We start from the raw sequence: 1153433 nt of genomic DNA, 5'->3' as shown, positions 1-1153433 counted from the left end.
TCTTCTTTTCTTTGAAAAGTGAGAAAGAGGATTAGTCTAGCTTACTTTTTAATAAAAGATGTCTTTTTGAGTGTAAAACTGCTTGTGGTTTTCAATGGAGAGTGTACCAGAAGGAAGATGTTTAGGAAGTTTCACTTCAAAGCTCAGATTAATTTATGATCTTGTTGTGGCGCTACGCCAGTGTTGTAAGAAAGCCACTTTAAATTTATTTGGGTGTCATTGAAGGAATGTTGCTTTCAGTGTTGCTTACAGAGAAGTGTATTTATCTCTCTTCTGAATCCAAGACAGGACTAACCCGAGCATTTCTCCATTCAGACACTGTAGAAAACCCTGTAATGCCTTCATGTTTTTGGGCCCTGCTTACAAACCAGGGATATTTGCAATTGGGAGGTGCTAAAGTATTTTTCCTTCTACATATGTGTTTCTTAGATATTTTGAATGATCAAATAATGGAAGTTCAAGAAATATTGAGCTAAAAAATATTATTAGTATGTTGTGGCATAACTCCCACAATATGTATCTTATTTTTCCTTGGAAGAAATATCTATGCTGATTTGAGAAGCTTCAGTTTCATTTCTTCTTTACATTGAATTATCCAGGAAGATAGACTGAAAAGTGAAGCAAATTCCTTTCAAGCTCTTTTTTGGTCCTTTTTGGTGACCAGATGATCTCCAGTTCCCAGCGTGGCACAGAGATCTGCAGAAACTTTTTTTGTAAACAGAGTACGGGTATTCCAGAGTGAGTACATTTGGCCTGCCAGTTCCTCTCACATATGACTTTTTCAGGAAGCTTTTCCTTTTTCACTCCCTATTTGCAGTTCTAAAAACCAATGCATACTCAGGTCCAGTTCTGTGCTAACATGAACATATAGAATCTTTTTGTCTTTTTTAAGCATTCATTGTTTTTGTCCCTCATGTTTCTCACTGGACAGTTATTGCAAAATCGGGCACATTTTTAGTTTCTCATTTTTTTCCTGCACTATTTCTCAAACCTTGGAACTCTTCACTATATCTCATACTGGATGTGACAGCAGTGTTTTCATGTTTTCTGCTTGCATAAAAATTTTGAAAATGTTAGATGAGATGTACAATTTTGAAATATATGACTGACAGTTCCTTTATTACATCATCATAAAACATATTTTTTCCACTGAAATCAATTTACACAGTTATGAATAAAGTAAGATTTCATCTTTAGAGTCTCTACTGTTCACTGAATTTTCTGAATTTTCTACTGCTTCAACATAGTTGAATGTTATGAGAATGATTGCAGAAATTAGTGTAAGTATACTGCTTTCTGGACAATCAGCCCCCTTTTTTTTTTTTTTTTTTTTGTTTTGGTCTCTGTCAGTGGATCCCTGTGTTCTGAAGCAATTTCTATTCCAGTTTGTCACTTTGTTCTCGTTTTGATTTCTCCACTTCTCAGGAGATTTTATTCTTTACCTTCTAGACAGACTGGCTTAAAGAATCAGTGTGACAAAGTTATTTGTTGTTTTTATCTATCCCATGGTGCGTGCCATTCTCCCTGCAGCTCAGGCTTTTAAATTAATCCTTAACTTCTCTTCAGGTTTTTACATGCCGCTGCAAGACAAGGGGAGGAAGGAACATATAGTCTACTAGCTGTAGCTGTAAATTACCCGTAGTCTGCAAACAGAAAATTTAGGAGCATTCTTCTTTTGTAAATGACAACTCAAGTTATACTCTCATGACATTGTAAATCCAACTCTATTACTGGCCTAAATTGAGATCAGAATCTTTTCCGGTATTTCTTCTTAGTATGGGTATTCTACAGTCACTTTGCTTTTTAGGCTGGATTTAAGCATGCAGCTGACATAGAAAAGATTCTGTATTCCAAAAGAACAATAAGAAAAGTTATTCCCTGGGGAAAACAATAACAACAAAACTTTCCATTCAATTCAGAGACAAAATATATATTATATGCCTAACTCTGGTCCAAGTTCTTTTGCAAGGAAGGTGTCTACTGATACCATGGAAATGGCGTAGGATATCCCTAGTTAAATGATGAGGAAACTGTGTGTATAAACTCTTGTTATTCGTGATGGAAAAACACTGGTACAAGAATTTCATTAAGATTAGAAAAGGTTAAACAATTGTCTCAACTTGGTGATTAAGAAAAATTTCAACATTCAAGCTCTGAAAATACCCTTCTGAGTGGAAGATTAACTCATTAAGTGGAGAAATACTCATCAAGAGGAGAGGGCTTACACAGGACAGACTACCACCAGGCAGGTGTTTACATCTTGCACAATTATCTTATTTCTTTCATGTTCAGATTCCATTTGTAAAACAGCATTCTGATTAATAAATGTAAATCATCTTAGAATACCTCTTTTCATTTCTTCTTACAAGGTGGGCAGGTCCCCCTCTCTTCCTGTTCATGCACAAGCATATTCCCATTAATTTTTGTGAAGGAGATATAAATGTTGCAGTCAGCAAAGCAATCCCCCTCCCCAGTCACAAAATACCAGAAGCAAATAAATGATATTTTTCTTGTGCCTGAGATATGAACGCCAATGAAAAAAAGACCCTCCAGGCTCTCTTGGAGATAATAAAAAAATCAAGCAAGGCTGAGAAAAAGCCTGAAAGCTGCCAATATTTAAATTAGCAGATTCCAGAGGTGTTGTTTTTGTAGTTGTTGCTGTTGTTGTTTTTTGTTGTTTTGTTTTGTTTTTTAATAAGAGACTGGGACAATCAGGGAGAAAAATGTCACTGTAAAATCAGAACAAAAATAGCATGCTTAAGAGCTTGCTTTTTTTTTTCTTTCAGTGTTTTCTTCATTGGGTTTAATTAAACTCTCCATAGCCTGATGAGCAAACTTCCAATTAAGCTCTTGTAATAAAAGAGTAAACATATAAAATAACTGGCTTCATGGGTAAGCGTATTTGAAATCTAGGTATTCTAGTAAATGTTAGTTCTGTGAAAGAACTGGCTTTTTTTTATATTTCTGTTTTTTAAACTGGTATATCCAGAATTAAACCAATATTCTAGTGTAAATGACTATAGAAGGTAATGAGGTTTAATTTTTATTGTTTATAGTACATTAATTCTCACAGCATACAACAACTTAGTACTACCTGCAACATTTACCATATGCATATACTGAAATGAGTTGAAGGGTCAATCCACTAACTCTTACAAAAATTCTGTACAAGAAATATCAGGGGGGTGGGATAGAAAAGTTAAATGCTTGAAGGAGGGCAGAAAAAAAATGTAAATTGTTGCTTCCAAGAAGGTCAGGGGCTATAGATTCTTCAGCTACCATCCAACTACTGGAAGCCATACGGCATTCTACAGGGATGCTACTTAGCTTCTGAATGCTGAGGCCAATCATTGCTATCATCAAGTGGCTACCTCTATGGTATCCAGCTTCTGGAAGAAGTAATAAGAACTGATTTAAAAGAAAGAAAGGACGAAAATGATATACGATATCGATGTCAGGAGTCATGACACTTTGGAGGAGAAGAAATTTTGTGAAATCTCTTTCAGATGGTAGATGAGCACAGGAGCTCAATTGGCTTTATGAAGTTATAAGAAAAAGAATTTCAGATTTGATGGTTTCAGTGCATATGTTGATATTTAATAAAATGTAATATGACTCCAGATACTAGGTGTGTTAACGCACATCCTTCTATAAAATCATCTTCCAGAAAAATGTTAAATTCCTTATAAGATGGGAAGTGTATTTCAGGAGTTCTTATGGGTAGAAAATATTTTAATTGCATCATTGTTTACCTTCACAGTTGTCCCATTCTGGCCAGACCCTAAGAACAATTTTGTGGGAAGGACAGATGACCTTCCAAACCTCCTATTCACATAGAGGCTTGGGATGTCTGATCACATGCATAGTGTTTGTTACCTTTCTACTTTTCTCCATTTTGTTCTTGACATTGTACATTTTTATGAAATGTCACATTACTCTATAGTTGTATGACATCAGGTAATGCCATAACAACCTGAACAATGAACTGCTTTTCCCACATTGATTCACATTCACCTCTTGCAGTGAGCTCATCCTTTCCAGATTTTTCTCCATGGGGAATCTGCTGAATAGCCTTGAATGCCAACATAATGGTAAACATAGATACTATAAAATAACTATTAAACTTCCTAGGTTACCAAATTCCAAATAATATTCATTTTCAGAAAATGATTAAGATTATTTCTTAGGTTTAAAAATACCAAATACTGGAACATTTGCATCATTATATATATTTTTTTTAATTTTTGTATTCTAACTTATCTCATAATCCACAGAGTTCCCTGATTAACTGGAAATATAAATGGCAATTTATATGGCAGTTTATCACTGTGTGTTTTTTTCTTATTTTGATACAGCTATTGCACATTGACTATAGAAGTACAGTTTGTTGAAAATCGTTGAACTAAAAAGCTAATAAAGTTAATGCCTTTTCTTACAATCCAGGTTCATGCTACCATGCACAATGAGGTAAACAAATATCAGTTCTGATCTGCACTGTACTGTTGAGTCTAGTCTTCAATAATACTCTCAGTATTTGGCTGTGTGTCCTAGTGTACCAATCTCTGCATGAGTTTAAAAACAAACAAACAAAAAATTCAGTTCTATTTAACTGACTTGCATGGAATTCTGTGATCTCATTCATTTCTCACCTCTATAAATTCTTGATGATATTTGTTATGTTTGTGTTATACAACACACACACATATATATATATATATGTGTTATATAACACATTTGCAGAAAGAGTCTGGAAAGTTAGGTTTGATGAAAAGTATACTGACTTTAGTAGGGAGTGCCCCATTATGTGAGTGGCTTTTCAGTAAGGACACAGGCTTTTTTAACAACACTTAGAGAACAGAAGTGGTTTCATAGCATTGATTAGCTAAACTCCACCACACCATTCACCCTCCTCAAAAAAAAAAATATTAAAAAATTGTCACAGGTTGAGATAAGTACAGGGAGATCACTGACCAATTATTGTCATGGGCAAAACAGATTCAGCATAGGGACATTAATGTAATTTATTGCCTATCACTAGAAAACTAGAACAGTGAGAAACTAAAAGCAAACTAAGAACAGCTTCCCCACTCATCCACACTCTTCCAGCTCCTCCCCCCAAATGATACAGGGGAATGAGGAATGAGGGTTGCAGTCTGTCCCTAACATTATGTCTCCACTGCTCCTTCTCAGTCACTCTCTGCCCCTGCTCCATGTGGGGTCCCTCCCATGGGATGCCATCCTTCCCAAACTGGTCCTTCATGAGCTTCCCACAGGCTGCAGCTCTTCAAGAACTGCTCCCACATGGGTCCATACCACAGGGTCCATCCCCCAGGAGCAAACTGCTCCAGCACGGGTCCCCCACGGGCGGCAGCTCCCCCCCAGACCCCCTGCTCCTGCGTGGGCTCCTCTCCACGGGCTGCAGCTCCAGCCCGGGGCCTGCTCCTGCGGGGGCTCTCCATGGGCCGCAGCCTCCTCCAGGCCACATCCACCTGCTCCAGCGGGGGCTCCTCCATGGGCTGCAGCGTGGAGATCTGCTCTGCCGTGGGACCCATGGTCTGGGGTATTCTCTCACATTTTCTTACTTCTCTCCTCTTTTTCCCTTTCTTTAATCTGCTCTACTCTTACAGAGGCATAACCAGTGGTGCTCACTGGCTCAGCTTTGGCAATGGTGAGAAGTGGGTCTGTGAAAACTGCATGAAGGTCAAGTGCAAGGTCCTGATCCTGGGTCAGGGCAATCCCAAGCACAAATAGAGTCTGGACAGAGAATGGATTGAGAGCAGGCCTGAAGAGAAGGACTTGGGGATGATGGTTTTTGAGAAACTCAACATGAGCTGGCAATCTGTGCTTGCAGTCCAGAAAGCCAATCATATTCTGGACTGCATCAAAGGAAGCATGGCCAGCAGGTCAAGGAAGGTGATTGCCCCCCACTGCTCTGCTCATGAGAACCCACCTGGAGTACTGCACTCAGTTTTGGGGCCACCAACATTAGAAGAACATGGACCTGTTGGAGTGAGGCCAAAGGAGGGCTGTGAGGATGATCAGAGTGATGGAGTACCTCTCCTATGAAGAGAAGCTGAGAGAGTTGGGGTTGTTCTGATTGGAGAAGAGAAAGCTCTGGGGACACCTTGTAGCAGCCTTCCAGTACCTACGAGGAAGCTGGAGAGGGACTCTGTTGGGGATTGTAGTGATGGGATAAGGGATAATGGTTTTAAACTAAAAGAGGGTAGATTTTGATTAAATATTAGAAAGAAATTCTTTACTATGAGGGTAGTGAGGCACTGGAACAGGTTGCTCAGAGAAGTTGTGGATGCCCCATCCCTGGAAGTGTTCAAGGCCAGGCTGAATGGGGCTTTGAGCAATCTGGTCTAGCGGAAGGTGTCCCTGCTCATGGCAGGGGGTTTGGAATTAGATGATACTTAAGAGTCCCTTCTAACCCAAACCATTCTGTTTCTATGAAGTTAATTTCATCTCAAATTAGAAAATAACTTTCAAATAGGAGAGGTCATTAAGTTAACTAGATTTTCCTGTGTCTTTACAATGGAATTAACTCTAGGCATTATAGTGTGTTCATATTAAGTGTTTAAATTGGATTAGCATACCTATGAAGTGAATATCCCAATCATTCCTACTTACTTTCTTTTGGTTCACATTACCAGCTGTTTTGGGACACATGAACTGGATTCTTTTAGGATGAAACTAAAGATGAAATACACTTCAGTAACATGCTTAATGTTTTTCTGAAGCAAACCATCATTCAGTTAGTGAGAACCAGTGTAGAACTAGTTCAAAATAGAAAACTCCTGAAAATGTAGTGGTAGGACCACCGATTATTTTACTCTGTATATCTACTACTTATCAGCAATGCTGGTTATGTTGACATAACATCAGTGTTTCCTGGGGGACGCTAAATTTTGCCTACCTGACACTTTGTTAAGAAACTGGTTGCCAGTAAGACTCTTCTTGCTTTATTTTTGCTGCATATGTGATGCGTGATGTGCTGGGAAAGCCCAAGCTAAATAGTTCCTATTGGCTGTTATATTTAGGGGGAAAAAATAAAATAAAACCTCAGGATGCTTTGGACTGACAAGAGTTCAGGAGTTCTTTGGCACACCATTTCCTACTGCTTTTACAAGCAGCAACAAAAGGTTATTTATGGGAAAGCTTATTAAAAAGATGTTGTGCAGTTACAAAGTAGTAATACATAGTAATGAATTATATGACTTGTATTTTACATCTGGAGTACTGTGCCTGTCTCTGGGTTCCCCAGTGTAAAAAAGACATGGCTTTACTGGAGCAAGTCCAGAGAAGGGCCAGTAGATGATAAAATTTTTGAACCATTTGACAAACAAAGAGAGACTGAGAGAGCTGGGACCATTTGTTCAGCCTAGAGAAGAGAAGGCTCAGAGGAATCTTATAAATGCATATAAATATCTGATGGTGGGGTGCAGGTGTTACGGTAAAGAAGACTGAACCAGACTCTTCTCAGTGGTGCCCAATGACAGGACAAGAGGCAAGGGGCTCAAATTGAAACATGGGAAAATCAACTTAACCATGAGAAAACTCTTTTTTATTGTGAGTGGTTCATCAGTGGAAAAGGTTGTCCAAAGAGCTTTTGGAGTGTCCATTCTTAGATATATTCAAAACCTGATGGGACACTGCCACGAGCAATCTGCTCTGGATGACCCTGTTTGTACCTGGGGTACAGGAGGACCGGGGTAAAGAGGAGTACAGGAGGACTGGGGTAAAGAGAACGGCTCTGTCCTCTTTGCATACTCCCTTCAGGTATGTATATATATTAATGAGATCCCCACCCCTGAGCCTTCTCTTTTTTAGCTGTACCGTCCTAGATCTATAAGATAAAGACATATAGTAGTTTGTCACTCTGATTTCAACAGAGATCAAAGGTAATGACTTTTTTGAAACTGTGTCCTGTTACCACTTGAAAATTCACTGCAAGTAGCTCAAAAACTAAATGTTTTTAATTGATTATTCCATGTGTCACTACAATGTTTGCTAATTAAATACCATAGGACTAATGCAGATCTCTTCAGCATTAGTACACATTGTATGCTCAGTATTTTGCCTTTATTTTGTACTACATTTTTTTTATCCAATCTTAACGAGCAACTACTTTTTTTGCTTTCAAAACAGAAGTCAAATGGATAATGTTTCCTCTTTTCCTCTCCAGTTTCATGCAAGTAATATGAAATTTAAAATACATTTTCATTTAGACAGACATCCTATAAGCAGTCTATATTTTCCCACAACTCTTTCTACTTTGCTGCAGATCCAGGGAATTGACATGATTGCACTGATATGACAGTTGCTGAACTACTGTCCACAGCCTAATGCAAAACCACACAGTAAGAGCAACTAGGGGCAGACGTAGAAAAGCTCTGGCAGGGATTGCTAGTAGTTGGTCTTTGTTGCCTACTTTCTCACTCTGAATGAGAAATGGAGGCCAGACTACTGCAATGAAATTCTAGACACAGCAAAGGCAGGGAGTCAACAGAGGAATTTGAAGAGATGGAGCTTGAATCCAAATAAAAGCTGCAAGAGAAAAAAAAAAAACTCTCTCTCCAGAGAGAGAGAGAGAGAGAAAATTTAGAATAGCATACATTTATCTGTTACATATCTTAAATGTCAGAAACAAAGCTTTCTTAATTTTTCATCTTCAAATATGACGGTCTATTTTCTAGAGATACTGTTAAATGCTATTAAACTAATACTTAATGCCATTAAAGGGAGACAAAAATCTGAAATTTATCAGGTGGCCCCTTTCTTTTGCTCTCATTGTTATATATTGTGGTTTTTAACAACCGATGGGCAGCTCAGTACCACCACACCGCTCTCTCTGTCCCCCTCCTCAAAAAGACAGGAGAAGAAAATATGAGGCAAAAAGGAAAAGGTTGTGGGTTGAGATAAGGAGCAGCTTAATTAAAGGAAAAGAAGAAAAAGCAAAGGCTGTGCAGAAGTAAAAGGATAAAACCATTATTCTCTACTTCACATCTGCAAATGATGTTCATCCATGTCTTGGAAAACAGGGCCTCAATTCATGTAGCAGTTGCTTGGAAAGACAGGCATTTTCATAACAAGAGCCCTCCATTCTCCTTCTGCTTCTCCAGCTTTTATTGCTAGGCGCAATGTCATGCAGTATGGGATATTCCTTTGGTCAGTACAGGTCAGCTGCCTTGGCAATGTCCCCTCCCCACCTCTTGCCTCTCCCCAGCCTTCTGGCCTTTGAGGGCAGGTGGGTTGGAGATACAGCCTTGATGCTGTGCCAACACTGCTCAGCAATAGACAGAACATTGGTGTGATATCAATGCTGTTCTAGCTACAAATGCAGAGCATTGGGCCGTGTTGACTCCATCCCAGCCAAACCCAGTACAATTCTCCTACAGATGACAATGGGTAGTGTTCAGACTACATAGAGTTTGGAGTATATAGAGTATTCCCTCATTATCTAACATGAAATGTAGTCAATATAAGGACGCATGTTCAGAGTGGTCTGGTTTCCAGCAATATTTTTAACTTTCATGTTTTAAAGACAAAATCAGATAAATTTTACTCCCTTCCTGACAGAAAATTGTCTTCTATCTCTACCTATGGCAGGTTAACACTTCTGAAATGTTCCATTTCTTTTTCTACACCTGCCTCCAAAAATCTCTTCTAAAATATACATGACATTCTGGTTCACCAGAAAGGGTTCACAAAAAGCAGCAATAATTAATTTTTGCTAGTGTAACACAGTTTATGCATGCAGGTACACAATCAAATCTGTCCCACCTATTCAAGATGGACAGTAGGTCTATATCTTATTCAAATTTCATTCTAACTTAATTAATTTGAAGTCAAAATTAAAAGTATTACAGTGAATAGAAAGTTAATAACTTTCCACTGTCTTGGTAACTGTTTTGGACAGAATGAAGTAAACATTTCAGTCAAACATCTGTACACAGTATGTATGCTCTGCTTGGTCAGACCAAATGTAACACAAAATTTGCTTTAATTATTTATTGCTGAGAAAAGTACAAGTATCACAGAGATGAATGTGATTTATGTAGATACATACCCATGGGAAAAGATTTCTGAATAGCTGTGTCTTTAAAAGAGCAAATGTGAGCTGACAGCATACCTTTAAGCATAACATCACAAACCAAACATCTTACTGTAGAATTTTTATAAGAATCCCAGAATGATTCAGACAGTTTGGTAGTTGAGGCAACTTTCTCTACCAGATCATACATGAGATGATACTTGCTTTCTTTTACTTTGACTAATTCTATAAAAATATCCTTCCTGTAATCGTATTTTATAATAAGTAAATAGTACTTGGACTTCCACGGGTTTTAGACTTTCCATGGGTTTTACTTAGGGATCTGCATTGCTGGTGGTGAAAGGTTGCTTTCTCACATTATAAGAACATGGAGGTATGCTTCATAGGTACAAAAAGTAAGCAGATTACTTCGTGGGGTGCTTCACAAGAAATACTTCAGTTAAGCAGTATGAGAAATAGAGACAAAAACATGGCACTCAGGTTGTCATGCATTGCTTTCCTGAAAGCACACTGCATTGTCAATGAGTGAATTAAATCTGCTACAGCTTTTGGGTGAACAGAAAGATTGGTGTATCATGTGTTAGAATGTATGACGGGCATGGAGTTGCAGCTATAGAAATTTGTACACATTTGCATCAAGTAGTAGCGCACACATACTCTGAAGAATGCAGAAATCATTTGCTTGATATGGGTGTCCTGAAGGCCAATGACAATATAATATGACCCAAGTAAGAAGAGATGCAAATAAGATACCATCAGAGATGTGATGTAAGCCAAGTTTGCATACGTGTGTGGCAGAATTAACAGAATCACAGAATGGTTGAGGTTGGAAGGGACCTCTGGAAATCATCTAGTCCTATCTCCCTGCTCAAACAGGATCTCCTAGAGCGCATTACCCAGGGCTATGTTCAGGTGGCTTTTGAATATCTCCAGAGAAGGAGACTCTACAGTCTTTCTGGGCAACCTGTGCCAGTGCTTCATCGTCCACACAGTAAATAAGTGCTTCCTCATGTTCAGATGGAACCTCCCATGCTCCAGTTTGTGCTCATTGCCTCTTGCCCTGTCACAAGGCACTACTGAAAAGAGATGGACTCCATCTTCTTTACATAACCCCTTCATGTATTTATAGATGTTGATGAGATCCCTCCCCCAAGCCTCCTCTTCTCCAGGCTGAACAGATACAACTCTCCCAGCTTCTCCTCAGAGGAGAGGTGCTCCAGTCCCTTGATCATCTCAGTGGCCCTTGGTATCATTCACACATACAAAGTCAGAAAAATAATCATGAGAACCATTGAACTAAAGTGTGTGTTCTTCACTCTGCTGGATGTTATCAAATCTACATTTATGCTATTGTTTAAGAATGTCAAGTAGATAATTTTAGACCTCAAAGGATGCCATGATAGTGTGCAAACAGAATATACATGAGTGGATTGTTTCAGCCAGGCAAAATATCAATGTGATTTTGCTTAAAAAAAAAAAAAAAAAAAAAAAAAAAAGAACATTGATGTGTCAGAAATACATTTAGAAGAAACAGTGAAACTTCTAAAAGCCTAAAATGCCTCTCAAATCTTTTTGTCAGATATGCTTTCATATACAGGAGGAGAAGCCACCCTAAACAGTATGAAGCTTTTATCAATATAATCCAGGACACGTTTGTCGTTCTTGGAATGTCATTTTTCTGTTACTCATATTTCTTTAATTGCACTTTTGTAATTGGTAATCCAGTTTGCTGTTCAGTCCTGGCTTAAAGAGTGGATATTATTGAACCTTAGAAAGAAACCAAACAAAGCGTCCAGAAAAGGCAACAGAAATGCAAGCAGTGGTAAAACCTTCAAATATCTAAAAATTGTTTTAAAATATTTTTGGATAAGCATAAAACCCCCAAATGAAGGGACAAGTATTTTTACCTTTATAAAGGTTTAAACATCATGGCATGACATGTCAAATCTCCAAAAATCATGTAACTGTTTACTTAGCAAATAGCATATAATTCTTTTAATCATCTTGAAATACTGATAGGTTTTTTAATCAAACCCAAACATTATTTTGAAATAAATCTTGTTAATTACTACTTTTTTTTTTTTAACACTAACATCTCAGGCAAGTCATGACTACTGTTTATTATCACATTTTCTGTTTTAAGGAACACACGAGAGCAGCAATGCCAAGCAAGGTGTTGGCTTTTGACCACAGAGCTCCAAACAACAATAACCTGCAGGCTGAGAGAAAATATGTTTAGCATTATGATCCCTCGTGGACAGTAGTGCACATAATAAAACTACCAGACATAAAATGTTAGGGGTATAAAAACTTAAATTTTGCAGAAACTCCCTATTGACTAGCTATTTGAAATATGACCTATAGGAAACATGGAACAAGAATGACATCTAGTGGTCTTGTAATCTTTCCATACAGGATGTTTCTTGTTTCTCTTCATTTGCAAATGTACAGTCATATATCTACATACCCATATACATTTCCTCAGTCTCATCATTGATACTACTTTTCATACTCCTAAAATCAGTGTTGTTTGTCCTCAGGTAGCCCCTGACTCATCTTGCAATCTAAGATGACAGTATAAACACAAGGCAAAGGAGAGATGTTCTTAACTTTATTCAATTTAAATTCCTCATTTCTGACATTCATCTGCAGAATGGTGGTATGCACCAGCATGTGTATGCAGTTTTTTGACTTACATTCTATTTCATTCAGTAAATAAACACATTCATAATCTCCTACCCACTCCCCCCTTCCCCCCCATGATTTTTGGTTTTATTAACTGCCATATTTCTTTGAAGCATTCCTTGAAGAAGAGGTATTAAAAATAGCAGAAAGTGTTTTTGGACTTTGATTAAATAAGGGTATTCCATTGTTATTAGAGAACTTCAAAACCGGCTGAGAGATGGATTGCAGAGAAACAGCAAATGGAACTAACACCTGTGTGTAGATGGTAGTATTGAAAAAAAATCCCAGGCATAATTAAAATAAATTAGCATCTGTTCTTTTTTAAAGCTGTTCCAACAGAAGGGTTTTCTAACACTCAGTTTTATTTAGAAATTAATACTGCCGTCATGTTCCCTTTTTAAATATTTACTTCAAAATAATAATGTAAAGTCTTATAAAAACATTTATCCATGAAAAACAGAGAGGGAAAAAAAGAAAAAAAAAGAAAAAAAAAAAAAAAAGCTTTCCAGAAACAATGTTCCTTAAATAAGCAGTAATGCTTTCATTGGTCCCTAAAATACTGTGCCCTGTGCTCTCCTCATAAATGCATGAATATTGTTGATTGACAAAAGCCTGCATAGATATGAATCAAAACCTTTTGTATGTTAATTTATATGGAGATGTAATGATATTCTACTGCATATTTTTCTGCTTCTGAATCCATTTCCATACCACTAGTAATAAAACGGCACTGCTTCTTTCAAAGGTCCAATTACAAACCTCTAGAGAAAACAGTGCAGTGGAATTTAAACATTGTCACAGTCACTGACCTCAAGATGAACAGAGAAAGCAAATCTGATACAGTCCTTCACTATACTTCTAAGTGGTGTTGAAAACCTACATCTAATAACGGTTATATTTATTTACATGCCATACTACATTACAGTAGCAAGACCTAAGATAATACCTGGTTTAAATCAAAACAGATAAAATATACTCTGCCCTTCATGAACTTATCCTTGGGATCCAATCTTGAGTAGTGCTATGAGCTTTCCTATACTAAGGATAACAAAGAATTTACTGTACCTGAAAAACATGATAGGCTGTTAGGTGTGTTAATATGCTGGTCTTTTCTCTGAGGATGCATGCAGGTTAGTGGGAAATACTGTTTTTATATTACAAGAATTGTAGCCTAATCTGACTGATATTTGTGAAAAGCTCTTGAAGACTGTTGGTATTCTTGATGAGGAAGACAGCTTTCAATAAATTCTAACATAATGGGCAAAACGTCAGTATTTCTATGATTTGCATCAGAAAAGGGGGCTTGTACATGTCCAGTTAAAAGATTTGTAGCTTTATTACTCTGTTATAGCTGTAATTCATTTTACAGCAATGAATTTATTCAATTAATGTAGAAGGATTATGCTCTTCTTTTTCAAGAAAAATGTGATATTTTTATTAAGTTCCTGGAGTAGAATGTAGGATTTTGTGGTTAAGCTTTTGATTTCTGTTTGGACCAAACCTAAATCTGAACTTGTTTTCAGCTTCCGGTTCTCAAAGGTTCAACCAGATGATCTTTCAAGGACCCTTTCAACCTTGGCTGTTCTATGATTTTATGAAAATGGAGAAACTAATTTCTTTCCAATCCCTTTTGTTCAACTCTACTTGGCTAATTTATAAGATCGTCCAAGTACAACATGTATTGACTTCTTTACATGTATAGATTTTAGTAGCAACAGAGCATTGTTTCTGCTTAGGGCACCACAGGGATCAAACTGATTAGGATTAAAAAAACATGCCTGTTGCCTAACATCTCAGGTCACAGGAGCCTGACTTGTCTGTTGTGCCATCCTCCATGTTCTTCACTTTCTCATGTATATTTGAGTGTATCATACCTCTGTGATATTGAGATAAGTGATATTCATGTATGTGAAATAGTTGGGGAGTGGCATTTTGCAACTTCACAATCAAGACACTAGACAAGATAGCCTTTTCACACAGGCTCTCTTGGTTGTTTGCAAGTGGATTAGAGAGCTAGTTCCCAAACACGGGAACTGTTATATATTGGATCAGATTGCCAGAAGAGCTCCTTGAACAATTGTCACTTTTCCAAACAATGCCTGGATGCATTTCCAGTTCCACAGCTTTCCTTTTTCCACCATTTCCAGTGGAAATTGTGAGATATATGCAGCAGAATGAGCATGATATGGTCAATGTTTAAGAGAGGTGTTTTCATTGTGAATAGTCATCAGCAAAAAAATTAAAAAATCTTTTCTCATCATTATTGAAACATCTGAATTGTGGATTTGAAGCACATATTTGTGAAATTACTTGGCCTACAAACTCAACAAGAAACCTTGGAAGCTTTTCTCTAAAATTTCTGAATTATGGCAACTCCCTTTAGTCTGTTTTTTCAAAAACTTACTGCATTTTTCTAAGGTAGTAAAGATACATGTTGAAATAAAAAATAAATAAACAATAATAGAAAAAAACAAAGAGAGACTGCCCTAATTTTTCTTACCTATAAATTCTTAATTTAAATGGTATCTAAATTAATAATTCATAGAAAATACATTATGTGATTAATGAAGTCTCCTTTTGTTATGTTATTATGTTATGTTATTATGTTATTGTTTGTATTACAAATACACAGTGTATATTTTCTCAGTATAACTTCTTAAAAGGTTAGTTAGAGAAAAGAGCTGGAGTTTGTCTCTGGGGGGTGTTAGCATAAAAGCAACATTTTAAATGTATTTAAAATATTGTTATGGGGTTCTGTAAATATTGTTCAAATTATCATCTCTAAAATAAATTTACCACCATAGTATTTAGCAGCCAGCTGCAGAGTAGAAATTGAAGACCTTAGTGTAAAACCATGCAAATTACTCCAAGAGGAACTCTATCAGGTTATTTGCAGCTCATGTATACACACAGCAGGTCCTGTGTGTGTACATGTTAGATCTTTGTCTGGCTCACTTAATTTCCTCTATACCAAGTGCATTACAAGGGGAAACTGGACCCAGACCTATACCGTCACAAGCAATCTCCCATATTTCCTATTTGCTGCTTACTGATGTAAAAGTGAGATTATTGTCCCTGAGTTCTTTGTGAATAAATCTCAGATTACCTTTCTTTGCGGATTCTTGCTAGAAAAGCATTGTGCCCTAACTGTTCATTTGAAAGACATCATTAAAAATACGTACACACAGTAAAACAAATTTGAAAAAATATTCATGATAATGCTTTTGTGGTGTTTACCCTACTCCATCTTCAAGTCTGGGATAAAGGTTCAGGTCAGTTCTTGTTCTGTCTACACATAGAACAAAGAAAAAAACAATTTTCCTGTTACAATGTATGTGTCGAAAATCCACTTTAACATTTGAAAAAGCTAGAATTTGAAATAACCCTACCTTACCCAGGTAAGTCTTCATATGACCTGTTTGCTCAGGAAAGTGAGGAGACCATTTCACCAGACTCAGAGGCTGTTGGAGGAATTAAATTAAAATGAAAAGGAAACTCTATTGGACCATTTTATACATTCCAAGGCTTTCTGGTTCTTCATGCAATGAGTCTTGCTTGGAAAAGCATGGCCCCAGGACCTGTGATTAAGGACTGTTAAATACTCAACAAACAGTAGCAGTATTAAACAGAAGGAAGAGAAGAGAGGGTAGGAGGGAAGGAAACCTTGTAGATCAGGCCAGTGTAGGAGCAAAAAGTAAACACTTATTTCATCAAATGCAGATGACTGCTGCAAACAATCCCTTATGAAAAGTGACTTTGCAAGGAAGATAATGTTAACTGACAACTTGGAAGAAGGAAAAAAATATTACTGATATTCTGAACCTGAATACAGTTTTCTGGGTAAGGGTTGTTTTGTTTGCTTTTATTATAACCCCGCGAGCTCTGGAAATTGATGTCTTCAATTACAAGTTATTTAAATCAGCTGTTCCAGTAATGTATTTGCTATTTTGATCAACTTTTGAATGCTAATTAGAGAATTCTTCCTACTGTTTTTCTCCTTAGGTGCCAGAAAATCAGCTGTGTAAATCAGTTTTTGATGGTGTACACAGTGGTATGTTGGACTCAGACCATTTAAAGAGAAAAGAGATGTTGCAACAGTGTATTTACCATAATGGCATTCTACTTCTCTTTGTCAATGGTGACAAAGAAAGTCAGAGACAAAATAGATAGCCTTGTACCTAAGAGGTTAGGCTGCAGTTCAGGAAATCAGTTGTTTTCAATCAGTTTTTCTGTATGAATTTCTTAAAAGGCTAGGTCAGTTCTTTTTCCACATCTTTCCTGTCTGAACTTACAAATTCTCTGTTCCAGTTCCCTACCGAAAAAATAAGAAATTAATTTTCCTGCCACACCAAGATGCTTTAAGGCTGGTTCTAAAGTTTCCATCATCTTCCTCATAAATTATGAGTGCTACATATGACCTGGGGAGTACTTTTATTTTATTTTATTTTATTTTATTTCATTTTAATTTTTAAGCAGTGGCAGGAGAATGAATGACATTTTCATTGACACTCTCCACGCTACCCCTTTCCCAACTGAATTTTACCTTCATAATTAAATTGTGTAGGATGAAAAACAGTAGCCAAACCTAGTACATGTTGAAACCAATGTGATTTCTCCTCTCAGGGCCCTAAAACAAATTCAGAGGACTTCAGGACACAGAGGGACTTATCTTTCCTGGGCTGCCGCAGTTCCTATTCTCCAGGTTCAGCCGGTGAGTGAGACCGTGTGTCTTCCCATTGTACACACAACCTATACAAAAGCAGCCAACCAACAAACAGATCAATCCTAACATGGAAATAATGCCTTTAGAGCTGAGACACAAACAGCACTCATAAATATGAACTAGCCCATTCAAGGATCATGATCAAATGGAAGCTGATCAAATGGCCCTATCCTGTTCCTACGTGTCAGCTAATCAGATTCAAATATTGCTAGTAAATCTCACACGCACATACACATTCACATGAAGTCCTCTTGCATCTAGTCTAGGCTCCCCATTAGCCAGCCCCCAGATCTCAGGTTTTACTTACAGACTAGTCTACTTTGAAGTTTACTACTGTTTCACAAATGCTCATAGATCTGGCCCGTAGACCTGTGGTCTCCCCAGTATCTCCCAGACATACTTGCCAGCTTGCCTGGCTTGAAGTTTGCAAACTTCTCACATATAAATACACACAAACACAAAAAGCAGAGAGCACATTCAGACAGAAAAATGTCTAGTGAAGTTAACAGCTATTTGCTTAGATGTGTCTATGTAGTGGGTTTACGTGGCAAGGTTTTGGTAGCAGGGGGCCATAGGGGTGGCTTCTGTGAGAAGGATCTAGAAGCTGCCCCATGTTTGGTAAAGGCCCCACTGCTGACCAGACCTGAGCCAGTAAGTGATGTTGTTTTGCACCTCTGTGAGAGCATATTTAAGACAGAGGAAAAAAAAAAAAAAACGCTGCGCCACACAGCAGCTGGGAGAGTGAGAGGAATGAGGAACAGCCTTGCAGGCGCCAAGGTCAGTGAAGAAGGAGGGGGAGAGGTGCTCCAGGTGCTGGAGCAGAAGACCTCTCCGGCCTGTGGTGAGGACCATGGTGAAGCAGGCTGTCCCCCTGCAGCCCATGGAGTACCACGGTGGAGCAGGGTTCCACCCTGCAGCCCATGGAGGAGACCACGGTGGAGCAGGTGGACCTGCACCAATGGAGGCTGCGGCCTGTGGAAGACCCCTGCCGGAGCAGATTCTGGGCTGGACCTGTAGCCCGTGGAGAGGAGACCACGCAGGAGCGGGAGACCTGGCAGGAGCTGCTGCCCGTGGGGGATCCAGGTTGGAGCAGTTTGCTCCTGAGGGATGGACCCCGTGGTATGGACCCATATCTGGAGCAGGTCTTGAAGAGCTGCTGCTTGTGTGCAGCCCATGCCGGATCAGTTCAGCAAGGACTGCATCCCGTGGGAGGGACCCCACAGCACAGGGGACGAGAGTGACCGAGAAGGAGCGGCAGAGAAGAAGCGCTATAGACTGACCACAACCCCCATTCCCCTGTTTCCCTGTGCCACTCGGGGGGAGGAGGTGGAAGAGGGTAGATGGGGGGGAAGGTGCTTTTGGTTTCTTTCCTTTGTTTCTCACTTCTCTAGCTTGTTAGTAGTAGGTAATAAATCTTACTACCTCCCTATGCTGAGTCTGTTTTGCCCATCATGATAATTAACTGTGCGATCTCCTTGTCCTTATCTCAACCCTTGAGCCCTTTTCATCGTATTTTCTCCCCGTTCCTCTTTGAGGAGGGGGAGTGAGAGAGCAGTTGTGGTGGAGCTTGGCCGCCCACCCAAGTAAAACCACCACAGTCTAGTCCTTTTTTTCCTCCTTTTTCTCTAATTTCCCATGCTCTTTCTCTCCAGATTCAGCCTTTCTCTGCTCATGTCTCTTGCCAAAAAAAAAAAAAAAAACAGCCTATCTTCAGTTGTTTTTTTTGCATTGGTCTCACTCTTGCTACAGCCACAGCCAAGTCTGTTGTTTCTGAAGCACTGGAGAGATGCCTACAGGTTTGTATAAATGAATGTCTCATAAAGGCAAAACCTCCATAGACAAAGAATGAGAGTCTTGTTTGACCTGCAGAGTTAATATCTGTACCTGGATGCTTGTCAGTATATGTATTCTACTTTGTATGAACTTATCTGGTCAATGAACAGTGAAGCTTATCTTACTTATGTGCATAATCCTAAACTAACCAGGTGTTAGATGTCAAGAACAAATAAATAAGTAAATCAAAATTAGCTCAAAACTTATAATACTAAGTAAGGAAGAGGAGACAGTATCAGATGGAAAGTGATGTCAAAATTTAATTTGTATTTCATTAATTAAACCTTTTGAATCTCAAAAAAACACAAGCTTTTGCAGCCTGGCATTTCCCTTCATATAACTGAATACCTTTTAAAGCTAACATTAACCACAAGCTGATTCTGAATTAGAATCAGAATTCTAACTTTACACAGAGATCCAAGACTTGGCTGGATACCACTACCAGGATCTAAATTGATGTTTAGAGCTTGTTCTGTGGGAATATAAAATGAGTTTCCTGCAGTGGTATAATTACAATCTTCAAAATCTTTTCATTGTTGCATTTTGGGTTTGGGCACTCCCGAAGAGATCGCACATGTGTTACATTTCAGAGCAGTGTGCAATGTTCGTTGTTTCCTCTTGGGACTTGGAAAATAGTGGACTCATGAGCATGAAGTAGGGAATAGCAGGTCAAGAGTTTTCTATTCATAAAAATTATACGTGTGTATTTGTATGAGTAGTTCAGTGGACATCCATATTTGGTGATTCTATACTTTGGTAGTTATGTATCTTATTGGCTGCAGAGGTATGCAGTGCTAGGGCCAGGTGCTTTGAATTTAATGGGAATAAACTACAGAAAAGAATTTTTGGTAGTGTGTACTTTATTGACTACTGACTTCAGTTTAGAGGAGCAGCCTACCAGTACAATGATTTTCATTTAATGCGGTCAGAAGCTCATTTGATCTTCTCTGCTAATTTTTTTGATCTCTGGGCAATAAAACATTTTCATTAATTCTTATTGTGATACTCATTGCTTATTTTGTTTATGTCCACTTCAGCTAATACTAGATAATTCAGTCATCATTTATTGAACCTGCCATTGAAAAGTGAAGAGTAGTCATGATGTTTACAACATAAAAATAAACATGTATCATGCTTCTTTTCTACTCTTATTTTCAGTTTTTCTGCACTGGTAGATAGTGACTTTAAATTAGTAGTTACCTTTGAGAGAAGCTGAAAATTGGTGTTTTATGGCTCTTGCAATGTGGCCAAGCACAAGTTAAAAACAGAAATGTAGAGAGCTATTAATGTGCTTCTGCTCTTATTTGCACTGGTATACAAAGAGGTTCACGCCACTGAAGTGAGGAGAGCTACACTGTCATGAAAGCAATAAACCCAACATATTACATCCCTGGTCTGTCTTAAAACATTAGGCAATGAGCATGTACAGAGTGCTGATTTTAAATGGAGATTTCAGTAGCTTTGTTTTCACAGATCATTTTATCAACATGCACTTTAGGCACTCTCCTAAGCCCCTGTGGATAAATCATCCTCTTAATATGATCCAAGTAAGGTGAAAGCAAAGGTACTAAATAATCAGGCTGTGCTGAGACTTCAGTTGAGTCAGTAGCAATGAAAAGTGGTAATGGCAAAAATTAAGCTAATGATGATGGGAGCATTAATAAGTCTTTTGAGACACTATTGCAAAGGGATTTTCCACTAGCTATTCCTACTAACACTAATGGGAGCTATGGAGGTGATTCTTCTACTCGTTGACCAATAACCACATTCCTTAGGCATAAAGAGTAAAAAACATGATCTTAAAAACAAAATGCTCCTATACTTTTGCCTCAAAATGTAGGATTCCTAACAAGTTCCCCTGTGAAACAATGGACAGATAGAGCTGAATTTTATTCCAATTTTCAGTGTTGTTACAGCTCTTTTCTAAAGACATCAGTATAAGAGCAAACAACTCAGTGGAGCTGCAAATGTTTCATATGTAACCAACTGCATCTAATCAAATCTCTGATCTAATTTTATCATGCTTTATTTTTATTGTCTCAAAGAGAGTATATACTCAAAGAGAGGCAATATTTTTTTTTTGTGGCAAGATTGAGGGTTTTTTATATTTATTTGAAAAAACGATTGCCATTTTATTATAAATAGGGGCTGAATATATTATTTTAAATAGCTCATACATACATTGCATATTATTGCACTGAAAAATATGAGACTGTGTAAAAAATATAAACTTTGAAGGATTTAATTTTATAATGTGATCTAAGTAAATGAATAAGTATAAAGAAATGTCTGATAATTATAAAAGTCTTCATTCCTGTGCTAAGGACCTGTTGTATATTTTACCATAGGGTACTCTCCCTTCCAAAGAAAAATCCCATCATAAAAGTTTTTTTTTTTTTTTTATGAGCTGTTCTTGGAAAGAGATGTTCATTTTAGTGAAATATAAATGATTGTGCTAAATTTTGAGATGGAGAGAGAAGTTGCTATGTGTCTAAACATGTTTCATATTTTGTAACTGTAATTACAGTATGCTTACGTCAATACAAATTAAATTCCAGGATTTTTTTCTGTATCTCATTACAAGTTTCTAAAATATTCATAATTTTCGCTTGTAATAGCTCTTTAAGAATTGTCTTTCATCGTTTTATCAAAATGAATATCCATATTTTGTTATATCATGGGAGATCTTATACCGAGATTAGTATTTTACAAGTATTTTAATTATTTATGTGTCTAAATCAGCATAAAAGCTGATTTGTATATCATATGTAGAGATTGGAGAAGATCAATGCCCCAGTCTCTGTTTCTAAGGTTCATAAACTGACTTCTCTGAAAGATACATCAGATGGTATCTACAGACTAGCTTTGCTCCATTCTGCATAAGAAGAAAATCTGTGAGAAGCAAGCAATTCTGACCTGAAGAGAACCAACCTTAAATCTGGATAAATCTGTAATCCTGAATAAGTGAGCAACATGTTTTTTTTTTTTTTTACACAAAGAATTCTTCCAACATCTCAGGGCAACGGCCCATTTTGACTCACATATCTCCAACTATGGCTAGTCTCTACTGATTCAGAACAAAGCAGCAAAACTAAAATAAATAGCATCAATCTAGCTAATAATACACCAAGAAAAAAAAAAAAAAGAAAAAAAAAGAAAAAAAAGGAAAAAAAGAAAAAAAAACATTTTCATGAATCATCACATTTTAAAAATTACTGTTTCTCTCAATTAACTATAAAGGGTGACTATAAGGTGACTATAAGGTGACTATAAGGGTGACAAAACTATAAGGTGACTGTCTCAGATATAGGTGAGTATATTTTGTAGGTAGATGAAGTCTATCCACCATGACTATAGAAGTTCTGGAAAATAATGTGTCAAAATCCTAGATCAGTGCAGTTTATTGTATACTCCTGAAGTGGATGTCTTTACAATAATAGCTCAAAGACTTTGTGTAAAGCCCACTCCACTCTGTGCTAGTGCAGCCTCACCTTGAGTACTGTGTGCAGTTCTGGACACCACAGTATAAAAAGGACATAAAACTATTAGAGAGTGTTCAAAGGAGGGCAACAAAGATGGTGAAGGAACTAGAGAAGATGTATGAGGAGCAGCTTAAGTCACTTGGATTGTTCAGCCCAGAAAAGAGGAAACTGAGGGGAGGCCTCATGGCGGCCTGCAGCTTCCTCGAGGGGAGCGGAGGAGCAGGCGCTGAGCTCTGCTCTCTGGGGACAGCGACAGGACCCGAGGGAACAGCATGGAGCTGGGACAGGGGAGGGTCAGGCTGGGTGTTCGGAGAAGGTTCTTCACCAAGAGGGTGATCGGGCACTGGGACAGTCTCCCTGGGGCAGTGGTCACAGCACCGAGCTCGCTGGAGTTCAAGAAGAGTTTGGACAATGCTCTCAGACACATGGTCTGATTTTTGGGTGGTCCTGTGTGGAGTCAGGAGTTGGACTTGATAATCCTTGTGGGTCTCTTCCAACTCAGGATGAAAATTTTAGAATTTCCAAGTCTATGAAAATTTTAGTGCATTGGCTGTTCATGTACTTGCATAGAAGAGAAAAACACAGGCAAGATAACTCCTGTTCATTATTAGTCATTATTTGTGACTTCTGGAATAAAATACAGGTCTTGGAAGGGCTAGAGAACCTTCTAGAGAGAAGAAAGAGGGACTTCCTTCTTCTACTGACTACAGAAAGAGTCTAGGGTGACTAAGTCCTTAAATTATGCATTTCATTTAAATGTTATGAAGGAGGAATCTGGGCTTCTGTATATTTGTATAAATCAGTGAACCATCTTCACAGAAGCTAGGAATAAGAACAATGAGTCTTGAAAATTCAGTAAGGTATTAACCGTACATTGTGAAAATATAATAGCAGTGCTGTTTTCCTTGTAGGCATGTTACAATAACCTTTTTAGAGTAAACTCTAAAACTGATAGAAAATAGACCAATAAAAGCACATTTGAATGAACCAGCAATGATCTAACAATATATAAAGAAATATGTGAATATTCTTCACAATATGTGAAGAAAAAGTCACAGACAGTTAAAATGACTGAGAATAGTGTATCAGACTGAGAGATAAACATACAAATAAAAATTCTGTCTGAAATTAATTGCAAGGTTGGTTAAATATTACTGCAGAAAATCCATATAGTTTGAGTAACATTGCCATGGGTTTCTTGATGGACAAGGCACAGAGGTTGGATATGTTGGTGCTGGAATCAGTGGTGCTGAATCAGTCCTTCTATGAAAACAGTTTTTCTTTCTGAATAAGCCCTCTTGCAAAGATAGCAAAATATTTATTTGGCTAGGTAGTACAGACCATAGTATTAAAGGAATTAAGTTTCCTTCTCCTTACTCAATGTCAACTCTTTCAGATTGGAAAGAGAGTAGAACCGTTCCTTGTATTCATATTCTACCACCTTTATTTAGCTTACTCAGTACTACTTTCAGTGCAACAGCTGGCAGATCAAAGTGCTATTTAGCATTGACAAATAAAGAGGGTGATGAAGAGCTGTCACAAAAGTTAATGTTTTTCACACTTCGGTATTAAAGTGAAAGGAGCTGGACTTTATTTCCAAGATGAATGTAAAAGGCAGCCAATCCTGCATTGCTGTTACCATTCTTAAGAACCCTACAAAGAACTGCTGACATATGTATTTGCGGTCTAAAGCAAGTAGTACAGATTATACAACATCTATACATCGATTATACAACTACAAACAATTATTATTCTGATAGTACCATGAGGAAGCTATTGCATAGAGATACTGATATCTGATAACTATATCAAGGTTGACCATTCTTTTCAAGATCATGACTACACTAGGAAACTTCAGTCTGAAGGAAAAAAAAAAAAAGTTGAATACAAGTCCATACAATCACTAGCAGCACAGAGTGGATAGTGTTTGATTGTTTCCTTTCCCTTTCAGAATAAGAACAATGGAAACTGGAGAAAACCATTTGGGAAAGAGTTAAAAGCCAGCCAAAGGTCTTCTTCAAGCAAGTGGAAGTCCTTGACCAAGCATTTTGTGAATGCTGAAAATTACACAGATCCAAAGGAAAACTGCACAAATTCAGTAGATAAATGTCCTGGTTTCAGGTAGGACAGAGTTAATTTTCCTCCTAGTAGCTGGCAGGGTGCTATGTTTTGGATTAGGATGAGAAGAGCGCTGATAACATGCTGATGTTTTAATTGTTGTAGAGCAATGCTTACACCAAGCCAAGGACTTTTCAGCTTCTCGCTCTGTCCTGCTAGCGAGCAGGCTGGGGGTGCAGCAGGAGCTGGGAGGGGACAGACCCAGGACAGCTGACCCAAACTGGCCAAAGGGGTATTCCATACCATCTGACGTCATGCTGAACAATATATAGGGGTGGCTAGCCGGGGTGGGGGGGCGGCTGCTCGGGGATAGGCTGGGCATCGGTCAACGGGTGGTGAGCAATTGCATTGTGCATCACTTATTTTGTACACATTATTACTATTACTATTATTATTATTATTATTATTATTGTTATTATTTTTCCTGTCTTAATAAACTGTCGTTATCTCAACTCACAGGCTTCACTTTCCCGTTTCTCTCCCCCGTCCTGGAGAGGGAAGGGGAGGGTGAGCGAACGGCTGTGTGGTGTTTGGCTGCCAGCCGGGCTAAACCACAACAATAAATCAACTGTGGGTTGTTAACTACATGGAAACTACATCCAGCTCAGGCAGTCATACAGCCATGGAATCACTGCACAATTTACATTGGAAAGGACCACCGGGGGTCATCTATTTCAACTTTCTGCTAGGAGCAGAGCTAATTTCAAAGTTAGTACAGGTTCCTCAGACCTGAGGATGAAAATCCCAAAACCACTCTGAGCAAACTGTTCCGGTGCTTAAACAATTACTGTAAAAGTACTTTCTATATATCTGCTTGGAATTTGCCTCGCTATAAGTTGTGACTTTTGACTATTATTAGTTGGCTGTGAATCTCTGAGAGGAATCTGACTCCTTTGTCTTTCTAAGTCCCCTTTAGGTTACTAGGTACAAGTCATCCTTCACCAACAGAACAAACCCAGCCTCTCCAATATCTTTCCTGTTATATGGTCCATCTCTCTACCAATTTTAGCGGCACTCTGCTGGACACCAGTTTGCAAATGTCTTTCTTGTACATTAAAAAGCTGGACACAAGCATTATGCTTTGAAAGATTGCAGGTTGAAATTTAGTTTAGTAGAGTAAAATGTTGAGGAGTATCCTTGTTCTGTTCTTATACTCTTTTCTAGACACCCATTTTTGGCCACTGTGGGAGAAAGAACACTGTGCTAGATAGACTTTGTCTGGACCTAGTACATCTGTTCTTATGTTCATTGTTATAAACTTAAGAGTTTTTATGGCTTACTGCTTTTAGTTATTATTTTTATTACCACAGTGCTTTTGATCAGAGTTGTGTTGCACTAAACAGCAAAGCTCAAGGTAAAGTATGACTCGTTCTGAACGGATTTATTCTGTCTCAGCCAATATCATGTTTTCCATTTCATTTCATGTTTTGTGCTTTATTTCATTCACTTTATTCAAATGATAGTTAGCCTGGCAGTGGTTTAATTATCAAAGACTTCTGTTTTTACTGTATTTATCAAAGACAAGACTGCATTTTAATCTTCTGTTTGAATTATGGTTCTAGAGAAATAAAATGTGTAAACAGGCCATTTTCTGTTAAAATAAAAGTGAGTGTATAAGCTCCTTTATTCCCTTTAAATATTTTAAATGAATAAATACATTTTAAAAAAATGCAAAATTAGTGTATTGTATTTAAACTCCACTTTAAAAATTGGGCAACCTATTCCATTGCCACACCTTCACAATAAAAAAATCTTGCTAATATATCTAATCTAAATCTACCCTCTTTTAGTTAAAGCCATTACTCCTTGTCCTATCACTACACACCCTGACAAAGAGTCCCTCCCTAGCTTTCTTGTAGGCCCCCTTAAGGTACTGGAAGGCTGCTGTAAGGTCTCCCCAGAGCCTTCTCTTCTCCAGGCTGAATAAACCCAACCTTCTCAGCCTCTCTTCATACGAGAAGTGCTCCAGCCCTTTGATCATCCTCACGGCCCTCCTTTGGACTCACTCCAACAGGTCCATGTTCATCCACAGAGCTGAATGCAGTACTTGCATGGGTCTACCTCTCAAGCCTGTCCAGAGGCGTAGGCACCCCCAGCCTGTGGTGCCCACTAATGGAGCGAGCGGGGTCCCAGCATCAGCTACTGGAGCAAGCAGGGTTCTTCCGCTCCCTGCCACTGGAGTGGGAGCGGTGTGTGTTCTCAAACCAGCTACTGGGGAAGACAAGAGTGAGTGAGGTGAGTTTGGGGCTCACCAAACTTATGAGCTAGTGCCAGCTGCTGGGGGAGGCAAGAGTCTGTGTCTTCCCAAGCCTGCTATGCATGGTGTGTGTGTGTGTATTTGCTAGCAAACTTTAAGCTGGACTAGAAGGTGACTAGTAGGAACCTGGGGTCTGGACTGGGGTATCAAGCCCCAGGAAACTTGGGAACATGGTGTGCATGAGGGACAAGTGCATGAGTGGGTGCACGCTTGCAATGAACTTCAAGCTGGACTCATTGGCACCAAGTCCATGAGGCGGATAAAGGTCAAGGATCTAGGCAGGGGTGCCAGGAGGACAGAGGGGCTATACTCAGTGAATGTGTAGTGCTTGTGAACCTAGAGTGTGCTCTGTGTGTGCCTTCACTAGTGAACTTCTCTCTTTACCATATAGAGAGGAGGAAGGGGTCTGAGCTACCTATGCCTGCATATTATGCGAGTCCTTTTAAAGGAAGCTGGGGCAGCCTGTGTGTCTGGTCAGGTTAGTGTCCTGTTTTTGTCTATGTATGTTTGTATGTCTTTGGGATACTTTTTCAGCTTTTCTACTGGTTGCACCTGCAAAAGAGAAAGCAGCAGCTGCATCCCCCAGTCTGGGAAAGATTTCAGGTCCCCAGACACTGGGCTGGACACAAGCAGCGGGGCAGAAGCAGTCCTGAGGCAGAGTGGCTGGAGGATGCAGCTCACTTAACAGTATAAACCAGCTGGAATGAGACTAAAAACACATGGCAACATCTACATGTCTAGTTATTGAAGTGCTTCTGATTTTTCATGTTCAACAGTCTATTATGGCTGTATCTTGATAGCACTGTAGGATGAGATCCACGCAAAATTCGTATCTTCCCCTTTCATCACATGCTCCGGATTCTACTGAGATGAAAGGTGGGTGTACGTTTGGGATTCACAGCACTCTGCGTGGCTGCCTTTTCCAGGTAGATTATCAGGGTGCCAGGGTAGATTATCAGTATGTTCCCAAGGCAACAATGTGATATTTTCCTACCAGTAACTGGCAACACATTATGTAAAACTTGTATGTCCTTGGAGCACAGGTAGATTATGTTGTCCTCTCAGCAAATATATGTTTTCAGTGTAGCACTCATAGATGAGAATGCCCTTCCCAGAATGTATAAACTGCTGATGGTATAAATATACTCAAAAATACTCATTAACTTTGGCATATTTTTTGCTACAAAGATTATTGTCTGCACAGTGAAGTTAAATACAAACATGCAGAACAAAAGTTCAAACCACTGTTCTTACCTAAGGATTTATTTACTGGTGCTACCTGCTGGTAATGAAAAGGTCTGTGTATTCTCTCTAAAAGTTAGTGTCAGTGTTTCAGCTCCAATCATTCCTTTTCATTTTTGCAAGAACACTGTATTTTTCCAATGCTTTATTATTCCTCCCACACACAGCCCCAGGAAAAAAAAATAAATAAAAAATAAAAAAAAGCCTACCTAGAGAGGTGACATTTACTGAAGTTAAAGGATTCTTAAAGGATAACCACAGTGTTGTAGTGGGGTTAGCACTTCTAAGGAAGCAGACTTCCAACAGACAGAAGGCTTACACAGTATATTAAGTAGGAAATGGAAAAGAACAGGTTAAGACAACAAGACATTATAGTTATTTTCAAACCGGAATTTTCAAACTCAGAATTTTCCCTGCTCCAGTATTTGGGTGTACACACAGCTATATCTTGATTGTACATAGAACCTAGTTCTGCATACATAATGTCACATTTGCATGCTTTTTTTTTTTTCCTAAGAAAACTATGCTCATGGGCCTTTCTTGTGGGTGATCTGGAACCAGATATCAAAGGAGAAGTAATCTGATATCAAAGGAGAAGTAATATTTGTTCCTCTGCTCTCTTCCTAGTATTCCTAGTAAATCAGGAAGGTTTTGCTAATAGTGGCTTTCCTTGAGGAAAAGGTAAGTTATGTGTGCTGAAACACATTGGGGCAGTCTTCGAGCTTTTCAGGTAGAAAATCAGAAGCACTACATGCCACAAACTCCCTTATTTGTTTTGGTCAGAGAGTGGCTTCTATTACTGGGAACACAATGGGCTAATAGCATCTTTGTGAAAAATTGAGAGATGACGCTGCCCCCACAATACAGTATGACAATGAAACTTCCATATAAAATGCAGAAAACAAAAATGTTTAGGTGGGACTTTTCTATGTCTTGCCCATAAATGAGCTAGTCCACACCATTTCTATTGCAAGAATAGACACTTCCCTAACAATAAGATCTCCTGATATTCTCAAAAAGCAATTGCAGAAGACGTCAGGACAAGACTAGGTCGAATGGATGTTGCATGACACTTCGTGATGAGCCTTAAAAGCACCCAAAACAAGTACTGTCATGGCCTTCACCTACAGAGTGTTGTTCTTACAGTGTGTGTTCTCTCTGTTCTTACTGCCATTGTTAAGTCTGGGAAGCAGCTCAGTCACCAGAGGCTCTCAATCAGGGACTCTGGCTGAGGCACCACACAGGAAATTTTGATTTCTTACTCACATAGGGCCAACCAGTCTGACTGAAAAAATAAGTTTTTGTCTATCCTCTGTTCAGAACTCTCAGCAAGGGCTAAATTGGTTACCAATTTCACTGGGATTTAATTCTCTCTAAAATTTCCTAGAGTTGCTTGGAAATATGTTCTCAGTAACCTTTTCTTTGATAGAAATGTATTTCTTGTTCCAACCCTTCCATGGAAAATCTCTTTCCATTTCAATCTTTAACACGCTGGTAAAAATAAATAAATAAATAAATAAATAAAACTTTTATAACAATCTTCAAAATATATTTTATCTTCTCCTACATTACTGTCAGAGGCCAAGATATCTTTCAGTCTGTTTCCCCTTCAAAGATTTTGCCTTTACAAGTATGCATGGGTCTGATTAGAGCCCTAGGCAGGAATATCTCTAATGGCAGAAAGATTACATTTAGTACTCACACTTAGTAGGAAGGAGTCATAAAGGAATCTGGAGGTGACCAGTAATATCCCAACATTCTTGAAGAATAAAACCACTGAAAGATTTCTCCTTTGTTAGAGGTAAAATTTTTGGACGTTAGAAGTCATACATACCTAAATTAGTTTAAATATGAGCTGAAAAGCAACAACTTCCTCTGTCACAGGAGCATCCTTCACATTTGCTTTATCCAACTCTCTGCATCTGCAGGGAAGAACACAACATTGTCTCCTAATGCAGTGTAGTCCTTTTGTGTAACTGTCTGCATCTTATAGTGACATAACAGAAATCTCGCTGTTCAGCAAACAGACCCCTTGTAGCACCTGTGTTTCTCTATGGCACGCCACAGTGATTGATTGCACTCTGCTGCACTGGGCTCTGTTTATTCTGGAGCTAAAGGCATTGCTGTACTGTACGTAAACAGCCTCCATCCTTCACAGCTCTGTTTTAGCAATTCCAGCAGGTTAAAGGATTAGAGCCTCCATAAATACGTAGATCATTAACCCTGACAAGGTAGTATTTGAAATTTATAGTCACCACCTTTCCCCAGAAATGTTGGTTCATTCATTTATAAACCTAGCCAAGGAATGCCTGCTTAGTAAACTGTAAGATCACATCTATTACACATATAAGATCTCTGGCACAGATGACTTAAGAAGTGAAGTGTTTTTGCAAAAAAGGATCTAATTACTGGACTCTGCAAGTTCTAGTGTCAGTAGTAGCTTTATACCTCTTCCTTAGGGGCATGTTTCCTCTCCTAAGGGATCTTGTTCCATGATTTACATGACATTACAGTCCCACTTGCCCATACTATTTAGCTTGACATTACTTATAGCCTGACTTTTTTTTTTCTCATTTAGTCATACTCCAGTTTTATTTGATATACACTACCTCTTCCTTTCAGTTGTTAGGATAACATGTTATCTACAAATCATTGTAAGGATGACCCAGGCCTTTTACAGACCAACTACCTTTCATTCTGATTTTGCGAGTGTACACTGTAATGCTCACCCTCTGCATTTTTATTACCAGATACTGGGAGTGATTATAATACTATGTGTGCTAGTTACTCAGACTCCAATATGATTCTGATCTTTTATTACTGGATTTCCTTACTGGTTATCTGTTCACTGTCTCACTCCCTCTTATCCCCTTTTTGATCATTCAACTACCCATAAGCAGGTTCAGCATCACTACCTTTTGCCTCTCCAATGCAGAGATCCCATTCTATGTTTTCTTCTGTTCAGGCCAATAGACTATCAAATACCATATTCTCTACTTGAATTTGTGTTCACCATAAATGCTTTTGGACAATCAGGGTTTTTCAATGGTATCTTCTGTGTAAAGATTTTGGTAACCATTTTTATGATATTGAACAGTCAAATTTTCCCAAGGGGCACTGGCTGCTAAGACTATATATTTTCAGATAATTTTCATCTTTTTTTTCCACAATCCTATATTTAGCTGTTTATGTAAGTTAGGACTGTGTAATATAACCTGTCACACTCATAATGAAGAGCAAACTTAAAGGGAGAACTGCATTTGTCTTTTTGAGTTAAGTTTACTCTTTTCAAGTGATTGCTGGTTATTGTCACCAGGTTTTAGATGTCTGGTAACCATGTTTAAATCCTAATCATCCCTAGGAACTCTCACTCCGTTTTGATGGTTTTACAAACAGATTTTTATGCATCTCACTTAATTCTGGATATACAGGATAAATGCATTAAAACTACCTCACATAAGTTCTTGACATGCTCCGTGTATCTCCTGACCAGAAAATGTCTAGTAAAACCTTATTATTGCCATGAGTTTTAACTCACATATTAATTGTTGATAAAAATGCCTTTCTGGGAACAAAGTGGAGACTCAAACCCTCAAGACACTAAACCATTTCATCAGCAACAGTTAGTATAAGCTTCTATGCTCACTGGGAATGGAAATTAGACTATAAGCTTAATTTACGTAACTGAATACTAATGACTTATGGACCTTGGTGACCTAATTCAGACTTCAATGAACTAGATATGAAAGGCATAGGGTAGAACAATTTTCTGAAGTCATACTTTCTCTGTTTCTACTCTATTGAAAAGGTATTAATTACCTGTTTGCTCAGAGGTTCAGCAGAATAAAAAGCTGCTACACATTTTCAATGATTTACTACATGTATGTGCTCTCCATCTACTTACAATCTTCCTTCATTGAGGCCAGAGAGAGTTCTGGAGTGCTGCAACATATCTGGATGCTTTGGTTTCCTTCCACACCAAAGAGTTAGCACACTCAAATCATGGTGACTGAAAGACCCTCTACAGATGGAACCATTCAAAGGACACTGTGATTAAAAATTACTATAATGCTGTGATGGGAATGAAACCAGCTAAATTGACATATCAGTGTGTAGTAACTTCATTCCAATACTCAATATAAAGGCTTTTTTGGTCTAGTGGTTTATGCTCCTTTATTTGGGTGTACCATTGTTGTTTATGAGAGTAAGAATTTAAATAAATGACCCATAGGTTGCACTAGATTAGAAAATCCCCTGGGGATTTTATCAGGCAACTATGTGTCCTCTTTCTGGAATTCTTGCTCCCTGTACATACTTACTGTATGCATGCCCATTGCTTGTATGAACTACGTCTAATCCCCCAGAGAAATTTTAAAGCCTAAATATGCAGTGGTCATCCTGAAAGACTATCACTTTAGACAGCAGCCACTTATAGAACCACTTTGCTCAGAGTAGGGAACAGCCTTGTGAGAGCAATAAGTATGCAATTTCAACTGTTGGATCCCATCAAAGCAGATGTGCTTAGATTCTTTTTCCTTTCTTTTCAGAAAAGAAAAAGAAGAAGTTTTAAGTATCTTATACCATATACTTTCCTCCACCATGAATGCTATGAAAATAGTTTATTCTCTTCCTGCTCCTTTTCCTTAAAAGCACTTTCCATGTGTTGTCTCTTTTACCACTTCCTGCCATGTCAGTGTGCAGCATGGTAGAGTGTTGAATAACTGGCTGTAAATACAATAGGATAAAATGACACATAATTATAAACTTTGTTATTAAAAATAACAGATATTAAAATGGAGAGGGATAGTTTTAGATTTTTAAGTTTGGGGATATTTAAAGTTCTATTCCTAGTTAATCAAGAGTTCAGAAAGTTACAAAAAAAGATCATTTAATGATCTGTCAATGAAACTGGGTGAAATCCTCTTAGTGACATGTGAACACATGGTAAAAGATGTCAATGTTAAACCAGCAATCCCTTTGATTATTGCAGTTCCAGCTGCAGCAACTTCACTGGGATGGCATTTTTAATGGATGATCCCATTCATTGACATCCTTACTATAGAGACGTATCTCCAGCTAAGTTGTTGTTTGTTTGTTTGTTTGTTTTTATTTAAAACACTCAAAGATATACTCCATGTCTTCCAAAACATTTCAACATTCAAAATGAGCATTGATATGCCTCTGAAAGTCCTAGTGACTGATTCAGTGCTTGAAAAAGTGTTCTCAAATAGCTTTCTGTGCTATTGATGTTAAATGCAGTCTTTTCAAAGCAGCTAATTTACCGGTGATTTACTGAGGAAAATTCTCATTACTGGTTAGCTTCAAAATAGCTTTTCCCTTGAGACATCTTCCCCAAGGATTTCTGCATCCTGAAGCTAGTGTCACTTGCCAATAGCATACGAAGGTCAATCCTATTAGAAAGATTTTGTTTCATTCTGCTAGTGAGGGTGGTACTTTTCCAGGCTGACAATCAACTGACAATCAGTATCTTAGATAGTTTTTGACTAATGAAGAGTTTCCTAGATGTCTGGGTTCCCAGTTTTAATAAGGCAAGCAGGTACTTTGTTTTTTGTCCCAAAGACCCATCAAGGTTGATATGTTAATCAACCTTCTTTGAAGCTATCAGATCTGTCTACTTGGCTGGTACAGGGATTTAAGATTTCTGAACCATGTTTTGAAGAAGAGAGGAGATTTAGAGTGGCCAGTATCCATTGACTGTATAATCATCGTTATTCTGTATGCAAAATATCTGCGTCCATAGAAAAAAGTTGTTTGCATTCTGTCCTGAATCTAAATTTAAATTCAGCTATTAATTCAAAGGGCAATAAAATCTCACTTAAATACTCATCATACTGATGAAAAGATAGAGATTAAAGGATGCAAGTACTTTATTTCTGCTTATTGCATTTCAGAGTGAGTCTGAAGGTAGGTTGTGAGTGGCAGAGAACCAGTGTGAACTGAGGCTGTTGTCAGGAATTCTGGACAGATGGATGAAACTCTTACATATTCATGACTGAAACTGAGCAGTTTTGATAAGACACCCCAGATTTTCCTGTGTCATAAGCAAAGAAAGGAGTAACAGGGCTATCACCTCCTCCCTCCCCCTTATCTTTCTAGACAGAGGTTCCAACTCAGTATTTCCTCAGTTTTGCAGAACTTAACTAATTCAAAGACTAATGTAAGTTTACAAACAGTATAAGCAGATGAATAATTATCACTGCATAAGCTTGGGAACACAATTACAGTTACCATCTATTCTATGATGCCCATCCACAGGCATGTTCTGCTTCTACAGTAAATATGCAGTAACTTTCTCCAACACCCCATGAGCAGACAGGATGTTGTCAAGATTCCAGGTGTCACAACCTGTCAGAAGTGCAAGTCAAAACTATGGAGCTGCTCAGCAGAATAAAATGATCAGCAGGAACATAAAACCTCAGTGAGCCAAGCTGAAGTAGGAAAGATTCTTTGCCTGCTTTTCTGAGACTTCAGATAAACTAAACAAGGATTTTTTTTTGGCATGGTGAGAATATTCTTTGGTGACTTATTTTTTCAATGCAGAATCTATGTTGATCTTTGGGCTGCATGATGCACAAACCTCTATACCTCTCAGACCTTGTCCAATACATGTGCCAGATGTGCAAATGGGTTATGGCACCTTCACAGGGAGAAAGTAATTCTGTAGTAATTCCAAACGAATGAACACAAAATTACACTAAATTTTAGAAAGACATCCAATGTCTGAGTCCTCTTTCAGAACATCTATAGAAAAGTATTATTCAGCAATCACTGAGGAGCAACTATAATTGACTGAAATATAATCATTGCTTGAAAGCATTAGAAAAATGCTACAAAACAGTCTAAGCGAGGGGGTGAAAGAAATATTTTATACTTGACACTATAGGTATGACTATATACTATGACACTATAGGTTTGACTGAGTTAAAGATCCACATACTTCACACTATTGCTTAAAAAATACAGGTGTCTTGTCTATTATTCACAAGGATTCAAAAATGCAGTAGTGGACTTAAAAATAATGTTTTCAGCAATTTGCCTATAGTACTTATTGGAGTACACATGTGGCAAGTAGCTAGTCAAAGGTTAACTTTTTGCACAGAATCTAAGGCCACAGTATCATCTATCCAGGAATACCAAGGGGAATTAAGAGTTAATTCATGAGCTTAATATGCTCACTGCCCAAACAGTTTAGCTAGACTAAGCAATAAATTTAGAAAAGATGGGACAGATACTGGACAACCATCAACGTCATGAAGTTCAAGACAGGAAAATTCTGGGTTCTGTACCTGGGATGGAGTAATGGTGGACACAGGTACAGACTGGGAAATGAGTGGGAAAGGAGAAGTGCTCCAAGAACCAATCATTTGTGAAACCAGGTATCCAGGACCCGGATACCTCCAGGACCAGGACCAGGACCTCCATTTCAAAGCATCTGCCAACAGTCATTACTGTCTTCTCTCTAGTCTTTAGCTGTCACCAGTGATTGCTGTCTCAGGGAAAGGCAGTAGAGGTGAACAAAGAGAAACTGAACCCCAAACAAAATAATAACAACAACAACAATAATAATAATACAAAAACAAAACACACATTTTGTTTGTTTACAAGATGAGAATTAATATTAATATTAATTAATTAATTAATATTAATACAAGATGAGAATTAATATCACTGGGCTCTGCATGTACAAGATGTGTGAGATAGAGTCACAGACAGTATCTCAGGATAGAACAACAGTAGTTGTGAGCCTATTAAAGGCAATACGAACAATTCAGTACTCCTCTGAAAAGAAGTAAAAAAGGGACTTAATAGTGTCACAGCTTCCAGAACTGAAAGAAATCAGAAAACGGGATGGAAATATGTTGTTTTAATGTTTGCTTTTTTGTTTCCCACTACCTAAATCTGGCTATTTAATTGAATAATTATTTTTATTTATATTAAATTATTTTTCACAAGTGCCCATGTGCCCATGACACTAACCGGTATATGATCTCTCCGTCTGTACCTCAACATGTGAGCTTTCTTGTTCCTGTTCCTCCTGCTCTTTGCCCCACATCCTGCTGAGGGTGTCTGAGCAAGCAGATGGGTGGGAGTTTTGCTGTTAGCCAAGGCTAGCCCACCACAAATGGCAAAGTCTCAGACATGTTATTCTTCAAGGTATAGTCGTAACACACTTTCTCTGACAAGAGATCATGCAAATGCCCACAACGGGGCATAGACAAAAAGCAGTAGCCTGTATGCCAATACAAAGTTTATTTGGTTCTGACTCTCTTTTTGTACAAAGGTGGAAACAAGTCACACTAATTAAAACAGTTACTGAAGAGATTTTCCCTGTTTTTCAAACTTTTCTGAACCTTAATCCAAACTACATTCTGATATCAATGTCCTTGCCCTGTATCTATCACACAGACAAAGTATCTCCCTGTATTTACCAAACTTCTCTCCATTATTCCCCTCTGTCAGGACTACAGACTTTGTACCAACCTTCTTCCCTGCTTAGCCCATTCTTTTAATTGATCAGCTGTTGGTTGCAAGCACTATGAAGTCTCCTATGACTATTGCTTTAGCAAAACACTTATATAATCCAAATGCTAAACAACGCACCTACCAAGATGTTCATTACGCTTGCAACTTTTTTTTTCCTCACATTTTGTCCTTTGAGGAAGAACTGTGGTGGGTTTTCTGCGTTTGCTTGCTTTTTTTTTTTTTTTTTGGTTTGTTTTTGCTTGCTTGTTATGTGTTTATCTTAATGGACTGATCAAAAAATCATCCCTCCTGAGTTAGCAGGAACACTTCCAAAAGCACAAGGTGTTCCACACTCAGATAATTAATTTTATAAATAGGGTGGTTCTGTTTTCACAGATTCGGTTTTGTCACCCCAGACTGATGTGTACACTTAGGAATAACCAAGGGCTCTTGCTTTATGTCTTCTTTCTAAGAAATTAGGTTTGTGAGTGTCTGAGAGAAAGGATGGGAGAGTTTTAAAGTGCTCTATACTTGCCAAGTTCTAGGCATAAATTAAGCTATGTAATTTCAGAAAGAACTCAAATCCCATTGGAAGAAAAAATATTAGTGCGATCTAAGTTATGCTGATATGCAGACACGTAAATTCAAATAGAGAAATGAAAAACAGTTTATCATCTAAGGTGTTCTAGTTGATTTCATAGTCATTTTAGAAAAGAATTTATCTTCAGGAAGCACGAGGTATTCTAAATTTGCAATGTGTAATGGGAGAAGCAGATTTCAGTAAATAATATCATTTATAAGTCATAATAACTTTAAAATCTGGTTTCTTGGAAGGTATGAAATGTTTCTGCTTCTTGTTTGATAAATTTAACAGCAGTTAAATTACTCTGAAAATTTATATGCAGGAACTGCAGTCACTAATTGGAAGTTGAAAACATCAGACGCTCCACTAGCACTAGCCTATTTCTGTAGCAAGTAATAGGATTATTGAAAACTCTGTCCTTATGTATTGTGCTCAAGGAGAAAAGCACTGAAAAATTCAAAAGCTTAATCTAGGCACAGTTAGAAATATATTTCAATTCTTGGACTATATGTAGATCAGCAAAATGAGCCACTGATCAGCGAGTAACAAACAGGGTATATAGGAAAAAAGAAAAAAAAAAAAGAAGAAGAAGAAGAAAAGAAAAGTGAATAGCCTTTACCTTCATCTCACTGTATGGCAGGTACATTTCATTACTGCATATATACATTTCGGTCCATAAAATTTGACAGTAAAAGGTGCACATGAAACATATATACCGTTTTCAATTCAGGTCAGGCTTCTTAATGGAGAGGTGTTAATATGAGCTATTTGCTTCACAATGTCCCTGAAATAAAATTGTTCATCAATCACTTCCTGCTAGACTAGCTGAGCAAAAATAACAGACTCTTAAATGTTAACATACTGGTTGTTATAAACACAACCAGTTCACTTGCTAACAAGATGCTTTATTCTAAGTTTCATCACACTAGAGTGTTATTTTCTTTAAGAGAGGTCATCTATCCCACTATTTTCATTCATAGACACTTACAAAACAGGCTGTTTGGGCCTATCCACTCCTAACAAAAAGTAGGAAGGTTTGCTCTCTTCTCATATGCAGGAACAAGCATTTTTTTGTACATATGTAAAATTTCCTTCTGCTGACTCTAAAGGATTTGAAGACTCAGTGAAAATCTATTTAACATGATCCGTGAAATAAGTCCATTTGAATGCTCAGGTTGAAATCAAGTGACTTCCATAAATATTTAATCTTTTTTTTTCTTTCTTTCTTTCTCTCTTCTGAGTAGCACTCAGCTATTCAGCTCAACTGAAGATAGTTAGACTCACTTATCTAAAGGTTGCCTAACTTCATATTTTCTTTATGCATTTCACATTTATGATGTCATGAAGGATACTTTTACCTATGAGCAGTTAAATAGCTACTGAAATTGATCTAATTTTCTCTTAAAGGGAAATATTTTTTTCATGTTATGTTATCCTGTTTTCAGAATTACTTTAAATCAAGATGAATATTTAAATGTTTGTATTAATTTGAAATGTACAGCTATAGACTGAATGCTATAGAAATATGAAACAATCTTAGTTCTTTGTTCACTTTGCCAGGCTCTGCCTTTCTGCTTCAGCAATTGTAATTGTGCATTTTTGTTTAAGCACTGCACAAAGTTAAGGGGGTTTTAATATTTTTTATAGTGAAGACATAGATTATTTGATGGGTATCTGTTTCTGTTCAGATTGCCTTTCAATAACAAGGGTATATTGAGAAAATATTCTATATATGATTCAGAAGCAGCCTTTTCTTTCCAGTGCGCAACATGGCAGGGGTTTCCCACCAGTGAGTGGAAAAGCCGTTGCGGTCAGCCATCTACCCCAGCTCTCCCTGGCTGTCTGGGGACAGGTGAGGACCCTTTCCCAGAGGAGGACCAGGTATTTGAGAGCTGCCTGAGTTCACAGCAGTTCTCAGTCGAGTTTGGGGAGGAGAGCTCAGAGCTATCCTGCCTGTGCCCACGTTGCAAGGCTGCAGTAGAGCCATCTGTTGCAAAGTGTGAGAAAGAGTGGGATGCTTTGTGGTGAGCGTGCCACTTACGTTCACAGGCCTTGGGAACAGGGGGCTGAGGAAGTGAAACTGTGCCCAGGGAATTTTTAAGTCTTGATATCCATTTGTCCTGGCCCTGATCCTTTTCCTGTGTGTCTGTAATACAGGTGCACATTCCTATGACTTTATCCTTCTAGGGTTGTGAAGAAAAGAAATGAGTCCAGTGCATTCATTCCAAGATAAGATTTCCCCTAGCATGAAGGCTGGATACAATAAGGCAAGAACACAGAAGAGAACATGCATAGGCCCTCTGCTATCCTACACCAAGGGTGCCAGTTATGTGTTAGGAATGGAAATGAAGAAGACATCTGCCAGCACTTCTGCCCAGTTCTGTGCAATGAAGAGTTGAAAGGGGCTTGGGGTATGAGCATGTTTGTGGTGCCAAATGCCCAGGATGTTTTCCAGTGCTATTACTTTTCCACTCTGCCTGCTGTCTTCCCACCTTTGTTTTCCTTCTGGGCTCAACTGTGCCATGCTGTGTGAACAAGATACCTGCCCGTAAGTGGTGCTGGATGCCTTTATGTCACACACCAGTGGTGTGTGAGCAAACAACTCATCATTCAGAAATCATGTATTATCACTGCCTGCATGTATGAGTGTCCCCAGGGACTATGTACAATGTTGGCCAATTTGCTTGGTCCAGTATCCTTCATGGAGAGGGTGAGTTTCCTAGGAGAGAGTGTTGTATGAGTTACAATGGCCTTGAGGGTCTTTTCAAGACAAATAATGAGCCATGTATGAAAAGGTAGAGTAACCCTGTTGTTTTGCATGCCTAGTTTTCCACAGAGATCTTCCAATAAATAAATAAATAAATAAATAAATTAATTAATTAATTAAAGTCTTTCTGATAATGACAGGGATGTTATGAAGGTGTCCAGCGTCCAGGTAAATGCTATGGCCTGTCTGCTGTGAGTGTTTTGGTGGCTAAGTTATCTATTTACAAGTGGTTTTGAGCTGAAATGTAGTATGCATCTGTCTATACCTACATTGTCATAGATTGGCTGCTTGTTACATCTGTTGTTGGGATACAGCATTTGTGACTTTGTTTTCACTGTTATACACAAATCCCATTTCACCAACCTAGACACCAGGTTGGTGCTTGGCCAGCACAGCAGAAGTCATAACTTCTGTCTTAACACTTTTTGGAAACACAGATCCAATTTACACACAGCCATAGTACATCCAACCATTCAGACTTCTTATCCCCTTCATTCCTCATACCTGGAATCTGTTCCAAAAAGATTTGCATACCAGGAGCCACATCTCATAAAGGAGTAACAAATAAGACTTGATCCTACGAAATATCTTGCAGAAGCCAAAGATGAAGCAAGGCTGAAACCTACTGAAGCTTAAAGCACAACCTGTGGGACTTAAGGCAAGACCACTGAGTATACAAACAGCCGAGCTTCAACTAATTTGTAGCAACAGCTAATCCTAGGACATGACTGGATAGTTCTGAACACAATTAAAAAAAATAAAAATGTTATGGAATGTTAATTATAGACAACACACATCACATCACAATGTGGCAAGTTTATTTTCTTCCCCCACCAAAACCAATTTTCCTTTTTTTTCTTTTTTTTCTCTTTTTTTTTCTTTTTTCTTTTCTCTTTTTTCTTTTATCCTTTTTTTGTTTTATTTTTTCTTTTTTTCATTTTCTTTTTTCTATTTTTTTCTTTTCTCCTTTTTCTCTCTTTTCTCCATCTCTCTCTTTTTTATCTTTTTTGTTTGTTTGTTTGTTTTTCCCAATCTTATTCCTTGAATATGAAATTGTGTTGGTGTCATCCTTTGGAAGACACAAGGATTCCAGCAAGGTAGCTTTAGAATGCAAATTTAGCTCAACTTCTTTCCAACAAAGTTGTCCTGCATCTTTTTGTGTCCTTGTAACATCATATCACTGCACTAAAGAATCTTTGATATAGAGAAAAATTCTTCAAGAAATACACATTTTTTTTGAAACTTGATGTCAAAAATTAAAAAATATTCATGGTATAGAATGTAATTTTTATTTCTGATTGATTTAAAAAATATAATTTATCACATTCCACTTATATCTTAGCTTCAGCCAGTGTTTCTGTCTGAGGATGATTTTTAAGCTGAATATTTTATTTAAGAAAGAACAATAACATTTAACATTAAAAAGATCTAAACCTATGAGCTTTTTAGACAGAAGAGAAGACTAGTAAAATAAAGTGCAGAAAAGAATTGGTAGCAATTTGTAGGACCTGGTAACCGATGCACTAATGACAAAACAGATATTCTGGGATTAGTTTCAACACAAGAAGGTCAACAAGATATTAAGATTAGCTGATTTTGGAAATGCATTTCAGTAGGATTCTGCATCAGTGAATTGGTAACACCTTAAATCTTCTATTCACTGTTAATAAATGTAAAGGTTAAAGAATTCTTTCTGATCAGATAGTAAATTGGACCTATTTTATATATAAAGAGTTTCTGAGGCAGGAATATCATTGGGATTCATTTCCAGTTTTTGTCATTATGAAAGTTTGCCTTACTTTGGTTGCTTAGTCAAAAGTTTAGAGAAATTTCATTTGGATGGGCTATGAGGCAGCCTTGTTTAGAAAGATAAAATCAAACTGTTCTAGAGGCTCCTGTGTCTCCTCCTTCACCACCCAGCTTCCTAAGGGAATGCATTTGCTTACTCACAAACCCATGATGAAACACAGGGAAAAGTTTTTAAAAATATTCTGAAAGACTGGATTCTTCTGAGGGGACAGATGACCTCAAATATTTGAAAAAGAGGTAGAGGAAAAGCTTGATCATGTGTTGTCCCTGGTTGGGATGTACATGCTGAATCCCATGATCCAGCATGTATATTCTTCTGACTAATTTCAAAGAGCACATGGTCAGACCTCAACGAAACAACAGTCCATTACCCACAAGGAAGGTAGTACTGAGACAACACAGGCAAAGCTCATCTATGCCAGCTCAGGTTTCTGGGAGTTATCCCTAGTAATTGTGTGTACCTTGCCTCACCAGTGCAACTACTTCATAGTGTAGTTACGTTATAGAGTGGCCTATGCAACTGTCAAGCGCATTCACTAGCTGTACACTCAACAAGAAGCCGAAACTTTATGTCAAGTGTTGCAATTAGTTCCACTCGTGCTTTCTTTTATGATAAATGCTAAGGGTAAATCCTTATTTAGCACTTTCTAGATGCAAATAAGTGCTTCTATTGGCTTTTTGGACCTTTAAGTCATGTGGATGGCTGTAGAGATTATTAGCACTATTTTATGGTGGGTGGGGATGCAATTTACTCCCCCTTTTTCCATTTTAGCAACATTTATCATCCTCTCCAAGTTGGAAATGTTTATTCAAATAGCATAAGTAAAGAAAAACTGGAAAGATGAGTTATTAAGATAAGAAAGATGATCCCTATTTTCAGGAGACACAAAATGAACATATTTCTTGAAATGGAACTGAATAGCAAGATAAGCCAGGTGGAGGAGGATTTAATTAAAACTTAAAAGTTGGAAGGAAAATTGAATTTTTTTTATTAACATGCAGTGAAGCTGAAAGGTCAAATACAGGATTCTCTCTCAGTTAAAAAAAATAAATAAAATAACAGTATCTCTATTTGGTAGGAATGGAAACAATCTTGGTGGTACAGCAAGATGGAAATGGCCTTCCGAATATATATGACAATAATATAATTTACAAGGGAGATGAATCAGCAAGTCTCTTTTGCTGCATCATGCACTTCAAATTGAACATTATTTCACTTTGGCCTGTCAAAAATTATTGACAAAGACCCTGAAGCTTTTGGGAAATCTTTGCAAAGTGAAAGATATTGGACAAGTGAGAAAAACCCTGAGCAGAGTATCACTAAGACAAGGGATTTACCCTTGAGGAAACAACAGTAAGTACTCCTTCATTATGGTTTTCCTTAGATAATTTTCTAGAGGCCAGACTGTGTGGTGAAAAATGAATGAAACACATTGCAAAGAAATTAAAGCCAAATCTAAGAAACAGCATTTAGTGATAGAAGTGATCTCGTTGATATCTGACATCAGTTGTGTAAGTAAGCACTTCATGTTCAAGTATATTAGTGCACACAGTGCTGATGCACTGGGGCCCTCTGAGTATAAAATAAGCACACTTCATTTATACTTTGCTGTTGAATGCTTTTTTTCCTATTAAAGCTAAATAAAACATATTAGCATAAACGAAAAAAAAAATTTGGAAGGAAAAAGGTTAGGATACTAAGTGACAAAATCTTAAGATCGATATTTATTTAAAGTCTTACTTTGTAACTGCAAGCAATCTATTACGTCTGCTTTCTTCACATTTAGTGTCAAATACTACTGTGTTTTTTACAGGTAATGCACATGGTCTTACACGAGTCATTTTCCTCATTCTCTTGTTCATGAATGAAGAGAGAGAGATTTTCAAGGGCGGTTCACTTTGTAGGTTGATTAGAGATTTATCTTAAAATAGAATAAACCTCTTTCTAGAAGCGCCTATCCCTCCTACAGACATTTGCAGTCATGTTTAAGTATCTATTGACTGCAGAGATGAACATCAGTGATAGAGCTCTGTGGGCTTTCTAACTGTTCCTGTCAAATGAATATGTCAATAATGGCATCACATTCCAGAAAACAGCCTATTTTGAGGGGAATTTGAAGAACTGCTAACAAGAGTGCCTTTTCCCAGCATGTACCTGATGAATATCAAAGGTCCATGTCGTCATGTTCCCAGAGGCAATGCTGGAATCCTGGGTGGACATATGCAATTGATTACCTTTTATTATTGTTTATTAATGTATTTAATTAGCTTTTATGAAGGCATGCTATGTGAGTCAGGATGTATGACAATAAGTTCAGAAAATCTAAAATAACTCCACTGCCTTCTTACTGTGGCTTGTACTAAGGGAATGTAATATGTTTTCATTACCTTCAATTGCCACTTCTGTACAGATTACAGAGTTATAAAGGAATCTGTTTAGTGCCTTCTCTTTTCAAACTAGTCATTTGAGGCCAAAAGACAAGAAAAGTAGAAAACAATTTGGTTTGAAAAATCAACTTGAGAATGTATAGAATCCAAATCTTGGATTCAAGTTATTCTTACCTAAGCTGCGTGTGTATACATCTACATGACAGAAACATATCTTGTCAGCATTGTCCTGCCTATCTTACATCCAGGAATTCTTCTTTGGTTTTCAGCACAGTCGAACATGATGTTATCTGTTTCCCGATGCTTCCCGCACTGTTTTATTCACTGATTTAATCTCAAATTACAAATTCTTTAGATTAGGGATTATCTTGTTTTTAAGTGTACTCATGATGTTCGGTACAATGGATCCTTGAACTTCGCTAGTCCATCACATCGCTAGTCCTTGAAAACTGAATGCTGTTAATGAATCTCTGAATACCACTAAAAAAATGAATTGTGTGTAATGTCAAATCATTTAGCAATTTTTCTATGGGTGAATTAAGCAGAATTCATGCAGTGCTCAAAACACACTAATGAATAACAAAACACGCTGATAACTTGGAAATGACTAAGGGCGTACAAATGCTGAAATCATACACTCTATATTCATCAGCACAAGAAATTTTAGAAGCTATGTCACTTCTCAGCTGATTGCTCTACTGCTAGGTGAGCCATGTCTTAGCCTAATCTAGTCACATCCCCTGCTATGACATCACCTTTGGAGCACTGCAGAACAGCATTAGGCAGTCCTGGAAAGCATTATAAGCCTGGGGAATGTCCTCACAGTGAAGCAATAACAGGTTAAAAATGCAGACTACTCTGTAATACAGACTGGGAAAAGAACTCACTGAGAGCAGCCCTGCAGAGAAGGACTTGGGGGTTCTAGTAGACAAAAAGCTCAACATGAGCCAGCAGTGCGCAATTGCAGCCCAGAAGGCCAACTGTGTCCTGGGCTGCATCAACAGAGGAGTAGCCAGCAGGTTGAGGGAGGGGATTGTGCCCCTCTCCTCTGCCCTTATGAGGCACCACCTGAGTGCTGCAACCAGGTCTGGGGCCCCCAGAACAAGAAAGATGTGAGGCTGTTAGATGATTTATTTAGATTGATTTATTTGTTAGTTACACGGCACAAAAAATAAGTAAGCACAAGATACAAAGAATAGAGTAACACAATACTCTTAGTGCAGGTGCAAAGCAAAAGGCAAGAGTCCTAATTTATTGCACAGAAGCAGGGGTCCACAGGTTTATAAACCTGAGTATGTGTGTTAGAGTCAAATTCCAAGATTAACAATATATCATTTTTACCAGAAACTAGGTCCCAACCATCTATTGGAATGCCAGGAATTATAAGCAGGAGACATTTCTTGTCACTACTACAAGAAAAAAATGTATTTAGTGACTTAAATTTCAATGGAAATAGCTATACTAAAACCAAGCAAAACTTACTCTAAAATCAGTTGCTTAAACCAAGTCACAAGAATGTAACCAAATCGATTCAAATGTTCATTTTCTGCCTCAGCTGATGAAGATGAGATTGCAAGAAGAACTTTCATTGAGGGAATAGTTTGGTATATCACTGAGCCAGTGCACTGAAAATCTGTATACATAGTTAAACAGAATTTTCAACCAATTTATTCAAAGTGACATGCTTCATTTTCATTTAAGGTACGTGCTACTACACTTCAGTGCAGAGATGTGTATTATGGCCAAGTGATTATTTCTTCCATTGCACGTTGACTACATCACAAATTCTAAAATGTGAAATTTTATTTGATTATTTGAAGTGGGAAGGGAAAAATTGTTTGGTGTAGGTGCACAGGAAATACTGGAAAGAAAAGTTTCTGTACTAACTCATGGCTATTTAAGGCTAATATCCACTATATACTCATTCTGGTAATTTGATTGTTAATTATCCTAGCAATTTTCCACATGGTACTGTACATAAAATATTTCTTGCATTTACTGAAATAGTAATTACTCTTCCATTTATAATAGCCAACCTTGTTTAAATTTGAAGAGACTTCTCCACAGGAGAGTTGGAATAATGGATTTGCCATTTTTTACTTTTTAATATACTTGCTCTTCTTAATTCCTCACTTCCACCTTATTTTTTCACTTAAGAGAAGGAGAAGATCTTAAGAAGTACTAGCAATACAGAAAAAAAACCATTCTGTTTCATAAGGTCAGGGTTCTGGAGGTTACAAACACTATTTCTGGAGGGGAGGGATGGGACTCAAAAATTCTCACTTTTCTCTTTTTCTACTGTCTTTTGCTTTTGGTATCTTTCTCTAAATATTTTCCTTTCTTCTACTTCACAGCACCTATGCTGTTTCTATGACTCATCCACTCCACAGCAGCTGCCATCAAGGGGTAAAGGGAACTATTCTACGCTGGTAGTGAGGAAGCGTGTGAGAATGTCCCCACCTCAGACAGGTTTCAGCACCACTATTTCTACCTTTTGTTTTAATAAAGTTCTCAAGGGTTGCAAGAATGCAATAGCTGAATGCTACTTTGAGGGTCTTTATGAAATGTCTCAGATCTCAGACTGTCATAACTTTTCTTAAAGCCTCCATGCATATCCGTAGGTGGAGGATTGGTTGCTTCTGTGCCTAACATTGCTGGAAACATCTTTTCTTCTGTTACACAGTACAGAGACAAAGTAGGATGACAGCTTCCAGCCATGATCATGGCAGTGCCTGAATTTCAAGGAATAAAACCTTCTCATGCAGCTTGAGGTTAAGGTTCAGGAGGGTCTCTTATGCCAACCAAGATCTACAAGGCAGCAATCTGAAAGTAGCTGATGGATGTTTGCTTTTATTAAAGAGATTTAAATGTTATTGGGGCTCTTCCCTAAAGCTTAGTGATTGTAATGTCTCTTTCATTATCTTTGAGTCCTCATCAGACAAGATGCAGTGAGGTGGCAGTTCATTCGTGCTACACATTATATAATTTAAAAAAAAAAAAAAAAAAACACTTTCCAGGCAAGGCAAAGGCAACCTGTCCTCTCCTCAGCTGTACCTTTGTTACTTTCCTAGCACTAAATGTACTTTCTGTACCTACATAAGTCTCATATGTGTACAATCCAACATTTCAAAGGCCAAACACCTCTCAGAAAAATAGGAATTAGGGCAAAAGTGAAATGATGATAAACCTCAGACACTACACAGTTTTAGTCTTCTGCATCTCTGAATTTTTAGAAATATCAATTATTTTTCTCTGCTTTTTAATCAATTTCTTAAGTGATGAGGTAAACTGAAGGAAAAATATGCAAGAATTGTCATTATTCTTTAAACATTCTCTGACACACAGGCACCTGAATGTTTGAAGTACGTACCCAAATGTATGGTTCATATTTTAGCTTTCCTTATCATTTATATTTGTAGGATTATTTTGTCATATGTATTTATGGTACCTGTGTCCTTCATAATCTATAATGTATTTAGATTCCTAACATTCCTGGTGGCAGAAAAGTAATACTATGATGGATAGAGAGGTACCAGTAGTAGCAGCAGAAGCAGCAGTAGTAGTAGAAGTTGTTTTCAATTAGCATTATCGTATGGTACAGTAGCGGTATTGTATAGTACAATGTATAGAACAGTAGTAGTACTAGTAGTATAGTACTACTATTTTACGTGTGGATGGACAGAAATATAGTAAAGACCAGAATTCTGTAAATATTGAGGCACGTAATGAGGTGACCAGGTGTCTAGAAGGCTATTGGGAATTATTTGAGCTTTTGAATATTTTGCTATTTACAGCTTTAAACATCTGTATAGTTTTAAAAAACTAACTGCAACAGATAGTATTCTATGAGTATTTCATTGAGATAGTATTCTATGTTCCTGTTACTCCATACAACTACAGGCACCAGGAGAATGTATTCTAATTTGCACGAAACTGTGAGAGGGGATAGGACTCCAAACAATCCTAGAAAAGAACAGAGCTATTTTCACACAATACTGTTCCCACAGCAAATGTTCAAAAAGGTTTTCTTTACATTGTATTCTTTACATTTGCACTTCATTTCTTTACATAACATTCATATTTTGAGCAGCTCAAGGACATATATAATTATTGCTTCAAACTCCAGGTAAAAATACTGAAGATTATGCAACATTTTACAAATTATTCAAATTTCTTAACTTCAGACTGTAATGTTGATTGAGTGCTCACTGTATGCAGCCATGCCACTCAAGCTCAGTACAGAATTTCCTTTACCAATGTTCAAATGTTGAATACAGGGTCTCTAACACATTAAAGATATAATGCAAATCCTTCTCAGCGGATGATGCCCACCTTTTTTGTTGCTAGTTTTATGACCTCATTGCAATAAAATAATCTTTGTCCTACTGTTAACGAATAAGAGGGATAACAGACCTCTAGAGGGATACCAGTACATACACCTAGATAAATGTGGTAAAAGGGTACTAATACAAAGCAAATTATTCATTTCCATAGATTAGAAAGTCTGTCTGATTCTTGATGTGGCATTGCGTTACTTGGTTAAAACAGTGAGGTAATGTAATAACTTACCTGAGTATATTCTTTCATCAGTCAATTTCAGAATCTTTTTGAAATATTAGTAAACAAAACCTTATAATATTCTACATGGTAGGTTTTCCTAAAGGGACACAATAAGTAAAAATGTCACATTAAAATTACATTTATACAGGATTTTTGTTAGATTTTAAATTTACTATTTACAAAAACTACTTACATTGTACATTACATGTATTCATATTACATCATCATATATTAAGGTCCATTTTCCTGTTGCTAGACATACAGTAATATTGTATTAACACAAAAAAAAAATCTGTTTTATTACAGAATTAATTTAGAAGTGGATGAGAACTGAAATATAGATTTCTTCAAATATCCAACACTAAGCAAAATCATGATTTCCTGCAGCTGACTACACTGCTGGGAGCCATAGGAGGAAGTAGGTAGATTAGATAAGAGATACTTCAATTGTAAGGTTGGCTCCCACCTGCAAATCAGCATCATCTAGTACTTAGTGGATGATTCATGAGATAAGAAACTATGCCCTCCAGGATCTCTTTAGATGGTTACATGCCTGTTAGACAACTAAGCAGAGAACTATTTCAGTGTTCCTAAATGAATTTGTTCAAGGACAATCAATGGTGGTGCTCAGGGTAGTATTGGTGTCTCATGTGATTCCTTCTCTCCTAAACAACTAGGTTCTTGCTGTCATCAGAGAATCCCACTAACTGCCATTACTGATTTGCACTGAAATAAAATGCATCTCCAAAGAACATTGGTTAAGCAATTTTCAGCTTTCTCTTTGATTTACAGTTTAACCTCAAATTAAAATATATCAGACTTTTAGAACTTCATTGAATATGTAGTCTGGACTTCAACCTGTTATAAAGGAGACCTCAGAAACATTTTTTCATACAGTTTTTATTTCTTAATGGCTTAGATTAAAAGAACAGAACAAAAGGCTAAGTTTTGCTTAGATTTTCAGTGAAGATGCATTGAAGAGGTCTCATAAAGCCTCAATTCCTCAGTACTTTATGAGCATATAACAGCATCTACGAGAGAAAATATTTCATAAAAGTCAAAACAAGAACCCAGGGCTAGATAAAGAGACTTTGGCACTGAAAGCAAAATTGGCATTGACTAGTAAGAAATATATCTCTTCCTCTCTAAGGCAGCAGTCTTGGACTGAGTGCAGGCAGAACACACCCTGAAATGATGTACAAGTAACACACTGTCCCTATATCCTGCGAAAGGTTGGCATGAGCCTGGGGGAACTAGTGAAATGGAACTCCTGTCCAGCCAGCCACCAGCATGAACCAGCCTCCCAGTCTTCACTAACATGGGCTACCAGTCTGCCTGGTCTATGCATATCAGCGTATCAGCAAAGTTGTACCTCCTGTACAACCAGTTGCTGCTCCCTTGATAAGGGGCTTTTACAAAGCTCAGTTCAGCTCAGAATGAATATTGATAAATAACTGCATGAAATGGTGACCTGCCGAAATCAAGCATCTGCATGTATCTTTTCCAGATGTCTGTGACGGGTGATAGCGTAGCCTTTTCTCCAAACATTAGATCACTGAGTACATGGCAATTGTTTATTTTCCTATTGAAGGGATTTTTGATGTGACTTCCCATATAAGAGGGTTTTCTACTAACAAACATAAAATCACAATATTGCTTAGTGCAGTAAAATAAAAACGGTAGTGAAGGGAAACATTTTTTACAGCATACTCTGAGTCAGCCTACTCTGAAATGACAGCAAGAGCAGGTAGTGATTTGACAGTGAAGCTGTCTCAGGCTTCAGGCTTTGAAGTGTATGAGAAAATACCTTCTTTGATTCTTAGCACTGGCTATTCATCTCTCCGAGCTAAGCTTTTGAAATACTGTGAATTCAGTTTATACACCTTCTTTGAGGTGTGTTAAATAAATTCTGCATCTTTACTGTGGTAGTACATTTGCAGGTATGCTATAGGTTTAGTTTTAGCCCTAACCTACTAAGATACTTGCTTTACATGTTCCTTTGATAAAGACCAGGGAACCATGATGACAGAACAAATTGCTAACAAAACTTGTATCTTAAGACTAGGTTTTCTTTCTCCTGGAAGGACACAGAATTATAGAATCATAGAATCATTCAGGTTGGAAAAGACCTCTAAGATCATCTAGTCCAACCTTTAACCTAGTACTCAAGTCCACCACTATACCATGCATCTAAGTTTACATCTATGTATTTCTTGAAGACCTCCAGGGATGGAGACTCCACCACTTCCCTGGGCAGCCTATTCCAATGCCACACAACTCTTTCAGTGAAGAAATTTCTCCTAATATCCAAATCTAAACCTCCCCTGGTGCAACTTGAGGCCATTTCCCCTCATCATATCACTTGGTGCTTGGGAGAAGAGCCCAATACCCAATACCTAATATACTGAACTGAATTCTTCTTGTCTTTCACTATACAAATTCCACAGTCATAGTCCAGTGAGTTTCACTCATTCTCCCAGTGGCCATTGTACAAATATAAAAGATTAAAAAAAAAAAAAAAAAAAAAAGATTCCTTTTCTAATCACACTCAGGTCCTCGTAATAGTTTCGTAAGGTTGATTTGCATGATTTAACACTACTGACAACATTTAATTTTAACTGTGCTTTTTTAAGTTCAAGGCAATGTAATGTAAGGTTTCTACTCCTTTGTGGTATTTCATTCATACAATATTATCAGGCAATGAAAATTATAACTTTTTCATCCAAAGAAGAAAAATATTTTCAGCTCACTCAAAGACTCTGTGGATAGTGAGTAGTATTACCTTCTTAAATAAGATCTCCAATCAGATAATTAGAGTCATCAAACTCTTAATACAAAGATCATCTTTAATATATTATATTATAAAATTCATGTATCTGTAGCATTAGAACTTTCTTGGCTAATCTACAAGATGTGTGACAGTGTGACAGTGACTTATACATTACTGAGAGGTAAATTTCCTGCCACACTGTGCTGGGTCTGGCTGGGATGGAGTTAACTTCCTCTGCAGCAGCCCATACAGTGCTGTGCTCTGCCCTTGTAGCTAGAACAGCACTGGTATCACACCAGCGTTGTGTTGTCTATTGCTGCACAATACTGGCACCGCATCAGGACTCCCCCCAAGTCCCCAGGAGCCAGCAGGCTGGGTGTGGGCAGGTGATGGGGAGGGGACATCACCAGAGCAGCTGACCTAAACCAACCAAAGGGATATTCCATGCCATGTGATGTCACACTCAGCAATAAAACATGGGAAAGGGGAAGGAGAGGGGTGGGCTCTTGTTGTGGAAGCATCTGTCTTCCCGAACAACCGCTACACGTATTGAGGCTCTGCTTCCCAGGACATGGCCGAACATCGCTCGTTGATGGGAAGCAGAGAGTAACTGCTTTTTTCTCTCTCTGTGCTTCCATGCGGCCTTTGCTTTTTTTTTCTTTCCTTTTTTTTTTCCCCTCTCCCTTTTCCCTTTAACTAAATCATCCTTATCTCAAACCTTGAGCTCTTTGTGTCATATTTTCTCCCCCTTCCTCTTTGAGGAGGGGGAGTGAGAGAGCAGCCGTGGTGGAACTCAGCTGCCCACCCAAGTAAAACCACCACACACCCCTCCTGAAATCTGCTAAAAAAAAAAGTTCTTTTACCCCATTTCCAAAACATGTTTATTTCCATATCTCTTGCATCAGCTCTGGTCAACATGAATTCAGACTAGTTGACAGCACTTACTTCTGCAGTTGAAGTTCTCCCTCTCCTCTCCTAGCTTTCCCACATGTCTTTCCCTGCACCACCAGACAGCAGCTCTTGCTTCTTCCAGTACAAAACCAAAGTGTAAATCTACCTACGACTTGCACAGTACACTGTGGAAAAATGTGTATCTGCTTTCAGCCCTGTTCTTTTTAGCAGTTTTTATCCACAGAGATAAGTAAGGAAGGGAGCCAACCAGATAGGATAAGATCTCTTGAGCTGCCAGGGCCTGAAGTTCCTGCAGTGCCAGCCAGGACACCTGTCTGGGTAGGACTGAACACATCCAGCAATTCTGATTTCTGACTATCAGTCTTTTTAGAATCCCAGAGCATTTTATATTATGAAAAGTTAGCTAGCTATGTAGCAAAAGTATTAAATCATAGATCAAATTTGTCAAGTTCAGTTCCATTCAGATGACTATGTAAGGATCAAATATGGATCAAAATATACAATAAATGATAAAAGCAAAGTAAAAACTTTAAATCACCACAATTCATGCAACAGAAGACTTAGGGACTCAATAATGACAGTGAGTCACTTTTAATAAAATCTGTCAACAGAACACAAAAAAGGACACTCTGGTTGTCATGGTATTTAATATAAAATACATGGTAAGATAGATGGCTGATTTTTAATGAATAGATGTCTGTAATGCCACATATTTAGGCTCTAAAGCCATGTAGCACACACAGCAAACTGTCTGGATACAGGGCTTTGCTACTGGAATTATAATTAGCCTGTCTGCAATTCCATCTGCACAATGACTTCTTGTCAGAGCATGAAGAGATTCTGTTGTCGCAGCAAAGAAAATCATAAATATCAGTAAGAAGAATGACACTCATAATATGGAAAAAAAAATAAAAAAATGCTAATCCTAAGCAAAATCTTAAAAAATAAAATGCATAACAGCTGAAAAATGCAAAACCATAACTATAAGAAAGATCTGTACTTCTGTGGGAAAAAGTATCTGGCTCTTTTTTAGAAGTCCATTGGAAAGTTATTCTTGTTTCTGACTCACCTGGAATTATAGAATGGTTTGGGCTGGAAGGGACCTTAAAGATCACCTAGCTCTAATCCCCCCACCATGGGCAGTGACACTTCCCACTAGACCAGGTTGCTCAAAGCCCCAGTCAGCCTGGGCTTAAACACTTCCAGGGATGGGGCATCCACAGCTTCTCTGGGCAGCCTGTTCCAGTGCCTCACCAACCTCACCACATATTAAATAATTTCTTCCCAATATCTAATCTAAATCTACCTTCATTTAGTTTAAATCCATCACCCCTTGTCCCAACAGACACAGTGAGCTGTGTCTGTGACAAGCAACAGTGAAGCCCATCAGTAACTGGGATGCTGTCCCTATTTCTTACTATTCCGTTCTTTCAGTTGATACTTTTAAGGATCTCACTCAGGATTCTTGCATTAAGGGGTGCTAATGTTTATCTGCTGTAATGGTTTCACACTGATGGCTAAACTCCACCACAATACTTTCTCACTCCTCCTCCTCAAAAGAACAGAAGAAAATATGTTGAAAAAAAGGTCACAGGTTAAGATTAGGACAGGGAGATCACTCAACAACTATCATCATGGGCAAAACAAACTCGGCATAGGGAGATTAATGTAATTTATTGCCTATTGATAACAGACTACAGCAATGAGAACTAAAAGCAAACTAAAACCACCTTCCCCCCATGCACCCTCTTCCACCTCTTCCCCCCGAGCAGCACAGGGGAACAGGGAATGGGGGCTGTGGTCAGTCCCTGATGCTTCATCTCCGCAGCTCCTTCACGGTCACTCGCTGCCCCTGTTCCACATGGGGTCCCTCCCACAGGATGCCGTCCTTCCCCAGCTGAGCCTGTGGGGGCTGCCCACAGGCAGCAGCTCTTCAAGAACTGCTCCCACATGGCTCCGTACCACGGGGGCCATCCCCCAGGAGCAAACTGCTCCAGCACGAGTCCCCCACATGTGGGCGGCAGCTGCCCCAAACCCCCTGCTCCTGCGTGGGCTCCTCTCCACAGGCTGCAGCTCCGGCCCGGGGCCTGCTCCTGCGGGGGCTCTCCATGGGCCGCAGCCTCCTCCAGGCCACATCCACCTGCTCCAGCGGGGGCTCCTCCACGGGCTGCAGCGTGGAGATCTGCTCCCTGTGGGACCCATGGGCTGCAAGGGGACAGCCTGCTCCACCAGGGGCCTCTCCACAGGCCACAGGGGAACTGCTGCTGCGTGCCTGGAGCACCTCCTGCCCTCCTTCTGCACTGACCTTGGGGGCTGCAGGGCTGCTTCTCTTCCATTTCTCTCTATTCTCTCCCAGCTGCAGTTGTGCAGCAGGTTTGTTTGTTTGTTTGTTTCCTTTTTTTTTTCCCTTTTCTTTTTTTCTTTTTTTCTTTTTTTTTTTTTCCCCCTTCCTTCAATCGGCTGTCCCAGAGGCCCACCCAGCATCGCTCCCTGGCATCGCTCCCTGGCTCGGCTCTGGCCAGCGGCAGGTCCCGTTTGGAGCCGGCTGGAGCTGGCTCTGATCTGACATGGGACAGCTGCAGAGGCCACCCCTGCAGTCCTCCCACTACCAAAACCTTGCCATGTAAGCCCAGTACATCTGCTTACTAAATCCTTTTGTCTATTTTATTTGCCTCTTCATTGCAATTGTAAATACTCCTTTTTACTACTTTAATTACATATCACACATAAACTATTATAGCTGAACAGTCCTTTGCAAGGTGAATGATTGGATCCTGGCACAAAGTAGGTATTTTTATGCCTTGTTAAATGTGAGCAGTCACTAAGATCTTGCAGGAATGGAGAGGAGCTCAGATAGCCGATGCCACGGAGTACTCCATCTATGACTGCCAAAGTCTTCAGGCATGCTTAAGAATAAATGTGTATCTGAAGAGGTTTGGTTAAAAGTGAGGTAATAGGACTAAAAATTGGCCAAAGCCAACTTCTTCACATAAATTTTGGTGAGTAAATAATGAGAAGGTACAGATTTTGAGCCATAAGGGCAATGTTTCATTTAGAGCTCTAACTCTAAACAATTACTGGAAGAACAGCTCTTTGAGCAGGGAAAGATCAGAATCAGTAGGCAATTTAGATCAAAACATTAAAGTTGAAAGGGAATCTATTACCTGATCTTTGCTTCATTGAAGTGCGTATTTTTTTCTGTATCAGGCCTTTTTCTCTCCTTTTTTTTTTTTTTTTAACTCATCTGTCCAAGTTTGGAAATGCTGTAGGTGTTTCATATTCTCTCTCCAGAAAGTTTGTCCAGGTTGCAGACTGCAGCCGTACAATAAAGCAGATGCATAGCCTTTCTCTCTGTTGTGCTTCCCTGGTCTATGATTTCTTCTCTCTGAGATGGGACACCAAACTCAGTAAAATGCAAACAATAGGAATAACAACAGGAACTGTAACACTAATTCACTGGTTTGGGGTTCATTTCTTGTGAAGTGCCCAAGTGTAAGTACTAGAACATAAAAGAGACAGACAGAATTAAGAGGATTGTACTTTCTCTATTATATTGTAATACAAGCAACATTGTGTGACATTAAATATGGTGATTATTTTAAGATTTTGTAAAGCTGGGAAAGAACATGCTTTGATTAATTACATTGAACTGAGTGTTCATTTAGGTTACACCAGATACAAAGAAAAATAGATAGTATTCATATTGATTTTCCAAATGTGCTCAAAAAAAAAAATAATCCTGAATGCACGCAAAAAAGCTGAAACAGCTTCCCTCTCTTTCTTTTCTTTTCTCAGCAAAAAACTTGCACTGCTCCTTCAATTACCTTTCCCAGTTAGCTCTCAGAGATCACAAAAAAGAAAAAAAAAAAAACTTTATAAGGGAAGGAACAATACACCATCTGAACTCGGGTTTCAGTATTTGTGTGTCTGAGACACGCACCTATATGTTCAGAAATACGTTCATATGCACATATTGTATTCACACAGATGAGTAACAATCTGCTTCTCAGCAGTTCACTTGATCAGCTTCTGTTAGAGGCAAGCATAGCATATCATTCCATTATAAGCTTGTCACTCGTGTTCTAGTATTGCCAAATGGGGACAATTCTCAAAAACAGCGTTTCAGTAAAGGTATGAACCAATTTACAATAAGACATATCTGTCTTTTGAGCATGGGTTTCCACTGAAGTCCGTCATAAATATTTAAATGCTCCTCGTAGGAAGAGGTTAATGGTACAACTGGATGACCGCTATAACTTACAGTTCATTCTTTCAGAAGACAATTTAAAACCCGTAGAGTAATAAAATTTTGGGGACACAGAATAAAAGCTTGGGGCCAAAAAATGTTATAACAATGCTGCAGTACAATTTAAAAATATAGATGATGTGCAATTGTAATTAAGAGTTTAAATTAATGCTATTTCTTTCCTTTCTTGTTGGACAAAAAGCATTAAGAAGGAAATGCCTCAGTATTAGAACTCATTTTGGATGGTCCTCAGTTCTTTGTGATTTGAGGACAAGCTGAGGGCATAATTAGCAAGGACCTGATGATAAAGTAGCTAAACTAATATTAGCATTTTATTCTGAACAGCTGGTGTTTGCTGAGCCAATCTTTTTATGGAACCTCTATTAAGTACTGTGTTTGCCATTCTGAAATTCTGCATGCTTTAAACTATATTCTAGGCTGTATTTAAACTTTAAAGCTTGTTTGTTTGTCTGTTTGTGTTTTTGTTTTTTTTCTCTGACCTTATAAGTATTAAATTTGAAGATGCCACAATTAAGTGTACTTCGTGGTCACATGCTTCAAAAAGTAGGCAGGACAGATATCATTGTTTTAATTCTTGAGCTAGAAATTGCTGTGTGTTTTTCTCTGCATTCTCACTAACCTTGTGGGGTTTGATTTAAACATTTTAGTCACAACCTCCCTTAGTCAGTAATAGCTAACTGAATATACACAACACTGTACCTACTAAAAATTTGGTAATCTCTCTCAGCAGCCCTGAGACTGTATCACCAAAAATGTCATCAGAGTATTGTGATTTAAGGGGAAAAACATTAAAAGATGTAGTTAGTGTGTCATTTTCTGAAAATAAACATTGTTTTGAAATCTTCAAAGAAATCTTATTACATCTCTAACCTCTTTGGCAAAGACTTACTATGAGAACAAGTATCGTTTTTCCATTACTATGATTCTTTCATCTTTTTTATCAGCAGAGAAAAAAAGGAAGAAAATTCATGAACCAGCAAACATATTCACATGCCTAAGCTAACTTGCCATGCCACTCTGTTGCTGTACATACTTGCCTCCCATCTGCTCTGTGCTCTCTGTCAATTTTTTGTGGAGGAGCCATATGTTTCAGAGCTTTCTCTGAAGTATCCAGCTTATCTTTGGATACTGAAATATCAGTTATCACACTTAAATTGAGCAAAAGAGCTCTGATGATTTTTGCAGCTGGGAATACTAAGCAATTAATAGTTTATAACCTGTGAAAAGAGACTACTAAAACTTTTCCATCTCTGATAATAATTCCAAATGTGAAGCCTAAAAATGACATCATAATCTCCTTTCATAACTAAAAAAAATATATGACACGGCTGTGATGTTTACGTTTCCTGACTTGTGAGTTCCTGGTTGAAACTCCATGGTTCATGGTTCTTAACTCAAAAAACCATAATAGCATTTCATTTACATTACTATTCTGATGCTGGATGCTTTGGGAGTGAAAGTGGGTCCAGGTTTACTCTTCTAACTTCAGAGCAAAATCTCACTCCCACCATGTTTCATAATGCTTTTTTCTCTTCTAGGCTGTTCATTTTTTCAGATTCTTTTTATTAACCATTTAGTTTACTTTGAAAATGTTTTCTTTGAGTACCTTTTACTTCTGTTTGGGGCGATTCTGGATTCTGTTTACTTATTTATTTATTTATTTTATTATTAGAAGGTGGTTGTGTTTTTTTTTTTTTCATTCTTGCCTTTATTTTCCTCCTTCCTCCTCTTTCCTTGCAAGCTCTCTGTTGCCCTTTAGATTCACCAATGTCCACTGTTCTAAGTAGAAGCAGAAAGAATAGAAACGGAAAGTTTTCTTCAATAAGTAAAATTGGTTATCAGTTAAATGTCCTGTTTATTTTATACAAGTACAGTCTTGAAGAAGCAACCAGAATATCTGTAAAGTCTGAACAGCCATCTGAATGTGGTCTCACAACTGTGACACATGACTGACACTAATCCTATTCACTCATATCCATGAATACCTCTGAATAAGAGCCCAGGAAATCCCTCCTCTTCATATATTTATATGAGAATTTAAGCATTTTTTGAAAATAGTCCATCAAAAGTATCTCATCATGCCAACTGGCAACTACTGTGGTAAACTTCCTCCTTTTCATTATTTTGACAGCTTACAATGCACTGCAAAGGCTAAATTAAGCTTCTTACTAGAATATCAGTATTTGAAGACCTACAAAAAACAAGCTCTATTTCCTACAGTTTTTACTCAAGAGATTATGTATTTAATTTACTCTGCCAAAACATCTTTGTATGTCAAGGGATATTTTTTGTTCCAGAGTGAGTGCATCTGTAAACAAGAAGTTCACTGAAATACTCTTAGCCTTTTGACTGAGGCCATGGTTTTATGTCATTTTAGTTTGCACAGAAGGAAAGTTATACTGGCATGGAAACCTAAGTCTAAAGGCTGGCACAAAGATGAGAGATGAACAAAGATGGTAGATACACAAATAAGGTTATTTAGAGATAAAGTTTAAATAAAGGAAGAGAATGGAGGACATGACCTTATGGGCACACACAGGAAACATTGATACGGAAAGACTTCCAAAAGATATGTCAAATGAACGACTAGACGGGCAGAAAAAGAGACACAGGTGAGAGTGGTCAAAGAAGCAAAGACAGAAAAAAGGTTTCAAACAAAATAAAAAGCAGTGCAGAGGTCAAAGAAGATGAAGATGTATTTGAGAAGTTTCAGATTTTGCTAAAATGTCACTAAAGATTTTGGCAAAAGCAGTTCTCTTGAAATGCAAGGGAGAAATAGAGTATAAATAGGTGGGAAAATCCAGTCTGCAGTGGGCAATTCTGTGTTTAATGAGCTTGAAGTAAAAGGGAGGGACAAGATTGGGCAATAAATGAGGAGAAAATTTATGTTACAAGTGATATATTTGTAAGGGTGCAAAGTCTGCCATGTTAGTACTGTGAAGTAAAAGATCCAGAAAGTAGTTAGAGATTACATTGAGAATACAGGCAAGGGTAAGAGTAGTGTGGAAGAGTTTTGGAGTTGAAGGTCACAAGAACAAGAGGAAAACTGGGAGAGAACTTGGAGAAAATATGCAGATCAACAGCAAGAAAGAAGGACGATTGAATTTCAGGAGGAAAATGGAGGGGAGAGAGGGTGAGAAAAAAGTCATGTTGCATTTCAACAATGTAATCTTAGAAGAGTTGGGCAAGAAGTCAAAGGCAAGAGTAGGGTTTGAAGTCTGAGACAATGGTGGGAAAAAGCAGATGGTACTAAGGAGATTTAAATTAGTTGGGAAAATAGTTATTTAGCTAGACAGATGGCCAAAATGAATGGAAAGAGCGGGTTTGTACTGAAGAGAGACTAGCTTCACAAATACTTCACAAAATATTCCACTGTGTGGAGGAAAGTGTGAAATATGCAGATTCAAAGAAATAAGTACATGGTTGTGGTTGAATGAAATAGTGGAGATCCTGATCAGGAACAACGGTGAGGACAGAAGAGAAAATAAGGGAGAAGAGGAAGATGCTAATTCAAATGTAAGATCAAAACTCAGTGGAGTTTGTGAGAGAAGGGGATTCTATAAAAGAGTAAAAAATAATAATAATAAAAAAGAGGCATTTTCCCAGTTCTCAGTGACACCCATAAGCCAGAGGGAGGGCAGTGTGATTGAACTGTGGGTATTCATGAACTTTTAGAACAGAACAGTTGCTAATGTATCACATCTAGAAACTTTATCCCCCTGGTACATTGATCCTCCTGCAGAAACTTCTAGAAACTTCTACGCAAAGTACACATTTTTTTTAATGTCCTCAAAAATTCCAGAGGACCTTCATATTTTCCTAAAAAAATGGGGGGGGGGGGGGGGGGAGAGAGAGAAAAAGGAGAAAAGAAAGTGTGAATATCTCTTTGATTTTCTTCAAAATATATAGATTTTTTTAAGGTAATGTTTCAAGCTCATGAGAGCTCAACCCATGAGGAATTTTGCCAATGAAACCAAGCTGTGTGGTGCAGTCAGCACAATGGAGGGAAGGGATGCCATCTGCCATCCAGAGGGACCTGACAGGCTTGCGTGGTGGGCCTAGTATAAACCTCATGAGGTTCAACAAGGGCAAGTGCAAGGTCCTGCATCTGGGCTGGACAAATCCCAAGCACAACTATGGGCTGGGCAGAGAATGGATTGAGAGCAGCCCTGAGGAGAGGGACCTGGGGGTGTTGGTGGATGAAAACCTGAACATGAGCTGGCAACGTGTGTTTGCAGCCCAGAAAGCCTACCTTATCCTGGGCTGCATCAAAAGCAGCGTGGCCAGCCAGTCAAGGGAGGTGATTCTCCCCCTCTACTCTGCTCTCATGAGACATTACCTGGAGTACTGCATTCAGCTCTAGGGCCCCCAGCACAAGAAGGACATGGATGTATTAGAACGAGTGCACAGGAGGGACATAAAGATGGTCAAGGGGCTGTAGCAGAGAAGAGAAGGCTCCAGGGAGACCTTATAGCAACCTTCCAGTACCTAACAGGGGCCTACAGGAAAGCTGGAGTCTCTTTATGAGGGAACATAATGATAGGACAAGATGTAATAGCTTTAAATTAAGAAAGGGTAGACTTAGATTAGATATTGGGAAGAATTTTTACTCAGAGGGTGGTGAGGCACTGGCACAGGTTGCCCAGAGAAGCTGTTGATGCCCCATCCCTGGAAGAGTTCAAGGCCAGGTTGGATGGGACTTTGAATAACCTGGTCTAGCAGGAGGTGTCCCTGCCCATGGCAGGGAGATTGGAACCAGGTGATTTTTAAGGTCCGTTACAATCCAAACCATTCCATAAGTCTGTGATTCTATGAAGATGACTACATGCTGCCTCTCAGTTCCTTGTTGCTGTAAACTCTTCTATGTCATTGTTCTATCTGTGCAGATACTTGAATCCCTCCAAGTTATTTTGCCACATTTAGCTTTCCTTCCTATTCAAATTCCTTGGCCGATTTATTAGCTATTTCTAGAAAGGGTCATGTCATAGCACTGTAATTAGCTTTTTTTTTTTGCTTTTTTTTTTCCTTTGGAAAAGCACTGATAGTTTTCTCCTACTTATTTTTTTTAAAATATCAAATGACAAGTCTTTCATTATTCTTTGATTTCAGCTGAGATACTTAGAATATCCACTGTCACCTGCTGTGCAGCCATTTTCCCCTGGGGAAACACAAAGTTGGTACACCAATAAATAGTGCCTTTTTACCTTCCTTTTTACCCTATGTTTCACCTTAACCACATATTGATTTAATAGAATCTTTACCTCTTTAATGGAAGAAGGGTTGGTCAGTGCCACAGGGACAACATATGTTTTAAAAATGGCAGAGAAAAGTAATTTCCATTGTATTGATATAACTCATTTTCAAAAAGTGTAGTGTATTCTAAATAACAGATTCCACAGGCTGTAAAATTAAGCAAAATCTCTATAAATCTAAGATCTGAACATCTGAAAACAGATCAAAATTAGGGGAAATCTGAATATTCAAACAAGAATAACTACACTATGAATTTCTCACACATAACCTTGCATTTCAGCAGTGACCTTGCTCCTAATCAAGATTTAGGAAAAAAAAAAAAAAAAACTCTTGAGAGGTTTTTAAATGCATACCTCATCAAGTTATCATAATTAAATCATCATTTTCATCAAGCAGCAAAATGTGACCAAATTACCATGCAAAACTATTAATCACAGCACATATACATTTCAATTGCAAACAGTTTAGGATGCATTTACAAAAGTCTTGCTAAAATAATCACCAACTAAAATTATGTAAATGTTTTGCCATTGGTGGAGGAGCTAAAAGTATTGTAAGAAAGATTATTATTAACAATACTTAATTCGTAGTCGAGAAAATTCTTGATATGGATAAGAGATCCATTTTGATACCTTTCTGTTTGGATTGTTGTATCAGCCATTAAGTAGACTGAAAACGTTGAGCATGTTTTATGTGCCCCATTTTAAGTACACTACACTCAAAGTTAGCTTCAAAGCTAGCCCCAGATCATAGTCCACAAGTATAAGCATACACACTACCTTAAAAAGGTTTGGTTGCTTTCTCATAGAAATCAGAGGAGTATTAATGCACAGCATCTGAATACCCATGCATAGGAGCTGGGATTTTGCCACTCTGATTCATGCTCAGATCTCTGAACTCAGTTTTCAGTGGAGCCAAGGAGATATCACATCCTGCTGAGAGAAATAAGTGGGACAAACATTCCATTCTCTAGATCCCCTGGATCTACATTACAACTTTGCTGGGAGGTCACAGTGCTTTCTGAAGGTTAGCGGAGCCCAACTTCACATATCTTCACATTTGTGAGCAGCTTAGGCTCCAGCTCTCTCTGCAGCAGACAGTGACAAGGCCATCTTGTCTACTCAAAATCAGCCAACCCAACATCAACTCGTCGCATGCAAAACGAAGAGAGCAGTCCCAATGTGTTTTGCTCCTTCAGCTCTTTAAAACTAATGAACTAATGCAGCTAATACAATGAACTAATACTAATGCAATAATAAAGCATAAAAATCAGTGTGCTTTAGCACTGAAAGTATATGTGAAACTTTCTTTTTATTCTTCCCTAAGAAAGAATACAAACTGGATTACCTCAGCATCAGTCTCAAGTGGACTTTTGAAAGTACATGAAACAGGCCATTGGCAGATTTGGCTTTGAAACTGGCTCCAGGATTATTCTGTGGCGAAACAACAAAAGAAAAAGTATAAAGTCTAGTTAAAAAAAAAATAATAATAATTTAACACTCTCTCCTATGCCAATAAAGGACCACTTAAAGTCTTATTTGATCAGTACTACTCTGATATAGTCTTGTAGTGTTTGTTTGAAAGATAAAAGTGTAGATCATATCACGGTGGAGGCAGCTGCCCAGGAGAAAAGGCCAGAGCCCAATCTAGTACTTGAACATTATCTTTGAATGAAGTCATATTCAGGTAATGTTGGGGTCAGTCTCTTTTAAAGTTCTTGCCATTTAGAAAAGAGATTGCTATTGTGATTTTGTGTTTTTTTGCAAAGCTCGGGAGAACTGAGTATCAGGACTCTTTTGACAATGACAGAAATTGGTTCTAACTAAGTTTTTCAGACTGTTTAGCTAATATGCTAACAGACTTAAAAGCCTGTTTATTTTTCCAGCAGAGATAAGTTATGGAAATTGTTTCCTTTGAGAGGACCAGTTTTATTTTGTTTGCTTTTTTGTCCTTATTTTAACTACTGCTTTCCTTCATAAGTAATACAAGGAGCTTGAGGAACAATGAAGTCTGCTGTTGCACTTGATGAAATAAAGATTGTATTTAATGCTGTAGATTCTGATTTTAAAAATATTCCCATTACTCTTAATTAGCGGACAGATGAAATACAATTTGGAGTATGTGAAACAAGATTGCTTACATTAATAAAGCTCTGCTGTGTTTATTACTAACATAATTTTTATTAAACTATTTTAAAATGTTAATCAGAGGAACAGCCAGCTGTTGTTTCTAACATATGGAACTTGGTTGACAGTGACAATATGGCTGAGGAACATGTCTTCATGAATTGTAATACAGCTCGAATATCTGAAATTAGATTTTGAGCCCGGAGAGTTAATTAGTTATAATCTCCAGTCATCAAGGAAAGGAGTCAATTAGAGAAACACACACTCAAAAGTAATCAAAAGCCAAAAAGGAGAACCAAAAGGAAAAGCAGAGGACATCTAAAGCTAATGGATAAATATTCACGATCTAATTGGATTTTAAAAATATGCTAAGTACAATCTAGCCTTATTTTGTTCCCTGACTTTCATTAAATTATAATACACCTTTTAAAATAATAGCAATGGGGAAGGAGACATCGCCTGAGGTAAGGCAACCTAAATAAATGCTTTTAGACAACTCAGTGAGAATCTGTGCTTACCTCTGTGCTAGTAAATTAATATGACAAGGGCACGGGCTTGATCACTGGTCCAGAATTATCACAAAATCACATAGTGGTTAATGTTGGAAGGGGCCTCTGCAGATCATCTAGTCCAATGCCTCTTCTCAAAAGTGTCAGCCAGAGCAGGTTGCTCAGGGCTGTGTCACACCACATTGTTGAATAACTCAGAGAATGGAGACTCCAGAATCAGTTCGGCCGATCTGTTCTAGTGCTTGGCCACAATCACAGTAAAAAAAAAAAAAAAAAAAAAAAAGTGTTACAAGTGTTGCATAATGTTCAGAGGGAACCTTTTGTTTTCCAGTTTCTGCCAATTTCCTCTTGTCCAGCCACTGGGCAACACTAAAAAGGGCCTGGCTCCATTTCCTTTACACTCTCCCTTCAGCTATTTCTGTACATTGATAAGACTCCCTCTGAGCATTTTCTTCTCTAGGCTCAATAGTCCCAGCTCTCTTAGCCTTTCCTCATAGGAGAGGTGCTCCACTCCTTTAATCATTTTAGCAGCCCTGCAATGTAATCTCTCCATGAGCAACATGTCTCTCTTGCACTGGAGAGCACAGACCTGGACACAGCACTCCAAGTGTGACTTTGCCAGTCCTGAGTAGAGGGGAAAGATCACCTCCCTTGACCTGCTGGCAACACTTCTCCTAATGCAGCCCAGGATACTCTTAGTCTTCTTTGCCACAAGGGCACATTCCTGGCTCATGTCCAATTTGGTGTCTGCCAGGACTCTCCAGGTCCTCCCCTGAAAAGCTGCTTTCCAGCTGGGTGGCACAGGTTTTACTCCTTCTCAGGTGCAGGAGTTTGCATTTCTCCTTGTTGAACTTTATGAGCTTCCCGTCAGCCCAGTTCTCTAACCTGTCCAGGTAAAAAGCAGTACAACCACCTAATCTATCAGCCACACCTCCCAGTTTTGTATCAGTCACAAACTTGCTCATAGTTCACTCCGTTCTGTTGACCAGATAGTTACTGAAGATGTTAAAAGGAATGGACCCAGTATTGACCCCTAAGGTCCATCGCTAGTTACCAACCTCCAACTAGACTTTGTTCCACTGATAGATACTCTCTGAGCCTGGCCATTCAGGCAATTTTCAATCCACTTCACCCTCTGCTCATCTAGGCAATAATTAATCAGCTTCTCTAAGCAGGTCTTATGGCAGACAGTGTCAAAATACTTAGTGATGTCCAAGGAGGCAATACCCATGGCTCACCCCTAAACTACTAGGCAAGTCATCATAGAAGGTTACCAGACTGGTCGAGCATTGCTTCCCCTTTTTGAAACTATGCTGACTACTCCCTATCATCTTGCTGTCCTTCATGTGCTTAGAAATGGTTTCCAAGATTAGCTGCTCCATCACACTCCCAGAGATGGAGGTGTGGTTGACTAGCCCTTGGTCCCCCTTGTTGTCTTTCTGGAAAATAGAAGCAAATTTGCTTTCTTTTGGTCTTCGAGCACATCTCCCAAATGACATGATTGATCAAAAATAATAGAGAGTGGCCTCACAATTACATCAGCCAGCTCCATCAGCACTTATGGGTGCATCCCATCAGGGCCCATAGACTAGTGTATGTCCAGCTTGCGTAAGTATTGCCTGACCTGAACCTCTTCCAACGAGGGTACATCTTCCTTGCTCCAGACTTTCCCTCTGGTTTCTGGGACCTGGAGGCCAGTCTTGCTAGTACACACTGGGTCAAAGAAGTCATGCAGCCTTTTCCATGTCCTGTGCTGCCAGAGCACTGTCCCATCCACCAATGGGCCCACATTTTCTCTAGTCTTCTTTTTGCCAGTTATGTACTTGCAGAAGTCCTTCTTCTGTTTGTTGACATCCCTTTCTAAATTTAACTCCATGTGGGCTATGGCTTTCATAACTGTCTCTGCATGCTCAGACAGAGTTTATATTTCTTCCAGGTTACCAGTCCTTGCTTCCAGCATTTGTAAACTTTTTATGTTTGAGTTTTGGCAGGAGCTCCTTGTTTATTCAAGCAATCCCCATAGCATTTTTGTCTGATTTCCTGCTCATTGGGATGGACCACTCTTGAACTTGGACGACATGATCCTTGAATATCAACCAGCTTTCCTGGGCCCTCTTCCCCCACCCCATCCCCCCACGCCCCGCCCCGCCCAGGGCTTTCTCCCAGGGGACTCTACCAAGCAGATGCCTGAAGAGGCCAAGGTCTGCCCTCCTGAAGTCCAGTGCTATGATCTTGCTTCTTGCTTTACTCCTTCCTAGATGGTCAAACACTGGAACAGACTTCCTAGAGTTGATGCCCCTAGACTTCCTGGTTGATGCCCCAGGCCTGTCAGTGTTCAAGGGGCTTTTGAATAATGCCCTCAATAATATGCTTTAGCTTTTGGTTAGCCCAGAAGTGGTCAGGCAGTCAGACTTGATGATCTTTGTAGGTCCCTTTGCAAATCCCAAACTGAACTATTCCATTCTATTCAAATCCCTTCACCAAAGGATAACCTTGGTTAGCTCATTCTAACAGAGAAGCCTGTAGGCAACTCCCTTTCAAATGAATTTCTATTCTATTCTATTCTATTCTATTCTATTCTATTCTATTCTATTCTATTCTATTCTTCCACATAAAAGTAGGTAAGGAGAAAATGCCAGTGTCAAATATGAGGAAAATAAGAAAAGATGGGGAAATAAATAATTTGGCACACATTTGGTTTGTAAATCTTGATACAAAGACATGAGAATAACAACTTTAATATAAGCCACAAGGTATGATATTGGATTGAACAGGTCATATACTGAAACAATTTGAACAGAGGATGACTCTTTGTTAGTGGACTGCTTTGAAAAAAAATATATATAATAATGTTTTAAAAGTAGAACAGAGCACAAAAAGGCAAACAAAGGAATGTAAAGCAAAGGAAGAAAGATGTTGGGAGAGAGGTTGATAGAAGTTGATAGAAAGAAAGATATTACTAAATTGTGCACTGAAGGTACAAATGCATTAAATAGATTACATTTAGATTTATGGAGACTAATAAAGATGGACATAAGATCATTAATAGAGTATTATTAAAGTCAATGTATCCAAGTACAAGGAACACAGAAAAGAAATGAGGAAATCTTCAGCTATCTGCATACAGATAAACGTGTGATATTATGAACCTAACTGGAACTTCACTACGAGATAACAATAAAAATAAATTAGTATCATGGGACATCAATTGCTTTTAGAATGAACAGCCAGTTTAATGTTGCTCAGGCATTTAAGACAGAGAGGGGGCATTGTAACTGTAATATATAGGTAGGTAAATTTTGATTTTGCTGATATATCTCTTGTGTATTCTTCAGCTAAAAATATTTGAGAAGAGTTATAGCTGAACAGATCAGCATGCAGACTATATTCAGACAGTAAGAACGTATTCTTTTGGCAACCACAGGTGTATGCTCCAGATTTGGGGGGATCTTAAGATATAGTGAAATTTATTAAAGTGTTTATCCCAGCTGGGAGACAACTTATTATGCTAGTTTCTTTTATATTTGCTAATGTATGTGTAGGTCATGGGGGGAATGTTATCCCAACTAAATTCTTAGCTGCAGTTTAATGTGCCTCTGCAAAACTATAGCCTCTGCCTGAAATAATCCTGTGGGTTGTCATTTCCTCCCACATTTTTTTTTTAACTATGCTTATTTCTCTTTAGTTCCTAAACATTAACACGATATTTTCAGTGAAGGCAATGGAACATGATTAAACAGTTGTCAGTGCCCATGTGCATGACTTACAAAAAAGCACAACATTAATCGTTCCGGACATATGATCACCTTATCACTTGTTGTATTGGACTTATACAGCAATGCTTTGGTAGCAGGGGGGCTGCAGGGGTGGCCCCTGTGAGCAGAGCCCAGCAGCTACCCTGTGTCAGATCATAGCCAGCTCCAGCTGGCTCCAAAAGGGTCCCACCACTGGCCAGAGCCAAGCCAGGGAGCGATGCTGCGTGGGCCTCTGGGAGAGCAGATTGAAGAAAGGAAAAAAATGTTGTGCTACAGCAGCTGGGAGAAAGGAGTGAGAAAATATGGAGGGAAACAGCCCTGCAGCCCCCCCGATCAGTGCAGAAGGAGGGCCCCTGCGGCCTGTGGAGAGGCCCCTGGTGGTGGAGCAGGCTGTCCCCCTGCAGCCCATGGGTCCCACATGGAGCAGATCTCCACGCTGCAGCCCGTGGAGGAGCCCCCAGTGGAGTAGGTGGATGTGGCCTGGAGGAGGCTGTGGCCCATGGAGAGCCCCAGCAGGAGCAGGCCCCGGGCCGGAGCTGCAGCCTGTGGAGAGGAGCCCACGCAGGAGCAGGGGGTCTGGGGGGAGCTGCCACCCACATGTGGGGGACCTGTGCTGGAGCAGTTTGCTCCTGGGGGATGGCCCCCGTGGTACAGAGCCATATGGGAGCAGTTCTTGAAGAGCTGCAGCCTGTGGGCAGCCCCCACAGGCTCAGCTGGGGAAGGACGGCATCCCGTGGGAGGGACCTCATGTGGAGCAGGGGCAGGGAGTGACCGTGAAGGAGCTGCGGAGATGAAGCATCAGGGACTGACTGCAGCCCCCATTCCCCGTTCCCCTGTGCTGCTCAGGGGGAGGAGGTGGAAGAGGGTGCATGGGGGGAAGGTGGTTTTAGCTTGCTCAACCCTTGAGCCCTTTTCATTATATTTTCTCCCCCTTTTCCTTTGAGGAGAGGGAGTGAGGGAGTAGTTGCGGTGGATTTCAGCTGCCCAACTGGGTAAAACCAACACACTTGTGGATGAAAGAGCCAGTATTTTAAGGAGACATTTATAAACTCTTTCAGGAACTACAAGGCAATAGATATTATCCCGTGGAATGATTTTAAATAAAATAAAAGGAGAACACATAACTTAATGCAACAGAAGGTCAGATAAGAAAGAAAATTATGTTTTGGTTGCATCACCATTTCTCTGATGGAAAGATACTCTGACTCAAGGTTTTTTCTACCACAAAAAAATATATATACTCCTTCCACAATATGCTTCTAGTGGAAGACAGAAGTTTGATAGAAAGTTACAAAATGGTTGACATCAACTTGATAAAATACTGTCAGCTTATTATCTGATACTGAAGAATTATACCTTTCAATAAAATTATGCTGTCAGTCTGTGCATTCCAGTGGGAACTTGGCTAACCCACTGGTTACTTTAATATATATATATATATAATAAATCAGAGGCTCATGTTCAATTAAAATGCATAAAAAATGCCAAAGAGGAGAACAGAAAATACCACATACTTACTTTTTGAATTATGAAAGTTATTTATTAGGAGACTTAAAATAAAAATTTGACAGTACAATCAAAGGCATCATGGGAATTTGTCATCAGTAAATTTACTCATATATTAAATTTATATCCAGATTTGATTCCTGCAGTACTTGAGGAAATATATTTCCATGAAGAAACTAAGGACTGGACCTGCCAAAGGAGAAGCCAGTCTGTCAAGGCAAATGCAGACCTTCATCAAAAGGTGGTGAAGAAAGTTTTTATGCATTTAACGTAAACATTGAAAATAGAAAATAGAATAGGTAAAAATAAAAACAGAAATAAAGAAATAGAAATAGAAATAGAAATTAGAAATAGAAATAGAAATAGAAATAAATAGAAATAGAAATAACGGTGGAGAAAAAAAAAACACGGGTAAAACCTCAACATGTCCAATTTCACAAGTGAATATGTCCTGGTTTCAGGTAGGACAGAGTTAATTTTCCTCCTAGTAGCTGGCAGGGTGCTATGTTTTGGATTAGGATGAGAAGAGCGCTGATAACATGCTGATGTTTTAATTGTTGTAGAGCAATGCTTACACCAAGCCAAGGACTTTTCAGCTTCTCGCTCTGTCCTGCTAGCGAGCAGGCTGGGGGTGCAGCAGGAGCTGGGAGGGGACAGACCCAGGACAGCTGACCCAAACTGGCCAAAGGGGTATTCCATACCATCTGACGTCATGCTGAACAATATATAGGGGTGGCTAGCCGGGGTGGGGGGGCCGGCTGCTCGGGGATAGGCTGGGCATCGGTCAGCGGGTGGTGAGCAATTGCATTGTGCATCACTTTGTACACATTATTACTATTATTATTATTATTGTTATTATTATTGTTATTATTTTCCCTGTCTTAATAAACTGTCCTTATCTCAACTCACAGGCTTCACTTTCCCGTTTCTCTCCCCCATCCCGGAGAGGGAGGGGGGAGGGTGAGCGAACGGCTGTGTGGTGTTTGGCTGCCAGCCGGGCTAAACCACAACAGAATAACATGTTCTTAAAAAAATATTGAAATGTTGTCTACAAGCAAAAATTCCAGAAAAGCTGTCTAAAATGAATGCTAAAATATCCTGTGTAGGCAGCTGGACTTATCCTACCTTCATGGATTTTGATGCAAGAATAACACATTGAATCAAATAGTTTATCACAAAATATTCACTTTTATATTGATTAAATTAAATGTAGTTTAATGATATTAAGACAAAAATTTTCCATCACTGTGAACTTATAGGGAGCTTACTGAGACCAAGCCACCTTAATAATACTTATGATATAGAATAAGTAGTTTGGTGAGAGACAAACATAAAAAGGCAGCCCTCCGCAGACATACATGCAGTCACCTTCTTTCAGACCTCCTTGAGCTTCCTTCTCAGCGCCTGGTCTATTGAATGGTCAGGTTACTAGAGCCAAGCAAGACATGGCAACCTCTGTTTCCCTTAGGAACTTCACCAACAACTGGAGACAGTGCAGAGGGGATATGAAAACCAATGCATTAAGGCAGAGCTAAAACGTTATATGTTGAGGTTAGTGGAGAGATTCATATTATCCCCAAGGGGGAAGGAATAGAAAGGATTAGATGTTTCATAAACTCTGAAGGCAAAAACAACCAGCCTAACTTGTTGTATGTAAGCAGAACTACCGATAAAGAACACCCACCTGAAAAACTCACCTCATGATATCTCCAAGAGATTATCACCATTACAGTAATAACTAACTATAATATGTAGTATGTTTTATATAACTGAACAAGCTTTCAAAACAAATTTCTCCATTGCCTTTACTTACTATAGTTTCATTCTCGGAGATGTCCTGGTGCATGCAAACTCAATTACTTCTGGATGAAACTAAACTTCACAATTGCATATAACATGTAGTTGCTAATTCAGTCCACAGGAGCAGTCTTGAGATGCTCCAAAAGAAAACTCTCCAAAGAGAGTATGGATATCAGATCCTCAGCACTAGTCACTTGATTATATCTGTCCTCTCCAAATGCATCACATAACTTGCTTATGTAGACACAGCTTTCTTCAAATCAGTGCTGGTATCAAGGTCCAAGATCATAAACGCATTAAAAAAAAATTCTTAAATCAACAGGTACCTGAGAGCACCTGATTGTGCAGGAGTGATCTGATGTAAAAGATTAAAAAGCAGAGGAACATCAGATATGTACAGTCAATGCAAAGTATTAAAAACAACCCAGGTATATTCATCACAGACAGTACACTGCTTCATTATGTTTCTAATTTGGTGTTTCTTCAGGCTAAAATGTTTTGACTACCATTAACTGAAAAAAAAAAAATTAATTAATTAAAAAAAAAGAAGAAAAGATGCAATTCTTGTAAATAAAAGCTTGGTCTATTAATTTCAGCTTAATAAGACTATGCTGTTAACCAAACTGGATATGTTATTTGATTTGGATCTATTTTTAATTCCAGTTCGATAGCTTTTAAATCAGGTCACTGACCAGTACACTTACCCATCTTCAGTTAAAGCAAATATATCCACATTATGCTTTGTGGATCATTTCAATGTAGTAGCAAGCTCAAAGATTGCATTAGAAAATCTTGGATAAAACTGCACAGAATTTTATATGAACAGCAAAACTATGTCAGTACATACACTTATTATGACTGTTCTTTACTTTTTGTATTTAACACCAAAAAATCCTAATTAGCAGTCAAAACAGTACTAAAATCAGCTGAGATCTCAAGAGTTGCGTAACTGAATAAGCAGGGGCAAAGTTTTAAAAAATCTTGAAGGAAGGAAACTGCATAAGTATGCCCAAACCAAGACTATAATAAAAGTAAGTTTTTCCCTTTTAGAAGTGTTTGTTCAACTGTTAGATATCTTTCTGAGTTCTAACCAGGAGAATCCAATCCATGAAGGACCACAAGGAACACATGATGAAGTTTTTAAGCCTTCCTTTTTATCCCCTCATAGTATGCCACAATAAAAGACCTTGTTAAGAAAAAAAAAAAAAAAAAAAAAAAAGAGAGAGATCTTATCATAGACATAGTTGATATAAGCAAATTCAGCAGTAGCAGTAGGATGGTGAACACCTATTATAAATCTAATGTGTGAAATCTCTTTCAAAGCATCATGTCTGAGGAAAAAAAAAAAAAAGAAAAAAAAAGGAGAAGCAAAATTTAAGGTAAAATAATAGAGCAGTAAGTAGGAAGTAACAATAAGTACAGTATAAAAAGCCTTTTTATCTTTCTAAGCATCCTTAGATTCTGGGGAAAAAAACATAGTATGCACATGTTATACAATAATATAACAATTAAAATAACTTATATGCAAAGTGCTTGGTACTTAAAAACAGTCTTCATAATTTACTAATAGAAACACCTTAAGGGAAAAATGAATGCAATTATAAAAATAATATATTTTCTCACATATTAATCTATTTTCTTCTATCACACTGATAGAGGTGGACAAAGAATAAAGTAATCATCTGGTTGCAAAAGAATATTAAAATTTGAAACTAATCTTATAGTTTATTAAGGATTTTTTTTAAAGTGTAACCTAATCAACATTCAACTTTTATATTCTAATTAGGTGATAATCAGTAATCACCATTGTCTCTGACTACATGAGCTAATAAAAATCTCTCCCAAGTGCACCATAAAGTGCCACAACTTTAACTGAATTGCATAGCAAGCAATTTTTGCTTTTAACATGCTTTAGTAGATTTGGTTGTATTGTTCTGATGGTGGTTTTTTTTTGGTTGTTGGGTTTGGGTTTTATTAATTATAGTGCGTAGGCAGAAATTAGGCTAGATGAGAGATCCTTTTCAAAATTAAAAAATAATAATCAAACTGATTCACAAATCTCATATAATTAGCTTTAGTCAGTTTCTATTCTACTGCAGTGTGTTTCAGTACAGTCTCCAGCAGAATTCTGCAGTGGGGGTATGGGCTACAGCCTGTACATTGACTTGGAGGAAATTTCCACTTCTCTCTCAGATAGCTTTGATAGCAAGTTTTGAATTGAAATGCTGCTGAATTAGTAAAGTCCCAATCTATCAAATCTGTAGATGATTCATTTCTTTCTCTTCTCTCCTTATTGAATAAGTTATGTAGAAATTATTGATGAAATGGTCATATGCTACTACATCATACTGAGCGTACCAGCTCACTCTGTAATTTATGCTTTCTGCTCAAAAAAAAAAAAAAAAATCTATTTCCAGAGAGTGACAAATGTCAACATTCAGTACCTTGTGATCAATTTTAATTTCTGTATGGTATAAACACATACGTTAATTTCCTGTCATTACAGTAATCTTTCAGTAATTATAATTAAAATAAATATGTATCTGCAGTTCCTCTAGAGTTGTACCTTGAGATATTACTGCTATTTCTGCTTCTAACTGTAAACATCACATAGAAATTGAACAGCTAGTTTTTAGTATAGCAAACACTGAAACAACAAACATTAGCTGTTCCTACAGTCTGGGGCTGGAACTGAATACACTCATGGATTTAATGAACTGATGAAGTGAGCAGAAAGATTTCAAAAGCAATATATTTTCTTATGAAATCAGATTGTTTACATTCTCAATGTCTGCAGCGATTTGTATTACTTTGGTAGATCTTTACTAAAGCTTAGGACAAAATTCAGAAATTGGTTTCTAATAGTTATAAACGTATGCCATATTTAGGAAACTGAACTTTTAAAAAATGCATAGCAAAAGCAACAAATGAAACCTTTTTTCTTGGTGAAAAATACATGTTTTCAATTTTTGTTTGAAAAAAGATTTTAACAACAAAATTCACCTATACCTAATTACATTTTACAAAACCCTAAAAATAGTGTAAAACAGTTTTTATTTCAGTTCAGATTAAATTCTTGGGTTTACCTATAATCAGTTTTAGATGTACTTATTCATCATTTTGTTGGAGGAATGAAAACAGGAGTCTATATAAAGTCTACACGCTTTATATTCCGGCACATGACCTCGGCTGAGGGAGAGCTGCAAAGCAATGCGGAGGAGATGTAGATTCCTGCTGGCATATTGTGCAGCTTTGCAAAAGTGTTCATCGATCTTGCAGGCTGCAGCTGGCCTCCCCAGTAAGGACAGCCTCTGCTGTACTCTAGGACTCTAATTCCCTGGCTGCCATGGTACTTGCCTGCTCTGAAGACTAGCATGGTAGGGTTTCCTCGGCAGGAGAGTCAAACTCAGCAATGCCTAGCCTTATAATTGCATACAAACACCTTCTTAAGCAGGAACCAGCCAATATTAATGAGATATCATAGAAAAAAAAAACACACTTCATATGTCTGCAGATCTGTGCACCAGTGTTTACTTGCCTTCATGTATAAGATGCTCAGTCCTGGCCCATCTGTTCACAACAAACAGCGCCTGATGTCTTGTCAGAAAGGAAGCTGCATGGCTCAAAAATAAAATTAAAATAAAATAAAATAAAATAAAATAAAATAATAAAATAAAATACAATAAAATACAATAAAATAAAATAAAATAAAATAAAAATCTAATTTTATTTGATGTGGCAGTTTAAGTGTCTGCTCTGAGTTTTTGCTGGGCAAAACAAATCTTTCTAGCAATGAAACTCCTGGAAGCCACAAGTGGAGAACAAGTTGTGCTGCAAGTACCATACACATGCTAGAGTTATTTTTGACTTACAGCATCTACTGCACCTGACCATGTCTGATGCGTACTAGGCACATATCTTTTTTTTTATCTCTGTTGTGTACAACAGAGGGGTTGCCAGCTTCTTTGCCTTTTTCTGTCCTCTGTACTGTCCATTAACAGAGCCCACAAGTCCCAGTCTAACTCTTTTTCAGCCCTTCCCCAATCCCCTATCAGCAATGCCGGTCCTACAAAGAGAGGAAAGGCTGCACACAAAACCATGCAACAATGAGAACAGGATTTCAATTCTGCCCTTAGGCCACATTTTGCCTCATCTTGAGAGAGGATGCTCACAGCTTTGGGGAAGATAGGATGGCACCTTCTCAACCTTCTCCCACCTATTTTCAAGTCACTCCCAAGCTCTCCATCAAATGAGGATGGAAGTCATCTAGGTGGCTCTCTTTGGGAATGCCAAGCACAGATGCCATCAGGAGTCATCTGCAGTACCTGCAGGTGGAAGAGAAGGAACATGACTTTGCCACTGGCTCTGTGCTGTGCATCTCTCCCTCTTTCGCAGTGAGCAGCATGCACCAGTGAGTGAGCCAGCAAGGACAACCCTGCTGGGCCCACTGGAGACTACGCTGAAGGCTGGTGCTCCTGAAAGCATCAGGAGCCTTCTGTTCTGTCATTTCTGCATGGGGATAGGTATCAGCCACTCTCATGGCAACACTACCAGCCTAGCCAGGACCTCTGGGATTACAGCTATGTTTGTAAAGTAAGTGTTGCCAGGGCCACACAGTCAGGCGATTTGTATGCTGGCAAATCTCCTTAAAACAAAATGGCCATATCCAGGTTACTTACTGGGGGTAGCCTCTGGCCTGTGCTGAGTCTATGGCATACCCAGCTGACTGGGACAGTACCAGATGACCCGGGCCAAAACTGTGCCAGGTAGTATTGCAACAATTTCATGGTAAAAGCAATTCAGTTCAAGAGCCTGGCACTATTTAATTTAATAGAAATAGCCAACTATTCTAGGAGATGGTATTGTACCATAGGCTTTTAAGGAAGCATTTGTGGATTACCGATGTTTAAGTTAGCTCTCAGTGAAAACGCACCTGACATCCCCATGAAACATGCTGCAAAACAGGTTCTTCTCTTGAGCACTCACAATTAACACACCAGGCAATGCACCTGGAAGCTGCAGGAAGTGGAGGCACAGGGAGAAAAGCACCAAGCCTTATAAAGTCTTATGCAGATGATTATCTCTGCCCTTCTGGCAATTTTGTTCTTTCTGAGCTTTTCTATGTCCATTCCCCCCTGTTCCACAACTTCCTATTTTCATCCTTACAGAGTTTAAACTGCTCACTCACATGTTCCTCCGAGTATACATTTAGAGGAAATGAAAAATTCACTGAGGACATCCCTCAGTTCTGAATATTTTTCATTTCCCAGTTTCCCTGAATCACAGTTTAAGGTAAGGGACCTCTGGAGGTTATCTGATCCAACTCCCCTCATCAAACAGGGCCATCCAGAGCAGGGTGTCTAGGACCATGTCCAATTGGCTTTTGAAGGTCTCTAAGGAAGGAGACTCCACAGCCTCTCTGGGCAATCAGTGTCAGTGCTCCACCCCTTCACAGTAATGAAGTGCTTCTTGAGAATTAGTTAGAACTTCTTGTGTTCCAGTTTGTGCCCATTCTCTCTTGCCCTCACACTGAGCACCACTGAAAATAGCATGGTTCCCATAGCTCTCATTTTCTTTTATATGTATATATACTATTTATGGGTTGTGATTTTTAATTTAACATTTGCTGCAATAATCTTTCTCATGTTAGAAAGCCTATACTCAGAAACCAGCACATATAAGAAGGGTTGTCTTCTTCCAAAGATGATGAAGCCCTAATGATGCTGACAGCTGAATCGCTGCAGCCACTTAGGAGACTGGAGGAAAAAAATCCAGTTGTTTAAGAACACTTTCAATTAATTGATGCTTTTGCTATTGCGTTCAGAAGTCAACATCTCGGCTGTGATGAAAGAGGAAAATACCTGAAGGAAATTAGAACACTTTCTACAGCAGGTTTTTTTTTTCCTAGTTTGTACATATTGACAGTCTGCAAAGAATATTTCCCCTGAGTACTGAAGTTGCACCAGGTTAAAAGGCCACAGGACTGGAAGAGATCTCCTGGATAAAATCTAGTCTCCTACTATCACAGATAAACCCACTGATAAATTGACCAAGATCCACCTTTGAGCTAACTCAGATTTCCCATACTATTTGTAGTGGAGCTTCCCAGAATCTCAGTCCTGTGGTGACAAGACTCTTTCCAATTTCTAGCATAAATTTATTCATAGCCCTTTAACACCTCTTTGTTCCTATATCAATATTGTCTACATACACACACATTTGCTCTTTTACATTCTTATAAAATATTTTTTTCATCCCTTTTACCACCTCAGAATCCTTGGTCCATCCTTACTGAATACATATAACCAGAACTATCAGATTTTACCAGTGCCTTAGCTAATAATACTTCTTTATCTTTCCTGGAAAAACACATCACCCAATAGCACCCATGATCACATTTATTTTTTTCAGCTACATCACCGTGATTGCTTCCAGTCATCCTGCTATTGATAAATTCACCTTTCTCTTATTGTGTTTTCTGTGGCATGAAACAGATATATGCCCCTATTGTTTAGGACTCATCTGGGTTAAGATTAACTTCAAACGCAACAAAAGAAAATCTCTTTGGTAAATTTACCTATTACTGAAAAAGCATTATGTAGTAACCTCAATAGCTAAGACTGCATGATTTTATGTTTGAAAATTATTTGTTTATACTTACATTAAAATTTACTGAATTTTTAACTTTCATTATGGCATTTTGTGCCTCTGCTTTTTGCCTGAGGCATTTTTGCGTGACTTGGGTGAAAGCAGTTCAGCAATTTTTTAGTACAGTGAGCAAAATGAATACTCTGTTGCCATTATTTAAACATATTAGAATAAATTTAATACCTGTGGCTTGCAATAAACCCTTGATATTTGACAAGAAAAGTCCTGGGACAATAAAGGATCATCAGCTCTCTGTAGGAAATCCACATTTATCTGTAAACTAAGTTGAATTATTTTTAGATCCAAATATTCTACAGTTTTCTTAGCACCAGATGTGTGTCTACAACAAGGAACTGAAATATGGAGGAATCCATTAAAAATCCCCTGTGAATATATTTATAGGATAAAACAGAAACCTTACCTCATATCAGCTGAACTGAGCAACCAAAAGGCTGACAGAGAGGCAATGAAGTGCCTTGAGTCTATTCTAGAGGAAGGTCATGTAAAGATTAACAGTCCAATCTAATATGCTTACAGGAGTCTGCTGTTGTGTCCACTATTTGGACCTTCTAAACAGTTGCTAATTGTCTATCAGTCTCTTTCACTGAATCAGAATTAATCTTAGAAGATTAGATGATTTTTAAGGTCCCTTCCAACCCAACCATTATGTGATTCTATGATTCTAAGATGAATATTGGATCTCGGAAATTTTCCTGAATATGAGTGGTGTTTGTAGACAACAGAGCTCAATTCATAGACCACACTTAAACCCTGATTTTACTAGTACAGAAGTTGTGCCAAGGAACAACTTTTAATAGAGGCCTGTCTAGGCAAAACAGCTTTCATCCATTCTACTAAATCATCCTGTCCTCCAATATAAGATAGCTGACTGCAAGTTCTCTACTGAGAATGGTCCATGGCCTATGTTGACACCTGAACCATGCCAAGAAATCATTTGAGAAGTGATTTGAGAATGATTGAGCTGGTTCAAGTTAAACACATGCCACAAACTGCTCCGACAACTCATATGGTGAACTTTCAGCATGCAGAAATTTTCCTTGGCTTTATCTCATTAACTAATCAATGTGGCAAAAAGATGTCTGACTTGTAGGCCCTACAGCACAATTCAGCTTTGGTTAGATGTCTGTTGTAGACATCTACATCTGCCCCTGGGCCACCACTTCTGACTGGCCACCAACTGGATTTAACTCCATTCACCACAGCTCTTTGGGCCCTGACACCCAGCCAATTTTTACCCAGTGAAGTGTATGCCTGTCCAAGCCATAAGCAGTCGTTTCTGTAGAATGCTGTGGGAAACAGTGTCAGAAACTTTACTAAAGCCTAGGTAGACAGCATTCACAGCCTTTCCCTCATAGTAAGCACATTGTCTTGTCTTAGAAGCAGATCAAGCATTTGAGAGGCAAGATCAGGACTTGCCTTTCATAAACCCATGCCAACTGGGCCTGATCATGTGTTTGTCCTGTATGTGCCACACTTCCGTTTATACATGCTTTCATCACAGCTTGACAGCATAACCTTTGGCTGGAAAAAGAAAGGAAACAAATTAAAAGAAGTGATTCTTTTTTCTTAAGTCCAATTACCAGCCTTACAGATAAATTCCCTTTCTAGGTGCCTGTGCTTTAAAACTCCTCTCCTTTCCCAAAACAGCTTGTATATATGCACAGAGAAGGACGGGATACAAAATAATTTCCTCCACTTACATTTTCTTTTTTTTCTGTACAGCTTTTGTAATGTGCAAAACCATTCAAGTGAAATAGTTTCTTGGATCAAACTGAGCTGAAAAAGCATTTGTGACTGCCTAAAGCAACATAAATAAAAGAACAAAGTGATGCTTTTTTATTCAGTGTTTGACTTTTGTTCTTGTTTTCTTTTCCATTGCTGAACCACTCTTCTCAATGAAAAAGACACTGAATGTTTGCACTTATATAATTTCACCTGGGGACTGCAAGCTTTAGTTCTCAAAAATCTATTCCAAACCCAGTAGAAAACAAACTAAAAGATCAGGCACTTACAAGCACTGGGAAGTTTCCAATTTGAATTTTCTGTAAAGGAAATACAAATTTCAACACATAGACATCAAGTTAGCACCTTTGTAAATAAGTCTTGAAGACTGCCATATCCTCAGAAAACCTGCACAGAACTGCAGTAAATAGAGCGATTCAGATGCAAGGGCAGTACTGGTGAGGAGGGAGCAACCTTCTGGGAGGAGACACTTCTCAGCTAAGATCTTCTTTACATTACCTATGCACGTACGTCATCTCTAGTGCTCATGAAAGACAGGGATTTACAGTTAACTTACAGGTCATCCACTGATAGTACGGTAATGATTATCTGTCACCACTTGCCAAGAAACAAACAGACCACCTTACAAAATTTGATTTTCATTTTCATCACTGTAACCTCAAGCACACCCTAGACCTGTGTAAATGGACATTCTGTTAGGTATTATGATTCTTATTTAAATGAAGTGAAAAAGTAATAATTCCACATATTGCAAAGCAAAGTTAGTGATCTTATCGTCCCATTGTGTTGCATGCGTATTTGTTTATCGGCATGAAGCAGCTTCTTATCTCTTTTCCAAGCCCAAGGCAAACAAAGTTAACATTTAATTAGAAACCTCAGTTTCTAAACTTATAGATGTTGATGCCTTACAGTGATCTCCCTGTTCACAGATGAACACCCAAACGGGGAACTTTCTAAACAATTGCATCCTACTGATGCAGGAAAAATTGTTATTGAGATCACTGATTGCATTTTCTTATGCAAACTCCTTTATTTCAATGCCATTTGAAAAGCCATTGATCAGACATGGGTTGATGGTTAAGCTTAATAAGCTAGCCACTAATGTTTTAGTCTTGTGAATACATATGCAAATAGATGATGATGACTTAAATAGAAGTTTTGCTTACACTGCCCTCTAATTGTTGGGGTTTTGGAGAGAGAAGTGGGAGGGTAGGGGAAGAGCTACTCAGAGTTTGGATCCTGTGGTTCATACACCTTTTAAAGGAATGGGCCTTATTGTGCTTTTATGTACTACTTCCATCACTTCATAAAATTTGAGGCTTCAGGGATCTTCAGATCATCTAGATTTCCTGGATATCACAGGCCATTTATTTTCATCCAGCAACACTTTTATTAGTAGAAAAGAAAAAAAATTAAAAAAAAGAAAATTAAAAAATTAAAAAATGCTTATGTTAAAGCCTTTCATCCTCAGAAGCTGGAACTGCTATATAGCACAAGTAGAGAGGCAGGGAACCTTAGGGTACAGCAGCAGAACTTCAGGACCCCAAAATAGAAGAGAACTAAATAAATGGCATACATCTTGGTAATCCTGCAGGTGCTCTTTGCTTCATGTTGCCAAGGAGAATAAAAAAAGGAGGAACTCTACAGCTCTGTGAATCTGAATGGCAAGAATATTTCTTCCTGATTCCAACACTGACAGTTGCTCAGGCTGTATTTTTCTGAATATGAATGATTGGTTTATTCCCCAGACAGGCAACCCAATCCACCTCAGGGCACTGCCTTACACTGTCTTTGTTACCTCTGAGGTGAGAGAGAGGAAAACAAAATCAAATAAAAGATATAAACAAAATACCTGCTTGGTTGTGCCTAGAGGAAAGCCTTCCTTCCAAACCCCAAAGAAAATATTAGAAACAGTATTTTCTTATCCAGTTTGCGCTAATGCTGAATTGAACTTCTTTGGGAAATATGAATGCTCTCATAAAATGGAAAAAAAAAAAAAAGCTTTTATTTATTATTATTTTTTAACTATCCAAACTTGTTTATATTTCTCTAAACAATAGTGATTCCATCATCTCCCCATTGTTTAATTACCCACACCACAGATAAAATTAATCTTACCTGAAGACCCAAAATCATGTCTAAATTTTACTTTCAGACATTGAGTCCTCTTTTGATTTTTTCTAGGAAAGTTAGAAAGTTTCTAGATATCAAAGTCCTTTGTGTGAAATGATCTTTCAGCCTGCTTTCCAATAAGTACAATAGGTTGAGTGCCTTAAGTTCCACATCGTTTTCCAACTGATAGTTCATTTTGAGTGTTCTCCTTCAAATGGTCTCCATACATCCCCCTTATATTACAGAGGCAGATTATCATTTCAGCCTTAGCAGCCAGAGGCAAGCTCATGACTCTATTTCTACTCCTTACCTACAAAAGGACCACATTAGCTCTTCTTGCACCCAACATTATACTGTGGAGAACATGAGGAGCTGGCTATTCTTGGTATCTTGAAGCCCTGTTTTCCAAGATTTATATTCACCTCCTGTAGACCATCTGCATTTTTTACCTAAAATAACATTTTTCAGCATTGAAGTGTCTTTTGTTGGCATTTGACCATTTAACTTGGCAATTTATATTCCTGTATGAGAACATGCAGTTCTCATTACTTACTCTTCCATCAATAGTCATGTCATGGATAATATTTTCTGTTAAATTGCTTCACTATCATCATCACAAAAATTGCTATATAAATACATACTAAAATGGTAGTCCAAGGAGACACTTCTGTAACTTGGAACAAATAACAAGTAAATTTAGACAGTTGCAGTAGACTAGCCTTTAATTCATCTGATACATTTCCTGTTAATTTTATAGGTCAAACTTCTTAATTAGTATGTCATTGGATATCATATTATACCACACAATTTTCAACATAAATAGACATAATCCATCCAAAAGCAGTTCTTACTATGTGTCTATAATTATATTTTAGGCACTAAAATTCTTCAGTAAGCTCTAAATCCCAATCACTTTTCTGAGGATTAATGTCCAGAAACCAGTCCACAGCTTAAATTCTTTTAACTCCAAAAATCACAGCCACAGCTATCCATTTCTTCTGAAGTTCAAATATTAATAAATGAATATTTTACTTAATTAGCTAAAGAAATTTCCTTAAATAGTACTTTTAATATTCTCACATGTAATATCTATCCCTATTAATCTCTTGAAAAGAAATGATAATATCTTTTTGTTGTTACAAAATTTTAACATCTCTTCCTCCTTTTGTTGCTAATATATTTATGGAAGTACTTTTTACTGTCTTTAATGGAAGTAGCCAGATTAACTTCCAGTTGGACTTTGGCACTTCTAATTTGCTCCCTGTATAGCCTTGCAACATCTTTGTAGTCCTGAGTGGCCTGCCTCTTCTTCCAAAATGCCCTTTTTTTCCCTGATCTCTAGTCACAGCTCTCTGTTCAGCCAGGCCAGACTTCCCCACCAGCTCATCTTTCACCACATGGGGACAGCCTGCTCCTGCATCTTTAAGATCTCCTTCTTAAGGAGTGTCCAGCCTTCCTGGACTCCTTTGCACTTCAGGATTGCCTCCCAAGGTTGACACAACCGTGTCAACCAGAGCACTTTGACACTTTATTTAATCAGGGTTGTCTATACCTGACTAAACCATTTTAACTCATTTTAATACAAAACATTCTAAATATATAAAACTGATAACCTTTTCTGCATCAGTTTTATTATTGGCCACCAACTGAAGGTAAGTTTTTAAAAAGATTGTTCCTCAAATGTATCTAAATCCATACAGTCAATATTCAAGGATCACCTTCTACAAGCTCAAGAATGGTCCATCCCAACAAAGAGGAAATCAAGCAGAGGCAGCAGGAGACTTGCATAGATGAACAAGATGCTCCTGACTAAATGCTGATGTAAAAAGGGAGCATAAAGGATGGGGAAGCAGGGACAGCTAACCAAGGAAGACTATAAAGATGCTATGTGATTGTGTAGGGATGGGGGTAGGAAAGAGAAGGCCCACCTGGACAAACAGACTGCAGAAATATTGAGTCCATAGGGCCTGACCGGTTGCACCCACTAGTGCAGAGGGAGATGGCTGTTGCCATTGCAAGGCCACTCTCAATTATCTTTGGACAACTATGGTTCCTGAAGACTGGAAAAGAGCAAATGTCACTCCTGTCTTCAAGAAAGAAAAGAAGAAAGATCTTGGGAACCACAGGTCACTCAGCCTCACCTCTATCTCTTGGAAGGTGAGGGTAGAGCTGCTCCTGGAAACCATTTCAGCCACAAGAAGGACAAGTAGGTGATTAGGAGTAGTAAGCAAGGACTTGCAAACAGGAAATCATGCTTAGTCAACCTGAGTCTTTAACAATGAAGTGATTAGCTTGATGAAGCAGTGAGTGTTGTTTACCTTGACTTTAGGACTATTGATACTATCTCCCATAATATCATCATAGACAAGCTACCAAAGTATGGTATAGATAAGTGAACAGTGATGTGGACTGATACTCAGAATCCAGCTGGATATGGTCCTGGATAACCTGCTCTGACTGACCCTGCTTGAGCAGGGTAGTTGGACCAGATGATCTCCAGAGGTCTCTTCCAGTCTTAACTGATTCCATGAACCTGTCAAATTGTCATTTTTATTCTGTCAGACCTTAATATTCCATTGAGTCTTTTAGCTTTTCTCTTTAGCCATTGACAACAATAATACAAAACTCACTCGAATTGCTACCCGCTCTATTTTTTGCAGAAGCTGACACATTCATGCAGACTGACTGAATACTGGCAGGAGGAGGGGCCTGACAGCAGCAGGGTGCAACATCCAATACTCTGAAGTAATGGAAAGAATATTTCCTTAAAAATCCACAGGACACTGATTGTGATTCTTTTTAAGAAACCCACTGATAATAACTAGACTGGAGAGAAGACTAAAGGACTCAATCTGACAAAAAAAAAAAAAGACACAATGGGAAAGAGTCATAAGTTTTCACGCTTTTTATTTAATCAGGGTTGTCCATCATATCTGATTTTCCCCTTGTTTAAATTTTTTCTTGTTCCAGTTAATCATGCTTTTAAAGCACTGATTTCAAGCTTGGAAAACACTGATGCCTTTTGATGCATTCATTCTGAAGAACAGCTCCAATCTCACTGTACCCCTATGTACTTTCACCCATAGTTGTATTATGATGATTTCAAGATGACTGGCAAACATTATTATGCAACATTCATGCATTTTTGTTTTTAAAAATGGAGCAGAAGTTCATTCATCCTGTACCCAGTATCCCAATATCCTCAAATGAAATGCAAACAGGATTATTTTACACTAGTTTTAAATTAACCATGTATAGTGTGTCCATAGCACAATGGAGAGGCCAGGGCTGCCCCATTCTGGACACAGCTGGTTCCAGCCAGCTCTAATGGCCCCACCACAGGATTTTGATATGGTGAGACCTGGCAAATTGACTACATCGGACCACTCCCACAAAGCCGCCAAGGCAAGTGCTACATAGTCACCATGTTAGAAGCAACTACTGGGAGGCTAGAAACATAGCCAGTAAACCATGCCACTGTCAAAACACCATCTTGGGCCTGGAAAGGCAAGTGCTGTGGCATCACAGTACACCAGAGAGAATTGAATCTGACAATAGGAGTCACTTCCAAAACAATCTTGTAACCTCCTGGGCCAAGAAACACATCACTGTATGCGTGTATCACATCTCCATCACAACCCCTATCATCCACAAGCCTCTGGAAAAGTTGAGAGGTACAATGGACTGTTAAAGACTATGTTACAAGCATTGGGTGCTGGGACATGGAAACACTGGGACTTCACCAGAATTTACCAGAAGCCACTTGGCTAATTAATACCAGAGGATCTGGCAACCATCCTGGTCCTACTGAAACAAAACCCCTACCCACTGTGGGAGGAGCTAAAGTCCCCTTGATGCGTGTAGGGAAGTAGCTGGGGAAGGCAGTGTAGTTTGCTCCTACCTTGGGAAAAGGCAAACCCACTCGTGGGATTGTCTTCGCCCAGGGACTGGGACACACCTGGTAGGTGATGCAAAGAATGGGGATATCAGGTGCATACCTCAAGGAAATCTAAGCTGTGTGTTGTATGAAGACATTTCAGAACAAACAACAGGTCAACTTCACAAGAAGTGGGCAAGTACAGCAATGACTTGAGCTAAGCTGATGCTGGCATCCAGAAATCCTGCTCCACCAGTCCCGAGTGACAACTTTGGCAGATGAAGCCTAAGTCATCAACAGTTCTTATGGACATTTTGGGAGAAGCGTATAGAATGAAAAGAAGTACCTGAAGATATATCTGTTAAAGGACAGGGAACAGTGGTGATGAGAATACCAATGTACTGAAGTATGTGGAACCTGAGCGTGACACAAAAGTTGTGGAATAAGGGGTGGATGTTATACTGGGTCTGGCAGGGATGGTGTTAACTTTCCCTGCAGCAGCCCATACATGGCTGAACATTTCTTGTTGATAGGAAGCAGAGAATATTTTTTTCTCTCTCTCTTTCTTTGTGCTTCTGTGCAGCCTTTGCTTGTTTTGTTTTTTTCCTCTTCCTTTTCCCTTTAATGAAATTATCCCTACCTCAACCCATGAGCCTTTTATTTCTTCCTAGCATACTTTCTTCTTTCCTCTCTCTTCTTTTGAGGGGGCTGGGGGGGGAGGGGAGTGAGAGAGAGGCTGTGGTGGAGTTTGGCTGCCCAGCAGTAAGTAAATATTTCTACTAACTGGAAAAAAAAAAAAAAAAAAAAAAAAAGTTAATTTCTCCAAATCAAGTCAGTTTTGTTCACAAGAGTAATTGGTAAATAATCTCCCTGTCATTATCTTGACTTGTGTTTTCTCACTCTTTTTTTTTTTTTTTTCCTGCTATTTTATCCCCTGCCCCACTGAGAGGGAAGGGAGAAAAAGCGGGTCCTTGGCTGCCAGCCAAAGCCAACACACCACAGACTGGGGGACTTCTGACATGCAACTAGAGCACTTGAAACCTCCAGTCTCCGAGAGGTGCAATAAAGGCACCCTTGATCAGCTATTTGAATTTGTGTAGCCACTGGAATCAGAGTGTTTAGGGGCTAGTATCAGTTATACTGTTAGGAGGGACTCATATTTTAGAGTGAGTTAATTTTGTTTGTTTTCAGTGTAGAAAATTAGCTCTAGAAAATGTAACAATTCCAGCTGATGTTGCCTTTTGGCAGCAGACTGCACATTAGCATATGGGAAAGGACTGGTGGTACATATCTAGCTTCCCCTAAAAGTAGGCACAGTGGTGGAGCACTCAATGTTCCCAGTGTACTTGAAACAGCATCCCCAAGTTACACCTTAATTTGTGGTTATATTTGATCTATAAGCAAATGTCTTCTTCCCACAATAGCATTCTCAGGGTCAGTCATCGTTCTACTTTCAGCTAAGCAGATAGTCATGGGAAGGAAGCCAGGAACAAGAGATCGTCTGCTCATCACTTAGTGCTGTAGTGCTTATGTAGTCTTAAGCTGAAGAAAACAAGGAAACCTTGAAGAAAACAGGGAAACTGGTAGCCTTGAGCTAGCAGAAGCAAGGGAGATGAGGGATGAAAGCTAGAAAACACGAAGCGGGAAAACAGCTGAAGGAAGATTCGCAACTGAGGTATGGTAACCTTTTGCTCATTAAGGTCCATTAACATATGAAAAAAACACCCATCAAAATGCAAATGTATGGAAATATGTGATTTAGTGCTGCATCCTTCTCCCCTTCCCTCCTCCCCTCCCACTAGTCCTCTAATGTGCATGTGCATGCTCAACAGAGTTAAGTTGGGCAAGCTAAAACAACATGTCAGAAGGAGCCAGATAGATAGTTTCACAAGTTAGCTCTGTGTAAATAATGGTAGTTCAAGTCAGAGGTGTGCTTGTTTTGCAAAAGATCACCAAGCACCTGATTGTGCAGAGAAGATTCCTTTCAGGTCCTTTAACTGCAGGCATGGGCCAAGCTTAGAAGTTCTTACTGGAGATTGCCAGTGGGTCTGGAGTTAAAGATGACCGTTACTTTTAGTTCAAAAATGAGTGCACATTGAAGCTTCACTAATATTCAAGGACTCTCTGAAGAGATTATTTGAAGTATAGTCTACATGAATGGAAAAATTAGTAATTAGCCTTCTTTGTTTTGCAGTGCATTTCCAGGGAAGTCGTTGTTACTGTTCTTTGACTGTGTTTCATTGATTTGCAGAAGTGAAATAATCAAATCCTCAATTTTACACAGTGTTCCGAAGGGACAGAAATATTACTGCAAAACCAGAAAGGTCTCAAAGGTCCCAAGACTTATTGTCTCCAGAAATGTTAAGGCTCCTTGCACAGAAACATTTCTTTCAAGCCTTATCGATAGCTGCTGATTCAGAAACACATTCAGTAAAACAGACAGGCAACTTGAGAAAGTGGCAATAACAAATAATGAACACTCCATTAGGAATAGTAGAACATCTGATCATCTGAAAATGTGGAGTAAAATCTGCAACACTTAAGGCCAAGTTCCCATTGTCTTCCGAATATTTTATCATAAGAATACAAACTTACTCAGCTCCTTCTGTAATTAATGTCAAAGAAAGTATTTCAGAGGGCTTTATCACAAAGCAAAAGCACAAAAGTAGTATAGTCCATTAAGAACATAATGTATAACTGAAGTAATGACCATCAACTAAAAGTGCTACAATCTCAACTGAGAATAAATTTTTGGTAATCAAAGCTGTCCAACATTCTTAGGTAACCTAAAAAGACAGATGCATGTTCTTTATCCAAAAGGCTTCTATAAGAACAGTACATCTTACCACAAAAATAACACTGTATTTATGACATTGCTAAGAGCAGACAATTTGAAACATAAAACATCTTCATATATTTGAAAGCATTGTGACAATACTATGTATTTCTTTTTGCTTCTGTGATGTATAGTGACTTGGTTTACCTGTTTAATCTGCTGCAAGGGGCAGTGGTTAAACCCTAATGTAAAGAAATGATTTGTTTCAACAGGCATTCCCTGCAAATTTAAGTGGCCAATATTAATGCACATTCTGTGCATTTCATCATATCTGTTTAGACTAACCAGACTGTGAGAATTTACAAACTTTTGAACTATCTACCTGTGTAAAACAAAGATATGCAAGATAAACAAAGCAACTACTGTTCTTGTCTAAACTTGATCAAAAGATTAAAAGCAGATAAGATGTGGTAGAATGAAGCTTAGATATCATTCATTGCACATACAGCATCTGTGTATTAACATACTCCATTTCTCATTTGAGTAAATTAGCCTTCATTTAGCTATGTGTTATGCTGCCAAGTTGATTCCAAGCAGTTTGTTTTATCTCTACTTAATCCTGCAATTTAGACGTTCCATAGAAACTAAATATGAGTGCAGTCTTTAAAATCACAGATTTGGGAAAGGAACTGTAGAAACATGCTCTTCTGGTAGAGACATGAATGATCATAAATGGAGAAACAGAAAAAAAGAGAGGGAGAGGTGCTCTATGAGTTTATGACTGAAAGAGAAGGCACATTTAGGAAAGGGCATTCTGGAAGGCCCAGACCATATGCCAGAGGTCATTTCCAGGTATTGGATAAAATAAGCAATCTGTATAGCTGGTTTATTTCTTATGTCTGGACCAGCACATCATTTCTGCCATCAAAATTAAAGAGTAGTTGTCCTATAATCCTTCTGGCAGTCTTCTTGTTTTGTGGTTGTACTACAGATTGATCATGAACAGATTTGTTTGATGACAGACACCCACGCAGCAGCCACAGTGAGCACTGTCCCCAGGCTGTAGGGTAACTGGATCATAAAACCGAAGTGCTGTGAAGATTAAATGAGTACCTACACAGCACAACAATGAGACTGAGGAAAAGGAAAGTTATGGAACCCATTTGGGACACAGGAATCTCAATAGTCATCCACAGGGATGTTCAAGAACAACAGATTTGTACAAGTCAGAAATTTGGGGCTTGGGACTTTTAAGCAAATCTGCCTGATTCTGTGAAGGATAAGCTCCAGGTACAAGAATGTGCTCTATGTACTAGCGTATAAACACACAGATACATCGGAAAGATCCCTATTTCAGAAATTAAAACCCCAAGAAAATCAGTACACTGGATATGCCTGGCAATTGTGATTTTGGTCCAATGGCATCAAATCCTGAGGAACACGTACAGTGTTCAACCATGATAAGAGATCACAGCCCTAGGAGAACGGAAAGTACAGTACCAAGAGCTTGCAATGACTAGTTAGAATCAGTACAGAAAAAGATGCTGAAGTCTTCCTCATTGCTTTATTTTCTTCATTCAAGTACTCTTTGCCACAATGGCAACAAGAACATAGACTACACAGTATCTGTTGGCATGCAGGATTAGCACACCTCTCACTGCCTTCTTCTACACATCTTTTCTTGTTCCTCTGCAGACTCTGACCTGTCAATTCTGTTGGGTAAGGACTATTATCCTGCATCATATTTGCACATAGCTCCTGTTTCATGCATCTGATTCCTTTATATTACAATATAAGTATATTACAGTACAAAAGTATTGCTTTTTATAACATAGCATATGCAAAGATTTTATTTTGTAAAAAGATTCACAAAAGTTAGACATTGCTATACTTTATGTTTTATTGTCAACATATATACATATGTTCCTATACCACTGCAAATCAACAAACTTACACTTGATATTGTCGCAATTAAACTCTGGTTTACCACCAGCTACTTTTACTGTGGAACTAGATTTATCAGACTTTGTACCAGAATCCAACCCCCATATTAACAACTGAGATGGAACCAAGTTGCTTGTACATTTACTTTACCTCTTCTAATTAGGGGGTAGTCTTCTCTTAGCAATTCATAAAGATGCAGAAAACCTGCCAAATCAGTTTGAAGAAGTAACCCCCAGCAATGAATTGCCCTAGCCATATCCATGCAGCCAACAAAAATGCATAATCTAGTAAAGAAAAGAGGAATCGGTTTTATTTTAAAAGCAAGTTCTGCTTCATTAAACATTTTTTTTCTGAAAAATCAAAGTTGTATTCATATCTGAACTGAGCCATCGAAGAATATTCACATACTTTCTTTGGCTTTATTTTAAACATCTTTAATGAAGTGAAGAATTCAAATAATTATAATCATCCTTTAGGAATAAAGAAGTCTGCATGTAACTTATGGTAAATTCCATTAAACTTTTAGTATCTTTTGAATATGTTATTAGCTAGATGATTCGAAGACTGAAAGAACAATAAAGTGAAAAAGCCAGTTTTATTTTTACCACATTTATGTGTGATTGCCAGCTGTAACCCAAGGCTCTTCATAATGTAGGATATTCTTTTAATTTGTCCTTCAGCCAGGCAAATGTAATTAATTGTATATACTTATTTGTGTAGCTGTGGAATTTGTAGCTGTGATAGAAATGCATGTCATGTCTTTTGGCACTTCAGCCTTTTGAACTTTTCTAAAACCCTGGCAACAACAAGAAACTGAGGTGGTGAATTTTTGTTCAGTAGACTACTGTCACACACTTGTACATTTCTAGTAATTGAATGTGTTATCTGCACACACAGAATCACAGAATGACTGAGATTTGAAGGGGATAGTGGAGGTCTTCTTGTGCACATGCAGAGTCACGTAGAAGCCAGTTGTCCAGGACCTTGTCCAGGCAGCTTTTGAATATCTCTAAGCATGGTCACTCCACAACCTCTCTGGACAACCTGTGCCAGTGCCCAGTCCAAGCTTATATATAGGCTTCTTCAATAATTTTGATACATCCTCATGCCTTATTCATTCTCAGAAGACCTATAGGAAACGGGAGAGATTAGCCAAGAGATCCCAAATTCTCAAAGATAGTGGGGCACTTCATGGTGTTCCTCTCATCTAGCCTCAGGTGTTGACGTCTACATTACTTTCGAGGACACAAGCCACCTTCTTCCTTCAGAGAGGTGGTCACCAGCTTGACATTATAGTCAAAGTAAAGAAATCAGTGTTGTGTTTTGGTTTATGTACAAGTCATTTAATGCTTTTAAAAACAATGAAAAAAAGTTTATGATTAGCACATCACAGTAAAATGATACTTGTAGTATGACTACTTATTAAATCAAAGGTGTGAGTCATAATTAAAAGGAATACATATAGAAGATTTACACAAGTTGTTGTGTTTTTTTTGTTTTTGTTTTTGTTTTCTTATATATATAGGAAAGATTTCTTAAACTAGATTGGATCTTAGTAGTCTTTTAATTTTGCAAAGCATGGCTGGATATTCTCACTACTTCACTTAAAACATCCATGCTAGAGATATTGGCATAGCCGACCACAAAGAGGAAAAAAAAAAAAAAAAAAGTTTGCCTTCCTAGTGTTATTGCCAAAGAAAACTGTAAACACCTTTCTTCTGTCCCTTTCCTCTGTTTTCACTATTTCATTTCTCATTATCTTCTTAGTCTACTTTTGTTTTTCTTGAAGAGCTCACTTGGGGTCTCTTTCAGTATCTTTTTGCTGCATATAATTCAGTGACTCCTCTTTTTTCCTCCTTCTAGCTCCTTATGCAGTGCTGTCTCTACTCCAGTCCCTAGATTCAGTATAAGAGAATTATTGCACAGTGTTTGTTATGTGTGGTACATGGTGATCCCTGAACTTCCTTGGTGGGCACCAGGAAAACAAGTTATTTGCAATAGAAGTTAGTGTGTGGAAAATGAAGAATTAGTCAGATATAAAAAACATACTCCTAAAAGCTAGGGCAGACCCTCAACCAGAGTAAATGACTGTAGTTCCATTCTCCTCAATTTACTGATGTACCTTTGAGAAGCTGTTTATTGTTTTCTGCTTTGGAAGTAAAAATATGTTGTGGTGATTAGCTTGAGCCAGTAGCTTCTGAACAGTTTTCAGTTGTGGAGAGAATGAACTGGATAGAGAAGCACTGCCCCTTTCACCTTACAGTGAGCAAAGCCCTCCTCCTTTGCAAATAGCATCTTGAGTAACATCAGCCAGGCAAGGTTTGTGTGAGTGTGATGACACGCATCACTCTCTGGGAATGAAGGGGAACATCAGGAGGCAGCCTAAATGGCAGTGTATTTACTTCGGTGCTATTCATATATTCACACCAGCTGAGGATCTGGCTCCTGAAGCTCCTTTTCATTCCAGGGAAGCAAAGTGCCTCATCACAGAGCAACAAACTGTTCACAGTTGGTGCCATTCAAGATGCTTTCTTTACAAAAGAAGTACTTTGGAAATACTGGAAAAATGAAAGGACATTGGTTTCCTATCCAGTTCACTCTTACTGTCACTGAAGTACTCTCCTGCCAGATTCAGGTGAATCACGAAAGCCCTATAAGTGGTCCATAAACCACTGATGAAGCAAAAACCTGAATATGTACTGATAATCATGTTTGAAAATTAGTGACTCTTCTGCTAACATGCATATTGTTCCATAAAAATCCTAGACAGTGGTTTGTGGTTATGAGATTATCTTGTTTTAATGATTCACAAAACTCCCTTTTTCAAGCAGGCAAGCCACTCAAGTAAATGTATAAATCTAAAAGAGGCAGATCCTGTTCAGATGAGTGTAGTTCAGCAGTGCAGAAAATATGCTTTGTTACAGAAAAAATATTCCTCTATCAAGGTATATGAGCAAGTAAAGTAATGATATTGGATTTTCATGTATTTCTTTATCAGGAATTGTTTTAATTTACAAGCTAAGGCCAGGAAATGCTTACAGAAGTAGCATTGTTCAATTACACATTGTTCAAATTATGTTGTTTATTGCTTCTCAGTATGAGTGGATTTCTCTTGCCTTATTTTCTGAGCACTTTCAAGTATCGTGGGCCTAATTCATTCTACAGAGGAGGCTGAGGTTAGATTTTATAAAGATGCCACTAAACAGGGGACAACAGATTTGTTGTCTCAAAGAGAAGCTACATTTAAGTACCAGCCTGCCTCTGTGCTCCTTCTACATGTCATGTACACATAGAAAAGGAAAGCATACAGAATGGGAAAGCACTCTGGCTGTGGTAAATCCAGCTCTCAGCAGCCCTCTCCCTTCGTAGCAGGCCAGAAGAGCAGCAGTCAGTGAGGAGCACTGCTGTGACTTGTGCCAGGGAACATTTCTGAATCACAGAAATGAAGAAAACCATCGAGGCAGGTGGCCCAGTGCTTGTAGCAGTCTGCAGTGGACTAGTGTTCAGTCATACTGGGAGATCTGTCTTTGCCTGCCTCCTCTCACCTTTTAGGATATCTGTGTGTATGAATTTGCAATTGATTTCTACACAGTTCTTCAGAAAACAGTCCCCTCTCCCTCTTTCTTTTAACGAAAAAGAAAGAAAAATGGCATAGAGGACACTGATGAAATGTAGACAGCCATAGGCAGAGAGCTTATAGAAATCAACTGAAAATAGGAGGGGATGGTAGATTAAGGTCAGCATTCATTCACTTAGCGAACTTGGTTGTGTATCCCTCTTGTCAGAAATCTGCACTTTATTGCTGGTAAAGGCTTCACCACAGGCTTGACAAAATCTAGCCCATAATGAAGACGAGAGCTTAAAATATGCACCTGTTCAAGCAAATCATATTTAACTTTTTCCAAAGTAATTATCACACAGTTTAGCAAACTCTTTTCCTACATCACCATCCCTCGAATGGGTGGGTTGGGGAGGCTGAAAGAGTGTTAACATTTAAATGGAGAGACTAGTAACTGATCTATGTTCTAGAAACCACAAGGTACAACTTTTCTCCACAACTGCTTCTCCAGCACCCTTCCTTCCATTGGCAGGACCTTGGCTCCCAGAGCTTGACCCATTACTCTTCTTCTCCATCATACTGCAAACCGTCTTCAGCAAGTGATTTTGCTCCAAATGTTTCACTGTGGGTCTGCTTTCATACAACTGCACGCAATCTTGCATTGCACTAGCCATGTTGTGCATGCCTGTGTGCAAGCAGTTTCTGTAGAACACATGGAAGCTATTTGAGGAAAGAGGTTGTAGCTTCCTTGGTCAAGCCTGTGTCAGGATCTGCCTGTGCGTCAGAGTGGGGATTTGGGCAGGAGGCTTGTAAGAATGGGAAGAGAGCAGGAGCTGAGGGAGGGGGCAGTCTAATGGGACAGGCTGTAGGAAATTAAGACAAGCTAGTTGTGTGTGTGTTTTTTTAAACAACTATCTTGCAAAAGGTCTAGTCTCTGCATCTTACATTAAACCTGTATTTGATGTGTGCCCGTGTTATGTTCTCTTCTCCACGCTGGAATCACCAGTCTGGATATGCTTTCAAAAGCCATCTGTAGACTGTATATGTGGTCAATATTCTTTCTGCATGGCCAAGACCTGTTGTTTAGCAGGAAAAGCATGGAAATAAAGTGATTAAATATCATGTACTTATTTCTGCAGCCATAATAATACACCACTGTCTGAGCATAACCCATATATTCGCACTTTAAGGTACCAGCACAAAAATGAAAGATGAAAACTTTCAATGTTCCTTGTTGCCATATGTTCAAAGGACAAAAATCTAGACAGAATCAATCATCTTCTGTATAACACAAGTATTAATTGGAGTGAGACTAATTAGTTGTCTACCTTTCATGAGAAATGAGAAATGAGATATCTTCTTCCCCTCTTTTTTTTTAAAGTGAAAGATTTACTGCTCAATTTTAATGTCATTTTAAACATTTCCTTCTCTTTTAATCTGTGATACAAGTTCAGTATAGATATCTCTGCAGCAGAAAAGCTCTCTGCCAACTGATTCTGATACATAAGGTGAAGCAATATCATTTTTCAATGAAATGTAGGACTCAACAGCAAGCTGAATATGATGTTCTGCTGTTGAGATCAATTAATAAATTTGGACTATGGATTTAAAATGTCAACAGCTGCTGTAAACTCTAATATATTATATTATAATTAGTACCTCTGACTATAGCATCTCCACTGCAATCTCTCTTAAAAGCAAACAAACTAATATACCTCTTGATTTGGTGTGCTGACCCAAGAAAGTCACACTGATTACCACACAGTAATGAATACATATATCGTGAAGAGTTTCAGTGGATTGAAAAAGATGTATTGTATGTAAACTACATATTAATGTCAAACGATCTTTTTATATACAGTTTATTAAGATCTGCTGAATGTAAGAAAAAAATCCACTCTTTCCAGTGGCTGAGATTTGATGAATGATATAGCCACCAGGTGTTGAATGTATAAAACATTTTTTTGGAATGTATGCTTCTTTGCTAGGTTATTTAAATGAGAAGGCTGAGCCTTCTGAAAACTTTTATATCAATGAAATAAGTATACAAGATTTCTCTCTTAGATCTTGCTGCATTTAGTAGGTTCTAATGTTGCTAGAAGTCTATTGGTACATCTATTTTTTCAGTTGATAGCATGACCAGTTGAAGAGAAAAAAAGTTTAACAAAAGCTTTATGGATGACCTCAAGTCTCCGGAGACTTATGCAGAACGATTATAATTTTTCATGTCATGGTTCAGTAGACTCCACTAGTTCCATGCCTTTCTAGTGCACTATGATTTAACTTAAAAATGGAGCATCATTATTTTAGGCAACAATGTGATAGATAGAACATTATTGGCAAAGATTTACAGGGATTCAACTATATCCTCAGGACCTTAGCCTGAATGTTGATGTTCCGCTGAGGAATTCACTTTCCCATAATAATTCATTCAGAGGTCACCAACCCTGTGGGAGAAAGGTTTTCGTGCACATATTTATATTTACAAACAACAAAAATCAGCTTTTCTCAATCTGTGTCTTTTTAGTATTATATGTCTGGATTTTGTATAAAAATAAGATTTTCCTTACACATTTTTATTTAATTGGAAAATTTTATAACGTTACGTATGGGATGAAAGTGCTGCACATTAAAAAAAACTTTTGAAATAAAAAATGCTTTATGTTCTATAATGGGACCCATGTGCATATAATATGTTATTAGGGATTTACAATAATGATTCTTAGCATGGTAGTTTTGTCTATAATTTCCATTCTGTAATTTCTGAAATACTCCACTTTGTGTGTATTATTACTAAGGGAAATATTGCAATGCTGAACTTGGTCAAGAAGTGTGATTTCGATGGAAATATATTGGTCTGTGTTAGCTCTGGATCTGGCTCTAGATTTTTTCAAAGTAGCATCAGAATTAATTCACAATCAATTATCTAGCTACTACTGTGCCACCTTAAAATATTTGTGAAGGTTTTGCAGTACACTAAACTAGTGAAGGTCTGGTTAGTGTCTTAACTTATTTCACAAACGAGATTAATTTTTAAAGTCTCTGTATGCAGCCTCATGACAAAACGTAAACAGAGGTAAAATTGGACAGTGTGGGGGCTTTAATTCTGCTGCTGTTCCTACCTTTGGTTTTCTTTACTAGTAAATCACTTAATTTTTGGTGCCCTATTTCCACATCTCCAAATTAAAGATGATAAAACATATCTTGTACACTTTGGAGAAAATGCAGAATTGACTCCTTATATTGACTCCATTTCACCATATGGAGGTTACGTGGCAGAGGGGATCTGTAAATCTCCCGTCTACTCCACTGAAAGCCTGGGGTCTCAGGTAAGCATTATTTTGCCCTTGTGTTATTTTGCAGCTAGAACATACCACCACTAAGACACTGCAAGAAACAACTCTCCTGCTGACCACCCTGATCATCTCCTGTCTTAAACTCCATCCTCCCCTCTTTGTCCCAAGATCCAAATTACCTGCCTCCATGCTCCATTAAATGCCTTTTCTAATGGGGAAAAAGCAGGCATTGAGGGGAGGGAAAGGGAAGCCAGGGGCAGAGGTTCCCTCAACTGCTCATATTAAGCATTGTTGAAGACACTCGAGCAAAACAAGTCCTGGTTCTCCTGTTAGTGCTTCTTGCCTCTTTGTCTTCATTGGCTTTCTTCCTGATACCTATTAATTAAGAGGCACATCCGAGTTCAAATATTTGTTTCTAAGAAAAACAAACAAACAAAAAAACTTAGATGTTGAAAGAAGAGATGAAGAGAGAAAAAAAACCTGTGTGTGGATGGAAAACCAAATGGAAAAAGCTAGTTCATGAACTGCTGAGAAGAAAGCTTTGCATGATTAGTTATTTGCTTAGAAAGAAAAAAAAAAAAAAGTGTTTTGATATATCCCTACAAACTGAGTCTAACACGAGGCACAATATTCAACAAATCAAAGATATTTAAAATGCAATTTACACTAAGGTCAAAAACAAAAACAAAAGAGATAATTAATGATGAGATGATTACACTTAACAGAGTTCTGTTTATGGCTTTGAGATAGAAGATATCTACAAATGTCAAGCATTTGCCATCTTTCTGAAATCAAAAGAGTAAGTAAAGCCCTCACATGCTTTTCCTAAAACCTAAAGCAGTGCTTGTTACATCTGTGTATTTTTACCACAGAGAATGTATTCTCAGGGAAATTTCCAACTTCACCCTTTCTTTTATAAGTTCTTTTAATTACAACACAAGTGCATGCAAGATTATGTTTAGCTCTTCATAACCCATCATGTACTGACAACAACAACAACAAAAAAAGCTTTTTTCTTGACAATAAAAAAATCACATACAGTTCTGTGTGGTGATCCAGTAACATAACTTGCTTCAGTACTGTTGAAATACTAGGCCTTTAAATGTCTATGGAAAGGTAAAGGGATGGATTTTGATCCTCATATTCATGCTGACTCCTGCCCCAGACTATAGGGAGTTGCGCTAAAGCTGACTGCGGGTATCTAAGGTACAACTTATTGAAAGGTGAGTCAGAGCCAGATTTATGGTTTAATTTCCATGCAACCATTTTAAGAAAGGATAAACAAGTTCTCATAAGTATCAGATGGTCTCAGAGCTCATCAGGTGCTTTTAAACCTTAGCTGGGAGACTGAGGCAAACCAGAGGGCTGTGGTCAAGCAGACAGATTCAGAGAAAATGTTACACCTGAGTGGGCCTGCTAATACAGCAGGAGCTTAAAGCATTAGAGGTGAAAAGAAATGCAGTTTTGAAATGGCTGTGATTGGTAACAGAAATCAGGCAACTTCAATTAGACTTGCCCCAAGGAGATGTCTGAAGCTGCAATATGAGTACAAATTGCATTGCATTCAGAAAATACAGAAACTGTCTCTTTCAGAACCACAGAATCTACTTTGAACAGACAATAGGCCTACTAGAATATCAACTGGAACAAATTAAAACTGTCAACATCACAGCAACTGTTTTAAATCGCTAACTTAGCATGACCCTAAAGCGGAATAGAAATTAGATGTTCTGATAATGGTCAGAAGAGTGAAGGCAGCGATCAGCAGTCTACCCTAGCAAATAGCAAAGTTATAATATGTGGAGCCCTTCTAAAAAGTGTTGGCCCTCCCACAAAAAAAAAAAAAAAAAAAAAAAAAAAACAGCCTTAGAAACTTTTAGTTTGTGCAATAATCTCCAATAATCTCCAATAGAATAATCATCCAAGGAAAGGAAGTCATTGCCACTGATTAGTCATCATATGAGTGATTTATCTCTACTTGTCTAAATAATCAGTCATGGTGACTGTGAAAACTTCAACTAATATTTTGAAAAATGTTATGGAATCAATATATAATCTCTGCTCTATTGCAATATGTAATCGATAAAAGCATGAAAGGTCTGTTAGCATCTACCACTGCTGTCTTCCTTGTGCTGTTGTTTGGTTTAAATAAAAAATAAAGTTTGTGTATATTAGTAAATTCAAGAAAATTAAGCTCCTGCTCTTGGCATGCTTTTTCAATTTAACAAACTGACAATATGACAAATTCATTGAATAGATTTTTTAAATGTAGCTCCCAAAACACACCCCATACACAAAGCAACCAGGCAGTATAAGAACCTATGTGAATACAGGAATCAAAGTGCTAGGCAGTGCAGTGCCTAACTTTTAGGTGCCCTGATGTAGGACAGCTAGATCCACAAATAAATAAATAAATAAATGGCATACCATACAGAAAGCAGCCTACAGGGATGTCCAGAAGAGTGGGTTTGTGCTGAATTAGTGCCTTAGCACGACCAGGCAGCACTGGACTTCCATTTGGGATTTGCAGTGTGGAAACTTCCTAGACTCTTTCTTCCCCGACCCACCCCACAAAAAAGAAAGAAGAAATAACTGCTTTCTTTCGGGGTACTGATTTTTGTAGGAGGAGAGGCCTGTACATGCTTTGTAAGTCAAAGACCAAGGTTCACCTCTCTGCAAACACTAGCTCAGGACACAGGCGGAAGAGGCAGATTCAGACAGATAAAAGTTAGTCCCAGGGGCATCCCAGACACATCACAGCTGTAATTTTAATGGTCCGCGCTAGATATTTAGCAAATATAAATGGTGAGGATTAGACAGAATAGAAGCTGAGTGAGTTTGAGGATCACAGTTTTGGTGTTAGGTGTTTCTATTCAGTCTAAATGCAGTTGGCTTCTATAGGTACATAAAAAGGAAGTCAAGGAAAACAAAGCATGGGACTGCGGCTCATTTCACGCTGGTCAGATAAATGTAATAATGTATTATTATGCTGAACTGATATGCTTGACTGGTTGCTTGCTGCCTGGCCCAGAATGTGCTGGAACTGCAGTATCTGACCTTTCAGGGGTGAAAGTTGCTCCATGGCATTGACATTTACCCAGGCTTTGGGAGTTTCTGTCTCCTACCACAGTGACTGCTTTAAGACGTATTGCCCCACTCTGGTATATCCCAGGGAAGGGAAGGGAAGGGAAGGGAAGGGAAGGGAAGGGAAGGGAAGGGAAGGGAAGGGAAGGGAAGGGAAGGGAAGGGAAGGGAAGGGAAGGGAAGGGAAGGGAAGGGAAGGAGTGTAAGGAAGGTCTTCAGAAGCCAGGTTACTGGGGTAAGAAAACAAGAATGCAAGAAATCTAGACATGCTTTTTTGTAGGCTGAACATTATCCCCAGGGAGTGGCAGCTCACCAAAACCCAATTAATTTTACAGCTGTGACTAAAACTGCATGGATGTTATTGCACAGATGAACGGTGACTGTTCCCCGCTAGGTCTGTCCTACTTTCACATGATTCAGCTGCTACCTCCAAACTTCTGTTTGTTGGTGTCCCTGGCTGCAGATGTTGCTCCCTGTTCTTCAACTAGATTAATTTCTGTTACTTTGTCTGTAACAATTATCAGCAGGTGATAAAACCTGAAATTAAGATCTTGAAATAAATTCAGAAAACTGAAAAATATACTAGGCTCTGACCAAAAGCCCCTGCAATATAATAGATAATACTTATCACCAAAAAGCAGGCAGCAGAGCAGGCAGGCAGGCAGCTTTAACATGCATTAATGTGATCACACTGTGGAAGCTGTAGAGAGGATGCTGTTGCATTTTGTCAATAACATCACTTTTCAGTTACTGTCTCTTACACAGATTAATAGCCTTTTGATACTACTAAAAGCATTTCCTTGGATCTAGGCTTTACAATTAAAGCAAAATTAGTGTCCATGCTATTATGATAAAATAGGACGTAAACCAGAAACAAGTGCAAATCGAGGGAAAGTAGATTGCCTTAGCTTTTACCCTGTGTTCAAGATGATTTACAGCATTTTACTGGATTAAAAGGGCCAGCAGCAATGGAAAGATTATTCAGGGTGCAGCAATCCTCTAGTGGGGCAGAGAAAAACATAGCAGCTCCTGTGTTGGGAAGGGAAGGGAAGGGAAGGGAAGGGAAGGGAAGGGAAGGGAAGGGAAGGGAAGGGAAGGGAAGGGAAGGGAAGGGAAGGGAAGGGAAGGGAAGGGAAGGGAAGGGAAGGGAAGGGAAGGGAAGGGAAGGGAAGGGAAGGGAAGGGAAGGGAAGGGAAGGGAAGGGAAGGGAAGGGAAGGGAAGGGAAGGGAAGGGAAGGGAAGGGAAGGGAAGGGAAGGGAAGGGAAGGGAAGGGAAGGGAAGGGAAGGGAAGGGAAGGGAAGGGAAGGGAAGGGAAGGGAAGGGAAGGGAAGGGAAGGGAAGGGAAGGGAAGGGAAGGGAAGGGAAGGGAAGGGAAGGAAGGGAAGGGAAGGGAAGGGAAGGGAAGGGAAGGGAAGGGAAGGGAAGGGAAGGGAAGGGAAGGGAAGGGAAGGGAAGGGAAGGGAAGGGAAGGGAAGGGAAGGGAAGGGAAGGGAAGGGAAGGGAAGGGAAGGGAAGGGAAGGGAAGGGAAGGGAAGGGAAGGGAAGGGAAGGGAAGGGAAGGGCTTCCTTGCAGAGATTCAGCACTGTGCTGGCATTGCAGAGCTGCCATAATGGCCATTCAGGACCACTCACAGCAGCAGTTTGAGTACTGTAACTTATGCCACCGGTCTGGTCTGATACACAGGTGGCCCAGGGTCATGCTAACGGCATCCAAAGTAATTTACTGCATCTGTGCACCTCCCCCAAGTTACATGGTGTGCCTCATGGCTGCAGTGAAGAATCTGGATCATTAACTTTAGAGTCATTTAACTTATGCTTGCATTATGACTGCTGCCTGATGACATCCTACTCCTCTATCTGCTCCTAGGTTGCCATGACAAACTAAAAGTCTTGATGCAGTGAGAAGTTAGTAAATCAGATGAATTCCATGAGAATTTAGGTGATAGCAGCTCTGCCTCCAACATCTTACCAGATAATCATTTCCATGACCACTTGACAGTGGCAACAGTTATGACTTCTGCGTACTGCTTCATTAACATTTCCAGGACTCAGCAGTCTGCAGAGATGCTGCCACTCTGATTCATGAACACTGCAGCAGTGCATAGAGACTACACATGGCCAAATATTCATTAACTTGTACTTAAGCACTCATGTGCGTGGCCTGCTTTTCAGCATAATCAGGAAACTTTAGCACGTCTTTTTGGCATCATGAGAGTGTTTCTACTCGTATTCTAAAATGAAGTCAGCTCCTCTTCCTCATCTTTGCCTTCACCCTTCATATAAAGTGACGTTTGTTTCATAAAGTGTAGGTAGTCATTTTAAATATTAGCAAACTGTTTATTTTACCAAAGAAGGAGAGTTAAACTGGTTGAATTATGCTTCTTTTAATGAGCCCATCAGGTACTAGGTATCTCCTAGACCTTAATTTTCCCCTCTAAACTGTAAATACTAAAGGTTTTTACCTCCTGCTTTAATGTGAATTGGGTTCAGACTAACCTTTTTACAAAAAGAGTCATAGAAGTTATTTATTTTAAAAGTGTGAAAAATAAGGGCTTGTATTTTTCTTTTAAGGAGCAGAGACAGTTATGTTAATAAGCATAAGCATATAAAATTTGCTTTAGAGGAGAACAAGAAAATGTTGCAACATTGAAAAGGACAGAACATTTCATTGGATAAAGATGCTTATTTATGACTTTATGGCTAAAGATAACAGTCTGTCATTAAAGCTGTACATCATATTATTGTATATTGCAGTAAGTAGACTGAAACATGAATATGATCAAGAGGACTTGCACATCGTTTTCCCTGGAAATCAAATCCATCCATGAGTTAACCTTTGGGTTTAGGTTTTAAGCAGGTTCTTTTCTGATAAGTCTTGATCCTCACACAACTTTAATTTCAGGTGAAGGTAAAATTAATTTAATTGTGTTCATATACCACTAGCTATCAGCCAAATGCCTTCAAGTTTATGGTGATGTTGTAAGCCAGGAATGCTCACAGCCCACAGCCTGTGGGGCTACACGCGGCTCATTAGAACAACTCATTTGGTGTACCACTGCTTCCAGCATCCATCTCTCATCAGGCAGTTCAATAGCCACCAATGCGTGGTTTAAATCTAATAAATTGATTATCCCATTGTCATGTCATGAGAGAAGGATTACAAGTAAAAATGGTGATGAGGAGCAGGTTGCTTTGTAACAAAGGCAGCTCATGCAGTCTGAGGAGAGCTTTCCCCATCTCATGCGGCCTCCAAGGAAAGAGGCTCCATAACAGCCAGTTCTGCAACATCCTCCAGTGGCACCAGTCTGTTCCTGGATCCTGGATGCTTTTTTTTAGATGTACTGGGGGAGGATACTCTTTATGTGGTTAGAATGGACAAAATAAAACCACCTCTCCTGGGAGATGTAAAATGCACCTTTTTTTTTTCTTTTTTTTTTCATTCCTAAAGGGTAAATACTCTTCTATTTGCTATCATACTCTTTCTATTTCTCATTTTTCTAGTTCATATTCTCAAAATTTTTCTGCACCACTACAAGGTTAAAAATGCATACCTATATTTCAAATTAAAACAGATTATGACAGCAGCCTGGGACCTGGAGTCTAAATTATGAGGCGGTACAGTAGAAATTGCAACCATTGACAACATTGCATCTCATTGATAGGTCTGGTTTATATTTGTGCAGCTTCTAGCACCTTTCATGTGTGAACTTTTTGAGAAATGTGAGTGTTATTATAATAAAAATAGTGAACTTATATTTTTAGTATGATTTTTGGACAGTTTTTTAATCTGCCCTGTATCACAAACACCACTTGAAAGGTAAACCATCAGGCTACTGAAATGCAAAACGATTTAATGAGACACACTGTTGTACTCTCTTACTCTCATCAGCCTTTTTCATTATCAGGGGAGTGCAATATCAAATTAGTTTAACTTCTTGACGTGCAAGAGAACACAAAGAGCTCACAAATTAAGATTCTCCTGCAAGAATGTTTTAGTGTCAGGATTAAATGTGAACGACCAGTTGATTGATTAGCAGAATTAGCATGGGTGAGTAAAGTCCTTGGGGGCCAAACCTTCCCTGTGCCCAAGAACATGTCACTTTGTATGACCCCATTTATTTTAATAATATGGCAAGCCTGTGACTCAGAATTTCAGCCTGAAGATATATGAGGAGTTGCACCCAACTCATGATATTTAATGATCCCCATCTCTTGATGCAAATACAGCTGTTTCTCATTATGTATCTGACACAGAAAAGCTTCACTTCTCCTCCCCTGTAAGGGAAATCTCTCACAGGAACATCTAGTCAAACTTCCCATTTTGGTTATTTCTCACTGCTATTGAATTGTATATCCTTCATGACGACAGTGCCACTGATTCTTTTGTTCAGGACCTGTCCCTAAATCCATGAGCTGAAGAAAGGAATTAGGGTTTCACTTAATACCTTAAGATCACCTGGGACTACTGCAATTGCTGTATAGATTTTTAAGGCAGGAAGAAAATAACTGCCTGGGGGAAAAAAAGAAAAAAAAAAAGAAAAAAAAAAACCTAAGTTGGCAGGAAATTCTTAAATAACTTGTGATTTAACTAACGTGGAGATATTCAGAGAGACCCTCTGTCTCCATTGCTATTGAAATCTATGCCCCACATGTTAACTGATCCTCACTGTTGAAAGTGAGCAACTTCCTCCGATGTGAATTCTGCTAGCCTCAAGGAGGGTTATTTCCTCCTAATATCTGATTTTGAATGTTTATCACTTAGTCATGTTGCAAGCAACAGAATGAGGGCTGGACTTTAGTACTGCTGATTTTCACAAAGCACTTTTTTCACATGCTTCTGTGAATGTGAGAAGCTTTCATGAATGTGAATGTGCTTTTTCATCATACAAGACACAGGATCATCTATTTATTTCCAGAGTTATGTTCAGTGGCCCCTATGAAGAACCTAGAAAATGGAGAGGGAAGGATACCTTTGGAGAAAAATCCAGCAAGGACTCCTAATGCAGTCTTGTATGTCAGGGCACCGGAGGAGGAGGAATGAATACAGGACAATTTTTTTCTTTTAATTTCTTCTATATTTAGTAACAGCTGGTACCAGCTATAAAATAACTATTTCTATCAGGTTGTTTACAATTGTGTTGTCAGAATATCCTACATTCCGACTTGCTAATCTTACTCCAGCTCACAACTTCAATTTTTCAAGAAAGTCTCGCTTGCCCACTTTCATGACACTTTTTATGCTTGAAGTGCACTACCTTTTCTCTGTTATCCTGTCCAGTTAATTTTTTTCTCTGAAGATTTTAAATGGTGCTTTGTTAAAGCATTTCACGTTAAAATATTCTTACAGTAAATGATAGCTAAGAAGTTGCCATTTTGGCTTGAATACGAATGTTGCAGCAGTTGTTGTCAAGCCTCCCAAATGTGATTCATACTGCAGAAGAGTTAATGCACTCAATCAAATCCTTGTTAAAAAAAAAAAAAGGATGTGATACTCATGCCCCATCCAGGATTAGCCACCAAAATAGAATAAAAAGGAAAATTAGACATACTGAAGGAGCTTCCAGTTTCTCTTCTAGATTATGTTTAGGTTCATCATTGAGGCACTTTATTATTATTCAGGAAAATAAAGAAATCTAACAGTGCAGGGCTTAAAAATCAGAAGATTGCCATTAAAGTATATAAAATTGGATTCCTGCAAATGCAATGCTGCAACTATACCTTGAAAACAAAGTGCTTCAACAGATAAGAAAAATATATGCCAGATTCTTGGCAGTTGTTTTGTACCATGCCATAAGAGCAAGAGAAACATTACATACAAGAGAGTCATAACATTAATGCTATGGCCACAATGCATCACTGGAGCTGGGTACAGAGAACCTGGAACACATCGTTGAAACTAGCAGCCACTGTATCTCTGATTATTTTTTCTATTAAAGGTATTGTCTTTATAAAACCAAAGCAGAAAGCTGTATGCAGCTTGACAGATGAAATCACTGCAGAGAAAATAGATGTGCAATTCCTTCTCTGCCCTATCTGAGATCCATCCTATTGCCAGTCAACCAGAAAAGAACATTTAATCGGGTTGTGTAGCCCAGGCATGAACTTTCATTTGTTGGTAGTTCTGTTGTTCGTATTTGGACAGCTGGTGAGGAGAAGAAACTCCTCAAAATAAACAATTCCGTATCAGCATCCCCTCAGGAAGAAGAGAGCATCCTACTGCAAACACCATCATATAGCCACGAGTATACCCATTATCAATCTCCTCAGCTTGCAAGCTTGTTTCATTTCTTTCTTTCTTCCCTGCATACTCTGGCTGGTGTTATTGCAAGTCTTGCTTTAGTACTGCAGAGTTAGATCCTTTCCTTATCACTCTGGCTCGTGGTCTGACGTGGTCTTCTCCAGTCAGAGCAGCATCTTTCTGCCAGGTTCTCACCAGTCTCTCTCGTAAGACTTACTGCTTAGATCTTTCCAGTCTCAGACCTCTTACCCCACTCACATATGATGCTCTGCACCCCTAGAAACTACCACAGGTGATAACACTGGGGAGTCAACAGCAATTTTTATCAAATGTACTCATTTCGGATACACAGAGATCTCTATGATCTCAGGCTCTGCAGAGAAATACATGTCACCCAACCCCTGCTTCTGTGCTGGATGAGCTCCAGTCCTTGCTGCTTTTGCACCTTCCTATCCATCTGCTTTCTGCTCCACTGTTGCCTCTTCCACACACATATCTCAGCCTGACTGCCCTTCCCTTCGCTGCTGTCTCCTTCCCCTCTAGCTAGCATTCCCCATCATGGTTTCAAAACTCTCCTCTCTCCCTGAAGCTGCCCCGTTCCCTCACTCTGTCAGTCATCTGCCTTGCCATGGGCCCTCTTCCCCTCTCCTCCCTGGGCTCAAGGCAGTGCCAGCCTTCCCACAGCCATCTCCCGTCTCCCACCCCTCACTGGCAGCAACCATCTCCCTTTTCCACCCTACCTGAATCCCATGGGGAAGCAGGAGGAAGAAAAGAGCTGCTCCTCGCTGTAGCATCCAGTTAGGAGGAGAGCAAGAGTTGCCTCCAGCATCCCAAAGGAGTCATCTCAGGGAAAGGGCAAGCTGCCTGTCAGCTGGAGCCTGACCTGTGCACACAGAGCCATCACAGACTTTTACTTCTAGAAAATCTCTATACATGTGCTAATTACAATTTACTAGCATGGCCAAATTTAGACAGGTTTTCAGGAGGACAACAAGAGGCACATTTCTTCTGCAAACCCTCTTTCCCACTTCTCTCCATTCAATCACCTCAAGCCAGATTTTGAGGTCATGTCCAAAGCTCTGGGAGTTAGAAAAGAAAGAGTTTTGAGGGCTTTAATTTTCATAACATGGGTAATGAACACATTTTGCCGACATAATTTTGTAGATTTTTTTATAATATGTAAAATATATGCATGTATGAGTATATGTAATAAACTTAACATAATTCCTCTTAATTCGGTCACAGAAACAGCTGATAACAGCTGATATGTTTACAAACAAGAACAACAAAAATATCTGCCTAAAATAAAATAATAGTAAAATAAAAACAACCTGAGGCAGAGACTTGTCATAAAGAACTTCAGAAAAAAAAAGAAAAAAAAAGAAAAAAAAACATAATAGTGAGTCACACGTAAAAGCAAATGTAAACAGGATTTTTAAAAAGGAATCACTAGAGAGCTTTCATACATGCCATCTTCAGTCCGTGGGAATGTTGATTTCAAAGAGAAATAGATTTGATTCAGTTTATTCACATAAGTAGACCAGAGAAACAGAAATGTTCTCTTGCACAGTGTTGCTACTTAAAATCACTTCAAAAAGTGTTAGGATTGTTAAACTTGGCTTTTAGAGTGCATTTTCTTACACTGCAGATAGGATTGGGCTGGCAGTGTTTAAACGATGAGCAACAATACTATTATCAGTTAGTACAAAGTCTGAACACACTGCATGCTTTTGTGTTTGTGTGCTTCCACATGTTTTCTAGCTGACTGTCCTTAATAAAACTACATCTTTAGTGGGAAATAAAAAATAAAAATTGCATAAAAGTGCTTTAAGGAATACATTTTAAATTAAAAAAGTTGAAGAACTGACAATAAAAATATCAGGGTTTGGGGGATTTTTTAATTTGCCTTTGCATATATTGTCATAACACCATTGATTATTGTGCATGAATAACTTAAAAAACAGATTTAATTGTCATTTTTACTTTTTTTGACCTTTCTCTCAGTTCAGGCAATGAATATAGACCAAACAATTGATATTCTGATTGCCTGTGGTTTTAGTAAATTCTAGTTTCTTTGGCACAGACCCAATGTTGCACTACTTCAGTTGCAAACACTGCAGAGATCTGTTTATCTGTTGATCCAAAATACTTGAATAGATTGGGAATGTTCAGAGAATAAGAATGCTACTAGTAGTCTTAGGTTCTCCAGATTTTCTAAAAATATTATAAAACTCATATTTGAAGCATATTTGATATGAACAGACCTGGAATTTGTTCGGTGCTGTTTTAGACTTAGTTTTCATTTCCAATTTTTTTTTTTTTTTGATTAGGACTTTGAAATTAAAATATTCAGCGCGTGAATTTTCTGTTTGACAGCTGTTTATACACAATAGCATGCCGTGAATGTTAATAGCACAGAGATGTTTAGGACATGAATGCAGCCACTCCCTCTACTACCCCATCCTTCCGTCTCCTTAAATGAGCAAGGAGAAGGGCAAGAATTCTGTGCATATAGTTGACTATATGTAGTCAACTGCATATAGTGGCCATATTCTAGGGAAAGGAAAAAAAATCAGAAAATAAGTTAGTTCTCAGTCCATAGCAAACCAGTAATTTTGTTTTCCTGAGTAGCAGTAAATAAATTGAATAGTCAACTGAAGCTTGGCAATGTATTGTAAAACCTTTCAAAGCTTAGGTGTTGCTAGCACGATGTACGCAACTTCAAGTTAAACATGCAAGAGGAATCAAATCCCTCCCACAAGTACCTATTTTTTTATTGACAATGAAGCCATGTGGTCTTTCTATTCCTTGTTTTCCTTTTTTCAGTTATCTGCTGCGTAAAGGGAATAAACACAAAACAACACCCTTGTGCCAGGGTTTTTTGCTGTCCCTAATCATTTTGATATACTATGAAGAAAAAAAGACTCCTGGTATAAAGTAATTCCAAAGAAGGTGTTGAGAGCAAATGTTCTTCCCACTGTCAGCACTTACTAACTCTACTACATCTCTGAATAGATCCTGAGGAACTGAGAGCCTTCAGGAAATGTCTAGAAAAGTACAGGTGCAGCTAGCAGTTTTTCTACATTTTGCACATTCATATCAGCCATTCGTGAAGCTTAGGAATAGGTAAGAAGCCATAATGTAACAAGCAGACCATCAGGATACAAGATCATCTGAAAGAAGAGAGATGAATATGAATAAGCTGCCAATCCTATAATGCCTGTGGAGTATCTGTAATTACAGCCCGAGGCCTCAGGAGGAGAGTTGGGAGCACAGTTGCTACAAAGTCATTGGCCCATGGCATTTTCAATTAAAGCCTGTCAGGCCCAAAGGGACTGTGCTCAGATGGAAGGGGAATTGCTAGCTGTGCTCCTCAGAACGGAACTGTCCTATCAGTTCACATTTTGGCACAGGATGGACGTGAGTGCCGACCGCAACCCACCAGGAAGCACCATGGAGGAGAGGCAGCTGAGCTCTCAAACCAATTTAAATTATGTTTCTGAGCCTTTAGTCCTGTGAGTTAAGGAGAAAGTACTGACAATAGAAATCGTGGTTAATTAAATGGGCTCCAATGCAGGTGACTTGATGTTACAGGACACCAAGGTCTGCAAGATACACTCTCTGATGCACAATGGGACACTTCAGGCAGTCGCAACAGGATGGAGCACACACTTCAGACGATTCAGCCTGAAAGGAGTAAGACCCATGGGAATTTACCCACCTGAAACAATTAAAAGGAGAGCTGTGCATGTAAAACAGGATTGTATTTAAAGAGAACACAAAAGCAGGTTTAAGACCTGACAGCAACCTAAAAAGGCTCCACATGTCACGCTTGAAGAATGAAGGCCTGTCTGAGGCAACCTGGGAGACTATTTACCTGCCATAAATGCCAACCAGACGGGAGCAGCTCAGGTAAGCACCAAGATAAGGAGAAATGTCTCATGACAGGCCAGCCTACTCCTGAAAGGTCAGAACACAACTGTTAGCAACAAAAGCTGCTACCAGTGTTCACTGAATGTAAGTTGGAGGCCTATCCAAATTACGAAAATCAGGAAGCTCTTAGGGTCTAGGCCTGCAAAGTGCTGCATACAGCATTACAGAGGAGTTCAGGTACTAATATGCCAATTTATCATAACTTTTTTTTTCCCTCAGGTTACCCCAAAATAAGTGTATGACAATCAGTGGATGGTGATAAAAATGCATCATGAAGAGGAACGAGTCAGCATCTAGAAATGCTGGGTTCAGGACAGTCCAGAAACACAAAGATGACTGAACCAAACATTTCATTAAGGTGGGCTTTCTTGCTGAAAGTGGTTGAGAACAGCAGGCCATGTTGACTCAATTACATACTTACTAACAGGACACCAAGACTCGATGCTATCACCCAAACATTTCATACAGCTGCTGGTACTTGGACACTTCAGTTACAAACTATGCTAGTAAATTAACCAGTGCCAAGGCATCAGCACTGAGCTTAACTAACTAGTACTTTTATTTGTTCACACTGACCTTAGCAAAGTTTTGGACTTAGGGTGGGTAAGGACTATCCCTGTTGGGCAGTTCTGATGAAGACACACTTCGGGGGGGGGATGCTAGAAGAAGTTAATGTGCACAGGAGGTTTGCCTAAGAACTAGATAATCAAGCTTGGCACTGTTTTATTTACTGAATTAGATTCTGCCATTAAGGCAGTATCAAAAGACAGCAGACTGAATTACAGAGAAATGCAGATAATATCAAGTAACCATGAAGTCTAGAGAGTAATAGTTGAAAAGAAAGATAACAGGGAACTAACTAGAGACAAACAGAAGACAAGAGCAGACCAGGTCAAAGCCAGGACCAGGAGGATTCAGAGCTTTGGCCAGTTGCTTAGCTGCCTTCAGCGCAGGGGAAGATGTTTGGCACATGAGCCCCATGGAATCATGCTTCTCCAGCCAGAAGATGTGCCTGGCCAGCTCAACAGAGAAACTGCACAAGGCACGTCTTATGGGCTTAGCAGAAGGACACTAATTGACCATGAAGGGCTCACAGCCTCTGCTGATTGAGGTGTTGCCACAGAATGATGGCACTGAGAGGAACAAGGGCAGAAACAAGTCCCACACTAACAGCAAGAGCACAGCCACTCTGAACCTGGGTCAAAGGCTTACATATTTAAAAGAACGGAAGGCCTGACACAATGTCTTGATAAAGGCCAAATCATGAGAGCCGATGATGAATTGGGACCAAGTGGCAGCTGGAAGTCTGCAAAGGCTTGCCCAGAGATTTCAAAATAACATGAAAATCAGAGAAGGGAGTAAAGACTGTAAGATACAAGAGTCTGCTGGAGGAAGCCAGCCTGTAAACACATGGCAAAAATTCCAGCTATTATGAAGCATCTCTGTAAATAGATTTTTCGACTAAAGAGCCAATTCAATTAGAGAAACATGGTGCAGAATTTATCACACCTAAATTCAAACATCAGCCATGTAGATGTCTCCCATCCAAGCTGGTTATAGTAATCTCCCTTTGCAGTCAGTGGAAATAATAGACATGATTCATCTCAATTATTTGAGACACCTACTTTAGAATTGCATGACTTGTGCCCTACTAGTACTTGTTTCTCTCCATTTTCTAAGAAGGGAGTTTCAGTGATTAGCTCAGATGGAGACATCTGCATGTGGCCTCATAACTCCCAGCCAGGGAGTCGTCTTGTGTTTTACCTCCCATTAAGCACCATGCAGGAGGCTGATTGCCATTTTCATATATGGAAGGCATTTTTTCCCAGACAGCAAAAGTGGCACACGACTATGTGGAGTTCTTTTTCACACATTATCTTGCAATCAGGAGGGCTAGCTTTGGGTTGATTTATGATTGTTGGACTGGCTTTTAGTGCACTTCATTCAAAATGGTCCAGCGGAGGTCACTAAGTCAGCAGACTAAGATTTTGATCATCCTTTTTATCATGACTTAACGTGTTAAAGAGCTACATTGGCCCTGTGTTTAACAGAAGTTGTAGCTCTTTCCATCTGCCTCTCTTCTACATGCTGTGTGCACCACCATCATCGGATGGATAATGGCCTCCCACAGAGGCTCTTGGCTGGGTGGAGGGCAAATTCCCTGTTGGGGGACACTGGTGACAGGTGAAATCTGCATGGGACAACCCTGCTGGATAGTTTAGGATACCATGGGAAAGGTTTCAGCTGCATCTATTAACCATATTACTACTAACTGCAGTGGGGTGTCTAAGTCTTTTTTTCTACCAGGTGCTGAGATGTACAATATTAATGGAAGATAGGAGCAACAATAACAGAAAGTGAAGTTACATTAACTTAAAAAATTAGACAAGTTTATTACAATTTAACAGTCCTTTAATGCACCCACACAAAGTTCAAATGTTCGTAAAGGAAATGAGGTGAGGTCAAGTGCGCTATTTTTAAAATGTAACAATCTGATAAACCTTGAGCTAATATCCAAGGACAAAGCCAGTACTGAGTTACTGCACATTCCAATGAAGGAAGAAATATTAATATGGAAGGCTACTAGTAGTTTCTTACAGGTCCTAACATCACTGAATCTTGCAGTGGCAGTGCTGGGCACCAGATCATGCACTGTTTGCTCCCAGTCCTTCTGTTAATTTCAAATGGAATCATCCCTCTATAAAGACTGAACAAAAATTGTAGGGCAAAGGGCCTCACAATATTAGAAACAGTGGAGGTTGCTTTGTCCAAGAGGTTTACCTTTAGAGCTTGAATTCGTATCTCCCCATGTCAATACAGTTGATATGCTATAGTTTTCACATCTTAAGAAGGAACTTGCTGTAATACTGCAATATCTTGCAATATTTTACAAAGGCGTGCTTACCCTCTTAATGTGTATCATGTGCGGATTAAGAGGCAGCATTATTGCTTGCAGAATCACCTGCTATTTCCGGGAAACAGTCATTTGCTGGACCTGTCCTTGTCACTGGCATAAGTGTAATGCTTTTAATAATCTCCCATTCCCTAAGTGATGTGTTTGCATCAAAAAGATGGATATGCTATAGCTGGCAGATTTTTTTTTTAAGACCTGTTCGTTTTTATATTGTTCTTCTGGTGCCATCTAGAGGTTTGATTCTCATTTCTACTAAACTGAAAATAAAGTGCTTTATTATATTTCAAAAGTTTCCTTTAGAAACTGTCTGTGCGTTAACAGCAGTTAGGGTGCTATTATCACTGAACCTCTGTCTCCATACAAGAGCAGATTAATGTAGTATGCATAAATTTTTGAACTTTGGGATGCAAGTGAACATTATGGGCTGGGAAAGATTTACACTGGAGGCAAATACTGTCATATAAAAAAAATAAAAAAATAAAAGACACTTTTTCTCATAAAAAGCACCTGTAAATTGGCCTTGGGAGGAATTTTCACAGAACTTGTTTTCAAGCAAATAAACAGTAACATATTAAAGCTGATTCAAAAGAAGCAGGTGCTCAGAGAAAAGGCAGCCTTGCCAGGCTTGTAGCAGAATGCCAACACGACAGACACAGCCACAGTTTTGGGCCCATCAAGACAACTGGCTGACATCTTATCTGCCTCCCGTGACAAGCCAGCGATGCTCCACGCTAGCACTGCCTAGAAGAGTGCAACATGAAACTCAGACAACACAAAACTCACCAGAGTGACAGAAAATCATTCTAACAGAAGCATTTCTTCTTGAGGGTAACAAATAGCTAATTCACTGTAATGGGCATCTGAATTTGTAAAAATAACAGGAGAGATTCATATTGAGTATAAATGAGATCCCCATTTGCCTAGGTGGGGGTAGGCTCATTGACGTCAGACCCTTCCCAGCAAATCTTACTTTCTTCTCTTCCTCTTTCAAAGTGTTTATTAACTAAACTAATGCTGACAGCAAGTCTGTGATGGGTGTGTGCAAATGCTAACGTGCCTCATCATGAATTCCATCTGACAATTACCAGAGCAACCTCTTTGTCCCTCTGATATCCACCCGGTTATATAGCCCCACTGGGCAGCTAGATGCACAGTCACTCTGAAAAGATAGTCCCTTTTTTAACAGAGTTAACCTGATTAACTTTCTAGCACCGATAACAAGGTTTTTAAATGTGTACAAGAGAATCAAAGGTATATTGAACACTGGAAAATGTTGCACAGTTTATAAGAAGTCCTTAGCCTTTTGAATACACTGTTCCTGTGAATGATAATTTCTGTACTTCAGCAGAGGATTAAGTGTCATAATAAATTATTTCTTTTTGCCTGAAGGGAAATAAGTGAGGCTTGCTTAACTAAGAAGGCCATCTAAAGGTATAACTGAGATGAGGCTAACCTTGTCTCCTGTGTCCAAGGATACCTCTGAAAATCTGCCATAACATGCAATAATTTGATAGTCTCAGCTAAAATTAACCTGTAGAAGGAGATAAGAATAATATTAAATTCTTGCTGATACTCACTTTGTATGCTACAGAGACTGGCTCTGATGCTTTGTGAGCCTGCCATAGAAAGATTTTGAAAACCTTAAAGGCCTTAACTACTAAATTAGGATAGAAAAGAAAAAGAATTTGAAATATTTTATTGAAAGATTTGCTGAAGTTCTTATGATAGCAGGTTCGTACAAAAAAATATTTTCTTGTTTTGATAGATATTTGGAAGATAATTCATTACTTTGCTTTGTGTTCTAAAATCTCTTAATTAAAATACCTTTCAGTAATGCCATGTTCTTGAGTGTTTAACCCTGCCAGATACTTGTCCGAATAAATGACTCGTCTAGTGGGAGGTGTCCCTGCCCATGGCAGGGAAGTGGGAATTAAATGATCTTTAAGGTCCCTTCCAACCCAAACCATGATTGTACAACTGGTCATGTTGGTTCCATAAGCACAGATGTTTGGTTTTTTTCACCCAAAATAAGCATATATCAATGTTTAATGTAATTCCTGTTTACCTAGTTATACAAAGTGACAAAGGATGAATAAGTGGGAGAAGCAGCACTTCCAAATACAGGGAAGAATGGGGATTCATGCCCATTCATTCCCTTGATGGTCAGAGAGAGAAGTTCAGATCCCCATGGACTGAGAAGAGTTGGAAGGGGAATGACTAAATGTTGCTCTCCTGTCTCCCATAGGAGTGCTCCAACCTACTAGCTCTGGCAGTTTGAAAATTGGCTTCTCATTTCCTCTGCTGTTCAATCTGCCTCAACAATAATATATGTTTGAATCAAGTGAAGTATTTCTTTGCCAGACAAAAATTGGAATTTCTATGTCACTCAGATGAGAAAAAAGTGGGAGAAAAAAGGGAAAAAAAAATCCCTGAGGTTAAATTTACTCTGGAATTGTTTGTGTTTTTTTTCAGCTTGTCTGCTGGAGTAAACAAACAAAAATAAAACAAACAAACCCAGGAGAATTATTTCCATATTTTCATACCTATGCTCTGGCATTCAGGCATGACCTCAAAGAAAATTTATAGACCTAACATTTGCACCAAACACTTTCATCCAGGCTCTCTAGTGCCACTGGGGAATTTGCTGGAAGCTGTTTAGCAAATTACAAAGGTACATCTAAGCAGATAAACACACTTGTACTTAATAGAGAACATGTTCTAAAAACAAAAAACAGTGCTGTAGTCATCTACTGTGTATGAAAGATGTGTGAGTAATCTCACTGAAGCCCATTCTACTTGAAGATTTCATGAAGCGTGTATATTTAAAGCTTTGCCTGGCAGAACATTACTCCACCAATGGAAGAGTTTTGTTCATTTTGTATAGAGGAGAATCAAAGACATAATTATCCTAAGTGACTGAGTTGTATACATGTCTTTTGGTACCAATTTGATCTTGCATCTTGACCTGTACTGTAAAGAGCGAAATTAATATTGTAAGTGCCACCCAGTGACTGTGATTAACCATAATTTGCATTCTTTATTGAAAGTCGATTGTCTGCATGCTACCAGCTGTGAAATTGTGCAATAAGCAATAATTAAACAATGAAAGAGTAAACAAAACTAGTTAGGTGTGATTTGGAGCAGTGAGTAGCAAAGGTGACTTTTAAAGTTTTATTAGCACAATGCAAGAAAAACAAAATACAACCATGTAACCTATGCTTCAAGGCGTAAACGGTGAACATCTGTAAAACTCTATTAAACTCCACTAAAGATAAATTCACACTATAAAATAACAATATCATTACTAAATAGGGACTATCCACTAAACTTATGCAATCAGAGACTTCAAAGCCAAGGGGACTGTGTGTGTAGCAAAGCAGGAATCATTTCTGAACATGTGTCTAACTGCAGTTCACTACATTTATTGATGGGACATTTGTTCTCAATGTTCTCAAGAGCGTGCTGGATTGGTTGTTGTTTTTTTGTTGTTTTTTTTTGGAGCAGGGGGCAGATTGGTTTGTTTACTTTTCAGAGGAGTGGGGGGTGGGGGAGTGGAAATGGAGTTTTACTGTGGGTTTATGCAATCTATCATTGCACATGGAAACTTCTGGCAGGAATTTGGCTTTTTGTTACTTGCAAGTCCCACCCTATTACATGTATTTATAATAAGATCATTGCACATTGCACAGCTCTGTAGCACAACTACCTTCCTAAAGCAAAACTCCTAAAAGCTCAGTTTGCCTTTGGAGAATACCAATTAGTTGGGGAATTATGTGGGGGAATACCTCAGCTACAGCTCATGTATACTATTTTGGTTGTCAAATGTAGTTACACGCAATATTTATTGGATTTTGTCTTGCTCTCAGGTTCTAAGAACTAACTTCTGATGGTGGTATTGGTCTAGGTTTTGCAAGCTGGCCAGGTTTAACTTCAGGCATTTTTTCACCATGTCTGTACACACTTACAGTGACATCCACTGTTTCCCCACCATATTTGTTCTTGACATGAATGCTAAATTTGCCTGAGTCTTCTGAGGTCACTCCCTTGATTGTTAAACTGGCATATTTTCCTTGTTCCAGTGAAACCACATAGTGCTCGTTAAGTTCAAGGGCCTTGTCATTCTTGAACCAAACCACTTCTGGGTCAGGGTTTCCAAACACAGTACAGGTCAGATTCAGAGTCTGATGGAGGGAAAAAAAAAAAGAAAAAAAAGAAAAAAAAAAAGAGAGAAATATTTTTAAGGATTTGGCAGATATGTTTAACAACAATATTCTCAGTATTGCTTTCAGGCATTTCTTATTCCTAGTTAATTAAAGTAAGACAGTTATCATGTTTCTGAGGACTGAAAAGTAGAGTTCCTAGTTTGTTTGTTGCTTTTTTTATTATTTTTTTTTTGATTCCTTTCAGTCTTTCTACCATCTTACCGGTGACTGTGAAGCAGTAATAGCCCCAGGGTAACAGATCCTGAAGATGGTAAGTTGGACTGTCAATGCAGTCCTGCCTGCAGGAAACTCCTGGCAACCCATTAGTTTGACATGATGTTCAGGCAATGATAGGTTTAAAAACATCCTTGAAGATTCCTTGTACGCACCAAGGAGAACTGAGCAAATCTTTTCTGACCTAGGCCTCCTGAGGTTATTGCTTGAGATGATAAAAAAAATCACTTAAAAAATAGTACATAACATGAATCATTGGTCGTTGATTCCAAATGCTGCTGACTCGTAAAATGGAAATATTTTATGAAGACTAAATAATTCATAAAGGTTGTAAAAGTGTTGCATGCATGTACAGTGTATTAATAGAAAATAGCTGAAAAGACCTAGTAGGCCATCCTGGAAGTTCATGTATTTTCCAAGAACTGAAAAAAGGCTGAAGAAGCCCACAAAATTCTGATGGTCATTCTTCCACATTTATATGGAGTTACCGCTAAACCTATTTTTATCACTGTATGTATATGTAGGTAAATTTTATGTATTTAGGTAAAATGATGATAGAATAGGTTTAAGAATCATTTGAGAAGGTGCATTGATAACTACCTACTTTGTTCACTTTTGCTTGAATCTCATTCTGCCCAGAATTCTGGCCTATATAATTTAAATCAGCATAATTTCCCATATGTGTTAAAAAATAAATACAAAAAAATGTATCGGAATGCTTCTTTATATTCCCTCCCTTCAATATTACCCTTCAGGTTCCACAGAATTCTAATCTAGAGGGAGGAGAGAAAGCCCATCTGTGCACACATGTGCATGTTTCTGTGCATTATTTTTCTTGAATTCTGATTAGATACGATATATAACTCAGTGGGGAAAAAAAAAGAAAAAAAAAACAGGCAGAAATTTTAAGTGATCAAAAGTACCGTACATTCCCAAGTAGAAGCAGTTCTGCATACTACATGCCTCCAAAATCAGAGAGGACCATTGAAGGAAGATTTACATGCTCTGGGTGCAACCTGGTGACAACCTAAGTGTGTGAGTACCCTTAAAGGAATGCCTTCATGTAGGATCTAAGGTTAACTAACGACTATGGGAACTAGCTTTACTATAAAATATTTAAAGGAGTAATGATGCAAAGATGAAAATAAAATGTTGGGAAATCAAACTAAATCTGATGGCAAACAGCAAGTTTAAATCTTACTGTCCTTTCTGTAGCTCAGGCAGCATTTCACAACTATTGCCTTCAAAAGTGATCTCATTTAAGAGCAATTAATAATTAATTCATTAATCAAGTCTTAATATGTTAATATTAAAAGCTTGCCAGAGAGCAGATATTTTCCACAGTCATTTTAAATCATTTGGGCCTGCTCTATTTACTAAATTATAGATGTGACCTAAAATCATTTATACCCTCTTAAGAATCACTAGTAAAACTTTGTCTTGTGTTCATACATTTGCACAGATAGACCATTCCATTGTATGGGGAAAATTCTCTATTCTGTGTGTGTGTGTGTGTGTGTGTACATGTGTGCATGTGTGTAGCTACTTCTCTCTTGTACTTACATGAATCTTGCATGGTAGCTGTTCATATTTAGTGTAGAAATGATTTTAAAATTTCACTTTCTTCTGATCCATTTTGTTTTGCTTGATTTCAGGAATCAGAGGTTTTCTGTTCACACATTCAGTTATTTAATCCTCACATGGTTAGGCCTCCTTTGAACCCTTCTACTTCTGGAAACTTGTTATGCGGCATTTCCCTGATTTGAGGTCATGCTTTTTAGGGCATGATTTTGTATGAGGAAACTGCAGCTAGTATGTACATGCAGTTGGGGTGGGATGACGTTGCCAGGCTCTTTCCTAACAGATTGTTTTAAGATGTTGGTCTTCAAGTGGTTTATACCTAACCTCCTAACAGATTAGCTCTCTTACTGTGAAGTGCTTTTGCCTACTACAGTAAGAAGGCACCTCATGTGAATACTCAATAGAGACAAAGGAAGGAATAGGCCAAGAAGGAAATCATGTCAGTTTTGTCCAAAGTTGGGTAGCTTTCAGTATCCAGTGCAAGGCTCACTTGATCCTCCAACCACTTTCTCTGGCAATAAGGACAATTTCCACATAGAACAACACAGCTGTAGTCTCTGAAGATGCACATCACACAAGAGACATAAACACCCTGATCAATATGTTCTCGATAGCCAGCAGATGGTATGAGTCACATTGGCTCACAAGCTAATCTGCTACAGTCAGAATAAAAGTCCATCTAGCTCTTTTAGAAGTCAAAAGAAACTACTTGAGAAAGCATACAAAAATGAGAATGAATACTGCTCCCTTCCTACTTTCCACAATTTGGTGGGTTATAAACTAGTTATAAGCATGAGCTGTATTGAGACAAATGTGTTTAATAGCCCATGCTAGACTTCTCTTCATGACATTGCCTGTTTTCTTTTTTGGACTCAAATCTATTTTGGCCTAAGGTACTAAGGAACAAATTAATTATGAAACACTTGAAAAACTACTTCCTTTCAATTGCAGTGACCATTAAATTAGGCACACCCTAGTTCTTGTGCCGTGAGAAGTGCTGGATAGTCATTTCCAAGTACCTCCTCTGCACCATGCACAATGCTGTAGATTTTTGTCCTTTCCCCCCGTTCTCTTTCAGAGATTTTTCTGTCTAGGCTGAGGAGACCTAGTTTCTCCCCATAGGGAAGGGCAGAGCACACAGTAGAAACAGGCTCGTTTCAGGAGAAAGCGGTGTGGAAAGGATGAAATGGATTTTTCTGGACTGAAGACTTGGGTGTCTGAAGCCTAGAATTCACCCCCAAGGATGGAGAGACTAAACCCCAGAGCTTTCTTGTACTAGTAAGTACTGATAGCAGCTCAGACTGCTATCAGTCTTTTCTCATCTTACTGTCTAGAGAATTTGGGCTCAGGTTGCATAAGATCCCACTCCACCATGACAAAAACCTCAGTGAGGGACACCTCCAGATGTGAAATTTCATCTCCACCAGACAAGCTGACCTAGGAGGGGACTCTGGGAATATTTACCAATTTTGACTTTGTTTAGTTATTACTAAATGGGTGTTTAGTTATTACTGATGTCAAAAAACCACATGTATTCACTGGCCTTCAATCTCTTGTAATTATACATTGAAGTGGAGCTATCTGCCAACATTTATGCAGAGGAAAGAGTTTAATCCATTGGACCAGGTAGGTTCTTTACCCTGCTTTGCTCTTACCACACATAAGGCTCTATGACTGGTCTGCTGGAGAATGGGACCTAGGTTTTCTTTGTTTTACACTGGGTCTCAGAGAGTGGCTGTCTCCTCCTCCTTCAGTTTCTACTACAGGGAAGGAGTGGACCCTTGACCTGTTCTGATCAGTACACAGAGCTGAAATCCAGCCCAGACTGGAGTATGCAGTTAACTCAGAGTCTCTACATAATCATCACAAAAGACTAGCACCAGGAGGCTGACCTTGCCTGCCTGAGAACTGAACTAGGCTGTGCCTCCCCTGACTATGTAGACAGCTTACGGTACACATTCTCACTTATGACTTGCATGTGCCTCAATTAAATAACCACCATTAGGTGGGTTAAATTCTCCTCCTTTTTCTCTCAGCTTCTGCAAAATCATCTGTATTCCTCCCCTTTCCACCATTAAAGCAAATATCTCACCAGTCAACTTGGCTAATTGACAAAAACAGTCCTTACCTTCCCGTCCATTATAGTAACAACATCAGGCAAGCCACCAATGACTTTACCACGATCTAGGAGTTAAAGAAAAAATATGTGGATTATGTGACGTTTAGAACTCAAAATGACTTATTTCTTCATGATTTTATAACTTAGTGACATATCAATCACAGCTGTAGTTGGGCTTATCTTAAAAACAAACAAACATCTGTAATGCTTGGTTAATGAAATGTAAAATAATACAATTTTTGAAATATTTTGTGTTATTTCCTATTTATGTATTTTATAATCTTCTCAGATTTTTAGCAGAGGTTGTGCTATGGAGTTCTAAACTGATACACTTAACATCCTTGAAGCTGCTTCCAAGCTTGACAGCTGGAGCTTTGAGCACCAAAGCAAAGAAGATGCTTTTAGCAACTTGGTGGTATCTAAGATTAGAGAAAAATCTATTTTGTTTGTGGGTAGAAACATCTTTTCATTATCAGGGAACTTAATATCAATGTACCAGAATTCATGCAGTCCCTAACAGCAACAAGCTTCCCCACTATCTCTCTCTTAGCATCCATTGTACTCCACAGTCATTAGCATGTTATTTTTTGCTCAATAGATAGATCCCAATATAATTATTTGCTTTCAGAGCCAACACCTCCTTGTGTGACACCCAGAAGCTCACACCTCACCAAAACTCTGCAGACAAAAACAGACAGAGGAGCATTGCAAAATGCGTAAAATGCACATCAAGTGCAAACCCACAAATGGTTACTATTTTTGCACTATTCCTCAGTAACAGGAGATTTCTGCAACTTCAGAACTCTGAAAGCTATTCCAACATATGATGATAGATGCCTTAAAGAGAATACTAGACTAGATTGTAGAACATCTTTGATAAAATGTAAAATAAACTTACTCTTCTCAGCAAAAGCAGCTGCCCTAAAATTGTTGAGGAGAGGAAGAGACATACATAATGTTATTAATAACATTATTAATAAATATTTTTTCTGTAAATTAAGATTGTTGCTATAGCATTAAAATGCAAAAATTGTAGCACTTACTTGAGTCTCTGGAATTCTGCATAGGCATCATCAAAAGCTGTAACAAAGCAGTTGACAGAGTTATTGTACGTGAACATCACTTACATATGGGGCTCAGTATAAGCATTTAAACACATACCCATACTAAAGCTGTTTTAAAAACATTGTTACACAGTACCAAAATGGAAAACCAAACCTCTGGAACCCAACGGTGCTAGTGGTAAAAACAGATTAGAGACTAAAAAGATCATACCAGTTATGCAACTAAATTGCATCTGGTTTTGACCAAAGGTTTTCCATTTTTACTACATTGCTCTGTTTACTCCTGATTAATTCTATCTAATCCATGAAGTGGATTTAATCCATAAATTATGGTCTTATAAATATACCTTGCCCGGACAGATCAAGTGTTCGTTTGAAGGATTCCTTGTCACCGAAGATTTCAAAGGTGTAGTTCCCTTTATCCTTTTCAGTGGGTTCAGTTATCTGCAGCCAGGCAAAATTCTCTCCACCTCCAATCTTCATCTTTTCACCAGAAGAAATCTTAGATTCCCTTGAATGAATAGAAATGGGTTTGAACATTATTTTCATGTATATTTTCTGTAGGAGACCACCTATAAAAAATTACAAAGGATAACACGCTATTTCTAAATTACAAATAAAATGCAGCTAATGAAAGCAATTTCACAGGAGATTCTTTTCTTTCTAGCATGGGTATGAAATAGAACAGGAACAAAAAATCTTTGCCTTCCATTAACTTCAAAAACTAATTAAGAAATCCATGGAAGACTTGCATATAATTTATTATCCTCATATCAAGTCAAAATATACCTTTGTTTGTTTGTTCATTTGTTGTTAAGAACAAGACAAGAAGCAAATGTTCTAATTGCAGATAATTAATAAACATGTCTTAAAAAAAAATGTAGCATTCAATTGACTTATCATCATTTCCTAAGTTAAGAATATACGAAATTCTCTGTTGATTCAGATTAGTGGTTCTTCTGGTCCATAATCTGTCCTGAATAATGGAAAAATGGAAATAGAAGAAGCTATTTAGGGAGAGCATGCAAACCAAGCTATTTTCAATGGTTTGCAAAGAAGTTTCTTCTTTCCCTCATAAACTAAAGACGTTTTTCTCTACTATCTTCCTCCCAAGCATCTTTAGCTGGATATTTATTTTCATATATATATATCAATATATATATATGCTCATATATATATATATGCTTGATATTAAAGTAATCATTTGCTTCTCTTTAATGAGTTAATTTATTTGCATAGACAGGGCTGATGTGGCTTCATAGCTTGTTTGACGAGGAAAAGGAATTTTTACTATTTCCCTTTCTGTAAGAGAACTACATAGAGTTCAATGTACCAGGGTATATACTTGGATGGAAACTGTTATTTATTACAACATACTACATTCCCCACCATGCCATGACTGGATAATGCATACTGGCTTTATGACTTATGTTTCCTGCAAAGCAGTATAGTTAATTCAAAGTTAATTCAAAGCAGTATAATTCAAAGTTAGCTGGAAATTTGCATGCTGTGTTTTGGGATATGCAGACAATAGTTAAAAAAATAAAAGGAATTATCTAACCTTTCTTTTCTCCAGGAGTAATTCTTTAAAATTCCATTTGAAAAAGCAAGAAGGTTTGGTGAGTCTGGAGGATGCTGGCTGGTTGGTTGGTTTCAGTCTTTGTTTTTGTTTTAGCTTTTAATAACAACTCTAGCTTCTAATCATAGTATTTAATGAAATAATTGAAATGTTATTTGTTCAAAATCTGTGTTTAATGATGTTCAGGATGATCAACATGTAAGGTTTACCACAAAATCTGGAATATTAGTATGTGGGGGAGGGAGGGAGACAGCAAATACAAATATGTATGCTGATTGTTTCCCTATTTGCCATGGAACATTCTCTAGTTTTACATTGCTAGGAAGTGGATGGTGGAATGGAACATCCCCTTTAAAACTCAAGAAGATACAGTAGAAGGCAAAGGCAAAAAGATATTTTTCTTCACCTTTTCTTCATACAAATATCACATTTACTGAAAGAAGGAGCAGAACCTGCTGAATACAAAGCTTGAATTATGAGTACAGCTGAGTACCCTTGTGGAAGCCTGCTTGAGCTCCCTGAACCTGATGATCACCGACACTTTTCTTACATTCCTAATTGACTAAGACAATGTGCAGCCAAACCAGCCTCTTCCTGTCCTGGTCAGAACACTTCACTGTGTGTCATCTTTGGAGGTCATCAAGGAATGTGAAAGTTAAAAAAATTTGAAGAGTTTTAAAATCCTTCAAAGCCCTACCTGCAGTTTCAAAAAATGAAGGCCTAACATAGCAAAGTATTTGAATATACATTTAACTGTAAATACACAGATATATAAAGAGTACCTCCAAAGGCTAACATTAATGCAACAGAAGAGACTGGAAAAGTATCTGGAATTTTCCAGCTCATTTCTAGTCATATTCTCAGCTCTGAGGGCTATTCTCAAAATATTCGGTACTTCTTGCCCCTCCTCCCTGTATCGTTGAATATATTTTCAAAGAAAATGAATAGAATTAAAATATTTGGGGTTATCTAAGACTATATATTGAAAACTGTTGTGTTGTTTGTTGTGGTTTTTTTGGGGGGGAGGTGTTGTTCGGTTCAGGATTTGCTTTCTTGGTACAGGCTAGTGAGAGCAGATGTTTGGTATTCACCTACTCCTGGAAGAGAAATTTCATCTATTTATAGAAAAGGGCAACCCTGAGCAGAAAAACTATGCTCCAATATTTTACTATCTTTGAACCAACTAGATATAGTGGAAGACAAACAGTCTGGTGTTGAATAAGAGGTTGAAATACTGTTGATTCTTCTTTTCTGGACATTACAACCAGGTATTGGACAAGCCTATTAATATTTCTTTTACCATATGTACTATGTGAAAAGGGAACATAAGATGCTGGAAAAAAAATCACTAAAGTGCTCCATTTCCTAAATGAATGCCACAGCATAATATATAGTAAATCTTAAAGACTATATTTTTCTCAAATAAATTTGAATGTACACATGAACTTGAAAAAATATTCTTACCTACCTGTGAGACCAGCTGACTTTCATTTCTTCATTGTAGTACTTCAAGAAACACTGAAGCCTTATTCCTTCTTCAGTGCAGAGTATCTTCAGTGGAGAAGCTGTCTTACCTACATAAAATAGAATATATGCAAATCAAACAGGATAATGGAATAAACAGAAAACAGTCAAATGGACTGTTTGCAATACCAGGACAAACGGAAATTCAAGATCTGATCCACTGTTCTCGAGTACCACAAAAAGACAGTGATTCATGCTTCTCAAAGATCTGCTGATTTACATCAGGTAAAAGGTTAGCATGAGTTTATGGTTTTATTGTCATATACAAGCATTATGACTGCTTTGTGAAGTAATAAGCTACTTATGTAATTACCATGAAATAATAGTACCATGATTTTATTTGCATACAAATTTAATTCCTGTACAACCCCTGTTCTTTCACTGGAATGACTCCCAGTTTCTTACTGTCAATAGGATCAAAATCTAGTTCTCTCTGTATCATAAGGCTCGCTTACTAATGGGAAGTATGAAGAAAATGACTGCTATATCATCGTCACAGTACCTAAACCAAATAAGCTAGGTGGAACAATTCTTTGTTCCCTTTTAATAGTGTCAATTAGCAAGGTTGAATGCCTGTTCAGAACCTTAATAACATGCCCATAAAGATATAAGCATCATGACTCCCATAGATTTCCCACTTACAATAAAAATTGTCTGCCTCAGGCTCAGATGACTTTAATAAAAAAAAAAAAAAAAAAAGACATGAAAATCCAAGAGAGACTTCGCTTACCACTGATTCTGCTCAATGCCAGAATTATATCATCATACACTGAGGAGAAAAAAAAATAAAAAGAAAGCATACGATCAAAGTTCAATCAGAATATAGCTTTGTTATGTTTAGTTTAATTAAAATGGTATGGGAAATCTTCACATCCTTAGGCAAAGAAAACCATTAAAATTGCAACAGGTATACAGGACAAATTGGAGACTGTCTGCGTACATTATATGAATTCTGTGCTGTGTTAATGAATATCTCTGCTGTATGCGGAGTCAGATGTGCTGTCAATTTTTTTCTCTTTGTATCCTTCATGCCAGAAACAATAGAAGGTCATTAAAACTTGATAGTTCACATACAAAGAAGAGTTAAGAGAAATAAAAATTACTGCATTTTTAGAGAAAACAGTTTTCACCTGCTCCCTGTAGGATGGCATTTGGCAAATGTAAACTTCTCAACAGCAGGAAGAAAACAGGTATCATATCAAGCTTTTGAAAGATGACAGAGCTGTTGGGTTTGTGGAAGGGGAGAACCTCAGACAAAAGGTCAGAAGACTAGGGCACTTTCTGTAGCACAAGTATCCTATTCAGTGTTACTGTGTAGGATGAAAAAGGGAGAGAATATCTGGTAACACGTAAAACCTTGTGTAGATGCCTATCATCAGTGCATTTTCAACTAGATCCTCTTATCTTTGTTTGCATTTATTTTCATTTGAATTCCAGTGAACGTTGAGCTCAAACTAACTTGCCTCATAGAATATGCAGTTTCAAGAGCCCAGTTCTTACTAAACTTCTCTGTTTATCAGGGTCAAATCAACCATTTAGGGGATCCACTGACTGGTTTAATACTGTAGTTCCTGTGGTTTTGCTGGTTAACATTTTCAAAGCCTCCTGGTTCCACAAGTTAGACATGATATTTTCTCAAAATAGGCATTTCACTGTCTACATTTCCAGCACAGGCTAGTTTTTCTGTAACTGAAGTATACATTCCAGAAGTAGGAAGGGACCTCGATCATAAGATGGAGAACTACAGTATCTTCTGTTCATTCCAGTGATCAGGATAATTGTTACTTGAAAATCCTACTCTGATGAGCTGCAAATTCAGTTGTGTATGATTTTTATTTCTCTACATTTACAACTGGATCTGTTCTTTCACACTTTCAAAATTACAGCTTTACCATTTTACAATCAAAATAACAGTCACCGAGACTTCCACCTCAATGTATTTGGCACTTTGAAGGTCCTGGTGCTGTTAGTTTTTTTGTAGACATTAAAACTTACCAAATCTGATGGAGGGAAAGAGCTCTTTACAAAAAAAAAAAAAATCCCACATAAAAGGGGAGTGTCTGATTAAATCTTACTTCTTGCCTGTGAAGGTATTAAAGAGTAACCATTACAAAGCCCAATGTCACCCCTACTAAACCGGTCATCTGCAGATCAGGCCCCTATAACATAAGAAAAGATCTGAAAAAGGACCCCAAATATGCGTGCTGACTTGCCATTTGCAAAGATAGATCTTGAACACCTCTTCAGAGAATGTACATTATTTCAGTGCAGTAAACGGAATGTTACCTTTTCCTGATAATTCAAGAGTAGATACATCATGACCTCTATCATCTGATAGTGTTGCCTTATAAACACCTTCATCTTTGCGAGACAACTACAAAGAAAGCACAGGATATTTACTGAACAACTTAATAAGAATATATTTGCTTAACCACTGCATGCATTCACAAGTTAAACAATACACATTCTACTGTGTTCTGGATAAATAATCTTACTAAACTATAAGTGGCTTGTGCATGCTTTCTTATGCAGCTATAGTTAGTCCCTAAGCCTAAAACATAATCTGATTTCAGTTCAATTGTCTTGAGAAGCTTTTTTTTTTTTCCTTTCTCTCTTTTCTCTTGTTCCATAGAGACAAATAGGATTGATTCTGGTCAATAGAAATTATAAGTAGCTTAGTAAGATGTAATAAAGGGTAACTTCAACCCACACAAATTTTAGAAATGCAGTTTTTCTTCAACTAAAACTATTACTTTTTGGAGTCACTATGTGTAGAGCATGACAATTGATATATATCCTTTAACTGTCCAAGTATCAACTAAGTGACTTTCATTCAAGTAGCAGCTGTAGTCAAATTATATATATACTAAGTAAATAATGCATTGATTACCCTTGGAGGGCTTACTTTCTAAAATCTAACACAGTGATACTGCTTTAAAGGCAGTAGCTTCTGTTTGGGTGATCTTATTTTATTTTATTTAAAAACATGACGGGAAATATCTAAATACTTACATTCAGGTTAGAGGTTGTTTAATTTAATCTTAGATTTATACAAGCTCACAAACAACTAAATAATGGAAAAAGAGTCATATATTTAAATGATAAGTAATGACAGCAATTCAAAACAAGCTGAAACTACCCTCCCCCAGAAAAGTCTACTCAAAAAAAATGAAGTGACTGGAAATTCAGTATCCTATTGCAAGTGAAATGAAGGGAGTAAATAATAAGAATATGAAGACAATAATTAAATAAAATAATTAAATGGAATGCACATTATTCTGAAAGCAGAAAGACTTGGTCCAGGGGAGGTTTTGGCACTTGAGAAAGAAAGCAACTTTTTAAGGTAAAGCTTCAGACACAAGTTAGGTTATTTTGTTTGCCTAAATATAAATCTTAGGAAGCCATATACCTCAAACCTATTTATTCTGGTAAATAAAACTGAGACAACTGTCAAATATGAGGTGCTTGAACAAATTGAAAAACTAAGAAGCAATAAGAAAAAAAAAAAAGAGTTCAACAAAGGATGCTGAAGCAACTTAAGCATAACCTGGCTGAGCTGATAACAAAAATATACACCTTTTTTCTAGCAGTAACAACTCACTAGCTAATTGAAAGGCAGCAAATACACCTTTTCTTAAAAATGGTTCATAGAAATCATGATAGCTGTTTTAGTGCTCTGCCTGGCAAATCTATAACACATCAAGCAGAACTGTCATTTCTAATCAGTAGGTGATACTGTACCCTGGGAATACGGAGGTGACATTCTCCCTTCTGCAGATCAGGGACCTCATCGACATCAATCCCAGAACCATCCTTATACCACTTGAAAACAGTCTCCTTCTTTGTGTTCGCAACCTGTCCAATAAAAAAGGCACATAAGCATGGCTATATCTTGATGAAATACATTGTAGTGTATGTAGTTACACAGGTATTTTCAGCATAAGAAGCCTTCTTTTTTTTTTTTTTTTTTTTTTAATATAATGTACATCAAATAGCTAAGTAGAAAAAAACAATTCCTACTCAGCAAAATCTTAGTCCTACTTAGTCCTACTCTGTGCTGTATTTTCAGCACAGAACTGGTCAGAAGAAGTCAACTCAGAGCTTAAGAGCACTATCAAATCCTTAAAGGCAATCCTGACAATCTCCTCCCTTAAAGGATTTTGCATCCTTGTTATACAGTTGTAGTTTGTCTAGAGATATCTATGAGAAGTATCTTTGAAATTACAGATGCTGAACTCTCCTTTATCGTTTTATGTTTGCCATGTGTCTCCACAGGCCTGCAACACATTCTAGGCCCTATCTTGGAGAACATTCAGCCAATTTGCAGATTCATCCTGGCCACCTAAGCAATGCCTTTCAGGGCCAAACCACAAAAAGCAACTGAAATTACTATTCTGAAAGCATTTTACTTTCCTTCAAAAAGACTTCAAAATTGTGAGCTGCACTAGAAATTCTTTTTTTACGCAACATTGTATCCTATGGGAAATACAAAAACTTCTACAAATGAAGTCTCTTTCAATACAAAGGAGCTTAACAAAATGTTGTAGATACAGAGAAAGTTCTTGAAAGACCAAATTTTGCTGTAATAGTAGCAGCTGGTCTGAGCAATGCATAAATAAACTACAGCTATACCTAAAGTACTGCTATAATTTTGAAATATAAATTGTCTAATAGTGACGCTTAAAATATTGCTGGATGAATGGTCTCAAAGTGTGAATTCAAAGAATTTAAAAGCCCAGATCTCCTTAGAAACTTTGGTAATATATTTTATTTTTCTTCCTTTCAGAAGCACTATGGTTTATTTGATATCACTATCCCCATACCCTTGCAGAAATCACAGAAATACAGTGGTATTTCTGTGCCTAGCCTGAATCCCCATCAACATGGCTTTGGTAGAAGGACAGGGCTGGCAAGATGTTTAATCCCCAGGCAGTGGCTTAAAAAAAAAAAAAAAAAAAAATCCTTAAAGAACTGAACAAATGGATACTGGGCAGCCCAGAAGTTAGTTTAGTTCTGAGTTCTGAAATAGTTTTCAAGTGGCTTGCTAGGAGGAAAATATATGCACCAATTTCTAACCCTTTCACATTAGAGGAGCCTTATTCTGTAGACGAACAGCTCTATGAAAGCTCTCTGTAGAGATGACCAGACAAATAGGAGAAGTTTCCCCACCACCACCACCTTTCTCCTGTGCTGATTCCTGGAAGCTCTCTAAATCCTGTTCACATTAATCACATATATTGCTGTTTAATAACTAGCATGGTTGCTATGTGTCTCTGACAGAGTATTTAGGATCACAACCTGGCCTAAAGCAATGTCTCGCCTGAAAAAAAAATGAGCAGCATTTTACATTTACCAGTAACTACAAAGTGGCTGTTCCTGTAGTCATATGACATGAGTGGCAATTTTATTTGAACAAAGCCCGAAGGAACAAGCCTTTAATGCTTTTCAACAATTTTTCATCAAAGACTGTTAGCACTCAATCTGACAATAAATAGACTGAGATTCAGACACATGCAGTTTGCAGTGCCGAAGTTATTTCATGTTGACATTTACTATGAAAAGTTACCTTTTTTACTGTTTAACCACACACCAAAAATCTTGCTTTTAACAAATACAGTACAAATAAAGGTCAAGGCTATGCAAGAGTGGGTAGCTTCTGAACATTCTGAAATTTAGAACTACTTGAAGAAAAATGATAGTAGATGCTGGCATGTAAAGAAAAATAAACATGCAATAAAAAGGAAACACCATCAAATTGTTATTGAGATGGACAAACATGTCCCCCTCGCATTCAGGGTCTAAAAAGTTCATCAGTACAGTTCATCAGCCTCAGCTATTATGGAATTAATGATTAAGTCAAACAAAAGTCAATCAGGTCCAATCCCATAGAATGGAAGTGGTACCTGAGTACATATGCTACATTTTATGTTCTATTACATAGCACAATCTATATTTGTTCATTATTATTGACAGCACAGGAAGGATATGGACCTATTAGAACAAGTCCAGAGGAGGGCCACGAAGATGATCAAAGGGCTGGAGCACCTCTCCTGTGAGGACAGGCTGAGAGAGTTGGGGTTGTTCAGCCTGGAAAAGAGAAGGCTCTGCGAAGACCTTATAGCGGCCTTCCAGTACCTAAAGGGGGCCTAAAGGAAATCTGGGGAGGGACTCTTTGTAAGGGAGTGTAGCAATAGGACACAGAGTAATGTCTTTAAACTAAAAGAGGGTAGATTTAGATTAGATAAAAGGAAAATAAATTCTTTACTGTGAGGGTGGTGAGGCACTGGAACAGGTTGCCCAGGGAAGCTGTGGATGCCCCATCCCTGGAGGTGTTCAAGGCCAGGTTAGATGGAGCTTTGAGCAACCTGGTCTGGTGGGAGGTGTCCCTGCCCATGGCAGGGGGGTTGGAAGTAGATGACCTTTAAGGTCCCTTCCAGTGCAAACCATTCTATGTAGAACCATACCTTACATATTTTACATATTTTTTTATATGTAGAACCATATAGTTACTGTTATAAATCTGGATCGTACCATCAGTTATCTGTCTTACACAAGCTACCAGTTTTTAAAGTCTTCTATTTTATGCCATAGTCTTTGAGAAATTTCTGGTCAAAAGTTCTCTCTTGCATGTCACATCACGTCCTTCACATTATTCCAGGCTCTTTCAAGAGGTAAGAACACCCACAAAGATTATTTTTGCACAAAGGCACTACAAAGAGGTTAGAAGAGACCTGGATCTAGGCAAGCCCAGTCTTCTCTACAGGAAGCCAAATGAGCAGTGTGAATATGAGCCACTCTGAAGGAAATGGTATGGCCTAGGAAGGCAACAATTGCTCCTGGGATACTTTTATTACTGAAGATAGAGCCCAGGTCAGCCACACCTCTGACTTGAATGTCAAGTACCTGAAATTAGTCAGACAAATCCAGGTTTTATTGTTCATCTTCTTCCTATGTATAAATACCAGTTAAACGGCCATAAAAAACAATGGCCTGAACCTAACAGCCAGTCACACACTAACAGTAACAAACATTATAAGGTCAAAGGCATAGTTAAAAGGATGAATTTGCAGACTGCCCACACCCTATATTGTATTTACATAAAATGTTCTGACCGAACAAATGAAAAGTACACTGGTAAAAAGCATATAATCAGCCTTTCAAAATTTCTGTGGTATAAACAGGCTCTACTGTCAAAGACAAGAAGGATAATTTCAGATTAATTTGTAGAGAATTAACACTAGTATAACTGGTTCAGCAACACTTAATTAATGAAAGGATAAGCAGAGTTCATGCCTGAGGCAAATGCACTATGAGATTATAAAATGCAGCAACTATGCAGCGCAGTACCAGCAAAGGTACTGTGTTAGCTAATGAGTCCTGAGCACTAAAATGGGGGCACGCAGAATGGCAGCTTCACCACCTAGGTCAGTTCTGCTGGGAATATATTGAGGTTAAAGGCCTCCTAATTAGTGAGCAGAGGAAAAAAAAAAAAAAAAAGGAAGAAAAAAAAAAGTGCATGTATATTACTCATAATGAATGATTCAAGTTAATCTAATTAAAAGTCAAAAACTTATTCAAAAGAATGAAGAAAATGAATACAGTAAAGTCTGTACAATAGGAAAAGGCAATGAAGAAGAGTTCAATGCTTGTTGAATTCAATTAACTTTGTTATTGAGACCTCTAATTAGTCATTCTAGAAAAGAGCAACAAAAATGAAAATATATCAGTTCAGAATGGCATATAAAGACCTTAATAGCAGAAGTTACTCTGAATTCTATGCACATATGCATTAGTTATGATTCCAAAGTCATTAGCCAAATATAATAAAAATCCTGCTCTATAACTTCAATTCTAAAAACTTTTATTGCATGTTTGGTTACAGTTGATTAAATAATGGACAATTTGTTAGAGGAAGTTCCAAATCAGAAAACTGTAAGGAAAGAGTTTGAACTGTGGCTATTGTTTGAGGAAGGAAGAAGGACCACTTAGGGCTGATTATTTTATTTAAATAATTTTTATGACTCGCGGTTATTATAAAAGATTAGATTATCTACATATTTCCAAAAATTGTTTTTTTCTTTTTTAATTTTTAAGACTACTCCTGTTCTACATTAAGGATTTGATCTTGTTTTTTCTTTCTTTTTTTTTTTTTTAATGAAGACTATTGCTGAAGAACAACAAGTCAGAAAGTTTGATTTAAAATTTGTCCAAATAAAAATATTTCAGTAGGAATTTTTCCATTGTAAAAACATCAAAATCTTTCCACACATTTTCCTACCTCAGCGACTAAGCAACAAATTCTAAAAATTATTTTAAGTATATTTCCTCACCTTACAAGCAAGTAGAACTTCACATTCTTCTGTAACTTCCCAATACAAAAACTCTGAGAAGTGAGGACCTAAGAAACAAAATAGTCTTAAAGCATATTTTCTAAAATGAAAGAAAGGATAACAGAGAGTTCTAGTGAAAGAAACAAAAAGGCTGATAATTACATTCTCACATGCCTACACCAGAATGATCAGAGAGCACTCCTGAACTACCCATGAACAAGAAGGAAAATCCTGCAGTAAGTATTCATTGTATTAACACAGGTGTCTAAAGTATAGATTAGAAACCTGAGGCATGTATCTATCGGTTTATAGGGTAAATCATGTAGCATTCCAAAATGTAAAACTGAGAAAAACAAGTAAGTTTACTAACTAAGTTTATGCCCAATTTCTAAGCAAGCATAGGAAAGAAACAGAATAGTTACAAACAAGATGAAGTGTTTAATGCAGGTGGAACTTGAGAATAAAAAACTGTATTCATATGCTCACCAAATTACACTTTCAAAGCAAAAAAACCATGCCAGACAGTTTTTGTCCAAATTAATTGAAGTTAAAAAATATATATTAATCATTACAAGCAGAACAGGAAATATCCCTGTTCCCTATTTAGGTTCCAAAGTCAATTATGTATGTCCTTCAGTAAATTTACTGATATACATACTCTTTGAAGTTATTGTGGTTACTCATATCAGTAAATTTTTGAGTATGTTTTAATGTCTGGAGGATCAGGGCCTATAATTGCAATACCCACACATAGGAGGCAGCAAAGTCCTAGACTTTCACTTAAATCATTGATTGTGAGTATATATACAGTATAATTTCTTCCCTAAATCTACTTTTATCTTAGACACTAAAACAAATGTATGTACATTTGGTACCTGAAATTTTGCCTGGACAGAAACCACAGGTTCAGGATTTTAATCTTCCTTTACTGATGTTTTGCTGTCAGCTCTTCTGTCAATTATAATGAATGGACAACTTGTGTGCTTAAAACTAAACATGCTGAAGTGTTTTGCTGGATTGGAGCCTACAGTAAGCATACTTCTCATGAATATTCAGCAAGAATAACCTCTTGTAGGGATTCCCACTTTATTTCTCTACTTAATGAAAATTCTGTCAAAAGTTGCAAGTATTATACAACAATGTTAGAAAATAAGATCCACATCCAGCAAGGGTTCAATGTCCCCTCCAACTGTATGATATACTTATCTTCTAATGAAGTCGACGGAAGTTAGAAGCACCTAGTATTCACCAGGAATGCATCATTAGCTGCAAAATGGGCCAAAAATCATTAATCTGTTCTCTTACCTTGCTTCCTGAGAAATTCCTTTCGTTGGAGCTCAGACTCAGCCAATACTGCCTTAAATGCTAAATTTCAGAAGAGGTGAACAAAAGATCAGTTAGTCACAAAAGTACTCAAGGAATAATTGAAGTTCATTTCTTCACCTGACTCACTGAAAGTTTCCATGTTTCAATGAACTTACCATCTCCAATGAGAACCAATGAAGACTGGTTCTTGGCCTTTCCATCTTGAATCTGTACTGTGTAGGTACCTTCATTGTCAATTGTAAATCGGTCCATCACCATTTCTATAATACCATTTGGACGGTCACAATTTATTTTATGCCTCTGAAATAAAGAAACAATAACTTTAGTATAGTGTTAATTACTTATGATTCACTACCAAAGTAGGCATGTTTGGATCCCCCAACTCCACACTTGATCTTTTTCATGTTTCCATTCTTTTTAATCATAAACTATAGGAAGAGGGCTGTGCTTTTATTTGCTATTGTACAACAAGGTCCCAGAGGTGGCAGGAACCTCTGTGTGCATTTGGAATCCTCAAATCATCATAATACAGATGTTTTAGATTTAAAAATAATAGTTTATTGTACTATGCACGTTTGAAGAAGAGCCTCCACATCCAGCCTTTAGCTGCAGTACAGCTTCCAGCTCAACAAAGGGTTTTGCTAGTTTGAAACACTGTTCCTAGCAGAGTACAAAGATAGCTGCAAGTGTTAAGTTTGTAGACACAGACGTGGATCTTCAAATATGTACCTTGTAAATAAATCCATAACAAATTCAAACCATCATAACTACTAAATACCTCTGAGACATAAGTGGCAGCTTGATACAGGATTTTTTTCCTCACTAAAAAAAATATATTTAGAAAGGATATAATGATTTGCTCATCTTCTACTACATATTCTTTTTGGGGAACTCTAAAGGGTAAGACCACGACAGAGAACAGTAACTTGTGGCTTCCCTGTTCAAAACCAACAGAGATTCTGAGAACTAAGAAGATCAACAAAGTCCAGCAAAAGAGAATTAGGATTCTGTCAAAACATCTAGCTACCTACTAAAGTCCTTGGAGAATACCCAAAATACCAAATATTGACTTGACTTCTAAGATAAATATGGTTTTCACTGTTTGTGTCCTTTTTGTGTTTGCTTTCTAATAATTATTGTAGAAAGATAAATAATTAGCAGGAATCCTCAAGAAAATAGAAAATTATAAGCAAATATTGGACAATAATTGCAAAATCTGTTTAGAATTTGCAGGTACTATTTTAGACACAACCATATTATCCTAAATAATATCTCTTTCATTCAATGAGTAAACTATGAGGACCGTGTGTCCCACTAACAATGACATTGTTTGAATCTCAACTAAAAAATTCCTAAAGTAAAGCAAAAAATAAACAGAATATTTTTATTAACCTTCTTCTTGGAGTCCAAAACCAGAAACAGATAGATAAAGCCACAAGCTTTATCTGTGTGTTTAGGAAAGAATAAGAAAGAGGAAAGGAAAAAAAAAAAGGGGGGGGGGGGAATAAAAATAACACTTGTTGAACTCTCTGGGACCAATTCCTTAAGTGGAAGGAACTTTAAGTACTTGTCTAAAATTAGAAAGAATGACCCCACATATATTTCTTCTTCACCTTTGAGGGACGCCTCCTGGCCAGCTTCAAGAACAGATTCACTATTATAGGGACAGCAAGCCTGGTAGAATAGCTCCCACACAGATGCGGGACTTAATGCAATGTGTGCTCACTTAAAGTATGTTCAGTACACCAAAACTACCAACTGGGGAAAACCTGCAAAAGTAGTCAACTGAAGGACAGCTATAAGGGTAGGGAAATCTGCCACACTTGCAGCTACCTGAGGTGCCTATCTAAGAATAGCATTGACATATTCAAGGTTGTTAGCATTCATTACTGGTGCTTTCAAATGTACCAACAGTACAAGTGTAAATTAGGGTATGAATTTGTAAAGTGCTGTCAAGTTTATAACAACGTCAACAACAACAACAAAAGGAAAAATGCATAAATACATCCAATGCACATTATAAACCATATGATATTACAGAATACCTGAAAAAGGAAGAGTCAAAAGCACCTAGGATAAGACAGAACTGAAAACATGAAAAATATTGTAAATGCCATAAATGAATGAAAATAGAAAGCCATGGTTCAATTTAACAGAGAAAAAAAATACATGGGCACTAAAAATGAGACATAAATCCTTTAATGAAATGTCTTTTCATTCCCCTTCATCTTAAAACTAAAAGATCATTAAAAGAACATGTATTATGGAATTGTGAAATGACAAAAAAATATCTTAAAATGGGACAGTAGGACCAGATGACCTTCACCCTGTTTTGAATTGAACAGAGGTGGTGCCTGCCCTCTTCTAGAAATCAGAATAAGGAACACTGAAGCTTTGGGACTGAAAAGACTTCAGTGCAATTCATATGGAAATAATGGGCACCAGAAATTCAGAAATGTGTTAGGAAGATATGGCAATCAATTAGAAAAGAAGGGAATGTGTAAGCTTCAGAAATTATTTATTCTCTTGTATAGGAACCTGTGCAAAGTGAACAGTTCCAAAATAATTAATATAACCAAAAATAAGTATAATTACTTATATAAGAGGTTATATATATGAGTGGAGAAGATAGGCCAGGTAGATTTAAAAGAGAGGGTATAGTTGCAGCAAATTGTCAAAGAGCGCAAATTCAAATTCTCACTTATAATTTCTTGCCCACAGAAGTCAAGGACAACACTTGCATGAATTTAATGAGTTCTCAGAGAGAAGGTTAAATTGAGATTTTCCAGAAGCAGAACAAGAAAAGCAAGGTGTATGTTTCAATCTGATCCTTTAGCACACTTCCAAAAATGTTTGCATTTCTTGCCTTTGAGTAAAGAAAAATCATTAAAAGATTAAAATTATAGCTGAGTAAGTGGGGCTCAGTTCATTCCATTCTCAGATTATTTCAAAATGTTATAGAAACTGTTCCCTTTGTAGGACCTAGAAGGAAAAAATTATCACTTTAGCCAGTGTCAAGAAACAGGCTACAATTCACCAGCATAATGGTCTATTGAACATGTTCAGTGACTGTAGTCCAGTCTCCAAGCAGGTTTTAGAGTGTAATTAGGCTTCTAACTACTGCCGTTATGCAGCAAGATGAAGTTCAATGATTTTATTGGCACCATAAATACCAGGCTTTTATGTGATTTTCCACAAAAATATCATCAATCTCCAAAAGTAAATGTCACCTGTGGGTTACTAATTAAAGAGGTGAAATAATGCAGATCCACTTCAAGGCACTCTCTCTCTCTGATGTCAACACTTTCAAAACATATGTGAACTAAAAATAGCTTATTCTGTTCCACTGAGACTGCCAAAACAGAATATTGCAATTTCAATACATCCTAGTCACTAATATTTAGGCTTTCAGTGCTAGAGTTTATTACTTCTTAAATTAAGAAATGCAGAGAAGAGAAGTATTTTGCTGAGGAACACTTCCTCTTCCACCTGTCAATATGTAATTAAAGGAAATGCTCCTTGCTTTTCTGTGGTGTAAGAATGCTGACAAGCTTCTCTGGCCAAAAACAGGCTTTGCAACCTCAGGAATAAACTGAAACTTTCAAACAGCTGCACTGTAGGTGGATTCCTCACAGGAAAAGATATTTCCAGTACTGTACTTCACGCCCTTTATATGAACCATACTCCAGCTTGGCAAGGACATGACCTTGCTTTCTTCTCAGCCCAATCTTTTTAGTGTCCCTTAGCAAGAATGGTCTTCCTAGACCATAAGACCATGCATTCATCCTAGACCATGCATTTCTTCTGTTCTTTCATCTTCATGTAGCCATTCAGTGTCTATTTACTGTCGAGGCCAAAATTAAAAATAATAATAAAAATAAAGGAAACAGCATCTAAAACTTTTGTATCTATGATTATTGTTGCATTGTCAAGTGCCTCCCACATTATACATGGAATTACTAGCAGTGGCCTCAGAGGGCCTCAGGGAAGAGCATCTTGCTGTTTTGCAGTCAAAATCTGTACTTGAAGCAGCTTTTTTTGGCTTGAGTTCTTTTCCTAAAATATTTGGGTGCTACTTTTAATCAGATGCATTTATTAAGGGTCTAACTTCTTCTCTTTTGCTGTTGGTCATCTCGCTCCCCGAAATGAACATGGACTTCTGAGGGTTAAACTTTGGTCTCGTTTTTTTTGGTATGAATAAGATCACTCTGCAACATGAATTCTACATTATAAAAAAGATTTAGGCTAAAGATTGGCACTGCTTTCAAGTATTATCAGACTGATACTAAGTAGTTTTAAACAACTATAAAAATAGAAAAAAAAAAACTATTAGTGCATAAACTGTTATTAAGCAAATTCACACATATATAATACTCAATATGCACTTACATCACTGTTTTCAACTTCTTTATCATTAATAACAAATCTGAAGGTAGAATCTGGTGATAAACTCTCAGCTTGAATCCAGAAACGAACTTCACCTTTCTCAAGAACCTCATAAGCTAATTCTGATTTCAGAGGTATTGCTGCAGGGAGAAAAAAAAATAAAAAAATAAAAAATAATAAAAAAAAAGGTAATCAAGAGTCAATAATGCATGAACCTTTCTTAGAAAAGAGACTATTGTAGTAAAACATTAGTATATCCCCATTATTTTTGGAATGCTGAATATAGAATTAATTTTATGCAGGGAAAATGCATCTAATGTTCATTTTTAAATTACTTTCTCAAAGAGAGAGCAGGGTTTACAATTTATTGTTTGCACAATGTTTAAGGAATCTGCTAGTAGCAGCCTATAACATATTGTCAAAGTAAAGTTAAACTCCAAAAAGACTTATAAGTAATGACAATTTTTATTCAATGCAAACTAATATTCTTCTAAATGAATAGAAAGACAAGGAAAGCAAGTTGTTCCATGAGAAATGAAGCTTCCATTGTCTCAGGAAGAACCTTTTGGGAACTCTAGTCATAACCACATAATTATATTTCTTCTAGAAATATAGAATAGATTCAGATCTTCAACTTACTTGGATTTTTTATTTCATTGCTTATTGCCATCAAACGTTCCAACTCTGAAATTAAGAAAAAGATGCATGTTTTCATTTATTCTGAAAAAGTAGTCAGAATATGAGTGTCAAAGAAGGTAGATAAGAGCATCAGCAAATAATTAATCTCCTTACGTCTTATATGTGAAATACTCAACTATCTTCAGAAGACAATGTCTTAAAAATAAGATTTAAGAAACTTAATTTCTGACGCATGGATTTAGTGAATGTTCCTATTTCAAGCATATTCTCTTATGCGAGAGAATCTAAACAGGGGATGAAACCTATTTTAAACTTCCTGTGGGACTGAAACTAAGGATGGGAGACAATAGCTTCTAAACAGTGCATAAGGATCTTTTATCTGCTGACCTCCTTTCTGACAAAGTACCTGAAAATCTTGTTTTACTGGGGCAGGAAATAACATTGAGTGCAAATTTGTCTGAAAAAGGTGCAGAAAGTTCTACATTAAGTAGAACACTAAATCCTCACGAAGTCTGTGCAAGTCTAGAAATCATATTCTTAGGTTTTCATACTAACCCTATTTATCATATTAATTACTAGTAAAGATCTGGAATATGAACATCACTGCCAATTCCATATTTACAGATAACGTAAAGACTGATGAAAAATAGCAAGTATTTATGACATAGTTGAGGATTTAGCAAAATTACAGAAGAATTTATAGCATTTGAGGAAGTTGGCTGTGATATAATGGTTTTCAGTACTAAGACAAAAACTGACACTCGTTCAGGGACACAGTACAAATACAAGTGTAATTTTGAGTGACAGATATGACCAGAGAAGACGTGCTAAAAGTGGGTCATGAAACATCTTATCTTAAATAGAAAAACCTGGAAATATAAAACCGAAGGCAACAAGACCTATAAACAGTTTTCGGAGTGATGCTTCAAAACTAAACCAAAAGGAAGTTCTCATAATCAAATGCAGGCCTGATCATCAATATCAAAAATATTAATCAAAAATATTGCAAGTTTACCTTCCCTAGCAAAAGCAGATATTGGTAATTCTAAGAATATACACAAATGGTCCATGTCCTGGAGAACCATTCTTTTTGCGGCTGCACAATAATTTATTCTCAACTTTGAATGGGATTGATGCGTTTTACACTGTGACAGAAGTCCTGCCTACTATCAGACTTGCACACAGTCTCATTGCTTCTTCTTGAATGTCAAAAAGAAGGTAAGTGGAGGGATAATCATGCTTAGTTTGGGAACTGGGCATAACAACTACAGCCTGTGGGCTGGGAAAGCAACAGTCATTTTTGTGAAAAAACAGCAAAGTTCTTCCCTTCGCCTTTCACCTCAGTACCCCTCCATGGAAAACCGAAGTCAGACTGAAGCAAATTTGTTGTAACTCCAATGATATAGAATAGCTAAAATGAAGTAAAGCAAAGCTAATTTAAGTTTCTGTGCATCTCAGCTTTATTATATCATATGTAGAGCCTCAAGTTCTGCCTCTGTCATATTAGATAAGACTCCTTGTTAGGCAGCTAATGAAGAACCAATTATAAGGTGTAAAAGGCTAGAAAGTCAAAGCACAGCATAAGTGACATACAAGATGAAGAGGTTCACAAAACAATGAAAAAAGAAATATTTTCTAGTGAAAGTGAAAAAGGTCTTTGCGAACAGCATTATAGTCCCAGCATAAAGAAAACAAATCTAATTGGATGTATTTTTTTTTATTGCCTTAACTTATCCCAACTTTCATTATTGTGATAATCAGAAAAATGACTAATCACATGAAGTCAGTTGAGTTGTCTTTTGTTCTTCCTTTACGCACAGGAGAGAATGTGTGGTTTGATTGTTTTTCTTTCTTGGACAATTTTCAGTGCAGTCAAGGTGATAAAATGAAGAAGCACTTGAGATGGTAAGACCCTTACCTTCATCATCCATAACAAAGCTGGATGAAATTCCATCAGTATCACTAACTGATATAGAATAAGTTCCCAAGTCTGATTTATCAGGATTCTTGAAGTACAGCTTAGAACTAAAATAATCAATAATGAAGGATATAATTAGTGGGTTTTCTCATGTTATAGAGATTTTTAACAGTACAAGCTTCTGGTACTTCGATACAAACTTGCATGACTTACTGATCTCCTTCTGTTTCAATCTTAAATTTATCAGAGTCTTCAATCTCTTCATATGATTTACCCCACGCAAAATGAGATGCGTCTGTAGCTTCTTTGCAGTCAAAAGCCAGGTAAATATTACCCTCATCATCCACACCTGAAAAGATTTCTTTCGTTCCTGCAAAATGGGAATCAAATCAAATGTCAAAGGTACATTTCTTTTTAGGGTTGCAATTCAGAAATGATAAAAGCCTATGCAGATTCTGTCCTTCTCCACTTACATATATTGTTTTACTTGCATATATATAGAAGAATGTTTATGTCATATTCCGATTCAGCATCACATTCTAGCAACATTCTTACTCTGCACACACAAAAAAAAGGCATGCTAAAATATTAAAACTTATTGAGAAACAAAGCTATAAAATGAAAATGAATATGAGAATATGTAAACAATTTTATTATCAGTCTTGAAGTTTAAATAGACATGTAATGTTATCCTTCTTTTCACTCAGAGCAAGTAGCACCTCTGTTTATGAAAAGAAAAACTAAAATAACTGATTATCAAAATATTTCCTGCAGTAAATAAAGCAACAAGGCTTGGCAGTACCTCTGTACCCACAGAAGTTTTTCAAGTTTTAAGCCTAAGAGCTCCTGAACTCTCAAAATACTTATCTGCACTAAAATATCAAATCAGATTGATCAAATCCACCTCTAAGTATTTCAGTATTTCAGAAGTAGAGGAGATAAAACAGTTCATTACCTGGCCTTGCCTCAACAAGCACTGGTTCAGATACCTCAGACGACTTGCCTACCCCAGCATCATTCACTGCACGAACTTTGAACACATAGGTATGACCCTCATGTAAATCTGTAACCTTGAACATGATAAAGATCATAGTCAATTTAAGAAGACAGTCTAAACTCTTCTGTTTAACTATATGAAGATGTTAGCAGAAGCATATATGTATATATATCTATATATATCTTTGTTGTACTCAACCATGTGCTCTTAAAACTCAGTTTTGAATTAACACTAACTACAATGTAAATGTTACCTTAAAATAGCGTTGTGCAGTAGGTTTTTCATTAGCAGTGATCCAGTCCTCTTTATCTACTTCCTTATAGTCCACTAAATACCCAGTAATGGGGCTTTTGCCTTCATACACAGGAGCTTTCCACAGAAGAACCAGTGATGTGTTTCTAACTTCACAAACTGTGAGATCATAGGCAGGACCTAAAATATTTCAAATATTGGAATTTCACTTCAATATAATAAACTTTTAAAAAGTAGATATGGAAATGCACAATTTTGATTTTGTTTTGACTCTGCTTTCAAATATCTCCTCCTATACAATAAACTTAGTATATGTGATATTGAGGCACACAGTAATACCTGCTTTTTATGGTGAGTGACATTAGTATTTGAAAGCATGCATTCTTAGCTGGATCTCAACAACTCCATTCTAAGGGAAAGTTATTCATCTGGAAAATCCATGAAGTTTAAAATTTTCCAACAAGGAACAGAGGTTTCTTGTGTATTATTTAATTTTCTAGTCTCAAATCAAAGTTGTTTCACTGAGCTTAGACTCAGGTTCATAATTTAGCATCAGGATTTTTTTTTTCCTGGTATACAGGAAACATGATCCTTCAGCCTGGTCCAAAACCCACCAGTACAATAGACTTGGGATCAGACTTCATGTGCCCTGGCAGAAAAGTATTTTTAATTGTGAGCTGAATAATGATAGCCAAGAAGAACTTCTGAATAGAGTATCTGCTAGGAAATTTATTTACATCTAAAGCATTCCAATGCTGTAGGAACATGTGAGCATTCTTACTTTTGAAGCTATCGGGTAATGTTCTCACTGCGATATTTTCCTCTCCCTTCACTTAACTTTTTTGGTTCCATTCGGTTTAACCTGAAGTATTATTCTTTTTTTTTTTTTTTTACTACACTCTTGATATTTATTTATATCTTTAGGCTATAAAGGCATAACCATATCCATTTACTACCATACTGACATCACCTGTGACACAATACTGCTATTCAGCCAAAGAATGTAGATGACAGCTTGCCTCTTGTAATTTAAATTTAGAGTGAGGGAAGATGAAAGTACCTGAGACTTAAGGATATACCAGTGTTGTCAGCTTGGCCTAAATAAAGATAATACTTTTCCCTAGTTATTGTCTCATCATGTAAAACAAAGTAGAAAAAACTTACATGGCTGCCATTGCAGCTTATATGATGTTAACTTGTGAGGAATGAACATGAGATTTCTAAAGGTTGAAATTCAGCACATTACAGCAAAAACAGCAGGAGTTTCTCCATAGTGGATAAACACATTTCAGAAAAAAACATATGAGTACCTGCTGCAGATCTTATGAGGTTAAATATTACATTTCTTGTGGAGAGACTGCAATTTTCAGGGAGCCTAAAGTCTTCTCTCAGGGCTCTGGGAAAATCCCAACTTAAATGTCTATATATCCAAAGATACTTAAATTTCCACTAGCAGATGCACTTACTAGAAATCTAGATAGCAGAAGAAAATGCGTAATGATGTTCTATTCTGAGGAGTTTGAGTCCGCAGATGTTTCTTTTCTTTTTTTTTTTTTTTAAAGTCATGTAAAATAATTCATTAGATATCATCTCTAGCTCACAGACGCTCACAGATATACCTAAGACTGAAGTTCTGTAGAATGATGAAATAATAATGGGCTCTGGGGAAGGAATACATCAGTCACACTGGAAGTCTTGCAAGGGGTTTTGGTCATTTGAAGGAAGCCTCTCTTCCATATCAAAATGTGGAATAATATTTTGTTGACACTGGGAGTATATTGCAGTCACATTACATTAGTCTTTGATATCTTTAGTCAGCCAGGGAAAAGGATCAGCCTCTTTCTTCCAGTCTTAAATCTCAAATATTTCTTTTTGCTGTTGCTAAGCCACTGTTTAAAAAAGGCTTGGGAAATATTTTAACAGGTTTGGATTTGGGGAGACAAGGGGGTTGTTTCCTTGTGGTGTTTTTTAAGCAGGAAGAATGCAATACTCTGCTCAGCTGTTTCATAATGAGAACAATGTAATCAGCTAAGGTGCACAAAGGTCAGATTGTTCATTATGAAAATGAAAATTTCATTCTCTTCATTTCCTGAAAGTACCTTTTACTTTATTTCTTTATATATCATTTAAAACGAAGGATGAAGGATAGTCTTCATTGGTTTACACTAGGCAGTTTCACTGACATTTTCAAAACACTATAAATCACAGATCCATCCTTTCTTTAAGGAAAATAATTGTTCCTCTGATGATGTATTTATACTAAATATTACAGAATGATAAGAAAATGTAATTGACACAATGAAAGTTAAGGTCAAAAGATTAAACGTTGTTATTGACAGCTTTGTCATGTCATTAAATCCAGAAGGTAAGATTTATGAACTCAGAGAAGCATTTAGCTAGAAAACATGGAGAACAACTCTCTAACACGTCATTTTGCAGAAAAGAATCTGGATATTAAAAAGAAGTAAACCCTAAACTTAGTATAACAGTGCAATATTTTTTAAAAGACAAATAGAAGAGGATTTATAAACAGGTAAATAATTTTATGATGTGTGGAATTACTCTTTCTCTGCTCAGTATTGGTAAATCTTTATTTGAAATAAGGTCTCCAGTTTGTGTGCTGCCATTCAAGACATGAACCAACTAGAAAAAGTTCAAAAGAGGAAAAAAATATATTTGTTTAGAGATAGGGAATACATGATCCAGGGGGAAATACTGCACAAACTGTTTTTTGTTAACTGAAGGGGAAAGCTGGGGCTCTGATAAAGTTTTAAACACAGGAAGTCTGTTGCAAAAAGGAAAGGAACAGTATCTTCTTCACATCTTCAGTGGACAAGACAAGGAATAAAAAGGATTAAATTGCAAGAAGAAAGATTCAGGAATATCAGAAAAACTTTTGTATTGTAAGCACAGTAAGATTAGGAATAGATGCTGCCCAGAGAACCTGGACTTCCTTCATGGGTGGAAGTCTTTAATGATGGATTAAGCAAGCCTCTGTCAACAGCTAGATAAGTATAGCTGATCCTGCATGGGGGCAAGGAGTCAAATTAGATGACATCTGAGGCACTTCCATAGTAAATGATTCTATTATCTCACTGAATTATTACTTGTTTCTAGTTCTAGGCAATAAATACATTTTACATAAAACAGAAAGGGAAAATGAAATTTTCTCGCCTTCTTAAGCTAATTATGCCTTTTTGAAATAACTAAAAATTCCAGTAGTTTTACAAAAATAATTTAAGGCATTTGTTTTTGTTTTATAGAGAAAAAATCTGCACGAACATTTAGGCATGAAGCAGATGTGTGTAGGTGTCAGACAGATCCTGATTACTTAAACAGGTATTAGAATGGATCCTTAATTGTATTCCGAAGCTCGGTGTCATAAGCAGGATACATTTTAACAACACAGCTGTGTTTTACAGCGTTTAGGGGAAAAGAAGGTAGAAATACATAAAAGTGGTAGATGCCTGTGTTTCATTATGGGCATATATCATTATATATATTGTGACACCCTTTGTTTAGGGAAATCAGTACCAGACATAAGAACTAGTTTCAGCAAAAGTGATGCTCAGCACTAGTGAGAGTGTTATGAAATAAGCATAGTGGCCCTCAAAAGCCCTTTCACAGATTATTTACAGAACTCAAGCATTACTGAGGGGAATCAATTCCCTAGATGTCTAAAATTTAGGAACAAATTTATATGCTCACGAGATACCTATAGATCAACTTTTTATCTGCTGGGGGTCTCGAATTCACAATACTTCTTATTTAACTTTTTTTTTTTTTTTAAGGAGATAGCATTGCAATTAACAGGTTTGGGCTGTATCTGCACTGTTAAACTACAAGCAACCTAAACACAGGTTTGAGTACCAGTGCACAATTGTTCCTACTATGTGGTTGTTAGCACATTTTTTTCTAACACTTGGCTAATAACAATCTGTCAGGTAACACCTGGGTACAATCTGAGGTAATCACATAAATAAGGGAGCACAGTAGGTGAGGCTGTGAGAATTTAGCTGTAAGTTGTGAGGAATGTTGTGATACTTGCCCATAGGCCATGAAATAGGCCCCTGCTGTGTCTTATTTATGAACAAAACCATAGTTTTGGGGTATGAAGCTCCAGAAATAGTCTTAATATACTGAAGTTATTGTCCTGGGTATAACACAAAAACAAAATATGTTGTACTGGTGAAGAGGGTGAGATGGAGCTTAAAGGTCTGGGGATAAAAAAACTGACAGAAATGAAAACACACAATAAAGGCTGAAGACTTTCTGTTCTGATATGGGCAGTGAAAGAAGGTGATGCTCAGCAAGTTAAGTAAGGGTCACCTACTTCTCAGGACATCCAATGTCATCAGCAGAGATGTGGAGGCAGCTTTTAACAGGGGATCTCAGAAGCAGTGGCAAAATCAACCGGTAAGTATGGCAAGAATGGACCAAAATACATCCAGCAGTTCGGCTGGAGTATTACAATGTCCATGTTTTAAGGACTTTATATTAAATGTAAATCCATGAGAAACTAATTAACTTACCAGGTTCTGGCATAGTCCAAGCTGTACACTTAAAATGCTCACTAGGATCTGAAGGTTGACCTATTCCAACTATATTTGCAGCAGCAATTTTGAATTCATAGAAGGCATCTTCTGTCAAATCCTCTACCTTTTTTGAGAAAATAAATTGATATTATCAAAAGCTATGATTTACCATATTTAAATAAATGAAACTCTTAAAAATAAACATTTTGCCATTGTTTAATTCATTATCAGGATTTACTGCTCTGCTTGGAGTACTGACAGGCTCTAATCTAGAGAATTTTACTCTTAAACCAAACATGCTGTAGTGGTCTAGGCTGTACTTCCACATTTCTGCCACATCATCCTAGAAATAACAGCACTCAATGCATGGGAATGAGAGGCTGTAAAAGATTAGAACAAAGGTCCTGGGAGCCCCACACAATGAATGGCCACCAGCAGGTAATTAGGGAAGAGTGTTCTAAGATGAAATACCTTCTTTCACTACTTATGAATGATTATTCATAAGCCATTCACTTCAGGAAGAGTTCCAATGGTGTTTTGGCCTACAGACGTTATAGTGGACTGAACGGGAGAGAGGAAAACGGGAAACTAAAGGAAAAGCCGATTCATTCAGTTCAGCAGTGTGCTGGTATAACACTGGGAAAGTCTCTCTTGCCAATTTTTTTCAGGCTTATGTGTCTTTTTCTTTACATTACCTACCATTACAAGATGAGGAAATAAGTATGGAATCCATGCTATGCCTCTGCCAACGTCCCTAGTTAATGAACCTTCCCAGTGAGTCTATCACCGCATCACCATCTCAGATTTTGAGGTCAAGGTATGCAAGTTATAAGACATGAGATTTTTGACACCCTGAGCACCTCATTCCTTTCCCAGACCACAATAAGCAAGTGTTCTGCAACTCAGTCCTCTGGGTAATTTTCCCAGAGTTCTACTTAATCATATATCTCAAGAGAAAGATGCATCTGTGGTCAGTACATCTAGTAGCAGTAAATCTAGACTGGTTTAAATTTTCATGAATAAATAAACTATGACTATATTCTCTGGGAAAAGAAAAGAGAAAGGATTTTAGTGTGATATTTTTTATAGGAAAAAACATATGATGGGATGGTTATCTGAGGCAAGACCAAAGCAAACAAAGTAAGCTAGTAAAAGCCAGGCAGTGATACAATTTAGATAGAATTTCCTGACAATAGAGAGCTATATAGTATAAATTACAAGAGACAACAACAGCTCAGCTTGTAAATATAGTTTTGAAAACCCAGGTTATTACAGAAATAATGTCTGTGGGTTCCCATAGAATTATTTAATCAGAGAAGGTTACACTTTAGTGATTTCCTGGTGCTGTACTGTGTATCTGAGGGCTTTGTCTGCTTGTAGTATCATAAATATTCTGTGCTACTAAAAACTGTCTTCCTTTTATTTCCCATCAGTATTTCAGATTCCAGTCCATCAAAATAATGTATGAAGATGCACCTTCAGGCACAAATACAGCTACTAGCAGGACTGAGATTTAAATATCATATTAATTAAGTTCTGAATGGTTTCCCTTAATTTACATTACTCATTTGTTTACAAATGCATTAAACAATGAAAATATTTGGAAAGCATTGCTTCGCATTGCCTTTTTGAGCCTATCCTATCCACCCTTTTTTTTATTTCTCACCATCCATGTTCCATCTGCTATGTCAGAGATGCCAGTTATAAACTCAGTCAAAAGCATTCATACACCTGAGTATTGCCAACTGCCTTCTATGCATGAAATATTCTTCCTGAGCTCATCTGAAACATTTTCTACTTTAGCATCAAATTTCTGCTAAAGACCTACTTCTGCCCTGGCATTTATGGAAAAGATAATGGCTTGCAAAGATAATTTTAAGAAGCATTTGGGGGAAAAAAAAATCTGATTAACTTAATGTAACAAGCATCATATTGATTTTATCATATTGATAATAAGTATCATATTGATATTAATTACTTGCTATATCGTATCTTACTAATCTTTCCTCTTGGAGGTTAACATCAGAAACTTCCTCTGTTAAAAAAACATTCAACACATAAGAGCTACCAGAAGTAATTTATTTCAAAACTAAAATTATTGATCTAGTACTCTGGAAAGGAGGATAGTAGACATAATGGTATGTTTATCAATATACTCCCCTTTCCATTTGCAGGCAAATGTTGAGAGAAAGAGCAGGGCCCGTTACATTCCAGCCCATCTCCATTTCATTTTCATGTCTCCAGTTCTACAGACAACATGGTAATCTGTCCTGCTAAACGCTTCTTCCATCTTTTCTCTGCAAGTTATTACAGTGGTGATACACATAGTATTCATTAATGAATACAGTTTATGAAGCATTCCATAGCTTATCTTGTCCTTTGTAAGAAACGTGCTTCACAACTATTTCTTCAAAAGTTTCCTCATCTAGATGGAAATATTGGTCTTTGAATTCTATAGCAACAGATGTCACTGATTTATGGTATCTCCAGCCCAGTTTTTAGGCTTGTTGCACTCCAAAATACGCTGTGGGAGGGCCTGTTTGTATTGCAGTAAATAAACTTTAAATAATTTATCTGTAAGAAAACAGAACTCTCCCAAAAGCAAAGAAATAGCCCAAGTCCAGAAAGCTAAGGATTAAAAAGTACCAACCGTATAAATTGTCCGGGTAATAAGGGAAGAATTGACTTCGTGCCAGTTTTGATGGTTAGCTTCCCGTTTATCCATATAATAACCAAGGATTGGGGAACCTCCACTGTACTTCGGTGCTTTCCAGCCAAGAGTCATTGAATGACCATCACAGTTCAGAAGCGTAATACCATGAGGATATGATGGGCAAGCTAGAAAGAAATAAGCATCCTGAGAGTTAGGACAGTCTAAAACACTGTAGTGTAGTTCTAAAGTTGCTAACAAACATTAATTTTGTCTCCAGGCATAAATGTGGAAGCTTCTGTATGAAACATCTGCCTAATGTGCTGCCCTCTCAGGAGACAGTAAGAAGTAACAGATGAAGATCTTCAGTATTGGAAACAGTAATGTCAACAAAAGTGTCTCCAGACCAAATATTATGCTGAAAGATTGAAATGGCTCAGAAGACATCTTCCTGCTAAGAACCAAATAAACTAATCAAATTTTGGAATGCATTAAGAATTAATCAATAAAAAATGGCAATGAACTTAAATGAAATGAAGTCATATGACTGTCTGATCTATGGCTTTCATGTTTTTCCTCCTATCCCCATGTTACAAGCCTACTATAGACTAAGAGTGCTATCTGCCCTTTAAGGAATAGAAAATATTTAGGCTTTCATTAGCTTAACCTATGTTAGACAGAAAAGACATTTCTTTCATGAGTTTACTCCCACCTGCGGCAGAAGCATAAATTCCATGTAGGCAGCTTCCTATAAAGAGAAGTGTTTTCCTGAGCTGCTTTTTAGACCTATCGAACTGGCAAACACCCTTTCTAGCAAGCACCATTTTGTATTTGTCATCTGTGTATGACAGTTTGCCAGAAGACATGCCTTTCTTGCCCTGTTGTGCTACAGTCAGTACAGCCTAAGGTCCTGCACTTAAAGCTCACCTGATCTTTTCAGTTGAATTGCCAGTATAACTTGAGACAATGTGACTTTCCTCATGCAGAAGAGAGTATGTTAATAGAGACCTTGACACAGACCCTGATCTTGTAGCTGTACTAGTGATCAGCATGAAAATGGATAGTAATCAGCAGAAATGGTCTTTTTGTTCTTTTTTTTTTTTTTTTTCAAACGTGGTGTGACTCTCAGAGGCCATAAAACATGGCCTTTGCAATTACTAGCACTTTGCAACTAAGAATGAACACAGCAAACTCCATAAACATCCTTAAAATAATACTGCAGAAAGATTCTTTCCATGCAAATGTAAGTCACTTATAAATAGTCATGCTAAATTCCTGTTAAGGCTACTGAAACGGATTAAAGCCATTCACATCCCGTAAGTGTTTATAAGATCCATGTGCTTTGTGTTTGGTGACATACCCCATGCAACTCTCATTTTCAAAACACACAGTGACAAATCAAAAGGTGTGAATGCATTTATGACTGGGTGACAGACATAGAAGTGTTTGTGTCCCACCTACCCATATGAGACACACTTTGTCCTAAAAAAATTGAAGAGTAGGTTTGTCAGTAACATCTCATTCAGAGCTAAGAAGGCATCCTCTAAGAGCTATTCTGAATTATAAATCTTTTAAAGGATTATTTCTGACAAGGATGTTTTTTGGTTATCTTCTCTAAGATATGGAGGCTATTCAGGGTGTGGGAAGTTCTTCCATTTTAAGTTTTTCAGTAAGAAACTGAAACTATGCATAAATGAAAGTTGGACAACAGAAGCCCAGATCTGCATTCTAAATATTTTTCAGCCCTCCACTCAGCATATATTATTCCCATTGAAGGTAGAATAGTGGATTGTTCATACGCTGAAATTTTGTTTGCAGGGCACAAGTGCAGGTAGACTGTTCTCTGATCTAGAGCAGCCAAATGCAATTTTCTGTTTGGTCCAGCCACACAGTAATGAAGTTTCCTAACAGTCTTCTAAATGGAGCAAATGCCATACTAAATTGATTTTCACCACTCCAAGCCACTCAGAATCTACTGTCTTAATCAAGTTTATTTCTTACAGCTGAGGAGCCAAAGGCAGCCTGAGCATTAGAGTGAATCTGACCCAATACTTCTAATAGACTTTATGAATAGCATTTTTTTTTACATCATCTTTTCTCTGTAGAACAGCTACATGCCAGAGCATAAACTTCATTGAGGAGATGTGCTCCATGGCTACAAAATAAGACCAAAGGTGCTAGTTGCTGAAAATAGGTCACTCATCAAAGAAACATGAGACTGAGTTGCATAGAATCATACTTACTGAGGGCTGCCTGTACTTTTATAGCCTCTGACTCCTGTGAGTTTTCACTGAATCCTACAGCATTCACAGCTTTCACACGGAAGATGTACTGCTCACCAGTTTCTAAACCATGAACAACAAACCTGGGTTAAAAAAAAAAAAATCGCATCACATATTAGCATGGTTCTGATAAGATATAGTCTGCTATAACATGAAATCTTGGCAACAATAACTCAACTTCATGAATGCTTCACAAAGGAAAATATTTCCAGGAGGAAAACTGAAATACAATCATATGAGTTAGTACAATATAATTGGGTGGGGCACTGGAACAAAAGTCATAGGACTCATATTAAATGGATAGTGTGGATCTACTGGGTAGCATCATGTAAACTATCGTACATTTCATCTGAACTTTGGCTTGACAAGCTCCAATCTATTCCTTTTTCACTTTATTTTCATATTAAGTACCCAAAATAGCCTTCAGTTATATTCTGAGGTTCTGGGCAATTACTGTCACATTGGAATAGTCAGAACTATCCTATTGTAGGATGTGTTTACCTATGCATAAATTAAATGTTTTTTCTTATTTTTATGCTGTCCCAATCCCTTTGACCAAGGACTTTTCTGCTTCTCGTGCTGCCCTGCCAGCAAGGGGGCTGGGGGTGCACAAGGAGCTTGGAGGGGACACAGCCAGGACAGCTGGTCCAGGCTTACCAAAGGGATGTCCCACAGCATGTGGCATCATGGTCAGCAATAAAAGCTAGGAGTGTTGGCCAGAGAGGCTGCCATTGCTTTAGGACAGGCTGGGCATTGGTCAGCAGGTGGTGAGCAACTGCATTATGCAACACTTGCTTTGTACATTCTATTGTTATTATTATTATTATTACTATCATTATAATTTCTCTTTCTTTTCTGTCCTATTAAACTGTATGTATCCCAACCCGCAAGCTTTTAATTTTTTTTCCTCCTGATTCTCTCCCCCATCCCACTCGGGGGGGAAGATGCTTAGCTGCCTGCTGGGTTAAACCAAAACAGTCCCCTCTCCTTCTCATATGCTTTCTCAAGTGCATCAGGTTTGTTCACCCCAAGAGGAAGTCTGCCCAGCAGTCTGAAAAAAGTCTAGCTCCAAGAAACTGCAGACTGTTTTTCATCACATTCATTCAACATCCACCTCCCATGATAACACCTTTGCTTAACACATAAACTGGATTAAAATTAGCTACAGTTTTCAAACCTCCCCAAAATACAGAAGTATTGTCAATACCTGTTATATTTAATAGGTTTATGGTTACTAGGTTCCCAGTGATTTGATCCCACCACAGAATAGTCAATATAGTAGCCATACAAATCTTCTTCATGTTTTGGTTTATCCCACTGAACTACAACTGATGTTTTTGTATTCCTTGTGGCCACTACCCGACCAGGTGCAGATGGAACAACTAAGAAAAAGAGAAAGACATGTACTGTTATGGAACACGTCAAAATAAAAATAAGTAGATACAATGCTGCATGCTGTTACTATGTTTAACCACTTTAGCTATGATTTATCCTACCATGTCAATATTGCTATATGATTTATATTTTAGTGTATTTGTTTTGCTAAGTCACTTGTCTCGATACTTCTATATGAATGCTTATAAATATATTTATTTTTCAATTTCTTTAATTACAGTAAATTTAGTCTAAGCTGCTAGGCTTCCTACAAGTCTGATTTTATACAGGTTTTCTGAAGCGTGAATTATAAGGGAACATATTTTCAAATATCAGTGTGGATAAAGGCATACAGGTATGAAAATGCTCTCTCAAATATTCTTTCTCAATTATGGAGTTTATATATAGTTCCTGTAGCACTACTGCATCAGTAAAAAAATGCACTTAAACTGTAAAGGTACAAATATCATGAGAGTTAGGAAATACCACCTGTCAGTCAACTAATGATGATGGCAATTCAGAAAAGGCCAACTTTTCAGGACAACTTCAAGTATATGTTTGAATGCTAAGTGGTTAGCTAAACTTAGCAAGATGGATTTCACAGAAGCATAGGAATGTTGGTTGGAAAGGATCTTAGGGGGTCACCTAGCCCACCCTGTCACCTGGTGAAACTATCACCAGCACTAAGCGAGATCAGTCATGGCTTTGTCTGAGTCTCACAAACTTACGACAATGGAGATTTCACAGTTTTCCTGTATAACCTGTTCCAGCATTGCACTATTGCACCTTTTTCACCAAGAAAGTACTGTCAAACCTTGATCTTCTAAACTACAGTTTATGGCTGTTGCCTTGTATTTCATCATCTGGCACTGCTGAGATCAGTGTGGTCATCATCTTTTTAAGTGACCACCCTAAACAAACCCAGCTACCTCTGGGACCCTGGCCAGCTTGGTTGCTATCCACTGGAACTCTTGATTTGTCAGTCCCAAAAGAATACTTACATACTCTTGTAATGTATAAGTACACAGTACAGCAGTAAGGCTGTAATATCAAGTGGAAAGTGGGTTCAGCTTGAGATAAAGGTACCTACGTTTAGGAGTTTATGTGTCTCTACAAGCACGTGTTCTTAAGCTGGCATTATAGTCAAAGTTCTAGGGCTTAATTCAGTTACCCAAATTCATTTACTACCATTTTAGAGCATCTGAGCCTTCTTCATGGAGTTGGCAATATGACTCAGGAGATACTGAACACCTGCACCCCTCTGAAATGGCAGACTGAAAGCATTTCAAAAGTTACTAATGTCTGCTTGGGCAACTGAACTGAGCCTCGGATCAGTGGTTGGTAGAGTGTTTGAAATGATTCATCTCACTCTGACGTAAATACCCCATAGCTGGTCAGCCAATTTATTCTCCAGGCTCCACTCACTGCAGTGAAAGGAGAGACATCCCAAGCACCTGAAGATGCCTACATGGAGATACTTAAATCTGGATGTCAATCTCAAATTGCATCCACTTTTACCACTCAAGTCAATTGTCTAGTACTAAGTGTCATTTTGGATGGCCTAGCATACCCTTTCTGCCCTCTAGTTTCTGCTCAAGAGAGAGAGCCACCCATAACTCATGTGTAATGTTTGGCAGCCCCATGAAGTTGTCTCAGCTACCCTCAGGAATGTGAAATGGCACTGTGTGCCAGCAACTAAATGAAGCCATGTGTGTCTGATGCATTTTAGCTCAGGTGGTTAACTCCATCTCTGAAAGTACTCCTACAGTTTCTCTTTAAAATAGAATCTTCTCTTTCTGCTTTCAAGTATGACTACAATTTATTCAAAATGTTTTTTTGTGTGTTAACCCCTAAGGGGTAGTCTATTTTCTGTACTAAGTTAAATAAACACAGTATTTTTCTTCCCTACCTTGGGGAATGTTGAACAGTTTAAATAATTTATATGCATTAATGAAACATCAAATCAAGAATACATAAAAGAAAAACATAATTTTGTTTCATTTTGCATAGCTACAGATCAAGCTGAAGGCAGTGGGCTACATTTTTTTTAAATTATGATAAATATTAAGAAGTCTATATCTAGCGATATTTAGTGAGCTATGGGTATATCAGATACTGTATTCATTTCTTACATTTCTAGCAAGTGCACTAATAAGATGTGCTCTGAAAGTGACAGCCGTCAATACATGAGGCTGTTATCTGTGACCTTTGCTAAATTGCAAAAGCACACCAAATATTTGAGCAATGCATTGAATAACCACTCCCTAAATTTTCATTTGTGTACTTGAATGTGGCCCAGGAATAAACACTTCATTTTCATTTGGAATTTTACCACTGAATATGAAGATGTATCTTCCCCCATCACTGAAATCTACTCATCTGCATGCCACAGGAATTCTGCACCAACAGTAACTTGCAACTTAGAATACTAAGGAAGAAAGGAAAGACTACTTTATCTAGCTAAAAGTGTAGGGAATTAGGTAGTATATAATTACCTGAGCCAGACAATACAATTACCTAAGTTAGCAATTAACACATATTATCTTATTTTTTGACAAGTCATATTAGTAGAGCACTCTGAGGAATGACTAACTAAAATTAATTTAACTTCTTAACTTTTAACTTTTAAACTTTTAACTGATCTTAGCAAGGAGATTTATGATCATTATGAAAAATTTTGAATGTTTCCAAAATTTAACATCTTGGTATTTTTGAAATTCAAAATGAAATTGATTACTATTATTGTAATTATACTAATCTAATTATAGGGAGAGTTGTCTATTTACATTTTGTACAACATCAATTGTATTTATTATTAATGCCTTACAATTAATGCCTTACCAACAGTATCTTGTGGTTGAATAGGTTCTGTGATTTCAGATGGATCACTGATGCCATGCTTGTTTGCTGACAGAACTCGAAAGACATATGATTTTCCTTCTGCAAGGTCAAACACTGCATAGCGAGGAGATTTTACAGCAACCTGTGCATTGACTCTTTGCCAGCTTCCACTGCCAACCATGGACTAGGAAAAAAAGAAAAAAAAAAAAAAGCTGCAAATCACTTCTGGGAACTGTCAAAAAGTGAACATATTGCTATATTGCATACTGTCATGAATTTGCTCATGAGCTAAAGGAGAAGGATCATTCTCAAATGCCTCACTTTAGCATATGCAAATTCTCATAGCTCATGCGTTCAAATTCTCTACAATAAAAGTCTGAGTGCTTCACTGTCTCCCTGTCTGCCTAGACTTTGGTATATGTACTCTTGTACATACAGCTAGCCTTCAGCTAGGGCCATGACTGTCACCCATGACTGGTACCAAAAGAGTTACTCTCATGTCCTGCAAAATTCACTTGAACACTCAAAGGTTCAGTATAAAGCAAAAGTCCTAATCCAGATTCAGCAAAAAGGTAGGGAGGGGCATGTTACTCTACTCACTGACAAATCTTTATGTACTCTGTTATGTAAAGGTGTTTCTCTAAAGCATTCATCAAATGAAATAATTACTTCTGAATATTCTCTGTTGCACTGTTTTTGGTATAGTAGCTGAGCTAATTAGCATCATAACTGTACACAGAAGAGAGCCAGCAAACCAGCACTCTGGGAGAATTATATTGTCCATTAGATCCCCTGGATAATCTGTTGGCCCAAAACAAAAATTAATCATGGTGTATTTCAGTGATTTTAGTAAAACTCAAGTGCCCACTAAACAGCTTAAATAAAATTACCTTCTGACACAGAAAGGTGCATAAAAATTAAATTTTCATAAGTTTTGGAACAGAGAGTCCATGAACAAAACCTGATAGACTGTAAACTTCTTACAGAAGAAGCAATGTTTCATGGGTCCTGTGAAACTACCCTGTATATAATGAGGCCTACTGTAGATAAATAATGAAAAGGTAAACAGCTGGAGCCCATATATCAAGATCTTTTCCATAGATACTGAACTCACCTATTGTTCTCAATAGCAAAAAGGAAATGTAACATCCATTTTCTTCATTAAACAGAAGATGGAATATATGAAAACAACATCATTTTGCCGTATATTTTACTTTCTAGTATAAAAAACATTAATTTTTGCATTTCAGTTTCACAGAGGCATGAATCAACATCACATTTTACTCTGTAGTTTGATTTTATCTATCTGTTAAAGAATGCTTTAAAGGAACACTGCTATTCAGCATGGAGAACTCAGTTTCAATTTGTGTTTCTTGAGGCCTTTAAAAACTGTTTTTGTTCCTCAGCACTGAGACTTCTTTATTTGAAATATATTAATTAGAAATCGTGCTTTCCTAAATTAACAAATGACTGTGAAAAGCAAAAAAATAAAAAGTAAAACAAAAAAATAATAATATTCACCTATGAACTGATTGGGCTATTCATATATATAAGCTATTTATATGCCAAAGGATTTTAGAGTCAGGTATTAATTAGTATAATGAACCCTTTTTTCTAATAATAGCCTTTTACTCCTCATTCTCAGTTTCACTCAGTAAGTTTGGCATTTAATTAAGATTCATTTGTTCCTCATTGCCACTTCAGTACAGTGTTTCTGAAGATGTAAAGCTATTCCTGTAAAACATGCAGATACATAAATTTTCTAATTCATACTTAGACTGAAATTCAGCTAAGTGTAAGTATCCACTCAGTAGACATTTACATCTGAACTTTTCATCCTGATGAGATCTGATTCTGAAAACAAGTAGGTATTTTCAGACCACATTTCATCCAACAGTAGTCTTCTAACACAGGATATCTGAACCATGACAGAAAGTTCCAGTTTCTCTTCCATCTCTCTAGGAAAGTGTAGGTAACTAGCTCAGATGTACAATTCTAAATTATAGGCAGATAAAGTTAGAATAAATCTTGTACTTGCCGTCAGATTGTGATCGAAAGCATGCTCCTGATGAAGGGCACGTTACTTATATTGCCTTTTTTTTTCTAAATAGAGTCAGTGACCAAAACTTCCCTTTCAGTTGATGTGTAAATACAAGACAAAGAGCTTGTTCAAAATGCTTAATTTCGTTGGCATGAAATTTATAGATAAGAGCAGATGTATACAACTAGGAATTAATACAAAGAAGCAATGACATGATATTGCGTGGCATAGAGAGAAAACAAGATACTTATTTAAATGGAAATTACCATTACCTTTCTTGAATGTGAAAGGCAGAGTGGGAGAAATCATAAATGTGCTTAGTTGAAAATCTAACTAGTGAGTGGACTTCACTTTATCCTTATTATTTCAACTCCCAGCAGGTAATGGATGCTGAATACAGGATATGAAGGGCTTTTGAATTGGGGATTTTGAAGTGACTGAGAAGAAAAAGGCAGGATCTGGTGAGCTGCAAAAAGTGGGGTGATGTGCACAAAATGGTTAGCTAATAAATTAACTTTAAAGGAATGTGCTGAACAGTTGTGAGAAGAAAAAAAAATGCGTGGTAAGGATCTGCTGACACAATATTCAACATGGAAACTGAATGTGTGGCAGTTTTATGGACGGTTTCACTGTCCATGGATCATTAAGAGGGGGCATATGCTAGATCCATCATTCATAAAAACTAAGTATAGCTTGGCATGTAAGAGTTTTAGAGGTCAGGTATGAGGCCCATTTTACTTACTGAAGTAATGGGCAAACTTTGGAGCAAGAAGGAAGGATTACGACCTCTGGCTATAATTCAACATATTTAATTTACACAGCTGGCACGGGGACAGATTTATCTAAATCTTAGTAGCGTAGATGGGAGAAGAACAAGCCTCTTCTACTGTCATCACCCAAGTTCCCTATCATGTCTAAGGGATGAAGAAGGCTGCCAGGAAGACTACCAGGGAGCAGTGAACCTGAGACAGACATCTGCCTCACTACTAGCCTTTTAGGGAATAAACTGGAAATATCAGGTTATAGCACAGGGTGCAGTAAGCCTGCAAAAAGAAAAGTGAGGATCAAGTTACGAGTCACTGCTTATACCTTGCTCTACTGCAGGACTACCATAACATTCCTTGTAATACAGGCAAACTGCAAACTGGAAGTCTTGCCTGTAGGGATGTGAAATCTAAGATTTTTTTTTTTTTTTTCCATTAAACTGCTACCTTACACACATAGTTTGCTCTCATTTTAGACAGCAGCAAGCAAATTGCACAGGGGTATCCTTTTCCCTGGACCTTGAATTTCAATATTCATTAAATCATGTAATATGACATTTGATTGTCCATGCCTCTCTAACATCTCATTACCAGATCCTGCGAGACCTCAGAAAGTGTTAGTTTTATTGCTCATTCTGCAGTTCTAAAAATGAGTTGAATATAATTGCATGTGGCAATGAAACCCCTCATAGCTGAATGCCTTTGTGCAGTACAATGTACCTTCTCAATGAAGTACGTCAATGGCTCCCTGCCACGGGGAACAGGTGGATCCCAGCTGAGTACAACATATGTTTTGCTGATTTCTGAAGCATGTACATTGGTGGGAGGGCCTGGAATCTGAATATCGCCTGGAAGAGTAATAAATGTAGTGAGTGTTAAACAGCAGATTAACCTCAGGGTCAGCTTTTACACTACAGCTCAACTTTCTGAACACCAACCCTGCAGCATAGTGCTCAGCTAGGACGTCATCCACGCAGTCCACTTGCTCACTTCAGCTCCATTTTGAGGAATGAAGTATCAGCATTAAAAGCTAGTTATTTACTTTTTCAGTTAAATATGCCCCTGAAAAGCTGTGCATTTGTCACACATTTTTTTTCCTTTGATCACATTTGAATTACTTTTATCTGCTGGGCAGAAAGCCTTGGAAAAAAAAAAAAAAAACTCCCCACTATATGCAAATAAGATATATTTTTTGATCAAAGACAGAATTCCAATGTGGCATTACAAGAACTTAGGCTAGAAGATACCTGCAAGCAAAGTAGAGTAAGGAGAAGAACAGCAAAGTGGAAAACAGAAAAGGAAACAGAACCTATTAACAATATAATGTGATGGTATTACCAGCTAGCATAGTCCAAAGCACTTTTAAAAACCATGGATCAGAGGCAGACAAATGTCACCAGCCCTTTGTTGACTCCATCAATTGGAGTGGCCTAGCCAAACCCCCTCTCCTCACTTGCCCTACAGTGTTACCAGCAAGGTGAGGCATGACCTGCGTGCCAGGTTGGAGGCAGTCAGCATGGCCATTCATGTCCGTAATCACCCACAGCAGCATGAGAAGAAGCCAGTTCCCCTACCAGTGGGATTACAATGGTGTAAAGCAGTACTACATAGGAATGGCTCGGGACAATGAGAGACAGCCTCAGGCAAAACTACACAGCTCTGAAGAAGCTTCCTCTTGGTAATAGTTCAGAATTAGCAATTCAGCAGATACCTTCAATTTCTTTTTGTTTGTTTACAGTGGAGAAAGCAAAAAGTTTCATTCTTTTAAGCCAAATTTTGTCACTTCTCATGTTACCAGGGAGCATATGTCCTCTAAATGGTCAGCATTTGACATCAAAAAAGAGAAAAATGATTCTATAATAATCTCTAAATTATGGAAGTGATGTTTTAACATTTTATAAACATCTCTAGAACAAACAAGGCTCAAAATTCACACTAGTTATTTCATCATATCAATCTCCCAATCAAAACCAGACTTTTTAAAAGTAAATGGACATATCCAAAGAAAATTGGATACGCACTCTCTCAGTGCTTTCTAATATTTGATTTCCTACAGATAACCTTTTTCTTTAAGAAAGGCACATGAACCAGATGAGTCTAAGACAAATTTGCCAATTTACAGTCAAGAAAATAATGTTAATCATTAAATACAGCTACCTGCAACACAGTGCATACAGTCAAACGTCTTCCAATTGGTTTTACATAAGTAAATCTCAAAATATTTTTTTTTACATTATTGAAAAACCTGAAGCTGACAAAGTTTCTAATGATACGACATGATAGTACAGCCCACTTGCTCAGAATGAAAGGTTACCTGGGACTGAAAAGGAAACACATTTGTGATCTATGAGATCACTTTTTCAAAAGAAGTATCCAATTTTGTGGATGAAAATAATGATCTATACAAGCAATAGTATGTGGAGCTTCATATTCCTCTATTAAATATGAATAAATGAAACATGAATCTCAATCTTATTATTTGTACTTACACCAGATTGGCTGTTTAACCTCCTGATCATTCTCAGGCAATCCTGAGAAGAGGAACATACCCTTTGAAGCCAAACAAGTTAAACAAATGTGTTCTGATCCTATATTGTGATTCTGATCCTACAACATCCCTATCAGTTCATTTAGGATACCATCATCAAAATGGAGAAATTTCATCTGTCCCACCCATGCACTGGAGAAACTATTTAACGTCTAATTCTCTATTCAATTGCACCTGTCCTCAGGTGGATTTTCTTATATTATGTTATTATTGGAGTTACAGGTTTATAAGCTTCCTTTGTTGAAGATAGTATAAAGATTTTTTTTTTTATCTACTATGCCATTATAGTTCACATTTTTGACGGGTTAAGTGAAAAGAAAATCATTATGCAAGCCAAAACAAAAAATAAAAAATCATCACATATAGAAACAAACAGATATGGAAGACATTTGGGTTTTATTCAAAATTTGGAAATGATCTCTCCAGTTCTTCTGAGGAAAAACAATGTTTAGTTATATACTAAAGTTATATATATATTTTATATATATATATATATTTATATATATATATTTTAGTTATATAAAATGTTTAGTCTATAACCTTAACAACCTCTCTATTCAGGGAGAGAGACATTAATTAAAGAATTGGGATGGATTTGCATAAGGTGTTTTTGTTTTGTTTTGGTGTGGTGTGGTGTTGTGTGGTGTGTGTGTGAGAATGCAGAAACAACTTGCTCAGATCATCAAATTCAGTCTAAAAAAAAAAAAAAAAAAAAAAAACCTATATTTAGCTCCCAGAAGGATAGCTGAAAAGGAAATTTGGGTGATCAAATATGTTCAGCTGTTCAAACTCAGCCTAGCACTGGCCAAAGCTAAAAGGTGAGGAGACTCTGTCAGCACATAATGAAACTGGTATGGTACTGTCTGTCCTTTTAGACCTTTACCTTTCACTTGTGTTCTCTTAGGCTTGCAAGCCAAAATATCTGACTATATACGTTACTATAAAGAGTTTACTCAGTAGGCGGATTTCCTTTAAAGCTATGTTTCAAAATAAATTGCTGAAATCCTGGGATACAAGCAAATGGACTGAAATAATAGAAATACAACATACCTTCAAGGTCATCTTTACTGATTACAATCTTTCTCCCTTCATCCACATGAATAGCTGTTAAGCAAAGCATTCAGTTAGTTTCTTGAACCAGATTACTATATTTACAAATTTTGCAAATTACTGTTCATCAAAAACCCTGTATGCCTCTATTTCTGTAAAACTCTGCTTTAAATCTTTCCACAGATGCAATCAACTCAAAGTCATACATTGCTTCTTTAACTTCCATAGGAAACCCAAACAAGACAGTACTATCTAAAGATGTGCTAAAAAGTAAGAATCACAGCCACAATAGATTTATTCAATTGTCTGGCAGATTGGCAAACAATTGTATATTGACTTTTGCCATAGGTATTGGTCATAAAGCCAATGGAAGCATATTCAGCTCAGGTTTTACAAGCAACATTGGGACAGTGCTCTGCAGTCTTCATAATGACTTTAATTCCCTTATGTATAAAAGGAGCACACAAAACAGAAAGTGCACAAGTATACAATATATGGAATAAAAGTACTCCCCAGAGCAAGACAGCTTACTGTACTCATGGAGGAGCTCTCATAAGGCTCCTTTGCAGACTGAAGTGGCCTTTAGCACAAGACCTCAAAAGGAGTTTGTTTATTAGATTTACTTTTTCCATCTGCCAGAAAAGTCACAATACCAGATACCCCCAACCTGTAGCAGGGGAGCTTTGTGCCAGTAATGGCACTTCACTGAGGAGAGGAAAAAATAAATAAATAAATAAATAAAAGTGGATAAATGCAGCAGTCTGTGGGATGGTGATTTTTTTTTTTTGCTAAGATAGACATTTCAATTACTTTTTCAAATGTTTCTGCCAGCAAATATAGAAGTTTATGGGACCTCAGTGCCTGTCTCACATTGCGAATGTTACAAGCTTCCAGGGCATACTGAAAGCTTGAAAACATTGTTCCTTGTAGTAATTTATATTGTTTGTATTTAAAGCTAAGCAAAAACAGCTAAAACTGAGATGGAATCTCCAGGTCCATGAAAAATTGTCCATGTAGACCTTGCCATTCCAGCTATACACCCTCCACCCCACCCCCACCCTCCCATTGAAATTAGTGAGATATTCGTTCTAAGGAAGAAGTAAGCACTGCTGCTTAGGTTAACTAAGCAAACAGAATCCGAAAAAAAATGTAAGATTGCATATCTATCATCTGTTCCAGCCTCGCAGAACCTACTTTGTGTTCTTTCCAGGTCAACAGGGTCAAGAGCTGCAACCGGTTCAGAGACTCGAGAAGGCCTGCTAATGCCAGCGTTGTTCACTGCTCTCACGCGGAATATGTAGGACCGTCCCTCATAAAGACCAGTCACAGGATACTTGCAGATTTTTACAGGAGCATCATTGCACTGGACCCAGTTTTCCAAGCCTACTTCACATCTTGGAGTAGCAGAAGACAGCTTTTATCAGTGTCATCCCACAATAAAATACATTGTCCTACATACTAAAGCCAGAATCACAGAAGCCACCCTCATTAAATTGAAGGACTAAACCATGTCAGTCATCAATGAAACACTCTTTATACACTCTTTCCTCTGTTCAGACAACCAATTCTCACCTTGCTCGTATTTATTCATAACGCTGTTGCAAAGGTTATTTTTTTGTCCTTGTCAACTCTCTCTGCTTCCCTTCCATTTAGTTCTCTAACTTGTCATATGACACAAGTTATTCACTTTTATTTTTAATATACATCTCTCCAGAAGATGCTGAAATTGGAGCTTTCACCTATTTTTTTCCATCTCTTTCTTGTCATCTTTTTGAGCAAGCACCGTTATGCTTTTCCCTCTGACAATGGTTTGACCACTGAGTCATCATGAAGCACAGTGATGTCCCCATAGTGGCTCCTTTGTGTGTACACATCTGTTTTGTCTCCTGTTACTGTAAACTTGCATGGAGAAGACTGCCTCTTGCCCTGACAGTACTGGGAAAAATAGGGTCGTGATCAAAGGCTACTTGGTACTGCAGCAATCCACGCAAAAATGTCAAAAGAGCTTGCTAGATTATACACAAAATAGGTGAAATACTCCTGTGATCTATGCACTGCACAAATTAGATATAAGTGGTAGAGTCCCCAGGGTTTAAGTTAATTTCCTCATGCTGACTGCTATTCATAAGCCAACATTTTCCAGCAATTCCCAGACAGTTGTCTCCGAACTAGACCAAATTATGGGGTAGCAAATAGCAATGAGCTACAAATGTTGCTTTTGAGTGCAGAGCATTATACACTGTGAAATCATTTCAGTAATGTTTTTGCTGACTGTCAGCTTCAAATACTAAAGATCAGATGTTCTGCTCTGGCTGCAAGGGGCAAGCCTGCACTTCAGTGGAAGAGATGCAAAACAGCACTTGGGACCCTGATCCTGGGCTGCCTGCACTGAGCTGAAACCCCAGCAAAGTGCAAAGCAGACTAGAAGAGGGAGAGAACTGCCATTCTGATTTAAACAACCAGCTCCCAAAAGCCCATGACTTGAGCCCCTGATATACCACAGTTATGGCTGAAAGAAAAATATATAATAAATCCTAGATTCCAGTGTTTACAGTATACAGATTAAAGAGAATAAATCTAATTCCAGATACCTATGGATTCTGGCTTCTATAAATTAAATAATGCCAGGGCTCATTCTCTGATTTGGCCACATACATACTACTGAACATTTTCATGGTCTGATAAAGTGTGGCTGCTTGCAAATGATTACTGCGAATGGTCCCTGGTCCTTACTAACTCCCTGACTGTGCTCAGAATTGCCTGAGAAACAACTAGATTACTAGAACTAAAAGTGTGCCAGAAAACATTCCAGTCATTTAACAAAGTAGGCAACCTACAGTGGCTGGGGTCTGCAAAAATATAGCTAAAGAACCTAAGTGGTCAAGGATATGATGGCATTTTTGTTGTTAAGTATATGCATGGTTTGGGCAATAAACAAAATTAAATAAATGCCAATGTTTACATACTTGTCAACAAAATATCCAATGACTGGGCTCTGAGAGGTCGTATTTGGTGGCTTCCAGGTAACAATAACATAGTCTCTGTTAGCATCATGGCACTTCACATCCATCGGTGCCCCTGGTGCTCCTGCAATCAGTGCATCAGCATCTGGATCACAAATAAAAATAAATCAGTTTTGACTGTGACTCCTCTGAAATCTACAACAAAGACAAAAGGGAATATTTTCAGTTCACTCTGCTGGTCTTTTACGTGAATGGGAGCCTGAAGATTTCATTATACACTAATTCACTGCACTAATGAATCAGGCTCATGTGTCTCTCTCCCCATGGTTAAAAGTTTTCAGGGATATTTTTAAGGTGTGGAAACAGTTTAAGCATCAAGCCCCCATTATGTCTCACAGGAATTAAAAGCCCTACTACCCCATGTGTTTTTGATCTTTCCCACTGAAAGCTGTAGGTCAGTGGGTTACTGACCAGACCAAGGTACTCAGTAACACCTATGTAGCTGAGGAAAATAAATCTCTTAGGAAATGAAAAGTTTCCGAACTCCTGGTACATTTCTAAGGCTGCTGCTTTTTACTTAAAGTCTTAAAAGTAATGAATGTACTTTCATTAAGATATTTTTGAGTGGTTTCATTTCTAAGGTATTGATTGATATAGACCCATGACTCCTAGTGGAGTCTCCTAACAGGTTCTCTCACTTCAAAGAATGATTTCTATAATACAAAAACATCCTGTATAAAGGCCAAATTTATCCTTGTATGGATTTTTTTTTTTCTGAAATAACAAAGCAAAAGCTGCAAGTTTAATTTGAACCTTAACTTGGTGTTTTCCCAAATTTTCCTAAAATATCAGCAAAGAACCACTGTGATCCTATAACAATCTACCTCCCGCAAGGATAACCCAGACTTTGCTGTCCTTTATGCACATTTCTTGCAGATGAATTTGAGGTATCTTAGAGGAGGAAACCTAGGGACTGAGAAAATCATTTGCCATAATGCAAAGGCAATCAGTTTTGAGGTGGCTGATGCTCAGAATCAGGCCTGTAATCCCTTACAAGATTTATTTTCTATGGTCCTGACTGTACACGTGACAATGACTTTGTAGCATCAGATCACAACCTACATTAAAAAAAGATGAGAGAAAGACCAACAGAGGACACTACAGACTCTGGAGGACATAGCTCAAGTCCTGGGTTCTGTGCATGTGAATGCATTAGACAAACTGCAAAATGGACCATAGAGATACCTAAAATTGACCCACCAATATGCAAAAATCTTCTAGGAAAGTTAGTATACATTAGCGAGCATTTTTCGCTTGAGTAGTTCCTTTCTTAGAAGGTAATTGGGAACTAAAAATCTTCAGCAAATTGTTTCCAGTGAGATAAGGGTGGCTTGTTTAGGATATATTGCAAAGCTGATGAAGCCCATGTGCTAGTCCTGTGAGGAAGATGGATCTTGACCATTCAAAAAAACATTCATTGCTCCATGCAAACTGTCTGGAAAACACTTCTGCAAGACAAGCATTTTACAATACATTTCCAAGAACATCCCAGATCTCTGTAGGTTTAAAATTAGTACAGCTCTAATGGCTTCAGTGGGGCTGCTTCAGCTTGCCACTGCCGAACACGTTGTCCAATGTATTTAAGAGAGTGAAAGCATTGCTCAGCTAGAGTTATTTTCATCCTTCAGTAAAAGAATTTAAAAGGAAAAACTAAGTTTTATCTGGAGGTGCATGTGGGAGTTCATTCTCCCTTCACTGGGAGTTGTATATGCAAATGCAAGGGCAAATTATGACCTTTATTCTATTTTAATACATTTATCTTCCTTTTAACTATGTCTCTTGTGAAAACTGTATTTCTTCAATGAGCTAATTTCTTACTTTGCTTCTTTTCTCTGATTATTGAGCTGACTGTGATTGGTACATTGGTGGGAATATTTCTGTTGCTTTGTGCTGTCTCTCCTCCTAAGGCCAGGCACAGAGTATGAGAATGCCCAACAAGACTCATTCCCACTTGGCAATCTCTATAAGTAAAACAGTCACAGTGAGTACTGGTGCCATATGAAGATGTTTAGTTCCTATCAGGAAAGGAGAAAACAAAGAAACAGGCGTTGTCTTCATAAGAATGATTTATCTGGTTCCCCGGGAAGGAAGATAACATCAGAAGCATGTCCTTTTGAAGCTCCCCACTCATGTAAAGTGACTATGAGTGACTATGTTGTTTCTAGCACAGACTACTGTATACATCTAATGACTATGGAATACCACAATGCCAGCTTTCTTTTCTGCTTCATTATTTACATGTGACTTTTTAATAAAATAGCTCTTTCTACTGCTCTTTTTAATTTCTCCCAAGAAAGGAATGAACACCTTACCTCTGACAAACAGGTATGCACTGCATTCATTCACTCCACCTTTTGTAATCATACGCAGGGTGTATAAACCTTCATCATCCTTGTTCAGATGAGTAAAGGACAGAGCTGCCTGGCCTTCTCCAAAATACAGCTTTGTCCACTTGGAGTCCTTTATCAGCACATCTGGAACAGAAGACCCATCAGACCCGTCACCACACTGGACAGAACTACAAATGTCCTAGTGCAGCTGTGCAGCTCTGTGCTAATCAGAGATACCCACTATGCCAGCTTTATGATAGCTTTATTCAGAGTGACAGTGCTTTGATGCTATGAAAACTCAAGCTGAGGAAACTTGTTTCCTCAGTGAATTTTACAGAATATGAAGTCTCAGAATACCCTATATAATGCCAACAGCAGAATTTCCATCACTGACACTTTGCATATGCTGACAGAGAAAAATATTATCCACATTTTGAAACAATTATGTGAAAACCTGTCATACCCTGTAATGAATGCAGGGTGGAACTTCATTTCATTATTAATAAGTTTTGCTACCTGTTCAGGTCAAATGTCAGATTACTCAATTTATTTCTCCAAGTTTAAGAGACGAGATTTCAGTTTAATCTGGACTACTACAAATACACACTAAATTTAAATCCTCAAGGCATGCCTGTTGAGCAGAGAATGAAATTAAATCTGAATTTCTCACAGGTGAGAGGTGGTGACCCATGATTAATGCAAATTAATCTGATTGCCTAGTGAAACCTGAGCAAAAGAATGGGCAGGATATTTTATGCTAGCCGAGAGACTTTCTTCATATCACCTTTTTAATAATTGATTGGATTATTTTTAATACTTAACTCCCTAAGACCTATTGCATACTAATTTATTCTAATTGATGCAGCAGAATTATATTTAAAGAAGCTGAATATCTATAAATGTTTATTACTCTATTGCTTAAATACACTCTGGAACAGGCTCTTGAATGATTGTAAAGGAACCAGGTTTCCCAGCTACCAGCTCAATTGCATAAGAAGGTATAAAAAATGAAACATGTTCAGATAATAAAGCATCTATAAGACACACTACTAAAACTTACAGCAGTAAATTACATGATCACCTAAACATACAGTTGTTTAGTGAGAAGAGTACAAAGTAAATTCAGTCACATTTGTTCACAGGAGATCCTTTCTCATGAGATCCTTGCACAGAAAATCTGTGTGTCCCCTTTCTGTCATGTCACAATGGTACGGATACTTTGTGTAGAGAGACATGAAGTACTTTAGATGAAATCAGAAAATGTCTCCACCTAGAAACTTTAACTAAGTGTGATTTCTGTGGAAAATCCTGAAGAAAAAATGAAGTTGAACAACCAGCACCTTAGAATTGCAGGTCACTTGTTTAGATTCCAAGCTTGGGTGGAATCATAGACATTCTAGATTGAATATATAGAAACAGCAGGAAAACCTATTTTGTCTATTAAGGCCGGAATCATCCATTCCCACTGCTTATGTGCACCTTAAACCAGAAACTATGGAGGCAGTTGTGTTTGCTAAGAGCAGAAAAACTTCTTTCCTTCACACAAGGTCAAAGAAACACCAAACCCCTTAAGAAAATAAGAGGACTCTTTTTTAATGCAGTCTGGATGGATGACAAGAGAAGGTAAGAAGAAGATGAGAAGCCAAGAAGAACAGTAAAGGTATTCACAGGTTTTAATAGAGCAGGTATTTATGTACCTGTGATCACAATAATTTTACAATACGAGGGCCTAACTGTGGTGATCAAATCCCCAGTCTACTCACATGTTGTGCTCTGTCACCCCTATCAGAATTTACCAAGGAACTAACCTGGAAGAGACTAGCACTCAGATTCAGCGTGACTCAACCCTCACTTGCTGACTTCACTACATGAGATATTTTTCCTAAAACATTGTTCTGCTGAAAAACATTCTGCTGAAAAATCGCATATAGAGTGGGGAATTACTATAAGTTGAAGTTTCTCTTCATCATGTATTTTGGTCTGCTGAAATATAAGCTCAGTTCTGCACTCTGTGATTTTTTTCTCTGAATTAAATTTTTTTATTCTAGATTACAGTATAAATAACTGCAGAATGCTGGTTTGTACAGCTTTATAATGTTTATATTACACTAGAGATCAATAACAGAAATCTCCAGTTACCAGCTGAACTCACATCAAGATTGGATATATATTCCTGAAGTATTATTTTGATTTAGTTCTTTCAGTATCTTAAATTGTTCTAAGTGGGCCATGAATTGTAGACATCATACTCATGTTTGTCAAATCCCAAAACACTTTAGAGGATTTGATTCAGTTGACTTGTATGCCCCTAGGAGTCTAGTAGACAACCTCAATAAGCTTCACTCATGTGAAGCTTATTAATACTGGATAAACACATATTTCTCTTGTGTATAATTATTAAAAGTAAATTATACAGATCCACCTCAGGGCTTTAGTTGTTATTATTTGATTAATAAAAAGTGAAAAATCTTAGGAAAAATACAGATTGTCTTAATACAAGAGTAGAATTAAATATTACCTCTCAAAAGAAAAAAAATAAAAATAAAAAAGAACATTGAAAGCACATAATGTTGAACAAATTATTAACCTTCTCATCATTTATATTTATGCATTGCCTCCAGCTCTCAAGAGACTCAATACAGGGAATTGTAGCACATAGCAAAGGTTCATAGCTCAAGAATTCCTGCTGTATTTGGAAACAAGTTCTGCCAGTTGATACATCTGTACACCTCTTCAAAATATTGTGATCCATGTAGGATCACAAGGAAAGACGATCTTAAGCTTGTTCATATCATCATATTTTCCTGTAACATAAATAGAATAATGGGATGAAAGTCTATCTGACTCACTAGCAAAATCCCATTGCCTTCAAAGAGACCATGTTTTCATCTCAGGTTTTCATGGGGAAGGTAATCTTACGGCAAATAAGGGGAAAAATAGATCATAACTTTTTTACATATCAAGAAGAAATTATCTTGGCGTCATAAAGAATTAATCTGAAGGGATAAATTACTGTTCAACTAGTGCAAGAACATTTCACAGTGGATGAAAATTCAAACAACATGCGGCATCCCTTGAAAATTAGTAGTTCTTTATGGCTGTAGTTCCCAAAACCAAAGTTCAGAGATTTGGCACCTAGAGAATCTGGGTCCAGTAGGAGACAAAGTAAAAGTACCATTGAAAATAATGGCTCACCTCAGAGTCTATTGATAGCAATTTACAAACCCCTGTGCACTTCAGTGGGAATAGAATCTGGGTTCAAGGATGAGCCTTGTATTTTAAGTTATTCACCAAACAAAACAGCCATTTTTATTACTTCATAATTTCATTTAATATCAAATTCATGTAAAACGATGTGCATGAAACAAAAGGTATAACTATCAGCAATAAAAGACTCCTTTTTTGATTTTCCTAATCTCAGATTTTCTCGACTTCCTTATTAATCTTCTTAATATTTCTTTGTTTATGCACCACATTTTGTTAGCTATGGAATTTTACTACCTTGTCTAGGACCAATCCAAATACCAGCATTGGGAGTCTGCTACTCCCAAATGTTGTCCCTCTGAGGAAAGGTCTCACCATTCACTCAAATCCTCAGAATATTGACTTTAGGATCCTACACTGAGACTGTAGTTGGTGAAAAGTTGTAAGCTGAATATCTATGATAGCCTACTGTCTGTTAAAATTTAATTAGGTAGTTATATGTTTTTTGTTTTTTTTTGAGGGGGGTATGGTGAACAAATACTAATACAGGGTTGCTATACCATTAACGAAACACTGCAATATGCTTCAGGGATGCTTTTTTTCAGTACTTCCAGTAAAGACTGCTTCACTTGGCATAGCATAATTTTTCACTGACAAAAGAGGCAAAGGCCTACAAATGTGGTACTTACACAGCAGAGCAAAAGCCTGTATTTCAGGCCTGATTCCTCTAAGTATTTCTGAACTATAAATTAAATATGTGTTAACGTAAAATTCACGATAGTGGAGCAAGATGGAAGGAGAGAACCACGCCCACACTTCAGTGCTTCAAACGTTAATTTACTGCTTTGTGAGTACCCTCCAGTTCAGTGGTCACAGCATTCAATTATAAGTTATGCTCAAATCTAGGAATTGACTTTGTTTCTCCACCTACTCAGTAAATGTTCTAACCACTGTGTTATTAGTTAATATGAGATTACCTCCTTTGCTGTAAATGTGCACTCACGAAAAGGTGGACAAAGTAATGTAATTTAGAAAGATATCAAGTCTGTAAATTCTAACTAGAGATATTTATTTGCTCTGTTCTGAAATTAGTTCTGCGAATCTCATGTTCCAAGACTGATCAGTGTTTTCTCCAGCACTTTCCAGATAGCTTCTATTCAATGTACTAACTTACCATCTCTATACCACTCAGCACGGGGCCGTAGTCTTTTCAGCTCTGGGGTGACCAACACAGAACACTTAAGGGTCAGTGTTTCACCTTCAGTTGCAAAGGTGACTCCAAATTTCTCCAAAAACTGGACATCGAAGTGTGTGAAGCAAACATCATATGACAGGGGCACTATGCATGAGAAAATGAAAACATTCTTAAGTAACTTCTAGTTATCACAAACAGATTACTGTCAAATCTGAAGAGGAGATAGAACTCTCTAGTATACTATATGCTGATCTAGAGATGCAAATGGGAAAGAAAAAGCTTCTGGACAGCTCAGGTTGCTACTGAGTGCTTAAAGAGCAAAATCAGAAGAAACAAAGCATACTTTATTTTCTCATCTGTAAAACATTATTCTGGCTTTTATTAATGATAAGGGTATACAAACTATCTAAGCAAAAAAAATATATTTGCTTACAGTGGAAGGGCATTATCCCAGCTGGGTGAGGCTCTTCACCCTCTCTGAACCCTGTAAAATACAGACAATAAAGATTCAATGACAAGAACATAATATTTATTTCTTATTTTAATCATGAAGTAGGACTTACTTCGTACAATCACAGCACAATTAGTTGATGCCTGCCCATGGACATTTGTTGCAACTGCTGAATAAGTAGCAGAATCATCAAAATCAGCTCTGAAAAGGGAAAATGGGAAAATAAATGAGTAGGCAAATACAAATGCTCTTAATGATCAATATTACAAACCAAGCTGTGTCAACCCTAAGCAAAGTGTATAAAGCTCTTTGCTCACATCACACTGTGCAAGAAGCTGATGAAAGACAATCAGAAATCTGGTACTGGTTTTGCAGTAGTTTTATCACAGATTAGTGTGCGGGCTGCATTAACTTAAGCAAACTGGAAATAACCTTTAAAGAATGATCAAAAGGAGATAGCTGGAATATGCCAGTCTGGCTCTTTCCTTTCTCTATGTAACCTTCTTAATCTGTCTTGCTCTTCTGCCACATATTTTAAGAAAGAGACATGGAAGAAAAGGACGTGATGCTTGCAGAAAATTCATCCCTCTGTGGCTATCCCCAGCAGGTAGATACAGGTATTTTTTGCCTCTCTCATACCTCTTTTTAGGCAGTATATATGAAATGATACAAAACCACGGAGTATGACCTAAATTCTTTATGGGCACAAAAATTTTGGTTTGATTTATTTTTAGTGAGAAAAGATATTTATTATGTAAGGACAATAAAATAAAAAATAAAATAAAATAAGATAAAATAAAATAAAATAAAATAATAGTTAATTCATGCAACATAGGGCCCAGTGATGGAATGTCTTATTTACTGGATCCTCTCTTGAAGGATAATTTATGTTAGCAGATATATGTCTAGTTAAGATACAAGTCCAAACCTTGGTTTCCCAATTCTTTACTTATTTAAAATGGGTTCAGTCAGGAGAAGTATTACATCCATGGATATGACATAAAATTGAGGTAAAGGAAAGGAAACTAATTCCTTACGTGCAAATATACTTTTGGTGCGATTACATGAAACTACAGTTAAATAAACTTATGTGAAATGTGTCTAATAAATATAAATATAACTCCCTATTGGCTAAAAACATTAAAAATACTTTAGATTGTTCTAAATACAGATTTAGGTAGAGTGATATCCACCCCACCCCACCCCCCCAAAAAAGAAAAAAAGGAAGGAAGGAAGGAAGGAAGGAAGGAAGGAAGGAAGGGAGGGAGGGAGGAAGGGAGGGAGGGAGGAAGGGAGGGAGGGAACTTAGTCTGGAGGAAAAAATTATTTTGAAAAAGTTGAAATATTTCATTTTGACATTTCACAATTAACATTTCAATTCAAAAATATTTCAGAATTTACTTCTGCTTTATTTTTAGAAACATACTAAACACTCTAATATGAAATACCCCAATATTTTGGTTTTAAATAAACAAAATGTTTTATTTGGCCCAATTTGATATCTTTTCTTGAACTTTTTTTCTTTAGCCAAGTATTCAAAAATATGTCTGTGTCATACAAGATTATTGAATTTTTTCTATTTCTTGGAATTTCTATTAGGTCTAGCCATCAGTTAACCAGAATGCTGAAATACATACAATTAAATCCTGCTTCTGTGTAGTTCCAGTGCATTTAATAGAGACACTCTCAGGAATTTCTGTTGATGAGATATAATGTCTGCATACACTTAGTTTCCTCTAAAACGAACGAATTTGTATCTTCTTGGCAACTGCCAGATGAAAGGGATGAAATTATGGTTGTACTTGTCTTCTAAGAGGTCATGTATTCCAGGTGTGAAAGAAGAAAGAATATGTAAAAGTGTTTGATGTAAATTGTATAACAGGATGCCAATTTGGGGCCATGTAGCACTTGTGATAGTCACATCAGACACCTGTTTTCCAGCTCTCGCATATATTCTGGACAGTGTCATATCACAAGAATGATACTATCTGTACTGTGATGCCTAAAATACAATTTGATAAAAGCTCTCTTAAATTTAGTTACCTCCCTAAACATACAGGAGTAACAGCTCCTCCTAGAGGTAAATCTTCGGCCACAATTTTCACAAAATAAAGCAGCAAAATACCAAGTCTATCATACAATTAATTATTAAAGCCAGAGGAGTAACTCTTAAGATTAACCCACTTAACCAGAAAGCCTGCTGTAGAGTATGAAGCCTGTGAGTGCTCCACTACAGTCTGTATAGGAAAAGTCTGAAAAACACTATAGAACAACTGAAATACTAAGCTAAATATTATTCAATATCTTGGGGTTTTCAGGAAGGATTTAAAAAATGACCATACCTTTTCACAAACCTACATAAAGCTTAACTGATTTCTGGACTTGCTTGAAAGTTGTTGGATTTGGTAACACTAACTTAAAAACAAGAACAATTTTTTCCTATTCTGGTTTCACGGTATTAATGTTTGTATTATAAGATGCCAAAAGCAAGATAAAACTGTGGTACAGGATTTTTTCCTAAGTCACATTGTAATGTCTCTATATTGACATGTACATAATTCATACACTTTTCACAGCCAAATACAGTGCCTTGCTATAATGAAATAAGATTACAGCAAATGTGGCATGTCAAAAGTTTTTTTAAAGGGGCATTGCAGAATTGACTGTAGTGGAACAATAAGGTTACTCTGCACTAAATCCATACTTTAAAGGAGGTATATATAGTATATAGTACATACTATACTGCGTATATAAAAAAATATATATTAAACAGTGTTAGGGATTGTCCCCTGAAATTGTATTTTGATTACGCTGGCGTTGATGTGCTAGAACAGCCCTAGACATGCCCTGGTGTGTGACAGGTCCCCAGAAAGATTCCTGGGCACAGCTCAGGAGACAGCAGGATTCATTTCCCAGAAAACATTCTGGATGTAGCTGCCCTGTCCTGAAAGATAAGATGAGCAGCATGGATATAGTGCATCCCATGCCAGGGGGCCACTGTGTCAGAGGATGTTTTTAGGTTACCATGGCAGGCAAAGTCTAGGACAGCAATTCCTAGTCACTGGAGGGAGGTATAGCATACACTGCATGTCCCCAAATGCATGCCCTATAAAGGATTCCTGTCCTCCTGCCCACTGTCCAGCCCCCTCACCATCCTACCTGAAGACTATGGAGGTGCACAAGGTCTTCCTCCAGCCTAGGTGTCCAGGCTTCTCCTGGAGAAGCCATACCCTCCAGGAGCACAGTGCACACTTCCATCCAGCAGCACATGTGCTGGGGGAGCCATGCTGCAGGTGCACTGTTGATCCATCCCTGGCTGTACACAAGTTAGGCAGCTTACAGCTCCCAAAGTCTATCTGAGTGATGGATGACTTCCCCACCATTGCCGTACTGGGCTGTTCCCTTACATAAACAAAGCATTACTTCAGGCTGCTCTGCTTCATCAAATACAACTTAATTGCTCTTTAACATTTTGTTGTTACAGAGCGTTGGCACAAGAATAAAATAACAGTGTATCTAAAGTGAGCTTAATTCTGATTAACTGTCACTTTAAAATAGTTATATTTTGCTCTCAGTGTTGGCTTCATTTTCTAGCAAAACAGCAGCTAAAACAGTCAATAGGAATTAATTGCCTTAAGAATTACACAGGATTCAGGATCTGAAACATGATTTATTATTAAACACCGGATGGCATAAAAATAACCCAGAAACTTTAGAAGCATATTCTGAACAAATGTGAGGCCACAGTCTGTTTGACCACTCCAAACATCAGAAATTTAGAGGTGTAAGAATTGCAAAGCTGTCTCCCTAAAATGAGGAAGCAAAATGCCAAATACCTGATTAATTTTTCAAATGGATGTGTAGCTGGGCTACTCTCAGTCCCCTCCCCATTGTCTTGCCATCTCATAACGAACAGCAAAATGCCTCTCATGATTTCCCTGATTGTGAGGGTCTCCAAAGTAGAGGAAACAAAAAATAATCATTAAAGTCTCCAGACAGGAGATTCACAAAAGGATTGTTTTTAGCCCAACCAGCTCAATGTCTGAAAGCAACTATTTGACAGAGGTTGTCTGGATTAGTGAAGGAGTGAGAATTAATTTTATCAGAGGGTACAAAAGAAAGAAGAATTACTGACCCACTGACTGACCACACTTTTTTTTTTTTACAACACTTTTGTTTTATGATGAGAAACAAGGTCTTTATTGTTATTATGAACATATAAAAATAAGTCCCCAGTCCAGGCACTTTCTTCTACTTAAGAGATCCTAATAATTCTACCTATTTTCTGGAGGTCACTGCTTTGAAAGCATTTTATGGCTCCTTCTTATGATCTCTAACCTAGCTCACCAGGGGATAAATCAAATCATCTTAGATAGCCTAATACTCAGTGGTCTGCCTTCAAACCTAGTATTGGAAGTGTATGGCATTAGTGGGTAAGGTCTACACAGCACATTGGTTTAATATACACTCTGAAAAAAAGTTGAACAGGATGGCAAGTTACTTCAAGCCTTAATTCTTCTTTGGTGCCAGATAATACTTCGAATGAGGATTATCCTAAAAACTATTTGCTTCCTTTTATGCTGAAAATAAATAAATAAATAAAGTTTCCTAATAGCACTGCAAAGTGCACTGAGTTAAGACAACTTAGAAATCATATTTGAAGTACCCAGGAGGAAAGGTGTGGTCTCTCCAACAGTTATTCTTGCATCATGATGAAGAACGTGTTTTCCAACCTTTACAAAGGTCAGATAAAATATACAGAGTACATTTAGATAGCATGAAGTGTGAGGGCAGAGCTGTTTCTGTCCCAAGGTACTAATACTTTTTGTGAAAATTAAATTGCCCTGAATCCACATGAGGTTCTGAAGTGCTAATGTTTGTGCGGGGAATATTCCCCAGGCAGATACATCTGTTTAAAATGCATGTATTCATCCATCTGCCTTGTGGAGATTTAAACACAGGAGTTGAGAGTGAAGTAACATTTTTCCTGAATTAGAACACAATTTGGTGCATGTCAAGAACAGGAAGCACAACGTAGTAAATTACAGAGTTAAAATTGCCTCCTTTGAATTCAAATGACAAAATTTTCAGTGTAATGTTTAAACGACACCAAAATGTGGAAATACTCTGCAGGAACACCATCTCATAGACTGATTCTCCAGTCAGACTGAATTTGACTTGTTCTTTTTGTTTGGTTGGCTTTTGCTTTTATTGAATAGGGGAGCTCTATTTTGGGGCTGCATCTTCCTCAAGCTCATCTCAGTGGCTCCCAGTTATTGCAGCTGATAGGGGACAGTGACTGACAGGCCAGAACATCACAGACCTTTTCATTTGGGGGATGTTGTCTGCGTTTCAGCAAGGAAAGAAGAAGAGAAGTACACCATACATGCTGACTATGCACACACTGTCACTGCATATCTGCAAAGCCCTGGGACCTGCAGTTTATCACCATGCAATCAACCCTACACAGCTCCCAGGATTTGCCTCCTGAACTGGAGGATTGCCTTTGCCGCAGTGCCTGCACTCCGTCCCGCTTCCACCCACAGCAGGAGAAAGGGCAGCCCTCATTCTCTGTATTTCCATTTTAAATCATTTTAAGCCTTCTGTTCCTAATCGAACTAAAATAGCACTGTACTGACTGCATAGTGTCATTTGTTAAATCACAATAGTTAGAAAAGAAGGCTCGTTCCATTTTAAGCTTTTTTTTTTTTTTAAAAAACCAATGCTGACAGTGCTTAGGAGCTGAGCGCTTGATTAGGGGGCTAGCTCTGCCTTCTGGCAGCAGGTATTACACTGCACTCTGCTGGCTTTGCCACACATTTTCGCTGATGCAACCACCAACCCTTTCTTGCCGCAATTAGAAGAACATTTAAGCAATGACCTACCGAAACAGGAAAAGAAGAGGGCCCTAATAAAAGATAAAACACTGCCAATCTTTGAGCCTTGTACAAGTGGCAGTGTGCAGCCACATCACACTGACAGAGCTCTGGAAAATCAAGCTTCCTTCTCTGCTTATTCTACTATCCAACTCCCACCAGCTCACCTGCCTGCTCATTGCAGGGAGCCAGGAACAACTGGAGCATACTGCTGTCCCCTCTATGCCCCAGTCAACGTATCAGGAAACATAATATAGCCTTTTATAGTTGCATAAAGCCTAATGATTCATTTAAGGAACAACTTAACTGTCATACCAGTGAAAAAACTATCCTATTCATCATAGAAAAGCAAGCAAACAAACAAACAAACAAACCCGTGGCTAAACAAGTAGTGCCAAATAAGAAATTCAGCATGTTAGGATGTACTGCGATATACACTAACATACAAAATATTTTCCAGCCATGCTATAGAGCAGCAGGGTATACTCAACTATCTCCAATACAGAAATCTTTTCTTGGATTATATGCCTCTCTCTAGTCTAAATTAGGTGGGATAAAGAAAACATATTAACCAAACCCACATATTTTCAGGCATGTATCCATCACTTCAGCTACCAGTAGCTTTCCCTGAGAGAATTCCTTTTAGTCTCCTCCAAATCACCTATCAGAAGTGAGATGAAAGATGAAATGAACCACTACCTCAGTGCAGGCTCCTGTAACTGTGAGACGTGCAAAAATTCTAATAAAAGCTTCAAATCCCCCTTTTTTTTTACTGCACAATGGAGATCTTGAGCCCAGGCTCCCAGCTGAGGAAGCCCAAAAGGAGCAAGAGAGTGGCACTATATGATATTGATAGCATTAAATTAATGCAGAAAATGTGGTAAATTGAGCACAAAGCATCATAAAAATATGAGACAGAGAAATGAAAATGATCTGGTTACTGTATAGGCTTATGGGCCCTGGAAGACAGCAAATGAGAGGGATGAAATTGTGTCCAGTTACTACTTTAAGATGACAAAATGACGTTCTAGTTTTGGTGCCTCAAGAATTTTTCCACTGGGATCAAGGAATACTCATAGGAATAAATATCACACTTGCATCAGAAGGAAAAGTTCACTCCCTAAGCTTCACTGAAGCACTAAAAAGGTAGCCAAGAAATTCCAAGGCCGTGCTGAGTGGCTGTGGATCAGATGACATGCAGCTCAGCACTTTGGTATGAACAGCTGAGAAGAGCACAGAAGAAGTGGATAGGTAGAAAATCCTAACTGTTCTACTTCTAGGAAAAAAAATAATACTTCAAATATGCATGTATAGAGATATTTATGGAGGATCCAGAGTTAATTGATACATGTTTATCATTAAAACATTAATAATATATATATATTAACCAAATACATACCATTTCATTGCCTAATACTAATACCACTGATACTAGTAATGTAAAACACTATCAAAACATTCTTCCATGTCCTGCAAGCTGATTTTCCATCTTTTGGGAAGCACAACACAGTTGATGGTCAAATTTTGAAATAAAATACGTTAGTAATAAAGATCTATATTCAAGCTTATATATATATATATATTTAATTTAATAAACTGTATAAATCTATGGTAAATAAATCATAGCTCTGGGTCTATAATCCTCCAATGTCCTTTTAAGTGGAGAAGGGAGACCTGTCAGAGAGCAGCTGGGCATCTTTAGCTGGCAAAAAGATCACACTACCAGAGAGAATGAAAGAGAAACACAGCAACAGTCTCTGAAGATGCCAGCTTGGTTGAACATAAGGGACCATGTATGAATACATACAGATCTACACCTAGTAAACAGTGGATGATGATAAGTGTATGTGGGAATCAGAGTGGGTGCCAATAAATGACTCTAAGGTATGTCTGAACAATCCCAAAGCTGGTTGTGAATGCCATCTACATGACTGATAACCAGTATAAGAAACAAAAAAGCTTCAAGGGGTTATAAGACAATATCACCCTTCAGCCTGATGGTTACTGATGCTTAGAAAGCACCATCCACACCGATCCCCATTTCTTCAAAAAGCCATTTATTCCCAGAATGTCACAAAAGGGAACTATGCTACATATCAAGCACCAGGACTCACCAAGCAGCCACTTTTGAACACTAACCAAGGGAGATAAACACAAGCACAATCATTCATTGTCAAGAAGTCACCTAAATTTCATCCATCTCCTCACTGTTACTCACACCCATACAGAGGAGAACATTTTCCTTTTTCCCTGCTGCAAGGAAGACGATTGCAGGAGGACAACCTGCTTTTATCTTTCAACCTCCTGCTCTCATCTACAAAAGTAATACTAGTGGGATAAAAACAGCTGTGTTGAGATATCTCACAGAGAGCAGTCAGCAAGTTACTCATGTCCTGGAAGTTGAAGACTTCAAGTATCTCAGAGGTACCTGTAAGTACTACTAGTCCTTGAGAAGTACCCCTTAAGAAGCAACAACAGAGTATTTCTGGCTGAGAATTTCTGTACAGGAATATGCTTCTCCCATCCTGAGCTATGGAAAGGTGGAGAGTCAAGATGGACTTCATTTCAGGATGACAAAGGCGTGTAGTCCTTCCCAAAAGTACAAGGAATGACACATTTATCTTCTGTACTAATGCCACAAGGCTGTGCTCAGGGCTGCTTCCACTGCTGACACGTGAAGACAAGGTAGAAGATGAATGTTTGGCTAAACAAGTGCTAGCCACAAAGATTCCAGCTATGTGAACACAGCTGATACTCATGTTCTGGAGAAATTAAAAACATCTTTTTTGTGTGTCTCTTCTCTAGATGTTAATTTTTCCTTTTGAATACCACTGTTATGTCCTCATTTTAATTTGGGTGTTTATATTTTTTAAAAAATCTTGTACTGAGTCATAGGTAACAGGTGATATTTCAGTGTTTAAGACAATCTAGTATTAGTTTTAGGAAGCTGTTTTACACAGGCATTTTCTATACTGCAAGATTAACATCATCGTGAAAAATAAAATGAATTAAATTATATATTTTCTCTTCTTTAACTTAACACTTCTTTTTGGAGAACAAACAAACCTAGATCAAAAGGAAAGAGAGCCTACCATATAATAAAACAAAAACTGATGATTGGGTATCTTTGCCATGACCATCTAAACTTCTGATTACCTTAAATAGTTTCATCATGACAAGATCATAAAATATACAGACAACTTTCCACTTTGACTGCCAAGAAAATAAAATTCTAATATAAAAGGAACTACTTCTTTCGGCTACTTACCTCTAGTTTGCTACCTTCTTGTATATCGCTGGAGCTAAATAACAAAAATATCTAATTTTTCTTTTTCATTTCATTTTCATGATCTAATATCCAGCTATTTAGTGAACCTTCTATAGCCTAAATGTGAGTACCAACAGAGAAGTGTGTTGAATTTAACAACTCTCTTGCAGCATTTGTATGATTGTTTTATTGTATTTGATATAAAATATTTTGTGTAGAGTATAAAAATCTGTTGAATTCCTCAGAATAACCTACCTGTTTATATGCAACACATGTACTCCATATTTGCTTTCAACTCTGTACTTTGCTGGATCACTTGCAGGTGTAATCAATTCCTCATTTTTGTACCTGACAATCAAGAAAAAAATGAACTAATAAGCAGCTTCTATTCACTGTAATAATTCAGTTGATTTTTACGTAGATGTATAATTTATTAACATCTGAGTCATATATTTATAAATTTTCTCTACCTGTGTACTTTCCAGTGTGTATGGATAGATACACATTGGGCCATGAAAGTGAAGGAGAGTCATCACTGCAGTAAGAATGTGGAAAGAGATGTGGAGCCAAACCAGAAAAGCTAGCAGTAGAGAGAAAGCAGGATGTGACTTGAATTTTCCAATCCACTATCCCTGACATAAGATGGGAAGCAAATTTTGTCTTTGATCGCAATAAAGCACTTAAGCTCAAAAAAGAGAAACAGCAACAGAATAGTGCCTCGGGTTAGTTATTCACAGTCTGCTCTGTGGATGTCCCATATACAGGACGGTGCTTAGGCAGCTTCAGGGATATTACGTGACTTTCCACTTCAACAGGTGCTGACACAAAGTGAACACGCAGGCAGTCTGTGAAAACAATTGTCTATGACAGCAATGGTGCTGTGCAAGTTTACCCAGGCTTAGCAAGTAGCCTGTGAGCTTTGTGTATTGGGACATTTGCTACTTCATCTTCAGGAAAATGAATGGCCAAAAAGACTGGAATGCCTTCCACAAACTGCCTTCTGAAATACCCAGCTCTGCTTCTCACAGTGCACAGGGCCATTCGGCAAGCTTTCCTCCCACTCCTTCCACTGTGGTATCGAGTGCTACAATCCTCATATATGAGGATTAAAAAGGGGTTTTAACATAGCCATTATGTATGCAACACTTATCAGTTATGCCATAGCTTCCAAATGGAAAAAGATTAACAACATTTTTAGAGGCCTGGATAAGGCCAGTCTCTTACCATTGTACAACAGGGGTGGGAAATCCTTGTACAGTGAAGCAAAGACTCACAGACATCTTCTCCCAGACAGTGTGAGACCTCAGGCGCACCAGGATTTCAGGAGCTCGACTTATTCTTTCCTCAACAGCATGTCTTTCCATAGCCATATTTTCTTCTACCTATTAAACAAGGCAAAATGATAAAAGCAGGTGAAGAAAGGAAGAATTTAGCACCAGACTCAAATGGGATAGAAGATTTAATTTTAAATCCACAAGATTAAAAGATGCTAAATCCCTAACGATATTTGAAACACAGACCTAAATTTTAGTATATCTTATAATTGTGCTTGCATAGGAACAAAAAAACTTCAGTACTATACCATCCTTTGTATAGCAAGTCTATCCAGTTGTTCCCTAGCACGGTGTCTGGCTGTGTGAATCTCTTTTTCCAAAGCCGACAGCTCACTGGCAAACCGGATCCTTTTCTCTTCGCTAGCATGAGACTTTTGTTCATGAGTCCTGTAGGACAAGAAAAAGGATAAGAGTAATCAACATAAAGCTTTAAGATTATCACTCATATACATTAGGCAGCTGAGGGTTCTGAAACAACATCATCAGGATGTAAAATCTAGTTTAGGAATTATTCTTGGAGTCTATCTGCCTATCCTAATCCAAGAGGAAGCAATGACTACAATTTTCAAAATACTTATAAAAAGTTCATCAAAGTTTTTAGGAGGAGCTAGCTCAGGCTCCTTCAATCGTGATGACTCTATAAGCAGCTTATGGTACTCTGCCTTGCCAACAGCAAGAAAGTAAGGAGCTGACTACCAGAAATTTCTAATATGACTGTCATTCTAGACTCTCAAAGTATAACACAACATGTAGTAAAGCAAATGAGAAGACTTATATGAACTTCACCAATCAAGCCATGATTTCTCTGGTGTTTTTTGAAGTATTTATTTTTACTATTTCAGTGTACTTTGAATACCAGCCTTGTTCTGCCATGTATAATTTTATATTGATAAAATTTAAGATTATTTTTAAAATAATATATTATGCAAATGAGTTTGATTTTCCTGGAACATTCCACTTCCAGGGTATAGCCTTCAAAACAGTCAAAGTACTAGAACCCTATGTATGTGTACAATTCCCTTGACATGTTTTCTACAAAGATGGTAGAATTCATTCTTGTAGCACATATTCTCTACGTCTTTGTTACAGTCGCTGTAAAGCATGGCAGAGCAGAAACAGTCAAATTCACTAACTGTAATATTGCTGTCAGCACATTTACTCAAAGACTTTATATCAAGTCTGTAATTGAGACATGATGATAAGTCCTCTGGTATTGTGGAAAGAACTCAATGCTTAAATTGATCCAATCCAGAAATGCAGTAATAGTGCAGTAGATCTGTTTGAAAATGTTTGGGATCCTAGGCAGATACTAATTTCTTTTGGTATTAAAGCTGTTTTCAAGGGTCAGGCTGGGGATTAGAGGGAACAACTCTGGGTTGAAATATGAGACTGAAAGTGACACTCAGTCATTTAGTATTCCAGCCAAAATAGATTAGAGAAGAACAGTGACAGAGAATACTCCAGTCTTGCCGACTTTGAAAGGAGCCCTGGCAAAAGAGAGATACTAAATGGGACCAGAGCCACTTCACAGGTCAGAGCTTTACCTTTTCCTGGATTCTTGCATTGTTTCATGAGCCAAGGTGCGTGCCCTCCTGGCACAGAGTCTACATGTTGTTTTTCCCAAGCCAGATGATTCATAATAAGCAGCCTGTCTAGAAGCAGCCCTTCAAATATAAAAGACACCGTCATAACCCAGCAGATCTGGTAAAACATGAACTCGCTAAAGTCAAAGAAATTACTTTAAATGAGCTGAATTCTACAACTGAGCACCATTCAGTAAGAATGCTAGTTTATGCTAGTGCCCTAGCAGCTCTGATTCTCACTTGTCCTTCAGAGGCCTAATGCCTATCATTTGTCGTTGGGGATTGTTAGGCATTTTATTTCATTCAGTTCTATTAAATTTATACTTAGTCTCCAATCTTTCAAGTGCTATTCACTGTGCAGCAAATCATGAGGGTACCAGCTCATCTAAGAAACAAGGCACACAGAATCCTTATAATACTGTCTATTTCTAAATATTCCTGCCTCTCTACACTTCACATAACCTTCCTCATAAACTCTCCTCTTTCAGAAGCGAATCTGGACAAGCTGGACAGTTAGCTAGGCATCTTAATTACTGAGGAGGGAGGACAGTGATTTTTAAGCAATCAAGATTCAATATTCCAGGCTTCAAGATAAAAAAGAACCTGTATCTTGTTACTAAAACTCTGAGATTTCACATAACAGAAAAATGTTTTGTTTTGTTTTGTTGCTTTGTTTCGGAGGGGAAAAAAATAGAAATAGCTAACTTCAGGAGTAGGAATAGCCAAACTTAGGAGAAGGAATATCCTCATGTTATATGGAAGAATGGGTATTATGCTTCTGTGATTTCCAATTAATTTCATAGCAATTTTTCTTAAGTCATATTGAGTTCAATCAGAGCTTAAAAAAAGGAAATTCCAAGTTGGAGGTAGTAAACAGAAATGATTCTCAGATAAAGAATCTGTGTAGATGAGTTGCTGCATAGCTAGAAAGTCTAGCTGTGGTGGTGGGAGAATACAGACAAGTAGCATCCCTGTGGAAGGACTTGGAAAACTAACATTCTGATTAAGTCACAAATGGGGGAGAGGAGAATGTAAATATCTTGATTCTAAGAACTATTTATCCAAAATAGAAGCATCCCTGTGCTACATATGTGAAATACACAGTACTCACTTTCTTGCTGCATATTCCTCAAGTACATATCTTGTCTGAATGTTGCGATAGGACTGATCGAAGTGTTTGTGCCTTCTCTGGTAAAATGGCACTGCTAGTGATGACATACTTCAGTTTGTTACAATCAGCAATTCCTGTAGTGAAATCACATTTAGCCATATATTTCAGACATTTAGGTTTGATATTTTTACATACATACATATATGTGTGTACAGGAACAAATGTATAAAATTTCATCACTTTGTGACAAATAGAGCCATCAATCATATATATGCACATCTCAGACTACCTTATTAGCCACACAGTGAGTCATGGAATTACAGATGACAGAACTAGAAGATAAATTGTTGGATCACTTTTCCCTTCTTTGTAGATGTCATTTAACACCTCCTTAGAAATTTTCAGGGACAGAAATTTGCCAGTTTTGGGGGCATTTTCTAGATATTTCAGTTCTCCATTCTTCAAACCTTTTGCTTTGTTCCTTGCTGCAATTTGCACTCACTGTTTCTAGTCCAGTTCACCATGACAACACAAAATAGACTATATCCACTCACTTTTGTAGCAGCCTGTTGAAGGTTTGAAGATTTTTTTTAACATCTTTCAGCTCTCTTATTTAAATCAAACAAAGCTAGGTTTTTCAATCATTTCTCATGTTTTTTCTAGACCTCCAATCATTCTGGTTGTTCTCCTGCATAATTTCTCCATGACAAAGCACAGTTTGATCAGTATAGAAAGTTCTCAGGAACGTTCAGGGAGCTCCCAGAAGCATGTGGGTGGGAAGCAAGTTTCCCACTCTGTCAGACAGAAGCAAATTCCCAACTATGGTGTTAAAAGAAGGCAGAGGTGTCCACATCCCTTTATGCTCATTAGGAGTACGATGATAACTTTTCGCAAAAGTTGGGAGTGCTACCTGCCATGTCCTGAGTAGGTGCCAGGTTGTGTAACTACGATCTGCTTCTGTAAGTCCTCTTTGCATTCTCATTTGGATGTGGGGCCACTTGGTCTAAATGGATGTGAGGGACTCCAAAAGGCAAATGAACAGCCAATGCTTTCCCCAAGAAATGGCTGCACTTTGGTGACAACAGAAGCAATTTCCATTCACAAAGTCTGTAAAGCAGCTTGGGCCAAGTCCTAAAGTTTTTAGTTAGGCAGATTCACAAAACATCTGATTTCTTCCTGAAAGGTAAGGGGAATGCCCCAGTTGTTATGTGGGATTTTGCCAGGCTGCTCTGCTGGGTCACACACAGAGGCATGGCCTGGGACCCACCTCAGAGGTAAAGCACCACTAGCTCACCCAGGGGACACATCAAGAGGGTTCCAAGGCCCAGGGGCAGTCATGGACCTGACTGTCCCTGCTTAGCCCTCCCAAGGCCTTCCCCATGGCCCTGGATCCCATGTCAACCGCCAGGCCTCAGCCCGTGGCCCAGCTCCCCACAGCACTGCCCTGCCTGGCCCAACTGAGAAGAACTGGCCTGATTGAAAGCCTCAGAACCACACCAAATGTCTGCATTGGTCACAAAAAGCCCCAGAAGTAGGCAGGTTTATGACACATATAAAATGAAAGCTCAATGGAATTTGAACAGAAATCTTATAAACTCATTTTAATACAATGTGAACTCCCCTTAATTAATTTGATACTGACCAATTCAAATCTGTGTTCTGTTTCCTGTTGTTCCTGTGTTCTGTTTCCATGCTTTGGGGAGAAAAATGAGTAGTACACACTTTAAAACTAGAGGAATAACTATTTCATGAAAACATGTTTCTGGTAAAATGAGATCTAATTCAAAATTAAAGAAACTCAGTCACTACTTGATTGTCAGCTTTCATATTTCAAGCATTTCTTTTTGTTTCATTTATCTTTTTACTGTGTGAAAAGTACATGCAATCAATTTAGTTCAGTAAAATACTGCTGAAAATAGTTTTTTAAATGTTTATTATTTATGCTGAAAGCAGTGATGTTTTCTGTCAGGTAACAGAATTTTTATTATTATCTCATGTTTTGAAAAATCATTTGCAAAATTTCCATCTAAGAACAGGAAAGCAAATATAAAATTGTTGAAAATCATGGATAGTATCAATAAATTTGCATTAATTTTAATGTGACTTTTTCATGTTTTTCCTAATTGTACTACTAGCCAGACTGTACATGCAGGAGTAATCATTTTGTACGTTTTGTTGCAGCAATTTATTCTTGAAAAATGAGTGCTAGATTTCTTAAACATCATATCATGCTTTTAGGAAGAAAAACATAAGATGATTCATTGAAAAGCTGTAATTCTCAGTTCCCTAAGTCTCTCCTTTTTATGTGTTTATTTGGCAATTTTGCCCGAACCCTTCAAAATCACACCCTTATTAATTAAAAACAAACAAACATGCTTTTAAGTCTAAGAAATTGGAAATATGGTAAATTATCTGCAAATACCCTATTTCCAGCATATACAATTATAAATTCCATCTGTGTCTGATAGTTTGTTTCGGGTATTCAAAAGCTGAGTCAGATGCCCCCATGTCATGACATTCTCACATCAGGTAGTCTTACTTTTCCAAGAAATATCTCTCTGCAGGTATATTTAGGTATATTTAGGAGGTATAGTTAATTGCAGAAACATCTTAGGAAAAAAAAAAAGCCATAAGATTTAGAGGTGAGGTTTTATAATTTACCACCTGACAGCTGCACCTTCTGCACAGCCTATAGTTAGTTACCTTTTCAATCCTTTTTAAAGAGATATGAGAGCTTCAAGTCACAAGTGCACGAATGAGAACTTTAGGCAAAATACCAGGCACTGCAAGACAAAAATAAAGCAGGTTGACAACATTAGAAACAGGCATTGAAGAAATATATTACCACATTTCTAGAGAAATAAGAAAATTAACATCATCCGAATTAGTACACCATGGTTCAATACCTTGCAGAGGTGTGCAATGCTGAGCTGACATGATCCTATTTAACTCCTTATATGAGTAACACATTTTCTTGGCTACATAAACAGTTACACAAACACATAAGTAGCTCTGACTTCTCCTACTTTTGGTATCCATACATGACCCAATGCCTGCAGAGATCTAATACTGATTTTCTTCCTGCAGTCTAACTGCGTGACTATTGTGTACATTACTTTTGACTTTCCCCTAAGTTTGTATGTTAACCAGACAGTTAATGGTATAATGTTCCCTCTGTTCTATTTTTAATAAGCCCTTTCACTTAAATGAAGGTGCAAATGGCAAACCCATGGATTCAGCTGACTCAGCTGTTACGAGCTACTCATGTTTACGTGTGGCCCAGTTAAACAATTCTGTGAATTTATCAAGATGCAATTTATGCATTGCTATGTATATAACTCCCCCTGAGATCTGACGTATAAAGGTTGCAGAGTAATGCCTGTGTGTCTGGATGGATCACAGTCTGGGTTATTTTCATTTCTGAGAAAATATCTTAGCCATTTACAGTTCAGCCTTTTCCACTGAATGTAAAACTTCCATTTTAACTAGTGTATCTTCTTCTATTAATCAGCACCCAGGGTTTCTCAAAATTTGGGTTCAGATGTTCTTCGCATTTACCCAAACATCTATAGAATAGAAACAGGCATAGCCCTTTGCTCCCAGCTTCCATGCAAGCAATTAACTGAGCTTGTTAACAGCCAGACTCATTTTGCCTTCTGTTAACACACAGGGGAGCTGCCTGGCAACAGTTCCAAATGTAATAATCATCATCAGTTAATTACAATGATGCTTGCAGAGTATGTATTTAATACTTAACAGAGCTGCAACAATGAGTATCTGAAGAGAAAAATCACAGCCCCACTGTAAAAACAGCTTTAGCAGAGTCTATGGAGCCCATAGGGTATCTTGAGTTTGGGATAAGATATAAGTTTCTATTGTCTTCCTAGGAACAAGATGTTGACTGTTTTTCCAGTTTTCTGTTGATATACATTTATGTGAGATGTTTGAAATATATAACAATATTTATTCAACATGCCAGTAACAGAGTTAGGTAATATGGTACACAGATGACAGCTTAGCCCCACTGAAGTTACTGACTTAGGTAAATCAAGATTTTATTACTGGTAGTGGCTGGAGACATACTTATGCTGGCATGTCACTTGGTGGAACTGACCCAATAGCAAGATGCAGGCAATGCTCTGACAGAGGCATCAGGGGAAAAACAAATCCATTTCCCAATGAGAAATTAAAAATTTCATAAAAAGATTACATAAATAGTCCAAGAGAAAGACAAATTAAAAGTTTGAATAATTATAATAAATTAAAAAGCAAATCTCAAGTTTTGGTCACCAAGTTCTACTAGTATGTGACTGCAAGAGTGAACTGGGTGAAATATATAGTCTGTGTGTCACAAACAACCCTTGAAGTCCATCCATGCAGATTCTATTAACTTCCCTGGATTTCAAGAAAAAGATCTAGAGTTACAGGCCAAGGATTTTTTAAGATGTTCCTCATTTAGTTTCTTATCTGACCTTCAGTCTTTTGGTGGAACACAGCACAGCTGTACACCTACATTTTTATTTTTCATTCCTATTTATTTCTGTGTTTGTAAATGGTGGTTCTGACATCAGCAGGACCTAAACTGCACTAATCTGTGTGCTGTATAAACCACTCAGAGGACTATTAAATGCAAACAAAAATATTAGGTCAACCAAAATGCCTTTAAAGATTAATGATATAAAACATGGGTGAATTAGACCAGTTTACACAAATATACATTTCCTCATGTTTAGTAGCACGTATTTAACAATTTATGTACATGAATAAAATAAAACTCACAAGTAGAGGGCAGAGTTCCCAGGCCAGGATATGCATAGTTTCAAGCCGTAGTAATACTGACCTGAATAGAAAGCAATAATCTAGGACCATGTGACAGGGGGCCACATTCTTGAGCTGGAAGCCAAGGGTCTGATATAGAGACATTGTTAGTTTGATAAGTGAGTTAATTTAAGATTTAAAGGACAGGCAGTAAATTCTAGGATGATCATTCACCTAGCCTCAGAGAGCAGGCACACCACCAAACAAATTGATGGATGGGATTGACAAATGCCATGGGAAATAGAACATGGTTGTGCTCACCATAGATAGACAACTTGCACTCGGGAGGTTCCTGTCCTGAGAGATGCACTATACAGCATGTACTTTCTCTGCCTGACCTGCCAATGCTATACCATGCAACTTGCACTTTCTTTGCTCATCTCTGTCCTTGTCCATCTGCAAGTGCCAAAATGATTCTCAGGCTCTTGCCTGCCCTCACGTAGCCTATCTTCCTTATTCTGGCTGAAAGATCAGTACGTCCTGCTCCTAAACGCATATCCTCATTCTTGAGCTTCCTCTGCATCTCATCTTTCTTAAATGTCTTTGAACATTTGCATTGAATCAAGAGTTTGTCCTGATTTTCCCCATGACATAGGAGCTGGTCCCTCTACCTGTCCGTGGTTCTGCTTGCTGTTCTCCACATCACTCAAAGTTTTTTTGGAAGTTCTGGTTTTCCAAATTATATGCCCATCATACATTAAAGTCCATGATATTTATGTGATAAAATATATTTAATTCCATACTACCTATATGTCACAACAGAAGATTAAATATATATATATATATATATATAAAACCACCTCCCAGTCATCAGTTGCTTTTAATGACCATTTTAAAGAATTATCACTCTGCCTCAGAAAACATACGGTCCTTTCCAGATGGTTATACCAATCCTGTAGAAATTACAGCAGATACATAAGAACATTTTCCTCCAGGAAATTCACTTTGGTGGAAATCTTGTAAAACCTGCACGAATCATTATGTGACTCATAGACACTGCAGTCTAAAACAGAATGGTATACAATGGTATATATAACAAATGGTAAAGGGTCTGGTAACATCTTCGCCATTTCAGTAATAAACTTATAAAATGCTAATATTTCTCTTCAGTCTTTTATCTCTGTGTGTATGTGTGTATTTAGATCTTAAACAGGAAATTAAGTTCTGTGTATGAAAAAGGATGAACTAAAAAGAAAAAAAATCTGTCATTTTCAAACACTTGTCTTTTGCATTGAAGTTTTTTTGTTTCTGCATAATAAAAATTCAGTTTCAATTTTTTGACAACAGAATACAAATGCTTCTGAAATTTAAAAAAGCATATGGAATTTCCAATGCTTAAACCATATGGAATTCCAGACATTAGTCATCAAGCTTTGAGATTCCTTGTCTTTTCTTTCCTTGTCTTGTCTTTAGCTACATCATTGCTGGTCTCACATTTTACTGATCACACCTCCTTTGTCTGGGAATAGTGTTAGCCTAAAAACTGGTTTTAAACAAAAATCTTGTGGACAACAGCTTTGATCTGGTCCAAGTCATCTCCGGAACTAGACACATTACTTGCCTCATTAAAGCTAAAAAAAGAATTCTCTCACTGATTTCTAGACAACTGAATGTCCAACAAAGCAACATTTTCACATCACATGTCTATTTTTTGTTAATAAATTAATATGTTTTGAATAAGCAGACATTTAACAACTCTTGAAATAAACCTGCTTGCAAAGACATACAGGTATATTAAGCATTTTAATGCAATCGTTTGGCTGTAGCACATGTATGATTACCTAGAATGTGAATATTGACCTTGTAATAGTCCCTGAATGGTTTGCTTCACCTTCTAACCAGTTAGTGTGGAGGCAATTTGGCATATACCATGGGTGCTGATGGTCACAGCTGTAACCATTGATGGAGTTAACCCTCAGCTATGCTCTGCAGCATGTAGGCAGGAGGCAGAGCCATGGCTCTGTCCCCCTCTGTACCCTTCCCTCCAGTGAGGTCATTGCTGTGCAGGGGAGCACCAGTTCTTGCATGCTTGCTAGTCTAAAAAATACATAATTTTGGCTTTTCCACAACTCTCACAATGGAAGGGCGTTAAGATCCCATTCCCATTGTCTAATCAACATATAACCCAGAGAAGGTACTGATGTAGGTGCTTTCTTATGAATTCATAATATTACTTCACTGGGAATTGAATGAGGCTGAATTTGGCCACATTGACACGAAATTTTGCCATCCTAACACTCCAAATACAGATAGAGTTGCAACAAGTTCCAATAAAGTTTTAGGATTTCCCTTCACTTGGCTAGTGTACTACATGCCCTCAGCTGGACAACAAGGAGTGTGAGACAGGGAGATGGTGAAAGTCAGTCACTTCCCATCATCCCAAGCTTTATTATCTTTCATTATGATATTTTCATTGGCTCGCAGGTATTATCAACCCACAGGCAAATATTCAAGAGCATGAACATGATTTCCCAAGACGCTATCAGTGGTATTTAGCTGGAACTTTCATATGGCACAGAACACATCACGTAGCCTAAAGCAATACAGATACCAGAAAAGTGTCTTCTGAAGATGTATTGAAAAGTATGATAGACAAAAAGTAGAAGTAGAACTTTCTGTCCCAGCTACATTCTATTCTTCAGCACACCAAATAGTTTTGCCAGCTACTATAGAATGTATTTTATGCTTAATTATTTGTGCACAGACTTCACAAATATCATGCTTTATCTCTTCATACAGTATAAACCCATAAAAAAGTGGCACTGTCAATATATGCGCAACTGTGAAAGCACATTGGCCAATAGAACTGGAGATTGGTATAATGTAGTTCTGTAAAAGCAGGGAGAAGAAAAAAAAAAAAAACAGGAAATGTAATACGCAGTAAAATCAAACTGACCATGCACAAAATAAAACACTTCCTTTTTTTTTTTTTGTCTTTTCATCAATTAATCTGTGTCCTGCTTGTTGCTGGTTCTCCCCAAGGAAGGGTAATAATAATTCATTTTGCACAGAAAAGCACCCAACGCTTTCCCCATAATCCCCATTTGTTCTGAACAAGAACAAGCTAGATGAAGAAGGGACTTACCAAGGATATAGAAATACTGCAAAGCAGAGAGGAAGACCAGCCTTTCCCAGCTTAGCAAACTCTGGCTGAGGAAAACAAAAATAATTCCCCTCTCTGAAGGCTACTGCCCCTTCACTCCCATTTAAGGGCAGATGCAATGCTATATTTAGCACTAACCAAGTGATTCTCCCAAAACTGAGGTCAGCCTAATAGGCAATAAGGGTATGATATAAGGGCGGAAGAAAAGCCCTATCCCATACGCAGTTTCGAACTGTATTTTTATAAAAGATAGACCTCACTTCTAAATAAAGCAGTTTCTTTAAAAGTGGGGTTTGTTTTTTCAGCAACACCAAGCACATGGGAATCTGCTTAATGCGAGAAAACAGTTTAAACATTTTGTTTAGAAATGGTTGAAGTTTTAAAATAATCAGTAACTTAGAAGACCTGTGAGGAGCCATAAACTCCAGAATCTTATTAGAGACATGAGATTCTCTTAGTGCCTCAGGCTGTAAAATGAGCCTCCCCATTGCCTCCTTAAGAGCTCCCTGGATTTTGGAGAGGACGGCTGCAATACGTTAAAACATAGCAGCTGTATAAAAAGCCTATTAACATAGGCTTAAAGAGAGTCCAATTCCTACTCACTGTTTCCATCTCCATAATGTCACCAGTCAACCCAAGAGAGATTTCTCTGCTTCTTGTAGGTAAAATAGGAGAAATTAATAATCAGAGGCATATACAAGCAGAGAAAAAAACATACCCAAAGCTCACAATTCTGTGAGACTGATGGTCCCTATTGTCAACTAAAATGGAGGTTCGGTGCCTGTAGGGCTCGTAGATTTACATCTGGCAGCTCCAAGGCAGAAGCATGGATGCTATCATCGCACAGCACCACTGTGGTGGCTCAGACACATCCAGAAGAGGTAGGGGAGCAGCATTGCTCTGCAGGGCTGGTGAGCATGGGCTCAGCGGTGGTGCCCTGCTCTGGTGGCGAGCAACCCTGTAGGGTTTTGTCTGGTGACATGAACACATATGAGATGAGGGAAGGGGAGGGGAGGGGAGGGGAGGGGAGGGAAGGGAACTCCGACAAGTCTTTGTGACAAACATAAAGAAACAATTACATCCTCTTATTCTGTATGGAAATAAGGATAACATGTCTGGGAATATATGGCACACCTAATCACACCTCATGATTGGGCTCATAATGACATAAATAGTAAGTCAGCAACATCTAATAAGTAGGCGATTAATTGATGTCCAAAATATTGAAAACAACAAGAGCCATTTTCAATTCACTTATACAAGAAGGGGATCAAGACCAAAGTCACTAAGTGGCAATTAAGATCTTTCAGTGCATAAGTTTCATGAGAAACTTTGGTACATGAACGATGCGCTTCTAAGTCACGCTTTTTTCTAATGCATACATGTCAGGGAAGCAGAAAAAGATGTGGAAAATCCTTTAACAAGCTGATTCTAATCACATCTGCAATATTCATCCGAGGTGCCTAAATAGGTCTGGTTAAAGATCTTTCCCACTTTCTTATCATCAGGGACTACCATTTGCTTGACACAGACTTCTGCCTTCCTCCCATCGATCTTAAATTATAACTCAGTCTGACAGAATTAGAACTGCAGAGACAGACGCAGTGGAATGAGCACATATGCACCAAGCATAGATGTTACTTCAGAAACAGCTGTCAAAGTGATTAGTGTGTAATAAACCAGAGCAAACCCACTTTACTCACACAGCTCCCTCTCTCCTGTTTTCCTTTGGGAGGTAAGAGGTAAGTTTGCAGGAAAACTTTAAAGTTCTCATTACACTCCCTGCTTTTAGTTTCTTGTTCTATATTTATTATCTATAAAGAAACGGAGGAATGTACAGCCTGCTCTGTCTGCCTTTGCACTTGAGCTCTCTTCTATTTTAAGTTGTTTCCTCAGGGTGTGGTTGGATGTCAAAAATGTGAAAGTGCAACCTGAGGGCTGTGGGGAACAGACCAGAGGCAGGATCCAGTCTTGCAGGGGGGCCGGCCCTAGGTCGTCTCCAGGTAAGTCAAAAAATAAATTATCCTTTTCATTATAGACATTCACAAAACAGGGTGGAAGGGGAAAACGCAATATTGTGTTATTGAGTGGTAATGAAATTTAGGTGGCAAAGCACCTACCAAAAATTATCCAGCATTAATCCAAAAATTATCCAGCATTTTAATCATAAAACAATTTACATTATGGCCTCACACAGGCTTCCTCCCTGATACTGAAGGCACCTTCCCCTGATCCCTGCACTTCCCAAACAGAAATTCTTCCCCAAGAGGTACTTTTTTAAAGCCAAGATTAAGCAGGGTATCAAAAGGATTATTCAAGCACTTAAAACTGAGCATGTGCTAAAATCCTTTAGTGAATGTGGTCTTTTGGAATTACCCCTCAACCTTATACCAGTCCCTTGATGTGGGATGTTTAAATGCATGCAAGCTTAAGTAATGGCTTAGCTATTCCCATTAAGGGGGAGATCAAGACCTGAAATGGAGCTTAGGAAAAAAAAAAAAAAAAAAAGATGCATTAGCTTTGTAGCTACTAGAGGAAACATCAAAACAGTATTGAAATGAAATGTAATGGTATTCAAAGATGTATGTTTTTTGCCTTCAAGAGTGCCTTAATGGTGGCCTTGTGCTTTCGCCTTTCTCTGTTTCCAAGAAAACCTTATGCATCTTTGTAAGGCAGCTTCTGAAGTCTGGCTTTGTTAATATTTTAGCTCTTGATTTCTTCCAATGTTTTTAGTATATTTATAGTTTCATATGAACTAAGAGTTTGGAAACTAGAAATGAAATTCCTCATTTCAGCAGCAGTCCTAATTATTTACAAAGCCCTGTGGTGAGGTTTTTAGAGCCACATCATAAGAATAGATCGTGTACACTGGCAATCGTTTCTTCGATTTTTCTTCACAGCTACCCAGGTCCTAGCATCTCCCTTGGTGTTACGAATGAAAGACAAAACAATAGATAAAAATCCAACCATATAAAAAATGAATCAGGCTCTTTCCCCAGTTACCACCTTCGGTCAGAAGCTCGAGATTATAAAGTATGGGGTCCAGGTATATGCCAAGTATAATGTACCTTATCCAAAAGGGCAGAATATATGAAGCATCCTAAAATTGTCTTGTGAATCTAAATGATTTAATTCACAAAATGTTGGGGATCAATGCTCTTGTTTATCAAGGTTAGCTAACAAGAGAGCAGTAACAGCTGCACATGACTGCTGACAGCCCTGTAAATGTGTTCCTACAGCTGAGCACAGATCCCCAGGGGAAAACACACCTGACTGCCTCTCACAGGTGGACAGAGGACAACCCCATCCCAGCTCCTAAGAAGCTTGCACAATTTTCTCTACCTCCTTCCTTCTGCTGCTTTTCTTTTTTTTTTTTTGATGCAATTTCTTTTCCTTTAGTAGAACCTTTTTGTTTTTTGTTGAGTGCCCAACTCACAAGTATTTTAAGGCTGGCTACATGCAGTTGCACACTGCTGAAAGCTCAGACTAACCCTCCCAGAAACGAGGACAGGCTGCGTCAAGGTGAGCCCATGGGAGAGTGAGGATGTTAGCAGGAGAAGGAGGAGACACTTGCAATCAAGGGAAGGCTGTGCATCTCCTGGGAGAGAGGACAGCAACAGCTGCAAAAAGCACTTGCTAGAGGCAGTTTTAAGCAGCCAGATGAGGATTTTCTACAGGCAATTCTACAGAACTAGTCTGAACTGCATCCAGAACATCAGACACTGCCAGTATGAGCCCTCAAACAAATGCTAAAATACCTGAATATACAAAACATTGCGTTTTTTCCCCTGCAACATAAGGTAAAGTGAGCCTCTCGGCAAGTATCCTTATTTATATTTAAGGCAAGCATGCCCATGAGTTACAGTGAGTCAACCTTTTGAAAGATATTTAAGCTGTAATGTGTCACTCTGCTGTCCAAGGACCTACTTTGGAGCACATCAGAGTCAGCGGTAAGGTTTTACTGACTCAGGAAAGCTCTGAATCATATCCTTCTTGATTTAATGCCTCTTTAAAGAGTTGACAGAGGGTTAGGTCAAACACAAACTGAAAATATAGGGTTGCCTCATACAGCAAAATGTTTCAACTTCTTATTTTGTGAGTTACTGGAAGTGGCAACAAAAATATATTTTCCACTGCTTTGGACAGCATGAAATACTCTAAAGCTGGTAACGGGCTGACAGGGATATTTTAATCAAAATCAGGGTTTCACACTGTAGGATTACTTAACTAAATACGTTTTGCTAAATTTTAAGGTAAGCCAAGCAAGTTAGTCTCTTGCCAGTGGCTTGAAGTTACTGCACATATTGCAAATTATTTATTTTATTCAAATCTTTTGGAAGTGTTTATGATAAAGCTTAATGAAAACAGTAGCACTGACTACAATTAACTAACTGTAGTTAGTTAGACAAGCCATACCACGGGAGACCCCACTAGCAGTATATAAGCAGCTCTTTCTTCATTTACCATTACAACCTATTTTTCAACCAGGTACAAAGATAAGATAATGATTTTGTCTTACCCTGGTACCTTTATTCAAGTATCACACAATACCTAGTGAAATGTTCTCCAGGTATGTGCTATAGCAACCGTAACCTTTATCAACTAATCTGAGCATCCTCCACCCACCTGATACCCATACCTGGACCCAGGGCCCGTTGAGTCCATCTTAGGATTTCTGGCAAATGACAGACGTGCACATCCCACACACGCTCAGTTTGGGGAAGATATAGACACTTGGCACCAGGCACCCAGGCTGTCACCCACAGCCCTGCTCCAGGCACCCAGTTGGTTCCCCCTGTAGCTGGTCTGGGGACACACACTGTTCCTGGCCTAGTGGCTGGAGGTTAAAGGCCCCCACTGGTTCCAGTCACTGGCTCTGGGGCCTCGCTGGCTCCAGCAGCTGGCACCAAATTCATTCACACTGGCCCCCCCATTAGCTGGCACTTCGGCACTCACACACACAGGTTGGAGAGTGAGGTTGCACCGGGAGACAGTCAAGAAAGGATATAAAGAAAACAGGACAGACAGCTGTGATCAGGCACAGGGCCCAGCCAGACAAGTGTGCTTACAAGCAACAGGTCCCTTTAAAACCCCTTTCTATCTCTTTCCTCTTTTGTTGCTCCCCCATTCCCTTCCCCTAAACACTCCTTCATCAGTTTGCACAGTTCTACCAGATTCTACCCTCCCATCCAGCACTCAGGATCCCCCCACAATTCCCCATATCTCCCCAGTTTACAATCGTATCAGTTGCAAAGTCCAGGTTAGTCTTTCTAGGATAGCCCATCAGTCAGTGTGACTGGCAAGTTTTGTTTCTTCTCACAGTCTCCATCACTGTTTGTCAGGTCTGTATCTCTGTATGTTTGTTTACTATCACCTTTTCTAATCATCCTGATTTTAGGAGCTCCTCCATCAGACCATGTTGCTGGAATAAATGTTCTCCACTCCACTACCCTCCTCTAAGTAGTGCCACAAACCAGGTTTGTTACTGGTTATTGACTTTGTCATTGTTAGTCAGACAGGTTTTTTGTCTCTGTTTGGCTCTCCTCTTTTCCTCCTCATCCCATTTGACAAGGTCACATCACCTTACTGAGAAAAAACATTTTCCCGTTCCACATACCCTCACGCAGATAACATGGAAATTATCTGCTCCTGTTTCACAGGGAAAACGGGAGAAGGAAACAAGTACGTAGCAGATCACACGGCAGATCACCTGCACAACGAGTCCAATGTGAGAGCACGTGTGAACACATCTAATGGTATCGCGTTCAGGCATATCCTGCTATTTAGGGTTACTGAACTTTGTGTGACATGTCCGTCAGTTTGTGTCACTGAAAGCATGTAGCTATGCAGCGTATGGCCCGTGCCACACATGATACACTATCTGACTTACATATGAATGTAAATGTCTTCTAGAGCTGTAAGCCTTCAGTATATTCCTGGCAGCAGGTAATTCTCATTAGAAAACATGATATTATTTGGTTCCAGGATTAAATTGTTCACATGCACAGCTGCTTAAAAGAATGATACAGTGGAAATCTGACCAGGATTTCACTGTAAACAGGCAAGAACTATTGGTAATGCAGCCTGGGAACAATTTTCTTTAGGAATGATAGCAGTTGTACCCTGTAATTCCCGTTCTTTGCTACTGCTGGAATTCTTTGAAGGAATTTGTAAGTTATATAAGTTGTGGAAGTTATAAATGAAAGGATTGAGTTCAACACAAATAGGTACAACAACAAGTACACTGACATTGTTGGTCCCAGTAAGGCCCCCAATTTACACTGTTTTAAAAGAGAGAATTTGGCATTTTTAGTGACAACAAGGGACGAAACCCCTGTTTTGAAGAAATGCCAATAAGTCACGTTGATCCTTTTCCAACTGCCCTGCAGTTTCTTCTCTGGGTCTTTAGGAGCAGTGCTGCAGTCCTCCTAGTGCTTCAAACTACGATACATTTGGCACTTACCAGCTCTCACCATTACTATTACCACTCCTCAGTCATTACACAACTGCAAGTGTTCCTGATGGGAGGTTTTGCTGGATTCTTTGCCCATGCCATTTAGCTGTTAATTTACTCTTCTCACTCTCTGGCATTCAGTTGTCAATAAATCAGTCACCCAGTGTAGTTGACACTAGCATCCTTCATCCTCAAGTTAAAGAATTACTTGACTTTAAAGGGTGTTTTCACCCAAGTAAAGGTAAGTAGGTTTTCCCACATTAACACTCCTCACTTTCAAATGCAATTTATACAAGTTATTCATATTTTATTCTTTTTAGTTTTCTCCATAAGTCATCTAACCTGTGTCTTGTTTTGTGTCCTAGGCTTGCTGACCATTCTTATGCAACTATATTTTTATCACGAGGCAATATTTACATCGCTGACTAAAGAACTTTTACAGATAGATGTATATATATTTTGGATCCTACCTTACTGATATCTGAATCAAATCATTTGTGCATTATTGTAGACTTCAGATATACAAATAGCTTAATAGTATCGCAGAGATGGCAGTATATTTTATTCTCCACAGGCAGCATAAAACCTGTTTCTTTCTTGAATTTCTATTGCAATAAGGCAGCGTTAGGTACCACTCTGGATTCTACTGTAAAGTATCTAAATAATAGGTAGGCAGATTCAGTGAGCTGCAAGACCAAAAAGGGCCTTCTTCCAGCTTGATAAATATCTTGAGACCCAGATCACACCAGAGCTGCACAGAATGTAAAGCTTTGAATGCTTAGGACAGCTGTTGTCCCTCCCTGCCTCAGTGGCCTGCTTGGTTATGCTTGTACCTGATCCAATCCACTGGCAGCGTTCCCCAAGTGACACAAATACTACAGCGGAGGAGGAGAGGAAAATATCTCGAGCTGAGTGCAGTCGTCAAGATGTCTGGGCATTTACGAGAGGACAACAACAACAGCAACATCATTACATGGCAGCAACCATTGGGATTGCTTAGGACACCTCAGGGAGTGACAGATACTTGCCCTCTCCCTGAGAAAGGGACCCAAATTAGCTGCTCAGTTTCCACTGCATGGGAACTCTTGAGTGGAAAGATAAAGTTTGAGGCCAGAGAATCATCATGGCCATCTTATTTGTACCTCACAGTCTATTCAGTTATGTTTGCTACTTTGGTAGAGTGACATCATGAAATTAATAAAATGTGCTGAAGTACATTTTCTAAAAAAGGAAATCTGTCTTAATTTGGATATGTACAGAGATTAATTCTTCCCTGTTCCTTGTACTTTGCTCCAACATTTAATCACACTTGCTGTCAAAAATTGTACTTTTTTTCTTGAATTGGAACTTTACCTAGTATTGCCTTCCATTCAGTAGTACTTGTTGGCTTCTCAGTTTAAATTAAAAAAGGAAAAAAAAAAAAAAACAGTATTTTCTTCCTCTGAAGGTGCTCACACACTAATTCTACGGCCACTTATAGTAGATTGGGAATGTCCTACGTATGTCTCAGTAATAGAAAGTATTCACCAAAATGTTTACAGAATAAAACCCACTCTATCAGCACTGGTGAGGCCACACCTGGAGTACTGTTCCTTGTTCTGGGCCCCACAAGTATAAGATAGACATGGACATACTGAAAAGAGTCCAACATAGGGCCACAGAGATGATCAAGAGATTGGAACACCTCTCCTATGAGGAAAGGCTGAGAGAGCTTGGACTTTTTAGCCTAGAGAAGAGGAGGCTCAGGGAGGATCTCATCAATATATATAAATATCTGAAGGGAGGATACAATGAAGACAGACCCAGGCTCTTTTCAGTGATGCCCAGCGCTAGGACAAGAGGCAATGGACACAAACTGGAACACAAGAGATTCCATTTGAACATCAGGAAGCACTTTCGTGCTGTGCAGGTGATGGAGCACTGGCACAGGTTGCCCAGAGAGGCTGCGGAGTCTCCTCCTTGTAGATCTTCAAAAGCCACCTGGACATGGTCCTTGGCAACCCACTCTGGATGTCCCTGCTTAAGCAGGGCCTTTAGTTGAACCAGATGACCTGCAGAGGTTCCTTCCAGCCTCAATCATTCTGCGCTTCTGTGAAATAGAGACTATAGGGATATAGGCAGATAAAGGAGTACCAGACAGTACTGATCACCAGCGAGGGATTTTCTGAGGTTGTGAACAGCACTTCACCTTCCCACTGCAACTGCTGGACAGAATATCTGTTTCTGACTATGATGCTGGTGCAGCCCACTAGCACACAGAAGTCAGGTATTCTATGAAATGCTAGAAAGGACTGAAGAAGAAAAAGTTTTGCTTTAGGATGTTTATAATTGTCATTTTCCAGACAAAGGAGAAAATACAGCAATTGATTAGACAATATTAGAAGTAGGCAATGAAATAACGAGGAAGTTTGCATTATATGTTGACCTTTGGAAAATCAATCGGAGATGAGGGAGAGACATAGGTCATGATAAACTTTAAGCAATGGAAAAAATAGTTTGCAGTGGTACATTACAAAAAAAAAATCTTGAAGAAAGAAGAAACTTGTTGAAAGAGGAACCATGTCAAAAGGACACCTTAAGGTTATGATCTTTTCAGAAGCTTTCCAGGGGATACTAACTGAGCAAGACTGCATTGCATTCCTGTACTGCAATACAAAAGCCCAAACTTGAACTTTAGCTGCCTGCATACAGAAAGATAGTATACTGTGCTTTGTAGGTGTTTTTTTCCTGTTTAATCTTAATACAGTGAGTATAAATGTGTAAAGAGTGTAACAATGATTGCGATAGCTGCTGGCTGAAAGTCTGGCTGACAGCTTGGAAGGTCATTTCTTCAGAGGAATCATGAAAGGAGCCAGCAAACAAAGGCATGTGGAAGGGAAAGTAAGAACCATCTTCTGGACTTGGTGAGTTTAAATGGGCAACAAGTGAGGCCAGTTTTTTAGTGGATCTCTGATCTGTTGTGTTTTAAGCTCACACATAATACATCTGGTACAGAAATAATGCCTTCATTCCTAGTTTTTTGTTTTGTTTTTGTTTGTTTGTTTTTTAATATGGCACTGAAAAGAGAGCAAATCACTGCACATATATATCCTTTCTAGTAGAAAGGACATGTGCAGTGTCACACCTTTTCCAATGAAAGTATGGCAGAAATTTCCTAGTGTGTCACATGCCCTGGAAAATAATTATGCATAATGAGAAACACATGCAGATAGTCCATTAAAGCCCCAGTCTCAAGTAATATAGAGCAGCTGTTTCAACATTTGGACTTCTGCCTCACAGTTTGCCTTGCTCATTATCACTTTTTGCTGTTCCCCCCACATACCCCCAACTCCCTCCCTCCTTAATAATCTTCAAGCAGCAAAAGAAAAAGAGGGTGTTCTATTATTGGTGCCAGCCAAGGAGATGAGAGGAGGACCAGGAAAATGCTACCATCTTTCACCACTCATCAAGACACAGAATCATCAGGGTTACATAGAGCTTATCAGCAAAACTAGTTGTGCCATCCCTCAATCTACAGGCAGTCACACGTCTGTTGATGGACCTCAGTGGCGCCTGGAACACAGTGGGCTGATGCTGGTCCTGAAAATAGCCCTCCACATCCAGCCCTCCTGAACTCACAGCTGCAGAGGTTCCATGATCGTCTCAAGGATCCCTTAACCTGCAATTGGCTAAGAGGACGAAAACTCTGGCAAGCAGCACAACACATATATTTGCCCTGGTCTTGCTATTTGCCACAGACAGGGAGAGGACACTAGATGTACCTGTAGGCCTGGTCTAATTTTGGTCATTCTTATATTAAGATAACACTTGTAAAATATGCACCGAGGAATCTTAAAGAGGAAAGTATCAAAGAATTGGTTTGTATTCCAGAAGCTAATAAACTTTTTTTGGTGAATGTAATCTGTTAAAAGAAACAACTAGGAAACAACAACCAAGTAAGGAGGTAAGATGAATCAGAGTGCATATAAAAGATATCAGAAGAGGAGCCAAGTACAATGACGTCTTTCTAGGTAGATACATTACAGTTAAAGATCAAGACCAAAGATCAACAACTCCCTCCAGGAAAGAATTTTAATAGTAGCTGTCTTATATAAGGTGTTTAAATTTCGTAATATTCAGAATCATCTCAGATTTCTTTAAACACTCAAGGTAGTTTCATGACTTGATAATCTTTCCCTCCATTTACAAGACTACCGATTAATATTTCATTTGCCATCCTTGGATTAATTGTTATGTACATTATTAAAGTTTGCATACATAAACATTTCCAGTGAAATGCCATGAAGATGATTAAGGGATTGACAAATGAGGAGAGGCTGAGAGAGCTGGGACTCTTCAACCTGCAGAAAAGAAATCTCAGGGGGATCATATGAATATGTATAAATACCTGAAGGGAAGGTGTAAAGAAGATGGAGCCAGACTCTTTTCAGTGGCATCTGGTGACAGAACAAGAGGCAATGAGCACAAACTGAAATGAATGACAGTCTGTTTACACATAAGAAAAAGTTTATTTGTGATAAGGGTGGTCCAGAGATCCTCCAGCCCTGGGCACTGGGCACCTCCCTGGGGACAGGGACAGGCCGAGGCTGGGTCAGTCAAGACATGGGCCTACTCGTGAACCTGGCTTAGGAATTTTTATATAAAATTTTGTTTCTATTGCAAAACATCTGTACCAAATTGACTTACCTTTACCTCCAGGGATATGGAATTATTAGAAAAGGCTTCTCAGGTCCAAGGAAGAGTTTCAGGCCACACTGAAGATATATCTCCATTGTTAATGAATTCCTGGGTTACACTCTTTACTGTCTCCCCTTTCATGTTGGAAAGCACAAGGCAGCAGATTAGCCCTGGATGTAGGGCCTCACCTGTACTGCCTAGTTGGAGGATGAGGTGAGAGGCCAGGCATGTACCAGCCATGTGGCTAGTTGTGAAGCTGCTCCCAACAGCCTTGTAGCTGTTACTGCTACTGGCCCGCCAGGCCTGAGCTCAAGGTCAGAATGACGGAAGCAGAAGACCTTTACGCAAAGGTATCTTCTGAGAGAGCCTGCCCACTGAGCTGTGAGAGGAGAAATCCATGGCACTTGGCCACGAGTCTCAAGGCTTAGCACCCTGCCCTGCATCTGCCCCTCAGCCCCATGCTGTTTGGGAGCATCTCTGTCCCCTCCACTGCCACTCCTCCTCTTTGACATTAACTGCTGCATGGATTTAAAAAGAGACTAAATCTCCCCTCTCCAAATGGCTGGTTTTGAAAACATGCCCAGCTTCTCTAAAATCTGAATATTCACACAGCAATCAAATAAGAGAGAGAATACAAAGATTAAGGCCAGGACTTGAGCCTCAGTATGGGCATTGGAAGGAATTCTATTTATCATGATTATCAGTACTGTCTCAATTTGAACACTTCTTCTGAAACTCAGAAATTACCTTATGGTGAAAAAAATATTTTCTGTTTAGTCTAAGAATGGAATATATCTGCAGTACAAAGGCTGTCTCTCAAGTAAGATCTATTCCCTGAAAACATTATCATCATTCACCTCTGTCAGCCCTTCACGCCTTTCCTCGGGAGCTGAACTAGGACAATTGTTGGACAGTGTAATAGCTCTTACGGGACCATTCCAGCTGCTGTAACTCCAGCACTGTGTTTCAGATCGTTTATTCTGAAAGTCATTTTTTCCAGGATCATTTATTTCAGAAACTTTTTTAGCCCTTACAGACTGAGAAACACAGAATATGAGAGAGAGAGAGAGAGAGAGAGAGAGAGAGAGAACTTCTCCATGCCAACGAGCATAGGATTTGCACAACTAAAGTTCTGGCCCAATCTCTACATGACTCCTGAGACAGTGTAAAATGAAACCAGTCTATCAAAAGAGAGAAGTGTAAGTATTCTGCAAAAAGGATGTCTGTTGTAGAAGGAGAAGAAAAAAAAAAAAAAAGCTAAAAAAGAGGCTGAAAACTGATGGATAAATGGATATGGTGTCAATAAGAAAAAAGGATAGGTCATCTGTCAATCACTCTTTCACACACACACTCACGTTTCTCCTTATAAACTCTTTCTCTTTTATAAGCAGTAAACTGAAGAGTTAGATTTTCAATGCATGGAAAGACTTCCAGACACTAAATCACTTGTCCTTTTTTTCCCCCCCACTAAATTAGAAAAAAAATGCACAAAGGAAAAAGTGAAGAGAATAGCAAGATCATGGTTAAACAGTCAAAGTTAAAAAAAGTTTTCTTTGCCAACAATGCTCTTTTTATTTAAGTCAGACACTCATTTGTTTTCCAATATCTCTTCCTTGGGGATTTCATGCAGTGTGTTTAAATAACCCTGCTATACATTTTAATGAAAATAATCAAACCATCCTTTGCAAAATAACTTTTTGTGAAATCACCCTGTTAAACAAATTCAGGAATACTCAGTCTCCACCCCTTGTGATCCTCTCTGAATGTATAGAAAGCACAGAAACCCTTCAGAAATTGCTTTCAGCAGGGTTTATTTTAAATTGAAAGACTGGGAGCCACAGACACTTACAGACACTCTCTTGAAAATAGCTAGTTCTGTAAAACACATTTGCCAGAGAAAACAACTTTATCCTTACCAGATAGTTTAGCTATTTCCTTCTTTCTTTTCCTTTTTATTTTTTTAAAAAAGCAAATTTTTACACAGCTAGGGCCATATGTTCTGTCTAGCTATCCATCTTACTCCCTCGGGTTACACTGAACTAAAGTGCAATAGAAACCCAAATTTGGCCATCTGAACTCATTTGACAGATGTACTAGAAAAAATGTCATTGGTAAAAGTAACTTTGGAATAGTCCTAAAACCTTTTCCATTTCTCAAGCCACTTTATTTTCTTTTCCTAATATACATGTACAATTAACGTTTCATAACAGTGCCTATCTGAACGTGGTTACTGTCTTAGCAATCAGGCATATAAGCAGTTCTCTCAAGATAAAATACAGGTTTAAAATGTTTGGCTCCAACAAACCTTTTAATAGTGCTGGAATGCTTCCTATTTTCAAGGTTACCTAATAAGCCTCTTAATGTACGGATTACTTTACGGAGTACTACTGACATCCTGGAATCATTTACCAAGAATTGTGGAGTACTCAGTGAAATATTGCAGCCATTCCTTTAAAATAACCCAAGAAATGCAGGAGTACAGAATGAATGGACATTTTTGTTTGTTTCAGTTTGGTTGTTTTTTGTTGTTATTTTGGTTTGTTTTTGTAGGATTGAGATATGCTTCCACTGTCATGAAAATGCTTTGGCACAGAAAGCAAAATAGCATTGTCTATATAAAGAGAGGCAGAAACCAAATGACAAAACATCAGCAGGAGATGAATGAACAGAGTGATTTTGCTTGCGATTATTAATCTCCGTAGGGATCTTCATATCAGCTCCTTTTAATGTTTTCTGTTTCCCAAAGCAACACAAATAAAACGGGTTTTGGTGCTGCTCAATGCAAGCTGATGCCCACTAGATGGAGGCCTAAGGCAAGAAGAACTGAGCTCACACCGCCGGTTGCACACCGAGCAGCTGCATTTCCAAAGAAATAAGGCAAAAAGCGGTTTGAAATAGCAGAACTGCAAACTGAGATCAAGCTGAGTTCGGAACTCAATTCATAAGGGCACTAGCATCTACAAAAAACGAAGTCCTTAAATACAAAGTCCCCGTATTTTACCAACAAAATACAGAAATATTTATATATCTGTTTCTGACCACATAGGACTAAGGTTTTACACACCCACATGGGGGACATCAACAAAATTATGTGATACAAAGGACATCATGTAATACTTCCCTGGTAGTCCAGACAACAGCAATGCCAGCATTCCTTAGGAAAATATGTTCCCCACAAGCAATAGTCCTTGGAGGCCTTTCAGTTACAGGCACCCAGCCTCTTGCAGAAATGCATCAGCTTCCCTGCCTGGCCTTTGCTTCATAGATAAATCCCTGCAGAAAATATTGGTCTCAACATTATAAAACAAGAGAAGGGGACAAGAAGCAAAAATCTGTGCTTCATAGCCAGTGCCATTACCACTGATCCAGGACATTATTGGGATTCATATTCACTTTGGCCCATGAGTGTTGTTCATTTAGTCCATTCACACGTGATCCCCAGCTGATGGTTTGCCACCTTGCTAGGTCATTTTCCTACAATGTGAATATAGCCTACTATTACTATAAAGGTTATCCCTACAGTTATACCTGAACTCAATACCATGGGCTACCTTTACTGCCAGTGCAGAAAGGCACTTCACAAATGCAGTTCATCCCCTTCTGACATGTCTAAAATTGGTTGATCTAGGGCAAGTAGTTCAGACCCAGATGTCAAAATTGCAGAGGTCTTAGAGGTGGGCAAAAGGGCCCTTGTACCTACTTCTCAGAGGAGACACATTTTCTTAACTTTTTATTTAACAGCACACGCAGTAGCCTTTTTTCTAATTAAAATCACAGGGTTTTCTCTCCTCAGGTTCATCAGATTTGTAAGCCAACTTTACAACAGTCTACCTGAAAATATCTGATTCTTTTCTGGGAGCCTCCCAATGAAGTGACAGAATTTCCGCTTTTAACTTAAACTTTTGAGCCTAGGGTTACAAAGTCAGAAAGTGTTAACTGCAAAAGCTTCAAAGGTTTTTTTGGAAATTAGGAAAATGTGGGGTGGAAGATTATTAACACAGTAAACCTCATGCAGGAGAGAACATGAACCGTGAGCCTTAAGCTAATTTTTCCAGTAAAAGATTGTCACATGATGATTTGACAATACCATAAACTGCCCCACACAAAATTCTGTATGCTCTATGGTCTGCTTCTGTTCTGATGAAAAATCAAGCTTCTGACATTAATCAGCTTGCGAGAAAATGAATTTTTCATATCAGATCTGCACAGCAACATGTGTGGTAGGGGCCACCAGCCATTTAGGTGAAGACAACCTGGGCAGGCCAGACATCTTCTACTTGCTCGTGCCAAAATGGACAGCAGCCAGACCAGGGCTGGTGGAGTTGCTATCCTGTTTATGTCTGTCTGATTCAGACCCTGGAGAGCCAGCCTTCACCAAGAGCAACTTCTGAAGGCAGAACTCAGTGGCTACTCATGAAGCAAACAGGAGATTCCCAGGCATGGTAATTCAGTCATCAGTACTCTTACAGTGTTAGAGTGCTCCTTGGCACCCTTTTGGACTAGGACACATTACTTTCCCAAGCAATTCCTGAGTACAAGTGGGTTTCAGCATGAGCAAGGGAGCATTGCCCGTGCAGGTTTGGATGTGGTCCTAATTTTCTAGTGGCGTAGAGAGCTCTATAGTGCAGACATGGCCATGCTAACTGTTTTAGGGAAGAGCCACGACAGACATAACCCTATTTATTTGATTTGTGTGTGTGTGTGTATACAGCTAGTGAGTATATATATATATATATGGTTAGTCCAGACACTGGTGGATTTAAAAAATGGAGCACTTGCTGAGAATGAAAAACTTTTAAGCAATATTGGCATTTCAAGTGAGGCTAGGATAAGAGATGAGCACCTCAGAAGGAGTACAATGGTCAAGTAGCTTGTGCACATTTAGGCAAGGTCACCAACAAACTTAGAAGCCTGTAAGCAAGGGAGAAATATATTCAGTAACAGAACTGACAAAATTAAAATGAAGGAATGGAATCATTGAAGTGCAAATTCAGGATGCAACAGGAACAAAGAAACCAAAAAAGACCAGACTTTTCTCTTTTCTGTGTCCACGTAGGTTGGTACAGGAGAAGGAACATGAGCTCCAGATATCCTTGAGTATTTGTGGTGTCAAAAATAGGAAAGTGCACCTGAATAGGCATGCATGGAAAGAGGCAGTGGTTTCTGATGACACTAAGTCTTCCTCAGGAGCTGTGTAGGGCGCCTCCAGGCTGAAGAATATTTTCTGTTTTCTTTACAGTTCTTTCAAACCAGACCCCACCTCCTATCCAGTAATTTAAAGAAGTGGGAAGGAAAACTATTACTTCATCCCCATGTATTTTGCAGCTTTTCTTTGCTGCCTCCTACACTTCATCTGCCACTACTTTGATCTGCCCACTCTCCCACTTTCATCCATCTCTTTTAGAGATCTCTGTCAGGAAGATTTTCCTTCATCACCTGCTTGCCTAGCTTTGCTGAGGTCACTTTGCCACATGCCTGTGACTGTTTCTTCTCCCCACAGCATCTTCAGACATTATTTTCACTAACCATTTAATCAATTAATTATTTCCCATGTTTGCATTAACTTCCTTAGGAGTTTTTGGTTTTCCAAGTTACTTTTCTTTTGTCCTTGAATAGATTATAGCATGCCTAGCTCTCTCCAAATTTCATCATCAGAATTAACTGCGAAAGCGTGAGCCGCTCAGACAATGCTCTCCAGATAATTAGAAGCACATATCATTTGGAATATGGCTTCTTCAAATTATCCAGGAACTACTCAGCAGACCTGCGTGGCCTGAAGATACTTCAAAAACTTACAACATGCAGAGTTAGTGTATCCGAAACACCTTTTACCACTGAGATTTATAGTAACAAAGTAATAAAGAAATGAGGATGTTATGCATCCCTAGGTAGCCTGATAGGAATGTTACTAGTTCAACATACTTTCCATGGTACCCAGCCCGAGTCTTTTTAGCTGCAGAGTAAGCAGAAATAAATCTGATTTCTTTTTGCACCTCCAAAAGAAACAATGAGAAAACTGATCTTTATCTTCTTCAATAGCAACCTGGTACATAATGGAAAACTTTTCGTCTTCCTGACTAAATGTTTCATTTTCTAGACTAAACATAGACTTTGCTCTGAAACTTCCCTTATTTCCTAATCCTCTTATTCATTTTGCTGCCCTCTAAATTCTCTCTGGTGGGTCCACATTTCCAGCTAACAACAATGCCTGAAAGTAGGTGCAGTATTTCAGCAGGTCTCACCCCTGCCAAGCAGAGAAGTTAAATTAATCTCCATTTTACGAATCACGCTGCTGTTCAGATTTTTCTTAAGGCAATTGTTTTTTTTTTTCCTTTCGTATACTGTTTATGACACACTGTTTGTAATCCAATTTCTTTTGCATTCCAACAACACCCTGAAGGATGTGGTGGGATTCTGCCACCTGGCCAGCTGTTCCCCACCTCCATTTCACATTCAATTTCTCATCTGCAAGAGCAGCATTTTGTGCCATGCATTACTTTTGCTTAAGCTTTGAGGGAAATAATACCTCACTTTGTCTCCACTTAGGGACAGTCCACAGGTTTTCAGATCTGATTTCAGACCTCTTGCTTTTTACAATATCTTTTCGCTGCATGATTCCATCTCCAGAAAAGAAGATCAGAAAGAAAATGCATTCTGTTACATTCTCTGTGATAAAACAGCTGTGAAGAGCAGACTCCTCCTTGCTGTCATGAAGCTCATTTTTATTGCCAGCAACAACATATGGAAAAAAGCCACAGACACCCTCTGTGGATGATGCAGAAGGTAAAATCTGAAAGGAAACAAGAGGAAACTGGTATGCTTGTTACTACAAGACAGGGACAGATATGAGACAGACCAAATGGTTAAAGCAGGCAGACATAAGGTGTCCAGGACCTTGTCCAAGAAGTTTACATGAAACATTATATTACATCAACAACTTAAAAAATATAAACCCTACATTGCCTAAACAGTCTGGGAATGGGATGCAAGAAAAATGTCCCTTTATTATGTCCAGGAGATGAACATTGTTCTGGTGAACTCCAGGAAGAAAACTCAAAGTCTGAAGATCTTCAGGGGAATAGTATAATCAGATCAGCAGCCTGAGCTCATGCTGGGCACTTACAAAAACAAATATACCACAGAGAATATGAGTTATTTGCTGCTCACCTGGAAATTTGTGTACAAGGCAAGGCAGTCTCAGTTGTGTTTCCCCGAAAACTGCATGACTTCAGTCATAACCTGGGACAGCAAAAGCAACATCTGCATCTACCAACATATTCACATCATTTTTCTTAATATTCTAGACTCTATACTGCTCACTGGTTAAGAAACTTTATGTTCTCTGTTGGTATACCTTGAAGCTCTTCTTACATTTACTTTGTTTATGTTCTTTGTGCTCCCTCCTCTTGACAGAATTGCAGTCAGCTTGACCAAATCTATCCTGCAATTTCCTACATGTTTTCAAAGCCATTCTGGAAGAGAAGAAAGGTAAAGCCAAGGCATTTTATTTAGCCCTAACCTGTTAAAGCAAAGTCCTCCAGAAAAGATGAATTTCAAGTATACTTACTGATCATGAAATGAGATTTTCTCCCTGGGATATTTCTCTCAGTGCTTGTTTGCAAACATGACACCAGTGTGTCCCTGGCAGAACCACAGAATGGTTAAGGACACAGGGAAACTCTGGAGGTCACCTGGTCCAACCTCCTGGCTCAGGCAGGGACACCTAGAGCGTATGCTTATTTTTCAAAAAAAATACCCCACTGAACCCCTGGGTGAAATCTGATCCCCTGACTTTAAGAAATATATATAAATAAATAAATATTTGCGCTTTCCATTGACTCAGCTGGGTACAGCATTTCACCAATAAGACTGTTTTAGTACTCCTAAGCATAAGCACAATAGCTTGCAGATACAAAGGTTATTCTAGTCAAGGTTTAATAATATTTTATACTTATTTAGGAAGAAAAATCATTCATGTATATGTTACTATTCAGTACTCTTTAAAGTTATTAAAGCTACTCAAATAAAGGAAAAAAAAAAAAAAGATGATGTGACAGAACAATAACCCTTCTGAGGAACTGGATATGGTTTTAAGAAGTCCGTGTATTTTATGTAAGTTGCAACGACCCCTTTGAACAGCAGAGGACTTTTGGTTACCCCAATTTGTCCCTTGAATGGTATCCAGTGAGAAGAACAGTGGTAACAGTGAGGAAACTCAGCTTCAAGGGCAAGCAAAGAGAAAGGCCCTTTTGTGCGACTGCCCAGGCAGAACTCCACACACTCACTTTCACACACAGACAAAAGGGGGACGTGAACACTTATCTCTTCTGTTTTTTCTATTTTTTTTTTCCAAGGCCTGCAGCACAAAATCCCTCACAGGCAAGTTGTCAGCAAAGAGGAAGCATTTTGTATACAGAGGCCCAGCCTGAAAGATTAGCAATATCATTTACCACAAAACTGACACAGCAAGAGAAAGTGCTGTGAAAGGACTCAGCAGAGGAGAGGGCTGAGATCTGTGTGAACAAATAATAAGTACAGCTGCTGCTTTAACGATTGTGCTGAGCTTCCAATGATGTGCTCGATTCTCCACACTGCTGAGCCAATATGAGACGTCAGAGGAACTCCATGGTAGTCAGTGGAGAAGCTGGGGTGAATTAAAACTGAAGTAAAACTAGCATAGCAAAGTTAAACATAAGTCTAATCCTGCTCTCCTGCATGCACATCACGCTGTGTTGGTTCCTTTTGACTTCACTTGTTAAGCAAGACAGATGCACAGCAGCAACCGGGCTCTTTTGCTGGGAGGAATGCAAGTGCCAGGAGATCAGAGACAGCAAGAGACATCCCTGCCCGCAGCGCTGATGGCCCACAGCCAAGCAAGGGAAGATGGTTTTCATCCCTGACCCCAGGGCGCTCGTGCCTTTTGCATTAAAACTGTGCTGCATAAACAACTGAACAACACTGAGAGCAGGGACCAGAAGTCTGGACCTGTCTGCAGCTGGGTGCAATGTCAGGCACCTTCTTGTGTCGCCTCTCTCTTGTCCTGTGTCTCTCAGCATCATGGTGCTGTCCTGAAGAGGGGTGAGACTGCCTTCAGCCTGCAGGGTCTAGGTGAATACAAAAGGTGCTAGGATTGGTCTCAGTGACGAAACTGCTAAAGAAGGGCATGGCAGCACAACTGCCACAGATTTTAAAGGAATAGAGCCAGTCTCGCACTTGCAAATAGTGATTTTAGGCGGCTAACACAAGGGGTGAAACTCCACTGTCAATCCCAGTGAGCTGGAGCACTTCTCTTGCAGAGAGACAAGATTTCAGACAAGCCCACGTTTCCTGTTCATTGGAAGATACTGCCTCCTCTGTAGCACACCTGTCATTGTGGATCTAATTCATCAGTGCCCTGAGAACCTAAATGCCCCCTTGAGCACCATCAAAAAATTAACAACACTACTGCACAGATCCGAATGTACGTGATCTCCCTGTGCCATCCAAGTCCGCCAAATACCCCTATCACACTTGTAAGGTCTCATTTACCTAGAACCTACATTTTGGATCACGTTTTGCACAAAATGCAGGGAGGGAGATTAGCCTTGTTGGTCAGAGGCAAGTTGTCAGAGCTAATATGAGTGAGGGAATAAGAGTTTTATCCCTTTTTCTCTACCTGGGGAAATAAGAACTCTTATCATCACAAGGCCTTTGTACAGACAGCAGTCATAAAGGTTTTCTAGATTTTCTCACTCTTTTCTCTGCAAACTGCAGCACATGGCTTTGGATAATGAAATACCCGATAGGCCGTAACAGGGAAATAACCATATATATAGACTAGTTTGGAGAGTAGTCACTGGGAGAAAAGGGACATGCATTCCTGTCAAATGTTCAGAGACTCCTTCAGGATCTTTTAAAAATAATCCAGAGTATTGACATTTCCAAGCTTTTTGATGACTGAAGTCGTAATGTTTTGCCCATACCTGCTTTACCAGTTAGCTCTACCATGAAGCTTCCCTGAGTGAAATGCAGCTTTTCCTGGCAGAAAAGCTTCTCTTCTTAATTATAGCGTTGAACTTTTCCCCGGACTGTAATCGATAACACAAGCAGAACAACCTTCTGCCAGTTTAATTTACTCCATCCACAGCAGGCCATTCCTGCAATCAGCTGTCTCCAGTTTGAAGACCACACAGCTCCTGAGATCTATCGCAGCACATCCACCATCCATCTATGTGAAGCACGAGCCCACCCAAGGCAAAACCCAACCTGCATACCCCTCAGCAACACGTATAGGTAGCATCAGAGTTCTTCTAGGAAGGACACCACCATCTAGTATGTGCATCATAAAGGTCACTGACTTTGTTGTGAGGACAGGTGGGAATGATGGAGGTGGCTGGGAGGGACTGAGGGTGTCAGGGGCTGCCCACACAGCAGGGAACCCCAGCCTTCATGAGGCTCTGCAGAACTGGGCGTTCTCGGCATTTCAGCATGAGTTTACACTAATCTGGGTGTTAATTTGCTTTGGATACAGCCCAGAGAGTGGAAACAGTGTGGAGAGCCAGTGGGCTTGGCATCAGAGGTTTCCTCTGTCCTGCAAATAGGATGTTGACATTACCAGAACCATAACAAGGGCCATAAGTCCCATTTTATCAACCACCCCAGCAAGCTCCCACAGCCAACATCTCCACCACCACAACCTATCCCCTCTCCCCTCAGTACCCCCTGCCCTCCGCTGCTGCCACTGGAGCTGACGGGAGCAGCACCTCCATGCACTCAGAAGAAGCCATAAGGAGCAAGAGGGACATAAGAGCAGGCTGCAGCTCCTGCCCTGGCTCATCGCAGGCTGCTAGAGAGACTGCCCTGGTGGCAGCAGAGCCTGTGGCTGCAGAGGGATGTCTGGTAATTCACTTCAGCTCTGGATTTAAGCACTTTGGATAGACTGGAGGCATACACAGTACAGGTTTGACGCCCTCCTCCCACACAAATTCCACCTGCCTGTACTTTATGCCACCAGTGCTTCTGAATTTAGAATAAGCTTGCAACAGATAACACAACTCTGTTTTGTCAGGGCATCCAAATATATATATATATATATATATTCAAATATTTGAAATGGTTAAAACTAAACCATTAGTGAAACCGTCCATAAAACTGCCTCAAATTCGGTTTCCATGTTGAATATTGTGTCAGCATGTCCCCACGACACTTTTTTTTTCTTCTCACAACTGTTCATCACATTCCTTCGAAGTTCATTTCTTAGCCATTTTGTACACATCACCCCACTTTTTGCAGCCCACCACCTTGCCTTTTCTTTCTCAGTTCCTTCAAAATCCCCACTTCCAAATTCCTTCATATCCCATCACAAGACATTTTTGCAAGCATTCCAGTCATTTCTCCTTATCCTGATCTGAAGGCAAAAAATACAAATGGTGCATCTTCTTCTGATGCAACAAATGATTTTAGGGAAGTGCAATAAGCAACGGCAAATATGTGACCCAGGGGAGGCGTCTGAGCAGGAGCTGCACATCGCTCCCAGGCGCTCTGCAAACCTTTCATCTGTCACTCTCAAGCCTCTGCTTTGTTTGTGCTAGGAGTTAGGAAGCAGAGTAGCAGTTAGCAATGCTGGTAAAGGAAACTGAAGGCTGGGTGTAGGAACAGGCCTTCTGTCTGAACACATTTCTTCTTATCTTCCCTCGATGCTTATGCTGCAGTCATGTCTCATCTACTGTGACAGATCATTATCCCTCCTGCGTGTGCAGCACTCCTGCACTGATGGTGTCACTTCACTATTTGTCATCAAACCCACGGGTTCACATGTTTATGCACGTCTCAGCTGTGTTTTGCTTTACTAGTGCTCACTTCATTTAGATTTATATGCCAACTACTAGTAGTAAGACAATAGTTTTGTTCTTTCCATAATAAGTAATTTACTTCTGCAAGAACTTGATTTTTTAACAGTCATAGGAATATTCATCAAAAGACTCAAAATAGTGTTTCTTTGTCCCGGGATATTTCTGAATAATTTTTCCCCTCTTTTTTTTTTCTCATCTCCAAACCAGTACCATTGATATTTGCACTGATCAGACACACAAGCTAAATTAAACTGTTGCAACCAGCACTTTAGATTCTGCCTCCCATGTTTCTTCTTGAGCTGGGTTAGGAAGCACGGTATTCACAGTCCCAGCAGTCTCTTGGAGTTCTTTGTGCTAGATATCAAACCACACTATCATCCTCATAATTCAACCAGTAATTGTAACCATGGGATATTTTATTTTAAAATATGTTGGAGCATGTGTAGTCACAGTCACCTAGGAGATGCTGAGCGAGTAGGAGTTTAGCCACAGAGAGTTTTGACAAGTTGTGTTTTGCAGGGCGAATCAAATAATCCTGTCTTTAGCTGGGAAGTTGTCCATGTGACTATGGTAAAATAAAACATTACAAATTATTTCTTCTGAAAATGCGGTTGCTTACAACTGTGCTAACATCTGGCACTTTATAAATAGTAGCAAAAGGAGTTGGGTAGAAGCAGAAAAGGGAAGAACTGTGTAAAGTGAGAAGCAACACACAGTCTGAGGAAATTATTGATATCCCAGTTACCTAACAACAGACACAGAAGTGAAATCTATGGCTCTTGTGTATAACAGTGTGAGTGCCATCGGTGCTGTGCCCATAAAAACACGAGTGAATACAAGAGAAAAAGTGTCTTTTGTATATAGTGTACATAGATGAGAGAGAGAGAGAGAGAGAGAAACAAGCAAACAAGCAGGCATCCTTTAAAGAAAATTATAAACTTAAAAAGGTCATGTGAAAAGTGTCCTTGCTTTTCCAAACAGAATAAAAATGTGGTGAAAACCAGAACCTTTAGGCTTAGCTCTGTTTGTCAACACAAACACTGCCCTGCAGACAAATCTCTGCCTACTGCCCCCTAATTAAAAGAGCCGTCCTGTAGTTTTCTGAGATGAAAGAGAGAAACAAAGGGAAAGAAAACTACATGGGGAGAGAGGAAACAATAGCGTCTCTGTTTCCTTTATGAAATTTACTGGGAGAACCACAGTTTTACTGCAGAACCACAGGCCTTTTCTATTTACAAAGTCAAAGCCCAGTGAAAAACTTTGGAAGATCCTTGTGCCAGATGCTGTTTCCAATTACCTGCACTCTGTGTTTTCATAAGTGGAGTTTCTACTGAAACCATAATCAGCCTGAAGTATGTAATGTCCACAATTGCACGCTTGGATCAGCAGGCTCTTCTCCAAGTCTCTGGTAGCCCCATCCTGCAGGAAAATACCTTTTTTTCCTGTCAAAAGAACATAGCTAAGCTTAAATACTTGGCTTTAATTTTTATGTGGGCCAGCAGCCCATGAGAACACTGGAAAGTGGACATAAGGGGAAAACGATAATAAGGATTCTTTCTATAACACCTTTTCATGGGTTTTCCCCTTCTCCCAAAAAGCTTGCAATAGTGAACATCACAGGCTACTTCTGGGTGCTAAAGTGCCCTGTGTAACAATTACTTGCTGTTTGATAAATTCAGCATCTGCAGAGGATTTCCAGCTTAAAAGACCTCAAAGTTTCCAATTTAGGAAGGAAGGGGAAGCTATATATAGCAGAACTGCAGGAAGCAGCACTGTAGGTTACCAGGCTGTGCCCTTGAAACGGAGCAAAGCACCCTGCTAACCAGCTTGGATGAGGACAGAGTTGCCCATGTTGCTGAGGGGAACCGGCCAGGGTTGCCCCATATTTTGTTTTGAAATTTTAAGCCAGAAGTGCTGTGGCAATTAGCAGCTGGCTAGCAGAACCAGGAACTGAACCAGTGAACTACCCCAACAAAAGCTTTTAAAATCCAGGCATAGGGATAGCTAGTCCATTTTAGATATCCTTACACCATCAGCTCCTTGCGTCTGCACCTGGAAAGACGCTGGCAAAAGTCACCCAGCAAGCAGATTCTTGGGAAGCACAAATCAGCACAGTCCTGCTGACTTTCTGTATTCAGATTTGGAGCCCTTGACAAGACCTATGGAATCTAACAAAAATGCAGACCTTTCCAGGAAACACGTTTGGCTGTTTCTTTAACCCAAATATTAGGGTGTTTATTTATTTTTTATTATTATTTATTTTTACTGACAGAATTCTAAATTCTCTACAGTCCCTAAAAGGAAGCATTTCAAAGCTCTAACAATATTTTATCGTTATAGGACTTCATCTGGAAAAGAATAAAAATGGATGTCCCACCTGTCTGTATTCACACGATGGATTCTAATGAACTGCTCAGTGGTTTTGGCTGTTACAGTTAAGACAAAGACATAATTAGCCCCAAAATCTTAAAAATATAGTTTGTTTTTTTTTTTTAAAAAGTTCAAATATGAACATTTGTAACTTTAGTTATATGTAAACTGTGAAATATTGAACTTCTCTTTAGAAAAGGGGAAGAGAGAAGACTGAGAGAAAGAACCCCACTTTCTTTCCACTTCTCTCCAGACTACGTATCCTCCTACAAGTATACAAGAGGCGAAGGTAGAGGAGTAGGAGCAGTATTACCATTCCCAAACCATCTATTCCCATGTATTAACTCACCTGCTTCCTCCACCACAGACATCTGAACATGAACAGAAAGACAGGCATCCCACTGCCTTTTCTGAGCTCACCGGGTCCTGGTTTCAGAGACAAAGGATGCTGCAAAAGGCCACAGATAGGGACCAAAGTAGGAACAGTTTCACTCTACTATTTTTATTTTGTTCAGCTCCACAGGAAGAAAATATTCTGTTCATATGGAGCAAACATAGTAAAAAAAAAAAAATGGAACAATGAAATAATGTGCTCTGCAGTGTCACCTAATATTCCCATAGTGCTTTACTTAAGCAAAAAGAATTTATTTCCAACACCTGATGGGATGAATCACCTTCTTCCTCCCCCACACACTTTTCAGAGAAAACTGAAGCTTAAACAGTTTGTACCCAGTAATAAATGAAAGTTTATGGCAGAACCAGAAATAAAACCCATTGCCCATATTTCCTATTGTGAGAGCTCTAGAAAAAAAAAAAAAAAAAAAAAAAAAAAAAAACCATAACTCCGTTGCTCAGTCCTTGCTCATACAGATTTCTGCCTTTTTCTTTTTTAGACTGAAGATGTAGGAGTAAAAAAAAAAAACTTTAATCGGGAACTGTTTCCCAGGTAATCTGCACCTACGATTTCTTCTTGCTGAAAGTGCTTTTCTTAAGCCTCCTTTCAGTCCTCGCACTCCCTTTCTCCTCCACTGCCATCAGCATTGGCACAGCCATGCAGGTAGTCCCTGTCCCAACTGGCTGAGCTTATTTGCCTCTTTAGTGGCTTCAGAGAGCTGGTCAACTTAAAAAAAAAAAATAATAATAATAATAATTGCACATTGCCTCAACCTCTTTGCATTTAAACTGTGCGGGAGAAGGCCTGAGACTGATGAGGAAACCTACAGGATATTCCAGCTGGTTCACATACAGTAGCAACATCAAAAGCAGCCAGTGAAAATACAGATTTTTCATTGCCCCTTCAAAAATAACTTCCTTTAGAAGTTCTCTTTTACCACATGTAATCTGAGCTATTCTTTTGGCTCTCAGGAATCAGAGGCTACCTCGTAATTTGAGTTAGAGGAAGCCTGGAACTGTGCTCTCCCTGGAGATCTGCAAACAAGGAACAACTGAGCTGCTGTTCCTCTCTTGTTCTTGGGAGAGGGAATACACAGCTTCACTCCTTTCGGCTGGCATCAAGCCAGGCAGTCTGGTCAGGAAAGCAGAGGGAGCCAGAAGGGCTTCTGTTCCCTGTGTCCTTCCAGTTGTGGCTTACAACAGGGAGTATCAGGTGAGCAGCCTCTGTTCCTTCCTGTCCACAATGCCTCTTTCTAGACTGGGATAAAAGCAAGTTCTAGGCATATATACTGATAACTACACCGATATATGCCTACACGCTGACAGCCTGCTTGAAAAGCAGAACCCTGCAGTGCCAGCATATAGGTTGAGCTGAATGTGCTCCCTGGCTTCAGTACATCAATGCCAGCTGAATGAGAGACAGCGTAATCCTGTCTGGCTTTTCAACCAGACATTACATATGGTAATTAACACGCGTAACCATCACACCTGCAAACCAGAGTTGGACATAGCCAAAATCTGCATTAAAATAACACTTAGTTAATTGAGGTAGTGCTTAACAAAGAGATATGAATGAATTCAGGTGCTCCTCTCATTTTTCTCCATTAGTATTTTGACACTTCATTTTTATTTTAGTAGAGAGTGATAGAGTGCTGTGCCTCCGAGGTATGCTATCAAATCACAAAGCATATTTAAGTTGACTGTGAAGTTGGAGTCGGTGTTTGTTTCCAAAAGATATGCAGGAGCACAGAACTAGGAAAGGAAAAAATGTTAAAAGAAAGAAGTGAAACCCTTCTCATTAGTCTGTAGAAGTTCCTGCACAGCACTGCTCCCGTCCAGGACATCTCCCACAGACATGCATAATTCTGAGAGATTTTCCTAATGGTTTTAACTGTATTTTTAAGAAGACTCTCTGCCTGCCTACAATTTCATTGTGATCTAAGAAGAGACAGGAAGTGCTGGCAAAAACTGATTGTCTTATTTCGTTTCCTTAAAGTTAAGAAACTCTCAATCTCAGCTTTTATTTCTGATTCTAATCAAGATTCAGCATCTTATTTAATTAGAAAAATATGGGAGAGAAGTATAATCCATCACTGCAGATGACAGATTAATTTACCCAGGCAAAATATGTAGAAGTCACTACATATTTTCTACCTGCAAACTCTGCAATGATTTTTCACATGTGCAAAGAACTGCAAAGGGAAAAAAAATGTGGGGAGGGAGGTGGTAACCTTATTCTGTAATGCACTAACAAGTTGTCAGTAAATTAGGCCCTGACCACTGAGACAATGGTTTCTAGAAGGTGCGGGAACTAACTTAATCCTGCACCAGTTTGTGCTCCCCAGAGACCTCCCACTCGCTCAGTACTTTAATCCTGCAGTTACTTTTTCTCTGCTAAACCAACACTAACTGCAGTCTGCAGTGAATAAAGAAGAGATGAGCTTAACAAAAAGGAGTCAAACTCCTGCCTTAAGTCTGCACTGTGACTAATTTAATTGCTTACAGCTTGCTTTCCTTCAGAAGCAAGCAGCTTGGCTTTATTGTACTGTTCTGCCCAGGAGCAGGTGGATTAAGCCTTCCCCACCTGAACTGGAAATGTAGGGCTTTATTAAGGGGAAAAATAGCAAGCTAAGGAAGGAAAGTTCTTCCTGAGAAAAAGAAAAGGAGTTTCATTGGCTTTCAATAGGCAATTTTTCCACAGTCACAGACCCCCATATGGCCTATTGGAATATGCAAGCAGCGACAGAAATCCAAGCAACCTACAAAAAGAAGGGGGAAAAAGAGAGGGGGAAAATAGAGAAAAAAAGTGGTGGAAGAAAGGAACATGAAACAGAAAGAAAAGAGAAAGAAAAAGCAGAGGAAGGAGGAAGACATCACCTTCAAAGCTCCCCATGTGTGAGCTGCTCCCTTGCTCACGCAGAACTGGCACCATCAGAGAGCACAGCGATGGAGGGACCAGCAGTAAGGCTGCCAGGCATATATCGCTTCCTTCCTCCTTTCCAAGGGCTTCTTGTCAGCTCAGCTTTCATCCAGAGGATGCTCCTCGCTCTCGATCAGCTCCTTTCTTTTCTTCTTTGCTGCCTGAGTAAGCTGTCAAGCAGGTGTCACTGTTGTGTCATGGCTCGCTCCCTTCCCTCGGCTGCGGAGCTCACTCACCGAGTTGCTCCCGGTGATATTTATGAGGTGCAGATGCTCTTCATGCTCATTTCAGAAACAAACCTGCAGGTACTGCCGTATCTGAGTAATAAATGCCGCCTGACCTACTTTTAGCCACTTAGTTATATTCAGGCTGTGGCTTCTTTCTCTTCTCTTTACAGGTGCCTGGACAACACAACCCCGAACCAGGACCCTGGGTTATTTCTAGGAATGTTCCCGGCAGGAATGAGTACTAATTTGAGTCATCTTTATCCCCACCCTTAGGTTGTAAACTCATGTTTGTAAACTCATGTTGTAAACTCAAGTTTGATGACGTTGTTTTGTAAGTTTTGATAATTACTTGGTATGTCACGGGAGTTCCCAGGTATACATGTCTCTACCGCTTGCGTAGCCTAGGACCAATTTGTCTTTCCAGCAAGACCTCTCTGCCTTCAGGTGAATACAAGACAACACTGCACGTCTCTGGATGTTTTCATACCAAAGCCTTTGTGATTTTTGAACTCCAAAAATGGACACCAGTCATGCTAAAAACATGCATCATACTTGGACACTGATGGTAACAGGGGACGCTCTGCATCCAAATCAGGATGGCTTTCAAACCCAAATTCTTTGTGCCATGACCGGTAGTTTCAGTGATTCAGAACTGGAAAATTAATCCTGTGACATGACACAAGTCGTTGGATCCCACTACATCATTTACCAGTCTGTGGATACAACCAAAGCTAGAGCCTATGGGCTAACCAACCTGAGGAATGCAGGTGCCAAATGTTTCATGAACTGAAGAGTAGCACTGAAGATATAATTTCATTGGCACCACGCTTCCTAATGTCTAGTTCACAGCACAGAGAAAAATGAAAAATGAGATGGTAAGAAATTCACGTTGAAATTAAAGGAATTAAAGTTTTTAAAACAAACAAACAAGCAAACAACGACATTTTCAAATTAGTGATTGCCTGAGTCGTAATCTACCAGCAGCTTCTCCTTTACAATACAGGTCCCTAGTAAATTACATCAGACTGAACTCTGGGGCTGAATGAAACAAGTCTTCTGGCAACCTAAAAAAAAAAAAAAACTTGAAAAAAAAATTGGTTGAGTTATTCCTGGTTTAACCACAGCAAAATTTGGCTGTTACGAAGAAAATGAAAGAAAGCTGCAATAGGTGGAACTTGCATGTTGGGGTGGCTAAGGAAACAATGGGAATGACACCAGGTCAAACTCCACCTAGACTCTCTATGAATCTTGGTGTTTTCAAACAGGTTGTATGACTTCATTTCAGCAAGCTATTTGATGAGAAAATATGTAGGAGGCAACATACTGAATCTGAGTTGTGTTTTTTTCTGCTTTTACTTACACTGCTGTAAATCTGCTCTAGTAAAAAACCTGATGTGTGACACAACACAGGAGAGCATACTGCGAAAACCTACATATAATGTTCATAAATAAATAATACAGTTAAACATCCTGGCAGGGAAAAAGAACATAAAAGGAAACAGAAATTAACGGAACTGGAGCTTATGCAAATCTGAACTTAAGAAAGTGCTTTCACCCCAGAATATTTCACATTCACAATATTCAGGATATGGCGAAATGAAAAAATATATATATTTTTTGCATAGCATTAGAAACACTTCCTGAAGTTTTTTACCTTTGTGATAACCTGTATAATTCTGTTGGGTTTACGATAAGAGCAACGATGTTGTTTACTGATCGGATGGATGACAAAGAAACACCAGTTACCCAGAAATCCCTACGGGGGAGCATAAGCTTTTTGTATGTATTTATTTCATTACAGCACAAGTTGGAGTACATAAAAAGCTTTACAGTGACCTTACCTATATATACTTCAAAAATGATCTGTTAATACATCAGTTACACATGTAATTCACCTGAATAGTGAACAGTGTCTAAAGCATTTGCATTAGTTAATCTGTTTTAAGTGGCAGCATCAACATTGTTATTTTATAGTTTCACAAACCCGTCAAAGGCTAATCCACTAAGACTTAAAAGCAAAGCACAAGACTCCTGCAAAAAAATAGCTTATTAAACACTGTGGTTGTTTGAGATGTACTGCAGGTGCAAAACGATAAGACTAATAATAATGGAAGAGGTAAAAACCCAGGCTGCTTCACAAATAGTTGAAAAAGATCGGTCATGTAGTCATCACTGTCTCAAGTACGACTCTGGTTTCCTTCCCCACTATTTATTGGTTCCTACTGAATATATAGTAGGTGGTTTTGTGTCCCAAATCTTTTCTCCCTCTCTCTCCCTCTGCCCCACACTCCCATTTCCTCCCACTGAGTAATTTATGAAGCTCAGAGAGCCTCCAAAATGGCCTGCTGCTTCCTCGTACTGATGGGTTCATTCCAGCAGCTCTTAAAACAGCATTCATTAGGCCAAAACAAATGAAAAGTCTGCCATTATACATTCCGAGTGCACAATTTTACTGAATTTGGGTGTCAATCTCTGCTTTTAAGAGCTGTAATGTAAATTCAGAATAGTTCCATTAATCTACCAAATTACAGAACTATTACAAACTCCCATTAAATTATCTCAGGGTAGGAGTTGAGCCAGAAATATACTTAAATAAAAACACACTTTGCTGCAGTGGTGCTTAGGATCATACTGGTAACAGCTACACAGAGACGCTCTTGTTCAGCCCAGGGTGAGTCTGAGGTGCTGAATAATGGCAGACACACACAAAAATAAATCATTAAATGCTTGTTACTACAACTGCTCAATGGTACTACCGTTTCCCTTCTTGTGCTTTCTTAGGTTTCCCAACCACTGAAAAAAAAAGCCCAGGGAAAGATAATTCTAAATCTCCTGGGTTCATTCAAGTAGAAAGCACTACATGTCAGTCCAGACACAAAGCAAATCACCCCGGTACCACGGTTAAGCTTTGTGATAATAAAGGGTAACTCATCTGTGGAGCAGTCAATGGGATGGCTACCACCAAGCAAGAAAGCAACAGGCCACTCACGAATAGTGCAACTCGGGATACAACACTCTGAGAGCCAACCAAACAGCACAGGAGAGTTACAGCTTTCATATGAATAATTTATTCTTTTATCACTTTAAATTTTACCAGGTACTTATTTACAAAGATTTTATTTTTTTTCTGGATAGAATTTACATCCGCTACTGCACAATTTAGTTCCTTAGTAGGGTATGATTAGCATCCTTCCCATGTTGCTTAACAGTGCCTGTTTTGATCAAATAGGGCTATTCTTTTGCCAATTATTCCTTTGACTTGCTTTCCAAGTGTAAACAGAATTTGTACAAATGGCTTTGCTGCAATTAACATTCTTTTTACAGAACCAGTTAATAGATGGAAATAGTACATTTCCATCTGTTATTAGCATTTGCTAAGGCGGCTTGTTTCTTTATTCAAGCAGGGATTTAGCTTTAGATGCAACGAAGGCCCTAGCAATTTCCACGTCAGGCAGCGCAATGCCTCTTTACCACGGCATTGCCCCCGAGATGAACCCAAACTACCTGCTTGGTCTGCTGGTACCAGGCATCCAGCCCCTCACCTCAGACTGGCAAACCAAAATACAGACAAAATACCCACCGCTCAGGGTGCAGGAGCCTGTGCGTGCTTCTGAAGGATTTGGATGCAGGAAGGATTTGGATGCAGGAAGGATTCGTCCCTAGAAAAGAGCTACAGGATGTGGTCCCAATATTCTTCTAATATCAGAAGAATAATGTCATCCAGGTTTGAGAATATGCACACATGAAGTGGGAGTCCTGAGTTCCCTCCAGGGAATTCAAAGCCTAAATCTTTTGGAAGATGACCTTGAAAACAGGAGTGCCCTAGGGAGGAAGAAGCATAAAAAATATTTTCTACATGTCCTGGTAAAGGAAAAGGTAAAGAAGAGGACTGTGAGATTAATGAAGAAGATCAGCAGAGAGGACTACAGTCTCTCCACCTAGTTTCAGATCAGTTCAGTGAGGACTGGAGGCTTGAATTCACCAACCTGGATAATTTCCGAGATCTTTAGCCAATTAATGCATAATACAATCTATGTAAATATTAGCAGATCAGAGGTGAACTCCACGAGGTCCTGCACTCCTCTAGAGACGTGGATGAAATCACTGCAGGCTAAGAAAGCAAACACTGTCTCCGTGCTCCCATGCAAATGCAGTAGCCTTCAGGCAATTACATAAAATAACTGGTTTAGAAGCGAAACATATGCAAACACAGTTTGAGGGTGGCCTGGCACTTCAGTTTGGACCATACAAGCAAACACATTACAACAGGTGGCTCCTGGCTATCACGTCACCTCATTTCCAAGGAGTTGAGGCAGTAGCTAGGCCGGTGCGCAGCTGCTCAGACACGAGCAGTGGTGGATGCATGGAGAGGGGCGTGCTCAGCACCTCTGCAAGCCAAAGGGACAGGGGCTGCTCAGTTTAAGTTAAACAGGAGAGTTCTGGGATGATAATTTTGGTCTTTGGTGCCTGAAGTCTGCCTAAATTCTGGTTTTAGTACCCCAGTACTACATTTTGGCTGTGCTGAAGATGCAAGTGGCAGGAAAAAGAAGCAAACTCAGAGCAAACCTGCCTCAGGCTTACCAGGGTGGAAACAGAGGCCAGAAAGTAGGAAACGTGGCCAGAAACACGGTGCTGCTGTCAGTCACCAGGCTGTGAGCATGCAAAGCGGGCACAGAGGCAACAGACTCGATGGACAGCTACTGATAGGAGGCCAGGCTCCGCTCTCACGCTGCATAAACAAACACAGGTGGGTAGGCACTTGATGCAACCTCTGCTAAAGATGTAAGCTAGCAAAATTACAAACCACGGAGGTTTGTAGAACGCTTCGTACTGCAAAGATTATTCCCCAATGTATTTCCTCATGGAATATAGCAAGAAATTTTGGAAGAAAGGACACGTTTCATTCCTTCCTGAGAGCCTGTGGCATATTTTTGCAGCTCAAATCATGGAGACTTCCAAAAAGTCACTTAGCAACATTTTCATGCATTAATACGAATGAAAATGCTTACTTAATGATTAGTTAATAGGAGTGAAAAAGCTGGCTTGCTTCCTCACTATGCTGTAGCATAAAAACTATACTACAAAATATTTTGAACTAGGAAATTTTATTGTACTGTTAGATAAAACTGACATTTTCTTGTGTGTTTCTGGTGACTCCGCTAATTCAAAATCTGGCCTAGTGCTTATGCCTTTAATAATCCACCTAAGCACTTCACTACCCAGATTGAAATACTTCCTACAGCTAATGTAAAAAATGATGCTGAAGGCAAATACATCATTTTTCTTTCCTGCTCAGGCTACAACGCTGTAATTTCATTGAATCAGTATTTCCAAGGATTCTTGTCTGAGAATTAAGTCCATCATTCAGTGAAAAAAAAAAATTCTTTCTTTGTGAACGGCTGATGAATATGCCATCTGTGGCATTAAATTCCTCTGCACCAACCTGTACTAAGGCCAGGATAAACACCACACAGCAGACCTGCAGCTCCCACCTGGGTGACGCCTAAATTATCTCACTAGGGAACGGGCTCACTTGGCTAAGAAGTTTTAGGACCGAATCACTGTTTGCTAAAGGATGGCTAATCGGATCTGCTGTGTTAAAACCTCTGTGCAGGACAGATGGAGAGAAAAAAAAAAAAAAGGAAGGGAAGGGGAGAGAAGGGAAGGAAAGGTAAAGAAAGAAGTATCTATAAGCTTCACTATTGTCCTCTGTGAAGGTGTCTCTTAGGACAGAGCCTGCTGCCTTCCTTTGGAACTAGCAATAACATATAAGAATGCTAATGTTCTGGTAATGGAAACATCTTAATAAAACATAAAAAGGTCTGCTGCTCTTTGATGTAAGGTCCCTATGTCTCTCTAAAATATGCATCTCTACTAGAACTCTGAATATAAACAATTCCCTTCCATAGTCCATGCCAATTCCAGGCGGAATCACTAACAGGAAAAACATTGGTTCTGTTTTCCAGAAAAGGTATCTCAGTGGTTTACTGTAAAGCTAAAACATTTGCTTTGTCTTCCAATCGATTTTTTTTTATATATATAAAGTGTATAAAATAAATGCAAGTGCCCTTTTCAATATAGTTTGTCTGTGTAGACAGTTTACACTTTTCCAGTTCCGAGTAACACGACAAAAAAAGTATGCTCCGACTTTCCCCAGGCAGGAAGAACCCCTCTCGGGCTGTGTCTCCTTAGGATGCTGCTCCACAAACAGCATAATCCCATGACAGCGTGTGCCATCAGCATGTTCTGCAGTCGACAAGGGCTTATCGATTACAGCAATCAATCAGAATAAATAAAGCAGTCTCTCAATCAAAAGACAGGGAAATAACACCAGGCCAGTGCACAATAAAATCAACATGTGTAGGACATTCCTGTTTTCTGTGTCCGCCTTTGATGGTCTTGCACCAAGTTGGAAAAGCCTCTTGTCACAGGGTACTGAACATAGAGCGAAATATTTAAGCTGTCTACAGATGGTTTCAAAGCATTTACATTTGGTTTAGGTTAATTTTCCTTGACCTGCAGTTAATTAAAGAGCAGTTGAAGTACAAAATATTTCCCCCAGCTCTAGTGGTATACATGCTCATGTCAATCTGTTACAGTCCGAACAGCTTCAGTCCGCTTTTGTTATAATTTAAAATCTCTGATAAAAAAGTAATAAAACAATGTATTTTTATATAGAAACCATTGCCTTTTTCAAATAAAGAACATACCGACATTTCATATCTGCTATAACAAGCCACATTTTAAAAATGTAGCTTGCCCCCTTATTTTATTTTATTTTTATATTCCAAATATGAACATGTGGCACACATTTGTGTTGCTTAAAACCTTTCAGTCTGGTATCTGTTAAATATCTGTGGTTGAAATTCCTGGGACCACACAGTGCCATGTCTTCCTCAAACAATCTATTGCACCACCAACGAAAGGCTGCAATTGAGACAATCCTCCTGTACTTCCCTAACACAGGAAATAGTTGGTTTAACATAAAAACGAATACAGCTAAGCGATGCTGCCAGCAGTATTTATCCCTTGGTATCATCCAGGGGAGGAAAGAAAACAAATGGCAGAAAAGGCTCCAGCCCCGATTACAACTATGTGCATACACACAGCCAGCACTAACAGTAACATCTCATTATGACACTGTTGTCAGGAATTTTTAGGAATCCAGGTGTACAGAAGTTTTCTGACATCAGGAATTGGCACAAATGTAATCCACAGATTATCCTTTATAGCAGCTTTTCCTTTTGTTTGCTCGGCTTTTCGCACAAAGCACAGCAAACATTAAAGAGTTACGACCAAGTAACAACCAAGCGGCTCCAGACCAACACCCTGGGAGGGGAGAGGAGGAAAGGGGGAACCCCTTCTCTCTGCAGACATGCTGGAGGGGGTCCCCTCTGCGGGAGGGAGATGGTGGGTCCCCCAGAAGCTACAATCCAGCTCCCTGCTTGGCAGCCCGGAGCCAGGCTGACCACCTCACAGTGGGAGAGAGCCCTCCTGGTCCCCTGCTTTCTCCAGCTTCTCTGGCAGGGTAAGCACAAAGGGCAGGAGAACACCCTTGGCGTCAAAGGGAGCTTTGAGAAGCTCCCCGTCGAAGGTGCCCTTGAGCCCGCCATCCGCCTCCACCTCGCCATCCTGGGCTAAGCAGAAGCGGAGGGTGCCGGTCCGGTTGACGCAGTAGATGGTGTTGCCCAAGGCGGCGCAGCGGAAGGGCTGGACGGGGCCACCACTAGGCCGCAGGCTGGCACACTGGCTCCAGCGTTTGGCCACCGTGTTGTACCGGAAAACTTCCACGCCGCCGCTGGTCCCACCGCCTGGGCCCTGCTCTCCACCGCGGCCGCTGCTGACGTCGAAGCGGTAGATGAAGTTCTTGAAGGCCACCATGTCAGCGGAGCGCCGGCGGCTGCTGTTGTAAGGGCACTCCTGCCACTCGTCGCGCTTGGGGTCATACTTGAGCAGGCGGTAGAAGAGGGACCCCCCCGAGACGTAGATCTCCCCGTTGCAGGTGGTGGCTTCGTGAGCCACGGCGAAGGCACCCTTGGGCAGAGGCGCCACAGTGCTCCAGCGGTCAGCCCGTGGGTCGTACTTCTCCACAGTGAAGAGGCACTCACCCCCCACAGCATAGAGGTAGCCGTCCAGAGCCAGCAGCTTGAGCTGCGAGCGGGGCTGCGCCAGCGGGCGCACCTGGCTCCAGGTGTCGGTGAGGGGGTTGTAGCAGAAGACCTTGTCAGAGAGGCGGGCCCGGGGCTCGCTGCCCGCTGGCCCCGCCACGATGCCTCCCGCCAGGAAGAGGTAGTTGTAGAGGACGCACATGGCGCAGCCCTTGGCGTTGGCCTCCTCAGGCAGGCGCGTCAGCACCCTCCACTCACGGCTGGCTTCGTGGTAGCAGTGGATGAGGGAGCCGCTCTCCTCCAGCGACACCACGGAGGAGGGGCTCTGCGGGCGGCTGCTCTCGCGGCTCTGGGGCCGGCTGCTGCCGCCTGGCCGCTCGAAGGCGTCGCTGACCTCAGCCACCAAGAGGCAGCGCCGGCCGGCCTCCAGTCGCCGCTGCAGAATGAGGTCCCTCTCGGCACCGCTGAGGCGGCCGTAGACGCCCGGCTCCCGCAGCACCTCCAGGTAGTGGTCGCTCATGAAGCGGTAGGCGGCCTCCCGCAGCTCCGCCAGCCGCTGCTTCTTAGCCAGGCACAGCAGCTGGTAGCAGTTGTCGAGGCGGAGCTGGGCACGCATGGCCTCGGCAGCGCAGTGCAGGGCGCAGGGCATCTGGAGGACACGGGCGCCGCTCACCACCTCGGCCAGGTTGTCGTGGCGCACCTCGCCCATGCGGGCGGTGTAGACATAGTCAATGAGGAGCCGCAGTGCCCCGTAGCTCACCCCCTTCACCCGCAGGATGTCCCGCGAGGCGCGGGCGCGGAAATAGTCGCTCTTGGCCGCCAGCACCGACTTGTGAGCCCGGATGCGCTGCCCCGACACCTCGATCACCAGGTCGGGCTCCTCCACCGGCCGCCCTATGGGCTGCGTGCCTGCCGGTGTCCCCTGTGCGTTGGCGGCCTCCTCCTCCTCCGACTCGGAGGCCGTGCTGTTGATCTCCCACTGGCTCTCCACCACACGGCCACCGGTGGAGGCCGGCAGCGGGGCCCCGCACTCGGTGGCGGCGGTGCTGAAGCACAGAGAGGAGCTGAAGCTGCAAGGGGAGGCCAGGGTGAGCGGTGGGGTGCCGGGCCCGGCCCCACTCTCCTCCTCCTCCACTGCGCCGCTGCCCTCCATGGAGCCGCCCTCCGCCACGGCCAGGCTAGCTGCTCCGGCCCTGCGCAGCGCTGCACGGGACAGCTCTCGGCCGCACCGCTATGCCCATCACCTGCAGGTAACAGCACAGAGCACTGAGCCTCCGCGGCCCAGCCTGCACTGGCTTCCTTCTCCCCTGTCAGATGCTGTTGGTGAAAACCTAAACCTCTTCCCGGTGTGGATATTGCACCTCGATAGCCTGAGAAGCTGTTCTGGTTTTCCTGTTATTACATGAAAATGTTAAGCAGTTTTTATGCGCGGCATCCTTTTGTGACAACCGGTCCCACACTGTGCTGGGCAATGAGGAAGAAATGTCCTCTGAAGTCAGAGAGTTAGGAGTACTATCATAGCTTGTTCACCGTGTGCAGCTATTTCAGGGGAAGAGAGTGGTTGCAATCTGTTCTGGAAGGAGATTCCCCACTAGCCAAAGTCTCCTTGGCATGAACATCACAGAGGTTTCTTCATCTCACTGCTCCTTATATGCACTCCACCTGTTGAAAATAAAGTGTAAAAAAAACAGTCAGTTTTAAAATAGATATATTCTCAGTTCACTCAGAAGTTCAGGAATACTAAAGTTACGTTTCCATTAACGGCACATCAATAGTATCCTGAAGTTACCAGAATTATGCTAGTAGAACTCTAATTGTTTACAAAACGTAACAAAGGATTTTTTTGTTATGACAAAAGCAATCTGACACGTATGTAACAGCATATGTAGCTAGAATGACGATGTAAATCAAACTTCACAGGAACCGATTCAAGGTTTAAGATTTCTGCTAATATAAAGCAGAAGAGAGCAAAAATCACAATAGATAATTCGAACATGAAGGTTGTTTTTTTTCTGGGAAAATGTCAGGCTCCAGGATACGGCTGTAAGTAGGTGAGTCCCTGTCAGCACAATCGCTACTGAGCTTTATCTTCATTTCACAAATGTAGTTTTCAGAAGAAAATGCTTTTTGACTCACTTCTTTATAAATTTCCTGTGTGGTTTAAGTTTTGATGAATCACATATAAAAATGGCCCAAATGTACTTAACTTTACATAATGAGGACCTGCAGGTCTGACTCTATTTTTAAGAAGGTCAGTAATTTCCATTACAATCCCTGTTGGCATATTTTTCGGAGTCCTGAAGGAACACTCCATTCTGTGTAAGATACAGCTTGTGATTTTCTTTCAGTAGAGGTGAGCTATTTACCTTATTAGATTACTGTTAGAAGAGTCAAACTTCTGGAGTTTTTTTACATGAAAACATAATTGGTAGATGGCATTGTCCGTACATCCCTGACATGGACGTAAAATTTAGAAACCCAAACTTGCACAAGCAAACTTCACTTAAATGGTAGCATCAGTCTTCTCTTAGAGGTTTCTGTTCTGTGCGCTTGCCCTGCAAAAGACTTTCTATTACATTTGAGGACATTCAATTAGATGACAAATCAATTCTGAGGTCTGATTTCTGGATATTTGAGCCTGAGACCATAACAAGGCCTCAGCAGCATTTGAAAACTCCTTACTAAAGAGATCAGATTTCACAAACTTTTTATTTCTCATTTAGCTATTTTAAAATTTGGCACTTAGGAACATTGTAAGAAGTTTTATGAACTTTGGATATAGTCTCAGCAGCAAGTTTTCAAGGTCCAGCCCCTAACTCTGTATGTTAGGCTTTACTGACTTATTTTCTGCGGCTTTAACTGGATGAGCAGAAACACAGTGCCCTCTGCATGCGCTTGGTCTGTGAGATAAATTGCTTCATTAATGACTTAAAACTGGGCAGCATCCCTCTTGATGTGATTTTATTTTTCAGTGAGTCTCCACAGTACCGAATTCACTATCTAACCACTTATTTTAGTTTATTATACTGTAGATATTAAGATTAATCTATCTTCTTATTCAGGCCTTCAGCTTTGCTGGAGAGCAGCTACTCTACGTGATACTTGCAAAATGACAAAGGCCAAATGGAAATGGTTTGAAAATCACTTAGAATATCAAGCTCTGATGTACTGTTATATTAAGAAAATTGCTACCAGTATAACATCAATGTCACATAAGTAAGTACGTGAAACATTTTGTGTCTGCTCTGCTCCTCCGGGGGCTGAGCACCCTGATATTCTGCCCGTACCTTGCTACAGTTCCGGACAGCCTGACCTCCTCAATCGTTAACATTTAAGGGGTGCTAATATGCTTTCTCCCACTGCTCTCAACGTTATGATCTTTTGTAGATCCAGACAGCTCATTTCTTCGGCCACTTCTCCCAAAATCTCCTCGGGCTTCACATTCCCCCTCTACAAGAAGGAATGAGTGGCTTTAGGCAGCTTCAAGCTCTCAGTCTACTGCTTGATTTTGCAAATGAAACAATAAAGGAGGACTAAAGAGAATGCTCCCCAAAACAAAGCATGAACAAAAGTGAGAAGTCAAAACCAGTTATCTGTAATACCAGTATTATCTATGTATAATGAAATGTATTTCCTGTGTCATGTCTCCGAGGAAAATCACCAGTTATAATATTTGAAATTTTAAAAAATGGCATCCAGGGAAAGCGAGCCTTTAAACTTTCTCCAGTAATGAAAAGAAAAAGGATGAGGTCCTCCTCAAGCACAGCAATCAACCTTTTCCCATACACACATATCTGCTGGGCCGAGAACTTTGACCTGCCACTGAAACCACCCACCGCAGTCCTACCAAACATCTGCGTTACCATCCCCTTGAGCAGTCGCAGTGAGGAGGGAGTACGGCTTGCTAATAGTATGGCTTGCTAATGGCAGCAGCAGAATTCTGAAAAAAAAAAAAAACCACCTTCTGAAAAAAAAAACCCACCTTCTGTTATATTTACAGCTAAGTACCATGAATATGTCGAAATTCATGCTGAGCATAAAGAGGATTGGAATCAAAGTATCACACGCAATTTAGTCAACAAAGAACTCTACGGGGAAGCCGAAGAGCTGGGAAAGCTACAAGAGGGTTTGGAGGACTTTGTAAATTACAGACCAATGGCTGCTCTTCTAGTCTCAGCACCTTTGTCTAGCTGCAGGGATTACACAAAGATAAAGCTGAAAAAACAACTCACAGAAGCTGTGGAACCTTTCCATTACTGAGCAGCGCAACCAATCCTCAGTGAAAAGGTTGTGGATTTATTGTAAAACAGGAAGAAGCTGGAAGGGACAGATGGAAATACAATACTGAAATCCTTCTTCATTTTTTTTCCCTATCTACAAGCGATCGGAGTTGTATTGCTGACAGAGCATTCAAAAATTACAGAACCACAGAAGACACTTGATAACTTGGCTGATTTGAAGAGTTTGAAAAGTATGGCTTAAAACAAACATGGCTTTAGTACTTTTTTTCAAAACTCACAAACGGGATAAGTGCTGGAATACGAAGCAAGAGTACATAGCATCCACGGACTGATGTCACCTTTTATACCAGAGACTTTTAAGCCAGAAGCTAAATTACATGAGCCGGAGCTGTTTTCATTATCATGGGTTTGGTCTGGGGATGATGTAATGTTAATGGCCAGAGGAACTGCCAACAAACACGAACTGCATTTACGGGCTTGGCAATGACACGCTCCCAATGTCCTGGATGCGTGCCCCCAGCCTCAGATGCTGTGAGACGTTGCCCTAGGAAGAGAACAGATAAGAAGGCGAAGCTTTTTCTGACAGAGCAACTGTAAGGAAGACCTGCAGGTAGAGTTTCCTGGCATGGCATTCATTTGGCAGTTCTTCTGATAAAATCCAATTAAATGCTTGTTTTGCATTGTTCTCTCCCTATTTATTCCTCTTCATGAGTGCAGTGCCAATAACCTCTGACCTAAACCCTGTCCTCTAGCAAGACGCGCTTTCTCTGGGGAATATGCACACGTGGGAGGAATTGGATTATTGCTCTCCAGTTCACAAGTGGAAACTGCTCTGACTCAGTCTTGGGGTAAATTAAAGCCGTGCTTTCCCTCTCGTAAGCAGCTCTAATTTACATTAACAGGCGATCCTTCCCGCGAGACCATAGAACTGACAGAGTGCCACGCTGCTCCACCTTAGTCCAGGAAATGCTTTTGTAAAAACTTGTTCTGCCAAATTTCACTCCAGCGGAGAATTCCCTCGGGAGAGAGGAGTCATCTGATGGAGACGATTAAGGAGTCCAAAGAGGCAGGATCATCAAAAGAGAGAAACATCCCTTGTATTTATTAAACAAACAAACAAAAAAAGGTAAAGAAGGCTGTTAAAAGTAGAGCTGGCCAGTACTATCATGCAGACTGAAGATACCCATCTCTGTCTGGGAGAAGGCAAAATCTTCTGGAGGGCTGAGTCAAGTGTGAAGAGGTTTGCTTACTTATAAAAACGGTCTGTTGCACTCCTGCTCAGTGAGCAGATCCGTGAAATTCGGGACAAAAATGCTCTCTTCCTTACCGGAGAAGACATCTGGAAAATAGAGATGCCAATTCTCTGAAAGCAGCTGCTTGCAGCACCTGAAATCCTGCATCCTATTAGAGATGTAAGCTCTAGATCTTAACCACTTGAGTTACCTCTTACTTGTCAAGAAAAAAAAAAAAAGATTGTCTTTCAAAGGCCCACTCCAGGAAAATTGTAGACTTTTTTTCTTTTCCTTTATTAAAATTAGCAGTGCTCAAAACTGAGGTGACAATACACTGCCAGTGCCTTCGCCTGCCTACGGGATGTATGCTTTGTATCGTACCCACACCTGAGCCGCCTGCGCAGCTTCCCTGTGACCTCGTAAGGTGCTGTGATTTTCTCACAACATGCAACGGAGGTATGAGCTCTTTTATCTCTTAACTGCAACATTTTCATACAACCAGGATGAAAAACAACCATTTAAGAAGCGCAGCTTATGATTACAGACCACACAAGAAACATGTGGGTAGCAGTTCCTCATCAGGAGCTCAGAGGAATAAAAGGATGTGTGCGTATCGGGCAGGGTCGGGGGGAGAGGAAATCAGTCATAATAAAAACGTTATCAAAATCTTGATGGAATAGATATTCTAGCTAGCAAATCAAAACTAAAAATAAACAGAAGTTTTGAAGAGTCATCACAACCAGAGAAAAGGCTTCCTATCAGTGACATCTGTAGAGAATAACATTCATTCTCTAGAAAGGAAAATATCTTTTTGAGTTCCTTCCAGGTCGGACTCTTCAGAAGTAGTTAGGAAGGAGCAGTGTCTCTCAGGAGTTCTCACACCGAGAAGGAAACAACACTCCCACAAAAGCAACAGTTAACAAAGGTTAAGTGCAAGCCACCTCTAACATCTCTTAGAAGAAAGCCTAACAAAAACAGAAGGGTTAGGAACTGAGGCTTTGAATGACTGCAATACCCGCAGGGGAAAACTCCAGGGCTGGTGTCTGGCACTAGTGCCCTACAGATCAGGAGGTAACGGTATGGCAACACCACACTGACTGCAACAAAACTTTTTTTTATTTTTTTTTTTAACGGAGAATTGCTGCTCGATCTAGCTATGGCCTTGGAATTACTCTTCAGACACGAGGCGAGAGCATGTGGCCATGACTGGGTTGAGCTGTACGTAACACCCAGCGTAGTGCTACAGCTAAAAGGATGAAGACAGCCTTTGAACTGGGAAGTAAGGAGCAGCAGTAGGGTAAAGGATACCTCTTCATCTACAGCTTCGGTAGGTTTATGGGGTGTGTGAACATGCATGGCACGTGTATGCACGCATGGATGGATGGACACGCAGTGCTCTACGTTTTGGAAGCAGCAATGAAAAATCTGTGAGGAGAAAGAGTACCAAACGACTTAAGAGCTATCAAAAAACACTTCAGGGAGAGACTGAGACTCTGCAGCCAGACAGGGGCTTGCTGTGGCTCCCCACAGCATACGCCAGACTTGAGCCAACCCCCAAGCAAAAAGGTGATACGAGCTTCGGCACCAGCTGGCAGCCACGCTTCCGAGCCTTTGGAAAAGGTGGTTTGTGCTAGCAGCTTGGAGAACTGGTAGCGCAAGCCTGAGAAACGCCGTGCAGACACTTCTCCAGGGCTTGGTATGTTTATTTTGTGACTTGATGACTGTGAACAAGTGTAGACACATGAACGGGCTGCATACTGATGGCCTTCTGCGGCTCGTGGAGAAAGGCCTAAACAAGCCAGTGGGTGGAAGCTTACACGAATATTTCCACCACTGAGAAAAATAACTAAAAAACACAACAAGAGACTACCACAGCATATTGTGAATACTGAAAGTTCGCATGTATCAATGGGGAGAGGGAAGAACAAGCTCATGGAAGGGAAATCTGCTGAAGGTGATTGAATACACGCTAAACACTAAAGTTGTGTCTATCCAGTTTAGGAGGATACTGAACTGGAAAATGGTCAGAGTACTAATATTCAAAGATAAATTAGTATCCCAGGAGGAAAAACACATTTTTACCTTGCTGCACACTTCTTTTAATACTGGACTGTGGTCCATGAGGGAGGCAGGATGCTGGACATCTGATCTGACCCTTATTCTGATGTGATTCATCCCTGACACAAATGAGGAAGGGAAGAGCTAGCTTCTTTACCTCTAGGTGATCCCCAATCACAAGCCTTGCTGGAAGGCTCTTTGGGGGGATGAAATTCGACAGGATCAGACTAGTTGATCTCGTGATCCTTTCCGACTTAAATTCTGGACGTTGCCACACACCAGGAGTGCTGCCATCAAGCAAGGCATCAGCTTGTGATGACTGAAGGCCCAGCTGGGGTGTTGCTGTGGTTAACTGCCCTAACGTTGATGGCAGAAATGCTTTTCACCATTAAACAGTGTTGTGAACAAATAATTGCAAACGTTCAAAGTTACTTTGGTGATGATGATATAATAAAGGAGGGGGAGAATATCCATCAAAAAGCCAAGTCAGGTAAAGACTGAAGATTTCTACAAATAGATTTTTTTAAAATAAAAGAAGATTCAGGTTTTGGTGTGCATTACAGAAGAACATTTGATCTCAAAGAACCTACCACATTTTTGCAACACACCTGCTATGTGTTGCACTTTAATACAGAAAAATGGCTCCATATATATGGGCAAAATGAAATTCCTTGCTTAAGATAAAACTGGATTTCGTTTTTAATTTCATTACAGAACGGACATACAGATTAAAGAGCTGAAAGCACCAGAAATCTGTCAAAGTCTGTCACCGTTGTGCTTGAGGAAGAAAGAACTTGAGAAGTAACAGTATACTTCAAAGGAAAGCCAACAAAATCCCATTTGTCTGAGACTTATGCCTAGGAAAAGAAAGTAAAAGGAAAACTTCTAGAGAAGGGAATAATAAAACTACTTCTTTTTCCAGACTGAACAGGCTCATTGATTTCTTGGCAAATTATCTAAGTGATGCTTTGAAAAGCAGACATCCTTCAGATACGCAGTGAAAGGCATCCTTCTCATTTTTGGAGAACATACATTGTTTCTTTGCTATTTTTACCCAGATACTTTTTCCAATTGAAGTGAATTACAATCACTCTAGCCACAGTCAAAAATTACAGGACATCTAGTTAGATTTACCAAATAGTTTCAGATTTCTCTAGACATTATCTCTACACAGACTTTGGACCAGATTCAAAGCTGGAGAGACGTCTTTGTCTCAGCAAAGGGTGACTTTGAGGGCAGTTACAGATGGCAGGAGGCAATGCAGCAGATATACCTAAGACAGCCAGATCAGATAGCAAAGAGAGCCCAGCACGACAGCACAGAGCCCAGACTCCCTAATCTGAAAGGAAGCAAAGAAAAAGCCTGCAGAGACTCCCGTCTGCCACTGCAGTGCTGCTGGTAGAATATGCTGTTGGACCTATAACCGTGAATTTTTAGGTGACTCATGGGAGTCTGACATTTTTCATTTATTGTTTCGCGGAAACCAGGCCAAGGTAGAGGGAGATGGTGCAGGCCTGGGGCCATATTTCCACACAGCACCGATCTGTGGGTGGGATGCACCTCCCAGTTCTCCCGCAGAGGCAGAGGCAAATGGATTTAGTGTGTCTGAGCTGCGCTGCACGCTGATCTGTCTGCAGCCAGCTCCTGTGCTGGAATCTGGGGCATATGGACACATTCGCACGCCGTGTGTAGGCACAGCTGCATGCCAGTTGATTGGGATCCTCAAGAACCAGCGTACGAGAGCTACCGAGGGCTAGCCAGTGGAGAAATAACAAAGATTATGGCGATGAAACGCTTGACACGGATGACCAGGAGGTGTTAATTCTTGCTTTAGGTGTCTTAGCCCAGAATCGTCTCCAAAATAAACCTAAAGTGTTTTAAAATATACCAATACTGACACTTGCTGCTACCTCCCCTTTCTCTACAGTGAACAGAGCACCAACCAAGCCCCAGAGGAATATTGCTGCTGCTCGTTCCTTTCTCTAACAAGCTTAAACCCCCCAGATGCCAACTGGGGGGCTGCCCAAACCATCAGGCTATGGACTGTGAGAGGAGGGTAACTCTTCTTCAGTCTAAAGCTGCAGTACTTTCCAAAGAAACAATCAAAATGTTACCGAGGGAGAGAAAAAAGAACGTGGGGTTCTGTTCCCCGATGAAAGGGAACTTTCCCTATTCCTTCCCATTGCATCCTGCGGGGCAGGGCTCAGTTAAGCTGGCTGGGGTACAGTTCTTCCCAGCTCCTGCTAGGCTTCAGGCTTTGCTGATCTGGAAGCAGAAACACGTGCTGGAGCAGAAATACCTGCGAGCTGTCAGCACCGACTCCACCAGGCAATGGGGATGTTTTTAGCAGCAGTGATGTAACTGAGGGCTGAGCAAAGTATGAGGCGACCCCACGTCGTCATCAGAGCTGAACAAGGGAAGAACAAAAAGTGAATGAGATGCATGCTGCTAACATTACTAGAAGGGAACAGTTGCAGGCCAGTCTGACACAGAAATAAAATAGGTTCCTACTAAAATACTTTCATTTCCACAGCCTGACATGTTTCTGCATTTGATGCATAACATTCTTTTTAATGTGAACTCCATAAGCAGAGTCTGGGTGTTGAGGCAAAAGCCTTCTAGCTGCGCTGGTTTCTCTGACTATACTCAACTTTGACATTTAAAATTTAGTGCAAATGACTCAGTATTTCTCATGATAAATATATTTTCTTCATTTAGCACAGCAAATCACTAACATTTAAGACGGCTGAATTTAAAGGTCTGAAACGACTGCCTGGTTATCTAATTTTATTCCTGCAAGTACAGGCGAAAGAATTTTACTCCTGTACCCAGCCAATAACTTCTGGTTGAATTAGGTCAAAGCATTCTTCTGTTCAAATCATCCGTCTCACAGCTATACAGCTTCTCTGTTTCAGCTAATGACCTTGCTGGAAAATCAGGTGTCAAATGGATCACTGTGGATAAGAAATACACATGCTATGCTTTATTTTAGACTGCGCTTTTTCATCTTCTGTACTTTTATACCTGCTGACTTGCCAGCACTCTGTTTTTCCCAAATGATCCATGCTCTCTCTGAAGAGACATGCAGACCGGCAGCAGCAGCATGAAGGACGATGATGATCACAGCTATCTCAGGATTGTCCCGTCTGCTTTTTGAGTTCCTCACACAGAAGAAAAGCAAAGGCTGTAGCATGACTGAGTAACCTGTGTTACAAACATGTCTCTTCCGTGTGCTACAGGATGAAAGCTCGTTGATGGACGTGGTTAAGCTTGCATCAGACGCAGCAGCTGTGGTGCTACTCTTGCATTTGTTAAGCAGCAATCTGGGCAGAGCTGAAGACAGCCAGGACGTGCAGTAAGAACCAAGACCATCGGATCAGGATGTGAGGAGAGGTATTTGGTTTTATGGCTAGGATTTGGGAGGTGTGAGAAAAAGCACAGATTCAGGGGTCCTGATTTACAGTTCTTGACCATTTTGAGATTTTGATCACTGGCGCCTATGTCTAAAGTTTTGCTGTCTCTGACTAGGCAGGGATTTTAGATACATATCAATGACATCTTCTCAAAGCAGATATTAAGGATTCAGCCACTGTACTCTGAAAAGTTGCCTAATATTGGGGGTGTAATAAAAGTACTTATTTCCCTCCCTGTAAGGCTGCAACGATGCTGTCTTGGCTTTGGGCTGACACATCAACAGTCTAATAGATATCTGCACCTCTGCTGCCCATCATAAAGGCCTTCTGGTTCTCTGCCACAGAAGTAGGAGAGCAGAGGAACAACCTACCTCATCCTGAGCAAGCAGGAGGAGCACCAGTGAATGTCACCATTTAAACATACACGAGCAGTCTTTGCCTTCCTCTTCCTGTACCACAGGGTAAAACATCTTGCGACACATGGAAGCAACTAACTCCAAAGTTGACAAAACAATACACTCAAGTGACATTTACTTTCCTGCTTCGGCATTTGCTGTGGAAACCAAAAGCCTTCAGCACTCTATTATCAGTTGTTATTAAACAAGAAACATGTTGTCTCAGTACTGCCCACGTTATCTATGTTTCTTTTGGTGTCTTTTGGTAAGGGCAGGGTCTCACTTCACTTTAAATCCCATCCCTGCTACAGACACATTAACTTCACAAGCATCAGGATTTCCTAAACTGTACGTACTAATGTGTACAGTAGCTTTTTTTTTTTTTGAACTGAGGCCACTGAGGGAGCTGCAGCGAAGGAGATGAAAGAAAACTACAGGATAAGAGGAAAGCTCTCCCATGACGAGATTTGTCTTTGATTGACTGAATCAGAACATTTATTGTTAGCACGCCATTCCCATAGCAAAGGGCTGGGTTTAGGTTCTTACCATCTAACAATTTTAAAAAACGGGTCGCAGAAATCATAGCTTATCTCCAGTGCTCAGGCTCTGTTCCTCCAGTCTGCTTACGAGAGAGGGAGAGAGAAAAGCAGAACCATTTCCAAGGAAAAAAAAATAAAATAAAAAACAAAAAACATTGCAGATCTCTAACACGCTGATAGTCTGAAATGATTCAAGGGTCCAGGAGCCTTCCAGCAGTTAGGGATCCGCCGGCAAAGCTTACCTGCTCCTCAAATACTCCTGGGGGAATCAGCGTCCAGAGAAACAACAAGCAGCTTTTGCTAATCTGTGAAGGTGTACGTGCAAAAGAATTTCAATGCTATTAATTAATGCAAATCGTGTTGTGACAGACAACATAACAGCATGGAAGCTGCTTGTCCAACTTCTGTGGAGTTGTATGGAAAGGTTGCGGTTTCTGGCCCGTTTCCAAGTGAACTAAGCAAGGCTGTCAACTGGGCTGTTTTAGCCAGAGGCACAGCAATGGCAGCTCGTGAAACACTGCACCTGAAAAGCATTTACGTGACACATCTTTCTTCTCCTTCTGATGCACGCTGCAAAATCTGTAGAACTACTGGAGTTTTTTCAGCTTGTTTTGCATAAAATAAACTGACTAAACCGATCGTGAATTCCTGCTGTACTCACTGATGAGGTATAAGAAACTGGAAAGTACCAAACGTGCTTCGTAGAACAAAGCATCCAGCCAACACTTTTTATATTACCACACAGTTGTATTAACATATACCATACTGACCCAATCTTGTTATTCTTTCAAAGTCAAAACTGCCAGTTAGCATCCAAGGAGGACGGAGAATAGGCTACAGGATTGCCAACACTGCTTAGTAAGAAAAAAAACAGCACAGCAGCATTTATGGTCCCAGTCCTGCAGGGATTTAAATGCAGATTTAAATGCTAGTCGCAGGACTAGCCCCACTCATAATGCTAACATGAAAATGTACATGTAAACTGTTTGCTCAAGTAATTGCAGGAGGAAGGCAAAATCTCTACCCATTTACTGTATCATCACATGCTTACTGGCACTGTCACAAGGCAGAGGGCAGGAATATACGGTCCAGGCTAGGGAAGGAGCAAGGTCTCTTCTCGTTCAATGAACGCTCAGTCATGGATCAGGTTAAACTGGTTGCCAAATCCTGAACTGCTGTAAAGTAATTCTTTGTCAATAAAAGGAAGTAAATCACGCCTGTTCTCTGACAAAACGACACCGAGACCAAAAACAAAACAGAAAGAATAGATGATGACAATCCATTAAAAAGTAAAACAGCAGACTTAACTACTGTCCTCAGAACACTGAGATCAAACGCAATGAAAATGTGCTCTTTTTTTAAAAATAGGTATTTCCAAGGACCTAAAGTGGTAGAAAATGACTTCTCAGCTTCTGCTGATGGGAAAGAAATGGCCTTCTAACTGCAATGCTGCAGAATCTCAGCAAGCATCAACAGCAAAATCCCTGTAAAATCCATACAGGATCTTACAAGACCAAAAACAAGACAACCCCCCACAAAAGTTTAATTCTCCTCTAAAAGGAATGGCACAATTTCCTTTCATGTTTTATTATACCCATCTTTAGCAGCCAGCTGCCCCTAGTATCCTCTTGCAACAGGATACTACAGGATGCTGAAACCCCCAGTAAGTAGGATCTGGATCCAGTCATCTAACCACATCCCTGTCTCTCAAGTAACCTAGGCCAGCCCTAAATACTATAATCCCACTTTACTACAGTAAAGCCACTTAATGGCTTTCATTGAATGTGCCTGCCTAACAACGGTGATCTAATATTTATTGACGTTTCCAGCCATCATTTTGCCTACCTATTTGGACTATTTGTTACACGGAAAAGCGATGCGAGGAAAGAGTTTGTAGAAGAAAGGAAGCTATTAAAGATTTCAGACTTTCCAAATTGAAAAGTTGACCCCTAAAAGTGCCACTTCTGGCAGGAGTGAGACCCTGCGGAGCGAGGGGAGCTGGGGCAGACCGGGGACTGGTCCTTGGCACCTTGACAGACCCTGATCAGACAACACCATTAGTATGGGATGGCTGGCGGACCCCACTGGCATGCATCAGATGTCCTAATTAAAGAGGGAATGGATGGTGGGTGGTGGGCCCCGGGAAGAGGAGCACACAAAACAGGCAGCAAAGGTGACGAGCCAGAGCAATGTTTTTTTAGAAAAATATTGTTTTGCCTATACTAGTGACAGATTAATTATTATTTTCTATAAACATTTCATCTAATTCCTTCTTGGCAGACAGACGGTTAAATCTGTGAAAGATGGAGGAGCTCTTTACCTTCTCAGATCATGTAAAAGGATTGTTCTAGTTTATAGCTTTTCTAATTTTTATTGTCCTACATTTCCCAGCTTTTTGTTCTAGTTTCTATTGTTCGCTTTAATTGCTGTGGGAAAAAAAAAAAAAGCTTTACAGAATATTATTTCTAGAGGGCTTTTCTCCTCGATGAGTGAAAAAAAATTAGCTGTAGGATTTAATACCGTCATGTGCTGTGCTATGTGTAAGTTTGGGTTTGGGGGGTGGCCTCTTTTTGAAGGGCCAGGCGTAAAAACCTCCTGATTTCAGGGGAACAAAACGCTGTAGGACTTGCCCTGGGGCATCGCCACCTTCCACGCTGCCAAGCCCTGTGGTGTGTGCACACCTGGGGCTCGCCCCATCCGTGTGCTCTCAGTAACGTGCCACAAAAATATATATCTTGCGGAGCAACTGTGGTGGTGCTGCTACACAGCCCTACGCAGCAGTGCAGGGAGGCTGGGTCATTCGCATTTGCAACGGGTCGGCGGGAGTTAGGAGGAAGAAAAGATCATACACATAAACAGCAAAGGCGTAGGTGTGATTCGGCTCGGCTGTGAGAGGCAGGAGGGTCGGGAGGTGCCCGGGGGCACGCTCGCAGCCCCGGCGACAGGGGGGCCGCTGCCGATGGGACCCGACGGGGCGCCAGGATGCCGCCGTGCCGCAGCCGCGGCTCTGCCCTCCGCCACCACAGCACCCCTGGGGGTCTGCTCCCCGGCCCCTTCCCCAGCGCCTCTCCGGGACTCCGAGCCCTCCTCCTCCTTCTCCTCCTCGTCCTCCTCCCGTCTCCCCGGCGGCCCCGGGCTTACCTTGCGGCAGCGCGGAGACGGGCGGCGAGCAGCGCGGCGCTCCCGGCAGGGCTCCCGCAGGGCTGCCCGCCCGCCTCCCGCCCCGCCCCGCAGCCCGCAGCCCGCAGCCGGCCCGGCCCCACCTCGGGCCCGGCGGAGTGGTGGCGGTGCTGGCGGTGGTGGTGGCGGCGGCTCCGAGGCGAGCCGGAGCCTGCGCCAGCGGGGAAGGGGGAGGAAGGGGGTGGGGAGCGGCGGGGCGCTGCAAATGGCTGAACGCGGGAGCCCGCTCCGCGCTCGGCCCCTTTGTTCGCCTGGCACGCCGCTTGGTGGCCTGGCACGCCGCGGGGAGAAGCGGGGTCCCCCCCCCCCCCCCCCCCCACACACACACAGCCCCCTTCTCCGCCCCCGGCACAGACCTGTTGCTGAGGCGGGCGGCCCGGAGGCGGGCGGCCGCCGGGGAGCGCTGGGGGGAGGCTGCCCCCCCGGGAGGCGCCGGGGTCTCGCCTCAGCGCGGTCTGAGGTAACCGGGGGGCTCCCTGTGGCCGCAGCCCCCCGGCTGCTCCCTCGGTCCCTCCATAGAGAGGTGTCCCCACAGCAGGTACCTCCTTGGCTGTATTGTTACGTAGAATCATAGAATCATTCAGGTTGGCAAAGACCTCCCAGATCATCTGGTCCAACCATCCCCTTACTACCAATGTCACCCACTAAACCATGTCCCTAAGCACCATGTCCAACCTTTATGGGTCTGCTCCTGGTGAAGGCAGCCCTCCATCCCTCATCCCGCTGCAAGCTTCAGCCAGACTTCCACCAAGACTTCCCAAACACCGATACCATGTTTTCCAAACCTTTGCAGACCATGAGCGGTGCACAGATATTTCATATAGCCATCACAATGCATAGTTTTCCTGCGACACTTCCTTAAAACATTGTTCTTCTGTAGCTTTTCTCTTTTTCACCCTCTTTCCACTCACTCCGGTGTCCCGTCAGGCTGGTTCTTCAGCAGCAGCCCATCTCCTGGCCCTCAGGGACACTCCAAGCAGATGGGCAAAGCCTCTCCCTTCTCCTCATTCACAGTGAACCTGACTCATTTCTTCTTCTGGTGGCAGTGTGACCATTGCAGCTGTATCAACTTCCAGCTTCGCAGTGACGGTGGTTAAGCATGGCTGGGTGTCTTCTCAGCCATTTCGTCCTATTGCCCTACTTCTGAAGCCTTCTGGTTTGCAAAAAGTCTTACCGCATTATGTGTTGAATTAGTCCTTAATACACTACAGCACTTGCCTGCAAAGCTGGATAAGTGTAACCACTTGAAATCATTGGCTCCACTCATGTTACATGCTTACTTAAGTGGAGTGCTTAACTGGAATGCTAGTTTTCAAGCTGAGGTCATGTCTCATCTCTGCTGAGAGAGGCCAGCATGCTTTCTGAGGCCACAATAATACAGTGTTGTAGGGGTCTTAGAATAATTGGTGACTGCAACACGTCTTCAGCAAAATTGTGAATTTCCTGCTATTTCCTCATTTGGATCAGTTACGTTACTGGAGTGTTGGTTTCTGTACACGATCCTGTTCCTGGCTAGCTGGAAGAAGTTTCCATGTGATACAAGGAGATCCATTAAAGCCTGCCAGAAATAACTCATCTCTCCTGCATCAGGAACTAATCTTCCTGCTATTTTGTGTTACTTTACATACTATATATTTCAAGATGACACTGAAACTAGACAACTAATACAGGTCTGGGAAATTACTTTCGGAATCCCTGTTGTTCTGCTCCTATGTGGACTATTATCTCTCCCTGAGATGCCTGACTTCTGTTTACATTAATGAGAGCTACGTGACTGCCAACAGTATCATAACCGAGATCATTCTGACTCACGCTTTCTGTCTATGTGGTGATTTTAAGCACTGCTGAATTTGTTTAGCTCCTCTTCAGGTTTTACTGTCACATCACACTCCAGGCTGGGTTTACACAGAGGTGTCTGAGCTATGGTTTCGAGAGACAATTGAGAATCAGTGGCTAGGAAGTAGTGTATTTACGTGTATTGATGGGTCATACTTGCCCTTGTTTGCAATTCCCAAACTTTCTGAACATCAGTCTAATGTCCACCCTCCGGTTCTGGTTCTCTCATTTCCTTGCAACTTGAATTCACTGAGGCTCCATTTATAATTAACGTACAGCAATAAACATGTCTGCAAGGCGATATTTCTCACCTAGCTTAGACATTGTATTTTAGGATGAGGTGAATCATCCTTTGGTGTTGCCTTTTTCTCTCCATTAGCTGTAAAGTCATACTGGTGTAGTAGTAGACGATTAATTTTAAACGCCTGGATTACAAGGTGAATCATTGTCCCAGGGTAGAGAAGGCTCTGTCCTGAAGGCAACCAGGTATCACACACCTCTTCTGGTATCTCATTTGGTGCCTGTCATGCATTTTTGTAGCCCAGCCAACACAGCAAATATTCAGGGGTGCCGACATATTGTTACTGCTGCTACTGGCCAGCAGGACTTGAGGAGAAACCTATGTTGTGAAAGGGCCGATTAGCCTGGAGCAACACCTGGAGAGTGGTGAAGACAGTGAGGTGAGTGAAGGCAGAAAGGGAAGAGCTGGGTGTTAGCTATGCTCTGCCCCAGAAACCTTAGCTAGTTGCTGCCCAGTTAAGTCTTCTGGACATACAGCCCCTCCTCTCTGTCTCTCATATACCAGCAACAGTGCTCAATAACAAAAAAGGGAACCGTTTGCTACAGCTGCTTGTCTGGTTAAATAAATAGAAGAAGGAAAATCCAGGCGGAGAAATAGGAATAGGAAGGTTTCTTCATCTTATGCACATAAAGTTGGAGACAAAATATGCACCATTCTCTCTGTTTAATACGATAGGGACACCTGGTAGCATCCAGATGTGGACAGATGTACGTTTCCAGAGCCAGTCAGGGCTCTGGTCTTCCTGAGGAGGTAGCACATTTCTCATTCTCCCACTGGCTGCAATAGCAGCTGCACTGCTGTGATTCCCAACTCCATTGTGCAGCACTGGGCTACCCTGGTAGATGGGCAAAAGCACTCTTCTTTGGTAAAATTAGCAAGCAGTTCACATACAAAATTTATCATCTCATTTTCAGGGGCTTTGACTTCTAGCCAATGAAGCTCCTGACATTCTCATTTAAGGAGGTTAGGAATCATTTAACAAAATCATTTTTTCACCCGGATGAAATACTCAGTGCATATCCTACGGACCAAGAGGCTTTAAACCTTCCTAGATAAAGGGCTCAGAGTGTAGCCCATGCAGGCTAGATTTTTCCAAGAGCCTCTTGGACAAATAAATGTAGCAACACCAGAATTCTGGAACTGGCATGGGTAAAATCCAGCAGCATTGCACCTGCACATGCTGGAGCAAATGTCCGACAGGTAGTGGCAGTAGCTGGGATCAGCGGTCCCTACAGTATCCAGAGATCCAGTTCATGGCCAGAAGCCAAAACGTAAGCAAACCAAACAAACAGAAAAGAAAACATGACTCCTTTTGCTCATCCTGTGTTTGACAGCTGAAGACTCCCATGTGAAATGCTTCTTGGTACTATAACACAGAGGTCTCAAGCATTGGTTTGGTTGTTACTGCTGGCACAGGGCAACAGTTCGTTATATTTCTGCTGAGCAGCCAAAGATGACTAAAATAAATCTTGTATATCTGGAATACGAAAAGTATACATGCTGCAGGCATGTTACACAAGCTATATTGTATTCAGAGAACAGTAGGTTTGATGACTCAAGCTGATCTACCTTTGTGTATTACTACATGCATGTAATACACCCAAATAGGAGAATGTAAAGAAAAAGGAGCAGAAAAAGGGCAAGTTACCCTTATTGGAAGGGTAATCAGCTTGTGGGAGACAGAGTGGTATTAGCCATAAGGAAAAATAGATCATAAAGATTTCTTTAGGTTTTGTTTTTAAAGAGCAAAGACCAGAGAGATCAATACTGTTTTTAATATAAGAAAAAAAAAAGAAAAAAAGAAAAAAAGAAAAAAAAAGGCAGAACAAAAGAGACTGGCTTACTGAGAGTTTTGTCACCTGGAACAATGCTCTGAACAGGTAGAACAGCTTTTAATTAGACTGAAAGCATTTGATAGGGTTAAAAGATGGGGAACATGCAGCACTTACTTAGATGAGCAGTTGGGAAAACAAGCACATAATCTCCCAGTTCACTAAAAAGATAATAAAAACCAAAGGATTTGAAAAAGAGAATTAAAGCCTAACCTTGCTCTTTACTGGAGGAGATTATCCAGGCAGCGTTTCTTCCCAGCCACAACCAAGGACTGTCACAGCACCTCTCTCTCCAACGTACCTCCACGGCTGGCGCTACGGCGTGTGAGCAAACACCTCGCGATCAGCAGGTTTCTCCCCAAATCCTGATATTCCCGTGAGACATCTTCAGGTAGAGGTGGAGGCTGTAACCGGCTGCTTGCCTGGACGGCTGGGTTCATGCAGGGAAGGGGCCGGCACGAGGACTCCACCTGATGCAGCCTCGGGACACGTGCGAGGGGCAATTGAGGTGCTCTCGTCTCCAGCAGCACGGAAGCAGCTGACGTTAACTGATGGTGTCACTTGCATCTGATCTGGATTAAGAGCAGCACGGGCTGCTTGTAGCAGCGTTGTAGAAAGGTTGTTGCACTTACAGATCTTGGCTGAACTAGGATCCTTCTCACTGAAGTACGCGGTCTGTGCTATCCAACTCTCCACGAAAGAAATCCCTTTCAAAAGAGCACCTTCAAAAAGCATTCAGAGCAGCCAGACAGGCACGTTCTGCAGCTTGAGATGCCAGCAGAAGGAAACAGAAAAGTCCAGAGAAGAAGACCTGCACAATTTGCTTTGGTATGAGTACATTTTTTTTAAGTGTGAGTACATTTTTTTTGTGCCAATGTTTGAAGTGACCCTGATGCCCAAGATGAAACCCGTTGCATTTCTCTCCAATCAGGACAAATGGAGAGCAAAAATGAGAAGCCTGGACCTCGTGTAGCCAAGCTGTGTCTGATTCCTTGAATTTAAAACCTTTCTTGTAGTCAGTAGTCAGTCATGCAAATACACAGATTTCAGCTGCAATTTGGTACTTCAGCACTTGTAAAAACTCTGCTAGCAGCTCACCTGAATCTTTTAATGTCAAAATACCCCTTAAATAGGGTTTCCAGTGAATACTTACAAAGATTTCATCTCCTCCAAAGCGTGCCATCTTCCTCCTAGGTGTTCTGGCTCATCCTCCAGGTCGGGACACACTTTAATGATCACTGTGATTATCCCCGGTGTGTAACAATACGCACAACAGCAGAATGTGCAGTTCTGCTGTCAAGGCCTGTTTTGCTGGAGGAAAAAAATCCCTTTGAACACCTTGGAAGGTCGTGCTGTGAATGACTAACCGCCTCTTATGAAGCAGTTTATGGAGCTTGGCCAAAGCACTTGAAGTGCTTTGGTCATATGTCCACATTGTTGCATTTAAATGGGCTTGCACAGTAAATCTTCCTTTGCCTGGGAGAATTTCAGATCCTTTCAGAACTGTTTCAGTGTTGCTATTTTTTTATTTTTTATTTTTTGCCTTAAAGGCGATGAGTGTTTCTGGCAGTTTGATAACTGGGCATGCCTCTCAGCAAAAGGCTATGATCAAGTAAGTACAAGTGTGGGGAAGCAGCAAATCAGCTAATTCTGAAGATCTTGAGCCAGATTTCTCAAATCAAATAGCACAGAGATCTAGCAGAGCACACGCTGCATTTGCAAGAAAAATAGAATATAGATTCCACATAAAGATCCTCAGTCTGAACGGCAATGGAAGTAAGCTGAATTCTGAGCTCTGGCACCATGCACTCAGCGTACGATCCACCACTTGAGTCTCCATGTACCAACCACTGCTATCTGCATGGTAGGTGTGAAGTCCACGCTGATATCTACGCTCCCATCATAAAGGCATAAAATAAACGTTTAAGAGCGGTGGGAAGAACCAACCTCTAAGTGCACCTATTTCTATTCCCCGTGTGTACTAGACTTAGGGTCTCAAGATTCAGGCTGCTAGGCTCCATCCCATGTGAAGCACGCTACATGGATATGCGTTAAGCTTCATCGGTACCAAGAGACCAGAGATTGACACAGTTAATCGGCCCCAAACCACCCAAGTGTCAGTGCTGCCTGATGGGAGAAGCATTAACCCCCAAGAGCCTGCCGTGACCAGGACATGACCAGAGGCCAGCGGCGCTCGGGCTGTGGCCCTGGTCCTGCCCAGTTCACTAGCACAGACAGCTCAAGAGCCGCACGTGCGGGATGCCTGCAAGCAGGAGGCACAGCTTAAAGGGCTAATCATGGGTTTAGGCAGCAGTAATGTCTTTAATCTGTTTTCTTGTACAGGCTCATCATGAGGCTTCAAGTCAGCCACTTTTCAACTCAGCTTATTCCAAGCTACAGATATCAATTTACCTTCTTAACAGCACTATTATTACATGAAGTATTATTGCTGTGAAGATATACAAAGCAATCAGAAATACTGAATCAGTCCCCTGGTAACACTCATTGAAGTACAGATCAACTCTTACAGAGCCCTCCCTTGACTGCACCTTTCAAACTGCAGATTTTTCTCACCCCCAAATGCATTTCATGAAAAGTAATTCATCTTTATGCACTTCAAAAATCAAATTGGACGTAAGAGAGAGGAGAAATGAAGTTTAAGCACTGCACCACACTTCAGATCTTTCCCCGTATTCTCGTATGTGTCTCAAAGGGGCAGCATGCACTTTTAAACACCCTCATCCCACCCATAAATGAGTTGTAAATGCCAGCTGGGACAGAATCCAGCCTGAAGCGTGTGAATTTACAATATCCTGCACCCATGGAATTTGATTTCATTTCGTATCTTTGCTACTGCAGCAATAGGAATGGCAAGGAAACTCGAGAAAATACCAATGATCTTCAGAAGAGGGAATGAAAAGCTGGTGTTTTCCAGAACAATAAATAAAATAGATGTGGTATTAAAAACAAGAACAAAAAGCCAGGCTTTAATAGCTATTTATTTTACTTCAATAACTCTCTTCTTGTTTAGTTGTAACAGTGCAGGTACACACAAAAAGGCTATTGCCGAGCCTGATGAATACAAGCCTCTGAATTTAAACACAATCAGGGGATTCTGTATGCATCCTTTAGGGCAGATTAATTAGGATGAACTGCCAGTTACCAACTGAAAATTAATTTCCTCTTTTAATGCTTTTGCTCTGCCATACTCATTTGGAGCATTAATGCATCTCATTTTTCTATACCATATGCACTGCCCAAATGCTGATTCATATTCCTTGTAGGCAGCATAGAAGAAATTTGGCTGCTTGGGTACTATTTGTGTCTATTCATACAGGGGTCAAACTTATCATGAGAGTCTGCATCACTTGCAGAAATTGCACTTGATGGTGCTTAAAACCTAGAAACTATAAGAATTCAAAAATCTCTCTCTCTTTTCCTCATTACATTTCCTATTTTCCCTTTCATAACTTAATTATTTTATATATATATATATAATATTACTCATTAATGCATGCCATGGATTCTAGCCTTCTTGTTAAAATGACGACCCGAGAAATGTACTTGTGAAGTTAATTTTTATCACATTTTTATTAAACATTTTTTCAGTTTATGCTTTGAACATAAATACATAAGTTTTATGGCTCATGTTATAAAAGACCCTACTATGTGTTAGAAAACATATACAGAGTATATCATAGTGGTTACACTTGCTCCCCTTTTTCCCTAATATTTTCCATAACTTCTATTAATCTAGAAAAGCAGTATCAGAAAGCAAGATCCAACCTACCCAGCAGCAGTCTGAAACGGCTATAAAGGTTATTTGCCTTCTGTAAAATAAACTTTGGTTCCTCTCTGCTTTCACGGTAAGGTAATACCTTGCTACGTACGCTGTGTATCAGAAAATAAGCATTGCACGTTGTGCTCAGTTCATTACTGAAAATCCAGTTCATGACAATGTGTGTCTCTAACAAAAGACATACAGCTTTTCTTTCTCTAAACCACTCAGTAAGACAAACAGATAAGTTCGTTTTCAAAACAGTGTAATGTAAATGTGGTGCTGGTCTTACTGAAGTCAGTGGCAAAATACTGATGGACTTTCAGAAGAGCAAATTTGGATTTGTTTCTCCTGTTCTGTTGTCTGAACTGAAGAAAACATCTCAGCTGGAAGATAGGATGAATATCGTTTAACATTTTAAAACTCTCATGCATCGTTGCCAGCAGATTCTGTAATAGCTCCATGCATGGATTTCCAGTTGAATGTGTGGGGGACTCAGCTTACCATTCTCAGTGATAACGAACCACGAGAGAGTGGGCATAATCGTAATTCCAGTCCCAAAAGCATGGACGTGGAAGCCCACACCCGATGGGCACGTAGAATCACACCTTTAGTCTTTTTGCTGTAAGTGTAGCAAATGGACGCTAGGTTATATATGCTTTATACACAGAAGAATCTTTTAACATGTTTTCCAATATACATACATTAAACTGTACGATTTAGTACTTCCACACAGTGGGCAAAGAGCAACTCCCAGGGCCATAGCTATGGAAGAGTGTAGAAAACACTACCAGCCTTGATCCCTCAGGCAAGACCAGGCACTAGGTCAGGAAGAGGAGGAAAATTTGGGGAAAATGTTACTGGCTGATGGCTTAGAGGCACGCTAAATTGTTTTGCTCAAGGACTCACGCCAACACTAAGCCCATACCAATGCTGACAACACCCAGCTGAAGCAGTGAGATGTAGATGGTGAAAGACACAGTGTAAAAGCACAAAACAGTAAGGAAGGACCTAAACCTACAATCCAACCCATAAGAAATTTCCTTCATGACTTATTGAAGTCGATGTTATTATGGCTTAAGAAGCCCATTCTCATCAGGATGTAGGATGTGGGCCAAACCTCTGAAAAGAAATGTGCACGCATATCTGATTTTTGAAATGTCTATTTTAGTGCCAGCCAGCAGGCAAAGGTTCTCCGCAGCAGCATTCCCTCTGTCCCGCATACTGTGTGTCATGTGGCAGGAAGACACGATGGTCTCGTACTGTGGTGCTCCATCAGGCTTGGTGAGTCAGCCCACCCACTGACTTTGGAGTCAGCTTGATACAGGTTTGCTTTTTAGAGCAGACTGAGAATTTAGAGAGATACAAATTTGGTGAAAAATAGCAAAAGAAATTTCAGTAACGCTTATAATGCTGCTGCTATTTAAGAAAAAAAACCAAAACTATCTTATATTGAACAAACTAATCCAGTCTCTCGTACTGTTTACTTTGAAATATAATGTGCAGGGAAACCCTAATTATGGCTAACGTTGATTAAAACTATGCAGACAAACAAAACATGGTGTAATCAAGGAGTTTGTATTATAAGTAGCAGAAATAATTTGAGGGAAATCCATCCCCTTACTGGGATTAGAAGAGTTCCGAAGCAGTCAAAACTTGCACTTGACTTTAGTCAATGCAAACATCTGGCAGACTTTCTGCTTTGGACACAATTTATATTTTATTGAACTGATGGACAGTACTACAGTTCCTAACATATCCAAATGAAACTTGAGTCCTGACTTCTCTGCATCTTCCAGTCTATTGACAAGGGAAAAGGATGTTCCCAGTTCCTTCACTCAACACACATTAAATGCATTTTGATTGAATGCCGTGCCTCATCACCATTTTTTGCAATGTCTTTCTGAGCTGAAGGCTTTGTCTTGTATTTCACATGCACAGAGACTAGTGCAAAAAGCAACGTCAGTAGTAATCCCCAAATTCAACATTACCTTTGGAAATATATTGATTCATGAAGAAAAGATGATTAATTAGGTCTCTGTTTAGATTTCAGCCCTCTAACAGCACCAAAGCAACACCTTTCCTCACTGAGTGAATGAACGCAAAGAAACTGTGCACACTATTTTCACAATATCCGCTTACAAGACCATGTTTGGCTGAATCTCTGGGTGAAAAGTTAGGACCATATCTCTGCTGTCTGCAGCTGTGCAGTGACACTTTTTGATAGGTGTTTGCCTGAGGATGTAGCAAAAATCAACTGACGTAGGGCAAATGCCCACAGTGATTACGTGCGCTTCCTATACGTATTGCAATGTTAGTGTGTTTCTCATTATTTATATACTCGTTATGCACACCTAATTAAAAATGGCACAGTCCATGTCTAGCTTTGATACCAAGCTGCCAGGAGGGAATGTGTTACCAGCACTACAATGCACAGCTGTTCTACATCTGTATTTTCTATTTGCCCTATGCTGTAACATCCTTAGAACTTTCTCTATGTGACAGACACATTGCAACTACTGAGAAAATTAATGCACTTTTTATACTGCAACTTTTTTTTTTAATAATACTGAGCATTAGAAATAAAAAATATCTATTTTTTACGCTGAAATAAACACGTGTCAATTAAAATAACTGCTTTTGTTCAGACCAAACTCTGGCATATGGAATGATGTTACAAACTATTATGGTAGTTACCAAATTAATATTAGCTTGCATTAGAATATTTATTGTTTAAAAATATTTGCTAATTTGTTAAAATCTACAGTCCATGCAATATGTCACTTTGGAAAAGGAAACAACCGCTGATTTACATAACTGAAAACGGCATGCGACAGAGCACATGTTCCTTGCCTTCCCTAAGTGCTATAGAACATAATGATATTTATAAATGTAAATATAAATAAGGTTTCTAAAGTCTTTAAAAGTGTCTAACAAATCCTTTCTGTTCTAAGTATCAAAGACAGAATCAACAGCTAAACTTTTTCCAATACTCTTAACACTGCAGAATGTTCTAAATATGTGAAGACTCTGCCTTGTATCTGTGATCCAGTCCTACTGAAACTGCTCTCATGTGTATAAGGTCTACTGGTTTGGGTCCTAGGCTGGCATTTGCTGTAAAAAGATACCAGACTTTGTTTAACAGTAGGAAGTTTTTTGGATTTTGTTCACTCAGATATTTAATAGTGGGATCTGCCAGACCATCACTGAAGATACTAATTCATCTTGTCGTTGCTGTTTGGTCTTCTTGTTCACTCTTCTGTGTCCTTGGCCACCAGAAATGACTAACACTGAAATTGCTTTCATTTTCTTGGATTTCTGTCTTTTACTTTTAAGTGAGAAATTTTGATCCTTCAAAAGCTCATAAATGTTACTGTCCTCTGGTCTATGCTCTAGGGAACTTGATCCGTGAGACAAAGTAAGGGATCCTGAAGATGAAGACAAGTCACTTTTTTGTGCAATGGATCCTACTGAACCTCCCAGCCAAACTGAAGTATCAGGGTTGTTACTAAGGGAAGAGCCTGGTCTGTCATTGTGCAGAACATTCTTTTGGTCGTCTTCTTTAGATTCTGAGCCAGGAGGCAGGCTGTTCCTCAACTTGTTTTTGTTTTTCTTGTTTATAGACGTAGCCATTACAAGAAACTTGACTGGCCCATTGTGTGCATGATATGACACCATTCCTCTTCCTGGAGCCAAAAAAAAAAAGACAATTAAAGGATTAAGAATAAATAAATAAATAAAACACATAGCACTCTGCCCTAAGTAGTCCATTAAATTTGCTCAGGAATGTGTAACTCTTAAAATTCTATTATATGCTTCCAGTCTGTCTGTAGCCTGTCTGTTGCCTTGTATGTACACAATTTACAGAAAAAAATGTAGAAAGAAAAAATTACCTATTGTGCCATAAAGGTGTTTTAGGACTGTGTTAATAAACCAGCTGAAACGTGACAGTATGAATTCAAATTGACTTGTGCTGCGTTCACAACAGCGTGAGTGCAGAAACTTTCTACTAACTTCTTTTTTTTTTTTTTTTGGCATTGACACAAATATAACATCATGAGTTTTCTCCAGTAATCCACAAACAAAATATGTGGTTTTCAATTAATCCTACTGCAACTCTGTACCTTTCTAGAATAGCATACGAACATCTGTCTCATTGTAATAGAGCTCTCCACGCTATAAAGCAGGAACTAAAGCTCATCCTTCTGAATGCTTTTCTGGTCACCATGGCAGATTCATAAGGAAATGGCTGAACAATTTCAATTATTTTTTAAAAGTATTTAAACAGGGGGATGCTGGTAGTACAAAGAGAATTTACACTGTGCAAATCATTAGAATGTATGAAAAATAAATTGTATAGCGCTAAATTCAGAAGCTCAACCAACATCAGTGTATGTGGCTTTTACGGTTTATATATATATATATATATATATATATATATATATATATATATATTCACACACACACACACATTATACAAAATCAGCTACAATATAAAAAAGAATTAGGCTATCACAGAAAAAAACAACTCTACAAATCACTCTGTCCATCCCTAACTCCTTAATACCTTCCAGGTTATAATAAAAAAAATCTGCTTTTACAGAAAGTGCAATGATATTAAGATGAATTATCACTACTGGAAGCACAACTGGAAAAAGTCAGACATTTTTGGTTCAAATTCCAAATACTATATCTGAAGACTATAAAAATGTAATGCTGCTAGACCTGCGAAATCTGACAAGTCTTGACCCAAAATAAATGCAAGAATATGCAGATGACATAAACCACATCAAAAGAGGAAATGAGACAATAAAATGAAATGCTTTTTTGACTCTACGACTATGCATTTTTTTTTTTTTATTTCTAATATTGCTTCCCTATCTTTTAAGAAACATTCATCTGTTGTCATACTGGATTATTGCTGCGTATCTTGCTCAACACAGAGGATTACATTTTCATTTTGAAAAGTTACATAAGCTTTTTTTTTTTTTTTTTCTCCCCTGAAGGAAGTTACAAATAGCTTGCCTCATAAAATCTGCCAGCTTCCATCCACAGCTCAGCAGCTCTGGCAGAATTCTGAAACCAAAACGTAGAATGGCAAAGGGGTGTTTAACTGGAATAAAATATACTTAAACAAATGTTGTTTCTGCTAGCAGCTTAAACACTTGCAAAATGATACAGCAGCATTCATATAGATTTCAAATAGGGCAATGTGAAGCTAACAAAAGCATCTCTCAATGCAAAAATACTGATCATTGTCCAAAAACCAAAATATATGTTCTCATATATACCAAGTCTCCAGTTTTGGAAAGAAAGGGTACAAAACCAATTTACTGAATAATCAGAAAACATACTACATTTTCAGTACCTATGTATCTAAACCTAATGCTTTCCCCAAATCTGGAAGAAAGATTGTTTGCACCACACTCTCTTCTCCTTCTTGTATTTTTACTGTACTCCAACAGGATTAATGCCTATCCTATTCTTATTCCCTAAATAATAACAGTTGTCCTGACTCAAACAACTGAGAGAAATCTAGGCAAGTATCTGGATACGTGGTGAAGCTAAGGAAGAATGACAAATACAATTTCATCACAAAGCTCTGATAAGTATTTCAACATGTAATTTGGCAGTCATTTGAACTAGTGACAGAAAAAAAATTAAAAAGAAAAAAGAAATGTTCAGTATAACACCATTCTACTCAATCCATTTGAGAAATTTCACTCACCAGTTACTTTGGGAATTCCCTGCAGGCGTGGCACTGGCAATGCTACTATTATACCCAGATTTGTTCCAACCAGTAATAAACCATGGCACACCAGAAGGCTGGTCACAGAAACACGCTGCTGCCCTGTGAGGTTTAGGAAGCACTGCATTATTTCAGGGTGATGATCTTTGCCTAGATCAAAGTAACCTCAAACACACACAGCTGTACTGTCTCATTCAGCAAAGCACTCATCAGAAAGGCAAACATTTTGCTGGGTTGAGGTATTAAACTTTTGTCACTACGTGGCAATTTAAATACAACTGAACTTCTTGTATAGTCTGTCCTTAATCTCAAAACCACAGTATCTAAAAGTAGACATAGAATCACAGAATCATTAGGGTTGGAAAAGACTTTCAAGATCATCTGGTCCAACCATCCCCTTACTACAATGTCATTCACTAAGCCACATCCCTAAGCACCACGTCCAACCTTTTCTTGAACACCCCCGGAGGTGGTGACTCCACCACCTCCCTGGGCAACCCGTTCCAATGTCTGACTGCTCCTTCTGAGAAGAAATGTCTCCTAATTTCTAACCTAAACCTCCCCTAGCACAATGTGAGGCCATTCCCTCTAGTGCTATCACTGGTTATCTGCGAGAAGAGGCCGTCCCCCAGCTCCCCACCATTCCCTTTCAGGTAGCTGTAGAGAGCAATGAGAGCTCTCCCCTGAGCCTCCTCTTCCCCAGACTAAACAACCCCAATTCCCTCAGCCGCTCCTCACAGGACTTGTGCTCCCGGCCCTTCACCAGCTTCATAGCCCTGCTCTGGGCATGCTCCAGGGCCTCGATGTCCTTCTTGTAGTGAGGGGCCCAAGTACGCTTTTGCAAATATGCTATGTGTATTCTCAATTAAAAAACAAAGCAAAACAAACAAAAAACCAGAAAGGCATTCCACTTCCTAATGTTCAATAATGTATTACTATAACACGCCATACTTGAGACTCAAACCTGTTCACAATTACTTTGTTTCTCCTAGCTTTTATTTTGTGAAATACTATCAAAAGTGCCGTATCCACATTTGGGTTCCCCCGTACAAGAATGACATTGGCATACTGGCATAAGTCCAACAGAAGGTCACCAAGATGATACGGAAACTGGAGCAAATAATTTACACAGAGGGATTAAAAAAACCACCTGTCTAATGGGACGGTACACAGAAGCAGAGTCAGACTACTCAGATGTGCACACTGACAGGAAAAGACACCATGGACCAGATCTGGGACATGGAAAATTGATATTAAATGTAGGGAGAAGTTCCTTCACCATGAAGATGGCTGAACACTAGAACAGGCAGCTCAGAAAGGTTGTGGAACCTCCGTCCTTGAAGATAATCAAAATTTGGCTGGACAAGTCCTTGTGCAACCAGATGCAGTTTGTCTTGTTTCAGGAAGACAGACAAGACAACCTCCAAAAGTCTTGTCCAACCAAAATAATTCTACGGTTTTCTGCAACAGGTTATTATTGACAGGATTGATGTTTTTCTTACGAAAACAGAGTCATTTTTTTTGCTTACAATGAGTACTAAATATGTTTGATTCAGTGTAGATGGATTTTCAAAACGATCTTGACAAGTTGCATAAATGGAAAATACTGCCTGTCCAAACTTCTGCCATGACCCAAGTTTACTCCGAGGAGCATTTAAACTCTGCTAAAGTCTTCAAGGTTCAAAGCTTACATGTTTTTGGATTTACAATTAACCTTACATGCTGGGAAAGCAGTCATTCCTATCTTTATCATAGCTCTCAAGTTGTTAATCACCTTCATCAGTAAGCAAGGAATTTGGATTCGGCATCTGATATAACTTTGATGAACCTACATGTTCCACACTTTGGAAAAGCACCTTAATTACGGTGTATCACAAATTAATGCATTTTCCATCTCTTCCCTTGAAGCTAAGCCAATTTACAGCCAAGAACATACGAATCACAGACCCGGCAGGAAAGCAGGGAAGAGCAGCTTGACTGCAGCCCAAAGGTTAAAACACTCAGCTGGAAAGCAGCAGGTGGACCACAGTCCAAGTCTTTCCTCACAGAACTTTACAAAACCAAAATATTTATCCAGCAATGGTGTGTTGTAAAAGGCACACGTCAGCTGCAGGGCCAGATCTGGAACCTCGGCTTAGAAAACACATTCTAAAATACCCTAAAAGCAATTAGATCACCCTCAGCAGGTGTAACAAGTATGAATAAGTTGAAGAGGCTCCATCTACTCATGCAGGTTTTCAGACACTGGCTTCCCACCAGTAGGTATCTCAGCTCCACCACACTGCTCTCTCTCTCCCTGTCCTCAAAGGAACAGGGGAAGAAAATACGATGAAAAAAGCTCGTGGTTTGAGGTAAGGACAGGGAGATCCCTCAGCAAGTAACATCAGAGGCAAACCAGACTCAGCATAAGGGAGATTAATGTAATTTTTGCTTATTGATAACAGACTAGAGCAGAGACACCTGTGTTTTTCCATAAACTGTAGGTATTTATGCGGGTATGACGGCATCATCCCTCTTCAGGTAGGTAAGCATAAATGGGTTATGTCTATAGACAAATTACAAGCCTTTTGAAGCCCTTTTTTTTAATTAATGAGATTAATTTAGTTTCCAAAACAAAGTACACAGAAACATTCCTTCAACACTGGTTCGATGGAGAGCCCTCTGGGGAGACACAGATTTCTACCTCAGGAGTCTGAGGGTGAGGGACAGTAAGGCAACCACACAGTATCAAAAACCACATCAAAGCCTAGAGTGATGACACAGATGGCAGCCCTGAGAGTGAAAGAAAAACACTGAAAACCCCACAATAAAAACAAAAGACTGCTTGTCCTGTTTTCAAAGCTGTACATGTAAGAGGTGATAACCATTCGGCTGTCCTCAACCATTTGCTAATATAAATTCTGCATTTACCTTTATAATAGGTCAAAAAAAACCCTCCATATATTGGATTTGTCAAAAAGCAAGTCTTGAGTTTTGTCATTTAAAGCTCAAACCTGCTCAGGTTACATATGATATTCAAAGATCTCCCACAACCTGTGTCACAGCAAATGCAAGGTAACTGCAGGTTAGCTTAACCTCACTGCATTTCGCCTACAGCTTGTTTTACAAAGTACAAACAGAAATAATTAAGTACATTTTTTTTTTATATATATTGTAAAAAACACCAGCTGTACTTTTGCTTGTCAGACCCCTTGCAGAAGCAAGATGCTCATATTTTTAACAATTGATCTTTAATGCTTTTTTTTTTTGGAAATGTTTGAAATATAAAATAACATGCATGATTTTATACACCAACCCTGAAGCAACTTCCAACAGGTAATTGTTACCAGTGAAAACTGGTAATGTGCATTACTGTTTCCATAGGTGAAAAGAGCAAATTACAGCCAGCAACTCAGAATATTAAACACCGAGCACAGCCTCAAGCACGAAACATCTCTAGTGAGGTCAAAAGGAGTAACGTGTGCTTTGAAATCTGGGAAGAGCAGGAAACATCTGCATCTGAAAAAATCCTTTGAAACAGCACATAATAGCAGCAAAAAAATATATATAAACAAACTATTAAAATAGCTATTAATTTTAAATACTATTTTAACTGTTACCCAAGGATGAACTCATGTTTTTCTCTGTTATTTTGTGACTTGCTTTGATAGAGTTCAAACTGAGAGAAAAAAATGTAAAACCAATTCTCCAGAAAGTGTTAAGCAGTAAGCACAGAAATCAACAACTTAACAAGCGACAATCATAAACAGAAATGCCAAAACCAAGTATTGTTATCTTTATATGAAAACTTTTATTTCACTCTGTCCCAGTGCAATGATGCAATTGTTAAACTCATGAAATAATCTTACCAAGATCTTGACTTTACCAAGAACTGAAGCCAACAATTAAGTTTACACACAGACAAATAGTTTTACTATGTTTCTGCTCTGTGTCCAATCTTTCTCAGGTCGCAACTTCTGACCCAGTCCAAACAACCACATGAATCCTCATGGTTTTCCACAGAGATCTGAATTCAGCTTTAGGTACTTGCAAGGACATAATGGTGCATTATCCTCTTACAAGAACTTGCTCTTCCTGTTATATAAAAAATTGTCTAAAAAACACACTGCACAAATCTAATGGGATGACCTCAAATCTTCACCCATCTTTTAATCATTTCTCAGCAGTAAAATCATAAAACAACCACGTTTTATGGTGTGGCACCTGGTGGGATGGGGTCAAAATAAAGCTATGAGCCTCAAAGTATAGTTTGTTTTTTGCAGAGAGGAAATGATATATTTTTTTCTTTGCCCTTTCCATCTGTTTCCAGGAAACACACATGTGCCATCAGAGGATATATGGATATAAACAGAACACAGCAACATCAACAGAAATCACCTCTTTGTTAAACAGGTAACCCTTCATCATCCCCACGAGCAAAGAAATTACATCTATCAAGGTCACAGCAATCTTTTTAAAAGGCATGCTGGAGGACACTTTTGAATAATGAAATATTGAATATGAAGACAAAAAACAGGACTATTAATAACAAATGGACTGCATACCCATGTTCTGTACAATTGATTGATTGATTTAATAGCCAGGCTATGTGAACAGTGATGAAGGTGGGTGAAAAGTTGCCTTTGTTGAAATTTCCACCACTGATCATAAATACTAAGCATAAATTTGCCCTGCTAGATGAAGCAGATTTCATTAGCGAGGTGTTTCTATTTGATTTTGAATGTTCACAGATTTGTTTCTTTTACTCCGCACGTCCCCTCTCCAGCTAACAGACAGCTTGCGCCACTTAAAATCAATCTCACTGTACTGTACTGTTGTGTGACCTATAATGATGATGATGTTCCTCAACTCAACAATTATCTTGTTTTTTCACATTGCATTTGTGCTTTCTGGTGGTTTTTGTTGTTGTTGCTGCTGTTTTGTTTTAATAGAACATAAGCTTGTTACGTACTATTAGGAAGTATGTTATGGCTTGTATTTTTGATGATGTATGAAGCAAAGGTTCTGTGGAGCATTCTGTACTAAACATACATCCCACAGTTGCCTCAGCAACCCAGGTTTACTTTCCAGTCCTGTGCTCCTACATACAAACTTCCCATAACTCCAGAAACCATTGGCCTGAGCTCAGACCAGGGTTGTTACTTACATCCCTTGGTGTATATGGACTGCCTAATGACTGAGCACAACTGCGCTGTATTGTAAGCTTTGCAGGGACATGGTTGATAGAGGATGTTCTGGGATACAGTAGTCGTTTAATACCTGCTCAGATGTCTCAGCAGATACATCATGGTCTTTTTTAAGCCATTTAGCTGACATATATGACATGAACATAACTAATCTGATCTATAACTTGGGGGCATTTTCCCAGTCAAGCTGTCTTTCTTTAGCCAGACCTTTGTAAACAAAAGGTGTAAGAAATCCCTACAAATGAACCATGATAAAACAGTGGATTTATAAAAAAAATATTTTACTTTTGGTTCATGCTCTGTGGCTCTGTTTGCTTTTCTACATTACTCAACTTTGCTGAATTGTAATGACAATTTCCTGTTACATTTCACTTACACTTCATTATTCTGTCCTACCCAGTTGACTGCTGAGCTACCTTCTTCAAAGTAAAAGAGGCACGTCCTTCAAAACAAGGAGAGAAAGCAGTCGTGTTTAAAGCTGTCTTCTCCCCCAAATGGGGAAATCTAATGTTATGAGAACTGCTTACTGAGGTTATGAGAACCTCTTACTCTTCTGTCTTAATTGATTACTACAGCTATCCTTTAAATATAGCTTTGTAATTCACAGTGACCATTCCTAACACAGTGACAGTAAATTTTTCTTTTACTTTTACTGTGTAATAACAGAATAATTATAATTTCGTTAAGTAAATGTAGTTATGTTCCTCTCATTTACATTGCTTTAAATGAAAATGCAGATAACTTGGTCAGGTAGCCTATTAGGCAAATATTACACATCACTGCTCCTACTAAAAACTTGGCAAAAGTAGGCCAGGTTTTTGGAAGTTATTTCATGATCTTGCACTCTCTTTTTTTCTTAAGATCCTTAGAAATATTTTTACATCAATTTCTTCTGTCTCATTTTAATACAAATTGAATGGTTACCCATCTTTTCTTTTTGCATATTAAAGAACTCCTGTTGGATTTCACAAAACTAAAAGTTGTTTCTTTTAAAACTAAAAGATGTCCTGTAGCACACTTACCCTTCCAAACATTATTCAGTCCCTAAAAATCCTTAGAAAAGGCGCAATACACAATTCTAACTATGAAGCAACTTCACTCCTCCTCCTGTTTCAGTTTTTTCTTCTTTTTTAATCTCAACATACAGAGTTTGATTTATTCTTTGTCTTCTTTTAGTTCCAAAAGTTTTTACTGCTGTTTATTATGTAAACCTCCTACTCCTCCGTCTTTTAGCCTTTGTTGTTGCAGCATTATTGGGATCATATAAAAAGGCCCAAGAGGTGCTGCTAAATAATTGAAATTCATTTCATTTATAGAATGGAGTCTTCCCTTGGAACACTTGCTGTAATAATGTTCTACTCCTGAAATAAATTTCCATTTCCATTCACTGAAGCACATTTTGTGAAGAGACAGAAAAGGAAAAGAAAAAACACCAAGAATCTAAAATGAATAAGAATGACACCAAGGAGATATAATTAGCTAAAACTCTTTTACGAAAAAAGAAAAAAATCATGTTACATCAGCAGTTTTATTACCATGGCAATGAACACTAAAGCTAAATTTGTTTGAAGATTTTTATATGCAGGAAAGATGTGTAAGGGAGGCCCAACTTCCTTTTTATCCCCCTATAAACAACAGAACATCTTGGAAGTTGATCTTTAAAAAATCTAATCTTGATTTCTTTGCATAAGGCTGTTGAATTAAATCATGCAACCTATTTAAAACTATTTAAAGGCAGGACAATTGCTGTTGTTCAGTATTGGTGCTACAGTCAAACAACACATGTGAAAAACACCCAGGCTAGAACACTGTAAATGGACACAATTTAAAACAGAACGTTATTGGAAAGCTAAGCTAACGTGCTCTTAAAGAAAAGATGGTAAGACTGAGACTGAAGAACTGAAACATTTTGATGCAAGATTTATACCTAATTCTCCTAAGAATATAAATATAATGTCAGTGCTGGAAGAACTGACGTCTACTAAAAGCAAAGCAATGAAGCTGGCACACAAATTCCAATAAAAACTGCAGCAGTTCAGTCCATTACAGTCTATAAACAGGGACATACAGAAGGAATGTTTCTACCCTCACAGACAACTCATGGTCAGCCATGCCAGTATCATTCTTCTGTCTCTGTCTTCTCCTAACATTCTCACATCCCTTACATGATCTGCATCTGCTTAGTACAGCATAAGCCAAAGACATCCCAAAGCACTTACCCTCCAGCACTACATAGTCCATAATCATATTAGCCTACATCAGTCTGTAATAACACCTGTGCATGGCAATTGAAATAAAAAGTGCCAGAAACAGGTTTATCTCACTTAGGCACTTCTCATGTTATTAGAGAGCCACTCACTTGCAAATTTGATACAGGTCAGTGCAACTGTCTATGACACTGATGATTTTGGGATGATTAAAAAGCTTCTGTCTTAGAACACTTAAAGATCTGCTAAATGTCAACCCAACAACCACAGGTTCCATCTTTGCCTATAACACTAACCTTTTAATTCAGCAAACTACAGCTCCAAACAGCAAAACACTGAACAAACTCCTAAACGGAAGAATGTGAGTGGTTCACCTGACTTCACTGGGAATACTGATGTAACTAAAATTAAGCAATTGCCTTGGTGGTTTGGATCCTAGGCTAATTGACTCCATCATGTACTTTGATATCAAGTTCCAGAAGCAAATGCTAAATTTTGCACAGCAAACACATTTTCTTGGTAGACTGCACTGCCCTAATGTTTTATAGTCACAAAAAAAGAAAGGACAAAACAGAATACTCTGTCTGCTTATCTATATAATTTACAGCCTTTAAAGGAGAAGAACTGCTACTCAACGAGCTCACTGCACACATTGTTCTTTGGGAAGGCAACAGACTGCGACTGACTAAAGTAAATAGTCACAAGACAGTTATCAAAGTCTGAGACGGATGTTCTGATTCTGGCCTTATCTATAACACTCTGGAAAATAACATTGACAGAGGCGAATCAAAAATGTTTAATCATATGGTATGATTCAACTACCTGGCAACATATTGTGAACAGGCGTGGCAATGTTAATATCCTGGAGGTGTTTCAGCGTCTCCGTGTGGAAAAGGCGAAGCGTAGATCCAGATGTGAAGGCAATCCAGACTCCCACTCCAGCAACAGCCATGTGAGAGATTACCATCCCTTCCTCTTGATGAGCTTCAAAGTGGCTCTGTAAGAAAAACAAGATATAAGCATAATCTTCTGTATAAGATCTGTTAATTTTTCCTGTTACTTTTTTTCTGGAAAACACAGCATCATTAGTATGAAAAGATTCTCAGCTTTTGAACCAAAGTTCTAACTAAAGATAGAGTAACTTCACAGTAACTTAGATGGATGTTCAAGTGGTGTAGTAGGTTGCTAACTATTTCCCGTTCGATTTTACGGGCTTCACTCTGCTCCCTGCCTCTGTCTTCTAGCTCAGCAAGCTGGATACCCTGAGAAGAATTAGCTGAAGTAATAAAGACTGAGGCAAAAAAGTAATTAAGTATCTCGGGCTTCTCCTCTTATCTTGGCACTATGATTCCCCTCACATCCAATAAAGGATGCAGATTCTCCTTAGTCCTCCTTTTCTTGTTTATGCACTCAAAAAACCTTTTTTTTTACTGTTTTCTTTTTTTACTGTTTTTTTTTTTTTTTTTTCACTGCAGTGGTCAAGTTAAGCTCTAGCTGGGCTTTGACCCTTCTAATTTCCTCCCTGCATAACCTCACATCTTTGTAGTCCACCTGAGTTGCCTGCCCCTTGTTCCAAAGGTCATAAACTCTGTTTTTATTCCTGAGTTCCAGAAGAAATTCTCTGTTCAGCCAAGCTGTTTGTCTTCTCCATCAACTCATCTTTCAGCACACAGGGATTGCCTGCTCCTGTGCCTGCAAGACTTTTCTTGAAGAACGTCCAGCCACCCTGGACTTATCTTTTAGAACTACCTCCCAAGAGACCCTGTCAACCAGGTCCCTAAATAGACCAAAAGTAGCTCTACAAAAACCCAAAGCAGCAGTTCTGCTGACTGCCCTTCTTGCTTCCCCAAGGATCGAGAACTCTATCATCACATGATCACCATATCCAAGAAAGCATCTTTTTGATTGAGACATTTCTGAATTTAGTAGTAGTATTGGAAGATAATATTTAGAAGTATTAGCTATTTTGTATCCCTGACCTTCAAAATATTGATGCTTCTTGTTAGAAAGATCAAAATGCTCCTTCTGAAGAAAGTAGTAATGCCAGACTTTCAGGATCTAGTGCCTGAATTGTTTTCCTTGATCTGGTGATTTCACAGTTATGACTTCTATGTGGCTCCAGGAAGGCTGACACATGTTTGTGTAACACACAAAATAAAGTTGTAGTGAAGGTCTTTAATCATTTACAAGAAGTAAAGATTTTTTGGTTCCTTTTTTTGTCATGTCAGTAAACTGTTTATAAAGTTAAACACAGCCTTTTAATGTTGCACCAGCTATATCAAATACAGAGAGCTAGTCTGATAAACAAGACTTCCGTGACTATATAAATGGTAAACTGTTCCTTGCATACAAATCCCTACCTGAAGGATATGTAAATAAATATCTTCATTAATATTCACAGTACATATTATATTTGCAGATAAAATGCAAAAGTACCCTGTTGCTCCAAGTGAAAGCATATTTCAGTTTTCTATGTGTTATAATTAAAAGTTACATCTTGGTCATTTTGCATGCAAATCTAAATTACAGATTTCTTGGGATAAGCCTAAGATGATTATGTGTTGAATGTAGTTGGGTTATATAGTTCAATTTCTTCATCTAAATTCAATGAATAGATGAAGATCACAGATGAAGAATAGAACTTCAAGCTTTCACAAAGCCTAACTTTTGATATTTTACTTAGAGGCCCTTTTTTTTTTTTATTTTATTACTTACCAGTACAAAATGATCCGTAAACTAGTACTTTCCACTGAGAAATTAGCTGCTTAAAAATAATGTGATTTTTTTTAATTTTGTTTATGCTATTCTTCAAACGTTCATTAAAAAAAATGAATAGTTTCTCTCCAGCTGTTAGGCAGTAGTTCAGATTTAGCGAGCATTACTATATTACTTTTTGACTCTTCTAATAACAACACTGCAGAATACAAGGTAAGCACCTCTGACATGTACATTTATATTCATCGCTTTCCTCAATCTCCACTTATCTTTTATTTTTTTTAATCAAATAACATAGCTTTGAGCACCCTGATCTAGTGGAAGGTGTCCCAACCCATGGCAGCGGGGTCGGATCTAGTTGATCTTTAAGGTCCCTACCAATCCAAACCATTCTGTGATTCTATGATCATGCAATTTACTCAACAGAAGTTACCCACAAACAACATCTTTTAAAGCCAGAAACAGATCTTATGACTAGATTTCCTGATATTCTCACAATGCATGTAAATGTTTTATTGCAGACAGCTCTTCATAACAATAGTTTTACCCATCTAATTGACCAAGGGAAGCCAGCAGAGGTAATCTTTTTGGATTTCAGCAAAGTTTTCAGTACTGTCTCTCACAGTATCCTTCTGGACAAAATGCTGAGCTTACCGCTAGACAAAAACATAATGTGATGGGTGAACAATTGGCTGACAGGTCAGGCTCAAAGAGTTGTAGTAAGTGGGGTTACACCAGGCTTGAAGCCAGTCGCTATTGTGATCCCACAGGTTTCCATTTAAGGGCAAGTCAAATGCTCACAAAGTGAGTTTGCAGATGACACCAAATTAGGAGGAGCTGCTGACTCCTTTGAGAATGGAGAGGCCTTGCAGAAAGATCTTGACAAATTAGAGGGTTGGGCAATCACCAACCATATGAAATTTAATAGGCACAAGTGCCAGATTCTGCACCTGGACACAGGCAACTCTGGCTATATATAATGGGTGATGAGAGGCTCAAGAGCAGCCCCATGGAAAGGGATCTAGGGATTCTGGTTGATGGTAAGTTGAATACGAGCCATCAGTGTGTCCTGGCAGCCAGAAGGGCCAACCATACCCTGGGGTGCATCAGGCACAGTACTGCCAGCCAGTTGAGGGAAGTGACTGTCCCGCTCTGTTCTGTGTTGGTGTGGCCTCACGTTGAGTACTGTGTGCAGTTTTGAGCACCACAGTATAAAAAGGACATAAAACTATTAGAGAGTGTCCAAAGGAGGGCAACAAAGACGGTGAAGGGTCTAGAGGGCATGATGTATGAGGAGCAGCTGAGATCCCTTGGTTTGTTCAGCCCAGAGCAGAGCAGGCTGAGGGGAGGCCTCATTGCGGCCTGCAGCTCCCTCACGAGGGGAGCCGAGGGGCAGGCGCTGAGCTCTGCTCTCTGGGGACAGCGACAGGACCCGAGGGGACGGCATGGAGCTGGGACAGGGGAGGGTCAGGCTGGGTGTGAGGAAAAGGTTCTTCACCAAGAGGGTGGTTGGGCACTGGGACAGGCTCCCCAGGGAAGTGGTCACGACACCAAACCTACCAGAGTTCAACAAGTGTTTGGAGATCATTCTCAGAAATACAGTTTGAGTTTTGGGTGGTCCTGTGTATAGTCAAGAGTTGGATTCAATGATCCTTGTGGACCCCTTCCAACTTGGGATATTCTATGAACTTTTGTTTATAGACTCATACATCAGTACACTGATCACATAATCACAGAATGGTTTGGGTTGAAAGGGACCTTAAAGATCACCTAGTTCCGACCCCCCTGCCATGGGCAGGGACACCTCCCACTAGATGAGGTTGCTCAAAGCCCCACCCAACCTGGCCTTGGCACTTCCGTGGATGTGGCATCCACAACATCCCTGGGCGACCTGTTCCAGTGCCTCACCACCCTCACAGCAAATAATTTCTTCCTAACATCTAATCTGAATCTCCCTTCTTTTGGTTTAAAGCTGTTACCTCTTGTCCTATCATTACCTGAGAAAGAATCCCTCTCCAGCTTTCTTGTAGGCCCCCCTTAGGTACTGGTAGGCTGCTATAAGGTCACCCTAGAGCCTTCTCTTCTCTAGACTCAACAACTCCAGCTGTCTCAGCCTCAAGGGTAACCAATTGACTTTTAAAAACTTCTCAGGGACAAATCCAAGGCGACTGAAGTAAATCTTACCAGCAATTTGCACTGCTTGGAATAAGAAGAAAAACGAAGCTGATGATAAAAATTAATTTTCTCTGGTTTTCTGACCACAGAGGACAATGCTGTGAGTGCAACTGTAAACAACTTGCACAGGCATTTTTGTCACATTCCATTTTTACCAGCTAACTCATTATACTCCCACTTTGTCTGCCTTGCAGTTGGTAGCTGTCTGTTGAAACAGACACATTTAAAGGAAAACTGTAATATTGTCAACACCACAAGAAGCATAGAAAAAGAACTATTCTTCTCATTCAAAGGGCCTTCTGAGATGAAGCAGGAACATACCCAAACCTGTATATTCTTTCACAAACCACAAGTTTTTGTATAGAGGATAATTTTGACATCTGTTTCAATTACACGTCTATCTGAAATCCAAGAGCTGTCCTTTTTCCTCAAGTTCTTTTTTTACACATTACAGGAAATACAGATATGAGAGGACAAAAATGTCTCATTCGCTTTGTTATTAAAAGAATTGAATTCCATTTTACTATTTTACTTTTCATAAATACATTAGTCTCTGCCTTCTATTCAGACCTCCCCCCCCCCCTTTTTTTTCCCCCCTCAGGCAGTCTTCTCCTAACTCTATGGCAACACCAGAGCTTCAGAACACATTCTGGATGCCACAGCAAGCGGAGTCTGACATAGTTAACTATTGTTTCAACAGCGCGGAGCATAGCTGAAATGTTTCTCTTGAGGGGTTGCCCACTTGTACCAAACAGCTGTGCCAAGAACTGAACCACATTAGTTCAAGGTTAATGAGAGATGCATAATGGGTATCATTGTCCACAAGGTGAAAGAAATTGTTTTTACTTCTTTAAAGAAGATACTATAGTTGGGCAACACACACTCAGGTATGGGGATTTTCATTTGTTTAGTTTATTCAGCTAAATATTTCGGTTTATTCTACTTATACATTGTTAAAACTAGAGTAGATCATAAATAGCCCAGTTTAAAAACAAGACGAAACAGAACAGGGTGGAATGACATTCAATTCTCGATTTTATTCTGTTAAATTCTCTAGCTTTTTTGTTGATGTTGTTGTTTTTAAACAGACTGCCTTTGCAGAGCTTAAGGGTCTACATGCACAGAGAACTCTATAGGATCAAAGCTGATACTAAACAGCAATACAACTGCCAGACCTGGGGTCAAGGCTGAGGACAAGTTTCTTCTTCATAGAAAGAGTATCAGAAAATAAAATTAATACATAACAACAATTGATGTATTTCTCACATGGCCCTTGCCAAGTAGCTTGAGGCATTGTGCCAGTATGGGGCACTGTGCCGATAAAAGTGATTTCCTGAAACACTACAACTACTACAATAACTGTATCATTAAAACGATTGAATTGAAAGTCTTATCCAAGGGTGTTAAAAAAAGCAGGAAAAGTGCGTAACACCCAAAATCAATACATCGGATGCCAAATCTGCTCATTGGGTAATAGTGTTTTTTTTGTTTTTTTTTTTTTTTTAAGTTTAAATCAGAGTCTTAAAAAAGCAGGGAGGTGCGCAATGAGATTGTGTTCAGAGGATAATGTACTTTGCACTTAGAAATGCACGGGCAGTTAAATGAAATACCTATGAAGCTGGGAGTGCCTTACAAGGAAGGCGTTTATGAAATGATCTTGAATATATATGCTCATGGGCTTGCATAAATAAGGTCTTCAAAACTAGTCAGGTACCTTCATAAATAGTTTATAAAGGCATAGAGCACATAAAATGTATGCACAATAACAGAAAGCAATCAAGAAAAAAGCAGCAGTAACTTGAGGAATATGGAGAAACAAAGGACTTGCACAAAGGGAAGAATAACAGTTGAGCCTTGTGCAACACCTGCATTCCTGTTGACAGAGCAAAGATGAATATTACCGAACTTGACTCTGAAATTCTCGACTCAAATCTTTACTACTGACTGAATCTCCTCTCAAGAAAGGACACAGAGGGAGAATACACATTTCTTTGCTGACATTTCCCTCCATACAGGAACGCTTCTGCTCTGCACAGTACAGAAGAGGTAGCTCAGATATATTTTGTTTCTGATATTGTTAAAATATATCCTATAGAGAGTGTCTAAACTTCCTTGCGTATTAAACCAATATGGTATGGGCATCATAGCAGGTAACTTTTGGAAATATAAAACCAGGAAGTTATCAAAACAAGTAAGGTAACTGAGGAGAGCAATAAAAAGTAGTGAGCTGTTTTGTCTGGTGAGATGATAAAAACAAGATCAGTAACTGTGTATATCTTAGGATCAATAAAAAGCAACAGAAACCCATCATTTGTTTGCACCTCTGTGAGGAAGAAAACATGCTATGGTATGAGTATTTCTGTGAAATAAACATGATCATCAGCTAGTCATGCAAAAATTCATTACATTCTTGAATACAATTATCTGTGCCACAAAAACATTATTCAACCCAGACACGCCATTTCCAGTTGCACCGTTTCTTATCTGTTGCTTGCTGCAGCATTCATTGCTTGTGTGTTAATTATAGCTATAAAGTCAGTGGATCTATAACAATCTAGGCTCTGAAAACAATGGATGGGTTAGTTTACAAAGCATCTGGGAAATGGAAAGAAACCTCCTGTGATGTTTTTGCAGGAAAACCTGAAGTAAAAGCTAAAAAATGGAGCTACCATGTCTGAGAGAGATTGATAGAATATTATTTGTATCTCTCTGAACTTCTGTTTTCACTATTGTAATCGACTATGCCATGCTGTATTTTGGTAGCGTAACCTTAATATGTTCTTTAATCCTCCAAGCTTGTCTGGATTTGTTCTGTGCCGAAATAGCACACCATAATCCCACCTGCAGGCGTACCACCTGACCTGGGAAGAACTTGGTAATTGAAACAGGCCAGAACTGCCAAAATTATTTACAATGATCTGGCTTTATAAAACCAATTTCAGGAACAATCTGACTGTGATCTTTTACTACTACTGCCATGAATATCTTGTGAGAATCAGAGAGATCAGAAAGATCACAGAATCAAAGAATATCCCGAGCTGGAAGGGGCCCACAAGGATCATTGAGTCGAACTCCTGACTCCACAGAGGACCATCCAAAAATCAAACCCTATGTCTGAGAGCATTGTCCAAATGCTTCTTGAGCTCTGCCAGGCTCAGTGCTGTGACCACTGCCCTGGGGAGCCTGTCCCAGTGCCCAACCACCCTCTTGGTGAAGAACCTTTCCCTAACACCCTGTCCCAGGGTGTCCCTCCCCTGTCCCAGCTCCATGCCGTTCCCTCGGGTCCTGTCGCTGTCCCCAGAGAGCAGAGCTCAGCGCCTGCCCCTCCGCTCCCCTCGTGAGGGAGCTGCAGGCCGCCATGAGGCCTCCCCTCAGCCTGCTCTGCTCTGGGCTGAACAAACCAAGGGACCTCAGCTGCCCCTCATACATCTTGCCCTCTAGACCCCTCACTATCTTTGTCGCCCTCCTTTGGATGCTAACAGTTTTGTATCCTTGTTCTGTTGTGCCCTAAACTTCAGGCAATGCTCAAGGTGAGGCCACACCAGTGCAGAGCAGAGTAAGAATTCCTCACAGATGTCTATAGGACAGTAATTCCAGGTGCCCCAGAGGCTACCCCACACCCCACAATTAAGGTAATTGGAAGTCCATCACAAGAACCTATCCGAGTCACCATTTCAAAATCTGTTTCTCATCATAATATCCAAACTAACAACAAAACAAGGATAAAAGAAAAATAAAAATGAAAGGAAAACAAAGAAGGAAAACATATGATTCTAGCATTTACTTAGATGAAACAAGTCATCCAGAAATCACAGATAAAAACAGGAAATTAGGACATTCGCTCTCCCTGCAAACCCATGACAATGACTCACAGAATCAATTGTTCCAAACAGACAATTGTTGGGAGAAAACAGGATCATCAATGAAAAAAAAAAAAAGCAGCAACAAAGCACACACAGAAGGAGGCTGTGATCTCATCACAGATTCCCGCCTGAAAGAATTTCATGGCTGTAAACATCATGGCACTCAGTATAATTGTACCGTAGGTTGAAGGAGAGGCTTTAATTGCTCACATTTCATCAACTCTAAACTTTAGGCGCTGAGACATTCTTTTGGTGGAGTGCTGCAATTTTAACAGAATTGAAGGCTTCATGCTTTTTGGAAAATGCGGTTGTAAATATGAGTTTGAATCCTTAACATTCTTCTGTCCTTCCAGAAAAGCTGACATTTGCATGATCATTCATTTGAAAATGTTCTTACACAAAGGACATTTCTGTAGACCACTGAGAAACAGAAGTGATCCGAAATATGCTAAGAAATCCTCAGAAAGTAGAAGTCACATCTAACTATGCAGAGGCAGTGTTTTTGCATTAAAACCTTCTGGAATCAACAGGCAATTCCTACAGGCTGCTTTTGTTGCTGCTTTTCCCTCCAATCTCATTTTTAAGCAAACCTCTTCTCCTAAATACCCTACAAACATTTTATGTGGAAATGTGGGGGGAAAAAGAAGTAAGCCTAGATCTAATCACGCATCAGCAAAGAACATCATGGTAGAATTTCAGACTGCAGTGTGTGGGATTTAACACAATAAATGAAACCATAGTTCACGAAATGCTTCCTAAATCTTCACATTTCTTAAAGACATTTTAATATTTAAATTTTACCACTTACACCTTGCAGCATAGCATGTAAATAATAATTAATTTCAAAAGCACTTACCTCTATGGAATGCGTCATTGTGCTGATTATAAAAATTTGTCCACCACATGCAGCCCAAATGGTATCTTCCATCACAAGCAGACTTCTGACAGGCAGAACCCCCAACTTAACTGTCTTCTGAGGTTCAGTGTTCCATGTCCCATCTTTAAGAAAAAAGAAAGAATGTGCACAATAAAATTGCAATCGTTATTATAAAATACTTTTGAAAACTCCATGTTTCAGTTTATTGAGAATGACCAAAGAGCACCCAGAAAAGGAGCTGAAAACAAATCCATAGGCTTTAACATGAAAACTTGTAAATATACAAAGAATGGAAACAGTGATACCACAGAGCCTACCGTGCGAAACTTTGCAAAGCTGCACTTGGATTTACATCTGTTTAATTTTAACTTCCAGGGTAAGTTTGTAAGGGTAATCCCCTTACCTTAACGTTTTAGGAGGAAAAAAAAACGCTCGTGTATTTGTTAATTGAACAAATTTTATCTGGATTAATTGATAAACATGGAACCAAACCCCACGTTGCTGTTCTCATATAAATGCTTTTCTTTCCAGAGGAAGTGAAGTCAGAAAGCTGCAACTGACACAGTTTTCTCCAACTCAGAAGGATCTCACAAGTGAACTGTTTCAGCTGAAATCAAATTCCAACTAGGACAGAATCTTATTTCAAGAAGTTAGGTTATTGCGGTAGGTTTTAATGAGCTCCAATAACTCTCTAGCCGCATATTGATGGGGAATGGATTTTCTGTTACTAGATGCTTCATGTAAGAAGGTGTTTTTTTTTGTTTTTTTTTTGGTGATGGTTGTTGCTGTTTTTAATTAAAACTGAATTCTGTGCTGTATCTTCACTTTTTCTGTTATTCCCCTCTCCTGGTTTTGGCAGGGATAGAGTTAATTGTCTTCCTAATAGCTGGTGTGGTGCTTTGTTTTGGATTTAGGATGAGAATAATTCTGATAATACACTGAAGTTTTAGCTGTTGCAGAGCAGTGCTCACACAGAGCCAAGGACTGTCAGCTCCTCGTGCTGCCCTGCCAGCGAAGGGGTTGGGGGTGCACCAGGAGCTGGGTGGACACAGCCAGGACAGCTGGCCCAGGCTGGCCCAAGGGATGTCCCACACCATGTGGCATCATGATCAGCAAAAGCTGGGGGAAGATGGTCAGGGGGTTGCCATTACTGTGCGACTGGGTGGGCACAGGTTGGCTGGTGCTGAGCAATTACATTGTGCATCGCTTGCTTTGTTTATTCTTTCTGTTGCTTTTTAAAATTATATTATTATCCTTTTCTTTCCTTCTCATTATACTGTCCTCATCTTCATCTCACATCATTATCAACATCATACTCATCCTCATCAACACAAGTTCTTGCATTTTTCAGTTTTCTCCCCGACTCCTCTGTGGGCTGGAGGGAGCGAACAAACGGCCGCAGGCTGTTTAGCTGTCTGCCGGGTTAAACCACGACATCCCCCCAGCTATAATCCACAGTGTTTTCCGTGGACCACATTTAGCAGATCCAAATTACAATACGCAGTACATGTTGCAGAATCAGTTATTCAGAGACCTTTTAATAAGAGCTGCATGCCACCGCTTACTGCTGTGGTCACTTACATTTGACATCTCTTTGAAACAAGGATTAGCAGATCATTTGTCTAAAAAATTTAACAGCTAGCAATACTGTTGAAATATTTGCAGCTGTCTTTTATACATACATTTTGCCATTACTATTTTAATACTTTTATGAGTTTATATCTATTGCAAGAACTCACTGAACTTTCTCGAATACTACCTTTCTGTCCATTATTTAGTATTACTATCAAAATTTGATGATGTATCTGTTTTAACACTGAGATAAATTGTATTGAAAAGGCCCCACTTCCTCATTTGAAAGCCGCCTTCCTGCATAAGCTGCAAAAATGTTGTTTCCTTTACTTACATTAGTTTCAACTCGATAGCCACTTGAATTTTGATTTATAAGACCAAGGTAAGCACATCTTTAGTCAAGCACTTGAGCACATTTTTTTTTTTTCCTGTTAACAAGTCCACCTTTCATTATCTGCTTAGGCATTATCTGCTTCACAATAACAGCAACAATGATAAGCCTCTGCTTTGGAGTGCTTCTAATTGCTTCTGCCATCTGCATTATGCAGTCTTCACTGAGTCATTCCCAGGATGTGCCTCTGTTCTGAAAGCATCTTTGCAAAAATGGCATTTAGTTTCAGACTGTCAAAATCATTTTCATGATTTCAGCTTGCAAGTAAGAATGTTTCCAATTATTAGCCTGCGAACTCTCCCAGCAATGCAAAGTCACTATGCTCTTCGTGACTCATGTGTACCATTAGCAATAAAGAAACTTCTGGAAAAGTTTGCATTTGCTAGCATCCACACAATCCTCAAATTAAATTCTTAACTGGAGGCTGCCCATACCCTGTGAATGCTTTAACCACGGCGTGCAGTTAAGTGCACACAGAACTTCAGAGAACAGAGCTGTATGTGTGCTTATCCTGGCTTTCATTGCCTGTTATACTGAGAGCAGAAGCTGTAACAGCATCTAGTACATAGCACCCTCACATTTCCTTTTCGGAGATAAACCCAGGATAATTCTACTACATATTTACTGTCTCTTCTGAAGGATATGCCAAACAACAAGCTATCTTTTTTTCCCCTGTAGTCATACGGCCCACACTGAACACCACGTTAATGTACAGACAAAACTGCTCAATGAACTCAATAGCTCTTTTTCTTACACACATTCAATCTATACATCAACCAAAATCTAACAAGCAGTTGACTCTAAACTGACAAACGAGTGGGGATTGTCAGCATCTCAACTGTGGACCCCGGGATTTAAATTTTGTTTAAATTTCTTATCAATCACCTAAGTCTATTGTTTTTGTTTTGTTTTGTTTTAATTGAGGATCATGAGCATCCTCAAATTTTGTACAACTCCTCAGATGGCTTAGCATTAAGCCACCTCATTAATTTTGATCAAGTCTCATTTAAAATCATTATCTAGCATTTGCAGCAGTTTATGAGTAAAAATGAAAATCAGTACTGCTGTCAGGTGGATGTCAATTTTGAAAGAAAAAACAACTTACTACAATGTAAGGAGGTGGAGTTCAGTGTCACTGACAAATAGCAATGTTATGAATATTTGATTTAACAATTATGAGTATCAAAACTCACTTATCAAAAACATTTTCACTCGGTGCTTTTAGCATAACACTTTATCAATTCAGTTACTTTTAAGATTTCAGGGGATCAGAAAAAGGTGAGATAGAGACCTGATGTCTTTTGCGTTTCCATGACTTTATGCAAAGAAACAGCAATCCCACTTGACATCAACCCAGGAAAAATCTGGAGCTCAGTATCATTCTATCCAGATAACCTAGATAAGTATCACCCTACCCAGATACCCTAGATATGTGATAAGGCTATTCTGTAGTACTTTTTTTATTTCTTTTTGCAATCATTGCTGTCCTCCAGATCAGCCAGCCTCTGAGACAGACGACGTTAAAAAAAAAAAAAAGAAAAGAAAAGAAAGAGGGCAACTGGGAAGACTCTCTAGCCTGGTAATGAGGACAGGATTTAAATGATGGGTAAGCTGTATTCTTATCCCTGCCTCAATGAACGCTTAATTAATTATACAAAGTGGGATGACACCAGGAGGAGAAATTAAGCTTTGCTTCTTTCTCCTTATTTTGTGACGGCTGTTGAAATCTCTTGAGAGTTGGAACCATGGGTACAAATCCTCTCAAGCAAGGCAAGGGATTAAGCTTGGTAATCCAACACGCTTGTGTGAATGCTTTAACCACAGACTCCTGGCTAAAAGCAAGGTCAGGACTTCATTTTGCTGACCAAGATTACTCCCACCGCCAACCCCCTGCCCAACCCCCAACCAAAATAACTTAACAGGTCCGAATCTAGTTTACAAATAGATTCAAGACCATCAAAATCCCACTTTTGAGAAAACATACTGCTGTCTCTGCCTCTCCTTCCAGATCTCACCAGGTTCTATTCGATACTAGCCTGCACAGATTTCATGTTTGATGTTGGCTTTTTCATGTTATCTGTCTAATCCAAAGTTCATTGCTTCTAAAATCTAAGTGAAATACTATCTCCACCTGTGTAAATGGATGCAAATTCAAGACACGGTTATGCTCAGTAAGTGGCACTATCTATTTAAAACTACGCACAGCCCTTGCAAAAGAAATGGAAGGGCTTCATTTGAAGTTATAAATACTTGGTTAGATACTCAATTAATATATTGGTTTCCTGGTAAGGAAAAGAAAAAAAAAAAAGAAATAGGAAATAAGAAAGTAGTAGCTGAAATAAAACTTTTGTCAGTAAAAAGTCAAGGCATATGACAGGACAAAGCCAGACCAAGGCTCCCAGCATGACTTCTTGCAGAGTCTTCCAAACTGTTTCGTGAAAAGCAGGAACTGATCAAAAGAAAAATAAGTAATGGAGACGTATATAATGCAGCTCACAGAGAGCTGGCTAGACAATGCCCTTCAGAGTGTCCACAGAAATGTGGCTTAAAATTCTGTTCAGTCAATGAACAGAATTTGTTCTTGTTTCTGTTCTCTAAATAATCATTGTTTTAGTTTTAAGATTTTCTGGTCATCCTTATCTCTAGACTGCTAAAAAGCCACAGACAACAAATTCTGCTTTAACCTACAGGGTAAGTATATAGATACCATATGAGATACAATACGCAGTACATTTATCCCATAACCAGAGGCTAGTCTGCATGTAGAAAAATCAGTTGTTGCACCCTGAGCTAATAGAAGATCAGAGCCTGACACCTGTGGAAACAGGAAGGGGAAACAGTGGGAGAAGAGAGAGGACTTTTCCTTCTGCTCTGTGAGAAAAGTCTGTGAAAGTATTAACAATACATAAAGATGAGCATATTTGCAAGTTTTAGTGGACTCAGATGTTAAACTGAGCACATCAAAGCAGGTATCGACTATTAATACAGATATATCAAATAGCTAGTACATAATGCACGACAGTCTCTGACAGTCTTTACAGACATCAGTTTAATAGAAGACATCAGTATGGACTGCAGGCAAGGTATTTATTTGCAAGAATGAAATGTGTCTACAAAACCTGAATACAGGGTCAAATATGTAATTTAGTATAGGGGCTTCTAGAAATAAGATGTGATAACTTCTGATATTTGTATCTTTTATTAATGTTTAAAACATGAGAACAGTTTTTAAGCACTGTTGTATCCACACACCAATATATTTTATGCCACTGTTTATAATACACTTTGTAAATTATATTTTTCCAACAGTTATGTGCCATAGTTTACATCCCAAAGTTGAACAGTATCTTGCAATGCTCATATCAGGCTGCTTAGCTGCATCAAAGTAAGATATCTTATGCTCAGAAAATGTTTCTAAGCCCTTTACATAAAAGGGCATTGTTTCTATTAGTGCATTTTTACGTATTTTATAAAATCAGTTATCCTGCAACTCACTCAAATTTAATCAAGTAGGCAAGAAAAGTTTTAAAACAAATTTCATTTTATAAGAGAGAATAGTGACTATTTTATGATTCTGTGGTTTGTTTCCACAAAACCCAATGCAGTAATATTACTTTTATAGATGATTATAAAAATAAGTTTATTATTTAATTTTTAAATGATTGATTTTTAATACTTTTATAATTTGTGCGTGTTCTCAAGTCTTGATATAACCTGATAAAATACAGCTTACTTCTTCAGAAAGTCTTTTCAAAGTTTGTAGTAGTTTTCCCTTCCCTTACGCTTTCAGTAGAGCTGAACTAAACACGCTTTTTTGTTGGTAACTTCCTCTCTTGCTTCGCAGCACTATTCATGATTTCGACAGAGCTGCCAACACAGCCCTGGGAACAGTGGTTGTTGGTTAATTTGTGCAGTGGAGCACAAACATTTTTTCTATCACATGGTACATAAACCAACACAGTTGAGGAGTAAGATAGTAGCTACAGAACTAAAAAATTTAGCACATTTCTTATCACATGGAAATAAGCTGAAGGACTCAGGTCTGCTCTTCTAAACAAGGTGTAAATAGGAATGTCCTGTGCTGCACATGCATATAGTTGATTTTTCATATATAAGCAAAAAATCTTCATGCTATATAGCTTATAGAGCCCCACCTAAAATTACAGACGGAGGTGGCACTGGAAGCCCCAGCATGAGATATCCAAATAAGACTGATAGCAATGTCAACACATTTCTGGTATCAAGTATTTGGAAATATTGCTAACAGTGATAACACAGTCAAGATAACAGTATTTATTTCTTTTTCAGTATCACTGCTTTTCCCTAACAGCTTGGTACCATTCATTACTTTTCATAGCAATACCTTTCATCACTTTCTACCTCAAGTGTTGATCGTATACCAGAACCACACTCTTCAGACACACTGCAACTGTTCTTAGATCCTTGTGCTTCAGACCCAAGCTCTGAAGTTTGATATCAACCCTTTACATTCCACATATTCCCCCTTTCTTCATTTGTCAAACTACATATACCTTGATCAACTTGGCAAGATATCCACTTTGCTAATGAAATGACCTGCTCTCCCTTAACTTTTTGACCTGTTTCCCCCTACTCTTATATTTCCTTTTAATTTTGTTCCTTTTCCTTGATATTAATCCTCTGAAAATAACTAATCAGTGTCCTGAGGCCTCTTCAGACAGGGAAGTCATCAAACTCGTGACTAACTTCAGAGCTGCCAACATTTTTCCTAGTGAAGTCTTTCTAAAGAATGTAAAACTCTGCCCCGTGCACGGCTAGAATTGCCTCAGTTTTTGTTTACACAGCACATTAACATTCAATTGCAATCCTCAAAGCTGAGCTTTCCTTTATTCCTTAGACCCCAGGGCCAGAACCTAGCAGCATACATCTACACAGGCTCTGAAAAAAAAACCACTGGCAAACACTGCTTTCATTAAAATATATGAGGCTTCCACTTATAGATGTGTGGGTCAGTTCTTGCTATGGCAAAAGAAGATTCAAATCAGCATCTTCTGGATTCCAGGAGAGACCTCTAGCCACCTGGGTGAGCGCCACTCAAAATGGAAATGGCAGCAGACCCAGTGTCGTCTTTGTGTTAAAACTGAGCCACTTTTCAAAAAAGGTGAGAGGGCAACAGAGCAAATACAATTTAATACAGTTCATGTATTAAATCATCATTGGGTAAAACAGAGATCTCTCCACTTGAGAGCCTAGTGCCTTTGCCATTAGGATACAACACGAAAGACTGTATGTCCTCTTTCTCCTAACCTGTTTAAAAAGAAGAGGAATGATTCATCCTCAACTTAAAAAACTAATTATAGATGCAAGGTCTCCACTGTGAATCACAAGTGGAGATTGGCACTTCTCTAGCTCCGCAACACCTGGAAGGAAGATGACATTAAGAAATGCCTTGCTTCAATTCTTCATTGGCTTGCTTGGATATTACTCAAAGAATCACAGAATGATTGAGGTTGGCAGGGATCTCTGGAGGCATCTGGTCCAACCCCTGCTCAAGCAGGGCCACCCAGAGCAGGGTGCCCAGACCCATGTCCAGGTGGCTTTTGAAGATCTCCAAGGAGGAGACTCCACAACCTTTCTGGGCAGCCTGTCCCAGTGCTCCGTCACCCACACAGCAAAGAAGTGTTTCCTGATGTTCAGATATTCAGTTGTGTCCGCTGCCTCTTGTCCTAATCCTGGGCACCACTGGCTCCATCCTCTTTGCACCCTCCCTTCAAGTATTTATGTAAATTGATTAGATCCCCCCTGAACCTTCTGTTCTCCAGGTTGAAGAGTCCCAGCTCTCTCGGCCTCTCCTCATAGCAGAGAGGCTCCAATCCCTTCATCATTTTCATGGCCCTCTGCTGGACTCTCTCCAGAAAGTTCATGTCTCTTGTACTGGGGAGCCCAGAACCAGACGCAGTACTCCAGGTGTGGCCTCACCAGCACTGAGCAGAGCAGAAGGACCCCTGAGCATGCAGAGTGCTGTGAACTTCATTTTCGGGTTGAGCATGCAAGGGCTCGCTGCAGGTACTGCACATGGAAGGGAGAGGCTGCAGACTGCAATTGCAGGCTCAGAAGTTAGGCACTGTAATCAAAGCAGCAAGTAAGTCTTTTTAGTGTATCCGTTCTCTCATCTGAACCAAACTCTTTCTGAAATCACTAACATACTAATTGTTCTAGTCTTTGCCACAATCATACTGAGATTTTATTCCTTTTTCCTGTTTCTATCCATACTCTTCATAAGTCTTCATGGGAAGGAAATGTGCATCAGTGTCCTGAAGAAAGGAAGTACCTGGAACTGACTACAGTACACCAGGGACAATACACCTACATTTTATAAAGATTGTGATTTCCTTTTCCTAAGATACTTTTTGAATGGAAGTCAAACATATGCTGACCTTTTTTTGCTATTACGTCACTCAGAAAACACATCTGCTGGTCTGTCTGCAATCAGCACAAGGAGGTTTTTGTTACATTTCTTACACAGACAATGCAACGTACTTTTTCCTTAACCTCATCTAAAAGTGTTTTGCCTGGAAATATTCCTAATAATTTGGCCTGAGGCAAACACTGAATACACAATATTTCAGAACGATAACTGTGCAAACTTCCTAGCACTGTAAACAAGTTCTCAATATGCGAAGTGTCAGATAAACACTACAATCCACATCACTACCATTCCCATATAAACATTTAATGCACTAGCTGTTTTATGGTTTCTCAAACTAGCTTTCTCACCCACAAAAAAAAATTAAGCATGCCTAGAGATAATTATTAAGTCTCCTATTTCTAGGATTAATACACTCGTTCACCTGCCTCCTAGACCTTCTGTGACATTTTCACAGATCACCATGCTAGCTTACATTTTGGAACTGAGTAGATTTTAAGATATTACTGCCTCACTGCTTTTAATTTATTTTCAAATACATTCAGGTTCAAATACTTTTTAACCCATGAGTGAAAACCCACCAACACAGAGGCATCTGAGTAAACATGAGCGCCCTCCATGAAGGAGGAAGTTACACTGTGAACCTCCAACTCTCCCATTACCATGCCATGTGTTCTTCAGGTCACTATACGTGCTTTTTAGTTCCCATTTTAAATTTCTCCATGAGAAGACTTCTCTGTAGCCAGAGAGCATTGCAGATGCTGTCAACTGGACAAAGTTCTCTTGAGAAGAAAGTCGGAATAGAGTACTTGCTATTTCTAAACAAGCTGGATGCTTTTAGGTATTAAGCCATCTGAAAACAACAGGAGCAATTAGACTTCTTTGGGTAATGAATACCAAATGACAGAAGTCACAGATCTCTGACTACATATGTGCAGGCATTGAGCTTCAGTGACTGAACTGATCCACAAAACACTACCTATAACGGAAGAAACAAGGATCATAATTCTAATAGAAACAGGCAGATGGATTTTTCACCCCGGAAGATTACTTACTCCCTTTTATTCATGAAGTACCACGATAGGCTGTACAACTATCTTACCTGTGCGTCCCCAAACATTTGTCTTTATCTGAACACAGGCTTCAAATCAGGATGTCTTATAATGCAGTCGGTTATATTTCACTTTCACTTTTAATTTTTGCCTTAATCTCCTTTATGCTGCCAGACCAAAAAAAAAAAAGTTGGTTCCTATATGGTTGGAAGGTAACCCCCTCTGTAGAAGAGGGGGTGACACTGACAAATTACACAAAGCTCTTATTAGGCTGCATTCTCTGTCCCTTCTATTTCACTGCTCAGATTCCTTTGTTTGGTAAAATAGGTCAGTGCTCATAAAAACACCCCTTCAGGGCTGAAGGATCACATGACGGCAGCAGAGAGCTATAAGGAATCCGAATGCTAATGCGGGGGCAGCTGATTTGCACTACTTCATGAGGCACGGAGAACTGAAATAACAAACATAGACCAAACTGCAAAGGAAGGCACTACAGGATGAGTCAGGAAAAAAAATTTTAAAATGAATGCACATTTTGCATCTGAGCTTCAGCTATCCTGAAACAGAATGTGACAAGCTCCTTGAACACTCAGTTGCATAAAACCAGTGTCTTAGACGATGGGGTCACTATGATCCTGGTCAATCCTCCAGCTCATAATTCTGTCTGATTAACAGCTCTGCCCCATTTTTATCTCGCTCTGTAGATATGCAACCCATGCATCCTTTCTTACTTATACTGCTAAAGATGCCACTCTTGTTTTTCAATGGTCTTTTTCAGAAGAAGTTGAGCGACAGCAATTGCAGCACACCCATCCCTTTCAGAGAAGATGGCAGTTGCAATTTCTACCCCACACAGGCACATACAGAAACTGAAACATCAAAAAATGATGTTGCGAGACGAGGATCAAGGATCCTCTGCCTCCGAAACAAGGAGAAATTTGCTATTCAGTGGGGAAAAAAAAACTAAAGGCTCTGAACTGTAATGTCTGGCTTCAGATAAGAGAAGACAGCTCCAGAAGGAATGAGGAAATCCACTGAGTTGAAGATGGCAGTTGGTGAAAGAAAATCTCTTTCCCAACACTTCTTTGAGATTCTTTGTTGCTGGAAAAGGTATTTCCCAAACTCTTCGTATTATCTAACACTGGACAATACAGGTGGCATATCATTTGTTCCACAGATTTAAGATACTGAAGTTGGCTCTCCAGTTAGAGGCTGGCAGGATTCAGTAGTTGAGGTGTAGTGTCACACAAACGCAGCTGTACTGTTCACAGCACCTGTCTTATTAGAGAAGCACAGCATCAACACTTATGCACCTCAAGTTAACAAGGTATATTAGGTAGTAGTGCCAGCTCTGCACTTTGCAAGGTTAGGTGTGTCTGTGCTAGTATCTCAGAGCTATTTAAAAACTCAGGTGTCACTGCTCCCCACTGCTTTTGAGCTGAACTAACCGTACGTGTATGCGGTACTGCAGGAAAGTTCATGAGAAGTCCTCAAAGTGCACAGACTTGCACCCAAGCCAGCTCTGAAGAAGCCAGTTCTAGTTCAGAAGTGGTACCTGGGATTCTCCTTTACTCAGATTATTTTGGACAAATATTTAGCTAGACAGAGCACAAATGGCCATAATGGCGATGAAAAATGAGTCCTACTGGGAAATACATGAAATGCACAAACAGGAAACGCTTCCATCTGAAAAATAAAAACTGACTCATCATTTCAAATGAGATATAAAGAAATCTCTACCATTAGGAAATCGTCTTTCATGTACACAGATATTGAGAAGTAGAGTGGAATTAGCATAGTGCTATGTAAAATACAGCAAACAGTGTTATCAAATATAGTGAGTCATGACACTGAATACCTATGGTTTTAAGCTGGAGCACTGATCAGTTTTCATATGTATTTTATAGTACCAAATAAAAAGAACAGTATCAAATTATGTAGTATTCTTCAAAATAAGAAAGTGTGAAATATTTTTTCATAAGTATTTTTCCCCTGTAACTGCAGTAACCTTACTTCAGCAGTTCTACAGAGAGAAACAATATAGTAGTGGAAAACTGCTTGTGCCAAAATATACTGACATGCAAGTTCCTCAGGATGTTATCAAATCATATCACTACATTACCTTCTGCTTTTGTGTAGATTGCAATGTTTCCATTTACCAAGCCAGCAAACAAGTATTGCGACATATATGTTAAACTCATAACAGTTGATTTTTCAGGAGTGAAGAAGTGTTGAAGTCGAATTTTCTTTGAACCTTGGCAACTTTTGTAAACAGAAATGCTACAAAGAGAAACAAGAAAAAAAATAAAACTGTAAAATTGTATTTTATTTAGTTCTTAATATTATAGGCACCAAATAGTATATAACAAAATGCTAGGGGAAAAATTTACAATACCTAAAAATTAGGTTGCAACATTACAAAAATATTTATATTGTTCAGACATGATGTACAATGAATTAAGCCTCTTTCATCAAATATAGGTATTATTTTCATTTTATATAGTACAAAGTATATTTCAAAATCATGTGGAGTGTATTTTATCTTGATTTAGGTGGAAATTATAAGTTGAGGTCATTGGGTATTCATGAATACATTTTTAAAAAGAAAACGTTCCAGAAAGTATCTCACACATTTTTGCTACAGAGTAGTAAAGCTAATCATATGTAGTATACTAAAAATGAGAATCACCTTCCTTCTTCCATGCCAAGGCAAATAGTAGGCACATTAGAAGCTTTTGCAGGAACATTTTCAGAATCTAGAGACGTATTGCGTTCTTTTAGTTTCTCTTCCTCTGGTATGTAGACCATGCAAAGAATCCGTGATTCCACATTGAAGCACTCAATAACCTTAGGGCCGGAGCTCTGAAATGAGACTATTGCAATCTGGCCCATCTGATTAGTACAACTGCCAATCTGAATCAGGGGAGAAAAAAATAAAATAAAAGACAAAGTCTGATAACTGTCTCCAGCAAGACCACCATTAACAAGAAGGAATACTGGAAAGTTAAAGAGTGCATCTCTAGTTGAACAAGAAAACATTTCAGCACAAACATAATATGTTTTTAAAGATCACATAAGAACACGGAATTCCCTCATATACTTACAAAAACACTTTTTTCTTTGAAGACAAGTATTATGATATGAGATGTTTAACTCATATGCATATGTACATACTGAAAGTAATGCAATTACAGAAAGTACCTGTGCAATATATAATTTTAATAACCAGTGTTCTTAGTTATCTCAAATACACTTGACGTCAATAATATAGCTGAGGCTTGTCCTTTGTACAGTAACAGGTCTACAAATAAATGCTCTACTGCAACAGAAAGGGGGATTATTAATATCATCCCTTTTGTAAGCTTGCTGATACAGGCTCTTAAACTTCTAAATATCAATATATCCACAAATTGGAATATTTTAGGGATCTAGGAAGCGTGGAAAAATAAATTATCTGCCTGGGCAGCAATACACATTTACATAGTATGTTTAATTTATAACATACTTTTTTATGTTTATATGAAATGTTTTTATGTTTATATGAAACGAAAAAAACATGGCAAACAGGAAGAAAGAACATTATGCACTAGTAGAAAGGCTTTATTGGCAGGTATTTGTGATGACTGTTTACAAAGACCAAAGACAAAAAGAAATTACACAAGTCATCGTGAAAATGACCGCCAACAAAAACTTTTAACTCTGAAAGGTTCCAGAATATTGCCCCTTAAAATTTTAGTATTGCAGTAAGAAGAAAATCTACTGAAATCATTAAAAAAAAGTTTTGGCTATGTCACTTTGTCTGCTGGAATATCAGCATATTTGGGGTTGCAATAAGTCAGAATAAAACTATTTCCTATGTACAAACTTAAACAGATTATTTATGGCTAAAACATTTTTAAAATATGGAAACAGACAAAAGGACAGTGTGAGCTCATATGGGTTTAAGTAGCCCTCATTAGAAATTAGCACATAACTCATGTCTAACTGTGCTCAGCGCTTTGGAATTCATTCTGTGCCACACTAACAAATCACATACACATAAATGAAACCCTGCAGAGTACAGTGAGATCATGTGGACAAAATTACTATTTATCCTTTACAGAATTCCATCATAACATGATGGTAACAATAATTTCAGATCCATATGCTACTAAGAGTCACAATAAACAATTCAAGAAAGAGGAGACAAACCCCTTTGTAAGGCTAAGCTTACCCAAAGAAAACCGTGTTCCATAGAACAGGAATCTGACTCAGTTTCTCCAGAGAGGTACGGTTCAGGATTATAAGCAGCACATTCAATCTTCAAACAAAGAAAAAAGAGCAGTTAACACATTAAAAAAAGATATGCTTGATTCTAGTTAATTTAGTCTGTAATTAACTAAAGCATTTAAGGATATCACAATGACAGAAGAGAAGGCAAGAAGTCAGTCTAGCTCAACCAGCTTTCAGTGTGCAGGGTCAACTGCATGTGCATCAATCCTAGGACATTCTTTATCTACTTTTACAGATATTAAAGATTAAGACTACAAATTATATACCTGATGTGCTCAAATGCCTCATGACTTTTGTTGTTTTTTTTTTTTTCAAACACCCAACCCAAAAACACCCTTTATGTAATTGCTAGCCTTTACTTCCCATGTTAGCCACCACATATTTCCTTCACCTCAGCAGTGTTCTTTTATAAATAAGGCTGCTATATGTTATGAACCTCCCTGAGTTTCTTCTTCTTTATGCTAAATGAACATTTCTGCTTAAATCATTCAATTATTTATAAAAATCTTGTTTTCATTTTTTGATTAGTTTATGAAATTCTTGATTATGATTCCTGTTTTAGAACTGGCATCTCCCCATCAGCTCTGAATATTTGAAAGTGCAAAACTTTCTAGAACTGAACACACTGTTCTAGATGAACCGTTAGTAACACTACATAATGATTACCTTTTATGAACTGTGTGAACCCATCGGTTATTTGCTCTTTGTAACAATATTACATTCTTAACCAATTTTTGCATTGTTGGGTTTATTAAAAATTACTTTTACAGACTTTCTACTCAACCACTTCCTCAATATCAACTTGTGAAGCTGCTTATTTCTGCCTGAGCATACCTAACGTGCCTGTCCTAGTAGCTATCATCCTCATTATTTCTGTTTTTTCAGATTATTTCTCCAGGTGTTCTACTCATTTTGAATGATAATGCTATGCTCCAAAATACTCTCACTCACTCCCAACTGCATGTCATCATATCAATGTCAGTAAAGTAATAACCACACTTATGATTTTATCATTCAGGCCATTTAAAAAGAAAATTTAAAAAAAATGAAAGCTACACCAGACTCAAGATCTATGCAAGTCTGTCCCATCTCAGAGAATCATTCAAGCACCAATACACAGCCTCTGAAAAAGGCATTTTTATGAGCAGTCATGGATTTCTATTCTCCCTGATTTCCCTAATATCCATGGAAGAGCTGCACAAAGTTTATGTAAACACTTTAAAATATATTCAAGCAATTCATAATAGCATACAGAGTAAAAGGTTCCTGATGAAGTGTGATATTATGTTTCTAGACAAGATCCTCTACAATTCACGCTAACGTTATTGTCTCAGACACCAATGACACTATGATTATATTGCTCATGGTTCTGCAGATGACTTGGTTAGTATTAACTTATACACTTCAACAGAACCTTGCAACATCATCTCAGTACAATGAATAATTTAGAAAAAAAAATAAGGAAACAAGAGCGGGCATAAGTTAGAGTACTAAATTCCCACTTTATTTAATTTTCAAAAGTGCAAAGAATTTCACAATTCTCCATGAAGTCAGCAGGCATCACCAAGTGACTAGCAGTAGTAAAAATAATGGTATGTATTCACCAAAGCAATATACTACACGGATAAGACAGAAAGATCAGAAAAAGAAAAAAAGAAGTATCTATGCCAGTCTTAGCATGTCGCATTTAAAAAATGCTGAAACTATCTACTCACAATGGTGATTTGATTTTCTGTAACTGTGACAGCTAATTACATCACTAAAGAAAGAAAAAGTCTGCTGCTTGGGTATTTCTTGGGCTGTTTGTTACCTCTCTACGTCACTTTGTGTCTTACTCAAAACTGATGATGTTTTTCAGTCAAATCCTGGTAATTTAGCTCTCCATCTTGACTGAAGCCCTTTAGAGAATGACAGTGTGGGGTGTAAATTTGCTCTGATGGAAGTTGCAGACTCCCTGTACTACAGCCTGGGCATGCTAAGAGCAGGGTCAGCCAAGCAAAGAACTCTTCCTACCCCACCTGTAGGCCTACATCCAAACTGCAGCTGAAGCGTAAGTAAGATGATTTCATCCAGTAATATCAAGGCCTTAAGAGCATCAATATTAACAGCTGGGCTTGTATGTTCTCTTTAGGAGCTGTAAAACTGGTAGAGCTGACCTGAAGCTCAGGCAAACTCTGCCATGCGCTGTCTTCTGCTGAGGTGACCATAACAAAGACCATTACACAGCTGTATAGGCAACTAACCTTCCCTTCCTTCCAAAACAAACAGATCCTCTTGTAACTTGATTACAGGGGTTGAACCTGGGCCTTCAAGATAGTTGGCATGGACCTACAGAACTTGCAAATGCCTAGCAGTAAGGAAACGTAAGTATTTTACATTTCCTTAAAAAAAATCAATCCTTTTGGTTATTTACCTATGGTGACATTAGAAAGTATTCAATACAGATAAATCTTAGGTTTTAGTGAGATATGAATGACTACAGCTGTACAGGAGACTGGAGACTTTCAGCAGACTGGTTGCTGTAAACTGCAGCTCTGCTCTGATAAAACAGGATAATAGGCATGACTGCATTTAGAATTGCTATATACATTTTGAATGCATGTCCAGGTAGCAATTTGCCCCTTAACATCCAGCCCTGCATACTCATGCTCAAAGTGAAGCTGTCAGATAAACTTCTTTCCTGTTTAGACTGTCCAAGCAACAAGAATCTACAGACTTATTCAGGCTTCAAGCAGTACTCATGTTATAACATTAACACTGTCATTCTGGCCACACATACATAATTTTATCTCCATCGGTGTTTTTGTACAAGCCTAATTAACTGATACTCAATAGAAATCCTGCTGATGTACAGGAAAAAAGAGTATCCAGCACCCTTTCATCTACTAGCTTTGACATGTTGTATTTATTTTCATCATTAAAGTCAGTGGTCAATATGACTTCAAACAGATTACTTTAGAAAACGTGCCATCAAGACAATTTCTGCATCACCTTTCAGAACAGGACTACATTTTATATAAGACCCCATAACACAATTTAAAAAAAATATTTTAAAATTTACACTCTGTGCATTAATTCAAATTAGAAATTTGAGCAGGAGTCAGCATAGTTACACCAGTACAGGACAGCTAACATGGAGACCAGTTTGCTGCCCTGATTGTAAGCTGAGGTTTACTTTGGAGCTTCATATAAACATTTGGAAACCTGAAAAGTTCAAAACTCCTACCAATTTTGCTTTCATTGAGTGATGAGCTTACACCTGAAAATAAATTTCATATCATATAAAACTAAATACTATGTTCTCTGAAGTCTCAAATACTGCAGGTATTGTTCATTTCTGTGACCCTCTTGGACCTTATATTGCTATTGGTCTTACATCCAAGAATAACTTTGTAAATTAAGGGAACTAATATATATATTTACAATATAGTATTCCTTAGAAGAAATATCACTGAAGAAAGGCAATTGTAATTTTGCATATCAGTTCTGTTCACCTTAAATTCCTGTTGCTTGGCCATCATCACTGGCATGTGTCTAACAAGGAGAGGATGTTTCTCCTTTTTGATTTGATTCCCATCATCTTCTACACAGAACCAACCTAGCAGGTTATCCTCCGCTGTAATGGAAAGAAAAAACAACAAAAATCCCGCAATACTTTTACTGAATAATCGCTTACACCTCTCTACAGAACTAGAAAATAATTCCAGAATTGGTTAATAATGACCAGACTCTTCTCATGACATATATACTTTTGTTGGTATAAAGTTACATTACTACCATCTAATATTCATCATAATTACAAGGATCCACATTCTGCAATTACGGACGTGTCCACTTTCCCTTCCTGTTTTTGTTATTTTGTCTGCCCTCAGTGAAACATCATGAAAGTACCATATTTTGAGGAAATGCTGGCAAAAGTTGCTTTCTATTTTGCATATCCTCGACGTTTCTCAACTTAGGCATTCAACATCCAAGGTAACTTTTGAAACTTAAGCGCCCTGTGGAAACACAGGAAACTATTAACCACACAGGACAGCACATTCTTTATTGCTCCCACTTAGATCACACTTGTTAGTAATAATTTCTTTAGTGAAGAGTAAAAGTTTATACTAAAAAACTGACCCTGGCCTCAAAATAAAAACTTGCTTCATGTATCCAACTAGAGAAATGTTTTATTAAAATTGCATAAATGTTTATTTCACGCTCAGAATGCTAAACATGAACCCAACAGCTTTACTGCCACTTCCTAGCTAAAATAATTTTTGAGCTAAAACACAGGATTTTGAACTGAAAGGCATATGGTTGAAAAGTTCGTAAGATCTGAAAAAATAAGTTTACAATGAAGTAAATTTCTCAACTGTCTTGTAGTATGTTTTGTTTTGATTTAGATATACCAATTAAAAATCATTATCATAGATTTCATTAAAGTACTGTAGAAATTACATTCTTTGACAATGACATCCAGATCCTAATATGTCCTAATGGATCCCTGATGCCTAGATCATGATTAATCTGTAATGATACAAAATCTCTACTATCTACTTTATTAAAATTTTAACACCTGCAGATAGAATTTTGCCCCAAAAAATCTAAGAAAAAAATTGCACTGTACATTGAGAACTATCTTCTCAGGAAATGTAAGTAACTAAGAATTACCAAGGGCTAGTTTAGCCATTTGTAAATTGTTGATCCATGATTGTTTGATGGCAGGGGTAAATGTATTGAATACAGCTGTAAAGAAAGTAGGCCGCCCAGACCTGCAAGACAAATAAATAAATAAATGAATAATAAAAAATTAAAAGCAAACTAACAAAAAAAAAACACAAAAACAGGCCATTCTAAATGCACTATGAGATACAGTCAAGGCTAGAAATGTTGAGCAAGAAGAAATTCCATTATTTTCTAATACTTAGACAAAGACACAGCTCTGATAGAAACAGAAGCTATGCAGGCTATGATATGCCATATGCCCCTGTTCCCACCCTTCACATGAAATGGTATGAAAAGAACAATCCTCCTTGGTGAATCGAAATAACAGGGTCTATTCCCTGTTAACTGTCATTGCCATAACTCCTAAGTTTCACCTTGCATCAAGAGCATAATGTTGAGGAACAAGAGAAAAAATACAGTGCTGTCCTGCAACATGCAAATTGCCAACACTGTGGTATGACAGCAGAAGTGAGAGGCTAACCATACAGAGAGAGGAACAGGAAGATCTAAAGACTCCCATATCCTCCCTGGTACATCTCTACCCACTTAGAAAGTTTTGCAAATAAGGTTACTACTGACTTGTCCTGTTTTCCTGGAAGCTGCAGCTGAATTCTACAGCGATCCGCTGCTCTGATTTCATCTTCTTTTTTCAAGATCAGTTTTTGTAAACCTGAGGTCCAGTCATGGGCTACTGATTGGTTTAAGTTCTGAAAGAATAAAAAAATGGTAAGGTTCAACAGCCACTTACTGACCTATTTCCAATAAGCTAACTAAGGTAATCTCCACATATCAGTAAACAGTTCTTGGCACCTGGGTCTCATTTTAATCATGGATAATTTAGCCAGATTTGTAAACACATTTCAAAAATATCTGTAAAAGTATCTCAAAAATATCTATAAAAAGGTTAACATTTTACCTGATGATTTACTCTCACACTGTTCAGAGTTTGATAATACATAAATTATGTTCCCAAGCATTTGTCAGATTAAGAAATGTGAATTTACATCTATTGCACGCGCAACCCTTTTACTTCATTTCAATGAATAGTTACAAAGAACCCACAAATTTTCAAATGTTTCTAAAGAAACTTCTGTTCTCAAGAAAACCTCTATAAATCATACTTCCAATGTGTTTTTGTTCAAATCTTTGAAGCAAAAGTATTTTTACACAGCCATCATGAAAGCTCTCTGTGTAGTTGCAATCTGCTTGGGTAGGATGCTGAAACAACCACCCTCTGCAACCTCAGTGTTCAGTCACAGAGGGCAAGCAGATCTGAGTGACACTGAAAGAATCAATAGTAACAAGCTATTTATACACAAGAGCACATGAAACGCCAATAGTCAGAATTTTATGAAAATTCAAGTATCTTTTAAAAATAAAGAAGCTGACCTCATCTAAACTGTCCTAATTATTTTACATGTTTCAACCTGGAAACATTGATCCCATTTTTAGTTTTTAAAAGGTAGTTGGCTCTGACTAGCAGCATAGGTGGAGAGGTTTTGTATATTTTAGCAGGTGAAATTCCCATAGTATCTGTGATATACATACTTCCAATAATGCAGCTGAAATTCACCTCCAAATCCTGGTGAAATTTTGTCCAAATGTACTGCTTCCAAAAACTTCCTTCACAGCACACATTTTCACAAAGTTTTGTGTTTTATTTAATGCCCTTGATTCTGAAGGTAAGATACCCCAAGAAACTCAATTTTCATATACATACTCACATACATTTATTTACAGCCTACGGTGGCAGGTAGGAGTTTTAAAATGTGTTTAAGCATACATAAAACATATAAAACAGAGGGCAAAGAAGAAAGCAATTTTTATTTATTAAGTCTTAAGAATGTGGAGAATGAAGAACACATTCTGAAATTCAGTGTTAACGTGCTGTATCTGCTTGCCAGAATAAAAGCTAAATGAAAGGGATGTGAACAAAAATCAAAGCAAATTGCTTTCAAAATTCCTCTGAAAATCCATTAATATTTTTGTGATTTGCACTCAGTTTTAAAAACACAATTCCACCCTGAAAGCTAGGATTATAAGCTTGTATGAGCATCAAGAGCTTTCTCCAAAATACTACCCTCCTACTACACTGTCTAACTGTAAGAATCCAATTTATTAAGATCAAAACCTAATTCTGTTTCCATATAAGCTTATCAGCTACTGAGGAAATGCAGACAATTGTAGTATCCACCTACACTTAAAAACAATAAAGTAAATCAATATTAGAAAGACAGTTGTAATCTACTTATAACGCTAAACATTTAAAAGCAAATGAATTACTGGAGCTAAACATGATTTCTTTACAGAGAGAATTACATAAGGTCTTGCACAGACCCTAGGGAAAAACAATTATGCTACTTTACAACAGGAACTTATTTGGAAAATAAAGCCAGCTTTGTTTGTTACCTGATAGTTTCCTTTAAGGCTGCTTATTAATTGACTTATTTGACCAACTACATTCAAGTCATGCAAAAGGTTCTGCAGATCATGGTATAGTTGCCCTGGTCCCATATACAGCTTGTCTAAAATGAATAAGAACAGAAGGTTATATATAATAAAAAGAGGTAATTCACAGTTAAAGGATAAAAGCATGGCAAAGATAATACTATTAACATATATCATTGTTTCTTAACACTAAGAAAATTAGGCTTATCTAAATAGGCTTTGCTCTCCCTAGATCGTAAAAACAACTAATGCATCAATGTGCATGTAGGTTCTTCGTTGTTTTAGTTATCGTAGCCATTTCATTTTGTTGCTCCAGGTGCTTCCAGTATTCTTAATGACAGATAATTGTAAAATGCATCATTGGAAATTACAGGTAGTAGTATATGTTATTGTATGCTAGCTTCGCATACACACAGGCGTTACCACAGCCATTTCCTTTCAGTTCATCTGATTGTTCATTAGTTGTCTTTTTCAGTTTGCTCATCTATTAGGAAGAAGAGCATCATCTGTAGCTTTAAAGCATGCATGAGAATTGTGACAAATATCAAAGCTTCACTGGCTCCCAAACCTCTAGGTAATACTGAAATTTTGCTTAGCACCGACCACCAAATTTGCTGTCACACATTAGTTTGAACATCCTTCAAGAACATTGCTTTTCATCATGTGATGAAGCAAAAAAAATTATTTGTAGCCTTCACTATGATGGTTTAAAACTCAAAGCTTGTTTTATCTTGAGAGCAAGAGAATGCAGGATCATATGACCACATCCCAACTCTAGCATGAATCTGCAATTTCACTGAACCACTTGAAATGTTACTGCAATCATGCTAAAGTGAGAAAGGAGCTGATGTGAAAACAGCACCAAGTCTTAGCAGCAGCAATATTTTGCCCTAGCCATCAAAAAGTATGCACGTTCACAGAGTAACACTGACTCGGAAAAATATTCTGACTAGTAGAATGAACTGCCTATTTCTGTGCACAATGTTTTCAAAGCCCTGCTAGCACCTTGACTCCCAGACGTGCTAGAAGGATGGCTACACAGCTCTTGCAGAAACAACACTCTCCCTCTCCCCCAAAACCTCACACCCTGACTCATACAGAGGCAGCATGTTTCCCGCTGGCTGAATGACAGGAATCAGGCTGGATTACTTTTCCCAGGAACCCCCTGCAGATTATTTAGCTCATGCAGTGTGTTATCTGAACTATGGCTCCTTTACCAAGCCACAATTTTGGAAGCTAGTCTATGGGCAGCAAACTACCCTGAGCAGGAGGATTTCAACCCTGCGCTGGCAAGAACACGATTTAAACATAATTCTGGCTACGTATGCCCAGTCTATAGACAGCTTCTGCCTAAAAGTAATGCCAAACACTCATTGCACAAGGATTACATGGATATTATTCCTAGGACTGCAGACCACGAAGATGCTCTTGGAGGGTAAAATTACAAGGCCTAAGGAAAACGTTACAGGTTACTTTACCTATGAATTCTCCACTGCAGGAAAGCGCAACATAAACTGAAGATGTTATGCGTGCCCAGAAAATTGCAAGTTATTCCCTTGCCTTCAGATGTTCTGGTAAATTGAACAAATGAAAGGATTTCGGAGTATTGCCCTTGAGCACTAAGCAGGGGAATGACTGCACTTACTACTAGTTACCCAACCAGAGAATAGATGCAACTTTCATCCACCCTCCTTTGCTGTTCTGAATGTTAATTAAAAGCACAATATAGTCTTTCTTATCCTCACAAACAAATCAGTCTGTAAGAAAAGATTGTTACATTCATTGTATGCAACGAAAAGAAATAATTCCAAAGTAGACCTCGGAGGAAGAGTTTTTAAGATTACCTTCAGCTGAGAAATGATTTGTTTAAAACAAAAATTTAATACTTTTCTGGAATGGCAGACTGTGTACTTTCATTAAGCTGTATTTTCACTTTCTCCAATCCAAATACTTGAGAAAAACAATATCTGAAAATTGTAAACTCTTTTCTCCTTATATCCCTCTTCTACTAGCTTAAAACCTTTTACTAACTAATGTCTACAGTAATTATAAATTATTAAGCACCAGAATCGCTAGTTCCTAGACACATCAAATTGTTGATTTCAATGGGGCTACTTGTAAAGAAAAGGACTGTTCAGTGTTAGAAGTCTGGTAAAACCTGGCTGGAAGCCATGGTAACATGTTTGTCATTGTAAAGAACACAAATGAAACCATTCTAGCCCAAATTTCTGTAACAAAAAATTAGCTTCTGCAAAACAAAATTTAGAGTGATTGTAAGTAATTGGCAGTTAGCTGAGCTTCTGGCAGCAGTCCATTCGCTTACCTGTCATTTATAAATCCCACAGTCAAACAAACCAAACTGCTGCACTGAAAAACCTACCACAGATATTTCCAAAATTTATACTTGTGGGTCTGATCCAAGAGAAAATTTAAAACTGCCACGCTGTGAAAAGCCGAAAGTTTGAGAGAATTCACTTGTATAGGATGGATATTTTCACTCGAGGGAATTTCAGCTACACTATTTTTAAAGTTTAAAAGCCAGGATCACTCTTTGCAGCCTCATAAAGACAGAGTTACCTGAGATTTCGTTTTATTACCGAAAGCAGGTCAGAGACAGGACACTAACCTGCAACAAATCAGGCAGCAAGCAAGCAATCTGGCAGCTCTTAGATACCGCAGGACTTTGTGCCACAGTCTTCAACTGAGGCCATAAAGCAAGCTTTAACTACTTACACTGACTGACTTCCCTTGTGTAGCATATACATCCACCACACCTGGAAGCAGCTGTCCTCTCCAGTCCTCTTCCCGGAGCTTCAAATGCTTTTATAGATATCCTAGTTCCAGCATTAAGAGTAATAAAGCTTCAATTCCCTTCACTATTTGTCATCTATTTTGTTTGTATCATGCATATTTTATACAATTTTAATAAATCAAGATTTAAAAGGAAGCAATGAGAATGTCAACACAAATAAACTAACCTGGCATATGAAATGATGCCATTTAGAAAAGCCAAACGGAAGTCAGTTTAGGCTCATTCATTAAAGACCAAGTTCTTAGCACAGAAAAGAAAGCCAAAAACCAAACCAATCAATAATTAAAGAGAGCCTGACTCCATCCTCTGATATTCATGCATGACAAATGGTCACATTAAGAAGAAATTTTAATGGTCAGCCAAGGAAGAGATCAATAGACGTGGCTATCATCGCTTCTCCCTGAAGGTCCTTAGTAGGCACAAACTGAAACAGGGAAAAATAACTGAGATCATTAACAATATATACTTCAGAAAAGAATTTTCTCAGAATTTACCACTTGATTCGTGCCTAGATATTAAGTTACAAGTTACAGCAACTTCATCTCTGAATCAGGTCCTGTAAGGGTTACTCATAATGAATTTTAAAATAGGATTAGCTTACTTGGATCCTTGGTGGCTAACAATGTTTTAACTATCAGTTGATTTAGCTGAGAGTTGTCTGAGTGTTTTTCCTGGGTGAAGGAGGTGGTGACCGTGGTGGGGAGCACTGCAGTCTGTTCATCAGATGTGTTTCTCAGGTCAGAGCCAAAGGTTTGCCCACTTCAGCCTCCACATGTTCCCTGACTGTTAGATTGTTGGCTGGTTTGGGTGGGTGTTTGCTCTTTCTTTTTTCCACAGAGAGCACAGATAAACTCTTGGCTTCATTCCAAAGCAGATGATACGCTGTTGTGTGGGGGTGCTTTTTTGTACTTTGAAAAGTTTTACAAACGATAAAGTCATTTCCTTCCCATTTCTAAGCCACTCTTGCTAATTATCAAGTTCCAAAACATTTTTTTTTCCCAATGTGGAAAAAAGCAGGAATCTAGAGAAAGTTCTTCCCAGCTCTACACATCCTACGTGTTATGCAGAATGGAGTTAGGAGAAAATGTCGTGTGCTGTAGCCAATAACCCTGTGTATGGCTTCGGAGGCAAAGCTTTTTGCATTCCGCCTACAGACCAAGAGTGAAACCTTGGCCACATGCAAGTTAGCAGGAATTTTTTTCATCAACTCCTCTGTTGCTAAGATCTTACCAGAAGAATTCGTGCCTCCCTGCAACAGGCAAGTTTAATGCCAACAACCAGGAATTCATGCAAAAAAAAAAAAAATCACGCTCCTTGCTCAGCATTATTTTGAAATAATATTCAGGACAGATTTAAGGGAAAAACCTGCCACTTATTTTAGAGGGAAGAAAGGAGGTTGACATTTAAATTAATTTTTGCTCTAAGTAAAACCGGGGTGGCAGGAATGCTTTATTAAAACAACTGATCATCAGTTGAGATATAGCCCACATATAGATATTGAGTCTAAGGAGTTGGACTCAATGATCCTTTAGGGTCCCTTCCAACTCGGGATATTCTGTGATTTGAATACAATACTAAACACTTCTACCTGCTCACATCTCAGTCTTATGCTCAGGACCACAGCTTTACACTCATCAGTTTTGCCTGATCTGCAGTAATTCTTGTAACTGTAGCAGAAGCTATTTTAGCCCATTTACATCAAGCCATTTACAAAGCCTGCAGGAAACTCCCTGGGTGTGGTTAAAGTCTGCTCAGTTTGGCTCAGGCAAAATTAGGATTTGGAAGGTTGTGCATAAATACACACGTAGAAGTGTCTTGGGTGTGGGCAGAGGGGGAAACAATCCCTTACCATCTTTATTTAGAGGATCTCTGCCACGCTTTGGGACCAAGAGGAAACAGGAGCTGAATTCACAACTCTCGCAGCATTGGAGGTTTTCCCTTTCCAAAGCAGCCGACCTTCCTGCCACAAGCCCTATCTGCCCCCTGTGCACGGCACGGCAGAGCTCTGGCCGCACGCTGTTTGCCTCGGGAGCAGAGCCAGCAGCTGCAGCTCTTCCAGCGCGCAGCCAGCACAGCAGCAGCTGCCTTAATGGGTACCGGCGGTGCAGCCGCTCCCTGGGGATCGCCGTCTATGCGGTTCCTCTAAATTTTCAATTCTCACGGGCACCACGAGCATATTGGGTATTTTAATCCCGAACGGAGCACGCCCCATTCTGGCTCTCAAAGAATTACTAAGGGACAGATTTATTTAGTGTGGTGATGTGTTACTTGTACGCGTTCTTCCACAAGCTTCTGCTGTGTTCTGATTCTCAATTGTGACTTACTAATTTATGACAGATTTATGCTGCTAAATGGGGAAAAAAAAAGTTACAAAGCCTAGAGTAGATGCAGATACCTATAAATTAAGCATCAATGACTGGGTAAGCAGACATAATGGCTCAGGTGGTCCTTTCCAATTCCAAACTCCTGTTTAATTGCTAGTTAGGGGGATTTTTCAAAGTAATATCACATAAATCCAAATGGCATATAAATAAAATAAAAGCTTCATTAAGTGTAGTCTCAAAATTACAAGTATTCTTGAAAATATTTCTGAACCGTGTGTCATATTAAGCCAAAGATGGTTAACATACACACAGAATCACAGAACATCCCGAGCTGGAAGGGACCCACAAGGATCATCGAGTCCAACTCCTGAGTACCTCTTTTACTGCAGAGTAACCGATATTGACAAGATCTGCTTTGAGTACGATTATAGTAATGACCTTTTCCCCGTGTGGTTCAAAACCCACAACACACCAATACAATGTGCTTTGAAAAAAACACAACACATTGACATGAATTGAGAACTGATGCATCAGAGAAATTCAAGGTCCTGAGAGAGATTACTTCAACTGATAGATGCAGAGCCCTGAAGTCAGACTATGCAGGATACAGAACGGAAGTTCATGAAGACTCACGTAACAAAGCCAGAGAAAGGCTATTTTCCCAACTATAGTTGCAGCTTTATTGAGGGGCAACACAAAGTTAATGGTACACTTGAAGAACGTGCCAGATTTACAGACTACGCTGAAAGGCTGATAAATCCCAAATCTGACTTGCCATTTGTGATTTGGTCTTTGAGGCTGACTGCACTCAAATTGCTTCCTCCCACTGAGCCATCTGTGTGTATCCAGGCAGCATACCGAAACGTCAAGTGTTGTGAAGGAAAGAAATTGGAAAAGATTCAATCCTCATCTTGAGCATAAAAATCATCTGGGATCTGAGGAGAAGTTATATGTGTGGGAAGTAACTTTAAAAGCTGCTGTGCCTGAGGAAGGCATAACAAACTGGTAATCATATAGAACCATGCACTCAGAACAAATAATAAAAAACAGGCCTCTTCCACAACATTTAAGTCTACATTAACACTGAGAAATTTGTGCACTGGGCTGGAAAGCAAATCATCATGATAACAGATGAGTTCTTGATCACCTCATAATAAACTGGACAGGTGTCTGAGACAGTTTAGCCTGAACATGTTAACGATGATGATGTAGCAATAATATATTTAAAAGTATTTCAGTGCTATCAGAACTGTCCCACTGTTTTGTTTTAAATGTGACTTCGTGACTATCCTGGAAAATTTTTCACTGATTTCTCATAAAGAAACAGTGGGCTGAGAGCATCACATTGCTCAGTTCTTGATGGCCAACCTTCAAGATGGACAAGAATGGATGAGAATCACATCAGAAGTAAAATAGTGCCTCCTTAGCTCTAGCTAAGAGCTAGAGCTAAGGAGGCACAGACATAAGCCATCTGTTTGAGAACTGATCAACGGAGTTGGCAAAAAGATTACGAATACTGGGAATATTGTCATTCATTTAGCAATTAATACTAATGCCCATTGCTAAATAGTACACCCCTTCCCTTTGCAAAAACCTTTGTCATTAAACACTTAGCTTTCACTGGAAGGTGGGTGAAGACAACTGCCCCGCTGCTCCTAAACCTGCCCCCTGTACAGAACATGGCAAATGAGCTCAGCAGCTGCACACAAGGGAAGTGCCTCCTTAGCTCTAGCTCCTTCTGTCTGAAAATTCTTCACAAACGTTAAAGCCGGTGACAAAGCAGATGAGATCTGATTTTTAGATGCTGAACTACAAGCTTCCTGCACATGCTGTTATGTAAGCAGAGTACTTGACAGCTCCCACACAGCACCACTCCTATTTGTGTCTTTCGACTTGCTTACACACATTGTTCCTGTTTCCATAGGCACCTCAGGAAAGCATGTGTGTAGGGTTTGTTTTCTGTTTTTTCTTTTACGAGAGTGTTTTAATAGCCAACTGAAATTCCAGTAAAATACCCAAAAAGTAGTCTTGGGAACCAAAACCCAGCTTCAGGGAGGTAATCTGAAGACAAACTTGCCTAAAGATAAATTTAAAGTTCGTAAAAGAAAAGCAGAATTTTATCTTGATCGCATTTGTTCCTTCATGCCAAATCAAACTCATGATCTCAACAGTTGTATGCCCCTGAAAAACCTAAGCCACTGACTGTTGCTCAAACCTAGTTCACCCTAGGTTTCATAAAATTCTCAGATCCAAACTAAATAAATATTTACAGGGTAGTGTTGGTCTCTAGGTTGGGAAGTTGAAGCAAATAGGAAATGAGGAATGATCTCAAGAAACAAAAGCTTAGCTGGCAGCCATCAACGAAAGGGCGAGCAGCTGTACTCAACGTAGCTTTTCAGCACAACCCTAAATAAGGTTTATTAACATTATTAACAACCTAGTACAGGGAAGAAGCAGCACAAACATATACATAGTATTAAGTGACAAGCAATAAAAGCCTGAGATCAGTAGAACATAAACTATTAAATTCAGACATGGGGTAAGCAAACCTAATTACTGGTACTGTCAGGACAGACCATCATCATCATCCAACATGAAGAGCATTATCATAAACACAAGGAGACATTATTCAAGCTAACCTCTGCAAAGGAAGAAATCTTAACTGCACTTTAATCATGTAAGCACCTACAGGTAATTTCTCAGAGCTAAATTACTGAATATGATAATCTGAGTTTCTAAAATTCTTTAATGTATTTATTCTCATTGAATAAAGAACCAAGTCCCCAGAGCCACCCAGTATACATAAAACAGAACTGGAAAACAAATCTCCCAAGTCTTCATTCTGACAAGTACTTTTAACATGCTTTGCATCCCTGTCAGCTCTTAAGTGGTAACTGCATGAGTGCTGAGACATGCTCAATACATGCTCAATCTATCAGATCTGAACACCAAAGAACTAGGTCACACAAAAATTACTGTCCAACCACAAAAGTGCTTATTCACACAGCTTGAGTAATGTGCACATAAAATCAACAGCTTGCAACTGCAAACACTGTGCAAGGTATTAAATGCAAGCAATTTATAGTGCTATACCATTCATGAGTAAAATTATGCAAGAATAACAAGCAAAGCTTTTTAAGAGGGTGAGAAGTAGCTCACACACTGTGAGCACGGTTTAGGGATTACATTAAACTTCAGCTAATCTTGACAGTGCAGGGAATTTTAGAGGTAAAACACCATAAATATTTTTCCTAGTGACAGGAACAGCTCTGCCAGTAGGGAAGAGGAGGGAGGGAAACAGGACGACTGATAGATGACATTCAGCCCGCAGCCCAGTTCCTCTGCAGCACACCGGGAGACAGCTGCCAAGTGCCTTCCTGGGCCACCTACTGACTGCAGGTACAGGTCAGAGCACCTCAAGTTTCTGCCTCTGTTTCTATGAGGAAAAAAAATCCTGCAAGCAAAGAGACTGTAGAATGAAAGCAAAGAGGTGCAACAGCTCTTTCCTCACCCTTTCCTCCTGCAGGGTCCAAAGGGAGGGCAGAAGGAAGCTGGAAGCCTCCACCTCCAAAGAAGAGAGCGAAGCTGCATGGAGCCTCTGGAGCGTGACTGCATGGGTATAAAGGATATGAGAGGAACTGGTGTATTGGGCTTACTTGCCAGAGCTTTGGAAGCATGGGTGCTGCAGGGGTGGTCTCTGTGAGCAGAGCCCAATAGCTGCCCCACATCAGATCAGAGCCAGCTCCAGCCGGCTCCAAAAGGGACCCGCTGCTGGCCAGAGCTGAGCCAGGGAGCGACATGGGGTGGGCCTCTGAGAGAGCAGATTGAAGAAAGGGGGAAAAAAAAAAACTGCTGTGCAACTGCAGCTGGGAGAGACGAGTGTGAAAATGTGAGAGAAGCAGCCCTGCAGCCCCCAAGGTCAGTGCAGAAGGAGGGCAGGAGGTGCTCCAGGCACAGAGCAGCAGTTCCCCTGTGGCCTGTGGAGAGGCCCCTGGTGGAGCAGGCTGTCCCCCTGCAGCCCATGGGTCCCACATGGAGCAGATCTCCACGCTGCAGCCCGTGGAGGAGCCCCCACTGGAGCAGGTGGATGTGGCCTGGAGGAGGCTGCGGCCCATGGAGAGCCCCTGCAGGAGCAGGCCCCGGGCCGGAGCTGCAGCCCGTGGAGAAGAGCCCACGCAGGAGCAGGGGGTCTGGGGGCAGCTGCCGCCTGTCGGGGACTCGTGCTGGAGCAGTTTGCTCCTGGGGGATGGACCCCAAGGTACGGAGCCATGTGGGAGCAGTTCTTGAAGAGCTGCAGCCTGTGGGCAGCCCCCACAGGCTCAGCTGGGGAAGGACGGCATCCTGTGGGAGGGACCCCACGTGGAGCAGGGGCAGAGAGGGACCGTGAAGGAGTGGAGGAGACGAAACATTAGGGACTGACCGCAGCCCCCATTGCTGTTCCTCTGAGCTGCTCACAGGGAAGAGGTAGAAGAGCGTAGATAGGGGGAATGTGGTTTTGGTTTGATATTTGGTTTGTCACTGTTCTAGTCTGCTATCAATAGGCAATAAATTACACTAATCTCCCTGTGCTGAGTCTGTTTTGTCCGTGACAGTAATTGGTGAGCAATCTCCCTGCCCTTATCTCAGCCCTTGAGCCCTTTTCATTGTATTTTCTTCCCTCGTTTGTTTTAGAAAGAGTGAGAGAGCAGTACGGTGAAGCTCAGCTGCCCATCAGGGTGAAACTACCACAACTAGATGTGAGAAGATAAATAACGACGTGAACAGGCAGTGAAAGTGCATGTCTGAATGTACTTCCATGATTACAGTACTGCAACGAACGATCTTGAGATAGGTCTGCAAGGGACCGTATGCTGGCCAACCTGCCAGTGGTTTCCACTGAATTTCAGACTAGAATATCTATAACTCATGTGGAAATTGTACTGTGAGGGAGCTCAACCTCCCTTTTTCATACTCGTTTGCTCATAGTTTCTACTCATTTTACTACTCTGTGTCAAGATGTGAATAAGACCTCTGCCAAGCCAGGAAAAGGTTTCTGTGTGCTGAATGTCAAAGCCCTACAACCACTAAAAAGCGTATGAAAAGCAAAGGAAAGAGTCTCTTCTTAAGTGGGTGAGATAAAAATGTAACACCTAATTTAATCTACGCATAATCCACCAGTTGAAAACACGTATCTGCTTAACCAGTGAACTATGTAATGTCTCTAGGTTTGCTTGGCTGAACAGGCTGTGTTTGGAGTGAGATTTATTTAAAATCTCTGGTCTTTTGTTCACATATATTAACAATAGTTCACATTTATGAACATGTTACGTTACTTTAGTATACAGATTATTTTCACTAGTTTTGAAACAAAGATTTACATTGTTAGTCCATACATACATCCCAGAGATGAAAGTTAGGTCACCTAGCAATTCATACCATTATCATCATTTTAAAAGCTTATCACCAACGCTAGAGTTGATGCAATGTCCAGAGTAAGCAAGACTGAGTATTAAATAATGTATTACAATTGTCCAGCCTGAAAGTGATGACAAAGCAGCTTTATTTCCTTCCTACTATTTTCCTCCCCTAACTCCACATTTCTCATTAGACAAAGCAGCAAAAGTCAGTTTCACTGGCAATGGCTTTTACAGCAGCATTATTTCTGTTTTTGAGAAAAACTGTTCTTCCATTGAGTAAGAAGACACTGACAGAAACACAAGTGCTCACACGCTGTAGCCCATCAAGCACCCCTACCTGTTTCCCTGGTAACACTCGGAGACCTACATGAACTGACTGCATAAAGCAGAAGGAAACGCAGAAGAATCACGTCTGCACTTCAGTGTTGTGTTACACTTGACAACAAACAAAAACAACAGAGATCAAGACCATAAGCAAGCAGAAATGGAGTACAAATTTATCCCGAGACTGATCAGGAAAGCAGAAAAAACACAATTTAGCAAAGCTGAGGTTTGGTTTTTGCTATGAACTGAAAACCTGTGAAACAAACAAACAAAAAAATAAAACTCTGCCATAAACTCAAACGTGCTAAATCATTTCTTTCTTTTTACTGTTATCTCCCACACTCATCACTGCATGATATATATTGTACAGATGGGTCTTGCTCATTTTCTCTTTCAGCTTTTAGCCATATGGTTAAAATTAAATGGTTCTCTGCTTAAGTAATAGCCTATGCTGTATATCACTCCTAATGAACACGACTAGCAGCAGAAAGCCAAGATGCTGCTGACAGGCACAGGCTTCTCACTCAGTGATGGCAGTATGTTTAGGCCTCTCTCTTTGCTTCTGAGCCTTTACAGTGCAGTCTTCTTAAATAAAACACTGTCTAAAACTTTTACGGCTCACGCTGTTTGTTCTTGAGCTGCCCAGAGCATCAGTAAACAGACAACTCAGGGTGGTCGCGGTCACTGCAGCACCAAACAGAAATTTATCTCAGCACAGAACCCACATTTCACCACCCATCAACAGTCCGCAGAAACTGCAAACTCATAAAAATACATGCTGGGGTCTAAGAAACAAACTCTGGAGAGTATATTTACCTATCATTCCCATATACCCCTTTAAAGAGCTGTGAAATATATTTTTTCAGTGATTCTATTTACAGAAGGGTGATTTGCAAATGAAGGTCAACTTCTCATTCTTCTAGAGTGGAATACATTACATTTTAATGAGAAGTTAAAATTTTGCCTTTGACCATATTTTTATAACTTTTGGAGACATATTTAGGACTGGATTAAAAAACAAGCTGTGTTCACTGCTCTTTCACCCACCCTCTTTTTCATCACACGAATATAAGTAGTATTTAACTTACCTGCCACCCTCTTTCTATAAATTCAGTTGGCTTTTCCTTTTTGATTGAATGAGTATCATTCATTAGGATACAACACTGCAGTAAACTTCATCAAAAGCCAACAGAAAAAAAATCTAATAAACATGAAAACAAGGAAATAGCCAATAGGTAAATCCTTTCAACTACTAAGGATCATTCAGGATAAAGCAGCATATAACTGTGAAAAAAGATGGCAGAACAAATCTATTGATTGCTTTAGATGCTTAGAACATTAAAAAAAAAAAGACAAATTCAGGTTAGCAATACCTGGTACTTGAATAGCCTTGGATTACTTTTTCCATTCTTCTATGAGATAATACAATTATCAAAGATATTGATTTACCTGTGGTTGGTTTTAAGTGAACTGTGGTCTCCATTAGATTTCCACAAGATGCATTACATGCCTGAGATACTTTGACTGCTTAGGCCTCCCACCCAGACTACAGATCATTTTATAGGTGAGGAAACCAACGCACAGAACAGTAAGACTCACCCACAAACAGACAGAGCAAATACTAACATTCAGGAGCCCTTAAACTTGATGTTCATTCCCTCAGGACCATAATAAGCACATACCTGTCTTGGACAAAAGCAAGCAGAAAAAGAAAGGGAAACCAAACCAAATCAAGCTAGTAGTCCAGATGTGAACGTTGAATCTGTCACTACCAGTAGTGCAGATAGAGGAGGTGAAGTCAATGCATGTATCAACAGAACTGTATGGAAGAATGGAATTCACTAATTGACATTAAGTATTGAAGATGTGTAATTAAGGTAAGTGTCTCTTCTTCTGAGCTTTTCAACCATTTATTACCTAGGGTTCTCCTCACATTACACAATCCCTTTGCCAAGTTCCTTTTGGGTCCTGAATCACAGTTCTTGTTTCTTGCATTTCACAACCTCACCTAGCATTATAGCATCTTCCATATCTCACCATAAAAACAAATCAAATGCTCTCATAACCACCTAAAACATACCTCAAATACCAATTACTGAAATCTGTTATGAAACACAATTCTTCCAGCACAAGTGAATCAAAACTTCCTGTTCATGACAACAACATTCATTTTTTTCCAAATTAATTCAATTTTTCAACACTGTAAATGTGTCTATGCTTCTTCGCATGAACCAATGCCATTAAAAGGATTGGGAAGTAGAGGAGAATCGCAACAGTCTACCACAAACAGTATGTGGATTTACTGGGGAAGAACGTCATCTTGCATCCTGCTGCAAATGGTTCCACTGAAGAGAATCAACACATCAGACCTCTTTGGCACACAAAGTTAAGGTAGCTATTTCTCCAGGAACCATCTGGTCGGGGTGCCAGAGGCTTACACTCACAGACTTTCAAAGACTAACTCCAACACAGGGAACAAGACTCTGCCTGATTCAGTCAAAGAAATGAGATCCCCATAAACGTGATGGGTTTTTTTTGATTGTTTTTCCTGAAAACTGAGAATATGAAATGTTTTGTGCTTTAAATATTGTTACAGGAAGCAAACACAAGTTATAATTGTACTCCATGACAAAACAATATCAAGTACTGTACAAATATAAGGAATCTGCCAAACAGCTGAGACTTCAATCTTTCTCCATGCTCATAATTAAAAGATCTCATAATCTACTTATGGTGCTAGGGGAGAATAACTGGAATAAGGCAAAAGCACATCAAAGACAGAAGGATCATAGCAGAACAAGCTCAGAATTTTTTTTCTGCTTTCCCCACACACACCCTCAGGCCACACGGTATCTCTTGGCAAGAGACAAGAAAGCCTTGGAAAAAAAAAGTTTAACTGAACAGCCCTAAATGGATTCTCCTCTAAAATTCAAAGACAAACGACTGGTACACAAAGCAGAACTGAGTAGAAAACTGCAAATTTATGATTTTGCTAACTGAAAACAATGTTCCCACAACCTTTGTTTTTCTACTTAGAACAGTACTAAAGCTAAATGGGAGAAATATTTAACCTAGTGTTAAATATTACACTAGGAGATGCAGACACAAACCTTCTTTTCTCAGTTCTCCAGAAATGGAAGAGGTGACCCCCTATTGCTTTTACACAGAATCATCATTCTGCACTTCTCCAGTTTCCACACAGAGAAACGCGAGGTGAAAACACAGACCTACACATGGTTCTACTTCATGGAAGCCAGGATTTTGCCTGTAGCATCCCAAATTGCTCTTGATCGTTAGATATTTAGGCTGTCTTGCTCTTGGACAGATTAAAATCACGTTCTATGAAGCCACAGCAGTTTCTTGGTATACTTCAAAACCAGAGGGAAACATAACGTAACTTTATAATGACTACAAAGTGACGTATTTTCAGGCAAGCAATGATTGAATATTTTGCCAGTAATGCTTTGCCGTTTGTGTTAAACACCCAAAAAATTTCACTGACTATGCAAGACCAAAATGATAAGCTATAATACAAGACTACAATGATGATGCGTCATCATCAAATATAAAATACGGTATCTTGGTAGGTACAAATAAGTAACGGTGAAGCGCTACAGCCTTACCAATCCCTTCTCTCTGCAACAAGTATATTTTCTGAGCTTCTTTAATCTTCTGCAGCCAAGAAAACTGGAACTAAGAGAGCATCTCTACAGAAAAACTAACACAATTAAGCATCTCTTCAAACTTGTCTATACAGGTCATTTCGGACAAGTCTGCATTCAGAGTAACAGCTAGTGCTGACACAGCACTATATGCAAATAGCAAAGCTAAGCTCATCTCTTTCATGACTGATTATAATTGATTTAGTTGGATCATTTCAGAGAAATGCTTGATTAAAGTTGAGAGAAGATTTATTCATTTATATAACCAGTATCCTTCATAAACTTTTTAATTATTACCTTTCAATCCTTTTTATTAGAAGACTGAATTAATGCAGTGATCAGAGCTTAGTAAGCAAACAGTAAATTCACCTTGCCTTTTATCTATTGAGTACCATTTAATTTAAAGTTTGAGACTACAAATGATGTACAAAGTCCTTTTTTTTTTTTTTTATGATGTTACCACACACCATGAAACAAACCTAAAAACCAAGAAATTCAAGTAGGTTCTACAGGATAGTTCATGTAAGGGTTTTTTCTTTCTCCCTTCATCCTCCACTTCCCTATGTGATCTTGTTGACAGGCAAGGACTTGATATAATCAATTATGAAGTTGCTGCATGAAGTTGCACTAGTAGTATTCACTAAGCTGTTCCACCTACATACTCTTATGAGGGGAGCCCCAATTCTAAGTTATATGCTCCCTTGTACTCACTCCTCTTGGGGTCATGTATACAGCACCTGTTAATCTATAGTTTAAGAGCTCTAATCTCGTTGCCTAAATAGACCATTAACGTTTTAAAGGAGTTTAAAGAATGAGGTCGTCCTTGAAAAAGAGTCATAAATACCTATAAAAATGTTCTTAGGCTATTTACAAAGGGAGGAGCAAAAAGGCCTGACACTGTCATTGAGAATAAGGGGGGTATTAAATGCTGCAGCCACACCTCAGTTCTGAAGCATACTATTTATGTCTCCTTACAACACAACTATGGAAAAATTCATGAGGCCAAGAGTGCAATATTAAATAAACGTAGTGTGAAATAATGCCCAGAGCTAGCACTGAAACCAAGCTAAATTACAATCCATTAACGCAGTTCACAGTCTAGATATATTAAATATGCTTACAAATACAGTATTTAGAAAAAATATATAAATATAATTCATTCTATATAAAAGGCTAGCTACTGAGTAAACTCTTGAAATTCATACATCTCTTGAGGGCAGTTGGCAAGCTTGTAGGAGGGATTAATAAGCACAGAAAGGACCTGCAAACTTCAGAGCCTTAGGTCATTTTTGGAGAGAGGTCGGGGCTGAGAGGAAGTTACCCATTGGCATATTTTTTCAAAAACATTCATCAAAATATTACAGTGCTTGCTTTTTCTTCCTCGAAGAACTTGCTACTGTGCTTGAAGGGCAGGATACTATAGACGTCAGAGAAGTATCTTCTGTCCTTCAGTAACCACTTGTGGCCAGACTCTTATGCCACAGCAACAGGGTGGCTTGTCATCTTTTTACTGAAGAAAAATTCCTCACTTTAACTATGGGATAAGAACATTCGTACAACTAGCTACCACTGGATAACTGCCATACCACACCAAGAAAAATTTTCTGCATGTCCATACACATTCATGCTTTAAACCTCTAGAATTGTTTATGCATTCATGCATAAAACTCCGAAACAGGACAAACACAAGTAATTCATGTTGCAAGGCAAGAGATTGTCTTATCACTTGATGGATTCTCAGTTTCCAAAGGAAGAGGTTATGTTTCTGTCCATGTTACAGAACTCTTCATGCACCAAATGCTTTGTATTCTGTAGCCCGCTGTAATTGACATACGTATTTTAACAAAAAAATGAAATCTGTAAATGTGTAACAGCTGTCACTTACTTGGCTTAGAGTTAATGATGACATTTTCAGCAGAGTGCTGGGGTGGAAACCTGCAGTTCTCTCCTTGGCCCTCACTGCTGCCATACTCTATGACTTCCACTTGTCCCAGTGGTACGCTCCATTTTAATAAATACCTCTGGCCAGTTGTCACAGTGCCACTGCTTTCATAGGATGAGCTGGAAGATACACACACACAAATTATTGCTGTGACATGTCACCATGTTTTATGGCATTCTATTTATTAATTCAGAAAATCTGCTGCTTAGCAGACTGAGTACTGTGCAAAACTTTGAAGAAATACATGCATCAGGATGACTTTTGTGACCGACCTTTGCTGCGAGTACAAAGATAGCTACGCAGGTGCAGATAATCCTGTTTACAGGCAGCACAGGACTGCCCCACAACAGACCCTACATTTCTATCATTGCAGCTTTTCAGTATGTAAAGGGGACTTAAAAGATGGAGAGCAACTCTTTGCTTAATCAGATAATGACGAAACAAGGGGGAATGGTTTTAAACTGAAAGGGGAAATTTAGATTAGAGGTTAGGAGGAATTTCTTCACTCAGACGGTGGTTCACTGGAACAGGTTGCCCAGAGAAGCTGTGGATGCCCCATCCCTGGAGGTGTTCAAGGCCAGGTTGGATGAGGCCCTGGGCAACCTGATCTAGTGGGTGGTGTCCCTGCCCATGGCAGGGGGGTTGGAGGAGTTAGATGATCTTTGAGGTGCCTTCCAACCCATGCCATTCTATGATTCTATGATCTTTTAAAATCAATGTGCATCTTGCCATCCTAATAGAAGTCCTTAGGATGATACTATGGCTCCACTTTTTCCTAATTCTTTTTGCTTGTACCATCTTTTAGGACAGTACTTGAAACAGTGCTAAAAAGCAGTAACTGCTACATTCAGGAAAGCCTGGATGACGGGAACTTCAAATGACTACCAGGAGGAGGAAGGTCAATGCAACCTCTCAAATGCTGACAAGCCAACATTTCTGCGAAGTCCAAAGCCCAGGATGTTCTTTACAGCAGACCTTTTGCAATTGCTGTGGTTTCTAAGAGGAATCTACGTGTGAGCTGCTGCTCACGGAAGTGTATATCACAACAGGCATTTCAGAGGAAACAGCATGCTGAGGAAGCTTACTTGAAATAGAAATGGTATTCACTGGCTCCTTTTCCTTTGTTTCTTTCATTCTGTTATTCATACATTCAAGCATATGTAACAAACATCTACTATCAAGCACAGAAGAGATATTAAAGGAAACAGGAATGTTTCCTTCACAGAAAGCACGGCTGAAGTAAGCAAAATAAGTGCTTTGGAGAAATCAGCCCTGAGTGTTTAGTGAGAAAAGTATCTGGACACCAACGTTCAGCTAGTCAGATAATTATTCACCACACAGTCATACTTCTGTTTCAAAGGAGAGACAAGAATGAACAGAAAAAACAAAAGTACCACAACTTAAGGAAATATTTATGAACTCTAGATCTAGTTAAAAAGAAAGAAAACACACAGCTGTTCAGTCACGAGGGATAGCATCCACCCTGTCCAACTCCTGCTACTTAAAAGTTAGGTCTCCAGTTTGAGCCGGTCATCTAGGCTACATGTGAAGAAGGACCTTCTGAGGGTCATGGACTTGCAGAATTGTGTCTTTTGCCAGCTACAGAATATTGTTCTGGAACCAATGGCTCCCAGGCTCCTGGGATGTCTGACTATTTCGGTAAAGACTGACAAAAGGCGATTAAGAAAATTGAGCTGACACGTGCTGTTCTGCTACCTGTACATGTAAATTCTCTGAAGTTTACACCTCCAGGGATCAATAGGTAGGCGTGCACAAAGCTGAGTTTGAAAATCACCCCTGTAACAGAAGCCTAGCTTAGATTAGATGCCTAACTTCTACACAGCTAAAACAAAAACAGTTCATTTGGACCCAAAATTCTGGACTGGATACTGGTGTGATCTATGAAATTTAGCATATTATTTCCTTCAGTCCCTAACTATATTTTGCATGACAAAGGTAATTTCTCCTGCACTGAAAAAACAGTTAATGTCAAGAACAACAGTGCTGTTAGTGATAACTGGAGCTGTTGACTTAACAAGGAACCCAGAGACTTGGCAAAATCATGAACTTTTCACATGGAAAATGAAAACAGAGTGCACATTGCCACTTCAGGGCCAACTACAAAAAATCCAAGACAATGATGTCATGGAAAAAGATAAAATAAGTGGTCAAAAGCTACTAAGGAATTGAATAAATTGTAAAGGAAAAGAATTGTGATTCCTGGGATAACTGGATATAAGCTTTTGCCGTGTAATAACTGCTCTTCAGAAAACGTACTTCTTGCTCGCTAACATGAGACCAAGCATTCACACTACTGCAGAAATACGTACTGCATTCAGACCTCATCAACGAACTAAGATATCAACTTATATTACGCTTAAGAAAAGCTGTTCTCGGAAGATTTTAACAGTCTATATTTTCTCCGTCAGAATGTACCAACACACAAAGCAATTCATGATACAAGCAACATTGGAATGTGAGTGTGACCTTGGCATACACAGTGCTATAGTAACAGTAATAGCTACAGCCAACTAAAACAGAAGGCATGTTAAAAAAAACGCTTTCTTCAAAGCACCTCAACTTTAATCCTTCAATGTTTGGTCTCAGAGATAAAAACCCTTCCTCAGCTGGAATTTCATTAGTGAGTTCCTTTTTTTTTTTTCTTCTAGCTACATGCATTAGCTTTGGTTTTGTTTTAACTTCCAAATCGTGTCAAGTTACAGATGTGTGACAGCACGAATTTAAAGAAGAAGGGAAAAAAATCCTACAGTGGTATATCTGCACTCCACTCCACCCTAATGCACACTGATAATTCTACAGCACAGCACATTTCTAACTGCAATTTCCAACCGATGCATATATATATATGCACACACACATATATACGCTCACACACACAAATTTATTCTGGAACTTCAAAATATCAGCAGGCAATTTAGAAGAGTTTATAAAAGCCAGCCGTCCATTCATTATGACAACTGATAGAGATCATTAGACACAGTAAAAACAAAACAACAAAAAAACTCTTTTCACCGTCATTTTTTCCAGCTTAAACTTGAATGATAATTTAAAAAATATTAATCAAGTCTTACCGTATATTTACTGTTGCACACATCAGCACATCATTTAACATGAAAAGTCGCCGTTCTTTGGTTTTGATAATTTCTCCTTTGTCGTTGTAAACTGTTTCAACCATATCATCAGTCCGTACAAGGTATCTGTTTCCACTGCTAAGTAGCTAGAGTTTAAAAACAATCAACACCGTCTATTATATATTGTACATCTAACATCCAGAACAACAACAAAAATGCAATATTGCCATGTGACTACAAATGCACACAAGTGAATTTGCCAAATGAATTAAGCGTCTTTACTGATTTGCTTTTCATTTCCCGCAGCAGTAACATATAACCCCAGGATATGTCCTGCAGGGGTTTGCATTCTTCATATGGAACATGTAATTGCTCAAAGTCTTCCATACTGATAAAGGTCCTCTAACGAAAAAAAAAAAAAAGCCATAGCTTTCACAGTTTCCATTACTTCCTTCCTTCACCTCTTCTTTCATAGTCCATTTAAATGTTACACCTGGTTCCAGTCGTCCCAAAGGGGCAAGTCAGAGTGGGTGGAAGAATGCTTTTACCTTCTCTGTCTACATTGGCTTACAAAACCGGCAAAGGAGTGCAGCTGGCATATTTCCACAGACTGCCAAGAACATGACATGTACAAAAGGTGCAGGACATGTAAACTGTTCCTGCAATTTTCCTTCAAGTGCTGAGGCTCAGCCTTGCGTGCAAGCATGAACCAATTCCTTACAGGTCAAATACATCTCCATAGTGGCAGAGAAAAAATGGTCCACAATGCACCCATTTCCTATCTATCAATTTCCTTCACCACCTGTTTCACCCTGCCTGACATTGTATAATGGCATTGTCTAAATCTGTATAAGCAAATATTAAGTCACAAGTTGCACAAGGCGCTAAATGATTTGAAGTGACTATGCAGCTAGATCTCAAATCTCCTGGTACAGAACGTAAGACTTTACAGTCACTATCAACTGATAAAAGGAAATCTGGACCACCTCCTAAAAGGCACATTCTGTGTCTTTAACTCCTTCAGTCATTTGTAGATAATCATTAGTAGCTAATTCGAAAAGCAGGAGTATGAGAACTAGAAAAGAAAGTAAATTACCTGAACCCGTTCTTTAATGCACTTAAAATGGAAATATTATGCCAGGATGACAATAAATTCAGTATTCCTTTTTTCATAAATAGCTTAGTAGAAGTATGTTCTGGTTGACTACTTTCAGTCCTTAAAACTACCAGGGTTTTTATGAATCACAAACAAAAGCACTCCTTGCACTCCTTTAGCACGCCGCCATTACTCCATGCCAGAATAAGTACAATCATCTATAACTTCATGAAAGCAATAACTGAAGCATTTGGAAAAACAGAAGCATTTATGATGCAAATAAGCATACATATATCTACAGTACAGATAGTTACTAACAAACTCAAACAAAGAAAATTGTTACTTCCCCCTCACTGAATGTTTTCTGCAGTTCTTCAAAAATGTTTCTATTATATGATCTAAATATATGAATGAAACAGACTGGAGTGTTCTTCAAAACAAGAAGGATATTGGACACATCCAATAGCACACTCCCAACCACTCTGCAGTTGGAAGCACTACTGTGTAAGAAACTGGTTCCTTCCTTTACATAGGACTAATTCCTTGGTTCTAGGATAAACTCAGTTGAATTTTCTCATGCAGAAGATCTGCATGAAAACTTGCTACAGAAAAAGAAAACAATGTTAATTTCTACACTGCCACAAAATACCAGCACTGCCACTGCTATTTCAGCATTTTACCCACCCCAGCACACAGTGGTTTAAACCAGTGAACCCATTCTGTCTTGAAGGTAACTCACATCTCACACCTACCACTAGAACAACCCCATGGTGTCAAGCACTACAGAAAAACCCGCAGGTGTCTCTTCAGAGTCCATTCTCAATATTGTTCAAGACCCAGAAACTGATAATATACCAACTCTTCCATCACACATTTCTACTTCCTAACCTTATTCAGATAACGTTCGTTCATTGCTTTTGCTATTTGTTTTATTTCACAGCGTTGATCTGCGTCCCTTTTCCTTTCATTTAACTTCTCTGCCAGTGTTTCAAGTTCTGTAAGAGCCATCTGTAGAGGTAATCTGTCAGGATGTCCCTTATTAGTGTTCTTCAACATATCCTGTAGGGAAATGATAAATGAAAACAAAAGTCAGAATTAACTCCAAACTCAAGTTCAGAAGACTACAGGATGTGCTGTGGACTTGTGTGCAGAAGTTACTGCTACATTCCTTACCTGAATACTACTAAAGAATAAGACCAATGAACATCTAATGAATATTCAGACAGTGCATCACTTATTTTCCTGAATATCTTAATAGTTATTAAAAAAGAAAAGATATTGAATGGGGTCACATACAGCTTACTTATAGGAAGAAAGTACAGAAAAGAAACATGAAAATAAATGTAAAACCTCCAAATGTAACAAAAAAAGATTAGCGGAAGTTGCACACAATAGAAAACGATTTGAAAAGCAATATTATAATATGTAGGTGTCTAAACAATCATTTATACTTCTCTGATACTTCATATTATAATAATTTTCAATTATCTTTATTACTGTTATTATTCCTCACTAATACACTGACAGCAAGATCATACTAAAGTAGGAAACCATACTTACTCTATGGAGGCTGCTAAAAAACTCTTCCCTTTTGTAGGCACACATTGGAACAATTTGAATGACATTTTTGCTCCTTCCTCACAGCACTTAAAAATCACCACGTATTCGCTATGGCTTCCCGCCACAATAAACTCCATCTCTTGTGCTGTCTCAAAAGCTCTTGCCACAGCTACCTACCCACAAGCTCCCACCACAAAAAACAAAACACCTCCAAACCTTATCCCGCATTAATTCCTGGACATTAATCCTGAAACCTGTCCTGTGTCACACCTGCAAAACACAGCTAACTTCTAGCGCTCTCTGGGATAGACTTGACGTGGTCTGGAAGGAGTTCTAAACACTGAAAATTGGTCTGGAGCAGGTCTACACAGGGGAACTGTGAATTACAGTGAATTGCCTGCCCATGCAATCAGAGATCAGTATGTAATGATGCACTGCAATTTTTTTCCTTGATATTTCCCCTGGATCCAGTGGTTGCTGCCACTTAAGCATAGTCTTCCAGCAGAAGACAGCTACCCAGCAATCCCACAAACAAGCCACGTGAGAATGCAGCAAGAACACTTATTGGGTGAATCTGTTTGGTAAATATTCTTTACCTGCAATAGCAGAATGAACTGTGGAAAGCGCTGGATAGGTTTCATCATTAAACCATACAGCGTAATCCGATCGGGGCTTGACTCCTGGCACTGCTGCAATGCAAGAAAGTCACACAGTTTACTCCCATAAGTGTATTTCCATCAGTTACAGAACGAAAAGATCTCTTGTGAATATTCTGTATCGTTTACATTCATTATAACAGTGGTACTGCAAAGATTCCTTCTTTTCATTCAGAAGTAGTAAATTTTTTTAGAATCACTACTAAGATGATGGTAAACTGAACTGAAAACCAAAGTGAAATGTCCTCCTTAAATAACTGCAGCTGGGATGAAGCCTCACCAGCAATGTGGTACCTACGTATACAGTGATAAACCACATTCGTGTTTTTGTTTACATAAGCAGTGCAATGAAACGTCTGCTTAACTTCAAGTACAACAAGATGAACATAGTTATTCCAGTTCTTAAATCTGTAAATCCAAGTGATTTGTCAATTTATACTCTGCAATTTACTATTGCTGATCTGTATCTTGGGTCTAAGAGACCATAAATGTGTAAAAACCAATGTGTTTTTAAGAGGAAATCTGAAGAAAACATCGTTATCTCAGTATTGTGGAAAGAAAAAGAGACTTTCATTTTCTTTGTTAGAAGAAACTAGGGAAAAGATCATTGATTTATGCTTGGAAAGAAAAATATCAGAATCCATTACTTTGGTTTTCAGGAGTGGGGGATAAGAACAGACAAATTTCATTTGCACATGCAGAAGCCCCGTTTGTCTAATATATTTCAACTTTTTGAATATTTTGATCAGAATCACAGAAGATTCAAAAAAAGAAGTACAGAAGAAACACTCCATATTAAAAACCAAGCAAACAATATAAAACTTGTGTAGTGCTTACATTTCCACAAACACTTTTTTGCCCAACCACTGGTAGAGAAAATTCTTGCATGAAGTCTGTTAGTTGCAGTTGGACAAAAGAGAAAAAAAAAAAGAAGGTACATAAATTTACTCTGTCCTAAGAGGTCAACTGCGACTCCCTACATGGGAGCAGCACCAGAGCTGGTACTGACAAGGATTGACAAGAGTGTAAACAATGCCACTGCTGGAACAATGGGCTTTTACCTGTGTGAGAAGTAACCTTATAGAGCTTCATCTTGGTGGTGCCTAAGGCTTCCGGAATATAATCCTGTGTACTGCTGCTGCCATACCTCCAGAATGCTTTGAATTAATTTTAAGATCTGAAGATAGATTAGGAATCAGCTCCCCCCGCCACCCCCTTCCCAATCCTCTAGGCAAGCTAAGAGCTTCACTGTTTATTTTGCCGAGGGCACCCAACTTCAGCGTTTGATGGCCCACTGTGGCAGACCTGGCAGAGTGACAGCTCTGAGAGGCACAACTCAATCCAAGACTCTCAGGAAAATGGGACAAACTGAGCTTCCAGGCTCTTAGCAGCCTAAAAGCTTTGCAATAGATTTTGCATACCCTCTGTAGGGCATCACCCCTAAGGCTTCCCAGCAGTTCCACTGCATGTGCCAGGCTCACGATGCACATTATCACATTGATCAGGGCAGTAAACATTCTGCACAAAAAATGACAATTTTATCCCCAAATTGTAAATATATATATATATATATATAAAAAAAATAGGAAATTATTGTGGAATGGAAGTATAGCTATATGACTCTGCACAACAGAATAAAGAGGTTAGAAATAAAATAAATCCCCAATACGAGGACTCAGATGGTGAACTATTATTTGAAGCTCACGTGATAAGAAAGAATCCCAATGTTTTGCCAAGTACAGTGATGCAAACACCAATAAACTGATCTGAACAACACTTCCAAACATATTCAGGATCTAAAATCAAGTTATTCTCAAAGGAGTGAAAGTGAATTCTCTGTAGACTTCATATGCCTAAGCCATAAAATCAAAGTCCATAAAAAGTCACACAATATACAGTATTATAGTCTAATTTCCCCCTTGTAATTTATACAGTCTCGTTCATATCACATATCCAGCTGTTTTAAGCTTGAGTGAACTCACCTTTAAGAAATCCAGAAAGGCAGGTTTGGTGGCACATGTTTTCTTAAGAATCCCCACTGCTGTACTGAAGTTGTTCACATATTCACTGTACGCATCTAATACCATAGATTTGGAAAACTAAAAACATAAAAAGGTAGACCATAACTATAAGCACAAAGGATGCCTGACAGTATTATTTACAGCCCTGACTCACTTTGTTAGGAGCTAAAGGCTTTTGCTTGGCCTAGTGCTGGACCTACAGAAATACTGATGATACCCGAAGTAACTTTTCTGTAAAACGCAGGTTGGAGATCTGGAGATGTAGCAGCTATAAATTATAAAATGTAGATTTACAGAAATAGCTTCACCTTGGCTACAATCCTAGGGCAAAGCCTGGGGACTCTGGGTAATCAAGAGGCCTCCACTGAGATTCAAAGCAGCTGGAGGAATCCCATGACCACCTCACAGTGGTAATGCACTGTTGCCTATCTTCCAGATTCAATGAACAAGTCAAGTCCCAAAGCCTACACACCCCATCTTTAGCTTGATGTTTAGCAAGAAAGCAGGTTTTGTAGCCTGCAAACAGCCACATGAAGGGCAAGATCACTGCCCATTGCCTCCTAAGTCAAGACTCTGCAGAGCTCGTCTAGTAAGTACGCCCCAACTTGCTTCAGTCAAAGCAAGACACATCTGGTTTAAAGAAAGAATCTTTAGTAAATATTGCATTTTTACTGAAATGGGGTCAAAGCACTCAGAACTGCACATCCCTGCTCTCTTTCAGCTGAAATGAAAGGGCGGTAGTTTCCAGCAGTTGGGTAGCAACAAAGCAAAACACTCAAACCAGCAGGTAGGCAGCCTTTTCCATCCACACACCTGCTGTGGGAATAACGTCTTTCTATCAACCGTGGCAACTTTTTGTTTCCTCTAATTCAAGCCAGTGGCTAGTTCAGTTCTTCACTGCATGAACGTTCACTAAGGGATTTACAAATACTCTTTTTGGTTGCTGCAGGCTGAGTTCAAACTCAGGAATTCAGGACATCAAGTACTGTGTTTGTTTGTTTTTTCTATTCTCAATAAATATGCAAAGTCCCACATACATAAACTACCTGCTTTTTAAGAGAAATTGAGCTTCAATCTCATCTTAATTATGGTGAGTTTTTGAATCTATCTCATCTGAAAAAGAAACTGCTTACTTAAGTATCTCAAAGCTTGATCAAGGCCTGAAAATTTTGGCCACAATGCTTTCTCATCTGCTAACCAAGCTGAAGACACCTGTTGGTGTCAGCTTCCTTACCAGGGTGGTACACACATACTCAGACAGTTGCTGCAGGCATTGGAGAACATGGGAATAAAATGGTCAAGTTAAACAGAAAGATACGGAGACTGAATAACAATTCTAAAATAAAAATAGATTATCTGTTCCGATGCATTTGCTTACTGAAGCAACAAAGACATCGCCAATCATTTCAACAGAATCCCATTCAGATACACGACTCGCCAGTGCTATTTGAAACATTGAATGGCACTGAAGAATTTCCTTAATACGGTAAAAGACCATTTTGAGTTTTCTTTCACTCAGTAATTTTGGTTCCATTTCTGACAGGGGCTTCTCATATTGCTGTGGAAAAAAAAGATACATAAATATATTAAAATCGCCTTAAATGGGGTCTTGTATACATAGGAAAAAAAAACAAACAAATTACATAACCGCACATACGCACAAAATCTCTCTGAACATTTGGCATAAAGCATCTGCAGCAGAACCTGTGAGTCACGCTACAGATTCTTTAAGAATTTGATTAATTTTCGAATTTCCAAGCAATAGAAAGCAAAAGTCATTGCAGTACCTCCAAAATTCTTTTCAGAGCATCCACATAATTCTTCTCACTATCAACTACAGAGCCCAAAATATATCTTCTCACAACCTGTTGAAGAAAAAGTTTTCCTTGAAACTGATCAGGTAACACGTTCATCATAACTGGGAATGCTCATGGTAAAAATCTCACATTGATAAAAAGCAAGAAACACAAAGCAATTTAAATACTGGCACTGCCATAAAATAAACACTGTACCTCTTCAAGAGTCATTAAAAATAATTTTAGGGTAATAGTAAGTTTAAGACAACAACAGTTACTGTAAGCCTATATAATCTTTGCTGATTGTTCCAATTTCAAGCTCTAATTTTGAAACATCTTTTATTTTTTGATATATCAATTTATTCATTATGAGAAATTATCTTAGTTGGGATTTTTTTTTTTTGGGGGGGGGGGAGGGGCGGATATTAATATGCGTAAGTGAAAACCTTATCTATATTTATACCAATCAACAGAATTGAAAGTTTCAGGAAATACTATCATATTTCGTGTTTACAAACTCCAGGCTATTCATCATATATCCTTCTTCACTCCCTAATTCTGTTATTTAGCTGAAACATACTGTATACATGTGCAGGTAACACGAGAGGAAGGACAAAGAAATTGATCTCATTTAAAAGTAAAACTTCCAACTGCTGTGGATTATATTTCTTGCTATTTTTAAGGATTTGTCTTCACCCAAATCCACTTCCTAATCCAACTTTCAAAAGGGGTGTTCTGCTTGAGGGAGAAGACGGTAGGAAGGCAGGAACACGCCACTTCCCCAGAAGTACAAGGAAAGGCAAAACTGCTTCTTTTACTACTTTAAGCTAGCCTAAAAGACCATGAAATTCACATCTCAGACTTGCTTCTCTTGAAACTCCTCTGCTTCTGTACCCCACGGCCTCCTGCTTTCTTCTCCACAGCTGCCTTTAATTCTTCACACTTGTATTTCATATTATTAAATTATGTGTAGGTCATGTAAGGATTTTCTTTCAAGTTCTGGCATTTCAAAGGAAGACTTCAAAATTATCTGAGGCCTTGCTTAAAGACATAAATGGTAAAATTCGTTGCGTCTAATTTGTGCTTAGACTAGATTTAAGTTTTTTATTGGGTGTAACGTATTGGCTGCTCTAATAAAAGATACTATCGCTACTCTTAGTCACAGTTCACCCTTTTGAAAAGAATAAATATCTTTGAATTATGTTTTTTTTCAGGCTGTACAATACAGAAAATAAATGTTTAACAGCGCCTATTGTTCATCATGATATATATAACTTACAGTAGGCTTGCACTGAAGTCTTACATTTATATTAGCATTTTTGCTAGTAAAAATAGCATATAAACATAAACAACTTAAAATATGAATTCGAGTCACAGTCTTAAAATGACACAAAAGCTAACGTGATTGAGACCCAAAGCAGGACATAGTATTTAAACAGGAGCTTGCTTTTAAACAATAGCTACCATGCCACCTACTGTTTAAAGCAAGAACATCCATAAAGGCAACTCACTGCAGAGTAATTCAGGTTGGAAGGGGCTTCCCAGTCCAACTGGGACCCCCAGGGCTGCTGTGTAGCCTCCTGTCCCCTGCCTGTGCTGTGTGTGGCACAGGGATACTCTGCCCAAAGGCCAGGACTTGTGTTTGCCTTTGTTGAACCACTGCAGCTTGCTGTCAGCCCAGCTCCTCGGCCCATCACGGTCACCCAGAAGAGCAGCCCTACCTTCCAGCATTGTACATGCTGCCTGCATCAATTTGGTTTCTCCTGCAGACATGCTGATGGGAGCACTGCAGCTGGTACCCAGACCGCTGATAAAGACATTAAGCAGCACTGGCCCTGCATCGCCTCCTGAGGGAGGGACACCACTAACACCGGCCACTTCCTGGACTTTGCACCACTGATTACACCCCTCTGAGCAGGGTGTTTCAACCTGCTTTCCACTCAATTTATAGTCTGCCTATATGAATTATATTACACATACAGCTACAAGGATACTTCTGGAGATTGTGCTGAAGGCACTGCTAAAGCAAAAGTGGAATGACACCCTCCATTTTCCCCATCCACAAGCTAGCCATCCCAAAGGAACCACGGCTGGTCAGGCACAAATGGACTTCCTGAAGCCTGTTCCCAATCATCCTTCTGTCCCTCACAAACTCAGAAATAGCTACTAGGAGGATTTGCTCCGTAACCTCCCAGGGACGATGATAAGGCCAGCCAGACCCTAGTTTCCCAGGCCCTCCTTCTTGAGGATGAGTGTGATAACTAAATTTTTTGAGTCACTGTGATCTTACATGATCAAGGCCATACCTTCAGAACCACTAAACATACATCACCCAGTTTCACGGACAGGTACACGTCCATCCAGCCGAAGTACACCTTAACTGTATCTTCTACAACTTCCTCGCGAGGGGGAGTAGAGAGGCAGGTGACCTATTCTCCGTTATCACCAGTAATAGGACCCACGGGAATGGTGTTAAGCTGAGGCAGGGGAAGTTTAGGCTGGACATCAGGAAGAGGTTCTTCACCGAGAAGGTGGTCACACACTGGAACAGACCCCCCAGTGACGTAGTCACTGCACCAAGCCTGTCTGAATTTAAGAAGCGATTGGACTGTGCACTTAGTCACATGGTCTAAACTTTTGGGCAGACCTGTGCGGTGCCAGGAGTTGGACTTGATGATCCTTATGGGTCCCTTCCAACTCGGGATATTCTATGATTCTTCCACTGCAGGTAATGCTTCACCCTAACACAAGCTGCCTCTAGGCTTGGGGGCTTCAAAGGCCTGAAGAAAAACCTTACCAGTAAGAGCTGAGGCAAAGGTGGCACTGACTTCCTCAGTCTTCTCAGTATGCTTTGTCACTAGGGTCCCCTGTCCCATCAGGCAGAAGACCCATATTTATATCAGCCTTCCTTTTGCTGTCAGTGTACATATAAGGAACCTTTCTTGCTGTCCTTCACATCTCTCAAGCTCCAGATGAGCTTTGGCTTTCCTAACACCGTCCCTGCTCAGCTGGGCTGCTCTTCATGGGCAGATACACAATATATATCATGATCTACACAGCAGTTAGCAGCTTACTCCAAATTAAGAGCTCTCTATCTTTCCTGAAGAAAATACAACCATTTTTAATTACCTACAGAAAAAAACAGTGAAACACTCAAAACCGTATTTGGAAAGAAAGAAAATACAGCTTTCATTGATGCTGGGATGTTACAGTAATATAATACATTTGCTAGTTGTATCGTTACAAGATCTAGCACTACATTGTGCTAAACACATTAGAAAAACGGAACTCACCAAGCAAAACAAATGCCTGTACCACTCTTCAACTGCTCCTTAACTTATTTTTCAAGAATACCCTTAGCCTTGCCACTCATTTTTTTAAGGTACTGACCAACTCATGACTTCACACCACAAGATACTAACAACTCTCACACAGTTATTAAACTGTCACAACAATACAGTAACACGAACCCACAGGATTTATTTTCAGCCAAAAATTCAAACCTATGCTGATTTCAGTGTCTTCTGACGTGGTTTCCACAGTGACCATAGAAAATGAGGTGGTGAACAGCAAACTATACTGTTCTGTAGACTTGACTTTATTGTGGACAAGATTTTTAGATCAGGAGAAATCTTAAGATGAAGAGAGCACGCAGAATATTCTCTGCATTTAAAAGAGAACTCCTAGAGTACCAGCAATGTGTTCTGACTCAGCAAAAATGCTTAAACTCTTATTTTTTATTCCAAACCATCACATTCAGCTTTAAGTGTTTAGGCAGTAAAATGAAGTAATTACTGTAGTTCCTAATTTTATAATGCAAAACATTTTGTATCTCTGGCTGAATTCTGGATTGATACAATTCACACACACTCACCAATTTTCAAAAAACTACTTATTCAGGTCTGAATTTAATCTCCCTTTAGTTTATATTATATTATATGCCAGAATGTTTGAAGAGGAAGGCACCTGAGAGCCACTGATGCAAAGAAGGGGGAGCAAAAAAAGAGGTAAAAGACCAGGTTTTGAAAAGCCTATTACCTGCTGCTGAGATAATCCTTCGGGCATAGGGGTCATGATTGCTTCTGCATGCATACAGTCCACATCAATAAATAAATTTAGCTCTTCTTCTTCCAGACATGACGATCTATGATCTACAAATAGTTGAATAACCAAAACGTCAGCTTTTACAACATAGAGATTGAAAGACAAAGATACTTTTACCCAAGAATAGTATTTACAACATAGCCTTATTTTCACTTACTGTACAAATGTAATTTTCTCAGCATTTCTGTATTACCTGTGAAATCACAAAAAATACCAGCACTGATAGGCGCTCTAATACAGAGCATATTTCAAAAGCTATCTCAAAGTCCTAAAATCCACACAGCAGGAGATCCTATGCATCTTTTGCATGATTTCTCCTTCCTCTTTACAGCTAGGAGCACAGAGCTGTCCAGATTGCAGGACATGACAACTAGGGTTAAAGCTCTGCAACTCCAGGGCCTGCAGTTTTAAAACAAATAACCTTTGGGATGAAATTAAACACAGACATAACATGACTCAGTGCCAGAAAATTCATACAACTTTCTATTAACTGAACTAAAAACAGTAGCCAAACATATCAAAATATTGGCCTTCAAAAGAAATGAGAATAAGGAATTCTCCATTGGTCCCTATGGACTTCTCAATGCCACTAATTTCATTTGAAAAGCACCACCAAAGTGCAGTGATAGGTGGCAGTACACAGCCAGCAAAACAGCCAGACACCAGCAGAGGAGAGAGAAGGAACTGTGTGAGAAACTGTGGCTTAGAACACAAAGAGAATTAAGGGAAGCAGTTTTGTTGGCTAGAGGAATTAATGAGATTAATCAACAAATTTGTCACATGCTCCCTGCTGATTTGGTAAGTGGCTAGAGGATTAAATCTTCCACAGATATCCTGCATCTGCTACCTAACCTCTAGAAACGTTAAGGAGGAGTACTGGGTCCATTGTAACACTAACGAAGATGATTTTCTCCTGTGTAACAGCAAGAGGGTGAGGATACATTTTTGATCATTAAAGCTTCTGCAAATAGTCTTCTATTTTATGGCTGTGACTCATCTAAATTTAGAACCAGTTATTAGAGGCCATAATGAGATGTGCACTAGTCCTTACAGATAGGATGCAGCTTTATGTTAGCTCACTTGCTAAAAACATCTTGTTCCAGTCTTGCGGTTTTGGCTTCTTAAAACTGTAGTTTTAAAAGCTCTGAAGTTACAACCGTTTAATTAGCTGGGCAGAAACTTGAGCAGAAAAACAGACTACCTCTCAGACTTATCCTGGAGAATAAATTTGTGTACAGTCACTACCACATGCAAAAAGTAGCTGTGGACTGTGGCTACTGAGGGTCATGACACAGGACTGATGTCTGTTTTAAATTAGAAGAACATAAATACTTCTAGCTTTCTTCTTTTAGAGCCTCTTCTGTTGTGACAGTTCCCAACTCAAAACTCAGCTTTTGCTAGAAATCAGCAAACTGATAAAGCAGAAGACTCTTTCCCTGCTTCCACTCTCAGGCACAGAGTTTTTGTTATCCTTTTTGGTCGTTATAGACATTGTAAATAGTCAGCTATCACTCCACTGAAATCCAGGTCATAACAGCAGCATTTCTTACTAACAGACACTCAGCAGTTATTAGATGTAGCGAAGTGGAGAGGCTTAGTACCTTAACATGATTTCTATAATCCCCATATACCAGTATCCACCTAGCATCTATGACACTGTTATTTTTTAAGTGGACCCTTCTGTGTTGTCCTCAGGTTCCTTAGGTCACTGGGGCCTGCACCCCAAACATAAAACTACTCAAGATGCATGACCGTACTGTGATCTGAACTGAATGTTACACTATTGCTGACAGAGCTGATTTGGCAACCTGACCTAGTGGGTGGCATCCCTGCTCATGGCAGGGGGGTTGGAACTAGGTGATCTTCAAGGTCCCTTCCAACCCAAACCATTCTGTGATTCTATGATTTGATGCAGCCAGTACTCAGCTCCTAGTACAAGAAACTGCTAGGCCATTTGTTTCCTTTGTCAGAAATGACTAGAAAAAAACAACATTAGCACAGTATAACCGACACATACATACCTTGGGAAATAAAAGACTTAGTTCTAATGAAAGAACGACCCTTTTTCACAGCTGCTTTTGTTTTCTCAAGTCCATCTTTGGTACCTTCTCTAGCAGCTCTCATGAGCTTTTGCATCTGTAAGATAAAAAATACAGTCTACATGTTCAGCGAATAATAGCAACTGACTTGAGCATAACATGCAGTATGCTTTTGATCCAAATATATTTTAAAAGAATGCTGTCAAGTGGTTTAGGCTATAAATACAGCCCAAAGTCAAAGAAATAGCTATAGTAAGTACACAAATCCATCAAACCACAGATCTCAGCATCTGTACTTCCTAATCAAATCAAACCTTGAGAAAGGGTCTCACTTTCTGACAACCTCATACGCACAACCAAAATAACAGGAATGCTTTAAGAACCCTTCTGCTTCAAACATCTGAACTTAAAATAGTCTCAAAAGCTTGACTTTACAATATATAACGAATAAACACTAAAAACTTATCATTAATGGTAAGGGTTCTTATTCATCTTCTACTAACTCTGCCAAAGTATTTCTGACCTAAAAATTCGGTTCTGTATTAACTATATTCTTGAATAAACACTGTGTTTTGCAGAAAATGTTACAACTAATAATTTCAGTAATTGAAGAAATCAGTAAGTTGATCTAATTAAATATATTTTGTAGTACAATACTACAGCAAAAAAAGTTTAATGACAAAAAGTAGTGCTGCTTTGCTAGGAAATGTTCATTAAAAACTGCTTTGTACCCTTCCTTTCCTAAATGCTGCCAAGGCAAAAAAGAAAAAAATATATATATAAAAACCCACTACTGCCAGAACCGTGCTGACATCATCAGCTGCACTAGAATACAAACAAAGCTGTCTTGCTGCACTCAGGCAGTTTTTTTCTGTCTGAGCTCAAGTTTTTAGCAAAAAAACAGCCTTTTCATGCTGGCTCCATTCAGAATGGCCAGCAGCGAGATTCTCTGTCCTACAATTTGATCCGACATGGACAGAGCGCCAGGGTCATGCTCGCCCTGTGGAGCTCACTGGGGTTTCACAAAGGCACCAGGGCTCACTCCTCACTCAGACTCTGGGATAAGGGCAGGCCAATGCCCTACCTGATCTTCTGAAACTGTTACAATCGACAAATAAACATGAGAAAAAGTCCTTGACAAAGCACTTTTAAGACAAACTACATAGCAATCCAGCACATTTAGAACTATTTTAAACAAATTATTGTCCACTTTTTCAAGCTATTATTAAAAGACAATATTGTCTGTGATGGAAAAGCAATCATTTAAAAATAGCTAATTACAAAAATTAACTACACTACCTTCAGCTCATGTTTTTGCTTTAGTTGCTGAATCTCTACTGCTCCCACAGTGTTTGCCATCAAATCTTTCATCTTTTTTTCATAATGCTCCTTTAAACGCGTTAGGTCATGAGAAAGCTACAGTGCATAAAAAGACACAATCTTTTCAAAAAGCCTGTAGTGCAAATGTTATGCTAAAGTACTCAAATACATCATGCATGTTGCCCAGTCTGCCTCCTGACACACAGATAACTGAGAAAACGTTCGTTCAGGGAAGCTCCAGCCCGACGAGTGGACCGTTACTGCTGCAGATCGCTGGACTTACCAAAAGTCGGCCAGGCACCTTTGCGCTGTGCTGGCAACTATGTAAAGAGAGGGACAAAGTCACTTAGTCTAAGCTAACTGCATATTATTTACACCGTGCACATCTCTTGCAAACCATTTGGAAACAACACATCAGTTTCAAGCTCATCATTCAGAGGAGCACCCCTTGCCAGTACATTTCTGGCTCTCTCAAAACAGCAAATCAGAGGAATTCTCAAGGGCTGAAGGAGCTGCAGAAGTTGGTGGCACCTGAGAAAATGGAGATCTACTGTACTAGCAAGTTGGGTAAGGAGAAAATAAGAAGGAAGGATGCACAGGCTTGTAGTTCCCACATGCGTGGGAGTTGGGAAGCATGCATCTTTGCTTTGTCACAGCCTCATTGAATGACTGAAGGCATAAGCACCTTGTACATGAGTACAAGCACTTGCAAGGTAAGGAAGTTCTCACGGAGAAATACCCTGGAGTACTAATTAATCCTCACTAAACATTTTGAGAAAGCAAGATAAAAGCAGCAAAAATTCAATCAGAAAAAAATAAATGTTTTGTGTGCCTTATAACAGAAAAGAAGCCTAATGGAAAAACCCTCAGCTTGATGTCAACAGAATTATCTGGCAAACAATCAAAGCATCAGGAAAGAGAAGGCCGGCTGAGCTGAAAACAAAGGGGCAGGTCCAGCATTTAGCTCTGCTAGGCTGGGTCAGGATGCAATTACCTCCAACACAATGATTCTGGCATTACAGCAGTGTAATTAAGAACAGCATCTAGTTCACAGCTGAGAAATATTTGATAGCACAAACATTTTCTATTCTTAAAAAATAAAATTTAAGATAACAATTCAAAACTTATAATAAAAGTGACTTTGAGGGAAGTCATACCACCACTTACAATTAAAATCATGCCTCCAACCTTCCCATGCTTTTCAACCAACAGAAAAAAATAATAAGACAAGTCCCTCACAGGCTCTAAAAGACTTTACAAGGAGACATGCTGGGAAAACACTGCTAACATCCATCACAAGACCTGAGGAGAAGTGAGAGTTAGTCAAAGGAATGGATACAGGTAACAGGTATAAAGGGGAGTGGTTTCTGCCTATACTGAAATGCTGATGCAAGGGCTTGGTTGTTTATCTTAACAATCCTAAAGTTTCAGTCTTTCCTCATCCTCCTCCAAACCCCTTCTCTAGCTTCCTGACTTCTCCAGCTCTCAGTAAACCCATACAGGTGTGGGTGGTCTCTCCAACTTCTCCATCCACCAGCAAATTTATTCCTAGGCTCCTCACCCCTATCCTCAGAAGAACAAACCAAAAGCCATGCTAAGACTTACAAGCTCAAGTGCAAAGTAATTCTCAGTCTCTTCCAAAGGTATTCAAAAACCAAACTCAGTTTTCTTCAGGCTAGTCCAACACCTCCCCAGAAAGAAACTGCTGCAATAGTTTAAACTTGTTCTTTCTAGTCAGGTCAAAAAACAAAACCAAAAAAAAAAAAACCACACTGAAACGCACAACATCAGCACTCAGCTTACAAAGTGCTGATTTGAGTGGGATCAAGTTTTCCAGCTAATTGCTCACTCCCTGATTTCCAAAGGGCACGCAGCAAGGATGGAGGTCAGGGGAAAGCAGGTAAGGGGTACTGAAGGGAGACAAAGACAGTGAGGCTTTTGTTTTCATTAAGATAAGAAGCCTGCAAAATCAAAATAAGGGTGCCATGGAAGAACAAGTGCTGAGCAAGTTCCCTAATGTTCTTGTACATTTTCTTTTTGAAAGTGCAAGTGTACGTGGGGCCGCAGTCCCTGGAAGAACGGTGTAAAATGAGGTGGTAGTAGTAGTATTTAAATCAGGATAAAAAATATGCAGAGCCAAAAGCAGAAGGCAGCTAAAGAAAGCAAGCACACCTACGTTAATGAGAAAACAAGCAGAATGGGCAGGTTCAGTCCCCAGCCTTTGGTTTTTCCTCTTCCTACTGCTGTGCTACCCCAGCCATGGCAGCCTCCCTACACCCTACTGCCACTGGAGCATTTTGCATGCTGACTATACTCAATTACAAAGTAGCTTATAGCATCTCTTACTGCTTAGCACGTGCCCAGGAAGCCCTGAGGTTTTTGCAGTGATTCCAGGCACCAAACCCCGTCCCCCTTCTCAAACAAGCTGTGCCCAGTCTCTGCACCGTGCCTGCATCCTCCAAGCCCTCAGAGCAGGGAACTGGCAGCGGGACGGCTGCCCCAGCTCCCACACAAGACTTTCTTCTCACAGAAAGGGCATGAGGGCAAAAGGAGGGTAGCTGAAGGAGACAGCACAGGAGTCCGGGTCTCCTCCCAACATGCAGTCTAAAAGATGCAGGGAGGGCACATACCCATGTTGTCAGTGTCTTCCTGGCTCCTGTGGCATGGACCAGAGATGTCACAGACACAGCATTTTAACCACACCACCTTTCTTCTCTCCTTAATAAACGGTACAAACTTCTCTTTCACACACACACAAAAATATTTTCACACCTTCAAACAACCAAAGTGAATGAAGACAGAACCAAAGTGACCTAAGACAAAAAGGCAGGGAACACTACCACAGTTTTATGACTTTTGAGTGCCCAAAGGATCCCAAAACTTCAAGTTTTGTCAAGCTTATCCCATTTCTTCTTCACATTATTTTCCATACACGTTTACCACTTACACTAATACAGTAGCTGCAAAACAGAAACTGTGAGGAACTGCCCACAAAGAAAATTCATCCTATTTTTAAAGACAGTCTCTTTAAAGGAGACAGATTTCTGTCTCCTTTAAAAAGATGTTGGTATTTGAAAGTGGATTGAGAAGAAGGGAAATACAGGTGAGAAAGGCAGGTGTTGAAAATCAGGATAACCTCAATGACAGCAGCACTGCAGGATACATACATGTCTTTTGTGGTTGCCTCGCAAAAAGGAGCTGGGCATTCCATTCTTACACTCAGAATCACTTTGTTCTTCATAGCTTTCAAACTCACTTGAACTCCACCCATATTCCAGCGAGCTGTTTCCACCATCATCACCATTTTCAACATCATCATAAATCATTTCTTCTGTAAGAATTAAACCAAAGTAAAAGAAAGCTACATTGAAATACCTTTTTGTTTTAAACAACAAAAACCTTGTCCAGATGTACCATAAGGAATTATGCAGACTTTTGTATGCACGCTTTTTAACATGTTTAAAGCAACCCAAATTCAAAACATCCAAAATGGCAATTTGTTGGCAATATGTTGTAACAGATTACTAGAACAGGACACATGACTGGTGTTCTGGGTACATACCACGATACCTTTAGAAACATGCCATGCTCAAATTACGCTGTTCTGTCCAAATGTCACAATATTTTTTAGAAGAAATTCAATGGAAGCTCAAACTGTAGCTGTGAAGATGTCTGCACTGAGCAGTAAACTTCCAAGCTTGCTAAGAATTTTTCATGATCAGCTCAAAAAAACAAAAGCTAAAACACTCTGAGAATCAAATGAAAATGTCACTATTTCAAGCAGAACAGACCAAAGTAGCAAGAAATACATTACAAAACTCTGGTATTTTATGACTCATCATTCTTGCAGTTATACTGGCACTCCTCCTGTGACTAGGATTCTCTCCTGTCTTACCTTGTCCATCAACTCTAAGAGCTTGAAATATTAACCTTCTCAAGATCTAGGAAGCTATTATTTCAGAGGTTGACCAAAGTACCACCCATTAAAGTCACTGGAAAAATGTTTCCAAAATAGTTACTGAAAAAAATACTACAAATAATCACATTGCTTGGGCAACTTTTTTTTTTTTTTTTTTTTTTAACTTTAAGCTTTCCGTCATTACCTCAGCTGCTGTTTTAGTTGGCACAGACATGTAGTAATTTAAAACAAAATGGAAAATTTTTATTACCAAATATTTTTCAGGAAACAACCATGCATGCACCCTACATGCAGAATCCTTTGTTAATACAAGTAGAAAAGTATGGACAGTTCTGCCTTAAGAGGTTATAACTTAGCATTTAAAACTGTCTCACATTAAATTCAGTAAAAAAAAAGCCATACGTTTATTTTAAGATTAAAGTTTTACTTAAATTGAGAAAAAAATATATACTTGAAAGAAAAGCTGACATATTCTACACATCTGGCTGATCCTAGGATTTTATGATTTAAAAAAAAAATACATTTTGACCAATAAAAATCTTCCAATATTAGCATTAATTAAACTATTTTGAATTACCATGAAAGAATCTCCTCTCATTTGAAATAATAAGAATGTAAGGTTTTTTTGTCTCCATGTATATCAAGATTGTCTTTAAAATAGACTGCCTGAAGAACCACATTTTAGTGGTAAACTAGCACAATGAATAATTTAAAAGAATGATCATAGTAAATCAAAATAATTCAAGACTTAAACAGGCCAAAATTTTGCAATGCAATTATTGGGACACACTATACCCAGTGATTTAGTGGATGTATCGTGTTTACATACTAATGTAAACTGAGCTCAGACAGATATTTTTTCTTCTTGAAACAGGAATGTCTGCCTGTCAAAATATATCAACAATAAACATAAAGATCATGAATGTACAAAGATGAAATTTCCCCTGCTACCTATTTTCTCAGAAACTTTCAGTAACTCTGGGGACAAATAGAATGTCAAAATTTTAATTATTAGTTTCTGGGATAAGCTGAAAATTCTGACAGAGGTCTTCAGCAGAGCATCCACGACACGAACATCTCCTCAGGTCAGCCTCTGGCCTCGGTCTATGTGCTTCCAGACCAAGCAATCACAGCGCAAAGACATCTCTGCCCAGAGTGGCATAGTCCACTATGGGACCTTCCGGTACTAAAAGTATTCATGCCATTAAATGCAACATAATACATTGAAACAATAAACAAAATGAATGTTAGCAATAAAGTTTGCGAAACGTCTTGCCTGGATAGCACTAAGGGCAAGAAATGAGTAAGTTAAGGCTTTAAAGACAATTTTGTGCTTCACACCAGAAGTCCCAAGTGTTTTCTTGAACCATTAACATGGTTATAGCCAACTTCAGAATCAAATAAATGCCTGTACCCTGAGATCCATGACAAGTAGATGTAGTTTCCGATAAGCAGATCCATTCAAACAGTTTGTTAGCAGCAACCAAGCCTTAAGCACAGACACTGTGAACAAAAACCACCCAACAAATCTGACCAAAAACTTGTTTAAATAGCCTTCTTGACCCCCCTAACTCCACTATTCCTTCCCAGTAAAGGTAAAATCTAGGCTTCAGCTACTACTTTAAGATTTATTCTGCCTCTTCCAAACACTGTCGCACAATAAGGAGCTAGACCACTCCAAAGCTGAAGAAAAAACATTTCTGGAGAGTCAAAGCCAGAAAGGTGAATAGCTGCCCTGAACCTCCTCTTCAAGTGATGTTCAGTGAGCTGAACATGTTTCCATCTAACAGGTATTTTTATGTGAAGGGGTACTTCCAAGAACAGAGCAGTTCTCTGTGCAGCTGTGATAATGCTGCATTGTACTAGATAACTCTTTAAAACACTCCTTCCCTACCTACTTTGCTTTGTTTAGGTCACTACAGCTACGACACCCACCACTGTAATTTTCTAATATACAGAACACAACCATTTAGGGATATCCCACAGTATCTATAAAACAAAGCAGAATTCAGCTTATGGGCAGAGTGGTGTAGGAGACCTGCTGAGACAAGACCGTGTTAAAAGTTAGTTTTAATTTTGAACTTTGTAAGACCTATTGATTACTGTCAGAGTGCTAATTCTGTTTACATGGAACTTAGTTAACGTATCTATTCATTACACATGCACACAGGCCATATGACATTGCTTTCAACTTAAACTAAAATATGCGTGGTCTGTATTACAAAGACTTCAAACCTGGTTCAGAGTCTGAATTTTCTCTTGGTACATCATCATAAATTACTTCATCTGGGTCTACAAGAAAAACAAAACAAAAAAGACATGAGCAATCACCCAAAATCTGAACAGGAGCAACAAAGAATTTTGGTTCCTTTTCCATGAAGTGCTTTTTGGAGGCTATGGAATAGTTCATCACTTTCTAAAGGAAAACACAGAATCATGGAAAAGTGAATGTTAACTTTGTTTTAAAATACAACATTTTGTTATGCTACTGAATATTTTTAACTGGGTACAACTGGGCTCCAGAACATGCCTGAAAAACCACAATAAAAGTGAATATGGACATTCCCGTAAAACATACGTGTGTGTACACATCACATACGCTGTTTATCACAACTTAAAACTGACCTTCTTCTACAGTTTAGCTCTGAACTCACTGATACTTACTTTCCATCCATGCAGTGTTTGCAGGATCTGCAACCCACTTTGCCAGAGCATCATCCTCTCTCTTGACCTGGTTATCTTCACTTGAGGGGAAAAAAAGGGGTGGGGAGGGTAGGGAGGTCATAAACTCATTAAAAGCTACAAGACAATACTTTTAAACAACCATGAAACCAAGTCAATAAATAAAAACATCTCACTGCCTTCCAGTTTTCACTTTTAGGTTGCTAGTTACTCAAAAACACTGCTTTAGTATGTAATTAGGATTTAATAATCTATTCTATCTGACAATTTTAGTCAATAAATTGAAAACACTTCCCCTTCCAACCTCAAGAAATGTTTTTGTTTTCATTTTACTAGAACACAAAACTCTCAGATAGTATTTCCACTGTAAATAAGAGTAAAAATACAAAGAGGTACGCAGCCATTGGGCTGGGGGAGGCTGTTATCCTCCCTCTGGCTGCCACAGGTGAGGCTGAACCTGCAGTAGCCCATCCAGTTTTGGCACACTTCTCTTCTAGAGAGATGTGGGGAAATTGACTGGAGTACAGCACAGGGCTACCAAAGTGGTCTGGGACCAAAGCTCATTCCCTGCAAGAAAGAGGTTGAAGACAGGGAGCTTACTTAGCCAGGTGAGAAGAGTGATCCAGCCGCAGCTATGACAATCTTAAACAGAGCTACAGAGGTGATGGAGCCCAACTTTTTTTTTTGTGTGCAGTATCAGATGACTTAGAGGTGGGGAATGGTCAACATATTGCAACATTTGCTTTGGATATTAAGGAAAAAAGAAAAATATGTAAAGGGTAGTGCAGCAAGAAAGACACTGCATTGGAAAGCTGCTGCATCTCCATCATTGGAGGTTTTCACAGCTACCATGCCATAGCTGGTCTGATCTCATCTTGGCAGTGGTCCTGCTGAGAGAAGCAGGCTACAAGATCTCCACAACTCTGTGGCAGTTGTTATGACTCTGCAAAAATTATATCTTATTCCTTCAAAAATGTCACACATGGTTATACATATTAGACCTCAATCAGTGTAGATTTTGGTAAACAAGCAGAGCTATGGATTTAAGAAGATGAAAATAACAAAACATGGAAGCATCAGACATGAAAAATGAACTATTTGATTTATCAAATGCAAGTTTTCTCAGAAATTGAGGTTTTACAGATCATTAAAACATGCTGAACTGGCAATCACCTATTTTGGGGTTCCTCTGAGTTTAAAGAATTACAATGACATTCTTCAGTTGCTGACTGCATACCTGCGAAGTAGAAAAAAAACATATAATCAATAAAATGCTTGGAATAATGTCAGTGAGGTTCAAATGGTACACTTTAGTATAAGAAGCTGATTTTACTAATATTGTTAATAAATAATCTACTTCCACACAACACTTTTATTCTTAAGTATGTCTAAAAAAAAGTATGAGTTTCTTCACACTACCTTTTCTATTTTTGCAACTGAAAGAATTCACACAGACGCAGCAATTTGGTATAAGAGTTACTAAAACGAAGTTACAATATCTGATGTATATAATTCTAATCTCTCAATCATATATTCCTCTTCAGGCAATAACAACAAAAATTTTGGTTTTACTCTCCTACATGCCAAATGGAAGTAGATAGCAAAGGCTGCAAAAAACATATAGTAGATAGAATTGCAGTAGAATTGCCTCCTAGATAAAGAGTAATGTATTCAAAACAAAACAAATTAAATAAAAAAAAGACCGGATATGGAAAGCTTTCTGTTCTTCCTGCTCTCTTGACATTAAGCTGTCAACTTTGCCAATTCTGGTTACAAAATAGGGGGACTGTTCCTGTTTCTGTAATAATCCATAGTTATTCCCCTTTCCAGTTTCCTCTTCCATCTTACAATCATACTAAAGGACAAAGAGAATTCACCAAATTATCAAGGAAAAAATCCCACAGCAATTCTAAATCCACAAGGTTTAAAACAAAACAAAACAAAACAAAAAAACAGAAGTGCATATAGAAAAGGTAAAAGGGACAGGAACTCTGCCAGGACCTAGATCAAGCACGATAAGGGTTTGCAAAGAAATCACTTGGCCTGAGCACTGAATTATTACTCTGGAAATTATTTCATGACATTAAGAGGGAATTAACATTAATCATTTTTAATGGCAAGATAAGACAGGAGTCCTGACTTGTGCTTTATGTTGTGATACGGTGCCAGCAAACTAAAGGTCAACCATCATGGACTTAGAAGGCTGGAAAAGAACTGGCTGTGTATATTCGTTTTTTTCTTAGACATCTTAATTTAACTATCTCAATCCTAACATGGCAGAGTCCCATTAAAATGTTTTCTTTTTCCCTTTTTGTTTGTTTTAATAAACTGATACTTCTAAGTTCAGCAAAATTTTAGTTCCCACCCCACAACAGAGCTGTTATTCTATTTTGACACCAAATCCCCCAGAGATGTCAAGGCTGAGTGGTACATAAGCATTTACAAAGCAGCACAGATATCTGAAGTTAAACAAGGATTCCCCATCAAATAAAATAAGCTGCGTAAATACAGTACCTTCTTCATCTACAGAAACACTGCGTATTATAACAGGGCTGGAGTATGCTGGCAGTATCAAAGGTAAATTGGATGGCACAGCATAGCCACAGGGCACGGGGACAGAATAGCCACCGGACACATTCGGACTTGGAGGTTCATCTTGAGGACTTGGTTCTGGGGAGGAGGATGGATCCTTTTCTTGCATTGGGGAAATATTTATGACTGAGTAGGGATTTACTTTTGTTGGAATGCCTTCCGCAGCAGGTTCTGATGCTCGTAGCTCCCCATTTCTTTCTAAGGTATCAGCCCCTTTAGTCAAAAAAAAATAAATCAAAGTTTTATTTTTTATACCTGTTCAAGCTGCTTAACATTGTTCTTTGCAAATATCCTAAACGTTTATATGATCCTCACTATACAATCTGCTTACAGTCTATGACACAAAATTCCCACACAGTAATGCTCTCCTCCACATTTTACAGATCAGGAATGTAACGGCAGCAAAACAACTGGGTTACAAGGATGCCTACAGAAAAACAATAACTTGATCCTAAATATGGGATAAGAAGGTTTCTGACAAGTAGCCAGGGTCCCCTCTTGCTTGCCATAAGCACACAGCTAAAAACCGTCTTAAGCCCTCAAGTTGCAAGTCATATTTTAGAGGAATTTGTGTCTTATATACACAAATATTAGGAATAGCCATGAGCAAAGAAAAAGCTCACTGGAGGGACGCTCTTCAGAGAGCTGTCCTGAAAATGCTCTGATAAGAAAAGGGTAAAGAAAATAACTTTTCATTTTTTCCTCCTTGAAATAAATTATTTTCTGATACACAAACTTCCTGGTATCTCTAGAGACAAGCTGGGGCACAGCACAACCAAAGGCTACTCTGAAGCAAGCTACAGAATTGGATCCCAAGCGATCAGAAGTTTTCAAGCTGTAAGCATGTCTTCACAAAAGGATGAGCAAACAAGATTTTTTTCAGGGAAAAGCCATGTTTTAAGTTCCAGGTTGTCAATCTGCTCAATCACCTGACGAGTTATTTATCTCTCATTGCCATGAGCACAATGACTGTTTACAAAAGGAAACTGGATCAAAGTCAGCAAAATCAGCTGTTGTCAATTTGAGCAGAATACAGCGATTTCCAGAACATACCTCAGCACTGGAAAAATCTGCAAGCGTTGTAAAAATATTTTAATGTCTAATAAAATAAGACTCCTGTTATGAACCAGATTTTTACATTCTGACCGTATTTTTTTTTATGCACATCATAAGATCAGCAACCAGCAAGCTTAGCTGTGAAGGCAGGTTATCTCGAGCCATCTTCATGCTATTACAGCTGCAAGGGTGTAAAAGTTTTCCTGTAGCATGGCACTAGGACTGAGACTGGTACGTTGCTTTACGTTGGATGTGGATGGGAAACCTGAGAGGAATTGCGTGTGATCATCACTTGCCTTGTCAAATCTACCACAAGTACAGCTAGCACGAATAATCAAAACATTTGCACAGCTATTCTATGGATCTCTCTTTTTTACAAGTATTTTTATTCCATCATCAGTCTTGCCTCTTTACTTAGCCTAAGGGAGACAGAGCCCATCGGGGTGACTTACCGGTGCCGTTAGCCTCTTGGTGCTCTGTGTTACTTCCAGGATCAGGAGGAGGTGGCACATGGGCTTGCCTGTCTGCTTCTGGTATCTCATCTCCACTGTCAAAGTCAAACTGCTCTCCCTCGTCCTCCTCTTCATCATTCGTACCCGTGGCTTTAGGCTCTTGCTCTAGAACTATGCAGAAAGACACGCTTTGGTTTTTTGCTCTTTAATAATGGATGTCTGATGTTAGGCAGGTGCTCTACGTTATGAATGAAGCCCATAAAATGACGCCCGAAAATGTTAGGTCACTGGAACAGAATAGAGATTTCTCAACATGTTGATACCCTCTGGCAGTTTACAACAAATCCTTTAATATAACTAAATTACCCAGAAAGCAACAGAAACTGACAATACAGATACCTTTTTGTCCTAGTTCATTATGGCAAAAGCAAACAAGATTTACAAAAACATTAAAGCAGCCGATTCTTTAAACAAGAAAAGTTCACAAATGAATGTAGTTGGACAGGGACTCTTCTATATCAAATCACTTTTCCTTTCTAATTCCAATTTTCCATGCCTATTCTTTCTTAACAGAATCAAAATGACAGCGACCATAACTTTCTTCACGCACATCATTAAAGAGCAGCAGATTGTTTTCCCTACCCCAATCTGAGACGGTATGTTACACGAGGTCATTGGTTTAAATCTATTAACCCCATTAACACACACTTCAGTCATCGAGGTACATTTTGGAATGGGGGGGGGGGGTTACCTTTGAAAAATGAACAGCTTAAATAAAGTACATCCTAACGTGGCTGGGACCTGGAGCATTTGGGCTATTTTTGTCTTTGCTTATGAGCAAACTGCATCACACCCTTGCTAACCCATGCAGGGGTGGGGAGCAAGAAGAAGAGCTGAGCAGTCTCCCTTGGTGCTATTGTTCTTATCCACATGAGCATGAAGAACCCACGAGGATTTTAAACTTCTCACTGCATTATCTATCTACTGCTCTTTTTACCACGTAATTGCATCGCATGAAACTTGAGGGCAGGATCCAAAGCTTCTGCTGGAGATGCTCTGCAGAGCAGGGGTGGCCACTGCAGCTGCAGGGAGGAAGCCCAAACCCCCCAGACCCCTCTGTTTCCACAAAAGGGCTCCACCCCTCCCCTCCCTAGACCTGCCACAGCTGCTCCGCTACCCTCTGGAAAGAAAACTCGCTATCAGAGGTCTCTGCAGAAACATCTGTGGAAATTCTTCAGCCCAACTAACCTCCCAAGCTCCTCCCCAAAACCATTCTTAGACAGGAGCTCAACAATGCATTAAAATGTAATAAAAGCACATAGTTATAGGACAAAAATATATTTTAATAATGTAAATACACAAATATTTTATAAACAGATAAATGAAGTTCATAGGGTTTTCCCCCTCCTTCAGGTAACACGATATTAAAAACAAAGTCATGCAAGGACAACTGGATCTCCTGAATCTGGACGCTTATCAGCTGTTCTGCCATGCAGGACTGCTTGGATTGTCATGGTAATCAGCATTCTTGCCAAGGCTTCTGTTTCTTTGGGCAGGCTGAGCCAGCATATTTTATCACAGCTGCAAATAACAAGATCTTTCATGCAGTCTCTCTGTAGGAGAGAAAGTGAACTAATTGCAAAAATATTAAGGAACAAAAAAGGGGTTTCCCGGCGTTTACGGTCACGGTTTGTGGCTGAGGCAGCAGGACATTCAGTTTAATTTTGATGCTTTTTAAAACCCTTTTGTCAGAATGCCTTTGGATTGAGGCTTCTCATATTTGCTTTTGGCCATTAGCAATACTTTTCTTCTGAAAGATGAAAAAACGCTACTGAGCTCTTCCAAGCGACTTAAGACAACCACAGAATTCTTCCTGATTCAGCATCCACCTGGACTGCCTTTGTACTGCTTGCTGCTCAAAAGGAAGGGGAGAAAAAGTAAGGAAAGGGTTCTATTATTGTCGGTGGGTTTTTAATTTGTTTTTTAAGGTTTTCAGTTTCTCTCTATAGTTCAAATTTAGTATTTCACAGGTTTGTATTTTCCAAGTAGAGCGTTTTTTGGGATTACCAGTGCATGAAATAGTGGTTAGTCATCCAGACTAGGTAGACAAGTAAGTAGATGGCACTCAGAAGCTGGTAACAGCCAGAATATCACAACTTAAAGTGTGCACGCACTGCCACGGGCCACTCCTCTTGCTGTTCTATACAAGTGAGCATCAGCAGCAAACCCTACCAACACATAAAAAAGCTCTTCTGCATTTTGTATAGTGGGAGGAGAAGGAAGATGAGATAACCAGCAAGGGCTAAACTTGCTCTGCTCACTTCTACAGGATTAGGTCACACTCAAAACCTGGGTGGTGCTTGAGCAGGGCTGAAGGAAGAGCAGGGAACCCACCTGCTCACCAGAGGTCAGCTCTAGAATACATACATTTAATTTATGAAATATCCACACCATGCAGGCAAACATCTAGGAAGCAACATGAAGTTTTGTGGCTGCTAGTTACGGAGCTTCTGGATCCATTTTTTTTTTTCTTAGGGCCTATAAAGGTAGCTTAGGTATCATATGCCTGGTTATTCTCTGCTCCAGCACTTTCACACTGATGCAATTCCCCAGGCACACAAATCCAGTACAGTGTCATTTGTCAGAGACAGACAAAAACTGCCACTGGCAAAAAAAGGTAATTTGAGACACTAAAAGCAAAAGGAATGACTCAGGAGCCAGGAGCAAACCCTGGTCAACTGATGTGCAATTTCCCTTCAATTTTCCTCTCCATCTCCCCCCCAACAACCCAACCAACTCATACGTTACAACTGAGGGCAGAAAACCTAACAAAGAATTGAGTTTCTCAACTTAGATTAAAAAATAAATAAATTGAAAGGTACTACCTGATTTTTATTTTTTTTTTCTGTCATGTTTGTTAATGCTGCCGTGTTGTGTTTACATTTACTTTGCATTGGAAATAAACAAGGTGCAGAACTCTGCAATAGGGCACTACAGGATAGAAAGAGCCCCTAAACGGTATCAGTGGGGGGTTAGGATGAAAAAAAGACAAAAAAGAAAGAAGTAAAGTTCCTTTCCAGATCACATGTCCTTTAGTGATGGCATACTGGAGACGAATAACCTTCCACCAGCTAGTTTTAAAACTGTACTTCGGCTTTGCATCACTTCCACATTTGTTTAATCCTGCAGGTTACGTGAATTCTTTGAACTTAGTGATCCTGCCAGTTTCATATGCAAAAGCGTTCTCCTTTGAACTTTTAATTTCCAGGGAATACTGTTTCGTTTTATGGAAACAACGTGTTTTAATAACAAAAATAAACAGAGGGTGGGGGTGATTTCTATTCGCTTCAGGTGAAGAACTGCTCAGAGCTGCAGATAAATACAGACCGTTATACAAAAAAGACATTTTGAGTAACTACAGTTTTGAAAACATGTACTGTTTCTACGGTTGTGTTACATCAAAACGGCACACACAGGAAAACATATTTTTGCTCTTGGGGAGTTCTACAATAAATTAGGAAGACACAAAACATAGTTAAGCTTGACCTGAATCTGACTACCGAAAAAACCAACATGTATCTTGCAAAATGTAATGCTTGTGAAGAAAGTTACAGTTCCTCCAATCCTTTAGGTGTAAAACAGAAAGTGGATTTCCAGGCAATTGTGACTGCAGAAAAATACGGGGTGGGAGGGGAATGTGGTAAGTGGTGTCCAAAGATGACAACTTTTTAACATCACTTTAAAATTCATTATTTTTTGGCCTAAGTTATAATCCTTTGGCATTACAGACTCTGCCTGAAATTACTTTGAATAATTAAATTGGTTACTAAAAATCCAATTTGCCTCTTCACTACTACTCACATTCTTAACTTTACGAGTGCAATGAGCACACAATAATTGATTAAGCCTCTTCATCCTATGCCAATACCATTCTGCGGGGAATTACTGATCTTCATTAAAATCTATACCTGGAGTTTTAAAACATGGGGAAAAAAAAAAGAAGAAGAAGAAATCTGAAATAAAAAAGTTTCCTTCAGGGTAAGTGTAAAAATGTGATTTTTGAATTAGAAGACGGAATAAATACTCTCATAATTGTTAGCAGAGCATATGAATTTATGACCTTTCTGTGGTATGTTATTCAGGGAAATTACTTTTTTTTAAGCTAACTTCAAAAACAAGCTAACTTAGGCTACGTTTACAGGGACCTGCTGGGGCATAAGCAAATTTAAACAATTTTATTTTGTTCTACCAATTGTGAAACATTCTTGGCACCATCTGCTTTCCCATTCATTTCCCTTAAACTATTTATAGTTTTAATAGCACAGATAAATAGTTAGATAAATAGAGTGGCATTAATTTTAAAGCTGAGATGAGGCTAGTGAAGCTTCACTAATAATTTTCTTTTAGAGATAATACAGAATTAAAACAAAATAGATCAGCACTTACACTTTGAACGTGTGAAGCAAACACGCTTTGAATACAGTGCAAATAAAGGAGAAAGAAAAAAAAAGTAAAACTCTGACCTTCCTTGCAATCACGTAAATCAGAGATGATCCTAAAGAAGTCAGATGAGTTTTCTTTCATGCAATATAAAGGAAGAAATTGTAAGAATCCTAAGCAGGAACAATTCAGCAGTTTGGGACACTGTGACAATAACCCTGGAAGCCCTGGACATAAGAAGACACACCACCATCAAAAATACTTGCATTTGAACATATCTGTTTTAAGGTTTTAACAGTGCCTTTGAAGACTGAAAGAAGGCTTCTACATAATCAGGAATGTAGTCATTGCAATCTGTTGTAGGTTTTTTTGTTTTGTTTTTACATAAAGGTTAGCAGAGAACTATGGAACAAAACGAGGAAATGTATCTACTACATTTGAAAAACTCCACAACAAAGAACAGCCCAAAGACTTCAGGACATGGTAAATATCCATGTTGCCAGAAGGGCAAACTACTTTTCCTTTTTCCCTTTAGCAAGCAGTTTTCTTCCAATGCACTTTTTTTTTTCCTCTCAATTTTGCCTCTGGAATGTCTGTGATCTCTCTCGCATATTCACTGAATGCCAATTTTTCTTTTTTTCTAAATGATAAATACTTTAGTCACTTTTATCACATCACCAACTACACTGACCATAATGAAGAAAAGAAGTAGACATTGCTTCAGTAGGAAAATATCATTTAGTGAAAAAATATTAATGCAGCTGAAGCTAAAGCAAACTGGAAGGAGCTGCTTGTTCTTATTCCGATGTGCAATCTGAAAACATTTCTCTTTTCCACTCATGTAGTTTGGATTGCCACTAGATATTTAGGACAACACAGACCTGCTGTCTCCCTTCAAACTGAACTCCATGAATCCTTTACCTTGCTACAAATTCTTGAGTACCCTGAAATAGGGAAAAGCTTTCACTAAAATCATTTACTAGCTCAAATACATTTAGATATTATAAAATGTTAAAGTGAAGCTTACAAATCAAAGCAAACAGCCAGGCAAAACAATTCAAGTATTTATTATTTAACCTTGCTGCATTCCAGAGATGTTCTCTTCAGCCCTCTTTTAAACTGAAAGATATGTTTGCTATTTCAAACCCTTATTTCTCAGTAGTCAGAGTCTGCCCAGTTCCTTATGTAAGTCTACAAGACACCGCATAGAAACAAGGAATGGAACTGTGCAGATTTTAGTGCTTTGCTGTTTTCTACCTGGGAAAGTGCTCTTCATTAAAGTAACTGAAATAAATAAAAGTAAAAATATCTTCGTGAAAATAATGAAAGGCCTCAAAATTTAACTTTCTGCAAGAATATATATATATCTATAAAATCTTGATTCCAGGATATATATAAAAAAATCTTGACTCCAGAAGGAAAAAGAATTACTCTCCCCCAACCTGAAAACAATTCCAGAAACTGTAGTTCCCATGTGGGTAAGTATATAAGCAGGAATAGATGAAAGCAGATACTTATTTTTCTGTCTCTTTCAAAGCCAGCCTCAAGCCAGAACTACTATTACAGCTTCAGAAAGAGAAAAAACACACATAATAATGAATATAATCTCTCCTTAACAAAGGTAGAGCTGCGAACTCTGTTTCTTTTCAGAGTCTTGTAACAGAAAATAACTGTTTTTAAAATTATTATTACTTTTGCAAAACTAACAATTTGGGCCCAGATACATCATGCTGACTAGCTTCCAAGACAAATGGGCTCTAGAGAAGTTCAGTTTTTATTTCAGGTGAAATTTTGTAGCAGAGACTTGATACTCGTCTGTCCTGAGAAATGCTAGGAAGTAAAAGGAAGAACCTTAATTGCTCCTGCAAAAATTTCCCAATTTGGCCAACTTCAAACCTTTGAAAAACTGCAGCTGATTCATATTCAGCTGAAATTTTTTAAAGGGTGTTAAAAGACTTGGTCACCACTCGATTAATCTCACAGCTTTTCAGTGCTGATTAGATTGCATTCCTACAGCTAGAAAGCAACAAAATATTTTCTAGCTGCTCACATCTCCCACTTGAGACAGCGACTTCTTCAGTACCAAGAGAGAGAACTGAACTTAAACATTCTTTTGCTATGGTACTTGGCCTGAGTGCCTCTCTCCTGCTTTCGTCCCCGAGCACCTATACAGGGAGAAAGGTGAAGAAGAAAGCCAGCTGGCTCACATGCGACTTGCTAAATAGCTGGATAGGGAAGGATGGAGACAAGTAAGGTGACTGGTGAAGCTGGAGTTCTGGGTGAGATGGAGACAGCACTTATTTCTGTGGGTAAGGAGGGGAGGCACCTGGGTGGAAAGGGGTAGCCCAGAGGGCAAGAACAGGCCTGGGACCAGCAGAAGAAACGAGGACTCATACAGAAGACACCACTGCAACAACTCCTTTAAAAATAATAGGCAGTCAAGCCATTAAAACCTGTTTCCACAATGAAAAAAAAAAATAAAAAAGCACAACTTTTTAAATTATTCAAGTAACTTTCACGTTTGGAATTTCTAATGCCCATTCAAGATCCCCAGGAGCATGCTGTACTAAGAGCAAGCAAAAGCAACGGCAGCCTCTGAGGTACTGCATTAGTACTTAAACGAACCTAAGGGCACAAGAGGACAGCTGGCTTTCAGGAACCACTATTTACTGACACTTCAAGGCCACTGACTGACCATTTCCATAAGTATGTCCTTCTGGGCACGCGTATGTGCAATTTTCTTCCAGAATGTTCTTGAGCACCAACCTCCACACTGCTCAAAGCCTGCACAATCACTTCCAACCGCTGAGTGTGGCTTTAAAGGATAAAGTCAAGCTGTAGAGATACTGTAACAGCATTTTTACTCAAGGCATCTTTGACAAGACACAAACATCCAGGAACAAACATTCAGGAGCTACGTCGTCACATCAGGACTCAGCAAACTCAGATCTGCTCCCTCAGTCCTGCCTACCCAGCGCTGCACCCGTGGAAAGGATGGTGGTGTGTGGCCTCCTCCTCTCCCTGTGTGTAACCTCCAGGCCCCAGCTCCTCCACAGCGTAGGCAGGAGCAGCCCTGAGGCCTGTTCTGGTTCCTGCCAAGATGTCACTACGATGTGTCACCACGACAAGATGTCACGACAGCTGAGCACCCTCCATGCCACAGCACGGGGTCAGCCATGATGGCGGTTGTGGAGGAAGGCCCTCCACAAACAGGTGCCCCGGCGGTGCTTCTTACACTTTTCCAGCACACCACCAATACCCACAAATTAGCTCCTTGTACAGTCACACAGGTGGAAAGTGTCTCCTCTGCTGGAAAGAAGAAAAAAAAGTCTAATCCAAAACCCCAAAACACGTGAGCTCCCCTCAGTTTACTTCCCTGGAAAGCAGATGGGAGCCAGAGGCTTTCATTCCCCGCTCACATGCAGTTGTGCTAAGCTGGTGTTACAGGAAACCCAGGTCCCCGCGGCATAAACACGTTGCTAATTACTCAAAGCTCACACACACATCCAAAGCATGACCACAACGTAAGCATTAAAGGTCTCTATGGAAAACAGTCACAAAAAACAAAAAAACAAAAAAACAAAAAACAGTACACATTCAGAACAAGGAGCATTTCCAGTGGTGGAAACAAAAGCAAAACCACACAAATTAACAGGCTCTCCCTTCAAATAAACAACAAAGAAATAAGTAAAAACCCCTCTTTGGTATTTCATAAATATACAAATTACATACTAATTACACTGTCAAGCATGTACAACAGAAATTACTCTTCTGGATAAAACACAAACTTCAAACTCAAGTCAAAAGAACGATAAATCTGCCTGTTCAAGCTTAAGAAAGAGGCTGCTACCAACAGCAGCAGACGTTCGGAAAGATTTACACATACTGCTCACAATGCTAAAAATTAAGCTTGAAGTTAGCTACAAATTAAGAGTTGCAAAAACCAATGGGCTAAACCAAAAACCTTAGATATGAACTAGGCTGTCCAGAGAGTACTGACAGCAACACAAGCAGACCTGTTCTCCCTGACTCTACAAGATGTGTTTCAATGCTGGCTACACTATATTTATATTTTGACAGGACAAGGGGTAATGGCCACAAAATGGAGCACAGGAAGTTCCGCACCAACATGCAAAAGAACTTCTTCATGGTGAGGGCGACAGAGCACTGGAACAGGCTGCCCAGGGAGGTTGTGGAGTCTCCTTCTCTGGAGATATTCAAGGCCCGTCTGGACGCCTACCTGGGCAGCCTGCTCTAAGGAACCTGCTTTGGCAGGGGCGTTGGACCCGATGGTCTCTTGAGGTCCCTTCCAAGCCCTACAATTCCGTGATTCTGTGATTTACAAAGTGATTTAAATTTCTGCTACATAAAACCAGCATTTCGTGACTGTTTAACTGCCTTCATACTCTGCACACTGATGACCACTGGTATTGAGTGCCGCTGCCAGGAGCCAAAGCCTGGTCCCTGGAAGGGCCGTCTTTCCCACCTCAGAAGTGTATTTGCAGATTCTGCCATTAACATTTCACCAAGAAACATCACTGACGTACAGAGATGGAAGTCCTTAAAACAAGGGGCTGCTAGGACAGTATGGACAGGCAATATTTTGAAATCTGCATGAATACATGATAAATCCCTATCTACACTGAAAAGCATCCATCAGTATTAAAGGCTACTGACTTTCCATTGGTACCGAAGGGGTTCCACCACATCACACTGCTGCAGTCACTGGGACTGAATCCATGTGAACACCACCTCATCTAACACGAGGAAGAGACATCAAAACAGAGGAACTACACATGCAGCATGACATGGCTGTTGCTAGTGATACGTGTAGCTGAGCACAGCCAAGGCTGCCGTTTATACGAATTGCTGAACTCGCCCTGCAATATGCTGCCAAAAGCACAGCCCATGCATGGAAAAAACAGTAAGCGTCCATAAAATGGAAATCAAACAGCAGAAGGACAAGTCACTGGGAAAAATGAAGCATCCAGCTCTGGAAGAGGAGGGAAAGAGCAGGCTAGCTAACCACAGGATGCAAGTGTCACATGAAGAAAGAAAGATAAATAAAGATTTTCTAGGAAAACTTTTTTTTGACCACATAGTTGATATATTTGTGGGAAAATAACCATTTTTTTAATAATATCTCCACGAGAAAGCACAATCTGGCTTGTCCTTTACTTCTCCACTTTTTTCATCTATTATATCTAGTTTTCCAAATGATTACTTTTATATTGAAGCAATTCTTGTTTAATTGTTTAAGGAATATGCCTTTCTCTAATAAAGCCTGTTTAACTCTAATTAGCATTCTGAAGCTGCTGCGTCATCTAATAATAGTTTGAACTGAAATGACTCAGTAGTCCTACAAGGCAGAAAGTGTCACTTATCCTAGGGGCCAAAAGCAGGTGTACCATGAGATCCCACTTCCACAGAAAGAAAACATACAGTTCAGGTACATGAACTGTATATCATACTAAAAAGAGCTGGAACCCACCCAAAGCAAAAGCTGAAGTACCTTAAGTCTTGGACCATGTTTAGCAACATCCTTCCACCAGGCTGACACGTTTTGGATATGAAGTAGCAAGGGATTTGCCTTCAACTTTGGATTTGATTTCTTTCTCCTACTTTGTCAGCACCATGCCTTCACGTGATGTAGGCAAAAGGAAATCTGTACTCTGGATCATTAGGCCAGGGCTGAACAACCCTTTATCCAGCAATGTCAAAACGGAAACATTTGCAGTCACTCCCAAAAGCAGAGCTTTTAACACCTAAAAACCTTGACCTTCCTTGGAAGTGTTCACACGCTTAGCCTCCTTCCTTCAGTGGTAATGGCCGAGGTGTGGTCCAGAAGCTGCATGCTGCTTTGGGGATCGACTTGTCCTTTTGGACACAATGCAACAGGTTACTTTTCCCCAAAGATAATTCCACCTAACACTGCTCTCAAAGCGGTGCAGGCAACCTGTATCTTCTCTTCAGTGTACTCTAAACAAGGAAAGACTTTAGGAACGCATCTTTCACAGAAACTACCACCTGGTACTACAGAAAAATGTATGTGCTAGGACAGAACGATTATGTGTTGTAAACTAAAGAAAAGCACTGGAAATATGTTGGGTTTTAGCTGGCTTCTCAGCTAATTTCTGTTGTTCTCTCTTCCCCCAGCCTACAGAGCACTAAAAAGATAAACTGACATGTAAACAAAGTTTAATACACACACTGAAGTAATGATAAATTCATTATCCCAGAAACTAACGGGGAATAAGTAGTCAACATTAATGCAGAGTTTTAATCCCCTGTTTTTCAGCTCTTTTCTACCTTGTTATTTTGACAATAAGGATCAGCAGTATTGCCTGCCTGATTTCAAGCTTTATTTCAGGCTGCCATGGGTATGAATCATCTGATCTCTGGCTTTGGTTTACAGGCTCAGTACGGGAACTCCCCCAGGCACGGTCAGCAGGAGTCCAGCTGCTCCCAAATCCTGGCTACCACAGCTCACTGAGGTGGGCATGGTGATTGCTATCGCCTGCCAAGCTCGAATTTTATAGCATTCCCATTAAGTATTGTTTCAATGTGTCTTTGGAGCTCTTCTTTGCCCTAACACATGAAGGTTCTGCTGTAAGTCAAAAAGTACACCTGTAGAATTCAAGCAAACTCATGAAAAAACAGCAATTCTTACCATCCAGATTCACTAACCAAGCTCTCCAAAATTCTGTTTCACAATATCCTTTTAACACGGCTTCCACCAGAAACTCTATCACCTCAATATATATTAAGGTTTGAGCTGGGCAATGATGGTGTTTCCTTGGGATCTTACAGTCCATTGGCATCAGAGTCCTCCTCATCACCTCATTTCATCAGCTATGGAAGGGAAAGAAAGCTCTGCCTTGGCCTCAGAACTGGCCACAGACAGCTGACATAATCAAACCTCGTGCTTCATTGCTGCAGCCAGTCCACTTGGGAAATCACGAAGGGATTCCTTCCAACATGAAGAGTCATCTTAAGCACTTAGCTGGCAAACATTCTTCATATGCAAACATGAGAGGGTCACCGAAACAGATGATCAGATATGTAAGAACACTTCCAGCCAAAGTTAATTTTTCTTCCACCGTACTCTGAAATACCAGAGGTCACAAAGACCCTCTGTGCACTTTCACTGAACCAATTCAATGCTCCCCGGAGAACTTTGAGTGTCAGCACCTGAATTTCCCTTTGTCTCTCCCTATGACAGCCACACACAGTTAGGGAAAGCCACCTCTCAACGTGTGCATCTCCATGGCCCAGCAGCACAAAGATCCTTCCTCCAGTCCCTGGCAAAACCTGTGCGAGCTTAAGAATATTTTTCAGGAACTTTCATGGTTTCACCTAATCAGTCACTGAGCAAGAACAGACTGTTTAACAACGGGATATATTCCTGCAAAGACCCTTCTTTAACTGCCTAAATCATTTTCTGTATTTCGTGAAACCATGACAAGGTCTCATTTTCTTCTCCAAGAAGAAACTGTATGGAGGGTTGTAGGGCTTTTTCCCCCGAATATTCATTAAGTACATTTTCTAGGCATAGTTTCAGTTCCTCTCTGCAGAGAAAGTAAGCAGCACCTAATAAATGTTTCATTCAATAATTCAGACACTTTATCTAACATATCATAATGCAAACAACTTTTTACTGGCTCTCATACACAAGATAAAAGAATTCTAACAATGTATGAAAAAAGCTAATCTCTCTGCATAAACTCTACAGATGGAATCACTGCAGCGGTCTAAGGCATGGTTAGTGAATATTTACTGGGATCTGTGACATGGAACTAAACCAAGCCAAACAAAAATCCCTCAGTTATTTGGCCGCAATTTATCCTGGCCAGTTAGCACTAGATACAAATCCCAAAAAGGCAAAAGAGGCAAAGAAAAAATAATTCGTAACTTTACTTGTATGCTGGCTCACTGTTTGAAATTAAAATTTTAGAACTTGGCTTCCACAATTACCCTTTGCAAGATACCCCTAATTCCTTTATAGTTTGCTTCTTCATCTTTTACAGAAAGAATATTAATTACCCCAGGAAAAAAAATGAAGTTTTGTTGGCATCCCCTAGAACCCCCTTATCTCTTCATCAACTGTCCTTTTCAATCAGGATATCTGGGCCTTCTCCCTACCCACAGCTGAGCAAGTTAAGTCCAGATGTGAAGTCGTATTACAAACCAGCTGAATGAATAGGAAAAAAAAAATACACCCTATAAGTTATTACTCAGAAATAAAGCACTAAATATGATCAAAATGACAAAGTTAACCTCTCAGTTCCATGACAGTGAATGACACTTCATCTAACAAATCATAAACATCCAGCAAAAAATTTACAGCATTACTTCTAAAAAAGAAAATGTAATTACATCTTAAATTTTGTTTTCTTTGTAGATAATAAAAACAGTAATAGGTTTAATTAATCTATTTCTTTTCATTTTTTCCCCAACTCTCAAACATGTTTGGCTTGAAGAAAAACACATAATTAGGAGGGACATGTGACACTGTAACTGCATTTCTGCATTGGAAATATTCTTGTTCCTCTTTGTTACACAGCTTGTCTGAACTGTCACACGAAATAATTGATCCTTACCTTAACCAGTGCATTTTCCTTTATTTACTGAGAGCAACGTGATCTTTAGAAACAAATAAATTGTTCTATTACAAATGGGATGTCAGACACCAGCAAGCTATTGCTGGCTTCAAAAACAAGGGACCATTCATAACTACAATTCATATTCTGTTCTCATTCTCCTGAAATCTTGGCTCCCCTTTTACCATCATTTGTAACTGTCTGCATGCTGAAAATAGATATCTAACAAACAATGCCATTTAGCCTAAGACCAACTCCCTTTATAGCTGCTGTTTAATTTAAACAATGTTCTTACTTCAATCCCCCAATCATGCTAAGTAACATCTTTTTGTCCTACTCTCGTCTGAAATACAAGCACATTTTCCCCACTGTTCTTTGCTTCCATAAACTAAACCGTAAAATAGACAAGTGATTTTCTTGACAAAAGCCCCAGTTTAACTGCCTCTGATTTCTGTGTCAGTCACAAAATCAGCTTGTTAAAACAGCTAAATCCTAAATAAACTGTGAAATCCTTCACTAAACAGGACAAAAGTTAATTGAATTATCTAAATTATTTTATATATAAATATATAAATACATATTTCACAGAATAAAAGTTCTTCTAGCAAAGAAATACAGTTATCTCTACAGTACAACATTGCAGCTACTCAGCTGCTCCTTAATCCTTATTCAAGGGTTCTTCTAATTTTTTTTTTTCCTTGGAATATGCAGTCACCTCAATGGGAACTTCCATGAAAGTACAGTTATTTCTACTTCTGTCTTACTGGAGAGTGCACTGAGATTCAAGGCAGACTTCCTTGTCAGGGACAGAGGAATGACGACTATTTCAGTGTTCCAGCACTGGCAGGAAGACAAACAAACAAAAAAAAAAAAAGCAGGAAGACACAATCACAGCACTTGATCACATACAGGATATCCAGATTTAAGCCCTTGGCCTCCTCACTTTATATCTTGCCGTAATGGGAATAAAGAAATATCCCACTTGCAGCCCTAGAGAGCTGATCGTTTACATATAAAGTTGTATAAAATCTCCTAGACACCAGTTGTGAAAGCATATCTTTTTTTCAGCTTAAAAAACACATGGAAATGTCTCTATTTCAACCCACTGAAGAACATTTCAATCCGCAATCTTTGGCAGAACAGAACAAAATTTCTCACCTGGCTTTACTCAAAGCATTGGAGACAGTGGTGTAAGTCAGTAAAAGCGGTAAGAGAACACACACCCAGCTTTAACAGCACCTCATGTTTCCCAAATGAAGTAGAGTTACAGACGATTGTCTCTCAGGTAAAAAGTGTTTGTCATTAACATGGAGACTACGCAACTGAGTTTTGCACATGAAAATTTGCACATGAAAAATAAGGAGGTGATTCATGACCGCCAACACGACTTCACCAGGGGCCATGTTCTGCCTGACAAATCTGGTGGCCTTCCACAATGGGCTTACAGCATTGGTGGATAGCAGAAGAGCAACTGACATCAACTACCGGGACTTGTGCAAAGCATTTGACACTGTCCCCCATATCTTCGTCTCTACATTACAGAGACATGGATTCGATGGGTGGACCACTTGGTGCATAAGGAATTGGCTGGATGGTTGCACCCAAAGAGTTGCAGTCAATGGCTCAATGTCCAGCGGGAGATCAGTAACAAGTTGTGTTGCTCAGGGGGTCAGTATTGGGATCGGCGCAGTTTAACATCTCAGAGTGGGATGAGTGCACCCTCAGCAAGTTTGCCAATAACACCAAGCTGTGTGATGTGGTTGACACGCTGGAGGGAAGGGATGCCATCCAGAGGGACCTGGGCAGGCCTGACAGGTGGGCCTGTGCGAACCTCATGTTCAATAAGGCCAAGTACAAGGTCCTGCATCTGAGCCTGGGCAATCCCAAGCACAAATACAGGCTGGGTGGAGAATGGATTGAGAGCGGCCCTGAAAAGGATCTGGGGGTGTTGGTTGACAAGCAGCTCAACATGAGCCGGCAATGTGTGCTTGCTACCCGAAGAGCCAAATGTATCCTGCGCTGTATCAAAAGCAGTGTGGCCAGCAGGGCAAGGGAGGTGATTCTCCCCCTCTGCTCTTCTCTCCTCTCGTGAGACCCCATCTGGAGTGTTGCATTCAGCTCTGGGGCCCCCACCACAAGAAGGACGTGGATGTTTTAGAATGAGTCCAGAGAATGGTCACAAAAATGTGCAAAGGGCTGGAGCACCTCTCTTACAAAGACAGGCTGAGGGAGTTGGGGTTGTTCAGCCTGGAGAAAAGAAGACTCCAGGGAGACCTTGTAGCGGCCTTCCAGTACCTACAGAGGGCCTACAGGAAAGCTGGGGATGGACTCTTTGTCGAGGAGTGCAGCGATAGGACACACAGTAATGTCTTTAAACTAAAAGAGGGTAGATTTAGATTAGATAGAAGGGAGAAATTCTTCATTCTTCAGAGGGTGGTGAGGCACTGGCACAGACTGCCCAGAGAAGCTGTGGACGCCCCATCCCTAGAGGTGTTCAAGGCCAGGCTGGATGGGGCTTTGAGCAACCTGGTCTGGTGGGAGGTGTCCCTGCCCATGGCGGGGGGGCGGGGGGGGTGGAATTGGGTGGTCTTTAAGGTCCCTTCCAACCCAAGACATTCTATGATTCTAAGAAATTCTCTCTCGTGATGTCCTTGTATTGAATACTGAAATTCTACTACTTCATTCTAACATAAATATTTTTAATCTCCTATAAATACGAAGCAAAATATACCATCTGCTCCTGACTCCAGAACTGTACTGCAATGGAGCCATGTTCCAACCCTCATCACTATACATAAACCTACCTTGAAAGACTCAATTAATTACAGAACAGAGCACAGGTCTTAAAACTGTTGCAAAAGGCAACTTAGTTTAGGATGACTGGGATGAATTATTGATAAGCATACTCAGGAAATACACCCAGTGCTTTCTAATAGTTTTCACAGAGAAATCACACGAGACCATGTCACGTGAATGTGAAGAATATGGGAACAAAGAAGAAGGGACACATGCAGAGAACAAAGTGCAAAACCAGGAGCCTGTCAGTCACAGAGTACCTACCCTGCCCCACTTCCCTTAGGCAAGAAGCTTCTCAGGTGTCCATCCCCTGGGGCTAACAGAGATGCCTTCCCTTGTGAAACAGGCCTGACAGACCCAAACACTTAAAGGATAAGGCTTTCACTTTGCAAGATCCCAAGATGTTTTTCAAGTAAAGAAATAAACAGACAGAGACCTTATCTCCTCCCAAAATAATAGCATAAGCACAGACCGCCATAAGCGAACACCACTCTAGCATTCAATATCCAACCTCAAGTCACTGCTCAGCATGAAGATGACTTCTCATCAGGAGAAACACTACATGGTTCCCGATTCTGAGAATTACAAGCTCTTTAATTCCTAGCTGCAGACTCTGCAGCCCACAGCATATCCTTGTTGTAGGGACAGGTTTGGTTAACTGCACACCAATACAGCAATCAATTAAAAACATACTTGTAACTTACAGCCATGATAAAATTTGTTTTGGTTCAGATTTTAAAGAAGAAAAATATTTCTGTTTTATTTCACAAAATAGCCAGGGAAATTCCTATGCGTATAGGCATTGAAGAAGTGAACACAAGCTAGTACTATCATCTCAAGTGTCAATTTTGAAGCAGCTTCCAGGTTATTCTCTTAGCCAAGGAAGCCTTTGCATCTGCTCCCCTACAACTGCTCCCTGGCTACTAACACATACATTCATTCAGAATATGTACAGAGAAAAATAGCAGGGAATTTTTAATCACAGCTAGAATTACTTTTTAAAAACATTCTGGAGGAAGGAACATAAGGATTTTTTTTTTCCTAAAGTTCTTCAGTACTTGAATTTGCTCTGGGGTAAAGGAATTAACTAGCACAAACTTGTCACTGCCTAATTGACCATGCGTGAATGGAATGTCCAAACAGCTATAAGCAGCTATGTTGCATAAGCATAATAAATGAAATAAATAAAGGTTAAATTCCCTTTTTTTGTGGTCATATTTTCCTATCATACGTAGGTTTTTCCTTTCAAGAAATGGCAGAAGAAGCTCTATTATTGACCTTTACTGCACCTGAACTCATATTTCTCAAACGAGGTAGAGATTCAGATGATTATTGCTAAAGAAAAGACATTATTTAACATGAATTTAATTGCGTAGCTTTCACACACATTCTTACAACATCCCTATTGCGAAGATGAAGGTTTATCATTATCTTACCCCTTTTTATCCATAAGGATTGATACAAATAAGTTTGTGGAAGTTACTTGCCCCAAAACACAGGAAACCTATTAGATAAGAAAGAAAATGAGATTTATAGTATAGGGTATACACTATAAGTAGAAAAGAATCCACACCACTTTCAACTTCTGAAAAGATAGCAAACTATTCGATCTGTCGCCACAGTTCAGGACTTTAGTTATGCAACAGCTAAAAAGATAAAGCTAAAAGATGTTGCAGAGTGTCTTGGACATAGCACACCATGGGAACCTCATCCTCACTACGAACCACAATATCCCACCCATCTGCCCACATTCTGCTCAGCACCTCTGAGCAGACCCCATGGGTGGGCAGTGTATATGCACACCAAGAAAAAAACCTCAACCATTATAAACCAGTTCTATACCTCTTATTCTTTAGATCCAGGTATGTGAATTTGCAGTTGTACTTGGCCCTAAAATTCTCACCTGCTTCCCACCTGCAAAATGGGTTATAAGAATTACCTAAAAAGTGAATTAAAATGTATTTTAGTGCAATTAAAATTTGCATTCACTGATACACCCTTTATAAATATGCTTTTTAAAAAGAATTTGCATTGGTAAAGTTAAAAAAATATTCTAATTCTGATAATTTTGGACAAAGCTTTTTCAAATGACAGGGAAAGCATCCACTGATACAAGATCAGGCAGAACAGTACCTTGAGCAGAATCTCAATTTATGTTAATAAGCCTAATGCCAGCATATTAAGGAGAAACATGTCTGAAAATAAGCACACGATATACATAGTTCTACATGTCATGAAGAGCTTTGCAGCTGAATTCTGGAATCATACTGAACTATGTAGCCCTGAATTTTTGTCAGAGTGCCCCACGTACTGACAATCTGTACGAAGTTAGGGCTGTTGCCACAATTATTAGATGTCTTCGAACAATGGCAGCTCCTGCTCGAGTGGAAATATTGATTCCTTACAGATGACTCCTTCTCCACAGCACTACATTTCTTTGGAGACAGATTATCTGATAAAAGACAATTTCACAGTAATTGTCACTAAACAAAACAGAGTTAAATTCAGAGTCCTGATCACAATGGATTAGTACAAGCACAGGAAAAGCATTTTGCCAGCAATAACCTCAGTGGTATCTTGGAGCATAAATAAAACTATCAACAACTTTGTTCAAAAAGCTAACCCATTAAAAGCTGATTTCACAATTCTCTGCTTCTCTCACATTCCCAGTTTCCTAGGTAGTATCTAGTAACAGACCTCTGCCTGTGGCAGCGTCCAAGCTAGTGGGAAAGCAATTTTGTACCTAGGATGTTTATTCCAAAATTCCTGAAGAGTTATGACTGAGGAGAACCAAGATAAACCCTCTTTCATACTTAAAAAGGTTCATACAGCTATGGTATGAGTTAGTCTGTGAATAAACAATAATACGCTTATTGGACATTTTATTTAAAGTGACCTATACGTGTATTATTAATATACATGTGCTAGCATATACTTTATAATATACATTACCATATGAATTTATATACATGTTATTGCTCATTGAACATGCAAGTCCAATGTCAATATGACAGACAGAGCAGAAATTCATGGGAAGACTACAGAAAGTCACTATCTATACAAACTGTATTAGCAACTTTACCAAAATAAGAACAGCTGTACTGGGTTCAGCCACAGGTCTACATAATCCATGTCTCCATGAATTAATGCTTTGGGAAGAGCAAGGTGAAGACAAGCATATATAATACTTCTCCTAAGAAGGCTCCCAGCACCCAACTATTAAAAGCCAAATCCTTTCAAGACTTAAAATACATTAATACCAAACGACATTCAAAGGTGTGTTTACAGGAAATCAAACAAGGGGAAAAACAGCTATAGGCAATATTCTCTTAGAGCAAGCAAAAACGGATATGACAATGATACAGTGTTTTGTAAATCCAGCCTTTGTGCCCTCTGAAACCTGGGCTGAACTAGCAACCATATGGCTGCCAGCACACAGCAGCCAAGTAGCACCAAGGGCTAACTTTACAGAAACAGCTCCACAGCCCAGCATACACAATAATATTTCCTAAGTTCATGTGCTCTGACCACAGAGAGGTTTAGCCACGCACGCTTCCCCTCTGCTTCCCATGGGGACACGTGTTGGCTGAGCACAGAACTGAAGATCTGGGGCTAGAGAACTGCAGCATCCGAAGGTCCTTCGTCCACAGCCCTCAGCAGACATCGTCCTGATTAAGCAGGCCCTGTGGAAGCAGCACATGCCCTAACAGAGAACAGTTCACCCCCCTCCATCCTTCCAATTCAGACTCCAAATCTGTCCAGGCATTTAAGACACTGACCCAAATATCCTGTCCATGCTGCAGTCTTTGCTTGTTTGTTCTCTACAGGGCAGCACGTGCTGGAGGGCTCATAGCCAACGAAGAACAAGGTGAAGGTGTGATGATATGGTCCAGCCTAAGCTGCCTTAGAAAATGTTTATTTACAGATTTGAACTGTAAAGACCAATTCTGTCCCTGTTTCTTCCTCTTACAACACCAGTGCGCAACCTCCAAGAATAAATCAGGGTAGATGGCAGGCGCATACGTTTCACTGGGGGCACAGTTAAGTACCTGCAGGAGTAAGCCCCAGGGTGATACAGGGGGAAGGAGCACTGTGGAGGTAAAAATACTTTTTAAAATATAACCACATTGTTACTAGGAAAGTACTTCCACAATAAAAATTGTTTCCGTTACCTTCTGGAGGTGGGGGAGGGAATTCTTCTGTGTCCATCCTAGTGTATCCACTGCCCCTTCAGCAGACTGAAAAACCCTGCAAAAATAAACGGAGAATGTTTTTTAGATGAACATGATTTTCCGATACACAGACACTCCTTTTCAATTTGGCCAAGCTCAAACCTATTAGCTAATTCCATTATGGAAGAGAGGAAATGTGCTTGGCCTCTTGCTTCAGAAAATATCTAGTCCAAATTTTTATGTACATAGTCCTCAGTATTGGAGACAGTTCATGTAATGATCTCAGTGAGCCAGCTGAATAAAGATGAAGTTTTCAAACTGTTTAATATTCTGCAGGTCCCACTGTGACAATTGCAAACAGATTATTAAAACATGTTATTTCAGCGTCTGTTTGTGGCACATATTCTGCTTCAAAATCTTAATGGGAGAGAGGGAATTCTAGGAAGCTCAGAAGTTTTGATGATCCCTTTCTCCATTTGGGAATCAGAAATCCTAAGTTCTACCTTAGGAGAGGAGAGGAGAGGACTATCTTAAAAAGCTCTTTTTGAGCCACTTCATTTCAACCTCGCCACTGATGAGCAAAATAGCTCAAAGCCCTTAGAAAGCCTCTACAGCCAAGGTATGAAAAGGGTAAGTTGAAGGAGATGGCGAAATTCAGGAACAGCAGAGAAACAATCAGCTAAATAAATCAGGATGCGGAGGTCAACTCATTTGCCACCTGCAGAAAAGTTGACAGTGGATGAAAGGAAGTGCCTCAAAATAGGATCCAACCTTAGAAGGTAGTCGAGTCCAGGACAAGAACAAGTAACTTCAGAGCCAGGGATCAGAAAGGATTCATACACACACACACATCTGTCTGTAACACACAAAATGCTCCACGACACGCCTTCGCTATACAGCGTCCCCTCTAAAGCCTCTCTCCTTATCAGTTGTATCTGTAGAGCTCAAAGGCGTGCTCCTACTTACAAATGTCTGGAATGCATTTTGCCACACCAAAACTGACAGGCAAAATAAGGGAAAAAATAGTTTGAAGAGAAAGCTTTTTTTCTTTATTCTTCCATTTTCTTTATTCTTTTGAAGTTGAATCATCACCGGAACATAGGTTTTCAAATCTGAAATGTGCAATAAATGGTAAACCTCTGGAAGTTTGTCTCAACTCCTCTGCCAAATGCATGTTTAGAAGGAGAGCTAAAAGGCCCTCCATTTTTATTTTTTTTATATATATTTAAACAGGTTGTTAGTTTTCAAACACGCAGAACTTACTTCAGCAACGATTTTGAAAATAATCGTCTTCCTCACAAGCAAATCCTAAGAATTGGCATACAGAACTGAGCTATGGAAGTTTTCAATTTGCCTTCTGTTTTGATCCAGCTCAGCGACATGCTTCACATTACCCAAGAACTGTGTAGAGGAAGGGCACAGACCCAGTGTCCGAGTCCTAACCGCTGACCTGCTTTCTCTCATACGAACACTGCAGTTATTCACAAGAAGAAAGATACACTTTCTCTGCCTTACGGGTTGGCTTATATGTTGCATTAATTCATCTCCATGTTCCACAGATTTTTATCTACTTTTTAGATAGAGAAAAACGTTCTAGCAGCAAAGGGAGCTTGTGCATTGTGAATTCCAGTAATACCCTCCATAAAAGTAAAATAATTGCCATTTCATGTGCCAGATATAGCCATGCCAGCATTCATGGCACACCTTCCAACACCACCATACGCAAAACTTTTCCACTCTTCTGCTGAGAGACAGAGGAGCTAACTCAAATCAAAGGGATTTAGATCAAGATTAAGCCAGGCAATTTAACTTGGCTAGGAGTACACAACCTGTTTGGCATTTGTAAGCTCCAGTATTTTTTCCCCATTGATTCCAGTGACCATTACCACCAACAGAAGTTTCAAACTGTGTAGATACTTATTTAAGGACAATCACAGAAATCAAAGAACGAATTAAATTGGAAGGGACCGCTGAATGCTCTCTCATACACTCAAGACAGGTCTAACTTCAAAATTAGATCAGGTTGCTTTCTTGTTCAGGCAAGTTTTGAAAGCCCCCAAAGGTGGAGATTTCACCACCTGCTCCTGTGCTCCACCAGACACATCAGCAAGAACTTCTCCACCACATCCAGCTGGAATTACCCTTGCAGCAGCTTGTGGCCATCAGCTCTCACCCCCCCGCTGTGCACCTCTGAATGAAATCCGGCTGCATCTTCTTCACAACAACCCCTTCTTTTGGGAGCAGATTCTATCTGCCTTACGAGGATTCTACCCTTTCCTCTTACAGCTAAACAAACTCTGTTCCTGCAGCCTCTCCTGACCTGGCCCAATGCTCCAACCAGGGCAGCAGCCCTGACTGGACTAGCTCCAGTTTGCCAGTCCCTTACTCATACTGGGTGACCCAAACCAAACATTTCAGAGCAAGGTCATAAGCATTGAGTAGATGTTACGTCAGTTTAACATAAAATCATTCAAGAAACTGAACTATGTGTTTTTAAACCACAGAATACCAAAAATTTGTTCCAAAGGTATTTTTTTAATTGCAGATAGAAAAAATAGCATAACAAACATGGAACACATGAGCTATTATATTTGTGCTTATCACATTACAAAATTATGTACCTGAATAGCTGAACAATTGGCCTGAAATATTGGGTATGACAAAGTACCAAAATACAGAGCTTTTGGTTTTTTTTTCATTTAAAATCGATTTCTCAGGCACAGTATTACCACTAATTACTCAATTACTCAAACCGCTTCCTTCCAGGCTTCACCGAAATCACAGAAAACACAGGGATAGAAAGAATCTCTTGAAGTTACCTAGCCCAAAAGTTAAGATTTCCCACTGGCTTCCAGCTGCCCAAACAGTTCACCTGACTCAGTGCCCATCACCTTTTTTCCTTCAGGTGCAGGTTAAGAGGTAGCAGTGGGTGCTGTGGACCATGGTGGTGCTCTACTGACTGCCTCCTTGTCATCTCTTTCTGCGCATTTCCCCTGTGTGCCCCAACATACAACAGATACAGGGTACAAGGTCAAGGCACATCCTTTCACAAAGGCAGGAGACCCTTCCTGGCCAAAAAACTCTCTGCTTTCTCGTATTCTCACCTGGTCCTCTCCTCTCAAACCGTTATGCGTGATAGGTAATGTTCATATTTACAGAATGAAAGAGGGAAGGGAGTTTTCTAACTTCGTAAGTTCCCAGTTTAATTCTCCACTTGGAATGGTTCAAGCAGATCTACACAAAGAAAATATTCTGAACCTAAGAGCAGCCTAACTACTGCTATTAACAAAATTTGTAGCAGTGCTGCATGCTCTTTTTCCAGAAGTTTTGCTAGTAACTTTGTAAATTTGACTATCTTTACAAATCAATAGCCATGTTAAATGCAAGTATTTTGGAAGAAAAAGAATCACATGCCTTAATACACCGCAATACACTTCAAAATTTAGATATCATGATGTACTTGGTAAATTGATACTTAAGAAAATATAAATATATTTAAAGTACCACATTAAAATCAGATTTTTTGGGGTGATGTTTCTCATGGAGCGAAGTCACATGCAGTGAAAGCAGTCAGATCTAGAATGGAACTCAAACCAGAAACGTATGAAAACAAAATTGTCCGAGTGTGTCTCCAAGGCCAGCTCTCAATGCTTATTTCAAATTTCCCACCAGGAGTGCTCGCCTGTGACCACAAAAGCCGCTATGGAAGGAGATGGGAGCCTGCAATGTCCCACAACAGCCCTTACAATCTCAGGAGCAGCAAGACCTCTATAACACAGACCAGCGGCCTGACATCCATAAACTGAAGTTCTGATTCCACTGCCAACAGCAATTTTAGCAAAGAAAACAAAGGCACCTTTGTACTTGTCCAGAGGCTACAGAAGAAAGTTGTATTCCTCTCTGACTCAGTTTCCCCTCCTGTGACATTGCTGGGATTATCTCAGCTGAGGCTGTGCATCAATAATTTCCTCTAACTGTGGGATAAACAATTGACCACCAGTTTTCAGCTATCAGCATACAAGTAATGATCGACTTGTATTATTATCACTAAGAAAATTATATTTTCTTTAAGGAATGTGCATTATATCTTCAGCGACATCAAGATTCTTTATTCTTAATGGTACAGAAAGAATGAGCCAGTGAGCATTAATAAAAGCCAGAAAAGATGAAGCTAGGAGATTGATTTCACAGGTTGACTGACTGTGATTCATAGAGTGCTTAGTGTAGGCAAGCAGCAAAGTAACTTCTCTGGGGAAGTGTGCAAGCCTAAAAATTGAATTAAAACAAAACAACCAAACTGTGAAGATAAAGCCTGTGAATGTCCAAAATACTTTTGTGCCCTTGCCACCTACTCAATACAGCTGTGTAACGCCCAATTGAGTTTCAACCTATTCAACCTCTAACTACAGAACTCCCACTCAGTAAATCTTCCTGAAATTTGATGGATAGCCTCTTTTGGGGGTGCAGAGAAGCAAGAAGAGAAAATAATCCAGGAGGAGGAAGGTAAATTTCTTCTGTGTGTACATATTTATTTATTTATAGGAAGCCTAATGTCTGGCTCAGCTAAAGCCAGGTGAAATTTTCTTACCAGCTACAAGCAAACAAGATCAGATCCACAGATCCGACATTTTTCAGAGCGCTTACGGAATCCACTTGCCTGAAAGCCACCTCATTTCTTCTTCCACCACCCTTTCTCACACCAAGCAACATCCTGCTCAAACCTAGAGAAAACACAGCAGCAAGCACTGAACAAGAAGCAATCTACAGGGACACTCGAAGAACATGGCTGAAGATTGGCATTCTCTTCCCCCCTTTGTTAGGCAACATTTCTTCATCTAGAGTTCCTGCCCAGTACATCATCTGAAGGCAAAAAGCAGAAGACAACAAGGATTCCACTTGCAGGTTTGTCTGAGGACTCCTACCCATGACGCAAGCAGAGAACACTACAGACATGTCAATATTTGCACTCTTATTTCACTCTAAGGATAGATTAGTACAAGGCAAACCAGAATCACTGGTTCATTCAGGTTGGCAGGTACCTCAGATGGTCAGGTCATCCAACCTGCTGCTCAAAGCCAGGTCAGTTGTCAGGTGAGACCAGGCTGCTTCATCTATCGGGATCCTGAAAACCTCCAAAGACAGATACAGCACAACCTCACCAGGCAACCTGTTCCCCTGCTTGGTTGTCCTCCTAGAGAAAAATACTGCTCTCATACCTAGTTTGAACTACCCCCGTTTCAGTTTATGATCATTTCCTATTCTCCTGTCTTGATAACCTACCGGCGGGTGGGTGCAGGCTGCCGTGAGGCCCCAACAAAGTCTCTCTTCTCCAGGCTGAACACGCGCAGCTCCCTCAGCCTCTCCTGACAGGGCAGCGCTACGGCCGGCAGCCATCATGGTGGCCTGGTGCCCAGTTCCCTCCCATTTATCCACATCTTCTTGTAGTGGGCAGGGTGAGGTGGGGACTCAATACTGGACACAATATTCTAGGTTTGGTCTGAGAACTGCTGAGTGAAAGGGAATCCTTCCCCCTTCAGGAGCAATTCCTTCCCAGGTGCACAACCTTGCACCTGTCCTTGCTGAATTTCACTCAGCTCCTGTCAGTCCATCCTGCCCACCTGCCCAGGTCCTGTTGATTTCAAGAACATCCACTGCCGCTCCCCTCTTCCCCCAGTCTGGTGTCACCTGCAAACTTCAGAAACAAGGGCTGGTCGCCTTTCAAGTCACACATAATGCTAAACAGACACATCCTACAACAGACGACTGGTGCATTTGTCTTGTAACCAGCCCCCAAAGAGGGTACAACAAAAGCTACCTCTAAACCCAGTCATCCAGTCAGTTTTCACCCTTCTAGTAGTACACCCCCCCCCCCCCAGATCGCAACATTATTCTGTAGAAGGCCTTGCTCAATCCAAAACAAACATTAACACAAACATTAAGAAACATTATTAAGCTCAGTAGCACTATGCTCAGTTTACAGATGGGAAAGCTGAGACCTGCAAATATTTATGGAATGAGTGGGAGTATGGATGAAAAGTAATTGAAACCAGGAAGCGGAATAGGTTCCTGAGCATGCTCTTAGGGAATTTCACTTCTGCTGAATAAGCCTTTGCTTCTGTCTCTTCTGATGGCAACAGCTTGAATGCACACGGGTAAAACAGAGGCATCACCCTGGGTTTTGGATTCCATCCTGGAAGTCAGTTGTACCAAAACAACCACAAGCACCAAAGGAGCTAAAAGTGAATGCTGGTGCCACCTTTCAGTAAGGACTGACTTCTTTGTTCTGTGCCACACGAAACAGAGACTGCTGGTTGTTGTTGCTGGTTCAGGACCATGAACTATGTCACACACACAAGCAAAACGGAAATATATTAATATTAGGAGAATATTTCTTAATTTGCCCTAAATTTGATTAAAATCAAGTAACTAACTTCATCGGGAAAAGTAATCTTGTTTCCAAAATTTCCACTTTCAACCTTCGTTCAAATTATTCTCTCCCAATATTGGAGATCAAGCATGACATTCAGTGGAAACATTCTAATGAAGATTTCTGGTTTTAAGTCAGAGAAGATCCTCACATCCTTCATAACTCTTCAGCTGCGATGTAAATTTATGTATGGTTTACATGTATACATGTTATTATAATAAACATAGAATTATTAGAGACTCTATAAATGTTACTACAAAATATGCATTTACTCTAATAATTCTGATTAGCCTCACATGTAAAATATTTTTGTCACAGGGAAAGTGTCCCCTCCTGAAAACAGATTCTTACTCCAGATCAATCTTAGCTTGCAAAAAGAAGGAGGAAGAGGAGGAGATTGAGGAACATACTGGATAAGACACACAGAAGGCTTTAACACAAAGCCTTAAAATACATAAAATACAAAGTCAAGAGCCATAAACTCAAGGCTCAGTGCTCCTACAAGGGGATTCACATACTGTTGTCTAGTTCTTAATAACTTATGATCCCATTTTACAGATAAGGAAATAATGTTTATTCACCCAAAATTTCTGAGGTGCATACTTGTTATGTATCTTTAATGAGACGATCACGTGAAAAAAACACTGAAATCTTGGAAAACGTTCACATTTTCCCACATTTTTGCCAGCAAACAATATTCATATGATTTTTGCAATCTTTTCTAAAGCATTTCTAAAAAACAGATTAGAGAACAGAAATGAGAGTGAATGTTTGACCTTGAGCTTGGGTCCTAATAGCTTGGATTCATGGTTCAGTCCCAAGTAACAAGTATTGTACAGTACAGTAAGTCACTGAAACAGATTTTCCCCAAGATAATGCCCCTATTCACCACTGCATAAGTAGAACAATTTATTTTGCTCTGGTTAACTGCTTCACCCACACATTTGACATTAAGCTTCAGGCTTTCTGACCGAGCAGCTAACGTGTAGGACATGAATCAATGTTGTCCAGTTATGCATCACTTCCCACAGTCTTGCTGATTCGGGCAATTCAGAATAAAAACATGAATCAAGTTTTTGATCTAAAACCACAAATTTGCAAAAATATTTTTCAGATCTTGTTTAGCATTACTTGTCATCGTTCCCAGTGAAAACAAGTTGTACTTTTACGTGACTCTGGTTTCGAGATCAACTTAAGTATTTTGATGAGAGTAAAAGCCAGATTCCTGATTATAAGAAAATATCCAAGTGATTTAAATCTCGGAAGATGCTCCTAATGCAGCAGTCTCCTTCCACAGATGTGACAGCTCTTGACTTCCAAGATCCTGCTCTCTTCAAACCACATATGCATGCAATGACATTACTCAGAAAGATGGGAAAACAGAAAGAATATTAAATCATAGTTTCATACAGGACCGCAACAAGAAATTTGCTGTCTGCCTAACGTACATCCCTACCTCATCACAAAGAGCCCCTCAGATCATGTTTGCAGTCTCCCTAACTAATTCTCGGGCTTTGGTTCATGAATTCCTGATAATTGCCAGGTTGGTAGGTTTTTGGAGGTATGGCTCTCCTGCACTTTTCTACTCTTTAAACTACTTCTAGAGTCAGAAAAGAATTTCCCAATATTAATTTTCCACTAACAGTGTAGTAACAAGGGGGGCTTAATACAAATAGGAACAAGGGTGAAAAAATATCCATGAGTTCCTATTTTAACAAAAGAAGATCTTGGATAAGACAAAAAAAAAAAATGCCTCACTCCCATTCTGTAGAATACATACAAACTGAAAGACTAATTCATGCCACTATCATTGAAGCCTCATTTACTGCTCCATTAGAACATATAAAACATTCAGAAAGTATGATGCACTCAACAGTTATGTTCCCAGCACTTAACACTGTAACTCCAAGTGAAGTTTCTATAGGGGACAACTGTCACAACATATATTCCACAAGATGCATCCACCCACAGCATGCAAATCCAATTGCGGCTCAAAAAGCCATCAGAAAGCTGAACTTACTAAAAGTAAATTTCAAAAGTGCCTTTAACTTTAGAGGCTGTACGACAACTGTCCCCATGATATCCCTTTCACACTTCTAAACTAAAGCTGCAAAATGGAAAGACATGATTAAAGAAGTCAAAAATGAAACAGGTGTCACTTGACAGATGCAGAAAGAAAACAACTATCCACATATGCAAAGAAAAGTAAATACTACACACTGCTAATTTCTCCCTCACATACAAAACTGAGAGCAGTGCAGTATTAAAAATGCACAAAGAATAAACTGACTGCAGCTCCGCACAGTACACAAACTTTAATGTCAAAGACTGAATCAAAAATATTCCTCTTCCTTCAGATTGCAGAATTTGTTTCCTGGCTTGTTCAGAAATAAACAGAAGTTTATATATTTTCTACAACAGATTCTAAAAATAATTTCTCCTTTATATAGAAGCAATTAAAAGACTTCCTGTTATACGAGTAATGTACTATTCCCAGTTGCATTAAATTCCATTAACATTTATGAAGTTAGAAAATAGTTTTATAGGTTTTAGACAAGCTTGTTGTTATTCCTTCAAATGTTTATAGATTATGCGAGGAACCCTAAACAGCTCAGAATCAAATGAAGAAGTCCTCTGGTGCTGGTATTTCTTCAAAACAGCATTTATTAATGCTGACACTAAATATCTTCAAGCAAAATAAAAAAATAAAAAAAAAAAAAGGAAAGCAAAAGAGAACCATTCCCCATGAAGGAGTAAGTAGTAGCGCGTCCTGGCAAAAAAGAAATAATCAGTACAAGCTTTTACACACATAAAAGAATAACCAGAAAGCAAACAACAACAAAATAGCAATGCTGAAAAGCAGCTTATATAGACAGACATAGATACCATAAATCACAAAAAACATTTTTAAAAAGCTGTGATGTCTGAATTAAAAATTCAACCTACTTAAAACTAAGGCTGCATACCTTATAAAGTTTGGATCCTGGAAATCTTTACTTAAGACATGTCATTGAGCTACTGGGTTTAGGACAATCAGAACCACTTAATATTTGACATATTGACTACGATATTGACTAAATTAAGTATTTAGACTTAGTATTTCAACCTGGCGTAAATCAGCACACTTCCACTGAAGTTAACAGGGTAGCAGAAAAAGACGAGCCAAGATGCTGAAGAACCTAGACCCTTGATTTATTTTTCAAATATAATAAAGATGAGAACTTGAATACTATTTACTTAATACTATGGATTTTTTTAAACTTAGGCTCAAGAAACATTAAAGTCTGTTGCATAGTATTCCACTTGAGGAAAGTATTGCCAGGAAGCTGCTGAAGAGCAAAACCATACCCTGTCTGCAGAGAGGAGCTGTGGATCCTGGTCAGAGAGGGAACAAGATGAGCATCTCTTTACAAGGGAAAGAGCATTTCCTGTACCTTGCTGCACTAACCACTGACCTGCCAAATCCAACAGCACAAGTCTTGCACGTTTGCTCTCAATGTTGCACAGCTGCAACACCAACCCGCTGCACAGCACCACAGCTTTGCTCCGTACCCCACTGCATACAGACTCCCAGATCCAGGGGATCCTGCCCTGTCCGTGTGCTCAGCAGGAGCTGCCGGACAGCACACTCCTCAAGCACCCACCTGCTTCCACAACCCTTCGTGCCCCTACGTCCACACATGGGCTTCAGCCACAAAAGCCCTGTGCGCTGGACACCCGCTGCCTTTCCATCACAAGACACCTGCAACATGTCATGGCTCACGTACTACCCACCCCACAGGTAAATCAAGATGTCCACAGCTTGCATTGAAATCTCCCTGTAAAGCCTTCAGAAATATCAAATTTCAAGATAGTGTCTGAAGAGCTACTGTTTATAGCCAGATAAACACATGTAACTAGTTCATGGGCTACCCAGCCTGAGGGTGGAAAAAAAGAAAAAAGAAAGACAAGATGGATTAAACAAAGGAAGTCAGAGAGATTATCAAGATCAAACGGATCACCCAAGTGAAAGGAAGGAAGGACCCACTGAAGAAGAGAGCCGAAGAGCCAGAACTCCCGCATAAATAATGGGCTTGCAACTATAGACGCCCAACATGCCCCGTGCTCAGGCAATAAATCTGTCCCTCCTAAATGCCAACAGAAAATGTAAAAAATGCAATACTTCATTTCTACAACAGTACAGATTGCTCACCAGGTTCCTCTAGTAAAGAGCAAAGGCTTTTGGAAAACATTTATTTTCTTGACAATAGTCACCAACTAATGTATGTTGATATATCCTCTCCATATTTATTCAGCATTGAGCAGTTTTTAAACAGCCAATCTTTCTTATTCTTAACTCAAATCTTTCTTATTTTGTGACTCATGCAGCAAGATGTATACATATACAAACCCTTTTACTGTAACAGTGAAACTGTATGACTGAAAATAAAAGAAAATACTTTTACATTGCAATCAAACAACTTCACACCTGCTACCATGAGATAAAAGCCATTACCTCAGAAGCTTTGGAAAAATAAGATAGGATTGAATAATGGCTTAAATGGAAGAAAACAGAATCTAGGGTGATAAAATCTTTTTGGTCAAAGACCAAGCACCACCTGAGGGGCTTTAAAATAAGCCCATGCAGTGGACAGATTATCAGTACCTGTCTTCACAAACACCTGGCGTTGGCCACTGCCAAGGCTCACCTACTCACCAGGTGCCTGACCGTCCCTAAAGCTCTTCTCGCCTCACCCTGCGAGCACCCGGCATCCTTCAGGAGCAGCTACGTGGTCTGGGATCACCACAGACAACTCGGGAACTACTTCGATAGTTTAAGCGTTAACTACAAAGAAATCGAGCGCGATTTTAATACCTCCTTTGAGAAGGAAATAAAAATGAGCGGTGCCAAAGTGTCTTCCCTTGTTTCTAGAAAGCCAATTCAGTTGCTGATTATAAAGTTGGTGTCGAATAGATAGGTTTAAAACAAGGAAAGCGGGGGAAGGAGAGGAACTCCAGGCAGCGCCTAGCCCAGCGCCTGGCTTTCCGTAGCCCTGCGCACCCCGGCCCCGAGCACAACCCCACGCGTGGGTGCCCGCACCCCAAAATCCTGGGATTTGGGGGCTGGGATTTTTGGAAAGCCGCCGCGGGGTCCGCCCGCACCCTGTCTTCGACACCCCGCCTCTGCTGCCCACCCCGCCCGATGGCTCCCGCTGCCAGCCGAGGGCAAAACACCGAGGGCCGGGGGGCTCGCACTCACCGCCGCCCGAAGCCGCCGAGTCCCGGCGGGGCGCCGCTCGCCCCCACCCCGCTGCAGCCCCCTTCCTCCTCCTCCTCCTCGTTCTCGTCCTCCTCCTCCTCCCCGCCCCGCCGCCATTGGGGCCGCCCGGTTGGCGCAGCGGCCCGCCGCTCGCCATGAGGCGGGGCCCGGCCCCACCGCCCCATTCCTGCCTCAGGCTCCAGCCATTGCCCCCGGGCACCTGCGGGCTGAGGGGGAGCGAGAGGAAGAGGCGGCTGCCTCGCTGCAGGCCTTCAGGACGGCCGGGATGGAGAAATCGGGACAAAAATTGACTTTTTCTAACGCCCCCCCTCCGCCCCCCCCGACCGCATTCTCAGGAGGAGCCCGCTGGTGTGCGCTAGGCCACCGTGGCTGTTTTAGAGCTTCATCTCATTTATCACTCTTGCATAGTTTGTGGAATTCAGCCTGTTTAAGCATACCAAAATAAAGGTTTCCTTAAGATCCTGCCAAGTCCTCCTTAACCCGCAGGTCTTCGCTGCCCTCTCCTCTCTCACTGCAGAGCGGTGTTGACCAAGTCACTGGTCAGGCTGTGCTGTGCAGGCATGTAATGCTTATCCCAAAAGTAATCCGTCCGAGCTAACCCTCTGAATGTTCACATGGATATGAGTCAGCACCCCCTTCATAATTTACAATCATTTTGAAAACGTACTGTACTATACATCCATGTACCTCGTATGTACTATACATCCAAGGTACCATCGTACCTTGGGGTGAAAAGTGTTCTTAAATACATTATAATTTCTCAATCCCTGATATCAGTTGCCATTATTTAATATGTATAAACACTATTTAAAATCTCTGGAGGAGTTTTAAGCATGAAAATGCCAAACTAAATGTTATTCAAAGATCTACGCATCACACAGTGATGACCCTCGCCTATTTAAGGGCATTCATGCTACGGCCAGTCATGAAATATGCCCAAATATAGTAAATTCCTTACCATTACAGGAAACCACTATGCTATTTCTACCGTTTATGTTAGAAAATGGTAGCATTTCAAAGGAAAATTGATTATTCCACCTTTTTCCCACATTTTTCATTTGTCTGTATGACTGTCTAACACCAGGTATATGCATGACTGCCCCGTGCGTTCATATGGGTCCATACAAACTTAAATCCAAATTAAATAATAGAAAGTATTACTTTCAAAAATGTTTCAGTTTTTACAAAGTCATTTGTTTTTCATGCAATTTGTTATAGTACCACCTCAAAATAGTTTTCACATAGTTTTATAGGCCCTCTATGAGAAAGAAAATGAGAAGAGAAAATTGGGCCATATAGAAAGGTCAAGGCCAGAAATCCCATTATGGCATTCAGTTCAATTTCCAGTAGAGACCATTTTACCCTGTCATTTCTGTAACATTTAAAACATGCTGTATTTCACTCACATTCAGCTACCATTTGAAGAGCTGAAATGGCAGAGAATCTGTGTTTAGCTAACTGTTTAGTAAGTACTGTCATTAAAGGCCCCGCTAAAGAACAGGCATATATCTAGATTACATGCAACTTGCTGAATTCCATGATTAAAAATACCATCTACTAGCAACAAACTGCTTCTTTCAGCAGCCGCCTCATAATCCATGTGCATTTACCTGTCCCTTTTGCATGTATGTTTCACTGTTAGAGTGACAAACTTCAAATCCTTCCTGTAGTTCTTTTCTGAACCCTTTTGACCTTTGGCAACCACTTCTTTGATTCTGGTGACCATGCTTAAATATACTTCTCTGATTCCAGTAAAAAAGTTGCTGGGGATACCTGAGTATAACAAAGCAAGATACTAAATTCCAAAATAACTTCCTCTCTTCCCAATAGTTTCTACAGCAATCTCCTAAAAGCAGTGGTCATCTAATTCAAAATTCATTATTTATCTATCCATAATTAATTGTCAATAATTATAATGCAGCTCATTCCATTCTCATTATGTAGTTTCTCTTTTTTTTTTCATTCTGTTTACCAGATGACATAGCAGGCAATTTCTCTTACAGAGTTTTCATCCACTGAAAATTCAGAAAGTGTTTCTCCTGTTGCTCTTAACCACATTCCCCACAAAGAATGTATGTTTGTATGTCACCTGTAGTCCAGAAACCCCTTGGAGCCAGGACACCCAACAGCCTTGCTCAACTTGAGCACCTGCAAAACTCATGCTGGAGCTTCCTAGAATATAGCTCCCCTCCATTTCCCTTACCAAACACGAGTGATGAAATGTATATATATTAAAAAATAAAATCTTAAATCCAGACTATTACATCAGAATAGCATTCGGTTTAATAACAGCATTGCTCATCTTTCTGATATGATGCCTGCTGCTGCCCAGTCTTCCAGGTCCCCCTGAAGCATCAACACTACTACTGGGAGACAATCTGTTACTTCTGAGCATACCAACACTTACCCTAACAACTTAGTTTTATAATACAGTGATGTTTTACCAGCACTAGCACCTTCTTCATGAATGCCTTCAGGAGCTCTCTGCTTATGAGGAGTCTTTGCAAGTCAAATTCTCTGACTGCCAATTCAGACAGACAAGGCACACATTTCCATAAATTTTAATACTTCCCAGCACCAGAACCCATGTGACATCGGCTCCTTGTTGCCGAGGGTGGCACAAGAGTTACAGGACAGTTGATGCCATAACTTACCATGGTGGGTTGACCTTGGCCAGCAGCCAGACCCCACCCAGCCGCTCTCTCAATCCCTCTTCTCAACTGGGTGAGAAATGGGATGGAAAGCTCGTGGGTTGAGATAAAGGCAGGGAAACAACTTACCAATTACCATTAGAAGCAAAATAGATTCAACTTGGGGAACATTAATCAAAGTTATTGCCAGTTCAAACAGAATAGAGTATGATGGTGAGAAAAAGACAAAACTAAAGCACTTTCCCTCACTCTTTTTCCCAGGTTTAAATTCACCCCTTCATTCCCAACTCCTCTTTCCTCCTGCTCCCAGGCAGCAGAGGGGAGATGGGGAATGGGGTTTGCGGTCAGTCCATGGCCATTCCTCTTTGCTGCTCCTTCCTCCTCATGCTTTTCCCCTCCTTCACCATGGTCTTCTCCATCAATTGCAGGGGAATCTCCTCCTCTCCTCTGACTTTGGTGCTCACAGGGCTGATTCTCACTATTTTTCTTCCTCCCTTTGCCTGTTTTTTTTTTTGGTTTGGTTTGGTTTTTTTTAAACATTTTCTTAGTTTTCCCCAGAGGTGCTGCCATTTTGGCTGCTGGGCCCAGCCATGCCAAAGTCCTAACATAGCAAAAAAACATCAACACCCTAAATATATCTAGGATGGATATCTGACATCATCCATCTGACTGAGCTGTAAACATTTCTAGGAACAGGGCAAGACTGAGAAATGTGGAATAGTCTCACATCTAGGGACTTAAGAAAAAATGTTTCTTTTAGCTGGAATGTTTACCATGGAGAAAGCACCAAGGAAGAAAAAAGGTGGCATGAAATAGCTGCCATGGGAGGACTACGAAGAACTAAGTATATACAAATGTAAAAGAAAGAAAAATGCAACCTTGGGCTAAAACAAAGCTATTTTCAGTGAGGGAAAGGAAATAGAAATGTAATAGAAGTTAAAGAAAAGACTTTATATGAAATACTATGTATAACTCAAAGCCACCAACATTTCAGAGGAATTCAAGTGGGAAAAGTGGCAAATAATAAGTATGAGGATAGACAGGAAAATAAAAGAGCAGATTGTTTTGTTCTCATGAATATGCAAGAGAGCCTCCAGGGGTAAAATTAATTATGTAAGATAAAAAGGCAATGATAGTACAAGAGTGAATTATTATGAATTAGAATTCACTGTAGGCTCTTTTGGCCTTGGGCTATACATTGCTTGAGAGTTCTGATGTCCTAAAAGAAGTCCTCAAACTTGGCTTCATCCAATATATGTTTTGATACCCAAAACATGCTGCTGAGAAAAAAAGAGTTAAAGCATCAGACAACCAACTTATTCAACACCCAGCTGCAACCTGATCAGCACCGTATACCACAATAACTGGTCTCAGCAATCTCATCCAAAGCCTCTTAATTTTTTTCATACTTATTCCCTATGACTTCTCAAAAAGGCTGCTGCTGCTTTCAAGGATACACTTTTGCCCTGGAAATACAACTTTTAAGACAGACTGACCAAGCTCGTTAGATGCCCCCTGTCCATTCTACACAAACCACTTGATCCTACTTTTATAGTTTGTCTGCATGGCTTCGCTTTTCAAGGTATTGTAGTTATCACCTTGATTTCTCTTAAAAGATTCGGCCAGCAGAACTGTACAATCCAGAAATGCAGTAAAGTCAACCCTCTACCTTATACACGAGAAAAAAAAATGAATGTACAATCACGAGGGCAAACTTAGTCCTTTCTCTGGTATATTTTTTCCACATTTGGTGCAAGCCCTATACCTCAACTTCAGTGAACGCTGTTTTGGTGACAAAACACTGTTCACATGGCGAAGTGCTTTTGGCAGCAGAAATAGCAAAACAGGAGAGGAAAAGCTGCAGACCTATACAGCATTTACAATATGAAAAAACAGGCCCAGGTGAGCAGCTGGAGCTGCTCTGATCAAACCAATACTAAAACCATGCACATGCTCACAAGTCTTTAAAGTAAATATCAGAAGACATTTTGGTGAAAACAGCATCACTTCTAATGCGATGTGAGCATTCAAAGCAGCAGGGGAAGCTAAAAAGAGGATCACGTGAGGAAATAAATATTCCAGACGAGAAGTAATGCATACTGTATCAGATGAATCTAGCACTGAACTTCCGCTCCCTCTGCTCAGGTCACGCCCTGAAGGACCCAGAAGTGACCCTGGCTGACTCACCCGAACGCGCACAGACAGGGCAGCAGGTGACTGCACAGCCAATTTGCCTCATTTCTTCTTCGCGCACACGTGAGCAGGTCCCACTCCTCTCAAGTCAGGCTCGTCTCTGCCACTTTGAACGTTGCTGTTCTTGTACGTCTTGCACATGTTCGTGGCGTTATTATCTTTGTCATCTACCTCACTCAGCATTGTTTTGCTCAGGGAAAACAGGAAGGCACAATGTGCTGCTTGTTTCTGTGACACCACCACTAGCAGAACACACTAATTAGTCGATCAGATCAGAGCCTGCAATGTCTCTTCCAACACTGCAAACCCATCTGGGGGCTGACAACTAAAGCAACAGGCATAATTTCCTTAATTAAAGACTTTCACTTATTTTTTTGTTCCAAATTATCAACTTAAATACCAGTGCCACGACACGAGATCAAAAGATTGCGACTGCTGAGTAACGCTGTCAGCATAACTGTGTGCTAATACATTTCTGGGAATATGGCAAGAGCTACAAAGTAAAATATATTTATCTATTAATTGAGAACATCTGAGTAGCAAAATATTAGCAACATGTTCCTTTCATAGATTGTTTACAAGGAAGGACTTTATTCATATAAGCATTGTTCTCCTCACCCCATTCTGTGCCCACACACATTCCACAGCTAGTGGAGCTTTGCACATGAACATCTCTGCTTCTGCCTCAATGAATCTTGGAGACTTCTCTGCAGAGGCAGCTACCAAAATTATGCCAGCCAGTTGCTTGTACAGTGCATTCTTATAAGAATAGTTGAAATGCCAGTAATGGCGATATTTTCCTTTAGCTCATTAATGCTAAAAGGCATCAGACATTAAGTCCTGCAGAGCACCACTCAAGATGCACATGTTCAGTGTTTATAACTGTATTTTGCTACTCAGAAATTAAACTTTTTTTTTAAGTGATGCTAAACTATGAAGCATCACGTGGCTCCAGATGATGTCTTCATAGTTACAGCCTAATGCAAAAAACAATCACATGCTTCAAATACACCACCAAGAGTTGCTAAATGATACTTTTTAGCCATTTTTAGTACATGCCCACATACACAGGGCAGTTTCTAGAGTTTTAACCCAAACATGCTAATGTTAAAAGTTGACGGTGAAAGGACATTAGTTTACAAGGCTTTAGAGCTATTGCCATGGGTATGACATTACCCTTATCAAGTTTGGGAGAGCATTTCAAAATAAGTAAGTCATCTTTAAATACATATATTTCAGACTGTATCAGCTACAAATAGCAAGTAAAAATAATTGAGGCATTATTTTCAACAGTAAAAAAACTCATGGTAGACAACGTTCAATAAAATACTTTTATTTATGCACTCAGTGTAAAGACGCATTCAACAAACGTTGCATTGTACAAGGAACAGACTTGAATTTATTAATGAATTAACATTTCTAAATTCACTTTAAGTGGGAATCTCCCTGAGGTTAAGAAGGGTGTCTTTCATAACTGTACAACATCAATATTTAATCAGTGTTATCAGGAAAAAAAAGCCAAAAACCTGAAAGATTTGGACTTCGGTATTTAACAAAAGAAGAGATCAACAGTAAGTGCTGGAAACTGTTAGCCAAAAACGTCGCTGTGGTACCATGACTGCTGCGGGATCATGACCAGGTAAGAGTAAATGTAACAGGTTTTGGAAAAAAACATAGGATGTAAGACACAAACGGAGGAAAACAAACTGTGATTTAGGGAGGCTGTATGAACACAGCCAGAACCAGATGTCTGGCCAGGGCGCCTTAGATCAGACACTTTTCTGTTTTATTTAAAAAAAAAAAAAAAAACAGAAACACCCCCAAAACAAACAAACAAACAACAAAAACAATAAAAAACACCACAAACCAAAACACAGGTTATCTTTTCAAAAAAAACTTCACCCAGAAAGGTGACACAAACAGCACTCCTTGGGTAAGCCTGCCCAAAAAGAAAGGAGGATGAAGTGTCTAACAGTCACCTTGGCAAGCAGAAAATTCACCCCAAAAAAATTATGCCAAAGGTTTCCAAATCATGGCAGTGGCACCCCCTGTGACTTGATCCTGTTCCTGCTGAAGTTGATAGTGAATGTTTTCTACATCAGACTGCAGATAAGACCTTACAAAAGAGGCCCGAGAAGGACTGGGATTAATTTCATATCAACAAAATTTATAAACAAACTGTAACTAATTTTTGGGTTGAAATGATTATAAAAGTAATTAGACAACAGAACCTTCAGAGTTTTTTTTTTCAGTCCTTTTCTTCAGAGCAGTAAGACAGTCACTCACAGTCATAAACCAGAAAAGGTTCTTCTGAAGGGAGCAGCCAAAGAAGAAAAAGGAAGAAAACACTTCAGTAGAAAAAAAAGAAGAGGCTCTGTGTAACGGAACTGATAACTCCACCTGCTGCCCTTCAAGACGGAGAAGGAAGGTTGTCTGTATTTCTATGTCGTGTTGTATTTCTAGCTGGAATGTAAAATCCCTTCACCCCTCAAACCAACAGAAATACGAAGTGAATGCTGTCATTTGTATTATTGCATAGCTCTCCTGCTCTAGCAGGTGTAGCAGTAGTTAGGTTAGCAGGCACTCTTAGGTATTATTCATTACATAGTAAGACATGCAAAAGGTTTTAGAGATATACTATAAGGTGGTCATTACATGGAAAAAACTTGCACAAAGATGCGTATTAAAAGATTGCTCTATTCTGATCACAATACTTTTAATGAAAGATTTAAAGTCCACTTAAATTAATAATTAACACGTCAATTAATAATACAAATATTAAGCATTAGAAGTCTGGTGTCACTGACTTAACTATCCACCTGTCTGCCTTGACCACACCTAACCTTATTTTTCAGCCCCAAATTCACTAATTCCAAGCTTTCAAACTGCTTTATTTTAGCACATAGAAATTTCACTTCCTTTAGCCAGCCACTGTAAAAACTGAGCACTTAGCCCAAACTTCTTTTCCGAAGGTAATTTTCTGTTAGGATTCTTCACACTTCTGTAGCTAGGACTTCTGGTTATTACCATGCTTTATTGAATCCAAACCTTTGAATTCTGAGCTACAAGGAGCGCACCATCACCTTGATGCCTAGTGACTTAGCATCCCCCTTCCCCAGACTCGTATTCTGCACGATGCGCATTTAGATCACGTTTGCTGGGGACCGCCCAGCTGGAAAGCAGCTTTGCAGAAAAGGTCCTGAGAGCCCTGGTGGACACCAAGTTGAACATGAGCCAGCAACGTGCCCTTGCTGCAAAGAAGGCTGATGGCATTCTTGGCTGCATTAGGCAGCGTGCTGCCAGCAGGTCGAAGGTAGTGATCTTTCCCCACTCTTCAGCACTGGAGAGACATATCTGGAGTGTTGGCTCCAGTTTTGGGCACCCCAGTACAAGAAAGACATGGGCATACTGGAGAGTCCAAGCTGCCCAGAGAGGTTGTGGAGCTTCCTCCTTGGAGATCTTCAAAAGCCACCTGGACGTGGTCCTGGGCCCCTTGCTCTGGGTAGCCCTGCTTGAGCAGGGGTTGGAGCAGATGCCTCCAGAGGTCCTGCTGACCTCAGCCATCCTGTGATTCAGTTCTCTTTCTGAGGAATCCATTCCTCTTCTTTCTCCTAAAGCACTTTCATTATTACTCTCTCTCACGTAACCCGTCAGGAGAAGGACACCATTTCTAGCTTCAGAGAACTCTTTTTTTTTTTCTACAGCATGACATCCAGGCAGGCCATACTGCCAAAACACTACAACCTCATTCTGGCCTGCTTAGAAATAGGAAGATAGCACAAAATTTACATTTTCTGTACTGAATATCAGCAAGATAATAGATACGGTTGCTGTGTAAAATTACAATGATCTTCTCAGCCTAGTTTTGAACAGGCAATTTCAGATATTCACCACTATCAAGATCTGGATATAAATTTGTGACCTAACAGAAAGATTCCTCACCCTACCCCTTTGAGAGCAGTTCTTCAATTCTGTGCTCATGCAAAGTGAATTAGGGAACACAGCAACCTGAACGCTAGTTTCCCTGCCTTCATCCTAACAAAATCCAAGACATTTCTGCCAAAATTAATTAAATGGGCTTGTTTACACCAGAAAGTCCTCCCCCACCTTAATTTAAAACAGTATGTTTCACCACGGATCAGCAGACAAAGCCTCAACCTAAAATTCCTCACAGCCTGGGCTTGTCCAGTCATATTACTTTGGAAAATAAACCTGCGCAGCAGCAATGTCACAGCAGATGACAATGTTTCAATAGTTCAGTGCAACAGTAATTAAGCATATTTGTCACTCTCCTGCCACTAGGTGTCACTCTCTTCTATCGTGATCTCTATACCCTGATCAGCTGTCCAAAATTACATCCAGGACCGAGTGTTATCAGCGGGAGAAAAACCACCACAATTTGCTAAGCCCCAATCTAAAAAGCAGCTCTGTTTCCTAGGTCAAGGAAAGATTTAGAGATGTGGTAGATAAAGTGCAAAGGACTGTTAGTCTCACTTTGAGTGTTCTTCAAAGTAAAATAAAAACATTAAAAATAAAAATACTAAAAGAACAACAGAACTTCTAAAAGAGGTGGTATGGGCTTCCCTCCAAAATGGAGTCACCTCAGATTCTAAAATCCTCGATAACTAAGAGGCTTTCCAAAAATATGAGGAACTATAACAGGAGTACTAGTGGACCTAATTGCACAACTACTCATTTGGGACCCACAAAGAAGATAATCTCACCAGTCAACCAGCAATTTTTTCAAGGATTAAACAGCCAAAGGTTTTGTCATTGATTCTTGTTATCTCAAATCCAGAAAGAAGCACCATGATTACCTAGCTCGACCACCAGCATACGGAACTGACACTCCCACTCCTTACTACATACATGTTTGTGGTGGATATGAACTCCCATACAAAAGGCAACCTGGAAACTACAACTCACTTTGACAGCAAGCACTCAACCCCCTATTCCTTTTCATCCTGTGCACTTAAAAAAAAAAATAAAATAAAAATCCAGCCATAACTACATTCTGCCACATGACCAATTCAACCACCGGGAACAATTTAATAGCACACAGGAACTAGATACCCACACATACCTCATTTGGGCCCCAGTTGATCTTAATAAACTTCTGAACGTGATTTTCAGTATCAGTATGTCCTTCACAGGTGAAACGGGAATCAAGCTAAACTTGATTCAAGCTGAGATCAGTGGACAAATTAACTACAAAGCCACTTAGAAGCATTAGGACAAAAGATACCATTAGAGAGCATGTCATTGCTAAATCATGAAATACCAATTGCTAAATCATGAAATACTGTCCACCCTGACAAAACACCTGGCGTAATTCTTCACTAAGATGTTGAAGATCTTATGTATATATGAAATACAGACAATGATTTTAAATACTTCTTATGCTTACAGAATACTAACAGCAAGGAATGACTTCGTTAATGAGCTTCTTGCAAAAGCTTCTACATCATGGGCAGATTACTTCGCAGTGTATTTTTTCTGCTGTATGCTAATATCATACTAGGAAACAGATGTTTCAGTGTTACATCTTCTTTTGATGTGTGTCACCATTTAATTTTCCATTTTCTGTCGCTTTACGTTCAAAGTTCCAGTCAGTTGGGCTGAGGAGCTGCTGAGTTTTTTTGTATGTCCAGTACGGGTTAAGTATTAGCGTGACGGCAAATAATCCAGAGAATGAAACAATAAAATGAAGAAGTCCCAGATTTTCTATCACAGAACTCCAGTTGAAAATGAGCACCCACCACATGTGGTAAGTAAGAATCATGCGGCAGTGGAACAGGTGGATCATCACCCACTGGTTGGCCTTCCAGAAAAAGGTATTTGCACAGCCAGCCTAGAAAAACAAGAACAGAAAGTATGCAGAAGTGAGATTGTTATTTCAAGATAAGGAAGCAAAGAATCCCTAGAACTAATGCAAACACCCAGCTTTTGCATACACACCCCCTCAGGCATTTTTTCACATAGAGATATGGTGCTTCACATAGAGCTATGGTATTTTTTCACACGTACATCATCCCAAACCCAAACTCCAAACCATCCCACTATCCAAACACGGACACCATCACGCAGAAGTCTGTCTGGAGGACTACAGAAACGTGATCATGACAAAAACAGGTATCACAATAACATGGATGTCAGTTAAATGAACAGCCCTGCTGCAAAGTTATCTAGGCAAACCACACAGATTATTTACGGGGAAGTGAGATGCACAAAAGCTCTTACAAACATAATTTGGAAATTACCAAGTTCTTACCTTTAGAAGCATCCAGGAAATGCACGTTGAGGGAGTGCTCATCTCCAGCAACATTCCCATCAAAGGTAGATAATGTCCAGATTCTACATTGATTACTAGACCAGCCAAGCCACCAAAAGCAAGTAGGTGATGAACTACCAAGAACACATCAAATGTTCTAAAAACAATGTTGGACATGTGAACAGCTACATTTTCAAGCAAGAAAAATCCAGCAGCTATTAAACAGTTAAACCAGCTCCACTTTTGCTGTGAATACACTTTGTCTGCATGAAAAACGGGATCTATGAGCAAAGCCCATAGGCCAGAAACACAGCTCTGAAGTCCAAACACACCACGTGTGACTGCCATATTCCAAAACACCTTCTCCCTTGCATGCAAGGCACGATAAGTGGTACTTATCCAGGAAGACAACCAGTGGGACAGAAGAAATACTCCCAGGTAGATTAAAAAACCAGCAGCTAAAAAGGTCAAACGAACTTCCCATAAGAGATAGTCCCAGTCAAAAATGGTCCCAAACACTGGATCATCATTTGTGGGATTCATTTCTTCTTTTTTTTTTTTTTTCCTTGTAATAGACCAAAGTCTTGCAAGGGGCTGGACACTTCTTACCCACACTATTGTCTCCTTTATGCCTATTCAGCCTCTGCTAATATGCAAACCAGAAACCATGAACTCTTTTTTTTCCATCTGGAAAAAGAAGAAAAAAAATAAAGTGAGTATTTTTAATAATCATCTGTATACACAGCTCCTGAACTACATGAAACTCACTTTTATTGCAGTAAGACTTTGGTCCTGTTGCCATTAGGCACAGTCATCCCAAAGACAAGTAAATAAATGAAAAAAAAAAAACTTTTTTTTTTTTTTTTTTTTAAGATTAACAACTGGCCTGGAAAATCTCTACTAGTACAAAGTAATTCACTGAAGCAAAAGAAGAAGAGGGCAAAGAAGGAAGGCAAGAAAGAGGAAGAGAAAACACAAGAAGCAAATCCTGTTTTCTTACTCACGAAACTCACATTTCAACAACAACGGGCTGTCACTAACCATTATTCTTCTGCTCCTCTGCTTTTCCCTCACTGATTTTCCACAACTTCTTACAGCTTTGAGAGCGATTCTGAATCTCACATACACCCCTGGGACATAAAAATATGAAAAGTTATCCCTGCATATGAAATAAGTCACATGGGATAACACATGGGATAACTCATATGGGATAACAGCACTTACAAAGAAAAGGGTTTTCAAGATCATGTCTCAAAACATGGCTTAGCAATCAGCCTCCAAAGATTAAACAACTTTCCAACAGAAAATCTATTCCAAAAATGCGAGAAGAGCATGGAATGCAGACAAGCAACGTTAATGTGTGTTATTAGCAGCATTATCATAATTAACTGAACAGTCTTGCAGTAGGCACCTCAAGTTAGCTGAAACTTCCTGAACACACCGTAGGTGATGATCATGGACTTGTGGGGAGGGGATAAGAGGGAAACGTGCGAGTGCCACTTCATGTTACTTACAATTTAGATGACACCAGCAGGACCACCAGCCCCACCGCCACCCGGCAGACCCCAGCGTGGCAGGAGCTAGGCTTCGGGGCTCAGAGACCCCAGCGAGCTGCACCCCCCTCGCCTCACCCTACAAAACGCCCCCACCAGGGGACGGGCCGGGGCCAGGTGTTGGGCGCTGCAGGGACCTGCTCCCCCCACAGCTCCCCCGGCCCCATGCAGCCCCTGAGGGGCCCCGAGCCCCTCGGCGCCACACGGGCAGGGCAGCGCCCGGCGGCACCGACCCCCAACCCCCTCTCCTCGCCCCTAAGAGCCCAGGGGCGGCCCCGACGCACGCACCTCGCTCGCACCCGCCGCTCCTCGCCGGCAGCGCTGCCCGAGATGGCGGCCCGGCCCTTCCCGGCTCCGGGGCCGCCTGCGGCCGGCGAGACACCCCCCGGCCCCCCGGCTCGGCTCCGCCACCACCCCGCTCCGCTCCGCCGGCGCCATGCACCCAGCGCGCAGGCGCCAACACCGCCCTCCTCCTCCTCCTCCTCTCCCCCCGCCCCCCCCGCGTGCCGGCCCGGTGGTACGAACCGCACCGTGCTGCGCCAAGCGGGTAGGGCCCGGCCGTACCACTGCCACCCGGTGGGGGGGGAACCGGTCTGCAAGGGCCCCGAGGCGTCTTGACACAGAAGGGTTCCAGGAGCAGGAGGCACCCTCGCGATTTTCCTCAGAGGAAATCCATGAGGAGGACTGTTTGTTTGTTTATTTGTTTGTTTGTTTGTTTTCCACTCTAAGTTTGAAAACAGCCTTGTTTACATTTTTTCCCCCACTGAAACAGACTCCTCAATACCACTGCAAAGTTAATCGTATTTACTAGATGCCTGTTGGAAAAAAAAAAAAAAAAAAGCAGCACCGATGCCACAGCGAGTACCCTTACCTGTAATTATCCAATTTCATTAAAGACAGCAAATTATAAAAGGGATGTCACAGAGTGCTGCTACATGATTCTTTCCATACTTGTCAAAAATGATCTTGTCATCCCCGTGACTCACGCTGCCTGGTTCTGAGAGCAACACGGGAGGGCCCAGCGAAACCACACATGGAGGTTTTCTCAGCGGTGGTGCAAACCCATGTCTGGGTTTCAGTTTGGAACACAAGTCCTGTGAGGAGCAGCTGAGGGAACTGGGGTTGTTTAGTCTGGAGAAGAGGAGGCTCAGGGGAGACCTTATTGCTTTCTACAGCTACCTGAAAGGAAGGTGTGGGGAGCTGGGGGTTGGCCTCTTCTCACAGATAACCGGTGACAGGACTAGAGGGAATGGCCTCAAGTTGCACCAGGGGAGGTTTAGGTTGGAGATTAGGAGACATTTCTTCTCAGAAAGAATAGTCAGGCATTGGAACGGGTTGCCCAGAGAGGTGGTGGAGTCACCGCCCCTGGGGGTGTTCAAGGAAAGGTTGGACCTGGTGCTTAGGGACATGGTTTAGTGGGTGACATTGGTAGTAGGGGGATGGTTGGACCAGATAATTTTGAAAGTCTTTTCCAACCTTAATGTTTCTATGATTCTACACAAGTCACTGAGCTGACTGAGGGTTTTGCCAAGGGGAAGCTCAGTCCCATGGCTGACCACATGATTCCACTGAAAAATAAAAATCACGCCACAACTTCCCTTACACGGAAAATTGGTCTAGAACAGCTGAAACCCTAAGCTGGGCGTGCTTGTGGTGAAAGACTACACCTAGGAAATAAAAGTCTTCGAAGTCTGACCGGTGCTCAGCTTCCAGCCCGAGAGGCAAGCAGCACTGCTGTTAGTGGTGGAAAACTGGGTCCTGCCAAAGTAGAGGGATATCTGGGGAGGAGGGTTTTTTTTTTTTTTCTTTTTCTTTTTTTCTTGTTCATGTGTTTTTAATTGTTAATGTGATAACTTTGTCCCTGATGGACTCCCCAAGCTTTCTGAAAAGTTAAATCTGTTTATGTGCCACCTCAAGAGTTTAGACATGAGCAGCCATCCTCGGTTGTTCATATGAAAAATCCAGAAACAAAATCTACTGCCTTCTACATGCTGGGTGTGAGGCATTGCAAGCTGCCAGTAGCCCTTCTCTGAGCTCCTCTATAGACAGCCCCAAGGGACACCAGGCTTTGGTTGAAGTCTCGGGAAGCCTTGCCCACACACCCAGACACTATTTATGTGTCATTTGGTGAGTCACATGTTGGAGCATTCCTGCCATGTCACTACGAGCAACCTCATCCCTGCCCAAGAGGCCCAGACTCAGCAGTAAGTCAAGGCCAAGAGATTTCAGTTAAAATAGTTATTTCGTACAGAGAGCACAGTCATGATCAAATGACAGAGATCCTAATGACATGCATTGGCAAGTTTCTCTTGCTGGTACAAGGATTCATCTTTGCACTATAGGAAATTTGCAAATAGAGCAAATTTGTTGCAAAGCTTTGTGGCCCCACTTGGAGTACTGCATCCAGGTCTGGGGCCCCCAGCACAAGAAAGATGAGGATCTGTTACAACAGGTCCAGAGGAGGGCTACAAAGTTGATCACAGGGCTGGAGCACCTCTCTTATGAAGAAAAGCTAAGAGGGCTGGAGGTGTTCAGCTTGGAAAAGAGAAGGCTCTGGAGTAACCTTACTGCAGCTTGTCAATACTTAAATGGGGCTTATAAAGAAGATGGATGGCAACTTTTTGCTTGGACAATAACAGGACAAGAGGGAACGGTTTTAAAACTAAAAGAGGGGAAATTTAGGTTAGATATTATGAGGAAATGCTTCACTCAGAGGGTGGTGAGGCACTGGAACAGGTTGCCCAGAGAGGTTGTGGATGCCCCATCCCTGGAGGTGTTCAAGGCCAGGTTGGACGAGGCCCTGGGCAACTTGATCTAGTGGGTGGCATCCCTGCCTATGACAGGAGGGTTGGAACTGCGTGATCTTTAAGGTCCCTTCCCAACCTTCTTTGGCTCTATAGATCTATGATACTGTCAGGGTTACCCTGATGGAGAAAAAGAGCCATAGAGCCTGAAGGATGCTAAGCAGATTTGGGGGAGCTGTCACCTGGGAAGTGCTTTCTAGCTGGTGGTGGGTATCTGTTTAATTACCTCTGTTCCCCTACCGATGCCAGTCCTGTCCTGGGTAACATAAAAAAGGACGAGAAAGCAGAACAAGCAAAAGCTGAGTGAGCTATTGTTGAAAGATGTTGCATTACTAAGTGATATAGAATCATTGGATATCCTGAGTTGGAAGGGACCCACAAGGATCACTGCGTCCAACTCCTGACTCCACATAGGACCATCCAAAAATCAAACCCTATGTCTGAGAGCATTGTCCAAACACTTCTTGAACTCCAGCAGCTCAGTGCTGTGACCACTTCCCTGGGGAGCCTGTCCCAGTGCCCAACCACCCTCTTGGTGAAGAACCTTTTCCTCACACCCAGCCTGACCCTCCCCTGTCCCAGCTCCATGCCGTTCCCTCGGGTCCTGTCGCTGTCCCCAGAGAGCAGAGCTCAGCGCCTGCCCCTCGGCTCCCCTCGTGAGGGAGCTGCAGGCCGCCATGAGGCCTCCCCTCAGCCTGCTCTGCTCTGGGCTGAACAAACCAAGGGACCTCAGCTGCTCCTCATACATCTTGCCCTCTAGACGCGATCTTTGTTGCCCTCCTTTGGACACTCTCTAATAGTTTTATGTCCTTTTTATACTGTGGTGCTCAAAACTGCACACAGTACTCAACGTGAGGGCACACTGGCACAGAGCAGAGAAGGACAATCCCTTCCCTCAACTGACTAGCAATGCCATGCCTGATGCACCCCAGGGAACAGCAGGGTCTTCTGGCTGCCAGGGCACACTGTTGACTTATATTCAACATGATATCAACCAGAACCCCCAGATCCCTTTCCTTAGGTATGCTGTCAAGCCTCTCATTCCCCAGTCTGTACGTATAGCCAATGTTGCCCCATCGCAGGAGCAGAATCCTGCATTTATTCTTGCTAAATTTCATGTGGCTTGTGATTGCCTGGCCCTTTAGTCTGTCAATATCTCTCTGCAAGGCTTTCCTACCCTCAAAAGAGTCAACAGCTCCTCCTAATTTAGTGTCGTCTGCAAACTTACTGAGTGTACGTTTGACTCCTGTGTCCAGATCATTTATAAAAACGTTGAAGAGAAGTGGCTCCAAAAATGAGCCCTGGGGAACCCCTCTAGTGACTGGCTGCCAGCCTGATGTAACCACATTTACTATAACCCTTTGAGCCCGACCCATCAGCCAATTGTTCATCCGTTATATTATGCACTTGTTTAGCTGTATGATGGACATTTTGTCCAGAAGGATATTGTGGGAGACAGTACCAAAAGCTTTGCTGAAATCCAGAAAGATTACATCTGCTTGCTTTTCTTGGTCAACTAGGTAGATTGCTGGAGCTGTCACAGTGCGGGCTGCTGTTCTGGCTTCCCCTAATTTTATTCTTCTCATCATTGTCTTTAAGGAATTCCTTTAAATTGTAACATGTTGAGGCAGGAGATTTGAGTTTTACGTACATGTAAGTTGCTGTGATCATACTGTAAAAAGAAGGTCACAGATACGTTGTTTTTCTGAGTTTTTTTTCTTCTCTGCTGCCTTTCTTGCTATTCTCAGGCAAAATCTATTTTTTAAGGGCTACCAGTCTTAGCCATGATGTAATAGTTTAGCGTTACTTTCTCAATCTACTGATACTACAACCGTACTTAGTGACAACTTTTTAATAGCTGTCTCATTATGGTCATTATGATCACTTCAAGTATTTCAAAATAGTTCTTCCTGTAATGAGTCTCATCTTCCATTTTATGTCATGTTCAGTCCTCCCTTTTACAGGCAATCGAGCTGGATCCTACACCATGCCCTGTTCAAAGCTCAGTTTCCTGCCTGTCTGTGCTGCCTTGGTTTTAGGTGACTTTCTTGGCATCTTCTGAATGCCACTGCTGGAGGAGCAAAGAGCACCTCCAGGCAGGGAGCCCTGCACATACACTCTGGATGATCTCCCCATCGTAGCTAGGAGCCTCTTTACAATGGCAGGGTACTGCTTGCTTGCTGTCAAGAACTGAACAGTATTTTTTGCACAACATTCATGTTTTGTTGCCTCAGTGGCTACATCTATACTACTAGATAAAGAAGGCCAAAAGTCCATGTAGGGCCTGCCTGTTACTTTGAAATAGGGCAGCTACATCCAAACTGCCCATTGAATATGACTTTGGCATGAGCTATCCCCCAAAACATCCATAGAAATTCTGACTTCCAAGGTCATTTTGACCAGGCTTCTGCCCCAAACCAGGAGATGTCTAGAGAAGTACAAGTTGGCACAGGCCAAAATTCTTCCAGGCAGCATACTGATAATTGAATACTGCATGCAGTAATGAATCAGTAGCTCCTCTGTTGTATTTACTAATATACAGATAGCCGATGACAGTTAACAATGTCTTTAGTTTTATCACTTTTTTCTTCTTCATTCTGCAAATCAGAGTGCCACAGTTCCATGTCCTTTTCCAAGTCCTTGTCCTCCCAGAGGCAGACTAGTACCCTCTCACTGGGGCATCCACAACCTCTCTGGGCAACCTGTTCCAGTGCCTCACCACCCTCTGAGTGAAGAATTTCCTCCTAACATCTAATCTAAATCTCCCCTCTTTTAATTTAAAGTCATTCCCCCTTGTCCTATCATTATCTGCCCATACAAAAAGTTGCTCTCCATCTTTTTAATACCCTTCTAAAATATGAGGAATATATATTAGAAGAAATCCTGCCTGATGAGGTGGGTCTCTGATCGTTTTATAGCTTGCCAGTGACCTCCATCATATTGCCACAACTGTTGATGGCATGCTTCATGCTTCTTGTTGAGCCCACCATACAGCCAATGCTACAAGACTTTCTTCTGACTGGAGGTACACTTGACAAATACGAGTCAGGAACTGGGACCATGACAGAGCTCCCTATGGGTCCAGCTCTAGGGAACCCTGCAGCTCTACCTTAAGTTCCCACTGGAACAACATCACCAGTGATGGCAAGAGTCTTATATTATTATATTATTTTTAATAATCATTAACCCCTTAAAAGAACACTGGGTAAAAAAGTCATATATGCCCTGCTGCAGGAATGCTGTGCAGCATATTTTAGGTGGTGACCAATCAAAAATAGTGCAGAAATATCAGTGTGGCTAGACTAAGTAACAGATGGGACCTTTAATCTCTTGTTCATGTTTCATACATGGTTCAAATGAGACCACGCTTTCAGGAGAACCACAAAAACTTGGCTGATGAGGATAGGAAAATTTCGTATTACATCTGTGGTGAAGACTGTCCTATGTGTGTTGCAGTCTCAACATGACTTGTGCTCTCTGACAGTCGTATTTAAGCCTGCAGCATGAATATGAATGAAATGTTTGAAAATTGGCCAGTCTTTCTGGGGCAGCACTCGAGCTGTGCTATTGATCAGTATAGATGAGTCCCGGACAAAGTCTCTTTTTCTTCATATCTATACTGTTTTTGGTAATGTCTAAAAATCTCAACCCTGGCTCCCTGAGAGAATGGAATTAATGAATGAACAGAGAGGGGGAAAAAAATCTCTCTGAGTAGCATTTGAAAGTTACTGCCTTAGGTTCTCTTAGTTTTAAATTCCAGTATACCAAATAGCTGTATTCAGTGGTACTATATGTAGAACTAAGTCCTATCAGTATAAATAAAACATGAGCTGGCAATCTTCCCCATAGCAGATTAAAAGTCTACTACTACTTGAAAAGTCAAGACCCCATTGACTTTTCAAAAGGTTTTAGCCCTCTCTTCCCGAAGAAAAAGGCTGCCTATTTGCAGACACAAGTATGTACATACACAAACAACTTCTGCTGACCTGTCACATAATCATATATTTTCAGTGGCATGCTTCTTGAATTCTTTTTTTTTAAACCAAAATTTGTTCTTTTACCACTTGCTAATCTGCTGTCTACATTCAAATCTGTGGGAGCTGTACCACATACACCCTGCCTGAAGGAACTCTGTGGCAATACCAAATGTGTAATCTCACTTTGTTAATATTTTACACATACTCTCGAAGTTCTCCTGATTCTTGTCCAACAAGCACTTATGCAGTATTCCTACATGCAAACTACAGTTATTCCAAGGAGCACTTTGAACGTGCTTGTTTAAGGCATTTTGCCTCTTAGCTAATAGGAACCATACTCAACTTCTTCCAGAAAACCTGTATTACAAGGCTTTCATGTGTGCAAAGGATTCAGAAAGTCTGTATATTGCATAACATATTCATCTGCCCACGCTGGTTTGCTTTCTTCAGTACTTGTAGATCAGCAGGAGTTTCTGCACACTCTTTCTCTATTTTACTTACAGTCATTTTTAAATGAGTTAATCAACTTTAACTCCTTATGCTCCAGAACAGATAGTGATAATAGTCTTTATGAAGCACTTGATAGTCTCAAAATTTTATAAAATTCAGATTTGCTGAGCATCCAGATTTGGAACTAACAGTTTCAGCCTGCTTACATCTTTCCAGATAATTCAGACAATGTAGAAGAACTGGAGATTCTTGGCACAATCCCTCTCAAGATTATCACCCATTTCTGTTCTCCCTATAAACACATTATGAAAATGATGGATGTATACAACCGCTGTTGAGTAGCGCTCTACTCTACTACGTGAGTAGACACGGTTCAGGATGTTTACCCTGCCCCTGCTGACCCTGTGACGTCTGGCCATTCCCTGTCCACTGCTTACTTGAACCTCACCAAGTACAACCTTTGGGCAATTATTCTTTCAGCCTTTCCTCCCTTCTCATTCTTTTACTTCCTTTCAAGACAAGATATCCTACCCCTTTTCCTTCTAATCCCCATTTATTTCCATTTTGATAAAAGACACTCTCAACCTCTCTTCTGCTTGGCCCAATCATTTCTCTCAAGAGTTTCTCTAAATCTCAGCTTCTCTCTCCCTTTAGTTCTGCATTTAATCTGCAATACCTGAGGTGTTGCTGCTTCACCTATTCTTCGTCTCCTTAAGTTCACACCTCACTCCAAAATTTTCTTTTTTTCTATTTTGCAAGCTTCTCTTTATGTTCTATTTATCATAAACATGTCTTTTAAATCATTACTTACATATATTTCATCATGTAATTTTTTCTCTCTCTTCCCCCCAGCTCTGAGAAGGAGAGCCGTGGCCAGTCAGTACCTCCCTGAAGATTTATGCTCCTCCCTGAAGATTTTCACCTGCTAGTGCCCAGCATCACTCATGACACTATAACCACTTCCCATACAAATAATAAATAAGAATAATACTGACTGTGTCCAGTCCTGGATGCAAGTTCCTTGGTTGCTTCTGGTTGGCTTCAGGTAACTAGCATGAAGTGATGATACAAGCTTGGGTTTCCAGTTGAACCTTTTTATTCCTCCCTCACAAATCCACATGTCTTAACAATGTTAACAGGAACAAGTTATTCTGCAATAGTAGTTAGGTTCTTGCTTCACAGCTGTGGTCATGAAATGTGATCTAACTGGTGTTTCAGGTTTATCCAGAATCTCTAGCCCTTCTTTCCCATTTCTCACGCAGGTACCTCCTTTGCCTCTTCAGGAATCAAAAGAAAATCCTGTATCTGCCTAAAGGACTATATGCTTATCCTTTTGGAGTTTTGTTTAGCTCCAGATAGTCTCACTTGAATAGAAACTAGGGGCTTCACCAGGAGGCAAAATAATGTTTGCCAAGTTAGAAACAGAGCAGTCAGTGGCTGGCTTAGATGCGTGTCTCTGCCAAGGATCTGATCCCACGTTACTACCCCAGACCATCTTTTAGTTGTGTCTGTAGACAGCTTCAAACAGTTCCTATGGAAACTATCTGAGACGAAGTCAAGGGCTTTACAATTAAAGCTTGGTAATGATGGGTGGAAACCACAAACATTTCTGTGGCCTCAGTCACCAATCTAATAAGTTTACTTTTGGGGATTTCAGTAAAATGCCAGCAAATCCACCACGTGGACTAGGTTCCCAACAGCTTAAATGACTTCTTTGAATAAATAGTCCATAAGTGGTAAGGAGTTTGTAAGGTGATGACTTGTTTTCTAGTTTCAACTTCATCCAGTTGGAGACACTCAGGCATTTCGCAATTTTCAGTGCTGTGCAATAATGACAACAGTATAAAGCTGATATCCTTGAGAATGAGGCAGGTATCCAAATTTAGCAAAGCAACAATTAACTTCAAAAAATGGAGAACAAATGAAAAGAAAAAGGAAGTTTATTAAAATTAGAGATTGCTAGATATGGTTGGGAGAAACATAAGAGGTGTTTAAAACAGGGAGAATGAGCTTCTTTCATGGCAGGTTATTCTTGACTTGAAAAAGATGGAGATCCTTTTATATGTAATATATTTAAATTTCTTTAGAATAAGAAGATTCTAACTACGTACTCCAGGTATTCCTAAAAATAAATTATACTAACCCGAACAGCAATAATCCTGTCTCTTTTAATTGTTCATACATTTTGTAATTTATCTAAGCCTCTGATGATGAACAACCTTTTTAATGCCTCCTTTCTCTCCAAAGCTAGGTTCATACGCAGCAGTCAAAAGTCAAGCATTTGATCTCTGCCACAAATCTATCAGTGTTGAATGACCCTGGAGTTTTCATCATGGTCTTCTATATGTACTACAGCAGTTCTGTGGTGTACAGAAACAGGGGGCATCATCCAGCACATGACCACTGAAATGATTTATATCAGCCCGTGGTCAGACCCTGTATGGGCTTTTTACGTTTCCTTGTATTTCATATTTCCTGAATTTTCACTTTCAGTAAAATGTAGACTGGCCTTCACAGTGTTTCGCTAGACTCTTGCATACTACAGTAGCTTCTTCAGACAGTTTAATGTGAAGAGTAAAATTTTAGGTCTTCCATTTACGAGTGTCTTACCCACAGAGAGGAAAGAATATATTTCAAGAGCGAGAAAAAGGGGAAGAGAAATGTGGTAGAGAACGTTCTGCCAAGTTACTCTCTCCTATTTCTTGCAACCTTAATCAAAACCCCACCGAAATAAATCATGACAGAATACAGATATAACTCATTATAGTAGCCTTTAGAAGATTTTAAGAAGATTTAAAGGAAAAAGCCACACAACTAGCAAATGATAAAATTTAAGGGAAATGAGATTTGATGTAGTCTTACCCTTTGTGCGTAAGGCCATAGGAGATTTTCATAGTACATTTTGAACCAATTCCAGTTTCATCCAAAGTAAATATGTTCTTAAAAGGTACATCAAAAAAAAAAAACAGCAGAAAAGAACTCCAAACTAGCACCCTATGAAAAGAAAGGTTGCACCATGAAACAGTAGTTCTCTATTCTGTTTGGCTACAGGTCCACCAGTCTTCACAGTTAGCCACAAAAGCAGAACCAGCCACAGGAGCACCTCATTCTGCAAGTTGTTAAGGACCATGGAAGACAGATGAGAGTAATATGTTAAGGAAGTATGAGAGAAATGTGTGGCAGAAAAATATCAGGAAACAAGTTTCCTTTGCTTTGTTTTTCAGAACAATTTTATCTGGTGATTGGTGATGGCTACTCAGAAGCATTAAGCGGCTTTTCAAGCCTAGTTCTTAGAAAAATTCTCACCCACCTTTTTAAAGATTTTGTTGGGATTCCTCACACTGAAAAACATGAATAATTCTTTGTGGAACGAGGATGCAATCTATTAATTTCTGTGTAAGTGTTTCCTTCCATTCAAAGGATTGGGCTGCAGCATAACCCCACTGGTAATTGGCAGGCAATGGAAAGACCAGTTCTAAGTGGTCCAAAGACTGAGCAGTGCTACAGTTACATACACATTCTTCTTTCTTCAAAAAGTGATTATGCTGCAGCACAACGCCTTATCTATTTGCTAGGTGCACACAGGATATCTGACATGGGTGTTTGTTACTGCTTGTTACATCCTTTCATTTTGGAAGACTTAGGTATTTGGAAAGAGAGCATAAAGCAAATTAGAATGTAGTCTGTCATTTTGCAGTTCTAAGCTGATGGAGACATCTAAATGAAGCAGGCCTCAGTGCAATGAAAAACTTTTTACTAGACTATCTTTTCATTTGCACAGCATGACTGTGTATGAAGTCAGCCTGGTTTTCTCGTTCTTGTAAAAGGATCTCCATTTTATAAATATTTGTTTTAACTAGCTTGTAGTCTGTCTATATAAATTTTCCATGTAAATCTTCTTGTAATCAACTATGTTAATAAAGAAAACAAAACAAAACAAAACAGAAAACCCACTGAGGATTATACTAGAGGTCTTCACTGTAACCAGAGCTTTTTTTTTTTCACTACAAAGGTGACTGTCTGTACTGAACTTTGTACTAAAGTTGCTATTTTTGTGAACTGGCATAAAAAGTTGTACTCACTCAGACAAACTGCAGAAGTCAGTGGCCCTGATCAATGGCAACCTGCTCTAGTTGGCAACCTGCCTGAGAATGGGGGTTGGACTAGCTGACTTCCAGAGGACCTTTCCAACCCCAACCAGTCTGTGGTTGTCTGTAATTATTCACCAGTTACTTGCAAAAGAAAAACAACCCCCTCCACATCAGTCTTATCATATATATGAAGGAATCCAAATGAAATAAATGCTTGGAAAAGAAAAAGAGAACTCATTGTAGGCAGAAGAAGCTGATTAATTAGCCAAAACCTGTACGGTAGGGAGACAGTTTTTACAGCAGCAAGGAGCAGGATCTTTGCTATTCCAGCATCTCCAGCTGATAGGTTATCCTCAGAAATTAGATTTTATCTGACAAGTAATTCTCATTCTGATTCGGTCTTGAGGCAATTCCAAGTTTCCAAAGGGACAAATAAAAAATCCCCCAGGAAACATACTTCCAGCTCAGGAACAGAAAGGGGTGAGTGAAATGGTTGTGGGGAATGAAAGCTCCCTTAAGGTTTTTCAGCAGGAGTGAGCTCACTTTTTGCTATAAAATGAAACCTAAATTTCCTCTTTTACCTACACTACTAGAAATCAAACCGAGTACCAAGTAGATAGCAGGTGTGCTCATGAAATCATTTTAGGAGAGTTTGCTGAGCATTCAAGCCCTCAGCACGTATAAAGAGACTCTGCTCTGACAAGGCAATAGATTCCCATTTGCTAAGGTTATAGTTTCATTCTGCTGAAGTCACTGGATTTAAAACTGTGTGCCAAGAGATTGAGATTAATCATTACCACTGCAGAAGAGGATAAACTCAAAGACAAAAAAATACTGTGAGTATGTAAGAATGACAGATTTCTAAGGAAATTTGATCTTCAGCAGCATTTTGCAAAAGCAATAAGTAATAAAATACCAGCTTTACCTGAAGCCTGACCAGAAGGATCCAGATACCCTCCTCTTATTTTACCCCTTTTTTAGAAGTAATTATATGGTCCTTGTTCTCCATGTTATTTTTACTGCAGAGCTGGGACTGGTAGTTGGAAGCAGCATGAAAGAAGTGAGTATATTGCTCATAAGCAACAAATCACTTGTTAAGGGCAAGTTGTTAAATTAAGTTTTTGTGACTTGAGTTATTATGACTTGTAAAGTCATCGTCTATCACAGAAGGTGACTTTTTCATGAACAGACCCTGAAGAATAGAAATGAGAAAATACCTCCAGCTTCATCCAAAGTAACAGGAATATGTCCAAGTACTAATTAGAGTGGTACTGCTGCATAACAGAAGTCACAACATGATCAAGACCAGTGTCTTTAGAAGTGAGTGGGAAGTGAATAAGAACAAAGAAGGGAGCTTTTAGAGTGCTCTATGGGCAAATTACAATTCCTTATTAAAGGAGAAGCACGCAGATTACATTGGGGTAGGTAGAAACTGCCAGAGGAAAATCCTTTTTCCTATCATGCTCTTTATTTTAGAGAGATGAGAAATCAAGAACTAAGGCTGGGGCACATACGTGTTCACTCCAAGATCTGGCTGTGTTCACAGAAGCTGTTGTCTTCAGCTGATCACCTTTCTTCTCTCCCGCCATCCATGTTGCAGGTTGCTGCTCCTTCTGTTCTATTCCTGAGCAGCTTCTGTGTCCACCAAATTGAGCTTTGGTATTTCGAACAGTGACCCTTTTCTGACCACTCCCATTTAGCTCCAAGCAGGTAAGGAACTATTCCACTATCAGCTCAGCTTGCAGCTTGGAGGGAACTATAGCGTCTGCCAGGAGAGACATTTAGCTGGAGAGACATCTGCCTTTTAACTGGCAGACCCAGCTGCTGGAGAAGTATCTGTGTCCATTGTTTGGCTCTCTACAATTAGTGGTGAATTCCACAACTGCCATTTGGCACAATTTCGTATGCAAAAGATTCATAAAACATAAACCCTTAACGGTAGAAAAAGACTGTAAGAGCTTTACGCCAAAGAAATCCCTGAGCAAATCCATACACCATAGACCTTAATCCATACACCATAGCCATTGTGTGATGTGGCTATAATTGGCAAAAGGAAGGGCACATTGCACAAATGCATATAATTTGGCTAATACTAAGCAAATTGAAACAATCTTCTCCCTGAAAATACAGTTCTTTTTATCTACATATGCCAGATGTGAAGACGGTAGGTGTTAGCAAGTAAGTAATGGAAGAGAAATGGCAAACTCTAATAAAGGTGCTGTGTGAAACTTTACTAATGAGAATAGCTGATACGAACATTATGGAATGACGGTATGTGTGGTGAGCCATATCAATATGTCTGTCCAGTTCCCAGAGCTTCAGTTTTTCATTTGGTGTATGAGAACAGGATATACCTTTACAGCTAAGAAATGTCACTTAGAATAAAGCCAAGTTGTCTAGGATGGTTCTTGACACACATCAAGTCATCTTGATCACTCATCACTGATACAGGCGAGAGACAAGTCACTGTGCTGTTGTGTGTGAAATGCTGAGATGGGGAGCCAGTCATGTAACCTCAGGTTACAGAGCACCACATAATGCTACCTAAATGCTCCCAAGCCCCCAGAGAGCAGATTATTATTGTCATTTGACACACAGTCACAGAGAGGTTAAGTGAATCACAGCCAGCCAACAAATGGCAGAGTGATGATTAGGTTTCAGAAATGCCTGACTGCGAGCTTAACAGAGGCACACTTAGATGTGTATTATCTTGACAAATGAGCACATTGTTCCTAGGCTGTGCTGCAATGCATTTTAAAGGTGCAACACTAACAGAAACGTCACGGGACCTCTCTCGGTAGGATATAGTTACAGCCCCAAATAATGTCACCTGCTCTGAAATCCTTTTGGACAAGAGTGCTGGTGAAAATGTCCTTACCTGATCTCAGTGTGACCTCTGCAAGGGCTTGTTGACAAAGGTGGCAATATGATTTAGAGGACAGGATGTGTTCTAATGATCAATTTTATGGTCGTTGCTGGCTGTGGGAGAAAGGAGATATCCTCTGCAAGGATATCTTGATACTGTGATTAGGCTAAACAAATCAAGACATAAACCTTGTAACACATAACCAAGCTATGAGGTTGTTATTTGCGGTAGATAAATTAAAGAACTCAGTGATTAATATTGGCTTTACAATTATTTACTCCAGCCCTTTTAGTAACATCAGTCACTGGACATCTATTAATTCATTTGCTTCAAGCCCAATAGATGTTGTTGAATTAAAGTGTGTCTACCGAATAAAAATCCGATGGTGATTGAATTATTTTTAGTGATGGACAATCTTTGACAGATTATTTCAACAGTTAATATGCACACAGATAACTAATGAGAGCATTATTTATGGTCTGAATTAGTTTAGCTTCATCTCCCAGATATTGAATCCTATTATAGCTTCAACAGCTAGATTTGGCATTTATAAATTGTGATCAAGGGAACTTTAAACTTTGATTGTTTAAATAGATTAAGCTTTTAGGATGATTAAGCAATCTGTAACAAGTTTTGTATTTCTCCTCTACAACTGTTTTTTTTGGATCTTTCTTTGAATGTGGTATTCTAGTAGTTGTTTCTCCAGTAACATAAAGGCAAATAATAAGAAAATGTTATTTCAGTTTGCTAACCCACTTCTTTTCACTCAAGGATTACCAAAAAGACCTCCGAATTTCTTTCCACATTCCTGTTTCCTGAACACTATCATGGTGGTACGTCCTACGTTCTTTGTGCCTTACTTCTAGAACAACTTACCTAGGACAGCTGTGCAGACATTCCCTATGTGCTCAAGCTGTTGATCTCCCATTAATTCACTGAAAGCCTGCTCATGTGTCAAGTTTGCATTCCTGCTGGACACATTAGTAGGTGTTAATACTCTTCATCTGAGTGCATTTTTTAACTGGGATGTTGTAGCTGAGAAGTTCTTCATCCATAACTCTTTGTGAGTTCTTTTAGTGTATTCCCAGAAGACGGGATGGTGAACTGAAACCCTTATTAAAGGACGTTTGGTTTGACACAACGTAGAGATTCTTACTTATCTACATCCAAACAGGCAGTTAAAGATATGGTTTTTAGAGACAAGTGTCTTTATACATGCATGCATTTTTAAATTAAGTCATTAAATTACACTTACAAGTATTGTCAACACTCCTTTGGACAAGAAAATGTGGTATAGCTATTTTATTAAAAAGAAGACTTTATGTTTAGAAAAGCTTGCTTTCTTAAGATGGTATTTATGAAAACCCTTTTGTTTTCAGGAAAGCAGCTCATAGACAAATACTAGACGAGTGAAGCTAAACGAACCAAAGAAAGAAGTATGATGTGATGTGCCAGATCCATAGCAAAATAGGTGGGAAGGGCAGAAAAAATGTGAAACAGTCTGCTGTTCCAAGTTTGGTGTGAGTCTCACCCAGATGACTCCAGACAGTAAGAATACTACAGCTAAATTCAGAGTAAGATGGTTTAGCTAACCAGGTGGGTCACTAGGGTCTTCAGCTTACCAATACCATGCTACCACTAGGCAGCCACAGACAGTTAGCTATTTACAGTGCAGCAGCCACTCAACAGAAAACGTGCATCCTGGAATACAACAGGTTTAGCTATTTCTGAACAAAAAGTGATTATTCAACAAAAAAGGACGGCTAATCTGCTACTGCAAGCATGTTTTAATGTGCACCAACTCCCTGTCAGTAACGGCTTGCTCAGGAAGAAGGGATGGGGGTTGTGCCTGTGTTTGCACTGACAATGATCAGTGTCATCAGGCTTGTTTAGTAAATACTCCTGTTACATCCACTCCCTTCTTCCATTTTGCAGTACCCTGAGGCCCAATTCTCAAATCCCTCTCACCTCACTTCAGTGTCCACCTCCACTTTCTTCTGCTGCTGCAAAGGAAGAACACACCCTCGTCGTCTTTTTTCCTTCCCTACAAAAACAATAGCCCAGCTTGTACCTCTTCCTTTCCCTGTGCCCCATCCACAACTCCCTGCTCTTGAAACTGTCAAACTACCAATCTATTCTCTTACAAGGCCCTTAGTCCAAAGCAATGGGAATGCTCCTGCGTCTCCTTCTCCCAGCATCTCCACACCATAGTTCTTTTCCTGACCTACCCCCGGTATTCCTTTCCTATGTTTTGGCCTCCTCACACTTGACAGGTCAGGTTGTATAAAACTTCTTTAAAAGACAGAGAAGGAGTGGGTTAGAGATTTGCTTCTTAGAACAAGGCTATGACAGTTCTGCTGGTAGCATGTTTGCTTTTGTTCTGACAGGATAACAACTTGAGATGGTCCGAAGGGAATCTTTTGAAACTAAATCTTCACTCTTCTGCAATTAATGCTTAAAAGAGCTCCTTCTTCACACAAAGAACAAAACTTAAGCTAGGCCAAAAGTGAGGCCTTACTCATATTTCTTATTCAGCATTTCTCGACGTCTGAGTGATGTTTCTTTGGGGGCTGAAACCCTGAAGGAACAAATGGCTTGGCGTCTTATCTGCTTTTAGCCCAGACCTCTTGCTAGATGTGCAATAAGATGTCAAAAGGGAATGGGAGCTAATTCAGCAGAAATGTACTAAATTTGGGAAGAAATATGGATTTGAGCCCATACAAGTTCATAGCCATAAAAACATTTATGTGCCCAGTTTTATGAGCTGCTGTGCAGTGCAATCATTAAGCACCATCTGAGGACTATGAAGGCTGTGCCACAGATGATTTACATCACACGTTTCACAACTGCCTGAAGTAGAGGACAGAAAATAAGCCCTGTAAAATTCAGGGACATTTTGCATGGAGAATAATTTAAATATGAGCATTTCTGTGTATGAAGAGTAGTGTCAATATTTGAAGAGACTATAGCTGAGAGGACAGAGATAGTGAACAGAGCCTAGATAATGTGGTAGAGTCATCAGGCTGTCAGGCAAATGTTTAATGTGTAGTGTTGAACATCTCTGTTCAGCACATTAAAAACGTCTGCAGAGGAAAAAGGGGGAAAAATTGAGAAAAGACAAAACCGATTATGTGAAAAAAATAGCTATAAATGTATTTGGGGCATAATAAATCAAATACCAATTTAAAATATGTGAACTATGTTTATAGTGGATGGCCCCATTGCAGGAATTTTTGTTATTTAATGTTTCTGTTTCTGGTGGTGAAGAAACATTCTAGAAAGCATTGGAAAAATAAAAGGAAGAGTAGAAATTTTATTTTTGAACTTGGGAAGAGTTTCCGTATGAAACTTGTTGTCTATATTAAACCTGGCTGCTGTTAGAAAACAAATGAAAAATGACTTTGAAACAGAGATTTTGCACCCTTGTCAGTGTTGCAATTTGATGCCTTATTACTCAATCTTATTTTGTACAATAGTTAAAAATTTAGATTATGTTCATTGATGTGTCTAAAGGAGACTTGATTTTCCATTTCTTTGTTGTGATTTAGTAAACATGCCAAATAAGATAATGTTACAAAATGTTTATTTCTAAACACTTTAGGTCTGCTTAAATTTTGTTAGAACATTGTTTAACAGCCACTTGTTTTTCTAGAGTAGGTTTCCCTAATATCTCTCAGCTGTTTTGAGTGCAGTATGTGTTAGTTCATTTGAACAAATATATTCTAAACAAAGCATTGATGATGCATTACAGGGTTGCTTTAATAAAAAATGTAATTTTCCTTAAGGCAAGCTGTGGGTGTACACCCAGCACATGGAAACACAAGTAGATGTGTTTGGGATCTCTCTCACTTGAATGCATGATTCAGGCATGTAAACTAGAACAAAATGTAACTTAGGTATTTGCTTTATTTAGGAAATAGGGGTTGAGGGAAAAAGTGTCACAAGTGGTCACAGTTCAATTTGGTCTTCAGAAAGTCAGTGGGTGGAGAAGAAAAGGGATGCAATCCCAGAAGTCTTCAGGGAGGAGCTGGATCTTAGAAATAATAGAGTACAAAGGGCATTCATGGCGTCTAAGTCTGATGAATCTTATCTCCCCACTTTCCCTCTTTAGCTGATGCAGAGAACTAGTCTCCTCTAGGAAATGTTTCTCAGCAGCTGAGTGCTTCTCAGTGTGATCTGGGACCCAAAAGACATCAGGGCCTTGGTTGCTATCTTCTAGGACCATAACTCTCCTGAGGGCTTAGCTGTTGAAAATGTAGAGACTCAATTGTATGGAGATGCTGTTTCAAGCAGCATAAGTCAGCTTCACATGGAGCAGAAAAGTGACTTAACCAGGCTGATGAAGAGAGAGAAAGAGAGGTGTGTTCCACCCCCCTTCCCCCACCCCATCTCTCTGGATGGGAACATACTGGGACACATCAACTGCAGAGCCAGTGGAGTTGGTACTCCATCACATCCTCAATTTCCCCATCTACTTACAGAGACAGCTTGAAGCAGCAGAACAGTCCTAATCTACTCAAATCAGACCAGTAAAGACAGATCAAGGAAATAGCATGGCATACCTTTGATATCGGGGGTATATCATACAAGCTCATCTTCTCACACTTTTTCTAGACCAGTTCCTTTTTGTCTGCAGACTAACCTGCAGACCACTGCAGCTGTGCAGGTCACTAGTGCTGATCCTGGAGTGCCTCCAGCTGCCTCAGGCGCATGGGATACACAACCAGTATGCCATCCTGTGTGGCGTGCGAGTGAGCATGTTCTGGTGGTGCGCCAGCACCAGGCCCTGCCAACCCAAGGCTCCTCAGTGCGAGGTGGGTGAGGACATAACCTCGGAGATATGAAAGTTTAGGCAAATCATAACCAGATGACAGGCAAAAAGGGGAACCCCTTTGAACCCTTTTTTACAGAAGAGTTTTGAGAAAAGTGTGCAAGATCAATAGCCTCTTAGATAGCTCACTTCAGTGTTCTTAAATAACAACTTTGTTCAATTAATTATTTTTATTTGGTTGAAATAGTGTACTTCTTTTTATCTCCTCAGGGATTTCTGAAGCCCTCGTGATCTCATTTTTGCCCTTCACTGGCCTGGAGCAGTGTAGAGAGCAGGTATCTCCCCTGTGAACAGAGGGCAGAGAGTCCAGGGTCCAGTGTACCAGAGTACACTCTGGGTCCAGGGTCCAGCTAGTACCAGAGAAGTCCCTCTGCAAAGAAAGGAGCAACGGAGATGGATGATGACCATGACTCCATCCTGCTCTTCCTGTGGTTGTCAGGGCCCCAGGAGACCATAACTCACCAAGCAGGGGCTCAGCTACATGGGAGACACAGACGGGGACACAGTGCACACAGATGTCTTCATAGTCCTAGCATTTATGCCCGCAGTGGGAGAGGGTCCAACGTTGGCAGTCAGCGAGCATGTCTTCTGACCAACTGGCTTTGTAATGTCAGGAAGTTTTATCTTCCCATATCGACGTGTTTGTGTGCCCTTAGGCACCATATGGAAGCAGGCTTTGCTGAAGCTTTGGAATTCCACTGGAAAGGAAACAGGTCCAGTTAACATTTGTTTTCCACAGTTTTGTTTGCCTTCTTTAATTAAAATAGGATAAATAAAACACTCACAAAAACTACTGCAGCAGCCCCAAATAACATAAATCAGATTCTTTCATAAATAAAGATCTTCAAGAAGCCAATAGGGTCAGTGGAGCCCAGGATGGGCATGAGGACAAGCAGCATTTTGCTCCTCAAAAGTGTAATGCAGTGTTTCCTGGAAGAGGCTGATTAGATTCCTGTACATGAGCTCTACAATTTCTTACTGTATTCTTACTGTAGTCTGTTCTACAATCTTATGTAGTCTAAAAGCAGCCGATAAGAAATAAAATGAAAGACTTTAATTTTTGCCCTACTATCCTTATCCACTATCAGGTTAAATTATATATCCTTGTACATGATATAGCACTATGACAAATAAGGTTAAGAACAGGACAGGAGTGAGATCTGTAATAGAAGCTTCATAATAAAAACAGCTTTCCAAAGCTTCATAGTAAAAGTGCTGTAGTTACCTTATGAAAGCAAGTTTTAAGACTAAAACTATCCTGAGTTTCAGTGCTCAGAAATTCATCGCTCAGAAGTTTTGGGTGCTGTTTCAAAGTATTTTGTGTACAAGGCACTTGCTTTATCTCATATGCTAAAGATTATGGCCACTCCATTTTTGGAGTGGCATTGTAATACACCATAGCAATAGAGGTTAAAGGGTAAAATAGAATCATAGAATCACAGAATGGTTTGGGTTGGAAGGGACCTTAAAGACCACCCAGTTCCAACCCCCTGCCACGGGCAGGGACACCTCCCACTAGACCAGGTTGCCCAAAGCCCCATCCAGCCTGGCCTTGAACACCTCCAGGGATGGGGCATCCACAATAAATGTAATGTAATGGGGCATTCACAATAAATGCAATGTAAAAAGATGTTGTCCTTTAGATGGGAACTCAGAAGTGGTATTTTGGTTACAAATGTCTGGCCCTTTTTGTAGAACTCTTCATGGGATTTATCACTTTTTGGCAAATAATTGGCAAGTAACCCAGTTACTTGTTTTTGAAGGAGTCACCTGCACTCCCATTTTTCTTTTCTTTTCTTTTTTTTTTTTTTTCCTTGCTTAAAAATATGGAATATAAGCATAAAAATAATTATCTCCCAAGGAAAGAATTACCCTGCCACATCTCCCTGCCGTTTTAAGTCCTCTCTGCCCGAGCACCCCCGGGCTCGGCGCTCCCCCCGTGGCCACCGCTCTGCTCCTGCCCCCTGGCGGAGGCGGCCGGCAGCCGGGCTCCGGGGGCAGCTCCGAGCTGCTGCTGCTGCTGCTGCTGCTGTTCGTGCTGCTGCTTCTCCTCCTCCTACTGCCGCTGCTCCTGCTGCTGCTTCTCTGCTGCTGCTGCTGCTCTGCTGTACAAAGGCTGAACTGGGAAGGGAGATCTGTTTGTCTTGCCATTTTTTTTCCCCTTCTCGGTAGCATTTCTAGTCTGACGACGTCTTATGGTGGGCTTGTCAGTGTCTCAGATTTGTTTAAAGCTCAGCAATCCTAAAAGTTATGCGTTTTTTTCTGCAGAAGCCACTTTTCTGTATGTACAGGGGCAGAGAGGACTGGCAGTGCATGACAACACTCTCTCTTCATGTTTGAACATTAATCCTGGCTTGTTGGAAAGAAAGAAAAGAGGAAGCTCTCCCAGCGAGCATCAAAGTAGTGTGTTACCTGTTTCAACACGATAGCAGCCCCAAATGTGAACTAGGGGCATATTTGTTAGTGGTACCCAGACTCCTAACACAACTCACACTTGTCTTTCACAGCACTGCTGACCAACCTTTTGGTGCCTAAACCAAAGCTCCAGACCATAATATTCTCAGCTGATGCACCTCATGTCTGTCTCTGTGCTCATATAACCCATCTCCTCCACCGCACTTCCCCTGACCCACGTGGGGATGGGGTGCTGCTGCCCAGTGCCCTGCTCTCTGCTGGCACCCTGAAGTGGTGGGGCAGCTGTGGCCTCTCCCCGGTACCAAGAATCACACGTGGAGGGGTTTTCTGGTATTTAAACAGCAACACCACTGGGCTGGGATCTGGATTTAAAATGCACCACATGCATATTCAAAATAAGAACCGATTATTAAGGAACACAACTCTTCACCTGAAGAATGGCTTGCCAAGTAAATGGTAGCAGTGGCACTTTTTGATCCTCTGTTTCCTTGCTTCTCTTCAACACTTCTCACTCACATTACTAATAGCAAATCCGCTCTCCATTTAATCTTATCTTAGTGCTAGAAACTGTTGAGGAGTGGAAGAGTGGAAGATACAGTGGGGTGTTGCTTTGCAAACAGATCTGGTAATATCACTTAAGAAGATATAGTAGGCAGAAGGCTGGTGTGGGAACACACATGACACAAATCCACAGAATTTAAATTTTCTTACTGTTTTGATATTTATTTATTTATTTATTTTAAGCAAAGACTTACTTAAACATCTGTCACGTTTCATTTGCTGCTAGTAATGACATGAAATCTGATGCTCCCAAGGAGTCCCTAAAATCTTGCCATTTATCCCACATACCTGAGGCTACAGTATGCACAGTGGATGTTATTTTGGTGTACTTTGCTGTGATAAATGCAATGGCCCCAGCTCTAGTTTGTGTTAATGTCATATTAGTGTCAAAGGGTCATAAAATGAATTCAGTTTCTTATCAAGGCTTAGGAGCATATAGAACAGCAAAGCAATCATAGAAACACAAATGGTAATTGTCTCCCTGTTTTCTGAAGAAAAATGTATAAAATGGAGAAAAAGGTGGATTTTCTGAATTCTGATCATTACTCTGGAAACCAGTACAATGCTGTATTTACTCAGAGCGTTTAAGGACAGATGATATCACTGGAGCATGTAATCTAACCTCCCACACATCACAAGCCCTTACCATTCTCAGTCGTTCCTTTATCAGGCTTCATCAACAGAATTTGACTAATTCTTATTTTCATAAAGCCATTTTTTGTGCTTTTGAAGGCCAAAAGAAATGAAGAATTTGCTGCTTTTATTAGCAGCTTGCACCAGTGACTAATCTCAGCCTTAAAATGTATGCCTTCTCTGCGGTGTGAAGCAGTCTAGCTTCTCTTTTTGCATTGCTGCTAACACGTTTCCTTGCTAGATTAAGAAGCCTATTCATTCTCAGTATTTCCTCCCTGGGAAAATACTGATATATTGTAATCAGATATTGTAATCAGATGACATACCAGTCTTTTAAGGCTTTTTTTTTTTTTTTTAATTTGGCGGTGTGAGGGTGGTTTTTTTGATAAATTGAATAGATTATTTTAATGTTCATTCTGTGAGGCATTTTCTCAAGTATAACTTGCAAGACTCTAAATTTGCCAGTGTCTTTTAAAGACTGTATCTCAACTATTAATAGATTAACAAATGCATCAAAGAAATTACTTTATGCCTAATTCCAGCTGAACTTCATTTCCTAGCTGTTTTACATTCAAATACCTGTTTAAAAATACTTGTTTCTTTTCATCATTCTTTTCTTTCCATCAGAATATTCTGATTCATCCATGCTGAGATGGTGTACCAAACCGGGCTGTTTTAGGAAGAAATTAGTAATGGATTGGACATTTCATTGTGAATTGACTTTCTTTTTGTTGTTTTGTTTTCTCAATGATTTTTTCTTTCTTTCTTGTGCAGACAGCATTCACCCAAAGAAAGTAATAGTAATATCCATAGCAATGGAGCTACTATATTCACCCAATCTAGTGCATGAGAAGCCTATTTATAGAAAGAAATTGCTGTGAGGATTACATATAAGATAAAACCTACCCATTGTCATCTCTGCTTTCAACTAGGATGTCTCTTAGCACCCTGGCTGCCCCATTTTGACTCCTTCTGACTCAAGCTGTCCTCTGCCACATAGCATCAAGCTCCAGTAAATCATCCTTTATTAGTGCTCTGAAAATCCATCTGTAGCCCATTAAAGTAAATCTGGAAGTGCCCCGTGTCTTTTCTCTAAGTGGATAAATATGACAAATATTTAATTAATATTTCAAGAATAGGGACAGAAAATTTTCCCAGCCCCAAATACACTAAATGATGTTACTTTCCTCATTAGAGAAGTGTTACTCAGCACAGACTGAGCAAAGCTGCCTTCAGTGATTCTTCTTCTTGGCCACTGCCAAGTGGCCAAGTGGAGTTGGGCTGGAGCAGGGAAGGGGGGCATTTGCAGCCTTGGGGAGGAAGACGCTTTCTCATGAGAGTTTTTATCTTGGTCATCCTGCTTTTACCACAAATGTAAAATGTACATAAATGTTGTCAAGCTGTTGTCAACCCTTTTCTTCCCGAATTAAATTAGCTTTTTTTTTTTTTTTCCCTTTTCTTGCCAGTATTCAGAAAGATGTCACATATGCTTGTGCCACAGATCCTCATGCGGTCAAATAAATGATAATTTGTTCTCCAGAGAAGTCTGAGTGACTATGTGCTTTCATAAGACTTGATATACCTGAGACTCCATTATGTTCAGGGAATATACTGCTGACTCTCACTGACCATGACTTACTATGCATTTCTGAAATTAAATTACTTCTGTGATATTTTGTGGTGGGTTTGATCTGTTATTTTATTTTTTTACAAGCTCTGACTAGAACTGCATATCATGTAGAACTCTGAGTGGGGTATTTTTTGTAATTTGAATGAAAAAAAAAAACACCCACAAATAAATAAAATGAGAAAAAATGTATTCTATGATTCAGTATTCTTGATGTTTTTATTTATTCATTTATGCGTCTTTGCTTGTCTGGTAATTTGCAATGTGTCTGCTGGCCATTAATTAAAATTATTGAAGCTCCTCTGTGCTCAGGCAGGAACCTGGTTTAATTTCGTTATGTATTTTTCTTCTTGCTGTATTACAAAGCCCTGTGGTTACGTGTAGCTTCTCACACTCACTTATAATGTGGCAACAGTGGCAGTGGAAAAATGCAGGGAAGGTGCTGAGCTTGGTCCTTCTGCTTTCCACCAGCCCTTTTAGCCTAAGGTAGAGTTGTATTAAATCTGCTCTTTACTGGATGAGGAACAGGTGGGGGTTTGTTTGTTTGTTTGTTTTCTTGAGCTGAGCTTTGTTGCAGACATACTATGGGCTTCCTCATCAGTATGGCACTGGTGAAATGATTCTCACATTTCCTTCCTAGTATCACTTATAGAAATGAATTCTTCTGCTTGAAAACGTCCTGCCAATAATTTCATCAGATGCTGATAATTGGCATGGAAAATTTGAGGTTGAATTGGCTTAACAAGAAGCACTTGGTAAAGGGGACTTAGTTTGTGTCTGTGCACACAGATGCATGCCTGATGTGCATAGCTGTTATGGCAGGTGAAGCTGAAGGGAGGAAATTGAATTAAAATTAAAGCAAAGTTCTTTCAATGGCACAGGCATGGTGCAAGGAAATATTGGCAAAACTGTATGACAACCTGAAATCCCCCAAACTCTCTGGAAAATAATCAGACCAACACCATTCAAGAAAATACTTTGTATTGCATCAACCACTTTTATATTGTTTTGATACTTTTTTTTTCTTTTTTTTTTTTTTTTTCCCCAAGCTCTGTGTGCAGAAAATCACAGATTACACAGCAACATACACTGATGGTACAGATGCACCAACACTGTTCCAAATTTTTGCTTCTGACCTCATTTTATGGGAGTCAAGGCTCCCTTTGCACCTGCCCTGCAGGTGCTGTTGCTTCCAATTATGTGGTGAAATGTGTTTTGTTGTCAGGCAATGGGTGTTCAGCCTCAGACATTAAGAAGACCTGAATTTTTTTTCTCTGCACCACTGCAACACGCTGACAACATCTGGAACAAAAAGCCTGTGGCAAAGGCACAAAGCTGGGGCCAAAGTATTCTTGGCTGAGAAGAAGAAGCACAGAAAATTCATCCAACGGCTCCACTGATCCTTGTCTTTGAAAAGCATTTCCACCCCAACCTACACCGGCACACTTCAGAGCTCCTGTTATTCCCAAATATACCCGTTTGCAAGGAGAGCTGTGAGTCCAGAAAGGGAAATGTGCTACTGAGAACAAACTCTAGCCAGCAGTTCACTCTCAGTTTGAGGGCGAATGTGCTCAGAAGCTGCAGTGGGTGGCAGTATCAACTTCTGCAGACCTGAGAGCGTGTTTCAGCGGCGCTGGCTGGGCTTGCACGCACCGCGAGGAGCTCTTGGCCAGCAGCCATGCAGCCCTGTGGCCTAGCTGCATTTCTGCAGCATGCCGCCTGCCTTTGGAGGGCAAGCTGGGGAAGGGATCTGGTGCATTCCTCTCATTGCTCATGTCTTCCAGAGGAGGAAAACCAGGACTGCCGAATACCTGTTCCCTCCCATTTGACATTGCCAAAGAGAGCTGAAGATTTTAATGCCTTGCCAGGCTGTCCCTCCATGCAGTGTTCTCAATCCACCTGTGCCTGCATTTCTTTCCTGACCCACTCTATGTTATACTGTGTTTGGGAGAACCACATTTATGCTGGTTTACATTAAAGGTGCCTTTCATTTAGCTAAATGTAAGAAATAGTGAGGGTCCTTCTGGAAAAAGGTAAAATAAAACAAGACAAATGTTAGGGTTTGCTTTTAACCAGAGCTGCTCATGGAGGGAACTCCCAGGACCCTGGTAGTGTCTATTTGCTTAGGGCAAAAGGAAAATAGCACCTACGCCTTTTGAAAACTCCAGAAAGGTGGTCAGATTAGCAGGCAGAGCACTGTGGTGTGACAGGGGCTGAAATGGCTGTCAGCCCCTCTGATGCTTTCTGAAATCCTGATCTCCCTGGGGAAGTGTCAGTTAATGCAAGGAGAAGAACTATAGCAAGTTAGATCCTGTTTTGGTTATAATAGGTGTTCATTTTTAGCTACTGGAAATAAGCTTGTGACTGAAAAGCAGCTATTGTTCCCTGCTATCCATCTGTGACGTGTCCCACCCACTTCCCCAGGAATGATTTTGCCTGTAAATTTTACCTTGCAAACTACACCCTTGCATAAGTTGACTCAGAGTTACCACTCATCCTCTCCCTGACCTCACCTAGCCTTTCCTGACAGCTGAAAAGACAACAGCAGCTTCACCGGAAGCACTTAATCTTTCCTCAGAAAAGTTGAGTCCCCATGTACAATCTAACACTGCTACAGGACGGATCATTGCAGAAGACATTTGCAGAAGCTTCTTTCATTTGTGACAATAAAGACAAATATTAAGCAGCTCACGGGTCACCCATTCCATCTGCTTTCCAGAAGAGAAGAATTTGGTCCTTGAAAGAAACCAAACAAGGGCCACAACCTGTTAGGTCCCACAATGGAAATGTCATCGGAGTGAAACTCGTGTCACAGATGGTAAACACGTCCCAGAGGCTTCCTACACCAAGTCTGTCAAGGGACCAACAGAGTCCCTTAAAGTGCTGCTGTCTGGCACCTCCTTGGCCCATGCCATGTCCTCTCATGGCATTGCCTCATCCCCTTCCAAACCAGTTAATTCAAAGGAGAACTTTGTAACTCCCAACTTACAGTGGCATTGTGATTACATGTATTTTACTTTGATATTTGAAGATAAGTGAGTGGGGAAATGGCACACACGTGGAAGCTCCTCTGCACAGGCTGTCACATCTAGTACATTCATGGCCTTACGTGGTCCTTCCAACTGAAAGGATATAGATTCACATTTATCTCCACATTCACATTTATCTTTTATTAGCCTGTTTTCTTTGGTTTAGTACCTTCAGAGAGTAAAATCCTATGGAGAATTGTCCCTTCTTACTCATTACTACAAAAGAGGAAGCTTTAGCAAAGTTTGTTTATTCCATGTCACGTTAAATAAGACAGCTGATAAAATGTCTTTTGGAAAGATTCTCTCAGGACAATGGAGTGAGCCTGGGTGCAGGAATACAAGAATTGGTTACGTAGAAGTTTGTCCCAAAACAGCACATCTACCTGTTCTAATTCAGGCTGGAAGGTATCAAAATTCATGATTTAGCTCATCTCATGCACAGACTGTTTGATTTCTTGTGCAATATTTGTATATTTGATTTAGGATCTGTCTGTAGAGATAGATGTCATGTGAATTAACCCCAAAATGCTATTTCACATGAAGCAGAATTATGGAAAAATGATGTTTCATGTCAGTGATTTTTTTTTCTTTATGGGTTTTTCCTTTCCTCAGCCATATTCTCCTCAGCTTTCTTTTCATCTCCCTCTTCCTGTGACTTGGACAAACAAATGACTTCATCCCAATATACAGATAGCTGACACACAAAACCAAACCAAATAAACAGTTTTGTCTTTTTAAGAAAGTAAATGTATATAAAATTTACAGTTGATCTTGGTTTATTTCTGTATGGATAAATATATACATACATATTATATATATACACATACATATGTGTATATATATACATACACACAAACAAAGCTACATAAACTCATACAAATATATAAATATAAACATCCATAAAATTCTAAATACCAGATTTTTTTTCTAAGATGTTGTCAATGCTTCATAAATTTATAAATATTTTACAAAATTTACTTTGACATATTGAAATCCCAAAGCATAACACTCATCTGCTTCCCTCACTATTCACTTGTGATTTATTTCCTGTCTGGCAAAACTGATTTATCACATCTATTATGATTGGTTTTATGTCACTTTTTAATACTTAGAATCCTTGATTTTTACCAAAGCTAATTTCCTTGTTAAATTTGTTTGAAGTAGTCTATTATGATATACTCCTCCAGGATCTGCATTTAAATTTGTCATTATTTTCCATGTCATTGACCTAAGTCCCATCCTTGTCAAACATTTAATTGCCAAGTTCTGCAGTGAGTAGGATGAGATTCAGTTGCAATGAGTTCTTCTTGAACTAGCCAGAGACAAGTAAGACCCCTTATATTTTTTTTTCCGGATTGTTTAAATAGCTCACACCTATGCAAATGAGTTAGTGTGGGTCACGAGGAATACAATAACCACACCACAGCCACAAGGACTTTCTAAGACATTTTGGCTAAGCAAGTTCATTAGTTCCAAGCTTGATCAGGATCTGAACTTCCATTAGGGGGAAATACTGAGGTGGTGTTACTTCTCATGGGAAGTGGAAACTTTCTTTTGATTTTTTTTTCCCCTTAATTAAACATCTCAAGTGAACCAGTGCAAGCTACTAAAAGAAAGGAAAAAAAAAAGTAATATGAACCTAACACTGAGGAAAGAACATTACTGATTCAGCTACTATTACCATTTTCCTATAATTTCTTTATTTAACGTTAAGGTCTTTTATCCAAGAGCTGCTGAGCTTCATTCCTTTATGACCTGACAGACCCATGCTACACAGTAAAAGGATCAGGGATCCGGCCTTGGCCCTGAGCATCCCACAGTGCTGAGCCTGGCTGAGGTACCTGTGAGCAGGGTGGTCCTGCAGGACTGGAAGTGGCCACAGACCAGGAGAGCTTCTGATATCCACCCATCTGGTCACTCTCTCCTTCTGGGAAGAGATGGGGAGACCAGCTCTCTCAGCAGCACTGGCAGCTTTGGCAGGTGAATAGAATACCTCTTTTACACCTGCAAATGGCCAGATGCTTAGAAAGAGGATCTCACCTCAAGTGAGAGTTGGGGACCAGCACTCAGGACGCTTCCCTTTTGGAGCTTGCATGGTGGCCCTGGTGGTTCTCCAGGGGATTCTGAAATGTGGTCACGTCTGCAAGGCTGGCTAAGGTATGCCTGTTGCCTTGAATTACTGAGCCCATGCACGAAGTAGTCTTTTCCAGGATTCACTACTCTTACACAAGCAAACAAACAAAAAAGCTAGATTTTTATGTTAATTGTGAAAATAACCTTCTTTCAGGGGATGGGGGAAACAATTGTATTAACAGTTCATAAAAACCTTTCTTGTGTTGAAACAAGTCAATCTTTTCTTGATCCATTTTCTCAACTCTGTTCACTTAGGCCATGCTTTCTAAACCTCTTACAATACTTGTTGCTTTCTTCTGAATTTTCTCAATGTGCTTCTCAATTACTCCAAAATAGCATTTAATACTCCAATCAAAACCTTGCCAGTGTTGAAAAGAGGGAAGCAAGCACTTCTCTGTAGCATACAGAGGATGTCCCTACAGCCCCAGAATTCAACCTGCCTCTCTCTCAGTGGCATAACTGATGGCTCGGTTGTTCAGTATCACTTTTAGATGTTCTGATGTGCTTCTGCCTATCTCACTAGTTCACGCTTTGTATTAGTTTTTGCCTGAGATTTGAACAATAATTTCAGATATTTCAATCTTCAGAGAGGACTTGAGTGGAAGTGTCTAAGCTGAAGACAGTGGGATTCAGAGAGTTTGTATCCTGCCACTGCCCAGACATGGCAGCCTGGTTCCTAAATGCACGCACACAGAAAGCACCCTGCCCTCTGCCTCAGCCCCACTGTGTTTCAAGCCTAGGACAGAGACATGCTTAGTTTTCACCTCACTCCTTAAATAGTCTTAGCCTGTTAGAAGTCCCTAGACACCTGACATGCAGCAAAATGCAATGGCCATGGAGATTATTGTTAAGCAGCTTGGTTGGAAGAGGAAAAGGCATGCCTCAGCTACCCAAGTTTGACTTTTCTGTCTCTGAAGTCTCATTCTTTCTGTGGGTAATTTGTTTTCACTTGGTCTGCAATGTCAAGTCCAATAATGTGTGCGCGCCACAATTTAAGTTTGTGTATACAAGGATGATTACACAGCAAAGTAATTTGTTAAGCCACACTAATTTAATGATATGCAAATGCATTCACTATTAGATTTCCCCTTTCCTTAAGAGCTTGCGTTGATTTAGCATCATGGTGACTCTTATTTCACTTGTGATCCACCACAGCACATCTTTGCTCTACTTTTTCTAAACCATATATTCTGTCACCTCTGAGCTTGATCACAACTTTCTTGGTATAGAGTTTTGCATTTACTTCTTCACTGAATTTCATCACACTGGATTTAGAAAAGGTGTCCATTTTTTTGGAGATCACTTTGATCATATCCTCTATATCAACTATAACCTCTCCCAGGTCAGCATCAATGAATGTTACATTTTTTAGTCCCTCATCAAATTTGTCAGTGAAATTACTGCCTAGGACTGAGACCAGCTTAGATTCCCTCATCAAATTTGTCAGTGAAATTACTGCCTAGGACTGAGACCAGCTTAGATTTTTGTAGGATTCTTGCTTTTGCTCCCACTTCTGATTTTAAAATGGGTCAAACATATATACATAATTAAAATAGTATTTTCAGCTGCATCAGATTTCATTTTACAACAACTCCATTTAGATAATATTTTTCTAGTTTTCTGTTAAAATGTTACATTGGACCTTTATCAAAAGCCTTAATGAAGTGAAGATCTATCACAACCTACTGCTTTTACCTAATCCATTAGGCCATTACAAATTGTTTGTTCAAAAATTCACTGCAGAATCTGTCTGGGGATTATGTTAAAGCTGCAATAGGTTATGTAAGGCACTTGTCTACATTTCAAAATTTTCACACTTCAGCTGTGCTGCTACGATTAAAACAATAACAGCCTTCCACAAACCCACTGCCAGTGTCAATGCAGTTCAGCTGGAATAAATATGCTAATTCCAGAACATGTATTCTGCACCTGATTATTTGGTTCAGCAACTGAAATAAAATATGCCACATCCATGCTCCAGCTTTACTGACCTTACTAGTTCATCAGCAACGACTGTCCTCATTTATACGGATATGCTTATAATGCTAAGGCTGATGTGTAACCATCTGTAATACTGTTGTACAAGAAACAGCTTGCTTGTTAGTCTTGAGATCCTTTCCAGATTGAAAAAAAAAAAAGGATCACCCTATTTTAGGGAAGTCAAGAAGGCTAAGACAAGCTAAATCATCATTGGAATTTCAGCTAGAAGTGATCAAAGTCTTTCTTAGTTGTAAAATATCACTACAGGACTGATGCTCTAGGTCCTAATATCCACTGCTAGGAGACAGACAAAAAGAAGTTTTGTTTTCATTGGAATTGCTGACATACAGCAGGAAAATTTTGAGCCTTCCATGACAGGTATTAAGGATGAAAATTATTTTTTACAAATAATGAGCCAGCAGAGTACAGAATCTTTAATTTTATTGGTCTTTACTGTCAAGACTTTTCACAGCTTCTTCGTATACCACCTGTCCACAGCGTACCTAGCGTCATTCGTTAATTACTGAGATGTCAGCTTCTACCTCCAGTTGACTCATGCCAAAATTCATCATTTCTGTGTTAAATCTGAAACAAACATCTTTCTTGGACTCCCTTCCATCTGGGGTAGAGATCCCTGAGGGTAGCTTCCAACCCACTTCATTATCTTTTTTTTTTTTTTTTTTTTTTCCTGATAGCTATGAAACAATTGACAACTGATAGGCTGCTGGAGTGCTGCAACCACCACCCCTCATTTTAACGAACAGCATCTCACTGTTTCACTCATTTTTTCTCCTATGTCTTTCTGTCTGCTGCATCTTACCTAATGGCTAGGTTAACTCTTCATGTTAAGGGAAATCTTTTTGTTTTGCAAATGTACAGTGTTGTCTTGGTCCACAGCTAGGGATCCTAAGTGTTGTGGTAGTATATATGAGCATATATATATGAGTATATACTGAGCAATAAAAAATCTTATGATTTAAGGAACTAAACACTTTGACATAGCATTTCTTGTACCTCCTTTATTTAGACTCAGATACTCCACACATCTTCGTTTCTTGCCTACCATGGCTTCTGTGAAGAAGCCACTTCTGCCACTTCTACCAAGAAGTGTAGCCAATGCAAAGCATTGATCACATTTTCTGCTAAGGTGCTTATGCCATTCCCAGAAGGAGACTTGTCTGCCCTGGAGGGAGCTGAAAAACATAAAATGGGCTCAAAGTTCCTTTTGGCTATTCAAACAAACAAACAAAAACATACAGAGACCCTCCAGGATTCACTTTTCCAAAACAGTCTTCCAGTTACTTCTGCCTTATAACAAATGCTTTACATTCAATATCAGATATTTTACACAGAAAAGAGACTATTATTCTTTCTGTTAATGACACGCAATGGTTAAAACCAGTGCATGATATTCTCTGCTGATAGTGTTAATCAAAACGTATTGATAGTGTTGCACAGCCGAGATTCCATTATTTGCCAAATTATTTCAGATTTTAAATGCCTTCCTTTGAATTCAGATAAAACCCAATCAAAATATTTTATTGAAAATGAATTTACAGGTTTTTTTTACTCAAAATTCTACATGGCTAAAGTAATAATTTAGTGTGGTCTACAAATTGCCTAATTGGAAATGGAATATTTTAACTAATGCAAAATTTTAAATATAATAAAGAGTATACTCTATTTTTCTCAAAAAATTTAATTGCAGAATTATTTACAGGAGATGAACATAAACAATACATAACCCAATTGAAAGAGGCAGCTTCATAAAAGAGCCATGGGGCAAAACAGTGAAGCACATTTTCTTACAATCAGCTGGAGGTGAGTAGAGAACCATGAAAAAGAATAACTCAATAATAAAACAATTCTCAAATATGTCTTCAAAGTAACAAATAACATTCTGGTAAAGAAGATATTACTGAGAAGCAAGAAATTATTGTAGCAATGAAACAACATACTGTACATTCAATTTAGGTATCCTGCATGCTACTAAATAGAATTTATCAAAAGAACCATAAAAGCATGAGAAAGAGAATTACATAAAATAGTTTAATTCTAGTGAAGTGTAGCTTTATACAGATGGTGAATATTTGGCACTCAGTTCATCCTCATTGTTGATATGATTTCTTATGTATATATATATTTATATATATTTATATATACTTTTAATGATAACTAAACAGCTAGTTTCCTGGTTCTAACATTCCTTGAAATTCTATAGGAGGCATTTAATTTAGTCCTTAGGCCACACATTTGTTTATTTTGGCATGTCACAGGGCAAATGAAAATACGTGTTTTGTCTCTGTGCAGAAAATCCTGCACATTCATAGTGGCTTTTCTTCAGGAAAGAACAGTTCTAGAGCAGTATAAGTCAGATTTCTTGAAAGGGAAATTTTGTTAATTCAGGAAATTAATGTCTAAAGTGGACTAAAGAATACATACATGCGGAGCCCTTTTAAAATGAGATGGCCATACTCTTAAACCTCCAGAGCACAAATCAAAGCATGGATATGAGCATGTGGATTCCACTGCTAACTATAAACAAAGCTAATATTTCTTTGTGAGAACTATGGTCAGAGACTTGAACCTACTAGCAAGCCCTCTGCTCGGTTGTGACTGACTTGAAAGGAAGAACTACATCCTACAAAACCATTGTGCAGTAGCTAACATTCGCAGTAAGTCCCTCCTACCTCAGCAGGGCTTACTGAGTCAGATGTTGACCTGAATTTTATTGGTCCAAATCTGACCTTTCAGATTTCATTTATATAATTCTAAGAAGAATTATATATTCTCTAATGCAACAGAGATAAGAACACAGGCCAAAGCTCTGCCATAATTCATCTCACTAATAAGCCATTTTAATGATAGTTCATCTTTAAGAATGGGGAATGTTGTGCTGAATGAGAGAAGAATAAGGGAAGGAGAAGAAAAATTCTTACTTAACAGGGTGTATTGGTGAATAATGACCATACCTTCAAATAAACCTCCACTTCATTTAATGTTAGTGAAAATATTCATGTTTTTATATTAGAGAAGTAAAAAAATCCCCTCCAGCAACACCAATTTAGAAAAATAACAATTTGGCCTTAATAAAATAGAGAATTAAATTGTCAGCTGATGAAAACTGATCTGTTTGCTCAGTTCAAGTGCAAACTGTGTAGACACACTAATTTGTATTATCTGTGATGTGACTTCAGAAGCCCAATTCTGTGTCAGCAATGGATGGTAATGGCAGAAACACCCATGTGTGGGAAGGAGGGTCTCTGAACATGCAGTCTTTTTGTGTGATCATAATTTATAAAATGTGATATACATTTAATAAGAAGGGAACTGGAATATGGTTTTTAGATATAATGAATGTCATGGCCTCTTGCAGGTATTAGAATTTTATTTTGTTAAGGGGAGCTGAATCAGCCTAAATATTCTGTCCAAATTCTCTTTTGGGCAAGTTTCCATTTCAATTTCAGTTTTCTACTTGCTGTCCCGAATAGCCTATTATGTAGTTAAACAGCTGCAGCATTACACCATAGAGGTAGCTGCATTACAGAGAAAAACTAAGCAATTTCTATGTATACAGAGGGCTTAATTCTTGCCCGGAGTCTGCATATGCATATGAATATGCCATAAAACAGCTGTTCCCAAAAGATGGTCCCTGGAGGTGAACATGATGAGCAGTTGCAGATGGGCCATGGGACTGCATGGGACAGTTGGCCCGGCACATGGCAGTGCCATGGCTCAGCTGCAAGGAAGCCACACAGTCTGCAAGAACATGAGCCTTGACTGTGGTTCCTGGGTCCGACAGTCTGGGAACTGTGATGCTGAAAAATTATTATTATGTATATATGTATAAAATCCTCCTTCTGTTATCTGCAGTGTGAAATGGCTGCCTCTGATCTGCCTCTCCTGCCAGTGCTGAGAGGTGTCCCCATTGCTCTGTCATACAAAGAACCCTTAGGGTTAGAGCCGACTCTCAATACAGAGCAATTGCCTGAACCAAAGCATAATCCTTATGCCTAAGTCCTGTGCTCCATGTTATCCCTCATGCTATCTTGGCTAGAGGGAAGGGGAGAGAATGGGGCACTCTGAAGTTGTGCGACTCGTGGTGGCTGCTTTTGCAGCACGTGCCCCAGATCCATCTCTCTGGTTAAAAAAGCCACGGGGGATGCACTTGTGAAGGAGAGACCTGCTGAGATCTCTGAGCAAGAGGGCTCAGCTCTTGCGCTCACCACTGCCCAGGGCTCTCCTGGCTCCCCGAGGTGCCCTCCTGGTGGAGCTCCTTCATCGCCAGGACCTCGCTGCTGTCACAAACAGAAAAGGCAGAGACTGTTCTGAAAATGTAATTTGATTTTTTCTATCCCTGCCTACATCCTGGAGGGATACGATCAGCATCACCCTCTCCCCCTGCTTTGCTCAGGTTTTCCTCTTGCTTCATCAAGTATTCCCTACTCATTTGGCACAGGTGTGGACCGTGTGGGTCCTCCCTGGGTGCTGGGAGGGTGATGTGGAAGGAAGCTTCCCGGCAGCATGGGGACAGGCAGGAGAGCCCTTGTCCATGCAGGTCCCCAGGCCAGTGTCCAGCTGCAGGCAGGGTGACCACCGTCCCGGCACCAGCTGGGGCCAGGCCTGGGGATTGCATGTCAGCTAATAAAGTGCTTGGAGATCCTTCTGGATGAAAGGCACTGTATAAATGTAAGTCGACCTGCAATACGCCAGGAAGCACCTCTCTAGGCATTAACGAGTTTACTCCTGCTCCTCACCTTGAATGTAGCCTGCCATGGTGTCACCTCAAAGCCATCTGCTCTGGGAACAGCAATGGGAGTAACACTGCTTCGCATTTCACTTCAGCTCTCTGCCTAATACAAAGGCTCCCGCTCCACAGGATTTCACGGCTTTTCAGCACACACACCCTGGCACCTGGAGCTACCAGCTCAAATTCAAGCGCTTGAATGGCCGTGCACAAACCATACCTCGGTCAAGCTCTGATGTGTACCCTGCCTGTAATGCCAAAGAGGAAGGACATCTAAACCCACTGGCCAGCCAAGGCAAGCTCAAGAGGCAAGCTCCAAGGCAAGCATCCAATGATGCAAACAGCTGAGATGAGTGCATCTGGAAGGATGCCACTCCACCGATCGCAGTAGGGCCTGGAGAGACCGCAGGTCACTTATGGCACACAATCACTTAGGAAGAAAGTATTCGCCTTGCTAACCACAAAATGATCAAAAATTCCCTCACTAGATGCAGTGCCAAAGGAGTAGAAAGTATAGTATTAATTTACTGATACAGCAGGACATGGGCTTATTTTAAAACAAATAATTTATATTATATGAAATGTATTATATAGACATGAAATCCACACACCTTCCTATGCACGCTTTAATTCCTTCCTGGTTAATCTCAAATCTAACATCATGACAAGGTTTAAGCATGAATTAAAATGTATTTTTTTTGGTATTAAACTGTACAACATTATTAGTCTTTGCACACTGCCAAAGGCCATTCTGATCAGGTCAACAAGAAATAGTAAAACACTCCATAATATACTTCACCAATTTACAAAGAATTTCAAATCTAAAAAAATATACAAAGCAAAAAATAAGTATGGCAGATATCAACCAGTCAGGTCTTTTTCTTTATTTAACTTTTCACAATTCTGTTTATTATACTTGTGTTTTACAGGCAATGAAGAAATGAACAGAGACTTTCTATAATTTTTATCAGTTAAAATAAATATTAGTCCAATTAGTATTCAGTTAAATACTAGACCATTTTGCTGTATCTGGCTGTTCTGTGTGGATGTACTCCATGATGTCTCTAAGTAGAAAGTATTCTACTTTCTATCTTTATGTTTATTTATGCTCCTCCTGCATTGGTTTTATACTGAATTCTATTTTTATGATGTGGGGTCAGATTACAATTGATCTGTTTCTATGTTAAGGTACCATGTGCTGTGTTTCTCATGTCAGGGAATGAAAAAATTTGATTTATTTGCAACACAAGTATGATAAGCATAATGTTATTTTTCTAAACTAACAAGATGTACAATATGTAGATAGAAATGGCTTTCTTGCCTTCTATGATAGAATGTTACCTGTACAAGAATTTAATATATTGCACTTTGAAATATAACATGCACAGATAACATATTATCAAATCTTTCAGTAGGCTTCTAATTAAATTTTGATACTTTTTTTTTTCCATTCTTGTTTTTTGGAACAAAGGTGGAACAAACAGAAATCATATGCATCCAACATTTATGTTGAACATTTGCTTATAATGGCATGGGAAATGTAAAATACAGGGTTGGCATCATTCTTGCAGGCCTATTTTTGCCTGAGAACATCCATTAAAATTGTAACATATCAAAAAAACAATGAAAATATGATTCTAAATTAAAAACTTAGATGGACTGCCCCAAGTAAGCATTATTAGGTCAACTGGGATCTAAGCACATCTGTAATCATTTTTTTTTTCTTTTTTTTTTTACGATTTGTCTTTACAATTGTCAGACTTTTAAAGTCTGATTAGCGGCAGGATCAAATGCGACTTGTCTTATCACGTGAGCTGTCCCTGCAGATCGGAGTTTTCAAAAGAGTAAGTCAAGTGTGAAATGTACAGGGAAATTAGAGAAAATGTATCAGCTGCCATATATGTATATAACAGCTCTATATATTTAGTTGTGTGTGCCGATTTTATATTTCCTAAAACTAGGAAAGACGCTAGCTTTAGTTTTACGTGGATATTTCTAAATAGCAGCTCCACATTAAATAATATATCAGTTTTCGACACTAAAGATGACAGTGTCTGCAAGTACATTTGTATTTAAAATAGTACAACAAATATAGAAGTAGTATCAATATTGTACACTACCCAGAATTCAGCTCTTTCCTTAATAGAAAATGCCTTGAAAACACAAGGGATGGGAAAGATAATGTTTTCATCTATAGAAGAATATTTCAGGGATTTTTTTTTCTTTCTTTTTTTTTTTTTTTTTTTGCATTTTTGAAGGATATACATTCGTCTTGGTTTTTGCTTCCAAATATAGTTTAAGGCTATTTGGCAAAGTATATACCAGATATCAGGCTCAATTTACAGGGCTTTCTCCTCACAGAGACATCTCAAAACCTCATCTCTAAAGATTCCTATCTTGAAGCTAAACGTGCTTTATTAGCTGTGCTCCAAAGACAGAACTCATGCTTAGTACTATGCACTGTAGGAAAAAAGATAAAAAAGAAAAAGAAAAACAACATAAAAAAGCAGAACCAAACCAAAACAGATTAGAAGCAATGTCAGATCTGCATAACCTATGATAATTCATGTTTTCAGTCATCTGTCAGGCTGCAGGGTGTGTGGGACACGGATTTAAAGTGCTTGTCAGGTGAAGAACCAAAGTGCTAGAGTATAATTTAATAGCTGTTCTGCCTATGGCTAAATACATTGCATTTGTTAAAGCAGGTAAACAGGAAATGCAGTAGATGGGACTGTCTGTCTCACTGTGTTAATATTGTTTTGACCTAAAGTAGTATTCAGTAGCGTTCCAACCTTGGAGTCGGAGTCTGTGGGTTACTTATCTTATTGCGTCTTCACCTGAAGACTTCTAAGTGCTGGGTTGCTCACTTGGCTCTGGAAGGTAGGTGAAGTGGCTTAATTCTATCTCAATTTGTTTTGATTTAAAGCCTCTTAATTGTGGGAGTCACCACTTCTATCTTCTGATAATGAGAGGCTTGAAAATACATTATTTTCTTTATATTCCATGGCTGGAAATCAGTTTTCTCTTGAGTCATGTTTGTTACGTCTGAAGCAAGCAAGAAGCTTATTCTTGCTGTAAGTGATACTGCATAGAAAAATAGTTCTAAAAAAAATACAACTGTAAACCACAGTTCACCTTTACCTTAACATAACCATTTAAACTTAGATATACTTACCACTCACATTCATATTTCTTAAACTGTTTACAACATCACAACTGGCATTTTAAACAAGCAAGATTTTTTTTTCTTTTTTTTTTTTTTTTTTTTCTCAAGGATACCCTGGAAACTCAATTGATATAACATTTTGAGAGTTTGAAATATTACATGTAGCGCAGCTCTTGAAATAAAAGAGAGAAGGCTTATAAAATAAACGTTAACACATAAAAGAACTGTTAAAAATGTGATGAGTGTTCCAAAGGAGTAAGTATAACTTTTTCTTTACACATCTTGCTACAGAAGATCTAACTTTTTAAGGCTTCCATTTTCCTTTCACCCATCACTCGAGTCCTCTTGCATTATAATTTTGCTTAGGTTTCAAAGTGTTGTTACACTGCTAACAGCAAACGTTTCTCAGTGGGCATTCCCAATACCACCAGACTTCTATGCTTCTTGGTTTCTGATGAACTTTGGAGTTTTAGTGGCTGGATATCCCTGTTCATCTCCAGAAACTTGACATGACATGAGAGGCCTAATGTTATTTTGCAGTAACAAAGATGAGGAGAGTGGCAGAGCACATGGGTAAATATTTTAGCTGGGTTCTAGGAAAAGAAACTGGAGGTCAGAGAGATAAATGGGTTCTTTCTTTCCTGCTCTTTACATTTGTAGCACCTTCTACTTGGATTAGCTAATGCCTCTAGTGAATGGTGAGATGCACCCATTTATAAGTTTGTTATTCTTATCCCTAATTATCACACATTTTATAAAAATATAAATAACAAAAAAGTAAGCTGGGTTCCATCTCAAGAGGTGTTTCTTGTTGTCCTCTGAGAATATACTGGATAAGTCAGGTCTCGACAAGCCCTATCCATTGTAGCTGATTGTAAGTCAGACAATAAATACAAAAGAAGTCGTTCTTGCGGTGAGCTCAGCAAATTCTGAGGAAATCAAAAGCATTCCACTGTGCTTATGGCACAAAGAACACAACAGCAAGGGCATATTTAGTGGAGAGAATGAGACAAAAATTACCAGGTAATTGACAAACTGTACAAGCATTTTGTCTAAAAAAGGAACTCTGCAGCATTCTGTCTTTAAAGCCGGGTTTGAGCCTCTGGGATGTAAATCTCGATGCTGTCTGCACGCTCTGTGGCTGAATTCTGCCGGAAAGATGCTGCTCTCTTCGCAGCCATGAGCCGTCTTCTGGCTTCTTGTCGCTGCCTGTCAGGTAGGTCCAGAGATTTTTCTCTTGTGATGGGGAATTTTCCTTTTGGGGGCTTCTTTGGTACAGGAGGAGGAACCTTTCTTTCTTCCTGCAATAGGAGGTGAATGAGTTCAAGGTGAATGGCATGTGGAAGATACCATCAGCAGAACATGCAAATTGAAGACATACAAAGCAAAATACTCATTACATACATCAAGCATGCTCACTTTGTGCTCTCAGATCAGCTGATTAATGGATTATGTGAAGTGCTACCCATTCTAGAAACACTGACAGAAAACCATTACTTCAGCACAAATTCGGTCGTCCTGTGCTTTCAAATAGCTACGCTTCCTTTTACTGTACTTACAGGTGTCCTACACATGCAGTCTACATACCTCGCTTTCACATGAATTTATTTAGTTTTAGCTGACACACTATTACATTCATTATAAACAGAAACACACACTGGCTCTCCAATAAGAATTCAGCGCATCTGTGTGGTTTGATCAAGTGAAAAGACTGTCTAAGATTAGCAGGACAGAATTTTTAATTAAATTAATCATACTGAGTTTAGCCTCAGCTGCATATGAGATAGCAGCTGTGTATACATGTCTGTTAGTTTACTCTCCTCTATGAATTGCTAAATGGAAACATGCAAGCACCAACCAGAGAGAGAACATAGGCTGATTGTTCTCCTTGTCAGCCTGGACCATTTTAAAGAAAATTATACTGAAGAATTAGCAAACTATAAAGTGAAAGTCAATAGATTTTGCTACCAACGTAGCTGTAAATGGCTTCTGCAGGTTTTATATCAAGAACTTTTCTGAAGTATGAAATTGATATTTTACTCCATTATAGATTGTGGAATATCACATAAGGACCTTAAAAAGATATTGCAGAATCACAGAATCATATAATAGTTTAGGTTGGAAGGGACCCCTGGAGATGATTCAGTACAATACTCTATTCAAAGCCCACTTGAAATTAAACTCAAGTTTGAAGTTAAAACACTTTTTTTGTCATCATATTTAATACTTGGCTGAATATCTCCGAAGATGGAGATTCCACAACTTCATATGTATTGTATGGTTATTATGATATATCTTTCTGCTGGATCACTTACAGTGGTTGTAATAGTTCAGAGTATGGGCTGTTCCTTATGGAGAACACAGTTAATTTGAGGCACAGCAGGATTCAAATAATAATAAAAAAAGAACGGATACACCTGTGGTTTGCAGAATCATCATTACTTTTTTTTTTTTTTTTTTTTTAAATTCTGAGTCTATTACCAAAATGCATTAGCCAAGACTAGAGTTAAATTTAAGAACATATTTCAATGTTCTCAACTCAACAAGAACAGTGCAGCAGCCTAAAATGCTGTTCTCCATGACAGTCAGCTCTTCCAGTCTTTATTTTTTTTATTTCCTGTTTTTAGACAGGAACATAAGGGCTCCATTCCTGCTGTCCCATCTTATTATTTTTTCACTTTTAATTATTTCGCTCTCAGGAACACCACTGTTGCTGTCACTACAATAATTTCTTACTTCCAATTGTCACTAGTAAGCAAGAGTTGCAAACTCACCATCCACCAATCAGTTGGCTGAAAATTAAAATCCAAGAGGAGCATGAAGAAATGAAAGAGTTGTCAAAATGCCTCCTAATTCCTCCCAAACCAACCAAGTATTCACCTGAGGCCAACAGTACTGACTCAAACCAAATGCTGCCTTCATCTGACTGATATAATAATCAGCAAGGGCAGTGGGATAATTTGGGAGCGGGGCTGGGAGTTGCTCTGGGAAGGGGAAAGGCAGTTTCAGGTTTACATTGTGCTCGTGGCCATGATGCCACCTGCTTTGGAAGCCTGGTGGCCAGGGGTGTTTCCCAAGCTGCACCACAGAGGTGCAGGCAGTTTGCCAGAAATTCTCCCCCAAACTTTCATAGCCAAGCTTTAGTTTGACCAGCACTGTGCTTTGTCATATGCTTTTGTCTCACTCGTGTTCCAGCACCAGTCATCTCTTGCGGGCAGGATTAAGCACCGTAATGCTCAGGTTTGTGCTGGCCCAAATGGAGCAGCATGGTGCAGTTTACCTTGACTGAATAATTGGGCTATTGTCCTCAGTCTGAATTAATCAGAACATATTTCAGTTGTAGCCTTTTTAATGTGAATCCAAATAATTTCAACATAAATGTTATAGAGCAGACAAACAGGACTTAGCAAAATCCATTTTGTTTGTTACACAATTCAGCTCAACATTACTAAAAAGAAAATAAAACCCCCTCACACCTGATGAAGGTTTCCATGTATAAATTGGGCCATACCAGTTAGGTGTTTTCTATCTTTGGGCTAGAAACCTTCTACACTTCAGTACTGGATTTAACACAGGGAGACCACAGTACTATAAGTGGGAAGTAAATGGTATTGTCCACGGTCTGCTTACCTTCCTTTCAGGTGATTCTATTATTTTCCATTCATTGAGTTTCAGCTGGTGCAGTTCATCAAACTTCATGCTGACATCTTCAATCGAGAGCTGCAATAAGTCCCAGAAACCTGCGAGGTCCTGGGAAGTTGGTCTCGGCATGGCACTCGGGTCCTGTCACGCACAAAGGAGAGAGCATGAATAGAGCAGGAGGCTTTAAACAAAGTGCTCTGAGGCAGGAATGGAGCCGTGCCGGATGCTGTTGCTGCAGTGCTGCTCAGGGCTAAGGCTACACATGCTCTGCAGCTGGGAGCTGTGCCTGGGAAGCTGTGCCTCCTACACAACCCAAACACGAACAAGTTACATGTCCTGCGCTAGCCTTTCTGCATCCGTGCAGCACGGAGAGCTCCTCAACACCATCTGCTGTGCTGACCTGCATTTCTAAAATGTAGCACATGCTGACAACCTCTCTCTGCTAATTATTAAAGGAAATGGGGATGTGGTTTGTATTCCAGGAAGCCTGAAGTCTTTCTGGTTAAAAATTACATCTGTGATAGCTGAGGAGAAGACAAAGCAACACAACGGGGAAGTTGTCAACTTGTGCTGGATTCGATGTTTACATTGTCTTGGGTTTTCAAACGTGTGTAAGCGTTAAAATCCGGGTGGGTATGTTAGGATTTTGTTCTCCATGGGGTCGAATCATGCTCAGGAACTGGGCAGGTATTATTCCCAGGTACTGCATTAGGTGGCGCTAATAACCTGGTTATTAACCAAACGTTAATGCTGGATAAAAATTGCATTAAAAGGTAGCATACAGACTCTGTACCTCATGTTTTATGAGAACTGGTACTGTTCAAGAAGACAGGTTTGTCACTTTAGTGAAATAGGGCTTAACTGGTAAACATCTCTATGAAGATGATGGAGAAGTAATCTCCCAGGGCAAGAGGAAGTAGTTAAGAAGGTCTCTGCAATGGAGCTGGGAGAGATGCAGTTGAAATCAGGCCAAAGGAGCTCACGATTTCCCCCTCACTAGGCAAAAGCTGTAGTGGCTAGTTTACTGAGTAATAAACTGTGGTGTTATTGATGAAGCAAGGCTCTGTGCCCTATATTCTTGGAATCTAATGGATGAGGACATTTTAGGTAGTGATCATAGCTCCACACAGTTATCTAAAACCTGGGAGAGAGATAAATCAGAATTTTATTCATTCCTAGGGGTATTATACTGGGAACTGCTACTTAAATTTGGGTTTAGACCACTGTGGGAGCTGAGTGGCTGGAGCTGGGCATGACGATGTGCAGTGTCACCCGTACCTAAACCCCTTTGGGAACCCAGGCCAAGAACACCTGCCTAAAAGCCTATACACTTCAAAACCCTTGCTAGAAGAGTTTCCATTTCATAGGGAGTTTGGGGATTTAACAGAAGTTCCAGTACAGATTATAACAGACTTCTGGCAAACATGATGCAACTCCAGATTAGTGTTCACTGAAAATGTCTGCGTTGGGTAGATCCCAATTTATTCCAAAACTATTTACAGTGCATGTCAGTGGTATTAGTTACTGTACAGAGGTCAATATCAGAGGCTTCAAGAACTAACTCCCTGTGTGAAATTTGTCAGGACAGTCCCACAGCAATCTGTCTTGCATTGCGATCTCTTCTCTCCCGCCTGGTCTCCTCAGTCCTTTTCCCCACTTTCCTCTAAACAGCCACAAAATGATGCCACTCATTGAAATGTCATTGCCTTCTGAATCAAGGCTAATTGCTCTTCAGTACCTTTGTGCTCTGCTCATCCCTGATGCCGAAGAGCACAGCTTCCAGAGCAGCTGGGAGGAGAGGAGCGTGCGGTGCATTGTGCGGACACAAGAGGGCTGCCTCCTGCTGCTATCATTTATGGATTCGCAGCCCGTGGATAAACGCTAGCAAAAAATGATTACTATTACAGCTAACTGGGCTTTGAAAAGAGTGGCTTAAACCTGCTTCTTTTCAGAAGTGGCTCTTTTATTTGTATCGTATTTGGAATTCAGCTTTGCAGCCTCCTTCCGAGGGAAGCCTAAAGCTAGCAAAAAGTACCTGGCCCCTGCTCATGATGCTCTGTTTTTGCCTGCAACCGTGACACACCGAGAGATGATTTCAAGAGCTGAGTAGGATCTGTGCTGACTAGGGTATGGAGGAGGACACTTCAAAGAAAGAGCAGGGTATTACAAGAGATAATGTGAATAATTCATCAGGGAGGAGTCATTAATCAGCGATTTAATTTATTAGTATTTTTTTTTTCTAGTTATTGGGAACCATGTACTGTATGAGATAGCCAGCCAGATTCTTGTAAGAATCAGAAAATCATAGAGTGGTTTGGGTTGGAGGAGAGCTTAGAGATCACCTTGTTCCAACACCCCTGTCGTGGGCAGGGACACCTCCCACCAGACCAAGTTGCTCAAAGCCCCATCTAACCTGGCCTTCAACACCTCCAGGGCATCCACAGCTTCCATGGGGAACCTGTTCCAGTGTCTCACCACCCTCACAGTAAAGAATTTCTTCCTAATATCTAATATAAACTTACCCTCTTTTAGTTGAAAACAGTTACTCCTTGTCCTGTCATTACATTCCCTGACAAAAAGTCCAGTTATACGAATTTACTCTGAGTGAGAGATCTTAACCAATAGCATCATCAAATATGTTGCCTGAAGTTCCTGTGACCCTTTAGAAACATCCATAGGCAACGGTTAAATTTCAGTTTGAGTAAGTACGTTCCTGTTCCTAAAACTTTGCTGCATTTTTGTATTGGCAAAAGTAGATGCTGTTGTTCTCTGTTGTACATTTATGGTTATTGTTGTTGAATACTGTTACAGAAACTGCTGTGCTGTAGCCCTGTAAGCACTAGTTGTTCTCCAGTGGGGGACTTCATAAACTGGCTGCTATCTGCCAGCATTCCCATGGGGCACCAAGATGCTGCCTTTGGAGAATATGTAAAGCCTGCTGTAGATAAGCACTAAGTGACTATTTAACAACAACAACAACAACAACAACAACAAAACCACCCTCTATCATTAAGCATAAGAAGAAAAGCCTCAAAACATGAACGAGCTAGAAGTCCGGTTCTGCAGTTGCTGCTTTCTGCAGAGCCCATTGCTGATTTAATGAAGCTGAAGAATATTCAGAGCTGAAATATCCAGAATTGGGTAAAGCTGCCATTAAGGAGTTCAAAGGTTTATTATCCAAACGAGAAGGAGAGAAAACATTGCCATTTTTTGGTCATGTTATCTGCAAAGCGGTAGATTTCTCCTACTGCTTTTGCAGTAACGAATTGTCAGCACTTCCAAACTGCCGATGGCTGTGCAGAGCAGGAGCTGCTCTTGTTATTACGGCAATGCTCTCAAGCACAAGTGTTGGACCCACTCGAAGATAAATGAAGTGGAACGGAGGTTAGGCTCTCCAAATCTTAGTTTGCATAGCTTAATCAATCAGGTAATGGAAGACACTTTGGAATTTGCAGTAAGAAACTTCTAGGCATTGATGAAGATTCCCTTCTTTCACTATCAAAAAAAATAATGTATTAATAGTAATACACATGATATATTTGATACTACAAATGTGGTCATCTCCTGCTTGCCTGACTTTGCATATTTCCTCTGTCATTCTGTGATAGCTATTAAATTTCTTGTTTTGACAGAATCTTTGAAGTGGATAATTGGATTCTTTCCTAAAGAAGACTATATATCTTAACCTTTTCTATCAGAAGGTGGGACTTTTTTGGCATGACTTTCTCAGCAATATTTGATTACAGTTTCAGGAATTTTAGATACTTAACCTTAAGGATGGAAAGTAGTATATGGGTCTCTGCAGAATGACTTTTACCTTAAAAATTGTGCAGCAAATACTAACAGAAAAAGAAATGTATCTAACCAGATATATAGGTCATGTCTGCTGTCCTGCATGTAACAAAATTCAACACATTTAATGTATGATGTGTAGGGACAGTCAAGAGGTGAAAGTTACACTTAGTTTTCAAGTAAGCCAAAGAAAGTACGTTTTGTACCACTAGCCTTAGCTAGAAGCAGTATGTTCTTCTATTGCTTAGTATCATCTTGCCACAACGTTTACATCACTGATGAGTGCTGTCATATTAACGAAGATAACATTTCGAATCAAATTAGTGTCTAATGAACTTCCAGAACAATAGCAGTAACTCCTACAAGTAATATACTGCATCTGTTCCTTTAGCCCTAGGACATCTTATATATAATTGGCAATGCAAATCATAAAACCCAATTTCATGAACAATATGAATGTTCCCATTTCCAACATCAGTCCTATTTTCAGGTAGGTAGAAAGCTGCATCATGTATCCTACTATTCTCTGCCTACTGTAATTTGAAAAATTCCTCCTTTCTTACCAGAAATACAGTTACTATTTTAGGGTCTTACAAAAATAAGCCATAATATTATGTCTCAGAAAACTTGCATTTGTTCCCTTCTCATTTTTTTTTTAAATAAAGACAGCAAAAGAAAAAAAAGAAGACAACACCCAACTAGACTAAAATTACTGAAACTACATGTTGGCTTTAATAAAAAAATGTACTAACACTACACTTAAAGATTAAGTTAAAAAAAAAAAAAGGAACAATAAGACAAATGTGAGACATGAAAATGACATTTCAGAATGCTACTCTTTGGGTACACTACATTAGTTTTTGTTGTTGCCTTTGAAGTAAAGATATTCAATTCTAAAATTTACAGTTACATTTTGTGGAATATTAAGTATGAGTAGTCATAAACTCTTCAAGAATGGCCAGACATGGTGACTTACCAGATTTTGCTGACAGAGCCAATAAAATTGCTGGAATTTCTGAGACATGAGGAGCTGAGCACTTCCAACAGCACTTCGGATCTTACCTAGGACTAAGCATACAGAGAGGTTATTACCAATAGATGTTTTGGCAGTAAATGTAAATGCCAGCTCAAAGAATATGTAGCTGAAATCATAGTTTAGTTTATACTGGAAGTAAATATTTTGCTGCTTTTGATTATACACATAAAATATTTTTGAAAAGATATAGATATAGGAAAGCTCTGTGGCATCTTCCCCTTTGTAAACAGTAAATGATATATTAATAACTCAGAACAACCAAGACTGTTTGTTTAAGAAAGTAGAAAAAATCAAAGGAACACAGCTTCCTGAAGTAGGCATATATACATATGTTTTTGAAAACAATCTTAAATTTAAAAGTAAATAACAACAAAAATAAAAAGTTAGTGATAAGCATTATCATCCAGATTTTTTATTTTTTATTAATCCTGACCTAACAAAGCACTTAACTACAAATATTTACTGCAAATTGTTCAATAGGTCTACTGACATTGAAACTAGGAAGTTATCACCAAACTTAAAGCTCTCTTTAAGTTATCACCAAAATTTAAGTCCATTAGCTTTTCTAGACTTATCTCTTAAGCACCATCAGGCACAATTAACAAAAATAAACTTACACTACAGACCTGATCAAGGAACATCATTTATTTATATGTCTACCCTGGAAAATACATGAAGACCTAAGCATGGGAGATTCAGACAGAGTGGGATGCAAGCAAGTGCTCCAAGATTTTGCTGAATCACGACCAACCCGCCTGGTTTGTTGGGCTTTCCCCAGTCAGTGTGCTTGTTATTTACAGTGTGCACAAGCACAGGGGAAACGAACCCAATTCGTTTTACTTCACTTTGCTTCCAAGAACTAGCTGTCTAAATCAAAATTTCTGTATGTTATATAATCAAAGACAGGAAATAGTCAGCTCATCAGCTCACCCATGTTAGGCACTTGTTTTTAGACATGATGAATCACCTCCTGAAGATGTTTCTTTCTATTGGCTAGAGTGCCTAAGGGGACTGGCTTATCCTGAGAAAACCAGCTTCTCCTGGAGTCCCACATTAGCTGGGATAGACTTCAGTTGGTAGCAATATACTTTCCTACACCAAATTGCACATCCTTCTCTATGCTGAAAAAGCAACATTTTAAAAAGCATAATAAGCTGGGGTTTCAACGCAAGATTGAGTTTTCCAGAGAATTTCCTGATCTTTAAATAATCTTTAGGGGAATGATAGAGGTAGGTATAGGGGTAACATAATAAATACTTTGGCATCTTTTAATTTAAACAGTCTGCTTATTTGAGGGAACCAAATCGATAATTTAAAGAAGATGCATAGGGTAGAATGAAGCTATAACAGTACAGCAAAACTGAACTGCAACATGAGCTAGAAAAAAATGAAATTCTTGCAGGGCTTAAAATTTTGTTGTTATTTTAAACAAGCAGAGGCGAAGACTGAGTGGTATATGAAAAAAAAATATATTTTGGTAATAGTTACGTTTTAATTCTGCTTACTCCAGACCAGTAAAACGTCTGCTTAACCACAAGACGCAGTAAGAGAGAACCAGAAGTTTTAGGCTCAGTTTCTGTGAAAACATATGCATTTCATAACTTTAAAAGCATAGATTAATTTGTAAAGCTATTTCTCAAACACTATTCTGTTTTCTGGTAGACAAACAGTTTGCAGCTGCGCCACAACACTAAATTAAACAGCAATATGCATAATTCATCTGTCCCTTGTGACACCCATTTGTGAAAGGGTTAAGTGTTTCAGGGCTGCATGAGCAATTCACTGGGGTTTTGTTTTTGTTTAGTTGGCCAAATGAAACAAAACATTTTAATTGGTTTAGGGTTTTTGATCACCAAACCCCTCGCTTTCCTCTATGGAGCTACTGGCTTAGGAAAAGCAACGTTTTGGGTGCTTTGGGTGCCCCAAACAAACACACAGAAATCTAAATTAAAAAGAATTGTTTCACTCGATCTGAAATAAATCACTTTCAGTTGTTTGTCAGCATTTTTAGCAAAGGCAAAAATGTAAGTGTCAACCAAACTTGTATCCTCCTTGTCCCTGGATGCTCTATAGCACAGGACATAGGACAAACTCCCAGTGTGGGGTCAGAATCCCCTCTTTCCCAAGATGAGGAATTCTGCTGTAGCAGGTCCCTGGCATTGCCTTGATGAAGCTGTTCCACACTCCATTCAACTACTCACCAGGCAGAAAAAGAGTGACAATGGTTCTGTAGGCTGATGGTTGTAGTGCTTGTCTCACAGGGAATAAAGCTCAGTTTTAGTTTCCTCCACTGAATTTTGTAGCTCACAGCTCAAGTATTTAGCATGAGGAAAATGCATTGGTTTGTGCCCTACCACAGAAATTTAGATCTTGACAGAATCTATATCTGACTGACATTTTCTAGTGAATCTTGCGGTTACTCCAAACCCCAAATTAAATAAACATTTGCTTGATCTTCATTATCGTGAAGGATCTTGTTGACAGGCATCTGTGATTTAAAGCCCAGGCAGACCAGACAAGACTTTAGGCACTGGCCATGCAGTGTTTTGGAGTGGTACACCTCCATTTGGGATGTCAGACACTGTGGTTCTGCGCTACCTGCATGTGTCACCAAGTCAAGCTGAAGACTCCTAGGAAGCAACCTTATGCTGGGTGATGCTCGTGTCTCATGAAGCACAGAGGTTCCCCATTGTGCCCAAGAAAAAGACCACCAGAGTAAAATATGTGCCTGTGGTTCCTCTCCCTGACTTCACTTGGAGCTGCCTAAAGCTGTCAGCAAGGATCAGGTTGGTCAGACCCTTATTCCACTCAAGTTTTGGAAACCTGCACGGAAGACAAACCTTAGCCTCTCAGGGTAGCCTGTTTCTTGATCACCCTCTTGGTGAAGAGCTTTGTCCTTCTGTCCAGTTGGTATTTCCCTTGCTGCAGCTTGTGCCCACTGCCTCTCCTCCTTTCAGTGTGTACCTCTGAGGGGAGACTGCCTTCACCTTCTCGGTTTGTACCCACTAGGAGAGCTGTAATCAAACCCCTGATTTAAGTCCTCTTCTCCAAGCTAAACAAATCTCGTTCCCTCAGAGCTACTCTACAGATAGCAGACTTAAACAACTTGCAGAACTAGAACCCCACTGCCAGGAATAAAGTTAGTTTTGAAGCAGCATATAGCACTAGCGAGCAGTCTTTCAAAAAGGCTCCAACAGTGATGAATACACATGTATAATTACAGGCCTACCATTTACTAAAGATCTAACTCTATTTCCATTTCAATAAGTAAATCAGACTTAATAAAACATAGAAGTTAGAATCTCTCATATTCATGCTACTCTGCTTTGCTGTAATTAAATTAAAGTATTAAAACACTTCAATTCATAATCTTTAGCACAATATTAATAGACAGCCAAAGCCTTGTTATTAATTTCATGCATTGGGGAATTATTCTGATGAGTGCAGATTGATTATCTCCATGAAAGAATGATGAATGTTAGAGACTGGAGAGATTGAGATGTTTGGTGATGCCTCAAAGATTTTGCTTGTAAATAAATGATGATAAAATCTACCAACGTAGTTAAATATATATAATTTTCATATAATTCCTATACCTTCTCCCCTCCTTAAGATAATGTTATATTGACTTGAAAGTCAGGGAAGAGTCACACCACCTTGATTCTGCTCCCTGAAGCATATAAAGCACTCTATTTTTGTTGTGTGGTCCTGTATGACTTTTACTCTGAAGACAGACAAAACTCTTACTGCGACTGCAGTAGATGCAGACTCAGGATTTATATCCTGGATAAAGATTGTACAAGTTCCCTGTATACAACATGGAAAATTAACAAAATGGTGTCTTTTCCCCTGCAATAAGCATATTACAAGAAAATTGCAAGTAATATATATTTATACATGTTGTATTGTGTGAGGAATGCTACAGACTCTTATAACTGAATACAGTTTCACATCACAAAGGCAGGGGAAGAAAAGTTAGAATTATATTGATCAAACCAAGACCATAGTCTGATGCCATAACTCTATTTTTGACAGGTTAAAAGCTTTGTTCAGTTGCACCACTGCAATGAGATACTATAGTAATCAGTCTGCTTCTAGTATTAGTGTTATTTAAATGATGAGTTTTAGTTTTAAATTTTCATTTCCCTTGATTGCTTTTATTTTTTTTTTCCTTTTATTTTTTATTCCTAAGCTTATAAATAAATTGCTCTACACACAATCTGAGAAAGTATGCCTGGAAAAATATTCTGTCACTTAGCTCATCATCCTAACGTAAACCAGAATATTTGTGCAATCTGTAAACCCAAATTTTTCTGAAACTAAGCCTAAATCTATATGAAATATATATCTTTTCCACCGGCAACATATCAGGCAGGCATAATAATAAATGCATAATGTTTGGCATGAGATGACATTTTAGGACAGCACAGCCACCAATGTGTAGTGTTCTGGAGTGAAGGTATGGCAATGGGATCCTTGTGAACCCTGAGCCTCTGTGCATGTTCAATTTTTACCCGAATGGAGATGAGTTCAGAGAAGAGAAAATTTAAGCTCAGCAATACAAATGCTAGGAGGAATTCTTGGGTTCCTCACTATGGGACTTTCCTGTATTGATTTTAACTACTGTTTCAGGGAAATTTAGACATTCTGTAGTCATTTACAACACTCCAAATGTCAATTTCAATAGTTTCTGAAGGATAGAGTTGTGAAAGACATTAGGAAATTATGTCAGTAATCTCTCTTTGGTTAAAGGATAACCTGTGTTTGGTCAAATACCTAAGAAAGCTTTTATGGATGATTAACTATGAATGTACTGAAATAAATTGGTTGTGAGATTTCTTTTTTTCCAAAGTGCGGGAGATTTAACTCTACCTTTTCTGCTACAGTTCTTCTGTGTTACTAAAGCCCTTGCAGTACTTTGGAAACACCAACTGGAGGATTAGCAAAGACAATTCAGCATCCATGGAGTGAAGGGGTAAGGGGAGAGAAAGGTGATATTTTGATCTCGCTCTCTAATGCCTGATACACTAGAGATCATTTTACTTCAATAGGGCATAGCTGTACCAGCAGAGCTCCTAAAAATGATGCAGAAGAAAAATATTAGCAAAAAACCTCTTCCTGCTGGTATAGTTTATACTGGGCTTAAAGACTCTGTTCTATGAAAACAATTTTTTGTGCTGTGTTATCTTAGGATTTTGATATGAGAGTAAAGTCTGGGTGGCAGTTCTCCATTTGACCTGCGTAGTGAAATATCTCAGTAGAGGAATCTGTGGCATTTGGGAGCCTGTGATATCTTCTGTTTCCCTCTGCCACATCATGCCTGACCCCGTAAGTCCCTCTGCCACATCATGCCTGACCCCGTAAGTCACAGCTCCCCTCTGGGCTTGCGGGCTCTGCTCCTTCCTGTGCAAGTCTCCCTGCTCCCATCACACAGTGCAAAAAGCTGAGCTCTTGGGCTGCAGAGTCTTGGCCCTCTGTGTCTTCAGTAGTGGTGTGACAACCTGGAGCATTTTTCTTGTCATCACTTACACGCCAGCAATAGCCAAATACAATTTTCAGGGCGTAAAACTGAAATGCCAGTCAGCACCCTTGAGAAACACATATCTTTGCTGGAAGGCACCCTGCTGGTACAAATGATGAGATAGCTTACCCTGGGAACACTTCCAGCCATATATATATTATATATATATATATTCTGATAAACACTGAGAACACAAATAACTGCCCACATGGACAACACTTGAACTTTACAGAGACTCCAAAATACGATTCATGGCAACTGACCAAATGAAAAAATACTGTCTGCAAAAAGAAAGTGTGAGAGGTTAGGTTATTTTTGTTGCAGTGATTATCTTCTCCTTTTCTAAGTCCTGATGAGTGAAGATCTTAAAACAACATTATGGGAGAAAAGCTACAGTGAAAGAAAAAAATCAATACAGCAATCAGACAGCTTTCTGTGATCTCAGGGCTATTGTGCTAACACAGAAAATGAAATTGTTTTCTAAAATGCAGCTCTGTTTTAACTCTTCCTTTGATTAAAACAAAATAGAAGTGGTAGCATAAAGACAGCCTTCTATGAGATGCAAAGCTATATTTGTTCTTCAGGTACAATTAAAATACCCTGGCCAAAAAAAAAAAAAAAAGATTCAGCATTAACAACGACAGTTTGAATGTGCAAACTTTTCTGTGAAGTGTCATGGGAACAGTAGTCCTGCTGGAAGATGGAAAAAACATACTTAGTTGCTTCTGGCTTCTGTATTTCTGAGTATTTTCTTCAGGGAACTGAGAAATGCTTAAATATGTCAAGTTACATTTCATGGTGGGATATCATTAAACTTGAGTTCTTATGGATACATACCTTCCAACCTACATAGTTTAAACAGGGGATACAAAATGTGTCAGAGACTCAACAGGAAAAAAAAATCACACAGAAATTTAAAAATGCTCATTCCCTCGGTGAAAATAATTCTTTGATAACCTCCTTTTGCTTGATGTTAGCTATATTAAGCGAAGGGATACCATTTCAAAGGTAATGTAATTCAGAAATGATTTCAGGAGAATCTCTTGAAATGAAACACATAAGATGGAAAAGCAGAAGTCTGTGTGTCACTTTTTACAACCAGCTGAAGACAAGCATTTTATTTCATTTATGCTATATAGATCTCTTCTATACTTCCTACTCTAACCTATTAGGGAGGCCAGATTATTCCCCCATACATAGAAAATGAACCTATTTTGTTTTGGTTAAGTTAAAAAGGGAATTGCAGAAGTCCATTTCAGTTGTATTTCAGTATCTATATGTCAGGGAATTGCCCTTTCTTTTTCACTTACAGAGTCACTCTGCAAATGAGGAAACATAAAATACTGAAATTCCATTTTGTTTTCTCTGAAATGATTCTAGGTTAAAAGGGTCTCACTAACTGTGAATATTAATAAAAATTAGCAAAGTCCAGTTTGTCTTAATATCTTATCCTTCAAGTTCTTCTCTACAATTTTTGAAAACTTCCTAGCTATTGCAAAGTGTTTAAGGGTATTTCTGGAGTGCAAGTGTAGCTTTACATGGTGGAAGGGAGGGTCATTCTGCACCCAGGAATTGGTAGTCAATTAAAATCAGTTCCTCCAACTTTTCCTAACATAACACGTAGACAGCTTCATATTCTAGAGAATAACAGCACTAACTCCCTACCTGTGTCTGTGAGTGAGGAAGACAGGAGAACATTTCCACTGCTAATTTCAGGTGGTTGCAAATTTGTTTATGGCTGTGCATGAGGAAGAGCTCGCAAAGAAAGGAGATAGCAAATGATCACGAGCACTGATATCCCCACGTCAGTACCAGGCAACACTGAAAGCTCGTGCTTTGGGATATTTAATGATGGCAGAGAAATGTCAGCATTTAGCAGTGCAAAGATTTGGGGAATACAAAAATAAGATGTATATGGTAAAAATAAGCATTAAAAATAACCACTATGAAATAACATTTGGGAATCCTAACACAAGCTAAGCAAAGCAAAATATTTTATTATTTGTACTTAAACAGCACCTAGGAGGGTATTAAAGTCTTCATGTTATCAATGCAAAGAGAGAACTCTCAACTCATATCTGCCATAATGAAAATGATGACAAAAAGCTAAACTCTGGAAAGCACTGGAGGCTAAAGGAAGAAAAACAGCCTTATGCTCTCTGCCACCCCAAAAGCTATCTTGTTAATGGCAGACTTGTGCACAATCTAGTGCAGAAATATGACTGTAAAATGAAAACGATGAGGTAAAAATACAGAAGTTCCTTCTTCTGAAAAGGTCAGTGCAAGAAATAGAAATTGGCCTTTTAGTGACCATGCAGGCCTGGCCCAAGACCTGGGGGTAGATCATAAACAAGAACTCATTGAGGGGGAAAGAAGACAATTGGGAAAGAATATTCAGAGGTGATGCGTGAGAGTTGTGAGAGTGTAGGAAAAGATGCTAGTAAGAAAACTTAATATGAACTAATTTGTGATCTGAGAAAATCTGGACTGAGACAATAATTCAGATTGGCAGGGATTGAAATATTTATAAAACTAAGACCGGAGAACAAGGATAATTGACCTCAGAGGGAATCACAGGGAGCTGGCTACTGAGTGCTAGGACCACTTTGATGTATTACTATCATTAGTGCTGGCTTGGATCTTGTTCCAAAATAGTCTACATTATTTTTCACTTTTTCCCATCACTTCTTTCAAGGTGTCCACAGGAATTGAGAGAATAATAATGATTCTTGACAAAATTATAATAAGAAAATGCTGCTGAACTATGTGGGATTGTAGCTGCAGAAGTACTTTAACTACTGCTCTTGCTTATTCCTTCCTGTTCTTCTAACGGCCCCTTTATGATAGTCTCAAGTGTGTATAAAGGAATGAAAACATGTTTAAAATGCCTGTTCAAAATAGGAGGCAGATTCTCAGGATTCAGAAAAATGGCAAACAAAATAACTTCACAAAAGACCACCTTGTGTGCTATGGCAAAGGATCAAGCACTAGAGCCACAGAAGTGAGTGGGAAGAATGTGCCAGAGCTGGTGCTACAGATGGAGCTATTGCCCCACTCAAGCTGTATCTAACGCCAGGCTTTGATCCTGCACTTGGCTCTATGCAGTTGGCTCCTCAACTGCTTCCATAAAACCTTACTCTGGCAAAGACCAACTTGCACAGTTAGTAGCAGGACAGAGGGCCTATATCTAATGGTTCTGTAGAGTGTCTTTGGTACTGCAAGATGAGTAAGGAAAAACAACACACCATCAATTTATCCTAACAGTTTTCAGCAAACATCTGTAAGAAAAGATACCAAAATGTTCTTACTTTCCTCAGAAAGATCATTTTCTTCTGCCTCTCTTTCCATTTCTTTACACCATCCTTCCATTCTCTTAGTTTCAGTATGCAGCAACTTCATAAACCAAGATCCGTCCCGTCGACAAGGAGACATTCGACCAGTCTCTACTGTCTCAATGGCTGGCTCCAGCCAGGGTTCTGGTGGTGGAAGGTTTGAGGTGTCAACGGGGGTCCTGTAATCTTCTCTGTAACTGAACAGTCCCTGTGTCCGTACAGTTCTCACTGCGCTGTATTGGGTGGGGGTGCTGGGCTCTGAGTGCTGCTGGAACGACGAGCCAAACTGAAGTCCCTTGTCCTCCATGGTGATGTGTCCTGGAAAGCCCTCCAGCTCCAGGTCAGCCTGGACAGCTGCTGTTACACTGTTTGAGCGCTTAAATCTTCCATGTCTTGATAAAGAAGGAGGAAAGGAAAGGTATTAAGTCATATAAAGGCATATATGTTCATACTAGGCACAGAATAATATTTCAATGGATGGATTTTGGTTTTCTCCTTATATTTTACGCTAAATATTTTTTCTTTGTGCATATTCCACTAAAATAAGACAGTGAATAACAGCAAAGAGGAAAACCAAAAAGCATAGTGGCATCATTGATCTCAGCAAAGATACAAAAGAAAATCATTTAAATTATCTCTGGAAGCAAATATTGATTTATTCTCGTACTACAAAATACCATGTATCATTACTAAATGAACTGGAAATAACTAGCAGAACTGCAGGGTTGCAACTCCTGGTGGAAGACTGCTAAATATATGTATAAAAAATCCAAATATTAATGATCATAATTAGATAAAATGTGAAAATCTGCTAAGTTAGGACTGTTAAGAATTCTTTGAAAAAAAAGAAAAATAGCATCAGGTTTAAGAGTCTTTTCTTCTTTTTTTTTTACTAGCCTCATAGGATGACCGTTAAATGTTGATTTTCTATTGTATCATGCCAAGAATAATGACATTTTAGAAAAGATTTATGTTATAAAGTCAGATAGACGCTTAAAGATTATTTGTGAAATCTTTTCACATCTAGGTCTATTGTTTCAAATTACTTCTAGTCAATGTTGGTAAAAGGCAATTAGCAGACAGATACTGTCTGACAGCTGCCGTGAAATGAGATAATGGTCCCAGTCCGGTACTTAACAGGCAGTGCCTGCCAGGGATAACCAACCAGTGGGTTAGTGCATTGGCCATCAGTTTTACAAAACTAGGTAAAAATTGAACGAGCATAGAAGCTGATTCCAGCTTAGGATAAAGATACCATGCTAGCTAACCACTGTACCTCCCTAGGAGGCCTGGGAAGGCCTGGATCAGTACGAGATGTCCTATCAAACAAAGAATACCCCAATATACATCTCTTTGTATTTGTTCTGCAAATAATGAAAGGATATTAATACACTAATTTAAATCTTTCAGTTCCTTCACTCCAATTAAAGCTGTAAAGTTAACTGAATGTTAAGCAACTGCTAAGTATTCTCTACAAATTTTACCAAATGACCAGCATGCATATAAGAAATTTGGCTTTATGAATTATTTAGGGACAGAAGTTGCCAGATGTTTGTTATTAACACTGTTTATAAATGCGCTTTGTTTTATGAAAGCCTACAGATTTTTGTATGTGCTTGAATTACCGTTTTTCATCTTCTACTTGTATTCCAACAGAGTGGTATTCCCGTAGGCCTCTGCTCTCAGTATCCGAATCAGTTGCTGTTTCCACCTAATTCAACAGAAAAGATACATCCACAGAGTGAGCACTGACAACTCAGCATTACCTGCACTTACTCAAAATAAATTATATATTTCCTCTCTTACTGCTACAAAACACCCAGCAATAAATACATAACTTAAATAAGTATTCAGCCTGTTAACATTGGTTTGGTGCTGTGTTTTCTAAAGCTCTGCACAACTACTTGTTTCACTGTGCAGTTCCCTATTTCAGACCTAAGCAGATGCAATTACTCAGGTCAGTGGAAGCAGGGAGTAAGCAGGGTGGCCTGGAAGAGCTGTTGTTAGAACAAGGAATGCACAGGATTGTCCCTTTTTAAATTATTATAAAAAAAAATATCTCATTATAGTCCATGATTTACAAAATAAAATAAAAACTCAAGTAGCCCCATAAACTTGCAAGTGATAAAAAGAAATACTGCAATGAAATTTTATCGACAGCTGTGTTGACAAATATAAAGCCGTTTAAATGACGTGACGGATACATCAGAATGCCATATCTCACCTTTTTTAATAACGTGGTCCCCAAAATGCTACATCAAGCAATTTATGCACCTTTTAATAGGATTCCCACCTGAAATACACTCACCAAAATACATACATTTTTCTTCATAACAGTACAGTTTTCTTCATAACTGAGACCACATCGTTACTGCAAATTTCTGTGGGATTTTATATAACACTCCCCACCACCACACCGCCCCCAAGTCTTTGACACAGACATAATGAGTGCCGCAGTATGCAAATTGTATTGAATCAAAGGAGTCAGGAAAAAAAAAAAAAGAAAGAATTGAACAGACTTTTCCTTTTGAATGATACTTTCTCTGCTAAATTAAATATATATATATATATTATCAGCAACCAGTTTTTCCACATGCACAATTCATGGGTGCAGTAAAAGACTATATTCTATAGTGAAAATAAGATAACTTTTCGTCTTGCAGTAGTGACAGGCACCCCTGGGCCTTTTTAGCTGCTTATTAGCTGCACAGTCTGAATCCCACTAGGTTTCTGGAAGGATGCAAGGAGAAGGTGGAAGGAGGGTGAAATGTGAGATGTGGACTCTACATCTTGAAGAAGCCAGTTGCTGATAACTTCTCTTTCAATCTTCAAGTGGTATTTCCACGTAAATTCACACTGAAGGGAATTCCAGCCAGTAATCAGTGTGCATTCATATTTACCTGGGTGTGGGTGATGGTGACTTTTACAAAAACAGCTAATGCAGAAAGCCTCTAGTAAATGTTACAGTAGGTTTGAACTGTACAGTGTAGCATCAGGCACAGGTTTGCAAAAAGCTCTGCATATCAGTGTGGTAAGTAACAAGGAAATATTTTCCAGCAATTCCATCTATTCTGCATGAGTTCTAGAGAAAGCACACTCTGTTGACTGTTCCCACCTCAGGAACTGCATGGAAGTTGGCTACATTCACTCGCACAGTGACAGAACTGTTTTTTTTTTTTTTTTTTTTTGGAAGTTATCAGTCTTGGTAGCAGTCTCCAAGATTTGGCGTTGTCTGTATAAAAAGAAAGGTCCCTCTTGACACTGGCAGTGAAAAATAGACTCAACCACAGAGGTAGGTCGTTTGTGGAAAAAAAAAAAAAAAGACAAGATTCCTCAGGGCTCACATCATGGCTTAATATGGAGGGACAGGACACTACTTGTCTGGCCAAAGTCAGACAAAAGTAAGAGGATAGCGGCCTGCATCAAAAGATATTTTGGGGTTTCTCTGTCTTCAGAAAAGGAGCTTAAATGATCGGCAGAAAGAACATCAAAAATACATTTCTAAGGATCTTCTGATTAGATGCATATAAAAGTCTGTACCAAAGCTAGTGACCTAGACTGACGTTATGGTCAATAGTGAGACACTGACAATGTATTAGATACTAGGTCCATTCCTCCCCTTTGACTGCAATGGAAACATCTAGGGTGTTACCTTAGATGTAAATACTATATATCTCTATTACAGATATACTGTTAATTGAAATTAATGCCATGTCTGGCATGTGGGTCAGTGGCAGAAATTCAAAAAAACACAGAGATCCTAGTTAAACAGATAGATAATGGGAAAAGGATGTGGATGCTCCATGACTAAATGAAGAGAAGCCAAAACATGGAAACCATCTATGTGAGAAATTACAAAAAAGGCAAAAATTTGACAGAAAGCTTGAAAAAAAAAAGAAAAAAAAAAGAAAGAAAAGTTGCTGGATGTATCCTCCTGTGGGATGTGTCCCATTCTTGTGCCAAATATGAATTAGATTGTGGTTTGACAGTGCCCTCAATAGGAACTGCAGATTTCTCTAGTCTCAGGTGCTTGGGAGTACACACACAGCCTGAATACAAAAAGTAGCTAGAAAATAGAAAGTAATTATAATAAATTTTCAAAAGTATTTGCCTACTGGTAGAAATACTTAGCGACTTAATACAGTTTCAATTTGTAAAATAACTGGAACAATTTCATGTTTATTTTTTTTTCTTATTTATTCAGAAAGAGCACTATACGCTGGCTTAGCTTGATCAGGTATTTCTAGTAGCTTTACTGCTGCTAGCCCTCTTCAGCTTTCTGAAGCATGATAGATATTGTTAATGTTAGTCATTTATCATTATTTATAAATTTTTGCTATGGAACTAGATATATGTATTTCAGTAAATTCTGTGAATGCCCTTCTGCGGAACTACAGTAGGGGTATTTATTACCTGAAGATCAAGTTCTGGTCTGACATTATGGAAATAATTTTGGTTTAAAGTATATTTAATGTTAAGTTTATAAAAGAACATAAGAAACTAACTTGATTTAGATTAGGCAGGTTAGATTGTCAGATTAATGGTCAGAGTTGGTAATGTTTATGTTAGAGAAGTACATTTTATTCAGAAATCATCTAGGCATAAACCTGGACATATACAGTATTTGAACTGGTCAAATCAATGCTGAATTTCTGAAAGGAAAAGGGTACTTGAGAAAGAAAACATCTATAGTTAAAACATCTATTTTAAAAAGAGTTTCTTTATTAAAGCCTATTTTATGTAAGCATCTCTGTCAATAGGAGAGCTGAGAAAACTTTTGAAAGACACTAAAGGAAGAAAGGGCTGAAATGTGCTTCAGTTCTCACTGTGCAAGCCTGAATGGACTTTTCTTCATTTTTTAAGCCTGGAATTTCACTAGCAGAGTAGTTGTTATTATATGTCAAATGAATAACACATCAGGTTACACCAATGAACAGTCACACAGTCAGAGTGGCTGAGGTTGGAAGGGACCTCTGGAGATCAACTGGTTCCACCCCCTTCCTTAAGCCGGCTCACCTACGGCACATTGCACAGGATCATATCTTGACGGCTTTTGAACATCTCCAGAGAAGGAGACTCCACAACCTCTCTGGGTAACATGTTGCAGTACTCTCTCACACTCACCATAAAGAAGTTTTTCCTCATATCCAGTTGGAACTTCCTGTGCTTCAGTTTGTGTTGGTTGACTCTTATCCCATTGCTGGGCAACACTGAAGAGTCCTTCCCCACCCTCTTGGCACCCTCCCTTAGATACTTGTATACATTGATAATACTCCCCTCTCACTGTTCTCTTCTCTGAGCTAAACAAGCCCAGATCTCTCAGCCTCTCCTCATATGAGAGATGCTCCAGTCCCCTGATCACCTTTGTAGCCCTCCTCTGGAGTCGCTCCAGGAGCCCCAGGTCTCTCTTGTACTGGGGAGCCCAGAACTGGATACAACACTCCAGGTGTGGCCTCACGAGGGCTGGGAAGAGGGGAAGGATCACCTCCCTGGATCTGCTGGCAATACTCTTCCTAACGCACCACAGGATACCATTGGCTTTCTTGGCCACAAGGGCACATTGCTGACTCATGGTCAACCTGCTGTCCACCAGGACTCCCAAGTCTTTCTCTGCAGAGCTGTTTTCCAGCAGGTCAGCTCCCAGCCTGTACCGCTGCATGGGGTTACTCCTCCCTAGGTGCAGGACCCTGCACTTGGCTTTGTTGAACTTCATGAGGTTCCTCTCAGCCCAACTCTCCAGCCTATCGACGTCCCTCTGAATGGCAGCACAAACTTCTGATGTGTCAACCACTCCTCCCAGTTTTGTAACTTCAGCAAACTTGCTGAGGGTGCACTCCATCCCTTCATCCAGGTCACTGATGAGTAAGTTGAACAGTAGTGGACCCTGTACTGACCCTTGCGAGACACCGCCATCTACAGGCCTCCAACTAGACTCTGTGCTGCTGCTAACAACCCTTTGAGCTCTGCCTTCCAGCCAGTTCTCAATACACTTCATGCCCACTCATCTAACCCAGACTTCCTGAGCTTACCTGAGGATGTAGTGGGAGACAGTGTCAAAAGCCTTGCTGAAATCAAGAAGACAACAGCCAACAGTCTCCCCTCATCTACTCAGCTAGTCATCCCATCATAGAAGGCTATCATATTAGTTAAGCATGATTTCTCCTTGGGGAATCCATGCTGACTACTCCCAATCACCTTTTCTTCCACATGCTTAGAGATGACATCCAGGATGAGCTCTTCCGTCACCTTTCCAGACATGGAGTGAGGCTGACTGGCCTGTAGATTACTGTAGTTCTCCTTCTTTCCCTTTTTGAAGACTGGGGTGACATGGGCTTTCTTCCAGTCCTCAGATACCTCTCCTGTTCTCCATGACCTGTCAAAGATAATGGACAGTGGCCTGGATATAACATTTACCAGCTCCCTCAGCACTCATGGGTGCATCCCATCAGGGCCCATGGATATGTGAGTGTCATATTTGCCTAAATGATCTCTAACCCAATTGTCCTCAAGAAAGGGAAAGTTTTCCTTCCTCCAGAGTTTCTCTCTTGTCTCCAGGGCCTGGGATTCCTGAGGGCTGGCCTTAGTAGTAAAGGCTGAATCAAAGAAGGCATTCAGTAACTCTGCTGTCTCTGTATCCTACATCACCAGAGTACCCACCCCATTCAAGCAGCAGGCCCACAGGCCCTTTTGCTACTGATGTATTTGAAGAAGCCATTCTTGTTGTCCTTGACATCCCTTGGGAGGGATGGGTCCAAATGGGTCTTAGCTTTCCTTGTTGCATTACTGTATACTCCGACAATATCCCTATGTTCCTTCCAAGTGGCCTGTCTCCTTTTACATATTCCATATACTTCCTTCTTCTGTTTGAGTTTTGCTAGGAGTTCCTTGTTCATCCATCTCTTTGCTTGACTAATGGTGATGCACTTGAGTTTAGAGGAAGTGATGCTTGAATATTAACCAGGTCTCTTGGACCCCCCTGCCTTTTAGGGCCCTAACCCATGAAATCTCTCCAAGAATGTCCCTGAAAAGGCCAAAGTTTGCTCTCCTGAAGTCTATAGTTGTAATCCTATTCATTGCCCTGCTTTCTCTATGCAAGATTCTGAACTCCAGCATCTCATGGTCAGTGCAGGGGCAACGCTCACATCTCCAACCAGTCCTTCTTTGTTAGTACAAGGTCCAGCAGCACACCTCTCTTCACTGGCTCCTCCACCACGTGTGTCAAAAAGTTATCATCAGTGCCCTGCAGGAACCTCTCGGACTGTTTGTACCTAGCTGTGTTGTCTTTCTGGCAGATATCAGGGTAGTTGAAGTCCTCTATGAGAACTAGGGCTGGTGATCATGAGGTGACTTCCATCTGTCTATAGAAGGCCTCACCAACTTCTTCGTCCTGATCAGGTTGACCTGTAGCAAACACTCATAAGAGTATCATCCATGTTAGCCTGCCCTTTTCTCTTTACCCATACGCTCATAAACCCTCTAGCACTGTCTTTTGTAGTGTAGTCTAGGTGGAGATAACACTTTAAATGAAGAGTTTAGTGTGAGACTATGGTCATTTTCCCATTTTTCTGATGGGAAAGATGGTAAAAGTACACTACAGCAAAAATTCAGGTATGCTTCTAGAACTGAATGGATCGAGAATCTGGGAGCCAGAAGTGGGCCAAGAATCTAAGCTGACTTATTGCAAGGAGGCCTTAATTTTGCTCATTGGGTCTAATCCACTGCATCAGAAATCTGTAGGAATGGACTGGAAACTGTCCTGAAATTATGGCCCAAGGCTCATCCTGTAGGAACAGCAGCAAAACTCATTTAATAGTTTCAAAGGATTCAGTGACCACATTTTTTGCAATGGTATCAACTGGTGTGATGATGTGAGAAAACACTTATGTGTACAAAAAATGGTAAATCATTTTCCTTTTGTCTATTTGTGCCTTTTTTTTTTTCTGTTAAAGACTTTGACATTTTCCCACCTGGCAGTCTTGTGCCTTCCGTTCCTTCTAAAGCACTGCACCTCCTTCACAGGGGGATGCCCTCAGGATGACCATTTCTGCATACCATGCTCCTTAGACCTATTGAATGAGTCTTGCGGGATGAGGTGGGCGACAGAGCACTGGAAATGGAAGTAGTCTAAGGAAGGTCAGTAGTATCATACCTGCGGGGCTAAGGTACAGCTAGTAACAGACTGTAGAGGTCAATAGACAAAGAAAAAATTGGCTTCCACAAGGATGTCTCAGTGGCTCATACATAATGCTGTTGGAAACATGATGGTCCAAAGATGTAAACAAGAAAATGTCCATATGGAGAAGATCAGTTTGGCCAACTGATATTGTCAGAACAAAGCAGGCAGACTGGCAACACACACTTTTCTTCCGTTTTGCATATCAAAAGCATATCTGTTTTTGCCAGCTACATTGGTTTAGTAACATATAGCATGTCTTCTTTTGAACTCTTCTTCTGATGTGTGGAAGCCAATTTCCCTTTTATATTTGGAATGGGCTGGTGTCTTTCCATTGATGTAACATGTCCAGGAAAAGTCCTTTTCATTTACCTGTTTTTAAGTGCTTTCTTATTTGTATTTCACCTAGAAGTATATCCTGAATAATTTGCCGAAAATATGTAACTGTCACTTGGAATTACAAGAATAGTGGAAGTAATATACTATATACTATATATACTATAAAATTTTATTCAAAGCAAAATTATCAGGAAAGTGATGGTCCAGGTACCAAAACAGAAATGGCATTGGATACCTATAAATATAAATATTTACCAAATTATCCTTCCCTCCAGTTTGCCAAGAGTGACACTGACTAAATGACCTGACAATTGCTTTCATATTTTAATGCTTTCATTTCATTTCTGTGCTTTGTAACAGCAGGAGAATGCCAAACATTTTTTTGTGTGTGTGTGTGTGCAATCTAGTACTGCAAATATTGTAACAATCAAAACAAAAAATCTAGAAAAAGGAAGCAAATGCCAATGCAAGTAAAAATGGGAAATAAAAATATTCACTCACAAAGAAACAAATGAATAAATAAATTGCATTTCTGAGTGACAGATAGTAAAAAGACTGCTGCTAGAACACAGCAGGAAACTCTTTAAGTTAAATCAGATTGGCCAAGCTAGGTTTGAATGAACAGAGTAGAAAAAGTCATATGTTTGGTTTGATTGTGTGGCTCCTGAAACTTAAAGAGGCCTTAATAGATCTATTGTTAGTATCCATGACTCATTGTTTTGTATTCTAAAAGCCTTGCATGCATCGCATGTATTCTAAAAGCCTTAATATTTGAAAATTGGGCCAAGATCTCAGCAAAGCAAAATATTGTGACAAATTATATGTCTATCTGGTTAACAGGGAGTCTCACAAAGAAGAGGAAACAACAAAATCATCAGAAACTGACCAAAAGCAGAAGAATGGGAGTACATCTAAACTATCAGATTATCTTCCTCTCCTCTTGCAAACAAAGAACTAAAACTTCTTTAAAATGCAGTCCTTTATGCTTTGAAAAATGTTTTATGGGCTAATAGTATGTCATTCACAGTAGGTGTATTGATGCATTTTGTTATAACTTCTGTCTTAATTGTTTTACCTTTCACAAAGACCAAATACTCCTCTCCACTGGTTTTGCTATCAACACATGGAGCATACAACACTGTAAAACCTCTGTGACCAGTCACTACTGAATGATCTAGCTCAAAATTTGAAAGCTAAGTAACAGATACTGGCACTGACTCAATAATAAATGACCCACGAGTAAATTATATTTACACCAAATTATTTGAATAAGTGCACATCAGTATTGCACATAACTTACTTGTTACAATCAATCTTGGTTTGTTTATAGACACTCATTCTAGTAAAGGAAGTACACACTGACTAAACTATTTCCACAAATTCTTGGTAAGCTTTCCCAGCTGGCAATTTTTAGCTGTGTGAAAGCAATCCTTACTTTTGTGTTAAAGTATTATTCTGCTCTTAAACATGAGCACTGCAACATAGCGTTGCAGTGTCCTAAAAATTACAGCCTAAGTAAACTTCAATACATACTGTCTCTGAGGGAAGTTCAAAGTTAATATATGCAGCGCATAAGGAAACAGATTTTAACCTGGTATCTTTTGCTTTTCTCTCATAAGCATCAGTAATAAGAGTCCTTCAGGCCACATTATCTCTCCCCATGCAACTTCACTGCCCTCAATGGGTTTTCACTGCTGTAGTCGATGTGTTCTATAATTAGAATTTAATAAACAATCTCTCTGATGATGCACAGAAAGGAAAATAATTCACCTTCCCTCTCTTGCATAGGCTTCTCAGTGGTAACGAGAAAAAAAAAAGAAAAAAGAAAATACTACATTTGATACTAGATCAAGTAAATCCAATTGTGAATGCATAAAACCATTCTTAGGTAAAGAGATCTCACTTGTATGCAGTGATTTCAAAGCAGGAAAAATACTTCAAATAAAACTACAGTACTAACTTCTACTGCTTTAATTAACTAAAAGAAAACTTTCATCAGCCAAAAAGCATATACTCTTTCAAAATGTTTTTTTTTAGAAACACACGAATTATACCCACACTTGCATGCTGATGATTTTTTGTCTTACCACAAGGCACAATTTTGCTACTCTAGTACTTCCCAGTAGAGCATCTGGACAGGTCAAATACCTTTCATGGAATGGTTAAGTGCTAATTATACAATACATCATACAACAGGTTGAAAACTTCCACAGATCTTTTAAGAAAGTGCTTTGTGCTAAAAATTCTTGCCAGAGTTTAGAAATGGGGTTTGTGTCAAGCTTATATGAGATAGTAACAACAGAGTGATGCACACAGCAGTGATTACTCGTAACTTTTTTGGTTCCACAATGCTATGTGGCAAATTGTTCCGAACCAATAAATGTTATTGTTATGCAAGGCAACTTTCTGGGCCTTCCCCACTTAGAAAGTCTCATTATGTTAAATGGCATTTAACAAAATGAGCAACAGTAATTTGTGAAAAGAGTGAAAAATTAGATGTCTTTAAAATAACCATAGCTTTGTTTTAACTACTACTCCAAATGCTAAACTCCTTAACATTAAAGGAGGCTGAAAGGCAGCCACTGGCTGGGAACTCTGCTAACGGGCTAAGCCTGTGAATTGTCACTCATATATATATATATATATATATGTATGTATATATATATATATAAGGGTCTTTAAACTTAAGACCAAAGACCTTAACTTCAAAGGTCAAGTTTTAGCCTCTGTACCATGGACGCACTACCAAAATTTTCGTTGACTTCTACAGGCCAAGGACTTCACACACTTGTCTCCCAGAGCAGCAGTCTGAACAGGATTTTAAGAAAACCTCAAAGATTTTATGCTTACCTCTAAAAGATTGGATCATTTATGATTTAAAGACCAGTGAAATCAATAGGAATATTTCTTTTGATTGCTATGTGTACACTGCAGTAGAGCACTGGCAAGGACGATACAACCTAAACAGTACAAAGAAAATGAAGATACTCATCTTGGTAAGTATGCTGTGTGGGTGTACAATGCTTTGCCTTAATGGTACATTCCAGTTCGAGGCTGCAGAATTTCTTGAACCGAGTTTTTAACATAACATGATAATTATATATATATATAATATACATGATAATTATATATATATTCAAAGATCACCTTATGACACAGAAAATTAAGCTGGCAAGTTGTTGCAAGTTATCATTCCTCCTGAATACAGCTTTAGATTTAGAACAATTTATTCAATGAAGATCCTGGAGGGAAAAAAAAACACCACAACCCTAGATACTTTGAAGATCGATCTCCTGATGATAAATGAAGATGACAGAGTCCGTTCTCTATGCTACAATTAGTACTCATCTCCAAAAATATCATCATGAATCAGTCTCCATACTTACAACATTTGTTCCCATATCATCTACTTCCAGGATTTCTCATCATTTGGAGAAGTCCTGATGTCTTTTAAATAGAGAAGAAACAAAGGACTACATATTTTGAAATACTTGAAATAAACAAGAAACTAATTTCTTGACATGTTTTCTCGTATATTTTACAATCCAAATGCTTTTAATTTGAAATGGTTTATAGCTAGAGCTGTTTTTGAATGTTAGTCATTAGCATATATACAAGGATATGCTAAAGAGCAAAGAAAAATCCCTGAAAAAGTATATCAGTAATAACCTTGCCCTAGACTTACTGGTTACTCTAGAAAATCTCCACCCTCCATTTTAATTCAAATACTTTGATAAGCCTTCAGCTGTCATGAACGGAGACAGATATAAAGATTAGTGTTACTGGTATCACCAGAGTTTAATTATTTATTATATATATATTCTTAAAAATACCAACTATATTTTTAATCCCAGAATCAGTATTTTGCAATTTGCTTGAATATGTGAATTGACAGGTTTTTTTTTTTTTTTTTTTCATATTCCTGCTGATATGTCTGAAAATATTCCTCTTGATTTAAATATGGGTGTTAAAAAAAAAAAAAAAATCAAACCTAAGACCAACAGCTATTTTTTGTATTTTTTTGGGGGGGAAACTTTGTTTCCGAAGCTTTTTTTGTGTGTGCAAAATTCTCAGCTAGATAGGGCTAACATACCATGAGTTGGGTTACCACGGCTGTGCTGTTCTCTGTCCTTGTAAACCGGATGCTACTGATAATTTACAGAAAATCCACTGCTCCCTTAGAGAGTTGGGCTCCCTGTGCATGTGCATACCAATCCTATGGCACATACATACTGTGCTAGGACTTTATAAAGGACATTTGTTAACAATATGCACAGTACACAAATCATATATCCCAAAGACATGGCAGCCCTAGGCTGTGTCCATAGCAGTTCTACACTCAGAGGCAGCACTGGTCATTCTCTATCTTTGTGCCTCTCTGCTACTGTATGAAGCTTTGTGGGCAAACATTCTCACACCAATACGTTAAAGGAATGAAACATCAAAAAAATGCACAAATTAACCATCCTGATAGCAAAATAATCAATGCAAATTAATGCAAATTAAATGCATTACCCTAGCATGGCATGCTAATGAGAAAACAAGTCATTTAGTCAATCAAAGAAATATGCAAATAAAAAACATCCTTTTCTGAGGTGCTTTGATGCAGAAGTCTAAAAGAAAAGAAATACCTCTGCTGTATTTTTGGGATACTAGTTACTGTTTATGTAGTTTGCAATAAGGGTATACTAACCTGTGTTTTTATTCCATACAAACTAGGCAACAAAAATATGACAAAATGTATCGTCTGCTTAGACATGCTGCAGAAAGGTATTTTTCACACTAATGTGAAGCTTGAAACTCACTGCAGGAAAAACAAAACAAAACAAACAAACAAACAAACAAACAAAACACAAAAAAACGAACAGCCCTAAAATACACTACCAGGATACTGTGTTAAGAGTAATTTCACAATTTTAACCTTATTTAATGTCAAATGTTGCAACTAAGGAGCTAGTACTTCTCATAAGATAACAGCACATCCTTCTATGACATGCTGTTGCAAACGTTTGCCATTTTCAGTGTGTGCACCTGAGGACCAGCATTATGGGCCAGGCATCAGATGATGGGTTGATACAGAAGGTCCTCTGCCTCCGTGGAAATTATTGCACAGATGTTTTTGCAGATTAGAAACACTTATTCTTAAACACACCAAAAAACAAGAAGGGTCAGAACCCAGTGAGAAGTGGATGTCATCACCTGCAGTATGAAACAGGATCAAGTGATGTAATCAAAGTTTCAGAATTAATTGTTGAAATACCAGGACAGACTGAAGCAAGACACTCTTAGTGTTAAATATTGCTGCTGTGCACAGCTGCTGTAAAGAAGAGATAAGAACAACACTAGATACAATTCCTTTCTGAAGAGTAAGTTTCAGGTCAGAGGCTAAAAGGTACCAAAAATAACTTGCTGCTCTTTTGAGCTTTTCACCTTTATCCACTAAGCCCCTTCTCTGAACGATATAGGATACTCTAATTACTTTTTAAAACATCTTAATAGTAGCCATCTGCATATTTTACCATTGCTGTAATTTTTAAATTGCATTCTGCTCTTCTGTATGTAAAGAAGCAGAAGCCAACACTTTTTATGATGAGAAATGGACAAGCAGTTTGCTGACAGAGGCTAGGTATTCCTGTTAGTCTAACATGTTGAGGAACAGCAACATTATACTACAGAGTGATGTTCAATCAGTAGCTGTGACATGCTTAAGCCACATATTTTTCTCTGACTGAATCTTGAAATTAATGGAAACAGAATACTCACTTTTTAAGAAAATAATAATAACTTTTATGCACTTACTTCCTTGTAGATGAACAGTCACTCACTGGGCTTAGTTGCATGGGCCCAGTGAGAGAACAGATCACGCTCTCAAGATCTATGCTGCCATCTCTACTATATCTGTAGCTATGCCATAATACATAGCATTTCCGCTATCACTGATTTGGCAAAAGTAGAGATTTTTAAGCACAAAAGCGAACCCCATGATGTAAAGGGGGATATTCACATATATAAAATTAAATACGTGTTTAAGTAAAAGTAGAACAGAAATGTAAATTTCCATCCACATCCTGTGTTTCAACAGAATGAACTTTCTGAGAGTTCAACTTTCTGATTTTTATTACTACTTGGTATTTCCTAGGTATTTAAACAAGTTATTACTACTACCTATCTAGTGCCTCCCATTCAATGGAGGAAATATCATGCAAAATCTGCATTGGGAATCATTTCATTCCCTTGACACAACACAATGTTGCTGAACTTTCTGTAGTCTGACAGACATTTTGCAAGATGTGATTACATGGTGGGCAAATGGGTGAATACTCAAAGGCTGTCCTTGTTGATGTTATTTCATTACTAGCTATACTGTAGCTATATCAGTAAGTTTCTTTCCTTTCCTTGGTACCTTCTCCCCAGCAGAACACCTGTTACTAAAAGCAGGGTGGTGATGTTCTTTTTAGGTAGAATAATTGTTGAGGATCCATCAGCACCACACATTTTCCAAGGTCAAAAGAGAAAGATAATGGAAAAAATACAGTGAAGCATTTTAGAGCAGGCATAATTCTATAAAAAGGACTGAATTCATGGAGGGAAGGAGATGAACATGCTGTTCACCTGTAGCTCTGCAGTATAATTTTCATATCAAGTGCTAATGACAGGTAACCTCCCTAGAGATTTATTCATTCATTTTCTTCCAGGTACAGCATATTAGCGGAAGACTTCCCCGCACAGCCACGTCGCCATGATGTGAATTACAATTAACGCCAGGCAGCCAGGGGTTGTTTGTTAGATTATTAGAGCCAGCGAAGCTGAATGACTCATTCTATGCTATTTGCAGAAAGAAGGCAAGCAATTCATCACAAAACAGATGCTAATGATAGGCTACCTGGATCCCTATAGAGGAACGCCGGCTCTTGAGAAACTCCTCTGCTTTTGTCACGAGGATGGCCTTGTCACTGGTTCGTATGGAGGCGCCCTCCGACGCATGGCGCTGCGCAGCTGCAGTCTCCAAGGCAAGATTCATGGCCTTGTTACTGTCCAAACTGTCTGTGGAGTTGTACATCCCTCGCCCATCCTGAGGCCACGGGGAAATCCTCTGAGTCCGGCTGTCATGGTACGCATCCTGGGTAGATTCTGTGCTGCTCTGGGCCGTGACTGAGATCAGTGGCTTGGACGTGGTACGCGGGGGTACCGGTGGTGGTGTTTTTTTGTAACTTGTATAAGTTACAGCTATGGAAAGAATTAAAAATAAAAAAAAAGAGAGAAATCAAGATTAGTCTGGTGGAAAACTCACAACATTTTCACCTTAACGTTAAGGTTATGCTACTTGAAAATGAAGACGGTAAAACATAGCGCTCCTTGTGAACCTTGCCGTTAGTTCAGAGCATCTCTCAGAGTCAGATGGGTATCCATAGCAACATTTTATTTCATCCAGGAAGCAAGGGGTGGAAATGGGAGTCCCATATTATGGTGAAGATAAAAGGGAGTTAGTGAGGATTTGTGTGTGTGTGTCCAAGCCTCGAGACTAGGGCCAGGTAGGTACATGCTGGAGCTGCTGAGGTGGTTTCTGCATGGGGTAAAGCTGATAAGAGAAATAAAGGGATTTTTTTTTTCTTCTCTTGTATTAATCTGAACTGTAGGCTTGGTATCAATGCAGTGTATTAAAGAAAGTAATGTCAATATACTGGAAGAGAACAGAAACTTCTACTTCATGCCACACTTTAACCTCTAGAAGTACTTCCAGGTGGACCGATAACTTACATAAGAAGCCTCTGTTTTAAAAATATACAATATATTTAACACAAGAAATTTCAGGCATGCAATATTTTATTATGTGAAAAGCTACTAGATACATGTATAGCAACAACAAAAATAATAAATAATACCAAAATCAGTGACATTTTATCTGTTGTCCTGTAGTAAGCCTTAAACCTTAGAACATACGTTGAAGAGTTATATACTTAAATGCAGATAATATGGAAATACAGATATAAAAATGGGTCTGGAACACTAGGAGAACTGGATACACATGAGCAGTAGTAAGAATTTTAGTCTGATGAGCAGAAAATGTCTGAGGCTGCTTTGATGTGGATCCTGTCTTGCAGAAAAAGGGTCAATAAAACATGCAAGAAAACTCTACAGGATGCAGGATTCTGCCAGTACTGTGTCCTTATAAAATTTTTGAGATTTCATAGAGATAGGTAATTAGTGATTAATATCACACAGTTCAGTTATCTAATTGCTTAAGCCCTCTATACTATTCTTGTACTAATATAAGCATTTCTGTTGTGGAAGTGTTTTTTCCCCCAACAACATATACTCATATAATTCGTAAAGTTATTGACTGATACAAAAGTGCATTGTCATATAGCTTTCTACATTCCTGTACAGGAAAATCAAACCCAAATCATATCCCATATAATTACAGAAACATAAAGAAAATTATTATATTTTCTTGTATCAAAAATCCTGAAATAGCATATTATATACATGCAGAGATCAGGATAAAGAATGACTTTACATAAAGGTTTGCCTTTTGCAGGTGTTTTTAAATGTATTGGACATTACAAGGGTGACTCTGGTAACCTTGGAATTGGGGTTACTTAAGTCCAACAGAGATCCTACAGATGTTCCTCTTCTCATTATACAGACATGATGTGATAAGCAATGCAGTCACAAGGAACACCTTTCCACTTGTGCTTTTTAATATCAGTCTATGTTGCAGCTCTCTGGAGGGAAGAGACAGGTTTAGGAATTTGCTAATACTTGGGACCACTGAGCCTGATTGACTAAGCCAGTATAATAGAAAAGTGAGCCTAGAGAAAGCTGTTCTTAAATTTTGATTCTTGATAATCATAAATTAAGCAGTGTTCATAAATAAAAGAGAGTGAGGCAGAGCTAGGAAGTGAAAACCTTCATTTGACACACATTTTGAATTACTACTGATGTAGCTCAATTCTGGTAGAGATTTAAACAGAGTCTTGCTCTGAGCTAAATTGCTCTAACAGAGGGAAACACGTGAAAGCATGCTCTTCAAATTCAGGGACTGTGTGCATTTCTGAAGTGCAGTTTTGTTGTCCTATCACAAATCTTATCTCCTGTCAGTTTTGTAACCAGCAGTTAAGAAGAAAGAAAAACCCAATATTTTTCAACTGCTTTAGGGAATACAGAAAGCTCATGAAAGAAGGGAGAGACTGTAATGCTTGGAAATTATGACAGTGTCTTAGGAGCTTAAGCAATGTCTTTAAGTAATGTTTCCATTAAAGGAGTTGCCACAATACTGTTCCCTCACTTCCCCCTGCAAATGTAGATGCAAGTGATCAAAATGCTGGGAAACATTAGAAATAGAGAAAATGGGAAAAAATAGAGTCAGTGAAATCCAGATATGAAAGCTACTTTTATCTATAGCATGAGACAGGTTATCACCGTTATAACTAATTTACTGTTTTTACCAACTATCTTCATCCAGTGAATAATGAAACATATGGTGAATGTGATAATGAAACACCACAAGCAAGTGTATCCCTGCTACTCTGGTAGCAGATCACTTTTCTAGCTAATTAACATCAGTGTTAAAAATGTTAAAATTGTGTGGCAACCCTTCATAGCTACTTCATTTTCATTCACATTTTTAAAAAAATTGATTCTCCATGTGGAAAAACCAAAACAGCAAAACAGTCACTTGCTCTTTTTTTTTTTTCTCCCTAGGATTGAACATCGAATTTTGGAAATTCCCGATTTTTTTTCAGTGGGGTGATACATCTTAGAGTCACTAAATATTGCTGTTACCGTGGTATTCTGGCAAGCATTTGATCATGAACACTAAAAAGGAATTAGATTAAAACAAGCAAACAAAAAAGCCACACGCATATTCGACAAGGAGAAGTAAACAGTAGAAAGACTGAAAGTCCATGAGAAACTGTATGCATATTCACAGTGAAATATGGCAGAAAGAAATCCAGTTAATTTCTAAGCTACAATCACAGAGATCAAATGTAGAGCAGGGAATAACAAATCCATCTCTGCACAGTTAATGAGTTCATAGATGGACCAACAGTTTCAGAGCCACAGAAATTTGGGACAAATTGGAGACTAACAAAATCAGGTAAGAGGATGGAGGCGTGAATTTACAAGACAAATCTTGCCACCAAATTCTATTTGCTTTAATCACTCAAGCTGTTCCAGCGAAGTGAATAGGCTAACTTAAATGAATAATGTGACTGAGACTGGTCTTAGATAATCTTGGCATGTGTTACTGACTTAAGAGATAACTGTAATAAATTAAGAATATGCTACAGGAGGAAAGTAACCATCAAACCCATATTTTTATTGTTCATTCTTGGTCTTAGGTCTCTAACAATAAGTGTTGACTTAAGATCCAAAGCATGAAATTTTATGTCATTTTCAAACATTTTTGTAATTAATTGTTACGTCAGTGAATGTTCCTGTTATCAGAAGTAATGTGTGTTTGTATGAGCTCTAATTCTTGTCCCCAGTGGACATAAGTACCATGGGAAGTCCATATATTGGAAGAAACATTTCTTTTTCCTAATAGGAAAGGAACTTCCTCTTCATTTCTCATCCCCTTCTTATGTTGGTGGAGAGAAGCTCCTGTCAGCTTTGCATGATTTGCTACTATGCAAATTTTATTGGTCTTAGTGGTTACTAGTTCAAAGTAAGCATATAAAACCTCCTCAGTGTTGCTTCATGTCTTCCCCATGTTTTGGTCCATCAGCCTACAAACTCCAGAGCTGTGGTGGGTTTTGTAAACCCAGCACTGAGGGTTGGCCAAGGGCAGTGCCCAAGGCCTTACAGGGAGTCGGGGCAGAAAACTGAACTGGGATAAATGGAGATGGAGCATCCTAGTCTTAAGTCAGGGTGTCAGGGGACAAGCAGGGTGCCAGAGCCAGCACAACAACTGCAGAGGAAATACAGCACAAGGATGGGGACATGCAAAAAAAAAAGCAGAGCATCAGGAGGGCAGAGCTGCCTCGGTACAACTTCAGACTGATTTAAGTTGTGGACATCAGCATAAGTAGAGGCATGGTTCATATTTTGACATACAAAACATAAATCCTGGATAATCTGTTTTTTTTTTTTTTTTTTTTTTTTTTACAGGGCTCACAGAACATGACCTGAGATTTCTGTTTATTTTATTACTATTTTCTGAGGAGTTTTGGTGTGCACATGCTGGGCACTCCTGATATTTCACCAATCCTGCTGCCGAAGAATGAGGCTCAAGCAAAGCAAAAGCAATGCCATTCTGTCACACTGTTAATCAATTTGTAAAATCTGCAGCTGCTCTGAAATGCAAAGAGAAAAAGAGTAGACAGCATGAGAGGAAAATATATCTTTTTAATGTTTAAACTGAACACAGAAGGAATTATGAAAAAGAAATTGAATCTTTCCTTCCTTTTGTATTCAAAGGCAATCTTAATATAGAAAGCTGATTTTTTTTTTTGGTCTTTTTTAATAAAGCAGGAAAAATTATTTTTGGAAATCAAAGGATACAGTCTGTCTCCATCGGTTAGCTAATAATAATAATAAAAAAGATAAAAAATGTCAAAAAACATTCTTCTAATTCTAACTGCATGGCTATTTCCGACTTCCATTTCAATCAAAGCATTAACTGTTCAGGCACTTGCACTTCAGTATAAATATGTGCAATCAGCTCCACTGGATCTTCCTTTAGGAAAGAACATTTGAAGACAGATGGAGAGAAAACAAAATGGTTCTGTGCTGCTTCATGGTGGGCTAGACTAAATGATGATGAAAACCATGTATAAATTGTTTAGGTAGCATGGCAGCATAATGTGCATTAATTTGGCTCTCAGGCAGGAAAAGGTGTAACACATCAATTTGTTCTCGTAAGGATCATTGCCTTTATGCAAAGAGGGCAGTGCCCATTTATGTCGGCTCCAGTTATCTTCTCCTAGCACGCGAGTTATGCTTGATACCTTAACAGCCAGATGACCACTTCCCCCCTCACATACACAAGATTCCCTGTCAGTGCTGAATCTGGCACAGCAATGGCTACAAGTGACATACTCTGTAAAGCACATTAATCTCTTTTATGTTCTTTGTGATACCAGCTGGGAAGCATCGGTCAGAAGCAGAGAATCAGGTATTATGGAAACAGCAGTAACCAAGAAAACAAACACAGCACTGGAGAACTAACGGTTTGGACATATACAGTAGAACTGCAAGGAAAGTTTCCCAATAGATCTTAATTAACTGGAAGTTTTGTTATTTACTTCATATACCTGGAGCAGAATATCCCTCTTAATCTGCACTGCATTTGACTAAACTTGCTTAAGGTTGCTGTTGCTACTGTAGAAATAGCTGTAGAAATCAGTCAGTTACGCTGCCCGTATTTCAGTGCAAACACAGCTTGTACTAGAAATAAAACGACTAAAACGATTCAATTCAGATATAACTTCAGGTTATCCATAGAGATTTAAAGACAAGAGAGAGAAGGAGAGACTTGATACATTTGATGAAATATCAGTGGCTGTAGGTGACATTCAGAACACCTTTCAAAAGGCAGCCTTTTTATAAATCACTGCTGTTGGTCCATTTGCCAGATATAATCACCTGAGGGGCTTTCACAAATCAATATAACCACTAAGCACTTAGTCAAAATAACATTATTTAGGCTGAGATCACAAAGTTAACTGGATGATGAATTTACATAAAAGCACCATCAATTAAAGGAAACGGTTGTCCCTTATGACACATGGCAGGAGTAAACCGTATTTTTAGTTTTGCAAGGAGGCTTATTCAGAAGCAGGATAATTACTCTGCAGGGAGCACGGCGCTGCCCTGGAGGCAGAGCTCCCCGGGCCACGCTGCTGCAGGCAGACAGGATTTCTCCGAGGAACCACAGCACCGAGGGAAACACCGTGAGGGCTCCTAGGCTAATGCTAGGTCTTCTGTTTCACACAGGGAAGGTGAATGCTAATGCTACAACCATTTCAGAAGAGGAAAAAGAGACCTTTCTGTAATGAAATGCCACAGTTAAATCTAACCCTGCATGAAAAGCTTACTCAGCTGTCGGTATAGCCTTTTGACCATGCTGAACATTGTTCTAGGCAAAGGTTTTCACAGTCACAGATAACATGGCTGTTCTTCAAATGCCCCGAAGTTTCTTCATTATGTGGCATCATGGTCATCAGGACTTCTGATCTGCTCTTAAACTAAAAAGGCACTTGTGGATGTACAACAGCTACCCCTCAAAGCAAAGAATGATGAACATTTCAATACCATCAAGAAATGAAACAGGACTGCTGAGAAAAGACATCCCATCCACTGAAAGAGTTAATTTCACACTAAGAGAATAAACTCTTCGATCATTTTTCTACTAATCCATGCACGTCAAAAATAAGAATACAAGACCCTATTGAAAAGAGAGGATGTTGGGACACATCTTCCTATTTGTGACTATTGTCAACTTCCATTATACACTGGTTTCCGATGAAAAATATAATTAAAAGCAGAATGAGGTGTCACACTGGTCAGTTAATTTTTACAAAACCAGTCTGTCTTTTCCTAAAGTCAGATGCTAAAGTGTTAGAAAAGGGGTTTCCTTCTTGGGTTAGTTGTACCTTTGAAGTTCACTCCAAATGAGGTGATTTAGAAATGCCTAGTTTTGTTACGTGTAGCACCTTGTTACTTAATTAAGAGAAAGTGATCAGCTACAATGAGGGGGAAACATTAAGATAAATTAGTCTGTTTGTACCTAGTCTGCCATTTTAGATATGTGCCATCAGTGGCTACCTCAAAACCTACACCTTTGATTTGGGAGTTACTTCCTTTTTTCAATGCTGCAGCAGGATGTGCTCAGGCTCTACCCAGAAAAAAAACATCTCGCTCCATTACTTGACCCTAGGCAGTGCTAACTGAATGTAAATGACTGTCCTTCAAAGCACACATCCACTTCTTACTTAAATTGAAACCACAGCTGCATGTGAATGTAGAGTGGGCAAGGAAGATGCCACATTCCAGTACAATCTTGATTTCTCCAGCCTTTCTCTTTGCTGCTCCCTGGGAAGATCCACACTTTCGCTTGTTGCTTTGCTAGTGAAAGATCCTGCTGTTTCTGAAGGATTTTCATGTTCAAGAGTTTCTCCATTTGCAAGGTTATGAGAGTGCTTTTTTGAACTGTAAGGAGATTCAAACCTTGTAAAAATAGTCATTAAAACTTACCGATGTCATACTGTGCTTGAAATTCAAGAGAGAATTTTGTTTTTAAATATATTAATAATTTTAATGGAATCTACGGTTGATTTCCTTCAAACACAATCAGAGGGTTACTTTGTTTTTATTACTGTATCTTCCTGCTTTCTGCCTTTTCCCATTCTGTCCTCCACAGTGAATCCTAGCCAATAAAGGAGCCAGGAATCGTTCCATCTCAGTTGAGATAAAATATTTTCATGCTTGGATATCTGTGAAAAGAATCCTGTTTCTCGCTTTCCAGACCAAGCAGTAAGAAACAGATGATACATCTATGATGATATTTTTATGAGATATTTTCTCAGAAAGACTGCTTGCACCCAGATGAGATTTACCAGCATGTTTTATCTGACGGGCTACATTTTGCTTAAGCTACGTAAAGCAAGGCATTGTCTGGGTGGTAAGCATTTATAACATTATTATTGTAACTTTATTGTAACATTATTATAACTTTATTTATCTTTTTCTCCCTGATGGGTATTTTACATGTATTATGTTTAGGTAAACTTGGATATTTGTCAGACACTAAAGTCAGATGTTAATTGATCGGGATCTCACATTGCTATGTCTCAAGATGATGATCTCATGTCATAGGCCATGGGAGCAAAGCACTGCATTTATCCTGTGCCATTTTTTAAAGTAGGATTTTATAGTAGCAATCGGTTTTATCATACTTTGAAGACACAGTCAGTATGTGAGAACTATGAAGTGGAATCCATCTCACCTCACATTAGCCATTTAAAAGACAATCATCCAACTCTTGTCTGATCTCTTTAGAATTCCCAGGAGAAAAATAAGCAGTTCTGGGGGAAATTCTATTTTCATCTTAGATGTTTTTATTATTGTTATTATTATTTTTACCAGGCAATGAATCATCTTACGCAGGTAAAAAGAATCAGGGACAACCAGCTCAAATCAGGACAATTCTGAAATGCCTACATAGCTGAGATCCAACCTATGTACTCCATCCAGCCACTCTGTCCCTATGAAGGCAGTGGTAGGACTCCGGCATGCACTGGGACATAATCTCTCCTGTCTTCTGTTACCTGTGTTCATTGGAAAGGTGGGAGCTTCATCGCATCTGCTCCCTTTTGAGCTTCTTGTTAAAGCAAGGCTGTGTGGAATTGAAGTGTCTAGCCAAATTTGAATTACATTACATTTCTTAATCCAGCTGTCCTAAATGATAAGAAGTTCAGCTTCCAAACCCCTCTCCTGGACCTACTGCATAGCAGCTACTAATGGTTTGGCCCAAGGTCCCTTCGAAGCTTCAGAGAAGTACTAAAAACAAACTGTATTTCCATTGTTTTAAAATTGATTGTACAATGTTAGACACTGGGATAGGTGATGCTGTTTAGCCCTGCTGAAGTTGATATTGAAAGTCAGTGGAATCAGACCAATTCACACAAACTCAGGATCTGGACCTTTATCATAATGTATTATTGATACAGGCAGGGTTCGTGCTTCTTATAAATTACTTTTTTTTTTTTTAATTGCTTTTCAAAATGACATGTCACTGAGAAACTGCAGTCATATGAACCCCATATAAAATGTTATTTCTATGCAGCATCTGGTTTTGACCTGTCTCTGCTAAATAGAACCTATATAGCACTTGTGAAGAAAAGAAATCATTTATATTTTATATGACACATAACCTCAATAACAATTTACCAGCTTAAGGCAAAATTACTGGATGCTATATTTTTATAAATCTGTGTGCATTAGGTTAGACTCAATAGTCAGAGTAGATCCTTTTAGGCTTAAGTTCTGTACATCTATCTGATTTTGTACAGGAAACTAACAATTAAGTGGAAATGTGACCATTAAATTTGGAAAAAGCTGGAGTCTACGAACACACTGCAATCTCCCTGTTAGAACTTGGAGGAGAGCGGTATAAAAGGAATTAGTGTAATCAAGTAATTCAGTGCATAAGTCATTACCACCATATTGAGGAATCTTAGGTCTGTAGGCAGCCCATGTTACGTAAACGATAAAATCTGTTTTGACAGTGTAATTAATGTTAGTCTCAAAACAGAAATGCAAATCAAACAAGACATCAAGGTCAGGAACTGTAAGCCTTTGCCAAAGTTAAAAGAGATATGGGCAACATAAACCTCATGGATTGCTGATGGACTAGTTGCAAAGGGTTCTATTTTAGATCAGTTAATTAGCGAAAAATTATAGCCTAACCAGCATCCTGTAGATGGCAAAGCAAAGTGCTGACAGCTGTTTTGCTCTTCTAAACAGTTCCTGTGTGCCTCTAAAATATTGAAGTTGCCTTAAAGAACATCATCTTAGTTTTTCAGTTGCAGGAAGGAAAAACTTACCTTGAACTATACTCTAATTTACAGAATGCATGTGAGGCTTTTCTGGAATACCGATTGCATGTCATACCACCAAAACAGTGAGAAGCAAAGAGAAAAAACAGCTCCAAAAGCTAAGAGCTGCTGTTGCCGGGTTACTCTTTTCACATTGAGAGCAATAGAAATTTTGTAAATGTTTTTCAGTAGAATAGATTCAAACCAATATTGCTGTCATTCTGTACTTAAAAAAAACTCTTTTCTTGACCTCCCACATACCCTTATCACTCAAGTCAAATAATTTCCAGCAGCCTCTTGAAATGCACTCACAGACATATTACGTAGGATTATCATTGTTTTTGTTTGTATATTTTCTGTTCACATTCTTACAGTAACTATGTGTAGTTTGTAATTTTCTTTAACTTTCAGAAAGGAATTCCAGACTGAGTAGGATGAGAAAAACAATTTGCTCAGTTAACCTTAAGGAAGTGTTGCACAGTAGAATAATTTTAACAGTGCGTTATGATAACAGTCCTGTGTTAAAGAATTGAAATGATTACAAAATATTTTAATTAAGGATAATTTAATACTTTTAAATCATTCTTTTAATCTACAGAGAACTGCAAGTCTGGACAAAGCTCACTTTCGAGATTGGTAACAATACAGGCAATAGTCAAACCAAGAAATCATTTTACCCAAGATACTCTTGGAGTTGGTGTCAGTGTGGAAAAAAAATGCTCAGAAAGATACCTGCAGTCGACTGGTCCTATATTTAGGTGCAGCAAATGACGCTACTGGGTTTTGAGCTCTCAACTCTGCAAGTCAGAGCATGGCTCTCTCCAAGTCAGTTATCCTTGTTTTTAGCAGGACCAGGATTTAATCTTTAGATTTATCCTATAATGCAATATGAATAGGGCTGACTTTTACCTCCCATTCTATGTCATCATTGTAGACTATTTTTATAGGCAACAGGGAGAAATAGGGATGTCCAGAGAACAACTTATCTCATAACAGATACCAATCCTAAAGGAGATAAATCACTTTTCATTGAGTATAATAGGACATTAATGTGTCTGCATTTGACAGCTAGCTACATTTTAGATATATGTATTAGGTGAGATGAATTTTTATGATTGAAATTTTATTTTTTATTATTTTTTTTTTTTCTACTGGGGGATGGAGACTAGGAGTGGAAATATACATATTTTTCTGGACAAAGAACTATCCCCAAAGGTTCATTTGTATTTAATATAAGAAAAAGAAATGCATATAAAAAGTCATGACTCATTGATATGCCTTTGGTATTGTGTTCTTAGTCTCAGAAAGGCAAGTGATAGGTTACTCACTTCAAACTCAATATCTTCCTCAGACTTGTTTGGATGTCTTCTAGTTGCCTTTGAGGAGCAGTAATGAGCAGCTTGGATTGCTTTGGCATTTGTCTAAACTGTGGTTTCCACTGTATATAGTTTTTACATACCAGATTATATACTGATACTAAGGTTTGCCCCTTCCACATGCTGGAACAATTCATTTACAGAGTACAGTGTTTGTTGGTAAGTATGGTCTTAATTTTATTATGTTCTTAATGGTCTGAATTTTTGGGTAGACCTGTGTGGTGTCAGGAGTTGGACTTGATGATCCTTATGGGTCCCTTCCAACTTGGGATATTCTATGATTCTATGAAGTATCAGCATGCTATTAGGTAAGACACCTCTGTTAGTGCTCAGTAGGGTCCATACACTGTATTGAGTCTGAGTCAAACTCACCTGAATATAGATACCTAATACCTTTTTAGATGTCCTAGGCTTTTCTGCCTAGCACATTGCAGCTTGTCCAGGAGGAGGCAATTCTCTTGCAGGTCCCATGTAAATGTCTCAAATGGTACAAGCCACTGATCTTTGAACTGAATCTGATTATTTTTGCCATGGGAACAGACAACTAGTTTGCATTAAAGTACATACATTTACATGACTTGATCTGGAGCCAAATCCCCCTTCATCCAGCTAACCTGTCTGGCCAAAGGCAAATTGTCTGGTTATGCCCTGGGAATGTCACCAGTTATAGCATCTTTACTTTTAATGAAAGTATTGAGTTTACCAATTGCCCTTCCAGGGTTGTCTCAAGTCTGAACAAAATGCCTGGCACAGAAATGAAGACTTAAATACAAGCTTTCATGAAACTCCATTTGAGGGAGATGAAAATAGAGGATGGGAGTTGCTGAAGGGTTGGCAGAGATGTGCAAGCATCCCAAGAAGTTTTTTACATTAACAAAACAGAGAATTTGTTAGAAGTAAAACTGAATGTTACTATAAAAGCTTTTCCGTTTTACTTCTGTGTCTCTCTACTCAAATCTAGACACAACTTTATTTAAATAGCAAAGAACTTGCTTTGCCTCTACCTTCATGCCTGTCTGTTACTAAGACGGATTTGAGTGGCAGCTGCCCACTAGGAATCTGTTCTCCTGGAAAAGGCATTTTTACAAGTTAGAAATAATATCCCTCAGGAGAAGCACATTTGTAAGTGGTGAGCATTAATCAAAACACCCTCACCGTAAAGCAGAATAGTAGTGAAAGCACCTAAACTTGCTTCCCTAAATGTCTGATAACATGTTTTTAGAAATAGTTTTACTAGCCAATGGACATTCTAGTGGCAGAAGGCACCCTATGGAAGCAAGACCTGCCCTGCCATAAAAGGGCTTGTCGTAATTTTGAAGTGCAGCTCTGTCACTTCACACACAGCCTTTACAGGCCCCCATACCTTTGCTAGTGCCCAGAGGAGAGGAATTCCCCAGTGTCTGCACACTGTTTTTTTTTTTTTTGAAGATTGTATGTACCGTAAAGAAGCTACAACACAGCTCACATCCCTGTTGTATTGAAAGCATAACAAAGCTGAGGGCCGGTTTGCCTGCAAGCAAAGTGTGGTCAACTTGAATACAGTTATTAAACTAGCTGATGGACCAAGGCCCCCAGTGGATGAAATACTGCATGCGAGCTTGTGAAAATTCAAATGTCAGAACTCAAAGTGACCTCTCCATACCCAGCACAGAAAGCATGCTAATTCCAGTGCACATTCTGGCTCCTGACATCCATGCCTTCAACAAAACCCAGGACTGAACATATGCAGAGCTTCCGAGAAGGCTCATTAGAGGGATTTTATTCATTCACTGAGGAATGCAGAAGGAGAATTGCTGCCAGGAGAAGGGTCCTGCCTTCCTTTTTACTACAAGTCAAAAGAAGCAGTATTCAGCACCAGTTTCAGCTGGTGAAGGCTCACCCACCCTGCAAGCTTCTCCCAGCTGCACAGACACACCTGCGAACAAAACCTCCTGCCAGCATCAAGCGAAATAGCTGGGTTGAGATTTACCCCTGCCACTGTTAGCTTCTATCATGTCAGGAAGGCTTCAAAGACCTGAGTAGTGAATCACCCTCCTTGCATGATTTTTTTTTTTTTTTTACTTTCTTACCCACTCCTTTTTTTTTTTTTTCTTTTCTTATACCATTCAGAAAATGAAGCTGAGGAAACTGTGAAAATTCATCCCACAGACAGTTTTGAAACCAAATTCAGCCAGGAAAGGGGGCATGGGTGGCCTCTTTAATAAAAGAAAAAACAGCTGTCTGGCAAATCTAATAGGTTATGGAGGAATTATGTCAAGCACAGAACAGCAGGAGCAAGGGAAAGACAGTCATTACATATTTTTTAAACTAACCATAGATGCAAGGCAGGGACTTTTTTTTTTTTTTTTTTTTTTTTTTTTTAATCTTTGCCTTTGCAGATCATCTGCACGAAGGAGAATGAAAATTATAAAAAGCCGCTGGTTACTGCTCCAACTGTTTTCATGCCTCATCAGCCTGAAGAGGCCAGGCAGCCAGGCAGCCCTGATTAGCACAGCCTTCCTCCTGTCTCAGGGAATCCCAGAGTTACAAACAGTTGCAGCGACCCCTTGGCCATCCCCTGTTGAACTCCTCAAACCAAAGAACTTGTGTCACCTTCATCCCAGCGACTCCCTGGGCCACTTTCGTGATGTAGAGCTGCTATAAAATGGCAGTGTCAGCATAGCATCAGAACTTCAATATATTTAAAAGAATTAAAGACTAATTATTCCCCCCAGATACACCCAGAGCAATGAAAATGATGTGTGCATATCCAAGTGTAGAACTGGGCTCATTCTTTGTTAGTATAAGATTTATTCTCACAGTATAAACACACAAGCTGGCACAGCATCAAAGTCTTAACTCAGGATCCTCAAGTGCTCCCACAGATATATGGTATGCTTCCTGCAGAGAATTAGAGTGCCAGATAATTCCATGGGGCCCCAACAGTAATTAAGCAAAGTCAATAGGCAAATTATAATTGAGAAAACAGCCTTCTATATCTTATTTGGACTTAAGATTGTGTGAAATTTTAAATATACTTGTTGTGGACACCACTGCAAGCTATCACCTAGCAATGGTTACCAATAATAACCCCTAAGACACAGCGTTTATTTCTATTCTCAGTATAGAGAAAACAGAAACTGTGGACCCAGTTAATTCGTGCATATGTTTTCCCCCGTTTGGCTAGGTTTTCCCAGACAGTGCATTGGGTTAAGAAGATCTAAACAGCCACCTTAATGAAGTATCTAACTCTTGAGAAAATCTAAAAAAAATCATGAATTTATAGATCATAAAGCATTTTTCTTTTAGGAACTGAAGAGTGCATTTTTCGGATCTTGAATATATATAGATAGCACTTGAGGATGGAGTATTATGACCACAGCAGCACTGCAGTAAGTCAGCACTGCATAGTCAAAATCAGTGTGGCACAGAATCATAGACCGGTTGAGGATGGAAGGGACCTCTGGAGGTCATCTGGCCAACCCCTGCTCAAACAGGGACACCCAGAGCAGGGTGACTAGGACCGCGTCCAGGCGGCCTTTGAAGATCTTCAAAGAGGGAGACTCCACAACGTCTGGGCAACCTGTGCCAGGGTTTGGTCACCATCAGAGTAAAAAAAGTGTTTCCTAATGGTCAGATGGAGCTTCCTGTGTTTCAGTTTGCTTCTATTGCCTCTTGCCCTGTCACTAGACAACACTGGAAGGGGACTGTCTCTATCTTCTTTACACTTTGTCTTCAGATACTAAAATACATTGACAAGATGCCCCCAGAGCAGAACAGTCCCAGCTCTCAGCCTTTCTTTACAGGACAGGTGCTCCAGTCCCTTCACCATCTTCATGGTCCTTTGCTGGACTCGATAAAGTAGCTCCATATGTAGCAGCTCCATGACTTCACCATTGCCTACGCTTGCCTATCCTCATATCTTTGAACCAACCAACCAACCAAACACACATCTATAACTATTGTCATTAGTGTTCAGATAGCAACCAGGGAATTGGCCCTTTTGGATTCCATAGGGGTGATGGTTCTATGAAACAGTATGACCTCCAGATGAATTATTACATTCTCATGCTCTCATGTTTGTAGGTACATGACTACACAATCTCTTTAGTGACAATGTACATTTTCTGGCTCAATATCAAACATGCACTATAAAAATTCACCCTGCATAGCCCCTTATTTCGAAAATGGAAAGCTGAAAATAGCTTTAAGCCAGGAGAAAGGAAACCTGCAATTCCTCAGGCATTCTGAGCAACAGTATGAGCTGTAATTGAAAACTCCCTCATGCAATGTGACCTTGTTTGAATTAATTGGTTTTGGAATTAGTGCTCAATAGTTCAGTGAATGTGGAATCCTCTAACATTTACTCATTGCCAAGTAGAGTTCTACTGGCTGAGAAAAGTAAAATGCACAAAAGACAATTTCATATTCTGATCCTTTTCAGTATCATCTCTTCAGTAACCACAAGTTTAGTAGAGCTACCCAGTGTGAATTAGCTGAAAGGGTGTGCTTATACAGCTGATCCAAAAGGTTTGTATTATGCTACATTTTTCTAGAGAAATGAGGTAAGTGATTGAAATAGAGTGTACTGACAACTTAGGGCCACTTAGGGCCCTATAGTAACTATATCCCCTAAAATTAGCAGTCCTTAAAATTTCTCTCTGAAAATCCCTGAAGATGGAGAAGAAGTAATCTTGGACTGACACTTAACATTAGGAGAACAAATTCAGGATTTCTTTATGTGCGATGAGCTAATCCCCATTGTGCTGAAGTCCATAGCTAGGTGGAGGTTTTTATTTTTTATTTTGTCATTAAACCATTCATCAAAAAACACTCTTTGTTGTTGCCAAATGACTTGGATTACATGAAAATGTGAACTAGTTTTAAGAAACTGATAATGATGCTTCCCTTTTATTCATTTACCTTAAAGCTAAAGAACTTAACTTAGGCCACACAGTCACTTCCTTTTGCTGGAAGAATGATTTCCTACCTGAATGGAGTACTTCAATTCCTGCATAACGAATATGCAGGAATATGTACAGTCTCTTCTGTTGAAGCTGTTTTACTTTGCCTATAAAAGCAATATTCACTGAGCAGATATCCCACCTGACAGGAGAATGTCTTGAGGAGCAGACTAGAGCCACAGTGTCTGTCTCAATAAAATGAAAATGCCACCAGGAGAAAGTGAGCATGTCCCTCACATTTGAATCTACAATGACCTGGGGTTTGGGATGTCCACCTGGATGGCCAGAGGTGTGAATTCCAAATTACTCTCTCAACATGTTCTTCTGCTTTGCTACACAAGATCCTAACTGCTAGCTCCAATGTCATTGCAATTCCGTATTTCAACATTCATGGCAAAACCAAGCAATATCAACAGGAAAAACAGAGCAAACATCCTGAAATATTATATGATTTAAAGAGGATTATATGATTTAAAGAGGATGTTTTATACAGGACTCTATCGACATACAGAGCATGTAACATAAATAAGGTGACCTTTTGAGACAAAGTGGAAACAACCAGAGAGTGGTTAAGATCTTCCACACCTCTTGTCAGCTATGGTTTCAAAGTACAATCTATGCTGTACAACGGTATTTGAATTATTTTTCACTGAGACAGGTATTGCAAGTGGGATGAAGTGCTCTGTGGCACTGCTCCCAGCTAGCAGGCTCTGTTTCTCAACAGGGTTACACAGCCAGCACCCATTCTGCACCCAGCTGGTGATCCAGCTCCGCTACCACAGGTAGCTTGCGCGCCTCCCTGCAGCACTCTGCTGCACTAGCTAGACATTACCAGGCAGGAGCCTTCCACGCTGACAGCAAAATGCATAATACATCCAGATATACCTGTGCAGCAGGGAACTGAGCTGGTATTGCCTGGAAATGCGACCCAGATTTTATGCGCTCCTGAAGTGCATTCCAAAAGTGAAGCATTGCTTGCAAGAGCAAGATGTAAGGTGGTAGTAGTTAGGATGACTACTGCACTTTGTGACTTCTCATTCAGGAAATTACATGTTGTCTGTGATGGAGGGACGAGGTGGGAGGCAAACACAGCTGGAGCTGTATTTTCTCAGCTGTGCATCTGGCAGCTGCAACTGAATACAGTTTAGAGACAGAAAGGATACTCCATCATTCAGGACTTTTAACACGAAGTATTTTTTACTGGGTTCATTATCTCTTTACAGAATGAAACACGATGGATAGAAATGTCCTAACCACAGAGAAATATGAAGAGACCTAGCAGGGCTCACACTAAGTCTGGTCCAGCTTCCAGCATGCCCACAATGTCGGCTGCCTCCACTGCATTGACACTTGTCTCATTCATTTACACCTGGGGCAACAGGTAGTGAGTGCCTTATACCTTGTCACACAGTCTCCATCAGAGATGGAAAGCCTGGTTCCACACATAGCTCAACTACGTGGGTCTGTGCAAAAGTTATGTGTTCATTAGAACCATGGATATTACTGATGAACCATCTGACTTTCTCTGTGAAGTTGTATGCACTTAAGAAGAGCTAATGGTAAATCTTCTTCCATCTATTAGTAAGCTGTCTTAGCAGAGTCCATTAGCAATGTCCCACATAATGCTCATTATGTTTGCAACCTTCCTACCTTTTGCTAGCTGTACGTGCATTTAAGGAGATTTTAAGAAAATGCGTGTTGTAAATACATATTTTAGTTTTATAATTGAATTCATAGATCAAATGTTAACATTTTTATTTTAGATTTACATTTTTAGTTACATGAATTAATTTTTAGCTAAGCCTGCATATTATGATTTGATTGCTTTACAACATCGATAAGAGGGAGTCATGACCTATATCACTAAAATTTCAAGGAATAATTAAATTGCAATGACTGCTAATTTTCTAAGAAATTGCTTTAGTTTCTTTGCCAAGAAGAGTTTGTACATCAGAAGCTGAAAAGGAATTAATGCCATGCAATTTTCCTAAGAATTCAAAAGCTGAATTGGAATTGAAGGCTGATGCAAAACTTTGACCTTTTTTGACATTTACTTGAAGGAAGCACGTATAAATGTTAAATATCTGCCAATACCATTTTCATATTTCAGACAACTGCTTCTTTTACAAGTTTCAGAGAGGGGTGAAGAAGTAAGAATTTTGAATTATAGTAATAATAGGAAATGAAGCATCTCCTTGTGATGCTACAAGAGCTGAAGGGAGAAATATTGAAGAGTTTACCCCTAAACAAGAACTTATCTGGCAACTGAAATTTTCAATTAATAGTGAATCACATAACCCTTACTCTTCTTGTAAATCAGATAAATATTTCTAATTCAAATATTTATCTTATATAAAGCTGAGGACAGTGGCACAGAGATAATAATAATACAAAATCACACTCAGGTATATAGTCCATTGGCTTTGAATCACAGTTTTGGCTTGGGAATACATCTCAAATCTTTTTTTTTTTTTTTTAATATATAAATCTTTTTTCTCCTCAATGCCGATATCACCTCACCACAACAAAGAAGAAAGATTACATATTTGGGCAAGAAAATCTATCTGATAAATCATTCCTGAGATGAGACAGAAGCTATGAGTGAAATGAAGGTTAGAGTTTTCAAAACCTCATTATTTAGCCAGCAGACTGCTAATCAATGCAAAACATTTTTCATAAGTATGAAAACACTGGGATGCAAACATGTTTATTGCCTAATCTAGTTATTTTCCCAAACATATTCTATTATTTGGCTTTGTTACTCCAGAGAGAATAATTTCCTGTCAGAGGAGAATTTGGGGTTCATCTAGCATATAAACTCAAGACAGCTTAGGTGAAAACCAATTAACTTGGTAACCAAAATAATTCTGAAAGTGTTCCAATTCAGTACCTGGAGTCAGATACCAAAACAGATATTTAGTACTGTCCCTTGCCTTAGAAGGTCTCTTCATGATAATCACAGAGTACTATATGACAAAGATGAAACATTAATCTCTGAGGTAGCAATAAAATCTCATTTTATATCATGACAGCATCTCTATTAAACAAGGGATAGAAACATTCTTAAGAGTTTGTCACAGTAAGCCACAGCTCCTGATTTTATGCAAAGTTAATATGCAGGAATTAAAATGCTATGCTGAAGATAAAATAATGTCTTATACTACTTATGGAATATTTAAGGAAAACTTCTGTTATTCGGCCTGGGTTTAATTCCTTTTTTAAGATCCCACTGGTCTGTTATACAGCATGTGTGTCAAGCAAATAATTTAAAAAGCATTTTTGCATGATACATTTTGAGCTATGTTTTTACCTCCTGTAGATGGGCAGCCTGCACTGCAATGTATGTGGCAAGGACAATACCATAATTAGGAACTGATACTAAGGTATTTGGAAACATACATAAAAGTAAGTTTGGATCACTTAGCATGGAATATGTATTATATGTATTTGTTAATAGATTTCATTTTAGATATTTCACTGCTATCTGTGCAATCTTTTCTCTACCAGTACTTTAATTCTAAGTACTCTATCATATTGATATTCTAAAATGAATAAAGATATCATATTTGCTAAGCAACTAATAAGAGAGAGGAAAGTTGCTACAAGAATGTTAAAAGATCCTAAAAATGACTGGTGTAACAATGAATGCTAAAGGCTATTGATGAGTATATAATATATATATAATAGCAAATGCATGAAGATTGCCAGTGTTCATGATTCAGTATATTGATGCAACTGGCTATGCCTTTTCTAAAGTAAGCAATACTATTTGTGCTTGGAAACCTGAATGCAGGGCAAAGAGAGGTCAAATTATGGCTACGCTGAAATTCATCTCCATTGTATTATGCACACCGTATTCTCCCCAGTAGGAGCTTATTCCAAGCTGCAGCCACAATGTATTCTTAGTATTAAAAACCTAAGAATACTGGTATCAGATATTATCACTGCACAGGAAATTGTTTCCAGTGTCAAACATCCTTTTACAAAACAAGACTACACATTTTAACATGCAGAACAGTGGAAGGATCAGTGTAGATTTGCTTACCTGTGGTTGACCTGATAGTTGACGTGATGTTGGAAGATGCCATCGCAGGTATACATTCATCATCTTGGGAATAGCCTGCCTGAATGGCACGCAAGTAACTGTGGCTTCTTGTTCGGAAACATCCAGGGAGGTCAAGGGCATCCATTGCCTGAGCTTCAACTTCACTAAACACTGATTCACACACCGATTCAAATTGCCCATTAACCTCTGCTTCACTCATCTGAATAAACAACAACAATGCATTTGATTTTTGACTTGCTTTTTTTGTGATCATCACGGCCTCAACATCTCAAATGGACACCTGTACATTGATGAAGAACTGTTTTAGCAAATAGTTAAAATTTAGTAATCCCTTCTGATCACATTCACATTTTTTTTTACTTGCATCAGCTGTTTATATGTATATAGTAAGTACATTACACATGCCATACAATTAATTGTACAATTAATATCTTTTAGCCTATTCAGAAGATTATAAATACATGATTTAGCAGTAGCCAACCAATCTGAGGTCACTATGCGCAGAAATCCATGTTCTGCCTGCACCAGAGAACAGAAATCATCTACACTAATATTAGTCCCCAAAAGGTGAGGATGGATTGCCTGGGCTCCTCACTAACCAGCAAGGTTAAGACTTGTGTGGACATTCAACCTGTGCAGCAGGTTGTTTTCTTAATCTCATTACAAAGGAGCTCAGGGAAGTATCTCATACTTGGTTCTGCGAGTTCAAAGGAGGTGATGCTTCTGAAAGGTTTGAGAAGTATTGCATCTAAAGTTGTGCCCAGTGAAGCATGTGAAAGAATAACCATTCTTTGAAATAGTGTGAAAGGTGGTCAGATGAGAAAGTAATGCTTGGACCACCTTCAGGTGAGAAGTGTCCTACACTAAACTCTCATTTCTTGGTTAACTGTGAGCCATTCTACTACTGTGCAAAAATGAGGTACCGCCACTACTGCCTTTCCTTCAGCAGCATTATTTTAAGTCTGACACTTCCACCACCATGTTTGCTGCCTGTCAGAGCACGCTAGATGTGCCGTGACACCACCTACCAGGTTGTCCCTCTGAGAGGTTTCAGCACCACCCTCCAGCTCCTCTCAGGGCTTCAACAGAAGCCAGTATCTACCTGCTGACCCTGCAGGTTGGGCGTGAGACAAAACTGTACATTCTGAGGAAGTTTTCATGATTAAGAGGGTTTAGATGGGCTGGCTTGGATTAGGGAACGTCTTTGCAGGAAACTGAATTGCAGTTGTGAAATGAGTGCCTAAATTCTGCCTAGACTATTTTTAACAGGTCAGCCCTGACTATCTCTAATAAACATAATTCAAAATGATCTTTATCCAAAACCAGATAGGAAGCATTTAAACACTGGACAGACAAACACATGACCTCCTGATAACTGCTTCTGATAAATTATTTTTAAAAAGAGAGTGCTAGAAATCAGAATCAGTATAAATACCAAGTGAAATTAGTAGTGCCACTAAATGGTGCATCCAGTTGATTTTACTTTTTCTATATTGGTGCTAAGTGCATTTTTCATTATTACTGTTCCTAGCACATTATTCATTATGTAAATAGAGTGAGTGCAAATGTTTCAAATGTTTTAGGATTTTGATTAAGTAAATGGAAATTTCATACAGAACTTCTGATGATAATGAATAACTGATATTTTAATTTCATGTAAGACACTTTGGCTACTAAATCTTCTCTGAAAGGAATTACATTACCCTTCATGAAATTTGCTTCTAATAAAGTTAAGTAGATTAATGCAATCTCAAAAAGATTTTAAAAAAAAATCTTACTCGGAAATATTTTGCATACATCATTGATCAGGAAATTTATGGTAATGTAGTCCATAAACACAGTAAGTCCTAACCACTTCTTTCAAACTAAGGTCACTGACAGTAGAAAAATAAAAGTTTTAGAACTTAAATTAGAAATATAAACTATGGAATCCAGCATCTTTCTTGACTGGATCTTTGGTAAAGAGTGAAAAAAACAAACAAACCATCTCATGAAAAAAAAGATATTAAAAATATCACAAATCATACAAACCGCTATTATGTAGATGGGACAGGAAGGTGATGGTGTCATGGAAAAATAACAGGAGACAGCAAAGGTTCAGAATGTGTTATTTTAATACATTTACTTCATATAGTATCTACCAAATGCAGTTATTACTGATCTGGAAACAACTGGAAAGTGAGGTAGAAAGTACGTGGTTGACATAAAATTATGTGGGTTATTGAAGACTAAAAAAGAAAGTAAGGAATTATATCCAGCAGGACTTAATTAATCTGGCCAATTGAGCAATCTAACTGCAAATGAAATCTATTGTGGACATCTTTGCAGGTAATGTGCATTGGAATGAAGAATTTGAACCACTGCTGAAACTAGTTAGTCATTAAGGACAGCTCAGTGAACATTTCCATGCATAGAGATGGTCAAAAAGGCAGAAGGTGTTAGACTAGTTCTATATTATAGCATTATCTTTGACAGCCAACAGCACTTGCTTTGAATGCTCTGAATGCAGGATCTATTTCTTGACAAATTTTCTTAAAAACATAGTAATAAAAATGGAAAATAAGTAAACCAGGGTAATGAAAACCAAGGCATGAAAATGTTGGGGACAGATTTCACAAGGAAGCTTATGAAAAATTTTAAAAGGTTTGGAAAATGACTGGCTGTTTCTAATTCTGATGTGTGCTATACAAGATTTTAGTTAGATTTGTCCCACAAAAATAAAGGAAATTGACTGAGGGGCATTTGTCAGGCAAGTAGTACATCCCAATGCTCTACAGTCCGTGAAGACTGACAAGCACTTCCAGAGGGCTCTCAGCTCACTTAGGATGTGCATTGTCCTAGAAGAAACTCTTTCACTCCACTAACTACAGAGGAAGCGCTAGTTGTTGCCTCCGTTAAAAGCCTCAAGTTAGATGAGCTGAATCCAGGCCTGAATAGCCACGCAGTACAAATTGAATATGAATGAATACAAAATGCTTAAAAAGATTTTTTTTTTTTAAATCATAAGCATCTCATATAATTAGCTACTATATCCTTAGGTGCCCCACTGAATGCTCAAAGGAAAATAAAGTACGCGTCTGAGAAGAGAGGAGGGTCCTGATGTCATGAAGCAACACAGGGAAAAAATGTTATGACCAATGAACATTAGAAACATTGGAAATTTTGTATAAAGTCCTCTATTAAACAGAATATCCACATACTTGATAAGGCTGTTTGTTCTTCAGGCCTGATTCAACATGAATTAGTACTAAATAACAAATATAAAACCAGCAGGATGTAAAAATGTCTCTTTTCAGAAACTCCTGTACACAGAATAATTGACGGGACTTATTCTTTCACTCGAGAAGAGTGAAGGGATTGATTTCAGAGATATCTTAAGCTGGCAACCCACATTTTCTGAGTCAGAATACATCGTTCCAGAAGATAAGTATTACAGGAGTGTGCCACCCTATGCTTGATCTGAATCTTCTTCTTGACATTTAAATATTTACTATAGACTGAAAATAAAAATACCAGTACTTACATTTTTTTCTGGAAAAAAAAAAAAGGAAAATATTGTCTGTTATGGTGTCCCTGTGCTTCTAGCATTCAATATTTTTCTTTAAATTATGAACAAAGGTAAAATTCTTTAGAACTGAATTACTTTGACAATTCACATCCTCAGTTTGATATTAGTTAAAATGAACAAACAAACAAACAAAACCCATCCCAAACAAACAAAACCCATCCACTCGTAACAACTCTTGCATCTGTGATTAACCCATAAGAAAAGTTGTAACAAGAGTTTCCCACCTGACTAACACAGCTGGCCTGACTGAGTGTGCTCACTGCTCTCATATAGCTCTGATTCCTTGAGCGAAACTTTGGGGAATTGTAGTTTGCAGAGGGATCCAGGTTGTGACCCCCAGGCACGTCACTTGCAGTTTGAAGGTAGCTCTGACTACAAAGGAAAGAGGAAGAAAAAAGGAAAGGGTGTAAAACTATAGATGGAATCAATTAGGACACTAAAGACAATAATTTGCTGAGACTCACAAATCCATTCCCCAGGGTCAAAAATCTTTCTTGGTATAGAACAGCATAGATCTCGTGTAGTCAAACGCCTTAACACAAGCAGAGAATCTGTTTGCAGTTCTGCCACCTGGATGCGATGAAATTTTAAATATCTTTACCGTATTTAAACATCATCAATCCTCCTGATTATTAATGTTGAACTTTCCTAAAAGAGAATGTCTAGGTCAACAAGAACAAGAGGCAGAGCTAAGGCATAAACCAAAGTAACCCAGAATGTTTCTTCATAGATAAAATCTGTTACTTGTCATCTGTTCTTCATCAAGGTGTTAGGCATCAAGAGACCTTTTATTTTCAAACGACTGATACATTTTAGCAAAAGATCAAAATACTGTGTTCAGTTAAAAAGAAAAAAAGATGAATAAGGTACCCCTGCACAAAGCTTTATAAATGCTTTTCTTACAACACATCTCCCAGTTTAGGGGACCGGGACCCTAACACAATGCTGAGCCCCCTTCACTACGCTTTTACTACAGGGGCATGTTAGTCTTCATGTTTTATGTCAAATATATTGTTCATTTATCATTCCAGGAAAATAAAGGAAGCCTGGGAAAATAACTATGTTTTATTTTGAATGCAGAAGTTTAAAAAAAAAAAAAAAGATGTGAATGAGGCCTACCAGAGTTCTCAGAAAGTCTGAAAAAATATTTCAGGAGTCTTGTGTTGTTCCTCCCTAAACAGGAGTGCACAAATTAAAGAATATTTCAGAAATTTGGAGTTTCATGTGGTAAAGAGGCAGTTCTTACATTTATTCCTTAAAGGTAGCTTTAACAGAAATGCAGTTTCTGTGAAAAATGGATTTGCACCAGTTAAATGCCTATCAGTATTGGCAATACAGTTATTTCAGGCCAAGTTGGCAGTTATCCAGTGCAGCAGTGGCTGTAACGTGTGCCAGGGCACGTTCTCCCTGAAAGGGGAAGTTTCATCTCTGGAAAGACCAGACCACTCAGCAAATGAGAAAGCAACAAGTTTCATTCCTGGTGTGAAGGGCGGAACGAACCATGACCTTGCTTATATTTAAGAAACATCGAGCATGACCACAGGCCAGTGCTTGAGGAAGGACTCATCAGCCTTCCTTGCTAAGTGGGCACAAACCTGAGCTTGGGCTGGGCTGGAAGCAGTCCACAAGGAGCACTCAGGGAGGAATCTCAGGCCCTTTATCATGGTGCTGACTAAAGGACCAAGTAGCGTTGAGCTCCATCTCCCTGTGTGACCACCTCCTTTCATGTCAGGCATGTAAGACAACCCAATGTCCCCCACATCTCTAGCTGCAAGAGCAGATGGGATTATAGACCCCCTGACCTTCCACTTGGGAGATCTGTTCTCAAGCACTTCCATGTGTTGTTATCCCTGCCGTGGTCATTTCGGGGTCAATGCAGACATAGCTTTACTCCCTCAGTGCATCAGCTAGGCTATCTGCTTCTCTAAAATGGGCTGCCTTTTTCTTTTTCTTCTTCAAAGAAAAAGAAAAAAAGACATAAGTTTCATGCATTTTTTTTTTAATTCTTAAGAAATTTTCTTTGACACTTTTTCTACTTCCTGCCTTTATTCAATGCCTTCCATAGAATACTTCTGTAACCTCAAGACAGGGGTAAACTATGCCATAACTGCTAAAACCAAAATGAAAATGTATGAGATTGATGCATGCCTCTGAACATAGGTTAATTAAATCATTACTGTCAAAGTGATTTGCAGATTAAGATAGCTCTCTGATACTGGGTCTAATTTGGTTTTAAGTGATGAAAACAAGAACAGTAGTGGCATTTTTTTTTGTTCCCATAGGTATGAAGACAAATATAATAGATTAGGCAAAGTGATGTAGAGCCTCCCTATCTATATTTAGTTTCTGTAAGTAACTAAACCTCCTTTTCTCTACAGGGAGCAGGCTGATGATTGTCACCCACTTTGTATCATCCTAAGTCTTTGCACATGCTTTACTAAATCTGTCTGGTATTCCTAATTTAGTACTTTTCAAAATAGTTAGATGAGTCGCTTCTGGACCCTCAGCTTGTCATCAGGTGGCAAAATGTTGGATTCTGAGTTCAGAAGCAGTTTGTGAAAGAGGTATTTGAGGTTTCTTCATTAAAACATGGGCTACATTAAGAAAAGAAAAAGTCAATAGAATTAAATTATAAATAAATAATTATTTTATAAACTGCTTAGAAATTAATTAAACTGGCTCCTTTGCTAAGCAATGCTTAACAACATAGCATTTCATTATGGAGATATGGGTTCCTTCTGAGGTATTGCTATCATTAAATACAACCAACAATTTCTACAGAAATAATGTATTAAAGGAAGAAGCCCAATATACCATGGTACTGTTAAACATCTGAGTTTTGATGAATGAGTTTGGACATTACCTGATAGTTAAATAATTTTTCACTTATCAGAGGAGGGAAATTTATTCAAAGGACTGTAGCAAAATAAATGTTACACATATTAGGCTGTAAAAGCAATTTCACATCCATTCAATTACTACTTTGAACTCTTTCCTGATAAAAAGAAATGATTAGTTTTTATTTCTAAGATATACACTCAAATTAATCCTCTAGGATAAATGTCTCAATCCATAGTAAAAATTATGATTGTGCTATAACCACGATCCAGAATCAAAATGTTATTCATTCAAAAGTTACAGAAAGTTGCCTTCAAATATCATTATCCATTGCTCAAGGAACTTGTTCTTGTCAATAATGCTACAAATACACACCGCATGCGTCTGAAGCAGCTGAACAGCAGCTGAACAACTTCAGCATGTAGTGCTGGGGGATTTCAGGCATTCCCTCTGTGGTCTTTACCACAGTACTTTGCAGAACTCACTTTGTCATTTTGTGTAGTGCTGAGCCTATGCTTTGTCATCACTGAGTTCAGATGCTGATGAACACCCAGGACAGTTTGCGGCTTGTTTCCTGAAGCCTGTGTCATCACTCTATGACTAACATTACTGTAAACTGGAATTACAGCACACAGTGCTGTGCTGTGACTTACATAACAACTGGATGTTCTGCAGAAGACGCATATTTTGGTTATTTGGTTAAAAGGCACATATAATAGTAAAACAACATGTTTTACGTTTTAGGACACCCTGAAATTCCTGATTTAGTGGCTGATGTGGTCTTACACCTCATAGCTATGCCAGAGTCCAAGCAAATTAACAAACTCCCCAACTTCTCCCAACAATTTCAGATTCCTGGGTAGCAGTACTTGACAGTGAAAGCAGACCAATTAGAAAGAGATCTCTGTCACCCTATTTCTTGTGTTTTGTTTGCCTGTATATTATTTTCTAATGAGTGATTGGTATCGTATACTTTGTCATAAACCTAATAACTTTTTTTTACAATAGTATGAACATGATGTCAACAATGCAGCAAATGTGGTAAACTTGCCACGACCACTATTTGATATGCTCACATACATTCAAAATAGTGATCACTCCCCAGAACACCTATTTTCTGCCAAATATTCAGCTACCAGTTAACCCTGTGTCAAGGAGGTACCAAAGGTGAATTAACATCTTCCAGGGTCTCTAAAAGTTGCAGCAAGAAAGTCGCTTTCTCACTCTGAAAGGACTTATCATCACGTTTATTAAGAGAGCATTGGATATAAAGAAAATCCATTTTCTGTTGAATTAATTTCTGGAATTGTAATATTCTAGTATCACATCTTTATATTTGCATGATTATTCCTGCATTTGTCAAAAAATCTAAGAATGAATGGGAACATTAAAGAAGGTACAATCACCTCTGTTTAAATCAGTACCTTCAATTCAGAAGTATCATTCTGGGACAAAAAGATAAAATTTGTAAAAAGAATTCATCTTGGGCACTGAAAAGGCAGGTGCATTAGGATTAGCAAGGTAACATAAGTTATCAAAACCTATTTTATCAAGAGATTTGCATTTCAATGGATATTCATTTCTCTACCCGGATCTATCTTAACTATGTCTTTGTAGGTACATGAAATAACTCATCGACCAGAATCTAATGATTAAGCTTAGCTAGCAGTGCCATTGTATAGCAGCTGTGAGTCATACTGTGTCTCTGTGGATCCCTGCTGAAGTCAATAGAGCTCTGCATGAGGGCACAGATGTGCCTGTATGCAGTCCATTGGAGAACTTGGAGTATAGACATTAAGTCTGATTCTCCCTTTGGAATAGCACAGTTAGGCTGGTTCTTTGAAAAATTGAAAATACACATAAATCTGGAGAATTTAGTGCAGAATTTCTTTTCTAATCTCTGCCATACAACAGCCTCCTTTTTGATCAGTGATAGATATGAGAATTTGGGCCAAATTAAATTTTTAAGAGGCCTATATATTTCATCATTGACCCACAGCCTTTTTTAAAAAGGTGTCTGAAAGATATCGAACATTTGATTTATTACAAGAACATGGTAGGAAAGAGGTGGAGACTGCTGTTTCCCTCCTTATGAAATGTCCACTAATCACTGGAAGGAGAGAACCCAGTAAGTATTTAGGGATTCTGTACAATATGAACCAGAACAGAATGAGAGGAAATCATTCAGTACAATTAAAAAGTTTTCTCACTCTTTGCAAAGATTCAGAGGATGTGGACTCGATCAAACCTGTACTCCAAAACTCGCAACATGTGGATGTAATAAAAAAAGTCTGATGTGGAAATCTAAACTCAAAGCTATTGTTTATAAGAGGTGACAGATGTGCACGTATACCTAATCCTACAAGTCTTGTCCCAGCATCCTATTTTGAGCTTGCCCTAGGGATTAGGCAGCAAACTGGTCAGCAACAACAAAACTCAGGCAGATGCTACAATGAAAACTTAAAGGCGTTTAAAGCATCATGTAGCAGTTCAGGAAAGGGGTCTGAGGATGTAAGCAGAACTTAAACGTTGGATGTGTGTTCCTAAATCCCGTTATGGAATGAAATATTCATGATTTTTTTTTTTTGTTTTTCAGGAAGCTATTTCACTTTGTTTATTTTTTATTTGCTTTTTGTACACGTGTACACATGCATGAAATCATAACTAAGCAAAACAAATGCCAACTACAGACTATCAGGACTCAGTAAAGCATCTGAGCATGAGCTTAAGTTAAGCACACATGTAAGTCCATTGAAGCCAATAGGCCTTAAGCAAATAAGTGACTTTCTCATGCTGATGTTTAGGATATTAATAAGACTACATAATTTCTGAAACAAAACAAAACAAAACAAAACAACAAACAAAAACGTAGAATTGGGAGAAATGGAAATATATACAATTTCTGCTTTTTAACAAAAAGAACCTTATTTTTTAAATCCTTACCTGAAGTGTTTCTACACACACACTTTATAATTTATTTTTACTAAAAACTATACAAATGAAAAAAGCTGTTCTTGAATCATTTTTTACAAATGAAAATAAAAGTAACATATTTGTTGGAAGCAGGAATAGATAAGCACCCTCCTATAAAAACAAAACAAAATGAAAAACCAGAAACATATTTTCTTTTGGGTCTGAGTACTTATGCTTGTGAGACTGACCCGAATCTTACTGTATTTTCATCACAATCCATCACATAATTGCATCCTTCTGACAAAAGCCTGATTTATTCTTGAGAATACTCAGCACTTTGTTCAGACCCTTCGAATCCCCTTTCTGTCCCTAATCCAGGGTAATAGGTTTCAGCCCTACAACATAAAGCTGGTATCCGCTACAATAAGGCAGGAGATCTGGTTCAATTACTCCCTGGGTTTCAAGCAGACACTGGTGAAAGGCAACTGTGCTACTTCTAAGAGAACAAGGTGTCTTACACTGCTTAAGAGAATTTCCTATTATTCTGCAGAGGAAGAAAGGGTAGGGACCTTCTTCTGACCCCATAAAAGATGCCTCCTAGGTAGCCAGATGACTAGTTGCCCTTCATCAGCATTCCCTCTTAACCCTGTGGACTAATCTAACCCAGATCTTATTGACTGTGGCAGAGAACACTATCGCTGTGCCAGTGGCCCACTGATTGCATTATTAGTTGATAAGGCTTTGTAATTAGGCCTCAAACTCTCCTCAGTAAATCTCCAATTTCACCCCTCAGAGACTCTGAGTAGATGCTACTACACTACAGGGCCTCAGAAAGCTGCTAATGAAGTGTGTAATGAGGCTTTTTAGAGTCAGAAGATTGAGGAAAAACACAAAGATAAATAAAAAGCATATAAAAGATGAGGATTACTTTTCTGGTGATTTTTCTCATCTCTTCTTTTCAAAACATACCTCAGGAACAGCTTCTAAGCCATTCCTACTTTAAAATGCAGAAGAGGATTTAAGGGTAAATTGAAGTTTACCTTTAAAAATTAAAAGAAAGAGGCTTGTAGCAGTGGTTTGCAGCAATGAATGCCATAGAAATATGATGTTTTTCTAGCAAGGAAGCTGTGCTAAAACTTTCAATCTGTGAAGATTTTTGCAGCACCCCAACTTCTCCACATGTGCATACTTATCCACAGCCTGCAATATCAAGACTCCTCTCTGTGCACCTACCAAACGATATTTCTCTAGGAGAAACCCTCACAAAGCTGTCCATCACTGGAGGGCATGGCATTGGCACTGTCATGGGCAAAGAGAGATGAAAGGACAGAGGCTTGGTCTAATGCAGAGCTTCCAAACTTCTTTTGCTTTCACTTTCTTGCATTGTATGTGTGCTGTAGTTAGCACAAATGGTTACAAGTGCTATGACTTTTATATTTCTTTTTAAACAGAGATTTCCCACATGTCCTAGAGGTGTTCCATGTTTCCTGCTGAGCCAAGGGCTCTGGCAGATAAGCGCTGTCAGATCTTGTTGCAGTTTAACCCCCTTTCTCTTTACTTTGACAATATTTTTGTTGCCAAAATAGAGTCTACAGAACAGAACATATGGACCTGCCTTGGGTCATAGTCCAGATATTCTTTAAGTCAGCATAAATCATTATGACCACAGAGAGATGCAATCTCTCACTCTGAGAAAGGGAAGGGCAGGGAAAGTGTTTTTTTTTTTTTTAACTCAGATCACTGCTTTAATTTGGTTTAACCTTGAGCCCCTTGAACACTTGTGGGTCAACCATTTCAGGTTAGATTTAGGCATATCAGCTTTTTTTTTTTAATTACTGAATAAAGTTGTTTTGCATTGAGGTATTTGACTGTGAAGTGGCTGAAATGTAGACATGCATAGTAGTCTTCCAGTGTGCTGTGAACTTTAATAACATCCGATACATTTGAGTGGAACAATGCTGCTTTCTCTGTAAGCGTGATTTCTCCATAAACGTGATTTATGAGACACTCACTTCCATAAATGACCAAAAGATTGCAGAGGAGAATAGACGGAGAATATAGCCAAGAGAAAATAAAGCACCACTGATATTGTACCGTGGTTGTCTACCAAATAATTTGTGCTATGGCAGATTTCCTTCCTCACTGAAACACTACATCTTTATAGTACCTATCTGTTTACATGCCTTTCTGTCTGCTCACCCATCATCTTAAGGTGTCAGGACTACCAGCTGCCACAATAATGTCTGCCATTAGAGGATCAGGAAACAAAAGTACACATTGCTGTCACTGTTTTTATTTTATTGTAGTTTAATCTATTTCATCTTTATGTATGCAGCATCCAGTTTCCCATGAGTCACTTCAGAGCATAATGGAAAACTTCAGCACAGCACAATTATTCATTTGCATGAGTGATACCAGTATGATCTTCAAATAGAGCATGTTAACTTTGGGCTAAATGCTATTGTTATCCCTTTTGACTAAATGGTTAGACAGTTTTCAGAGTCTTTCACAACACTTCAAAAAGGAGATACTGAAAATGGAACTTGCTATTTCTACAGTGCTATCCTGTTCATTTACATAATCAGTATATTAAGTCCTCTTTTCCTGAATATTAGAAGCATCAAATAACTGGAACATTTCCTTCAGTCACAGTTTTTTTTTTTTCAATCACATAGACCAAAATTCTTGTTTTCTTTTCAGCTTTCCTTTCCAGATCTCAGTGTGTCTGATGTTTCTGTCTCTCAGATTTGCTTGTTTTAGTCACAAATACAGGAAAATGACATTTACTAGGTTACAAATCACGTAGGTCAGTCTCTCTTCAAAATTTGTTTAGGATATTCCCTTTGTTTCAGCTACCATTTCTATTAACTGCTCATCTGTTTTGACCTTTATTATAAATGAAAATACCTAGCAACATGGGTATGTTGTACCTTCTACAAGCTATTTTCTGCAAACTACCTACCATCACAGTTTAACTCCATCCCCAGTAGCATCCCAGCACAGCAAAAAACAATGGAACAAAAAGGCTTGCATTTCACCTCTAAAACACCTGTATTTGTTCACAGGATACCAAAATTGACATCCAAAAGATTTTGTATGCCTAATCATAAAACAAACAAACAAAAAACCTAACAAAACAAACAAACAAAAAACAAACAAAACAACCAACAAACAAACAAACAAAAAGTTTAATATTTTTCCCCGTGATAACTGTGAGTCTAGATAATTTCCACGATAAATGGGACTGCTGGCACTATTCCAAGAAAGGGAAAAGTTGGAAAGGAAGCAGATTCAAGTATGTGTCTTGTCTCCAGCACAGCAAGCCTTATTGTATTATATTTCACTCAAATGCAATTTCGTAATAATAATATATTACACTGGCCTTTGACTTGATGTTATAGCAGCAAATAGTGTGACATACTACTTATTCTTTTGAAACAATATTCACAAAGAAAGAGTTGAAATGCATTTATCTTCAGTGAGTAATCTATAGATATCCAGATGCATTTAATTTTTGAAAATTCTGGCAAAATTTGAGTCACTTAGACTATATTTTTGCTCAGAAACAGCCTAGCTCCATTCTCTGCCCCTTCGGCTAACTTACCTGTGTGGTTTAAGTTTCTTATCCAGTAGAGAGGGTGGCTGGATCCAACACGGTTAGTCCCTGAAACGTGCCTGGGTTCTACCTAGCAGAGAGCCAGGTGGCCTAGACTGCAAGTGGGCCAGGGATCACGCTGGCTTTGCTAACAGTGTGACAGAGGTGGAGATCAGATGGCAGTGTTTGAGTACATGCCCTGCAACTACCACCTGCATAAAACACCGGTGGGCAGGCCCTGGATTTCTTTTTAATTCCCACTTTACATGGGAAATATTCTCCTTTCCAAGAGTTCTGAAAGACAAGATCTCAGAATTTTAATGCTTCTGTTAAATCACATTTACCTATTTGTATGTTGTTAAACAAAATTATTTACTCATACAAATATGCATTTTTATTTTTTATGATTTTTTAATGTTCAATTTGCTAAATCTTCGAGCAACATGAACCAAAAAAATAGGGGCTCACTTTTGTCAAACTAGAAGCAGAAATTAAATCAGTGAAAATTCCTTGAAAAGATACCTGATAAAGCTCGGATGAGAACCATGCATGTATATCAAAGTTCTGTTGAAGGTTAAGTGAAAACTTTTCTAGTTTCCATTTTATCCTGTTCAGGATAGTGACAGAAAACTACGCACATTCTTATGAAGCCCACCTATTGCAGCAAATGCATCTTTTTATACCACTGAAACTGTCAGTATTCTTATTACAGGTTTGCTGATGCTCTGTCAGACCCTGGTTCTGAGCTATCCTGTCCACCCAAGCAAAGGACTTAGAGACTAAAAGCCCCATTTTATTTCTGTGCATTAGCTCCCTCCACCCTAGTAAACAAGCTAAAAACCAGCTAACGCAGCTGACATCTCGAATTATGTAATTTCTCATAATACATGCCAGAAATGCTCTTCAGTCCTGCTATACATGCAGGAATGCTGTTCAAAATCTTGGCTTCTCGCTCGGCAGCATGATCAGCAGTACAAAGGGCACTCAGCATGCAAGGCGGATTACTGAGCTGTGTGGGAGGAGGGAGGAAGGCTCCATAACCATCACCCCTTGATATACCCTTTATAGCAATCTGCCAGACTTAACAGGTAACCACAGTGAGACACAGAAGGACTGGAAGGAGATGGCTTGTGGTGAAAACCCGGGTTTAGCATCAGCGCTTTGTATTTCTGTGAGACAAGAAATTTTCTGTCTGTCTGCTTGCCCAAAGAGCTGCGTAATGTTAAGGGCTTCTGGAATTTGCAGACTTTTGCAAGGCAGACATACAAGAACCAGAATAGTTGTCACATTTTTGTCTGAAGTTCACTTGAAAAAATGTCTATGGCAGGCTGGCAGATTCAAGCTACTGTCCCTCAGTTTGAGGATTTAAAGATATGTCAGCAACAGGCTGGATGCTCAGTTATTACTAGTGCAGTGTTTACGATAAATTCTCCACAGATCCCCTAGTAGTATATAACAGCATCACAACAAGTGTCCTTTTCCTACTGCAGTTAGTGGTAAATATGCCATTAAATATTTTGAGACCAGGAACAGGCACAGCTGTCAACCCCACTACACCACATCAGCAATGCACTGGGTTTTTAATCAACTATATTTTGAGTGATATATTTGTAACATGGAAAAATGACAGAAGGCACGCCATTTGACATTGACCTCTGCCTTCAGAATTTAATGGATCGGAAAAAAAAAAAGAAAAGAAAAAAAAAAACACTTTCATTTTCAAACATTACTTTTTAAAATATGTATGTCTTGAGACCCAGCCTGAATCTGTTCTTGGGCTTTGTGGGTGTAGGGTAGGTACCAAGACCTGCTGCTCACTGAAAAGTTTGTGCTTTTACCTACCTTAGCCTGGAGGAGGGCCCTTCCATAGCCCAAAACAAGGAATGGAATAGGAAAATATTTTATTTGGTTTAAATAAAAACTTGGAAAGTTTGAACTGTGTCTGAGCAAAGCTTTTAGCTTGTGTTCCTAGTGAAAAAGCTCATGGATGTGGTGCTAGCTAGCAAGGTTTCTGAATGAACCATCTTCTGAGATTGTGTACAGTCTCCCAAATGCCTCCATCCCTGACAGCACACCCGTGTCTCCAGTTCTTCTGGAGCTGGATTCCATAATCCACCTGCTCGCTGACAAACCATCTGCCCACCCACCAATCTAGCAGATCCTGTTGCCTTATCAACTCTGAAAGTTAGACCTGTTGACATGATAACCAATATCACCATGCAGTATCACTGATACACACGTGTCAACTCTAAAGCAACACAAGAATTATTTTGTCAATGCTTGGAAAGCACACAGTAAGGCAGACCCAAGAACACAAAGCTAAGATTAGATGGATGCTTGGCTTTCACATTAGTCACTAGATAACACTAGTGTTCCCTGACACTTTGGGATCTAACTGGTGGGGTACTTGCTATTCTCCTCTGACTCAGTGGCCACATCTGTTAAATACATCAACCAGTGCCAGTGCCTGTCCTCGAAGCCAGCTGGTGTTGTCCAGCCATGACCATGCTCTTAATCATGCTCTCTCCAAAACAGGCTGGCTGCATCCAAACTGCCTTCTGCGAATGATCCCTGGCCTACACCACTAGCCAGGCATTGCCCAGGCAGTGGTTGGGACAGTGCCCAGAGGCCCAGATGACAACTCTGCCAAGGGACCACACCAAAACCCAGTCAGCCTATGTGGTCAGGTTTCTGTGCTCAGACCTCTGCTCTGGCACTCTTTAATTTACTAGCAGAAATACACCTGGTTGATATGTGAGAGTCTGAGAAAGTTGACTACCTCTTTTTTCCCCATTGCCTTCAGAAGGATCACTCTTAGCAGGCTGTAGACATTAGATCACTCTCCCTTATCCCACAGGGACATCTGCCCTTTTGCAGGACCCACAGCTTTCACAGCCACTTAGAAAACTGAGGACCAATGTATTCACGAAATATGCCTTTGCCATTGCTGAAAAATGTGGGCTCCTCATACTGGAAGACCTCTGCTGTCCCACTGGCATATACTCACAAACTGAAAATAAACCATCCTCTTTGATTCCCAGAGACTTTCATAAACCCTGACTGAACCAGTCAATACGTCCAGTGTGCCTCAAACACCAAATTCAACCCAGATACAATGACTGAAGGTATCACAGATTTCAGTATTGATTCCAACAGCTGCCTTTAAAAGCTCGTCTTCTGATCTTTGGAAATCAGCCTGGTAAAGGTCTGACAGCAGTACTCATGGTATAGGCCACGCTTCATCTTTGGAACTAATATTTCAGCAAATCCTTCAGATTCAGAATTTGGTTCAGTTGCCTCAATGCAGGCCTCTGGCACCTTTTGAGGTGGTATCCTGACTGGATTTTATCAAGAGCAGTCTTGTTTCGTGATGTCTCAGAAATCTTACACCATCTCACAGTACAAATGTCTTTCTTTATGCATCTGAATGGAGCCTACAGAGTTGCATAAGCAAGCTACACAAAACAATATAGTTACTAAGTGTTCTCTTCCGCAGTGAAAGTTGGTACTTTTCTTCTAGATTGCAAGCTAAATAATTCAATTTAATTAAGCCAGGGGGATTTTTTGCCTGAGGATTCTGTTTCGTTTCATTTTATTTTATGAAAGGATGAGTCACTATGGTATACTATGCATGGTATTATCAACAGAACAATAAACAACAATCAAAGGTTTCACTCTTAATTTCTTCATTTTATGTATTTCTTCCAGGCAAAAAGATCAATTTTCTAAGTTGTGAGAAACACCCAATCACATTAATAGAAGCAGATTTGAAATGTGGCTACTACCTTTAAATTGTCTTCTGAAGTACACTTACAGCTTACTTACAAAAATGATATATTGAAAGATTGAAAAGAGAAAAACAAAGATCTATTGGAAAACATATAAAACTACACATTTTCCCATAGTCTTAAAATTTGCATTAGTTATTTAATAGGTCATATTGCAGGTAGAATGAATGCAAAAAAAAAAAAAAAAAGAATCACCCCCCCGCCCAATGTGTCAAATGCATATGATACAGTATAGCTGATACACATTGAAAGTACTGTATGGATAAATAGGACATAAGATGCCAAGTATATCTACAATTATCCGTTTGTTATTATAGTTATTATAGAATAGTGTAGTTTCTATTTCAGAGAAAGCCATAAAATAACAAAGAATTAGAATAAAATAATCCTGCTAAAGAATATTCAGAATTCTAAAGATTTAATGTAAAGATGGATATATTTCCTTTAGTAGACATAATAAACTCTTTCTTAGGTAGCATGTTTGTTACATGAATGGAGGAAGACAGCAGTTTTTCATCCACTAATCAAGAGAATTAAACCACTAATTAAGTTAATTTAAAATCAAGTAAGACATAGTTAGCTTTCTATCTACTATCTTCTCTCATGGATACTGACCACTGCCAATAAGACACAAAGAAAAATGGCCTAAGTCATAGCAATTTTCAGAAAGGTTTATAACATGGTATAATAAAACTCACTTTTGATGATCTCCCAGTGGTCTTTGTCCAATGGATTTTAATAATGACTCGGGTCGAACTGCTAATTTTGGTGATGTCTTGGGGCTAGTATCAGAGTCTCCACTTTCTTCATCTCCCATGGCCTTAATATAGCTTCCACTTCTCATTCTTCTGCAGGGTATCTCTTCATCTTTCCCACTGGCAGGGTATCCTCCCCATTCATCCTGAGGTACCTAATAGAGATCACCAAACACACAGGCAAAATGTGCATTTTTTCATATATTTAAATATGCTTTCAATTTTTCATTTTACACTGACAAATTGTGAATTTTTTATTCTTCAGAAATAAATCACCTAGAAAGAAATTCTAAGGCCCACAGGAGATTTGGTACTTAAGTCCAATTTCAAGATGGGAAATGTTCAATCTATAAATGTTAGGACCTAGGAGACAAGCAAGTCATTGTTTGTAAGCTCAGCCACAATATCTATTTGTACACATGCTATAAAATGCAGGAAATTTTAACCTCTTAAAAGTTTGCACGCAGATTTTCATCCGATAAACATTAGATTGATCACATGTCTCAGACATAAAACTGAAAGCTGAACACTTTATAGTATTTTGTCCACTTTCCTAATATGGGGCTTTGTCAGATTTTCAGGATGAAGCATTTAAATTGAGCTAAGCCATGATTTTTGCATAAATGTTCAGGACTGTGATTTAGGGCAAACTTCTGGAAAAAAAAAGGCAAATGTGGCAATCTGTCTTTTTTCTTATTTAGTTCTTATTTAGCAACTGCGAAATACTTCATAGAGACTGTGACATATCAGGAATGTAGTCTGTTAATTATTAATACATTGAAGCTGAGGCTGAGGCTGCTTTCATACAGTTGAGGTGGTTTTTCAAATAGTAAACCTGGTGGTCAGATAATCCATATCTGGTGGGTGTATATATGTCTGTAGTGGCAACAAATTGAACAGGAGTAGAATTTCCAATCCCCAGTGAAATTAGCCTTGTTTAAAGAGTTATGGATAAACTCAGCAAGTCTGTCTCTGTCAATATTGCATAGTCTTTGCTTTTTGTTTAATCTTTCAAGATGCTGACTCCTCTGGTCCTAATCCAGTAATTTAAGCATTTACTTAACCTAAACGATACAAGCAACTCACTCAAATCCATTATAATGACTCATGGTTAAAAAGAAGGATGCAACCGAACACTTTGGTAGACCAGGGTTGATGCACTTGGCAGCATCAAATACTTTATCAGAATAATGACTTCATATATATTACACCGTACAATGGCATCATTTACCAATATGACAAATCAGATCTTCAAGTTAAACATACATTAGGAGTTTCTGCAGAGCAGGATGCCAAATAAAGATTTTCAAGTCAAATAAGTTGGAGACCTACAGAGAGAGTTCACTGTGGAGCTAAAGTAAATGTTCCCATTGATTTCAGCAGGACTGGAAATCAGATTTAAAGAACTAACATGATCTCCCTGTCATCCTTACAGCCCTTTCAAGATACATGAATTAGCCACACACCACATGAACAGAACTGGTGGTTTGAGTCCCAAAAAGGGACTCAAAGGGAAAAATGAAATTTTTAAAGAGGGTGAACAAGTAAAGATAGAGATATTAAAGAAACAAGCTCAGGAGAGAAGAGGGACTGAAGATACTGTCAGATTAGTTGAGATGAAACAGATCACAAAGATCAGAAAAGATCAGTTGGAGAGAAACATCACACAAATATTATGAGTTATATTCTTATATGAAATAACAAGATGGAGCATGTATTTAAATGAAATACAGTGTAGATCATGCAAGGAAGCAAACCTTAAATATTCAGCTTTGGATGGTGATTGGAAGGGAAACATGAGAAATTTTCCCAAACTTGAAGCCTGTAAATATGATACATCATCCTAACTGTTATTCTAAAACCTAATATATATGAAATTCATGTCAGAGGAAGGATTTTGGGGATTCTGGGAGACCTAAGAGATATTTACATGTAACAATTGTTGTAGTAGCTAGACTCCTCAAATATAGAAAATAAATATATTTTATTAAGCTTTGTTGTTCATAACCAGCAATACTGGTAACTGTAAAAATCTGAATTAGAGTACTATATTAAGAAAAATTAATTGATATCATACAAACATGCTCTCGCTTCTAATTCTTCTTTACTACCTCAGTATCAACAAAGTTAAAACCAAGATCCCAATGCTGGAAAAGTTTTTATGGACATCTAGATCAGTGAGCTATACTGTGCAATTTTCTGTATTAAAGCTGAATTATTATGTTTAATCTCAATACTTTCTTTTAAAAAAAAAACACATAATTTTTAAATAGAATAATTATTTTGGCTTGAAATTTTTCTCTTTCATTTTAGCTCAAAGATATTTAAATAGAAAGTTTAAAAAGACAGATCAGCAACTTTTTAGTTACTCATGCAAAAAATGATTAGTTTCTCAACGTTTTTGTCTGAAATTCCACATTCAAATAACTAGATAAGGATTGGATTTAAATGAATAAACATAGATTATTTGCTGCTTGACATTGAAATCTTATTTTAAAAGATAGGGATGAATGATTTTTCACATTACAGTGTTTAAAAAATAAGTTTCTTTACTGTGATAGAGCTTTATGAGAACAAATCTTACAATTATGTGCCTGTTTTTGTTGATTACACTTCTTTAACTTTCTGAATTCATAACTTAAATGAATTCAGAAGAAACCTAAGAACTGAAAAATCCTTACTCCATTTGTGCTTGTGATGTACTCACTGTACGCACAAATGCACCAAGAATTCTTTTCCAACCAGAGTTGACTGTCTAACTGGTTGACTATCACAGAAGCCTTTATGATTGAGAAAGAAACATTATTTACAATTAAAATATGTATACTTTTTACCCTTGAGCCATTCAAAGGAGCAGAACCCAATGAACACAGGGGTAATGGTTCTGGAGCCTGGCAAGGAAGTTTCACAACACATTCTTTCAGGGTTCATATAGAGCCTATGAAAACATCTGGAGTCCTTCTGCTGTCTTCAGAAGCCAATGAAAAGGCCCTTGACATTGTTTTTCCTCATGGTCTGAGAACAGAAGCAAAATTTGAGTCCTAGTTTGGCCAGCACTGGTTCGTCATTCACTTTAAACGATTGGTTTAATACTTGGAAAAATCCAGGCCATTTCAGAGCCCAGCATAGCTTTAAAGAAAAGCTGAAGTGTTATAATAGTGTGGGAAAGTTTTTTCTTTATATTGAAGTGTTAACAAAAGTGTTTTACGGTGAGTGCGAGGGTCATTACATGTATATTTTTCAAAACATGAAAAGTGCTTTGCAGCTTGCAGAAATACTTTCTTACAATAGTTACCAGTCCCTGAAATTCCCATCTGCAGGGTTTGTAGCTGCTAATTGGGAATAATTACCCTAATTATCTACTTGCATATAGCAATGAGTGCTGATATTTATAATGTCTAAAAAGCCTTCCTCCTGTTCTGGATGTTAACGTGGATCCTTGTATATGCAGTTTTTATCCACAGAGGAGTTAGACTGCATATTACCATATGAATTTCCTTTTGTAAGAACAACGAGCTGACAAGGTCTAGATCTTTTCATTTAATTTTGTCACCGGCTGCTGATTTGGTTATAACTACTGTGGAAATGATGAGTCTCTTTCATAAATTTTATGCACTGTTGCTGTGAGGAGCACAAGGAGGTTTGGGAAATGTAGGACTTCTTAATTGTTCTGCTGCTGATTCACTGTGATATTTTTGGTTAGTTACCTAGGGCCAGTGATATTACAGCACCTGGTAGTTAACTTACCTCACTATGTTTTATGCAGCTGATCCTGGGAGTGAACTCCAGAACCTTAGCTAGGAGCCTAAATTTGCCATAAAAGGTATCTAGGAGAGTTAGCTCCTTCAAAATAGCATCCAAAAGAAACCAAACTATTTCCTTAATTAATAATGGCCGGAGTGCTTAGGAAGTAGAAGACTTAGGGCTGATAGATAAACTGGCATGCTCTTCACCTCTGTTTGTAAACCATCCCCTTTTCATGAAATGCTCACAGATTGCCTGGGGAGGGCTGCTTAGAAGAAGACTTTGTATACAAGAAAGGGTGTGTTGCAGCCTCATGATCCAGGCTCTTGCCTAGTAAAAGGGAGCTTAGTTATAGTCCCTGGGCTAAACACTCACATGAATTTTATGTGCAAGGGTCTTTAGATAAAAGCTGTGGAGAATCATAACAAAGAAATAAGTGCTCACTCTAGACTGCCTTATAATCTTCTGCTCTGAATGCTCTCTGGAGAATTGGGAAGATGTAGGTTTGAACTGATGCATGCTCAGGAAGAAACTCAATTCATTGCTTAACTGTGAGATTCTAGACTATGATTTCTCATATTTCCCTCTAAGAGAAGAAAAGCCACTACCCTTGTGTTTTGTCAGAAGTCCTTCATGTTGGTTTTGCATATATTAGACCTGTCAGAAGAAGAGGGCAGAAGAAAGCCTGGCTTTGGACAACGGATTGGAATTCCGCAGTAGATCTGTCTCCTGATTCTGAAATTGCACAAATTCTGCATATGTAAGCAGAAGCATGTTTCTGTGGAAAACAAGGATGAATTTACCAAGTATCTGGAAAAATCTTGTAATCATGGAATTGCTGAGACTGGAAGAGACCTCAGAGGTCTCTAATCCAGCCTCCAGCTCAAGGCAGGGTCAGATACATCATGTTACCCAGGACCACGTCCAGCTGGGTTTTGAATGTCTCTGAGAATGGAGACTCCAAAACTTCTGCAGGCAACTTGTTCCAGTGTTTGACCATGCTCATGGTAGGGAAGTCTTTCCTTATATCTAATCTGATACAGGCAATCCAGGCTCCCATTCATGCACTCCTGTTAGCAGTGTGAATATCCAACTTTGTATCTAAAAAATACTGATGTCAAAACTGGAAGAATCAATGAATTATTCATTCATCTGGAATCTGACTATTTTTAATTTGAGTTTTCAATTTAGGATTTAGCTAAAGAAGTCAAACCAGCAACTGCCACTGACATTTCAAAATAGATCTGCTTCTGTTGTTCCACCCACTTCAGTGGCATTTGCTCCCAAATCCATGAGTTTTAAAGGTGTTCCACCACTAAACTGCTGATCTGCTTAAAATATGGCATATCATTTTACTAACTAAAATGAAACACTTGTAGATATATGGTTTCAGCTGAGGGAGTTATCACTTCTTCGTATTTCTCATTCTAAAAGGTTAAAATGAGGATTACCTTCCTCAGAGGAGTCCTGTGAAATTTAATTAGCATGCAGATGTAAAATGCACCAAAATATTCATTTTGACCTAAATCTTATTTTAGCAATATAAATTTCACAGAAGCAGAAGCTGTCTGTGCGTGAAATCAGACTATAAATGATAAGAAGGATAAGACTTGAAACCCTACATGGTAGATACATAGTTATATTTTTTGCTTTCTCTGCCTGGTCAAGAAGGTGACCCAAAAAAAGAAGAACCAAATCTGAAATATAGGTAGGAGATTTTCTCTTAAATCAGGTCTTCTTTGAGTAGCTTAGAACAGCCTGTAGGCACAGCTGTAAATAGGTGAAAATAGATGACGATCTTGCAAGGCAGACATGGTTTAAGCATGGTAGAAAGTTTCCTTGATATTATAATGGGAGTTAGGAGCTGGATCTCCCATGTTTTCAAAAATTTTGCTGAAGAGGCAATGCTGACCAATGTACTATAATTTTCTTCTGAAGTTAATAACATTAATGGCATTCCATTATTTACTGGCTGTGGATGTTAAAACCTATTGGCTTTTTACAGGATGGAAGAGCATGCTGTCTAAAAATAAAGCCTTGTTTCATCTCAACACCTTTCTCTGTGCACAATTTTATCTAGTTTTCCTAGTTTTCCTTTTTTTTTTTTTTAATGTACTGATTCATTGTTCAAACTATGAATTATACAATGAACCCATTCAAAAATCTCTACAAAATATGTCAGGGACTCCTCCTCACCAATAACAACGCCAATTCTCTTAATTAGCTTTAATTTTCACATGTCATCCCCTACTCCCTGAACTCCTTGACAACTCAGATGCACGATAAGTTCTTTCAGCATTCCCCACAGGTTAGTCAACACCAACCATCAAAGCAAGAGCTAATCTGAGAAGGCAAGAGACGTCTTTGTCTTGCCAGCAAATCTCTCCAGACTTTGATATGAATTGCCACAGTACCACAGGAAGAGGAAGAATATCACGTAGATACCAAACAACATACGCTTTACAATGGTTGAAAACAACAGCATGAATTCAGGAATCTGGGATGTGGGAATGGATGGATACCCATGCAGATCACAAACTGCAAGTACAATACTCCAGCTGGAAGCTGTTCAAATAGGCAAAGCAGTACCAGCATTCTTTACTGGCTGATTTTATTTTTTCATGTGTAGTCCCAAGAAAGGTTCCACTAAATGATTCCTGGTGAGAAGGCTTAAGTCCAGTGCACTCAGGGTTGTTTAATCACCACTTTTGTATTTTCTACAGAAGTGTTCTTTTCATTAAAATAATACTTATCTCAACAGTGATGAACTAGAAAAAAATGAACCAACACTATGTTTCCTAAATATTTCTCTGCGAATCGTAATCCAAGGATGGTTGAAAGCTGTAAACAGTGTTGTGAGGACTGTCTGGCAATGTTATATTGTTTGGAGGAATGTGGGGCAAATGTCCACCTGTGCTTGTACTACCCACAAAGAGCCCAGCTGTTCAGCCACCTGCAAAACCTATGCTCTGTTGTTGGGTCCCTCTGGGACCCACTGGACTCCCCACCATGCTGAGATGGTGAAGCAAGGTGCAGTCAGATGTCAGTGGTGGGCTTGTCCCCACTATAAGTGATTTTTCCTTGCTAAGCCTGGGGCTCACTGAGAGCATACGTGAGATAAGCTTGGACTGAAGGGAGGGCTTGGCTTGTGCTTAAATGAGAATGTAGATACAGCCTGTCAATACAAGATACAAAAATTGTAGGGATTCAACCAAGAAACCTAGGTTCTGGACAACCATGTATTTCCTTTGGTAAGTGTCTTGGGATGCTGCTTCATGGTCAGCCTAAGCCGCTTTAAAAATACACTACCATCAACAAAAGTGGGGCAGGTTTTCCTTAAACAATATTCAGCTTTCCCAGCAACCCTAATAACTGTAGTGACTTAGAGTGCTGGCTGGAAAATAACCCTAACAACAATAATAAAGATAAGTAAAGAACATTTTCAGCTGAACCAGTGATTTGCTACAACTTGCTGTGGTGCTGCAGAATCATCAGTACTAGAGAGACCGAGAAGGATAAAAATGGTGTGATGATTACTTTAGGGTTGTGTGTTCATTAGTAAATGAAGACCCGCTTGTAGCCTGGAGGCCAACAGGGCTGTAATATCCCACATCCACACTATTGTGTAATCTGCCTCCAAAGAAGCGCGACTACCAGGAATGGTCCCTGTCCTGCGGTAAGTCCTGAACTGTACCAAGGATCTGTTTAAGGAAATAGTGGCTGGCTTGGATCAAAACAGTGCCCAAGACAGGTTGAGCAACACAACAGTATAGAAGATCAGGTTGCAGTGCCAAGGAATCTTTCCTTACACTATTCAGTTTGCTAGTATGGATGTAGTCTAAGGTAGCGAATATTTTAAAAATGCAGAAGCCACAGAAGCACCAAAGACTGAAACTTGGAACTTCTCATGCTTCCACAAAATACAGCATTGCTGGCAATTAATTTGCCATAGTCATGCATCCAGAGTTTGTTTTCCTGTCTCTTTGCCTTGTTGGGCCAGTTATTGCTGCCTTTTCCTTCACATCTTTCTCTATGAATTGAATTAATTGAGCTACAATGCAAATCCTGCTAAAACCAGCAAAACCAAGCATCAAAGTACTACATAACTAAACTGGAATGAAGCTCCTCACTCACTGCAGGTGAAGGGGAGCCAGGCATATGCCTGCTAGCAAGGCAGTAGAGAAGTTCCAGGGGACTACAGTGTCAGCAACTGAAGCTAACTACAAGTTTTCCTGATGGATATTTTTGAAAAAAGTAGACTGAGCTAGCCATAATACATTTGCAGAGTGGGTGGAGCTCAGCTATCTGCACAGCACAGTGAATAAAAATTACAGAAAAAGAGAAAGCTCTAAGTTGAGTTTATGGCAATTAATAAACTCACAACCATGAGTATTCGTGAGGGTATAGGAATGATAAAGTATTTCAGCTAAGTAATAAACAAAAATATGGTGCTGCAGAATTATGAGCTGGTTACATATTATTTGCTCTCCATGTGCTTCTAAGATCACAGGCTCCAGGAAGAGGAAGGAAAAGGTCTTCTATTTTGTTGCTGCAATTTAATCAGACATTAAGCAGAGCTAAAGAAAACCTGAGTGGAAACTAACCTTCCGTGAAGAGCTGCAGGGCATTTCTTCTGTCATGTGAAATTCTGTCTCTTCCCTTTTTCTGGACTGCGTGGAGTCCAAACTGAGTTGATGTGCATGGGGAAAAAAATGCATACAGGGTGGAAGACTTTAATACATGATAAAACCTAATTTGTGGGATTTCTGTTGTATCTTCCCTATTAATCCAAGACAGAAGAAGTGAGAAAAACAGAAGTTTATTGTTGGGAAGCTACCTCTTAGCTACTGTTTAAACCAAAGTCCTGGAAGGGCCCTCACATGCAGCCATAAAGAACTTCCACTGCAGCTAATGGGCTTTGGGAAAACAGATAGGCCTGATTTTCTGCTGACTTGGAAACCCACACAGTAGATTTGGCTACACATGCATTGATGAGAAAGAAGAATTCTGGGGCTTTAATGAGCAATACAGTCAATTTCTTCTTGAAGAACATTCACTCTAGAAAAATCCAATTGACCTAAGTGCGTTTGCAGCATACAGTCTGTTTTTTATGACCGATGAATTTGGGGAGACAAGACTTCCAGAGTGCATGAGGTTCATCCTCCTCCTGCTATATCCTTTCCTTGTCACATTCAGAAATAAGAAGATAAAGCATCATGATCAGTCTATTCAATGCAGAGTCTCTACACCGCATGAAGTATCAGCCAAAACCACCTATAGGTTCCTTGGGAAACATCTTTGCTTTTAAAAGTGTAAATGCAAAGGGAAATTCAGAGTTGTTACCTTTTCGTTACCCACAGGCAAGGCCCCAAAGACCATTTATGGTCACTGAAGTGTGGAGTGAGAGACAAAAAAGACCTTAAAGGAAGGAAAGGAGAGGTGCTCCCCACATACTTAAAACACACAGCGTCTCCAAAAACACAGAGATGACAGATATAGTGAGGACTCCCACATTGTAGACCAACTATAAAGCTAGACATGCAAGAAGAGCTTAAAAGCCAGCATCCCCGGGCCTGACCTAAAAGAAGACCTGTAGTTAACAGTGACTTCTATAATCTAAGCAAGAAATGATGCCACTTCTTTCTCTATTTATTATAAGGCTAATAGTGAAAAAACAGTCTTTAAATGTCTTTAGAATAATATTAAAGACTATACAAAATATATATTTGCTTTTTATCCATTTTTTTTCTCTATTAAGTGATTGTTTTGAACGGTAAGCTCCAAATGACTCCAATTATTTAGCTTACAAAGTGAAATGGGTAGTTTTGTCTTGTCTAGCTACTATGTAATGCTTAATTATCTGTACACTTTTGAAAAGATCAGTTCCCCTGCCAGAAGTACCAGGGACCTTGTCCATGTAGACATTCAGCCATTTAAACAGTCAAGCAACTCTGTGTAAAAACCCACAACCTTTAAGTACAACACCGTAAGATGGACAAAAAATAATAATAATAAAAAAATAATCAAATGATCAATGACTACTTCACCATTTTTCTACAGTCACCTTCTTGCAGGAAAAATGGCATTGGCTGCTCAGGAGAGGAGCCAGGTGTTCCCAAGGCAGCACTCCAGCTACATAGGAGAGTGTGCGGTCATTACAGCCCCAAGCCTGCAATCCTGGCAGTCTCGTTTGACAGATGTGACTGGCCCAGGTGTATAAAATATTAAGTTACCTCTAGCTGAAAATTTCTTCAGACCCAAGGACACCTTTGAGTAACAACTGCAAAGGTCAGCCTTCAGCTTTGCTGAGGTTAATGTTGAAAAACAATTTGGCAACACACAGTACTAACATTTTAAAGGAGGACAATTCCCCCTGATTAAAGGGCAGTGAGATCATGGCCTCCCTTTTCTACTCCTAGGTTTGATGTTTCTACTGTAATAGGGACTTATTTTGGCTGCTTTAAGAAAATACTAACTCTGAGATCTTCCTACTCCTCTTTGGAAAAAGAAACTTCAGCAATTTATTTAAGCCAATATGAGCTTTCTAGAAAGGGACATGGAGGCAAGTGCACTGCTGATATCACTGGTTACTGCAGTAATTCAAGGCACCAGTAATGTGAGACAACAGTTTGGTCAGAATTTACACTATTATTCATTTATTTATTTATTTATTTCCCCTTGGAAGGTGTACTGATGAAGTATTCTGATCTTTGTGAAATACAAAACCTTCAGCATTCTGTAAATCCAGGCAAGCATCAGCTTTATGTAAAAATCTTTTATTTAATATTGTTAAAAACCTAAGTGCAATGTTTCAGAGATACGATGCATAGAGGGAGCAGCTATGAATAGATGAGCTCAGTGCACTGCATGGGAAGATGAGACCCTTACTGACCTGTGCAGAATGGCCCAGGTGCTGCACCAGCTGTTGCAGGTGGACACAAACACTGCCACAGGGCATGAGCCGTGCCATCCCTGCCCTTAGTGTCCGGGCTACACAGCCCTCTCTGGCACATATTCTTTTGGGGGCTTTGGGAGGGCACAGGGCTAGCTGAGGCATCCTTGTGGGACTGTAATGGGCTGCAGAAGTGAAAGCAGTTCAGCACATTGCCATGCTGACTTAGGATGCAGACTGCCCTGTAATCTATACATGCTTTTCCTGTTGTGGAGGCAACCCAGTTAATTTGGGAGTGGAGGCTGGTCATAAATCATCGTGTAGGTAGCGCAGGTGAAAGTGGCTTGGACACTAGTATCAGAACTCTGCTAGCACTGCCTGGTGGAGTATGGGATGCTGTTTCTGTAGTTCGTATATGGGTGTTATGTCAAGCTAACAGATATAACCTAGTTTCACAAAGATGAAGTGCTGAGAAAGGTGCATTGGGCTCAAATCCATCCTTGCAAACCAGGCTGAGAGTGCAGATCAGCTGCATGCCTCTCTGGGGCAAAAGTCTAGTTCGTGGGACTATGTCCTCTCCCCAGAAGAGTTCCTGGAGAAATGCATCTGAGGGTTTAATGCCAATTACTCCATTAGTTTTCCTCCAAACTCTTCTCCATGTAGGCACAACTTAAACCAGCAAAAAACCTTGTTGAAACTGCTTCTTTTTTTTTTTTTTTCTTTTTTTTTTAGGAGACCAACTCTTGTGCTTTTCTTTCATTCTGTAGAGTACACAGCTGACATTATTACCCACATGCTTAGCAGTGCCACTGCTGTAACGGATGACGCTAGTACTTAAATGCACTAGGAAGACAGGAGTGGGCTGAAGCCATTTTTAGAACAACATGCTATTTTCTTTTTCAGTGCTGACTCATTCACTGTACCTTGTGGTATGTTTACCTTGATTGCTTGCTGCTTCACAGGCTGTTGAATAGCTGAGGGAGGAATATTAATCAGGGACACGTAGCATTGTGCTCCAGAACTTCAGTGATGGTGACTGCTATGCTCTTGCCTGTCTTTTGGTGTTATTGTAGGAATTAGTTTTCCTTAACTAGCATTCACAGGTTTTTCAGTCCTGGAAACTGTAAGCGACACTCTTGTATTCCTAAGTTTTGTACAGCTATCTAGCTCATATCCATTTTTTTCCTGTTGAAAATCTTTGATCCTCACTAATACTCATGTCAAGGTAAAAATAATCAGTCATTGGAGTGTATATCTGTTGAACTTAATTAGCCAAAACAACCAATGAAGATAAAATAGATCTCAAAACTCATTTATCTTTTTTGTTACATATTTTATATTAAAATCAAAATGTTATGGAAAGCAGTAGCAGTCACTGTACCTAAAGCTATTAAAAAGTATGCTTATAATGTGTGATCTCCATGGGCTCTTATGCCTGTGGAGTGAAATGACAGAAATGTTTGGTGCTCAGAAATGCATTTGTCTACATTCAAAACAGAAATTGAAGGCCCATGGGTAAAAACTTGCTAATCATTCACAAAAGTTTAATAAATGCTATCAGTGTACAGTTACGAAACGGCTGCTCCCTGCTCTTGAACTGACTGGCTTGCTAGCCATCTGGTCTGGGTTCACATTGCAGCTAAGCTGATTTAACTAGCTGGAGCCCAAAGGGGCTTCCCACTCAGCCCCTCTCCCTTCTCTCTGCAAGCTCCCACCATCTCCACTGTAGAAGGAACGATGCAAATCTGGTCTGGTACTGAGCTTTAGATGAGAAAAATAATTACTACTTCATACAGATTTATGTCTACCAACTTAGTTCTACAAAACTGGCCACTGTAGGACTAGGTGACCAGCTCTTCTGAAACAAGACAAATGGCAGGGTGGCATGGAGAGCAGCGTGGCCATCTGGCTGAAACACCTCTAACTTGCACCAGCACACTGCCCAAGCAATGGGCTCCCCCAGCTATGAGGGCTGTGGAAGAGCAGGGACATGAGAAACCCTAAGAAAAAAGCCAGAGACCAGGCTTGGACAGATTAAAGAAATACCTGCTTTCCAGTCTAGGACATAACTTGGACATATAATGCACAGACGCTTTCAAAACCTCTTTTCTCATCTCCTGTTTTCATCAACTGTGAATCCAGTAGAAATTCACTTCTTAGAAAGAAATTTACCTTGTTCACTCTTCAAAAGTTTTAAGGAAAATGCAGCTCAGTAATTACTATGGAAGACAAAATGGAAGCTCAGAAACAGAGAACATGGTTTCAAGTACTGGCCTAAGACACTGCCATGCACTTACAGTTTGGGACTCTGTATTCCTGAACTCTCCAGTGGAAAACAGAAGTAGCAATATTTTATAGAGGTGTTGAAAGAAAGAACAACAAGAAGACTGCTGGATAGAAAAGTGAGTCAGATCCAGTGAATCTTCATATAAATACATAGCAGAGTAAGAACTATATATATAGTAATCATTGATAATATATAAACATGAAAAAATATTTTTTTAATGCTTGAGTATATGCATGTATTCATATAGAAGATCTTTGAAGGACTACAATGTCACTGTTTTGCTTTAAAAAGAATTTAAAAATATATAGCTGACATCACTAAGGGGAAATGCCTTTTAGTGTTTTAATTCTATAAACACAGAGATCCTATAAAGGCCCAAGGGTTTTATGTTAATATGTTCACTTGTGCACCTCAGGGAAATCTGCTGCTACACAATCACCTCCATAATCCCTTGAATATTTTCATTTCCAGATATTCTGGAGCTCGGCAGTAAACTTTTCTGGCCAGGGATCCTGAGATGTTACTCTACCATTCTCAGTTTCTGAACCTTGTGATTATTTTCATTCAAACATTATTTACTGATGCTTATTTCACTGCTGTAAGAAAAGTTAAATATCTTTCCTCAGTTTTGCGGACAGAGTAATTGAAATGTATGGTGATTAACAGATTACATTTCCTGGGTCAGAGAAAAAGTTCATGGCAGAGCTAATTATGGGTCTTATATCTCGGGTCTTAATGATTACATTGTGACAGTGCAGCATCCCTCAAAGTAGAAGTTTCAAAACAATGCATGTAGTTACAACATTGACAGAATGGGGTCCCTTCATTTGTTTGCTGACCTTGGGCTAGTGAGTAAGCCAGACGCTCAGTCTGAAGGATATCTGTGTTCTGAATGGCATATTCAGATTCTGCACAACTTGTATTTTACTTAAAAATTTTGTAGTGAGAATATTCCTGATAAATAATTCCTGGTATTACTGCTTTGGACACAGGTTTGGATTCTTTACTGTAGTAACTGACCAATTAAGTCTCGACAGATTGCCATTATAGCATCTCTGTGAATTGGGGAATGATTACTATCCAATTTCTTAAAAGGGTTAAAGCTGGATGAAGTTACTGGAGCAGCAAAAATTTAAATTCACGTCTCTTAGATTTTAAGCTGCTTGAACCTACCAGCTGATGAAATGTGCTAATTCATTTCAGTTATCCCAAATTCACCAAAAGGATAAAACAAAGAATTCTGAAAAAAAAAGAAAAAAGAAAAAAGAAAAAAGAAAAGATAAAAAAGGGCTTTTCTGTTCCCTAGGCCCCCCACTGGGCTTAACCTAAAGCACAGTGATAGTTTGTGAACTCAGTGTTTCACATTCACTTGAGGATGCTGATACAGGTTGGAAGTAAGGACAAGGCTCATGAAAAGTAAAAAATTGTTTACAAAGAAAAAATGAGGTGTAAAGATGGGGGAAGAAGAAACAATGAAACATCATGAAAAGGAAAGAAAGACACCCAATAGAGATATAGAGGACCCAGAGTTCTCTGTGTAGAAGTATGAGTATGGGATGGTAAGAAAAAAGACAGCAAAATGTAAACTTCTCTTTAATACCCTTGATTTTGTAACACAGACAGAAGTGGAAGTCTCTGCACTGGATGCACTTCCAGTTCTAGCTCATTGAGTTAGATTAAAAACTTCCAGGGAAGGGCAGGCTGTTTCACACAGATGAGAACTGTACTTGGATATTAAAAAATATCATTGCTGTCAGACTAAATTGGAATCAATTTGCATGTAAATGCTATGAGGGTTGCAAGTAATTATTTTCCTTTCTCTGCAATGAGGAACTTTTCCTCTTTCAGCAAGGAGATTGACCCTGGATGGCTGCATGTGCATTTGAAAAGATTTGGCCCTGCAAGTGTGACTCATTACTATTGGTTCCCTATTGCTCAGAGGGGAGAGAGCTCTACATAGAGGTAGACAACAGTCTGCGTCTGTTGGCTTCTGCAGAGCCCACAGGAATCGGACATCTCTAAATACATAAATCTGGAGTGGAGATTTGCCCACGTTAATGTGGGAATCAGTTAAATTCTGGAAAAGAGTTCATTAAAAGGAAATAAAAAGAGAAGACACTCAGAACAACTTTGGCTTTGCAGGCTGTGCTTGTTAAAAACACCAGAAGGAATATTTGTATAATATACTTTTTTTTTCTTTTTCTTTTTTTTTCCAATGGCAATGACAGCTGAAGAAGTTACCGTCCTAGCTACTCCTTCCTTCCTGTACTGCTCCCAGTGCAGTTCTCTGTACAGCCTGATGTGCTAATGACACTTGTCAAGGGACTGTGCTGGACTTAGGCCATGTAAGTGATGACAACATCCGAAAAGACCTGTTTTGCAACTTTTTTTTAAGCCCTTATCACTTCAAGATCCAGATCATTGTGCAGCATCATAAATGGCTACACTAGCATGATTTTGGGGTGGCAAATGGCAGCAAGCAGCAGGTTTGAGTTTAAATGTAGGAGAGGGAACTGCTAAAGAAAACGTGTGTGTAGAACACGACCACAAATAGTCTGAGTACCAAACCTGAGATATCTCTCTTCCCAAGGTACTCGTGTAACTTTCAACAAAGATAGCTTATAATATGAACTCAAAAGAGGCTCAGTTCAACTTGATTTTGGATGACCCAGTCACTAAAAGGATATTTGTGAGTAATTATCATCACGAAAAAGCAATTGAGTAAGCCAGTAAATCTATTATTTTGTTACTTAACCTGGAGAAAAGAAACACAAAAACTGGATTCCACATAACCTATTTTTAAAATCACTCATTTACAGTTGTATTTGACACATTTTTTTCTAGCCCCAGACTTTGGGAGAACTGCCTCTTTTTCAGCTTGATTTATGAATTTTACTGAGATGTGCAACATGAACTCTGAAGATGACAACAAATCTACTGACTTTAAACTAATTTGTATCACACCACTTTTATTTGTGTTTTTACCTGTGCCTTATACACAAAGACTAAAGCAAGATTTTTTTCACTTTAATGGAATGTCTGAATTCCACACAGATATACTTAAGAGAGATACGCACAGGACCCTTGCATTTTTACAATAACTTTATGACATCAGCTGTGTTTCTGTTTCCATTACAAATATTAAGAAAGTCTTCCTCTTACCTGAAGGTAATGGCATGGCCTCAAGGAAGGTTTGATTTCCTGATGAACCAGAGGCTTATCTAAGTTCAGTGATGATTTGCGATAAGCTTCTTTAGCTTGACTTACTGTAAGCGTGGACCAAGAACTCCTTTTCATGTATTTACCATCAGGGGTCATTGCTAGCCCTTCACAAGCTGAACATTTCACGTCATTGTTACTTTTGGAAGTCTTCAATGAGAGATCCCCAAAATGTCCCTGGAGTGCCTCAGGGTAGCAATGGGATATATGATCCGTATGGTGCCTATTTACCACGCTAGGGGTTCGATAAGTGCTATCGCTGTCCAAATTATCATCAGAGCTCCACCAGCTGCTCATTCCAGATTTATGCTTGCTTTCTGGTTTTCGCTCCTTGCTTTTACTCCTTTTGCTATGCTTGGAATGGTGCCCATGATGATGGTCATCCCCTCGACTGTCTCCCTTTGTTCCATTAACATTGCCCTTGGATGATCCTTCCAGAGAATGAGATTTAGTAAAAAGTTTTTGGACTGAATGAACGAGATGGCGTATTCTTCCTGGGCTCTCACTGCGTTGTTCTGCAGCCGTTGAGGTCCTCTGGTACTGTAAAGTGTGAAACCCATCCCGGTGAAGAGGAAGTTGTTTTTCAAACTGGTCCAAAAGATTTGCAGGAATACGGTTAATCTTAGGGTTACCGTGAGACATGGCGCAGTCGTCTCTTGTGTCGTAATGAGAGCTGTAGTGCATTCTGGGGAAAGTGCTACTTGACATGTGATCGCCCATTACCATGGGCATCATCATGCATTCAGAATGAATGGAGCTGCGTGGTGAGCAACGATGGTGGTCCATCGGGCAACTCTCCGTGGGGCTGAGAAGATATGATTGCCTTGGCTCCTGCCCATGGTGGATATGGTCGTGGGTGTGTTCGCAGTCTTCAGGGGATGCTAAGCCACAAGTATGAGCTGAACATAACTGTGGTTGGTTGCGACTGCCAGATAATCCTTTCATATTCCTCGGAGCAGGAGAGTATCTTTCTTCATTGAAGTGCTGAGAAGGCGACCATGAGTACTGCTGGTCTGTCAGGAGAACACATAAAATGTATGTTATCTGTCTGATTAAAAGATTAACTTGCAAAATCCAAGTACATTGCAAAACTAAACTAATTTTCTCTATAAACTCAATGGAAGGTCTCATCATTCATAGGATTTCATTCACCATTTTAAAATGATAAAATTACTCACTATAAGCAATTTATGAGGTGAATGCAGTCTCCTTCCTGTCTGCAAAATTGTCTGCTAGAGGCTTTACAATATCATGAAGTTATTCATTATGCAAATTTACTCAAATGCATTTAATGGATACACTCAAGTATTCAGTTTATTATCTGATATTTGGAATTCGTATGTCAAGCTTTGTGTCTAGTCATTTAAACAATGTGGGTCTGATTTCTATTTCTGGGGTTCCTCAGTTGGATATATTAACCTAAAGATACATAAAGAGTCATTTCCTTATCACACACAGCTTCATTTTCTTAAACGAATCTCAGCTTCATGATCCCAAGTTCACTGTTCATAAACACAAAAAATAAACAGTACAAAGAAAAAGAATATGAACATGCTGAAATCAAGCTCAATTTTTAGATCAATAAATGGCTTATGAATAAGCTTTTCATACTATTTGAACATGTATTATCATTCGTCCAGATCTATTATCACTATTCCCATACATGTACAAACATGTCTATTAGAGCATTTTTTTCCTTTGTTATCCAAACTACAAAATATTTATTTTAAAAATCTGTTATTCCTGATAGAACAAATATCTTTAGGTACAAGCTACTGATTATTATATACTAGATTATTTGTTCCTATGGATCATGCGCTTCAAGCTGTGGTTATTAAACAGGCATGATTACTCAATAAATGTAGCTTGTAAGTAAAGATTTGGATACTTGAGCCTTTGATATTTTTTTCTTTCATGCAATTTCTAGCAGTAGTCAAATGCTACAAGCAAAAAATCAAACACTTTCCCTCTTCAATTTCAGCTTATTTAAGCAACAATTCAAAATCTGACAAACATATAGGATGCATGACAATCCTTTAGAGGATCAGACAGATGCATATGTGTTTATCCTTGCAACCCACTTAGCTCAGTCTTTCTGTAAATTTGCTCTAAAAAGCAATCTTGCACAGGTGCCTGATGTAAAGAATTTGAAGGCCTGGACCAAAATGGAAACCAGAGAATATTGTTATATATAGCAATATAACCTGACACTGAGTACCAACCTCTAGAGATAACACAGTAGCCAAAGAGCACTCTGAGGGATGTCTAATCATATATAAAATCTGTCTTAAAAGTTCCCACTGCTGGTGAAAGCTCAACACCTGCATATTGTCCTGAAACAAACCAAAACCTATTCAGCATTCAGTCTTATAACCTAAATGCTATACATTTCCTATAGTGATAGATGCTTAATTAATTTTATTACATCTTAATTTCAAAAAAGCTCCACATAATGTTTTAAAATGAATGTAGAATTAAACTAATAAACAATAAAATATTCTTCATCCTTGGTGCAATCCTGCTACGCTAAAGTTAAATATGGACTTGTGTCCAAACTTCACCTCTAGACTTTATCATGGTATATGTATATGTACATATCCTTTTCTGCTTCCAGTTTGTTTTTGTAACAGTTTCTTTTACTTAATTTTTCACATTAAAATAAAAACTCATTACTGTTCATTACTCAATCTGTTGTACTATTCAGCTTATAATACCCTGCATAAATATAGTTACAAAAAGGAAATATAACTGTTTCCCTGAAATAACATAATTTGGATTATCCAATTAGAAGTACAGCTATATATAGACAAAGCAGTAAGTTATAACAGTGTATTGGGATTCAGCCACATAAGCAGCATTGTAATAAATGGCACTTAACCCAGCATATTACCAGACATTATCAGGGGAATAATAATGATCAATGTGTTGAACTTAGACTTTACTTCCCACAAAGGGTTTCCAAAGCACCTGACAGAAATTACTGCATTAGCTCTTACGATCCTATGAGATGTGGAAGGCACTATTCTCCTTTTACAGGAAAGTAAACTGGAACATAGTCAACGTTTTCCGAAATGCTTGTGGATTTGCTGATTTTCGTTTTCACAGTTGTATCAGTCAAAGAGAGGTGGAAGGAAGCTCTTCCATCAAAGTGACACACAAGAGCCATCCCCAAGCCTTTTCATCACCATCTTGCACATCTACGAATGAAGGTAACTCTTGCACTACATCTGTGAATTGCCATTGCATTTCAAAACAAAAAAGGAAAGGCATGGCAGACATGCAGAAGGAAAGAAAGAGCTAGCCAGGAGCAAAGAACTCATTTAAACGAGTTCCCTAGAACAGAACTACTGGCCTCACACAGCATCAAACACAGCCCAGAAGACTTCGAACATTTTAATCCTGATACATCCCAAGGAATGTGATACAGCATAACTTGATTGCACTGCAATGGGCAATCTAACAGCTTTTTCCATCCCTCATGATTCTTGATGATTCAAGCACAGAGCAACTATAGAAAAAATACAATTTTCTGTAAGTTGTTTTCATAGTTGTATGGCATTTTATGTGCCTCATGGAAATTTTGATTTTTTTTTGCTTGAGATATAGTAGCTGAAAAGTGCTATAAGCATTTAATAAGCATAATCAAAATAATTAAAAACTGAATTAAAAAGGGGTACTTTCCAAAAGTAATTTTCGCCTCTAAAATCTGCCAGGGAGAGTAACTGATACTAAATAAACTCTCAAATTACTTACACGTGCACCTTCTAAATTTATTGCTCCAGTTAAGTCTGTGATCTGTTCGGGACATTAAACCTGTTTTTACACACCTTTACTTCTTGTTATAAAACCTCTTAAAATATTCAAAATTTTGCATTATTATATATGTATTTGTCAAGTCACCCGTGCTTTGTACTATTCATTCAACTTTGTTTGGGAGGTCTGTTTCAGGGCTCAGAGAAACAGTTGAGCTATGGCTGAATGAATTACTGTATGATACCAGGCCAGTGTAATTGACCATGTGGTAGCTCTTAGCCTGCCAGAAACACAAAGAAAAATGTGCTAGCTTAAAATTCAATTAAGCTAACATGCTTTTCTAACATTTGTAAGAGGCTGAAAGTGTGTCTATGGTCAACATCCACAGCTCAGTTGATTCATAAAAATTTGTAAAGCCACAATATTAATATATTTTTTTTCCTGATTTGTTTAAAGAGAAAGGTAAGATCATAAAATTTTGTATAAAAATAATAAATGCCAGAATAATCCAATAATGACAGATTGGATAATGACTGGAATGTTACATATTTCTTGAAGATAATAATATATGTAATATACAAATTTATTATTATTATTATTATTATTACTATTATTTACATCAGCTCCTATAATTTCTTAGGGCAATCACTATAAAAATACCAAAGTAATTGAGGACACTAATGTGTCTAGTACCTTAAAGAAATTGCTACAATCAGAACCAATGAATTGAAGGAACACAGAAGAACAAGAAAACATAACTCCAAGCAAACAGAGGAATGGAATAAGATAAAAATACAGGTGGGCACAGGAATAGCTCTTTTTTTCAGGTTCAATCACAGAGAATCCAGTAGTTCCAAAATCCTGAAAATCCCTCAAAGCTCTTCTTTCCAGAAACTACTGCACAAATATAAGTAAACCTCTAACCTTGACATACTCAAGGATTCCTGTATCCTTTCCTGTCTCTTACACCTCTTTCCCTGTTAGGCCATGTCCTCTTCTGCTCTTTTTTCCTGGTTATTCTTCTCTACTTTCTGATGCTAAAACAGCTGCTCTCCTATTCAAGGTAGATGTTAGTTTTATGTCTTCAGGGACTGGTCACAATTTATAGAGCATTCAAGCTTCTTCCTTGTGTCAGTCAGTATCAAGGAGAAAAAGAGAGATAAAATGACCAACAATATTGTATGAAATGATGAATTAGACTGCATGTGAATGTGCTAGGGCAAAAGGGACAAAAAAACTTCAAGCAATGAAAAATTAGGATTTTGCATCTCTGAGTTCCTGGAACACTGCTCTTTGCTAAAGGGAATCAGTGCAAAAACACTGGGAATCTCTGACTTTCAAAACAAGTGTATGCCTCCACAAATCTTTTTGGTACAAATCTTTTTTGTCTGTTATGCATTGAAAGCAAGCTTGTCAAGCATCATAATAATACCTGGAACTACTAAATGGTGCCTGATTTTTACCTTTTTCATTTTTTTTCAAAACACTTCTTTTTATTCAAAACATAATTTAAATAGCTTTAAATTTATAAGGCTTGGCAAACTGCTTCTAAAACATTTGTGCTATTTTCATTGAAGAAACAGCTCTTTAGGATGGTGTAACAAATAAAACAGTGCTGAAAAGGGCTACCTAATCCAGCTCTGAAATAGATGTGGTATAGAGACCCGGGCTGCTGCACTGTGCAGTTTCACTCAGTTTAATTAGTGCTGCAATGTATTATGAAAAAAAATCTTCACAGCCTAACCTGTAACTAATACAAATATTGAATGTTGTAAAATCAAGTATATTAATCAAATAAGTACATATTAAATCTTACAAATGCATAAATAAAATGTGTTAGCTGGAGATTTGTCTGTCCAAGGACTGCCGTCCCCAGAATTAGATGAGCACTGTTTCCTCATTAACTTGTTGTGATATTTTTCTCTGTTTTAGTCTAACCATGAAAAGGAACACTTTCAGGGATTGAGATGAGTGACTAACCTGCCAAGTGCAAGGAAGAAATTCTGGAAATGCCCTAAGCTGTTATTCTGAGATTTCCAACCTATCTATGTAGCACAATACCTCATATAAAATTTACATTAAGGTGGAAAGACTGGGTGATTACCTGGCTTTAACCTCCAGCTTTAGAAGATGGCTTGTATTTTCTGTTACATTGGCTTGATGCATTTGCACAGCACATGGTACTACCTATCTGTGACTTCTCATTTAACACCTCAGGCTGCTTACTTGAAATATCGAAGTTTGAGGGGTAGCATTTCCTCAAAAATAGATAATCAGCTCTACCAGGGCTATAGCAACAAGGTTGTCTATGCATCCAATGTCCCTGTACAGTCAAAGGAGAGAAGTAAGCAGTTCTGAGGATGTAAAGCCAAGCGCCAAAATGCTCAAGGCTATCAAACAAACATGAGTCACAGGCTGTATCTGAATTCCTGTCTTGATCTGACACTTAGGCACCTGAAACAAGCCTGAAAAATAAATGCCTCTCTGTTCAGTACCCTGAGTGGTCTTTGTGGTAGGCACATATGGCAGTGTTTATATTAGTAGACTAAAAAGAGCTAAAAGAGGTGATCAGTCCATAGTTAAATGGTTGCCGTTGTAGTTTCGGACAATGTAAATAGGACATTTCCAACCAAAATGTAGATATGATTTCAAGCATAGCACGGGCCAAGAATTATTGCAAATAGGCCATTTGGATGTGATTTTATTTTGGAATGTGAGACACCAGCATGATTCATCTCATCCTGAACTATGTGTCTCAAAAATGTCGGACGAATACCATCCTTCAAGTACATATTTATCTCTGCTGACTATAGGGAAAGATGTGGGTGACAGGTTCCAATGCAGAAAACTACATCATAAATATCTAAAGTTAGGTGATCTGAAGCACACGTCTAATGCTAAAATATGGAAAATGATTTGACAGCCCAAGCTAATTCAGTGGAACCACATGATGAATAATGACCAAGGATAAGCTGGTTTTTATAACTCCTGCGTTAGATAAAAATGGACATGCAAATTCTATTCCTAAAACAGCATCAGTGACCAGAACATAATAATTTGGAGCAAAGTCAGAAAACCCAAAGGGAAAAATAAGGAGCATGTGGAGTGCTGCCATGTATTTAGTACATTCACAGTTTTGAGCACTGATGCAGATACCTGCAGGTGGAACAAATATTTGATGGCACCCGATTATATCTTTCAGCACAACAATTCTTTTACTTCAGCTCCATCCATCTTTCAAATAGAGATTAGTAGATTGGCAAAGTAACAGCCCAATGGATTTATTTCTCAGATACTAAGGGTGTATAGTAAAGGAGTGCACAGTAACACTGTCCATGAGTGAGAATGGGATCTTTGATATGATGGTCGTTATAGGGTACGGGGGTGAGATATTGAATTTTGGGGAACACAAAGTAGTATTAACTGGTAGGAAATAAACACCAACAACCATGATCACTAGGGAAATCTGCGACCAGGGACGTGTTGAAGCAGGGTTACAACACAGACCCCTTAGAATGGAGAATGGGGCATGCCCTAAGTCAAAAAGGAGAAATGAAAGATAAGGAATGAAACATGGATTGACACCATACCCACTTCTTACAGGTGGAAGAACGGGACCTTGACTTGTCTGGGAGAAATGAGAGGCACAATGTTGCTTCCAAGGTTGCAACAAGGGACAGGACAGAAATCCCAGAGAGTAAATAAGGGAATTGCAAGAAGCTCCAGGGGTTGAAGTGGAGGAATGCAGGGAGCCCTCAGAGTGATGCAAAATTAATTTCCATTGGCTTGAAGTATATGATGTCCTAGTATTGATTGGTATGTAACATACAGATCTGCATAGTGCTTTTCACGTTCAAAGTACATCACCACTATTCACTTTTACAACAGTGCTGTGACAGAGTTAAGCCCACAAAATGATTCATGACTGCCACTTTTTCACAGACTGTGATCATTGAAGCGATTGACAAAAATATAAAGTATCAGAATTTGATTGATCTAAACTAACTAACATGTAAACATTTTCCTGTAATCTGGAGAAATACAGTTGTATGTAGTTAAACAGGGCTTCACTATGTGAGTACTATTTAAAAATAGGCTATAAGAAAATTGTCTATGATGATTCCAAATACTGACCAGAAATGCCAGCCCAACACCATTAAACTTCTTTTGTTCCTTCTTGTACATGATTTTACAAACTTATTTTCCCAAAATAGAAAATTTTGGTACTTCTAGTTATTAGTTCAAATGTAGAGGACAATCAGATTCCCTTTGTGTCATTAAAATGCAACCACTTTCTCATCAGAGACTCTGACAAATGTGTTTACTATGCAACTAAGCAATTAAAGAGAACTAGAGTAATTGGGTAGTGGAGCTCAAGGATTTATAGAGGAATCTGCACATAACTCTAGAAGAAAAGGGGAAATCCTTGTCACATTGATGGCAATGACAAATCTCCCATTAACTTCACTGGGACTGGAGTTAGTCCTAAACATTTTGCTGAGAAAAGTTCTTGTTTAGTTTACCCATGAATATCGTCACTTGAGGAGGATCACCTCTGATCAGGGCTCTGTATCATAGAAAGCAGAACTCATCCTGGGTTGGAATAAATGTACAAAAAGCCTGCAAGGGTCTCCATTTGGAAAAAGGATGGAATGGGGGGTATGAAACTGGTTCTTCTGGAATCCTGTCATGGATGTCAGTGAGACCAAGATGTAATCCTAAGGATCCAAACCACTTGGACCAGCAATTCAGCCGAATGGACCTACTGAATTTCCAAGGTTTATTTTCTGTTAGATGAAAAATAAACATAATAAATAATGCTGGTATTTATGAACTTCTTCCTTGAATGATTTTTTTTTTGGCTTAGTATTTCTGAAATTCTTCTTAATTCGTCCTTTATTCATGACTATTCATGACAGGAAGTTTACCATTCTCTGTAGTACCACTCTCTGAGGGGACTGCAAGAACTTACGTTTCTATATCCAAGCAAAAATATTTACTGTACATTCCTTCTAAATTGCTGCTATTATTCCATAAAAAACGAGCGTATTTTAAAGATTCACTTATTTTGTCAAGAGCTCTTTTAGGAAAGAAATAACGTAAGCATTAATTCTCAGAAGCATTGATTATTGCCAGAGAACATACGGCTGTTCAATTTAAAATACCTTTCTATTTCAAAATACCCTTTACTTCAAAAAAAAAAACAAAACACATTTAATACAACCTTTAAATTGTCAGAACAGAAGAAAATTATTAAGAAAATTATTTGTTTTTCTGTTTGTTTCATCATCAGTTCTTTGTAGCCTTATATTCACCAAAAATGTCAAAGTTTCAGCCTTGGTTTAACCTAAAACAATATTTTTTTTTTCACTTTTAAGAGTTCATCATTATCTGCTTGGCTGTACACGCTTGGTGCCGCCTCTTGCTGCTTTGTCATTGTATTGTGAACTTTTCTGCTCTGCCCAACCCACTGAGATGGAGGAGGTCTCATCCTGATTTTCCTATGGGGTGCAGGAAGAAACAGCAGCCTGGTGACAAGTTCCCTTTTAAACATGTTGCCATAGTAACAGGCAGACAATCTCCCTCTTTCCATAACCTTCAGACTGGGAGTTTTTCAAATCAGGGTGCTGTCTCTTTTTCTGCCTGACTGAGCTCTATTTTGGGTCTGTGAGAAACACTGCAGATATTCATTGCCTTTTCCTGCAACCTTTAGCACCCATGGATGACGGGTCCAACTGTGTTGGGTCCGACTGTGAACCCTGCCCCTGGAATGAGGTGGTGGTGGTGTAAGTACCATACACCCATACCAAATACGAGACAAGACATCTTATTATGATGCTGGCTGGTTATTTATAAAGAGAAAATGACTTTGTAGAAATGTATAAAAATGAAATGGAATGGCACGAGAAAGTTGTTGTGAAAGGTGAAAAAGAACTCAGTAGTGAAAGTCTGGACTGTATAAACAGTATTTGCTGGTGTTTATCCTGCTACAGTCACAGTAGTGCAAAGCTCCTTATGAAGAAAGACTAAATCAGTGGCTAGCACTGTGAGATACAGCCATGGTCGTGTACATCCATGCTGGAAGTACCTCCACCACCTTTGCTTTACCAATACCAACTGTCTTGCTCTAGACAGAGTCTAAGCAGCCCATAACAAACGTGTGGAGGCAGAGCATGTTTTTTTTTTTTTTTTTTTTTTTTTTTTTCTGGAGGATTTACAAGCACATCATTTAAACTGCCCATCATGGGAATACCTTTAAAAGGCTGCACGTTTTATCCTGTTAAAAGGAAACAAAGAAGGGAAGACACTCAGTGGAGAAGGCAAGCATGGTGAGGCATTCAGATGAGTCACTCTCTCATCTTCACTGGTGCTGTTCCTCTGTCTGTAGAAAAGTAAGTGCTTTTGTCTATAGAAAAGTAAGTGCTGAGGATCAGCTGTATATCCAGGTGTTACAGAGGTCATCAGAGCATGAGGAAGAGAAAAAAAGTCCCTCATTTGCTAACATCCCACATTCCAAGCGTGAAATATAACTCAAACTGTTTCATCATCTTCTCATGTCCCCTCTCTCTCTTTTCCTTGGAAACGTCCTTCATTCTTTCTAGTGCAGATACTGGAGTTAGTATTCCAGATGTGGTCTAACAATTGGACTAAGTTTCTGTTTGGAAAAAATATTTCCTCTGCTACTGAACTTAGGAGCCTCCCCAGCTGGCCAGTCCTGTCTGAATGCATAACTCATTTAGACCAAAAATATTTTGCTTCTTGGTAAAGTAACAAATATGTAAACTCTTTTGTATTTGGTAGTAGAAATGGATGAATAATTCATAGCAAATAAGCCATTTGATTAATTTTACACCCTTAAAAATATCTTTTTGTGTTTGTGAATTGACCCTGGGCCTAATGGGATTTTTGCAGAGTTATCTGATATCTGAGGTGTTTAATTTCTACAAATAGCTTCTGGTCTGTAAACTGTTTACAATCATTTGTTGCCAACAGCATATAATTAAAATGCACAGTAGTTTGTTTGTATATGATGCTCAGGCCATATGATATGATTCTGTTCTGTGAATGAAAGTAATTCACAGAAATCTGCTCTCAAGCATAAGTTCAAAATTTGTTCTCTGACAAACACTCCCCACTAATTTCTGAGGTCTTGATCATCACATCCATAATTTTCTACACTACAACTTCTGGGTATAGGAAAAGCGAGAATCTGATGTTAAATTATTTAGAAATATGCTGGAGTATTAAACAAAGAAGCAATTTTTTTTGCAATATCTGTTCAGCTAGTCTCAATGAGCAAACAAGAGACAGGTGTTGGGGTGTCTCATATTTAAACCCACCCATAAATTTAAAAGACTTCCACACGTCTATACCAAACTCTCTGTCGAAATAATTTTATTATATGGAAGAAGGATAGTGCTGTGGTTAGAACTTGGGAAAGTTGCAGCCAGGATTTACAGTCCAGCTATGATTTTTCTTCTGTGGTCTGGGATAGGGCCATGGGAAGTGATAACAGCTACAGACAGGCTTGCCCTTGCCTCACTAGGTTAAAGCCAGCCTTTGTGGGTATCTCTCGCAGACTCCCTACCTCAGTTCTCCTTAGCACAGGTATAAAAGTAGTCTCAGTACCTCTGAGGGCTAGTGTCAGAGTGGAGATACATTCAGCCCACTGATATATATATGTTCACTTAAGTATTAAGTATAATGCCCAAGTAAGTATTTAAGATGAAGCACCTGTTACTATGCCTGCTAATTACTGGGATAAGTGTTTCTGTAGCAGTTTATTCTGTGTGGCCAATCCTTCTGACTGAATGAAGTCCCATCAGTTCCAGCCCCAGTTTACACCTGTTTAACTATCCCTGGGTGCTCTGAGGAAAAGTGAACTGAGGCGTGGATCTGGCACAGAGGATAACTGAGTGCACGTCTGTCCTTGGGAAATTTTCTTGTCATGTTTGTTATAAGAAACTAAAATGTGTGAAAAGTGCACAGTGTTCAGACTGACTGTGCTGAGCAAGGCTGGATAATTAGGTAGAAAGACAGACAAACTGGAAAGTCAGGCCTTTATTTATTTTTTGATTTCAAGAACGGCTATATCTTTTTTTTTCCTTTCAACACATAAGGTCATAATGGCATGATCATGCAATCAAAAGTGATTGAATAACCATGAGTTACTGGTTGACACTTGAACCATACCAATTAATTAAAAGCATGACTGCAACAACTGTGAAATAAAAGTACATTTTTCTAACCCATCCCTAAACTCCCTTACAGTTTGCTTTGCAACTAGGGCAGGTTAAGAGCACTATTAGTAAATGCAACCCGTTTTAATAAGTTTTAACCTTCTACCTAACATCAACTCAATATCCTTTCATTTCTTGAAGTCAGAACAAATTTACTGAAGCAGAAAGCCTTTAATGCAAATTTTCTTTCTTTGCATAACACTGGAAGCTAAATGTTTAACTCTTGTAAAATAAATGCTTTTCTTGCCTATAAAAAGGAGTCAAAATATGTTTTCAATAATCTATTTTCCCTCTGTACTGTGTGCGTATAGTACCAATTAAAATCTAAATTTACAGAAAATTCATCCTATCTTCCATATTCCAATGTTGGTCGTTTTTATCCTATTTGAACAGCATTTAAACATGGCACATTTTCCATATGCCTCTTGCCAAGATTGCACTATTTGTTTTTGACACCCAAAGCAAATTGTTGCTTTTTCCTACACATGCCTAAAATGAATAAGACTGCAAGAAGTTTCCAGTTTATACAGAAAAGTGTAGTTCCATATGTGACATTGTTCAGATTTTATAACTACCGAATAGAAGAAAGCTTGGAACTGGAAGAAATCCAGTTTCCATGCTCAGTGACATAGAGTGAGTTGCTTGAGATCATGTTATGTCAGAGCTCTTCCTCCTGCTACCATGCCCTGCTACCTTATTTGCTTATTCCAGACATTCCTAGTGAAAAGAACAGGATTTTCTGGTGAGTGTGAACCTTGTAACCATGAAAATACTTATCACCCTGACCTCTGTTAAAGAAATGGTAATGGAAAAGCTGCACAATATTGTTCTTGAGAAAAGACTATGAATGCTTGGGTAAGCTCTTTTAAAAGAATCCATTGCATTTCTGCCTGTATTAACTAATGAGCTCTTTTAGAGAATCAATAATGTAACAGTTGAGATCAGTCCCATCCCTTGATACCTTTTCCCAATTAAGGCAGTGGATCATTGTATTAATAATATTTAGTGATTATTCAGCATTTTCACTCTGGTGAAATACTATGCAAACACTAATTAATTCCCACCAAAGCCCAGAAACCTCAGTAGGAAATATTAAGCCTATTTTACAAATAAGGGCCTGGAGCCAGAGATCTTTCAACACCAGAGAGATTGTAGCTTGAAGATCCCTGAGACAGTGAGCAGGTATAAGAATCCAACATAATGAATGGCTCTGCAGTTAGAACTACCATAAAGAATATCATCTCTACTCTGCCTTGACTTGGGGCAATTACTGTACTTCTCAAGGAAAGCCCTTTCTTTTTCTTTTTTTCTTTTTTTTTTCTTTTTTTTTTTTTTTTTTCTCTAGCAGTCCTTCAGACTGAGAGACTGAGACAGTTCATTCAAAAAAAAGTATTAAATAGTCACTTGGATCGAAAGAGAGAGACCTGTTCCATAGCCCAGTGATTACAGCATACACACAGATTCATATTTCTCTCCAGTGAATACTTATCTTTGTACATGTTGGTATCCTGTGCACTAATAATAGTTCAGATCATGGATTTGAAGTCAAACTCTCAGGTAACAACATCAAGAGACAGACAACTAAGTCTCAGCTGTCTACAATAGCACAGCTGCTTTTATCTATACTGAACTCAGCTGACTATCCCAGAACTTTCAGAAAGTGCTTCACAATTTCCATCTTCCATACTATGCTCCTTTTTAACAGAGGTTCTTTATAAAGGAGAATGGGGCATCATATGCTTTTACATTACTGGTGGGATCCAGTCCACCTATTTTTGACATTTACAGTTTTGCAGTTAAGTAGGGAAGACAGTATTTTCCTTCTAGAAATAATAAAGGTATTCACTTCTCTCCATTCATTATCTAGTGAACTTTGGCACTTACTAACGGAGGACATTAAAAGGGACCCAACATTTAGGAGCAAAGATAGTTCTTTCTTTGATTTTAGTGCATTTTTTCTGTCCTCTGGCCAGAAACTTCAGGACAGCTGAAGTTTTCTCAAGCAGTTTAGTTTGTTTGTAGAGTGGTTCTTTGTAGAAAGACTTTGTTCTTGTTCTTTACTTTCCTGTTCCTCATTTTTTTTGACTCTTCCCCCCTCTGCTTTGTAATGAGTGCTGGATAATTGATCAGTTTAGCATATATCTTTGTGTTAATCTTTGATTAACTATTTCATATGAGTATCCTTACTCCTGTAGACACCTAACATTTAATATTATTGACTTATACTTGCTCTGGCTTCAGAAATCCCCCATTTCTTTCTTAAACAAATGGGAAGGAGAACAGTTTTGACATACATCTAGGGCATGATTCATTTTACCCTATGTTAAGCTTCTAAAGTAGGTCAAATCTGCTATGTCCTAGAAAAGTCTATCACTCTTCATTGACTCTAAAGGAAGTCCAGATATCTACAGTTTAGATCTACATCTGAACTACTTTCCAGCTGTTAGAGGCAATGAATTCTGCATCTGAACTTCTGCCTATGTCCTGTGAAATGGGACAGCAGGACAAAAAAAAACCACAATAAGACTGAGAGACTTTCTCTTGTGCCTTTCTGTGACTTCTCCATCGGATTCATTTGTGACATTGCTAGGGAGCCTCACATTTAATTATATCTTCCTTCTTTCACAATCATAATTTAGACAGAAACTGAGAAACTAGTAACCTTTGCCAAACTTTGAATGATCCCCAGTCTCTTCCTTAACACGTCCATTGGTCCAATCTTTGGAAGTTAACCCTCCCCCCCTTTTTTTTTTTTAATCTTACTTTTTAATATTAAGTGGATAAACAAGGCCAATATAGATATTTTTACACCAAAGGTTTACAGAAATCCTTGACGTGAGTGTAACTTAGTCATGGCAACACTATTTGTTTCGGAAAATCCTGTTCAAAGAATTTATTTAAACTTACTGACATCCCTTGTCTGAATTCATGCTCCTTGTTCAAACTGTTCTTTTTTCCCCTTAATACAGCAAGTATGATTTATCTTCCTATCAATATGCAACATTAAAGTCAAGGTGAGAGTCTACAACATTGTTTTCATATACAAAGATATAATAATAACACAGAATAAACTGTTGTAACATATTAACATGAACATATGCATAAGAGGACAAAAATTACTATGTTCTAAAATGTAAGCGTGCTCACTTTGAATAAAGGGAGCTTTAACTAGCAATCATACAGAAAACACTTTCTGTAGTTCTATTCTGAAAATAACTACATAAAGTAATTGCATGTAAAACAATTTTTGATGGATTTCACATAAAACAGTGACAATCTGAATATGAAATTCTGGGAACAGAAACTCAGTTTTGCACAACATAAAAGGTATTAAACTGGCTGCACAGAAGCCAACAGGGTATTTTACTAATAGCTTTGAGATACAGATGTATCAAGATTTCACTTAGGAGCTCTACGAGTTTCTACTTTCTTTATGCTTCTGTTATATTTTAAATTTAAACGGTAACATTAAAAAACTCTTTCTGTAATTATTATGCTGTCTGGAGGGTAGAGAGAGAAAAGACAAAAGAAGGAAAGCCGATAATTTCCTTGAACACTTTCTTTTGAATTTTCTGCCTGGACGTTACCCAGAGCTGACGTCTGTCTGCTTTCGATTCTCTAACCTTATGTAGCAGGTGAGAAACTCCTGGAAGGATGGGGCTGAGAGGCTTTTGGCCACTCTCATTAACACCGCCTGGTGCCATGCTTGCTGTGGGCTTTATGGCTGGAGAAAGGCTGTGCCACAGAGTAGCCTCCTGCCTCCTCACCCCCACAGCTGCACCCAGCCTTGGGGTACAAGCAGTACAAGTGACCTGAGAGACGAGATCTGTACCTAGCTCCTCCTCTGGCGTCCCTGGAAAACTGAAGCCCGACTTGAGCAGATCGCCACCCTCTTCTTCTGAAAAGACAGAAACAAAGTAGCTATTTAATAATTCTGATATTTCTGTTTATCCAGACATAAACTCACCGCTGGTTTTGACATCCCAATGATACCTCTTACCATTCAGTGTCTCTGATACTGTGATGCTGTTGGGGTGCTATTAGCTGCGGTATTTAATCTTTTTTTTGCCACTTGTTCTAGTGGTTTTTGAACTTTAAAATTTTGCCAGATTTTTTTTCCATTATTAATTGTTCTTTTCAGCTCAGTCACATTAAGTTCTGTTTCTTTTCAACCTTTTTTAACCTTTTTTTTTTTCTTCATAAAATGTATTTATTTCAGGAAGAATCATTGTAAGTCCTCCAGTTGTACCTTTAGTACTTCCCAGCTCTGATGACAATAATGCCACTCTTGATTCTCAAGCCTCTTTCTCTACTTTTTATTCACCACCTTTTTGATTCTGCATTTTTTTTCTCCTATCAGTAACATTTACTTTTGTGCCACAGGCAAATTCTGTAATTTTCGAAGAGTGACTCAAGCCCAGACAATATGTCTGTGCTGTATGAATGCAGTGAGGTGCACAGAAACCCGCTAAATGGCCTGAGTGCAGCTCTTAGCTACCCTGCCTATACAGCTTTCAGAACTGCAGGCTGTTGCCTCTGCCTTTCACTCACATCATGCTAGCATACAAATTAATTTGAATCTAAATCTTCTACTTCTAACATGGAGCTATAACAAGAGTCAGTAACACTTAGGTTACAAGAATGGCTTGAGAATATATAGATTAGGATGCAAAATATCACAGTAATATGTTTCATGTATGCACACAAAAACACATTTTTATTTATCATTTTTCAATGCTTTTGCCCCAGTATTCATATTTACCAGTGTTTTAGCCAAATGGAAGTAGTTTCATATAATTCATATGGCCTTCTGCTATACTCTTTCTTTCCGTCTGTGCTACAAGCACAAATACCTCAGAGCAGTAAAAGAATGAAGTACTCCATAGTCCACCACTACACGTTCAACCAGCAATTCCTCAAAGAAAGGCAAAATCACGTATTACAGAACATGGTTTTGCCGTGCACGACTGAGGACTGATGACTTCTACGTAACTCACAGGCAGATATCCCTGCAAATTTAAACCAACTCAAACTTTTCTAAAGAATACCTCACTCTCTATATCAGACTTTTATTTATTTATTTATTTATTTTATTTTTGTTTGTTTGGTTTGGTTTGGCTTACAGGACACACCATTTTGCCTGGTTTATTGCTCCATTTGACAAATACATGCATTTTGTATATTTCTTGGTCTTGGTTGCACTCTTTATTTATATTATGATTTCTTGGCAATTATGTCACTGAAAGCAAAATGACTGAATATACTCATGTAGACACTCAAAATATTGTTCCTGGTTTAGATAATTCCTGAGGTTAAGAATATACAATAGATACCAATGGGAAATATAGCATAGATAATGCATAGAAAACAAGTCCTGAGGATGTTAAGAAAGTTGATAAAGCTGATCTGTCAAACAAACATCTTGTTTATAAACTCACTTGTTAAATAAACTCACTCTGCTAGAATACAGCCTACTAGAGATCTCGTTAAGTGATGGATAAAAAGTCATACACAATTTAAAAAATGACTGGCATATGAATTCAAATTAAATTTCATTTTGAGAGGTAATGGACAACTCTAATTAAATAAAAGCACAAATTAGGCAGTTTCCATGGAGACTTTGCTCATGTGATTTGGCTATATTGTATAACTCATATGTTTATCCTCTAATTTGGCTGCACAGGACTAACGAATCAAATGAAAGTTATAACAAAAAAATATTCGGAAGGATCCTTTCCATTCACGTAAGTAACTTAATCTTACTTATAACTTCACAATAAATTGTGATTGTTTACATTGAAACAATAGTTTTGCATTTTTGAAAAAGAATCTATTGATTCATTCCAAAATTACACAATGTATTCAGAAACACTTACAGAATGATCTAAAAATAAATAAATAAAATAAATAAAAAATAAATAAAAAAATGAAATGCATAACATTATTTCTCCTGGGCCAGAGGTCAACATTATTCTCACAAACACTGTTCAAAACTAGACTAAAATTTCAGGGATGGTCTAAGCTAGAGTAGATATTTATGGGTTTGATATGTTTGAGAAAAAGACAATTTCATTTTCAAAACGAAAGATAAAGGCCACGCAACTGGATCCATAACTCAGATTCTGACTTTGCTGTAAGACTCCTGTGTAAATTTGGACAATTCAGTTATTATTTCTGCCTTAGTTATCCCTTATATTAAGCTTATAATTTGTTTCTTTTTGATAGCTGTCCTGCATGAACACATTTGTTAGTGTCAGTGAGTCTGTTGTCTAAAAAGCCTATAGAGAACATAAAAAAGTTAGAACTTCCATTCTGCAAAAAAGCAGTATTCTGTTTTGTAGAGGGTCAATCATAAATGTTTCAAAGGAACTTAGAATTCCCCTGTGATATACTGAGATTTATGAATCTGCATGACGGATATGAGTAGCTCTTAGTGATTAGTTTACTTCCTAAACATGAGGAGTTCTTATTTCTTTATACTTTATGACTATACCTATTCACATCACTAATTCATTGTTTAGACTGTCTTTTCAAAAGGCTACTGTCAGTGCCTTCAGTCCTTGAAGAGATTCAGTTTTTGTATTCTGCACTTATGAAGCATAAATTAATCTCAGTGGTTCTTGCAGTATTATAAAGACAATCTTTGTGTGAGGTTGAACTGTACTTCAAAGTCATATTATTCCTTCAATAACAGACATACATAGTCTTTGTTTGTTCAGCTTACTTTTTTTTTTTTTTTCCCTAAGAATTACCATTTTTATTACGGACCATAGAAATGAAAAGCCTATCTTTCACTCGTGAGCACTGCAGTAACCTTCATATCTCATGGCAATGAAGCAAGGCATATCATCACAGAATTTTCATGCATGCTAAAATTCAAGTGTCATAAAATGCATGTATTCATTTTATGTCATTCACCTCCTCTGCCTCATAGATCAATAGCATTTCAGCTTGCCAATTGGTCAAGATGGTTCTGCTGGTGGAAAGTTTTACACCACTGGATATGCGTAAAAATGGTGGTCTTAACTTGGAGTATTTTGACTGGCAATGAATTGCAAAGAAAGATGAGATTATTAAAATAGGATGATTTACAATTTAAGGTTTCAAACAACGTGAAGAACATATAGCCACTAGGCAAGGGCCACAATTACTAGCTAAAATCCTTTCTACGTGTACAAATGGCTGCATCACAGACTGGTCTAAATAGAAAGCAAAAACTTGTGTCTGAAATTGAAAATGAAAAATAGTGGGAAATTTCTTCACTCTCAACAGGGCTCAAAATAGTGACAAAAATGATAGGATTTAAAAATATAGAGATATCTGCTTCTGTGAAAGCTGGATGTATAGTAAAATGATGTTGTGATCTGCCTAAAGAAGAGAGCACACACTGTTGTTTACATTTAATAACTCTTTTTCTTTCTGAAAAACTTGATGGATTTGTCATGCATTCCAGTGCAACACTGCACAGATGACACTCGAGACTGCAATAGGAAGCTTTCACAGCTGCAGTTCTCCAGACTTAAGCTTCAAAATATCAGGAGACATTGCTGAGCTGTAACCAGCCTGACAGATCCAGACTACTTATTCAACCCTGAGGCTACTACAACTACAGTGGGAAATGAAATGGGCCAGTGCTTGCAATCAGCTTTTTTCCTCAGAAAAGGCTGGATGTCTGGAAAGTGCCTCAGCTCCAGCTTTTCCTCACCCTGCTGAAGAGACACTGCCTCGGAAATGTTCATTGACACGGGCCAAAGGAGCAAGAGAGTGCGCCGTGGTGGGGATGACTGTGTGCCATTGCTCAGGCAGTGCAGGGTGTTTCTGATGAGTGATCAAGCACAGAGTTAGCCTTAGGTTCTTCTATCTGCTTCTCTGTGTCTAGAGATTAGGTTGCAGTACAATGTAAGTCCAAAATAAAACTGCTGAAGGGCACAGAATTACATCCATGAAAGACCTAGGTAAAGGAGATGCAGCTGATCTCTTGCGGTCAAGTTTTCAATGTGCCTGAACTGCACTTGGTACTGGACTGTGAGTCAGTAGGATATTACTTTGTGTTTGTTGTCAGGGAAGTGAAATTTCTGTATGAGCTAACAGAGGTATTGTCTCTTCTACCCCCTTCTCTTCTGTTTGCGTGTGGTCTAAGTGAGCATTTTGACAGGCTCTGCACAGAAGCCATCTGCCATCGCTTCTTTTCCTCGGCTTGATAATCACCTTATCCATCCATCAAATTTTATCATCTCAGTTTTAACCTTTCAATCTGTTCTCTGAACCTGACATATCAGTTCAAATTTGCTTTTTTCACCTTCCAACTCCTGTACCAAGATGTGTCTCTATGTTGGCCCTCATTTCTTATGCATTCATTCTGCCCTTAAAAACAGGCATGCCGTTTCCATCTCCAGAACATACTTCTTCCATAACCCATCCATCCACAAAATAGGCCCCAGTATCAAGAGACTTGCTGTTCACATACTTTAGAAGGCCCACATCAGCAAGACTTATAATCAATTAACTGTCTTCTCCATCACAATATGAGAGCAAGACAGAACTACAACTGCTATTGAATTTCTCAGTTTATTGGATTTTAATTTATTTGTTATTGGCCTTCTCTGGACCTCCCACTGATCTTTTTCTCTCTCTTTTTTTTTTTTCTTTTTTTTTTTTTCAGCCTGTAAGCTCCCTATCATAGCTGTTCTTTTTTTTTTTTTTTTAAATTTTATTTATTTATTTATTTTTATATAGCACCTGGCGTATTAACTCTGACAATGGATGAAAGAAAATGTCTGGATTAAACAGCAGGTGCAACTTCATTTGATCACATAATAACCAAGCATAAAATGTGTCCAGAGTATGAATAGAGGACTCTCACCATATCACTCCATGATCAAAGAAAACCAAATCACATCCTCCAGACTAGAGATACCTGGATACCTAGAAAAGAAACCTCCTGTATCTCAAAGTCCAGTAGCCTGCTATCCAATTAAAGCATTTCTTGTCGCTGTCCTTTGACCCTAACCAAAAATATCCCCAATCTGCTAAAGGGTATGTATCACTGAGAACTGTCATTATTCTCATCCTGACCTAAGTGAAATGACCAAATGCCTGCATGCCCGCGTATTGTTATGCAGCCCCTACCTGGGAGATAACTAATTGGCTCAGCTTGGACCTTCCCCAAGTAGCCAAAGTCCTTTGTGGCAAACTTTTTCTAGCCCAGACTCCAAGGGTTCACATCCAAACAATTCTACAACATCTATATGGTAAGTTAGGCATGGGGAAGGCCCGTTCTCTGGCCATGAAGCTAACGGGCATGGTCATGCCATATCTTCTGTAAGAGGCTGGCTCCATCCAAACTGTGTTGGGAATGGTCCCTTGCCCATGCTAACTTCCCAGTCAAACCTGGGAATTATCTGAGAGATTGCAAATTAGTTGGCCACGGACAAAACAAAGGCAGGGGCTCCTCTCTAACAAACATTGTAAATAATCAAATTCCTGTTTGTTGGGACTTTGTCCTGGCTACATTTAATTGACTATTACAGATGTAGTCCAGGTGGCAGTATTGTCAAATAGTAGAATACTCTTGTCATTATTTTTGATAGCATGCTGATAAAGAGCAAATACACAGAAGCACAGCAGGGCTAGGTAAATTCTGATTCAAGTAAAAATTAAAGGTGATGATAGGCAGTTTAAGATTATTGTGATTTCCTTTGCAAGAGGCCTGTGTGAAAACATTAACAGTAAAAAGAAGTCATTGTTTAAGTAAGTTGCTTTCATTTTTCTCATCACAGCCTCTTTTTTTGGTTATTTCTATTTTTTCTTAACACACACATAAAAGTGTCCCTGATAGATCCAGCAGAGATCCATTTATCCCAGAAGCTGGTTCCAGCACTGGTCCAAAGTGGATGTCAGAGAAAACAGCATAAGAGCAGGACAAATATGTAGATTGCCTAGAAAACCTTTCCAACTGCCTGAAATCAGCACTTAAGGGACTTCCTGAGATGTAAGTTTAATCTAGATCATCGTTTTTAATAGCTACCAATGGATCTATCCTCTATGGATTCATCTAATCTTCTCTGAGCCCATTTATACTGATAGCCTCTACCGCATCCTGTGCCAATGCACCTCAAAATTTAATTATGTGTTATTTGAAAAAGAATTTCCTTTTTGTTTGTTTATCAGGATGCCCGATAACTTAATTAAGTGCCCCTAGTTCTTCTGTGATGGAAAATAATGGATCATTGATTCCTATTCACTTTGTCTATATCATTTATAATTGTGTAGACATCTGTCATATCCCTGCCTCAGCTATCTCTTTTCCAAACTGAGGAATGTATCTGTTTAGTATTTTATCATTTTGAAGCCATTCTAAATCTTTCATCGTCCTTCTCACTCTTCTCTGTTCATTTTTGTTGCTCTGCTATGTCATTTTCAGACACAGCAGCCAGAAATGTAATTGGCTTTACAGTATGTATTTTTCCAGTCGTGAGATGTAGTTCTTTGCTTTTTAAAATTTTATTTATTATTTTATTTTAATTTTTTTCTTAATATTTTCCTCTGCCCATTTCATAACTCAGAGAATTCATTATTCATATTAAGTTGTGCCCAAGAGAGACAATTTGTTTGGCTTTCCAAACACAAACACATTTCTCTTATATATTACTCTAATAAATATTGAAGAATCCTGGCATTTTACTTAGCTTGGGTTACTAACAAGACTGCTCAAACCCAACAATCAGTCCTCCCCCGCCGCCTCCAGAAGAGCAGGACTGAGGAATTCCTAGTCTCTTGCTTTCATTGAATCTGTCCTATTTTATGTAACACAGTGCCAGAGAGCAGGACTGTGAAACCAGGATTCAGATGTCACAGAAAGTAGCCAGGCACACAGCCTGTTAAATCAAGGAGAGGAAGTTGGCAGTGTCCCTGATGTCCTATCTCTAAAAAAGCGTAAAATGAAATATATTGCAGGGAATCACAGAAACTGCCAGGGGTCATCTCGGTCTTGGCAGCACCAACTCCCACCCTCTGGCTTTTGGCAGCTGAAAATTATCCACAAAACCCGTGTTGCCTTAGCAATATTGTGGTGATCACCCTGAAAGGCTTTGGTTCCCCACAGCAGCCTTCTCTGAGCTTGCCAGCATTCTTTAGCTCCTTGGAAAGAGCTTTCTGAGCTGCCTTACCCCTTTTACCCTGGAGATCTGCAGGTTCCTCTCCCTCTTCCCTGCCCATCTCCAAACAACAAATGCAAAAAGGTGTAGGATGATGCTGTAGAGCATTAGGTTCATTTTTCAGTCATGCTGGAATTTAAATGATTAATTCAGTTAAATAACTGTATCTCTCCTTATCAAAATTTACAAATGTCTTCAAGCAAAGAGAGAGAGACAGGGATAACATATTGTGTTCAGACACAGCTCTGTATGATCATGCACTTCAAACAGCCTAGGAAATTCCTAAAGCCCTTTCCTCCCTGATTTCGCACAGCTAAAAGGCTGTGTCAAGTTCCTGAATGAGCCATTTACCTTTTACTGCTTTTCAGGATCTGTGAGAGAAATCCCAAATCTTATATATTATAAAGTGAGAACATTAAAGAATATATTATCTAATTATTGTGAATAAAACCCCTTAATCCCAAACCCAAGACTTCTAGATATCTCAGGAAAAAAAATAAAAAAAATATCTCTAGCTCTTCCTGCCTGCAGTTCTTGAGAATCCACCCTTTTTTACATGCATTTGTCTTCCACCTACAGTGACAGCTCTTGGAAAGACTTGCAGCGGCCTCCACAGTGGACATTTGAGGAGGTCCAAGAAGTCTTTCTTGGGCCTTCACAGGGAGTAAATAGAAAATGGAGGTCAGGAGCACAGTTTTCATGATTTTGCCAGCTCTTAAGGCTTCACTGTGGTGTCAGACAGGTAAGGGGATGACTGAATTTATTAAAATGCCTGAAGAAATTGTATGAAAACATACTTAAAAGAGACCAAAGGGAGGAATAATACCAGGACAAAGTGTAGGACATGGTTCAGTAGTTAGAGAGGAGTGTACGAGTCACATAACTTGGCTTATACCTCTCCTAGCAGTATGCAAAAAAATGTCCCTGGATTTTCCTGGTTTGCTATAAGAAAATACAGGATATTTTTAGTAGTGGACAGATGTAGGTACTTAATGAACTTCTTTCTATCATCTGCATATGCATAGAAAATACAACAGGCATTTAGAAAGAAAACACTGTAGATGCAACAATTAGTCTTCTAAATATATTTCAAATGCTTTCTGATGAAAAGCATTTCTTTAAGACTCTCCTTAAAAATGACTGAGATCTCTAATGCAAAACTATGTTCGTCAGAGCACATTTTCTATGACCTTTCCACTTTCAGGTTAAACCTAGAGAAACAGTATGCTCATACCACGTTTATTTGACTATTTGGTAAAAACCACAGTCAGATATACAACAATTGTTACTAGCTGGTCTTGGTGTTGTGTTTTTACGGGTTTGTTTTATGGTAGGGCAAAATGTCTGAGCACTGTCCCTGTCTTCCAAATGTTCAATAAATAAGATCTTTCAACATTAGAGAACCACTGCATTCGTTACACTGACCTGGGATATATGACAAGTCAGAGTGGTCACCGGTTTACCAACGTGGGCGACATTTAGCATGAAAAACCTTTGACCCTGCTGGGACGTGAAGTCAGCACTTCCACTGGAGACTGAAATTAGCTGTCAGTAGCTGCAGCTGTGAAAACCCTCAGCAAGGCCTTTTGACATTAGATGATGAAGCTCTATATTACCAGAGACAGAATGAGTATGGGTTTTCCTCTATGTGAAAGGTTGAAAGGAGAGCAGAGGGAGGGCTCAAATATATTTATTCCTATATTCATTCCTACACAAACCAATTTTAGTGAGGACTTCTGTGAACACATAAGTGTTGGGGTGGTATGATTGACAGCTCATGGTTTTTTATTTAGTAAATATGATTACATAAACTGTAATATGCAGCTTCTTTTGGCAATTTAAGGAGATACAGAATGCCAGTATCTTTTGAAAGAGCTGTTTTTTCCTCTTAAAAATAGCAATAACCAAAACAAGGTTACTTCCTAGAAAGCACCGCAGGTCTGGAGCAACTGTAGCAAGCAAAGACTGACAGATAGGGATTTGTTGTCCTATGTTTTCATTGTCCCGTGGATATTACTAAAGTTATGATCAGCAGCTCAGATTCATCCCCCAGACTATCTTCTCCTAGTGTTTGGTCTTCATTTCTACCCCTTCACCCCCCAGTACTCTTGTAACAGAAGTCTTGCTCTCTCATCTGCTTCCTTTCATCTTTCCCCTTTTAACCAGCTCCATTTTTCCATCTCCCATATCCCTGTATTCTTTTCTTTTCTTTTTTTTTTTTCCCCATCTCCTTCAGAGGTCTGCTTTGCTTTTTTCTTTTTCTTTTTCTTTTTAACACTTCCCCACCATTCTTTTTCTTTCTTTTCTATTTTTCCTGATCTCTCTTATTTACCTTCCAACTTCAGCTGCAATACTGTTGAAGTGCAAGTAATATGTCACTTGTTAAAGCTCACCTGAATATCTTGTTCATGCATGCATGCTCCCAACTGTTTGCTCTATTCTAGTTATTTGTATCTCAGAGTCTTTAACATAGAACTGCAAATAGTTAGAAACAGCAGAGAAAATGTTTCCCCTTCCCATAGCAATTTTCAAATGAAAATTAAAAAATCCCAACTTAGAATCAACTTAAAATTAATAAATTTTTAAAGTTAAAGTCTCAAATGAAAGCAACTTCTGTATTTTTGAAATAACTACGTACAGTTTTGACATTTTTCATGAGGTACAGGATATCAGAAGCAACACATTCAAGTTGGAAAAAACGGAACTTTTAAAAACATCAAAACAGGGAGTTTTGACAACTGAAAATCTTTTTTTTTCCTTCATTTTCAGTTGTAGAAGGGATTTGTTTGGAACTGACCCATAAACCAGCTTCAGGGAGGTTGCACTTTACAATGAAAAGGCTTCTGCCAGGTTCCTCATGGTGAGCTTTCTCACTAATGCACTTGTTTAGCACTCCGCACAGTTGGTGCAAGCCTCCTCAGGTCCTCACTGGTTGCCCTAGAAACTGTGTACTATATAGGAAGTATTTCTGTGATCACTTAGCATACACAGACACACTGATATTTTGCGCTTACAGCCCAGAAGGCCAACTGCATCCTGGGTTGCACCAACAGAGGAGTGGCCAGCAGGTTGAGAGAGGGGATTGCCCCCTCTGCTCTACTCTTGTGAGGCCCCACCTGGAGTGCTGCATTCACGTCTGGGGCCCCCAGCACAAGAAGGATGTGGGGCTGTTAGAGCGGGTCCAGAGGAGGGCCACAATGATTATCAAGGGGCTGGAGCATTTCTTCTATGAAGAAAGGCTGATAGAGTCGGGGCTGTTTAGCCTGATGAAGAGAAGGCTCCGGGGGTGACCTTGTTGCAGATTTTCATGTCTGCATTTGTATTTGAAGCTGTTATACTTGTGGGGGGAAACCAAAATTTTTTCCACATTTATATGCTGCTAGTCCTACTTCAGTTATGCATACAAAATAGGTTCAAGACCTTGCTAATATAAGAATTTCTGATGAAGACCATGCAAGACCCTCTACCCATGCAGAGCCAAAGTCCCTGACATTATGTACATTCCTGGGCTCTTCCGCTCCCTATATCTGTAATAGACCGAAGGTACTTTTGACAGATGTCGGTGTGGCCCTTTAATGCCCTGGTAACAATGCATGGTCAGGAATATGTCCAGCTTGTTCTTTGGAGAAGCTTACACAACTGACAAACTCAAGAAAATAATTGTTCAGTGATATAGGCTTAAACACTTGATCAAATTCTGACTGTTTAATGTGTTTCGGTATATCAGGTCATATTTGGTGTACCTATCCATCTGCCTGTAAAGTAAGTCAAATTCATTAAGCTGTATCATGGCAGTAAAAGTAGCTGGAATTAGCTCGTATTTGCTAGTAGTACAATGGTGTAAACAAGTTCAGTTACAAAGGCTTGGGAGACACAAGATCCCTTTCTCAGCTCCAGCAACCCTATGGTGTGGCAGGGCCCTCACTTCAATCTGGTAATCATAGGCACAAAATATATGGGAAAGTACTACATCGTCAAATTTATAGTTACATTTTGGACAGTATTGTTACCTTAATACGGTATCGTTGAATTGCAATCTTGCTTTAAATCTGTTTAGGACACCCATTTTTTGCTGGGATGTTACATATAGTAGCAGTACGTGGGCAGTATTTGAGCCAGGGCTGCGTTTAAGGGACGCCTTTTCCAGGGAAGAAGAAAGGCTTGCCCTAGAGTCTTTAAGCTCACATTACAAAAGGGAAACAAATGGTTGCTGTTGGGCTCATTTTACTTCTTCATGTCTTTGTTTATTCAAAGCCATAAATAGGGCCACCAGAAAGGTCAGGGAGCTGCAAATGGAAAACTGAGAGTTTCATTTCTGGTGCATTGCTCAAATCAAGCCCAGGCTGGTAGTGACAAAGTCATTGGCTGAAAATGAATTAGCAAACTCTGTCAATTGCCACAGGAGACATGTCCATCACTAAAAAACTTTCGCCTACTCTTTGTTGTCTCAGAATGAAAGGGCAAGGGGAATAAAATAACTTGTCAGCTCCCCATGTTCTCACTCCATCAGAGTCAAGTCACATCAGCAAGACGGTATTGGGAATCTTGCCTCCACATACCCATTATTCACCCATGTAATTGGATATGGTTCCTAGGCTGTAATTCTGGTATCTCTTAAGGACATTTGAGAGTGCTTCAGAAAGCAAAACTGTATTTGTTCTGCAGAAATCCATGAGTAAGACCTCCACATTTTTAGCAAATTTGGTCTCCCAGTAATGGGATTTCAAATGGGTTTAAATTTGTATTTAATTTCTGCTCTTTCAGGACAATGGCAGTGATTAGTAGTAATGTTTGACTTCCAGTTCCAATTTTTTTATGCAGCTGTAGTGCCGTCTGAATTTGACTGCTGCTTTAATGATTACTAATGACTTTATTTTGAAAGTAATACAACTTTTTGTATTCATTCTCTGGACTGTAAGCAAAAAGCCAAATTGAGTTGAATTATGCAGTCTTTTCATACAAGACCTTCAGTTGGATAAACTTTATTTGGAGTCAGACCAAAGGAAAATGCCAAAGCCACTGAAAGCACACCATGTATTTAAACATAAGAAGAAGAACACAACTGTGTGAAAGAAGCAGCTAAAACTAAATACAGCACAATCACATCATCCTGATAAACAGAATATATCAATGACTTTACAACCATCAGTTTCTAACACTGAAGGTGTTTCTTGGGTTAAACTTGAGTAGTGGATCCATTGTTCTTAAACACAGAATAATCTCCCATAGGACGTCAGTTCATATGATCAGAGCTATGCTCCGTGCTGTACACACAATTTCAGTTTCTTATTCAAAATATAGCATGCCTTATCGTATACATCCCATCTTCTTGGATTTCCTGAATAATTTTTAACATGACTTATTCCTCGAGGGAATAATTCCCTTTTTGCTATTCTTAGAAAATACCAACACTTTGAGACCTGATTTATTTATTTATTTATTTTTTTCAGGAATGCATCAATTTTTGATGAAGGTTTCCTATCCAGTCAAAGAGAGAAGGAAATCTGCCTCAGAAGAACTTGCTAATTTTGATACTGGTTCAAATTCAGAGAAGCAGCTGTCAGCTGTTAGTTTATCAGAGTCAGGTCTGGGGCTAGAAAGCAAGTCCCCCACACTTTGATCAAGTGTTTAAATATCTTTATGTTCTGCCTTTGATTTTTCCTTAGTTTCTTCTGTTGGAGATATTTGAATTAATTTAAATGAGTAAATATTCAGTAAGACATAGGGCGGTAGACACAGCATGCCAAAAATCAAGTAAAGCTAAGAAAATTTTAAAAAGCAGAAGATGGCATTTGGGTTTCCCATACTGTCACCACTGGCCATATCCCTCTTCTGCTTGTTATTAAAAGCAAAACAAAATGAAACAAAACAAAAGAAATAAAAAATGATAAAAAGTTTCAGTGTGTACTGGGTGCGTCTGGCTGGGATGGAGCTAACTTTGTTCATGCCAATCCACAGGGTGCTGTGGTTAGCATTTGTGGCTAATAGAGGGTTGGTATCTCACCAGTGTTTTGACTGTTCCTGCATGGTGCTTGCACTGTGCCAAGTCTTTCTCTTTTTCCCCTTATGGAAGGGGACACAGCCAGGACTGATGACCCAAACAGACCAAAGATATATTCTACATCATATGATATCGTATTTGGCAATAAAAGCTCAGGAAAAGAAGGAAATGGGGACATTGGTCATGGTATTTCTCTTCCCAAGCAACCATTATGGGTGCTGAGGCCTTGCTTTCCAGAGAGTGGCTGGACACCTGCTTGCCAATGGGACATAGTAAATGAACTCCTCATCTTGCTTTGCTTGCACCTGCAGCTTTTGCCTTACATATTGAACTTTGATTATGTTGATCCCTGAGTGTGCTCGCCTTCCTTCCTGGGAGTGAGCAAGCAACTGTGTGGGTGTTTGGCTGCTGCCAGGGCTCAACCCACCACACGGTGTTGTTGCAATTCTGAAAACTTGCCATCACGACAAGTCCTGTCATAGTGGAAAACTGCTTTCTCTTCAGACCAGTGCAAAGCAAATGTTCAGTCCTTCAGATAAGACCAGTAGCCATTTGAATATCCTTTGCTTTTATTTTGCATTACCACTATGTGCATCACACAAATGCACAAATATGAGGATATATTTTACAGTTCACTCTATAAAATGTAGGGAGAAGGGGTCTTTTCTCCAGAGACCTTTATCCAAAGTTTTCAGATTTATGGATAAATGGGGAACATATCTTGGTTGAATGATTTCACTGGTACAAAGGGACACTAAATTTTACTCTACAATTCATTTTTTTTTCAGAAGTTTACTGCATCATATAGGCAGTGAAGGCAAGACCTCCTATGCCATCAAGTTCATTTCTGTAGTTTTCCATCTCCCATATGCGATTGTTTTAGTCCATCTCCTTCAGCTCTCTGTTCTGACACACATGCACACACTTGCTCAGTATCATATGTCTTTCTATTAAGAATGATTACAGCACATGCAACTATAATCTGGTTAGAAATCAACAGCTGCTAAGCAATAGCAACTCAGGCTTTAGCCACCAAGAACATAAAAAGGGTCCCTAGCAAAACCTTCAATGAACCCTAAATAGCCACAGCTGTATTACTATCAGTACTGGAGCTAACTACATCAACCAATCTGCAAAACTAATCAACAGAAATCACACTTGATTGCAATATAAATATGTCCAGGGATAATATTGTCCAGGACAGCTTGACAGGGCTTGTTTTGCAACACCAGTGTTCTAGATAGGTGGGGCAGACCCAGAAGCCTCTCAAATTTCTCCAAGTGTTTTGATTTGTTTGTTTTTTCACTTAGCAACACCTCTCTTCTTCCCAAAATGCCAATTAAAATGTATAAATAACAAGTAAAACTCCAGTAGAAGAACTCACAGGCATAGAATTATCACGATATCTGCAAGTTATGACTCAGTCTGCATATTGTAGTAATTTCTCCCTGTATTTGCTTATCTTGGGTTTATGGATTATAGGTACTAGTCTTCCATATCTGAAACATCCCTATAGTTGTGCCTTGGTCAGCTCATGGTCTCCTGATGTTACAATGACAAACTTAATGCATGAGTAATAATAGGACCAATTTGTACTAGACATTCTACTAGTACTTGCTAGTAGTAGAAAAATTATTAGTACTGACAATAGTGCATGAAGAAAGTGCACAATTTCGGACAGCAAGGTTCTGAAATGAAGGTTAGGGCTGCCTGATGTAGCATGGAAACACTACAGCTGTAGAATTTTTCACCCTGGTCTTTTTTATGAAAACTTCTAACTTCAGGGCAGGGCTGAACAACAGCATCAGAAAAATCAATACAAGCAACAAGGAAGCAAGCACTTGGGTGCAATAAGTAGGAAATTAACTCTTGCATAGACAAAGATTCATGTAACTGGAAAGTAAACATTTTGATGATATACATGTTAAACTTCTAGAAACTAACTCACTAACTTACCATTAATGCTAAGTAAATGGATGTGTAAATCAAATGGCAATGTAGGACTGCAGTGTCAATTTGTATTGAATTCAAGGGCCATGATTAATTGGCATATATATTTCCATTTACGTGAATTTGGCCTCCCCTGGAGATATACCTAAGCTTAAATAGAACATGTATAAGAATGAATAAAAGTATTTTATTTTTTTTTCTTATATTTAAATCTGTAGTTTGTGGAAAGTACTGCAGACTTTTTGTTTTGCTTTTTTTTAATGTAGTATTTTATTATAAACTATCTCAGGGACTCTTTCACAAGAAGCCACTGATGCTTCCCTTGTTTGTTTCCACTTTTCTTCCCCATCTACAAATTTGACCATAATTAGGAGAAATAACATACATCTATGGGAAAGAAAACATCTGACTGAAAAATAAAACTTTCTTACATTGTAATTCTACAGATTATGAGACATATATTTTCCAGGCATAGTGGTAGGCATCTACTGCCTGCTTGACAAATGCAAAGTGTAAAAATAGTATAATAAGCAGGAGCATCACATTTAGAATTGTTCCTATCTGAAATGTTTAAGACATCCCTCTGTAAAGTATATGTAAGATGCTGCTTAAGAGCCTTTGCCACAACTGCTACAAATCCACAACTACCTCATGTAAGTGTTCTTGTTTTTTTTTTTTTTTTTTTTTTTTTTTTTTTTTAATAAGCCAAGAACATATTTCTACTATTTTTGGTAATTCACTTGAAGAAGTCTCGTGTTTTGTTCAATCTTCTGTACCTTCCCTGGCAATGAGGTCAAAAAATAGGGGGCTAACCTCTCAGAAGATAATTGGTAGGGTCTTTCATCATCTAATTACATGTCCAACCTCCTTTTGTTGCTGGCATTTCACTGAATGCACCACTTACTTCACTGGCTTCCTTAGATTTTTTTAAACATGCAATCAGGCATTGGAATAGGTTGCCCAGGGAGGTGGTGTTGTCACTATCCCTGGGAGTGTTCAAGGAAAGGTAGGACCTGGTACTTAGGGATATGGTTTAGTGGGTGACATTTGTAGTAGGGTGATGGTTGGACCAGATGATCTTGAAGGTCTCTTCCAACCTTAATGATTCTATGATGCTATGATTTTTTTCTTATGGCTCCAAATTCTTCTTGGTGTCTCCTTTTTGAAGTTAACTTTCTTCTCAAAACTTGCTCACAACTCACCTCTACATGAAATAATAGTCCTTATAATAGCCTTGCTTGTCTCAAACTCGACTTTTCTCAGTATTTCAAACCTATCCATTATCTGCTGAGAAAAACAACAGGCATTCTTACTTTGTACTTATGACGTGCCTTAATTAATTTCCTCATTAAACTGTAAGTAATTAACATTCCCTGGCATTTAAACTGCATTTTTTATATCAGTGATTATTTATCTAAAGATGTTCAAGATTTTCTCATAAACTACTGTTGTTTGTCAACACTGTTGTTTGTTTCTCCCCATTAATCTCACATAAATTTTATCATTCTGAGTCTCCCATAACATGAGGTATCAATATACCCCAAAAGCCAGTACACTTATTACAGCTGTTGGCCATGCATATGCCACTGGTGAGAAAATGTTAGCACCAGCAAAGTTAAATGGAATATTATTTTGTCTGGATTATTTGGAATGGGTTAAAGGCCAACATTTATCCAAGAACTGTTTTAAAAGTATAGCATATGAGGTGAAAGACAGTTCATGAACGGATGAGAAAGACTAAAAGGTTCATACTGATAAAGAGCTTGGATAAAGCCAAGCCTTCATGTCAAAACCCAGAAGGAATCTGGCTAACATCAGCAATTTCTGGCTCCTGTTCACTGGAGTCAAAATGTTTTGTGGAGATGTTTTGGTCCTGAGAGAACTCGGGAGGGGAAACAAATTAATTCTCTCTTGAATTCCTCCCTCTGCAGCCCAGAGAGCCACCAGGTGGCATCTGAAGCTTTGAGACTGGCTCGCAATGGGAACTACCCAATCTCTTAGAATTCTTCCATCTGAAGAATTTAAATCTGTGGGGAAGGGGGGTTTACATTGATTTAGAATTAAATGCAATTTCAAAATCCTCCATGAATAGATCCCTAGGTCTACTTACAGTGTTTACTTATTGAAAAAAATACACTGTGTTTGGAAAAAAAAAAAAGAAAAAAAAAGAAAACAAAAGAAAAAAAAGGCCCTTCTTGGAAAGGAAAAAAAATAGAAGAGCTTTTCTGAAAAGAAATTGAAAAATATTCCTAGAAATAGAAGGCAGGGGGTAATGCAGAATTCAAATAAGGATGTCTTTTAGAAGTAAATGGTATAAGTCCAATGACTCAAGACATTTTAAATGATTGTTCTTTAGACATTAACCAGAAGAATTTGAACACTGATGATAACTCAGTGCTTGACTGAGACGTCAGTTTACCTCTTTAGTCTGTATAATAATAAGCCTGTACCATAGCAAGATGTACAGATGTCCACCTCCTCTCACAGAGTCAAAAAGTAAATGCAAATGGACAGTCAGGTGTCTAAGACATATATGTAACTGAATCCAGCCTGATATAAAGAACAGAGGGTCGTATTTATGTGTCCCATTTTATTTGTCTGGATGACTACTTAAAGACAATATATTACCCTCTCCCTTTAATTATTAAAAGCCTACCTGAAGACAATAGCAAAGACTTCCCAACTCAATACTCAGTTAAGCATTTTAAGATAAAAAAGTAACTTTAAAAAAACTTACAGAAAAGCTTATTTATATTTTAATCAGTTTCAAGTAACTTTTAGTATCAATGTTCTAATACGTATATAAAATAACATTTCTGGCCAAACTGAACCTGTCATTGTTTACTCTTGACAATGACTTCTGCTTGATGAATTAATATGAATTGATTTGCATTTTGCATCTGTGTGCGTTACAAAGTTGCAGTAGGCAGTGTTATCACCTGCTTTTCGATTTTTTTTTTTTTTTTTTTGCTTTTAATCATTAGCAAGAAAAATAGAATTTAGTTTACTACACGACTGGAGTCCTGAAACTTTTCTCTCCAGATATGCCAACTTTTGTATTTCTCTAGGCAAAGCCAACCTTGTGAGAAAGGCAAAGCAAAGCAAAGCAAAACAAAACAAAGCTTTCAAAAACTTAAAAACTTTGCTTAAACTGTATTCCAAGTAACTAAGTCAATGGAAAAATATACTTTGGGGATAATATTCTGCATTAGCAATGACTCACCAGACAAACAATAGATCTTTTCTACTCTAGATCTCAAACTATGTTCCAGAGTATCCTCAATCTGAGTCACTATCTATTTGGGGCCTATTCCTGCTATAATAAAATGTTAATATTTACACGCAACTTGCCAGCACTGTGCATCAAAGTTAAAAACTAAGTGAGATGAAATGTTGTCAGCTCATCTTCCTTTTCCATTTCTTCATTTTGTACTCTTTTCCCCCTGCTATTTTGGTATTCCTCTTGATGATTCGTACAGGTTCCACTACGCTAAAACAGATGCAACTTGCTTTTTCTTTTTTTTTTTTTCTTTTTGCTTTCTGAACATCATTCTGTTTGCACTGCATACCATCACTTCTCACTCTGAGTCTTCTATTTGGAGAGTGATGTGTCTGTAACAGGGAGCTGATTTTCCACATTTGTAGGGTGCTCAGTGCAAAAGGAATCAGATGCAAGGCTTGGAGTGTTACCTCTCTGCAGATAACAACAAGAAGGACAAGGAGAACTACAAAGTCCTAAAGATAAAAAAGATTAATTGTGCTTTGTAATGTATAGAAATATGTGAAGGGAAATCCAAGAAAGGGAGTACACTGCTGTAGAAGAGAATCTCTTCCTTCATGCTGAGGTTTTCTTTCATTTCTAGAAACAAATATAAGGTGATGACAATGACCAAAATGCAAGGGAAGGACAGACAGGAGTCAAAAAAACACTGACCGCAAGTCTGAAATGATAACAAGTATGAAGGCTTAACTTATTTACGTCTGAGCAACTGGAAAGCTGCAAAAAACAATCAAACACCAAAAACAAACACATTTTTCAGGGTTTGGGCAGACAATCAGCTGGCAAAATGGGGTCCAGGAAAGTTTTAACTTCTATCAAGTAGGAATGGGTGGAAGATTCCCACAATATTTTTTAAAAGATCACCTCTGGATAAGGAATTGGAAAGTTGAAGAAGCTAGATAACACTTCACTGTCCAGAGAATTTACTTCCACAGAACTGCTGTTGGGCATGCAAGAAAGGCACACCTGCAAGCATGAGGAATTTATGAAAAGAAAAACAATAAGCAGGAAATGTGAAGCATGGCTCTTAGAGGTGAATTACAATGGAGTCGAGGGGATGAATGGCAGTAGGACACAGTTTGATGGACTAAATGAAGAATCTGCATGGCAAGGTTAAGGAATGAAGCAATATTTTTGCCTTAGCTATTCACTGAAAATCTGTGCTGTCCTTTCTGCTGCTAGACCACAATGGAAAAAGTGACCTTTCAGTATCTTTTTCCCAAAACTTTGTGTGATAAATATTTCATTTTAACATGCAAAACTGAGTTCAATATCCTATTCTCAATTTTCAAGAGACAGGTTAGTACCACTGCTCATGCTTTCCAGCGCATGTTGAGGCTCTCATGCTCTGGTCTTTCAAAGGGAGATGAATTAAAATTTACAACTGCAGTTAACTTTCTGGGGAAAGAAAAAAAAAAAAAAAAAAGCAAGCTAAAGGAATGGAGAAGTGGCAGCATCTGGGCAAATGAGTGAAAGCTGTGAATCAGGAACTCATGGTTCCTAATTACTGTTTTTGCTGCTGGTTTGATTTGAAACCTTGGGCAAGTCGTTCTGCCTGAGCTACTCAATCTCCGTAACATTAAATACAGCTGTACCCTTTGAAAACAGCTTCCGAGTTTCTCTTTTTGACTGTATTCAGGCCTTCCTTGCCAAAGTGGCTCTGATGGGCCCACCAAAAGCACTGCTGAGGAGATGGAGTTGAGCACATGGTACTCATGTACCAGGATGGTACATCTGCCTGTTCTTGTACTGCTTGGACAGGCCCAGACAGCTCCTGCCCTTGCACCTCCCCGAGCTCTGCCTGCCCCTCTTGAGCTCACAGGTTCATAAATATAACGGTTGCAAGTATAGTGGTTATAAAACAAAATCCAAAGTAACTGTTAGTCAGGCACTGTGTTTTCATTTTTGTGTCCTATATCCTAAAACACACATACACTGGGTATCCTAAAATACTATTACACCTCATCCAAAAGCAGTAGGGAGAGAAGCTTAAATCCTGTACAATTCTTTTGGATATAGAATTTTATTTCATCATTCTGCTATTTACAGATCAGAATGGCGGCAAGATTTTCAAAAATATAGGAGTAGATTATACTGGTAATAAAGACAGTGCAATATAAAGACTCAACACAGTATGCAAACACCTAAATCTGTTGGTAGTTGCAACATTTCAGCAACACTTGGCGTAAAAGTCATGTGCAAAACAAACAAAAGAATGAAATAAGGGAAACAATCTGCTTTTCATTTAAATTGAAGTAATTTTAAGAGAAGATGGCAACACAGGTATTAAAAAAATGTTGCTATTCACCAAATACATATTTTACTGTAAAAGCTAGCTGTTTTCCTTTGACTAGGCTGTCTGCATAGGATCATTTGAATTTATTTCTTTATCTGCTGTCATAATTTCAGTTTGCACTGAAGTGGGTGACGAGAGAGATTTTCAGCACACTTAAAGCTGACTGTATTATTCCTTCAGTAAAAATAATAGGAAGAAATCACACTGGAGAACATATTCAAATACAATACAAAAATACCTGAGTTACCTCTAAAAGTCAATAGGCACAGCACTATAAAATAACAAACTCATATTTCAGTACCCTGTGAGTTATATCTTTGTAGGGGTTGATTTTATTTTTATTTATATTTTTTAGAAAATAGGCTAACATAAACATAGTGAGTTAAGCTGTATTTTCATGTAAGAATCATTCAAATTTAGACTATATTTAACATAATTATTACATATGCTCTGTCAGTCCTATACTATGGTGCCATCCTGCTCAAGGCAATGTCTAAATTCTGTTTCCATGGCACTATTCATCTTCCCATACTACTTCTTTGTGCATTGCTAGAAAATCCTGAGAAATGTTGCATCATTATACTGAGTCATCATTATAAGCTGTGGGAAGGTGAACCTTATTCCCTGATTTCCTGGATCAGTGTCTGTTTTTTTTTTTTTTTTTTTTTCCTACATCGATAACCAAATCACTACATTTCATTCACAGCACTGTGACACTCTTCCAGACCAGATATACCACATGGGATACAAAGGAAAACTGTTCAAGTTATACAGATAAGAAGTGCTAGCTACAAGCTGTAACTACAATAACAAATAAAACAATTGCCAGGGACATTTCCAGGTTCTGGTGTGTAGTCAGCTATATGGATAAATTGTTAGATTGGTCTATGGCATGCCTTTTGCTTGTGCTACCCAGAAAAAAAAAAAAAAAAAGTTCTAAAGCATTCCTGTCATAGGTATGGAAATCAGAATCTTGCAGACAGACTAGCAGATCTCTTCCATGCCCAACAAACACGTTGCATACAGGCATTCATGTGCACAGACAAGTTGTGGAGACTGACAGATTTACCAGCAGAAGGTAGGTCAGGCTATGCCAGCTGGCATAACTGCCCGGCACCATTCCTAGGCATGTTTAGTTTACCTGAATGCATTTAGCTACAGTATCTACCCCATGCTTGAATGTTAAGGCCAACAAATGGCTCTGACAAGCTGTCTGACCATGTTAAATAAAGGCATTCACCTTCTGAACATCTGGCTGTCATACTCAATTCTTTTGGAAGATATTATGGATGAGACTTAATTCCTAGCTGCATACTTAATGTAGGTGTCTACATGTGTGCTATGCATCTGAGCTGCCATATACTCAAAGGAGATTTGTTCAATATGGTCAATGGAGTCTGCAGTGTGAGCTGATGCTCCACCAACGAGTCCTTCACAGATTATAATGGGATCATAGACATCATGTCCACATGTGGATACCTGTATTTGACATTCTAATTCAGAAATGAGTTCTGCCCCAAATATTCCTGTTTGCCAGCATTACCTGAGGTCATTCTAAACATACTGGCACTAGAAAAGCAGAATAATGTCCTTGATTTCAGCATTGTAAGTGAAACTGGAGACCAGAAAGATAAATCAACAAAACATAGTTTTAATTTATACCTGAAATCTCGTTCCTTTTTCTCTGCTCCAGCATTTTGGCCAACATTAAAGGCAGGCAGCTTAGGGTGTATAGATCAATTCAGATGTGTCTCTCATTTATGACTCAACTAGAGCATATTCCAGGAATTCATGTTCCATATTGCACAGGAACAAGGGCATGGGAAAAGCAGGTCACTCTATGTGTCTCCCCCTCCTCTCTCCCTTTTGGTGAGGATGGAAAGTTTCAAAGTCCAAGTTATTCATAGTACACAAGTGCTGTTTTTGAATACCTAAATGTAATGATTTTCATAAGAAGTTACTTTTGAAATTCAGATGTATGAAAGCTAGCTACTTGTAACTATTAAACTGCTAAAATGATTTTAGCCAGTATTTCTTTGATGACTATCACCCAACGCATTTAAAAGATTTATATATCAGAGAAGCATGCGTTCCATTAGTAAAACCAGATGATTTTATATTTTTAACAAAGGCCCAACTTACATGACTGATTTTCATTTCCTTTGAATTGCAAGTTAATTTATTGCTCAAATGATTTTGTAATTCCTAAAATGATATTATTACAAGTGTCTGACTGTGACTGGGCAAATACTGGCATCCTGACCTATTTATAACACTTTTCAAATATAGTGTAATGTCTGATCTCCATAGGCTATGCAGCAATAAAAAATGACAAAAAGAATAAAATATTCCCAGTGGACAATCTTCCAGTTATTCCACCAGTAAATGGTCTAGAGTGTTAGCATATTCATAAATACATATATTTTATGCAATTTAGTGACAGGAGTGCACGATTATCACATTGACAGTTTCCCTCATAATATATTTGCCTTCAGCAATTTAGGCTTTCTATAATGAGAATCCTGGCCATTTTATTACATTTGGCACAAAGTACTTAGATAATATTCAGAGCCTGGAGAACAACATAAGATAAATACTCTACCATTAATGGTGTAGCTTTCCTCCCCCTACACTTAGGAGAATTCAGCTGTGCTACTGCTGTTACCAAACTATCACTGAAGAAATGAGGCAGTTCTCCCCCCTTCCCCTAACCTTCATTTATTGGATTTTCTTTTAACTTTTCACCAAAAATAATGTTTTCACATGTGAAAAACATTATGAACATGAAGATAAAGGCAAGCTGTGCTAAATTACATACCGTTCCAAAATGTACCCTCCACTTCTCTGTTTTTCATTCTTGCCTTTTATTCTCTACTAGAAATACAAAACTGAAAGCAAGGGAGATGAAAATGGTCTCAGATACTATCTGTACAGTAGTTTGCTTTTCTACAGGCAATAATTACTGCCTGCTTCACCTCTGTGCACAACCGTATATACATCTGTATTACGCATATGAAGTTCATACGTTTGCTTATAATTAGCGATATTCTGGAAAGAAATTTGGTTCAGACCCTTCTTATGGCACTAGTATAGACGTGAGAATTCAAGTAATCATTTTGACAAAGATCTATTTCAAACTTAGAGAAATCATTTTCAGAGCTAGATTTACAAGAGGATCTAGATCCTCAAATTTTGTCTGAATACATACATCTAAATACTACCTATACATCTAACAAAGGTCTATATACCTAAGTAAGAATCCAAAGGTTTAAATCTGAGATCCTTGCTCATCTACCGTCTCTCTATCATGTTGCTACCTCTAACATTCCCTCAGAATGAAAGACTTTTTCATTAACTGTGTTCATCTCAAACACCCTGTGCTAGGTAGTGAGTTGGAAGTACACAGGCCCCTTCAGGATACACACAAGACAGGCATTTTTTTTCACATTTTGCCTATTCCCTCAAACTCTATTCCTAATGCACTGAGAGGCCTCTCAAGATATCTATAAAATTTCCTATCTTAACACTTAAGATGCACTAAATATTATCCAAAATTATTGTTTAGTGAACCAAGAAAAAAATAATTTTTATAATAATACCTCTTCCTAGTATGTGCCTCTCTTCATCAGTGCATCAGTACATCTCAGAATGCTTTATGAGGTAGTTGGGGTGATTATTCACATTTTATGAACTGTGAAACGGTAAAAAAAATGTTGGGCTTTTTTTACCTAAGTCATGCAAAAGGCTACTTTAAGAACCAGGTCTCCTGAGTCCCTGGTTAGGACACTATTGAGACAATTTATGAACACAAGAGAATGATTAAAGACAGAAGCGATGGGACAGTTCCTCGTAGACAAAACACACAAAAGGTTTTTATGCTAGGTGGAAACCTGAGATCTGGGATGCTTTCCACTGAGATGAAAAAGCAGCAGAGGGAAACTCAGCTAAGGTAGTTCTGCATTCCAGTTCCCTTTCACATCTCATCTGAGCCATGCAGTATTTAGGCTTTTATAGGAAAACCAGAGCAGACAGTTGGGCTCAAGAAGTGGCTGTGTCTCAATCCACCATATACCACTATATAAGTTCAGTGTCTGAACAGTTATTTATAAGCAGACATGTTCACTTGTCCATTCTGCATAGCTTATGTTTGTGAGATACAAAAAGCAATTAGCATGGTGATGAGCCTGAGCTAATACACCCATTGTGAGGGAGGCTATATTATTAGCTTCGGGTCAGCATGGTGTTAGCCACATTCAAGCAGCTTTCATTTGTCCTGGAGCAGGACACAGCATGCTTGCTCTATCCAGAAAACACTTTTTAGACCCACAGCCAACAACTGTTTTGTCAGCTCTGTCAGCTTCACACAAAGTTTCTGATTGCATTGCAGTCAGCAGCAGCTCCCCCTAAGCTGGCGTTTCCAGGTGCATTGCTGCAGGTGTACTGAGTAAAGCCACACAGAGCTGTAGCCTAGGATGGCTGCTGTGCAACCTGTACTTACAAAACAACCACTTTCACAAGTACTGAAGTCTCAGGACGGGTACATGATTTGCAGAAGCGTTAGAGTAGGACAGACATACAAAGTCTCCTTCTGAACATTTATTATCTGGATGTAGCATCCAAATGACTACTTCAATATGTGACCTCAAATTCTGATAAGGTGATTAGTCTTGGCTGACGACTTCAAAGAGTACTACCCTTTGAAGTGGTTTTGAGCTTTTGCACGTATCTCTGTAAAGCACCCATTACGGCCATTTCCAGGAACCATATGAGGATAACACACATAAACTCTGTCTTGAAGGCTCAAATCCACCTTTGGGCATAAAAACACAGCTCTTGCTGAAGTCAATGAGCTGCATACATATGGTCCTCACTCTAATCAAAGGAAAAGATTCCAGATCTTGAGCCTGCTATTGCACAGATCTCTCAAGAGCCTCCCTGATTATGTGTAATCGAGGTATTTTCTGATTCCCCAAGAAATTCTGTTAGAAAAACTTTCAAGAGTTTTGCTGTAGCACAGAGCTTCCACAGCCAGCCTGAAGATATAAAGCCAAAATATGCCTGAACAAGCACAGCTTTCTAAAATGCTTCTGTTAAGAATAACATATGTACTTGATTACATGTAGAAAAGTACCGTACAACTATGACCTGTATCTATGAAGATACATTCCAGAATAACCCTGGATGATAATGGGAAGACATTTAAGTGCTGCCTTCAGCTGTTTCTTCTGCTTTCCCAAACAGGCTACCACTTTACCTGAGTCTCCAGGTGTTCCAGAAAGGAAGAAAAGACCTTGACTGACCCTAAGAGTGGCAGATCATCCAGCAGAGAGCATCTCCTGCACAAGGAATGGTAGAACAGCAAAGCCTTGAAAGTTCAGCAATAGAAAATGGGCTATAGAGAATTATCCGCTCTGAGGACATTCCTCTAAAATGAGAAAGAAAAATTTCAGAACACCTACTAGACACAGGCGTCGGTAAAGTGATGTTTCTGGACGATCTCTCCATGACATTTTTCCCTATTCTCCCCCTGCAACTCTTCCAGTCACAAACTCAAATACTTACACCCCTTTAATAAGTTCAATTGACTAAATCCACCAGATTTTGCATATTCAGTAGGGAAAAAAAATCACTTAAAACTGTTTCTGAACAGTGTGTCTCTTCTTCATAAATAATATTTTTTAAATGAGATGGATCTTAATTTTAATCTTCATTGGAGCAATATCAAAACATTTCAAAATTTATCATGAGGAACATGAGACGTAAACACTGCTGTTAGAGAATAGCCAAAAGGCAAATGGTCAGATGCCCAGCTTGGTGCCTATACTCTGCTTGCCTTGAAGTCGGGACTTGACTCTACATCTCTCAGTGACAGCTGAGTACCCTAACCACCAGGCTAATGTTATTTTCTCTCCAGTTGGAGCTGTTCCATCTTGTTTAAATAATTAAGAATCTAGTGACCCATGAAGTGTGTCTCTTTAATCCAGTGACTAGGGCATTCACCTGGCAAATTGACCCGTTCATCTGGTAAGAAAGCATTCTGCAAAGACATTTACAAGCAAGTCATCCCTAACAAAAAGGAGAAATTTGTGCTTTTTCCCCACCTGTGTGTTAATTCTCTCAATAACCACCTACTGTGGGTTGCCACACTACCGGTAAGTTAGTAAGTCTCTAAGCAGCGCAATGGCAATGTGTAACAAAATGTGTGCATGTAAAGCCTGTAGAAGGTACCAGAATAATATTTCTGATAATATAAAATGGATTTAGAACAGTTACTCCCAAAATTCTTGTTACAATTTGTTTTGGAAATGGGCTAGGGAAAAGTGGTATATACACACTAATAAAGTGTACACTACATACACTTATGTATGCTTACTCAATGCCTGTACATGGAGTTTCCATCTTGCATGTTACCAGTGCCTAAAAATTAATCTTGAGGAATATCTAGAATGCTTTCACAGGGTAGCCCGTTAGATCTGAAAGGCATCCATATGGTGGTGTTGAAGGTCAGGAAATTTGATCTCTGTTCCTGCAGGAGGCAACATCACACTTAATCCCTTTCTGAACCTTATTAAGCAGGAAAAGTATCAAGAACGCTAGAAGAATCACATCCTGAAGTAAGACAAAAAGTTTGCTAGAAGATTGCCACATGGCTACAACATGTTCCTACTCAAATTGGTGTGATGAACACCACTTACAGCTGCTCACTCTGCCATCTCTTCAATGTCTCTGCTCAAAGTGCAAAACTGTAAAAAAAAAATATGCATAGCCACCATTTATGCCACATAGACATAATGGAGTCTGCTCGTTTCCAACATTTTTATCTGAAAACTAATGAAGAGTATTGGGGCAGACAGGTAAACATTGTTACAGTTACCTTCATGGGATTTAACTCTTTTAACACTCTGCTGGCATGGGCTTAAGCCTTCCCAACTGGTGTCTCACCAGGCAACAGCCAGCCATGTTTTGGGCCCCGTCTTTTGGGTCAGTTTGGCTGAGATAACCCTGAGAAGGGGGAGTTCAGCCACTCAATCCTTACTAAAAAGGATTCAGTGAAAGAAGTCAGGCACAGCTGACAACTTCTGCAGACCTGGGTCTTCTGCTCAGGGATTCATGCTACCTGCTGCCAACAGCCTTTTTCATTTATAGCTTGGTTTCAAGTGGAGCATGCAAGTATGCCTTTGGGAAGAACCACTAGGGTGAGCTGGTGCTGGTACACAGCTCTGGGAAGACCCAGGGAAGTCTGTCCTTCCTCCCTGCCCACCAGACCCACAGTGGGGCCAGGCTGTGGCATGTGGCTGCTGCTGGGAAGAAGGGTCTGCACCATCTGGATTTCACTTCTCCCACTGGCCACCCACCATGCTATAGTGAGGACTAACTAGAACAACCCTTCAAAACATAATGAAACAGAGTTTAAAAGTGCAGAGCCCTAAAAAGTCTACACAAAGTCCATGACTGACCGCCTGGGCAGGTTTTGTAAACCTCTCCCTATTCTTTTTCCTGTGTGCCGGCGGCTGGCTTGTTTTCCCATGTGCAGTTTTTCGGGAGGTGGCACGAGGCTCAAGCAATGCAGCAGTTGCCATGGCGAGAAGCTGGGGTTTGCACTTTATTTATTTAATTTATTTCTGAATGGCAGCATGATGCACTATGTAAAATCTGCACGGCTCGCTAGCACACCGGATGCCACGAACCTGGGGCTGTATTTAAGTGTAGCCCGTCTATTGAAAAGCACAGTAAAAAGCTGAACCTCATTTGCAGCTGATTCTGTTGCTTTTGGGACTGAATTTCCCTGGAGATTCATTGCTGAAATGTCCACTGAAGCAGAATTAACACTTACCTCAATTAAATCACATTTTTTTACCTGATACAAAGGCAGCTTATGTCAGTTCTTTAAATATGCAATTTCAATGAGACTTTCAGGGGGAATGCAGCATGGTCTTTTCATCTTTGTTTTATTTATTTACATAGCAACTGGAATCAAATAGAATCCCTCCTTGACAGAACTTGCAAGGGAACATTTGCAATTAATTAACAACGAAAGATACTCCTGAATTTTGTTCTTCAGCAGTACAGTAAATCTTGTCATGCTGAAGTGACACTGGAGGAACCTGTACAAATATATGAAGGTCACTTTCCTTTCAGACTCACTAAATCTAATGACACCAAAGCTGTGTGCAACTGTTGGTTAAAAAATGTGTACAGGATAATGAATCTCTTTGTCCTTCTTTCACTTCCTCTCCACTATTTTTTTGAAGCTTTTAGAATGGTCATTGTAGAATGGTCATTGTATGAAACTAAAACCCACAGAAAGAGTGAGTCTTTATTTGTGCCGCTGTCACTAAGCAAAGAGGGTAGAAAGACAAAGTAATTTTTTTGAATTAAATGGATAGAGAGCCAGCTGAGGATGTGAACATGGGACATAGACTCTGATCTATCTGAATATTAGAATTCTCATCCTTTTACATAAAAACATACACAGCTTTTATATATCTATTCTTTTTTTTTTTTTAATATATATATATTTACAGGACTACAGTGCACTGGCTGTATGTAGACATCTTAAAACTCACATTATCTCTCTGGGAAAATTCAGCTGTTCATGACACAATAGCTGGATGGGACAGCATCCTTCTTTTATCCATTGTATCATCTGGTGTTCTGTGCATTCCCTGCTGCCTGTGAAAACAGGCATGCAAAACAGCAACAGAAGCTCTATAGGCCAAGCACTACGTCTTTGTTCTTATTTTCTACCCATTATATATTTCCAAGTTGCTTTGACAGTGCTAGCTATCTTTTTGTTGGTTTAGTAGGTATTATATGGTTTAGTCATATGCACTGATGATTAATTAAGCCAGATCATATCTGTATTTAAATTCAAATCTAAGGAGCAATATTAAATTTTGTCCTCTACAAGATGAAATAGATGTGTAATCAAAGAATAAAATAATAGAAAAAGATCTTTTTCTCAGTTATAAAGTGATGGAAATTAATAGATTGACTCTGATTGGTGACTGCACTATTGGAATTATTTAATGATGCACACACTTGCACAGTATTATAGAATTAATTTTAAAGTAAAACATTTAATTAGCATAACGTCAAAGAAGTATTATCAAGCTTTCATTGTTATGAGATCCATACCTAAGAAAGCCAAATGACCTGTCGTCCCTGCATGGGGGAGTAGGCGAATATTTCAGCACTAGAGCTTTTTGCCCCTGTTCTGCACAAAGTTAGTACTGAATTTTCCAGAAATGTGCTTAGCAGTCTTACAGAACTGAAGCAAACACATAGCAGACAAAAGTCCCTGAAAGAGTTAGTCAACAAAATGTCCATCTTAAAGATTTTGGAGACTCTAAAAGGAAAGAAACCCCTGAATGTGCATATGAATGTCTTATTATGTGGCACTTGCTTTCGCCTGGATTTTAGAAATCAGATTCAAGATTCAGGCAATCTTAAATATGGACATAAGTAGAATCATCTGCTAAGGAAGATCCAGAAATTATCCAGCATCTCCTGCTCTTCACTAGTAACTTCTTGCTTGCTCAGAAAATTCCCTTCATGATATGTATTACTGTTTTTGAATAGTTACTGGTAGAGAACCAGACCTCTGAATTTTTCCTGAGCTCCATTACAATCTAAAAATCACAGGCCAGGCAGCTGATTTCTGTCTGCATTTCCACTAGTGCTTGATCTTTTAGGCACTCATGATAACGCACGTGGACAGTGTGGGGTGCAGCACAAAGCACGCCAGCACGCCACTGTCCTGCAACAGGCAGGAATCCTAATCCTAATCAGCTGGGAGCTGGTTGGCAGCATCATGCACTCCTTCCACCTCCTCTCTGAGCCCCCCACTGGAGGCAACCACTGGAAAAGTGAAGGTGACAACCACCCCCTGCAGAGCTGAGGGGGCCTGTCTCCTGCTGGGGACTGCCATTTGGGAATCTGTCCCTACACTTAGTGACATACAGGATATCGACAATAAAAATCACCACTCCGTGAAACAGCCCTAGCTTCAGTTTTCGTTATTTACTATAACCTTTCAGAAATAGAGCCTAACATTTGATTTCTCTAGGCTATGCTTACAAAGCCCAACAGCATGCAACCAACTGCAAAGCACAGTTAAGTGGCTGAAATTGCAAAAGGGAGGTCTCTGGGCTCTTGCTGGACAAGTTGCTACAGCAGGTGATACTTCAGCTTAGAAGAACAGCAGTAGACTTGAACAGATTTCTAAAATTTTTTTATTTTTCCTCCTTTGTGATACTACGGTGGCATACACCTTCTCCTTCAGAGGTGAACTCTCTTGCTGAAGGCTATGCTCTTACAGACTAGTGACTTGAAAAGGGTTAAATATATTAGCCACTGCATTCAAGAAAGGAACAGGATTGAAAAATGCAACTCAGACCAACCTATTCCCTAGACAAACCTCTCATATCAATCATTAGGGAAAACAGGGTCTACTTCTTTGAGGATGACAGACAGAAAAAAAAATCCCAAACTCCAACTTACATTTATTTGCTGAACAAATCCAAATGAGTTCCTTGAAAGGGTGACCGAGGAAATAGATGATAGAAAGGTGATGAAAGCAATCTGTCTGTATTTCACCTAGGCATTTGATAAGCTGTCACATCAGAAATTGGTGGGAAATGAGAAGACAGGAATAAGACATCATGGATTAAAAAACGGCTGTCAGCCCAAACCAGACAATGTTAAGTGTTTAAGGTGACTAGTTAATAGGTGGAGAGGCAGAGGTCTCGATGTCACCATGTCCCAACATCTGCGTTCATCCTGAGATTCTTTTATTATATTTTACATGTGATTTCTTTGGAATTATTTCACATGAATTAAAAAATAGATGAAGCTAAACCTTAGAAAGGAGGACTGTAGCTCCTATGATTTCTACTACAATTGAGAAAAGTATCTAGACTCCACACATGTATTTTCCTCCTCATATTTCTATTTAATAGCCTTATTCTTTCTCATCTGCAGAAGTAATTTCTCTTTAAGGACTATATAAAGTGAAAAATCTATCTTTTGAATTCAGCAGAAATCAAAAACAGGTCACAGAAAATTATTTTTATTATTTAGGATTAGGACCATGCTGTATAAGCTGCACAAAATAAGAGTATAAACAGTAAACTGTTTCACTGAAATAAATGGAAAGCCCACACATTCAATTTAAGAAAACATACACCAAAAGATTTCACTCCTGCTTCCAACCCCAAAACCTCCTAAGCTAAAGCCCAAACAGTGGGGAACCTCTGACATGTCTCCAGAGCCAGCTGAAATTTAAAGTGTTGTGTGAAGACAAATAGGAAAAAAATCAGGACAAATGTGGGATTTGCTTCAACTTGAAACAGAAAAGAATTAAATGAAGAACTATGAGAATTTGTTGGGATTTCAACTAAAGGGCATGTTTCTACAAGATCTCTTTTACTTCCTTTCCTTTTTGTATGATTCCCTATGTAATTCCGTGGAATTGCAGCATTTCAATTTTTAAGAGATATTCATAATCCAGTATCAGATCTTGTATGATCTGTCAGTTTTTTAATAACGTATCTTCAGTTTACATTCAGACTTCAAGAAAATTGGAAACCTGAAAAGATTAAAGCAGTTGTGACAGTCTAAAGCAACGAAGTACACCTACCCAAAACAAATATCTTCACTTTTTTCCTACCTTATTATTAATAATACATGTATAAAGTATATTAAGAACTACAAAATACTAACATGTCACACTTCTTTCTCTACTGCAGTGTTCGAAGTAGCTGATTGCTCATGAATAACAGCTTCAAAAGCTGTGTGAGGATATACTTCCCACTACCTCAGCATTACAAAGAGCTTTAATCTCATCTCAAGATGACACATCTACAGAGGTATTACTTAAACATAAAAATCTGATCAATATCCTAAAAGACCCATGTACAATGTAATCTTTCAATGTACCTTCTGTACCTCTGAAAAGATGGTAGATGTGAAAGATGCATTTCATTACACAGAAAAGTCCAAATTTGGTCTAGTTGATATACAGAAGTTATTAGACTGGTTATTATGGAAAGCATGATTATTTCTCCTCTCTTACTTTTTTTTTCCTCACTGAACATGGGGAATAATTCTCTACCAGAGTTATGTGGAGCTACTGCAGTCTAAGCAACGATTATCAGCAACAAAGCAAATGCTCCCCCCTGTACTCGGCTCTGGTGAGGCCGCACCTTGAGTACTGTGTTTAGTTTTGGGCCCCTCGCTACAGGAAGGACATGGACGTGCTCGAGCGAGTCCAGAGAAGGGCGACCAAGCTGGTGAGGGGTCTGGAGAACAAGTCTTACGAGGAGCGGCTGAGGGAGCTGGGCTTGTTCAGCCTGGAGAAGAGGAGGCTCAGGGGCGACCTTATCGCTCTCTACAGTTACCTTAAAGGAGGCTGTAGAGAGGTGGGGGTTGGTCTGTTCTCCCACGTGCCTGGTGACAGGACGAGGGGGAATGGGCGAAAGTTGCAACAGGGGAGGTTTAGGTTGGATGTTAGGAAGTACTTCTTTACCGAAAGGGTTATTAAGCATTGGAACGGGCTGCCCAGGGAGGTGGTGGAGTCACCATCCCTGGAGGTCTTTAAAAGACGTTTAGATGTAGAGCTTAGCGATATGGTTTAGTGGAGTACTTAGTGTTAGGTCGGAGGTTGGACTCGATGATCTTGAGGTCTCTTCCAACCTAGAAATCTGTGTCTGTGTCTGTGTCTGTGCTACTCCTGCTCAAAACCAAAAGCATAACAGTGATAACTCTCCCAGAGCAAAATTGGCAGCGTTGGGCAGGTAACGGTCCTGATTATATTTCTCGGATGCTTTGTGCTACCGCTATTCAGCTCGCCTTTTGTAGCTGGCAGCGAGGAGGAAGCTCCTTCTCATGACCACACAGTGCCCTCATCATCAGTTCCTGACAGTGCTGACTGCTCGCCAAGCCGGTGTGTACACACTGCCATAAATTCCCTCCGCTCAGTGCAGTTACAGTGACCTACATTCAATGCTGAACTTCTCCAGGAAAGCAGCACCTTCCGTCATCCCTCAGCTGTGGCAGTGTTTCTTAGCGGGGACCATTTCAAACAGCGAAGAAAGAACAACTGCAGAGTTTGAAAAATCAAGATTGCACTGTAACACCAGAAATAAAGTAGGAAGTAGATTATTGGCCTGATCTGTCTGTGGGTGCATACAGTATTTTAAGACAAGACTATCAAAGTGTATAATGTAATAAGTAACTTGTAAGGAATTGCACAGACCTGAGTTATACAGCCTGCTTTCTGGTGCAGAAACCTGGATTGAACTGACCAAATGTGTGGATTTGGCTCAAATGATTACAAAAGCCCTTTCAGAGAAATAACTCTTTTGGCTTTTCATTTGTGTGCTTCACCTTCCTTTACAAAGTGTATCAGGAGTCATGCTTGTTAATTAAAAGATTCATGAACGATAACTGAAAGTAACAGTGTAAAAGAAAGCCTAGGTAAATACTAGACCTGATAACAGACTTTGAGGTATAGTTATTGTAAATAATGTGCATCTCTTTTACGAAAAGGTGGCTGAATCATTTTAGTCCAGGGGCCCTTTAAAATCCTTCTCTCTTTCTTCCTATTATTATTTTAATCAAGTCATTCCACCCTTAGCTTCTATTTTGTGTTTATATATATATATATATATATATATATATGTATATCTTAGGGTGATTCCAACTAGAACATCACTTCTGAAATTTGAGCGTATGAATGAATATAAAAATGAATATAAATCCTTCTCCACAATACAGCTGTGCTTTAGGAATGGGATTATATTTGCTTTAACACATATAGGTAAGTGTTTATATGTGACTCAAAACTTCTAGAAGCATCCCTAATCCTATATTACTAGGAAAGCTTCAAATTTCTAGGTGAATGTATACAAGCACACATTTTTAAAATGCAGATAAAAATGTTTTTATAGATTCTTTCTGAAAGATATTGTCCTATAGGAGTGAAATTTGCTGTGAGCAAGTTTCCGATTTGACAAGAAAAGGAAAAATAATTCCCCCAAACAGCAAAGGTAGCCAGAAGGCAAAATTGTTGTTCTTGGATATTTCTCAGAGCACCAGAGCTTATCTTTGTGTGCATGTATTTATACTTCTTTGGTGTTTTTTCACTATAATATCTCTATGCTAACACAATACCCACTCTCTGCACTAAGAGATAAGTGGACATTTCAGGACAAGGAACCAAGTCTCCCTTCATACTTTTTATAATGCATATTTTAAACATCCCATGTGTTTCCAAAATTCTTTTGAGCATCTTGTTTGGTATCCTGGCCCAAAGCATTACTCCTTCACCTCCTATCAAATTCTGTACGGCGACGTGAATATTTGTAGTGAAATCTTCTTGTAAATTTAACAAAATCATATAGATTAAGTTTAAACTACAGGTATTCATTCTTAGGATGCTTCCTTTATACTCTGCTTTTCTGCTGTTCTCACCACTTCCTCAGTAATGTAAGTTCATTTGTTTAACAAATGAACTTGGGAATTCAGTGAGTCTCATTTAACACCCAGAAACATTGACTGGACTATTTTCAGTGATTTCAGCATTCTTGGGATCAGGCCTGTAGAGATTTAGCCACATAATACTGCCTCTAGAAATTATCTCTTATCAGTCCATCTGGAGCAGTACTCAAACGTGGAGTAAGATAATATCTGTATCTGAAATACCCAATTCCAAAGACACTTTGAGTTGAAGTGGAAACAGCTGCATAACCAGAAACATCTTAGTTTACTGACTACTAATAATGAACTGAAACAGACTGTTTTCAGTGAGAATGACACAAATGTAATGCATTAATATTCATGAATATCACATATATTATCAGCATCATTAACCCCTATTCATACGTCTGTTGTCATGGTTTTGGATAGGTGGACAGTCTATCCTTGTAGTGGATGGAAAAACACTCAGGACTGCTGAGTTTGCAGTGTTGTGATTAGTAATAAAAATTCCAGCTGGTATCTGGATACTAGTGGCATCTCCAGGGGTTAAAACCAGGTTGAACATCTTCGTTAATGTCTGGATGAGGAGACAGAGTCCACCATCAGCAATAGTCTCAGAACAAGGGGAAAGGTCAACATGCTGGAGACAAGGACGGCTAACCAGAAAAACCCAGGAGGGCTAGAGAAACAGGCTGATACAAAATTCAAGACATTTAAGACAAATGCCAAGTCCTTCACCTGGCACGTAATAACCTTGTGCCACAGCTGAGGCTGGTGGTCAACTGGTTACAAGGCTGTAGAAAAGGAATAGGGGTTCCTGGTGGACACCAAGTTGAATGTGTTTCAACAGTGCACCTTTGAAGGATGTCAAAAACTATAGCAGGTTTTCCAGAAAGGCTGGAGAAATCTCCATCTTTGGAGATACTCAGAACTTGACTCTGCAAGGACCTGAGCAACCACTCTGTTGGCCTTGCTTTGAGTGGGAGCTGAATGAGATGCTCTAGCAAGGTCCCCGGCAATTTTATGATTCTAGATTTTAACTACCTGCTCATAAAAATATGGAATACTACACTTTAATACCAAAGATTACAAAAGTACTACTTCTGTTATGCACTACACCCATCCTTTATGATGGAATAGAATTGTGCTTGAGTATTCTTGTGTAGTTTGATGTCCACTTCAATTTCCATTTTAGAAAAATAAGATGGCATATTTGTCATTCTTAAAGCAAGAAATAATTTTGCAAGCCTGACACTGACACAATGAAAGTACAGTTTATTTTAAGACAGATATTTTCTAGCTAACAAGATATTTGCTAGCATCTGTTTAATATGATTTAGTTCACTACCCTCTGCATAAAGCTAGCACACCATTCGTAGCATATGCTCTTTGTTTAATAAATAGATTGCCTTCTGTTCATTTGATAACACATTTACTTGTCTTTTAAAAATGACTTTGAATACTCTAAAAAAAATCCCTTGAAGAATTGGATTTACTTTATAAAACATGGCATTTTTTTGACTGTATCATGCAATTAAAGGACGAATCTCTGAGCGTACACAGTTACCTAGAAAATAAAAGTTTACTGTACTCATTTCCTCTGCTAACTGACCTCTTTTCCAGTGTACCTCTCCATGAAACTCTGCTTCCCTTGTTTTGCTTAGAACTGCTTTTTAGCACCCCATGGATTTTTATTACTTGCATACTAAATGTTTGGCTGCATTTTAGTTAACCTGAAGCCTTTGAAGAAAAAATAGAGACTTTACTGTGTGGTAGCTTGGAGGCAGCAAAGTTCTTTGCTATGGAGGTATAATATGCACTTGTGTTCTTGTCACAGCATCTGTATAAATATCAAGCTTGTTCTCTACTGCATGTTGACAATTTTCTGGCTCTGCATGGTATTCCTCCTGTCTGACACCATGTTCTAGGTGTCATCTTTCCTGCACTTCCTATGGTTTTTCTCTACTTTGTCTCCTTTCGTCTTTCTGTCTTGCAACAGAAAGCAACATATGAATGTTAACTTTTATCTGACACAATGAATGTGACTTCAGATTGTATTCATTTTTGTTTATAGTTGCTGTTGTTTTTACCGTCACTCATTCTAATTCTCCTCTGCACAAGAAAAATATATCTAATTTTAAAAAAGCTGATTCTTGAAACCCTCTAGGAGGTGATGATCCTTTAATGCTGGTATCCACCAATTCAGTACTGACAAAAGTAAACTTTCCCCACCACCCAGCAATTTCATTTCAGACATTTCCAGCTTCTAAATAAAAACAATGAAAATAAATACCAGGTTTTCTCTTAAGAAGTAGGATTGAAAGAAAGCAATCCCTGTGAAACTCTTCATTCTCTGAGCTCTATACTTTGGACCAGTCTTCCTTTAATAAAACTCTGTGTTAAAAAGCCAAATAAACCAAGCTTTAATTCAACTGCAGTGATGTTTCCCAGTGGTTCTGAGGAATTACAATGTCTCTGCTGAGAAACAAAGTACCAACAGAGATTAAGTTTCACACAGCCATTAAGATAACCATCCTTCAATAGCCCTCCCTGTTTCAATTGGACTTCAAAGGGGCAACAGCTACAGATTGCCGGCTCTCGATATTTTATATAGGATTTATGTCACTGCACAGATTTTGCAAATTGATGAAACATTGCAGACAGTTCATTTGCAATAGTGAGTTCTGAATTTCTCTCTTTCCAGAGTTTATTTTTCCTACACCAGCCATTCAAAAACATCTCATTCACCTGCTGATGGTACATAAAGCAACGCAATTTAATTGAGATCTCACAGCTTTTCCCTCTGAACACATGTCCAAATTCTGAGGTACATAAAGACTCCAAAGACAAAAATAATTTAACACATTTGAACATTCAGTTTCTATGGAGACAAATAAAAGTAAAATATCTAATGTGAGTTCTTACTCAGCCTGATACCTTACAGATTAGAAACACCTCACTAAACCTTAGGGACAGGTATTATTCCATAAATAAACAAACAAACATAAATAAATACAAGGAACACCCCAAATCCTAAATCTGGTGTTTCTGATATGCACTTGTATGTTCTAGTTATGCAAGAATTACTGCTGGCAGTCAGTTCTTCTTCTATTCCCACCCCACATTATAGCCTTATTGATGTACTTGAGGTATGGTTTGTGTCATTTTCAATAGCAAAATCTTTTTGTTGAAACATGAGCAAATTCAAAGCTCAGGGCTTTGAGGCTTCTAGCCTTCACTTCCAAGGGGTTAGAGAATAATAGCTGCAGAGTTAACTGCTACAGATGTCTGATGCTGCTAGGTCAAAGTAATGAATGATACATGAACTGTCTGACCTTTTAAGCCAGTATCAGCAAAAAAAACAGGCCTGAAAAGCACAGCGTCATGATTAGAGCTGTAGAAGTGCTTGTGAGACTTCTTGCAGGCAGCTGGATGCAGATCCTGCTTTTTAAAAGTTCATCTTAAGTGGCACTCTAGTCAGTCTTAAAGATCATATTTGAAGAGGTGCTGTTCACAATTATCATCAGCTTTAATGGTGTTTTCTGAATCCTGTGCCTCTGCAAGGCTTATTAGTTAGACTAATGTCTCAGTCAGCTCTTCGTTCACACAAGCTGCAGGTAAAATACAACATGAGATTACCAGTACTGAGGGTCTCTAAAAAGCTTTCTGCAAAAAGATGGGCTCTGATGATTATGTGTGAGCCAACTTCTATGCAAAAGCCATGCAAGTTGTCATTAGCACAGCATTGGACTTCATCTCACTTCTCAGCGGAGCTTTATTAGCTCTATATTGTATCACACTAATTATGGCTACATGGTTTTTGGCCTGCAGTTTGCTCATGAATGACCAACTCTGAGCCTGAGCAGAATGAATTCATGCATGACTAAAAGTATAGACAGATAGAAGAAATATGAAATACAGTGCAAGGGTATTGCCTCAACCACCTTAAGTTGACCCAACTTATTTGATTTTCATACTGACAAGACTCTTCATCCATCCATGGATCTGCCAAACGTGTTGTGTGAGAAAGGACTATATATCTGGCCAGGTAAAATTTAGTATGCACAAAGATCTCGAAAAGCAGGGTAAAGCCAGGGATGGTGCTAACTGGACAGAAGTCTGCTGAGTTAACTAATTGTAGCACAGAGGTGGGCAGGAGCCACATCATAAGAGGTCCCAGGTGAAGGACAGCAGTGGCAAGGTCTCTCAGGCCTGCTGTGGGCAGTCTGCAAAGTCTGCCCCTGCTCACTACCAGCCAAGGATCTGCTATGCTGCAGATGCGCTCGAGGAAGTTCTGTACAGACTGGTCCCAGTCTGCAAACAGTATAGATGCGTACCCATGGAACTGTGCTATGAAGAGTTGCTAATCAAATAGTGATTTAGGGATATCTGTACTTCATATTCCACAGGATTATTAATGTTAGTTGTCTGCAACTGCACTTTCACTGTGGATTCTTTTAGCTTTATTTATATGTCTTATTTGTACTTCTAGCACAGAATAATAAGATCTGGTTTGTGCAATTGGGTAGTCCATTTGTCTGGCAGTTGGCAGTCTCCAACTAACTCAAGGAATTCAAGGGCTGATGTAGAAGAGAAACAGAATTCACAGAGATAGTCGTAAAATGTGCAAAGGAGAGATGTGCAAGTTAGCGTGTCCACTGAGGCAGAACTCAGCCATGATACCAGAGCTGGTGGAAGGCCAGTGCCCAGATAGCACAGGGATATTAGTAAGGTAATGCTCAGGCAGCTCTGGGTTAATGACAGATTTGCTTCTGTATGGGCTGTTATGTGGGGAAATAAAGGAACAAGGTGAAGGAAGGGATGAAAATTCAGACAGAACACAAATGCATTGGAAACTAGCCATCAGTACCTCTGTCTGTCTAAATAGGAATTGTTTTATGGAGATTACCCTGTTCATCAATTATCCTGATTAATTAAGGCTTGCCTGTACAACAAATACATTACCAGTTTCACGAAGAGTAGCTCATGGAAAAATACATTTATTTATCATTCAAAAAACAAACAAACAAACAAACAAACAAAGAGATGTATGTTACTTGACTAGAATTCTACCAAAATACTGACATGCTTTCAAGTCCTTTAGAAGCCTTACTTCCTGAATTTTTCTTGCATGTTTATTTGACTCAATAGCAGCAAGATTGAACTGCCTAAATGAGTTTTAGCAGTGTCTTGAGTCCATATATAGGTAATGTGGAGACAAAGTGCTTTTAGGGTGCTATTCATCTAATCCTAAACCAGACATCTTAAATAGGTCAGATGAATCATATCCTGAAAGTACTTGCTTTCCTCCATTTAATGTAAAGTGAGGCTGGGGCAACTACCTTTAACACACACACACCTGTAGTGTAAATACTTAGGTGAAATGAATGTCACCTTTGAAATTCATGTGTAGAATCAGATAGCTAATGCATAACTAAATGATGTCAAAGTGCCAGTAGTAAAATTCTTTAACAAGAAAACAAAACAAAACAAAAACCCACAGAAAAATCTCATTAAATCTCAGGTGATTTTTTTTTTCTTCATAGAAGTAAAGCCAAAGACTATACTTCTCCACTGCCTAACATAAGGAAATCAGCCTCCAGAGCTCAACTACTTGCTCCAAGGTAGGTCCTGAGAATTGCCCCAGCTATTCTCATACTTCCAAACCAAGGTAAGGTAATAAAAACATAGGCAAGCCTGCAAAGTAATTTTCAGGAATTTTGAACTTTGTACCAGTGTTTGAGAATAATACCAGTTGCCATAACAGTCTGGATGGAAGTTGTACCAAGGCTGGTTAGGAGCCTTTGCAGATTTGTAACATTTCTATTTTTCATACTTTAAAGGAATTTTTTGAATATGTGTAATACCAGGAAAACAGTTTAATAGCAATACAAGCTATAGCTTGTATTTATATCTTGTCCTAACATGTACAAAACCTTAACTAGCATTCTTTGCATATCCAACATTGATGGAAAAATAGATTTGACTTCAGCCAAGTAACTATAAAAAATTCCTAAAATCTTTTAGCACACCTCTATTTTAAGAAAAAAATTATTTTCCCTATTGTGCAAATCAAGTATGATTTTGTTATCCATTTGAGAAAGTTTCTGTTTATAAAATGTAGTTTCTTCTCATAAAATAAACAAGATGACTTTGAAAACACAAATAAGATTAAAACAGTCACTTTATCTCCATAATTTTTGCTGCAGACATATTTCCTACTGCATGCCATGTTGGAGAGGTTTGCAAAAGGTCATGCAAACTATATGTAATATTTTAAAGACTAAGTATTGAAATACAGAAGAAGAGGTCAAGAAAACACAGACTATGATCTTAAACACAAAAATAGGAACACACTTTCTGTAACTTTTTAGAGTTTATGAGGAGTGAATAATGTAACATCTATTCAAAGCACAAAGTTCACTAATATCATTAAAAAGGTGTGACAATCACCAAACACAGCTATAATCCACCTTGGCAGAAGTTAGAGCATCAAGCAAATCCTGACCCAGGAAGCGGATCATACTAGAAAAGTTGTTTACAAGGCAGTGTAGGAAGACCTTTAAAGCTTTTCAGTTAAAAAACAAACAAACAAACAAACAAACAAAAACCAACAAAACACATCAGGCTATTCTGAGCTTGATCTTGAACGTATCTCTAGAAAACTCCACAGGAATTAGAGAGTGGGGATGAATAGGGTTATAGTGCCATAGCTCAGTTCAGCTCAAAGGTTCCACAGTAATGTATAGCAAAGGAAGAACTGCCCCACAATTTTATGCAGGCCCAAAGAAGGAAAACTCAGCTAGCTATCTGGTGGCCACAGGAGAAACAAGTGCAACAGTCATAATGAGAGAATATGTCAGTACAAGTACAAGCTGTTCCTCAGGAATATCAATACTGGCTCTGTTCATGCTTGCAAATAAAATGGGCCAGGGACATCATGCTGGCCTTGAGACAGGCAGACAACACAGCTCTTGCTTGCATTGTACCATTGAAATCATGACACTTCTGTCTTCAATTTCTACAAATGAGATGCCTGCATCAAAATTGTCTTTTGGGACAGATGCTTGGCCTACCTGAATTCTTGAAACATGCTGAGACACATGTTCAAGGAGTGTGCTAGCGCTGTAATTACACAGATGGCCTCACAGCAATGGACCCTGGCCTGCTGTATCTTGCTAGTCAGGGGCAATCCATACACTGAGTGGTATGGCCCACTCAATGGGTACATGGGACTCAGAACCGACAGGCACAAAAGGGATGACCCAGTCCTACAGTAAGAAAGGTTGGATAATTATACCTACAAGGAAGAAAGAAAGGAAGGTTTGATCCGGGAAAGTAATGAAGAAAAAACAGATGGCACACTGTGCAAGTCTTGTGTCAGTGGATACCTCAGTTGCCCAAGGAATGTATTTGTTCTGCGGTTTCTTTGAGGTGAAGACAGCACAACTGCAACATCAAGAAAAAAATATCAAGGCAAATGGAAGATGAAGAGCTTAAAGAAAATAAAAGCTTTGTTTAATGGGGTTATTCCACGTTGTAAGATGACTGAAAAAATAGTATACTTTTTAAGGTTAAAATGCTTCCTAGATTCTTCAGTGTGTTAGTGAATGTATCACCATATTCATAAAAAATTGTTTTCTTCTCATAATATTTATCTATTTTAATTGAATCACATGCTTAACAAATACAGGGAAAATATTGTTTGCTTGGCTTGTTTCTGGTCTCTTGCAGGTAGATAATCCTCTGTTTATTTAGCAACTACATAATGTCATAAAATAGTATCGTGGGGAAAGTATAAGTTCCAAATTCCAATTTCTGATATTGAGACAAATATAGCATTTTTTATTGAATAAGAAATGAACAGCTACTGTGTATCTTGCACAGTGTAGAAGTGTGTTACAAGAATGTAGGTAATTCTCTTCAGGGAAAAAAACATATGTTTGGCTGTATTCAATGAGAATGTCTTGTAAGATAATACAAAATTAGGTTCTGGTTAAAACTCATGGGGGATTGGGCTACACTTTTGAAGGCTTTTTTAATATTGATTATTTTGGGGTATGCCTCAACTTGTGACAAAAATGATGTAAAGGGGACAGGAGGCAGGCAGAGTCTTAATTGCAACATGCAGAATAAACAATGCTTTCTTAGACTGATTTTTTTCTTTTCTTTCTTTCTTTCTTCTGTATCTACACGTTTAAACCATCGGCAATGGAGATTTAAATCAAATTCAGGGTTGGTATCTTCCTGATTATGTTGCAATTGGAAAATTGCTCAGTTAATGATTATGAAAGATATTTCTATGGAATGGTATATTATTTCAGGATTTGCTCTTGGGGATTACTGCCCAATATTATTTTTAAAACAAAGCAAAAACCTGATGCTGGATGAAGTATAAACATTTCTCTGTTAGAATAAGATGTCATAAAAACTGTAGCTCAAGTGCTTATATAAAAAAATTGTGAGCTACTGTTCCCATAGTAACAGGCAACATATTTTAGCTAACATAACTGCTTTCTTTTCTAGGGACTTCATTGTCATTGCAGTTTACAAAATACAAAAGTAATTCTTCTAAGACTCTGACATGGTAAACAGGCAAAACATTGGAAACCTGTTGAGGAAGGTATAGTTTTCATTTTGGATGCAGTCTAATAGATTGTTTGTTTCTCACATCACCCGTATTTCATAGCATTCTCTCCCATCCTCTAGCTATCATGCAGTACTTTAGTTCTCCTTACGGTGCAGGAGATCCAGTGAAAGACACCTGATGCTGGCCTGCCTCTACGTTAGTCTGATTCTTTCTAGAATGAGCAGAAGCTTCTTTACTGGCAGATTCCCTCCTTCTCCCCTTCCTCCTCTCAGTTACCAGAATAAGATTCACTTCAATGCACAGAGTCAGCACAACATATCTGGGGCACCTGTTAAGCCTTGCATTGAGCCTACACAGAGTTACTAATTTAATATGCTGCTGACACACTCCCATAGCCGCAGGTCTTTTGCTTCCCCAATGGTTCTGAGAATCTTGCTATTAATCTGAATAAAGTGTTTTTTTTTCAAAGTGTTTTTTAAAACATCTGGCTCTACAGTTTTCAATTAAATGACTTAAAAGAGACACCAGAACTTATATTTTCATTAAAGATACCCTGAAATTTCACACTTAAGTGCCTGCAGTCCAAATGGAAAGATTAGGGGGAGCACCATTGATTTCTGTCTACTGGAAGTTTAGCATTGCCAGCCTGCATTCCTTTCCTTGCGAAAAATAATGTCTCACACTATTTTCTCAGTAAGGCTGGAAGATTTCCTTCTGGAGGAGAGATCTAATCGATGTCAGCAAGTGAATCACCACATGTCCATGGGTAACTGATGCTTTTGAAAGCAAGCTGTATTGGCCACTGAATTTGATAGACTCTGTAATGAAGTGCTGGCTCTGTCTCTGAAGTTCTCCTGTTCTGAGCCCCTGACAGGGACCCTAAGGCACCTACCTCTTCACAGATCTTCCTTCCTGAACAAATATATGGAAGATAAAAGCACTAAGTGGTTAACTTCACAGCTGAGAATTACTTATGCATGATATTAGGATGCAGATAATTTATCTGACTTTGAAGGTATTTTCTCATTTTGGTGAGTTGGGCTGTGCACTAAAGACAAAGGCTGACACGGGGCTGACATCTGTGGTGCTGGAGTACAATCATCTGTCCTGAGGGTAGGGAACATGAAAATTTGACAGCAGCAATTCAGGCATCAACGTGTGAGATGCAATATATGCTACTCATGAAGTTCACCTACAAAAATGCAAAGAGTAACCATGGCAGCTATTTTTTTTATTTTATTTTTTCCAACTACAACACAGTGCATGCCTTTTTCCAGACAAAGATGCTATGACAAAGAAGAATAATCCTCTACTTCCACATCCATCCAAACAAATATACAGAACCTGCCTATTATTTCATTCATACCAACTAAAAGTGTATGATACAGCACCTTGATGAAGCTGTGTTTGACCATTTAAAAAATCAATAATAAAAAATAAGCATTACACCTACCACAGTAATTATTACAATTTTATCCTGCATCTGAACATATACAATAAGTAGCATTGGGTTACTCTACTCAAATAGTGCATTAGCATTTACTGTCCTACAGTACAAATTCTGCAATCCCCTGTCACAGATTTCATTGCAGCAATTTCATGTTCTTGAGCTGCCAGGCAGGTTGAGTGTGCCTGTCAAACTAAAAAAAATAGTAAATATCCTTCTTTTGCAAAAAGTGATCAAGTGGTAACAACCAGGGCTGTAAAAAAGCCATCTCCATATTAACTGGCAGTGCTAGGTCTTTCATTAAAATCAAACACTCACATACAAGTCACTGATCTTGACAGATAAGTCTAACACTATCACATTCAAAATTTCTGGTTATATGAATCACAACTATGTTAAGTCAGAGGTAGAGTAAACTATGCAAAAACTCTAGCCATTATATCTCTGATCCTTAGGGTCATTATGGAGTTGGACTTGATTATCCTTATGGGTCCCTTCCAACTCGGGATATTCTATGATTCTATGATTACCAGTGCTGAGACCAGAATTAGGAAAGAGTTCTAGAACTATCCAAAACTGAAAAAATGTCAAAAGAAAAATTTAAATTCAACATCACATTGATTTGGAAATAGTAAGGACAGTGCATGACTTGTTAACTTTGACTAGTGTCAGTTAATAATTTCAGAAGAAGCAGCTTATATAGTGTTGTGATTTATTCTTGTCAAAAATCTTGTAACAGCATTGAAAACCTGACTCATGATCTATGCAACACATTAAACATATGCAGATTTTGTTGGTTTGCATTGACTTGTCTTTAACATCTATTCTCCTTAGCATAGCCTTAGTAATTCATAGATGAGACTGTTAATTACAAAAGAAGTAAAAAACTCAACATTTTAAATAAATGTTATAATGTAATTACAAATTAAAAAATATTTTGAGTTAATACTGATTTTGGGAAAATAATGTTTAAGAAAGCAATTTAATTAAAAAAATAAAAAACATTTTAGAACTACAATATAGAATTATTATTTTAAAATTTACCTTCACTTTTAATTTAAGGTAAATTAATTATTTTTAATAATAGCGTATGCAGTCTTAAAAGTTGTTGCATAAATTTACAACTAAAATTCATTAAGATGCATTACTTCATCACTTAACTGATCATTGAGGATCATAGTGGGCATGATTCACATTGTGTCCTGGAAAACAGATACATACCATAGAATAATATGTACTGACATGAACTGCTTATTTTGTAAAATATTCTTGTCATAACCTTCAGCTGCTTCAGGTTGGCCTAAACATAGGACTAAGGAGTAGAATTGGAAAGTATGTAATCACAGTTAATTAGAAACATCGTCACTGCAGTATTTCATACTTGTCTATTTTAAGCAGCTACCACCCGAAAATTTCCAAGCAGTTCAGAAACTGTAAGATAAACTACTTTTAGTTTAGCTGTGAAAAAGCTATGTTTTGAACAGGTTATGAAAATGAGAAAATTAAAGGAAAAACATATTAAGTGAGGAGGTAAAGATCACAAGAAGTCAAGCTTTAACTTGGGATTGTTAGACTTCTGTTTCAAACTTAAGACAATTCTTTTTATTTCCTGACAGCATTAGAGAGAAAATAGCCAACAGTTTTTCTCAGAAACATAGGATCTACTGCAAAATTAGAACAAGATATTTTTTAACAGTAACTACAATGGAAAGCTCAATAGCTATGCACAGGACTTCATAGATCTGTCAGAATCTATAAAAACACCATATTTTGGCAGATTAATGTCAAATTTATGCCTTGAGCCAACATGGTTGTCCTCTTTTCAATTCACAATCTAAATTATCCTCCTTAAGGATTTGCCTATGGCTATAACTCCAATTTAATAACTTTCTTCATATGAATTCTTGTGGACTATAGAATTAGTTTAAAACATCTCAATATATTTCTTTTAGCAGACTAACATTTCATGGGCTTCATTTGACCTGTTTCTCTTAACATTATCAAGTGCTGGGGCTATTTAAGATGTTCTGCAGCATAATAGGTTCACAACAATTTCCAGCAGCATCACAGGCTAAACAGAGAGCAAGAATAGTTGAATGACAGATTAGAAAAATCTCTGCCTTAATATACTGTTCGGGATAATGTGACAAGCCCAATATCATAATTGCTGTTGCCCTTGTAGCTCTCAAATAATTATGTTTCAGATTTTTTCTAAGAAGAAATGTTTAATTAAAAAAGAATCAAGGCATGAATTTATGTATTTGTAAATCAGAGATACATCGTGCAGCTCTGCAGTAACTGGTAGCCAGAGTCCAAATCTTTTTTTTTTTTTTCCTTTCTTCATTTTATTTCCTTTTAATTCTGTTTGGTGGTAATGAATGAAGTATATAATTACTCTGATTCATCCTGTATCCTTAAATGAAGTTTTGTTCCCCAGAGCACTTCAAAACAATAATTAATAAAATATCAAAAAAGAATAAATTAAAAGCACAACTAAAAATTAAACCCTTAACTTGATATTAAACATGATCAAGAATTGTAAAAATCTCATAAAGATGAATGTTATAGAAATGGTTAAGAAATGAAGTCATCTGTACTTCTATACCAACAGCTACTTATATAGTTCTTACTGAAAAAATATAGAACAGGGAAGAACCAAAAAAGGAGTCCAAATAAACCTGAAGAGTAAAATCAACCCATATAGCAAAGCACCTGTGTCATATGTCTCTCTGAAACTCCTCATTTTAAAGGATGTATATATAGGTCCTTCTAATTCTGAAATTACCTAATTTTCAAAAAAAAAAAGAAAAAAGTTAGTGTCCTTTTCATTTGCCTGTTTACCCATATTTAAGATGGAAACCAACAGCTAAAACTGAGGGCACAAAAATCAGTATTTAATTACTGCCATGAAATCTACACAACTGTCAGGTTCTCGCAGGATTAACCATTTTTGACTGTTTTTCCTGTCTCTGTTAATAGAAACCTGAACTCTGGAGCAGGGACATGACACCATGCCATGCACATCCCAGGTCAGGTCCCAGTGCACACCCCAATCCCAGGGAAGGTTTGCTTGGTGCCTTCTTGCTCCATCACCCATAAGAGGCTGGCTCCAGAGCAACCCAGCTGGGAAACTCATCAGCTGTGTTGGACCAGGAGCCTGAAAGACCTTGGAAACAGAAAAAAGAAAATCTCAAATTTCAATCAGTTTGAAATATTTTTTTTTATCTTTCCCTCCCCTGTGCAAAGTCTCATATCAGACTTCTTTTTGGCAGGTTCATCTGGCATGTTCATGCAAAATTTGTTTGCAGGTTCATCTGGCAGCCTGATATTTTGAGCAGCAGGACTATGCACTGTTAAATCCTACTCAAGACTCAAGGCAACAGAGGTGCAGTGTACACACACCTTCTCCTCACTGTTTTCACTTGAGACCAAGAAGTCAAGGGGCAAACATAGAAGTGTAAGAAGAACACTTTCTGTGTAACAGAACTGAAGAATTATGAAGCCAGATAAGACTTATACCAGATGAAGTGTAATAGATGAAAGAAGGCTTATTTCTTCTTTGAGAACCTGTCCTTGAATTTTACAAAACGGGAAGCACAAAGGGAGCTCAACTGTGAATGACTTTTTTGTTTGTTTGTTTACTACCTTATCATGCTCCATCTCCCTTTGGCTTGATGGCTTTCATTTTGTTTTATTTTTTTAATCAAGATTATGTTCAGCCTAAGCAGAAATATTTTGCTCTTTTTGAACTCAATGCAAATCAAAACTAGTGGCACTAAACTTCAGCAGAAAGGTTAGGAAAAAAGTCATTCAGACAGCCTTCAGTTCAATGGGCAGACAACTCCCTGGACAAAATCAAGAAGACAGCTAGCCAAAAGCATCTCTGAAATAATAATTTCTCCAAATTTGTTCTTTTAAGATGTCACCTCTAATCAAATAACTTTGAACTCTGATATTCTGTTATTGATACTCTTAGACTAGGTTCCATTCAATGTTATTTGTTCTAAAACACCCATTCTTCATTAATATTCTATCCAACTTTAAACGTGCTTTGGGCAAAGGCAGAGAAAAAGGATAAGCAAGGTAAGGACTCTCTGTACTTCTGACTGAATGCTACAGAAACTGCAAATAATATGGCTGAGCAGACATTTTCAAATAAGCTTTGATTTCAGACACAAAGCCCCAGTACTGGTATAATGAATGAGATGTCCATTTAACTTCTAGACCTAGCAGATCTCTGAATAGGAAAGTGCACAGTTCAGTAGGCAATTAACTAACCTGTGAAATGATGCTCATTATACGGTCAAAGTGTTACTTCTTCTGGAAAACGAGCAGGTCGCCAACCAACTTCCTTGATCAGATACACCCAGGAATTAGAATGGATATTTTGTGTTCACACTCGATTAGCATTTGAGATCCTCTTTCTCTAAACACTTTCTGCAGGACTGCATGTGCCAAATTCCCACCGTAGCTCAAGCTATTATGCAAAGACCTGAGAATACTAATTCCATTTGGCTCTACCTTAAGTCTACCAACAGCGCTGAAGACAACATTATTTTCCTCAGACTATGAAATGACTGTCAGAATAAAAAAAGAAATATTTTGAAGTTGAATTGTAGCATTACATTGACGACTATGAAGGACTGTTAGAACAAATAACCAGACAGTTTTGTTCCTGAAGTATTTTATGAAACTTCAGGTCTATTTAGATGGATTGCAACAAAATAGTATTTATTATTAGGACAATGAAAACTAAAGTCTGTGGATCATACTAAAGAGTTTGGATGCTTTAGTTTGGGGTGCTAGTAAGTAAAGGAGAAAACACTCCAAAGTGGAATTAAAAGAAACTGCAACAGAGAGGTAGAAGGCACATTTTGACTAAGTACTGCAGATTCCTAAGTCAGTGGACAACCAATTAATACATACATGATTCAGAATATGAATTCACAGGCTCATTCACAGCTAACGTAAAACAACCAGAAAACTGCTATTAATTTCCCTCTCCAATGTGTTAAAGGTACATTAATAATCTGTTAAGTGAACTAGTACAAGATATTAGGTATAGGGATGTGTATGAACTAGGGCATAATTTAGTGTAGAAATAAGTACCTCAGTACCTTTACAATTTGAAGGGCCTGAGTTCACATCTGAATATGCAAAAGTAACAGACCTGAAACACAACCTTTCTCCTTTAACATCAGTTGTTGCTGCCTCTGTCTACAAGAGGATTGAGCCATTCTCCATCTCATGTAAAGAATTAGGCTATTGTGCAGAAAGGGAATGCAAGATCTGTACTCGCACAGACATACTCTGAGTGAGCAGTCCACTCCTAAGGACACTCCCTTGTGAGTCAGGGATGCATCAGTTTTACCTTTATATTCACCATAGTTTATGTACTTATCTGAAGACTTCAGTACCAACTACTTAACTTATCCTTCAAGTAAGAAACAGAGTCATCCAAACTCTGTTTCTTCCTCACTACCCATGAAAAAATGTCATAAGGAAAGCAAATAATTGCTTTGGACAAGCTGCTGCCACCAAAATGTGTTTTAAAGCAAACAAACAGAAGACTGAGAAAATGTGACAACAAAGGACTTGGGTTAGACACACAGCATGGGAGATTCTGCTCTGGGAGGTAAAGATCAGAGGAAGGGTGTAAGGTCATTATAATCTGGTCAGTTTTGTGGCACATTTACCATTTGGATAGAAAACCCTGAAAGCCAGATCTCTCATGGTTCTGCTGTGAAGGCATTACGGGATTAAGAAGGAATGTAATTACCTGAGTAGTTCGGTAAGAACACTCAGGAAAAGCCTTTGGTTATAGTAGATTGACAGCACCATATTTTCTGATTAGCAGGATCATGAAAATTAGAGTAAGAATACATATTCTTGCATGTTTTGAAGTCTGTCATTTTTTTCATCCTCCTTCCTAGAGGCATGCTGGCTATTCCTCCTTCCTCTTCAGATTAATGACCACCCAAAGCTGACTGCCCCCATAGGCATGAGCAGGTTGGAAAAAGCTGCTTATTTTTTACTTTCATGTGCTGCTTATTCATATAAAGAATGCTTATTTCAGTAAACATTCCCTTCCACTTCTGATCTCTGTCAACCACATCAAACTGGAGGGAAAACCATTCATTCCTAGTCTATCAGCTACATTTTGGGATTGACACTGGATTGCTTGACAGAGACAGTCACTGCAACCTGAGCTGTCAGTTCAGAACTGTACCTAAATGCCTAAAAAGGGGGAGAGAGAAAGGAGGCATTATGTACAAAAAAGAAATGACTTTGCTACTAAACACAGCATTTTCAAAATTTCTACATGAATAGATTCTCTATGGTTCTCATAGGTTTTGAAAAAAAAAAAAACAAAACAAAGCTTTTAGGACAGCTGTCAGAAAACCAGTCTTACAGTGTGAGCCTTGAAGAGTACAACATAACATAGCAAAACAAAAGTTGAAAGGTGCCTTGATTGCTATATATAAAATTTTAGTTGTAGTAGGGGTGTTGAAATTGTGTTTGTACAAAGATATGGAAGATGCAAGGTTTGTAGGTCAGTAACTTCATTAGGCCAGATGGCACAGTCAAAAATGGTGCACAAGCTTCTGTGCACATAGGCTTTTCAACAGGTCTCTGCAAATAATCAATTTTTCACAGACACTTTTTCAGCAAACATATCTGGGAAAGGGAAACTTTTCAGTCTTACTGACAAAGGCATAGCAAAAGGAAGACTGGCAACTGAAATTAGACAAATGCAACCTTTCCACAACAATGCAATTTCCTAGCACTAAGGGTAATTAAATATTGGAACGGCTTACCAGGGGAGCTGGTGGACTCGCCATTGCTTGGAGCTTTAGGACGAGATTAGATATCATTGTAAAAGAGATGCTTTAATCCAGCTTCTGGAAGTTCTCAACATGCCCATAACACTTGCAGCTCTGCATTAAGACAATGACTATAATCAAATCTCGTACTTTAGGGTTTCAGCTGATCAACTGCAAGGGTTATAAAGAATTTATTTTTCCCTTGACATAAAAAACCAAACTTTTTGGTGTGGCTTATGTCCTGATCTGTCTCTGAAGTAACAGAGATTGCCCACATCTACAGAAAACATGGGGGAAGCTGATGTAGTGGCTAGTGGTGATAGGGAAAGTACCTTTTCTTAGTCCAAGCAGTCATATCCTAATGTGAGCTCACTTTGTTTGAATTTGAAGCCATCTGGATGCAAACCACCTCTGAACTGGGAACTATGTGATCAGGTCAGTGCAGACCAGGTTTAATCTGTGTGCCCAGCTAAGGGCTTGGCATTCGTTCCCGCTCAACACTGTGCTAACGCAGCTACGTGACTTTTGGAAAAGAGCCGCTTCATGCTTGGCCACTGCAGAGGACTGGCAGAGGGTCAAATGAAAAACTATTGGCTTACCATACCCTTAGAGGTCTTGTTAATAAATCTTATTGGACTGGCTCAAAGGGAGTGCTTTCCCCAAGATGAGATAAATAGAAATTTCAATTGAATTTGTTTTGTGTTTGTTCAGCGTGAGATCCAAATCATATGTTAATACTCTAAGATCATCTGGGCATATCTCATCTAATTAACTCCTTGATATTGAAGAAGTGTAATTAACACCTTGATCTCTTTTGTCTCCTGAAAATTAACATGCTTTAGCCTAACTAGTTATAATACTTATATCAGGATGAATTTAGTGGTCTGTGATTTCCATTATAACTAGACACCTAGGCATCCTTTTTGGTGTTTAATTTAGTTATGTCTGTAACTACACAATCTTCACTATTTTAGCAGAATACTGTCATGACTTAATTATTAAAGGCAAGTAAAGCTGAAGACAAGACAGGACATTCTGCTGCTATTATAGTTTTGTGTGAAAAGAGTATGTCTCAAGTCTGTCAAACAAAGCAGAAAATGAGAAATGGTTCTTCTAGTGATTTCCATGAGTTGCACAGCGGCATGTTCACTCTGTGAGTCTCCAAGTGAAGATCTATTTAAGTCAAATCCGTATTTCCAGGCTTTTATTCTTCACAGCTACCTATAGTATTCTTCTGCATCCCTTTGTGACAAAGAGTTAGATTCAAAGATATTTCTGTCTGTGCAAGCCAATGGGCCATTTGATGGAGCTGTGCACAGCTGCACCTGCAATATAATGCAGGAATATAATTCTCCCATCCTCTAATTCAGGACGTTTTCCATATAGAATAAAGACGATTTCTCTTATCCATAATTCTCTAGTATACATACTAGTGTAAGGCTCTGTTGTCAGGATTGGTCATAATGTTAGAACTGCTGTATTTCACTCACACACCATAATAGCACTATATAGTATCATAAAACACTTATGTAAAAAAAATAAATAAAAATGAAAGCAGACTCAATTTTTAAAAAGGAGGGGGAAAAAAAGAGATGCACTCATGCTGCTCCTCTCAATGTCTCTCTTGGTGACACATGCATATTTGACAGCAGTCATGAAGATCAGATTTATATGTTAAGCAGTACATTATTCCATGAGCATCCTTACTCAAACCAAACCAGACTACTCAGAATAATAGTCTCCTCATCTGGGATGAAAATGGCAAAATCTGCACTTACAGAGTTCTGATTTCTCAAACAGACTTCACTTGGTCTGTTGCTGTATTTGAGTACAAATAGCCCTCACAGATTGTACTGAGATCTGGTCCACACTGCAAACAAATGTCATGATGAACTTCTAATTTTATTTCTTTTTGATCATTTGTTCTACTGAGATTCTTACAGCATACCCAATGCCCACAATGCAGAAACATTTGGAAAACCTCAGATACAGCTACTGTCCCGTTATTTTTATAGACTACTGTTTAAAGGGCAACTGAAGGAGGAATATCATATTATGCAGTAGACAAATTAGAAGCTAATTATATAATAAAGACCAATAATTTTGTAATGACAAATATCGTCACAAATTTTGTTTTGAAAACTCATTGGAAAAAGAAAATTATGCTTTAGTTTTTACTACCTATTCATTTCAAGGAAATTCAAGAGAGAATTTTGAGTACAGAAAGCATCTGCATGTTTGCAAAACATGAGACTTATCACAAAGAGTGCTCATTTATGTTCTTCCTGTCCACAACTTTGACTCAAGAAACACAGAAGTTCACATGATCACTGAGCATCAAATTCTCCTTTCCTGTATTTCTGCTGAAAAATTCCAAACTCAAAATTTTTGAATTTTTTAAGTCATTGTAGGTGCAAGAATCTAAAGTTTTTAATTGAGTGGACTGTTTTTAAAGTTAATAAAGACTGTTTTAAAGTTAATTTCCACACAGCATAAAAAAAAATGGATGTGTACAGTAGAATTAAGAGAATAAACATAATTGCATTATCCTCTTGATTCTCTACTGAAAATGATGCTCTTACTATTCAAAACCTGTTTCCTATACATTTCTAGTAAAAGAACTTGAAAGTGTCTTATAATTCTTGAATCTTAGCTCTGCTTAGCCATTATAGGGTGTTTTTTATTCTTCCTTACAGAATCACATGCCAGTTTGAATAAACTTATAAAATTTTCATTGGAATTTGATATTTTGTATCATTGCTTTTACCCCCTTAGTTGGTTTAAGATTAAAGATACTACAGTTAACAGGTAGTTAAAGCAGGTTTTCAACTCTAATTTTAAAACTAGTACATGTAATATCTCTCCCCTATATTTATCTGAAATTAAAAAACAACTATCAAGACAATTTTGACATAACAAAATGCTGTAAGAATCACACCAGTTAAATTTTAATCCCCCCAAATAAACTGAATAAACTCATTTTAAAACATGACATTAACATAATCTAATCTAACTGTCCACGTTACCTGGAAATGCATGCCCTGTTAGAGAATCCAAATCTGAAATTAAAACAATGAAAAAATAATCTTTAATTTAATATTAAAAAAACAAATCCACAATCAAATCTGGCACCAAATATCACATTATCACCAACATCAAATTTGAATCAAATATATGAAAAACAAAAATAGCACAGTCATCATTAGAATATGGAATTTTCCCTCTCAATAGTTTAGTACAGATGTAAAATAGGAGGTAAAACTGAAAGTCCTGAACATTATGAGAAGCTAATTTACTTTACTATTATAAGACAGACAATGATTTTTGACAATTTTACACTTTTTTAATGAACCTGTGCTTTCAGAAGCTTATATCATGAGTATAAGTACTTGTTCTAAGGTTGTACATATGAGCAATAATTAGAAATCTACTGAAAGCTCTTTAAATCATACATTTTGAAAGGAAGATTTTCTTTCGTGACTGTAACAAATAACAAACCTCATTTTGTCTATCCTACTGCTCATTCTTTCAGACTTTTTCCAAAAACTACCTGTTTTAAAAACAGGAGTGTTAAAGAAAAAAGAACTGGAGGTATTCCCGCTGACCCAAAAAAACATAAATTAGAACTTCACTAGTTGACCTCACCTGAAGAGAGAGCAGGCAGGCACATCAGTGATACCAGTACAGCTCCTCCCCAGCTCACACTGGGACCAGAACTGCAGCTTTGTAGTGCACTGCTCCACCTTTTGACATTCCATGATCTTACCAGAGACATATTTAGTAACTTTGAGGAGTTGTACTCAGAGATTCACTTTTAAATCTATAGCCAGAACTAAAGAGTTGTTAGCTCTAATAAGGTACATTCACAATATCAGCTAGGATTGCTATTTCATAACGAAGGTGTAAGACTAATTCTTAGATACATGCATCCAAAGAAACTTTGTTAGGTGGTGTAACTTACATGGAAACCAAGCTCTGGAGCCAGAAGCAGTCCACCAATAACCAATTGGCTTACCAAGACAGGATAAAGCATGTGTGACCTTCAGACTCTGCTCCTTCCCATCTCACAAGTGGGATGGGAGAGGGATGCAGTTGCTGGGTTCTCTTGGGAGAGCACAACAGGCAGATCATGTCTTACCAATCTAACCTAACATATGCATACATGAGCTCACTCGACTTTTGTAGGAATTGAATGTATCTATAAGCACTGCCTGGAAAAAAGTAGCTGGGCAACCTCTGCATTTTTTTAGAAACTTCTTGTACCATTTTTAAACTGTCATGGTTTGGCTGGAATAGCCAATTTTCTTCATAGCAGTTTCTATGATGCTATGTTTGGGATTTTTGATGAAAATAATTGTTTCAGTTGTTGCAGAGCAGAGCTCACACAGACCCAAGGACTTTTCTGCTTCCCTGCCAGCGAGGAGGCTGGGGGTGCACCAGGAGCTAGGAGGGGACACAGCCAGGACAGCTGGGGGAAAGAAGGAGGAAGGGGGCTAGGGGGTGGGGGAGGCATTTTATCTTGCCACGAAGAGGAGAGATGGCGTTTGTCTTCCCACAAAACCTTTCCGTGTGATGAGCCCTGCTTTCCTGGGAGTGGCTGACACCTGCCTGCTGATGGAAAGCAGCAAATTAATTCCTTGTTTGGCTTTGCTTGTGCATGTGGCTTTTGCTTTCCCTAGTAAGCTGTCTTATCGCAACCCATGAGTTCTCACACCTTTACCTTTCCAATTCTCTCTCCCATTCCACCTGGCTCCCCAGGAGAGTGAGCAAGTGGCTGTGTGGTACTGAGTTGTCTGCCAGCATTAAACCAGAATAAACACTAAACCATCTAAAACTAAACCAAAGGATTTTCATTTCTCATTGGAACAATCAACAGAATCAAGATTCTTGGTTATTGATTGATTCCACAGAAATCCTAAACTTCTTGTAATACAATTACTGATTCTGAATATCAGTGAGAAAGTATTTACCAGTGAATCCTTTGAGGCAGGAGGGAAGTGTGCTTGGCTTTAATAATTTATAAGTGTTCAAATGAGATAAATTTCCTGAGGGCTGAGAACATGCTCAATGTTGTAAGTGAGCATGGGGAAAAAACAACCCAAAATGTGATAAATATACTTTCCAAAATCCAAGATAGTGAACACAATGCACTATCTAACACTCAAGCATGTGGGGTCACAAGCTTTATCATGTCAAACTTTATCCTAACCTAAGCTAAAAGAAGAACAAATCTCAGCGCTTTTCCTTCCAGAGCCTGAGATAAAATAATGTTGTGGCCCCATAAAAACACAGATTATGCATAAACAGAGTAAATGGAGCTATGAGGTGATTGCTGTCTGTAAGTACTGAGACTGGATGTGGCTATCACACAAATCTGAGCCATACCTAACAACCTCTTAATACTTGAATTGACCAAACTGCTGTCACCGTGCACGTGCTGTGGCTGCACATCCTGCCACGGCATTAATGTGTTTAAAAACATCTGTTCTATATCATTTTACTCATGCAAGTGCCCCAATGTAAAACATTAAAAATCTAGGAAAACAAGCATGAAAAAAAATATAGTCTACCTATAGCAGTAGAGCAATATCTACTCAGACACTGGGACTTAAAAGAAAACCAAAACCAACAAAAAGTAGGATTTATTTCTTAAAAGTGAATGAAAATATTGAGACTTGCAGAAGAAATCACTGCAAAAATGTCATTCTGAAAATAATGCAGATGACAATGTAAATTATTTAAGCGCTTGTCCCGGCATAAAACAGCACTCCTGTATAACACTACACATCAAGCTAAAGATGTGAATTGTGGATGTGTTTGATTTCTTACACGTTAACCAACAGAAGGTGAAAATGAGGCAGTTTTTAACCCAAGCACGTGTCCTATGTGAACTGTTAAATAAAATCAGACCTACTTTACTAGCTGAAACCAAGTTTATGGGATATTGAACTCAAAAATCATGGTCCACATGGCCCATTTCCATCACTGCATTTCACTAAGACTGATATGAGCTGACAAAGCATAGGCAGGCCACGTAAAGTTTCCCATAGAAAGACAAATACAGTGTGCAGCATTTCCCTGCTAGACTTCAGTGCATGCAATTACTGCAGTTACAATGGAATCAAACCTTTGCTGTGACTGAAACAATTGCGGCATTCAGTCTCTGCCATAAGATTTCTTCTACTCTTCTATACTCAAAGAACGGGAGAAAAATCAACATTTCCTGTAATTGTTCTGAAGGCTTTGCAGTTTCTTGAACTGATTTTCAATTAAGTCTGGTCAGGTGGAATGCAATTTTCCTCCATTCCATTTATCTAATGAATTGCCCTGATTTTGCATCATCCAATTTTATTTTCATACATAAGATTTTCTAAGCAAAGAGCAGGAATATGAAATGGAAATGGAGAACATGCAAACGAAACACATTTCTATCCCCTTTTTAGGGAAAAATAGCTACCATGTCCTCAGTAGCAATTAGCAATGAATTGCATTCATGCAATCCATACCTGATTCATACTATAAATCATTTATATAAGTAGAAAAAGCAGTGATTTGAAGACAAAGCTGACTTCCAGTTATATTATATAGCATGCTTTTTAGAAAGGGAAAGAGGATGTACTTCTCAGCAGGCTGTATCTTTGGTATGCCACAGTGATTTCATTAGCTCAGGGCAACAGACATTGGAGATGGTACAAGCTTTTCATGCCAATAAGCTAATTGTTTTTTCTTAGCGCTGATTAGCAAAGATGAAGTCCTGTCTATGTTTTGCCTCCAGGGCCCTGTTCCTCCTATTTAAAAACAACATACACTGCACAATCATCCAGTACACAACCTTTGACTTCCACTTGCATAGTACCCTTAGCGCTGTGCTTACAGCAAAATACCAAAGCACAGCGAAGCTGCCTTCTGCGACAACAGTACCACTGACAGGCATCAGGGGAGTATGAACACCAAAGAACTGGGATGGACAGTTTTTAAGTTACAAGGGAAAACATACTTAAGGTACAGAGCACATTTAAGTCACTTAACATCAAAGACTCTCCATGGGATTGTCAGGGCGACGATGAAATACTAAACTAGATCTGGGAACTGGTACATGCTTATAAAGGTTAGGAGAAGCTCTAAACTATGTTCTTTCAAAAATAAAATCTTTCTTCTTGTTTCTAAGTGTTTCAGATATATTGCCAGCAGGAACTGAATGACTCTGCTTTGCTAAGCTTCCGCAGTTGGACTCAACCTTATTTCACTGAAAACCCATAACTGGGCAGCAGAACTTGGGAGCCATGGTGGAAGTGCAGAACACACAGACCATGAATTCTGCAAAGCTTGCGCCTTCTTTAAACCAGAAGAGAGGTGTGAAGTCCAGCCCCTCATAAAACTGAGGATATAAAGGAGGAAAAATAAACAGGCTGATCACAAAGAAGAAAGCAGAGAGTTGACATGCAGCTGCAGTGGCTAAAGACGTGAGATGGTTTCCATTTATCACAAGTTGCAACTGTAGCTCTGACAATTAGCTCGGTGAAAAACATTGACATATAATTCCTAGTGTTGAATTGGATTGTCAGTTTGGAAGTGTCCAGGTTTAATTTGTCATTACCCAAAACTAAAGCCAGTGGCTGAACTAGAAGTAGATAAGCAGTTCTTTGCATTAGCCTCTAGAGGGGGAAACTTCCCTTCCACTTAAAAATTATGTGCATTATTCACTACAAAGTTGTTCGTGAAGGTAAAGCAATTCTTATCCAGTCTCCTTGCTCAGACTGGGATCTGCACTGCTTACATTACCTGGCCACTGTGCCTCAGCCTACTGCAGTAAAACTGTTTTCAGCTCTTGCTTATTTTCATTGATATATTATTGCATTCATTTCCCTTTAATCTTGTTAACAATACAATTATCATTTTAATGTGAACATAACCTTTTCTATGTGTATTTCCCGACGATGAAAAAAGGAATGAGCTTAAAGATTGCACTCAGGAATTCATAATCGTACAGTCACCATTTTACAACACCACTTCTCACTTCCATTGGTTGCTGGAACTGGTTTTTAATGTTGGAGATAATTCAAAGAAAAATACAGGGAAACAGATGAACATATTATTATGAAGATATAGTATAGTGTTAAAAAAAGGCAAAAAATCATTTCTCTGATTCATCCTTGAATCTATTGATTAAAATTTGCATCATATTGAGACAGGTAGACCACACCTACAACATTAACCAAGGTTTATTTTCTTTTCTATGATATCGTTAAGAGTGAGGTTCAAGTTTACATTTCCTCAATAGAGGTGTCAACATGTCAGCAAGGTATCTGAGCTTCCATTAGCTTCAATGAAGAAATAGTTGAGATGCAGTCGATTCATTACATTGAAAGCTAGAAATCAGATTTGGTCAGTGGAAGAGTTAGAACAGCTCTGTTCATTGATAAGATCTCTAATAATTCTAAATAGTGAGAGTTCAGACATCTACTTGCATAATCTTTACTGTACTGTAAGTATTTGGAGCTGGATCTCAACATGAGAATATCTTTAAGCATGGATTTCTAATCTGAGACAGACATGAGAACAATATGTGAATAATTTGGGCATGGAATTCTAGCTGATCTGCTGTTGGTAAATCAGATAACTGCAGATCTTTGAAATAGCTAGTTAAAAAGTCCTGAACTATAAAAAATACTGTTCTGTCAGCCTCCGAAGCAGAAGTCATTTTCTCCAGGTTCTTAAAATCATGGGATAATTATATAGGATGATGCTTGTAGTCTTAAATTTTGCCTTCTAGTTTAATATTGCAGCAAGAACTTTAACAATGGGCACAAACTGAAACACAGCAGATTCTGTCTAAGTATCAGGAACTTTCACTGTACTGGTGACAGAGCCCTGGCACAGGCTGCCCAGAGAGGCTGTGGAGTCTCCTCCTTGGAGATCTTCAAAAGGCACCTGGACATGGGTATGGGCACCCTGCTCTGGGTGGCTCTGCTTGAGCAGGGCTTGGACCAAATGGCCTTCATAGGTCCCTTCCAAACTCAGTGATTCTGTGAAATAATACCAATTTTGAAAGAACCCAAGAAATGAATGTCTACGTTGTTGTAAATTCCTTTTTCCTGATGTGGGTGTTGAACTGAGAGAGACAGGTCACAGCCAATATTTATTAGAAGAGCTTTTAGTAAAGCAGCTCTTATTAACAGAACCCACCTGCTATCATTAATAGCAGGTAACCCTCCACACTGCCTGTGCGTGTCTTCACTCACGCAGTTCACCCTTGCACTTGCACATCCACAATTAACCACTGACACATGGCTGGGAGGCCAACCCCAGCTGTTTGCACCGAGGCACAGCATCGTACTAACTTCCTAGTAACTTCCATACACCTAGGCATCTACAGAAACCATTCACACAAGCTCACACAGAAGGCACTTTTATGGCAATGCAGCCTCTCCCATCCTGTGCAATATGCTTTAGCAGAAGCAGCGAGTGGCAGAGCTAAAATCCTGTTATTCCAGATGCAAACCTATCCAAATATAGGAGTTGTGAAAAATCACAAGAGCTGGTAATACTACCAAAGGCAAAATATCTCTAAAATATTCTATTCAAAACAACGTGATAAATGAAGAAAATACACTTCCAGATTTGCTAAAGCATCCTATTAAAACAAATGCTCTCTTAAAATACAGTTAACTATTTGGCATCCTCCTCCATTGGATAACAAGTATTAATTAAATGTATTGTCCTTAGTTTCCTTAGAATAAATTAATTTCTGTGTTCTTGGAACTGTATTTATTATTTTGTCTTAAAATGCCACCACCTTCTGTAAGGAATAAAAGTTCATATCACATTCAGAAAGAAAAAAAGATTACATCCAAAAATATTTGGAATAGTGGACAGAGTTGATCGTAAACATATCTTAAGTCTAATTAGACTTGACTGAGCTCCTTCAGTAGGGTCATAGTGGGTAACATACTTTGAAAGAAAAAAAAAGGGGGGGGGAGGGCAGATATACTGACCCTGGCCAGTTGAACTAGCTTGTGGTCTGCTTGTCTTTCTCCACAACTTCTGTTTTCCTCGGTTCTTTACTCTGTCTCACTTTCAAAAAAATAAGAAAAACAACCCCCAATAACAAAAACCATTTCCTTATATTCGGAAAACCATCATTTATCCATTTTCTTCTTTTGCTTATCTTAAGCAAGCTGCTTACTTCATGCTTCCCAGTATAATCATGGCCTCGGGACCGCTTTATCCAAACTCCATACAGGGTTTTAAAATAACATCTTAAAATATGTTGTAGAACCTACAGCCATCTCCAGATCTGAACATTAATGCTTTCCAAAGTAGCTCTCACCAGGAAACCCAGAGTACATTACAGCAGAAATTCCAGCCCTGCTTTCCTGCCGTGTTGTGTGCTGTAGTAGCAGCACCCACTCCGCTCTTCTGCGGAGATACTTAATTTAGGCAGCATTCAGCAGCATTTAGATAGCAGCAATGAAGGACATGTATCACCCGTAGTAGGTGCACTGTAATTTGGAACCCCCCACAGTTCACCACGGATGCCCTGTGTCAAGCCAGAGGACTACAAGAGGTGTGCTATCCTCACCACTTGTAATAAACCAGTGCCTTGAGGAAGGCATGCTTTGACTGCCAGTGCTACAGCTCCTAAAGCCTGCTCCAGCCCACACTGTAAATTTGTGAACCAAACACCCACACAAAAAAGTTTCTCAGAAACATCAATAAAAATAATATTTGCACTTTCCCCTTCCTCTCATGCAGCTGGTATAGGCATGAAAGATGTGAAAGAATTTCTTGAGGTATATTAATTTCTTACCATGTCTACAAACATTTTTAAGCTGAGTAAGTAAGACTTTTGAAGCGATGCACGGCTGATCATTGAACAATTAACAACTGACTTTTGAGAAAGGCTTAATTCTAACCAATTTATTTTAAAGACATTTGTAAAGTTTGTGCAGTCAGGCCAAATCTAAAATCTGAACACATCCAGGATCTGTGGCGCAGTGGTTACGCATTACAGCGCTATTCTTGAGCTAATAACCTAAGCCTGAACTTCAGGTCTGAGCTGATTTCTATCTCACTGCCTGAAAGGGCGAGTATAACCCTTCCGTATTTGTCTAAAAAAGACCACATGGGCCTTTGTGTTGTATCCCACAACACAATTTCCAAATTAAGGAGGCTGCTAACAGACAGCCGTGGGTTACTTACACTCATTTAACCTTTGAGAAATTGTTTCTTGTAGGTGGAGTTTCAGTATCTGACAGCAAATAGCTGGTAGAGTTTTGAGTCTAGGTGAATCTGAACTATGCATTCAATCACACTCTATTCCCATATGAAAACGTAAATTTTTTTTGCATTAACTTGGAATATATGTATTCCATGACCATGGAGAAGCAATGACATTATACACATCATGATATGGGGATATTTTGACCTTCAGAAATATCAAGCTATCAAATTTTCCACACCAGAAAACCATATAACAGATTAAGTAAAAAACATGTTAAATTAAAGAAAAAAAATAAATAAAAAATTAACTCATCTGTTCATATAAATACTGAGAGGTTTATAAAATCTTCTGATGAAATTCTGGAGGCAGGAATCTCACACAAAGGTTTAACAATACAATAATAAAAAAATGGTTTCCTGAGAAGTAAACCGGAAAATAATATATCTGCTCAGTTTTATTTCAGACCCTTTCTAAATCTGCTTTCTGCATGAGGAAGGCAAGAAATCCTGTGAAATGCAACTGTTCCACTTCATGCTGCTATTCATGTCAAACACTCTGACATGTCTTTCAGAAGGTGCTTCCTCGCGTTGTCAGATTCTTTCAGTTTATCTTATTTCCTTTTTTTTTTTTGTTGTCTAGAAATGCCTCTTCTCTGACACTTCCCTGTTTTTAGTGACTTTTTTTTTTCCTTTCATTGAAATTTATATAAACGTAAGCTCTTCAATCAGCAACCGTTTCTAACCAAAAGATAATTCTCCAATTTTCACCTCAGCATCAACTTCCCTTCCTCTAACTCATGTCCGGTTGCTTTGAACTTTGTGCTCAGCTTGTCCTGATCTTTCATATATCATTCATTATCTTCTGTTGGCCAAGCCATGGGTATTCTTTCATGTTCATTCTCCTGTCTTTTTTCCTTTCATTAGATTAAACCAAGCACTTGTTATTCTTTCAAGCTTTTGATGCCCTGGCTGGTTTCAGAGGGACTAAATAATTATTTTTATAAATTGACATGTAAAGCATCAACTTCAGACTTATATGACACAGCTGGCTCAGTGATTTACTAAATATTATGATAATTCCTGTTATACTAAACAAGCTGAGTCTTCAAAGTATGCTGGAATTGCAAAAGTCAGTAGGAAAAAAAATTAAAATCAGCTACTTAAGTACTGAAAGAAAAAAAATAAATCATTAAAAGTGTAGGCAATGAAGCGTTTCAATGAGGCAAGCCCAGGAGTGTGCCAATAGATAATGTCTTTTCAGAAGGAAAAGTCAGAAGAAATTTGGCACAGTCTATGCATATATTTTTGAGATGTGCAAAACTGGTATATTAGAAAGACTGATTAGTGCTAGAGGAATGCTTCTACATAAGACATACAGAGGAAAAAAAGTAAGGAAAAAAAAAGTTGTTCAATATTAATTTAAAAAACCTACAAATTTTCTGAATTTCTACATGTAAGACAAGCCTATCACCAGTTTAAGGACTAAGGAACTTAAGGACTGAAACTGAAAGCATAAGAAATCTGTTGTAAATGGTATGGGAGTTGAAACCGATAATTTGAGAACTACACTAGTGAAACTACACAAATGTAAGTAATGCTATTTGGCATTAAATCTGCTTCCACGTTATTTCAAAGAATAATTGCACAGATCTCTCAGGGCTTTTAAATCATTGAAGCTAAAGTGGATCATTTTGTTATTTAAAATTAGTATTCTGTAGGAGGTTTAGAGTTTATGTCAGGTCAATAAATACTTGGACTTCATTTCTTTGAAAAGAACATCCTTTTGGGGTCCAGCTGTATGATGTGCACATGCATGAAGTCAGCTTCCATTGCAAAGTGAGTATTTATCTCTCACCTGAATCTTCGTTTAGAAAACTAGCATGCTCTGGCAACTGTTCTGTGCACTCTGGAAACGAAGGATGTTTTCTCTTAATTATTTTAAAAATAATCACTTGACATAGATGTTAAAAGATCATGCTGCAATAAGATGGTGACTGCTGTTTTGTTTTTACTTTCTCTTTACTGCTCACTGCTTCTTCAAACTTTATGCTTAGCTAAAACTTTTCAAGCCTGTGGCAATGTCTGAAGAGCTTGTGTTAAAATTAATTAAATCTTTGAAAATGTTTAGCCACAGTCCTGCTGTTATCAAGTTTTCTCAAGAGTGACATCAATAAGAAGAGCAGCAGGTGCAGGTTTTCCTTGTGTCCTATCATATCACAGTATTCAAGATATAGATGGATTGTGGTATAGGTTTGTGAAAGACAACTTTGTGGGGGAAAAAGTTACAGAAACTTTTAATTGTAAAATTGTTATGATTTCACTGAAAAAATAATTAAAAAGACAATGTATTTTTTCCCTGCTAGGAGCATAAAGGGCCTAGAAGGAGTTAAGAACCATGTAAAAGCCATGTACCACTAAACTTCAGAACATGAAATAAGCTACTCCATTTTACTGATTCACTCCGTGCAACAAAGATGTATGAATTAGCCAAGCTGTCAAAGGAAGCAATGGAAATTAGGAGAGTTTATTGATTCCAAGCAATGTATGTGGCACTGTACGAGAAGCACGAGCGTGCCTTGGCTTATTAACGCTGGATACAGGAGCAAAAGCAAGCACATTGCAGAGCCCCTTTGGCTCCACACATACTGACCATAAAGTAGTACATTCATGACAGTGCATCCAAACCAATAAGCCATTTCCAGATTAATAGCTGTAGTCCAAAGCCATCTGAACATAGCTACAGTGCTTCAGGGCCTGAGTTGACAAGTCCTTATCTTGCCAAGCTGTTGCTTTCTTTGCATATCTTACCCTGAGAGGAAGCCTCTACTGAAATTAAAGTAAATAAAAATCACAGAACTTGCCTTCTTAACTAACTGACCTCTTTCCACAACCAGAATGGAGAGACAAAGGGACGACAACCATTTTTAAAAGGACTAAAGGAATGGGTCAACAACCTATAATGCAAAGCAGCACTAAATGAGTGCCATAATAGTGTGTTGTTCCTGTCTCGTTCACTGAACAATATTCAGCTTCTGAAGTGGTGAGTTAAGAAAGTTGTCAATGTTTCCAGTGATGGATGCCAGAGGTGGATAAGAAACGACTGCAAGACTCCCTTTGATTTCATAAGGGTAAGAATTGCACTGAATTCAGAAAGAAAAAAATGAAACGGGAGTGGATTTCATGGGAAAAAGTTTGTGATAATATAATTAAAATCTCTATGCACAAGGGAACAAAGTTAAGGATGAATTGGCTTTTGCCCATAGGCATTTCTAGATTTGATTGCTTCACTCGGTTGGTTTAGCATTCTTTCAGCTGAGTTTCGTATGAGCATATTTTCAATGTTTTCTCACATGGAATATAACCAGAGGAGAAAAATGATTTCCAGTATATAACTCAGTGAAGTCAGTGGAATTATTCCTGTCCAGGATATGGATCACCATCAAAAGTAGTTGAATATTTAAAACCTATAGAAATCAAACATTAGATGAAATAACTATTTAATAGTAACCCAAATCCTGGGTATGACTCTTCTGATTGTTACTATAAAATGCATGGATTCACAGGTAAAACAGGGCAAACAGCTATGTTATCATACCTAAACCCAGGATATATGTCTATGAGATGCACATTAATGAATAATTAATGCAATGAAATGCAAATAGGCAAGCAGCCAAATTGCCATGGGTCCATTTCACTTTGACTAATTCCATTTTGTCCTCAAAAAGCTTTTCCAAGGAAAATGCCACTGCAACTGCTTTGTTGTATGGGATAGACAGTCTTGAAAAATCAGCAGTTTCAAATGGAAGGAAAAGGTTTATCAGAGTATTATAAAATAACTATTTGAAGGCCAAGCTTGGTCTGCAGTATGTAACTTGATTTCACTTTCTCTAAATGACAAAGGCTTTCATGTAAAACTACACGTCTATGTTATGCGTAAATATGTGTTCTGTACTTAAAACACCTAAAATAATAATAATGAAAACTTCCTATTTTATTTTATTTTTTTTAAACAACTCTGATATGGAAATAGATCTGACTCCACAATGAACTGGATAAACTTCATAAAAGCAATGTCCTCTCATCTGGGTATATTATTAATATGAAATTTCATGTAACATTAATTTTCATATCATGAGAGTCATAAAACAAAACCAAACCAAAAGAAAACAAAAGATCTACAACTCTGGAGGTGTGCCATAAACAAATTCTGGATTTTCCAAAATGAACAAACATTCTCAAAGTTGATTGTTAAGGATAGCAACACTTGCTTCTATTGGCAATGGTAACTGACTTTGGTAGCATGTTTTTTTCATTTTATTTTATAGTGGGCCTGTCAGGAATTTTGGTTAAAACAAAAATGTAGAAAGAAATAAAAACAAGGAGAAAAACAGTCAAAACAACTGCTGATTCTTGTCCTCACTTTAAACTTTGCATTTAACCTGATACAATTACGTTCTTTGAGAAGGCCTGTTGTTAATATAATAAAACATGTAATTTTTACTGCTCTTGTTCAAAAAGATTCAATTGTTTTCAGGCACTTATTATCAATGAAATTATTTTCAGGAAAGGGAGCTATATTTTGTGTGTCCTACAAATCTTGCAGTGATTTAGTTGTTAGAAACACTATTGCACTGATGTAAAGTGGAAAGGATAATATCCTTCTTCCACATTTCTTAGCTTAATTGTCTTACTGCAACTGAATATGACATGCAATGTAAGAAAGATTAACGATGAGAGAAATCTAAAGTCAGCAGCCTCAGGCAAGACAGTTTCTCAGAACTGGCTTTATAATCTCAGAAGAGACGATTAACCTTAAAAGATTTTGATTTTTTTTTTTAAACCTCTTCCTCCTTTTCTGAGGCAGCACTACAAAACTTGTTTTTCAAATCCTTCCATACTCTGAAGAAAACTTCCAGCTTTCCAATTTTTGAACAGATTTTAAATTAATTTAAGCAGTATTTTAGCCAACCATATTAAGCAGTGTCAAGAATTTGCTAAAACTGGTAAGGTTTTTTTTTCTTTTTTTAAACTTTTGTTGAGAATATCCCCATCGCATCTGAAGTTTCTTCATTAGATTCAGCTCTGTACTAAAACAAAATGGGATCTAAGCCATTAAGAGCATCAATAGTAAAAAGTACTTTTTTCCTTCTGTCCCTAGAGACAGACACCTTCTGTCCCCACCCATTTCTCTTCACAATGCACTTCTGTTGTTCCTCTTCCCTGGTAGATTGTGCCTAGTCCCTGGCCCCTGCTCCTCCTCTTCACACATACTTCTAAACCACACTTCTTTTCTCATCAGATAGATATTAGGACATTGACAATTCATCAGCTTTCTCTCCAAGTCTCGGCTATGTGGGCAGCCCACCCAGGTCTTAAGAGAGCTAAGCCTGAAAGAGAATAGCGTGGTGTTATGGTAATGTGAGTAACAGACTAGCTGAAGTGATGGAACAGCGGCTTCTGACATACGGCTCAGACTGCTTCCCCAGAAAACTAATCCTGGAATGGATCAGATGTTGCTCAGAGAGGTTGTGAAATCTCCTTCCTTGGAGATCTTCAAAAGCTGCCTGGACGTGGTCCTGGGCAACCAGCTCAGGGTGGTCCTACTTGAGCAGGGACTTGGACCAGATGCCTCCAGAGGTCCCCTTCCATTTTGTCTTTCTGGTTCTCTCTGTTCCATTCTGCCCCTAGATTCTACTAAAGGATATGTGCCCTAATTCTCTTCCTCATAAGGTTTCCTAATTTTTAGCAATATCTTTGGTATTGTGTGGAGGGATTCACCTCATTTAAGCAATTATTTGATTATATTTTGCTTTATACACAAGATACTAAAAATTCGTATAAAAACCTTTGGAATGCTGAGAGGCTTTGCAAATATTCTGTCAAACAATTTTGAAGACCAAGGGACAAAATACTTAAAAATAAAAGAATGAGAGAATAATATACTTCATATGACTTTCTTTTTTTTTTCCCTCTCTCCAATAACCTTGTTCCACATTGGCCAATAGAAAAAAAATAAAAAGTATAATCAGTTACATATAAAGTACTTCAAAAAGCTGGAATCACATTGATCTCCATTAGTATAATTAATATATACTATCTCAAAGTCTAACTGTGAGGGCAGTTTTCAAAATGGTATCTGGTAATTTGGTACATAGTACTTAAAGTTGGTACTGGAATCAAAAATAGCTTTAAAAATAAAATTGTTATATTCCATTACATTCAACATTACCCAGATTTTTGAGTCCTCAGTCCTGGAGGAGAAAAAAAATTCTATGCATAGGCTTAACAAAGGTCGACAAATTTTGAGATTTTACCAGCACATTGAAGCTCTCCTTTGTAATACAGTGTAAAAGGAATAACAATATAAAATATAGAATGGCCAGATCAAGGTATTCTCTGTTACTGGCCTACTCAGGGAATAATTAATTGCAAGATATTAGGCACAGCAGTTCTGCCTAAAGCATCTGTTCTATAGCAAAGTGATCTGCTACTACAGTATACCAAAAGTTAAATATGAGACAATATCATGCTATCTGTGGAAAAAAAAATAAGCTCTTTAGTGGGATGTATAAACAAGAACATAAGGTATAAGATATGGAAAGTCATTCTTCTCCTACATCCAGTGAAGGCTAGGGCCACAGCTGCGTACAGATTCAACTCTCCATGTACAGAGAGTACAGAGGAGAGAGTGATCAGAAATCTAGAAAACATGACCTATGAGGAAAGATTGAAAGAGGTATTTTCCATTATGTTTTAAAAAGATAAGAGTAACAGGGCACAACACAGGCACCCAAAAGGTGCTGCTAAAGGGAAGGAATAAACTATTTCAGATTTCATATGAAAAAAATAAGCTTACTGCGAAACAGGGAAGACTCAGGTCAAACATTAGTTGGACTTCTTAACACTAAAGATCATGAAACAGAGGAACAGATCTGCAGGTAATCTTATGACTTTTCCATTGGAAGAATTGAAAACCAGGTTGAAGTAAACATCTTGTCAGGATCACCGACCCTGTAGGGGCAGGGGACAAGCTGGGTGTTCTGTGCAGTTCTTTTCTTGCCTTGTTTTTTTTCTGAAAGAATATGTTCTGTTCATTACAGTGATCTATTAGCTATATTGTGAATGAATGTTAGATTGGTCCTCATTAGTTAGTTTACAAATCTATGTATTTTCTAGTTTATCAGGATAAGAGGAATCTCAATGCAGTAAAAATAGCTTAAAATAAAAATAAATGCAAGTTTAAAAGGTCCCTTAAAGAACTCATGAAGGAATATTTCAGGACACATAATGCAATACATTTTCAAGCAATTCCTGTGCTGATTCAGATTAGACCAAATGAATTAAAAAGGAAAATGGAATATCATAATTACAAGCAATAATGAACTTCAGCGAGCACTGTGGAAAACACCAAAACCTAAATAAAGTACCTGCATTGTTTAAAAAAAAAAAAAGATTAATTTACAGACTACAGCATGGTGCTTACTTGAATCTCTCTATTAAAGTTAAAGCAACTTGAGACCAAAAGAGCAATGTTGGATAAAAAATTTAATACCACAGCAAAAGCAATGGACATAAAAAAGATTTTTGTATGTGCAATTCTCCATTTTATTTTATAAGCTTAGACCTGACTGAGATAACAATAAAAATGTAATTTATCCCTTGCTTATAGACAGGCTGTGGAAATAAAGCCCTGGTTTGCTCTTTCATTGGCCTTAAGTGATTAGCATCTACTAACAATAATTTTGTTTCTAAGCACATCGCTAATGTTATTTCTGAGCACACCACTGTTGTTATTTTTTTTTAGAAAGTTTCTCTATTCCCAAGGAATGCAACTGTGACTTATTAGAAATACCAAGTTTCAGTGAAGCTTGGAATGCTACAGGTGGTCTTCACCTAAGGTGAGCAATAAAAACAGCTATTAGGAAGTCCTCCTTTGGTTTACCTTAAACAAAGGAAGACACCGTAAAGATCATCATGATAAAAGCTGTAGTAAGAACTTAGGTAAAATATAAGGGTTTTTTCTTTTCTCCTTGGGAGTTCTACCTGGGTAGTATTCCTTGTAGCCCTTAATCACAAATGATGGAAGAAAAACAGAACTCTGAGGAATTGTAACAGGATTGAAGGGAAAAGAAGAAGAAATCAAGAGAATTTATTTACCTCCTCCCTTGAACTATGGCTTGGACAGCAGTGGGACACCCACTAGCATTTAATTCAGGAATGCTAACCCTTAAAATATATAAGCTTAACACTTTTAAAAATACACATATTGTTAATATTTAAGACAATTTTAGTAAAATGAGGTACCATGAAAATAAGGTACCATGAAAATAAGGTATAGGATGAAGAACTTTCTTCCTAGGACAACCTTACATTCTGTTTTTATCACAGTTAATGCCACTGAGCTAAGAACTCAGATACTGCTCACAACATTTACACTCCAGTCAGCCCCATTTCACCAGCCTCTCACTGCTGCTGCAAAAGCATACAGAAACTGTGCTGATTCTTCTGACTGGAAAGGACTTTGAGACCACATCTACCAACAACAGAAACTGTGTGAACAGCTCACATGAAACCCGTGTATAAATGTTTCAGAAGTACGTTATTATTTTAATTGCTAAAGCACAGCAAAACTGGTAGGAGATGGTAACTGAGAGGTTTTGTGCTGAAACAGTTGCATTGGTACAACTGAGGAGACAGCGGTTGATAGTATTGTGACAAAATGAAGCATTCATGTAAGGAGGGGTGGCTTTAATTCCAGCGGGTCCCCAAAGAAAACCAAGCACTGCATAGCTCCCTAATTTTCGCCTAGTGAATCATCCATCTAGAAATAAGCATCGTAGATAGTGTCAAAGAGTTAAAATCCTTGACTGTCTTCAGTGACACATGCTTCTCTCTGTTGCCTATAAGTATGGGACTCAGATACTTTAAAAAAAAAAAAAAAGGAATTTGAATCAGAAGTTGTGAATATATTATATTATACTCATAATAAGACAACCTATGATCGTCCTAAAAAGGTCAGTGTATTAATTACAAAGAAGAGAGCATACTAAGATTTTCAGTTTCAGAGTCTGGTCCCCAAACCATCTGCTGAACTTCTTTAAAGAAAGGGAAATCTATTTGACTGTAACGGACAATGCCTATTTTATTTGTCTACTGTATGCAATGTTACATTCTTTTAAAAGATTTGGTTGGGCAGATGTAATGATGGAAGAAAACTCCTGTTTGTCTTCTGGTGGCTGCACTATCCATCTAGTGAAGAGCACGGAGCAAGGCGGAGCAAGGGCAGGACTGATGCTCCCCAGGGGAGCACAGAGAGGTTTCCAGCATGGGACCAGAAGGAGGACAGGTGGACGTGGTGAGGTCAGCTAACAGCCTACAGTACAGTCAGGCCTCATGCAGCTATGGCGGTCATAGCACAGACATTGTGGCAGGCCCTAAGGAAAGGGACTCCCCAGGGATCAAGAAGGGACTGCACACAATTGCTGCAGTGCAGAAGTTGACTGAAGACTTCCTGGCCTGGGTGCAAGATGGAAAGAAAGTACCCCTGCCACCTGCAAGGCCATTGGAGCAGGAGGGAAGTTAGCTTGGGAACTCCATTTGTTTCAGTCAAATCACTTTGACATTTTTATATTATTTTCAAATGCTGTTTGCTCTAATATCAGGTCAGAGAAAGCTAGCTTTACAATGTCAAGACCCTTGACAGCATTTCTGAGGTTCCCATTAAAGGTGCAGTATAGGTCACAAGGTACGCAGCAAAAGGTCTGATTGACTCAAGTCCCTGAATCTTCCCTCTCCCTTCCCTTTTCCAACTGATTTTGGGATAGCATTCTTCTAAAAAATTGCTTAAGAAGCTACAAGGTTATACATATACTTCAGTAAAAGCAATTGTTTTGCATCAGTAAATTTCTCTACATGAAAGTCCAGAGTAAAAGAAAGGTACGTTCTTTGAGAAGATTGACAAAAAATATTGTAGTTGTGTGTAGTGTGCCTCTATTTAAAGCTCTGTTCTTATTCTAAAACCATGTTTTATGTTAGGTTTTGTGATTTATGTATGTTATATATACATTTATATTTAGTATATATATTATATATAAAATTTATGTATATTATATATATCTCAAATGTTTTGTTTCTACTATAACTATACTCCTCCAGTGTGAACAAGGATTTTTATGTTCTCAGTTATTTGGAATTTCTGGGATTGTCTGCTCACTGTGGATGTAGAGAAACTGAAGAATTATTTATTGTCACCTTGGTCACCACATTCAGAAAATACAATAAGAATCCGTGATAGCTGTTTAACAGAATAATGAATGGTTTGGAAGAACAACTCTAATACTGTGAGCTTTCAAATACTGCATCTGGAGGTCAGTTTTGCAGAGAATGTAAATGAATAGCGTGTGGAAACCAGCAAATTGTTAGCACAATCTGGTCTTATGTATTTATATATAAATCTGTTCATACATAAGAGCTCTTCAAACTCTCAAACATTTGTGGAAATGAAGTGATACTTCAGAAGTTTTGAGATAAGAACTTCAAAGGCATTGAAAAACACTTTACCATACCATACAAGAGCTTGTAACTTCCAACACGTGCATTACCTGCAGAATCTAGAAAACACAGCTTAAGGACCCGTCCAAGACCAGCCACTTGAATCGTACTAACACCAGGAAGAGGCCTTCAGCAAACACAAGAGATCTGGATCACATTTTACCCACAACTAAAGCAAGTACGCTGAAAGCTACACGACAGCATAGCCTTTCTGCTCTATGAAGTCAACACAAACAGAGCTCAAAGAACACACGGAAACAGAGGCTAAACAAGGTGAAGATTTCCTGATGTACAGCAAGGCCCAGCACTGATCCAGCAACAAGAAAAAATATAACCAGCCACATTTCTTCAATAGGTCACCCTAAGGTAGGAGGTTTCCTGCAATGACAATGTCTCACGTAGTTGGTGAGAAAGTTTCCTGTTGATATTAATTTTCATTTAGTACTTCAGTAACTTCATGCTATTTCTGGTGTTTTCCTGCTAAAGCATGAACAGCTATGTATCTCTGAAGAACACAGAAAAACAAATGAAAATGGGGATTTACTGTCATTTAACTAATGGGTATTTCTAGTACCTTTTATCAAAAATAAAGTTTAAATATCACTACTTAAAATTAAAAATATATATATACTATTAGCATTGTAGAAACTTTGACATCATTCTAAGCAAATTGAGGTGTGAAAGAAAACTGAGAAACCCAAGGAAATGTAAGCAGACATTTAAATCCCTCTTATAAGCTTGAGGAGCTTACCTAGCACAGTAATAAAAGAAAGAAAGAGAAAAAAAAGACAATTGAGGCAGTGATAGGAACAACTGTGTATTGCTAGGCAGGATAATAAACTCTCTAGTAGGGAGAAGAGCACACAACAAAGCTTTTTCTAGATGGAGTGGGTGCCAATATATTGTTTTCCTTCAGGTACCTCTTACTCCCTGCAGTAGAATACAGACTTAAAACGACTGTTGCTCTGATCAAGCAGAACAGCTCATAGGTCCAGAAGCAATCCTCCATAGATTCAACAAGAAACATCAAAAAGTTTATCCCTCCTAAATAGCAAAAACAAAGTCTGTTCTTTTGTTCTCCCGTTGATGTTTCTTGTGACATGAACTCGTGCTGTGAACGGTCCTTCTGGGAAATACTTGCAAGAGAGCATAGAAAGCAAGCGGAGCAGCCATAACTATAATCACTAAAGAAAACATGGTCATACTGATAATAATGCCTTCTCATTTCAGTAACCCTGACTGCAGAAGCTTGAAAAGGTGCAACAGCTCCTGAAAAGTCTATTACAAAACTGAACCCGTCCTGCTATCTTGTCACAAAGGGGGAAAGTATGCAGTACTTGTCAGAGCCCATGGCAAATTAAATCACCCATTAGCTTCTTCCCAATCCATCCCTTGACAGAGTTCTTGCCAGGAAACACTCAGATGTCGAATAGCAAGGAAAAGAAGAGCAAGAAGAGGTCTTTTAATAAGCAAGGCATTTTGCCGCCCCATTTTAATAAAGCCTCTGACAATTTAAATTACTACAGGTGATTTCAGTTTAAATCCAGAGTTTTCAAAGTAAATGCATATAAAGCACTAATCCATCAGAATGAGGTTAAAGGGGATAAAATTCCTACAACTGCAGTTTTAAATTACTAATTAGCTACTTAATAGAACTATTGCAGCTGTTCTTTTTGCTAACCATTAAACTATAAAGATATGAAGACAATGAAAGGAGAATGACCTTCTATATGTCAAAGAATATTGCTGAAGGCATCTGCAGCTAATGGGCCTGTGCTTGCTCGTGCAGAAAGAGTAAATAGGTTTATTAGCTTATTCAGCTGGAAAATGCTTAGCAGCTACTGGTCATCTGATAACAAATTTAATTCATAGTTCATTTAGCTATAAAGGGAACTGAATTTTTTTTATACTGTTATTCAAATGTCCTGAAACATAATCTGTACCCAGAGGGGGTTAGACAGACTCATGAACCCTGGAACAAAATGTTATCTACTTATTCTGACCTAGTTTGCATCCTGTACCACCACATGTGAGTTTCTTACAATTGAAGCATTGATTTCCTAGGAAAAGATTAGCTCTTATAACTAGAGATAACAAATGGAAAAATCGAAACCTTCCTGAAATCCGTACAAGCCTTGTTGCAAACATACATCACGTAATTATGGAATTTATGAAAAAACAAACGTGTAAAAATATTCTGTTGTTCAATTTAAAGCAACGTATTTTCAGAGTACAATTTTCCTTCCTTTCAAAAAACACTTTTTTGATTTTGTTTGAAATTATCATCCTTATGTTAATTGTGTTGTACTAGATGTTAAAACAAGATAGGGTCATGCACACAAAAGTTTGCCTGTAGCTACTTCAGTGAACCCTTCCCAACCACTGATCTTCTCCTGAGAATTTTTACTATATGCTGAGGAAAGAACTACTGGTAAGAAAGGGGAAATGAACGCTCAGGACAAAGGTACAAATTTCTCCCTACTCAAAATATCCTCATAAATTAGTCACAAAAATCAGTGCTACAAGTTCACCTGTGTTAATTTATTCCCTACAGAAGCCAGGTCAATGACAAAGACTAAAGCAACGAGAGAAGTTTTTGATAACAGAGTTCAAATGTAACCATGTTATTGAGGTACCAGAAGACAGTCATAATCTATCTAAAACTAGTGCTAAAGCATGTTTTTTTTCATACCATATATTGTTCATGGTAGGAAGGAAGGGAGAGAAAAAGGAAAGAATCCTATCAAAGCTATGAGTGATTTCCTTCATTGACTTATTTTTTTTTTAGTTTATTTTTTTTTATTAAAGACATTCATTTTTAAGCCAGGTATCACTTCTCCCACTCCAGTGAAATCTTAAATGTTCACTTTGTGTTCCAGTAATAGGTTTGTTCATTACTGTTTGCTTCTTCTATAGGCTTTTTAATGTCAATAATAACTCACAGAATGGGTGGAAAAAGTAGAAATATTTTTCTAAATTTCCAGAATATTTACAAACTACATTAATTAATTCTCTGGCCTAATGTATCAATAGGATTTTGTAACTATCTAGTATTCTGGCAGTTGAACAGCCATTCTGAATGTTTCCACTGTCATTCTCATACCCGTCAAGTAACCCATCAGAAATTTTCTTATTCTTATAACACAGAAAAGAAAATCTGGTTTGCTGAATGAAACTGCTACTGCTTATGACAGGCATTTTTATGATGGATTTATTTCTACTTTATTTATCATAGCTTTAAAGCAATTGAAGGAAGACCCTTTAATTATCTTTGCAAAACTGTGTGAAAAAATATCCCACTGATAAATGAAACTGAGAGGTTGGATTACAATCAGTCTTCAGCACATCTTTAGATATCAACAGTGCTGAAACCTGATGTAACAGAAAGGACAGAATTCATTTGTCACCCTGTTTGTCACAGCCTGATCGTCAAACAGGGAACAAGAGGAGCTCTGTCATTTTCTGGTTTAGCTCAGAACAAATCTAATAATGCTAGTCTCACAAACCCTGTGGCAGTGTGAGCCCTTTACATGGGTTATGAGGGATTGAGCCCTGCTACCGCAGCCGTATTTCCTTTGGTTAAGTTGCATAACCCACAGATCATGGTCACCTAGGATGTTCTTTAATCTTCACTCAAGAAATGGCATGACACTGTTCTATGGCAGTACTCTTTTTAGATCTTAAATGGGTATATGCACATGTATTTTCTTTTTAAATGGCTGCAGTAGTAACTCATCAGAAGAAATGAAATGTTCAGACTACAGCAGTGTCTTTTATGTGCTTTTAGAGATGTCTCGTGGCTCAGAGATGTTTTGCATGCAGACTGCCAGGTTTAAACGCCCACATGAAAAACATAGTTTATATGTGAATCACACACTGCAGCGGAAAAAGCTCATCAGATTTCTAAAAGGGATTGTATTTTTGTAGAAGTAAAGATGCATTAGTCTTAAAATATCAGCAGAGGACAGTAATAAATATATCCTATTTACACACATCGCTCCAGCTCCACACAGCCTGAAGTCAATCAATGCTCTGGTGCTTGTTTTTCCTATTAACTACCTCTAAATGAATAGCTTCCCACCAGAGGAACTATAGCTAAGAGGAAATGGCAGAGTCTGAAGTGCAGATACACCTTAGATTGGCTGACTCAAGAAGAATTAGCAATAAGCTAGAAGCTAAGGTCTCTGTTCACCAGCAGAAGCCTCATCTCCTACAACCTCTGCTAAGGGAATGAAATGTTAGGTGTAGCATAGGTATGAGCTTACAGAAGAGAGATGAATAATATAGGAATTCAAGGAGTGGAGAGGTGAAAGGGAAAAAGAAAAGGAAAAACTTCTCTGAACATGATGAAAAGGTGAAGAGGAGAAGAACAAGCCAGCCTAAGAAAGAAGGAAGGTCATGTCATATTCTGTTTATTTTCTGTTGGAAAAAATAATCAGAAAGACACTATGAAAAGAGAGAGGTGGAAGCTTTGAGAAGCAATTCAGAAGCATAAAGGTTGCTGGAACTGTGGGTATGGCATTCATGTGTGCTGAAGATGTAGAGCTACTGTATTCACATGCATTTGATCATAAAACTCACAGAGCAATAAAATCTTTTTCTTGCTGCACCCTGCCCTTTTATCATACCTAGAAATGTATTTGCGTTTGGTACTTTTTTTTTTTTTGGCTTATTGCCTTTTGGCTTATATATGTTAGACAATCTTTATTTTTTTCCCCCTTCATCAGCCTGAAAGCCTGAAGAAGCCCAAAATTAAACTGATGTGGGAGTTTCACATCTTGTAAACAAGCTAAGCATGTGGTGGTCCTTTTTAACTCCCCCACATGTTCCCTGAATATACTTTATGGAAAGAAGAAGAATTAGGCGAACAAAACAGCTGGGTAACTACACTAGGAGAACTAATACCAGGCACAGTTTGGTTCTCTGGAATCCTTAATAGAGACTAGTAAAATATAAATACCTAAAAATATTCTATGTATCTTGCTTGTTTTAATTCACTTTCTTTCCCAGTATGAAAGATTATTTTTTTCAGTCTGATATGAGTAAGTATTTGTTGGACTCCGAATAATTTAATCGTTGTGTGCGGCTAAACACTGAGGAGCAGTAATAACTACTAACTAACTATTTCACACTATTTTATTAATCAGAAGTTTATTATTGCAAACAAATCTGTTCTCCTAAAAAAAAAAAAAAAAAAAAAAAAAACGAAGTGGAAAACAAAAACCAAGGTATTTTAGCTTTGGCACTGCGTATCTATTTACCAGTATAATGAACTGTATTATTGCAAAAATTTCAGCTCTCGTTAAAACACTGAAGTAGAAAACAAAACCAAGATATTTTTGCATTGGCACCGTGTATTTATTAACTAATATTCTGAATTGTTCTTATTTTTTTTTCTTAAATGTTTATCATGACAATTTTTTCCCTTGTGGCAAAAAAAATTTCTTGCCCCAGTCCAAATCTTGGAAGTCCAGTGCATTTCACACCAAGCTGTTGAAGAGTTATACAACCACTGTTCAAAAAAAAAAGGTCCATAAAAATTACAAGTAGGCAACAAAATCATAGGCATTTAAATACAGTCAGCTGGCTCTTAGTCGATGAGAACCTTTATTTTCCTTGGGGTAAGAAAATGAGGCTACTTATCGTGTAATATTCAGTCAGCTAGGACTGAATATTTTGAATGGTATTTCACACAGCCTTCAATAGTCTGAAAACCCAACTGAACCGAAGTAGCACTGTTCTGAGGATTAAGAATTTATGAAAATAAAGCCATGGGATAAGACAGTAAAGACAGAAACTCCTGGAATATAATTGCCTTTCACAATTGGCTAGACAAAAGAACACTGGAACTTACAAAACAGAATACTGGGTTCTTATCAATAATTTGAGCATTATACCAGACTAATTTCACAAGTTTTGTTCTGCGAATATATTCCACTAATTTTTGTGAAAATGCAAGAAAAACAGCTCGATGTCCAAGTGATGAGTGGTGTTCCTCAGGGGCTGGTATTGAGACCAGTGTTGTTTAACATCTGTATTGGTGGCATGGGCAGTGGGATTGAGTGCACCCTCAGCAACTTTGTTGATGATACCAAGCTGTGCGCTGTGGTTGACACACTGGATGCCATCCAGAGGGACTTGGACAGGCTTGAGAGGTGGGCCTGTGCAAACCTTGTGAGGTTCAGCAAGGCCAAGTGCAAGGTCCTGCATCTGGGCTGGGGCAATCCCAAGCACAACTATGGGCTGGACAGAGAATGGATTGAGAGCAGCCCTGAGGAGAGGGACCTGGGGGTGTTGGTTGACAAACAGCTCAACATGAGCCGGCAACGTGCACTCGCAGCCCAGAAAGCCAGCCATATCCTGGGCTGCATCAAAAGCAGCGTGGCCAGCAGGGCAAGGGAGGTGATTCTCCCCGTCTGCTTTGCTCTCGTGAGACCCTACCCAGAGTGCTGTGTTCAGCTCTGGGGCCCAAAGCACATGGAATATGTGTACAAAGGACATGGAACTGCTGGGGTGAGTCCAGAGGAAGGCCACAAAGATGATCAAGGGGCTGAAGCACCTCTCCTATGAAGACAGGCTGAGGGAGCTGGGGTTGTTCAGCGTGGAGAAGAGAAAACTCCAGGGATACCTTATAGACATTCCTAAAGGTACTGGTACCAACAGAAAAGCTGGAGAGGGACTCTTCTCAGGGAGTGGAGTGATAGGACAAGGGGGAATGGCTTTAATCTAAAATAAGGTAGATTTAGATTAGATATAAGGAAGAAATTCTTTATTCAGAGGGCAGCGAGGCACAGGAACAAGTTGCCCAGAAAAGCTGTGGATGCCCCATCCCTGAAAGTGTTCAAGGCCAGGCTGGATGGGGCTTTGAGCATCCTGGCCTAAGTGGAAGGTGTCCCTTCCCATGGCAGGGGAGTTGGAATTAGATGATCTTTAAGGTCCCTTCCAACCCAAACCATGCTATGCCAATGAAAAAATGCTGAAGGAAAAAAAAAAAAGGCAACACAAAAAACCCCAACCATTATTTATGAACATTTTATGTTTCAAAACAGTAAAAAGTACAGGGAGGCAGTAATGTCTCACATAATGGAACTTTTCAAATATTTTTATAGACAATGAAAACACACACATGATAGAGGTATTTAAAAATCTTAGTCTTTTTAATGCAGTATATACTGTACCAGAGGGAAGATTAAGCAGAACTGTGTCTAATGTTACTACGCAATACCCTGCAGAAACAGCCTCCTTTTGCCTAAAATGAGTTTCCAACCAAAAAACACTTGAAGAAAATCTGAAAAAGATGTGAGTATGTGAAGGTTTTGAGGAATTATTTGAAGGTCTATGTGGTGTTTTATGTATTCACCTCGAAAAAATGCAGTCCTCTGAATGTAATACAATTGCTACTATAATGAACAGAGAAACATGGCCACATTTTTAAGAGCACAATATAACATTCCATACCTCTTCCAATCGCTATTGACTCATCCTACGTATTATCCGTTGGATCACTGGCAGAATTATTGAGGTCTATTACCAATTTTAAATGTAGAAAATTAGGATGATTTAATGTGATAACCAAAGGCAATGCTCTGTTTGTGGTGTGAAAACAGTTCTTAAGACTGATGACAGTCTGGGTATATAGAACCTCAGATTAGGAAATTGTCAGGAAAAAGTATCTATTGATATTTGGAGGTTGTCTTTAGAGGTCACTCTGCATCACCAGGTTAGATATGTTATGAATTTGCTGGATTGTGTCAGAGAGAGTGAAAAACATGAAAATGTATTTTTACAATAGAACTATACCTACCAGGTGTCTATTTCTGATTGAGCAATCATGATTATAGCAGGTGCCTTTCAGGGTTAAAACACAGGAGGATAGCAAAAGCCTTAAAAGACAAGCACAATATGGCATGAAAAAGCCCAAGGGTAGGTACACAAAGCACAAATGGTAAATTAATGATCATTGAAGGAATATAGCTCTGAGAACAGGGCTGAACCAGTCTTAGGCCCTAACAGAAGACAAGGAAGATGCAAGGAAGACACAAACAACCTAAGTTTAGTGAAAGTACATAGAGGTAACAAGAATGTTTGAGAACGGACTGCAAAAACGGGAGCAGAAGAAGAGGGAAGACGAACTGCTCCAGCAGTGCCTGTCCTAGTTAAGTCTGCTTTGCTTGATCAGCACCCAGAGGTCTTCCCTCCCCTGTGACAGAGAAGGCAGCACTGCCATTCACCACATTTCACTGCTGCAACTCAGCAATTGTATGTTATCTTTTACTATATAACTGGGCTAAGCAAACAAGAATTTTAAAGAGGAGCGTGCCTCTGTTTTCTGCTTCAGTTTTCCCACATGACAAAGTAATTGATAGTGTGGCACTGAAAGGTGGGATGCAACAGGTGAATAATGTTGTTGGGTTACTTATGGAGCCTATTTATCCAAGGACTTCCTACTGCTCTGAATAGTGACATCTGCATCATAATTATGAAATCATACCTGAACAGCACCTAGATCCTCAGTCAAAAGATATGGAGGTGTTAGTAACTGCAAATGGGGATTACCACAATACCTGAGCCAAAAAGCTCCTTTTTTAAAGCTCCTCAGAAACCACAACAATAACTACAAGGCAATTATTTTACCCTGAAAGCAATGCAAATAATTCTCTTGTTTTTGTCAAATGTCAAGTTTGCAACTGGACCTTTGTGAAGTATTCACAATAGATGTCTTTAGGTACCCAGACTTCCTAAACTGATCGAAAGAAAAATAGGTACCTGAATTAGGGTCCTTCACCTAGCCTCTAGGAAACCAGCTCTATTTCTTGACAATGTTGGAAGAATAATGAAAATAGCTAACTTAGGCACTTACAAGTCTAATGTTAGGTCCTAGGAATACTGCTGTATGTTTCCAGGCTAGAGTTATTATTAGTTCAATGTATACAATATAGAGTGTTTGCTGTAGTATATGTGCAGTATTCTTTGGTGTCAATCTGTGTTGTCAAACAGCTATGGATCGATGTTTCTGCCTTTTCTGAAAACACTCTCAGGAAAAACGTGACTAGAAAATGAAAAGCAAGTTTAATGAGCAGATTTCTCCTGCATCCTTCAAAAAAAAACCAAAAAACTGATCAAGTCACAACACCAAAGATGACATTTTAGTATTCCTGAAAAAATAAATCTATCTATAACGTGCCTGAAAACAAGAGGGTGCCATTCTACACTTACTCAATTACAACACACTGTTTCAGGGTCACTTTTTGTTACCTGAACAAATGAGGTTTTCTGGCTCATCTAGCTGAGTGTTGAGCAGCAATATACTGGAGTTTGAACTTAGGAAGATTTTTAAGGGTCTAAGTTTCGTGGGTCTTCTTAGGTAAGTTTTTTATTCTAATTTATATTGAGAACTTTTCAGGAATTAGTAAGAAAATAATTGCTACTTGCTAGGAAAAAAAAAAAGTATAGAAATCTCTTTTGTAAAAGGATGGGTGTCTGAACAATGAAGCATATTGTGTTGAAAAGTGGTACTAAAAATTATCTTTAGAAGTACATTGCTGTAAGTCACAGTTCAGCTATGAGTGTTCCTGCAAAAACCTACAGGTATAATTTTTGTATTGTAAAAAGTGATCTTAGTATATATTTATAATAATTAAGAGTTATCATGACAATACCTAAATCTCAGAAAAAAATGCCAGGGTTACAAGATGTGACAGCGAAAAATAAGCGGGCCAGATTCTGCTATTAACACCAACTTTGGAATTACCATGAACACAGGCTTTTTGTTTACAGTGAGCATATCTCCTTAGTACTGCACAGCAAAACACAAATATTAACCTGATCTCACATGTATGTACAAAATTTAACACATTTTCCTTTAAAAGCACTATACTATAGTTCCTCTAAGATACTGGATCACCTATTAGTAGAATGCCTCCTCTTCTACTTACGTTTCTCTCTCTGAGAAACAACTGTTGCAGTAAGTAAAAGAAATGGCACTCAGAATCTGTATTTCTATCCCCTCTGTCTGTGTGCAGGGCATTGGTGCAGAACAGACTCTTGTTCCCTGTCTTTTATGTAGGAATCTCCTTCAAAACTTGAAGCCCTTAGAGAAACCGGTAGGACTTAGAGATCTACACCAGTAAGTCTGTCTTTTGGAAAGACATAGTGATTTTTTTTTTGTCATATTGATGCATCAAATGCCATGGCGTCTAAAACTGTGCATTGTCTCTACTGGGAAAGGGCACAGACGTGGATGCTTCCACAGAATGTTTTTTTTTTTTTTTTCAACTAGTTGGCTGTTTTCAAGCTATACTTCCGTGTTACACAGATTCTTTGTGTCTTCTACACTAACAGAGACTGCTTTACTCTAAGTGAATGCGTTACAGGAAAGAATCCATGAAGAACATAATGTAGTTAGTTATATACCAAATATATACCAGAATTTAATATTGAAAAAAAGTAAAAATAAAATGACAGTGAACGTTGTTGGCCATTTGAAAAAAGTGTTAGTTGCCAGTAGACCTATTTAAAAAAATAATCTGTCATGTCACATTAATATTGCCTTTTTCCTTGTCATTTGCTTCTGAACAGTTGGTTAATAGAAATGAATAGAGCTTGCTAAGCATCTTCAAGAGCAACAAGGTGAAAAAAGAGGTCAAAAGATAAGTAGGAAAAAGCCTTAGGCACTATTCACCATGGAAGAAAAGGACAATTTTCTCTTTTCCATGCCTGAATATGAAAAGGGTTCCACAGGTTACAGTTACACAGGTGAGGAGACAGTGATTTGGACATAGTGGAAATCTTATTCTACAGATGCAATAAAATCTCTTGTATACATGCAAATTAGGAAGGAGAGCAGAATGATGTTTGTGATTTTGGGATTAATATATTTTAAAGGAAACATGCTGCTCTATTAATTTGAATTTGTGTACTGATTTATTTATTTAGCCCATGTGGTTGCATTGCCCAAAACAACAACCCAATGTGTTCCTCCTCCTTCTTCCATTCCTTTCTCAAAGATACAGGATTAAATTTAAGCATATAGAACTCAACAAGCTATTTGTCTGAACAAGGAAATTAATGAGCAAATAATCTTTCATTAAAAGCATTTCTGAAATTATATTAAAGATTTCTTTGACAATATTCTTGATTTGTGTCAGTTACAGCTTTTGCATCCTCAGCTGGCAGTTCATTAAACGGGGAAATCACACAGTCCATCAATCGTTTGACTGAAGGAATGAAAAATGGCAGGCTGTTATCACATCTGTTTATTATTGTTTTAATGTGGAATGATCAGCTGCACTGACAAACAAAATTCATTGATGGTTAACATGAAGAAGGCACAGCTTGTGAACAGCTCAATAGGACCATTTGGGGATCGTCCTTGCTGCCATTTGAATTACTGGAAATTTTGCCATTGAGTTCAATAGAAGCAAGACCAGATCCTATACAGTGCACTCATAATTATGCTAATATAATTTGAAATTTCAGAGGTAGAAAAGTAAATAGCATAGTTAAATTGGTTTAGCACGGATAGAAAAATGACATCCCCTCTCTTGAGCTCCTAGAACTTCTGCTAATGAAATACATCTACTTAACTAAATACATATACATATGTGAATTTACATATTATATTCCAAAGCCTTCCAAAAATTTTTTTGTTTGTTTCAGAATGTTATCACCTGAGATGTAACACTAGATTGCATTCATGAACATTTGAAATTTTAACTTGTCATATTCTGTCAAGGTCAACGGAAACACGCTTTTCCAGAGAGATGATACCACTGCCATGAGATGGAAACCACTTTTTCCATTCCAGAATTGAGTACTATTTCTTTAAAAGGTCTGTTTTTTCTTTCTCTTAAGGATTAAAATCAAATTTAAGAATTGGCTAGCCAACTTTCCACAATACAGTTTTATTGGTACAAGACCTTACAGAAATCATGTCATATGCAATAAGCATAGGAATTTTGTAATTGTCACAAAGATGTAGAGGTAGATTGCAGCATTTTACAAAACCAGTTAAAATGGTTGCTCAGTCATGCATCTGTGGCCACTGTTTCTCTGCCTCCAAAAGCTTAGGCCTTTCATAATCATCACTGCTTTTTCTTTTTTTTTTCTTTTTTTTTTCTTTTTTTTCTTTTTTTTCTTTTTATTTTTTTAATGCCATCCAAATACAATTGCTCACTCTCTGTTTTACCACATTCCTCCACATACACCCTAATTCTCTTCCTCTTCAATCCTGTTTCATGCTCAGTTATTTCTGTGAAACCAAAAGGTACTGAAGTTTTTTTATATGTTTTAGGTCAGTATATACGGGTCAGTATAACAGTTGACTGCTGCTAGGCAATCACCAGAAAGGATGGCTAGTTTCTAGAAGAAACATCTTTCTCCACAACAGGTGAGCAACAACGTAGTCACAAGCCACCTAATGAGGTAGGTGAGATAAGAGGAGTGAATGGAAAGTTCCACCAAGTTCTGTTTTCTGTTTTTTAGTCCCATGCAGACTAGAGCACAGGAAGCATACCAGTTTATTCACTAATCTGCTTACTGCTTCAAAGATACATAGGAGTATGAATATGGTAACTAGAGAGAAATGCAGAAGAGAGATTCAGAACAGAGCTACATTCATTTCTAAAACTAAAATGTATTTGTAGACACAAATTAAAAGACTTTTTATAAATAATACTTTAGTGAAATCAAACACAGCAGTTGCTAGCTTGAGAAAGAGAGAAGTTAGGTTACTTGGATTTTATGATTGTTGTGTCTTTGTGAGTTTTAGAATTTATACTCTTTCTATTATATTAATTCAAGATAAATGTGCATTTTTCAAGTTGGATGAAATGAAAGGCTTTTTTAAATCACAAATTAAATTAAAGGAAGGAGACTGGAAGTACTGTTCTGGATACTAGCTTAACTGATGGCTGCCAGTTTTTCTGTTCTTGCGTATGTCACTTCTCTATTGAGTTTTGCTCCCTCTGCTCCTCAAGTTAATGAAACAATCAGATTTTTCTTTTAGAAATATGACTGAAAATATAGTATTGCCTGGATCTACTCATTCATTTTCTCTTTCAAGACGTTCAGGTGGTTCTTTTCTGTCTTATGGTTATTCCTTAAAATATTCTCCTAAAATATTCTAAAGACTCTTTTATGCCCACCCCCACCAAAAAAAAAAAAAGTAAAATTAACTATTTTTGTGTTTAGATTTTCATTCCTTAGATAGTTTTTGATGGGATAATTAAAAAAAAAATGTCGCTCATTTAGAAGCAAACAAAAAGTATGTAATTCAGAGGTGCATTTAAAATAATGTCATTTTCCATCTGCAAAGACCTGGTCACTATTACTGTGGTAGGAATGGGAAGTCATAAGGAACTCATCTTTCACTAAGGAATAGCCAAATTAATGTGAGTAGAGCAGATGTCTCAGCAGATCAATAATATCCCCTTGACAGTCAGTAACATATGCCAAAACATAACATCTGAACAACAATGAGGAAGAACAAGACAATAAGCACCTGTTACACTATCCCAGTTTTATCGTTAAGGTGACACTTACCAAGTATTTCAAGCTGAATACAAATCATCCAACAGAAAACTTGTATATTCTGTTTAAATATTTAGTACAAATTTAAAGGAAGAAAATTCAAAGACTACCTTGGAATTTACACCACTGTGGCATGGGAGGCACAGATTCAGTAGCAAGGAGAAAAATAATATACTATCATGTTTTTAAGAGTTTAAAAACATTAGTATACTGGAGAACAGATTAAATTCAAGTTGATGTGAGATTCTGTCACTAATATTATTACAAGGTCCTGATTCTGCTGCTCTTACATTAGTTTTTCCTTTATTCATCAAACCTATATGCTAATATGGGGAAACATTGGTAGAACCCATCTCTAAAATAAGTAATACAATCACACTGGAGTATGTTGCTTGATGGAGATATGAACAAGGACAGGTGATGAGAAAAAACTATAAGAGTGACTTCCTTAGAAGACAACAGAATAATTTTGATTTGTCCACAAGTGTCTATTACAGATAGTAGCTAACTTTTCAACGCCACTACCACTGACAACTCCATCTGGATAACTATACTGGGCTTGCCAAAACTAAGTCAAACAAAAGTTCTCAACATTCATTATTGCTTATTTATTTTTAGGAAAATATTTCTAACTTCATAATTTAATTTACAAAATAAAAATAAGTTATGAACACAATGCAGATTTGCACGTTTGGAATTCAAATGCCCAGCTTCTGAAGAGAGTGTATAATTACAATGCATCTCAGTGTCTACCAAGCCTAGGTTCCTCAAGAAGAATGAATGGAAATCACGTGCACTCCTCTAAGACCATTTTTGTCAGGGCACTGAGAGCGCTAACAGCCCTTTATGGCCTGCCCAACATCCCGTGTCCTTGCCCCATCCCCTGCCCCTGCTTCTGCTCAATCCCAGGCCATTGGTCCCTGCCTGAGCGATGTTGTGTGTGTGAGTGTCTCCAATTCTGTCTTCTTTATAGGCCTGGGACCTGAGCTGTTGGTAACTGATTTAATCCATGGGCCCTTTGTACATATGCTGCAACTTTCCTGCAGTTCTGACTTTGGACCTGGCTCCTGCATGGACATTGGACCAATGTTATAGCCCTGTCTCTGGCCCTGTCTCCTCTTACTCCTGGCTAGAGCCTCAAGGCACACCATGAACTCGATTCATTGCTTGTCTTGCCTGTGTTCAGCCCGTGTGACTTCACCCCATGGATAAAGGGGCAAACTCTCCTGGGTCTCCCTGGTTCCCTGGCCCTGAAGAAGCAGCCAGCCCCCTGCTCCCTGATGATTCTGTATCAACCTCTATATATGCAATAATCCCTAAACAAAAAATGTTAACTTCCTATTTGGTATCTAATTCAGCTATGTTCAAAATTGAATTTATGTGCTAATAATCACAGAATAATAGAAAAATGGTCTTGAAAGAACTATGGGACAAACTATAAAGTTTATCTACTTAGCCCGCAGGAAGGATAAATGATATCTACATTGTTTCCAATGTTACACCAGGAATCTGGAGAGGTCCCAGCTGACTGGAAGCTGGCAAATGTCATTACAATTTTCAAGAAGGGCAGGAAAGAAGACCCTTGTAATTACAGGCATGTCAGTCTCACTTCAGTGCCTGGTAAAATTATGTAGAAAATTATTCTGGGAGGTACTGAAAATCACCTGAAGGACAATGTGGTCGTTGGTCATAGCCAACATAGGTTCACAAGGGGAATGTCCTGCTTAACAAACTTAATTTCCTTGTGTGACAAGGTCACCCATCTAGTTGACCAAGGGAAGCCAGTTGACAGAATCTGCTTGGATTTCAGTAAAGCTTTTGATACTGTTTCTCACAGTATTCTTCTAGACAAAATGCTCAGCATACAGCTAGATAAAAACATGTGATGGGTGAACAATTGGCTGATGGGTCAGGCTCAAACTTTTGTAGTAAATGGGGTTGCATCAAGCTGGCAGACAGTCACTAGTGGGGTTCCTCAGGGCTCCATTTCAGGGCCAGTTCTCTTCAGTATTTTCATAAACAACTTGTTTTGAGTAAGTTTGCAGATGATATTAAATTGGGAGGAGCTGTTGACTCTGTCAAGGGTGGAGAGGTCATCCAGAGAGATCTTGACAAATTAGAGAGCTGGGCAATCACCTACAATATGAAGTTTAACATGAGTGAGAGCCGGATTCTGCACCCGGGATGGGGCAACCCTGGCTATAGATATCCCTGGCACAGACTGGAGGATGAGAGGCTGGAGAGCAGCCCTGCAGAAAGGGATCTGGGCATTTTGGTCAACAGCAAGTTGACCATGAGTTAACAGTGTGCCCTGGCAGCCAAAAGAGCCTGCTGTACCCTGGGGTGCATCAGGCATGGCATTGCTAGGTGGTCAAGGGAAGTGACTGTCCCTCTCTGCTCTGGTGCGGCCTCACCTTGAGCACTGTGTGCAGTTTTGCTGCCACAGTGTAAAAAGGAAATAAAACTATTAGAGAGTGTCCAAAGGAGGGCTACAAAGATTCTAGGTTCTCAAAGGTTCTAGAGGGCAAGACATATGAGGAGCAGCTGAAGTCTTTTGTTTTGCTCAGCCCAGAGAAGAGCAGACTGAGGAGAGCAGAAGGGCAGGCACTGAGCTCTGCTCTCTGGGGACAGCGACAGGACCTGAGGGAATGGCATGGAACTGGGACAGGGGAGGGTCAGGCTGGGTGTTAGGGAAAGGTTCTTCACTGAGAGGGTGGTCGGGCACTGGGACAGGCTCCATAGGGCAGTGGTCACATCTTCGAGCCTGCTGGAGTTCAAGACGTGTTTGGACAATGCTCTCAGACAGATAGTCTGATTTCGAGTTGGTCCTGTGTGGGGTCAGGAGTTGGACTCAGTGACCCTTGTGGTTCCCTTCCAACTCAGGATATTCTATGTTTCTATGATTCCAAGTCCTGTCTATCTGAGCAGTTCTTAAAAATGTCCAGTGGTGGAGGTTCCATCATTTACCAAGAAATCCATGGCAGTGCTTTATTGACTTTGCATTTAAAAGTGTTTTCCAATAGTGAAATAAGTCACAATTTTCAGAACTGAAATCTATCTCATTTCTTCTGGACTATGTCCACTGGACCCTGTATTTCTCAAGTACAATTCCCCAAATTGCAGTTGTCTAGCTGGCTAGTCTAGCAGAGACTTCATTTATTCCTGAGTACAGGATTCCTTCACGTATCTGTCTTGTTCTACTTCTGCTTTGTGCTTGCTTTCTCACAACACTGTGTGTTCATACTCAGCTTTTTCTGAAAAACTGCTACCAAAGCAGCTGTCTTCATTTTGTATCACTGCAGTAAATAATTCCTGTGTTAAGATTTCACGTGCTTTGCCACTTTGTCAAAATCATTTTGAATTCTAATTTCATCCTCCAGTGTACAAGCAGTCTCTCGCAGGTTTGGATCATATGAAGATACAATAAACTCACTCTCTATTCCATCATTGAGGTTGTTGATAAAGGGATCCTAGACAACGTATCGCATCAAATATAAGACACGTGACAGCTAGTGCTTTGCTCCTCTACTCTATTTGACTTCTTGCTCTAGAATTTTTCTGAGGATTGATGTTAACTGCCAACAATTGCCAGATTGTTCTTTGTTCTCTTTACAGTCAAGCGCTGTGATTGCCTTTTTCCCAATACTCTAGACATCTTGTCTCCTTCTACAAGATCTCAAATATTGCTAAAAAGAGTTCTGGATGTGGACATATATATGGGGTAGTAATAATCTTCATGCCATGCAACAGCACAGAAGAGTCATATTGCTAACACAGCAGAAAGCCCTGGAGTTCTCTGCTCTAAACATGAATCATGAAATACACTGATCTATGCCAACCTGGCACGATGCCATGCATTTGTTGCAAAACTGATCACCAGGGAAGACCAAAATTGTTTAAATAAAAGGAGAAAAAATTGTGCTGCAGCTGGCAGTCACACAGGACACAGGGCACATGCTGGGTCTAGAATATCATCTGCCACAAAGCAAGGACTGAGAGAGGATAATGAAGAAACATATTTCTAAACATGAAGTTATTAGTCACCTAACAAAATCTATTCCTTGGAACAAAAATAAGGATGATCTCTTAGAAATAATAAAACAAACAAACAAACAACAAAATGAAGAAAAACAAAACCAAACAAAAATGGAAAAAAATAAAGCCAAGCAACATTTTATTTTGAGATAAGGGCTGCATACAACTACAACAAAATAGCCAATTAATACTTAACAGTGAGATGAGAAAAACTCACTGATGAAAATCTAGCAATCTCCCACAAAACAGAAAACTCTGTAAGAGTTGTTAACAGCACACAAGAGCAGCTGTGCAGTTCATCAACTCACTAGGGAGTCAGTACAGGTGTACAAAGAAATAATGTCAGAACAATGTACCAGGGAATTGCCCCACATCTAGATGTCAGTCCTAACAGCAATATTAGTGTTTGTGTCTCTTCAGAAACAATTCACGTATCAATGCAATTCAGAACTGGGCTTAAATCTTGACAGTAAGTAACCTGCTAACTACTCTTTAAGAAAACTAGGAAGAGCTGGTAAGAAAATTATGATCAGACTTCAGAGCTATATAAAATACTTTGCAAAATCGATATTGAAAACTGGTATTTAATGAATACATATGCATTTAATCCAATAACGTTAATGAAGTTTTAATTATGTTTTAATTATATTTAATATCATACCAAATTTTAAAAGTAAGCAGCCAAAACTGTAAATTATTTACTGCATCCTGGAAAAAAAAGGTTTTGAATATTCAAGGAAGGATAAAATCTGGATTTCAGCTGAATTGCAGGATTTTGATTGGGTCTCTAAAAGCAACAACAAATAAATATATTTATCATTACATATACTTTCAACCTGTATGAATCAGCCATCCTTGTCAGCAGCAAAGCACCTAATGGCACTCAGAATACATCAGTGAAAGCCCCTCTTGTCTCTGTCCCCAAACTGAATGCATTTAGAATGACAGCTAAAAGTTGGTAATAAATCCTGCATCCACTTAAGTCCCAGACAAAGTGTCTAATGACTGCAGTGCAGCCAGGATTTTACATCTTAGATCTTATCATTCTTACATCACAGTAGATTTCCAGCCTTACTTTTAAACTTCCTTACAATGGTAGCTAAATCAGAGTTTTTGTATGCTGATATCATCAGCAGAATTATAAATGATAAAGAAAGCAAAAGTTTATGCATCAGGTAAATATAATGTAGTATATTCCCCAAACACAACAGAATGCAATGCAAAAAAAAAAAAAAAAAAAACCACAGCGAGGTGACCTTGGTGAAATAGTCCTTACCAAATAAGAGTCCTTAGCTATTCGGTATACACATAGTGCTTTACAAACATATTGTAAAACTATTCAAAGGCATTTTTTTCCTTCCAGTCTCTCTCTCAAATATTCATTTTATCTGCAATTCTGCATTTCTTGGAATGCACCCCACCATACCATTTCCTGTTTATTATATGTTTCACATTTCATTTTAGAAATAAGCAATAATTTTTTTTCCAGCAATTTCTGAGGTCCTACCATATTTCACTATCATGCCTTTTATCTTTTGCTTTTTAATTGGAAAAAGGAACACAAAGAGAGAAGTCTGAAAATATCTGCCAGTGCAGGATGTTGCTGATGGAATGTGGGGATGTTTTATCAGTCTTTATTAACATCAGTTATTTAGTTTTTATTTGATGTCCTTCTGTGTTGGGGCTGCAGAAGCAGAAATTAAAGGATAATTTATCCCTTGGAATTAATCACCTCCTGATGGCTGGATTGCAGTTGTGATTGTTAAACAATGAGCAAAGATATGAGAAAGGTGATCACAAGTGTCATCAAAGAATACAGGCATTGCCTCATTCAATTTTGAGCCTGCAGAGTCTGGTTTAAGTAGGATATATGAAAAAAAGTAATCACAGGCCCTACAATCTTTCTGTAAGTAGAATCTTTTAACATATTGTTAATGGATTATTAGTTACTTAAATTACCTGTTATCTTACTTATTTCCTTTTTCTACCCCATCTCATGACTTCTCCAGCCCATCAGGGCAAGTAAGTAACAGTCAATTGCAAGAGCGATCTATAATGCACCATAAACTGCACAGACACGTTTGGAGTGCCACATCGTTAAGCCACGGTCTTGACAAATGGCCAGTTCAGTGGTAAGAGACTCATCTAGTGTGGTATTCCCGTACCACAGGAGAAAAAAAATTAGCCATTCTGTTGTTGAAATCACTTCAGAGCAGGAAATAGTAGAATGAAATATCTGCAAATTATTATCATGTTGCAATGGCAGAATCTGTTGTAATTGAGGTTGCAAAGTACTTTCCAATCTAGTTCCTGTTTTCAAATCCTCATTTTAAAATATTCACCCTCTGGGCTTGACATTTTCCAGGCTTCTTTGGTGAAAAATACATTTGTTGATAACATATATTTGCAAATATATTTTCTACTGTTTTTAATTTTAAAAGGAACAATTGTAAGTCCTTGTTCTTCAAAAGGCTACAGCACAAGTGCCTCGGCAATGCTATCACCTTCTCAATCTCACTGTTGCTCAAGACCAAACTCTGATCGCCTACGCAAAAAGTAAGAATTTTTCCAAATAGGCACATGAGCCAGCAGCAAAATCCCCATTGCCTTCAACGGGGCCAGAACTTCACTCACACTTTAGAAGCTTAAGACTGATAAGAGGGTGATCTTTAGGGAAGAGTATATAATTCATTAAGTTTGTAACAGAAGTATTTTAGTAAATACTGGTAATGTCTGAGTGCTGTATTGCACATATGAAAGATGCACTTCAAAGTCCTGGTCTCTATAATATTCTTCTGTTAAGTCTCACCTTCAGTCTCTTAGGTGTTGCTTCAAACCATTTCCATAGTTTCTTTCTGTCTTTAAACGAGGCAGCATTAAAATGAACTAAATCCTCGGAAGACATTAAAAAACTTAACCTCTCTAAAGTCTCATACATTCTACATTATCTGAAATATTAGACTGCCTTACATTAGTTAAAAAATAAATAAATAAAAGCATCGCAAATTTGATAGCTACATAGCCAAGAGACAACATAATTTATGAGAATCTTGTACCTACCTAAGGTTATATACAAGGAAACAGGAACCTAGTCTGAAATCCAGCCTCTTCAGAGTTCTTCAGAGTAAACCTGGCTTTTTGGAAATAAAATATTGCTACTTCATGATTTTCCATAGGAGGGATGGTTGGCTAAAAAGTACTTGACAAACTGTAAGTTATTTTTTCTATGGAAATGTTTGTGGAAGTTCAAAGCTGAACTGGGATTCTACATTTTCCTTGGTACTACAGCACGTTGTCGTAGCAGCTGACCTCTGTGCTGTTTGTGTGAATTATGGGGCCTTGCAGGAATCAATCATACATCTCTCAGGGGGGGGAAAAAAAAAAAAAAAAAAGAGCAGAGAATAATTAGAAGTCGGGACCCCAAAATCATGAGATTGTTTCAGACTTGTCTTTCTTCAAACCCCATAATGACACCAAAAAAGAATCTGAAGAGGGGACTGAGGTGTAAAGGGAACAGGGAGGGATAAACCTAGAGCATCCAACAGAACTCAGCTTCTAGGTATGGGTTTTGCAGACCACAGGGAATCCAGATGAACAGTTCACAGGTTACATGGCTGTGCAGAACTGCTGTTAATGTAAAGGCAAAGAGACAAAGTAATATACACAAGGAAAAACTCTGGTTAGATCACCCACAAGCAGGAACCCAGCCTAAATCCTGTGCCTCACACCATATTTTCCATTTTGACAAACTTATGCCTCTGAACAGTATTGATCTTCTCCTATGTAGATTTAAGCAACAGATGTACAAATAAAAAAAAAATGAGTTGAAACTCGTATGTTTACGCTGTAAACAAGAGAGAGCTGTTATGAACACTACTGCCTCCTTCATCTCAAGTATTTTCTCCTACTTTATCACCTTTGGTACCCTTTCAACATTCTGGCATTTCAAAAGAGGCAAATTCATAATATGATTAGTGACAAACAATTTGGAAATAAATAGCTCACATAGGAAATATAACATATTTGTAGTATCACACTTCATATTTGTTTTGTTGGATTATTATTATTATTATTATTATTTTAGGATTTAGACATTTCCTACCCCAAACAGGATTAAACACTTGTTTACTCATTAGTGGTATTTATACCTAGTTATTCCTAACAGCCTCACAGTGGCATGTTTAAAAATACTGTTATAGAAGCAGTGCTACATTTCAATCCTCTTTGCAAAACAGGAGGAAAAAAAATCAATGAAATATTTATTTTTTAAATGGAAAGCCATTTTTTAGGAAGACACAGGTGGTATCAATTTTAAGAGAAGTCCTCAAGAGAATGATAAAACGCAATTGTGCATTGGTTTTACAGCTGAAAGACTGAACAGATGGTTCAAGGATGGTTTCAAGTGAGCTTAACATTTGTGTACTAGGCAGAACACGGGCAGCGGGTTGTATGATTACTACATTAACACTGAAGCACTCAGAAGCCCAGTTTTGGCTTTTTTTTCTCCATAAAATGTATTTAAGTACTCCCTAAGTTCACGATCAGTGGGAATCAAATTATACAAATCTAACAGCAAGAACAGATTACTAGACTAAGAAAGGTCATTCAAAAAAAAGAAAAAAAAAAGGCCTTGACTAGTGGTCAGCACTTGTTAAACATAAGTTTTCTTCATACTTAAGAGGTTTCTTTGCATTATCCTTCAGGAAAGATAGTGGTTGTCTAGAGGTAAAAGCAAGGTTTAACTCATTACATAATAAATATTTTCATACAATGAAGATGCTAGCTATTTTTTATCTGGAATATGTGAACAATTAAGAGTTTGAAGCACAGAAAAAAATTAACAACTTACTAAGCATCTTTAAAAGATGTGTGAGAAATCAATAATATTACTCTTGAAAGTATGCAGCTAGAATCATGTAGTAAGGTTGATGATAACCATTAGTTAATGTTATTGTTTGTGCACACAGTGTAAGGAAGGCTTATCTCCATATGAAGCAGCTCACTAAAGATAATTTAACTAGGTGAGATGCTAGGATAAAAGAAAGTTTCTTTTTGTCTGTAGTGATGAGCTCTAGCTTTCCTTGGGTTTTTGATACATCTGAGCTAAATGGTGAAAACTGATGAAAAGGAACATATTCTTCCTATGTTTAAAAGGTACGATTCTAAATGCTGTGTTCAGGCTTCATATTGCCAAAAACTTCCCAATAAGATAGAACTATCATTGTGACTCCAAATGCAAAAAAAGATCTGAAAAATACCCTGCCAAAACCATACCATCCAAAATCATTGCAAGTGGTGAATAGTCATGTATAAACCATAAGTAATTTAACATATTTACAAACATTCGGTCTGCAACCCTGATCAAAGTTGAATCTGCTCACAGGTTTCCATATACATTCACCTTGCCCGCTCTCTGCCAAGGCAAACCTTTCTGGTGCATTGCTCTTGTGCTGTCAGTGCTGCCCACAAACAAGAAATCCTCCCACCACAGCCTCTTTCTCACTCCTGGTTACTCTAGGAATAAATTTACCGTCTTTCTAGCCTTTTACTCATTGTTCCCTCCAGTCAGCACCTGAACCACACCAAACGTGGCACAAAGCAGGTCTGAGTCAGGCTCTGTCCCAGGCTAGCAGCACAGCTGCCCACCTGTATTGGTTTATGTGACACAGCTGCTGGGCTCCACAGTCAGGAGGTCCCTTTCAGTCCGTGCCCCGCCATGTGGTGCAGCACATGCTGCAAGACACAGGGGAGAAGGCTGCCAGGTGGAGAGGTCCCTACCTGTCCTGAAGCCCTGCCCTGACACTGTCCCCAGCATCTCTGCTGAATCCCAACCTGGACATTCCAGTAATGGCTTTCAGAAGTGACTATCTGCAATTTTTTTTCATTTAACTGGGGCAGGAGGACCAGCTTTTGTCTCCATTACACTGCACCACAGTGACAGCAAAGCCACATATCCTTAAGCTAATAAGAAGAACAAGTAGCAGTGTGGATGCATAAGTGGGTAATATTTTTAGCATCTGGGCTTATCAAGCACAGCCACTCTTAATTCTCCACACGTTTCACTGACAGTGGTGTCATACTCTTAAGTTAATGTGTGAGAAAAGAAATAATCTGAAAGAACAGCAGGAGGCACACATGACAGATAGGGAAAACAGAAAATTTGGGGATGGAAAGGGGCTGGGAGTCTTCTACTCAAGAGGCTCTGACATCCGTTTCAGAATGCAAGATAATAAAAATTAGCATAAATTGTAACTACTACCAAACTTTTTAACAGCCCATTTCAAATTTCAGTCTGTCAGAACAGTCATGTTATGTAATAGCGTATGAATAACACTACATGTAAAGGTTATTTGGAAGGCTGTACATGTGGTTGTATTTGTATGTACATGAATTCATCACTAGACGTTACATCCTATTCTAGTTTGGCAAAGACACAGTTAGACTTTTTGCTCAGTACACTGTGGAGGGACTGACAATGCAATCTTGATTTCTTCAGTTTGTTCCTAACCCCTCAGAGCCACACAAAACAGCAGACAGGAGCCTAAAGTATTCCTGCAACAGGCTCTGTGCTCCCTGCTCAGGAAATGGAAGGGCAGACAGGAGATGGCTGTCTTCTCACATGGGATTCAGCCCCCAGATGTATGAGCAGATTATGGTCTTGCTTTACTCCTTTTTTTTTTTTTTTTCCTAAAGATACCAGTTTTGGAGAGTGTAATATTCTGTTTTGATACAGACTGCCCTCATTAAAGAACTGAAATTACATGAAAATTTCAGTACATATTCTTTTGTATTCACACGCTTTTTCTCCTTAGGCTACAAAGTGGTGAGCAACGTAAACTCAAACTAGCATAGGAAGGACAGTATAGGAAGGAATAGAGTGTTCTGCTGACCGAATATAGATATTCAAAATAGAAATGTTACCTACTATGGTCATCTAGGTTCCCTTTGAAGTCAGTGATGACAAACAGGCCATTCTCTGGCATAATTTTACCTTATCTTAAAGCTGAGGTCAGATGAATTACAGTCAGCAATTGCCTACTTCTCTGCCCTGATTATGAAGATTGCCTCAAACAACTGATCCCCATACAGAAATCCAAATTGCAAAATCTCATGTTAAATGAGATTAATTCCTTCCACCTTCTTCCGCACTAAACACCTGCACACGTACCACATCTTTGTTTCAGACCAGATTTTTTACAGGTATTTAGATTTTGAATTTTCTCCTTTTATGTGTTTTGTAAACCTATTAAATGGCTCCAAACCATCACAGAACTCATCCTTAACATACATATTCATTCTTTATCTCTTTAATCCACCATCTATTAAAGGTTCCTAGAACCCTTCCATCCTTCTCAACTTCCCGAATGCTTAGAAATTGCTTATTCCTAAAAACAGAAGTTTAGCCCTTCCAACTTCACTGACTTGTTGCCATCTCATAATCACATCAAAAGAATTCCCATCTCTTTACTACACATGGTCTCTTCACTATCCTTTCTTCTCCACTGCAGATTTATGCTTTTGTCACCCTGTAAAATTGATATAAGTTCATGTCTATAAATCAGAGTAAAATTTATCTTCATGTGCTTCAGTTTATGGATTTCTATGTGGAGCATCTTATGATAATATTCCTTGTGAAGGATGGTTTGTAAAGCAATAGTGTTGCTTTCTAGAGTAAATATTGCTTTCCTATAAACTAAAGAAAAGAAACTAAAACTTTTTGCATTAGTTCACAAGTCAGGTGTGAGTGCTGAATACATAGGAACAATTTACAGTAAGCACTAAAGCTTTTGACAGAAATTCAACCACAAAATATTAAAAACAACAACAACAAACCACTCACAAAACCAAACAACACCTCAAAAACACCAAAACCCAAATAGCCTCGTTTCTCATAGATACATTAGATTTATAATTTGATCACAGCAGACACAGAGAACTCATTTCTGCATGGATTTGAGATAGCATAGAACAAGTGTGTACTAATATACATATATAACTAATACACATATTGCTCCCATCTGCTCCCATATCTGCACTGGTTCTGCTGTAATTGTACTTAACACATTGCTTTATGAACTGCCTTTAAGAGTTCGAATACAAAAGAAGTTATTCTCCATTTTATACTTCCATTCTCTGTTAATATTTTATTTTCAATACCAGTATTTTCAAGCTAACAACATATTTTTGGAAAACACAAGTTTTGATATGGAGTTTAAGCAAAGAAAAAAGAATAAGTGAAGAAAAATGCAGATGTCATACTCTTAAACCTGAAGTCATTTTTTAAAGCATTGCTGCCAGTTTCTATTACAAAATATTGGATGTGCTATTGAAACTATTAAGATAAATGTAAGGAGTAGCTACTGTTTGTGTACGCATGTATCTATGCTTTAGGTGGACTTTTACATCCCAGGAGAAGCGTACTTTTTCATAGCTTGGACGTGTCAATAAATAATATGCAAATAAATATGTTCTAGTAAATAGAACATTTACTTTTTTTTTTTTCCAAATTGACTCAGTTTCTTAATATTCATTTCACAAGAAGTAATAGAAATATTTACTTTTAGAAATCAGAATAAAAATTTCAAATTGTTAAAAATTCTCAAGTTTTCGTTTTCACCAGTATATGACTATGTATGTATGTGATTATATATATGTATATAAGAATATATATGTGATATATATGATACATATATATACAGTGTGCATATACATATGCCTAGTGTTGTTATGGTTACAGTACCAGCTCAGATGCTTGTTCTTCTTGAATGTACGCACTGTATTTGCCTTCCAAGGTTTTCATTATTAATTCATTATAGTCTTTTTCATGGGGCCCACTTTTAACATTCTAATGAAGTTTGCATAGGCCTGATTGAACTTAACATTCTCTGTTAGTACTAGATTTAAGATTTACTCTGTCTGTCCAGATTTACTGTCATTTCTTCACCAGGTTTCCCAGTCTTTCCTGTGCTCCATATCCAACCATGCCAGGGATGCTAAAAATCCTTTGGCCTAAATCAGACCTGAAAGCTCACATTTCCCCTTTGTGCTCTCAGTCATTTTGATCAGCACTAGAGACCACACTATTAAATGAACGAACACCTTGTGTAAAGTGCCTTGAAATGTCACTGCATGATACAGCACATAATTCAAAGCTGTTTTCTCTTCCCTCTCCCATTTTTTTTTCTCACTCACAATGTACATCATTTCCCTGGGTCTAGGTTGTATAACTTAGATACAACTTAGCAAGCGTTAATACTTCTCATCAACTCTGGGTTGCTAAAACACTTCAGAAAAATGCTCTCTGTGCTAGGAGGCCAGTCTTCAGTATTAGGTTTTAGTAACAAATTCAGCCCAGAAGCATACTGACATTTTTCAAATGATGAAAACACACAAACCTTTTCCACAAAGCATCATTACTTACTTGTGGTGGATAAGGTGAATTTTTTTTTCCTGTGTGTTAAGTTGTATTATCAAAGGTTAATCACCTCATGGTGATGCAAAGACCCCAGTGAGGATTGGAGGAGCAGTGCCATGCAGAGGAACCCAAGTAACCTAAGCAGTGAGGGGCTTGCTGAACTGACGGCTCCCTAGGGCCACCAAGGAGACCGGTTAGGCCAGTCTCAGGGGTGAAACCCCCTGAGATGACCTGAGGGAAGAAACTCCCCTGCATGGCCATGTTCCACACCGAGGGGGATGGTTTTCTACCAGGGAATGAGACCCACTGTGGGATGCAGGGGGGTGAACATCTGGGGACTGTAAAATTTACATTTACTTACATGAGATGTACTGACATGAGATGTTTTAAGGTGATTGTGGGAATATTTGAAATTTATTATGGGATGTTTAAAGGACAGACTGCAAGTACAGAAAATGAGGTATCTAGGTGTCTCAGGGAGGAACAAGAATTGGAACATAGAGGGGAAATAGGATGAAAGGGGTCAGCAAGTGGAAAGAGACAGTGGTAAAATAACCCCACCTGACTATGCCCTGTGCTTGCAATCTATCCTATACACACATTAAATCCTATTTTTACCTAAATTCTGTATGGATGTATGCTCTATTCTGAATGGGCATGGGTGAATGCTAGCAAATGTCAATCTGGACCAGGTAGTGAGTAGGACAAGAATACCAGCAACTGGAGCAGGGTTGCATGCTTCAAGTCTATGTGCCAGCAACAGGGAAGACCTGGGATCAAATGGGCAACTAAATGGTGGGTAAATTGAGTGTCCAATGCCAGCTACTAAAGTGATTTGTAGATTTCTATTGCATTTGTCTATATATACATACATACACATATGTATGAATGTGAATAGTGATACACTATATATAGTATATCTATATGTATATATATGCATGCACATATGTATATATTCCTATCAGAAATATGTGCCCAGCTTTGCTGAGCCTGGGGACATGGATCCATAGCAGCCATAAACCATTGGGCTACCAGATTCTGCAACCTCTTGTAGCATCAAAAACAAATAATCAAAGGTTCTGAACTTAGGAATGTCTACAATCACAGACATCAACATACACATGCTCAGTATCTGAGTTGGAAACGAGAAAAGTAACCAAATGTAGACGGCTTTGGAAAAGGAATCACTCTAGTAACTGGAAAGATCACAGCGCTGTGGTGAGAAAGCTAGATTGTTTAGGGTGCACTGATAGAAAATGAGGAAGGAAAAAAGTGAAAATTTTAGACAGAAGCATAACCTTAAAAGTACTGGTGAAAGGAGAAAAAAGAATGAGAAGAACCTAGCAGATGAAGAAATTTGTGATGGTTCTGGGGGAAAAGAAAAGTAAGGCAGTACAACAACACATTTAGTGTATAGGAGAGAGATTACCTACATAACTAGAAAAGCCAATGCAAAGGTGGAAATCATTTGGCATGATGAGGACGGTGTGGAACTATCTATTATGATGAGATAGGAGAAAGCAAAAAATATGTGAAAGGGGAAACCACCAGTCATGAGAGTGAAATGGGACTCCCTCAGGGAACATGACCTTCATAGATAATTCGCTTCAGAGAGATTATAGCTACGTGGGTCCCCTTTTCTGCATTTCTTCACTTTGTGTTTCAAATGATCAGAATTACAGTAATAAAGACAGACAATCTTAGCACTTTAACTACTTTGCACAAGAGGTCTTGGTAAACTTTGATTTTCCAACATAGTACATAATATTCATAGCTTCTGAAGTTACTATTTCTAGCTCTCCACAGCTGACATATCTTAAATATTTTAAAACGTGTGAAAATTCTAGTGAATATTTAAACATAGGTGAGCCCACACTTCAAATCTGAAGTATCATAAATAAATGTTAATACTTATTTAAATACAAGACATATATTGATGAATTGGAAAGAAAGTGATCCACTACTGACATGCCAGAAAAATGCCATCTGTCCATTCTGGGGGAAAAGAATATATGAGAGAAACACAATGAGATCTTATCACACATCCCTCCACACCATGCAGTAGGAAATCTTCTGGATGCTTGCATTTGCAGAGGAATCTGTGCAATGATTCTAACACGAAGTTTTATAAGAACTTGACGGCTCCTGTTCTGCACTGCTTTGTTGCAGGAAGCAGTTGATTTCACTGGACCAACTTCTGATCTGTGTTTCAGTCTTCTAGAGTATTTGATAGCTATGAAAAGGGGGATGTTCAGTCTGTCAGAGGCAAGAGATACAATAAATTGTGCTTTCTGAAGCATACCCTTGACACTTTCCCACAGCCTCTGTTCTCAGTTTCTTTGCTATTTTGTGCACAACTACATACTTGGGCTTAGGTTTTTGCTGCACACATATCACAGTGAGGTTGCTATGAGAGATGAACATTTCTTAGTCCTACTATTTCATTTTGGCAGGTTTTCCACAGTGCAGCTCTCGCAGCTTTCTCTCTTTCTGATTATAGTGTGTATGGTTCCCCCACAGGGTAATAGATGCCAAGGAAACAGCCTATGCTCCTAACTGAAGCAGTGGAGAGAATCTCATCTTGCTCTACACAGTCCTGTAGTCCAGGCAGTTGTACACGGTCACCCAAATACCAAAACTCCTAAGCTGGGACAAATACAAGCTACAGCTCCCTTTGTAGAGGACATTGAGGGAAGACATCCCTTTCTATACACAGCATTTTCTTCAGAGGAAAGTCTACAAGTATTCCTAGGTTCATAAATTGGAGCATTTAGTCTCAAGCATGTCTACAGCGCCTACAGCTGTTGCTTGCACCTCCTACTGAAATGTCCACGGGGGTTTTGTTTGTTTGTTTTTGTTTGTCTTTTTTGGACAGAATCTATTGCTCACAGTGAAAATTAGGACAAGCAGCTTGATATTCTGGAAAGGCATTAAAAGATATCATTCTGCACAACAAATAAAAATAAAAATGTTATTTCCATTGAAAAGCAGTAGGCAATGTAACAATTAATTAGACTTTCAATCACAAACAATAACCAACCAGCAGCAAATATATTTTATACACATAAAGCATTGAAGAGCATTATTTTCAAAGTGATCCTTTCAATGGTTAGGAAGTGCAAGAATTACAGTTTCCTGGGGTCCTTAAATTTGCCACCCTGGCTTTATTTTGCACAGGGTTCTGGCTTCACTCAGAACTCCTGATGGTGGGTGCTCACTTAACTTGCACCTGTACAATATTCTATTGTCTCAATGAGCAATCAAATGACATCTGTACTTATTATTACTGTCACAGACTATTCAACTCCAGAGTTTAAGAGCTCTTCACAAACTGATTTTTCTTTACGTCCCAGATGTTGCATGAAAAAGAGAAAAAAGTCAGAAGCTTCAACTAACATTGAATGTCCATTCTGAACTGCCTAGGAGCCAATCTTCCAGATAGTTTAGTTTTATGTAGCTCATCTGATACTCAAAGCAGCCTTCCCAGTGACCTCTGTCCTGGCCCAGCAGGCTCAGCATTCCCCTGCAGCAGGCCCCACCATCCAGGTGTGAGGAAAGAAGGAACACAGTATTTGTGACCCCTTGTAGAAAGCATGGTGAAAGAGTATCATCTAGGAACTAAAAGATGTACAAAATTTTCCTAGATTTTGTTTTCTTCCCAGTGTTTTTTCCAGAGTAGCTTAGCAACCCCCTAATGGTTAGAACACCTTCTCTTCCTCAGGCACTGAAATCACTAACAATGTTCCCTCTTGCTTTTGAAGGTATTTTACATTAAGCAACTCTCCTTCCATTGGTAAGATTACATGTAAACTGATATATGCATCTCTCATTCACACGAGTAGACTCAAAGAGGTTCCTCATATATGCAAATAAGTATGTAAGGGATTAAGGCTTGCAGATTCAAAACCTATTGAGTCCTTCTTATGAAGAAACATATCTGTGTTGTCTTTCATGTCCCGTGTAAACACTGTCACTTGTGGAAACAAGTGCAGACTGGATGTAATGAAGCCACGCGATCAGAGTAGTGATATTCACTCTTCTTCCTGATTAGCTCTCAAAAAAGTGTGAAAGAATAAGTTCATACAAAATACTGTAGTGCTGCTTTCTGACTTTACTGCATTTGCAAACAGCTCCATGACAAACGGTGAGATATTATGCAAAGCTTTGGAAATCCACATAACACTATCTGACAAAAATTCTCAAGTAAAATGTATTGGTGTCTGCTGCTGCATGATAACATTTTTCCTATAGAGAAGAAACTGTTTCAGCTGCCTAAAAAATAACTGGTGCCCATACTCTGTAGCTTTCAGATTATTTCCTGACTCAAGCAAGTTGCTGCTTGTATTTTACAGTCCTACCAGAGCCTGGTACATACTTGTACTCTGGAATTATTTGTGAAATCATTTTCTCTTAAGACAGAACATTCTATCTTTCCTACTAAACAACCAAAGTAACAGAAAAACTTATCACGATTTCATGTTGAGACAATTCACAGAATTGCAATATTGACCTGAAACTTATGATTAGTTTTGTAAGGGCAGGCAAAAAATGAAGTGTTATACTGCATAACAAGAATGCCTCCTCTGAATTCAGGAGGAGGGAAGAAGGTAGTTTATTCAGTGCCATAACAGGAGGTCTAAGAAGCAAATGAAGATGAACAAGGCTTTCCTTTAATCGATCCAGTGAGCAGCTATGTTAGTTTTAAGTTTGATTAATAGAGAGGAATTGATTGAGGATCCAGAGGGAGAAAATTAATAGGGAAAACAGCTATTATAGTTACTACTTGAATTAATTGGAAGCTTCAATAAAATAAATAGGGATAATGGACTTCAAAAACCTCAAATGTCTCTTGAAAATAAAATCAAAGTTGGCATAAGCAAGCTAAGATAGAGATGCTGAAGACAGCAGAGGTACATAAGTAGTGCTAACAAGGCACCAAGAACTAGGAGTGACAGCATCGTCAGAGGCAATCCAACTGCTGGTTCCTGCTAAATCCCAGGCTCTGCAATTGGCAAGAGCTGCTATCTTGCATAAAAGAAAGTTGTAAGTGATAATGTGATTGACAGCATCTGTCTCTTTGAGAAGCAGTATCTTCCAGTTCCTGCTGAGACTTACCCTTAACATTTGGGGGGGAAAAAAAATGCAATCCAATTGCTTATGCTACTCTTGAAATAGTCCTGACCAAAACATGAAGTGCAGAAGAGCTGACTGCTCTTGGTTCTTGTAAACAGCCACAAAACAAAACAAAACAAAACAAAACAAAAACCTCAAACCATAAAGAACTTGCTAATAGAAGTGACTTGGTTTGCTGAAAGCTGAATCCTTTGCTACTTCACTACCATCAATGTCATGAGAAGTTTATCATCTTTCTATATACACTTCACAATCTGTCTTGCCTTGTCCTTTTCTGAAAGTACACAGTAGTATATTTAGTAGCTTATTCAAAAAATACATCCTAGTAACTACAGGAACACAATAAGACACATTTCCACTAATCTGAGAGTCATATAGTTCCAAAACATTCACATTAGCAAGATTTACTTTTTATTATCAAATGCACAAAGGCAAATTATGTGTATGTGAAGGAAACAGAGGAAGAAAAGTTAGACATCTTTCTGGCTGAGTCAGAAGCTCTTTAATGATCTGAAAGCAGAAAAGGATTCACAGAAACATATGATAATGAACATGTATCACTAAGGATAATGGAATAGTTTAAATTCATGAGAAAAGAAATCAAAAAAGCTAGTATACAAAAGAAAAAAAAAGTAACAGAAAGGGTCCATAACTCTACTTGAATGATGAAAACGAATGTAAAAGAGGATGGAGACTTCATTACAGATTATAAAAAGAAGGGTAACCTGTTAATTGTCCTTTTCCTAAATTTCCACGCAAAAGATAAATTATGAAAATCCACTAAACACAATTAATTTAACAAGCACATTAAAAAAAAAAAGATGGAGAAAACATGCAGAAAAGATACAGTTCAGTTAAACGTGAGCATTGGAGTGGAGACTGAAAATATTTACTTTGGAATTTTTAGGAAATCAGCCATTGGAATTCTGAATATTATTATTTATCAAAGACCTGTAGGAGAGGAAACAAACAAACAACAACAGAAGTCCTACAAATTCTCAGGGCTGACTGAAAGCCACCAATTTAATAAATTTAGAATACAAGTTTTAAACATTATATCCATGACTTCCTAGAAGACAAGATAGTAAAACAACCTATATTCATGTCTTAAGAAAATAAATCATGTCAAGCCGGTCTACCTTCCTTCTTTGACAAGCTAACTGGATAAAGGGGAAGTTGTGCATATGATATATCCTGGCTTTTAATTAAAGCTTCTGACAGTATTCCATATAATATTCTCATAAATAAGCTAAGGCAGGAGATGTAATCACCATCAGGTGGGTGGACAACCAGTTGAGAAATTGCTCTCAATGAACAATTATCAATGATTTGCTGTCAAATGGAACGAGAATTTCAAGTGGGACTAGATAGGGGACTGTGAGGGCTGAGATCTACCAAGCATTTGCATCAGTTCCACAAGTATCAGCATAGACAAAAGTAAATTTGATCATTAGACTGAGGAGGGGTTTTAAGGACCCTGGATGCTGGAATGAAAATTATTTTTAGACTAAGGGTTAAAATTTCAGCAGACAGCTGAAATTCAGTAGAGGCAAGTGCAAATTGTTACACCTGGGAAACAGCAATCAAATATACAGTCATAACAGGGTAAGCAGCAGCCGAGCAGATAAAGATGCAATAATTGTGTTCAGTTCAGCACCAGTGAGATCCAAGTAATGCAGTGTCCTCTTTTCACAACCACAGTTTAAGGAAAATGGAGACAAAATTGCAGGGAATAGTAAAAGGGTTTAGAAGAAGAGTAAGAAAACATAATCTGCAAGAGGTATCATTTACTTAGTTTAAAAATGAGAAGACTGAGTAGTGATGCACTAATATTCTTCCAACATGTAAAAGTGTGTTAAGAACAAAACAATGATCTGTTTTACAAAGTAGTCACCATAGGATAGAGAAGAACCAATGTAATTTGGAATAAGCACTCTCTAAACTACAGTCAGAAACTTTTCAGTTGTGAAGGTGGAAAAAAAATAGGAATATTAGAGAATTATTTCTTTGGAAGTTTTTAAGAACAGATATATTCCTGTGACAGTTTGTTTAGGTATAGTCAATCCTGCCAGGCAGAGCTCAGAGACTGGACTAAATGACTCTTCAACTTTTCCTCTTAATCTCATCTACTTGAATCTGTCATTTGATATTGACCACGACAGATTAAACAAGTACGAGGAATTAATATATGCCACTATCAATATGAGAGATTTCTGATGAAGTCTTCTCAAGCTTTTAATTTATTTGAATCATTGGGATGAATCCGTTATTTTGGAGATGCCAACTTAATAGCTGAAGTATATATTTAAACAAATGGTCAATTAATTGCTGGGAGAAGTATAATGTCTTTATATACTAGAGTGTCTTTGAAAACCTCTGCTGACTTGCTTGACTTCAGCAAGGCTTTTGACACTCCTGGAACATAGAATCATATCATAGAACCATAGAATGGCTTGGGTTGGAAGGGACCTCAAAGACCATCTAGTTCCTGCAATAGGCTGGGATGCCACCCACTAGACCAAGGTGGCCCAGAGCCTCATCTAACCTGGCCCTGAAGCAGGGATGGGGCATCCAGAACTTCTCTGGGCAACCTGTTCCAGTGCCTCATCACCCTCAGAGTAAAGAATTTCCTCCTAACATCTAATCTAAATCTCCCCTCTTTTAGTTCAAAACCATTCTTCTTTGTCCTATCATCATCTGCCTGAGCAAAAAGTTGTTCTCCATCCTTTCTATAACCCCCCTTTAAAGTACTGAATAGCTGCAACGAGGTCTCCCCACAGCCTTCTCTTCTCCAGGCTAAACACCCCCAACTTTCTCAGCCTTTCCTCATAGGAGAGGTGCTCCAGCCCTCTGATCATCTTTGAGGGCCTCCTCTGGAACTGCTCTAACAGCTCCACATCCTTCTTTTACTGGGGCCCCAGACCTGGATGCAGCACTCCAAGTGGGGCCTCAAAAGGGCAGAGCAGAGGGGGACAATCACCTCCCTCAACCTGCTGGCCATGCCTCTGTCAATGAACATCTTCATAGGTAAGCTCAGGAAGTGTCAGCTAGATGAGTGTCAGTTAGATGTCAGCAAGATGGATTGAGAACTGGCTGGATGGCAGAACTCAGAGGGTTATGATCAGCAGGTCCTCTAGTTGGAGGCTTGTAGACAGCAGTGTCCCCCAGCAGTAGTACTGGGTCTAGTCTTGTTCAACTTATTCGTCAGTAACGAGGATGAAGGGACAGAGTGCACGCTCGGAAAACTTGCTGATGATACAAAGCTGGAAGGAGTGGCTTGCACTCAGAAGGTTGTTCTGCCATTCAGAGGGACCTGGACAGGCTGGAGAGTTGGAAAGAGAGGAACCTCATGAAGTTCAACAAAGGCAAGTGCAGGGACAAAGCACTGGAACAAGTTGCACAGAGCGGCTGTGGAGTCTCCTTCTCTGAAGATATTCAAAACCCACCTGGATCCATTCCTGTACAATGTGCTGTAGGTGACCTTACTTGAGCAGGTGGGTAGAACCAGATGATTTTCAGAGGTCCCGTTCAAACTCAGCCACTCTGTGACTCCATGCCCATGACAAGGCTGGTATTGGAACCATTACAATATTGAATGGACTGTGCCACCCGTCACTTTAAACTATGAAAAGGTTACTAATTTTAACATCATCTAAGTTCCTGAGACAGTTATTGGGAAAATTTTCTGACAAAGGAAGTGTGATACAAAATTAAACCAGAATTCCCCATATGCTACACCCCTTCTAGATAACACAGTTCTATTCTGATGTCCACGCAGTCTAGATAAGCTGAGACTTTCTGCATGACACTGATTACCCTGAAATATTATGAGGACATCCAGCCCCTGATTCAGGCTATTATTTCACATAAGCTTAACTACTAAGTTACACAGCAGTGTACTAAGGTACAGGGGAAGATTTCTATTCATCCAGAACCCAATTTAGAACAGCCACCTGAAGGTTAAAAACAGGGACTCCCATCAGTTTCACTACATATGTAACATTTCTGCAAGAATAAATAGCTTAATTTACCAGAAAACAATGACATATAAACAAAACAGGGCATACTGGTAGATACAATATGATGCAACATGAAATAAAAACAAAACAAAACAAACTCTAAAAGATCATCAAAAGTTATAAAATCTTAACAATACTCAAAGCACTCTAATTTATGTAGAAGTAGATTTAGTGCAGCTACAACCAAAAGGTCATCGTCGCTCCCAGGGAAATCACCAGAGACATTTCTTTTAATATAAATAAAGTGGGATTTCATTTTTAAATTATGTCCTTCTGAAGATATATTGCTACTCTTAGGGGAGTGCTACATAAAGAGTATTACCTTGATTCAGAATTTGCATTGTTACCTCAATCACAGCCCTGTGTTTGAACAGATAAGCAATCTGCACACCTCTAGGTCCTGAAGAACACCTCTAGCTTTCAGAGGGAGAAATGAGTTGATTTGTTACTATGCTCAAGTCAAAAAAATATATATGTAAAAGAACTTTGTGATTTCTAACATGGCTTTTTGAAGCAGACAAAACGGGAATCAGAAAATCATCACATGCCTTTACTGTTCTTTTAGTCCTTTTCTACTAAAAACATTAGTTTGCTCTGAGTTCCTCTTTTTCACTTTTTGTTATGTGCATCCTCAGTGAACTTGCTCACAATTTGGGAACAGATCTTATTAGGCAGTCTTTGGGAATCCACTCTTCAGCAACCCAACAGAGAGCCACAAAACCCAAGCGGAGACATTCCTCTGGGTATAGCTACATCATCAGGAACTTACTTAGAGAGAATTATTTCTCACATAGAAGTGTAATAACATGCCAAAATATCATCTGATATATATATAATATATATATATATATATAAAAAAAATAAATTATATATATATATTTACTTGGTAACTTGATTGTTCCTCTTGAAATGGTAAAAACTTTTAGGCAATAAATACCATATTGTTAGTTGCTGTTTCATCTACTGTTTTTATTGTCTATAAGACTTTGGCTTATTTCCATGAAGTCTCTATGAGTATCCTACTTTACAAGACTGCTTCCTTATCTCCCTGTGTATTTCATGCATTAATTTTGCAAGAGACTACATCAACTTTTTTTTTTTTTTCTTTTAAATAAGCTAGCTATGAATGAGAGACAAGGAAGTCACAGTTGTCATTATGCCACGGTGAGATAAAATTCAAACAAGAATTTGGCTACATTTGAAGTGAACGTTCATGCAGATTTACTCCATTGTCCATTTTACCTGATTATAGGTAAGAGCTAATTAAAAATGCATAATAAAATTGAATATAAAATTAAAGAAGGCCCTGAACACTAATGTTGTAAATTGTAGCTGATTTTCATGAGAAACTATTACAATCCAATTGATACTCCATTTTTCCATGACTCTGAATTAGCACTCTTGTACCATGGCAGGGAAAAGGTATCGATAACATCCCAGCCTCTGCAATATGAACCATCTATCAGCAATTACTGAATTATACAACATAGATCTGTTTATCCAATTCAAGCTTTGAACAATTTGTTCCAATTTAGAGAAAGGTAAGAGGACATGTAAAACTGACTGCAATAGAAAACGTCATACCTTGTAAATACACTTTATTAAGAGAACAGAAGACTCAACAGACCTACTTTAGGTGTTTGGCTTCGTTTAGCTGGAGTACAGAGAAAGAATACTATCAGATTTTTCTGCTTTGTTTTAAATCAATAAAAGACATTTAAAATACCTTTATAATTTTTTTCAAGTACATGAAATTATTCCATTGCTTACTACAACATAAATACTAGTGATAGTCCTAGTAAAAGGTAATTAGCATATCCAGTGATCCATGACACACATAGCTTTCAGAGTGGAGTTTAATTACCATAGCCTTACTCTAGGCCAGATATTACACTGAAATTTATGAGAAAAAGAAAAGATGATGATCTTGAATACACTTTTGGCAGAAATAGACTACTCATGTAGACTGAGAAACATAAAAGGTCTTCAGGATGGAATTCAGTAAAACAATTCAAATCATATGTTGGAGGGCTCTTACTGGCACTAGCACTGCTAGGGCTAAGTAAGAGTTACTGTCTTTGCGTCCTTAGTTAACAAAGAAACTCATGTATTCCAACAGATACAATTAATCCAAACCACACTGAGGATCTTGTGTGGTAGATTTGAAGTCTTACTCATGCTCAAGGGCACATCAGTGTATACTGGCACTGAGCATTATATCCATCAAGAAGACATTAAAATGAAATAACCTCAACTGTAGAACAAGAAGCAACTGAATGCACAATGGAACATATTAATATAAACTCTAAATTACATAAAATAGAAAGTATTTCAGAACATATTCTGAAATTTAGTTAGTCCAATACACTTTTTAAGACCTTAATAGACTTAAATGGCAAATTTTCCCTTTGTTACTTTGGTTAAACTTTCAGCTAAATTTGTAGATAAAAAGATAAGGCAGATGAGTAATATAATGGAATGAAGCACTGTAGTCATGTGATAAATGTAAATATAATCTATGGTGATGCAGCAAACACACATAGAAGAATCTGAAATATTATGCAGTTTCAATAATTCAAACTTATTTTGTACTCTGAAGTTGCTCCTGTATTTTCGAATGTCAGAACCTACGGCTGCAGTGGAGCTAGGGTTGCATATGGAGGAACTGACTGCTCAAGTAAAAGACTGGAATGGACAGTATTGTTTAGCAAGAATAATCCCTTGCTTCTGAAATAAATTCTTTCAACTTCTTTGGAATTGTTTTACTTGGCCCTCATATATAGATACCGAAATAATTAGAAAACATGTAAGAAAAATGATGTTGTTCCCTTGCAGGTCAAGAAAAAATCAAGCCAAAGTTTTAGAATCTCTCCATTTCAAAATGAAAGCATCTGCATTGAAAAGGACAAATATATTTTAATGAAATTGTGCTTAATTACAAAACAAGGAAAAGGCCAATCCAAGTAGGTTAGAATTGATGCACTGAAAATTTGAACTTTCATAAGGGCACAATCTCTACTGCTAAAATACATTTTCCTTTGATCCTGATCTATTCATCTAATCACATTGGCTAGCAGTCTTCGGAAACTAATTTTCTATGGGTTTTTCACCAAAATTGGATATATTATATACTCCATTATGAAAGTAAAATTCCTTCTTCAGTCACACAGGTTTCAAACACAATAAAAGTGTTTTGTTTTTAATACAAAAAACTCCAACAAAACATTTCAAAAACATAAAAAAGCCATATTTGAATAAATAGAAGAAATGTGATTCCCATTAGAAATAATATTGAACCTTGCACGCTGAGGATAATGAAATATTTTGATCGTGAATTAAAGTCTTCCTAAATTAAGAAATGAAAATGAAAACAATCAAATATTTTTTAGCGTTTCTAACTAGAAAACTCAGAAGAATACTCCAAAGACCTCCACAACAAAAGAAGCATTAGGAAAAATGTTACTTGTATAGCAACATCTTTCTTTCCTCAACTGAGTATTATACCAGTTTCAGCCACCTTTAGAGTTAGAATAAGGTCCTGTAATGCTTGATTTTCCGGGGCTGAAATTAGTGTTAAAGCAGAGAGTAACACAAAATTGTAATGTGAAGCTGACAGAACAATACTCTGTATACTAACAAACATGAAAATTGAACCTGGACTACAGAAGAAAATGAAGTATTTTGAATGAAGTTGAGCTGGTATTATCTTTTGCAGCCATCATTGGAAAAAAAAAAAAAAAAACACAAAATAGAAACCTAAACTAATGTTAACTTAATGAAAGAAATGAAGACATTTAGCCAAAATACACTTTTGATTTTAAAGTCCAGATAAGGACTTCTCTTGTCTCAAGATTCTCATAAACTATATAATGTTTTCAGATAAATATCTTGTTCTAAGTACCAATAACACATTTATACTTCCTAATAGAAAAGCAAAACAGGTATTTCTCAAAAATGGTACTACAGAAGCATAATGAGTTTTAGAAATGTACAGATAGACTTTGTCCAAAGAAAGACTTTCTAAAAGTGCATTTCTACAACAACTCTATAACTGGGAATCTTCAGACTCTCACACTGAGGTCCCTGAGTGCTATGTTGGGCTGAACCCCTGTTTTTCTTCAAGCCTTTTCCTAGTAACTGCACCACCAGTTGAAGGAATTCAAGGTTTGCCAAAGGTCTCCCCACCTTTTTGCAGAAGACTAATTGCAGTCTTGAGAACAGCAGTGCACGAACCACAGAATGGATGATTCAAGAATGAAACTTCTGCTATTCCTCTGAGGTCTTTCCAAGGACATGTTATTAAATCAGAAGTGCCGTGTTAAGGTCCTAGTATGCCTGTAAATACTAACCCAGCTACTTAGGCTTCCAATAGCAGTGATAAGTCTCTTCACTCTGCAATGTATGAATGCAAGAAACATTTCCTCCGCTCTAAGCACAAAATGAGAGCATTAGGAGTCCGCGAAGGCTCCAGAGGAAGAACCAGGCAATCCAGACAGCAACAGGTCATGACTGAATGACTCACAGACTGCTGTATCAAATGATCCAGGCCTTGCAAGAGCACATTTCAAAGAAAACTTACAGTTTTCTTACAGTTTCAGAGCAGTTACTGGGGGTGGAGTTCATCTGACCAAGAGCTGACATATGGAGTTTCTGTGGTGTCTGTTTCTGTCATTGCTTTTATAATCAGTGAAGATTCATCTCACCTTAGAGACATCTTTAAAAAAAAAGATCAGATGAGAAGACTTGAGGCATGGGTATTTCCCTTTGGTGCTTGTAGTGGGAGGAAGGTGAAGGATATTAGATTATGGCTAAGGGTATAAAAAAAGCAAAACTGAACAAAAAACAGAATTCATGAACAACATGCAGAGAGAAAGAGTAGTACAGGAATAAAGTGGGAAGAGAGAATGAGAAAGCTTTAGAGGAGAGAACTAGAAACAGAGAATAAGGAAAGAAATAAAGAAAAGAGGGCTAAGAAAGCTCCCTTGCTTGAAAAACAAACACATCCAAAAGGTTAATAAATTCTACTTATTCAGGTTCCTAATTACTTGAATTATTCATTTTTTACAGAGTGCTATTGATGTTTTTGGCACTTAAGAATAAAGCTGAGCCTCTGTATATGAGAAAGTCACAACTTTTTTTTTTTTTTTAATTTTATTTTAATGGGTGAACATGATTAACCACTGTCTCACTTAAAAGAAGAAGGCACACTTTTCCACCTTGCTAAATCTGTCAGTCAGAAAGGTACTTAGATAACAGAGGACAACACGCTGCTTTTGTTCATCCTCTGCACAGGAATTAGTGTTCATATGATAGGGCTGCTCTCCTGACACATAAAAATCTTAACGCCACCAGGAAGAAAAAAAAATCCACAGATAAATAGTGAATGAAGAGCTGAGCTGGGATTACACCTTCCTAACTGCAGTACTTTATTTCTTCAGTGACTGAAATAAATAAAATTCCTGCCTGTTTAAAGAAGGTAAAAATAGGGGCTTGACAGTTAAGTCCTAGCAAGGATTCAAAAGGTGGTTTTGAAGGAGAAATATTAGGTTGCTTGTTGTAATTGAAGAAGGAGGCTGTTCCAGGCAATGTGAAAATACTGCAGAAATTAAAGGCTCTGCAAGGCGGGCAGTCAGTAACGCGCCCAGAGTTCTGGATGGGTGCATTTTAATTAAATCAAAGTAAACAAGTCACAGCAGGGCCAAGTGTGAGCCAAGCCGTAGGCAGGCTTGACAGAAGAGGTTTGAAGGTGAGTCTGAGGAAATCTGAAGTTGCTAAGGAATGAGAAGAGAAAACAAAAGAGAGAGAGAGAGAAGAGCTGGGTAATGTGCCTGGGGCAGAAAGGACAGTAACTGTATCTGGAAAATGATTAGTAGCCCACAGCAGTGAGAGATGACGGGTGTACAGGATGGAAGAGAGATGGTGTTACCTGTCAGCATGTGGCTGAGATATATAACCCACCCAGGACATATTAGGAATGGTGCGCATGGTTTGCATGTTTTTTTCAGTCCTTATCTTTACTGCAGACATCAAAAACAAAATATCCATTTGAACCATATTTTAAGGTTCATATACAGGTCACTGACCATATTTTGCATTTTAAAGCAAGTTGGTCCATTTCTTAATTCTGTCACTGGTGAATTGTGCAGCATCTGAGTAAGCAAGATATGCTCTACTTTCTGGAAATGAGTTTACGAAGAAGTTTATGAATGTCTGTAGAGATGATGTCAAAAAAAGTTCCTCAGTTTTGCTCTGCAGGAATTCTACAGGTTGGGACTAGGAATATAAAACAAGCAAACAAAGAACATTCGCCTCTTTCATGACAGACATCCCATTCTTTAGGAACTGCTTTATGTTAGAGAGGAGAAGTGCAACATGATGGATGGGTGTAAAAAATGTATACAAAATGGAAAACAAACAAAAAATCTACAACTAACAACACAGAAGTGATAATCCTGAGCTGTTCCCCTTGCAGTACACTTGTTTCCCCAAAATGTTTTCCTTGGATATTGGATTGATGAAAAAATAAATAGAAACTTAGTGAAAAATCTATGCTAATAAGAAATAGCACATGGCAACAAATGGTAGGATAACTAGTAAAAATATGTTTTCCCCAGATGTTTCACGATATTACAGGAAAAAGTAAATATTTACACAACTTGAATGTTGAAGTAATCTAATAGTTGAAGCTGTGACATCGTTTAATCTAAAATGAGAATATAACTTTTTATACTAAGATGATTAAATCTAAGGCCACTTATCTTATGGTGACTTAGACTTTGATTTCACTGATTCACAGATAAAAATCATGGACTCAGCTGAATGCACAAAATAATTTCATGTACCTATGGAAAGCAGACTTATCAAATGCTAGAATATTCCCAGAATGCTAAGTTTCAAGACATATTGAATTAAATTAATCGTGAAATGCTTTTACAATTTACAGTTAAATGAAAGAGTTTGGCAAGTCATTAACTGTTCATACTTCTCACCTTACATTAAATTACACTAAACATATTAGGCTCAAAATTGATTACAGTGATGAAAATGCTCATTTTGAATACATACATTTTTGGCTGAATGTCGCTTGCAAGAAAAATGGGATTTGGCTGCTTTTGTAACAACAAAGACACCTGAAAGGAGAGTTTGTTCAACAGCAAATTAAACTTCATTCTCTGCATTTATGATGTATAAGGTAACCAACGGAGGTGTCATGGTATATCTCTGTATAGAAAATGCACTTGTTTGATAACACAGATGTAAGCATCCTGACTGTCAGTAACAGCAGCAATGTTCTCATGGAAAGTAGGCTTCTAAAATATGGCTTTGCATTCAGAAAATATTTCATAAACAGACCCCATTTCAGATCTTTTTTTTTTTCTTTTTTACCAAGACATACTTTACTTCAGCTCTATTTTGTAATTAACTTGATTATGCAAATACAGCAGAGATGAGATGCATACAAGCACCTTTGAAATGCACAATGTGTAGTCCTGAACCCCCACGTTTCCACCCCATCTCACTTTGTGTCACTGTAGTCATCAGTCTTGAATTCTTGACAATTAAGCCTGACTTAACAATTATGAGCCTAGCCAACACTGACTTTTCAATGAGAATTCAATGGCAGGTGAAGCAGTCCTATTGATCCGCAAAATAAATAACCTTTCTTTTGTCACAGCTGTCAATCAAATATACCTCATTCAACAAAAAAGACAGCATGGGCTTAAATTGCTTATTATTGAAATGTAATGAAATGTTTAAATGTGACTGCTTAAGAAAAAGCATGTGCTCAATTGCCCAGCTGAATAGACACCTAAATAAATAACGTACTAACCTTTTTTCCCTGACACTAACCAGCAATTTCACAGTTGAATTTTATATGTAAAATTGCATATACTGTTCAAGACCTTACAAATGTGTACTTCAGAATATCTCCTGAGATCCTGCTGAGGATTTGTTTTCAGTTTCTTCATGGAAACTGACAGGTCAACAGTCAAATGCGCTTGTGTCTTGTGATAATAATCTTTTGACTAACTCACAAGTCCAGCTGCTAGATAATACTGCATCAGCAATATTTTTGCTGCTTCCATGGCATTGCCTTCCTCTCTCTTGTTTTGTTTGTTTTGTTTTGTTTTACCTCTTTAGTTCTGGATTTTCTCCAAGAATAGATTTTTATCACCTTCCTCTAGTAAAGGTGTCAGTAGGCAGTTTGCTTATCCTCAGCTACTGAAATATTTATTCTTAGGGTTATATATGCATTCCAGATACAGAGCACTTCAGCTGTAATTCTGCAAGTGAGCTTTTTTTGCCTCCTTCACAGCATTGCTGTGCTTTGGGAATGGCCAAAGCTCTGACATGCCTGTATTCTGTAACTACTGAAACACTCCAGTCCCACCAGACCTTTAATAGGGATGCCACAGTTGATCAAACAATTGCCAGTCTGTTGCAGATCTTCTGAGAGCCGCAGCAGTTTTCATTCATCATCACACACCCAAGTAATTGAACCTCCAGGGCAATTCTGTCAAGCATCGTACTTACAAGCCTATGACACTTGTGGTGTTGTTATGACTGCAATTCATGGACATTTAGGGAGAGAAAGCAGCGGAAGTAGAGAACGATTTCAATTATTTTTCAAAATATTTGACACTTTTTTATACAAGAGAGAAGAACTATATGTTGGTCTTAATTTATTATTTCTTTTGTGGTAAGTTTCCTCCCTGTCTACCTTTCCAGCTATTTTGTCCCTTAAGTATACAACACTGTAAAAAAAAAAAAACAATTAGTAATCAAAGCAGTAAGTGTTAACATTCTGTTATTTGATTTAAACTTTTACAAGTTTACTTGGTAGAAATAAGATATACAGGAAATCACTGAAGGAAGAGAGGGAAACCATTTGCGGACTTAGTCAGCCTTCTTTTGTACATGAGTTTGATAAAAGAAAGAAAATACAGAAATGGATTTGGGTGTCAAACTTACCTAAGAAACTGAGATGTTCTGCTTGTTCTGTTTCAGGATTACGTTTAATTCTTTTATATGTTTAATTATAAAATTTACTTCTTTGCATTAACACCTTTTTTTTTCTTTGCTCATAAAAAAACAAAACTAAAAACAACCTACTCTATGAGCTGCACTCAGGCAGCAGATCTTTGAGCTTACCTTTGTTACTTGATGTAAACACCCAGATGTGTTTTGAGGACCAAGGCTGTTTCACCAAAATGGTAGGAGACACAAACTGAGAGTAAACGAAGCATGCTGAAGAATAGAGTACTATCTTCTCTTTTGGTTTCTCAAATGCATTGAAAACACAAAATCAGACATTAAATGGTCAGGCTTGGATTAGTCAGTCATTGTAGGAGGGCACTTGTTCTAGACTGAGTTTGAAATTAACCCTTGGGAACTGATGAATGGTAGGATATGGCAAGGCTAGTGTGGTGATCAATGGGACTAATTAGTCCCATCCCCTTAGCCAGGGCTGTATATTCAAGCCCCTCAGTGCGCACAGTGGCTTCAGTGTCACACACAAATGAAAGCTGCCTGTCAGTAAGGAGAATCCAAAGCATACAGGTTGAAATCACCATCATAAACTTCATTCACAAACCTAATGGCAACTAGCAACCAGCTTCTCCTTTAACTATTCCAAACAAGATGCAGCAAAATTGCCTTTGTAAATACTGAGACATTACCCCTAGTAATCCATTCCTTGGTGTCTCTGAAATGTTATCTTCCAACAAATGTCTCCTAAACATATTGGGATATATACGAAGAGGCCACACTTTAGTTATGATTATCCACATTAACATTTGTTAAATTGGAAAAATGTGAATAATAGCTTCAAATTGTTTAGTTTTTGCTACGAAAATAGAATAAGTCACTGAAGCAGAGCTCATCTCCATGCAATTTCTTAGTTTCATTTATATTCCTTACAAATGGCATCACAAGAGGTCAACTGAGTTTTGTTTCTGTTTTTGGTTAACGTGTTTATCCAGTTCTCTTGCACCATTATGGATAAACAACCATCTACTGTCTCAAAGAAAGAATGATTGATTATATAGGCCACTGGATAGGGCAGTCACAGAAGAGACCTGTTCTACATGAGGCAATGATACAGACCAAGGCATTCATCTGGAAGTTGGGCTCTCAGCTTCAGTGTCACTTCTCTGAATTAAGTGGGGACTGAAGGGTCTCTCACATCTGAATGCAAGCTTGTCAATCAACGACTGAGTAAATTTATTTTACGAAACATTAGTAAGCACACAGTCATCTGAATTCCCACATTTCCATGAAAAGTTTTCTTTTCAACAAGTCTGATCTTTTTTTTTCAAAGTGAAACTCCACCTAAAATTTTGGTTCACCTCTTTAACATTAATTATAGTTATTTGCCTCAAGTGAGGAGAGATGCTGTATCAATTTTACTTCGTGGAAATTTCAGTTGGAAAGACAAGGCATACACTAGAAACTTGGCAAAAGCTCAGTACTGCTGGGAAGCTTAACTTATCACCGCATATTACCTCTCCAATAAATTATGCAGTATTTATTAATCAATGTATTTACCTGTTTAAACAAGAAACAAAATCCTCTACTGTGCATATATTAACAGTAAATGGAGTATGATACATTATGCTGCAAGGAACCAGAAGGAACGGTGTGGGAATTTAGGGCTCTAAATTCACGGTGAGACAGGAGAGATGTTTACCACAGAGTGAAAAATGTTCTATAAGGAGTTGGTGAGTTGAAGAGAACATCAAAGCTGTAAATATTACAATGCATTTATCTATTTCTAAGCCACTAAGGGAGAAAGATCCTGGCACTTCTTGGAATTGCCCTGCTGTGTTCCCACATTTTAGTGTGAAAACAATTATCATTCATTTCTTCAAATTACATTGAAGTGTTGCTTCTGCTAAATAGTGTCACTTCCACTTCACAAATTTATTTTGGCTTCTCTGTACATTTGATCCATTTTTAGATCATACAGTTTATTAAGTGGGTCTCTGTGAACTCAACCAAAACATCTTAGACATTATTTGAAATTGGTAATTTAGTAACCAACTAATACAAAAGAAGCACAAAATCCTGACCAGTGCATACACATTTCGTATCTAAAACTAGCTATATCTATCAGCTTCAATCAGCTTCTATCAGCCTCCTATGATCATTGTCAGCCTATTGAATGGCACAGCATTGTGTGATGTAATCACTGCCAATTAGCAATAGCTTAAGATTGAGCATTGACCTTTTAAAATATTTGGATTAAAAAACAAAACAAAACAAAAACAAACAAAAACAACAATATGCACATTTTCCGAAAGAACCCTTGTTAGCAAATCAGGCTATAAACCCACAAAATATCCTTGTTTGGGATTCCTAAATATTTTTCAGTAACAAATTGCAGTGTTTAATTGCACTGTTTACTACCATAGTGTTTAAACTTTAAAAGCCATCCAAATGCTGATTTCTTTTTTCTAGTTCTCAGTTGGAACCACTTAATTCTCTGGCAGAAGATTTTTTTTTGGAGGAAATACCCTCTAACAAAACAGAAATACTGAACGTCTTATAAGAGTGACTGTAATCTTTTATTTTCTTTAGCTATAATGATATATATTTAACAATGGACCAGAAGCAGTGTCCCAAAGCACAATATGGAACTTCACTATCTCTTTTTAATTTTAAGTAATTTATTTATATCTCTAGAGTTTGTTCTTTTTGAATATTCAACTGAAAATACAACGCTTCAAATGTTAATAGGTAATCTAATTTTCAGTTGTGGGTATAATTTAGGTTTGCTGAAAAATGCTAGTTGTTTAGAGCCAAGTAGTAAGTGTACTTTGATCACAAGACCCTGTGATATGTCAGTTGGGATAGCAGCTGATTACACAGTCAGCTAGGACTGTATTTTGTTTCTGCTTCTGTCAATGTCCCACTTTGGATCCTCCTCCAATTCTTCTGTTATCTCCATCATTCTTGGAGACAGTAACAAATTACCTACTTCCTTCCCTTGTGAGCTGGAATGAATAATTTGTCAATGTCTAGTTAAAACTTACTATAAAGTAACCAACAGCTTACAAACGTCTTTATATGTCTTTATATTCAAAGGCTGATCTATCTGAAGGATAGTGCAGGGAATAGAGCACAAATGCAGGCACATCTAAAACCTCACTTTTACTTCACAGTGGTGGCTTCTCCTTTGTTAAGCTAAATTTGATCCCTTCATTTCCTGAAGTTCTCCATCAGCCAGTTATTCTGTTGGTTATTTACCAAACATGTGGAATGCGTATTTCAAAACTGAGTTTATCCTCGGCAGTATGTCTTGGTCTGCGGGTGCTACTATTAAGTCTCTGATTGTTGAAACTTAGCAGACCTCCATTTTCAGTCTTCTGTATAAAGAAATATTTTTTTCTGTTACCTTTTTTAAGGTTTTAGATCAATACAGAGACGTTTAGAAATACCAGTATAAACAAGACCAGAGAACCTCTGGTATCAAGCGGAATTGCTAAGTTACATAGTGATGCCCTCAAAGAATTTCTAATGGAAGAGACGGTCATAACATGTTCTTTTCTATGACCATTTTTACAATATGAAATAAATCATTCCAAGAAATCCTCTCCCAGGCAGGGTTTAAACTCTCAGCAGCTGGCTAGCTAGAAAACATAATACACGCATAAACCTTACAGTTTCAAGAATCAGATTGAGCTAAAAGGACAAAATTGGAACTTCATGGACTTTTCTTGATCTTAAAGTGCCTAGCATGCTAACATAGGCCAAAAACAGCAGAATATTTTGGCATAGCTTCAAGAACATACTCCAGCATCTCTGTGCTGTTTCTGGGATACAAGGCAAATATTGAAGTGGTTAAACAATCCCTTAATAAGCTGCTTCACCACTGCCAGGAAAGTGAAAATCAGTATCTCTAGCACAAAACTATTTTTAAAGCAATTTCTATACAGTAAATACAAAGGAAAACAACAGGAAGAAGAAAACACCCACGTGTTCTTTGTTGGTACTATGGGAATTCATTTTCATCTATATCAGTATGATGAGCTGAAGAGAAAAAGGCAAAAGTACAGTCTCTATACTTCAGTTCATGACCACACAGAAATGTCTTAAAGTCAATTTAGAGCCTTATTTCAGTTCATAAAATCCATAATTTACAATAATGTACAAGAACGTTGTTCCATTACTAGTTCTGGATTCTCTTGTTAAAGCACGTCAAAGCCTGTTAAAATGGAATTATATCAACAGTAACTCTTTTACGTTAGTTGAGAAGCACTGTAAAGAGAAGTTTCTTTCCAGAATGGAATCTGGTTTGCAAACACAAGACGTTCAGTTCTCAAAAAGGACGCTGCCATGTTATACTTAACAGTCAAAAAATGCAATGGCTTAATGAAAATGCAATCCTTAAAAAATAGAAACCCCAAGAGCTTACTATCCCTACATATTCTCAAAGATAACTGATTTCCAGGTTTTAATAATTAGTTCATCTCATAAAGGAAGCTGATAATGGGCATTAGTGAAACTGACTGCAACACTAGAACTTTCTAATTAAAAAACTAGTCCATTCTAAAAAGAGAAAAAAAAAAAAGACAAGAAAAGATTATTAATTTGCATCACTGAGGCAAATAAGTTGTGAGAAAAGAACCCACACTGACTCATGTCTCAGTTCTATTGTGTGGGGTTAAAACCTGTAAAACCAGTACTGGGGTAGGAATTCACTGTGGAGGTGCCTCTTGATACACCTGGAAATCAAGTTTTTAAGAAACTGGAACAATACTATAGAAATCAAGTTTTTAAGAAACCGGAACAATACCATAGAAATCAAGTTTTTAAGAAACTGGAACAATACCACGTCAAGATTTTATGGAAATCTATTTCAGAGTCAAGCACTGAAGAGCTTGCCTAACATTCAATTGTACAAGCTAATTGTTACTAATACAGCTGTTGCCATCACATTATTCATTATTTTCATGGAGATTCAGTCAGCAGATACAAGAAAGTATTTCCAACTACATATCCAAAGCTGTTTTTTGTCACTTATTATTACAGACAAATGTTGGCTTTAATATTTTATAAGGTGTGTGACCATTCCAGTGACTAAACTTGTGATGAAATCTGATGGAAAATAATCATTAGGTACAGAAGGCTAAGTCATTCTGCTTGAAGTTCTTTGCTGTGAAAGTCCTTGGCCTTTTCCTACATAATACTTCCATTAATATCAGTTGTAGCTCTGCACGGGATAAGAACTCAGGATTTTCATACATCATTGAGGTGAGTGTTGCCAGAAGTTATCTAAGATTTATGCAAACACACTTTAGGAGAAGTCAGTGTTCCTTCTGCATGGAAGTCTCATTTAAATTAATGCAGTTTTTGGCTTAAGGAAAGGATTCCTTTTCCTAGCAGACTGTTTCTTGACTTTTCAGATTGATGACCCAGAATCAAAGAAAAAAATCAGTCATGATCTGCTCTGTCAGAATGAAATGCATACATGAGTGCAATTATAATCATATAATTTATTTGGGTATGGGTTTCAAAAGATGGATAGGAAATATTCAGGCTTGAAGGTCACTGTGTATGGTGATAGGGAAGGAAGTTTTTCTTTGCTTTTTTATTACAACTGTACTTCTCAAACCTTACAACATTTGATTCTTACAAGGTTTTTCCCCTTACCCAGAAGAATTTAACAATGAGAAACTGTAACTTAATTTTGCATACAGAAGATCCCTTGATACTATACAGCATTTTTGCATCTCCCTGGTATTCAACTGCTAGAATTGGCTTCACTAGAAGAAGGAAAATATATTGATGATTCCACTGTAGCACAAGGTTCTTCAATCTGCTAGATTTTGAGCTGCAAGCTAAGGCAGGTCTCGCTTTCCTTACAAACCAGTTGTCTGCAGAGGCCAGACTGATTATCTGAGCATGCCCTGAGTTTGGGACTAAGAACAGATCCAGGGAGTGATTTGGTGAACATCAAATCAATCTTGCAATCTATCCTCCCCAACTTATCCAGTGCAGAATTTAAAGTTGACCAGTAACATCTGCTGCTTCACGTTCACTCAGTCAAGTCCTTAGTGATTTAAATAAGAAATTAATATTGAAATATGTCTCCTTTATAAACAAACAAACAAACTTACACATTGGTAAAAATCCATCACATTTCTTATCCTACAAAGACACAAAAGGATCTTTCTAAAACATAAAGTAAGCTAAAAGCTGCATGCAATATTCAGGAGACATCTCTGCTCAACTCGAAGAGGTCAGCTATGTATATGTACAAAGGAGTATTACAGTTAAATAAATACACAAACCCTAAGCATTGCAGAGCATAAAAATTAGATGCTAAGGGAAAGCAAATCATTGTCAAACACAGACAGTTCAAACTATATGAGATAAATGTTCTCATTTATGATACGTCATTCCAAAATAACATCTTTAAGAGAAATGTGCTATGGCAGAAATTAACATACGGCAAACAGATCTGACATACAACAATGACCGCTCAAAACAGGGCATGTCATTTAATGTAAAAACATGCTAAACAGTTAGCAAAATAAGAACAATGAAAAAAACAATAAAACAAAAAAACCGCCTGTATATTATACACATATATAATTCTCTTACAAGGCTGATATAAAATATCAGCATCTTCTATGCTGCACTCACTTTGCTTATATTGGTTCCTACTCCTGCAAATGCTCTGACCTCTATAGGACTAAAAAACACATGTAACTTCATTCACTGCTATCAGAGGGAATATTCACATTACTAATGCTGCATGCAACCTAAAGCGTGCACTGACAATAACCTTTGAGACCAGCTCTTCCCACACAGAAATCAAATGAGCTTTCCATTTATTCATTCATAATGAAGCAGGAAAGATGAGACGATTCTTGTGTTTGCTTTTGTTTTGTTTTTTAATCACAACAATGTAAAATGAATGTACAAATAATACTTTCTGCATTTGGGATTACATCGTATTTGTCCAAATTAAATCAGTTTATTTTTTTTTTTCGTTTGCACAACCCAGGAGAGTGAATTGGTAGATGAAAAGAAAACAAGGACAACCATGCTGTTTTGAGTACAGCTGTTTCACATACATACGAGAAAGAAAAAAACACTGAACAATGAATTTAATTTATTTGAAATATAAATGACAAATGAAGGCCTCAAAAACACTTTTTAAAGAAAATAATTTATTTTCTTAAAAGAAACCTGAGAACTTTTTCCTTTTATTTTAAAACTTTGTTCTTAAGTTACCACAAAAAGCTCCATTAAAGAAACATAAAAATTGAGACCATCATACCTCACAGTTGGCTTATATAGGTTCTAGTCCTTTAAATATCCCATTCCTGACTTCAGTCTTTCCTAAAAATCATGACACACATCTCAACTCTTTGTTTTATATTTAAATTTAGCATACTTTAAAGCATAATACACATTGTGAATATACTACAACTTGTTATCCTAAAGAAATTAATGAGTAAAATCAGACACATTAGCCTAGTTAGAAAGAGATTTAAAGATATTTAGGTTCGTACATTCTCCAAATTTTGCAGATTATTTTATTGTAAAAAATGTCTAGCATAACTTGCGTATTTCCTTTTGCTCTAAGAGTAAAAAAAAGATTTAATATCTACAGACTACACAATGGAGAATGATAGCAATACATTTCTATGCCACTTGAAAAGGTTTCCATGAAGATGAAAAATAAAACTACTCTGCTTTGAGAGAAGTAGCTAAAGCATTAAAAATAAAAGACAGCTATATCAGCCATACTCTGATCAGGAGCAAGTTTTATACAGTAAGAGATTTTACCAGAACCTATTATTAAAATGTTAGCAATGAAGTTCACACAGGCATACAAATGTGACTGTTCCTGAAAACCAAGGAGCTGGCATGCAAATGGATCAAAGCAAAATTCACTTTAAGACCATGACTTTGTATTTTCGTAAAATCTTTCATACAGGACAGAATAAAGGTGGAATTATATCAATCTCTTCAAGTATTAACTATGAATTATTATTAGGTTGAGAGCAGGAACACTTATCTATATATCTATTTTAATGGTACATACACAGAAAAAGAAACTCTTTCTAATTTAAACAAATAATATGAAATATTTTTATAATTAATATGTAAACAAAAATACTAAAATTAGGCAGTGGTTTTTATTATGCATTAATGTTTCCTTAAAAATGTCAGGATTATGTGTTGTGAAACATAATTTGCTTCCAGTAAAAACTTCAGGTTTTGTTACTAATAATTGTTGGTCCAATAAATACAACACAACTATAAAAATGTTAAAGAGTACAGGACTCTCGAAAGTCATTGCTAACGTTGGTAAAACTGCCAGTTTTCAGTGTGGATTACTGAATGCTAAGATTAGTGGAATGAAGATTAGCAAAATTCTCTGGAGTTATTAATATGCCTGTAACAGTTTTCCACTAGATACCAAGGGAAATGTTTATATTTGGAGCCAGAACTACCCAGATGGAGCACTGTCAATATTAAGATGTATCACCAATTTTAAGACACTTTTCTGAACTGCCTACTGGCCAGAATTCTTTATCTTAACAAAAAACAAACAAACAAACCAGATTTATTTCCCCTCAATCTCCAATACACTAGAATTAACCAGAATACAGATGGCACCAAAGCTGGCAGTACCCGAAACAAATCCACCACTCTGATACTGACATTTGCATGTACATATCCTGAAAAGCCAAGTTTTCCTTCACTAAAGAAAGAGGTTTTTGTTGTTCCTGTCAATTATTTACAAACAAAAATTAAAGTTCTTGTATTTCCCAAATTCCGCTGAATAATTTATACATCTTCTGAGCAAATGCACTCAATACAACAGTACCCTTTGTTTTAATAATAAACATTAAAAAATCTTTTACTAAAAATAATTACTTAATTGCATCCTCAACTTTTAATCATATTAAAAAGCCTTATATGTTTAATTGACATAAACTTTTGTATGGGTAAATGAGTCACATACTCCCTAGCATTCTTGTAACTGCTACAAATTTTGCACAAACTCATTTCTTCTCACCAACAGAAAATGTTGATTGAAACTAAGATGTTGACATCTTAGTTTGAAATTATAAATCAACAGCAAAAGACAATCTTAAGCTTCTGATACTTGAATTTACTTATTTTTGTCCTAAAGAGGAGTCATGCATTATCTATGCACTGGCTGTTTAAACTATTAACTGGTTAATTTAAAAGAAAAAGCATACAGAAAAAAAATAATATTCATTTTGAGATGAATCAAGAAATAGGTCTAGACTGTCCTGTTACATGGAACATTTATTTTATTATTTGACAGAAAGGGTTCTAGGGTTGGTATCACAAGCTTGAAGCCAGTAAGTCTAGCAGTGACTTCTTGTGTTGGTTAATTGCAAGAAATAACGGGAGACCTTACTTCAAACTCTAGGTGCACACCACAGCCCAGAACGCATGTAAGACACTGAGGAATAATCTGAACTATCCAGACATACTCCTAGGAAAACTGTTGAAGGTTAAGAGCATACAGGAGAAAGAAAGAAGTCAAAGCACCAGGAAGTGCATGACAGAGTTTGCCAGTATATAGATTCTCCCTTAGGAGAGCTTTGCAAAAACATGCTTTGGATCTACAGTGCTAAATATGAGAAGATGGTTACTTGTGGGAAAGAAAATTTCTCCTGCTTTGAACCCTTCTTTGCCCAGGACTTCCTAATTCCTTGCAAGCCTACAGGAGACTGTTAAGCAATCCCTAACTTCATTGTTAGCTCCTCTAAGCTGGGATAATGTGCAAGACTCCAGTTCTGGCTGCCACTTTGGTCACAAAGGATGGAAATACTAAGAATATCACAGTCTATCTGTCCTGATATCATTGGCTTTTCACACACACGATGTGTGCAATACATGCAGCACTATATTGGTCTGGTCCTGTGGTAGGTGCAACGACTGTCTCCTCTTCTCATGTCAGAGCAAGACCTCTCTGAACATCCTTGTATCCTTTGGTGGAAACCTTAGCACGTGTTGAGAGAACTGCAGTAAGTCAATATATATCCTTTGGATAAGCAGCTGCCTCACAGAATGAACATACCTAAGAAGACCCACTCATCGAGATGATGTAGAAAAGGGGGAATCTTTCCAGTTCATTCTTCAGAGGCTGGCTTTCAGAAACTCACAAGCCTTTCATAGAAGTGATATAAAAATTTCCACAGTGAAGCAGGCCCAGTAGGGCATTCAGTTTCTGGCTACAGTCACTAACAAATTAATCAAAACCAGAGATGAATAAATGGCTTATGAAACAATAACCTACCCCTAGGGGAAGCATATCCTTTACCTATTAAAAGAGAAGTTATTTTGTTTGTATAAAACCATTACTGATAATAATGAGACTTCTTCCTATCCCAGATCCATAGGAATGTTCTTACTGTTCACTGAAACATCCAGTGCTAACTGATCTTGAAGTCAATCTCAGAAGTCACATTGTGGCAGCAAATTCCACAGCTGTATTTGTCTGTCTAAGTTATACTTGTTCTGCTTTTGAATATTTTCTTGCTCAGGATATATTACAAAACTGGAACGCATGGTTTTCATGATCCCATGGAAAACGGATGTGTCATTTATCAGAAACATGCAGTAGGTGTATTTTGCTTTCTTTTAATGGTACTTTCTCTAAATTACACAGAGCAAACCATCTTGATGTTCATTCACATGGGACTGCTCCTCACATATTTTACCAAGTTTACTATATCTAGATTCCTAATCTCTTTGCTATATTCTTTTCTGGTGGTGGGGTGGGGGGGGGGCAGCAAAGATTCAACTCAGCAGTATTTCAGGATAGGGTACTTCTAATATGTACAAGTGGTGCTTTAATGTACTGCATTGTACTCTCCATCTCATTCCTTACAAATACGAATATTTTGTTTTTCTTTAACTACCATCTTAATTAGACGTCTTCACTGAACTGTTCATAATGAAAGTTGTCTTCTTTCTATGCTTTTAAAGCAGATCACAGTAAAGTACAGAAGTACTGTTACTCATAGCCTTTGTGTATACCAGTATCTTTTTGGAGAGCTAGACTTGATTACTAAGTGCTGTGGAATTGAAAGGATATTTGCCAGATTATATATGCAGTAGAATGAGATATGCATATTACAGCCGTATGTAGACTGCAAGATCAAGAGGTACCAGATAACAGAGAGAACAATAGGTTGAACTGCCTACTACCTACTCCACAGCCTTTGCATAATTGCTCAGAGTATTCTACAACTTTCATAATGCAGCAGGAGCTTCTACACAGAGAAGCTCATTTACATCATGTAATACTTCTAAATAAATTGGAAAGTGCTATCAGCATCACAGTAACAGTGGAGAAAGCTTAATATCTACAGCAAGGTTAACACGGGTTTTCTCTTCCATGGTTATCAAAAATATATATATATATCCATTCAGAACCACTATTCTTTAAACTCAAACTGATAAGAACACAAGCCTGTAAGAACATTAACAGGGTCAGATCAAAGGCCAATGCTCCCAGTGTTCCGTCCTCCGTGATTGCCAGCAGCAGATACTTGGAGAAAAACATTTTTCCATGCTCTTCTTAGATTTAGGACAGAAGTGTCTAAGTAGAAGCAGAGCATACAATGATGTTTTATGTGAATCCAGCAACCTATAGCTTCTAGTTCCCACTAGCTTTAAAGATTTCCTAAGGCAAGATGAATCATTATCAGTATTTTCTTCTGCTGAAACGGGTGATAGCCTGGACAGAACTGGAATTTGTATTAATTCTCAAACTTAACTAGAAATGGCTCCATGCAGAGGTATTTCTCTTTAACACCACACTTTCCAGATAAAGCTTGTGCTGTCAAAGAATCAGTAGAGGTGACTCTTTATTAAAATGTTGAAAATACTGGTATTGTACAGGACTGCACATTTATCTTTAAGGAGGAAAGGAACAGAATAATCATACTGAGTACTGAAGAAAAGAACCACAAATAGAAACAGTCACTACTGGAGTTGTGAAGGATATAAAACAGGTCTGGAAGAAAGCTTCTATTTTCACAGTCTTTGAGAAGACAGAGTTGTCTACCGAAATCTCAGCTGTCACAGAATTAACTCGTTTGCCATTTTGGTAACATAGCAAAATATATTTGTTAATATAACCCTTTTGTGAACTTCTGTGAATAATTGACAGGAGTTAGGAAGAACAGAAACAACATCTGCTTGAGTATTAATGGATGTAACTGTGCTGAAACATCTCATGACTACACCAGTCCTTCTAACATTGGCTGTCACAAAGACTCAGTCAGACGTGTGTCTGTAACATGTCACACTCACTTGAGGAGGAGCAAAGAACAACTCCTAGCAGGAACCAACTTTCTTATACAAGGCAGAAGATGCTGTTCAGAAACTCACCCCTAGCAGCCAGTAGTTTTTTCAATAAATGGCATAAACAGCTTCAGAGGAATTCGGATGTGGTAAGATGTGAAGTCTTGTCTCCCTCTCTTCCAAATCAGGGAACTTCCTCCACATCTACCTGCTATTTCATGAACGAGTCTCTGCTTAACATTTTGGAAATTAACAGAAGAGGCCTATGCCATGTCATATCCGTCCTGCTATTTTGAAAATTCATCTTAATATACTAAAGTAAATTAATGCACTTAAGGTAATAAGGAAGGAAAAAAAATGGAGGCAACTGGTATCTATGATTAGCTGATATTTTTGAAATTTTCTTAGATATCGAAAATTCAAACTACAAGCCCCAGGGCATCTCAAATTTCTGAAGAAAGCTACAGACAAAAGTCATAAATTCCAAGTAAAACACTTCAAAAAGATGATTCTTGAGTTCTTCCCTAGTTTTCTTAGCAACTCAGTTAGTTTACCATGAGACCATACCATAGTTCCAGAGGAAAATTATATTTTTTGAGGTTTGAGGTTTTTTTCTTTTCTTAATTTTCCATGTATACACCAAAGATGTAAAATTTCTTTTAGAATTGCCTTCTAAAAACTGAAATTATATCTACTGAGCAACTATTTCTTCATCACAAAATGACATACAAAACTTCTGCAGATGTTCAGTATTAGGTTAGAGATTGTGTTAATGTGACAAAGAAAAACCTTAAGATTCTACATCTTGTCACTAATCTAAGCTGACATCATTGTCAATGTTTTAAAATTGAGGCAGAGAATTAATAAGCAGCATTCCAGTAATAATGTGCAGAGTTTGGAGATCCAGGAGACATTCACTGGGGAAGTTCATTTCTACACAGCTGAAAACTAAACATTATGTTCCTGAGAACTGTTCTTACGGCAATACAGATAATTATCTTTTGATTGTGAGATTTTAGTCACATAAATGTTAAACATTTTTATTACGTATTTTTTTTGGAATTCACTTTTTTAACAGTCCTTATGCATTTATTAAAGTTTGCAATGCTGAATAGTTATGAAAGTGCAGTAATGAAAAGAAAGACAAATTATTGTTAGAAAGCAAGAATAGCATGCAAGAAAACAGAATTAATCCAGTGTCTAACATTAAAGTTGGACCAACCTATCATGGAAGAAATATCTCGTGAAAGGCAAATAAACACCTGTCTTATTTTAACTTTACTTATGTGTATCCGTGCTATTATAAATTTATCGAATAAAAGACAATGAGCATGAACTAATCAAGAACTGACTGTTTATAAAAGGAATGCAAAGTCAAAACCAATTCTAAAACAATTATTTTTTTTCATTAGGTTACAAAGGAGAAGATGATAATGGATGTTTAATTTACTGAGTTATATTTCACGAGATGCAAGGTCTCAAAGCCTTTCACTTCTGTACTTCATCCCCTGCTAACTTCTCCCTACTAAATTTATAAAAAGTTACAGGTTTAAACTGTGTTTCAGAAACTATTCAAGATACAAAGCTAAATCTCTTTGGGAACAGCTCAGAATCTAAAATTTTTTTGAAGAATATACTTTGCTTCAGCAGTTACTTTTGCTATTCCAGACTACTTTTCTTAGAAAGACTCCAGATGGTTGATCTGAAACTAAGGTCATTTTTTTTTTGACATTTTCTTTAAAACAGCATCAATATGTGTGTGTGTGAGAGAGAGAAAGAGAAAGAGAGAGAGACAGAGAGATTTTCTTCGATGATGGCCTACCTCGAAAATCATAATCTCATTACTGCAATGTTTATTTAGGTAAATTGTGGGTCTCACCTTGGCATTTAATTAGTCACTTGGAAAAAAAAACAGCATACACCTTCACTTGGGCATATATTTGCACTGCATAACAGTTATTGCTTAATTATCCGTATTTCAGAAGCAATATTTATTAACTTCACCTGCTAAAAAGTGTTAGCCTCTGTGTTCTCTGTAAACCATATCAAATATATAAACATTTTCTCATTTCCCCTTTACGCCTAATCTCTTTGTTTTCCATCCTCAAAGTGGTGTCCTTAAATGTCTCTTCACACTGTCTCTTACCCCAAATTAGTTTGACAAACACACAAAAGAATAAGAAGTAAATATTTCCGTTTTTGCTCTAATGGAATATTTGTCCTTTAAGTTATTTCCTGCCTGGAGCATGTACTGTGCTTTACTCAGCTTAATTCAATTCATTTTTGGTATCTAACATAAGGAAGAATGTCTTTCATTGGTTCTCATCATTCAGATTCCATTTCCATTCTATTGTACACACGTATCATTTGAGTCAAGCGTTCATCACTAGTTGCTTTGAAAAATATGAAGAGTAAAATATGCTCACCTTCAGGCTCCCCACAGAGTGTACACTGTGACTCTGCAAAGAAAAAGAGAAAAAATAAAATTTCTTGTTTTTAAGATCTGTGTGGTCTAGAGTTACAAAATCATAATTACATTCAAATAAAACAAACCTTATGGACCTCAAATTTAACATGGAAAATGTATTTCTATTTTCAGCAACTGCTTTTTTTTTTTTCCTTTTTTTTTTTCTTTTTAAACAGCTGCAATATAACTTTCAAAGAAGAATTTTTGCTGGAAGAATTTTCTAAATAGAACTATGTAAGTATCTAGTTATATTTATGTAACTATCATCTCCACAGATTCCAAATGAACGAATTCAGGTAGCAGGAGTTTTTGCTTCCACATGACTTGTTTTGTATTTGTGGCTGTACAATACTGAAGTGACAACAGCCATTCAAAGTTTAAGCCTCCTAATATTCTATCACTGGAGGTAGCAGACAATAACAGAAACAAAGTTGTTACATTTCTTTGTCATAAAAGACTTCCAAGTCCTCACAAGCAAATGAAATAAGTCAAATTGTCAATGTGCTGTTATACGAAGTATTCAAGTATAGAAATAAGAAAATACAACTCCATCTTAATAACCACAGGGTCTCCAAATTTACAAGTATTATTTTATTCATACATCACTATTTGGAAGTTGGTTGTCAATTATTTGGCATGATGTACAAATACTTGCACAGACATTAAATTATTTAAAGCATCCCTTGCTTGAGATTTAGCTTCTTCAGGTGTTGATATCAAGCTGAAGAACAAAGTTATTATTTAGAATCCAAACACCAGAATCAACTGAAATCACAGGGATTGTAACCAAGTTGGCAGATAATTCTGATAGTGCTAGAAAAAGACTTGTTCAAGACAGTTCAGTACATGTTTCAATAACAAACCTTTGGAATCTCCATTTTAAGACTCAGATGAAAAATGACAACTAACAGCGAAAAGTATGCTGAAGAAAAAAATACATATACACGCACACACACACTTATGTGTGCATCTATCTTTATACAAATTAAGTGCAAAAAGCAGTTTAACATTCCTGGTTATATACAAATCTCTTAACTACTGTTAATATTTTTTTTTCTATTAAATGGCAAATAGAAGATTGGACTTTAGCTGTGATCTTGTCTTTAAGGAAAAAAAAAAAAAAAAAAGGCACCAGAAACTAAAATATGAAATGCATGAAATGCATGAAATGCATGAAATGCATACACTGAGTTGATTGACCTTTACAGTGCTTCTGTAACATTGCCAGTTATTTAGAAGTACTTCCTCCATACAGATAAGAGGCTATCACAAAATAACCCATTGTTGCAATGGTACTTGACCCTACATCTTCCCTCTATTTTAAAAATTTTAGTTGTTGCTTTTTAATACTGTCAGAGATTGTAGTATACATGATGGAAAGGAATGAGAAAAGTTATGTTAATTCAGGCAACTCTACTACTGCTCTTAGGTGGATCACAGTTTTAAAACAGCATAAAATGCCTGAAAAAAAAAAAAAAAAAGAGAGAAATTAATTTTGATGCAGGTCAGCACGGTGAAGCATGTAGTTGAATGATCTTTTGATAGACTCATCGGTGTCCCCAGCAGAACTGACAAACTGCAAACAACACTCCAGCGGCAAGCTTGGGAAAACCCACCAACGAAAAGCATAAAAAATTTAGTCACAGATATCACAGGACAGTTTTTTCCACGGCTGAATGAAAAATGCACTTGCCACAATCCGAAGTGATGCAGAGGAAGCAGCTCAGAAGATTTTTTTCACTTTTAATTCAAAGACTTTCTGAGGTTTGACTGAGAGGGGCTGCCTGTCTGTGTGCACTTTATTATCCTGATTGATAAGGAAGAACAAACTGAGACTTGGTTTCTGAACTCCTGGCTTTTTGCTGATCCTCTATGTCCTGCTAACAACCACTTCAGTGGCTTGCTACAGTCCAAAGAGTCTGCTTGACATTTTTTGCAGCCCTCAACACCATTTTCCAAAGGTCCCCATTCAACAGCACAAATTATTAGCTTCCCTCTTTTCCCACCAACATACCTTAGTGCCAATACTTGAATAGAATAGTGCAGTTGGAAGGGACCTACAGAGGTCATCAAGTCCAACTGCCTGACCTCTTCAGAGCTAACCGTAAGGTAAAGCATATTCATGAGGGCATTGTCCAAATGCCTCTTGAACACTGACAGGCCTAGGGCATCAGCCACCTCTCTAGGAAGCCTGTTCCAGTGTTTGACCACCCTCAGTGTAAGGAAACTTTTCCTAACGCCCAGTCTGACCCTCCCCTGGCACAGCTCTGTGCCATTCCCTCATGTCCTGCCATCAGTGACCAGGGAGCAGAGACCGGCACCTCCCTCTGTGCGTCCCCTCCTCAGGGAGCTGCAGGGAGCAGCGAGGCCGCCTCTCGGCCTCCTCTTCTCCAGACTGGGCAACCCCAGGGTCCTCAGCCTCTCCTCACAGGACATGCCTCCCAGCCCTATTACCAGCTTTGTTGTCCTCTGGATGCTCTCAAGTCCCTTAATACACTGCCACAGAACTACTGCAGTCTGGAGCAGGACAGATAGTCTGACCGCGAAATAAGGCTTACAGATAAGACTGGTGCCAGAAAGTTGTCCAAAAGCTAGCTCTCAGCATTATCCCTGACGGGCTGCTGCTTTTTTTGGCTTTCTTTCAGGTGTTTGTTTAAGGTCCTGTGTTGACGGGCAGGCCAGGTGTTTCTTCTCTTACCTCATATACATGCTTGGAGAAGGTTCATGTGGGGATTTTGTTTTAATTCATCACTGTATCCTTCCAGAAGCAGGGAATCATTGCAAGCTGACAGCAGCGCTGCTAAGAAGCAGACTTTGTGGACGTGGATGATTCACCAGTAATCCTGTGCTTACAAATTCCCCTCTCCCCATACTCTGCTGCTGTGGGGGAGGACTAGATACCCATTTTGTTGTGCTTGACACATACGATCAAGCGACAAACAGAAACACAACTCCCTGTGCTAGGCACGTGAACAACATGACAGGGAGGATGTACGGAGCATTGCTTCCCACGGAGCCCATGTGTGCATGTGCCTGTGTTGAAAATCTCAGTGATTATAGCTACACCACAGAATGAGGAAAAAAAAATCAAGACCACACTGGTTTTGCTACTATGAATGGCAGTTAAAAGACATGTTTGTACTTAATGTGGGAAATAATTAAGTCTATTCTATGGTAATTGTTGAAAGATTTTATGTCCAATGTTTCTTACCCAAAAATCATATAAAACATGCATATCACACTCAAGATATTTGTACATTTACATTACACATAAATACATAAATCTTTAAAATCCTGTAAAAAAGATGTGTCTTGAAACTTATTTCAACTGACTTTCTCTGGAAGGAAGTTGCTGCATCTTGATAGAAATGATCTCTCTGGAAGATAGGTCAATACTAAATTCCTGTATTAATTTGGAAATTTATTTTAAATCTCAGTTAAATTTCTGAGATGGGATGGCAGCAATCAAGGACATGACAACAGTGGAAAAAGTTACCGTTCCATCAGCTGGAGTGACATTACTCAGGCTGAGATGCACCTAACCTAAGGATGGGTAGCTCAGCATTAATGCTCCAAATCTAAAGTAGCCCTTAAAGACTTTTCTAATTAGAGGGAAGAAACACCTAACCTGCTGTGGAAACCTAAGTTAGCATGAATTAAATCACTTTTTATAAGTACCCACTCCTTCATTTTTTTTTATGTTGTTACAGGTCTTAGATGTAGGCTCTGTCTTCACAATAACATTTATAGCAAGACAGAAATGTTCACTGGAAGCGATATCTGGAGGTCTTGAAAGACCTCAGCCTCCCACTGAAACAGGCTGCTGTCACAAGTTCAGTTTAGCCAGAGCTCTGACAGACAAGTCTTGAAAGCCACCAAGGATGGAGTGGCAACCTCAGTGGGCAGCCTACATTAATGCTGCATCAACCTCCTACTGTGCTACTTGAACCTTTCAATATGCAGTTTGTGGCCTTTCTTCCTTATTATATCACCCAGTACTGCCAAAAAGACTTTGGATCCACCACCTCTGCAATTCTCCTTCAAACAGTTGTAGGCTGCTATTGGACCTCCACTGGAATAAATTAGCCCAGCTCCCTCAGTTATTTTCCTTGTAGGCCAAGTACCCTGACCAGAGGGCCCTTTGCTGGACCCCCTCCAACTTCTCCCCATGTTTCTTGAAGCAAGGAGCTCCAAACACTGAGCACACATTCCAGGTGCACCTCACCTGCACCAAGCAGAAGGAAAGAACCACCTCCTCAATCTACTGATCATACTCATTGTGGCACACCACACTATTCAACTATTTGCAATGGGAGAACGACGTTGGCCCACATGCAACCTGCTTCCTTCAGAAATAAACAAATGAAGAAAATCAAGTCTTAGTGAGAACAGTCCCCTGACCCAAGTCAGCCGTCTATCATAGCAGTGCTAATGTATGGCACAAGAGAGGGAGGGAGCGCGTGGCCAAACATAGGCAGACCGAGGCTGCTCTTTTCAGGAGCCACCAGACCACAGATCAGCTGCAGGGAATTGTGAAATTTCAGTCTCAGGCATACAGCTGTTGTATGACCATGCTGGATAAAATGAAGTCTAAAGTGAAAATGCTTAAGCTACTGCACATTGTAATGGAATAGAAACAGTGACATGTCCCATTCCAACATTTCAGATAAGAATATTTATTAAACATCTCTTTCTGCCATTTCCTATTAATGGATTATGCCTCTACATATCTGATTCATCTGAAGTATTATGATGATATATTCACAGGAGGTATTCTTTCTTTTTAATACATTGCTAATCAGCTTCACTTAAAGATGTTCACTCTTGCAAACACTCATACATGTGAGAAACTTCTTTGTCATTGTTCTCAAAAGTAAAATGAGTAAGATGGGCGAGTGTTTGGAGATTTGGGACCCAATAAATCAATAGAACAAGGAAAACCTGTATTTATATTATTAATCTCACTCTATCATTTTGAAATTGGCTAGCCAGCAGAAATAATTTCCCCAGATATAAGAACTTGCTGACAAAATAGGTCATAAGAAGGATCTTTTGAAGAAACAAATTTATCATGAAGACACAAGCTTTCTTTTCCCCAAATAATATGAAATTTATTTTATTTTGATAGTTTTTCTTGTCTAACCTAAGTAATAAGTAAAACTAAAGTTCATAAACCCAGACATGTAAAAGCTGACATTCTTTCTCCAAATAGCAGAGTTCAGTATCCAATTTTAAATTAGAGTGAAGATAAATTATTCTGCTAAACATGTGCACCCTTCCTTGCTTTGTGAATAGCTTTTTTGGTATAGTTGATGCAAATACAATAAAATTCACTATAAAGGGCTATGATAAAGAATACAATATATGGGCCAAATGAAAGACACGGAATAGCCATTATGAATAAATTACAATTCAAAATACCTGTGCAAGCTATGTAATGTAATAAGACTAAGACAAAACAGTATTAGTAATATTCAAAATCAGTTTAAAGGAGACAGTGGATTGTATTTCTTAGTTAACTACACTTTAAAATGCAGTATACTCTCAGCAGGGTCTACCCAGATTATGGAGTCTATCTTGGATGAGTTTTGACCAAGATGTACAGAAGTGCCAGTAAGACAAGAAATCATATGCAAGGTGAGGAGCAGAGTTAGGGATAACCTCAGCACGGCATTCTGGAAATTGATGCGGTCAGCCCTTCTGACTGCCTCTTGAACAATACCACACATCCAGCTTGTATCCCCACTTCATTGCTGTTAACAGTATTTTCTGTCTCTCAGAGGCCCTTTGCAGCCACCCTTCTCTATATTATTTTAAATTTTAACTACAAGCATAACTTTGTTGGACTCATCGAAAACAATCCTTAGGTTTTTGCTTTGTTTTGTTTTCCTTTTTCATTTATGCAAACTAATAGTGAAAATTAAAAAAAAAATAGCAGTGAAAAAATGGATCGAGTTTCAGTAAGGAGGTTTAGCTGATAATGGTTTAGGTTTTCATTTCACTGGTTCCAACGGCAAGAAGTGCAACAGTTTTTGGCACTATTCCATCAATGTCTCTTCGCATCATTTTACTGATGCCAGTGAAAGGAAACTCCACAACACCTAAAGAGACATAGAGTAGCCATGCATTATATTGAGGTTTAGGGCAGCTGAAAAGCAAGGCATAATTTAAGGTTATGCTGTGGGACTTCTAATCATTTTCAGGATTTTAGTCCAATATTTGTATCTAAACATGGCTATAATAGTGGCAATAAAAGCCAACTGTATTATGAACAATGTTTTTCATTCTCTCTTTACACGTCTATTTTTTTCCCCTGTACCTTTTGCCTTTTCTGTGTCTGTTTCTCCTGTTGATATCTCACTGTTGCACAATACCATCGGGTGAAATATTGATGTGACAGACCTATAGGATATATTTTCTCATGTCTGCCAAGAATCTCTCATTCACAGTTATCCTCTTGCTTGACACTGAAGCCAGAGCAAATCCTCTGGACATCTCCCACTCTGTGTTCAGTCATCCATGTAGGTAAGGTGTTGAGAGATACCTACAAAAACCATCTAGTCTAACCTTCTGCAGAGTACACTAGAGCTTTCCCTACAGATTTTTTTTTTTCTAAAATATTCCCCAAAATCTCTGATGACAGGAAATACAACCCTCTTCAGGCAAATTATCTCTGTTGCTTTCCAGATGGGGAGTTTTTAATATTAAAATCAAATCATATATACATATATATATGCACACACACACACATCCCAAGCAGACATTGTTTTCAACTATGCAGATGGAAAATAAAATCTCTAATGCACTTACCAAATAAATAAATAAATAAACAAATAAATACATAACTCTATTCCAGATTCTCCAGATACTCTTTATTTTCTTCAGGTCTTGTTTTTTCTGTTCTAAACCTTGTTCATCTAATTTTTCCTCCCCGGTCACGGTTTCTGATAATCCTCTGATCTTTGCTGTTCTCCTCTGGACTCTTTGCAACTTTGCCAATCAAAGTTTTAAGTTCCTGACACTGAACACAGTACAATACTGGAACCCTTCAGCTGCCAGGTAGAGCAGAATAGTTACACTCTTGCACATTTTTAATATTTCTAAGAGTGCCACTGGCACTCTTTGGGTATCACTGTTTCTGCATTTTGGAGAAAAGAAAAAATACAATAGAAAAACAAACAAACAAAACAACAACAAACCAAAAATGAAAACAAACAAACCAAAAAACCACTGCCTGTGAGAGACTAGCAGTTGGGCTATATTGGGAAAGACAGAGCAAGGGGAATAAGTAGCCCTGGGAGAGGAAGAGACTGAAAGAACTTTAAATAAAAATAGAATATAGAATAGCCATTATTAAAATAGAATGAGCTTAAAGCAGAAGAAAATCAACCAACCTGGCAGCTAATTTTGTATCGTTTTGAGCAAATGAACTGACATCCAACCAAATACATAAAGCAAGCACTAAGAGCCCATTATTTTCCCCAGATAAAAATATAAGGTTTGTGCTCAAAGCAATGCCAGAACTTATTCACAGTACTTGCACATCAGATCCTTCTCCATACGGAGTTTACACATTACATGTGCATTAACCAAGCCAAAAGATATTTCAGAAAAGAATGATGAGACCAGGCAATCAAATATTTTCACAGGAAAACAAAAGTAACTGAAGCAATAAAAAACAAAATACAAACCACTCATAAAAAAAATCTAATGTTTTCTCTCTTGATGATTTGAACACAAATACTTTCTTTTCAGAGTAGCAGCCATAAACAGTAATAAAATGGATGTGCGTTAGCACATTTCTGACACACATTTCAAATGCACACTATTGAAGTGGAGAGTTCAAATATCCTTGAATGAGTCCAAAAAAATAATAAAAAATAAAAAATCAGGTGTGCTCATAAAGAGCAAATCTACATGCTTTTCTCATTTTTCTATTCATTTTCCAGTATTTGACATTCTATGGTTATAGTGAGTCATCTTCCTCACAACTGAGGGAAAAAAAACTCACCAACCCCTAATCACGCTGTTGCATCTTTATGAAAAGCACTAAGTAGAGGAAGATTGATGATAAAAAATTGTGAGACCGTAGATACATGAGAGTGCTATGAAACACCAAACTGAAGGCATTTTGTGCCACAGGCTTGCTCCAAACCCTTCTGAAGCCAATACAAGTCTCATTGGAATTCAGTGGACATGAGGTCAAACCTCAACAGCATACTAATGCAAATAATTGCTAGGCTATCTATCACCATTCATCCCCCTCTGTCTTTTCTCTCTTCTTTTACTTAGCTTACATTAAAAGATTTCATCAATAATTTCGCAGCCTCATAAGAACAAGTAAAAATGGTACAAATCCAAGCTGAGCATGATATAACAAAGAACCAGATAGACAAATGGCAAAAAATATAGGATGGGGCAGCACAGTTATAGACTAGATCACATAGTCTGATACTCTGGTACTCTGAAGGTTAAATTGATTTTATCTCCCCTTTCTTTTCTTATCTGTCATATTGGAATCAGATTTCAAACGGATTTGAATGGGGTGGAGAGCTGACAAACGGATTTAAGGAGGTCATTTGAAATACCAAGGGTGTACAAGAAGTGTGAAAGAGCATGATGTAACCACTAGAGTGGTAAAAACGAATTTAAAATGAAAGGAGATGAAGTTCAAGGTGTATCCACATCTGAGCAAGAGAAAGTCTCCTCACCAAGACTGTGGAATGATACCCTTCATGTAAAATCATCAATGTACATGGACTTCGAACAACACAGGTTGGAAGAGATGTCTTGAGTCTACCCCTCAAGACAGAGCACTGTCAATTTCAAAGTAACATGAGGTTTCTCAGGGCTTTGTCCACCCCAGTTTTGAAAATTCACCAGGAAGGAGAATCAACAATTTCGATGGTCAACTGTTGCGGTGTCTGAGCACCCTCACCCTGAAGATTTTTTTCCTCATGTCTAATTGAAATTTCCCTTGCTGCAACATCTGTCCCTTCCCTCTCATCCTTTCACTCTGCCTGTCTGTCTGGCTCCATCTGATGTCTGGATCCATCTTCCCTGTATTGACCCATTAAGCAGCTGAAGACAGCAATTAGCTCTGCTCTCCTCTTAGCTTCCTCTTCTTCAGGTTGAACAAACCCAGGTCTCTTCAGCGTCTCCCTGTGCACCATGAGCTCCAGTACCCGACCCATCCTGGTGGCTGTATTCTGGACACACTCCAGTTTGGCTATGTCTTCTACTGGCGCAGGAGCTGGGCAGGGGTTAGAACTGGGCTCTACTCCAATTGCAGCATCTCAAGTGCTGAAAAGAGGGGAATAATCACCTCCTTCAACCTGCTAGCTGTAAAGACACTGCTGAGATTGTAATAAAAGGGCATTTAAACATGGAATGACTGTGATATACAACTAAAGCTCTGAATTGGTCCAGGCCCAAATCACCTCACATGCTAAGTGATTACTTGAGGAGGTTACAGCAGTTACCCTAATGTGCCAGGCAATGTGTCCCAACAGCTATAGACCATAGCTCAATGTCTGACCTGTCATATAAGCCATTTATACTGTCCTAAGAAAGAATCCACTATGGATTCCTTCTTCAGTACAGGCTGGGTGGAAACAAAGCCTGTTTATATGAGACCAGAGCTATCCTCTGTAAGGATTTCTGTCTTGACCAGTCTATAATGTCTTTTGGCATCTAATGGCACCACTAATTATATCTGCATACTCATTAGAAGAGCTTCCACATAATCTCTGCTCTCCATTAGAGATGTTATCTTTTGGTGGGATAGAGCAAATACACAAGAAACACAAATTTAGTGTGAAACATTAAACTTAATTAACAAGCAAACAAAAATCTGTATAGCCTTTGCCACCAAACTAATAAGTGTTAATAAACATAGTATGGAAAAAAATTTAAGAGTGAACTGACCAAAATATGCTTCTCCTTTTCTCTTGAACGTTCTCAAGAATCTGCTCCGTGGATGAGTCCAAACATTTCCATTTTACTGGATCTATAAACGATTACTACCACAACCATTACAAAAGCACAGAGAGCTCACTGCAGGGCTCAGACTAAGCTCAAAGTAAGAAGAGTGCTTAATTTTGACTTTTACAATAGAAACTAAAGATTTCTTCACAGTAACATAAACTTTCCAGTGGGTTAAACAGGAAAAAAAAAAAAAAAAAAAGCTTGTCATTTTCCACAAAACAACTACTAACTTCAGCTCCAAGCTCATAACTTGTTCTGGTGCAGTGAGGCTCCACACCTGTCCAGAACCCCTATACTAGAACAGATTGAGAAATTGGGCACATCTGGAAATTTTTTATGCATGAAGTTTTCCACAGCGAACATTCCTCAACATTCATAAGTGAAAACAAGCCAAAATTCCAGCTGCAACTAAATGAACATTAATAAGAACTGGAAATAGGTCCTTTGACAAAAAGATGTAAAATTGAGGAGTTGAGAGTCCAAAAATATTTCATGAAGCTACAACTGAGACCTTGAATTCAGGAACTAAAAAGTCTGTTTTTTTTTTCAGAAACACTCATAAGTTTAGTCTTAAATAGCCAAAAGCAAGGTTGAAACAACAGATTTAAAGTTATTATTTCTCTTTAACTACGTGAACAGTTCTTTTTCTTTCTTCAATACATCATGTAGACAATAACGGATACATCTTTTCAGCCAACCTTACCTTTTACTTTCCTGCAGCAAACCAGTATTCGCTGTCACTGATCTGACCTTCACATTCTTAACATTTTTTGTCATGGTCTGGTGATTTCTTTGATAGTTAGCTACAAGGTAGTCCAGATCTGCAGTGTTAGAAGTCTATATACAGAGCACATTCATCAAAAGGAGCCCGAAGGTCTAAATAAAAATTGTGTGACTTGTTAATATGCACTATGCCATAGTCGTAACTGCTAAGCATCATGCATCATGTGTTGATTAGAAACTTTGGGGAACATGAAATGCAAACACCCAAAACTCCTATGGGATGCTTTTGTCCGACTATTAAACATCATTGAAATTAGAACCTCACTATAAACCCTGTAAGTATTTTAGACATTATTAATACATTCATAAAACTCTCAAGCTCAAATTAATGTATAAATACTGACCTAATTAAGTACAAATCATTGGTATTATCATAATTGGAACAAACTTTCACTGACAAGCACAGCCTAGGGGTAAGATACTGTTGCTAGCCCCATCTGAATGTTATTGCATTTTGGAAATAAAACATTTTGTTGTGTCAAATATAAAATGAAGTTGTATGATTACACATCACTTTTAATACTATTAAAAGACACTAGTCCATATTAAGTGCTTGTAAATTCTCAGATTAGTCAACTGAGTTTGCAACAAAATCAGTTTATCTCTACTTTTTTTCCCCAAAATCATTAAATAAAATTTCTATTGTAACTGAGAACACCTCTTTTAATCTTAGAATAATACAAACCTTTCTCTACTTCCATACAAGATACTGGAAGCAAATCTACAGAAAAAATGAAAAATTACAGATTAACTGAGCAGTTTCTCTTATAAGATACATGATCCATTTCAGAGACTATGTCAAGAAACTGCCACCCTCCGTTTTCTTTTCTGTCTGAGTATTTAAATGGGAGAAAATTTGTTTCAGTCACAAAAAAGTTGTTTTTAATGCAGCTTTTCTTTTAGATAGCAATACTATTCTCTGCAAACTGACCCCTCAATAGCCTCTTAAGTGAGGTTATCTGCAGGACCAGGCATGCATTTAGAGATGATAAACCCAAAAGTTATGTGATTTCCATGGCGTTACTGGCCTCCATCAAATTATTTACAAGATGTAACTAAGGGGTAAACGACTGAAAATTTGAAACTAAGGGGATTCTTATCACCAAGGATATAATAATGAATTAATTGCAAGAGACAGTGAAAAAGTTAAGATCCAGCTTTCAACAGTAAAATGATAAATAATTATACACAAGTTACTCATAAATAAATGTCACAAACTACTAGTTTGTAATGCTAAATTCTCTTAATCACAGAAACACTGCTGAATTACTAATCAAGACAAAACAGACACAAACAGGTGTGAAATTAGCTGTCTGCCAGATTTAATTCTTCATCCTTGGAAAAAAAAAAAATAAATAAATAAAAGGAACATGATTTACCTTGGCTATTTTTCAGCACTATTTATCTAAGTATTCCTATTTAAAATCTTTCAATCATTGGGTGATGTACTTAGACAAGTACCATTTGTCTTCAAGAAACAATTGAGCCTCAGATTTGGTTGAAAAACAGTAAAGCACAACACTGGCTAAGATGGAGTCCAAATGTAAACAAGTTTCCCAATATACATAACTCTTCATTAAAATCTCAGGCCCCTTTAATAACCGTATAATCTTCATGATCTAATTGTATGATGAGCTAGTAATAACACGAATCTATCCATTAGACTTAGAAATGCTTTGGCTTAAGTGAAGTATTATGGTATAAATTGTCCTGCCTTGTTCTATGATATAAATAACAATGTAACAAAAATTCACTTAGCAGCTAAACTACCTGGAGGAATCTGAATGTTTCCTTGGAGATTATTCATAAAACATAGCTTCACATATATTTCTGATCTCTCCATGCTCTGAAGGCTCACAAATTTTTCACTAGCTTTGGGATTTTGGTTCTGTCTGGTCCCATAGCAAAAATTAATTTTTATTTTTTTTTATAAAAACAAAATAAAACTCTGGATGTGAAACTACATGCTTTCACATACACACAAGGAATGCCAAACCTACAGAAGAAAACAGCTAAATACACTGAATTTTAAACACATGATTTATTAACACTGATTTCATCAGAACTAAGTACTCCTTTATGTATATTTGATGTTGAGGAACTTGAGGCTGGGAATGATAAGGCTGAGTCTCTTTGGGTTAGGATCAGAGGGAAGGCCAACAAGGCAAGCATCCTGGTGGGGGTCTGTTATAGACCGCCGAACCAGGATGAGGAGACGGATGAGGAGTTCTACAGGCAGCTGGCAGAAGCCGCGAAATCGTCAGCGCTTGTTCTCGTGGGGGACTTCAACTTCCCAGACATATCCTGGAAGCACAACACAGCACAGAGAAAGCAGTCTAAGAGGTTTCTGGAGAGCGTGGAAGATAGCTTTCTGATGCAGCTGGTTAGTGAGCCTACCAGGGGAGGTGCCCCGCTAGACCTTCTGTTCACAAACACTGACGGACTGGTGGGAGATGTGGTGGTCGGGAGCTGTCTTGGGCAGAGTGACCACGAAATGGTTCAGTTCTCTATTCTTGGCGAAGTCAGGAAGGGGACCAGTAAAACCGCTGTCTTGGACTTCCAGAGGGCTGACTTTGAGCTGTTCAGGACACTGGTTGGCAGAGTCCCTTGGGAGGAGGTTCTGAAGGACAGAGGAGTCCAGGAAGGCTGGGCGCTCCTCAAGAAGGAAATCTTAATGGCTCAGGAGCGGTCTGTCCCCACGTGCCCAAAGACGAGCCGGCGCGGAACTAGACCGGCCTGGCTGAACAGAGAGTTGTGGTTCGAGCTTAGGAGAAAAAGGAGGGTTTATAATCCTTGGAAAAGAGGGCGGGCTACTCAAGAGGACTATAAGGATGTTGCGAGGCTGTGCAGGGATAAAATTAGAAAGGCCAAAGCTCATCTGGAGCTCAATCTGGCTACTGCTGTTAAAGATAACAAAAAAAGTTTTTACAAATACATCAACACAAAAAGGAGGACTAAGGAGAATCTCCATCCTTTACTGGATGCGGGGGGAAACTTAGTTACAAAAGATGAGGAAAAGGCTGAGGTACTCAATGCCTTCTTTGCCTCAGTCTTTAGCAGCAAGACCAGTTGTTCTCTGGATACCTGGTACCCTGAGCTGGTGGAAGGGGATGGGGAGCAGGATGTGGCCCTCGCTATCCACGAGGAAATGGTTGGCGACCTGCTACAGCACTTGGATGTACGCAAGTCGATGGGGCCGGATGGGATCCACCCGAGGGTACTGAGAGAACTGGCGGAGGAGCTGGCCAAGCCGCTTTCCATCATTTATTGGCAGTCCTGGCTATCAGGAGAGGTCACAGTCGACTGGCGGCTAGCAAATGTGACGCCCATCTACAAGAAGGGCCGGAGGGTAGACCTGGGGAACTATAGGCCTGTTAGTTTGACCTCAGTGCCAGGGAAGCTCATGGAGCAGATTATCTTGAATGTCGTCACGCGGCACTTGAAGGGCAACCAAGCGATCAGGCCCAGTCAGCATGGGTTTATGAAGGGTAGGTCCTGCTTGACGAACCTGATCTCCTTCTATGACCAAGTGACACACCTGGTGGATGAGGGGAAGGCTGTGGATGTGATCTACCTTGACTTCAGTAAGGCTTTTGACACTGTTTCCCACAACATTCTCCTCAAGAAACTGGCTGCTCGCGGCTTGGACTGGCGTACACTTCGTTGGGTTAAAAACTGGCTGGATAGCCAGGCCCAAAGAGTTGTGGTGAATGGAGTCAAATCCAGTTGGAGGCCAGTTACTAGTGGAGTCCCCCAGGGCTCAGTGCTGGGGCCGGTCCTCTTTATCGATGACCTGGACGAGGGGATTGAGTGCACCCTCAGTAAGTTTGCAGATGACACCAAGTTAGGTGCATGTGTCCATCTGCTCAAGGGAAGGAAGGCTCTGCAGGAGGATCTGGATAGGCTGGACCGATGGGCTGAGGTCAACTGTATGAAGTTCAACAAGGCCAAGTGCCGGGTCCTGCACCTGGGGCGCAACAACCCCAAGCAGCGCTACAGGCTGGGAGATGAGTGGTTGGAAAGCTGCCTGGCCGAGAAGGACCTGGGAATACTGGTTGATAGGCAGCTGAATATGAGCCAGCAGTGTGCTCAGGTGGCCAAGAAGGCCAACAGCATCCTGGCTTGTATAAGAAGCAGCGTGGCCAGCAGGTCTAGGGAGGTGATTGTCCCCCTGTACTCGGCTCTGGTGAGGCCGCACCTCGAGTACTGTGTTCAGTTTTGGGCCCCTCACTACAAGAAGGACATCGAGGTGCTCGAGAGAGTCCAGAGAAGGGCGACAAGGCTGGTGTGGGGTCTGGAGAACAAGTCTTACGAGGAGCGGCTGAGGGAGCTGGGCTTGTTTAGCCTGGAGAAGAGGAGGCTCAGGGGCGACCTCATTGCTCTCTATAGGTACCTTAAAAGAGGCTGTAGAGAGGTGGGGGTTGGTCTATTCTCCCACGTGCCTGGTGACAGGACGAGGGGGAATGGGCTCAAGTTGCGCCAGGGGAGGTTTAGGTTGGATATTAGGAAGAACTTCTTTACTGAAAGGGTTGTTAGGCATTGGAATGGGCTGCCCAGGGAAGTGGTTGAGTCGCCATCCCTGGAGGTCTTTAAAAGACGTTTAGATGTAGTCCTTAGTGATATGGTTTAGTGGAGGTTTTGTAAGTGTTAGGACAGAGGTTGGACTAGATGATCTTGGAGGTCTCTTCCAACATAGACGATTCTGTGATTCTGTGATTCTGTATTTTATAAATTTGCCTACTTTGAAATTGACCCAGATTAGGAGATCCTTGAATGTCCATATAGCAAAACCAAATCTGAGGGAAATGAAGGAATATCCATTCCCTCCTCCTTACCTTTGTCGATTAAGAGAGAACACATTCTGATTATGCTAATATAATATCAAGTTGTGGCATAAATACATTAAAAAATGGAATGGAGAAATACACACGTGAAAAAGTTAAATTGCATTGGAAAGGGGAGAGGAAATAATCTCTCACATGAAGCTTCAGGTAAATTCCCAAATTAGCATTGCCTCATGTTGCAGACATTGAATATGATGCTTACAATTACCATTCAACTGGTATTTCTTTTTGTTAAGTGGAAACATCGAGATCAGTGACATCTTGCTGTTGAAACAATAATTAGGAATACAAAAGGACTGGTAACTCTGAGGAAATCCAGGCATTTTTTAAACAGTTCTTTGGCTTGCTTGTCTAGCTAACTGGAAGCCTAGGCTCTGCTTTTAAGAAGACCTTCAGAAAAAAATATTATCATTGCTGATGTTCAAGATCAAATGTTGCAATAAACCTGGATTCACAATGATTTCAAGTCCTTGTCATGACATTTCAGTCACGTTGCCCAAACTAATGACTTGCAAGGGTTACACTTATATGAAACATTTTTTCACGGTGGGAAGAAACAGCTCTATATAGTTTGTATAGGAGATCTCTTTACAGTAATAACTCCAAATTCAATTTATCTGATTTGGAAATAAGAGAGTCTATTGTGAAAGAAACAGATTCTCTCATGTAAAATTTAGCAAAAGATCAGCAAGTATACAGACAGGAACAAAGAACGAGAATGAGCTTTGTGATAAAAAGCTAGGTAACAAGAATCTAGGATGGAAGAGACCAACTTGCAAAATGAACATATTTGTCGTCAAGTAAGAGAGCAAGTACCGAGAGGTAACAAGCACCACCGAACCAGAGCTGAAGGCTTAAAACAATTACACCAAAATCATATACAGAAAGGCTGAAAAAAAAAAACAATAGATCCAGGGAAAAAAGAAAGATATAGATGAAAATTAAGTGTGTTGTTGTCGTTTTAAATGCTGAAAGCATCGGCATTGTAAAACATCTGCAGAAGTTCACATATGCATAGCTACAAATGAATGCTCTGCATTAAAGAGTTTATGCTTACTGAAACAATGAGGCTCTGCGGAAGTACTACGAACTTCCTATGAATTCCCTGGAGAGAGTACACTCAGAGCACAGATAAATGAAATACTCATTCACAGTAGGAGCTTGGTCTAAGTGTGGGAAACACAGCACCAATACCGTACGTGAAAATTGAGAGAAGCATGACTCAGACGTTTATTTTTTTCTGAAAGACGGGGAACTTAAAATATACAACAGTAGGAAGTGAAAGATCAGGATCTCGGTATGTGTCACCATGGTTCAGCCAAAAATCAAAGGAATCTCACTGTTTTTTATCAATTATTTGGCCCAAGATCTTCCAATCTGTGGGTAATAACGCAACTGGAGACAGAGCCAGTAATTAGGAGAATGCAATTGGATTCGAAAGGTTTTCCATTATTTTTTTGTGACTGGATGAGCAGATGGCAAATGCAGCTTAACACAGAAAAAATGTGAGATAATTAGCAGGGAAACCAAACACCAAGTTAGAGAATATGTACTAAGTGGAAATCTCATCTAGCAAGCTAATCAAGAGAGGAATTTGGGGGTTATTATGAAAAATAATTAAAACCATCAAATCATTTCACAGCTGCTGGAAAAAAAAAAAAAGAAGGCAAAGATGATTGCAGGTTACATTAATAGATGGATACACCACAAAGTAAAGCGATATTATTAGTGTTCAAGGCACTTATTAAGTAAGAGCCATCTAGAATGCTCCACCTGGCCTTGCAGGCGCAGGGCTGCATGGCGAGGCAGTGCAATAGGGATGAAAATCTGGCGTGCTGCTGGTACTCCCTGCGTAGCAGGCTCCCAGGGCTACGGAGAACGAGCCTCTCCCAGCCTCATTCATGACTTGACAAATTCCACCTGAGACCCAGTTAGGTTATTTTTGTTCCCACTGCTCTTACAATGCAGTTTCAGAGCCTCGGTCTTGGATGGTTAAAACCATCAACCTCCATTTATTCACGGCCGGTTTATTCTATTGCAGCAATATCATTTAGGCTGTATCACTCTTCTTTCTTCCTGCTGTTTACCTCCTTGATGTATCCATAGAGAGCAATCATATGCCTTCTTGGCCTTCCTCTTGCTGTGTAAGACTTGTCAAGACATTACATTTTTCTCTTGTAAAGTAAGCTCTCCACTTTCTTGATCACCACAGTAGCCCTATAAGCTCAAGTGCACACTTCTACTCCAGTGCAGATTTCTGCTGTGAATAGGTCTTGTGCTTGCAAGGATCTCTTACGACATCGGCATGTGTTAGCAAGCAAGGAGCCCCAGGAAAGGGACACAGTCAGCTGCCGCGGCAGCCAACAAGCCCATGAGGCTGCTTGTTGGGAACACCCCCAGAACGTGAGGGCAGGGGGTTATTTCAGACATACTGGCATCAATTGGACCTGGTTGGGGTAAGAAGAGGTGGGTATGGAGCTCTCAGCTTGGGAGCACCCTGTGGGAGAAGCGGAAAGAGGGAGACCGCAGAGTGGGAGGGTCGGTGTTGGACTGGAGGCCGGGGTTTGGACCAAGGCTGGGGCAGGGTTTTGGAGGGAGAGGGGACACTATGGGAGAGGGGATAGGTGACTGGGTGTGGGTAGGGGGAGTCATTTTCAGGGTCAGAGAGGGGTGTGGGTAGCTCCAGGTGGGCTGGGAGGAATGGAGTTGCTGGGGAGGCTCTGGAGCAGTATGGAGGCCATTAATCAGGAGTCCACTTGAGAACAGGAATGCACACATGCAGACTACTCCCTTGCTCCCACTTCATTCAACTTTTAATTTTGCTTTGACAAGGAAATTAAATCCATGACCCTTGCCCTTTGGCAGGTCTCTGAGACTCTTCTATGCAGTATTCCCCTCACCTGCGCCCACTGTCCTGCATTTCAACAGGGAGCTTGGTGCCTTGAAGACAAGTTGCTAAAAAATCTGACAATGTTAGCATCTGGGCAGAGGAAACAGACCCAAATTAAGACCCCCTCATTGTAAAGGCAGACATACGAACTCAGCAACTATCAGATTTGTTCAGTCTCCCAATCAGCACAAGTATTATGTTGAAACCAGCTATTATACAAGCTGCTTCTTCCCCAGCAGCTGGGATTTAGGGGACATGGGAGAGAGCCAAGCGTATTGTGAACAGGGAGGCTTAGCAGATGTTACAGAGGAAGTGAAGATACTACTTGGGATGAGGGGAAAGTTATTAATAAGGAACTGGAGGAGAGAGGACTGGGCTACCATAACACGGGAACATAGGTCACGAATCCATTAGATGCTATCATTAGTTCCTGCATCAATCAAACCACTTGCTTACTTTCCAAATACAGTGACTTTGTTCATGTGGCATTGGAGTGTTCAGCATAAACCTAATTTTGAACTAGTAAATTACTAGAAGTCAGAGCCAAGGTATTCAGCAGAAGAAATTTAATATAGTGACTGATGTATAGCAGGTCTGATCGCAGAACAGAACACATTTATAAATGTTTCCCTTAATTGTGTCCCTTAAGCTTGCAGGGAGGTGGTGATATCCAAGTACTTTTTAATCAATATTGAAAAATCACAACAAAGAACCTTAACAAAACAGAGAATCTCTAAGTTACTGTTCTTCAGAACATTTTCCTAGAGCTTGACTGTCCTTGGGAGTGCTTTCAACCCACATCTACGGGAGAGAACTAGACCTTTACTGTACATTTTTGTACGCAAACTGTTTCTTTCTTGCTCTTTAACCTGCTTCCTCTTTTCTGCCAGGTAGGTGGGAAGCATTCAGTCTTATCTGCATATAACAATGCAACCACAAATTTACCTGTACTGAGTAAAGTGGCACTTTGCTTCTGTTATTGTCAGCCATCTGATTAGTACTTCACTGGAGCAATGGGAGTGAAACTGCCTCAAAGAGACTTCATCCCCAGGATGCTCCTAGGTCCATATACTTGCATAGAATTAATTATGTTGTCATTTTTATTTGGGAATAGCATAGTTATTGTATAAATTAAGACTAGTTTTAAAGTGACATTCTAATTCACTAACACCTGGTGTACTTAGCATCACGTCCAGGGCAGGTTAGTTAACAGGGCTCAGAATTTCTACCTGATGGTGAAGTTCAACATTTCAGCAATTGCTTTCGTGCCCAACTGGAGAAAAACCAAAACACCAACCCATTTTGTAGATCAAAGTTCTCCTGTTTAAGCTGAAATGTTTAACTTTGGCTTATCAAAGAGAAAGGAAATATTCTTTGTTACTGTATGATTTAGTTTGGTCAAAGTCTGTTGTGCTGCTCCCACTTCTCAGACCTCCTATCACCTTGACAAGCAAGTTTCCCAACCACTGGGTAACTCTTGTGATGCTGTCTAGCTCCTATGAAAACACAGGACTATGTTAATCATGGGAGAGAGCCTAGTCCTGGAAACCTGATCCAAAAAAAGAGCACAGATACAAGGAAGGACTTCATAACAAGTGTTAAACTGCACAAGTTTGTGTAGTTCAGTGCCTGTTGCAGAGAAAAGCATTCCAACACAGCACAACCCTGTTAGTGTGGCCGATCCACCTTGATGTGGAAATGATTCCTTTCATTATGTCACATTCAACAGAATTCAACACATTTGGCAATTTTTGATTTTGCAGGAAATTCTCTCCTCGATCATGAAATATGCAATAAACATCATGGATCTTCTTAACAAAAATCAACTTTTAATAAAGGAGTCTACCACAGGCACTACGAAACCTGCACTATGTTAAATATTATTAAGGCAAATTCATGTTTTTACCATCCAACAAGAAGATTTCTCAATGCTATCAATATTTTTATTACTATTTTTGTCGCAACCCTGTTATTTTTGTAAATATATATATATTTAGGTAGAAAATGAGAAGAAGGAAACAGAAGTATGCCATTTTAATCAAAAAATAAACTATGAAAGGCTACTGAAATCTGTTATGTCTCCCTTTGACCCTTCATCTGGGTAATCAGTGTAACTTTTCTGCTGGTCATTCAATGCTGCCACGCTGCCTACCAGCCCAGCAGCCAGCCAGCCAGGCTTAATACAAAGGTTCCCCCAAAAAAGCAGCTGCATTTTCCTTTCTGTATGAAGTTGGAGAAAAGAGCACTGTGCTTGAAAGTGTTAGGTATTTTTTACAAAACTCTGGTGCATTTATAATCTAATCATGTAATAATGCCTTGTGCTCACACGTTCTTCTAAGTGCTTCCATTGCTTTATCCCCAGGGGGTACTATCAAGCGAGTTTATTTTTTCACGTTGACAGCCTATTGTTCAACAAGCAGTTAGAGAAAGGACCACGGTTTTTCTGAATGTGAACGAGTGGCCATTGGGGGATACAAATGTGACGAGCACGTGGGTATGGGTCACAATGTCCTAACACACATTTTCATAGGGAACTGAAAGACTCTGCCAGTAAATGGTATTTCGCTGAACCCTGTACAGGACAGGCGTGACAGTGTCTTAAGGGGAATACTGGAAAGTAAAATTCCTCCTTCAGCTTCCTGATAACAGTGGTGTTTACTCATTTCTAATCTCAAAAGCACAGTCAAAGGTGTTAGAAATAAATACTTTCTGCACTTATCGTTGCCCAGGGAAGGAAAATAATAATGATTAATAATTATTTTAATGATAATTAATGAATTTGCACAAGGGCTTCTTGCTCCCTGAGTACAGGTTAGGTCTCTCTATCTTCATTGCCTGTGTCTTTAGTGTCATTTTTCTTTTTCCAAAGGGGCAAAAAGAAAACTGATGTGCTGGCTAGCAGCATATGTTTTTTTAGAAAATTAGCTCCACAATCCTGTTTGCTGGAAAATTGCACCAAAAGAGTAATCTTATTAAATTTATTTGTTTAATCTGTCATTATAAAGCTAAAACAATACTGTTACAAATCAACTGAGACCAGATTAATATATTAAACTGCAGTAGCTGAGGAATAAAGTAGGCATTCATAAAACAGGAATTTTGATATTGATTTTTTGTTAAAATGGCATATAGAAAGGCCATTAAATTATACAAGGTTTGTGAGAAAATGGATAGGCACTACTGTTTAAATTTCGTATGATTTAGCTCAGATTCCTCTGGGTTAGCAGAGCAATGTTGGACAAACAATTCTATCTATTTAAAATATTCCCACTCTAATATGACCTCTCTTCTCCTTTATCTGATGTAGAGCACATGCAATGATCCTTCCTTCACTGCCTATTGAGAGAAAGAAGGTGGCTGTCAGTGACCCTATGGGCGATGGCATCCTTGAGGCAGGGTTAGGGTGCCACGCATACACAAAAGGTGGCAGAGGTGGCAAGGAGCTATGCAGCACGACCAAGTCACCCAAGCCCCAAGGGCATGAGGAGCACAGGCTGTGCTGGCAGCCACCGCTGCCACTCTCAGGTTGGCGAGGACATGGCATAACCAGCCTTCCTTGGTGCGAGGCAGCATGCCAAACCATCATTCCAGACAAGTGCTTTTAACAGCTGCAATTAAAAATATAGCAGCATCTCTAGAGACATGTATTTTCCCTCCTGTTAGTGCATTTTTCCTGCCATTCTCTCACTTTCGTTCCTCCCCCATATGACACTATCCTAAGGTCCAAAATGTACAAAGGAACCGGTGACAGGCTTGACATTCAATATCTGGCAATTCCCACCGAGACAGCAAATGGCACTTCATGTTACTGGGAAGTGAACATTCCTCAGAGGATCCCAACATATGTCTCACAAACCACCCTTAAAACTGAGATTATTTTTTTTGTTGCTACTGTACAGAAAGCTAGCTTAGATCATTTTAAGTCAGATCTCAGTAGTTTCAGTTATAAAGACAATGGAATACATATTAAAAAAATCCTAACACATTTATTCAGTATATTACAGAGACTTCAAAGTTGTGTGTGGTTTTTCTCTTTTTAATATATAGTCTACAGAGGAATACACTATGATGCTGATGGTACAAGTGTTCTGTGTAAATATACATTAATCTTTCAACATAAAAGCTGACAACAATTTTTAGATATTGCATTCACAGTATATCACCTATGTTTTTACTACACTTTTTAACCATACATCGTAAGAAGTTCCTAGGCAAAAATTTTGGGAAAATATAGATGGGAGAAACTGCATTTGTATAGATATCAAAACCAATTCCGTTTGTTGAAAAATCAATAGTATATTGAGCCATTGTGCTCATCTGCAACACATTGAGATAGCAAAGAAAAGGTAAAAAAAAATGATTTCTATATAACCATAAATATTAAAAAAGCAACATTGTTTAGGGAAAAAAATATATATATGTGCCCTTTTTTCTTTTTTTCTACTTCAGTAATAAATTTCAGCAATTCTTACATACAACAGAGGAATTTGTCCAAACAGATTGCAAAGAAATCAAGGAGAATTACTTGAACACCTACAGCTTTGCAGAAAATTAAGAGGGATTTAACCATGCTGATTCTTGTTTAGAAACAAAGAGGTAAAGCAGTCTGTAAAGGGTTAAGAGAAAAGCAACTATGGCGGTGTCTAGGAAGTGCTTCTGACTGCAATTTTCTTTATTTTAAGAGCTAAAAGGGAAAGACTTGAAGTCGGAGTGATGTTCCATGCTGTGTCAAGTTGCTTGGATGGCACATTTACGTTTTGGTCTTTTTCAGTCCTCTAATTCTAGTATTTCTGAGCTGATCGACAGAAAGGCCGAAAACACGGGGGCTTTGCAGGCCACAAGAGAGCAGAGATGCAGATGGCAAGGCTACCAAGGCCAGCAGGTGAGATAGCAGGGACAAAGGTATTATTCATAACCACAGCAGTGTCAAAACGTTATGAATCAACACCGCTGGCTCCCACCTTCTTATTTGTCTGGTTTAGATGGGGTCACGAGTACTTCATCTTATGGCAGCAGGTAACCAGTAGTCTAAAACCAGGTTTTCTATGACTACAAATGACTGAAATTTGCCAAAATTACATGTATAGGATGAGCTGAATTTTAAGTCAAATATGCTTGATTAGACAAGAAACATTTATTTGGCTAATTGTTTTTATTTTTGTGAACACAGCACACTAGAGGACAGTAGAAAATTTCATTTGGGATCTGCACAATAACAGCTCTGGAGCTGTGATATACACATACTACATTCTTTACCCAAATGAATGACACAAAGATTGCTTGTCATAAGTGAAGTCAGTGAACATTATATGGAAAAGACATCAGAACAAAAGAGATAATTTGCAGATGATGTTAGTTCTGTGAGAATAAGAGTGATATTTTATCAGTGCCGAGTCAGAACAATAGAAATAATTTTCAGATAAAGTTTGAAAGAAAAGCAAGGAAAAAAATGGTATTTTTATCACAGTTAAAGTCTAAAGTTTGTGATGATTGCTTTCCTGATAGACTAGGATGATTCACTGTGAAAAAAGGAAGCTAAATAAATAATTCCCCTTCACCTAAAAACGCGTCGGAGGAAATCCATGGGGATTGAAACACGTTCCATACACAGGGGCAAAAAAACACATTTTTTGTTGGTTTTGTTTCTGACTATGTCCTGAGTCCTTACATACCCCTTACTGTATTCCAGGTTCTCCCTGGGTAGTAATTGCAGTTTCTTTATATTCACTTTCTTCCTTAAAGCAGATCCAGGCCTCTGCCCAGCTGCTGCCCAGCTGCGTGCCAGCACTGTGCCGCGGGCTGACTTCTGCGCTCAGACAGAAGTCCTTCTGGCAGTCTGACCCAATTTGGGTCATTCTCCCTTCCCTTGCTAACTAGCGGCTCCTACAAAACCTAAAAATCTTCACAACTTTGAGAGTTTATAAGCCTTTGGAAATGGAATCTCATGACCCACCATAAGGACCACAGGGGTAACTAATAGTACCTGAGGGGAAGCAAAGAGAGTTTTAAGTTGGGATGCTGGGCACCTGGGTGAGGTTGTGCTGCCTCAGTATGATGAGAGGAAATGGTTGCAAGAAGCCTTACAAAACAGAGATTTAATCATAAAATACAAATCTAGAAATCAGACAATGTAATAAGGCAATAAGAGGAATAAAAGTTAGAATAACGGAATTTATCTGAATATTCCCATAAATGCCAGATATTAGGGTAATAGCAAGGAAAACATAAAAGCATCTATAAGCACCGTAGGTATCAAAAAGACATAGAAATAAATTGATTTTTTAGCCAGCACAGGCAAGGAGGTGTTGAATTGCATATCTAGAACACTCAGTCTGAAATTCAGGAAGAACTAATAAGCTGTTGGATGTCTCTGTGTTTATACAGCAAAAGCAAACAAAGTCATTGCCAAGAAGTGGCAATGGGCTTGCGAGACTTTTTTTTTTTTTTTTTTTTTTAAGGACTCACAGCTCATCAAGTATTCGTTGCAAAAGTTCAGTGAGTTACAAGAGGTGGTAAAAAATACCGGGGAGGAACTATATTAGATTTGGTTTTAACAGGGGAATCAACTGACAGTCCAGGGCTACAATGGGGTCATGACAAAATGATGAAGTTTACCATATGAAAAAAATAATGAAGTTCTTGTTCTGAGTTAAAAAACAGGTTTATTAAGAGAGAAAGAAGAAAAACACCACATTAAGATCTCTCAGAAAGATAATCTAAAGGATAAATGAGCACATGAGACCCAGTACATACTGAGAGAAACTATGTTGAATACACAAAAGCAGACCCCTTTTGAAGTGTAGGAAGGAAAAATATGAAGAGAATATTCTAACTGCATGACCTGAAAGTTTTTAATGACCTGAAAATACAAAAAAAAAGAAAAAAGAAAGAAAGAAAGAAAAAGATCATTATACAAGTGGAAACAAGGGCACATGATTAATGACAGGCATAATGGATAGCTCACCTGTTCCATATGGATAAAAATCAAAAGGCTGGTGTGCAAAATGTGTTTCAATTAGCTAGAGACATAAAAGACAGTGAGGAAATAGTCTATAAATACATTAAGTAGTAATGGGAAAACAAAAGAAAGGAAGAGAGCATTATTTAATTGGAGAGGAGACAAAAATATGGACGATAACAGAGAGATGGCTAAAGTATTCAACACCTTGCTTCAGTTTTCATATATAGAAAGCATTAATTAAAATTAGCTACCAAACAGCAGACCAGAAAAGCAGAAAAAGCTGAAGGCGGACATATATTTCAGAGACTGGATCATTGTAGAGAACTTTTCTAACTAGCCAGATCAGTCTCTCAACAGAGACTTCACCTTCAAGAACACATGGAGGAAGTAGCAGAAGAGCAACCAGAGTGCCTTTGTCTACTGGGATAAAGAAACACTTGAGGCAATTCAACACATGTTAATCTAACTTGGAAAATCAAATTATTGCAAATAGTATCAAACAAACATGTTAAAAGAATAATAAAAGACAATCTTTAAATATCTAGTAAGAATTTGCCAAGCATAGTAAAGCCAATGCAATTGCCTGCTGATCAGCAAATATGATATAATGATGACTTTAATACGGTTGGCATTACTACTGCAAATTTCTATAAAACATCTTGGTAATTGTAAGAAAACAAAGCATTCCTGCCATTATCAATTGTTGGTCATCAAACTTGGAATCACCAAACTTGGAGGACATCTTCAGTGCAGGTCCAAGCCTGGGTCTATATTATATTTTCAACAATGATTTACACAAGTGCAGAAGAAGTGCATTCATACCTCTCTAGGGATCAAAACTATTTTGCCAGACAAGGTCAGAATCCAAAAGGATTTTGACAAAGTGGAGTGAGTTCAAAATTCAGAAGACAAAACTGAATAGAGACCAGGTAAAGTATTGATATTAGAAAGGAGCAATCATGCACATAAATACATGAGGGGAACTACAGGCACGAATTGACTGATAGAAATCTAGGTGCCAACAGGGAACACAAAGTAAACAGTAACATCAGTGCAATTTCCCAAAAAGTATGTGCCTCCTTCCTTCTAGGTTGTTAATAGGTGATGCCTTAAGACAGGGTGCCAGTCATTTGGCTTCCTGAGCTAGTGAACCCCTCCAAAGGTTATTATATTTTAAAAGGCAGTTCCCTTTAGGAAAGCTATAATCTAGAGCAAGCCCAGGGGAAGACAATAAGACCAGCACACTTAAAGTGTTTTAACCAGGCTGCAGGATTGAAGGAGATGTCTTAGTAGTAGTGCACTCATATTATACGGTACGATGCTTCATGCAAACCTCTTGTGGGTAACTGTACCACAGCATACTCTATAAAAAATACCTGTCATCAGCACACAGATTTTCATAACAACTCTCTTAATACAATACAGAACATTCTCTGTCCCTTCTGATTCCCCATTAGGGTAATGACCTCAAACTGAGAAAAAGATACGTAACACAGTTAAGTAGAAAAATGTAGCGCTGCTGAAACAACGATTGGATCAGGTATATTTGGCAAACAAAGTAGAAAGTGCATTACAATTTACTGTAGCATTCAGTTTATTCTTCGAATGGTTATCGAGCTTCAGATATACTGGAGACACTAAGCAGGGCATTTTTACTGTAGGGGCTTTTAATCCCTCCAGGCCTCCTGTAGCTCTTAACAAAAGGCTTCTCCATGTTTTTATGCTTCCTCTTCTTATTTTAAACATAATTTTAATAATTTTAAACAATTTTTAAACAATTTTAAACAAACATTATCCTTCCTCATCTGTACAAAACATAAAAACTTTAATCACGATTCAGCGTAAGACACAATGTTGAGGTCTAGACTGATGTATGTGCAAATGCAGCAGATTCCCCCCCTGCATTAAGAGTATGAAATCGACCTTGGCAATGACAGCACCAGCTGTGGTCAACAGCAACGTTGCAGAGTTTTGTTAGAGTAAGTGCTCAGTGGGTGATAGAGTCTATATTATATATCTATATCTATATCTATATTAGACCCTCATAATGAGGTCTGCGTGGTAGGAGGGGTCCTTGAGAGTAAAAGCAGAGGATGACAACAGATGTCTCAGGTAACACAGGGAACCCCACGGGAGTAAGCACATCTTGCCAATGGTCGGTTCCTGGCCACTAGAGGAGTGCAACTTGGACACCCCCGCAGAAAAAAAAGACAAACAAACAAAACACAACATCATACAAACAAGTAAAAGTTGCTATTTATGGTGAAAATTCAAAGGAGAAAACAAAACAGTATAGAAGATCATAGCCCATACAACAACGGTAACAGATGAAAACAGGGAGCACACTGCTGCAGCGGTATCTCCCTGGTAAAGGATGCTGAACTTGATCCCCCTGTGCCCCCTCCAAAGTGGAAAAGTGCTTTTTGGTTTGCTCTTTACCACATTTTGCATCCACAATTCAGAAACTCTGTATGAAATGTTATTGGCTACTTACATATATATATAACTGCGTTAAGTAAATCAGAACTTTAAAGAAGAGCATGTGCATGTGTGTGTTTTATTTACCAACGCTCACCCACATGGCAAGGTGATTGATACTGTGGCACTAAATCACAATGAACTTGGATGCAACAGTATATCATATTTAGACTTGAACTGGAGAAGTTTTGCGTTGACATATTAAAATAGAAAAACATATTTTTTTTCAGTGCAGCTATAGCTTTATCAGTGCTGATAACTGGCACCCAGTTACCCTGCCATCCTTCCTACAATTGTATCAGGTCTAACATGCCCATTCACTTCCACGTGTGATGTGCTAATCGTATTCAGAAGTGGCAGAATAAACCTCTGTGGGTTGACGTCACCGAGTAAAAACGTCAAGAAGCTTCCACTCAAACTGGCAAGAGTCAGGGAGGGGATACAGCTCTAGATGTTGATAGACAGTGTTTTAGACTGTATTAGGACTGAATCGATTTGCTAAATAGAAATCTATTTCTAAAGAAAAAATAAATCCATGGATTGGTAAACAATTTCCAAATTATCACTCCTGTTTTACATGAATGACTGAGCCAAAATAAAATGTTATTTATTTTGTTTAGCCTGCTGTATCACATCCGGATTCATCTCTGTAAGGTTTAGTCTGTAAGAGAGGATGGAGGAACCCTGCGATAGAGCCCTATGCAAACTACCCAAATGTTAGGCCCGAGTGTGTAGGAGTAAACCAGACTATTTACCTAGCTATATCTTCTTTGAAACAGGTGGGCAGAAGGAAGATAGAGAGGGATGGGGGAATGGGAGGAGATTAAAGTCTTTTTCCAGACTTCTTGGCCAGAACAGCTGCGCCACTGCAGAGAGATACTAATTTCCAGAAGTAAATTACTATTCCCTCTGAGCAAGGAAGAAGCAGAAGTGAAAATGTGATTCAGAGGAATATCTGAGTCACCATACTTCCCCAGGCTGGCATTACACGGATGCAGTTCACACACTGCCTCTCGCTCGAGGCTATGCCAATAGGCACAATCTTACCCTAAATAAAGAACAGGACAGTTGTGTCAGCAACTTACAGTTTCCATAAGTAAGCTTTATATGCTGCTGTGTTTAATGTTTAAGGGAAGATCAAGAATCTAGGAAGCTATAAGACAGAGCATTTGTTATGTTCTCATACTAAAATATCCCTGTGTCACATGCTTTGTGTCTTTTCATAGCACAGAAAGTCCCCTCTGTAGAATAAAAACCCAGATGGATCATTTTATAATGATTAGGCATCACTGTTTAAATGTAGACACCATGAATCACTCTGGAACAGCTGCCAGCGATTTGCCTTGGAAATAAAGCAATCATCCACCAAGTTTAAAGAGCTACTTTATGAGAAAGGGATGGGATACGTGTGTTCAATGGAAAAAAAAAAAAAAAAAAAGACAAAAATCCAGAAAAGGGAAGTGATTTAAAAGTTTTTTCAAAATACTCTGTAGTGGGTACAGCCTATCATCTTTTATATTGCAAGGACCTCTGTGGGGTGATGTGGTCCAACCAGTGGCTGAAATCAAGACCTATTCAGACTAGTCATGACTGTAATATTGATATTCACCATTTAAATGTGATTAACACTATTGAGGTATTCATGTTCTTTATTATCAGAAATAAAAGGAGGATGTGCTACTATTAGCTACTTGTGAACAACATCTGTTTGGCATTTAACAATAAACACATTATACTTCAAGACAATATTATTCTGTTCTGAGTCTATGATTTCTAAGTATAAAAACTTCTCTTGCTATATCTGAGAAAATAGGAGTGGTCCTACTTTACCAGATTTTCTGCTAGAAGAATGGAATTAGCATAAGAGGAGGAAATGCAAACAGCAGACAAAAAGTGAAATATCCTACTATATACATGGCTTGCCATTTTATTAGCAGTTTTGTAAGACTACCATGGAAAGAGTTGGCTACCTGAATAAGATTATTTTTGCTCAAATTCTTAAAACTGCTGCCATCTTTGAGCCCCTACAACAGTACCTCTTCAACTACATTCCCTTCAAAGGCTCAGAGGTAGGCATTCTCAGGTAGAGAGGTTTAGAGCCTGTCTAGGACACAAAAAGCCCTTAATTCAGCAATAAGATCTCTGCATCAGTGGCAACTGATATCGATAAAACCCAAGGGTGGCAAGTAAGAAGGAAGGGAATTGTTTTCATCTTTTCTATACCAGCCTAGAGCCGGCCTTATCTAGGAAGTAGGATTCTGTCACACTTCTCTTTTCCCAGGAAAGTGACCCAATGATCAGGTTGGAAGCAAGGCTGGAGTGGGAATAATGGTCCCATTGAAACTGTTGCATTGGACAGTAAATAATGAAAAAATCACGGGGTTTGTAGCTAAACACAAGATGCAGTATGATTCTGTATCTGTTAGAAGGACGTTCACTTGGGAATAGAAATATCTTTTTTCCTGTCCCTGCAGTCAACCTTGTTTATGTATACTATCCCCCAGCTAATCCTCTGACAGCAAACGCTGCTGTGGGACTTTGGAGAATTCATCTTACTACAGAACATCACAGTGAAAAAAATAGAGAGGATATCATAGGAGTCCTTTGCCCAGGTGATAGGTATAGCCCAGGCCCTCAGTCACTACAGAAACAGTGGTACTTGCTGCCTTATTTCACTGATCTCTGAAATATACCAGCATGTTCCTACAGTCACAAAGGGAAACATCCAGTTTACTGTTGTTCCAATAAAAAGTAACAACCTGAGAATTTTGACTTCCTGACCAGGCCACCCATGAGTTTCATGTTCTCTGTAGGCCTGGCTTCCAGTGTCCTTGATATGTCTGACTCCACTCTGCCCGTGGACTCCCTTTGCTCCTTAGTACTCTTCCATTATTTCCTTACCAGAACAATGGTAACTTTACAGCAGTGATGTGGCAAGCCAATCGTCCATCCATCCCTCTATCTAGGGAGAGGATTTACTCCTTGAATGGCAGAAGACACTGCATCTGAGACCCTTGCCCAAAAACTCTAAATTGCCTGTCATGAAGCTGTAGAACACGAGGGAGATGTGAGAGATGTTCCTCTCAGCTTACTCCCCTACAAAACCATCTGGCCTGCTGGTTAGCCCACATCCCATGGATATGTGTGCCATATGACTCCATTCTCCACACCGCTAAAGAAGCATCCCATCATAGATCTGAATGGTTTAGAAGCCATGCAATCCCCATTATAACAGAATTAATTTTCAGCTTTTTATTTACAACACAAAAAACACTTCTCTACTTACTCTCTGTTCATGTATAGGATCTGTCAGGATGAGACACATTCTTATATGCACAGCCTTTCTCATGTTTCTAGATAAATAGTACAGTGAGATTAGAGACAAAAGTTCCCCTAACCACAAATGACCGTGCTGTGGCTGTATTTATCTGACTTTTTTTTTTTTTTTTTTTTTTGGATGAAAAGCAATCACATCCATTTTGAAATCCTGCTGTGAAAATTTAGGTTCAAAATATCTGACCACATTAAGAAAGAAACATTTTTCTAAGACTATATATTTATGTGGGCATTTTTATTATCTACAAATGTGATGTTTAATGTAAAAAAAAAATGGGGGGAAAAAAAGAGGAGCAATGTATTCTGCAAGACTAATGGACAGCTAAACATTGTACATTAGACCAGACAGGCAGCATATAGAAAGAGAAGTTAAATCAGGCAGGAATGACCTTGGACTGAACAGCTTTTCTAAGCTAGTCTACTTGATTTTGAATTTATTCTGGGGTGTGTCCTTTTTTATTATGCAGCAAACACTATAGAATGGGATTCATATAATCAAATGTGGACAACTACATTGAATTGCATGTAAGCTATCTGGGCCTCCACGGTCACTTTAAGGGCACAACTCATCCCACGCAAGAGACATGAAAAAAGGCAGAGCCAAAACCACCAATTTCTCACCATCCAATACAAGAAGGGAGAGGTGATCAGTTCAATAAATAGACATCTCTATTATACCAGAATTAGTTGAAATAAAATCCATCCAGAGGGACTAAGAAATTCTGGTCTTTATAGCTAGCTTCAGGCATCCAGCTTAAATTCCAGCCAGGGTTTTAATTTTAGAACTGGGGATGAGGAACATACCAGATACAATAACGAGGCTTACCTCCTACCTCCTTCTCTAAAAATACACAATTTGTCTCCCAACTGCAATATACCTCAAAATGAGCAGACTACTGAATCATATAAGGGAAACTGTTCTTCTCAGGTATCTCTCTTTTTTTTTTTTTTTTTTTTTTTTTTTTTAAATCATAAGGAACATTTTTATCCACCTTGCAAGGTCTTAATTAGAATACAAGGAAAACTAATATATGAAGCTATATATTGCAACAAACTTTCATTTCAAGAAAATATTAGAATAATAGCAGAGATCACTGCCTTTCTCACTTTCTGCCTTACAGCCTTATTCTCAACTGCAGTCTCTTTCAGCATCTGGCTCAACTTGTGCTGGCAACATAAAGTGTGTCAGGGGGAGCAAAGAGAGTCACAGCATCAGGTCTGCACTACTCAGAACATGGATGGCGTATCCCTATATAGACCCTATACAGTTTTCTAGCTCTTCTCACTATGTTTTATATTGTAGAAAGCAGCAAGGCTTGACATATCTGAATATAGTTAGTAAACACAGGTATCCAGCTGTGATGTTGTGAGGTTTTCCTGTGTTGTTGCTACATAATGACTTAAATAAGGCACGGGGCATAGTTTTCAACAGCAAATACCGAATGAGCAATGGAACTGTGAAAAATGAAGCTTTCAGAATGTAAGACATTATTCATCTGTCAAAACCATAAAAGAATCTTCCTATATGTCCTTTTCTTCCTAGAAAGAAGCACCATCCTACTCACAAGATATACTGAAGTACTAGTTATAGTTCAGCTGCAACAGCAGAAAAAGCTTTGAATAATTTATCATTCAAAAGTAACTTTTTGTAAATGGAAGAAAAAAAAAAAGGAATAACCCTGACATACTACTTTATGACCTTCTCATAATTATTTTAATTAAGCTTATTGGCTCCTTTCATGTCTAAGAAATATATATTCTTATATATTTATATGTATTTTTGGTAGTAAGTTAGATTCCAGTGACTGTTCTTGTGCTAAGCAATATACCGGTACTAAAACGGCTAGGAAATGTCTGAGTCAGTGCTGAGAGCTAGTGACAAAGCGCTTCACAAGCTTCAAGTCATTGCCAAGACACAGTTGTATTAAAAAGAGAGTAGGCTGAGGGCAGGACTACTGAGTACTGATTCTACTGCCCTTGCCAGTTTCCTCTTCAGACTCTGTCAAGTTGGTATATTTTTATTCTGAGTTTTCTGTTTAGAAGTCTTTGATTAGATCATTAGGTCACCTTAATAAAGACCTCTGAGATACAGAGACTGCAAGTTTAGGGAAATATAGATCATTTTAATAACACAAAACCAGACACATATATAGTATGAATAGTATAAACTTCTTATCTGCTAAAGCCAAATGATGACAGAAAACTTCAATTTCTATAAAATGTTTCAGTAAAATAGGAAAATATATTTACCCCTACAAAATCAACAGCTTAAGGGCCATTTTGAAAATGACTTCAAAAGCTTCATATGCAGTGACGTTCAATGAATCAAATTCTCTTTATTCTTTCCACATACATATCTTCCACAAACTGTTTATTTTGTTTGTTTTTCATTTGTTTGGTTTTGTTTTTTGAGATACACAATGAACTTGGTCCAGTTTTCTGTCCGTTTGTTAGAGTATTCCCATTCAGTCAGTGAGTTTAACACAGGGAAACCTACAACATTTAGGTCCTTAACATGGATTAAAACATCAGACTATAATGCAAACAGCTAGCTTGATTTCCTGTGCACACTAATTCAAATCCTCTTAAGCACTCAGAATTTTCTTCTTGCTGGTACTGTACAAATTCTCTCTCTCCATGCAGGCACTACAACGATAATATTCCACAGCTTCCCTGGTAACTTTACCAGAGCACAATTAACATTGCACAATCCCAGCAAACAACTATTTGCAAAGGCATTTAGTCATACTTCTAAAGTTAATAATTTATTGTCTCTTTTCATTAATTATAAAAAGCTGAAAATTTTGCTACAAGTGTCTGTGTTAAAAAGATCTAAGGAAGACAAGATTTGGATATGTTACATAAAAGCATGCACTGTAAGAGCAGTGTTACATTTTTTAAAGGGAAAGTTGTCTTTAGCACTGAAATTCATCAATATTCATCCCTTTGAGACATTTGACTAGGAAATAACTGACCTTGAAATAGGTTATGCATCTTCACTTTAGGATGCATAACAAGTCATGGTCAATTAATACACAACAGAGCCCATAATCATGGAGATTATTGCCTGATCTGGAGAAAACATACTCAAGGGCATTACAGCCTAATTTAGCTTCACAGTCAAATTGATAACTTCGGCACCTCAAGTACTCTGAAACCACAGCGATCAGCACTCTGGAAACACACACAGATCTCTAATAAACACTGACACTCTATAATGATGTTTAAAAACGAGCTGTAAAACTTTAATAAAATAAATATTAGGCCCATAAACCTCATTTCATAATCTCCCTAACACATAATAGCATGGTCCAGAACTTGTCCCCTACGGCTATTTCTCGACAGAAAGCAGCCACCCAAGACAGAGGATTCAACCCTAGGCTTCTCCTGCCCAGGGACAAAGAGATATCGGCCAGGAAAAAGGACGCCAGGCTGATTACTCCCTGATCCAGGCCACTGAATAGCTCAGGCCAGACAACTGCTGGAAATACTCTTCCTGCTCTTCAGAACTCCATACTAAGCAAGCATGATGCATTGCCACCCCTCTTCTCAGCATCCTGCTTAGATCTGCTCAACCAGAGGAAAGACTGCCAGTGCCAGGAAAAGAGGATGAGTTAAAAACAAGGAATAAAGCTTGAGGCTGCATTTATTTTTAATTTGGAGTTTGTAAGAGAGCATTGTTTTTAATGCCTTTTCTTTCTTTTTTTTTTTTTTTTTCCCTGTAGAGGATCTGAACATCAATAAAACTGTGCTCATTCATTCCCGCTGCAATTTTTGCATATGCTTTTTCACTCAGAAGATGACTCCCCACCAAAAAAAAAAAAAAAATCAGATGAAAAAACTGCGCCCCAAATTATGATTGTCTTTTAAATTAGAAAAGAGTTTCACATATATCCTGAAGCAGATGAAAATAAATGAATAATAAATAAGCATGCCTTTTACTTACAGTATTTGGAGCCTTTAATCTAAGGATTTTAATAGTGCTCTAAAAAAGTATTTACTAATTAACCTTGACTTTAGCAAGAGCAAGACAAATCCTCGTAACATTTCTTTTAGCTCAGATGAAAAAATAAGAAATAAAAAAGTAAAGAAATTGTGTGACTTTCCTATTTCATGCTCACAATCAATAATGCACGGCATTAGCTTGAGGTAAAAGTCCTTGTCACCATTCTCCATGCACAGAAGTCTCAAAATGAAGCACTGCTTTAAACTCCACCTAGCTCCCTGATCTGGAGGTGAGGATCAAAGCTCAGATGCTGGTGGTACTCTGGCTACTACAGCAGTGAGGAATCAGTGTAAGAAATGGGTAAACTTTTCCTGTTGAACCACAACAGGAGGCTGAGGAGCTACAGAAAAATGAAGAAAGTCTCTTCAGACCACCGGCCAGAAGATGAGATGCTGAGGTTACGAGCCCCTAAGGAAGTCATTGCTTTTAGTACGGCAGGACTGGAGAAGCTTGATGGCTGGGGCTTACATGTGAGAAGTAACCTCAAACATTTCAGTCTGAGATGGAAATTCCCACTCTGAAACTCTTCTAAAAGAAGGGCAAGTGGGTGAACCAGATTGCTGGCACCATCATCCTCACCTACACCAGTGGTTTTAGGGACCAAGCAAAGCAAAGAGATCTGCAAACAAATACATTCCACTCAACTGAGTGGCTTGCTTTGAACTCCATGAAACTGGCTAAAAAAAAAAAATCACCCTGCCTGACTCAGCTAGTCCGTGCAGTTAATCCAATCGCTTTGTTGCACCTTCTCAGTTACTTTTCAGTTTAACTTCTCTCTCTCAAGGCAGGCTGAATTGACAGAAATGAACTCAAATTCTGATTTTTCAGCACTTGTGTCAGTCAGGTTCAATAGGTATTGATTCCTCCCTTTTCCACATGAGCTGCTGGCGTGGGGTGGAGGTCCAAGAAAGAATAAAGGAATCTTGAAGATTATCTGAGATATGACTCCATCTTCTCAGGGAGAGGAAAGGGGACAGTGGTCTTGATCAGCAAAAATGCTGACTGAAGACTTCCAAGCCGGTGAATCCTAGGACTTCTACTGATGACAATGATGACTAGGAAATGATGCAGATGGTCATGCACCCTATCGTCATAAAGTAAATCATGAAGTTGTTTGAGTTTCAAAAATGATAATGGGGAAGAGGAGAGGGAGTTCATTGTCACAAGCAAAATAGTAACCAGAAAAATATGCATATCTGTGTATTCGAAATACACATGGCAAGTGCAATAATGTGTCTCTGAGTCCAAACTAAAAATAAAATTTCCTGGAAGTAGTTCTAATCCTCATCTTATTTATTTTACAGAGTCACTTAGATCACAATACTAACCTTATTAAATTCTATATTTGTTTATCAGTAACAGTTCCACGTTTAACACTGAGAAGTTAAAACTGAGGGACACAAAACAAGATTTCTATTGATTTTCTTATTCCACACATTTGGTCACAAAATTCAAGCAATTTTTTTTTTGTGTGCGTAATGTATTTACTCATCTGTTGAATCTTTTACTGGCTTTCAGTTGTAGCTACCTGAAGAAAGACCAGAAATGATAACCAAGTGCTGTGTTTTTTTTTTTTTTTTTTTTTTTAATCCAAAACCCAACCAATTACCTAGCCTAAGGTTTGACATGTCATCCTCCCTGCAGCCTGCCTCTCACCACCATGATCCCTAATCTCTCATCTCTCTTAGGATGCACACCACTCTTCCACACCTCCCCACTTACACCTCCATCTCGGAGCGCCCGTTACACTATACACTGCTCCTGTTCCAAAATTCACTCTACAGACTCTCCATTTAATTTCTGTGGTCTGTGTGTTCCTCCAAAACAGAGGTCTTGCAATACCCTCGATCCCTTCCATCAATATTTGCCGCCTTGACATCAGGTCAAGATACTCTGTCCACAGTATTAGCCAATACACATGTGCTGGTTACTCAGTTGAGTGCTCACAAGTAGAAATGATTCCGGCTGAGCCATCCTTGCCCCCCATCTTGTATTCCCTCCACCTTCTCCTGCCTTGGTGAGGCATTCCTCTGTCAATCTTAGCCATAGGTTCATAATGATAAGGGAAGAGATTGCTAGACAGAGCGATCATATGAACCTAGCCTTCTTAGGAAACAAGGGCACAAAAACAAGGCTACAAAACAAAAGAGGTGAGGACAAACAGAACACATAAAGCTGAGGAACATAATTTAAGGCAACTGCATCATCAATATAAATTTACTCTGAAGACAGATTCACAGCTAGCTACTATTACACAGAGCACACTGTGACTGTATCAAAGGGAGATGTCATTAAGCCATCCTCATTAACAGCGCCTGCCAAGGACAGGTAGAGCACAACTCAACAGAGCTGCGATTCGTATCAACCGGGAGCAGGAATGAAGGAGCTGGAACTGTTCACAGCATAACAAATATTTACCAGGCAACTGGGCAGGACACAGACAGCTTGGGACACATAAATGGGGGCTGTTAATGGGGGATGGCTGATGGTCTGGTACCTTCAGGGGATGAGATCAGTCTCAGACTTCTTACCTCGGAGCAGCTGCAGGATCTGCAGTGCCTTTCTGCTACAGGCACCTCAACACGCGCCGTGAGTCAGGAGCCCATGCGCTCCCATGAGCAGGCTGTTTGAGGAGTGTTTGGCAGTTCGCAGCGATGCCTCCCACCTGATCTAACTCAGCTCTGCTTGTGACTCACTGAGCCTGCTAATCCAAGGAGAGGCAGCCTTTAACTCGTGTGCATTCCTGTTACTCTCGCTTTGCATAGTTATTGTGGGATGGATTGGAGCATGTTACAAAGTTGCCATGTTGCTGATTGCTCATTTTCATTTTGTCACTTGGATTTTGCTATGGTACATCTTTTTCTGTTGCCATTATCCCATCTATTCTACATCTTGAGTTGAAATAAACCATTCAGCTTTGAACGGACTTCCCCCTCACCACATATGAAATATGTAATTCAGCACTGAGTGTTTGACCCCATTTACATTTCTGTTTATCATCTATGTATCATTTTTGCTAACGTGTTCATATAAAGAACACTGACCAAATACATCAGTTGATACTGCCACAAGTTTTCCCATACTTCACACTACACTTGCTCCCTGGTTTTATATGAGCTAGCCCTCTGTCCATTTCAATATCTGGAGCTACAATGTGGAAACCTTGGAAACAGATTCAGACAGAGTATGAGGCACTCTATCAATACTGGGCATGTCTTCTGTTGGCTCTTTTCTGCCCATGAGCTTTACTAATATTTTTGAAGTTTCTGGGATTAGGTCTTATTTTTCTGGTATGAGTTTATATAACCCCGTACAATCTGACACAGACAGTTACATTATCCTGGATTAACAGATGCAGGTAGACATCTCCAGGAGTAAGGTATGGTGCTGCAGCCCAGTAAATACATTCTTCCATGCCGTGTGGATTACTGGGCTGCACACTCTCACTAAAATGTGACCTGAACCACCCCACGCATCTGTCTGGCTCATGGTGGCGACAGTAAATCTGACATGTTCTGCCCTCATCTCTGCAGACCTAGCCTAGCATTACATGTAAAACACTAAGTAAGGACCACTTACAGACTGCGAGAAACATACACTTTCCTTTGGGGAGTGCCGTTAGTCTCAGAATTTCCAAAATGTCTAAAAACTATCATTATGTTTTGAAGTGAGAATTACCATTTCAATCTCTACTATATAGATATTTTATGCTTTCTTTGCTGGAGTTTGTTTTTAACAGAGTCATACTGCAGATAACAGAGACAGGAAAAACTACTCAGTTCACTGTTATGACCAGTCGATATTGAATGTCACACAGGCTGATTTTCTTCTTACTCATCACAAACATCAGGAGCGTTTTACATTAAAGTATGAGACATATGAGGACCCTTTTGGAAAAGGAAGGAAGGAAGGGAGGGAGGAAGGGAGGGAAAAAGTTGTGTCCTATTTTGAAAAGGAACTGTGTAAAAACTGTGTTTTTACTTACATGTATGTATTTGGAGCGTGCAAAGAGCAAACTGGATTATGCTTCTGCAGATGCATCTTAGGACTGTTCCATTAAGTTCTACATATTTATAACCGTGCATGCCTCTTAAAACAAATAAAGCTTGGTCTGATAACAAAGTAGTCTTTTTTTTTTTCCATATTGCTATATTATGGAATAAGTGATCAGAATAATAAGAACACTTCAATGAATAAGCAGGAAACTTTATACTCTCAGATGTTATCACTTCCCCCAAAACAGAGCTGAGTTCAGATCAAGAGACTTTAATATAATGTTTTCAATTTTATGCTAAGACTAAATTCCTTCAACAGAGCATAGCACATACAGAGTCTAGGTTACCATCCTTTTAGCATAGTTTTGTGGCAAATTATACAGCCTTATCTGAGGACTATAGAAATACAGATTTGGGTAACTTTACATTACTTGTGAGAGTAGTGCTTCGCTAAAAAATGAAGATTAGATTTTGAGTCCTCTCTGAGATCAGTATGCCCCTATGGCACAAGGTCATCTTAAAGAGATCTGTCAGAATGCTGTAAGTTCGTGGTGGTTTTTTTTTCCTGCAACTTCCTGGGATATCAGTTTACAACAGAACAGAAACTTCCAAAACGGTGAAGATACTCATACTGGTAAATGCGTATTATTTTATGAGATATTTAAATCTAATTTAAAAATATCTTTTCTTAATGATTTCTTTGTAATTATTTACAGGAAAGTTGTCTGAGAAAAAGCAACTACAGTTTAAGTGTTTTATGATGTTTGCTTCAGAAATAAGTGCTAGCTTACCATCTCAAAACATCAGAGGCAACATTTTAACTACCATATTAATGACTAAATACTTTATTAGGTGAGATTGTTACTAAATATATTCAGAATATGCTCCTACTGTTCTTCCATTGAAGCAACCCATTATGAAAGAGATGCTGCTCCCTAAGCATCTGGAAACAACTCTTTTCCTTGTGTTAATTAGAACTAAGGTTTTAAGAGATGCCCAAAGAACCACAAGTGCCTGGCAGGCACTTTAGAGTTTATAGCATTTTACACTGTTAATTCATTGCCTTTTTCATACTTACAACATGAAATATAAGCTTTAAAGACCACAGGGAAACGATAGTTAAACATGGAACAAAATTACTAGTCTCTATTGTATGGAAGATATTTGTAAGAATGCAATCTCACCCTGACAGGGTTAGATGAATTCATAAAACACTTGTCTTCACCTTTAGCCTTGACAATCTTGTGATATTTATGTTCTCTTGTAAAATAAACATCTCTTAGCTGATCATGAACAACCAACAGAGAAAATATGTTTTGGATTTGCACGACAGATATTGAAGTAATATAGCAGAAGGTTGTGTGGAAGACAAAAAAGAAATATTATGTTATTTATGGTCTCTTTCATGGATGGCCAACTTTCCTCTCTTATTGGAACATCTATTAGTATGTTTTCTCCTGAGGACACTTCTCTCAAATGTGTCCTGTCTTAATGTCTGTTTTCTCTGCTTCAAAATATTGAGTTTACACTAAATCTTTTTCCTTTTAAGTCATATAAATTCATTCTTCAAAGAACAGAAAAAGTGGTAACAGGCCTTCCTGGGAGAAACTTTACTCTAAAATCTGATTTATACTTTTGATGAAAGCAGATACTTTGTGAACTTCTACTGCACCTCTGTACAATAGATGACTAACATACGGTTGCCTAGAAAGCAGATAAAGGATTTTCTTTTCTTAACAACTAGATAAAAAGACTTTTCTTTTATTCTGTATGCTTCCATGTTCAGTTTCCAGCTCAGAATGGCGAAGTCCATACTGGATAAGCTCATTCCTGAACTTCCAAATCCATTGGGGTCCACTGTACCACGCTGGCAGCAAGGAAGCTTTAAAATAAGTATAAATATAACTTACACCAGATTATTTTATATTGTTTAAGAGTGGAACTAGGAAGCTGAACCTCGATCTCCAATGGCAACTCCTATGCTCTCCACACATGGAGAGAGTAACAAGTTGCATGCCCAAATATTTCTAAACTATTGTTAAACCTTTCTCATGAGTAACATTGGTAAGAGTGCATCATGCCCAAAGCAAACACTGCCAGCCACAACTGATTATTTAATAAATATTTTATAATTCAAGCTGGATTTTGTTTGTGTGCTTCCTCTCTGCAAGTATATACAGTTATGCTAAACACTTTTTTATCCCACTTCACCTCTTCTAAGTGATCTCCCATCTCTACTTCCTGCTATCCAATTATTAAATCTTCATGATCTCTTATATAGTTTTCTGTCTTACAGAGAATACTCACAATTTCTGAATTAATCTTTTGAATCCTACCTTTACAGTCTAAGAATACTATTTTGGTTCTTTGAAATAAATGAGCAATTCATCATCACATATATTTTACTAAGAAAGGTATACTTTGTGTTCTACAAAAGACTGGGAAAAGTCAAGCCCCATGCAGACAGACTGCCAGTACAATTTCTACTACTGCACAGCAGATGACAGTAGCCAACGCATAGAGTGGTCAGAGAGCAGAGAAAGGAGCACCACAGAAGTAACCACTGAGGTTAGGAGCATACACTGGAAAAGGTCTATTGTTTTTCCTTTGTTTGATTATTATTTCTAATTTAAAATAATTAATAGATTTTTGATATCTTTGTACAGATATTGCTGAAAAGAGTTAAGGATAGAAGCCTTCTAGATATAATCTTGAGACTGGTTTCTATCAGAAGCTAAACGTACTTGCTTTACAAAGAGTTAACTATAAAGCTAGCATAAAATATTGATGAAACTACCAAAAGCTGCACATATTACTGAATGCAAGGTTTGAAGTGTGAACAACCAACCTACTACCGCTGACAATTATAGGCTACATAAAAATAATTTTTTTATCATCTTATAATGCCAACATATTTGCAGTGTTTTGCACAGTATAAATATAATGTAACACAGTGACAAAATTTGCAATAGCCAGAAACGTTGTTATGGTAAATATTACCAAAGGGTGGCAAACAGCAGAGAAAACTCTTTATGTGTGCATTACTGCTGAAAGTATGGTCAGGAAACCAATTAACTTACTTACCCTGTGTAAGACTAAGCAAAAAATGTGAATCCTGTAACTGTGTGTGTGCATGTGGATAAAGTCTGCAGACTTACAATGTGATGAGTCCTTTCACACTTCTGTTGCCTTCCACATGAATAGAAGGCTCTCAGCATCCAGAGGATCTGCACTCCATTGCCTTGAGCTCACGCATATCAATGAACAACAAGTGTTAGGATCTGCCCTAAGTGGTTCAATTGGATTTAATGGGACAACAGTGCACCTGAGAATTCGAGTCTGATTCAGTAAATAAGGATTCCTAAGAGAAATTATCATGCTAGCAGTAAGAAACCTGTCACAGAACATAAACCAATATACGATGCCTATAAAAAACGAGTATTTGACTAGAAAGTGCTACGACAACTGGTCCTTACACTGAACCAGAAAAGTAAGGCTATGCCTCCAATAAAGCAATGCCTACTCCATTTTTTAAAATTTATACGTTTAACTGACAAAATAAGATATAGTACTAAGAATTTAAAAATGTTCTGTGTTGATTGAACAATTGTGGTAATTCTGAGCCATTATTATTCACTTAGTTCATAAATTTCAGTAGAGTTCTGCTGACTCACACAAATGGACACCCTGGCCAACTGGGTGGATATATGACTTGATTACTATACTGAGACCAAATATGCAGTTATGTTTCTGCGTCATACATTAGCTTATTGATTTGACTATACAGATTGTGCAATTCAGATATTCAAATAATTGGAATTTAAATTCATCAAGCAACTTGTTTCATTCATAAATATATAGTTGAACTGATAGCCATACATAAAACAGGGGAAAAAAATATGCCAGAGTAGATGCTTTCTACACATAGTATCTGCTTCAAGAAGAGGTCTCCCATTTCAAGCCTAGAAAACACTATGTGACATATCACATGTTGCTTCTTAGCCATCCTGCCAACCTGAAGCCAAAAGCTGTTTCCTTTAAGTGGTTGTACAGTGCTCTCACCCTTTCTAGACGGAAGGTGCTGAATTTGAACTTGGTTTGCCTAAACCTACAAATGTCTCTCCAGTAGGAGAAATGAAGATAGCAGAATTGCTGAGGATGGTGCACAGGCAAAGGGCTGTAAGCAACTGGCCTGGAAGACCAAGAACAGAGACATCCTTCAAACTGTGTCTACAGAACAAAGCACTAATGCCACCTGGACCTGTCTGAAAATAAATAAATAAATAAATAGATAGATGGATAAATTCTAGTCATTTAATACCTATTTTGTTTTTACTAGACATGCCCATTTAAAAAGGGATATATATCCTAAGGGTGGCCTGAAAGAACAACAATATACAAATAATAAGTGATGACAGACATTCATATTGCTTACTTATGTAACTTTATCCTGTCTGAATGAGCCCTTACTATAACTGCAATTTCATATTACAGTTTCAGTGAAACATAAGGAAACATGAATTTCCTGGGCAGTAAGCAGTGGATCAATGCCAGCTTGGTTTTCCAAGGACTCAGTTATTTCTGAGTACATTTTACAAGTCATGCTACCTTCAGTATTTTTTTAATAAAGGAGAAATTCTTGGGTGAGTCAGACAAAACAAATTTTCAGTATAAAAATGACCATACCTTTAAAAGAGTTTAGTCCATGCAGGTTTCCTACCATTTGGGTTTCAACTCCATCCACCCCACCTCAGCTTCAACATGGGCTGCTTTGAGAGGTGATCACTTACTAGCCACTGGGCTGCCACTAAATGGTCACTAAAGTAACTTAGATATATGTTACCTTATATATATTACTTATATATAACTTATCTATATATAACAATTAACTTATGTGTGTGTGTATATATATATATATATATATAAAATAAAATATATATAAAGACTTCACTGGGTATAACTAGCAGGGTTCAGCTGCAGGATCTGCCCAGTACCGGTGTGTGGCAGGCAGCTGTGCAGGTCTCTGTCTTGGCCCAGCTGGTCCAATCCAGTCCCAGCTGGTCTCCAAGCATCTCTACAACCCACCCCACCCTGCCCAAAGCATCAGCTACTCAGGGGGATATTGCACCTCCTTAGAGTCATTGCGAGGAAGGGATGGCAGCCACCAGGAGTAGGACTGCAGGAGGAGATGCACCTGTGGAAGGAAGCACCTCATACCTCTGAGCCAGCCCATGAAGAATCTGCACCAGAGTAGAAGAACCGAGCAAGAAGGAAGAAGTCACAGGAAGAAACCATGACACCCTGAGCCCACCCTCCTGTGCCACCCGAAAGGCCTGTGGTGGTAACAAGGGAGCGGGGGCCAGGAAGCGAGGAGAAGTGTCTGGCCTAGAGTTGGGCCTGGGGGAGGAGCAAGGAGTGGTGTCTTCCCTAAGTGTTTGTTTAATTGTTTTCTTCATTTCTCAATGCCCACATCAGTAATTATGTCAATCGATAAGATACTGAGTGAAATTCCCTTAGTTGAAAATAATGTGCCAGGCCACACTATCATTTTGAGGGATTAATGGTGTAAGTACCAGGATGTTGTGTGCCTTCTGAATCTCCGATATCCTTTCAAAACACTTCTATGTATACAAAGTGATTCACAGTAACAGCCAACAGAATAAATTACCTAATGTCCATATAAAATATACACACTAATGGACTAGCATCACTTCTGGTCATTCATAATCATATATGGTAAACTTCATACACTATTTATGCATACATACACCTAATACATTTGCTATATTGTATGATCACACAAAGGGTATCTCAGTCATTACACTAACAATATACATGTGCAGTGTTTGATGTGCAAATATGCTTCTTTCTTTCTATTTGTCTGTTCTCATACCTTTAAAAGTAGTGACAGGCTGATGACACCTACTAAAAGGTGGCAGAAACGGTACATGTCTTTGGGAAATTCAGCAGCCTCAGTTACCGCGGGGCAGAGGCAGAAAGAGCAGAGAGAAGAGCACACCCAGATCCTGCAGCTCAAAGAGAGCTGAATGATTGCTAAGAGCAGCTAAAGGGCTACAAGGAGGCTGAGAGGAGATACTACCAAGGACCAATAAGCACGGTCATAGTTTGTGGGAACTGAGCAGTGAGCAGCTGACTGAAAACAAAGATTGTGCTGGAAGGTCACAGGGAAAAGGGGGTCACTGGTTTATGAACCTTGTTTCTTTCCATTCTGCTTCATCAGGCTACTTCAAGTTCTCTGTAGCTTTTTTAAACTATTCCAGTTCATAGCCTAAAGAACCTGGCTTTTTAAATTTCTAAGTCATTTGGATCCTCTTCGGAAAGTTCTTTATGAGGAGAAGGTTCAGGAAGCACTACCTCAAAGCTCTGGCAGTTTTAGGCTCAGACAGTTCTCAGTTCTCAATGAAAGCTTAACAGAAAGTACACTTTACCATAAGGAACATAATGACTTTAACAAACTACAGAATGGAACCATTGACAAGTACAACATAAAGGACTTGTTTGAGTGTGTCCTGTATCTCCTACAGATTTGATTTACTCAGCCATTATGATTCTTCATTCATGTTGTTACTCTCAAAAAGGAAAGAAATGCAGTAGTATCGCTGTTACAAAAAGTCCAGGCGATGAATGCACTGCAAGTGTCTACAGTAAACTGCCTGTGAAGCTGGAGTCCAAGCTGGGACAACAGTACATTAAAACACAGACACCTGTAATTGTGCCACCAATATCTGCAGTTGTACAGCTAGAACAGTACTTTAGTGCCTTAGATGCTGCTTTCTGGTATGAATTTTCATTTACAGTATTTGGTCTTTAACAAATGAACGTTTCACTTGGAGGGAAGTCAACCTGAAACTATTTGAAGTGTACCCAATAAAGGCTGTCATAACTGGCATTAATTTCCAAACATCTACTTTAAAATTCTAAAGAATGTTGCCATGATCAAAGAGTTCAGGTTCCTCATCAACTCTAGATGTTATGGATTATTGCAGTAAGTCTTAGAGAATCGAATTACTGTGATGCTGACTTGACATGCCTTCTTACTATGTGCCAGTGTAAAATGTCATGCAAATATAAAGCAGTGTTTGAGAATAATGCTGCAAAAGTCCAATTCTATAATATTGGAAGTCGTCAGTTGAGCAGTAACATACTGTTATATGTTTGTTTGTATATGTTATGTTTGTATATATATGCCTGCAGGGTTAACAGAAAATAGAAATGAAAAATATCCTTTTATAGACAAATTCACTTGATCTCGGTCATGTAAATTGCTTGTCAGATTTATGCTGTGGAGAACAGAAAATTTGGTCCAATGTTTTAAAGTTATTTCTTTAAAAATGAAATAAAGCAATATCCTAACACTGGCATTTGGAATTTAATATAGTTGCACTTATTCTGTAAAGGGAGATGTGCAGATAACTCCCCCTGCTCAAAAATAAGTAAATAAATAAATAAGTAAATCAACTGAGAAAAGATTCTCTATAAAGATGAAATAGGATATTTGGATTAATTAATACTATAAAATATTCAAACCGTTAACACTATGAATGCGCAACCAGCATATTAGTAGAACAAATAAAGTATCAGGCTGGATTAATCAGTATTCTGATGTTACTGATAAGAAACTTCTCAGTTCAAAGCTTTGGAGAATTTGCAAAAAAAAAAATATTCAGGGTTTATTCTTCTCCAGTGGCTGTTCAATTTGGGAATTAAATTGATGAAAACTGACTCAAAGCCTTTTAAAGATTTCTGAGATTGTCTCAGGAAAACTTATCAGGTATTGAAAAGTGATACACTGTGGAATGACTGTGAATTTATTCTGCTCCTAAATTTACAGAGTCATTTAGAGTAAGGTACAAAGTGGTATTCAATTTCATTCACCTTCAGTAAGACAGATTTCTTCACAGCTCCTTGTGTGATTAGTATTGTTTTACCTTTCAGCAGTGGTGGTGGAGGCTATTGAGATCCTCAACCACATGGCAAAAACCAGTTCATTTTTATAGAATCATAGAATGGCTCGGGTTGGAAGGGACCTTAAAGATCATCTAACTCCAACCCCCCTGCCATAGGTAGGGATGCCACCCAGTAGATCAGGCTGGCTAAGGCCCCATCCAGCCTGGCCTTGAACACCTCCAGGGATGGGGCATCCACAGCTTCTCTTGGCAACCTGTTCCAGTGCCCCACTATTGTTACAGTGAAGAATTTCCTCCTAACGTCTAGTCTAAATCTATCCTCTTTTAATTTAAGACCATCCCCCCTTGTGCTATTATTATCTATCCAAGTAAAGAGTCCTTCTCTATCTTTTTTATAAGACCTCTTTAAGTATTGAAAGGTCACAGTACTGAAATTTTCTACCTTCATGAAGAGGTAGAAAGCATTCTGTGACTAATTCTTCTAGTCCTGCATTCTTTTTCCTACAGTATAAATATTGCTTCAATACATGACAGCAAAGATGGCAAAATTTTAATTTATTTTTTGTGGGACCACAAAATTCACAGGCCATGAATGTGATCTGAATTTGTGGATATGCAAAATGGATGACAAGCTGTTTTCCTGAGTTGACAGCAGACATATAAAACAATTGCTCTATCAAAACACAAAGTTAAACTAATGGAAGATATGCAGCTATTTCTTCCCACTTTTTTTTTTTTTTAATAGGCTGTCTAGATCTCCTCATATCAGCTTATCCACACTACATTAACAACAAAGGCTTTGCTCCTCCACTACATCTTTCTATTCACACATCATGAAACATACCACACATCACAAACTTCATAAAAATAATTTTAGTAAAATATTAGTAAAAATATTTTACTAATGAGACACTGATGAACACAAAATTAAAAATATATACACATATCTCATATATTGTACTTATTTATAGATTTCCCAGTTCTTTACAGAGGCATAAACTGTTGGATTTTATTTTATTAGATAGGGGAAACCATAAGAGGAAACACCCTCTTCTTCCCAAATTTAGAAGCTTTCAATACAATTGATAGTGTAGGGCTTTAAGATTTTGCTATTTTTGTTCAAAACATTATAAATAGAAAACACATTCTGATTTCTCATTACAAACTCTCTAAGCCTCTCTACCAGTGATGTGCATCACATCTAGAGAATGGCGAATGTATGGTTCTTCTGAAGATAAAGATGCATTTGCTTAACAAAACTCTGAATGGAAAAAATGAGGTATTCCTGAATATTTCTGGAGTGTCTTTTTGAGAAATGCAATGTCCTCAAGCACTGGTGCAGTTATTGATTGCTACCATAAGAAAGCGATATCGTAATACTGCACAGTTTTTACAAAGCTCCTTTAATAGGTGAATATGTCAAAATAATGTACAAAGTAATTTAAAACAATTACAAATCCTTCAAGCATACCAAGCAAGATGAAATTAAATAATGTTGTACTGAAGGGAGATTATTTTCATATGTGTATTGAATACTTTAACTCTTCAGTGAAAATCTGTGATGCAGATTGGCAGATTCAAAAATAATACACTCCTTGATGTCTGCGAGTGTCTTTAAAAATTACAGATGGTACTTACTTTCTGTTTTATATGCTTACCCAGCACCTGTGACTGCATTATTTGGGTTCTTTTCAGCCCCATTTACAGGTGGGAGAAAAGCATAGAGAGACTAAGATCAGTGTCATATTGACCATGACACTTCTTAGGATAGAACTTAGAACCTCACATTTAGGGCCAGCACCTTGACCATCAAATTTCTGATTCTCAGTAAGGCCCTTGAATTCAGTTTACATCAGCTTTGTTTTCTGGTCTGAATCCTGCAAATGGCATCCCATCTGATGACAACCCAGTGCTTCTGCACAGAGCCGTACAGATTGGAGAAAGTCTCCTGGAGAATCACAGCTAGAATACAAATGCAAATTATTTTAAACTGTTTACAGATGGCTATGTCCTTTGGAAAAAAATAAAAAGAAAAAAAAGGACAGTGTTGTGTGGTAAGTGCTACCAATTATGTTCTATGCCTGGAGTGTGTGGACAATTTTAAAGATTAATAGAGATGGGTGTTAGCAACAGAAATCCTGAGAAAACTTTGAAGACAAGTAGGGATAATACATGAACAGTTTCATATTGAAGGGCTTTTGCTTCAAAGGAATGGGGAAAATCCATGGCTCCTAAAATATGCATTATTTTTGAAGCTGCATTCTCACAATATGCTGTTGTTTTCATACTTAAAATGCTATGCACTTCATGTTAACATATTTACAGAAGTCTTTCTGGCAAAAATATATATATATATATATATTCTTTCTTTGTACGTCATGTTATAAATCATGGCTACCCCACCATTTCCTGACATTACATGTATTTCTAATGGCACCTGGTTTTGAATATCCACTCTGGTACTGAAGGTGATAAAAGTAAATTCAATTCCATTAAAACTAATGGAAAGATGTAGAAAGTTTTCTAACAGCATTTGCAGCTAATTTTACACATTTCTTACCTCTAAAATCATCAACTTAATCTTAAAAATGAAAACTTCTTAGTTTCTAATGCAATACCATGTTCCTCATCCTACTCTTACAGCAAGAATATAATTACTGATTTCCAAAGTTGGAGTTTGGAATGTTTGTTACGATGCCATCTATACAATGTCACTGCCAGACACCAAAAAACTATAGTAGGTAGATATGGAGATTGTGAAGGGAAGTAGCCATTACTGGTACGTCTTTATGACTCTATACAACAGGCAAAACTCAAAGTAATTGATGGGATCTTCAATTTCGTAGTTTTCACTTGCTGTTCCTCCCATTGACTTAATACCTATTCAGTGGAACTTCTGAATCGTTGTCGCTATTCACAGAAATGGCGTTGGCCATTACAATGTTCTCGATGATTTAGGCGAAAACCACAGCTAGAAGAGGATGAAAAAGATGTAACTGTCATCCCTCTAAAACAAGGTAGAGAGAGATCAAAGGGCTAGGTAAGAAGAGCTGACACAGCTAAACAAAGTTTAAATCAAAAAAAAAAAAAAGGTAATCTGAGTGAGGAGCTTAGCTTGTTTTATTGGTGAGGAGCTTAGAGGCTTAGCGTGTTTTATTGTACACTTGCTATAAAAGTCAAATAAGGGAGCAGAGGGAGTATTCTGACTAAATGAGTGTGCAGGTTGCCTTTTAACCTGTTTTTGCGTGTCTCATGTAAAGAAACCTGAAACAATCTGTACCACTGCCAAGATTAAGATTTTAACTGAAAGACTTCCCTTATGTTAATAGTTATGTAGCTATTTAAATACTAACAAATTTTGTCCAAATGCTAACGCTAAAGAATAGTTATAGCTAAATGGATTCTTACAGTTCGTCAACAGCTACAAGAGTTGCTCTCTATCCAGAAGTAAGCAATGAATGGAAGAAGTATTGATACAAATGCTTTCATTGTTCTTCTGCCTTTCTCTCAAAAATAAATAATGAAACTATAGTAAATAAATAAACTCTAGTAATAGAAACCATTAAAGTATTTTTTGCTTTTTACTTACTAAGCGGAACAGTGATCTGAATCTTAATATCCAACTAAACTGTAACAATGTAAACAAAAGCTTCTGTAAGAACTAAACAGATTATTGAATTAAAATATGGCTGAAGGCTGTACCACCACTCTAATTTTTAGATATTTCACACTGATGTTTTATCAGACTCCAGAAATAAACGCTTTTCATAGCATTAAAACAGTATAATTATTGTTCCTATCCAGGTAGATGCTGGAGGCCCATTCTGTTTCCAAAATTAACTCAGATGGTAGGCAAAATCATTCTGTCTGCGTAAATGTGTATGTAATAATAATAACAACGCAGAAGGGAACTATGAAGTTATTAGGAAAAGAACATTTGATAACAAGTTGCTAAAGTTTCACCAATAAATTTATTGTGAAGTCAGAATTTGTTTTTCCTCAATGTATGGTGTGCACATAACTCCAAACCAGATTCTCCCTCTTTGAAAATTTTCAGGCATTGGAAAATTCATATCCAGAGCAAAGAAAATCTGTGAAGTATGAGTTTCCCTACCAGTTGATCCAAACCACTAATGTTTGTCTTTCTCTATTCAGAAAGATGAAATTTCCCGCTATGTGACACCTTAATGTTAACAAAACACAAAGAAGTAAGGCAGGAAGGAATAAGCTTTCACAAGAAAAAGAATGGGTTAGCTTCCCTCCTGTTTCAAAGAGCTATAATTTGACACATCGCCTCTAATCTTAAATTTCCCTGGGGGAAAAAAAAAAAAAAAAAAAAAAAAGAATAAAAGCCAGGGAGAAGAAGAAAGGCAACATGGACATGGGGATTTGCCCTTCTTTGCTTCACGGCAGGACGAAGGAGTGGCAGTTGCAAAGGTGTTCCTTATGCTGTGTATAGCCTGAAGGGAAGACTTGAGTAAAGAGCACTGTCAGCCTGGCTTCCTTCAGGGGCACTACATTCATTTACACAGAAGATAACTCCTGAGACTAAATAAGGTGCTAACGAGAATCAATTTTTCCCTGGCCATGTAAGATCTAACATTATTATTATCAATGAACCTTCTACATTCTTTTTACGCAAGGTGGTAAACTCAAACAAAACACAGATTTTTACAATAAATGAAATATTTCCCCTAAAAGTATCCTGACCGTGTTAGGCATACATGAACGAACCTATGTATTTATTAAGCCAAACTAGTAAGGACTAAAAGGAAGAAAGCTGCTTCAATGTTCATCACGTTATCTGGACTTAATGAATAGCTTCTATGTCATCACCACTTTTCTAGTGTCTGGGTGATACATGACATAGGTCCGAAAGCATATTGCTGACTCAATCAGAATTAATACTAGTACGTGCTCAAAATGTAGAATTATCAAATTTGTTAAATAATTAATATAGGAATTTTATAGTCTTTCTTTTTACTTTCTTTCTTGGCCCCTCACTTAGTGCAGAGGTCAACTCAATGCAAGAAAAAAAAAATCATCTGAGAAAAAACTCTTCAGATGACATGCTACTTCCAAGCAACTAATGAGATTTCTACTGAAATGATTTATCTCCTAAACTGGTCGATATATATCCTCTTTCACAGAGAAAAAAATTAACAAAGAGTCATGTTCCATTGGCCTAGTTAGCCCTTCAACTGGGGGATATGTTTTAAATAATGTCAGAATAAGTCTACAGTTCCAAAGTAGTGACCAAATGGGACTGTAGCTAAGTACCTGTAACTAATCTAGGATTGTCTTAGTTGTAGTGCCTACATAATCCAAGCATAACTTGTTTCTGTGCCCAACACTAACTGTACCTCAGCAGATCAGAATTCCCATCGATTTAAGTTGGAAGGAAGAAAAGATCTACAATTTGCTAAAGTTCCAGCACTCAACTGTGTGATAATGATTTTGTTGTCTGCTTAGGAGACAAACTGGTTATTTGTCTAGTGAGAAAGTTCTGCAAAACAGCAATATCCACTTTTCACTAAAATATTAATTAAGTTTATAGTAGCTAACCACACTCCCACTACATAATCAATGGGTTATTTCCCAGTGCTTCATAGTGTGGGTGATATACAGAGTGCTAAACTCTTGCTTACTTTATTTTGAGGTTAAATTCACATGTATGATAGATCCAGTTGCCATTAGGAAACATTTCTCCAATATTCAAACAAAATGAATTTCAACCTCTCAAAAAAAATGTATTTTTTGTAGATTGTTCAGATTGTTTGGAAGAAGACCTTTAGCATAATATTCTATCTTCTAACAAAACATGTTTTTTCTGACCTATTTTTTCCATCCAAGATAAATGGAAAAGTAAAGTTCCATTTCCTAGCTGTACACAATATTTCTCCCATTTACTACTTTTCGCTCTGCTATATAATACCTGTATTGGTAATAAACTGTCTTCACATAGATATAAAAACTATTACTACCTTTACTGTATCTTTAAGTCTGTTTTCACTTCCTATTTTTGTATTATTTTTTCCTTCAACTCTACTGTTCACTACTATAATTTGTTATTCTGGTAACAGCCTTGATGATACATTATTAATAAACAGCTAACATATCTAGTTTTATATCTCTATATTGCATGTCATACCAAAGCAAGTATTTAAGTTGATAATCTACTAATAAATGCAATTCAAGTATTAATATGCAATTATGCCTATGGCACAAAAATGAGGAATATAACTAACATAGCCCTTCCGATTGGAAAAAACAAACAAACAAAAGCATTGTTTTTAAAAGTTCTCCAAGCCTCCAGGACCTTATTTTTGAAGGTGTGATATTTACAGCATCATAAAGTTAATTTTCTTTAGTGTTCTTCTAGTTTTCCGATTATTAACATCGGATTTTTTTTTCCTGAATTTTAGCCTCCTCTCTTGCACTGTCTGAAATTAGCTATTTTTTTTCACTGCCTGAAATTTGCACATTTCTACAGAAACGTATTTCTGTCATTTAACTATGTGAGCATGATTTGCTTACTAATGCTTTCCAGTTAACAAAGCATTTACTGAGCTTTCACAGTCAATACTCTGTAATGGCAAAACTAGCTCCTGAAGGACTAAAAAGTTGAGACCAAGCCCACTATTCAAGGAAGCCATGAGATAGGGCAAAATGTATATTCACCAGCTGGCTTAGCATTTTTAATATATATTGAAAACAATTTTGTTGCAACTGGCAAGGGAGTACTAAGGAAAGCTTAATTCCATTAGAGTCAGCCAATATGAATGTATAATAGGAATGTCTTGCATAACTAAGCTGATAGAACTCTTTGAAGATAATGCTGCTGCGATAGATAAGAGAGTGACGTGGACAGTAGGCATTTTTCAAGAAGAATTTGATAAGGATACACGTCAAAGATAATTGGTTATCATAAGGAAACCTGACACAGAGTATAACAAATTTTAGAGAACTGGAAAGTGTGTATTATCCTAAATATACAAAATTATTCCTCTTGGCAACCATAAACTACAAGACAAACTCAAAACACACAAACTTAAGATGCTTAAGTAGCACAGACAACACTGGACACATGAGAACACAGAAATAAAAACACGTGGAAGCGCGTACAGTCACATTCTGCTACACTGAAAGATACGGGTATGTACTTCCCAACATTTTAATCCTTGTGAAAGGCATCCCTACTCTGGACCATTGACATGAATAGGAATAAATCAATTATTTCAATTTTATGTCAGTGCTTCTAATAAATATAATATATGTGGAGGTCTAACACTGAAGTTGGTCTCCATTTTTTTAATTGAAGGCAAGAGGTCACTTGTCTACTGATATTTTTATTTGTGTCCTCTTCCTCTTTTTAATTTGCCCCCTTTTCAAGAAGCTGCACTAAGATTATTTTAGCCACCTAGCAGTGGAATTCACTGAGCTATAAAACAACCTCTAAATAAAAGTACAGAAATCTTTAGATGCCTATGTATAAACTGTATAAAGTATTAAAAAAACACGCCAGGCTGACAGTTCTGGTACTGCAGTGTAAGAGATTAGATGGTTTAAGTGCTCTCTGAACTGTGAATAACCAGATTCACAGATAGTCTACCTCCTTTGAAATTAAGTCCCCAAAATCTTTGAAGCTCCACCACTGGTCAGCTCATACCTTCATGTTCTCAGCACACACATTCCTTTGAGATCCGTGAATCTATCATTGCTCCAGAGCAAATACGTGTATGTAAACCTGCAGGGCCAGTACAGTATTCAGGAAGTGTCATCAACAAATTGTAATTATGGCTTGAATTGTTACATTGCTGTTTATGCCTGACAACTAATAAAAATGCCATTTATTCATAAACATTAGAAAACTAAACATAGTCTTTGTGCTTTTGATGAATATTGAAAAGTTAATAGTTACTGTTTGCTTAAACTCATATGACAAATTTTTGCATCTAACCTCTGAAACTGTTTCATAATGAGCTCTCAATAATGACAGACTCCACTGAATTACTGTCTAGAATATCCATTGACTGACTGAACCCATGATGCTGAAGCAATTGTTTTCCCAGGAGCATCTGTGCTTATACAGCATATGCAGTAATACATCTTTGCTTTGATTTTATTTTAAACCTTATTGTGAATTCTTTTGCCTACTTTCCATATGTCCGTATTCTTATAAGAAATATGGAAGCATTGAACCTAAGTGCTTATTTTATCTACTGCTCCCATTAATCAGCCCTCTAGTACCTGCTTGCAATCTATCTTGCGTACACTTGTTTTACTTTTACCATAAACATCTTTCTTTATTTGGAGTTGTTTTAAAAATATTTTATAGCATTGCTATTTTAAAGCTATATTCTGGTTATGCCAATCGTTCTAGTCAACTGCTGATAAGATTGGAAGGAAAGATGATGAACATCAGGATTAAAGGTTGTTTACTCTCCATTATTCCCCAGTGGTCTTTTGCTGCCATTTTTGCACAAATAGAGACTCAAAAATGATAAAGGGTAGACCAGTAGGGACATGTCTAAACTGTTGAGAGAGCATGAAAAGCATGAATTCATCTTATGCTTAAAAGTATCCTTCATATAGTTTTGCTGGCTTTGACAGCTTTTAACGTTCTTTCAAGTTTCTGTCACATGACAGCGTGGTTTTGGGCTCACATTTGAAGCATCTGCTTTTTAGCAAAATATGCTAAGAAGTACTGGATAAAAAAACATGTTCAAGCTTCCCACTCTCACAGATAATTCCTTTCTTTTACAGCTAGAATGAGCACTGCTTTTGTTTTCACCGACATTTTTAATCTAGCAAAAGTCCACCTATAAAGGAACTAGTGGAAATTATTCACCTGAGAGAAAATTAGCTTTGCAGGTTCGAGAAAAAATAAGAAAGGTATTAATGTAAAAAAAAAAGCAAAATGTCGATTACTATTACAGTCTTAAAACATACTGTATGACAAATTAAAAAGACCTGTCTTGTTGTGACAGTTAAAACTAAAAAGAATCACGTAAAGATATTTCTCTTAAAATCAGGAAATTATTTTGGTCTTATTTTTCATTTTATCCTTCTGATTCACCTTATTTAACCAAAGTTAAAATGTTTCAGTTAAATGAAACTTACCCCAGAATGAATAAGATGAATTATAGTGTACAGGAAGGAGCCTTAGTATGATATGTCAGTACATCACACCTTTGGGCCTTCAGAATAGAGTTTAGCATTTATTTTGACATGAGAACATTTAACTTCCAGGCCTTTAGTATTTCTTTGCATTCAGAGATGGAATCAGTGTTTCCATATGAGTATGCAACAGCTCATAGGATGTAGCCACCATAATCTCATTGCTCAGCGATTTCATACAACAGACAGACTCACAGAAATATGTTCCCATGCAAAGGCATGCAATTAGAATTTATATTTTTGTAGATATATTCATAGAATTCATTTCTGATAATTTGATCTAATTCAATCTTTTTAGACATTTGGCTTCATAAAACAGATGTAAATACATTTGGATGTCACTTTGCAGCACTGATATCAAGATAGATCTGAATCAGGAAGAAAGCCGCTCTGGATGGATGTGAATGAGCCAGAATAAATCTGACATTAATACATGTACAGCTGCACAGTTAAGTACAAAAAGGTATCAAAAATGTATATTTTGCCATTAAATTTTCAGTCAAATAAAGACATACATGAAAAGGACTTACACTCACTGCAGTATCACTGTGACAGAAAAATTATTTTCGTGAAAACAGGATGAACACAATTGGGAACCATAACTTGTAAAGTGCAGTGAAAGAGATAAATTCAATATTAAAGTAGACTCATATCCCCCCAAATCAAACCAAAACAATACTTCTAATGCAAGAGAGTGCCCCAGCTTCCCTCACTTGTTTTAGAAAGTATTAACAGCTTTTAGAAAAAAAAAAAAAAAAAAAAAAAAAGCCTTACTGTTGCTATCACTGTTGCAACAGAAATCATAAAACCTTAGGCCATTTTTTGTTTCCAGAGATTTCTGCCTGATAGTAGCCCTATCTTTGCTACTCAACATTGCTGTCAGAGCAGAACACTACCTTTCCTTACACCTGAGTTCAGGACGGGGTTAACATTCAGTGGAACTAGAAACATACGAACAGATTTTTTGTAGTTAAAATTGCACAGCTCCATTCCATTCAGAAAGTTTCACAGAGTGATATGAGTATTTCGATTGTATCAGTTACAAAGATTATTGGTCTGTTATACAGTTTCAATTCTTACCACACAACCTTGAGCATTTCAGTAAAATGGAAGCTGGAGACATTCCATGCCTCTACAACCACTAGGGAGAGACAGAGGTAAACATAAACTAGCTATTACCTCTGTCATCTTAAGCAAAGCATTGAAATTTACCTGGAATAAATATTGATTGTTCTCTATCTTCACCCTATTGTGTGAGCATAGGATAATCTTAAATTCTTCTTCAAAGAATAAGGAATTATTAATCTGTTAAAAAAAAAAAAAAGAGTTTCTTATAGGCAGCAATCAAACCCACTGACATATACACTTTCATAATCACACATCCCAGGATTATGATATAATGGCTTCAAGCCATCCACATATGTGAAGCATTATTCAGCTCTACTCTGATGGAAATGCTGACAGCTGTTAAAATGCTCACAGAAACCATGCTGGATATTCATCTTTTGCACTATGTATGCCTTCTAGAATGACCTGAACTTGTAAATTACAGTATCAAAAACTGTTGGCTGATTTTCATAATAGAAAGTGGAGAAAAAGGTTATTGTGGAGAAGAAGAAACGTGATTCTAAATAATCTTCCTAGTAAAACATTCATTATGAATAGGTACCAGAGGACAGCCAAAAATCTTCACTCATTTATAGGTATTAATATTCTGTAAATAATGCACTGTAGTTGTCTTCATGCTTTCCTCTACATATCAGCCTGGATCATGATAGCGATGAATTCCTGGGTCACAAAGCACAGCTGAAGGCTTTTGCCCTAGATCTTCAATGTCCATGCTTACTTGCAAGAGAAAATTGGCACTTAACCCTCTTGCATCAAGACATATTTGTGACTGAGGCACAATGATATAGGCAACTGCTACTACTACTCCAACAAAGCTACCAGGACAATCCAGGTCCTAAATTATTCTGAAATAAAGGAAAAATACTGCAGAAGTCCAAAATTACACAGTATCTGATTTTCAGTCTTTCAAGTCATTTGGTTTAGAACAGCACTGAATTCAATTGAGGGACAGGGATCCATTGAACTTGTTTAGAGAGCACGTTGAAAGTGAAGGATTGATTTGACCTCCCTTTGCAAAGGCATAAAGAAGTATGCAAAGCATCAAGTTCTGATTTTTCCTCACATCTCTTTTCTATCTACTCCAGTTTGCTCTTTTTTTTTTTTAAATGAGATTATTGTTCCAGATTTAAACTAAAGAATAGTGTGAAGACAATAATGATAATTGTATTTCTTATATATTCCTGTGTATAGATATTGGGTTTACTTGGGAAGGATTTGGTAGCAGGGGGCTGCAGGGGTTGCTTCTAAGCAGAGCCCAGCAGCTGCCCCACGGCAGATCAGAGCCAGCTCCAGCCAGCTCCAAAAGGGACCTGCTGCTGGCCAGAGCTGAGCCAGGGAGCAACGTGGGGTGGGCCTCTGGAAGAGCAGACTGAAGAAAAGGGGGAAAAAAATCTGCTGCACCACAGCGGCTGGGAGAGAGAAGTGGGAACATGTGAGAGAAGCAGCCCTGGAGACCCCAAGGTCAGTGCAGAAGGAGGGCAGGAGGTGCTCCAGGCACGCAGCACAAGTTTCCCTGTGGCCTGTGGAGAGGCCCCTGGTGGAGCAGGCTGTCCCCCTGCAGCCCATGGGTCCCACATGGAGCAGATCTCCACGCTGCAGCCCGTGGAGGAGCCCCCGCTGGAGCAGGTGGATGTGGTCTGGAGGAGGCTGCGGCCCATGGAGAGCCCCCGCAGGAGCAGGCCCCAGGCCGGAGCTGCAGCCCGTGGAGAGAAGCCCACGCAGGAGCAGGGGTCTGGGGGGAGCTGCTGCCCATGGGGGACCTGTGCTGGAGGAGTTTGCTCCTGGGGGATGGACCCCGTGGTACGGAGCCATGTGGGAGCAGTTCCTGAAGAGCTGCTGCCTGTGGGCAGCCCTCGCAGGATCAGTTCGGGAAGGACGGCATCCTGTGGGAGGGACCTCATGTGGAGCAGGGGCAGAGAGTGACCGTGAAGGAGCAGTGAAGGAGTGGTGGAGATGAAGCGTCAGGGACTGACCGCAGCCCCCATTGCCCATTCCCCTGTGCTGCTCGGGGGGAGGAGGTAGAAGAGGGTGCATGTGGGGAAGATGGTTTTAGTTTGCTTTTAGTTCTCATTGCTCAAGTTTGTTATCAATAGACAATAAATTACACTAATCTCCCTGTGCTGAGTCTATTTTGCTTGTGATGGTAATTGGTGAACAATCTCCCTGTCCTTATCTCAACCCATGAGCTTTTTTTTTTTTCATCATATTTTCTCCCTTTGCCCTTCTGAGGAGGGGGAGTGAGAAAGCAGCATGTTACTGCTTGGCCGCTCATCAGTTTCAAACCACCATGGTTTCCTAAGTAATGGAATTTTCTACAGTTTACGAATGAGTAACTCTGTCCCTCTGTTATACTACTCTCATTACTATCTGGTAACAGGACAAGAAGCAAGGAGCAGAAATTGAAATACAGGAAATTCCACTTAAGAAAAAACAAATTACTGTGAGCGTGGCCAAACACCAGCACAAGTTGCCCAGAGAGGTTGTGGAGTCTCTGTCCTTGGAGAGATGCAAAACCTGACTGACATGGGCAGTGTTGTGGTCAACCCAGTCAGGACCCTGCTTAGAGCAGGTGGGGTTTGACTGGATGGTTTCCAGGGATGCCTTCCCACCTCAAAGATTTCTGTGATTCTATGAAATAATTCCAGTGTAAACCACCTGCTGAAAATGCACTACCAGCATAAAAGCTGAGATCACAACTATGTTCCTGTAAGAGAACTGAACATCTACGAGCTCAAAGACAGCTTTGACACTGGAAGTTATTATAGCATTTCTAGCCTGATAATCTGAGGCTTTACCCTACACTGAAGTTGTTGGTTTTGTTGCGTTCAGAAGGGAGCTTTGTGAAGAAAATGTTGCAATGAAACAAAACTTTGCCAGTCTAGGCAATTTCTTTAAATAAAGATGGTAATAATACAGTAAGCTTATATTCACTATTTTATTTTAAAGATCGTTCTTAACTGATGACTCAGTCTACTTCTTTCCCTCACTAATCCTTCTCTTACTGAATGCCACACTGGAGTGAGATAATTGGCCAGTGTTTGAAATAACCCAGTTTTGCACATATAATTTAGAGGTCACCGAATGGTCAGAAAGGTATTTCAGAACTGCTTTATTATTCCATCTGTGGAAGCATGAAATAATAGTGCATAACCTGTTTTTCCATCAAAATATTTTCCTCCTGCTTCACTACACAGGCTACCTTCGCAGAAGCAGTCTGCCATTTCTTAAGGTCTACCCGTAGGAAGTATGATTAGCCACAATGCAGAGGATAGAAACCATTCCAAAACTTAGTTCTGTCTTTATTCTGGGGGACCAATACTGCTTCACCACTTCAAAGCAAGAGCAGATTCCTTCTTTTATCTATATCTGGGCACAGATGTCCAGGCAATCAAGATGCAGAACTTCTTTCAGATCCATCTCTTCCTTGCCGTTTGGTTTAACTTACAGTGCCAGTCATTCTCCTGTTCACGTACAGCTCACAACAGCTCACAAGAGTGCTGCCTTACTTCTTAAATAGCCAAAAAATTCAGAAAAGATGTTTGACATTAATCTTTTAAAATTGATAGGTAAGTTCCAGTGTCTGAAACACGTAAAATAACAGTATGTTCCCCCAAAATCTGGAAGTCAGTTTAAATCTAAACATTTAACCCCTCTTGCATAAATGAAAGCTATTAATTAAAACACTTGTTACTTGCCAGCACAGCTTCACCAAGGGCAAATTGTGCCTGACCAATCTGGTGGCCTTCTATGATGGAGTGACTGCATCAGTCAACAAGGGATGAGCAACCAATGTCATATACCTGGACTTCTTAAGGCCTTTGACCTGGTCCCACACTGATCTCTAAATTGGTGAGATCTGGATTTCAAGGGTGAACTATTTGGTGGATAAAGAATTGGCTGGATGGCTGCTCACAGAGAGTTGCAATAAACAGTTCTATGTCCAGGTGGAGGCCAGTGATGAGTGGTGTCCCTCAGGGGTCCGTCCTGGGACCAGTGGGTCCATTTATATCCCAGAGGGGATATAAATGAGGATATATGGAGGATAGAGGATCTTTGTTGTTTTTTGGCTGGAGTACCTCAGAAGGAAGAAGATGATGCTTTGTTATCTCCAGTCTACTCAGCATTTAAATCTTTCTGTCTTGGGTGAAATTTTATCTGCTATGCCGTCTGCCTGGCAAGGGGAGGGACACAAATAATGGAACCAATCTGCCAGCTTGGATGACTTTCTAAAAAGAAAAGGATTTGCCCTCGGTCCTTTTCTCTACCATCATGCATGTTTATCTATTATCTAACCCTAGTGATCTTGCTGAAACAGAGACGAACAGGCATCTGTGAATGCTTAATGCAAGAGATGGGACACATGGAGCAAGAGGAGAAGGTGCACTGTTGGCACAACCTGGGAGGGGGGAAAGGGACAGAATTTGGCAGAGAGAGATATTGTGCAGTAAGAAAGCCTCCAGTATTTCCAGCTACCAGCAGAACTGTTGGCAAAACTCATGTCAAAGAGTCCTTAAATTACTATCTACATTTCGTTTCCATTCATTCTGATCCAGCCACAGCTGGGTGAGCCCTGCAGTGTACAAAGGCCTGAAACAGTACTAAAACTTGCCCTGAGTAAGTCAGAGAGGTACTACCTGTTTTAAAGAGGGCAGTCAGAGGATAAAGCAAGGCTCATATTGACACCTGATAGAAGAAAGAAAGCATTTGTTGTTTGTTACTCCAGTTTGCTATTAGTCGGCTAGATTTACTCTGTTTGCACGTTTGGATAAATTCTCAGATAAGCTGCTTTTCTTCCTTAGGTGCTGCCATGCATAGCTTTATTAATTCCAGCCTGGATTTCTTCATAGCACTCTACATCTTACGTCCATTGTGAAGTGAAGTTGATGCAACGCAACTGGTAAATAATATATTAATACCAACACATTGACTTGTAAGGGCTGCTGCTAGATTGAACTGAAAGGCTTCATTTTTATATAGGGAGTTTTTAGCAGCCTCATCTCTCTTTGAGACTTTCTTTCAGCTACTTCTATTCTGTTCTATTAGCGATCAAAGGTATCTGACTTTAATAAAACTCTCAAAACAGGGAATTTTCCACGCAGAATCTCTTTTAAACATTTTTTGTTTTCTTCTGTTCCTCTCTGAAACTGTATCAACTTGAAAGGGACCCTTTAGTCTTCAAAACCTCCACAGAAGGGGGAGAACAAGAACACACACCAGGTACGGGGAAGAACATCATTATGATTCATTCCTTGGTTGGATAGTTCTGTGTAATGATGGAGTTGTGATGAAATTTACGTATTAATTATTTAAGACTTTAAAATATAGGTCATGGCTTCTAAATGTTGAAGGAAAATACTCTTCATTAATCTATGCGGAACAAAATAAAGACCGCTAGAGTCATCAGCTGTGCAGTCTGTCCTCAAGCCTAATTTCTACCTCGCCTCTGACTTCCACTGAGTCACCTCAGGGCTGAAAATTGCAGAGCTGCCTTCGGATGCCACATTCCCATTCACCTTGATAAGACTTGGGTGTCCAAGGCCTTTGGGATGCCTGAGGAAATTCTGACATCAGTCTGTGACTCACGTCATGGCACCCGGCCACCCTCCGGGGTCCGCAGCTGCCTCTGCTGCCTGCCTCACACGCAGCTCCTGTTGCTCATCCACCGCCATCTCCTAGCTCTCCTCAATCCTACAATCACATCTGCTCCACAACAGCGGTTACCTCTCTCCCAAGTCTCCTTTTCTGCACTTCTTAACACCCAGATTCAGGCACAATTCAGAGCAGCTCTGTTCTCCGGCAGGCAGGACAAGCCCTGATTCTACTGAATCGTGTAGGAGTTTCTGGTTTAATTCACTGGCTTTAGTGTCAGCTAGAGCAGAATTAGGCCATTTGATACTAAATTCTTAGGATGTGCCTGAATAAAAATAGTACAAATGCTGTGGAATTCAAGCTCTTCATCCATAATATATTCATCTTGAAGTGCACAGCTGCCATGCATATATTTATGTAACTGCTATCCGTAGAAATATTTAAGCATTCAGTTCAACTCAGAAAAAAATATTTAGAAAAATTAAGGATGGCTAAATGGTGAGAGCAAGGAAGGGGAGATAGCCATTAGATAGGTGTGGCTTCAGAAGGCAGGAAACCTTTTCATCTGAATCACTGAAGAAATGTACAGAGAGGGATCAAGCATGATCAGAGATATGGAACGGGGAAAAAAATAAGGAGACCACATCTTTTCAGCCTACAATTAGATAGCTTAAAGTGGCAGTGATAAGCATCTCTGTGAGAAATATTATCCACTTTTCACAGTAAATATACTTGAGGCAATCAGTAAGACCCTCAAACAGCAGGCTTAAACCAAAGACAATGTGATTAATTTAGAGACCCCATTTCCAGAACATGTTTCTGAGACCAATAACGTAAACAGGTTTAAAAAAAAAAAAAAAAGTTGGATAAATTTATGAACAATTGATACACCAGAAGCTTTGAAACATGGTATGATCCACAGCCCAAAAAGATCTGACCCAGCAGAAGCCAGATGAGGACCAGAGAGGAAGGCAGCAGCAATCTCTCTGAAACCCCTCTCCTGTGTTCGCCTTCACCACCAGCTACCAAGATCTCAGGTCTCTCCCATCACAGCAGTTGTCACACACTTGCTCTACCCAGTTCCCAAGCTCCAAAGATAAAAAATAATGCAAATAACTCGTTCTATACATGCAGCGAGTACCAAAGGCTGCAGGAACATCTGTGCCTCCCCACTCTGCCCAGCTGCCTGACAGCCACAAAGAACCTCATTACACCTTCATCCACTTTTTCCAGATTTCTGTTTCTTTCCTCTCTAAACTCATCTGTGACAAAGTCTTTAGTATCACATGGTGTTACAACACAAGCACAGTCATATTAATCAGCAATATTTTTATTCCGTTGCTTCTCTGGCAGGCTCCTGGCAGTATAGCAACAAACATTCCAGTAATAAATGAGCTTTTAAGTGCACCAGACTTTACTATTCCACTGCTGGCATGTGGTCTCTGATCAAAACTTAACTTATACAACCCCTGTATAGGCAGCAGACCAAGTAGCAATAACACCAACAACACTAATAAACAATATAAGACATTGATCTGACCTCAGTTTAAGAACACAGGTCAACTCTCTTCCTAACCATACCAAAATCTATTACTTTAGAGCCTCTTTTCTGAAGCTATACCAATACACTGCTGAATTACAGTGCTGTAGGTAACTAGGAGTGTGATGCCCATTAAATCTCCATAAACAATTAACTTTCGCAGCTGAGCTCTACAACAAAACACCCTGCCTGCTGCCGTGGGATGCTGCTTCGCTTCATGTAGGTCATTGGTGAGGTAATAGACAGTTCTAACCAGCAACAGCAAAAATGCAGCAAAATCCCAGCACAACACATCCTGTGATAGGTCTTAATAAAAATATAGATCAAGTTTATAGCACATAAAATGAAAAAAAAGCAATTACCTCACTTTAATGTATTTTAAATGTTTTTAAAGTACAACGAATTTTACTGCTAAAAATACCCCAACAAAACATACATTCAATGTAAAAAAAATGCCTTAAACTTACCTCTTAGTTTACACTGATTTAATATATTTTTTCTTCTACTTTTCAACTTTCCTTGCATCTTGGGAATATAGTGGTTTTCTCCACCCGCTTCCTTCCTCTCACCTCCTCCCCCTCCAATCTGGCCTCCTTTCCTTCCTTGGAGGTTTTTAAGCTTTAATTTGAGAGTGTAAAGCTGAAAAATATTTGATACAATTTTTTTTTTTAATTAGAGAATTGAGCTCCTCACCATGGTTGAAGCATTTCTGGGAACAGCACCAAAAAGCTTGCAGCTACTGCACTGAGTAGCCACAGCATCTCTTAAAATCATCACTCATTTATTTTTCCCAGACAACTAATGTTTCAGCATTTTACTTACAGACATGACTGCAGTTTAGGAGACTGAGGCTAGAAATGAGTCTCTTTGTTCAGTTTTGGAACATGAAAACCAGATTCCCAAATTCCAGCGTGGGCCCATCTCCAGCTGGAACGGGAGCAAGACTCACCAAGTGGGATTTGACAATGTATGAGCTGAGACTTTGAGTTAGTCACATTTTCAATGAGCTCAAAAGGGTATTTATGATTACATGTTCTAACTGGAGGAGGTGGTTGTCAGTCTGCCTGCAGTGTGCATGTCACCGCAACAGGGAAGGGGAAGTATTTTAGAGCTTGTGTGGGATTGGGCTTGCTGAATGGAGCACTTGGAAAGTCTCCTGTAATTTGGATATTGTTGGGGAAAAAAAAAAAATGGTTAGATATAACGAGCTAGGGCCTCTGCAATGCACATTCACACCGAGGGGTGCTGAAGACACTGCATTTCCAGGAGCTAGTGAGCAGCAGCCTACGGCCTATTTTAGGCTTACACTTACTGACGCTAGGTTGTGCTTTACAGCCTCAATGTATTCATTTTTTAATTCTTCATTTAATATGGCAAGAGGTTGCTTTTGCCCAGTAATGAACTTTTTCCTGAAATTATATCAAATTCTTGGCAATGCTGAATAAATCATATTTTGCCTAAATGCTGATGGATATTTCAGTGATGCAGATTGTTTTATTCTTCCTCTCCATTCCTTGCTTACTTGAAGCCATTACATTTCAGTCTTTCCTCCTAAATCAGTCTCCTAAACCACTGATTTTTATTTGCTGTTGCTTGAACAACAGCAAATTGCTCGTGTTGGTGTCAACTTCAGCAATTACTTGTCTGCTCTTTGACAGTATCTCCACATTCTTCCAAAGACAGTATTGCCCTTTGAGGTATTACACTGATCACAAACTGGTCCTTTGACAACCAGAAAAAAATGTTTTAGCATATTTTAGTGTGTATATTTCTCTATACTTAATATGTATTAGCCATATAAAATCAGTTCTGAACTAATTTATCCCAGACACATTAGCTTCTCTTCCTTCTCAGTCTGAATATGATACACTGATAACCCCTCTCGCTCATGTTTCTAATCTCTAAGTATCTTCTATTTTCTGTTTCCTGCTGTTTACATCATCTGCTGACTTCATTAACATGCTGTTCACTTGCTTTCTTTAATACTATTAATGAATCTGTTAAATAAGGTTGAAACAGAGACCAATTGTGATGGTACTGCATTGGACAATTGGGATGTGTCATCAGCCAGGTTTTCTGCAACAAGGCCTACAGGCCCATTTCTCAAAATCATTCCTTGTAATTGCTTTCAATAAGGTACTGTTTATAGAATTGACTGTTGTTTAATCGTGGCATTACCAAAAAGCTGTTTGGGAAACCTTAGCATGGAAAAGCTGACTGTTTATGTAAGTAAGTGCTCTTGGTTAAACCAAGCCTACAGCAAAGTTTGGATTGGGTTAAGAATGGGATTTAAACTGCTGTTTGCTTCAGTTCTCCTTTCTATTTAATCTCTTCACACTCACTGTTTCATTCCATAGTTTACCTTTACAGATTTGAAATATTTCAATTAACTCCATGCAATTGATAAAACAATTTAACTTGCTTAAAAGCTGTACAGAAGGATACATGCTAACAAACAATATTAAATAAAGGTAATATTATTTTTTCAATAGACACAGATAGTGTGAATATATATGACTGTACGACAGACACAAACATTTCCAAGTACATTTCCAGCGTAACTAAGGGAAGCATGAGAGGTTTCTCTCTGTTAAACACTAAAAACAGATAAACACAGAGAAGGAAAAGACCGATTTTACCTAACAGTCACCGGTGGCCTGCAAACAGACTAACTGGGAATAAATTAGGCTAGAAATGAGAAGGTATATAACAACCATCAGGAACGTGAGGCTCCAGATAAGTCTTCCAATACATGTAGTCAAGGCAACGAAACTAATGTCTTTAATACAAAGCTGGATTGGTTCAGGGAAGGAATTGTCGAGTGGTTGCTCAAAACAGCAGCATTCCCAGCCCCGATCTCACACATGCCTGTCCCTGTCTTTCCATCATCTCCACAAGCACAGCAGTAAATAACAACAAATCTTGAAACCAAACTTGCTCTTTGAAATTACTGATTGTTCGCAAGCACCTTTTCTTCATACTGAAAGTCTGAAATTAATACTGCACATCTTTGATGCACCTAAATTGCCTGAAATCTAAACTAGGACAATAAAATTGTTATTCTTTATACTAGGTAGAAGGTAGCAGCTAAAATTTTAAGTGCCAGAATTCTGGCACCTCAAACGTTAATTATCAGTGACTACACAAAGGGAAAAGCTTCACAAGCAAGGGCACTCCTGAAAACAATGGACCTTTGTATTGGCCAAGGTCTTTGCTGAAAAGCTCAAGTTCCCTCCTCCTGCCTGTCGCAGAGCAGCTGTGTCGGGTCCGCTGCCTCCCCAGGTGTATCAGCACACACCTGGGAAATAGGAAACAATCCAGATTACAAGAACACACCCTTGCTGTTTGCTCTCCATTCAGCCCCAGAAAGCATGGAAGTCTCTCATGGGTCAGAAAAGATGGAAAATATTTGAATCCAGGTCCCTGGATCTATTTTGGATGTGTTGGAGTGTCAGAGCTGACAGCAAAAGGACAACTGGGCATTTTTGTTCTTGAAACATTTGGGGTATATAGGTCATTTCATTCTGAGGTTTTCATTTCAGAAAAAAAAAATAAAATCAGCAGATCACTTTTTATACATTGAGCACTGGTTTCAATTAAAGAGAGTATCAAAAGGTTTGCTCATGGATATGTATGAGATTTCATGGAATGAAGAGTTCTTGGTCCTGCTTGGAGCATTCTCCTCTCAGTTTTTAAATCTTATTGGTGGGAGAGGGACCATCAGTGAAAGGACCTATTTAACCTTTATAGTGTATTATTTACACAGACTACTCAAAGAAAACTAACAGGGCTGTTACTCTAGGTATGGTCTCTTTATATGGTTGAATAGTTCTTAGCCTCTTGAAAATACACGATTCATTGTTTTCGATCAGCCTATGATCATAATGATACAAAGAAAAATCACAGTAATTATAGAGCAGTCTTCATAAGAGCTATATTTAATAAGCTATGTTCATCTCTGTTCCAACTCCACTAGCTTCTGTCAAAAGCAAGGATATATTTAACTGTTATGTGCTAGCTTGCATAGCTACAATAATTATTCTTGAGAAAGCAGTAATGCTCTTTGGTCCATTTAGAGGTTAAACCTTGCTCTCTGTGTATGTTAACAAAAATACTGAATAGTTAAAATGAATCAAGAATGCAATAAATGTTCACAGAGTTCAAATAAACCATTCTTTCTGAAATGTCATATAAAAAAGGCTAGATTTTATTTTTCACTTTTCAGTTTAGCAACAAAAAGGGTAACAAAAGGTAAGCACTTACATATACGTGCATGCATGTACATATACATGTATCTATGTGTGTATACATTCTAGGCTGCTTGCATCTGCAACCCAGAAAGCCAACTGTATCCTGGACTGTATCAAAAGCAGCGTGGCCTGCAGGTTGAGGGAGGTGATTCTCCCCCTCTACTATGCTCTCATGAGACCCCACCTGCAGCGCTGCATTCAGCTCTGGGGGCCCCCGCACAAGGAGGACATGGAAGTATCAGAACAAGTCCAGAGGAGGACCACAAAGATGATCAAGGGGCTGGAGCACCTCTCCTATGAAGAGGGGCTGAGGGAGTTGGGGTTGTTCAGTCTGGAGAAGAGAAGGCTCCTGGGAGACCTTATAGCGGCCTTCCAGTACCTAAAGGGGGCCTACAGGAAAGCTGGGGAGGGACTGTTTGTCAGGGGGTGTAGTGATAGGACAAGGGGTAATGGCTTAGGGGGTAGGTTTAGATTAGATGTTAAGAGGAAATCCTTCACTCAGAGGGTGGTGAGGCACTGGCACATGTTGCCCAGTGAATCTGTGGATGCCCCATCCCTGGAGGTGTTCAAGGCCAGGCTGGATGGGGCTTGGTCTAGTGGGAGGTGTCCAAGCCCATGGCAGATGGGATGGAACCAGGTGATCTTTAAGGTCCCTTCCAACCCAAACCATTCTGCAATTCTATGATTCTATGAAATACATATATAAACATATTGGCTAGAAATACCAGCCATCAGCATACCATCAAAACTCTTTGTTTTTCATTGGATTACTGATTACTGTAGCATTTAAGAACTAGATTCAACATCAGTAGTCCATAAGAAGTTGCAAAAAATGAAAGAAAAAAATACAGTCTTTGTCTAGAGGAGACTACAATCAAAGTATGAGACAGCAGGAGGAGACAGACAGCTGTGTAGCACAAAGAAAAAATGGGAAAAAAAGTTTCTCAGAATACATCACAGCACATGAATACATAAGCTGAGCATTAGACATGTTCTGTTGCCATCATCAGGCAGTGTAAACATATATCAGTTATGAGGCCTCTGCAAATGCTATTTCGAATTTTTTCTGGAAATTTATTTCAATATATTATGAACCAATAACAAAAACCTCATGGTAGCAGCAAAGCCAGGTGCTATTTTAGCTGTTGAATTTAACTGGGGGAAAAAATTCAGACTACACTGCAGTAAGAAGAGGCTGGTTAGTGACTTCAAAGGGCTCACTAACAGTAACATACATCTTCCAGTCTGGCGTCATTTCAGGCTCACTGACTCTTGATAATTAAAAATACCATTTACTTCATAATGTATTTTTAATAAGAAACAATGTAATTTATTTTGTGGTGCTTTTTTTTTTCTTTTTTTTTTTTTTCCCTTGTGCTCCTTGCAAACACATTGTGTTCTGCCACGCACGTGTTTACCAGCCACTATCCTGAAGAGAAGCCATGTGCACACCAGGGAGGAAGAACACAGCTTGGAGAATTAAATGTAAAGAATCATCATGTGATAATTCAAAAGTAGGGTTGAGAGGGATATAGGGGGAAAATTCACATAGAAGTTATGAGAGTTCATTGGGGCTAAACAAAAACTCATGTAATACTTAAGGCCATGCCAGAACTCCACACTTGTTAAAAAGCATGGGGTATCCCAACATCTTCCCATCTAGCCTACTGCATACAAGATATCCATCTTCCCACCCTGCTATCCAATACAGCTCAGGATTATAGTCTTATTAGCACCAAAATAACATGTGCTATTCTCTAAGATAAAACTTTGAAAGCATACATTGAGTTTAGAGGCAGACTCACTTGCAGGCTTCATATATTTATGTGCTTGTATTTGTGAGCGTATGAGACAAGAGCACTGAATCTATTGATTAATTTCTAATTAAAAGGGAAGAGAGTGAAGCGTTGGGAAAATTCTGAAGCAACCTTGTATTGTGATATGCAGAAGAATGCGAGCTGCAGTTCATTGGTGTCTCCATAGAAACAAGACATATTGGAGGGTGTAAGACATTGTCAAAGGACTAAAAAAATTCAGCTTCAGCAGAAAACAGAAAAGCACCTAAGGGATTTTTTTTTTTAACCGGGAAAACAAAATTAATTATTCATTTCCCATATATGAAGCATCTGTTTTCTTCGATGAGTTACTTAATATACATCAGGATAAACTTATGGACTGGCTAATCCTATGATTTTCTAATCCATAAAATCTGTAGCAAATGCATGGTTACACTTCTAAGTATAACACCAAAAAGGAATATAAGTAGGCTCTCAATGAATAATTGAAAGCTGTATTCAGTGTCCTGTTAATTCTTGGTACCATTTTCACACTTGCCTTAGACACATTGCTATGCATTGCTCTGAATACCGGCCCATCTGCAGGACCCTGTCGTGGTCTCTGCGAAAAGTGTCCCCAGGAAGATGAAAGGCAGTGGGGAGAGGTTGCTTCAATATTATGCTAAGCTCCAAACCTACTCAGCATTCCTCCTACTTCCAGGCTCGCAGCATGCAGCTGCAGTGACTATTTTTAAGATATCAACCCCCCCCACAGGATGGGTTAAAAAAGGCTCATCTCCTTACGCCAGACCTGAAACTATGGTTTTTCATATGTGACCAAGAGACCCGAGCCAGCTGGTAGCTTCACAAGCCGGGTTGCTTTTCCCTGATTTTCTGCCCAGGCCTGGCTGCGGCAGCCTCCGGAACAGTCTGCCAGCTGAACCGGCCTCACCACCGTTGGCCTCCCCTCCTAAAGATGTTTCTTACCCATGGAGTTGCAGACAACTCTACCTCCGTTACTGCTGAAACTGAAACACCAGGGAAATCAGCTAGAAGTTACCCATCAGGTCGCCCCTGCTCCATTTTCACAGAGGAGCGGGAAGGCTGTCAGGTTGCCTCCATCGCCCTGGGCCACAGTTGAAGTATCTTCACTCTACTCGTGCTGCATAACCCAACTGAATTGAACAACAGCCATTAACTTTTGACTGGAGGTCATGGTAAGTTTAGGAGCCTTGCTGAGGGCTGCATTAAGAGAGGGCATGTCAGACTCCAAAAGAGAAAAGGTCCTTCTGAATAATCAGGCCTTGTCCTGGTGGTATTGCGTGCCACCATGCCATGGCGATGTCCAACCCTCCCACGACAACTAGCTGCTTCAAGGGAGCTTAGTCACAAAGACGAGGATTAAGGAACCGGATGAAACGCGTGAGATTTCCCATCTGCAAATGAGAATTAAAGGTTCCAAAAAGATGTATCAGTCAGTGGAAAGGAAAAAAGAAGGCTTAAGCTGAAAAGAGTTTTTTGGGGGGTACTTTGGTGTGCATGTCACATAGCCAAGTTCTGTACACAGCACCCATGTTAGCAGAAATATTCAAAGGACAAAGTGGAGACTATTATACGTCTTTTTTATCGTTTCTGGCTTTCATCACAAATATCCAGGCAGTAGAGCTCTGTCACAGGATGCAGAATGATTCTCTAGCCCTCTACAAACTTGCAGCAGGATGCAGTCAAGAACAGACACATGCCTGTAATTAATAAAACATGGCATATTCCACTCAGTTCAAAACACAAAAATGGGAGTATGAGTGACTATGGCTCATGTGTGTCCAGCTGTGCTTTTCAACATTTGTGAAAAGTCAAAAATCCTTGCTATTATATGACAGAGAAGTGTGAAGGGAAAGACACTCACTTACACTACCAGAATATGTACATGTTCTCCAATCCATGCACTAGAGCTGAAAGCACTTTACTTGCTTACAATCACTTGTCTTTCACAGACAGGATCACAAGCACGTTGCTGCCTGCACAGGGTCATTTTCCAGCTAAATATCCCTGAAAAAGTGAAAATTGATAGATACACATGCAAAAGGAAAATATTTTAAAAGACCTGGAAGATTATGAGAAATAGTTAACGTCACCTATATTTTCTAAGGAGGATAAAAAATACAAATTACTGGGATTTATTTCTGCTCTTATATGGACCAATACAAAGGCCTTGCCAGTGTTTTTTGGGGCTTCTTATAATCACTGATCATCACTATATCATCCTATGCCTTTGCTTGTATGTGCCGTTCTTCCCCAAATAATCTGTCTTACTGATGTCAGGGCCATTTCTTATGCAAGTAAAATTTACAGAAGGAATAAGAGATATCACCAAAACCATGTTGTTCTGAAGGACTCAGTGCAAGGCCGCACCTTTAAGGAATCTCTTAAACTCCTTTTTTTTTTTTCTTTTTTTTTTTCTTCTTTTTTTTTCATATAAAGAAACAGGCAAAAGAGCTGTGTGATCTCTAATATTCTAGCTTTACATCCTTCACAGTGGTCACAGCTTTATCCTTCCGTCTTACTCTTAGGCACTGATGTAAAATGAGGAAAGGATATAGTAGTATGAAGTTTCTTTTCTCTTTCTTGTACCTCCTACCCATTTTCCAAACAAGTCAATTAAAAAGGGAAATGATTAACACTGTCACTAGTCATATTACTTACTATTAAAAGTCAGATTGAAGGGACACTAAGAAATAGCACTCAGAAAGGAAAAGTTATGGTGCCATAACACCTGGTACACGGTTGCTGATGTCTACATCATGATCGTGTATTACTGTAATTCCAGATTAAATTAGATGGAATTGTGATGACATAGCTCATGAGACAATTAGCTACAGCCCAACCAATAAAGTCTTTATTATCTGTGAAGTATGCTTGACACTTATTTTTACTATGTATGATACTTCCTAGTAGCCTATCCAAACCATCTGAATAAATGCTTTATCCATCACAGTTTATAGCTGCTTTCTTCGATATCGGAGATTTATCGCATCAAAAGCACATATCTGCACTGTGCACTGATGCAACTGAAGCATGATTCTGACATTAGCAGTATACATTGTGTTCCCAGTAATGACTCAGTTTGTTTAGTCCCATCATGCTTACATGCATGTGTGAAGACAACTTGCACACTGGAGAAACTAGAAATGATCCTCCCATACACTCTCACTCTCGCTAGTTCAGCCAAGAGGCAAATCTATTCCCAAACCTAAATGTTTTGATTTTATGCAGCAAACATCAGTGACCCTAATGAGCTGTTTGCTCCCAAGACTGTATTAGAGACAATGCTGAGGGAACACAGCTGAATTTTCCTACGCTCAGTTCTAGGAACAATGAGATCAAAGATACGTGCCAGATCTTCTGTGGTCAGATTCCAGACGCACACAGATCCAAATTTTCCAGAGATCCCAATTATCTGAGTAGCCAGGGCTGGCTGAGTCAGCACAGGATATATGAAGTCGCAGCACAGTTACTGGAGGAAAAATATTGACCGCATTGGCTGTCATAGAATTTGGACACACACAGCTATCAGAGGTGGTAAGAAAATTGTGAATAAATTTTATGAAAGATTGAAGACTGTGTCCATCACTTAGGTCAGTGGTTACAGCTGTAGCATGAGACTGGTAAATAATGGGTTTGATTCCATCGTTTGCCAAGGGCTTCTTAAGAGATATGAGGGAAGTTAGAGAGCCTTCGTTTAATACTTAAAGAAGGGATAATGATCTTTCCCCACTTCAGACGTGTGCTCAGATGAAGACTGAGGCATGTTGTTGTAGTGTGAAACAGGTTCACATTAGTTTTTATATAGTATACACACATATATACATACACACACACACACACATAGGTATCTGTATTTCCAGTAATGGAACGATGTCAAGGACCACACAGAGTGAGTTTAGATAAACGACCCAATTTCATGTGCTTTCCCAAAAATTTGAAAGCAGCAATTCTTATTTAGAAGGGGAGATGATTTTGTAAATACAAACATCTTCACAATATGCTTCTTAAATCCATTGGGGACAGCACAGTGCAATATTCTTCCTTTAGGTATTTTACCACTTTGGCATATAACATATTGATTGTGAGCATATATAAGTGGGTTCATTTGGGCTTTTGCATTTTGTATTTTTAATGCAAGCTTCTTTGAACAACTTTACTACTTCCCTTAATTAAAATAAAATAAAGCAGAAAAGGGACACATTAATTTTCCTGCCAGAGTTGCATTTAGCCCTAAGCACGCTGAGCAAGGCACAGCAATGCACAATATGTTGCATAGTAATTCTGCCTGAGTAAAGCTCCTGATACTGAAGAATAACCATACATCCAAGAGACAGTCAGCCTCAGACGCAGACAGATTGACACAGCATGGTGCAACTTTTTTTTGGTCCAGAATCTGGAAGTGCCTGCTTGCGAAACTTTGGCAAGAGTAAGTGTGCACCATGTGCATCTCCTTGTAAGTTTAATTGTCTGTATATAAGCTATTAGTCTACCTTCAGGAGTTACTTTTCTTAACGTTTTCCTCCTTCTTTTCCAGTGTTCTGGCTAAATGAAGATGACTGTATCAGAGAAATTAAAGCCAATCAATGGTAACCTGAGGCTTTTGAGCAAGCCTGAAGCCAGAGCCGATGAGTAAGATAAAAACAATTTTGGCTCCAAACCAGTACTGCTATGTCACTGGCTGAATTGTCGAAGGCAGAGGTTCTCAAAAATTTCCTTTTGTGTGAACCACAGTTCTCCAAAGCTAACATGTTCGTCTCCTGACATCATTGCACCATAGTGCAGACCTCATTCTCTTATGTTCCTCATTATTATCTCTTCCTTGTAATAAATACTGGAGTTATGTCTGATGAAAGGGGATATATATATATATATATATATATAAATGCATCTAATAAAAAGTTGCAGTCAGAAACAGTGTGGTCAATCCCGTTGCAACTGCACAACAAATCGGCAGCAAAATCAGAGATTTTTTAGAATTTGTATGCTGATTACTTATTCGTTAACAATAATCAAAAGAATGCTATATAGACAGATCAGGACACCTACAAAGAAAAGCCATTTACTGAAAACAGGCACAATACATTTCATGTCTCCACCTTGCATTTCAGAACCACAGCACAATGAATCACCATGTGTAACTGGTTCTTTGGATGGTGTATCTATCTCCCTGCTAAACAGGATGAACTGTTTGTGGGCTAAGGTTAGGACACAGGGCCACATGCACTGCTCTGACTTGTACAGTGCTGGATGCATGCTGTATTGCCTCACAGGGTCTGGGTCATGTTGGAGATGGAAAAAAAACACAGTACAACATGAACCTCATTGCTTCTTTAAATATATTTTTCCTCGTATTGAAAAGTTTTTTAAATAGTTGATCCATGCTATCAAACTGGAGTGGTTTTTTTGTTTTTTGTTTTGTTTTGTTTTGTTTTTGGCAAAAAGTGCAGGGGAATAGTACCTAAAAGAGCATCTTTATGAACTGAAACACTACGAAATCTATCAAAATAGTTATGCAATATTTCACTTCACTAAAAAAATGGGTTTTCTCACCTGAAAATTTTCTGTGACGCTTTTAAAATCCAGTGCAACAAAATCTCCAAAGACATCAGAATAAAACAGATTAAGTTTTAAAGAGAAGAAATTCAGGACAACTTTGAAATTTCAGATCAGGGTTCATTTTTCATCCAGGTCTGTCCTACACTGTTTCTCTCTCATGAGAGAAAGGCAGGATGCAACTCCAGAAAAAGCTTATAATACTGAATTTTCTATTTAGTTTGCCTACACATCATTACCTACACATCACTTCTATTACCTAAGACTCTAAATTGTTGCTCTGTACTGTGAAAATCACATATATTTAGAACTTTATATTTTAAACATTTCCGAAAAAAGCACTGTACTGGGTGTAGGTGGCAAGGTGCTGGCAGCGGGAGGCTGCAGGGGTGGCCTCTGTGAGAAGAAACCAAGAGCTCCAGAACAGCCCCACTGCAGGACACAGCTGAGCCCATCAGCCAAGCTGGTGGCACATCTGTGAAAAGGTATTTAAGAAGGGACCAAAAATGCTGCATGGGCAGTGAGGAGTGAGAGTGTGAGAAACAGGCCTGTGAACACGAAGGTCAGAGGAGAAGGAAGGGGAGGACGTGCTCTGGGCTCCTGGGCAGAGATTCCCTCGGAGCCTGTGGAGCGATGATGTAAAGCAGGTAGTTCCCTTGTGCCATGGTGGATGTGCCCTGAGGGAGGCTGCAGCCCATGGAGAGGAGCCCAGGCTGGAGCAGGTTTATCCCAAAAGACTGCGGCCTGTGGGAAGGACCCACACCAGAGCAGGGGAGAAGTGTGAACAGAAGGAGCAGCAGAGAGGAGCTGTCATGGACCCACCACAGCCCCCATTCCTCTTCCCCCTTGCACTGCTTGGGGGTAGGAATGAAGGAGCAAAGCTGAGCCTGGGAAGAAGGAGACTCTGGGGAGAAGGTTTTCTTTAATTTGTCCCCATTTCTCTCTATCGAAACCTATTTCTAATCTGCGGTAAATTAAATTAATTTTCCCCAAGTCGAGCCTGTTTTGCCCATGATGGTAAATGATCTCCCTGCCTTTAGCTCTTTCATCTTATTTTCTACCCCATTCTGTTGAGGTGGGGGAGTGGGAGAGTGGCTGGGTGGGCGGCTGGCAGCTGGCCCAGGTCAGCCCACCACAAGCACTGAACTCAGAAATATACACTGTTCTAGCAATTAAACACTGCATCACATCAGATATTTTGTTAATTGAATGAAAAGCACTGTTTTAAGTCATCAATACAAACATACTTTAGAATTGTAGAGGCTCGTAATTATAGCTCGGGATTACAGAAGAGGTTAACAGATAAATGTTTATCTATCTTTTTACAACAACAGTATTTCATAAAATTGTTAAATAACTCGGTGGAAAATGCACTGCTCCTGGTTGCTTTCTCCAGACTGAGCACTGTGGAAGCCTTCTTCTGTTGGAGGTTATCTGGCAAGTTTTGATAGCAGTGTAGGGACAGAGATGCCAACGCTCTGCCTAGACAACTGATCTTGGCACTGGAAATGGCACGTTTAACCCCTGCAGTACATCAGAGGCAAGTGAAAGAAAAATACCATGAGCGGAGTAGGTGGGGAATGGACCATTTTCTGGGGATAAGCAATCTAGTCCAAGCTAACGCATAGGGAAATCAAATCAACTCCCCAGACTAAACCTTAGTTACAGTGATGTAAACTGGAATAATTTAAACTAATGCTGTTGTGATTCAAAAGATAATCTGCTTCATAAAATGCTAAGTCACTAACCCCTCCACCAAAATGGATCGCAGGTTTTACAAGAAGATGATTTAAAAGCATGTTCTTATTAATGTTCACGAATCAACGTTGTCTTGCTGAAAATAAGGATATTTCAGCTCTCAATTCAGATTTATGCTTGCTTCTTGAGCAAAAGGCTTACTTTTTCCCTCTCTAAACAGCATATGCTACTTCTTTCTTATTACCACAATACATCTGTCCAACATCTTTTATTCTTGCAGTACCCTAAACTATGTTCTTTTTTTTTTTTTTTTTCATTTAATGTTGCTACTGTGATTACCAGTGCATCACCATTTTTGTTTTATTCTTGTTTTGGTAGAGAGAAAAGAAAGCTATACAAAAGTCTCCAGAAAACCTCTCCAGCTGATACACGACTGTTGTAATTCTGATTTGCCCAGGTCCCTTTTGATGCCTCCATAAATAAAGTGTGTGAGGAAAACCAAGTGAGTTTTAGAGCCTTCTATCAGCATCTTCATTAATATTATGTCTAACCTGGTTTGAATATATGAAAAGCAGCTAACAGATTCCCACAGCTTCCTCATTTACTCCCTAACCCCATTAATATGATTGCTAAAAGATGTTTTTCATAAATCAGTCAAGGCCAAAGTCGTAGCTTAAGATGGCAATGTGTTGAGCATAAAGAAGCAAGTTCATATCTTCTAGGTGAACATCAGGCTACTCTTGCATCAGATTTTGCCTAACACCCCAGTGATTTGATGGAGCGGGTCTGTAAGTTTTTGCTAAAGAGTAAGCAAAAATCACAGTAACATTGTTCTGAAAACAATCTATAGAATACTCAGTCATGTGCCTGAATCTGACTACCAGTTTTGTAGATTTAGGGGAGCTTCAGTAGATCCTCAGATCCCTTTACATATATTGATTTTATTCCTCTCAGATTCTGTACAACTTCTCCATAAGAGTGTCCTTCATTTGAAGAGAACAGCTGCTAGCAAGGTAATCACAGTGTCCCCTTCTGTGTCTGAAACAGTCGCTAGGAATCCTGTTCTCAATTATTTTTCTGTTCATGACACATCACAGCTGCATGAAGAAGACCACTTAAATTTAAGCATGAAAACATTAATTTAAAACGTTTTGTTTGGAGGAATCTCTATGAGCCAATATCCAATACTGTTTTGATCTGTTCACAGATTTCAATGTCTCTGAAAAAATTCCAAGCACGTCAGCTTTGTCTGAATTCCCTTGGAGCAAGGGCACAGGTGCCATACCCACGTGTCTGGGAGCTATGCGGTCCCCCAGCCTGCAATTCCATGGAAATCTCATCTTTTCAAAACCAATTGACTACCCCAAAACAGATTCTTAATGGCAAACTACCTGGAAGTTCAAGTGCAGCCTCTTTTATTTTCAAAGTAATCCATTTGAAGGCAGACAGTTAAGCTTACTTGTTATGACCATTTCACATGAGTGAAAATTCTAGAAAGCAAAAAAATATAGTATTTCACCCTTGGGGAATAGTGGGAAAAAATGTTCATATTGTATTCTGAAAACTGGCAGTGCAAAAAAAAAATAAAAATATAATGGTTGATCTCATGACAACTAGCTGCTAATAGTATTTGGAACTTAAATCAATAAAATAGGAATTGTGCCATTAAATTAATATTATGGCAATACTCTTGACACATAATGTCAGATATCTGGGGTGAATTCCAGGGCTGAATGCTACTTATACATATCAGCTCTCCTCTTTCATTCTCATGCCCAGTGCAGGAGGACACACATGGTGCCTTTGGGGCTATCTGCTTTTCTCGATGCTTCAGTACTAAAATACAAGAACATGCAGAATGTATTGAAAAGTTGCATTTAGAAGAACTTCTTTACAATAGTCTTCAACCAACTCAGACCAGCGGCACCACGTCTCATATATTTTCAATTTCCAAACCTTTACTTTTGGAAGCTAACTCAAACCTAGATTATTTATTAGGCCTTTAAGCCTGTCCTTGCTTGACTACTCCTAAATCTAAAGAATTGCAAAAATATGGTTGAAGAAGAGGTTGAAAAGTGAGCACAGTAGCAGCCAGGCTCCCTTGGTGTCTTCACTGATATTTACATGTCAAGTCTCTTTCACTGGACTTTTTCAACCAGACTTCCAGCAAACTGACAGGAGCAAATCAATGGAAAAGCATGCCCTTCTGTGAGGATAATTTCCCCTTCCTCAGCATAGACAGAAACATTTATGGACACCATCAGATGTAATTTCTATCAATTTATGTCGGCAGCACTTCCCAGATATATCAAGTGGCCAACTCCTGCGCATTTATCTCAAAGAAGACAGCCTTCTGCTGCCTGGTGAAGAATTACCATCCCTACTTCACAGAGGATTGACTTGCAAAGAAACTGCATGGCTTGTTAACAACCAAAAATGTTTTCAGCACGGTCATATCTCCACTTTCCACTACGATGCCTGACAAGCTCCTTCTGCTTTTCTTTAATCAGCCATAACGTATACATCCCAGAGTTTTTTTTCACCAAATATTCAAGTATTAATTCATTGTTTTATCTGCTGTTAACGTCACGAGCAAGTAAGTGAAAGAAAAATACCTGAATGAGAGGGATTAACCTGGTAAAGAGCCAATATGACTATTTTGTTATTTTCTGAAAAAAATTATGTATTGGTTTCCCAGGGGCCCAACTTGCAAAGACCATAAAAAACAGTGTCATTGCATGAAACGGTGAGGACTGAAGTATTTATGAACTGGTTAATTTGCAGCCCTGGGTCTGGATGGGGCTGTTAATTATTCATGTACAAATTAGGAGTGGAAAATGTATTTACCAATAACCTTATTCACTTCAGAAGTCCATCACTATACAACAGTTATCAGTCCAAAACCTATCTCTTACTCACTTGGTTATTAAAAATGTGAACAGTTGCTGAAAGGGTTTATCTGTGGATGGCATGCCCGCGTTTAAAACAGTTAGGTGCAGAACCCAAGCCTGCAGGGTGCATGCAGGCATCTGGCTGTCATGGTCCAGGCTACCTGGCAGTACCTTGGAGAAGGCACACGCTGCTCTGTCTGCTTCTCTAACTGAAAGCGTGTTTGTGTACATGAACATGAGATCTGAGGAGAACAAGAGAGATCAGAAGTGAATCTCAAGATCGTGTTATATTCAATATATCTGTTCTTTTGCTTACTTATATCCATAAAGCCTCATGCTCAAATTGGACACTGAGGGGTTTAATACAAGGCAGTTAGAGTCTCGACAGCTTTGTCCTATCTGGGAATCGTGAGCATGATAAGAAGCAGGCACTCCCTGCACAACCGGCACAGGAGGGATCCATCAAAGCAGAGCTGCAACTAGCTTCAAGGGAGACTGAACACAAAAGGCTGAGCTGATGTGCACGGTCCTGGGAACAGGGGTTTCCTATGTCAGAAAGCATTTCCTTTTTCCCACGGGGCCTTATCCCTGAGCCTGCTAAAAACAAGGGGAAGCTCACATTCATTTTCATCTACAATGCACTCACACTGGTGCTGATTTCTCTTATAAGGCAACGCTGCATTACAGGACACAACGCTAATTTTGACACAAATAGATTAACAACCTTGTAACTGATTGCCACGAAGCTACACGCAGGTTTTCACTGCACCAAACCCTGTGGGATGTAATTCCACAACCACCTGCCAGAGCATGGCCGTGGACCTATGCACAAAGCCTGCAGAGCACCCAGAAGACTGCACAATGCTACTGCATACCTTAACCAAAAAGTGTCTCGGGGCATCTGACTTCTCTGCCACATTACTTAAAAATCTTTATATTGCAGCAGGTGTGCTGGTGTTGTTAGCTCGGCATCCCAAATCTGGTTTTGTCTGTTTCATCAGCCTGCTGAACCCATTTTGACAGCCGCACTGTCAATGTTAAGGAACAGTGCTTGCCTTTGCTTCCACCTATGAAAGCAAGGTTGTACTCGTATGGTGCTTTGTGCCAGGAAGTCCTCATCCTTCATTTGAATTATAGGTGCTGTTAGAATGGGAATTATAACCAAGTCACCCTGTTTTGCAGGAATATGAAAGAGAAACACCATATCGGAACTGGCTGCAAAAATTTTGCAGATACTTATCCCCTTACTGGAGGTTATTAATTGGTTATCCATTCTATTCCTCTTAGGAATCCAACATTTAGATCAGGTAAACTTATCAAGCTAGTTACTTTGGCTGTACATCTGATTTAAGAGGCTCTTACTGGTAGCTGATCTTGCTGCTTGTTCCAGATCTTTTCCTGTACCAGCCTCAAAGGCCCCACGTCGTGCTGATCAACAAGTTATCTGCTGTGCTTGGAAGTGGAACTGTGAAACGGTGCATTCAAAGAAAATGGAATTATGCAAAGGAGAGAAAAAAAAAGGAAATAAAGATTTTTTAAAGGCCCAATTAGCCTTTCTCTGTGTGCTTTCGAAAAAGCCAGCCACTTCAAAGCCACTGTGGTTTGGAGCGTGGTCCCAGAAAGAGCCGAGTCAGCACAACCGTGGGCGCTTTGGGCAGGGACTGGGAAAGAACAAGTGTCCGTGGGCAGGATGTGAACCTCTTCAGATGGCTCTGCTAAAGGAAGAATGAAATAGTGCCACAGCTTAAGCTAAAGTAGGGGGGAGATAAATGCTCAGCGGGCTGTTCAGAGCAATAGCACAATCATCTAATTGTAAGACATAATTTAGGCTTTTATTATGTCTATCAAGAGGTATACAGATTATGTATTTATCAGAAAAATACCATTGACTCCACATAATCAATAATATCGAGAGTCCCTATGAGATTCAGCTACTTTACCTGCCAGTCTTTTTGACATTACAGTATTATTCCTCTTGCTTTAAGATGTTTTCTCCTTTCAGCTGCTACTAAGCCTGCACAAATGGGAAGGAGCCAAATGATTGCACTGAGGAAACAGTGAGGCTGAATAGATACAAAATGCTGTCAAACACACCGAGTGAACAGAAAAAATATGCCTTTAATTTCTTTTAGTTCTTGCCTATTACTTCTACCAGCAGTTGGGCAGGGGGAGCGGGAAAATAAATCAGATGTGAGAAAGATTGTTGGGATGACAACACCACACTTAAAGAGATACTGATAAAATTTAAAGGATTAAAAATGCATGAAGAAAGCTGTGTCTAAAAACTCACTCTTGAAGAAATGTACAGAAGAGCCCCCCAGTTCTGTGCCCTCTCCTAGCTGATGTGAGCAGGGAGGGATGTGAGGCTCAGGGGTGTTTAACTGAATCCTTGTCTCCAGCAGCAGAGCGCCAGCACAAAAAGGGCTTTCTAAGAACAAGAGCCTCCCAGCAGAAGTCCAGTTCCACCAAAAAACAAGATCGCAGCAAGGCCCAGTCCTCAAAGCAACGCCGAGCCCACTGCCCCCTCCAACCCAGCAGCAAATGAACTGCCTCTGCTCGGGTTTGCTTGTCGTCACCTACAGGAGGAGCCACGGCAAGGGAGTTACAGTCGCTTTGTGCTGAATTAACATCTGATCATGAACACTAGTGTGGCTTTTTGATCCTCTGCTTTGAAAGCAGAGGACTCCACTGGGGTCCTGGTGGCAGGGTGCTGAGGTTCTTCAGCTGTGCCCCCGGGGAGCCCCCAAGCCAGGCGTGCACCAGTGGTGCCACTGCGAGCCCAGTCCTACAGGAACATTTGTCTGGGCCTGCCCGGCCTGCCCCTGGCCCTCCTATCCCCGTGGGCAAAGCACACAAAGTCTGGAGGACTTTGTCCTCCTCCTGAGGCAGTGGGAGGTTTCTGCCTGCAAGAATAGCACTTGCATCTGACAAGTGGAAAAGCAGCCTGATATCTTCCGGCCTGTGTTATTAAATGGTGGGTTGCCCTCATCATGGTCCCAGTTAAGCCAGTAAGTGTTTTGCCAGCAGCTTCAGCAGAAGCGTGTTCAGGCCCAAGGTACCAAGGATTTGATGATGGCAGGTCACCTAGAAAATGAACTGAAATTTATAAAGGATGGTGCTGCTCTCGTATCAAGAGACAGAGTGGTAAGGACTGGGAGGACAGACAACACGACTGTTTTCACAACACATTACTATATAGATCAGCTAAAACTTGAGCCTGGTAACAAACACCTTTCTCAGAAATTGCATCGAAATGTATGATCCTGACGTGATTTTCTGCTTCGGATCTCTTTCTCTCTTTCTGTTGATGGCCAATGGTCACCTTTAAATCTGCGATACAGCAAATAAAGATTTCTACCGCAAACGCTGTGGTAACATTTATTAATTGCAAACTGCATCTCTCAGGATGTTAATGGTGACTCTGATGCAGCTTCACTTTCCTTCAGTGAAAGAAATCTTTGAATTACTATGTGGTTTTCTCTCTATACCACTAACCGCTCTCCTGTGCGGGTTGCGTGACAGTAACAGACTTGTTACCCTATTTGTACCTTGGTAATATGCTGCTAAGAGGAATTAATAGCTTGCTAAGCAGAACGACTTTGCTGCTTTCTGCATACTTTGCTGGTATTCACACTGTCTTGTATGATGTTTGGGCTTTAATATCAATTTTGTAAGTGTATCTGTCAAAGACAATTAAATTATATGACAGCCACAATCTGTATTAGACCAATCCATGCAAATCTTTCGTTGTTGCAGGTATGAATATTTTATAATACACAATAAGAAACTAAAAGCCATTCAATTTGATTTAGCCATGGGGTCTCCAGTCAAGGATGTGTGGTTTTGCACATAATCCAGCCTTCTTCACTGACCTTGAGCCGAATTTTTGAAGTATGTATATTTAAAAAAATATTGCCTGTGGTATTTAGAGAAAATGAAGCTGGCACTGACAGACCCCGTGCCATACTAAACTCTTATCAGTGAACACAACTTCCCTTTAAAACAAGCATAAAAAGCCAGTTGGTTTTCCTCACCACTCTAGAATACTTTACTAGGATTTTATTTTTGAGAGCCAGGAATGTGGACCCCATATTCCTTCCTTTGTGTGCACACTCAACTCCCTTTATATTCGTGTCAGAGACATCTGATCTCACTTACACTATACTCATGAAACTTGAACATACATAAGTGCAGTAATTCTTGATTTTCCCTGATGTGCTCCAGCTCAAATTCTAGCCTTTCTCTTCAAAAAAAAAAAAAAAAAAAAAAAAAAGAACAAATTATCACCTATATGAACTTATTGCAGTGACGAAGCTTAGAGCATAAAATTAAGTATGTAAGAACAGGAATTCCAAGCATATAGATTCAAAAGTTTTCAGAAAAATTTCTGAGATTTATAACGTATTGGTAATATAAGAATTAAACAAATAATACCTATAAGGAAAATTTATGGAGCATAACTAATATAAATGTTATCTATGTTTTGCCGTTGTACGACTCCTGGATATATCAATTATGAACTCATTAGATAAAGCAAAAGTGGAACATTGTATGCTCTGTGCTACAGTCATTCCTCCTTCCTTATATTTGTTAAATTCAACTAAGAGCTGTATATACTGTTTTAAACACATTGGGTGGAATGCTTTTATTTATATGTCATTCGGTGTGCTTACGAGTCTAATTATACTGATTATCTTTCCTATTATTTAAAAATTATTTTATTGTTTTTGAAAAAATGCTGCCAAATCTCTTTTCCTTTAATGGAAAATCATACGGCAGATGCAAAATAGACAGAAAATTATTAATGCAATTAAAAAAATATATTAAAATAGTAGGCGGACTACAAGAAGCAATGACTACACAATCATTTCTTTACATTTATTCTCTAAGTGATGCACCCTGCAAACCGCTCAATATTTGAAATTTGATCAGCTAAGCTACCAGCGGTTGTATGCCTGAATTACAGAGCATGTAATTTGGCCTCTACATCCAGTACATGCCACTTTCCTACAGCTTTTGCTTTACATGCATAAATGAAATCTGTGGAAATGTGTTCATTTTTCTAGATCACTTTAAGAGGCATTTGCAGTGAAATAACTTCCATGAAACACATTAAGCAGATCTAATTATGCAGTTCTGAGAAGAAAATAGCCTGTACTCAGTGTTGTTCTTTGGATTTTTTTGACAAAAGCAAAGGATAACGTCTGGCAGAGTGCTACTGTTTGATATGCTCATGTGCTGATGCACCTCCGCTTGCCTTCTAGCATTTTAAAATAGGATGTTTCATTCAAAAAAGGATGCTAGTAGTCACAAAATTGACTAACCACATAGATTTTGTACACCTAGTACATATTGTTTAACTGCTTGTACGTTTCTGAAGATACACTTTAAAGTGCACTGTGCTGGGCACTCGTGATCATGTCGATCACTTGTTGCTAAATTAAAGGGATGTAGGCTGTCTCAAATGACAGCGAAACATGACAGATATGGATCCAGGAACTAATTATCAGCAAATGTAAGAGCTGACACTAACGCGTGCCTGTAAAATTATCACACTGGTAATACAGAAATCAAACCCGAAAACTTCTCAGCAGAAGTGGAAAAGCCACGGTAATTACAACTTGTGAACTGATGACAGTCAGCCTCTACCTTTGTTCTTATTTCATACAGACCTCACTTCTTTTTCCCTTTCTTGGCTCTGTTCCTGAATTAACTTTTAAAAAGCCATCTATCTTACTTGAACATCGGAAGCTGATACTGGCAAATGCAAATGTATTGATTTTATTGATTGATTGACGGATAGGCATATCCAAAACCAGAAGGGCTAACCCTCTACTCTTGGAAAGTTTAAGACATGGAAGAAAAAAGAGACAGAGAGAAAGAGAAGGAGACAACTGCCCAAATCCACACATTTCAAGCCATCTGAACACTGTTCACTTGCGGCAAAGTTGCCCAGCTCTAAAGCCAGGGCTGAATGAATCTCACTAAAGGAGACCTAGTAACCCAGTGATCCTTCAGACCTCTGCTTCAGACCGTTGTTTCCCTAAAAAATTCTGATACCAGATTTTACCCTTTCTGTATGCTTGATGTTAGCTGTTGGAAAGAGTGCATGTTATGTGCATGTGTGTGATCACAGTGCTATTTTAAAGCTCTTCAAAGAATATTTCTGCCTGATACCATTTTTGTCAGCCACGTTTCTGTAACATAGAGGTTCCTATTGCTGTGCAGCGAATATGTGGGTTTTTTTGCTCTTATCTCATGTAGTGCACTTGATAAGGGGTACTACTGAATCTTCTTCTGCACGCTGCATTACAAAGAAAACTGTCTTTTTGCAAGGCATTTTCTCTCCACTGCTTGCACAGAAAATAAAGGCTCTTGTAACTGTACAGACCTGACTGTATGAATTCTCAAATGAAAACTAGAACCCTTCTACTTTATCTGAAGTATAAATCCCCCAAAGATTCTTGCCTTTCAAATCGTACTCGCTGTAATAAAGGTTAATATTGGACTGAACTTATCGTATTCTAGCATCACATGTGAAGTTCCAGATCTGTGTGTATGATCTATTTTCTTCTTCATTGTTGAAATTAAAGAATAGGACAAAACGCTGTATATATTATTAAAAATAATAGAACAAGAGTATTTTACTTAAAGACAGTTCAAACCTACTGCTTTCATGAGGAGGAAAAAAAAAACATGGTGCAAAGTACCGGGGGGAGGGAAGGGAAGAGCATCTGTTGAAAATTAACTACTTCAACATTAATTAACACATAATTTTCTACCTGATGAGATAGTGTTGTAGAAAGTATAAATTGAAGGCACAAGAGTAAGAAATGAGTCATCTTTGACTTACCGTATCAAAGACTATTGCTGTATTGCAGTCAGCATCCAAATACAGAGCATGAAGCTTCTCACAAATCAGAAAAATATGCAGTCAAAGAACGAATCACATTCATTGTAAAAATAAAGGCCAGAGATTAGAGTACGTATCCAAGGGTCTGGTTAGTCACAGCTTTGACTAGCCTGCTACAGAGCTCTGCAAAACAAGTATACTGCAGCAGTGTGGCAAGCATAGGATTGCAATGCATGTCCCATATATTCAAGCATAATAGAAAACATGGTCTGGAGCTTATTCCATGTGGAAGTGGGGTTTGTTTTATGCAGGCTGAAAAAAGAGATTTTTTTTTCCCACATAATAGAATTAGAAATGAAGATTTTTCTTGATTATTGTACACAATAATTCCCCAGGATATCAATTACATAAAGCAGGTGCCTCTGTCTCCTGTTTCCCAGATAAATGCCTGTAATCTCATTTCACAAATGATCCTATTTAGACAGGAGCCACCTATTGTGATGATATCATTTGCTCTAGTATCCATAAATGGGCAACTTCCTACCAAACGTCATGACCACTGACGACACAAATCTTTATAATATTGAGTGGGCAGGGTGGTTGATGGGGTCCCATCAATCTACAGCAGCTTCTGCTGATGAGATCTCACGAAACCTGCAGAATCATCTAAAAAGCTGAAAATGAAGAGAAACAGTAAACCTGTCTGGTGGAGCTCATTACAAATAAATAAATAAATAAATTTGAAAGGAACTGGAGAGGTAGTAAAGGCAAATAAAGCATAACCACACAGCAGTGGCACCTTTTCAAATGTCTCATGCACTCACAAGGCTACTGGTAGATATGATATGAACAAAATCACTCTCAGTTAAGAAGTGCAGCTGCCAGTTTCCTTTTAGCAGATCCTAAAGACTGTACATACTCTTTCCTTGCAAAATATACACTGACAGCAAAAAGGACCGATGCTTCAGTGATGCACAAATTAGCCCACTCTTAGGGAATATTTTTAGAATTAGCAACTGCTTGTCACAGTAGCTTGGAATATGAACTCTGTAACAAAATCTCCTCAGACTGTTTGAAATCCAGTCTGCTAGACCGGTTTGCTTCATGCTCTAACTGGGTGGATCATGCATGGATTTAATTTCCCAGATCACTGTTTTCGTAAGAAAAATCATTCCATTAAATACATGAATTTGGGAAATATTATGATACTCACAATTAGCAGAAATTAGTTTCCATCTGCCTGCTTTAGCACATGGAGATTTGAGGAGAGGTTAAGGTGATGCAGGGTTCATTGGCTTTCCCACCCTTTCTCCAAGGGACTCAGTTGCTCCTAGTGGCTAAAGCAAATTGCTGAAGAACCTTGTATGGAATATTTTTCTTGGCAGAAGTTGGCAAGAACTTCAAATCAAGGCCCCCAGTTTCAAAGAAACAATATGAGAGCATTTTTCAGTGTTATCTCCACAGATCTTGGTTTACGTAGTCGTTCTGAACAGGGGGCACAGCATCCAAACAGCTCCTTTTTACTACACAGGCATAACATGATCCACCCACGTTACTGTTTGGACAACGCTCACTAGAACCCCAGTCAAGCTGGGGATTTGGGGTAGAAAACTTTAAAGTTTAAAAGCCCAGAAACTGTGATGCTTGTCTGTATGCCTGATGTGGTTCCATCACAACAGGGTCCACTTCTCAAAACCCAGCTCCTCCACTGAGCACAGTGCTTGTAATACCTTCCGTTCACTTCATAGCATCTTTGGGACAGGGGCCATCTTCTGCTGAATTTCTGTTTGATAAATAGAGAGGGTCCCAACTGCAAGCAGTGTAAATGTTAATAATAAAAGCAGTACTGCCACAGTGACTCACATCAGGTCTAGATGGGGTGGAAGCAAAATTTGAGCACAACATCCATGGCTTCAAGACAAAGCTATGCTGTCAAAACAGAAAAGTTAATGGATTTTCTGAAAACACCCTAAAGAGTTGAACTCCTTTCTCAGAGACAAAAATCAATGGAGAAAACCACTTCAGAGGACTGAACAGCAGTTTAGACATGAGCAGGTGCTTTCCTTCTCCCTCCCGACTGTGCTCATCTTCAAGATATCACTAGCTGATCTCCCTAGATAGGCTGTCTTGGCAATGCCATAAATGTTGCTTTGACTCTGGGGATCATAACCCCTTCATTTCTGTACTGGGTGGAAGTAGAAAAGCATATACTCTGCATGTCCAGATGGCATAAATATTTTCCACATGTTTCCATGACAAAAGATAAAGATAACACAAGAAATGGTTAGAAAGTGGAAGCATGTGAGAGTGTAACAGAGATTGATGGTCCAGAAGTTTCTCTCTTGTCTAGATAAAAAATGATGAAATGTGAGTGAGGGGAAAAAAAAAAAGGCAGAAAATAGCTTAAAAGAATATTCATCATTGTTCCATCAAACTCGGTCCTGCCTTGGGAAAAGCCAACTGTCAGATTTTCTTGGTAATGTACAAAGACTTATAAGGCTCTTCCAGACCCTACTAGAAAAGCACGAATTTTCTTAAAGCAGTATATTTTTGAGCATCTGAGCTACTCTTCATTAACCTAGTTTTGAGCTTATCAAACATGCAGTAATGAGCAAGAACGGCTTTCCCATGCAGAGCAGGATGTTAAACATGGTCCAGTGGAAGATACCCTGATGGTTCTGATCTTTGCTTAAAGACATCTGGACTTTATAGGAGATAAAGAGAGTGGGACATGATTTCTAAGCAGTTCCCATTTGTGTTGGAAGATATTGTGAGAAAATACCCCAAACCTATTAGTATTTTAGGAATGGGCTTAAAGACTCTACTGAAAAGAGTCACTTTAGAGAAAGGAAAGCTGCTGAACTGGGTACAGGGGAAACTGCCATAAGCCACAACATCCAATGTTAAGCAAGCAACCAGTGGACATGTAACAAAACTGCAGACCACACAAGACAGTATTCTGCCCCTCTTTATATATTTGCTTTACATTTGGGATCATAACGAAAGAACTGAGACCCTAACGAAGCAGCTGGAATGTCCTTAGACTACCTTTGAAATTCCTACTTTACTACTGTCTTCCTTTTATTGGGCTTATTCTTTTCCAGCACACTTGGAAATGAAGTCTCTCCAGACATTCGGTCCAGTCTATAAATCTGCACGTTCCTGGGCAGAGAATAAGCAAATAGGACTTTCTTTAAAATGTTTAGACCTTCCACTAATGAGAAGTGGGACCCAAATAATAAAACACCACTGGATTTTTGAAACTCCATTCTGAAAGGGAAGAGACAGCAAGGTGTTACCTTCTCGCATTATCACCATTAGCACCGCGCTTCTAAACACCTACTGATATTTTAGTAGATAGTGTCTTCAAAGAAGAGATGGAAGAAACTGCTTCAGTTAAATAAGCTTTGTCTGCTTATTTGAGTAGCAAGAAACCCTGCCACCTCCAGTGTCACTGTGGCATTTATTAACTAGTGGGAAAACATGGAGACAATCAAAAATTATACTAAAAAAAATGCAATGCCTTCCTCTTTAAACTGCAGACAACCAACAATCAGTGCCAATAAAAAGTGTATCTTACATGTCATCCTTTTGCAGACAGTTACTGCAGTTTGTGCAATGCTTCCTTTAATTGTGTTAGTAAGATCTGCCCTTGTTTGTGTCAGTTAACGAGGAACATGCAAACTAAGAAAAAGAAAAGCCTTATAAGAACTTGTACCTCCACTCATTTCTATGGCAAACAAACAGGAAAATTAAACAAGGCTCTTGGACAAGGAAAGTTTAATCTGCTATCCTTTTCTAATATTTACAGTCAGGATCAGAAACACTAAAAGCTAAAATGTGAATCCTCCTTCTTTTAGCTAGGTCTGTTGTGCCCAAAATCTCTTGAGTATTTGAACCTAAGTGACAGGGCACATTGGACAGACATTACTACAAGATGCATTGCATTGCTGTACCTAAGCAAACATTCTTCCTTAAACCTCTCTGAGATTCATCACTACCGCTTTTCAACAAGACCACAGAAAACTCTGAAGGGGGATTTCAGCCTCTTAAAGCCAAATGCAATTTGGCATAATATAATAATGATGTGAAGAACAATCTATGGGTTTTAATTACTTGTCAAAATCCTATTATCCAACAAAACCTAGAAATACCTATTGTCAATATCAGACCTAAATGAATTCTCAGGAATATCAATCCCAATATATTGTTGCTTAACAGACAAAATAATCAGCAAAAAAACCTCTGTTCATAAGCTCATTTCTATACCACCAGCTGCAGTGCTGGTACCTCAAAGAAAACATGAATGTTCATTTTAATTTCACACTCCATTAGAAATACAGGTGTAAAAATATCTAGAAAGTGAAAAATGACATTTTCTAATGGGAAAATACATAATTTTCATGTCCATATCAATAATAAAATAATTGAGATCAGAAATATTTAAAATATTTATGGGGGGGCTTTCCTTTCTTTTTCAAAGCCAAGATAGCCCAGTTTTTGATCGATAGGGTAACTACCATACTTTGCATCTATTGACCCTCTTATATAAATCACTATCATTTGGGAGATTGGAAGAAATTGTTAAAAAGTTCTGTCTGACGCAATTTTCCTTTTGAAACTGTGCAGTTTACTAAGTCACTGTCTCCTCAGTATAAGTCCCCACTGTTCTGAAACAGAATTGTGTTGAAACATTTATGGCCCAGTCATCTGTGCAAAATGCTGCTTCATGTACCCTCTTCTTCCATAGACTTCAATCCTGTAGGAACCTAGAATGGTCCTACTATTGACCAACAAAGGTGATCGTAAATCTGTGACATGTAAAAAGGTTATTGCGGGCAAGGATGTCAGCAAGTCTTTCTATTCTTCTGATACCACCTAGGTGGAAGATGCAGCTGTGAGCAGGACTTTTTGTGAAAAATCCCCCACTAAGGCGTGATGCAAGACAATGTTTTCATGTCAGATTTTGCATTTTACACTTTCCTAGTGTTTTTGAGGAGCGAACAGTAGACTTGATGACAAGACTGGAGATGGCACTCTAAGAAGTAGAATTGATAAGATATTGGTAAGCAGCAAAACCACCAGAACCAAGCTCCTGGTTGAGATCTCACCCAGTCATACAGTTTGAAGCCAAAATGTCATAGAAATAATGGTGAAAAAGATTTCCTCTACTTACCTTTGGATTGAGTTTAATTGTTTTTACGTCACAATAAAGAAAAAAGTACTGGAAAAAAAAGAACGCTTATAATACCAGCCGAACTTCTGCTTGCAGAGGAAAAGAGGATCTGAGGTTGTAGCCCAGGGAATATGAAGAGTATGACTTGGAAAGCTGGCTTTGTGTAAGAAACCAAGGAGGAAGAATCAGAGGAAAGCAAAAGCAGATAAACAAGGCTTTGAGGAAGGGGAAGAGAGAGGTACAATGGCAACTGCAGAGCTGAAAGGCTTTCTCAAGGCCCTGCACAGCCAGAGGAGCCCCCTGCCGATGGGGCTCTCCTGTGGAAGCACCAGCTCTGGGTCATGGCCAGTAGGGTTAGACGGCAGGTTGTATATAAACACAACTCTTCTTCACGTAATCCTTACCTCCAGCATACAAATACGATTACTATGTATGCCTAACATTACATGTGTGCTAGAGCACCAGAGTTTGGGGCTTTTCAAGCGTAAACATACTGTAGGGATTGACATTGTGTTCAGGTCCTTGTTCAAGCTGATACACAGTGATCTGAGATGACAAACTTTCTTCTGAAGGTGAAATAAAGTCGAGTTCTGTAACCGCAAAAGTTGCCATGAGACAAAATAGTTGTCTTCTGGCCATATCTCATCGCAGACACTGGCACTAATCCATTTCCAGGCCTCACAGCTCATAAACTCAGAACTATTATGGACTCGATAAAGGCAATCAATACATTAGTTAAGTGAGATGGAATGATTTAGCTCTTAGGAAAAAAATATAGGGTTCAGTATTTTTGTCACTGTTTTTGAGCATCTCAGAAGAGCATATTAAACCTCAAGAAAACTGAGTTCACACAACAATGCCTTGGCACATCCACTTGAAATCGAATCGGGAAAAGAAAGATTTTTAGTTTTGTTTAAATAAACTGAGAGGTCTTCAAAGCAAGGGCTGCTTCTGACTGTTTTACAAAGCCCTCTTGAATGGCTTTTCTTCTGAGGCCCTGCTTCATACTGAATATATGCATCAGCTTGACAAAATGTTGTTTTCATTCCCTATAAATTTAAGAAGTTAAACTTTAAAGTATCCGCATATCACCGGCAAACATTTCAAAGGCAGAAAAACCTACAGCGCTTAAATGACTTTTCCCCAGTGTCAAACCTAAGCTAGATAGAAAAAACATGGTACAGTGGTTATGGGAGGAAATGTGGTGCACCGGGTCCCACAATATGCATTAAAAATAACATTCTGATACAAATACTCTTCAATCTTACGTGTTAACTTAAAGTAATAAAGGTAAACAGCTGTGTATATGACAACATAAAAATAATCAATAATGTTTGCTGACTTCTCACAGTATTTAAGAGGCCTATTTTATCAGCGACTCTGCCTTTTCCTTTTGAAACTAAAATGAATTGTTTTAAATGCTTCTTTTGGGGGGAAATATATATATATATATATTCACAACATGGGATAGGGAAGCTATGTTTTTGTAATGAAGGAACCTCCAGAATACTTTCATGAAATTATATACAATATTCAGTATTACAATATTCAATAGTGAAATACACGGTAATTTGACATAATAGCAATTACATCTTCTGCCTCCCCAACCAGCCTACATTTTCCTTGCAGGGAACCTTGCTCCCACCCCAAAACAAAGTTCTCAGGATGACCCGTACCACAACTTTTAATCCATTTTTTTAAAATCTTGAATAAATCTAGAGGCTTCTAGCATAAGCTGTGGCTGTTAAAATGTGCAGTGAAAGGACTGTTTAGCAGGTCTACTAAAAATAGTAAAGTTATTTCTGACACAGCAAACAACACAGAAGAAATATGCTTTCAATAGACTATTCCTATTAAGTTTCACATTTCTTGCAGAAAGACAATGGATTCAAGGCTACTTATTAACAGTGGTAAGGTACAAGAGGTAAAATCCTGTAACAGCAGCTCAGGAAAGCATATTACCATACAACTGTCCACCCGCTCTTCCTTAAGTGTGGCTGAGAGCCAGGGAACAATACAACAAAAAAGCAGGTATCACCGATAGATTATTTAACCCTGCCAGCACGCAAAGGAAAAGCATCAGCAATAACATTAATATTCGCAGCGGCAACCTTTGATGCTTTCATAATTCAGGTTTGACCTCAGTGAGGAGCTTGGCAGAAGACCACTGTGCTTCTGTGGCTGTAGCCCTTTATGTAAAGGACAATGACCCCCCTGCACCAACCCTTCATTGTAATTGCCCAATAAGACCCTACAAACGTTTGATAACTAGGATTTTGCAGACTAGAACTGAAGCACACTGGCAAAGCTTATATGTGTAGAAGTCACTATGGTTACTGCCTACACTTGCTTTGCCTCCAATAAAATCTTTCATTTCATAAGCATTAAAATTCACCAAATGCACCAAAATTATTCAGACAGGAAAAAAAAAAAAATCTCTTTGGTTTATCAGCCTTTTAGCTGTGCTGCTTTTACCTTTTAAGTTGAGACCCTTAGCTGAGGCATATTATTACGCATCTGGGTATGGGGACAATTACTGCAGCAGCAACCTTGCGGTGGGAATGCTTCATTAGGCAGCAGCTTCAGCAGCGTGTGCGGAGCAGCTCGCTGCTCTTGGCCAGCGCAAAGCTGAAACCCAGAAAATGCTACAGCTGGTGCCAGATGAGAAGCATTAGCTGGGGACTGAGCCAGCCAAAGTCAGAGGAATACACTTAGCATTGTTGTAAATCTTTCCATTTCTAAGAAAATTAAAAGTTGGTCTTCCCTGATTAGATTCCCTGTCCATTGGAATAAAAAATAGCCACACGTAAAAAACTTTTTTGTTTGTTTGTTTTGCTTTATTTTATAGCTATCAGCATGATTCTTCCTATCAAGTATTCTTACATAAATACCAAGCTGGCTAAGCCTTACATTTCCTTAATTCATTGTCATTTGGTATACCATAAAGCCACTAAACCCCATTTCCTACTTCTATTCTTTTACTACTGGTAGCTTTCTACTCAAGTTCCTCCCGGCATACTAAGAGATTTTGCTCACTGCTATTGTCTGTTACTCTGTTACTCTGCACAGCTGCCTGAAGCACCGTCCCCACTCCTGTGACACCCAGGTAACTCATTCCTCCTCTCTTCCCCTCAATACCTCCTCACAGCTAGTTGCCTTTAGTCACCAAGTGACCCGTCTGGCAGAGGTGGATCAATGCACTCTTTATCAGTTCAGCTATTTCCCTTCCTTTCCCCTCTATCTCATTTCGCTGATGATCACTTTAGATGAAAGCTCTTAATATTACTCTTCATATCCTCAATGAGGTCCTCTGCGAAGGTCTCATTGTGAACCTTTCCCTCTTTTACAGGAAGCACAGAGTGCTCACTGGCAACAGAAAATGCAGGCAGAATGCTTGAAATCAGCAGAGGGAATTGCACCGGACTACAGCTCCAGTTCATACACAATCTACAATCCCTAACAACACCCAGTTTCACTTAATTTCTTTTAGCTCTGCTAGCCAAAAATACTGAGACAATACCACCCCAGACAGCCACAAACAGAGCTTTCCCATAATCACAAACACTCTTACAAGATGGATATGCAAATCGCAATTGATGTTGAGTTTTGAGCAGGTAGGGTGTACTCAGATCAGATTTCTTCCTCACTCTGAGGTTAGTGGGGCACTGGCACAGGCTGCCCAGAGAAGCTGTGGATGCCCCATCCCTGGAGGTGTTCAAGGCCAGGCTGGATGGGGCTTTGGGCAACCTGGTCTGGTGGGAGGTGTCCCTGCCCATGGCAGAGGGGTTGGAACTGGATGGTCTTTCAGGTCCCTTCCAATCCTAACCATTCTATGATTCTATTTCCAACCTGTAAGAACTAAGAATATTGTCTGTCATGCCATTACTTTCTTATTCCAATAGAAAACCAAAAACTTTTCCTGTAATCCCTCAGTTTCAGAATATAAAATATTGGGCAATGCATTAGGTGTCACATGAAACAACAAACCATCTGTGGCCACCTTCTCATAATTTCCATTCATGGCATACATTAATTCATATGTTAAAGAGGAAGGAAGGTACTTCCTAGAAAATCAAAGAGCTTAGCTGCTAATTTAAAAGAGTTTAATCCACGGCCTGAAATCTCCACTCTCCAAGGACAAACATGTCACAACTGCTTTATGCCTTCAGTAGAAGTCATCAGTATCTATATGAGTAATAGAAACTGGTTTGAATGATATTGAAGAAAATTGTTGTAATAATAATGAGAATGAGAAAAATGTTCCTTCTGATGAAGTCTTACTAAATAAACGGACTTGTGTCCAGGCTTCAGCAAAAACAGAATAGCAGATTAGTGGGAGTTTACAAAAGCTGGGTAATTGTGGAAGGAGAGCTTCCCAAAAGGCTTATAGTTATTAGTAGAGAGCTACTCTGACTTTTAAGCTGTTTTCTGTTATTATTGCCTGCATACTTGTGCTACCATCTTCTTTCCTGGGAGAAATGACAAAAAAAATAAAGTGACCTCTGTATACTAACCATTAAGTATGTCACATCGTGCTACTTAAAATATGTTACAGGCTGGCTGGCACATAAGCACACTTTCTTCTGTTCAGAAACACACATACCCAGCACAATGAAAATTCACAGCCCCAGCTGTTTGAGATCCTAAGTAGGCAGCCCTAAATATGGCTTAATATAGGGGTTCAGCTACAACATTACAAGATAGGGACCAGAAATGACAGAATATCCTGCTCCATGCACAAGCTAAACTATAATGAGACAATATTTAAGGCAAATACAGACCTTGTTCAGATGAATTCAATCCAATTTAGCAATGAAATGTCCTATAAAGCTGTGAGTTATGCTTTAGAAAGCATTCCAAGTGAAGTTACAAGCACACAGAAGACATGTCCTCACTTTACCTAAAGCACAGGCAAATACAGTGCCCATTCACAATCACAGCAATTGAGTACACAGTACAAAGAAAATACAGCTATTAAAAAGGCATTATCATACATACGCAGCTGGCAGCTAGATTTAAGTAGACAGTGAGGATGCTGAGGAAATGGCAGCTTTTGTGGGCCTGGAAGATGCTAAGAGACAAAGTGACCTGCAAGAAGTGAACAAGGAGAGGGGAGTACAGGAAGCCTGAGAGAAAACAGCCAGGGGTGGGAACTGGGATAAAAGGCTTTGCTATTAGCAGAGAAATCTGTCCCACAGCCTGCTCTACCATACCTACATCTGTGCAAGAGGCAGAGGGAAATCTGCAACTGCTCTCCCCTGTCGTGCTTGAGCAGGGCATCTGCTGGCAACAGGGCTCTGGCTCTGCCACCCAGCCCTCCAGGAGAAAGATTTCTTCTTTAATCTTCATGCTTAGAGTCAACTCCGTTATAACACAAGGGAACAGCTCCATCTAGAGGGCAACTATTCCCTCAGCTGTTCTAATGGCATAATTGCATTTCCAACGTCTTTTATTTATCCACAGGTCAGCGCATACTCCAAACAGCACCCCAAGCGCCACTCCCTTGGCAGCGATCTCCAGCGGGAACATGCGGGCTAACCTCAAGCCTCAGCTGCCTCACCTTCTGCAAAGTCTGAGCAGCCAAAAATAAAACCCAGCTTTCCCTGAAACCTACCTCTTTGTTTGAATGGTCTCCAACACCGAGCCTGCTAGCATGGTTTTGCAGCATCCATAAAATGCCACAGGTTGAAGGCTACTCCCACCCTGGGGAACTGCATGGAGCCCGAAGGCAAAAGACTTGTGAACTCCTTGCCACTTAAGTCCCTGAAGAAATAGGCAGCCAACCTATTTCTCACTAATGTATTCATAATGACATCTATATTCAGTAGCAAACTGAGCATCAGTAGTTAATATCAAGATAAAGAAATGTTTTAAAATGCTGAGATTATCAAAGAGAATGTTTGTAATCCTTTCCGTTGCAAAGACTTTCTTTAATAACGAAAAACAACTCTTTTTTTTTTTTTTTCTATCAATCAGTTAACAAATATCTCCAGCAACATGCATGGAGACTTTTAAGGAGTCTGACAATCCTGAAAGCATCTAATCCCACTTTTCAAAAATGCTAATATGCAAGTTTAACTTCATCCTCTCCATTACCGTGATGTGGGCTGTGTGCCAGGCTATTCTCACCATGCAGCTTCTCTTCTGCACTGATCAGGACTTACAAAGCCCTTGAGTAGATGTCTCTGAACACCCCTTTCTCCCTGTTGCAGGCCCAAACCTGTATCACCATGTAATTTTAAAAGCTTAACCCCATTGTAGCTTGCTATATTCCTATAAGGGCTTATTTAGGTAGCCAACCAGTTATACCAACATTCTTCTTAGTCACTGTTTTGCAGGCTTACAGGATATGTATCACCAAATATGCACCTTTTATAAATCAATATATTTAGATTCAGGCAAGCTGTGTATCTGAGCAACAGCAAAGTGAGATTGTTGTCCATGCATCAAATTTCCTCTGATTACTCATTTATTATACAATAGTGTTCTAAATTTTACCCATCACTTCCTTCTTGTGTTTGTTAGCGAGAAAGAAAATTTCAGCTCAGACAAGTTTTCCTTTTTCATAACGATATATTCTGTAAGCTAGGTATAAGCAGTTGCTGTGAACCAATTTAAGATTAAAACTGCTGAGCTCATGACTGTACACAAGACATGCTTGGGAGGAAAAAAAAAAAAAAAGAACAGATGACTGCTCCTTTTCCTACAAAGTTTATTCACACTACTGGTTACTCTTTTCTTATCTTTTTAAGGGATTCGGATTTTAGAAACCATCACTTAAAACAAATCTAGCAAACTACAAAGTCATTTCTTCCCTGACTTCTTCCTACCGTAGGAATTCTGATGCAGTTCACTGTTTCTCAAAACAAAATTAGTTGCAGTGATGAGTCACATTTTTAAGGTAGCAAGGAATATGAGATGTATGGCTTTTTGTGTATCAAATGTAGATTGGTGCATCTGAAGATTTTTAAGGTCTTTTCTAACAAAAGTTCAAGATCGTGGATGAACAGCAGAGTCAATGGTGGCAAAGAAATTTCAGTCACCCAGTGGACTCAGATGGTTATGTAAATACCACATATTACTCAAGGGCACTGAACCTGTATAAATACCTATGGCAAGAGATGGGTATCAATCACATGAAAACACCAGAGTGGACCTCCAAGCAGCTATACTGATCATCAGTCATTTACACTTGAAAACATTCCCACCTTGCCATACAGTAATAGAATCACTAAGGTTGGGAAAGCCCTCCAAGATCATCTGGTCAAACCATCACCCTACTACCAATGTCACCCACTAAACCATGTCCCTAAGCACCACGTCCAACCTTTCCTTAAACACCCCCAGGGACGGTGACTCCACCACCTCCCTGGGCAACCCATTCCATTGCCTGACTGCTCCTTCTGAGAAGAAATGTCTCCTCATTTCCAACCTGAACCTCCCCTGGCACAACTTGAGGCCATTCCCTCTAGTCCTATCACTGGTTACCTGGGAGAAGAGGCCGACCCCCAGCTCCCCACACCTTCCTTTCAGGCAGCTGTAGAGAGCAATAAGGTCTCCCTGAGCCTCCTCTTCTCCAGACTAAACAACCCCAGTTCCCTCAGCCGCTCCTCATAGGACTCATGTTCCATCTCAGCTTCATCCCTTGGCTTCAGACCCAGACCAGGCCAGTGCTCGGGCAAGTCCTGCCTCTTTGCAGCCTCTGTCAGAGCTGCACTGAAACTAGTATCTCCAAACTCAGTGGGCTAGATGGCCACAGAGGTGGCACCACCAGTGCACCTCACAAACACACCTCACTGCCCCAGTCTTTACATGCGTGGTCCAAAACTGAAGAAGATGCAGGTGAGAGATGGACAACAAATTTTGTTTTTTGGAGGCAGTCTCTTTGTTAAAACCTGAATTAATCTAGCTGGATAAAAGAGAAGAACAGCTTAGGTCAAGGTACAGTGAAAGGTGAATAAAATACGGAGGGCAAAGTAGCCAGCTCAGAAAGATGGATAAGATGGTCTACTATGGTACTTATCTAAAGAAGTGGTATAGGGTAGAGATCATTTACATAAATATTACCCGGCCTTCTCTGTGTGTCAGGAATATGCACAACACACAAAATCCTACCTTTTCTTTGATATTTAGAATTGTTTATGCCTTTCTTGCTCTACCTGAAAATGGTTGAATATATGAGCAGTGACTTCCGCAGACCGAACTACAGAGGTATAGAGTGTAATGCTAAAACTTCAAATGTCAAAAATGAAACAAGACTAAGACTATTTCAGTCATTGTGGATCAGTGTTCCTGGTCTAAATTAGTCAGCTGCCTGTTATGCAAGATCATCCTCCTTGCTAGTCATTCTCACAGGGTATTTACAGAACACTACATGGGAACTGGTGAGAATCTCAGTGAAGGTACCACCAGGAGGAGGCTACTTAAAAAAGAACATACTGCATGCATTTCCAGGCAGACATTTAAATAGACATTTCTAAAAAGCATTTGCTTTTTCATATTCCATCCCATAAGCACACACATATATGTAAATACACACATGCACAAACCGTATTTGCATGTCATTGCAGGTAATACGAGAAGAAAGAAATATGTAAATATGTTTTTAAAACTATTTCTAAGCCTTGAAATATTTCTGATACTTTTGGATAGCATACACTTATTTGGAAGTAGTTTTCAAAACGCAGCCTTCAGAGAAGAGTATTTCACAAATCAAACTGTGAATTCACTCAGAGCATATTTTGCCAAGATAACATTTACTGGAGTAGGGGGAAGAGGGAAGAGAGAAATCAGGGAAATTTGTTTTTTATATCAACCCAGTGGAGTCATATTTTTCCTTTTCTGGATGTTTGATTCAATGTCCTGAACAAGTTGTAAACCATCTCATTAAAAAGATCACAACCAAATGCACACAAAATATTTTAGCACAATAATCTGTTGCTCTTCTACTGTCTTTCTACCTTGCTCTCTGATTTCCTTACCCTAGCTGGCTTGGGGTCTACGTACAATTCCATCTGTATAGGATAATTCCTACCTGCTTAACACTTGCTAAAAAATTTCTTTTTGGGAAAACTTAAGAAGTGAAGTGAACATGAACTTGACTAGTCAGAAAAATCTCTCCGAATAGCCTTTAGCTCCTTGTATCATACGACAGCACTGTTCTCTGTGCAGTTATCTCAATTACTCTTCTATCAATACACTTACAAAGAAGCCAGGGAAGAGGAGACCAGTAACATTTCAGTTTGCCATCATTATTTTTACTGATGTTTTCATTTTTATTTCTTAAGAGGTATAGTACATGAATTAAAAATAGTTTAATTCATATTATTTATACAGAATACAATCTGATCTGCACTGATTCAGGGTCCGTAGTATCTTATTTTCTAATTCATGGGATACGAAATTGGGATTGCTGAACCAAGCCAAGAGGTAGGCTACTTTTGTTTGATAAATAGAAGTATTTTTCAATAGCACTTGACCAAAAATGCAGGAGTTTCAGCAAAGCCCGCCAAACTCCAAATGGACTGTCTGATGATTTGACACAACTTGAGATAACACTGAAAGCAAGTATGGCCAAATTAGTACTTGCATTCAGTTAAAATGAAATGGACTATAATATAAATAGATCAAAATTGGGCCCAGATCCTGCAATTCACTATGCAGGCAGATTGTCAAATGCAGAATCAGCACTATGGTGAGCTGAAAGCTAATGAAGGAAAGCTCTAAAAAAAAAAAAATAAATAAATAAAAAACATGAAAAGAATTGCTAGAAGAAAAACTCTTGAAATCCTGCATGTAACTAATATTTGCTAAATACCATAGACATTAACAAACTTTTTAAGAGCAATTATTTCCAGCCCGTAAGCAATTCCTTTACTCAATGTAGTGAAAGGAATTTCATGCAACAGTGTGTCAAGCCGGTTTGGAAAAAGCTCCAAAATAACCCTGACCACTATGTTTACCCACAGCAAAGCAAGTGTTTTAATAAGTATTAACCAGTCCAAGTAGCAGTGCACTTCCTGAGCAAAATCCAGGTGACGAGATTTTTGAAGGAGACTAAGGATGAGAGAGGAGTGAAAGGTTAAACATACAAATCACAGAAAGAAAGGAGTCTGTAAATGCTGGGCTTTTTTTGAGAATTACAGCCTATAATGCAGTTCCTCTGCTTCATGTTTGCCCTAAATTAAGAAAACAAATGGAGCAGTTCGGTACTATGAAAGACCCAATTTTATAGATAAATCTATTTACATTAAGACGACAGGTTGCATCATGTTATATAAATCCAATCTTTTACTGTGACTCAAGGATCTGCTAGGAAAGTCAGAAATTCAGTTGAAAGAGATGCTCTGAAAAATCGGCAAACCTAAACACCAAGGAGAAAAAAATGAAACAGAGAAAACAGAACATGTTTCTAGACGTTCTACAGAGAAAAAATATGTACAAATAATAAAGGAACAACAACAACAATAACAAAAAGCCTTACCATGATGTTTGCACAACTGTGTGTCTGTAGCCCATGCTATAAATGTGGATCCCTTCTATTCCCATCATCTCAGCCCCTCTAGTGGCCAGTACCTGAAGATCTTGCCTTCAGGAGGGACAAGATCTATCAGTATGTACCATTTGCTGCTGCTCTGGTATCTTGTCAAAGATTTTTTTACTTAATTGTGTAATTTTTTCAGGAGATATAACTTGTCACCTTTTATTAGCATTTTTGTCAGTGCTGCTGCTACGTGCATACATTTAATTGCTAAGCAACAAAGAGTAAGCTCTCACAGCACATTCAATTACTGCACTCCCTTTGCCATGCATTGTTACTGGTGCACTTACATAATCTGAAATACAAAAAAATGTTGAAAATATTTATTTCTGTTTCCATAGCATCTAGAAGCCACAATCTGGAAACAGACTCCACCGTGCTAGCCACCAGGCTGAGAGCTAGCAAGGGAAGCTGAGAGCACATGAACTGATGCAAAGTGGAGGAAAGTTAAAAGTAAAGCTGAGTTTCAGCATTTGCATAGATGAATAGGCTAAAGCGCTCAGAGGCGATTGTCCACTTACAGCTAGACAGCAGATGTTTTCAGACATTGGGAAACTATCCCTCTGGCTAAAATTCTTTAAATATTCAAGGCATTTGTAAGCATGGTGGTCTCAATGTGCAGATCAATAACGTTGCGAAAGCTTATCAGTTTGGAAGAAGAGATACATCTGCACTGTGTCATGAAATGATCTCTCTTCTCCCTTCTCACTTCAACGTGAAGAAGAAAAAACAGGGCAGGCACTATTTCCTCACCAAAAATGTACTTCCCCATCTATTTTTCCCACTCAAATGTATATATGCCCCTAAAATTGAAGGATGCCATCTCAGAAATCTGTGTTTAGCGTGAACCTGGATTTTTGGTTTTATCATAAGAAAAGATTGCAATTCTGTCATTTATTGAAGAACAGATCAGATACGTTTGTAAAAGAATTCTTTTTTTTTTTTTTTCTCCTGAAATGTAAAAGGCCAGTGCTCCATGCTTGCCGTTGGCATTATTACTAGTCATTATACCCATCATAGTCAGAATTGCATTTCTAAATAAAGAGTGCTTTATCTGCAATATTCAGTGGGAAGAGCAGCTTGGAAAATGAAGCCATTACTGTTTGGGTGTACGAATTTGCACAACCACATATAACTATTTTTATTTCTTCAGTGAGATGGGAATTTAGGCATTGGGCCTGACTCTCACTGTGTCCCTTTGACATCTCCCACGTAGTAAAACTGCAGACTGCCTACAATGAAGCAGCTGAGAAGACCTGCTAGAATCACCCCAAACTCGTATTTCAGGATATCAAACATCAAGTATAATAGCATGGATAATTTAAAAAAGGTATCTGATCTATTAGTCCCAAGGATCCAAGAGGAGTGTTAGTAAAACAGGCAGTTGCTATTAAATCATGGCCTTTCAGTACTTAAAGGGGTCTGATAAGGAAGATGGAGACTTTTTACCAGGGCCTGAAGTGACAGGACAAGGGATAATGGTTTCAAACTGAAAGAGGGTAGATTTAGATTGGACATAAGGAAGATTTTTTTTTTTTTTGATGATGGAGGTGGTGAGGCACTGGCACAGGTTGCCCAGAGAAGCTGTGGATGCCCCATCCCTGGAGGTGTTCAAGGCCAAGTTGGATGAGGCTTTGAGCGACCTGGTCTGGTGGGAGGTGTCCCTGCCCATGGCAGGGAGTTGGAATTAGATGATCCTTAAGGTCCATTCCAACCCAAACCATTCCGTGATTCTATGCACACTGTCCTGTTGAACAGTACCAATACTTACTTGGGGTTCCAACATTTTAATTTAAGCCCTTCCAATTAATACTTTTATAGAAAAAAAAAAAAAAGAACAATTTTGCCCACCCCAGCATAGTAACTCATATTTGGTAAGGAGCTATCTGAAGGAGGAGATACAAAGAAATTGAACTTCTCCAACAGACAGTGAGTCTTGTCTCATTTGGAGGGACAGAGACAGGTCTGTGGTTGTGTCCTAGATGCACCGTCCTGCATACTCCCATGGGAAGACCAAACAGCATTCTTCTAAACGAAACACTGCAGGAGCCCACAAAGAACATTATCAAATTCCTAAACTAATTAATTAAAGCGGTACTTAATCATACAAAGTGCTTTTGCATTAAGATACTCAAAACATTAATTATTTAACTCCTAAAGTATCTGTGTGAATATATTCTTTTTATTATTATTTCGTAAGAGGGGAGACGGATGCTCAGAGAGGCCATATATTTCCAAGAACCATGGAAGTCAAGTTCTGTAGCTTCTTGACCCAAAACAGATGCCAGGTGGGAGATGTGGTTCCTGCTTCCTGGGTGACTTTGGATGATTTCTGTACCCAAGGTAACAAAGTCTAGCGTCAGTATGCTTAAGCTGACTATACAGTGGTTGATAACATAGGCTTTTAAGACAGAAATTCTGAAAACCCTCTCAATCTGGTATATTAATGGCATACTATACTCCATGTGCTGATAACAGTAAGGACTTGATCTTTTTCTCACCGTTTAATCTCTGAGCATTCAAAAACTACTAAATGCATAGGCATGCCTCTATATTTCCTAAACATAATTCATTTCTGAATTCTCACATTTAACATTAATAGTTTCTACTGCTTAGCTCAAGACAGCAGGTTGTTTGATGGGATTTTCTCCAGGCATTGGCCTAAACACCAGGCACACCTGGGCCCAGCACAGGCATCAGGAATCCAGTGACAATCTTATAAAACTTTCAGGGTCCGCCTCTTAGTGATGACTGCAATGTGACTGTGGAGCATTCAGTGCACTATGTATCCTCTGAATGTGGGTTCCCGTGACAGCATGGACAATACAGCCAATAGGGAGGAAAAATAAAGGTTACATACGACCATTTCAATCACACACTACAGCACAGAGTTCTGATAAATGCTTTGTTATTCCCACATTTTTATAATTGCCTTTTCATTCCTTCGGAGGAGAATTTTAGCCATAATCTGTTGGCTTGTAGGAGCTGAAGAGGAAATCATACAAGTTAAGTGTTGGTTATAATTGCTAAAGACCACAGGGTGATGCCCCTGTCCAAAGGTGTGGGCTGCGGGCATACGTGTATCCGCAATGCAGCAGCTCTGAGCAAAGCTAATGGGATTTGGGAAGGCAAATTTTTTCCCTATAGAGCCCCATTACAGAATGTGCTTGCTTACAATAATAATGAAAGGGAAATGGACATTAACATTGCATTTTCCAGACTGGGACTCTCAGCAGTTAATCATCTTTTATTTGACAGAGCACTGACAGTAGCAGTAGGCTTTGCTCATAGATGAGCAAACACCCAGTATCATGAGTGTTAATGGGGCCACCTTTCTAAATGATGTGGCTGGAGAAGGACTTACTGCGCTCAGAAAATGTCCTTTTGCTGCAAATAATAAAATCGAATAGTTTTCTGTTCATTACAGTGGAGTTTTTCAAGGACTGCATTCATCTCACATAAACCAGCAATAAGATAATTTTCAGCTAGTACTGAGCTTATATATATACATATATGTATATATATATATGTATATATATATGTATGTATGTTTATTTCTAACTCAAAACATGTCACCGAAGACTAAGTCCAAGCCAAATTAGAACTGTGGATTAAAAAGACATTTTCAAAATGTATGTGTGCACAAAGCTCAAAGATATTTCTCTGTTCATGACACAAAAGTTGTGTTTTGGTGCTTTCCTTTATAGACAGATGATTCAAAGTAAGACAAAACCACACGTTCACTGAAGACAAGCATATGGACCTCCTGATGGAACTCTTTACATTTCTTTTTGTTTCTTAATATCAACAACTTCTGTGTTTTTCACTGAACTATTATTTTCACTTTTTCTATATCTACTATTTTTGAGAGGTATGTCTTTGAACCAATCTGTTAGCATATGTGATCAGAGTACTCTTTTTTGCCACTCCATTGTGGGGAAACAATTTTATCCTTTATCAAGTCTGGAAGTACTCAGGACAGAAAGCAAATGAATAAAGACCTGAACAACAGTTGTGAATTTTATTGTTGTAATATTATTAATTTAAGCCTTCAACAAAACAGTTTGTTAGGGATGGGTATGACGGAGCAGAGAATTACAGAAATTTCTGTAACATAGTACCTCAGAGCTATGAACAGTACAGGATATCTTCAAGAACTTCTCTCCAAATCAGTGCTTCCTTGCTTGTAATGCAGAGGCAGGGAATGTTTATTTGCCATACTTCAGAAATGGCTAAATGCAGCTCAACAGACAATACTTTTAGAATCTGTAAAACACTTAAGCTTTGAACCTGCTAGAGACTGATAGGATTTACACATTACAGAAAAATGAGATCTTGAGCTCGGAAATACTAGGGTATAGTCAATCTCAATTATATTCTAAATTTTGCTATCAAAATGGTAAATGAAAAATCCTTCCCAATCCCAAATGTTTAATTTAATTGAAAGTAGGTTATGGGGCAAGTGAGAGATGGACATGACACATCCCACACAATCAGTATCAAACGTAAGGAAGTGAGGGGGTACAATTTCTAGAAATAACTCAAGTTGTGGAGTAATATCTCTCTGTATAAAGGCAACAAATATTTGATGAAGTTTATCAATCTGTAGAAAGCACTTTGTGACACATGAAAGAGGTCTTTGCCCTTTGGACTCATTAGTTCATAACAAGAACAAAATACAAAAACACATGTATAAATGTTCACAGGACTTTATTACAACATACATATTTGTATATCCAGGATAAAATTCAAATGCTGTCATCTACACTTCCCAGAGGAAAAGGAAAGGAAGGGGCTTAAAGTTCAAAACCTTTTTTTGACAAGACTGTTTTGAACATAGACTTCTACTCTTTGTAGCTGTTGCTGTCTACCAGCTCTTATGCCCATGACATTAGTTTCATGATATTTGGTAATTTTGTTTGTATCTTGATTCAGTCCAAAGTAGTTCTCCAGCAGATAAGACAGGAGACCTGTTAGGGAAAAAAAAAATCTAATTAGAAATGTTCAGGTATTGAAGACCAGACTAAATTTTTTTAGGAAAGAATACTCACTAGGCTGAAGAAAACCTTCACTCATTTTCTAAAATAATGAATGTATCGGATGAGGTTCACTTTGAATTCTTTACTATAATAAAAGTGGGAACAGATTTGTATTGCATATTCTAATGTGAAGATGAAAACTGTGGTGTTCTACTGGCATGCAAAAAAAGCGTATCTGCAGTAGTCTCATATTATGTACAATATAAAATTAAATACAGCAGAATTATGCAGCATGCTGTCCCTCACTAGCACTGATAAACATCAAGTGTTTTCACAAATGGAACAATAGCATCCATTATGTTGTCTCAGATTATGTGTGCTTCATAATTAACATTATTAGAAGAGGAAAACTATGTTCTGTAAAAGCAGTGCAGTTAAGTGACATTCATAATACCTACCATGCAGTCCATTAACCTCAGCAATTTTAAGTAGTGTCATAGTCATCCGTGGCATTTCAGATTTCTCACAGCTTCAAATCTGTGGGCAGCTTCACAAGCTTTTTGCAAAGTTTCTCATGACTAGGACATCTGTAAAATTCCCTCCAGACTTTTCTTCAATTAATCTCGTTACACACCCGGTAATTCATATCTCTGAATAAGGATAAAGGTATGACCTTAAAACCATGCTCTACTATACACAATGTTTTTATTTTTTCTTAACTTATTGATAATTTGTGGTGCAATAAGATATTAAAAGTATTCTGTTTCTCAATCTTACCTTTTTGTCTCCATTTCAATGTGTTTTTGACGAGCAGCTTTTCCAGTTGAGTCCTACAGTAAGGAGTCAAAACAATCAAATATCGATCTTCTGGCTTTTACCAACTAATCCACTGTTTTAACATAGCTGTCCTCAAAGGTTTTAACAATCTCACTATTTAGGTGAGAAAAACTGTATATATTTTATAGTCATATGAAACAGTGCAACACTGACTGACGTGTTGCTTAGAGACAACAACTCAAAGCAGAATCCTAAAATATTCAACGAATTACAGTATTGTGTATCAGTGGCTAGTATTTTAACATTCTCGTTTCATATTTTGTAAAAGAGATTTTTAGTCCAGAAGACAGCAGAGGGAACCCATTTCTCTTTTGATAAGTAGCCATTGAAAGTTCTCATGGTTTTTAATTTCCACTTAGTTGCTCTTGAGTTTGGCCTCTCTCCTGAGGTTCATTTTGCTGAACATTTTTGTTATTCACTAACTGTGAAAGAAAGAGCATTAAACACTGCTTCACTGTCAAATTTTCTTCCTGGATGTGTACTCAGGAAAGATGTAAGGGTAGTACTGGGATGCTCAATTTTGGCATGCTGTTTTTTTGTTAATTTCTCTAATCCACCAAGGGGAGAAATTGGTGCCTCTTCGTTAATTCTAATCTCATGAAACTGGTATTCTTTTCCTGCAAGGAGCCGATGCAGATTTCATCACCAAAACTGAAGCAGAACTGCTATGACAGTAACACCTTTAAGATACTTCTCTTAGGAAATACTAGTCGTCCTGCTTTCTTAACATAAATACTTTTATATTTATGATACAGATGTGTAAGAGGATGACGTATCTTCCCCTGTGGCTGGCAGTGCTAAATAGCGTTCTATAACATAACTCAATGTGATATAATATGAAAAAGATATTTAGATCCTCAGACAATGTTAGTGTGTAAGAAACACAAAGTGCACTGGGTCTACTACCCCAGACCATACACCCAATTCACATCAGTGCTAGAAGAGTGCCAAAAGCCAAATCTTCTCTGTTCACCTTGTATGATGCAGGCATTACATAGACAGCCTCCAAACAGCATACAAGTGCACAGCTTTAACTGGTCTGGATCACACATAAAAAGACTCGTATCGGAGGGGGTGTAGAATTTTGTGACTAAGCTGCAAATTCCAGAATTTTTAAGGACTGCATGTGCTTGTAATGTCATGAATGGGGAGAAAAAAATATTGATTTGTGATTTGAGTGCAAGGGACAGGCAGTTGCTTTGGATCTCGGTTCTACTACCCAACTAAATTTGCTTAACTAAAAACCAAATTTGCAATGGTTTATTTGTATGAGGGTAGTTACAATTTGCCAACTTGTAATGAACACAGGCAGCAATCGTACTGAATGGCTTAGCATGCTTCATCAGAATTGTGCCATGCCAAACCATGCTGTGCCAGCAGACCACTCATTTTGAGCTGGCAGCTTTCCCATTCTATCTATTTGCCCTTGTTTAACCAAACTTTTTGACAGAGTGATGCCTTACGTCTCTAGGTGGGTGTCTGGAAAAGGATTCTCTGGAGCCACTGTCCCCTGTCCCCACAGCAGAGGAGACCAAGCCCCGCAGCCGATTGCAGTGCTCTGCTTGCCTGCTGCTCCCACAGGCGCCGTGAGCTCCACTTCCACAGCTCACGAGCACTCTCTGAATCACACCTTGTAACGTAAAACCTCCCTCTGCAAAAGGGTTTCTTCCTTGCAAGGAAAGGGAGATGGTACTTTAACTAGGAAAACAAAAATAAATAGCCAAAAAGTGGATTTTGTCCTAGGAATGATGCTGTAACCAACATCCCAGACTCCCTGTCAGCTCCATGCTTTTTCGAGCCTGTACAAACAGGGCTTTAGAAGGGGGGAACCAAATTTAATATTTGCTTGATTTATAGAAGATTGCACATAAAATCAAAGACAATGATGTATAAAGAAAATCGTTATTTCTACTTTTGACCATATTCCAGTGCTGTCTACAAGTCATCTTTTTTTTTTTTTTTTCCAAAGAGAACTGTAAACTAACTAAACACTAAGAATGTGTATGATAAAACAGAGTATCCAAATTTCTAACATACAATTTCTAAAGGTCATTTTCTGTAATGTTACACTGATTACCACCTGATTAAATTGCCTACTGCTCCAAATTTAATGAGAGACTGAAAATTCTCAATGGTAATTGGAAGAGCCGATGTCTTTAAAGAGAGAAAGTGAGTGGGTAGCTAGTTGAAGCACAGAAGAATACTTATTAGTGTGGAGGTGGAAGAAGTCCTTACTGGGAAAAACAATTAAAGACTATTTTATTTGGAAAACACTGATTTTTTATTTGTACTATTTCATTGGAGTCCTGAATACAGTATCTAGCCAGCACCCTCTTTCCTCTTTCCTCTTTCTTTTCCACCTGCTTTCAACTGCAGACTGTATGATAAATGTAATGATTTCACATTTTTCAGTATAAAAGGTTTTTGAATATTGTCAACAACTCTCTAACTGATTTGTGTCTTGCCCTGTATTTCTTAAAAGTAAAAACCTTGTTACTCAAAATAAAGCCATTCTCAGGAAATCCAAACACACATAAAAATACAAAGACAGAAACAACAACCTGAGTTTATGTTATACAACCTCTAGATCAGGAAATAAGAAATAATTTCAGCTTAATTAATATGAAGTCCTGTAAAGGCACTAGGTATTATTTGTGCTCTTGCAATAAGATATATCGAAAAAGTATTAAAGGGGATTGAAATGGCTTTAAAGTAAACCACTGTTAAGGATGTGGCTCAGATGTGCATTAGGGAGACAATGATAAAAGGCCAGCTGTTATTAAAATTACCGTATTTTTTTAAATCATAATCAGATTTTTCCCCTAAAAAATAGTCTACATAAATATTACTTAAAGGAAGTCCTCTGAACTGTTTTATATAGAAGATCAGGCAAAGCAATTGCAATAGACCTTCTGGGTTCATACTCAACAGAATTACTGCTATTATTATTTCTTTAAGCCTGCAACTCCATCTTGATATCCATATTTTACCCTGAGTGCAAAATGCATATCGGAAATCTGGACTGACTTATTTGCAAGTTAAAATGTAACATAAAAGCAACATTATAGCTTATTAAATAAAATTGCAAGCAGTTAAGACTTTAAAAAATATCATTGAAAAAGGGTAACTCAGTGGTTCTAAATTAGAGGGAAAATAGCATAAGGAAAATCTTTAAGTCTGTCCTAGTTCTGTGAAATGACCAGTCCAGCTATCGGGAGCTATGATCAGTTAGGATCCTCAGGTCATTGCCAGAAGAACTGCAAGCGTCCCAGCAGCAAAAGAGCTCTTTCAGAACCTGTATCTGATGTTCCTTATCCATCCTCTGCTGGGAACATGCCAAAAGATAGATTAATTGTCGCTCAAAACTGGGGTTAAAATCTGTCCTCAAGCATATGACTGTGGTTTGTTGCTCAGCTGAAAGACTGACTTGTTTTCGAGTTCTCAATTTTCTTTTCTTTCAGAGCAGGTATTTTATTTACAGTCATATCTGGCTGGGTGAAAAGGACAGACATCAACTGTTATTCATTGGTCTGGTATAAAATGTTTAACAAGTAGGAGAGCGGCAAAACGTGCAAAACAAACAGCAAGACCAAGCTGTAAGCAGCAGAAGAGATTGAAGCATGAGCAACCACAAACATGAGTCACCCGACCCCTGTTCCAAGCAGCCAGGAGAAACGTGCCTCAGTAAAATGTTATTTCCTTTTTTTTTTTTTTTTTTGAAAGCAAGTGCAGGTACAGGCAATTCCCTTCAGGTCTATTGCTATTTACAATGGATGCAAACATCACTCTTAGCGTGGTGTTCAAGGAGAATGGGGAGAACAGCAACAATCAGCAGAGCAGAGACTTAACTCTTAACTCAGCACCATCTTTCTTGTGGGTGATACAAAGGGACTTGGCTAATTATGGCTTACTGATGCTATTGCATTATCAGTTATCATAAATAATTGAACAACAGAAAAAAAAGAAAAATGCCCAGGCACAGTAGTACTTTCAGATTGCCTACAGAAGGGTTTCAGGATAGAAAATACGTTGCTCTTTTGAAAACTTTTTGCTTATCTTTGCTTAAAAAGACTGAGATCCTTTTGCCTGTACCATTAATCAATACTACTTTCCTCTAGCCAAATGGTGTATTGGCTTACCTCTGCAGGCTTGGAGCAGATACCCCAGTCCCTGGTAAGAGGTCTTCACTTCTCTGCCCTCAGACAGAGCAATTTGTAAGACTTTTGATTGCAAATGGAAAAGGAAGAACTCTTCACAAAGCCATCTGCTCACAGGAAGATTAGTCTTGCATTAGAGGTCCCCCCAACACCACCAAACCCTCATTTCCTGCAATAGGTGAGAGGGACGCAGCAGAACAAGATGTCTGTGCAGGTGAGAGGGTCACAGAGCTGGTATAAGCTCCCCAGGAACATTATTTCATCAATAGCTCAAATCAATCCTTCAGCTCCTCTAACTTCAGGAAGGGTCACATAGCACTTGTTGCCTTGTCAACCTCATGTGCCCGCGACCGGTGTTCAAGAGGGATGACACACGCCCGGGGCTTATTTGATGTTTGGAACATGCCATAAACTCACGCCAACAAAAAAAGCAGCACGCTAAACTAAATATCTATACTCCTTCACCTCACCGCCCTTACCAGGGCTTTGGGTTGTTTTTTGTTTGTATATTTGTTGTTGTTTTGGTTTGATTTGTTTTTTTTTAGGGCCTGTTTGAATGTAGTTGTGTGATTATGATTGAACTCCATTCTGATGTAGAGGAGGGAAGATTGGAGAGGTTCCCCCCAGCACCCTTAAGCAAGGGACAGTGAGGAGCACCCATAGTGGAGTCCACTTTTCTTTTTTTTTTTTTTTCCTAGTTTTTCAGTCTTTGAGGAAAAGTTAAAATATAACAATTTTTCTGCTTTAATAGAACTTTCAAGCCAATGTTTACCAAATTATTTCTAATTCTGGGGAGAGAAAAGGAAAGAGAAAAGGAAAAAGGGGAAAGAGGGAAAGGGAAAATGAGACAGAAAGAAGTGAGAGTATAAGGGGTAGCTTAAATGCTCAAACCATAATATTTCCAGAAGTGCTTATATATTGCCCAGATTTCAGTGGAATTATAAGAAAACTATTTAGTGGACTAGTGACCAAATCACTGCCTTAGAGAAAGACAATCCTTGACAGAATAGAGAGGAGAAAGGTGAGGTAAGCACAAGACAGGTATGATTACGAAACTACGCAAGGGGTTATTCATTTCACCTCAAAAGAAAACATACTTTATTATTTGCTCCATCCAAACTCTGTTGGGTAAGCTTGATTCTTTACATACTAAAGACTACTTTACTAAAGTACCAAATGAACATAAATAACATTTACATTCAACTTTTAGGTCCTGTGTCACAAAACTTAACAATGCCAAGTAGATAAAATCAAACAAATCTAATTCACATTTCATGACAGAGAGATTCAGGAATAATAAAGCATAACAGTATAATAGCAGAAAGGAAAAAACAATAAATCCCTGCATCATAATGGGTTTCATTTTCTTCTCTGAGAGATACCCATTGCCATTAATTTTGCAGGCTATATACTAAGACAAGGACACTTAGTCATGAAATCACTGTCAGAGAACTGCTAACTGTCAAGAATCTGTTCATCACAACACTTGTTTCTTCCTGATTCACTTAAACTTGAACAAAACTGAATATTAATGCACAATAAAAATAGTAGTCTTTGCATGCAAAACTTATATGTTTCACTGAAGACACCCCCACTTCCTCCTACCAAACAGCTGTGTACAATAGTATATTCCAAAAAATTTACTTTAATGCTAGAATACCAAAGAATGGCTGAGGTAAAAGGAAGTCTTTTTGTCAAATGCCTTGTTTGGTGAAGGCACTTGAATGTATTTTTATTTTATTTACCAATTATAAAACTGCTAGTGTATTGCATAACTTATTTCAAGCCAGAATTAATCCACAATAAAGCTATGATCTGAATGAATCTTTAAAGAATTATCGTCACTTTCTACACCATCTATTGGTGAGCTAAAAAGAGGCAACAAATGAAGTCTCACTAGGAAAATAAACGTTATGGATAGACATAAGAATCTGTTATTAATCAATTATTCAAGTGTGCAGGGGGAGCAGAGACATGTTGAGAAGCATACTTTGGGTCCAAAACAGGAAAAGCAAACCTCAAGACCGACACATGGACCAACAAAAGTAGTTCACAGAATTTATCCTGAGGCTAATCAGTGCACTGAATAAAGGATGTTATATCTCACTATGTGCAAGGTTTTTGATGGCTCTGTTATTGGGAAAATTTGTATGATGGATACCTCTTGTGTGGATGTGTTAAGTTCACAAGCTCATGCTAACATCTTGATTCATTTCAGCCTGCAGGGAGTTTGTGCAAAATGACATTAGCCAAACCAGGGCAGTTTGAATGCTGAAGGGCTGGTTCTGGGAATATTTATTTCAGGATTTTCATCCAGTAAAGCCAGCAACTGCTTAGTGATGTACTGAATACCTTCCAGGCTGGGAGGACATGCAACGACCAGGTATGCAGAACCAACACCAGTTTTCTTTTATGCTGTAGGAAGTTCGTGCATGGTCACCAGGTGGTATACTCACAAGCTTGACCTATTTTTACTAATACAGTATTCTCAAAGATTAACAGCTTCATTTAGACTGTGTACTGGGCCTTATCTTCACTAATTTGCCTGTTCATTGTGCACTATCCTGACTGTAATCATGCTGGCTACCCATTTAGCATTAATTTAGGTTTCCAGCAGAAATCCAAAGAAGCCACATTTTTATTGAAGGACAACAGAGCTGTAGCTAATACCGTTGAATGAAACAGCATTGCACTGAGGCTGTAGATCCAAGAAGATAATTTTGTGTCTAGATAAAACTAAAGAAAACTAAAGGATGTTCCTACTATTGATGAAAAAGTATTTGTGCCCACAGCTTTGCGTCAAGGAAGAGATGGCTGGGAGCAGTGCTTTGGCCTCTAAAGCTCTTGCTTCATTGAGCAACGTCAAGTAACCGCTGCATGGACCACCAGGCCAAAATCATCATACTTCAGCAAGGGGATTCCCAAGGGCCCAAACTTCTCAAGTCAATGCAGGAAGCAGTCAGGATCTGCTAGCAAGCATGGCTCAGGAGGTCACAGAGGGCAGGTTAAGTCAGAGCTTGGGCCTGGCACTAACACACAGCAGCTGCAAGAGGGAGAGACAAGAAGAGGATGGAGTAGAGGGAATCCATCATGGTACTTTCAAGGAAAAGAGACAGCATGGCCAAACTGGACGCAAGCATGCCTGAGCTGTGCCCTGTTGTCAACCAGCAGACAGAGAAAGGGCTGTGCAGAATGCAAGGAGGAGAAAGAAAAGAACCTGTTAGAGATATTTGCCCATTTGACATTTGTGCTAGCAAGTGGAAAACTTGGGACGAGAACTACTCCTGAAGTGAAGCTGGGGCGTTTCCACTCCGGTGTTCCGCATACTGTCAGGGAAGCGCTGCTGGAACTAGTACATGCAGAAGAGAATTTCATCATGTTTCAGTATTACAGTTTGCAAACATGACCATCAAATATCATAAAAGGACACTTTTTCTCTCTGGAACAGCAGGCAGAATAGGTGTTTTAGGCAAAAATTATAAACTATCAGCCTCGGGTGGGGATGGCGGGGAGAAACTGATGATAGCTAAACATCAGAATCCCAGATACTAAAGTTGATTTTTAAGTTGTTTTAAAAACCTGATTTTCAAGATGCTGAGTTCGCCAGTTATGTGTATTTTCCTATGCTTGATGTTCACTTCAGCTGAGCTCTGCTAATTATAACCTCACTGTACTCACCCTCTCCATGGGGCTCCTATTTTGCACAGGGCCACAAGTTAATCAAAGAGAATGTTTTCTTCTGCGCCGGTGATGCCCAACCAGACCTCCTTGCAGAGTTTTCCTGTGGTCCAACTGTTTACATATATAACAAATGGGTGCAAAGTGGTAAAGTAGCTGCAGTCCTAATGTGAATGACAAAAAAACTTCAGCCTGTCTTGCTCACAGGCTGCCTCCTTTCTTACTTCAACTTTCAAATCTGTGTGAACACTGTTCTGCCTCTTTTTTTAATTTATTTTCCTTAGAATTATGCTGTAAAAATATTGAGACCTCAACAATTCACTCCAACAATGGTGAGGAATATTTATATTAATTGACAAAACTGACGGAAGTGAGAATAGGAAGATTCTTTCTTCCTCAGACCTAAAGATTTCACTGAAAGAAAATTACATTTGGTGTTTTCCTTGCATGGGCTAGGCTTTTAGGCATAGACCCAACAGGAGAGATTAAGAACTAATTATTTCCATTTACCTTGCAATATTCAAAATACAAGGTGCTGCCATGAAGAATGTGTATGAGGCCTTAACTGGAATAACGACTATAATTCCTTTTCCTAATCTTCCCAGGTAGCAAAGAAGTAATACTAGAGTTAGCAAGAAAAATATTCTTATGTTAACATTTCACTAAAAGATTTTGTACATTCAACAAATTTGAAAAATGTATTTCCTGTTTGCACCATAATTCAAGCTAATAGCCTAATTAAATATCTGTAAATTGTGAATTACATTTCTCTAAATTATAATCAAGAGAAAATTCTTAATACTCTAAAAAGTTAAAATTCTGTAGGCACAACCTTTTTGCACACAGGTCTCTCACCTTACATAGCTCTATAGTTTTGTATGTCAGATTACAATTATTGGTCACAGGTGATCCTTGAGGTCTGCTCCATGCCACAGAACTGGCACTAAGCCGCTCAGTGATGGCACAGGAACAACTGACCCAGGTGTCACTAGCCTGGGTGGCATGGTTAACCTCTTCCCCCTTTGCAGTAACCAATCTCCTAGTGGAAAAATTACTGCCTCTACGCTTCCTCCAAATCATTTGTCTATGTGTAATTTTGCCATTTTGCTTGGAATGATGGAGGTAGCTGTATATAGCCCCACTGTACAACGTGCATTTCTGTTCTAATCAGGCTTAATGGGCAGAAGCTGCGGAACAAGCTGACAGAATTGGAAACCTCTGGAGGATACACGGCAGCGACCACTAGGGCAAGGGACACCCCTACATTGGCAGGACAGTAGCGGGGTCTAACCCTACCCTCTCCCACTCCTGCTAGTCCATCCTCGGATGTTCTCACGTACACTGCCAGTGCGTTACTACCTTCATTCTAACATTTAAGCAAATGCCTTCTAGATGAGAGCAAGCTGTAAGTCATTGTTACTATTTTTCATCAGAATGCAAGATGCCGGTGATTCAGCACCCATGCCCTTTTCAAATCCCAAGTTCCCACCAGCTCCAGCAGAGGCACTATCAATGTGCCAGGAGTGTTTGCTGCAAGAGCATTCAAGTACTAGGGAGAAAGATGAAAGCACTCAACTTCTGCTAAGAGCACCCAAAAAGTGGCTGAGACAAGAAAATTGCCAAAGAATATTACAGAAAATAGGACATTAATAAAGTCACCAACTGAAAAGGACCTTTAGAATAATATAGCCTCCATTCTTAAACAAAATAGGTCACTGACTACTTCATTTACCTTTTTATTGGGGTAAACATGAAGAACTCAGATATTTGTGGCCAGGAACAATTGAAGGCAGTTCTCTGAATTCAGGGCATATTCATATGTTGTTTATATTTTAAGAGATTTATTGATAGACTTGAATGCCCACATATGAGCAATGCCCATTATTATTCCTACGTGTGTATGCAATTACCAAGAAGCAGTGACCTTTTTCTTCCAGGCACTACGTTTTCTACAGATACACAGCTTGTCAACTTCAAAGAGCCTTTCAGTACAATGTGAAGACCAAAGCAAGAATATATGTCATTTATTGCCTTGATCCAAACTGTTGAAGCCTTGCTTTGCTTCAGTTGGCTCAGATCACTAGTTCACAGTCGTTCTCAGAAAAAATTAAATTCTTCGTAAGAACAGCCACACTAAGACACAGGGTTCAAAGTACGTCTGGTATCCAGGGAACACCAGTATTGATTGCAATGGGAAGTTCAGAGGTGGTGACTCAGATTTCCTCAGCAAGAAGTGAACCCGGACTGGGCAGCCTGAGGAAGAGAGACAAAAAAGAGCAGTGCTAAGGTGCAGAACCACCACCAAGGTGTTGGAAATAGGAAGACAGAAGGGATAACCTTGATCATTATCAGGAATCCTGGCTACTCAACATTATTTTCCTAGGGTCACAGCAAGAACCTGTGAATCCCACTTGTGCTTCCCAGGCCACAGACTATAAAAAACCTGGCCCAGATATCTGTTCACAAAGGTCTGTGCCCCATCTATACCAGTAAATAACTTTCACCAGGGAACAGTCTCTCACTATGATGCCAACATGCACAGCCTTTCCACACAGCTGTCTTACACCCCAAAATAAAGCGGCTGCATTCAAGAAGCTTCCCACTGGGCAGCTCCTTAGCCTCAGCCACCACCTGCCCATGTCTAGGCATTGTCTGAGGCCCCAATCAAAAAAGAAACAAGTGCCAAAAAAAAAACAAACTTATGCTAACAAAGGTTTTGCATGGAGCAATAAGAAGATCTGCGCACTGCATGGTTCTGTTTACTAGTGCAGATGTAGCCTCAGTCCTTATTTACAGTCTGGCTGAAATCATATCCATAATTTCTAATTTAAAAGAAGAAAGAAAAAGGAAAAAAAAAAGAGCTCAAAGCAACAATCTGAAAAGTCAATCAACACAAAATCTAAGTTAAAACGTACTAAGCAGAACCTGTTCTCAAGAAGAAGAGCTCATGTCAAACTGTTGTGAGGAACACAAACATCTAGCTACCAGCCCTGTAAAAACAAAATCCTGCAACCAGACTGAAGTTTTGCAGTCCTAGATAGGAACAAAATACTCCTTTCAGTGCTAAACACATTATTATCTGCACACAAACCTGGAAGACATAACGTGGTGAAAAAAAAAATAAATCTTTTGGAAATTCAGTGAGTAGCTGTTGAAAAAATGTTAACTCTTTACTTTGCAATAATTCTCTGCACCTAACCCTGCAGATCCAGGAGTGCTTAGGCTGGAAACCTCAAGGCAGCTCTGCCACTCCAACATTTGACCACTTGGTTCTTCTGGTGTTGTAACGGGACCTGCAGCTGCACAACTGGGAATCAATGGAGGTTAAAAAGGTAAATTTTCATCTGGATTGGTTCTTTGCATGTGTTCAAATGGACATTTCCACAGCCCTGGCAGTGGGGGAGTTTAGGATTGGTCAGCCAAGATCAGGACTGGCTCTTCTCACCAAGGTAAATCCCTGCGGGGACCGTAGCGTGATGACAGGCAGCCAAACCTCCCTGCAGTGCCCCTGCACGTGTAACTCCAGCAATGTGTGCCCAGGTTCATGGTGGCCTCACCTGTAAGTTTTCAGAAATATTAATAAAGGTAATCTGAGGTTCCAGAAAACCTGTGGGAGCTACCACAGTACAAGGAAGAATGATATTTTGATCTCTCTCTTACCTAATTTCTCACTGCTGAATTTTAATATCGCTGCTGAAATGGGATAGTACCACAGGCCAGAACTGGCACTGTGGGAAATTAATTTATGAGCAAGCATTCAAGACATGTCCTGCATTCAGCCTCGCAAACGAAAAAGTGGATTGTGTGCCCCTATTGCCCTACCCTTGCTGTGCTCCCAGCACAGACACAGAGAGTGCTCAGGCTTGGCAAGCCCACCGATTCTCCAAGAGGGCAATCTCCTACCACCTCTAGTAATGCTGCAGCACAGCTCACAGATAATTACTGCCTCATCAAGTTTCCAAAATGTTCCCCATCCATCTTACCCATTCTGCTCACTAGCTATTGTCAGGAGCTTTACATATTTGATAGCGTAATCTTCCCTTGCTTATTATTTGTTTTTATTATTATTGTACCATTATAATCTCATTATAGTCTTTTCTAGTTTCAATTATTGTATTTATTTTTTTTCTGAGTCACTGTAATTGCTTTTAGTTTTTAATAATGTTTAAAATTTCCACTCTCTGAAGCAAGCATTATCATTCCCATTACAAAATTCAGTTAAGAGGTTGTCAACAGTCTTGGATTGCGCTGCTCTTGGATTGATCTTTTTGCAGTGCATGATACATGGAGCATGTCTTGCCAATGTCTGCAGCCTACAAAAGTAGATTCACTACTAAACAACAGACTCATCAACTTATAAGAACTCGTTGCAGAACTTGTCTTTGTATTTGTATGAAAGAGAAATATGTTATAAAATGCTTAAAACCCAGGAGCATTATGCATTTATTTTCCAATTCATCCAACTGTGGGAATTACTGGTTTTCTACTCTGGGTGTGCGCGGCAAAACTACAATTTTATGACAAGACTCTGAACTTCTGTGACTCAGCAGCCACTAAGCTTCCAAAACATAATCACATCAATAAAGTAATAAAGTAACTCCCCTCTGACAGAAAATAAGACATTCTCCTCATTTCCCATGCTGTAACCTGTCAGGAACCCACTTAAAATCAGTACAACTTTACTCGGTTGCATGGCTTGTCCCTGAGAAATGTTTGCAGAACCACTGCTTGAAATTCTAATGATGCCGTTATTTATTTAACATCGAAAACTTTGCTATCACAGCTGATTAAATTAATTTACATGCTTCTGATATATCAGGATTGATGTTTTCCTTTAAATTTAAAATGCATTGATATTGTGATTTTTTTTTGTCGTTCTTGGTATTTTAAAGAAATTGCTTAATTACTCTCTTGTGTAGGCAAAGCACTTATGTAGTAAAAATACTTTTAAAAGAATTGGGTTTTCTTTTTGAAAATAAATTTGGACCTGAATTCATGAATAACTTGGCAACAGCTTGAGCCCTCCTTTATCCAGGAGAATTATTTAAAGACGTGTACACGTCCCACTGCAAGAACGATACAATTCGCACATGCAACAAGAAAAATATTGCACTGCTCTCCTCAAGAAACACTTTCCAATGTTTTGAGAAACATGCCTCTGCACTTAGTCTCACACAAGTCACATTCATCATATACATCATAAGCATGTAAAGTTTTCAGACTTTTAAAATTTGACTTTGAACTCAGCAGTCAGATGCTGCATACAGCACTTATTTGTGTACAGAACTAGATTAGGAAAGTTTCTGAGTATTTGTTGGGGAAAGACTGCTCCAGTGGATGCATGCACCTCTCAGCAAGCCACAGCTTGGCATCCTGTTATTCCGTGTTACACTTAACAGCCAGATACATTCAGAGGTACTGCAATGAAACTGCTCTTCAGGTTGTTCATCTGATCAACTAATGATCATTTTAAAGACAGAAAGCTCTATCCATGATAGCATCAAGATGAAAGTTAAGAGCTGTGAAGTTAAAGACAGCTGGGAATAAGATAGTAATTTAAGTGTAATTTTCAGGAGCATACACAGGCTGCATTGTACAGGTAGTAGGCTCTGATGAAGAAAGAATTTGGGCCTGCCCCTGGAGCCCTTAATTACTGGAAAAGCCACTCACATACAGTTCATTGTTTCACAAAGACCTGGAAAGGATCATTAAATCATCTCGCTCAGCGTCTATTTCTCCAAAGACATCTACATTTTACACAAAAACTCCAGACAACTTGGTTGTCTAAAACATAACCTTTTGGAGGCACTCATCAGCTCCATGTAATCGTGTTATTGGCACCAGCACCTGCAACTTGACCACTGAAATTGCAAGGCACAAAGCATTTTCAGAAAAAACAACATGCAATAACAATGAGAAGAAAAAAAAATTGGTCTATATGGAATAGCATTGAGAAGGAAGGATTTTTCTTTTATTTTTTTTTAAGTTTAGTGGTTACCTCACTGCAGCTAATATCTAATTTTATATTTAGCCAAATTGGCAAACAGTAATTACAGTCTTAATGGCAATCAGTGTATGCACTCAGTTGCACAAGTAAATAAGTAAAGCAGCACAGATGAAGATCTTTAGATTTACCTGAAGCGCATTAGCGAGGTATCTGAATGACAAGTAGTTTGCAATTGCCAATAAATGAAGATGAGAAAGGCTAAGAAGCCTGGTGTTCAGAAGGGTTGACATTTGGATAGGAATCACGGCGCATGTCTCATGCATATTCTATACATACACCTCTGACTAGACAGGCCTGATCTCCCTGAGCTGAAAGGGTCAAACACAAATTCCTTAGGTACGATACGTGTGATACAAAACAGATCTGAAATGGAGAAATGAACAATTTGTTATGGGAAATGGCCATTCCACTGGCTAACCATCTTCACCATCAAAAAAATAAAAAAATAATTTAAAAAATGTATGCAGTCTGTCTGTGTTCTTGTTCTACTTTTTCCAGATAGATTGAAGAACCTTGTATTAGAAAATGTTTTTCACCCTGGAGTGATATTCATCTTGTTTAAGCCAAATACACCTAATTTTCTGAAAACCCAAAGATCAAGCTCTAAGTCAAACTGTGAGGCATTTTACCCAGATCTTAAGGTGTGGTGTTTTTTTGTCTTTTTTCTCTTTTCTACATGTCCACACGTTTATCCAAGATCGCTTGCATACAAGAAACCTGTAATGTTCTAATATCAATTCAAGAGTCCCATTTTTAATTCTCTTCCTATTCCCTAGTTCTCTATTTAAATACCCTACCAGCAAGTCAGACCTTTAACTCCCACAAAACGTGTTGAGTCCATCACCACAGAACAGAAAAAGTTGAAACTTCCAAAAATATTTTATTATGCTGCTGTAGTCAATACTAGAATTGTGACCTTCCTTTATTGGTCCTAATAGACCACTTCGCTTTCCCCTAAACCAAAGCAGCTTTGTTGGAAGGTGTCCAGCTTACTAGGCACATATGAGATTGATTTATGTAACTGGCTACTCTAATAGCTATTCATGGTGTTCCAGTTGTTCATTTCAGATACAAACTTTAAAAGATATTTTTTCCCATTTTTACCTCCAGGTTAGTGCTGAATACGGTTAAACCTGATGGCACTTGCTGCACATCTGTTCCACAAACAACCCTGTTTCAGTGCAGTCACGACAACATTTGAGGTCTGTCTTTTAACCAGCATCCGGCCCATTAAGTCTGTGTTCTGCTAAAATAGAACAATGGTTTTAAAATTGTCTGCATCGAGTCAAACTGCTTACAGCACTCTATATGCATTTGGCTGAAATGAACTAAAACCTCAAAGAAAAAATCCATTGGCAAGACCTACTTTCAAAGAAACATGAAAAAATTATAGAGTCTAAAAGTGTAACTGTTTACTAACAAAAAATAAGAGGTAGGATTCAGTTTTTGTACCAAATGAAACTCATTTGTTTCTGGAACTATCCTGATTGCTACTGGGCATGCTGGTTTAACACTGACGTTTACCTTTCTAGATATTTCTCAGCTCTCTCTGAATTATTCCAGTATCAATAATGAATCAGAAAACTTTCTCAAATAACTCTTTTCATATGTCTAGGTATAAATGACCTGACTTTACAGATAATAACATTTTTCTTAAATAGCACTGGTGTGGACAGTCTAAACAACTAACATCATACAAGGCCTTCAACCTCTAAAGTCATATACAGAATAGACTAATTTATTGAAACCCTCTGACTCCTTTTTTAGCATCTTCCACCTTCTCCAACTACGATGGGCTTATTCCTCTGCTAAAACTTTTTTTTGCTCTTAATTTTTTTTTTTAAATTAGACTTTTCTCTACCAAGTATGTACTTTTCACTGATGCCCTTGAGCTCACTGAAAATGATGAGCACTTTCAAGTGCTTTGCTGTATCAGGTCCTAATCAAGGAAGAAATCAGGCCTACAGAAACTTTCCTATCTGTGATGACAGAAAGCCCAGAAGCCAGCTCTGCATCATTTTAATTTACACATCCATATTTAGAAATAACCTTTGCATTTGACAACCAGGCTGATGCGATCCTCAACAAAGACAAACTCACCGAACTTTAAAACATTATTTTAACACACTTCCCGGATGCATTAATGAACATCCCAGACAGAATATAAAGCTATTTTTGACTTGCACAGCAATAGTTGGAACTAAAATTCCGTATGCAATAAATAAATAATAATAATAAAAAAAATAAGATTTTAAGTAAAGGCTTTCAAAAAACCCAAAGCAGCTATAATTGGGCTACAGTTTCTTCAGACTCCTTCATTAGAAAAAAGTAACTGGCACACACAAGGTGAAAAAAATGTTTTAATACTAAAAAATTTGCAGGGGAAAAAACCTAGGTGGAAGACAATTATGCAGCTTTTACTACATACATATATGATCTTTAAATCATTTGCATAAAATACTTAATGTTCAAAATCATTATTGCAGCAAGATGCCTAACTGAATTTGTATATTTTGTATAACATAAGAAAACAGAGCGATTAAACTCCTACATATTTACTTCTTATTGTGTAATTTGAATGTGACCATATTCAATTAAAAATACTTAAGTAAAGAAAACACAGATTACCACTGGGATGGTAGTTATTTTATAAAAATATGCCAATATGGAACGTAGAAATAAGTCACTGTAGTCAGTCATCTGATTTTTGACTATCACTTACTCATTGACTGGTGAACATGCAATATTATCTGTGCACCCCAAAGTCAGTAACTACAGCACAAATTAAACTTTTGTGTTAAAAATTCCAATGCTGACATTAATGAGAACATGCTAAATGTTTTTCTTGGCTTTCTGCAAAGATCACTTCTAAATTAATTCAATGGAATGAACTAAGTACTATGGATAAGGATACAGAAACAAGAATTCTTTTAAAAAAGGCATGATTTACCACAGATGGAGGACTTCAGGAAGGCAAGAATGGAGAGAGGATATATTCGATAATGAAGAACCAATCTATAAATGAACATACAACGGCCTTCTTAAAACTGAGCTTTTAAACTGAGACTTTCTTCTTACGCTTCCAATTCACATAATTTAGGAAGCATTAATACTGCTGGGCTGCTGTGTTGGCCTGCATCATTTGCTTTTCAATTAGTGCCAGAACAGAGGCAAAGCTTAATAAAATTTTTAAAAGTTTGTGTTTGGGCAAAAACAAAACAAAACAAACATATATACACACAGAAGACAAACAAACAAACAAAAACACTGAATAACTACAGGACAGTCTTGGAATCAATGAACTCGGGTCACATTTTGTTCCCACTGAAAGAGCATATCTCAATGCAATCATATCACACTCCAGAAAAGGACTTTGTGAATGCAAGATTTACCTTTTCCCACCAGGTTTAGAAAATACAGTCAAGGGCCAAGAATCTATTTCAATATTTTTTCCTGGAAAAGAGAAATCTCAAATGCAGGATAAGTTCCCTGGTACATAAAAACACCACTGCAAAAATAGAAGCACTAATCTATCCTCTGTGTCCATGACGGACTGAACAAACACCAGTAGGTTTAAAGTTGCAACAGGGTACATTCAGTTTGAAGTGTTTTGCACAATATCTAATTGTAAGGCTAATCAAACATGGACCTTTCTAACATAGCCTTAGAAAGTTGTGGAACCTGCTCTAAGCTACACAGCCATCAGGAGTGACCTCCCAATGGGTACAAACAGAGTTTGCATTAGCGAAGGATGAAAGACTATATGATCTATCATCTGAATGAGTTAAAATGGAAAGCATGGGAAACCCATGAAAAGCCATCAGATCAGATACAATTACAATGAAAAAAAAAAGAAAAAAAGAAACCTAATTTCTCCTACTACAGTAAGTTTTAGATTAGATTAAACAATATGCCATTAGGCAGAATTCTTGTATATTTCACATTCTCCAGACAGTCCACCCGAGGAGAAATTATCATTCACATTGCCATTAAACTATATACATATAGCTTACACATACATACATATATATATATATATAACTATATCCTTCCAGTATCTAAAGGGGACCTACAAGAAAGCTGAGGAGGAACTATTTATCAGGGAGTGGAGTGATAGAACAAGGAGTAATGGTTTTAAACAAAAAAGGGAGATTTAGATTAGGTATGAGGAAAAAATTCTTCACACAGACACAGAGAGTGGTGAGGCACGGGCACAGGCTGCCCAGAGAAGCTGTGGATGCCCCACCCTTGGGGGTGTTCAAGACCAGGTTGGACGGGGTTTTGAGCCATGTTGAACCATGATGGGGCTTTGAGCGGTTGTTCCATGATTCTGTACAGAATTAGGCAACAATTCCACAAGAAGTTGTGTTCATAGGCAGATTATACTGTAAGTTCACAGTCGCCACCCATAAGGAAAATACCAAAGGTGACAGTACAGAACATGCTCATGAAGACAAAGATAGAGATATTACTAAACTGTACCGGAGAGCCTGAATTATGGACAAGCTTTATTTATCACCTATCTAGAACTTAGGAAATGCAAACCATGATTCTTGGAAAGGAAGAATATTTCTGAAAAGCAAACCACAGGCAATAGGAATCAATTGTGTTAGAGAAGACATGCTGCTTGTGGGAGTTTGAAAACTCAATCTAAAGAGCAACAACATTGTGGCATGACTGACCTGCCTTCACTATGGCTGGCCAGGGTGCAAATAGGAAAGCCAGAGAATGTAAGCATGGATGATGCAAGTTCCGTCCTTAACTTTACTGACCACCCACAAAAACAAAGAAACAAAATACAGCAACACATTTTTGTTTCTTTTGCAAAATGAACAGACTCTTGGCACTCCCATTCTATCCTACTCACATGTCTTGAGCGACAAAATTCAAGACCTACTGTGCTGTGCATGCATGTCCAATGCCAGGGGGAAGTGGATAACCAAGAAACACCAAAAGATGTGTAGTGCAAGCAAAACCTCCCAGGTTCTCTTAGAAAGCTTAAGGTTAAGCCTTGCCTTCCATCAGATTCCTTAAATGGGAAAAGAAATATTTATGGTGCAGCTTTTATACCCTATTCAGAAGATCCAACAGTGAGGCAACAAAATTCAAGACAAATAACAACACAGTTTTTCAGGAAGCCATATGTCTTCTAAAATGCCAAGCAGAGATGTCAGCGAGAGTTAAAGATGCTCTGCAGTTTACTGTTGAGAGTAATTTGTCAATAACTTGCATGATTCTATGTTAAAAGATTTTTTTTCAGAGAAATCATCCCAGCATTACCCAATGCCAAATAGTTAAGAATGTGCTAGCCCCAAAGAGTAAAGTACTTAAGTTTAAGCACACTGAATATCAACCTAAGAAGTGTCTCTTACATGATTAAAAAAAAAAAAAAAAGTGAAAAAATAGGTAAGTTACAAAGAACAAAATCAGATAAAAAAGAAGGACGCAAAACTAGAGAGAAAAAACCTACAGGGAGCCACAAAACATTAGGCATGGAAATCAGCAAAATATCTAATAAAGTGATAAAGCTGACAAATAAATAAATAAAAAAAAAGGATGAGAAGAACTACCAACAAGGGAGAAGACTGGAATTATTGACTATGCTGAGTTGTGAATGGCCCCAAAGGAAAAGGAAAACACAAAGCATCAGAGAATATATCTGTGATCTGTGATGCTCTTGAGTTACAACTCAACAAAATAAAAATAATGAAATGACATAGGATGTCTTCCACAAGGACTTATACAATAGAGTTTGAAAAGAAGAAGGATGACTACAGCCTCCCCACACATAAATTACTTGAGTAAACAAGTCAGAGACTAGCTGGAGCAGAAAACAATGAATACAGACCAGCAACGATTACTTGTAATGGTTCCCAACAGAACTGTATCTTTGCGGCTACAAGGTTGGGGTTTTGATTAAGTCCACCTTAAGGGCAAAATCTGCCTTTCACAATGAAGGCAAATCTCATGCAATTAAAAGGACAAGCAATCAAATCTATTTCAGATCTACCTTTTCTTGAACTTCAATTCCCAATGACATGAAGTCCAATCAAAACTAAAAAATGGACAATGCAAACTATTTCAAGGTAATATAAGAAATGGAAAGACAATCATATCGCAGGCATACAGTCCACCTTCCATGAAGAAAAAAAAAAAAAAAAGAACAAGCAAAATAAAATACTCTCCTAATATAAATAAAATACCCTCCTAAATCATCTTTTTCTGCCTATACAATCTGATGTTCTTGTATTAGCACCTTGAGTTCATCAGTTATGAGGGCTCCCTCACACAGCTAGTCTCTCTGAAGTGACAGAAAGTATCTGAAGAGTTTCTGCCAAACTTTATGGCCTGCCTAAAGAAGCTGTCTCATTTGGATGAAACCAAGACACTTGTGTTTTTATGGACAGAAGTAGACACCTATTTCTAGCCCCATCCAACAGCCTAGTTCTTACTGGATATCAAAGGATTCTGTTGCATTGGTCACCATTGTATCCAAAAAGTTTCTCGAGTAACAACAACAATAAACATAATACTGTTAAAGAATCTGAAAAAATAAACCTAAAAATTGGGTTTTTGGTGTCTCACTACTGCCACCAGGAGAACAGCAAGGTTTTGAGCTGTGATTTGTGTTTCTCAGGAAAGGACCAACATCTTTCCTTAGCCCCAGCATCCACATCAATTTCTCTTCTGCATTTTCAAAACCAACTACCACTAAAAGTTAGCAATTGTTTTTGTCAAATACTAACACAGCTGTTCTTCAATGAATTAAGCATTACACATTGTCCATAGCAATGAAAAATATGAAGTATCTTGCTTATTGGATGTCAATTCTCTGTAAGTTGTTAAAATGTATTTAATATTACAAACTGAAGTAAAGGTAATGGCCTCATTGCAATCCTACTTGACAGAAAGAGTTCAGAATAAGTTCCCAGCAAGTTGAGTGCCAGCAATCTCTTCACCACACCAAAAACAAAGAGGCTTACCCCTTCCTAACTTTGGGTATTTCAGTTTTGACTTCTTCATTTCCAAAAAACCACTCAAGCACAGGTCCTGCTCAAAGTTAAAAAGGGAGAAAATGTCCTATTTTGGTGAGGATGCCTAAATGAAAATAACTTATTGCTATGACAGTTTAGTTTACTCATTTTTCATTCATCAAATCTCTACATTTTCGAAGAGTTAGGCTCTTTATCATCCATGAAAAGTGAAAGAATCTAGCAAAGTCATCTTTTTGATATAGCACTATCTGTTCAGTCTGCCCCTGACTCTTGCTATAGATTTCACTAAGCCACTTGAATTCTTTCACCACAGTTTTTATCTTTAAAAGTCTGACTACCTCTTTCAGCAGCAGGGGAAGGCTCATTCCTAAAACATAAGGCGAGATCAGTAATCCTGCAGGAAGTTCATCGTATCAACAGTGAGTTGAGAATTCGCCTCCTCAGCTCAAACTCCCTGGTTCAGCACGTGTGCCTGCAACACACGTGGCCCTCAACACGGCAGGGGACATGCTTCATGCTCCATGCTCCTTGCTCCAGTGCTGCCAGGCAGAGGTGGAGGCCAGCCTCCTCACCATCTCTGTGGTGTTTAGCAGTCCAGAACACACACAGCTCTCCCTGCTGCACAGAATGCCTCAAGGACCGCAACAGAGCATCGCTCCAGAAGACGACACTCCACTTTATGAGATGTAATTTGTTCCACGAAAGGCATATCGGTTATTCTTAGAAAGCAAGACCTTTACAGCGACGCCCCTGGAAGACAACAAGCAGGTTCAAAAGAACCCCAGGCAAAGGAAGTTTTGTTTTTCTGTCATTAGCGAGCGACAAGTTTACTTCTGCACTTTAAGATTTTCCTGTTTTTGAAGCACGTTAAATGTTATTAAGCACCCACTACTCTATGAGCTAAGCAAGTATTACCAGCAGTAATGCACTAACTACTGACACATACCACCCCACCGTCAGTTCAGGAAAATGATTAAAGACCAAAGCAAAAGCCCTCAAAGGTAGCAGGGAAGTCTTCAGTGAAAAGGAAGTAGACACATTACTGTTTGGACAGTCAGACGCACAATACCTGCCACCAGAATAATGTGGACAAATATTAATACAATGAATGTCCTACTGAAGAGGAGGCTTATAATACAGCACATTTGTTTATTGTGTCTTCTTACTATTACAGTTTCCATAGAAACTGGGAGAGTTCGAAAATTTCAGCACCGGGCAACAAATTCTAATGATCTTTTTTAAAGAATCATTATAGCACATATTTAGTGCACACAGAACACATCAGCAAGATTTATATTCAGGTACATGAAACACGGATCACCAGTCTTAATGCAGAGGTGCTCTGGACTGTACAGGATGTCTAAGTCTTTGTGGCAACAAGAGAGAGATCGCTCCTTTTAACACATTAATAACAGTCCACGCCATGCTCGTTCCTGCTCTTTAGGCTTTTCAATTTCGTGTTGCTTCCTCCAATTGCCCTCCAAACAAGCACAGGAGCAAAAAGTACTGAGGCGTTTTCAAAATGTGCTTCCCTTTCCCCGAAGCTTATGTGATATCTTACCCCCTACATTTATAATCACCTACAGTTTAACCATGATGTAATTTCTTGTGCCTTGTGGGCTGACTTCTGTGACTCACCATTTCCAAATATATTTGTGAAGGTGGTTCATGAATTAAAGTTCTGTCAGCTGAAGCCTCCAGCATTGTTCTGCCCGTGTTCAGTATGGAGGCTCCTGGCTCACAAGAAGTTTTAACGGTACAGTACAGAGGATCAGTCCTCAGTTTACAAAGGACACTCAAGAAGCCATTATATAATGTAAGACAGCCTGCAAATGCCCCCATGGCTTTCTGTCATGCCATCGTTATTCTTTGGGAAGTTTAGGTTTCCTATATATACCACTGAACATCTTCAGATGATTCATCCCCAGGGTTTGCTGTCAGATGAACACTGTTGTGAGTTATGCTTCTCGTGGTTTCTGCGGGGCTGTGCTCTTGCCCATCGCCTCTTCCCTGATTTTAAGCCACATCCGAATAACACCCTTATTCTTTGCTTGTTCACAGCACCCTCTTAGTCAACTACAAATTCACAATTCCTCACTTAAGCAGTTAACTGCCTAAGTCTAGCAGACTAATATATTTCAATAAAATTAATAGCATCTACAAATGACAATGTGCATCCAGTCTTGCAGAATTACTTTCACAGAGGTGTACGGAAATGCCACTTTCCTTCTCTGCCCCTTCCCTGCCCCGGTGATCCTTGCCACAAGGGAGATAAGCTAACAGGACACTTTTTGCTGTTCCTGAGCTCTTCATCTGCTTTTCCTCCCAGCTCAACAGCATTCCTCCTCTTGACTGCCAGTTTGGAAGAGTGTCTTGTCCAATGCAGAGTCACACTGAGACACCTAAACCACATGCATGGAAGCATTTGCTATGTTTTAATCTCAAGTGCAGAGGCCACAGAGCTGCCTCCGGTCATGTACTTCTACAATAACCACCACTAGCAGCTTCGGGGATCGGATGCCTTACTGGTGCAGAAACATTTGATGTTTCCCATCATGACAGAAAGGAGACAAGTGGTTAAATTACTGCCTGTTGTGCACGATTGTAGACATTAGCAGCTGTTATTTATAGTGCCTATTATGTTATAGTATCCCAAAAGACAGGAGAACCACGTCACGCAGCATTACTACAAATAAAACCATTCTAGCATAGAACAACCCTTTTAAGCATAGAGAATATCACTGTAGGTTATCTTTAAATGGAAAGCATGAACAGCTCTGATGTTTTGATAACAAAATGTAGTTTTAGTTCTCCCACCCCCCCAGCTAATAGAAGAAGAAGAAAGGAGGACGGGAAAAATTGTACATTAATAAAGTCAGGTGAAAGAAAAAAGGTAGATCTGGCAGAAGTCTCCACCAGTGCATCAGTGGAAGTGGGATGTCTTTTTCTGGAAAATGCACAGCCCATGTTTTTCTCATGGAGAGGCTTGTATGCCACAGCTTTTTAAGTCTGTTATTTAATCCTAGGGAGTTAAATACAAGTCCTAAACATTTGGCAGACTACTTCAAATTAAGCACCATGCCTTAGAGCAAACCAAGCATCGCTCAGGCATCTTATAAAAATAAAAGTTACCTAACACTGAGCATCTCAGACACAGGACCCAATTCCCCATACTCTCCCACTCTTCTAGTAAAAATGGGGGTAGGGGAAGGACAAAACAAAGCAAACATGATTTCTGGAAATATATTGTATATATATTTTTTAGGAGTTAGCAATGTGAGCTCTATTCCTCATTTTTTCTAACTTACATCCTTTTTACAAGAAAACTTTTAGCTAATATCCATTATTCCCATGTTCCCTGAAAAAAAAAAGAAATAATGTTTTGTTCTTCAAAAGAGGTTCCACAAAAATGGAGATTATCGTAGAACTGAACTGAGTCTGGGATAAGAGCCTAACGGGCACTTACGATGCTGTTCCTCCTCTCAGAACTGGGATTCTTCCCAAATCAAAGAACAATATAATTTTAGGACAACAATCTAGTTGAAAAATTGAATTGATATTTAAGGAGAAAAAAAAATGTATATAATGTTGAGGAACTGGCAACAAATAAAAATGTGTTTGTTACTTCTGTGTGTTGCACAACTGAACGATTAATACATACCAGCCAAAAGATCTGTCCTAATTTTCGAGTTGCCTCACAGTGGCTGAATGAGACACGACACTAATGAAACAGGGAGCACAGATAGTTCAGCGTAGGCACTGAGACCTTTAAAAGGTGAGGGAACAGTTTCTTCTGGCCCACAATCAAAGCCAGATCCTCCAGAGGGAACGAAGTCCCAGCAAGGCCTGTTGCATCCATACGAAACTGCTGAATCCAAGACTCCTCCAGCTGCATTACAGCTATATTCCTCCAAGAGCAATATGAATTCCCTGTGCTCCTCACCATTAATTGGTGGTTGTTCTACAAAACAGTACTAAGATTTTATCTTCTTTAGAAGCACATTTTACCTTACAGCATGAGTAGAAATTTGTCTTTCGATTTCTCTGCTCAATTACATGCTCTTTACCTCTACCCACACACTGCACTGTGTTGGCAACACCGTACATTTTGGCAGTGGACCTCAAAACTGTATTCCTCCGCAAGAGAATGCCTGTGTATAGTACACTCACAGACACATACACACCCCCTCAGTCCACGTGACTCATATACTGCCTGGGCAACCATTTCACAGATAGATGGAAGCACTGAAAAATAAAAATCCTGACCTCTGGCATATAGAAATCAGCCATTCTACTCGCTGTTTTCGTTTAGCAATGCTTAGCCACATTATTAACATGACTGGTTATCAGAGCTGTATGGAGTTTATGATGTACATTTGTTATCTCTTCCTTTGGTAGCCGAGCTGTACACACTGGGAACGCTTTACAAAACATCTCAGAAATAAAGGTCAAGTAAGCTTTCCTGCAAGAGATGCTGTTTTCTGAAGAGAATTTCCTTCCTACACACCTTCAGCCACCAGAGCTCTTCTGATGCTAGACAAAGAGATGGCAAACACATATGCCCACTCACATCTCTGCCTCTAGAAGTAAGCTTTACCAAGTTAGAGCCCCTTCTTCAGCCCCTGCTCCCCCACACATATCCTCGTCAATGCACATGAGGCTGAGATCGCTGTGAAAATGGTATTTTACAGCTCATGGGTTATATTTAGTCCCCAGAGCACCAGGGCTAGTCAGCCCTGCCTTTCAGGGGAGGATGTTGTATTGATCTCGAAACATGTAATACGACGTCCAAACATCTGCGAACTCGCTTGCTCAGTTTTGGTTTGGGGACTACGTAGTTTGGGGTGAAACACAATCATGACTTCCAAAAATGGTAATGAGAGGGAAAAAACATCAGAAAGGAGGGAGGAACTGGGCACAGTGAAGGATGCTGAACACCGAAAAGGACTTCCAGCCAGCTAGGGTACTATGAAAAGGCTGAAGCAGTAGAGCACTGTGCTAAGATGGTGGTTTTGGCTTCATAATCCAAACGGCACAGAGATCTGTGCCAGCTAGAGTCTTAAACAATTTTATCCTCACACATATCCAGAATTTCCTGACCTGTCCAACTATTGTATGTAGAACAACAAATCTTAATTAGCTCTAAAGCTGAAAGCATTGAAGACATTGAAGTATTCAAGGTTCCTGAATACTGGAGCACTGGCACAGGTTGCCCAGAGAGGCTGTGGAGTCTCCTTCTTTGGAGATCTTCGAGAGACGCCTGGACATGGGCCTGGGCACCCTGCTCTGGGTGGCCCTGCTTGAGCAGGGGTTGGAGCAGATGCCTCCAGAGGTCCTGCCAACTTCAACTTCTCTCTGATTTTGTGAAGATACTGAAGAACTTGAAGTATTCAAGATACTGAAGCCTGAGGCCCTACCAACCTTGAGATAATAGCCCTGTCCCATTTGAAGTCTGAGTCTACACCAAACCACCTGTATTTTTGCACCACACAGAAACTGGATTTTAGTGCATTAAACTGGACAGCCATAAGTAGAACCAAATCCAATACGACAGGGTAGTCTTCTGTCTGGTTTGAGACTACAAGTTCGCAGTTCCTTATTCTAGCTAGACATCTCAAAGCACTAAGAGGTCCAAATGACCCAAAGGATGCAAACTAACATTAGAAAATGATTTCTTACACAGCCTGCTGGCTCCCCCTTGACATCACTGCAAACTATCTGCTCTTCAGCTCTTGCCAGTTGTTCCTTATCCACACGCTGAATCATTGCGAGAAGTGGAACCAGCACCCTGGTCCCTTACAGCCGTTCTCCCTGTGCTGCTGACCCTCTGTAGGTATTAGAAAAGCTAGAGTGAAACACTGACTGAAGACCCAAGTTGAGGTAATAGGCTTGTATTCACCTTGTGGGCTGGGTGAGGGGAAGAGAATCAGGAAATTCAGAAGTGAAACCCCACCCACTCAGGAATATTAAAATAAAAAAGTTCAGTATCTTTACCCAAACCTCCTGATTTTTAACTATTTTAATTTCACTCATTCCTACCATCAGATCATCTTTCCAAAAGAAAAACAAATAAAAAAGCCCTTCTTTTCCAAGTCTCTAGCCAGAGTTAACATGTTCAGCCAAGTCAATCAAGTCTTCTGGAAGAAAGGACACAGACAAAAGTATATGAAAGTTTATGTAAAGTAAAAATGGAAAATTAGACATGAGCTAATCAACAATCATGTCACGTTTAGAGAACAGTTACACTCTGCACTCTTTTCTAAACAAATCCAGGTGGGAATAAAAAAGGCTCATTGAAAAAAAAAAAAGGCAGTTTTAGATGTATGCTAGTGTAACATACATGGAAGAGGGGGAAAAGGGGAATTTTTTAGCCTAGATGACAAAATCTAAGGAGAGGGAAGACCAAATAAAGCCTTCAGACAGGCTATCTACAAGAAGCTGAGGAACAGAAGGCACCTATTGTCCAGATGAATTAACGAGCTCAAGTTGCAGCAAGGAAGACATGGGTTATGAATAAGGAAAAGTCTTCAGTGTTAACATCAGGGAACCTGAAAAAAAGGCCTGGAAAGGCTACCAGACATCTGTCAGGAAAGATGTGGGTATAACTGATCCTCCCTGGGCACGGCGGAGGCTGGGTCCCTCCTGTTCCTGCCTCCCTGCTAGCTTTGTTGATCACTGCTGGCAGAGTAAGGAAAACAGTCCAGAGAGCCCAGACCTCCTCTTCCCAAGGAAAGGCTAACATTAAACATAGGCTGAGGTTCAGCCAGTGGGGAAAGGGCAGAAGAGTGAACATAAGCATGAGTTGCTTGCATTAACTAGGACATTCACTCCCCCATACACCCTTTCACACAGCTTCTGTTCTGCAGCCCTGACTCTGCTGGGCAGGTCAGGTCAGTAATGCAGGGGAAAAGGGGCTGGAGAGCCGGAATCTCTAGGGAGAAATAAGGAGTCCAAATTATGCTCCAAATGCATTTTAAGGATATTCTTTGTTTCACACTCAGACTGGAGCATTTAAATTAGATCTTCTCTGGCCAGGATGTTTTCCTCCCCCAGGTTCATTCTCCAATTAATTGCTGTCAACATTTTTCACAATGTGAGTTACATTTGACCAGAACTTCTGTCACAGCTTATCACCCCTGCCATGGGATATCACTTCACACCCTTTCATCTGTTTATGCTTGCACAGTCCAGTTCAGTTCTCCCTTCTCTATCCTTTACTGGTGACCCCATGCACCTCTACAGAGTTATTGTACCTGGAATTGCTCACAACAGCTCTAAATGAGAGGAATTTATTTATTTTTTATTTTGCAAAGGTTAGCATCACACGACTGGCCAACTAAAAGCAAACAACCTTGATAGCAAGGTATGAGAACTTCCGGATTAAGCAGAAGATTAAGAAAATACTTACTCTTGCTTTATTTTCACCCCTCTAATTCTCATTTCCATGGAAACAGGGCTGGAAAGTACCAGCAGGCAGCCTGCAGCTGAACATCTGAATGAGAGTGCTCGTGTTGAACTCAGCAAGCAGGCAGCAGGTGAAGCCTGCAGGAGCTGCCTAAAAATCTATAGCTGCGTTTTGAAAGGAAAAGGACAGCCTCGAGTCAGGCAAAGGGCTTCTAAGCAGGATTACACGTAACCCTAGTGAATATTCTTGCGTTGCAACAGCTGCTAATCTGACTTCATCTTCTGTAAAACGTAAGGATAAAATTTCTTTATCTCAGCTGCACCAGGCAAAAATCCATCACAATTAATTAAGTACCCTGAAACGTTCAGATGGAGGATGATATACTAGCAAAAAGGGTAACTTATATTTGTAACAGAGCTTTGGCTTCCAGACACTGTCCTGTAATTCCTTCTGTGAAATCAAACTGGCTGCTGCCCAGTCCGTACACGTGTTGTTTTGAGCCCAGTCATATGGATGGCTCTTTTCACAAACATCCATTGCAGTTTAACAAATGTATATACGGGAAAACAAACAAACAAACAAACAAAAAAACTAGAAGTTAGTAATGTATTTGCTAGCTATAAAGCACATTGGTTCTGAGCACCACTCCACATTCCCTGTGTTATAAAAGCTACTAGGGCAACCCAGTTGTACATATTAAGGAGGAAAAAAAAAAAAGGCAATGTTAACTTCTTTACTCATTTTAGTAAAGTTTCATAGAGGAATTCTTTTTAATACCATCTTAGATTTTTCTCCGGTTCAATATTTGCTCTTCAAGCAACAGGAAGAAAAGCAAACAAAAGAAGGATGAAACATTACTGTCTTGGGCTACGCTTTACCCAAACAAGAGATCGGTTATTATTAAACTCCTGCTTTTGTATCTAAAGCAATTACCACTTTCTCAAACAGATATTATTCATTCTTTGTAGAGAACAGAACACTGGTCCCACTTTGTGTCAACGTAATTTCAGCCAATATAATGGACAAAACAAAACGATTATAACGAAGGATGTAATGTCTTGGGCAAGTTCAGTATCAGCACACAAGAGCTGACCTGAAAATGGATGATGAAGAAACTTGAGACAACATAAATCTTTCTTTTCTCTTTTTTTTGAAGAGTGTTATTTAAAGTTTAACAGAGCTATTTATCAGAATCAAGTCATCCTGATAGGTGTGGCTGTGCTTTATTTTACCTCCGCTCTCCTTTGCCATCAGAGAGGAAATGCGAGCTTAAAGCACCAGAGAACGAATCAACACAAGAAGCTGTTAGTGACTACTGATTCATTACTTCCTCTGGGATCTTCAGCAGAAAAAATGAGCCCAAATTTAGCAGTCCACCACGTATCAAACTCACAGCTATGACGGAAAAGGATAGTACAGAAGCTGCTTGTGCAATTTTCTTGCATCACAGGAAATTAATAACTGTGCTTCAAGAGCACATCCACGGCAGACACAGCATACAGCCATCAGCATCTCTGCGGTGCAAGAATATTCATTTAACAGCTGCAGCAACGGTAAAAATTGCACAGAGCACACTCTGTTAATGAGTCCCACTGACAACTCCCTTTTTGCTATACCAGGTATATTTGTACTCACCTTGAGGATCACTTACAGGGCCAGATCACAATGCTGGGAGCCCTGGCACAGGCAAAAATCAAACTCCAAATATTTCACTGATCTAGTCTGAGCCTGCTTAAACATAGCATACACAAAAGCATAAGCTTTCAGGTGTATTTCCTCTTTTTCTTTGTGTGAAAGTATCTATAGCTAAACAACCCACATGCACTGCCTAAGAGCTCTACTTCAAGCAAGACCAGAAATAAAACAATTTTAAAAAAAATTATTTTAAGAAGTAATCCACATCACTGAACACTGACTTCTCTTTTTCAAAGCTGCATTTCTGCTTCTCAATTTTTTATTTTTTTAATATTTTTTTTTAAGGAATGACAAGATATTCTGTACTTAAAGGCTATCTTCATTTCAAGGGTAGAAACCAAACGCGCTGCTCATACTATACAAACAGCTCTCCAAACCATCATCATAACTGCAAACCTTGCTAAGGGGAGAAGGGAAATGACAGCCTTGGCATCTGTTTAAGATTTACAGAAGTGCTCATACAGCAACAGAGGGACTTCTGACTTGGCTGACGAGTTCCAGTAGGCTGGGGATGGATCATTCCTGGAAATATTTGTAAAGGGAATTATGGCTGGCTGCACTGGCTGCATGCATGCACCGAGGGTGGTGGGCATCCATCAGTAGGAGTGGCTTATTTCTTCTAGCTGCAGCTTGAAAGAGAGAGGAATATAATTCAAGGAAATAAGCAAGCCGCTCCCTGCCAGGTCATTAGTACCTTCACACTGTTTCCCCTTATGAACTTGTTAGTAACACCTGTACAGAGCACGTAACCGCTTTTCTTCCAATTAACTTTATACCTGCTAATGCACCCAGTTGCTGCTGGCTGGTTAACTTAAAGGAGACGGAAAGAAACCAGGACAGGATATCAGTGAAGCTCTTTGTTGTGCTTAGGGCAAACAAGAAGGAAGTACAGAATAAAGGTGTCTGATCTGAGATGTTTTGCCTCTGGAGGCATGGGTTATGTGACAAATACAGGTTCTGGATACCAGCTAACATGGTAATGAACACATGTTACGCCAATACATGCCATATGAATTTTTTTAATTTAGTAATGAAAATATACTTGTGATTAAAGGAAAGCCACAAATAAATTAACACTTCAGAAATGAAACATCATCATCTATTAGAAAAGCTTAATGCAAGCACTCAACTCAGACACTGAGATCTTGTAACTGCTTTACTTGTTTAAAAAATAAAACCTTCCACCTTTGAAACACCTAATCTTGTTAAATATGTGTCTTCCTCCAAAACTGCATTGCTAGATAGCAGCTGAATTACCTTCTATCCTCCTTTTTGAAAGGCTCTGCATTAAATGTTTTCATAGCCAAGCTATAAGCACTGAAAATAAAAGTTTGCAGTAGATGGGGAAGGTGATCCGTGCCCCTGTGTCGTTTCTTCCCATGCATAGCTCTGTCCTCTGGTTTACAAATGCAGAATATTGACACCAAGAGAGTACGTGGTGGCACTTCAACTTTTTCCACAGTGAAGGAAGAGTCAGTGGGACGTGCAATTTTCCAGGGCATGGGCAAGACAGGGCCATACTAATTCAACGACTTGTTACATGTATTCCCTGAGGCTCCAGGACAGACAAGGCTTGAAGGGCAGCCAGGTGAGGGGATGGCCTGGCAGCACTGGCTCCACCATTCCCCAGGGCTCATTTCCTTCTTGGGGGTGCAGATCCCCAGCAGCTCCTGCGCTAAAACTGTGAAAGAGGTTGGTCAGAGTGGCACTCTTCAACCTGTAGCTGAAGACTCCTAAACTCCTGTACTGCTGAATAGATATAAACAAGTGGGGAAACTGCTACTGCTTCTGCCTTTCACCCATCCTCCTCCCCACAACATCTGTGTTCTTCTCTAGTGGTTTTGGAGGTCTTGTTTTATGCTTCTTCCTCTCTTTCATCTCCCATCCCCTCATCCATCTCTTTCTCCCTCTCTCCTTTTCATTAGGAACAACACCCAGCTCTGCACATTCCTAAATTCCTCCAAACACCAGCAACTGAACACAAAGATCTGAAGCTTGCAATCCGGCTGTTTCTCCAGACTCAATGAGAACAGAGCTGGCCAAGATTATATACAATGTACACGTCTGAATTCAAATAGCACTTTCCAAGTTTACGGAAATTTAATGAATGCCTTCTTCTTAGTGTGGACTCATGGATTCTGACACAATCAAACAGGAAAATGGCTCACCTATCTCTAATCGACTCCATCAACCAAACTCAGTGTCCCAGCAATGTAAATCCCCCACCGTGAAGTAGTTCCAAGCTGCCTCCATCAAGCAGACACGCAGAAGACAGGAAGGAGCAAAGAAAGGGCAGGCAGCCTTAATTATTCACTCTGGGTTACATGAGAAAACGTGAATGGAAGGGGATGCAAACTGAGCCCTTCTTTTCAGGGCTGCAGAGGGCAACCCCCCCTGCAAAGGCCACAGCTCCACCTGTAAGAGCTCCTGGAGAGCACAGCTCCGCTGGTTGAAAACAGGCTGACAAAATGTACCCCCACAAAATCCTGGCAAGAGGGCTTGCAGCTCAGACAATACACTAGTAATCTTCTCACTTCTGTTTAACCTCTTTTGTGTTGGGATCCTACAACTGCACCTGCAACCTGCTAGAAATTCAGTCATTCCTCTCCTCCAGGAAGAAACTGAAAAACCCCCACATCCTCTCTGAACTCTTCTTCTCCTCCTTTCTGCCAAGGATTTAAACACCATAAATGAGGGAAACAGGGAAAATGGAACACAGACATTATCTACTTTGCACCTGCTGGCAACTCCCAACTACACAGTAGGTAGGCATAAAAATACTTGTAGCAGTCACATAGAAGCAGTAGAAATGACAACTATTTTCATACCTAAGTGTGCTTGAGTTGTACAGAAGTTGTTACATGCCAGAAACTGATAGGATTCTTCTTCAAAGAGCCTAGGTCAAAAATCTTCAAAACAATACCAGCAATACCAATTTTACCAGCAAGCTTCTCTCATGCCCAAATGAACGCACTTCCGAAAGTGATTGGGATTTAGTAGGTGCTTGGTATTCTATATAAACGGCTTTCTTGATATTGATTATGAAGGCATATTTCACCCTGTTTAGCCAAATGGTCAGATTCTCAGTGCCCAACACCAGGCCATCACACTGGCTTTGACCTCTACTTGCTGCACTTCTGTACAAGTCAAGAAGAGTTTGGTCATCGATGGAACCTGGATCAAATCTTTCTACTACAGATAAAATTTAAAAAGGTAATCAGCACAGGATATTAACACACAAAACAGGCTTTGGTCATTATACAGTGTCTCCTTGGCAAAGTTTTCAGGAAACTATGAAATAAATACAAAGGCAAAATCTGTCTGCAATCTGTTCACTAATTACAAACTTTCAAATTCTTTCCAGAAGAGGTGTATTATTAACTGTCTTACTATAATGTACTCCTCCCATGTTCACAGATGAAAATGGAAATGAGATTTTAACTTTTCTTTGAGGAGTTGCAGGTAACCACAAGTTGCACTACAGTTCAACACAGTCGTCAAGTTCTCTATGCAATTACGCTCAGCGCAAACTGCACCTGAAATACAAGTAACAGCAAGCCAGGGAACAAACCGGTTTGTTTTAATTGTCGCTACTGGAAGGGGGGGAAAAAGAGGGAAGAAGTCTTAAGAGCTGCAAGCATTCATATATTATACACATATATACACATATATTCATATAAAAAGGTACTGAAAACAAGCTGTGTTTTTTCTTTTGCCTCTCTGAAATTAGTCTGTTAAATCAAACTCACAATTCCATCAATATTCTGTCAGTTTCACCCAATTTATAACATTCTAAAAACGATTTTAAAGCTAATTTTAGAAGAAATTGTTTTCCCTGTAATAAAAGAATGTAAAATCACTTAATCGTTTTCTTTTTGTCCATGTTATTGTTCTCATCAATTGATTTGTTCTGGTCACAAACTTATTATTTAAGTCTCCTCCTGCACAATAGCAAGGCATCATTAATGATACACCCTGTGTCATATTCTAACCCCTTAGTATCTAGAAACTAAGCACAAAGCAAGCATTTATCTGCAGTCAGAACTAGCACAAGACTTACTGCTTAACACTTTTGTGAGTCAAGAGGACCGGATTTCAGACTCTTTCTCTTTTCTCTCCAGAACTGTAACTTTATAATTAACAAGAGACACTTCAGAAATTCATACAAGTACCCTTATAAGCAAGACCTGATAGCAATCTCTACAAAAGCAATAGCTCCAGAAAGCTAACAGAAAACACAAAATCTTCATATGAAAGCAGATGATTTAAACAAGCTAAGTACCCAGTCCATCGCTAACTAGAACAGACTTCAGTGACTCTAAGTAGCAAACAGGACTTCTCCATATAATCCAATTTGTGTTTGTATTTCTCCAAACCATAATCCAATATTAACTCATTAAGAGAAAAGTTTACCTGTGTTCCTGTCAGGCAAAATACAGCAATGCTTCTGCAGTATGCCAGGCAGAACCTGTGGAAACAAAGAAGCAGACATTAACATAACACGTATTTTCAACATCACATGAAGAAGAGCTGATGATTGTCAGAGTGCATATCTGATCAAGCTTTGTGCTTTCATTCTCGATGCAAATTAACTGTTGTACGGTGCAAATTTGAACCTTACTCATTAGGAACCACACACTGAGAAGAATGGTACAAGACTACCTGCTTACTACTACGTAAAGGTACTGATACCCTCTCCCATAGACTACAATATTGAAAACTTGAGTAAAATAATATAAACACACAATTAATTGTGCTCAACTTATAGAGATAGCATGTTATCAGTCAATGCTGCTTCTATTCCTTATTTTGCACGTTTAGCCCTGGGGCTATGAGGTTCAGCGTTTCATAAATCACTGAGGATCAGACTCCAGATCACAGCACTTCACTTCTCAGATGCCCATTTCCAGTGGCTAACACAAAACCGCAGAAGTCTGAGAAGGAAACTCAAGAGAATGCGGACAGATGAGGTCCTGTGCTTGTGGTTCACCACATCCACTGTGCTGATTGCCACTGGCAGCCACTGAGAAATGCTGAAGAAGCTTCCCACCACCGCTGGCCCTTTCTTCTGGGTAGGGACCTACATTTCTTCACAGGTTTATACACTGGAGTCACTTGTTTTGGTGCTCCTACCAGCAGCAAACTATACTTGAAGCACCCAAGACCTATTTTAGTCTGACTTTTACATCTAGAATTAACACCCTCTACAAGGCTATCAGCATCTGTAAAACTGCAGCTTAAAGTTTAACGGCTCTTCCTTTGCTGTTTCAGAGAAAAAGCCAATTAAAAGCCATGCTCTGAGATGTCCTCTATAAATTGTCTCGTGGGGGTCAACCTGTACCCTTTAAAGTCTGAAAGGCTCAAAAAAAAAAAAAAAACTTCTACAAACAGGAGATCAGCATAACCACTGCATGGAAATGCCAGCCTTCTAACCACTGAGAACACCCTAGGCACACCACACAGCTCGCGTTAAGTTTTAGAAATTCATGACAGAAGATACTTCAGGGCCTAGGGACCTTTTATCACAGACTGCTGTTGCAGTTTGGCCAAGGTTAACAGCTAGGGATGAGGGAATTGGACACGCAGTGCCCTGCAGCGACACCACAGGGCCCCGTCCCTCCCTGCGGCCTTGTCCAATACACACACTGATAACCCCTGGGGGACCAACACCTCGGCTCCTCTGTCCTCCAGCACAACGAATTAAAGTCTTGAGAAACTTGCTGCACCATGCTTCCTCCAGAATGCACACATGCAGCGGCACCACCACTGCGAAATTGTGCTTTTATTGGCATTTTAACTTGAAGAGCCAGTCTGAGGGCAGAAAGCTGTCCTGGACACAAGGCTGCAGTGAGAAGGAATCCCCCCCAGCTCCTCCAAACTCTACTGAAAACAAAGCATTTAAATATAAGCTCTTGCAAAAATAAATCTGGCATAATTCTAAAGATAAGCGTTTTGATAAAAGGGAAAGCAAGGTGGGTTTAAGTGGTGGATGTTAGGCACAGAGTAATCAAGTCAGATCCACAGCAACTTCTCAGCGTATCCCCCCAACTAATTATGAGGACACTGCTTTGTTGGAAATTCAATTTATGCTCACATTTGGGGCTTTATCACATTGTAGCACCTCTTGTAAACCTTTGGCTTGCTAAGCACCTTATTTTTCTCAGACTCCTTCAGCTCACTCTTGCAAACATACAGACATGTGCTTTTGTCCCTGAGAGGTGCAGGGCTGTAGCTGCTGGGATTTCTGAAGGCTGCCGGGCCAGTGCTCCCTTCCCTAGACATGACATCGGTCACCAGCACCACTCTTGGAAGTCCACAAAATTTGATGGCAGAAGGAAAACCTAAGTTTCAGGGGGGTTTTTACCAATGTCTGTAACTACCTGAAGGGAGGGTGCAAAGAGGAAAAATACAGGCTCTTTTCAGTGGTGCCCAGGGGACAGGACAAGATACAATGGGCACAAACTGAAGCACGGGAAGTTCCATCTCAATATGAGGGGGCACTTCTTTACTGGGAGGGTGACTGAGCACTGACACAGGTTGCCCAGAGAGGTTGTGGAGTCTCCTCCTTGGAGATCTTCAAATGCCACCTGGACATGGGCCTGGGCAGCCTGCTCTGGGTGGCCCTGCTTGAGCAGGGGTTGGACCAGATGCCTCCAGAGGTCCCTCCAACCTCAACCATTCTGTGATTCTGTGATAGGCTTACAGCTACCTGCTTCTGAGCCATGTACTGCTCCTTTTACTTCACTCTGTTGTTACCCTGTTTAAAGAGGTCCCACTGCCCTTAATTTAATGCTGTCAGAGCCAAAGCCAGGTTCATGCCTCTGAGCCACAGGGCTTCAGGAGCAGACTCACATCCTTTTGCCCCTGCAGGAACAAAACAACAGGAAGGTTGTTTTGGATGCATGTAAAAAATAACCATTTAAGGAAGCTCTATCAAAAAATGTTGTTGCAAGCTCAAGCACTCAGTGTTAGAGTCATTACTGTCCACAGACAGACAAAGCTGTACATGCATGTGCATGTTTGAGAGCTGATACTCCCAAATTCCTGTATGCAGCTAAATACTGCCCCTTCTCATCTCTTTTGGAATACAAAAGACCTTTCAGCATTGCCTCCTTAAGCAGAAATCCTTCTCACTTGAAGTAGTCACAAAACTAGCCTGCTTGCTTCAAGTAGGACTATTTAAGGGAACAGAGGAGGTAGGACTTGAACCAAAGTATCAGCTTGCCTTACCCACACTTACAGACAGCAGGAAGCCTGTATTTTAAGAAGAATCAATAGCACAAATAACAATATTCTACTAGTAAACTATACATCATTCTATACTGTTTCTTGAACTTTAAAAAATAAAATAAAAAGTGATTCTTAGGCGTGCATCATAAACTTAGAAACTATACATTTTCCTTATGGCCATGGATATAAATAACAACATAGTCTTATAGGCATTGAAAGCATAAAAATTAGAACCAGAGAACAAAGAAATCCTAAAATGAGCAGAGACAGTCTTTCAAAGCAGTGTAACACAAAGACTGAATTTTGAAAACACCCTGTCTTACTCAGACACAAAGTAACACTTAGTTCCTAGTGAATCTGTCACTTTTTTTTCCCCACATTCACGAATCATGGAGAAGCATTATGAATTTATTATGAGCACCCAGTTAATCAAATTAAGGCTGAAATGAAAAGAAGAGACAGAAAAAAAGCAGGTCTGGAATAGCAAGACAATTTCATTGGGAAAAGAAAAGCTCTAGAACATATTTTTTACATTCCTGGTAGGCATGATACAGATAAGAGAACAGTCACACTGAAAGGCACAAGCTTGAAAAACATTTGCTTTTGCCTTCCCTCTGCTGTCTTAAGTGTTAAGTAGGCAACCAGCATGGAAGAGGCTAAAACAATGCTGCCTTCTCCCCACCCCTTACCATGTTTACCCTGTACAAAGCCCGTTTCTGGCTGGTAGGAGTTTGATATCAACCTCCCACTTACTTATCTACAGTATACAGATTTTTACACTGTACCCATCTCCATGGTACCCAAGAGCCTCTTCACACTGCTCTCCTCCCACCTTCTCCCCACTCCGTTCCTCTCCTCCCTAGGGAAAATGACATGAGCATTCCTCAGCAAAATTGTCACCTTTCCCTCTCTACATGTCTCTTCTTTCCCCTGATTCTTGCTTTTCATTCGAATGTTGCAATCCCTGCCTTATTCCTTACAGTGCCTTTACATCTCAGAGTTTTTTCCTTATTTTCATAGATAACTGTATTTTATTATTATTGTTGTTGTTATTATTATTGTGGCTTGAAACTTTACCTGAACAGGTACAATCTGAGTGACAATCTCAACCACAACCACAAACAGACCTGGAGTGGTTTCTGATAAAGAAGTCAAAACATAGGAGCAACAGCAGGGCTTCACATGCAGAAAAAAAAATGTACAGAGAATAGAATATTGTTTTTGAATATTCTTTTTCCTTGGGAAAATTAAAAAAAAAAATACAGGTATCAATTGCATTAAGCTGAAGATTTAACCTTCAGTTGTTTTATAAGCTGTCAGCTGGAAGCTAAGGCATTGCAATACTAAATTAAAACTGGACGCAGAGACACAGAAATAGAATAAATAACACAGCAGGTAGTGTGTCCTTATCACCAAGGTGCTTCCCTAGCAGTAGCCAAATTAGTTCTGGCCCCACAATATACAATTACGTAATCGTGTAGCAAGAGAGCAATCTTAGATCATGGTGTCAATGTGAAAACTTCCTCAGATTCAATGAAAACTTCTAATTGATGTCAGTGGATATTCGTCAGGACCTGTTCATAATTGTTTTCATTACAGCTTGCTGTGTGTACGTATATATATATACACACACATATTTAGATGCCATAGTTAATGCTCAAATTAACACAATGTTCAAAATAATATATAGATCACCTATAGATATAGAAATCCAATAGAGATATGCAGAAAGCTTCTCAGAGCAGCAGAGTACATATATATATACACATATATTTATATAATATTCTTATATGTATGCTTCTTTCATTTCACAAAAATAAGACATTTGAGTTCTCTGCATGTTCACTGTGCAATACTTTTTTAGTGTGGTTTAACAAGGACTAGAATTAATTCTTACAAAATCTGTTTAAGTTTGGAACGTACTAACACCTAACACAGTTTCAAAAAGGAAAGAGAAAGAATCATAGAATCATAGATTAAGGTTGGAAAAGCCCTCCAAGATCATCTGGTCCAACCATCCCCCTGCCACCACTATCACCCACTAAACCATGTCCCTAAGCACCACGTCCAACCTTTCCTTAAACAACCCCAGTGACAGTGACGCCACCACCTCCCTGGACAACCCGTTCCAATGCCTGACTGCTCCTTCTGAGAAGAAATGTCTCCTAATTTCTAACCTGAACCTCCCCTGGCGCAACTTGAGGCTGTTCCCTCTAGTCTTATCGCTCGTTATCTGCGAGAAGAGGCCGACCCCCAGCTCCCCACACCTTCCTTTCAGGTTGTTGCAGAGAGCAATAAGGTCTCCCTGAGCCTCCCCTTCTCCAGACTTAACAACCCCAGTTCCTTCAGCCACTCCTCGTAAGACAAGGAGGAAAGAGAGAACAAGAGAACGAGAACGAGAACGAGAACGAGAACGAGAAAGAGAATGAGAAAGAGAGAGAGAGAGAAAGAAAGAAAGAAAGAAAGAAAGAAAGAGAAAGAAAACCTTACAGAGAAGCTGAAACATGAAGTAAAATAATTCTACCATGAAAAAATGCCTCTGTGAAATTGATACCTACTCACTTAAAAGGATCTGTTGCAAGAGTATGTTCAGACCCCTCAATGCTATTGAATGATAAAGATGTTCTGATTGCTTTCTACTCCACTTATACTGTTAAAATGGCTATAGGAAAGTAAACTGTGTATTATTTTCTCTCATCTATTCACATTTGTTTACTAAATTAAAACATATTGCTGGAAAGTAAGTTAAATGAAGATAAACAGTTTCGCAGGTCCAAAATTACAGAACTCCCAAATCTGAAGTCAGAGCAAAATTCAAGGCAGAAGTTAAAGGTATAAAAAGGTTAAAGGGTAGTATATACATTTCCAGAAGGGAAGAACGTCGGCTTGATTTTCAAGTCCCAAACTGTGATGGGATATTTGTCTCTGCTTTTTACATCCTAGAAATTCAGTGATCCCAAAGATTGCAAAGGTAGAATATCACCTTTTGGCCATGCCAACCATGCTGGCCATCTACATTGTCCTTGTGCTTACGTTCAACCTCTGCCAAGGACTGCCTCTGAGATAAATCCCTATCCTCTTAACCTCCCTCCCCCAGAAGACTATTATAGTTAGCATGTGAAACATTTTAGTGGCAAGATTATGGTAATATTCAGAAGAAAATCTGTCATACATATGGTGGGCAAATACATATAGGTTTACAAAAATATTGAGAAAACATATTACAGAATTTGATCTTTACTCATGCATTGATGATTACAAAGAAATGGTCCTTGGGCAGAGCCATCTCATAAAGTATCCCCTGCATTTTATTTGGAAGCAGTACTGTACTGGAGAGAATAGAGTTTAGATGTTTTGGTGTGAACCAGTGAGTTCCTGTATTTTTGTGTTTTGAATGTTGTGTCACTTTTTTAAAAAAAGTCAGGCACCCCCTAGGCATTGCTATCTGCATTGCTCAATGCTAAGCATTGCTTCTTTCCTACAATCCGCACAAATTACAAAGAAGGAATTGTAATTTTTTTCATTCTAAGGATCTTATCCATTATATCTCCATATTTGCTTTTCCTTATATTTGTCTTGGAACTTATGTTTTAGGCAAGATTTCCTCATCAGCTGCTACAGAGATGTTTTGAGATGGTGTTTGTAACAACTAGATCTTATAAACATTTGAAATTCTGCACTCACTTCTGTGAAGGTCTTTTGCTGTCTCTTGTCACTGCAGAGGCATAATCTATTTGGGTTTCCTTTTTATTACTGTTTCTCTCTTTTGGACTTGATACCTGAGGATTTTAGACGTCTGCATTGTCAGTGGCACTGTTAAAAGGAGAAGGTCCTACTCATCTGTAACCTATTCCCTGCTTCTCATTCAGCAAAAAGGAAGTGTTCAAGATTCAGCCTTCCGTTGAACCACAGAATCGTTTAGATTGGAGACGACCTTCAAGATCATGAAGTCCAGCAAACAACCTGACCTAGCAGTCAATGAACAAGCAGCCAGTTATCTAACAAGTCTGTAAAGGTATTTGCCCTCAGACAGGGCATGAGATGTAGGCAAGGTTTCATGTTCACAAGCTGTTGTGTGATATGGACCATCATAAGCTAAAGGGTTATCATTACAGCATTACTCTGTTTCTTCTTTCAAACCAGTCAGGTACTTGTAACCAGGTGCTGAAATGGAAATGCTTTATAACTGTTTGCAGTGGGTTCAACCTACAAGAAGCTGAATCTGCACTTCATTCCGTTCTCACAAGCATCATTAGATTTTGTTATGCTTTTTAAGGGTTATCTAGGGATTGTATCAACACAGTATAATGGTATCATTTCAGCTCCTGTAAGTACTCAGAGGCAACCTAAGATTACCAGTGGCTCTTTTTTAAGTCCCACTTGAAGCGGTTAATGGATACAACCCACACTGCCATCAGCAACACTACCAAGTTAGTCAACAAACCAGCCCTTGAAACATCTAGTTCTTGAGGAGAGCGGCAGGACCAGAGGGCCCTGCCCTTCCAGCTTTTACCCAACCATGTGCGTGTGTGGTGCCAGAGCAATACCAACCCCATTCATAAGTTTTGGGTGTCACAATATAAGAAGGACATAAAACTGCCCAAGGGAGGGCTACGAAGATGGCAAAGGGTCTGGAGGCGAAAATGTAAGAGGAGCAGCTGAGGTCCCTTGGTTTGTTCAGCCCAGAGCAGAGCAGGCTGAGGGGAGGCCTCATGGCAGCCTGCAGCTCCCTCATGAGGGGAGTGGAGCGGCAGGCGCTGAGCTCTGCTCTCTGGGGACAGCGACAGGACCCGAGGGAACGGCATGGAGCTGGGACAGGGGAGGGTCAGGCTGGGTGTGAGGGAAAGGTTCTGCACCCAGAGGGTGGTCGGGCCCTGGGACAGGCTCCCCAGGGCACTGGTCACGGCACTGAGCTGCTGGAGTTCAAGAAGTGTTTGGACAATGCTCTCAAACATAGGGTCTGATTTTGGGGTAGTCCTGTGTGGAGCCAGGAGTTGGACTCAGTGATCCTTGTGGGTCCCTTCCAACTCAGGATATTCTATGTTTCTATGATAACGGCAAAGCCAGAGGAAGAGATCGCTGTTCACATGGAAAATATTGACTCAATTTTTAGTGTATCCAGTGTGGCTGAAAAACAGTGGAGCTTTTTTAATGTCTTTCAATCATTCTCTGCTGGCTGTCAGCTCCTCTGCCCTCCCAGGGAAACAACCTTTCACCATGGCTCCTGATGAGCAGCACCCTGCTGCAAAGACAGGCTGTGCCAAAATGTTTCCCACCCACCGCGGCTCGAGTAGGAAGGCTGTCTTGTCAGTTTATTCCATTGTATTCTGATGAGATGTCCCAGGCTTGTCCAATTATGTTACTTCAAGACTTCACTAGATTGCTGTTGTCCAATATCCAATTTCACATATTCACTGGTGAACTTTCATGCTAATTTAATGCCAAAACAGAAGTTGCTAATGATTCATCTGCTTTGTGTTCTTTGGAGTGAAAGTATTCTCTTCTCTTACCATCCTGGACCTTACTCTACCATTCCCAGTTAGATACCAAGAACATAAAGAAAACATGTTTATTGAAAGGACAAGTTATATTGAAAAAAAAAAAAAAAAAGACAAATCATATTTACCACATATCAAATACTTTTATGTTGTATTAATGTATTTATCATAGCATATCAAATCACATTTAAATACGTATATTGTCTCCTTTTGATTTTGAATAAAGATAAATGTTGGGTTAAGGAAGATATATCCCAGAATTATTCTGAAAACATTACAATATCCATACTAATATGTTGGTGTTTTTTTTCAGATTGTATTGCATCTCAAGAAAATGGATTTTTCTTAAAACCCTTTCCACAATTAAAGGAAGTATTGATACGAACAACAGAAGCAATGTTTCTGTAGCAGAATTTTCAAATAAAAGTGACAGACATTTAAGTAATGAGGAACCCACTGACTGCATAATCTATTCTGTACATCTGAATCAAAACTAAATAAGGGAAAGAAACACTAGAAGAAAAGTTGTATTGTTATAAAGCTCCATACACTATCTTTTTTTTATTCCTTTTATTGAAGTCACCATGGCAAGTTAAGCTGAAACACGAGTTTGATCAATTTTTGACGGCCCAGGAGAGAAAATATTATTATCACTATGACACATTTCAGATTCATTTGCATTAGCATGAACTAATTAGAATTGTCCTGTGTTTAACAAGCACTTATGAAATATTTTAAAAGTTATCATCTAAAGTATGCTCCCTTCACATAGTTCTCATAAAAATATAATATGCACACTAAACAGAGAACTAGGCAAGTCTCTGGAAAAAAAATAAATTTATGTGTTCCGAAAGTTAGCGCACATCTTGCTCTGAAGTGACCCAGTTAAATAACTTAGAACTGCCTTTTCTCTATATCATTATATTTAATGATTTAATGATATAGGAAAATAACTGGTGGTAGTAGGAAGAGCCTGTAAACCTATTGCTTTCTGACTTCTTCTTCAGTACTTAGACTCTTTGAGAACAGTACATTAGCAACAATAACACCTCCTTTACATCTTTCACTTTTCTGAAGAGTACACTACTCACTGACAGACGAAGACCTTGCTATAGTGACCCATGTATTTGTGAACTCCAGGTCCAATTACCGTAATTGACTGCACTTAAAAGAGAATCTACAGATTACTTATGATGCCTCAGACTAAACACAGTGTGATAAACACAGGTCCATTGGGAACGCTTCAGTTTGGTGTCAAAATAATTGCACTGCTGTCCAAATTAAGACCTTCAAAAATCTGGAACAAGCAATGTCAAAGTGCTCTGAATCTGAGAGATGATGATGCCCCCAAATGTAACACTGCTGGGAGGAAAAGACCAAGACTTTTCAATTGATGCTATAATTTCTTTTTCCAAAAGCAAATGAAGAGGAGGATAAATCTCAGGACAAGAGCAATTATATTTTCAACTTTCCTTCAAACAGTGTATTTCTAACAAACTCAGAAGAACAATCACTGCACTACATATAAAGTGACATAAACAAATTCACTTGCACTTGCAACTGGACCCAAGAAACAGGTTTTGGTGTAAACTAGAAATCACAAATATTTCTTTCATCTGTTACCGCCGTATGCAGCAGTAGCATCTCCTACCTAGTGGCAATACCTACATGCAGGATATCCTACTCTCTGGTGTGGCTTAGATGATTCACAGGTCAGAAATAACTGTAGCAGACCACTAATACTCCAAACGTTGGTCACAATTCTCCACAGATAATCTGCAGAGGCATGAGCCCAAGCGTCATCTTCTTCTGAAGGAGGGAGAGCAACAGACTCCCCTTGTCAAGGGACTGACAAAGGTCCCCACAGTGGTGGAGGGTGGCAGCTAGTCACTTACGGGGGTCAGAAGGGGAATGAGCCTGATCCACAGGTCACAGAAAGGAAGCAATGGGTAATAACAGCTGGATATTCTCTTCTGGGGAGTCAACGACACTTATCTGCTGACCAGACCAACTGTCTCAGGAGTTTGCTGCTTGCCTGGAGCCCACATCCTGGATGTCCTACAGCAATGGAAGAGGTATACCCATCCCCTGGCGTCACTCCTGAACTGTGTGTCCAGGGGGATCAAGGAAGAGATCACTTAGGCCAGCTGGATATGGCAAGCCCATAGAGCTGGGTGGGATACAGTGATGAGTGTGAGTCCTTGTTCTGCTGTCTTTGGAAGGTGGTGACCTTCTCATGGTGAGGGACTGGGGGGATCCTGAGAGAGACAAGAGGAAGCTAAAGAGGGATCTAATTGCACTGAAAGCATTATGGAGAAGACAGAACAAGACTGTCCTCATAGGTGTACAGTGAAGGGATGCAAGGCAATGGTTTCAAGTTACAGCAAAGGAAATTGTCTGGACAGCAAAAAAAAAGAAAATCCCAGAGAGGCTGTGGAATCTCCATCCTTGAAGATTTTCAAAACTGAGAATGAAAAAGTCTTGAGAAACCTGCTCTAACTTTCAGAGTAGCCCCACACTGATCAGACAGTGAGACTAGACAGCCTCTAGAAGTCTCCTCCGACCCAAATTACTCCATAGTTGTAATATATTAGATTTAATGTACTAATGGAGTCAAAAATCACAGTATGATATCCATTAAAAGGCAACAGTTCCTCCATCCTCCCCCAAATTTATGTATAATAGACAAATGCAATTTCTATTTCTACTAATGAATCTTAAATGTGAATAATGAGCACATTCACATCTACATGCAAAACCCCAAACCCAAAAGCCGTACAGAAGCATAGCAGCTTTAGGAGTCAGCTAAAGACAGCTATTCCCTCCGAAGTTACGTAGTAGTCACCCCGGGGCTGCAATTGTTTAATTAATTTAAGAGTAAAATGTGGAGAGTGATTTGGCAGAAGAATTCACTTATCTAAAGAAATATTTGACTGAGTTATTATGATTTATTTATCTTTAAGCATCTGACTGTTTAGAGAAAACAAACAAACAAAAAAATCTAGCGCTTGCATATATATTTTTGACCAGATAAAGCAACTTCATTTTCATTCGCTAAAATGCAAAAAATGCTAATAGTAATCCCTTTTCCCTCCGCGTTAATCTGTTTAGCTACAAAGTATGCGAGTCCTTTGCAATGCCTAGACTGTGAGGTCTCCTAGTTGGAGATTATGGTACTACAGTGGTACAGATAAGCGATGATGTCGTGTGAGAGAAAGCGGTCCTCCAGGGGAAAAGCCTGCCCTGCCGCTATTCCTGGCATTGTGGTGCTGTGACGTTCCCCAGCGTGGTCGGTGCAGATAAAAGCAAGCACAGAGCAAGGCCACAGGACACCACAGTAAATGATGTCAGCCTGGAGAATTGTAAACCCTTTAGCAGAGAGGCCCTGGCTACCTCCCCGCGCTCCTCCTGCACTGAAGTCGGCTGACGGGCTGTCAGCACGCACGTGGGAATGCACACGCACTGCAGAGACAGGTGCCAGAGTCCCCGCGACGGAGATTTCTGGTCTCCTCAGTCATTTCTCCCGAGCAGAAGTCACAGTCCTCATCATGAGTCACCTTGGATCCTAAATGCCAACCTGTTCTGCTCACAGGCCTCGGAGCTGAATCGCTGTCAGACAGACATGGATGCTGCTGTGGCTGCAGCAGCCTGTGACAGAAGCACACAGAGGGAAAAAAACCTTCCTGACTCAGGAACACCCCAAAAACAGTGCTGGAGAATGTGGAAGCACCTGGCAACTGAGGAGAGGGCTGGACCTGGTGGTACCAACATGCATCATGCTTGTGGTGCCTCAGTGGGCAGTATTTAACCCCTCAAAGGTTTTGTCAGAGCAGAGGTGAGATGATCTTCCCGCTTCTACCTCGCCCACACACAGCTGAACAAAGCCAGTCATGTCTTGGTCCCCTCAGGTTTTGTTAGAGGAAAGCTGAGATGCTCTGCTGGCTTTCGTCTCACCCACACACCACAAAGCCAGCCGTAACTTGGTCCCTCAGGTTTTTGTCTGGGACAGTGCTGTGGAATGCCTTTATACTGTGGCTTGTTACAAAAAGTCTTTTTAATTCACATCTTCAATAAATTATGAGATTCTAATGCACATATTATTTACACAATAATAATATATGCAAGACAAATGCCAGTGAACCCTGAGTGTTATTCCTCCTTGCTGTTCTGGAACTCTACTTAAGATTTACATGTGAAGCACAGGGATCCTAAAGATTTTGATACCTGTATTTGCACTGGAGAAGCTCATCCATTAAACACATAAAACAGAGTAAAAGTCCTCCCCTGCATCTTTGTTAGAAGGAAAGTAATCTTCATTAAAAATGAAAGTTTATGGTTTTGTACCGGGTCTTGGCAACAAAACTCTCCCAATGGCCTGCTTTATTCTACTGTGTAGGAGTCACATATATACAGAGAAATTCAGTTCAGAAGTTATGAGTAAGATGAGCAAAGTTGTTTAGTTGTTTTAAGCATAAAAGTTAACTCACACACACACACACAAAAAAAAATCCTGTTTACATGCGTTTATGGTACTGATTTCAGAGACCTTTCTCACTGTGAATCGAATCACGACTCGTGTATCAGAAGGGAGTGGTGGGTCATGACTTGAACTAGCAACGAAGTCCCCTAAGAGTTTATAATTTATTACTGGTATAACTATGACATATGGTTGCTTTCAGAAGGTATTTGCTGTATCTAATTTCAAGTTTATTTATAGCTAAGAAATAGAAGTCACCTATACATACTTCCATCTATACACAGTAGGAAAATTGAAGTCTCCATTGTATTAGGACCAGAGTATACCTGTTAAAATTATGTGGTATTGTACTTCAAAGGTGACTTTTATAATTCTGTCACTTTGGAGCACTCTCCTTCCTCAACAGGACAATGGCAGAGATGAATCAGGTGTCTGCAATTTTACCTAGCTGTCTCCTCTGGCCAGGTGAAAGATGGCCTGAGAACTGCAAAGCAGGCATAGTTTACCCAAGTCCATTCTATCATCTTTTGGCCCAGCATACTGAGGTAGCAGCACACTACAGAATTCATGCATACACGGAACTGGGGCATTTCACTCCTGATGGACAACTGCAAGTGACGGCAGAAAAACAGAGAAAGAAGGGTTATTTTTAGGAATACTTATTTCGTAGATTTAGGTTACACAAGTCTTTCATGCAAAGACAGCAAACAGAGAAGGATGTCTGAGCCTTGTTCATGCCCTTAGCAATGTTTGATGGTACAGGGGGATATAGATTTCAAAACACGAAGTGACTGCCCATACCTCCATCCTCAACAAGCAAGCATTCTCATGGAAATAATAGCTTTCTCTTTAAAAACAAAATTTATCTTTATTACCCATGTTTCATTCAATATTGAACAATATGACAGGTTACTGCAAGACCCAGTCATCTGGGGAGATTTTGCTGAAGGTGAGATAAAGCAAGGATAGGTCTCAGATAGCAGGGTATAATTTTTTCAATTCCAGATGAACAGATTTTCTTCTGGTGTGGATTTTTGAGGAAGGAGTGCATAATGTGTGCAGTCGGGTTTTGAGAATACAAATGGGAAGAGCAGCAGGGCAGTTTTAATCTGTGAGCTGATGATACCATGCTGTTAAAACTGTGTTGCTTCCATAAATTGTTCTAATCTTTTATCAGCTCGGGGTCTATGTACCACTAGAAAACTGGAAGATGTACCCATAGAAAGGTTATTTTTGATGCCTATAAAGGTGAAAAGAGAGATCAAAAACCTGCACAAAGGTCTCACCTGAACTTCACGGTGCCTAGTCCTCAGCAGGTGACACTTCTCCAACACTGTGGGATGAGCCAAGAGATCCTACATAATCCCCAAGAGTGTCAACAAAGCTGGTGGTGATGACGACAGTGCTGCCTCACCTCTTGAGGAATACACAATGGAGGCACAATTTATCCACAGTCAGGGCGACTGAGTTGCAAGTCAAACATCTGCCACACGGACATGCTAGGCTCTTAGCTTTCAAAAGGCTGTCATGGTCCGTTATTGTGAGATGAGATGCACCTTTTGGGATGACGATTTCCTCCACTTTGCACAATTAGCAAAATGTTACTCAGATCACAAAGGGCTCTACAATTTAGCAGTCAGAGGACTTTCTAAAAAAAAGCAAGTTCCTGCCTCTTTGCTAACAGTCATTTAAGTATTTTGTACAATGAAGAATTACTTTCACAGGGTCCAGTGAAATGTCCCCAGTGATCCAGTACCAGAGTGCGTTAGAGCACTCTCCCAAGAACAAAGAAGACCAAAGGTGGACACCTGACTTTGAATTAAGCAGAGTGTTCGGACCTGACTCAGCTATATCCCAGAAGAGCACGGAAAGTACACCTTTAAAAATAAGCAATTACTCTTTCCTTCAGCTCTGTATGCTTTGGGAGTTTGCAAGGGGCAATGGGGCTGCACAGTTTTCTAGTTTTCTTACAATTTTTTTTTTTGCTGTTCTTTTGCAGTGCTTCTAGAGCCTTCATTTCTATCAGAGAAATAAGTACAAGAACTGGTGGAAAGATAGGGCAACATTTTTGTTTGTGGATACATATGTGGAAAAACAGCTTTTATATATGTTCTTTCTTAACTATAGGCTAAAATAAATGTAGTTTTAAAGGGTTTTTCCCCTTCCTTCTTTGCTATCCAGTTGAAAATACGTTGTTTTCAATCTGTTTATTTTTAATTCTTCCTTTCATGCTGCTTTCAAGGAAATATCACCTCCTGAGAACGAAAGGTTAAGACACGTAATGCTGAAATATATAATCAGTCTGCTTGACAAGCCTAGCCTGCTGAAAACATTGAAGAACAAGTAACTGACTAGTAGACAAACCATCTCCATTGGCATATGCTCCTGTTTCAGCATTTTAATTATTCTCATGGGTCATCTGACCTTCAGACACTTCAGCACTGACGTTACCACATCCCTGGTAAACTCTAGCAATTTGTGTTTGTTTGTTTGTTGTTTTGTTTTGTTTTGTTTTGTTTCAAGAATGGAATTCTGCCTCTTCAAACCTGAATCTAGAATTAGCAATGAAGTTGCTTGAGCCTGTTCCAACAACATGGTCCTGACAAAAATACAAAGGGGCTCTGACACTCACTATTCTTACTGCTTACTCAAGCCAAAACGCTATTAAGTTACCCAAAATGTTGGTCTGATACCAGCCAAGACTCCAAAGGGTAAGTGGCCTGTTTATTTACACAAATATTCTGAAAGGCATTTTGGTAAATCAGTGTGCAACAGAGGTGTTTATGTGGTTTCTGAATGTGTGACAAGCATTAAAAAAATCCTTGCTATATTTGAAGGTTGTAATGATATAAAATCTTTCAAAATATTGCCCACTCAGAGTTAATGGGGAGTACACACCTCACCTGGACTCTTCTGACAGCTTAGGAAAGCACTATTGTAATGTCTCAAAAAATTTCAGACTGCCTTAGACCAGTTTTTGTTATTTAAATACACAAAAAGCCAAGAGGTTAACTGCAAGTAATTGGCTGTCCAGAGTGCTTGGAGTAAATCCTATGAAAAGTAGGGTGTATGTTGCAATCAATACAGATTGTACAGAAAACAGTATGCAGTCAAATGCTAGGAATCTTTGGATGTTTCAAAATATCACCCTAGAATCTTGAAAATTTTCAATCCTTTCTGATTTTCCTGTGATTACTTTATATTATCTCACAGCAGTAATGACAACTCATTATGTTGAATTCTCTCTTTATAACACTAACAGGTGACAATTGTATTTATGAGAAAGAGCAGAAACATTATTGTTATGTGACACAATGAAGAAATTCGCATCAGTGCAAATGTGAAAAAATAAGTGTTAAATAGAATCAAAGTTTTCTAAGAAAAACTACTTTTTTTTTTTTTTTTTTTTTTAATACTGTGGGTATTCCCCTTTGACTCAGCTCTAGGAAAGGATGCTCCTTCCAATACCATAGTGAATTTTGTGGCAGGTGAATAAACATTCCCTGTCAAAGGTGACCTCCTATTTCCTGACCATTTATTTACATGTAAGATAAAAGGAGCAAGAGGAACAGCAAAATTATGTATATGATCATATAAGGAAATGTGGTCGTTTGTATTTTTTCATACATTGGGATACTAATGGAAAAATACTTGAAGACCTCCCTCATATTCACTTATAAAAAAAATATTTCTTGCTGCAATCTATTCAAGTTCATGGGTATGCCATAGTCTAAAAAAAATAGCATGAATGCTGGTCCACTTCTCAGTGCTGGAATCCTCATTGGCATGTATTGTGCACTTGTCATCTTGTATAAGAAAGATTTAGAGCAATTTGTAATGGGAAGCAAACACTTGGCATCCTTTGCAGGAAATCAGACACTTAAAAGCATGAAAAATCGAAAGTCAGACTGTGGTTAAAGATTTAACAACTGGCATCAGGGATGAAACAAAGCAATAAGGCTTTGTTTAAGATATTTGCACAGTAATGTCAGCAGAGAGTAAGATTCACGAAAATTGACATGTGACTGGCGGAAGGTGTGCTTGCTCTTATACTCAGGGCAGTGATGTCCTGCTGGAGCACAGATGCTCACTGCAGTTTAGTATTTTGCTGAGATTAGTATCCTCTCATGAGTCACTTACTAGAGTCCCAATTCAGCAGTCTCTCCACATTTAATCACACACTTAACTTTTAAGTATGTGCTTTAGCATTTTGTTAGGATACAGCATATATGTTATTAATAGTAAATGCATTATTAAATTAATAAATATTTAAATTAGTGAAACTAGTAACATTCACTACATACATGTTTGGGTCATAACTTTAAAACCAATGAGTATTTCAGCTGAGAAACTTAATGCACAACAACGTAATGCCAAAAGTAAACAATTGTCCCCATTTGCTATCATTTCTTAGATAATATTTAATTCTGTGACCAGCATGTCAAGGGAGGTGATTGTGCCCCTCTGCTCTGCTCTCATGAGGCCCCACTTGGAGTGCTGCATCCAGATTTGGGGTCCCCTGCACAAGAAGTGGGACTGTTAGAGTAGGTCTAGGGAAGGGCTACAAAGACGATCAGAGGGCTGGAGCACCTCTCCTATAAAGGCTGAGAGAGCTGGGGATGTTCAGCCTGGAGAAGAGAAAGCTCTGGGGAGACCTCATTGCAGCTTTTCAATACTTAAAGGGGTCTTATAAAAAAGATGGAGAAGGACTCTTTACTCGGGTAGGTACTGACAGGACAAGGGGGGATGGTCCTAAAACTAAAAGAGGATAGACTTAGATTAGACATTAGGTGGAAATTCTTCACTGTAAGGGTAGTGAGGCACTGGAACAGGTTGCCAAGAGAAGCTGTGGATGTCCCATCCCTGGAGGTGTTCAAGGCCAGGCTGGACAGGGTCTTGGCCAGCCTGACCTAGTGGGTGGTATCCCTGCCTATGGCAGGGAGGTTGGAGTTAGATGATCTTTAGATGTTAGATGGTTGGAGTTAGGTGATGCCTTCCAATCCAAGCCATTCTATGACCTATGATCTGTGATCTAATACAGCTACGATGCTGACATCAATATCTATACGCAATGTTTTGCATCCCCTGCATCACCTTATAGGTGCCAGCCCATCTCATGGTGGCCCTGAGCATGGTTTATTACACCTTTGATACTTTTGGAGCCTTTCGCTGAGAAAGAGAAAGACCACACTGGACAATAGAAGATGACAACTAATTGGCTATTTTTTGGCTTATGGAATCCATAAACAGGACTGCTACTTTGAATACTCAACACATTTCAGACTTTCTTTGCAGAAGCAAATTAGGAGAACACACTGCTGATCTCTAATTATTAGTGTCATATATATATATAATATATATGTATGATGATCGTTCTTTCATTTAAGGATACTTCACTCATAAATGTAAATGTAAGTTCTGAAGGATTTGGTCAGTATTTTCCTGTTTTAGTGTCTAAGAGTAAAATTGATCCTTCAGGCACTGCTTTGACGATGAAAACATTCACTAAATCAGAGGCAGTCCCATGAGGACAGCAACACCACTTCTGTTGACTCTGTCACACTGGAGCAGGTGGGTTTGGATTGAGAAGATAGGCGTTGCCACCAGTATAAGCAAAACAGGGATATATAGTGTATGTTCCTGTACTTAAAAATTTAAAGTTTTTATTTCATACAATGTTAGTAAAATGAAAGAGTTTGCATTTTCTCTGAATGTATGTGTGGTTTTTCTGTTTGTTTTGGTTTGGTTCTTAATTTGTGTTGTTTTGTAATTGGCTTATTTATCATTTTTAAACTAATGCTGGTTACATTTACTTTTTTTTTTTTTTTAAACTAATACAAACTAGAAGAGAATTTGGCACTACTCTCTAAAGAGCTACAACAATGTAGGAATGAGAAAGAAAGTGTGCATAACCACTCCTGGGATCTGGGGCATAATGTTTTGCTCCCTGCTGCTTTGCCCAGCACCACAAGCCCAAAGAAGCAAAAGCCATAATGTTTAAATAGTTCTATGGTCAAACTTGGCTCTACCAAGTGGTGCAAAACAATCATTACTGAAGTATCACAGAACAGCTAGACCATAAAAATGAACCTGGCTGTGGTTCAAATTAACACAGTCTTTCACAGTATCAGTACATTACTAATAGGATTTGTTATAGTAACAGCTAGGAGCAATAACCTTTTGTTCTTCTAGTTTACACAGACATTTTCTGATGTACTATAGTGAATGATACTACAACAAACTAGAGGTGTTTTTTGGTGTTTTTTTTTTCAATGAGGGGTGATCAGATAAACAAGAACACAGAAAATGTGAATGTACAGCCTGAACCACCTGAATTTTGGGTGCTATTGTACTTCAGAAAAGCATTATTAGTTTGTGCTTTTACCAAACAGGCAATTACCTTATATATTTCTATGTACACCTTTACAGCCTACATGGTATCCTAGGTATGTTATTCAATAAACTCTAAAAATAGCAGAGTAAATAGACAAAACAGCAACTCCTTAGTCTTCCCACATTTTACCTGATTAGACAGCATTATAGCTTTCACAGCAGCAAATACTATAATTAAGTCTATCAATTTCATTACATCTTCACTGTGTTCACCTGCTCATTCTCCTTCTCCAAAATTATCCTTCTATAGCTGGCTTCATCCAAAGTAGCATCTGGGATCTGTGATTATAGTGTTGGCTTTATTGTGGCTGCTGGTTTTGGAAAGTCCATAAAAAACCTGTTCATCCCCATGAGTTAGGTATATGGGATAAAAGAAAACAAAGACGGGCTCACATGCAGACTAGGGGATGGTCTGCTTTGGGACAGCTGTTGAGGTTGCTGCCCCTCGCTACCCACACCGTCCTCGTCACAGAAGTTATGTCCACATCGGAGGTAGCTCAGCTATCAGACCATCAAGCAGTAGTTGCTGAGCTGTCCCTGCTTGCAGCACGGAGTACTGGAAGGTGATTAAAAGGGATGAGAGCCAATGTTGCCGGTTGCAGAAGACGCTGTCCCGCTGCCCCGACACCTTCTCTTACGCTCACTTGGCTGCTTATCAGGCCTATGCTGAGCCCATTCACTTTGCTGGCAGAAAACGAATCCAGAAATAAATTAATAAAAAAGTAAGCTAATTTCTCCTGGTTACTAAGCTAGATCACCTTCAGGGAGAGGGCAGGACCACACAGCCCGGGCTGAGGGGAGGTGAGATGGAGCAGAACCACCGCATCTGATGCCAGCAGGCCAGCGGCTTGACAGAGATGAGCTCTGTGCTCACCATCCGACTTCACCCCAAGTGCTGATTTTTACAGCAAACCCTTTTGTTAGGTGTTTAAAAGTTAAACAGAGTCCTTTAGATGAGACAGCCCTAGATCTGAGGGGACCTCGGCAGGAGGAGTGAAGGCAAGGAGCACGTGGAGGCAGCCCAGGGCCTCAGCCTGCCTGGCTCAGCTGAGGCAGATCACAACCTTTCTTCTCCCTTCAAGAGAAAACTTGAAAGAGCTTAAACATAAAAAATCTAAACTTGACAGGAAAGAAAAACAGCAAATTCTGCAAGAATTGGAGACAGGAGTAGTCAGAAGAATTTTCAGCTGAAATCTGCTTAGCACGATGAAAAGCAGGCACCAGGCCTGGCTGTATCAAACCCTCCTAGGGGAAACCCACCATCACCATCAGCTACACTTTGATAAGAACAAAGGTCATTTCTCATAGTGTTGATATAGCCAAAACCAATTTTAAAAAATAAATAATCAAAATCACGAACTAATAATCAGGTTTCCAGAGAATTATCTTTGCCCAACACTGTGGCTGTCATTTTTGCCTTCTTTTTCCTTCAAACATATCTGATTTTTTTCAAACCACCAGGACAGTGAAACTGCTATATGTGAATGACTCCTTCTTGTGAAAAACTCTTCTGTGTTCTGTAAGCATTATAGGAGCTCAAAAATTATGTAGATATCTCTTCTGAGATTGCCAACGGAATTTATGTGCAGTTTGTAAAATGTACGTGAGGTTATAAAACTGCCATATCACTGAAAACATTAGTGTATGTGAAACCTGCTACTTCTGGTAACACTTCCATTAGGTAACTCCCAGGACAGTGAAAGATTATTACACCCTGAAGACATCCATACAGGTAAGATGATCATGGAGCAAAAGGCAGGTGAAGGACCAGGCATGACTGGGTAGAGCAGTTCGCTGCATTTTTCTTCAGAGAGAACATGTGAGGCAGGGAAATTTCCCTGGATAGCTTCTGCATTTCATTCGGTGACTATCTAAACACAAATACACGAGATTGCCCAGGAAGCAGGGATCAGAACCACACACCGTCGCTGCCAGCGGAGAGCCCTAAGCAGACAGCTGCACCTTCCTTATCTCCTCCCGGAGAGCAGCTACATTTCAAAAGAAAAGCAATACAGAGTTTTTCTTCTCAAAAATGACCTATAGCAGTTACAAGACTTATTATGACTCATGTTTAAACCTCCAAGGACTGAAAATAAGACTTCTTCAGCTGCCAGGGAAGGAAACTACTCTGTAATAAGCTAGGGCTAAGATATACCCTGTGAATTCAGCTCCTGGAGACAGGCACCTGACTTGAGATCCTTTCAGATGTGGACCCGAGAGTCTTAACTGCATTCCCTAACTGCACTTATCTAACATTTTTCATTAGTCAGCTGCTCCAAAGCAGGTCTTGTTCTTGTACTGCACACAAAGATCATTTTTCTTTAGGCAGATTGCTCTTGAATTTAATGTTACATGTTGTAGCATATGGACCCATTTGCAGATAAATTCACAATATCTTACAAAATTCTGGCAATGGAATAACATTCTGCTGTATTTGCTTTGGCCTCAAGAAATCTTCTTGTGTGCTAAGTATTATAATATTAAAATGAATATATTTGATCTCTCATTCTGTCATTATAGATTATCATTATGACCTCACGCTAATGTGCTATCTTCCACATGTCCAGCGATTTACAAGGCTCCCTCATGCCTTGAAACAAGCTGTTAAATATGCAACAAAAGCATTATATCTTTCCATTTCCAGTCTAATCATGTATTGCTGCATCTCTGTTCTTTCCTGAGGCTTTTCTGTTTTCCAGAAACCAAGGGCTGTAGTTACAAAAGACTAATGTAATTAGTGCCTATTTCTCTACAACATCCCATGTAAGATGGCAGAGGACAGCAATAACACATCATTAAAATCAGAAATACACCGACTCACTCTTAAAAACCTTTTTCTTTTTATTAGTCAGATAGTGGCTTGGAAGAGGAAATGAACAACAGTTCTTTAGAGCATCTTCAACGGTCCTTTGTAGTTCACATCCAAAGCACTGGCAACTGAACTGTTAATGCATGTTATCTAGAGAAGAATTGAGTAGACTTGTCCTTTGCTACTCTTTTTTTTTTTTTTTTTCCCCTCAGAAATGCTGTGGAGCTCTTACAGAAATCCCAATCCCATGCTCCAGATGGGAGAGCATAGAGGAACACATGATGGCTCACTCTCTACTTATGTGTTTGGGTTTCTGTCCAACAAACAGTGACGGTCTGGCCTGAGTACTCAGTTGAAGGTGCTGGGAAATGCTCCAAAATCCCCCAGTTCAGATGTGCCCAGAGAAGCTCTTCTGGCTATATTTGTTACTTTTAGCATCTCATGCAGTCACGACTGAAACACATCTCACACTGATTTCAAAGCGAAGCTAGATGAATCCATACAATGAAACTGACATTTGCATCACACTGACCTTATGTTTTTATAAATCTATGCATCTTTACCCCTTCCAGAAGGGCTAGAAACAGGTACTTTGGCTAATTGCTTTGTGGTGGTGGCTGCTGTTTGAACTCTACTAAATGAGCTACTCAGGGAGGTTATGTGGAGAGGCTGCTGAGCTAAAACACCAAGAAGAAATGAATGGTGTGGATAAGAAGCTACAACAGCATTTGCAACTGGCAGCAAGAGGTCTGGAGGAGATATCTGGTCCGTGCGGAGTAACAGGGGGAAAGATTGTGAGGCAGGGTAGAAAACAAAGCTGATGAGAGAGAAAGAAGGAGAGAAACAACCTCGGAGGCACCCACAATGCATATTGCTATAGCTCATTCAGAGCTAGCTCAGGTGCTAGAGGAAGGTGGCATACAGGGCTCCAGCACTGCTGTGGCTCGAACCGCCGCCCTAGGGCTAGTTTTGGAGGAGTACAGTGACAGCCAGCTTGTTCCTTTTCCCTGTGATGCAGTGCCTGTGACATGGTGAGATAACAAGTTGCAGCATGGGGAATCCCATGACCTTCATGTCAAGCAGCAACCAGGCAAGGTGTGCCAAGAGACACTGCACTCCGTCAAAGCCATCGGGAGTGCAGCAGAGGTTGGTGCAAACATAGCAGGGATCTGCCCACTGAGAGCTGTAAAACAGACAGTGGTTGCTGGAGGATGACCAGATCAAGCAGCAAAGGAAGATCTGGAGACAGACCCAGGGTGTGGAGAAGGCTGGGAAGAGAAGACAAATTCTGCAGCCTCTCAGGGGAGCACAGTCCCAACATAGTGCAGGCTTTCCCACATAAGCTCTGCTCAATGCCTTGATGCTGGCTTTCTTCTTTCCTTAAAGTCTAGTGTCTTAAAAGTAAAGACAAGAAAGGTGCTCCAGGGAACGTATCATCTGCTGATCTTTAAACACAACCACCAAGAATTGAGCCACCTACCTGTATCTCCCTACCTTTTAAAGCGGAATCGTTAGCTTTTGCCCAACTGGCAAAAAATTTGAAATGTGGCTTTGAAGGACTTGCTTAGGACTGCTGCCACCTTAGTGAGTGCTCAACTTGTGGAAATGTTAGGCTGCATGTCTTGGTGGTGATGAGCACTGGCATGGCCACAATTTGCTCTAACACAAATGCCAGAAATAAAGGGATATACAAATCTTTTGAAAGGTTGTTATGGCTAAGTACAGACGAGTGTTGTAAAAAGAAGGCCTTGGGATGTGAGCTCTTGATAGAGTTACCTACAAGGACTCTTGTTGATGTCTTGTTGATGCTAAGGAATGGTCAACGGGGTGGGAAGAAACGGCTCCTGGCCTGTCTCAAAACTAGGTTCAGTTCTGAGGTTGAGTCCGAGTACAAGATATTTCAAGTACAAAGTATACAAGGTATTTCAAAGCTGACTCCCAAGCATTCTCTAATTTATTTTTATTTTTATTTTTTGAATTTTCAGCGGTCTATCTCCTAGAGAAAGCAGCATATCTAAAACGTATAGATAGTAAGAAGAAAAAAAAAAGTTTTTGAAAGCAAATGCTGGCTCAAGATAAGGGCAGTTTGATATGGGAGTCATGCACGGGTCAGAGGATTTAGTGCCAGGTTGCCAGCAATGACCGATATTATAGAATCATAGATTATGATGTCATAGAATATGATATGAAGTCTTCCATGGGATTTAAGCTGTTCATCTTGGGATTTGTGCCTTTAGCTAAGCTGCACCTGGTACTGCTTTTGAGGAATGTAAGATAATCATGACATTTACTTTGCTTTCATGCAAATTTTTATCATTTTTATTTAGATTATTTGCTGTAAGAGTGACTCTGTATGGACAAGCTTTCTCCTAGAAAACAAAACGTTATGATTTATAATGAGCAATGCCAAAACATTAAGAGTTCAGAACTGACAGCTGCCTCACAGACACATTTAAAAGGTTTGCTCAAAATGGACTTTGCCTTCTGTGCTCTTCCACTATTACCCAGGTAGGGTGCTGATGATGGAAGCAGCATCAGCAGCTTGACGAAGTGCTGTGGAGCCCAAAGAAGATAAAAAGTGGCTACAAATCCTGAAATCCTTTGCCTGGTACCTTCAGAACCAGAAACCCAGAAACCCTGCCTGGTGCCTTCAAACCAAGGTGGGCCACGAGCCCGACAGCTCACTCTGGTGGCCATGAAGGTCATTTCTCCCTTGAGGCCTACAGAAGCTAGACAGGGCAGATCGAAGCAAGCTGAATGCCTGGTAGAATGATGAATCAATTGCACACTACCATCAAAAAATGGCTATGGGATATGGGTGGTGTGAGCTGCCCCAACAGGTAACACACAGCTCATGGGCTGGTCACGCCTGATCTAGGAGACTTCTACAGGCACATTAAAGCAGAAATGTGCCTGAGTGAATTAACTTTTGAAGGATGGCAGCCCATCACTACAAAGATTATATTTGCACATATATATGTGACTCATGCATATGAAAGGCTGATGTCAAGTTCTTTAATAATGTGGTTTCTGTGGCTTGATTTATTGCCCAGTTGAGTTAGCTTGCCTTTTTTTTTTTTTTTTAAACTTTTTTACACCCATTTCCGCCCCCCCCCCCCCCCGCCCCAAGGGGGCTGTAGTGACAACATTATGAAACTGAAGCCTAGCACATCTCACATTTTAATGTGAAGGCTTTAAATTATTTGAATTTAAATAAATATGGAAAAATGTTATCTCTATTCATCTTTTTTAGTATTCCCTATTTCTTGTGCTGAAATTTTCATTCATTCACTAAGATAACATAGTATAGCATTGCTGACTCATGATTTTATTTTACTTTCCCATTATTTTTCTTGAAGATCCAGATCATTAAACCAGGAGATTGCAAAATAAACATAACTTTCTTAACTAGAAAGTTTTCTAATCTACAGTTGCAAAGAAAAGCTTGAAAACATGAAGCAAATGAAACCCAAAGGCCAAGTAGAAAAACAAACTGCAGAAGTATTTTTAAAGGCAAAAAAAAGAAAAAAAAAAAAGCCACATCATTTTTAAACAATCCCATGATTTTTTGAGACTGACTCATGATTTGTAATGTTTAAAGTTGGCAATACTGATACCCTGTGATTTAGATGACTAATCACACACTGAAAAGCTAATAATCAAAGTAAGCAGTTTGTGAAGTACCCACAGACTAGCAAATATGTATCTCAACTACTCAGCAAAGGCTTATGCATAAATTGACAACAAATAGAATCAGTTTATATAACTGCTTCACAAAGAGAGAAAAGAGCTAATCAGTTAATCAGTTATTTTATTTGTATTGCATAATGCTACCAGCTGCAGCAGCGAGCGCGAACAGGAGAGAATATGGAATAGACCCAATAAGAGGAGAGCGTTTAAGCAATGCGTTCGCAGGGAACAGGGAAGGATGTGCAGGGTTCAGCAAGCAAAATTCGAGAGTGAAAACTGTCTGAAAGAAGACTGCAGTGATGCTGCACACCAGACAGGAAAATACGTGGGGGAAGGAGGGAAGCAAGTACAAACGAGTCGGGAGACAAGTGGTCAGCTGGCTGCAGAGAGCTAAACCTCGGCACAGTGTGGAATCCATGGAAGACGACGATGGGTAAAAACAAAGACAATTGAAGTAACAGAGGAAATGTCATTCAAAGGCAGGTAGAAGCAACGGGGCTGAATCCTGGCTTCTCAGTGGGTTTTCTGATTAGATCGCTTGTTAGTGTGCAGTAGTTCTCAGCTGGATTCTTGCTAATCTTTTATCTTATCTGATATTAAACAGGCAGCAGAACGAAGCACATTTAGGGCGTGCTCAGTACCAACTTTGTGTCCTAACAAGAAGATGGATTCTTTTCTGAAACATTGCTCACAACAAAATGGCGTTAGTAGAATTTAAACCATCTACAGGTGCTGATGCTGCTCAAACAGCTAAGGTCCCTCAAAACAAAAATGGTGAAAAAGGCCGACTTCTGAATTTCAGAAGCTCTTTAAAGAGAAGAAATATAGTGGACGTGGCAGAACTTAATTTGTTGACTTGGGAACATAGAAAACAAACAAATTTTGAAAAGAAGCACTACACATTTTTGTAGCTACTTCATTACAAAATATAACAAACATGCAAGTTTATAACTTCTTTATCTAAAATTTGTAACTTTTTATTTAAAATTTATATTCTCTTTATCTAAAATTAAATAGGGTTGTTAGTAGTTTTAGATTTTTTTCCTGCAAAGGCATATTTAATTACAAGTCTGCCAAGTGGCAAAATTTTCTTTTGAAGAACATGATATAGACAGGACGTTACATTAGCAGGATCTCTGGTCTGATCCTGTATGGAAGCTTCCATATCCCTAGGGATAAAAAGAAACAAACAAATAATGACAAAAAATGCACTATTTGAAAACAAAGGTCAAATCAAAGCAAGCAAAACCAAGAAATTTGAGCGAATGAGGCTGAATGATCCTTCTGTATTAGGGCTTTCTATAGAGGCTGTCACCTATCAGCCATCGCTGGAATGTCTGAGGTGCTGCATAACTGCAGCGGATGCTAAAATCTGAGGGGAAATTACAGGCTAAATGGGAAAGACAGAGGGACGTATTTCACAGCTGTCCGCCAGATAGGAAAGATATTCCATTTCTTACTCCGGCTGGAGAGCAGCTCACATTTCCATGTGGTTTGGGGGTGACTGAAGCACACAAACTCATTCATGAGCTGCTCTCGCAATGCAGCTTTTTGAAAATGCTATCGCAGTGTGCACAGGAAGGGGAAGGGGTGTCAGCAAGATGAATCCCTTAGTGAGAACCAGGAGTAGGGTCACTGAAACTGAGTACTGTCACAGGATACATTTTGGATTCACAGCCTGTCTATCTCACTTTATATTTTTAAAAAATGCCTGGACATTAACTATGGCACTCTAGCTGCAGGAGACCATCCTCTGGTGACAGCCTTCTACCTCTGTTGACATCGTCTCTTAATTACCTGCAAGTGTGAGGTTTAGTCAGAAATATTTGTATAGAAAGGCGTGAAAGCACACAAAGGAAACCATATTTAAATAAATATGTTTGAGGGGGGCAGAGAAGTCAGTGACTGAAAGGCCTACCAATGTGTCATGCAGAAAAAAAAAACAGAGAGCACGTACATCAGGTGGACAGAAGTTGCTGTAAACATTAGCAAAGAGCAGCTTGCTATGCAAAGCACTGCCAACACACTGACAGAACAGCCCTGTGTATTTTCAAGGGTGCTTTTAACATCCAGAACGCTTCTATGTATCTATTTTCCTGAAGCAAACCATTCATATTTTTGATGCAAAACATGCAAAAATTAGAGTGAAATCAATCTTCATTATTCTGCCTTGGCAAATAGACTTTGAACAGCACATCCTGCATATTCCACTTGCTCTAACTACTCATAACTGTTGAATATGTGTTTACATTGCACTGCTTCATATTGTTCCCACCTAGCTCACTTCTCCCTAGGTGCCTGTAAACTAACATGCTGATCTAATAGCAGACATTAAATATGACAGTTTGTGGATCTGCCTAGGTGAACTCATACATTTCTATTTTATTTCATGAACATTTTGCAAGCTTGTAGCCTTGTTTATGTTTTTTATTGCACTCTTGAATCATTTGTTTTGTTTTAAGGAAAGGAGATATTGATATATGAGGGATGGTTTGCATGTTCTTCGCTCTTGTATTTTGCCTAAGTATGATTAATGTAATAATAACTTTGCCAGGATCCTGCTTACCCCTAACTTAAACTTTCACAGTCCCTAATGAATGCAACAGCAGTCCAGAATATGGACATGGGAGAACAGGAAGAAATTGTGCACAAGCTGTTGGGAGAAGAGAGTCCCAGCACGGCTCAGGAGGGCAAGAGGAACTGCACCAGAGAGCTCAGCTCTCCAAAGGAGACATCAGCCTTGGCGTTTGCATCCTCAGGAGTCTTCAGGTGCTGCCAAGGGCCAGGTCAGGGCCTCCAAGGGTTTGGACAGAGCTCAGGGAGTCCTGGAGGACCAGATCTTCTCAGCACTAGAAGGTTACAAAGGGAACTTTGGACAGCAGAGAATGTCACTGCTACAGAAGCAGTAGCCCAAGAGCACTGCCTGGTGCAGCAAGCTCTGGTGTCATCCTGCGGAGGAGACGTTCCCACCAATGATCTAATCTAACATCAATAAAGAACCTCTTTTATTCCAGGAAATGCTCTGCCCTTATGATTATTAGCTCTATCTGGCTGATGTCTTCTCTCAAAAACTGTAAACATGGACATCAAATGAAAATTAAACCAAAAAAAAAAAAAAAGGCACAACTTTATGTGTGAACATGAATTCTTGTACTTCAGTCTGCATGACACCTCACAAAAAGCTGCCTGGCATCCACCATGACCTCCTCCTTGTTTTATTCCACACGCCTCATGTGACTGCATGCTCTGCAGCCTCTAAAGTGACCACAGAAGCCTCCCTAAGTAATGTTCTTCACCGAAAACCTGTTAGCCTTCACCAGATCTGTGCTTTGTGCTACAAAAAGAAATTACAGGCAGTCATCACACAGAACCAGCAGTGTACATTTTACAGCTAAGAACTGCCAGGATACTTCCACCCTTACCTTCACACTTACCTAAGGATCGATTATCCTTATGGGTCCCTTCCAACCCGGGATATTCCATGATTCTATAATTACCTTCCTTCACCGGTCCATGATGGGTTTGGATCCCTTGAAGCACAAGCAACGTATTGTTTAAAAATAAGTGACCGTGCCCTGAAGGAAAACGTAAGAGGAGACAACCAGCACTGTCACAGTGCAAAGGCTCTAGGCCAAGGTGTGCAGTGGGCGAGCTCCTCTCCTAGCAGCAGTGGAGCTGGGGATGAGATGGGAGCCCATGGGTGATCAAGAGCCTGCCAGGCAGACAACAGACAGGCTCAAAGAGCTGCCAAAAAGGCTGCGAGCAGCAAAAAGCCAACCAACCACAGCTGGATAGGTGCTGTAGAAACATCGGATGGGACTCATATCTGCTTGGTTGGGATTCAGATTCTGTTCAGCTGTCAGAAAGCAGTATGGCTAAATCTTGGTTTGTCACCCTGGATACTCTCCATAGGCAACAGAAAGAAGCAGGCACCCTAAGAGAGTGATCCAGATGGGTTTCTATGGCAGAGAGATGAGCCATCTCGGAAAGTCTGTTCCCTCCATTGACTGCAAAGGCTGACTACACAGGATCCACAGCAGTGCACTCTGCCGCCCAAAATAAATTGAAAGGATTTCATCAAAGTTAGACTAACTATATATTTTTTTTTAAATCACTCAATATATAATGCTGGATTTTTATGGCTCCTGAATTTTGAAAACAAATCACTTATCCCTGCTAGTTTAAATACCACAGTCACCTGTCAGTCAGTTTCATGTTTTGCTTCTTTTATATTATATGATAAAAGGCACAGATTTTTATTATAGTACTTACAATTATAAATATATTAACACGCGTGTATATTTAGCCTACATATACACATAAACATGAAAACTTTTTTAAATTCCTCTGCAAGTCTTCACCATCAAGTTTGTTTTTTTTAAAAAAGCTTACATATGAATATTTACATTTGAAAGAGTGCTAGGAGAGATTTACAATATGCTTTTAAATAAGCTGTATCTCAAATGCATAGAATTGCATACATCTCATTTTTGCTTTTTTCAATAGACTGGCATAATCCATTTTATATTTTGCTGGGCTCTTGTGCAGCGATCAATTTGCAGTGATTTCAGTGGGCTTTGGATTGGACTTTGTATTACCTTATAAACACAGGTAGCCAAGCTCACTTCTATTTTACAATTCTCCCCTGTGTTTGGAACTAGAATAGCAACGGTGTCACTGAGAAATGCCACACAATTTACCTGTGGGGCAAGACACATCTCTTGTATGGACATGGTTAGAGACTAATACATTCATTTGGAAAGAAAACTGTAATCGTAGAAGTCACAGCCTGGAAGTGAAGAGCAGTCAATGTAGTGGCTCCTCTCTGCTTTCTCATCTGCTTCATTCTGCATTTCTACCTAGGCTGATATCCACACTGCAAGCTCCACACAAAGAGCTCTGGGCAAATCCCCAAGTCCCAAACCACAACTCTGTTAATTTAACTTAATCTCCAGCCCCAGGTTCTTGCTGTGCCTTTGCCTGCAAGGCAGAAAAGCATGCTCCTGTCAGACACCTTTATCCTGCTCGAGTGCTCATATTGTCACCTGGTGTCCCCTCCACGGCCACTTCAGTCTGAGCAGCTGGAGCTACTGGCACTGCCCTCACAGAGCTCCAGTGCTGGGACATCTCTTGAGGACCTGCAAACCTGCTGTGAAAGGCCAACAGCAGACCACGGAACTCTGACAGCAGTCCTGCCAGTTTGGGACAAAATTTTTTCTCTGCTTCTTCCTCATCGCTCTCCCTTATACGTTCAAGAAAGCAATAGCTCTGCAGCTGGAACATTTACCTCAGCTCACCTCCAGGCAGCTCTCCACACCTACCGCACGGCCTCTCCCCCGTACTGCCTCCCAGGACAGCCCTTCCCTTTCTCTGCTAACAGCCTTCATTCCTTGTCCTCAATACCTTACGTTGCACTTGGGTTAATCACAACAAATTTTTGAACAGAAACTGTTTAGAGAAGAACTCACATCACTTCCCAACATCCGTGTGCCTTCCTCAAACTTTACCAACCATGTTTTCACATAGACCATTGCCAAAATACACGGAATAGCTTTCATTCAATAACCGGTCTCTGCAGATCCACTCAAGGAAAAGACACAATCAAACCTGCAAATGAGACAGTTGTTTATCCCTCTTACACATCTCCAGGTTTTAATCAAAGTACCCTGCGATACCAAGCCAAATACCTTGGAGAAATGAAATTGCCTCTGTATCCACACAGTTGCTTCCATCAACCAATCTATAATCCTGTCAAAGAAAGATAACACATTTACTTGACAAGATTCCCTTTCCATCAAACCATATTGACTGATATTATTTGTATTTTCTAACCATCCTTTCCAAGCTAACCATTCCAGCATTTTTCTGGAATCTGAATTCATACAAGGAGTCAGTTTCTAGGTCCTGTTTTCTACCCTTTTTAGACATTTGAACTGCATTAGCACTTTTCCAATTCTCTGAAATTTTCTTAGCTCCCCAGGATCCCCACTGGTGATTCAGAAGTTGCCTCAGCTACTTTCTCCATAACTCTTGGGAGCAAATTACCCAGAACTGACAACCTGGAAGAGCCTGGAAGATTTCCATCATCTGAGGCAGGCTCACAGCTTTCACAGAGAGCTGTCTGCATTTTGCTGAGACAACGAGAGAGCTCGGCCACTTCACAAACAGAAAGGGAAGGGAATCAGGCAGAGCTGGGGATAGAGAAACAGGGGACACCCTGAAGAGTCAGGGTTATCGGTCCCATTGCTGTTGTTCCTGTGCACCCCTCCTCAGCAGTTGGGGTGCACATGGCCAGCCCAGCCTTGGAGAGGCTGCACAGTGTCACCAACAGCCCATCTAGCTTTCCATGGCCATCACATACCCAGAGCCTAAAGGCAGTGGCTCTTTTGTGGCACTTAAACCATCTGCTTGACCTCTAGATAGAGCTGACCCAATTTGTGTCTTACTTTTTTTTCTTACCGTGCACTGAAATGACCCAATGATCTCTTTGCTCTCAATATACGTTTGAATAGTGCTCTAACTGGGTAGTTGGCTATTGAGATTCATGGGCACTTTCAATAAGTTTTATTATTCGTCCACAGCTTGTAATTTATACTGCTACCAGTTTTCTTCAGTATAGCCATATATATACCACAGCAATATAAGTTGCTGCGTGCGTTTATTACCATTTTGCCATTTTCTTCTAAATAAAATAATAACTAGTGAAATTATAAACCAAAGAGACCAAGAACTTGCCACTCTGTCATTGCTACCTGTCTACACAGTTCCATCAGAACATGCACAGTTCCAGATTGGTTTCTTGAGAAGTACTGCTAGTTACACAGCTTTTACTACAACTACTACTAAGCATAAATTCAATGGAAGAAAATGAGGAAACCAAACCAGAGTCACAGTAGAAGAAAATAAGGAGAAATAATTTAGATTTTACCATGAGGACAGGAAGGAAATCAAAGGACAAGGATTTGTCTTTTGTCTTTTAAACAAGGTATTTTGTCTGTCAGACTCATTCATCTTATACAAAGAAGAGGAATAATATACATTTCCAAGATAAAATCAATTATGCATTCTTAGAGTTGTACAATCTGATTCTCACAGAGGCCTTAATACAACTTACATGTAGCATAATTCTTATTCCAGATCTCTGAACAAAGCTAAATTTCACTGACAGTTCATTGTGCAAATTCCAATATACAGTCAGTTTTTCCAATATTCTCAGAGAGTATAAAATTGTAAAGGCCATCTCTGCTTGAACCAGAATATGAATTTTGAAATATAATAAAAATAAAGTAGCAAATTAAGAGACCCATTTGATTCAATTCATTACCTCAGAACACTTTTGCTTAAAATACCCTCCCATATTTTATGTCAGTTTTTTAACAGAGTGAAAAAAGTTTTTTTTCCTCAAAAACTTCTGAACTGTGGCCAATTTAGCTGCACTTTAATTAGTTTCTTAATTTATCTCCATTATGAAATAAAATAGGGAAATAACTCTTGTTTCTGTATGCCATTAAAATGGTCCTGTACAAGTTAAAGACTATTTTGTTATTATGGTATTCTAAGTTTTAAGCAACTTATTTTTGTAAAAGCTAAAAATAACATATCACACTTTAAATAATCTTTATTTGCTAAATTTTGGAAGAACTCACAAAGGTACATCAGAACTTGCTGGAAAATTTACAGGGTTTATAATGCTTAACCCATTTTCAAAGGAAAAGATGATCCTTATTCAGCTCATTTCCCTTTCCAAGAAGACTTTTTTAGAAACACAGCCTCTTTTTTTAGCATGAAGCATTTCAGACAGTTGAATTTGAGCTTTTTCTTGACTATCCTAGCTGTGATCATGGTGTATTTCAAGAGCGTTCTCACTGGCAAGTTGGTGGCCAGCCTATTTCACTCATTCACTCTGAGCAGACCTATTCCAATTAAATCATGCTCTTGACATCTCTTACGCAAGTTGGAGATGGAAGGAATGGAAAAGAAAGCTACAAGGTACTGGGAAAGTACTGAAGCAAGGCAAAAGATGATTTTGAAAGTGTGTCCTACCCTGGACAAAATTTTGCTTTGAGAGCATGGACAAGGTAAGGTACATTCACTCAGGGTGTCCAGAGCTTTTCTTTTTAAAAGGACTCTCACAAAAAAAGCAGAATCACGCAGTCCCTACACAGAACAGCTGGGTGGTGTGCATACAGAAGAAATGTGAAATTTCAGGCAGCAATGAGAAGTGCATCAAGCCAGGTATGTGTACCGTGCTTCTTTAGCAATAACCATTACTTTCTAATGAATAAGACGTTTTTCAAGTTGTCCTCAGTGATAGTATTTTATGGGGAAAAAATGTCCAGAATAAAGTGTAGGTAGGTAAGCAATCATCAGAAGAGCATTAATTGTAATGGACAGTACAGAATCATCAATATATCCCTCACGTCTACTAGATGTGGAAGTACTCACAGCATCCATACCTGATGAGAAGGACTGACATGAACCCAGAAACCCCTGCAAGATGCCCTAAGGCAGCATGGTCAAACCCAGCCACTTGCTGCCAGCTCCTGTGGATGAAAGAGATGCTCCCTCCACACTTGTGCCTCCAGGGACCTGTACCAGGAATCTCTTTGCTGCCTCTATGCCTCTACTGTCCCTCAGTGGACATGGACGGGGCACACATTTTGAATAATATCCCAAAATAGCAACTCTCTATTTTGCATAACTGTGATATTATGTATTTACTGCTTATTTAGTGCTGTATGTTTTACCAACAGATAAGGAGACAAAATGAGAGTCATTTACGGGCTCAAGTGCTACAAGATTCAACGCTTCACTCGTAGCCTGCTGCAACCCGCAAGGCTCCTTTAGGGACCTAGGAGTGCAGGTTCTCTATAAAACTCATGAAAACAGCTGCATAAAACAGGAATCACAAGACCATAGCACTGAGTGTGGGCATTGCCTAGGCCACATGGAAATAACTGAGGGAGCAATGTGAGGTGAATCCTAATTCTCTCAAGCACTCAATTCCAGGCTGCTGGACCTCCCCAGTTGGAATTTTCTTCCATACGTGGGTGCCCACAGCAGCTCTTTCCCACAAAATAGAGCTGGAATGCTTCAAACTCCAACACGAGGTGAAAAAAACAGGATTAAAATTTGTGCCACAGCTGACTAGATTCAAACAACCAGCATCTTCTGTCAGCAAGGTGAATGCTCTTGCTAAACCACCGTGGAGTTTCATGTCCATGATCCCTATTACAGTTGCTATATCATGCATGGTTTTTTTTTCTTTAATCAGCACCTTTTTTTTTTTTTTTTGGACCTGAGCAGGACAAATACGCAGGATAGGGGTGCTGCAAATGAATTCCTCCTTTAGTGAGTAGAGCTATTCAAGTGAGTACAGAGTAGTAAGCATTCGCAGAGAAAGCACTGCCATTCCCTTGCCCAGACAAGGATCCTCAACAACAAGCCTCAGCATCTCTTTTTTCTCTCTTGCCCCAGTAAGACTTAATTATTCATGCTAAAGATGAAATTCCAAAGACTTCCTCCAAGATGAGGAACTAGGGAAGTCAGCCCTACTGCCCACAGGAAGCCTGGAGCCTGTGTCCCTTCAGACAGAAGAGGGAACCAAACATCACTCCATCTAGCCAGCAATGCTGCAGCTGTTTTACTGCTGGAAAAGGGGTCTGGTCTCTGGCATGCTTTCTTGTGCAGACTACTAATAGGAAAGCAGCTTCTCAGAATGAAGCCCACAGGCAAATGAATATTTTAAAAATTCTAGGATTTAGGCAGGAGACCTTAGATGCTGCAAAATTACCTCTCCATTTCTATCACATCTCCTTGATGTACAAAGCAATTTGGGCTTTGATGGAAAGGAACTGTGTTCGAAGAGCACAGCTGGAGTGCAGTTGTGCAGGGATGGCTGCTCACAGTACAAACATGGGAAGGAAGAGGGCAGTGCAGAAATCAAACCCAGCAGCCCCAGGAACCCAAATGATATAGCACTAGTTCTCCCTTCCCCTCAGAGACCTCCTCAAGCAGCACCAGACTGAGTGCCCATCCAGCAAATGACTGAAGGGAGCCCAGACCTTCTGATTCCCATTACACTTACTCAGTAGGATTTATTTTTTTAATTATTATTTATTATTTTGTTTACCATGTTTGTGTTGTTTTGCTTTTGTTTGGTTGTTGTTCTTTTTTACAATCTTCATGAGAGTTTTTGCTCAGTCAGTTGTTAGGATTTGTACACTCCTTGCTTGACTTCATCAAGACTCTGTTGAAATAACCTAGTCTTAGCATCTGCTTTGCTTTCATCTACACAAAAACTAGCCAGCGTTTCTAGTATGGTACAATGCAGTGTTCTATAAAATAAGTGGCACCATTTATAGATAGCAATCAAACTGTACTTTACAAAATTTCCAGCATATATAGCATGCTTAAGTCAGAAAAAAAAGGACTAAGAAATATATTTACAAATACTCTAGGTTATTTCTGCTGATCCACAGTGGTAAATCCCACTCAGAACTAATTTCCTTATTTGCAGATTAAGAAAATACCATGCAATCCACATCACATACTACATTCGTTGACTAGATAATAGCTGGGAAAGACAGTTCATGGAGAAATACATGGGAAGCAGTAGTAAATTCTGTGACAGGTGCCTCAGCATGCTCATATGTACATTTATACATATATGCACACTTACACAGTCTAGCACCTGTAATTAACTGGGATATCTAAATTATCCTGCATAAAGCTCTAGGCTTCCTATCTAGAACTTAACTGGGCAAAGCTAACCTCTAGCTCTGCAAATATACCGTCGAATTCAGGCAGGTAAACAACCAGGAACCACAATATTTGTTAGATTACATTATTTGCACACATGGTGCAGCCTGACCATTTACAACAAATTCATCAAGACACTTTTCTATTAAACTTGCTTAATGGTTACCAAATTCAAATGTTTAGAAATAAACTTTAACTTGAAAACTGCACTCTTTTATAAACTTTTTGTCTTCAGTGTTTGTTTAGGACCGTATCAAGTTTGTTTAGAATAAACAAGTTTATAGCATACTAGTTTGTCATGGTGTATGGGATGAGTTAGTTGTCAAAGCTGTCTTATAACAAGACAGTTTATCAAAACTTGGGAGTACGACTCAGATTGCAAAGCAGGGTCATTGTATATATGATCCAAACTGTGCACTGGTTTATAAAGCATCGGGCAGACTCAACAAAGTCAGCAAACCTCCCATATATCTGGAGTTGCTCGTTTCAATCTATTTCAACTCCATTAAAATAATATTAGTATCAGTGTGCACTAGTTAGAGCCTGTGCAGAGCTTTATTTCAGAAAATGTTGCAACAGTCAAATCTTGTGACTTTCAAAGGGGGCTTACAGCGTGTGCAGCGCTCAGAAAGCACTTCATGAAATCCACAGTAAATACCAAGTAATAGCAGTACGAGAGGATGTGGGACTCAGGAGTAAGATTGGCTGTAGCCAGCCATTAGCGATAGATGTGTTTGCTTGCTTTCTGAAGGTAAGTTCTGATTTAACCACCAGAAACAGCACGCTACCCGCAAAAAGAAGTAACAACAATGCAAGCTGAAGTGGTGTTTTGTGTTTATGTGCTTTCAATACATAAATTTTACCTTTTCAGGGCAGCAGCGTTGGGATTGATGCAGAGTGATCACTTAGAAGCTATCACCTCTCTCCTCCACACTAACAGCTGAATGGTAAAAACAAGAGAATAGCAAGGAAAACAGCAAAACCCTAAAATAGCTCCAGGAATACTTGTGTAAGCCAAGATACCACATATTGAGAACTAGGAAGCAAATTAGGCTCTGGTTCTCTGCATCTGAGCTCCACTGGCTGTGAGGAAGGGATGCTGGCTTCTGTGAAGTCAAGGAATCTGGTGCAGGGTGAATTACAGACCTACAGAGCCACTTAAAATTTACCATTGACGCTGCCCAATTAAAAAAGGCTTTTAATAGTATTGAAATTGTAATGAAAAATAGAAACAGCTGACCCAAGTCAACAAAACTAGCTAATCCTATAAAAAACGTTTCAGAGATTTGACATCTCCTGCCAACTCAACAGATACTTAGGAAATGAAAACCTATGGCTTCTATGTTTCTCCTCATTTCACCACTCTGACAGAAAACTCAATAGCTTTTCTTCCGTACGTGTCACAAGACAGCACTTGCTTCATTTTAGGGCTATTTACATTGTCCTTTACTTGCTATCTGTGCCCCAGTGAAACAACCGTATCACCTTTCCAGAGAACAACTTGCCAGCTGAGCTGACCTGCCAAATCTCATCGGAGCTACTCGAAGCCGGGGACGTGGCTCTCCCTTCGCCAGGGGGTGTCTGTGTCCCCCAGGCTCATGGCACAAGGTGACCCTCAGAGGGCTCACCAGCAATGTGCTGCACCCCGTCCGGCAGTGCTCCACCACTACAGGTGGTCATTGACGGCAGGTTTGCCACCACGTGGTCTCGTCTGAAACAGACTAAAGGGTCTTGGTTGGTATCCCACAGGCATCACGAGCCATTTGAGGTGCCCAACAATAGTGCACCTGGCCTCCAGCTCACTCTGCAGAAGCACGGAGCTCCACCACAGATCCAGTGCCAGCCCCACGAGATGCCACGGACACCCTCAAGTATCTCAGAAGACAACAAAAGACACAGGTGCTGGCAACTGAATTGAGCCCTTTGTGTTTAATAGACCTTCACATATGTCCCTTACCCAAATCAGTCTGATTAGAAAGCTCTGAAAATTTTGGCACCTGAAGGATCCCGCAGCAAGGAGCCTCACACCTATGTGCTGTATACAGACCCGTCTCCTTTCACATACCATGAACCTGCCACCTGCAAGTTTTAGCTGATGACCCCTTGTCCCCATGTGGGTAGAAAGAGATGTTTTCCTTGTTCACTTTCTTCTTGCAACTTTTAGACCTTTCTCAGCTGCTTCTTTCCCAATCTAAAGCATTTCTGTATATTTAACTATATAACCAATGGTTTTTCAGAAGCTCTTTCATATTTTCTTCATCTTCTTTCCTCTTTGGTGTTCTCCACTTCTACAAGACCAGGCAAACAGCTTTCTTAGGTAAAACTAAAGTGGCTGCTCACTATTTACCAGTGCTGTGTGACCTGAAGTCTTGTCTGAGTAACTCCAAGCTTGATTACTATTTATTTTTATTTTTAAAAGGAACTGGTGACTAATGGGCTTAGTTTTCTCTACAATTTGGATAAGTGGTGAATTTATGTGTGGCCAGATTTGAATACAAAAGAAGTACACAAACAAATCTGTAGCTTAAGCTTGCAGCATGCACACCTGAGGGAAAGAAGTGCTTTGTATCGACCATGGGGATAAGTAACATCCATGTCCATAGTCCTGGAAATCAGCTGCTTCTGCCTGAATTTTAGACTGTCACAGTTTAGCAGCCTAACCAAAATGAGACACATATTAATGCTCCACTTTCAATGGCAATGGTGTCATCAGCTCTTGTAGAACAGTTGCTGTAAACTTTTACTTCCCCAGTAAGAAAAGGTATCATTTGACCTTGGGACGTAACTGAAAAATAAGCCATAAAGCTACACTGAAGAAAAAGCTCTTTAGGGGCATCATGAGGTAAACTAGGCCAGGTCAACCACAGGCAGAGCTATCATCCGATCCTCATGATGTTTTACCCTCTGAGAAAAGCCCACAGGGCTTTCCTACAGTGACTTTATCTCAGGATGGCTTGTGTCAGTGAGTTACCCTGCGGCAAAAACACATTTTTAAAGCAAAAACTACATGCTGTAACCAACGAGTAAAAGCAGAGATAAAGAAAGCCATCAAGTCCCGTTTCGGTGTTTGTTGAGCTGTTTAGCCTGGCTGGCAGTTGGGCGCAAGGCAATTATTGATGTGCAAACAGCACTTTGCACACAGTTTTAATTTATATATTTAAATAGAAATCCCATTAATCTTTTATGTGCATACACTTCCCCTGCAACAAAAAATTACTCTTACAAAGTAAATTCATTTGATTGCAATATGAAGTTTCAGTACCACGCTCACCAGAAGCAAATATAATACACTTCTCCTGTCCCCAGTTTTATTGGTGCCCTTCCTTCTAAAGAAGCATTATGTTACGACATATTTCTGGTTTTCAGCGCTATTTTGTTGTTAATTCTGAGACTGAAATTATTCCCATAGTAATTTATACCCCTCTTCCTCCACATCCTTCAACCAAAGGAGAACAAAAAGACTTCAGATAGGAGAAATTGTCCTTTCTTTTCCTTAGGAATAGACTAGCAAAGGCAGTAACATTTAAGGGGAGAATCCCCAAAGCTTGCTCTGTCATTATATGCAGTCACCTAGAGTGACGCAGCTTCAGAATCACCGGTTTTGGTACAAAATGGTTTATGAGCAAGGGGAGAGTGGGAGACCTATGAGTTATTCAAACTTAGCTTACACCATCAGAGAGCACAGACCAGACCCTGAGCCTTTACAAAGCCATAGCTTTCTTGTTTTGCTTGTCATTGCTGTGATTAGCAGTGGGTGCTGGGCATAGTGGCTCCATCAGGATAACCATATGCAAATACAGCAGATGCTAGATGTTTTGTTAAATAAGTTGCTAGAGTTGCAGTTATAAAGTATTTCACGCTGAAAATAATTACAAGCTGAAAAATAAAACTGAATAAAATACAGTTAAAAGGCTGCTGTACACTGGTGCCATATATGCATAGGGTATTGAAAGCATGATTTTAGAGGTCATCATATGTTTGTAACTGGTCTTCTCCAGAGAACCTGTAACATTTGGTTGTTATGTAGGAAAGCATGTAAGGAAAAAAAAAACGAAAATATTAAGATTTTCATCTAGGTCAGCAAGAGTGGCTATAAAAGAAATATGAAAAAAGAAGGCAATGGAATAAAGAAGATAGCTTTCAAGATTATAACTACCCTATATTCAACCCAATATTTTTAAATTGCTAGGCTTGGAAAAGGTCACAATCTTTATGATTCATTCACAATGTATTTCTTACTGGGTTACTTTTTATATGATAACATATATCTTCCTCCTCATAATGACACAGATCTACATCTCAAGCAGCTCGCCCATACTAATGGCCAACAGTTTACTTTGCAAAGCTGACCACAAACAGAGCTGTTAAAACTAATAGCCTTCAGTATTTTACAGTTACTGAACCTATACTATAAGGAAAATACTAAGATTTAAACAATCTGAGGCATGTATCTGGAAAAGACGGGCTTGGATTAATTTCCTTTTGCATTCTCAAGGTTCTCTCCATGAAATTCCGGCATTGCCACTTTAATTCCTCACGAAACACTTCTCATGCTGAAATATATTCTTAAAGAATGTGAGACAAGTAACTTAAACTGTGTTTTGTACTGTATCCATCACCTCTTCACTTTCATTATTCATTTCTCACCATCATATTTTTACTGTGTAATTAGAAACTGAAGTCAAAGCCTAGAAAACAGACGGCTTAAACAGGCTTTGTAAATGTCGCATAACAACTGTTCTGTGATCAGAGTTTTCAGATGAAGCTTTCATCCATATTTTTAGATATACTTTTGATAGTACATGGAGACTATAGAAATATTAACCAACTAGATATGACCACACAGAGAAAATGGAACCTACACAGCTGTATAAAATCTACTAGGTGTATATTGTGCCATACTTGACGTTATTTATAGTTCATATGGTTTATAATCCACCCTACCACCAGCTACCATAAAATTCAATTTCAGGTCCTACTCTTCTACTTACACAACCATGGCTTAATTAATTATTAACAAAAAAAGAGGAAAAAAAAAGAAAAAAAGAAAAAAAAGCCTACACTTATTTCAAGCATTTTCAGAATTACAGTAACATATTGATTTTTTCAATGTAATAAAGCTAAATCAAATCCCAGCAGCACATGAGCATCTAGAATGTACTTAAGGCTTAGAGTTTTTATTTCTTGAGCTTTAAGTTCAGGGGAAAGAAAACCTTGCACCAGAAATTTATGGTCATTCCGTAACATTATTCGGTCAATTAAAAGTAATATAGGTAACTAACACATACTCTCATATTGCTAGGAGAAGGTCAAGTACCCTGAATCTGATCTTTTTCTAATGTGTTCTGTGTCTAGGGCAAGCAGAGAAGGATAAAGCTGTCTTCGGTACAATGGGATCTTGCCTGGGAAGCAGCCACACTTTATCGAAAGCAACGCTAGAGGGCATTGCTGTAATATTCTTAGCTTGGAAGCTGACAACTTCAAGGCATTTCTTCCCATGAATGTTAATTGCCTCCACTTTTAACAGAATTGGTCTGTTTGTTAGCTGTTGCAATGCTGAAGTGTTAGCCATAAAAACTTCACTGCACTGAAGCAGCCAACGAGCTTTCTGGAAAGCGCTGTACTGCGCAGGGCCTGCTGCCGGCAGCCAAGGCCCGTGAGCAGACACGAGCCAGTCCCTTTGGGCCATGATCTGCCACTTCTGTGAAGCTACCACTGGTCCTCCCCATGTGTCACAAGTAACCCACGGCTGGCACCACCTCAGGGCACACCCAGGGCGGTTCTGGTTGCCACCATCGGTGTCCAGTGGTCACCAACCGTTTTGATCCATCAGCAGGGCCTACAGCTCCCACAGACAGCCGCACCAGAAGCCCCCCCTGAAGCTAGCCCTGTCAAACCGATCTCGGCTGCAATCCATCTCAGCTGGGAGGTTTTAACAAAATGCTCGGTGGGTTTCTACGCGGCAGAGAGCCAAGGAAGGAGGGTTTGGGGCAATTTGGGGAATGTCACCACGAAGGGAGTGATAAGCATTGCCCTGGAGCAATGACCTCTTCTTGGTCTCACCACCCCAGAGGCAGTCAGTATTCCGTGCTGTTCCCACCATCATGCCGAGGCCCAAAACTCATACGGTATTCTCAGCCCACTGTCTTTGCCAGAAATAAAGGCTTTTGCCCTAGGAGCTTAAAGCAGTACCTGAGATGTCCCCATAATGTGTGAGTCTCGTGCCTGCTGCAGGCATTCCCACGTAGCAGCAGTAGGTGAACTCGTGGTAGCTACTCTGGTGCTTCAGAGGATGAGAAATCCTAAGATAAGGAATGAATAGGAATGGGGAAATGCAATAAAAAAATGCAGAAGACCCCACCCCACCCCCACCCCCACCCCCCCCAAAAAAAAAAAGAAAGAGAAAAAGAAAAAAAAAAAAAAAGGAAAGGGTTTTAAATTCATATTGTGTGCACACAGAGCAAAACCAAAAACATGGTCCCAAGCAGCTTTTAATTCAATTAAGCACAGCAATGTAGCATGAAACAAGCAAGCACAGGGACACATACTGCATGGCAACAATCATACTACAGAAAAACCTTTCTGATGTATCCAGTTTTGCTATAGTATACTGCAAAGGTTTACAGCAATCCTTTTGCTCTTTACATGCAAGGTACAGGAAAACTGCAAAAATCTGGAACTGTATGATCTAATCATTCATTCACAAAGCATGTTGGACATTATCTTTTGAAAAGATTAAATTAAAGAAAGAGCTGAGCTTGTTTAGGATGATCAGCATTGAAGCACAGGTAATAGAAGTCCAGTGAATGGAACATGCAATGTATTACTATATTGAACCCTCCTCTACTCAACTCAAGAAACGTGATACAACAATGGAAAAAGGAAATGTTACGTCATTAACAAAAATGAGTTAAAATAATGATGCTAACTAATACCCAGAACCTCCTGGGTCAAATCAATAAAACCACTTGTGCAGTCAGACAAGTTTTATATTGGCATAAAAATAGATAGATAGATAGATAGATAAAGCATGAAGGTGCACTTTTGAGGAAGATTGTTTCATTTTTGATGAGAAATTTGCAAACAGAAACACACATGGAAAAAACTGTATATTGAATCTGATGTTTTTGAAAGTCATCAGACTTATTGTGTGTACCCCAAGAGCTGACCCACACATGAGCAGGCATCATGTCTGGACAACAGTGCTGTTAAATCAATACACGTCAAAGCTCTGGGGATATCCAAGGGACACTTTGAACAACATGGCAACTCAACTGACAAACAGAAACTTACTAATCTGCCACAGTTCAGGCTCATTGCATTATATACTCACACCCTGTCCTTGGTTCACTAATTGATGAAACAACATAAGCTGAATTTCATGGCAAAATTTGATTATCCCCAGCTGAAGCTTCACTGAGGTGGCCCTGAGGGAGTTCCCTGGGAGCTGGTGGCAGATGCAAGGGCTAAGACACTGACATATTGGCAGCTATTTCTTCAACTGTCTCTGAAAGGAGCTAAAAAGTAAGGAGACAGGAAGAAAAAGCTAATAACCTGGACCCGAAAGGACACGGACAAGTCCTCAGATGCCATTATTTGTACAGTATTCAAGGAATTAAGGTTTTGGCTTTCTTCCATTATGCTAAGCAATGCAGTACCTCTATTCCAACTGGATGCCCAGACATCTTGAGTCAACAGCATCCAAAATTCAATATTCTTTTCTATTCTACTCAGTTTTTAGGCTTCCTATACCATATCCAAAGAAATCAGAGGTACCTAACAATGTGTCCCACCAAGGGCAGTACACCAAAGCAACCTACTGCAGGCTATGGAGATGGGTATATTTTACTACCACTTTTTTTTTTTTTTTTTCTTGAATTCAAGAGCTTTCCAGAAAACAATGGGGAGGAATTTCATTCTCTTTGGGGACTGATGCACTAAGCCCTTAGTCCTGGATCCACATTAGGAAATATTTTCTTTTTTCTTTCATAAACTTTAGATGTCCTTTCTTTCATAAAAGATGAACAGAGAAATCTGACTTGGTAGTGGCAAGATTTGGGCTCCGTAAAATATTCCCATGAATTCTCACTGTAAATATGGCCACTCCTACATGTAGGAGCAGGTGGAACCTTACCAACAGAAACTTGTTACTTCATGTTACGACTTTCTTTGGATTTGTATACCTACCTCCTGCCTAGAGTTCTTTTAAGATTTAATTCTTTATGTGCATTCTTTGTAGACCAGGCTGCATTAAGAAAAGAGCTGTCTTACAAACCTGTAATCCCACGGAGCCTGGATGATGCCCAGACACCACCAGAAACCCCTGCAAGAAAGAAAACTGAGCCGTCTTCTCAGCCACACCACCCCAAAGACCAATACAACAGCTGAAGACCTGGAACCACTCACTCCTAAAATAAAAGCACCCTGAGGAACATGGTGACCTTTTAATAACAGGGATATCTCAGTTCCCTCCTCCCAAAATACAGGAGTGCATCAGGGCTACTTTCAGGGGGTGCTCCTGCAGTCAAGCAATGTGGTTGTGTAGCTGCATTCGCCTTCATCTCATCCTGAGGCTGCATACAGCAGCATAGAAACAGCCATAAACAATTTTGTTAGATACACTGGCATTTAAAACTGAGCTAAGCTCTTTGGTTTGATTTACAGTAGAAATGGAGCATTTTTATTTTAGCAAAATCAAATCAAATCTAAACAATTCCTACTCAGAAGCCAGTAAAATCATTTTTTCCATAGCCTTTAGAAATGAAATGTTAGTTTGACTTGCCTGTCAGCACTGAACACTGAATTACAGCTCATCTTCTCTCAGTCTAACAAATACTATTTGCACATACCAAGTCAGTCTATATGATGTTGGAGAATTCATCCTTGCATCCCACTAGTTTTCCTCTGTACAGTGTGGTCTACATTCTTGCTTAATGCTTATTTCCCCACTGCTTCACTGTACGCTGGTTCACAGAGAACAGACAGGCTGGCTTATATGGGAAACAGATTTCACCATTACAGGATAAAGTGGCAATTTGGCTTTCTCTGAATTTTATCCCAAACTCCACTGAGATGACAAAAACAGCATTGACTAACCGTACTACCCATGGCTACGATGGGAGGGGAGCAAACCCACAAGGTCTCAAAAACCTTCTCCTCCACCTGTGTTCCTCTACCTTTGGAGAGACACTTGGGGACAGGATGATGAGAAATATATGTGAAGCTAGTAATTCCCCATTAAAAAGTATAAATATTACTTGTGTTTATCATTGTTTATATCCTTAATTGCTGTTTTTAAACAACAGACTGGATTCATTTGGATTGGACTGGATTGGATTGGTTTGGATTGATGGAATTAGTTTATCGGAATTGGATTTATTTCCAGGTGCTCCCCATCCCTCAGTGCGGAGGGGTTGAGACCGACCACCCTCCTGGCATCAACCTCTCTGTCCGCTCCTCGCCTTGTGCAGGGCCAGCAAGCAGAAAACCAGTGGACTCTTTGGTTATACTTACTTGCTCCTGAAGCTAAGCAAAGGCTAGCAGAAAATTTTTATCATCTTAGAACTCAGCTGCCTTTGAAGCATACTGCTGCCTGGTGCAATGGCTACTTTACATGACATTATATGATATATACAACACAGATCATAAGTACCGTACACCACAGTTTACATTCTTCTTGCTGAGAATATCACTGAAAATCTAGTCCATGTTTCCTAAAACTAACGATTTGCCTGGACCACTTCAGTTTTGTTGATAAATTCACCGAAGTATATAAACGGCAGTATATTCACCAAAATATTTTCAAAGGCTCTTTTTGGAATAAGAACTTTCCAGTACCATAGCAGTATAGAAGAAGACTTTCTAGCATTACAGGCCCTTACTCTCACCTACACTAGGTCAGTGGGAGGAAGAGTGCTACCAAGCAAACAGATGCAATGCTTGCAAGAGGCCCAGAGAATGCCCGCATAGCTTCAAGCATCCTACTTGGAGGTGAGAGGCCATTTCTCTCAGGCAGGGCAAGAAGATGCCTCTTGTGAATACCCCAGGATTCAGAACAGGACTAAAACCACAACAGGGTGTTGACTTTGTTTCAAAACAAAACCTTAAAATAAAATATATTTTTTTTAAAAAAAGGAAGAAAGGGTGTCATAATATGTGCTTAAGAGAATTTAATATTATCAGAGCCTGAATAGAGGAAGGTCCCCACCATATGCATCTAAATCTTGCAAAAGTCTAAAATTTAGGTCACATCTATTTAGGACACTGAGCATCCCTTCTGGCTAGTTCGACAAGACTTCACACTGAGCTACGTGAAGAGCTGTCTTGTTCGACATGCTAGCCACTTCACATCCAATCCTGAAATGCTCTTTCCTCCCCAGGTACCATATAAAGTTTCCATGGGCTTCATCTCAGGACTGAGGACTCTGCTCTCAGGAGATGGGACCAGAAATAAGGAACTGCAGTGCTGGGGATGAGTGCACACATCTTTCACAGTGGCATTCCTGAGATCTCTCAAAGTGCTTTGTTGGCAAAGGTGCCTAAAAATGAGTGCGCTACTCTAAGTCATCTGAATAGCATGCTGTGTCTTTGTGTAAAGAAGAGTCTGGCCAAATTTATCTTAACTATAGACTTACTAATACTTGGGTCATACATTAGGAAAATCCATCAGGATTATTAGGAATTTTTTCTCATATGCATATGCACAGTCAGTTCTTAATCCTCAGCGTTCTTAAATTAGTATTCCTCCAAATTGCCAAGCCTAAATTCCTCCAAACAGTCATTATATGAAAGCTTTCGCATGGAGCCTATGATTCATTCAGTCCTGTGTATATTCTTTGCCTGATCCTATGCCCCCTATGGTTCAGGAGAATATAGATGCAATTTCAGAGGGCCATTTGTCTAAAGTATCCTTTGAAGTATGAAGACTACAGGATATGTAATAACTCAAATAAAACCAGTACATCTAAGAACGGGACAGCATGCATCAGTTTAACGTTTTCCTTTTACTCTAATCTAATGCATTACCCAAGTGCTTACTAGTCTTTGAACTAACACAAAACTTGGGGAATTTTAAAGTAGGAAATACAGGAGATAAATGGAACGGAAAGCATCTCATCATCAGATGGGGTTGTACAACTACCAGATTTAGTGTAAAAATTGACATTTGTAAGCTCATTGTTTACATTGCAGTCTAGTTTTCAAAGTAGATTCTGCATTTGGGCATTATTTTAGACTTTGGCCCAAGCAATAGCAAAATTACAAAAGGAGGATTATTTGGATAATACGTAGCAGGAGGGACAAGCGTAAACAGGCAACGGTAATGTTGAATTTGTGAACTAAAGCTTTCTCCTTCCACTCAATAACTTGTGGTAACATCGACACCGGAAATATATGCCCTCACTGCTAATATAGAATACAGAAGGTGTTTTCCAGTTCTTTTCACGGAGTAGTTCGACTGTCTAGTTACCCATGTGTGGATCCACTGCAGGCTAAGGAAGTATCAGGTATCAAAAGTTATCCAAACTTGAGAGAAGAAGCATGCTGGAGTGAGAAACAAATCAGCTATAAACCACTGATTGTTGAAAAAAAAATCATTTTCTTTGGAACACAGTGAAACTGAGTTATTACCTTCTCATTTGCTCAAGTAGCCATCTTGCACTTCAATGGATTTATTGATGAACAACTTAGAAAAAGACCTAGTAAGTACCTTGGAAACTTTAAGGCACATTTTTATCGTTCACAAGTGAGATCCCTTGAGCTTGCAACACTGCTGCAGATGAATAAGCTGGGTGACCATATGTGAAGAATGTAAGAATTTACAAGCTTAGGCTTTCCCTGCTTATTTCCGTATTATTCAAATTATACAGGTAATTCTCTTGAATATTCATGTAATATATACACAGATATATTTTATACACAAATAGATTACACAAATATTCAAGATAATTACGACAACTCTTTTCTTTCATTGGGGGAGATCCCCATGCATCAAGGAAGACACTCACCCCTGTAGCTATAAATCTGTACCTATTGTCTCTGCACGTGTGTCTCAGGTCTGGAACAAAACTTTAAAATGCCTGTTTTGTTTACTTATTTGATAATCATTTGTAAGGATTAGCTAGTGTTATTTTAGGCATAGGTAGAACACTTCATGAAAACCTTTAATTAGGTATTATTAATATGGTATAATTGCTAAGTGATATCTGTAGACAATTTATTCAGGAGAGCAAGTGAATGTAAGACTTCTAAAAATAGAGAAAGAGAGACAAAAAGAGAGACCTTTTCTTGTGCAGATTTCAGACTGCAATGGGTATGGTCTCCACCCCAACATTTTTTTTAATACTCTTTAAAAGAATACAAAGATGCTCTCCATTTGTAATAAAGAGAAGTGAAACCGAGGAAGGTGTTTTCAAAATATCAACTTTGAAAAATAAAATTCTTTACATCATCTTATCTTCATCTTAAAAGAAATCAACTTTTAGAAGTTCTAGAACTCTTAAACACACTGTGGTGTTTTTTTATAAGCACATCTTTATCTCCGGACTCCAAGGAGACCATGCCCTTGGTATGATTTGGAAATGCTTCATTTAAGGGAACATTTTATTGACACTGAAATGTGAGTATATAAGTAGTAGTATAACCTTTTATGTACATTTGAATCTGGTTTCGATGTAACAGCAAGCTTTTATACAATAATTGTTTGATGCTGTAATTATGAAAGTAGTAAAATGTTTTATGTTATAGATACAGCAAGTTCATCTGCAGAATGAGTTTGTTATAGAGCAGCAGCAATGACTCACCTAAGCTACCAAAGACTGATGAAATGTAGGGGTAGCGCTGGCAGAGGCCTGATACAGTGCAGGAAACCTAACGATGCTCTGAGAGGTTCCTCACAAATGAAAAACACTTTCAACTCTGTGGCATATGTATCAGCAGATTGCAAATTCATGTGCTGGAGAGGCTTCCAAAACAATCTCACAAAGACTGCTGAACACCAATGAAAGGGCAACAGTGGCTGGTATTTGAAACCAGCCAGCCCACCAAAGTATGGAGATTTTTTCTTCCTTTCCTCTTTCTTCAAAATGATTTGGGAAAGAAAGGACATGAATTTCTCTGAACAGCAAAAATAAAGAGCAACACTTTCCATTCTAGCCTATTAATTTCCACAAACTAACAGGAGCCGCAAGGAACAAAGAAGAGAGAACAAAATACCAAGTAGCATTATCCTTCTACCAGTACTTTTGCAATGAGATGGCACCCCTGAGACATTAATATCATTGCTGAAAGGGATTTTAAGCAATGCACCAGAGTGCAAGATCACTTGGAAATCGCATTATTGCCTAGATTGGTTGAAGTTTGTCCTCATGTACCTTACTGAAGTGAAAACTGAAAGTGGCCCTGCCACTTGCATCAGTCAGGGGAGAGCTTTGTTTCCTGTTGTCTTAAAGATACAGCCTAGGAAAACTATTGAGAAAATATTAAAATAATGCGACAACCCTCTCTGGGCTGGAGGAATAAAACAGCAGTCCACAGTGAAATTTTAAAATCAACCAATTTATGAATCAAAATAATTGGAAAAGGACTTTTTCAGAAGTGCGACAACTAGCTGTCACCTTTCTACGGACCAAATGGTTTTAATAATGAAATAACATTGAAACTTCCTAACCAAACAGATTGAATCAGTTCTGTATTAGCAGTCACCTGCATAAAGTGCTGGCACATCCCACGGTGGATGTTGACCCCTGCCCAAAACACAGCTACAAGTTGATGAGTTAGAACATCAGAGAGTTCAACAGTAATAAACACTTCCAAATAATTGTCCCAGACACAAAGCAGCAACCAAAAACCTTTAATGTTAAATGGGTCTAACAGGCAAACTATTGAACAACCATCACAGACTAACTGGACATCTAAGGAAAAAAGGAAGTTTGATGCAAAATTTCCCCTCCACTCAGCAGCGGTGAGGCTGCACATCTATACTGTGTCCAGTTCTGGGCCTCGCAGTACGAGAGCTACTGGAGCTACTGGAGAGAGTCCAGCAAAGGGCCATGAAGACGATGAAAACACTGGAGCATCTCTCCTATGAGGAAAGGCTGAGACCTGGGACTGTTTACCCTGGAGAAGAGGGGGCTCAGGGCTCTCATCAATGTCTATAAACACCTTAAGGAAGGGTGCAAAGAGGACGGAACCAGGCTCTTTTCAGTGGTGCCCAGTGCCAGGACAAAGGCAATGGGCACAAACTGGAACACAAGAGGTGTCCATCAGGCAGCACCACGAGGCATGGCGGGGGATGGCTGTGGGATGGGGAGCTTCCCAGCCTCTGTTCCACAGCAGAAGTCTGGGAAGGGTAGGAGAGGTGCGAAGGAAGATGGGGAAGGGTGGGGCTGGGAGTGGTGCTAACCCAAATGCCACTTTCTGGATTGGCTCCAAGGGGACCTGTGACTAGCGGGAAGGAGCAGACATGGTACTAAGGGGAGAGGAGGATGCAAAGTCACCGAGAACTGCCTAGAAATGTTAGGAACTGCTACATTAAAACTAAGTAACCTTCTTAAATTAACATGAATTCGCTTTCTCCCTTGAAAAGAGAAGTCACTCTAATGTGTCTGGATAAGATAACATACAAGCAGATAAACATACAAATTGACTATGGCTTTCAAGTACTTTCCTTTAATGTTTTGTCTCACTACCTAAATGCTTCCTACATAGTAGCTGGGGAGTAGCAAGATGAAGAAGCAGGAGCATTCAAGCAGACTTGAATAACAGCAGAGCTGGAACGGCACCTAGATTCTGGTAGCAATGTAGGTTAAAGGCTGAGCTTACTTCCCGACACAGAACAGGCATAAGACCTGACACCGGGAGGACTGGCTCCAGAGGGACCAGAAATGGGACAGAGATACTATTAATTCCATAACTGTGTCACCGGTCTCAAGCAAGGACTTATGGCCAGAAACTTCTCAGAACTGTACAAACCCATCTCATTCTTCTAGTCCTCTGTCTATACAATATATATATGATTGCCTACATCTTTAAAGATATGGCCAACCATTTTCTGGTATGGTAATATACCTTGAAATACTCTCTATTGGTATAATAATAAAGATAATACTCCTTCATGGAAAGAGATGTTCTAAAAACTAGAAATCGTTCATATAGGAGGCACAGATTAATATTTTAATCTTTTCCCCACTGGATACTGAGAAAAATGGTGTAATAAAAACAAAGAACTCCCGATTGTTTCTGAAAACCTTCTGAGCAAAAATAAATCACTTGAACTCCAGGGATATTTTTGACAGTGAGCTAAAGGTGTATTATAAGAGAGTAGGAGGCTTGGTGGGTGAATATAATAGCTGCTTACCTAGGAGGGGTGTATTGGAATCTATACAGAGAAATGTGTCGTTGCCCCCATTTTATGGACATCAGCCAGAACAGCGGTCCCATAATTCATTTCTGATAGCAATTCTGGTGAGTGTAGTAGGTTTTTTTAAAGCAGAGCCATGTATCAGCAATAAACACAATTATTCAGTTAGATGGCAAAAGATGGTGTAGCACCTCTGCTCCCAGTAAATCCTATTTTTCTCATTTTCATAAGAACAGAAGAATTGAAAGAGTAAAACTTTTCAGTTTTGGTGTTCCACTTCACATTTCTCATCTAGCTCTTCACGTAGCTAACTATTACTATCTCCTCAGTATTTTCTAATAACTTCTTAATGACCTAAATGTAAACCTGCATTCAAGCACTGACAGTTTGAAAAATGTTTTGCCCTATTAAGAGAATTCCTTTGAAACGCAAATAGTGATTTATCTTAAAATATTTTGTTAATTTATTGTGTAGTGCTAGTACATGTAGTGCATTATACACCAAGCTCTCTAGTGAGCCTTGACAAAACAGATTTAAAGGAGGTATGAACTAAGATAATATGGTTTGGTTATATAAGATATTGTTAAATTCTCTTCCTGTCTGGGGTCTTCTCTTTTATAGACTTCTGTTAGGACTCTGTCAGGATTTTGCTTTGGCCAACTTGGCTAATACAAACAAAATTACAGTTGCGCCTCCACGTTTACCATGGGCAATTTTGCTCAGATTCACGTCACTCATACAGTAAATTAAATAACCAGTAAATTGTTTCAATATTCTGAGTTAGAGGTGGCTTAAATATCTTTGTCAATCTTTAATTATTTCAGCTGAACCTTCATTCACAGTGCAATGTAATCCATGACTAACACTTCTATTACGATTTTTTTTTTCTGCTGGAGTGTTCCTTACCTTCAAGACTCATCGTTGCTGAATCTTAGCATCTGATTTGCAAAGCCAGGGATGCTGTCCAAAAATATGTTCCAGTTTCCGTACAGTATGTACTCCCAACAAAGTGTTTCACATGCATTTTTAGTTAGTGCTCAGTATTCCACATTAAGCTTAGCTGTCAGTTCCAGCATTCATAATTACATTGGTTGACCATACAAACAAAGCTGAGGTCTGTTTGTTTTTCACTAATGTGACCAATATAATTAGCACTTCATGAGCCCTGCTATAAACAAAATATTGGGTCAAATCAGTTATTGGTATAACTCCATTGAAAACAACAGAATTACCCCTGAGAATAATTTAGCCTATTTAGTTTTCATTTAATTGCAAATACTTACCTGTAATCATCTGCTTATTAAAACACAGCTACATCCATTTTAGTTGATAGCTCTGGGCCACATCCAAAGGCCATCCTAATCAGTGGAAGACTTTGCACTGACATCAGAGGAACTTAGCTTGTGTCCAATATATGCTACACTTGAGACTTTGAACTCCACAGAAAACACACTATTCATTATCTTGGTCACAGAGCTGAGGGTACTGAATTAAACTGAGACCACCTTTGCCTGACCAAACAGCCCTACGGCAGGAGAGGCTCAACAGCTGTCCCTCTCCAAAACCCACAGCCAAGGCAGTGTGATAAAACAGGAAAGGCAGAGGAGGGAATTTAGAAGTGGGATTATAAATCATCGCATGAAATGGCAGCCCAGAATAAAAAGGTTGATGAATACCTGGCAGTGCTTTATGCCATCTCAATACCCTGCTTTACTGCTTCCCCAGCAGAAGAAAGTCTTACACAAGCACCTCCTGTCACAAGCAAACAGGCACATTTAGGAGTTTATAGCAAGAGTCTTGTGGCCTAAATTTGAAACTTCTGATAAAAAGAAAGGAAGCACCTGAGTCTCTTATATACTATAATGAAAATACAATATGTTTCAAGGTGGGAGCCAAATGTTGGCTGCGACCTACAATGCCTTGTGTGATTTGGGACCATATTACTTGAGAAATTGCTTCTGTCCCTGTGAAATCATACTGCAGCCAAGATCCACAGGGATGTTCAACTGTATTTTTATGGTATAAATGAGAAAGATTTTTTGTGATGGGGTCTCAGTTTGGGATTCATTTACCCCCAGGGTTTCTGAATGCTCAGGTCTGTTAACCTTCAAAGTGTGCTGTAAAACTCCTCTCTCCTCTCTTTCCTTAGGCTATGGTACAAGGACATGCTAAAAGCAGTGGAAAATTCATGAGCTGTCCTCTAGTACTACTTGATGTCTGTTAACGTATAGAAAAGATAAGCAGAACACAGCTGTACTTGTTGCATTGCCTGTAATTACAGCTTATGTATTAAAAGGAAAGGGGCATGCAGGACAGGTGAAGGAAGAGTGCTGACTGGTGAGTTATTAAACCCAACTCACCAGTGCTAGTCGCGTGGTAAGCTCAGAACTGGAAACTCATCTAGTCAGTCATTCTGCCCCAAAACAGTATTGTCTTGCCTCTATTGCTACTTCATTGCTACTGTCTGCTTTAATTTCTTCTGTTTGGAAAAAGAAATCACTTACTGTAATTCCCTACTCTATTTTCTTTCATTTCATCTCTGTCTTCTTTGTTCCTTTTCTCTCTTATTCTGTAGAATAGTAATTTCCATTTTTTTCAAGAAGTTGATGACTTGAGGCAGGAAATCTTGGATGCAATTTAAGGGGAGGAACCTCCCACTCTTTGCTGACCGATGGGTAAGAATCATAGCCTGGTAATCAGCTCTGGTAAATGTCATAATTTCCTCTGTCAGCCTGTTTCAGACTTTATAGTCTAAAGTCTCCATGAGCAACAAGAGGCAGTCTTGGGAGGAGCATGGGTTGAGGACCACTGGTCCCTGACAAGCAACATCCAGGAGTCAAGTTCAGATATTCAAAGTAGTACTTTTAGCTCTAAAATCTATGCATCAATAACGCTCTACTCTACACCCCACAGTGTCATCTTCTTTCTAGACCACAAGTGTAACTGGCCACTACACCTGCCTCACAGCAGTGCCTCAAGCAGGGTGAGCAGGCCACCCCCATGCTTCATGCAATGTAATATGCAGCAGAAACACCATTTGATGTGGAGAATTTATAGATTGGATAAGATATTTCTACAAAAGGAGGAGAGGGAAAGCCAAGTGACGATGGAAACACTGAAAGTTCCCATGACACTACGCTGGATATGAGGAATAGGGTTTCCTCAGTGATGCATCCTGCCCAAGAGAATTGAGTGTCAATTAGACTTGTCGAGATATCAGCAGAACTGCTTGAAAAGATAAAAAGTGACAGAGGACTCTAAGGTATAATTCATGAGGTCCAGGAGAGGAAATCTGACACAAGAAAGGCCTGAAGGGAGCTAAGGAATAAAGGTACAGTGTGAAATCGAGGAAGCTGAAGCAGCATTTAGTCTGTGCTTAGAAACCTGTGTGGTGGTTTCACCTTGCTGGGCAGCTAAACTCCACCACAACTGCTCTCTCACTCCCCCCACTCAAAGTAATGGGGAGAAAATACAGTGCAAAAGGGCTCAAGAGTTGAGATAAGGACAGGGAGATTGCTCACCAATTACCGTCACAGGCAAAACAGACTCAGCACTGGGAGATTAATGTAATTTATTGCCTATCACTAGCAGACTAGAGCAGTGAGAACTAAAAGTAAACTTTACCCCCCATCCACCCTCTTCTACCTCCTCCACCCCCTCCACACAAGCAACACATGGGAACAGGGAATGAGGGCTGCAGTCAGTCCCTAACGCTTCATCTCCACCACTCCTTCACTGTCCCTCTCTGCCCCTGCTCCAAGTGGGGTCCCTCCCACGGGATGCCATCCTTCCCAAACTGAGCCTGCGGGGGCTGCCCACAGGCAGCAGCTCTTCAAGAACTGCTCCCACATGGCTCCGTACCACGGGAGCAAACTGCTCCAGCACGGGTCCCCCACATGTGGGCGGCAGCTTCCCCCAGACCCCCTGCGCCTGCGTGGGCTCCTCTCCACGGGCTGCAGCTCCGGCCCGGGGCCTGCTCCTGCAGGGGCTCTCCATGGGCTGCAGCCTCCTCCAGGCCACATCCACCTGCTCCAGTGGGGGCTCCTCCACAGGCTGCAGCGTGGAGATCTGCTCCATGTGGGACCCATGGGCTGCAGGGGGACAGCCTGCTCCACCAGGGGCCTCTCCACAGGCCACAGGGGAACTGCTGCTCTGTGCCTGGAGCACCTCCTGCCCTCCTTCTGCACTGACCTTGGGGGCTGCAGGGCTGCTTCTCTCACATGTTCCCACTCCTCTCTCCCAGATGCTGTTGCACACCATTTTTTTTTCCCTTCCTTCAATCTGCTCTCCCAGAGGCCCACCCCACGTCGCTCCCTGGCTTGGCTCTGGCCAGCAGCAGGTCCCTTTTGGAGCTGGCTGGAGCTGGCTCTGATCTGCCATGGGGCAGCTGCTGGGCTCTGCTCACAAAGGCCACCCCCGCAGCTGTCCCGCTACCAAACCATTGCCACATAAACCCAATACAACCTGCAAACATAAAACTATCTTAAACCACAACAGTTAACTTAATTAATTTAAATGGGTAATTCCACAGACGGAAGTATTGGCAGTATTGGGTACTATCTTTCTGTAGACTCTGAGATACAGGGAAGAAGCAGTAACCCTTAGAAATCAATTACATATTAATTTCCACTACAAAATATTTGCCATTTCCTTTGAAATGTTCTCTCCACAATTTTCTCATACTTCAAAATTTAGCAGGTACATAAATCAAGGGGGTACTTTTTGCCTTGCCTTGGGGGGGAAAAAGAAAAAAAAAAAAAAAAGGAAATTATTTGGAGAGGATCACAGATCACTGACATTTCTCTTCCATGCCCCAGATACCACAGGGCACTGCTGGCAATGGTATTACTCGCTATTTTACTTCTATTATGCAAACGTTGCTTTAGAATTAATATTGGTTAGGAAGAATTTCATAATGTATATATTTCACTCAGAACAATATCTGGTTCTTGAAAACACTTTTTAAGAGAGTTATTTTAGTGATACTGGGAAAAATAGCTAATAGTCTCTTATCTTGAGCACTGACCAGTGATGTGGAAAAGGCAAATTAAGTTAAGCCACTAATTCTATTTGCAGTAAGAACTGAATGCTGCCCTTTCACTTTATAGGGAAACACCTGAAGCATCCTGACAGTATTCAGTTCAAAGGAAATGGAAAGCTAAGTGCTGTCTGATATGGGTATGAATAAATTTAGTTTGTTTTAAACACTTAAAACAGAAAGCATCTAGAACAGCATTCCGAAATATGAAAAAGAGGGCAAAAAAAAAGGAAAGGGAAAGGGAAAGGGAAAGGGAAAGGGAAAGGGAAAGGGAAAGGGAAAGGGAAAGGGAAAGGGAAAGGGAAAGGGAAAGGGAAAGGGAAAGGGAAAGGGAAAGGGAAAGGGAAAGGGAAAGGGAAAGGGAAAGGGAAGGGAAGGGAAGGGAAGGGAAGGGAAGGGAAGGGAAGGGAAGGGAAGGGAAGGGAAGGGAAGGGAAGGGAAGGGAAGGGAAGGGAAGGGAAGGGAAGGGAAGGGAAGGGACTTAAATCAGTCTTATTGAGGTATATCATGATGTTATCTCAGCGGTCCAAGTGATTCTTTTCAGTCCTAGATACTGTATCCCTGACAGGGTAATTTTTAATGAAATTCTTGCTTTTGGGGCAGGCCCATTCCAGTATCTCACCATTACAAAATGAAGCAGCCATGTCAGGTCAAAAGGAAAAAAAAGAAAAAAGGGAAGAAAAGGAAAGAAAATCATCAAATGTTTCTGACGCATCTTTTATGTCTTTTTCTCATGCCAGTCTTATCTGGCATGGTAACATTTTGTGGAAAAGGCACTTGTTGTTTTGCAGCCTTAAACAAGGCACTACCTTTCTCTGTCAGCGTGTTTGCTTTCTCACCACTTGTGTTTTAGACCGTGTTACTCATGCAGATTTTAAGAAGCAAATACAGTCGGGACCTTTAGACATATGCTCCACTGCAATGCAAATAAAATAAGAGAAATGCAGCAAAACTATGCCATGTAGCTACAGTGTCTTTCAAAATCATCCAAATACCTGTGCGTACTGCTGAATGCATTTCCCACCATTCCCAGTTATCACCCATCTTCTCCCCATGACTGGTCTAACTAAAATAAACGCCTTCTGCTCCTATTGGATCAATTAATTCTTAAGCATGAGTGACAGAGAGTATGGTAGCTAATATGTATGCTAGTGATGCACAATTCATTAAAAATATTAACATTTTTTAGTTACAGAAGGATCTAGACAAGTAAAATGAAATATTTGTTGTAAAGTTGTAAAGTCAGGAACCTGAAAGTCAGGGAACATGAAATACTTTTATTTGGGCACTTCTGAATATGCATTAGGATGCAAACTGAAATTACACAGTGACTGACTGATGATCAGGAGGACTCCCATTTCATTTATTAAGTGTACAAAATAATTGTCACTCTGCAGAAAGCTATGTTAATGATTAAGGAAACTCTGTTGTTGCTAAGGATAATAACAGCCATACTTCACTAAGTATACACCTAAGAGGACATTAAATTACTTCAGAGAACAAGATAAATGAAACAACACAAGAACATCCAACATCTAGGCCACATACAGAATTGCTCAGAAGAGATTCACCAAGCCCTAACTGCAAAGTACATGAGGGGCTGAAACTGCAAGCAAAGAAATATTTCCATGTTACTCAAGGAAGAGGAAAAATAAAAAACACACACACACACACACAACAACAAAGAAGGCATTACTTCAGTCTCTAAAATTTACCAGGGAAATCAAATGAATTCTATGCTCCTATAAAACAAACTGAAAAGCTCAAAGAAGGATAACCTTTTAATCTGTAAAGGGATAACAATATATAATTACAGATTTAGAAAGTCAAAACCTGATAGAGAAAGGCTTACATGGGATACATTAATTAAAATAGTTTTGATAATTTACTTTCCTTGCTGATGAGTAGTTTTTAAAACTATTGACTGGGAAGCTCTTTTATGCAAGTCATTCCTAAAGACCAGGATTAAATTCTGTAAGTCCCTACGCATGGTAGATACTTTCAAAGAAATACGAGATGCTAAGGCAGAAACTCGATTTATGTAAAGTGCTTTAATTTCTTTAATGCAAATATAAAGAATTTTACTAACTCAGGATTTGGCCAATGTCCACGTCCTTAAGACATTAACGCAAGAATGGCTACACCAGCTCAGAGCAGTGTCCATGTACCACTAGTGTTCTCATTTCACCAATGGTTAGCAGGGGACACTTAGGGAAACAGAAGAAGCAAAATGATCCTTCTCTGAATATATACTGGCTTTCAACAGTCAGCATGTTCAGTAAAGTAACTATTTTTGATCAGCAAACACACAGAAATAAATAAAAAAACCTATATGAATGAAACTACTTATATGTGTAAAAACCTAGTCCAGTACAAAGAACCTTTCTGAATTTTGCCATGTTCTCCGCTCTTCCAGTTCCCCAGTTCCTTCCTAAGTCAACTGTGCACTTGCCATCTTTTGGGTCTGACCTATGATGATAGCTGAGCATTAATGACCAAAATATAACTCCTTAAAGGCTGGAAGAACTGTGTTTCCAATAGCAGGTCCTCTTGGGATGATTAAGGAAATCATTAATGATTAAGGAAACTCAAAGCACTCAGGCTTTGAAATGCATTGTTCACAGAGAAATTCCCAGAAGCGGAGACATAGCTAAGTGATGAGGACTGGGAAGCAGTAAGAGTAGAGGAAGGCATGTCCTGTGAGGAGAGGCTGAGGACCCTGGGGTTGCCCAGTCTGGAGAAGAGGAGGCCGAGAGGCGGCCTCGCTGCTCCCTGCAGCTCCCTGAGGAGGGGACTCACAGAGGGAGGTGCCGGTCTCTGCTCTCTGGTCACTGATGGCAGGACATGAGGGAACGGCATGGAGCTGTGCCAGGGGAGGGTCAGACTGGGCGTTAGGAAAAGTTTCCTTACACTGAGGGTGGTCAAACACTGGAACAGGCTTTCCTAGAGAGGTGGCTGACGCCCCAGTCCTGTCAGTGTTCAAGAGGCATTTGGACAGTGCCCTCGTGAATATGCTTTCCCCTTTGGTCAGTCCTGAAGTGGTCAGGCAGTTGGACTTGTTAATCTCTGTAGGCCCCTTCCAACTGCAGTATTTATTCTGTTCTTTTCACTGAACGGAATACGGCTGGATGATTAAGAGCGTGACTGGAGTATGATAAAACAAATAAAAATGGAAAATGGGGGAGAGATGAAGAGAGCCAAAAACCATACAATAAAAGGTTTTGTAGACAATATAAGCTCTCATTTGATGAAGCTTAGTGTTGCATTAAGCTCTTTTATTAATGTGATCACATTTTGAACTGCTTCCCTATCTTTCATATATTGTAAGCTTCTTTTGTCAACTCTCACTTTTTACAACAGCTATCAACACTTCCAGAGTAATTTTTTTACTACAGACATACCCATTCAAGATTTCAAAAGCTGCATTTTATGTTCTTATTATCCTGAGGTAAATTTAGAGAGAAAATCTGAATAGAAAGTGAAGAGGTTGTGCTGCTAGTCTGCTTTTCATTCTCCATTTAGGACAGGAACACCTTGATTGAAAAGCAATCACATAAAGGCACACTACAATATTTCAGAGGAGTAATCTAATTTTTTTTTCTTAGAGAAAGACAACCGTGATTGACAGAAATTTTAAGAGCTGGAATAACAATGCAAATTCATGTACGGACTAACAAGGCTCCCACTGAAATTAGTATCAGGACTGCAGCTTTACTATTGTGTCAATTCCCAATTCAGAGCCTCTGAAACACAGTTTTCCTCTTCACATATCAGCAAAACTATCACAACATTGTGTTTCTGATGTCACTCCAATGGCACAAGAAATTATTGAACAGAGCGTGCACACCAGACATCTCAGTTTATCCTGTTTAGTTATTTACTTACATCTTTTCTAAGTGAGGGCAAGGTGACTATAATATACTATCAACCCAACCTGTTTACCCTCTGACCAAGCAAAATTTTCTCCACAAATACAAGACAAAAAAAAAAAAAAGAAAGAAAAAAAAAAGGGATTGTTCTGTAGGAAAATCACAGTGCCTGAATTGAGAAAACAGGTTAATCCAAAAAGATAGTTGTATATGAAGTCTTATAAACCTCCATGAGTTTACAGACACTTAAGTTTTAAAATAGATTTTGGAGTGGTGCTACATGTTATAGAAAGCTTCCTTTCCATATGGCCAGTTTGAAATATTTGTTAATTTCTAATATTTATCTCAGCGTAAATGCCAGTCATTTCATGTCCAAATATACACGATGACTTGCTATTTTCCCAAGAAACACGATGACCAAACCCTTATGCTCATCAGCAAAAGCGACAAGAAAAATCACTTGAAAAGAATTAGCACATTCATTCACAGACACAGCAGGGTTTATTACACTGTACAGAGCATTGCCCTCACACAGCTTCACAGCTTTTGGACTAGAGATACTCCTATACAGTCTGGTTTACCTCCCCTCCATTTCGTGCAGTAGGTGCGGGCAAAGCAAATACACATTTGTCCACTGCTCCACTTAGATACACACACGTTCTTAACAGGATTCATGCTCGTGTAACTCCCACAGTTTACCATTTCCCTTTTGTGTGGCTTCACTTGCAAACTACTCACACTTCTGGCCTTTCGTCTTGCCTGGCATTTTCACTAGCAAAGACAAAGGGCTCGGAATTTGGTACTAAATCCAGATTGGTACTAATGGACTTGCCCTTCCCTATTTAAGTACATTTGAACTTTCCTGAGTTTAAATATTAAAAATTGATGATCAATTTTAAGATACAAGATATTAAATACATTTCTTGTGGCTACAGCACTTGAGTAGGTTTGAGGATATCTGAGTTCTCTGGCTATACTGACTTTACTTAGATTATTTATTCCTTAGGCAAAACACTCTGTGAATCGCTTAGTATAGTTTTGCAAGTACTATGGATATTCCACTATGCACCACTTGTGGTTTCACAGTGAATGTAAAGCTTAAATATTCATCCACTTTAATGTGAATTAGCAACATGCTGTTTCTTTTTCATATTTAAATCATTTTTTAGCCTCTGAATACAGAGAGGAATTTCAAAGAATTTCCAAGTAAATTGAGTGAACAGCATGTGAATAATAATATTATTCAAAAAACAAAACTGTAAGATATTCAGCATCAACCTAGTCATTTGTTTCAGTAACTGAGTGATGCAAGTTCCACACACACAAATTTACTAAAATCTTACATGGAAACTTTCATAGTGTTTTAAGTTGCTTCATGAGTTTTTTTGGGGGATGGGGTATTTTTGTTTGTTTGTTTCATTGTTTCTGACCTCAGTAAAAGCTGGCAGAAAAATGTCATAATTCACAGAATCATAGAATCATCCAGGAGATGGGCTCAATGATCCTTGTATGTCCCTTCCAACTCAGGATATTCTATGATTCTATAATGCTGGAGAATAACAACAAATATTCTGTAAATCCTACTCATTAACTTTGAAAGACTACTGTATTTTCCTAGTAGAAGTATCAGGCATGACTGTGAAGAAACATGGCTCTAGGACACCATACATAATTAGGATGAGAGTGAGAGTGAGAACTCAGATGAGTAAATCTGTGCAGTTCCAGCGTGGATGCCCTGTGCTTCCTCTGAAATCCTCATTGCTGCAAACTGTATAGAACATGATTTTCTTTTAGATGAGAATAACTCAGTGTTCAAGAGATCTAAATATAGCTGTTTACCCAAATATGCTTACAGACATGCTAGGTGAAAGGCCATTCTTCTCAGGTGAGATCTAGGAATTAATACAACTGCTTAAATGCAATTGTTCCAATACTGCTCGAGATGTTTTTGGAGACAAAGCTAATTTTTTGCTCTGTGGATGGACTTCCTGAGTTTAGATGCCTCAGCAGTACAGCAGATGCAAGGCAGATGACCCTCTCCCCCATCTCCTGAGCATGCATACTGCTTTCAGTAATGAGTTGAATCGATCAATTGACCATGAAGACATAACCACTTAGCATACTGGAACCCACTTTCATGTAGACAAGTAAGTTTATGGATGTTAATCTTGATGAAAATCTTACCAACTGTCCACATGTGGACGTCCAGTGCCACCTGAACACTCAGGCACCAGTACCCAAGTCGCATGCACAGTGATCATCACTGGTGTGATGCAGAACCTATAGAAGACCACACCTTCCTTAAGTGTCAGCTGGACATAAGCATGGGTACATGAGGACAGGATTGCATGAGATGTGTGAGGAAACTGAACAAAGCTCAGAGACCACTTTACGGAAGAGCACGGAACTCCTAGAAATCTTCCTCAGTCCTGCAAGGCAAAACCTTGTTCATTTCCTTTCTTACTGCTCTAGATGTCCACACAGACATAATGGGTATTGGCCTTGTGTTTGTATAAAATGATGAAGCAATTATTTTGTATTTTTAATTAAATGAAAATTCTGATACAGCACTGTGGCAAATGCTTAGAACAGACATTCTGAGACTGAGTTAGCACACATCTGGTGTGCTAACTGTGGCTCAGTAAAATTAAATGTATATTTTTAAAGACAAAATCATAGCAGTTTTGCCCACGGAACAGGTAGGAGGAGATTCAGTTCTCCTACATCTGAACTACTCAGCCCCAGGCATCCTTTACAGTCAGTCTGATCTGTTTAGACACCTACTTTAGAATGAGATTAATTGCACTTTACAATAACTAGATCTTGACTATAAAGAAATCCAAGAACCTCAGATGGAGACGTCTGCACTATATGAATTCCACATATTGTGATAAATGTAAATAAGACGTGTGTACTGCCTGCAATATTTTTGGCTGCAACAACACCCCTGCACTTGCCATTTTAGATGGACTAGCATACCCTCCAAGCTCCTCACTGAATATGGAAAAAGCACTACTATCCAGCTGAAGGAGAAGGTAACAGTATGAATGATTTTCCCAAGGTCTCAGAATGCGTTTGTAGCGTCTTTTTCATTCACTACTCATTCTCGAAGACATGAGCACAAGCTAACAATACACACTTTGCTCTGTTGTGGTGTTAATTAACGTCTGCAAAACACTTTGAAATCCTTAGATAATCCAGAAGTGTGAGGTACTGCTATTGCAGTTATTACATAGTTTGACTTTGGCCTGACTTCTGTTCATACTTCCTAGCAGTACTTTGATGAGAAGGTTGCCATAAACCTCACATTTCCACACTTTACGCTTCACAAAATTGAAGCAACTTTTCAGTAGTAAAAGGTCAATAAAGGACTTGAAAAGGAGCTTCTAGGCATGGTTTGCCAATCATGGTCCTAGCTACTTGGATGCTGGTTCATCAAAATTAGTGATACTTGTTCAAAGATTTAATCAGCCACAGAAGATGTACATAACAAGGTGTTGTTCGGACGTTAAGTGAACATCTTGAATATGATTTATAGGCCAAACTCTATAAATGGGTTTGGCCTATATGGGACTCTTCAGTTGATGGACTAGTATAGTAGTTCATATACACGACAATGAAGTTTTGAGTTGCCAAAGACAAACAAAGAAGAGAAAGATGCTAAATCAGTATCCAAATCCTCAGTAAGGTGGAATTCAGCTCACAGATCTACAATACCAAAATTCAGGCGTCAGTGTTACCACAGTGCCTGTGCCTCCCTTAGTCTCAATGGAGCCTGTGAGCACACAGTGAGGGCTCACTTCAGCTGCTCACATATCAGTGTCTCGTGTCACTGCAGGTGCCCTCAGGTATCCTGCCTACCCTCCATCTGCCATTCCTAAAGAACATACATCCTCTGCAGGTCCTACAAACCCCTTCTAGCCCATGCAGATGTCCCAGATAACCTAAAGCACCTGAAAGACCATGGGATGCCTAAGTTTACTGCACACAGAGCGGCTGATGAACTGAATTTCTCTGCTGCCTTCCCTGTGCTGACCGGATCTCTGTGCACTACAGTGGGAGCTTAGGCATGTAGGAATCAAGTCAGTGATTCAATCAATCAGTACAGGTGTCTAATAACTTCTGAGGCTGCCTGTTTACTCAGGAGTTCTGCTAAGACTGAGAAAAATTACACAGGACCTAAGAAAGATTGGAGCCCTTTAGCCTAGCTGAGAGCCACAGAGAATAACTTAAGGCTTCTGAAAAGGCGCTAGATGTCTGAGTTTATGCAGCTGAATCCCTTCATATATAGGCAGACAACTAAATTTAAGTATCTTAATCCTGAACTGAATATCAGACATAAATTTACCCCAAGAATTTGTAGCTAGATGGTAGAGTTGATTAGAGCAATTGAATATACAGAATGTGATTTTTCAAAACTAACCATTTTGCTCAGAGAAGTGAAAAAGGGTCTGATGTAAGGAAAGACAGTGGTATGTACAACACTGAAATTTAATAATTAGTAGAAAACACCATTCCTTTGATACAGAATTTATACAAAAGTGCAGAGCCTCACCTCACTTCTTTTCATGATGAGGGTGGTGAGGTTCTGGGTGAGGCTGCCCAGAAAAGCTGTGCCCCATCCCTGGATGTATACAAAGCTGGGTTGGAAGAGGCTTTGAGCAACCTGATCTAGGGAAAGACATCTTCATCCGTGGCAGGGGTTGGAACTGGATGATCTTTAAAGTCCTTCCCAACCCAAACCATTCAGAGATTCTATGAAAACATTTTAACCTTTCCTTCCACTTTCTTTCCATAAAATTCTGTATGGAATTGGAAATGGAAAGAAAGTGCTGGATTGCAATATGAAATTCAGCAGGAAAACAAAAATATTTTAACTGAAATGGTGACAATGCATACAGGATACAGTTATGCAGAAGTAAAAAAGCTTAGTCTTCCTCCCTGTAAAGTATTATCTATCAATGCTTAGATCAAATTTAGAGATATGTACTACACCTACATATAGTAACTATATCTATAAACTACTTATTTACCTCATTTTAGGAATAAAAAAATGTAAAAGTTTTACTTAAATATTTCTGCATTATCAGTATACAACTGATCATGACAGTGTTGATGAGGATTGGAGGGAGAATAGTCATAATTGTATTACACAGTTATCTTCATTTTCCTCTGGGCACTGCAGAACTAAGCTAAACCAAATATTCAATAATCAAAAGCAACAGAAAACAATTTAGAAATCAGCTGGACACAGAAAAAAATTAAGCTGCCCAAGCAGCTTAAACACAAAACACATAGGCTGTCTGGAGGAACAAAAATGTTGAATATCCAGTAATAAAAATATCTAGGGATCTATTGTAAAACCTTTTGAATACAGAACCACAAAATCTGATTTGATTTCATGCTTACAGAACAACAGAGAAGAACAACATATTTATGAATGTACATGTTCCTGTTGAGGATGCTAAATTCAGCAGGAAAGGGATCACTTACAGATGTTTCATTTGGAGTAATATCAATATCTATTTCATTTAATTAGAATGTTTTTATAAACCTTGAAAATCATTAGATATATCTGCTGATATAATGGGTATGTGTATAATGATGTATATAATGTATGCTGACAATTTATCACTTTTATGTTAGCTGGATTATGGAAGTATAACTTTTTGACTAAACATACAGTAAATGGCAATTTTCTCTTTAACATTACAACAATCAGCAGCAGTTTTAATTCACAAAATGCCAAAATAAGTTCAGTTAGAATTAAAATGAGAAATGAGTTCTTTTTCTAAAAGGCCTTTCATTACCACTTACGATTCATTTTTTAAAACTTTTTGTTTTTCTACCTTAATTCTGGGTTAAGTTATTTTAAAATTGATAGCATATCAGCCATGCAAGTACAGGATGCATATGCCCTAAGAGCAATATGGATGGAGTTCATGTTTCCAGGTCTTTATAAAGCTTTCCACTTCCTAGAGTTTTGAAATCAGTACTACAACTAACTAAAAATGAAAAATTATGTTAAAAGAACCAGCTTTGAGATCAAAGGTCTCCAGTTCAAATGTGGCTGATGAGAGACCTCAAGCCCATTCCTTACAAGACTGCTAAACCTCCCTCACCAATATTTGCAGCTTCAGGCAAAGGCAATGTCAGGTATTTTAAGATGACACTTTTGCCTCCGCTTTATATTCCTGGATTCTTAAGTGTACCCTATTTCTTTACCCATCTACTTCTCATGCCAAAATATTTTATGCATCTGATATTTTTATGTACTTAACTACAGGGAGCAATTAGAATGCTGGCACTTCCTGGGTATTCACATTTAAAGCTTTTATCACAAGAGAGAAGGAGCATGTCATGTACTCGTACGGAACAGAATCATTACCAACAACTGCTATTATTGGCATGTTCCAAATAGGCTCCAAACAAGCTTTTTTTTCTTCGTCTTAGCCTCCTGTTGCTCAGCAAAGAAAAGAATCACCAAGCAAAATGTATTCACTCATTTATTTATTTATTATTTAAAAAAAAAAAAAAGGCAATAATCCCAGCCCCACTCCTGTCTAGAACTACTCTAGATCAGACTTGATCTGCTATGAAAAGTGGGTGTGCATGCAGGACATGCAACGCAAAGTTAACAGAGGGCTATGATGCAGTTTTTAACTTCCTGTAGAACTCAATGCATGAGAACAGTGGGTTTGACTGCAGTCTTATACCAATGAAAAAATAGGTATTTCTGATGTCTTTATGCATTTATATTGATCTTTACCAACAGTGAGAAGCTAATATGAAAAGGTTATTCCTTCAAGACCTGTTTAACTGTGTGGCCAAAATTCTCCTGGAAGATATTCAAGCAGAGACTACCTGTACATCTCCCAGCTGGAATTCACCATACCAACACATACACCTTATGATAGAAATCCCTTTCTAAGCAAGTGATATCAGGCTCCAGTGTTGAGATCGGTAGCACTTTTCAGAGGCAATGCAGCTGAATTTCTTTAGGGTGAGACTGAATCCCTCGGGGCTGCCCATCTCGCCCCACTCACCTCACACAAACCACGAATGACCAGTAGCTGTTGAGGTGGAGGCAGCTACCACACGTTTAATCAGATGAATCTCATGTTCAGTGACAAACGTCTCAAAGAAAGAAAGGAGTCCACGAGTCCATTTGGACACAAATTCACTTTCTTTTAAAATCAGGATCACAAAAGCATGTAAAATATATCAAATAGTGTGAGAAATAACAGATGTAAGTTATGAAAAGGAACTAACATTTCATCAAGATTCACAGACTTTGCTAGGCAACACTTCCGAGTACCATACATATGGGACTGGCATTATCCACAGATGTAAGCAATGTTCTTATTTATTTCAGAAATTTTTCAATACAGCAAATCAAGGAACCAACAACATCAGAATTCTAATTGAGAGGCAAGAAGATAGCAAAGAGAGAGCATTAGGGGAAAACAGCTAGCCAGGGAGAGCCACGTTAATTTTTATTAAGAACTTAAAAGTGCTTCTCTGTTGGAAAAATCCAATCGATTCCACAATATTGGACTGCGACAGCAGGGGCAGGGGAAAGGTGGTGTCTGCCAGGTGCTGCTGTAAGGCAAGGAGCCTGGAGAGGTCAACTGTGCCATGCCAGCTTGTGAAGCAGCAGTACGGGTGAGGGAGGCACAAAGCAGGGTGTCACCAGCACCTGGCTTTGCAGACGGCTACAGAGAAAAAGCTTGGGAACATTTCCTGATGCACACGTGGAATCAAAGGAGAACGTGGTCCAGGGTTTCTGAGGAATAGGGACCCCAGAGAAGAAAGGGAAGCCTGGAATAAAGGAGGAGACACCAAAAGCGCACCTGCTACTACTCGCCTTTGAAAGGGCTTCAGAGTGAGAAGGGTTTCTTAGTTTTAGTAAGCTGTTTGCTTTACAGAAAGGAGAAGCCAAATAGCTAAGGGTTGTTATACCAGCCCTGACATGTGATAAATACTGAGGGTCACTGGATTTTATTTATTTTTTGCTCACTTAAACCTTATGCTGTATTTAATACTGCTTATTGATTTAAGTTAGACCAAAATAATTTTATCTTCTGAAGCAGTATTTAAAATAGATCATGCATTGTAAGCTCTTTCAAAGGAAATCTGTAAAAATGATGGAAAAGCACACACAACGCTGTTCAGGGTGGACACTAAAGCTGTCCCCTTGCATTTGCAGTCATTACTTGAGATCAGCAGAGAGGAATGCTGACTGCGACGTTCCCAAAACACAACAGCCTGAAGGGTGTTCAGTGCCCGTGCAATGGTGCAAGGTATAGAGCTTGTGATTGTGGTTTGGTAGTGAAACATTACATGGTGCTCCGTGTTGGCATGGCCTGAAAATGGCATCTTCCACAGAGAAGGCAGCGCCCTTTGGGCACCACCTCCCAGGCATTTCCACAGCCAAGGTCTCTCTCCTTCTTCAGGTTTCCCTGACTCCAGACAAACGGCCCACAGTACTTCAGGAATTCCCACCGTGCTGGCGACCAAGGCAGCCCTGAGCAAGTTCGGTGAGATGGGCAACTCGATGACACCACGGACAAATAGACTTGCCCACTTGGCAGACAACTTCCCAGCTGCTGCAAGCCCCAAAGTTGGTATAACCATTGAAAGCACAGAGGCTGAGCAAGCCCTGTTATGGCACCAAATGCAGTGAAGTTTTGGCTACCTGGCACACCTTTAGTGGTTACTGACAGCCGGGGAGGTGATAAAACAAAGGGGACTATGAAGCTGGAGGAGAATAACTTGGTGATATTCTCTCTTCAGTCACCACTGAGTTGATATCCCAGCCTGCTGTTTTGGGGCATTTTGCTCTTTTTTCTGACTACTGCCAGAACAGAAGGAAAATGCTGTTTCTCAGTGAAGGAACATGGATTATTTGCTGGTATACAATACAGTTGAGCTGAAAATACAGTTTCTCTTTTAAGCAGTCTTATCAGTTGAAAATGCACGTTCTCTCTGTCCAACCAAATTTTATGATTATTTTTAAGCACATTTAGCTCAAAGTATATTTACGATGATATATTCAAGCTATTCTTTCTGGGTAAAGCTACAGTGAAAAGTATGACACAGCCCAAATATGATACTAAAACCAAAACCCGCACCACGGTGAGGCGTGTGCAAAAACTTCCTTGTTCACATGTAACTGAAATGGCGGAGTTCAAACATTTCAAGTATTTGAGATGGCTAGATTTCATGGGGAAACAGACTAATTTGTGAAAACTAAATACAAATAAGCTGAAGTCTGAGCAACTGACAGCTCAAATTTGCACACAGGCAGCAGAATGTTCTCCAAGCACATCAGGAAAGCACTTTTATGTCGGCTCATTTATTATATCAAATAACAAACACAAACACACATAAATCTCTAGGATCCGTTCATTTTAGATTTGTTTTCCCTGTGAAGTTGTTTCCATCAAAGTCAATGCTTAGAGTTAGGTACAGCCTCTTGAACAGCTCCCTGTGTTGAGATGGAAATGCGTGCCTAGGGCAAGAGTTGGTTACTTGCGAATCGGTGCCTGGTGTTATTTGGGAAGCCGTGAGAGACCTGAGGTCAGCAGACACATACTGAGCTGGTAGATACGGCACACGGGTTACGTGGGATCCTTAGGAACGGTGACTGAGGGGCAGAAGGGTGACCCCAGAGCACCCAACATGGCCCAGAACTCCTTGATGGTGGCAGGAAAGGCCTGTCCTGCTCCCACTGGCCAGCCCTGGGCAGCTGATACTCCTCGAGAGGCGCTGGGTGCCCCAGGTCCAGGCCATAGCTGGTCTCTGCTGCACCAGTGAGGTCTGCACGAGCATCTTGGAGGTGCTAAAGCACCTCAAACCACACGGGGCCTCAATGGGAGCCCAACTGCATCCAGCTGCTGGCACAAGGTAGTGCTATCAAAACATTTCCTCCTGTTGAATATGAGGATTCTGCTTTCTCTTTCACCCCTAAGCCATCCAAATGACACAGAAACAAGCACTGCTAAAGCGAACAAACCAATGGTGTGCAAGAGGAAACCTGCAGACTTTGTAGGGACCAAGCTACAAATGGAAATAAGAGACTTCAGTCAGCCCCTGTTACTGCAAGAAACTAAGTGAAGGCCCAGGTTCATGCACAAACACGGGTGTAGGGTATTTTTAAGTGAAATCAGAAATCCGTTCATTTTAGATTTGTTTCATCACTTCAGCACCAGCTGAATTTTCCCAAAAGTCTGCTGAAAATGGCTGTAGGGAAAAAAAAATATTAAAATTTTATTCATTTATCAAGGAAGTTCACAAAGGTATGGTTGTTTCCCGTTGACACACGCAAATGTCCTGGAAATTCATTCAACTGACTTCTGAATAAAAGTCAAAGTTTCAAGTCATGCATATGAAAGAAAAAAATCCCATAAATAACCCCTAAATTATATTTTATCATATTTCATTTTTAACAGGAATCAATGTTATTCTCTTACAGGTCATATTTTTTTCCATATACTTAGGAACTATTAACTGCCTCCTTCCATATGGATAAAAGTAAAATTATTACTAGTTTCATCTTCATAATGACTATATGAATACTAATTACCTATTGCTCAGTATTGTTAATTCTATACTGTCTTGTGACTTTCCAGTTTGTTTTATTTTATTACACTTTAGTAATTTATTTTAGAATTATTTTTTTTCTTTTGCTTTGTTTCTCTGCAGGAATATTTTAATTACTCTTAAATTCCATGAAATCTAAGGATACTAAAGATGTGAAAAAGTTACTGTTAAGGCTGTAATCTAAATTCTTTCTCTGCTCTTCTATGTGGAAAGTATATTGATGCTTACATAAACAGTCTGTTTTTCTAATAGGTTTATGGTATATAGGCTTGCATAGATTTGTGTTAAAACAATATATGAAAAATCAAGCAATTTAGAAGAACACCATAAAACCATCTAGATCAAATCACGCAATACAAGTAATTATAGCCAAAAAAATAGTTGTACTGAATGGCAATGTAAATTTTCATAGATAAAGTTTTTAAGGAAATGCATCCAGAGGCTTTTACTGAGCAGTATTTCAGTGTATCCACCATCCCTTCATAACCAGAACATCTTGCATGCACGTACATTGCTGTTTATTTTGGTATTTCTTGAAAACCTTTCAGTTGAGATCTCACCGGTCGTAGCGATTACAAGAGCTGGACATATTTACAAAGGGAAGGCAAGGCTGGAGAAGACAATTTTAAGTATTGCTCTGAAAAAATGAAGACTAATGATCACACTGATGTCTTTCAGAAGAGAATTCATATGGGAACAGCCTGGCTGCCAAGAATACTTTGTTCCTTGTGCTCCAAAATCAGAAAAATAGGAAATTTCATTCCATTGGTCAGGAGGAATGTAGCTTGCGTGGTAAGTCATGGTAATAATGGGTAAGATATTTCTTCAGGGTAACTTGGGCCAACCCCATGAAATGTGTTGAAAAAGAGAGACAAGTTTTATTCAACGTTATATGGAATTATGCAACTGGAATTAAGAGCAGCATAATGCTTACTTGCAGTAAATGTCTTCCTGTTTTTTGTTTTGTTTTTTGACCAATTACCCTATTTTATGGCTCATCTTTTCCAAGTAAAGAACAGCAGAAACACAGCCTGACAGCTACCTTGTGATCAGCTGAGCCCCTTCAATATCAAGATGCATATACGCACCCAGTGCTGATGAAGGTTTCTATCATCTGTGCAGCTTTGCAACACGGAAATATTTAAGTCTTTCATGATGCAGTTTGTGAAGAGTGTATGGCATCTCAGAAAAGAGGTGTTATGCAGCTTGTTCCTGTTTACGCAGCTTGTTCCTTTCCCCTATTCTTAGCCCACTACATTTAACCAGAAAAAGACAACAAAAATAGTCTTCCACTGCACTGCCCTATTAGGATCTCTTCACCGGTTTTCCTGTTACATTCATACACTTCCACCTATATCCTTGATCATTTGTCTCCTTTTCTTCTGGACCCAAGCCATATCAGAATGCTTCCCTAAACCCCTCCGTGACACCTTCCCTTTTGGCTACCTTTCCAGCATTAACATGGGCTCGCTCTAATATGCGACCTCTGGGGCTTATAAATTGCAACATTAAGAAGTGCAGGAAAGCAGAAACGTTAACGTGGCAATCTTTACTTGTAGCACTGATCTTGCAAGCAGTGAAGCAAGATTTTGTCTTTCATTTCAACGCTGTAGTCAGAATGTAAGTCTTCACACATTCTTTGGGCTCCCGGGCACCACATTTAGTTTGCTAAGTTTCAGTGTCCATGTTCGTGCTGGGGAGTAACAGATGGAAATTTTTCAGAACATTTTAAATGAAATTCCCCCCCCCCCAAAAAAAAAAAACAGGAAGAATACCACCGTTTGTTTTTTTTTTTTTTGCTTGTTTTGCTTGTTTGATTGTTTTTAATAACAATGTAATTTAAATAGATTAACAAATACACACACAAAAAGAGGTTATACTGAAGAAGTCATGAAAAGTCATTTGTTATCTGGCTAAAAAACATGAAAACAAAAATGTTTTACATTACTTGGGTATGCAACTAAACAGGAGGTTGCCTACAAGCAGAGGCTAAGAAATCTCCTGGAAGAGACTGCAGTCTGAATACGATACAGTTATATGGGAGAAACTTTTCTATTTTATTGATCAAAGCAGCACGCTACAGCCTGGCATACACTGCAGCTCTCAGCTCTGTATTTTTCCCTTTCTGCATCATTTTTAGGACAGCAATTCATGATAACTTTGGAAAGCAGAAAGAAGCAGAAATTCACAGGGAAATGATGGGAGACCTGACATCAGTTAGTAAAGAAAGTGCATTTCGTAATTTATGCATGACAAGGGGTATTTGAGAGTGACTTGTACCCTGAAAGGACCTCCCTGCTGTAAATCGTAAGCACATTTCATGTTAGCAATAATAATGTTTGAGACGTTTACTAACGAATGTACAGTCTCCAAAAGCATCATAAAATGAAAATGCTATTTTGAAATGCAATAGTTAAGAAAGAGAGAAGAATGAAGTGTGTGTCAAAAAGAAAACTCAAAACCAAGCAATAACCAGTAACATTAACCGCTCTATAAATGACCTCAAGAACGAACACACATCACTACAGGGGATCTTTTACTAATGGCCATAAGAACATTTCCACTGATTTATGTAACCTGTACCAATTTATTTTAGCTGTAGAGAAACATTTTCTAGGCAGGAAAAAGATAAAACTTTGGGAAGCGTCCAAAATTACCATACCACTTCTCAGTTTGAGAAGAAATATAACAGACCTTCAAACTATTGGATTCAACTGTTTAAATCTATTATAATGCTTTGGTCATCTATTTCATTATTCTCAAAGGTCAACGCACGTGCCTTTCGATTCCTGAAGTAATATATAACTTCCTAAATCTTCTTGCAGCTGAAATTTCGAAGCGTAGATAGGTCAAGTTTTCCTAAGAAAGGTCAGTGTTATATGAGGTTGCTTTATCTTCCAAAAGGAGAAATGTGGCTGAAAATATTGTACAGAGAAGAGTTTTCTTTTAAAAGTGTTATCATATATGTTATGATTTTGGAGTGGTAAATTCCAAATTACCATGAAAGAAAACTTATCCAATTGCTTACAACGCACATTGCTGTAAAAGAACAGGATATGATAACTCATGACATCCCTCCTTAACGTTATCAAAATAACTTCTTTTGAAGCAGCTCGCGTTTTACACGCACCTCTTGCATAACGAATAAACACAGACGTAGCGTGAAGATGAGACATGCTACAGAGTCCAGTGCATTCCAGGACTGACGGCAAAAGTAACACTGCATTTTCAGATGTACTGCTGCATTACCTGCATGCAATGCTCTAACCTGCTCTCTGCAGATACTCGTGACAAAAACACTCTAATCGACAAATCAGAGTGTATCGCAGCTTAAACAAACTGCATGCTGTGAAGGAACTGTATCTAGTCTGTGTGTAACGTTTTGATTTCTCAGCCTACTAAAACTCACAGATAAAAAGCAACAGTCCCATTTACCCATTTGAATTCCCAAAAGAGAACAGCAAACTTAAGATTCTGTTACAGAGCTAAGAAAACATCACTTGCATTAGTTATTTTAAAATAAATCTCTTAAATAGCAGAGTGATTCTCTTAAATTCAATAATAACCTGTATTTGAAAACTAATATTTGACATTTGTGGTACGAATACAAATGACAGTAGCTATTCCTACATGACGCCATTTGTAAACAGACCCTTAAATGAGCAAGATCAAAATCTTAGTTTGAAGTAAAAATCTAATGTATACAATGTATAACTGGAGCACTGAACACATTCACATTTTTAAAACGTCCTAACCTTTCAGTAAAATGCTATGGCAAAGATAACCCTAAAACAGCCAAAAAAAAAGGGGGCCAGAGGCTGGACTGACAAAGCCACAAGTCACAATCAAAGCAAAGAGAAAAGCTATTTCATGTCCCACAGCGAGAAAGAGAGAGAAACATCAGAGGGGCTGAATTTGTCTTCAGAGGGGAGGTGAACTTGGGTCATCCTTGCCAATAAGAGCCCAAAGCCTTCCCGACCACGGGACATTCATACTTCTTACTCACTCTTCTTGCTACATGATGTCTTCATGGCCCAATTTTAAGAAGACAAATACTCATTATTAAGTCCACATATTTCATCTACATCATGCTACAGGAAGCCTGTTTACGGAAATGATGAATAATTCAGGCAGATGCACAGATTTTTCAATAAACACAGTCGTGCTTTTCCATTTTCTTTTCTATTGTAAAAAAAAAAAAAAAAAAGGCCCAGGTTCTTCCTGTGGCTTCAACCAGACAGGATTTGAAAGGCTGTGAGCTCAAGGAAAGTAAATGAAAGGAAGAAAAGCAAGCTATGTCCTCCTTTCTGCTCATCAGGGAAGATGATTGTTATTCATCTCTAAAATTCAAGAATTTATTTGTTCATTTAGAGTGAAATGTGCTGTTGTGCAGAGGACACAAGGTGGGCCTGGTGCTGGTTCTCTCTGGAGAGAATTTTGCTCCGCATGAATGAAGCGAAAGTGTCATCTTTATCTTACTTGGGCTCGGTTTAGACAAATTCGATTGAGAAAGAGTGTTTATGCTCTGTAGCTTTATATCCCAATGACTTATTAAGCCATAAATCAATAAAAATGTGAGAGTAAAGATCCTCTGGGGTTTTTTCCTTCCCTCCACCTTTAAAGATTACTCTAGAAGAAATAAAAGAAATAGTAACATCGTGAGATTTTCTCCCTTCTGTCTGCCATTCAGGGGGAAAAAAAAAAAAAGGTCAAAAAATAACCTCCCACTTGTGGCTACTGAAGCCATTTGCTCTGTGTTATTTTTATGGGCTACTTGTGAAGCTAGAAGGAAGGCGTGAAAGCAGGGAAGTTCTTTCTGCTCCTCTGCCAGCAAAACACACATCAAGACCGTAACACACTTCTGTACCCCTGCAGCTGCATGAGCTCCCAGTGAAACGATTTGGGCAGTTTCCTTAAAGGCTAAGTTGATTATCTGCATCATTAGTAAGTCCATACATTGTTTTCAGGAAAAGTCACCAGCCTGTCCAATGACAAGACTATCAGAGTTGCTGGAAACTTTGCTGATATTTTATTTTATGCAATTTGCATATTATTATTAAGGCATTAAAAAGTTTTACAATGCAAGTCATACTGTCGAGAAGTAAAGAATCAGAGACAACTAATTCAGTTGACCTCCAATGCACAAAAATAAATTGCATGTAAGAAGTCAACATCTTAAGAAAAACACGCATGCTAAGGGCGATTAGATTGCAGACAAGCTTAAACAATTGATTTGCATTCTCACCCACACCTTAGGGTTTACTGAAAATACAATATTGCCTAAATTAAAAGAACAGAAGAAGGATAATAAGGAGGCAGCTCAAAAAAAATATTTTGAATTGTTGCTGTCAGTACGGACCTGCTACCTCTCCAGGGCAATGCAGGAGAGTTGCTTCCTCCTAAAGGCAGTGCTCCAGAGGTTGAACACCACCGGAGCAGCCTCTCAGCGTCCAGGATGAAATATGCATCATGGGCACCTTAAATGACCACAAGCAACTGGTGTCCAACAATAAATCTGTGTCCCTTAGTTTTATGCCTTCCTTTCCTAACTCTGTTTGCAATTTCATTAACAAGACTTAACCTTTACATTTGCTAGAAGAAAACCTGTTGTTGCAAAACTAAGCTCAGTGTATCAGGCAAATCTAAAAGGCTCTTCTTTCCTCTGACATAAATGTACTTTTTAAAGACAATACTTAAAATGGGGGATACAAGATTAAGAGTGGTGGAAGGACTCGGTGGAGAGGGAGCAGCTATGAAGGATGAGGAGGACCTAGAGATAGAAAGCTCTGGTGTATGGTCCTCCTCAAATTATTTGTGCATATATAAAACCTGAGTTTCTAAATTACTGATTTTGCCTTCTTGGATTTATGCATATATTTGACTGTATTGTTGACCTGTTTCATTACCATCAATTTATCTACCTTGTCACACATAGCACTAACAAGTTTGAATGAAGACAACAGGCACTGATTCCCCATGTGAGACGAAAGCCACCCTCTGTGGCATACCTCATACATTTACCAGCAGATACATATTACCACATACACACACCACATTTACTACCAGAAGTGGAAATAAAACCTTTTTGGATGGTAAGAATATATGGTTATAAAACCACAAAATAAATCAGAGGGCTAAGGGCCAATGACATACTGGAAGCTATTTGTTGTTCATTTTTCTGAACTGGCAAGGACAGAGAAATGTGAAAACATGGAAGGAAAATGCATAGCAACTTCCGTGCACAAAGCAAGTAGTTAAGAAATCACAGTGAGAAATGGGTAAGAACAAAGTGAGAGCTGCGCTCTCCATACTGTTGTGTGTGTGTGTTCTACATGCACATTTGTAGCAACACTGATTGAGAAATCTAGCTGCAGTGATTCCCTGCCTCTCATTACAACTGAGTGTGTGCGAAGTGAATAAACTGCTGCTTGATGTTTCCTAAAAAAAAAAAGAAAAAAATGTAATAGGAACAGTACTTTGCTTTAATGAATCATTTTGGCCCCTACAGCAGAAAGTAGCTGTGATGAACTATAATCTCTTTCGGGAAGCATAATTCTATGATGGAGATATATATGGGCTGAAATATGAGAAGTTGTAGTCTCAGGCAGGCCTGCTTTAAAGGAGATTCTGAATCATCCGTGCCCACTTCTACTTATATTTGATCATAGCTGTTGACATATTGTATCTGCCATGCATAGATGTATTTCTCTACGAGAGGTAAGAAAGCCATATGGTTCGTGGATGACTATGAATTTTCGCAAAGCAAACTCATCTACATTTAATTCCTTTCCGTAGTTATCCAAACAAAACTACCCATTTAGGAAACAGAATACTGTGGACTCAGGTGGGACGTTTTGGTCCTTACAGCGGAGCTTTAAGGACTGAAAATCTCTCCTAAATACAGTCATAACTGATGAGCTAACACTAACTTTCTGCATTAGTGGTCGCCCCCTTTACCACGTGTGGTTAGATAAACTAATTCGCTGCGGTGATGAACTGAAGCATCTAATAGGAATTGTCTTGTTCACGCAGTAGAACTGAAGCAGCTGTTTTTGTTTGACTGATGCAGTTTGAAAGGGCCCCCTGATGGTACACCTTCGAAAAAACAAGGGTTTATTTCAATGTTCTTTTTATTACCAAAACTACTCATAGGATTATCATCACTACGCAGGGAAATTGCTTTGACTACGTGTAATTGCAAGCAGGGAAAAAAGTTCCTGCCTATGAAAGGCAGGTGCAAAATAATGCTTTACCACCTTCGCTAAGGTACACAAAAACCATCCCAATAATTATTCCAATTTCCGTAATTTAGCCAGATAAAGCTCTCAATCAAGCCGAAATGTAGTTGTTAAGGCTGTCCATGAATATTTCCTACCAGAACATCCACTGTCAGACAAAAACCTGCTGTACCCTTGGCCAGGAGGCTCAAGGGAGCTGCAGCGGCCGCGCTGCAGGTGGGATGCTCCGTGGTGCCCAGGCACGGCAGGACAGGAACACATTTCCCCCTAGAGATATCACACCTGCTCACTTATATTAAAGCAACTTGCTTTATACCTATTAGAAAGAACTATCAGTTAGCCGTAACAGTCCTCATCACGCTCGATTTCTGTCTCGACTCGGCAGCCGTTGGGAGCTTGGCACGGCCAACAACCTCAGCGCTAGCAGCGGCGGGACGTTTCCCTGCACTTCGTGACACCCCGCCACCGGTCAGTCACTCGGAGCACCACCACCGCCGCGGGGCTTTGCCGCTTGCACGGCCAGCACACGCTCTCCTCAGCCCCTCCGCTGAGCCGTCCGACTCCTGGCCGCTTCCCTGAAGCGCTTACAACTTGCCTCTAAAAATTTTAGGCAATTTCAGAGGGGCTACAAAATCTAGAAAGGTAAGGAGGAGGGACGCCCGGCTTTGCCCCGAGGGCAGGCAGATATACGTGTAACTAGATGCTAACAGCACTGTGCGGTGCTAAAACGAAAAGCTGGAAGTAATCTAAAATAGAATCAAGGAATTTATTTGATAGTCCTAGTTTTTACTTCATGTTTAACTGAACAAGGGCATAATAAAAGCATTCTCCAACTTAGGAATATTGTGTCAGATCACACAGGGTCTGACTACAGCACTCAGAATTAAATCTCCAACACACAATAGCACTGTAATTCATGGAAGTATTAAATACAACCTGAGTCCGTTTTAACCACATACCGGGCGTTTCAAAAGCATATAAAAATGATCGGGGGGGGGGGGGGGGGGGTTGGGGGCACGGGGACACGACACACAGCCTTACCAATACCAAGGATAAAATCTGGTTAGCCCTGTAAAAGCAGCTGCGTGCAGCACAACGAAAACTTGTGATTCTGAAAGGAAACGCTCCGCCGAAGCCACCCGGGAATGGCTTTTGGAGCCGTAACTGCTGGGCTGAAGCGCAGGAGCGCCAAACTTTTACTCGTCCCGCTTTACCTGCTCTGCCTGGGGAATGGCGGGGGTGGGCTGAAGCCCCCCCGCGGCCCGGGTGAGGGGCTGGCGGCCCTTCTGGGGGGGTCACGACACCCTGCTCCGCGACGGAATTTGGGGGAGGTTTGGGAGCATCACCCGGGAGGGGTCTGGGAGCATCACCGGGGGGGGGGGGGGGGGTTGGGGGCATCACTGGGGGGGGGGTTGGGGGGCATCGCTGGGGGGGGGTTGGGGGCATCGCTGGGGAAAGGTTTGGGAACATTACTCGGGAGGGATTCGGGAGCATTGTTGGGGAAAGGTTTGGGAGCATCGCCAAGGATTTGGGAGCATCACCCGAGAGAGATTTGGGAGCATCAACCGGGAAGGGTCTGGGAGCATCACCGGGAGGGATTTGGGAGCATCACCCAAGAAAGGTTTGGGAGCATCACCCGGGGAAGGCTTAGGAGCATCACCTGGGAAAGGACTGGGAGCATCACCGGGAGGGATTTGGGAGCATCACCCGGGAAGGTTTGGGAGCATCGCCCCGCTCCGCACACCCGCCGACCCCTCGTGCCCTCTCCTCGCGACCCTCCCGACAGCAGCCCCCCCCCCCCCCCCCCCGGACGCCCACCCCGTGTACCTGGGGGTGCTCTGAGGCCGTGAGCCCCCGGCACCGACCCCCCCACACCCCCCCACACCCCCCCGCGTCCCCCCAAATTTCAGCGGCGCTGCCCTGGCGGCACCGTGCCCTCGCCCCCCCGTGCCCCGTCCCGATCCCCTCAGCCCTGGGGGCAGCAGCCCCCTGCCCACAACCACCCCCCCCCCGTCCCCGTACCTTTCTCAGCGCTGACATTCTAGTGCATTATTACCGGGGCAGGGGCGGGCTGGGCGCGGGGCTGCCGCCTCGGTGCGGGTGCGGGAGGAGGAGGAGGAGGAGGAGGAGGAGGAGGAGGAGCAGCGCCTCGCACCCAGCAGCGCCCCGCCGGGCCCCCCCCCCTCCCCTGCCCTCCCCTCCCCTCCCCTCCCCGTGCGCGCCCCCGCGGCTGTGTGTGCGCGGCCGCGCGCCCCCTGCCGGAGCCCGCGGGGAGGGAGGAGGGCCCGCCCCCCAACCCGCCGCCCGCCAATAGGAAGCCTTGAGGCTGTTGATGGACAGGCCGAGGCGGGGAGCGAGGAGGGCGGGGCCGCCGGCGGAGCGGAGGGGCCATGGCCCTGGGCTGGAGGGAAGGTGAGGCAGCGGCGGGGCGCGTAATGGCGGCTAACGGCCCGTAACGGCCGGCAACGGTCGCGGGGGGCGGGTAACGGCCGGGGGCTCCGCACAGGGGAGCCGTCCCCGCTCCGCCTCGCCCTGCCGGCGGGCTTGGGGGAAGGGGGAAGGAGCGCGGTAGGGTCCGTGCTGTGAGCTCCCGGGGCTCAGCACCACCGCCCCTTATTGATATTTTATGTTATTTCTTTTAATTTGAATAAGCTCGGCTCGCTCCCAGGCTGCTGCCGCGGTTCCCCCGTGGCCGTGGGGCTGGGAGTGCTGGGGGAAAACAAAGCTGAGCGGCCCGAGCCCAGCTGCAGCCCGCTCGGTGCGCGTTCGTGCCCTGCGGGGCTCCTCGCCTCCTATCCCCCTGTGCGAGGGGGAAAACGGGGGGGCGCGGGGGCACCCTGTGCCCCTAGGGGTCAGGGGGGCCGGGCCGCGAGGGGCAGGGCTGAGGGAGCTTGGGGCAGCTCTGGAGGAGGTGCAAAGCCGGAGAAGTGATCGCTGCTCCGGGTACAGGCACTGCCAGGCGTGGTGGTGGCGGGTCGGGTAACTGCCTGCCTGCTGCCTGCGTGCCCCTAACGGAAGAGCTGCACGCCGCTGTCCGGTGGGAGAGCGTGAGTTGGGAACAGCGAGCTCGTTCCCTTGTAAGTAAACGTGGGGCTTTAGGGCTGAGAGCAAGGAAAGCAAACGCCAAAGGGCTCCAGCTTCTTAAAGGTTAACTAGAGAGCTGCTTGTTTCTCTCTAAGGTGGATGAAAAAGCTAAACCGATCGTGCTGAGCGACTGCCTTTAATGTTAGGAACTGCTCCTGTCCTCTTCAGCACCTCTAAAGGACGCTGGCTTGAGACTGGGAATAAAATACAGCAAGGAGTAGAAGGATGATGGGATACCTTGTGGTCGCCTGGGGTGAAACGGCAAAGTTGAAACAGTGTACAACTTTATCTGCACAGGCTTGGCAGCTGATAGCCTGTATGGGAACTGATGACTTGCTATTCTGTAAAACTATATGCCTTTAAGGGAAAAAAGTGTCTCAGAAAAGAGCTGAAAAAGGCTTATTTGCATCTCCTTAAGGTCTCTTTTAGTCCTGTGTATATAGATCATGTGTTTGTTTTTTTTTTTTTGTGCGTGTCTGTATTACAGATGAGCACTTGAAGACAGAATGAAAGGGATGGTCAACAGCTTGTAGATTGTGGGACTAATTGTCATTGAAGAGAATCCAAATTACTTACAGGTACCTACACTGCTGGCGTACTAAGTAAGATATAAGTAGGGTTGACTTTGCCAGCACTAGGTAGGACAGGCCTAGCTGAGAAAGTCAAATGCTTTTGGGTTTTGTATGTGTTTTTTAGTTGTTTTCCAGTCACATGTACCAATGATAGATAGCAGGGCTAGATGAACCAGCATTTCTCATTGTATGCATTATTGACAGAATGATTATCTTTACTGCGCTGACGAATTTGGAGTTCATAGCTGTTAAACATCATCAGTTGCTGCTTCAAAGCCACATTCATTGTTCTTGAAAGCTTGTGTGGTTCCGAGGTAATGCTGTCATACAGGTTTATAGGGTGCTGCTCCAGCTGCTGAAGGGTAGGCTTAAGGTATGGGTGTAGGTGTCATACACGTCACTGACCTTCACTGCTAAGAAGTGCTACAAAACTTAGAATGCTGTAAGAAGTGATACTACAGGAGGCTTCCTGTCTGAGATTTGGATAGTTACAAGAACAGCAATGCTTAAAAAAAGACTTTGGAACAGTGAGAACAGTGCTTTGAGGAATGCCATCTCTGCCTTTTTGTGATAAGTCTTAGGTTTGGGGCAGGAAGCTCATACTTTTATAGGGATTGAAATGAGATGGAGAGTTGTTTGTTTGGTTTGTAATGGGGTTTTATGGTGGTTTTTTCCCAGTTTTGTGGGTATGGTTATTATTTTTTTTTTAGCTTACTCTTTTGAAATAATACTTTGGAGCATTTCTTCGCTACTTTTCTGAATGGTCATGAGAGATAGACATGATTCTGTGTGAAGATGCTAGGATATTTTTTTTTTAGGATTGAGTGTATATACTGTTATTTGGTAAAAGTGGGGAAGGGGTGTCATTTCTGGGCTTGGTGTTTTATCTTGTTTTTTAAACAATCAATATGTGGTGTCTTTCATTCCACAAAACTAGCTTTTAAGCTGTTAATTAGTAGTTTCCAACTATCTAGAAAGATAGTCTATGGAATATCTTGGAGCAATCCTCAAAAAGTCACCAGGTTGTCATTTCCAGTAGGCATTTTTCTGGTTGTCTTTAGTTCAAAAGCTTGAAATCAATGTGTCTAGAAATGTGCACCTCTATTGAGGGTTGCTTAATGGCTTATATTAAAGTACCCTTTATAACTAACAAGCAAAGAAAAATCCTCTCTCACTGAATCTTCCAGTACTTGGTAATGATGGGCTATTTAATATGATATTGATTTGTTATATGTGTGTGGGGACATTTGCAGAAATTGTTGGTTCTTATGTCACAATCAAATAGTCACAGCAAAAAGGGGTATATTTACTCCCTGAGGATAGTGATGTAGACATGCAGTTGTACTTACATTTTATATAAGGGTTTATGCCCATTGATACTACCCCTGATAGTGGTTGTTTTGTAAATACTTTTATTTTAGGCATCTAGTTTCCTACAAGCAAAGAGAGCAAGCTTGCTTTAAAATTTCCAGATTTTTTTCTTCCTTTTCAGCAATCTAAACTCTGAATTGCTTTTTTTCACTGGTTTTCAGCTATTCTTACAGCAGTGCTTCAGGCCATTATTGTACCACTGGTTTGTTTTCCCTGTTACCTGCAGCATCTGCTGTAGGATCACTTGATGATGCCAAAGGTGTTTCTGTATTAGAACGGAACAAGGGCCTGACAAGATTTAGTAAAAACTTGCTGTAGTTGCTCAGAAGGAAAAGGCTACTGCTTTAACTTCAACCAGCATGTGTGTGCTACAGTGTGCTTGCTTCAGGCCATATGTTCTTTGCATCTCTAAAGCAGGGTAAGAGTTTTTCAGGTGAAGTGGTCTCGCTGAAGTAGGGTTTAAACTTTCTGAAATCTAGGAAGTTTATACCTCTGCTGGCAGGGCTGTTTTTGGTGGCCAGTGATGTTGAAGTGCACAGTTTGGGCAATTCATGTTTTTTCCTCAACTCCTCCTGCACTTCCCCACTCCCCATCTGCTTCTTGAGAAGAGAGGGTAAGTCATGTCTCCTAATGCCAGGATTTATGCTTGGCCCAACCTTGAGTAGCAAGAATTATTATCATTTTTAATCGGCAAAGTTGAGCTTCTTTCTTAAGAATGTGCGTGAGATCTCTAGCTCTTCTGAGTGGGGTCTGTTTGGTTGTGCAGTGTGAGCAATGTATTGTGAAAGGCGGCTGGAAGCACAGGTAGCATGCACAGATTGGTACGGTGGTGAAGATGCTGGGTTTTCCCAGGACTGTAGTAAGAATACCTAGCTTAACAAGGCTTCACCACGAGGCACGCAGGGTTCTTACGAACAGCTGAAACAAAATCCTGATGTTCTCATTGTGATGGCTGCGTGTCTTATTATCTGCATCCTGTGTCATGTCAAGTCAAGTTTATTAGACGTCTGGGAGCCTGCGGTCGCGACTGAGGTGGCCTACTGAGAGATCTCTAAAGCCTTTGTTGAGACAGGGTGGCACGATCTATTAGTCAGAGTCGTATCGAACTACACAGTCATGTAGAACTCGCTGACAGATGTAACACCAGTATTACTGATTTGAAGCTGCGATGTGACACAGATCGTGCTTAGTGAAGCTGAATCAGTTTCATCTTAGCTAAGAAGAGAAAATAAACGTCTGCTTTCTGTAGTGAGTATCTTACTGTTTGGTATCTACAATTGCCATGAACTGTGGTGGTCTGGGTGCCCAGAGGTCAGCCTTTGGTAAATCACTTGCCTGTTGTGACTTACTGCTTAATTTAGCTGAATACAAAAGTGCGGGGTATGCAGTCACTTCTATATTTTTTCCTTTCCTTCCTTTCTCCTCAAATGACTTGTGTTAAGCCATATACTTAAATAAGTTGCTCTCGTTCAAGAGTTGCCTCAAAGAAAGGGAGAATGATAAATTACTGAAGTTTCGGGTAGCAGTGATTTTTCCATGTATAATAAAACGTAGTGCTAAGTGAAAAGATAAACGGAGACGCTTTTTTATGGACTGCTGTATTACAGCACAAAGCTGGAAGTTCTTTAAACTATGTAGTTATTGAATTGTAGTAAAGAATAGGATGAGTAAAATCTAGGCAATTAGTATCTGATTTTAATGTCTAATGGGACATGGAATGCTAATGGATGTTGTTTCGGAGAGAATAACAACTGAGGTCTTGAGACAAACCTTAAGATGGTGAAGTTAGTATTACACAGTAGATTAAAAATGACAACATCTGAGCTTCTCATGCAGCTCCTCATGATGTTGTGGTTAACAACTGTTCTGAGACGCAGGCAGCTGACATCTAGCAGCTCCAGCACAGACTTCATGTGCCCTTGAATACAAGTAAATTCTGTTTGATACCCAAGCAGTGTGTGCTCTTTTTCCACCTAAATAAATTCTAATAGCTTTATTAAGACTAAAGTTACCTGCTGTATGGAATGTCAGTGAGATAAATTGTAAAACTGGAGGAGAGGACTGTTCCCACCTTGTGTGGACATTCAGCCAAAAAATGTACAATTTTCCCTTTAAGCTGTCATTCATGGTATTTCAGGGTAGTAGAACCGTAAGGTTCTATATGGAGAGGTGATTAAGCAGCAGAAGAAACTTAAGTGAACTATTTAGTGCTTCCACTTCTTGAAGGGCGTCCACAGTCTGTTGGGATAAGTTATATGTATTCAGACACAAGTTGGTCTCGGTGTGGGTAGGTGTGTAAAATTATTTCTTCCAGTCCTTCAGACGAGGTGGCCTTAGTGCTCTTTCTGGCCTTAAGGTACAAGTGAACTCAATACTGAAATTTGAAGCCGAAAAATTACTTGGCAAATTCATCAAGAAAGACTTTCAGCAAATAAGAGCTTTTAAGAAACAAGGACTGCAGGGTGGCACGTGCTTTGACCAAGCACAAGATCTAAGATCTGTTGGCCTCTGTGTCTAGGCCTACAAGGGCCTCTTTCACGAGATTGTCTGCTTCAGCCTGAATTTTCTGCAGCAGCTCTTTTAGACCTTGCTTTTATCCCGTTTTGTCCTTTAGCTGCCCTCATAAGAACCTCTTACCATAGCTTCTCCTGCAGGATGAGGGCTGGAACAGAAAGTGAAATACTGTAAAATCGAAAGCTTCCCATTTCTAAATGCATAACACTGTACCGTGACCACAGCCAGAATTCTGTATATCTTGCACCCCTTTTTACTTTTGAAAGATAGTTTGGTCACCCTACACCAGTGTTTTGCTTCGGCTTGCACACATTCTATCTATGGTGGAATAGAAATATGTCAGGCTTGGCAAAGCTGGTCTCATTGGTAGCAAGAAAACTATAACTTTTTTCTTTTCTTCCTCCTGAGTTCGACAAGAGCATCCCTGAAGTATGACGTACACCCTTATGGCATGGGTATCTAGGTTGGCAGCAGGTGATCTTTAAGGTCCTTTCCAACCCAAGCCCTTCTATGTACTCAGTACAGCTTCATTTGTACTGAAAGCGTTTTGGATGCCCGTTGGCTGGCCGTCTGAATTGCTGTCTGGTATACACACCAGCTCTCCTTGGGGGGGTGTCTAATGTCTAATCTGAGTATAATGCCTTGCACGTGTCTATCACTCGGTGGTGTAACTTCAAACTGAATTTTGTTCCTGGTGTCTGCAGTGTGAACTAGGTGCTACTTGTCTTTCTGAGACTTGCACTGATTCTTGGGTCATGGCTCTGTGTGTCAGGCCAAACAAATACAAGGTTCATCAGCTTGGCCAGCTGAGCAACTCCTTCAGAAATAATCCAGAAGACCTAAAACATGAAACTGGGTCTTGCATGATTGAAGGGGAAGTAAGCTTTGTAGAAAATGGCTTAATGGGAGATGGAGAACAGCTGATATCCAGAAGTACCCATCAGTTTTCCACCTGCTAGCTGGTAAAAAAAAAAAAAAAAAAAAAATGGCAGTCTGGCTAACATTTTCTGTACGCAGTGGTCTCTTAAAACACTTCTACACCCTGAGTCTTACTGAAATCCAAGCATGTTAACTTTTTTTTTCCTTCTCCATGTGGTGTCCTCGAGTGTCACTGGTCAAGAGTTGACTATCTAGCTGTGGTCAGGAAGAGCAGGGTATCCACATAATGGGATTGTTGAACTTGGCTGGACAAGGCCCTAAGCAAGCTGCTCTAGCTCACCCTGCTTTGAGCATTGGGGTTTGGCTGGATGACGGTTGGAGGTCTCATCCGTTCTGTGACCATTCTGTAAAGTGACTGTCCCATCAAAGCCTTCATAGGAGATGTAAGATACTTGCATAACAAAAGGGACTTCAAGGATTTGAATTCTCTTGAGTATCAGAGAGTAATTGTGTGCTGACTGTTCAGATGAACTGTACGGTTTAATGAAGCCTCGTCCATAGTTCTGTGTGTGCATTATCGTTATCAGCTCTTCCCATCCTCTTCTGTCCTGCTGCACTCATATCTTCTCAGCATTAGCAGAAATAATGCGTTGAAACATCTTCCACATAGCTGGCTTCGGAAGAAATTCCCGGTTCCCTAGTTGCCCGGCACTCCTGTCTGTAGAAGAGAGAGATCAAGTAGGGCAAGTCACAAGCCTCTCGGAGCTCTGTGTTCAGCACTCCCGATGCCGTTTATTTTATTCTTGCTGCCCAACTTGCATTTGAGTAGGCAGCAGGCAACCAACTGAGGAACGCGGCGGGGGTGCTCACAGTATATGTGGCAAGTAGCCAGAAGTACGCGGCGAGCATTCTCCACAGAAATGCTTTTTGAGGACAGCGTCCTCCTACACTCAGCCGGACAGGAATGCTTCTGCTGTTGATCAGAACTTTGTTTAGTTATTCATCCTGCTTTTGTTACAGTCTGTGGTGTTAACTGAGTTTTCAGTCATGCTGTCAGCTCCGGGGGGACCGTCATAAATCTGCAGTGCTGCTCCTGTCTCGGCACTTGTGGGCAGTTTGCACGTGTGCGTAAAACAAGAAACTTAATGGTGTCAGTTCAATACTCAAATACCAAACAATGCGTTTATTCGAAGGAAGGCTTTTCAGTCTTAGACAGCTGTGTTGAAAAATTCCTGGAAGTTCACAATTTGTACCTCTACCCAGTATATATTCAGTGCTCTATTTCTTGGAGTTCTTGTTTTGCTTCTGTTATGTCAAACTTCAGGTACCTGATGCTTTTTTTTGTTTGTTTTCTGATGTACTTCACTGTTTATACACACCAGTTGTCAAGAATTAGCTGTGGAAACAGTTTGGTACCTGTTGTAAGTTCTCCTTTCTGAAAATACTGGCTTCTTTTCATCACTGAGGAATTCCTGGAAAGATGCATCTTTGGGTGTTGCTTTAGTTTCATTATGCAGTAGGAAAATCCAGTGCTTTAAGGTACAGGCTGGGTATTTTGGTAGCATTGCATAACTTTGTCTGGAAAGAAAATAATTTTATTTCACTTCAGAAGTCTAAATAGAAAACCAATTCAGAAGACAATACTAGAGAATGTATGTTTGTTTTTTTATATATTTGTAGGTCTATCAGAATTGAAGTTTTCTACTGAAATACACCAACTGCTATCTTCGTTTTGTGACTGCAGCTCTACATCAAACATGCAAGGCCCCGTTGGCTCTTGTTTGTTTTCTTTGAAGCCTTCACTGTACTTCACTGTAAAATGACTTATAAACTTCCCTCACAGCTTTATTACCAGCCTGTGTTTAAATACAGTTATACTTTGAATGAAAATGCAGTGACTGTCTGTCTTCCACTGTTGGCTTCTTAAACCGGTATCTGCTTCTACCATAAGCCACATTGCACTTCCTTTTCTTTAAGTGGAAAACTTGATGTCAGTGGGATTTATATGAGGAACTGAAGCAAAATCTAACCCTAATGTTTTAAGTGTAGTTTATATGCATTTCTACTTACTGCTCTTAAATGTGACTGTGCCTTAGGTGCTGTTGGTGGGCACTATGTGCAAACCAAATTTAGGATCTTGATTACTATACGAAGATCATTGTGTTCTTTACCCTTAAAAAAAAAACGTGCAGTGGGTATAACTCAACGTACTTACAAATGTCTGCCTTGTACACTGTTAGTGCGTCTAATGAAAGTCAGCCTAGCTGCTGCTGTTTGTGTTGTCTCCTTTTTGCTGGCTCTAATGTCAGAGACCTGTTCTAGATTCATCGTGTTCTAAGTCTATCAGATAGTGGATTTAATGAATCTAGAAGTTGGTTTTTTTTGTAATAGCTTTACCGTTATGTTTGGAAAACTTTGATTTCCCTAGTGAGCTTCATAACCAAGACATTTTTTTTCTATTTCCTTTTAAAAAACACAGGGTGCAGTGCGATCACATACACCTGAGCTTTGGCTTAATTTTTTTTTTGCATGTCAGTAACTCAGTGTTCATCCTAGATCACTCCAGGATTCCTCACAAGGTTAAATGCAATCTTCAGGAGTCAGGTCTAGCTTGTTGTTGTTGTTGTTGTTAGAAACGTTGCTATAGGAGTTAGAGTTCAATGCAAGTGACTTTCCTAACTACTTTATTTTGACCTGTTAGTTTTTCAGCTTTCTTCTAATAAACTTCTAGATGCTCATCAATGCATTTAGTCTGGCAGTTCTTATTCACTACTAGTTTCTAATAGTTTTGTGACATGGTCTTATGCAACCTTATCCTTGAGCTATGTAACAGTTCTCACCATTTCATACTTAAAGTTCTTTTGGCATTCGTTTGCTTATATTAAACAGCCAAAGCTCTCCTTATTCTTCTGTGTCTTGCTGGGTGTTGCAGAAACTTTTCTATCTGCCCTGGTTTGAGTTCAGTAGCTAGCTTGTGTGCAGCAGACTTAAGGCTATGTAGTGTTTCCAGCAAGGTCTTTCTAGGTTCATATTTTAATGTTGTACATCTTCCTGTCTCAGATTAAAAAATATTTTGCCTGGCAGAGTCTTGGATCACACTGTCATTGTACATGACTTTTTAATCACGGTAGTGGCTGGGTCTCTCCCATGATTGATAGTACACACAGGTTTTCTTCTGTAGTCATTTCCAGTTTATTAATCTCCACTTAGGAATTTTTGCTTGTCTTCCTAAGCATGGAGGGCCCCCCACACCAACAAAAATATAGTCCTTAAGGCTTCATTTTTTTCTCTTTTATCTTTATAACCTTGTTAACAGAGGCAGTGTCGGCCTGGCTTAGTCCTTCTATGCAGGAAAGGAGCAGAGACTCTCTTCAAACCCTTAGAATTTGGTCCGGATCCTTCTGTTAATATTATTACTGTGCAGTGCCTCCTCTTCACCATTTCTGTGATACTGTGAAGTTTCCCTCTTGCAGGGTTGAACTGTGTTTTCGGTCCATTCAGCAACCTTGGCACAACATGCACAGCTGTGACCCTCCACACCACATGCACCTGTGAGCACGTGCAGTATGAGGTCTGGCAAGTCCAGGTAGATTTGAAATGCACAGTCATCTTTAGCTGATGATTATAGAAAGAATAATGCTCTTCTTGTCTGCAGTATCTCGGTTTCAACAGCATATACAGAGGCATTAAAAAAAAATAATCTACCTGTTATCACTGCTGAAGTCCTGTCACCTTCCTAGTAGGGAAAGAGCGCAAAAAATGTGGTAAAAACTTCTTTGCAATTTTGTTTATGCTCCTGTTTGGGTTGTAAAGACATCAGATAGACAAATCTTCCCACACGCTATACTGAACTAAAATTATAACTCCGCTGTGATGACACAGAACCCCAAAATGTGGGGGTTCCTGTGCCACGTTCATCTAAGCTGGAGGCTTAGAGCTTCCTCCTATTGTCCCTGTGTGACCAGGTGTTCGGAACGGTGTCTCCCTTTACTAATGTGTAACTATGGGGAAATTTTTCCGCATGTTGCAGAATACATTCCCTGTGAAACTCAGAAAGCATCTTATTGTTTGTATCCTAGTGAAAATTAGAGCTCTCCAGAGACAGTTATACGTGAATACATTCAAGAATGTCCTCCAAGACTTAGGAGACATTAAACCCTCTGATGCCGTGCACATCCGCACTGTATGTGTGTGGCAACTTGCTGTCGTTCAGACTCCAAATACCTCATTCTTCGTCTTCCTGTATTTTATAGTCAACTCATGAGGTGTTCTAAAACCACATCTCCAAATTGCTTGTGATTGTTCAGAAAGAAGTCTGCTACCAAGAGTGGAAATGTATTCCTGGGCTCTTGAAAGAGCACGCAGATCTGCAGTTCCTCCCTCTGTTATATTGACCGGAAAACAACCCAATAAATATCTGCACGTGCTTAGCTGTGCTACTGGCATGCTGAGAGCGAGTATTATTCCATTGTGGAGCTCTGCTATGTTAGACGTATCTCTGATTGCAGATGTTTTTCCTTGAATTTTCTTAAATTGCCTATCTCCCTTTAAGAGGTAGTTATTTTTAAGGGTCTGAGCAGTTTGTACCAGGTTTACAGATGCTGCATAGTACCAAAACCTCCAGGTTAAGGAGGGTTTTGAATGGGGAAGAAAAGTTCTTTAGCATCAGGCAAGAACAGCGTCCTGTGGTTAAGCCAATACTCATGGATATCACAGGATTTTATTTATTTAGTAATTGCAGCAGTAAAACCCTGAGGAAATGGTATCCTCTATCATCTGAAAAATGTTTTTGGTAGCTTAGCTCTGCGGTGCAAAGAAGCAAAGCAGATTGTTTCTTTGAAACGTGTAAAGATGTTGAGCGTGGCAGGATAGGTATTCCTCAGAGCATAATTTCCTTGCTCCTTGATACACAGGACAAACTTGATCAAAAAGGTTAGGACCACAGGCAGGTTTCTTTGTTTTGTCCAGGCAAGAATATATTTAGGATTTCAAGTATCTCAGACTAAATTAGTCTTTTTTTTTTTTTTCCAGCTACTCTAATGATACTACGTTTTTATTTTCCCAAGGAAGGCGTGCTGCTGGGTTGCATTCCTTCCTGCTGCGTTCAAATGGCCCCGGAGGTGTTCAAGGCCAGGCTGGATGGGGCTTTGGGCAGCCTGGTCTGGTGGGAGGTGCCCCTGCCCATGGCGGGGGGGCTGGAACTGGGTGGTCTTTAAGGTCCCTTCCAACCCAACCCATTCTGTGGTTCCAAACAGGGAACTTGTCATGCCCTACATGTTGCTGCTGCCCATTTCCATTCTGTTGTGGTTACAGGGACTTATCGCTCCCCTGAGGAGGTGCCTCTCAGTACTGCAAAGCTGCCACCAGGTGTGAAAATACCACAAAGAGCTCCCCCACTTTGCACCCAGCTTCTTCTTCCTGTGTTTGTGCTGAAAACCAGAAAGATTGGATACTGCTTGTGTTGGCAGATAAGCCACATCTTTGCTGAAGTAACTCCATTGCTGTTAATGATCTAGATACATGTTTCACAAAAATCTCTCTAGCTTAGAAATAATGCTTTCCTAATATTTGTACACTCCAAAGGCAAGTGTTGTACAGCTCGCTTTCTCAAAGCGTAGGTTTTACAGATGAGGAGAACCCATGAGAATAAGAACATCATAAAACTGATCTCATATTGTTTCCGAAGCAATGCTAATGTGCATTTGAGTGTAGGAATTTATTTTTAAAATGAAAGAAGGGGGTGTTTGAATGGATGACTAGAAAAATCCAATTTTAAGGTGGGGAGCATAACCTCCACTGTAGCTATTAGGAAGCTGGTTCTCTTCAGCAGATTTGGAGAAAGCGTGTTTCCATATATAGCTTCATCAGTATCTCAGTGAGCACTTGCTTTGGGAGAAGAGCTTCCTCAGTACAAGTGCTTGAATGTCAATTTGGTAACAGCACTACTGAATTTCAGTAAAATGTTGCAGTGTTAGTGGCTGTGCTCAGGGAAAGGATCCGGAATAAACTTCTTGATAACTTGCTTTAAAGTCAGAGATCTGCAAAGACCAGTAAACTTTTTCTTACTGCACTGTTTATTTCTGTCTGCTTTCTCTAAATTTCCTGTAAGGCCAGTATATGTGGGTTTTGTCTTTCTAACTGTAGACCATCTGGGCAAGGAAACATTATTAAAAGAAAATACATGTTCAATGCACATTCAGTTGTTGAAATCTATCTTTCTGGGAACAATAGTTTTAACACCTTGCAAAATGGATTAATTCTTAAAGGGGGTGTCGCTGGTTGCTTGTCACAGGATTTTTCATGTCACTTTATGATGGATAAGTGTAGAAAAAATAAATTCAGGCATCATAGGCAATGCTTTCTGCACAAGTACCTCTTCAGGCTTAACTCTTTTCTTAGGTCTTTTGATAAAATCAATGATTATTCAAGAGATGGGGTCCAAGCTAAGAGTTAGTGATTATGTATAAGCTACTAGGAGCTCAAAAAAGGTTGAACAAGGTGTTCTCAGCAACAGCTATTCATTTACATGACCATTGAAACATCACCAAGGTGCATGTGGGGAGATGGCAGGAAGATGAAGCTTTTCTATCCAGGACTGGTGGTTCAAGGATTCCTCACCTTGGTGAAGTTGATTCCTTAGCTGTGGAGGAAAGCCATTTATTGAAGAGACTTATCTGATGATACTACACTCTTCTGTAAGCTGCAATCTCCATGCAGGATTACTTTAAGAATCTTCGCCAAGTCACTTGTATGGTGCCTCTACACTTTCTGTTAAACTTACAATTGGAATCAAGATTACATATTTTTCTCTAAATCTCTCTTCCTTCCTCCTCACCTCCCCCCCATCCTGCAATATCTGGTTGACCATGTAGAATTTATGAAACAAAGGATGTTCTGCAATAGACAAATGTTTTTAGTGGTACTTTATAATTTTATAGAACATGTTTCAATCACTTGAAGCAACATGCATGCATTCATATAAAGATGATAATTTTGTTGATGACTAAATTATTTACATATTTATTTTTTTTTTACTCAAATGCAAGCATCATTTGATTAAGTAGTAGCAGATTGCAGGTGTCATGAGAAGGTGGCCCATAAGAAGAAGAGGCGTATAAGAATACGGCTACTTCTGTGGAAATAATGAGGTTACCATGTGTTCTGCTACTGTCTAATTTTAGTTTTTCCATGTGATTAAGCAGTTGTAGCTTACTGATTTTAATGAGCGATTCAATTGCAATGCCTCTGCCAGAAGAGACCTGCAATTCGAGCAGCCTTGTAACACTTGTGTAGGAAGATGCTTGTTTTTAAAAGAAAATTTAAAATTAATGTGTGTTTAGCCTGCAAATATACTGTGTTAATTTATTGCCAAAATCTAGTCAAACGTATGTCATGTCACTAGTGAACTCTGGGGTTTTAAAGTTGGTTTATTCTCATGCAGTTTAGGACTTAATATATTAATTTTGATTTTATTACGTGGGAGAGATAGGGACTACTGAAGACAGACTTGCACTGAATATTTTTATTTTTTAATGTCTTCAACCACCTTTAAATCACTGATTTTTTTTCTATTTGAAAATGTTTTATTCCCACACAGTGTTCATAAGGAACGTACTGAAACGTCTCTATCCTGAAACTTCATCATCTCTTGTGCATACTTCGAGTGGAGAGGAGGAGGTGGTTCTCAGAAATCCAGGCTCAAAATCCGGAGAGAAGGACTTGGAAAATGTTCAGACTCTGTCAGCAGCTGCCAGTACATCAAGTGATGCACCCAGCAAATCATTTCAAGGTGAGACTGCATGCTCTTTTTTTTTCTGATAATATGCTCTTAAATATAATTCCTTTACTTGAGAACAGTGTAGTAGCTACTTTTTTCATTCAATTGATGCTAGCAGACAAATCTGAATAAAAGTGCTAGTGGTACTTGATACCTAGAATGCTTGCAGTCAGTGCATAAGTCCTCTGACAGCCAAGAAATAGCCTTGGTGTATGTGTGTGTATGCAGTGTCTAGCAGTAGCTAATACGAAGCTGGAGCCATGAGCTGGACTTCTGATCCTAGTGGGTCCCTTCCAACTAGGGATATCCTATGATTCTGTAAATGTCTTTTATCTGTTTAACAGTGAGAAAATTAATTATACTGGTACAGCTCTGCTCAACTATTAGAGTTTGGAAGGATTAGATTGGAGGGGAGTACAATGATCAGCAGTAATTTCCTGCCCTTGTGTTGCAACAGAAACCCCAGGTGGTTGTAAACCCAACAGAAGGTAAATACTAGTTCAGGCAATACATCCGTGCCCTGCTAAAGAGCGTTATTTTCAGTGTGTATGTGTGCGCTGAAAGCGATGTGAATATTTTGACAGGTAAGTAAAAGTCTTTTTTTCAAATGGTTGTAAAACATGGGTGCTATTGCCAAAAGGTGACAGAGCTGTGAAATGAAGTAGCTGTGGTATTACTTGCGGGTGAAAGGCTCTGTGCTTACATGTAGAACAAGTGTGAATTGCTTTGTGTTGTAGCTCATCTAAAATCAAATTTTGCTGTAACTGAAAGAGGTCATTAAACTGTTTGACTTGAAATACAAAGGCACGTTTCTTTAGAGTATAAAAAGCTTTCTCTGGGGATGGTGCTTAGCTAGACCTGTTACTCACAAACAGAGAAGAACTGATCACAGATGTGGAGGGGGACAGGAGATTAAAGTCCCAAAAGAAATGAGTAAATTGGCTAGTAGAATTAGAACCCTGTACTACATGAGAACAGACTTGTGTTGTTCAGGGATCTTGGTAGGATCCAATGGAAGACTGGTCTGAATATACAAAGAAGCTTGGGAGAGTTGGTAGATCGTCAAGAATAACCTCGAAGCACAAGAACAGCCCATTTTGTCATGCAGAAAGCTGAGCAAGTGTGGCTGGGTACCTGACTGAGCTTAGATATGTCAGGAGTAGCAAAGGGAAGGTGAGGCAAGGCTAGCTGGGACAGCAAGGCAGTCACAGGGGCAGTATCTTCACTGTGGAAGCAGTCCCACAGTACCTGAAAACAGAACAGAGCAGGTGTGGTAACAATAACTAGGCTCAACCAACAGTCCAGTCACACAAGGCTAATCACCAGGTCTGTGGTCAAGCCAGTGAGTAAAATCTGAGTCAGGGTGTGCATCAGCTGGGGTATGTGGCCAGGCGCAGGCATGCTGCAGTCTGACTCAGGCTGGGATTGAGGGTCAGAGCCTCAGCTTGAAAGGCAGCTCCTGAGTGAAGTGAGGAGAGGCCCCAGTGAGGCGGTGCTTACACATCTTCATAAACAACTCTTTCTTCACAGCAGTCTGGATCGACAGCTGGCCATAAGTGCAGGCAGCTAAGCTTGTAGGAGAGGGCTCTTGGACCCTATAGCACAGAAAGAAAATAGAGAGAAGGGGAAAGCAGACATTAGCTTTTGTGAAATGCATTTGTGAGGCATTCATGAGATGTGGGAAGAAACAAGAAGCAAGGGGGCAGCGTCTGGAAGGCTAAAGGAAATGTGGCCTAACTGCTCAATGTGCAAGGAACTAGTAATTGAAGACAAGGAAAAGGCTGAGGTGCTTAGTGCCTCTTTTGCCTCAGGTTTTTACTGTTAAGATTTGTCCTCAGGCCTCCAAGGACCCTGAGCCTAATGATAAAGTCTATGGGAAAGAATCATTACCCAGAGTAGATGATGATGATGGCTGGGGAGTACTCAAGCAAATTGCATGTCGATGGGACAAGATGGTGTGCGTCCAGGGGATCTGGCTACTGGCTTGTGAAGCTGCTTTCTATCATCTTTGAAAACTCATGGTGACTAGGAAAGACAAACATTATACCCATTTTTCAAGAAAGGCAAGAAGGAGGATCTGGGAAACTGCAAACACATTATAGAGTAGATCCTTCTGGAAGATATTTCCAAGCATGGGAGGGACTAAAAGGAGACAGGGAGCAGTAAGCCTTGATTTAACAAAGGCAGGTTGTGCCTCATCAACCTGATTGCCTTCTATGATGGCATGATTGGCTTGAAGACAGGGACAACACCATACACGTTGCTTAATTTTTAGCACGTCCTTCAACGCAGCCTACCACAGTGAGTATTCTCATGAGTATTCTCATCACCAAAGTGGTGAGATATCAGCTAGGCAAGTGAATGATCGGATAGGTGGATAGACTGCCAGTCGTCAAAGTTGGTGATCAGCCATACGAAGTTCAATAGATGCCTTTGTGCTAGTGTGTACCTGGGGGATTAATACTGGACTGCAGAGCCCTATGCCTGGCACAGAGTAACTTACAGGGCAGGCTGGGGATCAAAGCAGCTCTACTAAAAAGGACCTGGGGTGCTGGAGGACACCCAGCCAGGTGAGTCAGCAGAGTGCATCCTTGCAGCAAAGAAGGCTGACTACAAGTTGTGCTGTATTAGCAATATAGCCAGTAGGTCAAAGGAAGCAGTCGTACCTTTTGTGAGAACGTAGTAAGAGTAGCACCTTACTTGGGTGAGACTGTATTGGAGTGAGGCCGTACTGGAAGTACTGTGACCAGTGGGATCCTTAGTAGAAGGAAGGTAGGGACAAACTAGAGCGAGTCTAGTGGCAGGCACCATGACGGTCAGAGAGCTGGATCACCTTATGTATGAGTAGAGACAGAGAGGAAAAAAAACTTCCTTTAAGTTTTGAGACAAGTAGGAGGAAGCATCCTTACTTTAGCTACCAAATGGGTGGAGGGAGTAAACAGAAGACTGAACTGTACGACAAACACATTGAGGCAGATATGATTCCCCAGGGCGGGGAGGCAGGTGGTAAAATTCAGCCTTGAGGCTGATCAAGCATTGGAGTGGGTTGCTTAGAAGAGGGTTCTGGTATCTCCATCCTTGGAGATGCTAAAAATTGAGCAATGTACTGGGAAACTTGATCTAATTGAATCAGTCTTGAATGACTGATGACCTCTCTAAGTTCTTTCCAACGACCACTATTCTATGCATCTGTTGCCTTTTTGTGTTTGTGGTTTTTGTTGTCGTTGTTGTTTTGTTTGTGTTTTTGTTTTTTAACCAAAAGAAAAAAGCAAACCCTCCACTCCTCTGCAATGAGGATGGCTAGTAACAGCCTGGCTACAGTGCTTTCTTACATCTGTCCATAATGGAATTTGCCTTTGAAGGTTTGTGTGGCTGTTGTCCTGTGTTGCATCCAGTTAAAGTTACAGAACATTGCCTCCAAGTCTCTACTTGTTGCATTTCCATTTGTTTGCCCAGTTTATTTTTCTGGATCCATACTTTTCTGAAGCTGATTGTTAATGAGGCACAATTTTGAAAGGATGATAAAGCGTTAAACTTATGCTATAAAGTAATACTTAATAGCATTTGGAAAGAATTGTCATTTGGAAACAGTTAACTGTTTATTTCCTGTGATGAAGACGCACTGAATAAGTGTAACTACAGGGTAACTTCTTATGCTGAAAATGCCTTCATTTGTAGAGTGCTTGGCGTTCCATATAAATTATGGTCTGCTCAAACTCCAGCTTGAAGTGGGAGGTGAGCAGAACTTAGTTAATCTTGTGATGTATAACTCCTCTGTTTTGTTAGCTTTAAGAACGATGTTTTAGGAACCAGGTATAAACACGGGCTTTTTATCCAAAATCTCACTGCAGGTAAAATACAGCTCATGGGAAAGAGAAGGTGAAGCAAAAAAGAACAGCTCCTTATCTCCTTATTTAGGATTTTCACAGTAAAGCAACAAGGCTGCCCTTTAAATTAGCAGCAAACTACCAGAGCTTATTTTCTGTTGGAGGCAAGTAAATGCTATGGTACTACAGAAGGGGTTCCGCCTTAATTGATGTTCTATAAATGTCTACTAAAAAAAGAGAAAAGCCTTGGAGAAGGTTGTAGGGATAGACTCACAGGAAAAGAGAAATTGGTTACCCAGCTGTGATGCCGGCAGATAACCATTCTTTTCTGGTAATGGCTTCATTCAAATTTAATAAGAGCTCTTGCATGAGTAGTCGTTTACATGTTGTGATTTTTATGGCATTGAACACTGAAAGTATATGTTTAGTGATAGGCTGTAAGATTTGGAGCAATCGACTGCGTAGTCTTGGAAAAAGAAAGGCATAAAGGCATTGATCAATTTTTCTGATCTTATATTAAGTAACCTCTTTTTTTTAGTACAACAAGGGTTATGGGCTTTGATAATTATGAAAAAGCTGGCTGTTTAAGGGGAAGTAATCTGAGTTCAAGATAGAGAATGGAAAATGAGAGCAATTTTTAGCATAAATATGAACTCCTTCTTAGTTTGAGAGTGATTGTCAGTTCTACAAAAATGTACTGAAAATTTAAATTTAGTGTCAGTAAGAAATTGAGGATTTCCATAAAAGGAACTTGACTTAAGGTCCAAGTATTTTCTAGCATTAAGTAACAGCTTTTACTACAAAGCTTGTCACGATGTTCAGCTTGCCTTTAACACCAACTTTCAAATTGTGAAAATAGTGTTACCAATATTCACAAGCTAACCCCTGCCCCCCCCAAATTCGTGTATTTATTATAATGCCATTTGTAGCATTGCTTTAAGTGTATCTTGAAGTATAATAGGAAATATGCCCATAAAATTTTAAGATTGTACTTTTGAATCTTGATCCTGTAAATACTTGCATTTATATGCATCTTTTCAAATCAAGTAAGTTAAAGTTAAGATGCTGAAGTATTCAAAACACCAGAACCAGTGTTTATGGCTGGTTCTCATTTGATCTTGAAAGGTGTTAATAGTTTAGTATCAGAAATGATTGTCCCATAAAATTCCACACACAGTTCTGGAACTGAAGCTTACAGAATAGTTGGAGATGAAATAAAAATTCTGAGGGACACTGTCCTTTGTGACTACAGACTGATCTTCTGAATTACATTTACATTTTCTTACAGATGCTGGTAGTTCTGTTAGGGGTCGAGAAAACGTGGAGATGCCACTCTTCTTCTGAATCCCAAAGAGGGAGAATAATCGCTTATATCTCACTCTTAAAAAGATTTTTAAGTGACTTTAAAAAAAAAAAAAAGAAAGAAATCTGTGGCCAAAATTTTGGGAGTATACTTTCCCTTTGGATTCTAATTTTCCTAAATCGATTTTTTCCCCTATTCTGCCATAGTATTCAGTAAGAAAATTAATTTAACCAAAAAAAAAAAGGATTTATTTAGCAATTTAGGACATTTAAATAAGACTTTCTAAACATTTCTTCCTTTCAGGAACCTGACTTTTTCTATTGCAAGAGTTACAGCTCTTAATTTCAGAGGATTCCGAAAAGAGGTGGTTCTTGCTTCAACATAAAATTTAAAGAGGTTCTAGACAGCATGCTTTGTTACCTTAAACCTTTTAAAATCAAGGCAATTAACCTGAGCCTTGTTGAGTGCCGAAGTATTAAAGAGCAAATGGAAAACTGAAATCTCCTACAAAGAAGGGGATTTAACTTTCCTTTCCATGACCTTGCAAATATGCTTTCAAGTGTAAATACCTAAAAACTTCTTGTACTGAAGGAAAAGAAAAAGTGTCTAGCAGATGACTAAGGAAGCGTTTCTAAGTATAAATTACTCACTTAAATGTGGCCTTTGTCTAGATTTTGTATTTTGAGGATTGATTTTGTTCATTTCCAACCCTTTTTAGGGCAGGATCTACCTGCAACAAGGATTAATTTCATGGTGATGTTTCTCTTGAGACCTGTAATTCTGTGATTTCTTTACTTTTGTTGATACTTTAAAATCTCACTAATTACTCATAAAACCTTTAATAGTACATATTCAAAATAGACTTCCATGCTTCTGGCTAGAAACTTGAGACTTGCTACCTTTCGAATTGAATTTTTAATGGCCTCCCTAATCGTGGGTCTTTTTCTTGGCCAGAATTATTAGCTATCTTTTAAGGGACTTGGGATTTACTGATTGATGTTTACCATCTTCGTTATAAAACTTAAAATCTAAGAAATGAAGATGAATAATTGTATACAGGTGAAATATATATATATATGTTTTCCTTCAATGCATGTTTCACTTTTGGCTTTTTTCCCCTACTTCTGGAAACAAAATCGAAATGCAGAGGGCCTAGACAGTGTGAGATCTTGTGGAGACATCCTACCTATTCTTTTTTGTTTATTCCTTTTGTGGAAGTGTTAATAAAGAAAAATGTGAAGATATTACTATTCCAAAGGTCAAAGTTTTAATTCGGGGGGTTGGGGGAGAATACTATATTATTCTACCAGAGTAGACAAAAATGCAGTTTAATCCATGTTCTTAAAATAAAAATGTGAATCTTACCACCTGTGGAATATCCCAGCATCGCTGGGTTCCATATATGGATTTCCTGATAAAATTCAATGCAGCTGTTAGACTTTTCTTTCCTTGTGTGGGTTGTCCACCTTACCCTTTCCCTTAAAGTTATTAATGCTGTCAGTACACCGTGTTTCAGAAATTATTAGAGTTGGGATACATGGACTGTCTCCTTACTAGCTCTACTCCTGTAGTGACAGAAGCACCTAGAAGACAACACTTGTCAAAGAAATATATATATGTATATGGTTAGCACTGGCTTTCAGCTGATCAAACTGCTGAAGCGCATATGCTTAAGGACTCAAACTCTAGCAGCACACAGTGCAGTGAGCAGCTTTAGGGACTGGTTCAGCATCACTTCAGCAGTACATTGCTCAGAAAGGCTGTCTATTGTGAATAAGCTCAAGAGCAATGGAGATTATAATTACACACTAAAGTGTTGTCACACAGTTTTGTGTTCTTCTCTCAAGAGTCTATAAATTCTCTCATTACATGCTTTATTACAATGGCTTTATGCTGTGCAAATGGAACAAATATATCCAAAAACGAATGTTTGACAGAAGACACCAACCTCTTGTGGTTATGGTGGAAACAGTGTTCAACCAGATTTCTGAGTTGGTAGCTATATGCTTGAAAGGGAATGTAAAGATCTGGGGCTTGGGGGAGGAAAAAGATATTTATATCCTGTCTCTGTTCAGAGTGAGTGGGCTGCCTGTATAATATCTGTAACTTCAGTTGTGACAGAAACAGCCTTGTCGTTTGGTCTCTGGTTCCCCTAGCAATGCTTTTTTGCTGCTGGTTGACCTGTTCTTTCCTTTTCCAGTGTTCTTGCATATGTACGTACACTTGCTCTTCTCTTCTACATCTTCATTTCAAACAGCTTAGCTTTCATAGAGAAATCTGCTGGCTTCTGTGACAACTGAAAGCAATTTAACAAATAGCTCATCTAATAGTATGTAGCAGTTGCTTAATTGGAGTAGAAAATGCCAGCTTTAGCTGTATGTGTAAACAAGCTCTAAACCTAACTGTAGCCAGCTGCAGGGAAGCTCATTACCTCGAGAAAGGAAACAGAAAATGGCTTGTGTAAGGTTATCTCGATAAAATGGACTTGTTTCAACTAGAGGAAGGCTGACAGACAATCCTGAGGTAAACCTAACTTCATTGTAGTTCGTGTGTGTGTTGGCATTTGCACTGTCCACTCTGGCTCCCTGTTTGAAATTATTTCAATGCATTAATGACAAAACAGGTTGTGCGAGATGCCTCTCATGCTCCCATGTACGCTGTGAGTGTAGAACTTCAGCTGTCATTGTCAAAATTGTAGTTATTCAGTCAAACTTCATGTTTGCACTGCTTGATTCCTACTTGTCTTTCCCACCAAATGTACCTTCTAACCGTTACTTGAAATGAGTGGAACTGTTACACTGTGAGTTTGTTACTGAATTAAGTTCAGGGCAAAGGATTTTCCATATTTTTTGTACTCCTGGGAGTTGCATTATTTTTGTAAGCAAATGAGAGTGGACTTGCAGAGGCGACCGGCTCCGGGGCAGACGCGTGCTGCAGCGGAGCGCGGGATCGGGACAGGCAGGGCTATTTTTCGGGCATCGAGCCTACGTGAGGGAGCCGCCAGGCACCGGCAGCCCTCGTGAGGGAGGCTGACGAGGCGTAGGCGGAGCCAGCAGCGTCAGCGACAGCTCCTCCCCCCGGCTGTTCAAAGGCAGCCCTTAGGGAGCGCGAGCGACCAGGAGCGCGGCTAACAGGGCCGGCAAACAGGGAGTGACGCGGCAGTTAGCGCGGGCAGGGCGGGCAGGAAGGGCGGAGCGCTCACACCCGCCCATAGGGACACCTCCTCTAACGGTACTCTCCCGTCAGCTGGGCTGCAATGGTCTCCACCAGGCACGGTGCTTTCTCTAGGAAGTCAGTACACACCCAGACCGACTGCCCGTCCAAACATGCGGCAGTTCAGGTCTCCGGGTGCGGGGAGTGTCTGAGCCTCTTGCTGCCATCGGCGGGAGGCAGAGGGACTGCTTGCGTGAGGTGCGAGCAGGTGGACGACCTGGTCCGCATGGTGGCGGAACTCAAGGAGGAGGTGCAGAGGTTGAGGGATATCAGGGAGTGCGAGCAGGAGATAGGCTGGTGGAGTGACTCCCTGCAGGACCGGAGGGAGAGGGACCGGGGTGAGACGCCCCAAAGGGGGGTGGACCCCCTGCCCTGTCGCCATCGGGCAGAGGGAGGGGACCTGCGAGTTGAGGAGGAATGGAGACAGGTCCCTTCTCGACCTCGCAGGAGATGCCCTCCCCTTCCGGTGCCGCCTTTCCAGGTGCCCTTGAACAATAGGTTTGAGGCCCTGGAGCTTGAGAGACCGGTGGGTGAGGACGAGGTAGGAAGCCTACCCAGGAGGATGCCTGAGGTGAGGAAGTTGACTCCACGCCTCAGGACTGCCTCCACCAAGAAAGAAAGAAGGGTGATTGTTGTGGGCGACTCCCTCCTCAGGGGAACGGAGGGCCCTATTTGTCGGCCTGACCCCACGCATAGGGAAGTCTGCTGCCTCCCTGGGGCCAGGGTCAGAGACGTTACCAGGAAGCTTCCAAACCTGGTTCGCCCCTCTGACTATTACCCGCTTTTGATAGTCCAGGCTGGCAGTGATGATCTTGAAAAGAGAAGCCTCAAGGCTATCAAACAGGACTATAGGGGGCTGGGACGATTGGTGGGGGGAGCGGGAGTGCAGGTGGTGTTTTCGTCTATCCCTACGGGGGAAGGGAGAGGCACGGAGAGGACATGGAAAGCTCACGTGGTTAATAGGTGGCTCAGAGGCTGGTGCCAGCACAGAAATTTTGGGTTTTTTCACCATGGGGAGCTTTACTCAGCACCCGGCCTGATGGCCCCAGACGGGTCCCTGTCTCCAAGGGGAAAACGGATCCTAGGCCAGGAGCTGGCGGGGCTCATAGAGAGAGCTTTAAACTAGGTAAGAAGGGGGACGGGGCTCAAACAAGGCTTGTTGGAGCCGTGCCGGGGGAAACAATGGCTAGGCTGGGGAAGAAGGCGATGGCCCAGCTGAAGTGCATCTACACTAATGCACGCAGCATGGGTAACAAACAGGAGGAGCTGGAAGCCATTGTGCAGCAGGAAGGCTACGACTTGGTTGCCATCACAGAGACGTGGTGGGACCGCTCCCACGACTGGAGTGCTGCAATGCCTGGCTATCGGCTCTTCAGGAGGGACAGGCAGCACAGAGGGGGTGGTGGCGTGGCTCTCTACATTAGAGAATCTTTTGATGTTGTGGAACTCCAGGCTGGGAATGATAAGGTCGAATCCCTGTGGGTTAGGATCCGCGGGAAGGCCGGCAAGGCTAGCGTCCTGGTCGGGGTCTGTTATAGACCGCCGAACCAGGATGAGGAGACGGATGAGGAGTTTTATAGGCAACTGAAAGAAGTTGCAAAATCGTCGGCGCTTGTCCTCGTGGGGGACTTCAACTTCCCGGATATATCCTGGAAACACAACACGGCACAGAGAAAGCAGTCTAGGAGGTTTCTGGAGAGCGTGGGAGATAGCTTCCTGACGCAGCTGGTCAGTGAACCTACCAGGGGAGGTGCCCCGCTAGACCTTCTCTTCACAAACAGAGAAGGACTGGTGGGAGATGTGGTGGTCGGAAACTGTCTTGGGCAGAGTGACCACGAAATGGTAGAGTTCTCTATTCTTGGCGAGGCCAGGAAGGGGACCAGTAAAACTGCTGTATTGGACTTCCAGAGGGCTGACTTTGAGCTGCTCAGGACGCTGGTTGGCCGAGCCCCTTGGGAGGCGGTTCTGAAGGGCAGAGGAGTCCAGGAAGGCTGGGCGCTCCTCAAGAAGGAAATCTTAACGGCACAGGAGCGGTCCGTCCCCACGTGCCGAAAGACGAGCCGGCGTGGAAGAAGACCGGCCTGGCTCAACAGAGAGTTGCGGCTTGTGCTTAGCAGAAAAAAGAGGGTTTATAATCTTTGGAAAAAAGGGCGGGCCACTGAGGAGGACTACAAGGATGTAGCGAGGCTGTGCAGGGACAAAATTAGAAAGGCCAAAGCTCATCTGGAGCTCAACCTGGCTACTGCCGTTAAAGACAACAAAATCCTTTTACAAATATATCAATGCGAAACGGAGGACTAAGGAGAATCTCCATCCTTTACTGGATGCAAGGGGAAACCTAGTTACTAAGGATGAGGAAAAGGCTGAGGTGCTTAATACCACCTTTGCCTCAGTCTTTAGCGGCAATACCGGTTGTTCTCTGGATACCCAGTGCCCTGAGCTGGCGGAAGGGGATGGGGAGCAGGATGTGGCCTTTGCTATTCATGAGGAAATGGTTGGCAACCTGCTAAGGAGCTTGGATGTGCGCAAGTCGATGGGGCCGGATGGGATGCACCCGAGGGTACTGAAAGAACTGGCGGAGGAGCTGGCCGAGCCGCTTTCCATCATTTATTGGCAGTCCTGGCTATTGGGGGAGGTCCCAGTTGACTGGCGGCTAGCCAATGTGACGCCCATCTATAAGAAGGGCCGGAGGGCAGACCCGGGGAACTATAGGCCTGTCAGTTTGACCTCAGTGCCAGGAAAGCTCATGGAGCAGATTATCTTGAGGGTCATCACGCGGCACTTGCAGGGCAAGCAGGCGATCAGGCCCAGTCAGCATGGGTTTATGAAAGGCAGGTCCTGCTTGACGAACCTGATCTCCTTCTATGACAAAGTGACGCGCTTGGTGGATGAGGGAAGGGCTGTGGATGTGGTTTACCTTGACCTCAGTAAGGCTTTTGACACTGTTCCCCACAACATTCTCCTCAAGAAACTGGCTGCTCGGGGCTTGGACTGGCGTACGCTTTGCTGGGTTAGAAACTGGCTGGATAGCCGGGCCCAGAGAGTTGTGGTGAATGGAGTCAAATCTGGTTGGAGGCTGGTCACAAGTGGTGTCCCCCAGGGCTCGGTACTGGGGCCGGTCCTCTTTAATATCTTTATCGATGATCTGGATGAGGGCGTCCAGTGCACCCTCAGTAAGTTTGCAGATGACACCAAGCTAAGTGCGTGTGTTGATCTGCTCGAGGGCAGGAAGGCTCTGCAGGAGGATCTGGATAGGCTGGACCGATGGGCTGAGGTCAACTGTATGAAGTTCAACAAGGCCAAGTGCCGGGTCCTGCACCTGGGGCGCAACAACCCCAAGCAGCGCTACAGGCTGGGAGATGAGTGGTTGGAAAGCTGCCTGGCCGAGAAGGACCTGGGAGTATTGGTTGATAGTCGGCTGAATATGAGCCAGCAGTGTGCTCAGGTGGCCAAGAAGGCCAACAGCATCCTGGCCTGTATAAGAAGCAGTGTGGCCAGCAGGTTTAGGGAAGTGATTGTGCCCCTGTACTCGGCTCTGGTGGGGCCGCACCTTGAGTACTGTGTTCAGTTTTGGGCCCCTCGCTACAGGAAGGACATGGACGTGCTCGAGCGAGTCCAGAGAAGGGCGACCAAGCTGGTGAGGGGTCTGGAGAACAAGTCTTACGAGGAGCGGCTGAGGGAGCTGGGCTTGTTCAGCCTGGAGAAGAGGAGGCTCAGGGGCGACCTTATCGCTCTCTACAGTTACCTTAAAGGAGGCTGTAGCGAGGTGGGGGTTGGTCTGTTCTCCCACGTGCCTGGTGACAGGACGAGGGGGAATGGGCTGAAGTTGCATCAGGGGAGTTTTAGGTTGGATGTTAGGAAGTACTTCTTTACCGAAAGGGTTATTAAGCATTGGAATGGGCTGCCCAGGGAGGTGGTGGAGTCACCATCCCTGGAGGTCTTTAAAAGACGTTTAGATGTAGAGCTTAGCGATATGGTTTAGTGGAGTACTTAGTGTTAGGTCGGAGGTTGGACTCGATGATCTTGAGGTCTCTTCCAACCTAGAAATCTGTGTCTGTGTCTGACTTGTACTGATGACTATGAAATAAAAATTGTGGGTTTGGGGGGAAAAGGAGTGGTTAAAACCTTAAACTTTGTTTACTTTTATTCTGATGAGCACATCTGTTTGTTTCCAGACTAGTTTCAGGTAAGTCCCAGTAATAACATAATCACTTAATCAGTGAGTGCAATTAGCTAATTACAACATAGACATGGCCTTTTAGATTTGGTGCTGCTACGTTATTTTTTATATTGATTGACAGGTGGTATAAATTTGGCTTTTGAAAGGTGTGTTCATATTTGTGTGAACAAATAAGATCTACAGCAGTAGGAGAAATGATAGTTATGTGCTAACTGAAGATTTCTAAGATAGCTTTATTTTCATGTTTATACAACTTGATTTCTTAGACATATAACCAAAATATCATCTATTATCATATTCCAGGATGTATACAAGACAATGAAGCCGTTAAATAAGTAGCTTAATACTTTAGCTATATAGTGTTTCATCATTACCTCAGATATTCAGCTTTCAGAAAGTTCAAAGTGGTACAAGCTGCTAATTTTTTTAATAGTATATACCTCACCTGTATACAATTATTATTCTTCTGTCTCAGCATTCTAAGATTTTCATCTACCTGTAGTCAGATTCTGTTCTGGAAAGTATTCGTTTTCTTGGTTTCCTAGCTCATGGTTTTTCCCTACTTCATTCTCACTTTGTGTTGTGCTTTTTCCAAAGGAATGTTGATGTTTCAATAGTTCATACGTAGCTGAAGAATGAGAAAAGGAAGAAGCATCTCTGCTTTTCTTTGTTTTCTCTGTGACAGTGTTTGCCAGGTCTAATGTAATGAAGCTGAGTTTGGGTAATAATAGTAAGTCCTATCCTCAATAAAATGAGCTATAATACAGCCTTTCTTGGTGTCTAAAAAAGTAAAATCTTAAGAGTTAGAGTACTTGTGGGAGGTAGTGAGGCAAATAAATTTGAGCTCTCTTGTTCCTTGCTTTTTATGAATTTCCCATACCAACTTTGGGCCTTGTAAAATGGCTATATCTTTATTGACCTCAATTTCCTTCTGAAGTTTTTGATTTCTATCAAGCTGAGGGAAAAGACAGTGATGAGGAAGTACTTTTGATTTCTTTTTAAGTTGCTTTTTTTTAATCCTCTAGTCCTCTGAGCACACTTGTATTAAACTTCTTCAACCTGCAGACTTCAGTAATCTAATGAGGTATATAAATTCCTTGTTTGACGATGTCACTTTCATTGATAACTTCTTCAATTATTCCGTTGGAGATATTAACAGGAAACAAAATGGTTTACAAATGTGTTTTAATCCAAACTTATAGATGAGTGTCATTTTTCACTGGCTACAAAAAATGCTTGCAAGAAAAAAAAAAAAGAAAACAGTTCCTTGTTTTCTTTTCTTTGTATAGCTATATAATGACCTGTGGCGTACTTTAAAATAGGAAAAGAAAAATCTTTATTAGTTTTTAGATCATCCTACACCTGTTTGAGCTCTTAAGAAGGAAATTGGATTCCTGCTTTTAATACAAATGAGTATATAATAAGGCCTAGTATTCCGTGGAAACAAATGTTAATCTTATACTATATAGAAGTTGCAATCTACATGAAAATAAATACATGGCCATAAAAAGTGTGAGATGTGCAAATACGCTGGTAGAAATAAACTACCAGCATTTAGAATCAGAGAAATCATGAGAGACAGTACAGCAAAATGCTAATAAATGGGAAAGACTTCAATGAGCCTGCGGCATAAATAATGAGCCAGCTTTGAGAAATAGTTATGGGTGAATTGCCACAAAAAAAAAAAAACACGCCCTATTCTAAAGCCCTTAAGAATGGGTACTTTGCCCTTAGTTGTGCATAAGCCCTAATAGCACTTTAGGCACTGAAGATCTCGGTGCTGCTGAATGACAACGTTATAATTGCATACTTCTCGGCTGGATGATGAATCTGAATAAGGAAGTGTTAAGATGACCTGTGATGGGTGTTTGAACCTTAGATTTTAAATTAACTTCCAATTTTATTAAAGCAAAACACTTTAAAAGCAGAACATAAAATCCAAAGTAGATGGCTTTTCCAACGTAGCCAAGGCTTAACAAAAATAATTACATTGGCACTACTTCTAGATGTATGAGACCTTTAATGTAAGGTAGGCATGGGGATCATTGTTAGTTTGGGTGCTGTTATTCATCTTTCCATTCCTCTTCCCCTCTAATCAAACTTGTGCTTGAATACATAGGCTGAAACATAGCTTTTTAAATGTGATGTAGACCCTTCTTTCCCAAAATATTGCAATACGCTTAGCTGAAAAGGCTTGGGAGTCTGTCCCACCAAATTTACAGCTGCCAGTGGGTGGTTGTATCTAGTTCCATTGAAAAATCTAATCATTGTCTTAGGACGTTGGAAAGGACGAATTGTGAGGCTGGACAGCAGTTACCCTCTTCCTTTTCCATTGTGTGCAATTTGCATAGAATCACTAAGGTTGGAAAAGACCTACCAGATCATCTGGTCCAACCATCCCCTTACTACCAATGTGACCCACTCAGCCATGTCCCTAAGCACCAGGTCCAACCTTTCCTTGAACACCCCCAGGGATGGTGACTCCACCACCTCCCTGGACAACCTGTTCCAATGAGTGACTGTGCCCGCGGGGAGAGAGCTGCTGTAGGCGTTGGTTCCAGCCATACCTTCCATCTGTGTTAAGCCATGGGCGAGTGCTATCTCCCAGAGGAACTGCCTGGGAAAACCTTGTACTCATCCAGTCTCCTGAGAAGCTTGGTGGTCATGTGGCGCTTAGGGACGTGGTTTAGTGGGTAATATTGGTGGCTGGGGGACCATTGGACCAGAAGATCTTGGAGGTCTTTTCCAGCCTTTATGATTCTGTGAGGACCAGGTGCAGATTGTCATACATTAGTCTTAATTCCTCAAAGGAATTAAGGCAGGATGAAAGAGAAACTGCTGCTGATCATCCATCTTGTTAGCTTTCCAGCAGTGTGATAACTTGCACAAGCTGCTGTGGGCCAAGGGTCTGTGGGCAGAAGACCTAGTTTTATTTATTTAATTGAAGTATTAAATCACCAATTCATAAAGGGAATGCTTGGGAAAGACTTCCTAAGCACTGACTTTGTTTACTTTATAGCCATTTCCATTAGTTGAGCAGAGGGAGCAGCATCTGTAACTTCAACTTTCTCTTTTTAATGAAGTGTCACTTAGAGTGACATGGAGTGTCAGGATGGAGGTTGGAAGGAAGTGACTTGAGTGACAACATGCTGCCAGACACAAATGGTGTACAGCCGAAGAACAGGGAGTAGACTTGTATAATGTGGCCAGGCTCCTACTGCCAATTTGAGAGTGAAGCAAAAACATGCTATTTCTTGAATGTTGAAGGATAGCAGACCTTTTCAGTCTAAAGACAACTGTGTCCACTGTAGCAGAAAATAAGGTCAATCTAGAAATTCTAGTACTGCCATCTAAACCGCTATGCAGTGGCCAATGGTGTTGCTGAAAAGAGTATTGGAATAAAGTAGGCATATTGTACTGCTTCTGCTTCCCACTAATGTTGTCCAACAGTTCATAACCTGGGTATTTTCTGAGCTGGAGGTATGCACTTAATTATATTTTTTTTTCGTTACTTATTTATTTGAATCTATGTAAATTGTACAACTTCGAGTAAAAATGCACACTCTGAAATCTTACCTGGCAGGCAGGGGAATTTATCATTCAAAACAGAATAGCAAACATCTTTAAGACTGTAAATCTGAAGTATACTCTGCAGAAGAAAATGATTTTTCAGTATTCTGATGCAGGTATTGGTACCAATGAAATACATGACAATAGCAAATAGCGTAACTTGAGATCATTAGATATCCAAAAGCCATTCAGTTAACTTTTATTTAGAAAATGATGAAGAATCTTTGGAAGGTGTGTATCTTTACCCAACGACTGGCTTGAGTGGCTCTCCTCATTTAAACAATAAAGTACGTTTAATGAGGGGGATGGATTGGATACTAATGTTTGCAGATGAGAAATTATTTAAGGATTAATTAAATCAGAAAGATCGGGCACTTTAGAGGTGTTAAACAAGCTAAAACAATTACCGTGATAGTAAATTATGTCTATTAGCTCTTCGTAAGGGAGTTCCTTATCTTCATGAAAGCTAAGTTCCCACCTGCAACAGTGACTTTGTACCTAGCAAAGTAGCACAAAGCTTCCATTAGTGTGATGGTTGTCACTTGGCTAAAACAAATGTCCTAGTTTTCATGTCATAGCCTCAATCTAATTTATATTTAATGAAAATGAGGGCTAGAATATAGTCATATTCAACAAATAAAATGCACTAATGCAAACATTTTAAAGGAGATAGCAGACCACCTTCGAGCCTCACTTTTGTCAAGATCCTTTCTTCTGCGGTGGGGTTACAGTAAATGCTAACCTGAAGAATATCGACTTCTGTAAAAAGCTCTGTCACTGGATTAATCAGACCTTGGCTTTGATCCAGCATCAGTCCCTGCCTTCCTGGGGTTTCCTGTAAGGAACTCTTTTGAGGCTAAACTCTTCTCCTGCACTTCCCCAAGTGGCTCCTGGGTGTTTCCTAGGCGTAACTTCCTAAAGTCAGGGACAGGTAACTTGCCTCTTGGCTACTGTGTAGAAAAGTCTGCAAGAGGTTCTGGCTGACCACTGGTCCTGGGTCCTCTATTTGCTCTACTACTTCCACCCTGTGGAAACAAGGGATTGAAGCTAGATGATCTTTAAGGTCCTTTTCAACCCAGGCCATTCTAAGATTCTAGGAAACACGGTGCTTGGTTATCGAGGCTTTCTGAGTTGCAGGAAAGCACTTGCCAGTAAAGACAGATTGGGAAACTGTATTTGGTGGAGGTGCCAGGGTTTTGGTAGCAGGAGTGCCGCGGGGGTGGCCTCTGTGAGAAGGGTCCAGGGGCTGCCCTGTCTTGTTCCACAGCTAACAGCTAATTCCAGTTCCTTCCAAAATAGTCCCACAGCAGGACTGTTTGCTTCCCAATACCCAGACCTGTAATTAAATATATTAACTGGCAATAAATTAACTTCTCCTAGTGAAGTCTGTTTTGCCCGCAGCAGTAACTGGTAAGTGATCTCCTTGGTTTTATCTCAGCCCAGGAGCTTTCCCATGCCTGTTTGCCCTGTTTGTTCCCTCCACCCCATCCTCTCTGGCTGAGGGGAAAACGAGCGAGCAGCTGGGTGGGAGTTTGGTTGCTGGCCAGGGCCAACCCACCACAGAAACATGAAGCCTCATCACTACCTGGGGATTAATCACTTTTACCAGCAAGCACAGGGCTGAGGTCATACGAATGCAGTTGTGGCCAGAACATGTTCAAAGTGTTGCCAGGTGTGACAGCACAAAGATGTTCAGGCTGAAGCCATGCTGAAATACCCGCACTCCAAGTTGCAGGTAGGAGAAGGCTTTAGAAGCTTTAAGATTCCAAAATTAACCTGAAACAAAATACACTATCTTTACCTGAAATGATGACAGACTGAGCAGTTGGCAACTTTACTTGGCTAAGGTGAGGTGGAAGCTTTACTCTCAGCTCCTTAAGACGTCCCATACTTGTGTGTGGCAGGGCAGCACGCGATAACATAGCTAGTCGGGCTGCTGCCATCCTTGCAGATGTAACCTTGGTAACGATGCAGTTTAGATGCACTTCCCCACTCCGTGCACAAGGTTGATTTATATGCAAAGGAGCCTTGTGTGGGGAAAGTCGTGGACTGGAATATGAATAGGAGACAAGTTGGTTCAAAATATTTATTCTGTATTCTTAGTTTACCTTTAAGAACGATATTTGTTCTTTTTTGATTTTTTAAGATTTCTTTAAATGTTTGTCTTTTTTTATTGAATAAAATAAAACCACAGAAACTGTAAACTGTTTGCCTATGCTACCTGTGGATAAGCACCTAACACTTTGTGTGCAAATACAGTAAGACTTCTGAGTTTTCTCTTTGTGATGCATTAGACAAGAAAAAAACACCCACTATGCTTCTTGGATAAGTGCATTTGTTCGATTTCCCATAACGTGTTAAGGTTACAAAAATGTGGCTCCCTCTAAACTGTACTTCTTTTCTTAATGATGCTGCAACAAATCACTTAGAGATTGACTGATAATTGGTTTGATCTAGTTTCGTTACTGGAAATATCAATTTGGTGAATTCATGACTTTTAACTAGTAGGAAGAAGGGCATATTTGAGTACTTCCAGTATCTGATTATTTTCATTAGTTATAAATATACGTATATATTTTAAAAATAGTACAATGTCATGTTTTTATGTGCTTATCTGCTTTGCAGCAGTGTTCAGGACTTTATAATCAATCCGTCTCTGCTTAGCCCAGGGAGACTGGCCTCAGTCTGGAAAACTCCAGACTTCATAGTTTGAGACTGAGCAATTGATGTGTTGAGATTATACAGCTGTGCTTGTACTGTTTAAGATATGGTAACTGTGTGGTTTTACATACTTCTACAGGATTAACAAAGACTAATGCCTTATTCATGGTTTTTAAGCTACTTCAAGATGTACATAGAGTAAATAATGTGGGGACTTCCATTTAAAAATTTCTTAAATTTCTTTTGAGTGCTCACTCCTTTACGGAATAACAGTTGTTAATGTTCTTCTTCACAAGAGTAGGTGTTAACAGATTTTCCCCCATATTGGGTTTTGTTCAGCTGTTTTGTCCTAGGAGGTCAATATATCTCCCAATAAATCCAATTCTTGTATGATTAAAGGGTTTAAGTTAGCCATGACTACTGCAAATTGAGTTTAATGTCTTACAGTTGTCTATGGTTTTATAGAACTCAAACATAAAGGGGGGGGGGAAAGGTGTGAAATGCAGGGAAATAATTTTTTTAAATTATTCAGAAGGGAATAATTCAAAATACGTTTACACATACTTGTAATTTAAAACTATCACCAATTAACACTTCATCATTAATCAACATGGGGGGGGAACAATGCAAGTACTGCCAGTTCAGTGATTTGGCGTCAGCTTCACAAAAAGGACTTGTAAAAGAATTACTCAAAATTAATTTTAGTTAATCTTTTTCCAAATCATGTAATTGCTCTTCATCATATTGTATTAATTATTTAACTTCCTTTATTATCCTTTGAAGCATCATCAATGTCAGTTTGAAATTTTTTGGCTTGTTCAAGAAGAACAACTATTTTCTCATGTATTATCAAAATAAAAAGATTGCATCCTGATAATAAAAACCACTGTGATATGTAGCTTTTCAAAAGTGCCTTAAATATTCTGAAACGTAATCATCACGGATATCTAGGGTGATCAGTCATGCTGAACTCTTTGAAGTGTTTTATCTGAGAAATTTCAACCTGTATAGATAAATTACATGCTTGGATAGAAGAGAACTTAGTGAAAGCTATTTCGTTATAGAAATAATTCTTGTTAGGGATCTGTGTTTCTATCAGACACAACTACGTTTTAAATATTGAGGTATTTATCTACCCATTGCTACAGCTTGGTAATGGGCTCAGATCATCTCAGATCTTGCACATCTGTGAAGAGGCTAATTTTGTGCACCTGCCAAAGACCTTTTCACCAAATAGTATTACAACATTGACAACATTTCCATCTATCTTTAAATGGGCAAGTTGCCCTCAAGGAGGGAAGCTTTATGCTGTGTTGGTGCTGGCTTATGGAGCAAGCTGATGGGAAAAGAACATGCTGAACCGTCTAAAATTACAGTGCAGCATCTGCAGACAACCTGAACCATCTTGGTCTTCTGGATGGGCTTTTGTCTCCCTGTAGTTGATCCCTACTGTTGTCATTACAGAGACAAAAATAAATAAATAAAAAATAATTGGAACAGGGAAGCATCAGTCATTCCTACAGAGTTACTTCTTGCCTAGCAAACAAATGTCAAGATTGTGCAAGAGTGGTAGTACATTTCTAAATACCTTTTTAAAGGGGAAAGAAATTCTACAAAAACAGCCTACTGCTATTGTAACAAATAGTATTTCTTATATAATGAAATAGTTGGGAAGCTGGCCCTTGGTGCTCTTTGAGAAGAGATGGGGAGGTGAACCCTCTTGGGCAGGAATTGCTGAGGCTTAGTCAAGTGTGGTTTTCAGACTCTATCTTTGTGCCCTTTACAACTGCACCTAGATTATATCTTAAAAAGTCTGCAAATAGACGAACCACACTTCTGTGATTCTACTTCTGTGTTTTTTTTTTTATTACTTGTATCACTTTTTCCATCTTCTGTGAAACAGTTCTCACAAAAATAGTGTCTGCTCATGCTGAACAGGGAGAAATATGTAGTGTCTTTTAGTGTATCACTTTAAGTGGAAGCTTCTTAAGTTAGGGCGGAAGAATTCTATGGCAAAAAAAAAAGTGTTTCTAATGGAAAGAACTAACCTCTGGAGAATTAATTTGTAGCTGCTACAGAATTCAGTGCAATTTTGTTGGTCATAGGATAATTTCAGTATTCCACATCTGACGCTTTCTCACTTTCTCTTTAATGATTTTGAGACCACTTGTTATCATTGCTTTAGTTGGCAAAATGTTTGAGAAAATCTTTACCAAGATCAATAGCAAGCCACCTTGTTTTTCTGTTTTGTAGGTAGTGACAATACAGTTCTGCCTCCAAGGAGAATGTACACAGTGAATCTTCCTCCTGAGGGTTATGTTGCAGTTACTCAAGATACTAATAGTATTTCAGTTTCTGAAAACTCGGAGGATAGTGCTGACTCTACAGGTAAGTTTGTATGGTTGTTACTGTGATTAATTTTTCTCAGAGAAGCTTGCTAGCAAGCCTTACGGAGTAGATCCAAATTGCAACAATTAAGTATTTAAACTCTTGCTGCCAGTGGGTGTCACTGTTTTGCAACATAAGCAAAATTGAGATGTATATTCTTATGGGTTCATTTCCTTTGTTAGTTTGAAGACCAGATTCAGTGCTCGTTTATAACCATACAGTACTGTTGATCTTGCTGAAATAACATAAAGTGTATCTGGAGACTAAGTCTTCAGCTTCTCCCATTCAAGTACCACATGTATATAATGCCTGCTTACAGTCATATTATTTTTAAGAAGAACACTAGGTAACATCTGTTTCACTAAGTCATAATGCTGATATTCTGGGGAGTTACCAGAGGCTTACCTCTCCCTGTTGGGAGGAGTTCACTTGATGGGAGGTGATAGGGAATCAATACCAATCCATAAGCTTTGAGAGGTTTTCTGAGGAGAAGTTGTGACCAGATAATTTCAGAACCTGTCAAAGGATAGAAGAGAAGCAGAACAGGATTTGTAGAGGAATAGTCTCTTAAGTGAACTTCAATAAGAAACATGGTTTTCTGAATGTTATTGCTGCAATTAAAGTGATTCCATCTGTCTTAGAAAGAAGTGCTAAGCTTACATAAGACAGATCCATTTCGTTGTTTTAAATTGCTATGTTTCTATGGATGTGTTTGTTCAAAATCGTGTATCACTGTCATTTGCTATGATATTATTAACAGCTACTAGGAGCAGTCCACAGCAAAGTAAACATCTAGGTAAGCCTGCTGAAGTAAAACATTTAATAAATAGTAGTTTACCAAATACTGCTTATTTCAACTTGGAAACTGACTAAGGAAAACCTGAGACTCAACCTGCAAATATAGAAAGGCAAGTGTGCCTTGCCTTTTGAAAACAGTACCCACATGGCTGAATTTTCATCTCAAAAATTGGGTCTGTACTCTATTCAGAGCTCTGTTCATGATATAGGCTGTGGTTAATATCCTGTTTGTTACACGTGGGTAGGCATCTCACCTTTGTGTGGGGAAACATGCCATGAAGGGAGCCTGATACATACTTGAATCTGCATACGAGGGTAGTGCAACAGAGTCAATGTACTGCATGACTGGTGGCACACTGAATGTTCTTTCTCACTGTGAAATTAAGAGATGTTTTGTCTTGGATTAGGCAAGAAATAACTTTATCAGAGTAATATAACAGTACATCTTGATACTATCAGGATTAAGGTAAGGAAGGTGTTTCAGTGCACAACTTGCAAGTTTTGCTTTTCCCATTGTAAGATAGGATTCACACTCAGTCCAGATTCTATTCCTAAATTATCCTTACATTTTAATTATGTAGTTATCTTTGGACAATTCATTGGGTTCTACAGCATTTCAGGTTTAAGATGCTGCTTGTTCTGATATTAAAGCAGTCTTTTTCTTCCTCCATGTTGTATAATCTCTGCTTAATCTTTGTGATTTCCTTTCAGATATTAGAGGAACACTTCCCTTCTTCTGTGTTTGGCAAATGAGTACATTAAGTCTCGTAATACTTTGCTGGTAAATAGCCCTATAACATTCACTTTTATATGGGGACCTGAATGGCTTCTAAATACAACTTTAGAGCCCAACCCTCTCAACACTTCTACAACTGAGATATACCCTTATCTTAGGATATACTGATACTTAAGGTATCGGTACAGAATTTTTGTGGTAGAGTTACTCAGCTACTGTTTAAAATCTTGAAATAAATCAATATATGGTGCATGTTAGATGGTCATATATTGCATAGCAGTAAAGCAGAATAGAATTTAGGGTTGCATTATATGTCCCTTCTTAGGGCCATATAAGTATTTGTCTAGTTTTACAATGGATATATTATTGAACAGTGGCTTTACTTGCTCTTTGTTGGCTTTAATCTTTTTTTTCCTCTAGCATTGAAAACAAACAAACAATACTATTCAACCACCATGGCAGTTAAGTAGTGCTCTGGTGTCACTTAGTGACAGTACTGAGCTGGATGGTGATCTCTTACAGCTGATCCCAGTTCATTCAGTAAGAGTAGGTTTTGAACTTAAGGTTCTGCTTTAACAATTAACAAACACATATGTAATTTTGGGAGACACATTTTTGGGCTGATTTGCTATTTGACTTTATAGGTTATCATGGAATCAAGAAAAAATAAGTTTGAAGTGTTGTTTAGGCTTTTTATGTTCTCTTTGCAAGGTAAGCTTGGCTATAAATGTCATTCTTGCCAGGCATTTTCCTAATCTGTTCTTTAACAACCTCCAGGAAGAAAGATTGTTTTACCAGCATTTTTCCGTTTGCTCTCGTGTTTCACTGTCCTTTTATATGTGCTAAATCTTGCTGCAGTTGAAGACACGTATTTGTTCTATCTGAATATGGATTACAGAATTAGACGTTTGTGCTAATCCTGCAGAGTTGAAGAACAAGGTTAATTTTACTCATGTATTTGTGTCTTATTGTATGGAATTTAAGGATATACATAAAAATGAGACAGGCTGCAAGTTCAGGCAATGCTTATAAAATATGGAAAAAATCATGCCATGTATTATTTAGTTTCCTCGTCTAGATTTGGTTGTATACCAGAATAGTTGGAAATACATCAAAATGTGATGTGATGCCCACAGGAAAGCAGAAAAGCGTTACGGTTCAACCTCTAGTATGTGTGTAATGGTAAAAGCTCAGAGGTCTTACTACCTAAGCAGTGTTGCCTTTCTTGAAGATACTGTGTTATTGAGTTTCCTGTTTGACTCCTCAGTTTAGGAATAATTAAATTAAACAAAAAACTTTCAAATATCCATCCATTGATACTAGATATGCATATGAGCGAGTATCTAGGGACTGATTCTGAGGTCAGAATCTATGTGGATTTCAAAAACATAACAAAATCCCTCACACACCCAAGTGGATCAGTCAAAATGTGACGATAAATGTCAAATGTGTGCCTTCAGTCTATGTTCATTTAACTCAGTCAAGGTTAAGCCTTTGAGAGGCTGTGCTTTTTTAAATTTCTTCAAGTGCACATCTGTTTACTACAGATTATGTGGTGCAGCTAGTGCCTTTCTAGCCTTTTTTTAGCTTTTGGACCTAGAAGTAAGGGAAATAAATTTTGTGGAAATTCTCGTTTATTGAACCTGCTTATCTGAAAGTTATTTTCTATCTCATGAAAATACTCTGACATTATTTTGGGATTAAAATTTTGACAGGACAAGAGGCAGTGGTCACAAAATGAGAAACAGGAGGTTCCATCTGGACATCAGGAAGCACTTCTGTACTGTGCGGGTGACGGAGCACCGGCACAGGTTGCCCAGAGAAGTTGTGCAGTCTCTTCCTTGGAGATCTTCAAAAGCTGCCTGGACGTGGTCCTGGGCAGCCTGCTCTGGGTGGCCCTGCTTGAGCAGGGGTTGGACCAGATGCCTCCAGAGGTCCCTCCTAACCTCAGCCATTCTGTGAACTTAGTTACATATCAGTGCAGATTTGTTGCATGACTTTTTCTATAAACTAAGAAAACTAAATTTGTGTCTATCTAAATTAGTATAACAAGATTATCAGGAGGAATAGATGTGCCATAGCAGTTATTTCACTGCATTAAATTCATCCATGGAAAAATGAAATAGTCACTACGCTAATTTATCTGTGACATGTTTTTGAGTTATTAAAAATTGAAGTTAATTACATTTATAAATTAATTTCTTGTCAGCTATAAAATAAATTTGTATTTGTCCATTCTTCTTCTTAAGCTTGTAGCTATTTTATGGTTGGTCTTGTCATAATGAAATGAATCTTGTCCAGACTTTCTTCTTAAGAAAAACAAAAAAGTTGGTCTTTGTGCATATTTCAGTATGTCTTTCTCTATCTGCCTCTGCATGTTGTTTTTAGCATTTCAAATACTTTTCCCTATTGTGTCAAATAAGTTAATTGTGACCAGTTATGCCCCTGACCTTATGCAACTACCTTGTGATACATACATAAATGACCCAACAGAGTTGGGTTTTAGAGTTGTGTGAGGTGTCTTGGCTTCTTTGTGTAATTTCGAAGAGGTGGGAGGGAGGGAAATAAAGTTTTAGGTTTACTTCCTTTGTATAAGCTGGTGGTTGATGAACGTCTCTTAATGATAAGAAAAATCTAACACCGTTTGGTCTTTCAAGAAAATAGTGAAAGTAAAATTTACCCTATGTTCATAGGACAATAAATCAGACCGTGTTTTCTATTATTTTAAGAACTTCCTTGACTTGATTATTTTGTAGGATTTGAGTCACTATGATGGTGTGGTCAGGTCAACCTCCTGTTGATAGAATTGAATTAGATAGTAAAGAGAGGAAATAATACAGAGAATTTACTTTCTTTTTCAAAGGTTTTTGTATTTGCTTTGGTACATATTAATGCATTGCCAACTTTGTTTTAGTGATAGACTTTATACTTTGGACAGGGGCATAAAAATACGTGATTTCGAGTTATAAATAAATATCAAATTCTGGTCATGAAGTCAATATTTTCATAGCTTAAAGCTCTTTAATTTTGATCTCTGCTTCTATTTATTTTTATCTTTTTATTGAGAATTATTTCTTCAGGAGTAGTCCCTTAAATACGCACCACGTTTTAAAGGATGCTCTCAAAATAAGGAGAATCCAGGAGACTTTAATTATGTATTCATTAACTTACTCCAAAGCAGTAGCTTAGTTTTGATTTGTTTTGCTTAGTTTGTTTTATAAGATAAAGCTAAACTGTGGAGTTCTTGCTATTTATTTTAAGACAGGTGAAACAATAGAAATATTATATCTTCCATTAAAATGCGAATGTTAAAAGTATAGCCGTGTTCCTTCTAAGAGATAACTGATTTCTCCAGCAACATTTCTTCCTGAACATTCTAATACAAGCTAATAGGTTATAACATAAAATAATTTTATTGTGCACAAAGCACTGGGCTGGAATATAATTTCTCTATGAAGTGTTTTAATATTAAATCGATATTTTTATAGAGAGTCCCAAAGTGGTATTTGGTGTTTCTTAGATTCATGGCAGAGCAAATTCTTGACCCGTGGAAAATAAAGACAGTATGTAACAGTTCAGGAATATGCAAAAGTCAAGGGCACGTGAAAGAATAGAGGATGCAAAGAGTCATGTTCTTTAGAGTAATTTTTTATTTTTAATTTCATAACCCCTTTTTGTTCTTGTCAAGTCTCACTTATTTTTCCTTCATATTCTTGAACTGCAGTGCAGTATTCATCTGATGATATCCTGTTGTTTCTATCTTGATAATAACCTACCCAGTTTTACTGAAACCTTTTACGTAGACAAAAGGAGCGAGACCTGACTGTGCTTTGTCCTACCTCCTAATGGGTGCATTATGAGCTAGTGTTTTAGCTACAAAGAGTCCAGCTCAGATACTCCATTGCCAAGCTGTAAAGAAGTCAAGTTAGAGAAATGGAAGCAAGCAACCCATTTTCTTCTACCTTTTGAAAGCTGACAGGTCTGAAATAATGTGGAAGGTACTTCTCTGGTACGTATCCTCACCTCCTTAAAAGTACTTCTCTGGTACGTATCCTCACCTCCTTAAAAGTATTTGTTGGCCCAGGGCAGTATGTGAGAGATGCATACAAGTCAGTTGTTAATGCAGCTGACCTTTGGACTTCTGATCTTTGTTATTTATTTCTTTCAATTAGTGCTGCTGCAGTAAGAGGTTTAAAACGAGGCGATGAACTTAGAGATATCTCTCACAAGTCAATTAAGGTATTTGAACATAGGCGCAAGATGCATCCCAGGAAATTACTAGCCGTGTGCATGAGGGATAGTGGCTTTGGAGGGATCCTTAGCAAACCTTCTAAAAACTACTGCATTTCCAAGTGTGGTTCTGCTGGCAAAAATGTTTGAACTTACTGATCAGCAAAAGACAAATTTCTGTACTGTCTTCAGATTCACTTAAGGTTTAAGGCAGCCATTTTAGGAAGGCTTAATACTACTTAAGCCTCTGTTTGTTGTTAAGGAGATGCTAGTTGGAATCGTGTGTTGACTACTTACATTCTTGGCAGGTGGTTGGAAATCTGATGCATTACAGAACTGATGTACTCAGCACACCAAGGGAACAATATGTTTTAAGGCTAAGGCTGCCAGTGAACCTGTTCAGTGGTAGGTAGCACCACTTGTGAAATAGAAAGTTACAAAAAGATTCATAATGCGTGAAACCAGAGGGATCATTAGACCAAGTAATTTAATCCTCTGTACCTCCTAGAGAGGTCTTATACAAAGCTCAGCAGCTTTTTTGCAACAATAAATAAATACCATGCACATTTCAAAGATGTCATAAGGCTCCACTACTTTCTGCTCATTTGTTCCAATAGTTAATTGGCCTCACTCTATCTTAAAATAAGTAAATAAATGAAAAATGCTTTGTTCTTCCTTTTTCCATTGGAGTAAAGAGCCTTTTTTAAACAGTGTTTTCTTCCTACAAAGAAGCACCGTAATGAAGTCACCCATCAATCTTTTTGATTTGATAAAACATTCACTTATCGTGTGTTGCTCTAAGATATTTACTTCAATCCTCAAGTTATTTTTGTAGCTCTTTTCTGTATCTCCTTTTTCACAACATCCTCTTTAAAATATGAACTCAGTATTGCTTGAAATATTTTTGGTTTCTACAAGGCCATGTGTTGAAATAAAATAGTCTTTGTATTTCTACCCACTACTGTCTCTTTATATATATAAAAATAAATATGCCTAGAAATTGTATCAATGTTTTTCTGCCACAGCACTGCACCAAGACTTCGTGGTATTTGAGATATTGATACCCTGGCCATTTTAGTGTTAGGTCAGAGGTTGGACTCGGTGATCTTGGAGGTCTCTTACAACCTAGCTGATTCTGTGATTGTGTTATTCCAGAAATCAGTCTCTTGGATAATGTTTCTGATTAACAGCTGCATTGGACTGTGGTTAAAACGTGTGGGTTAGCATTTGTTTGTTAAGGACTATATTACCAAGTACTACTTATGTATCATTTCCCTATTCTCATTGCTTTTTTTATCAACAGTAATTTTAATGTTAATTACTGATGAAAATGCCAAGTAGCTGCAAGCTTCCTGCCAGTCCCTGCAGAACCAAGCTTTGATTACAATTTTACATTGGCAGCTATTTTTTTAAGCAGTCTCAAACTGTATCTCTGTGCTATGAATTCATAGGCAGTATGTATTGATAAGGAAAGGGCATCCAAATCTGTAAGTATTTGTATTTTCTTTATATGTTAATAGCTCACCTCTTACAGTTGTCATTCTAGGAGTCATACCACATGACTTGAACATGTCCCAGCATCTCAGTTTCAACATCCCAATAACAGCAGATTTCCCAGAGTTGTCATTGAAGAAACTAATACTGTATCAATTTAAAATGATAATAATTGAAAGAAATAACAGTAGAAGACAGTTAAGAAATTACATTAAAAAATCCCTGCACTTCTAAATGCTGATCAATCCATTCATGCTTACAGTTATCTTGGTGTTAAAAATATATCTTGTCTTTGTAGTATGTCTCAAGTATAAATCGTAATGTTTAACAGTACTCAGCAATGACTACTATTACCAATTTTATATGATTACAATGATATACCAATGATTACAGTTCGGGAAAGAACTTGGAATAAACTCCACTTATCTTGAAGTCTAAGAAATTTAAGCACACATGCAATTGCTTTTCTGAATCTGGTTTTTGATCTATGACTAAAAGCTGTACTTAGGTTGGCTGGTACGATGGTCCTAGATTGACTGGCCTGACTGTGGCAGCTCCCTGTGTTCTGAGTATTCAAAGTGTTTAACAAAACATTTTGAGGGAACTGTGGAAATTTGGAAGTGCGGATACTACATTTATAAACAAAGTAATAAAATTTCTTCCTTCCAGACTTGTTCCGTTAAATAATAAATCCACCAGCTAACTAGTTAAGGAATACTTGCAGATAAAAATAACATCTAATTTAGGACTTCATTAAATAAGTCCAAATAACATATGTAAATTAAATGCTGTCAAGTACGACTCTTAACTTAGTATTATGATCAGTGTTTTTGAAGCACAGATTCACTTATTATATTTCAAATGATAGCATTAATAAGTGAATATGATTTATAAGCAGATGTCCTGACTTTTTTCTACAATTTGCTGGGAGAAAAAAAATGATTTCAGCTATTTCTAAAACTGTACTGCTATAATGTTTGTTTCTGTCTTCCTTTCCTCAGACAATGTGTCTTTTCCCTTCTAGAAAGGAAAGATAGAATAAAGGACTTGTAGGTTGATAACCTAATGTGGAAGAGTTACTGTTTGGAAGAGTGTTTTTCAATAAATTGGCAAGGGAAAAACAGTGATGTTATGATTCTGTACTAGGAGGCAGGTTAATTTTTTTTAATTTCTATTAATGTTTGATGTCCTAATTGCCCTAGTTAATTTTGGATGTTCTGGTTTTAATTCTCTGCCAGTTTAGATGTCACTGTTTATCACTAAACCAATGTCTTCATGCATGACAAAGTTATAGGTGATAGAGTCCTGTAGGTCAGTTCTGTCCTTACAGAAATCAATGCATGGCTCACCGTTTGTGAAAGGCAGATTTTCCTGAGCTGTGGACCACTTCAAGCATTCTCGTGTTTGTCGTCCTTCGAAAGCAAGCTGTAACAATAATGACACTCTGTTGAGGCTGTTAAGAACATTATGGAAAAGCTTATATTGATGTTTATAGATTAATCAATAACTTGAAAGGGGAGATGTCTGTGAGGCTAAGTAACTTTTTTCTCTCAGCCAGTTTGTTCTTCAGCTTAAGCGTACTTGACATTTTGGAACTAGTTACAGCAAAAGATGCAACAAACAAGTAGAGATGGGTTCAGAGATATCTGAGATACCTGAACAGCCTGTACTTCAGATTTTTTTTCCCAAAAAAAGGTCTGTCTGTAGATCTTACATTTGTTGACAGATACAATGACATTCCTAACAGTTAAAATTACTGCAGGTAATTCTGAAATTGATAAAATTAAAAAAGCATGTGGTTTTTTTCAGAGTTCAGATAAAATATATAATTGCTGTGTTAAGCTTGTTAAAAAAAAAAAGTAAATGTAGATCCAGTGGTTCATATTTACAGTTACCAGTTGAGTTACGTCATTGGAATTAAACTGCAGGGTTAAGAAAGATTTAAATCAAGTTCTCTAATGATGTTTTGGGGGAAAAAAATCCCTAGTTCTATCTGAACACGAGGCTTCCTTTTTAACGTAGTACCTGATTTAAGTATCTTCCAGAATTCTAATTATATATATGCTTGAAGGTCAATGCTTGCTTATGTACCATGCTGCAAAAGCTAGCTGACTAGTGTGACTGCTTTAGGGGTAGCTTTTTTTTAGTGTGCTACATGTGACATTATAAACACTTGAGGTGGATGTAGCTTGGACAGTCACTTTCAGAAAACATCCCCAGGATACCAGTATCTTGTAGTAGTATTACAAGCAATTTGTGATCTGTCAAGCAGCCAGACAGAATCTAGTAATCATGTCTCTTGATTTCACAACAAACAAGTCTGCACCTCCTGAAGGTGAGCATGAAATTCACTGCTGCCCACTGAAATTTTTTAAACACAGGATTGGGCTATCAATCTAAACTATAACTATGAATCATGCAGTTAAGGTTTACATAAAATACACAAACCAGTCACTTTTAACTTTCCCTGTCTATAACTATTTACATCTTCTAAATGCCAATATATCCACAAACATACGGGTTTATTACAGAACTTATGCATTATGGTATGGATTAGAAGTTGTTTAATGTCGCTGAAGTCTTCAGTAGTTCTGTGTAGATAGATGCTGATAGACAGCCCATTAAAAAAAAAAAAACACTCTGGAAGTTGTCATTAGAAGTCTAATGGCAAAGATTTTTGTCCCAGAGCTTTAGTGGAAATTTGTGATGCTAGGGAAGGCTGAAAATGTATTGAGGAAAAACAAAGATTGTAGTAATGTGATATACTGATAATGATTTACCGTAGCCATGGCTGCATGTTAATGGTTTAGTTAATATGATCTTTGATAGTTCTGTAACTGTAGGTGAATATACCTGTGGAATCACAGAATGGTTTGGGTTGGAAGGGACCTTAAAAATCACCTAGTTCCAACCCCCCTGCTATGGTCAGGGACACCTCCCACCAGACCAGGTTGCTCAAAGCCCCATCCAGCCTGGCCTTGAACACTTCCAGGGATGGGGCATCCGCAGCTTCTCTGGGCAACTTGTGCCAGTGCCTCACAGCCCTCTGAATGAAGAATTTCTTCCTTATATCTAACCGAAATCTCCCCTCTTTTAGTTTAAAAGCATTACCCCCATCCAATCGCTCCACTCCCTGAAAGAGTCCCTCTTCTGCTTTCCTGTAGGCCGCCTTTAGGTACTGGAAGGCTGCTGTAGGGTCTCCCTGGAACCTTCTCTTCTCCAGGGTGAAAAACCCCAACTCTCAGCTTGTCTTCGTAGGAGGGGTGCTCCAACCCTCTGATCGTATTTGTGACCCTCCTCTGGACCCACTTTTAACATTTCCATGTCCTCCTTGTGCTGTGGGAGCCCCAGAGCTGAACGCAGCACTCCAGGTTGGGTCTCAGGAGAGAGCTGTAATTAATTCATTTTGTGCATGCTTTTGAGAAAGCCTTAAGTACCTGAATGACAAAAAGGTACCTTTGAAAGGAGATCTTAGTGCTGTGTGTTTCCATAGTGCAGAAAACAAGGTACCCCTGATCTTGGTGTATGTCTTTACGTTTCAACAGAGTAAAAACACTTGATGGAACCCCAAAGAAAAGCTTGCGCTTAAGCAGAATAAGAACTGATGAACAAGTGCATTTTATTGAGACCTGTTTACTCTGCTTGTTACCTTCCCTGTCTGTGGTATACTTGCCCTTCGTCATTTCTTTGTTTCTTATTTCACCCTCCATGATACAATCAGGGTCTCAGACTGAATCTCTTGTTTACAAGTCTGTAATTTGATTAAAGTAGCTTCAGCTAATCAGCTGGCAGTATGTGAAGCGGAGAAAATTAGGGCCCTTATCTCTGTGGCATTTTTTTCTTGCTTTTTGTTTGATTTTAGATGACAGTGATTTCAAACATTTATGATGAGCATCCCCTCCTCTGATAGATAAGCATCACTGAATCAAGAGGCATGCTGGCCTTCTATTTTTTTTTTTTCACCTTTCCTGACTGCGTTCCTTTAGCTTCCTGTACTGCTTTTCTATTCTTGCCCCCAACCCACTCAGTCACTTCTCCCCCCAGCTGGAGTGTGCTCCTCCTTTTCCCCTCCTTGCTTCCAGCCGTGTTGCAGGCTCCATGTTGTCGTACTGAGGCAACTGGTAAGAAACAGGAGAGAGAGAGAACAGGCCACCACCACGATTCCTAGATCCAAGCAAAAAGTCAGCATGGTTACAATTGCTGCCTCACTTGAGCAGACCCCCAGCACTTCAGAAACGTGACACAGCTTGACTACTTCCACCTGCTTGTTTTGTAATGAACACACAATTGAGACCTAAGCTTTTGTAAATTGTCATGGAGCAGCAGGGTAAAGTCAGTAGGGTACTGGCTTAGGGGGGAAAAGGCATGTCAGTAAATTTACAGATTTATCTGTGTCTCTGACTGCTCAAGTGCTTCATCATTCTGTATCTCACTTCATCACCTGTGAAAGCAGGAAATTTGACTGTTTTGTAAATTTTGGAGAGGGTGTTGGTTACCATTAACGTACGTGGCATTTTCCTTTTGACTGCCTATAGTTGGTGCATGTAAAATGGGGACTGCTTCTGCTCTGCCGTAGCTTGTGAACCTGTTAGTATTGAACCAAAGCAACACGTTGATGTCCTACATGTTAAAACCCAAACGTGCTGACAGACAACGCACTTGTGAATACTAAGCAGAAGAACATGACCCTGCCTCATCCTCTCACTGTTAGTGCTCATGTTGCTTTTTGTGTCTAACCTGACTTGGTTCAATGTTGTGTTTTCAATTCTCACAAATTTTTAAGGTAGGGGGTGGACGCAAGAAGAAAGTGGTTTGAATGCAGAATTTCTATTGTTATATGCTACCACGCTGTTTAAATACTCTGGACACCATAAAAGCAGAGCAAAAAGCTTGGTTCTAACATGAAGGGGGAAATGAAGACAGCAGGAAAAAGAATGTGTGCATAGTAATAACCATGGCTCTTCTAGTACATAACAGCTTTATGTAAGTATTTTGTATAATGTACAGAAAATGCTGCTGATAGAGTTCTTGTGGTAGTGCTTCTGCCTCGTGTTGGAAGCCAGAAACAAGCCTACCCAATGATTTCATTTTATCACTGTTCTGTTATAGCAGCTGTTGTAATTTATGGCAGTTTGTAGGCTTACAGCCATGCATTGAAATAGATTTCAGTAGCATGTCTCCATTCAGCCTCCACTTGGGAAATTTCCCAATCTCATATCCTTTGCCTTTGGTTACTGTTCTTTACAAAATTTACAGGTTTCAGTCTTTTTAATGTACTTAACAACCCTCTGTACAATTGTAACCTGTATCAAGGAAGCTTTGAAAATTGCCCTCCATCTTGTCTTCCCAGTATTTTTGTTAAATAATTCTGTTTGCTGGTTTCATGCTATCTTCCTTCAATCTTAGCCCTGCAAGTGGAAATTGGTTCGTATTTGGAGCATGCCCTGATAGTAACTTGCACTCTGCAGAGCCTTCTGTGGAAATGTATAGTAGACTAATGGAAATAAAGAAAATCCCATACTTCACTCTAGATTCGTGATTGCTCAGTATTACAGGATACGCATTGCATGTGCCACAGGTCAGTCTCACTCACCTTCTCACTTCCTAGGGATCTGTGGGGAGCTGAAAAAATTGAAGTTATGTTGATACAGCGAAAGTCAGAAATACCGGCACACCAATTTATTGCTGTAATCTATCCAAAATGCACTACCAGGAATCTAAGTGCATTCCAGGGATCCCCAGTAGCTTTGGACAGCATGTTCTGGCTGACCAAAGCTACTGCAGTTTTTCATATTGCTACCAAAATGGTGTATTCCTTTGCTGGATCTGCGCACCGTTAGTTTCTTTTCATTTCCAGGCTGCTTTTGGCAGCCACTGCGCAAGCTGGCTTTGGGGCAAATTTGCAGTCTCTTCTGATGAAGAGCGGATCTCTTCAACAGCTGAATCTCTGGTTTGCAGTACTGGATGATTTGTAGCTGGCCGATGATGCTCTACCTCAAACTCCTCTGCGTGAAATCTGGGTGTTCACAGATTTTCAGCTGGGGTAACCAGCGCAGCTGTGCTGGTCTGAGCGAATCTGCCAGCTTACAGTAGCTGAACACTGGGTGGCTGTAGTGGGGATCATCACCTCCACTGACCCATGGACCACTGCCAGCATCTGACACTTCCCTTCTTTTCTTGAGGCAGATACAATAGTCTTGAGCCTCCAGCCTTAGCCTAGTTGATGTAATGATAGGTGAAATTGTGTGAATTCATACATGTTCTGCTTGCTCCTGTACTTTTTCATAAGAAATGAGTTACTGTACTGTCTCAGAGCTATTTATTTCTGGGCGGGTTGATGACATTTGGCAAGGACTTCTCTATATCTCACCCTACAGTTTCTCTGCCTCTTTCTGCTGAGGGAGAAGGAGAGAACTCAGAACTTGTTCTACAGGACTATTTTTGCTTCTTTAGCCTGATGATACCAGTCTTCCACCAACCTAATTTAATAAGCACAAAAAAAAAAAGTTGCTTTTTTATAAGGGATTATTTAAAACCAGTATTTATAAATGTTAGCTGTTAATTTGTACCACTTAGACACGTTAAACATCGAGAGAATGCAATATAAGCTTAATTCACTGATAAGTCCAACTTTAAGGTGTGTAGAGCAGGATGAAAAATGCAATGTGACATAAAATCCTGACTGGTACCAACACGTTCTGTCAATTCAGGTTTGTTTAGTACACGAGTCTTAGTGGGTGATGTGGTGGTGTGATTTTGGAACCTGGATAAAGGTGCAAACAGAACACTGCACCAGCTATTAGCACTCTTGCACAGCTTGCCACAAAAAAAAAAAAAATTGCTTGTTTTTCACTGGCAAATATCAGTTGCACTGTCACAATGCCAGATATAAAATTAGATAAAATCTTTATTTTGGTAATGTGAACAATAGACTAGATGCAATAATCTTAAGTAAAATGTAAGTAAAATGAAACTAATGATTGCAACACCTCAATGAGAACCTAGGAAACATCTAATAAAAAACACTCTTCCTTAATACATGATGAGCCTAATTCCTTTTACACTGCTGTCTTAAATACAACTTAGATATCCAAGTACTTATCTAAGTACTTGCTTATCTGGATGGCTTAGGCTCACAGTGTTTTCACAGACCATTCCAGTATGTTTATGTTTTTAATGTGCTCTCAGTTCCATCAGTATTTCAGCATTTCCTGAGTATTTACAAAGGGAAACATCTTTTCTCAGCCTGGACAGATAAATAGTTCATCTTATTTTTTGGTCATTATCTTCTAAACCCTAACCTTTAGAGAGAACGTGCAAATGGTTTTTGCAGAATGCTTTATCATCCTGATTATAAAACAATATGTAAGTAAATGATTTGCAAAAATGACAAAGGCATGCATCTGTAAAGTTGATAGAAAAAGGATTTGCTGTGAAACTTTATGAAAAGCGACTAGCATTAAATATAGGGACATCTGTATTAACTCAGCTAGTATTTTAAAGAAAACGGTGAACAATGTGAAAACCTCTCAAGTAGCTCTTAGTGCTCAAGTGTAGCAACTGTATATTGACTAAAAGATGAAAAGAACTAGGAAGATCTGCAAAGATACTTTAGCTCTACTAACTAGTAAATCTGGGTCAAGTTTCCTGTTAAGTCCTTTATTTGTCTGGTTTCAGTCTTAGCTGTTACCTTGGGTCTTTGTGTCTCTCTCCATTGTCTATATAGATACTGACACAGTGAGCCCAAACATCTTTGGGTGCTGTTTTAATAAATAATTGTGTTGGATTTAAAGACAAGGTAGCTTAATTGAGTGTGTACCCTAATTAAGAGTCATTCCCAGGGAACGAATGCTCAGATCAATGCACTTTTCATATCACAAGCAATACGCATATCACAAACAATATATTATAAAGTAATAAAACATCTGCTATGGCAGCCCAAACACACAAAGACAGGAGCAAAAGTATGTGTACAGGAACATGGTTGAACTTGACTGTGTTGATACATCAGCACAGAGAGACAGCAGCTGCTGTGGGGTACTGGGCTGGTCTCTGTGTAGTTTCCTACCCTGGACTGATAGACTTGTTCCCTTTGTTTCCTACCCTGGACAGATTTGTGCAGGGACCTGGCTTTATTCCTTCACTGAAGCCCACCAGAATGCCCTACTAGACTGCTCATATAATCAGCAGAGGAGCAAGGCATCTAATGGCATTACAACAAGTGATAAGTCTAGCTAGGATCAGGCTTATTTGGAAAAGCTTGTTTCTTTTTCTGCGACCACAGAAGGGGGAGGGAATGTAGTGGTAGCTTGCACATCTCAGTTAAATACTGTAGCTGTACTGTAGCACTTTTACTGAAAAGAGCATAACGTCCATCGTTCCTCATGTTCTGCCAGAGGAGAGAATTGGTTGGTTCTGTTTTCAAGTACTTCACTTGGTATATAGTTGAACAGCATAGAGGAGAGGAATGTTACTTTGTGCGTCTTACAGCTCCTTAAGAAGTGGCAGTACATAGCCATAGGCTTTAAGACCTGAAGTAATAAAACAGTGATACAGCTCTTCCCTTTTTATCTGACGTTTATCTCCACTAGTCAGTCACTTTTTGTTGAGCTGTTAAAAAAAAAAAAATCTGCTGTCTCTCTCAGTTTTTCTACTCTTCAGTGATTCTTTAGCTATGTTTGCATGTGACTGTTCTTAAAGCATGTAGATGCCTGGTGAAGTAGGCATCTGTAGTCAGTTCTAAAATGCTGCTCAACCAAACTGTGGAACCATAATCCTGAACGTTGTTTTGATGGGTTGAATATTTTAATGCTAAGTATTGTACAGTTTTGTTTTTTTTCTAAAATATATATATATATATATATATATATCAAGGAAGAATGAAAGATGATCAAATGACATATATAGTGTTTCCTTTCTTCGTATGAGTGCATATACATGTATATCTATTTCTAATTTCAGATAGATTATAGGATATTTCAGTGACTGCATGGAATTTAGAACTATGTTTAAATAATTTTAGAAATTAATTTTCCCATAGAAAAATTCTGATACATAATGTCCTTCGGCACACATCTAGAAATTGTAATTATAATTATTAAAAATAGCTTTTAATATAATTATTAAAAATATACAGCACACAGTAATAATCAGAAATGAATGCATTTGAAAATAAACATCACACTTTAAGTGTTTAGCTCAAAACCTTATATATGGTGTTGAGAACTTCAGCAAAAGCTTTATAGATGCTATAAGAACTGTTGTGCTTATGTAGAGAAATGTGTACATAAAAATGCAGTGGTTAAATTACTTGACTGTACTCCTTTTCTCTCTATATCTGGCATTTTTGTTTTGTTAAAAAACATTATTGGTTAAATATGCATGTACTAAAGAGAAATGGTGTCTAGCAGTTTGTAATGTAATATTGTATATTATGTATCATAGTTCAAATTTATTTACAAATTTTTTATGCCTTCTCTTTTAATGATAGTAATTCTGCACACTTAAACTTCCTTACAGTGAAATGCTTATCTTAAAAGCCAAATAAATCAAAAGCTCTGAATTATTCTGAGCTGTTTGAAGTCTATTTTCTGGTGAATTTCTGCCAGCCTTTTGTGTCACCATCCTTGTTAGTACAGTGGAAATTCCCTCTACTTGCTACGCATAAGGTAATGGTAGAAGTGAATCCTGTCTGAAGTCCTGGTTGGCACATCTCCTTCGGCGAATGAGTGAGTAGTAAAAATTGAGGCTACACTCTCCCTTGATCTTCTCTCACCCAAAAAACTAGCCAAAACTGTGGAGCCAAGCACCTCCTGCCTCTCTCCAGGTGGCCAGTCCTGCTTCCACAGAGGTCAGAGCTCTGGCCATTATCTCTAGGGAGCCCAAAGCCATTGGTGCATTTTGTTGGTCATGCCACTTGCTGTGAGATTTATTGTGAACTCTTCAGTGTTCCAGGATGAAACAAGTCCTGTGAATGCAAGAGCTGGCTACCAAAGTCAAGCTGCTAATTCTTTGAGATTGCAGAAACCTGGAGTGGGTTGTCTCTTTTCTAACTTGACTAAAGATAGCTTTTCTGAGGGGTTGGGAGTGTGGTTTCAAGCTCAGCATTCCAGTGAAACTTTAAGAAAATTGGTTTTGCTAGTGAGCTGCGCAGGTAGCCTGTAATCTTACTGTACATTTCTTGGATTTTGGTTTTGTTTAAATAACTTAATTATTTTGAGTTCCCATCCTGCTTTCTTGTTGCTGTTCATCTCATCGGTGAACAGGACTGATGATCCTTAACACGATCTGGTTTCATTTTGCAGCTCGTTTAGCTGTCCTTTGGAAAGAATGGAAACTGAGCTGAGTTGTGCCTAAAAACTTGTGTGTTTAGGACCTGTGTAGAACATAGCCCATTAATTTATTTAGAAAAGGGGGTACTTTTATAAAGTACACAACCATCCAGAAATTCTATGCAAAAATTACAATTACTGAGAAAGCAATTTTAATCTCATCTATCCTGTGATACAAGAGTAATAGTAGCAGAGTGTAAAAGACTCAGATATTTTGTATAGATAGGAACAGTAGCAATCATGTGAGGTATGTAATTATTCCAGAGGCGCGCAGATCATTTTAAATTCCTGATACCGAGTTAGCCAGCCTGCATTGTATAATCAGCTGCAAAAGTGTTTGTGTTCTGAAAGTTCAAAAGAAAAGGCCAAATGAAGCTATACTCTCTGACTCCAGGAAAACATTTGCATTTTCAATGACTTTTTTTTTTTCACCAGACTTGCACTTGTTAATTAACATTCAGGAAGCTGTTACTGTTTAAGCTTAAAAAAAAAAAAAAAAATGTTCTCAGACCTATTTTCCTTGCATCTCGATCCAACACCTTCACTTTATGCCACCTGGCTTAATGATGTAGGGGAAGATTTTTTGTAACTGGAGTCTATAAACAGACTTCTTTTTGTTCTGTACAAATAAAATGAAGAAATCATTTTTACATTGTTTCAGGTTTAAACAGAACTCTGTGTGGGATGTGTCATGGAGCTCTGAATATAAAATACATTTTTTAGTGTTAGAAAACTTTCTGTGGTATACTACATATCTTGGGGAAAAATCAGTTATGACTTGGCTACCCTGAGTATTGGTGGAAGCAATTTCTGCAGCATTAATGTAGTGAGCCTGAATACCCCTTTGCAAACAAGTATAAGTGAGATGAGACAGACTAGAAGCAAAATCTTTATTATGGAAAAATGCTATATTGTTTGTTTTCAGCTTTTGAAAAGGTTTGAATTAAAGTATAGCGGAAATCCAATGCAGAAGAAATACTTTGCCAAATAATGTGATTTTGTACATTGACATTACTTCAGAAGAGCTGCTTTATTGAAAACTGAGTCCCTTACTCAAGTTGAGACAAAGTTTTTGACAAAGTTCTGAGTATCTCACTATGGGAATGGTGCTGAGATACCCACTTTGGAAGTGGGATGCGGGATATTTTCCACTCTGGAAAGAAATGTTTACAGCTGGAAAGTCTCTACAACTGGAAAGAATAGTGTCAAATTGCAAACGTAAAGAAAAACAGTTTTGCACCACAAATCAAATTATTTTTAGGCAGAACCAGACGAGGAGGATGGAAGTGGGGTTTTTGAGGGTGTTTTTATTTATGTGCACATGTTAAAGTTTAAGCTTCTGGGCTATGGCCTGATAATGTAATTGTATCTCTTCAGGAAAAATCTATCAAGTAAATTCCAGTGCCTCACCACCCTCTGAGTGAAGAATTTCCTCCTTTCCTTTAATCTAAATCTCCCTTCTTTCAGTTTAAAACCATCCCCCCCTTGTCCTGTCATTATCTGCCCAAGCAAAAAGTTGCTCTCCATCTTTTTCTGTAAGCCCCCTTTAAGTATTGAAAAGCCGCAATGAGGTCTCCCTGAAGCCTTCTCTTCTCCAGGCTGAACACCCCCAGCTCTCTCAGCCTTTCTTCATAGGAGAGGTGCTCCAGCCCTCTGACCATCGTTGTGGCCCTCCTCTGGACCCGCTCAAACAGCCCCACATCCTTCTTGTGCTGGGGGCCCCAGACCTGGACGCAGCACTCCCGGTGGGGCCTCACAAGGGCAGAGCAGAGGGGCACAATCCCCTCCCTCAACCTGCTGGTCACTTCTCTCTTGATGCAGCCCAGGTTGCAGTTGGCCTTCTGGGCTGCAAGCGTGCACTGCTGGCTTATGTCGAGCTTTTTGTCCACCAGAACCCTAAGTCCTTCTCTGCAGGGCTGTACTCAGTGAGTTCTTCTCCAAAGTCTCTGAGAGAGACTTGGCAACTCCATCAACCAGTTTCTCAGGGCCCTGGGAAATGTCATGCATGTCATTGAGCCCCATGGACTTGTACCTGTTGAGTTTCATCAGGTGGTCTCAAACCTGCTCTTTGCTTGCAGTGGGAGGGACTTTGCTCCTCCAGCCCTTGCCTAGAGGTTCAGGGATTTTAGAGACATGGGAACGTAGTTAATGTGTCCCAGGCTTTATTCAGTGACACAGTATTACAATAAACTCTTAGGGCTACTAAATGTCCTGTGTTGTCATCTTTTTGCCTGAATCTTGTCTAGATTGTGGAAAATGTAGAAAGGAAGAGTCACTAAGGTGATCCTAGAGAGGGACTTGTTAGACCTAGGTTTATTCCTGTCTCAGTTTTCTTACCTGCTCCTGGATATTTCATTTAGGGAGAAGCTCCTTCCCAAAAGCCAGCATATAGGTTAAAGTTAGGTGCTTGCATAAGAATAAGTTCTCTTTGGGAGAATATTTTTATTCTTCTTCTGAAGTGATGGCTTTTTATGGCAAGGGAATTTGCCTTCCTCCCAAAGGCATTATTAGTAGCATACATCAGGCAGTGCACTAAAACATGTGAGATAGTCAGTTAGTAATAGGCATCTAAGTACATGTGTAGATATATCAAAGGGAAAGAAAAATTATGCATGTCTGTACTGTATTATGTGTAGTCTATGATATATCACTATTGATACCTGAAGTTCTATGAGGTAGAAAAGAAAAAAATTAATTTTCAGTTTGTAAAGGTGCCAGGCAATACACCAAGTAAAGCAAAGAAAGCAATAGCATCACCACTATTCTGTACTGAGGATGCAATATATGATGGAAAAAAAAATGTGTTCTGCAGGCAGGTGAAAGATTTTAAGATTTGTATGAAATATAATGTGAAGTGTAGGCAGGTGAACGAATATTCCTTTATCGTAGCAGGGTTATTTCACAGATCATGTCATACAACTGAAAAGCAGTAAGAAAGTCTCATTTTCAAAGAAGGATACTATCCTTCGGTGAGATGCTGAACAACTTGCTTTTCACCAAATTAAATGGGAACTAAAAAGAACTTGGCATATTACTATGCTGGAAAGACAGGTCCATGTGCTCACGTTGCCATTTTAGGTGCTTCATTTATAGGAAGCAGCATAAGGAATCTTGGAAATGGTAGACTGACTGATCCGTGTTATCCCAGTAATGTTTTGCTATGCCTAGAAGTAGGAGATCTAGTAACACAGAGTAAACGTAGATGGGGATCAATCTCTAGGAGAAAAGAGTATGCGTAATGTATGATCTGTTGTGGAGAACACTGTTGGGGTTTTACCCTGCTGGGCAGCTCATCTTCACCACAGCTGCTTCTTCACTCCCCCTCATATTTGCTCCCCACAGGGAACAAATACAATGGAAAGGGCTCAAGGGCTGAGATAAGGACAGGGACATCACTCACCAATTATTGTCACGGGCAAAACAGACTCAGACTAGGGAGATTAAGGTAATTTATTGCCTACCACCAGCAGATTAGAGCAATGAGATACTAAAAGCAAACTAAAAACACCTTCCCCCCATCCTTCTACCTCTCTTCCATCTCCTCCCCCAGAGCTGCGCAGGGGAACGGGGAATGGGGTCTGCGGCCAGTCCTTAACGCTTCACGTGGGGTCCCTCCCACAGGATGCCGTCCTTCCCGAACTGACCCTGTGTGGGCTGCCCACAGGCAGCAGCTCTTCAAGACCTGCTCCCACACAGCTCTGTACCACGGGGTCCATCTGCCAGGAGCAAACTGCTCCAGCACGGGTCCCCCACGGGCGGTAGCTCCCCCCAGACCCCCTGCTCCTGTGTGGGCTCCTCTCCACAGGCTGCTGCGTGGAGATCTGCTCCGTGTGGGACCCATGGGCTGCAGGGGGACAGCCTGCTCCACCAGGGGCCTCTCCACAGGCCGCAAGGGAACTGCTGCTGCGTGCCTGGAGCACCTCCTGCCCTCCTTCTGCATTGACCTTGGGGGCTGCAGGGCTGCTTCTCTCACATGTTCCCACTCCTTTCTCCCAGATGCTGTTGCACACCAGTTATTTTTCCCTTCCTTCAATCTGCTCTCCCAGAGGCACAACCAACGCCCCTCCCTGGCTCGACTCTGGCCAGCAGCAGGTCCCTTTTGGAGCCGGCTCTGGTCTGGCATGGGGCAGCTGCTGGGCTTTCCTCACAGAGACCACCCCTGCAGCCCCCTGCTACCAAACCATCGCCACATAAACCAAATACAAACATCAAAATTACTCCAGTCGCTTCCTAAACTTTTATGTAGAGGGTGGTACCACTTTTTTTTTTTTTTTTTTTTAGTAATTCGTTAGGAGTAATCACAGTATAGTATCATATTTAATTCTTTGAAACACTGTAGCTGTCCAGGAGAGAAGCCCAGATGGAGTCCTTAGTTGATGAGGAGACATTTGCTGAAAGAGTTTAACTCCATGGAGAGTAAAGGGCAGACAGGTCTCTGAGAGATGATGGTGGCCAAGGAATAAGCCTGTATACAGCAGAGACCAGACTTCAGCTAAGAACAGCAGGTACCCAGGCTTCAGAAATGATAGAGGGACTTCTCCTCAAGATCCAAAGGAGATGGTGTAGACTTTTCTGCAGCTCTGGAAGTCACCAATGTGCTGGACTGAGAGCAAGCCTGAGTAAAGAGGACTGGTTTGCAAAGATGGAGATGTGTTTACAGATTGTTTAGTTTTGATTTGCCTTGTTTTGAGTTTTCACCCCCAGAAAGTCACCTGTCCTAGTGCCTGTTCTAGTACAACTCAGCTGTCCTATATAAAAACCATTTCAGTATTTTAAGAGTGCTCCTTGTGGAAAAAAGGAATGAGCAGTCAGACCTCAGAGCTCTGGCCAGGTGAGAACCCCACTGCAGCTTGCAACCAAGAACAACCCACTGCACTGGAAAGACTGTGGCACCAGATTCCTGACTATTGCAGATTGGCAGATTACTGGTTTACATAACTATTCAGGATCTTCCCTGTGGTATTTCTCATTATCACAGCATGCCTGTTCGCATATTTATGCATACGATTAGCTTAACAGAACACTTCATCATTAAGAAATGATTTACATGAATGTTTTCAACTGTTCGTTAAAAGGGAACTATCACTACAGTGTGATTTACAGAGTGATTGATAAAAATAAGCTGAACCCAGACTCTAAAGCATCCCTGTTTTTACAAAACTGCTTAGACACTTTGGCATGAAATTTAATTAAAACTGGAGTTAGTATCCAAAGACAAATGGATAAAGGAAATAATGCAAAATGAAACACAGGGAAGATTTACATTCTTTCAGACTTCCCTTTTCCAATGTATTCTGAAATATGATTCACTTAGAGAAGCATGTGATAAATTGTAGTTGTGGCATCTCTTTCATATGTGATGTTAAATGTGATTGGTTATTGCATGCTATATAAAACGTTAAGAAATGTTGTAAAATACTGCAATAATTGTATTAAGAAGTTATCACATGTAAATATTTGATTACTTCGATATGAAATTGATAAATTGGGTCTGGGTTTTGTTGCTGAGTGTCTTCATTTTGCTATTTCAGTATCCATGTACTGTTAGATTGCAGTTTAGATCTGCTCTTTGATGCTGTTTTATCGCAAGGGAAAACTAAGTATCAGTTTTCCATTAGGTTGCTTATCATTTAATAGTCTGTGGTCCTGTAGTCTAAATAACTTCTTGCACATTTTGGCTGGTATATTTGGAAAGAACATTTTAAATGCTGATCAGGATTTTAAGCTTGCAGCTGTTCTTATCATTTCTGATGTTATTCTGAGCAAAAGGAGAGGTTTGGATTCTTTTAACTAAGCGTTCATTGGAAACCAGATCTGGGGAAAAAAAAAAGATTTTAAAGAAAATTACTTGAATGTAAAGTTGTTGCCTGCAAAGTTAGATGAAAGAACAAGTTTTTTAGTGTACATGCGACATCAAATGTTTAAAATGTCTCCCATTTTTAATATAAATGTTACAAATCTCCCCCTCCAATTCATGGTGATGCTGTCTGTTCAAATACAAAAACGTAATCTTATCAGCCAAAGACTAAGAAGATTTCTGTATTTAGAAGCAATTAGTCTTTGCAGCTGCTAAACTGTAAAAACACTGTAGGCAGCTTTAGGATCCTTGAGCATTTCTGATTTGGTAGCCTTCAAAAGTTACTGGTTGTCATTGAATCTCTGTTCTTCATTCATGGCTGTGAATCTGCTTCGTTCTCTATTTTTCTCACTGAATTTCTCAAAGAGTTTCTCACTGAGTCAACACAATCATTCTCAGTGTTCTTGGCGATCACCACTGAGATGATCCCATGTAGGAAATTCTGTGTGATGCCTGCCTTCAAAGATGACTGGCTTAGGTTGTTTGCACATCACCCCAAGAAAACCAAAATGAATGAAGACAGGGAGCCTGAAATCAGAAATAATAATAACAATAATGAGAAGGATCATTAACAGGTCAAAATATTTGCTTTCATTTAAAAGTTATGTCACTGAACTGTAACAGCTAGGTTGTTATTTAGGAAAACTTATTAAGGCCTCAGTAAAGCACATTTTGCATAAAATGACAGGAGGCCTGAAACATATTGTCAATATTAATTTATTCATTGGAATCATTTCAAGTATCTCCTGGACGCCTTAGATCAATGTGTTTGTGTACTGAGTGTACATATCAAAAAGCAAAGCAAGCTCAGAGTCTGTTTCATCAGGTATCCAGCTGGGATGGTGAATACACATTGATGGGTGCTGGAAGATCAGAGGAGCAGCAGATACAGAGTAATGATGGGGTCTTTAGTTTCTCCCTGTGCAGGTTATGTGACTGTCACAAATCAGGATGTTGTGCAGTCTGTTTTAAGATGCTGTTAATACTTGAGCCATTGGTTAGAGGGGCTGTAAGAGGAAATACGGGCCTGGACTTTGTCCTGAGTGGAGATGGGTTCAGAAGAGGCACATTGCAACAGCAGCTGTAATGTAATGAGGCTCAACATCCTCCTGAAACAGCAACAACAAAACCACAACAGTTATGATCCACTTCTCTGTGATGCACACAGAAATAAAGATTCTTACTAAGAAGAACCTAAGAGATGTCAGCTGAGCGAAGGAAGCACCAGGTGGTGAGGGAGCTACTTGAGGACACCATATGTGAAATACGAGGCCAGCACCCACCACCTGTTTTGAAAGGCTTGAGAAAAAGCAAAAGGAAGACAGCACAGCTAGACAACAGAGCAAAGGAAGTTGTGAGAAACAATTGGGTGTCTGTTTAAAAAGCTGAATTCAATACCCAAATGACATTTTAAACAGATTTAAATGTAAAAACACAGTAGGGCAGGCTACGGGAGGTTTGAGAAAATGTGCAAAGAATCAAAATCAGTAAGTCTTACTTCTGATGCATCAGGACCAACCTGCGTGCGAGAGGTAGTTGAGCCAATGGTCATGGTGTAGAAGTAATTCTTAAAGAGACCTGTTTCAGAGAACTTAAATAAATTCTTTGTGTCTGTGTTATCTGCAGAAGAAACTGGAGAATCCAACGCTGGACCATTCCTTATTGGGATTTCCCAAAGGATGTATGAAAGTGATTTAGTAATCATGCAACAAAGCAAGTGATATGATAAAATTACCAGTACCAGACTTGATTCACCTAAAAATTCTAAAAGAATTTGAGGAAAAAAACTGCTCAAAGTGCTGACAGTAACACATAACCCCATGCTTAAGGTTGCCATGTTATCAGAGACTTTGAGGCTGGACAGTGTGATGCCAGTTTTTAAAAACGGTTCTTGTGTAGTCCAAGGAACTGCAAGTTTGTAATCCTTATGTTAGCCTTAGGCAGTTCAGCACAAATTACAATACTAAATAAGATTCGTGGATACCCAAAGAACTATAAACTACATGGGACAAATAACATGAATTTTCCAAAAAGGAAATCTGCAAACATCCAGGAATTCTTTGAAGAGCCAGGAAATATGTGGATAAGGGTGGTACTACAGCTGATGTGCTTTCCTTAAATTTCCACAAAGTTTTTAATAAAGCTCCTCACCAAATGTTTTTAAGAAATAGTGTAAAAAGTAAAGTTTCAGAGTAGGTATTCATAAAAGTAGAAAATAGCACTTCTCAAAATAGAGGGAGGTCAGAACTGGAGGCTTGCATTCAATTACCGGTCAGGTAAAAAGAACAGTGAAATCACAAGGTTTCTCAATGAAGCACAGATGTTAACTGACAAGAGCTTGTTGCAATGTCATCTCAGATTGAGTGACTTGTCAAAAATGGCAGGTGAAACTCATTTCAGATAATTGTCGTGTGATACGGTTAGGAAAAAACAACCAAATTCCCCTGTAATATGATGGGCTCTCAGCTGGCTGTTGCCAAGCAAGAGTAAATTTTCGCAGTATGATAAATTACTCTGTGAAAACAACATTTCAAAATGCAGTAGCAGTCAAAAATAAATAAAATGATAAGAATTACTAGGGTAAAAAGTACTAAACAATGAACATCATTACACCACTGTATAAATATGATGTTTACCTTATCTTGAATGCTGTGTATGGCCACTGGGTGATACAGGTTACAGTAGCAAGTAGGTTGTTGTGACCTCTAATGGCAGGAGTTCAGTACAGTTTATGAATAAGAGAAATTCATCTGTGTATAGAGCCAGGTAAACGTTTAGGATACAAACCCATGGCAGACAATGGGGTATCTGCCTTTACATACTGTTGTCATCACTGTTGGTTGGATTTGCTTTAAATCAGAAAGGCAGCACTCTGTTGTTGTTGGCAGCGTATATGCAGCATTTACCCATTTTCATAAAAACCCTTCATTTGTGAGTTTAAGAACATAGAGCAGTACGAAAGAACAAACAAAAGACAGTCCCTTTAATGAACAGCTTCCAGTCTTTTGCAGTTTTCTCCAACATCAAAAGGGTTGAAGCTAACTAAAACCATTAGAAGTGGAGGGGTTTCAGATCTCAAATGATAGATTGAAATGATTTCCAAAATAACGCAAAAGAGACTGAAAATATTAACGTGAAGTCCTGTGCTCCTGAAATCTTTTCAATATTGCTTTTATTATAATGATCCATCACATTTTGTTGCGTTTGTTAGCCACAGGTTTTCTGTCTTGGTCAAATTACAGCCTGCTGATATTTTAATTTGCACTAAAAATGACACTTTTTCTCTCTTGCAAAATCATAAACCAAAACGAAATTCTTCTGCATCGGCTGCTTGGTACACCGTGGAAAATCCATTACTATATCAGGGAGAAAAGTTTAAACTGGATGAAAAATAAGGAGAGAGAAACATCCTGTTTCATCTCAGCAAAAGAACGAAATTACCATGAACAACGTCCGGAAAGCATTCCGTGGGAGTTGGTCCTTGAGCAGGAGAGCCAGCTGCCATACTTGAGTTATGACAAGCACATTGCAGAGGAGCTCAGAGGATGTTCTTTGACTGTCTTTTCCTCAGACTACTTTATCTTTTTCTTTCTTTTTTAGGCTGTTGGGGTTGCTGGGCTGTTCTAAAGGAATGTAAGAATGTTCTAATAATATTTTTAGGGACTTGATTCTTAAAAATCCTTAGCATCATCAGTGTATTCTCAGATACTCAAAGCCAAACACTGCAGTTTGGCATGATGTGGGACTTTGCATACCCTAGACTTGCAGGCCCCTAAGCAAATAGTCTTCCATTTTTCAATGGCTTACATGATTCTTTCCGTGAATGTTTCCATCTGCCATTGTCTGAAGGAACTGAAAGAGCACATCTGAACTTGAGGAAGCTCTTTTCAATCATGTAGCTGCCAGCAATGTCCCCATACTAATGGTTAGTCTCAGTGGGAGATAGAGCCAGCAGAGGCAGTTTGCTCACCTTAGGGCATTTCATCTCTGTGTCTCCCTGCCTGGCCTGATGAATTACATGGTATACCTCACTAATATAAAAGAAGTTAATAAATAAAGTCAGCATATTCAAAGTCCTAATGTAAATCATGATTTTTAATATTCTTTTTTTTTAAGATATAAACTGGATGTGCTGACTTTTCATTATCAAAATTCAGTAAGCAGTTTTTATAAACTAAGTCTTCGTTTCAAGTCTGTTTATTGATGGAGCTGTGCCTCTTTTCTGTTAAAGTGACATGCAGTTTACATGGAGAAGAGTTTTTAATGCTTCACACCAGACGAGATAAGTTGTTAGTAGATGACTTTTTCTTTTGCTGCTAACCTTCATTTTTCGGGCTACTCATGCCCACTTCCACAGCATCCTGTCAGGCAGACGAGTGTGACTGCAGCCGCATGGTAAACTGCATCAGGGAAGGCTAAAAATAATAAAGCAGGACAAAAAAGCAAACAAGTATTTTCAAATCTTAGCAGTTCCTGAAGAGGCTGTTCTTACCGAGGCTGAAAGAAATGCTTATCCCATTGTGATGACCATGGCTAGAAAATGTTCACGACCATTTTGGTTGGAAGCTACTCTGCTCAGTCTGACTGAGGGCACCGAGTCCGGGCTAAACAGGTTAAAGACAATTGCTTCTAGGTAATGAGATTATGTGATAAATTAAGCCACCTGTGGAGCAGAGATGGGTCTTTGGAGAGAGGTGACAGGCCATTAAGGATCAGAGAGAGAAAACAAATCATTAGCTCTTGTGGATTTAGGACAAGCTGACGATACAGTTGTGGTTATGGTTTGCCTGGTCCGGAAGCTGATGTTTCTATCAGTGTTACTGAAGTATCTAATCAAGGTGTTATTAAGATTGCTTGTGTAGTATACATGCCGTGTAGTTGTTACAGTTACGCTTCTTTGACACAGCAAGCCTCTGCAGTCCATGGGAAAAATTATTGCAGCCAAAGTCATACCTCCTGAAATTTTATCAGGCCCTCCCTACTGCTTTGAAATGTAGAGAATCAGTCAAAAGGGTTTGTGCATAAAACGGTGATTTTTTTCATTAGCAAAAAATAGTAAAAAAAAAAAGCAGGCTTTTGTTAAGAAGCATATTCTTCCATATTGTTAATTTTTGTAAAAGGGACGAATTCTTCTCAGCTGTTGAAAGCAACCAGTCCAAATTCCCTGTCTACATTTCCTCTGTAGTTAAGAGAGGGAGGGAGAGAGAGAGATGCAGACCTTTAGGGTGCATTTTCATCCCAGGTGGTTTAGGATGAGGCAGATTGCTTTAGGAAGCTTCATAGAATCACGGAATCATGGAAAGGTTTGGGTTGGAAGGGACCTTGAAGATCGCCTATTTCCAACCCCCCTGCCATGGGCAGGGACACCTCCCACCAGACCAGGCTGCTCAAAGCCCCATCCACCTTGGCCTTGAACACCTCCAGGGATAAAGCTTCCAGCCTCTCGGTTTGTTAGCAGGAGCATAGGTCTAAGTACGCACTAAGTATTTACTTTTCAGACAGCTCAGGTTATAGGAGGTGACTCCCACTGAACATTTCATTTAATGTCACTCTGAGGGCTGTGACTTAAACATTGTGGTTTATATTTCTTCTACAACTCTTATTTATGTGTTAGCATAGCTGTTACAGCCTTGCTGCCTGTATAAACAACCATTTCGTGAATCCCATTAAGCTCTTGGCTTCTGTGCTTACCACACACATGTGAATTCAATAAGTTAATTGTACTGTTCAGAATTTAAGTGTTTACTTTATTCTATTTGCTTGTGAAACTGCTCAGATTAATTAGATGTCACCTTCTTCGTGCATGAGGAGGCAGAAATAGAGCCCACTTTATTAATCTTTGTTTCAAGTCAAATAATAAATAACTTTTGGGCATGTCTCTGATAACTTCTGTGAGAGTCAAGTTCTCTTCTGCCAACATCTTATGCTGGGACTATGCTACGAAATAAAGCGTGACAAGCCTGAAGAGTACAACAGATTTATATAATAGCTTTGTAATATTGTTCCTGTTATTTTCCACACTGTTTCTTTGGTATGCAAACAAGGTGTTTGCTGATTTGATCACTGATAGTCACTGAATGAATGTTTTCATAGTGACACCAAGTCTATGGAAAGGAGGTCTGGGTTTTGTTTTGCTTTTCCTGCACTGGCAACAGGTCACCCTGACCGTAGCAGTGAGTTGTCCAAATTAATCCCTTTTCTGTGCATTGCTTTGCATTTATCAGCATCTAATTGTATCTGTTCCTGATGCCAAATCACTAGTAGTTCCCACACGTGGGGCAGTAGTTGAGGCTGAAATCTGCTCACTGTCCAACAGGGAGAACCCTGGAATAATTGAGGCAAAATTTCAGCCTTACTGAAGAGACGTTATGATATATGGGAAATATAAAGGATATATAGGGGAAAGAATGTCAAAAACAACCTGCTAGAGGACTGCCAGGTTAACTCCTAAAGAGAACTAGGTAATGTCTTGGGTTTGATTTGTCTCCTGTGTTGGAGGAAGCTCAGCACAGTTCTGATTTCCTTTCAATCAGACATTTATCTTAATAACATATATTTGGGAAGACTACATTCATTCTGCATTTTGACAGCTTCACCCCCTCTGAGACCTTCTGCTGTCCTGAGCTACCATGGATAAGGAAACTTCTGGATTTGACTCAAAACTTCAATTACCTTAAGCCCTCTTCTCCCTTGTGTACCATTTTTTTTAAGTGGTTTCAAACCAAGAGAGGGTGCTTGACTGCACAACGTGCCATAGTTTTGATGTGATTTACTGGTTCTTCGATGCTTAAAAAGCATGTTGGGCCACTTTGTTGAGAGCACGAATTAGAGTAGCTGTGTTAGCAGACAGCGTGTTCAGGTTCACGGAGGGCTGAGAGATTTTAAGGAGGAACACCTTGTCTGTGTTCATAGTGGAATTCACCTATTGTAACAAAAATACTCCCATGCAATTCCAAAGGAGATCTTAAGATGAAACATTGATGTTTTGTTTATATCATCTTTCACCATTCATATCTGCCTTCGGTTCTGATATTTCATTCCTACAGGACTGCACAGTCGTTATCTTTCCCACATCCCATATGCCCAAAATCATGTATAAAGATATTTAGCTCAAATACCATGCGTGCAAAACATTCCACGCTGTGGGTACAAGGTGACGTTTGGTGTGTCATTAACACGCTGTGGTGTTCAATTACAATACCGCGGATTTATTTTTACACAGCCTTCTTCATAGAAAGTATGGAAAATTGCTTTGCGGTGAGTCATCTGTCAGCTAAAGAACTAAAAGTCTTGTAGCGATATTTAAAGAGAGAAAGTGGCTCAGAGCTGACAGAGTTCAAGACAGAAAAAGAAACAGAAATGAAAGAGAGGGCCTCTGACTCTGGAGAAAATAGAGGCAAAGACTGGAGGGGGAGGAGTGATGAGGAAGCCAAGCACGCTGAGGATGTCAGAGGCAGTTCAGGACACTGCAGAGCATTTGGAAACAGGAGATGGGCTACAGGTGTCTGCTGCATGACTTTGGCGTTGGGCAAGCAAAGATCCTTGACCCTGAGAGAATGGCATAAAACCAGGTGAAAAAGCCTACTGGGCTCAGCACATTGCGAGGAATTTAGAAACGTGCAGGTTGAGGGAAGGATAAATGGCTGAACTTTCTGCAGCAAGGCATTGGAGGAACACTGGCTTTCAGGGCTCCATGATTAAATGTGTGAGGATTTTGTTAGACTAGGGAAGAGGGGATTTCAGTTAATTAGACAGGAAATTATTATAGGCATAAATACAGATTTCAGCAGCAGTGCAAAGGCAAGATGGATTCTGGCAGCTTTCCCTTGCTAGTGCCAGGAAGGCTTACATTCACAGGAGAGTGTGTGTGGGAGCAAGTCAGTTCAGGGTCAGAGATGACTTCAGAGTTCTGGCTTTGTGCGCGGTGATAAGATCTGAACAGAGAAACATGAAAGCTGTCTTGGAGAGCAAGAGGGACTTCCTTCCCTTGACATTTGAGCCTTTTGAAGAATTAGCTCGTAAGGAAATGAGAATGTAGCAAGGGAATGGCAGAACCAAGACAGGCTGCTAAAGAGATCAGAGATTACTTGCCAAGGTCACTGACGCCCTGCGTGCTTTACCTATAAAGCTGATGGCCAAAGCTGAGCTAGCAGGAAGGTATCCCAAAGGAAAATGATGTTTAAGGAGGAGAAAGAAGAAGAGTCAGAAATAGATGACTGCTGTTTTTAAGGCACGGTACTACCATGGAAGGATGCATCAGTCTTTTGTTGTGAATTACGTGCATTCTTGCCTTCTTGGTCAAGTCTACCAACAGGTTGTGTGGACCTCTTGGGGGAGCTCCTCGTCCCATGTCCCCCAGCGTGTCCATATTGGTTTTTGCCTTGGTAATGCTTTTGACCTCACTCTCTGTGTAGAACCACAGTATCTGCCTTAAGAAAGTAAATGTGATGTAAAGTATATAGCACAAAGGACAGTACAGTCTTTTTTGAAAGCAGAAGGCAAAAGAACCTTTCTTACTCTCTGCATTCACAAAAGTTGGCTTTGACATTGTAGCACTGAAAGGCATTCTAATCATAAAAGTAAGGTTAGAGCCACTCAGACGTCCCAGAGTTTGAAGCGAGTAATATTTCATTGTATGCAGTTCCAAAATGCTTATTACAGATCTTCTTATTTACAACTATCATTTCTTTTTTGAATCTGCAGAGGAGTATCAAGGACAAACCAAGAGAAAACGCATTCGAAGGAAGAAACAAAAGAACAGTTTGCAAAACTCTAATAATCTACATGGAGAACAAACAGAATCCGGAATGCAAGAGACTCTTGTTCAAGATAATTTACAGCTGCAGCAGATAGACAGCCCCAAAATAAGCAAAAACAAAAAGAGGAAAATGAAAAAGAAGCGACAGAAAGAAAAAATGAGAGCAGCTGGCTTGCTAACAAAAAATACTGGTGTGGATTTTACATATCAGCCTGATAAAAACAACAGAGAAGGAGCAGCAGACTTAAAAGACATAGATGAAAAGGCAGATAGCATCCTGGATTTCTTGCAGGCAACACAACAAATTTATTTTGCTGACAGTATGTATCATTTTCTCCCTATTTTTTTTTGTAAGTATTACCACGTTGAGGAAAATAGATGTGTGGTTCTTATTTCTGTAGAATGGGCCAAATCTACCAGAGAATTATCTTTTGAATTCGTAAGAGATGCAGATGCTTAGCATTTGTCCCACGTTCTGGTGTGTACATGAAAGCATCCACATCAATGTAGAAAACTGTGGTCCTAATCTCTTTGTTTCTCTGTCTTTGAAAATGCACATAATATTCCTTTCTCATTTTTAAAACATCCCCATGTGCTTGGGTAAGTGTAGTGGTTAAAATGGACCAAATTCTTCTTTTCTCTGAAAGCAAACATCCAGAAGGGTTACTTCCTTTCAAAAGGCTTCAAATGAGGGCAATAATTGCTATTCTAAACTACTTTCATGCTTGCTATCTCTGAACCAACCTACTTTTTGAAAAGCTCTTCTTCCCAGGGGGAGATTTATTTGTAATGTATAATGAAATCTAGGCAGACTGCATCCGAGAGGAAAGAGGAAGATACTGTTGGCATTGGGAAAGGGTATTGGCATAAAGTACTTGTGAATGAGATGAATGTCATCTAATGTTCAATGCACATTACATAGCACTTTAAATAGGATTACATGGATATTTTCCCTAATGGACTATTGAATACTCATTCTGGACACTAAAATCGGGGAAATTCATATTGTTGTAGCTAAATATGTTTCTTCTGTTGCCCTCCAAAACAGCTGTTTGTATGGTGCTTATGTCATTAATGCCTTCCAGAAATAATGATGTTTTAATGATAATTAAAACAGATAAAATTATCTGTACGTATGCCAGCTTATGTTGGTATCATCTGGAATTAAATATTCTGTCTTAAAGGCAAGATGCAGTGTTCTTTAGTTGTTCAGCTCAGAACATAGCTTTAAAATGATAACTGCCTTGTTAAACTGGAAAAAATCAGTGAAAATATTTTCAAAGTGCATGGCCTTGACTGTCTTTGTGGAGCTACATGAAGATTAAACAGCTTACCTACCTGTGTGAGTCCATCTTCAGTCTGAGCTGTCAGCCCCTACTCCCATAAAATTCATCTCTAGACTACAGAATTACTTTAAAAACCCTCTTAGGGTGACATCAGAGTTTTCATTTTTTTTCTTAAGATTTATATACAGAATTTTCTATGCTTACTGTTACAATATTTCCTCTGTGTCAGGTCTTCATACGCTGTCTAGCATTTGAAAGCCACCCTACTTTCTGGCTAATGTACTTCCATCACCAGAAACAAGGATCTTACTACTTCAGTGTATGGCTAAGTAAATGTAAACTACACTGCTTTTTACATTTGCGGTAGTGTATAACACATGGTCCAGAACAGAAAACTGGTCAATTGTCCGCAGCTGTGTGACATGTAGAATGTTAACAAAAAATATTTAGCTGCCCGGCTTCCTAGGACATCGAGTTCAGGTTTTAGCAGTGGTAGACAGACTGCCTAGCCCCGGTGTCAAACCTGCAGATCAGAAGCTTGGGCCATCTGCTGGTAAGATCTCACATCCTTAAATCTGTGTGACTAACTTTCTTGTTAGGCAAGTCCTAGTTTAAATATAGCTCTGGCATCATGCTGTTTGCCTTTTCTAGTTGAGTGACTTTAACACTCCCCGTTTGTTTTTTTTTTGGACAAAATTGGAAGCCATTGCTTTTAGCAGGGTTTTCAAGTGGTCACATTGGATTATACTTCTTGTACTTATGTCAGAAAGCTGAATCAGGAAAAATCTATTCCTATCACTTGGTTTGCTGGTAAAAAAAAAAAAAGAAAAAAAAATATAAGCTTATAACTTAAAAGGGAGTCTGGTTAAGGAGACTTTCCATTGTTACCAGAATGGGAGAATTAATTTATGCTTTAGCACCATAGAAACAAAGTGTGTCCTTCTCTGCTGTGTCGCATGCTGTAATATCCACTTCTTAAATAAAAACATTAAAGTACAGTAACAAGGTAATTGGATGCCTCCAGAAGTGCTTTGCAGTAGTTCCACACAATTGTTTCCTGCCTCCACGTGTGCATTTTTGTAATATGTACTGTATAAGAAGGAAAGTCTTTTGTCTTCAGTACAGTCTCTTCATCGTACCAAATTTAGATTCCTCTTGCATTTGTGTCATGATGAATTCTATTGTCCTTTTTACTTTTTGAATTTGTTATTTTCCCCTCTTATTATTGTTTAAATAATTAATGAAAAATTGTACACACTGCTCTTTAGTACATGATGTTTGATTGTAAGTTATACTAAAAAGGAAGATACTATCTTTGAAAATTCTCCATACTTGTTGAATGTTTTTAATGTGGTTTCCCATCATTTTCCAGATAAATCAGAATGCACGGATTCTGCTGTAAATTCAGCAACTACCCAAGAACTTTTACAACATCTTGAATCTCGCAACATATCTTCCTCAGATGTGACCCGTCTACATCAGCTGAAATCCCTTGTATTGCTACAGGATATTGACAGACTGAAGGATGCTTTGAAACAATTCCAAGAACATTCCATAATGCCTCCTGGTATGTACCATTCAGACATGATCATTCACTGATGTTCTTTTTTGTGTGGATTAAGATTCAGATTTGCAGACGTTTTTGTATAGGGAAGCTGTAAATAATTTTATAGTGGTTAGTATGTGCTTATACAAGATTTGAAACCATATTTCCCACAGAAAAAATAATAATAACCAAACAAGAAACAGGGCATTACAAGTACGGAAACTTCATTTTCTTCAATGACTGCGGAGTACAAGATGATTAAGGTTCTTAAAACACTTTTTTTTTAAATCTGAATTATTTTAATATTTAGTCATGTTTAAAGCATATTTTAATATGCTGTCTTTATAATCTTTTAAAATCATTGAAATTAACATGTTTATCTTGGAGTTTTCAGTCATCCAGTTTAGGATGTGTTTTACATGCATAAGGATCAGTAAAGCCCATTATTTCATTTCGTTTTGGTTACCTACCTGGCTTCTTCAACATACAGATTTTTCTTGCTAATTTTGCTTTACTGATTTGTTATTATTTAAATATAAATGTCAGTTTTAAGTTGCTAAAACCACTGTTGATTATGTAAAAAAGCAAAGTCTCTATAATAAATAATAATGTCATTCATAAAAAGAAAAAATATTATGTTACTAAACCATTTCATCCCTGAGGCCCAAGTCTGATTCCACTCATGTTCCTTTTGTTCTCTATTATATCCCCTGTAATTTTAGTAAGATTTCTTCTTGGACAGTTAATAGTTCCTCAAGTGATTGTGAGATGAGCATGTAGCCCATACAAGGTCCATAATAATTCATTTTTGAAGCAGTTGATATTTAAATGCTCATTCATACTTGTCATTAGTACATTTGTTGGTGGCATCAGCCAAATCTACAAGATGTGCTGAATTTTCTTGCCTCCCAAGGAATTTAATCAGAGTTGACAGCACTTGCTATGGCACAAGAGAATCTCAACCATTTCAGATCACCCTCTAAGTTCTTTTAAAAGTAATGACTCAAATGGTAGTAGCGTCTTAACAGAGTAAATAAGATCATAGTTATCAGATGCTTAGCAATAACATTCAAAGAAGAGACTGCTGTTCACAACATCATTAAATAATTTACAGCATGATAGTGGCCAAAGATCACAGTCAAGATTGGAGCCTACTGTATGCTGTGTTTTGTTATAATACAGAAAAGAGAGAATTCCTGCCTGCAGAGCTCATAGCTGATAAATTTTGAAAAGGACACTTTTGTAGAGTTAAATGTGGATTCTTTAAGATGTAAAAAAGTTTTATGACAGCCCTCCAGGTTCTGATAGATACGAAGTATGCAGGTATGCTTGGAACAAAATCCTTCTTGCATTCAACCGTCAATTTCAAGCCTAGATTCTATGATCTTAATTCTTATCAGATAGTCTCACTGGATTTAATACACATTTGCAAACTATACAGGACTCAGCAAGAATAGTGGTAGTGGTAATTGGCCCTTTATTAAATGACCTAATTCAGCTTCTATTGATTAAATCAAAGTGGAGCCATTGAAGTGACCACATTCATGATATTTCTTACAGGCCTTATCCAAATTCTACTGAATACAGTAGGAAATCTGTTGGTTTTGCCACCTTTAGGCAAGCTGCTGTTTCCTTTTATATACCAGAAATGTCAAATTGAAGAGAGAAGAGAAAACAGAAACAAGTTAGAAACAAATCCATGCAACTACCCTGATTTTCAGGTGGATGTCTTTGTCACTTGAAAAAGCAGAAAACAATTTTCTGAGTGATTTTTTTAAGTTCATTTATGTTTCTGCTGGTATAGCCTGAAACTGTTTACTCTTCCTGTTGATTTTTTTCCTAGTAACTGTTGTCACTCCAGGCTCTAATCTAATCTCATGCCAGGTTCACAGTGGTGTAACTTAGTTGATTTGATATTCATGAGGTGCAACAATGTGAGGAGAAAATATATTGTTATGAATTATTAAAGGATAATTGAGCACCTGCTAGATATTAATTTAGCTCAGCAGAGTTTAACAATACATTCTATTTGTAACAGAGGAATTTCGGTGAATGAGAATATAATGCTATGAAATTTTACCTTGAATTAGCCTTTTAATTATATGTTTATTTTTACTATCTTTGTCTCAATAATAGGTTGTCTTGCCCAGTTTCTAAAATTTTAGATTTCATTCCCAATGAGCAGGTGATAGTCAGTTATAAAAACTTGTTGTCTCAGCAAATTCAAGTTCTTTTAATAGAAATGCAGAGTAGGACTGTTTATGAAGATAAAAATGTAGAAATCATAGAAATCATAGAATTTTTTTTTTAAGATTGTATGATTTTCTTGCCTTTTTTTCTGGTTTTGACTATTTTTACTGGGGCATGATGTCCTAGAAGGAAAAGTTCTTCCTTCTTAACATAATGAAAAGAAAACAATTGTTCTTAATTTTCGCAAGGTGTATTATTTTTACAAAATTAACCTATTTTATAGGTTAAGAAGCAGTATGTTAATCCTTTTTCAGTAGCTATGATTCTACTTAAGGTGCCAGCATCAAAGAAGGAATAATGGGTGCTATGTTTTGTCCAGTTTTGAATTTACTTCAAGGAAAGAAAGAGTAGGAAAAAACCATGAGAAGGTATCTGTCTTTCTCATATAAATAAACATTCTCCATTAGTAAACTACAAAGTAAACATACCATTATATAACTTTTTTTTTTTTTCCACTGGTTCTACCAAATTCCATTTAGCAAGGTAATGCCTACTGGTGGCAGCCTTGCTTTTCTGAGTTACTTTTCACAGTACTTTTCACAGCTTTAGAGTAAGGCTATGGACTGGCCAAGGTCTTCAGAAGGCCGCAAGTTGTAAAACCACTGCATCAAGAGCATGCTTTGGAACTTCCTTCATGCGTCCTAGCACATTATTCAGATTTGGAAACATGGTTCAGCCAAAAGAAGAAAGCAACAATGAAATAAAATAAAAGCTTCTGTTTTATCTTCAGCTCTTAGATCTCACTATTTGCCATGTCAAAGAAAGGTATAAGAAGGTTGGTGGTGGGTCGGAAAACTTCTTCAGGAAGAATAAATTGCTAAAGAGGTTGAAACAGAGAGATGATCAACAGTTATATATTATCTTTAGCCCTTCATCCAAGAGAAAAAACATACTTGAAAAGGGCAAAAATCTCTATGATTAAGAGATACTGGTTGATCTGTCTAGACATCACCTGTTAAATGGGAGACTGCAGAGCATCTGAATAGTTACCTTGTACTTAACTTCAGTGATCATGCAAAATTGATGGTGGTCAACAAATTTTGTTTGCAAATGGTTAGCTAAAGTTTCATTGTTCTCAGGTTTTAAAAAAGGAACAATGTCCTATTGCTATTTCCCTTTATTTTGTAGTCCTTGATGAAAAACACGTAGCTCCACCTACAGTCTTCTCTAAATGCAGGGAACAGAAAGCTTAACAAGTCAAACAGACACACATTTCTAGTGATGGGAGCTTTGCTGGTCTGTCAGAAACCAGGTGGCCAGATGCCTTCATGATCCTGCATACTGCAGTGGGCAAAAGCAAAGAGCTGTACCTGGAAGTAATGCTCCATTTGCTGGTTGGAAACGATAGCTTTGAAATGAGGGCTACTTAATTCTGATTTCACATGAATTATTAAAGCATAGGTGATCACCTAATTTTAAAAAATATGTCATTAGCTCCTAATTTATGAACTCATTCGGTTTCTACTCATCTTCATTCCATTATCTACTAACATTTTCCCTTTGTTGGTTAGTATCAGGTCTCAAATATACTCTTCCCGTGTTGCCTAGGAAATTATCACTCGCCAATGAGCTAGAAGCTTCTTTTAACTGTAATTTTTTGGAGATTCGTCCTTTATATATGTCTCCTTTGGGGGGGGGGGTACATTTCACAAACCAGAAGTAATAGAATTACTGTGCACCAATATGGATACACAGAAGCCCTAAAATGATTAAATTTAACTTTTTTTTTTTTTAATGAGCATTCAAAGAAAAGGAAATTAAATGTGAAAGTTATATTAGCATGACATTATAGAATCATCTTAAATGTGATATTATGTGATAAGTACCATAGAAATTCCTATCATTAAAAATAAATAAAGTTAAATAGATAAACCTTGAATTAAGACAGGAATGTGGGGGCTTTAATACAGCTGTCTAGACGTGATTTAATACAAGAAGACTTATTCTCAACCAGGACTGCTAGGTGCTACTGTAATGTAAATAATAATGTGTGAAATTACACTCCAGAAAGAAAGAAATGGAGAAGATCGGACTCTTTTAGCCTTACCCATATGATCATATCATTTAAATAATTTTTTCTGAATTAATGAACCATAATAAATGAAGCATTCAAAAATAAAGAACCAAAATTGTATCTCATACAAATAACTGACCTCTTACAAGAAAATGCACCGGTTTATCTAGGAATTCATATATATTAGCCTTCAAGCTCCAATGTCTGTATTGTTTTTATAGAAATGCTGGTATCAAATGGAAACAGATGTTCACATAACTGTTTTTTTTTAATGTTCAGAAATGTTATTGAGATATTTCAGGATAAATATTTTTTCTTTGTTTCAGATTATACCAAGACAGTCATTACTCTGTTTCACTACTGGATTACAGACATCCTTCCTGTGAGGAACAGGAAATAAAGCCTTGCCTGTGTCCATATGTGCAGGGTTAAAATTTAATATACAAGCTCTTAACCAAGTAGCAATTATTCAGGAAGAACAGTATCAATATATGTTCTACACCTTCAGGTAATTTAATATTTTTCATTGTTAGTAACTCCAGAAGACAATAAACAGGGTACAACTACATATGATTTCTGTTCTTGGTCAAGAATTATATATATGCTGTATGGCCTGAATCTTCAGCTGGATGAGTATGTATATTTCACTTTGGGATATGGGCCTTATCTAAAATGATTAAGTTTGTATCAAGTATTTTGTTTAAGAGGTATAGTAATTTTTATCTGTATTAATTGATAGTTCCTTTCTGGAAGTTTTATATCTTGACTTTTCTTGTTTATGTGTAATATATATCTGTCTACCTGAAACATAGAAATATTGTATTTTTATATGTATTTTTATATTTATTAAATTGAAGCAAAAATGCATCTGAGGACTGTATTTTTGCTGAATAAACTGATAAATTATGGAAGTCGATAGATTTCTACACCTACATCATGTAGGTACTCTTTGGAATTATACAGGAACTTTAATGGCATTTTCAGAACAATTCAATTGTGTTACAATTTTGTGGGCTTCACTGACTACAGAACTACAGGACTGGATTCTCTTACTGATTACTGTGCAGTCCTTCTGCACCTGCATTTAACTTTGTGTAGATGATATAATAAATAATATCCATGGCATAGTTGTAAAATGATTTTGAATCCTGAAAAAAAGTGCTTTGTAAGCGAGGGACTCTTCTCTCAGCTGAGTCATTCACCTGATAGGTGATGAGAAGCCGTTTCATGTCCTAGTGTGTTAGTTTCTTCATCAGTACGGTGGGGGCAACATATTTATCTCTGCCAACATGTGCTTGGAGATATATTACTGGCAAGTACTGTATAAATATTGCATGTTTTTTGTTTTGAATTTTTATTATATTGCCTGGTATATCCTATTGCAATGCACTGTTTTAGTGATACTCTCGTATATACAACCATACCTCATTCTCGTTAGTTGAAAAAAAATAGAAGGCTCATGCCAAAGGATAGCAGGTGCAGAAAAAATGGTGTTATGGCTAAGTCAGGTGTGTGCAGCCCTAGAGAACTTGAGTTAGGTTTGTATCTGCTAGGAGAGAGATCTAAACCAGACATCACACACAGGAAACTAATAGCATATTCCCTGTTTTAAAGTTCCTGACTTGCTAACACATAAGCACTGAATTGTAGCTGTGGTTTTTCATTGAGCTGCTGTGAGCCTCAGTCCCACAGCTGGAGAATGAAGAAAGTATCACTTGAATGTGAGCACCTAGGTACCCTATTGCCAGACCCCACAGGAAATTAACCACCTCATCCTCAGATTGAGGTTTGAATGCTGTGCAGTAAGTGAGGCCTCATAACCGCACAAAAAGGGTATATAGCAGCTCTTTAGGTAAACATCATCTATCCCGTACAGTGAAAATGAAAAAATAAAGTGAAACTGTGTAATTAAAGACAGTATCATAAAACACGAGTCCAAAACAGGTAGAATTAGGACTGTGCAAACAACTGTAATTCCTGTGTTTCCTGATACTTGAAGGACTATGCTAAGGGATGCTATAAGGCTGCTACCTTTGGTGGGCTCCAGGACCTGGGGATTTGGTTCCTGCTCCTTGTCTGCTGGAGCCCAGCCTGGTGCTCCTAGAGACCTGGATGTCCCTCCGTCCCACACTGATGGATGCAACTGCAGCACTCGTGTTTCCAAGTTCAGCCTGTAGTGAGGCATAGCACATATCCCAGGGAGACAGACGTGCACATACACACGTGTACGCAGACAACAGTGACTGACTGACAGACTGCCACAGTCAGGGCACTTTCTTTAACAACATGCATGTGTAACCCTGCCAAGCCTCACATAAAACCTAAGTACAGACAATCATCTTCTCTGCCCTATTATGACCAAAGCTCACTAGTGAAAACACACAGGCCTTCACTTTCTAGATGCACAGGCATACTCATGTTAGCAGATCCCTCAAATATCAGCACAGGCACTCAGCCTGTCTGATATCCCTGCCTGAATCCTGGGCCCTCTCAACTGCTCTTTGGGTCTCCCACTCCTCAGCTAGTCCAGCCTGACACACTCCATCCAACAGATGCACACCTTCACACTCGTCACACAAGCACTCAGATCCTTCAGGTATCAGCCTGGCCTTGGCCTCTCTGCCCAGACCCTGAGCTTCCTACTCACTGAGTAGTCCAGCTTGAAGCTTTGTACATGTACAAAGACACACAAATCAGACTAGGAGAAAATAAAAATATGGTTCCCCCCAGTTTCTGGTGCTGAGACCCTCGCTCAGTCCAGTGGCTGGCACCACAGATGTGGAGGCTGCTGTCACGCAAGGTCTGTCTCCAGTTGCTGGTTCTTAGTTCACTTGCTCTAGCTTCTGCATTGGAGGGTATCTGGAATTTGTAGCACTCATGCAGGGGACAGAAAATGAGATTTACATGGAAAGACAGTTTAAAAGGATTAATTAGAAAATGGGATGGACTGTGGTGATCAGGGGCAGGGTTCAGTTAGATAACTGATCTGACTTGTGGCTGCTTACATGTGACTGGCCCCTTTTAGCCTTTCTCCTCTCTGTTCTCCCCTTTTTCCTCCCCATTCCCCCTTTTTCTCTGTTTTAGCCTTTCTCCTAAACGTTCCTTAATAAATTATGCATTGTCCCACAGGCCCTCCCTGTGTATCCATAACCCAGTTTATCTTTTTACCCCTTCTTATGTTACAAAGTCCAGACTGGTGATCTCCAGACCTATGCCTGTAGTTTCTTAATGGACTATCAATTAGAGACTGGAGAGCTTTAGTCCTTACTATAATCTCTGTTATTGCTTGCTGTGGGTTTTGCTTATTGCTCTCTCTGTTACTTATGATTCCCTTTGAAGTGAAAAGGTCCTTGATCTGACATGAATGAACATTCCACATACCCTTACAGATTGGCTTTGTAACCTTAGTAATGTTATTTTCACGTAAGGTAATGGATTTTGTTGCTGCATAAGCAGTTTCTATATCGTCTTTTTTAACCCGTGTATGTCAAGAAAAGGGTTGCTATTACCCAAACATACGAGGAAAAGAAACAGTGCAGAAAGTCCCTTAGTTCTTACTCATAGTAAGAAAAACTTCAAAAACTTTCTATGCTGTTGGTAGCCCATACAAGTCCCTGTACATACTGTAGTTAGATAGGGTCATGTTCCATTTACTTCCTATCTATTTGTTGCCTTCCTAGAATTAATTACACACAGTGCTGAGGGTTGTGGGTTATTTATGGACTGGGAGAAGCTAGGATTCCCAAAAGAAATACATTTTTGATGATGTAGAAACGTGTTTTATATGTATATATGTGACATGTACAATAGGTGGGAAAAAATTACACAATAACTGAGAGTAGGCTAGTGGTCAGTTTACCAGATTTTACATAAACATGTTTTCTGGGCTGAAATATTATTTTGCTTTTTAGTTACTTTTGCAGTTTATTGGGCAATTTTATTATAATAGGACCTTAACTTTATAATTGTTTTCATTGTGGGTAGGACCTTTCAAAGAGGTGGTAAAATAATTTAATTGTGGAACGCCATCCTTAGTATAACAGAATTCTGCATTAAGAATTTCTCTTTATTATTTCTGTTTCAATGCTTAGCTACTTCTCATACTATTAAAATGATTTATTAATTAAGCTGAATTTCAAATAGCTGCATACAGAGGAACAGATATGGGTATCTTTGCTAATCAGGAATATTTTGTACTATCAGCAGTCTAATCCCAGAATGTGAATAAAATTTCTTAAATCAAAAATGTTCTTTGCTTGAGTGGGGCAATAATGGAGAAAAGACTGCTTTCAGTCTCTCTTTTTTCCTTTCACTTCAACCACTGTATAACCCTTATATTTAGTGCAGAAATGAACTGGTCCTAACAAAGCTAGCCTGGGAAACATTTCAGAGCATAGCAGCTTAGAGGCAGTGATATCTGATGTCTTTGTAAATGACCTGTGATATGAGCTGAATCTTATGCTTATCAAACCTACCACTAACAAAGATTATAAAGAGCAGAGGATAAAGTAACATCTGAGATGTCTGAGAGTTTAGAAAATAAGACCAAATCCAAGCAGATATGTCGTAGATCGTCATTGGAGATAAATGCAGTCACACAAGTGTACTTGTTTCTGAAGCAAACACACCAAACAATGGTGTACTCAACTGTAAGATGCAGAAGGACACTTTAAAGCAACATGTGAAAGTACATAGTAGAAAGATCTAGTTTAAAAGCAAAAGAAAAGGACATTACCCGTCCTCTAATAGTATCAGTTAGGCAATGTACTAAAAATGATGGGAGGGAAGCATTATTTGGTTCAATTTTTAACACTCTATTTGCAGTAAAAAAGATTTCACACACCAGAATTTTAATGCGTAGTCACTTTTCTGTGCTCCTCTAAAAGAAGTGATGCTGATTCTCCTATACCTTTTATTGTTTACTCGAACAGGTTTATAACCAACACATCCAGAATATGAAAACTGAAAACTGTAAATTAATATCCATCAGTAAACACAGTGTGTTTTTACATTCCACTATACATGGCTCCTTCAACATAGAAATGAAGCATTTATTGCTTTCAATCCTCATGCTAAACCTATAAATGGCACAGGAGACAGACTTGAAGTTTTGCTTCTTGCACATCATTCAGTCTATTGAACATGCAATATTGTGGAATTTTTGAGGCATTTTTATGGTAAACTTTGCATCAGAGAATTTCAGAATAAACTCTGCATACACTATTATCAGCATATTTCAGATTTCTGAGAAGATATAACTTACATTTTGTTTTTTAAAACTTAGACTCCAAGAGTAGGAAAAAATTAAGGATCAACTAGAAAGCAGCCTACGTGTGGATTCAAGAGTTAATTTTCTAGTTTGCATAATTGAACATTACATAGCAAGGGAGAAATAGCAGCATGGTGGAAGAGAAGACGAAGATGGGCTCTGAGTAGATGCTGGTTCCTTCCCTACTCCATGTACAAAGAAAACAGGATGAAGTAGTTTTGAGCCTCTGCAGTAGTGAATATCTGGTCACTGCTTGTATGCAAGAGTATGAGTCCAAAGCCATTATTGCTATATATAAGTACATGGTTTATTCTCAAAATTGCCTTTAAGGCCCTAATTCTTCTCTTTTGTGGATAAGTTAATATGGGGAGCAGTCCCTATTGCTATAGAGTTTTACTGTTTCTTAAATGGTGCAGTATTTTTATAGCACTTTGCAATCTTGTAGGGTTATAAATTCCCTAAAGTGTTTTCTGTGGCAGCTGGCTTTTCTCCCCTGCACCAGTGCAGGGGGGTGCTGCTCCGTGGGCTGAATCTCTGAAATGCCATGTTGAAAAAAAGCCTTTCAAAAAAAGCCATGGAAGGAAAAAAGTGGTGAGTGGCAGCATGAAAGCAGAAAATTGTTAGGCTGTCTTTGAAGAAAACATACTTCACTCAGTAGTATCTGGTATATCATAAAAACAGTCCACAGAAGTAGAATGAAAAGTCGTGTGTATCAGACTTGTATGGTATGCTGTGTATCAACAGTAGAGTAATAGTGAAAAAAAAAAGAAAAAAAAACTGTAAGATTGGAAAAATGCTGATATTTAGGCCAACCTCAGGTTGTAGTTAAGTAGATTTTGTGGTTAATTGCTTCAACCCTAGGTTGTACGTAAGGAGGGCTGCATTGCATATGCTTGTGTAGTTAATTTAGCTTCATTGTTAACTACTTGGTTCTCCACACTGCATCTAAGTAATATTTTTTTGAATAGGATAATTATAATGTCTGAGTATTTCACGATTTTTAATACGTTTTCTTAAATGAAGAAGATTTATATTTTTAAACTGCCAAATATACGCCGAACAAAGCCATGGCAGAAACACACACTACATACATACCAAGAAAAAAGAGAAATTTAGAAATGCTGTGTATGTTTCCTACATCTAAAGATCTAGGGAAGAACTGTATATTTTATGTATTATTTGAAAACAGTATAAATGCTCCACAGTCAGTAAAGGCCAGATGTACAGTTTTAATAAGGACATTCTCCAAGTTGAGTGCTTAACTTTGTAGAATTAATAGTCTGTGTTCAGCTTAATGAACTATATACATTTGTAAAATACATAAGCGAGCTGTAGTTCTCTTTTACATTGTTACATCCCATTTTAGGGTGCATTTAAAAAAAAAAAGTGTTATCTAAGATTGAAGAGGACTGCACAAAAATAGAGAAGGAATGAATCTGTGGTTTAATTCCTTCTTTTCTGTTACATCAACTGTAGGCTGCTATAAATTGCATCAACTAGAGGCTGCTTTTCTTCTCTTTCAAGGTCTTTGCCAGTCTCCTCAGTCCCCCAGTGCACAGATGGTTCCTCCATCTTCAGCCTCTGGTACTAGCTTCCATCACCCATTTGTTACGTTTTCAGATTAACACTTGTGTGCTTTTTCTCCACAGACCTCTACAGAGCAGTCTTTCTGTCTTCTTCCTTGCCTTCTTTAAAACTGTCCTTTGCCATAATGCTGCTCAAAAGCTCAGCAGCAGCTAGGTCAGTAGTGTGCTAAGACAACTGCCTACTGTGATGACTAATGTTGCCTTATTGTATCTGTATACTCCCACATCAATCTGCCTATTTTCTCATCTGTTTTTTCTTAAACTAGCAGCAATTTGACACAGGGATCGTGAATTTGTACAGCACCCAGCACAATGCTATTACATCTCAGGTGGCAGTGTGCTTGGGTAATGTAACAGATTAAATTATTATAAATAATATGCTAGAAGATTTTGTAAGCAGGGGTGCTGGTGGTTAAAAATGGCATAATCATTTTATACAGCACAGGTGATCTGTCTACTGAAGCAAGGACTAGGTACTCCACCATGTACATATTGGAGGCAGCGTTCATCTTCCTAAGGAGAGCTTGGAGGCTTGCAGGCTGGGATTCATTTCTCCTAACTTCTGATTTCTGCAGTGTAGGTGTTTCCATCTGAGAACCTTTAAAATCACTGGATGAAATAGATACCTGTACAGCCCGGTATAACTGATTGCTTCTAGACATCTATTTTAGGATGAGAACAGTGGTACAGAGAGAAGAACTTACACCTTTATGTTGGCTGTTATGGGAGCATAAACAAGCAGGTCAGATGGGAAACATCTACGTTGCAGGCACCTGGATCTTGTTGAAAAAAATGCACTCACTGCAACTGAGAAAGAGACAGGAGGGTACATTTTGCATTACTAAAGCATCACCTGCTCCAGGTGCTGGTCTGGTAGTGGCAAGCTCCTTCAGCTTGGATGGGGCCATGACCCCTCTCCTTGCTGCTTTCACACCTTCTGCTGGGAAGCCAGTGTCCAGAGGTGGTAAAAGGGAGAAGAGAAAGAGCTGTGTACAGCTGTGCTTGGAACTCACCCAGTGCATGCTGAGGAGGGACTTCTCCTTTTCCTCTCCTTCCCTTTATGCACTCATGCACAAGGTGGCCTAAAGCAAACTGGTTACCTATTACCTGTGTTTTAGAGAGTGAACCGATGCAAATATGGAGTCAAATCATAGGAGTAATCGCCAAGCTCTGTAGACGTAATGATAGCTGTTTGATCTGTTAGCTGTTTGATCTGAATCTGACATGGTAGGAGCTTAAAATGAAGGTCATGTTCAAATCTGATTGGAATTCAGAGAAAGCACCTTAGCTTATTACCATCACTATAGTGCTGGATTCTATTTACATTGGTAAACAGTTTAAAATACTTGACATGTTATTCAATTAAATCTCTGATTGCTAACTGACAGACCAAAGTGCATCGATTTTTCCAACCACATTAAGCTAAGTGCATGGCACAGCGTTTCATTAGCCCGTCTGCTTAACCCTTCCACATTAATTCAATTACCCAGTATAAAATTAATGTGTAAAATATTAAATAACTCTAAACTTCTAAATTAGAAGGCATTGCGAGAATATATTAATCTTGATAGTTTCTGACATATACTTATTACCGGGTGATTTACAGTCTGCTATGAATCACATTGTTATACAGATGGCAAAAGTCACTCAGGGAGTTTTTTTCTTTGTATTCTCTCAGTAAATTGATAGATTGATGGAGGTTAAGGCTGAAAAGGACAGAAGATTATCTTCTATGACCCCATCTGGATATCAGGCCATAAATTTTCCTTTTACTTCAGGATGGAGACCAGTAACTTGACTCTGACAAAAGCACAATTTGTTTTTTTGGCTAAAGGAAGTCTTGTGCAGAGACAGGCAAGCTTGATTTAAAGACATCAAGAAATGAAGACTTAGCCTCCTTGGTCATTTATTTCAGTACCCAGTCACTCTCACCATTAGAAACCTGTGTTATTTTTTATTTGAATTTGTCTAGATTTAACTTTCAACCATTAGTTCTTGGTATGCTTTTCTACACTAGATTAAAATAGTCCCTCACTAACCAGTATTTTGTCTGTAAAAGCATTTGAACACTGTAATCAAGCTACAAGGCAACCTCCTTTTTGGTAACCTGAGAGGATTGTCTCTTAAAATTACTTGCTTTAAGGCATTTTCTACGGTCTTCAAATCATTTTTATGGCTCTCTTCCACATTGTCTCCTTTTTTTTTACATCACTTAGAGAACAAGTGTGTGTGAACTGCACATAGAATTCATTTAAAATCTCAGCAGTGCCAACTTTCTCCATTGTTTATATCCACTTTTTGCCACAGGATTGTGTAGAGAGTCCATGTTGAATTATTTGCCATGCTAGACAAGTACCCATCTTGAAATTTATTGCTTTCTAGGATATAGTCCCTGGTTCTGTCCTTCTTGTTCTGACCTTTTTGTGGTCATATCAAGTGTCTGACCTTTTGTGTCGTCATATCAACATTAATTTTCTTTGACTGTGTCTAAATTAGTAAATGATGGATTGCTTTGTGTGCCTGTACTGCTTTCATTAATGCCTACTATCTGATAATCCTGGTGTCATCTGCAAATTTTACCAGCAATGATTATGTTTTCTTACAGATCATTAATAAAAAATTCTGAACAGTGTTGAATCTAGTACAACTCTTTATGGGATCCAAAGAGAAATAACATAATCCAGTCATGATGCCGTATTTCTTCCTTCTTTTTGAAAACTGAACACAGACCAACTGATTTCTAATGTATTTAACATGCACTTTATTGTCTTGTACGCTTTTTTTCTTTTGATCAGAAAGTCATGTGGCACTAGGTAACTCCACAGGAGTCTAAATAGCACAGTGTGTAATGACTGCTGCTCCCAACAAGTATTTCTTCATTTTTCTGCAAGAGCAAGTGTTATTTTTTTATAGGTAAGGATAAGAGTCCAAACTAAAGACACATTACAAAAATATGTAAGTCTTTGTTTTTAAGGTATGTTTAAGGGGAAGCAGAATACGTGAAAAGTGTTCACTTAAATAGCCTTTCAACTTCGTCTTATGTGTTTATTTTGAATTTGCTGCTCTGCAGGGAATGGTTTGTGTTAGTTAAGAACGTTTATTCTGAAAGATCCCTTGTTTTTAAACATCAAAGGAAATTTTGTAGCTGTTTCTCTTCCTGCGATATGTGATCCATAACTTTAGTTCTGTCACCAAAATGCAATGCGCTGTTGTGATTCCAGTATTCTCTGTGTTCAACAAGACAATCCCATGATGGTGTCTAGTGTATATATTATTGGTTGTGTTGCAGCTCGTAATTGAGGGAAGATCCCTGCAAAAAGCACATTATCTACTGATGAAAAATATGATTTGAGACTTAGAAATTTGCGTGGGAAGTAGCATTCATAGTTTTATAGTGGGGCATAAAAATTTTCAAGTTTTTACAGAAGCAGTTCTCTGAGCAGATTTCCGGGGACATAGCACAGACCTTTAACTCTCAGTGTTAGCATTAACTACCTAAACATTGTCTACACCCTCATCGATTGTTGGACACCAGTGTGAGGATTCATCAGAGACGTTCATCTAACGTCTTATCTCCCAGCTTCTACTGCTCATGGAATGCCCAGTTGCAGAGGAGAGGCAATTGGTATCATGAATCAAAATGCGGGCTGCATTAACATTTTCTGCTGGAGCTAGAAACAGCATAGAGAAATCCCAGTTACTCTGTCCAGAGCTGTCACAGGCCAGAAGGACGCAGGAGCAAATACTCAGGAAGATCCTTATACGAGATTGAGCTGCCTGTGGGATTCCCACTTCAGTGCAATGGTTCATCACCCTCGTGGCTCCCTTTAGTCAAGGCTGTATCACAGGCTGGCCCCAAAGCTGCACAGTGGAAACACAGCGGAGTAATAACAGCATAGCAGCACAGCAACCAGCAAAGTCACAGTAAGGCCAATTAGCACCAGCACTAAACATGAAAGGAAACAACTTATAACTCGTACCACCCCAGCACCAGCTGCAGGAGCCTGCAGTTAGAAGGCAGAATTAAACGTTTTGTACCAGAAACTGGAAAAAAAAACAGCCAAAGATAAGAGATATTCAGAGCAATATATTGATTTCTTCTCTTTGCGTAAATAAAGCTGGTGAATGCAGTTCTGCAGCTTTACTTGAGGAAAGTCTAATTGCCCCAGCCAGAATCTGACCTGTGGCTGTATAAACCCCTCATACAAACAAGTAGTATACAGCCTTCTGCTCCCAAATTCTGTCTCTGTGCTAACACAGAACATGTCTTTTAGGGTTGCAAAATGTTGTTTTAACTCTCCCATAAAATTTCTAGGGAACAAAAAGCAGTGTTTCTGTCGATATGTCCTGGAAACATTCTTTCAATCTGATTCCCTCATGCATAAGCAAAAGCTGTCGAAGTTAAACATCAAGCCAAGAACATTTCAGGTGTCCTTGTCAGGGTACCTGAGGTACAAATACTTAGCTGACTGTTGTGTTTCGAGAAGCCTACTCCACTTTCTCCATACTTAGCAAGGCCTTTCCCCACAGGATGTGTAAGGCCCCGTTTCACAGAGCGAAAAGCAGTCTCACTGCCTGGCAGGTACCACATGATGAGAATCTGAACATGGCAAGGTCCTGGGAAGCAACTGGCAACGATGACTTACCAAGGTGATGTGAGCAGGAGGAAAGGAGAGATGGGGCTATGCACGTGTGGTTGTGGTTTTTCCCATGTAGAGTGTGATGGTGGCTCACAGAGCTGTTGTGCGCTGTGCTTAACAGCACCCTTGTGAATTTCCTCAGGCTTGCACTTTCAGATGGGACTGGTGGGAAACTTGGCACATAAAAGTCATGAACCTGAGCTGGTATTGAGGAAATACCTCTAAGAGGATTGTTAGTCTTTTGAATAACTGAGGGTCCTCTTTATCAACCTTAATGCCTATCCAGTTGTCCAAGGCTGATCCAAATCATCAGAATTACTGTTACCTAGAAATTACTGATGCTTCGTACAGCAGTCTCTTAAATAGGATTTTCTGTGAAACCAACCAAAGAAGTTTGAAAAGAACCCTATAGTACTAACAAAAGAATAAAACTAGCAGTTAGAAATACAAACTAGGCTAGTCTGTCACCTTCTTTTTTCTGAATCCCTACATTTTTTGTCATTCTCTGTGCATGTCCAGGATAAGCAAGTCAGCTGAAAGCCTACCCAATAAAGACATTGTACACACCGTTTCTGTTCTTTTTCCTCTCTGGGTTCAAATCTGAGTTCGTGGACCTAGATGTTATCTCAGTGCATGAAACTGTGTGCTTGCATTGCGGCTATGCCCTGCAGGAATATTTATTCCTTTTCCCAATCTGGCAGCGTGTGCTTGTGAGCAAGAGTCATTTCAGCCGAGTATTCTGTTCTGCGCAATGCCCTCACGCGGTGGAAACTCAGCTCTCAGCTCAAGAGTATTGTGCACCAGGATGTTAACTGTAAAACTGGCAGTATTGCTTTGGTGCAGAGGCTTCCTCCAGGCACCCACAAGACAGATGGCTCTATCAGTACACAGCCATTCACCTCTGCATTACAATTGGGAAGAAATGCAAACAGAAATTTCTAACCATCTTTACTAAGCAATTTTACAGCTGTCTGTCTGAAATTAAAGCACACTCCCTTGGTTGTGCTTTGCATTTTTATAATGACTGGCTTTTTTTTTTTTTTTTTCCTTCACATTGCCACACTGAGAGTAGCCTTCCACTGAGCTTTTAATGTTCACAAAAATACACTAAGCTAACCAAGGTCAGTGCTTCAGATGGTAGGGAACCAAGCAAAGGAGGATTCTGCATAATCTATATCCCTTGAACAGTTCCTATAGATGAGTTTAAAAAGCAATCTCTGGTAGGAAAGGACTTTTGTGTAAAAATTAAAAAAAAAAAAATGTGTAGCAATTAATTGATTTGTATCTCAAAGAAAGTCTTCATGGAACTTATATGAAGGATAGCCTGCAGCTCATCAGTCCTGTTCCTCCTGGACCAAACCACGCACTGGTCTTTGAAATGATGTGAGCCAAGGATTGAAGCATTGCCTTTCTCATTAATTCAATGCCTGTCTTTGGCTTAAATGAGTGGGACTCCCTGAATATGTCTCTCAAGCTAGAGTGAGTTTTCCACTGGAATCAAAAGCTGGTCAGAGCTAAATTTTAAGTTGAAGCAGCCAGGGTATTTGCACCCCCTGGCTATTGCAGTGCCTTTACTCCAGTTTCCAAATAAAATTAACACAGATTTCCCATAAGTGACTGAACTATGCCTAGCTGGTAATACCACCTACCTATCAGGGAAGAGCAGTTGGCTGGAACTGATATTTCTGAGTGCTGTAAAATGGAAGGAGTTTGCAGTAAGCTCTGCAATTACCTTCAGAGTGAGACAGTGTGGCACAGCAGCTCCTAATTCACAGGACAGCACTGCATTGAAAGCAGCCCATCAGCCTTGAAACTAGAGAAATCAACATCTGATAGTCAGTAAAAATCTTGTTGACAAGGTTATGGTGCAAGAAGGAGTTAAAAATCTCAAAGGAATACTTTTTTTCCTTTGTATGTGAGGGGGATGTTAATCCTTATGCAATTCCTCCCTTGGAGGAGTACAGGAAGATTAGAGAAACCCTTCCCTTGAACTCAGGGTAGGGAAAGAAAATCCAGTCCATATTCAAAAAAAAAATATTTTTCTGAATGTCTGAGAAGGCTACAGAAATGTAGGAACATGAGAAGTAGAGGAAGATGTAGGAAAAAATAAGCAGGAAAGAGAAGAGTAAAAGGACACATCTAACTTGAAGAGTCATGTTTACTCATTCTTCATAGAGAAACTTTTCTTACTTTTGATTATATACTTTTTGCACATTCCTGTATCTTTTTCAACTCTGCGTCATCCTTTTGGAGATGGAGAACCAAAACTGCCCATGTTATTAAAAATACAGGTTCACCGCATGTTTTTGAAGTGTTCTTTGATTTGTTCTGTAGTCTTTTCCAAATAATTGGTTGCTTTTTTGACCCTTACTGGTTACTGAGCTGACATTTTCATAGAAATGCTATTTCATTCCTGAATGATCATAATCAGCCTACATAGCTATATGCACACCTTTGCCATACCCCATATAGAATTTCATCTGCCATTTTATCACAAGTTGTTCATGATCAAAGTGTGCTTCTGCAGCTCTGCACAGTCAGCTTTCAATTTTTGTCTCTGTAATAAACATAGTGGAATCAGCAGTCTCTGTTCCCCCATTATTCATCACCTTTTTCAGGTCATTTAGGACTTTGCTGAGCAGCACAGATGCCAGCACAAAGTCCCATGGGATTGCATTGGTGATTTCCTTCCAGTGGGAACGCTTGCATTCCTACCTTTTCTTTAGTATCTTTTAATTGCTTATTCATACAAATGAGGATCTTCATAGCCCATGAGACTTCCATTTATGAGATTTTTTTTTCAATTTTTAAAAATCCAGTTTAGTACACCTTGACCATTTATTTGCCAATTCCTCCAAAAATAAAAATAAAAATAAAAATTAATAATAGGCTTATGAAGTATGTCTCTTCCCTTCCCATGAAGCTTCATGGACTGTTGCCCAATGCATTTTTCCATGTGTCTGCTCGTTCTTTTCCTTGCAATGGTTATTACTGATTTGCTGAACGAGGACATCAGGTTAGCTGGTCTCATAGAATCATAGAAATATAGAATATGCCAAGTTGGAAGGGACTCACAACTCTTGGCTCTATGCAGGACTACCTAAAAATCAAACCATATGTCTAAGAGTATTGTCCAAACTCTGGCAGGCCTACAAGGATCGTTGAGTCCAACTCCTGGGTCTCCAAAGGACAACCCCAAAATCAGGTCATATGTCTGAGAGCGTTGTCCAAACGCTTCTTGAACTCCAGCAGGCTTGGTGTCATGACCACTGCCCTGGGGAGCCTGTCCCAGTGCCCAACCACCCTCTGGGTGCAGAACCTTTCCCTCACACCCAGCCTGACCCTTCCCTGTCCCAGCTCCATGCCGTTCCCTCGGGTCCTGTCGCTGTCCCCAGAGAGCAGAGCTCAGCACCTGCCCCTCTGCTCCCCTCGTGAGGGAGCTGCAGGCTGCCATGAGGCCTCCCCTCAGCCTGCTCTGCTCTGGGCTGAACAAACCAAGGGATCTCAGCTGCCCCTCATACATCATGCCCTCTAGACCCTTCACCATCTTTGTTGCCCTCCTTTGGACACTCTCTAATGTCCTTTTTTATACTGCAGTACACAAAACTGCACACAGTGCTAAAGGTGAGGCCGCCCTAGCACAGAGCAGAGCGGGACAGTCACTTCCCTCGACCAGCTAGCTGTCTGTAGTCCCTCAGATCACCCCGGAACCTTTTGTAACAATTTGCTGTTTTACCACCATTTTAGCAAGGCTCTGATACTGAAACAATTCTCTGAGATGTTACACACCGCAGTTAACATTTGTGTCATTTCATCCTTCAGTTGGTTTAGAGCCCTTAGGTGAATACCATCTGGTCCTAGTGATCTCTTAGTCTTGTGATGTGGGAGATGCAGTCTCTGAAGAGAGAAGTCAGTGCTAAGTCCAGGGTGTCATGCTTAAGTGCAGATGTTCACTACTGTTCCCCTCTTGTTTTGCTTTCCGCTCCTAGATAATTTAAATTCTGTTTTAATCATTTCTGCTTGGCCTCACAGTCAGACAGCCACAACACTTAATCAGAATAAAGACTGCCTAATGAAAAAATAAACATTATAGAAATGCTACTCTTTTGATTAATGAATTTTTCATGCTTTATTTCCTGCATAGGTTGTTTTTCACTCTGCTGAACCTGATGAAAGAATCTTCTAGGGTTCAGCTAGAGAGTTCACAGCATAAGAAATGTACCTTTACTCGGGATTAGGCCTAAAAATAGATCACCAATCATGCTAAGTACCACAACTGTGCCGGCACGATGACATTCCAGAAATAAAAGAAGTCATATTAAGGGATTAGAACTTTTAAATAGTCATACAGATAGTAATGGATGGGAACCGTATGTAATCGGCAATGTGAGGGAATTACAAGGAAACAAAACAAGGGAATGTGTCAGAAAGTGTGCAAGAACAGAAATTCAACGAGAAAAGTTCCCACTAAAACCATGTAATTTAGTTTATAGTTTTGAAGCATTTTCTATCATACTTGGAAAGCTCCAGTAATTTATTATGTCTTACTATATCGTAGTTTGAAGTCTTACAGGACAATTTACAGACCTTTTGTATTCTAGGTGGACTAATTCATTAGCCTGTGCAGTGGAAACTTGCAGTATATGTTCAGGCTTTTTTATCTACAATGATAGATCAAATCCTTTACATTTTCCAAATTAGAAACTGTCTGTGTATGTTACAGATCTAGATATCCATAATCGCCAAGTGTAAGTAACTTTCTTATCAGACCACTAAGAAAAACTTCGGATGAGTAGTTTGGAACTTCTTGATGTTCATACACATTTCTTTATGCAGTAAGGGTAAATCTGTATAAAATTCTGCATTTTGTTAATAACTCCAGGTTCATTTTTACTGTGATCACATGTAGAACAAGTTCTAGCCCTTCCAAAAAGAAGATTATTGAGGCTTTAGCACGTAGATCAGGTGCCTTGAAGTGTAAACCCTAAAGTTTTAGTTTGGGAAAAAAAATAGCAAACCGTCATTTTAGGATTTATGACTCACAATTTATAAAACCATATGGAATATACTAACCCACACATTTTGAGTATCTGAAAAATTTGTTTGAAAAGAACAGAAATGTACCAGTGAAATGATTGACTGGAGTTGTGTACTTCTGTTGTAAATCAGTACTTCAGAATTAGAACAAAAATTATGGTCGTGCTTTGAATATGTCCATATTATCTTCTTAGAATGAACCCTTTTCCATTCCAGAGTCCTGGTACCTCAAACTTTCTTACTGCATATATTTTTCCATGATGTGGCTCTGTTCTGAGACAAATGAAAAATGTCCCTAGCTAAAGAGAAAAGCAAGTTACAGGTGACAGGGTACTGTACGTTAGGGTTTTTCTCATACATAAAATACGACAGTTCTTCACAAGCCTCCCTGTCATTGTCAGGCATCGCAGGAGATCTCATGGCCTTCTATCCTCAACTGCCATACTCAGATGCCTGCACTTCCAGAATTACATGTCAGAAGGCTATTTCTTAAGATTTCTCATTTGTGGGATTCACTGGGAAGATCTGGCATATATGTTTCAGTGTGGGATGTAGAGGAAGAAGGGGAGAAAGAACCCTGTTCAATAGCTGCACAGGCACCTGCTCTTATGCACAGAATTACTGTTGAGAAAATTTTACAGCAGCAATATAGAACTGCTGGGAATGATCTGTCCAGCTTCATACAAATGGTTCAAATTCAAAAGTCTTTAGGTTGTGTGTATATATGTATTGGGTAAGTAACAACCCAGCAGATCTGTATAGCTGTTCACTGTGTATCAAGCTGCAGAAGATACCTGGGACACTGTGATGGAGCCTCTCATCATCTGGGACTCTCTGCAGATGGAATGAGGGATGTCTGTGAGACCATGCAGTCTGACAGTCGAGCTCTTTATCTCATCAGCAGCAAAGGACACAACATGAAGAGTTCTCATCGCAGCGATTTCTCATATTGATTCTCACAGTGCAAAACACCCACTGAGGACTGGCTAGCCAGGAACACATGTTCAGCCTGGCACAGGAGCCAATATCTGGTGGGTGTCTTGATGTAGATGGAATCTAGTGGACTATGGGAAGGAGACCAGTGTTGAGGGGGCATGTCTTGTTCCTTAAGGAGCTCACCTCTCTTTGTTCCCTCTCTTCTAAGTGGAAGGGAAATTGCAGGCTCTTCACAAGAAAGAGCCTAATGCCTTGTTTCTTTGCCAAATAGCAGCCATTATATGTCACTCCTTTAGAGCAACAAATAACATACCACCTTGGATTAATAGCAGGTAATTGGCACAGTCACAGGATTGGATGTGCTCTTGAGTAATGATGTGTCTTGTAAGTGTTCTGTATCCAGATATATCCACAGGTCTGCCATAAGCTTCCCTGGGCAGAACAACAGTGACACAGTAGTTAGAAAATGACATTATGGTCTATGATTATATCCATCTTCTTCACAAACTGACAGGATTGCGTTGTGTGTGCTTCCATTGCACCTCCTTGCTGAAGTAGTTGGCGTGTGATCTGAATGCTGGGACTGTTGCAAGACAGTGCATTGAAGCTCTATTACCAACTATTTCCAGGGTTGTCTGGGACCTCCACTGGAAGTCTGTTCACTGCCTGCTAGATATGGACCTTCCCCAAGTAATGGATGTGGATAAATCTTTCCGCCAATATTCACCTGAGGTAATTCCCAGGCCAATGAGAACAGTGTGCAGTGTTCCAGCATCTCTGGTATCATGTTGTGCTGGCTGATTCCTGAGCCTAGCTCAGAAGCAGCAAGGCATAAAGCTGTTGCTTAAAAAAGACAGTCATTATTCCCCTCTGAGTTTTAAATACTCAACCCACATTCCAGAAGTGGCTTTAAAGCAAAAGACACAACAGGGAAGTACTTGTGGTGCAACGTCACTTGCACAGCAGAAGCGGACAAGCTTCTACCCTCTCCTCACCTTGCCCATATCTGCTAGCCCAGTTTTCTGTTGCAGTTCAATCTACAGTTCCTGGAAAGTTGTACAAATCATTAAGGTGGAACCAGACATCAGAGTTGCCAGTAGTTGGTGTGAGCGTGTTGAAAATGTGCTAGTTGCCATTAAGGTCTTCAGACCTGCAAGACCCCAAGTCTTGCCTCTGCCCTTTAGTTGCATTGTTTGGTTGGTTGGTTTGGTTTGGTTTGTTTTTATTTGTTTCAGGGTTTTTATTTTATTTTATTTTGGTTAGGTCTTTCTGATTTTCAGTTGTAAAAGGAGTAAACATATCTGCCCTATTGTACACCTTAGCTACAGAAAAGCAGGCAATGGGTTTATTTACCCAAACTGATCACACATGGATCAGTAACAGTCAGGACTGGCAATGTTCTGTAGGGCAGTGGCTGTCTGCTGGGACAAGGGAGATGGGGCCCCCAAAATTGCTATACTTGCACATCAGATCATATTGTATACCTCCTCATGCAGGCCCTTAAATGCCATCCTTCTTATGAGATGGCTTCTCCATGTGTAGTGAGCCACTCCATAAGCCTCAGTGTTGCTTTCCCTCTTTGAATACCTGTACTGAGTGAGGGGAGGTGGGCCTGAGCTATTGACTTTATCCAGTAGCTGGGAACTAAGGTAAAAAGCGCTGTTCAGGGACAAAGTCACCTTTCTTCAGTATCCTAGAGGAGAGGAAACGTTTGGTGATCCTATGCTCTGAGAATCCTTTAATGGATCACCTTATCCCTTCCCATGTATTGGAATAGCCCTTTGGGATGATTCTTTGTGGTTCAATATTCCACAGCAGCAGCAAGAGAGAGCCAAAAGAGGGTGGATTGATCTTCATGACCAGTCTGCTGATATGGTCAATGTTTATGGAGCAGAGAAGGCGCAAAGGATGATGTAGCAGAAGAATTTGGATTCTCAAGATGCAAAGGATTGTAGCACAGCTGTCTCTCTGGACAATATGCCATACAAATGGAGTCCATACTCCTTAGGAACCCTGAAGCTTTGCCAGCGTCCATGTGAGCCTGACCACGGTGCTTTCTCATGATCCTACCAAAGACAATATAGACATAGACTATCAGTTCTTCATGCTCTTGAAAGTCACATGTCAGATGTGGCAGTGTATGGATTACATGCCAACCTTGAAAAGCCTAAAGGAGTGTATTGGGTTTACATGGCAAGGTTGGGTTAGGGGGCTGCAAGGGTGGCCTCTGTGAGCAGAGCCCAGCAGCTGAGGCATGTCAGATCAGAGCCAGCTCCATCGAGCTCCAAATGGACATGTAACTGGCCGCAGCTGAGGCAATGACATAAAAACATAAAACTGTTAGGCAGTGTGCGAAGAAGTGTAGCCCACACAGGGTCAGTTCGGGAAGGATAGCTAATCTCCCTACATGGAGTCTGTTTTGTCCATGACAATAATTGTTGAGTGATCTCCCTGTCTTTATCTCAACCCTTGAGCCCTTTCCACGGTATTTTCTCCCCTTCTTCCTTTGAGGAGGGGGAGTGAGAGAGCGGTTGTGGTGGAGTTCGTATGCCCAGCAGGGTCAAACCACCACAAGGAGAACTTCAGTAGCATTCTTGTACTGACCTTTTGAGAAAGGGTGGCTCTCAAAGACCCTCCACATTCAAAGACTAACACTAAATGAGACTAACAAAGTCTCCATCTTCTCTGAGTAGTGACAGGATGTGCAGGCATTTAATCCTTGACAGCTGCCTGTCACAAATATAAGTAAAGAAGCAGTTTTCTTCCTTCCAAACTCTCACAGGTATCAGGCAGAAAACTTAAAAATAAAGCTGTATTTTCTACAGTAGCAACAAGCACCTAGGAAATTCCTGGACAACAGCAGTTTACAAGGTGTAGTAGGAAGGCAGTTAAGTACAGCGGTACATGGAGCCCCACCTGGACTGTTTCAATTGAATGCTGTGCTGTAAAAGTTCAATGTAATATAAAGAGGAATGAGGATGAGTCATTTCATTACTACGTCTTGTGTTATTAGGAGTCTAAGAGTAATTTCTCTGAATGCTTTTACAGTGCCATAAAACTGTCAGCTCTTTACTACCAGGCACTACAATAGAAGTAGCACTGTTCCAAAGAATCTACTTCTTGTCATATAGCCCTTGGTGTCTGTGATTTAAAACAGCTAAGGAATCAGGTGTCTACTACGAATTCATGCACCTGCTTTGTCAACCGTTACACTATGTGATGAAGTTTCCATGCAATAGCATAAGATCTAGAGACACAGAAGAAAGGCTAAGTTACACGTTAAAACTATTTCATCTGCTTTCTCTTTTGCAAAGTTTCAGAAACCCACTCTACATCAGAAGTCGCCTTATTTTCATAATAGATCTCTTCACGGCTGGAGTTGTTTGTGCGTGCAGTATTAACCTTTGGCCTAAGCAGGAGTTCCCTTTCTCTGGTATTTGTTCCCCTTCGTATTTATAAGAAGCAATTTTATCCATTCCAGTGTTCATTCTGCAAGGTTGAACAAGACAATTTTTTATAACTACTTCTGGTGATTTATGCTTTTCATATGCAATAGTCATCTTTGTAACCCTTCCTCGTACCAGGTTTCTTTGAATTCTCTTGTTCTAATCAATGGAGTGCAATCCATGTGACTGTGTTTATGTTATTGATGTCTGCATCTGAGCTGGCTGTATTATCTCACTGTATTATCCATCATCACTTCCTTGCCTTTTCAACATAAATGTCTAAAATAGGCAAATTACATTGGTGGTTTACAGCAACTAGTTCAGAGGCAGCCATCTACACTGTGCAGGTCTAAAGTTAGGGGGGAGGAATCTAGCCCTGAGCGGCCAGAACCACATGCCAGAGGAGTTGTGCTAGTGCCTTTGTGCTATGTCTGTGCTACTGCCGGTGACAGCAATGCTCACCTATCTTTACTTTGGAAATACTTTAAAAAAAAATGCCAAGATCACTTTTCCTATTTCCACAATTGCATCACAGTAAGGGCTCATAGAGTTCTTTTAAGAAAACATACATCCAATTCTTTTTTTTCTTCCTTTTTTTTTTTTAATGCACTTTCTAACAGATACAGTCTGCAGTAATTTCTAACATACAATTTTCTTTCACAGCAGAAGTTCTCCTTTCTCCATAGCAGAAATTAACTTGATTTTCTGGTATTATGTGGTTTTTTTTTGCTGTTAAATTTTTGTCTGTTTCTATTATTCTGTCCCTCAATGTCATCAAAGCAATGTGGGTAGGCTGGCTGCAAATACAGGAGTAACCACTTCACACTGGAGCTGTGGGAAGTGAACTAGTCAATTCTCAGCATGAAATAATGAGTAGTTTAAGCTACTTCATTGGTAACTCCATAAGCCTCAACAACACAGTCTCTTGCTACTGTCTATCCATAACCTTAGATGACTTTGAGGACTGTGCTATTTGCAATGTCAATCTATGCCTCCGCTCATCCACACAGTGTTCCAGTCCTCTTTTATTGACAGCATTTCCTACTTCCGCCAGCAGCACACTTCAATACAGCTCTCTAATTTTGTGCTCCACAAAGATATTCCTGTGTAATGCAACAATATGACTAACATTGTTCTTGTTCCTTGCCTGTCTCATCATCTTAAAATTCATTAACCACCTTCAGATCCCTCCTTAACACTGTACTTTGCTGCAACGCCTACAAAAATTTGGAAACAATCTGACTGTGAGTGAGCTGAGAACATTGCCTCCCATGCCAAGCGCTATATTCTCTTTGTTTCTCAGTGCTCCTCCATCTGTTGGCATCCATCTGCTTCCACGTGGATTGTAGGCTCTTTGGGGCAGGACCATGTCTTTCTTCTATGAGCTGATGGTGCCCAAACCTGTTGCTGCTGAAGAGCTGGTGTTTCAAGTTACATCTGTTTTAGGCAAAATTCCTGTTAGCTTACCTTTCATTTTTAAATATCGCATGTAATGATTTGTGAGGAAGTACTCTCAGATCTAAGGACTGTTTAAGTACAAAAAGCCCCACATTTTTCATATGGTTGTGTATAGAGGAAGATTTGCTGGTTTGTTTCATTCATATGGTTTGTTTAATTTGTTTGCACAGACAGTATTGTGTGGTACTCCCATCCTGCACATAGAGTTGAAATCATCTGTAAGTTCAGAATACTGGGCATATTCCTTCCCTGGCCTGTCTAAGGATGGTAAATTTGGAAAGTACTTCTTCAGTTAAATATCGTAATTACTTTCAAAATTATGACTTCAAAATGATGCAGTTTGCTATTGTTGTCCAGGTATAGAATAAAAATTGTATTTGCTTTATGGAGAATTCTCTTGTACAATGCTGCACCTCTATCAGTTTTGAAGACCTAGTGTAAAGCAAGCTCAATGACCCCCAAAGCCAGCAGAGAATATTGCTTTAAACCAGTTTATTGATCAAAAATGGAACTGCACATGGGGGATGTCCTGCAAACAGTCTTTATCATGTAGGAGGAGCGACAGCTGCTGAGAGACATTGGCTTCAGTCACTTGAGCATATGGCAGATCACAAATAACTGATGCCCACAAGCAGGCACACTTACCACCACATTGCACAGTGCCTTGGGTGTCTTTGTGTTGCCGACAGCCTCCTGTGTGCAGGTGTGCACCTTCCTTCCCCTGGCAGCGGGGTGCCCATCACCCCGACCACCCAGGCAGGGTCCCCCAGGGCCCAGAGGCAGGGTGTTCCCCTCCTGGGCCTCATGGTCCTTGCCCCAGCAAAGCCATTAACATGGCTGCAGTGGGTCCTTGTGATCACTACCACCAAGAGTTTGAGCAGATCCCAAAGAAACCCGTGTTATTTCTTCAGGAGTGTTACGGGGGGACCCTGCAGTGCTGGAGGGGAGCCCTGGGAAGGCTGCTCGCCTGGGGAGCACCATCACTTATCTTCCTACTGGCCACTGAGCTTTCCCTTTTCCCCATTTTTATCTCCTCTCTTCTTCTCCCTCCCCTTTCTTCTTTGGTTTCTGTTCTTGACCAGGAGTAACTCTCTCCATGTCAGACTTGGGGTATGGCAGCAGCCGCAGACCCCACTGATAGGTCCTCGTGCAGGTGAACCTGACTCAGCATCCTTTGCAGAGCACCCACGTCTGGCTGCAGCTCTGCAGTCTGGGCTGCCACACAAATGTGAAAAGCTGCTCTCACCAGCTGACGATGCCTGTGCTCCCAGCTCTTGCGTCCTGCCAGCTTGCCTCACTCCTCTCTCCCTCTGCTTCATGATGGCTAAAGATGTGAGAAGGCACTGGCACAGGCTGCCAGAGGAGCTGTGGATGCCCCATCCCTGGAGGTGTCCAAGGCCAGGCTGGATGGGGCTTTGGGCAACCTGGTCTGGTGGGAGGTGTCCCTGCTCATGGCAGGGGGTTGGAATGAGATTATCTTTAAAGTCTCTTCCAACCCAAACCATTCTGTGTTTCTATGCTTTTCTGTTCTGTTTAAGATACAACAAAGCACAGTGGGGAAAAAAAAAGTATGCAATGGATGGCTATATGGCTTAGAGTCACCTACCATCCAGATTCTCTCAAGTGCCACAAACCAGCAGCTATAAGGGGCTGCAATGGCAAGCCCAAACCACCAGATGAAAGCAGCACAAATTTCTCTTTTGAAGAGAATTTTCTGGCGCTAAATTTGAAATATTGATGTAGAGGGAAATGTTGAAAAAGATTCCTGTTCTTGGGGACAAAAGTAAATATACCGGAAAGTAGATGGGAAAATGAGCTGGAAAACAGGAATCGCTGACCAGGGCACAGACAGCAACAAAACCCAGGAAAGTTGAGCCCGGTTTTAAGAGACAACAGCAGGATGATTGTTAATTCAGGATGATGGGAGAAGCAGCTGTGTGTGAAAGAAGCTAACCAACTCTGGGGCACATACAGAAAGCAACAAGTCCAGAAATGATTACAGTGTAATGTCATCCTTAATATTTGAGGCACGCCTATCAGAATGGTCAAAGGCTCGGTGTGGGCTACAAAACCTTCCTTAAATCAGGGTCCTGATTTCAAAGGAACTGAGGCAGACTTTTGCTCAAAGTCTCCAGAAATGACTTGTGTATGTGATTCTTTTAGAGTCGTCAGGAAAGTCGTAGAGATTTTGGTAACACCTGCAATTACAAGAAAATTTCGTCAGTTTAACTGTGCTGAGCATGGCCAGGAAATCACTTTTAAAGACAGCTGTGGCATGCAAGGCACACTGGTTCCGTTCCCTTTTATTTTTTCAGCACAAAGATGCTTGCTTGGGAAGCTCTCCTTTCCTGAATGCCACGCCCCAGGAAGCTCCCCTCTTCTTTCCACTGCCATCCTCTGAACTGAAAGAATCACACACACAATTACAAAAATTGTCAGTAGTACATTTTTGAAGCTACTGAAATACTGCAATAACTATCTCTTGCTCTGAATACGAGCCAGACAGGAAATATAAAGGAAAAAAATCAGTATTCTGTGTATTTCCAAAAGAATGCAGACTCAGAGGCTCTAGCAGCATGCTCCAGGCAGCGATGCTAGGTGATTTTCTGTTTGTACAGAAAAGTTAGCATGTGGAGTACTCTGAGAAACAATAACAAGAAAAAAAAAAAAAAAAACTTTTGCCTTTTTCCAGTATTGATTTTAACCCCAAACTTGTTTGTATGAGCACAGTAACTTGTATTTACTACTAGGCTGTGTTTCAGTGGTTTCTTCTGTTAGGATAATGTGAACCCAAATCAGGAAGAATTCTTTCCATGAATTTCAGCTGGCTCCAAATTTTATGCCGAATGTTTCCCATTAATACAGTATTTCCTATAGCTGAAGTATACAGCAGTTAAGGTTTAGCAAGAGTCATTTTACAAATGCATGTTAAAAAAAGGCCCAGATTAGCAGTTTCCCAATCTTTTAGTATTTAGATTGATGCTACAGGACTAGTACAACTCAACTACCTTTTTTATGGATGAGACATAACTTCACTGATGCCAAGAGAGTTTGTATGGTATAAATGTGGTGCAGCACAAGAAAAATAAGATCTGCCTGCAAAGCAGAGCCTCAGAATAAAACAGCATCACTCCTTTATGTAACATTTAACTAGGCACCTGCTTAACGAGTTACAATAATTCTTGATAACTGGTATCGTTGTGGAATTCCTAATGTAGAGTATTTCTCCAGGTAGGCATGTTATGTGTTTCTGCTGTTTTATGGCAAGAATATTTCTCTGAGAGCTACAGAATGCCATAGTAGAGAGACTAAAGGAGTGAAAGTCTGTGGTGGTTTCACACAGCTGGGCAGCTGAACCACACTCCCCACACTCTTACTCCCCCTCCTCAAAGGGAAAGGGGAAGAAAATCCAATGCAAAGGGCTCAAGGGTTGAAATAAGGACAGGGATGTCACTCAACAATCAACATGGGTGGCTGCTCCCCCCAGACCCCCTGCTCCTGCGTGGGCTCCTCTCCACAGGCTGCAGCTCCGGCCCGGGGCCTGCTCCTGCGGGGCTCTCCATGGGCCGCAGCCTCCTCCAGGCCACATCCACCTGCTCCAGCGGGGGCTCCTCCACGGGCTGCAGCGTGGAGATCTGCTCCATGTGGGACCCATGGGCTGCAGGGGGACAGCCTGCTCCACCAGGGGCCTCTCCACAGGCCGCAGGGGAACCTGTGCTGCGTGCCTGGAGCACCTGCCCTCCTTCTGCACAGACCAAGGGAGCTGCAGGGCTGCTTCTCTCACACTTTCTCACTCCTCTCCCAGATGCTGTTGCACAGTGTTTTTTCCCCTTTCTTCAATCTGCTCTCCCAGAGGCACAACCAACGCCTCTCCCTGGCTCGGCTCTGGCCAGCAGCAGGTCCCTTTTGGAGCCAGCTGGAGCTGGCTCTGACCTGACATGGGGCAGCTGCTGGGCTCTGCTCACAGAGGCCACCCCTGCAGCCCCTGCTACCAAAACTTTGCCATGTAAACCCAATACAAAGTCAGTACTGTTCTGCTGAGTGCTTCTGATGAACAATGTGAGTTCACAGTGCACACTGGTGCTATGCTGGCTGACATCACCTGAAGATTTACCTATTGTGTTTAGAAGTGTGACCATAGTTGGAGCTAAACTGTGCCTTGCTATCGTTACTCAAGTTGCATATATTGATAATGGGAAAAAGGAGCTTTCTTGGCACAGTGTGTCCATGGACACTGCTTAAAGAAAGAGAAATTGATTTTGTAGACCAGAGTTACTGATTACCATTTTTCACATTGTGTACTATATAACCCCAGGAGCAGAACTGAATCCAAGCTCACTACAGTGAAAAGAAATTGCAGTTAAGAGAAAGTAGTAATAATAGTAATAACAAATATTAGATTACATATTTTCTAGTTGTAAAGTTTCAGCAGTGGAAAAAGGGGCAATAACATGTATAATACTGCGTAAAAAAAGAGTGCTATCAGAAAAGAAAGAACTTATTTTTAAATGTGCCTCCAAATAGCCTTCTTATATTAGCACATCCTTTCAACTTGGGTCATGGCTGAATTAAGCTTCCTACACAGCCAGGTTGTCCTGTGGATATAAATACATGCTCAAAGTCACATAAAAGCAATCCAATCCTATTTGCATTGTCACTCTACGATACAAAATGCTATAATGACCTCTTTTTTGATGTCCAGTGCTATCTATAAGACAGGCTTAAGCCCTTCTGTTCTTAAGGAGGTCAGCTATTGCTTTGCTTTCTTAATGAGCTTCAGACATTCCCAGAGAGCCTCCTGATATCTCAGACATACCTAGCCCCAGGCAAGACACTTGTGGCCTCTGCCAACACCTAAGCTTTGCAGACAGATCACATGCGACAGGTTATGCAACTGAACTGGCCTTTATATACTAGCAGGACGTTAGCATGTAAGGGGCTTACGAGGAGAAGAGCACCAGGTGAGGAAAAAATGTTTGCATATGTTGCTTCTTGGAGTGCTTTGGCTCTGTAACAAAGCATATTAGATTTAATCTTCTGTTTCATTTGGAGGTCACTGTGTAAAAATCCTTGGGAATTAGTAATGTTTTCTCTGTTCTAAAATTGCAGGGACTGAAGTTCTACGAATACTTAGAAATGATGGTAATTCCTCTACGGAGAATGACACCTGGGTATATAAGGTTGTTGCAGGTATGAAAATTCTGACTTTTTTCTCCTTTTAATTAGATCTCTGAAATACCAGTATTTTTCTTCCTCAGACTGATTTTGTTTCAAATTATTACATGACCAGCCCAAGGGAACCTTGGCTTCTGGTGGGTTAACATTCATAACAACTCAAAGAAATCTTAATTAAGCCTCTGCTGAAAAGTAAATGAATTATGATAATTGTTATAATTCTGGAATACCAAAGGCAGAATACTGGACAAAGCTTGTATATCTGCAGTGTCTAAACCGAAACTCCTTCTCCCTCATTTTAGATTACAGTGTTCTTTTGTGTTTGGGGCAGTAGGGAAACTTTAATGGGAATGAGAATGATAGGGTTTCAAAGGAATTATAATGAGTTGTCAGTGAAACACTTCAATTGACTTCTATGATTATAATCACAGAATCATAGAATGGTTTGGGTTGGAAGGAACCTTAAAGACCATCTAATTCCAACCCCTCTGCCTTGGGCAAGGACACCTCCCCCCAGACCAGGTTGCTCAAAGCCCCGTCCAGCCTGGCCTTGAACACCTCCAGGGATGGGGCATCCACAGTTTCTCCGGGCAACCTGTGCCAGTGCCTCACCACCCTCTGAGTGAAGAATGTCTTCTTTATATCTAAGGACGTAAGGATGCTAAAGAAACCTCACAGAGTATTGACCTCTGGAACATTGAGGGTCCAGAGTATTGATTGTTAAATTAAGAAAAAATAAAGATATGGATAGAAAATATTTTAAATCAGCTGAGTAATTGAGAATAAAACACCCATAGGAAAGATATTACGAAGTAGGGCATCTTCCTTATTGTACTCCATATTCTGATATTTACAGAATGTATGTTCTTTTGTTGGACAATCTCACAGCTGTTAGCAATGCGATCTGCATTCAAACTCATAGTCTTTGGTGGTTGAGAAGTGCTATGGCAGAGCTAAGACTACTGTGTTTCAGTCCTAGCAATCAATTTCTTCCATGCATCCCTGCTTATCTTTCGATATCACTATTACATAGTAATATTATTTGGAATTTCTTTTGTGTTTATTCTCCTGCTGAAGCAGCCACACTGTCAGCCACATTTATCAAGGTCAGAGCACTGATCTCTGATTATTAAAGCACAAACAGAAAACGTTACAGAATCTGGAAGTGAAAATCAGGCTCCTTGGAATGGGAGCTTTGTCAGTCATTTCAGTGGTGCCATACTTCCCATCCATTGAGTGCAGGAGAGAGCTTGAAGAATGAAGTCTTTGTGTAAGGCTTAGTCATCATTTCATATAAGAAACGCCACAACTAGAAAGATGCACAATATGTTTTAACTCACAGTGTCAATATGTGCAAGAATTTGTGTTTTGCTCTGTAGGGAATCTATGCAAATGTGCTTCTGCTTCTTGGTCGGTGTATCATACACTTGTATTAGGCAAACAACAGTAAATTATTTTTTTCTTATTGTTATTCAGATAATCAGTAAATAATTTTTATCTTCACTTTGATTGGCATTTCCTGCTGCTTTGTCAGACTTGATGAAGAGCGAACCTGTGTTAAAGCTTGTCTGCTTGGTCTAGTGCTGCCTGTGGAGCTAATGAAAGACATTCCTGATCCATTGCTTTCCTGAATTAATAAGTAACATTTAAGGGGGCATCACTGTATTAGGAGCTAATCTGTGGGAAGGAAGAGACCTTTCTATTTCACAGAACGAGAAAGTCTTTTCTCCTTTATTCCTAAGCCTCTAAGCTTGATTCAGCTCTCCCTCTCAGCCAAGTTGCCAGAGGGAACCCCATCACTGAAAATCAGTCACTGAAATCACTGAATTATAAATGAAAGAAAAATCAGATCAGAAATGTGTCCTTTGTTTTACAAAGTGATAAAAAGAAAACCCTTCCAAAACATTTAACAGCTTGTGCCAAACACTCTTCAGCAGAAAGCAGAGTCATACTTTATTAAATGACACGAAAAATTTAAAAACAGCCTTGTAGGTTCCAGAGACTTGCTTTTGTGTCGCACTCAGCAGAATTAGCGTATAACTGGCCCTGTTTTCCCCATAGACTCAAGCTGCAGGAAAAATAGTTATCAACTCATCGGACATACTGCTGCAACGGACTGCCTTGCTCCTGGGCATGTTTGGGATCAGTCTCTCCAGCTACAGCACACACCAGTTGGCTCAACAGAAGAGACTTCCCGTGACCCTTTAAGCTGTGTTGGGATGTGGCCCAAAAAATAAATGCTTGTGTCAGGAGTGCTGATGAGTAGCTTTTCTGTCTTCATTACCAGTGTGGAGGTAATGAGACACTTTGCAGCCTTGATTTCTACATGCAGAGTTGAAAGGATGGAAGGATACAGATTTCTTCAAGAAAGAAAAAAGAATAATGGACTAAAGGAGGCATCAGATTTCCAAGAATTATCTGTAAATACAATGGATTTCCTTTGTTATCTAGTGCATACATAAAGGGACATCCGAATGTATAAAATACAGTTAAAATCAGAGTAGTTGTAAGCAGATTGATGAGGATGCCATGCTTAGTATCGCCTTGCTACAGCTTTTGCACATTGACTCCTATTCAAAGACTGGTTTTGAAAAGGAAACATGAAAAGAGTTAAACTAGGTAAAAGTCATCTCTCATAGACTATTTTTACTGTTATAGCTGAGATACACGTTTATGTGGATTACAGAATTTGTGCACTGTAACCTTTACTATTGAATCTTAAACATCTTTTTGATGCCTCTTGTGTAGAAATGTTTGTGCATTGAAACACATGCTGATATCCTTGTGCAACAGCAGAGATGGCTGGAGGCTATATCATCAGTACATTATTGGAAAGGAACCGTGACACCAGACCAGATAGCTTTGTAATCCTGTACAGAAACTCTAGAAAGGATCAGTAAAAATGTTGGGTTGGGTTTTGTTGTAGAATTCAACATCTGATCATTATTCCTCTGCAGAAACTCGTCATTCCAAAATATGCATTCTGATTAAAATAAAATAGAGACTGACCTTTTTTCTCTCCTTTTCTCTTGTTTTCTTGTTCTGTTCACTCAATGTAATATCTTATTCAGGAATGTTCTGTTACTACTGGTTAGCATTTTGCAGCTGTTTCTGATGCTTTATGTAAACATGGCTTAGTAGGCACTTCTGTACATGTTATTGTTTGAAATCCTTCATTCTCTGTTAATAAATGCATTTTTTTTTCAATGTTTAAAGTACTTTCTTCTGTCAACAATATTTATATTCAACCACTAAGGGGCATCCTACACAGCTGAATGTTTTGAAATCTTCAGATTGTTCAGCTCAATTTTACAAAGCACAAATTGAAAAAGGTTGAAATTCTTACCTGTTCTTTTTAAAATTGTTCTGCTTCGTTTTCCATTCTCACCCCCTCCAAGAGATGTCTCTCTTCTCCCCACAACTGTGGTTAATTTGAAGAAGATTAGAAAATCACTGTTTACAAGGTCCTTTTTTTTTTTTTTTTCAATTTACCAAGCCACAAATTGCCTCCATCTTGTACAGCCTTCTGTTTATATTTAAAATTAAAATCATCATGTAATGGAATATTCCATCTTCTGCCTTCACCTACAAGAAATTAAAATGGACAACAACAACAACAACAACAACAACAACAAAAACATGATTCTTTTGAAAAAAGTAAGTGATATAGCTGGAAAGCATTTCATCACATTGACTGAAGATATATGGAGTGACATCTCCCTCCCCTCTATGTGTAATCTTCATGACTTTCTAATCAATGCATATGATCTTGGTGAGCTGTGTTTTTGTCAACTATTTTCCTGCACTCATGCAAGGTGAATGCAAAATCAGCATGTTATCACTTCCATTACTATGCTAATATGAATTCTTCTTTTAGATAAAAGCTAAGTATAATAACATGATGCAATTTTAAGTACAATAACAGTATAATTTTCAGAAGATACACTAGAACAAATTAAAATAAATGCTAGCTTGACCAGTGACACCTTCTCATCTTACTGCATCATGGAAATGGAGCTCCTGAGGACCACGTATTTTTTCCATGAGAATTGCTTTCAATAGTTTTGGAAGTTTTACTTGGGACCAATGAAACCTTCAGAAGAACAACACAGGCAATAGACAAATTGGACCATGGAGAACTCAGCAAAGGTATGGGACTTAGGAGCCTCAGGAACATACAGTGAAGCAGCAGGAAGGTAAAATGGAAATTAGTTACTGAATGGATACATTTGAATTTGATGATGGTGATTTGGGCCTGGACAGAAAATCATCTTTGGGTGAAAAGTTAGGATTCCATCCAGCAGAAGATGTCGGCATCTATAGCAGGCCTATCTGCTGCATTAAAATCTAAATCCAAAATTTAGATTTTCTAAGCCACAGCTGCCAGCTCACACTGGCCGTGAAGGACATCCCCTTGCCCATCCCTTTTGCTGCTGAAGCTCTCTGGAAGATCTGCTTACAGGCTTCCCCGCAGCCAGGTAACCAGGGCATGAAGAGCAGGAGGACATTAAACCTTGTATGGGTGCACAACGACACGGTCATCTTCTCGTCCTCCCTGTGGCTGGAAGGGAGACTGAGGTCTGCCCAAAACATGTCTGGAAGACAACATCCCCTGTTCCCTTCTGTCCTCTTGTTTGCTAGAACAAGCACTCATTGGCAGAGGAAGAAGTAGAACCTGTGTGATTCTTAGAAATGAGCCACTGGCACTGTGCCTTCTTCCTCTTGAGATGGTTTCCTTGGCAGGACTGGCATGGTCCCGTGGATTCCTGATCCTACAGGAGGAGAGTCATGATATGACCTTCTCAGAGCTACGCATCCACCACAGGAAGGGACCTATATTCAGAATTAGGACAAACTAAAGACATCTTCCTCCTCATTACTTACTCAGAGTTCACCTCCTTTCCCTCACCACAGCCAGCATGTCATCTTCTTTTCTTGGACCTGACCTAAGTTTGCCATGTTTATAGACACCTAATTTCAGCCTGCAGACTCCAGTAAGAGACGGCTCCCGAAATCTGGGCAGGATGCTGCTCCGTGTTGCAATTCCCAAACCTGCCTGCAAGTTTAGTCCTTCAAGCTCTGAGCACGCCAGACTTCAAGCACATGTTTATGTCTCATTGAAGTCAAAGGGGCGTTTAAGGAACATCCTTGTATCTTTTGCCAAACGGAGGTATTTAATCTCTTCCTTGATCTCCCCCAAAAAGCATTTACATTTTAAACATATTTGTACTTTTGTTTATATGGATTTTACTTCAAAAATGTTGGCAAGTTATCAGCAATTGAATGCTGATGAAAGTTGGGAGCCTGGTGAGCTTCGGGAGGCTAATGCTGCTTACTTAGTTTTGCAAGGCTTTTAAGAAACACCAGCAATGGGTTTCATTTGGCACATAAGTTGTTATGTTTGCGGAATTATGCTCCAGGAAATACTTTTTACCTTTGCTAGCTTGTAGAAATATTGAAGCAGAAGTAGGGTTTAAATAAGTAAATATTAGACCTTCTTCACAAATACACTTTAAAAGCCATTTCATAAAATTTGCTTTACAGATTTTCTGTTGAAAATCAGGCAAATACAGGTTAATATCTCCTGATGCCAAACAATTTTAACAAAGCAAATCCAATTCTGTCAGCAGTCGCTTCTCTAGTTTGAATTATGCCTCGATACATCAAGCTAATTATTTTATTCTTTGAGAAGGAATCCCAGGAGATTTTGTAACTGCGTGGTTTGTATGCCCGAGTCCACCTCCTGAAGTCAAGTGGAATGAAAGTATTAAATAATCAGAAAACCAAACATCTTTGGTATTCTCTTCAAATAGATGTAGTGTAGACGGGAGAGTTGTTTGAGGGGAATGGCATTACTAGTGTATATCAGGGAGCATTCAAGCTTGGCCTGTTGAACTAAATAAAGTCCATTAAATTCACTTGAAATGGAAAACTTTCACCTATGTATACTGAGTTCTCCAAAGCAGAATTTCTGTCTTCTTCACATCAGAATGGACAGCCCGGGACATTTACTCAAGATAACACTCATTTAATAAGAAGTAAAATATAAAACGAATGCAACATCTGTGATATCTTTTTGCAGAGCTTCTGAAAATTATGTTTCTGCATCACAATTCCCACTCTAAGGCATTATTGATCTATAAAACTGGAGGGTATAGAGCTGCAGACTGTGTATCTCCAGATATGCCACAGACCAAGAAGAACTTGAGCAGTTACCTGTCAGCGGACACTTGGTCACTCATTTGGCAGTGGTAAGGGGATCGTCACTCTGTGACTTAATCTGCATGTCAAAGAGAGAATAAAACCAAAACAAGGTCTCTTCTAGCCCTAAATTATGTACACACCTGCTTATACAGTCTGAAGAACCAAACGACTGGGATGGGCTATTTTCTGTCCTTCAGCTACCCTGAAGTTTCATGTTGGACAAAACGTGCATCCATCTCCTCGTTTAAGGAGCATCTGCCCTGGCCCTCAGGGGAGCTGCTGCATGGCTCCGGGTTGTTCTGGCTGCACAACCCTTGGTACTTTGCTGAGAAACCCTTCACTTTATACTCTGTGTTTTAGCTTGTGCCAGATACATGGACGCCTGACCTCAGCTGAGGTTTTGGGTGCTGCTGTGATGGTAACACACCAATGAAAATGCAAGCATCCTTGTCAGTATGGTCTATGTCCACATCTCCTTTCAATTCCCAATTAAACTTCCCATCAATGATAAAACAAACAAACGAAAGATGTCAATGTTTATCATTGCTTTTTCCCCTTAGTTGAGTAGCCAGTGACAACATAAATTAATCCCCTCAATCTGTCTTGTCTTTCATATGACTTTCTTGTTACTCTTCCACAAAGACAGCAAATTAATAAGGTAGCTGAGAGGTAGTTTAATCAAACAGTAGATTAATATGTTTCCTGGAGTTATGTTCGCTTCAGGTTTTAACTAAGCATGTAATCATGAGCTATGGTATGGGATTGACTTTTAATCAGAGTTCTCCCGTCTTTGTAGTGAGTGTTTGAAAGTATAAAAATAGTCCAAGGAGGCCCAGAAAGAGATGTTTCTCCACCTCCATGGCAGAATTTCTGTGAAAATGTCTTAAGAGGACAAAATGCTTTGAAAACAGTAATCCAATCCTTTTCCAAAGTTTGTAGGAACTTCATATAATCCACAGCACCCCCCAGATGAAATCCATCCTGCAAGGGAAAAATTTGAGGCAGGGTGGTTAAAGGATGTGTCTGATGCCAAACTGAGTGAGGATTTGGATTAACTCCCAGTAGTTGCTTCAGTATGTTTCCATTCAGAAATTGTGGTCGAGACTCATCTCAGCGAGCACGAGCTACCAAAAATTTGGGTCCCATTAGCTCCCTCTGTGGGCAGCAAAGGCTGGCTTTTGCTGGACAGCAAGTGGCTTCTGGAAGCCACTTCCACCTTGTGGCCTGGCAGCCACCAGAAGGGACTTTAAAATGAGTTGAAGGAACGTGCTTGGTTTCCTTGCACAGGGATTTACTTCATGTTTGGAGAATATTTTATTTTTTCGGTAATTTTCCTGACTGGGGAAAGGGGGTGTATCTTCTTCCTGTGATTTAAACCAGAGTGAGGGAGAAATACCAATGGAGAGTGATCCTGCTGCTGATAAACATTTTGAATCTTTTAAAAAAAAATAGCAAATAACAAATTGTTTTGTCCTCCACTGTGTGTTCTTCGGTAATGAATTACAGGAACTTGAAACTATCAGCCCAAAAGGGATGGTGGCACATAAAGCCAAAATGCATAAAGGCTTGAACAGAATCATCACTGGCTGGGAATAACTCAAGCAACGTGTGGCTTTCCTGTCATAACTGAGCCATAATTCTTTTTAAAGAGCAAGCTTTGCCCTAAGGAAAGGGAAAAAGAAGTGCATAGGAGTGTGTGCTGCTCCCAGCCGCACCGTGGTAGACCCTCACTGTAGATGGGGAAAGAAAGGGTGGGGGGACAGCACGGAAACCCCAGCTTTACCCTCACTTCCAAGGCTGCCAGCATCACCTAAGGGTTGTTTGTACTGTTTCATCCCCTGCTGGAATTAGACTGTTAATTTGATTATATTTGTAACAAGTGGAGAAACTGCAGAAACACTGGCAGTGTTGGCCATGCGAAGACACCTGCAATGTATTTTTCCTCCTTCTTGTCAATTTTTCAGTAAAGAACAGTTCAGCTCTTTGTATTCGTGTCCCTCCCTGCATCTCTCTGGCCTTTTCCTTGCCAAGCAGAAAGGCACCGAGGCCTCATCTGACCCCGTCTTGCAGAGCAGCGAGCGATGAAAGGATGGGCATAATTCAGCACTGAGCAAGAGAGGAGAGCAAACATCCCTCCAGAAGGAGGAGGGGAGGTGTAAATCTGACCTCACGGGCCATGCAGGGAGCCCAGCATCCATCAGAGCCAGAGGTGGATGCCATCAGCCAGAGCTCCTGAAGATATTTAGCAGCACTGGGGACTTGAGCCCTGTGTAGTTTGAGCTGTGGTTTAGCTCTCCCACAGCCTCAATGCAAGTTTGTGCCAAAAAGACAGGAAGGTGAATGTAAACCCACCAGCTTATACTGGGTCACAAACAGGTTTTTGTGGGTTTGGTGTTTGTTTTCCTTCCTCTGTCAAATCAAGCCGTCTGACTTCCACTTCATAGCTGCCCTCCCACACTAAAGCAAAAATATTTCTTCTCTGCATAACACGTTAAAAAGCCCAGAGTTTGCTCAAGGATGTTGCCACTGAAGTAGGATGCTAGACCTTTATCTCACTAAACCTCAGACACTGCATATTAAATGTTCAGTCTAAGCTATTTCTGTAGGTTTTCTCTATAGCCAGTGCCAAAAATTGATATGTCCAGAGAGCAACTGATCCCCTCTGGAGGTGCCCAGAAGAGGAGGGCCAGTTCCACCACTGATCATGTGCCTCTCTCCTTCTTATGACTGCAGAAATTGCGCAAAGAAATCATTTGGACTGGGCACCTCACCTTTAGAAAGCCCAAGGCGGGGAGGGGGTGCGGGGTGAGACAGTAATTTCCCATTGAGGATAGATACTGAGATAATCAGATAGCAAATTCAGAGGCATGATTGCCAGGATCTGGATAGCTTTCAGAGGGAGCAGCTCAGTTGCAGTCCAAGAAAGTGGAGTCTGGGCACTGACCCGAGGCACTTGGACAACCCAGAGAGCCTAGAGCAGCACTGAGTAAGGTTATGCTTACACTGGAGGTGTAAATGTGTACTCACAAGCAAAGCACACCACTGTTGGCACTCATTTGTCCCAAGCTAGCGATGCCACAGTCCTCGTCAGCCAGAATTAATGCTCATCATCCTGAGATGCCCAGCACCCTGGCACAGTGCAGTGCATGCAAACAGGGAATGAAGCAGCACAAGAAATGGTCTTACACATATCAGCACTGAAACACCTCCACCCCGGGCCATCCTGTGCTGCTCATGAGCTTCACTGTCATCTCTGAGGTCTGAGTAAAAAGTTAGTTGTGCTCCACCTTGATTTGCTTGATTCGTTTAAAGGTAGGCTGCATATACTCAGTCTCACAGCCCTTCCAATGAAATATTCTTTTGTCAATATCTATATGATAGTATTCTTTCTGTTAACACAATGTTTGGCGTAAAATGTTACTGGTTATTACATTCTTTAATCCCAGAGACTGCTGAGAAGTTCTCCATAAATAATAATTTTCATTTGCTTTCAATGCAGGCGTTTATAAGTAATTGTGTAATATCGCCGAGGGTGAGTTATCGGCAGAGCCATGCTGCACTGTAAAAAAAGTGCTGTGTGCTTTGTGCTGTGTGAGCAGAGGTGGTGCCAAGAACCCCAAATCATCCACTTTGCCCCACGGGAGAGAAACAGAGAGGGTACTTGGGAGCAGCGTCAGGCTCTATGTGCCTGTCCGATGGGGATGCCGCTGGCTGTTTCCATGGCAGGCAGGCAGGCAGCAGCCTTCCCTTGCCCTCACGCCTCTGCTCTGCCCGTGGTGGCCATTTCCAGACACCGTCAGGCGGAGCCACCAAAGATCTTTGGTCTTTGCTGCAAAGAAAATGAGCTGATGCCACAGGTAGAGATGCAGCAATGAAAATAATGGTCTCTGTCTTAAAAAATAATAAAAAAAATTGAACAGAAATGATGGCCTCCTGGGTGCCTGAGGTCCTCTCCTCCTGAGAACACATCCAACCTTGCCAAGATGTTAAGTCATCTGGCTCCACATCCATCAGCAACTGACTCAGCGGTCTTCCCTTCCTCCAGCTGCATAAGTAGCTTGTTAAGTGTCGTACAGCCAGGGATGATATCAGTCCTTAATGAATGGATGTTTACAACTGCTGTTGCAATTGCTCCTGGAGGCCCCAAGGATCTCCCTGTTGTGCTTGGCACACACAAACAAGCTAAACACAATATCCTGCCCCAATGGTTTTCCATGCAAATGAGCACGATGCAAAGTGTGACAGGTCACCCAGACAACCTGTTAGAGTTTCTGAAAAGTCAAAAGGGAGCAATAGAATGTTTTTCCAGCCTTATTTGCCACTGGCTCCTAATAAAAGGAGGGGGAAAGGCATCAATAAGCTTGTGCAGAGAGAACGAGGAAATAACTGAATCGCTCAGACCATCACTCTCACTGAAAGTGTCCACGCGGTATTAGATAATGTTGAAAGGGAGTTATGCCAAGGTCTCAGATGCTTTGTATATACAAAGTCTGAAACAGTGCTCTTAGATGTTATGTCTAATTAATATAATCTGTGTATGGCTATTTTAAGTAGTATTTTAGAATCAAAATCCATTACGTGAGAGGTGCTGCTGCAAGAGAGGAAGCACTCACCTAATAACTATGCTATTATCAGGTAGACCTAAGGAAACTCTCTCTGGAATACATTGGGATCTGGCTGAAGCACTCAAAGCCATTAGTGGTTGTATCTGAAGTTCAGGTGAGTTCCCAGAAGACTAAAAAAGGGTAAATATCCTAAAAAGCCTAGGATAAGCTTGCAACTCAACAGCACTCAGCAAACGCTCAAGAGTACTCAACAGATAATCATAGCTATCTGCAAACCCACAGAAAACTAAGATGATAAAAGGCAGCTAACTTGTTTACCAGGAATAAATCATGCGGAACCAGCCCAGTTCCCTTCTCTGACAAGCTAACAAGCAAGTGGGCAAGCACTGTCGTAAGTTAGATGGTTGCAGAAGAGTCTCGTAAGCAAGCTGGGGAAATGTATTCTTAAATGAGCTGCTGTAATGAGATCTCATCTGAGAACTACAAAGAATGAACAGTATTCTTTGGGTATCTGGGAGAAAAAGTACAGAATGGGTTGCTGCACGCTGCTGTGAACGGGGGCTGCTTGATATTTTTACTAATGACTCATATTACGAAAGTGGGTATGCATAAAACATCAACCCAGGAAGGTCTGCAAGTGCCTAAAGGCAGGAGCAGAATTCACAATGATCTGAAATCTGGAGGGTGATCTCAAACCGGCAGTGCAATTCCGGAAGGATAAGTGCAAAAAGCCTGATGCCTGGGGAAAAGCATCAGCTGTACAAACACGGGACGAGCAGGAGCACAGGATCGATGGGGTGAATCACAGCACAAGTCATCCCTGTCAAACCCCCATGGGGCGGGAGGCGGTCTCGTGGGGACATCTAGAGCAGGGCTCTCACACCAAGCTGGTGTGCTTTTCACATTGCACTCTGGCAAAGCCAAGGCCATCCTGCCTGATGATATTTTAGCTGGTACTTAACACAGCCCCAGATAGCCTCAGTGTTAATTCTGGATAAAGCTGATTTGGACAAGAAGCTCACCAAGCCCAGGCTGAGTGGCCAACACAACAACCAGTGCTTGATACTGGAGAATCACCAGAGGGAGGATGCCACCTAACATTCAAGCAGGGACTGAGGAGTCTCAGACTTTCTCCTTCCCGCAGTTTGATATACAGGCACATCAACATGCATGGCGGCATTGCCAAGTGCTACTGAGCATTGTTCGGTACAAGGGCAGAGCTGGAAGTCATCAGTTTTCAATTTTATTTAGTAAAAGAAGTGCCAGCAGAGTCAATCTCTTGTTGTTCTGCCCACTCTTCCTGGGAAAGGGTCCATAATATTACAGGAAAAAAGAAAAATAAAGTCTGTCTTAGATATATAAAGGCACTGAAGCCAAGCCAAATCCAGGTGGCTTTCTTCAGGTATCACAAAACTTCACCTCACTGAAATGAGCAGTGCCATGTCAGGTGGATGCCACAGCTCAGAACCACAGAATGGTTGAGGTAGGAAATGACCTCTGGAGGCATCTGGCCTCAAGCAGGGCCACCTGGCCTGCTCAAGCAGAGCCACCCAGAGCAGGGTGCCCAGGCCCATGTCCAGGTGGCTTTTGAAGATCTCCAAGGAGAAGACTCCACAACCTCTCTGGGCAGCATGTGCCAGTGTTTTGTCACCCGCACGACAGAAGTGCTGCCTGGTGTCCAGCCAGCACCTCCTGTTCCCCACTCCCCTCAAGGGTAGGAGGAAAGAGGAGATCTGCAGAGCATCCCAGAAGGCCTGCAGGACACCAGAGCTGGCCAGGGCAGCTACTCAAAAATACCAGTCTTACATTTGAGCCCTCTTCAGCACTTTGAGCCCTGGCAGCCCAGTGGTCAAAGCAGCCGTCCCAGGATGAGGAGGGCTGGAGGTGGCACCAGGAGCTCCACGGGCAGCCCCCTGTTGTGGCCTCTTTAGCAGGGCTGGGGAGGAGGCAGGGTCCTGCTCCAGCAGAGGTGGTGCACAGGGAACACCGGTGAGCAGCAGCAGAACATCATCCAAAAGCTCGAATATGAAACCTGGCCAAAACCTTCATGTCATGGATCTCTTAGTGCCTTCCCTGCTCTCCCCATGGTTTCCCAAAGAAATGTGACAGCACACACAAAAAACAGACTGACTGAACTTCAACAAAAGTAATCTGCTAAATTAAGTCTTATTTCTGTTATAATCTCCAAGACAGAGCTATGAGCCTGTCTGTGCTCTAAGACTGTTTGCAAGTGGTAAAAACTTCATTCACCACTGGTGAAAAACCCAGTCCTGAGAGAATCGCACTGCAAGACTGCACCATCAAGTAGGTCTGCAATTGCACACATGGTCCCTTCATGGGAAGAACAGCAGCAAGTTTCTCACCTCTACGCTCACCTTCTCCTTGCACTGTGGGGCTGCTGGACCATAAGGTCTCAGGGTTGGATCTGGTCTCAGCAGCCACAGCTGCACATCCACAGGGCAAAGCCCCCTGAGGCAGTTAACATCCACCTCCTCCTCTCTTTGAGCCTCCACTTTGCTCCCTTGACCAGAGAGGGAGTTTGGTGTCCAGCTTTGGTGCAGGAGCCCAGTTCCCATTTCTGGAGTTTTTGCCCAGTTTTAGCATTTTATCCATTTTATGCCCCATTCTAACATTTGACTTTTTAAGTACAAGTATCTCTTCTTGTTACTGCCATTGTTGTTCACGGTCCAATTCACCAGCCCAGTGTTGTTGTTAGTATGTTTGTTTGTTTTTGTTTTTTTTTTACTATCAGCATTATGTAACCCAAATAATAGTTTATATGCCTAAGGTAAAGTCAAGTTAATACGAAAGCAGAAATTCCTTGTTTATTTTTAGTAACAGAGTTTTTATTTCACATGGTATTGATCATCGAGAGACAAAATGTTACTGTGGGTTTCCTTCTTAGCTCTGAGCTGTTCACACAGCACTGGCGTGGGTGAAGTATGAAGACTAAGAGAGAAGAGAAAGGATATTACTTTCAGAAATGTAGGCGCAAATAGAACTGGTCCAAAAAAAAAAAAAAAAAAAAAAAGAAGATAAAATACTCAGTGAAAAGTTCCATCTCTCTGTTATTCTCTTGTTGAAATCTAGCTCTTTTTTCAACCAGCTCTAGGACAACCCAAAGAACTTGGGCCAACACCAGGCCAAAACTGTTCTTGGCAATATCCTGGGTCACCTTTTGCAGACAGAGGGGTTGAAACTTTAACATTTGCTGTCAGAACCAGCATTGTTTTATCAGTTGCACAAACTAGGCAACAGCCTTGCCCTGCTGGATGACCTCCATGCAAACCCTGCTGAGATACCAAGTGGAGGAGCATGGAGGAGCTCTTCCACCCCGCAGCAGCCGGTGGTGTGTCGGACACACGTTGGGCCCAGAGCTCCGGACACTTGGGCCCCTCAGCAAATGGATCCGGTCTGACTCACTGTACATCATTCTTCCGTGTTGCCTGCTGAGACTGCTCCATAAAAATGACGTGCATCTTTCATTTTAAGTAATCTCTGATGACTCGTAGACTTGCTCTTTGGAATAACTGAATCTGAATATCCATTACTGCAAGGAATTTGAGGACACATTTCCAGATGAGATCCTTAAAGCATCCCTGTTACAAGGACATATCCATAAACCTACCTGTGCAAACTCCTGCCTTTACAGATGTAAGAAGACAGACTTTTTTTTTTTTTCGATGTACCATTATTTTTGCCAAACCAGGAAACTTTCAAAAAACAGCAGTGAGTAAGAATTCAGTCAACCCCTTGTATCTGTGCTTAAAAGATAAAGGAAGAAGCAGAAGAGAACAGAGAATTGAAAAGGAAAATAAATTGACTCCTAGCCCCAGCTGCTGATTATTTTAAGTGCTGTGAAAATTGTAATGTTAGCAAATTTAATTTTTCCTCCTTTCTGCAAGCGATGAGATATGTTCCTCTTTAGGAGCCTGTGAGCACAGAGCTGGGTGTGACTTCTATTTACCAGCTGAGTGTATAACAAGGTTGAGTGGTTTAGACAAATGAATCATCCTTCTCATCGCTGCCAAAAAGACGCCTCACCCCGTGGAACACTGTACTGGGAATAAGGCAATCTCTGTCACTTTAAACTCTAAATATCTTTAAAGAAGGCAGAAGATGTTAACTTGATGCAAAAGCTGCTGGGTGAAGCTCTTTCTGTTGTGCTGCGGTCACCCACGCTGGTTTAATACATAGTGGTTCCTTGTGCCTGCTAATACATTTGTGGAGAGCATGCAGAGAAACGTGCAGGGTTATTATCAGAGTAGGAAATGCTTGGGACCAAATGGAAGGGCTGGGCTATTTGTAGTGATCCAGTTTGCTCCTACCGTGATACATGGAAACAGAAATTACATCAGGGCTAGAGGTGTGGTGAACGACCCTTTAAATGCCATCCATAAACAAGTGCTGTAGGTCAAAGCCTTCTTAGAATCAAAGACTCATTTTGGCTGGAAAAGACCCTTAAGATCAAATCCAACAATCATTAAGGCCAACCATTGTACTTCATACAATGATTGTGAAGGGATTTCTGGAGTGAATATTCACCTGAAGTACTTCAGTGTACAAAGAGGGGTGGGCTGATTTTCACCTTTCCTTCACTCTGAGTCCTCAATCCAATTCTGGACATTTAGATTGTGTAGTTCCGTCCTGATTTAAGTGGGTGCACACAGAATTATATCAGCAGTATGTTTACTTAGCTGCTTTTAATATTTACAACAGCTGAGTTACTTCCCCCTACAACACCCTCAATGGAAGCAGAGGTCTCATGAAATTCCTCTGTGTTGAAGAAAAACATGAACTCTATCTATCTCAGGGAAGTTTTCCCTGAGAAGAAGCATTAAAAGCAACCATTCCATAAAAATGCCCTCTATGTAGCCCACAGGGATGACGGTCCCCATGAAGACACACTGATCTTGCACCAAGCTTCTGCTGTTAAAATGAGGGATGCTCCTTGCTGTGGTAGGACTGGCCAACGGGATTCTGCTCAGCAGGTTCTGCTGCTGGTTTGGCTGCACACCCATCAGTATGCAGAATATATAGTGGTACAGCAAGTCTGTAATTACATACATAACCCATTATTTAGTGGTACACCCTGGGGAACAAGGGAGGGGAATTCTCTGCAATTAATCTATGAGAACTTGCTCTTTAGGATGTCTCTCTGACAAAGTGCAACTAACGTGAAGCGTGGCTCCATGAGATATGGTAAGTTTTGGGGTGCTAAAAGATAAAATCCCATTGAGGACAGAGCTGACTGACATCACAAAGCCTGAAGTGGGAGGCAGTTCAGCTCATGGAATGAACACTACCAGATATCTTAAAACATCCCAGTCTTAAGTAACTCCATCACTCTAGAAAAATTAAATTTTACTCATGTGAATTCAACCCCACTTCATTTGATAGCACTTTGCTGTTTTACACGAGGGAATAATTTGACAAGACAGTCCTTCAGAGTCCGAACTGATTTAATATTTGCCTTGCTTGTACCTCATGTGTAGCCCTTCCTGCCTGCTCAGTCTTGCCTTTGCACTTCATTTGCCTGCCTCCTTAGTTGTTCTAGTGCATCAGCTCGGGGCATTGCACCACACACCACACAGCAAGAGAGGTCAGTGTTACAAGAGGTACTTCTAATTGCCAGTCATGCCACTCTTCAACCTTCATCTGGGGCTCAGGTGGAGAGCAACAGCTTCCATCCATCTGACCTTGTGAAAGCCAAACTGAGAGTGGAAATAAGTCAGAAAGTAACAGAAAGTGGAAAAACATATCTATTGCTAGGAAGACTTCTTACTACTAGGTTTTATGTCTGTAGTTAAATGTGCTGAGAGGAAGGACCAATTACTCACTGGTAATAATGCATTGACCCACAGAGACAACACTCCACAGACAGCAGAGAAGGTCTGGTGATGATGATACTCCTTGTGTTGACTACATTGGGTTTGGATTAGGATCTAAATTCACACAAAATTGCCATCAAATAAATATCATTAAAACTTTTGCGCTTAACCCTTGGATTCTACAGACTTTTTTATTATAGAGTTGTTTCTGAAAGATCAACGAAGAAAATAATAGTTATGTTGTTTAGTAACCCGTGTTTTACACATTTGTAAAAAGTTTGTAAGATTACAAACTTTTGGATAACTTTTCAAAAAAAGAAAAAAGAGGATGCCTGTCAACTTAAATGAGTAAACTGGAATTTCTGTCATAAAAGCTAACTGAAAGCAGTTCTGTGGAAAGCCATAGAGGAAAATTTAAAATATATATATATATATATATATGACTGGTCTGATCAGATAAGTGTCAGTGTGGTTGGAAAATGGGAAATCAATCACTCCTCTTGGCTGTCTGTACACATTTCTCCCTGAGCTGAATTGCCCAAAGCTATTTCTCAGAATTGCAGTCTCAAGTCTCTGCAACCACCACGTTCCTTTTCACATAATAATTATTAGTTGCCTTTTTACTAGAGAATTCTGAGTATTCTGCTTCAGTAAGAAGTGAATGCAATGATATGTATTACTTTGAAAGTACAAAAAAAAAAAGCACATTCTTCCCAGTAAATACTTTCCAAGTGCTTTAGGTAACCGGCTCTTCAAATGTTTTTACTGAAGTAGCTTCATATTTCTGGAGCGAGCTGCACGTGATATTCTCCCCACAATATAAATCTCACCACTCCCAGGGAAATCTCCTACCAGTCATTGTTCTCAGTAAAGGAGACATCTTCAGAAACCTTTACACAATATTTAAGTTTTGTCTGAGCTATTTCCTGGGAATTAAATGTGATCCATAAAAACAAAATAATAAGCATCTGGACAAAAGTGTCGAGGCAGGAATGTCCTACAGTGGTGGTGTAACATTAAAAGAGCTCCTACACAGCCCTCTTATCACCACCACCATATTTAGCTTGTAAATATTTTCACTGGGAAATGGTACTAAAATGAAAAGAAGCAAGAGCTGGATACCACAGTGTCATTTCTCAGTTTGAAGTTTCAGAAGGGCTTTCTCAGGGCACATCACGGCACCTCTGCTCTCCCTGTGCCTCAGGAGCTGCTCTCAGTGAATTCAAAGAGGGCATAAAAGTGGGTCCAGGCCCCTGTCCCCCATGCCCTGTCCCACCACCATTCCTCAGGAGCTTGGAGCCTCCATCTACTGCCCTGGGGAGCGCACGTGTCACCACCCTGCACATGGAGACCAGTCACCCTCTTGATCCTTTTTTTGGTAAAAGAGGGGAAGAGTGAAACCTCAAGGACCACCCACGTCTGTGATGTCTCCAGCAGCCAATTTCAAAGGGTTGCAAAGCTCGGTTCTGGCTTCACACTGTGAATATCAGAGCCAGGAACAGCCTGGATACTGGTTATAGAACTAGGCAAATCTTGAGGCAAATAGCATGCTTTTTATTTTTATGTATTATTTTGTAAAAAAAACTCTTTCAATGATTAGCAACAGATTTTGTCAAAACATTCTGTGTTAAAGTCAGTGTCTTCAAGCTCCCACTACAGTGCTGGAAGAATCAGGATTGTCTATACGGGGTTGTTTAAAGCTTTGGGAACAGTCTTTCACTAGTCTGTGATATTTATTGCTTTACATTGTCCACATCAGGTTAATTTTTTATTTTGGACATTTGATACCTACTACTAGGTATACAGTTGGTGTAACTCAATGTAATGAGTCCAGTCAGTCTTTTTCTTCCAATCAACAAGAATAAAGATTCTTTCAAGAGGAACCTCCTCACCAGTGACTTCACCTACAGTAAATAGCCGTCCTGTAAAAAGTAACTGAAGTGAAGACAGTAACTTGCAACTTAATTTTACTCCAGACTTTACAAATGTTGCATCCTTCCTCGGGGCGCTCCTGTGAAGGAGCCACCGTGCACCAGCTGAGCCAGAAAGGTTAACTGCCAATGAGCCCAAACACTGCAAGACCAGTTTTTACATTCATTTCCCATTCATCATCCATGCCTTTGCTGTCAAACCAGTTGGGTCTTACATACATAATGAAAACTGCTCCGTTCACACACACACACACCCCAAAGCCATTCTGTTGTTCTCTGCGACATTGGTTCTTCTGTTAGCAAGCCAGAAGCGACAAGTTATGTGTTGTAATTTAACGTTATTTGTCCAGAACCTCAGGGCATCAACAACAGCTCAGATATATAGCTCCTGGAAGACATATTTGCACACACACATCCCCATATGAACATAAAATAAGTTCATGCATAAGCTCAAAATGGAAGCCCATTTTCTTGCTAACGCTGTCATCAAAAGGCAAGCAAACAGCCACGAGATGAGGATTTGGAACTATCATGGAGTAAAAACAAAAATTCACCCTCCCAAAATATAACAAAACCCTACTACAATCTGACATGCTTCAGCTGCAATGCTCTTGTGTTTAAGGTAGCGGTGAGAACCAGTAAGTGCAGCAGAGAGTTGAGTGCCCTTGGCCCACAACAAAAAAGCACAGGCAAGGCACGCTCAGGTGGAGGATGTCTGAGCTGCTGCTTGGTGAAGGGAAACAGGAAAAAACAGCAGAGTAGGAGCTTAGAGAAACTGAAGTCAAAACAGGAACTGGAACGTGACCCCGAGAAGAGGAAATAAAGAAATGTTTCAGCCGCACCCGGGCAGGGAAAGAAACTGGGAACCCTGCGCACAGGCGCTGCTGTTTGCTCCGTAATTCCTGCTGTTAGCAGGAAAACAGCCACATCAAAAAGCCACCCAATTCCACCATCAATTTCTCCACCTATGTATCAAAAAAATCTTTCAGGATATAGATCTTCTTAAGTTAGCTAGTACAAGGAAGAGATGATACCACTGGCAGGGCCCCCTGTAGAGTATGGTCTGTTATGCCATAGCACTTAACTCCTGGAGGAAAAGTGTTTTCAACAGGTCTGGAAGAAGAAGGTAAAAAGGCAATGTTGAGGGGGGAAAAAAAAAAGAGAGAAAAAAAAAAGAAAAACAAACAACAAAACCAAGAAGATAAAAACAAGAGAAAACTTGAAAGCGAACAATAATGTGGTTGCAGCTGAGGTGTTGGAAGGTTCAGGAGGAAGGAGAAGAAAGATGAAAACAAGAACTGTGTATAGTTATGCCACTGATCATGATTACAGCCCTTGGAGCCTGAGACTAAAGACAAGGAATTCTCCTGCTGCCTCCGGACCTTCAACCAGAGCACCAGCTGCTCCAGCACACACCTCTTGGGGCTCACCTCAGCCAAACCTCTGCCCACCACATGTATGACAGCCCAGAGAGCAAAGGGTCTGGCTTAGCAGGAGAGGCAGAAGTACAGTGATGTGCCAGCGCAAGGATATGATTACAGAACAAATCATAGAATGTTTTAAGTTGTAAGGGACCTCAAAGATCACCTAGTTCCAACCCCCTGCCATGGGCAGGGACACCTCCCACCAGACCAGGTTGCTCAAAGCGCATCCAGCCTGGCCTTGAACACCTCCAGGGATGGGGCATCCACAGCTTCTCTGGGCAACCTATGCCAGTGCCTCACCACCCTCTGAGTAAAGAATTTCTTCTTTATAGCTAATCTAAATCCACCCTTCTTTAGTTTAAAGCCATTACCCCTTGTCCTATCACTACACCCCCTGACAAACAGTCCCTCCCCAGCTTTCCTGTAGGCCCCCTTTAGGTACTGGAAGGCCGCTATAAGGTTTCCCTGGAGCCTTCTCTTCTCCAGGCTGAACAACCCCAGCTCCCTCAGCCTGTCTTTGTAGAAGAGGTGCTCCAGCTCCTTGATCATCTTGTAGCCCTCCTTTGGACTTGTTCTCATACCTCCATGTCCTCCTTGTGCTGGGGCCCCCAGAGCTGAATGCAGCACTCCAGGTGGGGTCTCGGGAGAGCAGAATAGGAAAATCATCTCCCTCGACCTTCTGGTGATGGTTCATTTTTTGCAGGCTAGAATACAGTTGACTTTCTGGGCTGCAAGCACACATTGCTGGCTCATGTTGAGCTTCTCATCAAATATGGGGAATATTCTATTACTGAGCAGAGAAGGAGAACAAGGGAGCAGAAAAGAAGGGGGATTGGGAAAAGTAGGACCTACTTCTAATATTCCTTATCCAGAAACAAGACTCCGGAAAATTTCCCTTTTCTTATTGCGAGACTTCAAAGCTGGGACTTCTTGAGGAGAAGCACACCTCTTCCTGCAAGTCAGCTAGAGGGTGAGAGGGTCCCCACCTTCTGCTCCCCAATCAAGACCCCTCCATTAGCTGCCTGTCCCCAGTCCCTCACAGTCCAAGGGACCGGTCACCAAAGAGCTGTTATTTAAAGTGTCCTGGCTGACCCTGTTCTCTCTGATGAACATAGCAATCCTAGGAGGAAGACATCCAACATCTCCCAGGCCATGGGGCAAGTTTACAATGGAAGAAGGATAGTTAGCTGGAAAGAATATGCTGGAGAAAATAACCTCCTCATCTGACACAGCTGCACATTTTTTCTAAATATAAATATGAATGTTAGCTTAATTATCCTGATTATTTAGCATAAGATTATTAGTTGTTTATTTCCCTTGTTCCACTCTGATTGGAATCCTAATTAAATTCAACTGTTGAATAACCCGTTCCTATTGTTTCACCAGGCCTTTGGGCATTATGCTGCTCTCAGGATTATGGACCTGTAAGCATGCTATCCTGTAAATTTACTATGTGTTAGCTACAGCACAACAACTGCTAATCTGAACAATTTTACTCCGTGGCAAACACGATGTTGTTCAATTCTCAGTGGAAAGCAGGCAACCTATCTGGAATTAGGCTGTATTTCCCATTGGGTCAGAGAAATGTATTTGGGCTATTACTATTAAGCTATTATGAAAGTAGCCTGCTAATCCCTGGTGTGTTGATGTCTTCAGTTACACTGGTATAAATCAGAGCTGGTTCTCTTGGGGATGACAGGTGAAATCTATCTTTCAGTAGTGTAGTTTGATTTGAAAGGAAGCACTTGTATCTTGTTGCCTTAAAGAAAGCTGTTGTTATTGTCTTGGGCTGACGTATTCAGGCGGGCCTTGCTGTTGCTGTGGTGTGAATCAGGAACACCTTTTGTGCTGTCCCTTGTATTTCCAATGAGAAGACACAATAGGAGGTACATGTATGATCCACAAGGGGTCCTTGCCTTTGACTTTTGCAGTCATGAAGGAGAAGTGACTTAAAACGAGAATATAAACCAAATGAAGTGCTGTGACTATTACAAACTCTTATTTTTCTGATTACAGTTGGACTGTAATTATTAAATTATTTCCAAATACATTTCTTCTCTTCCTTGTGCTACCCCTTGAGGCCGTGCTCTTTGTGCTCTCCCAGCCTCCTTGATGCTTTTTGCTTCTGGCACATTGACATGAACAGCTGTGCTACAACTAAATAACCAAGCTCCTGCACTTGGGATTAAGACCAAATACTGTTCTACCTAAATTAATTCCTGCTTAAACCTTCCTGTGTGGACTGGTGCTTTGGCCTGCACTCTGGTATTTCAGTTGTGGCACTCAGTAAAGAAGTTTCACACTGGAGGGTAATTTGCTAAAGTACCTGTATAAAACCAAAGAAAACTGTAAGATCAGAACATAACACAGGGTATTTGGCATATGAAAACTCTCCATGTCAAATTTGTGTTGAATGGCCAAGACTGAAATTCTCTCCCAGTTAGAGGAAGAAGTCTTAATTTTCACCTTGCAATAGGACTCTTTTCTGGGGAAGATTTCTGTCGGTGCTGTCCCCTGAGTCAATACTGGGCTGTCTACTGGAAGACGACCAGCTCTGCTTGGAGACCCTGACCCCTCTGTGGTGCAGCTCCTGGAGAGTGCAAAAGCAATGTGCAAGTTAGATTAGACACCTAGAAGAACTGTGTTAATGGGTGTCACCTCCACTAACAGGGAGTTATTAGGATGAGATTGGCTACATACTCCTGATTGCCTCTGAGGAGAATGAAGGTCAGCAGAAAAGCATAGGCTTGAGCTACTGACCCAATGCAATGGGAAAGATGCTCTAAGGATCTGTGCTGGGACCACTTTTTGAACAAAAGTCTTGACATTGTAAAGTGTCCCTGAATAGCCTCTGGATATTCCATACTACCAATGAAATAGGTATGCTGAAGCAGTGAAATATTGGTTTGAGGGTGGAGGACTTAAGGGAATGCTTGAATTGTCTGTCAGTGGGCCTGTCATTGCTGCTGACTTGTGGTGATAGGAAAACAGACTATATCTATATTTCTGTCCATAATGCTATGGCCTTTTGAACCAGTATCAGAAGACTATGATAAATAGGCATTGCCTTCCCTGGCTGCATGGTAGACTAAAGATGTTTTGATTTGAATACATATAAATTCCTCCTATTATGGAATTCTGTATAAATGCCTAAATTGCTTTGCAATCTAATGTGACAAGTAACAAATTAAACTTGTTGCTCAGGGCTCAAGAACTTGGAATAGATGCTCGTATCCTCTTGAGACCAATTTCTTACAGCTGGAAGTGATTGAGGAGTGTTTACTTATTCCAGAAATTCTGATCATGGTATGAACTGGTAAAGGCACAGGAAAGTCTGATGACCCGCATGGAACTGATAAAATGCACATGTTCTTTCTACGTGTTTAACTGACAACACATCACAGCACGCATAGATCCAGTCTGGTTCATAGCGGGGCCAGCTCAGAAAGGGTGTGTAGGGTATGATCTGGGGCAAGATCTACCTTTAAGCTACAAATTATCTGGGAAAAGTAGAATTCTCATCCCTGTGGTACTGCTGGCTTGGCAGTCTCTGAAGATTTATTGTGTTGTGTAGAGACACAAAAGTACTGTGAGCTTGCCACGAGCAGCAGATACTTCTGTTGGCCATCTACTTGGTAATATGGAAGTGGAAACAAACAAACAAACAAACAAACAAACATCTTTTAGATCAAAAGTGACAAACTAATATCCAGGTCTTCTGAATCCCATCTTTGCTTGGGTAAGAGGAAAAAGAATCCTATTTTTTAATCGAAGAAAGAAAGTATCAGGTAGAGAAGTTTCTTTTTCCTTATGTTGCATCTTCCTTGCAGATCCTGTGCCTTGCTGGGGGCAGTAGGAAAGCTCTTCTTCACTGTCATTTCACACTTAATACAGTTTGCTGCTTTGATAATTTTTTCTCAAATTACACTGCAATTTTTTTTTAAGTGAATAACTTTATAATTTTTTTTTTCAGAAATCGAGTGATTGCATGATTGAATCACTTGAGTGATTGCTACTGCTGGGTATCGCATGCATCAATTAGTAATTGAGGGAGAACGTATTCCTCGGACACAGCCTCATACAATTTTTGATCAGAAATATTGTTTCAAATTGCAGAAAAAAACTGCTCATTGAGACTTACGTTATTGCTTTTTTTTCTTTTCTGACATCAGGAACACAGACATATGTTAACACTGGGATCTTCTCCATAGATAATTTGTCTTCTGTTTTGTCACTTCTTTCAATTTTGTTGTCAGTAGGGCATTATGAATGCAAGGAATAATCTCTGAAGCTGATTACAGGATCCAGGTTTTAGCAAAGTAATAAACAGCAACTTGTAAACCTCTGTAGTTTCACAGCAGAGTTCTCTCCTTTATTATTTGTATTAATTAGAGTGTGTGTAAATCAAAGAGAAAGATAAATGTCAGACATTCAGTAATGTGAACACGGAGTAACCCTGGAAATCAGCACAGAGAGAACTTCAGACGAGCAGTAAGTTAGCAGAAATTGAAGTGGGTCTCCTTATTTCCTTCTCTTCTGTATTTTATCTTGATTCCATTATGAAGGGCCACTAAAATGAAGGACCACAGCACTTCCTTCCTATTTATTGCAAATAAATGTGCAAGGAAGCAGAAAGTTTAAAGTGAGAATGAGGAGAATGATAGACAGAAAAGAGAGTAGGAATGGGGAAAAAGAAGAGAGAAAAAAAAAAGCAAAATATGATTAGATTTGGGAATATGAGAGAGAAAATGAAAGCTTCTGCATGGCAATACTTGTTCCAGGATTACTTTAGGATTACTGTATATATGCTGCTTTTGAAAACACATCCGCTGTTGTTCATTGCATTTCAGCAATAACAATTCAGCCATCATTATTACTTAATGTTGAAGTTATATATTCATAATAATGAGTGGCCACTTGTTCTATGGTGTGCTCAGGCAGCCGTTCCACATTGAAGCTGAGAGACAGTAACTACCAGTAGCTATTTAACCCACTGAAACCTGTTTTTTACTCAGTATATTTAAAGCTAGTGATTAACCTCAGCCTAGCCCTGCAGAAAAGCAATTGTTGCAAGGGGAGTTGTGATTTTACGAGGTCAAGATGGCTGGGGATGATAGAGGCCAGGGCACTTGAAGTCTGTGCTAATGAGCACACTTTGCACACAAGTATTGCAAAATATAGTAACCTGCTAGTGGTTTGATATCTTGCCTCAGTGACTAACACATCTACTGAATCAAACAAGCCATGGGCTGGTTGCTGCTCTTCTTGGTGAGGAGGTAGGATCTTGATGGAGGGTTCTTCGCTGATCCTTCAGGAGCTGGGGTTGGCTCCTGTCTCTTACAGCTGGCGCACTTTAATTCCCATTAGCTGCTACATGCACAGAACTGAAGTGATACAGGTGTTGGCAGGACATCTGGTCCTATTTTCCAGTTACCTCATCCCAGTTTCGTCTGAAAGCTTTTTGTATCAGCAGCAGTTTCATTTCAACAAGCAAGCAGCACAGCTAAAAATCCCACTTATCAGCAAAAGACTCTTCACTGCTGCGGCTATCAGCAAAAGGAGTGTTTAGAAGTTCCTGCAGCGCCTGGGTGAGTGATTAATAAATCTGTGCATTGAGCTGTGCCAAAGCCAGGGCTGTGTCGGTGCTGCGAGGCTTCAGCAATGCTTACAGCTGGGGTAGCAAGGTCGGTGTACAAGTTTCTGATTTCAAATTAACGGGAAACTTTTAATTACCCAAGATGGATAACAGTAGAGATCAGATATCATACTTTTACTCTTTTTGCCATGAGTGCTCAACTCATTTACAGTGACTTTTACATTCTTGTCAACAGGAGAAAATGACGATGGTCAGCTATTTTTTGGATACGGTCATGTTTATTGGCAAATGGTGTTCTCATAAGCTCAAAGATCATACAGAGCCAATTTCCATTTTCATATTTCCAAACCTGCCCTCCAACTAGCATTCTGTCCAAAAAGTGGCCCTCTGTTTTTTGTTCCTGACTTACAAATGTGACTTTTCCTGTCTGCGCGGCTTTCTGCTGAAATTCTGCCTGTTCTTGCTTCCTATAACACAGACGCACGCACAGACAATCCCTGAGCTAATTAATTCCCAGTGTTAGTGTTTACATTCAGTCTAGCCTTTGGCAGCTACTACCATTGTTTTAGGTCTGACTGAACAGCGGGATATTTAATTGTTTGCTCATTTAGTTTGAATAGAAAGCAGCCGGCATAACCATAAAACCCAGGGAGGATTGTATGTGACCAGCTTGAAAAACAAAGATAGATGTGCTGGATTGCACCCAATCTCCTGCAAAACAATGCTGCAGCAGCGTGTTTGGAGAAGGGACACTTCACTACTGGGAGGACCCGAGGGGTCCCTCATGCAGAGGACCACCCTGTGGTGCTCTGCACCACAGGGCCCAAGCAGTGGAAGGGCATAAACTGTCCCTAATTGTGTAATTTAAAAAAAAAAAAAAAAAAGCCATGCCGTGCATTGCTGCTAGCAGTAAAACTGGGACATGAAATTTAAGGAAAGGGAAACCCTGAATCCTACATTTCCCTTGCCAGTTCTCTGCCTCCAATTGTTCATCCATATATTTGGGACCAGGTGACCTCCAGAGGTCCCTTCCAACCTCAACCATCCTGTGATATTTCTGAGGACTTCCTTAAGGAGTTATTTAATGGCTTTGAGGTTCCTGAAAGGAAGACCATGCCATTTATAATAGAAGTTTGTTTACTTCCAACGCTTGCAGGTTATACATCAATGGGACAGTTTCCGCTACCACAGTTCCTCTGCAAAGATACTGCGTATGTGTTTCCACTAAATAAATGGTCGGATGAAGGAATATAATTTGTATAATTATTTTATGTCTATAATTTATCCATTTTCATCACCCATTAACTCATAATTCATAATAGCAATTTATTCCTCAGTACTCATGCAGTATTTAACTCTTCGCAGCAAATAGCAGAGGCCTATTTCTGGCCAGCATTAGTAAAGCAATTAACAAAGTGCCTTGGTGTTTATCTGCTATGCTTTGGTCTTGTAGCAGCAACTATGAGAGACACAACGGCCTGACATCCACCTTAGCATCTTCTGGGTCTTGAACACGGAGAAATTTCAGTCTTCCTGTTTTTGCAGTGATAGAATTTATTATAGTCCTGGAAGTCTGCAGGGATTTTAATAACTGTCTGAGAGCCATGTAATCCTCCCTTACAGGTGGTGGAGTGAGGGCCTCCTATCGAGGCCTTCAGAGCACCTCAGCTTGGTGGCAGCTCTTGGTGGTGACTTGTCCTCTGAAGGACCATCAGTTAGAGAGGAGCTGCCACTGCCAAGTGCCATAAGCTCAAGGCACCGATGCCTTTCCTCCCATGCTTTCTGACCCCTATCTTTACATTTTATTACTAGAAATAGTATTTGATTGGTAGTGCTCCTTACTACAACATATATAGCAAACACCTGGCTGGCTCCCTCCATCCAGTGTCACTTCTGCTTTCTCTGGCACCTTCCCTGGGGCTGGGGACCACGGAGAGCACAAGCCATGAGTGTGTCCCCGGGCAAAGTCCTTCAGGCCCCAAGGCACAGAGCCAACCCTGTCTGCTCTGCACCACCTGGGGACCAGCCCAGATGTTCAGCAGGCTCTCCCCAAGCCTTGGCAGCATAGTTCGGACAGGTGGTACCCACCCAGCCTTGCTGGTGAGCCCGGGTTTGAGCCAATCCCGACCTGCTGCCTTGTTTTCCCCACCTGACAAGAAAGCTGGCTTGCACCAGGGTGCCTGCCGACTGGGACAGTTTGAAGCATTTTTGGTTTAAATGAGATCTTGAGATCCCAGCTACAAGGACCTAGCTTGAGGTTACCTCTTGAGCACCTGTTGCCAATACCTGTAAAGCCCGGTCCAAAAAACCGTGTCAAATAAATAAACTTCTGTATCACTTCAGCATCCAAAATGGCATTTCTCTTCCTTGCCATTAATTGCCCATGAATCATCTTTATTTAAGTTTAAAGCAGTGAGTAATTCAATGACGCAACAGAAGCTACAGCTCAGAATTCATCTCTTCAGGCACCAAAAATAATGTGTGATACCTTTGACTGATCTATTGTCAAAACAACTGCAGTCTAGAGAAGCTTTTTTTTTTTCAAGGTTTTTATTTTATTTCCCAGGACTTCGGGAAAAGGATTTTTCTTCACCTGATTGAGAAAAACACAGGTGGCAGGACACTCGGGGCTCACACACTGGAAGAGGTATTCCTGAATAACTGTATTAGATGCAGAAACAGGAGTTGTAATTATTATTCCAGAACAATTATTTTTGAGTAGCTATTTTGGTTTGAGTCTCTGTGCTGCCACGCTGTTACAGAATTAGCTCTGAATATGGATCACAGCCAGTCCAAAAAAGCGCTCCTATTCTGAAACAGGAGCATCCAGAGCGGACGTGTGCCCAGATAAAGTTCTGCAATTGCTATTTCAGAGACTTTCCAAGTGCTGAGAAGCCCCGAGGGCAGGCAATCTGAGGTCTTCCAGCAGCGTCAGGGTGGCCAAGTTTTGTATTGTGGTGCTGTCAAGTCCAGGGATGAGAAGAGGAACCCCGAAAGTGTCTCAGCCCCCTGCCCGGTTCCCAGTGTGAATGGTGGGGAGGGCAAGCAGGAGCATCCCAGCCCTGCCAGAGGAAGAGTGGAAGGCGAAAGCTGCCTGAACCAGCACTGTCTGCACAAGAATCTCTTAATAATTTAGATATTTCTTCTGAAAGACCAACAAGGGGGGAATGTCCCAGACAGATCTGTGAGTCTGGAAAAAGAAGTCAGTTCTCAGAGAAAATGTTTTCCTTTTCCCATCCCCATTCTCTTTCCTCACCTGCCACAGAAATGTGAGGAAAACTTGAAATAAAACTTTCCTGAGAAATATTTTGCTTGGACTGAAGAGTGAGATAATTATTTGAGCATTAATTACAGCATAATAAATTTATACATGAAGTTATCAAATATTTGCATGTTTATTCTCCTGGATTCTTCTTAGAGAAATGCAATTTTTCATTCTATAGCAATGCAATCTATTTACATATATGATTATAACTTTTGTTTTTACTAAACAGCAATAGCCATGCCTTGTTTTAGGTGTTTCTGTTGTTTTTCTATTGCAGACGTACGTTAACAAGTACAGTATATACGTAATTGTACATACCTCATAGCCATGAATGCAATACAAACTGTATTTGTCACAATCCAGAATAAAAATATACTTATTTCCTAAAGATGAGTAGAAGTCTTTTGATCTACTAACACAATTATGCTCAACATACAATGTATCTATCATTTTTTGAAGAAATTAATAAAGTGAGGGTTTGCATGTAGCTACTTCTATCCCTGCCCATGACAGAGGGGTTGGAACTGGATGGTCTTTAAGGTCCCTCCCAACCCAAACCATGCTGTGATACTTCAGATATTTCCCAGGAGCACCAAGGACACCACCTATGGGGCTGACTGTGGATACCTGCAAACAAGGTAAACAAGGTTAAACAAGGCTAAACAAGGTTAGAGGAATAATTCGGAAAACAAGATACAAAATACAGGTTGTTGTTCTGTTGTTCTTGGTCTGGATTAGTTCCTTGATGCTCTTCTCAGCACAGACAAGGTTTCGCCACCAGAGTTAAAAGGAGGTAATGGAGCCACAGGAGTCAGCATGGAGAGCAGCAACAAAGTATCAGCCAGGAATGCAGAATCAAGGAAAATCAGGGCTATCATGGAAATTCATGGTGTAGCTGCATCTTGAACATCAAATATTATTTTTGTTTCCACCTTAGAGAAACAGAACCTGGTGCAGATGATGCCTCTATAATGACAACATCTGCCCATGGCCATGATGATGTCACAGAAAACCAGAATGGAAGGCAAATCATGAGAAAACACCATGACTTTTATTTATAGCACAGACGCAAGAGTTAGGGATCATCCAATTAAATAATCTGGCAAAGTTTGGAAAATAAAAAATAAATTAAAAAAAAAAAAAGAAGAAAACACTTTTTCATGCACTGGAAAAGCAAAATGTTAGCATGCATTGCTACTAGATGTGAAAGTCAGGTGAGTAACTGCTTCAAGAAACTACTGGACAAATTTTTAGGAAGATATTCTGTCAAAGGTGGCTACTTTCCCTAAGCAGGAGAGTGATGAAAGCTAAAGAAAAGTGCGTCTGGAGAAACACTGCTCTGTACTGTAATCCCGTTTCCCCAAGGAACAGCTACCAGAGGCTGTCAGACAGCGGAAGGACAGACCTTTGGTCTGACTCATTGCAGCTGCTCTTATCTTTGTGACGAAAACTGCTTCTCGTAGGCATCTGCATGATCTCCTGGAGAAACACTTTTAATGGTTTTGTCATATTCTGTAGTATAGGATCACTGAAGGGGAAATATACGCTTCAGAGTAATTTCAAACAATAACACCTTCTCATCTGAGGCACCCACAGAAAGCCGAAATATATTAGAACAGAACAGAACAGAATAGAACAGAATAGTTCAGTTGGAAGGGACCTACAAAACCTAGTCCAACTGCCTGACCTCTTCAAGGCTAACCAAAAGCTAAACATTTTTCTGATTTTGCAAGTGGCCCCAGGTGATTCTGTGGGACACAACGTGCCCTGGTGTTGTTATTGCATGAATTACAACATTATGGGTAAAAAGGGAATCTCAGTGCCTATGGTATGCCCATACAAGTCTCATTAAAAATTTCATACATTTCAAGTTTAACTAAAGAAGCATTTAATACAAAAAGCATTAGGGTTCTTTTTCAAAGTCTATGCTCACATGCCCTCTCTCATGCTGGATATACTGGCTAACAAAAAGATGTACACCCGCAAGCACCCAATGATCTCATATCTTTCTGCTTTCTCCTCCGCGGTCCATTGCTCTTGCAAATATCCGTCTTTTCACAGGGATTTCACAGCACATCTCATGTGAAGCATAACCGACAGCTAATTTTGAAAAACATGAGATGATAACACAGTCATAGGGGTGGGGTTTCCCTTGCTCTAAATGCACCTACCAAAGCAATAGAGGGATACTGCAGAGATAAAGCTGTACAGAAATAATAAGAACCTTGATAAAGCACTTTAAGTGTGCGTTTACATGCCAAAATTACTGCCTGTAACTGTGAAAAGAGCCAGCCATTGTGTTTCATGCAGTCTGCCTTGGAGATGATGGATATGGATGATTGCATGCATGTTTGCTTCTGAAACCGCTGTTTTCAGAAGAGTAGAAGGTATCTGCCTGGTCACAACTGCACGCTTTTTATATACGGTGGGGGAGTGAGAGAGGAAAGAGTCCTGTGAAGTGTCTGGGGTGATTACTGCTTCCTTTCAGAGCTGGCTGAGGCCTCCAGTCGCTGGCATTTGGAGTCCAGCTCAGACACCTTGGTTATTCAACTGCATGGAGACAACGCACTATGATGAGATGGCCGTCCTCTTCCCGACGGGCAGAGCCTGGCCTTGGGTGTGGGAGGAGTTGTACCTTTGGCTTTGTCTGCTCAGAGCTCTCGTCCTGGACTCCAACAGCTTGTGCCACTTGGTGGGTGCCCCTCTCCCCTGGGAGAGGTCCTCTGGGGACAGGGACAGGTTTGGTGCTGGAGGGAGGCTCCTTGAGCTCTGCTACAACAGGAATACAAATACAGGTTGCTTTTTTTTTTATTTATTTAAAATAAACAAACAAACAAAATCTGTTCTTTCCTGTCTAGCACTAATGATCAACATGCTCTGAACATAACTTTTCATTTCTCCCTTCCTGCTGTAAAACCACACACACTTCTCTGCACACTCTTGTAGCTCTGGTTTTGATTTTCCCTGGAGGATATCCGGTGGACCTTTACCAAAACAAAACAAAACAAGAAAAACATTTTATCTTATTTTATATATATATATATATATATTTTCTTTTGTTCCTAGATGCAACCAAACCCTTTGTACTGAAATAGGATGCTCTTTCAGGCTTTAATGTAATTCAGATGCAAAGTACTTGCATACCTCCCCTGAAACTTTTACTCAGTTCACGCCCTGAAGTTCACGCCCTGAAGCCCCCCCAGGCTACACCTGGTTGGTGTGTGTCACCAAACGTGTTCGCTTTGGAATTTTTATCTCCCTTTTGCATGCCTTAAAATACACCAGAACGGCTCCTCTGTTTGGTACTGTGATGGGAAAGATGTCCTATTCCTGTGGGAATGCAGCTGAAATGCCAGCATGCTTAAAGCTGCTGTTGTTTCCCGGTTGTCTACAGAAGGCTAAACCTGAGCCTAGAAAAGGTTGTGCTATGGCAATGTCAGTCAGGAATACTATCTCTAAGAGTTAAATAATTATACCAACACATTATACTGACAAAAACATAGTTTTTTTTTTTCCTTTTTTTCTTTTTTCACTTTCTTGCAGCTATGGAAAATGATACAAGTTCTATCAACAAAACTCAAAAAAAACAGGGCCAGGTTAAACCAAGGGGATTTGATGTCACAGGAATACATTTTAGTGGTGTTCCTGTGATTTTGGTGATCCATTTGGCTTGGGTTACCTCTCGCTGTGGTATTTCAATCTACAACAAATGTGTATCATTTCCTCATCTAGCAGACAGGAAATGAGTGCCTGTGATGTCTTACAACCACTGTTAACTCAGTGGTCTGCGAGCGGAGATGCAACACGCTCATTTGGGTGGCATTATCTTCCTCAGCCACCAGCTGCCAGGCACTGAAAACATCTCACTGGCTCTTTTGTTCTCCACAGAGCACTACGCCTTGAAAGGAAGGGCTGAATCCGAGACATTCACGTGAGGCAGAAAGGTATTTCTACGTGTCGGTGTGTAAATCTTTGCAAACCTGCACATAAGATTTGCTGCAAGGCAGCACGAGCGCCGCTGCCCGACCCAGCACAGATGAGTCGCCGAGCCATCGCTGTCCCTGCAGTGGTTAAATGGGCAGCATGGGATTTCTTTAGAGCAGACAAATCTCCACCTCTCCGTAGTCACTGAGCTTCCCTGCTCAGCTGCGGGCAGCACGAGCAAGGATCTCATTTAACCCCCCCTCCACGCACTGCGGCTGAGGGCACCTTGTAGGCGATTTGGCAGCCAAGTGAATGGGGGCACAAGCTGTGCTCCCCCTCCAGCACGGCTCCGCAGCCTCTGACAGCTCTTTGCTTCATGTTCAAGCACTTGTAACTGTGCAAAAGGGCATGAAGTGCCTAGAAGTATGCAGAAGGGAGGAAAAGGTTACTCCCACGCCGCACTTCTTTCCACGAGCTTCAATATTTACAGCGTGCTACGGCTGCTGACTCAGCCCCAACATTTTTACGCTGGCAGTCAGTAGTTCTGAAAGAGCATTGCCAACTGTAGATCCAAAAGAATGAGATTTAGGCTGTAATTCCATCAAACAAAAAAGAAACTGGTTTCCTCATGCTTTTGCTAGCATTTACAGAAAGCTGTCCCATAGATCTCCCAAAGTTTGGGGAAGGCTAACTGCTGCTAACAGAGGATTTATTTTTTTTTTCTATTGTTGCTTTTTCAAATATCCAGAGGTTTCAGAGAGCATCTTCCAAACTGAATGTCTGAGGTTACTTGAATGCATAGTTAAATATCAGGCTGGTGCTCTGCGGTGCTGAGGGGGCTGCAGCATTCCCAGCATCCTTTGAAGACTGGGACATCTGGAATTCTTCAGCAGCTTTAAATTCCATCTTTAGGTGTCTGAACATAGATTCTAAATAAATATTTAAGTATCTAGATCTTAAGATATTTATTATGCTTTTTTTTTCCTCCTTGAATATGCTAACACATTCCTCCCTTATGCTCATATTTATGGCAAAGCCCTGCAAGGTCTCCATCAAAACTCTTCCTATGTGAGAAATACAGAATGGGATTGAAGTGGCACCATAATTATTTCATAGAATCATACAATGACAGAATGGTTTGGGTTGGAAGGGACCTTAAAGGCCATGGGCAGGGACACCTCCCACCAGACCAGGTTGCTCAAAGCCCCATCCAGCCTGGCCTTGAACACCTCTAGGGATGGGGCATCCACAGATTCTCTGGGCAGCCTTTGCCAGTGCCTCACCTCCCTCAGAATAAAGAATTTCTTCCTTATATCTAATCTAAATCTACCCTCTTTTATTTTAAAGCCATTAATCTGTGTCCTATCACTACACTCCCTGACAAAGAGTCCCTCCCCACAAAATGTCCATTATGTCAGGTCCATTATGACTTCAATAAAGCTCAGGGTAATAATAACAATATTTTATAGTTCTCCCATGTCTTTTACTCAGGAGTCTTGAAAACAAACAAACAAACAAAAACAAAACCAAAGCAAAACCCTCCCAAAACATTAAACCAAGAAGAAACAGAGGTGAACCTAACCCATTGATGCTCAGAGTGCTCCTGCCAGGTAAGTGGTACACCATGTGGCAAGAGAATGAACCAACACTTGGCAAGAGGACAGAACAGAAACAAAATTTAATTGGGAGATAAATGGCTGCAGTAATAACAAGCAAGTAAATGTTTTCTCTTCTGTTTTTGTCATCCGGACTTTTCATTCTCTCATGTGTGTTTATTTGATCTGCTTTCTTCTGTCTTCCCAGGACTAAGGCAAGGACTCTTCCAGACTGGGTTAGATTTAGGCTGTTCCCTTGCTCTGGCTTTGTCAGGTGGATTTGTGGAGACCAGAATGAGGTGCTTTATAATATTGAGGATATCATCATGATGCTTTTCCCTGACTTTGATTTCCATTGAACAGTTTTTACAGCTTTTTTTTTTTTTTTAACCAATCCAGTCCATGCCCAGACCCACATTCAAGTAAAAACTGGGCCACACAAAGCTCTAGAATTTACCAATCTGACATTTCTACTTTGCTCTGTTGCATTAAATTGAGATGTAACAAAATCTTCACCTCAGTGAGTTATGCTAGCCACTTTGTACATCACATTGTACATCACACACAGCAATTTTGGACTGAATATAAAATTGCCCTTTCCACTTCTTTCCTTTTTTGCAGCTTATGCCATAACCTTAATTACATTTGCATATATTTTTGTGTTAATATACCACATGTTAAATTATTATCATCCAACATCCAACATCAGCAATGCCAGCTCCATCAGAATGCACAAAGCTTTGCTGCAGCTTTCATTCACAACTTTAATAGCTTCAAGACACAACTTGTCCCTGAAGGACTCGCATGTTATGTTGCAGCAGCCTGGCAACATCCCCACAGGCACTGGCAGTGCTGTCGCATGCTTTATATTTCTATACAATAGCTTAAAATGAAATAGCTACTGACCACTGTAAAAGGCAAGAGAAATAAACCTTACTATAGGCTCATGGAACACCTCCAACCACACCAGATATTCATTAGCTGAAGAGCAAATGGTACAGAAGAGTTTGTTTTCTGCTTTAACTAAATAATTATAAAGGATTCTGCTATTTCTGATGGTGTAGCATATGCGCTCTACTCTCAGTCTTTTAGTTGAGACATAAGTGTAGTGTTATATTAAAGTGTTCTCTTTTTACATTTTAACTAACACAGAAGCATCACTGAGCACATAAAAATCAAAATATCAGCAAGAAAGTTTTGAATGCCAGTGTCTACCCCTGATGAAGAGCATCCTCGTTTTGTAAAAAATCACATTTTTTACAGTGCTGCAATTCATTCTTCCATGCCAAAGTTGAAAACACTTACTTCCATTTTATGGGAGACAAATATTACAGTGAGCCACAGTACAAAAGTATTTTCTTGCAATATTTCTGCGTTTTATAACATTACTTACTCATAGATGTCTTAATCATTCACAGATGGGAATGATAAGATCGCAGATAACAAGGGTGATAGATACTAATAAGCATGACAGATTTTGTACAGATTATCTTAAACTTAACAACATACAGATTTATAGCACAATAGCACACTAACAATCATTTTGACACATGCATAAAAAATGAATAAGAGTTCCATCAAATATAAAATGTGCCTTCCTTATTTTACTGTGGACAGGAGTTTTGTTCATTCTGAGACTGAAATTTCAGATAGTTGCAACAACAGCTCTCCTTCACTATTCTGTAGTTGCGGAATTGGATGAGGAAGTGAAACTGGAGTGTCTCATCCTGGTATTACACCTTGGCACTATGAATATTCTGTCCCACTAGCCAATGCACGTGACTAAGGCGCTGTTTATCACTTTATCAATATCACTTTGCCACATTTAGTGGCTAAGCAACTGTTTTTTTTTTTTTGTTTGTTTGTTTGTTTGTTTTTCCCTAGTAAAACATGTAAAAACAGACACTTACCCTGCAATAAAAATATTTTCCATTGCTGACTGAACAAATGCTGCTTCAAGAGCAATGCCTACATGCCGAGAAACTCATTGTGCCTGGAGTGATAAAATTCTACTGGAATAAAGAGGAACAACCCCATATAGACAACACACGAGATTTGGGACCATGAGGAGCCAATGTTCATTTAGACCATACTGCCTTTCTAGAATAATCAGATAATTTCCATCTCTAGTAGGCATATCTAGCAATAAACCCGTTAGAAATGCCACTACCCAGCCAATACAGGTGGGTAAGGAGTGGTCACTAAGTCATCCTCCAGATGGGTTTGCAAAATTTAGACATGGTGCTTCTCATCTAAGAACTGTGGAACATTATTAACATCTCCTGCCTTCATAAAGCAAAATGAATCAATAAAACAAAACAAAACAAAAAATATACAACCAACCAACCAACAAGCCCAACTATCTTTCGATCTTCGTCATCTATTCTCTGACTCATGTCATCATGCATTACAACCCCTGCTTGGGACTGCACCGAAAGACAAAAGCTGGGCTTTGCTAATGTTATATTAATTTTTCTGAAGACCCGCAGGAGAAACACCGGTGGCTTTTTTCGTAGAGGGGGGTCAGCACTGGGATGGCTATTTTTATTGACTAGATCTATTGATTTATATGCTAGTGTAATTCAGTTGTTTACTCAGGCATTTCCCCGTGGGCTTGCTTAATGGAGAAAATCTCTGCATACATGTATGACTAGCTGAGTTGCTTTGCACTTTTTTGTCATTAGGTATAGGGCTTTTGTTTTGTTTGCCTAGTTATTGTTATACTTATTGTCAAAGATAATGTCATGGTGAAGTTCTCAAAATTCAACTGTAAAATTATGCATCCAGATCTCTTCACAACACAAGGCTCAATTAATTAAAGAAAAATATGCAACAATATATGTTCAGGTACATGCCCTCTATAAATTTCTCTTTCTTTCCTGCAGCTGTGGTTAAGACAGAGGCTGCATTACCTCTGCTAGGCAGCAGAGGTTTATAGAAGAGTCACGGAAGGACGTCCTCATTTTGGTTGGCTCAGATCCTGCCTGCTGAGGATCTTTCTTCAGTAGCATGAGGATTACTGGCAATGGGTTAAGATGGGGGCACTGATTGTTGAACAAAATGGGAATCAATGCACCACCGTTGGGTCTCCACGTTGAGTAACTCAACCCATGTCTGCACGTGCTGCGGCAGATTTGTTGGAGGAGTATTTTGGTAAACAATCTGAGCAAATCCTTTTTATTTATTTATTTATTAGCAATGGAGAATTTTTTTTACATGGTAAAATAATCTCTCCATTGCTATCTGCGTAGATAGTTCTCTCTATATCTCATTGCATTGTACCACAGTCATTGAAAGGATGCTTATGGAGAAAACACGAGGAGTGTTCTCTGTGTATCTGCTGTGAGGGACAAGGTCAGCTGCCATCTGTGTGTCTGTAGAAATGCAGGGAGCAGGTCCCCTTTGTATTTCTGCAGGAAAAATAATAATAATAATAATAATAATGGGAAAGGAGGGAATTAGAGTTCCAGACCCTGCTTTCTGGAATATAGCTGCTCTTTGCATGAAACTGAGTAGCTGCAACAGTCATGAAGGAGCGTCCCTTAGGGATAATTCATTCCAGCTTTAAGAAAACCTCCTGCTTCACCAGGCTCTTCTTTTCTGTCCTTCTGTCCTTCACCTGTCTTCTTTCCAGCTGGGCAATGGCTTGCTTCAGCAAGAAGGCAAGGCTAGGGCTGCTGCCATGCCCAGGATCCTAGCAGCAGAGACACCTCTTTTGTGGACCACCTTGTAAACAAGAGATGGTGTCACTCTTGCTGAGACCTTCAAAGACCTACTGTGGGCCAGAAAATCAAAGCTTTTTTTGAGGAAGCTTAGCAGAAATAAGATGTTTTCCTTTTTAGCGCCAGGCTGCAGTGGAGGCCGGACCTCCTCCCCTCAAATGGGTGCTGGTAAACCCAGGGGAAGCTGGATTCCTGCACTACAGCAAACGTCCTGGCCCCGTGTTTGGGGAGTTTGGTGTTTAAAGCAGGTTTTAGCTGGACAACAGGTACTCAGCTTGCTATCTAGGTCAGTGGGATGTGCTCGGTTCCTGCTGAAATGGCCTCACTGCTGGGCTTTCATCAGCTTACACCAGAAGGACGTGGTACAGTATTATACTAAAATGCCAAACCTCTATTCAAGAAGAAAACAAAAGAGGAGCATTAAGATCTATCATGTATAGATTGGTTAATTTAGTGGCTTGATAGCTGAGCTATCCTACTCCATCTGAAACAGTTCAATATTTGCCTTTAAAGGCTGTGGCAGGACTGATCAAGTGCAGGCTCCTGTGCTGCTGAACTCATCCAGAAACCTTGCACAGGATGACTAAACCAGATGTTATTTGCTTTGAAATTCAAAGGAAACTTTACTTACTGGGTATTTCTTAAGAGCAAAATGCAGGATGACTGACTGTGCACACACATAATGGTGTGTGCTTACCTTCAAGATCAACAGGCTAATTGCCAAATCTAGCATGAAGGTTTAAAAACATGTTTGCAGAAGCAGGAATATGAGATTACAGCACTATGCAACAGCACCACAGACAATGGGGAATTATTTTCAATGGCATTTGTACATCTAAACATTTGTCCTCATAGGAAATGCAAGCTTACTGGTTTTGATATTGATCTACACCTTTCTGAAGCATGCGTATTTCTCAGTCCCAAGTAACTGATAGGCTTTTTGATTTTTCTGCTAACAATAAATGTAAGTTGATGACCAAATGAAAAACTGCTCTAGACAGTAAATTATCACGATTTTAAAAACAAAAGGATGTATGACAAGTACCTACTGAGACTACTAAAGACAGGAGAAAAGTACAGTGGCATTTCAAAGAAGCTGGTGATTTTAGAATATTACTGTAATGTGAATATGTAGGTTCATCAGCAGTGGATGAAATAAAGGAATGGAAAATCTATGAAAAAAATAAATAACATTATTTTAAATTTAATGAAAAGTATGCAAATTTAAGCTACAAAATTCTTATGAGAAATAAGTATTGGTATGCAAATTTCCCCCACGGAAGATAAACTCTTCTAATTGAAGCCTTTGCTAAAATCTCTGAACTTTCCAAATCAAAATAAGCTTCTTAAGCATAAGCAAATTCTCAGCCAGCATAAATCTCTCCAGCTTTAGCCTAAACTGAACTCCTAGATTGGACTAAACCCCTTGTGGCTGAAGCAAGCTTTATATTCCCTTATTCCCAAACATAAGGGATGTAGTCTCTTTTACCTGACCTACATTAAAAATAAGACACACATACAAACCACTGTAAGTTTTCAGAGAGTAACTAGCTCATCCGTACCTACCTCACAGTAGACTTTTCTTGTAAGTATGACTGAACATTTTATTATTGAACACCTGGGGAAAAATTATTTGGAGCTAAAATTTCAAGCGGCATAAAAAAAGTGAAAAATCTACATTATTGTAGATCTATGTCTTGCTGGAGATAAGAAACCTTTTCCCTAAGAAAGCTGTAAGGTATCAAACTTCCAGTTTCCTCGGTGATCTGCACTGGATTTAGATGCTAGTTGCATTGAGAACAGTGGTGGACAGCAAATGACTGTTGAAAACTTTATGGTTTTGGAAGCACTTTGCATGAGCTCTGGCTTTGGAATGATTAAATGATAAGAAAAACATTTTCAATGAAGGTGAAGTTAGAGACTGGCAAGTCTGCAAAGACTCAGCCTTGTCAAATATTAGCCAGATTTCCTAAGTGTAGATCATGAAAATGTCGTGATTTGAATGTTCTGCTTCCGACTCAGAGCCTGACTGCTTTTTGTGTCTGCAGCACTATACGTAAAACCCAAATCTGCCAGGACTGGACCAGAGTTTTCAGAGGGTTGGAGCCCCAACTTGTGATCAAGTGAAAGGTGCCTCAGTGTTTGGACAGGCTTTTTTTTTTTTTTTTTTTTTTTTTCAGTTGTGTTCCTCACCCCCCCATTGGATAGTCTTTAGAACTGTTCAGGTGGAAATAACTTCAAAGAATCTGAATTTTAGCAAAACAGAATTTAGGGACCTGGCCCAACATCCGCTGAAATCTATATGCCTCACTTCAAGCATTCATTCAGAAACATTTTAGGTAAGACTCTGCCAGAAGAAATGGGGCAAATGCTAGACTTCCTTTCATATTGTGTATCTGACAGTACTGATACCATCAAGAGGGAACTGAGAAGAAAAAGCAATTCTCTTTTAACTAGTTCTTGAAGCAGCTGAAGCGAATCTTTCTCTTGTGAACTCTAACTGGATAACAAAATCTCATTTTTAATATTGATCTCAAAGGCATAAGGGACAATAAAACTCTATGGATGTATTACTAGCATTTTCATTAACATGATTAGGAAATTTCAAATTAAAAACAACTTGATCTATCCATAGAGAAAAGTCTTACCAAGAGTTAGTCTGCTCAAATACCTGTTTAGATTAAATTGATCTTCCTATGCTGTACATACACATGTAGGTTTTTTCTCTCCCTTTCATATAATGTTATTTTGAATTAACATACATCTCTGCTAAACATGATGAAAACTTTTATCAAAAATTTCAGTGAGGCCACGATTTCAGTAAATTGGTTGAAGCACAGAAATAAAAAGAAACTCTGTCTTGCATCATTAGCTTGTGCATGGGAACATATTTTTTCATGCTAATTCATTAGAATGAGAAGAAAATTAATAGGAATGGCACTTTCTTTAGGCAAATTTAGGAAAATGCCACTGGCTCCTGCATACTTTATTAGAAAAGTAATTAATAATCAAAACTGAGTAATGACTTCTGTGGAAATATTTATAGCGCTCTTCCTTACCCTATCATTATCCAAGGCTACAGCAGAGTTTCCCACATTTGTGTGTCACACTAGCCTTGATTATGTAGGAGCATTCAGGAAAGTGATCTGAATTAACTACAGGTGTGGCTTTGAAGTGGATTAATAAGACTTCCTTTAATCCTGTGTGGACACTGGTTCAGAATTAAAGGGCACCTTTATTTAATTTTGCACACTTTACTTTGGAAGCAAAGTGAATTAAATAAAATCAAGGTCAAATTAATAGCAAGTCTCTATATATGAGGAGTAAATATAATTTAGTCTACTTTTCAAAGACTTTCAAAGTATAGTAAGCAAAATTAATTTAACTGATTAATTCTGAATAGGAGATTCACATGTGGTTTTACTGAGGTTATAATAACTTGCTTTAAGATAATTTTGAACTTTGAATGGTCATGACTGACAAGTCTTGCACTGCTGAACTCTATGAAAACTATATGCATATAATTTTATAAGCCATATCTCTAACACCTATCACACCGTTGGCCCAGTGTAGTTTCTTAGCTAGTATTTTGTACCATTTTGCAACTCTCTTCAAACTTAATTTCTCAATGTATTTGATTGCATTTTCTTTTTTAACTAAAATTCTATACCTCCATAGTGCACTTCTATACCGCATATAATTCTATACTCCTGTAAATTAGAAACTGAGCATATATTTCTGAATCTGAGCTCAGCATTCCACTGGCATCCTCATACTTACAGACTATGGAGTGTTTGAAGGAGAAAGTGATTATGTGTCTGTATCTTAGGATGACAGTAAGACCTGAAATGCTTAGTAGACTTTAGGCTAGACTTTTATCCTCTGCCAGCAATAGGACGTTAAATGATGGTAAGGTCTCTCCTCCTATGAAAAACCTCACTATGTTGCTAGAATAAAGACATACCTGAGTGATGGACACACTGGCTGTGTGCAGATCAACACAATGGACAAATGGACTTTTGAGGGGCAAATGGACTTTTGATTCAGTTTCCCTAATGCAAGTGTCCCTTTGCTGTTCCAGCAGGATGTTGGTCTTTCAGCAATATTGCTTCTCATTCCTTGGGTTTGCATCTGTTCTGTTTGTTCGTAAATGTGGTTATTCCTACAGCTGCACCATAAATAGCCTTATACATTCCCTTCTCTCCAGGGCGAGGAGATTCATGCTCTTTCTTTCTTTCCAGACAGAAGCATGGTATTTAAGTGTCTTATCAATTTATGTGAGGCACTGCCTGCAATGTCTTCCTGCCCGCAATCTGGGCTAGCGGTGGAGAAAATAAAAAGTATTTCTCAAATATGAAGGTTTCATATCACATTGATCCTACAGCAATAGAAATCAAAACTCCAATGGGACAATTGCTTTGAGGGGACAGGACGTTGTGGAACTGGAAGACTCAGGAAAAACATAAATGAGGCAATGTCTATGATCCTGTTCTGCTGCAGGCTGGATAAAAGCTTCTGTGACTTTGAGGAGGTTGTATTGCTCAGATGAGAATAAGCTGTTTTTGATCACTGAAATAAATTTATTTATAGATTGGTTATACAATCCATGACTACTTATTGACATTTCTGCAACAATACTTGCAAGTGTACATGTGGTATTGGAAAAGAAAACAGGTTAGTAAGTAAACAGCGAGTAAGTAAACATGCAAAGTCAGGAAATTGCTGCTTGCTTTGTAACTGATTTGACAAAGCTTGCTAGAAAAATATGTGTATGTTGGCTTCCAGCATATATAGCACTTCATTATTAATCATGATTTGTTGCTTGATTCCGGTAATAGCAAACTTTGCAAAAGAGGCAACAAAGATAAGCTGCAGTCTCCAGCTATGAAGATATTATTTGAGAAATACATTGTCAGGATTAATTCACTAATATATAAGTGAGTACTTTCAGATCATTGCACTGAAGCTGCACTATAAAAGAAGCGTGTAATTTGCTTTCTCACATCAGAAGCCTATTATTACTATGGCAAATAAGGAACATTTTAAATGTCAGGAAAGAATAGAAGTTACAAGTAAACAAAATTCTGCATTAAATCACACATGACATACAAAAAGCAGGCTTTCTTGATGCACAACAGCATTTCAGTCCCTCCTAGATTAAAGAATGCTTACTCTTCAAGCACATTTTCGTTAATGATTACCTGAGATGTTTGTAACACAAGGGATGGTAAACACAGGACCTATTCATCAGCCTCCTCCTGATCATGGCCAAAGCAGCCATTCAAGCCACCAGGAGAAGCAAGCACAGTCAGGAGGGACCCTGCCAACTGACCAGGTGCTTCCAGTCTTCCTTCTCTTATCAGCCAAGTGCTTCAGTGCTTCCTTCTCCTGTCAGCCAAGACATGAGCAGCATCCATTGCTTCCCTGGGCACAATCCAGGAGCAATGGATGATGTTGAGGGGTGCTCTGCTCCACTGTCCTCTCAATCTATTTTTGATTCACACACCTTCCTTTTCACCATTTTTTTTTTCCCTAGCCCTTTCTCTGCTCTGAGGGCTTGAAGGTTTGGTTACGGTTGGGCTAGCACCTGGCTCTAAGAGGCAGAATGACAGCTAACAGAGTTTAAACAGGACTTAATTAAAAAATCTGAGCTCCTTCGTGCATGGTCTAGTGAAAGCTTATGTGCTCGCTGCATCACTCAGAAATACTTGCAGAATAATTGGCCCCAGGAGAGTCATACGCAGGTGCCTTGAGATTCTCCCTCCACACTGAGTAGTTTCTTTGTTATCTTTCCACTGCTGATGTCAATTGGCACAAGAAACGTTGAACTGCAGTGTTTCTGGAGTGTTATTCCTTGTCAACCGCTTTGTTCTGTCTGTGGTATTTTTTTCAGATTTTTTTTTCAAGAACTCACCTCACAATGCTCTGAACAAGGAGAGAACTTGGAGGTGAGCTCTGCAGCCTTGTGCTGTAGATTTGGACCAAAGCTTTAGGAAAAGTTTGCTCTCCAAAGAAAACAGGTCACCTCTGCCATGTGGGTCTTAACAACCCCAGGCGGTGTTATGGGCTTGGGGAAGAGTGTCTGGAAAGCTGCCTACAGGAAAGGACCTGAGGGTGCTGTTTGAGAGCCGGCTGAACGTGAGCCAGAAGTGTGCCCAGGGGGTCAAGAAGGCCAAGGGCATCCTGGCCTGCATCAGAAATGGCGTGGCCAGCAGGTCCGCGGAAATGACTGTCCCCTTCTAGGCAATGCATGTGAGACTGCACCTCGAATATTGTGTTTAATTTTGGGCTCCTCACTACAAGAAAGATACTGAGTTGCTGGAATGTGTTCAGAGAAGAGCAAACAAGACGAGAAAACAAGACACACGAGGAGCAGCTGAGGGAAATGGGGTTGGTTCATCTGGAGAAAGGAGGCTCAGGGGAGGCCTCGTTGCTCTCTACAGCTACCTGAAAGGAAGGTGTGGGGAGCTGGGGGTCAGCCTCTTCTCACAGATAACCAGTGATAGGACTAGAGGGAATGGCCTCAAGTTGTGCCAGGGGAGATTCAGGTTGGAAATGAGGAGACATTTGTTCTCAGAAAGAGCAGTCAGGTATTGAAACGGGTTGCCCAGGTGGAGTCCTGTCCCTGGAGTTATTTAAAAGACATGTGGATGTGGTGCTTAGGGATGTGGTTTAGTGCTTGACTTGGTAGTGTTAGGTGGATGGTTGGACTTGATGACCTCAAGGGTCTTTTCCAACCAAAATGATCCTATGATTTTATATCTTGGCATATCCCCATAGTACAGACCCTGACCAGCAGCATTGATAGACATCAGTGTGTAGGCAAATCAGACCCATTTTTAAACCCAACATGCTTTGTTTTGTTCAGATAATGGTAGAACAAAAAGCCCTATCTGTCAGAAAATGCCTTCCTGTTGGGTTTCCTGGTATATCTTATTTCAGGCAAAATAGGCCTGAATCTGGAACCAAAGTTTTACTGTCAACTAAATAAAGTGCCAAGGAGGTTTCTTTAGGCTTAACACTAGTACTTCCACTGCCAACTTGATATCTGAATAGAATAGAGGATTTTATTATTTTGATATTGATTATTTTTGCTGTCCTTGTACAAGACTGGGTAATATATCTCATGAGTACCATACCCTGTGGCTTCAATATTCAAGAGTTAGTCTGGTAATTTTTCATTCCCATTAGTTTTTGATAATTCAAAATAATAAATGCACTAGATTTCTTGAAAATCTCTTTCTGACCACGGTAATACAAAAACCACCATACCGCAGAAAAATGAACTGCACCCACTTAAGATTCTGACATTTGTTTCCTGCAGACAATGAAATCTTAGCACTTGGCAATCTTCTGAGCACAGTTTCTATCCAGTGCATGTACTGCAGAGAACAGTACTAATTCAGGTCACTGCATGTTAACCCTTTTATGCCCAGGAAGGTTTGTTTACAAGGATATGTAGAAAGGAAAAGGTACGTAACAACAGAGAGGTCAGGTAGTCATCTGCTTTATCAGTCTACATCCTAATTTCCTATTTCCAGTAGAGGTTACTGCCAATTTGATTTACATTACAGCAAGAAATCCTGCAGTAGAAAATAGTGGAATACATTCTTATAACATTCTTATTAACATCTAGCTTCTGAAAACTAGCATATTCCCTGAAATCTGAGGCTTTTTTGGTTTCTACTTGTGTTACCTGATGTTCTTGTTATCCTCATAAACTTCCTGTTTCTGGAATCCTACTTCAATGACATTCTTTGGAAATGAGTTCACACAGCGTGCAAATTACACAGTTGAATAATATGTTTCCTTTTGTCAGTTATAAATTTATTATCTTTTGATTAAATGGATGTTTCCTCATATATGTCTGGTGAGAAAAGGCAATTCTATTTCAGTAGTTTTTCAGTATTTGTCTCTTTGCATTTATTCCATTTCCTCTTATTTATTTCTGTTTTAAAATATAGTATTTATCTATCTTCATAAGAATGTTTTTCCATGTCTAACAATCTTTGTCATCAGTTCTGGTCTTCTTCTATTTTTGCTATGTCATCCCTGGGGACATAAAATCTCTATAATAAATTGCAATGACAGAGTATAAATTAATTTAGTATGCATTTCCATGCACTAAACTTGCTTCCTCTAAAACTTCTGGTATTTCTTGAACTGACTTCCAGTCAATTCAGCCAGCTGTCAATTTTTTTAATAAGTGGATCTTTCAGAAGCATTTGCTTTTATTCCTCACACATTTTCTTTGGACAAAGGGACACAATGAATAAGTAATATGCCAAGCCACAAAAAGCTTTCTGATACATTTCACTATTTTAAAACAGATCATTTTAGTTTCAAAGCCTTATTTCTATCAATAAGAACTGAGTTTGGTTAGAGACAGAAGATTTCTTTTGCCTTAAAGGGTTGGACCTCACTTTCATGTTGGAAAGGCTTAAAATAGTTATTTAAGAGTGTAGAAAATAAGCTTAGACTTTTTTTTCCTTTTTTTTTCTTTCTTTTTTTTTTTTTCTGGCCTGTATTTTACAACTTGTTTTAATCAGGAATTATATAATTAAGTTCTGAAAAAGTTAAAATGCAACCTTCTTCGCACTGCTCTAGAACAGCTTTTCTGCCATAAATGTGACAAATATCTGTGTATAGGAGGGTGAAACATAAATATTTTATTTGCACACTCTGATGACTTGCAGAACTCATGTACTGTAGTCATTCAGAATTCACAGTCATAAAAACTGCATATCATATCACACAATATGTATTCTCTCATACATATTACATATGGTTCAGTTTAAAATATTGCTAGGGAACCACTAGAAAGTGTATGGGGGGAAAACACGAAGAAGAAAAACCTTACCATCCCTGAACTCCTTTACTGCTAGTCACTGAAGTTGCCTCCCCTTCTACAGCTTTGAGCAGGTAACACAGGCATTGCTTATTTTTATGAGCTTTGCTATGGTTATAGTTAGATGCCTACAGTAAGCAGTTGGGGAAGGTATGATGAAAAGGGCAAAACCACAGAGTATTTCTCTACATTGATTGGAAAGGGAGAATGAGTGCAAATACGCATCCAGTTGTTCAAAATTTCATGAGATTAATTCCATCCTAGGGCTCTGGCACTACCACCTTCCAGAAAGTGAAAACCCCTTGTTTCTAACCTGGGGTAGGAATCCAGGAAAGGTTATGTGGCTACTCTCCAGAGCCTGTGCTACGTCCTGGCAGGGAGACATGAAGACGGTTCTCACCACAAAATGGCCAAATACAGGCTGCTGCTGGAGGAAGAGGATGTTCCTAATGCGTGCCCAACATTTCTGGGAAGTGGTGAGCCTTATCTCGGTGGCAAATGCACGTCTCCAACAGTTTGCTTAAACCCTCTGAGTGTCAAAGTTGCTGGTGGTGGCACCAGCGGTGGATTTGTTGTCTCTGATGCAACATGGCTCGCCATCCCTGGGCTTCTTTCTGCTTCTTCCCTAGAGCAGCAGAACTGCAGCTATGTTCACTTTCTCTCGGCTTGCACGCTTTTCAGGACTGGGAGCCACAGTCTGGATTAGCTTACCAAAGGAACAGTGATAGACCCTGCACGTGGGTCTCGTAGATGAATGAGATGTGCTATGAGTAGTAGCAGGGATTTAAAAGGCAAGCCCTGGGAGATCTTGAGGTAGATGGAGCTCCTGAAACCATGGATGGAGCACAGGCAGCCTGCAGCCTGGAGTCACTGAAGTACACTGAAGTTGCCAAGTGTCATGCAGTTGCTTGCCAAGGTATGGCACAGCAGGTCACCCCTCTATTGCTCTTTCTTACCTTTCCCATTTTGGTTTCTGTCTCCTTAGAGTCTGGTTCAGTCTGCCAAAGCAACCCTGTCCTCTGCTGGGTGGGAGCCTGGATGAAAAGAGCACAGGAGAAACAACTATTCTGGTAGCAAAATGTTTTGCCAGGTGATGAAGTGGTTGCTAAAGACATGTTGTCTGGCTTTGCTTTCAAAACAGCTCAGTCTTCGATGAGAGTCAGAGACAAAGGCTGTATTTTCTATTACCTCCCTCCTTATTTTTTTTCCTGTTTTGTTTGTGTGTTTCCCTTAAGGAAGACGGGATGAGAGCTCAGAGGCAAAATCATCCATTTTTCCTCATAATGATATTTACAAAGATGTTTGTAACATTTTAAATACCATCCAATAAGATTCTCAAAGAGGATTTCAGAGACCTCCCCTCCACAGCACTCACGAAAACATCACAGTCTAGATGCTTAGAGGAAGAAACTTCATATTTAAGTGTTTTGTTTTCTTTTTCATCTCGGGCAGTTCTGTGGATGTCATCTTCATCCTCTGGAAAATTTGGTTAGATGTGCGTAATTAGTTTTAAAAGGAAATAATAAATTTGTAAGCACAAAGTCTGTAGAACAAATCAGCAGAAAAAATATTCTGTTTAGAAGAACATTTTAGTGCTCAGCCATGCCTTGGGGTCTCACAGAAACAGAAAATCTGGACTGATGCTCGCTCTCTGAAGTCAATTGGACCTATTTTCAGTGACTCAGTTAAAGCCAGGATTTCATACCAATGTCCAAAAGCTTAAGAGAAAACATAAGAATTACACAAACAAACAAACACAAAACCTTAAGAAAACTAAAAAAAGACCCCCCAAAAGGCATGCAGTTAATTTTATTTGTGTGCATAGTTGTATTGGGAAAACTGAGTGGATTTCTTCATGAGGCCAAAACTGAACACAGCCATAAGTATTTGTGGGATTTAAGCTTAATGGTAGAGTTGATGATTCAGATAAGGGTAAGAAAAATAGCGTAAGGAAGGCAATGGATTAAAATATTAGGGTCACATGGTGACTGATAACTTATTCGATTTTTTTAAGAGTATAAATACAGAATTGAAATGAAAGAAAATACTTCACTACTTAAAGTTACCCCAATATGAGTCAATGTAAATTAGAAACATGGAGCCCTGCCTACTTGACATTTTTGTTCATAAATTTATAAAACAAGGAGTGAGAAGATAAAGAACTAGTTATAAATTGACCTGGCCTTCTAGAGGAAACTCATGCTAAGCCTGATCTGTCTTCAATAACTGAGAATGTGTTTCGTCTCCTACCCTCTTGTGATTTGGTTAATATTAATGCAAGATGGAAAATGGAAATCTGCGCTTCATTTTTAATAGCTTTTAGTCTTGCAAGAGAAGGGACTGAAAATGAGATAAAGATTTTTAGAAAACTATTGTAAAACTAAAGGCTTTTCCCATCCTTCCAACATTGGTATGTTTGCTTTCTGCATGCAAATATAATTTTGCTAAGTTCATTTTCAGGCAGGAGGGCTAGAGCTGTGCTGGTGTAAATTCTGTGACTTCAGGTTCAAGGGAAGCGCATGCCTTTTGTGTGGTTAGGTAACAGAGTTACCTATATGGCATTCCTCAGTCATTACAGAAATCTTTAATCAGTACTACAATCTCATTTTTGCACTTATCGAGGATGATGCCTCTGAAGTTACAGTGTCAGTTGTACAGGATAAGGATGTTCTATGAGAGTGTTATTTTATTGATTTGCAAACTTTGACTTTGTGGGTCTTTGTATAGCACCAGGATGAAGCTGAAGCAATGTCCCTTATGCACGCCGCGCATGCAGAGCTGGCATTCCACCTGAGGTCGGCCCTTTTCCAGCTAAGCAGGTAGGAGCACATTGCAGCCGAAAATGCGCTAGGTGAAGCACTGCTGTTGCCTAATTGCTGTTTTGCCCCCAAAAAGCTCAGGCAGTCAAGGAAAGACCTGCACATCTTTCCGTGATGCATGAGGAGTGCATGACGGTTACGGCCTTTCGTTGGAAAACTTGGGAGTAACATCAAGCAAGCAGAAAAAAAAGAAATGGCTTTTTAGAGCACTTTCATGGTTCTTTGGACACCTGACCCTAACTCGGAGTTCGGAATAATGGAAAAACGAGTGCCTGGGTGGGGATTTTTACAGAGTAATGCTACCTTGTCTGTTTGAAAAACAAAACAAGAACCGTCAGAAGTAGCAGCTGGTGCCTAGGGTGCTACATCCACACTGGGCCATTTGGACACCAAACTGGGAGCTACTGGGCCTGGGGTCGGGTGCACCAGCCTCGTCTGCTCTGAGGGGAGCAGCAGTTGTGGGGCAGCGAGGTGGGGTGGGTAGGTGTGTAGGGTCACTGATGTGAGGCAGCAAGATTGGACAGGTAGGGGTATAGGGTCACTGCGGTAGGGCAGCGAGATGGGGCAGGTAGGGGTATAGGGTTGGTGCTGTGGGGCAGGTAGGTATAGGGTGACTGCTGTGGGGTAGTGAGATGGAACAGGTAGCGGTATAGGGTTGGTGCTGTGGGTCAGTGAGATGGGGCAGGTAGGTGTAGGGTCAGTGCTGTGGAGCAGTGAGATGGGGCAGGTAGGTGTAGGGTGACTGCCGTGGGAGGAAGGGGGGAGCATCCGGGCCCGGCCCCGCCACCTCGGCGTGTTCCCGTCCCCCGTCCCCCCCCGGGTCCCTCTCCGGCCCGGTGCGGGGGCCAGGAGCCGGCCGTGCCCCCTCGGCCGCGGTCTCCCGGCGCTGTCCGGGCCCGGTTACCGCGGCGACGGCAAAGCCCCGCTCGGCTCCCCCCTTCGCCGTCCGCCATCCTCCCTCCGCCAACATGGCAGCGGCGGCGGGGACAGGCGGCAGGTGAGGAGGGGCGGCGGGGCACGGCGGGGCGCTCCCCTCCCCTCCCCTCCCTCCGGCCGCCGGGAGGGGCCGGGGCCAGGCCGGGGCTGGGGGCGGGCTCCGGGCTCCGGGCCCCGGCAGGCAGCGCTCCTCCTCCGGCCCCGGGGCTGACAGCGCGGCCCGGCCCGGAGCCACCTCCCGGCTCCCCCCTTCCCCTCCTCGGCCGGCCGCCTCCCCTCCCTCGCCCGCCATGTGGAAGCTGAACAAGAGCAGCAAAGTTCTCCTGGACGACTCCCCCGAGGAGGACGAGGCGCGGCCCCGCGGACCCCCGCCGCCGCCCCCGCCCGCCGCCGCCTTCGCGGCCCCGCAGGTAGGGGACCGGGACCGGGACGGGGACGGGGATGGGGATGGGGACGGGTTTGGGGTCTCGGAGCCCTGCGCTGCCCGGCCCTCCGGCCACATGAGTAATCAGTTTTCCCCCGCCGGGCCCTCGGCTGGCACCGCCCCGGCCGGGTCCCGGCTTTGCAGGTGCGTGCGGCGAAGTTTGGGGCAGGGGCGGCGTTTTTTGGGGGGTGTAGCTGTGGGTGGGAGCCGCCGGGTGCCCTTCGCTGGCCGTGAGCTTACGTGGAAGCATCCAGCCAGCACCCAGCATTAAGGCGGCTGGTTCAGCCCTCTGGCAGGACCGGCTGTATGTCGGCACCGGCACCGGGCTGGCCCCGGGCACGTCCCAGGGCTGGGGTCTGCAGAAACCCACCCTGTGCCCTGCCCCGTCAGGCCTGCCTCGCTGGGAGAGCTGGAGGGAACCTGCACAGCCGTCCTCTGCCCGAGTTTTGGGGTGCTGGCTGCCAGCACAGGGCCCCCAGTGAGGAGCAGCCTCCCCCATTTCCAGCAGTTATTCCCTCAGAAGCCCAGATCAGCTGGGTGAGCCCCGGTGCTGCCCAGCCTCGGCCTCTCTCCTGCGCTGTGGCCACAGGAGCCCTGTCCCTTGCTGCCTGTTTGACAGCAGCTGTGAAGATGCACGTAGACAAACAGGATCTCCTGTAACAGGAGGACTTTCATTTCGAAGACTCATTTCAGAGATCCCTTCAAGGGGTGAAGGGGGCTGTGGGGTCGGAGGTGGCCCCATTTGTCTCCTGCAGCCTCTCATCACACATTTCCCCTCTCTCCTTCCATGGTTCCTATCCTCAGATGCTTGCAAACTTTCCCTGCTTTCACTAAGCTGCTGGTTTGCTGTCCACGGCCCTCCTGGGCTTGCTTACCTCCTGCCTCCTTGTCTCCTCCACCAAAGCCAACCAAATGCTTCCAGGGAATGCCATGGACTACTCGCTGCTTCTCTTCTGCACCCACAAATACCCCCAAACCCCTCTGAGGCTGCTGACCTTAGCTCCCCCAAATCGGCAGGTGATTCTTCAGCCTTTCATCCTGACAATTCTGCCATTATTTTGTCCTCAACTTTAGCAACTGAGGCTTGTTTGGGGTTTGTTTGATTTTGCCCTGTCCTGTTGTCTTCACCAGCATGGACTTCTCCTTCGTTAGCGGGAGGTCTCAAATTATAATGGCAATGATTTCTGGTCCAAAAGGTTTGAGTTTTCATCAATTTTCATAAAACTCCATTCCTCCTCCCAACAGTGTCTGCTCCCAATGGCTCTGAAATAAAAGATGCTTTTTTTGGTGTAGGAGATGGCAGTGGAAAATAAATCATTCCCAGGCACTAAATGAAATATTCTTGAAGACAAATGATTCAGGAAAGTTAGCAAGGCTGTAGCCTAGATTAGCCCAGAAGCTGTCATGAAGACCATAAGCTATTAGTTGTTTTGTCTGAGTCAAGTCTGCTTCATTTTTAAATTCAGAATTTAAGAAAAAAATTTTTTTGAAGTAGTTATTGTAGAGTTTATTTAAACTTTAAGGCATGATGGACTATATGGAAAACCAGGATCACCTGATTAACATTTTAATTCTTGTTGATCTACCAAAGGCAACATCTAGGTCGGACGTAGGTACAGTGTTTCTAAAACATGGCTTGAGTCTCAAGAGGAAAGTAAGGTAATGTACTTGCTCAGCTTGTAGCTGGTTCATGGGTCTTTGCAGTTTTTCACATTTCATCAGGACCTGGTTTTGCTCCCAGATCCCACAAGGGGGTGGGACACAGCAGAGTGCAGGGGGATTCAGCCATGGGCTGTGCATTGCTTAGAGCTCTGCCCTGGGGGACAGTCGCGATGCCACGGTCTGCTGCCGTAGCCGTGCAGGAGAAACTCTCAGCCCCCACTGCCCTGCTGAAGTTGTGGTGGCACAGCCTGCCCGAGCTATGAATGAAGGATTTCCTCATCAAGGAGGAAAGCAACCAGGGCTTCCCCGGTTTTCTGTCTCTAGGGCAAGCTCTAAATAATTCGCTGGAGTGCTTTTTAGTGAATTAAGAAGGCCCAGCATTAGATTTTGGGCAGAAGTTTACTGCTTGATTTCATTTCCTCTAGGTTCTGTTCTGATCTGTCATTTGGTAAAACAGAAGACTAATTGTCATCATCACGTTGTGACTGATTTATGCTGCTGTATGCTGTTTGCTCAAAGCTGAGGAAGAGTGAAGGAGTTCTCTCTGTACAACCTCATAATTAGGACATTGCAGTGGCAGACAGCAACAGAGAATTAGGCTACAGAAACTGAAAAAACAACAAACTTTGTTGCTGCACAGAAATTTTAGTAATCGTATTTAGATATGGAAGGCTGGTCTGGGCTTACTCAAGCAGACATTTGAACTTGTAGAAGTTTGTAGGCTCACTTTCTTAAATAGGAAAGCTTAGTATTATCTAAAACCAGAAGTTTTGGTGGTTCTGGGTTTTTGGAGTACAGAGCGGTTTGATTTTGTTCCAGGGGAGAACAAAAACAAATTTCAGAAGATGAAAATTGCAGTGGGAGGGAACTGTCAGCCTTTAGCCACTTTTCAGCAGGAGTTTCTGCATACATTGAAGTATATTGAATTGTTAACACTTCTTTAAAATAGTAAGCTGCTTCCTGAGATAAGAAAGTCAAGTGAGTTCTGAAACTGTACTTGTGCACATGAGTGTGCGAATTGTATATTTTTTCTTAGATCAAACAGTTTTAGACTGAATCATAGAAGTTAAATTCAATTTATGCTCCTGAGCATAAATATTTTACGTTTATGCGGTGAAGGTTCTTTATTGGCTAGAGTTACAATTAATGCAAGAAGGCAACTTAATACATGTAAATAGTACACGTGTATAAAATGAAATTAATGTGGCTCTTGTGTTTCTCTCCCAAAATACGCTTGGAACTTACGGTGATGCATGCCAAACTTGCATCCCGTTTGTAATATGCTCATTATGTTTCGAACTGTAGCTGTATTTTTGGAATGGGAAAAATGTTTGGCGATGTTTTGGCAGTCCTGCTGAGTTCTCCTTGATTAAAGCCTGCTGTAATCTAATCAGCCCTCGGAGATGTCAATGATGTGTCGATACCCCATGCGACTCTTATGTAAAATGGTGCTCAGCTGTAGAAAATATGTGTGTGAGGGTGGCAGGTGGGTATCAGGCTAAACTGCCTGTGGTTTTTGGCAGTGTTGCCTTTCCTGTGAAATGTTTCGGATCCTTAGCCTTGACCCGCTCTCCTCCGATTGTATTTTTGGTCGTATTCGAAGGGAATATGTGCGAAGACACGCTTGATGCTGAGTTTTGTTTAGACTTGCTCGGGGGATGTCTCAAAGCTGGGTATGCAGATCTTTAGCTCTAATCTGTTTTAATTAAGGCGTTTGACGCTCCGTACGATTTTAGTACCAGCTTTCATCTGGGGCTGAGGCGAACTCAGATGGGCCCCGAAGGAATGGGCGGGAGCTGCGCAGCGTTTCGTGGGGTCTGCTAGAGCACTGAATAAGAGGTGGTGGTGGTGGTGGCAGTGTTTGTTTTTTAATTAGAAAAGTAGTAAATGTTAATCCAGCCAATGTCTTCCCTTCGCTTCCTAACCTTTTAAATGCATCTTAGGCTTTGCCTGCAGTACTCTTTTAATTCCTTTATATGTTCTCTTCTATGCTAGCCTGCTTTTTCTTTTCATCAGAGTTGTTCTTGTGACATTTTGGTGACATTTTCCTGGCTGACATCCATCACCTGTATTCTGTCATCATTCTTGAACATTAGATTGTGGGCCCGGCAGCGAAGACTCTCCCTTGGCCAGCCTTTTTTGCTTTTCTTCCTCCTGGTCGCGTTCATCCTTCAGCAGCTTCTTGACTGGATCCTTCGTCTTTCTCATGGCCTTCATGGAGCCCTGCGGAGCTGACAGTGTCTTGTGGGGCTTTGGGCTCTCTTTTCTATTTATTTTTTCCAGTTCTGAGGTACCTCACTTTCTGATTTATCCCATCAGCCTCACACCACTGACCCTGCTCAGGGCTGCTGCTTCTCACCTCCTGCCCCGTGTCTATTCATGCTGCCCCAAGTCCTCCAAGGCACCCATTTTCTGGTGGCCTCCTGCTGCTGGCAACATCAGCATCCCTCCTTTTCTCTCAGCGAAGCCTGTAAGCTGAAGGCTGTCTGTGGTTTACATCCATTGCTCAAAAGAGAATTCACACCCAATACTTTACCGCTGCTTCCTCTATATAGTCCAGGTCAGCTTTTTTTTTTTTTAATTTCTATTATTTTTCTTTCTGTCTAGACAGCTGAAATTTTTGCACAGACCCCCACTTCCCATCCTGATGGTGATTACTTCCCCTTCAGCCCCTAATACCTCTGCTGTGTTTCCCCCGACCTCTAGTTTGTGTAAATCCCATCGCTGATACTGCTGCTGCTGCTCACGGCATCAAGCTGCCGTCATCCTCATCCTCCTGCTTCAGTTTCTTCAGCTGGCCTCCCTTCATCTCAGGACATTCACGTTCAGATTTCTGGCCTTGCTTTCAAGGGTTTTCTTAGCGCATCCCTTTCCTCTCGCCCATGTGTTGCTTTTACCACTTGCGGTATCTTTCCTCGTGCCGGTTCTGCCTTACCAGCCGCGACAGCCTCAGTTTGTCGTCACCTGGTCTGTCTGCACCCCTGCGAGCCTGGCACAGAATTATCTATCCCCTTTGGCCACGGTCTTCTCCTCCACGTTGTTTCTGGAGATGCGCCATCCCGAAGCTATTTGCTGTATCTTCACATGGCTTTGCAAGGTTGCTAAAGCCATGCTGTCCTGGAGGTGCGGGGGTCGTGTGCCATTAACGTACAAACAAACTAAAATACCGTTCTTCCTGAGAAAGAATTGATGCACTTCAATCTTTACCGGTAAAACAAGGCTACAGTTTCTTCCCTTGCCTTACTAGAAGTGTTTTGTCAGGCTGCACAAGGCCGGGGCTGTGGCATTGCCAGCAGAGGTGATGGAGATTTTCCATTTCTCCAAGCGGAGAGGAAGGCAGCATCTCAGAGGGAAGCAGTGTCTTTGCGGTATAACCAAAAATAAAGCCTTCAACCTGTTTTGCAGAAGCTATACTATGGAAATACTGCCATTACTCATGCAAGAGCTTTTTCTGGGGGGATGTGTAATTTAATTGCAAATGCCATGCGTGACTGAATAAAAAAAATTGTATGTCAGATAATGTCTTTTGAGCTACCACCGGTTGGTCCGTTTTCTGGATCAGAAAACAGCAAATACGAAATCCTGGTATGGACAAGTTGTTAAAAAAATGACTGTCAGAGAAATTTTGAGTCAGAAACATCATTAAAATGGAAAACTTCATTGGAATATTCAAATCGCTGCAGCAATTCCAGTCAAATTGATTATCTGACCTTCTTCATTTCGGCTTTGACACTGACGTTATTTCTGTCTTAATACAGTTGTTTCCAGTTCTTGAAGCACATTTTTAATATTTAAAGTGGGGCAAAAGTAAATTCTTAATGAGCTCAGTTTTTTGAATTACTTTTAAGGTGTTTAATGACATCCTTCCAAAACTGTTATGAGAAGCAAAGTCTGAGTAAGATGTATTATAATGACTTATTACGGAGATACACGATAATGTGAACAGTTAATGGAATAACCTCTTGCATTGATGTAAAAACACCGAGCACAGGCATCTGCTGCTCTAATATTTCTTTTTGTAATGCTGATAAAATGCACAACTACGAAAGTATTCTTATGTAAATACTTACGTTCGGAAATCGGTCTTCTCCAGTAACTCTTGCCATTTGTATCAATTGACAGGAAAAAATATGGAAATAATCTAGATATTCTGTTTTAAAATGTGAAGGAATGCAAAGCAATAAGTGAGGAATAAACGGTTGAATGAAACGGTTTGTGAAAATGCTAAACAAGCTTTTTGACAGCTGTGGATGCTGAAGGAGAAAACATCTTTGTTTGGATTCTTGCGGTTTTAATAGTAATTTAAAAGGTGAAAAGATAGGAAATCTGTTTTTCATCTCCCAGTCAATGTGGAGGATAATAGTTCATTACAGCAGGCTGGGACCAGGGGGAAGAAAGCATTTTAGGACACGTTGGATGGGATGTCTGCTGTATCCGAAATAGTCACCTGGACCTCTTAAAGTCAGCGATGTGGAACAAATAGCAGTGCATTAACAGCTGAAAGTACACTTCTTTAAAGGACTTATTTTTGATGTTTTCTTTGTGGACGAATTACTTTCCATTTTGCCACCGAGTGGCAGAGGAGGCTTGCGGGGTGGGAGTCACTGTCGCCAGCAGCCACAGTGGCGTTGAGGCTGGTGGTTGTTGTAATGGGGGGAGCTTTTCTAAGTTTGGTGAGCCGTTGGGAGCACCAACGTGTTCTGCAGAGAGGAGATAAAACAGTTTAAAATATCAAGGAATTCTTGAGAAATGCCTGGTTTAAGATTTCTCTTTGGTGATATTAATTTTCAATTTGCACCAGCTGCCCAGATGGTTGGTTTGGTTCATTCGCTTGGTTTGGGGACGCAGAAATGGAAGAGTGAGATGTAGCAGCAGATGAAATATGGACAGCACTAATGAAGTGGTCTCGATTTTAATCTAGACTTCCTCTGCTGGAAAGGAGCAGAGGAAATTCACGGTTTGGCATGGGAGTTGGGAACACGCTGCCTTGTGTGAAAGAAAGCTGTGCGTGACCAAGGAGTGCATCCTCCAGCTGCCCAGGCTGCAAACCTCGCTTCCTCGGAGGGCACGGTCGGTGTTGGGTGAGCGTTTGGGTTCAGTTTTATCGGATTCAGTTTTAAAACAGTGCAGTTTTATCCCTCAGCTGTGTTAAGAGTACGTAGAAAATAGCATAGCTGCTTTTCTGTCCGTCTAAACATGATCACGGTTGCTTCAGTTTCATTACTGGGTGGAAAGCTTGTATCCACACACTGAATTTTCCAGGTGTGTGTATGCACAGCAGAGAAAACGCGTCCCAACACCACAGTTATCTGCTGATAACTTCCTCCTTACCTACGCCGGAGAGCAATTTGCATTGGTTTTGATTCAGATCCCACATTAGATAAGCGGAGCAACTTTGGCATTAATAACCTGCTTTAGTCTCTGTTTCATTTGATGTTGCAGCAAAGTGGTGCCCCAGCCCAAGGAAACCGGTGCTTTTGTTAGCTGCAGTTTGAGATAGCGATCTGGTGCTGTGATCCGCTTCTCTCAGCGTGAGCCCGCCGTCTCTGGCCGGGCATGTCTACAAAGCTGTTCTGCTCTTGGTTTGTAGTCAGTGCTTTGGGAATCTTTCCAGCTTCAGAGGTTATCTTTCAGGTGTGTGATCTCCTGGGTGATTTTTTGTTTTTGCTTCTTTGCCATCTCCTATTGCTGAACTGCTTTGGGGGTTGTGGAATACTGGGAGTTGGGTTAAATCCTGCTCTGGCACGTATCTCTTCAGGTGGTGCTTGTGTTTTGTTTTGTTTTGGTTTTCCACTTAAGCTGTACATTTGTGGTTCATACTCTAATTTGCACTTACGGGCACGATAACCTAGCCTTTAAGTTACACTTGGTCCTTGATGAGACGTGGGGATGTAGCAGGTCAGTAGGAGGGCAATAATTTGCACCAAAAAGACCTACTTTTAAAATAATGGCTTGTTTATCCTTACGTGCCTTCAGCTTTGACGACTAGTATGTGTATGGTAGGGAGGCTCCACAACTGGGTAAAGAAAATCGATAACGTGCCTTTTCATGTGCTAGAGCAAGAGAAGGGCATGCAGGGTGAGGTGATGCTATTATTTGCCTTAACTATTCGATGTCCAGCGTTTCTCATCTCGGACTGAGTTATTAAAGTGAACGATCTAAAGAGACTAATTAATTACTTTACCGCAAAGGAAGCTGAGGGAAGTAGATTACAATTTTGATCTCTGTACAAAAAGGTTTGTGTGCTAGTTGAATTAATCCCTTGAGTACCTTATGGTTTGCAGCATGTCCAACAAAAGGGCGCTTGTTTCCTTAGGAAAACACACTGTGCATACCAGCGTTCCCGTGCCAGAACTGGAAGGCTATTCAAGTTGATCAGCATTTCCCACTCGCCTTAGCATTAAGTTGCCTATTTCATTACCACACGCTATAATGTGGTCCACGTCTTTCTTTTAAGTTAAAGTAGAAAACGAATGGTCATAATTGTGAACCACTTAGACTAAAACACGCTGGGGTAGCTCGTAAATGTTCAGTGTCAGTGTTCATTATGCAGTGCCATAAAGCAAGTTGATCTTCACTCTTTACAAATTCCTGTACATTCAGTCCTCCCCTTAGGGGAGGGGGGGGGAAAAAAAAAAGAAAAAAAGAAAATTAAATGAAGCCACACAAGTCAGCATGTGCTGTGGCTGTCTCCCAACGTGCCGGTGCTCCCACCACGCTTTCTTCTTGCCATGCTTCCCTCTGCTCTCCCTAGCCAGAGGTCTTCCAGAAAACGTGTAGAAGTCACGTCTCTCTGAGATGGTTAAATTCAAACCTACTGGCGCTGGTTGATTGAAACTCGATTGGTTTCAGTTGTGAGTTACTGCGAGCACGTGGGACGTACGGATGGACGTCAGATGCACACCAGTTGGCCAACTCTTCCCCTAGGCAAGGGGTCTGAAAAGATCCCGACCCTCTGCAGGGGTCCCTGGCCTCTTGATAGGTCTTCCGCCCCTGAGACATGTATTTTAGGCAGTTGATTCTCGCCAGTTGTTTTCTTGAGGTTTTCATATCTTTTTGTCTCTTTCATATCGTTTAACTTGGCGTTGTCCTCCGACACACAGCTCTGCCATGCGTGCGTGCCGCTGCTGTCAGCTCCTGCCTCAGCCCACAGGAGAGGCGCGTTGCGTGCCCACGAGCAGTAACATACGGATGTATTAACAGACACACACAGCCCTAGCTCTCACACTTGGACAAAAAGGTTGCTTCTTTTTTATTTTCAACTGCTTATTGTCAATTACAACTTTTCTCAAAGGTGACGTTCCAGTTTGACGGTGCCTCCCTAGCCCCACAAGGTGCTTGCTGTGGAAGTTGCTTCACACTTGTGTTTCCTCATGCTCTGGCTTGCTGGAGGCTGTGTACCTTCACACTTCCATCTTTTCTCCATGCTCTGTCATGTTTTTAAAATCATTCCTAAGGTGTTTGCAGAGCTGGACGAGTGGAAGTGAGAGGTGTCCTTCCTCTGGAAGGTGCGAACGTGTCTGTTCTGGAGATGGGGTTTGTGCTTGTTGCAGCTGGCGGCTCTGCCAGCTCTGGATGTCTGAAATCATTTTTCCTCTTACCATTTCATGGAGGCTTTTCTATTCTTTTTGGTAAAAATTTGGACTAATGAGATGAAATATTCTCTGGCTCTTAACCCTGTGCCAGAGCAGAGATACCGTCACGTTAAGGACGTGTTTGCGACCTCATCCAAAAGAATGAGAGGTGACAGTGTTAAGGAGAAACGAGAAAACTTTTGCATTTTTTTGGCGGCATTTCCTGTTAAAACATTGCCAATGATCCAGTGATTTGCTTTTTAAATTTAAAAAAAAAAAAAAGTAGTTTAATTTTAGAGTTCTGCACAGATGTGAACTTTGTCATGTTTGGTATCCCGTCTACAATAATACCTTCCTGTGTCAAAGACAGCTGGCTGAAATCCAGAAGTTAAATAACTTGGTGAGGTCTCCGGGAAGCAATATTCTCATTTTGGATGATTATAGGAGTTCCTGACTTTGTGTTCTGCCCCAACAAGTCAAGCTATCTGTCTGCAGATCGTGATTTCCAATGTAGAGTTACTGCTGAGCTGTAGTGTAGACAGTCTTTGTGCTGCTTCTAGAAATGCTCCCGACGCCATCCTTGTCCCTTGGATAATATGAACTATTGCCTAATATCATAAAAAAAATCATGCGTGGGATCTGAAGGTGGTCCCTCAGAGAGGAAGCTGATGGATCTGGGTCCCTGCATGACAAGAAATAGCTGCTGCTTCTCCTGCAGGCTGCCTCACCTCTGCCCAATGCTGAAGATGCAAAGCGACCGCGGTCATGGAGCTGGGCGTTTTGTGTGTCTTGGCATGTGTGCGTGCAGAGGTCTGTGTTTTTGTTTATACGGAGTTACCTTAAAAACACTGAGCATATCAACTCCTTAGCATTTGCTTAGTTGAAAAGAAGGGAGTTGCTCGGATTTGGTTTTTGAAGCAGTATTTGGCTGATGTAAGAAAAAAATGGACAGAAGTAACTGCAGGGGATTCTGGGGAACTGTCACTTCAAAGATGCTTTCCACAAACTGTTCTGTTGTAATTTCTGTCAGTTTTCTTTGGAATTGCAGTTAAATAATTTAAGTTATAGATTGCTGTTCTTATTCTGTATTTGGGGACTATTTGTATATATAGAGAAAAAAACTTCTCATTAAAACACAGACTGAAAATATTGAAAATCATGTAATTCCTGTATACTGTGCCCCACATATCTTTCTTTAGCCCATAAAGTATTCCTGGCCCATAAAGTCTTGTCCTGTCTTGAGGAAGCTGTTGATAGTATGATGGCTTCAGTGCACTGAGATACCAATGTAATTCAGAAATGGACAGAAACGTTGCCTAATTGAATTGCCTTCAGTGCCATCTTCAGTACTCTGGTTTTCTTCAGAAATCTTGAGGTAAAAATCGAGGAGAAAGGAATGTGGGCAAAAGTTTGCCTGTTAGTTAAGGAAATGTAATGCTTTTTAATGTGAAATGTCTTAGAACATGCCCCACTCCAGCCTATAGGCACTGCATAGACCACCACCTATGACAGTGTTCATAGGTGAATGTAGATCCAAAATATATAGACACAACTCGTAATGTAAGATTCATATTAAAATTTTAAATGTTAATTGTGTGGAAATCATTATTGTATGAGGGTATATGTGAGCTCTCTTTTGGGCATTTTATTTTATTTTTTATTTTTAGTTTTGTAGGGGTTTGATTCTGCGTTTTTACTTCTGGTACAGCATTTTTCATCATTCTAGATGGAGGTTTGATAACATGTTGTATGTTAGTAGTGGTCTTTGCTTTGTTCTGCATTGCGATCATATTTTGTCAATTTTCTATTATGATGGGTTGAATAGAATAAAAGCATTCATGAATACTGTAAAATGTTACTGCGGATTGTCCAGCTGAAACTAACTATGGGCCTTTCTTTTTTTTTTATCTTTTTTTCCCCCCCTTTTCTTTTTTTTTTTTTTGAGAATAAAGACCAGTTTCTTCATGATGAAGTTCCGTCTTCAGTATCACAACTTGCAACAAAGGTAAATACCTGTAATACTTTTTGGAAGTGTAACATGCTTTATGTCATACATAGTTCACTCTGTGTGTGTTAGGAACTCACCTGTTTATCATGTACATCTTGAATTAAGGGGGATATTTATGTACTTTATCGATGATTTTATAATTATGTTTGATCCTTCCTCATCCTGTTGTGGATTTTTCATTCAAGTGATAATAGCAGTGTAGTAGTTAATTAGAAAGCTGCTTTATTTCCTTTTGTTATTGGGGGGGGAAAAAAAAGTACCTTAACCATTTTTGTTCTTTCACATATATTAAAAAGCAAAGTGAAAATAAGAATCCACGGGAATAACTAAAGTGAAATCTAAGGAAGTACTAAATATTAGCTGTAACAGGTGTTGAAAACACAAGTAGTAGGTGAATTTTTTGTGTGTATTCAGTTATACTTGTAAATCAACTGTCTCTGACCACAAGAGATTAAAGACTATCTTCTATTTCTTTCAGAAAAGTAGGCATTTGAGTTAATTTTTTATTTTATTTTTTTACCTTGATGTGTGTCCAAGACTTTTTTTTATGTTCTTAAAATACATTGGTAGAAGATGAAAGAACTGGAAGTTGTTATGATATGCTAGAGCTTGTTTTGAAATTCCATAGGTATAGAGAAAAGCATTTAAAAATAGTTTCATTAGAGTAACAGAAGACTTCACATTAATATGTATAAAGTGAACATCTGCCTCTGTTACTTCTTTCTTGTTCTACTTCAGATGCAGCATGATTTTTCACTGAAAATGGAAGTGTAATTGTACTATATCTTTTTCTGCTTTTTAGAAACAAAATGTAGTCTTTTTTATGGAAAACTTAAACTACTGTTTATTTTACTATAGGTGATGTATGTATGTTAAGGAGAAGAATCTTAACAGTAATCTAATTTTTCTTGGAACTTTTTTGTCCATTTCTTAATTATTCAGGAAGTCTTGCTAAGAGTGTGTTTTGATTTCAAAAAAAAAAAAAAAAAAAGTCCTCAGGCAAACCACTGAGCTGCAGTGTTTTTCTGTTGTAAAGCAAAATCCCCTTGTCTTAAAAACGTATTCACAAAAAAAGCTCCTTATCCTTCACATCTTCTGTTTCTTTATTGTTGTTTCTGAAAGCACTTCTGTATTTCATTTGGTTGTTCTGTCTTAGAAGCTGTCGGTACAGCGGTGTCCCACAACTTCTGAAATCTTTAATATGTTAATAAAAGGCTGATGAATTATATGTGTGGCCTTTTCAGTATGTGTGTTTCATGAATAAAGCAGTCTCCATGTTGAAACAGCACAGTGAAGAACAATGAAGCTCTTGAGGAAAAGAGAAGAGAGCTTGGTATGTCTGCCCCTTTGGGAGATAACCTTTATGGGATCTTAAAGCCTGACTTTTAGACCAGTTCCCATTCCCAGAGAAAAGCCTCTGACCTAGGTTTGAAGGTGCGCAAGTGGGAGCTGGTCCTCGTGGATGGAGATGTGGGTTGCAAAATGGCCTTGGTTTTGCTCGTGCAGGAAGCTGCCAGCCTGGTAGCAAGCACACGCTATCTCTAACACTAAAGCTGTTTCCTTCCCTCTTCACAGCTCACCTGAAGGGTGGGCATAGCTAGTCAGAAAGCCTCGTGGCCTCTCATCTGAGGAGCTATGAACCCTCAGGTGGTGCGCTGGGAAATGCTGGAGCTGGAACCCGTGTTCACGTCGCTGCTGCCCCTTGGGCCTTGGCTAAGCTCATCTTGGGGCCGACCTAAGTGCTGAGGTCTGGAGTTACAAGCATGGGGGCATCGCCTACCATTGTTATTAGGACAACTGTTGAAAAGAGGCAAATTGTGTTCTTGAGAAACAAATTCAATCACTAATAACAGAACTGGAGATGCTGGGAAATCCAGTGGGGCCAAATTCCAGCCTTTCAACTTGTGCACCCCAGAAGAGAGTAATTGTTGGCCTGTACTCCAGCAGAGTTGAGAAGTTTTCCCTCTCTAATTGCTTTGATGTCTGGGAGATGAATTTTGAGGGGTGGGGGGTGTTTTTTTCCATTTTGAATTCTTTGTTATTTGAGTTCTTGCATGCTATGAATAGGCTTCCTATAATGTGGGAACAACACTTCTTTAATTAAAGCTGATTGACATTTTTTTATTATTGATTGACGTTTTTTATTATAAAACACTTAGTTGTAACTTTATTGAACTGTAAAGTACTTATATGGAAAATTCCAGCTCTGGCTTTTAATTTACGCCTCATTTTGCCAGGGGGAGGAGGGAAGCTGCAGAACAAACAGTTGTTTCTTCTCAGTCAAGGTTGGGAGAAAAATCCATTCATCTTGAATGGATTCATTTAAAAAAAAAATAAAAAATCTGCAAGTGTTTTGTGGAGTGCCTCTACTTTGCTGAAGGATTTTACACCGGTTGTCAGTCCTGTGTGAAAATATTTGTGAAGGTCTGCTAAAACTTGGCCAAAATATAAATTTCTGGAAATCTCATTTCGTACATGCTGAGCAGAGACTTTTTAGGGATTAGCTGCTTAACTACACAATGGCATTGAACATGCTGATTCTCACTGCAGGTATACAGAGCTCAAAATTGCTCTTTTTGGTTGCTAAGACTCTTGACGTGTGGCTTGTTGTAGCCCACAGAGAGTGACTTCTGTGCCGTGTTGGTCGGCAGTCAAGAAACCGAGAAGTCTAACCAGAACTGCAAGTGCTAGTACCCATTCATAAAGCACTACCATTTTAGAGTCATATTCAAACATACTCTAATCACTTGCTATGAAATGTTAACCGTTTATCATATACCTCTAACAGAATGTCCTGGATCCTTCCTACTGTTCTTTGACCTGATTGAATTCTACACTTCTCCCCCCACTCCTCAGCAGCGTGTTCTTGCACATTTAGCTGCTTTCAGTTAAATTTACAGTTGTCTTCTTTAGTATGTGTTCATCTGTATGTCAAGATACATTTTTTGCAACATACTTTTTCAGTTTGCTTTTAGGACTCTTCAACTTCTTTACTATATAACCAACTATTAGTATTCCTTGTTTGTCACCTTTTAGCTTAATTTTTCATGAACCTTCTTGCCATCTAGCGGAGCTTTAATTATGAATTTTGTGCTTTTGACAGCAAAATTAACTGAAAAGTCATCTTAGTGGTGCTTTGCTGTTTCCCAGTAGATTCTTTGATTGTTCATGTAATACATGTAATACTCATTGCCTGTCTACCTAGTATGGGAGGCTGAGAGTTGTGTCAATCTTCTGAACTTGTTGGCGTGGTTAAAAGTGGTATACTTAAAGTCATTAATTTGTAGTAATGCCTCTGAAGTTTACAGGAGACTTCCATCTTAAGGGACCTGTCCCTTTCCGATATACTTGATAGATTAAGTTTGTAGATAGACATTTGTTTATACATACTTGATTCGCTTGTGTCAATATGGGCAGCAAAGCAGGAAAACCTTACTGTAAGGGTTGAGTTTGTAGAATGAACTGACGGGGGTAAGTTTGGGGAAGCCACGCTGTACGTACAAGGCTGTGTGGAAGAAAGATGACCGCAATTTTCAAAGGGTGCTTGAATTGATAGAGTAGTTGCTGCTACAAAAACAAATTTCTGTTGCCCCTAATCTCCATGTTCGCTGGTGATCTGACATCTTTTAATGAGCTGATTCTTACCATTAACCCAAAAGAATGCAAAAACTGAATGACTTGGGTTTCTGGTGGCTTGGTGAGTTGAACTGGTTCCCACAGTACCAAACCATGGCATAAGGAAGGCAGTACAAATGTGAGCAGGTAATGGACCGGGTCTACCCTTTCCAGCAGCAGTGTCTGGTAGACCAGATCTGCCATCTCGTGAAACTTCTCTCCAGGAATCTGACAGATGGGCAGTGATACTGAAGCGTCGGCAAGGCGGAGGGAATGGGAGTGAGGGGGAGAAACAGCAGACAGTTGGACCAGGGATAGACAGACTGCATCCTTTACACAATGTTCTAGAAGTGACTACTTGTACTCCAGTTTCAAAAGATACACTAATTAAATGGCAGCTTTTTCACGGTAAAGAAAGTACTTCATAAGCTGGAACTTACTCTACTGAAGGAGAAGAATCTGTGCTCTGGGCGTGAGACCTTTAGATGCCTATTTGGACAGAAGATAATGATGGTTTTTCAGTAGTCTGCCAATTGATGGTTTAATTTACATCTGTACTTCACTTCTACTGATCCTTTTAGGTGATTGCACAGGGTATTGTGCTGCAGATTTTCATGACCTAAAATGGAAGATAAGGGAGAAAGTTTATTAGTGGCTGTTCTGATTGGGGTACTCCATGCTCTCGTAGTCAAATAAGCATGAGACCAGTCTGTAATCATGCTTCATACAATACTGAAATGGCATCTTGAGAAGTTTCTCATTGGCATTTTTGAAAATGGCTGCAGCATCCAACCTGGTCCTCTAAAGGCTTAGACTTTTTAACATCTGGTGTTAGAATTGTAGTCCCTAGTTGTGCTCTGTTTTCTCTGCAGTCTCTTACGGACCTTTCACTTCTCTACTTGTTTTGTTTATAAATTTTTACTTTTTTTAAACTTAGAGTTTTGACTGTACACTCAGTGCTATTCCAATGTTGTCAGTCAGCTTAGATTTTCAAAGATCACCTCCTCGAAGCTCAAGAGTAGTCTATCCTGTCAACGAGGGAAAGAAGCAAAGGTGACAGACAGAAGGCCTGTGTGGGTGAACGGGATGCTCCTGAAAAGAAGCATAAAAAGGAAGTGTTCAGGACACGGCAGAAGGTTCAAGTGTTGGGGGTGAAATAAAGACATTGTCTGAGCATGCAGGGATGGGGTTAGGAGTGCCAAAGCCTGCTTAAAGTTATATCTGATGAGGGAAAGAAAGGGCAACAGGAAAGGTTTCTGCAGGTACCTTCTGCAGCAGGAAGAGTATGAAGATTATGGAACCAGACTCTTCTCAGTGGTGTCCAGTGAATGTGCACGAGGCAGTGGGCACAAATTAAAATGGAAGAAATTCCATTTAAACAAAATATGCTCTCACCCTGAGTGCGGTCAAGCCCTGGAACAGGCTGCCCAGAGGTTGTGATGTCTCCACCTGTGGAGATGTTCGAAATCCTGGGCAACCAGCTCAAGCTGACCCTGCTTTGAGCAGTGTAGTTGGATGGACGATCTCCAGAGATCAGCCTTAAGGACTCTGTGATCCTGTGAACTTCAGAGCAGTGGACATGTGTCCACTGACTCATGGAAAAAGTACTTCTAAAGTTTGAGAATATGAGCTAGTCAACTATGTTTAGAGACTGAAAATTGTAGGAGTACTACTTTTGAGTTTTGTGTAGACAGTTACATCATAAAAATAAAAGAACTTCTACAAGTGGCTTGATACTTTAAGGCTATATCCATGGTGTATTTTCATATTTTGTATAACTTTGCAAAGCTGTTGAAGCTGCTGCATGTCAAACTAGTGGTTTCAGCGAATGGTGGCTTCAAGATCTCTTTCCTGAGTTGTACCTACCAGCAGGTACAGTAGGAACTATTCCAGCTGTAAGGATTGCAGCAGGCTGTTTTGCAGATTTTTTTTTAGTAGGTGACAGTTGCATGACAGTCATGGTCAAAAAGAAAGATCATGGTCTTCAACAGTTTAGCAGCTAGAAGAAGGCTTCTTATACTAGGAGAGAAGTATTTCACCCCTGCCTTTGCTTAGGTTTGCATTCCGTAGTATGGTACCACTGGGAAGACTATCGAGAGTGAGCTGTACACTCCTTTTCAGTTGAGTGGAAAGATGCTTCCGAGTGCCAGCGCCAGTGGGGGCAGATCTAGAACAGGAGGCTTAAATGTGGTAGGCAGAAGTTGTGGTTTTACTGTTGCACATCTCGGGGTTCTTTCAGCATAGTCCATTTTATATCCACTAGGCTTTGCACAGTGAGTTTTTAGAGAATCACAGAATGGCTGAGGTTGGGAGGACCTCTGGAAGCATCTGGTCCAACCCCTGCTCAAGCAGGGCCACCCAGAGCACGTTGCCCAGGACCATGCCCAGGTGGCTTTTGAAGATCTCCAAGGAGGGGTACTCCAAAAATATGTTTTGACTCCAGACTCTATGGTATTCCATATTAGCAAAATATGTTCTGCTTGGACATTGATGCTGTTATATGGATTATTCTGGCAGTGTTTTCTTTGGAAATCACAAATAAATAAGTGGTAGAAGTATGTCTTAAAGGTTTAGTGGATCCACCGTAGGAACCATGAAGCTGTAAATTGGTAGCTGTTGAAGGAATAGCACAGTGCTGTGTACGTATTTACTCCTATACACAGAGGTAGGAAGTGTCTACAGCTCTTTCTGCAGACACCCAACTACTCTTGTGCAAAATGAGAGAGCTTCCGTGCTCCCAGCTGCACTGCACAAGAGAGGGAGGACTGGTGCTGCGCGTCTGCCACCCAAGCAGTCCCGCTCTCTGCCTGAAGTCTGTAACACACACTGATGGATGTGTCTGCTTCTCTGCATAGGTTCAAGGCGCAAGTTTCCGGGGCTGGAAGGAAGTGACGTCTATGTTCAATAAAGATGATGAACAGCAATTGCTAGCAGGATGCAAGTCGCCGAAATCCAAAGGGTGAGTTAAATTGATTGTTCTGTCTGCTCTAAAAAATACACAAACTGGAACAGAAAATAGCTCTGAAGAGTAGTGAAGGTAGAGGCTGAAAATCAGTAGTGTTTGACTCCTGGAACTTAAATCATGGAGAAAGGTTTATGTGCATTTCAAAATTATTCATTGCAAGTTTAACGTGCGTGCTATGCTAGGAAAGGATGGATATTGTTGTTAACCTTTTTAGGTATATCAGAAGGAAGAGGGAATTTAGCTGTGTAATCCATCTTTTTTTTTTTTTTTTTTTTTTTTTTTTTTTTACTCTAGAACAGTAAAGGTTTATGAGTAAAAGGGTCATCCACGTTTCCCTTTCCCCTTAAGGATTAATTACAGTTGAACTTAGGAATATCCTTTTTTTTTTACATGCTTTGCTTCCTCTTTGAAGTCATGTCTGCACCTGAAGAGGTTAAGTGGTGTAGCTGTACCAGGTTCTGCAAACCTTCCCTGTTGGAGCTGTGTGCTGGGTCAGGCTGGGATGTTAACTTTCCCTGCAGCAGCCCATACAGTGCTGTGCTCTGCACTGCAACAGCAGTGGTATCACACCAGCATTGTGTCTGCTGCTGAGCAGTGCTGGCACGGCATCGGGACTCTCTCTAACCCTCCTAAGGGGTGGGCAAAAAAGTGAGAAAGAAACGTCACCAGGGCAGCTGACCTAAACCAACCAAAGGGATATTCCATACCATATGATGTCACACTCAGCAATAAAAGGTGGAAAAAGGAAGAAGGGGGGGGGGGAGGGCTCTCGTTGTGAAAACGTCTGTCCTCCTCCCGAACACTGGCTACACGCGTTGAGGCCCTGCTTCAAGGACGTGGTCAAGCATCGCTCATTTGTGGGAAGTAGAGAGTAATTTCTTTCCTCTGCACTTCCACATAGCCTTTACTTGTTTTTTTGTTTGTTTGTTTTCCCCTCCCTTTTCCTCTTTCCCTTTTTTCTCTTTAGTTAAATCGTTTAATTAATAATAATCTTTCCGTAATAATTATTTTTTCCTTTTAATTAAATCATCCTTATTTCAACCCATGAGTTGTTCTTTCCTTTACTTCTTCCCCTCCTCTTCTAAGGAGGGGGAGTGAGAGAGCGGTTGTGGTGTTCAGCTGCCTAGCACGGTAAAACCACCACAAGCTGAAGTGTTCACTTGGCAGTGCTGCTGCTGCTGTGGCTAGGGCACGTTCCTGAAGAGGCAGACCTCTTCCCAGGATCGACTATTTTGCTGTTACAGCCAGCACATGTCGGCTTTACCCACCTACCTAATTACCTTGGTTACAAACAGGAAGAAACATGCTACCCAGCAGTGCAGGTGTTCCAGCAAAATAAAAGCTTTGCCGTAGTATGTTTTATTTCCATTTTACATTGAAATACATGTATTTCAGTATGTTTGTGCATATATGTAGATACATGCATGTAGATATAAAAACATTTAGAATACAAATACATGTATTTCCTTTTGAGCCTGTTTGATTAAATTACCCAAAAGTTCCCTGTACAATTTTATGGGTGTTAAGATGCTAAATTCCTTTAAGGATCCTTTGCAATTTATGCTGAGGATAAGAATGAAATAACCCAGTGAAGAAAGCAGATGCATTATGAAAACCGAGTTCCCATAAATGTGGAAAGGGATTTTTAGTATTACTATGAAAATTGGCTGTATTTTAAGTTTATAACCGTATGCCCTGATGTTTAGTTTATTTTTAAAGAAAAATGCAACTTTTCAAGTGCTCTGGCCACAAACTGTAAGAAGAGTGGTTGGAGTCTATGACTGGCTTTAGCAAGATGAGAATTCTGAAAATGCTAAATTCACTGAAGAACTCATTTTAAAGATATTTTAAAGGTATTGCTTCTACTTAAATATGATAGTATCGAAATCCTTATGTTATGCTTTTGTTAATTGGCAAAAGCTCTTTTAATAGAAATATTCATAAAATTTCAGTGGTTGTTTTATTTGAGGCTAAAGAATTTGTATGCTAATCGTAGGTAATTCTTTCAATTTGTTGTTTAGCTTGTTGAACCCTGAAGGTTGTGTGTTTCAGCCTTTTGTGTTCTGTTGTTGGTTACATACATAACCTGGTACATAAACGTATGCATAAATATTTGACATTTTGTACTTTAAATGCTCCTCGCTGCAAATATGAAATAACTCAGGTTGAAAGTTCTTAATGAGATAAGAAACATTATCATGAATGAACACCCTTTCAAATGTCTCTGGGAGAGAAATTAGTACGGATTGGGAAACAGTATGAATTGTTATGTTGGGAAACAACCACACAAAGGTTGTTTTTTCTTATTTTGGGGAGGGGAATTTGGGGATTTCTTTTCAAAGTACTGTGCATAACTTTATAGACACCAGGAATTTTTTTTTTCTTTAAGTCCTAATACTGTAAATCAAATATTTTAGGATATAAGGTATAACTGGAAAGGTTGTAACAGGTATATGAAATTGAGGAAAACACTGAGTCAGTATTCAAAGCTGGTGGTTGACAGAATATTTACACAGTGCTTCTATCGTACTTCTGGTTTTGGTGCTTGCTTTGTTTTGGCTAAAGTCCTAAATTGTTCTAATGCATGCTAAAATACTTCATACATTTCCAAAGGCAGTTCCAAAGGTAATTCATTATGGGGTAGGTGAGGTTTTTATAATTGGAAATGGTCATACTCAGCCTAGTTCTGACTTATTGCTGCCAGACTCTGCTGGGCTTAGCCTTACGTGTATAGGAAGGTGTTTTTCCTGAAGACAGCAGTTATGGATGCGATGTCGTAGAGTGGTGGCTGACTACTTTAGTGAACATGCAGAGCTAGCTTTGGATAAAATTCAAGATGCTTCTTTTTGGTTAAACAATATTTTAGTGTTTATTACTATAAAACATTAATTGAATGTTATAAATAACTGTTGAATGCATTGTTAAATGAAGAAATTAATCACCTCATCATTGTTATTTTCTAGAACAAACCTAAAGTTAAAGGAAGAGATGAAGTCAGAAAAGAAGACAGGTTTTTGGGACAGTTTGGTGATAAAGCAGAATGTCCAATCTAGGAAACCAGATGAGATTGAGGGATGGGAACCACCACAGATTACTGCTGCTGACTCTGCCAGTGACGCAGCAACTACTTTAAGTGACTATACAGCCTGGTCAGGCTGGGAAGATGAAACCAAAGGCTCCACAAAATACACAAACCTGGCCAGTTCAGGAAACAGTTCCAGGTGGAGTATCAAATCAGCTGGAAAGCTGGTTAGTATTAGACGTCAGAGCAAAGGTAACCTTACTGACAACTGGGAAGAACTAGAATGATACCGGTAATGTGAATTACTTTATAGATAAGAAGAGAAAGGTTCCATGATTTACTTGTATGTTTAAACCAAAATCAAATCTGCTCAATATTGCACCTTTATACAGTACTTTGTTTTATTCAGATTGTTACGAATTTTTGCTCGCCTAATAGTAAATTTTCTTATTACATTGTTAAATAGCTATGTTTTCCACACTGAAAAAAGTAGAGAATCTATTTTGTGCCTATATTTCACATTTAGACTGCAGTACGTTGGATTGTTGGTTTTACCAAAAAAAAAAAAAAAAAGTAATTCCTTAGTGAATGTATACACTGGTTGTAAATTTGACTGCCTTATGTAGGAACTTCCACTAACTCGAGGTCCTGTTTTTTCCTGGTATTTGAGGGTCACTCAAAATGTTAGTTTTGATGCTGTCCCTTTTTAAATAAGAATACGGATCTGTAGATTGCAGGAAGAATGCTTATACTTGGTGGACTGTTTTCCAAATCTTCAGCCTCAGCATATGCTTCAGCTTGTGCACACAAGATGCTCAACTGTCACACTGTGCTGTACTGTGTAAGAAATGGGAAAATACTACTCTAAGGTAATTCCTTCCATTACAGGAACTTCACCAGTAGTCAGGTCAAATGGGTCTTCCAGAGTTTTTTTTATAGTGAATGTTGTTTGACAAATCTTACCAGTTTTTAAGATGCATGTCATACCAAAAATAAAAAAATATTGAAAATTTGGAAAGCAGTAGTGGGTAGAGTATAAGATCTCGGTATTCAGTATCTGTAGTCCTGAATCTAGGGATGAATTGCTTCTTATGGAAGGGCAAACGTGTTCATTTTTACAGTAGCTTTTTTCATTTCCTACTGTCTGTTGCCCTTTCCCCATCCCTCCCTCCATAAGCAGTGACTGAACTGTACCCTGACATTTTGGGATAACTGAGCCATTACAGGTATGTGCATGCACACAACTTGTGAAGCGTTTTTGTTATAAAGCTCTGTCTTATTAGCTACTGATGCTTTCGGTTTTGGTAAAAGGGGGCGAAGTGTTGACCTTGGGATTTGACGTGTATATAGAATACTAAAAGTGCCTCTTTCTAGCATATTCTCACTCATTATTAGTGCAGCCAATGTCAGATCCAAAGTTGGTTTCCGTTTTATTTATATGACTGATCAGAAACGCTACTTTAGCATTCATGGAAGAAAATAAAACCAAAAGTCCCACAACAAACACAAACAGTAAGCCTTTTCTCTCCGGATTGTTAATCTGGTGTAACTGAACTGAAAACTTATTGACTGCCTAGCAGTATGGCCAGTACAATAGGAAGACCAAGTTACCATTGGAGAGAAAATCAGCATTTTGAGAAGGAAACACATACCTTTATACTTAATGGAAATCCTGCAAATGTATTTTTGCAAGAAGCTTATGAAAAGGGATGCATGCAGTTTTCTTCTAAGCTTGTACCTTGTTTCTGTTACTGCCACATTATTCCTTTCTTAGCGCTCTTTCTCCTCTCTCCTCCAATTCATGTGTAGTTCTCTGGCTTATGGCTCCTGCGTAGCTATTCTTTGGAAATTCCTGTTGAGATGTGCCTGGAGGGAAACAAGCAAAATGGCTTTTCGTTTGTTTGTTTGTTTATTTTCTGTTTAATAGGATGTTAAAAGATATAGTCCTTAATTTTGTGTAGAAAAACATTGGTGTTTTGGGCTACAAAACAGGATCTTGTAACTTGTAAATGTATTTATAAAATTGGCATTATATATTTAAAAAAAAAAAAAACTAACAGAGGAGAAAGGGTTAGCATTTATACTGCATCATTTAGTCTGTGAGTAAACTCCATATTTGCCTTTGGCAAGTACATATGCTGAGGTTAATTATAGGAAAGAATTAGGATTCTTGGGTAAAGTATGCTGCATTTTATAGTTTACGGAATACCCGGTAAGGCATGAGCTAGTATTTAGTTTGGATGTTGGTGCTGACATGAAAGAACAGAAAAAGATCTGCTGGCAGCCCTCGATATTTTGCTCTCAAAGGTGGGCTGAGAACTTTTAATTTCCCTCCTGAAGAAACTGTTTCTACTGTGACCAGTAAAGGTTTGCCTTGCACATTATACTGTCAAGTGCCTGTTTCTCACCTTGATGATGTGTTTGATGCACAGCTTAGCTGCAAAATTTTTCAGTTTGTTTTTAAATTTTGACAAAGAACATGCTCACAAAGCTGAAGTCTAGCATAAAACAAAATTGCATCTAAGTGGGAAATTGAGATATATAAACTTAAGGTATGACTCTTAGTGATGGAAGTTTTGGTGTGCTTTTTAAGTGATACTTCCTCAGAAATAATCGTTCTAAGGATGAACATTATTAAATTTAATATAATTTATTGTTATGCTTTGATAATGTATTTGTCTTGAGAACTCACTTGCGTGAGCTTTTCTTCTCTTATGTTATAAACTTGTCTGAATTTTCAGAATGGGGTCCCCTTTTCTTTTACCTTCTTTAAATGCTTAACTACATTATACATTTATGGGCTTAAACTATACACGGCTCCATATGTGGAATAAGTGTAGAATATGTCCCTTACTATTTGTTTTGAAATTGCATTTCAATCTATGTGAAATGGTTTAGAAGAAGATAGCATTAAGATTGTATAATAAGATTGCACAAAATAAAATATAGTTTATATTGCTTTCTCGTAGCCAATCTGCATGATTGTTGGCGTGGTTTTAACGGGAATTAAAAGCTTTGTGTGGCTGTAACTAGTCACTTAACTCTCAGCAAAGTTTTCTGAGTATTTTTATTTATTAGCATCATTTGCAAAAAGAAAAATAGTATTTTCCATATGAATAAAGATTTAGTTTGAACTGAAATGCCTTACTCTTTGATTTTTTTTTGTTCTTTATTTATCGTATGAATTTGTTTCCATCTGTGTGGATGTTACTTACATGATTGTAGAACATGGCCAAGGGAGTAATTGCTGCGTTTGTCCAAACGCAGTGAATGATGCCATTTCAGAAGCTGCAACACCCTAGATTTAAAGCTTCACCCGTTGCTTTCATACTGGGAAGAATTTGTTAGCTTTGACAAACTGAAAATGTTTTGCTTAATTGGTATTTATTGATTTAAAGGGGTTTTACTTTTATTTTTTAGTTTATTGGCTGTTACCAAAGCTTGCGCAGAGCAGGATTTTTTCCTAAAGATTTCACTAGCGGTATGTAAACCGGAGGACCTGGAATCCTTTTGCGTAATGAGGTGAGACCCGCACGTCCTGGAACGTCCTCGCTGCATCTAACAAAAGTTAGATGCAGCCGCTCGTACCTGTAGATCAGAGATAGAAAGAGTATTGTCAGCTTCTCGTTCTTCCTCTCGAGTTTACAGACCTTGTTGCTGTCTAAACAGACTTAGGAGGGATTGCTGAGGCAAAACACTTCTTACCACAGCAGGTGAATTAGCTGGAAGAGAAGATTTTATTCGTACAGGTTGCATTCTTGGGGGGAAAAGTCCCAATTTAGAGACATCTCTGACTGTAGCCAGGTGGGCCAGCTGCACATCTGGGCAGGTGAGGGGGAACGGGGGTATGGACATCTGCGGACCCTGGTTGGACAAGGAGCCTGCCAAATTCTGAGTGCATCCATCTCAGTTTCCAAATCTTTCTGAAATGCTTGTTCATATACGTGAATGTCAGATGACAGAACTATTGTATGTCTCATCTCTGTAAAGAATATGAATGCACATGCTATTTAGCTGTTTTTATACATCTAAACTGTTCTCATTTTTTTTAATTATTATTTTTATTTTTTCTCTGAATGCCTGCTAGTTGGGTTCTTATGTGCGAGTGTCTGGGAAACAAAACCAGCTCTTATCAAGAATGCAAATAATTTCATAAAAGGCTTAGTCACTGGTGATAATTTGCAAAGGCTTATATGATTAGCCTGTCTCTCTCAAAAAACCTTCTTGCAGCATGACTGCTTTGCACCGTACAAGACATGGAATTGGACAGGTAGGCCAGTGATCCAAAGTTTAGGAATGGAAAGGACAGAACTGCATTTATTGTAAGGGCAACCAGCATAGTAGCAGAAAAAAAATATGCTACTTCTATGGTTGCAAAGTAAGAAAGAGTATGGAGAAAAATCATAAAGTAAGGATAGGAGTAATATTAATAGAAAATGATATGAAATATACAATATACAGAAATATACAATACCAAGTGAAGTATAAGGGAAAGTTTTCCGTAAGATATTTATAAAACCTTACTGCTGATACAGAATAAAGGAATACTTGTTCTGTATTTGGGAAGAAAATTCTCCTATTCTGTGTCTGGTATACTGGTGGATGCAAGAAAGCTACTGTATTCTTTACAAGTCCATAATAATCTAGTAAAAGCTTGGCTGGCATGTAAATTTTTATGTTCTAGAGACCTAAATAACAGTAGTGAAAGCTTAATAATGCATTTTGAAATAGGAGCTTGTAATTGGAAAAAAAAAATCACTCTTTGTAGCGAAACGTGCACGACGTCTATGTTTTGTAAGCCTAGTTTGTCCACTGCTGAAAATAATCATGATACCGTCCTTTCTGGTAGCTCTAGCACATGGTATTGAGAAGACTGAGCGAGCAGTTGAGTTTAAAACCTTTTCAGAGAATTGGCTGTTTTAATTGTTTGGGGTTGTATAGGGAAATAACTCAGATTTGAAGCAGCACCATTCCTTTAAGTTAGCAATGTTTTTCAGCTTTTCTCATCTTTCCTTGAAAACCTCACTTGCTATTACTTTGAACATCTTGTTTGTCTGGGAGACTTGCAATTCTCCACGAGATTACACTGCTAATTGCTTCTGGCGTTGGAAAGACAGAGAAAAACGTGTTTGCTGGAGAAAGGAAGGGAGGCTCGTTTATCCAGAGTCCAAATATTGTCCGTAGTATACTAATTTTATTTTATTTTATTTTTTTTGCTACTAAATCTTTATGTGCAAGAGAGTTGATACAAAGTATTACTTGCTTTCTTTTTGTGCTTGTCCCTTATTAGCGACTTAGGCTAATTTTTTTGTCACTTATGCAAAGACCTCACTGGTTATGTAAAGACCTAATCTTTGCCGTTTCCCTCATGACGGACACCCATTTTTAGACAGACTCGCATTTAGTTTAATGCCTGTAAACAGTTTATCTTTTGAACATTTGGACAGAAACTTGGCAGCCAACATTTGACAGGACAAACAAAGGAAAACAAATCAAGCATCACTTCCCATTAGGAAGTAAACTATTGTTTGATAGGACGAAGCACAAGATTTCCAAAACTGCCAGAAGCCATACTCCAGATGCAGTAAGGCTTCACATAGGATTATTTTGAAAATTAGAGGCTTATTTTTATATTTTATTCAATTTGTAAACTTACCATTGCTTGACAATGGTACAACTAACTGCTAGTGTCTGGCATGTATAAAACTAAAAGTTGTCGTTTGTGTGGTCTCAGGCCTTTATTGAGGTTTAACAGGATTTGGGCCTTGCTGGTGCCTGTAATCCTTTGGCATCACTGCGTGTCTGCTGGTACAGCCAAAGAAGTTCTCATCAATCAGCTGGGAGGAGGGAAAAAAAGTACCTGTGGGTCTTTGTCAGATTTTCCAGCTTGCTATATTATAAGCAGCTTCTGTTAAGCTTCTGTCACTCAATTCCTGATGTGTCTGGGTAGCAGGCATGTAATGTTCCAGTATTTTTTTTGCTTGGTTGTCCCATTAAAGAATACGATTTTTGGATGTGGTGACTGATTGGAAAGGATGTCCCCTGTAGGTACAAAATGCAGGTTTTGGTCATCTCTTCAGGGATGAAGGTGCCTTGAAGATTGGTGCTGCATAACTCACGGCAAGCACTTCTCCTGATCCAATCCATGTTACAGTGCTCATAAATGAGACCTGATTCATCAAACATGCACAAGGTAAGTGCAGGTAGTAGAAGACTGTAAAGCACACGCTAAAAAGTCAGGATATGAGGAGCTTACAGTGAGGACTTAAGTTGTGGTGCGATGAAAGTTGTGGAAGTTTTATGTGAACTCAGCAGCTCCATGCAGTATTCTGCTTTGTTACATACCGTACTTTTGGCCTCCTCTTTTTTTCTGCTTTCTGACCAGATTACTCAGAGCTTTTAAGCTTAAGAGCTGTCCCCATCCTTCCCTCTCTTCTCTGAGGCTGCTGGTTTCAGGGTACTCCTCGCAGTCTGTTTTCTTCATCTGGAGACATTGTTCTTCCCTTACACACGTATTGATCGTGTGACCTGGCTTTCCATTTATTTTTCTGATTCCTGTTTTCCTCTCAGGTATGACTTTTCTAATCCTTCAAGAAAGACAGCCCAAATTTTACTTCTCTGCTTCAATTTTCAGCAATTAAACTCCCTTTGAATACCTCTTCACCCTCAGTAAGGGTGGGATGTTTTCCAATTTGGCCTTCTTGTTGTTGTTGTTTTTTATGATTATTGTCCAAGTGAACTTACCCAACAATTAATTTATTATTAATTTAACTTTCAGTCATCGCATGCTTTTAATCTATTGATTAAGCTTGTTTCCAGCATTTGTATTTTACAGCTTTACAGTTCTTGGTGTCTCAGATGATTTTGATGATTCCCTATTAGTGTTGGGATATAGATGTTGTGCTTTTTTTTTTTTTTTCCTCCTAGTGAATGAATTACAGACAGGAGGTCAGTTTTGTTGTTTTGTTTTCTTGCCTCTAAGGCTGTGTATGTGTTAATTTGGGAAGTGTTACCTGGGACTTGACTGTTTAGGAATGGATGAGGCTATGGATGAGGCTGTGGTTGGAGTGCCCTGGGCATGGCTCCTGCGCGCATGCGTGATGTTTTGAGCAGTCGGAAGCTGCAGACTTACTGGTGGGGCCATAGCTTCAATGTGTGTGTCCAGTACTCCTGATGTGTGTACCTGCAATGGGCTGAAGACCTCACGCAGCCAGCCCTATTCCTTAGATTTGGGGTAGCTTCCTGTACCCAGGCCTGGTAGGAGTTCCTCAGGTCAAGAACCTGAGGAACAAATATAAAGCTTAATGTGTTTTACTTGTATTTGTACAAGAATGTGCGCATAAACCCGCAGGAAACGAGCATTGTCAGCATTACGTCTCAAAGACAGCAGGACAGGTCTGTGTGCTGCACAAAAAATGGGCCTTGGAAAGGAAACCCAGGCTGAGCGGCACTATCCCCTCTGCCACCTCCTGAATCCATTCGTCTTCCCTGTCCTCAGGTACACGTTAAAAGCTCTAAAGGTCACCTTTCTCCTGCTGAAATTTGTAGGAGTTAGGAATTACATTCCACGGTCTTCTAAGGACTTGGATCCAAGCCTTGTGGCTGAAAACACAGAAGGGGCACAACTGTATTACCAATTTCCAAGCACTGGATAGCAGTTTCTTTATTTAATGTTGGTGTCTTTGTATTGAATTGGCTGTCTGAAGTGGATATTAAGCCTAACTCTAACGCCCAGTATACAGAAGGGAAAAGTAGCAGTCCCCTGTAGTCACTTCCCCTGTAGTCACGTTAGCGACGCGGGTTGATGTGTGTGTGCTCGGTCGTACAGGTGGCCACACTGCGTTACCCTTTCTTTTCACTAGATGAGTACCTGAACATCTATCCCAATAATTAAATACTGAGCGTGGGCTAGAAAAATGAATTATTGTATGCAAGTGGAGTAGGTTCAGCAGAAAAGACTGAGGAGGGATGGTTCCCTGAAAATTATCCCTAAAAATAATAATTTCTCACTGTGTTTGGCTCAGCTCCTTGAGCTGGCTGGCTGACTGCATCGAGGCTTGCTGTGGGATAAGGGAGGGGAGGGTGAAGGCTAGCCTAAGGGTAGGTAGGGACCCTGAGAAACCGGCCCTGGCTGCTGCTGAGCTGGGTGGGGTGCCATGGGCTGTGATGCTTGTTTTACTGACAGATCTCAAGTGTAGCTTCCAGGACAAGGCACCCCCAAAAGTTGTGTTTTAGCTATGAAGATTTGGGGTAAAACTGGAACTCGTGACGTAGTTCGAAAGAGGTGAGCTCCCCTCTTCAGCTTTTCAAAGTAAAAATGCAGGTGGCAGGCTCCCAGAAGATTCATGTGCGTGACCTTGCTGGAGAGAAGTCTCTCTCTGCCCAAAAGTCAAGCACCTGAGGCTGTTTTCACTATTTCCTGCTGCTTGACTTAGCATCGTGTTTGCTCTCTGGCTATTGTGGCAGCCCTTCTTAGGCAGTGAGTTTCCCCATATCTTTTTAAGAAGCTACGAAGAACTTGGTTTGTTAAATTTGGGTTACAGGACTTCTAAGTATTGGGTGCTGAAGTACCTACAACCAATTTTGTGAAGTTTGAAGGTTGGTGAAAACAGCTTCTGGTGTCATTGTCTGACTTAAAGTGCTGAGGCTTACCTCTCTTTGTGCATGTACATATATATACACACACCACACAAATGTATCTATATACGTGTGTGTGCATATATATGACAAGACTTAAAGGTTGAAAGCAACAGCATAAGTGCAAAATCAATGGATTTTTGCCTCTTATTCATTGCCTTTTTTCTCTACACTACATGAATTACTTTAATGCTTATTATTGGCTCAGAAACACACTCACATACAAGACCATTTAGCTAATACACTTCTTTCTTTGCCAATGATGGAGCTGTAAATATGCTAGGTATGTGCACCACTTATCTTTTAAAGACAAATCCTAAACTTTGTGCTACTACTTTCCATCCCCCCTTCCTTTCTGCTAGCCTGCTTTGTGTCTACCTTCCAGGCAACAAAATACCTTTATTCTTTTGATCATAAATGTAGCTCTTTTCTGAGCAAGGATTTTAATTGCATTTCAGCTTCTCCCTGAAAGGCATTTTATGCATTTCACAGGGCTGGGGATCAGAGGAAAGAAAAAGGGCACAGTTTTGCTCCCTGCTTTTTCCAGCTAATGACTGGGTCCTGTGTGATGTGCAGGTAGGAAGGCTCACGCAGAACCTCTGAGCAGGCCCCTATCTACTCTTTTTATAATCATGGTGTCTTTCCCCAGAAATTTTCCCCAGAAATAAGAGAACAAAACTGTTCAGAGAGAATGTAATGCAACAGCTAGCATCGCTCAGAGATGCTTTTCAGAGTTAACAACCATGTGGTTAGGTAAGAGGGTGCATATTCAGGAGCTGGTAGGGATACAGGAGGAACCCATTCTTTTTTAATCATAATTTTAACTCCTTATGAATGGGCAGAGAACATCGTGGTTGCCTTTGACTGTTTTTCTGGCCTAGAACTGAATGAAAACCCCAATCACCTGAGACTGTCAAGTGACCATGTAGAGGCCATGATTAGAATATGGTTTGCTGTTAGAACTAGTGCAACATATGTAGTTGCATATAAAAAAACAGATCCAGGGCTGGCGCAAAATAGCCCTGTAGTCATTTAGTATAGGTTTCAAGGTATACTTTCCTTTAGGAGACTTTGCATTTCTTTGCATACAATAGCCAGCATATAGGAGGACAGAGTAATTGATGTTTTGCTTTAAGGCATAATGCATCTCATGGGTTACAACACTTAAGGTTACATGAATAAGAGATTAATTCAGGTTGTCAAAATACATTCTTTACTACAGGTGAGGGATTACCAAGATCATTATCCTCAAGGTAAAGTCCTTACATCTCAAGAAGAGCTTTAAAAAAAAACTTTATTGATTGAAATCATTGCCATGGCTTTTTACTTTGGTGGCACAATTAAAATTTGACTTCTCATGCAGCTGCTGAATTCACACCATGTACTTTTAATCAAGCTCTATGGTATTTGCCCAGTCTACAAAATATGTTCACTAAATATTTAATTAGACTGTGGAACTACTCCCAAAGCTCAATTTTGCTGTGTTAAAAGCTTATAACAGCTTATAACATTGCTCATGACAGTGTGATTCTGCCCTCAGTCTTAAAAGAAAAAACAATCACCCTTGCACTGAAATGCTTCTTCTGTGATATGCGCGTCTCCCTTCTCCATTTTCTACATTTAAAAAAAATATATATTTTTTAAAAAAAAGGTTGATAAGCTAGCAATATGCTTTTACTGCTAATAAGGCTAATGGTATCCTGAGGCCACAGCTGGAGCCTGCTGTCCAGTTCCTGGCTCTCACCTCCAAAGCATAGACATACTGGAGAGAGGCTAGCGAAGGGCCATGAAGGTTGTTAAAGGACTGGAACATTTTTATGATGAAAGGCTGGGACTGTTTAGCCAGGAGAAGAGGCAGAGGGTGAGAATCTTAGCAATGTCTAAGAATAATTGAAGGCAGAGTGCATAGAGAATGGAGCCAGGCTCTTTTCAGTGGAGCCCAGGGTCAAGACAAGAAGCATAAACTGAAACACCGCAGGTACTGTCTGAAGCACTTCTTTACCATAGGGGTGACAGAGCACTGGCACAGGCTGCCTAGAGAGGCTGTGGAATCTTCTTCCTTGCAGATCTTCAAAAGCCATCTGCACAGGGTGGTCCTGCCTGGGCTGTAGGGTTGGACCAAACAGCTTCCAGCCACCCCTTCCAACTTCAGTCTGTAGTTGTCCAGTGAAATCCTTAGGGTAAAGGACTAAAAGCACATGTCCTGCTTCTTGTCACCTTAGCTACTTACCCTCTGAGAGGCTGTGAGGGCCTGGCAAAGGCTTTCTGCTACACAAGAAAGAGCAGGACAGCAAGTAATTATAGGGAAAGATTAAGCCTGTTATGATCTGACACTTATAATAAAAGTTTGAATTAACAACTTATTTTTTCCCTTTTTAAGTCTTAAAATCCCTTTTATTTTTTTTCCTACTCAGTTCAGACACTAGGGGAAGTCACTTCCAGCTGTCTTAGGACCGTTCCTGTAAACTTGTTATGTACAAGAGACAGAGCAGGTTTCATGGAGAGCAGCAAAACTCTAACGCTGATAAAAAAAAGACGAATGAATAGCAGCATTCTTCAACCACTGCAAGGTTACAAGGGCTCCTATAGACAGAAAACAACATTTGCAATGTTATGGGTGCAAATCTTCAATAAATAAGAGCTGCTGGTTCCTCAACAAATCCAGCAGCTAGAGCCATGCTGGGGCCAACAAGCAAGGCTTGCAGCAACATTATGAATAGATGTCACAGCTCCACAGTTCAAGGTTACAGTAACCATTCACTAACAGTTCGTCTTAAGGGGAAGAAAAATAAACAAATCCCTGTACTGAAAAATCCACATATCAGTAAGTTAAAAGAAAAGGATTGGTATGACTTAAATTTGAGTGAATACAGCTATATTCTAATAGTGTCTTCTTGTGCAGCCTATTAACAATCTTTAACTGTCCCATTCAAAAAAAGATGTGCTGATACAACCAATTACTGAAAAGCAATGGCACTTGAACTACTTGCATTTTTCTCATTCTGTTATGAATCACTACAAAGAACAGGCTATAGAAAGATCTTACTGTAAAATTCAAATGGGTTCATCTATGCAAGACAGACTTAAAGGAGTAATAAAAACCATGATTTATTACACTGTGCAAAACTAGATTCAGAATAAGCAAGCGCAGAATATAGTAAGTTTTATTTTTCTGTACATCACACATTATTGGTTAAATTTCATCAACAATACCAACACTTCTCAGACAGGTAAAGGAAAAATTGCAGCTCAGCAATTACTTTTGCTTTATAGAATAGAGTAAGATAACTTCCCAGAGAATTTGTTACCTGATTAACCTAGCAGAAGGTGCTTCACCTCAGACTACCTTCCAGGATTTTCCATAGCTTGTCAGGTTGGAACCTCAGTTTGCATTGTCCTGACACAGTCTAGAAACAAGCAACTCCATTCTCATTAAGTTTTGGTAATGTCTTCTTCTTAGAAGATGAATTAATGCAGTTGCATTTGCATTGTAAGTAAAAGCTGCAGCTACAAAAGTCACTTTCCAGTAGCCCCAGATGTCTCTGAGTTAGAGTGTGCTGAGATCGGTTATATATTTAATAAAGTCCTCTTAAGAAAAATAAGAATTTTTGCATAATGTACATACAAAAAATTGGTTATTTCCTTTATTTATAGGTTCAGATATATAACTACAGCTATATTTTATTCACTAACTCACAACAATTAATGCCTTGATGGTAACTGATACAAGTCCAAGAGAATTATTGGCCTATTCTTTATAATGGTGTAAGTTATATGGAAGTGTTTTGAAAACAGTGACTTAAAGAAAGAGGAATCAGCAAAAAAACTCCTTTGGTCCCTGTAAGAATAATTTAACTCTTCCAAGAAATTTTCAGAAAACTCTTCCACATGGTTTTAACTGATTATTTTAACTGATTAAGGCATCAAAAATGTATTTAAAATCACAATTAAAATGGTCATTCAATGCAGATTCCCTAACAAAGATTAAGTATTTTCTCCTCCTCAGCTCTCTTCTGCTGAAAACCAACACTCCAAATATACCTGTCTGATAAGGTCCCCCCATATCCATTTTATAAATGACAACAAAACATAACAATTAAATATATTGCACAAGAAGCATGACAGATCCTGCCTGACTCCTCACAAAAATGGCCACAACACAGGAGAACAGCTACTGAACATCTCAAAATTTGAAGAGGTCAATGAAATGCTGAGGAGATACTGGCATAAGACAGGTGTTTGGATCACTGGCTGTACAGGGGTGTCCTCCATCCTGCAAAATGAGAGAGAAAATAGTAAGTTCTTTTCATATCCCCAATCTCTCTACCCCCCCATTAAAAAAAAATGCAAAAATTCATATATAAGGGACATGTAACTACTTCTACTGTAAGCAAACTGATAATTTAAGAATTCACATATATATATATATATATACACACACACATATGTAAAAATAGGCCTCTCTCATTTGACTGTGGTATTGAGATGCTTCAGATTTCAGGAAAAAACACCCCTCCTCCCCTCAAAAAACAGAGCTTGAGTCAGAGCTCTTAGGAAAAAAAAGTACATTTTGTTAAATGTAATTTAAAAAACAGCTGCTTTGTTGAACCTAATTTGTCTGTTCAATGAAAAACTGAAATCAGATATTACTTCAGGGGAAAATGAGCTCTTTGTTTTCCAAGTGAAGAGCAGACGACAATTCCCCCCAAAAATGAACAGAATGTTTGATGTCCCCGTCAGACGTTTTTCTACCTTTCCTCTCTTCAACATGTTTTTCACTCCTACCTTTCACCCGGCTGAAATTGTTGCCTTAAACTAGATATTTGTACCCAGGCAAGTTAGGAATATAGAAGATGGACAGGATGTATAAAGTCATGCAGAGGAAGAAACTGCCTCAAATCATTACCCATTGGTGTAATTAAAGCAATACATAGAACAGAAATTAAGCCCAACAATGATTTGACTAAAGGAAGGACATGGTACAGATCTTGCACAATGAAACAAGGAAGGTAGAGTTCACAAACAGTTGGGTCACATTCAACCATTGGGATGATGATTGAAAGTACAGCTTTCTGAACAGCCCAGAAATAGTAAAGTCATATTAGTTTAGGGCTACAGACTGTCAAGGGCCTGGATTAATCAGTTGGCAGGAGTATTTATGTAATGAGCAGATATAAAAACAAGTTAGAACATGTCTCGAATGTTCTAAAGTTAACGCTGCAGTGTTGTGACCAGCTCTGCAAAACATTGGCTATATTGGGGTGGATGTACATACACACATGCCTCTCCATAGAGAGAATCAATAGCATAAGCCCATTATGGAATAGATCCCTCACTGAGGCAGCAATTATAAGCTACGAGGAAAGATTTCTATGATAGCAAACAAGTACTTGCACCTCTACCCACTGAGATTTTGTTTAGCACAGACTATTGGTAGGTGAAGTTTCTGGAAGTGAGTGATTAACACAGCACTTGCAATGGTTTCCAGTTTAAACATGGGAGTGTTCCATTGCAGTGTCTCCTATTTCTTTGTTCTTAGTATCTGGTACAAAGAAACAATTAGGTGACAGCAGTCCTCTACTGTGTGATACAACCAGCTTAATAAGTCAGTTAAAACTGAAATACAAGAGCTGTAACATGAAAAGCTGTGTAATCACAACCTGTTGCACTGCCAGCCTCAGAAAGTTACATGTAGCTTCCTCAGTCTTACAGAGGAAACTGCAGAACGCTCATTCTCTCTCACTTCCCAATAACAAAACATTTCAAGTTAAAATGAACTTTTATTTTAAGTGTACATGCATTCAGTCGTGGCCAGATATCCAACACATCATTGATCTGTGTTCTGCAGCATATTGAAAAGTCAATTTTCTTCACTCTATTAGTTTTTGAGCTGGGGACATCAAATGAAAAGGCTTTCTCATTCTACATTCACCAAACCTGCAGTGCTTTCTTTAATATTACAGAATCTTGAACTCAGCACAATTGTCTGATTATTCAAGGTTCAAATTCATCTTATAATGGAAAGTTCAGTTTTGTACCTTATTGGAACCCTCTACAGGAAAGAAATGCCAGAGCTGTAATGAAAAGAAGGCCCCAGACAGTTCAATGAAGAGGTTAAACGAACACCTTGATGAATAACAGTCCAAGGCTCAAACTGTCATCCCAGGTTTTGAGGGGCTTCTCTCCCTTTCCAGTGTCGATGAATTTACAGCGTAGGATGAGAAAGCTAAAGTAAATATATGGTAGGTAGACTGCAGACTACTGCAGTCTTTGTTTCTCTCATTTCCACGGGAAATGAAATTATATGCAATTTGTTTAACAGAAGGAAGGAATCTGGAAGTGGAGTTTTTTTTTCTTACTATTTTCTTTACATGAGTTCATCAGAGATGCCACACTCCCTTCCAAAAGGTTTGCACCACTGAAGTGAGTAGGCCAAGCATATGTTCTAAATGGTACTCAGCTTTTCCAATGAAAATCATTACACTATAGACACATTATTTGTGATTTTCATTAAAAATATAGATGTCCATATGAAAATACTATGTGACATCTCATTCTCCCACTTTTAGTACTTGCTTTAGTATCACTTGAAAGCCAGCTGTTACATTAATAGCAGGAAGAAAAAAGGAACAGAAATAGGCAGTCCTACTTGGAGTTCAGTCCATGTAGACAAAATACACAAGAAAGGTTTAGTAAACGTTTCAGTCTTTTGCTCTACTGCTTTCATCTTGAGATGACACTTGTAAGGAAGGGAGATGCCATAGCAGAAAAAGCACACTCCCAAAGGTAGTTGCTAATAACCTCTTCTACTCATTGTCATGAGTAGAACTTCCTAGTTTCCAGGAAATAAGATTCTGGGAAAAGTTAGTTTATTCTCCTTTAGTGCTTATTTATACCTATACTTGTAAATATTTTAGGAAAAAAAATGTAACGTGCTTTGCTCCACGCATGATCATAAAAATGCTTTCAAAAGGCTCTGCTCAGTCAGGAATTATAGAGCCAATAACAACCTCGGTAAGATCAGTTCTTGTTTAAGTTACTAAAATGGAAACAGCAATTTTACAGTTAAAGTGATGTGGATTGAAGAGGAGAATCAAACTTCCTGTAATTATGAGTATTCCTCCTTCCCTGAAATTACATTTATTAAATACTGAAAAGTAATGAACAAGTCACACTGATCTTCTATATATCTACTTAAAGCTAAAACAATTCTTTTGAATTAACGGGAGAATTCACCAGGAAAAATGTTTACTGACAAATGTAATTGTTTTGTTCCTCAGATTTTATCACAACTGCAAATTACAAAGCTCCCGTGACAACTTTGGAGCTACAGTCCTTTTCCGTGTAATTATTTCCACCATCTCTTCATTCAGAAAATAACATTATAATTGCCTCTCCCACCCTCCTAAGTCATATGTAGCCCATTTTGGGAATTTCTTTTCAGAGAGGCTCTTTTATAAGAACATGAGTATTCCAAGCGGAATAAAACAGATTGCAGTACTTTCTCTTAACAGAAAGTGAGGTTTGTGTTACTCTTTTCAGATTTCAATACTGAATTAAATACATCCGGGAGCGCATAAACAGTTACCAACACTGAGTGCACAGACCTGTTTCTTCACGAATCTAACCAAAATTTTGTACTCATGTTCATTAGATGTTGAATTATGGTCCCCGGTTTTAATGGCAATAACAGGCAATATGGCAATAATAAAAAAACGAAGATGAAAACTGAGATGGAAAGTCACCACTACTTATCTGATAGGGACATGAAAATTAATTAAGTATTCCTGCTGATGTGGGGAAACAAGAACAAGTATCGAAACAAAGAAATGAACATGTTATACACTTTGACATTACACACCAGTTAGCACTGAAAACAGATGAGACACATAAGAAATACCTTGAGTAACAAAGCAAGATGGTAGTCCTTTGAGATCATGAAGAAGGAAGCAGGAAGGAGAGCCATAAAGTGAAAGAAGCAGAGTTAAGGTTTATTGAAGCTAAGGTTTATGTGCCATTTAGAAAAATAGTCTTATTCCTGTGGAAAGTCACAAGCAATCGAGGAACCAAAATCAGTATGGACTCCAAGACTACTAAAACCAAGTGTGAAATATACCACTTACACAAAACAGTTTCAGTACACCCTGCGTTTTATGTAACACTGTAAGAACAAAAGGCTTTTCAACTTCTATGGCCATCCCTGGGATATCTGTAATGTACTACTGAGTTCTGTAATGTACTACTGAGTTGGCCAAGAAAGTAAGAGAATTGCCCACAATGGCAATGTTGCCTAGAGGAACAGAAATAGTACTATATAAATGAAGAGTACGCATAATAGCATATAGAAATAGTAATACATTATGCTTCTCTGAACGCTTTTATCAGTTTGCCCTTTTTGAACTACTGGAATTACATATTTTGCTCACTTTCAATACGGAAAAATCCTCACTTTGAGAAGTGAATGAAGAGTCATGCAACATGAAGAGCTTCTTACAGTCATTCCCTCCTTTAACACAGAAGAGTACAAGATGATTATACCACTGCACTCCCTGCGATGAATTTAGAAGTCTCCTTACTGTACTTAGCATTACTATGGTCACAGGTTTTAAACAAATACAGCAACACATGCCTCAAATGCTGCTGCTTGAAAACTCTTGAAGATTATCATACCATACTGAAAAATTAGAAAATTTCCCTTACTTCAACTGTTTGCCAACTCAATTCACCAGTCCTCAGTCCCTTTTTTGTGCAAATCTTCCTTTAAAAAGGACAAAATAAAGGACCAGATGAATTGCCTGGGTAAGATTTAGTTAACCCTCTCTTGTTGCCAGCTTTTATATTATCGTTTTCACAAACTGATGAAAGTTCTCCTCAGATATAAAACACAGGCATAACCAGTAATATTTCACGGTCTCACTGCTTTGGTTCTTAAAAACTTAGGCTCTCAAATATTACCACAACTAGTTTCTACAACTCATACTAAGGGATAGCCCTGAAGTAATTCCCCTAAGTAGTCTAACATTTATTCACCTCTTCTGTCTAAGAGTTTCTGGAGAGCAGTCACATTCCTTCTTAGATTTAATACAGCTAAGTTAAAGAAACTGAACTATCAGTCTTAATTCAGAACTTTTCCTCTGCACCTATGTTTTGCACCAATGTTTTGCTTCGTTCTTGAATGAAGGAAAAAAGTTATGGCAACCCCACAATGTGCTTAGTTCATTGCCTGAAGCTCTTCTGAATTGTCAAAGCCAGAAATAGTTTCCTGATTAATATATTCATCTAACACATCATTTTGCTAGAACTGATAAAGTTCCCCCACACGTGCACTTTGTTTCTCAACTTTGTTTAGAAAGCTTGGGAAAGGATATAGGTACACGTGCCTGAAAAAGCAGAACCATTCTCCCCCCATACAATTCAGCGTGACTGGGACTAGCAGTTCTTTACTCACATTGCCCTGGCCAGCGTCAGAGGAACCGTTTTTCAGACCACTGATTAACCTCTTAGTGATAAACCTCTGCCAGTAGTGGTGCCAGTTGGTCAGAAATCGATTCTTTAAACAATCTTTCAGCCTGATCAAATATTTATTTTAAAAATCTAAGCCTTGTCCTTTTCTGAAGCCTAGTGAAGCAAAACTGAATTCAGGCTCACAGAACAATTGGGCTGGAGGTCTCCAGTCCAGCCTTCTGTTGAAGGCAGGGTCAGCTATGAAATCAGACCAGGTTGCTCAGGTCATCAAAATGGATGGAAACCGCACAATCCCTTCAGCCAAACTGCTCCCTTGCTTGGCTGTCCTCATGGCAGGCTCTTACATTGCTCTGAAGTGGTCTTCTCCAGCCTCTCCTCACATGGCAAGTCCTCAAGCCACCCAGACCATTTGGACCTTCCCCGAATTCCGCCTTGTTTATCAGCTTTTTTTTTATACTGGGGGACCCCCAGCTGGGTGCAGTATTCCAGATGCAGTCTAATGAGTGACAAGAGGGACGATCCATTCCCTAACCCCTTCTGGTGAAACCCACCCAGGCTGCCAAGAGCCTCCATTGCTGCCAGGGTTCACCACTGGCTCAGGCCCAGCTCACTGCTCACCAGGACCCCCAGGGCTTCAGCAGAGCTGCTCCAAGGCTTGCCCCAGCCTGGATCACTGCCAGGGGCTCTTCCTTCCCAAGTACAGGCACTGGCATTTCTCCTCATTCATGAGATTCCTATCAGCATATTCATCCCTCCAGCCTGTTCCCTCTAACAGAGAGAGCTGCCCTACGGTGTATTTATTGAATGTGCCCTCCAAAATGGAGGTATCTGCAATCTTGAGAGTACTCTAATGCCTCCTCCAGTCACTGATAAATTAATTTATCAAAGAAAGCTATGTGTTTTCCATGCTCACAGTAATATTTAAAATTGCAAACCACCTCCAGAATTTTAGTGCGAGGCATACAATTAATCTATAACTACAATCACTTTAAGACCTGTCCAAATCTCCAGGATGTCAGTCAGCATTGCAACAGCAATCAACAGGTACTGCTCAAACCAAACAAAGTACCTTTAACAGCTCATTCTGTTGTTTCACTAAAAATATAACCCACTGAGCAAGTTTAAAATATTGTAATTCAATATCATGCTATTTCTATGAAGGCTGGCCTATTCTGTTCAATGGCCTCATTTTTATATGGAATGAGGTCTCACACTGACATGCAACTCTTAAGTTATAGAAAGATGACATAAGAGCAACTAATTTCTATGAATTAGGAGATAAACACTTCTTGAGATTAAGATTTCTCAAATATTTCTTATTCTTTGTTGTCTTAGCACTACTCATATGTGGTTTTTGAGCTGTAAAAAAGAAACCTTACTGACTGGAAGGCTGAATTATGGTACAAAGTAAACTCATAACTTGAGTTCACATGAGTGAAATAGGAAAATGCTCAACAGAAATTATGATCATCCTGTATGCTTCATGGTCAACATCAAAATCAACATAAAATACACTTTGAAGTTTCCAACATTCCTCATAGCTTCATATAGGACAGAAACAAGACTATAAGAATACAGTTTTATACCAACATGGTAGGAATGCTACAGTAATACCTTACTATAGGCTTTTATTGATTGCCATGCCATCATTAGAAGAAGGATGCCATAAATGGAAGGTTACTTCATACAAGCTCAGAACTTCGCATAATATTAAAGAAATACAAGAAGACAGACTGCAACTCTTCCCCCATGGCAGTTTTCCTTGTAATTCTAAGTATTAAGATTGTCAGATATAGAGATAAAAATGCTAATTCAGGAACAGGTCTGGAATTCAATACTAATTAAAAAATATAAAGCTTCCATATGAGCGTTAGATATTAGCTGTCCAACCACATCTCACATGATAAAACTGAGAAGATGATCTTAACTTTCATTTCAGATAATCATCGGTAACTATATGAACCCATTTCTGGTTATTTCAAAGCTCTTACCTTCCAGAAGAGAATACTACAATGTCGACAGAAATGCAAGGTGTCTCCGTACTGCTCCTTTATTGGGTAGCATTTCTGAAGTGCAAAGTACATCAGCTTCCAGTCAATATGGCCTTTCTCTGATAGAATCAAATGCCTACAAAACTGGACATAAAATACTTTCCTTTAAATTGGTTAAAGAACTAGTCAAATCAGGTAAAGGACTAGAAAACTGAAGGTATCTAAACTGAAGTATCATAACAGGCATTCTTTGAATGCAATCTGATATCATACATCTCTGAAAAGTAGTGAGATCCAGCCACAAAAAAAAGTTACACTAAAAATAGGAGTACAGATTTGCCAAGAAAAAGTAGGTCTCATACAGCTGATCTAACTCCACTGTCTTGAAATGATTTTAATTATAGTCAGTGATAACTGCATAATAAAAACAATATTTAGAGGCATAAATAATTAATTCTTTATGTCAGGAATAAGATAATTGTGCATTACATTTCATGAATTTCTGGTAAGATGGTAACCATGGATTTACACATTTTTTTTCCATTTGAAAAATATACATGATTCTTTCACATCTTATGGTCTTTCTAGAAGCACAGCAATAATAGTGATGTACTTGAACATGCATCTGCATGCAAAGAGTAGCTAATGCAGAATGACTATTTCCCTCCATCTTAATCCACAGAAAAGGTTTATTAAGTGTATTTGCAAAAGGCTCCTTATTCCACTCTGTCTGGATTAAATGCTAATACATTACAGGCTTTCTTCATTCACAAGACTACTGCCACATGGGTGAGAACAGCACTGCCTTTGTGATTTCAGCTACACTTCACTTTGTTTCATAATAGTTTCCCTGTGTAAAGTTCTTATTTTTTTCCAAAAGTGCTCTTCAGATATCAAGTATGTTTTTGTAGTTGTTTCAATGGCTCAACAAATACACTGCAGAGGAGAGGAAAAACAACCTAACTCCACTCTGTAGCTATTAAGGCAGCACATTCTTAAACAGAAAGAGCAGCATTTGATAAATTGATATTGAAAAATTACTTTGTATTAGATTATTCTAATAAAAATTGGATGTGAATATTTAGGAATACATTGGCAACACTGTGTAGAAGTATTATTTATAAGACACAGGACTAGCTCATTATACTGAAATGATTAAGTGATCTTTTTCCCCAGCATTACCTTAATATAAATTATTCTCTAGCTATTGTCACTGTTCAGATGACCTTACCTTACCTACCCTGAAAATTCATTCAACCATTAGACTTATCTTCATCCCTTTACCTTGAGTTCATCCTACCTTGAGTTCACCCGAGCTGCCTCAGGAAAGTTTTTGGCTTCCCTTAAGCTGTATTTTCCAAAAAGTTCACCCTGAAGTCTTTTATCTTACAAAAATTCTTATTCGAGTCAACTGCATGAGAGTTAACTGATCTTCTCCTCTACCTTTCCCATTATACTAGTAATTAATTTGCTAGTCTAATTTGCTAGTCACTGACCAAATGGTACCACTTCAATCTGTCAGATTTAAGATATTTTCATGTCTTATCACGAATATCTGATAATCAAATGTCTGCCTACCTTGATTAGCAAAATTACGTTTTAGATACTGAAAATAGTGACACCTTGAAGGTATTCTCTACCACACTCATGACTGCATAGTAAAGAAAAGTCTTGAGACTTTTATCTTGAGAGACTTTTTGTTTTAAATAATGTAAGGAAACAGCCTAATCGCTACCCTAAACTCAGACATGTTGAATACGATTTTTAGTATGAACCACAAAAAATACTAAATATTACCACATGCTGCCACACTTATCTCAAAAGGATGAGTTCAACATGCTATCTGTATACTGTATTGCAAAGAAAGTTCACGTTTATACAAATGATTATTACCTGTTTTTCTGCAAAATGGTACTGGCATAGTTTTTTCCACAGCTGTCTGTCTTCACTGAGCATGTACAGAGTTGGGGTCACTTGCCCTAAGGTAATAATGTCCCAGCCATCAGAGAACCTGTGCAAGATGTTACTCAGCATATGCAAAGGGAGATCACTAAGCGTAAGACCATTGTTGACTTGCTGGAAATAAGAGTTGAAGACTTAGCTATAAAAACTTGATAGTAAAAGGTACAAATAGAAATCTTGAGATCTCAGGTCTTAGTTTAGTTCATACAAACCCATTGAGTATTATCCATGGCTAACTGATTATTAGCACAGTAATCAAAGTAAGGTTTGAACTGATTATTTATAGGCTAAGTTTCTCAATTTTTATTAAGAACAGCACATGAAAATTTCTCTTAAGAGAACATACAGGCAATTTTATGTCAATTTCTAAGAGAATTTGTTGGAGGCTTGGACCCTGCTGGCAGGTGAAGAATGGAGGCTGCTTGCCCCACCTAGTGGAGCTGCCCTGCCAGGGAGACCTGGCTCCGCAGCAGCTGTACTCTAGCAGACTCTAGGTTAAGTTGTTTACTTCACCACCATTTATCTCACTTTAGACTAGACTTTCCATGGTGTCACTGTTACAAACATGCCTTAGACTATCGTTCTGTTCAAGACCATTCTGCTTGCATTGTACTACAGATGCAAGATCTCTAATCAGTTATTTCAGCCAACACAAAGCAGCTCAGATGCAAGTGGCACGCTGGACAGATATTCAACTGCAGTGTCTCAACTCTTTGCTGTGGTTGCTTGGCACATGAGAACTGTTGAGATTAACTTTAGAATAGAAAAATGAGGAACCTAGTGACTTATTCAGATGCCCAGCACACACAGCAAGGCCAACTCCAAAGCTGAAAGCAAACAGATGAAATAGCTGTTTAGTTTTACTGCATGCAACATCTTGGGAGTATTTCATCCAGCAGTGCCCAAGACAGGCTCAGCCTTAAAACACAAGGTTCTTGCTTCAGAAGTTTCCACTTTAAAAAAAACATCTGGAGCAGCACATTATTCCACATACTTTGAATAAAGTTGTACAATCAGAGTCCAGACACTGAAGTCATCCTTTTTTTTCTTTTAAACAAAAGGCAACAGTGCTAACTAACGATTAGAACTGTGGAATTGCTACTTAAAATTGTTTTCCTGGTCCATGTCTAAAATTCAATTTAGGTTGTATTTTTAGTACTAAAATATTTACTTCGGAATCAAAAATTTGTAGATTATTAGGCAGACAGAAAAAAAGAAACATTTTAGAAGTTGTTTGGGTAATAAAAATTTACAGCTATGCATCTGTCAGAAAGCAGGAGTACAGGCGCTGTACTAGTTCTTATTAGAGAAGAGCTATGAAAATATTAGAAAACTGTTTTCATTTCAGTAACTTCATATTACTTCTCCAAAACCAAAGAAAACTGAACTGTGGGCTTCTTGTTTCTCTCAAGGTAAGTCACGTATCAGTGAGCTTCCTGTAGTAGTAACTTCTTTCAGCCAAGTTCATCTGTTTATGATTTAAACTTTTGCCCACTTACAAATCATGAACTAATGTTCAATATACTCTCTCCCCTTCCACCCCACCCCCAATACCTTATCTGCACAATTTAACAACATACCTTGTTCATCTGAAGGTTTTTTAGTTGTTGTTGCCACAAAAGAATAGTTTCTAATCGGCAAATCCAAATATTAATGTTTCCAACCAGAACAGATTTTCCTACTCCCCTAATTAGTATACAAAGAGTAGAACTCAAATCCTGTAGGAGATCTTTGATTAATCGTGGATTATATTGGTCTTCCATGACTAGAAAAAAACACATCATGCAAATTGAAAGACAACCACGTTATTAATTTTATTACAATTCTTTCATCTAACACATCATTCATCACATTTCATAGAGTGAATTTAATAGCAGTCAACAGTTTCTGAACAGAACTTAGTTGTCATTTAATTTCAATCTGTTTCAACAGATAAAATGCAGTAACAGAAAACATTCATACTAGATGGCAAGTACTTCTATGAAATCTGAAAAAGCAGATAGATTATATAATAGTAGGCCTTACCTTTCCGCACAATTTTGTCCAAAATGTTAAAGTAGTTCTTCTGTGCTGCACCACTCAGTGAAGTTAACTGGGACTTTGCAATTAACTGCAAGAGCTAAAACAAATTAAAAGTTATAGGGAATCAGGGAGTCTTGTGATAGGACGACGGGAAATGGCTTTAAACGAAAAAAGGATAGATTTAGATTAGACATTAGGAAGAAGTTCTTTATTCTGAGAGTGGTGAGGCAAGGGAATAGGTTTCCCTGAGACACTGTGGATGACCCATTCCTGGATGGGACTTTGGGCAACCTGGTCTAGTGGGAGCAGTCCCTGCCCATGGCAAGGGGTTTGGAATTAAGATGGTCTTTAAGGTCCCTTCCAACCAAAACCATCCTAAGACAGACAGAAGTAAAAGATGATTTCAAATACACTTTCAGTACATACATTCACTTAAAACTGCCTAGATTACTACAACCATATCATGAAAATAAAGCTACAGAGTTTGGAAAATGAAACAAGACAAACGCAGAAAGCTTCAGGTATTCCCAGTGGCATTCCATGACCAACTCATGGAGAGGAATGTATTTGTACAGTATTTTGAAAATCTATGTATTTATCTCTACCATAGAGCACATGGCATATGGTCTTTGTAAACTGTAATAAAAGAATGTGTGTTTTGGAAGCTCACAAATACAAAAGTAAGTTAAGTCTTGCTTATTCACTTCTGTTTTAGATTTGGCTTTGCAGCTGGTAAGGATTGCCCCTAACAGAAAATGGTCTCTGAAGACCTCTCTCAGATACAAGAGACTTCAATATTATGACAGCACTGTAATGTTTAGAAGCTCTATGATTTCAATTCATAACACTGAGTTCAGGACAGAATTTCTCAATGCATCAGAAACGGAAAGCAGGGAGCGGAAACCACAATTCCTGCAGAGTACTCTGAACACCAGCCTGCAGAGCCATGCTTTGTAGGAGAGAATCAACTGTTGGCACAGAGGATGAGCAAAGACTTTTAGCCTGTCAAAAATTATTTTGTATCTTCATTTCTAAAACACTGACTTGACACTATACTCAACATTAATTTTCCTTTGGAGGAGGAGGAGAGATACACCTGTTTTCTCCCTGATTTAATAATGCTCCTTCTGGCTTCTCTGCATGATCCCTGACAAAACATTATGTACTGTGAAAGGAGGAATTAACTCCTGACGTATTTAAATACAATTAATCTATTTATACAGCTTTTGAGACTAAGTATCAGGACCTCTTTCTTGGCATTTTTAAAGCCTTTTAGTTTGATTAACAATTTGGAGAACACCTAGATGTCTCTGGCAGTTTGCCAATTCAAGCAAGAATGTACATTTCTCTTGATTAACTTAAAAATAATTAGTCCTGTCACTTAGACTGCAGATCAAATCCAAGAAACAAATTCTACCCAGCTGATTTTAATGAAGATTCCATTTTCGAGGAGGGTTAATATGCAAGGATTAAGACAAGAATTTTAGCAGGTGCACATGTACAAGGATCTAACACAAACTGATTCTTGGGCTAAGTGCACAGCAATGGCTTATGCTGTCTATTAGGCATTACAGCCTCAAATGGATCAACTATTTATTCAAATGGAAACATTTTCTAAAAAGGCCATCCATATCAAATTATGTATCAGACATTTAATAGCTAAGAAAATATTATAAACAAGCACAGGTGAACAGCTGATCCACCCTCTTTGAGGCTAATAGGTTAGGTAGAACACAGCGGTCTTAAAAAAAAAATAGTGTGCATACACCAAAAAAAACTAGAGGGGACATAAAACAGCCAAGTACCCTAACCACTAGCCTAGGAGCAAGTTTATTTTTTTTTCATTTCCTCTGGTCCCATAACTCCTGTTTTTCTGGAGGTATAATACAGTTTCATAAGGATAGGCAGAACATGTTTTCTCTCCAAATAGTAACTCCAGTAGTTAGGGTGTTCTCTCAATAGGCTTATTCAACTATGTTTTGTGTTTTTTCAACTTCTGAATACTATCCAACCACTACTATTTTGTGACTGGCCTCAACACTGAGTTGAGCTCTATGCCTGATGTCTAACATTTTGAGCTACTTTAGGAGTAGGGTAAAACACTTTACTACCTCAAGTTAAATCAAAATAGTTGGGTCTGAAGACAGATCAATACCTCCCAAAACAAGCATTTCCAAATGAGCAAGTGTTTATGCATCTAGGAAGTTAAGGCATGTGGTTCGCTTGAAATACAAGTTAATGAGTTTTGAAAAACACAAGTGGGACTGTTGACTAAACTTCCAGGTTTCTTGCACTTAATTCTCAACTTAAGACTAGATCTGACCCCACAGAAGCTAAGATAACGAGAAAGGGCCTTTCCGAGGAGGAAGAATGACATTAACACCACGTAATTGTTTCTGTAAACTTCAAGCCACTGCATTATTAGTAAGAGAATCTGCAATAAAATTGCTAGAATACAAAAAAGTTAAGGAATATTATCAAAAGCAAGCGTCTGAAATATATGCTCAAAAATAGTGCAGGGAATCACATTCTCATTAAGTGCAGAAGAAATCACAGAATATTTACACATCAAATATTGTTTTGGAAATTGCTGTTTTAATTATATTTAAGATGTATTATGCTTTACTATTTGTTTGTGTACGAAATATTCTCCTTTAAAGAGGTTTCACTACCCAGACTGAGGAACAACTGAAACTACCATCATTATTTCACTGTAAATGTATAGCAGAATACTGGCCATCACCATCATTCTCAAGCTATAGGCTTTCACAGACCAATATAACCAGTTTTCACCAAAGAAAAATCACTCAGTTTCACGTAGAAGCCCAGCGGCTTAATGCAGTATGAATTATGTACACAAACTGGTCAATGCAACATTTTCTGTACACATAGGCACATCAGAGAACACATTTGTAAAAGACATATAAAATAAAGAACTTACTTTGACCACGTAATTGAACCTTCTGATGTCCTGAATTGCACTTGAAAAATCTAAGCGATTAAAAGCTTCTCCCAGGGTACAATAGCCATGTCTCTGAGAAGAGAAATAAACACTGTAAATGGAAAGAAGCAAACAAGAGAACACTCCCCTCCCCCCCAAAACTGTTAAGGTCTATATAAAAGCACTCTACCATGCAACTGAAGCTTATACATACTGCACTTCCTAGAACTGACATAACTGGCCTGAAGATTTTATTTCTTGTAGAACAAATGAAGCCAGATATGCTATTTAGAACTAATAGGTACCCAGGCAACATTACTCGATTGTGAGACCTTTAAACTCATAGTAACTGTACAGTCTGTAATCCCTTGTATCCATGTGTCCTGGGAACCTGTTCCACTACTGCATGGCCACCATGCTCTGTAATTGCCTCAGCACAAGGTGCATCCTGCTGAGACAGCAGACCGAGCATACAACCATATGCACACACTGACTTGAGTTTACATTCACATTTGAGGTAAGAACATGGCTACTTGCTCCTAGAATTGGAAGAACAAACGGTCAACATCTAGAATTTATTTTCTGGGCACTAGAAATTTAACCACACTTTTCTTAGATAACAAGAGCAAGAGAAATAGCTTTTCTTTTCAGTGCTTCTGCACAGGTATAATAAGGCAAAAGCAAAAATTTCAGCAGTTGTTTTCGCATTACTTAGGGTGGTAGTGTCAGCCTGAAATGCCATGCGATCAAAAACTGAGTAAGTGTATAGCCATGCAGGAGACTGCCACAGTGACCTCCTTGAGGCAAAAAAAAAAAGGTGAAAGGCTTCGTAATACCCTTCAAATGTAGAAGGGCAGCCTGTGTCACCACCCTGCAAAAATACTTATGTAGAGGTGAGACTGGAGGATTTCATTTTCTACAACACCACTTTCTTCCTGAAGACAGTACTCAGGTGTGTCTCAGCTCCAAAATGCAACGACAGCTTCTGCCGGTTTGGCTAGCACTGGACTCACCTCCTCCCCTCTCTGCTGGCTGGCATTACTGTGTTGATGAAAGGCATTCTCACAGGTGTTCACAGGTGTCCAAGTTCCACCCATCCCAGATAATCATAAGAATCAACATAAACTTTGAGACAGTTTCTCTCTACATATAATGGACATGTCAGCTTCACCTTTCCCTTTCCAGGAGGTCATTTCAAGATCCTTTGCAGTTACATGATACCATTTGGATCCCAAACAGGAAGAAGCATCTGAACTTTGGATACAACGGTCCTCTTAGCAAAGTCTGGGCCTTAAATTTCACTCACATTCAAATTTACATCAAGATACCAAAATATCAAGTAGCTGCCTGCAAACACTTTATTTGGAGATGTTTTTTCAAAACCTTATAATTATACATAAGAGACAGAGACAAATGGGCTTGGAGAAGTACCAGAGGCCTACTACATCCATCCTTGTGAGTTCTCCCATCTCTGCCAGGATGGCTCACATAAGTCACTTTGTCACCTGCCTTTGCCTCAGCAAGTGACGATGTACTACAATAGCAGTGAGGAGAGAGTTAAATATAACTTTTTAGAAGTCACAAAAAATTGACAAATGGCTTATTTTTAAAAGTTAAGCAGCACAAAGATGTTAGAAATTGACCCACAGCATACAGGACTTACTTCTCTGGTGCTTTCCTTATGGACATAAATCCAATTTTCACGATAAAAACCTGAAAAAGAAATAAGCTTTTTTGAACTTCTATTTTAGATAGTGCCTTCTAGGAAGATGAAGGAAACAGACCATCCTCAAAATGCTTCGTAAGTGGAGAGAGAATATAGCAATTTTGGTGAAGGAAGTTTATTACAGCCAAAGAGAATGACTACAAAGTTTCAGAAGTTGTGTACTTCAAAAACACGTACTAAAGTTAAACAACTTTATAAACCAAATACAGGAGCGGGGACACAGTGGGCAGATGTAGCACAACTTTTGTTGACTGCGTACCAACAGCAGCCATTTTCTCCTAAAAGCCCTGATACTTTTTGGTTCACAGGGCTCCTTAGCACAGGAGAGTATAGAAATGTGCAACATTTTTGTTCCTGAAGGCTCTACTTTTTTAAAGTATTTGCTTATGTAAATGTGCCTGATCTGCATCCGCTTGCTCCAAGTAGTTGAAGAATCCTGCACAACTGAAGACCAATAATGGCAATTTACACAGACATTCAGCTTGCAGAAGTCTGGATATGTTGTCCAATTAAAGTGTGCTCTTACATATAACCACTTGAATCTTCTGAAATACTTTAAACCCACACAAACCTGATGATGCTTGTAACAGAAATAGTCTTGGAGAAATCTGCAATGTTAGGAAGGTACAAAATAATGAACATAATTTCAAGATCAGTGTGGGAACCCCCCCAAAAATTTGCTATCAACTTGCCTATTTCTACCTACTCAAATTCTGTACTTCAAGAAATTTTGCTATCACTCACACTTGGAGTCTAAAACAGGTCCTTTTTAAAAAAAAGGAGTATGACAAAAGTGGCTTTGGTATTTCAATAGAGAAATTTCAAGAAATTCAGTGAAGTCTTTACCAAGAGCTATAGGTATTACACCAAACGATATTTAGTTCTGAACCAACTCTAGAGCTATTTCTGTAACTAGAATTTGAATTAATCAGAAATAGAACTGCTGCTCTGATAAGCAGAGACTGCCCTAAGCATCAAGAATTTCATCTAAAACCAGTAGTTTTTATCAGAAAGTAATTATTATTCAGGAATTGTTATTCTTAAATGAATTACCTTTGGATCTCTAAATCCCACAGTAGGTGATCAATGCCACAGTCCAATTAAGATACATCACTTCTGACACCAGAACTTGTTGTCAGTACAGAATTAGACATAACTTAGAAGGCTACTCTCTAGATACATATATAGAAATGGCTATTACATTTTTTCTTCCTGAACCTACAACAGTCTTCCATCCAAATTAAATGAAAATAACCCAGACTTACATTGTGAATCTGTGTTATTCCTACAGTGGTCTTTTTTCCTTTTCTTGGCTGCAAATTCACAATCCTCTGTAGTGTATATTTCTTCATCACCAGTTAAAATGCTGAAATAGAGACATAATTAGAACAGCAATGATTAAATATTTAAGCTGCACATAGCTTATAGTTCTCTACATTTAAAAGCCTGCCAGCTGCAATAAAAATCATATTTAAATAATGCTTGTCTACCTGAAAGTCTACAGCAACACATCTTGAGAGAAGCTGCCTTGCTCTTCCTAGTGGTGCTGAATTTCGTATCAAAGTGATTAAGTGTATACAAGTATCTTCTTAATAGCTCTCTTGTAAGTCATTAGTGACATTCAAGAAGGATTACTGAGGTGGCTGTACTAGCTGGACAACTGGCAGTCTGCAGTGTTCTAGAATACTAAAGTCACTATCCAAAATGGACCAAGCCTTATGAAACTGCAGCACACTGGTGAAGTCAGTTACCACACAACCACTCAGGCAGAAAGCCAGCAGAAAGGCATCTCTTCTCCCCTCACAGTCAACTTTGGGGCAAATGAAGAAAGTCTCTTAATAAAAGCATGAATCACAACACTGTACATAATTTAGGTATTGCCATACTGTTCTACCACTTGTTGTAGGGCATCAAGAACCATGTAGTCACCTCCATCTCTCCCAAGAGGGATCGACTGTACCTTTGTCACTTCTGACAGTAAGTTATGTAGCCTGACAAAGACCACCTATACCGAGTGTATGTATATAGTATATACACACACTATATACAAGCATATGGACATGCTATTAAATTTTGTTGGGTAAACTTTCTGAAGTGCATATACATTAAAAACCTTACCTGCGCTATGTAAGTCTACACAACAAAGATTCTCCTTTCCATTTTTTAGATAATTCTAAGCAAAAGCAATAGAGGTAATGGATATGCATTTTTCTAGTACAGGTGAGAGAGATCATTCATATTACGGCAGTAATATTGTACTGATAACTACAGTAACCAACGAAGTAATCCAGTGACGCTTAACTATAAGACTATTTTATAGTCATTTTTATAGTCATCTTTTTTAGAAAAAAGAAAGCTGTATAGAACACTCTACCCATTCATTACATTTTTTAAAATCTGAGTTTGCCAGCCAAATCTATTCGTCAATGTCAGTTTGAACTTCAAATTGCACCAGCAAAATCTGAACATGAAAAATGAAGATCACTGGTTCATTCAAAAATAACCTGCACTTCAGCATTAAATGGCAAAAGAACCCAAATCATATTAGTCTATTGCTACTATTTAATAAAGTTAAAAATTTTTAGGCCTGAATCATCTTTTAAGGATGATGACTAAACACCACGGTACAAAAAGCTTTTTATATATTTGCTCTAATCACTAAATACTAGCTCAAAGATACACAAGTTTAGAAGACTCAAAAATACAGATTTTTTCTTACCTGAAGTTTAAACCCTGAAAAAAAATGCCCACACCTGTATTCAGGTAGAACTCAATTCAAGGTGAGGGCCTTGGTTCATGCCTTAACCTTTTTAAATCATAGGATAGACTTCACAATTTCAATATTCCATGCAATATTGCCAAACATCACATCTAGTCAAACAGCAAAAAGAGTTCAGAGAAAAGGAACTGGCAACTGATGGAAGTGAAACATCAGTGCTGACAAGTTACTTTAATTACGTCATGTTATACCAGTTCCTACCCCCCATCATGAAGGGGATCCTTTTAAATTCACTAGAACAATTAGTTACGCTTTAGTGTATGGACCGTATCAACACATCACATGGCAAGTTGTTAAAGAATCAGAAATAGAGCTCAGCCCCCCAGTAAAGCTTCTGGCTTTATGATCCTAGCAACAGATATAAGGCTACAGAGATACAGGATATTATACAATATAATCCCGTCAGAACAGAAACACACCCACACCAGTTTTGCAGTGAGCAATGCAGGGCAGGCAGCACTGCTGAAGGCCAGCTTTAGAACAGGAAGGTTAATCTGGTTCCTTCTTTTGTTCCTGAAGAGAAAGAGTCCCTAGAAAGCGACACAGAGCAATAACATATCTGAAGTTATTTAAAGCCTGCTCTCCCCCTCCCAGTTCCTCAAATACACACTTCCTCGAGTATCAGACACAAAAGCAAGGCAGCCTAAGGAGGACAGTTAATTAACACAAGGAATCAGAGAGCTATTTCAAGCACATTAGTCTGACTTCCAAATCCACCTGAGACATTCTGGGAATTCATGTCATTTTAGCAAGAAGATTGGACGATCTGAGGATTTTCTCGTATGAGGCTTCATCTTCTCATGTTCTTTGTACTCTCCATGGAGTCCTTCCCTGTGTAGGGAAGGTGTGTACCTGTACTATCAGCATCATTCTTGATAAACTTTAAGGGGTTCACGTGTTTCCAGACTTACTGAGAAAGCAAGCAAGGGTCTCACAGCTATTAGGAAGAAGAAGGTAATTACAGGTACACCCCCAGCAACTTTTAAAGTTCCTTTAAGAAATCTGAGGAGCTGGCTGACCAAAGCCACTTCACCAAGAACAACTCCTGCCTCCCCACCCACCAAACTACAGTTACGCTAAGACAGAAGAAACTGAATCAAGTGCTACACGAGCCATATGGCATAACAGATGACTTGAATGTTTTTACTGTAATAGCACATGAGATCTGAGTGCACCTGAAAGGATCTAAATACATACGTAATACTGCCAATTTACAGCTACTCTTATGTTCTTGTCTTGATGAAGCACTTTCACAAAATTTGTTCTATAGCTTCTAAAAGCAAAGAATTTGGTGTCCTACAGATACTTTAAGACTACAATACCCTACATAAATAAAGCATGCCAGAATTTCAGCTCTTTCAAAACAGCTGCTTCATAATGGTGTATGTTAATATCCTTTTGGGCATGACAGTTAAAATGCTGGAAGGCTTGACAGGGCTATCCAAACTGACTGTTCTTCATCCCCTTACTTTTCTTGTGGAGGAAGGAATTCCTAAATGTCACACAATTACCTACAGAGAGGCACTAAGTGTTCCAGGTGACACTCAAAGCCATTTACAGCTTGACCACGTATAGAAAATCCTGAGTTAAGTGCCTGCACCACATTTGTCAAATGCCAAAATTATCTAAGACCAGATCAAATCTGAGGACTCCCATCCAGTACTAATAGCACTTTTGTGAATGAGATGAGACTACAGACGAATGACTGGCCTGCCGGCCTGGGTAGTTCATACGGACCTACCACACAAAAAGGCATACCATGGTCATGAAAGTCTTGTCATACGGATTCTCCTTCTTGTACCTCAAAAGGAACATGTAAGAGGGCTTTACTCTTGAGAGGTATTTAAATACAATTCCGTAAGGCTGTGCTTTTCTCTCTCCACCAAGCTTCAAGGACACAGCAACACAGCACTGGAAACACACAGCTGTACTAGAGTTTATAGGTACAAACTGCAGATAGCTGTTGCCGGCATTCAGCCCACAGATAACGTGCTTCCCTCAGGTGGAATGAGCTCTGCCTCAGCCACATTTCCCACCACTGGATACCATGAATACAGTGCTCTCCTCACTTAAATAATTTCATTACTTATCTAAATGAGAGCTACAAAACTGGGGGCCTCACTTTTTCCACATCAGGTTTCATAAACAGAACTCATTTGAAGTGTAGCATTTGAGCATTATTCCCAATCATTTATTGCCCCTGCATGATAACAAGTTATGTTTGTTCGAGCATCATTATTATGTTCACTGCTTTTGACTAATTCCTCAGCTGGATTCACCAAAGCACTGGATGACTAACTGAACAAGGTGAAAAATTCTGTTTTAGTGAAAACATTTGTCTTGAATTTGTAAGAGTTACTTACATGCCTGGAAGCTTTTTCTGAATCTGCTGGTAAGTAGATCTTTTTAACTTCTGCACAGGAGGTATTTGGAAGAGATAGAACACAGTTTGGCAATTAACTCTATCCATGCTTTCTCTCACAGAAGAGAATACAAGCAATAGTAAACAGGGTTTAAGTCAACTACATAGCTTGAATTTTATTTCTTTTTAAAGGAAAACTGCTCTAACCAGAACACAATACTCAAGTACTCCTACTGCTGCTACGTAAACTTCTGCAGAGTATTTTGGTGAATAAAACACTGCATTTAATTGATAAAATAACATCCTATTAGAACAGCCAGACTGGCATACATCATCATTCCTATTCAAGTGACAACTTAAGAGACAGATAAATATGTATATACCGTTTACTGTATGCTTCTTCCACAAGGAAGGAAGCATTCTATAAAGCCTTATTCTTACTCAGCGCTACATCACAGCACCAGATATCCTAAGCTGAGCTGCCCATTCAGTATACATAAGCTATTTGGAAGCAAGTGTTTAAGATGGTACAGAGAACTCAGTCGGCAAGACACAGTATGCTGCTCTATTCCCATCTGAAGTCCTGCACATGGGATAGAGAGCCCCATGCACAAGTATATGCCAGGTACAGACAGGACAGAAAGCAGCTTTGCAGAAAAGGAGCCAAAGTCCTACGGGATAAGTTGAACACTGGTCAGCAGCATGCCCTTGTGTTGAATAAAGGCAGTCACACCCTGGGCTGCATTAGCAACACTGTACCCTGCAGAAGTGGTCATTGCCCTTTAATTGGCACTTGAGATACCACATCTGGAATACTGTGTCTAGTTTTGGACTCCCTGGTACAATAAACAGATTGATGTACTAGAACAAGTCCAGTGGGCAGTTACTGAGATGATTACTGCTGGAGCACAACGTGACACATGAGGATGCATCGGAGAACAAGCTTGGTCAGTATTAAGAGCAGGTGGTGAGGAAGAAGGAAATGCGATTCATGCCTGTATCTACTATGAGGGTATAAAGAAAAGGGAGCTAGACTGTAACATTAGAGGAGGTATACATTAAGAAATTAAGCAGTAATGGACATGATCTGTAATAAGAAAAATTCCTATTAGATTTTAAAAGATAGGAAATAAAGATAAAAAACTACAGTGAAAATAATGAAAGTTGGAACAGGAGCCCAGAAAGGAATCTCCATTCTTGGAAACAAAGGCCAGCTGGGCAAGGCCCTACAAACCATCTCAGCTGGTCCTGCTTTGAGCAGGGGGTGTGAACCAGATGACCTGTAGAGGTCCTTACCAACCTGAATTCTGTATTTTAGGCAATTAGACATTATTCAGTGTTCAGCAGCAAAAAGTGGACTTATAGATCCAAAGCTTGCAAGTTGTAGTGAAATTACTTGGTACTTGGTGTAGTAGCGCTACTTCCAACTCAAATTCTGCAGTCTAATTTTGGACAATACACATTCTTAAATACACAGAAGCAGAACAAATAGGGCTACAGAATATGGTGTGCTTTGGCTGCATGAAGCAAGAGACAGAAGACTGGAAACCAGGGAATCACTACAGGTGAGGGCATCTGTTACAGACTAGGGTAGTTCCCAAGTTTGGGATTCTGACAAGTTGGGAAGCTAACCTACAAAATTCAGATCACGCAACACCTCAGATATCTCAAATATTTCTTTTACCCAGAACATTTCATGGCCAGTCACTTCAAATTAATGTTCCTATTTTAATTCTGAACTTTAAGACTCTTTGAATCTTTCCAAGCAAGACTTGTTTAAATCTGTTTCTAGCAATACCCTTGAACTCTACGAATTGTTCTTTCAACACTAAGAAAAAAAATCTAGTATTTTTGCTTGAAGAAGCAATAAATGTAGTCTCACCTCACTCTCTGGAGAAAAGATTGTGTTATATATATAGACATATATAAGTGTATGCACAGACAAAAATCAACATCCAATTAGGAACAGAACAGTGAGTCCTCATTTACAATGATACAAAAACAATCATTTAATGAATATTGTTTGGCAAGCGTGACATAAAACAACCTACAAAATATAATTTAGTAACTGTGCAAGTAGCTATCAAAATTAAATTAGATTTCATTTTCCAACTATATTAAAGCTACATGAAAGAAGGAAGAAGAGATTTTTCCAGAAGTATTTAAGGCAACTTATGGAGGCTTTGTGAACACCCTTGCAGACAAACATTGCTTTTCTTATCCACAGTGGCCAGACTGTATGGGGAAAAAAACAGCCACTATCAGTGGCAGATGAGCACAAGAAGTAAAGGCATGAAGAAAACTGTAGTTTGAGGCAAGCTTAATAATAATTCTTCACTGCTTGATTACTCCCTTGAGGTTCATTTCAAATTTAGAAAACACAGGTGTATGAGTAGAACAAGTCCTGGCTTGCCAGTAAATTCCCTCTAAATCAGATCAGTTTCTTTATCATTTACTAGACTAACAGCAAAACACTGAATGTTCCCTTTTCTCATTACGAGCACATTAAGCTGGAATTTATAAACAAGAATGCTAACCCTGAGAATTACTTCTTGGCAAAGACACAAAGCAGGAATTTGTCTGGACTAAGCTATCTGTATCACACCAGTCTGTGAGCATCTGCCATCAATATTACTTTACTTCACTCCCAAGCTACCTAGTATGTTTCTCACCCATTCTACAGGGGCTCGTATAATCATATACAATGTTAGAGAATTGCCTTAAACTACCATTAGTCATGCATTTCGAGCAAGTACCCTAAATAGCCCTAATCCGACAATCACCAGAAAGGTTTCACTTGTTTCCAGGTAACATTCTGATATGCTCGTTGTGTTTGCAACTCACAGATATCACTAACATTAAAAATAACACACAACATAGGATGGGATCTGGCTGCCTAAAGTTGTCACTGTTTCACGAGTTGCCTAAAGATGGACAGTCTCCACAGGAGTCTCTGCCTAAATGAACAAAGCACATGGTTGCATTTGTGAGCTTCTCTCATGCATGCAGAGATCACCAACCCCACTTGGTCTGAATGGAAGTGAAGTCAATCTTTGCCTTCCCACCTGCTACACAATCAGTAATAAATGTGGTTCTGCATGAGTTATTTAACAACTTACACAGTGTGACTGATGTCATTAAGCTGATTATTCTTGTTCTCAAGTGCAGGGCTGAAGGGTTCAAATCGTTTCCATCCATCTTCTGTTTTAACCCATCTCCATCCAGGGGACCTCCAGTCTTGGCCCAAAAAAGGCATGGTTTCTCTGTAAGCAGCAAGAAGATTGTGCAGGATTTAACTGTTAACAAAAGCTATGAAACTTATTTCAGTTCTCTTTAACCTTAAAAAAACTGTAATGAGGAAAAGGAAGAAAGTTTCCTACAGAGTATCCTCTTAAGAGGCTCAGTGGTTTCCCAAGTACATTTTTGGTTCTCTAACCTCTGAAAATTCCTGCTGAAACGTCCTTTGCTATTTGTTAGATCAAAGTAGGTTTCACAGTTCTTTCAAGAAAATGCAGAAGAATCACCGTAGTCCAGGAAAGGGATGATACCAAACCAAGTGAGACTGACCACTGCAGAGCAGATTAACACTTACAGAATGTAAACAGATTACCAGTTTGAGACCCAACTAACAGATTGTTTTTCAAACCTGGTAAGCCCAAATCAGTGTTGCTCTTCTTATTTTCCTATAAGCCTTCCAAACACTGAGATAGTGTAACACTGTAAACAGTTACGTTTCAGTAAAGGAATTTGGATCTTCCCCAAACACTTCTTCTGTTGTTCTTGAGGATCACCTCTCTAGCTAGGCTATTATATACCCCCCACAAATGGGGACTGCAACATAACATCATTAGTTCACTACTGAAATTCCTACCAACAGCACGCAGGACAGCACAGGTATATCATTCTACAGTGCTCTGTCGCCCTTTTTCACAAGGGAAAGTCACTTTTAATATATGAATACTAAGAATTTGGAGAGAGCAATTCCCTATGCTTTAAAGGATCCAAGCTTGCCAGCTTTTGCCCTCTTCTTCCCGTTCATCATGCACACATTCTGCTTTGTTTTAACCAGAGATTTCATGTGCAGACTGCACAGGGAGAAAAGCATTATCGTATCTGAAACATGTTAATGCAACACCAACAGCTTCATTCAAAGCAACTGTTTTCTAAACATTCCTTCAAGGTGAAAAATATTAGGCCAGACCAGTGAAACATCACTGAATTTATTTACCCATTTGCACTCTGGACCAGCATCTGTCCAACATATTAGCACTGGGCAAGACACTGAAGGCTAGAAAGCCTGAAGAGATACAAGCCAAGAGCATCATTTTTATTTAATTAAAAGAAAAACGAGACTAAAACATCCCACAACATACCACACAAAACAAAGCTCGCTGTCTAGCCTTCAGCACTGATGAAAGTCCCCCTGCTATTCACAACTCAGCCTTCCTCTGAATCTGACAGGAATCATTTCCAAAGTTTACCACATCCTTTCCTCCAACCACCACAAACTCTATTCATGCCTATCTGTTTTTCTAATCTTTTCACTGCTTACCAGGAGATACGCATCATAACAGACTTTTCTCACAGTGTTTTAGAATGCCTCATTTAGACTGAAATCAAGGCCTCTTGTCTTTTCAAGCATTTACAGTTGGTGCTCATGAGCGCATTTCAGAATAGTATTCAGAATAATATTTTCTTCCAATAAGATCAGCAGAGTTTACCTGAAAATTCAAAAAATAACTGGAAGAGACTAAAAAAACAGCACAACATAAACCAATTTTGAATCATGTCTAAAGACACAGAGCTCATGAGCTACTTCTAGTCAGCAGTTTTGCTATAAAAATTAAGCACTATTATAGATAAACCTCATTACCCCAAAAGTTAAAAACTATAGAAAATTCAAATCCATAGAGAACATTATAGGCTGAATGGAATTACTTAAGTGTACATTTTAAGAATACTCAATATTATGAATCAATAAAGAATTGTTGGGAAAGGAAACAAACACACTTAGACACAACTTGCATGAAGGTGAACCATGCGTTGTTAACTTGTAACAGGGTAAGTTACAAAAATAAGGATAGATGTAAAGCTTCCTGAAAACACCAGGAGAAAGTCTGGAATATTTTGTTCCAGCAGCTGGCAGTAGCAGAAGCCCGAAGCCAATCACATTTTACAGGATAGCAATCTTAGTATGCTTTAGAAATCCTTGAACTTCAGAAATAAGGGGTTTCGAGCTATCAGGCCAGTGGTATAAGTACAATGTGTAACTTCCTCCTGTGGAGCTGTAGAGGCATTTAAAATAACACACTTCAATACTTACATGCTCTAAACCAGACTACTTTCCAGATCTTTAAAATGAAAACTGATGGTCTTTCATTGCAAGGCTTTGACACAGAATGAGTTTATCACCCCTCTTGCAAATAGTGACATTACGCACGTCAAAATAGCGGTATCAGCAAGTATACACACACAGACTACCGAGGTCTGCTGCAGAAATCCTGGAAAACTGTACTTAGGACAAGTTTCATAAAGAGCTACAAATAGCTTTTCTAAACGTGTGGTATGTTCAGTACGTTATCTTTTAAAAAGACAACAAGGAAACACTACTAGAAAAATCACAGATTAAACTTTAACTTAAGAATTTGTGGGAGAAAACTATAGAAAGTCAGCAACTCTGGGAGGCTGGTACATGTTGACCTAATTTTTTTCCCCAAACAGATATTCTTAGTCCAAGACACAGTTTCACTACTGCACAAACTCAGAGTGTATCCCATGAGTAGCAACTCCAGGAAGTGACTTGTACCCACGGCAGGGGCTTGGAATGAGTTGATCTTTACACTCCCTTCCAACCCAACCCATTCCATGATTACATGGAAAGTTGTACCTCGGACTCAAACCTAACGTATTTCTTTTAGTAACAGAACATACACAGCTAGGACCAGAAAATCCCATTGCTTCGCTTCCTATAGGACTGAAATGTACATTTGACCATTGCTGAGAAATTCCCAAGTTTTAGATAGTGTGTCCTAAACATCTCTCCTACACGTAGCCCTCAGAGAGCAGCTGATTACTGGGTATGTACAAAAATTCATGCTTTTGCTCTGCCTGCACTCAAGTTTTGCTTCCCAGCATGGCATTGCACTAAAGCATGCATGTAGCTTCTCAGAACAGAGCTTGCTTTCAAGAGTTTACATACCACATGGAGCACACCATCAGTAATAAGTAATTTACTATCAGTTTGTTAAAACTGTCATTACAACAGAAGAAGAGTCCCCTAAGCTTAGATTTTGAGGAAAATGCAGTGGCACAGGGTTCTTTAACACTCAAAACAACTTCTGTCCTTGCTGTTGAGCAACCTGTTCCTTTTCCCCAAAAAATTACTGTGGAGAAATCAATCTGATGCTGCGTAAAAGAGAAGGAAGCTTCACTGAGTGAAATTTGGTCTTAATGAGCTGGACACAGTTTAGCAACTGGACCCAATAGATCGGGTTGGCATTTGGATTTGATTCCAAAGATCTTTTCCAACCTACATAATTTTATGGTCATTACCTAACAACCGGGCTTTAATAAAATACACCACCTGCGTTTAACTTGCTCCTAAAACCAAACAAGACCACTTTGCATCATACGTATTTTCCTAAGGAGCACGGAAAAAAGGACTGTGGAGATAAGAGCCACCAGAAAGAAGCACAGAAGGGACAGCACAGAAACCTGTCTATGCCAGGCTTAGTGCATCTTGGGATTACAGTGACTGCTCCAGCCACTCATCCACCTGTAAGGGAGCTCTGTTTCCTATGAGGTAGGCAGCTCACCACAAAAGCAAACACTACTACAAAGACACTCAGAACTGCAGCAAGACGTGCCAATAACCTGTGACTGTACAGGAGAAATTGTCTCCTGTGTATGCATCCCTGTTCTTAGCAACATACAATTATGACCCAAACCATTCCTGATACTCAGTAGCAAGAATGTCACCAACACGATGAGCACAGTAAAGGCTCTTTTCCTTTCCCAGCCTCCCCACGGCACAGCCACCCCTTCCCTGACGGCCTCAGTGCCTGCCCAGCAGCCCAAGCTCCCGCAGAAGCTGCTCCTGGAGGCGGTGACCGGTTCTCCTGGGAGCCAACCCTATCAGCCCTCTGACTCACAGGTCAAAGGGCCGGTTAGTCTCCATCTCAAGGTGTTTTTTCACTGCTTTCCCCCACACCCAACGCCTACCTCAGCCCACACCACACCAACCCACGGCTCGGCCCCTCAGCTCCCCCCTCACCCCCCACCCCACCTGCCGCTCCCCCACACACCGCCCCCCGGCCTCATTCCCCAGCGGCTGGAAACGCTCCTTCCCTTCGGAAGATCCCCCAAAAGCCCCCCAAAAGCCCCGCAAAAGCACAAAAAGCCCCCCCAAAAAAACAGAAAAAGGCCCCAAAATCCCCCACCCGCTCGCTACCTGACAGCGCCACCGCTCCCCGCAGGGCCCGGGCCGCGGGGCTATTGCCGGAAGTAGCGCGGCACCGCCCCCCCACCCCGCTGATTGGCCGCCGCTCCTTGTTGCTACCCGGCAGCGCCTTTTCCCATTGGTGGGGCGGGGTGTCACGTCAGCCGCGGCGCGTCACGTGAAGGGAGGGGGGAGCGAGGCGCACGTGTCAATGTTTTGGTCGGAGGGGGGAGGGGGGAAGGGGGCGGGGCCGCGTAATGGCGGCCCGACGGTAGCCAACGGTCGCCCAACGGCCGCGTAATGGCGGCCCAACGGTCGCTCACCGGCCGGCTTACGGCGGTCCTATCAGGGGAGCTCCGTGCCCTCAGCACTCTGTGGAGCTGGGCAGAGACGCCTCCAACGCCGGGCTCCTTGTTAAAACAAGGACCGGGGGACACGGGGAGCGAGCTTTAGGTGTGAATTGGGGATTGTGTGAGCTTTTCCTCTCTCAGTTAGAAATCAGTAATTTTCCCCACTAAGAATGTGGAGTAAATACAGAATCATAAAGGTTGGGAAAGCCCTCCAAGATCATCTGGTCCAACCATCACCCTACCACCAATGTCACCCACTAAACCATGTCCCTAAGCACCAGGTCCAACCTTTCCTTGAACACCCCCAGGGACGGTGACTCAACCACTTCCCTGGGCAACCCGTTCCAATGCCTGACTGCTCTTTCTGAGAAGAAATGTCTCCTCATTTCCAACCTGAACCTCCCCTGGCACAACTTGAGGCTGTTCCCTCTAGTCTTATCGCTAGTTCTAGTTATCTGCGAGAAGAGGCCGACTCCCAGCTCCCCACAACTCCCTTTCAGGTAGTTGGAGAGAGCAATAAGGTCTCCCCTGAGCCTTCTCTTCCCCAGACTAAACAACCCCATTTCCCTCAGCTGCTCCTCATACGACTTGTGTTCCAGGCCCTTCACCAGCTTTGTAGCCCTTCTCTGGACACGTTCCAGGGTCTCGATGTCCCCATAAAAAAAATATAAAATCAGAATTATGTTTTAATAAATTTCAATCATTTTGTGCTGTAGAACAAATTGTTAAGCTGTAATTTTTTGAATGTTTAGGACTGACAATATTGCAATAGTGTGGTTGCTGCCACTTATCCCTACCTGGAAGCATCCCCTAATCCCCTTGCAGCTTTTTTGTGTACACTGGGATGTTTTATAAGGGCCTCCTTTCTGTCTTTGAGCTGGAAAAAGTTATATGAATAGTTCTTTGTGAGATGAGTTTGATTTTAATATGTCCTCAGGATGTCACTTTTACTAATTAAACTACTGTATGGAGAGAGGATTTGTCTCTCTTTATTCAAACTGGGTGTTTTGATATTCGTCTAAGTGGCTCCCTAGCTGGTTAAATGATTTGGCCATGATGTAATTCCTACATATCAGACAGCTAGTTTTTATACATACATATATATATATAATATGAGACCATACATGTATGTATGTATGAACATACAGACATACATGTATATACATCAGTAAGATACACCCACAGATCCCCATATCAGTGATGCTGCCTCTCCACCAGCAAAATGGGTGCTGTGCTGACAGAGTCACTGACAGATGACAGTGGTGAGAATGGGCAGTGACAGGTAGGGGGGGAAGAGGACAAGAGAGGCAACCCCAGGGAACGCAGGACACCAGGCATACATAGCTCCCCACAGTCTCGCCTCACCTGTCTTCTCAAAAGCTGCCTGAAGGAAAGACGTCAAGTCCCAGAACTGTCATGGAAGTCATCGTTACCAGCAGCACAGACCTGGACCTTGTGTCAGCCAGGGTTTTTTTGACATTTTTTTTTTCAGGACCCTGTAATCTTGAGCCAAATACAGCCATGGCAAAGGCAGCAGCTTCTCACAGAAAAAGGCCATAGTCCACACTGGTCCACACATTGGTGAATACAGTCATTGAAAAGTTTCCCAATGTGAGGCAATACTAAGAGTTTTATGCTGGTCTTGAGCCTTTTGTGGGGTCATGCACTCATAACTGTCAGCCTTGCTAGCACTCTCTCATTTCCTCAATCTCTTATTTATTTCTGCTAGCCTAGGTTCTTGCTGAGATCACTGGCGGCTGCTGGCAGCCCTCAGCCTAGCACAACAAGACAGTTGAGTCTACCTGCAGTCATCCTCTCCTTGACTGGCCCAAATGATTCTGTCATAAATGTGTGTCTCAGCCACACTGCTCTGCCAGTAACATGGGACATTGCTTGCCCAGCCCATAAAAGAACCTTTCTTGCTGTTTTGCATGTTGATCTAGAAAATTCCTTCCTACTGGGGCAAAAATCCTTCTGTCTGTAGGTTCTTTCTCCATTTTCTCTCAAGGAGTTGTATGGAGTGCAGCCATAAAATTAGTACGGTATAAAATGGTTACCTTGCAGCTTCGTTGGGGCTGTCTCCTAAGGGGAGGCAACCACTAAAGAAATTCCAGTGACGGGAAAATGGCAGAAGGAAGCTTTGCTATACAGAAGCCTGGCACCTTCCAATCCCATTTGACAGAACTTCAACATGGAGAAGAGAAGGATTTAGATAAAGATTGGCCAAGCAATGGACACTGTTGCTGTGCAGAGCCTTTGAGGGCTAGAGGAACTTAGAAGCATGCAACAAGTAGTAGAAGAGTCGTTTGTAAGCCATAGCTGCCATCTGTAATTATTGTATTTCCCCTGCTGGCTTCAGCATATTTATATTAATTATACATTAGAGGGAGCTGCAACAATGTGGATTATTTTTTTTAATTTATTTTTAATTTAGTGCAAAGTCACTTGTTATAACTTAAAGATTTTGTGTATGTATGGTTATCTTCCAAATGTATCAAAATCTTGGGCTAATTTGACAAGCAGATGTAGTGATTACTGCCCATAGTGTTGTACCATCCTCCCTATTGCAAGTGTAATTTTAGCTACTCCCCAGAGAAGCCTTTTTTTTGATATTTACTATGTATGCTTTTTGTCCATCTGCCTTTTTTATTCTTATTTTTATTTTTGAATAAAGCTGATAATATTTCAAAGAAGCAAATTTAGATATATTTCATATAGAAAGGAATAGTTGTTAATCAGATTGCAGAGTACAAGCTCCTACCTATAAAAATGTCTGGTGTATTCAGGTTCAAGACTGAGAAATATTTTTTTTTAAAAATATGTGTAGTACATGTCTAAGTTAAAAATGTACAAAAGAAAATATGTTGTTCATTTTGGGGGAATTTCAAACAGAAAAATAATGTAATGAAACTTGGAAACTTTTAAGACAATTCTAACCAACAATGAACAACTCGACTCTTGAATAATTTAATAATGTTTGATACTGTTCTGCTTCAGACAATCTTCATAAAATTCTGTGTGAATTTTTCTTTTCTAGTGCCACAGACCTCATCTGGACCTTCTCTATTATGTTTTATTTAATGCTAAAACAGTTTGAACCTTTTGTACTGGAAATTGAACAAACTGGTCTGCAGCGTGACTGTAATTGCTTTTGATTATTTTAGAGGGAGATAAAATGAGAATTACATTAAACTCGGAGGGTCTCTATTTTTGCAGCTTGGATGGTTACCTTGGTATTGGTAGCAGGTCCGTGTGAGTAGTACAGATGAGGGCCTCTAGATCATTGTCACATTAACATGAAATTAGGGACCTAAATAAAATGGCAAAGTCTGTCTCTCCCATTTCTTTCTTATTAAAATTACGTAAATTATTATTTCTATCTAATATGCCACAGCAAAGGTGAGTTCTCTAAATGAGATTGTACTGATAGACGAGCAAAGTATTTTAAGTTATTTTGCTTGTAAGAGCTGACCCACCCGATTAAAAGCAAAATAAATGGTGTTATCTAGGGTGGTCTAGGATAACCTCATGGAGAAGGTGAAACAATTTTTCATCTGCATTAATGTTTCTTGAATCATGAATCACATGGTTTGGAAATATACATCATGTTTAATGGATTCAGATTTTTTTTCTGAGGAATCGTCTCAGAATGAGGGTTGCTGTAGATGCAAATGACTTTTTCTGCCTCTGGGAGAATCATTTTCATTTTGCTGAGTGATCTCTATACTTATTTTAAAGAACAGAATAGTTATGCCAAAGAACACTGCAGACTGATTCAGTTACTTAGCAACATTTAATGCTAACAAGAGGAAAGTGATGCAGATACAATGAAAGGATTAGACAGCAAAAGAGAGCTTATGATGATAATGAAGACATAAGTCATACTCTTTCATAGGTGAACCAAAACTGGAAAAGAACACATAATCCAAGCAGTTACAATTTTTCCAATGAGTCAGTTGCTTATAATTTCATTTTACAGGAAAGCTTCCAACTAGTAAAAAAACAGCAAAGCTTGTACAAAGGCCTCCTTGTTCTGACTATTATTTAATGTGTGATTTCCACTGTATTATACAGTTCTTCAGAACTCTCTTTTGTGGCTGGCATCATTTTTTTTTTCTAAATATTTATCATCAGTACTGCCAAAAGCAAGAGGTAGTGTTGCTGTTCTTCCCTCCTTACATTTATTATTCTCCCAAACTATGAGAAAATAACATTTAGGTGTATTAGGGGAAGCCTAAATGCATAAGAGCATCCCCCTTCCTGGAAGCTTGGCTGCTGGGGCTCAGGACCAGCTCAGCGGTGACACATGCCGGGGCAGCCCCCTTCCCTCTAGGGACAGCAGTGAGAGGTTCAGGGCTGGGAGCAGCCTGGCCTGGCCATGTAACCTGCTGAACCAGGACCAGGCTGGCTTCCTGGCTTGGCCTTGGACCTGGTGACCTGGTGGAACCTGGCCACCACCTCTGAGCCTGCCCCATTTCCTCTGGCCTTGCTGGCCTCAGGATCTCTCTCAGTTCCCAGCTCCCCATGATGCAGGGAATTGAGATAAGAATCATCTCATGTGAGCTTGGTGAAAAAATTAATTCATATTTATGGAATTTTTGAGCAGCTTAGTAACAATTACATTCAAATGTTAACTATTTTTTAGCAGAAATTCACCAATCAGTGGTGGATGTCAAATGTTAACATGAAAGGTGTTTTATTATATAGTAACCTATAGTTGATTGTGAAAACATTTTGATTGTAAGAAACAGTATGTAGTATAGGGCAAAGAGTTTTGAAAACTAGCAGTTATTTTTGGAAAAAAAAAGTTAACAGTTTACTGGCAAATAACACTAAGGGAGAAATAAAAGTTCCAGTGTTGTGATGAAGAACATGATTTTAGCTAAAGTCCAGAGAAACAATCTAAAAAACAGCATGTACCATATCTTGAGACAAAACTTTGATTGAAAGCACTGGGACACCACCGGAAACTACACAGTTTGATCAATGACAGGTTGGATCAAAACTGAGTTTTAGAGGAGAAATTTTCATTTTTCAGAAAATATGAGCTTTGCTTATATAAGCGAGATAACTAAGAGGAAATAAATCAGTTTAGGAAGTTGCTGTGTGGGGTAAAATTTTTGTGGTAGTTCAAGCTCTAGAAATCAGTAAGAAATGACTTATAAAAGTGAGATTCATTGCTTTTGTGCTAATGAATGAAGGACAGTGAGAGATTTTCTAACCTTCTATATGAAGCCTTTATTCAGAAAACAACAACAAAACCCCATACAAACAAAAAAAAGCCCACACAAGTTTTAGGAGGAGACTTGAATTGGTAATTGAATTTGAGTGGCTGACACTCCAGAAAGCTGTGCTGCCATTCAGCGAGACCTGGACAGGCTGGAGAGGTGGGCAGGAAGAAACCAAATGAGGTTTAATAGGAGCAAGTGTAGAGTCCTGCACCTGGGAAGGAACAACCTGACATATCAGTACAGGCTGGGGTACGACCTGCTGGAGAGGAGCTCTGAGGAGAGGGACCTGGGGGTCCTGGTGGATGACAGGTTGACCATGAGCCAGCAGTGTGCCCTGGTGGCCAAGAGGGCCAATGGGATCCTGGCGTGCATTAAAAGGAGCGTGGCCAGCAGGTCAAGGGAGGCGATCCTCCCCCTCTACTCTGCCCTGGTCAGGCCTCACCTGGAGTACTGTGTCCAGTTCTGGGCTCCCCGGTACAAAAAAGACAGGGATCTCTTGGAAAGAGTCCAGTGGAGGGCCACAAAGATGATACGGGGCCTGGGGCATCTTCCCTATGAAGAAAGGCTGAGAGACCTGGGTCTGTTCAGCCTGGAGAAAAGAAGACTGAGAGGGGATCTCGTCAATGTTTATAAATACCTGAGGTGTGGGAGACAGAGGGATTTGTCCAACCTCTTTTCAGTGGTTTGTGGGGACAGGACAAGGGGTAATGGCCACAAGATGGAGCACAGGAAGTTCCGCACCAACATGCGAAAGAACTTCTTCATGGTGAGGGCGACAGAGCACTGGAACAGGCTGCCCAGGGAGGTTGTGGAGTCTCCTTCTCTGGAGATATTCAAGGCCCATCTGGACACCTACCTGGGCAGCCTGCTCTGAGGAACCTGCTTTGGCAGGGGGGTTGGACCCGATGATCTTTCAAGGTCCCTTCCAACCCCTTCAATTCTGTGATTCTGTGATTCTGTAACTCACCAGCTGTTTTTACTGTATTTGCCTGCATCCATAAAAACAATAATTTGTTTTAGATCAGTGGTTTCAAATGTGTTCATAAGAGAAAGTGACTGCTGCTGCAAAAGCTAGGGACATACAGCTCAAGGAGGAAACAAATCAAAACTGAAGACAATGTTATCATAATTAAAATAGATATAAAATTAATCTAGAAATGTGAAGACATCTAATCTGTATAGGAGAGAGGTTCTCCTTCCTTTTCCTCTCTCTCAGGCTTTCCCATAGGAAGAGTTGGAACAAAGTTACCTAATTAATTTTAAAGAAAAGCTTTATCAGTATATAAAAGGGGCTATGTGATGTAGTTGAATCTGACTGCTGGGAACTGAATGAGAGCTACTAGAGGTAACAGAAAGACTAAGAAAAATTCTGCTCTACAGTTCTACAACGTGATATGCATTGGTGTTTACAGAAATCCTCAACTAAAGGCGGTAGCTAGCAGAACTGCTAGCTGCAAAGGGTAGGCTTCCATAGGAAGACAGAGACAGAAAAAGATATAAAGATACTAGAGAGTTTTTAGAGGAACTAGATGCTCACCAGCTTGGCTAGGCCTGATAAATAGGGTTGTGCGGACAGTAAGCAATCTCAAACATACCAGCAGTTACATAGAAAACATGGAAGATTTGGGGAAATATTGCAAAAGGACAGACGGTACGTCTAATTTAAAAAGAAAAAAAATAGAAACAAAAAATTATAGTTTATAAATTTAACTTCAACTTCCGATGGAAAAATCTGGAATTAACATATTCTCCTTAGCAAGTTGAAGTATGGAATAGTGTATGCATGGTAAACTGGTAGACAATAGGAATATGGGAGGATCTGTAAGAATGTGGAAAGATATGCTAAGGATAAAAAATTACCTTGGAGAAGTGTTCTGGAAAAGAGAACAAAATTCCCTGCAGACCTTCTTGTATATATCTAGTCGTAATTAAATTGTCTGCCCATATTACACTTCTATTCTGTCTAGCAATTTGTGAAATAACCACTGTTTAATGGAATTGCATAAAAACTAAAATAAGACAAACAAACAAACAAAAATCTTAAATTACTAATGCAGTGAGATGTCTTTCTCTCAGCAGCAGAAGCTGTATCTGGTAGAACAGTAACATTATTCAGAAAAACAGGACCATTCAGGACATAAAAAAGAAATCATTTTAAGGAAAGAAGGTTAATGAGCTTTACTCTGCTTTTGCTTATACAGGTGAAGTACCCATAAATAATAATTGTGGTAGTCAGCTTATGTTATCTTACTTGTGGTAATGTTAGGACAGACTCAAGTCTCTCTGATTTATCAAAAAATTTAATGGAAGACAACAAACGTTTTAATCTAAATATTTCATCTACATGAGATGCAGAATCCTAACTTACAGTAATTCAAGATAAAACTTAATGTCTTCTTGGTTGCACATACACATAGTTAGTACATTTTAGCTCACTGTTGTCAATGAAGTGTGGTTCCAGTTCAATAAAGTTTCCATTTCAGATTTGCTTTCTGAAGTGAATTGCATGCACATATTAATGAAAAAAAAGGTCTTTTACAATGAAAAAGTTACACTGAGAACCCATGAAGTCAATTTGTCTTTCCATTGACATAAGCAGACTCCAGATTAATTTCTAAAACAAGCTAAACAATTTCTTACTACAACTACTTTGATTCTATACCTATGCTATTTTTCAGAACTGAATAATCTTCCGTTCCTACTGGAGATTTTCTCTGAGAAATTTTGCATGTTGGATGGCTTAAATTCTTGACTTTGTGATGTTTTTCAGTTTCCATGTGTCATATACTTGCAACTTTGACAAGGTAAAGGAGGGGGGTGTCTAGGAAGAGATAGGGATAAGAGGAAGAATGTGAGTTTCTGAAATAAAAACAGCTATTTCTGTAGAGGTAGAGAGCAGAATTAGGTCTTGGGGATAATCAGATGATGAACACTGGAGCATCGTAAATCCTGCTGGGGAGTATGCCTGCTGCTGTGGGATGCACGCTCCGCCCTGATGCTCATTTTTTACTACAAAGGTAGTTAGCTCCCTGGGTTATGTTTATTACCTCATTCTAAGATTTAAAACAAGAACAAAGTCATGTGGCTTTGTGACAGGAAGCAATGTTTTGGTGGCTTTGGGGCACTGAGTCATCACAGACTCTTTGTGTATCAGATTGGTTTTTAATAGCTACTTTCTTTGGGATGTGTTATTGCTGCCATTAGCAGTGACAAATAGATGGATACAGTTTATGCTTTCATCCCTTTCAGGTGTCCTGTAAGACTCCGAAATCTCCCATTTTCACTCTCTCTTTTCTCAGGAGGTTCTGAGTTATGATGGCTTTCTCTTCAAAAACATTGTTAATTCCTGAGCTCAAGGCTGCTCCTGGCTTTGGCCAGAGGGAGTCACTATCATATTTAAAATTCATCACCTTCTCCTAGCAGCTGGCAATTAGCTTATTTGTTTGTTTGATTATTTATTTATTTATTAGTCTATATGTAAGCCTTCCTATTGAGCTTTTATGAGAAATAAACTGTGGTTATAATTAACAAATTGTCCCTTGTTTATGTTAGATCGATTTGTTGTTTTGCTGAAAGAGAGTGACAACAATGGATTTTCAATCTGACCCAGAGATGAAACAGCAAGCAAGCTGACAAAGCCCGTAGCTGGTCAGGTATAAGATTGATGGGTTATGGAATTATTTTAGCCTTTGTGGGAAAGATATGAATTCTAGTGAATAAAAGTAAAACCTGAAGGCTGACTGTTATATAGGTTGCTGTATTTACGGGTAATTTAGCTACTCAGCAATCTACCAGGGATTAGTATATGATCAGTAATTCTATACCTCATTGTTAGCAGTCCTCATGACTAGTAATGCTAATGATCCATGGTTGTAAAGCATTTCCTTTGGAAGTACTAAATGGAGAAAGCCTTGAAAAGTAATGTAACTTGTGAAATTGAAGCACGATATACGTTTAAGGTCCTTATTCACAGTCTTGCTCACCATTTAATTACTGTCCCTAAGTTCACATTGTCTACTGATGAATCTGAAGTGCCAGCTTTTTACTGTTACTGTGAGTTTGTCCAATAAAGTTTTGTGGGGTTAACTTCCTGCGTTTGGTTATTTGTTCTTCGCTTACTGTAATAGTGTGAACAACACTTTGTATGACAGCTTTTTTTAGATGCCATCCAAACCCCAGTGGAGTCAAGGAGGATTTTGACCTTTACTTCACAGGAAATGAATCAGGCTTGTTTATACACGAAAAAAGCAACTGCATATATGCCAGTACAGTTGTAAACTTTATAGCTAAATTCAGAGCCAGTCTAGTACCAGAAACAGTCATGAAAGATCTGGGCAAATATCAGGTTTCCTTCTTTTTCTTTTTCTTTTTCTTTTTCTTTTTCTTTTTCTTTTTCTTTTTCTTTTTCTTTTTCTTTCTTTTTCTTTTTCTTTTTCTTTTTCTTTTTCTTTTTCTTTTTCTTTTTCTTTTTCTTTTTCTTTTTCTTTTTCTTTTTCTTTTTCTTTTCTTTTTCTTTTTCTTTTTCTTTTTCTTTTTCTTTTTCTTTTCTTTCTTTTTCCTTTTCTTTTCTTTTTCTTTTTCTTTTTCTTTTTCTTTTTCTTTTTCTTTTTCTTTTTCTTTTTCTTTTTCTTTTTCTTTTTCTTTTTCTTTTTCTTTTTCTTTTTCTTTCTTTTTCCTTTTCTTTTCTTTTTCTTTTTCTTTTTCTTTTTCTTTTTCTTTTTCTTTTTCTTTTTCTTTTTCTTTTTCTTTTTCTTTTTCTTTTTCTTTTTCTTTTTCTTTTTCCTTTTCTTTTCTTTTTCTTTTTCTTTTTCTTTTTCTTTTTCTTTTTCTTTTTCTTTTTCTTTTTCTTTTTCTTTTTCTTTTTCTTTTTCTTTTTCTTTTTCTTTCTTTTCCTTTTCCTTTTCCTTTTCCTTTTTCTTTTTCTTTTCCTTTTCCTTTTCCTTTTTCTTTTTCTTTTTCTTTTTCTTTTTCTTTTTCTTTTTCTTTTTCTTTTTCTTTGTCTTTTTCTTTGTCTTTCTTTTTCTTTTTCTTTTTCTTTTTCTTTTTCTTTTTCTTTTTCTTTTTCTTTTTCTTTTTCTTTTTCTTTTTCTTTTTCTTTCTTTTTCTTTTTCTTTTTCTTTTTCTTTTTCTTTTTCTTTTTCTTTTTCTTTTTCTTTTTCTTTTTCTTTTTCTTTTTCTTTGTCTTTCTTTTTCTTTTTCCTTTTCTTTTTTCTTTTTCTTTTTCCTTTTCTTTTTCTTTTTCTTTTTCTTTTTCTTTTTCTTTTTCTTTTTCTTTTTCTTTTTCTTTTTCTTTTTCTTTTTCTTTTTCTTTTTCTTTTTCTTTTCCTTTTCCTTTTCCTTTTCCTTTTCCTTTTCCTTTTCCTTTTCCTTTTCCTTTTTCTTTTTCTTCTTTTTCTTTTTTTTCCTTTCTTTTTCTTTTTTTTTCTTTTTCTTTTCATTTTCCTTTTCTTTTTCCTTGCAAGAAGAAACAAGCAAAACCAACATTTTATTCAGAGGCACAAATAGATTTCTCTTGGGACTATTCTATTGCACATTGCAGGACTCTTTAGCAGTCACTTTATCCAGATCTCAGCAAGATTTAGAACTATTAATTCTGAGTATATATTTCTTCACTTGCTTTTTGGAAACTTTGATTATGATTTTATAGATATCTTAAATATAAAATCTATGGAAAGGTATAACAATTTTTAGGAAACAGACAAAGGTCTTATGCATAGCAAAATTCTTTTTACACAAGTATTTTGATAGAAAAGGGAGAATTATAATTAAACTAAGCATTGTCATCGTCAGAAGCATATAGGGCTGAGAGACACATAGATTTCATTCATTATTTGAAACACAAGCAATATGCAAAGAATTAAATCATTTAAAAAGCCTATTAAGATAAAACTGACTCATTAACACCCATACTAGCCTAGAGAAACAGCAGGAAGTGAGCAATGAGCCTTTCAAGTTGGAAATTTATGCTAGCAAATACCAATAAACAATGTGAATAGTCTTGCTGATAGCATCGGGCATGCTATTTAGACTGACTTTGCATAGCTAGGTGTACAGTTATCCCACCATCTAGAGGCAAGAATCACTTATATGTCTTTCTCCTGCACGCACCCTAATTAAATGAACACACAGCAGTGATCAACTTATTTGCACCTAAAGGATAAATAAATGTTTTTAGAACTCCGAGAAAGGAACAAGAACCACAGTTCCTTGATTTTCATTTTTTTTCTTTGCTTTCTTCTGCTTTTTTCTTCCTACCTTGACTTTCCAGGTTTCCAACACTGCATGTCCCACGCTGCTCCTCAATAGAAAGCAAAGGACTTGCACACACACAGTAAATCACCATAGGCTCGAAGGCTATCACCTTTCAGTTGGCTTCTGTTTTTTTTGTAGATGCTTTTGCTTTTCCCAGTTTTGACCTGAGAAAAAAGCTGCCCAGGATGTGTATTTTCACCTCAGACTGGGTCATTATCTGCTTTTTTGAAAATAAGGCGCTTCACATCTGGATCATCCTGTGGGCCTTTGGGGGAAAAAATATAATAATAAAAAAAAAGTACCCGATGGCTGTATCCACACTGTCATGTGAAACATCCTGGGAAATTAATTTCTTGGCAAAATGGCACCTTTTACATCAGAGCAATGTAACAGGCATCTCAGATCTTCTGTAGTGAATGTCACTAGTATCCCCCAAAGGAAGCTCTGGGCATGCACAGCACTTAAAGCCCCCTGCAGAGCTCATCACCCGCTGTTTGGATCTGTCACTCTGCAGCCTCTGGATGTTCCAGCAGCTTTTGCAATGATGGCATCTGGTAGAAAAGACAACCTGAAGGAAAACTCCTAAGGATCCTGTATAGAAAACAACCAGTATGCAAAGCTGCGTGTGAGGGCAGTATGTAAACCAGACAGATACGCTGTCTTTAATAGTCTGTATGTGTTTCACCCTGCCAAAGCTGAAGAATTTAAATAAGGGGGCAAGTTAGCAGTCACTCCTTATTACTAACAGTAGGTTTATGTGAAGAACTGGAATTTGGAGACCATGAAGTGAAGAAGAGTTGTAGCCAATTTGATTAAACATATAGCTAACTTGACTGAAGGTGGACCAATCACATCCCTTATCATCTGTGACATATGAAGTCCCATTTGTCATGCACCCGTGAAAATTAAACTGAAGTTGCAAAGAATTTTGCCTAAGTAATGGCAACAGGATTGCACGCTGTAGAATTCTGTTCTGGGTGATCTTCATCACATTTATATCAATATGTTTAAAAGAACGTATTTATGTTTGTACTATACTATGATTGTACTAGTAATTAATTGTTGCTGTTAACTTCTACCCTTATGTTAATTCTTCAGCTTTGGGAGGATACAGGAATTACTTATCGATCAGGAGAGTAATCACATCGTTCTGATTTACATGTCTGAAGGATGTTAAAATTTGTTGTTGCTAAATTAGAAAGTTAATCGCTTTCCTGTATTCATTTATATTAAAGAGATGATTTCCTGATTAAATTTGCTGACAGTTCTAAAGTGTAAATGCATCCCATGTACTATTTTTGTGTCTCTATGTTCCAGCACAGTGATATTTTATATATTTAATTAAATAAAAAATATGAGGGAAGAAGTCATTTATATTGTAGATGCTAGATCTTTCAGCTCCAGAGCTGGGATCTCTATCAAGTGTATTTGGCATAGCAGAGAGTTGGGGAAGGAAGAGGGGAAGTGTTTTTTCACCCTTAAAGCTGTACTAGGTTGAGTTCCTATAATGAAAGACGAAGTTTCATCTGGATTTAACTACCATTTTAGATGCTTACTCCTCTAGTAGTCACTTGCATGCTTGTTATACTACCTGTGTTAGGGAGTGTTAATCTTAACGGGAAAAAAGTGATGCTGAAGAGATTACACCTGTGAGATGAACTGGGCTCAGTAACTTTGATCAGAAGTTGGCAGGGTGAAGACTGGCCCCAAGGTACTTTTATTCTATAAGATGTTAAGTAGGAGCAGCTTCATCTCTTGGATGCAGGCTATGTTATTCCATAACATGGTTCTTTCACACCAGAAAAGCTATTTGCCAAAATATCTGCACACAGAATCAGTCAAAGTCCCAGGTTATAGAGTGCAACATTAATGTATGTGGGGACAAGGAGACCTAGCCTGCATATTTTCCAAATAGCTCCCATCAGTTTGTCAGCTCAGCCTCAATCACATCCCATGGCTCCTGCAGCAGCTGCACTTCATGGTGTCACAGAATCACATGAGCGGTTGAGGTAGGAAGGGACCTCTGGAGCCTATCTTGCCCAACCCTGCTCAAGCATGTCCACCCAGAGCAGCTTCCCCATGACCATGTCCAGGCGGTTTTTGAAGATCTTCAAGGAGGAGACTCCGTAGCTTCTCTGGGCAACCTGTGCCAGTGCTCAGTCTCACTTAATTCTAGAACATCCACCTCTAAGTACTGTTCACAAGATTATAGGAAGTAAACCAGCACTGACAAAACTGTCCAAAGTCCAGTGCCTTTCCTACGAGGATGCCGAAGATAGATTCCACCCATAGTTTTGCCCTCAGTAGTCAACATGGCTAGTAATATGGCATGGCTAGTAATATAGCATGGGACTGGTGCAAAGCCTGGTACTTGGCATGTTCTGGTCTTGCAGCCTTCTTGAATGCTAAGGGAGTTGACCTACATGCACATTTGCTCATAGCAAGAACCCAGAAGTTGGCAAAACTTTCCTCTGGGTGAAGAAGGAGGAATGAGACAAGTGATAGAGCACGTTCTCTTTTTGTCCTCCTCACCTAAGACCAGTGCATCCTAATCCACACTTTTTATTGTGTCAGAGGAAATATAAATGTGGTAGAAAGAGAGGAAACAGGTTCATTATGAAGTGATAAAGAGAAGATTTTTCAAATAAGTCTGGACCAGGCTGGAGAATTTATTTTTTGAACTGATTAAAAAAAAAAAAAACAAAAAACTATTTTATGTAAGACGTACATGCTTTGAGCATAAAGTCCGTCAAGAGAGATGTTAGCAGAACCTTCACAGCTTCCAACACAGCAGGAACGTAACGGGCAGTACTGGCAGTACTGGTGGAAGGAATAGACTGATGAATTCCAGCGACAGCAGCACTTCAGTGGCTGTAAAGCACGGATTTTGGAGGATGGAAACACATTAGGCAAGTGCTATATACTTTCACTAATCTATCACAGCACAATCTATCATGCATCTCCTTTTCTTTGGATGAAATCGCCTTTTAGCAACATCAGCACAAATATTTGGAAGAAGATGGAGAAACATATGGCTTGCAGTACTTCACCGACAAATTGCTTCAGCAGAAAGCATGCCTTTTCATTTACCTTCCCAGCCAATCCTTAGAGTTAATCACAGCAACTAAGTGCCACTGCTGTGCCATATGGAAGCACAGCTAACTGCATTACAGAAATTTAAGCACTGGAGAGTCCCACGAATTATGAGACCTGGGAGTGTACGTTTATTAGCCAGGCAGGAACACTTCACAAAAAGAGAGGAAAAATTTGCACGTTCCTTGAATCTTACTCTTTCCAAGACACTCTCTCTTTTGGCGTAAGCTTTCACCTCATATGCTCCTTCATATATCACTGTGCAAGTTTTAGTTACTTGGTAGAGTAGGCAGCAGTAACACTGAGAATGCAGTCCTGATCGCACTGAAATCAGTGGCAAGGCTCCAGTGGACTACGGCAAGCCAAATTTTCTCTTTTAATGTGGATTCAATTCTATGAAAAATGTTGGCTTAAAAAGACAAAAAACCTATTCTGCTGTCTTTCTAAATATTACAGGAAAATGCCACAACTGGATCCCTTTTCTCCAGTTACTTGCCATTATAATCAATTATTGGATTGTGTTGTGCTTCAGGGTTCCAGGCCTAACAGGATTGTCTTGGCAGCTTTGCTGTATCTTCACTTTAATCAATTATGTAATCAAATTGTCCTTCTTCCGCCAGTGCTCTATAGATCTCTCTTGAAATGATTAGAAAAGATTTAGAGGATACGAGGTGCCCTCAGTGAGCACATAACTCCAAAATCTCATTACCATTCACAAGGAATATTCAGAACAGGGCTATATAAATGAGAGACCTAAGTCCCAATTTGGATGGTTAGTAAATTTTTTCCAGACCTTATGAAAGTGAGTTAAGGTCTGTTAAGGTTTGTCTTATCTGACTTTAGCCACCTCTGCTCTAAGTATCCTCACACTAGCTTTGACACTGGAACAGGCTCCCCAGGGCAGTGGTCATGGCACCGAGCCTGCTGGAGTTCAAGAAGCATTTGGACAATGCTCTCAGACACATGGTCTGATTTTTGGGTGGTCCTGTGTGGAGGCAGGAGTTGGACTTGATGATCCTTGTGGGTCCCTTCCAACTCAGGATACTCTATGATTCTATGAGCTTACTATCTGTTGCTGTGTATGTAGTGGGGGGAAATAGGCAATTTTTAGGCACATCAATAATTTCACCTGTTTTACATCTCTACTCCAAGATGAGATGAACTGGTCTTTGAGAGTGCCTATGTCTTTCCAATGACTAGAGAGGGAGCCTAAAATGTAAATGTCTGCCTGGTAAATATATCTAGTTAGGTGAGATTTAGTTCCTCTGTGATCACCTGCAGGAGATCATGTTTGTCCCAGTTCTTGAAGAACAATTTCGATTGCCATTGTCCCAGTTCTTGAGGAACAATTTCAGTTCCCACCATAGCTCCGAAATGGTGTACCACGACTAGGTGGCAGAAATGAAACCACTAGTATTGATTCCTAGCTGGCCTTGGAGATGTTATGCAGTAGACATGGTGGAAATTGGGTGGTCTTTATCACACATGGTTGATACATTGAAAAGAATGGATACAGACGAGAATCAAACTAATTAAAAAATCTGTGGAGACATACAAATAACCTAACCTAACCTCATAAAAATCAAAAACTTTAAATACACTGCTGATTTTTGACACTAGATGGCAACAGTACACATTAGAAATAATGGTTTTCTCAAACAGTAAAAATAAATATAAAGAATGAGTAGAATAAGTAGAATAAAAAGACTAATAAAGATTATTTTTAGAACAGATTTTTAAATTAAATTATAAAAATAATTAAACCACATTTAGACTAATTTACCATTCCTCTAGCAAGATAGAGAACCTAAAAAATTTCTGATCTAAAGCTAGTAGACCTATGTTTGAGAAGCTTATAGTTTGGGGACCTCTGAGTTAGAATCTGCCCCCTCATAAGGGAATATTTATTGCAGGTTCACCATTCTAAACAAAGGCTACGTGTAACTTTTACTGACTGGATGACTACCGAGGGTCTGAAGGTCCACTCTTTTGCTCCCCAACTTCCTGAACAAATCAGTGCATGCGTAAAGCTTGAGAGCAGTTTTATGATCAAATAGATTTGTAGCATTTACGAATTTTCATTTCCAGCTCTGAAACAAAGGGTAGTAGCCAGTACACTGTATGACTCATTTAATAACAAAAAATAAAAGTTAGGAGGACGGAAAGGCTGTAGAGAAATGCAATCATGGCATTAGTTTGGGAGGAGAGATCACAGCTGTACTTCTCCTTTCACAATGATTGAATCCTTTTTGTTTGGCCAGTGTCTTTAGCCAGTGCAGAGGAAGAGAAGGATGTGAATTTTTGATGCTGGCAGCTCCTTTTCCTTACCCAATGCACTTGGGATACCGTGTTGCGGAGGTAGCGTGGCTACGCCTGTATGGGACTTCACAGCTGGATGGGGAAACTTCTGCATTCCTCACTGCTTCTTGGTTTAAGGATAATTTCTCTGAATATATCTTTCTCATTGTGGTGATTTTTTGGAAAAATTTCTCCATCCCAGCTAGGCCCAGTATACTCTCATTTGACGGTTTCCGAATAGTGTTGTTTATGGAGCGTCCCATAGCTGTCAATACCCCATGACTGCTGATGAGCCATTAGCTTGTGATAGCACAATAATTCTCTGCAGTAAATGGGAATTTAGGATGATTACGGAATAGAAGAAATGACTCTTTAAGGATTACCAAAATGTGGAGTAAACTTTCTAGTCTATGCACAAATATATCCTTTTAATATTGCTAAAATTTTGAAAGAAAAAAAAATCCTATTTCTTTGGTAGAATGTTCTTGTGGGCTACAGACAAGTTTCCTGTAGAACAAAGTGGGCACTGAGTGCATTAGCATACTGCAGAATTTTCTGCAGGACTAAAACCAGAGACCTGCTCATGGCTTCACAATGAAAGAACATAAAAATATATTTAAATATATGTATAATATACATATGTGCTTGTCCTTTTGTGTATATGTGTGAGCTACCTGCTTTTTTGATATAAAATCATACACCAGTGTAATGATCTGGAATTTAGGCATTGAGGGTGTCTTCCAAACTGCAAGAGCTGTAACTATATTGTCTTTTAAGTGTACTCTTCCTTCTACCTTCAAGCAAGAGCTCACTAAGCATCCACTTTATCTATATTCAGGTCTGTGCTATGGTCAGATAGTGTGTGTACCCAGGATTCCGGTTTTGAGCTTGCCAGTGGGTAATTCTGTGGAGAGAAATTCTGTAGCATTGAGAACTTGCAAACTTTTAACCCAGTCTTGAAGGTTTAAAATCCACAGGATAAATTCCAGTTCTCATGTGACTGTGAGGTGAGGTTTGTCCTAAGGGAAATATTTTTGTGGGGAGAGAAACAATGACCTTTCTTTACTGTTAGGTGAATATGCTAACTTCATAATTCACAGATGTGGAATACGAGGCAGAAAGATTAAGTGAACTGCTCAAGGCTATAAAGAAAATTTTGTATCAGAGCCCAGATCAGAAGGAAGGAACTGCTGACTCCCAGTGCTATGCTAAGATACCTCTCTCTGTTACAATAGGTCTATAAATCATCCTAAAAGCCAACAGTAATGCTTTATGATTCTCAGCACTGCAGATGCTGTTAGTATTGTTGAGAAGGAAGGGGTTTTTTATGAATGTGCAGTAATAATCATTCTTAACTCTTATAAGCATTTATTCACGTTCAAAGCACTTAAAATCTAAATCCAGTAAAACTGTGCTGTGTCAACCCTGCCATCCCAGGACTGTCTTCGGATATGCTTTTATCTAAAAATAAACAAATCCTATTATTATTATTGTTTTATAAAGTATAGTTTCCAAAGCCTGTGAAAATGATCTTGTAGTCATGTCAGCCTATTGATACTGCCTCTCTTTTCCACCGTTCTGAGGTATTTAAAGGGCACGGTAAGTTTCTTGGTGGCAACAATGCACATATACAGAAAAAATAACTTGATGTGAACTTTTGTATTCAGGACATATCTCCATTTGATTCTGAATGATAACATCTGCTTATTTTCTGTTGTCTTCCAGATAGGAACATTTTTCTTGTCCTTGTCTGCTGAATAATGTGTCTGTATATGAGACAGATTCTGCCTAATCACCCTTCCTGAAACAGCCAGAGCAGAGGACTTGAGGTGAAGCTCAAATGATCCTTTTGCTAGGGAAGGTAGAGAACCTAGGATGTCTGGGAAGAGGAGAAAGACTTTTCCAGGCACTGTAAATCTATGTTCCAGAAACTCTTTCTGTCTCTACAGAAGGGGATTTTCAGGTTGAACAAGGGCAGACCCGCTGAATACGTGCCTACATGAGATCCTCTCTTCTTTGGTGCAGACAGCACATTAACTCTTAGGCTCATACATCTCAGAGGACAGTGATTCAACAGAATACATGCTAAACATAAAACACATGCAAATTCCTCAGATGCCAGTGGGATTTTAGCATATACTAACTAATGTACCTGCCTTATCTGAAGCCTTTAGTTGCATGGCAGTATTTTAACGTTGCTCTACAACTTGCAGAGAATATTCCACTTCCCAGAACCTGCAGGACATAGCTGGCTTCCCAAGGCTCTGTGCTGGGACCTGAGGACTTGGACTGTAATATTTATGGTAAAACAAGAGGAAAATATTTTGGCAGTGTCATGGGTATTTCTTAACACATCTGACTAACGCTTACAATATGATGATTTGAAAGTAAAATAGAGGTAAAAACAAACACCTCATGTTTGAACTGATGAGGTATGGTAAGACAAAAGAAGATTAAGATTACTGTCTTAACATCAAATTGTCTAATTGGCTATATCATGGAACCAAATATACTGCTGTACGTGAAGGCACATATAATGTAAATTGAACTCCAAAGTGAGGAGTTACGAGGTACAGAGCATTTCTGTTGTGGCAGTTCTATATTCCTCAAGGGTTGTTTCTCTGCATAGATTTAACTGGCTCAGAATAGAGGGTTTGCTGTTGAGAGGGCAGGTCTCTGCAGAGGGAACAAAATGCAGTATCTGCTCTTGAGCTGTGCCACTGTTGAACTTCTCTGTTGAAGAAAGAAAAGTGCTGAGGAGAGGCTGCTTCCAGCATATAGTTGAAACCGAATGGTTTCACTTACAGTCTGTACTAGCACTCTCATTGCTTGTGAGGAATAACAATGAAGCCATTCTAAGTGCGAGACTCCTTTCGCTTTATTTACTTTTTCATCTGTTAAGATCAGCTGGATCACTTTGGTTGACAGTTTCTAGAACATGTTGATTTGAAGTCAAAAGGCACACTCCTCGAGGTCACTGCTGGAACAAGTTGTTGCACAGAATCTCACTCACAAGGAAGCATCAAACATGAAAGAAGTCTAGTAAAATGTCATCCAGATTCGGTAACCTCTGAAATGACACCATTAATTGTTGTGGTGACTGATGTCTCAGACAAAAATCCCACCATGTTCTCTCATCTGGAAAAAAAAAAAAAAAAAAAAGAGCTTTCTGTGTTGTTAGTAAGTTTCCATTTCACTTTCAGACATGAGCTCATACAGATACTTAACAGGAAAATCTGTACAGGCTTGTTTGTTTACAAACAAATACCATAGCTCATTAGCTTGATATCCTCAGAAAATCACTTTTAACGAAGTGTGATTTTATTTTATTTTTATTTTTAAATCATAGATGAAGTCCCATATTTTTCATTAAAATTACATGCTGCATCCCAGGACCACTTTTACTACAGAGAAAAATATAACAATACTGTTTTTTCCTTAATCAATTATTTGTATATAGCTAACTGCATAACTAGCATCCTTGAACTATCACTGTTCACATTTATCATACCTATAATGTCGTATTTTCTTCTTCATTTAGCCATTATCTCAATGACTTTCCTTGATTAATTGAGGTTCTGTGGATCACCATCACATGGTTTGTCCTAGCATAGGTATTCTGCTGTAAAGCTACCTTTTTTCTGGAAGAACTTACATATATGCATTCATAGTAATGTTACTTCTTATAAGCATTATAAAATCTGCCCATAAACATTTTAGCGTAATGCAGTGTATCAAGCATTTTACACTCCTTAGGAATTATCATTAAAAGGTTTAAATACTAATTAAAAAATATTTCTCTAAAGTAATGTAAGCTATCTTTTTGCATAACTTTGTTGTTGCAGCTGCTCCAAGACACTTCAGAAAGAGCTCTTAGCAAATCCCAGCAAGCAAGTGGCTTACATCCACCCAGCTCATTGAGAAGAAACCAGAGTCTTGTAGATAGTGCTTGTGATTGTGCAAGTCTGATCCTGCTGTCCTTCACATGAAACAGACATCAGTGCAAGTCCATTAGCCATTAATTCAGGTATTAGGTTTGAGTAATCTCCAACACAGAAGTGGTAAGATTGCCCAAGAATTAGCAGTGAATGAGAACCCCCAAATGAGGGGAAGGCCATTGTGCCAGTGAAAGTGAAGGTGAACGGCTGATAAAAGCATGGTCCTAAATAACTTTACTTGTGAAATAATCCAAATGTTTTTCTGAAAAAGCTGAAATAGTAGTTACAAAGAATGGCTTGGAGCCTAATTCCATTGACTTTATCCTGGACATGTAAATTGTTGCCTGTTTTGAGTAGTATGATATTCTTTATTTCCTTATCAGACTGGCTTGAGCTGTTACCATTAATCAAATGCCAGAGGCAATTCCAGAAAGCCTTTGTATCTGTAGTGAAGAATGATGGATAGTTCATAAAATATTTAGGCATCCTTCACAGAGAAAAGTGCTGTTTAGGTGAGTGTTATTTTTATTATGGTAGGTCGATATGGTTTGTGTATCAAGAAGAGCAACACAGGAATTGCTTAAACAACATTAAATCTGCTATCCTGTTATTACCATGTTTAATCACCAGATGTTTCAGAAGGGGATTTAATAAAGTTCTTAATACAAATATAGCTTTACTGTGATTTCATGGGTTAAATCCTTCACATAATACTGGTATTGAACTATAAATTTGTAATCAATATAAATCATCAACTTCATGAAGCGAATGTAAAAATGCCATCAGAAAAAGAACCCCAGCAAATATGAAAGTTAGGACTGGATGATCAGTACTTTCATCACTGCCTGTTATTATGGATTTATCATACTTCTATGATCAGGCAGTATTCTTGGCTGTTCATTATGTTTCTACTTACACCCATCAGAGCTGAAACTTCCAGACTATGTCTACACCATGAGGCTAAATACAGCCAGGACACTCCATTGCCTATCCTGTTAATGGTTAGCTTGAAGCCTGGCAAAATTTTGTCCCATTAAAACCAGCAGCCTCCAGTGATGCCTGGGCATAGTTTGCTCAGCACAAGCCAGGGAGGCAGTCAGGCTGTGGATATTCTGTTTTGTGGCATAAGAAAATTTAGCTGTATGCCTGCAGGCTGTTTGTGATACTTGGCTAGGCTAGTGGTAGAGAACTGTCTCTGGAGTTTTTTACTTACTAATACAGTCATAGCCTAAGTGTCAAGTGGTAGCCACCTGCTTGTTTGTGTTTGTTTGGAAATTTTCAGTGAAAACACAGAAACTTTCTACAAAGAACAGGGGAAAAGAGAAATATAGTCATCCTCCCAAGGTAAAAGACACTGACAGCCTTTTTTTTTTCTTTTTTCTTCATTTTTTTCTGTCTGAAAAAAACATAAAGTTCTTATGTCTTTGAGGCAGGTTGGTTGGCAGGAATGGGCCAAAGGGGCATTTAAGACTTTTATCAAGCCTCCAGCTCTTAAAAAAGATAGTCAGAAAACAAGAACACAGTGATCATCTGTAAAATACTTACCTAAAAGGAAGCCTGGCATCACACAGGAGCTCTGTGGAAGAAACAAAGTAAGAAAACAACTGGGGGGAGGCTGGAAGCCAAAAGGGAAATCTGTCTTGATTTGATCCTCAGCACAGCTGGAGAAGAACTGTATGCAGTATGTAATTAAACATTGTGCTAAAGCAGACATACAAGAGAGCTTAATAATGTTATCCACATGATATGGAGACAGATATGTCACACTGTTGGTACTGGTTTTGTTACTATAAATAAAATTTGCTATGATTAGAACTCTATCGCATGAAGTCAAGTCTCAGTACTAAAGTAGGTTGATTATTGCAAGATTTTTGTCACACGCTCTGATAAACAGAATTGCTCTGATGCTCAGGCTATAGTTTCATCTTGGTGCACCCAAGCTGTTCCATTATAGAAAAATTCTTTATCTTCTTTAAAAGTTTTACTCCCTTTCCTGCTCTTACAGTACCAGATCTGTCACAAAAACAATAGGCTGGGGGCATCCTGTTTTCTTTGAGCTGTTTGCACTGCTGAGCTATTGCTTACTGTAACTGTCAACATGTAGTAGAGTATTTTTGGTGCATTTTCTAAATCTCCTTGTGCTTTGATGCTAACAGAGAAGCAAGAAGAGATTAGACAGTGTGACTGCCTTTGAAGCAGACTGCAAGACCTCCCTGTTTGATAAAGGTACCATTACTAATAAAAATGGGGAAAGCAAGAACCAGGTGGTATTTCTTAGATGGATCAGGAACCAAGTTTCCAGTGAGTTCCATTTGTAGAGTGAAATAGAAAATGAAAATGTCAGTGAAAATGTCAGCTTTTACCTTAGATATTAAGGGAGTGTAGAAAAATACAGGATTACAGAAATAACATTGACTATAGAATATATTAATTACCAATCTTAAATTTTACAGTGTCTACTGTCACAGTCTTTATTCCATTTCCTTGTATAAATGCTGTTGTTCCTTTTTTTTTTTCCATGTCTTTTCTATGAAATTTCAAATTAACAATGATAGTTGCTTCAATGCATTCTGTTAACTTGTCTGTGAAAGATTAAGACCTACTTTTTTTTTATTTTATTTTTTTTAACCCCCCAGTTCTGGGACATCTGAACACAGGGTAGTGTGAGCCCTGCATTATTAATGGGAGTTTCCATATACATATATATATATATTTTTTTTTTTCCCAGTGACAGTGATAGATGAAAATAAAAAGACAATTTCAACCATGTAGAGATCTCATGTAGCTGACAAACAGGTTTTCAACCAATCTTTTCACCATTACGCACTCAGCCATTAAACATCACTTTTTTCATTTCTGAGATCGAAAGTCCAAGAGAAGGATCCTATCTGAACATGGCTCTGTGAAAATTCAGGAACTGCAAAGCCCCAGTCCCCCAGTCTGGTCAATGCCTTCTACTTTTTTTTTTTTCAAATATTAAAAAGAAAAATAAATTAAAAAAAAAAAAAGAGAGAGAAGGGGGAGTGGGGGGAGGGAGGTAAAAAAAAGTTATATTCATTGTAAAACCTTCTAAAAGTGTTTGCAGTCAGGTAAAGCCAGGGGGCTGGGGAAGAGGGCATTTCTGGAACAAAAGTTGAGTTCTTATGGTATATGCAGCTACGTGGTATCTTGCCTACTGAAGGCTGAAAAATAAGGAAATCATTACTTTCAGCATCTTTTGGATGCTCTGATGTATGCTAAGAGCTGCATTCATTACTGAGTCGTTCAGATCTATCTAAGGATAAAGGCATCTTCACAGCATCTTTCATCTTTACCTTCACTTTTCTGCACTTTGTCTTCCCAAAGAGTCATTGAGTTCCAGCTCAGGAGTATCCCTGTGCTGCTGCTGTTTGTTCTGTTACAGCCTTTGACAAGTAGAGCCTGGTTACACTTCAGGCACGTGCGGCAGGGCAGGAAGTGTAGGTAGCAAAACATACCTCCTCTTCTTGACACTTGTCAAGTTAACTCAGGCAAATACACTCCATGTCAGCTTTCACTTCCTGCAAAATCAGTGTTTGGAAAAAAGATAATGCTTCCTCACAAGCAGGAAAGAAGTTCTCTACAAATTTTTCCTTTTTTTTTTTTTTTTTTCAATCAGTCACTTTTTCTTGGCTAAGCAGTATTGAGTATGCAAAAGCGGAGGCAGAACGTGGAATTTAAAGTATTTTCTTTATCTGTTTGCTATCTCACTTGTTGACAAATATTCAGTTGCTGACAACTGAATTACTAAACATTAGTCGAAAGGAAGAAAATAAATACAAATTCTCTTTTCATTACTTCAAGAATTTTTCATATCACTTAGTATTACAATAGCCTTCTTTACTAGCATGCATATCCTTATTAATACTCCTATAAAGTAAGGAAATGTTATTGTCCTTGTTTTACCAATGAAATGTAATGAGAAAAGATTAAGCTGCTTGTTGAAAGCAACACTAAAGCAGTAACAGAACCAAGTTCAAAATTCTAATTTCTTGAGCCTCTATCCAGTTCCTTAACAATAAATTTCCTTTCCTGTAGCCAATTTTTCTTCTTTTTTTTTTTTTTTTTTTTTTCCCCTCACAGTGTCAGTATTATTAGCCAGTTATTTAAGTTGTAACTGGTATTTTTGGTGATTGCAAATGGGCTTATAATTTATTTTTCAATCATAAAAAAATTAAAAGAGGTAATCTTTAGAAAAGGAAATCACAAATAAAATTAGAAATAGCATTGTAATGGATATGCTGTTATTTTTACCTGAGATGACTTTTTTCTTTCCTGAAAATATGTGGGGACAGGCCCACATCCATCAGAACATGTTTTCCATTTTAGTTATGAATATAATAGCTTAAGAGAAACAGACTTACTTTTCATTCTAAAAAAGTATATCCATCACTGATATTTTCACACTGAGAGAGAAGACAGGCACAGTATAATCAAGTGATCATCAAGCTTCAGTATCCCAGGAAAAAAATCTTAAGCTAATCAGTGAAAGGTCTCTGTGAAGGGCATGCAACAGTGTCTCTCAAAGCCACTTTGGATTCAGTACTCTGAGAAAAAACACCAGTTCCCTTTTCCTGTGTAAGTGAATATAGGACTACCCCAAATAGTCAGCTATAAGTCTAAATCAAAGTTCCAAAATTCTGTTTTAGGTTTGACATTTAAAATGTTTTCATGAATAACTTGAGGGATGGAGGAACATTTGTGGATAACAATTAGCCAGAAATCGCACAGAAGAGCAGAAGTATCTCATGTAGCTTCATATGTCTTGATAACTCTCCTTTGATTCCAGCACACAAAAAGTGTGTGTACCCCACCTTAGATTAAAAGTCAGAGTGAGATGGAAATCTCTAGCAGTCATTGTTGGGCGGGTTGGTATTGAGACACATAGGCCTGAGCTACATCAAATTCATGCTTCTGGATGGAACTAACTATAAATATATATCTTTTGGATTTTTGTCTATGGACAGTAGCTTGCACCCCAGAATTGGGAATGGTTTTCTTAGGCACACAATCACAGGCATTTTCTTCAGTAATCTTTGTATCTTGTATCTTTCAGTAATAAAAGATACTTGGAATAAGGGAGTATGAGTCCTGAGTTTAAGTCCTTGCTGCTAGCACTGGTTCTCTGGTGGGTGTAGGACTATCACTGGGTGAACTTCTCTTGCTCTCTTGGGAGTTGGAATATGAGGAGTTTTTTATGTGCAAGGCAATGCAGCCTCCTTCCTACAGCACTCCACTGGGATGGACCTGTATTCAGGCTTTCTGCTTTCTGGGCCCTTCACAGAATCACAGAATCATCTAGGTTGGAAGAGACCTCCAAGATCACCTAGTCCAACCTCTGACCTAACACTAACAAGTCCTCCACTAAACCATATCGCTAAGCTCTACATCTAAATGTCTTTTAAAGATCTCCAGGGATGGTGACTCAACCACTTCCCTGGGCAGCCCATTCCAATGCCTAACAACCCTTTTGGTAAAGAAGTTTTTCCTAATATCCAACCTAAATTTCCCTGGTGCAACTTTAACCCATTCCCCCTTGTCCTATCTCCGGGCACGAGGGCCCTATCATCGGGCCCTTCCTCCTTTGGTTTTGCTTCGAAAGAAAACTGCCTAGTAAATACTGCTTTGTAGTTGAAAAATGCTTATGTTTAGGAGACAGTACTGAGCTGTGGATTGCTGGTACTACATCCCTGTGGTTCTCAGCCAAGAATCCAATTCCAGAAAAGGGGAGACGTAAAATCTGCTCCAGCAGAGTCCTATTGATTTGCTGTACACAATTGCATTTCATTTTAAATCCCCTTTATAAACATTTAGCTCTCTACATAAAGAATCAAAATGTAAAATGTGGGTTCCCATTTCCAGGACCTGCTATCAAATGTTTAGGTTCCAGTATCCATTGTTGAGTATGGCCCATGGGCCTTGGACCAAAGTGTAAAAGTCTGCACTTTTCAGATAACGGGTTTCTTTTCCTTCTCACAGAATCCAGTGAGTCAGTAAAATTGGGAAGCACATTTACATGAAGTATGACTCACATTTTTAATTAAAAAGTTGGCAAAAATAATACCAGATATGTGGGGGTTTTTTTTGTAACATTCATTTTGCAAATTGTATTCAACTGCTGCCAAAACTTCGGTCATTACTGTTGGTTGTTTAGTCCCATTAGCAATATTTCTTTTGGTCTACCAGATCTTAAGGGCTTACTTTTCTAGTCACATGGGAGTGATGTGTTCAGGTAACTCCCCTTCTTATGAACTGGAATAAAGGGCCTAAGCCAGGTGCACAGTCCAGTAAATTTCATTTGGAGCTGTAGTGATTTAGTACCTTCCTAGAAGAACTGCATGCATGTAGTTCTCACATAGCCAGAAGAGAACGGGCATCTTTAAGACTTAAATTTCATGTGTTTTTAAGCCAAAAATTGAAGTTATGAATGTGTCTTTGTAATTCAGAGCTCTCCATGTCTCCTTGGTACTGGCTTTAGAATAACCTCTGACAATTGTATTAATACCAAGTGCTACAATTTGTCTTATATCTACGGGAATTTGTCCAGGGCTTCACTCTGTTTTTCTTTCATAATTCAAATGATGGAATGTTAGAAAAACCCAGGTCTAAGAAAGATCCAATGAAAGAAGACCAGTGAAGTGTCTTGTTATTCTGCTATTTGCTTGCATACACAGATAATACTTAAATATTTAATATATCTCATTCAGATGAAGACGAAATACAGCCTGCAAGCTGTAGCAAGTAATCCTTATTCTTTACTCAGCATTAGTGAGGTTTTTGGAGAAGCAGAGGTTTTCAGCTTGTGGAAGACGAAAAGAAGATATTCAGGAGGAGATCAACAAAAAGAGCCAGAGGTCTGGAAAACATGACCTGTGAGGGAAGACTGAACAAGCTAGGGTTATTTAGACAAAACAAGGGAGGACTGTCAGGGGAAAAAGACAGGGAAAGGAGTGCCAGATTTCAAATACGAAAAGGGCTTCAGTGAGGATCAAGGAAATATTTTGCTCCCTATGATATATATATATATATATATATGTGTATATATATATGTAACAAGATGTAAGGGCTTAAATTACATCAGAAAATCCAGGTTAGACACCATGGAAGTATTCTAACAGTAAGAATAGTAAAGCTGGAAAAGCTTTACTGGAAAATGGAAAAGCTGGAAAATGGAAAAGCTGCCTGGGGAAGGTCATCGTATATCTGTCTTTGAAGAACTTCAGGAAGAGGTTAGAGAGTTGTCTATCAGAAATAATCAAGGTGCAGGTGATCCTGCTATGGTATAGAAAGGTGGAACAGAGGAACTTAAGGTCTTTTGTAGTTGCTGTGAATTTGTCAGACCAGTAACAATAATAATGTATTTGTTTGATTTTTGTACACTTCATTTGTGCTTTCCAGACAGTTCCTGATGCTAGGAAAACAAATTTCTCCAAGAGATAAGCCAAGATTTTATTGGCAAAAAAGCTTAAATTTGACAAAGCCATTTCTAAGGAACCAGGAAAGAAACTCAGAAGGCTGGGTAACACTGAGGTAATGGTGTTTCTTTTCTAGGGAAGGAAGTCAAAGAATAGCTGCCTTGTTGAAACCAGGTCAGAGTGGATGACGACTCCTTCCCTGGGTACTGGCCATTTGTCTTTGGGTTCTGATCTTAGGAAACTGCAAATGCTCTTGCAAATAAATGTAGATATTAAGATTCCAGCATACCAGTACCATAGAAGGACAACATGCTGGCACTGAGGAAAAAACAGTGTCCCAAAGGAAGCATGAGTGAAAAATGATTTTGCACAAAAGACAGTGATTTCAGTTCACGAGAAACTTAACAATTAAAAGCCAGTTTGGCTTGTGCTGCACTGCTGCAAACTCCCTGTGTTTTAGTGAATGAATATCATGTTGATGTATTGGAAGCCCAGAAGGAAAAGCAGCAGTGGCACCAGCGTGCAGCGTTCCTAGCGGAGGAGAGCTTCTGCCACAGTTTCAGCTGGCTGCTGAGATCCAGGAGGGGCTGGAAACCCTGCAGACAGACATGCTGTCAACAGATTCCTGCCTGACATGGAGGCACCATACTCCAGACACCTGATTAATGATCTTGTGCAGTTGTGACACTGGGGCTCTAGAACCAGCGTGCTCTGTGGTACCTGGAGAAACTCAACAGGAGCACTGGCTCCCACTGTGAACACAGACTTCTCCCCTCCCTAGATCAGTAGTATACCTACCTTCGAGATGAAAAACAGTGGTATGCCACACAGCTCCATGGGGTGGTAATAACAACAATAACAGCAGTCAGTGGAGTGGAGCCCTAAGTACCCTAAGTAGGTAGGAAGTGACAAACTAGTTTTCCTATTTGCTGAGAACACAGAAGACTTGGTTCAGTTTGTGAGCTTTGCTGAAAGAAAACAATACAAAAGCTGTTGCTAAAATGTAAGCGGAGACTTCAAGCAGTTCTGAGCTCATTACCCATATGCTCACTCTTATTGGCAATAACTTTATCTTACGTTGGGAAGCATTGCTTTATGTTCATGGCAAAAGTTTTGCATAGACTCAAAGTAACAAATTTTCATTATTTTTTTTTCAGGACATCTTGGGAGAGTGCTGTCACTGATTTTGTAATATCTAGGAAACATGCATAAAAATAGAGGTTTGGGTCTGTTTCATGGAAATTCTTAGCATGCACAAATTTCAAGGGTGTCAATAAAAAGTGAGAAGTGCTTTGCACATTGGAAGACCAGATTCAGGTACCAGCTGATTATGAAAATTGATGTATTATATGGAGGGGCAGGAGGAATTTCCCACTACTAGGAAGGATGCATTTAACATACGTCACTGTGGTGGTTTTACCCTGATGTGGAGATAAACTCCACCACAACACTCTAACACTCTCTCACCCACTCTCCTGAAAGGCGTGTGTGTGGGGAATATGATGGAAAGAAAAAGGCTCGTGGGTTGAGATAATTTCATTAAAGGGAAAAGGAAGAGGAAAAACAAATAAAGGTTGCATGGAAGCAAAGAGAGGATTATTCTCTACTTCCCATCAATGAGTTATGTTCAGCCATGCCCCAGGAAGCAGGGCCTCAATATATCTAGCAGTTACTTGGGAGGACAAATATCTTCATAACGAGAGCCCCCTCTCTCCTTACCCTTTCCCACCTTTTATTGCTGAGTGCTCTAGCTACAAGTGCAGAGCACAGCACTGTATGGGCCGCTGCAGGGAAAGTTAAATCCATCCCAGCCAGACCCAGCACAACCTCCACTCCTTATTCCATAACATTTGTGTCACACTCGGGTTCTACATACTTCAGTGTATTGGTATTCTTATCACCACCGTTCCCTGCCCTTTAACAGATATATCTATAGGTACTGCTTTTCATTCTATAGGCCTCTTCCAGAATGTCCATAAGAACTATTGATGATTTAGGCCTCATCTGCCAAAGTGTTCACTCGGGACTGGCGGAACACGGTATCTGGACACCAGTACCAGCTTCGCTCAAGTTGTTGCTGCACTTGCATGGTTCCTTGTGAAGATGACCTGTCATTGGTTCTGCAGTGTCTTCCTATAACTCAGATTACAGGTTAGTTTCTCCCAAGGTTAAATCTCCTTGAGGCATGCACCTGATATCCACATCCTTTTGCATCACGTACCAGGTGTACCCAGGTCCTTGGATGAAGACAATCCCACGAGTGGGTTTGCCTTTTCCCAATGCAGGAGCAACCCACACTGCCTTCCCCATCCACTTCCCTACATGCACGTACAAGTGACATATTTTTTGACGTGTAGGGGATACTGTAAGAGTCACATTTCCAAACAGTTCCAAAGCTGGCACTCAGCATTTACTCTTGATATTAAGTATAACAATTGGTTTCCAGTTTCTGAGGAAGCTTATTTAACATTGTTGAAGTTATTCTAAAATAAGTTGAAAAATCTATGTCTGCTGGTCAAATTTATCCTGTGTGTACTTCAGTGAAATGAATCTGGCTCAGATAGCATTTTCAATTTCTCCTGAAATGTGACCACAGTGCACAATCTGGAATGGAGAAAAAAACTCAGAATGTCAAACGGTTTCTAATATTATAGGTCTGACCTGTGAGATAACACTATTAATGCAGTAGGCATTAGTACTAAGGAATACGAAGGAATTTAGGAATCTTGTTAAACCTAGACGCAATGGTTTGATTTAGTATTAAGCAGTAGGAAAGCTTGTTTGATCGTATCACACCTAGTCATTATTTTTCTGTTGAGAATAAATATGTTTCACTTTGTGTTGCATTGTGGAAAACGGTCTTCAGAGCTGCTAAGCATTTTTTCTTGACAAGATTTGATAATTTCAGACAGGTGCCATGTAGGTTTAGGAAAGATGTGCATGTAATGCATGAATTTGTCAGGGTTCTGAGTGCATTAACTGGCTTTAATGGCCCTAACCACTCTTACCTCATGAATCTTGGAATTTTGCTGCAGCCTTGTCTCCAACACCATTTCTGTCCTCATCTCCTGATGGTTTCTGGATGGACCTGATTCACCTCCTCACCTTGTCCAAGACTGTCCATGCCCCCCTACTGCTAGCACTGTGGCACAGATGCTGTAGGACTGTGCTTTGCCTTTGGCTCTCGGCTTGCCTCCCCTTGGGGACCTGCCCCATCTCCCGGCCCCTTTCCCTTGGGGACCTGCCCCCCATTTTTATTTTATTTTTTTTGTCTTCTGTCCTGTCCTCATTAATTTTAAGGACTTCTGCTGACCTCTTCTTCAGGTATTTTCCATAATAGCTCAGTCAAATGAGCTGTTAGACTTGTGCCTATTTTCAGGGTAAATATTTATAATCAGAGACTCATAGGAAGGCACATTCTGGAAGGGAAACTTGCAGGTTGTCTAGTTCAGACTCCTCCTCAAAGAAGAGCTGTCTATGAAAGCAGGTCAGGTTTGTGCAGGGCTGTGTCTGTCTGAGTATCTCCAAGGATGGAGTTTCCATACTTCTCTGGGCAGCCTGCTCCAGTTACTCTTGCTGTCATTTTTTTCCTCATATCTGATAGGAATTTTCCCTTACTTCAGCTTACACCCTCTTTTGTCTTTTCACTGTGTAGCTCTAAGAAGAGTCTGGTTCCATCTTATCTATAAGCTCCCATTCAGAAATGGAAGAAATGGAAGACTGTTACTAGGTCCCTCCTGCAGCCTTTTCTTCTCCAAGCTAAACAAATGTGGTTCCTTCAGCATCAAGTGCTCCAGATCTTCAGCCGTATCAGTAGTCTGCTGATGGCCTTGCTCTGAATCGTCCTTATAACTGCTGTGCTGGGCACTAAAAGCAAAACCACAGAGCTCTATAACTACAGATGCAGCTGCACAAGTACTGAGTACAAGAGAATAATCACTTGCCTCGACCTGCTGGCTATACTCCTGCTAATATAGTCCAGTATGTGTCTGTATTTGATTTATATATGCAGTGGTGGAAATAATTCAAGGCTGCGTGTGGCCACAATTAAGTTCAGGGTACTGCAAGGCATGCTAGTATTTCCCATATGACTGAGCCTGGGGATTGCACTAAACAGGCCTAAGAGATCTAACTTGTGTGCATGGCAAGGCTGCAATTTGCCTTTATATCCATCCATCTGCCAATATATATATATACACATACATCAGCCAATATTTATATATGTATATATATAAAGAAGTAGGGAGTGTGTGAGCCTCTGTGCTTATTACTTTGAAACTCTGCCCTTCACATTTGTCATTCCACAAAATGTGCAAATGATGGCCTTTCCATGTACTTGTAAGCTTAATGGATTACCATCTTTCTGTGAAACACCCTACACTTTGCTAAGGTTTTAATAACAAGTGGTTAGTAACCATTTCCTCTAACTCCAGTGGGAACGGTTTACATAAGACTGTGGTGCGGGTCTGGCCAGTATCAATGGGAACATTCAGGTCATTGCACTGCCAGATATGTTAGGATCTTGTGAACAGGAGAAGCTACTTGGTTCAAAACATCCAAGAGTTCTAGCCTCCAGGGCACACTGCCAAGCCCGTCTCTTTGAAGAGGCAGTTAGGGGCAGAGTGGCTTTGGAGAATTTTAGGGCAGAATTTGGTTTTGCTTTGAATAAATCTGCCTGTAAAGGTGTATGGAGAGAAAAGAATGACTATTGTGATTCTATAACTGCTAATGCGTTAGCAAAAGTACAAGAGTGCGGGGAGAATCTGTCCTTTTATTATGCTGATTTAAATACCAAGAAAAAGAGAAAGGAGAAATGAATACATATGACACCATATTTTATTCTGTTACAATCTGCCATCACAGAGTTCACTGATTCCAGTGTGTCTAATGTTCAGACACAAAGCATAACAAATATGGGCATGATGCTGAACTGTATTTACGCAATTCATTCCGTTAGTGGACAAAAACCTGAAAAATGCCAAGCATCCATAAACTCCCAACAAAGAGACAGCAGCTGAAGCAAATAATCTTCCTCTTCACCTGAAGAGAGCTTAATATTTCTCTACATTTCCATCTCAAACACACAGTGGATGTGTTTCTTCATCAGTAAAGTTGGCCTTTATTGAAGTAGTTGTCTGCTGTTGAATGAAATTTATGGCATTACTGAAGATCTGAAGCCAGAAAAAAATTGTGCCCATTTAATAACACAGTATGGTTCTCGCCTTTGTTCACATCTGTACACCAAGTGAATTGGCTTGTTCAAGAGGGTAAAACAGAGAGAGTTGTTCAGTGCTCTGACACGTGTTTTCCATTGTAACCAGCTCTCTGCAAGCTGTCAAAGGTCCATGGAGCAAAAGGTAAGAATGTGGAGTCTCTTATCCCTGCCCCAGGGATCAAGGGTGCTTCAGAGCCCAGAACAAAGAAAAAGCCATCAGAAACCTGCTCATTTACCAAGCAGAATGGTAAATCCGCCTCATGTCGGAAATAGGATTCAAAGGAACTGCATTATTTATTTATTTATTGCTATTTTAATATGAATTATTGAAGGAAGCATAACAAGCAAACATAAAAAATTAAGCTGGGCAGTGAGTTCAGCTGAGGAGAACTTGCAACATAGTTCATGTTGATTGTTCTGTTGGAAGTTTCTCGAGGATTTGGGGTTTGGGGGCTAATGAAAGCAGTTTTGAGGTCTACTTCATTTTTAGCTCTAGCCTTATCCTGTTGAAGGCAACACATTATCTAGTCAATTCAAGACTAAGTACTTGGTGAACAAAGTTTATCTGTTTATACTATTTCTCTCACTAACAAAAAGGGGTGAACAGAAGTAAATATTACTGACACAATGAGTGTTCTTAACATCCTTCTTCAGCCTCCACGCAAATATATGCAAATATCTATGAAATAAAGGTAATAAAAAGAGTTAAGTATCACTCTCAAAAACAAACAAAAACAGCTCAGTGGAGCAACTAGAGTGGAAAGCTTTTACGGTATGCTTTTGTTGTGTTTTATTATAATGCATGTACCTGAATTAGATTCAGTTATCCAACTGAAGTCCTCCCCAAACAGAATAGAACCGAAATACTACTTCATTATGTCTTTAATTCTGTATTTGAGTTTATATATGCTTTTATGGTTTTCCTCACACTAGCCTGACACTTCTAACTTTTATTCATTTTAATATTGGCTTCGGTGCCAAACCTTTTACTGAAAGAATATGTATTCACTTATCCCCATATCTGTATTTTTGCAAATGATTATTACACCTGAAAAGTAATGTTCTGCACTTATTCCTGTGTTTTGAGATCACTTCTGCAGTTTGTCAAATTCATTTTGGATTACAGCTTTGTCCTGAAATAAAATTATTCAGCTTTATAAATCTGCATATCCAGGAGGCATATGCAGAGGAGAACTAGAGTCAGAAAAGAGTGCTTCAAGGTTTTATTCAATACATCCTCTTATTTTGAAAGTGTTTATTGATTACTAACCCCTTAGTGACTGCAGTGTTAGAATTATTCTGTAGTATATTATAATCTGGTTTATTTTGGATTACAGGAGTAACCTTTACAATTCTGCAATTATGCAGTACAGTTTAATCTCTTAATTTGTAAATTCTCACCGGTTTTACCCTACTGGGTCAGGAGATCCAATTAGTCTTTCAGCACCCCTTCTCATTCCACAATATTTATTACAGAAAATTTCAAAATGTGTAAACGAGATTCTGTAATTTATATCTTTATTTTTGCCTCTTCACTGATACAACATGATATACAAATGGGTTGGCCTAAAAAACTGTATATTTTTATTATTAAAATTATTAAAAATCTCAGGACAAAATTGAATATGCCAAAACCAAAGACTATGTAAAATGCTCTTATACTCAGGGTGTATAGCACTTTAAACAAATGGTAGGAAATTCCTTTTTCTTGAGTCTTTTTGTGCCAGATATTTTAAATTTAAAGCGCAGAATTAAAGCACAAAATAAAGGCCATGCATAAAGCTAACTAGAAGCTTCTGTGCTACAAGAAATGTTTTTAAGAGATGGTAACAAACAATTCTTTTCTTAGCACTGCTAACACAAACAAAATAGTTTATAGCCTAAGGTTTAGAAACCCTGTAAGTCATTTTTAGTTTCCTTTTGTTTTGGCCAGGCCTTCCAGTGGGGTTAATCAGAGCAACTTCTTGATATCCATAGACCTGTGTTAGTTCTAGACTAGCTCAGGTCTAAACAAACAGTCACTTCTATCAGCAGTGACTGTCAAAGTCTGCACTCTAGAGGAAGTATCATAATTTGTATTTCTTACGGACCATGAAGCAGTTTCACAGCTGGGTTACTTAGGTGGAGTGACCTATCTCCAAATTATCCAAGACATGAGTAACAGGCTGAGGAGGAGGTTTCCTCCCTGGGAAATAGGGCAGATGAATGCAAAACTAGGTTGCTGATCGCATAGGAATTTTTGATTCTACTTCTATATTGTATATATGACACACAAACTGTGGGAGAAACATGCCCTCTGGAACTGCAGTTTGTAGTCTACGAAAGGCACATGCTAAAGACAGGCTAGAAAGGTGGTTTATGTGTTTTCTTGGACAAGAATGATAAATATATAAAATAAGGCCAAGCAAATGCCATTTTGTGTGTTAAAGCACAAAACAATACAATGAGAAACAAAATGCATGGCTACCTCCTCTGATAGTAAGATTAAGGGCAGGAATAAGGAAGGAAAGGATTCCACATAGTTAATGTGGAATTTAAAAAATATTTTAGACTGAATTTGGCTTTCAGTCATATTTCTGCAAATCTGGAGGAATTCCCACTTAGTTAATAGAGTTACTGGAAATTTAACATTGCTGGAACTGCAAGCTACATTTACTGAAGTATGTAGCAATCTTCCCACAGATTTCATTAGACTTCGATTTGCAGCCTCCAAATGTTAATTATGTTCTTTTCATATGTCAGTTTATTCAAAATATTTTATTGTGATAGATGTCACATACATCTTTTGTTTTTTTGGTTTTTTTTTAAGTTCAAGAAAATATTTAGCTTTTAAAAAGACAAACTATGTCATTTTGCCACTGTAAATACAAAGTCTTGGGTATAAAAACTACATGTGTAGAAAAAGTTGATATTCTCTATTTTTTAATAGAGTTAATTCTTGGATCGAGTGGTTCTGTAGGACTTGAACGTAGGACATGGCCCAAGATTACTGAAGGAAGGCCTGCCTTGTGTAATGTTTTACTGCCTGTAGTTAGTACTGACATACCTGTGGACAAAAGCAAACTCTAACTACATCTAAGCTATACCAGAGTATAACCTTGGATATGGGAACTAGATTCTTTCTAATGTCAAATTGTTGGAATGTTTTTGGCCAGATTTGACCCAGGCCAAGCGGCACTCTCTCAAGCAGTTCCTGGGCACAATTTAGGAGTTAGCACAGCTCGTTCAAAGTTAGAAATTTATATGAGGGCTTTGTGTTTTGGAGGGTAAGAGAGTTTAGTAATATAGACATAGGCTGGAGGTACTTACACCCACAGAAGAGTCCTGGATACATGCTTCACGGCGTAAAACACCTTAAACTAGGACAGCCCTAAACATATACTGTGGATATGCATTAACACTATGAACAGACGGATTCATTTAAAAATGAACTTCCTGAAATTATATACTGCATCTGTGTTAGTAAGCTGTACAAAGCCAGTACACAGCTCTGTCATATATAGTTTAACTCTCAATGTGTCTCTGGTGTGGTTTTGACCTGGGTCATCTAACCCTTTCCCAAACAGTGGTTGGGTGTAGTTCAGGGAGCACCACAGCCCAGCCCAGACTGGCAGCTAAGACCCTATTTTGAACTGAAAGAGAATGTCTCTATGTGGGTGCAAGGCTTGCTGTATGGTTTTGTCTCTGGACTCATTTTTCTAACTAGCACAGATGTCTTCTTTTGATTCAGGCATGCTAAGTCATGTTTAAGTATCTAACATAGGCATAGTTACCTTGGAATATAAATTGGCATTGAACTTTAGACTGAGTTAGAATACTGGGCTCATTAAACCTGTTTAATTATCTTAGTTCAACATTTGGTGCACTTCCCCAATATACAACAGGCTTCTACGTCTCACCAAATAGTTCAATCACTCTTCAGGGAAGCAGACTGCCAAACATGGGGAATTACATCACTTTTGAGAAGGTTTATTTGTTTGTCCAGGGTTAATGAAAATTGACTTCTCTGCATGTAGAAATTGAAATGATTCTGGTAAGGCAGGCACTTCATTAAAACATTTGTGACAGCCCAGATGTGATGTAACTGCTAAAAGAAATTCATATAGTGAGATTTGCAGAAGGACTTGGCCGTCATTTCCCTGGTGCTCAGCCTCAGGGACTAGTTCTCTTCAGTCCTTATCTGGAGACGAAGCACCTTCCACACTATATTTAAGAGTATTCACACTGGTAAGAAACTTACACAAAAATGTGGTTTTGGATTGTGTTTTTGTTGCTATGGCACCCTTGGGAGTGCTGGGTCCCTGCATTCCTTTCGCATGTTGAAGTGCAACTCAAGAATTTGTTGCAGCCACAACCAGGTGTCAAAGAAGTCAGAGGGAGGATCGGCGAGATAACCTCTCATAAGAAATACTGCAAGCACAGATTAACTCCTGGCATTTCAGCAAGCATTTCTGTATTTTATTGCTATTTTTAACTCAGTTCTTTCAGGGTGCAAACTTTCATCACTAAGTAATGTCTATACTTAGTACAAGGAACTTAGAAAAAGAGGCAAGGATCATCATTTTTGTTCTTTATTTGTACAATAAGAGTCCTGATTTATGGCTGTGATGTCCATGTTGGCACTTTGAAGGTAAATGGATTATACTAGCTTTTTTCTGTTACCAAAGGTTTACAGCTGAAGTTGAAACGATCATTTTATTGGTCACAGTCAGTGATCACATTGATTTCAGCTGTGGGAGATGAAAATATCTCTTTTACCAGGAAAACTTTTGTAATAATTTCAGGCAAGTGCTATTTCCACTATAACACTGAGGCTGAGTTAAGTGGCTAATAGCAATATATCCTGATATGAATGCAACTGCAAGGAGCAGCTGTAATATTACCAATTTTCTAAGTTATTTGTTTTTAACATTTTATGATTGTAGGAAAGAGAGCATCATTATGATAACATGGTCACTGATCAGGAAAAAGCAACACAGTGCTTCTTTTCTTGCTGAGCAGAAAAGAAAGTGGTGAGTTTGGCAAAGAACAAGGAACATATCTTTTATGCAAGCTCTCTCTTTTATATTAATAGGAATTTTCCATTGTTTTGTTTAACATGAAACCAGCTGGTTTATTTACTTTTACTTTCAGAATGTTTTTGGTGCATTGCAGTCACAGTGCATCCCACTGAGATAATCTAGAAGGGCATTATGTTTTGATGCACGAGGAACAAATCATGCTCTTGCAAGCTACGGGTTCTTTAATTTCAATTAAGGAAAGTGACATGAAAGAAAATAAAAGCTCCACCAGAGACTACAGTAAGAACGTCTCTTTTATTACATATAGCAGAAAGCAAAGCTTGGCACAAATGAAAAAACAGCAGTCTGGAGGTGGAAACATAGAAGATTCCTTAAGTGTTTCTTATGCTTAAGCTATACATAAGGACTCTGAACAAAAAGAGGGGTTAAGAGTCCACAGAACTCCCAGCATGTTTCATGGCACCATTGAACAATAGTGAGGTGTCCATTCGGGGAGAAGATTTGGAGCAAGGAAAAGATTTTTCACAGAGAATCTGCCAAAAGTTTTCAAAATAATAATGATAAATTAAACAAAACAAACAAAATAACCCACCTCATTAAATCTATTTGAATGTCATAACCTTAAATGCACCAACCAAGTCAAAACTTCTGTTTATATGAATATGTGACACTGAAGAGAGCATATTTCCAGCTCTTGCATGGAAAATGTTTCAATTATATGTCTCAAGTTTCAAAATTCAGATAGCAAATAGAACAAAATAAGAAACAAAGTACTATTTTGATAATACCAAGATTTTAAAACTCCTCACCCACGTACTTCATCATGCTTCTTATGACTTTAAGTAGCTGGGGATAAACAGCCAAACATCAGGATTTTATGCCTGTTTAAATTTAAAGGAGATCGAAATTATTATTATTTTTTTTCCTAAAATTATTACCAATGTGAAGAGGGTACTGGTCAACAAATGTCACATGGGAAAGGTCATTCCCATCTGACAGTTTCTGTTGCAAATGCAATCTCTGTGGCCTGTCAGGTGCCACACAGATAACGTTTTTAAAGCATAAGTAAAAGCAAAATGACCTGTTTATCATGTTCAATTATAAAACTTCACAAAATGCTTGGTATATCTGAAGCAAGTACACAGAAGACAACCTCGTGCTTCTAGCAATTGGTGTTTTCCTTAATAACTCCAAGGTATTCTCTCCTCCATTAGGCAAAAAGATTGATAGTCATGCAGCTCTGCCAGCTGGGACCCAGACTTTTTAAAACATCCACTATCACAATCACATTGGCTGGATCAGAATGTCATCTGAGATCATGCCTTTTTGTTTTGAGCCTTTTCTCTGGGGACTCCACCCAAAATTGAATGTGTTCCCATGGTTGTCTTCTAACAAGCAAAGTAACAGTTTTAAGCCATCTTCCAAAAAGTTGTGGATTTCAAAATGATTTAGAAAAGCTGATGTCCCCAGGGCATATCAGAAAGAGTTAGCATTTGGCCAGACAAAACATTCGTTAGTGACAACGCCTAATCAGTAGCTTGATACTTGGCAATGTACAGATCATTTAACTGTTGCGAGTGAAATGTTCTTTGCAGACTGTGAAGGAGTGGTATAAACCTCAATGTGCAATCCTTTATATCATATGCATCAGAAATATGTTGAATATAAACATGGAAAGGAGAATTATGAAAACACCTTATTACTAGTTATTGACAGAGTCTCGAAGTGATGACAGTAAATCAGGTTTGGACTGATGGTATGTTTGGGATGAGATCACTCCCCCAGATTTAGTTTTCAGGGAGTAGAAGCACCATGGCAACATTACATAAGTGTGGTAAGATTCAGACACATCATTTTTTCCCCCTTGTCAGAGTGAATTAATTAGTCACTGCTACAGGTAACTGCTTAAGTTGGCCAATAGTCATCTTCATTGTCAAGACCAGATTTGTAAGATTGGTTTTCCTACCCTTTAAAAAAATCATTTCAGATCTGAAGATGATAGTATACTAGACAGAATGGTAAAAGGGGATCATAAAATTTGAGAAATGTTAAAATTCACCTGAGAAGCTCAACTATGTACTTTGAAGTGTTGATTAAAAAACACCATGTCAATTATCTATGTTACTCTGAAGCAGTAGTCTACTTTCTTTGTCAGTCCTTTTTCGTACCTGACTCCTGATGACATCCAGCTGTCTGGAATTTCTCCAGAGTTCTAAGATTTATTGAAAAATAACATCAGAAAGATTAAGACTTCTTTAGGCGAGTATTCCAGATTTCTAGGCAGGAGTTATGAAGCTTGCTGATTTTGCCTGTTTGTCCCTTATAGGTACCTCTAGTAACTAAAACTAGAGAAAGTACTTCAGTTCCTCATGTGTACAGCATCCTGCTTCTTCCCAAATCTATCCATTAAGACTGTCTTTGAAACAGCTCAAGATTTTATTTTAAAGCATTAATTTTGAATCATCTTTTAATTTTTCATAAATCATAATTTTGTAAGCCATAATTTTCTGTGATAAAGCAATGTTATGTTATTTGTTGGAGTGGCTCCCCAAAATGCCAAATTCCAATCTCTATTTTCTTTTTATTTGTCACAAGGATGTCTTTAGAAAATTTAGTTGATCTTGAGTGATATCCCTTTGAGGATGTAAAATTGCAATTACACTTTTGAATACTTTACTCTAGCATTCATTTTACTTAAAACACAATGTGATGCATCTTGGTGTTCTTGTTGATGCTCTAAAGGCTTTACTTAATTCTGCTTTTTAATGAATTAGAATACCGATTGATTTTTTTTATTACTTGTTTCTAATTAATTAGTAATGACAAAATCTAAAGAAAAAAGGAGAATGGAAATTTGATTACTCAATGCCTCTTTTTAAATTATTCCCCAAACATTTTAAATTATAGCAAATCTTTTACCTTTGACCTCAGCGTTATCTGTAGGTTGGCAGTTACTTCCAAAATCAAGTGTACCTCATTGGAACATAGTTTACCAGTTTTGTAGGGGTTTTGTAGGGGTTACGGGCAACTCTCCTTTGCAGATCTGGCAAATGCTGCCCTGCTGCTCCTGCATGATGTGTGAAGATGGCAGCAGCAGGTGCCATGGCTGTGGGCATGGAGCTGAAGCCTCTTGGCCTGGCAGTTTTCTGCTTCACACCTTGGCTTCTGTGACTGAAATTTAAGGTCTGCTTACAAATCAGTCCAATTTATGGAATGCTGAAGTGCTAAATGCTCTCTTTGCTTCTTGTTTGTTTGGATACTTGACTGTTTAAAACTGTCCCTTAAGATTAAACAGGACAAATGTTTACTTTTTCTGAGACAGCAGTATGCAAAGTGCTTGTACGTGAAATTAGGGCATGCCTGTGCCAGCTGTCAACAGTTACGCAACCACACATCCATTTTTCCACTTATTAGACTTACAATTTATACAAATTTGAGCTGATCCTTTGATATCTTGTAAACCTACCAGAAAATCTCATGTACCATGCCAGTCACATTCCAACACTTTAATTTCCAGAAACCTTGTGGTAATGTAAAGATATATGAGTCAGATAATGCATTAAACAGCAAAAGTGGGAGCCTTTTATAATATTAAGTTGTTGCTTACTACTTTTTTTTTTTTTCTATAGATCAGCAGGATGGAGTTAGACACTCAGGATGGTAATAAACGAATCCTGGACTAGTTGCAAAAAGCCAGAAGGGACTGGGATATCGCTCACATACTGCTAAATAGCACATGTGAAGTGTTTGTGGTTATGGCTTTGGGTTTATTTACAGTGGAACAAACCTTAAGTGAATCATGGTTCCTTTGATCAACTTCTGTAAGGAAAGGAGATGCAAATTCCCAGAAGAGAACAGTCCTGTCATGGAAAGCTTTCTGCCAGACCAGTCAGATCCGAATGTGTACGCCTGGGCTCTGTTTCCTGAAGCACATGTGGCAGGCTAGGGCTGGCTCCACCGGCGTCTCCCTCCAGACTTCTCCTGTAAACACAAATGGCACCAAGGGCTGAAGGCTAGCCCTCTCAGCCGACTGGCTCCCTAACTGACAGCAGCTGCAGCTCCTGCCCAAATAGAGTGAAGCCTTTTGTTTTGGGTTTCATTGGCAAGCTGGGGCTTGGTCTTTAATTGGTTTCATCAGGAAAGAAGTGAGAGTATGTGAGAGTAAGTGAGATGCAGTCTGACTTGCTGGCACCATCTCAGGCAGCATTTGGAAGGGAGGGCCAGAGGAGGTTGCAGATCACTCACATTTTATCTGCCTGAAGGTACATACCTTGGTCAGTTGTAGCAAGGACAAGTAACAACCACACTCTCTAGAGGAGGAGCGCAGGTGTTCTCAGGTAACCTCCTACAACTCGTACAGGAGGGATGGGAAATCTGGACATTTTCTACTGGCTGTTCTTTACCACAAAGCACAACATGGTTATTTTCTTAGCATGGTCTTAGCATAGCTGCCTTACAAAGGTAGGGTGAATCTGTTGCTTTTGGCCTAGATCTTAATTTCTTATTATTTTATTTTATTTTTATTATTTTTTTTCCAACAATAAAAGTGAGAAGTGTTCTGCATTTCTTTATACCTGTTCAAAATATCTCAGAACACATTACAGAAATAGAGTAATTAAAGGTAAATTCTGCTTTTGTTAATGGTCTCAGTGGTATAAATTAAGATAATTATCGGACTGCTTTGGCTCAAAATTTATTCCTAAGTATTCACACTGGGATTCAGTACAGATGTTAAGGCATCTATACATAGGGATATACCTGTAGATATGTACAATATCACTAGGGATATACCTGTAGATATGTACAATATCACTAAGTCTGTAAGGTCTCTAGTATAGTCAAGTAAGATGTAGTTAGTTCAGTCAGCAGAGCCTAAACAATGTCTCGTCCAACCCTCAAAACAGTTCAAGCAGAATTTAAATACAGAAGTGTAAATATTTAGTGTCATTTTAAACATCGTGTTGTGTCCTGGCTGAGTGCTTGTTTCCCCAGGGATGTGCAGATCTCATGTGAGTCCTGTGTCATGTCTGTCCCAGTCCCATGCAGGGGTCTGGATTCTGTAGGGTATTGCAAAGGACACGCACAGGGGCTGCTCAGTTTGGACTGATGCTGGAGTCCACTGTCCTGAGAGCCCCTCTGCAGGCTGAACACCCATATTTTTGCATCTCTTGATGTGAAACTGAATCCCAGCCTCTGTTAAATAACAAAAAGGCCTCAAAATTTATTGAAGGGGGAAACAGAACCAACTCCAATACCTTTTTAAGATAAAGAAGGGTGTTTCCAAGAGCTATTGCTCCCTATTGGGGGGAGAAATTGTAACCCCATGCAGGTGAAGAGGTCAGGATGAACCACGAGGGGCTGGGAAGCACAGACTGAGCTCTGGCTGCCATGCAAACACCTCCAGACTGTCCATGACAGAGGGGCGAATGCAGGTACTTCCGTAGGGACAGGATGGCTGTTGTGTGCTTTCTGCCCCTAATGTGAGCAGGTGGGAGGGGGCTTTGTGTGCATGTAGGCAGGTATGCAGAGGGGAGTCTAAACCAGAGGCCCTGAGATAGCGTGTGGGAGACCCGTGTTGCATCCTGAAGCGTGGGTGAGTGACAGAAGAATGTGAGGACCGCCGCAGTGGGCGTTTGCCTGGGAAGTACTGGGTGGATACTTCCTTTAGTGAGGCATTATGAAATACCAGGTTGGAAGGGGAGGGTCCCTTTTCAGGAAGTTATTATGAAGTTCAAAGTGTTTTATGGCTTTTGCTCAAGGCTGTAGAAGAAAACAATCTATTGGGTCCATTCCCCTCTGTTAGAGCAGTCATTTTATTATTTTTACCACTTGTTCTCATTCTTAAGTGATTGGATAGTTATGCACCCTTTGACAGGATCAAGCAGGTTTATATGTGGATAGACGTAGATACATTTAGTCCTGGCACAGTCACTAATGAAAACCACCACAGCACAAAAAAAAACCAAACATGTAATTAGATCATTTTTTGTTTGTTTGTTTGTTTTGTGGAGCTAAAAACATTGTGACAGTTTTGGTATAATGATCTAGTAGCCCAAGTGTTTCTGTACCCTTTAGGACAATTACTATTCCAAAAGATAAAAAGTTGCTCATTAACATTTTGATTTTTTTTTCTCTGTACATTAGTAGCTAAATTCTGAGGTTAAATATGCAGAAACCAAAGGGACCTGATTTCTTTGAGTAGAGCATGGCACCATAAATGAAACAGAAATTCTGCTGGAATATATCCCATTTTACATAATGGCTTTCTGGAGGTCTGTAGATTTGCACTTTGGTTTGCAAGTCTATGCTATAAACATATTGATTGATTATGAACTGGATTATGATCAAGCTTAAAAATATTTCCTAAAAGATATGTCAATAAACTATATCCTAAACATCAAACAAATTTCAGAGCATAGTTCTTATGCTACAGTTATATTTGGCCTGTTTAGTTGCAGACATGTCATGCAGCTAAAAGCTGATATGAATATCCTGAGCTTCAGGGTTAATATTCTTGAAAGGATTCCAATTAGCCAGTAGGTAGCCAAGTTACATTGCAATATGAGTTGTGGAACTGATCCTTTAACATGAATAGTATCTAATAAATAGCCAAAGTACCTTGCTAGTGAATGGCCAGTAGATTAGAAGTTCTTTTAATACATTTTTAAGGCAAATGCATATGAACAGGAAACATTTTTTGAAATTGATATCTGCTTGTGATCACACTGTTAAAAAAAATAAAAAAAAATAACCAGTCACACAGTAAATATATCACTTCCAATAAATAACTTAAGACAACTTTAACAGTCATGAATTTCTTATATGATTTAGAATTGGCTGAGTGAAGTTAAATGGTGATATGGCAGCTGAGATGTGAAGCAAGAAGCCAAGAAATTTATTGGCTTTGATAAGAAAGAAGATGTGTTTGTTTGGTTTTATTATTGGGAATTTGAACAATAGGGAAAAATAATAACTAGAAAGGAACAAAATGTGGGACTAAAGATTAAAGTTTTGGAATGATTTATATGACAGCTGTTCAGAATACACATGACTAATGTCAGCTCTTGAAGCTCTGGGTTTATTTCAGTGTGTTGTTCATTCTGGAATCATTGGGAATTTTTCTGTGTTTCTGAACAGTATTTATTGTAAAGTCTGCAGTTCAGAACAGAGTTCAAATGCATGCTGTGAACCAGAAAACTTACTTTTTTTTTCCTCATGAAATACTTTTACATATGAACGGTAGTTTAAAAATGTTCCATTGGAAGGTTTTGCTTAAGCACATGAAATCTATCAGTAGGATTTTGCATAAATAAGCAGACCAAAGAATCATGCATTTAGTGATCTACAGATTGCTCAGAATCTCATAAGTAGAGCTTTAATTAAGTGGCCTTTCTTAAAATGGAGATGAGAAGTCAAAATTATTTGCCTTACATCGTTTGCTTGACTTAAAGTGTCTGCTAACTAGCACCCACCAGGAGATGGCTGAGCATAGAGTATACTGACCTTTTAGAGACATTTTGAAAAACAGTCTTGAAAAAGAAGCTTGCATTTCTGATGGAAACGTAAAACCGCTGGTGACACAGAAAACTCAATTATTCATTTTCAGAACCAGTGATCCCTTTAAATCCTTTGTGAGCCACTGGGGCCTGATTTTCCTCTTTTGACGTTCAGCATTATTGATGTCAATAGTTTCTCCAGGTTAATACTACAGTAAATGGGTGAAAAATAGTTCTGTTGTCACTCTAAAAATGAGAGTTTTCTTTCTCATCAATAAAAGGGCAAGTCTGTAAAGGAAAGTGAAGAGTGGTGGTTTAGAGAAAGTGGTGCGAAAATCATTTTGGGTAAGGTTTGACCTCTACTGTGCACAGTGAATAGCACCTCTTAAAGTTTCAGGCTTTGTAGCAATTGCAATTATGGGGGAAGCTGACATTCAATTGGGAGAATACACACTTCACTACTTGTTAACAGCATCACTTTGTGCAGGTTTGGTTAACAGTGTGGAAAATCCGCAAAGCAGAAAGTCTCCTATTGTTGTACTTAATCGTGGTGGAGATTGCTAGCCTTGTGTTTCTGAGTGATTCTGGTGCCTGCAGAGTACAGGCAGTATGAACACTAAAAGAATTAGATGTCCTTACAGATCACCAGGACCTGCCAGTCCTTGTTTTGCACCTTTATTTTGCTCTGTAGCCTTTCCAAATGTGCTTGTCCCCATGCCTTGGAAGAGAAGCATCCCAGGAGGCATGAACCGCTAAGCTCCTGCTTTCCTGGGCAGGTGCTCCCTTGTCCATGGTATGGTGTATGGATGAACTCCCCAGTCATCTCTGTATGGTATCTCTGTTCTCCATAAACACTGTCAGCATGTGCACCCAATTCCCAGTCTCCTTATTTTCAAACAGGAGTGTGTGAATTCAGCATGTGGAATTTGCCACCTTGTGTGTGTGTTCACCAGAGGGTGTGCAAGGAATACTTAGCAGAGGTGGATCTAATCTTAGAAGGTGACTGATTTTCTCTCCATGGAGATACGGCTCACGCAGCCAAGCAGCTGAAATGCTGTCTTCAGCTGTTTCTACCATATGCTCCTGAAAGGGCTGCTGCTGCTCTCTACTGGTCTGCTTGATGTTGCTGAGCTGCCCCATCTTCTAGCAGAGACATTTGTCTGTGGAAAAAAGTCATTGTTGACAGGAGGTGTGAAGCTGCTCACATTGATCCAGGAGTTTCTGACTGCAAGAAAAGGGCTGACCAGGGCTGACAAAGAGCAGCCATTACTCAGGAAGTGACTGTCTGCCCACCAGCCAGGGCTGTGATTTCTGTGTCCCTCTTCTCATTTTCTGCTATATTTGATTTCAATTTTAAGAGATAACACTACAGGCTTTCCAGTCATGCTGCTCTCTGTGATACAGGGAAATCATGAAAGAAAAAATCTTCATTTAAAAACTTGCAAGAAAATAAAAAAGACTTCCCAAACTGCCACCTTCAATAAGTCTGCAAGGCCATGGTTGAAGGCCTACATATAAGCCAAAGAACAACATTACCTTAATGCATTTTCCATTAAGTTTCAGTTAAAGGTTGCAAAAATGTTGGGAAGTGATGGCAGTACAGGAGGTTTGGAAATCTTGAAAGATATATTACTCAATAACGCTACTTATCATGAGCACAGGATAAAGAAACTACTAGAAAGGACTATTCTTAAGTATGAATAGGGTTGGTCTCTTTTCTGAGGTGAGAAGTAATAGGGCATGAGGAAATGGCCTCAAGTTGCACCAGGAGAAGTTTAGATTTGATATCAGGAAGGATTTCTTCACAGAAGGGGTGGCTAGGCATTGGAATATGCTGCCGAGGGAGGTGGTGAAGTCAATGTCCCTGGAGGAATTTAAGAGATGTGTGGATGTGGTACTTAGGGACATGGTTTAGTGATGGACCTGGTAGTGGATGGTTGGCCTTGATGGTCTTAAAGGTCTTTTCCAACCTAAGTTATTCTACAAGCCCTGCTCCTGTCAAGAGCCTGCATGCTGAATGCATGCAGGGCTGCTGCCTGGGCAAGAGCTAGATGCTGAAGGCTTCTCAAGGAGGGTGAATGCCTACGGGGCTGAGGCTCCCTCCCGTTGAAAAGGAGCTGTTGAGAGAGGTGGTGGGTTTTGAACTGTCACCAGGGACTGAAAAATCTATTTCTGAGACATTTATGAGCTGTAGTTCCTCCTCCCAAGATAGTGCTCTAACTTCCATGCAAGGGAGATGGTGGTGGGAGGTGGATCCATGCAGGGGCAGAGTAAGACTAAGAGTAGTGTCCAGCCTTATGACAAAGACAGCATATAAGCAGGAACACAATCAGGTCAGCACAGATAAAGGAAGTTAAAAATAAAGGCAATCTGAAGTTGTGTGACCTGGGCACATACAGAGGCCTTGCAGGAGCAGAACTGCATTTTTCTACTAGCTTCTGTGCATGAGTGGACCATTGCCGGATACTGTCTTGCTTAATAGAAAAAGTGTTCATAGTTCTGGGGAGTTTTGTGCACCTCTCAGCCCAGCTGGCATGAGAAACCAAGCAGTACTAAAAAACAGGCATTCTGGATTGTGCTCTTACCACTGGGTCATTGGACCTGAATTTTGCAGTTTTCTTTATTTTCAGCTAAACTTTTTCTTCTGTGCCCCAGAATAGAATGCTGTGTGGCTTTCATAATTCTGATGTGATCTTCCATGGTGTTTCCCACCATATTTCTAGTATTTTTATTTTATTTTTTTACTCTTAAAACATGAGAAACACATTACTCATAATATATTCTCTGCCTCCCCCTTCATTTTTCAGTGAAATAATAAAAGGCCTGCCACAGCTTGTGTGCTTTAGTCCTCATTATTTCTGCCCTGATTTCAACAGCCGCTTGTATCAAGAAGTATAAAACCTCCAGATCCAGGTTGCATGCCAAAGAAAACAACTGCAGTTCACAGAAATCCCTTAATAATTTCAGCAAAATGCTAAAGGAGGAATTCTGTAATTAAAGATTTCATATTTTCTTACCTGATGTTGAGCTGGGCGGATTTTCCTACTGATTCCAAGACATCCCACTGGGGGAAAAATGGTTGCACAATTGGCAGTTATTTTATTGGAATAGCTTTGTCATACTCTTATCTCTCTGATTCATGGAATAAATATTTATACATATCCTATTTCCAGGCACCCTTCAAAGTGACATTTTCTTCATTAAATTATAGCAGCATTTAGATTAAGTGCTTTGGCAGAAGAAAGTAATGCTATCCCAAGACTCGTAGACTCACAGAATGGTTTGGGTTGGAAGACCTTAAAGACCACCTAGCTCCAACCCCCTGCCATGTGCAGGGACACCTCCCACTAGACCAGGTTGCTCAAAGCCCCATCCAACCTGGCCTTAAACACTTCTAGGGATGGAGCATCCACAGCTTCTCTGGACGACATGTTCTAGTGCCTCACCTCCTTCATCATGAAGAATTTATTCCTTATATTTAATCTAAATCTAATGTCTTTCAATTTAAAGCCATTAGCCCTTGTCCTATCACTATATGTCCTTGTAAAGACTTTGCAGATTAGTGTTTGGCAACCTTAGTACATAAAATATCAATGTGATTTTATCAGGATTCTTTGCCACGCATCCCATGAGCTAATATGCTGAGTGTGGAGAACAGAGAGAGGCAAAACTTCTGCCATGGTAGAAGCTCATATGAATTCTTTGTGGTACCTTAAGAATGAATGCTCTTACTCCACCTGTGATGTCCATATTTGTCATTTTCACAAAAGCCTTGGTGCTCACCCAGGAGGAACTTCCTGATCTCTGCACTTCCATTCCTGTGTTTCAGACACAAAATTGAGTTTTGTCTTACAGGAGTTAAGGTGGGGCTGAAAATTATCCAGTATCAAGTTCAGCAAATCATCTTTTGAAATCGTATTCAGAGAATCCCTCTCCAGTTCTAGCAGGATAATGCAGCTTTTC

General features: G+C 39.3%; 8 protein-coding genes across 30 annotated transcripts; 2 read left to right on the top strand and 6 right to left on the bottom strand.

Annotated features, from left to right (window-relative positions):
• Positions 1-117901: 117901 nt before the first annotated feature.
• On the bottom strand, positions 117902-187750 carry MYOM2 (myomesin 2). Its single transcript, XM_035542909.1, has 36 exons — positions 187644-187750; positions 186494-186613; positions 185198-185336; positions 184840-184997; positions 183871-183963; positions 174584-174672; positions 174454-174504; positions 174000-174164; positions 169604-169765; positions 167235-167376; positions 165463-165662; positions 164269-164322; positions 161391-161518; positions 157866-158049; positions 154858-155032; positions 153612-153733; positions 151369-151556; positions 148716-148842; positions 144185-144363; positions 143890-144004; positions 143148-143304; positions 142935-143041; positions 141017-141061; positions 140381-140517; positions 136147-136291; positions 135971-136030; positions 134666-134733; positions 130077-130190; positions 128622-128709; positions 127066-127104; positions 126280-126385; positions 123580-123743; positions 123212-123248; positions 123067-123089; positions 122178-122233; positions 117902-118213 (listed from the first exon to the last, which is right to left on the bottom strand). The coding sequence occupies exons 1-36, from the start codon at positions 187748-187750 to the stop codon at positions 117902-117904; spliced, it is 4356 nt and encodes a 1451-aa protein (XP_035398802.1).
• A 44159-nt stretch (positions 187751-231909) lies between these two features.
• KBTBD11 (kelch repeat and BTB domain containing 11) lies at positions 231910-233753 on the bottom strand. Its single transcript, XM_035543025.2, has one exon. The coding sequence runs from the start codon at positions 233695-233697 to the stop codon at positions 231910-231912; it is 1788 nt and encodes a 595-aa protein (XP_035398918.1). The 5' UTR covers positions 233698-233753.
• Positions 233754-254215: 20462 nt separating this feature from the next.
• Positions 254216-376094, bottom strand: ARHGEF10 (Rho guanine nucleotide exchange factor 10). Of its 12 annotated transcripts, XM_035542972.2 has the most exons (30): positions 375492-375595; positions 363826-363901; positions 343818-343988; positions 342232-342522; positions 340891-340954; positions 339700-339779; positions 339271-339327; positions 336284-336447; positions 333096-333212; positions 331779-331893; positions 329692-329804; positions 325645-325722; positions 325236-325415; positions 323819-323935; positions 321777-321869; positions 320509-320679; positions 318525-318670; positions 315376-315551; positions 298934-299049; positions 297104-297231; positions 296471-296571; positions 295309-295430; positions 291756-291842; positions 290232-290455; positions 289665-289822; positions 278101-278243; positions 269314-269488; positions 261078-261200; positions 260375-260425; positions 258923-259035 (listed from the first exon to the last, which is right to left on the bottom strand). In XM_035542972.2, exons 2-29 carry the CDS (start codon positions 363860-363862, stop codon positions 260406-260408), a joined length of 3567 nt encoding a protein of 1188 aa, XP_035398865.1. In that variant the 5' UTR covers positions 363863-363901; positions 375492-375595; the 3' UTR covers positions 258923-259035; positions 260375-260405. The 12 variants fall into 12 exon arrangements, with proteins under 12 accessions (XP_035398857.1, XP_035398863.1, XP_050565680.1 ...); XM_035542964.2 differs by lacking the exon at positions 260375-260425 and having other exon boundaries at positions 254216-259035; positions 321777-321866; XM_035542962.2 differs by lacking the exons at positions 260375-260425; positions 375492-375595 and adding an exon at positions 375950-376094 and having other exon boundaries at positions 254217-259035.
• A 6056-nt stretch (positions 376095-382150) lies between these two features.
• CLN8 (CLN8 transmembrane ER and ERGIC protein) lies at positions 382151-389070 on the bottom strand. 4 transcript variants are annotated; one of them, XM_050709894.1, is made up of 4 exons: positions 389052-389070; positions 387641-387757; positions 386628-387314; positions 382151-386207 (listed from the first exon to the last, which is right to left on the bottom strand). In XM_050709894.1, the coding sequence occupies exons 3-4, from the start codon at positions 387168-387170 to the stop codon at positions 385896-385898; spliced, it is 855 nt and encodes a 284-aa protein (XP_050565851.1). In that variant the 5' UTR covers positions 387171-387314; positions 387641-387757; positions 389052-389070; the 3' UTR covers positions 382151-385895. The 4 variants fall into 4 exon arrangements, with proteins under 4 accessions (XP_050565851.1, XP_035398939.1, XP_035398940.1 ...); XM_035543046.2 differs by lacking the exon at positions 389052-389070 and adding an exon at positions 388469-388669; XM_035543047.2 differs by lacking the exon at positions 389052-389070 and adding an exon at positions 388469-388669 and having other exon boundaries at positions 387669-387757.
• Positions 389071-428572: 39502 nt separating this feature from the next.
• On the bottom strand, positions 428573-887804 carry DLGAP2 (DLG associated protein 2). 4 transcript variants are annotated; one of them, XM_035542981.2, is made up of 15 exons: positions 887727-887804; positions 849789-849898; positions 807152-807206; positions 663519-663551; positions 529679-529744; positions 513797-514866; positions 497655-497866; positions 484047-484194; positions 480234-480453; positions 460209-460552; positions 446439-446524; positions 444790-445205; positions 435901-435992; positions 431121-431273; positions 428573-428791 (listed from the first exon to the last, which is right to left on the bottom strand). In XM_035542981.2, the coding sequence occupies exons 2-15, from the start codon at positions 849801-849803 to the stop codon at positions 428573-428575; spliced, it is 3129 nt and encodes a 1042-aa protein (XP_035398874.1). In that variant the 5' UTR covers positions 849804-849898; positions 887727-887804. The 4 variants fall into 4 exon arrangements, 1 of the variants encoding a protein (XP_035398874.1); XR_004778087.2 differs by lacking the exons at positions 428573-428791; positions 431121-431273; positions 435901-435992; ... (7 more) ...; positions 529679-529744; positions 663519-663551 and adding exons at positions 771685-771955; positions 772423-772614; positions 772742-772794; XR_007707970.1 differs by lacking the exons at positions 428573-428791; positions 431121-431273; positions 435901-435992; ... (7 more) ...; positions 529679-529744; positions 663519-663551 and adding exons at positions 771685-771955; positions 772423-772614.
• A 244-nt stretch (positions 887805-888048) lies between these two features.
• On the top strand, positions 888049-963466 carry ERICH1 (glutamate rich 1). Its single transcript, XM_035543037.1, has 6 exons — positions 888049-888116; positions 901722-901913; positions 922909-923043; positions 955193-955567; positions 957906-958100; positions 962670-963466. The coding sequence occupies exons 1-6, from the start codon at positions 888095-888097 to the stop codon at positions 962741-962743; spliced, it is 993 nt and encodes a 330-aa protein (XP_035398930.1). The 5' UTR covers positions 888049-888094; the 3' UTR covers positions 962744-963466.
• A 77374-nt stretch (positions 963467-1040840) lies between these two features.
• Positions 1040841-1062275, top strand: TDRP (testis development related protein). 3 transcript variants are annotated; one of them, XM_035543076.2, is made up of 4 exons: positions 1040841-1040960; positions 1052156-1052215; positions 1058689-1058792; positions 1061762-1062275. In XM_035543076.2, exons 1-4 carry the CDS (start codon positions 1040841-1040843, stop codon positions 1062105-1062107), a joined length of 630 nt encoding a protein of 209 aa, XP_035398969.1. In that variant the 3' UTR covers positions 1062108-1062275. The 3 variants fall into 3 exon arrangements, 1 of the variants encoding a protein (XP_035398969.1); XR_004778111.2 differs by lacking the exons at positions 1040841-1040960; positions 1052156-1052215; positions 1058689-1058792 and adding exons at positions 1059579-1059669; positions 1060505-1060651 and having other exon boundaries at positions 1061762-1061911; XR_004778110.2 differs by lacking the exons at positions 1040841-1040960; positions 1052156-1052215; positions 1058689-1058792 and adding an exon at positions 1059676-1060651 and having other exon boundaries at positions 1061762-1061911.
• Positions 1062276-1073549: 11274 nt separating this feature from the next.
• FBXO25 (F-box protein 25) lies at positions 1073550-1103234 on the bottom strand. 4 transcript variants are annotated; one of them, XM_035543073.2, is made up of 11 exons: positions 1103156-1103234; positions 1098825-1098968; positions 1091830-1091930; positions 1090502-1090551; positions 1088839-1088931; positions 1085901-1085994; positions 1085456-1085640; positions 1083807-1083989; positions 1081914-1082057; positions 1078884-1078963; positions 1073550-1074730 (listed from the first exon to the last, which is right to left on the bottom strand). In XM_035543073.2, the coding sequence occupies exons 2-10, from the start codon at positions 1098959-1098961 to the stop codon at positions 1078886-1078888; spliced, it is 1065 nt and encodes a 354-aa protein (XP_035398966.1). In that variant the 5' UTR covers positions 1098962-1098968; positions 1103156-1103234; the 3' UTR covers positions 1073550-1074730; positions 1078884-1078885. The 4 variants fall into 4 exon arrangements, with proteins under 4 accessions (XP_035398966.1, XP_035398964.1, XP_035398965.1 ...); XM_035543071.2 differs by lacking the exon at positions 1078884-1078963; XM_035543072.2 differs by lacking the exons at positions 1078884-1078963; positions 1103156-1103234 and adding an exon at positions 1100258-1100421.
• Between the last annotated feature and the right edge of the window lie 50199 nt (positions 1103235-1153433).

This window comes from Cygnus atratus, chromosome 3, assembly GCF_013377495.2.
Source record: "Cygnus atratus isolate AKBS03 ecotype Queensland, Australia chromosome 3, CAtr_DNAZoo_HiC_assembly, whole genome shotgun sequence".
Lineage (NCBI taxonomy): Eukaryota > Metazoa > Chordata > Aves > Anseriformes > Anatidae > Cygnus > Cygnus atratus.
Note: the sequence above shows the minus strand (reverse complement) of the source record. Positions and strands in the feature narration are given on the sequence as shown.

Bases quoted from the DNA above. Each gene is read 5' to 3' on its own strand.
- CLN8 (XM_050709894.1), bottom strand. From the start codon at position 387,170: ATGAATCCCACAAATGATGATCCAGTGTTTGGGACCATTTTTGACTGG. The intron at 386,208-386,627 runs GTAAGAACTTGG...TTGTTTTTCTAG, and splicing joins TTTCCTGGATGCTTCTAAAG to GCTGGCTGTGCAAATACCTT.
- DLGAP2 (XM_035542981.2), bottom strand. The intron at 663,552-807,151 runs GTAAACTTTTCT...TTTTCTTTGCAG, and splicing joins TTTGCCTGACAGGAACACAG to AGTCACAGTGTACACTCTGT. The intron at 484,195-497,654 runs GTGAGTTTTATT...TTTCCTTTGTAG, and splicing joins CCACTGGGAGATCATCAAAA to TCAGAGCTACCTTCAAACTG.
- KBTBD11 (XM_035543025.2), bottom strand. From the start codon at position 233,697: ATGGAGGGCAGCGGCGCAGTGGAGGAGGAGGAGAGTGGGGCCGGGCCC.
- ERICH1 (XM_035543037.1), top strand. From the start codon at position 888,095: ATGGCCCTGGGCTGGAGGGAAG. The intron at 901,914-922,908 runs GTGAGACTGCAT...TCTGTTTTGTAG, and splicing joins ACCCAGCAAATCATTTCAAG to GTAGTGACAATACAGTTCTG. The intron at 955,568-957,905 runs GTATGTATCATT...ATCATTTTCCAG, and splicing joins ACAAATTTATTTTGCTGACA to ATAAATCAGAATGCACGGAT.
- MYOM2 (XM_035542909.1), bottom strand. From the start codon at position 187,750: ATGTCATCACTAGCAGTGCCATTTTACCAGAGAAGGCACAAACACTTC. The intron at 161,519-164,268 runs GTATGTTGTATT...TTACTCTTCCAG, and splicing joins CAGTAAAGATGACCTTGAAG to GCGATATTCAGATTCCAGGC. The intron at 148,843-151,368 runs GTTGGTACTTTT...TTCTCAAAAAAG, and splicing joins TTACCCGGACAATTTATACG to GTAGAGGATTTGACAGAAGA.
- TDRP (XM_035543076.2), top strand. From the start codon at position 1,040,841: ATGTGGAAGCTGAACAAGAGCAGCAAAGTTCTCCTGGACGACTCCCCC. The intron at 1,052,216-1,058,688 runs GTAAATACCTGT...TTCTCTGCATAG, and splicing joins TATCACAACTTGCAACAAAG to GTTCAAGGCGCAAGTTTCCG. The intron at 1,058,793-1,061,761 runs GTGAGTTAAATT...GTTATTTTCTAG, and splicing joins AAGTCGCCGAAATCCAAAGG to AACAAACCTAAAGTTAAAGG.
- FBXO25 (XM_035543071.2), bottom strand. From the start codon at position 1,098,961: ATGCCTTTTTTGGGCCAAGACTGGAGGTCCCCTGGATGGAGATGGGTT. The intron at 1,090,552-1,091,829 runs GTAAGTCTGGGT...TTTCTTTTTCAG, and splicing joins GAATAACACAGATTCACAAT to GTTTTTATCGTGAAAATTGG. The intron at 1,088,932-1,090,501 runs GTAAGTCCTGTA...TTCTCTTCTCAG, and splicing joins ATAAGGAAAGCACCAGAGAA to AGACATGGCTATTGTACCCT.
- ARHGEF10 (XM_035542962.2), bottom strand. From the start codon at position 363,862: ATGGACACAGAAGAATTCCCTCCCCCACCTCCAGAAG. The intron at 340,955-342,231 runs GTACTGTATTTA...TCTACTTCGCAG, and splicing joins TGTTTCTGTAGATGAAGAAG to GTATGCAGTCAGCAACTGAA. The intron at 259,036-261,077 runs GTGAGTGAAATT...TTTTGGCTCCAG, and splicing joins GGGAATTCCCAAAGTAACTG to GAAGAGGAATGGTGTCATAT.